At 46.6% G+C, this 1048861-nt stretch overlaps 1 protein-coding gene and 1 non-coding gene across 3 annotated transcripts; one reads left to right on the top strand and one right to left on the bottom strand.

Annotated features, from left to right (window-relative positions):
• The first annotated feature begins 295682 nt into the window (after nt 1-295682).
• LOC140388691 (U2 spliceosomal RNA) lies at nt 295683-295882 on the top strand. Its single transcript, XR_011934253.1, has one exon. It is a non-coding gene; the product is annotated as a U2 spliceosomal RNA (small nuclear RNA).
• Nucleotides 295883-334576: 38694 nt separating this feature from the next.
• suclg2 (succinate-CoA ligase GDP-forming subunit beta) lies at nt 334577-906482 on the bottom strand. 2 transcript variants are annotated; one of them, XM_072472298.1, is made up of 11 exons: nt 906324-906481; nt 692466-692607; nt 605311-605410; nt 588805-588895; nt 588376-588528; nt 587936-588025; nt 582511-582607; nt 525105-525266; nt 516488-516630; nt 392540-392660; nt 334577-335532 (listed from the first exon to the last, which is right to left on the bottom strand). In XM_072472298.1, the coding sequence occupies exons 1-11, from the start codon at nt 906399-906401 to the stop codon at nt 335417-335419; spliced, it is 1293 nt and encodes a 430-aa protein (XP_072328399.1). In that variant the 5' UTR covers nt 906402-906481; the 3' UTR covers nt 334577-335416. The 2 variants fall into 2 exon arrangements, with proteins under 2 accessions (XP_072328399.1, XP_072328401.1); XM_072472300.1 differs by lacking the exon at nt 392540-392660 and having other exon boundaries at nt 906324-906482.
• Between the last annotated feature and the right edge of the window lie 142379 nt (nt 906483-1048861).

Here is a 1048861-nt window from a genome sequence, read left to right as displayed (position 1 = left end):
ATAAGGGCATTTTAAACAATTGACCCAGATTTCTGCCACAACGGAGAGACTCTCCCTCCGCCATAGTGAAAATGGTGGACAAATGCAGCAATCCTAAGTCTCGGTCCCGAACACAACACTTACCAGTTTCGCACGGATAGGACTGGAGTCATGGTTTCTGGAGGCAGCTGGCTATTTTATATCATCAGCTGCCTCCACTGCAATTGGATTTTGGTAGGCCAGGAATGTGAAACCCAATGTATGAAAATTAAACAAGATAAGAGCAGGTCTGAACTTAATGGATTCACTTGGAAAGTCAAGGTACTCTTCGGAGAGGTAAGGTGTCCCTTTAGATATGGTTCAGGGACACCTTTGGAAAAGGTAAGGCAACCTTTGGAACAGATAATGTACATTTTGGGATTGCTAAAAGTAAACATGATTGCATGTAAAAATGCATGAACTCATTATAACTGTCAAAGAACTGTCAAAATTCTCAAATAACTGTCAAAGCTGTAAATGGGGTTAACTCTGCTGGGCTTTAAATAAAAACAAAGCAACCTGGTGTTCATTCTATCTGTTGACATAAGCCTAAGTGTTATCATTCTCAAATCTGTGCTGCAATGACTGATTTTACAAACTAATATTATCGCAGTGCAGTGCTTGTTAAGTGAGCAGTTTGATTGACAGGTCCAAGTCTTCATAGGATAAAAATATTTTTGATTTAATAGGAGATTAATTGAAGAGCTATCTATGCACTGATTTTTTTTATCAATGAGTGTTTTTCTTTAAATAGCAATATCATCAGTAAACACAACTTTATTTTATGTCAGCATGGATCTTCAGGTTTGGCCCTGGTGGGTACTCGGTGATTTTGTATACAGGGGATAAGGGCTAAGAGTGGTGATGTGGGGCATGGGTTATCAGAGCCATGGGGTTAGATACATAGGCATTTGTTGACATAAGGGGTCATGGATGATGGGTTGAGGGGCATAGGTTTGTAAAAGGGGTGTGAGGGCCATGGGGGATGGACGGGTGGAATATGACATCGGGGGTCTGAGGGGACAGGGGGACTGGTGTGAGGGGGGCATGAAGTGGCATTAGTTGACATTGGTGAGGCATGGGGAGTGTATTGGGAGTTGAGGGGTGGAGGACTTTTTGTTTGAGTTATTTTTAAATTAAATTCAACAAAGTGCTGATCACAGAGGCAGACCTCCCACTGAATTCTGCCTCCAAACCCGGCAGCCTCTGTACTCACTCCGGGGTTCTAATTTTAATTCTAATTGACTCCCCACCCCCAAAATGAAGAACTGTGGGTCACCATTTTAAGAGTTTGGATTCACAAGGTCGGGAATTCCCCCATATCTGGGCACCTGAACTGGGAGCAACAATTTCTGCCTTAATTTTAACTAAAGTTTATTTTCCAAGCTTTAATTCAATTAGTTAACGTTTTGTTTCAATACATTTTCAGCCTAGGTGTATTAATTTTATAATTCCACAGTATGAGAAAAACCTTTCACTATTATCTTATCTTAATCAATGCAACAATAGATGGTTGGAACAAAACTAGTCAACAACCATTACAAAGATGGGCGAGAATTGTTTCAAAGTGTTTTTCTAGCAGGTAGCCTGACAGCTTTAATAGTAGATGGAAGAAAATTAGAATTATTAATTTTACTGAAATGACAGTGAATAACGCAGCATTTCATTATTTGATATATTTCTCCTTTATAATATGCACAGATTTTGTATTGGAAGAGCCTGTAAGGCACTAAAAACTAATTGCTACCTAAAGTCTTCATGGTGCCTGAATGTGGTCGAGATTTGCTGCGATGGGTTTTCAATCTTTAATGGCCCACAATTAGTGATGCAGAGTTGAATTATTAATAAACCTGAATATAAAGTAAATGATTATTTTGTCATTTTTATTTTTGTACAATAATTAGAGAAAGCCTATCCTGATACCACTGTTGCAAATCTGTGTTCAATCTTTCAGTTGCATCGTTTTTTTGTGTGCAACAATTATGAGTTAGCATGTTCTAACGTCTTGTGTCGTTAAATGAAAAATAAGTGACCACACCAATGTTGGTACCATTGCAACCCACACTGTATTGCAGATCCAAGCAAAACAAAATGTATTTAAAATGCCTGTTTTGGAATTATTTTAATTGACCACAAATAGTGCAGATGGTTCTGACTTATAGTCTAAACATTAAAATTTGAGACAAATATTTTGATTTTTTTTTTAGGTGAGTGAATCTGACTTAAAATATTGGAACCGTATAAGTATGTTATCTATGCACTTTGCCTTTCTGTCCCCTGGTTTAAGACTTCTGTCTCCTGTCAACTGACAGAAAAATAAATTGACGGAAACGACCTGTATATTGTGCATGTGGGTAAAATCCCAGCAGACTTTACAATCGCGAATCTTGCATCTCTTAAAATGCTGTCGGACAGGGATTCAGATGCTCAGAAATATATTTTCAACAGCAATAACCTCATCGAAATACAAGTTTTAAACCATGTCCTCATGAAATATGTTCACTGAAAAATTCAGTCTTTCAGATGAGATTTTCAACTGTGACGCCGACTGCCTGCTCAAATGGAATTGGATTAAAAGTCCCGTTGCAGTATATGCCACTGAGTCTGACTGAGTAAAAGTGGGCATGGCATTTGAAGAAGTGCAGGGGATTTTCCAATAATCTCTTCACCAATCTCTCACTCAGACTCATGGGCACAGGCTATGCTTGCTTCAGTTCCAATGAAGCTTTGATAGAAAGAAAGACTTGTATTTATAAACACTTTTCAGGACTACCAGGCAACTCAAGATGCTTTATAGCCAGCTAGGTATAGTTACTGTTGGAATGTAGGAAACTTGGCTGTCAAATTGCACACAGAAATCCTCCGCAAACAGAAATGAGATAATGACCAGATAAAGCATGTTTTATTGTATTGATTGAGCGCTAACTCCCCCGTTCTTCGCTGAAATGGTGTCGTGGGATCTTTTACAAACAGGAAGATAGCCAGTTCAATGTCTCATTCGAAAGAGAGCACCTTTGACAGAGCAGTGTACCCTTGGTATACCACACTGGAAAGTCAGCATAGAATGTTTTGTGCTCAAGCCTGGAATGGGACTTGAATTCTGAACCTTGTAACGCAGAGGTAAAATAAGTACTGATTTGAGCCATGGGTGAGCCACTGTTCGCCACCTCCTCCCCAATTCCTAACAATGTAATTCCTAAAACAGCAGACAATGGTATTGATGTCTTTTTCTAATGCATTCTTTTTTGTTACAATTTATCCACCCGATTATTTGTAGCTTACTTTGTCAAATATGTCAAATTTGCTTGTGTTTTCCATTTTATATTTTGATTCTCTTTCCTCGTTTGTTGGTGCATCCTTGGAATCTATTTTCAGGGTTCTAAAAATCAAAAGTAGTGAAGTTATGTTAAGCTTGTGTCAGACTCTGGTGTGGCTGCACTGGGAATACTGTGTGCTCTTGGAGGCTCCGTACTACCAACAAGATAAAGGCTGTGATTTTCTCGACCCGTTCACCATGGGCGAAGAACAGGAAACTCCGAGGACCATGGCGTGACAGGAAGGTCCGCCATCGCCTATGGTGAGATGCCTCCACTATCACGAAACATACTGCGGGGATGTGGAAAATCCTGCCCAATATTTCTATTTCTGGGAGAATCCAAAACTAAGACCAATAAATGCAGGATAGTTACCACAAAATGCAATAGGGGAATATTGGGAAATATCCTTCTGGGGACTAAGTCCCCACGCCAGCGGAAGAACCGGTGCCAACCACTCCGGCATCAACAGCCCCCGAATGTGCGGAATTATCCCCACTTTCTAGGTGGCTAGGTGGATGCCGGAGGGGTTGGCGCCACTCCAGCTGGCGGCGAAGGGACGCCGCTAGTTCGCGCATGCGCTGAAGGGCCGGCGTGATCTCGGTCATGCGCGGAACCGCCAACATGGTCTTGCGCATGCGCTGACCAGCCGGCGTACTTTGGCGCATGCGTGGGGGGGTTCTCTTCTCCGCGCCGGCCATGGCGGAGCCCTACAAGGGCCGGCGCGGAAGGAAGAAGTGCCCCCATGGAACAAGCCTGCCCGCAGATCGGTGGACCCCGATTGTGGGCCAGGCTACCATGGGGCCCCCCCCCAGGGGTCAGATCCCCCCCGGCACCCCCCTGAGGACCGTCCCCGCCGACTTACCTACCAGGTCTCGCCGGTGTCAGAGGTGAGTGATTCACACTGGCGGGACTGGCCAAAGACGGACGGCCGCTCGGCCCATCGGAGCCCGGAGAATTGCCGGGAGTGCCGCTGCCAACGGCCCCCAACTAGCGTGGCATGAATCCCGCCACCGCCCAAATTCGCCGCCGAAGAATATGGCGGCCGGTGTTGGGGCGGGATTCACGCCTCCCCTTCCCCCCACCCCGCCCCCGGGGATTCCCCGACCCGGCAGGGTATTGGAGAACCATGCCCTTGTCTCAGAGAGGGATCAGAAAGTGAAATACATGGAGATAAATTAATAAGCTGTTTACAGAAGTAAAATAGGCAAGACCATGAGAGGAAAGAAATTTGAAAAGAGCTGCTACTGACTGCCTGTACTGACCGCCTGTACTGACTGTCTGGACTGATCGCCTGTACTGACTGCCTGTACTGACCGCCTGTATTATCGCCTGTACTGACCACCTGTATTGACTCTCTTTGCAAGTAGTTGCTACACAAATAGAGCACCGGAGAAGAGACCGGATTCCTCGCCACATGGTTGTAACACTGGAGGCCTCAGTTCTGGAGTTGGACAGTGAGAGAAGAGAGAGGTTATTTGACCATGGGAACCTGGTGGTCCTCTCAGGTCACTCTCCAAAGAGACTTGGAGCAGGTAACCAGGGATCTTAGGGCAAAGGGTCTAGCCCCAAAGGACAAGGTAGCAGTGCCAGAAGAAGTTTAATGTCTTCACACAGAATTCTGAATAGTTACAGAACAGATGGAGGTCATTGAGGCATCACTGAGAGCATTGAGGATGATGGCATATTCCTGCCTTATCTCACTTTTCAATTCCCTCTATCTGGAGGATGGGCAAGTTGCTGATGGTGTGGACTTGTTGCTTTCCACCCAACTCTCTTCCCTCATCTCAAACTTTCCCTCCTGGTTTTCTGATTTCAAACACCCAAGAACTGCTGACTGCCCAGTCAGAGTAGCTCCACGAGGAGAAAGCGTAACATCATAGCACCAGTGAAGAAGCAGCATAACTTTGATCAGACATTCGCTGGCACCAGCCCTGATACTGGCACTGCACATACCTTAAAACCCAGCATAGAGTCGGGACCTGCATGTGATGAGTTTCTGATCAGCATTGGGCTGTCGCCATGCCGGGGGAGGGGGAGGGGAAGGATAGTTCATGCGCCAGCTCCCAGAAGGCATGATCACCCACAAATTCAGCTGCAGGGGACTAAGATGAGGACATTATGGTGACATTAGCTCCAACAGCATTACAGATCCTAATTTCACACCCTTGATACCACCCCACAAATCTGCTCAACCTATTAATTTCTGTTTGTAAACAATAATGGTGAAGATTATTGATTATATTTACATGGATAGTAAAGTCCTAACAATGTAAAACAGATCCCTTTGTGTTTTGACGTTAAATATACTCTTACATTTGTTTTAGCAAGATTTGTCCTGTCTCAAATTATAGTCTATTGTCTAGAAGGTTAACTGCTTCTGAAATTCAGGGAATAAACAAACCTACCTGATTATTAATGACTGTAATTGTGTCAGTTGGTGATACTCAAACATTTCCAAAATATATAGAAATGGAAGGCTTTTTAAAAAGATTCTCTTTTTATATATGTTTATAAGACAATTTGGGTCAGCTAGGCTGAAAAGCTATAAAATTACAATTTTAACAAATATAAATGTAAAAGCTGTCCTTTATTCTGGAGATGGAGGATGTGTAATAGAAGGCACATATTGCTAAATTTTAAGATCAGAGGATGAATTACTGCTCAATATTCTAATTGTTGATCCAATTTATATTGTAATGCATTATATCACAAAGAGCTTCTCCAAAATCAACCATTTCTTTAATACATTGTTGTAAAGTATCAAACGAGTATAGTGAGATATCCTGATCAGTCACCAGTCATTTACCTACAGTGAAATGTTTGCTGTGATTCTATGAATGTTTCACAGAGAAATTATATACATTTTAAGCGCCTCTTTATTTGTGACATATCAGATATCTGGTTCAGATTTTAAAAATCTTTATATTATATGGTTGAAAGCAATTGTTAATCATAAGAGTACATTGCAATTCAAAACCTGCTATATCAAGCTTGCAGGGAAAGCATTTCTGCGGGTTTTCTGAAGGGGTGAGGGATACACAAAGCTATCTATACCTTCCAAAAGGAAATGTCTCATCCTGATTTATATTGATTGCTTGCCACTAGTGCCTGTCAAGATAAAATTGTTTGATTGTTTAGCTGATGGATTTAGAAACAAGCTAGTCATAAAACCTAATAGATACCAAGTCCATTTCGTTGATTGGAATAATCAATACTGACCAGCAGGCTGTCAACAGAACATGGGTATAGTCTACTGAATTTACAATTGTTGCAAGCCTTTTGATAGACGTTTAAATGTGATGTGTACCTCAACAAGGTGGTTCTGTTTCCCAGACTTGGAAATTCTGCATTGTCCTGAATGTGAGTGAATTATTTGAGTCAAGTAGCAGAGAGGCTCCAATGGTATTATTGAAGATTAACTTATTGTGTGACATTCCAATTGCTTCACAGTGGGTCATTCATTGGCTAATTGTGAAGAGTAACTGTCTACATGATAATGCTTGGGCAAGAGCCATATAACTGGCTGACTATTCTCTCCCAGGGGGCTCCCCGGCTGAATTCTCACTTCCATAGACAGCAAATGGGAATTGGGACTCTCTCCGGATCCTGAACCCTTCCCTGGGGGGATAGTCCATTTTTGGGATATTCACTGTCAGGGAGAAAGGTTCCCCTTCCAACTAAGGGTGGCGGAAGGGCTCTTGAAGCTTGAAGACAAATCAGTAGATTTCCTTGAAAGGAGCCACAGCTCTTCTGAAATAGAGGGCAAGTAACCGAGAGAGTACTTCAACATGGAGGCAGCTTCTCATCAATCTTGCAAAAAAAAGTGTCTACATTTTTTATTTGTCGCATTCTCACGTCTAGGACACATCTAGGATTGAACAGATCTAGAGTTTTTTTTGTTTCAACTGTCGAGAGTTTAATTAAGATCTTACAGTCTGAGCTATTTGAGTGCAGAAGTAATTAACTGTACCTAATATAATAATCCAGGAGCCATTTTCATCTTAAAAATTCACAAAATATATATATGTGATGGCATTCAGAATGGATATGATCTGTCCGTCCAGGAACTTATTGCTTCGTTATCCTAGGCTGCTATATCACTTAAAGTCAGACAAATAATTAATCACAGTATTACTACAACTACAGTGATCAAAAGTCATCCAAAATGTATTCATTTTCTTTTCCGAGTGAACTTCAGGTTGATCACCATACATTTCAGTAACAGTTTATGGAAAGGGATTCATACATTTGTAGCAATATAACTTAGTAATCAATAATCCAGTCTTTCAGAAATATCTATCCGCAAGACAAACATATATTAAAGTTATATTTGCTACTTTCTCTTTCTTTTGCTATCTATTTTGTCCAGGTTTCATAAAATATGTGCTTCTGTGAAGAACGAAATGAGTTCATTCTGAATGGTCAATGAATTTTTAAGTATGACTGTCACATTGTGTTATAATTTCAAAGGCCTCCAATAGGGTTGCTAAGTTACATGTTTCTTATGCACCCCAGCATCATTCTCCAGTGTCAGTAGCTACCAAACCTTTCTCCTTTTCGTACATTTGTTTTTATTTTTTGACTTCAAGGGCTTAATTTAGTCCATACAAGTTTCCTTTTTGCTCTTCTAAAAGAACTGAAACAAATGTTTGCACTTTGCTCCTTCAGTGTCATTTAGTGTTTAGCTTAAAGGCCAGGAGAGTAGGAAATAGAAAAAAATGAGATGCCGAGGGTTTAGAACTCATACGTCGGAAATTAAAAACTTTGTGGGAAATCTATCCTTAGAATGTTGCAGCTTTGCTGCCAACTGCTTGGCAAAGGGAGCAGTGAAATCCCTTTGAGTACTATGTTAGATTTCCCTGTGTCCCATCTGCAACAAATGGTAATACAAGGAAGAATGCTGGAAAGGATATGCAAATTAGGACCCATTTTTAAACACCAAAATGTGCGTCAGGTTTTGAATTTTTATGCCAACTTCTTTTTGTGATTGTAGCTTGACTGTCCCGAAGAGTATCAGATTTGAAAAAGCCATAATGTCACATCAATAATGGGAGGTAGCAAAACATCACCCTTCCAGAATTACTGTAGTTTGAATTTCTATTCTGAAGAATTAATGTCATGTTGCACCATTCAGAAATGACCGATGGTTTTGCAATTTTAATTTTGTACAAAATGCAAGTTATCCTAATATTATTAGTGCTTAATTAAACCTAACCCACTTCAAACTGAAATAGAATCTCAAACGGCCACATGAACCCATCTATTCTAAATCACCCAAATGTGGATCCAGAGCATTTTCTTGACTAAACAAACAAAAGTTTGAAGTGATAATTCATCTGAACCATCTTTATATCTGCAAAATCTGGTCAAATGTGATATGAGAGAATGGTTTAGCTATTCAAATCATGAAATATTTATTTAGGCAGCATAATTTAATTTGGAATTTCTTTTCAACTTTAATTGTTATAGTAAATATTTTGATATTTAATTCCAGATCAAGAAAAAGGATATCCCCTGGATATCAGTCAGAACTATTGGCGGATACACCAATAGGAGGCACCATACTGTTCTTTAGAATATTAGCCCTCCATAAACTGATGGAATCAAAGTTCCTCATTTTGCCATTGGAAGCTTTGAATTTAATATTTTTCATTAATCTCAATCTATTTCTGAGTAGACAAGAGACTTCAACATGAAACCGCTTGTAAATGAGCAGTAATTAGATGATATCACTTGAAGAGAATATTGGGATAAATGGTGTGGGAAATGAAAATGTCATGATGGTGTAGTAAGGTGTGTTAAAGCACATTACTTAACAGTGTAGATGGAGCTCCATATTGCATACAATACATGCATTACCCAACCTGGAGTATTTGATAGAGGGAAATATTTTAACTGTTAATGTTTCATATTTTAATATTTAATATTAACATTTAATATTTCAATGTTCCTTTTCATCTTAAGAAATAATAAAATAATCACAACAAAAGAAACCAACTGATAAAAGCTTCTCAAGTCAGCCAGAATAGGAAACTATCATATGGACATTCTTCCGACAAACCATACACAATTTGTATTGTATTGTAATCTCCGTGAGGTTAATATCTATACAATTTGACATTTCTGGAAAGACATGCTATTGTTTAAGCTTCTGGAGTAAGGTGATTGTAGCTGTAACTATAGAGGGTACAATTTTTCAAATTATCATTGACATCCTTCCGTGTCAGAAGATGATGGTTTGTGCCGTGGTATAAAACATCGCCCGGTGTTACTCAGGAACCCTACTCTGGCATGGCAATCCCTGCCACATTTGCTGCAATGGAAATCAGCAAGCTGAGAAGATGCAAGACTCACTGGCCTCCGTTTACTCTGTACTGTCTTCGCCTCCATCTGAGCTTTTAATTATTTTTTTTAATTTTAGAGTACCCAATTCATTTTTCCAATTAAGGGGCAATTTAGCGTGGCCAATCCACCTCCCCTGCACACCTTTGGGTTGTGGGGGCGAAACCCACGCAAACACGGGGAGAATGTGCAAACTCCACACGGACAGTGACCCAGAGCCGGGATCGAACCTGGGACCTCAGTGCCGTGAGGCATCAGGGCTAACCCACTGCGCCACCGTGCTGCCCCTCTGAGCTTTTAATTAATTAAAAAATATGTATTTTTATTGAGAACATTTTTATTTGAACTGAATAACATAAGAATAAAATACACAGCAGAGGCTTCAAGTTTCAATATACAAAGAACACAGTCAACAATCAAGAACACATCCAATCCTAACCCTCCAATAATAAAAACTAAAAACTTCCTTAACAGCTGATGGTAACTAACTCTTTAAAAAAGGAAACAAATGTGTGCCACCTTTGGTAGAACCCCCCTGCCGACCCCCACACTACCCTCACCCCCACAACACTCTCATCCCCACCACCAGCTCCCCCCCACTCCCCCGGCGTGTTTTAATCAAGCGTCTTGTCTTGTTTCTTGCAGGACCAGTTGCTGATGGGTTGATTCTTCTGGTGTCCCTCGCCCACAACCACAGCAACAGCCAGAGCCCTCCTCCATATGCCGAGCAGCAACAATGATACTGACACGGAGGGCATCCAGACTCCCAAAATCCAGGACACCCCGGAGCTCGAGTCCGATGTTGACACCGATTTCCCATCACAGCTGACTTCAACACCATTCACCATCCCAGAGACACTCACCCCGGCTGGGCACTTTAGTGAAGACGCTCCCACTCTCTGGTGCTCAACACACGAGTGCTCTGGTACAGCATGTGGAGGTAGGGACTCCCGAGGGGCGGACGGTCGGAGGGCAGACCGACCCCAGGGACTAGTTGCCGTCCAGGCGGTTTAGGGCTTCTGGAACAGACAGTGCCATCGATCATGGAGTTGTAGTCGCAGGGCCAGGGACTATATGAAGGTTTGTTCTCAGTTGGAGGAGTCCAAACACGTGCAGGAGCAGGAGGTGCTGATGGCCATGCATGCCAACTCCGCACGGGTGACCTGCAGTGGAGGCCTTGGGGATGATGATTTTGGCTATGGGTCAGCATGTCCAAGGTCTGGGGTAATCTGTGCAGGTGCAGGCCGAGGCCCAGGGCGGGGCTGCCCTCACACAGGCAACCATATACCAAATCTACTTCACATTGCAGCAGCGCTCCTGTGTGTGGCCCAGTCACAGCGGGCCATGGCTGAGAATATAGGCAGCATTGCCCAGGCGCTGGCCAACATTTTAAGAGGGAGGTGGCTCAGTCTCAGAGGCAGATGGCGCAGTTACTGGCTGATGTGGCACAGACCGAGAAGGTGGTGGCACAGTCACAGCATGATGTAGCACAGTTTCTGTGCTCCATGACCGCGAGCATGCAGACCCTGTCCAAGACAGCAGCGGTCAGGTGGCACGGGAGCCTTAGGGTTAGCTCCGCTTGCAACTCTGTCCCATGAAGTAGCCCGGGACCATTGGGCATCCGGAGGGAAGAGGAGGTGATGGGGCACATGCTGGTGACAGGAGAGGTGGAAGAACGCCACAGCATATTGGACTCCCCTCCCTCCTGTCCCTGGCACATCTCTTGGGCAACGGGCAGAACAAGGTGGCACCACGCTACCAGGGACACCCGAGTAGAAGCTGGGCCCATCCAAGTCCGGTCGCCCCAGAGGACGGCTGCCAAAGGGGATCCAGGTCACAGCTGGCCACTTCCACTCCTGTTGTACCATCTGGGGATCTACCCGTTAGGGCCCATAAGGCCAAATATTGAGACACCAGTTAAGTTGGCACGAGTGCAGGGCACAGTTTACGATAGGGGCTCGGGCTTGTGTATGTATATATGTTGTCACATTAAACACCTGTTCACAATGTTACAACCTGCCTCGGTGCTCTGTCAGAAGGGTGTGAGTGGTGGGCTGGTCTGGGCTGGTTGTAGAGGGGGCGCGGCATGGGGTGGGAATTGGTGGACATTGAGGATGGACTTAGCTCAGGGACTGCAGTTCAGCCAGTGCTTACTGCTCCGGTGTCCCTCCCCCTCCACCCCCACCCCCTCCTCCCCCGCCCCGACCATCCCCACCTCCGCCATCCCAGGGATCTGATGGCACCTTGTGATGGAATGGTAAGCTCACATGCAGGGATCATCCAGGCGGACGGTGACAAGTGCTACCGTGAGCAGGTGTCAGACGTTGTCATACGATGCGGAGCACCAGAGCTCATCGCAGAGCATCCATCCCACGGGGCAGACCCGCAGTTCCTGCCAACACCTGGCCAATCTCTCCACCCCGCCCAGTCGGTGAACCTGGAGACGATGAGAGCATCCCAGGCACGTTGGCCCTGGCATACACATTGTGCAGCCACCTGTGCCTGCCTGGCCCATGTCCTGCCCATCTTTGCACTGCCCTCCTCCTCCCAGATCCTCCTCGTTGGACGAGGACAGACGCTCATCCTCCTCCTGCAGCACGTCACCCGTCTGCTGTGCGATGTTGTGAAGGATGCAGCAAGCCGTCACGATGCGAGTGGACCCGCCCAGCGTCATACTGGAGGGCCCCTCCGGAGCGGTCCAGGCACCTGAACCACGTCTTCAGGATGCCGAAGCGGCGCTCGATCACACCCCTGGTCGCAGCATGGACGTCGTTGTAGCGGGTATCCGCGTCGGTCTCTGGCCTCCGGATAGGTGTCATCAACCACACCACAACAGCAGCGGATAACCCCTGTCACCCAGGAGCCAATCCCCAGCCACTGGGGTTGCCTCGAAGAGGCCGGGAATCGTCGAGTGTGCCGGGATGAAGGGGTCATGCACACTTCCAGGTTATCAGGCGCAGGCGTGTATGATGCGCATCTGATGATCACATATCAGCTGCTCATTCATCGAGTGGAACCCCTTTCGGTTTTCACAGACCTGCCTGTCATCTGCAGGTGCTCGTAGGGGGACACGCAATCCATCAATCACCTCCCGGAACCTAGGCATCCCGGTGACGGTGGCGCCATCCAGGCAGCCTGGATGTATTGAGCCGCCTGGGCATTTAGGGCCTCCATGATGGTGCGGATACACCCGTGCACTGAGCTCTGTGAGATTCCGGACAGGTCCCCACTTGGCGCCTGGAAGGACCCTGTGGCGTAAACGATCAGGGCTACTGCCACCTTGACAGCCACCGGGAGCGGGTGTTCTCCCCCCATTCCCTGAGGTGCCAGCATGACCTCCTCCCCCCTCCTCTCCACACCCCACACCCGCCGGTGGTCCTGGCACCTGCCTCTGCTTCCAGTGATACTGTCAACTGCCGCTGCCCTTGCCATTGTAGGGGAGTATGCTGAGGACGCAGACTTAAGAGACCCACAGTATGGTGTGTAGCGCACAAAGACTCCATGAGACGAATATAGTGAAGTCGATGAGGCTTTATTAAGCGTGTCTGTTCCCCAGCAGCTCGATAGTAAACTGGCCTGCGGGGGAAGACACCGGCTTCTTATACTTCGCCTTCAGGGTGGAGCTTGAGGTCAACGGCCAACCAGGACCCGGGATCTGTCAGCCAATGACATTAGGGCTTCCAGTCCCACATGACCCCCAATACATACTACCACATTCACCCCTTGTCAAAAATGAACCCGGCGGGGTGATGCTTCGTATGGTGGTAAGGGTTTACAGGGCTGGTCCTGGGAGGATAGAACATTCACATGGTAGTACAGTATTGGACAGTTTCGTCCTGTTGCAACTATTTACAGAGGGTATAGGAAAAAAACAAAATGTTCTTTGAACAGTCCATCTTTGTTTTACATCGACGCCACGAGTCGGTCGGGCGGTCTGGTCGTCCGTGTCGATCGCCTCGGCCCCGGCGGTGGTGGTGGTGCTTGTACCAGTGTTGTCGCCTCCAGGAGCCGTACGGTTTCAGCTGTCGGTGCAAAGGGGAGGGGGACTGATCCTCCTGGGAAGGGGGCGGTCGCGGGGTGCGGCGGTGGCAGGAAGGGGGGTGGTTGGGTTGATGGTGTCGGGGGGGTGTGCGTGGTGCCGGCGGGCGCCAGATCCCGCAGGGAGACCGTGTCCTGTCGGCCGTCGGGGTACTCCACGTAGGCGTACTGGGGGTTTGCGTGGAGGAGGTGAACCCTTTCGACCAACGGGTCCGCCTTATGTGCCCGCACATGCTTTCGGAGCAGGATGGGTCCTGGGGCCGCCAGCCAGGTCGGCAGCGACGTTCCAGAGGAGGACCTCCTAGGGAAGACAAGGAGACGCTCGTGGGGCGTTTGATTAGTGCTTGTACATAATAACGACCGGATGGAATGGAGAGCGTCCGGGAGGACCTCCTGCCACCGTGAAACTGGGAGATCCCTGGACCGTAGGGCCAGTAGGACGGCCTTCCAGACCGTGCCGTTTTCCCTTTCTACTTGCCCGTTGCCCCGGGGGTTGTAGCTGGTCGTCCTGCTTGAGGCTATGCCCTTGCTGAGCAGGAACTGGCGCAGCTCGTCACTCATGAAAGAGGACCCCCTGTCGCTGTGGACGTATGCGGGGTAACCGAACAGTGTGAAGATGCTGTTCAGGGCTTTAATGACTGTGGCTGCGGTCATGTTGGAGCAGGGAATGGCAAAAGGGAAGCGGGAGTATTCGTCCACTACATTAAGAAAATATGCGTTGCGGTCGGTGGAGTGGAGGGGCCCTTTGAAATCGAGACTGAGGCGTTCAAAGGGGCGGGAAGCCTTAATCAGGTGCGCTCCATCTGGCCTGAAAAAATGCGGTTTGCATTCCGCGCAGATGTGGCAGTCCCTTGTGACTGTACGGACCTCTTCTAAAGAGTATGGGAGATTGCGGGACTTGATGAAGTGGTAAAACCGAGTGACCCCCGGGTGGCAGAGGTCCTCGTGGAGGGTTTGGAGGCGGTCAATTTGTGCGTTGGCACATGTGCCGCGGGATAGGGCATCGGACGGCTTGTTCAGCTTTCCGGGCCGGTACCAGATCTCATAATTGAAGGTGGAGAGCTCGATCCTCCACCTTAAGATCTTGTCATTTTAAATTTTGCCCCGCTGTGCATTATCGAACATGAAAGCTACCGACCGTTGGTCAGTGAGGAGAGTGAATCTCCTGCCGGCCAGGTAATGCCTCCAATGTCGCACAGCTTCCACAATGGCTTGGGCTTCCTTTTCCACTGAGGAGTGGCGGATTTCTGAGGTGTGGAGGGTTCGGGAGAAAAAGGCCACGGGTCTGCCCGCTTGGTTAAGGGTGGCCGCTAGAGCTACGTCGGAGGCGTCGTTCTCGACCTGGAAGGGGAGGGACTCGTCGATGGCGCGCATCGTGGCCTTTGCGATGTCCGCTTTGATGCGGCTGAAGGCCTGGCAAGCCTCTGTCGACAGAGGGAAGGTCGTGGTCTGTATTAGGGGGCGGGCCTTGTCTGCGTACTGGGGGACCCACTGGGCGTAGTACGAAAAGAACCCCAGGCAGCGTTTCAGGGCTTTTGGGCAGTGCGGGAGGGGAATTTCCATGAGTGCGCGCATACGTTCGGGGTCGGGGCCTATTATCCCATTGCGTGCTATGTAGCCCAGAATGGCTAGCCGGTCAGTGCTAAAAACGCACTTGTCCTCGTTGTTCGTGGGGTTCAAGGCTTTGGCGGTCTGGAGGAATTTTTGGAGGTTGGCGTCGTGGTCCTGCTGATCGTGGCCGCAGATGGTTACATTGTCGAGATACGGGAACGTGGCCCGTAACCCATGTTGATCAACCATCCGGTCCATCTCCCGTTGGAAGACCGAGACCCCGTTTGTGACGCCAAAAGGGACCCGTAGGAAATGGTATAATCGCCCGTCTGCCTCGAAGGCTGTGTACTTGCGGTCACTTGGGCGGATGGGGAGCTGATGGTAGGCGGACTTGAGGTCCACGGTGGAGAAGACTTTATACTGGGCAATCCGATTGACCATGTCGGATATGCGGGGGAGAGGGTACGCGTCTAGTTGTGTGTACCTGTTGATGGTCTGGCTATAGTCAATGACCATCCTTTGTTTCTCCCCTGTCTTCACTACTACCACCTGCGCTCTCCAGGGACTATTGCTGGCCTGGATTATGCCCTCCTTTAGTAGCCGCTGGACTTCGGACCGAATGAAGGTCCGGTCCTGGGCGCTGTACCGTCTGCTCCTAGTGGCGACGGGTTTGCAATCCAGGATGAGGTTCGCAAACAAGGACGGGGGTTGCACCTTGAGGGTAGCGAGGCCGCAGATAGTGAGTGGGGGTATGGGGCCGCCAAATTTAAACGTAAGGCTCTGTAGATTACATTGGAAATCTAATCCCAGCAAGGTGGGGGCACAGAGTTGGGGAAGGACGTTAAGTTTGTAGTTTTTGAACTCCCTCCCCTGCACCGTTAGGTTAACTATGCAGAATCCCTGGATCTGTACGGAGTGGGATCCTGCAGCTAGGCAAATCTTTTGTGCGCTGGGATAGGTGGTCAAGGAACAGCGTCTTACCGTGTCGGGGTGTATAAAGCTTTCCGTGCTCCCGGAGTCGACTAGGAATGGCGTCTCGTGGCCGTTAATTAGGACCGTTGTCGTCGTCGTCTGGAGTGTCCGGGGCCGAGCCTGATCGAGCGTAACCGAAGCGAGTCGTGGTTGTAGTAGTGGGGTGGGGTCCGTTGTTGCCGTCCAAGATGGCGTCGGGGATGGACAAAATGGCCGCCCCCATACATCGCACGTGGCTGGGGGGTCACAAGATGGCGGCGGGGGTGGACAAAATGGCCGCCCCAATGCGTCGTACAGGTCTGGGGTGGTCCAAGATGGCGGCGCCCTTCCTCCCCTCGTGGTGGCCGGGACCCAAAATGGCGGCGTCTGCGGGTCGCACAACGGCGCCCCTCCTCCCCTCGTGGTGGCCGGTACCCAAAATGGCGGCGTCTGCGGGTCGCACATGGTGTGCTGGGGGGTCTGGGGAGCGCTAGGACCGCGAGCGCTAGGACCGCGCGGAGCTCCCTCACCGCGAGCGCTAGGACCGCGAGCGCTAGGACCGCGCGGAGCTCCCTCACCGCGAGCGCTAGGACCGCGAGCGCTAGGACCGCGCGGAGCTCCCTCACCGGGGACAGCGGTGGTCGGGGCAAAAGTCGGCGGCGCCGGCGGGTCAGGCGTGGGGCCGCGAGCGCAAGGAGCGCGAGGAGCTCCCTCACCGCGAGCGCTAGGACCGCGAGCGCTAGGACCACGCGGAGCTCCCTCACCGCGAGTGCTAGGACCGCGAGCGCTAGGACCACGCGGAGCTCCCTCACCGGGGACAGCGGTGGTTGGGGCACAAGTCGGCGGCGCCGGCGGGTCAGGCGTGGGGCCGCGAGCGCGAGGAGCTCCCTCACCGGGGACAGCGGTGGTCGGGGTCCAAGTAGGTGGCGCCGGCGGGTCAGGCGTGGGGCGCGGGACGGGGGTGAGGGTGGCGTTAGGGACGCGAAAAACCCCCTCCTCTCCGTGGAGAGTGTTGGCCGGGACCCAAAGCGGTAGCGCCGGCGGCGGGTCGTACATGGGCTGAGGGGAGCGTAGGCGGCGTGCAGGGCTCCCAGTTCTCCCGGGAGCGCGGTGGTCGGGAACCAGAGCGGCTGCGCCTGCGGGTCGCACATGGCGTGCTGGTGGGGTTGGGACGCATAGACTGCTTGCAGGGCTCCCTGTGCTCCCGGGACGGCGGCGACCACGCGGGATCGGCACACCACCGCATAATGGCCCTTTTTCCCGCAGCTTTTGCAGATGGCTGCGCGGGCCGGACAGCGCTGTCGGGGATGTTTCGCCTGGCCGCAGAAATAACAGCGGGCGCCCCCGGTGCGACTCAGCGTTTGGACCGCGCAAGCCTGTGGGGTGTCCGGGGGGGGCGGTCGGGGGTTTGCCGCGACGGGTACGTACGGGGCCCAATGGCCTGCCGCGCGGTCGGGGCCGTAGGCGCGGGTATTACGCGCGGCCACGTCTAGGGAGGCTGCTAGGGCCCGTGCCTCTGAGAGTCCTAGTGACTCTTTTTCTAGAAGTCTTTGGCGGATTTGGGCGGAATTTATACCTGCCACAAAAGCGTCGCGCATTAACATGTCCGTGTGTTCGTTTGCGTTCACTGATGGGCAGCTGCAGGCTCATCCCAAAATCAGCAGCGCGGCGTAGAACTCGTCCATCGATTCTCCGGGAGCTTGCCGTCTTGTCGCGAGCTGGTAGCGAGAGTAGATTTGGTTAACTGGGCGAACATAGAGACTTCTGAGTGCTGCGAACGCCGTCTGGAAATCGTCGGTGTCTTCAATGAGGGTGAAAATCTCCGTGCTCACCCTCGAGTGCAGGACCTGCAGTTTTTGTTCGTCTAAGACTCGGCCGGTGGTCGTTCTGATGTAGGCCTCGAAGCAAGCCTGCCAGTGTTTGAAGGCTGCTGCCGCATTCACTGCGTGGGGGCTGCTCCTCAGGCATTCTGGAATGATCCTGAGCTCCATAGTCCTTTTTAGGCACGCTTAATAAATTGTAGCGCACAAAGACTCCATGAGACGAATATAGTGAAGTCGATGAGGCTTTATTAAGCGTGTCTGTTCCCCAGCAGCTCGATAGTAAACTGGCCTGCGGGGGAAGACACCGGCTTCTTATACTTCGCCTTCAGGGCGGAGTTGTGGTCAACGGCCAACCAGGACCCGGGATCTGTCAGCCAATGACATTAGGGCTTCCAGTCCCACATGACCCCCAATACATACTACCACATGGTGCTCTGCCTGGTTGCAGTTGTTCCACACTCTCTCACTCAGCTTGTACATAACAGCTGCAGCTTTTACGATGTCTATGTTGATTTCAGCATCGAGTGACAGATTGCTGGTAATTGTGGAGCCTAGATATGTGAAGTTATCCACAGGCTCCAGTGTCACATTGCCAATGCTGATAGATGGCAATCTCCTGGACAATGACACATGTCTTCCTAGTGCAAATAATCAGCATGAGAGAGTCTGTCCATTTCCCGTGGAAGCTGTTCCTCAGTATGGGCTGCTAGTGCAACATCGTCAGTTTGGAGCAATTCTTTGAAGACTTGATGCAACTTGGTCTTGGGTCTCGGGCGAGCAAGGCTGAGTAGCTTTCCATCAGTTCTGGTACCATCCGTGAATAACATGAAGGCACATGACGACAATAAAAAGAAGAATATTCCAAAGAGTGTCAGTGCCAGAATACAGTCCTATTTGACTGCACTGTGGATCTCAAAGGGACCCGATGTTGTCCTGTCATAGCAGACCACATTAAATAGCATTGGTGGACAGCCAATTTTCCCCAACAGCTTAAATCGATCACCTCTGCTTACATGGTTGAATGCACTGGTGGGATCAATGAAAGCAATACACAGTGGTTTCCTTTGTTTACAGTGTTTCTCTGACAGCTGCTAGACTGCAAAATCATGAAACACTTCCTTGCGTTGTACTCTGGGGAGAATATGGCAACCAAGGAAACTCTAAAAAGACTGGGCGGGATTATCCGCCCCACGCCACTCCGGTGAGCGGAGAATCGGCGCCATTGGCGATGGCGCAGTCGGCGCGGCGCTGGTCGGGGGCCGTTGAAAGCAGCCGCCACCGGCGATTCTCCCCATGTGATGGGCCGAGTGCCCGTCGAGTTAGGCCGAGTCCTGCTGGCGTCGTTCTCGTATGGTCCTACCCGGTAGGACCTCGGCGTTCATGTTGCGGGGGGAGGGGGGATCCGATCCCGGGGGGGGGGCCTCCACGGTGGCCTGCGCTCGATCGGGGCCGACCGATCGGCGGGCGGGCTTATCCTGGTGGGGCCTATGTTCCTCCACGCTAGGCCCCTGTAGCTCTCCGCCATGTTGCATCGGGACCGGCGCGGAGAAGGAAACCCACGCGCATACGCAAACACGCGCCGGCTGTAGTGCGCATGTGCGAGCTCGCGCCGGCCGTAGCAGGCATGCGCGGACCTGCGGCCCAAGTTCTGACGCCCGTATTGGCAGCTGGCGCAGCGTGAGGCTCTCCAGTGCCGTGCTGTCCCCCTGTACGGCACAGGATCGCTGATCCTAGGGGCTGTCATAATATCCACGCATGTATATAATGAAGTGCAGACAGGCAGTGATTGACATACAGGATGACCAGTAAGCACACAGCACAGTGCAGCCAATCATCAGCCAGGACACCAGCACTATAAAGCCAGAGGGCACTAGGTATCCTTCTCTCTCTGGACCCAGCCACTGAGACAGTCAGAGTCCACGAGCTAGCAAATGCAAACACCATGCGGTAGCTAGTAAGTCTGGTCAGGCTAGTACAAGGTCTCCAGTCAGTTCAGTATAGTGTCGACCCACAGTTAAATATGTATATTAGTTCTATTGTTCAATAAAACCGTGTTGGATCTTCTACAGTGTTAGACGTCTGTTTCTCGCATCGCTGCATCAAGTGCAGTCCACATCGAACCGACCGGCCTAACACATCAGGGGCCAGTTGACGCCGTCGTAAAACGCTCCGGCATTTATGACGGTGTCAACACTTAGCCCTAGGCTCAGAGAATCCCGCCCACTGTCTTTCATGGCAGAGCTGGATCTCAAATCCACAGTGCAGCAGCTTAGCAAAGCTTAGCAAAGGTATTGGCTTACTTGCGATGGGCAAATCTCCAGGCATTGATGCTATAGCATCTGAACTCATCAAACACGGGAAACCTGCACTCCCGTCTCTGCTGGAGGTAAGAGACAGTGCCCCAGGATATGTGTGATGGAAAGTGTATGACTCGGTACAAGAACAAGGGTGATCACAGTGATTGCAACAGCTACCGATGCACCTCCCTGCTGAGCACCATGGGCAAAGTATTTGTCCATTTTGACCTTGTCAGACTGCAGATCCTTGCTGACGCATCTACCCTCAAACCCAGTGTGGCTTCTGAAATGGGAGATCAGCATTTTTTAAATTAACATTAATTCTATCAAAGAAAATTTAGAGTACCCAATTAATTTTTTCCAATTAAGGGGCAATTTAGCGTGGCAAATCCACCTACCTTGCACATCTTTGGGTTGTGGGGGAGAAACCCACACAAACACGGGGAGAATGTGCAAACTCCACACGGACAGTGACCCAGAGCCGGGATCGAACCTGGGACCTCGGTGCCGTGAGGCAGCAGTGCTAACCACTGCGCCACCATGCTGCCCCCTTCAAAGATTTTTAAAAAATTAAATCCCTGTGTTCCAACTCAGAGGGCCATAAATGGGAAAATTATCTCACAAGAGTCATTTAAAGAGGATTTTGAGAGGGTATGTGGAGAGATTGGGTACAACATACCCCCATTACCTGAGCATTTGAATATATTATGAGAGGAGATTGATAAGGCCGGGAAAGCATATTGTCAAATGCAACAAGTTAAACATCAGATTTTGCAATAATTTAAAGATACCCCAGAAACATCTTATCATAGAATTTATCACAGAATTTACAGTGCAGAAGGAGGTTATTCGGCCCCTCGAGTCTGCACCGGCTCTTGGAAAAAGCACCCTACCCAAGGTCAACACTTCCACCCTATCCCCACAACCCAGTAACCCCACCCAACACTAAGGGCAATTTTAGACACTAAGGGCAATTTATCATGGCCAATCCACCTAACCTGCACATCTTTGGATTGTGGGAGGAAACTGGAGCACCCGGAGGAAACCCACGCACACACGGGGAGGATGTGCAGACTCTGCACTGACAGTGACACATGACACACGGGCAACTGATCTTCCCGCCCTGGCACCTGGGGACGACGTCCGCATCCACCTACCAGAAGGTGGCTGGTCAGCACCTGCCGAAGTTCTCCGACGCGTGGCTCCCCGCTCGTTCCTGGTTCGCATGCCTGATGGCTCCATTCGCAGGCGCAATCACCGGGCTCTTCGCCTGCTTCCACGCTCGCTACGGGAACTTACACTGGTGCCTCGCCCTCCTGGTGTTACTGATGTCGGCTTCGTGGAGCTTCCTGCCACCATGCCCATTCCGTCGTCGCCCGTGGCTAGGCCCATTCCTCAGCCGGTGAATCCTGACCCATCCTTGAGGCGGTCAACCCAAATTCGTCGCCCACCTACTAGGCTGGACTTATGAGCCTGTTTGAACATTGAACTCACTGACGTATCATACCACTGTGTTAATATGTTTCTCTTTTTCCTTGTCGTTACAGGAGTCCGTTTTGACGTTTAACATTTGCATGTGTTTTGTTTATGGTACAACCTCGTTGCTATGTCACACCTGACATCGTCCCATGTATATAGTTTAGCCTCATGTACATGCTGTGGATATTGCACACACACACATTCAGCTGCACTCACTACACATCTCTATTTATAACCACATAGGCACATGTTCTTGTAAAAAAAGGGGGGATGTCATGATATTCAGGTAAACATCATGGTGCAAACATACATACATACTGATGGACAGATCAACGGACCAATCAATACACACACAACACCACAGCCAATCACAGGAAAGAGCATACACACTATAAAACGGGGAACACGACACTTCCCGCGGATTCCAGCAGGAGATAGCTCAGGGCACAGAGCTCACAGCAAGCCACTCAGACATCCACCATGTGCTGAGTGCCTCTCCAAGATAGTGTTAGGGGTAGGTCCACAGATTCAAGGGTAATGAATGAACCACGGTAACCAGTTAACCATTGTAAATATTGTTAGTAATAAAACTGAGTTGTACCATCCGCAACTGTGTTGGTTCGTCTGTGTAGCAGAGCACCCAACGCGACAAATACCGAGATTCTTTTTGAGTTATATGAACAACCACAGATGATCCATGTTAAAACAGAACAAGTGCCATTGTTTCAGCTCCTCAAAGACAATCTGTGTCTTGTACATGTTATGTCACAATTGTTTCAAAATATCTAACATATCAAATTTTTAGCTTCAGAAGATCAGAAAATGGAAACATGGTAAGCCTGTCAGCTCCCCTGGGTAAGCACAGCATGTGCCTAATCTTTGGAGTGTGTAATCACTGCTGAATGAAATCATTTGCCCCAAATGTAGAAGCTTGTAAAGGCGTGAAGGTTTTTGGCAGGCCATTTATAATGTTTCTTATCAGGAACAGTTGAGAACTTACCTGCAGAAATATTTACATGTTTCTGTATAATATTTGATTCAACCATAAACAATCGATTTTTAAAAATTTCCTGCACAACAGAACTTCAGCATAGCTGGACTGAGTTAAATTAAATCGAGCAGTTTTCTTTTTGCTAATTGCTCATTTTAATGGAAACAACAATAAATATTCCCTGCATGATTATGTGAACCAAACTAAGATCGGTACCATAAGAGCCTGAAACCTCATCGGATTAGCTAATTAAGAGTCATCACGAACAGTTTTTTTAACAAAATGATTATGTGCTGTTTTCAGGTTTTCTCCTAGTAGCTATCTTATTTTTTTCCTGGTATTACTTTTCCAATCAATATTCTTGCTCTATCTGCTTTCAGTGCTGAAGAATTATTCAGGTTTTCTGAAATGCAAGGCAATGGTTTCAGTACTAGGTTATTTTGTACATTGCCTTTGCAAGACCTTCATGCAATGGGAAGTACACACATTTCTGCACTGAAGGTCTTAGGGTGCTGTTGAAAAGAACATTTCAAAGCACATGTCTTCCATGCATTATTCCTTTGAGGTCTGTTTTTAATAAAAATTAAAGTTTCAATTTTGCCGAACTTTAGAATATTCATAAGGTCAAATGAATGCTCGTACAATAAAATATTGCAGATGGTATAAAAATTGACGTTAAACCACTGAGTGAATATATTTGACACTCACAATTAGGAGCAATTCCAACCTATAAAGGTTTCATCAAATAGAAAGTCCTAAATAGATCCAACATTACTAACACTTTGCCTTGAATTTATTCCAGTCCCCACACTAGTGAATCCTCCCACAAGGATGCTGCTATATTCTTTCAGATTGTGTTCTGTGCACTACCATCTGACAGATTGATGCTTTCTTCCTATTCACAGTCTGTACTCTGTTCCCAGAATTGGCACTGTCCTTCCCAAAGCCATCGCCATTTCTCTCATTAACACAGTCACTGCCAGCTGTTTCTTTTCTAACAGATGTAAAGCAAAAAAGTAAATTTGCCATAGTTCCAGATGACCATAGGCTGCTTTCCCCTTTGAGGGGGAGAGCTGACTGGTGGTGATTTAACCTGACGGTCACCATACCTCAGGCGAGGGGCAAAGTTGAGAAGGCGGGGCCTTCATGAATACCTCAGCTGGTACAGGAATTGAACCCACGCTGCTGGTCCGGCCAACTGAGCTAAATCAGCCCCTATCAGCTATAATCTATGTACCAAAAGAGAAAAGAAAATACATTGAAAGACGGGAATATAAATTGTTTACAAAAAGTGACATTTTGAAGATGAAATTCCATGGTAAAAAATTCAGTGCGATAGGAAAAGCCTTTTGATCCATGAAAAATGTACTATTTGGTACAACGCTTCCTCGATCATGTATGACTTTTACGAGCATTGGCTCTTCCTGATCCATTCAATTTCCATGGAAGGGCAAACCATCACATGCAACTTCCCAGGAGGAAAATGATGAAATTTGTCCTGAAAACCAAAAACCAAAAAGGAAAACCCCAGGCATATTAGCTGAACACTATTTATCCCAATAAGAATGGAGCCTTCATTTTATTACAGAACATTTGACCACCAATTCTTATATTGATCCCTATAACATACAGCGCACTCATAGCCAGATAGAAAACCACCTCTACTCTAAAGACATTTTAAGGTACAATCAAACACTTACATTGACAGCCAATTAACATCATAAAGCTATTTGTAGTGTCATTATCACATGCTCAAATTGGTTGTGCGTTTCCCACATTACAAGAGTGACTACACTTCAAAAATGGCACAATGGTTAGCACTACTGCCTCACAGCACCAGCAACGCGGGTTCAATTCCAACTTTCGTCACTGTCTGCATCGAGTTTGCACGTTCTTCCCGTGTCTGTGTGGGTTTCGTCCGGGTGCTCCGGTTTCCTCCCACAGTTCAAAGACGTGCAGGTTAGGTGGATTGGCCATGATAAATTGACCTTAGTGACCAAAAAAAAAGTTAGGAGGGGTTATTGGGTTACGGGGACAGGGTGGAAGTGAGGGCTTAAGTGGGTCGGTGCAGACTCGATGGGCCGAATGGCCTCCTTCTGCACTTTATGTTCTATGTTCTAAAGACTATGGCAGGATTTTCCAGTCACACCCATCCAAGACTAGGAATACCCCCCCCAACCTCCTGCCTCCAGCCCAAGGTCAGTGAATCTTTAAATGGTCCGCCAAAGTGTTTGGCCCACCGGCAATGATTCATGTGGTATGTGGAGTATGAAAATTTGCATCTACGAAGTCATGAAATGTGGTTCTGGAGAAGGACAAAGTGGGTTAATGGGAGAGAATACTAAAGAGCAATGAAGATGGTCTCAAGATGGTGGGATAGGAAAGATCATTAATGAATATCTTCAAGGAAAGGCCATGGTTAGGCCATGTTCCAAAGGCATGAAAACCTGCTGTAGGAAGTGATTGAAGGAAGATTACAATGATGTAGACCATCAGAGAGAAAGAGAATGATGATTTTAGACAACTTGTAATTGTAAATGGGAAGCTCCTATGAGCAAATTAAGAGGAAAGCAAAACACCTTGAAGGGTGAAGAAATGGGTTTCTTTCGAATCACTAGCTTTCGGAGCACAGCTCCTTCCTCAGGTGAATGAAGAGATGGGTTCCAGAAACCTATATATAGGCAAAGTCAATGATGCAATACGGTACTTTGAATGCGAGTCTTTGCAGGTAGTTAAGTCTTTACAGGTCCAGATGGAGCAACTGGAGAGAGGGATAAATCACAGGTTAAAGAGGTGGGAATTGTCTCAAGCCAGGACAGCTAGTGGGATTTCGCAAGCCCAGGCCAGACGGCGGGGGGGGGGGGGGGGTAAATGTAATGCAACATGAATCCAAGGGGGGGGGGGGGTAAATGTAATGCGACATGAATCCAAGGTCCCGGTTGAGGCTATACTCATGTGTGCGGAACTTGGCTATAGGTTTCTGCTTGGCAATTCTGCGTTGTCGCGCTGGAGGAAAGGATGTCCCGAAGCATGGTACATTGACGAGACCATGCCGACTCTGCGACAACGGATGAACGGACATCACGCGACAATCGCCAGGCAAGAATGTTCCCTTCCAGTCGGGGAACACTTCAGCCGTCAAGGGCATTCAGCCTCTGATCTTTGGTGAGCATTCTCCAAGGCGGCCCTCAGCACGCGCGACAACGCAGAATCGCCGAGCAGAAACTTATAGCCAAGTTCTGCACACATGAGTACGGCCTCAACTGGGACCTTGGATTCATGTCACATTACATTCACCCCCACCATCTGGCCTGGGCTTGCAAAATCCTACCAACTGTCCTGGCTTGAGACAATTCACACCTCTTTAACCTCTGATTATCCCTCTCTCCGTTTACTCCATCTGGAGCTGTAAAGACTTAATTACCTGCAAAGACTCGCATTCAAAGTATTGTCTTGCATCATTGACTTTGCCTATATACATGTTTCTGGAACCCACCTCTTCATTCACCTGAGGAAGGAGCTGTGCTCCGAAAGCTAGTGATTCGAAACAAACCTGTTGGACTTTAACCTGGTGTCGTAAGACTTCTTACTGTGCTCACCCCAGTCCTACGTTGACATCTCCACATCATGTAAAGAAATGAGCAGAGGACCTGTCCTGAGGCAAATCATTACACTACCGTGAAAAGAAACAAAGATTTAGGTCTTGTTTGAGACTTATGTATGTTTTCTAAACTCAAAAGTTTAACATCACCCATACTCATGGTAAATGACTGCAATAAAAACTTGATTGAAAGATCCTCCTTCACCCGGAAAATGAATTAAAATAAACACACTGTTCAATTTTGTCCATTTGAAACCATGTGCATCCATTAAAATGAGCCTATCTTATGCTACATTTGAACCAAATTCTCAGATCTACCTGGATATCTCTGCAGAACAAAACATTAATGCAATTAATTCAGTGAAAACATGAACTAAGCTTACACAGTAATAAGAGGTATCAATTGTTGCAATAGTATTGCAATTGTGGCTGTTCTTTTGATCCATCCATGATATATTATCTTTACCTGGAAGAAATGTTTACTGAAAAACTAAAGCGAAGTAGCTGACACTATTTCATGACCTCGAGGCATCTCAAAACCTTACCTTACAGATAAATAAGCGCTTTCAAATGTAGTCATTGTTGTAATGTAGAAAATGTAGCAGGCAATTATATGCAGCAAGCTCTCATAACATCAATGAAATAAATGATCAAATTTGTCTGTTTAAGTTGTTATTTGATGGATAAATGTTGGTCAGGACACATGGAAAATACCCCTTGTCTTCACTGAATCGTGTTTTTAGATATTTTATGTCCACCAGAGAAAGCAGACTGGGCCTCATTTTTGTGTCTGAACCATATTTGGAAGGAAAGGGTCAAAGCGTTTCTCTGCACAGTGTGTCAATAATTCACTTAAGTTAATAATTTAATATGTAGTTAAAAATTCACACAAAAATAAATTATTTTAAATGTTCCTCACTTTGATTATGATACAAAACTACTTCATGAGAAATTATGAGCGTTTTTATCAATTATTTTAAATGTTCCTCGCTTTGATTAAAATACAAACCTCCTGAATAAAAATCATAATTTCTCATAAGCATGTTGTGCATTATTATAAATGAACAGTTTCTATAACGTTTCTGTCTTGAATTTGTTTGTGGAAGTTTGTGCGCCATATCACAAACTTATTACTCATTGAAGGAAGGAGGTGTCACACAGTGAAAGGTGGCTCATTTTCCGTGATAGTATTAAGGCTCATGGTTCAGTGCAAACAATCCTTCTCCTCATCCTCACTGCCTTCTGGCGACTGGGATGCTTGCATTGCTCATGTCATCTAAACTGCAAGTTTCAAAGTGTGACAGGACAAATAATGCTCATCAATTTCATCACAACGGAAGTTTCATGTTGTGTACAAATCTCAATGGGAACTATAATTAGATGTCAGAACATATTTTACTTGTCTCTTTGAACAGGCATCAGAAAACAAGGACCTCATACTTTCTCTATTTGAATTAAGTAGGAACAATGGGGGCGATTTTCCGGCTGCAATGCCCCCCAGCGCAAATCCCGCTATGTCGCAAAACTTCCGGGAGAGGCTAAAAACGGGATCTGCACCGGCACAAAACAGTTTACGATCTTGCTGGGCCTGTCCCGCTGGCACGAACCAGATCTCACCCAAAAAGGGCTAGAAGCTGATTAGCATGCATCTACGTGTATTCTGGAATGATTAGCGAGTTCAATGTCAAATCTGCCGACCTCCTGGAATGTTCCCGTCCCCACCACAATGGGAAGTCACCCTGGTACGAATCACTGTTGGTCCATAAAAACAGGGACCAGGCAACATGGACTCCAGAGGGGAGCATGGTGGTCAGTCCCTCCCAGCACTGACCTCTAGGGTTCACAAGGGCAAGTCAGCCACTGCCATGGTGCAGTGGGAGGGGGGGCTTCAAGGGAGCCCAGGCTTGGGGGGCTCGGGCTGGAAGGCTTCAGATCGGGGGTCTCCGTCCGATGGGGATTCGCTTGGCTAGTCTTCCCCCTGCTGGCTGAGAAACCTTTGAAGTATTTCATTTGAGGTCAATTTCAAAGCCCAGTCAGGTTGCAATGGCTACACTGCTCGGCTGTCTGCTTTAAAGGCTGTGGTAGTCGGTACCCTGTAATGCTGTAAGACCATTGGTGTAGGAGGTACTGTTTTCATTGGTTAAGCCTGCCTGCTGGTTCCGCCCAGTAAGGCGGAGTATAAGAGCCCGTGTCACCCCAGCAGCTGCCTTCTGTACCTGCGCTACTGGGGGAAACATCTAGTGTAATAAAGCCGTCAATTGTCTCCAATCTCGCTTCTGGAGTTATTGATCGAGCAACAATTTATTACACTGGATTTTAAAGAATGGAGCTCCGAATCAAGCCGGAGTGTCTGCAACTCAGCCCCCACGCGGCAAACTCAGCAGCAACCTTCAAGCACTGGCTGGTGTGATTCAATGGATATCTCAGGACGGCCACAATTACACCCACGGAGGACCAGAAAATGCAAGTTCTGCACTCCAGGTTGAGCCCAGAGATCTACACTCTCATCGAGGACGCGGACGATTTCGAGGCCGCAATGAATCTGCTGAAAGGACACTATATTGGCCCTGCAAACCAGGTCTATGCCTGACATCTACTAGCGGCGAGGCGACAAATCCCTTGGGAATCGCTGGAGGAGTTCTACCGTGTGCTCCTGGTGTTGGGCAGGAACTGTAACTGCCCGCAAGTTTCAGCCAGCGACCACACAGAACTTTTGATCCGGGACGCATTTGTTGCAGGTATGCTGTCCTCCCAAATCCGCCAGCGATTGCTGGAGAGAGATACCAGGCCTCAAGGAGGCACGGGCCCTTGCTAGCTCCCTGGATGTGGCCTCCCGAAACGCCCGCGCTTACATCCCAGACGGCGCGGCAGCCCCTTGGGCAGCGTGGAACCCCCCCCCCCCCCGCGACCGACTCCGATCCATCCCCCATCCCCCCACAAGCTAGTGTTGCGAGACTGCCAGGCAACCGCGGGGGGGCCCACTGCTATTTTTTCGGGCACGCTAAGCACCCCCGACAGCGCTGTCCGGCCCGCTCATCCCTCTGCAAAGGATACAGCAAAAAAGGCCACTTCATGGCGGTATGTCAGGCCCAGGCAGTCGCTGCGGTCTCTGGAGGCGAATCGGGCCCGTCACAACAACCCTCTCCACGGGCCATGTGCGGCCAACGGGTGCCGCCATCTTCCTCCTTCAGGGCCACGTGTGGCCTCTGAGCGCCGCCATCTTGTTTCTCGGACACCACGTGTGATGGATGGGCGCCGCCATCTTGTGCACCCCAGCCATGTACGACCAGTGGGCACCGCCACCTTGGCTGGACTCTCAGGACCCCGACTCGGATGACCACACACCGCCCGAGGAGAACATCCAACTTCTGCCACGACTAGCCTCGGTGACCCTGGACCAGTCTCGGCCCCGAACACTTTCGACTGCAACGACGACCGTGCTCATCAAAGGGCATGAAACATCCTGTCTGATCGATTCTGGGAGTACGGAGAGCTTCATACACACCAACACGATAAGGCGCTGTTCTCTCCCCGTTCACCCAGTTAAACAAAAAATCTCCCTGGCCTCCGGGTCTCATTCAGTGGAGATCAAGGGGTTCTGCATAGCGAACCTCACGGTCCAGGGAAGGAGTTAAAAAATTACTGGCTCTACGTCCTTCCCCACCTCTGCGCTGCCACACTCCTAGGGTTAGATTTTCAATGCAATCTCCAAAGCTTAACCTTTAAATTCGGCGGCCCTATACCCCCCTCACTGTCTGCTGCCTCGCGACCCTCAAGGTCGATCCGCCTTCCCTGTTTGCGAATCTCACCCCGGATTGCAAACCCGTTGCTACCAGGAGCAGACGGTACAGTGCCAAGACCGGACCTTTATTAGGTCGGAGTTTCAGCAATTACTGAGGGAAGGTGTCATTGAGGCTAGCAACAATCCCTGGAGAGCTCAAGTAGTGGTTGCAAAGAACGGGGAGAAGTATAGGATGGTCATCGATTAGAGCCAGACCATCAACAAGTATACGCAGCTTGACGCGTACCCTCTCCCACGCATATCCGATCTGGTCAACAGGATCGCACAATACAAGGTCTTTTCCACAGTGGATCTAAAGTCCGCCTACCACCAGCTCCCCATCCGGCCTAGCGACCGCAAATACACTGCTTTCGAAGCAGATGGGCGGCTCTACCACTTCCTAAGGGTTCCCTTCGGTGTCACTAATGGAGTCTCGGTCTTCCAACGAGAGATGGGCCGAATGATTGAACGGTACGGTTTGCGGGCCACGTTTCCGTACCTCGATAATGTCACCATCTGCGGCCACGACCAGCAGGACCACGACACCAACCTCCGAAAATTCCTCCATACAGCAAAAATCTTTAATCTCACATATAACAAGGATAAATGCGTGTTCAGCACCGACCGTCTAGCCATCCTCGGCTACGTAGTGCATGGTGGAGTTATAGGCCCAGACCCTGAACGCATGCGCCCCCTCATGGAGTTCCCCCTCCCTCACTGCTTCAAGGCCCTGAAACACTGCCTGGGATTTTTCTCTTATTATGCCCAGTGGGTCCCCAAAATTGCAGGCAAGGCCCGCCCGCTAATTCAATCCACGGTTTTTCTCCTGTCGACAGAGGCCTGCCAGGCCTTCAGCCGCATCAAAGCAGACATCGCAAAGGCCACGATGCATGCCATCGACGAGTCCCTCCCCTTCCAAGTCGAGAGCAACGCGTCCGACATAGTTCTGGCGGCGACCCTCAACCAAGTGGGTAGACCCCGTGACCTTCTTCTCACGCACCCTCCACGCTTCAGAAATCCGCCATTCCTCAGTTGAAAAGGAGGCCCAGGCCATAGTAGAAGTTGTGCGGCATTGGATTCATTACCTGGCCGGCAGGAGATTCACTCTCCTCATTGACCAACGGTCGGTGGCCTTCATGTTCGATAATGCACAACGGGGCAAGATGAAGAAGGACAAGATCTTATGGTGGAGGATCGAAGTCTCCACCTACAACTATGAGATCTTATATCGTCCCGGGAAGCTAAACGAGCCTCCTGATGCCCTATCCCACGGCACATGTGCCAACGCACAAGTGGACCGCCTCCGAGCCCTCCACGAGGACCTCTGTCACTCGTTCAGTCGGACCCCCTATGCCAGCAGCTCCTCAAGGTCACTCGATTCTTCCATTTCATTAAAACCCGCAACCTGCCCTACTCCATCGAGGAGGTCAGGACAGCCACCAGGGACTGCAAAATCTGCGCGGAGTGCAAGCCATATTTCTACAGGCCAGAGAAAGCGCACCTGATATAGGCTTCCCATCCCTTTGAACGCCTCAGTATGTGTCATAATATACACCAGTATATCATGGTGCAGATACACACACACTGATGGACACACAGCAAAACCAATCAACACACACAACACCGCAGCCAATCACCAGTTAGAGCACATGCACTATAAAGACAGGGGGCATCAGAGTTCCTGCACATTCGGGATGCAGCCTCCTACAAGGACAGAGCTTACAGCTTACAGCACAGATCCTCACCATGTGCTGGATGCATAGACTGGTTCGGACAGGCATAGGTCTTTAGTTTAATCTAACATCATGTTAACCCACAGTGAAAGTATGTTCAACAGTTTCTACTTAATAAAATAGTGTTGCACTATTTTAAGTGTTGGTGGCCTGTATGTGTGCCACGGATCCAGAGCACCCAACACATCAGTATGGACTTCAAAGGGCCCCTCCCCTCTACCGACATAAAACACATACTTCCTGAACGTGATTGGCGAGTATTCCCGGTTCCCATTCGCCATTCCCTGCCCCGACATGACCACAGCCACCGTCATAAAAGCCCTCCACAGTATCTTTATGCTGTTCGGTTTCCCCGCCTACATACACAGCGATAGGGGGTCCTCCATTATGAGCGATGAACTGCATCAACTCAGCAAGGGCATTGCCTCGAGCAGGATGACCAGTTACAACCCCCGGGGAAATGGACAGGTAGAGAGGGAGAATGGAACGGTCTGGAAGACCCTCCTACTGGCCCTGCAGTCCAGGAATCTCCCAGTCTCCCGCTGGCAGGAGATCCTCCCAGATGCCCTTCTCTCCATCCGGTCACTACTGTGTACCACGACCAACCAAACACCTCACAAACATCTCCTTGTCTTCCCTAGGAAGTCCTCCTCCGGGACCTCGCTCCCAACCTAGCTGGCAGCTCCGGGACCCATCCTGCTCCGCAAACACGTGCGGGCGCACAAGTCGGACCCATTGGTTGAGAGGGTCCATCTCCTCCACGCTAACCCTCAGTACGCACACGTGGCGTATCCAGGACAGCCGACAGGATACGGTCTCCCCACGGGACCTGGTACCCGCTGGATCCCCACACACACCCCCACCACCAATCCCACCCTCCCTCCCACCGGCGCAACCCACAGCTGCCCCCTTCCCAGGTGGATCGGTCCTCCCACCGGTCTCGTCTAGGGGTGATGAAGCTGCCGAAGAAGCCAAAGCTACCCTCCCGGAGCCACGGATGCCCGAGCCGGTGCCTGCATCACCACTGGAGCTACGACGATCGCAGAGGACGACCAGGGCCCCCGATCGACTAATTGCTTCATTCTGAACTGTAAATAAATTTTGTAATTAGTTGCGATGTAACGAGGCAAAACCACTGTACTGATGTATACCGGATACCTCCATAACCTTAACCTCTACCACTGTGTAATGCGAGGCCACCACCCCCGCCGGACTCTTTTTTAACAGGGGGTGAATGTGGTAGTCGGTATTAGACGGTACCCTGTAATGCTGTAAAACCATTGGTATAGGAGGTACTGTTTTCATTGGTTAAATCTGCCTGCTGGTTCCACCCAGTAAGGTGGAGTATAAGAGCCCGTGTCGCCCCAGCAGCTGCCTTCTGTACCTGCTCTGCTGGGGGAAACATCTAGTGCAATGAAGCCTTCAATTGTCTCCAATCTCGCTTCTGGAGTTATTGATCGGGCATCAAAGGCTTTGTGTTCTTTTGTCGCCATTCCATTTTACTCCCCATTAACTATTACAATCACCAGGTCTGGCAGCTGTTGCATCAATTAAAGGAGCTTCTCAGATATTAATACAGGACATAATTCATAAACTCTGAAGTGCTTCTTAGAATGCGTACCTGTTACATCTAAGTTCATTATTTTTAGAAGGGAACTTTTTCTACCTCATCTGAATTGCATGCCTTTCCTGGAAGCTAATTTTCACCATACAAGCGGATGGTTGAACAGCCTCTTATTTTAAATGATTGTTTTTCTCTCTCTGTAATGTATGAATTGCATTACTTTCCTGGAAGCTGGTTTTCACCATTCAAGCAGGTTGATCCACTAAGAAATCAGAGTGCAAGAGCTCCTCAATGAGGACCTTCTCACAACCACTGTTATTCTCTACTTAAGTGCCAGAGAGCTGAGCACAATCTCCAACATGTTGCTGGGGGAGCCTGGGGGAAATCAGGGCTCCTCACCGGGGTGGGTGGAAGTCTAAAGACTGGAAGCTGCCAGCCCAAGGTGCTGGCTGCATGTCACACAGAGAGAGAAGGTGGGACAGTCATGGTAAGGGTGGGGGAAGGGGCAATATTTGATTCCCCTTTGGGCTTTAAGTCATAGGTCATGCACTGACTGAACCAGGTGCATTGAGTATTATGGCACGATGGCAATAAGATCATGAAATATGCAAGCTTGAGTATCCACGGGGCACATTTGTCTGGCCCTTCCCTGCCTCTGAAGGGACTTGTGCCTTCTCACATTCCTGCGAGTTATGCTCCACTCTCAGCTGCCTCCCTCTCCAAGTCAGGGTTAGTGGTAGAATCCTTAATTGTCGAGAGTTGAAGGTTGGGGGCTGGGCTTCGGGAGGGGTAGGCTAGCGTCTCGCAGCAGTGATCACCCGACTGCGCTGGTGGATCCAGGAGCCATCATGCCTCACTTGAGTGTCTATGAGCCTTAGCACATGGAGGACCCCACTGTAGCTGATGTGAGGGGAGGGAACAGACAGATGGAAAGGCATTAGCGGCTATGAGGCGGCACGGTCAGTTCCGTGGCTATTGAGTCAATGATGTGTTATGGCCAGCAGCTAACTGAGGTGGCGCGTGCCACTGGAGACAGTGTTTGGTTGTCAGTCTCCAGGATCATGAGGGCTAGGAGTGTTGGAAGATTTTGAGGGCCCTGAGATGAATAATCTCACTGATTGTCTCTCTCTCTCTCTCTCTCCTTCTCCCATTCCTCCCAGAGTAATGATAAATTTGTAACAGCCAGTCGAGCTAGCAATAATCCTCATTCTGGGCAGCACGGTAGTACAGTGGTTAGCACTGTTGTTGCACAGCTTAGGGTACCAGGTTTGATTCCCGGCTTGGGTAACTGCATGTGCGGAGTCTGCACGTTCTCCCCGTGTCTGTGTGCGTTTCCGCTGGGTGCTCTGGTTTCATCCCACAAGTCCCGAAAGACATGCTTTTAGGTAATTTGGACACTCTGAATACTCCCTCCGTGCACCCGAACAGGGGCCGGAATGTGGCGAGTTACCTCAGGTCTGAGGGGTCAACGACGGCATACGTGTCACCTTGAGAGCACCATGGAATCAGTGAGTGCCCTTCATGAACCAAAAGGGTCTCCACACCCTGAATGCCCAAATTGTGTGCGACCACACCTCAACATCATGCACATGTGCGCATGTTATCCTGGGAACGTGCGTGGCAACTACATTTTGGGACACTTGGAGTTCCCCGGTGTCTTCCAGAATCACCCTAGGCTAATAGGTTAGGTCATGAGGGACAAAGGATGCCTGTTCAAGTCATGGTTGATGACACCAGTGGGAGACCGATTATAATGAGGCCCACTTTGCCATCCAGACTGCAACTGAGTGATGTATAGGCTTACTAAAGATGCAGTTCTGCTGCCAGGAGTGCCCTGGTGGTGCTTTGCAGTACAGTCCCCAAAGGATCTCCCACATTGTTGTGGTCTGCTGTGCCCTCCACAACCTGGTGCAGCAGTGAAGCAATGTTCTGGAGGAAGGGGAATGTGCGTTTTTCCCTGAGGAGGAATGAAGGATTAGCCCGAGGAGGACCAGGAGGATGGAGGACGGGTGATGGCAAGAGTCCGACATGCCAGGAGGACCAGGTAGGCCCGCATCGCCACCAGATTCGCCAATTGGGTTTGGTGTCTGGCAGCTTAACAACCCCCCATCTGCCAAAAACCTTCAAACCCTGTTCGAAGAACCATTTTCTCCTCTCCTTCCATCCCTCCCAGAACCCCTTTCCCACCTCTTTTCCCCCCTCCCAGGATGTTTTTCTCCACAGTACCCTTTGCCCTGCTCCTGAGAATTATCCTCTCCCTCTCGCCCCCTCTGAGGGTCTCATTGACATCATAGCAGAGTAATGGGCCTGAGCTGGCAATTTGAATGAATCACTGGTAAATACAGGAGCATGATGACAACTCACTGCGAGGGATGCTGTGATGGTCTTTTGGTTCTGCTTAAGTCTGACTCCTGTCTGTCTTCTGACTGCACATAGACTCCCGGGCTCACATGTCTGGGGGGTAGGGGGGGGGCTTCCTCCTCCTTTGGGGTCTCTTGTGTCCCTTGGCTACTCCATTGGATGTTGGGATGCTGCAGTGAGCTACAGAAGCCTTTGCGTCACATGGCACTCTCAGTCCTGGAGGCTCGCCATTGTCTGCACCATGATATGAGATCCCCCAGCAATGGACCTCTGCATCTGGACCAAACTATAGAGCTCCTCAGTGTCCTTCTGTGTCTGGACCATGTTCTGGAGCCCTTCACCAATGTTCCCCTGTGTCTGGACTATGCCCTTGAATCCCTCAGCGATTATCCGCTGTGATTGAGACATGCTCTCGAGGCCCTCAGCCATGTTCCTCAGAGACTGAGCCATGCCTTAGACTCTATCGATCATGAATCGGAAGTCCTGCTCCAGGCTTTCCACTGCAGTCACCAACCTTGCGTGCCACGCAATGCCAGCACCAGCTCCTGCACCTGAAGGCTTTGGGACTCCTCCAATCAGCCTTGCTGTAGCAGGAATGTCGCTGACACCCCCTCCTGGATTGATGGGTCTGTCTTTGCTCTCCAGCAGCTCAGGGAGAACCTATTCCAGAGGCTTTGTCCTGGGATCGCGCAGACCTCTGACTGCGATTCCCTTAGAAGTTCCTACTTCCACGCGATGTGCATCAGCAGCTGTGTGGTGCTCACCAGATAGTGACCCTGAAGCCTGTCTGCTAAATTCTATGATAAATTCTATGATATGATAATATTGTCCACCAAGGTGTGTGCCTCTGTGTTCGTGGATGGTGCGGGTGATGCCTGTGACGCCTGATTTGTGCTTTCCTCAGAGCTTTGCACTGAGATGCTGCCGGGGGTTGGAGGGGTACCGTGACTCCCAGATGACCCAGCCGGATTAGGTGTAGATCCTGTAAGACAAGAAACATAGTTCAGTGAAATCAAGGAACAAGGGTCTGTGCAGCATAGAATTCACTTGAAACTGATCATATGGATGAAGGTTCTGTGGATCCTCACTTCTGTGAGCACAACTTACTCTCACTCATGGCTCTCTCTTGTGCCTCCCCTGCTACCTCTATTGCTCTCCCTCTTCATAGGGGGTTAGGAGATGCAACTGGGGTGTTCCCCCCACCTGTCTTCAACTCTCGCTTTTATGGGCTATCCTGTCCTGCGGGGACACAAAGAGAAGATTGTAAGTCAGACGGGCTGGCAGGTGGGGGGGGGGTACAGCAGGTGGCATATGTGGGCACTGTAGCCATCTGGGATGTCCACTTACACCAAGAAACATGGACATTCACAAAGTCGAACGGGAAATATGGACAATGTAAGATTCAGGCAGGCACAGAGCCTGCATGTATATTCGTGAGCAGAGAATCCAGACAGCATCGAAACCCCCAACCGATTGAGCATTTTGATGGCCCATCTTCGTAAGACAAAGGACTGATACTCAGGTAACCGATACAATCCCAGACACATCGGCGCCACTCCCTGTACTCAGTAAGCATCAACAACAGGGTCAATGACCGCTTAGGACACACCCAGCCATCAAGGCACCCGCCCCTTTATTGGCTCAGATCGAAGGCAGTGATCGAGAACTGCCCAATTAATTGGGTCCAAACCGAAGGATCGCCCAAAAGAGCGCAGAACTCCCCAAGGATAAAGAGAGACACTGCCATGTGTTCGATCTCTTTTGGACCTGGTGCTCCGGCAACGTCCATCTCCAATCGCAGCACCACGACCAGACGCAAGTTCAAGTTCAACGCTCGCTACCAGACGGATGAGCCCAGCTGAGCAGCAGTTACTTCTCCAGACCCAGTAGATCCAGATTCGACAAAGGCCACTGTTCCTCTGACCTACGCTGGGTGTCTGAAGTTAAGTACAGGTTGTCATAGTTGTTAGGTGTAGTTTAGCTCGTAGTGTTTATGTTGCATGTGTAAGTTAATCTTGTGTGTAAATAAAGTACCATTGATCTTGAACTAACTAACTGGTTGTTTGGCTCTTTGACCGAAACCCGGTTGAACCTTGTGGCGGTATCATTTGGTACCGGGCGACTCTGAAAGCATATTATATCAATATCTAGATAAAAGAAGGGAAACCTTATTGACTGCCATATTTATAGCAAAAAAAAGGCAACAGTTATTAGCGACATCTGACGGGATTCGACCCAGAATTCCGAGAGAACCCACAAAATGGTTGAATTAGAAATCCAAATTGGAAAAGTAAAAACAAGCCACAAGCGTCAGACCAGTATCGATCAAACCTCCAAGATTCGGAAGTGTGTAATTTGCATGCGTACTAACAAGGTAAACTCGATAGATTTCTTTGCGTGAAACTTTCGGGAGTTGTGTAAACCGGAAAATAGCTTAAGCCGTACCCATTGTTTGTCCCACCGCTTTATTCCCCCTGTCCCAAGTTCCTGGTAAAGAAACAGAGATGGCAATGAAGGCAATGAAACACCTTATGCATCCACAAGAACCCACGGTCGCAGCGACCAACAGAGCAGAACAGTGTCCCATATGGGAAGAGGAGATACGAAAGTACCGAAAGGGGAAAGGATGGCCCCTGCGGTCTGAGCTTTGTGTGAATGAGGAAACAGGTCCTGGTAGTGTAGGACAAACTTGGTGGGATAAGCTGACCGAGATCCATAAGAAGAATTTGAGTAGAGTTCGTAAGCCGATGGCAATCGTGTCCTGCTTGGCACAATTGCGAGGCACAGAGGAGGTCGTGAGGACGCTCCGCAGACAGCTTGAGGAGAAGGAGAGGAGTAGAGAGGGAGATGTTAGCGTGTGTGAGAGAGTAAATGAGCAACTCCGAGAGCAGCTAGCGGCGAAGGATAAGGAGATGGCTGATGTCAAACGGGCACACCAATCTTGTCTCGCTCACCTAAGTAGCTTTCAGATCCAATATGATAAGGCCTACCAGGGCACGCAACTTGCAGTTTTGGTAAGAGAGGAAACAGAAAACTGAGCAGAGCAGTTGAAAAAAACAATGTGAGGACTTAAAGGCAGCCCTACGAGCACTCCACAGTTCCACCACAGAACAGAGGCAGAGTTCGGTGGACCATGCCAAGTGCAGGCAGCAAATTGCAAGATTGCAATCGCTGCTCTCAGTTCAGAATGGGTTCAGAGATATCTTTGGCCCACAGTTAGATCAGGAAGATGGCCCCGATTGGCAGGATCTTAATGAAATGGCCCATCGATATGTGAACGAAACAGAAAGTCAGAATAGAGCCCCCCAGTCCCCGAAAAGGAAAGCACCCGCACCACCGACTGCACAGGCAGCACCCAACCCAATGAACCCCATCACCACGTAGCGTAGAGTAACAACAGAAGACCAACCCGATTTTGTGTACACCACCCATCACCCAGTTAAGAGATGCCCGTGATAAAATTGAAACTTTTCACCCCACGTCAGACCCACATTGCTTTTCCGAACGAGTTAGGCAACAGACCGTCATGTACGGTCTGGACGAGCAGGAAGAAGTAAAGCTCATAGTGATGAGCCTTGAACCGTCTATTAGTTCAGCCCTTCCCCACCCACAAAATGTAGGAGGAGGTAGCCTCCAAGATATGAAAACAGCCATCTTAGATGCCATTAGCTACAATAGAGGAGATCCAGTAGAAGGACTCAACCGGTGTAGACAGACAAAAGGAGAGCATCCAAGAGCATTTGCTGGACGCCTCTGGACCCACTTCACCGCAGTGTTCGGTGATTTATCTGCAGACAATACGGCCAAATGGACCCTTATTTTAGTCTCCCACTACACGGAGGCAGGACAAAAGGCATGTGCGAGTTACGACCCCTCAGACCCAGCACACAACGAAGTGTGGGTACTGAAGCGACTATCGAGAGCTTGGGAACAGTCCCTACAGAAAATGACAGAGCAGGAGAGAGTAGACGCCAACATGAATCCAGTAAGGGCACACCAAGACCTCGCATAGGTAAATTAAGGTAGAGGTAACACACAGCACCCTAAAGTGCAGGAATGCTACAATTGTGGATATTACGCCCGAGAATGCAATGCCCCCCCCGAACCAGCAACGACACCAACAGCCCAACCCCCCACCCAAGGGAGCAATACATCAGAGAGCCTGCTCCACCTTACATGCCCCAGGGGTCATTTTACAACTGTGGGCAGTCAGGACACTTCACCCGAGATTGCAGGTGACCCCCACCACCAGCTAGACTAGATATGAAAGAGAACACCACTCACAGCAACTACAAGGTCCCAGCTGCCCCATGCAAACTGTGAGCGCTTACCCACCACTTCTCATGGCAGAGACACCTCAGCAATGCCACTTCATTTTTGTTTCTCTCCTCCTTTCTCTCTTCGTCGGTCACACTACACTGACTCCATATGCTAGTTACACCCCAGGCCAAATGTGATTTACGCTGTCCTATTCTCTGATGGAGCCTGCCTGCTTTCTTTTTTTTTAGTTTGTTTTTTAATGTTGAATGTTTCTCTCTTGTACAACTTTGTGTGTCGATCTCATGCAAAATTTCTTGACACAGTTATGACTACTCCTTTGATGCCACATGATAGTTGAAGGGACACGTTTGTCGGAAGTCCATAGTAATTCAAATTCTTACCATTCTTGTAAGGTCACTCAGGCAGTGGAGTAACGGCACTGATCCCCGCCCTGCCTGAGGACCCCCTATGTATTTAGTCAGCCAAGCTCAGGTAGTGGAGCAACGGCACTGATCACCGCCCTACCTGGGGATTACACCCATTCTTGCCCTGCCGCGGCTCATACGCACCCCTTTCGGAAAGTTCTTTTCAAAACTCTTTTGCTGTTCTTTTAAAGAATGCACTTTGCCACAACTTTTGTTTCCTTTCCGGCGACCCTTCAGTTGCTAACCCCCACCTGCTATTTACATGTTAAAACGCTTGGTTGAAACGAATTTGCACTGGAAAAATTGTCCACCCACAGCCCATCAAACACAGGCTGCGAGAGTGCTTGCACTGTGACAGAATTTCTTTTTTGGATGTCTTGTCTCCCAAATGGTTGGTTTAAAAAAAAAATGAGGGAGTCACATATGGTGACGATTCTAAATGGGAAATTGACGTTAAGGAGAAACAGACAGACAAACGAGATATTAAACAACAAGATAATAACAGATATTAAGCTTGTACCCCCAGGAAGATATGAATATACCAGGAGACAGAGGAAGACACAGACAAGATGAAGACGGACCTGATGATTTGCATCATGATCGTTGTTGGATCAATACATTTGCGCGCATTATCCACCCCTACACCCCTCACCACACAGGCCCTAAACATGACCACCCAACACAATACCCCTAGCCCGGACACTACACCACACATAGACAAAGCCACTGATATCCCCACATGGTGCGATAATATCATAAAGTGGTATTCCCTTTCATACACAGTAGAAGCCCTATCGATTATAGCTATACTTTGCAGTATCATCCAGACGATTAGACTTCGGAAATGGCGAAGGAGAGCCTTCTGCCCTCCAGTATACACATTCAGAGCCCCTTTTCTCGGACTTCAGCAGACCCCACACTCCTTTTGAACCCTTTCTCCCTAATAAATTCCGTGTTCTTTTTTAATAAAATTACTTTCTCTGTAAATTGACATGTGTTAAGTAGGAATGTGATGCTGCTATTGTTTATGTTGTACTGTAATATAAGTTCCTTTGGTTATTAGATAGCAGCATGAGTGTAGTTTAGTTAAGGACAGTTAGAGGTTCCCCTTTTTGTGTAAAGAAATTGAAATGTATGATTGAATGTTATAGTGCCCCCTTATAACTTTTTAGATATGTGTTGTATTAGGGAAAACTTAGGTAAACTTTTCGACCCATAGGACAAAGTAGGGGAGAACCTGTCCTTGATTGAGGGTACCCGGCATACCAGAGAACAGGAGAAGATTCAGTAATGTGATACTTCACGCTTTGCGTTGAGGATCAAGATGACTGTAGCCATCTGGGATGGCCACTTACAACAAGAAACATGGACGTTCGCAAAGTCTAACGGGAAATATGGACAATGTAAGATTCAGGCAGGCTCAGAGCCTGAATGTATATTTGTGAGCAAAGACTCCAGACAGCATCGAAACCCCCAACCGATTAGCATTTTGATGGCCCATTTCCGTAAGACAAAGGACTGATACTTTAGTAACCGATACAATCCCAGACATTTCGGCGCCACTCCCTGTACTCAGGAAGCATCAACAACAGGGTCAATGACACTCCCAGCCATCAAGGCACCAGCCCCTTTATTGGCTCAAATCGAATACAGTGATCGAGAACTGCCCAATTAGTGGGGTGTAAACTGAAGGACCGCCAGAAAGAGCGCAAAACTCCCCAAGGATAAAGAGAGACACTGCCATGTGTTCGACCTCTCTTGGACCTGGCGCTCCGGCAACGTCCACCTCCAAGTGCAGCACCACCAGAAGCAAGTTCAAGTTCAATGCCCGCTACCAGACGGATGAGCCCAGCTGAGCAGCAGTTACTTCTCCAGATCCAGCCGATCCAGATTCAAACAAAGGCCACTGTTCCTCTGACCTAAGCTGGGTGCCTGAAGTTAAGTACAGGTTGTCAAAGTTGTTAGGTGTAGTTTAGCTCATCGTGTTTATATTGCATGTGTAAGTTAATCTTGTGTGTAAATAAAGTACCATTGATCTTGAACTAACTAACTGGTTGTTTGGCCCTGTGACCGAAACCCGGTTGAACCTTGTGGCGGTATCATTTGATATCTGGCGACTCTGAAAGCATATAATATCAATATCTAGATAAAAGAAGGGCAACCTTATTGACTGCCATATTTATAGCAAGCAAAATAGCAACAGCACCGCACCTAGACAGGAAGGGATAGTAATGGGAAGTGCCATGGGGTTTTGAGGAAGATGCTGTGGAGTCAGGGGCTGGGAGGCCACGAGGTGTCAGGAAGTGGATGAATGTTGACATTCCACCACATCTCAGGCTGGATTAACCTCGCTGCCTCTGGGTGTTTTACCCACTCAGGGTACTGGACCCCCACCTCCTCCACTGGGTCTAGACGCCTGGTCAAATCTGCTTCCAGGAAGCCTGGAGCACAGCTCCACGCTGCCATCCTCCTAGCTTAATTGTGTCGAGGGACCATCTAACTGCAGTTCCCCCTTATTAACTGCACAGCTGATCCCCTGTTTGGATGAATTAGATGCCTGGGGACACCAAATCGGCGTGATTCACATAGGGGTTAATTTATTGCACTCAGTGCGGGAAGATCGTGACCAAATTCATGCCGGCATCGCAACAGTTCTTGTGCCCAAATGCCAAATGACACTCATTTTGGGGGATAATTGCGCCCACTGGTCTCATAAAGAATGTCAGCCCCATTTTTTGTATTGAAACAAACAAATATACCAGCATTGTATAATCTGCTATCTGTGACACAGACCTTTAATTCCCAAATTCTTTCTGATATGCGTTATCAAAAATAAGTTTTATTCTGCTTCCTAGTAATGTTTGGTGGGGGGGGAGAAAGTACTACAATAGCTTTCCACCTGTTTGACATGACACCATCTGTTTTGTTGAGTTTGTTCATTAATAATTGCTTCAAAATCTCTCTGTAGAAGTTCCCTGCTCATTAGAAGACATAGCAACGACGGCCCCCTCATGGCAATGGCTAAAAATGTTGTTGAAAATCAACAGATGTTCCTCACCAGGCAGCTGGCTGCCAATTGAATGCCCTGTCAGCTGATCCCACTCTTCATTGATCTTTGAACTAGCAACCACAGGTGGGGTACGCGTGGCATCTTGAGTAATGCAAGTGATTTAGCAACATGCCAAGAACTTAGCTATTACATTTTACACAATACATTATGTAGCATATGTTGCATTGAGCTTGAAGCTAAGATAGCTTCCTATCTAGAAAGCTCTTTGTACCTTCAGGATAGATAACAATTGCTCCTTCTGTGCCTGGCTGAACAATCTTTACCAATATGAGTGCAGTTGTGTTCATGTATTAGACCCTCTAAGATAACATGACCTAAGTTTCATTAATTTCCCAGTATGGAAATTATTTCTAATCCAATATTCATTTTAATTTGTAGCTCACATATGTTCAGAAGATGAATTTAATAGCTGGTACACATTCTTCCTTTCTCCAACATAGAACATAGAACTGTACAGCACAGTACAGGCCCTTTGGCCCACGATGTTGTGCCCAACTAGTCTGAAACTAAGATCAAATCAACCTACTCCCAATCATTCTAGTGCACTCCATATGCCTATCCAATAACCGCTTGAAAGTTCCTAAAGTGTCCGACTCCACTACCATAGCTGGGAGTGCGTTCCACTCTCTGAGTAAAGAACCTACCTCTGACATCCCTCCTACATCTTCCACCATGAACCTTATAGTTATGCCCCCTTGTAACAGCTACATCCACCCGAGGAAAAAGTTGCTGAACGTCCACTCTATCTATCTCTCTCATCATCTTATACACCTCAATTAAGTCACCTCTCATCCTCCTTCGCCCCAATGAGAAAAGCCCTCACTCCCTCAACCTTCCCTCATAAGACCTACCCTCCAATCCAGGCAGCATCCTGGTATCCTGGTAAATCTCCTTTGCACCCTTTCCAATGCTTCCACATCCTTCCTATAATGAGGTGATCAGAACTGCACACAATAGTCCAAATGTGGTTGAACCAAAGTCTTGTACAGTTGGAGCATAAGCTCACGGCTCTAAAACTCAATCCCCCTGTTAATAAATGCTAACACACTATAGGCTTTCTTCACGGCTCTGTCCACTTGGGTGGCAACTTTCAGAGATCTATAGACATGAACTCCAAGATCTCTCTGCTCCTCTACATTCTTCAGAACCCTGCATTTAACCCTGTAATCCGCATTCAAATTTGTCCGACCAAAATGAATCACCTCACACTTATCAGTGTTAAACTCCATCTGCCACTTTTCAGCCCTGCTCTGCATCCTATCAATGTCTCTTTGCAGCCTACAACAGCCCTCCACATTATTCACAACTTCACCAATCTTGGTGTCATCAGCAAATTTACTAACCCAACCTTCAACTCCATCATCCAAGTCATTGCTAAAAATCACAAATAGCAGAGGACCCAGCATTGATCCCTGTGGTACACCGCTGGTGACTGGGTTCCAGGATGAACATTTACCGTCTACCACCACCCTCTGTCTTCTATGTGATAGCCAGTTACTGATCCAATCGACCAAATTTCCCTCTATGCCATGCCTCCTTACTTGCTGCATGAGACGACCATGGGGCATCTTATCAAACGCCTTACTAAAATCCATGTATACGACATCAACTGCTCTACCTTCATCTATGTACTCAGTTACCTCCTCAAAGAATACAATCAAACTTGTGAGGCAAGACTTACCCCTCACAAATCTGTGCTGACTATCCTGGATTGAGCTGTATCTTTCCAGATGATCATAATTCCTATCCCTCAGGACCCTTTCCAATAATTTACCGATGACCGAAGTGAGACTAACCGGCCTATAATTCCCAAGGTTATACCTATTCCCTTTCTTGAACAAGGGGACAACATTTGCCTCTCTCCAGTCTTCTGGCACTATTCCTGTAGACAGTGAGGACATAAAGATCAAAGCCAAAGGCTCTGCAATCTCATCCCTCGCCTCCCAAAGAATCCTAGGATGTATCCCATCAGGCCCAGGGGACTTATCTATCCTCAGGCTTCTAAAAATTTCTAATGCATCTTCCTTCCGAATATCTACCTCCTCCAGCCTACCAGCCTGTATCGCACTATCCTCCTCAACAACATGGCCCCTCTCTTTTGTGAACACTGAAGAAAAGTATTCATTTAGGGCCTCTCCTATATCTTCAGACTCCATGCACACGTTCCCACTACTGTCCTTGACCGGCCCTAACTTCACCTTGGTCATTCTTTTATTCCTCGCATAAGTGTAAAAAGCCTTGGGGTTTTCCTTGATCCTACTCGCCAGTTTTCTACAGTCCCCCTCCATTACTAGCAGGAAGAGATGTGGTTATTGGTAATGATCCTGTATTTGTGCAAATAGCTGTTGCTTATGTGTGGACAGTGAGTGGCAACAAAGTTATCAACTGTCTGAGCCATTACAACCAGTTTCAATTCATTAATCATCACCAACTATTGCTCAATTTGCAGCAGCGATTAATGAGTAGCAATCAAAGGCAGGAATTCTGGCATATATATTCTCCTCTTTATCACAGTACCAGTCATGTCCCAGAGCTATACCCTGCAGTGAATGGAGCTAACGGAGTGAAGCTGAGACCTCCCTACACAGTATAACAGTAACACTTTACATGGTGCATGAACTATTGGTGGAGTTCATCCATACAGGTTGAAGGGTCAAAGACACAGTTTTGCTTTGCTACTTGTATTTTTTTACATCCATTATAACGTTATTCACACGAGTGACTCATATATGAACTTTTCCATCACAGCTTCCTCTGGAATTAACTTCAGGGAACCTTTAGAAGGTTGAGGACATAGATTTGACTCTGAAAATCACTTCTTAAGATTGAAGTCTGTTAGTCTCTACTTGGCTCTTTACACATTTTAGCCACAATCTACAAAAGCAACAAAAATGAAATACTTCAAGTTTTTCCAAATGGATTTATAGTAATTTAAGTTCTGCAGAAATTGAAACCGAAGAATAGATAACTCACATGTGCATCAATCTCTACAACCTGTGCCCTATATTTCTATTGTGTATGAGCATTTCAGCCTCATGTGAACTTGCTCCAAAAATCTCACTTTCTGTAACTCCACCGTCTTTAGTGGTATAATTATGAAATGCACAGAAGCAGATAAATGACTGTCCAGAAAAAGTGAGTTTATTTCATGTGACTGATGAAAGAGCGGGAAAGCAGAACAAAATCCTCAGAGAATAGCAAAAACATTATCGCTATGTCTCGCTGTTAAAATAGGACATAGCTTGGACTTTCTAATATGAACGAAAAGCATTAAAAGCTGCACCAAGGGGGATAGGGAGATTTGAAATTACTTTCGGAGCACAGCTTTATTACAGAAGTCAAAATGAAGATACTAATCTATATTCTATTTTAACAATGTCGAAAAGTTCCTTTCAATTGTAACTAATGTTGAGAAAGTTAATGAAATGAACCATGCCAAATGCCAGTGCTGCAGTTGTCGAAGTTTGCGAGTTTGAAAAGAGGATTTAATGTAAATGTTGAGGGTAGGAGACAGGGCATTGCGGGACAATGCATTTGAAGCGCATTGTCATAGTGCATTGACGTGCAATGCAATACAACTACGAAACAGAACACCCGGAGGCCTTGTTCATCGTGGCCGGAGACTTCAACAAGGCCAACTTCAAGACTGTACTGCCAAAATTCCACCAGCACATCTTCTGTCCCACCAGGGGCGACAACACTCTTGACCACTGCTACTCAAAAATCAAGGACGCCTACCGTTCCATCAAACTTCAAAACCTAGGACTTGGCTACCCACTCTGCAACTGGATCCTCGATTTTCTGACCAACAGACCACAATCAGTAAGAATGAACAACAACACCTCCTCCACAATAGTCCTCAATACCGGGGCCCCGCAAGGCTGTGTACTTAGCCCCCTACTCTACTCCCTGTACACATACGATTGCATGGCAAAATTTGGTTCCAACTCCATCTACAAGTGTGCTGACGATACGACCATAGTGGGCTGGATCTCGAATAACGACGAGTCAGAATACAGGAGGGAGATTGAGGACCTAGTGGAGTGGTGCAGTGACAACAATCTCTCCCTCAATGCCAGCAAAACTAAAGAGCTGGCCATTGACTTCAGGAAGCAAAGTACTGTACACACCCATGTCAGCATCAACGGGGCCGAGGTGGAGATGGTTAGCAGTTTCAAATTCCTAGGGGTGCACATCTCCAAAAATCTGTCCTGGTCCACCCACGCCGATGATACCACCAAGAAAGCACAACAGCGCCTGTACTTCCTCAGGAAACTAAGGAAATTTGGCATTAACCCTTACCAACTTTTACAGATGCACCATAGAAAGCATCCTATCTGGCTGCATCACAGCCTGGTATGGCAACTGCTCCGCCTAGGACCGCAAGAAACTTCAGAGAGTCGTGAACACCGCCCAGTCCATCACACGAACCTGCCTCCCATCCATTGACTCCATCTACACCTCCCGCTGCCTGGGGAAAGCGGGCAGCATAATAAAAGACCCCTCCCATCCGGCTTACTCACTCTTCCAACTTCTTCCATCGATACAGAAGTCTGAGAACACGCAAGAACAGACTCAAAAACAGCTTCTACCCTGCTGTTACCAGACTCCTAAAGGACCCTCTTATGGACTGATTTCATTAACACTACACCCTGTATGCTTCATCCGATGCCAGTGCTTATGTAGTTACATTGTATACCTTGTGTTGCCCAATTATGTATTTTCTTTTCTTCCCTTTTCTTCCCATGTACTTAATGATCTGTTACTAGCCTATGGTGAATGATATAATAAAATGCTCGCAGAAAAATACTTTTCACTGTACCTCGGTACACGTGACAATAAACAAATCCAATCCAATCCAATCCAAGTTGGACTGTTTTGCTGGCTTGAGCTAAACTCAGTTGTCAGCTAGGATGTTGGCTCAGTAAAATTTAATATCAGCGGGAAAGTGAATATGTCAACCAATGTAGAGCTTAAATCCAAAGGTAAATGCAGGTAATTTCCCACTGAGGAGCGTTAGTTTCAGAAATTCTATGAAGTTTGGCAACTCAATGCACCCCCCAATAGAGATAAAGTGGAACAACAAACTCCGATGGATGTCAAAACACCTCAACAATCTGAAATGCTAAAAGTATTTTAAGGAGGTAAATAATGTGACTTGTTATATAATACATTCAAGTTGAACAGTAATAGATTATTGATCTAATGATTGATAATGGTTTCATTTATACTTCTCTTTGATCGGTACTTGAAAGGAATACCGATCCTACAACAATGCAAACCTATTGGAGCTGTTCACTGCTTGAAATATGTTGTCATTTTTTAGCCTTCAGGTATTTGTTTTGTCAGCATTATTAAACTAGAGAAATCACTCCCTTCCCAATTCATGATACAGTATAAGAGCTTTTATGGGTATCTTTCACAATTTAATTCATTTTGAAGTATAGATTTTTATTATTCAAACTGCAATAAGTACAGTCTCACAGTTCTAAATCCCAAGATAATGTCTAAATACATAAGTCTGAATGAACTAAAATAAATGTTTTATTGTTTGGACCTGCTGATAAATAGAATCCTTAAAAACAAATGGAGCTTTGACTGTAATATCAATAGTGGATATGTGACCTGCTTAATGATGTGCATTCCCAGTTACCCCATGTTATCATAGGCGGCTTCTAGTCAGTGAAAATGCTATTGAAATATATTCAATATTTGAAATGTTTATGTTTAAGCAGAAGTATAAATTTTATATTTCCACACTAGTCTATGGTGAATGATATAATAAAAATAAACTGGTGGTTTTAATATGTATAATGCAAAATAACCCAACTGATACATTCTAACTGAGAGATATCATAGAATCACAGAATTTACAGTGCAGAAGGAGTCCACTCGGCCCATCGAGTCGACACTGGCCCCTGAAAGAGCACCCTACCTCAGGCAGCACGGCGGCGCAGTGGGTTAGCCCTGCAGTCTCACGGCGCCGAGGTCTCAGGTTCAATCCCAGCTCTGGGTCACTGTCCATATGGAGTTTGCACATTCTCCCATGTTTGTGTGGGTTTCACCCCACAACCCAAAAATGTGCAAGGTAGGTAGGTTGGCCACGCTAAACTGTCCCTTAATTGGAAAAAATGAATTGAGTACTCTAAATTTTAAAAAAAGGAAAGAGCACCCTACCTAAGCTCACACCTCCACCCTATCCCCGTAACCCAGCAACCCACCTAACCTTTGGACACTACGGGGCAATTTAGCGTGACCAATCCACCTAACCCGCACATCTTTGGACTGTGGAAGGAATCCGGAGCACCTGGAGGAAACCCACGCAGACAGCGAGGAGAACGTTCAGACTCCGCACAGTGACCTAAGCCGGAATTGAACCCAAGTCCCTGGCGCTGAGAAGCAACAGTGCTAACCACTGAGCTATATCATTCCATAAATATCATTTTTTAAATTCGGCGAAAGATAATCTTTATTAGTGTCACAAGTTGGCTTACATTAGCACTGAAATTAAGTTACTGTGAAATCATTCATGGAATGTGGGCATCAATGGCTGGGATTTACTGACCATCCCTAATGTCCCTGGAGAAGGTGGCGGTGAGCTGCCTTCTTGAATCACTGCAGTCCATGTGGTGTAGGTACACCCACCATGCTGTTAGAGAGGGAGTTCCAAGATTTTGAAGAAACGATGATATATTTCCAAGACAGGATGGTGAGTGACTTGGAGGGGAAACTCCAGGTGGTTGTGCTCCCCTGGGTCAGCAATCCTAGCAACCTCAAGCTTTGGTGAGTGCCTGCAGCGCATCTTGTAGATGGTAATGTAAGGGCCGTTCCTGTTTATTCCTTGTGTATTCCCTTATTTCCCCTTTCTTTTATTTTGCTGTTACATTTTTGATTCAAGGATGATTAATGGACATGTGCCTTTAAGACAGCCTATTTCTTTAATTCAAGCAGAATAAAACAGTGGACTGTGCCTTTAAGCAGAGGATTTCAGCAGCAGGAGAGATCACTGTGTTAGCCTGTGCTGGTTCAAATTGGAGCTGTAGACTGACTGACACCAATAACAGAGATTGGTTGGGACTCGGTTTGATTGATTTGGCTGATGACGAATGAATTGGTCCAAAAGGTTGTGCTCTGCACGGTAACTGGTGGTGATTGGATATTATTCCACAGGACCTTTCGGTGTCCCGAGGTTCCAGTTTGGTGTCTGTTTTGATTCCGGCAGTCTGGTGAGGGATCTAACTAACTCCATCCAAAAAAGATCCAACTAATTATCTCCAGGAGCCCGTTGTGAGGGTTAACTCTCTCTGCAGCAAGTTTGGGTGCCATTCTTTTGAGACTACAGAAGCTTGAAGTCAAACCATGAGCTGAAAGCAAGGTTAGATATGGTATAGAGTGTCTCTACAGAAAGATAGAGGCCTGAATGTGAACCTCAAGCTGAAAGCCCAGTTTGATAAGAAATATCGTGTCTCTCCAGAAAGGCTGCTGTCTGTGAGTACTGCATTTTCTAACCTCCAGGGACACTGAATGAATGAATGATTCCACAAATAAGACCATTATTGTCTGGAAACCAGAGACTCTAAGCTGCAAACTTGCTGTGGAGAAAGTGTGCTAAAGAACCATCATTTGAAACAAAGGCTTTTTTCTTACCTTCATCCTTTCTATTTTTACCCCTTTCCACCCCTCTGTGTTTGTCTGTCTTGTGTGTATGAGTAGAGGGTGGGATAGTTAAAGGGGGTAGTAGGTATTAGCTTGTTGTTATCCAGTTGTATTTACTGCATTTTTCATGATAGTGCTTGGTATAAATAAACAATAATCGGCATTTAAACTTAGAAAGCTGGTGACTGCAATTATTGGGTAGCCAAGGGCCAAAAGCTTTGGGATGTTTTGTAAGAATTATTGGTTAATTTACTTAAGTTGTGACTCGGGAAAAGTGACGCTGGAAGTGGCCACTCACTTGCCCAGGGTGCCATAACTGTACTCACTGCTGCCACTGTACATTGTTGGAAGAGAGAGTGAATGTTTGTGGATGTGATGCCAAATAAGTTTTTTTTTCTTATTTTCTTTTAAATTTAGAGTGCCCAAACAATTTTTTCCTATTAAGGGGCAATTTAGCGTGGCCAATCCACCTAATCTGCACATCTTTGGGTTGTGGGGGTGAAACCCACGCAGACACGGGGAGAATGTGCAAACTCCACACAGACAGTGACCCGGGCCTGGGATCGAACACGGGTCCTCAGCGCCACAGGCAGCAGTGCTAACCACTGAGCGACTGTGCCGCCCCGGGATATCAACTGAGCTGGTGTTTTTTCCTGGACGGCGTTAAACGTCTTGATTGTTATTGGGAGTGCACTCAGCCAGGCAAGTGGAATGTATTCCATTGCACACCTCACTTGTGTCTTGTAGATAGTGGACAGTCTTTGGGGTGTCAGGAGATGAGTTACTTGCAAAAGGATTCCTGGCCTCTGACTTGCTCTTATAGCCACAGTATTTATTTAGCTAGTTCGGTTCAGTTTCTAATAAATGGTAACCTCCAGGATTCTGATAGTGGGGGGTTCATCAGTGTTAGTAAACCCATTGAATGTCAAGGAGTGACAGTTAGACGGTTAGATTCTCTTTTGTTGAAGATGGACATTGCCTGGCACTTGTGTGTAACTACAAGTAGTAGTTACTTACTACTTGTCAGCCCAAGCCTGGATGTTGTCCAGGCCTTGCTGAATTTGGACATGGACTGCTTCAGTATTTGAGGCGTCGCGAATGCTGCTGAACATTATGCAGTCATCAGCGAACATCCTCACTGCTGACCTTATGATGGGAAGAAGGTCATCGACGAAGCGGCTGAAGAAGGTTGGGCCTAGGACACTACCCATTTATAAGAAAGAAAATAAAATGGAGTCAAATTAATCTATTTCTACAATCGCATCTGTTTAATAGATATTTCATTAGATTATTTTTTCCAGTTGATATTGTTATACCTGAACAGGTCTAGCATTGGTGAGTCAATCACCATCTGACCAGAAGACTGATAATAATAATAATAGCTTATTGTCACAAGTAGGCTTCAATTAAGTTACTGTGAAAAGCCCCTAGTCGCCACATTCCGGCGCCTGTTCGGGTAGGCTGGTATGGGAAATGAATCCACGCTGCTGCCTTGTTCTGCATTACAAGCCAGCTATTTAGCCCAGTGTGCTAAACCAGAAAACATCATCCCTCCAGCCCATGCTTTTGCTATCAGATTTGCTAGGCTGCCAAGATGTATCCAAGGGAATGTCGTGACAAACACAGCATGGTTTCTTTCCAACATCTCCAGCCCTCTTGGAGATTCAGAGCACCAATTGATTTTTCAAAATCTTTTTGTAGAGTTTGAGCCCATGACATAATTATAGGTGTTAGCTGTGAAAATGTATTTATTTTATAAACTGAAATCTTTTGCCACTTGGCTATTCTATAAATAGTTAATTCAGATTTTTTTAAATATACACACCCTGTAGGCAAAAATAAAATAGAGAAGATAAACAATTAAACAGATGGCAATCTGATAATGCTATTTAGACTAACAATCCGGAGGCCTGGACTGAGGCTCCAGAATTATGATTTCAAATTTCACTCTGGCAGCTGGGGAATTTAAAATCAATTAACAAATGCGAATAAACTTCTAGTCACATTAATAATGAAATGACCAAATAGTTGTGAAAACATACTTTGGTTCACCAATGTCTTTCAGAAATGGAAATCTGCCATCCTGGCCCTGTCTTGCCTACATTTGGCTCCAGATTCTTTTTTTTTAAATTTAGAGTACCCAATTAATTTTTTTCCAATTAAGGGGCAATTTAGTGTGGCCAATCCACCTATCCTGCACATCTTTGGGTTGTGGGGGCGAAACCCATGCAAACACGGGGAGAATGTGCAAACTCCACACTGAAAAGTGACCCAGAGCCGGGGTCGAACTTGGGACCTCGGTGCCGTGAGGCAGCAATGCTAACCACTGTGCCACGTGCCGCCCAACTCCAGATTCACAGCAATGTGATTGACTCCTAACTTCTCTCTGAAATGGCATAGCAAGCCATTCAGGGCTTTGCAGGTAACTCCATATGATCTTATCTGAAAACATATTTCAGTTAGTTTGGATAACTCACAAACAACGGAGGAAATTATTTAGCTGTGACATTAGGGGGTTCAAAACAAGATATGACTTTGTGTTGTGACCTGAATTTTGTGTATTTATGCACCTCGGCTTCAAAAGCTGAGGTATTGATTTATTCATTATTTTTTTCACACTTGATCGTGTTTCTAAAGGTACCTGTTAAAGCTTGAATGAAGATAATGTTTTGCACACTCAAAAATCAAAGATGCACCTGAAAGCCTGCACGTTACTCTGTTTCCCTGCAGTAACACAACACACATGTATTTTCACCTAAAGTAATAATTTGTTCACATCAGAAATACAATAAGGAATCGGGGATTTCTAAACCGCACAAATATTATAATCTCTTCAATCGTACTTTGATGTGGCATTATCAAAATGTACTAAAATTATAGGCGGTCGGGTCAATGAATCTCAGTAGTGAATGCACAACTTGAAGTGTTGGGTACTCTGCCACACAGATGAACCAACACGGTTGCGAATGGTACAACGCAGTTTTATTTCAAACATCTATTTACACTGGTAAACTGTTTACTGAGGTTTGATCATGACCCTTGATTCTGTGGACCTATTCCTAATTCTATCTTGTAGTGGCACTCAGCACATGGTGGATGTCTGAGTGGCTTGTAACGAGCTCTGTGCCCTGAGCCGTCTCCTGTTCGAGTGCCCAGGAAGTGTCGTGTTCCCTGTTTTGTACTGTGTATGCTCTTGCCTGTGATTGGCTGTCGTGTTGTGTGTGTTGATTGGTCCGTTGATCTGTCCATCAGTATGTATGCTATGATGTTTACCTGAATATCATGACATCCCCCTTTTTTTACAAGAACATGTGCCTACGTGGTCATAAATAGAGATGTGTACTAAGTGTAGCTAAATGTGTGTGTGTGCAATATTTACAGCATGTCCATGGGGCTAAACTATATGCAAGGGCCGAGGTCGGATGCAACATAACAACGAGGTTGTACCATAAACAAAGAACGGGACAATGTGGAATGACAAAACGAATTCCTGTAACGATAAGAACAGAAAAATATTAACACAGTGGTAGTATGAGTTCAATGTACAAGCAGTCTCATAAGTCCAGTCTAGTAGATGGGTGACGAATTCGGGTTGACCGCCTCAAGGGTAGGTCTGACCATCGGCTGAGGAATGGGCCGGGCCATGGGCGACGATGGAAGGGGCATGGTGGGAGGCAGCTCCACGAAGTCGATGTCAGGAACATCAGGAGGGTGCTGTGTTGGTGTAAGGTCCCGTAGCGAGCGTGGAAGTAGGCGAAGAGCCCGGCGATTGCGCCTACGAATGGATCCATCAGGCATACGAACCAGGAACGAGTGGGGATTCACGCGTCGGAGAACTTCGGCAGGTGCTGACCAGCCACCTTCTGGTAGGTGGATGTGGACTTCGTCTCCAGGGGCCAGGGAGGGAAGATCAGTTGCCCGTGTGTCATATGTCCTCTTCTGGCGACCGCGCTGCAGTTGCATTCTGTGTAGTACCGGAGCATGGTTGGTTGTGGGTGCCAGAATGGAAGGCACAGTGGTCCTGAGGGCGCGACCCATCAACAGCTGGGCTGGTGAGAGGCCAGTGGCTAGTGGGTCCGAGCGATAGGCCAGCAGGGCTAGGCAGAAATCTGATCCGGCTGCAGCAGCCTTGCAGAGGAGCCGCTTGACGATGTGAACGCACTTCTCCGCCTTTCCATTGGACTGGGGATGCAGAGGGCTGGACGTCACGTATGTGAAACCATAGGAGGCCGCAAAAGATGACCATTCCTGGCTGGCGAAACAGGGCCCATTGTCCGACATGACAGTCATCGGAATGCCGTGGCGAGCGAAGGTTTCTTTGCAGGCCCTTATGACAGCGGACGGTGTCAAATCGTGCAGGCGTATGACCTCTGGATAGTTGGAAAAGTAGTCAACGACAATGACATAGTCCCTGCCGAGCGCGTGAAAGAGGTCCACACCCATCTTCGCCCAGGGGGACGTCACCAGCTCATGGGGCAGGAGCGTCTCAGGAGGTTGCGCCGGTTGAAACCTTTGGCAGGTGGGGCAGTTGAGCACCATATTGGCAATGTCATCACTGTTGCCCGGCCAGTATACCGCCTCTCGAGCCCTCCGTCTGCACTTCTCGACCCCAAGGTGGCCTCCGTGTAGTTGGTCGAGGACCAGCTTGTGCATGCTGTGCGGAATCACAATCCGGTCCAGCTTTAGAAGGACACCATCAATGACGGCCAAGTCGTCTCGGACATTGTAGAACTGCGGGCACTGCCCTTTGAGCCACCCTCCCATCATGTGGCGCATCACACGTTGTAGAAGGGGGTCAGCCGCAGTCTCTCGGCGAATACGGGCCAGACTGGAGTCGTCAGCTGCAGATTTGCCAATGTAAAAGCCACCTGCGCCTCGACCTGACATACGAACCCCTCCGAATCTGGCAGTGAGCTCACTGCTCTAGACAAGGCATCCGCAATGATGAGGTCCTTACCCGGGGTGTAGACCAGTTGGAAGTCATGCCTCCTAAGTTTAAGTAGGATGCGCTGGAGGCGAGGGGTCATCTCGTTCAGGTCCTTATTTATGATGTTGAGCAGGGGGCGGTGGTCAGTCTCAACGGTAAACCGGGGGAGACCATACACATAGTCATGGAACTTGTCCAACCCGGTTAGCAAGCCCAGGCACTCCTTTTCGATCTGCGCATAGCGCTGTTCTGTGGGCGTCATGGCCCGCGAGGCATAGGCGACCGGGGCGCATGACGCAGTGTCATCCCGCTGTAGGAGCACCGCCCCAATGCCGGACTGGCTGGCATCCGTCGAGATTTTAGTGGCACGAGAGGTGTCGAAAAACGCCAATGTGTGCTGTGGTGAGCTTAGGTTTGAGCTCCTCCCATTCCTGCTGGTGTGTGGGCAGCCACTGGAACTCCGTGGACTTCGTGAGGAGGTGGCGCAGAGCTGTCGTGTGGGAGGCAAGGTTGGGAATGAACTTCCCCAGGAAGTTGACCATGCCCAGGAAGCGCAGCACTGCTTTCTTGTCTGCCGGCTGTGGCATGGCTGTAATGGCGCTCACCTTGTCTGCATCCGGACGGACCCCTGACCGGGAAATGTGGTCCCCCAGGAACTTCAGCTCGGTTTGGCTGAAAGAACACTTGGCTCGGTTGAGGCGCAAGCCGTTTTCCCGTAAGCGCGCAAAGACGCGCTGGAGACGATAGATGTGCTCCTGTGGTGTGGTGGACCAGATGATGACGTCGTCCACATAGACGCGCACCCCTTCGATGCCTTCCATCATCTGCTCCATGATCCTATGAAAGACCTCGGATGCCGAGATGATGCCAAATGGCATTCAGTTGTAGCAGAACCTGCCGAAAGGGGTGTTGAAGGTGCACAGCTTTCGGCTGGACTGATCCAGTTGGATCTGCCAAAAACCCTGCAAGGCATCCAGTTTCGTGAAGATTTTAGCCCGGGCCATTTCGCTCGTGATCTCTTCCTGTTTGGGTATGGGGTAGTGTTCCCTCATTATGTTGTTATTGAGGTCTTTTGTGATCAATGAAGATCCGGAGCTCGCCTGAGGGCTTCTTAACACACACCATGGAGCTGACCCATGGCGTGGGCTCCGTGACCCGGGATAGGACCCCTTGGTCCTGGAGATCCTGCAGCTGCTGCTTGAGGCGGTCTTTGAATGGCGCTGGGACCCTGCGAGGTGTGTGAATGACCGGGGTGGCGTCAGGTTTGAGCCGAATTCTGTAGGTGTAGGGCAGTGTTCCCATGCCCTTGAATGCCTCATGGTTGTGGGTAGGAGCGATTGGAGCTGTGCGCTGAACTCTGCATCCGGGAAGTCAGATGTGCCGTCTGGAGAGAGAGAGTGGACTCGTTGCACGAGGTGGAGAGCCTTGCATGCCTGTGCGCCTAGCAGGGAGTACTTCGATGAGCCGACTATCTCGAATGAGAGTGTGGCCGTGTGTGTGTTGTGTATCACCTGGAGCTGGCAGGATCCCATAGCTGGGATAATGTTCCCGTTGTAGTCGACCATCCTGCAATGGGACGGCTGAATTGGTGGTCTGACCTTCATGGCGTAGAAGGCTGACCATGCTATGAGGTTGGCGGAGGCACCAGTGTCCAGGCGGAACGTTATTGGTGATCGGTTGACCGTTAGGGTGGCACACCATTCATCACCCGGATTGATCATGTTAACTTGCACCGGCTGGTGGGTCCTGGCTGGAGACATTCGGTTTCCATCAATGACCGCAACACGGAAGGCGTCCCGGTCGTCTGTGTCACTGGTCTGGATGTCGTCTGGGCACGATTCGTAATGAGGAGGCTGAATGGTCCGCACGTCCCTGCAAGGTTGTCGGAGTTGGGGAACATTGACAGGTTGAGCTGCTCGACAGCAAGCAGCGTAGTGGCCCACCTTGCCACAGTGGAGGCATTGTCGGGTTCTTGCGGGACATTGCCGCTTTAAATGTGCAGCTCCACAGTTGCCGTACGTCGTGACGTCATGGCGTTCGTTGCGCCACTGCGCATGTGCAGTTCGGTCTTGCGTCGAGCGCGCCTGCGCATCACGTCCCTCAGTGTTGCCGTAGCTTTTGGCGCGCACAAGCGCGGGAGGCCTCGAAAAGCGGGCGAAATGGCCGCCCTCATCCGGGCCGCGGGCCGGGAGGAACTTGATCGCCTGGACCCGTTCGGCCTCGTAGGGCGCCTGCCTCACCGATCCGGCCGCGTATGATCCCTGCCGCGCCGATTCGGCCGCCTGAAATTGGGTATAGCGGCTGGTCGCGTTTTCGTGCAGGACACAGGCTTCGATTGCGGAGGCTAAGGTGAGGCCTTTTATTTTTAAGAGCTGCTGGCGTAGGGTGCCCGAGATGACCCCAAAAACGATCTGGTCCCGAATCATGGAATCGGAGGTGGTGTCGTAACCGCAGGACTGCGCGAGGATGCGGAGATGCGTAAGGAATGAATGAAAGGGCTCATCCTTACCTTGCAGGCGCTGCTGGAAGAGATACCTCTCGAAGCTCTGGTTGACCTCGATGTTGAAGTGTTGGTCTAGCTTGAACAGGACCGTCTTGTATTTGGTCTTGTCCTCGCCCTCCGCGAACACCAGAGAGTTGTAGACATGGATGGCGTGTTGACCTGCCGTGGTGAGGAGGATCTTTCTGGTGTCCGAGGCGCTTTCCTTTTCGTTGGCTTCCAGAAAGAGCTGGAAGCTTCCAATTAACGCCGAGGTTTCCAGCGACTTGCAGCGGCTGCGGTGTGTTGACGGTGTCCATTGCGCAGGATGGCAGATTCCGGAAGATTTGTAGGTAGGTACCAGAGTCACTCCTGGTACTATGAAGTGTTGGGTACTCTGCCACATAGATGAACCAACACGGTTGCGAATGGTACAACTCAGTTTTATTTCAAACATCTATTTACACTGGTAAACTGTTTACTGAGGTTCGATCATGAGCCTTGATTCTGTGGACCTATTCCTAATTCTATCTTGGAGTGGCACTCAGCACATGGTGGATGTCTGAGTGGCTTGTAACGAGCTCTGTGCCCTGAGCCGTCTCCTGCTCGAGTGCCCAGGAAGTGTCGTGTTCCCTGTTTTGTACTATGTATGCTCTTGCCTGTGATTGGCTGTCGTGTTGTGTGTGTTGATTGGTCCGTTGATCTGTCCATCAGTATGTATGTATGTATGTGCTATGATGTTTACCTGAATATCATGACACAACTGAGATCAAATAATTTAAAAAGTTAGTCACAGAGGGGGTAATTTAGAGCCTGCACTCTCCACCTCTGAGAAAGTGGGCCCAGGCTCAAAATCCAGAGAGAATCAAAAGACAATGATTCTCTCTGGCGTGATTGGGTCCCCCACCCCCTCTCTGGCGAAGTAGTGCAAATCACGCTGCAGGATCCAACCTGGCAGTGCCAACCTGTGCCAGGGCCGGACCCTGGTGGGGGGGGGGGGGGGGGGGGGAGGAGAGCCCATGAGACCTCCGTGATGTACACTGGGGACCATTAGAATGCAGTGCAGGTCAGACGCCCTTCAAAGATGACACCCCGATCCATTTGGAGACGGTTCCTGGCCCTAGGAGGCCCTAACACCCCCCCACCACCCCCACCACCAAGAGTGATGGCATAAACCACACCCACTCACTTATTTTTGGCAAACAGACTCAAAATTCAGTTTTCCACATGGAGCTGTCACTTTGCCACTCTTTGGGAAGATTCTGCCCGTAGGTAATGTTTATGTTTAACTTAAAAGGCGATCATTTCTATTTTATAAATATCTAATAATAATCTTTATTAGTGTCGCAAGTAGACTTACATTAACACTGCAATGAAGTTACTGTGAAAGTCCCCTAGTCGCCACACTCTGGCACCTGTTCGGGTACTTTTAATCTTTTTAATCAAGTAGAGAGAGGTGGTTTTACGATACAACAACAAGGAAAAAAAGTATGACAACTTCTATCTGATCCTAAATTTTAACTTTTTTTCTGCTCTGTAAGATAGATGTATGACATATTGATGTCAAATCAAAAAAAGAAAGAATGCCTGTGGAAATGCAGGACCGCACATTAATCAGATCTTATGCTGAAACATTGCAACTGAGCTTCAGTTACGATCTGAACATTACTATGCTGTTTTCCTTCTTTCTGTCAACTAGTGGTTAATTTGAACACCTTCTATCTCTGAAAAATGTTTTTATATCTTATTAGTAGCCATGGGTTACAATTTCCATATTGCTGTGTTGCATTATGCAGTTACTCCTCTTTCCTTTGAAGCAGCTATGAAAAAGCTGACAGTAATTGACTGTAACTGGAAGCATGGCAGTGGCTAGGTTAGAGCTGGAAGAAACGCACATCAGAACAGCTGTCAAACACATAAGCGTGGACAAGTGCCATGGAAACCAGAGCTCGCAGGAAATGAGCTGATGGTGCCCCAGAGGAAGCACACACTGCCTCAGATGGGGCTATATATATATTTTTTTCTCTGCCAAGAGATGATTTGGCGTTAGTGTGACAGACAGCTTTGCAGAAAGATGTTTTATAAGCTCAAATGGGACCAAGCATGGTGAAAATGTAAGAATCTCAAATGTTTAGATGGTCCCAATTTATACGGCAAACACTTGCAACGTTGTAAGATATTTGCACAATTGATGTTCTATATAAAATAAACTGATGTACAGATACAGAGGGCTGAATTCTCCATTCTGCAGACTAAGGCCGGGATTCTCCGATATCGCAGCCAGATGTTGACGCCATCGTAAAAACGGTGGAGTTTCATGACGGTGTGATCGGGTCCACAGGTGAAGCTATTCAGACACTGCAAAGAGGCTAACACAGGTGTATCGGGAACCACAACACGCTGTTAATGGACCAACGGCCGATTCGCCAGTTCTGTGAGTGACCCGACGGAGCGGCTGCATATAAACCATTCTCCCCCTCACACACACAAGCGTCGCAGCCAACATGGCCGCAAGAAGGGCAGCGCCGCGATTCCGGCACACCGAACTGGAGACCTTCCATGGGGGAGAGGAGGCTGGTGCTCTACCCCGAGCCAGGACGGAGGTCAGCAGGCTCCATAGTTCGCCATGCCTGGGCGGAGGTGGGAGCTGCCGCAGCGCCGTCGGGATGGTGGCCCAGAAAGGATACTAGAGCAGGAAAAAACTGTACGACTTCCTCATGGCGGCCAGGGTGAGTACCAAGTCTGTTCCCCTGGCACTAACCCCCCAACACCCCCACACACATGTGCCCCCCCCCCCCACAGGGGGATGGTCGTACCCCCACCCTGACCCACATGGCTGCACCCATGCCAGCCACAATGGCCGGGTGCCCTGGTCACTAATGCCAACAGATACCCAAACCCTGGGCTGCGTGTGTCGGGCCATCTAACACTGTTGCTGTTTGTGTTTGCCCCCCCAGGACCAGGCTGCCTACAACCACTGAGAGAAGGAGAAGGCCGGAGGGGGACCACCAGACCTGTGTGCCCTCACCGTGGCCAAGAAGAGGGCACCAGACATTGTCGGCGGGCCGGAGGAGAGGGAGGTCGCCGTTGCGGAGGTCGGCGCCGCGCCACTAAGTGAGACCCCCCTGCCTGGTTGCGGGTCCTCACGACAAATATGTGCCCACCCCAACCCCCATACCCCAATCTCCCTCACCACACACCCCTCACCCCCTCACCCCACACCCCTCACCCCCTCACTTCACACCCCTCAGCCCCTCACCACCTCAAGCCGCACCCCCGTCCGGCTGTCTAACCATATATGCCATCTTGTGTCTTACAGGACAAGCCGGGGATGGTCCCAGCCCATCCAAGGCCCCCCGCCCCCAGCGAGTGCCAGTGCCGGTGCCCCCCAGACAGCCGAGCACCAACAGGGAGAGCAGCCGGAATACCAACATTCTGCCCGAGACCCAAGCACCAGAGTTCGGGTTGGAGGAAGACACTGACTTTCTGTCACAGCTGTCTCCAACACCCTCCACCATCTCAGAGACTATCACCTCGGTTGGGCAAATTAGTGAACAGGCTTCTGGGACACTCACTGGTGGCACCACACAGCCGCTCTGGTACAACAGGTGGAGGTAGGAGCAGCCGAGGGGCCGGACGGTCGGAGAGCAGGCCGGACCCAGCAACCAGCTGCAGCCCAGATGTGTCCCGGGCTCCTGGAAGATCCAGTCCCACCCATCGTGCAGATGCAGATAAAGACCCAGGGACTAGAGGAGGAGATGACGGCCGGTTTCCAGCACCTGCAGACGCAGGTGGAGGAGTCCACCCGCATGCAGCAGCAAGGAGTGGTGCCAGTCATGTGTGGCACCCAGGCCGGAACTGCGTGGGTGGAGGCAATGGGGGCGATGATGTCGGACCTGGGTCAGTGTGTGCAAGGCTTGGGGCATTGTGCGCAGGCGGGGGCCGAGGCCCAGGACAGGGATGCCCACTCACAGGCAACCATTTGCCAGAGCCTCCTGGAGATTGCAGCGACGCTCTTCAGTGTGGCCCAGTCACAGCTGGCCATCGCTGAGAGCATCGGCGGCATTGCCCAGCTGTTGGCCTGCGTCGCACAGACACAGAAGGATGTGGTCAAGTCCCAGAGGGAGATGGCCCAGTCCCTGAGGGAGGTGGCCCATTTCCTGTGCCCCATTGTCACCACCGTTCAGACCCTTGTCGATACCCGGGCATCCAGGACTGGCAGTGCCAGGTGTCGGGGCAGCCTTGTGGGATGGCTCTGCTCGTGCCCCCCGTCCCATGGAGAAGCCCGGGGCCCATTGGGCACCCCAAGGGAGGAGGAGGTGCTGGGGCTCATGCCGGTGACTCCTGCAGGGGAGGTCCCGGAACACCTCAGCATCTCAGACGGGGGGCCCCTTGTCCCTGGTGCATCTGGTGGGCAGTGGGCAGAACAGGGCGGTACCACACCACCCAGAATGTCCGTGGACCAGCCGGTCCCATCCAGGTCTGGCTGCCCCAGGAGACGTGTGCCAACGGGAACGCTCGTCGCAGGGCAGGGGTCACAGCAGTCCGCTTCCATTCCTGCTCTACCGTCTGGGGAACCACCTAGGAGTTGTGTTAGGGCCAGTAAGGCCAGAAAGGTAGACACCAGCTAAGTTGGCATGGGTGCAGGGTACAGCTTACATATAGGGGCTAGGGCACAGACTGTATATTATTGTTCAGAATAAACACATGTTCACACCGTTGATATCTGCCTCTGTGCTCCATCTAGTGGGTGTGGGGGTGTGGCGTTCAGTGATCGCCACTGGGAGTGAGGGGTGGTGGACGAGTGAGGCCCAGTGGGTGGACCGTGCAGCAGCCCCCCCTCCCCCGAGTCCCCATCAATCCGTCCCCAGCGATTCGACAGGGCATGTGATGGACCGGCCAGCTTGTGTGCAGGGATCACCCAGATGGAAGGTGCTAATGTGGGCATCAGTCAGGCATTGTCTTATGATGCAGAGCACGGAGTTCATCGCAGAGCAGGCTGTCATCATCCTCCATCCCATGGACCAGACCCGCCGTCACTGTCAACCCAGTGCCCTCAGCTCGTTGTGTCCCAGTATATATAATGGAGGGGAATGTGCAGTGGGTGGTTTGGTGGTATGGGGGGGCTGAGGGTGGTCGGTTGTGGATGGTGAGGGTGTTCGGTGGCGTGGGAGGTGAGGGTGTTCAGTGGTGAGGGGGTGTGGTATTGTGGTGTCTGTGCCACTGTCCAGCAATCCCCCTTCCTCCTAATTGGTGAAACGTGTGTCGACTAAGTGTCCCATGCGCGCTGGCATTGGCGATAGCGTAGTGCGGCCTCCTGTACCTAGCCAGCCCCCATGTCCCATTCATTGTCCCCCTCATCATCTTCGTCTGACAAGGTCTGCCCTTCCTCCTCCTCCTCCTCCAGCACATCGCCCCTCTGCTGGGTTATATTGTGGAGTACGCAGCAGACCATAATGATGCGTCCGACCCATCTTGCCTCATACTGGAGGGCCCCTCCAGAGCGGTCGAGGCACCTGAAACGCATCTTCAGGACCCCAAAGCACCTCTCGACCACACCCCTGGTCGCACAATGGGCATTATTGTGCCGGGTTTCCGCGTCGGTCTGTGGCCTCCGTTTCGGCGTCATCAGCCGCGACCGCAATGGGTAACCCCTGTCACCCAGCAACCAGCCTGCAGCCGGGGTGGGGGGGGGGGGGGGGGGGGTTGTCCCTTGAACATGTCGGGGATCACATATTGTGCCAAAACGAACAATTCATGTACACTGCTCGGGTACCAGGCACAGACGTGCAGGATCCTCATCTGGTGGTCACAGACCACCTGAACGTTCATGGAGTGGTACTCCTTATGGTTTGTGAACAGCGGCCTGTTATCCGCCAGTGACCCCAGGGCGACATGCACCTCATTAATTATCCCCTGGACCCGGGGCATCCCAGCGATGCCAGCGAATCCCACTTCCCGGGATCCTGGTGACTGCAGTCCACAGGGTACTGGGTATACCTGTCCGCAAGGGCATACAGGGCGTCCGTAATGGTGCGGATGCACCTGTGCGACTGGAAAGACCCCTGGAAGGAAAATATGTTATCATGATGCATACACCCATGCACAACCAGGTACCATGGGCTGCATGGTGGCCTGGTTGTCACCGCGGGCCCAACCATGCATGTCCCCCACCCCCGCAACCTGACCCCGTCGGTGCACCTGGTCCTAGTGCCCGTCCCTGCTGCCAGGGCTGCTGGTTGTTGGCACTGCCCTCATTGGGCGCTGCCATCAGTGTGGCTTTGCGCGGTCCCCTGGTGGCTGCTGAGTGGGGTGGCCGGGAAGTGGGGGTGGCACCCAACCATCCGGCCATTTTCTCGGCGTCCACCCAGGGGCCGGGGTGGGTGTCCAACAAGATGGCTGTCGTAATGGCGCTCGGTGCCTGGACACTGCCCCTGTCATATTGGGGGCACCCAGGCTGCTCGGCCTGGCCGCCCCACTCCCCTCCCCAAGCCCTGGCAGGGCCCCCCCCCTCCACAGAAAGCACGGCCGGTGTCCGATACGGGAGCCCGCAGTCCCCCCACTCCACCTCCTACCTCCTCTCGCAGCCGCCTCAGCCAGCACGCTGGCTTCACGATTTTTAAAAGGTGGTTAGAAACACGCCGTCGGGAAATCGGCCCCTCTGAGGCGTTAAATCGCTGAGGCCCCAGAGAATCGGTCATTAGGAGCGATAATGAGATGCATACTGTGCTTCTGAGCAGCGCAGCAGGCGCAGCGATTTCATCGAGTTGGGGGGTCCGGAGAATTCCAAATCAGAGTGAAAAAGGCCCCAAGTTCGATTTCAGCGTCGGGGCCGATTCTCCATCCGATTGTATTTCGCGATTTCGGCGTGATGTCACAGAGAATCCAGCCTAGAATGTTTCATTATTCTTGTTTATAATTTTTTCTCCTTCAATTTTCTCCTCCCCATTCTAGTTATGCTAGTTATGTTGGGGTTAAGTTCATAAATGCACTCCGGTACCTTAACCAACTGCTTAATCCCTCATGAATGATCTGCTGAGTTATCCAACCATTATCTGGAAGATGGCTGAACCTAATCCTTTCCTCAACTGCCAACCAGACGTAGGAGGCCAACTTGCCAGTAGGAGTCACTGCCGACCAGTCAGGAGTGGAAATGCTGCCATGCTATCCAGTCATGTCCAGCTCAGTGGTGCTGATGTTAAGCACAGCCCTGGTGAAACCACAGCTGAGGTCAACTCACCCCCACACAGATTGAAATCTCAGGCCGTTTCAGACTCTGAAACTCAATTTCACATCAGACAGGGGATGTACATCAATGGACATTTTCATTTCATCAAAACTTTGGCATTCTGGGCAACATTTTATTCCCTCCGTGTAATGTTAGAGTACATTTTCCGACCACTGATGCACTATCAATTACGACGAGACGAGAGTAGAGAGTAATCAAGGCTTTATTAAGCAGAGATGTGTTGCCTCCTACAGCTGCTGCCGAAATGGCTGCAGCTCGGTGAGCACACATATTTATACTCCGCCTACTGGGCGGAGCCAGCAGGCAGGGATCTACCCCCATACCTGTCGTACAGGAGCCTTACCGTATTACCTCTCATATATGTATTATACAAACAGTGGTGACTACCACATTCACCCCCTGTTAAAAAAGAGTTCAGCGGAGGTGGTGGAAAACTATTTACATGGTATGTGAGCATTTCGAAAAACTATTTACATGGTACGTGAGCATTTCGAAAAACTATTTACATGGTATGTGAACATTTTTAAAGAGTACAGTTTGGTGAAAGTTCACAAATGTAGCCGGTCGGATGCCTTGATCCTCCGTTGTGAGCGCCGCAGTCCCGGTGGTGATGCAGGGCTTGGTCGCCTGTGACTCCGGGAGCGTATAGTTCTCATCCTCATCCCCGGGTGGAACCAATGAGAGGACGGATCGTCCTGGAACGGGGGCTGTGGTGAGGTGCGCTGGGGGGGAGGGTGGGTGGCGACGGGGCAATTGGGGGGGTGGGGAACCAGCTGTTGCCAGGTCCCTGAGGGAGACTGTGTCTTGGCGGCTGTCGGGGTACACCACATAGGCGTACTGTGGGTTCGCATGTAGCAGTTGTACCCGTTCGACCAACGGGTCCGCCTTGTGGAGCCGCACGTGATTGCAGAGGAGGAGGGGTCCTGGGCTGCCAGCCACGTTAGGAGTGAAACCCCGGAGGTGGACTTCCTAGGGAAGGCAAGGAGACGCTCATGGGGGTTTCATTAGTCGCAGTGCAAAGTAGCAATCGGATGTAGTGGAGGGCGTCGGGAGTACTTCCTGCCAGCAGGAGACTGGGAGATTTTTAGACCGTAGGGCCAGCAGGACGGCCTTCCAGACCGTCCTGTTCTCCCTCTCCACCTGCCCATTTCCCCGGGGGTTGTAGTTGGTCATCCTGCTTGAGGCAATGCCCTTGCTGAGCAGGAACTGATGCAGTTCATCACTCATAAAGGAGGATCCCCGGTCGCTGTGGGCATAAGCGGGGAAACCGAACAGAGTGAAGGTGCTATTGAGGGCTTTGATGACTGTGGCAGACGTCATATCGGGGCATGGAATGGCGAAGGGGAATCTGGAGTATTCATCGACCATGTTCAGGAAATATGTGTTTCGGTCAGAGGAGGGGAGGAGCCCTTTGAAATCCATGCTGAGGCGTTCAAAGGGGCGGGAGGCCTTCACCAGGTGCGCTCGGTCTGGCCGGTAGAAGTGCGGTTTGCACTCCGCGCAGACCTGGCAGTCTTTGGTGACCGTCCTGACGTCCGCAATGGAGTAGGGTAGGTTTCGGGCCTTTATGAAGTGAAAGAACCGGGTGACCCCTGGGTGACGGAGATCATTGTGTATGGCCTGGAGTCGGTCCACCTGTGCGCTGGCACATGTACCTCGGGATAGGGCATCGGGGGGCTCGTTGAGCTTACCGTGTCGATACAAAATCTTGTAATTGTAGGTGGAGAGCTCGATCTTCCACCTTAAGATGTTATCATTTTTGATCTTGCCCCGCTGCGTATTATTGAACATGAAGGCTACCGACCGTTGGTCAGTGAGGAGAGTGATTCTCCTGCCGGCCAGGTAATGCCTCTAATGCCGCACAGCTTCAACGATGGCTTGGGCCTCTTTTTCGGCTTTCACCGTCGTTGGCGAGGTTGTGTGGCCGGGACAGGCCGAGCGTGATGGAGACGAGCTGCGGCTGGTGTTGGTGGGCCCCGTGCTGGTCGGCGGCGGTTGCGGGCGATGAGCGGCCAGATGAGGTGCCCGACGAGTAGGGGTCCTGAGGACCCGTCCAAAATGGCGGCGAAGATAGCAGCACCCACGGGCGCACGTAGCGGGCAGCGTGAAAGATGGGGGTGCCCACGGGCCGCATGTGGGCTGCGGGTCGAAAATGGCAGTGCCCACGGGTCGCACGTGGGGGGTGCAGGAACAATGGGCCTGGATACAGTGGCGATCGGCCGGGCCTGGCACACCACAGCGAAATGCCCCTTCTTCCCGCAGGTCTTGCAGATTGCACTCTGCGCCGGGCAGCGCTGCGGGGGGTGCTTCGTCTGCCCGCAGAAATAGCATTTGGGCCCCCCCCGGGGTTTGCTGGCTGCCGCGCGGCGCAGGCTTGAGGTTGGCTGGGGGCGGCCGCTAGTGGGGCCCACGATGTCCATGAGGGGTGTACGGTCAGGGGCATACACTTGTACATTACGGGAGGCTACCGTTAGTGAGGTCGCGTGTTTCTTGGTCACCGCGAGGTCGAGCGCACCCCCTTCTAAGAGGCGCTGGCGGATGTACACCGACCCTATGCCCGTAACGAAAGCGTCCCTGATTACGAGTTCAGTATGTTCAAACTGCCTGACAATCGCAGTTCCTCGCCAGGGCGTGCAGGGCACGCCAGAAATCGTCCAATGACTCACCGAGGGGTTGTTGCCACGCGGACAGGAGGTGCCTGGCGTAGAGTTTGTTGATCGGCCGGATGTAGTTCTCTTTCAGAAGCGCCATGGCCTCAGTGTAGTTGGGCACATCCCGGATAAAGGATAAAATATCAGAGCTCACTCATGAGTACAGGATCTGGAGTTTCTGTGCTTCTGAGGGTTGTTCTGTCGCTGATCCGATGTGGGCTTCAAAGCAAGCTAGCCAGTGGTCGAAGGCTGACATGGCGTTGTCTGCTTGAGGGTGTAGCTGCAGGCGATCTGGCTTGATGCGTAGTTCCATCGCTGTAAAATCTCTGCTCAATAAATTGATGCAATTACGACGAGCCGAGAGTAGAGAGTAATCGAGGCTTTATTAAGCAGAGATGTATTGCCTGCTGCAGCTGCTGCCGAAATGGCTGCAGCTCAGTGAGCACACACATTTATACTCCGCATACTAGGCGGAGCCAGCAGGCAGGGATCTACCCCCGTACCTGTAGTACAGGAGCCTTACCGTATTACCTCTCATATACGTATTGTACAAACAGTGGTGACTACCACAATGGACATTTTCATTTCAACAAAACTTTGGCATTCTGGGCAACATTCTTATTCCCTACGTGTAATGTTGAAGTTGTAGAGTACATTTTCCGACCTGAGTTCAGTTGTAAAGGAGTAAAACGGGCTCTAGCAAACCAGAAAGATTTACATGGCCAGATCCGAACCCCAACCCACCCCCCCATCCACCCCCTATCTGAACATAGAGTGCAAACTTATCATAGGCCTTTTAAACCCTAAAATACTTCCTGCCAACGAGCCAGAATTTTGGTTAAATATTATAATTTGTTTAAATGAATGCAGGGCCATTTTCTGTTTGCCCACTGGGACTGAGCTGGTGGGATTGAAATTGGCTTCCATTTCAGGTGCGAAATAAGCACAAAGCTTATCAATTTAACTGCGGAATGGCCTGTACCCAATATGTGCAGGCATTAGCCCCACTGCCAAATTCTTGATGCTCATTTTTTATGCATGAGGGTTCAATGAATATGTAAATCAGGAGCTTACCGTGTGTTAAAGGGGCCCCTTGACAAATCCATCACCAATCAACAAGGCAGTTGCGAGGAAACAAAGGTCTGTTTTTTAACTACTTTTATTTAAGAAACATCTTCTTGTGGATTTGGAGTGAAATCGCCTCACTCACAACTGACGCCCCCCCCCCTGCCAACCCCCCAAGTCCCGCCCCACCCCACGCCACCGCCAAACCCCAACATCTCAACCATCCAGGGGGCATAACAACCCGCTTCTCTTAGTATTCAGCTGAGGTCTGTTGTTACTGGACACCCATTGTGGCCAATCTGTCAGCACTCTCCCGGCCACCCAAAAACCAGATGGGTTCTGCCACAGGTCGGGCCTTTTCTTGCCTGTGGCCACCCTGGGTTTGAGTGCAAACAGATGGTAAGGAAATCAAAATCACCCTTGTTATCCATAGTTGAAATGGTACGAGGGGAAAGGAAGTGTGCCAGAGAGAAACACTGGCGTGAGAAACCGACTGCTGGTGCTGTTCTGCAATCAACCTTACTGGCAAAGACCTTGATAAAATGACTCAACAAATTCCAGTCCGCCTGAATCCAGCTGCAGATCTGTGCCACCTGCTGCTTGGTGCGGGCAATCAGCCTGCGTCAGACGGATGTAACAACTAGTGACAGTTGAGGTCACCTCTTGCCTCCATTCATTACGCTGCCATTTTCTAACATGTTCGCTGCACTATTGCCCTCTGTGGACAGTGCCATGAGTGGAAATCAAGAAAAGCCTCCTCTGAACCCTTTCACCGAGATGCAGCTCAAACTCACCAATTAGCTACCCCCCCCCCCCCATTAGTTTCCCACAGAAACAATTTCCTCTTTCCATATTCACTATGCGAGGTACTAGATTTTAATTTTGCCAAAAATCTGGCAGAAACCGACAATGCGTTCTACTCCACACGTAGAGTAAATGCAATTCGCATATCATTATCCGGGCCTGACCCAGCGTATTGGTCTGACCTCCGTGATGCTCCACCTTCACTGGGGGAATTCCCGATGGCGTGGTTCACTTGTGGTTTTAAAATCGGGAAACAGGCTCCACGGCCGATGAGGGAGAGCATGTGAACTGGCCCATCACAGGTCGGTCTTCACAAATCGAAAGAGGTTCCACTTGTAAACATGCAGCTGGTGTGTGACCATCAGATGTGCATCTTGGACTTCTGCACCCAATACCCGGGCAGTGTGCATGACACCTTCATCCTGGCATATTCAACGGTTCCTGACTTCTTCGAGAAGCACCCCCCCCCCACCCGCCCGGCTGAGGGGTTGGCTCCTGGGCGACAGAGGTTATCCACTGCGGTCGTGGCTGATGACGCCCATCCGGAGGCCACAGACCAACACAGAGACCCCTTACAATGACGACCCGGGGCTTGATCAGGCAGTGCTCCCCACCCTCCCCCTCCCGACCCCGACCGTTCCCACCACCATCACCCAGCGATCCAATGAGACCATGTGATGGAATGGCCAGCTTGCATGCAGGGATCCCCCAGGTGAATGGTGGAAAGTGCTACCATGGGCAGGAGTCAAACGTTGGCATACAATATGGAGCACCAGGGCTCATTGCAGAACGGGTTGTCATCTTCCTCCATCCCGTGTTACTGCCAACCCAGGGCCCACACACCATAGTGCGGCAGGTATGTATCGCAGAGGAGGTTGCAAGTGGTGGGGGGGAGGGGGGGGTGGGGGAGAGGGTGGTGATGTGGGGGTGGGATGCGGTGTCCATGTCCCTGGCCAGTTTTCCCCCCTCCCCCAGTTGGTGAACCTGGAGGCGATCAGAGCACCCCCTGCGCGTTCACCTTGGCGCACACATCGTTTGGCCCGTGCCTGCCTGTCTTGCCCAACCTCACCCTCCACCGCATCCTCCTCATCGGACGAGGACTGGTGTTCATCCTCCTCCTCCAGCACATCGCCCCTCTGCTGTGCAATGTTGTGGAGGATGCAAGCAGGTCACCACAATGTGGGTGAACCTCTCAGCATCATACTGGAGTACCCCTCCAGAATGGTCCAGGCACCTGTACCGCATCTTCAGGATGCCGAAGCACTGCTCAATCATGCCCCTGGTCGCTGCGTGTGCATCGTGGTAACGGGTATCCGCGGCCTCTGGATAAGCGTCATCAGCCAGGATCGCAATGGGAAAACCCAGTCACCAGGAGACAACCACCCCCCCAGCCAGGGCAGGAGCCTTGAACATGTCAGGAATTGTTGAGTTTACCAGGATAAAGGCACCCTGCACACTGCCTGGGTATCAGGTACAAACATGTATGATGCGCACATGATGGTCACATATCAGCTGCATGTTCACTGAGTGGAATCCCTTTCGGTTTGTGTAGAGCAGCCAGTCAACTGCAGGTGCTCATAAGAGGACACGCATCCTGTCGATCACCCCCAGGACCAGGGGCATATCGACGATGACAGCAAACCACTCTGTCCGGGCATCCTGGTAGGCTCGGTGCACATTGAAATTAATGTATTGTGCCGACTAGGCATATAGGGCCTCCCTGATGGCACAATGCGCCTGTGCACCGAGCTCTGAAATCCCGGACAGGTACCTACTTGTGCCTGAAGGACCCCTGGTGCAAACGTTCAGGGCGACCATCACGTGACAGGCACCGGGGGCGAGTGTCCTCCCCCATTTCCCTGTGGTGCTAGGTGCACCATGATCTCGCATTATTGTCGCACTCCTCCCTCATCAGCCAAAGTTTTCGACATCATGCCTGGTCTGGCAGCGCCTTGAATGACATGCAGTGCCGATTCACATGAGGCCTCATGTAACGCCTCCTTGGCACCTCCTCCTCCTCGGCTTTTTGGCAGACTCTCTATCCTGGGTAGCTGCCTCCTGCTCCGCTGCTGCCGGCTCCGCTGCTGCCCGCTCCGCTGCTGCACGCTCCGCTGCTGCACGCTCCGCTGCTGCACGCTCCGCTGCTGCCCGCTCCGCTGCTGCACGCTCCGCTGCTGCACGCTCCGCTGCTGCACGCTCCGCTGCTGCCCGCTCCGCTGCTGCCCGCTCCCCTGCTGCCCGCTCCGCTGCTGCCCGCTCCCCTGCTGCCCGCTCCGCTGCTGCCCGCTCCGCTGCTGCACGCTCCGCTGTTGCACGCTCCGCTGCTGCACGCTCCGCTGCTGCACGCTCTGCTGCTGCACGCTCTGCTGCTGCACGCTCCGCTGCACGCTCCCCTGCTGCACGCTCCGCTGCTGCACGCTCCGCTGCTGCCCGCTCCGCTGCTGCACGCTCCGCTGCTGCACGCTCCGCTGCTGCCCGCTCCGCTGCTGCACGCTCCGCTGCTGCCCGCTCCGCTGCTGCCCGCTCCGCTGCTGCCCGCTCCGCTGCTGCCCGCTCCCCTGCTGCACGCTCCGCTGCTGCACGCTCCGCTGCTGCACGCTCCGCTGCTGCACGCTCCGCTGCTGCACGCTCCGCTGCTGCCCGCTCCGCTGCTGCACGCTCCGCTGCTGCACGCTCCGCTGCTGCACGCTCCGCTGCTGCACGCTCCGCTGCTGCCCGCTCTGCTGCTGCACGCTCCGCTGCTGCACGCTCCGCAGCTGCACGCTCCGCTGCTGCCCGCTCCGCTGCTGCACGCTCCGCTGCTGCACGCTCCGCTGCTGCACGCTCCGCTGCTGCACACTCCACTGCTGCAGCTTCCTCCTCCTTGAGCAGCTCCAGCTCGTACAGTTGTAGGGCATCCACCAGCTGCAGTGACTAGGAGGAAGGCCACCATTGCTGGTTGTATTCCAATATCCATTGTCTGCAGCGGGTGAAAGGCTGACATGTTAGCATGGTGCATATCCCCATGCCTAACCAGGTCCAACGGGCTGCATTGTGGCCCCGTTTGGCACTGCCGGCTATGCCCCTGCATGCCCCCACCCCAATCACCGACCCTCTGGCTTCATTGGTACTCAACACCATGGGGACCTTTGGCCCCATCACCCGGACCTGCTGCCAGGGGTACCGAAGACTGGGGTAGCTTTTCCAGCGGTACGCTCCGCAGCCCGCCCTCCGGCGCCCCCCCATAAGGTCTACAATGGCCATTGCCCTTGAGTGGGCCATGTGATGCCCCGCCAGTGGGTGGCAGCAGGTGGGTGGTGGTGGTTATGGCGCAGCACGGGACAGTAGATGGCATGTGGGATGGGGGGATGGGGGCACCCATATGACTGGTGTCACTCAGCAGAACCAGGGCCAAGATGGGTGGTCAGTGGGGTGCACAGTAAGATGGTTGCCTTGCAGGCCACGGCAATGGCGGTCTATGGCTGTTCCCTCGTCATTCCCCCCCACCGGCCCTCACAGGGCCCATCCCACCGCAGCGAGCCTGCCCAGTGTCCGGCCCGGCAGCCCACAGTCGCACCTCTCTGTATCCTACCTCCTCTCTCTCCCTCATCAGCCACGTCTTTGGTTTCGCGATTTTTTTTTTAATAAACATTTTATTGAGGTATTTTTGGTTTTACAACAGTGACAAAATAAACAACATACATAAGTCTATAAACATAGTGCAAAAAGCCTGCTTCCTCCCTGACAGGTCCCACCTTTATTAACCCCCCCACTCTAATCTAAACTAACCCTCCCCCTTCTGCTGACGTTTAATTTTCTGCAAAGAGGTCCGGGTGTTCTGGATCACATACAGGTCACCAACACTTGAAGTAGTGCAATACTATTTCATTAAAAGGTTAACTATTTAAACATACTTGAACTGTATGTAAATACGATACCAGCTTTAACTAAAGACCTTTGCCTTGTCCTAACCAGTTGATGCACTCAGCGCATGGTGAATGTCTGTGTTGCAGGCTGTGAGCTCTGTGCTCCGAGCTAGCTGCTACTCGAATGAGTGGGAACTCTGATGTCCCCTGTCTTTATAGTGCGTAGTACGAAGTCTTACAACACCAGGTTAAAGTCCAACAGGTTTGTTTCGATGTCACTAGCTTTCGGAGCGCTGCTCCTTCCTCAGGTGAATGAAGACACATACATGTTGGACTTTAACCTGGTGTTGTAAGACTTCGTACTGTGCTCACCCCAGTCCAACGCCGGCATCTCCACATTATAGTGCGTGTGCTCTCACTGGTGATTGGCTGCGGTGTTGGGTATGCTGATTGGTCCCACTGTGTGTCCATCAGTGTGTATCTGCACCATGATATACTGGTGTATATTATGACATCCCCCCTTTTATATAAAAAAATGTGCCTGCATGACAATAAATAGTGTATAGTGAATGTTCCTGACTATGTGTGTGCAAAATATTTACAGGACTATGTACATAAAACTAAACTATTTACATGGGAAGGTGCCTGGTGCAGAAAAAACAGTGTGTCACACAAATAATGAGATGAACACTATATACAAACCACTTGAACGATTAAACAGAAGAACAGAACAGACCAGAGAGTCCATTAGTGCACAAAGTTCACAAATTAAGTCTCTGAGGTGGGCGACGAATTCTGGTTGACCGCCCCAAGGGTGAGTCAGGAGCCACCGGCTGAGGAGCGGGCTGGACTGCGTCAGAGTGAGGAGGATGCAGAGTAACCGGAATCTCCGCATAGTCCAGGTCAGGGATAACAGGAGAGCGTGGCATTGGTGGGGGATCACGCAGCGAGCGTGGAATGAGACGAAGGGCACGTCGATTACGGCGCAGAAGGGAACCATCCGGTAGACGAACCAGGAACGTGCGGGGAGCCACTTGCCGAAGAACCTCAGCAGTTGCAGACCAGCCACCATCCGGAAGATGGATGTGGACGTTGTCATCTGGAGCCAGAGCAGGGAGATCAGCTGTACAGGAGTCATGAGCTGCCTTGTGCTGTGCACGAGACAGTTGCATTTGTTGAAGGACCGCACGTGGTCGAGGTCTGGGACGTGAATGGACAGCACCGTCGTCCTCAGGGTGCAACCCATGAGCAGCTGGGCTGGCGACAGGCCAGTGGACAGTGGAGCCGAGCGATAGGCCAGCAGGGCGAGGTAGAAGTCGGATCCCGCATCGGCAGCCTTGCAGGGGAGCCGTTTGACTATGTGGACGCCCTTCTCCGCTTTGCCATTGGATTGGGGGTACAGGGGACTGGATGTCACATGCACAAAGTTGTACCTCCTGGCAAAGTTGGACCATTCCTGGCTTGCGAAGCAGGGGCCATTGTCCGACATCACAGTGAGTGGGATGCCGTGATGAGCAAAGGTGTCCTTACAGGCACGGATGACTGCAGACGATGTGATGTCATGCAAACATACCACCTCCGGGTAGTTTGAAAATCGGAACATAGTCCCTGCCCAGCGCATGGAACAGGTCGATGCTGACCTTGGACCAAGGGGACGTGACTAACTCATGGAGCTGTAGGGTCTCACGTGGTTGGGCCGGCTGGAACCGTTGACAGGTGGGGCAGTTGAGCACTGTGTTGGCGATGTCGTCATTGATGCTGGGCCAGTACACTGTCTCTCGGGCCCGTCGGCGGCACTTCTCCACACCAAGATGGCCCTCGTGTAGCTGTTCCAAGACGAGCTGGCACATGCTGTGCGGGATAACAATGCGGTCCAGCTTCAGGAGGACACCATCGACTACCGCCAGATCGTCTCTGATATTGTAGAACTGCGGGCATTGGCCCTTGAGCCACCCGTCTGTTAGATGGCGCATGACACGCTGTAGCAGGGGGTCAGCCGCAGTCTTGCAGCGAATTTGGACGAGGCGTTCATCCGTGGCCGGTAGATTGGAGGCCACATGGGCGTCAACCTGGCAGACAAATCCCACTGGGTCACAAGGGATGTTGACTGCCCTGGAGAGAGGTCTTTGCCCGGGGTTTGTACGAGCTGGAAGTCGTATCGCCAGAGCTTGAGCAGAATGCGCTGGAGGCGAGGCGTCATGTCGTTCAAGTCTTTTTGTATTATATTTACCAGCGCCCGATGGTCGGTCTCGACGGTAAATTGGGGAAGGCCGTACACATAATCATGAAACTTGACGACACCGGTCAAAAGGCCCAGGCACTCCTTTTCTATCTCAACGTAGCGCTGTTCCGTGGGGGTCATGGCGCGTGACGCATATGCAACGGGGGCCCATGATGAGGCCTCATCGCGTTGCAGGAGCACTGCCCCAATGCCAGATTGGCTGGCATCGGTCGAAATTTTTGTCTCTTTCGCTGGATCAAAAAAGGCCACTACCAGGGCCGTGGTAAGTTTGGTTTTAAGTTCTGTCCATTTGTGCTCGTGGGCAGGAAGCCATTGGAAATCTGTCGTCTGACCAGGTTCCTGAGAGCTGTGGTATGAGAGGCGAGGTTAGGGATGAACTTCCCTAGGAAGTTGACCATGCCCAAAAATTGGAGGACAGCCTTCTTGTCCTCTGGCTTTTTCATGGCTGTGATGGCAGCCACCTTGTCCGCATCCGGCTGCACACCCAACTGGGAGTTGTGGTCCCCGAGGAACTTGAGTTCCGTCTGGCCGAAGGAGCATATGGCTCTGTTGAGGCGTAGGCCCTGCTCCCGTATGCATTTGAACACGCGCTGGAGGCGACTGATATGCTCATGTGGGGTGGTGGACCAAATGATTATGTCGTCGACATAGACGCGAACACCTTCAATGCCTTCCATCATTTGTTCCATGATCCTGTGGAACACTTCTGACGCCGATATGATCCCAAAAGGCATCCTGTTGAAACAATATCTGCCAAAAGGGGTGTTAAAGGTGCACAGTTTCCTGTTGGATCTGTCTAGTTGAATTTGCCAGAATCCTTTCGAGGCGTCAAGTTTGGTGAAGAGCTTGGCGCGAGCCATCTCGCATGTGATCTCTTCGCGCTTGGGGATTGGGTAATGCTCCCTCATTATGTTGCGATTCAGATCCTTTGGATCAATACAGATTCTGATCTCGCCGGAAGGCTTTTTTACGCACACCATGGAACTGACCCAGTCGGTTGGTTCAGTAACTCTGGAGATCACTCCTTGGTCTTGGAGGTCCTGCAGCTACTGCTTGAGGCGGTCCTTGAGGGGTGCTGGGACTCTGCGAGGTGCATGCACCACAGGCGTGGCGTTCTGTTTGAGTAGGATCTTGTAAGTATATGGGAGCGTGCCTATGCCTTCGAAGACGTTGCGGTGCTGGTCGATGATGGCGTTGAGTTGCGCTCTGAAGTCAGCATCCTGGAAGGCAGACGCGTCATCAGGAGAGAGTGAACTCTTTGAACGAGGTTTAGCAGCTTGCACGCCTGTGCGCCAAGCAGAGAGTCCTTCGAGGAGCCCACGATCTCGAAAGGAAGGATGGTTTTTCGTGACTTGTGCGTCACTTCGAGTTGGCATGAGCCGGTAGCAGGAATGATGTTGCCATTGTAGTCCAATAGCTGGCAGGCCGATGGAAGAATGGTTGGTTTGACACAAAGGCTTTGGAAAGCAGACCACGCCATGAGATTGGCGGAGGCACCAGAGTCCAGGCCGAATCGTATTTGGGACCGGTTGACTGTCAGGGTGGCACACCACTCATCGTCTGGATCGATGCTGTATACCGACAGCGGCTGGTGTCTTTGCTTCGGGGACAGCCTGTTTTCCGTTACGACACCGACTCGAAAAGTCGCCTTCGGATCCTTGGTGTCACTGCTGTGCGGGAGGTCGGAATCGGACTCGGTGACCGTGGGTTGAATTGCCCGAACATTCCTGCAAGGCTGGCTGAAGCGATATGAATTGGAAGGCAGAGCTGCTCGACAGCACGCAGCATAGTGGCCAAGTCTTCCACATCGTAGGCATTGTTGAGATTTTGCGGGGCATTGCCGCTTTAAATGGGCGGAGCCACAGTTGCCGCACGTCGTGACGTCAGCACGTTCGCTGCGCCACCGTGCATGCGCGGTGCGGTCATGCGTGGTGCGCGCCTGCGCATTACGTTCCTCCACGGCGCCGTCCATTTTCTTAACCATTACTCCATGGTGTGGCTTTTCTTCCAGCAAAGCTGAGAGAGATGCTCCTCCTTAGCCTTTTAAACCAACTGCATCTAGGACAGGTGTGAGAGCTGCCTTTCTTTTCACTATGTATATCCAAATCCAATCAAATTAGCTAACTTAAAACTTTAAATGCAACTCTACTTTACATGGCAAGCAGCACCCACATGCTTATGCCTTTTATTTATTCTTCACACTGTAGACCTCTCTAAGCACAACAGAAACACAGTTGGAACTTAACCAACCCCTACAAGTGAAGACACCTTTGTCCAGCACAAATATAACTATAAGTTTTACTCTTCCAGACATGGAAACATTAAATTAAACCAACTTAAAACTATACCTTATTTTTAATGTTTACCAATACAAATCCCTTAAAAATGCAGTTTGTGGAAAATCTGTCCTATTACGTCCCGTTGCACTCCTTGCAAATCTGGGAAGATGAGCTCAGGCCAAAAACTTTTCTATACTGCATTTTGTAATCTTCTTTGATGTGAACAAAGAACATTAGACTTTGTTTTATAAACAAAGCTATTTATTACTAACACTACATAAACAAATAACTAAAATGTCTAAGATGAATACAGTTAGGAATAACGTCTATCACTAACTTACACTAAAATACAACAGAGCTACTTTAAACTGCAACTGCTATCGATTCCAACGAACACCTTCTGATGGAGCACATGGTGCATCTCGGGTCCTAGGACTCCGTACATGCCCCACCTGCTGGTCGGATGGTAGAACTACAACAATAAAACATATCACTTATAATACACATGGAGATCATAGAATCTACAGGGATGATGAACTACTTATATTAAACACAGATGATAGTCTACCTATCATCACACATTCGAATTAAATAAAACAAACTCATGTAAACACAATCAGCTCATCATATGTGCGATTGGGTATAAGCACTTTCCATTAAAATCAAGTTCATTTCAAACTCCAAATTCCTTCATTTCCTGGAATTATTTGTTTAATGCATTATACAATGTTTTTTTAAAAAATCAAGCTTCAGTTCAAAGTAAACAAAGGAGCAAAGCAAGCATAACATATAACAACAGTAAGAGTGAAAACCAGTGTTTATTAATATTGGCCCGAAATGTCCTGGAATAAAGTACAAATCTCTGATTGCTGTAGTATTGTGTGTGACGAGGAGCAGAAATAAGGATGGAATTTCTCAATGTCAAAATTTCCTGAGCATTTGATCAACTATTTCCAAAATGGTATTTAAATTGCTGCGATTTTCCATATTATACAGCCTTGTAAAAATAAATAAAATATTTATTTGTCGCAATTGAACAGTATATTAAATTGCACTCTGCGAAAGAATGTTGTTTGATTGAATTTGTAAAATTATTAGCTTGTACTCTGTAACATCACAATTATTGTTGTAGTGGTACTGCATTATTGGCTTAAACACCTACAGACTTGCTTTTGTTCCAGTGTTAAATAAAAGTTTAAAGTAACGTAAAACCAAGTTACTCTGATTCCTGGATGTGGGTGTCGCAATCTGTGATCTACCCTGGTTTGAACCAGTTGAGACAGGCAACCTTCAAACAGCCTGCTGCCTTCTCATTTGAATGATGGGAGTGATCAGCCGACTGCAACCTGCACTGCTGGTTGGTTGAATCCTCAACAGGGAGCCCACAGTGTGTGTGGCTATTGTCATGATATGCAGACATGCAGATAATGATACACAGACAGGCACAGACAGGCAGCTAATGAACACAGAGAACAGGACATGACCAATGAGCAGGCAGGACACTCAGGGGTGGTACCTCACTATAAAAGGCACAAGGCACTCACACTCCGCCTCTTTCCACTGATGAACATCTACAGAGTGAGTCAGGTTGTATTTACAGTATCACACCTCCAGCACGTGGCTAAGAGCTAGTCTGGTTCAGTCAGACAGAGTAACCACACTTAGGTTAGCAGAGAGAGAAACTGTGCTAACTGTGCTACTGGTTCAATAAATCAGATTGAACTAACTTCAAGGTCTGGAGTATCTTTTGGTTAAAGCTGCATCCAGTTGCAGCCTGTGTTGTCCCAAAGTACATAACACATCAGCTATCCAGCACTTCTTAAAGGCAGGCTGATCCCATTAAAGGGGAAGAGCACTGATGGTTAGGAAGCGGGTGAGAGCTCCCAGGCTTTCATGTGTGTATACCAGGTCTAGCAGAGCACTGAGTGGCTGCCGGATATGTGCTCAGACCTGCATTCTGTCACTCTGGCCATGGGCTCCAGCAGTGGCTAAATGCAAAGTGGATGAGCCACCTCTATCTCTTTCCAGGTTCCCCTTCTTCACCTGCATTCAAGGATAACCTGGTGTTAACCTGGTGTTGTAAGACTTCTTACTGTGCATTCAAGGAGGCACAGTCGCACACTGGGTACAGGGAGTATGAGAGCTAGCATTCCACTGTGGGAGAATCATTGCAAGATACTCTAAGGATGAGCTACTGCTCCTCCTGCCCCCTGCCAGTGATTCCAGGATTTCCTGTATGAGGCCAAACAGGGTGCCAAAGCCTCAGATCACCAGAGGTTGGGGTCGCTGAGGTCATCTCAGGCAGCAGAGCATAGCACGCAGCAGGCTGCCTGCACCTCAGCTGTAAATAGTGGGCTGGCACCGAGATGTCGTGGAATATTTGGTTATTCTGGTAAAAGATTGAAACTATTTAAGTCGCTAAATAACAGAGACTTTTATTCATGAGCATGTTTGGGAGACACAACCGGCTCCTACAGGGTGTCAGCCGGATACGGAGGCTGTGTGGCATGTTGTGGTTATCATCCTAACACTATTAAATCCAAATAAGAAGAATTATACAGGCTTCAGCTGTCCCCTTTATCTAACCGATAGCTGAAGTCTGTGCTTCTTATCACACTTTAGTTTATCTATCCTGCGAAGGTCATTAAGTTTGTGATTGATACTTTCCCACACCATCATTCTGAGAAAGTGTTCTAATACTTGTAAAGCTGTTCAGACTCATAACTACAATTCATAAAATCCATAGAATCCCTAAAGTGCAGAAGGAGGCCATCCGGCCCATCGAGTCTGCACCGACCCACCGAAAGAGCCCTATCCCTGTAACCCCGTGCATTGATCATGGCCAATCCACATACCCTGCAGGTTTCTGAACAAGAAGGGGCAGTTTAGCATGGCAAATCTACCTAACCTGCACATTTTTGGATGGTGGGAGGAAGTGGGCTCCAGGAGAAAATCCGCACAGACACAGGGAGAACGTGCAAGCTCCACAGAGACAGTCATCCTAGGACGGAATCAAACCCGGGCCCCTGGTGCTGTGAGGCAGCAGTGCTAACCACTGTGCCACCCTACATTTTCCTTCTTCAAAGCTTTTAATGTTTAATGTCAAATCATTTCAATTACCCCACTTCAGCTTAAAGGTAAAAAGTTATAAAAGCAGATCAATCATTTCCTGGATGTATTCAGTTGTGTTTAAGTATGTACCTTGAAGCACCTACTTAACACATTATGTGTGATGAATGTTCAGGAATTTTGGAGCATTGCTAACTGATAGGAGCTTTTAAGAGAATGGCATTTCATTGACTGTCAGTGAAGGTTGAAGTGGGCCTATTGAAAAGCCATTTATTTTGGGGCCTCAGAAATAGTGTGCATGTTTCTATGTCGGTTACCTGTTGTTGAGTGTGGGGTTGGAACCTGGTTGGTAAAACAGCATGTGGTGCTTTCCCCCTTATCATCCATTGAGGCTGTTACCTCATCATCATCTGCAGCTAAAACATTCCATATCTTTTTTTTTAGAAAATATTTTATTGAAGCATTTGTAATTTTCACAATTTAACATATTGACATTTCTAAAACAACCGCGCGAGTCGAAGCACATAATACCCCCTAAAATAACAACAAAAAATAGACCAGGTAATCCACTTCTCCCGCCCTATCCCCAATTACCCGTATACTAAATTCCCTGTCCTTATTTAACATTACCATGGCCCCTGTTTTCCTCCCCCCCCTCCCCTTTTTCCCTTTCCCCCCTTACTGCTGACGTTCAGTTTTTGTTAAAGAAATCGATGAACGGCTGCCAACTCCGGGCGAATCCCTGTATTGGTCCTCTCAGAGTGAACTTGATTTTCTCCAGACTGAGAAACTCTACCATATCGCTGACCCACACTCCTGATTTTGGGGGCTCCGAGTCCCTCCATCTCAGCAAGATCCATCTCCGGGCCACCAGGGAGGAGAAAGCCAGAATATCGGCCTCCCTCCCCCCCTTTGCCCCCGGATCTTCCGACACCCCAAATATTGCTAATTCTGGACTCGGAGTTACCCTACCTTCCAGGACTTCCGACATAACATCTGCAAATCCCTGCCAGAATTCCCTCAGTTTCGGACATGCCCAAAACATATGAACATGGGTGGCCGGGCTACCCCCACACCGCCCACCTCTGTCCTCCACCTCCTCGAAGAACCTACTCATCCGGGCTACCATCATGTGGGCCCTGTGGACTACCTTGAACTGAATCAAGCTAAGTCTAGCATAAGACGAGGATGCATTTACCCTTTTCAAGGCTTTTTCCCACAGTTCAGTTTCCAGCTCCCCTCCTAGCTCCTCTTCCCACTTCCTCTTCACCTCTCTGATAGGGGCCCCTTCCCACTCTAACAATTCCCTATATATGTCCGAAACCTTCCCACCTCCAACCCCTGTTTTTGTCAGCACTTTATCCTGTAGTCCCTCAGGGGGAGGCGAGGAAAGCTTGGGACCTGTCTCCGTACAAAGCCCCACACTTGAAGGTACCGAAACCCGTTCCCACCCGGCAAATCAAACTCCTCCTCTAATGTCTCCAAGGTAGGGAAGCCCTCCTGGATGAATAGATCCCCAAACCTCTCAATACCTGCCCACTGCCATACCTTAAAGCCCCCATCCAGCCCCCCCGGGACAAACCGGTGATTGTCACAGATCGATGACCACACTGACGCACCCTCCAGTATCATATGCTGCCTCCATTGCCCCCATACCCTCAGGGCTGCCACCACCACAGGACTTGTGGAGTACCGAGCCGGCGAGAACGGTAGGGGTGCTGTCCGTAAAGCCTCCAGACTCGCACCTTTGCAGGATGCTGCCTCCATCCGCTCCCAGACCGACCCCTCCCCCACTACCCACTTCCTGACCATCGATCTGTTGGCAGCCCAGTAATAGTTAATAAAGCTCGGGAGAGCCAAGCCCCCTTCCCCGCGGGCCCGTTCCAGGAGTGTCCTCTTTACTCTCGGGGTTTTACCCGTCCATATAAACCTCGATATCTCCACATTCGTACTTCTGAAAAAAGCCTTTGGGACAAAAATCAGGAGACACTGAAAAAAGAAAAGCAGACTCGGAAGGGCCGTCATTGTCACCGTCTGAATCCTCCCCGCCAGTGTCAGTGGGAGCATGTCCCATCTACAAAAATCCCTTCTCATTTGATCCACTGCTTTGCCCAAATTTAACTTGTGAATCTGCCTCCAATCCTTGGCCACTTGAATCCCCAGATACCTAAAACTCTTCCCAACCACTTTAAAAGGTAGCTCCTTCAGCCTCCTTTCCTGCCTCCATGCCTGAATCACGAACAGCTCGATTTTTCCCATATTTAACTTATAGCCTGAAAATCGCCCAAATTCTCCTAATACCTCCATGATCTCGGTCATCCCCCCCACTGGGTCCGTGATATAAAGCAACAAATCGTCCGCATAGAGAGAGACCCTGTGCTCCACCCCCCCCCCCCCTCCCCCCCCCACTCTCACTATACCCCCCCAGGTATTCGCTGCTCTCAGAGCCATTGCTCAGGGTTCTATGGCCATGGTAACTACCACCTCAGCCTCGCGCCCCTCCGCAGGCATCATAATTACATTAAGAAGCCGTCTAATGTTGGATATCAGGTGCCTGCCCTTTACAAATCCCGTCTGATCCTCCCCAATTATCTCCGGGACACAATCCTCTATTCGAGTGGCCAGGATCTTTGCCAGTAATTTGGCATCGACATTCAAGAGGGAAATTGGCCTGTACGATCCACAGCTCTCCGGATCCTTGTCACGCTTCAGGATGAGAGAAATTGATGCCTGTGATAACGTTGGGGGGAGTACTCCCAGCTCCTTGGACTCATTGAAAGCCTTAACCAGGAACGGCCCCAGTAACCCAGAGAACTTCCTATAACATTCCACTGGGAAGCCATCAGGTCCCGGGGCTTTACCCGATTGCATCCCCCCCAGTCCATCTATCACATCCCCAAGCCCAATCGGGCCCCCCAGGGCCTCCACCAGCTCCTCATTTACCTTCAGGAACTCTAGCCTCCCAGGAATTGATTCATGCCCTCCTCCCCAACCAGCGGTTCCGACTCGTATAGCTGGCTATAAAATTCCCGGAAAACTTCATTCACCGCCCCCGGGTCCGTCACCGCCTTCCCCCTCAAATCCTTTATTTTCCCTATTTCTCTCACTGCCTCCTGTTTCCTCAGCTGATGTGCCAGCATCCTGCTAGCTTTCTCCCCATGTTCATATATTGCCCCATTTACCCTCCTCAGCTGACCCTCCGCCTTTCCTGTGGAATGGAGCCCAAACTAAATTTGAAGTCTCTGACGCTCCTTCAGGAGCTCCTCATTTGGAGACTCCGAGTATCTCCTGTCCACCTGTAAGATTTCTCCTACCAACCTGTCCAGCTTCAACCGCTCAGTTTTATCCCTGTGGGCTCGAATCATGATACATTCCCCTCTAATAACCACTTTCAGTGCCTCCCAGACCACCCCAGCTGCAGTCTCTCCTATGTCATTGATCTTTAGGTACCCCCGAATGGCCTCTCTCACTCGCTCACCGATCTCCTCATCCGCTAACAGCCCTGTATCTCGTCTCTACTGTGGGCGCTGGAACATTCCCGTGTCTCCCCGTAGGTCTATCCAGTGTGGTGCATGATCTGAGACCACAATTGCTGAGTACTCAGTGACCTCAACCCCTGCCAACAGTGTTTTATCAAGCACAAAGAAATCTATCCTGGAGTACGCCTGATGTACATGGGAGTAGAATGAACATTCCCTGCTCCTTGGTCTCTCAAATCTCCACGGATCCACCCCTCCCATGCGCTCCATGAACCCCCACAGTTCCTTTGCCATTGCTGATAGCTTCCCCGACCTAGCACTCGACCGGTCCAACCTCAGGTCCAGGACCGTATTAAAGTCACCCTCCCTGATCAGCCAGTGCGAGTCAAGGTCTGAGATCTTCCCCAGCACCTTCCTGATAAACGCGACATCATCCCAGTTTGGGGCATATATATTCACCAGCACCGCTGCCATTCCCTCTAGCTTCCCGCTAACCATAATAAACCTGCCTCCCGGGTCTACCTCTATCCTCCCCACATCGAATGTTACCCTTTTATTAATCAGGATAGCCACCCCCCTTGTTTTAAAGTCCAGTCCTGAATGAAACACTTGCCCGGCCCATCCCTTCTTTAATCTAATTTGGTCTCCCAGCTTCAAGTGTGTCTCCTGTAACATAGCCACGTCCGCTTTTAACTGTCTCAGGTGTGCGAACACACGAGCTCTCTTAACCGGCCCGTTCAGTCCGCGAACATTCCATGTAACCAGTCTGGTCGGGGGGGCTTTTGCCCCTGTCAGTCAACCATGACCTTTGCTCGGCCAGCTCCTAGACAATGTTCTGCACCTCACTTGATCCGCCCCTCGGCGGCGACTGCCATCTGATCTCCATCTCCAGTCTTCTAACTGTCCCATACCTGTCAGCAGTACGCCCCCTCCCACCCACTTTCTCTTTCCTCAGCTCTCCCCCCACTTTGCTCCCGTGAACCAGCTATCCAGCTAGCTCAGCATCTCCCACCATCTGGCGTCAAAAAGCCTGCCGACTGCCAGATTCCATCAGACCTAGCAATAACACAAGCAATCAACACAGTAACAACAATCCCAAAAAGCAAACATACCATCCCCCAACGTGCAGGGAATGAAGCCAAACCCCTCCCCCTTTAACCGATTCTTATCAGTCCTATCACCTTCGAACAGAATCCAACGCAAAAGAAGAAGCTTCAAGCAGCGAAATTATGCATGCAAGAATCAACCATCCTTCTTGCAGAAACTAAAACACCCCATCGAATTTTCCAAGTTCTTCCCTCTATCGAGTACATAAAACAATAAATCAGAATCAAATTACACAAAAAGAGAGGAAGGAAAAAAAAAATTAAAACACCAAAACCCTTTTTTTCACGAACATCGCAACTTAACTCACAGAATTAAAAGACCAAACTTTTAAACAAGACTGACCCTTTCCCCAAACTCAGACCCCCACAGTTTGAGTTTAAAAGTCGTTACACCAGATTGCCAGGTTCTACCCCTCCCCCTTTGACCGATTCTTATCAGTCCCATCACCTTCAAAGAGAATCAAACACAATAGAAGAAGCTTCAAGCAGTTTAATCAAAATTATGTATGCAAGAATCAACCATCTTTGTTACAGAGAATAAATCAAAATCAAATTACACAAGACGAGAAAAAAGAAAAGAGAGAAAAACATTTTTTTTTTAAAACACCCAAACCCTTTTCTTCCCGAACATCGCAACTTAACTCACCGAATTAAAAGACTGAAATTTTAAACAAGACAAAGCAGAACACAGAATCATGTTTCTCTTCTCCCCGCCGCTCCATCCCTTCCCTCAAACTCAGCCCACCACAGTTAGAATTTAAAAGTTCTTAAGCCAGATTATTGTCTTTCATGAAAGTAACCACCTCTTCCGGAGAATTAAAGTACAGCTCCCAGTTCCCATAGGTCACCCAAAGACGCGCCGGGTATAACAGTCCAAATTTAATGTCCCTAAATTTAATGTCTTTCTCAAACAGGGCATCATTCCATATCTTGTAGCTGCATGGCATGGAGTTCTCAGAGGGATTTAGAGCACACGCCATTGACTCATGGGCAACCTACTCACAATTCAGAAGTTTGTGTGAGTTTGATCGAGCCATGCACATGTTACCATCACGGTTGATGTTACTGCTGGATGGGAAGAGGCTCGAATGCAACCTGGACTCAAAAGACCATGGGCTGGATCCTCCGATCCTGCGGCTATGTCCGAAGAATTGCAGGATCCGTGGCCACCCATGCGCACAACGGCGCCTGCACCGTGCAACATGGCGTCGGCCGCACGCGGACCCGGCCTGCCTAAAACTGCCCCCCTGTAACCAGCCTCGCCACCCCCGGACCACCCCCCACCATTCCCCCAGCCCCCGCTGAAGTCCCCCTGCCGGCGGAACGGCTCCCCCCCTCCCGACTGTGGCAGCGCTGGGCTCAGTCCGCAGTCGCCATGTGAGGTCCCCAAACGGTGTGAGCACACGTGTCCCACACAGTCGGGGATTCGGCCCATCGGGGCGGTGCATCGGGGGAGGGCCTCAGGTGATGTCCTGAGGCCGTCCCTCCGGCGTGCGGAGTACTCACTGAGTACGCCGTTTTTGAGGGGGCAGAGCATTGCATAAACGTCACCGCCCCCAATTCCGGCGTAAACGGGGATTCTCCGGCCGATCGCCGAACGCGATTTCAGCATCGCCGATTGGAAAATCCCGCCTGTAACTTTTACCTTTTGTTAAGAAAACATGGATGAACAGAGCTACAGGTTGTAAATTAGCTTTTACCAACAAAAAAACATTTATTAAACATAAACGGCGGGATTCTCTGTTCCTGAGACTAAATGTCGACGCTGGCGTAGGAGTCGTAGACTTCCATGAAAACAAAACTGGCGCTGCACCTGGCCCAGTTCTGCTACTGTGAAGGGGCCGAGCACCGGCACCACATGGAACACAATCGATCCAAATGAGAAATGCTGCAGGATTCGCCGGGTCTGCGATTGACACTCAGGAGGCTGACAAACTGAAGCCACATGTACATACTTCACTTCCCACACACACCATCCCAGCGAACAAGATGGCAGCAAGATGTATGACCCTAAGATTCGACAATGCCAAGCTTGAGACCCTCCTCAGCGCCATGCAGGAGCGGTGGGCCACCCTGTAACCTGGCCAGCCAAGGAGGCTGCTGTGACTGGGCGCAGGTGGCAGAGGAAGTCTGTGCCACGAGTAATGCCATCCGGACAGGCCAGCAGTGCCGCACAAAAATTGCACAACCTCCTCAGGGCGGCTGGGTGAGTAGGCAACACTGTATCCCTGGCACTAATCCCGTCCCACAAACCCGCTACCCCACACATGTCACAGGGATCTGCAACTCAGCAGGGTCTCACTTCCTCGCCCGAGGTGGATCTCCACTCCAGTGACTGCCTACCCCCCCCACCCACTATCCCCTGACCCGCGGTCTAACCGTGCATCCTGTCTTGTGTCTTGCAGCACCTGCTGGTGATGGGGTGGGTCCTTCTGGTATCCCTGCCCCCAGCCACAGACAGAGCCAGAGCCCGGGTGCCGAGCAGAGATGAGGATACTGACTCGGAGGGGATCCATATACCTGAGATCCAGGACAGCCTGGAGCTAGGGCCCGATGATGATACCGATTTCCCATCACAGCTGTCTCCAACACTCTCCACCATCCCAGAGACGCTCATCTCGATTAGGCAATTTAGTGAAGAGGCTCTTGGGACACTATCTGGTGCTCGCCATACATCACATCCAGTATATTAGGTGGAGGTAGGAACTCCTGAGGGGGTGGACGGTCGGACGGCGGACCAACCCCAGGAACTAGTGTAGCCATTTAAAATGACCACCTGCAAAGAACCATGGGAATTGTGGTCAACTTGGACACAGACAAGTACACAGCCTCTGTGTATTGTGCAAAGAAGCCAGACCTGACCGAAACTTGCACCCATTAAAATTCAATCACCATTTCCCCCAGGACAATAGAGTTTGAATCAAAGAGCTACAACAGTAGCAGACTAACCGGCGCCACTTCCACTTATTTGGAAAGGCCTACGTGCCTAGAATAATGATAGCTAGGACCCGCCCAGCCACCGAGGTATCCGTCCCCTAATTGGCCAGGATCAATGAGGGTGATCGAAACCCTATCGATCCATATCTGGAGTTAGGACCGCCCAAAAGGGCACGAAAGAGAACAACGATAAGAAGCCCTGCGCACTAGGGATCGGCCTCTTTTGGACCGGCCTGTGTGCGATCAATTGCAGCAGATCAACCAACCAAGTTCAAGGACCCGCGATCGCTACCTGAAGGTCGAGCCCAGCCGAGACGAACCTGAAGACTTCCAACTGACCCATGTGGACACAGATAAAGGCCTTATCTCCCGCACAGAGCCAGTCACCCCAAAGTTAAGCAAAGGTCATCTTAGTTATTATGTTTAGTTTAGTGCGTAGCTGCGTGAATCATTGCATATAAAACAAGTGTGTTTGTTAATAAACTGTCTTTTGGACTAATATACTGGTTGTGTGGTCATTCGGTCAATATAAGAAACAGCTTGTGGTTCACATAGAAATAAAGAAGTCAACATTTATTGCCGACTCTGACGGGATCTCGATTAGAAGTGACTTTGTTACTCTGAGAGAGAGCCCACAACTTTGAATGAAATTGGAGAAAACAAAAACGAACCACAAGAGTAAGTTTCATATCGACCAAATAACCGGATTTGTGCACTAACCGCATGTGTGACTAACTGGGAAGGATATGGTAAACTTGTCAGACTTGTATGCAAATCTAGAGGGATTGTGAACCGGAATATAGCCGTAAGCCTTACCCGTTGTTCGATCGACTCCTTATTCCCCCTGTTCCAAATTATAAGTAGAGAAGAGATGACAGCGCAAATGTTAGAGAAGATGATGAATCCACAGCAGCAACCTGAGGTCGCAGTAGTTGACAAATCAGAGCTGGGCCCCACATGGGAGGATGTATTGAGAAAGTATTTAAAGAGGGAAGGATGGCCCCTTCGGTCACATTTTTGGGCAAATACTGAGTCAGGTCCAGGAAAGATCGGACACACTTGGGGGGAGAATTTTTGTGAAGTCTATAAGGAAAACGCAGTAAAGTTCAGAAAGCCAATGGCAATAGTGTGTTGCTTGGCACAGATGCGAGGCACCGAGGAGGCTGTCGAGACGCTCCGCAGTCAGTTAGTAGAGAAGGAGGAGGAGAAGGAGGGAAACAGTAAGGAAAGCGAGAAAATTATTGAGGAACTCCGGAAGAAGTTAGCCACTAAAGACAGGGAAATCGCCGATGTTAAACGCGCCCCCCTGTCTTGCATAGTACACCTTAGCAGCTTCCAAACCCAGTACGACAAGGCCTATTAAGACACATAGCGCGCAGTCTTGGTAAGAGAGGAGACTGAACACCAGGTAACTCAGTTAACAAAAAAATGCGCCGATTTACAGGCAGCTTTAAGAGCGCTCCATCAGTCCACTAAAAAACAAAGGCTGAGTACCATTGACCACGCTAAATGCCAGCGAAAGATAGATAAGCTCCAGTTGTTACTTTCCATTCAGAATGGTTTTATGTGTACCTTCGGGACAGACAAGACAGATGAAGAAGAGATGGCAGATTGGGAAGAGTTAAATGAAAGCGTGCACATGTATGTAAAGAGAACGGAGAGTCAAAATCAACCATCACACATCCCAAAAAGAAAGGCACCGGCAGTACCAGCTACACAGGTCGCACCAAACCCACAGCTGCCCCGACACCCATGAATCCGGTCACCACAGAAAGAAGGATAAGGGACCAGGCACGTCCAGATATCACCTACATCACCCCACTTTCGGTAACCCAGTTAAGGGACGCTTGCACTAAAATCACTCCATTTCAGCCCACCCCAAACCCGCATAGCTTCTTTGAGGAGGTGCGCCAACAAAAGGTTATGTACGGATTAGATGAGAGGGAGGAAGTTAAATTGATCGGAATGAGCCTCAGCCAGTCGGTACGGTCAGCTGGTTTAGGCACTGGGCTAAATAACTGGCTTTTAAAGTAGACCAAGGCAGGCCAGCCTCCCTGAACAGGCGCCAGAATGTGGTGACTAGGGGCTTTTCACAGTAACTTCATTTGAAGCCTACTTGTGACAATGAGCGATTTTCATTTTTTTAATTTCAGTTTTGCCAGAACCCCAAAACGTAGGAGGAGGAACCCTAGAGGAAATGAAGACCGCCATATTAGACGCTATCGGATACACCAAAGAGGAACCGGTAGAGGGATTAAACAAATGCAGACAAAAGAAAGGGGAACACCCGACCGCCTTTGCCGGTCGCCTCTGGATACATTTCAAGGCAATATATGGAAATGTAAACCGCGCTCACTTAGATGAGGAAGAAACCACAAAATGGTCCCGTACCTTAGTTTCACATGCCACTGAAGCAGGTAAAAAGGCTTGCGCAAATTATGACCTGGCAGATACCACACACAATGAGATTTGGGTACGCAGACACCTATCTGGGGCATGGGAACAGTCCCTGCAGGATCAGATGGATGAGGACGGAATAGAAACCACAATGTACCCAGTTAGAACTAGCCAGGAACCCACATGGACAAATGAGGGCAGAAGAGAGGAACCCCTGAGAACAGCACCCCAGAGCACAAGGCCCAATTCACGCACCATGAGGTTCTTATTACACTTGTGGACAAGTAGGACATTTCGCCCACAATTGCAGATAGAACCCCCCCACAAAATCAACAACCCCAACAGCCCAATCCCCCACCCAGAAACAATAGGCCAGACCACGATCGCCAGCCACGACAGCTAGAAGGCAACGTTCGCCCCATGCATACTGTAAACGCCCGCTCAGACAACCTCGTTTGTAACTCCTTAGATTGACGGTGTCCGGAGTCTCCAAAGTGGGTCTGTGACACGCGCTAGGATAATGTCAGACGACCGGTAGTCACAGGTACAGTCCGGGGACATGCAGTTGATTTTCTCTGGGACACAGGAGGGTCCTGAACCGCACTAAACTCCTCAAACCTGTTCCAAAAAACACCCTGGCCAACCACAGATATCATTACACTCAGTGGATTCACAGGCCACATGCAAGAGGGATACAAACCCGTCCAGATAGGAAATATAACCACTAAACAGCCTGTTGTTTTAGTCGACCTACCCCCAACCACAGAACACATCCTAGGTATAGATTCCATGAACTCTCATAACATCTCTTTCGACCCCGTAAACAAGTGCATCTGGCAGATGTCCAAAACAGCCAGTGCCCCTGCCACGCTCTCAGTAAGAGATTACAAAAACAGCTCCTGCTCGTACAGCCTCATTGCATCTCCCAGGACTGTGGTGGCAAATCAGATGGCAACCATTCTTGGTTGGATTCCAAAATCCATTGTCTGCAAGGGGTGAAAGGCAGACATGTTGGCATGGTGTATACCCCCGTGCCCAGCCAGGTCCAACAGGCCACACAATGGCCCCGGTCTGCACTGCAGCCTCTGCCCCTGCATGTCCCTCTCCACCCCTCCCTCCTCTCTCATCCCCACAGCCAGCCCAGGTTGTTCTCCCTGGCACTCTGCCCTGTGCAACACCCCACTGACCCCGTTTGTGCAAGACTCCCTGGGGGCCTCTGGCCCCAGCACTCTCCCCTGCTAGTGGGAGGCTCAGCGGCCCCTGTCCAGAGCCCAATTGCAAGAGCTACCGTGGGCGCTGCCCTTGTGTGGACCATGTGATTGGGGGGGGGGGGCATTGGTAGGGTGGAGGGCGGGGTTGGAGTTGTGAGTGGTGGGTGCATCCATATGGTCGGTGTCACTCTGCGCAACCATGGGCCATGTTGGACGGTCAGTGGGGTGCGCAGCAAGATGTCTGCCTTGCAATCTGTAGCAATGGTGGCCTATGCCTGGACACCAACCCAGTCCTGGGGGGGGGTTACCCTGATGCCACCACCCATCCCCTGGTCACCCCCATAACTCCACGCTACACGCCCCCCCGCCGGCCGTGGCAGACACTCCCCACCCCCCTGGACCTCCTGTCTATGAGAGCCCTCAGCTTATAGAAATAGAATCATAGAATTGTACTGCACACAAGGTGGCCATTCGGTCCATCGTGACTGGTCCTGCAAGACCTCCAAGCTGTCCCTCCCCAAGTTGTTGGTTCCCACATGAACCACAACCTCTCGTTTTTCAGCCTCCCTTTCCAGAAGTCTGTCCAGTCGATCTGCTTTGTCCCAAACTCTTGCACGCAGGAGGCAACAGACTATACAGGACTCATGATCACGGCTGCAACGAGACTGTCTATCCCTTGAACTATTGAGCAATCCACTACTGCCACTTTTCTAATCTGCTCCCCAGCCTCCCTCTCTTTTCCCAGAGTAGTCTCAGGCACCATGGTACTGTGGTTTTCCCTAGAGTCATCTACCCCAGACTCAGCTGTGTTGCTCACTTCATAAGCATCTAAAAGTTGATACCTGTTAGACAGCTCCAAGGAGTCCTGGGTTTCCTGGACCTGTTATCTTGTTTCCTTTCGACAAATGGTCACCCACACTCCTGCTGTCCCGACACTCCTCCTTGCCTGTCTATCACAATGTGGAGTGACCACCCTCTAGTACGACTGTTCCAGAAACCTCTCTCCCTCTTGTGGGCAGTGAAGAGAGGCGCTGCTCCAAATCGACTACATGTTGTTGAAGGACTGCTGCCCTCTCACACTTCATGTGACTGTCCTGGATGTCTTGTGGATGCAAACCTCCCACAGCTTAGTTGCCACACAAGACACAAGCTTTCCCAGAGTCCCTGCCATCTTTACTGGTTCTGCTGTTTCTCGCTGGTCGAGGAGGAGGGGGGTGGAGGGAATGTGATGTTTGGGGCTTTACCGTTCTTTGATCCCGTTCTCCGTTATGGTGAGCGAGCCGATATTATCAGTTAGTATCTAAATACCATGTGTTATAGACTGCCCCAAAGTTCTCCGCAGCCAGTAACTTTTTTTTTTTAATCATGAGGGGAGTTTTCCCTGCGAGGGGGAGTGGGTCTACGTACATGTGGGGCATTAATGAAGGAAAAATGCTGGGATGCCGAGAGGCCAACATGACCTCACTGAGGAATGCTTTGCAGGAGAAGCCTTATTTTTATTTTTAAAAAATATTTAGAGAACCCTATTCATTTTTTCCAATTAAGGGGCAATTTAGCGTGGCCAATCCACCTACCTGCACATCTGTGGGTTGTGGGGGCGAAACCCACGGAAACACGGGGAGAATGTACAAACTCCACACAGACAGTGACCCAGAGCCGGAATCAAACCTGGGACCTCGGCGCCGTGAGGCAGCAATGCTAACCACTGCGCCACCGTGCTGCCCTGGAGAAGCCTTATTAATTCAGAACGAGGGAGGATGCAATTGACTGTGGGGTGCCACTCAACCTTCTTACCTTCGTGACATTCTTGAGCCTTTTTCAACACTGTGAGCATTTGCAAGGGGCCACTCTCCTGCTGCTCACATTTTCAGCCATTTCTGCTGCACACCAGAGACTGATCTCTCTCGCCCGTCCAATGGGAATAGTATCTCTCCACGGACCCTTATAGCGTGATCTCCAGAGGTGCCTCAGTCATAAGGGGGGCGGTGGGTGCACTGTACCACTTTGGGACTCCATCATGGAAGTTGTTGACTGTGTCCTGGCAGTTGTTGCATGCATTCCTTCAAACCCCTGCCCTGTGAGTCATCACCACATCTGCCTGCTCTGATTGATTGGGGAGCCCGGGTTGCTAATGCCATGGCTGAGTTAAAAAGCCACAGCAAGCCCGTTCCTCTAACTTTCAGGTCCGCAGCCTGCCCCGGCCTTCCCCGCGTGAGCAGGTCTAAATATTATGATTCTGCTCATTGTAATTTAATGGCAACCCTGAACGAGAACATTGGCATTTCTCATACAACATGAGAATAATGTCAGCTCCAGTATCAGTCTTAAAATTTACAATCCTGCCGTTCATCTTCAAGTCCATGTCTAATGATTAAGTGAGGGTTACTAGGTTACGGGGATAGGGTAGATACGTGGGCTTCAGTAGGATGCTCTTTGTAAGGGCCGCTGCAGACCCGATGGGCCGAATGGCCTCTTTCTGCACTGTAAATTCTATGATTCTATGATTTGCATATTTTATCATTTCACATATCTAACCTTCTTAACCATGTTGTTTATCACTGTCAAAAATTATTTAACTTGACCTATTTCAAATGTCCCAGTTTGTTATATTTCTTGCATTTTGATTACATGTTGGAAAATTATTTTGTCTGTGCCTTCAGTTATATAGTACACAACACCATGGGTAATTTTAGTTTGCCAAGCTCTCCACTTTTGAGCATCACTCCATTTATTTCCTGTCAGTGCATAAACCCTGACATTCACTCAACCTGATGAAGCTCTTCAGTTGACCTCTGACTTGGTAGCTGGTATCTTATCAGTTCAGAGTGACATCCCACTTGGATGGCTGTGCTTGTGTCAACTCGGATGTCATTTACAGGTTCCGTGAGAGGTGTCTGAAAACAATACCAATTACAATTCTGACTTAAATTCACTCATTTTAGCTTGAGTTGAACTCAGAGAGCGCCACTACATATAAAGAAAATGGACAAATCATTCTCGTTTCTTGGATTGATGCTTTCTGATGGTAGAATGTCCCATTGTGGATCAGATCCTGGAGATAAAAATATATTTATCAGGTTTTTTGCTATTTCAGTTATTTTTTCTGATCAAGCTTACAATGCACTCTGCTACTTGTACTCTGCCATAAACAAGATTGCTAACCCGTTAATCACTGTCCTCCATATGAAACTTGGCTATATTTCTGAATCTCAAAAGTCTTTCTTTACACACTCACCACAGTGATGGGCTGTCCAAAGTTCCATCTTTTTGGTACATTGACATGTTGAATACATTTTGCTTTCCACCTCACAGGTTACTTCACTCCTGAGCAATCATATCATTAAAATAGGGCAGGGGCTCGGAGGGAGTGAATGAAAGCCGAACCTCAGGAATTGGGTTGAAGCAAAGCAGATATTCCTTTCCTGGGAAGTTACTCAAGAGTCAGAACTGGTAACATTGACACGAGTAACTGGGCAGCACGATATAGAATCAATAGCATGGCAGCACAGTGGTTGGCACTGCTGCATCACAGTGCTAGGGACCCAGGTTCAATACTGGCCTTGGGTCACTGTCTGCGTGGAGTCTGCACGTTCTCACTGTGTCTGCATGGGTTTCCTCTGGGTGCTCCGGTTTCCTCCCACAGTCCATAAATGTACGGGGTAGGTGGATTGGCCATGCTAAATTGCCCCTTAGTGCCCAGTGATGTGCAGGTTAGGATATGGGGTTGCAGGGATAGGGTGGGACATGGATCGGTGCAGACTCGATGGGCCAAATGGCCTCCTTCTGCACTGTAGGGATTCTATGATATGATTCTATAATTCCGGGCTGAGGCTAGGAAAATCTTTGAGGGGAAGGAGCATAAGTCTTGGAAACCCATGAAATGAGAAAAGAGGTTTTGGTCTTGGGATACTGCAAGGAGTTGGGCCTGTTAATACTGTAGAAGCTAGAGATTATTCATTGTTGTATCCTTTATGCACAGGTGACACTTGTTTCTGTGTGAAACAGGTTTAATCCACAGTGATTTAAATGTCAGCTTCATGTGTACAACTGTCGTTCCAATTCTTTCCCCATAAGTCTGCACCCAGGCTTACTAGTTCAAGCACAGTAAGCATCAATCGGAAACAGGGAAAGGTAAAGTCGCCACAGTCTCAGATGACCAGAGGCTACATTCCCCTTTGAGCTATTCAATAGTAAATAACATATATAATCAAACGCTTAAGTAATATTTGGGGAGGGGGCAGTTTACTATACTAGATGAGCTCTCAAAAGACCAGGTGTGGGGGCAGGGGTGATTTAAAGCCAGTTGATGAGGTTAAGACTGAGGTTTGGCAGTACAGAACTGTGGCTGGCACTATACACCCTCAGACCTGGAATCAAAGGGTCTTGAGTCTAGTAGTTCCGGCGAAGAAACTGGGCAACCCTGGGAGGAGGAGTGGCTGACTATGGGAGCTTGGAGGCTGGGTCAGGAATTGCGATCACTTGGGGATAGTACTACATGGACCATAGTAAAATAGAGGGCTGCAATAATGAAAATAGAGGAATGTCCCAGGCCCAACAGCCAAAGGAGAGACTGGACCCTGTAACAGTTTACAGATGTAGATGTAGGTATGTGCATGGTTCCCTGAATCTTTGCAGATCCATAGTTCCCCGTACTGCTCCCTATATTTGGATGTTATCAACCAGGATTGATCAATGCACGAAAGTGTGATCTGGTCAAAGTGCTACAGAGTGGGAGACGGACTGCATCTGTATAATACGCAACAGTTTTGCTTTTGTAGTTCAGCATTAGCTTCACAGATGCTGTGCTGTAGTAGTTGGGCATGTTAAGCATCAAATATGCCAAGTGTCCCATGTCATTTTATCATTATCTATATTATATCACTTTGGAGTAGATGTTACCCATTTTACGTGCCATGTATGGTATAGTACACTTGTCTGCGTTAAATTTAATCTTCCATTGTTTTCCCTGTTTTGCACAACTCATGTAAACTCCAAGCTTTACCTCTGAGCCCACTGATATTCCTGTTTTAAGATCCTGGTCAAATAATTTTACTAGATTCTCTTTTGCATGAATAATTTTTATCTTATCCCTGTTTAAATTTGGTTGCTCGTGTAGTTTATTTTGGAACCATGCAACTGGGGCCCATGTCAAATGCATGTTTGCATCCAGAGAATATATTTTCAGAGTTTTGTGCTACTTTTATTGCCCTGATGCCAGACTCCTGGTTCACTCTCAGATGACAGCAAGTTTTAAACCCAATGTGTGGTAGCATAGCCCCTTTAAGGGGCAATTGTTTGAAGGCCACATTACTTGCTCAGGACCTTTCACCTGCGAGCGTGCAAATCCTGCCAATGGGAAGAAAGCACAGAGCCTGGGGATTGGAGGCCCAGGGAGTAAGTACCTGAGAGTCAACGAGTAAACTGTTGTTCTTGAACATTGTTCCAATAAATCACTGTGTGATTTAAGCAACCTCCTTGTAGAAACCTCACGCTATTCCATTCGTGACAACTATGAATCGGACAACGGTCGCAAGCTTCAAAATTTGAGGGGGAAGGGGTTGCCATCGAAGGTCTCCAGAGGAGGAAAGAGAAGTGGGCCGGGATTCTCCGAGCCCGTGCCGGGTTGGACAATCGACAGTGATGCAGGAAAGTCCCGCCACGCCACTCTGTCACCGGGACGCGACCGGAGAATCAGCGGCAATCGCGCCCACGCGGTTGACACGGCGGCGGTCGGGGGCCACTGAAAGAGGCCCCCGCTGCGATTCTCCGCGGTTGACCGGCCGAATTCCCGCCAGGTTCCAGCGAGTCCCGCCGGCGTGGTTCCAACCTGGTACCACTCGGCGGGAGCTCGGACCCACGGTGGCCGTTCTGGTGGAGGGGTGGGGGGATCTGACTCAAGGGGGGGCTTCCACGGCGTCCAGGCACGTGATCAGGGGCTACCGATAGGCGGGCACCAGTGACCTGGAGGAGGCCTATCTCCTTCCACATGGGCCCGCTGTAGGTCTCCACCATGTTGCTCGGCGCCGGCGCGGAGACGGGTACCACGCGCATGCGGCGGCGCGGAGACAGCCACCACACGCGTGTGCCGGTGCTGCACGGCCGCTGCGCGCATGCGCGGACCCGCGCCGGCCATGCAGCACCGCCTTTCGGCACCAGAGCAGCGCGCAGCACTCCGGCGCTGTGCTAGCCCCCTGAGGACCGCTGAATCGCTGGGCCAGGATGCCCGTTGACGCCGGCATACACCACTCCGGTGTTTACGCCGGCGTCAACACTTGGCCGGGATTTCGGAGAATCCTGGCTGTGGTCTCTGCAGTAATAGTGAGTGAGAAGCAATTCCACTAATAGGAAACCACAATTATTATTGACCAGGGGACTGAAGACTGGGGCCAAAACATTGAGAGGCTTCATGATTTTTTCACTGCGAATGAAAATACTGGGAAAACAAATAAAATGTCATCTTGTTTACGGTATGTGGACCCCAGACTTATAACCTCATTAGCAATTTAACATCCCCAGAAACTCCGGTCACCAAGTCGTTTGATCAGTTGTTCACATTAGTGGAAGAACATTATAACCCCAGACCCTCCAAAAGACTGAATGGTATAAATTTCATTCGACCATCAGGGACCAAGGGGAAACAATTTCTTCATTTTAGCCAGGCTTCATCAAATGGCTGAACACTGTGAATTTGTCTCTTCATTAAGTGACATGTTATGTGATCACCTTGTTTGTTGCATTCGCAATCTCAATGCCCAAAGGCAATTATTAGCCAAAACAAAAATATCCCTGAACAAAGCGATAGATAGCTCAAGCCACCAAATGTGAAGTAAAGGGATCTTCTGAGTTACATTGTGTGCAGGAAGGCGAGGTGAATCAACTTTTGAGCAGAATGGCTACAAGACGATGGCTCTGAATGGTGGGCTCCGAGGAGGCTGAAGTGAGATCCCAGGAGCAGGATTGTGGATTGAGGCAAAGAGGAAAAATGGGCCATCAACCCAGGGAACTTTGATGAGTGTTACATACACGGGGGAAACCAGCCTTAAGAGATGTGACATTGCAAAGATTGTGTTTGCTTAATTTGTAACAGGAATGGTCACATTTAAGCATGTTGCTGCGCTCGAAAGGACGCACCCAGTTTTGAAAAGCAACCCCACCTTGACTCAGAGTGAAATCCTGAGGAAAAATCCAAGATTTATAGTTAAACATGATTAAAGTGAACAAAGCAACTCCCATTGAGACAGTACTTATGGTTAATGGGTGACCATTGAGTCTGGAGATTGACACAGGCACTTCAGCCACATTGGTGGGTGAACGAACCTACAAGTACCTGTGAGGAGGAGTCCAACCTCTGAGACGAAGAGCACGGCTGACACATAAGCAACTTATAGAGGGGAAACCCAAAAGCTATTAGGTACCAGGAATGCACTGGTATGGTGTTCACATCAATCTGCCCAATTATCCATGATGGTTGTGGAAGGCCAGGGGCCAAGCCTGACAGGGTGGAACTGGCTACTGCAGATAAAACTTAATTTGCTAGAAATTTTTTAAATAATGGATGATGTTTTCCAAGAAATCCTGTGCTCGTACAAAGATGTTTTTCGCAATGAGCTGGGCCGGATACAAGGGGTCAAAGCCAAAATCTACGTGAACCCTAATTCCACACCAACGTTTTTCAGCCTGTCCCATACACTCAACATCAGAAAGCTAAGGCCGAGTTGACTTGTTTGGAGGAATTGGGTTCATAACGCTGGTGCAGTTCTCCAATAGGTGGCCCCTATTGTTCTTGTCTGAAAGCCTGACCACACCGTCAGGATCTGTGGTGATTACAAACACGTCATAAACCAGGCAGCCCAAATTGGCAAGTATCCGATTCCTTGGATAGAAGATCTTTACACAAAGCTTGCTATGGGTCCCTCTTGCTACATCAGAGGGAACTGGAGGTGGGGGGGGGGGGGGTTTAGCTTCAATGCCCCTTCTCGTCCATTAGACAACCATCTGTTTCTAACAACACCACTACCTCGGTGGCGGAAGAAGCTGTTAGAGAACTGAGGTGCTCCACCAGATCTTGCAAGTCACCTGATAGACTGACCTTATGAAAGACTGTAACCTATCGACCCCTTTTGAGGTTCTGCCCTCATTGTAGATAGTTACCCACTATTGTCAGGTAGCAAGGTAGCACAGTGGTGAGCACTGTTGCTTCACAGCGCCAGGGACCTGGGTTCAATTCCAGGCTTGGGTCACTGTCTGCGTGGAGTCTGCACGCTCGTCCCGTGTCTGCGTGGGTTTCCTCCAGTTGCTCCCGTTTCCTCCCACAAGTCCCGAAACATAAGCGTGTTAGGTGAATTGGACATTCTCAATTCTCCCCCAGTGTACCCGAACAGGCGCCGTAGTGTGATAACTGGGGGATTTTCACAGTTACTTCATTGCAGTGTCAATGTAAGTCTACTTGTGAGACTAAAGATTATTATTATCTTGCAGTGTATATAATATTGAGGGATTTGAGGGGGAGGGATGTGGTAGCTTGGCCCCATTAGGGAGCGATTATTTGCAGGCCACATGACCTTCCCGGGACCTATCGCATGAAGCCTGGCTAAGGGGAAGAAAACGCGGAGCCCGGCGATCAGGGGCCCGTTCAACTGCTGTTCCTGTACATAGTTTAACCACTTTATTTGTTCCAATTAAGCAGCCTCTTCGTTGATAGCCAGAATTTGTTTTCTCTCACTTTCTCGCAGTTCCACCGGTTAACCGCTTTCTGACACACCTTTCCACTCCTACCACAGACTCAGAAAGATGTTCTTTCTTCATTGTAAGCTGGGGAAAGCAGAAACAAATGAATTAAGAAAAGGATTAAAAACATCAGCGGATGCGACGAAAAGGAAATGGGAGGAAGACTTGTGGTTCGAAATAGGGTGGGGATTCTGAAGCGAAGCACTGCACAGGGTCAACTCCACATGCGCGAGGCTCAACCTGAAGCAGCTAAAAATGGTGCAGAGAACCCACTTGACCAGAATCCAAATGAGCAGGATCATCCTGGAGGTGGAGGATAGATGTGAACTGTGCCAAGGAGGCCCGGCTAACCACGCCCACATGTCCTGGTCTTGCCCCAGACTTGTTGGGTACTGGACAGCCTTCTTCTAGGCAATGTCCAAAGTGGCGGAGATGAGGGTGGAGCCATGCCCGAAAGCGGCGGTCTTCAGGGTATCAGACCAGCCAGATCTCTTCATGGGGAGGAGGGCGGACGCCCTTGCCTCCCTGATCACCTGCCGCAGAATCGTGCTCGGCTAGCAGTCAACAGCACCACCTAAAGCTGCAGACTGGCTGTCCGACCTATTGGAATTTCTCCAGATGGAGAAAATCAAATTTGTCATCTGTGGGTCGGAAGAGGGCTTCCACAAAACATGGGAACCATTCACCTGACTGTTCCGGGACCTGTTTATGGCCAACACATAAATAAATAAATAGCCAGGAGCCAGGAAGAAATAGCCAGAACAAGATAGAAAGAGGAGAGCGACGGAGGACCCGGGAGGGGGGTGGGGGGAGCAAGTGAGGTTGCAAAACTCAGCAAGAAAGAATGAGATAGCAAAACCTAGCAGTGAATAGGGGGCAAGGGGGAGGCGGGTAGAGAGGGAGGGAGAAAATAAAAAAGGTGAGCCAGAGGGATGAAGAGATAAGAGAACAAAAACGGAGGGAGAGCACAGGGGAAGACAACAGTGGCAGCAACCGCAGCACAGCGAGAGAATGTGAAGAAAAATGGGAAGGAGAAACGAGCATTGGCCGATGCCGAGGCAACTGACCAAAATAATGCAAAATGCATTAGGGGGCACCTCCAGTCTCGTTAGATGATCTGTAAAAAGAAGAATAGAATAGAAAAAAGGAGAGGCAGGACCTTCCCCGTCCTGTTATATTTCCTAGATCCTATATGCTTTGATTTGCGATGTATATACCTGTATTTATAACTTGTACAAAACCTAATAAAAAACAGGAAAAAAAAACATCAGGGGAAATATGAAAACTAATTCAACTACCTTAACAGTGTAATCCCAGAAAATGTTAAATTAGGGTGCCCGGGACTAGAATTTCCATGAGCCTGTCCTGATTTCCTCCATAAATTCAGCAGGAGACCAGTGGAACTCTTGGAGAAATGGTGTAAATTATTATTTTTAGTTATTTTCCCCTGTGTCCCTGGAGGTTCCACCAAATCCTCATGGAAATTATTAGTTGTGTATACATTGAATACCAGAGAACCTTTGATATGTACTCAGCCTGATTTAGATCCATTATTCATTTCCCCTCTCTTTATAAACAAAAAAATCCTCAGGCCCTCTGCCATCTCGTGGAACACAAAAGAGTAAAGGAAAGAGGCAATAGAAGTCCAAGAAGAAACAACAGCGATGAAGAAAGAAAGATGAGATAGAAAGATAAAGAGGTGAGCCAAGTTAACTGATCTCAGTTGTGCGACAGTGAGCTCACTCTAATTAGCCTCGGTGTCCCCAGGCTGATGAGAATGGGTGAGAAAACAAAAAACAAATGCTTCCAAATCCTGATCATTATCCACCGACCGCTAAAAAATGTACGTGTGCAAAAAGCAGGCGAGGACATGATTAGATTCAGTTGTACTGCTCCTCCATGGTTAAGTAGCCTGCCCACACTAACTGCCTAGAGACACACAATAACAACCACTTGGAAGAAACCAAGTGAAACCACCTCGAGTCCAAAAAAAGACAACAGTCGAAAAAATATTCGGAACAGAAAAATCAAAAATGAAAACGAGGGGAAGAAATGTACAAATATACAAAAAATTAGTTTTAAAAAGATTAAAATAGAAACTCAATAAGAAGTAGTGTTGAAAGAATATTGAAGCGGCACTGCTGGCAAGAAAAGTAGTGTCATATGAATGCTTTAAGATTTCAAACGTTAAAATTTAATGCATTCTTGGCATTTCTTTGTCTACTCTTTTTCAAAGCTATTAAACCAACGAGAGGATATTTCAAAAGAACAAAGAACAAAGAAAAGTACAGCACAAGAACAGGCCCTTTGGTCCTCCAAGCCCGTGCCAACCATGCTGCCCGACTAAACTACAATCTTCTACACTTCCTGGGTCCGTATCCCTTTCAAATAAATGGGTTAATGTAAATCGCCCATGAGCCAAAAATTATATCACTATGCTTACAATGAGCAGGACTGTGTGCCAGGAGACAACAATTACATATGAATTATTACCCTTGGACAAAGCACTGAAGACCATGTGCAATGTACACCACACTGGTTTCTACTCAGAATGATAGTAGCTACAACAATGGTGGAATATTTCATTCTGGTTACAAGCATAGTGAGATTTATTTACAAGTAAAAAATATTATAAAAGGCTACAATGATGTACAAACATATATACAAATATCGGAAATAGGAGCAGAAGCAGATTGTTCAGCCCCTCTACCTGCTCCACCATCAATGAGATAATAGCTGATCTGTGTGGGTTTTGAATTCCAAATTCCCATCGACACCTGATAACCTTTGATTCCCTTACCTAATCAGAATCCTTCTACCTCCAACTGAAAAACATTCAATATACCCGCCTCTATTGCCTTCTGAGGCAGAGAGTTCCAGAACTGAACAACCCTCTGAGAGAAAAAGTTTCTCCTCGTCTCAGTCTTGGCAGCATAACCACTAGTTTTAAAACAGTGCCCCCTAATTCTGGACTCACCCACAAGAGGAAACATCAGGCTATAGTCTTCTGCCCCGCCCACCGTAAGATCGCCATGGGCGGGTTGCGGACCATATAAAGGTCCATTGACCTCGGGCGGGAATTTCCGGTCGTTGGGAGGGCAGGGCCGGAGAATCCTACCCATCCTTTCCGCATCCACCTTGTCATGGCCATTCAGAATCTTACATATTTTGATCAAGTCATTTACAATATAGTCACAAATCAATATAGCAAGACTGATAATATAAAACAATCCAGGTTGAATCAATCCAGAAAGTGTTAAAATATCTTCTTTGGAATGTACAACTGCAAGACTTTGGGACAAATAAATTCTATGTAGAATTCCTGATGTGAGAATTAAACAAGGGTGCCGATTTATGTTGTCCCCAGGGTTGGATTTTCTTCCCCCATCCCATTTTCGTGAAGGAATATCTGGTTGGGAGTTCCCGATCGCTATCCTGTCTTTGCCCACGGAAACTTTTGTTGCCCTGCTGCTGCAACAATCGAAGCTATTGACTCGTGTCTGGTATGTCACGTTTAAGAAGCTGTTTCAGATGTGGTAGGGCAAAGATTGACAACCTGAATGTTTTCCCTGCTTTCTCCAGCTGATGGCAACCTGAGAGACAGTTAGAGAGGCTACATTTAACCTTAGAGACAGTTAGAGAGGCTACACTCAACCTTAGAGACTGTTAGAGAGGCTACAATCAACCATTGAGACTGTTAGAGAGGCTACAATCAACCATAGAGACTGTTAGAGAGGCCACAATCGACCTTAGAGACAGTTAGAGAGGCTACAATCAACCGTAGAGACTGTTAGAGAGACCACAATTAACCCTAGCAACTGTTAGAGAGGCTACAATGAACCATAGAGACTATTAGAGAGGCCGCAATCAACCCTAGAGACTGTTAGAGAAGCTACAATCAACCCTCAAGATGGTTGGAGAGGCCACAATCAGCAAAGAGGTAGCAGCGAAAAGCCGGTTTTCCTGAATATTAGATCGAAAGATGTTTTGTTGTATGGTAGGGATTTAAATGGGGTTTGGGGATTTCAGTCATGTGATCTGACATAGTTATTGATATCAAAATCATGCTTGCTTCTGATGTTAAACCTTTACTCTAAATCTTCCCCAAAGTCTACCTCCAATCAAAATTATATCCTCTGATATCCAACCTCACCCAAAGTCTCAGACTTCCCAGATTTAATTTCTATGGTGGCCTGACCAATCTCTATGATCTTGTTCTGATCTCCTTTTAAGGTCAAGAATGTTCCATACGTTCTCTCCTGTCAGTGTGAGTGACCTTCTCCTGGGTTACCATCAAACTTATATTAAGTCTTCCCTCTTCGTCTCTCCGTGTGGTTAGCCAAAAGCCATATTCATTGGATATTGAGGTGCAGTGGTTTCTCCATATGATGCCCTGGCCTTGCCTAACTCTGTACAATCTTGATTGTGGGGATGTTTTAATGATTGTACTTCCTCTCTGTTGGTCTCCGACCCATTCCGTCTCCACAGATTTCAGCACTGGCAACTTGTGTGCTTTATGCCGATGATTGAAGTTCCAAGCCTCCTTGTCTCTTTGTTATTCTTCACCCTGTTTTACCCTCTTGTGGTCATTCATGATGACGTTGGATTTGAATTTTCATGTCAGCGATTGAAGTTGTGTTCTCAATCTCCTATCCATTTGTAACTCTGATAGTGAGAAACCATTCTGTAGTGGTAAAGATTGATTACTCAGAAGACTTAGATTAAGGTCTTTGTTTTTCTTTAGGAACTCCAGTTTAGTTGTACCCCTCTCTCATCTTTTCCATTTGCTTGAGGATAGTGAGGTGAGCTGGTTGGATGTACAAAGTCATAATCATTTGATACATTTCTGAATTGTTCATTTGCGAGTTGCAGCCCCTTATCAGACAATACAATCTCCAGAATGCCATGGATTGAATAAATTCTCTTGGGGGATTGAATGGCTGCTTCTGCCATCATACTATGCAATTGGTTTACTTCAAGTCTCTGTGAATAATAATCAATAATGAGAAGGAAGTTTTTTCAGTAATAAAATAAGTTAATTTGCAAGCGTTCCATGGCCTTGGTGGAAAAGAAGGGAATAGTAGTTATTTTTCTTAGATGCTTATGTCACAAGAAATACAGATAGAAATGATTTATTCTATAGAGTAAATAACATCTCGCCACCAGACTGATTATTGCATACTTTCATGGCAATTTGTAATTCCGAAATGTCCTTGAAGTCTTTGAAGAATAACAAACCGAAGGGCTCTCAATATGACTATTCTCTCATTGAAGACTAGTGAGTCATCACTGACAGTGAGGTAGTTGCATTGTTCATAATACTGACAATAGTATTTTGGGGAATACCTGGAATATAATCTGGCCATCCAGCCAGACACTATTCTCACATCTGTTTGTGGGCTTGCTTTATTTCATATCAATTTCTTGTAGTAACTGGTAAGTGCTGAGTGATTATGGATGTTATATGCTCCAACCTATTCAATTAAATCTAATTGGGATTTGTGATAGTGTCTCCGCTGTTCATTGACATATTTCTTGCACATACTCTGTGATGGAGTTGTATCTCAATAATCTGAAACATTGGATTCTGAGTGGCACTCTCACAATTTTCTTCCATTTCAGAAGAGTGTCTAGTGGTTTATAGTCTGTTTCAATTTTGAAATGTAATCCCATAACATTGTATGAAAATTTTACACATGCCCAAAGATTATTTTTCTATTCTGGCATATCATTGTTCCATTTCCAACAGTGACTTAGAGCAGTGATCGTCAAAGTCGGGGGCGCGACCCGTGGGTGGGTTGTGGGCGTGTGTTGGGAGGGTCGCAGAGCCGTCCGCTGCGGCGCTCCTGATTGCGCAAATTCGCGGGCAACGGCCGCAGCAGCTGACTTTTAACTATGCCGGCTGCTGCTCGCTCTGCTCGGTTCGGAAGTGCTCAGTTCTTTTGAACGAAGCTAAGGCCGAGTTTCTCCCCGGCGACTAGCACCATCGGACCCACCCGCAGAGATCCAGCGCCATGGTCTCCATGTCGGAACTCGCCTGTATCCACAGCGCGCTCATCCTGCATGACGATGAGGTCACTGTCACCAAAGACAAACTCAATGCCCTGATTAAAACAGCTGGTGTGACCATTGAGCATTTCTGGCCTAGTCTGTTTGCCAAGGCATTGGCTAATATTGATGCCAATAGTCTGATCTGCAAGGTTGGTGCTGGTAGCAGTGCCCCAACTGCTGCAGCAGTTGTTTCCACCGCTGCCCCTGTTGCTGCTGAAGAGCAATAGGAAGAGAAGAAACAGGAAGAATCTGAAGAGTCTGACGATGACATGGGCTTTGGTCTCTTTGATTAAACGTACTGTGCAACAGCATTGCTACAATTTACAAAAAATAAATAAAAATTGAATATAAAAGCCGGCTGCTGTGGCTGAAGATCGCGAATTTGCGCAATCGGAGACGCAGAAGATTTTTTAAAAATTCTCTGTAATCTTCCTGCCTGAGGGAGGCAGAGAGCAGTACACGGCCTCCGAATGTTGCCAGCACGTGCTTTGGGCGCGATTGCGATTCCTCCATTTTGTCAGCAGCAAACAAGGTAAGAGAAAATGGTGGGTCGCGAAGGTCAGCCGGCGTGGGTCCCGAAGGTCGGCCGGCATGTGCCCCGAAGATCGGCCGGCGTGGGTCGCGAAAGTCGGCTGGCTTGGGTCCCGATGGTCCGCCGACGTGGGTCCCGAAGGTTGGCCAGTTGGTATAAATGGGTCCCCGGAAAAAAAGTTTGAAGAACACCGACTTAGAGGTATAATAGACTGGTCTACGCTTGGCATCTCTTTCACTTGAAATAGTACGGTTAAGAACTAAGGAAAATTAAGATTAAAAAATGGAATTGGGATAAAATAAAGAAAGGGGATGATAAGTGCAGCTGTCTGAAAGAGTTTTTTGATGTATGAATTAGCATTCCATTGGGAAAAACTAAGGTGCGATTTAATGAAGAAAAAAAGAGTCCCGTTTTGGACAGGTATAGCTTCTCAGCACCTACAGCGCCGAGAATGACCCCGCTATCTAATGGACCTCTGCCATTTGTCTTGTCCTCTGTTGGGAACACCCACTGAGCCCGCACATATTTCATTTCCTACACTCACCAGTGCAGGAAGATGACTCGCGGATTGGGATGCCATTTTTAAATGCCACTCTGATCTTTTGACACCCCCCTCAGCATCCTCACCATGGCCTTCGGATCCCTCCACTGACTTTCAGGGGATCACCGAGAATCCCCTTACCTCACCTCTTAAGAGCAGGACTCGCCCGGGCCTGATCCCTGGCATGGACAACATGGAATCTGGGCACCTTAGCACTGGCAGTGGACCAGAGGACCAGAGAATCACGCGGAGAATATCGCAGGACCCGAACCTCGACTCTAACGTTAGCGGATCCTGTTCTCTTCACTAATGCTGGATTCCCCGCCTCACCGGGAACCCCAATAATGGCACCTCGAGGCAGAGAGTTTTGCCTCTTATCCTAAAAGCTGTCTCAAGAGCTCATTGACCTCTGCTAAATTCAGTAGAAGCTTGCCCACTTGGTTCACTGTCCCTCGGAATCTTTGAAGATCAGTTATGTTCCTGGGTTATGGAATTTCTCTTACATCTTTCTTTTTTTGCAGATCAACTGTCATTCCAGTGGCTTGTGCTATGATCTAGAAAGGAAATCATTGGTTCAGGAAACTCTCATTTTGCATTGTGTTTAGGCCTGCATTCTGTAAGGCTCTCAGGACTCTCTGACCCTGTGGCCATGCTCCTCTCTCATGGATCCATGTATGCTTATATTGCTCTTTTTGACATATTGGGCGAAATTCTCCCCCAACGGCGCGATGTCCGCCGACTGGCGCCAAAAACGGCGCCAATCAGACGGGCATCGCGCCGGCCCAAAGGTGCGGAATGCTCCATTGAGGGGCTAGGCTGGCGCCGGAGGGATTTCCGCCCCGCCAGCTGGCGGAAACGGCGTTTGTTGCCCCGCCAGCTAGCGCGGAAATGTGGCGCATGCGCGGGAGCATCAGCGGCCGCTGACAGTTTCCCACACATGCGCAGTGGGGAGAGTCTCTTCTGCCTCCGCCATGGTGGAGGCCGTGGCGGAGGCGGAAGGGAAAGAGTGTCCCCACGGCACAGGCCCGCCCGCGGATCGGTGGGCCCCGATCGCGGGCCAGGCCGCCGTGGGGGCACCCCCCGGGGTCAGATCGCCCCGCGCCCCCCCAGGACCCCGGAGCCCGCCCACGCCGCCTGGTCCCGCCGGTAAATACCAGCTTTGATTTACGCCGGCGGGACAGGCAATTTCTGGGCGGGACTTCGGCCCATCCGGGCCGGAGAATTGAGCGGGGGGTCCCGCCAACCGGCACGGCCCGATTCCCTCCCCCGCCTAATCTCCGGTACCGGAGACTTCGGCGGGGGCGGGATTCACGGCGGCCAACGGCCATTCTCCGACCCGGCCGGGGGTCGGAGAATGAGGCCCCTGATTCCTTTCATGCCTTCAAAAGTGTTGGACATTGTTCTCTGGAAAATCTCTGGAGCTGATGTGCTTCCATACGCAATCTATTGAAGCAATAACAACTAAAGGGTCATAGAGTCATAGATGTTTACAGCGTGGAAACAGGCCCTTTGGCCCAGCTTGTCCATGCCACCCAGTTTCTATCACTTGCCCGCATTTGGCCCATATCCCTCTATACCCACCCTGCCCATGTAACTGTTTTTTAAAGGAAAAAATAGTATCCGCCTCTACCACTGCCTCTGGCAGCTTGTTCCAGATGCCCACCACCCTCCGTGTGAAGAAATTTCCCCTCTGGTCTCTTTTGTATCTCTCCCCTCTCACCTTAAACCTATGCCCTCTAGTTCTAGTCTCCTCTACCTTTGGGAAAAGATATTATAAATATGCATGTTATAAAAGGTGTTATAAATGTGCACTGCAATCTGGATTCTATGTCCAGGGGCAACTGCCAGAATCCACTCTTTGCGTCCAAATTGAAAAATAACGTACTCTTGGCTACTTTTGATTGGCTTCAGTGGATGAGAGCCTTCGGGTGGATCTCATGTTCCACTGCTTTGTTTAGCTGAGCTAAATCCACACAGATTCAGATAGAACCATTTGGTTCTGAGACAGCAAGCATACCTGAACGCCATTATGGCAACTGAGGAGATAACCCCTTGCTGCTGCATCTTTTCGATGGCGACCTTGACTTTGTCCAAGGGACTTGAGGAAAATTGGATCAGTATTAGCTTGTAACGTGATGTGGTCTCAGTCGTTCATTTTTCCAGCCTGTGAACAATTTTGGGAATTTGTTTCAGAATGTAGTGCTGTAATTCTCATCAGCAACTTCATTCACTTTACAGATTAATTTGGGTTTTTGAGGAAGCCAAACCCCCGGGTGTGGAGACCTGGATAAACGACATGGCAGGGTTTATAAAGTTAGAACGGATCAAGTTCGTATTAAGGGGTTCGGCTCAAGGGTTCACCAGACGGTGGCAACCGTTCGTCGACTACCTCACAGAAAGATAGAGGGAATGGAAAAGAAGAAGACAACAGCAGCAACCCAGGAGGGAGAGGGGGGGGGGGGCGGAGGAACCGGACGGACTCTCAGGGATGTCATTGTATATGTATAGACACTTGTTATAGGTAATGTATATTGGATTGTTGGATTGTATCTTTGGAGAGTAACTATTTTTGACAAGGCAGTTGCCACTCAGTTCAGTTTTGTTTTTGTTTATATATTATGTATTTATTTGTTTAAAATTGGCCACGGTTATTTATATTGCTTTGTTGGAGTTCAAAAGAAAAACTATGTACTGTTATGTTTGGCCACAAAATTTTGAATAAAATATATATATATTTTTTTAAATGGGGGTTTTTGGCATGCCTTTCTGCTGAGTCAACAGCATTCTTGATTTTGAATGGCATAAAAGAGGTTCTAGTATTTTTCTATCTTTATATTTCAGCTTCACCATGATCTGGTCTTTCACTTTCAGTGTAGTCTCCCCAGGAGCCTGTAAGGAAATAGATGAGGATTACAGTGGAATCTGTTTGAGCCATTTGATTAAAATAGAAAACCCTGAGCCAGTGTGTAATTTAAACTCTCTGGTCTGTCTATGCTCTTCGAGTTCAACACTTAAACATTTGTTTTTAATGTCATTTATCTTCCCTGGGAAGGTGAATTTTTGTTCATGTAATTATTCTACTTCTCATACATGTCTCTGCTTCAACATTTTCTCCCTCTTTTTTTAAGTTTTCAGTCTTTTTGAGTAACAAACAGTTTTCAAGTGGCCTATTTTTCCTCAGTTGTGGCACTCTGCTCCCTGGCTAGACATTCTTCGTTTTTGTGTGGCTTGATCCTGCCACACCAAATATATTTTATCTTGCTGATAGGTCACTCTTCCTTACTTTGACTGACTTAGGCTTTGGCACATTTTCCATTTAATGTCTACAAATTCAATGGTCTTGCTCAGTTTTCTCCATGAACCCTTTCCTACCCCATAACCGAACACTCAATGCTGTTTCCTAAGTTCCTTTGTCTCGCAATCTGCATTACTTTCACTGGCATTAAATCCTACCTTGTCTTATATTTTTTTTGAAATTTAGAGTATCCAATTCATTTTTTCCAATTAAGGGGCAATTTAGCATGGCCAATCTACCTAGCCTGCACATCTTTGGGTTATGGGGGCGAAACCCAAGCAAACATGGAGAGATTGTGAAAACTCCACACGGACAGTGACCCAGAACCGGGATCGAACCTGGGACCTCAGCGCCGTGAGGCAACAGGGCTAACCCACTGCGCCACCAGGCTGCCCCCTGTAATCTGTTTTCTAATATCCCTGCAATAATGCTGCTGTGAATCACCTTGTCTTTTAAAATCCATACAGTGTCATTTCCTTTCAGCTTACACAGATGTTGCTGAATGAACGTAGCGCCTGGCCTTATGTTTTCTCCTGTTAAACTTAGGCTTCTCAATTATTAAGTTATGACAGATGCTTAAACAAGAGTGAAAATGAAGCTGAAAACTCATCATCAGCGATAGTTCCTACAATGTAAGGTAGGGTACTGACCTGATCTTTTTAATGTAATTCTGAAGCAGTTCTGTACCTTGCAAACCCTTTTCTCCAGTTGTCCAGGTTCTGAGCTTGTTGCGGGCCTTTCGCACTCTGAAATGGTTCGGAGAGTGGGAGGGTGGATTCTTACTTTTGCTGAGCCCTACAATTATTTGTACGTTGGATCCTGCTTCTACACTGCAGTTTACTGTTCTGGGCTTGACCTCACTGCTGACTGGTCTCCGGGTCTGTGTCATACCCCGCCTCTGCTGCTCCTATGATGTTCTGGCATCTTGGTGAGCCTCGGAATTTTTTTCTCTTTTTCCTTCCTTTGAGGTTCTTTTCCCTTGCCAGCCTTGTAGCTTGTTTCAGCCTTTGCTGGGTCTTTCACTCTCTGCTACCGCATTTTGGTTGCGTGGTAATTTAGGTGGGTTTTCAGAATTGTCTAGATTCACAAAAGTATGCTCCTCGAGTCCACAGTCTTTTTAACCACAACTATTTATTTACATCATGTATTTATCTATTTGGACCTCCACATGAGGTAAAATCTTCTGCTCGCTTCAAGAACTCTCAGAGGACCCAGTCATGTGATCTGACATTATCATTAGATCAGCATTGTGTATGCCCCTGAGCTTTTCAACTTCTCTTCAGACTCCATTCCCATGGTTTAATTCTTTTTAAAAATCCAATCTGAAATAATGAAGCATTGTCTGCCCTCTTTAAATGTGATACCCTCCTCTACTACCACCTATCTTTATAGTTCAGGTCCTACATGGTTAAATGATGAAACCAGGGAAATAGAAAAGAGACATGGTAATGTCAGAGGGGAAGGGTTCTGTCCTGACCTAAAGCACCGGGAGAAACTATCAGTTGTAGGAGTCTACTAGAAATAGGAATATAACTGAAAACTGAAGTCAAAATATCAAAGATGGAACTAAAAAATTGGAGTAACAGTTTCCTTATAGGCAAAGAAACCTTTCATTGCACAGATGCTAATCTGGAGCCATCAACCATTTTAATTTCAAATATATTCTCTGATGGGCTTGTTACTAAAGATAATGGGCAGGATTCTCCGTTTGGGAGACCATGAGTGGGATTCTACGTCTTGCCGCACCAAATTTCTGGTGCGGCACACCCCTGGGATTCTCCGTTTCACCAGCCAGCCAATGGGGTTTTCCATTGTGGGCAGCTCCACGCTATTGGGAAATCCATGGGCTGCCGGCGCAACGGAGAATCCCGTCAGCAGAGAATCCAGCCCTATGTTCTCCCGCCGGAGCTAAATCACCTCTGGTTTGCGCTGCCACAAAGAGGAGCACCCAGATGCGATTCACTGTCCCGTGCCACACAATATGTGAATGGCGGGAATCACAAGGAATTCCATTGCGAATCCTGCTATCAGGCCGCCATTTTGAGCAGGCAGCCCGATAGCGAGGCCAAGTGTTATGGCGGGGTTCTCTGTTATGGGGAGTTGTCAGTTATGGGGGTACTGATATGGGGCCCTCTGTTTTGGGGGGTTTTGATGTGCGGGAAGTCACTAGTGGGGGTCTGATGGGGTTTCTGGTGAGGGTCTCTAATGGGGGTCTCTGGTGAGGCCTTGGGTGGGGGTCTCTCCTGGGAGCTCTGCTATGGGTCTCTGGTGTGGACCTCTTCTGGGGGTATCTTCCTGGGGGCTGGTTTAGCACAGAGGGCTAGGACAGCTGGCTTGTAATGCAGAACAAGACCAGCAGCGCGGGTTCAATTCCCGTTCAAGCCTCTCTGAACAGGCGCCGGAATGTGGCGACTAGGGGCTTTTCACAGTAACTTCATTGAAGCCTACTTGTGACAAGAAGTGATTATAAATCCGGGGCGGCGCCTATCTGACGCACGTTTTGTATGCTCCCCCCCCTTCAAAACGGCATCATCGCAGCGCACCCCACACATCTTTGGGACGGCCTCAGCGCGTCACCGGAAGGCCCTTCCCCGATGCCTCTCCCCGATGGGCTGAGTTCATGACGGCGTGGTTCACTCATGGTCTCAGCCATGCGGGAAACCAGCGTGACGGCTGCGGACTGTGCCCAGCGTCGCCACAATCGGGCGGGAGCCATGCTGCTGGCCGGGAGGGGGCTTCCGCGAGGGCTGGGCGAACTGGTGGAGGGTGGCCAGGGGGGGCACTATTTGGCAGGTCGGGTCCGTTTTACGTCGCGACTACTACAGGTCGTCACCGTGCGCATGCGCGGCCACGGACCCGGCCATTCTGGCCATTTATCTTCTGGAGGCCAAGGGTTTTACGTGGTGCAGCTGCTAGCCCCTCACCAATCGCAGGATCGGTGAGGGGGCATCGCCGATTTTCTTCCACGCAAAACACCACAGTTCCTCCACACTTAGCCTCAGAATGGGAGAATCTGGCCCAATCTGCTTCACCAATTATTGTTCAGGCCATGAAAATGAAAGTCCGCCCTATTTATCACAACCACAGTGAAACTGACAATCCAGAAATTCTTTCTGAGAATACAGTGAACAAGGAAGGTCTTTAAAGGTGGAAACTGTAAATGCCACCAAACCGCCTTACTGTACATCATTGCATCTAACGGAAACTTACATCAAATACAATACCATTCAACAAGTCACTGTTATGTAACTAAGATCAGGTGGAGCTTTGGAAACACCTCAATCACAGTAGTGCAAGCTTGAAAGTGGTACAAAATGAACAATGCAATACAGTGAGCTCAGACTGCATCACAGTTAGTTTGCTTACCATGATGCCACTGTTACATTAAAGAATTTCCTCAATCCTTTTTACCCCAGTTATTTAGGGTTTCCCTGTTTCACATTGAGCTGGTTCCACAGAAAAATCTGGAAAGTCACAAGTCGCCATCAATGATCTCGTCCACACTGGTAAATGCAAGTGCGGTCACACCAAGCGCCTGGGGCGAAATTCTCCGGTATTGGCGCGATGTCCGCCGACTGGCGCCCAAAACGGCACAAATCAGACGGGCATCGCGCCGCCCCAAAGGTGCGGAATGCTCCGCATCTTTGGGGGCCGAGCCCCAACCTTAAGGGGCTAGGCCCATGCCGGACAAATCCCCGCACCGCCAGCTGGCGGGAAAGGCCTTTGGTTCCCCGCCAGCTGGCGCAGAAATGACATCTCCGGGCGGCGCATGCGCGGGAGCGTTAGCGGCCGCTGACGGCATTCCCGTGCATGCGCAGTGGAGGGAGTCTCTTCCGCCTCCGCCATGGTGGAGACCGTGGCGAAGGCGGAAGGAAAAGAGTGCCCCCACGGCACAGGCCCGCCCGCGGATCGGTGGGCCCCGATCGCGGGCCAGGCCACCGTGGGGGCACCCTCCGGGACCAGATCGCCCCGCGCCTCCCCCAGGACCCCGGAGCCTGCCCGCGCCGCCTTGTCCCGCCGGTAAGGTAGGTGGTTTAATCTACGCCGGCGTGACAGGCATTTTAGCTGCGGGACTTCGGCCGATCCGGGCCGGAGAATTGCGAGGGGGTGCCCGCCAACCGGCGTGGCGCGATTCCAGCCCCCGCCGAATCTCCGGTGCCGGAGAATTCGGCAACCGGCGGGGACGGGATTCACGCCAGCCCCCGGCGATTCTCCGACCCAGCGGGGGTCGGAGAATCTCGCCCCTGATTCCCATTTGTATTGACGGTCAGGAAAAAAAAATGATGATTTGGCCATCTATCAGTCAGTTGTCTGATGTACTTTTGGAAAGTGTACATTATAGTGAGGAGAAGAAAGTGATGATGACAGAAGGATCAGGGACCTTTTTATACTGAATGAGAAGTTGATGGAGACAAGAAAGTTGTAGCCTGTTGTACCATTAAAAATATTAACCCTATTTTGCAGGTTTGCTCTGTTGCTTTTAGAAGAAATAACACAGTACAATAATTGGTTCACTGCGATACGCAAGTTGTGAAGCCAGTTTTCCATTGCCATGTCCCTTCTCACTAATGCCCAGTTCTGCAACACCAAGCCCATAAATTCATTAGCTTTTAGCTATGCTAATGCTTGCAAACATTGATGAGAGGGACACGGGTTGCCCTGAAGGTTTGTCTTGCCCTGGGTCTCCGGCAATGATGGCAGATTGTTCTTCTATGTTTATAATGACAGGAAAGAAACAAATATGATAACAAGACAAATCTTTGGTAAAGTTTGCAAACCAATATATTCACTGTGTTTTATCTACACTTGTTTGTGTAATATCTAGGGCAAGATATTGGAACCGAATGGTAGTGGCCTAGAGCTTGTGGAACCTCAGGGCTTCACCTTTATTACCGGTTTGGTGGTCCTTTAGGCAAAGTTGTTCAGGTGGTCTCCTTTACAGGTTAAGAAAGTCATGTTGCAGTAAATTGAACCATCAGATGGGGCGAGAGTCCCAAATCATACTCCCCGCTGGGCACCGGGGGCGAACGCGAGTCAACCAATCTCTCCACCCGGCGCGATTTGGATCTTGCCCTAGTTGGAACATTTTTTTTTAAAAACAGAGGCAGGATTCATCTGGCACCCGGGACTTGACAGACATGCCTGCAAGAACTCGTCAGGGTGCCGTTTAGTGCGGTCCACACAAACGTGCACAAAGCTTTCTCGGTGCATCAGGACATGATAGCAAGATTTGTAAATGACATTTCAGGAGTATATTTATGCCTTGTTTACTTCAATTATGTTAGTCAGTTATAATTATCTTATATTTAAATGTTGTTTTTTGATGTTTCAATAAGACATTTGTAGCAGTCTGTAAAGTTTAATGGAAATTATTTATTGACAAAAATGATGTTATAAATACAAAATATTGATACCATATTAACATTCAACTTAACATTTAATTTTAGCTGCTGCATTATGACAGTTTGGTTAATAACCTCAACTTTTCCAAATTTCTTGCAATAGAATAGCTTTTTTTACTTTGACACAACGGTTCTTATTCTTGTGAAAAGGGAGGGGAGGAAGGGAGGGGAGGGAAGGACTTATCGCTAATTTTTAAAACTCAGTGTCTAAAAGCATCAATTGCCAGGCGATCTCAAGCTGCCCTTGTGTCATATGCCTCACCCATATCTGTCGGAGAGATAATTCATATCAGCTTACAGGAGGCTTGCATATGACATCTAAGGCATTGAACTTCTTAACACATTTGAAGAAGCTAAGCTGCATATTTCTCACAGTAATATATCAGAATCACTACTTAAGAGGCTTGTAAGGATCAACATTACATCAGCGAGACTCAACCGAAATAAGCAACACTGTATAAAATACAAAGCAAAATCCAAATGAATTTTAGTTTAAGCTTATTACAGACCCTCCACACCCATTCTGTTATATGTGAAAGTAATTTTTAAGCGCGGCACAGTAGCACAGTGGTTAGCACCAGGGTCACAGGGTGCCTCACAGCACCAGGGTCCCAGGTTCAATTCCCGGATTGGGTCACTGCCTGTGCGGAGTCTGCACGTTCTCCCTGTGTCTGCCTGGGTTTCTATCGGGTGCTCCAGTTTCGTCCAACAAGACCCGAAAGACGTGCTGTTAGCAAATTTGGACATTCTGAATTCTCCCTCCGTGTACCCGAACAGGCGCCGGAATGTGGTGACTAGGGGCTTTTTGCTGTATCATTGCAGTGCTAATGTAAGCCTACTGTGACAATAAAGATTATTACTAATGGAATTAACAGCCTCATGACAAACCAAATTTAAATATAATATATATCTTGCATTTTCTGTGCATTTTAAACATCTTTTAATCACGTATACAAAGCCCACCTAAAAAATCTCTCCGCTAGGTTTCCTCGCTGCAGCTAGAACAAAAAGACCTGTGTAAATAAACCGGGGTAAATACTTAGCGAATATCAGGGTACGCAGGTGAAGTTAGCGCTGCCCCATAATTTTCATCCAGCCAGTTCAGCACAGCGCTTTCAAGTGGACACTTAAAGAAAGAGTTGGGAGTATAAACGTAATGCGTTTTTAGCGCACGTATTTGTGCGTCAGGACTTCTGCATAGTATAGCAAACGATCCCCGCACACCTGAAGATTCAACTGAAGTTATGGGCCTCAGTGTTGTTTAGTTTTATGTGTGAAATCCCAACCTGTGGTTATGGTGAAGCACTTCAGGTTGTCACTAAAGTGCTGCTAAGTGACTTTTCTTCCACTAATAAAAATAAGCACTATATAATGGATATTTTACACATGTCCAGATTATATTTGACTCTTTAAGCAGAACTAATATTAAAGTTCATATTTTAAGACAAGTGTAAAATGTATTAAATTGCACAGAAAAGAATGGCTCAGCTCTGACATAAGAACATAAGAAATAAGAGGGGGGGGAGAGGGAGGGGGGGAGAGGGAGGGGGTGGGGAGAGGGAGGGGGGGGAGAGGGAGGGGGGGAGAGGGAGGAGGGAGAGGGAGGGGGGGAGAGGGAGAGGGAGGGGGGGGAGAGGGAGAGGGAGGGCGGGGGGGAGAGGGAGGGGGGGGAGTTCTACACCCGTACGAGTATATTCCACCCCCTCCCCCCGCTCCACCCACCAACTTCATGTGATCAAATTTTGCTTGGGACCTTATCAAAAAAATTCTGAAAATCTATACCACACCCACCAGTTCCCCCTTAACTATTCTGCTAGCCATATACTCAAACATCTCCTTTCATAGATCCACATTGGCTCTAGAAATAGACCATACTCTAAGAGCAGAAAGAGATCATTTCGGCCATCGAATCTGTTCCGCCATTCAATGAGATCATGACTTATATGATAACCCTCAACTCCCCTTTCCCACCATTTCACCATAACCCTTGATTCCCTTACTGTGTAAAAATCTTGAACACACTTAACAGCCCAGCATCTACAAGCCTCTGCCTAATCCTACCATTATCATTTTCTTTATTACACATTCTGCCATTTTCCTCTATTTCTCAGCAGAAAGCACTTAACTCCTTTTGATGAGGAGTTTGATGAGGGAGGGGGGGGGAGAGGGAGGGGGGGAGAGGGAGGGGGGGAGAGGGAAGGGGAGAGGAAGGGGGGGGCAATAGTGTTTATAAACATTGTGGCTTGTATCAAAGCAGGGCAATTGAGATACAGTCAAGCTTGAAGGGAAAGATAAATAAACAAAACCCCTAAGCAGCTGTGTCTGGACCAATAAAATTGTAAATCACTGGCTAGTGAAATGTATTGTCCTTTGAAATTAAATGGGAGTTCTGCATTTCAAACCTGTCAAGGAATGTGAAGCCCTTTGAGGTGAACTTGGCTTTCAAGAAAACCTCTGACCCTTGTACCAGCTGCTGCATTCAACATATTTATCTGAGGCAGCAGATGTTAGGGAAGGGTAAGTGAAAATACAGTGATTTTTCACTCTACTGCCTGGACTGCTCTTCAGCTTAGATGCAGGGGTGACATATGGGGGATTGGGGGTGGTGGGGTGGAGACTTGGGCTTCCAGCCCATTAATGAAATAAAAATGTATTTAAATAATTGATTTGCATCCTCCCGCTACGACAGATAGTGCGCTGAGGCCGCCAGCGAGGGATCGGAGCATTACAACCGGGGAAACCAACCCGTTGTTCCCTCAATATTACATTCTCCATCCAATCTGAATTCTCGACCGGAGCATTGTTGAATAGAGAATCCACACCAATGAGTTCAAGTTTCCCAATGCTTAATTGTAGAACATTTTAACGGTCCAATGATCAAAGTTGGGCAAACAGACTGACGAGACAGAGACAGTAGAGGAGTCAATAGAGAGGTGATGATGAGGTAACACATACCTCCTGCTAGCTCTTACCATCACAACTCTATAGTTTGCCATTCAAGTGCAAGAGAGTGGATCATGGATGTGTCCTCTGATTTTCTATCCTACCACCTACTTGCATTGTAAGAAAGCAGGAGTTCAATATGTCTGCCATAATATCAATACACTGACCCAAGTTTATGGGATCAGCTTTACGTATGCTTGGGTTATCAGTGTTCTATTTAAATTAATTCCAGTAGGTGTCACCACTCAAGCCAAAATGTCAGGGTAGAAGGTGAGAAGGACTTATCTTCAACCTGGCAGATGTGACAAACAATTCCCATCACAGCACTGGAAGCTGGTCTGTGGCAGTCTCCTTTCTTTTTGTCATAAAGACCTGACAAGAGTGCCGGTATTTAGCTACCAGTATTTCCGGTTCATGTTGGGACTGCATGTGGAAAGATAGTGCACCCTTAACTCATAATTGCTCATCCATTAAAATTCTGGTCAGAAAACCACAGGAAATACGACAACGGCCATATTTTGTTGCTAATTTTGAATTGCTTTGGTCAAAATGCATTCCAGGTCCAAACAAATAGTCATCTGATAGAAAGTATCTGCCCTACTACACTGTTGTCGAGTAGCCTTTCTGCCAGCAGCACATTTGGACACATGCTGTTATGATCAGGTGAGAAAGCATGAACTGGCTCCCCTCTATTCAACCTCCTCGGTTGGTTATAACAAAGGTTTAATTTTTTTTTTCACGAGGCTGTGCCTTTTGTAAATCAGAATGTATTTAATTATTTAAGCTGTGAGCAATAAGGAGATTTAAGTTTTGTTGAGTAAAAAAAGCAAATTTCTTAGCCACTAAATCCAAGAAAAAAATAATAAAAATGTGACGTCTCACACATAGGTACCAGAAATAAGGAAAGTTAGAGTCAAACAAAGAAAGTCAAAAAAATATCTGTTTATGTGTCCTTTGCTTGTCCTTGCGACCAATTTAGGTTAGTTGGTTTCTTGGATGTGGTCAGATGTAGAAGTATGTTGCAATTATGATGAGATCTCAATTTGGTGGTAGTTTTCTGATAGTTGACCTCTCAAACTGGATGATGCACATATTTTCCAAAATAGAGAGAGATGGAGAGAGAGCAGCTAATGAATCTGTGTTCCTCTGCTGAAAGCTTTCTTGACTCTCCCTGTATCGCTTGCAATCCCTCTGCAGTGGCTGCAGACTATTATACTTCACCCATTGTGTATCTCCAAGCTTTGAGTGGGGCTGTCTGTGGCAGCCTTGTTTCAATATCCAGCACTTTGAGTTTTAATGTCTCTTCCCTAAACAGTGACGAATTTTGATAGATCTTTGCAATATAGGAAATGTTCCCCTCTTCACACACCCTGTGAGGGTGTCTTGTTTGTTTTTTCACTTTTACCTTGGAAGGTGACTCTACATTTTTAATAATTTCTTTCTGTCTCATTTCAAATTATAAGATTTCAAGTCAGTTGAAAGTTGAAATGTCAACTTTTCAAAAATAAAGGGGCATCGCTTCGTGACATTGCTACCTACAACTTTGTTCCCGTATATGTTTCAAAAGGGGAAAGAAAGCAAAAAGCGGAGAGTCAAAATTGAAAATAGGAGGAAACTTTTGAAAATATTTTCGAATACCTCACTGGAATGTGTATTTTGTTTTATTTTGTGGGAAATAGATGTCATCACTAGTTTAAAATTATACATAGCCCAAATGAAGAGAGACTACTAACAAAAGGTGGACATGTAGGATGTCGCATTCATGAAACAAGCATATTGGCTTTCAAATTGCTATTAAAATTGAATCGGTTTAATCAAACTCGAGTGGTATCATTTTATAGGTTGCTGGCCAGTTAGATGATATCTGACAAAATTGATGTGCTGGAGGATCACAGACATGAAGTGCTCACCAGCACGACCAACCTTTACAAGCTCTTGTACTTGTCAAAATGTGCCGTCTCCACCACTCCAGTAATATGGCTTTTCAATTATGAAGCAATCATCAAAGCAGTTAGTGTCAAGTGAAGCAATCTGCAAATCTGATCCCACATTTTGATCTTGAATACTTTAGCTGCGATAGACTTTTCTCTCAGGCCTCCATGCAGCAGTTACGCTAAGTGAAATCAAGCTGAGGTACATTTCCCTCCTTCCCGCAACTCACTGCCCTCCCCACACACTCACACACACAAAACCGCACATATAAACATCACCTGAGGGTAAGTATTTTCCACTTCAGTGCTCTGGTTGATTCATGCTGGGACTGCTTGGCTGAAAATTGTGCACCAGCTCATAATTACCCATCTATTAAAATTATTGGTTGGAAAATCGCAAGCTGCTTATACGCAATAAATTTATTTTGTTGCTAATTGAATCCCAAGTCTAAGCAGATAGTCATCCAATCCAAGGTGCCTGCACTATCACACTGCTGTCAAGTAGCCTTTCCCGTCAGCAGCGCATATCATAAATGGGGGCACGCGCTCTTTACAATTTTCAGACCACGACGACACGTGCCTAAATTTTCAGACTGAACTATGAGTTTGTCAGACATCAAGAAGTAGCAGATTTATCCCCCAGTGTCAGTGTCAAACATTCCCAATCCCTAACATTATTTTTCCTTTTCAGTGTGCCTTAGCCCAACTTCAGAGAAGTAATTTACTGCAACAACGTGAATGTTCCAATGCTGGCCAGAGCCAAACTGACTGCTTCTATCAGGATATCAATTTAGAACCAAATTGTGACCCTTTATGGGTCAACCCACAACCACTGGGCCATTCAAACTCAGATTTTATAGAACACTTACTGCTCACCAGGCGTGCAGGTATTAAACCCCAATGTTCCAAACTGGATTTGAATCCAGATCTTGGGTGGGATTTACCAACCAGCCGGCCGCGTGCTTTAGGCCGGCAGAGGCAGCCCGCCAGCGGGATTTCCTTTCCCCGCCGTTGTCAACAGGATTTTCCGATTACTGCACCCCTCGTCGCCAGGAAATCAATGCGCCATCGGTGGGACCGGAATATCCTGCCAGTCTGAACAGCCGGTAAATTCCACTCGATGAGTGAAAATGCAGTGTGCTAAATTACTGAACAGCCCAGTACCTCATGCAATTATCATTGTTATGTGATACCTGCACCATTAGTAATTATTTTTCAAATAGTTCCAAACATTAGACAAGTAGAAAGATAGGTCCAGCAGGTTGCAAGTATTTCCGTTGGAGAAATGAAGATGGACTTAATTTTAACTATCTGTGACTGAGCCAAAGCTGCTCTGCACTGCTCCATAGAATCACTATAGTACAGGAGGAGGCCTGTACTATAGTGAGTCTGCATTCCGAAAGAGCACTCTACCTAGACCCATTCTCCACCCTATCCTCGTAATGTTGCGGATTGATCATGGTCAATCCACCTAAACTGCACATATTTGGACTGTGGGAGGAAGACAGGAGCACCCGGAGGAAACCCATGCAGACATGAGGAGAACATGCAAACTCCACGCAGACAGTCACCCAAGGCTGGAATCGAACACGAGTCCCTGATGCTGTGAGGCACTGTGCCTCCATCACCAAAATGGCCCAAATCCTCCGATTAGGGTCAGAACACTTGTTTCCACTGATCAAATAAAAACAAATACCCACCTACCTTCCTCCCATTTTTCTGGGCAATCTTTCAAACTCATTCAGTGCAGGAAACCTCAGAAACAGAAGTGATGGGAATTCCCGCCAAAGGCACGGCCCCTTTTTAGCTGTTGTACAACGGTAAGTAAAACGTTTAAATGTCCCAAAACTTCTTTAAAAAGATATGGAGAGGGGGTAGGTGAGTCAGGGGTAGCGTGGGTGAGTTAAGTAGGTAAGGGGTAGGGTGGCAGCTGGGTACAGTTGTGGGTAGGCTCTCAGGTAGGTGGGTAGGGTGGCAACTGGGTAGAGTGGTGGGTAGGGTCTCAGGTAGGTGGGTAGGGTGGTAGTGGGTAGGGTGATATGGTTGAGTCAGGTCAAGTTGGGGGCAGCCGAGGGGGGCTAGTGGGATGGAGTTGGGCCCAACTGAAATTAGGGAGGGGTAGAGTCCTGAGAGCAGGAGGAAGTCATGTGTTGGGCACTGGTCAGCTTGGGTCTGGTAGAGTGGGACATCAGGGGGTTGTGGTCAGGGGTTGAAGGGGAGTCAGGGGATGGGGGAGTCAGTTGTATAGTTACTCCGGAGTTAGACTAGGATTTTTCTGTCTTACATTTGCTGGATAACTATTCAGATAAATATGCTGGAACTGTCCGAAGTCTCCAACTCTACCTGGGAATTGAAGACCTTTTCAGAGGTCCCGTGGAGCCGGGGTTTGCCCATCAGAAGTTCAAACATCCATGGAAATTCCCTGAGAGTCAGTGTATTGGGAGGAGTCCCATAGCACACCTTGTGGGGTACATCCGGTATCCAAGGATCTGGGCCATTAACTGAGCTCATCCAGTACTGAAAACTATTAGCAACTAAAGCTATTCAATGTCACTGAGGTTATAGTTAATTATAATTACTTCTTTATTTTGGGGGTTACTTTGCTCACTAGCACTAAGGATACTTTTAATTCCACTGAATGTCAAAATCATGAGGTCAAATATGGCACTGGTTAAATGTAAAATTAAATTTATTTTACATTCCTTCAATAATACACTTCTGCCCTAATTCCAGAAAAGAAGCACCTCTCAAAGCAATAGAGACACATTAATAACTAATGTTATTTCTCAAAGTGAGAATGCCGATTTATACTGGTGGTTATGTGCCTCAAACCAGTGCTGACTAAGGGCAGATTAAAAATACCCCAAATCATTTCACTCTTGCAGCCATCAGAAAGAAAATGATTTCATCCCATGTGACTGGAATGGATTCAGCTCCGGGATTCGCGTTCTAACCCATTGTGCCAGCTAATCGCTTTGCCCACATAGTTCTGCCTTACCAGTAGCATGATCATATTTTCTACTTGTTGGAAGTGTGCCTGATAAAGATAAAAGTGTTAAAGCAATCCTCGAGCTGACAGTCATTACTGTTAGTGAAACATTTGTTTGACAGGAGCATTGGTCTTCTTGTATAAGCATTTTAATTAAACTGAGAGGCTACCAAAATATATGTTAACGCACTCTGATTACTTGTTGCTTAGAATCTTAGTATCAAACCAATGACATTGGCTTAATCCTGCTGAACTGCTGATGTGAAATTTGAAATGATAACGTGACAGCAAGATCAATGATTCTCATCTAGGAAAGGACATGGCAAGACTCATTATAATCCCCTGTTTTCACATTATACAAGAGCCCTGAACCACATCAATACTCCATATTCACATGGCATTATTCTTCCATGACAAAGCTTGGGTCCAATTCTTCCCCTATATCCTTTTCATAGCTAACAACTCAATTAACTATTTGTATTCGTGAGCAGCTCAAATACTAGGCAACAATAAACTTTTATTTAAAATGAGAACAATAAGTTCTATAATTTCTTAAACTAACTTTGCCATCAAGTGGAGCATAATTCATTAGTTTCTGTAAATTCTTCCACTGCCATTCTGATAACAAGGGCTGGATTTTCCCTGTGGGTTTCTGAATTCTGCTTAATGGGAGGTGAGGAGTCGGGCATTTTGCAAGAAACACTCACCAATTATGATTTTCCCCAGGGTGGCCATAATGGCCAGAAGGAGAGATTCACCATCAAATTAAAGATGGCAGATCAATCAGAGGCCTTCCAGTGGGAAAGGAACAACAGGATGAAATGGAAGCAAAAGGGGTTTACAAAATGAGATATCCTCGCACCAAATTTAAACTTAAAAATTGTTTATTGTGCAGATAAGGCCACCTGTACAGGCAAAGAGTACTGTCTGGAGTACTGACCTCCCCCTCCCACCTCTCCCTTCCCCTTTCCTCCCTCTCTCCCCCCTCCAGCTCCACCCACATACCACCTCGCCTCTTCAGCCCCCTCTGTATTACTAGTCCGGTTACCACTGTCTCCCCAATGCGGTCTCCTCTACATAGGGAAGACCAAACACAGGCTTGGTGGCCATTTTGTGGAACACCTCCGTTCAGCCTTGAGCTATCAGTCGCCTCCCATTTTAATTCTGAATCTTGCTCCCACTCTGACCGTTCTGTCCATCATCTCCTGCAGTGCTCCAGTGTACCTCAATGCAAGCTCGAGGAAGAGCACCTCATCTTTACACTGGGCATTTTACAGCCTTCTGGACTCAACATTGGGTTTGACAATTTTAGATCATTATCTGTGTCGCGATTTTGCTTTGTTCCTCTTTCTCTCTCATTTTCTTTGAATTGTTTTCAGAAGATAGCTGTTCTAACTTTCTCCAGTTCTGATGAAAGACACACACACTGGAAAAAGAACTCTGCATCTCTTTCTACACATGCCGTCAAACCTGATTCCAGCATTTCCTGTTTTCACTTCAGATTTACAGCATCTGCAGCATTTTGCTTTTGTAACTTAGATTCCCTTAATGAAGACTAGTTCTATTTTAGAAACCATTGTAGGTACTCTTCAAAAGACAGAGAATAGAAATATCTATACCAGTAAAAGTTAACGTGAGAAGTTCGCAAGCAAGAGGAAAGTCAATAAAAAATTTCTTCTGCTGCATTATCATATCCGCTGCCTTGACTTTCTTCTGTTCCTCGGTTTCTTGCTGTCTCCCTCATTTCTATTTCAAGTCCAGATCACAAGTTGAACGTATAATGAAAGATGCTAACGCTGCTTAAGAAAGTGTCTCGCAACACTGTACCTGAAAGAATATCTAAGGCAAAAATTTAAAACATTGATTCTATGTCGATTAAGCTAAATAACAACACAGCATATTTAATGCAGTGAAATATTCCAAGGCTCTTAACAGGAGCATAATCATACAAACTATTAACACAAAATAAAGAAGCAAAAGTAACGTTTGCACCACTACTTGGCCAGGCAATGACCATTTCAAACATGAGGGAATCTAACCATATCCCCTTGACATTCAGTGCTATTTCTATCACTGTATCCCCCGCCATCAACATCCTGGGAGTTAGAATTGACCAAAATCTTAATTGGATTGTACTATGGTTGCAAGCGCAGGCCGGTGAACCAGAGAGGGGGACTGGCAGAGCTGGAGGGTCTACCGTTTAAAATAGTCTGAAACAAATTCCGCTACCTGGGGATCCAGATAGCTCACAACTGAACACAGATCCACAAGTGGAGGAAGTTAAAATGACCGACAGAGATGAGATGCACTCCTGCTTTCCCTGGTGGGGAGGGTGCAGACGATCAAGATGAACAAAATGCCCAAGTTCCTCTTCCTGTTCAGATCCATACCGATCTTCATCCCCAAGGCCTTTTTCCAAACAGTAGACAAAATGATTATGGTGTTTTTATGACAGGGGGAATCCAAGAATCCCTAAAACAACAATGCAAAGGAGAAGATGCATGGGAGGCCTGGCCTGCCCAAACTTCCAATACAACCGCTGGGCAGCCACAGCCGAGAGAGTGAGGGGATGGGTGAAGGAACCAAACATGGAATGGGTGAGGATGGAGAAGTCCTCCTGCACAGGAATGACCCTCCGAATTCTCCCCACGACAGCATTTCCCCCCCGCCGGCAAAACATTCAACCAGCCCAGTGGCGGTAGAACCTGGAACCAGATGAGGTAACACTTGGTTTAACTGAGGTGTCCACCATGGCCCCCATCTGAGGTGGAGGCCAGATGGGGGGGACACTGATGGTTAGGGACTTTTACACAGGGGACAGACTTGAGACCCTAGAAGAGTTGATGGACAGACTGGAACTACCAAATGGACAGGAACTCTGACATTTGCAATACCTTTCTCCACAAGGGGACGATGAGGTATCCACAGGTCCCAAGAGACACAATGTTGGAGGAGTTACTGGACATGGACAGTCTGGGAAAGGGGAATTGCGGGGTCAGAAATGGATGACTTTTAGAAAGGACACACTCCCCACTGGATGGAACAAGGGAGAAATGGGAGGAAGAGTTAGGGCCAAAAGTACGGTGGGGACTCTGGAGTGAAGCACTGGTCAGGGCCAACTCCCCCTCCGCCTGTGTAAGGCTAAGCCTCATGCAGCTTAAAGTGGTGCACAGAGCACACCTGACATGAACCTGAATGAGCAGGTTCTTCTCGGGGTGGAGGACAAATGTGAACGGGCCAACCACGCCCACATGTTCTGGGCATAACACAGACTTGTCGGGTTCTGGACAGCCTTCTTCAAGGCAATGTCCAAAGTCATGGGGTGAGGGTGGAGCCATGCCCGAGAGTGGCAATCTTCAGGCTATTGGACCAGCCAGAACTTCATATGGGGAAAAGGGCTGATGCCCTTGCCTCTGCTTCCCTAATCGCCCACCGGAGAATCCTGCCCGGTGTGGTAGCATGCATTAGGGGTCATGTGGGACTGTGAAGCTGCGATGTCATTGGCTGACAGATCCCGGGTCCTGGTTGGCTGTTGACCTCTAGCTCCGCCCTGAAGGCGGAGTATAAGAACCAGGAGTTCTCCCCCGCAGGCCAGTCTGCTACTGAACTGCGGGGAACAAGTCACGCTTAATAATGCCTCATCGACTTCATCTCTATTCGTCTCTCGTGAGTCTTTGTGCGCTACAATTTATTAAGCGTGCTTAAAAGAACTATGGAGCTCAGGATCATCCCGGAATGCCTGAGTATCAGCCCCAACGCAGTGAACTCAGCAGCAGTTTTCAAACACTGGCAGACTTGTTTCGAGGCCTACCTCAGAACGGCCCCTGGCCGGGTCACAGAAGACCAGAAACTACAGGTCCTGCACTCGAGGGTAAGCCCGGAAATTTTCCCTCTCATCGAAGACGCAGAGGATTTCCAGACAGCGTTCGCAGCACTAAAAAGCATCTATGTTCGCCCAGTGAACCAGATCTACGCACGCTACCAACTCGCAACGAGACGGCAAAGTCCCGGAGAATCGATAGATGATTTCTACGCCGCGCTACTAATTTTGGGACGGGCCTGCAGCTGCCCGCCGGTAAACGCGATGGAACACACGGACATGTTGATGCGTGATGCTTTTGTGGCTGGTATGAACTCTTCCCAAATTTGCCAAAGACTTTTAGAAAAAGAGTCGCTAGGACTCTCAGAGGCACGGGCCCTTGCAGCCTCACTAGATGTGGCCGCGCGAAACGCCCGCGCCTACGGCCCCGACCGCGCGGCAGCCCCTTGGGCTCCGTGGACCCCCGTCGCGACAAACCCCCCCCTCCCCCCCACCCCACAGGCTTGCGCGGTTCAGACGCCAAGTCGTCCCGGGGGAGCCCGCTGCTATTTCTGCGGCCAGGCGAAACACCCCCGGCAGCGCTGCCCGGCCCGCACAGCGATTTGTAAGAGCTGCGGGAAAAAGGGCCATTTCGCGGCTGTGTGCCGGTCCCGGGAGGTCGCCGCTGTCCCCGGCGAACAAGGATTCCTGCGCGCTTCTAACACTCCCCAACCCCCCCAGCGCCCCATGTATGACCCGCAGGCGCAACCAGTTTGGGTCCCGGCCACCGCTGTCCAGCGCCCCATGTACGACCCGCAGGCGCAACCAGTTTGGGTCCCGACTACCGCTGTCCCCGGAGAACAAGGCGATCTGCGCATTTCTGACGCTCCCCAACCCCCCCAGCGCCCCATGTGCGACCCGCAGGCGCCGCCATTTTGGGTCCCGGCCACCACGAGGGGAGGAGGGGCGCCGCCACCTTGGGATCCCCCAGACCTGTGCGACGCATGGGGATGGCCATTTTGTCCACCCCCGCTGCCATCTTGTGACCCCCCAGCCATGTGCGATGCATGGGGGTGGCCATTTTGTTCACCCCCGCCGCCATCTCGGACGGCAACAACGGACCCCAGTGTCGACGGCTCCACGGGGTTCGAGGAAGATGCTCAAGCACTACGATCACGTCTGGCCTCAATGACGCTGGACCAAGCACGGCCCCGGACGCTCCAGACGACAACAATAACGGTACTGATAAACGGGCACGAGACACCATGCCTGGTCGACTCGGGGAGCACGGAAAGCTTCATCCACCCCGACACGGTAAGACGCTGTTTTTTGACCATCCGTCCCAGTGCGCAAAAGATTTCCCTAGCTGCAGGATCCCACTCCGTACAGATTAAAGGCTTCTGCATAGTGACCCTAACGGTGCAAGGGAGGGAGTTTAAAAACTACAGGCTCTACGTCCTTCCCCAACTCTGCGCGCCCACATTACTGGGATTAGATTTCCAGTGCAACCTGCAGAGCCTAACGTTTCAATTCGGCGGCCCAATACCCCCACTCACTATCTGCGGCCTCGCAACCCTCAAGGTTGAGCCCCCATCCTTGTTTGCAAACCTCACCCCGGATTGCAAACGCGTCGCCACTAGGAGCAGACGGTACAGCGCCCAGGACCGGACATTCATTCGGTCCGAAGTCCAGCGGCTACTGAAGGAAGGCATAATCCAGGCCAGCAACAGTCCCTGGAGAGCACAGATGGTAGTAGTAAAGACAGGGGAGAAGCAAAGGATGGTCATAGACTATAGCCAGACCATCAACAGGTAAACACAACTAGATGCGTACCCTCTCCCCCGCATATCCGACATGGTCAATTGGATTGCCCAATATAAGGTCTTCTCCACCGTGGACCTCAAGTCCGCCTCCCATCAGCTCCCCATCCGCCCAAGTGACCGCAAGTACACAGCCTTCGAGGCAGACGGGCGATTATACCACTTCCTAAGGGTCCCATTTGGCGTCACAAACGGGGTCTCGGTCTTCCAACGAGAGATGGACCAAATGGTTGATCAACACGGGTTGCAGGCCACGTTCCCGTACCTCGACAACGTAACCATCTGCGGCCACGATCAGCAGGACCACGACGCCAACCTCCAAAAATTCCTCCAGACCGCCAAAGCCTTGAACCTCACATACAACGAGGACAAGTGCGTGTTTAGCACAAACCGGCTAGCCATCTTGGGATATGTAGTGCGCAATGGGATACTAGGCCCCGACCCCGAACGCATGCGCCACCTCATGGAATTTCCCCTCCCGCACTGCTCAAAAGCCCTAAAACGCTGCCTGGGGTTTTTTTCATATTACGCCCAGTGGGTCCCCCAGTACGCAGACAAGGCCCGCCCCCTAATACAGACCACGACCTTCCCTCTGTCGAAAGAGGCTTGCCAGGCCTTCAGCCGCATCAAAGCGGATATCGCAAAGGCCACGATGCGCGCCATCGACGAGTCCCTCCCCTTCCAGGTCGAGAGCGACGCCTCCAATGTTGCTCTAGCGGCCACCCTTAACCAAGCGGGCAGGCCCGTGGCCTTTTTCTCCCGAACCCTCCACGCTTCAGAAATCCGCCACTCCTCAGTGGAAAAGGAAGCCCAAGCCATAGTGGAAGCTGTGCGACATTGGAGGCATTACCTGGCCGGCAGGAGATTCACTCTCCTCACAGACCAATGGTCGGTAGCCTTCATGTTCGATAATGCACAGCGGGGCAAAATTAAGAACGACAAGATCTTAAGGTGGAGGATCGAGCTCTCCACCTTCAACTATGAGATCATGTACCGTCCCGGAAAGCTGAACGAGCCATCTGACGCCCTATCCCGCGGCACATGTGCCAACGCACAAATTAACCGCCTCCAAACCCTCCACGAGGACCTCTGCCACCCGGGGGTCACTCGGTTCTACCACTTTATTAAGTCCCGCAACCTCCCCTACTCTGTGGAGGAGGTCCGTACAGTCACAAGGAACTGCCACATCTGCGCAGAGTGCAAACCGCACTTTTTCAGGCCGGATGGTGCACACCTGATCAAGGCTTCCCGTCCCTTTGAACGCCTTAGTCTGGATTTCAAAGGGCCCCTCCCCTCCACCAACCGCAACATATACTTCCTGAACGTGGTGGACGAGTACTCCTATTTCCCCTTCGCCATCCCCTGCCCTGACATGACAGCGGCCACAGTCATTAAAGCCCTTAACACCATATTCACACTGTTCGGTTGCCCCGCATACGTCCACAGCGACAGGGGGTCCTCCTTTATGAGTGACGAGCTGCGCCAGTTCCTGCTCAGCAACGGTATAGCCTCGAGCAGGACGACCAGCTACAACCCCCGGGGGAACGGGCAAGTAGAGAGGGAGAACGGCACGGTCTGGAAGACCGTCCTACTGGCCCTACGGTCCAGGGACCTCCCAGTTTCACGGTGGCAGGAGGTCCTCCCGGACGCTCTCCACTCCATCCGGTCGCTACTGTGTACTAGCACTAACCAAATGCCTCATGAGCGCCTCCTTGTCTTCCCCAGGAAGTCCTCCTCTGGAACGTCGCTGCCGACCTGGCTGGCGGTCCCAGGACCCATCCTGCTCCGAAAACATGTGCGGGCGCACAAGTCGGACCCGTTGGTCGAGAGGGTTCGCCTCCTCCACGCGAACCCGCAGTACGCTTACGTGGAGTACCCCGACGGCCGACAGGACACGGTCTCCCTGCGAGATCTGGCGCCCGCCGGCAACACGCACACCCCCCCGACACCAATCACCCCCTCCCTGCCACCAGCGCACCCCGCGAGCGCCCCCTTCCCGAGGGGATCGGTCCTCCTCCCAGGTCCGACCAGAAGTGAAGCGGAAGCAGAAACCGTAAGGCTCCCGGAGACGACAACACGGGAACAAGCACCACCACCGGGGCCGAGGTGATCGACGAGGACGACCAGACCGCCCGACCGACTCGTGGCATCGATGTAACACTACTATATTGTGGACTGTAACGAGAACGTTTTCCTTTTTCCCCCTTTTACTGTAAATAGTTCAAAACAAAAAAAAAACCTCTGTACATGCTGTGATGACATGCAAAAGTTTTCCTCCCAGGACCAGCCTTGTAAACCCTTACCACCATACGAAGCACCACCCCGCCGGGTTCATTTTTAACAAGGGGTGAATGTGGTAGTATGCATTAGGGGTCATGTGGGACTGTGAAGCCGTGATGTCATTGGCTGACAGATCCCGGGTCCTGGTTGGCTGTTGACCTCTAGCTCCGCCCTGAAGGTGGAGTATAAGAACCAGGAGTTCTCCCCCGCAGGCCAGTCTGCTACTGAACTGCGGGGAACAAGTCACGCTTAATAAAGCCTCATCGACTTCATCTCTATTCGTCTCTCGTGAGTCTTTGTGCGCTACACCCGGCTAGCGATCAGCAGCACTACCCACAGCTGCAGGCTGGCTGGCAGACATGTCAGAATGTTTCCACCTGGAGAAGATCAAGTACAGCATCCGAGGGTCTAAGAAACCTTCCAGAAAGAGTGGGGGCCAGTCATCAACGTGTTCCAGGACATGTTCGAAGCCAAAATTTGATAGAAGTGGAGGGGGCGGGAGGGGGGGTCGTGGGGGGGGGGGGGGTGCGTGTGTGGCGGGTGGATGCACGGGAACCACGTGAACCACAGAAAGCAGACAGGAATGATGGGGGTGGGGCGGAGGGGGGGGGAAGAGGTCAACAGGGGGGAAGAGACCGAAGGGAACTCCAAAGGAGAGCCCAGAGAGAGACTGGCACGGGGACCAGAGGACCCAACACAAAGCTACAAGAAAAAGGACAAACACCAAACAAACCAACTACAGTGAAATAAAGGGCCTAGGATAATAATAATAATCGCTTATTGTCACAAGTAGGCTTCAATGAAGTTACTGTGAAAAGCCCCTAGTCGCCACATTCCGGCGCCTGTTCGGGGAGGCTAGAACGTGAATTGAACCCGCGCTGCTGGTCTTGTTCTGCATTACAAGCCAGCTGTCTTAGCCCACTCTGCTAAACCAGCCCCTACAGCAGAATAGGGGTGGGCGGAGGGGGGCGGGGGGGAGGGGGCATGGTGGGTGCGGTGCAAAGGGGAGGTGGAGGCGGTGTGCCAAAAGGAACATGTAAACTGTTACTGTCTCATCTAATTTTTGAATAGTGTAAAAATACAAGCTTTAATAAAAAGATATTTTTTTAAAAAGAAAATAAAATGACATGCATCAATTTTGCACAAAATGCTAAAGAACATATTAATTCAAACTACAAATGATAGCCCCACTAAAACTACCAAAAACACCTTTGGCCAAGAGCTAGTCACTGTCCAAATTTATTGTTATTTCTTCATAGGATGTGAGCAATGCTGGCAATGGCAGCATTTGCTGCCCATCTCTAATTTCCCTTGATAAGGCGGTGGTGAACCACTTTCTTTAATTTCTGTGGTCCATCTGGTGTAAGTAAATCCACAGTTCAGTTAGGAAAGGAGTTCCAGGAATTTGCCCCAGTGACAGTGAAGGAACAGTAATATAGTTTCGAGCCAGGATGGTGGGAGACTTACAGTCTGTAGTCCTTGGTCCTTCTGGGAGGTAAAGGTCATGGGATTGAAAGGTGTTGCTGAAGGAGGTTTGGTAAGTTGCTACAGTGCATCTTATAGATGGTACTCGCTGCTATCACTGTGGTGGTGGGAGTGATGTTTAAGATGGTGGCTGGGGTGCCATTCAAATGGACTGCTTCATCCTGTATGTTTTTGATTTTATTGAGTGTTGTTGGAGCTGCACATATCTAGACAAGAGGAGCATATTCCATCACACTCCTGACTTGTGCCTTGTAGAGATGGTGGACAGGTGTGAGGTTGGAGATGGGCTATGCCCAAATTCCCCTTTTGGAGGTTGGACATGACCCTCTTGCCAGAAAATATCACAGGCCATAGGCGAGTACAATACTAGAATCCGGAACGGGCGAGTCTCACATTCCACGTTCTGGGAGGCACTGGAGGCAGTGATTCGAGGACAAATAATAGCCTACGCTGTTCTCCAGTCACTTGGCCAGAAATCTTACAAGTATTTTCGTGTCCACATTGAGCAGTGAAATGGGTCTGTAAGATCCGCATTCTGTTGGGTCTTTGTCTTTTTTGGGTATCAGTGATATGGTGTCTGTGTTAATGTTCGGAAGCAGGGTGCCCCTCGCTAGCGAGTCCGCGAGCATCTCCTACAGGTGCGAAGCGAGAGCCAGCGCAAATTTGTTGTTGAGGCCCCCCGAGATCCCATCAGGTCCCAGCGTCTTCGCCACCTGCATGGAGTTGATGCTTACCATGATCTCTCCCAGTTGTATTGGTGCTTCCAGCTCCCTTCGTCTATCATCTCTCATGACTGGCATGTCCAGTCCATCGAGGAATTGTTTCATCCCCTGGATCCCCGTCGGGGGGCTTGGAGGTGTACAGCCCCCAGTAGAAGGCCTTGAACACTTTGTTAACCTTTTTTTGGTTCAGCTACCAGTCTGTCTCTGCCATCCCTCACCTGCGCTTTTTCCCTTGTGGCTGCCTGCTTTCTGAGCTGGTGAGCCAGCAGGCAGCTAGCCTTCTCCCCGTGCTCATAAAAGGTCCCCCGTGTCTGGTGGAGTTGGGGCACTGCCTTCCTAGTGGATAACAATTTAAAGTCCATCTGTAGCTTTTTCCTGTCTGCCAGAAGCTCTATGGTCGGGTCCTCGGAGTATCTTCTGTCAACCTCCAAGATGGAGTCAATCAGTTGTTGCCCAGCTGCCCTCTCTTCCCTATCTCTGCGAGCTTTGTAGGCTATTATTTGTCCTCGAATCACTGCCTTCAGTGCCTCCCAGAACGTGGAACGTGAGACTCGCCCGTTCCGGTTGCTAGTATCGTACTCGCCTATGGCCTGTGATATTTTCTGGCAGAAGACCTTGTCGGCCAAGAGGGTCATGTCCAACCTCTAAAAGGGGAATTTGGGCATAGCCTGTCTCAAACCTCACATCCATGTACTGTGGAGCGTGATCGGAGGTTACAATCGCGGATCCGCACTGACTATTTCTGAAAGCAGCGATTTCCCCACTACAAAGAAGTCGACGGGGTGTAGACCTTATGTAATGGTGAGAAGGACGAGAATTCCCTCTCACCTGGGCACAAGAACCGCCCTGGGTCCACTGCTCCATCCGCTCCATGAACATTCCCAGTTCCCTAGCCATACCTGTCTTTTTTTATAATTAAAAACATATTAACAAAGAGAACAAAGAAATGTACAGCACAGGAACAGGCCCTTCGGCCCTCCAAGCCCGTGCCGACCATACTGCCCGACTAAACTACAATCTTCTACACTTCCTGGGTCCGTATCCTTCTATTCCCATCCTATTCATATATTTGTCAAGATGCCCCTTAAATGTCCCTATCGTCCCTGCCTCCACTACCTCCTCCGGTAGTGAGTTCCAGGCACCCACTACCCTCTGCGTAAAAAACTTGCCTCGTACATCTACTCTAAACTTTGCCCCTCTCACCTTAAACCTATGCCCCCTAGTAATTGACCCCTCTACCCTGGGGAAAAGCCTCTGACTATCCACTCTGTCTATGCCCCTCATAATTTTGTATACCTCTATCAGGTCGCCCCTCAACCTCCTTCGTTCCAGTGAGAACAAACCGAGTTTATTCAATCGCTCCTCATAGCTTATGCCCTCCATACCAGGCAACATTCTGGTAAATCTCTTCTGCACCCTCTCTAAAGCCTCCACATCCTTCTGGTAGTGTGGCGACCAGAATTGAACACTATACTCCAAGTGTGGCCTAACTAAGGTTCTATACAGCTGCAACATGACTTGCCAATTCTTATACTCAATGCCCCGGCCAATGAAGGCAAGCATGCCGTATGCCTTCTTGACTACCTTCTCCACCTGTGTAGCCCCTTTCAGTGATCTGTGGACCTGTACTCCTAGATCTCTTTGACTTTCAATACTCTTGAGGGTTCTACCATTCACTGTATATTCCCTACCTGCATTAGCCCTTCCAAAATGCATTACCTCACATTTGTCCAGGTTAAACTCCATCTGCCATCTCTCCGCCCAAGTCTCCAGACAATCTAAATCCTGCTGTATCCTCAGACAGTCCTCATCGCTATCCGCAATTCCACCAACCTTTGTGTCGTCTGCAAACTTACTAATCAGACCAGTTACATTTTCCTCCAAATCATTTATATATACTACAAAGAGCAAAGGTCCCAGCACTGATCCCTGTGGAACACCACTGGTCACAGCCCTCCAATTAGAAAAGCATCCCTCCATTGCTACCCTCTGCCTTCTATGGCCTAGCCAGTTCTGTATCCACCTTGCCAGTTCACCCCTGATCCCGTGTGACTTCACCTTTTGTACTAGTCTACCATGAGGGACCTTGTCAAAGGCCTTACTGAAGTCCATATAGACAACATCTACTGCCCTACCTGCATCAATCATCTTAGTGACCTCCTCGAAAAACTCTATCAAGTTAGTGAGACACGACCTCCCCTTCACAAAACCGTGCTGCCTCTCACTAATACGTCCATTTGCTTCCAAATGGGAGTAGATCCTGTCTCGAAGAATTCTCTCCAGTAATTTCCCTACCACTGAAGTAAGGCTCACCGGCCTGTAGTTCCCGGGATTATCCCTGCCACCCTTCTTAAACAGAGGAACAACATTGGCTATTCTCCAGTCCTCCGGGACATCCCCTGAAGACAGCGAGGATCCAAAGATTTCTGTCAAGGCCTCAGCAATTTCCTCTCCAGCCTCCTTCAGTATTCTGGGGTAGATCCCATCCGGCCCTGGGGACTTATCTACCTTAATATTTTTTAAGACACCCAACACCTCGTCTTTTTGGATCACAATGTGACCCAGGCTATCTACACCCCCTTCTCCAGACTCAACATCTACCAATTCCTTCTCTTTGGTGAATACTGATGCAAAGTATTCATTTAGTACCTCGCCCATTTCCTCTGGCTCCACACATAGATTCCCTTGCCTATCCTTCAGTGGGCCAACCCTTTCCCTGGCTACCCTCTTGCTTTTTATGTAAGTGTAAAAAGCCTTGGGATTTTCCTTAACCCTATTTGCCAATGACTTTTCATGACCCCTTCTAGCCCTCCTGACTCCCTGCTTAAGTTCCTTCCTACTTTCCTTATATGCCACACAGGCTTCGTCTGTTCCCAACACTTACTAACACTTGATTATTAATATAGATTCTTAAAATGCTGTGGAAATGAGAAGTTTGTGCCCTCTCAGGCCTAAAGAAAAAAACATGACTTGTTAAATTTGACTGGAGGGAATGAATAGGCTCCTGTCCAAGGTGTCTCAGATTTAAATGGCAGATAGCGCTGTTAACCAATTATAGGTTAACACTCCACCTACTTCAAGATAAGAGACATAGCTTAAGAAGTATTGTCTTAAAAACTGAGACAACGTGCATAATCAGCTAAAAACCACTGGGCTAATTCTTATTTCATTACTGATAGGTTACAGACCAATTGGCTATTTTCCAACAACTGGCTAAGGTGGGCTTTCAATATTTTTAAGGTATAAAAAAAGGGGGTCACGAGAAGCTAGCTTGGGTAGTGAAGGTAAGAGAGGTGGAGAGAGCGATGTTTTCGGAGAGGTGTTGAGAGTTGTTGGTGTTACATGCTATCGATGTTTTTAGAACCATCACTTCATGTCCTTCTCCTATTGTCTTAATGGTGAACACACTGGTATATGTTCAGGCAATATGAGATTTAATTGATTTTAGTAATCATTCTAAATCCAAAATGTTTTGATGGATACAGACAAAAATGCCTTTCTCTTTACTATTGGTTAGAAAGTTATTTTTTGCTTTGATTATCTGATTCCTCTTCCCAAAACAGCGAGAAAGGCAAATGAAGTGCAAATATTACAATCTTAAAATGCTTACACGTTTATAATTATAAAAGAGTTAAATCAATAAATTATTATTATGGTTCTATATGTCAGTGCATATCCCGTAAGTACATAAAAATTGCATGAAGCCAATTATACACTTAACTGAAGAGTGCTGTATTCTAGTAGTTTGCAACACAGCAATCAAATAGTGCAACAGTAGCGAAAAAGGTTTGGGTAATAAATAAAAGTCAAAACCAGGAGAACAAGAAAAAAGGAAATTGTGCTGAAAAGGAAGAAAACATAATTTGCAGATTCACATTTCTGGTCTAGAACCTATTGCTCAGTAAAAGAGACTATGGAGCAGGATTGTCACTGTGGGCTTCTGAATCCCACTGTCAGGTTGAAATGGGGCTCAGAAGCCCAAAGTCTGAGGGAAACTCATTCAGTATGATTTTCATTGATCGCCCCATGGGATTCGGGGAGTACGAGCCCCCCAGGTAGGAGGCGGAGGCCTACCACCTGGGATTCGTTATGAGCAAAGGTTAAAAGCAGGCCCTAATCAAGGCCTGGTGAGATAAGTCCTCCTAGCTAGGTTTGCACTGGGAGTGAGATGCTGCATTCTGCAGACCTTTGTAAATACTTGTAAATAAAACTATATTATATTTAATGTCAGACTTCTCTGCTTAATTACACCCGGCAACAGTTGTTGCAGTGCTTCCTGGTCCTCAACATGATCCAGACTTGGAACAGACCCTTTAATACTCATTCATTCCTTAGAGTACTTAAAGTAAACAGTTGCTGGACAGGTAATATGCTATTATAAGTTGTGTTAAAAGGAATGATGGTTTGCTGTTGCTGTTTGCATATTGAAAATAAATTTTGTTATATTGTCACAATAGTTTTTCGAGTAGGTATGCAATCAACCTTAATTTATTAAAAAAATATGAATGTAAGCTTCAATACAAAATGAAGATTCTTTTCCATTTTCTGCGACCTTGTTATACGACATTAGACACTGAGGAATTTTAGTGCGAGTATTGAGAAACAATACTATTATTTTTAATGCATAACCAGGTCGTGATCAAACAACCTCGTCACTCCTGACTTGGTGACACAATGAGGCTGTTAAATCTTAGGAGAGGCCTCTTGCAAGATTTGCGACGCTCACAAGCCTTGCGAGATCTAACGACATCTGATGAGATGTTGCAATCTGGAGCGTGCCCAGTGAGTGAGCCATTCTGCTAATTTAAATATCTTGGCGCATAATTTTCCTGAGGATTGGGAATGAATGCCCACGCCTGGGAGACTTCGTCATGGCGCCATTTAGCACTGGTCCACACAAATGTGGACCAGGCATGATGGCACCTGGGGAAATCACTCAAGCCATCAGAGGCCCCCGGATGGTCGGGCTCTGGACAGGGTAGTGCCCTGGCATTCCCGCTGTTACCTGGGCACCATGGCACACTGCCAGGCTGGCAGGGCCAAGGTGCCGAGGTGCCAGGTAGCCTGTGCCAGGGATCAGGCCCAGGGGTGCCTTGTCCTTAAGAGGTGGGGTGAGTAGGGGGCTTGTGAACCCCTAAGAGGTAAATTGGGGGGTCTGGAAGCGGCAGTGGAGTGTCCGAGGTGGGGAACAAGAGATTGGGCCGACATTTAGGTAAGTGAGATAAGTGTAGCCTCGGCGGGGAAATCCTCACCGAGGCCAAAACTAAACAAAGAACAAAGAAAAGTACAGTAGGAAGTCTTACAACGCCAGGTTAAAGTCCAACAGGTTTGTTTCAAATCACTAGCTTTCGGAGCACTGCTCCTTCCTCAGGTGATGGAGCAGTGCTCCGAAAGTTAGTGATTTGAAACAAACCTGTTGGACTTTAACCTGGTGTCGTAAGACTTCTTACTGTGCCCACCCAAGTCCAACGCTGGCATTTCCACATCATGGCTACCAAGAAAAGTACAGCACAGGAACAGACCCTTTGGCCTCCCAGCCTGTGTCGATCATGATGCCCGAACTAAAAAAAATCCTTCTGCCCTTACTCGGTCCATATCCCTCTATTTTCTCCTTATTCATGTACCCATCCAGATGCCTCTTAAATGTTGCTAATGTGCCTGCTTCCACCACATACTCTGGCAGCGTGTTCCAGGCACCCACTACTCTCCGTGTGAAAAACCTATCCCGCACATCTCCCTTAAACTTTCCCCCTCCACCTTGAACCTGTGCACCGTCATAATTGATACTTCCACCCTTGGAAAAAGCCTCTGATTATCCACCCTGTCTTTGCCTCTCATAATTTTGTCGACCTCTATCAGGTCTCCCCTCAGCCTCCCTCTTTCCAGTGGAAACAATCCTAGTTTATTCAACCTCTTCTCATAGCCAACACCCCCAAGACCAGGCAACATCCTGGTGAACATTCTTTGCACTCTCTCCAAAGCTTCCACATCCTCCTGATAATGTGGTGACCAGAACTGCACACACTACTCCAAATGTGCCCTAACCAAGGTTTTATACAGCTGCAACAAGGAAACAACATTGGCTATTCTCCAGTCCTCTGGAACCTCGCTTGTGGTCAAAGAGGATGTGAAGACATATGTTGAGGCCCCAACTATTTCTTCCTTTGCCTCCCGCAGTAACCTGGGATAGATCTCATCTGGCCCTGGGTTCCTGTTTACTATAAAGCAATGTAGGATATTAAACTTCCTCCTGTGATATATTGATGATCTCCAGAGTGTTCACATACCTATCCCTGACCTCAACATCCGTCATATCATTCTCCCAGGTGAATACCGATACAAAATAGTCATTAAGGATTTCACCCACTTCCTGTTGTGCCACGCATAACTTCCCTTCATTGTCCTTGATTGGGCTTACTCGTTCTCTTGCTATCCTCTTGCTCCTAATATATGCTAAAGATATATGGTCTATTATAGTCCTGCTAATTCCATGTTTAAGTTCCTTCCTACTTTCACTGTACTCCTCAAGCGCTCAGTCAGTCTTCATGCTTCGTTAGGTGTCTAGACCTATCATATGCTTCCTTTTTCCTAAACTTACAATTTTCTTTGTCATCCATGGTTTTTGTGGGGCCATGCCTGTCCTGCACTTCAATTAACTGGCCTTTAAAAGCCTCCCACATGTCAGACGTGGATCTGCCCTCAAATAGCCGCTCCCAAACCACATTCGCCAGTTCCTGTCTAATTTGGATGTAATTGGCCCTCGCCCAATTAAACACTCTCACCCGCGGACCACTCTTATCCTTATCCATGACTACTCGAAAACTTATGGAATTATGGTCACTAAGCCCAAAATGCTCCCCCACTGAAACAACAATCACCTGGCCTGGCTCATTCCACAATACTGAGTCTAGTATGGCCCCCTCCCTGTTTGGATTGTCAACATACACCTGGACTCATCTAAAAAATTGCTCTCCATCTGTCATGTGAGAGTACCTTTAAGAAATGGATGTTTAAGCAATGTACCATTAAGGAATGGAGCTGATCATATTACTGAAGTGATGTCAGAGGTTGGGGGGAGCTGAGCTCACTTCTGCTTTTGGTTTCAGTTTGAGAGCAGCTTGGGTGTGTCTGTGTGTTTCCAGTGAGCTGCAAGAAGAAAACACAACTGGTCTGTTGATGTCTGCAAATCCAAAGACTATAAGTATATTGAATGTAATCTCATGTCTGTTGTTAAAGGGGAAGTCTTTTGGATGTTTGACGGAACATTGTGAGGGATTATTTAGTGTTGTATTATTAATGGAGTTATCTTTGAAGTAAGGGGTGTTAAGGGATCCAATGTTTATTTAAAAGGTTAAGTTGAGTTCATGGAATAAACATTGTTTTGTGTTAAAAACCACATGTCCATAATTGTAATATCACACCTGGGGAACAAGCCGTGTGCTTCAAAAGCTAACAATCCATTAAAGAAGGAGGTTGGTTGAACTCCATGATACATCTTGGGGTTCTGAAAACACCTCTCCCATAACAATTGGGGGCTCGAGGGGGATAAAAGTCTATCTATTGGATTGGCTCTTGTGAACTTAAAGACAGTGAAGGATTGTTTCTTTTCCGGTGTAGTATTTTAGTTTAAGTGGGGAGAGTGTTGTGAACAATGGCTCTTTCGGAGGCTCAGAAGTTTTTGGGGGTGGACGCGGCAACACGTGATAGCTTACGGACAGAGACTAAAGACAGACTGTTAGGTGTGGCAAAAGCATTGCAGTTAACACTGCCTAGCAAAATATGAAAAGATGAGGTACTTAACGCGGTATCTGCACATTTACGTTTGCCTGTGATACATTCTGACTCATTAGATGTGGCAAAGCTCCAGTTGCAGATTAAGCAATTTGAACATGAAAAAGAATGACAGCAACTTGAAGAAGAAAAAGAATTAAAGCGGCTTGAATATGCAATGAAAGAAAAAGAAAGACCATAAGACATAGGAGCGGAAGTAAGGCCATTCGGCCCATCGAGTCCACTCCACCATTCAATCATGGCTGATTTCAACTCCATTTACACGCTCTCTCTCCATAGCCCTTAATTCCTCGAGAAATCAAGAATTTATCAACTTCTGTCTTAAAGACACTCAACGCCCCGGCCTCCACCGCCCTCTGTGGCAATGAATTCCACAGACCCACCACTCTCTGGCTGAAGACATTTCTCCTCATCTCTGTTCTAAAGTGACTCCCTTTTATTCTAAGGCTGTGCCCCCGGGTCCTAGTCTCCCCAGCTAATGGAAACAACTTCCCTACGTCCACCCTATCTAAGCCATTCATTATCTTGTAAGTTTCTATTAGATCTCCCCTCAACCTCCTAAACTCCAATGAATATAATCCCAGGATCCTCAGACGTTCATCGTATGTTAGGCCTACCATTCCTGGGATCATCCGTGTGAATCTCCGCTGGACCCGCTCCAGGCCAGTATGTCCTTCCTGAGGTGTGGGGCCCAAAATTGCTCACAGTATTCTAAATGGGGCCTAACTAATGCTTTACAAAGCTTCAGAAATACATCCCTGCTTTTATATTCCAAGCCTCTTGAGATGAATGACAACATTGCATTTGCTTTCTTAATTACGGACTCAACCTGCAAGTTTACCTTTAGAGAATCCTGGACTAGGACTCCCAAGTCCCTTTGCACTTCAGCATTATGAATTTTGTCACCGTTTAGAAAATAGTCCATGCCTCTATTCTTTTTTCCAAAGTGCAAGACCTCGCACTTGCCCACGTTGAATTTAATCAGCCATTTCTTGGACCACTCTCCTAAACTGTCTAAATCTTTCTGCAGCCTCCCCACCTCCTCCATACTACCTGCCCCTCCACCTATCTTTGTATCATCGGCAAACTTAGCCAGAATGCCCTCAGTCCCGTCATCTAGATCGTTAATATATAAAGAGAACAGCTGTGGCCCCAACACTGAACCCTGCGGGACACCACTCATCACCGGTTGCCATTCCGAAAAAGAATCTTTTATCCCAACTCTCTGCCTTCTGCCTGACAGCCAATCGTCAATCCATGTTAGTACCTTGTCTCGAATACCATGGGCCCTTAAAGAGATAGAGATAGTGAGGAAAAAGAAAAGGAGAGAGGAGAAAGAAGCAAAGAAAGAGATAGAGAGGAAAGGGAAAAGGAGAGAGAGTTTGAACTTCGGAAAATGGCTCTGAAACATGAAAATCAGTTAAAATTGGCAGACACAAAGGGACACGTACAGGTGGAGGAGATGGATGAGGATAATGAGATAGAGCGTCATAGTCGAAGACGTGGTGGAGATCTATTTAAATATGTCCAAGCATTGCCAAGGTTTGGCAAGAAGGAGGTAGAAGCCTTTTTCATTTCATTTGAAAAGGTAGCTAAACAAATGCAATGGCCACAGGACATGTGGATATTACTGATTCAAACAAAGCTGGTAGGTAGGGCTACTGAAGTGTTTGCATCACTACCGGAGGAGGTATCTGGAACGTATGAGGAGGTGAAGAAATCCATCTTAAGTGCATATGAGCTAGTGCCTGAAGCTTACAGACAAAGGTTTAGAAATTTAAGGAAAGAATTTGGTCAAAGATACATGGAGTTTGAAAGGCTCAAACAGAATAATTTTGATAGGTGGATAAAGGCTTTGAAAATAGACCAAACGTATGAAGCTCTCAGAGAAATTATACTTTTGGAAGAGTTTAAAAATTAAATTCCTGATGTAGTGAGAACTCATGTGGAAGAACAGAGGGTTAAAACTGCGAGATTAGCAGCAGAAATGGCAGATGATTATGAATTAGTTCATAAATCAAAGATTGGTTTCCGACATCAGTTTCAGTTAGGTGAGGGATAGAAACTCGGGACATGAGAAATACACAAGTGGTAAAGGTAAAGGTGATCTGATGGGAGACAATAAAGATAGTGTACCTCAGATTTAAAAAGAAATCCAGGATGGTGGAAAAGAAATGAAAATTTTCAAATGTTTTCACTGTCATAAACTAGACCATGTAAAGTCACAGTGTTGGCGGTTGAAGAAAAGCACTGGAAAGGCTGATGTGGTAAAACAGGGAAAGACAGTGGGATTTGTTAGAGTGGTAAAGGAAAGCCCAAGGGAAGCGAAGGAGGTGCAAATGATTGTACAGCCTGTTCAAGAAGTAATTGTTAAGAAGGTGCCAGATGTCTTTAAAGAATTTACTTGTGTGGGCAAAGTTTACTCATGTGTATCAGGAGGAGCAGGTAAAGAAGTCACAATTTTAAGAGATACAGGGGCGAGTCAATCTTTGACGGGGAATTATATAGTTTGGGAAGAATGTTGCCAGAAAAGGTGGTGATATGTGAAATTCAGGGTGAGTGGAGTAGCGTTCCATTATATAAGGTAAGGTTGGAAAGTCCAGTGAAGAGTGGTGAAGTGGTAGTAGGAGTAATAGATAAACTATCTTGTCCAGGAATACAGTTTATCTTGGGTAATGATATAGCTGGATCGCAGGTGGGAGTGATACCTACTGTGGTTGATAAGCCAGTGGAAAATCAGACAACTGAAGGGTTGAAGGACGAATATCCTGGGATTTTTCCGGATTGTGTAGTAACAAGGTTGCAAAGTCACAGGTTAAGACAAGAGGAGAAATCAAAGAGTGAAGATGAAGTTGAAATGCAATTATCAGAAACGATTTTTGATCAGACGGTTGAAAAAGAACAAGAACAGGTGGAGGATGAGGCGGATAATTTTAGTTCAGGAAAATTGGCGGAGTTACAACAGTGGATAGGGAAAGAGTCCGTTCTCGTCACTGCATTCACCTTTCTATAGTCCACACACAACCGTTGGGTACCGTCTGGTTTAGGTACCATCACTATGGGTGAGCTCCATTGGCTGCAACCCACTTCAATTATGCCATTTTTAAGCAGACTCTCAATCTCTCTGTTAACCTGTGCCAATTTTAAAGGATTAAGTTTATATTGATGTTGTTTGTTAGGAACAGCATTTCCCACATCTACATCACGTATAGCCATTTTAGTACTTCCCAATTTCTCTTTACCAACTTTCCCATGTGATATCAATAACTCTTTCAGGTCAGTTTGTTTTTCCTCTGGAAGGTAACTCAACAATTCATCCCAATTTTTAAGAACATCCTAATTTTCCAATTTAATTTGAGGTATGTCAAATTCACAGTCATCTGGATTCGGTTTGTCACTTTGAGTTAGAATCATTAAAATCTCCTTTTTCTCTCCTTCCCTTTCAAAGTACCTTTTAAGCATATTCACATGACACACTCGGTGAGTTTTCCTTCTATCTGGTATTTTTACCACATAATTCACCTCACTTAATTTCCTTTCAATCTGATACGGTCCACTGCTTTTTTCACACCTTTTCAGTATCTGACTACACAATTGCTCCTCTGTCTTCTGCGGGGTGTTGGGAGGTCTATAGTACACGCCCAACTTTGTGATTTCACCCTTCTTATTCCTGAGATGCACCCATAATGCCTCACTGCAAGATCCTTCCAATGTGTGCTCCTCAACACAGCTGTGATCTGCTCCCTAATCAGCAATGCAACTCTCCCACCTCTTTTGCTTCTCTCGTCTAAAACAACGATATCCCGGAATGTGAAATGAAATGAAATGAAAATCGTTTATTGTCACGAGTAGGCTTCAATGAAGTTACTGTGAAAAGCCCCTAGTCGCCACATTCCGGCCCCTGTTCGGGGAGGCTGGAATGGGAATTGAACCATGCTGCCCACACACAACCGTTGGGTACCGTCTGGTTTAGGTACCATCACTATAGGCCATAGAAGGCAGAGAATAGCAATGGAGGGATGTTTTTCTAATTGGAGGGCTGTGACCAGTGGTGTTCCACAGGGATCAGTGCTGGGACCTTTGCTCTTTGTAGTATATATAAATGATTTGGAGGAAAATGTAACTGGTCTGATTAGTAAGTTTGCAGACGACACAAAGGTTGGTGGAATTGCGGATAGCGATGAGGACTGTCGGAGGATACAGCAGGATTTAGATTGTCTGGAGGCTTGGGCGGAGAGATGGCAGATGGAGTTTAATCCGGACAAATGTGAGGTAATGCATTTTGGAAGGTCTAATGCAGGTAGGGAATATACAGTGAATGGTAGAACCCTCAAGAGTATTGAAAGTCAAAGAGATCTAGGAGTACAGGTCCACAGGTCATTGAAAGGGGCAACACAGGTGGAGAAGGTAGTCAAGAAGGCATACGGCATGCTTGCCTTCATTGGCCGGGGCATTGAGTATAAGAATTGGCAAGTCATGTTGCAGCTGTATAGAACCTTAGTTAGGCCACACTTGGAGTATAGTGTTCAATTCTGGTCGCCACACTACCAGAAGGATGTGGAGGCTTTAGAGAAGGTGCAGAAGAGATTTACCAGAATGTTGCCTGGTATGGAGGGCATTAGCTATGAGGAGCGATTGAATAAACTCGGTTTGTTCTCACTGGAACGAAGGAGGTTGAGGGGAGACCTGATAGAGGTATACAAAATTATGAGGGGCATAGACAGAGTGGATAGTCAGAGGCTTTTCCCCAGGGTAGAGGGGTCAATTACTAGGGGGCATAGGTTTAAGGTGAGAGGGGCAAGGTTTAGAGTAGATGTACGAGGCAAGTTTTTTACGCAGAGGGTAGTGGGTGCCTGGAACTCGCTACCGGAGGAGGTAGTGGAAGCAGGGACGATAGGGACATTTAAGGGGCATCTTGACAAATATATGAATAGGATGGGAATAGAAGGATACGGACCCAGGAAGTGGAGAAGATTGTAGTTTAGTCAGGCAGCATGGTCGGCACGGGCTTGGAGGGCCGAAGGGCCTGTTCCTGTGCTGTACATTTCTTTGTTCTTTGCTGGCCTGCCTTGGTCTGCTCAGCGATTTAGTCCAGTGAGCTAAATCAGCCCCTATGTTAAGCTGCCAGTCCTGTCCCTCCTTTAACAATGTCTCCGTAATTGCAATTACATCAGAGTTCCATGCAGTAATCCAGGCTCTCAGTTCATCTGTTATACATCTTGCATTAAAGCAAACACACCCAGTCTTGCTGAGCCCTGCAGCTTCCCTCTGCCTGCTCTTACTATGCGCTCTGTTTATCTCAGTCTCACTTTTTTCCAAGTCTCTACACTTACTGGCCCATTTGATTGCGGGGTCGGACTCGGTGCTCCAGGCCCAAGAAACCAGGGGCGTGATTCTCCGACCCCCCACAGCGTCGCCGTGCGGGTCGGGGGCCGTTGGCAACGCCCCCCCCCCCCCGACGATTCTCCGGCCCGCGATGGGCTGAGCGGCCACCCGCTTTCGGCCAGTCCTGCCGGCGTATGTTCCGACAGGTATTTACCGGCGGGACCTGGCTCTGCAGGCGGTCTCTGGGGTCCTCGGGGGGAGCGGGCGCGGGGGGGAGGGGGGGATCTGGCCCTGGGGGGGGTGCCCCCTTTGTGCCTGACCCGTGATCGGAGCTCAGCGATCCATGGGCGGGCCTGTGCCGTGGGGACACTCTATTCCTCCGCGCCGGCTGGTGTAACAGTCCGCAATGGCTGGCGCGGAGATGGACGCCCCTGCACATGCGCTGGGATGATGCCAGCACACGCTGGCGCTCCCGCGCATGCGCCAACTCGCGCCGGCCGGTGGAGGCCCTTCTGCGCCGGCCGGCGCGGTGCAAACCACTCCGGCGTTGGCCTAGGCCCTGAAGGTGCGGAGGATTCGACATCTTTGGGCGGCCGACGCCGGAGTGGTTCACGCCACTCCGCGCCGGAGTTGCCCGCCCCGCCGGTTCGCGGAGAATTCCGCCCAATGTTCGGGACTCTGTTTTTTGGGCATTAAATGCACCCAATGTTTTTTTCTTCGTAGTCATACTATTCTTTCTTAATTATATATGGCAAATTGTTATTTTGGATCTGTGCATTGAATTCCACAGCAGCTCCTACAAATTGAACTGGAGTCTTGTCCCCTCAGGGCCACATTCAGGATATTAGACTGCCGAAGCTGCAGACTGGGGTGGGGGCAGATGTTCTGGCCTTCACCTAGCTGATTGCTTGAGGGCGGCGGATGCTGAAGGGTTGGAGGTCAGCTTCCACACCCAGCGCCTCAGTATGGCTGGGGGATCTTATGGAATTTCTGTATCTCGATAAAGAGCAGTGTTAGAAATTAGAAATATAGGAGCGACACGGTGGCCCAGTGGTTAGCACTGCTGCCTACGCGCTGAAGACCTGGGTTTGATCCCGGCCCTGGGTTACTGTCCGTGTGGAGTTTACGCATTCTCCCGTGTCTGCGTGGGTCTCGCCCCCACAACCCAAAGATGTGCAGGGTAGGTGGATTGGCAATGCTAAATTTCCCCTTAATTGGAAAAAAAGAATTGGATACTCTAAATTTTAAAAAAAGAAATTAGAAATATATGTATAGATTATGGAAATTGGTCAGTGCTGTGAGCTTTGGTTTACTGGAAACCCCTCATGGCTTTGTTCAGGAATGATTTAACCCATGGTAGGTTTAATGTGAGAGCAACTGTTAGATATGTAAAAACAAACAAGCATATTACAAAGTTATATTCGGCTTTTAATTCAATCTTGCTTAATCAAGATCTTTGCTGAAGTATGTAAGTTCATTAATGTGTGGAAGTAGAATAGCAGCTACTTCAGTGAGCATCACCATGGTTCATGACATGATAATAAGAATAGTTGAACTGTTATGAACATTATGAAGAATTTATTAGCAGACCTTATTGTAATATCCTGCATGGAACCTATGGAGTGGGGAATGCTTGTCTTCCCCGTGCTCTTTGCGGAGCACAAGCTCCCCCGCTAGGGGCGGGAGGGTCTCAATTAACCTCTGTTTAAAAGGTCGGCCAGCAAGGCACCAACCAGAGAGGAATCCGGTAGGGATCTGCCAGGTAGTGTACGTCATTTGTGTAAATAAAACTATGTCTCTTATTGTGTTTGGTCTGGACTCCTCGTGTCCTTATTAAACGTGTGAGCAGCCTTAGATATAGATAGCTGATAGTGGAGTGGTTGAAGATAATGACATTTTTGCAATTTAGCTTTTAAGGATGGAATGTTACTGGAAGGAGGAACTGGTGAGGAAGAACAGCTGGGGATGTGATAAGGAAAGGTTGATGTAAGAGTAATTGATTAAAGCCAGAAGGTACTTGCAAAAGCTCAAGAAGCAAATGGCAGGATTTTCAGCCCAAGGTTTAGGCAAAGAACACAGGGCTCGATTCTCTGGTTGCTGACACCAAATGACACTGCCATTTCTCTGACCATGTTAGGTCCGTTATGAAATGTATATTTATATTTGTCTTTGTTATTTGTGTATTCTGCATTATGGAGTTCTGCATGTAGAGTTAGGGTCCTACCTGACGGACAGATGACTGGGGATGCAGTGCATGTATTGGTCCGAGTGTGTGATCCACCACACTTCGCCTTGAGGATCATGAGGGGGATCTGTGGACTTCTGAAATGGCCGCCCGCAAAGGCAGTGGACACTACATGGACACGGACGGGCTGCAGCTTGCAAATGTACAAAGGCTGCAGCCCAGACGGTGCCTCAGACATAGCGGTTGAACACAGGAGGGAGCCATTCGGACCCTCGAGTCTGCTCTGCCATTCGCTCTCTCGACCACCGGCGGCAACAGCAGTGAAACCTTCACCAGCCAAGGAGAAGAACATCCACGCCATCCACTGAGGGACCAGGGCCGGGGACACAGACGACCAGCAACAGACATCCAGCATTGCCAGACGACAGATTATAGATAAGGGCAGATGTGCTCTGTACTTGCCAGCCACCTGAACGTGAAGTTAGGATTTTCTTGTGTGTTAGTTCAGTGTGCAAATATTGAACAACTTGTGGTCATTTGTCCACTGTATACGGATTACAGACACACAGTTGAGTGGAATGGTTTAGTACAACAGGGATCGGGTGGGGGGGGGGCTGACCTGTGGGGGGGGATGTGGCAGTGAGGGGGGTGTGGGTCGTGGGTGGTGTGGGGAGAGGGGTGTCCACACGTGTCATGGTCTAAGCAGGGTCTCACTTGCTCGCCTGCCGTCGACCTCCGCGTTGGCGACCTGCCTTTCCTCCGGGCCATTGGCAATGTCCAGTGCCCTCTGCTCGGGCACGGTCATTTCCCGCTCCTGGCGGTTGTGCGTGACCTTTTCCTTGGTGGGGGGGGGGGGGAGGGGGAAGGTGAGGGATAGGGTTATGGGTGTGGGGGGGGGGGGGTCTCTCCCGGCACTGCTGGCCAGTCGTACAAAGGTGCCCAAGGCGCTGACCGCCTCTGCCACCTGTGCCCAGGCACAGCGAACGGCGGCACCTGGTGGCCTTCCTCCCGGGTCTTGGTACAGGGTCTTCCTTCTCTCCTCCACGGCGTCCATGAGGGTGTCCAGCTCAACGTCCCTGAACCATGCGCTGCTCTCCTCGCAGCCAACTTGTTGACTGGGATGGTGTGTGAGGGGGATGGATCGTTACGTTCGGCTGCAGCGTATGAGCCTCATGTGCGGCAATCACGGACCCAGCGAGTCCGGCGCCGTTTCGCATGGAAACCGCTGTGTTCCACGTGGTGATGGTGCTAGCCCATTTAGAGATGCTGAATCAGTGCACCTGTTGCGCCGTTTCTGCTGTCGGAAAATACAACTGTTCCTACACCAGCATCAGCACTTAGTCTCAAAATCGGAGAATCCAGCCCACAATGTTTTATAGGGTTTTTCCAAAATGAAGTAAATTATTATCGGATGAATGAAAAGGCCTTGACAATAATCCCTCTATGTCCACTCCGGATACAGAGTATAAAGCAAGAAATGTTGGCAGACCTCAGTGCAGTAAACAATGGAAAAGAATTCTCAAGAAAGACTCCAGTCAAACACTCAAGAAGACTTGGGCATTGAGGAGAAAAGTGGAAGAAGAAAAGAGCTGTTTGTCCATGTCAGCCATTCCACTCAACCTGGACCAGTGCTTGCTTCTCGACAGTCATATGTTTTGCTGGAGAACCAATGTTAAATTCCATCTTAAATTCTGATTAAACACAACATCCCACCATATAGGTTGCAGTTGACCCTGATTGATTGATTAGATCACGATGACTCTCAACTGTATTATGGGCCAGGATTTAGAAAACTCCAAAGTATATCCTGAAGTTCACCAGGCCCACACCGTTTTATCGATTTTGGTTATGAGGAGCACAAGGGCCTACCTTGCAGGTGTTATTCAACAGAGGCCTTAAGCACTTTTAATCAAAAACAAAGTTTATTCTGCAAATCCAGTTAACATTTCTATAAATACACACAGTAAGCATTTTTATCAATTACTAACATAAATACCCCACACAGCTACAGTTCTCCATATATATATAACCTTTACTATCTTCCCTTTCAACTGTTTCAATTTGATAACAACATCCAATAAGACAGAAAAACCCTTTTATCAAAACAGTGGGCAAGATTCTGTGATCCTGAGGCTAAGTGTTGATGCTGTTATAAACGCCGTCGCATTTTACAACGGCGTGAACAAGCCCCCCACGAGTCGATTTTCCGAGGCCAGCATGGCAGCGGAGCTACCCACGCCTCTCCAGCTGCTGATACCGGGTAAAAGGGTGCCGCGGGTCCACACATGCGCACTGCGACCGGCGCGATTGCGCGCATGCGCGGTGGCTTCCTTCGCCTCACTGGCCCGGACGCAACATTGCGTAGGGCTACAGGGGCCGACGCGGAGCAAAAGAGGCCCCCATCCCGAGTGGCCGGCCCACCGATCGGTAAGCCCCGATCGCAGGCCAGGCCATAGCGGAGGCCCCCCAAGGGTCAGACCCCCCCTTTTTCCCCACCAGGCCGCCCCCGATAGGATGCACACCGGAGAATCGGCGGACCGGCATCGGGGCGTGTCACGCGATTTGCGCCCGGCCCGGCGATTCTCCGGCCCGGTGTGGGCTGAGAAAATCCCGCCCAGTAGGTTTGAATTCTTTCCAGGAAACAGTTATCACTTTTAAATTATCAAGTGATCTGGACAGCTTTTAACATGCAGAGAGAGAGAGAGAGAGAGAGACAAGAGAAGCCTTCTTTTGTCTGAATCCAACTTCCAACAGTGTAAACTGAAAGTAAAACTCAGAGCCACAGCCCAGCTCCCAGCTCAAAACGAAAGTAAAAGCCAGAGTCACAGCCCAGCTCCACCCACACAATGACATCACTGAAACCATTTGATAAACACACATTTCTTAAAGGGACAGTCCCATGACAACTGTACTTCAAAGATTAAGAATTGGCACAGCACTTCACGTTTTTTTAAAAACAAAATGGAACCAATTCATGTTTTTTTTTAAAAAGTGAAACATCAGCTTACATGCCCTGCAGCCTACAGATTGAAGGGCTTAACTAACAAAAATCATTTGATTAGATTTTGTAATTTTGTCCCAAAAGCACGACGCAATCCTTCAGTGGTAGCTACAGAAATAATTAAGTCCTCATGTCCTAGAAAGCGAAAGACAGCACAGAATTTGATCTGACAGGGGAAAGCTGCGAAAACCATTTGCTTTGCAGTGATTGATCTAACTGCGGTAGTCTCTCTATGCATCCGTGTACAAAGGTCATGTTTAATTTACTCCATGGATTCACATAGTGGAATTGGAATCATAGTCCTTAAAGAAATATATAAAACGCAAAAGTCTGCCTTAATTAAAAGCAAAATACTGCGGATGGTGGAATCTGAAACCAAAACAGAAAATGCTGGAAAAACTCAGCAGGTCTGGCAGCATCTGAGGAGAGAAAATTGAGTGATCCCTTTGAGTCTGTTACACTCTTCTTCAGAGTTCTCCACATGATAAATCTATTTTCTCTCTCCACAGATGATGCCGGACCTGCTGACTTTTTTTTTTTTAGCATTTTCTGTTTTTGTGTCTGCCTTTATTAATTGCTTTCAATCAGTGGTGACTTTTCATTCAATGGAAGAATTTTAAAAACAGGGGAAAATTATTTGGAGCGCTTGCTTGAAAGTTCATACTGGAGCGAAAACACAGCCACATAATCTTCAAAACCAGAGGAAAGGGGGACACTGGAGGTTCATCTTTGCTATGTAGGTCAGGCAAAAATGAAGAACAGTTATAGCCAATATTCAGTGATGAAATGGAGTCAGAATATCATTACTAATTTGAATGTCTTCCCAGTCACACTACCTGCCCAATCATACTACCCAGTTTACTTTCATACTAAGTGATTTCAACCATGTACCTTGTTCAGGAGGTTAGCCAAATTGAATTTTGGAGAGCATTAAGAGACACCTTCAATTAAGCCCACCAGGAATTGGTTGAAAAAGCAGTTTATCGCTGGCAAAGAGCCAACTGCCCCATCAGGTTTTCTCTCACATTAAAAATTTAACAAGCTGTTGGATGATCGTGTTTTTTTGCACTCACACAGATTCAGAGCTCTGTGCTACCTCACCAAGTTACAACACATTGGGGGCACTACAATCAAAGTAATTTTGGCACTTGCAATAGTCACAGGGGACTCTATAGTCAGCGGCACAGATAAGCGCTTCTGTGGACGTGAAAGAGACTCCAAGATGGTATGTTGCTTCCCTGGTGTCAGGGTCCAGGATGTCTCAGAAAAGGGTAGAGGGCATCCTGAAGGGGGAGGGCAAACAGGCAGAGGTCGTGGTACATATTGGTACTAATGACATAGGCAGGAAGGTGGATGAGATCCTGCAGCAGGAGTTCAGGGAGCCAGGCAGAAAGTTAAAAGACAGGACCTCAAGGGTTGTAATCTCGGGATTACTCACTGTGCCACATGCCAGTGAGGCTAGAAATAGGACGGTAGAGCAGCTAAACACGCGGCTAAACAGCTGGTGTAGGACGGAGGGTTTCAGTTATCTGGACCACTGGGAGTTCTTCCGGGGCAGGTGTGACATGTACAAGAAGGACGGGTTGCATCTAAACTAGAGAGGCATAAATATCCTGGTTGCGAGGTTTGCTAGTGTCACACGGGAGAAAAACTAATGTGGCAGGGGGGTGGGTACCGGAGCAATAGGTCAGAAGGTGAAAAAATTGAGGGAGAACTAGGAAATAGGGCCACTATGGCTCTGAGGAAGAGATGTTGCTGAAAACAGCGGGGCTGGTGGCCTGAATTGCATATGTTTTAATGCAAGAAGTATAACAGGAAAGGCAGATGAACTTGGAGCTTGGATTATTACTGGGAACTATGGTGTTGTTGCCATTACAGAGATCTGGTTGAGGGAAGGACAGGATTGGCAGCTAAACATTCCAGGATTTAGATGTTTCAGTCGGGATAGAGGGGGATGTAAAAGGGGTGGAGGAGTTGCACTACTGGTTAGGGAGAATATCACAGCTGTACTGCGGGAGGACACCTCAGAGGGCAGCGAGGCTATATGGGTAGAGATCAGGAATAAGAAGGGTGCAGTCACAATGTTGGGGGTTTACTACAGGCCTCCCGACAGCCAGCGGGAGATAGAGGAGCAGATGGGTAGGCAAATTTTGGAAAGGAGTAAAAGCAACAGGGTTGTTGTAATGGGAGACATTAACTTCCCCAATATTGACTGGGACTCACTTAGTGCTGGGGGCTTGGACAGGGCAGAGTTTGCAAGGAGCATCCAGGAGGGCTTCTTAAAACAATGTGTAGATAGTCCAACTAGGGAAGGGCTGTACTGGACCTGATATTGGGGAATGAGCCCGACCAGGTGGTAGAAGTTTCAGTAGGGGAGCATTTCGGGAACAGTGACCACAATTCAGTAAATTTTAAAGTGCTGGTGGACAAGGATAAGAGTGGTCCTAGGGTGAATGTGCTAAATTGGGGGAAGGCTAATTATAACAATATTAGGCGGGAACTGAAGAACATAGATTGGGGGCGGATGTTTGAGGGTAAATCAACAACTGACATGTGGGAGGCTTTCAAATGTCAGTTGAAAGGAATTCAGGACCGGCATGTTCCTATGAGGAAGAAGGATAAATATGGCAAATTTTACGATCCTTGGATAACGAGAGATTTTGTAGGCCTCATCAAAAAAAAAAAGGAGGCATTTGGCAGGGCTAGAAGGCTGGTAACAGACGAAGCCTGTATGGAATATAAGAAAAGTAGGAAGGAACTTAAGCAAGGAGTCAGGAGGGCAAAATGGGGTCACGAAAAGTCATTGGCAAATCGGGTTAAGGAACATCCCAAGGCTTTATACACGTACATAAAAAGCAAGAGGGTAGCCAGGGAAAGGGTTGGCCCACTGAAGGACAGGGGAGGGAATCTATGGGTGGAGCCAGAGGAAATGGGTGAGGTACTAAATGAATATTTTGCATCAGTATTCACCAAAGAGAAGGAATTGGTGGATGTTGAGTCTGGAAAAGGGTGCGTAGATAGTCTTGGTCACATTGAGATCCAAAAAGACGAGGTGTTGGGCATCTTGAAAAATATTAAGGTGGATAAGTCCCCAGGGCCTGATGGGATCTACCCCAGAATACTGAAGGAGGCAAGAGAGGAAATTGCTGAGGCCTTGACAGAAATCTTTGGATCCTCACTGTCTTCAGGTGATGTCCCGGCGGACTGGAGAATAGCCAATGTTGTTCCTTTGTTTAAGAAGTGCAGCAAGGATAATCCAGGGAACTGCAGGCCGGTGAGCCTTACATCAGTGGTAGGGAAATTACTGGAGAGATTTCTTCGAGACAGGATCTACTCCCATTTGGAGGCAAGTGGTCGTATTAGCGAGAGGCAGCATGGTTTTGTGAAGGGGAAGTCATGTCTCATTAACTTGATAGAGCTTTTCGACGAGGTCACAAAGATTATTGATGGAGGTCGGGCAGTGGATGTTGTCTATATGGACTTCAGTAAAGCCTTTGACAAGGTCCCTCATGGCAGACTGGTACAAAAGGTGAAGTCTCACGGGATCAGGGGTGAGCTGGCAAGATGGATACAGAACTGGCTAGGTCATAGAAGGCAGAGAGTAGCAATGGAAGGGTGCTTTTCTGATTGGAGGGCTGTGACTAGTGGTGTTCCGCAGAGATCAGTGCTGGGACCTTTGCTGATCGTAGTATATATAAATGATTTGGAAGAAAATGTAACTGGTCTGATTAGTAAGTTTGCAGACGACACAAAGGTTGGTGGAATTGCGGATAGCGATGAGGACTGTCAGAGGATACAGTAGGATTTAGATCGTTTGGAGACTTGGGCGGCGAGATAGCAGATGGAGTTTAATTCGGACAAATGTGAGGTAATGCATTTTGGAAGGTCTAATACAGGTAGGGAATATACAGTGAATGGTAGTACCCTCAATAGTATTGACAGTCAAAGAGATCTTGGTGCACAGGTCCACAGGTCACTGAAAGGGCCAACACAGGTGGAGAAGGTAGTCAAGAAGGCATATTGCAAGCTTGCCTTCATTGACCCGGGCATTGAGTATAAAAATTGGCAAGTCATGTTGCACCTGTATAGAACCTTAGTTAGGCCACACTTGGAGTATAGTGTTCAATTCTGGTCTCACACTACCAGAAGGATGTGGAGGCTTTAGAGAGGGTGCAAAAGAGATTTAAGAGGATGTTGCCTGGTATGGAGGACATTAGCTATGAGGAGCGGTTAAATAAACTCGGTTTGTTCTCACTGGAACGAAGGAGGTTGAGGGGCGATCTGATAGAGGTCTACAAAATTATGAGGGGCATAGACAGAGTGGATAGTCAGAGACTTTTTCCCAGGGTAGAGGGGTCAATTACTAGGGAGCATAGGTTTAAGGTGCGAGGAACAAGATTTAGAGGAGATGTACGAGGTAAGTTTTTTTACACAGAGGGCAGTGGGTGCCTGGAACTCGCTGCCGGAGGAGGTGGTGGAAGCAGGGACGATAGTGACATTTAAGGGGCATCTTGACAAATACATGAATAGGATGGGAATAGAGGGATATGGACCCCAGAAGTGTAGAAGATTTAGTTTAGACGGGCAGCATGGTCGGCCCAGGCTTGGAGGGCCAAAGGGCCTGTTCCTGTGCTGTACTTTTCTTTGTTCTTTGTTCCTGCCCTATTTTTAAGCACTGGTTCCGGCCATGGTGCAGACTTTAACTGGAAGTCAATGCAGGGCCATGCAAGCAGTGAGGGATAAATTGGGTCGTCCTCAAAAACAGGCTTGGGAGTCATGGTGCAGGAGTCACCCACAGTCATTGATTGAAATGAAGACAGCATGTCCCATTCATGCTATCTGCCCATTAAAGTGATTCCTGTGAACAGCCAGTGTTAACCCTACTCTTCATTGACTGCGAAGTATTTGCAAGGCACCAGAAATCATAGCTTCCTAATGCTCCTTAACACTAGCCTGCACTGCTGCAAGGAGAAGTGCATTGGGAATCTGACCTGGGAAGCATTGAATAATGCCATAGCATGGAAGTTAGTGAGCATCAATGTTTTCAGACCCTGCATTGGAGGGTTTGGTGGAGGAGGTGGAATGTAGGAATGGTGTCCTCAATCTGCAGGAGGTCATGAGACCCTCCAGACACACATTAAGAAGGCAGATAGCCATGGCAGTCAATGCCAGAAGTTAAACTCTGATGACCTGAATGCAGTGCCTCTAAAATTTCAATGACCTCATACGAGTGGTCAAAAATCAATGAATACATCTACAAATTCTACACCATACCAACTGCAGCACTAGCCTCAGACACAATTCACCTTGCTTCCATCACTCACCTAATAATCTCTATTAAACAGGACTCATATGTATGTTTTATTTTTGCAACACCCTCACAGACTTAGCGCTGCTGCAAGTCACACATCCCCATCTTAGCCTGCACCCACTATCAGCTATTCAACCAGGATAGCCATATCACCCAAGCAAATTGCACCACATACACTAACACACGTTCCTGTCTCTTGCAAAACAAGGTCGGACATAACCAGAGGAGGCAGAAGAAAACTATACGGTTAGAGGGAGGGGAAAGTGTGTGTGGAGGGGGGGGGGGAGAATGAAATGATAGACACACCTGTATGTCCTAACCTTCCTGAAGGAGATGGTGTTAGCCATTATCGAAATGGTCATTGTTGGGATTGTGACCCGATGGCATCCTCAAACCCAGTTCTCCTTATCACAACCAACTTACTCTTCATGCCACACTTTCCTCTGGTTTACAAGCTGCAGATGTTGTGAGAATGCAACTCTTCCCTTCCCATCTTTACTTCACCCCAAGCTTAATCTGATGCCTTTCTCTTTTTAGGTCCTCAAGACACTTGACTTGGTTAGGTAATAGAGGAACAGCAAGAAGACAATGATGAAGAAGGCACACCATCACTCGATTTGATACTCACAGCCGTTGTGGTATACCTTTCTGGATATGAATATGTATCTGCATGCATCACTCTAATGTATCATGTCATTCAGCCTCTGTATGCAGTGAGCAGCCAACAGCTACAAGTGTTTCCAAGTTCTGCAACAATATAAGACTACTATCATCATTTTAGCTCTTAATAAATGAACCTACAAGGAATGTGTCAGCCAATCCCTCATGTGTGGTTAGTGTTATGGGCCAGGGTTTAGAAAACTCCAAAGTATATCATGGAGTTCACCTGACCTACAACTATTTATTGATTTTGGTTACGATAGGTTCAAGAGCCTGCCTTTCAGGTGTTATTCAATAGACTTCTTAGGCACTTTAAATCAAAAAACAAGCTTTATTCTATGAATTTAGTTAACATTTTTATAAGCACACACAGTAAGCATCTTTATCAACTACAAATATAAATATCCCACACAGCTACATTAATCTATGTATAACACTTAATGAATTCCCCCCTTTACTGTTCCAATTTCACAACAAGATCCAAGTAGAAAACCAGTACCCCCTTTTCAAAGGTGTGGTCCAGCACACGGCACTCAGAAAACAATTATTTATTTTAAGTTATCAAGCAGTCTGGAAACAGCTTTTAAAATGAAGGTAGAGAGACAGGCGAAGATACTTCTCTGTCTGAGTACAGCAACCAAATGTGAAAACGAAAGCAAAATCTCAGAGCCACAAACCAGCCCCAAACCCAGCTCCACCCACACAATAACATCACTGAAGCCATGTGATAAGACAAAAACATTTCTTAAAGGGACACTCCCATCCCATGACAAGTGACTTGATTTTTCTCCAGCAAATAATCTCAAGGACACAATGTGGTAGAAGAATTGGATGTTTTCCAAGGGTAGCAGCATTGAGAATTAGACCGCACAAAGTTGCAGCATTGAAGAGTTCTTAAAACACTGCCTGATGAAAAGCTTTGAAAACATGATGCTGTGCCTGTGCTGAGACAACAATCTGGTAATGAGACAATATTGAAATCTGTTCTAGTGAGGGATCACAGCACACAGTCTGTCAGCTCCACTAGTGAAATAGTGCATCGAGAGGATGAGCAGGGGGCATTGCTTTGTCGGGGAAAACAAGTAGCTGGGATCTGAACCGAATTGATCACGGGCAAGGGAGAGCTGAGACCGTCATGGAAATTTGGGTCAAGTAAGATTGCAAGAACAGCAGGCAAAATCAGAAATTGCTGAGGATAAAGCAACAACGTCATTATCTGCTTCACAGGATTATGTGCTGATGCTTCACCCTGAGCTGCTTTTCTTAGCAGTTTTGTTAATGGTGGCTTGCCATTGCCCTCCACTCTCAGGGGCAGGGTATGGAGATAACTCCCATGTCTACCTCAACCGGAATGGGTATCAAACCTATGCTGTTCATGTTATTCTAAGCCATTGCTAGCCATCCATCAACAGGTCTAACTGGCCTCCAATCCAGCGGGATAGTGTATGAAATATCTTTTGACATTCTCAACTCAATTTCTACTGGGTGCAAGATATTGGCAATCGCACTCAGACACTTTTGATAATTGATGGGAGAAATGTAAAGGCTCACGCTAGTGCAGTCGCTTTTCTGTGGCATGTTAAAACACACTATTAAATGAGGCTTAATTTTTTTTTAAACTTGTTATACTTCAGCTCAAAGTGTTTGACACTGACATTAAAAGTTACAAGTTTAATGCCCCAAACATAAACATTCCTCACCAAATACAGTTGAAACTCAGGTTTGACTGATGTCAAAATGTACCCATCTTTAACATGACATTTCTACATTTAAGTACAGTCTTAATTGAAATAGATACACTCACTTTGATAAATAGCTGCATGCAAGGTGGTAATTGCCAATCTTAAAGTAGTGGTGCTGCTCACGGTGGAAGTATCTATCACCAAAATTGGAAGAAAAGCTGGAACCAAGATGGCCAAAAGAGAAATAAGATGAATACAGCAGCTTTTCACCACTTGTTGTCAGGTTGAAATCAGCTTAGATTTTTTCTTCTTTTTAAAATTAATTTACGGTATGTGGGCTTCGATGGCTAGGCCAGCATTAATTGCCTATCCCTAATGCCCTCGAGAAGGTGATACTGAGCTGCCTTCTTGAACCACTACAGTCCATGTAGTGTAGGTTCACCAACAGTGCTCTTAGGGAGGGAGTTCCAGGAATATGAACCAGTGACAGTGAATGAACGTTGATATATTTAAAAATCAGGATGGTGAGTGACTTGGAGGGGAACTTCCGCGTGGTGGCATTCCCATTTGTCGGCTATCCGTGTCTTTCTAGATGACAGTGGTTGTGGGTTTGGAAGGTGGTGCTGAAGGAACTTTGGTGAGTTCCTGAAGTGCATCCTATAGATGGCACACACCGCTACCACAGTCTGTCGATGTTGGAGGGAGGGAATGTTTGTGGAAGGATGCCAATCAAGCAGCCTGCTTTGTCGTGGATGGTGGTGAGCTTCTTGAGTGTTGTTAGAGCTGCACTCATGCAGGCAAGTGGGGAGCATTCCATCACATCCTGACTTGTGCTTTTTGGATGGTGGACAGCGTTTGGGGAATTAAGAGGCGAGTTATTCACCACAGGATTCCTAGCCTCTGATCTGTTCTTGTAGCCATAGGTTTTATATGGCTGGTCCAGTAAAGCGCAGACTGAAGAGATGATAGTTCCATGGCAGCTATAAGGGTGTGAAGTCAGGAAATTTCAGCCCAATTCCTATGAAGAATGAGTGCTCCTTATTACAGTTCATATCATTATGCAGTGGTTGGTAATCTCATACAAGGATCACTGACATTGGTAATGGAAAGTAGACATGAGTTTGAGGACATGGGTTAACTGTTGGGCAGGTTGAAAGCAAAGATGCATTACACCTGGCCCAGCATGCACTCGGACCTGGGAGCGGTTGATGAAAAATTATGGGCGGGATTCTCCCTTCTGCGGACTAAGTCCCCACGCCTGCCAGAAAACAGGCGAGAAGCGGGCTATTTCCTCAAAGGTTTGGGGTGATTCTCCATTTTCAAGGGGGCTAGCAGGGCCCCGGTGTGCATCCTGCAGCTCCGGCTGCCGGTGGGGCCCTGCAGTTATGCCTCAGCGACCATGCATTCACACGGAGGCCGGCCGCGGGTCCGCTCATGCGCGCGATGGCCATCTTCACGCCGGCTCCCGCGCAACATGGCTGAGCCCTACAGGGGCCCGGCGAAGAGGAACATAGGCCCCCCCGGAATGAGCATGCCCGCTGATCAGTAGCACCCGATAGCGGGCCTGGCCACCGTGGAGGCCTCCCCCAGTAGTCGGATCCCCCCGCCCCCCCCCACCAGGACAGCCCCTGCAGCCAGAACGCCAAGGACCCGCTGGGTGGGACCATATGTGAACCACGCCGGCGGAACTCAGCGGGCACTTGGCCCGTCGAGCAGGGAGAATCGCCGCGGGGGCGGCTGCTTTCAACAGCCCCGACCGGCACCGCGTCGCCCGCATGTGCGCAACTGGTGGGTCCACAGAGAATCGCGGAAACGCTGTCGCGCCGGATTTCCGGCGTAAATGGCTGTTCTCCGCCCCTCCGTCGGGCGCGATTCCACTGCGAAGGGTCGGAGAATCCCGCCCAGGATGTATTATATTTGAAGGATTTACAATTTTACAGGAGAGTTATAAGACACATCCATGGAAAGGAAAAAAGAAATGGGACATAAAGGTCCTAGATTTTGTGGGGGGAATTGACAGAAACTGTCCAGAAACGCAATTACATTTATGCAAATTTTGATCCAACCTCATCTTTTTTACTACATAGTTCCACATGTCGCTATATTACAGATCAACATTTGAAGAACTTTCTGTGCAAATACACATTTGTTGAAATTCTAGGTGAACGTAAATAGATAAAGGGCAGTGGGTGATTCAAATCTGAACCTGAAATGTGAAGATAAACACAGTTTCTATGTGATAACACAACAGGAGAGATTGGACATGCTGAAGACAAATATCTCTTGGACCACCAAGGAAACAAGCTGTATCACAGTTCCATAGCTCTCCAGATTACTGCAAAATAAATATTACATGCATCTATTGGTCTCAGCCAGTGAGAAATATCATCCACATTAAGATGCAAACTACAAGCAGTTTGAAGAGATATTTTAAATAAGAATTTAAAATAGTCCCCTTCCCAGGCATTGCCATTAGCAGAATGATGAATTGTAGAATTTGAGTGCCACTATCAATATGTGCACTGCAAACGTATTCAAGAAGGGAAAATCTTATTATTCAAACTGGGCAAAATGTAGATTGATTCGGATTTTAAAATTTGCAGTTCACCCTCAATTGATATAATAATCACATGCACATACATATGAAGAAAGGTGACAGATACAAACATTTAGTTTTCATTTTCCTTTATGGTTTTGGTTAGTCCAGAATTCCCTAAAAATAAGGAGTAAGGAGCAAAGTCTTTCAGCAGCAGCAGTGAGGGAACATGTACAGAATTAAAATTAAGAAGCACCTCAGGAATTCAGGTGTTGTTTTTAGATTTTTATGTACTGAAGTGCAATAATGAAGTGATTCTTCGGAGCCTCACATATTACTGACCACTCACTCTGTAAGTCAGAAGATATTTAATGATGAAAGGTTAAGTCAAATACATATTTTAATTATTCACATAGTTGATCAATAATATGCTTTCATCAGATATGGACTGGGGACTGTTTGTGCTTCCTCTGCACCAAGGCTGGATGCAATATGTTAATGCATCTATGAATTGTAATGTGTTTCTCTTCTAAAATCTGTATTTTATATGGTACTTCACTGAGAAGCAGAGGTTATGTTGGTGATGTAGACTTTTGGAGATTAATTTAATAGCCCAAGGTGAATTAGAAAATACAAATCAGCTTATATTTATAAAATTTACCTTTCTAATATAAAATGTATTTCTAGATCACCCACAGATGGAAGCATCTTGTTTTAAAAGGTTTTTTATAGCATACTTACCACATTACATGTTTTTCAACGTTTAAAAAACTACATCACTGGCAATGCATTGGTGACAGCTCTGCAGGTAAAATGACCAGAAAACAGTTTAACAGTTATTAAACACTGCTCATATTAGTGTTTAATTAGGCAAGATTTAAAAAAAAACATAAAAATTAAAAACCCAACATTGAGATGAAAAGAGATAAAACATGTCAAAATGAGAAATTTGCAAACATTTATTTTAGCCATATAAATAAGAGAAGATAAGTTCCTTTCAATTTCAGCTTCAAAAATTATTTTTTGATCTTATGGCAATTATTGTATTTATAGCCAATGATACAGTCTGTCCAGTTCAAACTGTTGACAAGAAAGTTTAATCCAACAAATCAAATTAAAATGTAATCTTCACAAGATACCGCCATCTATAGCTCTCAAACTGTGTCTGCATCAGCTGCAAGTTTTATTGGTGTAAACAGTATCGTCAACAGAAGCACATAGCTGATATTTTAAAATGCTGTGAGGTTGAATTTCATTAGAGGAATAACAACCATACAAACTAGGACCCAGGCGACGAGATGTTACCTCACATAACTCTACTGGATTCTCTCACAATCAGATATCTTCTTTAGGTTTGCCCTGGTCTAATGCTTTTTAACAGACAAAATTTCATAAAATTGTCACAGATACTTTAATATTTGTGTTCCTTTTATAAATCTAAGTGTCATGCGTTATTTCATTACATTGATATATTAGTCTTAGTCCTGTTGCACATCGCTCTGTAAACAGCTTCTGGAAAAATGGAGTCATAATTTCAAGGTGACTTGTCCTTTGACCTTCCTCCTCCTGAATTCTCCCTGGCCAACAAGCAAGACGAGATCGATAACTGGCAAGGGTAAATTTCAACTCATTATACCTGGCAGCAATGACCTCAAAATGAGCAAAATGATAGCTTTACTGCCCTTTTAGGCTCACTGATGCGCCCAACAACATTTTGAAAGTCGCCTGTTGCTGGTTGGCCAAAGCTCTCCCCGTTTCAGGCAAGAGCAACAAAGAGTTCACAACAAAAAAGGTTGAAACAAACAAACTTACTTTATTTTACTATTACTATTATATATAGCTCCCTTCTCGGTCTCCTCTCCAGCTGGTACCTAAACTGGCCGGCTTTATATATGATACAACTATACATTGTTTAGAGGTCCTTGTCCTCTTAACAGGGGAGTTTGTATTCTGCAAGGCCCACGGGGAAGTTAATAGTTCCCACCCTGTAGATTATAATACGGTTATAATACAGGCCATAGCCCCTTTAAATATGCAAATGATGACCCTGGCATACCCCACCATAAGACCATAAGATATGGGAGCAGAACTAGGATATTCAGTCCATTGAGTCTGCTCCACCATTCAATCATGGATGATATGTTCCTCATCCCCATTCTCCTGCCTTTTCCCCATAACTCTGATCCCCTTATTAATCAAGAACCTATCTCTGCCTTAAAGACACTCAGTGATTTGGCCTCCACAGCCTTCTGCAGCAAAGAGTTCCACAGATTCACCACCCTCTGGCTCAAGAAATTCCTCCTCATCTCTGTTTTAAAGGATTGCCCCTTCAATCTGAAGCTGTGCCCTTGGGTTCTAGTTTCTCCTACTACTGGGAACGCCCTCTCCATGTCCACTCTATCCAGGCCTCTCAATATTCTGTAAGTTTCAATGAGATCCCCTCTCATCCTTCTGAACTCCATCGAGTAAAGACCCAGAATTTGCAATCACTCCTCATATGACAAGCCCTTCATTCCGGGGATCATCCTTGTGAACCTCCTCTGGACCCTCTCCAAGGCCAGCACATCCTTCGTTAGATACAGGGCCAAAACTACTCACAATATTTCAAATAGCGTCAGACCAGAGCCTTTTACAGCCTCGACAGTACATCCCTGCTCTTGCATTCCAGCCCTCTCGACATGAATGCTAACATTGCATTTGCCTTCGTAACTGTCAACCAAACCTGCATATTAATCTTAAGAGCATCCTGAACTAGGACTCTTAAGTACCTTTGTGCTTTTGATTTCCGAAGCATTTTTCCATTTAGAAAATAGTCTATGCCTCTATTCTTCCTACCAAAATGCATAACCTCACACTTTTCCACATTGTATTCCATCTCCCATTCTTCCAGGCTGTCCAAGTCCTTTTGCATCCTCCCCACTTCCTCAACATATCTTTGTATCATCTGCAAACCTACCAACAATCCCTCTGTTCCTTCTTCCAGATCATTAATGTATGTCATGAATAGTTCTGGTGCCAACACTGACCCCTACAGAACACCACTAGTCACCGGTTGTCATCCTGAAAGAGATCCCTTTTGCACCACACTCTGCCTTCTGCCAATCTTCCAACTATGCCAGTACCTTGCCCCGAATGCCATGGGCTCTTATCTGGTTTCGCAACCTCCTGTACAGCACCTGGCCAAAGACCATCTGTAAATCCGAATAGATGACGTCCACAGGGTCGCCTTTGTCGAACTTCCTTGTTACCTCCTCAAAGAATTATTTTTTAAAAGTATTTTTATTCACATTTTTCAAATTTTATACATAAACAAGAACACAATAAAACAATAAACAAACTCCCTGATACCATCACCCTCTGCCTCATGCGGCACTACCCCCAATGGAAATACACCCCCCCCCACCAATCTAACAGGTAATAATGACCAGGGCCGGGATTCTCCCCTACCCGGCGGGGCGGGGGAATCTGCACCTTTAAGGGCCAAGCCCTCAACTTGAGGCGCTAGGCCCACGCCGGAGTGATTTCCGCCCCACTGGCTGGCGGGAAAGGCCTTTGGCGCCACGCCAGCCGGCGCCGAAAGGACTTTGCGGCGACGCATGCGCGGGAGCGTCAGCGGACGTTCATGGCATCCCCGCGCATGCGCAGTGGAGGGGGTCTCTTCTGCCTCTGCCATAGTGGAGACCATGGCGAAGGCGAGAGAAAAAGAGTGCCCCCACGGCAGAGGCCCGCCCGCCGATCGGTGGGCCCCGATCATGGGCCAGGCCACCGTAGGGACATCCCCCGGGGCCAGATCGCCCCGCGCCCCCCCCCCAGGACCCCGGAGCCTGCCCGTGCCGTCTGCTCGCGGCGGCATGGTAGGTGGTTCAATCCACGCCGGCTGGCGAGGGTTGACAGTGGCGGGACTTCGGCCCATCGCGGGCCTTAGAATTGCCGGGGGGAGCCCGCCGACCGGCACAGCGCGATTCCCGCTCCCGCCGATTCTCTGGTGGCGGAGAATTCGGGACACGGCGGGGGCGGGATTCACGCCAGCCCCCGGCGAGGGGTGTCGGAGAATCGCGCCCATGATCTTTAAAGTACTGAATAAATGGTTGCCATCTCCAGTAAAACCCCTCAATTGCCCCTCTCACGGTGTACTTAACTTTCTCAAGATATAAAAATTCCACAAGATCCCCCAGCCATACTGAGGATCTATGTAGAGAAGCTGATCTCCACCCCAGCAGCACCGACCTTTGAACAATCAGCGAGGCGAAGGTCAGCACATCAGCTCCCGCCCCTATCTGCAACTCTGGCCAGTCAGACACCCCAAATTTAGCCCCTAAGGGACAGGGCTTCAGTTTAATTTTTAGAATCGCCAACATGGTGCTAAAGAAGGAGGCCCAAAATCCCACAATCTTAGGACATGACCAGAACATGTGCACGTGATTAGCCTGGCACCTAGCACACCGCTCACACACAGCCTCCACACCCGTAAATAACCTGCTCATCCTGGATTTGGTCAAATAGGCCCCATGCACTACCTTCAACTGCATCACCCTAACCTCACAAATAATGATGTTGCATTCACCCTATGCAAAGCCTCGCACTCTACCCTCTCCGACCCCAACTCCTCCTCTCACTTAGCCTTCATCCCCTCCACAGACAGTGCCTCTTCTGCCATAATACTACCATATGTCCCGATGAGTTCACTGAATACTTCCCCGGAGAAAACAACAGTGAGGCCATCACTAACGTTCTTAACCCCGACCCCCATACAGCCTCTAGATCCCCACACACCCCAGCACCTTCTCTGCCTTCACCGCCCAATAATAATGGGTGTAGCCACGTAAAATGGCTGCGTTCCGATTAATCTGGCCAAAACCCAGTTTGAAATGGCTAACCCGAAAGACTGCTGGGAAAAGCAGTCAAGAAGACACAAGCAGGCAGCTGCAGACAGTATTGCATATTCGGCTCTGGGAAGGTAGCCCAGATCGATACTCAGGGCTATCAACAGCCCATCAACCCAGGTATTTGCAGTTACATTCAGGACTGTTTGCAGCTCATCTATCCAGGCATCTGCAGTTAAATCGGCTATCCCCGGGAACAATTGCAACATATTAGCAATTGAATACCGGGCCAGACCTGTCGGCGCCTGCAGTGGCCGAAACAAAGGCAGGTGAGCGACCACCCCCCCGATCGAAGGATCGCCTCACCATTGGACACATCGACCCCAGGGATTGGGGACAAATCCAATCACTTGGGACTCAGGGTCAAGGGCCGCCCCAGGAGGCGGGAAGCCCCTGGGCCCGATAAAGGTGAGGGGCCAAGTTCAGATCTCTCTCTCTCTCCTCTTCGCCTGCTCGAGACCTTCGCAAGAACAGCAACCGGCAACAGTAAGTTTGAATCCAGCGATCGCTATCCGGTAGAGACACCTAGCCACCGACCTGTAGCAGCCTTTTGAATCCCGCGGGCCAGATCTGATTGGACAAGCCATTCGTTTCCCTGACCTGGTGGGCTCTTCCTAAGTTAAGTATTGGCCAGTAGTGATAGGTTTATTATATAGATAGTAGTATTAGTGTATTAATATTGCTCGTTGTATATAATAAATGACCGTTGTTTTAATCCTTACTAAGCGGTGTGCTGTATTATTAATCATAACCTGCACTTGAACCACGTGGCGGTATCATAAAGATACCTGGCGACTCGTGAGCAAAGGTGACATAATCAGAGCCAATAGACTAAGGCTAAAAAGAGCAACATGGGCAGAATTCTCTGTCCAGCAACCCCGGAATCGTGATTGGGTGAAGAATTACAGGTCAGCTGAAAATCGACAGCAGCATCGGGCACCCAGCAGAACGCCAGTCTCTGGTGCCTCGATAGCGTTCCACCCTGCATGCCAGCATGGGCATGAAAATTATACAATAGTGTTCATTAGCATATCATTTATGGCCTGACTCTGTATTCTACGGCCTCCCACAATGCCCTGCCTTCGGCAGGTGGAAGTGACGATGGTATAGTTCACTTCCGGTATTTAAAATCGGGAAAAAGGTGCTGTGGCCAATGAGGGAGAGAGAGGATAAAGCCAAGTTACCAAAGGTGCAACGGTGGGCTGCCAGTTGTGCCGCTGGCTGGCGGACGTCTGCCAGGGCTGGGGGAGTGTCGGGGGAGCAACCAGCAGATGGGCTGTGGGGTCAAGGTGTTCTTCCGGGACTGGGGTGTCCGGACTCAGACTGTTATTAACGTGGCCTGCAAGGTAGCCACCTGGCTATGGACCCCACTGACTGCCCATTGTGTCCCATAGGTGTGCAGTGTCGCACCGGCCAACTGGGTGCCCCACCAACCCGCCCGCCCGCCCGCCCCCCCCCCCCCCACCCCCTCCCCCCTGCGGCCACCTCCCTAGGAGCCTGTGGTGCTCTTTGTTTTGCTAAATTTAGGATGGGTGGAGTAGTTTTCACAAAGATCACAAAATAGCTTTAACTTGAGCAAAGCTATAGATTTATTACCACGACTAACACATACACCTAAATAATATACAGGTGATAATTAACAAAAATCTACACTCACCTGCAACTAATCTCTACATTATTATAAACTATGATCTACTCTCACTCACACTATCTTCTCTTCAGTCTGTACTCCAGCGAACTCCTGCACTTCTTTCCCTCACAAGACTTAGCATCAATGTCTTATAAACATGTAGCTCTAGCTCCCTCTAGTGGTTGATCTAGACATGTCATTGAGTTATTTGAGAAGGTGACTGAACAGGTAGACGAGGGTAGAGCAGTTGATGTGGTGTATATGGATTTCAGCAAAGCGTTTGATAAGGTTCCCCACGGTAGGCTATTGCAAAAAATACGGAGGCTGGGGATTGAGGGTGATTTAGAGATGTGGATCAGAAATTGGCTAGCTGAAAGAAGACAGAGGGTGGTGGTTGATGGGAAATGTTCAGAATGGAGTACAGTCACAAGTGGAGTACCACAAGGATCTGTTCTGGGGCCGTTGCTGTTTGTCATTTTTATCAATGACCTAGAGGAAGGCGCAGAAGGGTGGGTGAGTAAATTTGCAGATGATACTAAAGTCGGTGGTGTTGTCGATAGTGTGGAAGGATGTAGCAGGTTACAGAGGGATATAGATAAGCTGCAGAGCTGGGCTGAGAGGTGGCAAATGGAGTTTAATGTAGAGAAGTGTAAGGTGATTCACTTTGGAAGGAATAACAGGAATGCGGAATATTTGGCTAATGGTAAAATTCTTGAAAGTGTGGCTGAGCAGAGGGATCTAGGTGTCCATGTACATAGATCCCTGAAAGTTGCCACCCAGGTTGATAGGGTTGTGAAGAAGGCCTATGGAGTGTTGGCCTTTATTGGTAGAGGGATTGAGTTCCGGAGTCGGGAGGTCATGTTGCAGCTGTACAGAACTCTGGTCCGGCCGCATTTGGAGTATTGCGTACAGTTCTGGTCACCGCATTATAGGAAGGACGTGGAGGCTTTGGAGCGGGTGCAGAGGAGATTTACCAGGATGTTGCCTGGTATGGAGGGAAAATCTTATGAGGAAAGGCTGATGGACTTGAGGTTGTTTTCGTTGGAGAGAAGAAGGTTAAGAGGAGACTTAATAGAGGCATACAAAATGATCAGGGGGTTGGATAGGGTGGACAGTGAGAGCCTTCTCCCGCGGATGGATATGGCTGGCACGAGGGGACATAACTTTAAACTGAGGGGTAATAGATATAGGACAGAGGTCAGAGGTAGGTTCTTTACGCAAAGAGTAGTGAGGCCGTGGAATGCCCTACCTGCTACAGTAGTGAACTCGCCAACATTGAGGGCATTTAAAAGTTTATTGGATAAACATATGGATGATAATGGCATAGTGTAGGTTAGATGGCTTTTGTTTCGGTGCAACATCGTGGGCCGAAGGGCCTGTACTGCGCTGTATTGTTCTATGTTCTATGTTCTATGTCATTAACCCTTGCAGTTCTTCCATTTATGATAATACCACAGAGCCCACAGACTCAGCCCACCCATCAACAGGATGGGCATGGCCCAGAGTGGTCCTGGTCCACTAGGTGTTGACACACCATAGTGCAGGGGCAGTTGACAAGCCGCAAAGCACGCCTCGACTGGCGGACACAAGTATCGTGGGCATCGGCACCCTCCCTGGCACACTGCCCCTCCCAGGGCAGACGTTCCACCAATGACACCCTCAGTTAGCCCACCCCACAGGACCACCAGCTGTCGCTATGCCCTGCCTGTCCACTGTGGCCATGCCCCCATCTATCCTGCCACCAGACAAATAGACACAACCGGTTCACTGCACAAAGGACCCACAGCACGCCACAGCTAATAATAATAATAATCTTTATTATTGTCAAATGTAGGCCAACATTAAAACTGCAATAAATTTACTGTGAAAATCCCCTAGTTGCCACACTCCGGCGCTTGTTTGGGTATACTGAGGGAGAATTCAGAAAGTCCAATTCACCTAATAAGTACGTCTTTTGGGACATGTGAGAGGAAACCAGAGCATCCGGAGGAAACCCACGCAGACATGGGGAGAACGTGCAGACTCCGCACAGACAGTGAACCAAACTGGGAATCGCACCTGGGTCCCTGGCAACAGTGCCAACCACTGTGCCACCATGCCACCAAATGGTCTAAGCAGGTGCCCATCCCCCTTGCACGATGGGGCCAGGGGTGAGGTGCAGAGGGCAAAGTGTCAGGGGGAATGGCTGGGGTGGGGAGGTGGGGGGGGGGGGGAGGAGTTGCAGGAGCAGGGTCTGCAGTGCAAGCCAGGGCTAGTGTGCAGCCCATTGTACCTGGTAGGACACAGGGGTATGCACTATGCTAACATGTCTACCCTTCACCCTCTGCAGAGAATGGAGTTTGGTATCACACCACGTGCGATTGGTATCTGCCTAGCCGCCACAGGCCTGGCAGATGCACTGAGGCTGCATGAACAGGAGCTGCCCGGAGTGGGCCCTGCAGGACAGGAGCATGCCCCAGAGGAGCAGGAGCCAACAGGTGATGATACAGAGCCGGCCGTCCAACAGGCCGAGGAGGTGGGAAGGCGACGCTGCATTCGTGCCATTCGAGGAGCAGAGGGGCGACATGCTGGAGGAGGAGGGATGGCAGGCCTCATATGTTTTTTTTTAAAAAGCTTACTACTGGGAGCTTCCAGCTGAATCCGGTCGGAGTGAGGACAGAGTGACTGCTGGGTAAGTAGTAAAGATTTAAATTGTTTGTGCAAGCCCATAACAGCTGATTGCTGTTCTCGTGTGGGGCGCAGTGGTTGCTGGTTAAGTGTTTTATTTATACCTGTATTTAAGTTGGGCAGTTTCTAAACCCTAGACACTACACTTGTAGTGTCCCCCACCCTTCCACCTCCTTTAACCTAAGGGGTAGAGTGAATAACAGGTAAGGTCTTTCTTTCTTGGTCTTTTTTTATCTAGAGGGGATAGCAGGGAAGGCAGTGCAATGTTCCTCCTGCAGAATGTTTGAGGTGAGGGACGCCGTCAGTGTCCCTGCTGATTTCATCTGTGGGAAGTGCACCCATCTCCAGCTCCTCAGAAACCATGTTAGGGAACTGGAGCTGGAGCTGGATGAACTTTGGATCATTCGGGAGGCAGAGATGGTCATAGATAGTAGCTTTAGGGATGTAGTTACTCCAAAGAATCAAGATAGATGGGTGATGGTGAGAGGGGCTGGGAGGAAGCAGTCAGTGCAGGGATCCTCTGTGGTCGTTCCCCTCAGTAACAAGTATACCATTTTGGATACTGTTTAGGAGGACGACCTACCAGGGGTAAGCCACGGTGAACGGATCTCCAGCACGGAGTCCGTCCCTGTGGCTCAGAAGGGAAGGAGGGAGAGCAGGAGAGCAATAGTTATTGGGGACTCGTTAGTTAGAGGGACAGATAGATGGTTCTGTGGCAGCAAAAGAGACTCACGGGTGGTATGTTGCCTCCCGGGTGCCAGGGTCCGTGACGTCTCGGACCGTGTTTTCAGAATCCTTAAAGGGGAAGGGGAGCAGTCACAAGTCGTGGTACACATCAGTACCAACGACATAGGTAAGAGAAGGGACGGGGATTTAAAACAGGAATTTAGGGAGCTTGGGTGGAAGCTGAGAGCCAGGACAAACCATGTTGTCATCTCTGGTTTGTTGCCGGTGCCACGTGCTAGTGAGGTGAGGAACAGGGAGAGAGTGCAGGTAAACACGTGGCTGCAGGGATGGTGTAGGAGGGAGGGTTTCAGGTACGTGGATAATTGGAGAACATTCTGGGGAACGTGGGACCTGTACAGACAGGACGGTGCACCTGAACCAGAGGGGCACCAATATCCTGGGAGGGAAATTTGCTACGGCTCTTCGGGGGGGGATTTAAACTAATTTGTCAGGGGGCTGGGAAAACAAGCTGTGTTCCAGAAGCCAGTGAGAGTAGTGAGGTACTGAGGAGGCTATCAAGGTCGCAGGAGTGTACCGGCAGACAGAAAGGTGGGTTGAAGTGTGTCTACTTCAATGCAAGGGGCATCCAGAATAAGGTAGGTGAACTTGGAGCGTGGATTGGTACTTGGGACTACGATGTTGTGGCCATTACGGAGACATGGTTAGAACAGGGACAGGAATGGTTGTTGGACGTTCCGGGGTATAGATGTTTCAGTAAGAGTACGGAAGGTGGTAACAGAGGTGGAGGAGTAGCATTGTTCATCAAGGATAGTTTAACGGCTGCAGAAAGGCATTTTAAAGGGGATCTGCCTACTGAGGTAATATGGGCCGAAGTTAGAAATAGGAAAGGAGTGGTCACATTGTTAGGAGTTTTCTATAGGCCCCCAAATAGTAATAGAGATGTGGAGGAAGAAATTGCAAAACAGATTATGGATAGGTGTGGAAGTCTCAGGGTAGTTGTCATGGGTGACTTTAACTTTCCAAATATTGATTGGAACCTCTATAGGTCGAACAGTTCGGATGGGGCAGTTTTTGTACAGGGTGTGCAGGAGGGTTTCCTGACACAATATATGGATAGGCCAACAAGAGGTGGAACCACATTGGATTTGGTATTGGGTAATGAACCGGGCCAAGTGTTAGATTTGTTTGTGGGAGAGCACTTTGGAGATAGTGACCACAATTCTGTGTCTTTCACTATTGCAATGGAGAGGGATACGGCCATATGGCAGGGCAAGGTTTATAATTGGGGGAGGGGTAATTATGATGCGATTAGGCAAGAATTAGGGAGAATAAGATGGGAACAGAAACTGTCAGGGAAAGGCACAAATGAAAAGTGGAGCTTGCTCAAGGAACAAATACTGCATGTCCTTGATAGGCATGTCCCGGTCAGGCAGGGAGGAAATGGCCGCGTGAGGGAACCATGGTTCACAAAAGAGTTTGAATGTCTTGTAAAGAGGAAAAAGGAAGAGTATGTAAGGATGAGAAAATAAGGTTCAGTAGGGTCGCTTGAGGGTTACAAGGTAGCAAGGAATGTGCGGAAAAAAGGCTTAAGAGAGCTAGGAGGGGGCATGAGAAGTCCTTGGCGGGTCGGATCAAGGAAAACCCCAAGGCTTTTTACTCTTATGTGAGAAATAAAAGAATGACCAGGGTGAGGGTAGGGCCGGTTAAGGACAGTAGTGGGAACTTGTGCATGGAGACAGAAGAAATAGGAGAGGCGTTGAATGAATACTTTTCTTCGGTGTTCATAAAGGAGAGGGGCCATGTTTTTGAGGATGGGAGTGTGATTCAGGCGGGTAGGCTGGAGGAAGTAGATGTTCTGAGGAAGGATGTATTAGCAATTTTGAAAAACCTGGGGGTCGACAAGTCCCCTGGGCCAGATGGGATATACCCAAGGATTCTTTGGGAGGCAAGAGATGAAATTGCACAGCCTTTGGCTTTGAACTTTGGGTCCTCGCTGTTCACGGGGATAGTGCCAGAGGACTGGAGAGTGGTGAATGTTGTTCCTCTGTTCAAGAAAGGGAATAGGAATGGCCCTGGTAATTATAGGCCAGTTAGTCTTGATTCGGTGGTCGGGAAGATAATGGAAAAGGTCCTGAAGGATAGGATTTATGATCATTTGGAAAGATGCAGCTCAATCCGGGATAGTCAACACGGATTCATGAAGAGTAGGTCTTGCCTCACCAATTTGATTGAATTCTTTGAGGAGGTAACTAAGTGTGTAGATGAAGGTAGAGCAGTTGATGTCGTATACATGGATTTTAGCAAGGCGTTTGATAAGGTTCCCCATGGTCGGCTCATGAAGAAAGTAAGGAGGTGTGGGATAGAGGGAAATTTGGCCAATTGGATAAGTAACTGGCTATCACATAGAAGAAGAGGGTGGTGGTGGATGGAAAATTTTCAGACTGGAGACCAGTTACCAGCGGTGTACCACAGGGATCAGTGCTGGGTCCTCTGCTATTTGTGATTTTTATCAATGACTTGGAGGAGGGGACTGAAGGGTGGGTCAGTAAATTTGCTGATGACACCAAGATTGGTGGAGTAGTGGATGAGGTGGAGGGCTGTTGTAGGCTGCAAAGAGACATTGATAGGATGCAGAGCTGGGCCGAAAAATGGCAGATGGAGAGGGGCAGATGGCCCCTCTCCTTTATGAACACCGAAGAAAAGTATTCATTCAACGCCTCTCCTATTTCTTCTGACTCCATGCACAAGTTTCCACTACTGTCCTTGATGGCCTGATAAGTGCGAGGTGATTCATTTTGGTTAAAAAAATTTGAATGCGGATTATAGGGTCAACGGCAGGGTTCTGAGGAATGTGGAGGAACAGAGAGATCTTGGGGTTCATGTCCACAGATCTCTGAAGGTTGCCACTCAAGTGGATAGAGCCGTGAAGAAGGCTTATAGTGTGTTAGCGTTTATTAACAGGGGGCTTGAGTTTAAGAGCCGCGGGGTTATGTTGCAACTATACATGACCCTGGTGAGACCACATTTGGAGTATTGTGTGCAGTTCTGGTCACCTCATTATAGGAAGGATGTGGAAGCATTGGAAAGGGTGCAAAGGAGATTTACCAGGATGCTGCCTGGTTTGCAGGATAGGTCTTATGAGGAAAGGTTGAGGGAGCTAGGGCTTTTCTCTTTAGAGCGGAGGAGGATGAGAGGTGACTTAAGATAATGAGGGGGATAGATAGAGTGGACGTTCAGAGACTATTTCCTCGGGTGGATGTAGCTGTTACAAGGGGGCATAACTATAAGATTCAGGGTGTGAGATATATGAAGGATGTCCGAGGTAGGTTCTTTACTCAGAGTGGTTAGGGTGTGGAATGGACTGCCTGCTGTGATAGTGGAATCGGACACTTTAGGAACTTTCAAGCGGTTATTGGATAGGCACATGGAGCACACCAGAATGACAGGGAGTGGGATAGCTTGATCTTGGTTTCGGACAATGCTCGGCACAACATCGAGGGCTGAAGGGCCTGTTCTGTGCTGTACTGTTCTATGTTCTATGTTCATCCGACGAGGAGGATGCGGAGAAGGACCAGGATGGGCAGGAAAGGGACCCAGGCAGCCACAGGTGGCCGCACAACGTGTGCGCCACGGCCACCGCGCTGGGACAATCATACCACCTTCAAGTTCACCGACTACGGGGCCTGTCTACCGGCTGCTCGAACGCCCCGACACCCCCCCCGCACACCACCACTCCCCTGCACCTGCACCCCCCTCCATGCTTCCCACCTACTTCGCTACAGGGGGCCTGCCCTGGATTGGCAGTATAAGCAGGTCTGGTTCATGGGATGGAGGATGATGCTGGCCTGCTCCGCAATGAATTCTAGTGCCCCGGATCGTTTGTCGAAGTTCGACCCCTGCCCTCGGTAGCACTTTCCACCGTCCGCCCGGGTGATACCTTCATGTGCGCTGCCCATTACATCTCACTGTCCCATCGAACCCTGGGGTGGTGGGGGTCGGCTCAGGGTCTAGGGTGGGAGTAGGGGAATGGGGTCTGGCATGAGGTAGGGACGGCGGTGCGGGGTTGGGTACCGGGGCAGTGTGCGGTGATGGATCACTAAAGTCCCACCACGAGGGACTTTCCCCTCCATCCCCCATAATTCTAAAACCAGAGCCTACCCAAGATGGCAGCCACGCCTACCTTCCTGATGGGACAAACAACAGTCCCCAGTCACCGTCAGCACTCTACTGTCCCACCTCCTCCCATCCCAGACATCCCGCAGCTACTTACCCTCAAACCAACACCTCTCTCCTCATCCCCTTTCCTCCCCACCATTCATACCTCCTAGGCTCATGGAAACCTACCTAAACACATCCAGCAAGCCGCAGCCCTTCCCCCCATGCGCTCCCGTTCACTAGCCAACTTCAGCCTGCCAGTGAGGCAGTCCCCCTCCCCACTGGAGCCCACATCACACAAATAAACAATCCAAGAAAGAAAGAACCTAAAATCCCACACCAACACACACAAGAGCTGAAACTCCCCCACTCCCTCCCTCAACCCTGAATCTATCCCCCACCCCTCCCCCTTCTCACAACCCAAACTCCCTCGAAACCACAAATGCCCACCAAAAAGAGAAAACGCCACACCCAGAAGAAAAAACCCAAACAAACCACACCATAGTCAATTAACAATACCCCTGTACATAAAAGAAAACGCAGGAAGGGTAATAGGGAGAAAGAAGAACAAATAATAATTGCATCTTTAAAACAAACGTCCCTAATACAAATCCGTCCCAACCCCCAGCAGTCTCTTGCAAACCCATTCAGTTTGATCTAAGTCCTTGAGCCTTAATGTAAGCCTCTGCTTCCTCCGCCATCTCGAAGAAATGGTCCTTAACATAATACGCAACCCTCAGCCTTGCCGGGTACACGACACCAAACTGCACACCACCCTTAAAAACCACTGACGTCACCTGATTAAATGCCTCCCACCTCCTTGCCAATTCTGTCGCAACGTCTGTCCAAATACTGCTGCCTTCCCACCGAACCTCCCGATTCTCCTTGGCACTCTTCAGGACCCTCTCCTTTGTCCGACAGCTGTGAAGACATGCTGTCACCACTCGTGGGGCTCATTCGTCCGTGATTTCGCCTGGAGCAACCAGTGGGCCCAGTCAAGCTCAATGTGGGGAGGGACCTGATCCACCTCCCCCATCAACTTCATAAACATCACCTCAAAATATTCAGTCGGCCTCAGACCCTCCATCCATTCAGGCAAACCCATGATCCTGAGGTTCTGCCTGCTATATCTAGTCTCCAGGTCCTCAACCTTAGCTCTCAGGCCCTTGTTTCTGTCTTCCACCCTCCACAGCTCTGCATCCAGCGAGGCCAGTTGATCGCTATGTTGCTTCAGTGTCTCCTCCACCCCCTTCAACACCTCAGCATGCTCCTGCGCTGTCTCTGAAGTGCTCCCCAAAGCCTCATTTACCGGGACCACTGATTTTTTTGAACGTCTCCATCATTTCTCTCTCTTGCCTCTCGAAATGCTTGCTGAATTGTCTTTCAAATTCGATAGCTATTACCTCCATCAGCTTGCCCTGTAATAGGTGTGGCCCCACCCAACGTGCCTGCTTCTGCCATCATCAATCCAACAGGACTCCACACCTTGTTCAATTCCTCAGAAGGGCTACTACTCACACCTTTCTTTCCAATATTCTTTCTCACATCTTTTGACATCCTCACCCAAAAGACTCTCAAATGGGGCGAATTTGTCCACTAATTACCCTCTGAAGCCGTGTGAAAAGAAACAAAATCAAGGACTGTAGCGGGAGCTTGCTTACACATGACCTCCTTCTACATGTCGCCACCAGAAATCTCCTCCTCAAAGAACTTTAACAGATTTGTCAGGCATGACCTCCCCTTGGTGAAGTCACGCTGATGCAGTCCTATTTTACCATGCAGTTCCAAGTACTCTGCAATCTCATCCTTAATAATAGACTCTAATATCTTACCAACATCAGTCTTCACAGTGGAAGGCACCAATGCGATACCAGAACTTCAGGAGAATCAGGCGCCAGAGGTGATTGTAGTAGCCACCACTAAGGAGAAGGTGCTAACCGGCCTATAATTTCCCATCTTCTACTTCCCTCCCTTCTTAAGCAGAGGTGCTACATCTGCCATTTTCCAGTCCTCTGGGACCTTCCCTGCCTCCAGCGATTCCTGAAAGATCACCATCAATGCCTCACAAATATTCTTAGCTATCTCTTTCAAAACACTGGGATATAGCACACCTGGTCCTGGTGATTTATCCACCGTCAAACCTTTCAATTTCCCCAGCACCTTCTCCTTACTAATGGCTACTACAATCACCTCTGCCCCCGATTCTCCTGAAGTTCTGATATCGCAATGGTGCCTTTCACTGTGAAGACTGATGCAAAGTATCTATTCATTCATCTGCCATTTCTTTGTTTCCGATCACTACTTCTCCAGCCTCATTTTCCAGTAGTCCAATGTCTATTCCTACCTCCCACTTACCTTTAATATATTGAAAAAAAACTCTTGCAATCTTCTTTTATATTACTAGCTAGCTTATACTCATATTTCATCTTCTCTCCCCTTATTGCTTTTTTAGTTGTCCTCTGCTCACTTTTAAAGTCTTCCCATTCTTCTGGCTTCCCACAAATCCTCGCCACATTGTATGCTTTTTCTTTTGCTTTTATGCTGTCTTTGACTTTCCTTGTCAGCCATGGATGCCTTGTCCTTAGCATGTTCCCTCCTCCTTGGGATGAAGTTCTGTTGTGCCTCCTGAATAACCCCCCAAAATCCCTGCCATTGCTGTTTCACTGTCTTCTCTGCTGGGCTCCATTTCCAATCAACTCTGACCAGATCATCCCGAATGTCTTTGTAGTTATCTTTATTTAATTGTAAAACTGTTATATTTGGTTCCAGCTTCTCCCTCTCACACTGCAGGGTGAATTCTATCATATTGTGGTCAGTGCTCCCTAAGGGTTCCTTCACCTTAAGATCCCGAATCAGGTCTGCCTCATTACATATCACCAAATCCAGAATTGCTTGTTCTCTGGTACCACAAGCTGCTCCAAAAAACATCTATTAGACATTCCACAAATTCCTTTTGATGGGCTCTGCTACCAACCTGATTTTCCCAGGCCACCTGCATATTGAAGTCCCCATGATTATTGTAATATTGCCTTTCTTATATGCCTTTTCTATCTCCTGATTTATTTTCTTCCCCACATCCTGACTACTGTTAGGGGGCTCATACATAACTCCCACTAGGGTCTTCTTTCCTATGTGATTCCTCAACCCTACCCACAGAGATTCCATGCCTTCTGATCCTATATCGCTTCATGCTGGCGGTTTAATTTCATTCCTTAGCAACAATGCAACCCTGCCCCCTCTGCCCATCCTTTCGATAGGACACATATCCTTGGACATTTAGATCCCAACATTGATCCCCTTGCAGCCATGTCTCTGCGATACCCACAACATCGTACCGGCCAATTTCAATGTGCGCAACAAGCTCATTTACCTTGTTTTGTATACTGTGCGCATTTAGGTACAACATCCTCAGTCCTGCATTGACCGCCTCCATTGTCATAGTTGTGCCCTTTTTTTAACTGTGCCTGAAATTAGATTTCTGCTGCTTTCTACACTCTCTGTTCTATTATCTGTTCTGGAAACTTTACTAACCTCTCTTGAGCCCTCGGCCCATTTAACTAGTTTAAAGTCCTCATCATTAACCTGCACTCCCACCTTCTCCTCTAACTTTGATGTTCTAATTTTCCAGACAACTGAACCCTTCTCCCCACGCTTCATAATCCCAAGACCCCTTCCTTCTATACTTACCTTTCTGGCAATTGAGAGGGACAAACATTGGCCAAACTTTGTCTGGGAATCTATACTGGGATTCTCATTTGGCACTCCACAGCTGGCTGACACATTGGGGGTGGGACCTCAAATCACGGGGAGTTCTTTGTTCCGGGCAGAGGCAATGCGACACCAAAGAAGAGTCACATTGGACTTGAAACGTTAATTCTGCTTCTCTCTCCACTGATGCTGCCAAACCTGCTGGGTTTTTCCAGCGCTTCCTGTTGTTGTCTCTCCCCTATTTGGGGATCAAGACATATTTGCCAAACAACTGTTATGGGTGAGGCGTATTCAGAACCCAAAAATGTTTCATGGAGTTCAACCAACCTCTCCCTTTAATGGATTTGTTGCTTTTCCGAGCACGCGGCTTGTTCCCCAGGTGTGATATTACAATTATGGACACGTGGTTTTTAAACACAAAACAATGTTTATTCTATGAACACAACTTAACCTTTTAAATAAACATTGGATCCCTTAACACCCCTTACTTCAAAGATAACCCTGAAAACAATACACCACTAAATAATCCCTCAGTTATTCCTTTCAACGTCCAAGAGAGACTTAACACCTTTAAACAGAAACACATCAGGTTAAAGAATATATTTATTTTCTGTAGAATGGCAGAGATATATTAGCTTGGTTGACTTCAGCTCCAGCACCTTGCTTTCTTCCTGCAGCTGTCTGGAAACACACAGACACAAGCTGCTTTTTCAAACTGGCTTTCCCCTTCAAGCAACGCACAGCAAACCAGAACTTCTCAAGCTGCTGTCTCAAACTGGCTTTCTCCTTTTAATCAGCTCACAGCAAAACAGCCAGGCACTTTGAAGCTGCTCTCAGCAAAACCAGCCAGGCACTTTTCCAAAACTGAAACTTATAAACTGCAAAATGGCTGACCTGAGCTCAACCCCACCCACTCTCTGACATCACTGTTTTCTTAAAGGTACAATGCTTAAACATCCATGTCTTAAAGGTACTCTCACATGACACCTCCTCCCTAGAAAAAATAAATAAACCATCAACTTCAAGGTGGTGTCATTTTTCACTTTTGCACTATCCACGAAGAAATGCACACAGTAAATATACATTTTCATTTAAAGAAAACAACACACTCAAACAGGTATAATAATATAGTCCATTTTTCTTTGTTCTTCTTCCTCCAACCGAAAACTTTCTCAATTGACGGTCTCTTTGAACAAAGTCTCTGCACGATCCATCCATTCCTCTCCTCCTCGGCATTTCTCTTCAGAATCAGATAATTTAGTTCAATCTGACCACAGAGCCGCTTGCAATTATCCAATACAGGAACATTGGTGATCACAGCTTTCAGGCAGTCAAATGCCTGTTGAAAATCCGCTGTCCATTGAAACTTTTTAGGTTTCTTTCGCAAGTCCATCAGTGGAGTAATCACACCACAAAACCTTTGCACAAAGGTTCGATCAAATTCATTCATGTTAAGAGATCGCATGCCTCCCTTCGTCTTGAGGGTATTGGAAACTCCTCAAGGAAAGTGATTCGGGCTTCTCCAAATTCACTTTGGGCTAGGTTCATCACCAAACCCGCCGTCTGAAGTCGATCGAAGAACTCCATACGATGTTTTAAATGTTCTTTCCTTGTCTGGAAGTTGGAAATAAAAGCAGATTGTCCCACTTTCTCCATGCAATCCTTCAATGGTGGGACAGGATAAGAGTCCCTTCTTGTAACTGCATTCACCTTTCGATAGTCCACACACAATCGTTGGGTACCATCTGGTTTAGGTACCATCACCATTGGCTGCAACCCACTTCAATTATGCCATTCTTCAGCATACTTTAAAGGGTTAAGTCTATATGGATGTTGTTTGATAGGAACAGCATTTCCCACATCTACATCATGTGTAGCCATTTTAGTACTTCCCAATTTATCTCTACAAACTTGCCCATGTGATATCAATAACTCTTTCAGGTCAGTTTGTTTTTCCTCTGGAAGGTAACTTAACAATTCATCCCAATTTTTAAGAACATCCTCATTTTCCAATTTAATTTGAGGTATGTCAAATTCACAGTCATCTGGATTTGGTTCGTCACTTTGAGTTCGAATCATTAAAACCTCCTTTTTCCCTCCTTCCCTTTCAAAGTACCTTTTAAGCATATTCACATGACACACTCGGTGAGTCTTCCTTCTATCTAGTGTTTTTACCACATAATTCACCTCACTTAATTTCCTTTCAAACTGATACGGTCCACAAAACCTAGCTTTTAAAGGCTCCCCTACCACTGGCAACAACGCTAAAACTTTATCCCCACTGGCAAAACTACAAACTTTGGATTTCTTGTCCACTACCGTTTCATCACAGTTTGTGCAACTTTCAAATGTTGTCTAGCCAATTCACCTGTTCTATTTAATCGTTCCCTAAAATTTGACACGTAATCCAATAGTGTAATTTCCGATTTCTCACCCACCAATTTTTCCTTAATCAATTTAAGTGGTCCTCTTACCTCATGACCAAAAATTAGTTGAAAAGGACTACATTTGATAGACACATTAGGTGCATCCCTAATTGCAAACAATACGAATGGGGTTCCTTTATCCCAATCCTCTGGATAATCTTGACAATACATCCTCAACATTGTCTTTAATGTCTGATGCCACCTTTCTAAAGCTCCCTGCGATTCTGGATGGTATGCGGTTGATTTAAATTGTTTTATTCCTAAGCTATCCATAACTTCTTTGAATAACTTTGAAGTAAAATTCGATCCTTGATCCGATTGAATTTCTGTGGGTAGTCCATATCTAGTAAAGAATTTAAGTACCTCCTCCACAATCCTTTTAGCTGTGATATTACGTACTGGAATGGCCTCTGGAAACCTAGTAGACACATCCATTACAGTCAAAAGATATTGATTCACACTTTTTGTTTTAGGAAGCGGTCCTACACAATCGATTAGGACCCTTGTAAAAGGTTCCTAAAATGCTGGAATGGGTATTAAGGGCGCTGGTGTTATCACTGCTTGAGGTTTCCTATCACTTGACATGTGTGACATGATTGACAAAATTTAACTACATCTTTATGTAGTCCAGGCCAATAAAAATGTTTCTGGATTTTAGCTTGAGTTTTCCTTCTTCCCAAATGACCTCCCACTGGTACCTCATGTGCAACTCGCAACACCTCCTTTCTATACCCTACCGGCAATACTACTTGATGAACATCTGCCCACTTTTCATCTGCCTGCATATATACAGGTCTCCATTTTCTCATCAACACATAATTTTTACGGTAATAGCACTCTGGTATATTCTCAGATTCCTCTTCCGTATATGCTTTCTGATATATCTGTTTTATTTCTACAACTTTCTGTTGTAACGCCGCCAATTTTCCTGAACTAAAAATATCCGCCTCATCCTCCACCTGTTCTTGTTCTTTTTCAACCGTCTGATCAAAAATCGTTTCTGATAATTGCACTTCAACTTCATATTCACTCTTTGATTTCTCCTCTTGTCTTAACCTGTGACTTTGCGACCTTGTTACTACATAATCCGGAAAAATCCTAGGATATTCGTCCTTCAACCCTTCAGTTGTCTGATTTTCCACTGGCTTATCAACCACAGTAGGCATCACTCCCACCTGCGATCCAGCTATATCATCACCCAAGATAAACTGTATTCCTGGACAAGATAGTTTATCTATTACTCCTACTACCACTTCACCATAATCACTGGACTTTCCAACCTTACCTTATATAATGGAACGCTACTCCTCTCACCCTGAATTCCACATATCACCACCTTTTCTGGCAACATTCTTCCCAAACTACATAATTCCTCATCTCTTACCATTAAAGATTGACTAGCCCCTGTATCTCTTAAAATTGTGACTTTGTTACTTGCTCCTCCTGATACACACGAGTAAACTTTACCCACACAAGTAAATTCTTTAAAGACATCTGGCACCTTCTTAACAATTACTTCTTGAACAGACTGTCCAATTGTTTGCACCTCCTTCGCTTCCCTTGGGCTTTCCTTTACCACTCTAACAAATCCCACTGTCTTATCCTGTTTTACCACATCAGTCTTCCCAGTGCTTTTCTTCAACCACCAACACTGTGACTTTACATGGCCTAGTTTATTACAGTGAAAACATTTGAAACTTTTCATTATTTTTCCACCCTCCTGGATTTCTTTTTTAATCTCAGGTACACTCTCTTTATTGTCTCCCATCAGATCACCTTTACCTTTACCACTTGAGTATTTCTCATGACCCCAGTTTCTATCCCTCACCGGCTGAAACTGATGTTGGAAACCAATCTTTGATTTATGAACTAAATCATAATCATCTGCCATTTCCGCTGCTAATCTCGCAGGTTTAATCTCTGTTCTTCCACATGAGTTCTCACTATATCAGGAATTGAATTTTTAAACTCCTCCAAAAGTATAATTTCTCTGAGAGTTTCATACGTTTGGTCTATTTTCAAAGCCCTTATCCACCTATCAAAATTACTCTGTTTGACCCTTTCAAACTCCATGTATGTTAGACCAAATTCTTTCCTTAAATTTTTAAACCTTTGTCTGTAAGCTTCAGGCACTAGCTCATATGCACTTAAGATGGATTTCTTCACCTCTTCATACGTTCCAGATACCTCCTCCGGTAGTGATGCAAACACTTCACTAGCTCTACCTACCAGCTTTGTTTGAATTAGTAACACCCACATGTCCTGTGGCCATTTCATTTGTTTAGCTACCTTCTCAAATGAAATGAAAAAGGTTTCTACCTTCTTCTCGTCAAACCTTGGCAATGCTTGGACATGTTTAAATAGATTCCCACCAAACCTTTGACTATGACGCTCTTTCTCACTATCCTCATCACTATCATCCAACTGTACGTTTCCATTTACGTCTGCCAATTTTAACTGATTGTCATGTTTCATGGCCATTTTCTGATGTGCAAACTCCCTTTTTTAAATCTTTTTCCCTGATCTGCATCTCCCTTTCTTTTTCTTTTTGTTCTGCTAGGGCTATTCTTTCTTTTCTACTTTCTTTTCTCTCCTTTTCTTTTTCCCCTCTCTTTCTCTTTCTTTTTCTTCTCTCACTCTCGTATTCAAGCCGCTTTAATTCTTTCTCATGTTCCATTTGTTTAATTTGCAACTGAATTTTTGCCATTTCCAATGAGTCAAACTCGATCTCAGGCAACTTTAAATGCTTAACCACCGCCATAATTACCTCATCTTTTCACATTTTGTCAGGTAATGTTAACTGCAATGTTCTTGCCAAATCTAACAGTCTGCTTTTCATTTCTGTCCGTAAAGTAATACATGTGACATTCTCCACCCCCAAAAACTTCTGAGCCTCTGAAAGAACCATTGTTCACAACACTCTCCCCACTTAAACTAAAATACCACACCGGAAAAGCAACAATCCTTAACTGTCGTTAAGTTCACAAAAGCCAATCCAATAGATAGACTTTTATCCCCCTCGAGCCCCCAATTGTTATGGGCGAGGTGTTTTCAGAACCCCAAAATGTATCATGGAGTTCAACCAACCTCTCCCTTTAATGGATTTGATGCTTTTCCGAGGACGCAGCTTGTTCCCCAGATGTGATATTACAATTATGGGCACGTGGGTTTTAAACACAAAACAATGTTTATTCTATGAACTCAACTTAACCTTTTAAATAAACATTGGATCCCTTAACACCCCTTACTTCAAAGATAACCCTGAAAATAATACACCACTAAATAATCCCTCAGTTATTCCTTTCAACATCCAAGAGAGACTTAGCATCTTTAAACAGAAACACATCAGGTTAAAGAATATATTTATTTTCTGTAGAATGGCAGAGATATATTAGCTTGGTTGACTTCAGCTCCAGCACCTTGCTTTCTTCCTGCAGCTGTCTGGAAACACAGAGACACACACAAGTTGAGTGCTGAATTTGGTGCATTTGAGTGCGATAGTGAGAGTTTGGTGACCGAGGGAGTGCTGAATTTGGTGCATTTGAGTGCGATAGTGAGAGTTTGGTGACCGAGGGAGTTAGGTGAGGAGGGAGTAAGGTGCTCCTTTCATTTTGTTTCCGACATTTCCGCAAAGAGTGCGAAGAGAGCCAGGAGTTTACAGAAAGTGTAGCTGACTGGGAGCAGGGTCGGAGGACGGAGATCTAGTTAGTCCACACGGCAGCTATATTCTGTAAGGTAAGAGGGGATGGAGGCTAGGCCAGTTACATGCTCCTCCTGTAGGATGTGGGTGGTGAGGGATACCACCGGTGTCCCCACTGACTATACCTGCGGGAAGTGCACCCAACTTCAGCTCCTCAAAGACCGTGTTAGGGAACTGGAGCTGAAGCTGGATGAACTTCGGATCATCCGGGAGGCAGGGGGGTGATTGAGAAGAGTTACAAGGAGGTAACCACACCCAAGGTACAGGACAAGAATAGCTGGGTTACAGTCAGGGGGAAAAAAACAAACAGGCAGACAGTGCAGGGATCCCTCGTCGCCGTTCCCCTTCAAAACAAGTATACCGTTTTGGATGCTGTTGGGGGGGATGACCTACCGGGGGAAGGCCCTAGCGGCCAGGTCTCTGGCACTGAGTCTGGCTCTGGGGCTCAGAAGGGAATGGGGAGAATAGAAAAGCAATAGTTGTAGGAGATTCAATGGTTAGGGGAATAGATAGGAGATTCTGTGGTCGCGAGCGAGACTCCCGGAAGATATGTTGCCTCCCGGGTGCCAGGGCCAGGGATGTCTCGGATCGTGTCTTCAGGATCCTTAAGGGGGAGGGGGAGCAGCCAGAAGTCGTGGTGCACATTGGTACCAACGACATAGGTAGGAAAAGGGGTGTGGAGGTAATAAACAGGTTTAGGGACTTAGGCTGGAAGTTAAAAGCCAGGACAGACAGGATTGTCATCTCTGGTTTGTTGCCGGTGCCACGTGATAGCGAGGCTAGGAATAGGGAGAGAGTGCAGTTGAACACGTGGTTGCAGGAATGGTGTAGGAGGGAGGGCTTCAGGTATTTGGATAATTGGAGCGCATTCTGGGGAAGGTGGGACCTGTACAAGCAGGACGGGTTGCATTTGAACCAGAGGGGCACCAATATCCTGGGAGGGAGGTTTTCTAGTACTCTTCGGGAGGGTTTAAACTAATTTGGCAGGGGAATGGGAACCGGATTTGTAGTCCAGCAACTAAGGTAGCCGATATTCAGGACGCCAAAGCGTGTAATGAGGCAGTAGGGAAGGGAACACTGACAAAGGAGAGTACTTGCAGGCACGGAGATGGGTTGAAGTGTGTATACTTCAACGCAAGAAGCATCAGGAATAAGGTGGGTGAACTTAAGGCATGGATCGGTACTTGGGACTACGATGTGGTGGCCATCACGGAAACTTGGATAGAAGAGGGGCAGAAATGGTTGTTGGAGGTCCCTGGTTATAGATGTTTCAATAACATTAGGGAGGGTGGTAAAAGAGGTGGGGGGGGGTGGCATTATTAATTAGAGATAGTATAACAGCTGCAGAAAGGCAGTTCGAGGAGTATCACCCTATTGAGATAGTATGGGTTGAAGTCAGAAATAGGAAAGGAGCAGTCACCTTGTTAGGAGTCTTCTATAGGCCCCCCAATAGTAGCAGAGATGTGGAGGAACAGATTGGGAAACAGATTTTGGAAAGGTGCAGAAGTCATAGGGTAGTAGTCATGGGCGACTTTAACTTCCCAAATATTGAGTGGAAACTCTTTAGATCAAATAGTTTGGATGGGGTGGTGTTTGTGCAGTGTCCAGGAAGCTTTTCTAACACAGTATGTAGATTGTCCGACCAGAGGAGGGGCAATATTGGATTTAGTACTGGGTAATGAACCAGGGCAAGTGATAGATTTGTTAGTGGGGGAGCATTTTGGAGATAGTGACCACAATTCTGTGACTTTCACTTTAGTAATGGAGAGGGATAGGTGCGTGCAACAGGGCAAGGTTTACAATTGGGGGAAGGGTAAATACGATGTTGTCAGACAAGAATTGAAGTGCATAAGTTGGGAACATAGGCTGGCAGGGAAGGACACAAATGAAATGCGGAACTTGTTCAAGGAACAGGTGCTACGTGTCCTTGATATGTATGTCCCTGTCAGGCAGGGAAGAGATGGTCGAGTGAGGGAACCATGGTTGACAAGAGAGGTTGAATGTCTTGTTAAGAGGAAAAAGGTGACTTATGTAAGGCTGAGGAAACAAGGTTCAGACAGGGCATTGGAGGGATACAAGATAGCCAGGAGGGAACTGAAGAAAGGGATTAGGAGAGCTAAGAGAGGGCATGAACAATCTTTGGCGGGTAGGATCAAGGAAAACCCCAAGGCCTTTTACACATATGTGAGAAATATGAGAATGACTAGAGCGAGGGTAGGTCCGATCAAGGACAGTAGCGGGAGATTGTGTATTGAGTCTGAAGAGATAGGAGAGGTCTTGAACGAGTACATTTCTTCTGTATTTACAAATGAGAGGGGCGATATTGTTGGAGAGGACAGTGTGAAACAGATTGGTAAGCTCGAGGAAATACTTGTTAGGAAGGAAGATGTGTTGGGCATTTTGAAAAACTTGAGGATAGACAAGTCCCCCGGGCCTGACGGGATATATCCAAGGATTCTATGGGAAGCAAGAGATGAAATTGCAGAGCCGTTGGCAATGATCTTTTCGTCCTCACTGTCAACAGGGGTGGTACCAGGGGATTGGAGAGTGGTGAATGTCGTGCCCCTGTTCAAAAAAGGGACTAGGGATAACCCTGGGAATTACAGGCCAGTTAGTCTTACTTCGGTGGTAGACAAAGTAATGGAAAGGGTACTGAAGGATAGGATTTCTGAGCATCTGGAAAGACACTGCTTGATTAGGGATAGTCAGCACGGATTTGTGAGGGGTAGGTCTTGCCTTACAAGTCTTATTGAATTCTTTGAGGAGGTGACCAAGCATGTGGATGAAGGTAAAGCAGTGGATGTAGTGTACATGGATTTTAGTAAGGCATTTGATAAAGTTCCCCATGGTAGGCTTATGAAGAAAGTAAGGAGGCATGGGATAGTGGGAAATTTGGCCAGTTGGATAACGAACTGGCTAACCGATAGAAGTCAGAGAGTGGTGGTGGATGGCAAATATTCAGCCTGGATCCCAGCTACCAGTGGCGTACCGCAGGGATCAGTTCTGGGTCCTCTGCTGTTTGTGATTTTCATTAATGACTTGGATGAGGGAGTTGAAGGGTGGGTCAGTAAATTTGCAGACGATACGAAGATTGGTGGAGTTGTGGATAGTAAGGAGGGCTGTTGTCGGCTGCAAAGAGACATAGATAGGATGCAGAGCTGGGCTGAGAAGTGGCAGATGGAGTTTAACCCTGAAAAGTGTGAGGTTGTCCATTTTGGAAGGACAAATATGAATGCGGAATACAGGGTTAACAGTAGAGTTCTTGGCAATGTGGAGGAGCAGAGAGATCTTGGGGTCTATGTTCATACATCTTTGAAAGTTGCCACTCAAGTGGATAGAGCTGTGAAGAAGGCCTATGGTGTGCTCGCGTTCATTAACAGAGGGATTGAATTTAAGAGCCATGAGGTGATGACGCAGCTGTACAAAACTTTGATAAGGCCACATTTGGAGTACTGTGTACAGTTTTGGTCGCCTCATTTTAGGAAGGATGTGGAAGCTTTGGAAAAGGTGCAAAGAAGATTTACCAGGATGTTGCCTGGAATGGAGAGTAGGTCTTACGAGGAAAGGTTGAGGGTGCTAGGCCTTTTCTCATTAGAACGGAGAAGGATGAGGGACGACTTGATAGAGGTTTATAAGATGATCTAAGGAATAGATAGAGTAGACAGTCAGAGACTTTTTCCCCGGGTGGAACAAACCATTACAAGGGGACATAAATTTAAGGTGAAAGGTGGAAGATATAGGAGGGATATCAGAGGTAGGTTCTTTACCCAAAGAGTAGTGGGGGCATGGAATGCACTGCCTGTGGAAGTAGTTGAGTCGGAAACATTAGGGACCTTCAAGCAGCTATTGGATAGGTACATGGATTACGGTAAAATGATATAGTGTAGATTTATTTGTTCTCAAGGGCAGCACGGTAGCATTGTGGATAGCACAATTGCTTCACAGCTCCAGGGTCCCAGGTTTGAATCCGGCTTGGGTCACTGTCTGTGCGGAGTCTGCACGTCCTACCCGTGTCTGCGTGGGTTTCCTCCGGGTGCTCCGGTTTCCTCCCACAGTCCAAAGATGTGCGAGTTAGGTGAATTGGCCAATGATAAATTGCCCTTAATGTCAAATTGCCCTTGGTGTTGGGTGGAGGTGTTGAGTTTGGGTGGGGTGCTCTTTCCGGGGGCCGGTGCGGACTCGAGGGGCCGAGTGGCCTCCTTCTGCACTGTAAATTCAATGATAATCTATGATAAATCTCGGACAAAGGTTCGGCACAACATCGTGGGCCAAAGGGCCTGTTCTGTGCTGTATTTTCTATGTTCTATGTTAAGCTGCTTTTTCAAACTGGCTTTCTCCCTTCAAGCAACTCACAGCAAACCAGAACTTCTCAAGCTGCTGTCTCAAACTGGCTTTCTCCTTTTAATCAGCTCACAGCAAAACAGCCAGGCACTTTGAAGCTGCTCTCAGCAAAACCAGCCAGGCACTTTTCCAAAACTGAAACTTATAAACTGCAAAATGGCTGACCTGAGCTCAGCCCCACCCACTCTCTGACATCACTGTTTTCTTAAAGGTACATTGCTTAAACATCCATGTCTTAAAGGTACTCTCAAATGACACAACGATCATGAAAGACTGCTAGACTTTCGATCCTCAGAGAACCAGCTATGGCGTACAACGTTCATGCAGCAGAGAGCTGACTTATTCATTGGAATAATGATCAGCTTAAGCCTAAACCTTGGTTACACCGCTTGATAGGCTCGTCACAAGGCATGGGATTGGTGCTATGGCGGTTCACCCCCAGCCAAGGCTTTGCGTTTTACTAAATGCAATAGGCCAAACAAGGGGTTAACAGCCTGCTCTGAAAAATCCCAAAAGACGAATCCAACGAAAAACACTAATCCTGCAGGTAGGAGATTAGTATTCATGGGAACTCTTTTGATAGTCATATCATTTTCAAAAATTGGGGATCTCATTGGAAAATAATTCAGATAAATTGACAAGTTTGCAAAACAGAAACTGGAAGCAGCGAGGACATTCAACTATGATAATAATTAAGGAACATTCTCTCAGTTTATAAATATTTCATGATGTGTGTTAGAAGAGTTGTACGAGTGCATACTGAATGCATGCTTAGCAGCTGTGAAATGACACAGACTGGACAAATTATGCAAAGATCTGGGAGATTTAGGACGAGGTGTAGTGGAATTTGACAGACCATGTCATGGGCTATGATTCTGGGCTGCAGTCGGCAGTTTCACTGGATTCTTATTTCCATCACCTTTTTTTTATTGGATGACATTTTTCATTTGACTCAACGTGACATTTAGGCCTCGCTGGAAGGTAAAGTCTTGCGGCTGAAAGTTTATCTCACCTCATCTGAATATAATGTATTTCAATGAATTCCTTGCAGCATGTTATTGAAACGGTGTGGGGAAACTGGGGTTTGTTTGAGACAGGGACCCTGTCCAACAGTTTCTATTTTAGTTTGGAAGTCTCGCGATCAGTGGTCATTATTTAGGTCCAATTAGAAATCAACGTTCAGCATTCTCCTTATTTTTTCTTTGAAGTCAACAAAAATCGAGAATATTGTGACAGAAATGCAAGCAAAGTTTTGTTAAAATTAACCAGTGGGGTATTTTTCTGGCATATGCAGTGGTGGGTGGGACGTCCCTCCGATTGCAACTGAATGTAGAGGCCCTGTGAGTGAGATTGTGAGACTACTTGAGGGAAGGTGAAGGTGCATCAGGTTCAGCTTTGCGGTGCTTATAGCCAGACCTTTATGGTTGAAATGGACCTATGTGGGTCATCATGGTCTGCCACAGGTGCTGTTTCATCAAAACATAGAAAATTGGTACAAGGGGAGGCTGTTCGGCCCTCGAACCTGCTCTGCATTCAGTGTGATCATGACTGATCCTCTATCTCAATGCCATACCATGTCGTCTTCTCATACCTCTTGATGTCCTTAGACCGTAGAAATCTATTCATTTCCTTCTTAAATAAATTCAATGACTTGGCCAGCACAGCCTTCTGTGGTAGAGAATTCCACAGCTTCACCACCCTCTGAGTGAAGAAGTTTCTCCCCATCTAATTCTGAAATGGCCTACCACATAACCTGAGGCAAAAGATCAGACAGGCCCTGTGGGTGCTCCATAGGTGACAGGGAGGTTTGTGCAAGTAAAGTATAATGCAGTGGAGGGTTGTATAATTCTGCATAATTGTATAATTCTCATATGCAGCTGGTCAGGCAGTGGGCAGCATGGTAGCACAGTGATTAGCACTGTGGCTTCACAGCACCAGGGTCCCAGGTATGATATCCTTGCTGGGTCACTGTCTGTGTGGAGTCTGCACGTTCTCCCCGTGTCTGCGTGGGTTTCCTCCGGGTGCTCCGGTTTCCTCCCACAGTCCAAAGACGTGCAGGTTAGGTGGATTGAATACGCTAAATTGCCCTTCGTGTCCAAAAAGGTTAGGAGGGGTTATTGGGTTACGGGAGTAGGGTGGAAGTAAGATCTTATAGTGGGTTGGTGCTGACTCGATGGGCTGAATGTTCTCCTGCTGCACTGTATGTTCTATGTTCTAATCTGTAAAGAGTTAAGAGGTTGGACTTTCCTTCCAGGCTGGGAAACAGAGGTCAGGACTTTTTCAGGTGTCAAACTTGCCCCGGGCAGTCGGGAAGTCACGCACCTGTGATTTTCCCCAAGGTGGCTCACAGGTTTCCCATCAAATGAAGGATAGTGAGTGGGCTCACAAAGCTGGAGCACCAATCAGTGCTTGAGAAGAACAGCAGACTGCAACAGAAGGTGAGTAAGATAGCTTCCACCCTACCTGTACCAACTGAGCCATTTATGGTGCAGTGAACATGGCTCTGGCTATGGAGGATAAAACGCGCTCAGGGAACTCCTGCATTCATTGCCTCTCTCCACCCCCCTCCCACCCCCCATCCATCTGGGAACTCTTCACTCCCTCCCTCCTCTTCTCTGTCTACCTGGAAATTCCTGCACTCCCTCCGTTCCTCTCTGTCCATCTGGGAACTATTTATTTCCTCTCTGCTGCTCTCTTCCTGTCTGGGAACTCCTGCACTCCCTCCCTGTCTGTCTGGACACTCGTCACACCCTCCCTGTCGATGTGTGAACTGTCAACTCCCTCCCTGCTTCTCCCTGTCCGTCTGGGCACTCTTCACTCCCTCCCTGTCCACCTGGGAACTCCTGCACTCAAGCCTGTCCCTCCCTCTCCACTGGTGGTTACCCATTCCCTACCTGTTTGCCTCAAGGGGCAATTGAGGCCCATTCCCACAGGCTCATGACTTGTAACTCCCACCATTCTGCTGTTACTGCCTGCAGACCCCCCTCACCCCCTCCCACCCAGAGATATCTCTTGATCTCAGCTCTTCCTTCCTGGAGCCTCTGTAATTCTTTCTGAAAGACTGAGATGCTCTCACTGACTCTTCAACACTGCATTTACCTAATTCTCTTTCACAATGTTTCGCCTCAGGCCCACTCTCTCTGCTCTCGCTGAATCTCTGCCATCACTTTTACCTGTTGTTAGCCTGTTGCACCATTTCCCCTCAGGCTCACTCCCTCTTGTCTTTATTTTTCTTTCAAAAATGCTTCAAAGGAAAAGATGTATGGTAATGAAGAGATATTTATGAGTTCCCAATTAGTGAAAAATCAGTAAATTTTGTTTATCAGAGATGACAGTCTATCAGGAAACATTTCACCGAGATGTTGCTGTGAAATATTGGGAAAGTCTGCCCTATTTTAATGAGTAAATTTCCTAAAAATAAAACAGACAAAGGGAGTTACCCAGAGACCATTCAGTCAATCATAAAATATGTCAAACTACTTTGACTCAAACCAAAAAGCTGCTTGGAGAGCCAATTGGTCTCTAACCAAATTAACTTCGAAAGTCAGAACAGCAACAAAGACATTTTTCAGTATTCGCCCTGCAGCAGAATGACTCATTAAGCCAATACCTTGGTCTTTTACTCTACAGACCAACTATCTGCTACAAAATATATCCAATACTTGCAAAATGAGTTTCCGTATCATGCCGTCTTGATCTGTTCAAAGACACAGTGAATGTAAACAAAATACAATTAACTGAAGCATATGTAGAATAGTTAATTTCCTTTGTATGCCTTGGTATTTATCTCAGTTCAGTAACATGTCCAGAGTAATGATCTCTTTCATTTAATGTGATACTCTGAGTCCTGTTAAAAGACCAAGGGTGGGATTCTCCCACGCCCCCATCAACGGGATCAATGCCAGGTGGGTGGTAGAATTTGGCGGGAGGTCCAAAAATTAGTTTCACACTAGTGTGAAATGACAGCAATATCTTCCAATACTGTCCGCCATGGTGGATCGTGATTCCTGCTGGTGTGAAACTGATTTGCATCCTTTTAATGGGATATAAATGAAAGCCCAACTGGAATTATTCATCCCAAATCCGTCAGTGAGAAAACACACCGTTCCAGAATACATCTGTGCCAAAGTGGCATACAAAGGTCAGGGGTTACATGAAGGGCCTTTGTTAGTTCATGGCCTATGAGAAAATGGATGCCTCCATCGACCAGACCCTGGAGCACCATGTGCAATACAGGGTGGGTGAAGCTTCATCGCGTGGGTCCTCCATGGAGCAACCTGACTCAAGTTTCAGACCTTCTTGCAGGACTGCCGTCATGGGATCGGATCTTTGAGCTGCAGGATGGAAGGCAGCAATAGGCACTGTTGGGTAGCAAGGGACTTTTGGGGAGGAGGTTAAAGAAGGCGAGAAGACAACTGAAGATATGGTGAGGATGTGGAAGCCTGGAGGGGGGGGGGGGGGGGGGGAGGCTGGTGGTTGGGAGCGCTGGGATGTACTGAGGCAGCAGAAGGAACACAGGGGGAGGTTGGGAAGGGACTTATTGGTTGGCAGGTTGGGGGTGGGGTGGTTATGTCCAGGTGTGAAGGGGGTAGGGGATTATATCCAGGTGTGTCAAAGGACTCACAGAGAGGGATTAGTGGAGTTAATGTTAGACTCCTGGGGAACAAACCCAAGTTAGGCTTGGTACAAGGGACTAGCCAAGGTTACAGAAAGACAGCGAGAACTGGCAGAATAGGAGGGTGCAGATGCAATGGTGTCGTGTGAAGCGGAAGTGAGGGTCATTGGTAGGGGACACATAGGTTGACATAGATTCGAGTCCAGGGGGTAGGAGGTCAGGCAGGTCAACGTGTATGAGGTGGGATTCTCAAGGAGGAAGGGAACAAGAAATCTTACACGGACATTATCAAAGGCAAAATATTCAGGTTGGAGGGTAGCAGTGGGGAGGTCAAAGGTACTGCCAGGGGGAGTCAGTGTTTAAGGAGGAAAGGGCATGGGGAGGGGAAACAGTGCCGGAATACAGAAGGACTGTCATTACCAGCATGCTAGTCTGGTTGAAACTAAGCAGAGCTTCTGTTGGAGGTCCTGAGAAGGTGCATGGGTATTAGGTGAGTGGGTGGGTGAAGATGCCATTCATTTCAGCTGGACAGCTCCTGCAGGCCACATTGAAAATTCTAGAGACCTGGGATGTGAGACTTTGACAGATGAAGGCTCAGTGTGCATTGGAGGATGTTTGCAGATAGCTCGCAAAGGCCAGTATTCACTGGAATTTAGACGAACGAAAGGGGATCTAATTGAAACGAATAAATTTCCGACAGGGCTGGACAGACTGGGCACAGGGATGTTGTTTCCTCTGGCTGGGGAGTCTGGAACAAGGGGTCACAGTCTCCGCATGCACGTAAGCCATTTAGGACTGAGATGAAAACTTCTTCACTCAGAGTGGTGAACTTGTGAAACTTTCGACCACAGAAGGCTGTGGAGGCCAAGTCATTGAACATACTTGAGAAGGAAATAGACATATTTCTAGACTCTGAAAGTGTCAAGGAAAGCGGGAAGACTATGGGAGTACGGTGTTGAGATAGAGGGCAGGATTCTCCGGAATCCGGCGGGTGGGCCATACCGGCGCCAAAGAGTGGCATGAACCACTCCGGCGTCGGGCCGCTCGGAAGGTGCGGAATCCTTTGCACCTTCGGGGGCTAGGCCGGCGCTGGAGTAGTTGGCGCCGTGCCAACTGGCGCCAAAGGGCCTCCGCCGGCCGGCGCGAGTTGGCACATGCGCAGGAGCGCTGGCGTGTTCCCAGAACCGCTGTCCTGATTCCTGCGCATGCGCAGGGGGTTTCTTCTCCGCACCGGCCATGGCGGAGCTTTACACAGGCCGGCGCGGAGGGAAAGAGTACCCCCACGGCACAGGCCCGCCCGCAGATCGGTGGGCCCCGATCGCAGGCCAGACCACCGTGCCCCCCCCCCCACCCCCCAGGACCGGATCCACCTGCTCCCCCTCGAGGACTCCACAGGCCGCCCTCAGGACCAGGCCCCGCCGGTACAGATCTTGTGTAATTCACACCGGCAGGACTGACCGAAAACGGGCGGCCGCTCGGCCCATCGGGGACCGGAGAATCGCCGGGGGGGCCACTACCAACGGCGATCCCCGCCCCCGCCAAAAAACTGGCGCCGGAGAATTCGGCAGCCGACATCGGAGCGGCGGGGCGGGATTCACGCCGCCCCCCGGTGATTCTCCGACCTGGCGGGGGGTCGGAGAATCCCGCCCAGAGGATCAACCATGATCAAATTAAATGGTGGAGCAGGCTCGAAGGGCCAAATGGCCTACTCTTGCTCTAAGTTTCTATGTTTCTATGATCTGCTGGTCTATGATCTCCATGGAGTCCACCAACCTCCCCATGAAGACCTCGATGCACGCACAAGTCAAGCAGCACTTCAGCAGAGAGTAGCGGACAGACTCCTCCAACTTCAGTGCCACTTTGTTAAGGGCATCCAGCATCTCTGTCTGATGTTGCTCAGCCTCTTGCTGCCTCTCCACCATTAGTTGCAAGGCCGATTCCAGAGGCTCATCATCCGTCCTGGACCTGAAGGGTTCCTCTTCCCGTCAGTTTTCCAAGTGCCAGTGATCTCGACTGACCCTGCCTTATCCTGCTGTGGGAACATGGCTGTGTGGTGACCAACAAATTGTGGTATCCTTCATAAGCTAGAAGTAATACCCACCACGGTTTGTGTCCCTGAGCTGGTGGAGGGTGCAGTTGTCTGCTGTGATGCCGCCATTGGTGCACGTCTCTCCACTTGCCCTCTCTCCTGGCTCCTCTCTGGAATAGAGCTTCTGATGAGGTCTGACAGGGACCCCCCATCCTCATTACTGTAAATATAGCTCCAATTATAACAGTATAACAGTAACCCATGCTTTGAACTCACATAACACTCTAGTTAACATGCAATAGTTCTTTGAAAACATTAACATGAAATCATTTTGGTTTGCCAATTTGTTTGTTGATTACTCCTTGAAAATGTTTCATATTTCATATTTAGGTTAAATGTCAGGACTCTTTCAGACATTGCATGACCCTTTAGTTTGCCGCAAAACATTTGTTGTAAAATTCTGAAGAAAAATCTAACTAGAGTTGAATTTGTTTGAGCAAATTTTAAAAGCTCAATTTCTTAAAATGAATTGTTGCCATCAGTCCATGAACCAAAATGTGATTTAAAAATCTATGAAGAATATTCTATGAGGAACACTAAGCATACATTTTAATTGAAGAATCAGTTCAACAACAGCTGTTTTATCTTTCAATTGGCAACTCTTGTATCCCCTTGATCTTCATTTGGACTACCTTGTTTATTCACAAGTAAAAGAAAACATTAACATTAACTGCTGCAGCTACTGGCCCATCTTTCTGCATGCTGTAGATTTTAAAGGCGGTCCAAACTATAGGCCTTCTGAGAGGAAAATAATTAATTGGCCTAAATAAATTCTGATTGAATAAGCTCATTAGAAATGGGTTCTTCGTGAGTAACCATGCAGACTCCTCTCAATCTGTTGGTCGACATCCCAATGACACAGCTGCCCTTGTTCTGCCTTTGAACATTGGCATTGCACTTTCAACAATTACTAAGAGATGCTGCCAAAGCGATCTCGCCTGAAAGCAAAATCTACAGTAATTGTTGTTGTCATAGAATTTTGAGAGATCTCAATTGCGCCAAACTGTCTCTAACGTGGAGGACCATCTGCATGTTGGTCATGACCTTAAAAACTCAAAGGTTTATTGTGTCTGTTGAAAGTTCCTCAAAACAGAAGGAAATTCAAGAATGTTCGTGAAAACAATTCCATATTGCAATATTCTTCTCATTAATGTCATTTGATACGATGATTCAAGGCATTGCGTAAATACATTGTGGGTTTAATTATTTAGACAAAGCACATGAAAATATTTATACAAAGTAGAAACTTAACAACGTCAGCAGCATGTTTGTGTGTTCTCAGTGTGGTGTATTTGTCGTGATTTGTTACCAGCAGCAGGAAAGCTGAACAGGACACTTTAAGATAATGCATGATGCCATCGGCTATTTGCACAGGTAACGGCGCAGAGTAGGTCTTCAGCCTGTATTGAACACATCTCCTTCATAAAGCTCCTTAGTTTGTTGAACCTCGGTGGCCTCCTAGCCTGTATCCTGCAAACAGCAATACGCTAAAAAAACTGACAACGAGGGAGTCGAACAGTGTTTGCAGGTGAAAAAAAAAATTGTCATAAGTTCAAGAAAAAGAACTTTGAAGAGAATTCGCCACCTGTTCAAACCTGGAACGAACTGAGAACAAACTCAGTAGCCTTGAGTAACAATCACTTTGCAGTAACAAATCTGGGGGTGTTTAAAACAAGGAAAACAGGCTGAAGTTTGGGTTATGCCTTGTATTAAGAGAGAAAAAGCAAGGTAGTGCTAAGAACTCATGGCACACTGTTCATATACAGGTCTTCCATAGAAAGAAAATGGTGAGGGCTTTTGGCACCGTAAGACCGTTTGATGAGAATGCAGAGCGATAGAGCTCGTATTCGGAATGATTTGACTATTTTGTACAAGTTAACAAGATAGCGGAGGATATAAAATTTCCCACAATAACGGGCATAATAGGAGGGAAAAATTAAACCTCCTCAGGGGTATGGTGTAACCAGCAAAGCCAGACACAAAAACACACAAAGAAAGAGCGGAGATTTTGCAGGCTCACTTTTCACCTAAAACCTTTAATCATTGCAGAAAGGTTTAGATTTCATAAGCACAATGAAGAAGATGGGGAAATGATTGTACAATTTGTGACTACACTGAGAAGTCTGGCAGAGCACTGCGATTTTGGGGATTTATTAAATGATACAATCTGGGGTAGACTGGTCTGTGGTTTGGGCAGTTCAAATGCGGGAAGTGAAAGCAACCTGACTTTAAAGAAAGCTATGGAATTTGTTGTATCAATGGAGCTCACTGCCAAAGAAGCACAGTTCAAACATAAGGATTTGCAAGATGTCAATCTATACCTGACCACAAACAAACTTGTACTTGAAATTAAATGAATGAAAATCGCTTATTGTCACAAGTAGACTTCAAACGAAGTTACTGTGAAAAAGCCCCTATTCGCCACATTCCGGCGGCGCCTGTTCGGGAGGCTGATACGGGAATTGAATCCGTACCAGCTTTAGGCTGACTAAATGACTACGGAAGGCTTGTCCCCAATTTGGTGACCATTTTGAAACCCTTGCATAATCTACTTTGTCAAAATAAAATGTGGAAGTGGGTGGATCAATGTGAGAAAGCGTTCATGCAATCCAAGAAGACACAGCTCAAGTCAGAAGTCCTGAAACATTTTTTACCAAACCTACCCCTACAGTTAGCATGTGACTCATCACCCTATGGTGTTGGCGTCATGGTGTCCCACATCATGCCTTCAGGTAGGACATTGAGTAAAGCCAAAAGCAATTCTGCGCAAATTGAGAAAGAAGCCTTAGGAATTATCTTTCGGGGTAAAAAGGTTCTATGAATTCCTGTAAGGAAGGATATTCACATTATGACAGACCATCATCCCTTAATGACAATTTTTGGACTATATACAGGAATTCTATTACTGGCAGAGAACAGAACGCAGAGGTGGGCATCACTATTGTCAGCACATACATATACTATTAAGTATCATCAGTCAAACCTTCATGGTAATGCAGATGGGATTTCCCGAGTACCCTTACCAAATAGTTTGTCAACACATATTTCCAGCAGAAGCTTCTTCTACTTCGAACATGTAGACAATACTCCTGTCACCTCAGGATGAATGAAGGAGTACACCCAAAATGATCCAACACTCGCTGAGGTAATGAAAATCGTGCTTCGAGGCAAGGCCTGAGTATTAAATCCTGATTTGATGCCGTATTCCACTGGAAGATTTGAGTTATCTGTACAGGCAGGATGTTTCCTTTGGGGGATGAGTGTAATCATTCCACCACCATTAAGAAGACGAGCGTTGAACCAATTACACAAGGGTCATTGTGGAATCATGCGAATGAAGGAGATAGTGAGGAGCTATTTCTAGTGGCCTGGGTTAGATGCTGAAATAGAGGAGAAGGCGGGAATGTTTGTCTTGCATGAAGGTGCAAATCATGCCACCATTAGCACCATTGCATCCATGGGAATTAACAGAAGAGACTTGGCAACTGGTGTACATTGCTTAACCAGAATCTCAAGAATTTTAAAGCTTCTTTAAGGAGAGAGGAGAGATGGTCTGCACCATACCGTCCTGCTACGAACAGGCTAGCAGAACATTTCATGCAAATGGCGAAGCATAAGGAACAAGGTTCATGGACCTAACGTTTGAGTCATTTTTTGCTTATGTACAGGAACACTGTACATTCAACAAAAAAGGTTTTTTCAGCGTTACTGATGATTAAAAGACAATTGCGAATAGCATTCGACTTATTAAAACCACCCAAGATAAAATAAATTGTCCAGAAAAAGCAACATGATCAGATCTTATAGTGGGAAAACAAAGCAAAATGCCATGTCTTCCGCCAGGGCCAAGTAATTCTGGCAAGAAACAATACAGGAGAAATATGGTAAAACAGCCACTGACGATGTTCACACCGAGTCAAAGACACTGCTTTGTGCTGACTTGTCATATACCTTTGACATGCCTCAATTCTTGATGACATCTTCAATGTCATTGTGCATTCCTGACCAATAGATTGTCTGTCTTGCAAGCCTTCTTGTCCGATCTATGCCCTTTGAGGATGAAGTTGTTGAAGAATATCAGAGTGGAACAATTCCAGTATGTTGGCATGCCTGCCTTTAAAAATTATTCCCCATGAGATGCGTAGATCATCCCAAAGAGGTCAGTGTGGTTTTATATGTCCGTGGACATGTTGCATTGAATCAGGCTCGCCTTTAATGACGGCTTTCCCAATTTCTGCAGTGTAGAATCTTTCACTGTTTATTCTTGTAGATACTGGCGTTTGCATTGCACAAAACTTACCAGATCAATATAGAGAACATCTTGAAGTTTGAAATCAATTAATTCAACTTGTAGATTCAAGGATATATCGTCGGTTTTCGCTGAGTTCGACAATTGTATCCGACGTGACCATCAGGTTATCTGGCTTGTACCTAATCTCACAGTCATAACCTTGACTCTTCATCAAGAGACATTACAACCTTGGCTGGGCATCCTTAATTAGTTGTTCGATGCTGTACATTTTGGGCTTGCTTCGCAGATCTTTCTGGAATGCTTCCATGGGAGTGGATGCGATCAATTCAACAATTCTGTCTGCTAGTTCCGCACCTGAAAATTCACAGTACATACTATTTTCTTTGCATTTGCTGACAAAGTGGTCAATGAATTCTGTAGGCTACTGTTGAAATAACATGAATGATGAATAGGGAAGTTTAGCCTGATTTTAAGCCAGTCTTCCAATTAAGTCAATACCTTTTGGGGATCTTTCAGCTCTTCTGCTGTTAATCCTGATGTGTTCAGGTTATGTAGACCGTCATTTCCAATTGCTAGGTGAATTCTTATGGCTTGCTTGTTTGATTTAAACCTGAATTAAGAAACCACAGCTCTGTACACTGTTTAAACATTTTGAATTTGGATAGTAGGTCAGCTACATCCCAATTCAAACTGGGGAATTTTGTACACATTTTGACAATATCCCTCTGTCCTTCCTTCTCCTTTGGTATTTAATCTAAGATAAGTGTCACTGTAATTGCTTGAATTCATTTTTTCAAAGTTATGCTCTTTGTAATTGCAACAACTGGACAGCTTTTATGACCTTTTTGGAGTTGGGGGGGGGGGGGGGGGTGGTGGCAGGGGGGTCTTTTGACTGTTCCCCCACTCAATATCTATCCGGTATGCTCCTATTGAAATGCTGTCCTACTCACGAGGATCCAGCTGCATACTAATTCCTCATTTGAGGACCATCTCTCTGTCTTCCAAGCTTTTCTGTCCAGTCACCACGCTGTGATTTTAACACTCTCTGATGCTGCAACTCCGTTGTAGTCTGATTGGAACGTCATAGAACATAGAACAGTACAGCACAGTACAGGACCTTCAACCCACGATGTTGTGCCAACCATTTATCCTAATCTAAGATCAACCTAATCTACAACCCCTTCAATTTACCTCTGTCCATGTGCCTGTCTAAGAGTCGCTTAAATGTCCCTAATGACTCTGACTCCACCACCTCTGCAGGCAGTGTATTCCACACACCCACCAATCTCTGTGTGAAGAACCTACCTCTGACATCTCCCCTATACCTTCCTCCAATCACCTTAAAATTATGTCCCCTCGTGACAGCCATTTCCACCCTGGGGAAAAGTCTCTGGCTATCCACTCTATCCATGCCTCTCATCACTTTGTACACCTCTATCAAGTCACCTCTCTGTCTTCTTCACTCCAGTGAGAAAAGCCCTAGCTCCCTCAACCTTTCTTCATAAGACATGTCCTCCAGTCCAGGCAGCATCCTGGTAAATCTCCTCTGTACCCTCTCCAAAGCATCCACATCCTTCCTATAATGAGGTGACCAGAACTGGACACAATATTCCAAGTGTGGTCTAACTAGAGTTTTATAAAGCTGCAGCAAAACCTCATGGCTCTTAAACGTAATCCCCCTGTTCATGAAAGCCAACACATCATACACCTTCTTCACAACCCTATCAACCTGGGTGGCAACTTTGAGGGATCGATGTATGTGGACCCCAAGATCCCTCTGTTCCTCCACACTTCCAAGAATCCTGCCTTTAACCCTGTATTCAGCATTCAAATTCGACCTTTCAAAATGAATCACTTCACATTTATCAAGGTTGAACTCCATCTGCCACTTCGCAGCCCAGCTCTGCATCCTGTCAATGTCCTGTTGTGATCAGCAACAACCCTCAACACTATCTACAAGTCCACCAACCTTCGTGTCATCGGCAAACTTACTAACCCACCCTTCCACTTACTCATCCAAGTCATTTAGAAAAACCACAAAGAGCAGGGGTCCCAGAACAGATCCTTGCGGGACACCACTGGTCACCGACCTTCAGGCGGAATACTTTCCATTCACTACCACTCGCTGTCTTATTTCAGCCAGCCAACTCTGTATCCAGACAGCCAAATTTCCCTGTATCCCATGCCCCCTAACATTCTGAATGAGCCTACCATGGGGAACCTTATCAAATGCCTTACTGAAATCCATATACACCACATCCACTGCCCGACCTTCATCAATGTGTCTCGTCACATCCTCAAAGAATTCAATGAGGCTTGTGAGGCATGACCTGCCCCTCACAAAACCATGCTGACTATCTTTAATCAAACTATGTTTTTCTAAATCATCATAAATCCTGTGCGGGATTCTCCACTCCCGTGCCGAAGTGGCCGCGCCGTCGTGAACGGCGTCGAGGTTCACGGCGGAGCGAAACGGCCCCGATCCCGACCGATTCAGGCCCTGACAATGGGCCAGGATCGGGGCCGCGTCATCTACACGCGCCAGGCCTTGTCGCCCGTGTAAAGGCGGCGCCGCATAACGGCCGTCATCCGCGCATTGGCCGGCGCCAACCCGCACATGCGTGGTTGCCGTCCTCTCTACGTCCACCCCACAAGATGTCTGACGGATCTTGTGAGGCCGCGGAAGGAAGGAGGTCCTCCTTCAGAGAGGACGGCCCGACGATCGGTGGGCACCGATCACGGGCCACCCCACATTTGAGGTACCCCCCAGTGCAGGCCGCCCCTCCAGCGTTCATGCACCGCTCACAACGGCACGACCAGGTGTGGATGGCGCCGGGGGGAACCCGCCGTTTTGGCCTGGCCGCTTGGCCCATCCGGGCCTGAGAATAGCGGGGGTGCCGGAGAATCGCCATTTTGGGTGTCTCCGGCGATTCTCCGGCCTGCGGCCCGCAAAACCCGACCGGGCCGTTCCTGCCGCTTGGGAGAATCGCGGGAGGGCATCGGACCGGCGTCCCGGGAAATTTTGGTGGCCCAGGCGATTCTCCCAACCGACGCGGGAGTGGAGAATCGCGCCCCCTATCTCTCAGAATCCTTTCCAATATTTTGCTCACCACAGACGTAAGACTGGGAATTACAGGGTCTGTAATTCCCAGGGATTTCCCTATTTCCTTTCTTGAATAGGGGAACAACATTCGCCTCCTTCCAATCATCCGGTACTACTCCAGTGTAGAGCGAGGACGCAAAGATCATTGCCAATGGCGCAGCAATTTCCTCCCTCGCTTCCCATAGTAACCTTGGATATATCCCGTCAGGCCCAGGGGACTTATCTATCCAGATGCTTTTCAAAATTTCCAGCACATCCTCCTTCTTATATCAACCTGTTCGACTCTATTAACCTGGTGCACACTGTTCTCATGAACAACAAGGTCTCTCTCTCTTGTGAATACTGAAGCAAAGTATTCATTTAGGGCCTCCCCATCTCTTCAGACTCTAGGCACAAGTTCCCTCCACTATCCCTGATCAGCCTTACTCTCACTCTGATCATCCTCTTATTTCTCACATAAGTGTGGAACGCCTTGGGGTTTTCCCTAATCCTTCCCGCCAGGGCTTTTTCATGCCCCCTTCTAGCTCTCCTCAGTCCATTTTTGAGTTCCTTCAATGGTTAATCTCATGCCATGCAGCATGATCTAAGAATGATCTAAGCATGATCTAAGAATGTTCACCTCATCATACCTGTACCTAACCTTGCTGCCATGCTGTTTGACTAATGCTGAACACCATGTCAGGTTGTTATAATGATATAAACCACCAATCACTCGTAAAGGATTGCAAAAACGCACTGCGAGTGCATTTAGTTTGCCGAGGTACATGAGAACCTTTATACAAAGGTAGCATACTTGAAGCCAACGACAGCACAGCTGTGTGTCTGTGCTCTGCTGAAAAGCAAAAGTGAAACTGTGACTGGATCACATAGCACACTTCCCTTCTTGTGATTTCATGCTGCTATCCCTATTACAATTAGTAATGTTTTGGGAATAAGGTTTGAACAACATTTTCTTCGCTTCATTTTCCACGTTAGTCTAGTTGTTGAGTTCAATGCAAATGGTAAATTCATGTTTATGGAACAGTACCATTGGAATAACAAAGATAGTGTGAATATTATGTTTTCCTACTCAGCATTTTAAGGGAAACAATATTAGCTAGCTGTGGAACATGGCAAATGGAATATGATGTGAATAAGTGGGAATGTTCATTTTGTTAGCAAAAAAAAGTATTTTTTAAGTGATAACTGTTGAGAAGTGTTGATGGGACCTGGGTGTCCTGGTTCATGAGTCAACAGACTAATCCCCGAGATGGCAGGATTGTTTTATGAGAAAATATTGAGGAAACTGGGCCTGTAATCTCTAGAGTTTTGAAGAATGAGAAACTTTGCAGATTCTTACAGGGTGCGACAGGGTAGATATGGATAAGATGTTTCTCTGACCAGTGAGTCCAGAACCTGGAGGCACTAATTTCAGAACAAGGCTCAGGCCATTTAAGACTGAGATTAGAAGTAATTTCTTCACTCAGCGGGTGGTGAATCTTTGGAATTCTCTACCCCAGATGGCTGTGGAAGCTCAATCATTGAGCATATTCAAGATTGAAATCAATAGATTTCTGGATACTAATGGCATCAAGAGATATGAGGACAGTGGGGAAAAATAGCATAGAGGTAGATGGTCACCCATGACCTGTTTGAATGGCAGAGTAGGCCAAAGTTCCTGGATTGTTATCGGTATACTATATTACTAATATATTTAATAACTTTGCAGTGTTTTGATTATAATAAACGGAGAACATATTTGGCCAAAATGTTTTTTTTTAAAACGTGGAATAGACTCAAAGGGCTGAATAGTTTATTCCTGATCCTATGTTCCTAAAACTGAAGAATTCTTGAGCCAAAAGCTACTAAATTAATGAAAATTAGGAGTATGTCTGATTTTCTTCACTATTAACACCCTACCACAAAATCATAATGTCATCACTTTCAATTGTGGTTTATCTAGTGAGTCTTTAATCACAGAGAAAAAGGCACATTCTTTTCATGAAAAGATTTTTGCTCTCCTTGTTGTAGAACTGATTTTATTAATTTATATTTAGTTAGATACGGCACCTTCAGTTCTGCGCTATATTGTTCTGTTAAGCTTAACTCCTGCCTGATGCCACTGTGATTTTTCCCGACATTAGAGATCCCTACATTAGAGACATAATGGCAATTTGGTTCAACTGTTTACCCCACTCTCTTTCTCGCAGATGGGGAGGACGCACACTGCCAACAGACAATCTGCAATGCAGCAACAATTGCAGAGGTAACATTAAAACAAATGCAAAGTTCAAATGATATTTCCACTTCTGTAAAGCAGCAGATGAGCTGTTAACCTCCCATCACCTTCCAGCAGAATACTAAATGAGGATCTGTCGGCAATGACATGTACATATTTCTTCTGGCCTGCCGTGGCAGGCAGCCCAAGATTTGAAAAGGGTGGATGTTAGTGGTGTTTAAATCCCTAGCACGACAGCTACAAAGACTATCTTCCTTTCAACACAAAACAACACATGAGGGAGGAATTTATTTAGGTTAAGATAATGATGAGAATGTTAAAGCAAGTCACTTTAATATGTTACGTAGAAACAAAATAAACATTCAGCAATTAAGTATACAGAGATTATTTTGTTCTGTTGCTGCCTCATTTATACCTGAAAATGGGGTGGGAACCTCTTGAAAATGGAGCAGGAGTTATTCCCACCCATTCAGTGCCAGTTGTGGAGGATGGGGCACATGTGGTACGCAGAGCTCCTATCTGAAACAGGTAAGAATTTCTGCACAATTTGCATTTCTATAATGCCGTTAATGTAGGAAAACTTCTCAATGCATTTCACAGAAACATTATCCGTTGTATTCTGCTGACTCGCGCAAACATATCAATTGTGCGGCAAAGATTGGTAAAACAATAATGTGGGTTCTTTATTGGAAAATAGGTCTATATACCTGCAAGGATGACTGTAAGGTTATTTGGACATGTCTGGCCTGTGGAGCTGCTGATGCGTTCTGCCTACAGAGTCAAAGGATTATACATTACATCCTGTCACGTGCTGGACAGTGATGGGTAGCAGTTGAAGATGTGCCTCCATAAAGGAACATGTACATATATGTCGCATCACAATGTTATATGCCAAAATTTAACATAAGGAGATCTCAAAACAGGCAACAGAGTGTTTAGTCAAAGAAGTTAGTTTTAGGAGTGTTTTAAAGCAGGAAAGAGGTGGAGAGGCAGAGAGGTTTTGGGACAGGAGTTTGGTGCTCAGGGCCGAGAAGTTTGAAGGCACGCCCCCTAATCGAGCAGGCAAGGACATCGGGGGTGTACGAGACCAGGATTGGAAAAACAGAAAGTTCTCAGGGAGTTGTGAGGTTAGAGGGACAGGCCAGGCAGGGAGCTGAGCACAAGAATGAGAATTTTAGAAAGGAAGTGAGAAGAGCTCCGTGACCTTTTCTCTCCTGAGAGAAGACTGGAAAGGAAATTGCCTGGCACTTTGTCTGGAGTATCCAAAAGACACTCGGTGGATTGGCCACGCTAAATTGCTCTTAGTGTCCAAAAAGGCTGGGTGAGGTTACTGGGTTATAGGGATAGGGAGAAAGTGTGAGCTTGGGTAGGGTGCTCTTTCCAAGAGCCGGTGCAGACTCGATGTGCCGAATGGCCTCCTTCTGCACTGGAAATTCTATGATTCTATGAACCCAGAGGATGCTCTCTTTACAGGAATTTTGGTGGTTGGGTGTAGAGAGAAAGGGAGTAATGTTGTCTTCCCGCATCTTGTAGGAATGGGGATGAGAGCTACAGATGGTTTAACACCACCCTAAACTGTACCAGTGAAATTTCCATCACCCACAATGAACCAGCGCAGATACCATACTGCGGAGAAAGATAATACTGTGTTTCCACCAATGAGCCTCAATACCAGTACCCAGTGATCAACTCCAATTTCCGCTTCAACCCCCAGCCCGCGACAACAATTGGACACTCAGCAATTACCCATAGAATCATAGAACTATAGAAAAGTTACAGTACAGAAGGGGGCCATTCGACCCATCTTGTCCATGCCAGCCTGAGGACACCCAGGTGCCCTTTCGAATCCCACCTTCCTGCACCTGGTCCATAACTCTGTAGTTTAGAGCACTTAAGGTGCCTCGTCGTAAGCAGTGGGTTAGTATAACCGTTGACCTACTGAGATACCTGCTTCCCGAGGGAAAGTGAAGCCTGAAGCTGCTGTAACATTTACTGGCAATGCAGACAAAGGTCTGGGCAACAAGGAAGCAGTAAGACAGAATTCAGTAGTAAATTACGTGACTGGGAAAGAATGTAAAAACTGAACTGGAGGGTGTACTGTGGTGATGGATGATTTGGGACTTGGGAATTAGAGCGGATATTCATCCTTTGGTCAGAATTACCTCTCATATACTGGTGGTAGTGCAACACTGCTAATTGCTATCGGACTTCTGATTGAATGTGGTACCCAGTGGTGGGACGCTGGAACCTAGCCATGACTAGAGTAGCAATAAGGTACTGTGCAAGCCTGGGGAGAAACAGAGTGTACTAGGTGTAGTTTAGAAAATACGATGGTGCAAATCTAACTGCTTGCCTTCCAGCAGTGATAGGATGAGGAACATGGGACGGGTTAGCATAGGTGGCCTTCTTGGGGGTTAATAGGCAAGGGCCAAAGAGGGACTGAAATGCTTTATCAGGATGCATCATGGGATCACCAGGATTGGCTAATTTGTGGATATAAGTTTTAAAACTCTTGGCAGAAGTAAAGCTATATCAAAGGCAGCAAGAGCTTTTGGCCAGGCCAGGAAGTTGATGCCTAGCCTATAGGTCAGTCCATGATAAGCTAAATGAATGTGACTTGGATCAGAATAAACTGAGTTGATGAATGATCTATGAGTTATCCTGTAATAAACTGAATTGCTTGACCTCAGGGTCAAACTAAGATGTGCAGATGACTTGGCACAGCACAAAACATCAAGATAGATAAGCAAAGCTCATGTTTTGGATTAAACTGTGGACATCATATGTGCTAAGGGTCAAGTCATTCCATAGTTGCTTTACAAATTCCTTGGTAATTATGAATATGTGGAATAGGTCATTTTGTGTTTTGTCGTAAACTAATTTGTAATTACGGATGTACCGAGCTAGATAAAATGATAAAAACCTTGTGAGTTGATGATTAGGTATCCCAAAGATGGTATAAATAACTGACAGAAACTGCGCAACTTTGAATTGTCTTTTAGAGCATTCTGAAAACATTTCCCCTGAATAATTTGTGCTGAATAAACTGATGTTTTTCATCTCCAGTTGATTCTATGCCCACACCTCCACCCTATCCCCATAACCCAGTAACCCCACCCAACACTAAGGGCAATTTTGGACACTCAGGGCAATTTAGCATGGCCAATCCATCTAACCTGCACATCTTTCGACTGTGGGAGGAAACCGGAGCACCCGGAGGAAACCCACGCACACACGGGGAGAACGTGCAGACTCCGCACAGACAGTGACCTAAGCTGGGAATCGAACCTGGGACCCTGGAGCTATGAATCAATTGTGCTAACTATTATGCTACCATGCTGCATATTTGGGTCAGGGGTAGTACTTTAGCCAATTGCATCTCTTATGATCCCAATATCTTTTACCTCGTAGATGGGTTTGGATTCCTCTGGTGTGGCTATGCAGCTTTTCTGCCCCCTTTCCTCAAGAGGCCAGGCATGGATTAGCAGAAAATTGCGATTTTCAATTTTCACAGGTTATACCCATTGATTTGACAATGCAATAGTGTTTTCATTACCCTTTAAAAACTCAGATTGTCTTTTTGTAAAGTTTTTATGGCTTGTTGTGTCAATTGCTAGTTCGATTTTATTTGTATGGCTGGGAGAGCAGTTTTATTTTGATGTCAGGCTAAATAATCCATTCAACATCTTTATCTGATGCAGTGTGAACATTGATGCCACCAGGATTGAGTCTCTCGGAGCAGGAGATGGTTTGACTTGAATGGTCACAGGTACAATTTGCGCTGTTCCACTTGTGGAGCCAGTGGAAAAATATTCCCTTTCCTATCCTCAAGTAGTTGAGAATTGTCCAAATTTTCCACAAAGAAACCGAGGACTTCATCACTCGGTCCAGTTACCGGGTTGTGGTTGGAGATGTTTGCAGCCAACCATTAAGCACAAGCCAGCCGAGGAAACTCTACACTAATAAGCAAGGTGTGTTCCAATATTTCAGGCATTTTAATCTCAGTATAATTCTTACAGTATTATAATGCTCCCATCAATGTTGGCAAAACAAACTCAATATTAAACCAGTCTTCGGTATTTGTTGACAGTGAATTGCCAGTTTCAATGTCAAAATTTTGACTCCAGAATTAAACTGCTTGGGCGTCATGCTCCGACCCCCCGCCGGGTCGGAGAATGGCCGTTGGCCGCCGTGAATCCCGCCCCCGCCAAAGTCTCCGGTACCGGAGATTGGGCGGGGGCGGGAATCGGGCCGCGCCGGTTGGCGGGACCCCCCGCTGGATTCTCCGGCCCGGATGGGCCGAAGTCCCGCCCAGAAATTGCCTGTCCCGCCGGCCTAAATCAAACCTGGTATTTACCGGCGGGACCAGGCGGCGTGGGCGGGCTCCGGGGTCCTGGGGGGGGGGGGGGGCGCGGGGCGATCTGACCCTGGGGGGTGCCCCCACGGTGGACTGGCTCGCGATCGGGGCCCACCAATCCGCGGGCAGGCCTGTGCCGTGGGGGCATTCTTTCCCTTCCGCCTCGGCCACGGCCTCCACCATGGACTCTCCCCACTGCGCATGCGCGGGAAACTGACAGCGGCCGCTGACGCTCCCACGCATGCGCCGCATTTCCTGGCGGGGCAACAAACGCCATTTCCGCCAGCTGGCGGGGCGGAAATCCCTCCGGCGTCGGCCTAGCCCCTCAATGTTAGGGCTAGGCCGCCAAAGATGCGGAGCATTCCGCACCTTTGGGCCGGCGCGATGCCCATCTGATTGGCGCCACTTTTGGCGCCAGTCGGCGGACATCGCGCCGTTGGGGGAGAATTTCGCCCATTATTTCTCAATGGTTACATTGTCAGTACTTTATCCTCAGTTTGACATTAAAAGGAAAAGGGAAATTATTGCCGTAAGATGTGTTCAGTCACCCTACAATATAAGCAGACATTGCTTCATAACAGCAAAAATGAACTCTTCTGCTACGGATTCACCAACCATCATTACCAATTGCTATAAAAGGTCAAGTGGTCATCATTTCTTATGTTACAAACTATATCTGCAGTTATGTTCTTAGAAATTAAAATCCAAATTCCATCTTTCAATTTCATTTAATATAAGTCAAAGAACAATAGATTAATGTCACTTACATGAGTTTTCAAAATGGAAACCTCTTACACGGACAGATTTGCTAGATTGCTAATGATAGCAAATAGCCATAAAAATTCAAGCACAATATTAATACAAACAAGTTTTCATAATCATAATGTGTTAAAATTGCTATGTATTATTTTGTAAACATGCCCCAAAAAGAATCCCATCGATTACAATTTGAATTTTATTACAATTGGCTCTGAGACTGCTGAGCAACAAAAAAAGTTGAGGCTGCGTACACAGCAAAGCTTGTTGAAATAGATACGCTTGTTGAGCTGTTCAAAGAAGGAACGTAGCGGTTGATGTGTTGGGTGCTCTGGATCCGTGGAACTCATACAGGCCACCAACACTTAAAATAGTGCAACACTATTTTATTAAGTTGGAAACTGTTGAACATACTTTCACTGTGGGTTAATACGATGTTAGATTAAACTAAAGACCTATGCCTGTCCGAACCAGTCTATGCACTCAGCACATGCTGAGGATCTGTGCTGTAAGCTCTGTCCTTGTAGGAGGCTGTGTCCCGAATGAGCGGGAACTCTGATGCTCCCTGTCTTTATAGTGAGTGTGCTCTAAATGGTGATTGGCTGCGGTGTTGTCTGTGTTGATTGGTCTTGCTGTGTGTCCATCAGTGTGTGTGTATCTGCACCATGATATACTGGTGTATGACATCCCCCCTTTTATAAAAGAATGTATGTGTGTGGCAATAAATAATGTGTGGTGAGAATGTTCCAAACTACGTGTGGGGTGCGAAGACATATTTACAGGACTACGTACACGTAAACAAACTATTTACATGGGAAGGTGCCTGGTGCAGAGAAGCAGTATGCAACAAGAATAACGAGATCAACACTATATACAAACCAGGGAAACGATCAAACAAAGCAACGAAACAATTCGGAGAGTCCCTAAGTCCGCAAAGTCCATAAATCAAGTCTCTGAGGTGGGCGACAAATTCTGGTTGACCGCCTCAAGGGTGGGTCGAGAGACGCCGGTTCAGGAGTGGACTGGACTGCGTCAGAGTCAGGGGGATGCAGAGTGGCAGGGAGCTCTGCATAACCCGTGGCAGGGTCAGCAGGAGGGCGAGGCGACAGTGGAGGATCACGTGGCGAGCGTGGAACGAGACGAAGGGCGCGTCGATTGCGGCGCAGAATAGAGCCATCCGGTAGACGAACCAGGAACGAGCGATGGGCCACCTGCCGAAGGACAACAGCGGTTGCAGACCAGCCCCCATCCGGAAGATGGATGCGGATGTTGTCATCTGGAGCCAGAGCAGGGAGATCAGCTGCACGGGAGTCATGAGCCGCCTTGTGCTGTGCACGAGACATCTGCATCCGACGAAGGACCGGAACGTGGTTGAGGTCTGTGACATGGATGGACGGCACCTTCATCCTCAGGGTACGACCCATGAGTACCAGGCTGGCGTCAGGCCAGTGGACAGCGGGGCGGAGCGATAGGCCAGCAAGGCAAGGTAGCAATCGGACCCAGCATCATCAGCCTTGCATAAGAGCCGTTTGACTATATGTACTCCCTTCTCCGCTTTGCCGTTGGATTGGGAGTACAGGGGACTGGATGTCACATGGGCAAAATTGTACAGCCTGGCAAAGTTGGACTATTCCTGGCTGGCGAAGCAGGGGCCATTGTCCGACATAACCGTGAGCGGGATGCCGTGTCGAGCAAAGGTTTCTTTACATGCACGAATGACTGCAGACGAGGTGATGTCATGCAACCGTATCACCTCCGGATGATTCGAAAAGTAGTCCACGATCAGGACATAGTCTCTACCCAGCACGTGGAACAGGTCGATGCCCACCTTGGTCCATGGTGACGTGACCAACTCATGGGGCTGCAGGGTCTCACTTGGTTGGGCCGGCTGGAAGTGCTGACAAGTGGGGCAGTTGAGCACTATGTTGGCTAAGTCCTCATTAATGCCGGGCCAGTACACTGTCTCTCGGGCCCGTCGGCGGCACTTTTCCACACCAAGGTGGCCCTCGTGTAGTTGTCCCAGGACAAGTTGGCGCATGCTATGCGGGATGACAATGCGGTCCAGTTTTAGAAGAACCACGTCTATTACCGCCAGATCATCACTGACATTATAGAACTGCGGGCATTGGCCCTTGAGTCACCCGTCGGTGCGGTGGCGCATGACACGCTGTAGCAAGGGATCAGCCGCCGTCTCGCGACGAATTTGGACGAGGCGTTCATCCGTGGCAGATAGATTGGAGGCCGCGAATGCCACATGGGCGTCAACCTGGCAGACAAATCACGCTGGGTCACATTGAGTGTTGACTGCCCTGGAGAGAGCGTTCGCAATGATGAGGTCTTTGCCTGGGGTGTATACCAGCTGGAAGACATATCGCCGGAGCTTGAGAAGAATACGCTGGAGGCGAGGCGTCATATCGTTCAAGTCTTTCTGTATTATATTGACCAGCGGGTGATGGTCGGTCTCGACGGTGAATTGAGGAAGTCCGTAGACATAATTGTGAAACTTAACCACACGGTCAGAAGCACAGGCACTCCTTTTCTATCTGCGCGTAGCGCTGCTCCGTGGGGGTCATCGCTCGTGATGCATATGCAACGGGGGCCCATGATGAGGCCTCATCACGTTGAAGGAGCACTGCCCCAATGCCGGATTGACTGGCATTGGTCGAAATTTTGGTCTCCTTTGCTGGATCAAAGAAAGCTGAGACCGGGGCCGTGGTCAGTTTTGTTTTGAGTTCTCTCCATTTGCGCTCATGGGCAGGGAGCCATTGGAAGTCTGTCGTCTTCCTGACCAGGTTCCTGAGAGCCGTGGTTTGAGAGGCGGGGTTAAGGATAAACTTCCCTAAAAAATTGACCATGCCCAGAAATCGGAGGACCGCCTTCTTGCCCTCTGGTGTTTTCATAGTTGTGATGGCAGCTACCTTGTACGCATCCGGCTGCACACCCAATTGGGAGATGTGGTCCCCGAGGAACTTGAGTTCCGCCTGACCAAAAGAGCATTTGGCCCTGTTGAGGCGGAGGCCATGCTCATGTATACGTCTGAATACGCGCTGGAGGCGACTAACATGCTCCTGCGGGGTGGTGGACCAAATGATTGTCATCGACATAGACGCGAACACCTTCAATGCCTTCCAACATTTGTTCCATAATCCTATGGAACACTTCTGATGCAGATATGGTCCCGAACGGCATCCTGTTGTAACAATATCTGCCAAAGGGGGTATTAAATGTGCACAGTTTCCTGCTGGATTTATCGAGTTGGATTTGCCAGAATCCTTTTGAGGCGTTGAGTTTGGTGAAGAGCTTGACGCGAGCCATCTCACATGTGAGCTCTTCGCGCTTGGGAATTGGATAATGCTCCCTCATGATATTGCGATTTAGATCCTTGGGATCAATGCAAATTCTCAATTCGTCAGAAGGCTTTTTTACACATACCATGGAACTGACCCAGTCGGTCGGTTCCGTGACTTTGGAAATCACTCCTTGGTTCTGGAGGTCCTGCAGCTGCTGCTTGAGGTGGTCGTTAAGGGGTGCTGGGACCCTGCGAGGTGCGTACACCACAGGCGTGGCATTCGGTTTTAATAAAATCTTGTAGGTGTACGGGAGCGTGCCCATGCCCTCGAAGAAGTCGTGGTACTGGTTGATAATGGCGTCGAGCTGTGCCCTGAAGTCGGTGTCCTGAAAGGCAGACGCGTCAGTAGGAGAGAGAGAATGAACTCTCTGAACTAGGTTCAACAGCTTGCAAGCCTGCGCGCCAAGCAGGGAGGCTTTCGAGGAGCCCACGATTTCAAAGGGAAGGATGGCTTTGCGTGACTTGTGCGTCACTTCAAGCTGACACGAGCCGCTGGCAGCAATGGCATTGCCATTATAATCTAATAGCTGGCAGGCTGATGGGAGGATGGCTGGTTTGACACAAAAGTTTTGGAGGTCAGACCACGCAATGAGGTTGGTGGAGGCACCAGTGTCCAGGCGCAATCGTATTTGGGACCGGTTGACCATAAGGGTAGCACACCACTCATCATCTGGATCAATGCTGTAAACCGACAGAGGCTGGATTCTTTGCTTCGGGAACACCCTGACTCGAAAAGTTGCCTTCGGGTCCTCGGTGTCAATATCGGGTAGTAGGTCTGCATCGGACTCGGTGACGTGGGTTGAATGGCCCGGACATTCCTGCAAGGCTGGCTGGAGCGATACGAATTGGCAGGCTGAGCTGATCTGCATAAAGCAGCATAGTGGCAAAGTTTGCCACATCTCAGGCATTGTCGGGATTTGGCAGGGCATTGCCGCTTTAAGTGGGCGGAGCCACAGTTGCCGCACGTTGTAGCGTCAGTACGTTCGCTGCGCCACCGCACATGCACGGTGCGGCCGTACGTAGTGCGCGCCTGCACAGTACGTTCGTCGACATCGCGTCCCACGTTCGGTGTGCACAAGCGCGGGAGTCCGCGAAAAGCGCGCAAAATGGCCGCCCTCATCCAGGCTGAGGCCCTGGAGTTGCTCGATCGCTTGGACCCATTCTACCTCATGGGGACCTTGCCGCGCCGTTTCAGCCGCTTGGATGTGGGAATACCGCATGTTCGTGTAGCACGCAGGTCTCGATGGCGGTCGCTAGGGTGAGCTGCTTCGCCTTGAGGATCTGCTGGCGTAGGGGGTCCGACTGAACACCGAAACCGATCTGGTTGCGTATCGTGGAGTCAGAGGTGGGGGCCCATAATTACAGCACTGCGCAAAGATGCGGAGGTGGGTGAGAAAGGACTGGAAAGGTTCATCCTTACCCTGCAAATGCTGTTGTAATACATAGCGCTCGAAAGTTTCATTCACCTCGATGTTGCAGTGAGTGTCAAACTTGAGGAGGACTGTCTTGAATTTTGATTTATCTTCATCATCAGCAAAGGTGAGAGAAGTGAAAATGCGGATGGCATGTTCCCCGGCCGTGGATAGGAAGAGACCGATCTTCCTGGTGTCAGAGGCATCTTCCCGGTCTGTGGCTTCAAGGTAGAGCTGGAAGTGTTGTTTGAATATCTTCCAGTTGGACCCTAGGTTACCGGTGATGCGGAGCAGCGGCGGCGGGCGGACGCTGTCCATTTTGCAGGATGACTGTATGCTGGTGGAAGGCAGATCACTTGCAGGTAGGTCTAAGAAGTTCTAATATCCCTCAACTCCTGGTATCATGATGTGTTGGGTGCTCTGGATCCGTGGAACACATACAGGTCACCAACACTTAAAATAGTGCAACACTATTTTATTAAGTTAGAAACTGTTGAACATCCTTTCACTGTGGGCTAACACGATGTTAGATTAAACTAAAGACCTATGCCTGTCCGAACCAGTCTATGCACTCAGCACATGGTGAAGATCTGTGCTGTATGCTGTAAGCTCTGTCATTGTAGGAGGCTGTGTCCTGAATGAGCGGGAACTCTGATGCCCCCTGTCTTTATAGTGAGTGTGCTCTAACTGGTGATTGGCTGTGGTGTTGTCTGTGTTGATTGGTCTTGCTGTGTGTTCATCAGTGTGTGTGTATCTGCACCATGATATACTGGTGTATATTATGACAGCGGTTAGTGTATGATTGTGAAACTGGGTGGCTAGTTGACAACCACTGGTACATGGCATGGCGATTACAATGCTTGGTGATCTGCTCTTCATTTACCTTTGGAACCATTTATCCGACTCAGACTGCTGAAAGAACCACATTGGTTCAAACACTTCTGGCACATATTGCCGAAGGATGGATGTTAGCTGAATTTGTAATTCAAGTCCAGTAGTCGATCATTTCCATAAATGGTCTGAGTGGATTTTATGCGAGTTGACCCACACTGCCCGATATCCACTTGTCCAATAGCATAAAATCAATGACATAGCAGTAGCTTCATCTTGTGATCTGAACTTGATATTCATAAATTTCACATGAATGCGTCTTCAATTTCTCTGAAGGTAGACTGAACAAACAGATGGTGCGATGAGGCCTGATATGAAATCAATAAGCTGCTTCTTTCACGGTAAAGTGAACATACAGAATAGCATTTATGATCAGCCTCACTTAATTCAAGCATTTTAACATATTTATGTGCTCTGATATGAAATAAGGAACACAAACTTCCCAACATCACTGGGATGCACTTGATTTGACTAAATACTTTAAGATGACTTCTAACTGTTCCTCCAAAATATCAAACCGTTTAAGCCTTCATAAAAATACTTTCACCTCCCTCTTTAAAAACCTGAAAGCTTGCGCAACATACTGCCTAAATATCCTCTATGCTAACCTGTGCTCCATTTAATATCCGCTGTTTACTGTGAGAAGAAATAGATTTTCAAAACAGTATGTGCAATGCATTTACTCAATAGCTGGGACAAACAAATGAGCTTAGTGCGCACAGACTAGGAGAAAACAAAACTAAAACAGTGGCATCTTAACAACCTATCATATAAAAAACTTAAGAAATAGCTTGCCAAATATCCTGTGCTTCTGAAATCTCAACATTAGAAGCAATTATTTTTTACCCAAATCCCAAATGTGACAGTGTGTTTTCAAAGAGGGATTCACATATCCACAAAGGTGAATTAAAACATTGGAAGGAAAAATACGTGGAGTGTCTACATGGTTCTGTAATAATTTTCAGTCACATGGATCATCTCTATAGGATTGGCCAAATTTGCAGATGATATTAAACTGAGTGCTGGGGAGACAGGGTTGGAATTTGAATAGGAAGAAACAGGCTAGGAACCCCAAAAGAGGTTAGATAACAACTTAATATGGATGAAGTAATGGGAGGTAAAATTCAACAGACAAGTGTAAGATATTTCATAGTGGAACAAAAAGAAGTATTAAGCATGTAGTATGGATTAGCTGAAAGCTCAAGTTCAAATCGAAGGCTGACAGAAAATTGACATTTTGTATGCGAAATCACCTAAGATCAAAAATAAACAAAATAGAATGCAGAATCATATTGCCAAATCAATAGGTGGAAGGTAGCTATCATTGCAAAACTATGCAGCACGCTGGTTAGACTGCACCATAATTACTGTTTCAGTTTTGGTCGGAAAGATACAAGGAGAATATTCAAGATATTAAGGCAGCGCAGAGTAGAAGTAATCACTGGCATCAAAGGATTGTGTTCCTGGAAAATATTAGCGAACTGAGGCGTCTTGCTTTGAAAAGAAGTAATTTAGCAATGAATTTATTGAATTATATGAGATGTCAAATTACAGAATTGTCAAATCTGATGCATTACTTAGATTTAATTCAAGCAACTGGAACAAGGGGTATCGGTTAACACTCCTGAAAAAACAATTTAGGATTGATGCCATGAAGATTTTTTATGTAAAACAAGATTAACAATTTCTGGTAGATTGGTGGAAGAAAAAAAAATCTTAGCTCCGACAAGATGATATATTGGGAGAGGAGGTACTAAATATTTCCTCTGGCTGGGTGAGTAAAAATGGCCCAATGGTCTTCCTCATCTCTCTTTGTCTTCTGTTGATATTGAAGACTTTGATTGTCATGTGGAACAACCCTGCACCATAAGGCCCAATCAACCAGAGTACCACTTTGTAATGCTCTCAGTTCCTATTATATTCTTCCTTAATGTCTTAAAACTGCAGTCATAATTTCCCTCGCTGCAATCAAAATAATAATGCTTTATCTGCCTAATTACATTCATGTTTTGTGTAAGAAAAATCGCAAGTGAAAGTGTGGAAAATATGAAAAAGAGAAAGTGGTAAGATATCTTTTTTACCTTAGAGAAATGTACTATTGGCTGGCAACATGCAAACTTCTTTCAGCAGGGAGAAATTAAACTGCTCAATCCCATGACCTATTTAGACTGCTTCCCCACAGGAAGCACTTCAGCAGTGACTTCAAATGATCAGGTTGACTTAGTAGCTAAACATCATAAACATGCTGTAGATTGCAGGTAACATGTCAGCAGCTCGTTCATCTATATTATGTTACTCAATACATTGCTTCAAATATATTTCCATACAATCTGAAACAGGATTCTGACAGATCTTAATATAAAGACAAATATGGAATTTACCACGGGCAATTTGCAGTCTCACGTGTTATCAGAATTTTAAAGCTGGATTAAACGTATGTTGAATTTTCTACCAAAAATTGAAAAATACTAGCCGCATGCTGGAGATTGGCAATGCAATGACATCGAATCAATCCCACCTGATGCTGCAACTTTGTGTTTAATTGCCTTTGTGCAGTTTCTGTAGTGGGATCATACTTTTTTGTGTGGATGTGTGAGATTCTCTGTGTACAGGTTGGCATGACAAATCAAGGGCTAGAGTCGTGGTTTTTGCCTCATAAAGTAACATGAAACAAAGGCTTTTTGCCATTCAATTGCCGTTGCTGCCAAAATTAACACGGCACATCGACCTTTACATAAAGGAATGAACTCGGGTGGTGCACATCAGCACTGAGCTGCAAGTCAATGCCAACAAATCAGCAAAACAAAATAGGATGCTTTCATTCTGTTGTATAATTTTTTAACGAAGCTTTGAATTCAGCTTTGAACATGCCTGGCCAAACACTGAAAAATACAGGATGAGATTTTAATCTCTTCAAATCGAAAACTGAAGCAATGTGCACGATATGCTTTTGGCGTGATTTCATTACACATGGTCAACTGTAAATATGATCCTTGCATAAAGGGTACAGTAGCAAATAGACTGGAACGCCATCCACTTTCACAACTATTCAAGCAAAACAGCATTGAAAACATAATATATCTTGCACTGAATGTAAATGAAACTTACAAATGGTAGATTTTTTTTTAAAGCTCTGCATTCTGGTTATTATCCCTCAGACATGCACATAATTAATCTATGAACGCCGACAATCTTCCATTACCTTTTTCAAATTACCCTATAATGCTTAAATCAAAATGTTTTTTAGTCGCAGGTTGCTTGGAATTTGATTCGCCGTCACTCGGTTTGGAGAAACTACCATCAGCAGACATTTTAATCTTGTGAGAAAAAAAAGATTAAACTGTCAGTACAGGGATGAGCCACCATGACAACCAATCTCATGGAGTCAGGCTTCTGACTCTAAGCTAATCGTATGTATGCCAAGAATGTATTTTCTTTATAATGCATGTAATTAGTGGTAAGCACAAAATACTCTATTCAAATTCACAACATGCACAACTAATAAGGATGAGAGGATGGAGCTTTTTGCTATTTATTTGCATGAAAAGCTTCAATATAGGAAATATTTCAGAGAAATTAGTTTTTAATCGAAGTGACTAGCTGAGATTTTGACCTGGACTATTTTCGAGTTGACATATGAGGATTTGTATTGAAATGCAACCCAGAATTCCTTATCCGAGGCAAACTGCAAACATGCATTATCTTTTTATTCATTTCTCAAAGCCCCACATAGTCAATACAAGCAGAAAATTATCTATTTCAAACCTCAGCTCATGTGGATTTACAAGGTGCAATCAAAATATATCTTGATACAGTTTTGTTCTAGGATTTGCTGAGTCATGGGATAGAGGTTAAGTACATAGATTGCCTTTGACATAGATTGTAGAGTAGAAGACCAACAACGATAAGTGTAGAGATTGATGAAGGGAGACCAGACAACATTTGTGACAATAGCAAACGTCCAAGAATCTACATGATATACCATTTTCAGTGCAGTTATCTCAGATTAATGGCCATAAAACGAACCAAATAATCAGAAAACCGGTCAGGTTTCCACCTACTTATCATCCCATCTAATTTTCCAGTTGGTTTTGCAACTGATGCTGAAGGCACACACCAATTTGCAGTTAAAATTATATTAAAAGTTTAATAACACGGGGAATTCACACCGCAAGGAGCACGGGGAAGAATAGCATTCCCACCCCATAGGTTCCATGTGGGCCCCCCAAACCGCCAAAAGTCCAAAGACCACCTCGATGAGCAATGAGGCAGAGATGGAGGGGCAGGCAGAGGACATCGAAGTCCCTTCAACTCCAGCAAATTATTATGCAGCTGATGCATCGGATCAGTCAGCATATACCTCTCTGGTGAACATCATCCATGAAAGAAACGTCGTGGTGGACAATCATCAAGAGGTGGCTGAACTACGGGGCCGGCGGCCGAGACCTCAGAGGTCTGCGACTCATTTGGGAATCGGAAGACCCACAACTTTGGGGATGCCGAGAGAGGCTAGAGGGGTCAAAGCAGGCTGGTTCAGCAATGGAGATGTAGGACCCAGGACAGGTTTCTACCGAGGCACTTCATGAGGGAGCAACCTCGGTGAGAAAAAGTGATTGAGGTGCCATCTCATTACCCAGGTCCAAACTTGGTAAGAGACTGGACCGGTTTGACGGACTACAATCCCAGAGAGCCAGCGAGCACAGTTGTTGAAATTACGAATTAACACTGCATTGTCAGGTGTGAAGAGGGCGATAGCGTACTGGGCAACGCCCGTGCAAATCTTGGTTACAGCGTACCTTGCGCCCATGTCCGGTAGAATCAAACTCAGGTGTGTACGAAGCCTACGACCCATTAACAGCTCAGTGGGGGCCACTCCTGTTACTGCGTGGCTTGCTTCTGTATGAGAATAATAATCTTGCAAGTCTTGTGTCCATCGAGCCAGACAACTGTTTCTTGAGCCCCTGTTTAACCGTCTGCATGGTTCTCTCTGCCAAACCATTTGATGCCAGATGTTATGGGAGGTGCAGAGGTAGCGAATCCCGTGGCTTTTTGCAAAAGCGGCAAACCCTTCACTCATGTGAAAGAGGCCCTGTTAGCAGTCACAAGTAACTTAAGGATTCCATGGGTGGAAGAAGAAATGTGCAAGTGTTTGACTTTTTGTGGACTTCCAACCACTTTGAGTGACCGTCCACCAGGATGAGAAACATCGAACCAAAGAAGGGACTGGTGAAATTGGTGCGTAATACAAATAATAATAGTTTTTATTGTCAAACGTAGGCTTCCATTAACACTGCAATGAAATTACTGTGAAAAGCCCCTCGTCGCCACTTTCCGGCGCCTGTTTGGGTACACAGAGGGAGCATTCAGAATGTCCAAATTACCTAAATTACACAAGCCCAAGGATGCCCTGGCCACTCCCAAGGGTGAAGGGGAACTTCTAGTGCTCTTGACATATGGAGCACTGTTGGGCCAATCTCTATATCCATGTCCAAACCCAGCCACCAGAAGTAGCTTCTCACCAGCAACTTCTTTTGGACACTCCAGAATGACCATTGTGAATGTCCTTCAACGCGATAGTCTGTCCCTTTGCCAGGACAACAATTTCCGTGCGCCACAAGAAGATACCATTTTCCATGGTCAGCTCTGACAAGTTTGAGGAGAAAGCCTTCAACTACCCTGATAGCTGTCACTGTCTCCCACCGTATAGCACCAGATGTCACATCTTAGTAAGTACAGAGTTGGTTTGCGCCCAGTCACAAACACATGAGACAGTGACGAGCAAGGAGTCCATGAAATTCAGGACAGCAATCATTTGGTCCACTGTAGGGGGGGTCTGCAGATTCAACCTGTAGGGGAAGATGGCTCAATGCATCCGCATGTGCAACCTGGGTCCCTGGGCAATGCTCCAAAGAGTATTCGTAAGCAACCAATAACAAAGCCCAGCGCTGGATCGTCGGAGACACAATTGGCAGGATTGCCTTGCCTTCATGGAAAAGGCCTAGCAATGGCTCATGATCGTTGATGATAAAACAAGGGCGGCCATAATCGTATTGATGAAACCACTTTGCACCGAATACAATCACCAGACCTTCCTTTTCATCTGGGCATATTTTCTCTTGGCTGTTCTCGGGGGCAAAAGCAATCGAATAGTCATGGCTGCCGCTCATCCAATGGGAAAAAACCACCCCAATATCAGATGGTGAAGCATCACATGTGACGAATGGTTTTGAAGAGTCAAAATGTGTCAACACCTGCGAAGAGGGCAATCGTTGCTTCACCTTTTTAAATTCAGCCTCCTGGGCCTGGTCCTGAGCCCAATGCTGGCACTTCTTCAAGAGAAGTGGAGTAAGGCTAGAACAGTGGCCAAATTTGGAATAAATCGACCATAGTAATTGCCTCGTACAAGAAAAGAGTGAAGTTCTGTGGCGCCTCATGGAGCGGGAGCCATTTTGATCTGCGACCGGGTGTAGCCCATCTTGGTCCACCCGATATCCCAAATATACCACTTAAAGTGAAACACGCACTTTGCACGATGCAGGTGGACTCCATATTCGGAAAGCCGCTTCAACACTGCCTCGGGATTCTGCAAATGTTCTTGGTCTGTGGCCCCTGTGACTAAGACGTCACAGAGATGGCAATAAATGCTGGCCTAACCAGAGACGCCAACATCCCGTAAATGAAGTTTAGAAAAGTCAACCGCAACATGCAGCAAAGCAAGCAGGATGTTCTCCATGATGCCCTGGAAGTCTGCGCACGCTGAGGATACTCCAAACGGGAGCCGGGTGTACTCACAGAGTCCCTTGTGCATATTTATTGTGACATACATCTGGGAGGATTTATCCAGCTGTAGAGAAGCATTGCTCATGTCCAATTTTGTGAACATACAGCCACTGGCCAATGTTGTATATAAACCCTCGGTGCGCAGTAAAGGGTAACGGTCCAATCTCAAGGCCGTGTTCATTGTCAACTTAGAATTTCTGCAGAGGCGGACTGTCTTTTTCTGCATCATTACGGGGAGCACCAGCGATGCCCAATTGGTGAGTGCACAGGTCGAATGATGTCCAAATTTTCTAAATACCGAAGCTCAGTCACAACTTTCTCCACTATAGCGTAGGGAACCAGGCGGGCATGAAATTATCAGGACTGGATTTCTGGGTCCACCTGAATTTGTCCCTGGCCCCTTTAATGGTACCAAACTGGGCTGGAAAACCTCTGGGAATTTGCTCAGTACCGCACACAGACTGCCAGACCCCACTTCGAGGATGTGCTGCCAATCCAAATGTAGCTGGTGTAGCCAATCATGGCCCAACAGGCTAGGGCCGCTCCTTTGCACAACAATGAGGGGAAGGCGCACTGACTAACGCCCGTAAACCACCTGAGTGAGGGTGGACCCCACAATATTTAGTAATTCCCATGTACAAGTGGCCAAATGAGCCATCGTGTCTGCCAAAGACAGAGTCTGCACCCCTCATTTGACAAGATCAAAAGTGCTCTGCGCGACCAGAGAAATGACCGCTTGGTATCCAGCTCTATTTGGAGCATATGACCATTCACTGGTATCGGAACACGAATAGGGGCCACAAGGGGCGCTGCCAAACAGTTAATCTCAGCCTCATCCTCTACCTCTCCTTGGTCATCCAAATGCAAGACCCGGCTCCAGGGCTGACGCCTACCTCGACCAGGGCACATGAAGCTGGGAGCCCTTCTGCTACCTGCGGGTAAGCCTAGACCGGCACCCGCACGCTGGAATCACCTTCAGCCGAGTCTGAGGACGTCGCACATCACAGAGGACAGAGCCGCAGCAGCGTTTGGTCTGGGCTGCGGGATACCACGTGAGGGGTGATGTCCAAAAATGTCCACATTCATCCTGAGTATCTCTTGGATGCCACGCTGCACGCTTTTTTGGGACAGGGAGATGAGTAGCGCCTGCTGAAAAGTTAGGGAGACTTTGCCCAAAAGCTTTTTCTGAGTTTTCATATTATTAATACCGCAGACCAAACGATTGCGACAGAACAGTTCCATACTCAAAAAACTCGACTATCTTCCGTAGCCGACATACGAACTCGGTGACGGCCTCACCTGGGGACCTCTCTGCCACATTAAACCGATATCTTTGAACCGTGATCGATGGGGTTGGGTTAAAGCGTTGCGCCACACAAGTGTCACCAACTGGTCGAATGATCGTGTATCTGCCTTCGCCGGATACGTGAGACTCCAAATCACCTCGCGCGTATGCAGTCCACAGCCGTCAATAGTATGAAGTCTGGCGCTCATTCTCTGTGATATTGTTTGCCCGGAAGAAATAACGCATTAATTCAGTGTATTGGTTCCAGTTTTCAACACCGGCGTCACAAGTATCTAACCCCTCAAACAGAGGCATGGCCTAGCAAAGAAATCCATACCTGGGTCTAGAAAACCGGGGAGGTGGCTCAACTAGGTAGGTCACAGCGTCGACAGCAAACCAGTTTCCTCCTCGTCGCCAGTTTAATAACGACACGGGGAGTCCACACCGAGTAAAGTAAGAAACAAAGTTTTATTTACACAAACGATACGTACACTTCCTGGTAGATCCCTTCGGGGTTCCTCTACCGGTCAGTGTCTTACTGGCTGACCTTTTATGCCTTGGTTAATTGAGATGTCCCCCCAACCCAAGCGGTGGAGCACGTACTCCGCAAGGAGCACGGGGAAGACCAGCATTCTGTAGGTTTCGTGCGGAATATTACAAAATGTTATTACGCAATTATGTTAATATTATATGCAGGCAATTTCATTGTTTCAACTTTAGTATAATGCCCAATCATTTAACAGCTGATTTAAAATGGTTTAAAATGGGAGCATTGTAGCAGGATTCATAATAGCATTTTGGGGCTATTTCTGAACCATCTTCATTTTTCTGTTTCCGATTATTTGGATAAGAGGCTTTGGGGGCGGAGGAGTTCCATGCCCCAGATGGCACGTTTCTCGGTGGCAGGAGGCAGCCTGCCACTGGTCAGTGGCAGGATCTTCTGGTCCCATCACTGTCAATGTGATTTCCTATTGAATTCATGCCCCTGCTGTGGTTTTCCAACGATGGGATCAAAAGACCCCGCTGGCAAGAACAGCCAGAAACCCCCCCCGATCTGCCGATTTTTCTTGTATGTCAGCAATATTGAGACAATGGAGATTTCCTCAAGTGTAGGCATAACTGAGAGATGTCAGGAAGGTCAGGCTGTGCCACAAACCTGCCCATACCCTCCCAGTCTTATTTATAGCACAAGTCCAAATATGGTTACATAGGTGAACAGCATGACGATACAGAGTTGTACTATTTGTTTTCACAATAGCTGCAGCTAAAATTCATCACTGGGCAGGCACTGCCAATTTTAACAATTGTTAACTGTATCAACAAATCCTTATCATCGACCACATTCCATTCCAACAGGAAAGTGTTGTGAAATGGCAAGCGGGTCCACTATGCTCACTATCATTTCATTCCACAACACCTCCCCTTTAGCCAGCCAGCAAGAAAAAGGTTTGAGTGTTACATTAGTCAATTTCATGACCCCATATTTTTGTACCAGCCACTCGACTTTGCTGGCATTGTTGTACCCCAACAAAATGGTCACTATACATTAAAGGGGCCTGCACAGTGACACAGTGGTTAGCACTGCTGCCTCACAGAGCCAGGGACCCACGTTCAATTCCAGTCTTGGGTGACTGTGTGGACTTTGCACTTTCTTCCCATGTCTGCGTGGCTTTCCTCCTGGTGCTCCGGTTTCCTCCTACAGTCCAAAGATGTGCAGGTTGGGTGGATTGGCCATGCTAAATTACCCTTAGTGCCCAGCGATGTGAAGATTGGATGGGGATGCCGTGCAGGAGTGGGCTGAGGTAGGGTGCTCTTTCGGAGGTTCGGTGCAGACTTGATGGGCCGAATGGCCTCCTTCTGCACTGTCGGGATTCTACTCTACTCTATGATAATAATATTGGTAGCTGTAATGACTCTCAATGCTTTATACTTCTATATGTATCGATCATTAACAAGGTTTCCCCAAATTCTCTTACTTCTTGCATCAGCAGCTCTGGCTGGGCTAAGATGAACCTAAAGTTCACTCTTCTCCCACTACAGTATAGGCTCAGAGCTCATCCATAATTGAGGCTGAATCTGACAATTCAGATGGGGTCAGAAGGGTAAATGAGCTATTGCTAACATGGCCTCACCCAGCTACATTTGTTCAGAGGTGTAATTGCAAAGTCTACCACAGTATATCTAGAAGCTGAAATAAGATATCTGAGGATGCTTTCTATTGAGAGCTTAATTGATTCCGATCAAATTTAGAATCCTAAATAGTGTAAAAAGGTCCAACAGCTTAAACTTTCTTTTAAATAAAAGCAGCTACTGGGTATATGTGTCTCTTATAATTGAACCATAAAGATACAGATATGTAATGGGCATTGGAAAATCAAGTAGCATTGATTACACAACTGCCCTCAGGAAAGTGTGTGAATGGTTGTGGTGAATGTATTATACCAATAATCCACCATTGTATCAGTACCATGCTTTGCCCTTGTATTTGTACCTGTGCTATGCTGTTGCCCTTGTGGGCTCCACCTATGGGCCATTGTATGGCATTATCCATAGGGGAACATGTTGGGGCCTGTATGGGCTCCACCCATGGCTCCTCCCCTTGAAGGGAGGTAGAAAGAGCAGTTGACCTGTCGGCGGTTCTCAGTATTGGATCAGTCGCAGGCAGGCACTGTTCTAAGTTGATTAATGCCAGTTTACTTCTACTCCAGTCTCGAATAAATTGATGGTCGTGACCATCAATTCACTCGAGACGGGAGTAGAAGTAAACTGTGGCTTTTAGGGTCGCGAGGCTGCATATGGAGAGTGGGCGTAGGGGCCCCCCGAACTTCAGGGTTAGTCTCCTGAGGTTGCATTGGAAATCTAGTCCCAATAAGTCTGGGAGCACATATAATTTAAAATCGGCATACTCGCCGCCCTGTATTGCTAGGGCTGCCGTAGTGCACCCTCGGATTTGCACCGAGTGCGACCCAGAGGCGAGGGAGATGGTTTGGTGCGCCGGGAAAATTGGGAGCGAGCAGCGTCTTACCATGTCCGGGTGAATGAAGCTCTCTGTGCTCCCGGAGTCGAAAAGGCAAGGCGTCTCATGCCCGTTTACACGGAAGGTCATCATGGAGTTCCGGAGGTGCATGGGTTGCAACTGGTCCAGGGTGACCGCGCTGAGTTGCGGGTAGCCGGCGTGGTCGGAGGTGCTGGGGCGGTTCCACGATGGCTGCCCTTGTTGATCGTATGCGTCGTGCGGTGTAGCAGATGGCGGCCAAGATGGCGGCCCCCATTGGTCGAGCGTGGCGGGCGGTGAGGAAGATGGTATCCAAGATGGCGGCCCCCATGGATCGCACGTGGCCGGCCGTGTGGGGGAGGATGGCCAAGATGGCGGCCACCGTGAGTCGCACGTGCTGTGAGGGCTGGAAGATGGCTGCCCCCACGGATAGCACAAGGCTGATGACGCGTCTGCAGGGGGAGGAGTCGGCAGACACGCTGCCACACTGCGGGGTCTGCGGGCCTGTAAGTCTGAGGATCAGGCCTGTGAGTTAGAGTTCTTGGACCTGGTCAGGCAAACTTTGGCGAAATATACTTTTCTCCCGCAGCTGCTGCAGTTCGCGATACGGGAGGGGCAGTGCTGCCGGGGTTGTTGGGACTGGCCGTAGAAATAGCAGGGTAGCCCCCCATGGTGGGCGGGCGGACACGCAGCACAGGCCTGGGGTAGTCTTTGGTCGGGGGTCCACAAGGGGGTCGCGTGGTGAGCCGGGAACGCGTTAAGGCTCTGGAACGCTACTTCCAGAGAGGAGGCTAACTTTACTGTCTAATCCAGGTCCAGGGCCCCCTTTTCGAGTAGGCGCTGTCTCACGTAGTTGGACCGGACTCCCGCCACGTAGACGTTTCGGACGGCGAGTTCCATATGTTGAGTGGCCGTAACGGCCTGGTAGTTGCAGCTGCGTGCTAGGGCTTTCAGGTCGCGTAGGTAGTCTTCTAGCGATTCCCCGGGGAGCTGGCGGCGAGTGGTGAGGATGTGTTGCGCGTAGACCTCGTTCACGGGCCGTACATAGAGGCGTTCGAACATCGCGAGGGCATCTGCGTAGGAGGAGGCCTCGTCGAGTTGGACAGAGATTTGATGGCTCACCCGTGCGTGGAGGACGGACACTGGCCGGTTTGACTGGGGTGTGGGGGGCCCTGCCAGGGCCTGGGGTGAAACTGTGTTGGGGGAACTGGCCATGAGCCCGGGGCGACCCCCGAGGCATGGACCGCCATTGCCGCACCCCTTGAGGCACGATCAATTTGGCTGGAGACGAAGTTGAATTCAAACTGAGGCTTTATTAGTATCTGGGGTGCGATTCTCCAACCCCCCACCGGGTCGGAGAATCGCCGGGGGCCGGCGTGAATCCCACACCCGCCGTGTCGCAAATTCTCCGCCCCCAGTGATTCGGCGGGGGCGGGAATCGTGGCGCGCCGGTCCGCAGGAATCCCCTGGCGATTCTCCAGCCCGCGATGGGCCGAAGTCCCGCCGCTGTCAACCCACGCCAGCCGGCGTGGATTGAACCACCTTTGGGACGGCGGGACACGGCGGTGCGGGCAGGCTCCGGAGTCCTGGGGGGGGGGCGCGGGGCGATCTGGCCCCGGGGAGTGGCCTGGCCCGCGATCGGGCCCACCGATCCGCAGGCCGGCCTGTGCCGTGGGGGCACTCTTTTCCTTCCGCCTTCGCCATGGTCTCCACTATGGTGGAGGCGGAAGAGACCCCCTCCACTGCGCATGCACGGGGATGCCGTGAGCGGCCGCTGACGCTCCCACGCATGCGCCGCCCAGCAAAGGCCTTTCCCGCCAGCTGGCGAGGCGGAAATCAGTTCGGCGCAGGCCTAGCCCCTCAAGGTGAGTGCTCGGCCCCTCAAGATGTGGAGAATTCCGCACCTTTGGGGCGGCGCGATGCCGGACTGATTCGCGCCGTTTTTGGTGCCGGTCAGCGGACATCGCGCCGATTACGGAGAATCCTGCCCCTGAAGTGTGGCCTCCTACAGCAGCTGATGAAATGGCAGCGAGCTGAAGGCCACGCATATTTATAACCCGGCTCCTGGGCGGAGCTAGCATGCAGGGGCCCAGGGGAACCTGTCGTGCAGGTTCTACCGTACAACCCCTAATATAGGAACACAGTGGTTTACCACATTCACCCTCTGTTATAATTGAGTCCGGCGGGGGGGGGTGGATAACTATATACAATTAGCAATCTTTAATATTTACAGAACAGTAAAAAAAAATGTCTCTGATCATCCGGTGGGCCGGTCAGAGGTTGAGCCGGTCCGGCGCCTTGATCGTCCTCTGGGATCGACGAAGTGGAGCCGGCGATGCTGGCGCTGTCGTGGTCGAAGTGGACTCCGGGAGCGTGCCAAAATCCTCTTCATCAACGGGGGTGGTCAGGGGGAGGTCGGACAGTCCTAGTGGGGGTGATGGGGGTGGCGGGGGAGGGGAGGGTGGCGCCGGGGGCGATGGGGGTGGTGTGGGGGTGGAACCTGCTGGTGCCAGGTCCCTGAGGGAGACGGTATCCTGGCGGCCGTCGGGGAACGCCACGTAGGCGTACTGTGGGTTTGCGTGAAGCAGGTGCACTCTTTCCACCAACGGAGCCGCCTTGTGGAACCGCATATGTTTACGGAGAAGCACGATCCCGGAGCTGTGAGCCAAGCTGGGAGTGATACCTCGGATGTGGTAAAAGACGTTCATGTGGTGTACTGTTCGTAGTAGTGCAGAGTAATGAGTGAATGGAATGTAGTGCATCAGGGAGGACCTCTTGCCAGCGGGAGGCCTGGGGGTTTCTGGACCTCAGGGCCAGCTGGACGGCCCTCCATACCGTCCCATTCTCCCTTTCTACCTGTCCGTTTCCCCGGGGGTTGTAGCTCGTTGTTCTGCTGGAGGCGATACCCCTGCTGAGCAGGAACTGGCGTAGCTCATCACTCATGAAGGAGGATCCCCTGTCACTGTGGATGGAGGTGGGGAAGCCGAACAGAGGGAAGATAGAAATAAGGGCTTTAATGACGTTGGCAGATGTCATGTCGGGGCATGGGATGGCGAAGGGAAAACGGGAGTATTCATCGATCAGACTGAGGAAATAAGTGTGTCGGTCAGAGGGGAGGGGACCTTTGAAATCCACGCTTCACCAGGGAGGCATCCACCTGGTGCGCGCAGTCCGGCCGGTAGAAGTGCAGTTTGCACTCCGCACAGACCTGGCAGTCCTTAGTGATCGTCCTTACTTCCTCGACGGAGTAGGGCAAATTTTGTGCCTTAATGAAGTGGTACAACCGAGTGACCCCTGGGTGACAAAGGCTGTCGTGCAGGGTCCGGAGTCGGTCTACCTGTGCGCTGGCTCATGTACCTCGGGATAGGGCATCTGGGGGCCCGTTGAGTTTGCCAGGGCGATACTTAATCTCGTAATTATAGGTGGAGAGCTTGATTCTCCACCGCAAGATTTTGTCATTTTTGATCTTGCCCCGCTGTGTGTTGTTGAACATGAAGGCTACCGAGAGGGAAGTGAATCTCCTGCCGGCCAGGTAATGCTTCCAATGTCGCACAGCCTCAACGATAAGGAACTACAGGCCAGTGAGCCTTACTTCAGTGGTAGGGAAATTACTGGATCTACTCCCATTTGGAAGCAAATGGACGTATTAGTGAGAGGCAGCATGGTTTTGTGAAGGGGAGGTCGTGTCTCACTAACTTGATAGAGTTTTTTGAGGAGGTCACAAAGATGATTGATGCAGGTGGGGCAGTGGATGTTGTCTAAATGGACTTCAGTAAGGCCTTTGACAAGGTCCCTCATGGTAGACTAGTACAAAAGGTGAAGTCACAGGGGATCAGGGGTGAGCTGGCAAGGTGGATACAGAACTGGCTAGGTCATAGGGCAGCACGGTAGCATAGTGGTTAGCACAATTGCTTCACAGCTCCAGGGTCCCAGGTTCGATTCCGGCTTGGGTCACTGTCTGTGCGGAGTCTGCACGTCGTCCCCGTGTGTGCGTGGGTTTCCTCCGGGTGCTCCGGTTTCCTCCCACAGTCCAAAGATGTGCAGGTTAGGTGGATTAGCCATGAAAAATTGCCCTTCGTGTCCAAAATTGCCCTTAGTGTTGGGTGGGGTTACTGGGTTATGGGGATAGGGTGTGGAGGTGTTGACCTTGGGTAGGGTGCTCTTCTCCAAGAGCCGGTACAGACTCGATGGGCCGAATGGCCTCCTTCTGCACTGTAAATTCTATGATAATCTATGATAATCTATGATAGAAGGCAGAGAGTAGCAATGGAAGGATGCTTTTCTAATTGGAGGGCTGTGACCAGTGGTGTTCCGCAGGGATCAGTGCGGAGTTTGCTGTTTGTAGTATATATAAATGATTTGGAGGAAAATGTAACTGGTCTGATTAGTAAGTTTGCAGATGACACAAAGGTTGGTGGAATTGCGGATAGCGATGAGGACTGTCAGAGGATACAACAGGATTTAGATTGTTTGGAGACTTGGGCGGAGAGATGGCAGATGGAGTTTAATCCGGACAAATGTGAGCTAATGCATTTTGGAAGGTTTAATGCAGGTAGGGAATATACAGAGAATGGTAGAACCCTCAAGAGTATTGAAAGTCAGAGAGATCTAGGAGTACAGGTCCACAGGTCACTGAAAGGGGCAACACAGGTGGAGAAGGTAGTCAAGAAGGCATACGGCATGTTTGCCTTCATTGGCCAGGGCATTGAGTAAAGGAATTGGCAAGTCATGTTGCAGCTGTATAGAACCTTAGTTAGGCCACACTTGGAGTATAGTGTTCAATTCTGGTCGCCACACTACCAGAAGGATGTGGAGGCTTTAGAGAGGGTGCAGAAGAGATTTACCAGAATGTTGCCTGGTATGGAGGGTATTAGCTATGAGGAGCGGTTGAATAAACTCGGTTTGTTCTCACTGAAACGACGGAGGTTGAGGGACGACCTGATAGAGGTCTACAAAATTATGAGGGGCATAGACAGAGTGGATAGTCAGAGGCTTTTCCCCAGGGTAGAGGGGTCAATTACTTGGGGGCATAAGTTTAAGGTGAGAGGGGCAAGGTTTAGAGTAGATGTACGAGGCAAGTTTTTTACGCAGAGGGTAGTGGGTGCCTGGAACTCGCTACTGGAGGAGGTGGTGGAAGCAGGGACGATAGTGACATTTAAGGGGCATCTTGACAAATACATGAATAGGATGGGAATAGAGGGATACGGACCCACGAAGTGTAGAAAATTGTAGTTTAGTCGGGCAGCATGGCCGGCACGGGCTTGGAGGGCCGAAGGGCCTGTTCCTGTGCTGTACTTTTCTTTGTTTGTTGTTCGTTTGATAGCCTGGGCCTCCTTTTCGATGGATGAATGCCGAATTTCGGAGGCATGGAGGGTGCGGGAAAAGAATGCCACGGGCCTGCCTGCCTGGTTGAGGGTGGTGGCAAGGGCGAGGTCAGATGCGTCGCTTTGTACTTGGAAAGGAAGTGTTTTGTCTATTGCGTGCATTCCAGCTTTGGCAATATCAGCTCTGATCCGGGCGAAGGCCTGTTGGGCCTCTGCCGTCAGGTGGAAATGAGTGGACTGTATGAGTGGGCGGGCCTTGTCCGCATAGTTTGGGAACCACTGAGCGTAATACGAGAAGAACCCCAGGCAGCGTTTGAGGGCCTTGGGGCTGTGAGGGAGGGGAAGCTCCATGAGGGGGCGCATGCGGTCGGGATCGGACCCCAGAACTCCGTTCTGGACCACGTAGCCGAGGATGGCTAGGTGGTTTGTGCAGAGCACACACTTCTCCTTGTTATACGTGAGATTGAGGAGAGTGGCGGTGCGAAGAAATTTAGCGAGGTTGGCGTCGTGGTCCTGCTGATCATGGCCGCAGATGGTCACATTGTCTAGGTACGGAAACGTGGCCCGCAAGCCGTACTGGTCGACCATTCGGTCCATCTCCCTTTGGAAGACCGAAACCCCATTGGTGACGCCAAAGGGGACCCTAAGGAAGTGATATAGTCGGCCGTCTGCCTCGAAGGCGGTGTATGGCCGGGCCGATTTACGGATGGGGAGTTGGTGGTAAGCGGATTTCAGGTCCACCGTTGAGAAGACCCGGTACTGTGCAATCTGGTTAACCATGTCAGATATGCGTGGGAAGGGGTACGCGTCGAGCTGCGTGTACCTGTTGATGGTCTGGCTGTAGTCCATGACCATTCGATTTTTCTCGCCAGACTTAACCACTACCACTTGAGCTCTCCAGGGGCTGTTGCTGGCCTCGATGACTCCCTCCTGAAGCAACCGCTGGACCTCGGACCTGATGAAGGCCTTATCCTGGGTACTGTACGGTCTGCTCCTGGTGGCGATGGGTTTGCAATCTGGAGTTAGATTGGCAAAGAGGGAAGGAGGATCGACCTTTAGGGTCATGAGGCCGCACACAAAGAGTAAGGGTGCGTGGAATTTGAGGGTCAGGCTCTGGAGGTTGCACTGAAAATCCAGGCCAAGGATAAGTGCAGCGCAGAGGTTAGGGAGGATGTAGAGGCGAAAACCGTGGAACTCTATGCCTTGGACTGTGAGCGTGACCGTGCAGTACCCCCGGATCGCTACGCGATGGGATCCGGAGGCCAGGGAGATACTTTGATTGGTAGGGTGTACCTTAAGGGAGCAGCGCCTTACCATATTTGGATGTACAAAGCTCTCGGTGCTCCCGGAGTCCAGTAGGCAGGAGGTCACGTGGCCGTTGACTTTCACGCTGGTGGATGCGTTGGTCAGAGTGTGTGGTCTGGACTGGTCGATTACCATGGATGCGAGTCATGGTTGGTCGTCGGGTAGTGAGGCGGCCACTGCGTCGGGGTCCTGAAACGCCGTTGGTCTCCATGTGCTGCGGGGTGGACAAGATGTCGGCGCCCGGAGGTCCTGGGGGTCACAAAATGGCGGCGCCCATGGAACGCACATTGCGGGGGTGGAACAAGATGGCAGCACCCATGAAACGCACGTGTTATGCGGGGGAGAGGATGGCGGCGCCTGTTGCTCGCACATGGCCTGGGGAGGATAGCGGCGCCCATTGTCCGTGACCAGGGGGGGCTGGGGGTGACCGCTGCCGCTGAGCGGGCCTAGCACACCGCTGCATAGTGGCCCTTCTTCCCACAGGCCTTACAAAGGGCAGCGCGGGCCAGGCAGCGTCTTTGTTGGCCGCAGAAATAGCGTTGGGGCCCCCCGGAGATCACTGGCTGGCACATAGCGCAGGCGTATTGGGTGGGTAGCGCCCCCGCTGGGACGGCTGCCTGTGGGGCCCATGAAGCGTAGGAGGAGTGGGCCGCGCGGTTGGGGGCGTAGGACTGTATGCCTGATAACATCGGACCCAATACCAGTTACAAAAGCGTCCCTCATAAGGAGATCTGAGTGCTCCTTAGCTGTAACGTCCTGGCAATCACAGTCCCGAACTAGTGGGATCAGGGCCCTCCAGAAGTCCTCGATTGACTCACCAGGTAGTTGAGTACGCGTTGCGAGCGCGTGTGTGGTGAAGAGCGAGTTTGTCTTCTGCTCGTAATTCTCTTTGAGTCGAGTCATAGCCTCAGCATAATTGGACACATCCTGGACCAGCGGGAAGATTTTAGAGCTGATTGTAGAGTACAAGATTTGAATCTTCTGGGCCTCTGGAACAGGGGTCGGCGCCGCATTGATATACGCTTCAAAACAAGCTAGCCAGTGCTGAAAGTCCTTTCTGGCGTCGCTTGCGTGTGGATCCAGCTGCAGTCGATCTGGTTTAATCCGGAGGTCCATCATCTGAATCAGATACTAATAAATTGAGGCACGATCAATTTGGCTGGAGACGAAGTTGAATTCAAACTGAGGCTTTATTAGTATCTGAAGTGTGGCCTCCTACAGCAGCTGACGAAATGGCTGCAAGCTGAAGGCCAAGCATATTTATAAGCCGGCTCCTGGGCAGAGCTAGCATGCAGGGGCCCAGGTGAACCTGTAGTGCAGGTTCTACCGTACAACCCTTAATATAGGAACACAATGGTTTACCACACACCTCTGACCGCCCACCTTAACAAGTGGTTCTGCAGAATGACATCGGCCGTATGGGTGCCCCTACCCCACTGTCCCTCCATCCTAGCCCCCTCCCTGCTGCCACCAGCTGGCGGGGCACCAGACAGTCCGCCCAAGGACAATGCCCACTGTAACTCCAACAGGGGCGCCGGGTGTGGAACGCAGACTGTACCGATGGCAAGGGCAGCACCAGCCGACAGTACCCCTGACAGCAGGGACGGACGCCAGGGCCTGACGGGACCAGCGGTGCGGGGAATGGGGTGGGGGGGTGAGGGGGGTTATATGTGTGGGGGGGGGGGGTGACATGCGGGGGGGCAGGGTCCACAGTGCCAGCAGGGGCCACCATGTAGCCCATTGGACCTGGTTGAGCACGGATATAAGCAACATGCTAACATATTGGCCTTTCATCCCCTGCAGACAATAGATAGTGGAATTCAACCAGCAATGGTGGCCTTCCTCTTAGTCACCGCAGCTGGTGGATGCCCTGCAGCAGTACGAGCTGGAGCTGCTTAAGGAGGAGGAAGCTGCAGCAGCGGAGTGTGCAGCAGCGGAGCGTTCCCCAGAGGAACAGGAGGCAGCTGCTCAGGATGGTGAGCAGGCCGCCCAACCGGCCAAGGAGGAGGAGGTGCAAAGTGTGGTGATATGCCTGTGGATAATATTACATGTACTCAGCAGTGTGACCTCCCACCAGCAGGTGGCCATGTACTCAGCAGTGTGACCTCCCACCAGCAGGTGGCCATGTACTCAGCAGTGTGACCTCCCACCAGCAGGTGGCCATGTACTCAGCAATGTGACCTCCCACCAGCAGGTGGCCATGTACTCAGCAGTGTGACCTCCCACCAGCAGGTGGCCATGTACTCAGCAGTGTGACCTCCCATCAGCAGGTGGCCATGTACTCAGCAGTGTGACCTCCCACCAGCAGGTGGCCATGCACTCAGCAGTGTGACCTCCCACCAGCAGGTGGCCATGTACTCAGCAGTGTGACCTCCCACCAGCAGGTGGCCATGTACTCAGCAGTGTGACCTCCCACCAGCAGGTGGCCATGTACTCAGCAGTGTGACCTCCCACCAGCAGGTGGCGTCTGATATACGTCAGATGACATCTGGCTACCAGCAGAAGGTTGTAAAGTGTACATGAGGACAGTCGTACATAAGGATAGGTCCAGGAGAGTCAAATGCAACTCTATGATAACTTGGTCTGTATCTGATCATTACTTTATCTTTTTCTTTATCTTTATAAATCTTTATTGTCCCAAGTAGGCTAACCTTAACACTGCAATGAAGTTACTGTGAAAAGCCCCTTATATCACATGTACATTAATTAATCCTAGTTCTGGCTAAGTCACCGGCAGATCTGTAGGTTCATTGCAAGACAAGATCACGGAACACAACACAAAGGAGGCGCCACATGAGGCCTCGTGTGTACCAGCACCACCTGTCATTCGAGGACTTGCCGGAAAGAGCATGCCGTCGAAGACTCTGGCTGAGCAGGGAGACAATGCGAAATATCCGCCAGATGATGGCACACCTGCCACCACAGAGGAATGGGGGAGCACACCCACTCCCGATGGCTGCCAAGGTGATGGTTGCCCTTAACTTTTATGCCACGACGTCTTTCCAGGCACCGAGTGGGAATCTGTCCGGGATCTCACGGAGCTTGGTGCACAGATGCATCCACATCGTGACGGAGGCCCTATATGTCCGGTCGGCCCAATACATCCATTTCAATGGGAACCAAGCCCACCAGGATGCCCAGGCAGCAGGGTTCGCCGCCATCGCCGACATGCCCAGGTCCAGGGGATGATCGACAGGATGTAGGTCACTCGATGAGCCGCTACAGATGACAGGCTGCTCTACACAAAAGGGGTTCCACTCAATAGCAGTGCAGCTCATATGTGACCATCAGCCGCGCATCATGCATGTCTGCGCCCGATACCCGGGCAGTGTGCACGACCCCTTCATCATGGCACACTCAACGATTCCTGACCTCTTCCAGATCCCCCCACTGGCTGGTGAGTTGGCTCCTGGGTGACAGGTGGTATCCACTACAGTCGTGGCTGGTGACGCCTATCGGGAGACCACAGATTGACGCCGAGACCCTCTACAATGAAGCCCATGCAGCAGCCAGGGGTGTGATTGAACGGTGCTTCGGCATCTTGAAGATGCGGTTCAGGTGCCTGGACTGCTCTGGTAGAGCTCTGCACCATGGCACTGGGAGGGTCGCCTGCATCGTAGTGGCCTACTGCGTCCTCACAACATTATGCAGCAGAGGGGCAACATGCTGAAGGAGGAGGATGAAGTCCAGGCCTCCTCCGATGAGGAGGATGCAGGGTAGGGCAAGGATGGGCAGGACATGGGGTCCAGACAGGCACGGGAGGCTGTACGACGTGTGCGCCAGGGCCAACACACAGGATGCTCTGATCACCTCCAGGTTCACCAACTGAGTGGGGTGTGACCTGGCCAGGGCACAGACACCGCACTCTATGCCCACAACCCCCCCCCCCCCCCCCTCCCTCCCACCCCCAGCAAACTCCTCTGTGATTCCTACCTGCCACACTACAGGGGTGTGGGCCCTGCGTTGGCAGTAACAGCGGATCTGGTCCATGAGATGGAGGATGATGGCAACCCGCTCTACGATGAGTTCTGGTGCCCCACATCATATGACAATGTCTGACTCCTGCTCACGGTAGCACATTCCATCATCCATCTGGGTGGACATTTTCAGGATGGCAATGTGTAACTAGCAGAGTACCACAAGGATCCATGCTGGGCCACAATTATTTACAATATATATTAATGGCTTGAACGAGGGAAGTGAATGCACTATTGGCAAGGCAGTACGGTGGCACAATGGTTAGCACTGCTGCCTCACAGTGCCAGGGACCCGGGTGAAATTCCAGCCTTGGATGATTGTTTGTGTGGAATTTGCATTTTCTCCCCGTGTCGGCATGGGTTTCCTCCGGATGCTCCAGTTTCCTTCCACATTCTAAAGATGTGCAGTTTAGGTGGATTGGCCATGATAAATTGCCCCTTAGTGTCCAAAGATGTGCAGGTTGGGTGGGGTTACAGGGGTAGGGCGGGGGAGTGGGCTTAGGTGGCGTGCTCTTTCAGAGGGTCGGTGCAGACTCGATGGGATGAATGGCCTCCTTCTGCACTGTATGAATTCTATGGTTCTATTCTAGCTGGGAAGGCAAGTGGTGAGAATGACATAAAGAGTAGCCAGAGGGATACAGGCAGGTTAAGTGAGTGGGCTAAAACCTGGCAATTGGAATATAATGTAGGAAAATGTGAAGTTATGTACTTTGATAGGAAGAATAAAGGACCTGACTATTATTTAAATGGAGAAAGACTGCAGAATACTGCATTGGTTTTCTTTCTCACAGAATTCACAATATCACTACAGTGCATAAGGAGTCCATTCAGCTCATCGGATCTGCACCGACCCTCTGAAAGAGGGTCCCCCACTCCCCCATCCTATCCCCATAACCCCACCTAATCTTCGGACACTAAGGGGCAATTTAACATGGCCAATCCACCTAACCTGCAGATCTTTGGACTGGGTTCTTGTGCTGCGTTCTTGTGCTTAAATTACAAAAAGTCAACATGCAAGTTCAGCAGATAATTGGGAAGACAAATGGAATGTTGGCCTTTATTTCAAAGGAAATTAAGTTTAAAATAGGGAAGTCCTGCTAAAACTATACAAGGTACTAGTTAGACCGCATCTAGAATACTGTAAAGTTTTGGTCCCCTTATCTAAGGAAGGGTGTGTTTGCATTGGAGGCAGTCCAGAGAAGATTCACTAGGTTTATCCTGGGTATGGAGGGATTTTCTTTTGAGGAAGGTTAAGTAGGTTGGGCCTGTACTGATTGGGGTTTGGAAGAATGAAAGGCGACCTTATGGAGACGGATAGGATCCACAGGGGCCTTGACAGGGCAGATACTGTGAGGATGTTTCATCTTGTGGGAGAGTCTAGGACCAGAGGGCAGAATCTCAGAGTAAGGGGTCACCCATTTAACACAGGGAAGAGGTGGAATTTCTTCTCTCAGAGGGTAGTAAATCTGTTCCACAGAGAACTGTACAGATTGGGTCGTTAAGTATGTTCAAGGCTGAGATAGACAGATTTTAATCAGTAAGGAAATCAGGGGTTATGGGGATCAGGCAGGAAAATGGATTGAGGATTATATCAGGTCAGCCATGATCTCATTGAATGGCAGAGCAGACTTGAAGGGCCGAATGGCCTACTTCTGCTCCTACGTCTTAAGGTCTTGTGGTTTTGTCATCGAAGTTCATTGAAATTTCAGATCTTCAATGCCTTTTCTGCCTTTAATATATCAGTGGAGGATACAGCTGTGACAGTCTTCCCAAAAGTTGAAGATCATGCCTCTTCTGAAGCTCTTTCCCTATGTCCTTCGAGGGAGCAACAAGTTACTCAGTCTCCAGAGTTCTTCTCTTCTAGTCCCAGGAATTCCAAAGAGTGGTGCTCTTCAGTCTTTTCTCTTGGATCAGTCTTTCATTGAAAAGCCTTTGTTGTCTTTACACTTTAGTCAGCCTGAAACCTATACTCAATTCTCAAATTGGGGGGGAGATGCAGTATAAAGGGTGAACAGATGGGATATGCTAATGTATGATGCAAGCGATGATGTACCAGTGACATCAGTCAATCATGTGTTAGAGAGAGAGAGAGGGAGATTGGACCTATTTTGTAACCTGTTTAAAAATAGCACCAATAAACAAGATACCAGACAATGTCTATATTCTGTCTAATAACCAAATGCCACGCCAAGAGTCCATGATAGAAGGACCATCTCACACAATTTTCACCTGGTATAAAATGGAACTTATATAGCAAGGAAAAGGAACAGTCTTGGAGCTTTAATATTTGGTGGATTGTGAATTGGTTTCAATGTATGGCATTGATCAGAGACATGTGTGATTAACTGTGTAAGATCACATCAGGTTACAGTGCTTCTGAATTAAAGTGGGGTAGTTTGTGAAATATAATGCAAGGGATAAAGAAAGAAAAAAGTAACTTTAATTTATATGTCACATAATACATAATAATATACGAAAGACGTGCTGTTAGGTGAATTGGACATTTTGAATTCTCCCTCAGTGTACCCGAACAGGCGCCGTAGTGTGGCGACCAGGGGATTTTCACAGTGGCTTCATTGCAGCGTTAATGTAAGCCAACTTGTGACAATAATAAAGATTATCATTATTATTATGAACAACTGCAGTCACTATTGTCATATCAGCAGCCAATCTATTTGCAGCAACATGCAATATACAGGAAATTAATGAATGAGCCGACAATCTGTTTAAGGTTATTCTGGTTGAGGGAAAGATGCTGGGTCATCAGAAAAACTCCCTTGCTCTTCCATAAAAAGTGGCAAGGTATCGGACGTGATCTACCCGAATGGGAACAGAGTGCCATTGCGCGATTAGCTGGGTGTTTCCTAGCGCTTGGAGCACCGAGCCGCCCTACTATTGGCAAAATGCTGACAGATCCATAAAATGATCCTTAAATCGGGCTTTGGAGTTGACAGCTGATTCGCATCACTGCCCATCTTTAGGAAACATCCTTGTTGGTGTGACTGCAATGGGGAGCTGTCCTGGTGCAGCTCCCTGCTATTTTACCACCACCCACCCCCCTGTTTCCAGCACCAGCTGGTAAAACTCTGTCCAACGTGTCAGCCAGTTCATGTGTTCAGGTCTTGGAGTGGCGCTTAAAACAGAGGCAACAGTGTTAACAACTGTGCTAAGCAGACATCAAAAATACCCAGAGAACTGAGAAGAAACATTGTCGGATATTTTAAAAATAAAAATGTAAGTAGACAGCTTGATTGACATTTAGGAATATCCCCAATATAAATAAATAGGCATTAGACTAATAACCAGAAAAATAACACAGAGGGTTATGTGAAGAAAAAGGGATGTTGCCTGATCCTGATAATTTGACTGTGATGCAGTTGAGTTAGTTTTAAATATCAAAAGACTATTACCTGTCAACTGTCAATGTCTGTCTCATCTAAAATTCATTCTTGTCTCTCAGCATTACTTGTTCCTGATGTTCATAGATATCCAAGTCTTTATACATATAATGAGTGTGTGACTGCAGACATGAATGTGAAAAATCAGAATTTTTTTTTAACTATTGCATTCCAAAGATGCGTCAAAGAACATCTGACTGAACAATTAATATAATCTTGTTGCTGCTATATATGCGAACAAAGATTCTATTTAACATTTCAAACTATCTCTGTAATGTAATATGTATGGTAAGGAATGTACCAAAACACATTGAATTACTGTGGATTCAGTTACTACAGATGAAAGAGGAACAGGAGTGGACTACATGGCCCCTCAAGCCTGTTCTACCATTCAATAAGATCACAGCTGGTCTTCCACCTCAACCCCACCTTATTCCCACACCCGTTGATTCTCTTATTGAGTTTCAACGAAAAAATAGAATTTTGGTGACATCAAATTTTAATCTGCTGGAAGGTGGGATTCCGGAACAGCTTAAGTGGGATTTCACACACATGTATTCAAAGTACTAAAGCTGGAGGCACTTTCCAGTTACAGCTCAAGGTGGGGGATTCGGGAAAATAACCTCTTGCACAGGTCATACATATTGGCCGGGATTCTCCCTACCCGGCGGGGCGGGGGGTCCCGGCGGGATGGAGTGGCGTGAACCACTTCGGCGTCGGGCCTCCGCACCTTTAGGGGCCAAGCCCTCACCGTGAGGGGCTAGGCGTGCACCAGAGTGGTTGGCACGCCACCGACCGGCGGGAAAGGCCTTTGGCGCCATGCCAGCCGGGGCCGAAAGGACTTCGCCGAGCGGCGGAAGTCCGCGCATGCGCAGGGGCGTCAGCACCGACCGGCGCGGCGCCATTCCCGCCCCCGCCGAATATCCGGTGCCGGAGAATTCGGCAACCGGCGGGGGCAGGATTCACGCCAGCCACCGGCGATTCTCCGACCCAGCGGGGGGTCGGAGAATCCCGCCCATTACCTCCGTCCATACATAAGGGCCGGGATTCTCTGAAATCCCGGCCAAGTGTTGACGCCGGTGTCAAATCCGGCGCGAGCGACGCCGGCGTCAGCGGGTCTCCAGGCCCAGGCACTCACCCCTACTTCGGGGGCTAGTACGGCGCAGGAGTGCTGTCCGCTCAAAAGCCGGAGCACCACGGCCGCCGCAGGTCTGCGCATGTAGGTGGGTTGCCGTCTCTGCGCCGGCCCCTGGGCAATATGGTGGAGCCCTTCAGGGGCCCGGTGTGGAGGAAAATAGGCCCACCCCCGGAATTAGCCCGCCTGCCAATCGGTAGGCCGCGATCGTGGGCCTGGCCACCGTGGAGGCCCCCTCCGGGGTTGGATCCCCCCACCCCAACCAGGATGGTCTCTGCAGCCAGAACTCCGAGGTCCCGCCGGGTGGGACCATACATAACACACGCCGGCGGGACTCAGCGGAAATCGGTGGGCACTCAGCCCGTTGAGCACGGAGAATCGCCGGGGGGGCGCTTTCAGCGGCCGGAGAATCGGCAGCCCGGCGTGGGAGCAGATTTGCGCGATTCTCCCGCACCCCTGCGATTCTCCGACCCGGCGCGGGATGGGAGAATCCCGGCCATAATCTACAGTACAGGAACAGGCCATTTGGTCATCTGGTATATAATGGTATTCAAACACTTCTGGAGTCTCCTTCAAATCTAATGAACTTTAAAAACATTATTTTGTGATATGTGAGCAAAGCCGGCAAGGCCAGCATTTGCAGCTCATCCCTAATTACTCTTGAGAAGGTAATAGTTAGCCACCTTCTTGAACTGCTGCAGTCCATCTGGTGTAGGTACACCCACAAAGCTCTCAGGAAGGGAGTTCCAACACCGATATTGAAGGAATGGCGATACATTTCCAAGTCAGGATGGTTTGTGACTTGGAGGGGAACCAGAAGGTGGTGATGGTCACAGGTTTTAAAGGTGCTATCAAAGAAGCCTTGGTGAGTTGCTGTAGTGTGCGTCTTGTAAATGGGACACTGCAGCCACTGTGCATCAGTGGTGGACAGAGTGAATGCTTAAGGTGGCGATAATTCAAATATTTGCAATACGTCTTGTTACATATCTCCTATTGTTTTTGCCTAAAGAAAACTAGTGATCTATTAACTTTGAGAGGTTAGGATCATGTAAACAATTTTTGTTGGCCCTCCACCTCCCTCCCACAAGCCCACCGAGAAGAGATAACAGGCCTTATGCACCTGCCACAATGCAAATTGGGCAATGCGAGATGCAAGTTACAAGGGACAAAACCAGTTTTTATTCTTCGCAGAGTGCTTTAGTCCATCAAACTGATTGCCCTTCTACTGTTTCCACAGCCTTTAAAGCACTTTAATTTTTAAAATGCTCCTTGCCCATCGCAACATTGGATACCAAGAATATTAGTGTTCTTCAGGTAAAAACTGTAGGAAACATACTCCAAGTATTTGCATGACATTACTCACCTGCCCATACTTGTGTTGAAAATTAGATGCCAGAGATTTCTTCCAATAGGACATGCTGAATTGTGCTCATATTACTCCAGGACGCAGGTATTATTAGCATGGAAAATCTTGACTGTTGTGTGGAAGTTCTCAAATTGTGATGGTCCGCTCCATTGGAATGATTAACAGTAATTTCTCTTATGGAGTAGGAGTGCTGGGGAGGGACAGGACAGAGGTCTACAAAAAATGTTAACACAACTAAGTCACAGCAACAGAAGACCATCTTCTCTACATGCGATTTAGAGCATTATTGGAACTGTTGTAAATAAAATGATTCCACAGTTTCAATTTTAATATGAACAGTGCAAATATTCTGCAGTAAGGGCTTGAGATATTTTCTATTTAGCAATTCAACTACATATAATGTTCTTCTTACAGTTCAAAAGTCAAATGCTGAAAAATTAAGCACTGTACACATTTCACTACTGCACTTTTGGTATATTAACTTTTTCACTCTTAATTTCTGTATTCATTCATCATTCTCTGACAAAAATGTGCCTCTATTTTTGTACTTCTTTTGTTTACTGCCTCTTATTTTTAAGTCCAGCACACTATTGTATGTATTTGGAAATTTGTGCTGTAGACCGTCAAAATGGCCCAAGTGGTGACCTTTGACCTGGAAGCAGTACAGTAAGGACATTCTTTAATTTCTTTAAAATGTCCAGAATTTGTAGTTGTTTTAAGGATGTTAACTTTTGCATGAATTATAAAAAGATCAATTCCAATATTCCTGCATAATAAGAAATACTGGTCCATGTGACATGGTGACACTTGACCTGGAAGCATTCCCAACAGGAGGAATTATTGACATATGAATACCAGATGGCTGGCAGACATAAAGGGGAGCTGAAGGCAGTAGGCAATCAGTATAACAGATTCAATAGTTGGAGGCACTGTGCAAGCTGGCTAAAAAGGCCCAAACCATGGAAGGTTATGTGAATAGCTCAGAGGTGGTAAAGAGCTGGTGTTTACCAAAAGTGGCCAAATTGTGAACTAGAATATTATTCATTGGCTGATTAAAAGGAATTATGGAAAGCTGTGCCATCAGGGTTGTCACAACCTAAGGGAGAGAGGATGCATAGGGGCGTGCCTTGCTGATGATAATCATACCTGTGAAACTTGGGGGTGAAAGGAATATAGGAATACTGACCTATCCTGCATGAATAAAGAAAGCACAATGTGTAACTGTGTAGCCATGCAATGCCGTGCATGCTGAAGGGGAATGTTTGTGGTTGTGTAAGAAGTATCTTTGTTGTAATGACAAATTAATAATAATAATCATCATTTTATTGTCACAAACAGACTTACATTAACACTGCAATGAAGTTACTGTGAAAAGCCCCTATTCTTTTCGGCACCTGTTCGGGTACACGGAGGAAGAATACAGAATTCTCAGCTGGTACAGGAATTGAACCCACGCTGCTGGACTCGTTCTGCATCACAAACCAGCTGTCTAGCCCACTGAGCTAAACTAAACCTTTTTATTTAAAATATAATTTGCTTGTTAATTTATGCATCATTTGAATCATCCATACAAGAATCATACAATTTGCAGTGCAGAAGGAGGCCATTTGGCTCATCGAGTCTGCACTGGCCCTCGGAAAGAACACCCCACTTAAGCCCACTCCACCCTACCCCCGCAACCCAGCAACCCCACCGGACACGAAGGGGCAATTTAGCATAGCCAATCCACCTAACCTGCACATCTTTGGACTTTGGGAGGAAACTGGAGCGCCGGGCGGAAACCTACGCAGACACGGGGAGAACATGCAGACTCCGCACAGACAGTGACCAAAGCCGGGAATCGAACCTGGGGCGCTGGAGCTGTGAAGCTAGTGTACTAACCATTGTGCTACTGTGCCGTCCCAATTCATTCTGATTTGTGTTCAGTAAAAGTTGCAAAAATTGAAACCTTGTTGGTAATTTCTTCATTTGGGGTCATTCAGTAAATGTGTGTTTATAGTTCCCTATGGGGGTCGGAACACCCATCAAGAAAAAATCCTGAGTGCTAAAGTGAAAATGCTCATTATATAAAATCACTTCAGAGTTCCTTCCAACACTTGATCCACCTGATGTGGGATTGTGATGATAAAGTAGATGGCGTGACAGCAATCCATCTACACTTTCACTTTTGTTATATCATCCAACAGGGAATTACAGTTGATCTGCAACTATGCTTCTATTCAATTACTGACTACTTAAGTTTCAAGTTTCCTCCTCCAAGAGACCAATATTCAAATATGCTGTGCAACCCAACAATAGACTTCTATTGCCTATTCAGCAGTTCAAACTGCATTTATGTTAAAATAAACTATTTATAAGCAGTGCTTTATGGCAACCTCCTTGATTCTCCCAAGATTATTCTACTGCTTTTGGTCATTGATGTGCTTGAGACACTCGGTCAACATATATTTAAGAAGTCAACTGATATGACAGATGACTCCATTTGGCTTAACTGGGGATGAGGAGAGGAGCAGAGAACATCGGACCTGCAAGAGACACACTTTCAGGACAGAGGATAAAAGAGAACACGGGGCTCGAGGCCTTCACCTTGCTTCATGACCTGCGACCACTGTTCAGTCAGCGCACTGAGTTTGAAAAAAATTCAGAAGTGACGTCACAGGAAAGTGATAAGCTGATGGTGAGTAACTGATATTCTGTCCACGACATCTTTGTCAATCTCCACCTATCACTGGCCCTCGATCCAGCCCCACTTCTCCACCTATCCCCTCACAACAGTATAAATCTGACCCAATGTGCAGTTCTCTCCAGCTTTGACAAAGAGTCATCCAGACTCGAAGCGTTAGCTCCCTTCTCTCTCCACAGATGCTGTCAGACCTGCTGAGATGGTCCAGTATTTTCTGTTTTTGTTTCAGACTCCAACATCCGCAGTAATTTGCTTTTAACTGATATTGGGGTCTAAGTCTAAATAGCTGCAGCTAAAAACAACGTATTATTTGTTGGGGAAAGTATTACTTTTAGATTTGTTCTCGTCTAAGGCGTACATTTTTACTTTTAAGACATATCAGGTGGGGGCAGCCGAGTGGAATGTGTGGCCTGTTACATGTGGAGTATCTTGGACCCGACCAGTGTCCTGGATGACCACATATGTAGGAAGTGCTCCCAGCTGCAGAAACTGGAGCTCTGAGTTTCGGATTTTGAGCAGTGGCTGGAGATACTGTGGTGCATCCGCAAGGCTAAAGGTTATGCGGATAGCATGTTTAGAGAGGTGGTCACACCACAGCTCAAGGGACCAGAGGAAAAAAGGAAATGGGTGATCACCCGGCAATCCAGGAAGAACTATCAGGTAGCGCAGGAGTCCCCTGGGGTCCCATTCACAAATCGGTATTCCATTTGGAAGCTGATGAAGGGGCTGGTACTTCAGAGGAGTGGAGTCAGAGCCAAGCTTCTGGTACTACACGCGGCTTGATTGTACAGGGGGGAGGAAGAAGAAGAAAAGAAGAGCAATCGAAATAGGGGATTCATTGGTCAGGGGAGCAGACAGGTATTTCTGCAGCCAAAGACATGACTCCAGGATGGTGTGTTGCCCCCCTGGTGCCAGGGTCAGGCATGTCACTGAACGACTGCAGGGTATCCTAAAAGTGGAGGATGAAAAGGTCAGAGGTCGTCATACATGTTGGTACCAAGGATATAGGTAGAATGCAGGATGAGGCCTTGCATCAAGAATTCAGGGAGCTGGATGGCGGGTCCAAAGCTGGAATAGGGCAGGTATTAGGAGGATGGGGGACCTGTTTATAGACGGGACTTTCCCTAGCATGCAGGCGCTTGAGGAGAAGTTCAGCCTGCCCCCTGGGGAATGCGTTCAGGTACCTCCAGGTTCGGGACTTTCTTAGAAAACAGGTGAGGACATTTCCACTGCTGCCCCTTGTACGATCCAGGACAGGGTGGTGTCTGGCATCTGGGTAGGGGAGGGGAAAGTGTCAGACATATATCAGGAGCTGCAGGAGGTGGAGGAAGCCTCAGTGGAGGAGTTAAAGGGCAAGTGGGAGGAGGAGCTGGGTGAGGAGCTGGATGACGGCCTGTGGGCCGACACCCTGGACAGGGTGAACTCCTCCTCATCATGTGCCAGGCTCAGCTTAATTCAGTTTAAGGTGGTGCATCGGGCGCACATAACAGCGGCAAGGATGAGTACGTTTTTTGGGGTGGAGGACAGGTGCCTGAGATGTGCAGGGAGTCCGGCGAACCATGCCCATATGTTTTGGGCATGCCCGGCGCTTAAAGAATTCTGGCAGGGGTTTGCGAGGGTGATGTCTAGGATTTTGGACAATCGGGCGAAGGCGAGTCCAACAGTAACGATATTTGGGTGTCGGAGGATCCGGGAGTGCAGGAAGCGAAAGAGGCTGAGGTACTGGCCTTTGCCTCCCTGGTAGCCCGGAGACGGATCTTGTTAATGTGGAGGGACTCGAAGCCCCGAGTGTGGAGATCTGGGGGGGGGGGCTCAGGTGGGGGTGGGCGGAAACTGTTGATATAATGTAAGTTTTATAGGAAGACAACACCCACCTTGTTTTGTTTAATGATTTTTGTTTATTTTTTATTATTTGTACTTCTATCTTTGTTATGTAAAAACATTGGTTGGAAAAGCTTTAATAAAACATTTATTTTTTTAAAAAGAATTCAGGGAGTTGGGCCTGTCAGGTTGTAATCTCTGGATTACTCTTAGTGCCACCTGCAAGCGAGTAGAGAATTAGAAAAATAGGGCAGATGAATGTGTGGCTTAAGAGCTGGTGCGGGAGTAAGGGTTTTAGACTCTTGGATCACTGGGACCTTTTCTGAGGAAGGTGGGACATATATAAGAGGGACGGTCTGCACCTGAACCACATTGAGACCAACATCCTTGCCAGTAGGATTGCTCATGCAGTTGGGAGTAGTTTAGACTAGTTTGGCAGGGGGAGGGGATACAGAGTATTAGTAAACTAGAGGCACATCATGAGATAGTAAAGGAAGCAAGTCAGAGCGAGTTCAGACATGTTGAATATCAAGAGAATAAGACAAGGCTGGGTCGTCTTCACTTTAATGCTAGGTTTGTAATATACAAGACTGATGAGTTAAGGGTGTGGATTGACACATGGAATTGTGACATTGTTGCCATCACAGAGACATGGTTAAGGGAAGGGGAGGACTGGCAACTTAACATTCCGGGATATAGCATCTTTAGGCAAGACAGAGGACGATGTCGGTGGTATTGCACTATTAATAAAATAATCAATTACTGCAGTAAGGAGAGATGATATAAGAACATAAGGACTAGGAGTAGGAGTAGGCCATCTGGCCCCTCTAGACTGCTCTGCCATTCAATAAGATCATGGCTGATCCTTTTGTGGACTCAGCTCCACTTACTTACCCGCTCACCATAACCCTTAATTCCTTCATTGTTCAAAACTCTACCTATCTTTGCTTTAAAAACATTCAACCGGGTAGCCTCAACTGCTTCACTGGGCAGGGAATTCCACAGATTTACAACCCTTTGAAGGTGAAGGAGTTCCTCCTCAACTCAGTGCTAAATCTGCTACCCCTTATTTTGAGGCAATGCCCCCTAGTTCTAGTTTCATCCGCCAGTGGAAACAACTTCCCTGCTTCTATCTGAACTATTCCCTTCATAATTTTATATGTTTCTATCAGATACCCCCAGAATTCTTGTAAATTCCAATGAGTATAGTCCCAGTCTACTCAGTCTTTCCTCATAAGCCAATTTCAACTCCAGAATCAACCTAGTGAATCTCCTCTGCACACCCTCCAATGCCAGTACATCATTTCTCAAGTAAGGATACCAAAACTGTGCACAGTACTCTAGGTGTGGCCTCACCAGCACCCTATACAGCTGTAACATAACCTCCCTGCTTTTAAACTCCACCCCACCGACAATGAAGGACAACATTCCATTTGCCTTCTTAATTACCTGCTGCACCTGCAAACCAACTTTTTGAGATTCATGCACAAGGACACCCAGGTCCCTCTGCACAGCAGCATGCTGCAGTGTTTTACTATTTAAATAATAGTCTATTTGCTGTTATTCTGACCAAAATGTGTGACCTTGCCCACTCACTTAAACCATTTATATCCCTCTACAGACTTTCAGTGTCCTCTGCACACTTTACTCTACAATTCATCTTAGTCATGATGTGGAGATGCCGGCGTTGGACTGGGGTGAGCACAGTAAGAAGTCTTAGAACACCAGGTTAAAGTCCATCAGGTTTGTTTCAAATCACTAGCTTTCAGAGCACTGCTCCTTCCTCAGGTGAATGAAGAGGTAGGTTCCAAAAACATATATATTGACAAAGTCAAAGATGCAAGATGATACTTTGAATGCGAGCATTTGCAGGTAATTAAGTCTTTACAGATCCAGAGAGAGGGGTAATCCCAGGTCAAAGAGGTGTGAATTGTCTCAAGCCAGGACAGTTGGTAGGATTTTGCAAGGCCAGGCCAGATAGTGGGGGGTGAAGGTAATGCAACATGAATCCAAGGTCCCAGTTGAGGCCGTACATGAGTACACCACATCCACCAACTCCCTGTATCCACCGCACTCGCAATGTCCCCAAAGAATTCCAATAAATGAATTAAACATGACCTACCTTTTATGAACCCATGCCGAGTCTGCCCAATGGAACAATTTCTATCTGGATGTCTCGCTATTTCTTCCTTGATGATTGATTCAAGCATTTTCGCCACTACAGAAGTTAAGCTAACTGGCCTATAGTTACCCGCCTTTTGTTTATCTCCTTTTTTAAACAATAGCATCACATTTACTGTTTTCCAATCTGCCGGAACTGCCCCAGAGTCCGGTGAATTTAGATAAATTACCACGAGTGCATTTGCTATTTCCCCCGCCATCTCTTTTAGTACCCTGAGATGCATTCCATCAGGGCCAGGAAACATACGCCCCATTAGCTTGCTCAACACTACCTCCTTTGTGATAATGATCGTTTTTAAACCCTCACCTGCCATAGCCTCCTTGCCATCAATTTTTGGCATGTTACTTGTGTCTTCCACTGTGAAGACTGACAGAAAATACCTATTCAATGCCTCTGCCATTTCCTCATTTCTCATTATTAAACCTCCTTCTCATCCTCTAAAGGACCAATGTTTACCCTAGCCACTCTTTTTCGTTTTATATATTTGGAGAAAAGTTTGCTTTTATATTCTGAGCTAGCTTACTCTCATTATCTATCTTACTTTTCTTGATAGCTCTCTCAAGGCTTTCTGTTCACCTTTAAAGATTTCCCAATCCTCTAGTTTCCCACTCATTTTTGCCACTTTGAATGCATTTTTTTTCAATTTGACAGGACGCATGTCCCCCTACGAGCACTGGCGCCTGAGAAGGTGATGTTCTCAAACTGAAAGGTGTTCCACTCCATGAATATGCAGCCGGTGGTGTGTGACAATGAAATGCAAATTATGCACGTTTGTGCACAATACCCGGGCAGTGTGCACAATGCATTCATCCTGGCACACTCGACAGTCCCCGACACATTGGAAGCGCTCCCCCGGGTGAAGGGTTGGCTGCTCCTCCGCTGCAGTCGTGGCTAATGACGCCTATCCAGAGGCCACAGACTAACGTGGAGACCAGCTACAAAGATGCCCATGCCGCAACCAGAGCCGTAATCGAGCGGTACATTGACCTGCAGGCACTGGATGGTTGCTGACCCCTCACGTAGATCCTGGCTCTGTCTCGAGCATCGATCGTGTCGTGTTGGGTGTTCCGATACACAAACGAACCAACATGGTTGTAGATGGTACAACTCTGTTTTATTATTCTGTACAATAATAACTATTAACTTCTGGCTGTGGTTCGTACTTCACAGTTAACCTGTGGACCCAGCCCTAGCACTATCTTAGAGAGGCACTCAGCACATGGCGAATGTCTGAGTGGCACGCTGTGAGCTCTGTGCTCTGAGCTATCTCCTGGTAGAATGAGCGGGAACTGTGGTGTTCCCTGTTTTATAGCGCGTGTGCTCTCACTGGTGATTGGCTGTGATGTTGTGTGTGTTGGATGGTCCATCTACCTGTCCATCAGTGTGTGTGTGTGATTGCACCATGATATGTTAATATGGATATCATGACAGATGGGACCGCTGTTTCCAGAAACCGAGACCCGTTTGGACAGCAGCTTGTCCCTTTGGGCTGGCCGCCCTCTGACCATCCGCCCCTTTGGGGGTACTTACTTCCACATGATGTACCACTGCATGTATGTGGTGTGCACCAGATAGTGTCCCAGGAGCCTCTTCACTAACATGCCAACTGAGGTGAGTGTCTCTGGGATGTTGGTGGGTGTTGGAGACAGCTGTGACGGGAGGTCCGAGTCATCCATGGTCTGGTGCACCGGGGTGTCACTGGCTGGTGTTTGGGGCTCGTGTCACTGTCCATTACCACCTCCTTGCTGGATGTATCCTGGGGTTGTGGCCAGGGGCAGGGGACTCAGGAGGGTCTGCCTCATCGCCAGGTGATCCTGCAAGGCACAAGACATGATGCATGGTCGGATCGCAGGTTGGGGTGGTGGTGTGGGGGAGGTGGAGTGGTGTGGGAATTGTGCCACGCATGCCATAGGGACACTGCAACTCAGCGGGAGCTCACTTGGTTCCCCGATGCCAGCCTCTGCCTCAGCAACAACTCTCTCTCCGAGCCCACCGACCAGGTCCAGTCCCCACCGCTCTGCGATGGTGAGAGGCCGCAGGTCCAGTGCCCAACGCTCCGCGACGGTGAGAGGCCGCAGGTCCAGTGCCCAACGCTCCGCGACGGTGAGGGGCCGCAGGTCCAGTGCCCACCGCTTCGCGACGGTGAGGGGCCGCAGGTCCAGTGCCCACCGCTCCGCGACGGTGAGGGGCCGCAGGTCCAGTGCCCACCGCTCCGCGACGGTGAGGGGCCGCAGGTCCAGTGCCCACCGCTCCGCGACGGTGAGGGGCCGCAGGTCCAGTGCCCACCGCTCCGCGACGGTGAGGGGCCGCAGGTCCAGCTACCTCCAGTCTTCTCTCTCTCCCTGTGGTTATGTGCCACCTTTTCCTGCGGGGGAGGGAGGGGGAAATAGAAAATGCATAGTGTAAGGCAGTCAGGCGCAGGCAGTACAGGGGATGGGCAGCTGGTGGCCTTTCTGAACAGGGCACCCAGCCATGGCAGGCGGTATGGGTGCTGCCATGTGGCGCAGCGTATGGTGCGAGCAGCCTGTTGGCGGGTGGTGTTCAGCCACCCTCCGGGTGCGGAGGGGGGGACCAGTGTTACGGGTGGTGGGGGAGGAGGTTGTTGCAAGGGGCATGGTGCTGGCTACTCACCCTGGCCGCCCTGTGAAGGGTGTGCAGCTTCTTGTGACAATGCTGGTCGGTCCTGGTGGTGGGGCCCATGGCGCTCACGGCCTCTGCCACCTGCACCCAGGCCCAGTGTACGGCGGTGGGTGGCGAACTGCTTCCCACCCCGGAGAACAGGGTGCCTCGCCCCCCCTCTCCATGGCGTCAAGCAGGGTCTCGAGCTCCACACCTGCGAACCACGGTGCCACTCTTCATGCTGCCACATTGCTGACTGGGATGAGTGTGCGTGAGGAGTGGAATGTTTATATGGGGCTGCAACTTGTCAGCATATCGAGCGGCAATCCTAACCCCAGCGAATTGGACACCATTTTTCATTGGAATTTCTTGAGTTACACGAGGTGCCGGTGCTGGCCCATTCACGGATCCTAACTTGCACAAATTCTGTCGTCGTAGAATACCACCGATTCAGTCCCAGTCCATTGTTTCTCCAAATTTAGGAGAGGAAGATGAGCATTTGAATAAGCTGACAAAAGACACTTTATGATAAGAATTCAAATAACTGATACAAATAAGGTTTGTATTAGCAAATAAGCTGATGCATGTATCATACACTGGATTAACCCTAATCCATGTCCCAGGAATATTTATTCAGACCGAATTCTGAAAAATTAAAGTTCTGGGTTAAAGCTTCCCTCGCCTTTCATAAGCTGCCAATTAACAGATGTGAAGCTGACATCCTTTATAATCACCTTAGCCACAGTTTCCGCCCCACTCTTGGTTTTCAGTGGCCATGGAAGAGTTTTATAGGTTGCACTGCATCATAACCCTCTGACTTCCTCCAATGTCATGCGTTTCTGCTTGAAGGGAGCATTGTGTTTCCAATCCTCATTACTTCCTACAGTTCAATATTGGAGACTCTGGATCAAACCTCTGAAAAACTTTGGCCTTGAAGGCTGTCGACCACAAAATAAAAATGCTGTTCCTGCTGTAAACAAGAATCTTACAAAAAAAACATTAATATCATTCCAGAGTGGAAACTGCCTTCAAGAGAAAACTGGCTGTTAGAACTAAGAGGCAAAAAGTTACATTGTAAAGAATGTGGAAGAATTTTGTCGGTATATGCATGTGTTCAACATGTCGTCATGAAAGCCAGGCAAGTGGCAGGACAAGAAAAGATCAAACTGTGGGGAGAAGATAACTTTTTGAGTTTAAGATAAAAAGTGTTACAGGTAAAGAGGACAAGGAGCCTCCTTTTGAGATGATGCTACTCACCTAACTAAATTACGCATAGAAAGCTCTTGTAAATTGAAGGAAGAAGGTCCTGTTCCCGCTGGTAGGAAAATTAACCCTCATTTCTGTAGCAGAGGGAATTTGCCGACTTGGGAATCCTGCCTGCTAGGTAATTGGGCTCATTACTGAATCTCTTAAAGATCATTATCCCTGAGTCCACTGGGAATTAGTGTGGGTTTAGGAATTCTCCCAAATTCACATGGGCCTCCCATGCCTCCTGAAGGTCACCACAGCAATGGCCTCTAAGAAAGAATTTGTATTTGCATGTTATTTCAGTGTATTTTTGGGATGGGGGTTGTGTCCTGGTTGAAGTAGTACATTTCCCAGCATGCCTGTGACTCTAGAACAAGCACAGGAAGACAGGCTGTGCTTGCTAATTTTCCAGAAATGAGCCTGCGTGGTAGTTTGACACAAAATAATGGCCACGATACCAGTGTGTGGTGTAAAAGTGAACCCATAAGACATAGGTGCAGAATTAGGCCACTCGGCCCATCGAGTCTGCTCTGCCATTCAATCATGGCTGATATTTTCTCATCCCCATTCTCCTGCCTTCTCCCCATAACCCCTGATCCCCTTATTAATCATGAACCTATCTATCTCTTTCTTAAAGACACTCGGTGAATTGGCCTCCACAGCCTTCTGCGGCAATGAGTTCCACAGATTCACCACTCTCTGGCTGAAGAAATTCCTCCTCATCTCTATTTTAAAGGATCGTCCCTTTAGTCTGAGATGGTGCCCTCTGGTTCTAGTTTTTCCAACAAGTGGAAACATCCTCTCCACGTCCACTCTATCCAGGCCTCGCAGGATCCCCTCTCATCCTTCTAAACTCCAACGAGTACAGACCCAGAGTCCTCAAATGTTCCTCATATGACAAGGAGTGCCCTGCCTGTCAACACTAGTGGACTCGCCAACATTAAGGGCATGTAAATGGTCATTGGATAAACATATGGATGATAATGGAATAGTGTAGATGGGCTTGAGATTGGTTTCACAGGTCGGCACAACATCGAGGGCCGAAGGGCCTGTACTGCGCTGTAATGTTCTATGTTCTAAGTTCTTCATTCCAGGAACCCACATGGCAAGTTTTTTTTGGAAGCTGAAGAGGCAGCCAACACCTGAACTGTTGTCTTTAGCTGAGGCTCAGAGAAGTCCATCAGGAGCTGAAGAGGTTGCAGAAGGATGCTAGCTTCATGCAGCTGTGGCTCAGAGGAACCCTTGGGGGAGTTGGGGTTCAGGGACGTCCAGCATTAGTAGTTGCTTTGTGCAGTTGGGAGTTGGGACTCAGAGAAGACCAAGGGCAGTGCTGTTCTGCTCAGAGAAGCTAGGTAGCTGAGGTCATGCCCATGATTGCTTGCTGTGGTTTGGCCTTCTCAATCCTGTGGGATGCAGTCTTGGGAGAAGAGATTGAACAGGTGGGAGGTGAGCAGTCACCAGGGCAGTCTGAATTAGAGCTTGAAATGGAGGAACTCAAATCCCTTGTGAGGAAGGCAGATTTTTAAAGAATATTTTTGGCTCACAGTGATCACTGATGTCTGGGTGGGTTGCTGCGAAATTAACATATTGGTGGCATCTGTTATTTAATATGTAGTTTGTGGTGTGTTCAACTATATTTTTCATGTTAATTCATGTTTATCTCATTAATTCTGGAGGAATATATGGTAGAAAGTGTTGACTGTTAGCTTTCCTGACCTTTGTACATTTCTTCTGTCCGCTAAAAACTCCATGGCATTATTTTGTTAGGAATTTTGAATTTCATCTATTTTAACACCCATAGCAAATCACATCAAAATTGCAGGCTCGTCTGGGATTGTAACACCTCCCATGGAGATTCCTGTTCTAATCGAGGAACCTGGCATTGGGAAGGGGACTGCCTGTTGGGAGCTACCACTCATTCCGTGCATCTGACCTGCTGCTCCCCTCTCCTTCATCAGTAACCCCTTCCCTGTGACCCCGAACTAGCCCACACTCACTTGTCCTCAGGTGTCCAAAGATGACAGTTGGTGAAGGCAGAATTACTAACAGCAACTACCGCTCTTGGTTGTGTCGCCGAAAATACAAAGCTACCGACCTATGATTGGCCAGCAGCCCTTGGAGGCAGCACTCACACTCTTGTGGGGACTTAATTTGGTGGGAGGTCCAACACTGCCCCACTTAAGTACCTGATTGCACTGAAATATCATTGCGCACCCCTTGGGGAGGTGACATATGTTTCTGACCAGTTCTCCCATGGGTGAGCTAAACCCACATTATCTACACATAATTCCACCTATCCATGTGTTATGGGCCAGGGTTTAGCCATTTCAATGGAGCTTGTTGCTAATGTTATGGGCCAGGGTTTAGAACCTCCAAAGTATATTATGGAGTTCACCTGACCTCTGACTGTTTATTGATTTTGGATACGATGAGCACAAGAGCTTGCCTTTCAGGTTTTATTCAACAGAGTTCTTAGGTGCTTTTAATCAAAAAAAACAAGCTTAATCTACAAATTTAGTTAACATTTGTATAAACACACACAGTAAGAATTTTTATCAACAACAAACATAAAGACCTCACACAGCTACAGTAATCTGTGTATAACCCTTAATGAATTCCCCCTTAACTGTTCCAATTCAATAACACAATCCAAGTAAAACCAGAAACCCCTTTTCAAAGGTGAGGCCCAGCACACAGCATTCTTACTGGTATAAGACTTGTTATTGATAGTCTTGTTCCCCTTTCCAAACAGCATGTTTGAATTTCTTCCAGAAAGCAATTATCTCTTTTAAGTTACCAAGGAGTCTGGAAACAGCTTTTAAAATGAAAATTGAGGAACACTTCTTTCAACCTGTGTAGTTCAAAACCAGTCCAAACTCAAAGCGAAAGTAAAATCAACACACAGAGCCACAGCCCAGCTATACCCACACAATGACATCACTGAAGCCATGTTATAAGACAAAAACATTTCTTAAAGAGACACTCCCATGACATGTGTTACAAAAAGTACACAGTTTTATTTTCTATTGGCTGGATCATCACCTGCAGCCAAGGTGCAATGATTGGAGCTGAAGCTTTAATATATTAATTTGCCTCTTCTCAGCAGAGTAACTTACATTAGCACAAACAAACTGACCCAGAAAAGTAAGTGATCTTAGCTCACGTTCTCCCACTAGTCCAGTGCCCCTTTTAAATATGTTTGTTTCTCTCCTCTTGTGACATGGCATTTGATCCAGTTGTCTACTGTTATAAATTTAGTCCAGCTGTACACATATACCTTCTCAAGTTTGGTGGTAATGGTCATTTCCTTAAGTGGCTTGATCGTCTTTTATGGTAGTTGACTCACATAATGGAAAATTCAGGAATGTAACAATCTTATTGTATTTGTGATCTGGGCTGTTGTGCATTTATCTCTTCAATCTGTCTGACTGCAAGTGGATTGCCACTAGGCAAGATGCTATTTGTTTTCAATCGATACATTTTGTTATGACATACAAAAACACACCTAAATATTTCTGATCAGGGTACAGTGATGCAATGGTTATGTTATTGGACAAGTAATCCAGATGTTCAAAGAAATCTAGAAATAAAAATCTTACATCAGTGGGAGTGATCACAAAGATGCCAAATAGTTGTATAAACCCAAGGGGTTCACTTTAGGGAAGGAAGGCTGCAGTCCTTACATTGTCTGGTCTATACTCAAACCGACAGAACTGATTCATAACTAGACTCTGATGTGTGCTAGCAATGCACTTGGTTGTATTAAACTGCTCCACCACCTCCTCAGTGCCACTAGGGTTGGTCAGACTCAATAGCAATGCCCACACTGAGAATGAAGATAAGAGATCAGACCATGTAGTTCAATCAGTAAAACAGATTTTGTGTACATGTTGACATATAGTGCCTCAACTGGCCTTCAAGGATATTAGGCATGCTCGATGTAGTGCTCAATAATCAGCAAGAACCAATACAACAAAAACTCCTTATAATCATGTTTTGTACTTCGATGTTTTACATGTGTTCTTGCTGCCTTGATTATTAAGCAATAATTATACTTACTTTAGATATTGTAATCCATTGTTGACTGCATCTATTAATTATCATTTTGATCTAATGGTTTTGCTTTGTAATTGTGTGTCACTTTTCTGTTATTCGGAACCAAAGATTTAAAAAGCCATGAATTCTCAGGAATATAGGTGGCTGTATACTTATTTTCAACTGCTCATAATATGATGCAATATCATTTTCAGAATTTTAACATTAGTAAAACTAGATGTTGCTCACTGCTCACCACTGCCTCCTCCTCTCATTACGTCCAATGATTTATCACATCGAAAAATCAGCAGTGACAGCCCACTTTCCTGGGTGGAAAGCTCAAAAGACACATCGAAGCTCAGGGTCCAATGAAAGGTATTTGATGTCAATAGCATTTGACACATGCAGGTTTGATATGTTCGCTGCTTCTAAGTGATGCCAAAAGAATGCATCTTGTGAGAATAGCATTAAGAAGAGGACAAAGATCTAAACGAGTTCAGATAATTGCTGTTAGCTGTGCAAGGTCACCTTCAAGTCCCACACGGGAAACACTTCCACCTCAGTACCAATGCAAGGGAAAGTAGTTCTGTTAATGTTCAGTCAAAACTGTAAAACACAAAATGTTTCAGTCATATTATTTCTCTCTTATCTCTCTTCATGCTATCTACCAGCTCATCTTTACCATGAGACCGACCTTTGGTTGTCTTGACCCTTTTGCCAAATTAATTGTTGGCCACCTGAATTTTCTATCTGGCCTCCATGCCAGCTGATTTTGTCACCACTTTCCTCTCCTCAGGTACAGTCCCTTCTCTTTCAATTCGGTTAGCACCCCCTCCCTCTTCAAAAAACAAACCCTTCCCCTTTTCCAGGTAAGCTATATTCTATTTTTCACATCCCTTCTTGAGTGTGTTGTCTCCCAAATCTCTGTTCATCTTTGTTGCAACTGCATGTTTCAACTTATGCAATCAGGTTTCCCTCCCTGCCACCACATTTAGCAAGTCTGTCACACAGACTGTGGTTGCAATCGTAGTGCACCATCCCTCTATATTCTTCTCAACCTGTCTGCATCCTTAGATACTATTGGCCACACATTTCTCAAAAGCACCTCTACTCCATTGTCCAGCTGAGCAGGTCTGCTTTTGCCTGGTTCCAATATGACCTATCAAATCATAGGCCTAGTTTGTCCACTTTGTGACACCGGCAATGTGTATCGCAATCGGGGAGAATACCGGATAATCAAATAATCGCAGTTTGCAACTGGCGCCGATTCTGACTGTGTACTCTGGTCCTTCCGGTGGCGACAATATCAAGGTTTGCGCACCACACCAGTGGATCCATCATTGGCATGGATTTCAATATCGTTAGCTGCTTGGACAAGATATTCTCCACCATCCTGCGATGCTTCACCCCTCTTGGGCGGAAGTCATGTGGATGTGACAAAGGGGGAGCACGAGGCTAAAAAGCACTCAGAAATCCTCAGAAATTGTAGGACTTGCTGGGGCGGTTTCCCAAGCCGGGTGTAGTAGAGGGGAGCAATGTGCTGCCAAGTCCGTGAAAGGGGTGGCCCCTTTGGGATCAGGGTAGGTTTGCGCAGACCAGCTTTGCTGCAGTATGTTTTTTAAATGCACCACTTTGGTGCTCCTTACTCCCCTGGATGTTTACTCTGCTGAGTGCTGCCTATGCCATTTGAATGTTCAGAAGGCCTCTGGTCATTGGGGAGCCCTCTGGACATCCTCATACCCCAACTATTTCATTAAGAAGATGGGTGCGGCCAAGCTCAATCAGGGACCCACCAGTTATTGGCACTCCTCAGAAGTGCTGCCCACTGCAGAGGAAGAGCAGAGCTCATCCCAACCAGAGGACACCTGCACCATGGCCTTTGGGAGTCTCCCTGGTTCTCTGCCTCTCTCAGGGCAGAGGTCTCACCAGTGACCCCCACTGGATTACCAGCTGTTTCCTCCTGGTGAGGCTGGCAGTGCTGACTACCTCAGCCACCACCTCCTGGGCAGTGTTCACGAGGGTAGGTTTGAGTCTGTGGCCCACTTCTCCTCACTGGCATGAAGCTGTGAGTCCACCTCGGACTCCCTACCTCGGGGGGGCAGGTCTTCTGTGAGCCATCTTGGGTGGTGAGTGGAGCACTTAAAAACAGCTCCAGCTGCCATGCTCTTTAGCGGTAACTGCAGCCCCAGTGGTGAGAATGCCCACTAGGCTGGTAATTGTTCTGAATTCATGCCAGCAGAGTGCTGGTCCATTGCATGCCCTGACTCGCTTACCGAATAGCACCCCCAATGGAATTGCAAATCACAAGGATCTGTTTTGGGGCCACTGCTGTTTGTCATTTTTATAAATGACCTGGAGGAGGGCGTACAAGGATGGGTGAGTAAATTTGCAGATGACACTAAAGTCGGTGGAGTTGTGGACAGTGCGGAAGTATGTTACAAGTTACAGAGGGACATAGATAAGCTGCAGCGCTGGGCTGAGAGGTGGCAAATGGAGTTTAATGCAGAAAAGTGTGAGGTGATTCATTTTGGAAGGAATAACAGGAAGACAGAGTACTGCGCTAATGGTAAGATTCTTGGCAGTGTGGATGAGCAGAGAGATCTCGGTGTCCATGTACATGGATCCCTGAAAGTTGTCACCCAGGTTGAGAGTGTTGTTAAGAAGGCGTACGGTATGTTAGCTTTTATTGGTAGAGGGATTGAGTTTCGGAGCCATGAGGTCATGTTGCAGCTGTACAAAACTCTGGTGCGGCCGCATTTGGAGTACTGCGTGCAATTCTGGTCGCCACATTATAGGAAGGATGTGGAAGCATTGGAAAGGGTGCAGAGGATATTTACCAGAATGTTGCCTGGTATGGAGGGAAGATCTTATGAGGAAAGGCTGAGGGACTTGAGGCTGTTTTCGTTAGAGAGAAGAAGGTTAAGAGGTGACTTAATTGAGGCATACAAGATGATCAGAGGATTGGATAGGGTGGACAGTGAGAGCCTTTTTCCTCGGATGGTGATGTCTAGCACGAGGGGACATAGCTTTAAATTGAGGGGAGATGGATATAAGACAGATGTCAGAGGTAGATTCTTTACTCAGAGAGTAGTAAGGGCGTGGAATGCCCTGCCTGCAACAGTAGTGGACTCGCCAACACTAAGGGCATTCAGATGGTCATTGGGTAGCCATATGGACAATAAGGGAATAGTGTAGATGGGCTTTAGAGTGGTTTCACAGGTCGGCGCAACATCGAGGGCCGAAGGGCCTGTACTGCGCTGTAATGTTCTACGTTCTATGTTTTACATGCTATTCAATCCCAGTGGCAACTTAGTCTCCCGCATGGTGGCACAGTGGTTAGCACTGCTGCCTCACAGTGGCAGGGGCCTGCGTTAAATTCCGAGCTCGGGTGACTGTGTGAAATTTGCACATTCTACCGTGTCTGCATGGGTTTTCTTCTGGGTGCTCCAATTTCCTCCCATCGTCCAAAGATGTGCAGGTCAGGTGGATTGGCCACGCTAAATTGCCCCTTAGTCTCGAAAGGTTAGGTGGGGATAGGGCAGGGGATTGAGCCTAGGTGGGGTGCTCTTTTGGAGTGTCAGTTCTGGCTCAATGGCCGAATGGCCTTCTTCTGTACGGTGGCACAGTGGTTAGCACTGCTGCCTCACAGCGGCAGCGACCCGGGTTCAATTCTGGCCTTATGTGACTGTGTGGAGTTTGCACATTCTCCCCCTGTCTGTGTCGGTTTCCTCCGGGTGTTCCGGCTTCCTCGCACAGTTCAAAGATGTGCAGGTTAAGTGGATAGGTCTTGCTAAATTTCCCATTGATGTGCAAGTTAGGTGGGGTAACAGGAATAGGGCGGGCAAGTGGACCTGGGTGGAGTGCTCTTTCAGAGGATCGCGGCAGACTCAATGGGTCGAATGGCCTCCTTCTGCACAGTAGGGAATCTATGAACTGGAGAATTCTGACCATTGACAAGAGAATGTCTTAAGCAATGGTTTTTCTTCTTCTCGTTCTTTCACCGCTCCCTTGGCAGACTCCCAGGGATCTATCCTGTTCCCCCTCCTATTTCACAACTACATCTTGCCACTCTGTGGTATCACCCGATACAGTGATCCAAGAATCCAGAGGACATATGGATCAAAACAGACAGAGAAAGAGGGAGGCGAAGGAAAGAGAGAAAGTCCAGAGCTCAGGGGTTGAGGCCAGGAGTGGTAATGGAATATATCGGACTGTGAGCACTGGCAGTTAGTTTCTTTAAGTGGGGTCGTGAGGAGGTCGTGGATAGCACGTTCAGTGAGTTGGTCACACCGCAGATTAGGATTGGTGAGGGAGACAGGGAATGGGTGACCGAAAGAGCAGGAAGACAGTGCAGGTGTCCCCTGCGGTCATCTCCCTCCAAAACTGGTATACCATTTTGGATACTGTTGGGGGAGATGACTCACCAGGGGAAGGCAGTAGTAGTCAGGCTCAAGGCACCGTGGCTGGCTCTGCTGCAGAGAAGAGCGGGAAAAAGACTGGCAGGGCTATAGTCATAGGGGATTCAATCGTAAGGGGAGTAGACAGGCATTTCTGTGGTCGAAAACGAGACTTCCGAATGATATGTTGCCTCCCGGGTGCACGGGTCAGGGATGTCTCAGATCAGCTGCAGGACATACTGAAGGGGGAGGGCGAACAGCCAGTTGGTGTGGTGCATATAGGCACCAACGATATAGGTAAAAAACGGGATGAAGTCCTACAATCAGAATTTAGGGAGTTAGGATGAATAATTGTTTTTTGGACTGGAGGAAGATTTATAGCGGCATTCCCTCCTGCTCTTCCTGATATTTATATGACAATTTCTGGCGTACGGGTTACAGTTTCAAAATTTTTGGATGGCACGCTTTGGAAGTATTGTGACCCATGAGGAAGAGAGCGTAGACAATTGGCAATAATTCAGAGAAGTATAAATTTCTTTATTCTCTCCCCATCTTTCCACAACCAAAGGTGTGTTTGAATTATTTTTTAAAGGCCGTGGTCTGTTTCCTCAAACCCTCAGTTTGCATTAACAATTTTATGGGTAATATGCAGAAAACTCCCTTTCTGATTACGATTAAGGGCAGCACGGTAGCATTGTGGATAGCACAATTGCTTCACAGCTCCAGGGTCCCAGGTTCGATTCCGGCTTGGGTCACTGTCTTTGCGGAGTCTGCACATCCTCCCGTGTGTGCGTGGGTTTCCTCCGGGTGCTCCGGTTTCCTCCCACAGTCCAAAGATGTGCAGGTTAGGTGGATTGGCCATGATAAATTGCCCTTTGTGTCCAAAATTGCCCTTATTGTTGGGTGGGGTTACTGGGTTATGGGAATAGGGTGGAGGTGTTGACCTTGGGTAGGGTGCTCTTTCCAAGAGCCGGTGCAGACTCGATGGGCCAAATGGCCTCCTTCTGCACTGTAAATTCTATGATTACCTCAGGTGGATAGTTTATTTCACATTCAAACCCGGGTCGGCACTGGAGTGGTTCGCAACCTCACACACATTGACAGAAAGGGGGGATAGAGAAGAGGCAGTTTTTACTGCTAACAACAATAAAAGAATTCGCAGAAATGAATATTATTTCATGTAGTTTCCAAAGTCCAGAAAGTCAAAGCCAGTGCATGTTTCCTTTATGGATCTGTTCAATCCAGATGAGTTTCTGTTTGGAGACAGCAACACAAAAACTCCTTGAAACGAACGACGGAGCAGCACAAGGCGGTTTCTGTACTTCTGTCCTTGTCGGAGGAGGAGGCCTGGTGTTCCTCATCCTCTTCCTACAGCCTGTCGCCCCTCTGCAGCACAATATTGTGCAGGACACAGCAGACCAGCACGATGTGGGAGACTTTCTGAGGCTAAACTGGAGGGCCGCACCAGAGCGGTCCAGGCTTCGGAACCGCATCTTGAGGACGCCGATGCACCACTCAATGACCTGGTTGCTGCATACGCGTTGTTGTAATGGTTCTCCGTGTCAGTCTGGGGCATCCGGATAGGTGTCATTAGTCATGACCACAGCGGATACTCCTTGTCATCCGGGAGCCAATCCCTCATCCAAGGGAACTCCTCAAAGGTGTTGGGCACTGTTGAGTGTGCCAGAACAAAGGCGTTGTGCATGCTGCCAGGGTACTGGCCACAGACTTGCATGATGTACAGCCGGGTGGTCACATATCACCTGCACATTCATGGAGTGGAAGTCCTACCTATTGATGAAGCACATCCCCTCATATGCTCTTGCCCGTAGGGGGTGTAGCCATCTGGGATGGCCACTTACAACAAGAAACATGGACGTTCGCAAAGCCTAAAGGGAAATATGGACAATGTAAGATTCAGGCAGGCACGGAACCGGAATGTATATTCGTGAGCAGAGAATCCAGACAGCATCGAAACCCCCAACCGATTGAGCATTTTAATGGCCCATCTCCGTAAGACAAAGGACTGATACTCAGGTAACCGATACAATCCCAGACACATTGGCGCCATTCCCTTTACTCAGGAAGCATAAACAGCAAGGTCAAAGACCGCTTAGGACACGCCCAGCCTTCAAGGCACCCGCCCCTTTATTGGCTCAGATCGAAGGCAATGATCGAGAACTGCCCAATTAATTGGGTCCAAACCTAAGGATCGCCCAAAAGAGCGCAAAACTCCCCAAGGATAAAGAGAGACACTGCCATGTGTTCGATCTCTTTTGGACCTGACGCTCCGGCAATGTCCATCTCAAATCGTAGCACCGCCAGGCGCAAGTTCAAGTTCAACGCTCGCTACCAGGCGGATGAGCACAGCTGAGCAGCAGTTACTTCTCCAGACCCAGTAGATCCAGATTCGAACAAAGGCCACTGTTCCTATGACCTAAGCTGGGTGCCTGAAGGTAAGTACATGTTGTCATAGTTGTTAGGTGTAGTTTAGCTCGTAGTGTTTATGTTGCATGTGTAAGTTAATCTTGTGTGTAAATAAAGTATCATTGATCTTGAACTAACTAACTGGTTGTTTGGCTCTTTGATCGATACCCAGTTGAACCTTGTGGCGGTATCATTTGATATCTGGCGATCCTGAAAGCATATTATATCAATATCTAGATAAAAGAAGGGCAACCTTATTGACTGCCATATTTATAGCAAGTAAAGATAGCAACAGGGGACATGTGCCCACTGATCGCCCCGTGAACCTGGGGCATGCCAGTGATGGCGTTGAATCCTGTTGTCTGGGCAACCTGGTGGGCTCAGTCCACATTGAGGTTAATACAGTCTGTTGCTTGGTAATATAGGGCATCTGTGACAACGCGGATGCACCTGTGTACAGATGTCTGCGATATCCCAGACAGGTTCCCACTCGGCCCCTGGAAGGACCCCGTGGCAAATATGTTCAGGGCCACAGTCACCTTGATCGTCACCGGAAGAGGGTGTCATCCCCAATACCCCCACTGTTCCAGGTGCACCATCATTTGGCACAGATATCGCACAGTCTCTCTGGCTAGTTGAAGCCTTCGGCGACATGTTCAGTAGAGCAGGTCCTCAAAGGATATGCACCGACTGTATACACGTGGCCTGATGCATTGGCTCCTTTGCACCTACTCCTCGGTCCACTGGATGCCAGCTCTCCAGCCGGCCCATGCTCTTCTAGGGCAGGCTTCTGTTCTGCATGGTCCTCCCCAAGCAGCCCCTGTGCGTATAGCCTCGGTATGTCCACAAGGACTGCTGTGGCCAGGCAGAAGGCAACCATTGCTGGCTGAATACCGAAGTTCAGTCTCTGCAGGGGGAAAAGGGAAGACATATGAGCAAGGTGCGTACTCCTGTGTCCATCCAGGCCCATCATGCTACACGGTAGCCCTGGGTTACGCCGCAGCCCTGGCCTCAGCATGTTCCCCCATCCCAATCCCACCCTTGGCTGATCCCCCCCCCCCCCACACACACACACACGCTTTGCTTCCCACACCACACCCCTTGGCCCCATTGGTGCCTGGCACCAGGGAGCCTCTGGCCCCACCACCCATCCCTGCTGCAGGGATACCAGTGGTTAGTGCTACCCATGCCAGCAATACGCTGTGCAGCCCCTGCCCTGCACCTCCATGCGGTTTACTGTAGGTGTCCTCCTTGGGTGCGCTGTGTGTGACCCTGCCAGCAATATGGCACTGAATGATGGGGTGGGGGGTCACTGTGTGGCAATGACCACATCCATTCTTGGTGGCATTCGTGCAGGTCGGGCCCATGGATAGGGCTGGACGAGGTGGGTGGGTACCTGTTGGGACTGTAGCTGTAGTGTGCTGTGGGTCTTGTGTGCTGCACACAGGTTGTGAAATCCTGACTGGAGTCAGGATGGATGGGAACAGGAGCACAGTAGGCAGGCAGGGCTTGGAGACAGCTGGTGGTCCAGCAGAGTGGGCTAGCTGATAGTATCGCTGGTGGGGCCTCTGCCCTGAGATCGGCAGTGTACCATGGAGGGTGCCAAGGCCATGGTGCATGTGCCTGCTGTCTGGGATGCACTCTGCTGGTCCCCTGCTTCCCATGTAGTAGGGCAATGGTTCTTATGGGTGCACTGAGGACTGCCAGCACCTGGGGGGCAACTGGGTGGCCATGCCCATCCCATTGATGGGTCACCTGGGGTCTGAGGGTTCCCATGGTGTGGCCTGGGGGGGCACCCACACAGAAGGTGGTGCTCTGCACATTTAAAGGACACTGTGGGCAGTCGGCAGAGTGTGCAGCTAGATGGCTGCCTCGCAGGCCGCTGCAATGGGAACCTGTGCCAATACCTGAGGGAGAGCGGGGTAGGGGACACCCCAGATCCACGGCCCGTCTCTGAGTCACCCCCGCTACTCCATCCCCACCCCCGGCCCTGGCAGACGCTCCCCAGCCAGCGGCACAACTGTCAGCACACTATTGCGAGTTTGGAAACATTTCTTACCTCCTCTCTCCCTCAACTGCCACGGCACCCATTCCCCATTTTTAAATACCACAAGTGAACCGCATTGGCGTCACTTCCACCTGGTGGTGGTGGAGTGTCGTGGAGGCCCGGAGACCACCGGGCTAAACCCAGTAACGATATGTTAACCTGCAGATGCAGGTTTTGCAGGCCAACGCTGGGGCATGGAGCATGTTGACGCAGCCAGAGAGGCACCGGAACATGGCGGTCAGTTCTGCACACCCCGCCAAACTTGATTTTCGGCTAAAGCCAGATTCTCCACCTGATCACGATTCCAGCATCGCGAAGGGGAGAATCCAACCCATTCCTTCTGAAGGCTGCAAAAGCACATTAATTCCCCTGGGACTTCCCCAGGCAAACCACGAAGCATTAGCCCAGACTGGTAAACCCATTCCTTGGAAATTTCACCTGCTGTTTACTCGGAGTAAAATAAAATGCTTTTTAAACCCATGGCTACTGCGGAACTCTTTTTAAACTAACACATTCTAACCTCAGGCTTTTAACCTTTTAATTGCCCGCTACATTTATAATCCAATTTTCCTAACATCTTCCAATCGTCACAGAGTACAGAAAAGATTGATGAGAATGGTTGCAGGAATGAGGAACTTCAGCAACACAGACTAGAGAGGTTCGGACTGTTCTCCTTAGAGAAGAGATGGTTGAGAGGAGATTTGAGAACGATATTCAAAATCATGAGGGGATGGGATCGAGTTAATGGGGAAAATCTGCCCACTGTTGGAGGTGTCAAGAACCAAGATTTAAGGTAATTGGAAAAAGAAACAATGACAGCATGAGGAAAACCTTTTTTACACAACGCGTGCGCTGCCTGAGAGTGTGTCAGGTGCAATCATGGCTTATTAGTTGAAAAGGAGAATTTGCAGGGCTCAAGGGAAAAGGTTGGGGAATAGCATTAGGTGAATTGCTCTATGATTCTATCTCTCATCACCTCCAGCTCTATACCTGTCCCCAATTCTATCCTCCCGAGCATTCCCAAATTCCTTACTCCTACATTAGTGGTACGCACGCTCTTGAATTCTCTCCCTAAATCCTTCACCTTTCCGAGCAAACGTTTTCTCATCTGATCCAATATCTCAACTCTGTGACTCGGTGTCAGCTCTTGTCTGATTGCACTCCACTGAAGCCCCACAAGGTGTGTAATGTTAAAGGTGCTCAGTAAATGTAGTTGTTGGTGATATTGCATTGACCTAATTTGCATTTTTGTTGCTCCATTAGGAATGAGTTAATACAGCATGAGCCATTGTACACTTTCTGGGATGAATTATGATTTGTGTGTAGGAACAATGATCACAATTTATCTATCTCAATCAAAATATAATATTACATAAGTTTTATCCCAATAACTTTTCAGCATTTATTTTAAAATGTGCTTCTGAACAATTGCAACATTTCCAAATACCAGCTATTCTGAGATAAAGCAACTTTTCACAAAATAGAAATTAAAGATTGCTACTTTTACATCGAAAAAATTAACTGGCAAATGAAAAAATTGTATCTCACAAATGATCATTGTTCATTTTTGCAGTTGTCCAATCGTATTCCATAACAAATATTTAATTTTCATTTTTTTAAAAAAATGAATTGCAACCATTATAATGTCAGCTTCAGTGGTGGCACTCTCATGTCTTGCTCAGAAGGTTGTGGGTTCAAGGACCATGCCAGAGACTTGATTATATAATCTCGGCTGATATACTGGAGAAGTACAAAGGGAATCCAACAGGGAAATCGCTTATTGTCACAAGTAGGCTTCAAATGAAGTTACTGTGAAAAGCCCCTAGTCATCACATTCCGGCGCCTGTTTGGGGAGGTTGGTACAGGAATTGAACCCGTGCTGCTGGCCTTGTTTTGCTTTACAAGCCAGCTGTTTAGCCCACTATGCTAAACCAGCCCCTGAAGTGCTATCTTTCAGGTCAAGGTTTTGACTAAATGTTTTCATGGAATTGTTCGTAGAAGATCAGAGATACTTCATGATACACTGGCCAATATTTATCTCTCAACCCACGCCATCATAATGTAATATCTGGTCATTGTTCTTGTTGCTAATTGGAGGATCTTGGTGTCACAAATACCCACAACACAACAGCAACTCTGTTTCACAAGAGCTGCTGCTTTGGAAAAGAAGTATTTTGAGACACCTGTGAAAGGACTGGTTTAAATGGGTGCTCCTTATTTCTTTATGGAAGATTGCTTTCATTGGTACACTTGGGCCAAAAATGTTGCTTCAATGATCCACATGCAATCCTGTACTGCTAACCTAACGTTCCAGATATGTTAACATGCCTCTGAATTGAACATTATCTTTACTTTCATGTTTATGTTTATTACACGAATTGTAATAACCTGACTGTTCAGATTATCCCTTCTACTGCTCCCAACAACAAATTATGAACCAACCATTCTGGTTTTTTTCAATCAGAAAACCACAAAATGGTCTCAGGAAAAAATTGTTTTTAATTAGTGTGAACTCTCAAGAAGAAATTAAGTTTCCATTTCCTTTATGCTGACTCCCTCAGTGGAAGCCGCTTTGTAATTAATTACTTTCGGCTTCAGCATTTTAAATATTCCAAAAGCTGGAGACTGACACAATTTATTTCCTTACACCAGATTTGTTTACCACAGAATTAGTCCCAAAAATCATGGTGTGCAAATATTAACATGGAAACATTTGGTCCATTCATATGAAATTAGAATTTTCAGAAAGGTGTCAACCCAAATCTAATCCTGATGAAAGAATAAACTGTAAAATATACTGTAAATGTAACAGAACAGGCAAGTTTATATTTTGCATGTGGAAAATGATGACTGTTTCGTCAGCGTAGCATTGAAGTGACATAGAGGATACTGAACTAAAAGTACAGCTGGGTTCTACCAGTGTCACCATACTTCAGACATTGCTTTCAGAAAATACTATCATTATATGTTATAAATGTTACCATTTTTGTATCTAGATATTCTGAACACACTAATTTATGAAGTGCCGGACAAGATCATAGTCCGACCAGATGATGTTACTTAACAATATATTGTGACAAATCTGTCAATCTGAAAATAATCAGTACCTCCTCAAGAGCTAATGGTAATTTTTCAAAAATGAGCAAGTTTCTGCTGTTGTGCATTGTACTTGCAGGATAAAAGAATGGAAATGCTGAAGCACATGGGTTGACCACAATAATCAACACAGGTTCGTTTGATAGTTGTAAACTGTACAAAGGCATAGACTAGACTGACTCTGAGCACACAAACTAGTCGATGATGTCACGGACTCTCACGTGACTAAACTCTTACCATGCAACAACACACCAATAACAACCCACATGTATAACATCCCTCCCCCTTTACTTCTAAGGTCCAACGCAACAACTGACTATAGTATTTTTTGTAATGACACCCTGGGCTAGTGCACGATCAATTCTAGCCCCACTTTGACCTGGGGTCACAACACCAGGAAAATTAGATTTATTTAAATACCCAAGGTCTTTGGTTGAGTCGGATAAACTAGTCATCAGGTTTATAACTATAAAACATAAGTAACCTTTTATTATGAACAATATCTTTAATTAAACAGACAGAAAATATAACCAAAAGAGAAAATGCTGGAAAATCTCAGCAGGTCTGTCAGCATCTGTCGGGAGAGAAAAGAGCTAACATTTTGAGTCCAGGTGACCCTTTGTCAAAGTCTGTGGGGGTCTCTATATTTACAGGGTCTCTGGGGTTCTCTTTATTTCAGGGGGCTTTGGAGGGAGTTGGGTCTCTTTAATTAGGTATCTCCTTACTTAGGGGGTCTCTGTGGGGAGGGATGGGGCGGGTCGGTTCACCCCTGGAGTTTGGGAAGGGGGGGGGGACTCTGTAAATCAGGGTGTGGGGGGCTGAATTACGATGCGGGGGTGACCTTGGATTGCTTCTTACCTCCGAAGTGTGGCCTTCCTGACTCACAGCAGGGATAACTCCCTGTCTGCCTGTTATCTCTTTATTACTTTGTTCAAGACTGAGAACAATTAGACTTTTACAATCTGCAATTGCGGGACCTCGTGATTGGGCCACCTGCTCAAATGGTGGCCCGATAGGGTGATTCTTTCGGGATTCCCTTGCAAACCACGCCATGCATAAATTTGCAAGATGGAGGAAAGTGAATCGCTTCCTGGTCTGGAAGCACAAATCAGTTGCAATTCAGCTCCGGTGGTGAGGTGTGCTTTGTATTGCTAAATTCAGGATGGCTGGCGTCGTGTTCACAAAGACCACAAAATAGCTCAAACTTGAACAAAGCTATAAATTCATTAACACTACTAATTTGGATTCGACACGTACTCCTAAAGAATAATAATAATAATCTTTATTAGTGTCACAAGTAGGCTTACATTAACACTGCAAAGAAGTTATTGTGAAAAGCCCCTAGTCGCCACATTCTGGCGCCTGTTCGGGTACACTGAGGGAGAATTCAGAATATCCAAATTACCTAACAGCACATCTTTTGGGACTTGTGGGAGGAAACCAGAGCACCCGGAGGAAACCCACACAGACACAGGGAGAGCATGCAGACTTTGCACAGACATTGACCCAAGCCGGGAATCGAACCTGGGACCCTGGTGCTGTGGAGCAACAATGCTAACCACTGTGATACTGTGCCGCCCACACAGTTGATTATTAACATATAGACCACACTCTATATGTTAATAATCTTTGAACTGATATAAACTATGATCTGCTCTTACTTACACTACCTTTACTTCTGACTGTCTCGAGCTAACACCTGCACACTCTTCCCCTTAAGGCTTAGCATCAATGCCTTATATACATGTAACTGTAGCCCCCTCTAGTGGCTATTTTAGACATTTCATGAACCCTTGCAGTTCTTACATTTAGGATAATACCACAAGCGGGAGTACATAGTCTCCCAAATTGAGAATTTCACCCAGAGACTTGCGCCTAATCTTGTCTGACCTACAAAGGCTGTGTAACCTGTTTATATCTTTTGGTTATAGAAAAACAGGAGGTCTCACACATACATCAATAAATCAGTTACAGAGCTTACATAGATGGCTTCTTACCTCCAAAGTGTGGCCATCCTGACTCACAGCAGGAATAACTCCCTGTCTGCCTGTTATCTCTTTATTGCTTTGTTTGTACAAGACAGAGAACAATTAGACTTTTACAATCTGCAATTGCAAGGTGGGTTCCCATGGTATGCTACAGCTTACCCATCATGCCTGCATATTGACTAACTTTCCCATCATGCCTGAAAGGCTCTCATAGCTAACTTTAATTCAAACTCCACTCACCTATTTCCAAAGTTGTAAAATGCACATCTAAATAGGAGTTTGAATTTCAATTGAATTCACCACCCATAGCACCACTCTACATCATCCAGCAGTGTCTTTCTAAGCAGGTGCAACATTACTGCAGCATTTTCAAATAAACTAGATGATTTCCGCCAGTGGAAGTTGTTTAAAATTGACAGCCAGTGGAAGTTGTTTAAAATTGGCAGCCAGTGACCCTTAAAGGCAACAGGTGTTGGCAAAGGGATGCAGGTGTCGTATTTTGTGGCTGCTTTGAAATGATGCTTTTAAGAACAAATTCAATCTCATTAACTGCCCAAATTAGGCAGTTGATTCAGGGAGAAACCAAGCCTGAATCTCATTTAATTTCTGAAATATCGGTGTCCATTGGTCCTTGATTCTTGTTAGGGAAAGGTACTTACTTCTTTGTCTCACTGTGTTTCTGGTTATGTTGTTATTACCGAGTACCAGCTGTGGCTCAGTGGGTAACACGCTCACTTCTGAGTCACAGGGCTCTCGGTTCAAGTCCCACTCTTGGGGCTTCAGCACAAAAATCAAGACTGTGGAACTGAGGAAGTGCTGCACTGTCTGAAATGCAGCTTTTTGGATGAGACATTAAAGCCCAGCTCCAACGAGCTGCTTAGGTAAATATAAAAGATTCCATTTTGAGGAAAAGCAGGAAATTTATCCCCCGGGTCCTGGCTAATATTTACCTCTCAAAATCACAAAACACAGATTATCCAATCATTATCACATTTCTGTTCCTGGGAGCTTGCTCCGAATAAATTGGCTGTTTCATTTTCAACATTACAACATTGACAACACTTCAAAAGTATTTCATTGTAAAGTGCTCAAGATGTCCGGTAATTGTGAAAAGCATGGTGCCAATCAAGTCTTTTTTATTACTATTACGTCCAATGGCGAATAACACCATGAATGAGTTAACTGTTCTCTTTTTATTCTTTTTCTTAAATCTGATCTTTGCACGATAGCTTCCTTTAGTAGGGAAATGCAAAAGCTGCTGTTAACTAGATTACATTTAATATTATATATGTCTATGTCAAGTGCTTCAGCTGATTGACGTTCAATTCCCGCATGCTTGCAAAGTAATCACACACACGCATGAAGTAATACCCCGACTTAAAATCGATATTATATAATGGCAATTCACTGTTACATCAAATAGAAATCAGCTTACCTTTTCAGAAATCCATAATGAATCCGAAATTATACTTCTTCAATTCATGTTATGCTTCATATATTTCAGCAGGCTGTGGAGCTCAATAGAAAACAGAGAATGCTGGAAAGCAAAACAGAAAATTGGAGAAATGCATCCTCACAGAAGATGAAAGGTTCATGTTTTGGGGGCAATCTTATATCGGAACAGATGAAGGATTATAGCGGAAACATTAATCTATGTTTTCTTTTCACATGTCTATCAACCGGTTATGCAAATCCAGTATTCTCCATTTGCTTCTAAGTTTAGTTACTTTGACCAATGTCACAACAGGCAAAAAAAAACAATGCATTTGAAATTTGGGAATTGAGAAGTGGGTATGTGCAGGATAATATCTTTTGCCCAGTGGTCACTGGTACGGTGTCAGGCATCATCTGCTGTCATTAGGGCAGCACGGTGGCGCAGTAGTTAGCACTGCTGCCTCACATCGCCGAGGACCCGGATCCGATCCCAGCCCCGGATCACTGTCTCTATGGAATTTGCACATTCTCCCAGTGTCTGTGTGGGCCTCACCCCCACAACCCAAAGATGTGGCAAGTAGGTGGATTGGCCAAGTTAAATTGCCTGGTAATTGGAAAAAAAATAATTGGGTACTTTAAATTTTTTTAAAAATCATCTGCTGTCATTGAAGGAATCCTGCGAAACATAATACTGCAATGTAAATCAGAAAATATTACCAAATCAAAATAAATCGCAAAACTAATTTTGCTAGACTTGAATTTGCAATCTGAATGTTACTAAATTTATTTGAAACTGAAAATATGGAAGTAGCTTACTCTTATTGTTATAGATGAGAAACAATGGCTTTCAAAGCACAATAATAGAACAGCATTTTATTTCTGGAATACAGCCTGTTGCTGTCATGCAGTAAATAGCCGAAAACATGGGGCTGGATTTTCCGTTTCTGAGACTAAGGGCGGGATTCTCCGATTGCTGATGCCAAATTTGCATTCGGCGATCGGCTAGAGAATCCCTTTTTACTCCGAAATCAGGGGCAGCGCCATTTTCCGGATGCTTCCCCCTCAAAAAGGGCATACTCAAGGACTACGCCACAGGCTGTTGGGATGGCCTCAGGACATCACCTGAGGCCCTCCCCCCAGTTCTTCGCCCCTGATGGGACGACGTCCCGACGGCGCGGGACACGTGTCCTCTCAACTTTCGCAAACCTTGCGTGGCGGCTGCGGACTGTGTCCAGCCTCACCACAGTCGGAGGGGGGAGGCGTTCCGCTGGCAGGCAGGGCTTCAGTGGGGGCTGGGGGGACTGGTGGGGGGTGGTCTGGGGTAACGAGGGGGTTATAGGGGTCAGTTTTTGGCAGGCCGGGTCCGCGCGCATACGGCGCCATGTTGTACGGCACGGCCACCGCAGGCCGTCACCGTGCTCATGCATGACCACAGACCCAGCCATTCTGCATCCGTATTGGCAGGTAAAGTCGGGGGCTTTACGTGAAGCGGTTGCTAGCCCCCCACCGGACGGAGCATCAGTGCGAGGTGGTGCTGACTTTTTGGTCGTAAGACCAGACGCATCCTCCAGACATAGCCGCAGAATCAGAGAATCTAGCCCGAAGTGTTGATGCCATCGCAGAATTCGTGGACTTTCACAACAGCAAAACTGCCGCCTTCGCTGGACCAATTCCACTACTGTTAAAGGGCTAGCACCGGCGCCACATGGAACACAATGATTCTAATGAGATACGGTGCTGGATTTGCCGATTTCGCGATTGGCACTCAAGAGGTTTACAAGCTGCAACCACATATACACACTTCACTCCCCACACACACCATCCCAGCCAACAAGATGGCAGCAAGGAGAACAGGTCCAAGCTTTACCGCCGCCAAGCTGGAGACCCTCCTGGATGGCGTGGAGGAAAGGAGGGTGACCCTGTATCCCGGTCCAGGAAGCGTTTGCCAGCTGCAGCCATTGGCCGTTCCTGGGCGCAGGTGGCAGAGGTGATCAGTGCCATGGGTATCACCATCCGGACCGGCCAGCAATGCAGGAAGAAACCGCACAACCTCCTCAGGGTGGCCAGGGTGAGTAGGCAACACTGTGCCCCTGGCACCAACTTCACACCCCCCTACCCCTCAGGAGGAGGCTGCGCACAACCACCGAGAGCGACAGGAGGGGGACCACCAGACCTGTGGCACTGCAATGTGGCCGAGCAGAGGGCCCTGGATGTGGTCGTCAGCCCAGAAGAAAGGGAGGTCGCCGAGGTGGAGCTCGGCCACGGATGAGGAAGTGAGACCTCGCTTAGTTGTGGTTCCCCATGGCACGTGTGTCAACCCCCCCCACAACAGCACCCTCACCCCCACATCATCGTCACCGTACACCACCCGCATCCCTACCCTCACCCCCAAACCACCCTCATCCTACACCACCTGCACTCCTATCCTCACTCCCACTCTATCCTCACCCTACAGCCCACTATCTAATCAGGCATCTTGATGAGCTCTTGATCACCGAGCAGTGATGAGGAGAGCAGCTCGGACACATCCCTCCACCCGAGACTAAGGAGAGCCCGAAGCTCGGGTCAGAGGATGCCAGTGATTTTCCGTCACAGCTGTCTCAACACCATCCACCCATCCAGAGACTCTCACCTCAGTTGAACACTTTAGTGAAGAGGCTCCTGGGACACTATCTGATGCTCACCGCTCAGCTCCGGTACAGCAGGTGGCGATAGGAACTCCCGAGGGTCCCAAGGCAGGCCGATCCAAGGAACTAGCCAAGCTTCTGGAACAGACAATCCCATCTATCGTGGAGATGCAGTCGCAGAGCCAGGGACTACATGAGGGGTTGTCCACAGCATCCAGTACCTGCAGGTGCAGTTGGAGGAGTCCAACCGTATGCAGCAGCAGGAGGTGGTGCCGACCATTCATGCCACCCAGGCCAACGGGTGGCGACCGGGGGCAGGCATTAGGGGCGATGGTTTTGGCCATGGATCAGCATGTCCAAGACTTGGAGCATTCTGTGCAGGCGCAGGCCGAGGCCCAGGACAGGGTTGCCGCCTCACAGGCGACCATGTCCCAGGGCCAGCTGGAAATCGCAGCTGCGCTCCTGAGTGTGACCCAGTCACAGCGGGTCATGGCTGGGAATGTTGGCGGCATTGCGCAGGCGCTGGCCAACGTGGCACAGACACCGAGGGAGGTGGCCCAGTCCCAGAGGGAGATGGTGCTGTCACTGGCTGATGTGACACAGGCCCAGAAGGTGGTCCACTCCCTGTGCTTCATGACCGCGAGCCTGCAGACCTTGGTCAGGATCAGAATGGGCCCCCAGGACTTGCAACAGGAGGTTGTGGGGGAGCCTCAGGGGATAGCTTCCCTCACACCCCATCCCGAGGGAGCAGGAGATGATAGGGCGCTACCGATGACACTCACAGGGAAGGTGCTGGAACACCGCAGCACCAAGTACACCCCCGCCTTGTCCCTGGTGCATCTGGTGGGCAGCGGGCTGCACAGGGCGGCACCACGCCACCCGGGACACCCGAGCAGCAGATGGGCCCAACCAGGCTTGGCTGCCCCAGAAGATGCCCGCCAACGGGGACCCATGTCGCATGGCAGGAGTCACAGGAGGCCACCTCCACTCCTGCTGTACCATGTGGGAAACCACCTAGACTTAGCATTCGGGTCCGTAAGGCGGGAACGTTAGATGCCAGTTAAGTTGGCACGGGTGCAGGACACGGTTTAGTTATAAGGGGAGGGCACAAATCTGTATATATCCATTCACATTAAACACCTGTTACCACTGTTACAACCTGCCTCGGTGCTCTGTCCGATGGGTGTGAGGGGTGGGCTGTTCTGGGCTGGCTGGGGGGCGTGGGGGGAATGGGTGGACCCTGTGGGTGGCCTGGGCTCCACAAACCCTCCCCCGACCAACCCCACCACTGCCACCCCAGGGTATTCGATGAGACCATGTGATGGAATGGCCAGCTCACATACAGGAATCACCCAGGTGGATGGTGGAAAGTGCTACCGTGGGCAGGAGTCAGACATTGTCAAATGATGCGGAGCACCAGGGCTCATCGCAGAGCGGGTTGTCATCATCCTTCAGCCCATGGACCAGACCTGCTGCTACTGCCAACCTAGGGCCCCCACCCTGCTCCCGCAGCGCGGCAGGTAAGTATCACAGAGGGAGTTGCAGGCAAGGGGTGGTGGAGTGGGGGGGTGGCAGTGATGGGGTGGGGTGGTGTGTGATGTCCTTGCCCCTGGACAGCCCCCTTCCCCTCCACTCTCCCCACCCTAGTCGGTGAAGCTGGAGGTGAGCAGAGCGTCCCGTATGTTGGCCCTGGCGCACACATCATGCGGCCTCTCGTGCCTGTTTGGGCCCCATGTCCTGCCCATCCTCCCCCTCCCCTGCATCCTCCTCTTCAGACGAGGCCTTGTGTTGCACCTCCTCCAGCACATCGCCCCTCTGTTGCACGATGTTGAGGAGGGCGCAACAGGCCACCCCGATGCGACCCTCTCAGCATCATACTGGAGGGCCCCTCCAGAGCTGTCCAGGCCCCTGCACCGCATCTTCAGGAGGCCGACGCACCACTCGATCAAGGAACCAGTCGCAGTATGGGCGTCGTTGTAGCGGGACTTCGCATCGGTTTGTGGTGTCACCAGGATAATCCCTGACGCCCAGGGGCCAATCACCAGCTTGGGGGGGGGGGGGGGCGCATCTCAACTCAAACATGTCATGAATCTCCGAGTGTGCCAGGATGAAGGAGTCATGCACACTGCCCGGGTATCGGGCGTAGACCTGCTTGATGCGTAGCTGATAATCACATATCAGCTGCAAGTACATCAAGTGAAACCCCTTTCAGTTTGCGTATAGCTCCCTGTTATCTGCAGGTGCTCATAGGGGGACATGCATCCCATCAATCACCTACTGGACTAGGGCATCCCAACGATGGCAGCGAATCCCGCTGCCCAGGCACCCTGGTGGGCTCGGTCCACATTGAAATGGATGCATTGAGATGCCTGGGCACATAGGGCCTCCGTGACAGCCCAGAATCACATGTGCAACGAGGCCCGAGATCCCGGACTGGCACCCACTCAGCGCCTGGAAGGACCCCGTGGCATGGACGTTCAGTGCGACCGTCACCTTGTGTGGACACCAGTGTGTCCTCTCCCATACCCCTGCGGGGCCAGGTGTGCCATCATCTGCCATATATGTCGCACTGGCTCTCTGCTCAGGGGGAGTCTTCGACGGCATGCCCGGTCCTGGAATAACAGGCGATGCCAGTACTCACGAGGCCACATGCAGCACCTCGTCCTGTTGGGCAGCTCGGTCTCCTTCCTGGGTGGCTGCCTCCGGTCCCTCTGGGGCACGCTCCACTGTTGAACACTCCGCTGCTGCAGCTTCCTCCTCTTCGAGCAGTTCCGGTTGTACAGCCACAGGGCATCCTCAGGTATGTGGCGACTAGGAGGAAGGCCACCATTGTTGGTTGAATTCCAATATCCATTGTCTACAGGGAGTGAAAGGCCAACATGTTAGCATGGTGCTTTCGCCTGTGTCCAACCAGGTCCACTGGGCTACATCGTGGCCCCTGCATGGCTCTGCCCCCCTCAATCCCTGCACCACTGGCCCTGTCAGTGGCCAGCACCATGGGGGCTTCTGACCCTGACACCCATCCATGATGCCAAGGGTACCGTCGACTGGAGCTACACTCGCCAGGGGTATGCACCGCGGCCCCCGTAAGCACTACTGTGGGTGTTGCCCTGGGTGGGCCGCCAGCAAATGGCAGCCGGGTGCGGTATGTGTAGGAGGGATGCGGGGATGGAGGTGGGGGGTGGCGGAGGGCGGGGTGTGGGGAGAATGGGGTGGGCAGTAAGATGGCCGCGGTAATGGCAGTCCATGCCTGGGCACTGCCCCAGTTCACCCCGGCCACTTGACCTGTGTCCCCTTTACCCCCACCTTCCCCGGCCCTGCCAGGGCCACTCCAACCCCAGCCAACCCACCCAGTGTCCAGCCCGGCAGCCCACAGTTGCTTCTCTCTGTGTCCAACCTCCCTCTCTCTCCTTTATCAGCCACCATGCCCGTTTCATGGTTTGTAAAAGCATAAGTGAACTATGCCGTCGGGAACTCGACCCATCAGGGGAGGAGAATCGCGGAGGCCCTGGTGAATACCAGGTCGTTAATGATATGCAAACGGTGTTTACTGTACCTGCATTCCGGTACACATTGACGCTGTTGTCGAAATGATGGAGAATCGCAATTTGGCGTCAAATCGGCCCTGCAGCGATTATGGCATTGGAACCTATTCTCCGCCCAATTGCGTTTTGCGATTCCAGCGTCAGCAGACAGAGAATCCCGCTCATGTTCTTTTCTTAAAATTGGCTTACCAATATTGTAAACATTTGGTTGCAGTCTGAGATCTTGACCATATTTAAGTAGCTTAAGTAGGGTGCTGTTCAAGGGCCAGTGCAGACTCAATTGGCCAAATGGCCTCCTTCTGCACTGTAAATTATATGAATCTATGAATATTTAGTAAGAAAGATGATACATTAGAAAACCACCTAAATTAAATAAATTATTCATTTTTCTTCTTTTAAAATTTTTTTTAGAGTACCCAATTTATTTTTTCCAATTAAGGGCCAATTTAGAGTGGCCAATCCACCTAGCCTGCACATTTTGGGGCTGTGGGGGCGAAACCCATGCAACACGGGGAGAATGTGCAAACTCCACACGGACAGTGACCCAGAGCCGGGATCGAACCTGGGACCTCGGCGCCGTGAGGCCGCAGTGCTAACCCACTGCACCACCGTGCTGCCTGTAAATTAAATAAATTATTACATTGTTCTTAACATAACATTTAAAAACGATTCATGATTATGACCCAACAACTGCATTCTAACGATGATCATAATCCCTGAGATTAAAAGAATATACTTAAACTGGTTTCTGGAATGTAGCTAATTCAATAATACCCTTTAGGGTGGCTGGTGGCAGAGTGATTAATACTGCTGCCTCACAGCGCCAGGGATTTGGGTTCAATTTGAGCCTGAGTCGGCTGTCTGTGTGGAGTTTGTACTTTCTCCCCGTGTCTGCGTGGGTTTCCTCCGTGTGCTCCGGTTTCCTCCCACAGTCCAAAGATGTGCAGGTTAGGTGGATTGGCCATGATAAATTGCCCCTTAGTGTCCAAATGGTTATGTAGGAATACGGAGATGGGTGGAGGTGGAGGCTTAAGAAGAGTGCTCTTTCCAAAGACCGGTGCAGACTTAATGGGCTGAATGGCCTCCTTCTGCACTGCCGGGATTCTATGATTCTTTAAATTCCAGGTTTTATACTCTAAATAGTTAAAATTCCACCGCACATAATATTTGTTTCCTTCTTGAAATAAATGCTGGGTACTAAGTGTTAGTGGACTACCATTCAAAGCTTTGCAACAGGGATGAATGCTTTGCGCAAAGTTTAAGGCAGGTGAATGTGTTATCCATTGCAGGCTACAATTTTGAGCAATAAATCAAGGCGGTATATTATTTGAAGAATCATGATGGAAAAGTCCAATCAATTATGATGGAGGCATGGATGACAACTGTAAATGTCTTTTGAATTGCAAGGTATCAGACCAGAGAAACAATGAAAGAATGGGAAAACATTTTCAGTTAAAAAAATAACCATTTTCCCAGTAATATTCTCTATTTGGCAAAACATAAAGTCAGAAACATTTGGACCTCTGTGTTCATTTTTGATTTAGTCATGCAGATATAGTGATCCCTAGTAATTGAATCACCATTACGATTTTCATTCCCTCAATTCAGTAATAATCATAATTAATTCTATTGCCAAAATGTAGTGGGATTCACTTTTATTTCTAATGAGAAGTCCTCACTTCTAGTGTCAGAAGATTTGCTGCACTGCACTCAGTTCCCATGGCGCTGTAAAAATAAATCCTCTACTGTTTTAATTTAAAGCCACAACTTTTTTCAATCACACAAAAGCAATATAAGTCCGGCCCGAGCCTCATGGTTGAGGCTTCAATTAAACTGGAAATTAATCTGTGATTTACTGCAGGCAGCGGGAGATAAAAACAAAGAATGAAGAAAACCAAGTGTAATTGAATTTTACAAAAAGCTCCCGATATAACTAAGCACCAACTTGTCTCTTTATTGGAAACTCCCCAGATGATCTATAGGCAAACACAAGTGCTATTAGCAGCTACTTGATACAACATTACTTGGAGTCACTATTGAAGAATTCTATTGATCACTTGAAAATGATTCTTTTCAAACTAACAGGGAATAGCTTGCACAAAGCAAAATGCACTGATGCCTATCAGTACCGAGTAAATATTTGCTATAAAATTGTATTTGGTTAAGTGTCCAACTCCAGTAATGACGATATTAAATTAGTTATGGTTCTTTTAGAAGTCATTGTTGCATGAAATACATTGCAAGTGGATTCACTGGCTCACAGTATACATTAATCACAAGGATCTGGAAAGCCTTGCCCTGTTCTACATTATTAGTGATGCTGTACCATAAACATTTTCAAAATTAGCTCCTTCACTGCGTGATATTATACCAATCCCGCACGAACTCAACTTAGCTGCCATAAGGTGGCGGGGTAGGAGATGTTGGCAACATGGTGTTTTCTTGGTACTAGAGACTACATTAGGAATACTGAATGGCTTAATAAAATCAGCCCAAATAAATTATTTTTGTACAACGGGGTAAATTTTAGGCTCGAAATATACGCATTATTAAACAGAACTGACCAAGACTATGTTATGGGCCAGGGTTTAGAGAACACCAAAGTGTATCATGGAGTTCACCTGACCCACAACTTTGAATAGATTGTGGTTATGGGGAGCACACAGCCCTACTCTGCAAGTGTGTTGCAACAGAAATATACAGTACTTTTAAATTAAAACACTGTTTATTTATGAAACCAGTTAACACTTTATAAACCCACAGTAAACATCTTAACAACTATCAACACCAATAAATCCCCCAAAGAATACAGTACTCTCTAAGTAACTTTTAATCTTTCCTTGCAACATCCAGAAGACAAAAAGAGCCCTCTTTACAGAAAGACATCAGGTTTAACTTCACTACTGACAACAGTTATCACTTTGAAATCATCAAATGAACATTCATAAGCTTGCAGAGATTCACACACAGCTTGCTGTGATTGCAGCTTTTCCAAATCTAAAATGAAACTAAACACACCCTGTAGCTGCAAGCCCAAAGTGAAAGTAAAAGCAGACAGCCCAGCTCCACCCACACTCTGACATCACTGAGAAACACCCATTTCTTAAAGGGACATCCATTACAGCTGAATTTAGTAGCGGAATTCAATATCTGAAGTTATATACCAGTGTTGTCACAGGATTCTCTCAAGGAGCTGGTCACAAAGTTAGACCTGTGTAGTCTTGTTACCCGGAGGCTGCTTTAATGCATTGGTGGACATGAAATGGAACAGATTCGGAGACCTTATCATGTTACTGTCCCCAGTTCTTAGCACATGGGTATTGCTGCCTTCTCCACTGCTGCTGTTTCTGAAGTTGTAGTTATTGTGTCTTGCAGATTAAATGGGCGACCTTCACGCTGCCTTACCATATTGTTTCTCACAGTCCCCCTTTTCAAATATGGTGCTGTGCTTCAGTGGATTAGCCACACCCTGTACTACTGTTTGCAAACATTCGCCCTGTAGGTAAGATAATCACAGCCTTACTTTCAGAATGGCCCATTCAACTCAGGAATCACCTTTTGGATGGTTTCAGGTGATGAATAGAGAATGTGTTCTTTTATCCTTTTGAGACAATGTGGTAGGTTGAATCCACAAACCAAGACGGGTTACTCTGGGTAGCCATCTTTTGCAGCAATTTATTGTCCATTTTTAAAAGAAAAGTCAGTTCCAGAAAATTTTTCTAAATAGGTTCAGAGCAGCATGGCTATGTCTTCGCATGGAAAAAGAATGGTTAGATGTCAATCACATGTTTTTGCATTGTTATTTTGAGTCTTTCTCATTTTCTGTACCACTAAATCAGGGTATCCTGAACTAGGGTGTCAACATTGGTTCAATGATAAGTGCATGTGAGTATGCCAGAAGCAGTACCAATCATGCCTAAAAATGAGGTGGCAGCCTGGTGAAGCGAAACAATAGAAGCAGAATGCAGTAAATAGAGCTAAGTGACCCCATAACCAACAGATCAGATCAAAATGATGTGGTGCTGTTTCATTCATCGTGAATGGTGATGGGCAATTTAAACAACTAATGGAAGAGGGAGGCTCCACAAATATCCCCATCCTTAGGGGAAGCCCAGCCCAGTATATTAATGCAAAATACAAGGTTGGAGAATTTCATCTCGAAGTACCATGTCAATGCACCATCTCGCCCTACTCTTGAGGTGCCCAGCATCACAGACGCCAGTCTTCAGTCAATTCAATTCACTCCACATGATACCAAGAAATGGTTGAAGGCATTTGATACTGTAAAGGCTACGGACCCTGACAACATTCCGGCTGTGGTACTGAAGACTTATGCTCCAGAGCTTGGCATGCTCCTAGCCAAGCTGTTCCAGTACAGCTGCAACACTGGCATTGATCCAACAATATGGAAAATTGCCCAGTTATGCATTCTGACACAAATAGCAGGGTAAATCCAATCCAGCCAATTGCCGCTCCATCAGTCTATTCTCAGCCAGAACGGCGAGGACACGCCACCAAGGAACACACAGCTGGCGGACCAGAAAATCCCACAGCTCATTTTTCGGTTGTCCTAGTGCTGCTCCTGACATGCCTCCTACACTCTTCATTCAACCAGGGTTGACCTCTGGCTTGATGGGAATGGTAGAGTGGCCATACGCCAGGCCTTAATATTACAGATTGTGGTTGTATTTAATTCTGCTGTTACTGATGGCCATAGTATCTCATGGATGTCCAGTTTTGAGTTGCTTGATCTGTTCAAAATCTATCCCATTCAGAAAAGTGGTAGTTCCACACAACAGAATGAAGGATATCTTCAGTGAAAAGACAGGGCTTTGTCTTGAAAAGGACTGTGCAATGGTCACACACACCAATACTCCCATGGATACTGTTACATTGTAAGATGGTCGACGAGGTAGTGTTAAACACAACAGAGGTTTATTAACTATAGACACAGGACAGCACAACTACTACACAAGTCTCATTCCCACGATTCCCGGGCCACCTCTGACCAAACAACAACAGACAGGTCCGCGCCGAAATATCTGACAGGTTAATGTTTGCACGCTCCATGCCCATAGGTAAGAGCCCATTAACTGGCCCATGAAGTATTGCTCCTTAAAGAAAGTTACAGTGATGGAGGTCCACACAAAGTTAATAAGGTAAGTCTATTAGGTAGCTTCCTAACTCTTCCCGAAGCGCTCAACCTGGCCACTGGCTCTTCCAAATCAGAAGCATCCGAGTCCACAGCAAAGGCAAGCAAATTGGTATAATCCAAAACAGGGGTAGTACTAACTAACTCTTCAACTCCTTCTGTGGCCCCTGAAAAGATGTTGGTACTAACGCCGCCTCGGCAAGTGGTATACTGGTAGCTGGGATTAGATCCCTTTTCAGGGATGACAATTTCTCTCCTCCTCAAATGGTCAACATGTTTTCTAGCCTCGTGGCCATGTAGGTCTATGACATAGGATACTGGCCCAGTCCTGTTAACAACTCTTCCAGGTACGGTAGCACAGTAGGTAGCCATTTGTTGCTTCACAGCTCCAGGGTCCCAGGTTTGATTCCCGTCTGTGTAGAGTCTGCACGTTCTCCCCGTGTCTGTGTGGGTTTCCTCCGGGTGCTCTGGTTTCCTCCCACAAGTCCCGAAAGACGTGCTGTTAGGTATTTTTGGACATTCTGAATTCTCCCTCTGTGCACCCGAACAGGCGCCGGAATGTGGCGACTAGTTTTTTTTTTTACAGTAAACTCATTGGAGTGTTAATGACAATACTTGTGACAATAAAGATTATTAAAAAAGAGTTAATGATTCTGGTCACCCACTAAATTTCTGCACGTTTCTGGCTCTGATCCTATTGAATGGTGGAGCAGGCTCGAGGGGCGGAATGACCTACTCTATTCCTATTTCTGGTCTTATGGTTCTACACAGATCTTTGCCTTGACTCCTAACTCTCTCTGGAAGACCTTGTGGTATTTTCGTAAAAGCTCCTGGAAAACCCCATCGGTGAAGCTGAATATTTCTAATCAATTCAATTTGATTTTCTTCAGCTATTCCTGCCCCATGAGTCTTGGCCTTTGCCCCTTCACTACTGTTAAAGGAAGTGTATTATTCCTTGTGTCTGAATAAAGCTCGTAGTCTTACAGTTGAAGTAGATGCTTTATTGTGTGAGTTCGTTCTCTCTCCAGCGCTTATACTATATGTTACATCTGAGCTGTCTGTCTATGTCCTGCTCTACCAGCTGCCGTTCCTGTGAAGAGTGCCCCTGGACTTCCTGTTTGTCTATTATATACATCTCTGGTGCTCCCTCTCGTGGTTACTTAGTTGTAGTGCATTTACATTAACCTCTTGTGTATATACAGTGATGCATATCACTACAGGAAGCAGGGCTGACTGATGTTGGTACAATACTAGTATTAATGCCGTCCCCAATATCTTCAGTACCTCTCCAGTATAGGTGGCTAAGGTGGCTGAAGTACTGCTGAGATTCACAGGCTGGACTGTGGCAGCTGTCCTTATATCAACCTCCATATTAAGTAAATGGCCATTGACAACAAGGTCAATCTCAATTGGGTGGGGTGTGGTTACTTAATCTCACCATATTACACTTGCATACTTCTGATTGTTCTCCAGGGAGTCACCGGCGTTTTGGGGGGGAATTAGTAGGAGACTGTCTGACTCTGCATCTGAAGCAACTGATTTCTTTACAACTGCATCTGTCCTTGGAATGTTTTTCCCCACAACGGCAACCACCCTCTAAGCTTTGTGACAGCCGGTCACTTTTCTTCATTTTTTGCTCTGCTGTTCCCCCACTTTGGGAAACTCGAGTGGCCTTTGCTTCCCTCCATAACTGATTCACCTCGATCAACGCACTTTGTAATTCGAAAGAGCTTTGTTCAGCGCTTTCAGTCACTTGAGCAAACTGAACCACTTTGTTCAAGGATATCTTGGTTTCTGCCAGCAATTTCTTCTGGATATTTAAGTTGTTGATCCCGCAGACCAACTGGTCATGCAGCATGTCACTGAGAGAAGTACCAAATTCACAAAAGGATATCTTGGTTTCTGCCAGCAATTTCTTATGGATATTTAAGTTGTTGATCCCGCAGACCAACTGGTCATGCAGCATGTCACTGAGAGAAGTACCAAATTCACAATGTTCTGATATTTGTCGAAGTCTGGCTACAAAAGTAGATACCGCTTCACCCGGACCTCCAATGACTGTAGGAAATTTATAGCGCTGCATAATAATGAAGGGTCAGGGATTGTCATGGTCTCTCACTCATTGCACCAATTAATCAAAGGACTTGGAGTCTGGAGCCTCTGGAGATATTAAGCTTCACACGAGGTTATGTTTGTGGCCCGCAAACTCTAAGTAATATTACGTTCTGTTTTTCTACAGCTGTGATTTCATTGGCTGCGAGAAAGCATAAAAGCCTTTTGACATATTGACCCCAACTTTCAACCTCCGATCAAAAGGATCAATTTTCTCTCGAATTGTGCCATTGCTATTCAACTACTGATGATCTTGTACCTTTTTAGGACTCAGACAGACTGTCCTCCCTCCTCCTTTCAATTTTTGCTGAGTTTCCTTTGACTGGCTTGGTTTATTCTCATCACCAATGTTAAATCGTGAAGCGATTGATGAGGCAGTATTAAAACACAACAGAGATATATTGGATTAAGAAGAACTATATGCACAGGACAGCATAACAACTACAGAGTTCTTGCTCCCACAACAACTCAGGCCAACTCTGCCCAAGCCCCAAGAGCCAGATCTGCACCGAACCATCTGATAGGCTAATGTTTCTACGTCTGTCCTCATCGGCTCAGCGCCAGTCACGTGGCCCGCGAAGTATCACCCCTTAAAGGGGCCACGCTACCACAGATACATTAATCTGTGACAGGTAGGTTGGCGGGAACAAGGTCAAGTAGGTTTTTCCCTCTTGTTGCTTCCCTCACTCCCTGCTGCAAACATTCTAGCAGGACTTGGCCAGTTTGGTCAGTAGACATACTGTAGTGATTCATCAGCTAAGGGGAGCAGTAGGTGGTAACTAGAAGGACATTTCCTTGGCCATGCTTGACATGATGCCGTGAGATTTCATGGGGTCCACAGTTGATGTTGAGGACTCCCAAGGCAAATCCCTCCCAAGTGTAGAACCACTGTGCCATCACCTCTGATGGGTCTGGTCAAGATATGGCCAGGGATGTTGATGGTGGTGTCTGGGACATTGTCTGTAAGGTATGATTCCGTGAGCATGATTATATTACAGTGTTGCTCATCTGTGGGACAGCTCTCCCAATTTTGGCACTGACTTCCAGTATGAGTAAGGAGGACTTTGCAGGTCTGGGTTTGACCTTGTTGTTTCTGCTGCCTTGGCCGATGCTAGGTGGTCAGTCTTCTTTTGGACTTTATAGCAGTTTTGACACAACTGGAGTGGCTTGCTAGGCCATTTAAAAGTCAACCACATTGCTGTGGGTCTGAAGTCACATGTAGGCCAGGCCAGGTAAGGATGGCAGATTTCCTTTCCCAAGGGATATTAATGAACCAGATGAGTTTTAATGACAGTCAACAATGGTTTCATGGTCACTTGTTCCGGGGACGGCAGGACTGTCTTCTGAAAAGAGATTGAGCAAACTGGGCCCATATTCTCTGGAGTTTTGAAGAATGAGAGGTGATCACATTGAAACCGACAAAATACTTTAAAGTAATAGACAGGGTAGATGCAGGTAAGATGTTTCCCTTGGCTGAGGTGTCTGGAACCAGGGGACATAATTTCAAAATAAGGGGGAAGGCATGAAGGATCGAGATGAGGGGAAATTGCCCTTAGTGACCAAAAAGGTTAGGAGGGGTTATTGGGTTAAGGGAAAGGGTGGAGGTGAGGTCTTGGGTGGGTCAGTGCAGACTCGATGGGCCGAATGGCCTCCTGCTGCACTGTATGTTCTATGTTCTATGTCACTTGCTCTCGTCCAAACAGGTACCAGTTAAAATACTCACAAGCACCCTTTGTGAGATTTTGCTGATACAACTAATTTTTAGGGTTTGCTGTTGGTCTGAGGTAACATTTTATTTTATTTTTAGGATTCTATTTTTAATCTCTTTTTTTATTAGTTCAGTTTGAATTTGTGCGAATTGGCACAAATTGCCGGATGGGAGTGCTGCTTCGGAGAAACTATACTTCATGGATTTACCACACAAAGTTGCCTGAGGGTCTAGATTCAGCAGCTGTGGGCTGTCACCATCATATTGTGTTCAATTAAGACTCTTTCCAGATATGGCTGAAAGGTACCTCAGCACTGGTGGGTCACTAGTTACCTGCTGTGTTTGAAAGTTGCAGCTTGTTCTGTTTCCCAATTCCACTGAACATCCTTTGGAGTGAGTTTGCATTGATATTCATACTCTGACAACCAACTGGACAAGAACTTGGCTAAGTAGTTCACAAATTCAACAAATCACTGAACCACATTCATATTTGTCGGTTGCTGCATCTGCCACAGCTTTCACTCTATCAGGATCAGGATGAAGTCCTTTCAAAGTGCATAACCTTTGTACTTGACTTCAGTTAACAACTACCAGTAATCTTTTCTTGTTCAATTTCAGGTTCATCTAGCAAGTTTCCCGATTGCAGTCTCACTGCATTTGCATTGTCGTCTGTGATGGCTTCTTTCATCATGGTGAAGGTAATCGTCCACGATCACTTCCACCCCTGGAAGATCTGTGTCTGTCTCATGCTACCAGGACTCTCATACCTTTTCAAACTCCTGTCGTCTTTCAGGCTGGACTGGAGGACTGCAGGAACTCTCCTCGGAAGATGCAGAAGTAATCTCACACTCTCACCTACTTCAAGATGATATTCACCAGGATGTCATCCAAGGCCTGTGAAAGGAACCCTGGAAAGCTACAGCGCCAGGACTATTGTGACTCGAGGGAGAGAGAGTTTGTGCAAGTGTGCCTTGCTGATGAGAATCGTACCCGCAAAAATCGAGGGTCGAACCTGTTGTCTGTCGGATAGGACTCCTGACCTAAGCTGCATATTGTGGAACTGTGTATCTACATAATGTACCATGTCTATAGGGAGTGACGTGAATGCTTGTGGTTGTCTAAGACATATCTTTGTTTTGTCAACTATTTAATGTGAAATTTGCCTTTCTCTTTGAAATATCACCTGCCTGTTAATCCATGTGCAATTTATATTGATTCTGATTCATGTTGAAGTAAAAGTTATAAAAAGTGAAACCTTTTGGTAATTTCTTTCATTTGGGGTTGTTTGCTAAAATTTGCAATCTGGTTTACGATTTCCTCATTGGATCCATAACACTATCAGGCCATCATTTAACAGGAACTATATAAAACTGGAGCACAGAGAAGAAAAGACACCTTTGTCTGTTAGAAGCTTAATCTTTAAGTAATTTCAGTACCTGTTAGATAGGCTCAGCTTTTTTCAAGTCATCTTACAATGTTGTATGCATGAAAGCAGGTTTTAAAACATCAGGGCAGGATTCTCCGTTTCTGTGACTGAGGGCTGGATTCTCCGATTTTGCAGCAATGTCCGGAGGAAGCATCTGGTCTTATGACCAAAAGGTCGGCGCCACCCCTGCACCGATGCTTCGCCTGGTGGGGGCTAGCAGCCCCGCCAAATAAAGCCTTTCCTGCAGTTACGGACGCGGATGGGCCGGGTCCGTGGCCGCGCATGCGTACGGCAACGGCCGCATGCAGACCCGGCCTGCCAGAAAATACCCACCTGTAACCGCCCCCCCCTCGCCACCACTGGACCATCTCCCACCCAGCCCCCACCGAAGTGCCCCCCTCCCCCATCCCACTCCCGACTGTGGCAGCACTGGACACAGTCCGCAACCGCCACATGAGGTCCCCGAAAATTGCGAGGACACGCGACCGCGCCTTCGGGAAGTCAGCCTATCGGGGGCGGGGCATCGGGGAGGGCCTCAGGTGACGTCCTGAGGCTATCCAAACGGCGTGCGTCGTACTGGTTTTTGAGGAGGCTGAGTGTCCTAAAACGACACCGCCCCTGATTTCAGGGTAAAAATGGATTCTCCTGCCAATCGCCGAACGCGATTTCAGAGTCGGCAATCAGAGAATCCTGCTCTAAGTGTTGTCGCCAGGACAGGATTCGTGGACTTTCACGACAGCAAAATTGGTGCCGAACTTGGATCGATTTAGCAGCTGTGGAGGGGCTAGCATCAGCACCACATGGCACACAATCGACTCCAATGCAAAATGGTACAGGATTCGCCAAGTCCGTGATTGACACTCGGGAGGCTGACAAGCTGCAGCTGCATATACACACTTCACTCCACACACACTCATCCCCGTCAACAAAATGGCACTGGTCATGCTGGAATGTGCCCATACAGCTGATGAGTTGGCTGCGGCCAGAGGGAACCTATGGGGGAGGCCTGGGGGGACACCTACACGACCTGTTCACAGTGGGCTGTTAGCAGCTTGCGCAGCTGCATGGCTGCCTTGCTGGCTGCAGCAACGGTGTTCCATGCCCGTCCACCCCGACCCCACAGCCCACCACCAACTACTCCCCCCGGCCCTGGCAGAAGCCCCCTGGCCAACGGCACAACAGTCAGCAAACTATGGCAATGTTGGACACTTTCTGTACCCCCTCTCTCTCTGTCAGCAGCCACCACACTGGTTTTAAAAGCACAAGTGAACTGTGCCGTTGGGAATCAGCTCATCAGAGGCGGAGCATCGTGGAGGCCCCAGAGAATACCGGGTTGGGCCCGCTAATGACATGCAAACGGTGTTTACTGTACATGCATACCGGACCGCATTGACGCCACTGTTGAGGTGTCGGAGAATTGCAATTTGGTGTCAAATCGGTGCCTGCCGCGATTTTAGCATCGGAACCTATTCTCCGCCCAATTGCGTTTCGCGATTTCAGCGTCAGCCAATGGAGAATCCCACCACAGGTTTTTTTTACAGATAGTTCGAACTTCTAAAATGAGTCATTGAAATATTAAGTAGACATGGTGTTTAGCACTTCTGCCTCACAGCGACAGGAACCTGGGTTCAATTCCGACCTTGGGTGACTGTGTGGAGTTTGCACATTCTCCCTGTCTGCGTGGGTTTCCTCCGGGTGCACCGTTTTCCTCCCACAGGTTAGGTGGATTGGCAATGCTAAATTGCCCCTTAGTGTCCAAAGATGTGTAATCTAAGTTGCGGGGAAGGGGCTGGGTGTGTGCCTTAGTAGAGTGCTCTTTCAGAGGGTTGGTGCAGACTCAATGGGCCAAGTGGCCCCCTTCTGCACTGTAGGGATTCTATGAAGCATTGATATAAAAATCATTGGTGGGATTCACCGCTGGCCGACGCCAAAATCGTAAAACACGATTGGACGGAGAATAGTAGGTGCCGGTTTGACGCCAAACCGGGATCCTCCAGCACCCCGGAAATTGCATAAATGTGGCACTCGCCGATCAGTGTTTAAGCACCGTTGGCAGATCATTAGCGGGCCTGACCTTCTATTCTCCGGGGCCACCGCGATTCACCGCCGTCGATGTGCCGAGTTCCCAACGACGTGGTTCACTTGTGGTCTCAGCGGTCAGGAACCCGACGTGGTGGCCAGTGCCGCCACAATCAGGCGGGAGTCGCGCCGGGGTGGGGGCTTCTGCGAGGGCTGGGGGACTGGTGACCACGACCATCTAGGACAAGAGCAGCAGGTACCTGGGAATCCCACCACCTGGAGGTTCCTCTCCAACTCCAAGGCAGTATTGCTTCTTGGCCTTTTGGCTAAGATCAAGTGTAGTATCTGCTCAGCCTTTTGGCTCAGATCTGGTGTGTCTCTCTTGTGAGGACCATGAATTGGATTCAATTTGAATTGGTTTTTGGAGCATGCCAGGAGCTGCGTTAGGGGTTCGTCCCTGTCCACACTCGGAGTTCTGGCTTTGTAACTCTGAAAAAGTAATTTAAAAAAAACTTAATTGCAGTGTCAATGTAAACCTACTTGTGACAATAATGATTATTATTATAAGTCACTGCCCATCGTGACTCGGAAATATATTGCTGTTCCTTTGCTGTCGCTGAGGCAAAATCCTGGAAGTGCCTACCCAACAGCCCTGTGGATGTACTTACACCCCAGAGACTGCAGCAGTTCAAGAAGGAAGCTCACCACCACCTTCTGAAGGACAACTAGGGATGGGAAATAAATGCTGACCTAACCAGCGACGCCTACATCTAGTAAATGAATTAAAGTAAAAGAACTGAGAAAAACTACCCAAGATAATGGCAGCTCGAAACAAACACACATAGAATTAAACATTGGTTGTAGGTAATTATCCTCAATTCATGATCTATAGATTTCTGCCACTTTAACGAAGCAGGTCAACAAGACTATCAGCAGAGGGTGTTACCGAATGCATTCTCGCAATTTCTGATTTTCAGCAGAAGCACGCACATGTCCGCAGTTGCAGTATTATTACAACAATGAATTGTGGCGAATATCTCCATTTGTGTGCTATTGGAATTGCAAAATCCAACTCACTGGTGTCTTGCAGAAATAATTGCCAAGCCTCAAGGAAAGCCTACATATTTGCACCCATATTTTCCATTTATGTAGGGCTGCGAAATGAGTAAAATGTCACGCGATGCTTCACAGGGTTGACATTCAAACAAAATTTAGCATTGGAAATACTTAAGCATTGTGAATAACTTAGTAATTTCTAATAAATTTGTTCAAGTTGAAATTTATACAGAGCATGGAAAAACCCTAAATTCACAATGGTCACGCGGTTAAGAATGTATAAAGCCTGTCTACTGAGTAGCCTATTGTGTGGTGCTGGAAGTTGGATTACATATGGAAATCAGGAATCATTTCATGTGCCATGCTCAAAAAAGACCCCCAACACAAGTACTGCATCTTTCTAACTCAGTAAGGTATTATGGCAATGCCCAAGTGACATTGACTATGATAGCTTGTTCACATCAGTAGATTGGATGATGGTCACCTTCCGAAAGATGTACTAGTCAGAAAGTTTGATAGTTCTGATATTTCATGTCAGGTTGACTTCAACAGTTGGGAACAGTCTGCATGTGATGAAAGTGATTGGCACTGAAATCTCCAGAATAGAGTATGAAGGTTTGAAGAATTATGGGTGCGATTCTCTGTCCTGCGATGCCGGAATTGCGAAGCGCAATTGTGTGGAGAATCACACGTCAGTTGAAAATCGAGGCCGGCATCGAGTGCCCATCAGAATGTTATGCTCCAGTGCCTCGACAGTAGCGTGAATATGTTCCACGCCGTACGCCGATGTGGGCATGCAAATAATAATAATCTTTATTAGTGTCACAAGTAGGCTTACATTAACACAGCAATGAAGTTACTGTGAAAATTCCCTAGTTACCACACTACGGCAGCTGTTCAGGTAAACGGAAGGAGAATTCAGAATGTTCAATTCACCTAACAGCACATCTTTCGGGACTTGTGGGAGGAAACCAGAGCACCTGGAGGAAACCCACACAGACACGGGGAGAACGTGCAGACTCCGCACAGACAGTGACCCAAGCCAGGGATCGAAACTGGGACCCTGGCGCTGTGAAGCAACAGTGCTAATTACTGTGTTACCGTGCTGCCCATATTGTACATTAGACGATGTTGGTATATCATTAAGGGACCCCGCATTGCTCCACCTCCGCCAGGAGGAATTATCAATGGCGAGGTTCACTAATGGTATTAAAAATCGGAAAACAGGCGCTGAGGGAGAGGGGGTACGAAAAGTGTCCAACATCGCAATAGAGTGCTGACAGTTTGTGCCGCTGGCCGGGGGCTTCTGCCGGGGTGCATAGCGGGAGGTGGCTAGGAGTTGGGTCGTGGGGTCGGGGGTTGACGGGCACGGACCACCATTGCTGCAGCCTGCAAGGCAGCTATGTGGCTGTGCAAGCTGCTGACTGCCCATTGTGAACTGAGCATCACTGGTTGTATGGGTGCCTCCCCCTTAGGTACCTTCTGGCCCCAGCCGACCAATCAACGGGATGGGCGTGCTGCAGAGCAACCAGTGCCATCTTGGCTGGGGTGAGGATGTGTGAGGAGTGGAGTGCCTATATGCAGCCCCTGCTTGTCAGGCTATCAATTGACAATGCCATCCCGGCGAATCACACGCCAGCATTCATTGGAATTGCACTAGTTCCAGATGATGCTAGCGCCAGCCCATTAGGACATCCTAGGCCATAGAATTCAGGCGATTCAGTCTCGGTCTATGTCCTCAGAAGAAAAACACCAACACAGGAAAGAGCGTCTACAATGCAGCAGTAGCTCCTGCTCCAGTGAATTTTCTAAAATTAATTCATGCGATGTGGGCGTTGCTGGGTAAGCCAGCATTTATTGCCCATTCGGAACTGCCCTTGAACCGAGTTGTTTTTATAATAATAATAATCTTTATTGTCACAAGTAGGCTTACATTAACACTGCAATGAAGTTACTGTGAAAATTCCCTAATCGCCACATTCCGGCGCCTGTTCGGGTACACAGAGGGAGAATTCAGAATGTCCACATTACCTAACAGCACATCTTTCAAGACTTGTGGGAGGAAACCGGAGCACCCGGAGGAAATCCACGCAGACACAGGGATAACGTGCAGACTCCACACGACCCAAGCTGGAATCTAACCCGAGACCCTGGAGCTGTGAAGCAATAGTGCTAACCACTGTGCTACTGTTCAGGGGGCATATAAGTGTCAACCACATTGTTGTGTGATCTGAACTTGAGTCACATGTAGGCAAAATTAGGTAAGGACAATAGATTTCCTCCCTAAAGGACATTAGCGAACCAGATGGGTTTTGACAACAATGGTATCATGGTTATTATTAGACTTTTAATTCCAGATCGTTTTTTATTAATTTCAAATTCCACCAACAGCCATGGTGGGATTCGAACACGGGTTCTAGAGCACTACGATGAGTCTCTGGATTACTGGTCCAGTGATTACGTTACTGTGCCATCACATCCCCTAAATGATGACCTACAATGGCCCAATAGCAAGTGATAATGACTTGGAGTTTCTGGTCCTCCCACGACAGATTTTCGAACACCTGAACCAGCTCTCTATTGACTCCCAGCGGGATCTTCTGGTCCCTCTGAAGTCAATGGCCATTTACATTGTTCCCCAGCTGCACTGCCAGGGAACCTGTCATGGAGGGTGGGGGAGGAGGAGGTCGCCTTCGGCAGGACTCGAAGATCCTGCTGGTGGGAAGGGCCAGAAAATCCCACCCAATGACTTGCATGAATAGGCCTGTACTGGAACTTGAAGACTCACAACAAATGAGCAGTGATGTGAATCATTGACAATGACGCAAAGCCAAAGAAAAAGCTGTACAGCTAGATCCAACATTTCAGGATTCCTCTGAAAAATTGCTAAGGACTGGCTTCACCAAACTACAAGTTAGTCCTTGCTTTCACCCAACTGGATAAAACTCTAATTTCCAAATACATCATGGCTTTAGACACCATTATAATGATTCTTGGCTTTCTACCGAGATGTATGTCTTTAGAGCTCACAAGTTCCCCGACAAATTTGATTTTGAAAGAATCAATCATACACATCATAAAGTTAACAAAGGTAACACAACTAAAGGTCTGTAAAGGAAAATAAATTCTGTGCATTTCCCTAAAAAAAAGGTATGTCCATGATTCCATTGATGCTACATGATCTGTTAATGCATCCAGCATTTTCTAGTTTTATTTTTAAGCCGAATTTTGCTTATAATTTCTTTTCACTGGTCTTCTCGAACATAAAAGCATTCTTTGTGACTTCTGGCATGAACAGCCCCATCAGGTTCAACTAACCACTTATAACAACATGTAAGCTTTAAACTACCTATAATTACAATCATAGAATAATACATCACAGAAGCAGAGCATTTGGCCCATTGTAATTGTGCCAGCTCTTTGCTCGAGGTCTCCAATTTGTCCCATTCCCCTGCCCTTTTTCCCATAGCCCACCAAATTATTACAGCAACTTTGTCCTTTACAGCAAACAACGTGTCTTTTAGTGTTAATTGGTCTAACCTTGCACCCCACAGACTTGCTCTGTATATTGAGGACTTCATGTGATTTTTCATTCAATAGGTTTCAAACATTTTGAAGCTATTTGAATTGATTCAGTGTAAAACACGTCATGTAAAATTCAAAAGATAGTGTCACCAAGAGTTAGCTGATAGTTAGATGACAGTGTTAATGGGAGACCTTGTCGCGGGCAGCAATGTTCTTTTGTAAGCTGGTGTGATCGTGTTTCAGACAGTTCTGTACTACGAAAGCAACACTGCTTTCAGGTATCACCCAATCGACCAATCACATTTTAAAATTAAGCTGTGAACAAAGTACTGAAAACATCAACGTTATAAAGCTATATGAATACTTCAATGCATTTCTACATGCAGCTAAACCAATGGAGTTCCAATTCCAATCATGCAGTCTGGGATTAAATACTCTCTGTAGGAAGATCAAATTAACCCACGTTTCTTTCCAATATTCCCCTGCGAGTTATGGACCTCTATCTATTTGATCTTTCCACAGCCCTGGTCTCTAAGCTCCAGCTTCTGATAATTTTTCAAGCTGTCATTATTGTGGCAACATTTTATTTCTGAATGTGAAGCTAAGGACGCCATTTTTGTTGCTTAGAACAAATCTCAAAACTGAGCTCATCAGCTGCAGAATTCAGCAAATTTTCCAATTAACAGTTCCCTTAGTCTTGCAATGACCTCTTTTCACATCTGCCTTCTTGATTTCCTACTCCCTCTTTAGCCTTCAAGCACTTAATTAATCTCGGATTACAAAAGTCAGTGGATGGAAGGATAATTTAAACACCTTAATTTTAGGAGTTCAAAGTATAATTAAGAAGGCCAGAGTTGATCCACTGTCTTTAGTTAGTAACTGTTTAAACAATTTAATATTATTTAAGACAAACTGTATTTAACTTGCTTTTCATATTCATCAGACATTCCAAAAGTACAGTTAGTAGAGACCACACGTCTGTGATTTCTATTAGAACCAATTATTCTTATTGCTAGCTATTAACAATAAAGGTTTCTGACATGGATTTATTAAAAGGTGAATAACTGAAATAGGCATCTTTAATACCCTTTTGTACTTTAAATTTATGTATTAAAGCCATCAATTATTAAGGCTGTCAACTGAAGTTAATGCACATTAATATAATGGTGCCAAGAATTTTCTGTAATTATATTTTTAATTTGACTTCATGTTAACTGTCTATATATTAAACTATAATATTAGCCCCCCTTGGGCAACCATTAACCAGGTCAACTAAGACGATTTCAAAAGGGAACAATTTTAGCAGATAATTTGATGTTAAGGACTTTCCTTCACAACACATGTAATGTCTCATAAAATAATGCTTTCTTAGATTGTGGGAAAATGTCAGAAACTGGAGAAATTGGAGCAGAGAAGGCTTGCAGGTGATTTGGTAGTATTGGAAACTGTTTCATGATGAAAAGTCAATAATCTGAGGGAATAGATTTAAGTCAACTGCAACAGAACCCGAGGTGATGAGTGGTTAGGATTTGGGATGCAACTGCCTGATAGGGTAGATGTTCTATTTCTTTGTGGACAAAGGAATGGTGGTTCCCACACTCTGGATTCTTGTAAAACATGGATGAGAGGTTTATTAACGCCGTTGCTCAGACAATCAAGATGGCGACCTGCTCAAAGCACACACAAACACTCTGCCAACGTCACTCTACATCACGTGACGCAGAACCAGCAAGAATGTATTCCCAGATACACAACACCTCTCCCTGCTTTACTTTATTAGTGCAAAGACAATGATAAACATTTATAAAACAGATCTCCTGATATGTTATTTCTGTAAATATATACAATTTAATAGGACAGTCTCTATGGTGGACGTCTCGTCCTTTTAGGTAGAATTTAGTGTTCTTGAACTCAGCTTCTTGCAACTTCAGAAGCACCTTCATTGCTTTCTGTAGCTGGTATTTCTTGAGTAGTTATTTCAGTAGCTGTCACAATAGGCATTGAAAAGTCCTCAACATGCTTCCAGGTGCGGCGATGACCAGCTAAGTCGCATGTTTCGGCAGCTCCCGTTGGAACGGACTTTTGGGCACTTAATAGGAGCCCCAACGGCAATTTAAACGGCCAAAAACACTGTGCGGTAAACCAGAAGGGAATCCCCCCGGACACGCATGGATAAGGGAGAGGATAGCCGCCGGATTGCGGAGGATCCTCTGGAGCAGCGGCAAGGAAGGGAAGCTCAAAGCAAGATGGCGTCGGAAGGTGGCCGTTTGCTATGGGGCCCGGACCAACAAGAGTTCCTGCGGCGCTGTGTGGAAGAGCTGAAAAAGGAGCTGAAGAAGGAGCTGTTGGCCCCGATATTACAGGCGATTGAAGGGCTAAAGGAGGAGCAGAAGACCCAAGAGCAGGAGCTTCGGGTCGTGAAGGCAAAGGCTGCTGAAAATGAAGACGAAATACAGGGCCTGGTGGTGAAGACGGAGACGCACGAGGCACAGCACAAAAGGTGTGTGGAAAGGCTGGAAGTACTGGAGAATAATTCGAGGAGGAAGAATTTAAGGGTTCTGGGTCTTCCCGAAGGCGCAGAAGGGGCGGACGTCGGGACATATGTGAGCACGATGCTTCACTCGCTAATGGGATCGGAGGCCCCGACGGGCCCTTTGGAGGTGGAGGGAGCTTATCGAGTTTTGGCGCGAAGACCGAGGGCTGGAGAAATACCTCGAACTATAGTGGTGAGGTTTCTCCGCTACAATGACAGAGAGACGGTCCTCAGATGGGCGAAGTAAACTCGGAGCTGTAGGTGGGAGAACGCGGTGATCCGCGTATACCAGGATTGGAGTGCGGAGGTGGCGGGAAGGAGGGCAAGTTTTAATCAGGCTAAGGCGGTGCTTCACAAAAAGAAGATCCAGTTTGGAATGTTACAACCGGCGAGATTGTGGGTCACACACCAAGGGAAGCACCATTACTTTGAGACGGCAGAAGAGGCGTGGACATTCATTGTGGACGAGAAGCTAGACTAGTCTGGCGAGAGAAAGAACTTTTGGGACAAAGTGGTGGGGTGATCATGTGGGGCGAGGGGAAAAAGGGGGGGGGGGGGAGATGATTTTTCAATTTGTTAATCATGCGATCCTGTAACTTTTCTCTCTTCCCCATGTTGGCTGGGGGGGGGGGGGGGGGGGGGGGGAGTATGAGGAACTGTGGGCGCCGGCCATTAGGGGCGGGGCCGAGTGGGAAACACGGGCTTTGTTCCCGCGCTATGGTAATTATGGCGGGAACAGGGACGCAGGAAGCAGGGGGTCTCGCACAGTGGGGGCCGAGGACATGGGGGGAAGCCGAGGTCAGCCAGAGTTCGCTGACTTCTGGGAGCAACATGGGGGGTGCAACTACGCTAGAAAGGGATCTAGCAGAGGGGGGGAGGGGCGGGTTAACTGGGTTGCTGCTGCTAAGGAGAAGGGGGAGCTGTTGTGGGATGGGGTGGTCGAGGCGGGAGGGCGCCGTCGGGGGGATACACAGGTACGTGGGAACCGGCTGAGGAGCTGGGTTAAAAAAGGGGATGGCTAGTCGACAAGGAGGGGGGGGTAAAGAGCACCCCAACCCGGCTGATCACGTGGAACGTGAGAGGGCTGAACGGGCTGATTAAAAGGGCACAGGTACTCGCACACCTAAAGAAATTAAAGGCAGATGTGGTTATGTTGCAGGAGACGCATCTGAAATGATAGACCAGGTCAGACTACGTAAAGGATGGGTGGGGCAGATGTTTCATTCGGGTTTAGATGCGAAGAACAGGGGGGTGGCTATCTTAGTGGGGAAACGGGTACTGTTTGAGGCAAAGACCATAGTGGCGGATAGTGGGTTTAGATATGTGATGGTGAGTGGCAGATTGCAAGGGGAGGCGGTGGTTCTGGTGAACGTACACGCCCCGAACTGGGATGATGCAAATTTTATGAGGCATATGTTGGGACGTATCCCGGACCTGGAGGCGGGAAAGTTGGTAATGGGGGAGACTTCAATACGGTGCTTGATCCAGGGCTGGACCGGTCGAGGTCCAGGACCGGGAGGAGGCCGGCAGCGGCCAGGGTGCTCAAGGACTTCATGGAGCAGATGGGAGGGGTAGACCCCTGGAGATTTAGTAGGCCTAGGAGTAAGGAGTTCTCATTTTTCTCCCATGTTCACAAAGTATACTCACGGATAGACTTTTTTGTCTTGGGAAGGGCACTGATTCCGAAGGTGACAGGGACGGAATATACGGCCATAGCTATTTCGGACCACGCTCCACATTGGGTAGACCTGGAGGTAGGAGAGGAAAAAGAACAGCACCCACTCTGGAGAATGGATATGGGCTTATTGGCGGATGAGGGGGTATGTTTAGGGGTGAGGGGCTGCATCGAAAGGTACTTGGAGCTTAATGACAATGGAGAGGTTCAGGTGGGAGTGGTCTGGGAGGCGTTGAAGGCGGTGGTTAGAGGGGAACTGATATCCATAAGGGCACATAAAGGGAAGCAAGAGGGTAAAGAAAGGGAGCGATTGCTGAAAGAACTTTTGAGAGTGGACAGGCAATATGCGGAGGCACCGGTGGAGGGACTGTACAGGGAAAGACAAAGGCTACATGTGGAATTTGACCTGCTGACCACGGGTAAGGCAGAGGCACAGTGGAGGAGGGCACAGGGTGTCCAGTATGAGTATGGAGAGAAGGCGAGTCGGCTACTGGCCCACCAATTGAGGAAGAGGGGAGCAGCGAGGGAGATAGGTGGGGTGAGAGATGGAACGGGGAGCGGAGAGAGTGAACGGGGTGTTCAAGGCATTTTATGAGAGGTTATATAAGGCTCAGCCCCCGGAAGGGAAGGAGAGACTGATGTGTTTCTTGGATCAGCTGGAATTCCCTAAGGTGGAGGAGCAGGAGAGGGCGGGACTGGGAGCACAGATTGAGATGGAGGAGGTGGTAAAAGGGATTGGGAGCATGCAGGCGGGGAAGGCCCCGGGACCGGATGGATTCCCGGTGGAATTTTATAGGAAATATATGGACCTACTGGCCCCGCTTTTGACGAGAACCTTTAATGAGGCCAGGGAAAGGGGGCAGCTGCCCCCGACTATGTCGGAGGCAACGATATCGCTCCTTTTGAAGAAGGAAAAAGACCCACTGCAGTGTGGGTCCTACAGGCCCATTTCCCTTTTAAATGTAGATGCTAAGCTCCTGGCCAAGGTGATGGCGACGAGGATAGTGGACTGTGTCCCGGGGGTGGTCCACGAGGATCGAACTGGGTTCGTTAAGGAGAGACAGCTGAACACGAACATACGGAGGTTGCTAGGTGTAATGATGATGCCCTCACCAGAAGGGGAGGCGGAGATAGTGGTGGAGATGGATGCCGATAAAGCATTCGACAGAGTGGAGTGGGATTATCTGTGGGAGGTGCTGAGGAGATTTGGTTTTGGAGAAGGGTATATCGGATGGGTACAGCTGCTGTATAGGGCCCCGGTGGCGAGAGTGGTCACGAACAGTCAAAGGTCTGATTACTTCCGTCTTCATAGAGGGGTACAAATTGAATATGGGTAAGAGTCAGTTGTTTGTGGTGCATCCGGGAGAGCAGAGTAGGGGAATAGATGACTTACCGCTGAGGAAGGTGACAAGAGATTTCCGGTACTTAGGGATTCAGATAGCCAGGAGTTGGGGAACCTTACATAGGCTTAATTTAACAAGATTGGTGGAACATATGGAGGAGGATTTTAAGAGAGGGGACATGGTGCCCCTGTCACTGGTGGGTAGGGTGCAGGCGGTCAAAATGATAGTCCTCCCGATATTCCTCTTTGTGTTTCAGTGCCTTCCGGTGATGGCCACAAAGGCTTTTTTCAAGAGAATTGAGAAAAGTGTCATGAGTTTTGTGTGGGCCGGGAAGACCCCGAGAGTGAGGAGGGGGTTCTTGCAGCGTAGTAGGGATAGGGGGGGGGGGTGGCACTACCGAGCCTAAGTGAATACTACTGGGCCGCAAATATCTCAATGGTGTGTAAGTGGATGGGACAAGGGGAGGGAGCGGCGTGGAAGAGATTGGAGATGGCGTCCTGCAAGGGAACCAGCCTACAAGCAATGGTGACGGCGCCGTTGCCGTTCTCCCCGAAGAAATACACCACAAGTCCAGTGGTGGTGGCAACACTAAAAATTTGGGGGCAGTGGAGACGACATAGGGGAAGGACGGGAGCCTTGGTGCGGTCCCCGATAAGAAATAACCATAGGTTTGTCCCGGGGAGAATGGATGGGGGATTTGGAGCATGGCAGAGAGCTGGGATTGTGCAACTGAGAGATCTGTTCGTAGACGGGACATTTGCGAGTCTGGGAGCGTTGACGGAAAAATATGGGTTGCTCCAAGGGAATGAATTTCGATACATGCAACTGAGGGCTTTTGCGAGGCAGCAGGTGAGGGAATTCCCGCAGCTCCCGATGCAGGAGATTCAAGATAGAGTGATCTCAGGGACATGGGTGGGGGATGGTAGGGTGTCAGATATATACAGGGAAATGAGGGACGAGGGGGAGATCATGGTGGATGAGCAGAAGGGGAAATGGGAAGAAGAGCTGGGGGAAGAGATTGAGGAGGGGCTGTGGGCTGATGCTCTACGTAGGGTAAACTCGTCGTCCTCGTGTGCCAGGCTAAGCCTGATACAATTCAAGGTTTTACACAGGGCGCATATGACCGGAGCAAGGCTCAGTAAATTTTTCGGGGTAGAGGATCGGTGTGGGAGATGCTCGAGAAGCCCAGCAAACCACACCCACATGTTTTGGTCATGCCCGGCACTGCAGGGGTTCTGGGTGGGGGTGGCAAAGGTGCTTTCGAAGGTGGTGGGGGTCCGGGTCGAGCCAGGCTGGGGGTTGGCTATATTTGGGGTTGCAGAAGAGCCGGGAGTGCAGGAGGCGAGAGAGGCTGATGTTTTGGCCTTTGCGTCCCTAGTAGCCCGGCGAAGGATATTGCTTATGTGGAAGGAAGCCAAACCCCCGGGCGTGGAGACCTGGATAAATGACATGGCAGGGTTTATAAAACTAGAACGGATAAAGTTCGCACTAAGGGGTTCGGCTCAAGGGTTCACCAGGCGGTGGCAACCGTTCATTGACTACCTGGCAGAACGATAAAGAAAATGTGAAGGTAGCAGCAGCAGCCCAGGGGGGAGGGGGGCGGGAGGGCCCGGGCGGGTCCTCAGGGATGTTTGTGTAAAGATATTTGTACCAGGTTATGTATATTGGATTGCTTGATTTATTTTTGGAGAGTTATTATTTTTGATATGGCAGTTGCCATTTAGTTTATATACTATTTATTTATTTGTTAAAACGGCCACTGTTATTTATACTGTTTTATTGTTGAAAAAAGGAAAACCTTTGTATTGTTTTGTTTGGCCAAAGAATTTTGAATAAAATATATTTAAAAAAAAAAAGAAAAGTCCTCAACATCACACTGGGGCTCATCTACCTTTGTCCAGACGTACATGCTCTGTAGCACCAGGCCCCAGAATTGATAAAGTACAAGAATTTAAACAACTCTGATGCCATTGGTAAGCTACCTGTAACATAACACAGGAGGTTGGATGACTGGGTACCACCAACTGTCTGTGTTCCGAAAAGAGTACCCTTAGTTATGAAGCAGAAAGCAGTCAATGAGCTGCACTGGGTGTCATATCCCCCATATACCAGGCCACAGAGGGGTTTCAGCAATAATTGCCACAATAAAGAAAGATGGCAGGGTCAGGGTTCGCATTGACCCAGTCCTCATCACCCTATGAAGACGGTGATTGCTGACATGCCCAATGCCAAGGTTTGTAGCATCTAGGACGCTCAATGAAGAATCCTCAAAACTCACTATATTTATGCCTCCAGTAGGCAGATGTCATTTTCGCTGTATGCCCTATGGGGTCTCCATTGGCAGCGAGGTCTTCCAGCCTGGTATGGAGCAACATTTTGCAGGCCAACCCTGCAAAACTACGTCCTGGTTTGGTGTCATACAATGCAAGAACATGATGCATGTCTGTGTCGCATCCTTGACAGAATCAGAACCATACAGCTGAAAATTAACCGGGAGAAATGCAGATTCAAGGCCAACCAGGTTCCTATAGTGGGTCACTTACTCACAGATGATGGCGTGAAGCCAAATCCAGACAAGATAACAGCTGTACAATACTTGGCCATTTCAGTGGAGAAGCGCATTTTACAGCGGTTCCTTGGTATGATAAATCATCTTTCCAAGTTTATTCCTTGTTACAGTAATGTTACTGAAACTCTTCATCAACTCTTCCACCAGGACATTGAAGTGTGTTGTAGGAGCACCATACAATGGTCTTCAACAGACTCCAGGAGGCACATTCAGTGCCACTGGTGCTATGATACTTTGACTTTCGAGTACCTGTACTCCTATCAGATGCCTCCCAGCACAGATTCACTCAGTCTGCATCCAGAATGGCAGACCAACAGCCTTTTCATTAAGGGCACTCACTGACACTGAGACTTGTTAAACCCAGATCGAGAAGGAACTCCTCAGTCTAGTCTTCACCTGTCAGAAATTCCATGACTTCATGTTGTGGTAGTACCAGGTATTGCGGTACCTGAGAGGCTGATGACCATTGGTTAGACCCAGGAGTCTACCATTGGCTGTATTACGTAGCTCCGCCCTAAAGGCGGGGTATAAGAGATGGTGCCGTCCCAGCAGCCTTCACTTTCTGTATCGAAGCTGCTGGGGAAAAGGTTCTAGCAGATTAAAGCCTTCAGTTATGGAATCACTTTGTCTTGAGTGTAATTGATTGCGCGTCAATTTAATCTGCTACAATTTAAGTTGGAAGGATGGATCTCCGAATCAAACCGGAGTGCCTCCAGCTCAGCCCCCACGCGGAGAACTCTGCTGCTATTTTTAAACACTGGCTGGCGTGCTTTAAGGGCTACCTCGAAACGGCCGTAGGCACCCCCACGGAAGGACAGAAGATGCATCTCCTGCGCTCCCGGGTCAGCCCTGGGATCTACCTCCTTATCGAGGAGGCGGAGAACTATGCTGCCGCTATCGAACTGCTAGAAGGACATTACATCCACCCTGTAAACCAGGTCTACGCTCGTCACCTGCTTGCGACTAGGCGGCAAAGCCCCGAGGAAACGTTGGAAGATTTCTACCGGGCGCTACTGGTGCTGGGCCGAAACTGTGGCTGCCCGCAGGTTTCGGGAGCGAGCAGACGCAACTTTTAATCAGGGATGCCTTTGTTGCAGGTATGAGCTCCCCCGATATCTGCCGAAGACTCCTAGAAAGGGACACTCTGGGACTTACAGAGGCATGGGCCCTGGCAGGGTCCATGGACGTTGCCTATAAAAATGCACTGTCTTTTGCACCCGATCGCGCGGCGGCCCCTTGGGCTGCGTGGCACCCCACAGCAGCAGCCCCTCAGACCCGCAAGCCTGCGCGGCGAGACGGCCCACTAACGCCGCCGGGCCCCGCTGTTTCTTCTGCGGGCAGGCGAACCATCCCCGCCCGCACTGCCGCCTGCAAAGGGTGCGGCAAGAAGGGCCACTTTGTGGGGGTCTGCCAGGCCCGCGCCGTGGCCGCGGTCTCCAGCAACTAGGGACCGCCGCGGCAACCCCCCCTTCAGGTCCCGACCGGCCAGCGCTCACCGCCACCCCCCCTATCCTAGCGCCACGTGCGACCCACGGGCGTGGCCATCTTGCCCCCCGGACTCCTCGCTGGACGTGTGGGCGCCGCCATTTTGTCCATCGCCGCCGCCATCTTCTTCATCCCCAGACACCATGTGAGACCCATGGGTGACGCCATCTTGGATGGGGCCCCAGGCCCTCAGCACGGCTGACTACACGCTGCCCGACCAGAACTCGCAATTGCTTCATCTGGCCTCGGTGACACTGGACCAAAGTAGACCCCGGACACTCGCAACGGCTACAACGACGGTCCTCATCAATGGCCACGAGACGTCGTGCCTGATTGACTCAGGGAGCACGGAAAGCTTTATTCAGCCCGACACGGTAAGGCGCTGTTCACTTGTAACCCACCCTGTAAATCAAAGGATCTCCCTGGCCTCCGGGTCACACTCAGTGGAGATAAAGGGGTTCTGCCTAGCGAACCTCACTGTCCAAGGCAGGAAATTCAACACTTTCCGCCTGTACGTCCTGCCGCACCTCTGCGCGGCTACACTCCTGGGGCTGGACTTCCAATGCCATTTACAAAGCTTGACTTTTAAATTCAGCTGCCCTATATCTCCCCTTACTGTCTGCGGCCTCACGACCCTTAAGGTAGACCCGCCTTCCCTGTTTGCGAACCTCACCCCGGATTTCAAACCCGTCGCCACCAGGAGCAGGCGGTACAGTGCCCAGGACCAGACCTTCATCAGGTCAGAGGTCCAAAGGCTGCTGGGGGAAGGGGTCATCGAAGCGAGCAACAGTCCCTGGAGAGCTCAAGTAGTGGTGGTAAAGACCGGGGAGAAGCATAGGATGGTCATAGACTACAGCCAGACTATCAACAGGTTTACGCAGCTAGATGCGTACCCTCTCCCCCGTATAGCCGACCTGGTAAACAGGATCGCACAATACAAGGTCTTTTCCATGGTGGACCTCAAGTCCGCCTACCACCAGCTACCCCTCCGCACTAGTGACCGCAAGTACACTGCCTTCGAAGCAGATGGGCGGCTCTATCAATTTTTAAGAGTTCCCTTTGGTGTCACTAATGGGGTCTCGGTCTTCCAGCGAGAGATGGACCGAATGGTTGACCGGTACAGCTTACGCGCAACGTTCCCGTATCTGGATAACGCCACCATCTGCGGCCATGACCAGCAGGACCACGCCACCCACCTCCGCAAATTCCTCCAGACCGCGAAAATCCTTTATCTGACATACAATAAGGATAAATGCGTGTTTAGCACCGGCCGTCTAGCCATTCGAGGCTACGTAGTGCGAAGTGGGGTCATGGGCCCCGACCCTGAGCGCATGCGCCCCCTTATGGAGTTCCCCCTCCCTCGCTGCCCCAAGGCCCTGAAGCGCTGCCTCAGGTTCTTCAGCTATTATGCACAGTGGGTCCCCAATTACGCAGACAAAGCCCGACCCCTGATCCAGTCCTCAACTTTCCCCCTGTCGACGGAGGCCCGCCAGGCCTTCAGCCGCATCAAAGCAGACATTGCAAAGGCCACGATGCGCACCATCGACAAGTCCCTCCCCTTCCAGGTCGAGAGCGATGCGTCCGACGTAGCTCTGGCCGCCACCCTCAACCTAGCGGGCAGGCCCGTGGCTTTCTTCTCCCGTACCCTCCATGCTTCCGAAATTCGCCACTCCTCGGTCGAAAAAGAAGCATAAGCCATAGTTGAAGCTGTGAGACATTGGAGGCATTACCTGGCCGGCAGGAGATTCACTCTCCTCACGGACCAACGGTCGGTTGCTTTCATGTTCGATAATGCACAGCGGGGCAAGATTAAAAACGACAAGATCTTGCGGTGGAGGATCGAACTCTCCACCTACAATCACGAGATCTTGTACCGTCCGGGGAAGCTGGACGAGCCTCCCGATGCCCTGTCCCGGTCGGGTGTTCCGGTCGGGTGTTCCAGTCGGGTGGGGGGGAGCAGCGCGTCCTTATGAGCCGTCACGCCATGCGGCGTGTATGACGCTGCACGGCGTGAACCACGTGAGCAAGCGCGGATCCCGTCACGTCGCTGCTAGCCCATTTCGGGCCGGAGACTTCGTGACGATTTTTGCGGCGTGACGCAAGTCGGATTTGCGCCGTTTTTGCGTCAATCGGCGGACTTTGCGCCGATAACGGAGAATTTCGCCCCATGTTCTTCGACCTTCTCAAGCAGTCTCCCATGTGGAACCTTGTCAAAGGCTTTGCTAAAATCCAAATAAACTACACCAACTGCAATTCCTTGATTCACACAATCAGTCACTTCATCAAAACAATTCCATCAAATTTTTCAGACATGACCTCCCTCTGACAAAGCCATGCTGATTACTCCTAATGAACCCATGCCTTTCCAAGTGGAAATTAATACTCTCTTTCAGAATTTTCTCCAATAGTTTTCCTACCACTGTCATGAGACTCACTGGTTTGGAATTTCCTGGTTTATTCCTACCACCCTTCTTGAAAGTGGAACAACATTAGCTGTTCTCCAGTCCCCTGGAACTTCACCCATGGCAGAGAGGAATTAAAAACTTCCATCAGAGCCCCTGGAATTTCCTACCTCGCCTCCGACAGCAGCCTGGGATGCAATTCATCCAGGCCTGGGTATTTTTCTATTTTTAGGCCCATCAAAGCCTCCAATGCTTCCTCACTTCCCGTATCAAACTGCTTAAGGTCCTCACAGTCCCATTCCTGAATTCTATACCTACATCCTCCTTCTCCTAAGCGAAGACCAATGAGAAGTATTCATTTAACACCCTGCGGCTTCACACACAGATTGCCCCCTTGGTCTCTAATGGACCCTATTCTTTCCCTAGTTAACCTCTTCCCCTTAATATATTTATGGATTATCTTTGGGTTCACCCTAATCGTATTTGGGAGTCCATTTTCATGCCCCCTTTTTGCTCTTCCAATTGCTTTTTTTAGTTCCCTCTTGCACGCTATATTTCTCTGGAGTCGCAGTTGAATTTCTCCTTTTGGACTTGCTAAAAGCCTTTCTCTTCCTCCTTATCCAGTCCTGGATTGTCCTGGGCATCCAGGCTTCCTTGACCTTATTGGTCCTACATTTTCCCCTATAGGGAACATGTTGTACCTGTACTCTCCTCATTTCCTTTTTGAATGCCCTCCACTGCTCCGTTGCAGATTTTTCCACAAAAAGCTTTTCCCAATCAACTTTGGCCAGATCCTGCCTAATTTTAGTAAAATCTGCCTTGCCCCAATCCCAAACCATCTTTTGCAGGTCATCTTTCCCTGTCCATACAAACTTGAACCGTTCCGTGTTGTGGTCACTATCACTAGAATGCTCCCCCACTGCCACATTGAGCACTTGTCCAGCTTTGTTCCCCAGAACCAGATCCAGCACTGCTCCATCTCTTGTTGGGCCTTCTACATTGATACAAAAAACTCTCCTGAATACATTTCAAGAAATGTTCCCGCTCTAAACCTTTTACTTTATGACTATCTCAATTTATGTTGGGGAAGTTGAAATCCCCTAGTATAGTTACACACTTATTATTCTTACACATCTCGATAAAGTATCTAAAAATCTGCTCCTCTGTCTCTCACTGATTCTTTAGGGGTCCATGATTCACTCCCAGTAATGTGGCTGCCCCCTCTGTATTCCTACCCATAAAGACTTGTTTGAAGACCCTTCCAAGATATCATGACTCCTCGTTGCAATAATTGATTCCTTAATTAATAATGCAACCCACCTCCATTTCTACACCTTCCTCTCTCTCGCCTAAAGATCCTACACTCCAGAATGTTAAAAGTTGCCAGTCCTGCCCTTCCATTGAACCACAGAATTGCTACAGCGCAGAAAGAGACCATTCGGCCGATCAAATATGCACTGACCCTCTGAAAGTGCACCCTACCTAGACCCACTGCCCTACCCTATCCCCCGAACCTAGACATCCTTGGACACTACAAAGCAATTTAATATGGTCAATCCACCTACCCTGCACATCTTTGGACTGTGGAAGGAAACCAGAGCAGCCGAAGGAAATCCACGCAGACACGGGGAGAAAGTGCAAACTCCACACAGGCAGTCAAATTGAACCCGATCCCTGGCGCTGTAAGGCAGCAGTGCTAACCCTGTGCCGCCGTGTGGTGTTGTATTATGTACTCTGGGATAACACAGGCTGCAACTCGATGCAGCTTTGACCAAAAGATACTCCAGACTTTGAAGTAAGTTCAATGTAATTTATTGAATCATTAGCACAGTTCTCTATGAGTTCGACTCGCCTGCTAATCTTGCTATAGTAACTCACACACTGTGGTAACAACACATCTTTCACATCGCATGAGATTTTTCCTACTATTCTTTGTGGAAAGGATTTGGGGATAAGGAAGAGTTCTGTTTCCAATCATAATGTATTCATGTCAGTTTAAACAAAATACCTCAACTGATATGTGGTTAATATGTTAATGTAGTTCTTTCCAGGCCAGTATTGTGTATATAGACAATACACATATAGATTAGGAGGAATGCTATTATTTTAACGCATGAATAGGAAGTGCTTGAAATTAGGGACAGCATGGTGGTGCAGTGGCTAGCACTGCTGCCGCACGATGCCGGGGGGCTGAGTTCAATCCCAGGCCCAGGTTACTGTGTGGAGTTTACACATTCTCCCCGTCTCTGTGTGTCTCTCACCCCCACAATCCATATCCCTCCAAGATGTGCAGAGTAGGTGGATTGGCCACGCTAAATTGCCCCTTAATTTAAAAAAAAAGGAAGTTCTTGAAATCATCTCTAATATAGATTTTACAGATATCATATCATGTCATTACTATATTCTAAATATGTTGAATGAGTAATTAAAATGTCAGTTACTGTCTGAGGTGAAACAAAATTGCTGTATGGATATTACATACCACTTCAAAGATATTTAATATTGTTGCACATAACAATGTCAAAAGAGTTCAAATCCCAATTAAGGGCTCCCTTTTAAATAAGGTGTTTTTTTAGCTTCTATAAATATTGCGATCCATAATGAGACACTGAAACATTTATATTGCTGTACTTAGAGAAGATCTAATAGAGATGTTTAAAATTAATTTGTTCAACAGGAGAAAAGAGGAGAGAATATTTTCACATGTGGGCAAATCCAAAAGAAGAGGCCATATATGTGAGATAGTTACGAATAAATCCAATAGGGAGTGGTTAGAATGTGGAACTCGGTACTACAGGGAGTGTTAGAAGTAAATAACTTTGATATTTTCAAAAGGAAATTGGACCAGTGTGTGAAATAAAGGGAAATGGATAGTAATGCTGAAAGGCCGAGATGAGGAAGCTGGAGTCATAAATTCATAACAGTAGGAGCAGGCCATTTGACCCATCAAGCCTGTTGCATCATTCAATAAGATCAAGGCTGATCTGATTTTGCCCTTAACTCCATTTTCCTTCATGCTCCCCTACTCTCAACTCCCTTTCTGATCAAGAATCTGTCTAATTCAGATTTAAATATATTCAATAACTCAACTTCTACTGTGAAAGAAAATTCCTAAGCTAATGACCCTCTGAGGGATAGAATTCCTCCTCACCTCCATCTTAAAGAGGAGACACCTTATTTTTAAAACTGTGCCACCTGGTTCTAGACTCCCCCATGAGAGGAAACATCCTCTCAGCACTTACCCTATCAAGCACCATCAGAAATTGATATGTTTCATCTTCTGAACTCCAATGAGTATAGGCCCAACCTGCTCAATATTTTCTTATTAGACTACGCTTTCATCCGATGAGTCAGTCTAATGAATCTTCTCTAAATTGCTTCCAATGCACGTATATCCCGCCTTAAGTAAGGAAACAAAAAACTGGCCGTAATACTCCAGCAGTGGCCAGTGGCAGGTGGACTTACTCATTTCTGCCCCCCTAATGATGTCACATCCCTCCCTCATGACATCACGCCCCTTCCCTCATGACATCACACCTCTTCCCTCATGACATCTCATCCCTTCTCTCATGACATCACACCCCTTCCCTCATGACATCACTCCCCCCTCAACCCCACCTACCATCACCACAGAGAACACACGCTGATCGCTGCTTAACTGCTTTAGTCTGTTTTAACTTGTAAAAACACGCATGTACAAATAATTACTGAATTGAATTCCAAGCTTACCTCTTGTCAGAATGATGGTGGTAAAGCTGGCCAATATTACGATGTGAGCCTTGAGGCGAGCAAACATGGAACTTGCTGATGAGCAACGAGATGAAAACACCAGCTGATGACATCACTGCAGCACAGGCCAGTGCAGGACAGAATGAGCCAGCCCAGTGCAGGAGCAAATACTCCAATCAACAAGATGCGTTTGCTGCCACTCAGTATATTTTAGAGTCTCATTCAGATTCAAAAGTTAACTTCCTTACTTCCTCTCACAAAATCAAAGAAATTATTGCCGTAAATTCACGTGAGTAGAGTGCCCAGTGAGTTCAAGTACAATATCAGTGGCTCTGTGTGCAGGATTCTGATATTTGTCCTGAGGAGACGTTCTGAAGGCCAGTCTTGAGAGTGATGGTGGTTAGAACTATCAACATGTGACCATCTGCTGCCATTATATCAGACCACTGTTGGGGTCTGGGATTGTAATACACTTAAAAACGTTGAATTTATAATCAAATAGATGAGCTTACCATCAGCCAAAACGGGAAAGATTGTAGACTTCATTAGGAAGTAAAAGACACCAAATCAAAGAGATAATAATAGAATATTATTAAGTTTGTCTCAACTAGAGTTTAAAAGAGTAAGAGGCAACATAATTGAATCTTTAAGATCCTGATGGGTATTGACAGGGTGGATGTGGAGAGATTGTTTCCTCTTGTGGGAGAATCTAGCACTATAGGTCTAACTCTCATAACTCTAATTTATTTGTTTCTATCTCTTAGGAGTCAGGAGATATTCTATTTCTGTTTTGAAAGGAGACACTTTGGAATTGCAATAATAAAATTATGGATGAAATATTCTGCTCCTGTCAACAGTGAGAATCATGGTGGGGGTTGGACACTTAGATTGCAAGATATGAATTAGGAGCAAGAGAATGCCACTCGGTACGTTGACCCTCTCCGCCATTCAATCATATCATGGTTGACCTGATTGACACTTCAACCCCACATTTCTGCCTACCCCAATAACCTTTCACTCCCTTGTCAATCATGAATCTGTCTAGCTCTACCTTAAAAATATTCAAAGACTCTGCTTCCACTGCCTTTTGAGGAAGAATTCCAGAGATTCAAGATCCTTTAAGAGAAAACATTCTTCACATCTCCATCTTAAATGAGCAACCCTTTATTTTTAAACAATGGCCCCTCTTTCTAGGCTCTCCCACAAGAGGAAACATCCACTCCACATCCACCCCGTCAAAACTCCTCAGGATTTTAAAGGTTTCTATCAAGTTGCCGCTTACTCTTCTGACCTCTCCTCATAAAACAACCTACCCATTCCATATATTCGACTAGTGGATCTTCTCTGAACTGCTTCTAAAGCAATTACATCTTTCCTTAAATAAGGAGACCAATACTGCACACAATATTCCAGATGTATTCCTAAATTTAGCACACTGGGCTAAATCGCTGGCTTTTAAAGCAGGCCAGCAGCACGGTTCAATTCCCGTACCAGCCTCCCCGAATAGGCGCCGGAATGTGGCGACTAGGGGCTTTTCACAGTAACTTCATTGAAGCCGACTTGTGACAATAAGCGATTTTCATTTTTCATTTCATGTGGTCTCACCAATGCCGTGTATCATTGACACATAACCTCTCTGGTCTTGTCACCAATTCCCCTCACAATAAATGATAACATTCTATATTAACTTTCCTAATTACTTGCTGTAACAGCATAATAGACTTTTATGATTCATGCACAAGGGTACCCAGATTCCTCTACTTCTCAGAGCTCGGCAATCTCTCAATTTTAGATAATAGGTTTCTTTTTCATTCTTCCTGCCAAAATGGACAGTTTCACATTTTCCACTTCATACCCCATTTTCCAGAGTTTTGCCCGCTCACTTAACCTAAGTTCCTTTGTAGCCTCCTTACTGTAGAGATATGCATTAACAAGTGTATGTGAAAATATGTATAGCCTCCAACCAGTAGGTGTCAGGCAAGCAGTATCACGTAATACTGTAGCCTGGGGGGAGTCTTGAGGAGAAACCATTGTGGTCAGTCGTGTTTGTATAAGTTCCAGTTTTATAGCATCAGTTTACTGTCCCCTTTTAATATACTATAATAGTCTTGAACTAGATGTTCTTTAGTATGCCGACTCAGTAACTGTCTCTGTATAAGAATGTCCTCTTCACAATTTATTTTCCTACATATCTTTTTATCATCAGCAAATTTAGCAACCGTATTATCAGTCCTTTCATCCAAGCCATTTATATAAATTGTAAAAGTTGAGGCCCCAGCATTTATTCCTGTGGCGACCCCCGTCAGATACGTCTTGTCCAGCACGAAAATAATCAATCTGGGAGTACACCGGGTGCACATGGGAGACGTAAGAAAACTCCCTCGCCTCGGTCCCCTTCATCACCATGGGTCTACACCCCCATGCGCTCCATAAACACCCTCAGCTCCTTCGCCACTGTCGACACCCTTGACGACTTGGGACCCAACTGGTCTACCCTCGGGCCTATGACCGTATTAAAATCCGCTCCCATAATCAGCTGGCACGAGTCCAAGTCTGGGATCTGCTCTAACACCCGCCTCATAAAATCCACGTCATCCCAATTCGGGGCATAGACATTTACCAGCATCACGGGCATCCCCTCCAACTTTCTGCTAACCAACACATACCTCTCCCCCCGAATCGGCCACAATACTCCCCATCTCGAACGCAACCTGCTTATTGACCATTACTGCCACCTCCCTTGTCTTCATATCCAGCCCAGAATGAAAACCTTGCCCCACCCATTCCTTTCTCAACCTCGTCTGGTCTCCCAGCTTCAGGTGCGTCTCCTGCCAAACTCCTCAGATGCGTGAACACATGCGACCATTTAACCAGGTCATTCAACCCCCTCACATTCCACGTGACCAGCCTGGCTGGTTGGGGGTGGGGGGTGGGGGGGGTGCTCCCTGCCCCATTCCCCCATCGATCAGCCATATCCCTTTTTGAGCCACCCCCCGGCCCGCGGCACGTAATCTTCCAGTCCCGCTTTCCGATGTCTACCGCCTTCAAACCCTTCCCAACTGCTCCACACCAACCACACACTTGTCAGTAACCCACCCCCTCCCTCCCCACCCCCCACAAGTCTCCTAGCAACCCCTCACCTCGTTCCCGTTAACTAGCCCACCCTGCCAACATGGAGGCCCCCGCCCAAGGCCTTCAACCGCCCTTCCTCCTTCCAGTTCCCCTCCCCCACAACCCACCTGACCATCCATCCCTGAAGAGTAACAAAAGGCACACTCACCATCGTTTCTCTGCTGTGAAAATCTACCCCCAACAACCCAACATCCAAATATTTCAAAGAGCGCACAAAACCCCTCCAGAGTTCAATGTTCTCACACTGCTCTCAGTCCATTGTTCTTCAGAAATTCCATAGTCTCCTCCGATGTGTCAAAATAATACTTTTACTTCTGAAAGGTCACCCACAGGCGAGTTGGGTACAGTAGCCCAAACTTCACCCCCTTTTTAAAGAAGGCAGCCTTAATCCGATTAAACACAGCCTTCCTCTTCCCAGTACACTCGCAGCTTTTTCCCTTCCCAGGTACATTTCCTGATTTGCCTCGCCTATTGGATCATCTTCTTATTGTCCAGAAAGTTGTGCAACCACAACACCATCGCCCTCGACGGCTCGCCTGCCTGCGGCACCCTCCTCAGTGCCCTGCGTGCTCGGTCGACCTTCAGGGGCCGATCAAAGGCTCCTCCCCAATCATCCTCTCCAGCATTCTCACCACATACACAGCAGCCTCTGCACCTTCAATGCCTTCAGGCATCTGACAATCCTGAGGTTTTACTTTCTGGAGCGTTTCTCCAAATCCCCCACCTTCTCCCTCAGCGTTTTCTGGCTCTCCCACATCATTCCCACCTCAGCCACCAAAGAAGCCAATTGTTTCTCGTACTCCCTTACTGCCTCCTCCACTTTCTGGATCACCAGGCCCTGGGTCTCCAGCCTCTGCTCCACTCGCTCAATCCCAGATCTCAGCAGTCCCACCAACCTGGCCAGGTCTTCCAAGGCCTCTGGTGACTACTGGGCAGGCAACGTGCCCCCTTGCCTTCCACCATCTTTTCCTGTGGCACACATGAAGAATCTCCTGCTCTAGCAGCTCTTTCTTCCCAGCAACACTCCTTGTCCATAGATCCATCCACCAGCCACACCAGAGGAGTAAAACCTTCCCCAGCCACTCCTTCACCTCTTGCCCTCAAATATTTTGCCCAACAGGCGGGTAAAAGACCAAACAAACCCACCTTGAGCGGGAGCCACAATATGTACGACCGCTCACTCCATGGCCGCCACCAAACGTCTAATTCTGCCTTTTCTCTCTGTCTCCATCCCTCCCTCCCCTCCCCCTCTCTCTCTACCTCCACCTCTCCCTCCCCCCCCCCCTCTTACTGAGATCGAGGAACTGTTGCTACAACCCACCACATCTGAATGCGTGTAGCTCGAAAAGACTCCACAGCTTGTTTTTTTACACAGTCTACCCTCTTATTTTCTTCCTTTGCTTGTTTTCCAGGATGTTTTCTGAGCCCATTGATTGTTTGAATCGCCCAGTAATACCATTGATGTGCTCGCTGGGATCATTTTGTCTTTTCCAGCTTCTAACAGTCTGAGTGTTCCCATGGTCATGGATAAGTTAAAGAAAAACATTAAGAAACCCATCAGGAGTGCTTTCCATCAATCTTAAAATTAATGTACGCCCTTAGCAAAGACTAAAGACCCATTTCCAACGGCCGGATTTACCGCACTTCACTCTGGAGTGGTCTCCTGAAAATCAATCCTGGACTCCAGCTCCAGGTCTAAATAGTTTCTTCTGACTATTTGTACTGGAAAACCATCCTCATCGCCAGCTTTGTCTTTACTGTTATATTTTTAGTTGTTCAGCTCTTCCTTACAGGGGAAACAAAGAATGAAAAGATTGCCACACCACAGGTTACATAACCAGCTAGTCAGACTAATTAGAGAGGTGTTGCTTGCTTACAGTCCAAGGTGAAAGGGAGGGAACATCTCCCTGGTGCCGCTGATGATGACACCACATAAACATGTGACACACTACAAAGAAATGCATTGGTTTACAATACACAACAGTTTTCCGATTTCCGCACCCGCTGGAATTTGGGTCTGGCGTGGTGATGTCATATTGCCGATCCAACATCATCCCACCCTAATTTTCAGTCGCACTGTGGGGTGCTGTAGGAGTGGTGATGGCGGCCGACCTGGTTTGCAGACGTAAATTCCAGCCCATTATTACACACCTGATTTTACCGTGAGCAAAAAAATTCAGTCACTTCAAGTAATTGGGTTCATCTTATGCCATTACAGATGCCACAAGCAGCAGCGTGATTCAGCTGCTGAAACCTTGTGAAGGTCTGAAAGGGATCTAGTCTCAACATGAATTGCAACTTTATAAAAACTGAACCTGGTAAATTTCTGAAATGCTCAGACCTCAAATTGTTTGTTAACATTGCCAAAGATTTGATTAGAATGGCCCTGATACTAATTAAGCCATGGATTAATTCTAATAGACGTTGTTTTCTAATTAGTTCCAATAAATGTTGATTTCTAATTAGCTCTGTTTGATTTCAGCTTAGAACAATTAACAAAGACAAGGTTGTGATTCTTAGAAAAGACTGAAATAATCTCGAGTGGTATCTTGTGCAGTGCGCTGATGCACTAATGTGCCATGCAATGGAATAATTGGATACCTGTTGAATCCATTGTGCAACTGAATTCTGATTCTCAGCCATGACACTGTTTCTCAAGAAGAAAACATAAGAGGGAGCGTTTTCCCAAAAGACTTCCCACATTTCTCCTAGTGAATGATACAAAGCAGCATTGGCAGTGCCCTGAAAACAAACGTCTTGTTTCTTAACTGCTGTTACTCCAGAAACACCAACTTTGTAAACCTTTGAATTCACCAGCACTCACTCTACAATTTGATTAGTCCCATCATCCTGAAATATCCCCATAACCCTGATCTATCCCCATAACCCTGCATCTTGAATCATTGTCTTTCTACAACCGCAGTCTGAGCCCCGCTGTTGCATTGGGAATATTGGCTATGGCTCTCCTGATAAAGATTTTGGGAGTTGTGCATTTCTTTTTGATATATTGCTTTCCACTTATGTTTAACTTAAAGTACAATACAGAATCTTTCAGCCAGCAGACAAGAAATCTTCAGGTAGGCCTTTGCTAGTATAACTCTGCTTGCAGAACAGTGAGAGAACAATTTCTCAGAGGACAATAACTTAATCCAGGTTCACAGGATCCAACGTCGTAGGAGGAACGTACTTTTATCAAATATCGGGGCACCATTTTTAAAGGCCATCCCAATACAAAAAAATAAAAATAGCACATGCCTGGTCTTGTTACTCCTTCCAAATTGAATCACCTTTCACTTTCCAGGATTAAATGCCATCTACCACTGATCTGCCCGTCTGACCAACCTGTCCATATGTTCCTGTGACCTAAGACCTACTTCCACACTATTAACCATCCTGTCAATCTTTGTGTCAACCACAAACTTACTTATCATCCCCGCCCCCCATATTCTTATCTACATTGTTTATATATATCATGAATAATAAGGGACCCCAGCACTGATCCCTGTGGTAAACCGGACACCAGCTTCCAATCACACCATCAACCTTTATCACCACCCTCTGTCTCCTACTGCTACACCAGTTTTGTATCCAACTTACCAAGTTACCCTGGATCCCATGTGCTTTTTATTAACCTTCTTTAACAGCCTCCTATATGGGACATTGTCAAGGGCTTTGCTGAAATCCATATAAACTGCATCAACTGCACTATCTACCCTCATCGACACATTCCATCACCTCCTTGGAAAATTCAATCAAATTCGTTAGGCATGACCTCCCTGTGACAAAGTCATGTTGACTATCTCTGATCAAATCTTGCCTCTCCAAGTGGAGATTAATTTACTCCTTCAGAATTTCTCCAATTGTGTCCTTGCCACTGATGTGAGACTTACTGGTCAGTAATTCCCTGGTTTATCTCTACCACCCTTCTTGTATCACCTGGAGTATGATATTTAACAATGGTGATATATAATTCTTCACAGGCTTATCATTTTTAAATAAGAGTTTAAATTATGGTATTTTTTTCTTGAAGAAGCTATGGTGGAGAAGTTCCTGAATACACTGCATCCTGAAACTTAAAGCAATGCTGCTTTTAATTGAAATATGCCTGGTAAACTTTTTTTGCCATCTTGTATCATGAGGCAACTTTACAAAAGTATCAACTTGCTGATTCTGTAATATAATTGCAATAAACGTTACACACAAGGACTCTTCCCTCACCTTACAGTCAAAGAGGTAGGTTATATGGATTGAAGTAAAAAAGGACAGCAAGGTAGAGAAGCGGAGAGGCGAGATGTTCCTGAACTAGGGGCCCAAGTAATTCATATTGGTTATGCACAAGAGCCAGAATTAGAGGAGTATAGAAAAACTCAAAGAGTCGTAGGGGTGAAGGAGATCGCAGAGTTAAGTGAGGCCATGGAGGGGATTTGAAAACAAAGATGAGAATTTTATATTCAAAATGTTGCTTGACCAGGATTCAATGTAAATCGGCGAGCACAGCACGGAATAGGGGATCAGGATTCGCTGCGAGTTAAGGGGTGGGCAGGAGAGTTTTGGATGACCTCAAGTTTTCAGAGAATGGAACGTGGGAGACAGGCAGGAGTGGATTGGATTAGTAAAGTCCGGAGGTAACACAGCTATCAAAAAGGGTAGATGAGGTGTGATGGGGTGAAGGCAGTCGATTTTACAGAGATTGAAATAGATCATAAGATGAGATTCATTTTTAAAGCAGCAATTGTTTCCATCTGGCATGAACGACAACAATTATCAGATGAATAGCAAAAGCCTGTAAGGTGGTCACAGGGGAAATTAATTCTGGCTCAGTTAGGTAATGGGAGAGACTGAATGATCAGATTGAGTAAATATTAGGACTGTTGAGTTCTTCCATTTTCTTTTCATTCTTATGCATAATAGGTAACATAGAAGAACTTTGGTTCTTAGAATGTAAGAATAGTTGCTGCAGATGTCTTATTAAGTTGGGTAATTCCAAATAAAGTGAGAAACTGAAAGCAGAAGAGACAATGATCCACCCGATCAATAACGGAATAGCCAAGAGAACTACAGGTAATTCTCTACAGATACATTGAACAGAAGAACACAATAAATTGGAGCTGGAATGGACCATACATCCCAGTGAGCCTGCTTTGTCATTCATTACGACCATGGCTCATGTGAGGCTCCAACTCCATTTCTCTGAATTCCCTGAGATACCAAGAATCTGTACATCCCAGCCTTATATATATTCAACTATGAAGCATTGACAACCCTCTGGGCTAGAGAATTCCAAAAGATTCACAACCTTTTGAATGAAGTAACTTCTCGTCATCTCAGACCTAAATGATTTAACCAGTTTTTGAGGTAGAAATTGATTTGTTATGTTGTAGATGTAACATAAGCGGCTTCCTTGTGGGGCACTTGACAAAGGAAGGTTCAGACATGGAGATAACTTCAACACGTTTATTAAACTATTTAACTTCTATTACTCGGGTTCGACACTACTGCTAATCTTACTGTAGCTACCCAGACTGACTAACCAGTTGCTCGAATCCATGTGGTGGGTGTAATATTGAATCAACCCTGTGTCTGTACTCACTGACTGTCTCCACTGGAAAGAGGCAGATCAGGTGTGTGGTGTCCTTTATATATGGGTTGGTGTAATGCCCCCCCTGTGGTCATGTCACCTCCTTGTGTATCGTGAATGTCTATTGGTCGTGTCCTATCTACTTGATCTATTGGTTGAGTGTGTGTGTGTGGTGTTTCTAGTGCTCCCTCTAGTGTCTAGCTAGCCTACATGTATTTACATTGAAGCACATCACCACAGAAATAGCAGAGTGACTAATAGCACTCATCATTATATATGTAGAAATCGAACAGCAACTTCTGACCACTGCACATGTGCAATTAAATGCAGAAATCCAAGAGTCAATACCCGAGATGTCCTGCTTCTGGAAAAAAGCATCCTGCCCTCTGATTCATTGCTCAAATACATTGAACCACGTGATGTTGCCGCAGTTAGCTCATAGATAAGAACGAAACTTGTCAAAGTTAAAGTGTGTACATTGCAGCTATCTTCTTCTTAGCCTTTTCACTCCCTGACAGAGCTTGGCTCCTTTTGTGAGGGCCACGAAGAATCCAGCACGAGTTTCAAGGATACAGGAAATAACATTTATTTACAATAACATATATATACATAACAGCAGCAGCAACCTCACTTGCTGTTTACTCCTTCCTGCTAGTTCCAAACTGGCCAGTTTTATTTATACAGGGAGACTGCTAATGATTTCTCCGCCCCCCCACCCCCCCTTTTGGGGAATTGTGCGATTGTTATTAGTCCCCAGCCAATTGTAAGCAGGCAGGTTATAACATCCCTCCCCCCCCCCCCCCCCCCGAAGTCCAAGGAATCCAACGAAGACCCTGGCGAAGGAGGGCGTTGGACTAGTTTTGCCACAGGCCGGACACCATTTGCACGAGGCGCTAGATCGGGTGGCGTGTAACGAGACGGAGACCGGCGCTTCCGTGATGAACGGCGTAACGGTTGTACATCCACGGCCCATGGGCCCGAGGATTCCCCCTCTGATGCGTCCTGTGTCTCCATCGCGGAGTCAGAGTCTGCTGCCTCTGTCATCTCAGCGTGCCTATCTCCGCGCGGTTCTGTAACAACCTGCGCAGGCTTTGAGTGAGGCACCAGAGGAAGATTGTGAGGACTACTTTCCATTGTCTCTGGTCTCTGCGGCTGTAGAAATGATCTCCGGCGGCGTGGAATCTTTGGAAGGGATAGCTTTCTGGACCGAACGTGGTCTACATGTTTGCGCTGGAGACGACCCTGGGCTTGCACCTGGTAAGATATAGGGCCCGTTTGGTGAAAGATTACGCCAGGAACCCACTGGGCACAACCAGCAAAATTTCGAACGAACACTGGGTCACCGGGTGCAAACTGCTGAATCGGCCGATGCCGAGAAAAACCTTGTGCGAGATTCTCCGACCCCCCCGCCGGGTCGGAGAATCGCCGGGGGCTGGCGTGAATCCTGCCCCCGCCGGTTGCCGGATTCTCCGGCACCGGAGATTCGGCTGGGGCGGGAATCGCACCGTGCCGGTTGGCGGGCCCCCCCGCCCGGCGATTCTCCGGCCCGGATGGGCCGAAGTCCCGCTGCTAGAATGCCTGTCCCGCCGGCGTGGATTAAACCACCTCTCTTACCGGTGGGACAAGGTGGCGCGGGCGGGCTCCGGGTCCTTGGGGGGGGGCACGGGGCGATCTGGCCCCGGGGATGCCCCCATGGTGGCCTGGCCCGCGATCGGGGCCCACCAATCCGCGGGCGGGCCTCTGCCGTGGGGGCACTCTTTTCCTTCCGTCTTCACCACGGTCTCCACCATGGCGGAGGCGGAAGAGACCCCCTCCACTGCGCATGCGCGGGGATGCCGTGAGCAGTCGCTGATGCTCCCATGCGTGCGCTGATGCTCCCGCGCATGCGCCACCCAGCAATGTCATTTCCGCGCCAGCTGGCGGGGTACCAAAGCCCTTTCCCACCAGCTGGCGGGGCAGAAATCAGTCCGGCGCGGGGTTGCAGCTGGGTTACACCATGCTTCCAATGATTATTCCTGTTGCCTGCTCGCTGCTCATCTGCAGTCTTCATTCTCGGACTTCAGACTGTGAGGTCCACAAAGCCCCTGGACAGCCCATCATCTGTGACTCCTCTCCACTTCCCAACAATAGTGTCTGCACACTGTAACTCCCGTTTGCCAGCCCCTGAACTAAAATGAGAGCCTTGACATAATTTCTTAGTCCAAAGAGGACTAAGGACAACACTGACCCTCTTAAATGACTACAGCACCGACTTCGGAGTGCTGAGAGGAGGCAATGGCGTGGTGGTATTCTCACTGGACTAGTAGACCGAGGGTAATGTTCTGGTGACCTGGCTTTGAATCCCACCATGGTCGATGTTGAAATTTGAATTCAATAAATATCTGAAATGAAAAGTCTAATGGTGACTCTGAAATCATTGTCGATTGTCATTAGAGCCCATCTGGTTCACTAATGTCCATCAGGAAGGAAATCTACCGTCTTCCTGGCCTGGCCTACATGTGACTCCAGATCCACAGAAATGTGGTTGACTTTTAAAATGCCCTCAGAAATGTGCCAGCAAGCCACTCCGTTCAAGGACAATTAGGGATGGGCATAGATGCAGACCGAGTCAGCTATGTCCACATCGCAAGAACTAATAATTAATAAATGGTTTCAATGGGGGATTTCAACTTGCAAATAAATTGGCACACACGGGCCAGCACATCAGAAGGGTAGCAAATTTCTTGAGTGTGTTCAGATAGATTCCTGCTTCAATATGTCCGAGAACCAATAAGGCAGCAGGCTATAATTAATTTTGCAATGAGGAATGAGCTATTTGGTTAACAGCCTAAATATGTGCCAACGCTTATTTAACAGTGATCATAATACAATTAGTTCAATGTAGTGTTTGAAAGAAGTACAAAATCCAGAGTTAAGTAAGCATGACTTCAATGCATTGAGATAGGGAATGTCACAGAAAATTATCACCCGCTGAGAAGGGGTGAACTGACTTCCCTCTATTCAACCTCCTCGATTGGTCACAACAAAGGTTTAAGTTTCTTTTTCTAACAATAATACACTTTTTCCAAATCAAAATTTAACTATTTTTTGAGTCAAAGAAAGAGTACATTTATTGACAATTAAATCCGAGAAAAGGAAGAAAAATGCAAGGCCAAGCATTTGGTCTCATGCAGTCATTAGGACGAACATGCACACATGAGCATCAGAAATAAGTAGAATTAGAGTCCAATAAAAAAGGGAAACACAACATCCGGTTAAGTGTCTTTTGATGGTCCTTGCGGCAGAGATAATCATGGCCGATTTCTGATAGCTGGTACTTTGGATGCGGTCAGATGTAGGTGTTTTGGGAATCCCCCAAATTTGACACTGGGAAGCAAGGAAGTGATGGGCCATTAATTTTGTTCCTTGACCTCTGCCTTCTACCTTACCATCTTTATGGTAGACTGGCATCCTCCAGCTTGCTCCATGTTACGAATACTTCTGCTCTCCTTAGGTTATCTATATCTCCAGTTTCCTGGTTGATTTCGATATGATCCTTTTCCTACATTCAACTGTCTGTGTGAAATACCATACGTATTGGCTAAAACAGCAACTTCCCTGATCTTTTTACTTTGCCTTTAATCTAAATATGTCTTGATAGTTCCTGGAATGCTGTTTGTAAATTCTTCCAGAATCATTGGGCGCGATCTACCCAAATGGGGGCAGAGTCGTATAGCACGAGAGTAGCCAGTGTATCCCGGTGTTTGGAGTACCGAGAAACATCCCGCTATCTAACGCCCATCCAGGTAGAACGGGGAACTCCCCAACGAGGCCATACTTAGCCCGTTTTCTGCATTGAGGAACTCCGCTTGCTGAAATGTTTCAGTGCTTGAGAACTCAGAACACCATTTTTTAATCTCGAGCCTCAAACCCCCCCAAGTCCCAACTGACTATAAGGGGCCCGCAGGTCTCCCCAAAATCCCCCCACACCCATGCAGGGCACACCCCGGCCCAATAACCAGTCTAGCATTCTGGCAGTGCCCCTCCCACTGAGGCACCTTGGCGGTGCCAGGATGGCACCCAGCTGACACTGCCAGGGTTCTCAGGTGTCACCAGCAGTGCCAGGGTACCACCCTGTCCAGAGGGCATGCACCTGGAGGCTTCCAATCCCCTGGGAGACCCCCACGAGTGCCATTCCATCTGGCCCCAGTTGGTGGAGACCAGCACTGAACGATGCTCGCCCGAGGTCTCCAAGACGAGGGAGTTGATCCCACACCTTGGCTAGATCTCATGCCTTGGTTAGATCTCAGGAATGCATATTAGAGACACTAGCTGTCTCACTCTAACATGTCGATTTTGCCGAAAAGTGATCATGCCCACAATGGGCGGTATTCACATCGTGACATCTTGCGAGATTGCGTTAGAGCTCATGAGCCATGACGAGCTAGATAATCCCTGAAGTGAGATCTCCCAGCATCTACTAGTTGTGTTGCTCTGCACTGACCTTCAGGCGCAAAGTGACTGGTAGATCCTGTCTATAATCTCGCTTACATTTTCAAAAGTCTTGTCTAACATCAATGCCTTAAATCATTGATCCCTGAGAATTTATTTTTCTCTTGCAAACTCCACAAAAGTCTGATTAGGTTTATTTCTTTAAACTCCAGTGAGAAGCTCATAAGCATTTAATATTGTTTTTTTATGACCTTGTAATCTGCAGATTGTTCCTCTGACAAGCCTAAACACACATTAATTGCTGTACCTGACAAACTGAGTCAGTGAGTGTCTTTAAATCAGAAGCACAAAGGGACTTGGGAGTCCTTGTTCACGATTCTCTTAAGGTTAACGTGCAGGTTCAGTTGGCAGTTAAGAAGGCAAATGCAATGTTGCATTCATGTCAACAGGGCTAGAATACAAGACCAGGGTGGTGCGTCTGAGGCTGTATAAGCCTCTGGTCAGACCCCTGTTTTGTTCTGGTACAGCGGAGGGTAAATGCCGAGCTTCCTGAAATCCCAGAAGGTAACTTGAAACAGCAGCCAAAACCTTTTGCTTTGCAATTTGTATAGTATGAGAGGTTCTGAAATCCAGAAATGATGTACCCAAATACTTGTGACGATATTATAAAGTAAATGTGTGTGCTTCTGATTTAAAGACACTCACTGACTCAGTTTGTCAGGTACAGCAATTAATGTGTGTAGGTCTGCCAGAGAAACAATCTGCAGATTACAAGGTTGTTAAAAAAAACAATATTAAAATAATGTAGAATGACACTGAAACTCAAAAATGGCTTCACACAGTAAACAATATATTAAACAGTGCCAAAAGACATGAACTTAAACTACCTTCAGAGCTAACATTCCCCTGTTCTGTTCAACAACTTACATATTTTTAAAATCTATAAAATTCCAGTATTTTCTTTTTACCACATTTCATTTTCTCTTGGGGTGTCCGCTGAGGCTACCAGCAGCTGGGGGTAATGCCTGGAGAGATGGGGTCAAGGGTTTGGAGGTCGGCCCGCATTGCGGAAGAATGTGACAGGCATCATACTAGTTGTGCACAAAGGTATTTATTGTGTTTTACAATTCCCCACTATCCCGATGATGCTGCCGCCTTCCCTGGGCTGGTTTAGCACAGGGTTAAAGAGCTGGCTTTGAAAGCAGACCAAGGCAGGCCAGCAGCCTCCCCTAACAGGCGCCGGAATGTGGCGACTCGGGGCTTTTCACAGTGACTTCATTTGAAGCCTACTTGTGACAATAAGCGATTTTCACTTTCACTTTCACCCCTACCTCCCCCGGTACCCTGTGGTCCTAGATGTGCTTGGCCCTCCTAGCTCTACCGCTACACCCAGGTGTGTCCCCAGGATGCACATCTGAGGTGGAGGCGGCCAGCTGCTTATCACGTCCCGTGGCCTTCGATGCCCCTGGTGGGTGTCCTCTGGGGGCTCTGAGGCTGTTGGTCCCCAGTTTACTTGTCGGCGACACATGCACAGCCGTGCCGCCCTTTCCCGTGTGCTGGCTGCGCGACACGGCCTCATCAGAGGAGTGGAACTCGGGGCAGGTGGTGGCCACCATCGCCACTCCATGGGAAGGATCCGGGTTGCCACCCAGCGCCCATAGTGTCCTGTGGTTCATCTTGGGACGGAAGGGCAGCTGGTTTGAACCCCGGCTCGAACATCTGGGCTCAGCCAGCCCTGGCAGTTCCCCATGGTCCGCATCGTAGTGTCGATGCCCTCGGTGATGTTCCTCAGTGACTGGAATATGCTTTGCAGCGCCTCGGCAATACCCACCTGTACTGGGACAGGTTCCGCAGCACCTTGCCCATCTGAGAGTGGGTCACATCCCCCAGCGAGGTGGACAAGACCCTCAGCCATGGCTGTCTCCGATTGCGCAACACCTTGGACACCTTCACTAATGGTGCCGATGTCGTGCACCAGGCTCTCCACTGCGGTCGGCACCCGAGCAGTGTTGGCCTCAGGGCAACGCATTGCCAGCAACATCTCCTGCGCCCATAGCCTCTGGGAATTCTGCAAGCAGCTATGGATCTGCTGGTGTGATGCTGACATCTGCCTCTGAATGTCCCGGCTGCACCCTAATGTCTCCATCAGCTCCAGGAGGACCTCTTCCACAGGCTCCGTATCCGGCTGGGACCTACCCGGGCCCTGAGATCCAGCAGACCTCAGACTGCTGTGGGCTAAACCGGTGTGAAACTCCCCAGGGCACGATTCTCAGCGTCTCCAAATCTTGAGGTCAGTCTCCTGGCCGCCATTGTTGCGAACTGGCTGGGGTTGGCTGAGCAAGTACAGTGCTGCTCTATCTTGTTAGTGGGGGCTTGGCGAGCGTGGTGCTGGCGAATCAGCTGGCGAGCCTTCATTTGTGGCGAGAAGCCAGTGAGGCCTAGATAAGTAGACCAATTAATATCACCGGCCTCGCTGGGCCGAGCGCCGGGAAGCCCATGGCAATTCCCGCTCGTTACAGCACTTAGAAATCTTTCTGGAGAATAGTACCCTTAAGTTACTTTTTGGGCCCTGGGGAGTTTCACACCAGTTTAGCCCACACTTAGAATTTTTTCATCATGCGGGAGCTGAACTCAGAGATTGGGCCACCATTTTGAAAGGGTGCCCTTACCTCTGTGGGCTTATGGGTCCCCCACAGCCCTCACTTATGGGCAATGTCACTCACCCCTCCCCCCCGCCCCCAAATGAGGACACCCCACTTAAGGCACTCCATGCCCCCACCAATCACCCCTAAACTCCCAGAGGTCCCTTCTTAGCTGCGCTGCATCCCCACCCTTCATAATCCCCCCCCCACCCTCCTTTCATGGGAATGACCCCCTTTTGCCATGACCCTTGGCAGTGCCACCCAGACACCCTTGCACTACACCCTGGCAGTGTTCCTGCCAGCTTGGCAGTGCCACGTGGGCAGTGTCAGGGTGGCCATACCAAGATGCCAACTGGGCAGTGACAAGGTAGTCACGTTCCAGGGGGAGGGCCAGGGGGCCACCCTGCACTGTTGCTGACCACGCAAAGGCCTCCGATAGCCTGGGAGACCCCATGTGTGCCGTTCTGCCTGGTCCACGTTTGTGTGGATCAGCACTGAACGATTGAGGATTCCATGGGGAGGAAGTTAGATGCTGGGAAGCTGGTAGATCCCGGATGAGTAGGGCTTAGTAGATTTAAGGCATACTTAAGCAAATGCGGCTTGGTCCAGTCCATTGTGAGTGGGATTCTGGTTGCGCCACCTCGTGGGACTGGGGTAGGTCCCATGAGGCATAGTGGTTGCTCGGGAGACCGTGCCTGAAGACATTCCTGGTTTCTGACTGGTTGCTTCAGATTGTACACTCTCACACAGCTGGTCGCAGGATAGCTTTCTCACAGTCAACAAAAAACAAATTTCCCCATAAATATCCATTTCTCCTTTTATCTTTGATTGCATTGTTCTCAGCACCTCTTCGAACTCAACTTTTCAAAACATCTTTCATTTTGTTTACTACTACTTTTGGTCAAATATAATTTACTTACCTTCCTTTGTTTTCTTATGAAACTTTTGTAAGTTGTAAAAATTCCTTACTCTCCATTGAAATTTAACAGCTGTAAAGCCAAGTCCCTATCTCCTAATGCAAATTTAAAAAAAACTAGCCTGTATACTTCTAAATCCACTTCATCATGGCCTCTAAGAAATTATGCATTTATCACCTTTCTCCATACTAATAAATCATTTATACACACATCCTTCTTTACAGAATATCATATTCCCCAAAAATATTTTAAAAATAATATCCAGCCTGACACTTGAAATCTCGAACAGCTGGCAGTCTTGCCTTGAAATACTTCATGCATTGGGTGTGTTTTGGGTGTGTCTGCCTTTGGCATCCATTTCTTTGCATTATTAATGTCTCTTCCTCGGAGGGTTATGGGTTTTGATGGGTGTCTGGATTACAGGAAGTGCCTCTCTCTTCACACTCCCCCGAGGGTGATTTGCTGGTTTCACACCTTCACCTTGGAACATGGCCTTGCATTTTTAAGCAGTTTGCTCCGTCTCAGTTCAAATTGCAAAATTTCCAGTCAGTTGAAATTTAACAATCATATTTTCAAAAATAAAGGGACTTCGCAATAATTCTTTGTGACACTGCTAATCCGCGTTTAGCAAATAGGCAAAGCAACTGAAGATTATTGGGAGGCGATGAAAAAAAGAATTTATATTACAGAACCAGCTTGCATTCCTGAAAGTCCAAGAGCTCTACTTGCCAAAAAGACAGCCATGGAAGACTAAAGAGCTAAGAGACAACATAGAACTAAAAAAAAAAGCACACAAGAATACAGAAAACCCCCACAGATCCTGACAAAGCAGAAAGTAAGAATTAGAAAAAGGAAGCAAGAAAGGAAACCAGAAAAGAATATCAAAACAACATAAAACGAGGGTGGTGCGGACAATGTGGGTGCTTTGAAACTGATATAATGGTGATATGGTTAATAAATGTTTACAGGGCCATGGGAAGAAAGCAAAACTGGATTCATTGAATAGGTCTGCCAAAAAGCCTGCACAAGCACAATGGATTAAATGGTCACTTTGTGCGGATATCCATGCCAGGCTCGCTCTGTTCATCCCCTATTCTGAACCAAATCTGCTAATCAGCTGGTCAATTTGAACTCATTACAGCAATCCCTACTTCATGTTTAAATAGTAATCTTTTGGGCAGAATTTTGTCAGCTTCCTTGCGGGTAAGCTGTGTCAGTCTACTATGGGCGGCATGGAAGCACAGTGGTTAACACTTGCTTCACAGCGCCAGGGTCCCAGGTTCGATTCCCGGCTTGGGTCATTGTGCGGAGTCTGCACGTTCTCCCAGTGGCTGCGAGGATTTCCTCCGGGTGCTCCAGTTTTCTGCCACAAGTCCTGAAAGATGTGCTGTTAGTAATTTGGACATTTTGAATTCTCCCTCTGTGTACCCGAACAGGCGCCGGAGTGTGGCGACTAAGGGATTTTCACGGTAACTTCATTGCAGAGGGGCAGCACGAAGCACAATGGTTAGCACAGTTGCTTCACAGCTCCAGGGTCCCAGGTTCGGTTCCTGGCTTGAGTCACTGTCTGTGCGGAGTCTGCACGTTCTCTTCATGTCTGCATGGGTTTCCTCCGGGTGCTCCGGTTTCCTCCCACAGTCCAAACATGTGCACGTTAGGTGGATTTGCCATAATCAATTGCCCTTAGTGTCCAAAAAAAGGTTAGGTAGAGTTACTGGGTTATGGGGATAGGGTGGAGGTGTGGGCTTAAGTGGGGTGCTCTTTCCAAGGGCTGGTACAGACTTGATGGGCCGAATGGCCTCCTTCTGCACTGTAACTTCTATGAAAAAAACTATGAAATTAATGTAAGCCTACTTGTGACAATAATAAAGGATATTATTATTCAAATATCAGCATCTTTGATTGAGAAAGGGAGAAAAGAGGAAAATTGCTAAGAGAGAAACATATCCTGGTAAATCTTTGAAGAGTTGTAAATATTTAAAGGTATTCAAATTTGATTACAACAGTCAGCAAATATGCAGACGGATCCCTTTTTAACCACTGTACATAATTTGATAATAACAACAAGTAGATCGAAATATCAGGAACATTTATGGAAGAAACACTAAGCATTCATTCACATGTCTGAAAGTGCTTCTCGTAGGAACAAAAAACAGCTGTCATTTATTTTTTAAACAAATCTGCATAGTTGAAAGTATTTTATTCATATTTGGAAGACACATGATGTTACAGGAATTAGCCACGGGGAGAGATTTGTATGAGATACTCAGATTCACAATTGTTTAAAACACTGTAAACATGAAATGGGTCACAAAAAGGATGAAGTGACAATATGGATTTGACAGTCATGATCTAGCACGGTGTAAATCAGTTTGACACAAATAAAGGTAAATGGTGACAATAGAGAAGAACAAATTAAAATCGGAGTCTATTCGAAGGTTACTTGTCCACCATAATAATATCAACACTACAACTTATTCACCTGCGAAGTTCTGGGCATCTCCAAATTCAGGTGGGTGCAGGTTCACTTCCCTGGCAATGTTGAAGTTTAAGGCTTTTAAGACAGCACCAATTTGTTTAAGTATAAGGTCTATTGCTACATAAGCAGTAGTGCTGTTTTAATCAATTTGAGATTAAGGCAAAGGTGAAACTCTTCTAGCAATAACTGAAGGTTATAAAGATGATCAAAAGTCATTTTGTGTCATTAGATTATTGAAATTTCACAGATCCAAAAAATTCTTATTTTTCACAAAAAAAGTCAACATTAATAATTGGCATTGATATGCAAGGACCGTCGGAAACAAGCATATAAATCAATACACTTGTCAAAAGTATGCAATATTTACCTTTTTCTATAAATCCATTCCTGAAGTACAATTTGTATAAATGTATTGATAATTCTTTATGTTTTTCAAGTCATTGTGTGAAATATCCATATAAAATTATCATTCTAAAATTAGTTTAAACCCATGATTGGGGAATACAGTATAAAGACTCATTGATTGAAAACTTCCTTCAATAGGCTATTTTGAAGCCATGCTCGCAACTGCCTTCTTAGCTGCATCTTCCAGGTTGCTGGCAGAAGTGATCGGCAGTCCACTCTCATTCAGGATGCGCTTGGCTTCATTGACATTGGTGCCTAGAAACAGAAGGGAAACAGGCAGTGATGAATGGCAGATTAAAATTAACATGCTTTCATCAGTCTGAAACAGTAGTAATGTTCCGATGTGAAGCGCATTTTATGCAAGATAAACAAAATATTTTCCTAATTTGCTCAAAGAAACTGTTGCACACTTCTTTTAATCATGCTTCAGAAAATTAGATTGTACGCTGATTCACACTGCACTGTGGCAGATCTTGTCCTAGAAGCAAACGTTGCCCTTCAGAAGTTGGTGGTAAGTTGCCTTCTTGAACCGCTGTAGTCCTTGAGGTGTAGGTCCCCTCCGTGCTGTTAGGGAGTGTGTTCCAGAATGTTGCCCCAGCGACAGTGAGGAATGGCGACATATTTCCAAGGGTGATAAGTGACTTGGAGGGGAACCTCCAGGTGGTGGGACTCCCAGGTATCTGCTACTTTTCTCCTTCGAGATGGTAGTGGTGGTGGGTTTGGAAGGTGCTGTCTAAGGTACCTTGGTGAGTTAATGCAGTGCATCTTGTAGATGGTACACATGGCAGCCACAGTCCGTCAGTGGTGGAGGGTTTGAATGTTTGTGGAAGGGGGAGTAACCAAGGGGGATGCTTTGTCCTGGATGGTGTCGAGCTTCTGGAGTATTGTTGGAGCTGCACTCGTTCAGGCAGGTGGAGAGTATTCCATTACACTCCTGACTTGTGCCTTGTAGATGGTGGACCCTAGGCTTTTTTTGTGTGGGTGGGGGGGGGGGGGGGGGGCGGGAGCAGGTGGTGACTTACTCACTGTTGGATTCCTAGCCTTTGACCTGCCCTGGTAGCCACAGTATTAATGTGGCTAGTCCAGTTCAGTTTCTGATCAATGGTAACACCCAGGATGTTGATTGTGGGGGATTCAGCGATGGTAATGCCATTTAATGTCAAGGGGTGGTGGTTTGATCCTCGGAGATGTTCATTGCCTGGCACTTGTGTGGCTCAAATGTAACTTGCCACTTCTCAGCCAAGCATGGATATTGTCCAAGTCTTGCTGCATTTGGACATGGACAGTTGATGTTCTGGCAGCTGCTCTGCCTGGCCCACCCTCTGGCGGTTCTTCCGCAGCTGCATTGCAACTATAAGAAGTGTTGAGTTGACTTGTCCCATCATGTCTGCCATGTTATCTGTGAAATAAATTGCAGGGATCGACCAGCTTTCAGAGACCCTCGAAGTTCTTAACCAGCACAGTGCACCACCACCCCCTTTAACTCTCAACCTGCCATCCATCATCCTACACACGTCCTCTGTCATCCTTGTGCTTCCCTCAATTATTATAGAGAATTAGAACCTCAGGAATACTACTCCTAGTATATCCCTCGCTTTCCCCAGAGCCATTCTGGACTTCCAGAATTCCAACATCGAGGTTGCTTGCCTGATCCAGTATCTTTTCAAGACAGAGGAGAACACACCTTAGCATGGTTCTCATCCAATTAGCTTCTTATCCATGTGGCTCATTAGGGTATGCCTCTAGTTGGCAATTGTGCCCACTCCACCCAACCAAAAAGACCCTCCTCCAACTTTGAGTTGTAGTGACTGTGTTTTCCAGTTAAGACAAAAAAAAGGTACGTCCCACATTCCAAAATGCTCCACCACCTTCTCTCAGTCACCCACCAACAGCCCCCATCATCCTTGACCAACTCAATATAACTATTCTTCTCCCTTCTGTTACCATGAATCCCCCTTATTACCCTTGGCCTTATAACCATCACCTTCTACATGTCTTCTCTCCACGAAGAGTCTACCATCCCCATACCTACCCTGACTTTGACCCTCCAATTATCCCGCCGACTGTTTTTACCATTTCTCTGACCATTCCTCCCTTCCCTCCCTTGTGACCAACCGATACCTGACCATTACCCAGAACCTGACAGCTTACTGCGTCCCACTCTCCCCTCTTACTGTCACTGCTCCCTCTGTACCTCAGTTTAACCCCCAACACCTTAGCACTCAAAGGTTAGGTGGTGGTGCCTGGGTAGGGTGCTCTTTCAGAGGGTCGATGCAGATTCGATGGGCCAAGTGGCCTCCTTCTGCATTGTAGGGATTCTAGTCTATAAAACAGGTTCCATGCCCTTTGTCACAAACACAGCAGGTACCAGGATCTCACATTTTCCTGGAACGAATGTGCTTCAAGAATCGTCCGACATTGAAAAGATAAGTTTAAATTTTTAAAAAATTCCTGTAGAGTCAGGAGAAGCACACTCCTAGTGGCTGCGATTGAACCCTTTCCTGTCACTTAGTTAGATCAGCTGCTGGTGGGGTTAGTAGCCTGAAACTCATCTGCTGAAATGAGTGAGCTGCGTCTGGATGTGTGATAGGCACCAGCAACTGATGTAAATGATTGACATGTGGTCTGAGACCCAATTTTAGTCTTGCCTTGGGCTTCCTGGTTAGGGAATGTGCTGTCTGCAAAACAGAGTTTCTGGACCCCAAAACAGGCCCAGTCAAATTTCAATCCCAACAAATTACTTTGTCTCTCTCTCCTCACTCTCCACGCATATCACAATTTCCAATTTCTCAATCTAGGATTTTTGGAGTATTATAGTATATCAACATGCTTAGAAAAGTCAGGCAAATCAATTTTTGTACCTTCATTATAAACTGGATTTGAGTATACATTTCCACAAAAGCCACATTTTTTGAATAATAGGTTTCGAAAATACTTTTTTAAAAATAAATCATATATGCAAAGCTAACCTGTGCACTTTACAGTGCTATCAGCTTATCTTAGGGTGAAAGAACCTTTTGAGCAGACTAATGAAATTCATGTGTTTCTGGTATATTTTCTACAACTATTATGATTTGTAAATTATTTGTTCCAACCTCAGGTATAAATACATAATTGTACTGCAAAAGAACAACACCAGTCAGAACATGAAGAGCAAAGATTGAAGAGTTCTGCAAATCATGAAAGACATTCATAAAGAATTTCACTGTTGTCAGTCTCAAGTAGCTCACAAAAGACAAATGCACACTTGGATAAGGTAAGTTTAATAAATGGAGAAGTCAACTGTCTTGAGGTAAAATGGCCAACAGCCTGAATTTTAGGTCCAATACAGAATTGGACACTTTAAATTAAGAATTGACATTTTAAATTAAACTACAGTCGGAACCACAGAGAGGTCTGACGGGAGTTTGAACAGCTAGGTTCGAATACACTGGTCAGAAACAGACAGCCAGGGCAAGTTTGGTCCTGGCCTGAAAACAATACATCAGAAGATAATCTGTCCAATTCAGATGGATCGATTGTTGTGGCTTACCCAGATGTGAAGCCAAACTTTCTGGCACCTGCATTTCCTATCACTACCATATGGGATAAGATTATTTGTGGACAATAAACCTGAACATGTGCTCCTGGGGGTGGGTTCCCCTTATCTTGCAGAGTTGCAATCGGCAACTCCATTGGGTGTTGTGACCCTCATCCAGAGACCTCAGTGGCTGAGGGCCAGAGAAGATTCTAAAAGGACGCAAAGAGGGGTACAAGGAAGAGGCATCCAGTGATCCTCCCCAGCGAAGACTCAATGCAGAGGCAGCGGAGAAGACTCCATGGAGGAACACAGAACAGAAGGAAGTAACATGCGAGACCCACCTTCGCAGGCGAAGACCCTGAGATGACCGAGACTCAGACTTATGAATTTTAAGGCATACTATAGTTGGGGTAATTCAAGGGACAACCATTTTGTTGTATTTTAAATTAAACTTGGGTTAAATGGTGAACTTTTGTTTGCCCTTTGTTCATCTTGCAGATGAGGACACCTGGGTAAAATGTTTGAATAATAATGGTCGAAGTGTCTGAATTTTACAGACAATAGTGGCGTCCATGGGTGGGCTTCAAAAAGATGTGACCTAATTGCTCCGAATTCAAACCCACCAAACCTGTATTCTCTAACATCCAGCCTGAGCCTGAATTGAGAGGGCAGCAGCCCCTCGTGATGACCAGGATTCAAGAGCTTGGACGAGAGTGCAGGCGTCTGACCACTACATTGGGCCATAAACCAGGTATCTGTAACAAAAGGTGAACAAACCATGAAATTACAACTCGGATAGTCAGGGCGTGGGGTAAACTCTGTGGGAGGGAATATAATGAAAGTCGGACTCCGACCCCAGTCGATTCCCACACACCTGTGACAAATCCTAGGGAGTGAGAACGAAAATTAGAAATGGCAATCAGTACAGGTTGGGAAGAAACAATCCGGGGATATTTGAACAGGAAATGGCCCAAATGGGTGGAATGAGGTAACACCCCGATATCGGATCTGGGATCTGAAGGAAATATTTTTTGGGATTACGCCCATAAAGAGATGGGCAGATGGGCTTCTAAGTTAAGTAAGGCAATTGCAATCATTAGTTGTTTAGAGCAACTCTGTGGGAGAGAGACGGTGAGTTTTAAATTCAAACAAGAATTAGGTTACCCTAGGTAGCTGAAGGAGAAACTGCAAAGCGAGTTAGAGGGGCGAGAGCAGAGTTAGAGGAACCAAGCCAGCCTGCTTCACCTGAGCCAGTTACAGGCTCAATGCGGGAAGGCTTACCAGCGCGCGATCCGGGATCAGGATGCGGCCCAACAAGTAGTAGAGGAACTAAAAGAGAAATGCAACAACCGGTAGTAAAGGCCCTGCAATCAGCAAGGAAAGAGAATAGAGCCTGCGCCACAGCCCATTCAAAGTGCCTGCACGGTATTGAAATATTAAAATCTCAATTACCCATAAAAAGGGGGATTTTGTGCGCCTTTATAAGAGCATCAGTGGGTAGTGATCAAGGGGCAGAATGGGAAGAGATAGAGGAGGAAGCCCGCGAATACGCCGACCCCGATAATGGGTGAGGACCTCCTGCCCTCGTTCCAGATGACATAACAGACGGCACCTCCAGAAAATCTCCTCGCTCCGATGGATCCTCTCACCACTAGCCGGTGAGACGGCCAGAACGCTAATGTTGCGTATGTAACTCCATACACCATACCGCAACTCACCAATATCGTTAAAACAATTGAGGTGTTTGAGCCAACAGGAGATCCAAACGCCTTCTTTGAAAACACAAACCAACAGAGGATTTTACACAGGTTAGATATGTAGAGGAGGTAAAGCTGATTGCAATGCACTTAAGCCTAGCGATTTGCTCTGCCTTGCCCAATCCCCAAAATATAGACGAGGGGACACTAGAAGAAATTAAGGTGGCAATTGTGACTGCTGTGGGATTTGGTAGAGGGGTCCCAGTGAGCGGCCTGAATAAGTGTAGCCAAAAGGTGATATGGCATACACCAGTGGCCTGTGGAATCAATTTAAGGCAGTTAGATTGAGCCTAGTTGAACGACAGTAACCGATCCACGTGGAACCGAACGCTCATCTCGCATGCCACCAGAGGGAGTTGGAAGGCATACGGGAATTTTGATCGAATGACAATACAACCAACGAGGTATGGGCAAGCTGGAGAATGACCTGCACCTGGGAGAAGTACAGGAAGTAGATAAGCCCAAACCCACGAGGGCGGGGAAAATGAACCCTGTCCGAACCAATTCGAACCCCAGCCCGGTGTGGTGGAATGGGGGGGGGGGGGGGGGGGACTGCAATAGGGGAGGTGACTATAGAGGATACCTGCCATATGCTCCTCCCAACACAAGAAGCAGAGATCAGCCCCGAGGGGATCCCAGGGCATTTCACCTCCGCAGGTGTTACAATTGCTGCCAGGCAGGCCACTATGTTAAGAAGGTTTAGGGCACCCGCCAACAGTTACAAACACATCAGCAATTTCAAGAACAAATGTCCCGACCCATACCACTGGAGACATCCACCAGTGAGGCCACCGTAGCTCCGGCAGAGGAAATGGACAACTTATACAGCCTGTACCCCCAGCTAGACACAGAGCCGAGCGCTTGATGGTGCCGGGCCTCACCGACTTGGGTGTGTAACACCAAGTGGGATAGTGTAGATACAAGGCAAGGTAGAAGGCTGCCCTGTAGAGTTCCTGTGGGACACAGAGGGATGCCGCACTACCCTTAATAAACCCCACAATTTAGGCAACACGTGGCGCAGCAGCAAGAAGGTCATGCTAAGTGGCTTCATAGGACACTTACAGGAAAGGTGTGAGATAGACCCATTACAGTTCAGGTTGGAAGACACGATATGCTACCACCTAGCCACCTTAGTCAACCTCCACATTGAAGAACACATCTTGAGTTCAGATTTCATGCGGAAATGTAATCTCTCTTTTGACGCGCAAATTGCTGCATATGGTTGATGCCCCAGGCAAATGAGGCACTTTCAGAAGTAGCCAGGGGGAACTACATGGATAGGATTACCATCATCGGGGAGTTATGGATAAAACTCACCGACATGACGAATGACCTGGGAGCATAGGGAATCCTTGCGAAGCACATACAGGCATTCGCAAGCCACAAACATGACAGTGGCCGGATGACAGGGGAGTCATTATAGAAGGCCCTGACCTAAAACCCCAAAGAGAGTATAGCTTCCCAAAGCAAGCCGAGGGGGAGGTGGCCAAAGTAATCAACGGTTTATTGCAACAGGGAGTCAGTTTATTATAACAGGGAAGCCTGCCCCCTGTTACCTGCACCAATAATTCCCTGATTTGGCCGGTAAGAAGACTCGATAGGTCATGGAGGCTGACGACTGATTACTGGGACCTGAACCGAACCACCCCAATCACAGACCCCAGGGTAACGACCAACCCCAAAGCCATGTTGAAGCCATGGCCCCACATACCAAGTATTTCACGGTGTGGTTTCTGGGGTGATTCCCTGGACTGGCAATGCCAGCATAAGTTTGCCTTCACCTTCCAGGAGCAGCAATATACTTGGACGTGCCTGCCACAGGGCCTCCATAACTCACGCTCCATATTTCACCAGAGACTTGCAAAGGGCCTGGAAGGGTTCTTAAAACACGAATGTTTGGTTCAGTAAGTAGACGCTCCCCTGTTCCAGACCGAAACTAGGTGGAACACCTTAAATGTTTGAAGGAATTGCCAACCTCCTCACTATCGAGTCAGTAAAGTTCCATCCCCTGCCAAAGGACATGAGCTCATTGCGCTCCTTTCTAGACTTGGTGGCGTACTGCCAAAAAACCATCAACAGTTTTGCCACCAAAGCCACCTCCCTTTCAGATCTCTTAAAGGAAAATGCCCTGTGGGAGTGGACCGAGCACCACACACAGGCCGTCTTGGAGTTAAGACAGGCCCTAGCGCAGGACCCAGCACTGCAAGCACCTACCCCAGACCTCCACTTTGCGCTGGAAGTAGTGGCCACAGACAGCACACTTGCAACCGTACTTCTGCAGGAGTGCCACGGGAGATATGGGCTGTTGGCCTATGCCTCCCCGCTCCTAACTCCAGTCGAACAGGGTTTCTCAGTGTGCGAGAGCACCGTTTAGTGGTTTTCTGGGTGGTACAGGGTATTAACTTTATCTTTGGCCTAACCATTCTCATGGAGCATACCCAAAACAGTTATTGTTGGATGACAGGATTAGAGACTGGACGGTTAGCCGAAACCATATAGTATGATGGACCCACATGCTCCAGGGCCATGACATTGCAATAAAGCGTACCCGAATCCCCACCTTCTTAGCTGACAACTTGAGCTATGGAGGGGAACCTCACAAGGGCCAGGTCACGGCAATAAATGACCCCAAGGGGCCATTTATACCAAAACAAAAGTGGGGAGGATCAAGGGAAGCAGACAAACATGCCCCGAAAATATCTGTAGACGAATCCTCAACATGTGGACATGTGGAAGACCAGCAAGGTAAGCCCCGTGAAGGAGACGGCCTTAAAGCTTCCCACCCAGATGAGCGGCCAAGCTGCTGAGTTAGCAGCTGTAGCTTACGTGGTCAGCCACCCTGACCACCTCCTCACACTGCAGACATACATTCGGACAGCATGTATGTCTGTAATAGTTTAACTGACTTCCTGTCACTGTGGGAAGCAAGAGGATTTGTCTTGGCAGATGAGAAACCTCTACCGTCTGCATCCCTGCTTTAATTTATTTTTCAAACTGCCCAAGGCCGTGAGTACTGCATTATTAAAGGTAAGGCCCACCATAAAACTTTTCCAATTTGGAACATAAGGGCAGATGAATTGGCCAAGCTGGGCTCCCAGGAGGGGAAATCATGTCAACGAGCTCTTACCAAACAAGTTGATGCCATGACGGTAAGCCAGACTAGGCTCAAGACCGAAACAGGTTCAGGAAGGAGTACATCATGCCTCCTTTGATAAATAGTGAGATATAATTACAGTAAAGGACAGGCTAGTCCTTAAGGATGGCCGGTACAGAATCGGGGCCCCAACAAAATTATTTATCAAAATCACGATGTCCAGAGCCATCAAGGGGTAGGAGTCACGGGTGAGTGAATTAAGGGATTGCTCTGGTGCCCAGAGATAGACAAAGACGTGCAGCATTAGGTTGAAAACGTCATAGTCTGCGCCCAAAGCATTCCCGACAAGTATACCCAAAAGGGACCCCCCCCCCCTCCCCCCTCCCACTCCCCCCTCCCACCCCCAGACAAATCTGCAGATTCATTACATTGGGGTTTGTAACCCCCTGGCACAGGAGGTTACAAACTCATCCTGGTCATCATTGACACTTTTAGTAAGTTGGTTGAAGTCTTCCCCATGAGAACCAATACGGTCAAAGTCACGGCAGATATCCTAGTGCAGCAAATCTTCACTAGGTAGGGTCTCCCTCGTAATATAGGTTTGGACCAATGCATTCATTTCACGACCCAGGTGATTCAACGGGTAATGAGGCTATTTGGAATCAAACAAAAATTCCACATTGTGTATCATATTCAATCCAGCAGGATAGTGCAAAGGATGAACGCACCTGCAAAGAAATTATCCGTAAGACCGTCCATTAGAATAATCATACTTGGAACAAAGTCTGCCAGTTGTCCTCATGATAGTAAGTAACTGAATTTTCTGTTCCACCGGATTCACCCCCCATGTGCTCCTGACAGGGTAACCCATGAGAGGGATTGAACCCTTGCTAGGGCTTAGTTTATTTGAACCCAAGCTCTCAGCCCTTACCCATGAGACCACAGTCAAAACACTGCTGGAAAACATTCAAGCTGCACAACTATCAGCAGCCGTTAAAATGGGGAAAAGAAGCAGAGTACAAGGTGTGCCCAATGGAGTATAAGGTTGGGCAGAAGGTAATCCTCCAAGTCTTCCAGCCAGGGACATTCCTATCTCCCAGATACGCAGGGCCCTACCTGGTGGTAGATAAGGTGAGTCCATCAGTTTACCAGGTACTGATGGATTCCGGGAAAGTCAGATGGTAGCATGTGAACCAAATGAAGGCATTCGGCTCCCAAAACAACTATCACCAGCACCATATAATGCTAGAGGGAATTGAGGCAGCGGAACCTGATCCCCAGGCCCATGGTCCGGATCCTGACCCCTTGCTGTCAGTTCCACCCCCATAGACCCCAGACTCCATCTAATGTCACGAATAAAAAGTAAACGAGTCGTGATCAAGTCACATATACTCGATGACAGCTGATGCAGGGATCCATGGAAGAGCCTGGTACGGCGCTCAGATAGGGAGGCAGTGGAAAAGCAAGCCCCAGGTAGCCAGAGCCCACCCACTTAAAATCACCACCTCAAAAAGAATATAGCGACTCTGCCATCCCCAAGTGTAAATAAAAGAATGTACAATGTTTGTTTGAATATATAACTTTTGGCCCTGTGACGGGCCCATTGTCCCCCTTTCACGTCATCCACATCTCCTTCTTTCTTGGATTTCACAGAAGATGGCATCCACTGCCTGTTCTGCCCAAACCTCACACCAGTAAAAGAGTAGCAGACGCTAGCTCTGTTCAATGAATAAGCTGTGCTTGAGAAATCCAAAGTCCAACTCCCGGACTGTCAGCTGGTATCAATTAACAGCGCGCCGCGTAGTCATCATCGTCGACCCACATCTTCTCGTCTCATATTACAACTTGATCATACAAAAACATGGTCTCCGATACACTCTTCCAAAGTCAGTGAACCTTGGCTTCGCTATCTCATCTTCATCATCTCTTTTCGTCCACACAACCTCCATTTGTGTAACTCTACCCTGTGGCAAAAGCCACAAATCATTCCGGAAAAGCACCCAACTAAACATGGACTCATAAACCACTCCAATTCTGAGTAGACACACAGACCCCTTCCACAACCCCCGAAGCACACCTGCATCCTGACCATACAGGAACTCATCTCCTGCTAAGTCGAATCTTGGCTATCATTTTCGCCATCCCTTCTCAGAGTAGCCTTTTGCTTCAGCATTGCTTCTCGTTTTCTTCATCATAACTTTAGGGCGGCATGGTGGCACAGTGGCTAGCACAGCGTCAGGGACCCGTGTTCGATTCCGACCTCAGGTGACTGTGTGGAGTTTGCACATTCTCCCCGCGCCTGCGTGGGTTTCCTCCGGGTGCTCCGGTTTCCTCCCACATTCCAAAAATGTGCAGCTTAGATGGATTGGCTATGCTAAAATTGCCCCTTAGCGTCCAAAGGGTTAGGTGGGGTTACGGAAAATGGCGGGATAATTGGGCCTGGATAGGGTGCTCTTTTTTCTGTAATTTAGGGATTCTATAATTCAATTATATCTTTTTCCTTTAGATTCCGCTTGTGTGACGCTGCCTTGTGGCGAAAGCCGCTACTCATCGCTACAGAAAAACCCCCTTAAACACAGATGTCTAGATGACTCTGCCTTGTGGCATTAGCCACAAAACTCATTGTCCCCAGGAGGTGCAAAATTAAACACGGATACCTGGCCACCACAGATTCTGATGGGGGTCAGTAAAAGCATGAGCCAGAATCTGGTGGGAGGAAAAGGGAAGAAGGGATCAGATATTGGGAACTAATAACAGATGCTACTCGGATCTCTTTTACAGAATGTATTATAAACTTGTGGTGTGCTGCCTGGGATTCTTTGCTCTGGAATGGACACGAGGACACAATCCTACGGAAGGAAGGACCAACAGCCAAAAATGCGAACAAAAATACCCTGGGTTATGTGGTTTACCGCACCAGACGCGGGCGAGTATGAGGATGGTATCCTACGGGTGCACCCCAATAAATGTCCATCGTCACAATAATAATCCTCACGCTGGATACTCAGCGAGACCTTGGTGCATCAGTTGCTGAAAGTAGGCGCACAAGCACAGCAGGCAGTAAAGAAGGCAAATGGTATATGCTGCCCTTCACAGCGAGGGGATTTGGGTATATGAATAGGGATGTTGTACTGCAATTGTATAGGGCATTGGTGGGTCCATACCTGGAGTAGTGTGTGCAGTTTTGGTTTCCTTATCTGATCAAGGGTGCTCTTGCACAGGAGGCAGTGGCGTAGTGGTACTGTCGCTAGGCTAGTAATGCTGAGTCACAGAGTCATGCTCTGAAGACCTGGGTTCGAATCCCGCCATGGGAGATGGTGAAATTTGAATTCGATAAAAATGTGGAATTAAAAGTCTAATAATGACCATGAAACCATTGTCGATTGTCAGAGAAACCCATCTGGTTCACTAATGTCCTTTAGGGAAGGAAATCTGTCGTTCTTACCTGGTCTGATCTAAATGTGACTCCAGATCCACAGTAATGTGGTTAACTCTTAAATGTCCTCAGGGATGGGCAATAAATGCTGGCCCCAGCCAGCAACGCCCACATCCCGTGAACAAATAAAAAAAAAGGTTTACCAGGTTGATGCCTGGGATAGCGGGACTGTCAAATGAGGAGAGTCACTTAGGATTATACTCACTGGAGTTTAGAAGAGCGAGAGGGGATCGCATAGAAACCTATAAAATTCAAACAGGATTAGACAGGGTAAGTTCAGAAAAATGTTCACAATGTCGGGGAATCCAGAACTAGTGGTCATAGTTTGAGGATAAGGGACTGATGTGAGGAGAAATTTTTCACCCAGAGAGTGATGAATCTGTGGAATTCACTACCACAAAAAGGCCAAAATGTTGTGTAATTTTAAGAAGGAATTAGATATAGCTCTTGGGGCTAAAGGGATCAAGGATATGGGTGGGGGGGCTGTAGGCAGGATATCAGGGTATTGAACTTGATGATCAGCCATGATCATAATGAATGGCGGAGCAGGTTCGAAGGGCTGAATAGTCTCCTCCTGCTTCTAATTTCTATGTACAAAGCTCATCCGCTGGAAAAGGGAACTAATGTGGCACCTGGATGTGGAAACGTTGAATTGCCGCCATGACCAAGGGGTATATGGAGGACTCTCGCATCTGCAAGGTTTTTTTTTTTTTGTTCGTATTTGGTGTATTGTGTAGTTATTTTCTTTATATTTATTTGCATTTGCAACCATTATTTTTGTACATCAGCAGTTTAATTTTGTATTTTATTTATGATGTCTATGGACTGTATATAGGTTGGGTTAGGAATTAGGATTGTTTGCCTAGGATTCTGATACTTGCCTGTCGGGAAATTGAGTTCTGTGATCCAGTTCACTGATGCTCACGAGATCAAGAGGCGGGATTATGGTGAAATGGCCAACGGTCTGAATTTTAGGTCTGATACGGAATCGGACACTTTAAATTAAGAATTCGACATTTTAAATTAAAATGCAGTTATATCTGATGGGAATTCAAACAGCCAAGTTCAAATACACTGGACAGAAACAGACAGCTGGGGCTAAGTCTGGGCCTGCCCGGTAAACAGGTTATCAGAAGATAATAATCTTTCAAATAATAATAATCTTTATTGTCACAAGTAGGCTTACATTAACATTGTAATGAAGTTACTGTGAAAATCCCCTAGTCGCCATATTCCTGCGCCTGTTCAGGTACACAGAGGGAGAATTCAGAATATCCAATTCACCTAACAGCATGTCTTTCGCGACTTGCGGGAGGAAACTAGAGCACCCGGAAGAAACCCACGCAGACACGGGGAGGACATGCAAACTCCGCACAGAGTGACCCAAGTCGGGAATCGAACCTGGAACCCTGGAGCTGTGAAGCAATAGTGCTACCGTGATTGATTGTTGTGGATTGCCCAGGTGAAGCCAGACTTTCTGGCACGTAGATGGCCCGCCACTACCACATATAGGATAAGGTTACGTGCAGACAATGCACCTGAAGATGCGCCCCTGGGTGTGGGTTCCTGATGTCTTACAGAGTTGCAATCGGCAACTCCATTGTGTGTTGCGACCCCCGGCTAGAGACCTCACTGGCTGAGGGCCAAAGAAGCTTCTAGAAGGATGCAAAGAGGATTTAAGGGGCATCCAGAGACACTCCCCAGCAAAGACTCGAACCAGAGGCAGAAGACGCCACAGCGGAACAGAGGACAGAAGGAAGCAACGTGCGAGACCGACCTTCCCAGACGAAGGCCCTCAGACTCAGAGGAGTGGACCCGCAGCATGGCCCAGTTCATCGGCAAGGGTGGTATTACGAATCTTTAGGCATACTACAGTTGGGGTAATTTAAGGGATAACTGTTTTATTGTGTTTTGAAATAAACGTGGGTTGAATTGTGAACTTGTGTTTGTCCTTTGTTCATCTTGCAAATAAGGGGACTTGGGTAAAACGTTTGAATAATAATAAACTGGTAAGTGTCTGAATTTTACAGACAACATGTCAATCACAGCTCTGCAGTCTGGCATTCTTTCAGCAGAGAAGCAGGCTTATTGAAACAACTCAAATTTAGTATTTTCGCTGGCTACCTGGCTAACTATATGGAATTGTCACGATTTTGGAATAATTGTTCAAAGTAGTAGGTGTAACAAAGCCAAGTTTTGGGGACTTCAAAGGTTTATTCATGCAGCACAGTGAAGCTTTGAAGAAATTGGCTGCCGGGGAAAAGAGATTATGGTTGAGGAAAGCCAAAGGAAGAGGTAAAAGGGACTTCAAAGTCTAGTAAAAGGAACACGGCTTTGCAGTTTTAAAACACTGCTACAGTCATTGTTGGAAACATTTGGGGGAATTTGTTTCTCATTTCAAAGCAATGTATTTTGCTTTCATATAACTTCATCAGCAGGAAAAACATTAACATTCAGAACTGTGATCCAAAGGCTCTTTCCACTTGAAGCACTTTTGCTACTAACCTTTGATCTTGCGTTAGATTTTTAAAAAGATAATTTGCACAATATTGCTGTTGGGTTGGCAGAAAGATCAGCTTCTTTCGGGGAAAAAAATCTTTGCATTCAGCACCATTACATAAACGTCATTAACTATGCATTTTTAGGTGTGTCCTTGTTGCTCTCATGTTTAGGGTCTGAGAGTTTCAGCACAGCTTTATGAATAACACATATAGATAAAATCACAACATGTTATTGATGAGATCAACTTCTTAAAGGAGATCATATTCTTGCAAATGTACGGTACTATAACTTTTATAAATTAGTTCAGATCAGGGAATGAATCAAATTCCGCTGCTCCAGGATATTCATGTGCTTGGGTCATCAACCAGCCAACTTCCATAGCTCCTTACAGAACAAGTTGAATATTAATAACATTCAATGTAATATTTCTTATGGTATCAGCTCTGTAATTGGTGATATTGTTGGCAGCTGGACTGCCTGAACATCATGATTGGAGTGACAATGGACAGCAGAATATGTCACTCTAAATCTGGAGTCATGCAACGGAATCAGGGAATTAGATTACTGAAACAACATGAATCTGGATTTGGTGTTAAAACAAGATTTATATCATATTTCCCCAAGATTAAAATCTCATAGCACAGTATGAATAACCATATAAAGAGAGGTTAACAAAACTCTGGGAGGGCGATCTGCAAACAAGAAAATTGCCTAGTGATATCAGATCACATGAGTAGCAGGGGCATAGTGGTATTGTTACTGGACTGATAATTCAGAGACCCGGGGCGATGCTTTGGGGACCTGGGTTTGAATCCCACCATAATAGATGGCTAAATTTGAATTCAATAAAAATCTGGAATTAAAAGTCTAATGATGACCATGAAACCATTGTTGAATGTTGTAAAACCTCATCTGGTTCACGAAAGTTCTTTCAGGAAGGAAATCTGCCATTCTTATCTGGTCTGGCCTATATGTGTCCCAGACCCACATCAATGTGATTGACTCTTAAATGCCTTCAGGGATGGACAATGAATGGTGGCATAGCTAGTGATACCTACATCCCATGAATGAATAAAAAAAAGGACCAAAAGCATGATGGAAAAATAGAAGATTCAAGGTTAGGGAGCCTGGGGAAAGATTATGTAAATGGTCAGGCCAAGAAAGAAGGCAGAGAACCATACTTGTAGGGAATGAAGTGGTAGAAATTCATTAAACTATATTGTAATTAATTTGGCTATCACAAATAATTTTTTTTTTTATACAGCAATAGTAACTCCCATGACCTCAGGTTGTAAATATTTTACAACCATTGAGCAACTTCTGAAGTATGGTGACGTTGTTGTAATCCAGGAAATATGGCAGCCAAATTGCAAGTCGCAAAGCCCCACAAACAGTAATCAGGTAACAAACAGACTATCTGTTTTAGTGATGTGGTTTGAGGGATAAATATTAGCCAGGGTGTTAGCAGATCCCTGCTCTTTTTCAAGTAGAGTCATGGGATCTTTTACATCCACTTGACAGGGATGTCTTCTGAAAGTTGGCACCTCTGACAGTGCAGCACTCCCTCAGTACTGCCGTGATGTGGTAGACTGGATTATGTGCTCAAGTCCCTGAAATGGTACTTGAGCCCACCGGCTTCTGATTTAGAGGGCCAAGTGCTATCACAGAGTGAATGCTGACACCATAATGATATAAACTCCATAAAAAGGGGATGATGGCAAAAAACGTATAGAAATATAAAAGTATTTCTAAAAACCTTTTTTTGGCACTCAATGAGTATGGGTAAAATGCCTTAAAATGCTGCAAACCTAACAATATGTTAATCCAATCACAGTTAACAATAACCTGTTTTCCTATTGACAAGTAAATACTTTATGCAAATGAAATTATTGATCTGGATTTGCAACCCCACATAGACTGTACTGATGCTAACTGTTCTGTTTATCATGCCTGATAAACTGATGCTTGATAGATTTATGCCTCAATTAGGGCTGCACGAACAGAAGTGGAAAAAGAGACTGAAGATCAAACCTTTCCGAGACTTATAAGGGACAATTTCAGAGAATACACCACTAAGTTTTACATCAACAGACCTGCCTCCCGTGCTTCAGTGACGAAAGAGTTTCAATGATCTCTACCCGTATTAGAATGTCAGATGCAATCTTTCTATGCACCACTAGTACCAGTGTTACAAGACCTTTTAAGCCATATTCAAAAACTAAGGCAATCTAAAAAAACACAGCAGTGTGACCACTTTGAAAAGGCATTTCATGTCAGTCTGCTGCATAAGTATCAACCTAATTTACTTTGTGGGGCAGCGTGATGGAGAGGTAGCTACTCATAACCTTGAGGAAGGTAAAAGAAAGTCAAGTTTATAAAATAAAATTCTGAAGATCCTTTAGGGGGGGGAAGAGAGATAAACACAAAGAGTCCGAGAAAAGCACTGTTTCAGTTTCTGACTTTTATCATTGGTACTGATTATAGGCACCACAGAAGCACATTTGAAGTTATGCCCAGAAGTTGAAGACCCTGTTGTCCAATGATAATCTGGGCCTTTCTTCAAACCGAGTAAACATAATAGGCTAACCTTGATGTTTCCCATTCTCGGATTAACAGCACCATCTATAAATATCATAGCAGTAAGCACATGACCATCTCTGCACAAAACTAGCAGAATTTCAATATTTACATCCTTCCCAAGAAGTGGCACAGTTAGACAGTGCTGCTGAGCTGATAATATTTCAGACCAGCATAAAGATGAGCAAAATATAACAACTAACAATGCATGCATGAAAAACTTTCATTTACATACATGTCACATCACTCAAAAATATCACATAGCAATATGCTTCACACACATAGGGCTCAATCTAATGGAAAAAAAAGACGACAGTGGTTAGCACTGCTGCCTCTCAGCTCCAGGGTCCTGGGATCAATTCTGGTCTCGGATGACTGTCTGTGCGGAGTTTGCACTTTCTCCCGTGTCTGCATGGCTTTCCTCCGGGTGCTCCGGTTTCCTCCCACAGTCCAAAGATGGGCAGGTTAGGTGGATTGGCAATGCTAAATTGCCCCTTAGTGAACAAAAGGTCAGGTGCGGTTATGGGGGAATGGGGTTGAGGCGTGGGCTTAAGTAGGTTGTCCTTTCCAAGGGCCGGTGCAGGCTCAATGGGCTGAATGGCCTCCTTCTGCACTGAAAATTCTATGATCTTATGACTCCCATTCTGGGTGGGGTAGTTCCTGGTGCTTCTAGCGGCGGGAAGGACCAGGCCATCGAGCGGCACTCTGTTACTTTTTCAGACTTCAGCGGGGAACGCCCCACCGAGGCTGCACTCAGTCACTTTTCTTGCACTGAGGAGCTCCGCTCGGCAGTGCAGGAAAAGATTGGGATGCCATTTTCAAATGGCACCCCAATCTCTTGACCCTCCAATTTAACCTCTGGACCCCCTAACCCCACCTGTTGGGGGGTTCTCGAGCCTACCCATACCCCACCTCAGCGAGCAGGGAACCCTGGGCCCAATCCCCGCCACGAGCAAAATTCCACCTGAGCACCTTGGCACTGCCAGGGTGGCACCCCGGATGCCAGACTTCCCAGATTTCAACCTTCTGGGGCCTCCGATCGCCTGGAATTTCAACCACCCCTCCAAGTGCCGTTCTGTCTGATCCCCGATTGTGGGGGCCAGTGTTAAATGGCGCCTGACTGGGGTTTCCTTAGTGAGGCCGGTAGATCCCGGGAGCCGGTTAGGTCTGGCATAGGCATAGTTAAGTGGGCAGTTAAGCTCACTTAACTATGCAAGTCTGGATCCCACCCATTGTTGGCGGGATCCACATTGTGACGTCTCGAGAGAACACGTTAGATCTCGGGATGCGTAATGACTGTCGGGAATCGGGGAAGACGGCTCTCGTGGGATTTGTTGGCTGCGCCCCATCCCAATTCCGGTAGGATGTAGCAGGCAAATCATGCCATAATGAATTATTCTAAAATGCAGCAATTTTTCTTCTGCAGGTGAAGCAAATTCACACGAATTGCAATGAACTGAAGGCCTAGTTCCTCTGTTTTTGTTGGTGTCGGCTAAGGCATGAGCGTTGACTTGGACAGTAAGAAACTCTGTTGTTTTTCGATTAGTGTTGACAGTATTTCATATCTACTTGTACCACCGATATTGAGGTACAACCTCACGTTGCATCCAACAGTACAATTCTTCTTTAATATTTTGACTCAATAATTCAGAGTGTATCTTGTTATTTTACTCAGATCAATTTAATCATGAATAAACAAACCCCTCTTTCCCGGGGCCCCGGGTTCAATTGAGGGACTGTGTGGAGTTTGCACGCTCTCCCCATGTCTGCGTGTGATTCCTCCAGGTGCTCCGTTTCTTCCCACAGTCCAAAGTAGTGTAGGTTAGTTGGACTGGCCATGCTAAAATTGCCCCTTAGTGTCCAAAAGGGGTTATGGGAATAGGGCAGGGGTGTGGGCCTAGGCTCTTTCGGCGAGTCGGCACAGGCCCGTTGGGCTGAATGGCCTCCTTCTGCACTGTAGGGATTCTATGATTATTTCTTTGATAAACTCAAGAAAACCTGACAGATTGGTTCTCTTGTGATCGCAATACGTAAACAGTTATGTTCTCATTGAGTTGGCAAGTGTAACTGTGGTAACTTGAGACCACAAAGTAGGTAGGTAAATGCCTTGTTTGCAAGAAATAAATAACAAAGTTGAACAATAACAGTAACTCAGCAGAACAGAAGTAACAGTAATAACGATGAAAACAGGAGGTCTAGGAAAACAGATCATGCTTACAGGTCACCTCTTATAGACGGAAAAAGCCCGCCCAAAGCACGCACATACTCAGAACCCTCAACAGACACCAGTGAAACAATTACATAGGAGAAAAACATATAAGAAAACTTTACTGAAAATGACACTTTCTAACACTTCTCCCTCCATAAATTTGAATCCCCCATCAGGACAGAAATACAACAAAAGTAATGTCTTAACTATACAAATGTCTGCCAGCAGCTTTGTGGTTGCATTGCAACCTATGCAATACCATTGGAGAATCTTACAACACCTGATCTGAAATAGTGGGTGAAGAGATACAATGAGATTCTGAACATGAACCATTTCCCGAGCGGTGTCAATTGCCATACCTGGAACCACTTCCTAGTGCACGCCCACAGCAGCATTACCTTCTGCCATGTTATCTGTAACAGTTGTTGACTCAAACTTTCCCTGACTCGGAGTTGTCATGTTGGGTGTTCTGGTCTACAAACAGGTCAACACGGCTGGAGATGGTGTAACTCTATTTTATTAATAACTCAACTGTAATGACATACTGTAAGCTTGGGTACGTGGATTACCAGCTTATCTGTGGACCCTGTCCTATCATTATCTAGGTGAGGCACTCAGCACATGGTGAATGTCTGAGAGGCAGGCTGTGAGCTATGTGCTCTGAGCTGGCTGCTGCTAGAATGAGCGGGAACTCTGGAGTCCCCTGTCTTTATAGTGCGTGTGCTCTCACTGGTGATTGGCTGCAATGTTGTGTGTGCTGGTTGGTCCTACTGTATGTCCATCAGTGTGTGTGTGATTGCACCATGATATGCTGATGTATATCATGACAGGAGTCATAACAAACAAATATGGTTTTGGTATCAGTGAACAACTCTTCCGTGTTACAGTTTGATGACCCAAGATTTTAAACCCGATAACTACCAAAGTTCCTAATGTAAACCTGATCATCCGGTTTGAACTGCCTCTCCTCGGTGTGTAAGTCGTGCCCCACCTTTTGTTTCTCTTGACCCATGCTCACTTTTGCTCTGAGATCTGGATGAACCAAATCCAGATGAGATTTCATACCATCAACAACCACAACCATCTTCCTTTCTGCAAATGTTTCATAAGTGAATTCTCCCTTCCACGTATATCTAGACGAGCTCATTTCCTGTCAGGAATATCTTCTTTTGATTTAAAATCAGGGTTGAAAAAGCAATGCAGGCTTAAAGCAAATTATCACAAGTGTTGGAAGTTTTAAATAAACAGGGAAAATGCTAGAAATACTTAGCAGTTCAGCTGGCATCTGTGGGAAGAGAAACAGATAACAAAACAGGTCAGGTTCTGAAGAAGGGCCATCAACCTGAAACCTTAATCTCTTTCTCTCTCCAGAAATGCTATTTGTCTGACTGAGTATTTCCAGTGTTCTCTGTTTTTATTTGTTACTAAAACAGTACTATAGTTTGACAATACCAAATTTATAATCTGCTAATAAGGACCATTTGGTGTAAGTGTAGGGCAAACATGATGAAAACCAGTGTCAAAGCATCCCGAGCACGTACAAGACACTTTAAAAAGCACAAGAGTACTGCTTCAACATCTTATTATCACTTGATTACCTAAGGTAGAGCTGGGTAGTCATGAATATTAATTTTGTTGACAGGCGTTGAATGTACATCAGCAGTTATTTAGTGCAGGATGAAAGGCTACATTAATCTGCTGCTACCTCAGGTTGGTTTAAATCCATGCTTGAATGAAGTACACACAATAAATGAATGCATGGAGTGTTTTGATGAACCAGGGTTAGTTTTTTGAATCCACATAAATCAAAATAGCCAACTCATTTTTCAAGACATTTTGTTTCAGACTACAGTTTTGTGACATGTCAAAACTGAACAAAATAGACACAATTCAACAAAATCATATCTTTACACAATCAGTTTCTAATCAATAATATCTACATATATATGCCCTCCTGAATTTACATATGAGAATTGTTAACTAAGCAAAACTTACAGGCTGGACTAATGCTAGTGTTGAGCAAAACCTACTCATGGCTTTTTGTCTCAATCTCTTTAAATATTTAACCAGGTCCTCTTTACTAAATGGGAACAATAAAATCACACAACTTTACAAAAAAAAAAATCAATTATCATCAACTAGGCACAGAAAGATCTTGAAGCCAGGTTGACAGTGGAGTAAGAAGTACTTTTATGATGTTGCCATTAACCTTCTGGCACTTGGTGGCGGCAAAGAACTGTGAACTGAGTTTCATGCTCAGTCTGAAATGCAAATAGAGAGCACCTTAGCTCTATTTCAAAGTGTCACCTCTCAAAAGCTTGAATTTGTGGATTTTGCCATTATCCAGCTGTCCCGATTGTACAGGTCAATGCTGCTATGTTAATGGAGGTGCAGCATAATTTTTGTAATATCATGACACTGTCAGCATTTAGTGTGACTGACTTTCTGAAGCTGAACAGCAAAAACAGCAATTATTTTCTAATCAAACCTTTCCCATCACTTTCCACAGCAGACTGTTATAACTCTAACACAGACGGGGGTGGTGGGGGGGGGGGGAGGAAAGCTCAAGTTGAGGAGGGAGAAGAGCTGAAGAAACACTGGGCCATTGACTTTGATTTTCCATTTCCGCATAGCTGTCCATTTTGTTTATTAAAATTCCAAACATTATTAGTTTATTGAAACTTGTAAATTACCTTAGAAAAATGATTTCAGGTTTAGTTTTGAATTCACCCCAAGTCTTTTGGTTTAATCATTTTCATTTAGCAGCAGTTATAAATGCTCAAATAATCGAACTGCATTAGTTACAATATTTACATAATTCATCTGACTGGTTTGGCACCAATAATATGCAATTTCAAATTCATAAAGTTTGCAGAGAAATAGCCTCATACTCAATCACAGCATCAACTGCATAGCTGCAGCCAAACATTGGTAGATTGATTCAAAGCTTTCATCAGTGCTATTCAAAATAGCAAACTGCATAATAAACTCACACACTAGGTGGTGTGAGAGGCCAATTCAGGGAAACTTGCTAATTCTCTCCTTGTTTACAAGGAGAATGGATTGGTCTTCCTGTCATGGTAGTGTTGAGTCGATTTGGTGAGTGACCTAACGGTACCTGACTCTTTAAATCATCAGTCGGATGTATAATTTCTGTTAGTCCTTTCTCAGCCAGGTCACAACGTGGTACCATGGACAAAATCATAACTTGTCTCAGAATAAAGACAGACAATTTATCCCTCCAATCCTACAGTAAGCACAAATATTTCAGAAACCAAAGATCATTTGCTTCCCAATGGAAGGAACTAAAAAGAAATAGTGTAAATTGACGTTCATGCTTACAAAGGGTTATTTAGAGTGCTATCCAATTAGAAAAGAATACTTCAGCCTGAATTAAAAGTATAGATAAATCTATTTACATTCCCTTTTGTCTTGTAAAAGAGGAACAAATAGGATTGGGAGAATTTGAGTTTCATGCATAGCTGTGAATGTGACAAACAGTACAAATACAGTGTTTCATATGAAAGAACTCCATTTTCCACACAAGACTAGAAAGCATATTTTTAACCACGCTAAGCTATGCTGTGTTCTGATAGATTAAAAAGTCACAGAGACGCAACTGTCAGTGGGTGATTGATAAAAGGGCATCCTGGCTACTACCAGCCCTGCATACCCTTCAACCCCATTCTCACCTTTGTCAGCAAACTCTGGCGAAGGACACAAACTGCTCCATTTGCTTCCTCGTGCATTTTATCCTGTGCACTTGCTAACTTTGAGCATATTCGTACCCACATTCAGTTTTTTACCAAAAAGACTGAATCTCTAAGCCCCTTTGATGAAATGAATGATTGCTTAAAAGCTGGAAAATACATTGCTCATAGATAATCTGAATCAGTGAACAGTGGACCTTTGAGCAGTAACAACTCTCTGACAATAAGGTCGTCTACCAAATGTCTCATAATGGAGTTTATAACAATGTTAACAGTGTAGGTAATAATACTCAACCTTGATGTACACCTTGCCTGAGGAAAGCCAGTGTGAACATGTATCCTCAATCAGTTCACAAAAAATTGACAAAAGTTTCACAATATTCATGGCCAATAACGCAAGCATTGAGTATTTGCTGTGAACTTGCATATTAGAAAAGGCTTCAGCTGTAGATATATTTAACTACTTTCAGGATTAAGATTTTAGTTGTATTAATGAAATGTGTAGATTCAACTTATCAGAGATTAAGTGGTTAATTAGGAGATACTGTACTGAAAGGATAAATGTTAACAGGCTACAGGTAACTGAATTCTATACATAAAAGCTTGCAATATTATGGAGCCCTTTAAATTACTTGCTCTTTGTATTGGCGAGGTCTGTGCTAAGGGAGTGATGACCAGAAGACCAGGTTACAGACTGTCATAAGCATAGGAGGTAACATGGGGATTGGGGTGGTGCTGCCTCAGCCCCACCTCCAGTAACAATCTCAGGATTGCAACTCATACGAGGTGGTGCACCAACAAATCGGGAAAAAAATACTTTTACCTGCCAAAGAATGACATTTTCAGACGAATGTCACTTCGCAACCATAAATTTTCTTAATACATGCAAGAATAAAATAATTCAACAGTATGAAAAAAAAAAGACAGGTCTTTATAATGTGGTAGTTTTCAACTTCAGAGGGATTGGACTAACACAAACAGGTGCCTGAGACCTTCACACATTCTGTGAAATGTGGCATTACGACAACACTGGCGAGAAAAATGGGCATCCTGCCCAAAGAGAGTTTCTGGAATGTATGCCAAGCTCACTTAATTATACTCAAGCCTTTGAGTTACTACTGATTGTAAAATCTTTCACCATTCAATCAAATAAAAATAATGAAATGGATTAAGCTTTTTGGATCATAGAATAGTAGAATTATAGAATTTACAGTGCAGAAAGAGGCCATTCGGCCCATCGAGTCTGCACCGGCCCTTGGAAAGAGATCCTATTTGAGCCCACACCTCCAACCTATCCCCCACAACCCAGTCACCCCACCTAACCTTTTTTTTGGGAAAAAGGGCAATTTAGCATGGCCAAACCACCTAACCTGCACATCTTTGGATTATGGGAGGAAACCCACACAGACACAGGGAGAATGTGCAGACTCCGCACAGTCAGTGAACCCAAGTGGGAATCGAACCTGGGACCCTGGAGCTGTGAAGCAACTGTGCTAACCATTGTGCTACCGTGCTGCCCTAGTGCTTTCCTTCAAGTGCTTTCCTTCTGACAAAACAATTGCTAACATGTAATAACTCCTCCTCTTGCTCAGTTTTTAATATAATTTTTTCTTCACACGTGTTAGCTCCAGCAGTTTCAGCTTTCCTCCAAAGAAGCATAGAATACAAAAGGAGGTCAATTCCACCCACAGTATTTGTGTCAGCTCTTAAGATGAATCACACTGCCTTGTTCTCTACCGAAATTCCTTTATTTTCATTTGTTTAAAATTTATCTTTGCTTCAAATATTTCTTGTAGCAAAGCACTCCATGTTCCAATAACTCCTATACATAAAACAATTCCTCCAATTATTTTTTCTCTTCCTGAAAATCTTAAATTCACAATCCCTCATTACTAACTTTCCTAAATCAGGGGAAAAAGATTGCATTCACACCATAAATTTCTTAATTTTAAAAAATCCTAATAAATCGCATACCCTTCTCTACTCCTGAGCCCTTCCCAAACTTTCCTTCATTACTTTGTTTATCTTCATGGTCAATCTGTGCTGTACCTCTATGGCTTTAATAATGTCCTTCTAAATGGGGTCTTCAAACTACACACAGTACTTTAAATATCACCTTATCATTACTCTGTTAAAATGTTTTATCTCATTATTCAGCATTTTTGAAATCCATGACAGATGGGGGTGGTTTGTACGATGAGGAGTTAAAATTCACATAACTTTACCATATTTGCTGTACCCTTTCCCCGTCGCTAATTCTGCAATGACAGTTTGAAGATTGTGTGTGTCTTCCATTTTGGAATGGCAGACAACTTCTTTATAATATTCCAGTCAGGATCCCACATTACTGTTGGGACCTGGTTTAAATTTAACAGTTGCTGGCCCAGTTTCCAAGGGCTTAGAAAAGTTGGCCGTTAAATTGAGATAGGAGCAGCTGGCTGCAGAAGGAAAGTGTTTTTTGTGGCACTCCAGGTGTGCCAGGAGTTGTGCTCCCTCCACCCCTCAAGCAAATCTTCTGCTGATCACAACTTATATTTTCTGACCTGTGACCCCCCCTCCCCCAAACAGTCACAAGATGGGGCCCTGCGATCTGTCAACTGCTCCAAACTCGCAATCCTGAGCTGATTGACCTGCAATCTGTCTCTCGGTGAACCTATGATCCCAAAATTCTTTCCTATCTTTCCGATCTATCTTGATCTACCTCCCTGAAATTCTCAATTACAAGCCTCCTGCCCTGTAATCTTCCAAGCCGGCCTTCAACTTAATATGGCCCAAACATCTACTTTCCTGCGACCCCGGGCTACCCCTGTCCCTGAACGCTCGATCCTGGGAATCCTGCCCCTGTTCCAGGCCTCATGCGACTGTTGAATCAGCGATCAGGACATCCTGCAAGCAATCCAATCCCTGCCTCAGAGCTCATGCCTCCTGCTCTGCCATCTCCTGACTCTGAACCTGCAATGGCAAGTTCCCTGTCATTCTATTAACTAACCCCTATGAACCTGAGTTTCCTACTCCGTGACCTGTCGACCCACCTCAAACCTGCATCTTTCCCTCCCTTCTTCCTTGCTTGTTCCAGCCTCCCGGCAGTGATCTTTCCTGATTGCCAGGGACAATTCTGCTGGCAACTGGTCAGCCTGTTAATCTGGATGACTGCTCTGTGGAAAGCATATTAAAAAAATTATGATCCCTACTGCTAAATTCAGCAAGATCTGTGCATTTGGGGAATTTTGTTTTTTTTGCATCTTTAGGTCTCTCCTTTCATTTGCATTCCTTCAGCCAATTTTCAATCAGTGCATTTTCTTCCCAAATGCAAGGTATCAGCTACTCCACATTAAATTGTATCTGCACTTCATCTGCATTTCACTAACTATCTGGAGATCTTCTAAGCCACTTCAGTGTTGCCAAACCCCATTTTTGTGTCATCAGTAAATTTCAATATTGTGCTTCATATGCCCAAGTATTTGACCTCTGAGGCACACCATTTCCAGCCTTTTCAATTGAGCAACAGACATTAACCTTAGCCTGTGATATTATCATAACTATTAGCATTGCTAGGGTTAATGAAGTGTTGAGAGTAGCCACTAGAGGGAGCTACAGTTACAGCTAAATAAGAAGTCTCACAACACCAGGTTAAAGTCCAACAGGTTTGTTCTGAATCACTGGCTTTCGGAGCACAGCTCCTTCCTCAGGTGAATAAAGAGGTGGGTTCCAGAAACACATATATAGACAAAGTCAATGATGCAAGACGCACCTCAATACGCCAACATCTTCATGCACAAGTTTGAACAAGACCTCCTCACCACACAGGACCTTTAACTGCCATCATTACTCAACACTGACAACTGACAATCTCCAGGCGCAGTTATACAACTCATCCGCTTCATCCTGGCTCACAACATCTTCACTTTCGACAACAAGTTTTTCATCCAGACACACAGAACAGCCATGGGGACCAAATTCGCACCTCAATACGCCAACATCTTCATGCACAAGTTTGAACAAGACCTCCTCACCGCACAAGACCTTCAGCCAACACAAAGTATCGTCCTGCATCATTGACTTTGTCTGTGTATGTGTTTCTGGAACCCACCGCTTCATTCACCTGAGGACGGAGCTGTGCTCAGAAAGTTAGTGATTCAAAACAAACCTGTTGGACTTTAACCTGGTGTTGTAAGACTTCTTACTGTGCTCACCCAAGTCCAACGTCGGCATCTCCACATCATGACAACTATATAAAGCAGTGATGCTAAGCCTTGTAGAAGAATCTGGAGAAGTGTGCAGGCGTTAGCTATTGAGAGTCAGAAGTACAGATAGTGTAAGTGAGTGCAGATCATAGTTTAAACCAGTAGTGAAATTAGCTGTAGATGAGTGTAGTTTAGATGTTACTAATCAACTGTGTATTCTTGAGGAGTATGTGTCGAATTCAAGTTAGTGTTAATAAATTTAAAGCTTTGTTTAAGTTAAAGCTATTTTGTGGTCTTTGTGAACACATCAACCATCCTGAAATAAGCAACATAAAGAACACACATAGCTTTCTCTTTCTATTGACCATCTTTTATTCCATGCAGACAAATTTCCTCTTATATTTACATGAACATATCCAATTAACAGCAATTTGTGATTATTTGTGACAAGCCTCCTAGAGCTAGTTTATCAAATCACAGCTGAAAATCCATAGACACCATGGCCGGGATTCTCCAAAATCCCGGCCAAGTGTTGACGCCGGCATCAAAACCGGTGACGCTGGCGTCAACGGGCCTTCAGGCCCAGGCATTCACCCCTTCCTAGGGGGCTAGAACGGCGCCGGAGAGCTGTGCGCTGCTCCGGCGCCGCAAGCCGGCCTGCCACGGGTCCGCGCATGCGCGCCACGGCCATCTCCACACCAGCAGCATGGCGGAGCCCTCCAGGGGCCCGGCACGGATGAACATAGGCCCACCCTGGAATGAGCCCGCCCACCGATCGGTTTCCCCTGATCGCGGGCCTGGCCACCGTGCAGGCCCCCCCCTCCCCCCCGGAGTCAGCTTTTCCCCGCACGACCCTCCCCCCCGCCCCCAATCAGGACGGCCCCCTATGCCAGAACGCTGAGGTCCCGCCGGGTAGCACCAGACTTAAACAGCGGCGGCGGGACTCGGCGGGCCCGTCGAGTGCAGAGAATCGCCGGGGAGGGGGGTGGGAAGGGAGGCTTTCAATGGCCCCCGATCGGCGCCGCAGTGACCGCGTCGGTGCGATTTGTGCCGATTCTCTGGTCGCCGGAGAATCGGCGTCCCGGCGTCGGAGTGCCGTGGCGGGAGAATCCCGGCCCATATCTATTGCATTCTCTTTACGTTCATAATTACTCTGTAAAAGGAGTTCTAAATTTGATGTATTTCCCTTTTTATCTTATAGATAGATCTATATTGGTGATTTCTCACGCTGCTAACTTTCTGATCTGTTTATTGAGGCGAGCCCTCTTCTTTTTCAATGAGTTGTACCTTTCTCATTCAGCAATCTTAATTTGACCCTAGGGAACTACTCTAGCCTCCTTCCCCATGCAACCCGATCATGGCTGACCCTGACACCATTCGTCCACATTATCTCCATATCCTTTGATATCTTTAATACCTAAAAAAGCCATCAACCTCGGTCTTGAATATACTCAATGGCTGAGACCCTATAGCCCTCTGGCAAATTGAATTCCAAAGATTCACCACCCTCAGAGTGAAGAAATTCCTCCGCATCTCAGTCTTAATGGCCTACCTTTTATTCTGAGGCTGTACTCAAACCCAAGGGTCAATTTCGAGGTATGACGTACAGAAAGCCATCAGGGATGCAAAAAGACAATACCGCATCAAACTAGAGTCCCAGGTCAACGACACTAACCCACGACATCTATGGCAAGGCCTACACAAGATCACAGCCTATAAAGCAAGGCCAGGCGGAATATCTGGGGCTGGAGCATCCCTACCCGTTGATCTGAACAAGTTCTATGCCCGCTTTGAGCAGTCAGCCAATGCATCAGTGCCACACGCCCCAACAGCCCTGGACACACCCATACCCACTATTCCAGCCTCAGAAGTAAGAGCTGCCTTCTTGAAAGTGAATCTGCGGAAAGCGACGGGCCCCGATGGAGTCGCTGGGCGAGCACTCAGAGCCACTCACTACCAGCTGGCGAGTGCATTCGCAGATATCTTGAACACCTCACTCCTCCATTCTGAAGTCTCCACCTCCTTCAAGATGACCACCTCAATACCAGTACCAAAGAAGAAGGTGGCCTGCCTCAACTGCTGGCCCTGACGTCTGTTTCATGAAATGCTTTGAGCGGCTAGTCATGAGATCACTGCCAGCCTCCCATTCGGTCTCGATCCACTGCAGTTTGCCTATCACCGCAACCGGTCCACAACAGATGCTATCTCCCTGGCTCTACAATCAACACACGAACACCTCGACAACAAGGTCACCAATGTAAGACTGTTGTTCATCGACTACAGCTCCGCCTTCACCAGCATTATCCCGACAAGACTAATAACTAAACTCTGCAATCTTGGACTTGACCCCTCCCTGTGCAGCTGGATCCTTGACTTCCTCACCAACAATCCGCAATCTATCAGGATAGGCAACAGCACCTCCTCCCCAATAGTCCTAAACACAGCCCTGCAAGGATGTGTGCTCAGTCCTCTACTGTACTCCCTATATACACATGACTGTGTGGTAAGATTTAACTCCAACTCAACCTATAAGTTAGCATGTGATACGACTGTGGTGGGCCGTATCTCAAACAACGATGAATCAGACTACAGGAGGGAGATAAATCACTGGGTTGCATGGTGCACCGAAAACAACCTCTCTCTAAATGTCGGAAAGACCAAGGAACTGATCATCAGGAAACGTAGCACGACACACACTCCCATCTGCATCAATGGCTCCAAAGTGGAGATGGTCGATAGCTTTAAGTTCCTGAGGGTCACTATCACAACAGTCCGTCCTGGTACACTCATGTTGATGCAACAATAAAGAAAGCCCAATAACGTCTCTAAACCTACGGAAGCTAAAGAAATGTGGCATGTCTACATCAACTCTCACAAACATCTACAGATGTGCGGGAGAGAATCCTATCCAGCTGCATCACAGCTTGGTATGGAAACTGCTCAGTCCAAGATCGCAAGAAACTGCAGAGTGTGGTGAACTCAGCCCAGCGCATCACACAAGCTTGCCACCCCCACATTGATTCTGTATACACCTCCTGCTGCCTCAGGAAGGCAGACAGCATTATCAGAGACCCCTCCCACCCAGGCATTGCCGTCCATCAGGCAGAAGGTACAGAAGTCTGAAGACTCGCACATCCAGACAGAGAAGCAACTTCTTCCCCACAGCTACAAGACTCCTCAATGACTCCTCCTCGGACTGATCTGTTCCCTGTAAGAACACTATTCATGATGCCTTATGCTGCTCTTGCTTACGTATTTGCTTTGTTTAGCCCCTTGTTTCGCACTGCAACCAATCACTGTTTGTCGATGTACCATTGTCAATGTTCACTGTTGATTATTCTCTTTGTCTATGTATATACTGTGTACGTTCCCTCGGCTGCAGAAAAATACTTTTCACTGTACTTTGGTACGTGTGACAATAAATCAAATCAATCAATCAATCAATTTACCAAATTACCTTCCTAATTGCTTGCTGCACTTGCGTGTTAGCTTTCAGTGGCTTATAAACAAGGACACCCAGGTCCTACTGGATATCAACACTTCCCAATCTCTCAACATTTAAGGAATACTCTGCATTTTCCTTTCTTATCGAAGTGAGTAACTTCATGTTTTTCCACATCACAATACACATTATATTTTATCTGCCATGTTCTTGCTGAATCACTTAACCTGGCTAAATCTCCAGAAGGCTCTTTGCATCCACTTCATAACTCACTATGCAGTAGTCACCATTTCCTAATTACTCTCTTTCTTACACTTCAGTCCCTATCAGCTATTTGTCCCACTTCAATTCCGAAAGTAAAGCGCTGAATTAAAATATAGGGTGGAATCTTCACCGAATCATAGAATTCCTTGAGTGCAGGAGGTCAGTCGACCCATCGAGTCTGCATCAACCCTCTGAAAGAAACTAATAATAATCTTTTATTGTCACAAGTATGAAGTTACTGTGAAAAGCTCCTAGTCGCCACATTCTGGCGCCTGTTCAGGTAAGCTGGTACGGTAATTGAACCCTTGCTGCTTGCATTGTTCTGCATTACAAACCAGCTGTCTAGCCCGCTGAGCTAAACCAGTTAAACCAGAACCTCATATCCAGGTCCAAACCGTTGGATACTAAGGGGCAATTTAGCATGGCCAATCCGCCTAACCGGCACATCTTTCGACTGGCAATCTTCTGCTGCTCTAGCTACGTCTTTAGAGGTGTGAGGAGGGGCACTTAATTGAGCGAGGGGGGTGACGGGTAATCATAATAATCTTTATTAGTGTCACAAGTAGGCTTATATTAACACTGCAATGAAGTTACTGTGAAGGATAAGCACCTTTCTGCCTTCCCGCCTCTACCCCAGTTAGGTTACAGGTGTATATATAAGGATTGGTCAGCTGGCAGATCTGTGGCATATGGAATTTAACCCTGAAAAGTGTGAGATGACGCACTTTGGAAGGAGTGACAAGACAAGAGAGTTCTCAATGAATGGCAGGACACTAGGAAGCTCAGAGGATCAAAGGGATCTTGGTGTGCTTGTCCATGGATTCCTGATGGCGGCAGGACAGATTAACTGGGTAGTTAGGAAGGTATACGGGACACTTGCCGTTATCAGTCATAGCACAGAATGTAAAAGCAGGGAGGTTATTTTGGAGCTGCACATAATGTTAGTTAGGCCATAGTGCGTGCAGTTCTGGTCACCTCACTACAGGAAGGAGGTGATTGCACTGGAGGGGGTACTGAGGAGATTCACCAGTTAATGACCATTTTAGGGCTTTATCCCGCTGCCACTGGTATTGACCCAACTGTGGGTAGACCTGTCAGCATGTGGCATGCATGACAAGTCAACATATGCGGGTTGCTTGTCATCTCCTGTGGGTGTAAGGGAGGGGGGGGGGGGGGGGGGGGGGGTGGTGGTGGAGAGAGAGATTTTGGTCCCTCCTTCAAAAGCAACTCAGTAGTTGATTTTGGGACCCAATATCGGGAAGGGGGCAGCCTGCTGAGAGCCACCCACATGCCCCTGCTGGTGATCTGCCCTCCACTGCAACCCCACCCTGAGAAAGCTCTCCTCCCATTACTCACCTAGGTCACTCCTAAACCTCCAGTGGCTGTGGCTCCAACTACAGCCACCACCGCCTGTGGGACTGCAAGCAAAAGACCTGCCACTAGCGTCTCAACTGCCTGTTTGGGGACGGCCTGCAGAACAATGAGGCAAAACAAATCTCTCCAGCAAGCAGGCAAAGCCACCATCACTTCCAAAAGAGTCCATCCATAATGGGGTGCATTGTAAGAAGTCTCTCTCACTTTGATGGCATATGTTAGATTTAACTGGAAAAATACAGAGTCCTGTTTCGGATGTGTTTGATCTCCGATGGCCTGGGAGACCCCCCCCCCCCCCCCCCCCCCCCCCACCCCCCACCCCAGGTGCCATTAAGCACGTTTGTGTGGACCAGTATTGAAGGTGCCATGGTGAGACCTCCCAGGCACAGGCGTTATTCCTGGGCGCTGGGAGAATCTGACGCAGACATATTTAAGTGAGCCTAACTGCTCACAAGATGCGCAGCGAGGGCGGGATCCGGATCGCGACGCTCATGAGATCTCACGAGGTGTTCCAAGCGTCGCAAATCTCGTAAGAGGACTCTCTCAAGATTTAACAGCCTTGTCGCGTCATCACGTCGGGTGCAATGAAGCCGTTCGATCGCACCCATTAGCCTTATCACAGACTATATTGAGATAGTTACAGGAACCAATACTTGCTCTATTGTTCTCACATATCTTTACGAACAGTCTGAAACTCTGCCCTTTATTTCAGCTCCACTATTTTGTGGCTTATTAGACAACAAAAACTGCACCATTTTCTTTGATTCCCTGATTCTGCTGTCGCGTTATACCTGCAGATTTATGAAAAATGGATCTTTTACTTTAAAATACAAAATGCAGAATGGACAATCTGTTTTGAAACAAGATGGGAGTAGCGAGGTTAGGTGACCGCCCTTCTTGTCTGCACAGGGCATTAAATGCAAGCAACGTTTTGGGACATTTCATTAAGAAGACATTAAAATGCAACAAATAACAGATGGGAAAACAGATACGGTCACTTGACAGAAACAAGAAATAAGAACATTTATTAACTCATACTTTTGAGAGCAGTCAGGCAGGGAGACAAGGAGACTCAAAGGGAAGAGATCCAGTCCACCAAAGGAAGCACCATGCCTCAAATCCACTAACAGGTAGAGAAGTGGGGCTCGCATTTTACCATGATTTGAAGAACCAAGTCAGATTTTCAGTGCAGGAGCTTGACTGCACCTTGCCTGTTGCTGCAAGCAGTAAGCCATTGAACTCATCATCAGGGACCTCCAACCTCCATTTTTTCAGTGAACCAAAAGGGAATCATCAGCCCTGTATCATTTCTCAAGCTTCCATATCAAAAGGCTCGGAGTGAAAATTTAGACTTTCTAAAAAACCCAAGTGCACGATACCTCTTTTGAAATGACCCTTGCATATGGCTAAGCGTGTGTGGGTGCTGTTGCAAATACATGTGTTGACAAATAAACATTTATTCCCTTATTTTTAAACTCACGAGAAAACAGGGGCGAAATTCTCCGGTATCGGCACGATGTCCGCCGACTGGCGCCCAAAATGGCGCAAATCAGTCCGGCATCGCGCCGCCCCAAAGGTGCGGAATGCTCCGCATCTTGGGGGGCTGAGCCCCAACCTTAAGGGGCTAGGCCCGCGCCGGACAAATTTCCACCCCGCCAGCTGGCGGAAAAAGCCTTTGGTGCCCCGCCAGCTGGCGCGGAAATGACATCTCCGGGCGGCGCTTGCGCGGGAGCGTTAGCAGCCGCTGACGGCATTCCCGCGCATGCACAGTGGAGGGAGTCGCTTCCGCCTCCGCCATGGTGGAGACCGTGGCGAAGGCGGAAGGAAAAGAGCACCCCCACGGCACAGGCCCATCCGCGGATCGGTGGGCCCCGATCGCGGGCCAGGCCACCGTGGGGGCACCCCCCGGGGCCAGATCGCCCCGCGCCCCCCCAGGACCCCGGAGCCCGCCCGCGCCGCCTTGTCCCGCCGGTAAGGTAGGTGGTTTAATCTACGCCGGCGGGACAGGCATTTTAGCAGCGGGACTTCGGCCCATTCGGGCCGGAGAATCGCAGGGGGGGGGGGGCGCCAATCGGCGCGGCGTGATTCCCGCCCCCGCCGAATATCCGGTGCCGGAGAATTCAGCAACCGGCGGGGGCGGGATTCACGCCAGCCCCCGGCAATTCTCCGACCCGGCGGGGGGTCGGAGAATCTCGCCCCAGGTCCTTTGTCTGTTTTTGAGAACTAAAGCAATCAAGGTGTTAAAACACTCTTTCCCTTTAAAAAATACATCCATCTGTGGACAGTTGAGAGGTAGTAAAAGGAGAAACCACCCCACTCCCTCTTGTCCGTAACGCTGCACAGATTTTAGCTTAAAGCAATGCCCAAAACAACCTCTATTTCAGTTGACTCATATGCAGCTCCTCCTATATTCCCCTTCTCGATCCAATTTTTGGCCTCACCTGCATTTGAAATAGTTAATTTGTCAGGCCTTCCATTTTATTTCAACTTCTCCTCCGCTATTTATCCCAACATTAGATTTTCAATGTCCTTACTTTCAACCAATTCTTTCTGAATTTCCTAAGAGCAATTTTTTTTTGAACTTCAGTCCCATCCTCTGCTCTCAGTAAGATTAACAAACTGTCTCAATATTTCCTGTTGACTTCAATACAGCTATTGCAATTTGAGGTTAGCAGCAGTAAATGGTGCCTCTGATGCTTCAACCAGGGGTCTAAATGATGAATATCCAGATTAACAGCCCACATTATTTCAATGAAGAGCCAGCTATATGTTCCCGAAAGTGCAATTCCAGCTCCTTTTCAAAATAAGCTGGAGTTTTAATATTTAGTTTGTGCATTGCTCTGGGCCAATTATATCTGCATTGGAAACTTGGCTGACAAAATGCTAGATTTATTTATTGCTGCTTTATAGAAGTGCTTAAAGTTTAAATGTGTTCTCAATTGAAAAAATGAGGTGGGCCCAGAGGGAAACACTACCTTACTTGTTCACAGCTACAACATATCTCATGGGGTTAGATGCCAAGATATTTTAACACTTAAAGAAAAGTGACATTTGCCAGAGATTTCTCTGAATCATCTAAATGGGTCCTGTACTGAAGTAATGATTTTTTGTTGAAGACATATTTTTTCTAGGATGGGGTGATGCTGGCTAATGGAGCACTACTCTAGAAAATCTGAGTGTAAAATTAAGGGGCGAGATTCTCCGACCCCCTGCCGGGTCGGAGAATCGCCGGGGGCTGGCGTGAATCCCGCCCCCGCCGGTTGCCGAATTCCCCGGCACCGGAGATTCGGCGGGGGCGGGAATCGCGCCGCCCCGGTTGGCGGGCCACCCCCGGCGATTCTCCGGCCCGGATGGGCCGAAGTCCCGCTGCTAGAATGCCTGTCCCGCCGGCGAGAATCAAATCACCTCTCTTACCGGCGGGACAAGGCAGCGCGGGCGGGCTCCGGGGTCCTGAGGGGGGCGTGGGGTGATCTGGCCCCGGGGGGTGCCCCCACGGTGGCCTGGCCCGCGATCGGGGCCCACCGATCCGCGGGCGGGCCTGTGCCGTGGGGGCACTCTTTTCCTTCCGCCTTCGCCACGGTCTCCACCATGGCGGAGGCGGAAGAGACCCCCTCCATTGCGCATGCGCGGGGATGCCGTGAGCGGCCGCTGACGCTCCTGCGCATCCGCCGCCCGGCAATGTCATTTCCGCGCCAGCTGGCGGGGCACCAAAGGCCTTTCCCGCCAGCTGGCGGGGCGGAAATCAGTCCGGCGCGGGCCTAGCCCCTCAAGGTGCAGAGGATTCCGCACCTTTGGGGCGGCGCGATGCCGGACTGATTTGCGCCGTTTTTGGCGCCGGTCGGCGGACATCGCGCCGATTACGGAGAATTTCGCCGCTGGTGTCTGATATATATCCTGGTTGCATGCATTGAAATAAATAACTGAAACCAGTAATGAATCCAGTGTACCTTTCTGATAATTGTGATCAACTGGCTCCCTGGGGGTTATCTAACTCACCTTGCAGAGAACTGACAGGATGAGGTCAGCCATCTGCTTCACACCCTGTCCCATTACTATCCATTAAGAGTGTGCGGGAAGGGCGCGAGGTGCGCAGGAGTTTAGAATCAGAAAACTGAAGGATGTAGCTCGAATGGAGGTTGAATGAGGTTGTGACAGTAGGGTAGGATGAGATCATTCGTAAATGAGAATAGGATTTTGAATTCAGTGTGTTGAAGGACCAAGGGGTGTCTGGAGGCTGGCGAGTACAGGTGTGGTAGATAAGCAAGCCCTAGTGCAGATAAATGATGGGGGGGAAAAAAGGAAAATCTGGGCAAGCTGGGACCTATTAGGTGGAGTTTTGGAGGCATTGGCCAAACCAAGGCTGGAAGTAAAACAAGCAACAAGAAATAAAGATTCCAGCAGCAGTATTTGGGAGGTAAGTAGTGGACAAAGTAGAATTGGTGGCTGGTTGAAAAAGGGGTTTGAAGCTTTACTCAGGGTCGTTCAGGATATCCAGGCTGCATACCACCAGGCTCAGGATCAGTCATGGCCAGAGATCAATATACTATCAAGGGAAAAGCCAACATTTTGATGGTTGCTGAACAGAGTAGCTTTGGTCTTGTCCACATTAATTTGGAGATATCTCTGTCTCATGTATGTCAGTCAAGTACCCTGATAGCATAGTGAATAAAAGCAAAATACTAGCGGATGTTGGAAATCTGAAATGAAAACAAAATGCTGGAAATATTCAATAGGTCTGGCAGCATCTGTGGAGAGCACAGAGTTAATATGACGTCTTCAGAACTGAAGGGAATTAGAAATGTAAGCAGATGCTGGAATCTGAAACAAGAATAGAGGATGCTGAAAACCTCTGGCAGCATCGTAAGAAGAGAAAGCAGAGTTAATGTTTTGAGTCTTTTTGGCTCCTTGTCAGAACTGAAGGGAGGGAGAATGTGTTTGATTTTAAAGATTAGCTGTGAGAGGTTAAAATAAAAAGTAGCAACTTTAAGAACAAAATGCGCCCTCCTGGTATGGGAGGGGGTGCGTTTGCACTGAGGCAATACATGTCAGGGTTATTTTTTTTTAAAAAGGGTTTAAGATGGAGGAGGAGATCACAATTCAAAGCTGCCAAACTAAATGATACCAATCAATCCAGTCGAAACGGTAGTTAACAAGAACTGTGGTTTTAATCAGCTAGAATATGCCCACCAATAGCTTCTCCCGCACTGAGAGGCTGTCCCGGATCGATGGGTTATATACCTTCTCATAGTGGCGGAGCCACAACAACATCAACACAACAACAGTAACAGTGAGTAAATACAATAATATATACAACAGTCATACGTGGCTCACCACATTCACCCCCTGTTAAAAACAAGACAAATAGGCGGTCGTTAGTGGCAGTACACAACAGTGTACTGCCACGGATGGAGTGGTGCGCATCAGGGAGGACCTCCTGCCAGCGTGCGACTGGGAGACTTCTAGACCGTAGGGCCCGAAGGACGGCCTTCCATACCGTAGCATTCTCTCTCTCCACCTGCCCGTTTCCCCTGGGGTTGTAGCTGGTAGTCCTGCTCGAGGCGATGCCCTTACTGAGCAGGTACTGACGCAGCTCATCGCTCATGAATGAGGATCCCCGATCACTTTTGAATATAAATGGGGAAACCGAACAGGGTGAAGATGCTGTGCAGGGCCTTGATGGCTGTGGCAGAGGTCATGTCAGGGCATGGGAAGACAAAAGGAAAACGTGAGTATTCATCAACAGCGTTGAGGAAGTACACGTTATGATCAGTGGGGGGGGGAGAGTGGCTCTTTGAAATCCATACTGAGGCTTTCAAAAGGGCGGGAGGCCTTCACCAGGTGGGCCTTGACTGGCCGATAGAAGTGCGGCTTGCACTCCGCATAGACTTGGCAGTCCCTGGTCATGGCATTGACCTCCTCTGTGGAGTAGGGCAGGTTGCGGGCCTTGACAAAGTGGAGAAGCCGGGTGACAGAGGTCGTTGTGCATAGCCCATAACCGGTCAGCCTGCGCGTTGGCGCAGGTGCCACGGGACAGGGCATCTGGGGGCTCATTGACCTTCCCAGGACGATGCAAGATGTCGTAGTTGTAGGTGAAGAGCTCGATCCTCCACCGCAAAATCTTGTCGTTCCTTAATTTTGCCCCGCTGCGTGTTGTTGAACTGTTGGTCTGTGAGGAGAGTAAATCTCCTGCTGGCCAGGTAATGCCTCCAGTGCCGCACAGCTTTCACAATGGCTTGCGCCTCCTTTTCAACAGAGGAGTGTCGGATTTTGGAGGCATGGAGGGTACAGGGAAAAAAGGCGACAGGCCTCCCTGCCTGGTTAAGAGTGGCTGCCTGGGCAAAGTCAGATGCATCGCTTTCCACCTGGAACGAGATGGATTCGTCCACGGCGTGCATCGTGGCCTTGGCAATTTCGGATCTGATGCTGTTGAAGGCCAGGCGGGCCTCAGCCGTCAGGGGAAAAGTGGTGAACTTAATGAGTGGGCGGGCTTTGTCCGCGTAGTTGGGGACCCACTGGGCATAGTAGGAGAAGAACCCCAAGCACCTTTTCAGGGCCTTGGGGCAGTGGGGGAGGGAGAGTTGCAGGAGGGGGCGCATGCGTTCGGGGTCAGGCCCTAGGACTCTGTTTTCCATGACATAGCCGAGGATGGCTAGCCAGGTTGTGTAGAAAACGCATTTCTCCTTATTATATATCAAATTAAGGAGTCGAGCGGTGCGGAGGAATTTTTGAAGGTTGGCGTCATGGTCCTGCAGGTCATGGCCGCAGATGGTAACATTATCCGAGTACGGGAATGGGGCCCGCAGCCCGTACTGGTCGACCATTCGGTCCATCGTACATTGGAAGACCGAAACCCTGTCGGTGACGCCGAAGGGGACCCTGAGGAAATGGAAGAGACGGCCATCTGCCTCAAAGGCAGTGTACTGGCGGTCCTCCCGCCGGATAGGGAGCTGGTGGTACGCGGACTTCAAGTCCACCGTAGAGAAGACTCGATACTGCGCAATCTGATTGACCATGTCAGATATGCGCGGGAGGGGGAACGCATCGAGCTGTGTGTACCGGTTGATCGTCTGACTGTAGTCGATGACCATCCGGTGTTTTCCCCCGGTCCTGACGACCACCACTTGTGCTCTCCAGGGGCTATTACTGGCCTCAATGATCCCTTCCCTCAGGAGTCGCTGGACCTCTGACCTGACGAAGGCCTTGTCATGAGCACTGTACAGTCTGCTCCGGGTGGCGATGGGCTTATAGTCTGGGGTGAGGTTCGCGAAGAGCGAGGGAGGGGCGACCTTCAGGGTCGCGAGGCTACAGACGGTGAGAGGGGGCAGGCGTCCCTCGAACTTCAGGGTTAGACTACGGAGGTTGCACTGAAAGTCTAAACCCAGTGGGAGAGGGGCGCAGAGATGGGGGAGGACGTAGAGTTTGAAATTGGTGTATTCGACGCCCTGTATTGTCAGGTTGGCGGTACAGTACCCACGGATCTGCACAAAGTGTGATCCAGAAGCTAGGGATATGACTTGTGAGATTTTGATTTTTAGGCTTAGCTAGGCATACTTTAGCGTAGTGCCCCTTCTTGCCACATTCGTTACACGTGGTGTTGCGAGCCGGGCAACGCTGCCTGGGGTGCTGGCCCTGACCGCAGAAGTAACAGCATGGTCCTCCGGAGCTGGACGGCTGCCGCGCGGCGCAGGAATGAGCACGCCTGGGTCGGATGATGGCTGCACCTCCGACGTCCCCGAGGATGCTGCATGGTCGGATGGGAAGGCATCCAGGCTCTGGAAACCACTTCCAGCGAGGTAGCCAGCTTCATAGTCTCCTCAAGGTCAAGGGCCCCCTTTTCTAGAAGCCGCTGCCGGATGTAGCTGGACCGGACACCTGCCACATAGGTGTCCCGGACCATCAGCTCCGCGTGCTCGACCGCTGTGACAGTCCTGCAGTTACAACTGCGGACGAGTACTCTCAGTTCACGTAGGTATTCAGCCAGTGACTCGCGCTGGCGCCGCATGGTCAGGAGGTGTCGAGCGAGTACCTCGTTCACCGGTTTCACGAACTGTCGTTTGAGCAGCTCCACTGCCTCTGTGTATGAGGCCACGTCTCTGATGAGCTGGAAAATCCTGTGGCTCACCCAGGCGTTGAGGAGACACTGTTCAATGTCCGGGGAGACCTCGGCGGTGAAGGAGCTGAGGTAGGCCTCAAAGCAATTGAGCCAGTGCTTAAATATTGCCGTAGCCTCCGGCGCCTGCGGGTCAAGATCGCGGCGTTCTGGTTTTAAAACTGCTTCCATGTTAAAAAGATTCTAGCTGATTAAATTGATACCAATCAATCCAATCGAAACGGTAGTTAACAAGAACTGTGGTTTTAATCAGCTAGAATGTGTCCACCAGTAGCTTCTCCCGCACTGAGAGGCTGTCCCGGATCGATGGGTTATATACCTTCTCAGAGGGGCGGAGCCACAGGCGGAGCCAACAACAACATCAACACAACAACAGTAACAGTGAGTAAATACAATAATATATACAACAGCCATACGTGGCTCACCACAGTCCTGCAATGTGTCCCACCAGAAGATGAGGTGCTGCAGGGCCATAACATCAGGCCAAGGACGGACGTGTGGGCACGAGAGCAAGGTGCTGAATTAAAATGGTAAATGGTGTGCAACAGGGAGGTTGAGGTCATCCTTGCAGACTAAGTGAAAGTGTTCCACAACTGGCCTCTAGTCTGCGTTTAGTCTCCCCAAACACAATATTGAGGAGACCGGATTGGGAGCAGCAGTAAACCAAACTGAAGAAAGTGCAAGTGAAATGCTGCTTAACCCGAGAGGAGTGTTTGAATGGTGGGGATGGAGGATGTAAAGGAGCAGGTGTTATACCTTTTGTGATTGCAAAAGAAGCTGCCATGGAAAGGGGATGGGGACCTGGGCAAAATGGAAGAGTGTTCTAGGGTGTCACGGGGGAGCAGTCCTTGCTGAATGTTGACAAGCCAGGGGGGGGGGGGTGGGGGGCCTTTGTTTGTGACAGTATTGTTCTGGAGTTGGTGGAAGTGGCAGAAAGTAGAAACATCATAGTTTTTATGTTGCTAAAAGGGGGAGGGGGAGAAAGAACAAAAGTGAAGGTCTGGAATAGGGTAGGCGGCTGGAGAGATTAAATAAAGAAGATGTAATCGAATAAGAAGCAAGTAGCGGTTAGACCTGAACAAATATTATTTTTTAAAATAAATTTTGAGTATCGAATTCATTTCTTTTTCCAATTAAGGGTCAATTTCTCAAGGCCAATCCACCTACCCTACACATCTTTGGGTTGTGGGGGTGAGACCCACGCAGACAAGGAGAACCGTAAAACATGTAGGGGACGTGAGTTTTTTTTTTTAATGCATTCAAGCGATGCGGGCTTCGCTGGCTAGGCCAGTATTCATTGCCCATCCCTAATTGCCATTGAGAAGGTACATCCTTGTGATGTAGGTACATCCACAGTGCTGTTAAGGAGCGAGTTACAGGATTTTCACCTAGCGACAGCGAATATATTTCCAAGTCAGAATGGTGAGTGGCTCAGAGGGAAGCTGCAGGTGGTGGTGTTCCCATGTATCTGCTGTATCCTTAACCTTCTAGATGGTGTGGTCGTGGGTGTGTAAGTTAACATGGGCTGTACCGGCATTGGAAATTTGAAATGAATTTGACACAGCTTCCTCCAACAAATGAATGCAAAAACTGGAAATTGGAATGAAAGTGATTTTGAACCCCCTAGGGCCAACAGGCCAGAGTTCAGAGTTCAGCTAACAGCAGAATAACTATGCATTTAATTTTTACCCGAAAAAGGAAGTTAAACCATTTCAGTCCAGCAGACATTGAGCGTCAGTTTTACAAAACCAATCTATAAATTCAGTTTCATACAGCTAGCTGCACTGCATACAATATGCTCCAACTCCTTTAGCTACCGTTCTAAAAAAACAATAGACATGAGAAAAACATTGTTACATTATCCCAAAGTCTAACCTCAGTTATCATGTCAGTCTCCTCATGGATTAGAGGAGCTTACCACCTTGATGAAATACCCAACTCTTTAAAGCTACAATTTTGTAGAGGGGTTCACGTACTAATCAATGGCTGTAGAGGCACTATACAGTGAATAATCCGATAGTCAATACTGCTGTGACTGTTCAGTAACATGTAGAAAAATAAAGGGTTTTATTGATTTGGCTTATGCCTTCAGAAACGGAACTAAAGTGAATTTCTATCCACATGACTCCAGAAATCTCCGTTTTTATTCCTCTGAGCAACTTTGCTCTGAAAGTTCATATCAGGTTCCAACATAAATTTAAGGTTGTCTAATTAACTTATTTACAAGTGATGTGTAATTACTTTATTGTCAAGGGAGTTAAGAGTAAATATCATTTCATAGCTCCAATTCAGAAGATCTCACTATAGAATGATATGCTGTCTCTTTTATGGAACCGTTCGGATCAACATTAATTTTCATGTTCCAACGTATCTGCATTTCACCAGCTTTGGGAATATGCATGTGCATGTATTTATATCTGAAATCTCTAAAGGCACTTAATTATTTACGAGTCGTGCAGCTCACCATTTGACTTAAAACAAGCAGGAAGTACTTCAAAATTCGCAGGGATCTATAATGTATAGACATTAAGCCACTAGAAGAGGGCAGATTAAAAAACATACAAAAAGGGCAGCATGATGCACAGTGGTTAGCACAGCTGCATCACGGCGCCGAGGTCCCAGGTTCAATTCCAGCTCTGGGTCAGTGTGTGGAGTTTGCACATTCTCCCTGTGTTTGCGTGGGTTTCGTCCTCACAACCCAAAATATGTGCAGGCTATGTGGATTGGCCACGCTAAATTGCCCCTTAATTGGAAAAAATTGATCGGGTACTCTAAATTTATTTTTAAAAAACAATATACAAAAGCACAGAAAGTACGCATGTGTGATCAGGAGGGAAAAACAAAATGTGCATAATTCCTTTAATCTTTCTGCTTGCAGCAGCATTTAAAAAAAAAAAGAAACAACAATGAATAAAACAAAATTAAAAAGGAATGATATAAATACTCATGGGCATCCTCATTAGGAACATACGAACATTCAGCCCACAGCTCCATTCAGCCTGCTCCAAAATGGAATGGAATCATGGCTGAATTGGAAGGCCCATGTCTCCCTTTGGGAGGCACCATTGGGTTCGTGAATCGAGTGGGAGATGGTTAGGCGGATAAACAGGAAGCGAAGAAAGTAGCAGCAGCTATCTCTTCTGTTCAATGGTTGCAGTTTTGGCGACTCCAATTTGCAGTGGAGTTATCCTAGAGAGGTGGAAGACGCTCATTAGTAATGTTTGAACCACTTTTAGCAGGTCGGACCATCAACATTGGATCAGGTCACTGCTGAAGTACAGTTCTCAGCAAAACAATGGACGCGATTTAACGGAAAAGTTTCTAAGTGTGGTAGTAAGCGGGAACTGCTGCAGGCTTCCTGACTGTCAACCCAGCGAGACTGTCACTGATGGCAAACGTTAATTGGTCCACTTAATGAGGCCCCACAGGCTTTGTGCTGCAAATGGCCGTCCTGCCGGCTGATTCGCAGGGACCGCACTCGCCAGCCCCCTCGCTAACAAAGGGAAGTTACATTTAAACTAATCCCGCAGAGGTGATCCCAGACAGCACGCAGCCATGCCACCAGGGAGACCTGCTGGATGTGGTGGAGTTGCAACGGGATACCCTGTTCCCCGAGAGGCTTGGCGGAGAGCCTGGAGCACAACGTCAGCACCATGAGCGGTGGTGTCGTAGACATTGCCCAGTCAGTGATGACCATAGCCGAGTGCCTCAGCATCATGTCCCAGTCGCTGGGTGACATATCTCTGATGCAGGTGGACCTTTCTGAGGTGCTGCGGAGCATGTCTCAGTCCCTGGGGAACGTGTCCCAATCTCAAGTAGACCTGGCCAGACTGCCGCGGAGATTCAGGGTGATTTAGCAGTTTGGATCAGAAATTGGTTAGCTGGAAGAAGACAAAGGGTGGTGGTTGATGGGAAATGTTCAGACTGGAGTCCAGTTACTAATGGTGTACCACAAGGATCTGTTTTGGGGCCACTGCTGTTTGTCATTTTTATAAATGACCTGGAGGAGGGTGTAGAAGGATGGGGGAGTAAATTTGCAGATGACACTAAAGTCGGTGGAGTTGTGGACAGTGCGGAAGGATGTTACAAGTTACAGAGGGACATAGATAAGCTGCAGCGCTGAGCTGAGAGGTGGCAAATGGAGTTTAATGCAGAAAAGCGTGAGGTGATTAATTTTGGAAGGAATAACAAGAAGACAGAGTATGGGCTAATGGTAAGATTCTTGGCAGTGTGGATGAGTAGAGAGATCTCGGTGTCCATGTACATAGATCCCTGAAAGTTGCCACCCAGGTTGAGAGGGTTGTTAAGAAGGCGCAGAGGGATTGAGTTTCGGAGCCATGAGGTCATGTTGCTGCTGTACAAAACTCTGGTGTGGCCGCATTGGGAGTATTGCGTGCAATTCTGGTCGCCGCATTATAGGAAGGATGTGGAAGCATTGGAAAGGGTGCAGAGGAGATTTACCAGAATGTTGTCTGGTATGGAGGGAAGATCTTATGAGGAAAGGCTGAGAGACTTGAGGCTGTTTTCGTTAGAGAGAAGAAGGTTAAGAGGTGACTTAATTGAGGCATACAAGATGATCAGAGGATTGGATAGGGTGGACAGAGAGAGCATTTTTCCTTGGATGGTGATGTCTAGCATGAGGGGACATAGCTTTAAATTGAGTGCAGATAGATATAGGACAGATGTCAGAGGTAGGTTCTTTACTCAGAGGCGTGGAATGCCCTGCCCGCAACAGTAGTGGACTCGCCAACACTAAGGGCATTCAAATGATCATTGGATAGACATATGGACGATAAGGGAATAGTGTAGATGGGCTTTAGAGTGGTTTCACAGGTCGGCGCAACATCAAGGGCCGAAGGGCCTGTACTGCGCTGTAATGTTCTATGTCCCTGTCTTAGGTGGAAATGCTGAGGTGCTCCAGAGCATATCCTGGTAGCTGAGGACCATGTCTCAGACGCAGATGGACATTGGCGAGGCACTGCAGAGCATGGCCCGGTTACAGAGAGGCATTGCTGAGGGCGTCGACATCATGGTGCAGACATTGGAGAGCTGCGATGGCTCGCAGAGCCAGATGACGGAAAGGCATCTGGAGTCCAACTGCCCCTCCATCCAGAGGTGACCTGGAGCCTCCCTACGGGGTGGCGACAGCAGCCACCAGCACCCGAGGCCCCCCATGACATCAAAGGCTATGGGATGCGGTAAGCAGCAGACTGCCTCCACCGCTGATGTGCATTCTGGGGAAACACCTAGACGTAGTGGCAGAGCACAAAGGGCCAAGCAGATAGAGGATCACTGAGAGGGCACTGGGGTGGGGAAGGGAGGAGGGGGGTCACTATTGTACAACAATAAAACATGTTGCATCGAGACATTTGAAGCCTCTGGTACATTATGCGGGCTGCCCTCCAACCCACTGCTCCAGCCTCTGGGGTACAATAGTCCTGGATCTGCCTCCCCCCAAGCCTACCCAAGGCATACCTCATGCAGGTGATGGGCATGAGTGGGCACTTGGCAGACAGACAGAAGTCCGACTATGGCATAGTGAGGAGCACCAGTGCTCAGCTCAGTGTGGGTCACCCTCCTGCCTTCGACATGGACCTGCTGCCAGTGCTGACACAGGTCCATCACCCTGGAGTGATGTAACACAGACCCTGGAAGGATGGAACAGGGCTATTTGGGGTGGGTGGGCGGGAGGTGTTGGAAGAGAGGGAAGGTGAAGTGGGCTGGGTGGGGGATGGGGGGAACGGGTGTGGCAGGACGGTGGGTGGGATGGGGAGGGAAGAGTACATGGGACTTAGCCATGTCCTACATGAAGCAGACAAGGATGAGGGCCTCCCATGCCAGACCCTTGCCACTGCCACCTGTTCTCCATCCTCCCGCTGGTGCTGTTGATCCTCCCCGGGCACATCCTCCAGCTTCTCCTGGTCTGGTGCCTTCTAGTTACATGTTCCTCCTCCTCCATAAAATCCCCCTGCAGCCATGCCAGGTTGTGAAGGGCACAGCAGTCCACCACAAAGTAGGCGACCCTTAGGGGGCTGTACTGCAGTGCACCACCAGAGTGTTTGAGGCATCGGAACCACATTTTGAGCAGTCCAATGCACCGCTCAATGACAAGCTCAGGTGGCCTCATTTTATTGGGTATCCGCATTGGTCACCGACTCTGTATTGACGTCGTTAACTAGGTCTGAAGCAGGTACCCCTTATCCCCCACGAGCCATCAGGCCATCCTGCGGCGTCCCTCAATGCCGGGGATCTCCGAGTGTTCCAGGATGTATCGGTCGTGTACACATCCTGGGAAGCGTGCACACACAGGCATGATCTTCACATGGTGGCCGCACCCAAGTTAACTCTCTTCCTGATAAGGTAGTGGGAAGCAGGGTCTTTGAATATTTTTAAGGCAAAGGTGAATAGATTCTTGGTAAGCAAAGGGGTGAAAGGTCATTAGGGGTAGACAGGACGCAGATTTGAGGTTACTATGAGTTCAGACATGATCTTTTAAATGATTGAGAAGGCTCAAGGCGCCGAATAGCCTGGTCCTTCTCCTTGTTCATATGTTATACATGGATACACAAGACCTGGATTGGCAGGAGATACAAATGTAATTCTCTTTGAAGCCATTTGTTGTGTGGAACATTTTTAAATTTCCCTTAGAAGCAAATATTTACTTCCCTCAAATGAATTTAGTGGGCACACAATTAATTTGCTTGGATTTTGGCTAGGAGGCCCAGTTCCTGGCATGTCTATCCCTGTTGGTCCACCTACCTATTTCCATGTACATTGTGAGTCACCCAGGTCAAAGGGCTGCAACCAGTAAAGGGGAATAGGTCAGCCCATGTGCCAACTTTCTGGAGGCCGAGGTTGCAGAGAAGGTCTGCGGAACAGTGATGAGCATTCAGAGAGATAGATGCTTGGTGTCATCCAGATAGCCTTCTGTCACTGGCTAGAAGCATCGAGAATCCAGCTTCACTTTGGCATTGGGGGCACTTGCAAATGCTAAAATGTACAAAGATGATCAGCTCTGTTTATTTTCCTGTATTATTGATGTTTTGCTGAATGAAGTTGCATGAAGACTAATGCTAATTGGTCTTTTTACAACATTATGGGCCTTGGGGGACTTTGAAATGCAGAGTCTGAAATGATTTTCAGAGTCCCAAGGATGCATTGTAAGTGAATGGTGGGTCCATATTGCAGGTGGTGAAATTACTTTCAGCTGAAGTGAAGCTCACCTCTGTAGGCCCACACATTCTGTCCTGTTGCAGCTGTGCATGTGTCTTCTCCCTTCTTCCTCCCCCTACCCCATCCCACCTCACGGCCCACTTGTGGCTTCTGGATCCCAAGAGGTAGAGGTGAGCCCTCATAATTGCTAGGCTTGTGGGAGATGCAGCACACAACCACAAACACGGACACCTTTTTGGGTGTGCACTGTACAGATCCCAGAGTGATATAGGCAGTGAATCTCTGCTTCGCTGATAGCTTGTTGCACAGCTTTACATGTGACTCTATGATGTTGTTGACTACTTTCTGACCTCAAATTGTGGGATGGCAGAAAGGAGTAACGAGCCACATATGGAAGGTGCTTCCGAGAAGCCATCCTTCTGTCTGTCTTAGAAGCCTGAATATGGTGGATATAGCAGACTATCGAAGGATGAAAACTTCATGGATGGTTCCATGATAGTGTTGGGATACCGAACCAGACCTCAAAACTTTTGTTTGGATACTAGACGAGAACTCCAAACAATTTTTCCATTTGTAAAACTGTAAAGTAAGGATACTTCACCCCAGGAGTGATGACCAATAGGTATCTTTTATGTCAAAACAAACTTTAATTTAAACACAGAATTGACCACATTAACATCAAAGAAATAGATTCACAATGATCAATTAAACAGTTCTGAAATAAAAGGAAAAATGTTAACTTACTATCTACCCCTATTCCAATTAAGCAACCAATTTAATTCAAATGCCACTTATAAATAAAGTTAACACAACAGGTGACTTGTTTATCTGTGCAGATATATTTAGAGAGAGACCCTTTCAAGAGCAGATCCAGTACCCTTATATTTTGTCAGACTCAAATCCTATGGTAAACCGTTGCTCAATGTAAGATCTTGTAACAGACTGCAAAACTAGACAGACCTGGCTCTTCCCATTAATTACATAATTTGTATCCCACTAAGTTCTATGATCTGCTCATGTTGAACTAAATATAATACCTCATAAATGATCTACACTGCAGGGAACCATCCAAAATATAAGAGTGTTCCATTAGCCCTTTATCTGTAACCAAATAAGCGGTTGGAATGAATGATTACCTCAATCATAGAATCATAGAATTTACAGTGCAGAAGGAGACCATTCGGCCCGTCGAGTCTGCACCAGCTCTTGGAAAGAGCACCCTACCCAAGGTCAACACCTCCACCCTATCCCCATAACCCAGTAACCCCACCCAACGTTAAGGGCAATTTTGGACACTAAGGGCAATTTATCATGGACAATCCACCTAACCTGCACATCTTTGGACTGTGGGAGGAAATCGGAGTACCCGGAGGAAACCCACGCACACACGGGGAGGATGTGCAGACTCCACACAGACAGTGACCCAAGCCGGAATCGAACCTGGGACCCTGGAGCTGTGAAGCAATTGTGCTGTCCACAATGCTACCGTGCAGTCTTTTACAACACCTTGTTACTACACCCTGGGCTAGTGCGCAATCAAATCCATCGCCACTTGACCCGGAGTAACAACACAACTGAATTAACCAAAAATTCTCAGAAAAATACCTGCAGTCTGGACCTTGGTTTCCCAATAACTACAGTCACCAGGTTTATAAGTTTAAATACAATTACTGTTTATTTATAACAAGAACTATAATGAAATATGCAGCAAACACAACTGTATTAACTATTATCTACTTTCTAAATTCCCGCTTTACTTTGCCCTCCACCCTTTATACATGCATACATATACACACTCATGACAGAAAAACACGGAGGGGAAGAAAGGGGTAAAAAAAATCATACGTAAAATGAAAGAAGAATCTTTGTTTCAGATGGTGGTTTTTAGCACATTACTCTGCTTCATACTTTGCTTTCAGTTTGAGGTTTTACTATAGATTCATTCAAGTCTCTGTAGTTTCAGAAATGTAGCACTCACTGGATTTATGGAGAGAGACAGAGATCTGTGCTTCTAGGAATCAAACTGAGCTTCTTCGGACTCTGAAAATCATTCCACTTGGATAGAATCCAATCACCACCTGTTGCCAGGCACAGTATGGCCTTTTTGTCAATTCATTGACCATCAGCCAAACAATCAAACAGAGTCCCACCCATCTCTCTCTGGTGGCAAAAGGTTTGAAGCTCCTGTTCAAACGAGCAGAGACTAGCAGGGTGTTCCCACCGGTAACATTCTTTTCTTAAATATTTTTTATTGAAAATTTTCATTTACGACAAACGAACATATCAAAAACATAATATATAAATAAAATACATTCTTGAACTAAACATGCAAGAAATATTATTAGAATGTACACTTCATAGATTTCATAGAATTTACAGTGCAGAAGGAGGCCATTCGGCCCATCGAGTCTGCGCCGGCTCTTGGAAAGAGCACCCTATCCGAGGTCCACACCTCTACCCTATCCCCATAACCCAGTAACCCCACCCAACACTAATGGCAATTTTGGACACTAAGGGCAATTTATCATGGCCAATCCACCTAACCTGCACATCTTTGGACTGTGGGAGGAAACCGGAGCACCCGGAGGAAACCCACGCACACACGGGGAGGATGTGCAGACTCCGCACAGACAGTGACCCAAGCCGGAATCGAACCTGGGACCCTGGAGCTGTGAAGTAATTGTGCTATCCATAAGGCTACCGTGCTGCCCTTGTGAAAGCCATAGTAACAATGTGATCAGTTTTTATAGTTGTGACAGATGCGTTAAAAACTATAGCTTAAAAAATACCCTGTTGTAAATTGAGGAGGTCGGCTGGTCCCAGGGTATAGCTCCACAGGATGAGGCAAACCGAAGGTGGTAAAGCCTGGCCTGGAGGCTTCGCCCTCTTTTAGGGCCGTACTTCTATAGTGCTGCTTGTGGGCACCTGCGCCCCTGGTGTAGGGCAAACATTTCACTTTCACTGAGTTGTGTGCGCTACCTCTCCCCCACCCCTTACTCTCCCCCTCCCTTCTCTCGTTCCTCTGGCTAGTCTACCCTTTTCCCCTATTCTGCCCCTGCTCTCCCCCTCCCTCCTTCGCTGCTGATCACGAGCAGGTCTTGGAAGATGTTGGTAAACTGCTTCCACGCGTAGTGGTACCATTCCTCTGACTCCCTGATAGCAAATGTTACTTTTTCGAGCCTCAGGAATTTCGCTAAGTCGGACAGCCATTCTGCGACCTTGAGTGGCACTCTGCGACCTTGATGACCTTCATCCAAGCACCAGTCTCCGCTGGGCAATCAGGCTGTGTTAGGTTCAGCTCTGTATATGAGGTGGAGCTCACTCTACACAGTACTTCGCTCCAGAGTCCTCCCCTTCTCTTAATGGCCAGTTCCTCCTCCCATTTTTCTCTTGTCTCTTCTAGTAGGGCCTTTGCCTCCTCTAACAGCCATCCATATATGTCTGTGCATTTACCCTCATTCATCCTGTGCTAACAGTCTGCTTAGTCACATATGTCTGGTAGCTGGGGGAACGTTGCAGCCTCCTTGCTGAGGAAGACTTGTAATTGCAGGTACGAGAGCTTGTTCCCTTTTGGGAGCTGGAGCTTCTTCATTAGTTCCCCCAGGGTTGCTACTCTACCATCTACATATATGCCCCTTACTGTTAACACCCCTTCGTCCCTTCCCCAGGTTTTGTAAATGGAATCTATTTTTGGCGAATGAACTATAGTTTCTGCAGATGGGGGCTGCAACAGACATGCTCTCCTGTAACTTCTGACTTCCTCATTTTCTGTACTGCTTGACTTAAAGATACATGTCCATTAATCGCCCATGGATCAAATATGATAATGGCAAAATTTAAAAAAAGGATATAAAGGAATAAACAGGAAGGACCTTCACAACCTTATTTACTAATTTGCAGAGGAGCATGCCTGTATGTATTTCAAATCAGGTTTTTAATAACATCAGTGCTACAAATATGAAATATATCAATTTCTTATATTCATCACAATAGCAGATAGTTAATAAGATGAATTTTTTTGCTGTGGTTCCACACCAACTGCATACTGAGTTACAGTATCGCTCCATGTTGACATGAGGGGCCTGTAGAGCGAAATTGTGTGCAGTGGTTAAACCACTTGCCCTCTCACCCTGATCTTTATTCCTCAGGAAGAAGACAATGACACTCCTCTCTTGCTATATAGAGTGTTTCTGTCGCTGCCTGGGTTCTTCTGTGAATGGTGGACTGTGACACGTTGCTAATATTGCCAGTTCCTTCTTGGAAAGAACTAGTTGTGAAGACTGAAAGGGCCATGATGATCTTCACAGCTGCGAAGCAGGCCATCTTGGTGTTGGTCTGATATTCCAGGTCTTTGTGGAGGAGGTGATTCCACTTGGTCAGCACCTCTTTTGTAAAATGAAGCCTTCCGAGGCACTGCTCTGCATCGTCTCAACAGAAAACCGATGCCCCTCCTGAAAGACCCTCTTGGAGCAGGGCCCCCTCCTCCTCCTTTCCTATCATGAGATTCCCATCTCTGCCTGTCCTCATACTGCAGAGCAAGTGGCACTGCAGCTATTAACCCCATCATTAAGCAAGACTTTGTAATTCTCTCAGCCTGTGGTTAGCAGAAAACATCTTACCAAATGCCACTTTTCCAGAGAACAATTAAATCAAAAGCACCTCAGCTGCAATTTGCTGACTGGCTCTTTAAAAACGCCAGGCCACCCACCTTGCAAACACTTGTTGTTTCAGGAATGAATAAGGAAGGTGTACCATGAGCATTCATTGGCCAATTTGAGTATTTGATCATTGCTTCAGCCCAGTAATGTCTGTGGCTTTAAAATCTTTGAGCACATGTACAGAATACACTTGCATGCCCATTCATTGCCTGACGCTGTGCATCTAGGGGTGCCTGCCACACTTCTACAAAGGAGGTATGTCTGCATCGTGCCTCTAGAAGTGGTGCCCAATGAGTTTATCTGGTGAGTAGCTGTGCCAAACAGAACAATGGTCCCAGTTCAACCTTGCATTGTGTCACAGTACAGGCAAGAGGGTATTACAAATTTTAAAGCTATATTTAAAACAAAGTGGACAGAACATCTTATACTGCTTCGACAAAGAGTCATCCAGACTCGAAACTTCAGCTCCCTTCTCACTCCACAGATGCTGTCAGACCTGCTGCGATTGTCCCGTACTTTCTGTTCTTGTTTCAGATTCCAGCATCCGCAGTAATTTGCTTTTATCTTAAAATGGTTGCAGTTACCATGTTACCTCTTTGGCATTTGACCGGTTGGACAATAGACTCCGTAGACACTATCTGATTATAAAGAACCCAAATGAAAGAGTCTCAAAGCCATCCGTGAGATTCACACATGTCATTGTTCAAGACATGACTAAAACCTACAGACAATGGGGTTTGCGGACAACTCGTCTCCCTTATTTCATCAGGGACAACATAGACATCAAAACTCTATGGTTGGTAGATGAGTATGAAATTAATCCCAATGACCTTTCATGTATTGTGATGGTCCACATCCCATCACAAAGAACTCAGATGTCTTAAAACTCTGATTTACAATACCTAGGACAAGCGGTCCTAGATCTGGTCCTGTGTAATGAGACAGGATTGATTCAGGATCTCATAGTTAGGGATCCTCTCGGAAGGAGCGATCACAATATGGTGGAATTTAAAATACAGATGGAGGGTGAGAAGGTAAAATCAAGCACTAGTGTTTTGTGCTTAAACAAAGGAGATTACAATGGGATGAGAGAAGAACTAGCTAAGGTAGACTGGGAGCAAATACTTTATAGTGTATAGTGAAACAGTTGAGGAACAGTGGAGAACTTTCCAAGTGATTTTTCACAGTGCTCAGCAAAGGTTTATACCAACAAAAAGGAAGGACGGTAAAAAGAGGGAAAATCGACCGTGGATATCTAAGGAAATAAGGGAGAGTATCAAATTGAAGGAAAAAACATACAAAGTAGCAAAGATCAGTGGGAGACTAGAGGACTGGGAAATCTTTAGGGGGCAACAGAAAGCTACTAAAAAAGCTATAAAGAAGAGTAAGATAGATTATGAGAGTAAGCTTGCTCAGAATATAAAAACAGATAGTAAAAGTTTCTACAAATACATAAAACAAAAAAGAGTGGCTCAGGTAAATATTGGTCCTTTAGAGGATGAGAAGGGAGATTTAATAATGGGAGATGAGGAAATAGCTGAGGAACTGAACAGGTTTTTTGGGTCGGTCTTCACAGTGGAAGACACAAATAACATGCCAGTGACTGATGGAAATGAGGCTATGACAGGTGAGGACCTTGAGAGGATTGTTATCACCAAGGAGGTAGTGATGGGCAAGCTAATGGGGCTAAAGGTAGACAAGTCTCCTGGCCCTGATGGAATGCATCCCAGAGTGCTAAAAGAGATGGCTAGGGAAATTGCAAATGCACTAGTGATAATTTACCAAAATTCACTAGACTCTGGGGTGGTCCCGGCAGATTGGAAATTAGCAAACGTGACACCACTGTTTAAAAAAGGAGATAGGCAGAAAGCGGGTAATTATAGGCCAGTGAGCTTAACTTCTGTAGTAGGGAAGATGCTGGAATCTATCATCAAGGAAGAAATAGCGAGGCATCTGGATTAAATTGTCCCATTCGGCAGACGCAGCATGGGTTCATAAAGGGCAGGTCGTGCCTAACTAATTTAGTGGAATTTTTTGAGGACATTAACAGTGCGGTAGATAACGGGGAGCCAATGGATGTGGTATATCTGCATTTCCAGAAAGCCTTTGACAAGGTGCCACACAAAAGGTTGTTGCATAAGATAAAGATGCATGGCATTAAGGGGAAAGTAGTAGCATGGATAGAGGATTGGTTAATTAATAGAAAGCAAAGAGTGGGGATTAATGGGTGTTTCTCTGGTTGGCAATCAGTAGCTAGTGGTGTCCCTCAGGGATCAGTGTTGGGCCCACAACTGTTCACAATTTACATAGATGATTTGGAGTTGGGGACCAAGGGCAATGTGTCCAGGTTTGCAGACGACACTAAGATAAGTGGTAAAGCAAAAAGTGCAGAGGATACTGGAGGTCTGCAGAGGGATTTGGATAGGCTAAGTGAATGGGCTAGGGTCTGGCAGATGGAATACAATGTTGACAAATGTGAGGTTATCCATTTTGGTAGGAATAACAGCAAAAGGGATTATTATTTAAATGATAAAATATTAAAACATGCTGCTGTGCAGAGAGACCTGGGTGTGCTAGTGCATGAGTTGCAAAAAGTTGGTTTTCAGGTGCAACAGGTGATTAAGAAGGCAAATGGAATTTTGTCCTTCATTGCTGGAGGGATGGAGTTTAAGACTAGGGAGGTTCTGCTGCAATTGTATAAGGTGTTAGTGAGGCCACACCTGGAGTATTGTGTTCAGTTTTGGTCTCCTTACTTGAGAAAGGACGTACTGGCACTGGAGGGTGTGCAGAGGAGATTCACTAGGTTAATCCCAGAGCTGAAGGGGTTGGATTATGAGGAAAGGTTGAGTAGACTGGGACTGTACTCGTTGGAATTTAGAAGGATGGGGGGATCTTATAGAAACATATAAGATTATGAAGGGAATAGATAGGATAGATGTGGGCAGGTTGTTTCCACTGGCGGGTGAAAGCAGAACTAGGGGGCATAGCCTCAAAATAAGGGGAAGTAGATTTAGGACTGAGTTTAGGAGGAACTTCTTCACCCAAAGGGTTGTGAATCTATGGAATTCCTTGCCCAGTGAAGCAGTAGAGGCTCCTTCATTAAATGTTTTTAAGATAAAGATAGATAGTTTTTTGAAGAATAAAGGGATTAAGGGTTATGGTGTTCGGGCCGGAAAGTGGAGCTGAGTCCACAAAAGATCAGCCATGATCTCATTGAATGGTGGAGCAGGCTCGAGGGGCCAGATGGCCTACTCCTGCTCCTAGTTCTTATGTTCCAGACAAGCATTAATTCATGTAAGAAACTACATACCTGCTACAAAAGAGCCTGAAACAATTATTGCTTGCACGGATTGCCTTTATTTCTTCATCTGTATCTAATCTTTGTCTGAAAGGTACTGCATATGAGGTGTTGCATTTAAAGCTTTGGGACAAGTGTGTGATAATAATTAATCTTCATTTTTGAATTCACAAAAGGTTGCTGCTGGAAATATGTAAATTGGAAATACACAATAACTTTACCCACAAAAGGACTTTGATAATGGACAATAGAGTAATAGAAGTTTACAGCATGAAAACAGGCCCAACTTGTCCATGCCGCCCAGTTTTTAACCTCTAAATACCAATAAAACCCCCCACAAACTCTTATCCACAACAACAGAGTCAACTGATCTCTATTGGCATAGTAGAAGTGCTGCAATTGATTGTGTCGCTCCTGGGTTAGAAAGTGAAAAATCATGCAAGGTGTTATGTTACTATTTAGGCGTTAGCCCAAGCGGGAGTACTGTCACCTCTGATGCAGAAGGTTGTGGGGTCAAGTCCTAATAAAGATACCTGAGAACATAATCTAAGGTAACTTTGAAGTGCAGTACAGAGGTATCCTGTACTGTCAGAGGTACCATCTTTCTGATGAGACATTAATCCATGGTTTCCTTGGTTGATACAAAGGATCCCATGCTAATATTTTGAAGAAAAGCAGGGGAATTCTCTCTGGTGTCCTGGTCGATATTTCTCCATCAACATCACCAAAAAAAGATTTGCTCATTACCACACTGTTGCGCGTTTGTGCACAAATCAACTGCAGCATTGCCTACATTACAACAACAATAATCTGTATTTGTATAGCACCTTTAACAGATAAACATTGTTCACAAGACCGTTGCAAAGTAAATGTTGATACTGTGACACTTAAAACCTTGGTCACGAGGGAGGTTCTCGGAGGCTCTTAAAGGAGGAAAGAGAAATAGAGGCACAGAAAGTTTAGGAAAGGAATTCCAAAGCATTGGACCAAGGCAACTGAAGGCATGGCCGCCAAAGGTGGAGCGATTTAAGGTCAGGATGCTAAAGAGGTCAGTATTGGAGGAGGGTAGATATCTTGGGCGGGTTGTGGGGCTGGAGAACATTACAGAGATAGGAAGGGGTGAGGCCGTGGAGGAACTTGAAAACAAGGACCAAAATTTTAACATCAAGCTACTGCTTGATAGGGAGTCAGTGTAGGTTAATGAGCACAGGTGTAATAGGTAATCAGGAATTGTGTGGGCAAGGAAAAAGGCAGTAGGGTTTTGAATCACCTCAAGTTGATGGCTTGCATGTTGAGAGAGGCCTTTGGAATAATCAAGTCCCGAGGTAAAAGTGCCATGCTTGAGGGTTTTAGCAACAGATAAGCTGAGGTGGAGCAGAGATTTACACAGCTGGAAATAGGTGGTCTGACTTATGAACTGGATATGTGATTGGAAGCTCAATTTGATATCCACTACGACACTAATGTTACCAATAATCTCCTTCAGTCTCAGACAGTTTCCAGAGAGAGAGAGATGGAGTCACTGGTAGCTAGGAAACGGAGTTTGTGGCAAAGACTATGATATTTGGATATTGAGGTTATGTTTATAGATGATGTCTCTGAGAGGCTGCATATCAATGTGAAAAAAGGAGGTCAAATATAAATCTTTTGGAGAGACCTGAGATAACCGCATGGGAATAGGAGAAGTCTGCAAGGAGGGTGGAGGTTAAGGGTGTGTTTTTTTGAGAGGGCTGTTGATGACACATTTAAAGGAATCAGGAGCAGTACCTGAAGAGAAAGAGCCACTGACAATATCAGCTAACATGGGAACCAGAGGGGAAAGCGCAGTTTTCAGCAGTTTATTGTAACAGTAACTACTCTTCAAAAAGTATTTCATTGACTGTAAAGCGCTTTGGGATGCCCAGCAGCCATGAAGGCACTGTATAATGGAAGTCTTTCTTTTTGCATTACTTACCTTCAAGTCTCACAACCAGTGGCACTTTCAGTTTAAGTTCACGACTTGCCTTTGTTATGCCATGTGCTATTATTGCACAGTTGACTATACCACCAAAAATGTTGACAAGGATTGCTTCAACCTAGTAAAAGAACAAAGAAGTTTAAGAAAACAAATGCTTGCAGATTATCAGGGAGAGCATAACAAATTCAAATGAACCAGAAATAGTTGTGTGAAAATTACGCTCCTTAAAATATTAACAAAATCAACAGGGAGGAAAAGGGCGAGGTGCCGCAAAGTGGAAGAGATATTTTGGAATCTGGAAAATCAACCTTAAACATTATGGCAAGACAAACAGATTGCAAGGAAGGCAAATGGACTTAACACAAGTTTTCCAGCAATTTATTTGTAACAAGGTAAAAATGACTTCAGGTATTGCAAAATTTTAATCTACAAACAAAGGATTGAAAGTGGGCAGTTAGGGACTTCCGGGTGCGGCTATGCAGAGCTAGGTCGCATATTCGGCAGCTCCTGCTTGGAACGGACTTTTGGGCTCTTTTACAGGGCCCCCACGGCATTTGTTTGACATTTCCCGGTGTGGGAAGAAGGCTGCAATATTCCCCCGACAGTGTCCCCCAGGAAGGGTATGTCTCTGGGTTGCCAGACACGGCATAAACAGTAAAAGACTTGGCTGCAACTGCAGGATAAACAGGGCCTCTTCCAGCATGCAGGCGGGGGAAGGGCAAGCTTAAAGCTGCAAGCTGACCTGAGGGCCTGTATCAAAGGTGAATTCTAGCAGCAGAGGGAACAACTGTGAAAAGACCTCATCAAGGCCACTGAAGGGACTTCCGGTTGCGGTGATGCCTCGCTAGCCGCACGCTTCGGCGGCTCCAGCTCCGACGGACCTTCGGGCTCTTTTAAGAGCCCCAACGGGGAATTTTTCGACGACGCAACCCGGTGTGGGGTGTGTGAGAAGGGAGCCCCCTCCAAACGAAGGAGGAAAAAACCGGCGGCGGCGGCTGCAGCGCGAGGAATCGTCGACCAAAGGGTCAGAAAGAGAGAAGTACAAGATGGCGGCGGAGAAAGCGCAGGCGACATGGGGGCCTGAGCAGGATGAAACTGTGAGACGGTGCGTGGAGCTGCTGAAGAGGGAGGTGCTGACCCCGTTGCTACAGGCAATTGAGGGGCTCAAGGAGGCATTAAAGACCCAGGAGACAGAGCTCCGCGTGGTGGAGCAGAAGGTGACAGATATTGAGGACGAGATCCTGGGCCTGGCGGTTAAGACACAGACGCACGAGGCACTTCATAAAAAGTGTACTGAAAGGATCGAAGCCCTAGAAAATGGAGCGTGAAGGAAGAACCTTCGGATACTGGGTCTCCCTGAGGGTGTGGAAGGAGTGGACTGTGGAGCGTACGCAAGTACGATGCTGAGCTCACTGATGGGTGCTGAGGCCCCTACGGGCTCCTTGGAGGTGGAGTGGGCAAATCGGATTCTGGCGAGAAGACCAAAAGCGGGAGAACCACCCAGGGCGATAATCGTGCGATTTTACCGCCTTAAGGATAGAGAAGAGGTCCTGAGATGGGTTAAAAAGGTGCGGTGTAGCAGATGGGAGAATGCAGTGGTACGGGTATACCAGGATTGGAGTGCGGAGGTGGCGAGAAGGAGGGCGAGCTTCAACCGAGCCAAAGAGGTGTTGCATCAAAGGAAGGTGAAGTTCGGGATGCTGCAGCCGGCAAGACTATGGGTCACGTATCAGGTGAGACACCATTATTTCGAGACGGCGGAGGAAGCATGGACCTTCATCAAAGAAGAGAAATTGGATCGGAACTGAGGGACTGATGCTGCAGGAAATGTTATTGTTAATGTTATGGTTGAAGTTAATTGAGAAGTAAATTGGGAAGGGGGGAGACATTGGGGAAATGTGGGCGACGGTGAGGGGAGAAAGACGGGACATAGTTGGAGAATGGGGAAGGGGAGGGGGAGGGGAAAGGGAGCTGCGCCATAAGAGGCGGGTCAGGTAAAGGGATGTTCCCGCGCCAGAAAGAATAAGGCGGGAAGACAGGCGCAAGGCGGATGGGAGTTCCCCACACGGGGGGGTCGAGGAGTGAGCAGGAGTAGCCGGGGTCAGTTGAAGTCAGCTGACTTACGGAAGTAATATGGGGGGAGCAATCATGCTAGAAAGAGATCTAGCGGGGAGGGAGGGGAGGGAGGAGGAGGGGGGGGGGGACAACTGTGTTGCTGCTGCGGAAATCCAAAAGGAAATGGCTAAAGAGTGGGTGGGCGGGGATGGTGTGCGACGCTGGGGGAGCGAGCGGGAGCGCGGAGGCGGGATATGGGACTGGCCTAGAGAAGGTAATGGCTAGTCGACACGGGAGGGGGGCAGGTAGCCCCCTAGTGAGGCTGATCACGTGGAACGTGAGAGGCCTGAACGGACCGATAAAAAGGGCCCGAGTGCTCGCGCATTTGAAAGGACTAAGGGCAGAATAGAGGGGTGGTCATTTTGGTGGGGAAACGGGTAGCATTTGAAGCAAAGAACATCGTAGCAGATAGCGGAGGTAGATATGTAATGGTGAGTGGCAGGCTGGAGGGAATGGAGGTCGTGTTGGTTAATGTGTATGCCCCAAACTGGGATGATGCGGGATTTATGAGACGGATGCTGGGGCGTATACCGGACCTGGAGGTAGGAAACTTGATTTTAGGAGGGGACTTTAATACGGTGCTGGACCCGGGGCTAGATAGATCCAGCTCAAGGACCGGAAGAAGGCCGGCAGCGGCCAAGGTACTTAAGGGGTTTATGGACCAAATGGGGGGAGTGGATCCATGGCGATTTCTTAGACCTAGGGCTAGGGAGTTTTCCTTCTTCTCCCATGTCCATAAAGTGTACTCCCGGATAGATTTTTGTGTTTTGGGAAGGTCGTTGATCTCTAGGGTGGAAGAAGCTGAGTACTCAGCCATAGCGGTTTCGGATCATGCCCCACATTGGGTGGACCTGGAATTAGGAGAGGAAAGGGAGCAGAGAACACTCTGGCGATTAGATGTGGGACTGATGGCGGATGAGGGAGTGTGTGCAAGAGTGCGGGGGTGTATTGAGAGATACCTGGAGGTTAATGACGACGGCGAGGTCCCTGTGGGAGTGGTATGGGAAGCACTAAAAGCGGTGGTCAGAGGAGAGCTGATCTCCATTGGGGCCCACAAAAGGAAAACAGAGGCCAAGGAAAGGGAAAGATTACTGGGGGAGATTTTAAGGGTGGATAGGGAATTTGCAGAGACCCCGGAGGAGGAATTGTACAGGGAGAGGAGACGACTCCAGACGGAATTTGACCTTCTGACCACCAGAAAGGCGGAGGTACTGTGGAGGAAGGCACAGGGGAGGAGGTATGAATATGGGGAAAAGGCTAGTCGCCTGTTGGCTCATCAATTGCGAAAGAGGGCAGCAGCGAGGGAGATAGGAGGAATTAGAGACGAAAGGGGAGACACGGTGCGAAGGGCAGGAAAGATAAATGAGGTGTTCAAGACCTTCTATGAGGAACTGTATAGGTCTCAACCCCCGGAGGGAGAGGAGGGGATGCGGCAGTTCCTGGACCAATTGAGGTTCCCGAAAGTGGAGGAGCGGGGGGTGGTAGGCCTGGGGGCACCGATTGGGGTGGACGAGGTTATTAAGGGACTGGGAAGCATGCAAGCAGGGAAGGCCCCAAGACCAGACGGGTTCCCGGTGGAGTGTTACAGAAAATATGTGGACTTGTTGGCCCCGTTGATGGTGAGGACGTTCAATGAGGCCAGGAAAGGGGGGACTCTACCCCCGACGATGTCGGAGGCGACGATATCGTTAATTTTGAAGAGGGATAAAGATCCGTTGCAGTGCGGGTCCTATAGACCCATTTCATTATTGAACGTGGACGGCAAATTGTTGGCAAAGGTACTGGCATCGAGGATAGAGGACTGTGTCCCGGGGGTGGTGCACGAAGACCAGACAGGGTTCGTAAAAGGGAGACAACTGAATGTTAACGTGCGACGACTATTAGGGGTGATAATGATGCCCCCAGTGGAGGGGGAGGCAGAGATAGTGGCGGCAATGGACGCAGAGAAGGCGTTTGATAGGGTGGAGTGGGAGTATTTATGGGAAGTGTTAAGGAGGTTTGGGTTTGGGAACGGGTTTATTAGCTGGGTTAGACTTCTTTATGGGGCTCCAACGGCAAGCGTAGTTACAGGTCGACATAGATCGGAGTATTTCCGACTTTATAGGGGAACAAGACAGGGATGCCCGCTGTCTCCATTGTTGTTCGCGTTGGCAATTGAACCTCTGGCCATGGCGTTGAGAGACTCCAGGAAATGGAGAGGGGTGATTAGAGGGGGAGAAGAACACCGAGTCTCGTTATACGCGGATGACCTATTGTTATACGTGTCGGACCCAGCGGGGGGGATGATAGAGGTTATGCGAATTTTGAGGGGGTTCGGGGATTTCTCGGGGTATAGGCTAAACATGGGGAAGAGTGAATTATTTGTGATACATCCAGGGGACCAGAGTAGAGAGATAGAAGGCTTGCCTCTAAGGAAAGTGGAAAGAAACTTCCGATACCTGGGGATTCAGATCGCTAGGAGCTGGGGAACCTTGCACAGACTTAATCTGACACGGTTGGTAGAACAAATGGAGGAGGACTTCAAGAGGTGGGACATGCAGCCTCTATCGCTGGCGGGCAGGGTGCAAGCAATTAAGATGATGGTCCTCCCGAGGTTCTTATTTGTATTTCAATGTCTCCCTATACTAATCACCAAGACCTTTTTTAATAAAATAGACAGGAGCATCACGAGCTTCGTGTGGGCAGGGAAAGTTCCGAGAGTAAGGAGGGGGTTCCTTCAGCGTAGTAGGGACAGAGGAGGATTGGCACTACCGAACTTGGGCGATTACTATTGGGCCGCCAATGTGGCAATGATACGTAAATGGATGATGGAGGGTGAGGGAGCGGCGTGGAAAAGACTGGAGAGAAAGTCCTGTAAAGGGACGAGTTTAGAGGCGCTGGTGACGGCGCCGCTATCGATCTCACCTAAAAGGTTTACCACGAACCCGGTGGTGGCGGCAACATTGAATATCTGGGGACAGTGGAGGCGACAGAGAGGGGTGCGGGGAGCCCTGGTGGGGTCCCCAATCAGGAACAACCATAGGTTCGCCCCAGGAAGAATGGATGGAGGATTTCAGAGCTGGTACCAGTTGGGAATTAGGAGGGTGGGAGATTTATTTATAGATGGGACTTTTGCGAACTTGGGAGCATTGGAGGAAAAGTATAAGTTGCCCCGGGGAAATTTCTTGAGATATATGCAGGTGAGGGCGTTTACTAGACAACAGGTGAGGGAATTTCCGTTGCTCCCGACACAGGGGATACAGGACAGGGTGCTTTCAGGGGTGTGGGTCGGAGAGGGCAAGGTGTCAGAGATTTACCGAGAGATGAGGGAAGAGGGGGAGGAGTCGGTGGGCGAACTAAAAGGAAAGTGGGAAGAAGAACTAGGGGAGGAGATAGAGGAGGGTATGTGGGCTGATGCCCTAAGCAGGGTAAATTCCTCTTCCTCGTGCGCCAGGCTTAGCCTGATTCAATTTAAGGTGCTACATAGAGCACACATAACGGGAGCAAGATTGAGCAGGTTCTTTGGAGTGGAGGACAAATGTGGGAGGTGTGGCGGGAGCCCGGCAAACCACGCACATATGTTTTGGGCGTGCCCGGCCCTGGAAGGGTATTGGAAGGGAGTGACGGGAGTGATTTCGCGGGTGGTGAAGGCCCGGGTCAAACCAGGCTGGGGGTTAGCTCTATTTGGAGTTGCAGAAGAGCCGGGAGTGCAGGAGGCGAAAGAGGCCGACGTTGTGGCCTTTGCGTCCCTAGTAGCCCGGCGCAGGATCCTACTCATGTGGAAAGAGGCGAAAACCCCCGGACTGGAGGCCTGGGTAAATGATTTGGCGGGGTTCATTAAACTGGAGCAGAAAAAGTTTGCCCTGAGAGGATCGGCTCAAGGGTTCACCAGGTGGTGGCAGCCATTTCTCGACTACCTAGGGGAACGTTAGAGGGAAGACAGATGACCAGCAGCAGCAACCCAGGGGGAAGGGGGGGGGGTTAGTTTAGTTTAGGTCAAAGATAAAGGGGTTTTGTTACTTGTGTATTGTTAAAAATTTCTGTATTGTTATTATTGCGTTTGCTTTGTAAGAGGGGAAAAATTGTTGTTTGGGAAAGAAATTTCAATAAAACATATTTAAAAAAAAAAAGAAAATGGGCAGTTACCTCTGCCCAAGAAAGCGTCACATGCCAGCTTCAGAATACTTACTAAGCACTTTGCATTGGTGTTTACTCAGGAAAATATGCTGACAAATTATCAGTTAAAGCGGAGATGGTAAAGGTAATTGATGAGGTGAAAATTGATAGGAAGTATGTTCCGGAAAGGCTGGCTGTACTTAGAATGGATAAGAACACGAGAAATAGGAGCAGTCTTTCCAGCTCTGCCATTCAAAACTATCATGTTTGATCTTGGGATACAGCTCCAGTTTCCTGCCTGCTCCCAATATCCCTCGATTCCCTGAGAGACCAAAACGCTGTCCATCCCAGCCTTAGATGTATTCAATGATGGAGCATCCACAACCCTCTGGGTTAGAGAATTCCAAGAATTAATAATCCTCTGAGTGGTGTATTTTCTCCTCATCTTAGTCCTAAATGATCAGCCCCATATCCTGAGATTGTGCCCCATGTTTTAGATTCCCCAAACAACAGATACAATCTCTCAGTGATCATCCTATCAAGCCTCTTCAGAACCTTAGATGTTTCAATGAGATCACCTCCAATTCTTCTAAACTCCAGAGAATATAGGCCACATTTACTCTGTTCTCATCATTCAACAACAACCTCATCCCAAGCACCAATTTAATTAATCTTCATTGTATCACCTCTGATTGCAAGTATATATTTTCTTAAATGTGGAGAGCAAAATTGTACAAAACACGCTGGATGTGTTCCTATTAAAACCTTGTACAATTGTGTCAGACTTTTTATTCTTGTATTCCAATCCCCTTGCAAAAAGCCAACATGCAATTTGTATTCCAAATTGTGGGCTGAAATTGCAGGCTCACTTTCTGCATTTCTCACATGAGCACACTAAAGACCCTTTGAACATCAACACTTACAAGTTTCTCACCTTTTAAAAAATTCTGCTTTACCATTCTGTTAGGTTATTCACCAAAGTGAATAACCTAACATTTCCCTACGTTATACTTCATCAGCACTCTTGTTGCCCACTCACTCAACCTGTCTATATCTCTTTGCAGCTTTTGCAGGTCACACCCACAGCTTACCTTCCCTAGCTTTGTATCATCAGCAAACTTAGATACATTACTCTGTCTCGTCATCTAAGTCATGAATATTGATTGTAAATAGCTGTATCCCCAGCATTGATCCTTGAGGGACACCACTATTCACTGCCTGCCAACTTGAAAATGCTTTATGCCCACTCTTTGCTTTTTATTCATTAACCAATCCTCTATCCGTGCTAGTCTATTACTCTCAAATCCATGAGCACCTATCCTGCCCAATAACCTTGTGTGGCATCTTATTGAATGCCTTTTGGAAATCCAGGCAAACTACATCTATTGGTTCCTCTTTACCTATCCTACAAGCCCTGAAAAAAACACTAATAACTTTGTCAAACAGGATTACTCTTTAGTAAAACCAAACTGATTTGTTCTAATCATACTATGTTTTTCTAAGTGCATTGTTAAAACTTCCTGAGTCACAGATTTCAGCATTTCCCCCAGTGATTGACGCAAGGTTAACTGACCTGAAGTTCACTGTTTCCCCTCTCCCTCTTTTCTTGAAAAGTGGTGCAGCATTTGCCAACTTCCAATCTGATGGGACTGTTCCTAAATCTAAGGCATTTTGCAAACTCATAGCTAGTACATCTATTATCTCTGCAGCTATCTCTTTTGGAATCCAAGGGCATGTAGGACATCAGGTCCTGGAGATTTGTTGTATTTTAGTCCCTTATGTTTCTCCAATACTTTTTCTCTGCTGGTATTAATTTATTTCACTGTCAATTTCTGTTATGAAGCTTGTGTCTTCTACTGTAAAGAGACGCAAAGTATTTGTTCAACAACTCTACCATTTCCTCATTATCTATGAGAATTCTGCCTGCTTCTGCTTCTATGGGAGAATGTTTACTTTAACTATTCTCGCCCTTTGGATATACTTTTAAAAGCTCTTACAATGTGTTTTGATATTTCTGGCTAGTTTATTCTCATATTCTAATTTTTCCCTTTTTATTACCTTTTTGGTTGCCCGCTGCTGACTTCTAAAACACTCTGCACTGCGAACCGTTTTTGCAAGATTGCAAGCCTTTTCCATCAAGCTGAGACTAACCTCCTGAATAAGCTACCAACAGGCCTTGCTGAGATTTTGTTTTCAATGGAATGTAATTTTGTTGACTATTTTGCTTTGTTTCTTTAAATGTTTCCCACAGTTAATTTGTCCCCATACCTTTTAATTTATTTACCCAATTGATCTTAGCCAATTCTCCCCGCATACAAATGTAATTGGCTTTAAATTTAAGAATTTTTTTGCAACTGGAATACGTCATTTTCAAACTTAACGTGGAATTCAGTGGTATTATGATCAATATTTCCCAATGGATCTTTTACTATGACATTACTAATTAACCCTGCTTCATTACATAATCTTCTTCTACGGCGATTACTCATTGAGGAGTATGACTGTCCACTTAAGAAACTCTGTGTCACTGATCATGGGTTTCTGTGTGTCCTTACAGGGCTAATGAGCACTTTCTTAGAGCTACATCTCCAACAGCACACTTGGCAGGTGCTCCCAGGTGGGATTGCTCCTTGATCTCGAGATCGCTGGTATTCCATTCTCAGGCTCATTGTCCAGAGACCCTCTAACTGTCGACTGTTCTCGAAGAGTTGGGTCCCTTCAATCAGGTGGTTCCTTCAATCAGGTAGGTCTCTTCTGAGCAAGGGTCTCCCAGTTGTTGATGTCTATGTTGCATTTCTTGAGGAAAGTCTTCAAGGTACCTTTCAAGTGCTTCCTTTGTCCTTCTCTTGTTCATAAGCCTTCCTTGAGCTAGGCGAAGATGATCTGTTTCGGCAGTCCGGATTCTGGCATCCTAAGTACATGACTGGTCCACCGGAATTGGTTTTGGATTAATATAGCCTCAATGCTGGTGCTCGATGGATGGTCAAGACAAGCTGGTATCATAAAAGACACTTCAATCGACCAGAGAGAGAAATGACTGATGCCAAAAAAGGCAGTACATTCAACATGCAAAAACAACACGAAAGAAAGAACATGTTGGTTGCTGCCCAGCCCTCTCCAGCTGGCCTCTGGCTCTGCTCGAGTCGCCCTACCTGGCTGCTGCTCCCCAATTCCCCGAGATATGATGCTGGTGCTTGCCTGGCCCCCTTTACACCTCCTGACTGCTGCTCTGCTCACCTCTCAGCTCTGGTGGCCGGACCTCAAACCTTGACGACAGCGTGCGCTTCTGGCTGGCTGCTGCTGACTATCTGGCCTGGTGGCCTCTTCTTTTTGGTTGGTTGCCCACCCGTCCTCCTCAGCCCTGGTCTGGAGTTTGAGAGTTGCCCTGCTGCTCCTCAACAACCAGTGCCGCCTCCACGCTTCGTTAAATGCTTCACAGAAGGACTTCCGTGGCAGGGATCTGTTGAGCCACATCAGGTGGCTCTCCTCCAGAATACAATAAAATAAGCATTTTTAGATGGATTTAGCCTGAAAATTCAGACTTATTCCACCCACAAGCAAGAAAAGGAGAGAAAAAGTGCAGTATGCCAGTGAATGGGAGCTCAAGAGGCTGCAGAGAAGATGGAAGCAGAAGGAAAGGTCAAGAGCAGCGGGTGAGCGAGTCGGCAGATCCACGAGATGAAGAGTTCCCCGGCCACCCAGGAGAGAGGGAGACCGACAACCCGAACAATGCCCCCCACCCACCCCGCCTGGAGATGGATGGAAGACGTTCTTGATGAAGGAAATGACGGAAATGAGAGAGGTGATTAAAGTGGAGATCCAGGTGGCATTGTCGGAGGTGTTGGTCGCCTTGCAGACGGTGACAGATGGAATGGGGAAGAAACCAGAAGCTCAGAGGAAGACGATCCTAGAGCTGGAAAAGTCGTCGATGGACCAGAGCGACAGGATTGTTGCTTCACAAGACACGGATGTGAGGTTGGACACGGACCTCTTGGCCGACAAAGTCTTCTGCCAGAAAACATCACAGACCATAGGCGAGTACAGCACTAACAACCAGAATGGGGAAGTCTCACCTTCCCCGTTTTGGGAGGCACTGAAGATGGTGATTAGGGGAGAGATTATAGCCTATAAGGTTTGAAGAGACAGGGAAGAGAGGACGGCGAGGCTAACAACTGATCAACTCCATCCTGGAGGTCGACAAAAGATACTCCGAGGCCCCAACCGTGGAGCTTCTGGCGGACAGGAAAAAGCTACAAATGGACTTTAACCTGCTTTCCGCTAGGAAGGCAGTACACCAATTCCACCAGATACGGGGGACCTTTTATGAACATGGAGCGAAGGCTACACGCCTGTTTTCTCACCAGCTGAGAAGGCAGGCAGCCATCGCGGGAAATAAACCAGGTAAAGGACAGCAGAGGCAGACTAGTAGTCAAACCAAAAGAGGTCAAACGAGCATCTGAGGCCTTCTACCAGGGACTGTACATCTCCGAGCCCCCCCCGGCAGAGCCTCGGGGATGAAACAGTTCCTCGATGGACTGGACATGCCAATCGTGTAAGGCGATAGACGGAGGGAGCTGGAAGCACCAACAGGACTGGGTGAGGTCATGGAGAGTATCAACTCCATGTAGGCGGATAAGGCGCTGGGAACGGATGTGTTCCCGGCGGGCTGCTACAAAAAATTCACACCAGCTCTTGGCCCACACCTACGGGAGATGCTCGCAGATGGGGCATTCTGCCTTTTACGCTAATTCAGGCAACCATATTGTTGATCCCAAAAAAAGACAAAGACCCAGATCATATAGACTCATTTCGCTGCTGACGTAGATGCAAAAATATTTGCGAAAGTCCTGGCCAAGAGATTGGAGAACTGCGCACTAGAAGTGGTCGCAGAGGACCAGACGGGCCTTGTCAAGGGTAGACAGCTAACTCCGTACATCAGATGACTGCTGAATGTGATACTGACCCCATCCGGGGAGGGAACACCAGAGGTGATCGTCTCCCTGGAAGCAGAAAAGGCCTTCAACAAAGTCGAATCTAAGTACCTCATTAAGGTACTGGAGCGGTTTGGGCTGGGCTGGGGTTCACTTTGTGGGTGAAACTCCTGTACAACGCTGCCAAGGCGAGCGTTCGGACCAACACAACCAGCGCTGAATGGTTTCAGTTGCACAGAGACACCAGGCGGCGATGCCCGCTCCTGATCGCCTTGGCAATTGAAACCCGGGCGATCGACCTGTGAGATAAGAGAGGTTGGAAAGGTATCCGAAGAGAAGGCAGAGAGCACAAAGTCTCTCTTTTTATGCAGATGATCTGCTCCCATACATCTCGGACTTGCAGAATGGCTTGAGGAAAATCTTGATGCTCTTGGAAGAGTTTGGGGACTTCTCGGACTACAAACTCACCTGGGCAAAAGTGAGGTATTCCCAGTGAATCTGAATGGGGGAGGGACAAAGCTGGAAGGTCTACCATTTAAAATAGCCCAAAACAAATTCCGCAATACAAATTGGGGAAGCATGGTAGCACAGTGGTTAGCACTGTTGCTTCACAGTGCCAGGGTCCCACGTTCGATTCCCTGCTGGGTCACTGTCTGTGCAGAGTCTGCACGTTCTCCCCGTGTCTGTGTGTGTTTCCTCCGGGTGCTCCGGTTTCCTCCCACAGTCCAAAGACATGCAGGTTAGGTGGATTGGTTATGCTAAATTGCCCTTAGTGTCCAAAAAAATTAGGAGGGGTGATTGGGTTACGGGGGTAGAGTGGAAGTGAGGGCTTATAGTGGGTCGGTGCAGATTCGATGTGTATGTTCAGGGGGGGAGGTGTGTGTGTGTGGGCGGGGGGGGCGGAGAATCCAAAAAACCCTGAGACAACACTGCAGAGGAGAAGAAGCATGGGTGGCCTGGCCCTTCCGAACTTGCAACGCTAACACTGGGCAGCCACAGCCGAGAGGGTGAGGGGATGGGTAAGGGAACTGAGCATGGAATGGATGAGGTTGGTGGAGTCCTCCTGCACGGGAATGACCCTCCGAGCCCTCGCCACAACAGCGCTCCCATCCTCACCGGCAAAACACACATCCAGCCCAAGGGTCAGAGCAACGCTGAGAAATTGGAACCAGATGAGACAGCACTTCGGCTCAACCAAGGTGTCCACCTTGGCCCCCATCTGCGGCAACCACAGTTTCCCACCAGCCATGCTAGACGCCTCCTTTAAGCGATGGAGACAGGACGGGAGGATGCTAGCTCTGGTGATATGCATATAGGTGGATCTATGTATAATTGTACATAGTTGTACCAATGCATATATTTGTATATAATAGCACCACTGTACACAGCCACTGACCAATACACGTAGGGACAGTTATGACCCTCCACCTGCAGATGGAACCAGACATCGACACAGACATATATATATATCAGGGGACGTACGGGAGGCGGGCACTTGGTAGTAAGACGGACAAGAGGACAGACATCTCCCTCCATAGTTTTACAGGAACGGAGACGGAATTGTTTGTACATAGAAATGCATGGTTACCATCAAGAATAAATACTTCACTTCCGGTTGTGGCTATGCAGAGCTAAGTCGCACGTTCGGCAGCTCCCGCTTGGAACGGACTTTTGGGCTCTTTTCAGGCCCCCCAACGGCATTTTTTCGACATTTCCCGGCATGGGAAGAAGATTGCAATATTCCCTCGACAGTGTATGGCTTGGACCAGGAGCGGAGCAACTAAAAAAGTGGTGGTGAACCCAAAGAAAGTGCGAGGGAAGAAGAGCAAGGTGGCGGCGGGTGGGGACCAGGCAGCGTGGATGCAGTGGGCGCAGGGGCAGCAGGAGGCTATCCAGCGCTGCTTCAGGGAGATCAAAGCGGACCTGCTTGAGCCGATGAAGGCTTCTATCGACAAACTGCTGGAGACCCAGACGGCCCAGGGGGTGGCGATCCGTGAGGTCCGACAAAAGATCTCCGACAACGAGGACGAGATCTTAGGCCTAGCGGTAAAGGTGGAGGAACACCACAAGAAATGGCAGGAACGGTTTGAGGAGATGGAGAATCGATCGAGGCGGAAGAATTTGCGGATCCTGGGTCTCCCGGAGGGGCTGGAGGGGTCAGACGTGGGGGCCTATGTGGTCACCATGTTAAACTCGCTGATGGGAGCGGGGTCCTTCCAGGGGCCCCTGGAGCTGGAAGGGGCCCATAGAGTGCTGGCGAGGAGGCCCAAGGCTAACGAGCCGCCGCGGGCGGTGCTGGTGCGGTTTCATCGGTTCGCTAATCAGGAGTGCGTGCTCAGGTGGGCCAAGAAAGAGAGGAGCAGCAGGTGGGAGAACACGGAGGTTCGAATATATCAGGACTGGAGTGCGGAGGTGGCGAAGAGGAGGGCCGGGTACAACCGGGCGAAGGCAGTGCTGCACAGGAAGGCGAAGGCAGTGCTGCACAGAAATTTGGCATGCTGCAGCCAGCGCGACTGTGGGTCACCTACAAGGACCGGCACCATTATTTTGAGTCCCCGGAGGAGGCGTGGGCCTTTGTTCAGGCCGAGAAGCTGGACACAAACTGAGGGTCGGGATGGGTGGTCGGCAATTGCTGTTGGTGTGTTACATTTTTAGGGGGGGTTCTTTGCTCTTGTTTCTTTTTGGTTCGGTGTGGGTGGTTAGGGTGGGTTGGGCACTGTTTTGGTTGGGTCTGTCGGGTGGGCTCTTGGAGGGGGCTAAGTAAATCGAGTAGGCGTGGATGGCCGGTAGGGGGGATGGGGCCCCGCGAGGGAGGGTGAGGCCCGAGTCGGGGGTGAGGTGGCGGGGCCGGGCAGGTGGAAAGCGCGGGCTTTTTCCCGCGCTGAAGGCTGGAGGGGGTGGGGCCGGGGCAGGGAAGCGAGGGTTGTTTCCCGTGCTTGGGATAGAAGGGGGAGGCAGAGAGCCTGCTGATGGGTAATGGAGGAGCAGAGTATGTCCCACAATGGGAGGAGTCGAAGGAGAGGCGGGAGCAGCCGGGGTCAGCAGGAGTCAGCTGACTTGCGGGAGTGCAATGGGAAGAGCAAAGCAGCTAGGAGGGGTCCTAGCTTTGGGGGGGCCGGGGGGGCGACTAGGTTGCTGCTGGTATGGTCAAGGGGAGCTGGAGCGAGTAGAGGGGGTTGGGACGGGGGTCTGTCGCCGTGGGGAACGGGCCGGGCGTGGGGTGCGGGCGCGTGACTGGCCGAGGAGGGGTTATGGCTAGTCGGCGGAGGAGGGGGGCCGGTAGCCCTCTGATCCGGCTAATAACCTGGAATGTAAGGGGACTGAACGGGCCTGTCAAGCGGGCCCGGGTGTTCGCGCAGCTGAAGGCGGATGTGGTCATGCTCCAGGAGACACACCTGAAGGTGGCAGACCAGGTAAGATTGAGGAAGGGGTGGGTAGGTCAGGTGTTTCATTCGGGGCTGGATGCCAAAAACCGGGGGTGGCGATCTTGGTGGGAAAGAGGGTGTCGTTCGAGGCGTCGAGCATTGTGACAGACAATGGCGACAGGTATGTAATGGTAAGTGGTAAGCTGCAAGGGGAGAGGGTGGTACTGGTCAACGTGTACACCCCGAACTGGGACGATGATGGTTTTATGCGACGCATGTTGGGTCGGATCCCGGAACTTGGAAGTGGGGGGCCTGATAATGGGGCGGGGGACTTTAACACGGTGTTGGATCCGGCACTGGACCGCTCCAGGTCTAGGACGGGTAGGAAGCTGGCGGTGGCTAAAGTGCTGAGGGGGTTTATGGACCAAATGGGAGGGGCGGACCCTTGGAGATTTGCAAGGCCGGGGGCTAGGGAATTTTCATTCTTCTCGCACGTTCATAAGGCCTATTCATGGATCGACTTTTTTATTACGAGTAGGGCGCTGATAGCGAGAGTAGAGGATACCGAGTACTCGGCAATAGCCATTTCGGATCACGCCCCGCATTGGGTAGGCCTAGAGCTGGGGGAGGAGAGGGTCCAGCGCCCGTTGTGGCGCTTGGAGGTGGGGCTGTTGGCGGACGAGGAGGTGAGTGAGCGGGTCCGAGGAAGCATAGAGAGACACCTGGAGGCCAACGATAACGGGGAGGTCCGAGTGCGGATGGTATGGGAGGCGCTGAAGGCAGTGGTTAGGGGAGAGCTGATCTCCATTAGGGCCCACAAGGAGAGGAGAGAGCAGAGCGAGAGGGAGAGGCTGGTGGGGGAGATGGCGAGGGTTGACAGGAGGTATGCGGAGGTGCCTGAGAAGGGACTGTTGAGGGAGAGGCGTAGCCTCCAGGCCGAATTCGACCTGTTGACCACCAGGAAGGCGGAGGCGCAGTGGAGGAAGGCCCAGGGGGCGGTTTATGAGTATGGGGAAAAGGCAAGTCGGATGCTGGCTCATCAGCTTCGGAAGCGGGATGCAGCTAGGGAGATCGGGGGAGTTAAGGATAGGGGAGGGAGTGTGGTGCAGAGTGGTGTTGGCATCAATGGGGTCTTCAGGGACTTTTATGAGGAACTGTATCGGTCCGAGCCCCCACTGGAGGAGGGAGGGATGGGCCGCTTTCTGGACCAATCGAGGTTTCCAAAGGTGGAGGAGGGGCAGGTGGAGGGATTGGGGGCCCCGATTGGACTGGAGGAGCTGTCCAAAGGGATAGGGAGCATGCAGGCGGGGAACGCACCGGGGCCGGACGGTTTCCCGGTCAAATTCTACAAAAAATATGTGGACCTGTTGGGCCCATTGCTAGTTAGGACCTTCAATGAGGCAAGGGAGGGGGGGGGGCTTTGCCCCCGACGATGTCCCGGGCACTGATCTCCTTGACCCTGAAGCGGGACAAGGATCCCCTGCAGTGTGGGTCTTACAGGCCGATTTCGTTGTTAAACGTAGATGCCAAGGTGCTGGCGAAGGTATTAGCCACGCGAATTGAGGATTGCGTGCCGCAGGTGATCCACGAAGACCAGACGGGGTTCGTGAAGGGGAGGCAGTTGAACGTGAATGTGCGGAGGCTCCTGAACGTTATTATGATGCCGGCGAGGGAGGGGGAGGCGAAGATAGTGGTGGCGATGGACGCGGAGAAGGTCTTCGATAGGGTAGAGTGGGGGTACTTGTGGGAGGTGCTGAAGAGGTTCGGGTTTGGGGAGGGGTTCGTCAGGTGGGTTAGGCTGTTGTACGAGGTCCCGATGGTGAGTGTGGCCATGAACAAGAGGAGGTCTGAGTACTTTCGGTTGCATCGAGGGACGAGGCAGGGGTGTCCGCTGTCCCCCCTGCTCTTCGCACTGGCGATTGAACCCCTGGCTATGGCACTGAGAGAGTCGAGGAACTGGAGGGGGCTGGTGCGGGGTGGGGAGGAGCATAGAGTGTCGCTCTATGCGGACGACTTGCTGCTATATGTGGCGGTCCCGGTGGGGGGAATGCCGGAGGTAATGAGGATCCTCAGGGAGTTCGGGGATTTCTCAGGGTACAAGCTCAACATGGGGAAGAGCGAGTTGTTCGTGGTTCACCCAGGGGACCAGGAGAGGGGGATTGGCGGGCTCCCACTAAAAAGGGCAGAGAGGAGCTTCAGGTATTTGGGGGTCCAGGTGGCCAGGAACTGGGGGCCCTGCACCCTGCATAGACTTAATTTCACGAGGCTAGTGGAGCAAATGGAGGAGGAGTTCAAGAGGTGGGACGCATTACCGCTGTCCCTGGCGGGTAGGGTGCAGTCAGTCAAGATGACGGTGCTCCCAAGGTTTCTGTTCCTGTGCCTCCCCATTCTTATCCCGAAGGCCTTTTTTAGGCGGGTGAACAGGAGCATAACGGGGTTTGTGTGGGCGCGAGGGACTCCAAGGGTGAGAAGGGTGTTCCTGGAGCGGAGTAGGGATGGGGGGGGGGCTGGCACTGCCCAACCCTATGTGGGTACTACTGGGCCACCAATGTGGCGATGGTGCGCACATGGGTGATGGAGGGGGAGGGGGCTGCATGGAAGAAGCTGGAGACGGCGTCTTGTGAGGGTACGAGTCTGGAGGCGCTGGCAACAGTGCCACTGCCGCTCCCTCCAATGAGGTATACCACGAGCCCGGTAGTGGCGGCTACCCTCAAAATCTGGGGGCAGTGGAGGCGGCATAGGGGGGAAGTGGGGGCCTCGGTGTGGACCCCAATATGAGGGAACAACCAGTTTGTCCCAGGGAGATTAGATGGAGGGTTTTTGGGGTGGCACAGGGCAGGGATAAGAAGGTTTGGGAGAAATGTTTGTGGATGGGAAGTTCGCGAGCCTGGGTGAGCTGGAGGAGAAGTACGGGCTCCCCCCGGGGAACACCTTTAGGTATTTACAGTTAAGGGCGTTTGCCAGGCGGCAAGTGGTGGAATTCCTGCGGATGCTGCCACGCACAGTACAGGACAGGGTGCTCTCGGGTGGGGTGGGTTGGAGAGGGGAAGATCTCGGCATCTTACCAGGTGATGCAGGAGGAGGCGGCCTCGGTGGTGGAGTTGAAAGGTAAGTTGGAGGAGGAGTTGGGAGAGGAGATCGAGGAGGGGACGTGGGCAGATGCCCTTAGGAGGGTGAACTCTTCCTCTTCATGCGTGAGGCTCAGCCTCATACAGTTTAAGGTGCTGCACAGGGCACACATGACCGGGACAAGGATGAGCCGGTTCTTTGGAGGTGAGGACAGGTGTGTTAGGTGCTCTGGGAGCCCAGCAAATCACACCCATATGTTCTGGGCATGCCCAGCGCTGGTGGAATTTTGGAAGGGCATAGCGAGGACGGTGTCGGAGGTGGTAGGATCCAGGGTCAAACCAGGCTGGGGGCTCGCAATATTTGGGGTTGCAGGGGAGCCGGGAGTGCAGGAGGCGAAAGAGGCCGGTATTCTGGCCTTTGCGTCCCTGGTAGTCCGGCGAAGGATTCTTCTTCAGTGGAAGGATGCGAGGCCCCCAAGCGTGGAATCCTGGATCAACGATATGGCAGGGTTCATTAAATTGGAGAGGGTGAAATTCGCCTCGAGAGGGTCGGTACAAGGGTTCTTCAGGCGGTGGCAACCGTTCTTGGAGTTCCTGGCAGAACGGTAGACAATGGTCAGCAGCAGCAACCCGGGGGGGGGGAGGGGGGTCTATTTTATTTATGTGTGTTTACACTGGGGGTCTGAAGGGGTGTATATATTTGCTATGTTTGCTTAGTGTTAATTCGGGGTGTTAATTTATTATTTATGTATAGGGGGAGGGGGGCACGGGGGTTGTTTTATTTTGTTCTGTATTTAATTCTATTGGGTTCCTTTTTCATTTTGTTGTTGGTATTTTGTGAAAACCTCAATAAAAATTATTTTTTAAAAAAAGAATAAATACTTGTAGCAATCATATCTTTGTGTTCTATATGTACCTTCATGAGCAAGGAAGCAACTGAACAGAATATTAACGATTAGGGACTTCTACACGTGGGACCGACATGCAACCTAAGACCAGCTGACAGAAAGACTGGAACTACCGAACGGACAGGAGTTCCGACATTTACAAGTCAAAAATTTTCTCCGCAAGGAGATAACAAGGTATCCTTGGGCCCCGAGAGACACAATGTTGGAGTAGCTACTGAATGCGGACAGCATGGAAAAAGGTAACTGCGGGGCCATATACGGACGACTTTTAGAAAGGGCGAGAGCACCACTGGACCAAGCAAGACAGAAATGGGAGGATGAACTAGGAATGGAAGTAGGATGGGGACTCTGGAGCGAAGCACTAAGTAAGACCGACTCCACCTCCTCCTGTGCAAAGCTAAGCCTCATTCAGTTTAAAGTGGTGCACAGAGCCCACCTGACTAGAACCTGAATGAGCAGGTTCTCCCCGGAGGTGGAGGACAAATGTGAACAGGGAGGCCCGGCCAACCACACCCACATGTTCTGGGCATGCCCCAGGCTTGTCAGGTTCTGGACAGACTTCTTGTGGGGGTGAGGATGGAGACATGCCCAAAAGTGGCAGTCATCGGGGTATCGGACCAGCCAGAACTTCATATGGGTAAGAGGGCCGATGCCCTTGCTTTTGCTTCCTTAACTGCCCGCCAGAGAATCCTGCTCGGCTGGCGATCAGCGGCACCACCCACAGCTGCAGACTGGCTGGCAGACCTGTCAGAATTTCTCCATCTGAAGAAGATCAAATACACCATCCGAGGGTCAGGCAATGGCTTCCACAATGCGTGGGGGCAATTGCTCAGCCTGTTCCAAGACCTGTTTGAAGCCAATAACGGATGGGAGGTGTGGGGGAGGGGGAGGGCGGTGGGACCAATTGGAACCACCAGGGCCACACAAAGGAGGCAGGAAGGAAGCGAGGGACCCAAGGAAACACCAGGAGGGTACCCGGGGAAAGACCGAAGAGGCGGCCAGAGGCGCCCCCCCCCCCCCCCCACCCCCCCCCCCCACCCCCCCCCCCCCCCCCCCCACCCCCCCCCCCCCCACCCCCCCCCCCCCCCACACACACACAAAGCCAAAAGAACAAAAACAAGATGAACAATAGATAATAACATCCACGGTGGAGGAAAGGGCCTAAGACAGAGCCCGAATAGCAGAAAAGGGGAGGGGGAAACAAGGTTGGGGGGGGGGGAAAAAAGGGTGGGCCAAAGAAGGAAAAGCATGTAAATTGCAAATAGTAACCGCTTCAATCATCTCCTGTCTAATGTACAAACGTAAAATTCAATAAAAATATTGATTAAAAATAAAACTTTGCGGGGCTCGCATCCCGATGACCTCAATGAAAGCAACCCCCCCACCCACATTGGCCGGGGCCACGTGCCGCAGTGCTGCGTGCTTCATTGAAAGTACGCCGGATTGCGATTTAAAAAAAAAGTTAACTCCAACTGCCTTGCATCTTCTAAAGTGAAACCAGGGCATAAGAGTATAACAAAGAAACTACTCAGTGATCTGGACCAAATCTCCTTGTCTTAAGCAGATGTACTCTTTTGATCTCTTTGAAGACAGTTAACACACTTAGATGCACAGTAGATGCACCGTTTGGGTCAGTTTCTAAGCTGCTTTATTTCACAGTAGACAAAACACACAATATACTGACCACAATGTAATCATTTGCCACAGCCATTTTAAATAATAACACATGCAGAGTAGCCCAGTTTGGTAGACCTTGTATATGTGGAAACATAAATTCTGGCTAAGCAGAGCAAAGGTTCCACATCTGCAGGCAATTCCTGCCTCACTGACCGATTTCTGGTGTCTGTATTGATACTTAAAAGGCTTTCTTTCAAAGACTCAGAGATCAAAGAAATTTATCAACATCAAGGTGCACATTGTATCCTGCATGAACAGGCATAGCTAACAAAAGAATTATTGTATAGGGTCAGTGCAAAGCTGTCCACCCTACATTTAAATCACTTCTGTCTGCCTATGATAGTCAATCAAGCACTATGCTGACTGGGAAGATGCTTCTTTTCAGGTAAGCTTCTGCCCAAAATACACTTTAAAGTATCTTGTATCCAGATTTAATTTGAGGAAGAAAAGGTTACTGAATCTCCAATTATGTCTGTTCTCCACGAGGAAATGCTAATGGTGATGATTCTCCCAAAAAATGACTAAGTGTAATTTCAGGGGGAAAACCGGCGAGAATCCCTCTGGCTTTTCTGGCACGATTTCTATCGCAATTCACCTACGCTTAGTTATTTTTAGGAGCTTGGAGAGTTTCGCACTGAATTCTCTCACACTTCGAATTACTTTAGCGTGGGGACCTTGATAACCATTAATTCAATCGAGTCGGTTGTTATCAAAGAACAGTGGTTTTAATCAAATAGAAATGTGCCAACCAGCAACTCCTCCCGCACTGAGAGCCTGTCCCAGATCGGCCGGTTATATACTTCCTCAGAGGGGCGGAGCCACAGGCAGAGCCAACAGCAGCATCAATACAACAACAGCAATAACTAGCAATGGAACAACAGTAACAGTGAGTATATACAATAATAGTGACAACGATAATAACAGCAATAGATCAACAGTGAATATATACAATAGCCATACGTGGCTCATCACAGACGTAAAGATACAGGCAACACTCGCTCTGCAGAGAACTGGGCGCCATGTTTAAAAGTGCTCCGATCTCAAAATTAAGTTGAAGGTACCCCACAACCTCCACCCATGGACATGGCGACCTCCCGCAGAGATGGGCAACATCCACAATCTTTGATGCCAGAGGGGCAACCTCCTCCCCATGACTAAATTTCCAGGTCACCCCGTCTCCCACACCACGCAAGCATGAAGGTGACCTCACAGATATCCCCAAGTGAGCGATATCCTAAATGGGTCGCCAAGGGCCCCCCTCCATATGCCCCCTTCAGGTCGATACCCCCTTCATGCACCCTCTTCTGCCCCCCCCCATACCTCCCTCTTCATGTCCATGACCCCTCTCAGGCGCTGTCGTTTGGCACCCTGGTACTGCCCCCAAGCTCTCTGCCAGTGGAAACCTGGCACCCTGGGAGTGCGAAGGTGCCAGGATGCCCTGTCCCCGGCCACCTAGGGGCTCCAATGGCCCCTGAGCCTTCTGACGTTGCCAGTACTAATTTGCACTGGCCTCACGCTGCGCTGGCGGGGGGTGGTGAATCCCACCATCTGGGAGACCCAAGTCTCGAATGAGCTGAGCATATTTACATGAGTCTAAAAACACACTTAAAGACGGAAGTCTGAAGGGCTGGCGAAAATGGGTGATTTATTCTTGGAGGGTTGATTTGCCAGCCTGAGGAGCTGCAGGAGAAATTTGGGCTGTTAGGCTCGGACATGTTTATGTACCTCCAGGTGCGGAGCTTTGTTAAGAGTTTTTTTCGGATTTCCCGGTGGTGCCGCCATCATCCTTATTGGAGAGGATTCTCTCCTGTTCGGGGTCGGAGGAGGGCAGCACGTCCAGTATGTATGAAGGGACTGTAGGGGAAGAGTGGCGTTCGGTGGAGAGGGTTAAGGTTAAACGGGTGGAGGAGTTGGGGCCAAAACTGGAGGAGGTGATATGGGGTTGAGGAGGGGTTGCGGAGGGCGAGTGCCATATCGTCGTGTATGAGACCGAGCCTTATTCAGCTAAAGGTAGAGTTTCGAGTGCACCTCACTAAGGCTGGGATTAGTCCCTTTTTTTGAGGTAGTGAAAGATTGGGTTCAAAAGTCAAACTTTAGCTCATATGTACAAAAATTGGACTTGAGCTGCAAAGTAGAAAAAACAGCTTATGGCTTACGATTATATCTATTCTATATTTATTTTAGCTTATTCCAGAAAATAAATAAGGAATAGAAAACTATATAAGTAATGGAAGTGGGTGTGTTTTAAACGTGAGGCACTAGAATTTAAAATTTGCAGACAAGCTTCAAAATTGCTCTTGATCATGAACTTGTTTGATGGTACTTTAAACATTCATTTATGCACAAATGGAAATATTGCCTCGACTTTGTGCATTTTCAAACAGTTTGCTGGATAATGGCAATCAACAGATTTGCTGAAAATCCGATGGTCAGTTATAAAGTCTCCTCCGCTAACTCACATTTCTAGTTATATGGGAAAGGAAACAAATATACTCTCTATCTAGGCACACATTTTGTTAAATTAGAACTTCACTTTGATTCTTAAGACAGTCGGTCTTTGTTGGAAGCCAAATTTCACACAACAGCATGATAACAATCATTCTCGGATATAATGTTTGCAAACTGCTACTTTAGCCACAAAACTATCAATGTAAATGAAAGAAGTGTGTGTCCTATTCAGAATTTTAAACCATTTCACACTTCTCGTCCATTCTCGCAATATAACTGTACATATATCCTACTCAATGCTCAGCTTCATAGTGGTCATGCAGAGCTTGTGATAATTCTTAATCAAGGGATTCAGGCAAGTGAAGAGAATTTCTTCACACACCTGGTTGTGGTTGTGGAAGATGGTAAGCACCAGGGAGTTGGTTAGTCGCCACAGGATTCCCAGATTCTGACCCATTCTTGTAGCTACAGTATTTATGTGGCTGGTCCAGCTAAGTTTCTGGAAACTGCCAAGATGTTGCTGGTGGGAATTCAGCAATGATAATGCCGTTGAACATTAAGGAGAGACGATTAGATTCTTTCTTGTTGGAGATAGTCAGTGCCTGTCGCTTGTGTGGCATGAATGTTACTTGTCATTTATCATCTCAAGTCTAAATGTTGTCCAAATCTTGCTACATGCGGCATGAATTATTTCAGTATCTGAGAAGAACCAGATGTAAATGGTTCTGCAAGCACCAGCGAACATCTGCAATTCTGACCTAAGGTGGAGTCAAGGCCATTGATAAAAGCACCTGAGGAACTCCTGTAGCGATATCTTGGGGCTGAGATGATGGTGTCCAAAAATCATCTTCATCTTCCTTTATACTAGTTACGACTATAACGGGTGGAGAATTTCCTCCCCAAGTCTCACTGACCTCGGGCGGGATTCTCCACTCCCACGCTGAAGTGGCCGTGCCGTCGTGGACGGCGTCAAGGTTCACGACGGCGCGGAACGGCCCCGGTCCCGACCAATTCAGGCCCTGACAATGGGCCAGTATCGGGGCCGCGTCATCTACACGCGCCAGGCCTTGTCGCCCGCGTAAAAGCGGCGCCGCATAGATGACGCGGCCGGCGCCGCATAACGGATGTCATCCGCGCATGCGTGGTTGCCGTCCTCTCTAAGTCCGCCCCGCAAGAAGATGGGGGACGGATCTTGCGGGGCCGCGGAAGGAAGGAGGTCCTCCTTCAGAGAGGACAGCCCGACGATCGGTGGGCACCGATCGCGGGCCACCCCACATTCCAGGTGAATCCCGTTGCAGGATCCCCCCTCGCCCCCCCACAGGCCGCCCCCCCCAGCGTTCATGCACCGCCCACGACTGCAGCGACCAGGTGTGGACGGCGCCGGGGGGAACCCGCCGTTTTGGCCTGGCCGCTCGGCCCATCCGGGCCTCAGAATAGCGGGGGTGCCGGAGAATCGCCATTTTGGGTGTCTCCGGCGATTCTCCGGCCTGCGAAACCCAACCGGCCCGTTCCCGCCGCTTGGGAGAATCGCGGGAGGGCGTCGGACCGGCGTCCCCGGATATTTTGGCAGCCCAGGCGATTCTCCCAATCGGCGTGGGAGTGGAGAATCGCGCCCCTCAATTTTGCTAGGGCTCTTTAATGCCACATTTGGTCAAACACTGCTCTGATGTCTAGGGTAGGTCACTTACCTCTGGAATTCATCTCTTTTGTCCATGTTTGGTTCAAGGTGGTAATGAGAGTAGGAGACGAGTGGCCCTGGTAGAACCCAAACTGAGCATTTGTAAGCAGGTTATTGCTGAGTAAGTGCTACTTTCAAGGGCACTATCAAGCATCTTGCATCACTTTGCTGAAAAGTGAAAGTAGACTGAAGCGGTGGTAATTGGCTGGATTGAATTGTCCTCCTTTTTGTGGACAGCACATAGAAGGAAACCTTCTTGATGAGACCACTGAGTGAAGTTTAACAAACTGCCCTGGGTGTAAAGCAGGTATTGCGGTCAGTCACTACAGAAACAGCGAGTTTTTCATTACTATTAATTTTAGTACTCTCCACTAAGCTAGATGGGTGCAGCTGTAAAAACACTCAAAAAGCTGAGCATCATTGTGGACAAAGCAGTCCATGCAATTGGCACCTCATCCACTCCCTCCACCACCAGTAGCTATGTACAGTCTACAATAGGCTCTGCAGCATCTTCTTTGACAGCAATACCCAAACTTGAAAGCTCCACCACTTATGAGAAAAAATACATTCAATGCAGATAGGAATACCATCTCTCCTCGGTTCCCCAAACCGCATGACATCCTGACTTGGTCCTAGATTGCAATTTATCATTGCTTGGTTAAAATGCTGGAACACCCTGTCTAACTGTTTTATGGAAGGAACTTTACCGAACAGGCGTCTGTTTAAAGTCCTGACCACTGTCATACAGACTGCCCATGATCAGAGCAGTTCATTTATAAAAATGAAAGGTGTAAATAAAAAAGTCAAAAATGTAGAAAAGAAATTGCAGGTCTAAAAAGATAGATTACGACATAATTTCAAACACCTTTCTCGATTCACATTCTAATTCCCTCAATTCTAATTTTAATTCATATTTCTACCAGCCTCCCCGAACAGGCGCCGGAATGTGGCGACTAGGGGCTTTTCACAGTAACTTCATTTGAAGCCTACTTGTGACAATAAGCGATTTTCATTTCATTTCAAACGGCTGCACAGTGAATCTGTGCTGTACTCACTCTCTAGCCTCAACATTTGTCCTGTTGTGTCTTGCTAAGGTTTTATACAGATTTATTATTACAGCTCAACTTTTCTATGGTATACTATCATAACTCTTACGTTTGATGCTATCCACTTGAGGTATCGCATTTAATGTCTTGCGATCCCGAACCCCAAAGTCCTTCTGCTCTTCCACATCAGGTAAATATCCTCATATGGTTATTAAGTTTATTAACCTACCTCACACTAACTACCACTGTTTTCTATCTGGCACTTTTTGTTGTTGTCCGTTTTACCAGTTTATCAGTATCCCCATGTAGCTTTCTTCTATTTTCAAATGATTTACTTTGATCCTTATTTTGTATTTTGTAAAGTCCTGAACACTGTCATACAGACTGTCTAACATCAGAGCAGTTTATTTATAAAAATGAAAGGTGTAAAAAAAATCAAATGCAAAGTAATTTGAACATTACTTTATGTAGCCCTATATACAAATAATTGATGTGCACAGTGAATGGGACCTGCAATAGAACCATCACCAGCTTCCATACACTGAGAAATTGTCCTTCATCACTCTTCTGTTTCTTTCCTTCCAAACAATTTATTTCCCATAATTGTAGACACCTTAATTTTCTTGAATAGTATCCCGTGTGATACCTTCAAAGACTTTCTGAAAGTCCATGTACATATTTCACTCCATTCATAATATCTGCCACCTCCCCCAAAAAATGTTTATCAGATTTGTCAAACACAAATCTCTCTTTCTCTGTCCAGTCTCGGTTGAACCCCATTTCATTTGGGCGCAAGGGGAACTTATTCAAGCATTTGTGTTTGATCAGGGACAGATTTCAGTTAGGAAATAACTACTCACATGAAATTAAAGTAAACAGGTAATTTAACACTGCTTAGTTGCGGAGTAGATACATTTCCAAAAGCTAGAATTTTCTGACGTCGCTGTGGTGAGTTCCTCCTTGGCGGATCTGCAAACCATTCAAACCGGAGTCTGCACGTTCTCCCAGTGTCTGCATGGGTTTCCTCCGGGTTCTCCGGTTTCCTCCCACAGTCCAAAGATGTGCGGGTTAGGTGGATTAGCCATGCTAAATTGCCCTTAGTGTCCAAAAAGGTTAAGTGGGGTTACTGTGTTGATTGGTCCGTTGATCTGTCCATCAGTGTGGATGTGTGTTTGCACCATGATGTTTATCTGAATATCATGACATCCCCCTTTTTTACAAAAATATGTGCCTATGTGTTAATAAATATAGATATGTACTGAGCGCAGCTGAGTATGTGTGCAATATCTACAACATGTACATGAGGCTAAACTATATACATAGGAAGGTGCCAGGTGCAACATAGCAATGAGGTTGTACCACAAACAAAACAAGTGCAATCATCAAATATCGAAAGAGAACTCCTGGAACGACAAGAAACACGTTAACATTAATGCACAACAATTCAGTGAGTCCAATGTGCAAGCAGGCTCATAAGTCCAGTCTATTAGGTGGGCGGCGAATTCGGGTTGACCGCCTCAAGGGTGGGTCAGGATCCACCGGCTGAGGAATGGGCCTGGCCACGGGTGAGAGAGGAATAGGCAGAGTGGCAGGAAGCTCCACAAAGTCGACATCAGGGACAACAGGAGGGCGTGGCACCGGCGCATGATCACGTAGCGAGCGCGGAAGCAGCCGATGGGCCCGCCGATTACACCGGCGAATGGAGCCATCAGGCATGCGAACAAGGAACGAGCGGGGAGCCACGTGTCGGAGAACTTCGGCAGTTGCCGACCAGCCACCCTCTGGTAGGTGGATGCGGACGTAGTCTCCAGGCGCCAAGGCAGGAAGATCAGTTGCCCGAGTGTCATGTGCCACCTTCTGCTGAGCACGCTGCTGTCGCATCCTTTGCAGTACTGGAGCATAATCGGGTGTAGGAACAAGAATGGATGGCACAGTGGTCCTGAGGGCGCGATCCATCAACAGCTGGGCTGGTGAGAGGCCAGTGGCTAATGGGGCCGAGCGATAGGCCAGCAGAGCTAAACAGAAGTCAGATCCGGCATCAGCAGCCTTGCAGAGGAGTCGCTTGACGATATGAACGTCCTTTTCCGCCTTGCCATTTGACTGGGGATGCAGAGGGCTGGACGTCACGTGTGTGAAGCCATACGAAGCAGCAAAAGAAGACCATTCTTGACTTGCAAAACAGGGCCCATTGTCCGACATGACGGTAAGCGGAATGCATGGCGAGCGAAGGTCTCTTTGCATGCCCTGATGACAGCGGACGATGTCAAATCGTGCAGGCATATGACCTCTGGATAATTTGAAAAGTAATCTATGATGATGACGTAGTCCCTGCCAAGCGCATGAAAAAGGTCCACACCCACCTTCGCCCAGGGGGACGTCACCAACTCATGGGGCTGAAGCGTCTCAGGGGACTGCACCGGCTGAAACCTTTGGCAGGTGGGGCAGTTGAGCACCATGTTGGCAATGTTGTCGCTGATGCCCGGCCAGTAGACAGCTTCTCGGGCCCTCCGCCTGCACTTCTCAACCCCGAGATGGCCTTCGTGCAGTTGTTCGAGGACCAGCCTGAGCATGTTGTGTGGAATCACAATCCGGTCCAACTTTAGGAGGACACCGTCAATGACGGCCAAGTCGTCCCGGACATTGTAGAATTGTAGGCACTGTCCTTTGAGCCACCCCCCCGTCATGTGGCGCATCACACGTTGTAGAAGGGGGTCAGCCGCAGTCTCCCGGCTAATACGGGCCAGACTTGAATCATCAGCTGGCAGATTGGCCGATGTGAAGGCCACATGCGCTTCCACCTGACAGATGAACCCCTCCGAATCGGGCGGTGTGCTCACTGCTCTGGATAGGGCATCCGCGAGGATGAGGTCCTTTCCCGGGGTGTCGTACCTCCGGAGCTTGAGCAGAATGCGCTGGAGGCGAGGGGTCATCTCATTTAGGTCCTTATGTATGATGCTGACCAGGGGGCGATGGTCGGTTTCCATGGTGAACTGAGGGAGACCATACACGTAGTCGTGGAACTTGTCTATGCCGGTTAACAAACCCAGGCACTCCTTCTCAATCTGCGCATAGCGCTGTTCTGTGGGGGTCATGGCCTGCGAGACATAGGCGACCGGGGCCCATGATGCAGCGTTGTCCCGTGCAGGAGTACCGCCCCAATGCCGGACTGGCTGGCATTGGTCGAGATCTTCGTATCTCGAGAGGTGTCGAAGAACGCCAATACCGGAGCTGTGGTGAGCTTAATTTTGAGCTCTTCCCATTCCTTCCGGTGTGCGGGCAGCCACTGGAACTCTGTGGTCTTCTTCACTAGGTGGCGAAGAGCCGTTGTGTGGGAGGCAAGGTTGGGAATGAACGTCCCCAGGAAGTTGACCTTCCCGAGAAAGCGTAGCACTGCTTTCTTGTCTGCCGGCTGCGGCATGGCTGTAATGGCGCTCACTTTGTAATGGTGCATCCGGACGCACTCCTGACCGGGATATGTGGTCCCCCAGAAACTTTAGCTCAGTTTGGCCAAAAGAACACTTGGCTCGGTTGAGGCGCAGGCCGTATTCTCGTATCCGAGCAAAGACACGCTGGAGAAGACTGATGTGCTCCTGTGGTGTGGTGGACCAGATGAGGACGTCGTCAACATAGACGCGCACCCATTCGATGCCCTCCATCATCTGTTCCATGATTCTGTGAAATACCTCGGATGCCGAGATGATGCCAAACGGCATTCTGTTGTAGCAGTACCTGCCGAAAGGAGTGTTGAAGGTGCACAGCTTCCTGCTGGACTGATCCAGTTGAATCTGCCAAAATCCCTTCGAGGCATCAAGCTTTGTAAAAATTTTAGCCCATTTCGCTCGTGATCTCTTCCCGTTTGGGGATGGGGTAGTGTTCCCTCACGATGTTGTTGTTTAGGTCTTTCGGGTCGATGCAGATCCGGAGTTCGCCAGAGGGCTTTTTAACGCACACCATGGAGCTGACCCATGGCGTGGGCTCCGTGACCCGGGATAGCACTCCTTGGTCCTGGAGATCCTGCAGCTGCTGCTTGAGGCGGTCTTTGAGTGGTGCTGGGACTCTACGAGGTGCGTGAATGACTGGGGTGGCGTCCGGTTTGAGCCGTATTCTGTAAGTGTAGGGCAGTGTGCCCATGCCCTCGAATGCCTCCTGGTTGTGGGCGAGGAGCGAGTGGAGCTGTGCCCTAAATTCTGCATCCGGGAAGTCTGACGTGCCTTCTGGAGACAGAGTGTGTACCCGCTGAACGAGGTGGAGAACCTTGCACGCCTGTGCGCCTAGCAGGGAGTCCTTCGATGATCCAACTATCTCAAAGGACAGTGATGCTGTGTATGCATTGTGTGTCACCTGGAGCTGGCAGGATCCCATGGCCAGGATAACGTTTCCGTTGTAGTCGACCATCTTACAACAGGATGGCCGAATCGGTGGTCTGACCTTCAAGGCGTAGAAGGCTGACCATGCTATTAGGTTGGCGGAGGCACCAGTGTCTAAACGGAATGTGGTTGGTGATCAGTTGACAGTTAGGGTGGCACACCATTCATCACCCGGATTGACACTGTTCACTGGCATCGGCTGATGGATCCTGCTTGGGGACATCCGGTTCCTGTCAATAACCGCAACACGGAAGGCTTCCCAGTCGTCTGTATCACCGGTCTGTATATCGTCAGGGTATGACTCGGTGTATGGCGGCTGAATGGTCCGCACGTCCCTGCGAGGCTGTCGGAATTGGGGAGCGTTGGCGGGTTGAGCTGCTCGACCACAGGCAGCATAGTGGCCCATCTTGCCACAGGGGAGGCATTGTTGGTTCTTTGCTGGACATTGCCGCTTTAAATGTGCGGATCTACAGTTGCCGCACGTCGCGACGTCATGGCGTTCGTTGCGTCATCGCGCATGTGCAGTCCTGCATAGAGTGCGCCTGCGCGTCACGTCCCTCTGCGTCAATGTCTCTTTTGGCGCGTACAAGCGCAGGAGGCCGCGGAAAGCGCGCGAAATGGCCACCCTCGTCCGGGCCGTGAGGAATTCGATCGCCTGGACCCGCTCGGCCTCGTAGGACCCCTGCATTGCCGATTCGGCCGCGTAGGACCCCTGCCGTGCCGATTCAGCCGCGAAGGACCCCTGCCTTGCCGATTCGGCCGCGTAGGACCCCTGCCGTGCCGATTCGGCCGCCTGGAATTGGGAGTAGCGGCTGGTCGCATTTTCATGGAGGACGCAGGCTTCGATGGCGGTGGCTAGGGTGAGGCTTTTAATTTTGAGGAGCTGCTGGCGTAGGGTGCCCGAGGTGACCCCAAAAACTATCTGGTCCCGAATCATGGAATCGGAGGTGGCCTCGTAACCGCAGGACTGCGCGAGGAAACGGAGGTGTGTTAGGAAAGATTGAAAAGGCTCATCCTTACCCTGCAGGCGCAGCTGGAAGAGGTACCTCTCGAAGCTCTCATTTACCTCAACGCTGAAGTGTTGCTCAAGTTTAAGAAGGACCGTCTTGTACTTCGTGTTGTCCTCACCTTCCGCGAACACCAGGGAGTTGTAGATGTGGATAGCGTGTTGCCCTGCCGTGGAGAGGAGTAGGGCGATTTTCCTGATGTCCGAAGCATTCTCCCTTTCTGTGGCTTCTAGGAAGAACTGGAAGCGCTGTTTAAACAGCTTCCAGTTGACGCCGAGGTTTCCAGCGATTTGGAGCGGCTGCGGCGGGCTGATTCTGTCCATGGCGCAGGATGGCGGATTCCTGAAGATGTGTAGGTAGGTCTCCCAGTTGCTGGGTTCCAATCCTGGTACTATGTCGTATTGGGTGCTCTGCTACACAGACGAACCAACACGGTTGCAGGTGGTACAACTCTGTTTTATGTGTGGGCTTGGGTAGGGTGCTCTTTCCAGGGGCTGGTGCAGACTCGATGGGCCAAATGGCCTCCTTCTGCACTGTACATTCTATGATTCATTGACTTTGGCGGGACTGGAAAATTTCAGCCAAAGTCTTCATAATGATAACCATACCATATTAGTCCTTACAACTTTCGTGCTCTTCAAATTCTATTTTTACCATAAGTGTGAGTTGCACTTAATTATCAAGATCGATAGGAAAGTGAAACTTCAAAAATGTAGACCTGTTAAATTTAATGTTTTCAGCACCAGATGTATTGCACCTATTTAAATTGTGCTCCTAAAGAAAACTTAATCATTCTGAATGATAAAAGAGAAAGGTTTATTATTGCATGCATTCCATTTTCCACGTTTAGCGCTAGCAACCTATTCAAACTGCAGGTGGTGTGTGCAGTGGGTCCCCATGCTGATTTGGAGCTGGTTGAGACTGCCCAAACTCATTTGACGTACAATCCTTACAGCCAGCAGAGAAAGAGACTTACATCTCTACAGTCTGAGCGAGTTTCAAGTTGTGAAGGTTAGACTTCATCTACAAACACAGCTAAAGTGTTGAAGAAGGTTTAAGTTCTATGGAATTCTTAAACTGGAAGACAAATGGCAGAAAATATAGCTTGAGAAAAACATTAAAAGCAGTGTAACCATGAAAACTGATATGAGCATGCAAATTCCGATTCAAAACATCTATTTTAACATGGCATAAATTCATTTGAAACAATTCCTGCTTGTGACCTTTCTAAACTGAATCCTAACCAGGGAACCTTATCCACTCGTGGCAACAGAAGATATAACTGAAAATAATTGGTAACAATGGGGGGGGAAAGGACCAACAGAGGTTTGAAGTAACTGTGCCAGATTATCCTAATAAAATATACGGTAAATATAATGTTTAATTACACTGCTACAGAGCAATTTTTAAACACAAAAGATAACCAGAGGTTATATGAAGGCCCAATATGATACGGGGCTGGTTTAGCACAGGGCTAAAGAGCTGGCTTTTAAAGCAGACCAAGGCAGGCCAGCAGCACGGTTCAATTCCTGTACCAGCCTCCCCGAACAGGAATGTGGCGACTAGAGGCTTTTCACAGTAACTTCATTTGAAGTCTACTTGGGACAATAAGCGATTTTCATTTCATTTTCATTTAATTTCATTTCTATATTTTTTGGCAGTGCAAATTAATTAATTTTTTTAAAAAGAAAATATTTTATTGAAGCATTTGTATTTTCAAATTAATTAATTAATTCACACTAATCAATATTAGTCCAGATTTTGTGGCAGTAATCAAACTCTATTCTTCAAAACCTTTGCCAAATTAGTTACATAAGTGTCATGATATTCAGATAAACATCATGGTGCAAACACACATACACACTGATGGACAGATCAACGGACCAATCAACACACACGCAACATCGCAGCCAATCACAAGCAAGGGCACACGCACTCTAAAATGGGGAACACCACAGTTCCCACTCATTCCAGCAGGACAGAGCTCAGGGCACAGAGCTCACAGCAAGCCACTCAGACAGTCACCATGCGCTGAGTGCCACTCCAAGATAGTGTTAGGGCTGGGTCCACAGGTTAAAGGGAAATGAACGAACCACAGTAACAAGTTTACAGATGTTGTTATTGAAAGTAATAAACCAGAGTTGTACCATCTGCAACCGTGTTGGTTCATCTGTGTAGCAGAGCACCCAACACGACAATAAGTATATCTTTGTATGCAATATCATGTTATGAATATTGACACATTTTCAGAGGTAACAGGATACACAAAATATTCAAAATGAGTTAAATTCACCTCTGAAATTAACAATTGGTAAGTTTCATGGCAAAAATACTGGTTTATTAAGACAGGGGGGCAGGATACTTTCACCCTGAGGTATTATTGGTGCGAATTTAACCCTGTCTAAGGGGATGAAAGTGTTTTCTCTCAGATAGCTAAGTGAGTTCTGCCTGCTCAACCAGTTCAAAGTGTGTACAACACAAAACTCAGCTTACGATCTCATCCAGTCGTCAACTGGAGGTTGAGTGCTAAAAATACAAAGTGGCAAATTTAATGCCCCCCAAAAAAGTCCCGTTCTGAGCGTGTGTAGCGGGGTCTTTGTTGGCTCCTGCTGCACGAAGAATCTTCCCGCTATCAAATAGGACACTGTCATTTTTGGACTCGGCGAGGAATGCCCTGCCGAGGCCACACTTAACTCGCGTCCTACACTGCGTCGAGTGCGTGTACCGATTGATGGTCTGGCTGTAGTCCACGACCATTCTGTGTTTACCCCCAGTTTTAGCTACTTCCACTTTGGCTCTCCAGGGGCTGTTGCTGGCCTCGATGATGCCTTCCCGAAGCAGCCGCTGGACCTCAGACCTGATGAAGGTCCTGTCCTGGGTGCTGTACCGTCTGCTCCTGGTGGCGACGGGTTTGCAATCCGGGGTTAGATTTGTGAAGAGGGAAGGTGGATCGACCTTTAGGGTCGCGAGGCCGCACACAGTAAGGGGTGGTAGGGGCCCGCCGAATTTCAGGTTTAGGCTCTGGCGGTTACATTGGAAGTCAAGGCCGAGTAGTGCGGCAGCACAGAGATTAGGGAGAACGTAGAGGCAGGAGCCGCTGAATTCTACGCCCTGGACCTTGAGTGTGACCGTACAGCACCCCCGGATCGCCACGGAATGGGATCCGGAGGCCAGGTAGATTATTTGATTGGCGGGGTGTACCGCGAGGGAGCAGCGCCTTACCGTTTCCGGGTGGATGAAGCTTTCGGTGCTCCCGGAGTCCAGCAGGCAAGAGGTCACGTGTCCATCGATTTTAATGCTGGTCGATGCGGTAGCTAGGTTGTGCAGACGAGACTGGTCGATGGTCACTGAGGCGAGTCGTGGTTGGTCGTCGCTGGCGTCGGATGATGGGGTGCCTGGGGGGCACGGGCCGTGGAACACTGGTGATGCCCATGTGCCGTGGGGGAGACAAGATGGCAGCGCTTGAAGATCTTGGGGAGGACAAAATGGCGGCGCACATGGACCGCTCATGGCGGGGGTTGAAAAAGATGGCAGCGCCCATGCGCCGCACGTGTTGCGCGGAGGGGAAGATGGCGGCGCCCACTGGCCGCCTTGGTCTGAGGGGGAGAGGATGGCGGTGCCCACTGGCTGCGGGTGGTCTGAGGGGGAAAATATGGCGGCGCCCACTGGCCGCACGTGGTCCGGGGAGGTGAAGATGGCAGCGCCCATTGTCCGTAAACGAGGGGGGGTGGGGGCGATAGCGGCGACTGCGCGGGCCTGGCACACCGCGGCGAAGTGCCTCTTCTTACCGCAAGCCTTACAAAGGGCAGATCGGGCCGGGCAGCGTTGGCGGGGGTATCTCTGCTGACCGCAAAAGTAACATCGGAGACCCCCCGGGGTTCGCTGGCTGGCACGTGGCCAGGGTAAGGCCCCTGCTGGGGCGGCCGTCTGTGGGGTCCACGATGCGTAGGAGGGGTGCGCCGCGCAGCTGGGGGTGTAGGCCTGGATATTGCGCGAGGCAACCGTCATAGAGAGCGCGAGCTTCTTTGTCTCTGTGAGATCGAGCGTGGCCCCCTTTAGAAGTCGCTGGCGTATGAGGTCCGACCCAATCCCCGTAACAAAGGAGTCCCGCAAAAGGAGGTTTGAATGTTCCGTGGCCGTAACGGCCTGACAGTCATAGTCCCGGGCTAGTGGGATTAGGGCCCATCAGAAGTCTTCTATGGACTCACCAGAGAGTTGAGAGCGAGTGGCGAGTACGTGCCTGGCGAAGAGCGTGTTCGTCTTCTGGGCCTAATTTTCTTTGAGTAGCGTCATGGCTTCGGCGTAGTTTGGCGCGTCCTGGATCAGCGGAAAGATGTTGGAGCTCAACCTCGAGTACAGTATCTGTATTTCCTGAGCCTCCGGAACAGGGCTTGGCAACGAGTTGATGTACGCCTCAAAACAAGCTAGCCAGTGCTGAAAGTGCTTTTTGGCGTCGCTTGATTGTGGATCCAGCTGCAGGTGGTCCAGTTTGATACGGAGATCCATCTTCTGAAAATCTTAGAGCAATAAATTGATGCACGATCAATTGCACAAAGACGAGAGTTGAATACAACTGAGGCTTTATTGCTTTAAGGTGTGTGGCCTCCCACAGTAGCTGGCAAAATGGCTGCTGCACGGAGGACACCCATATTTATACTCCGCCTACGAGGCGGAGCCAGCAGGCAGGAACTACCGTCGTACCTGTAGTACAGTTCCTATCATACATCACCTAATATAGGTGCAACAGTGGTTTACCACAATTATCAACGCTGAATCCCTCATTATCAACATCTTGGCGGTTACCATTGATCAGAAACTGAACTTGAGTGGCCATGTAAATACTGTGGCTCCAAGAGCTGACAGGGGCAGATTTTCAATGGAACGCAACATGTCTAGGCACAGGACCCCGACCATTGCCGGGGGGGGGGGTGGGCTGCCGTCTGCCGCATGCCGCTCTGTTGACTGCCGGACCCGGTACTGGGTCACTCAAGAGTCAGCTCAGCTGGAGAACAGATCAACATGGTCACAGTATTAGCAAAGCATCCAATCAGAGGCTGATCAGCAGCAAAGGCAGAGCGAGGTCAACTTCCGAATGAGAGCCAAAGAACTGGAAGGTAAGTAATGGTTGGCAGTATGAGGCAAGGCGTGGTGGCTGGCCACGAATAGAACACAGTGTGGGCAAGCCGAGGTTAGCACTGGCAGCAGAGTGGAACCCCCCACCCCGGGCCAGTAGCAGACGCATGATGGCATAATGAGGACACAGCGTGGGGAAGGCGAGCGTGGTGCTGATGGCAGAGCGGATGTGTCTAGGCCAGCAGCAGGTGTGAAATGTCTCGAGGCGAGGGAAGCAACGGCGAGTACACAGCATAGGTGAGGCAGGTTGCCTCAAGGACTCCAGTCCAGTGAGAATGGCAGTGTGAGGAGATAAGGGGAAGGGAAACACAGGGAATGGTGTGTGTTTGTGCCTGTATGGTGGTGGGGAGGGGAGGGGGGGGAGGAGTGTGTGAGGGGGCAGGGTTGCAGGGAGGAAGAGTGTGTGAAGGGATTGCGGGGAGGGAGAGGTTGAGAGAGGATGGTGGGGAGGGAGAGTTTGTGAGGGGGGAATGGGAAGGGGCAGGGGGAGAGTAAAGCGAGTGTTGGATTGAAATCCATGGTCAGCAACACAACTTCAAAGTTAAAACATGAATCCCATTTGCTCAGAGCTAGAACCTGATTAAAAAAATTGGGATTGACTGTGCAAATGCAGCAACATTATCAATCAATCTGGCAGTCAAAAATGCAGAAAAATGAAGGTGAGGCAAGAGGATAAAACGAAGCAAAAAGACAGTTCAAGAAGGCAGCTTGCTGTCACCTTCTCAAGACAATTAAGGATGCGCAATAAATACTGGCCTAGCCAGTGACACCCACATCCAGTAAATTATTATAAAAAGAATCAACATACTGCTTCTTTTAAAATTGATTATTTTGATGAACAGAAAAAAAATCACTTCCACTACAAAATGTGACATACTCTTCTTTACCATGTCCTTTTTGTGAACTAATGTAGGACATCAGTTCACACATCAAGAAAAAAAACATAATCAAGAATTCAAAAGAAAACTGATTGCAGCTAATGCTCATTTCTAGTTTCATAATCTCACTGAATAAATAGGAACATATTTTAGAATTCTCTGTCAGTATATTATGACTATTGAACAAAATTACAATCAACTTTCCACAGCTCGAAATGGAAGTGGTGCATTTCAGAAACACCCTCCCATATCCCAGACTTCAACAATTTAACTGCCAACAAGTGTATTTGCAAGGTTAAGTGGTCTGCTGCTGGAATATATTTGTCAACTTAAGGCATTTATCAAGCCATTTATATGTGAAGACTGATTTAGATACCACAGTTCCATTAACTAATATCATTTCACATAATCTAAATGGTGCACTAACATTATATCAAACAATAAGCACTAGCCAAGGCTGTCATGAAGTGTATTAAACAACTAGCTAGTTTTCATTTTCCAATGAATTCCATTTTATTTGCAGTGGAGTGCCTAAAAGTACATCATAAATCTAATTGTTACAGGAAAGCGTATGCTCTGCAGATCGCAACTTCAAACGCATGGTTTCAATAACAGATGAATTCAGTGTTCCCTTCCCCTGTTGCTTCTTGCAAGCAGATTTAAAAAAATGTCTTCAACATGTAAACATTATCATTTAGCAACCAGAGAAAAATCCTGCATTCAATTTCCAGCAGCACTAAACCACAGGACAGGCACCTATAATATTTTGACTATGTCCCCAGTTGTGTTGCACCCAGTTTTCACTCTGATCCGTTCATTTCATAGAGCAGACTGTTCAGCAGATGTCACTCCATGCCATGCAAAGCAAATTATAAACTACACTAGCAAATAACTCTTCAGAGGCTGAGAATGATTGACACCGGGTATTTTTTCACCTTAAGATACCAAAGTTATTTGGCTTAACACTTACCAACTTCAGCTAGCTTTATAGATAATGTTTGCTTTACTTCTGCTCTGCCTAAGCAGGTTTTGTGAGGTTGCAACATTAAGATTACAGCCAACCAGGGTTTTAACAATGGAATAAAGTACAAGAAGCTCATTAAAGCTTGGAGGAACAGCAAGGCACTCCAACCAACTCTAATATTCTTAATTCAAACACAAATTCTGTATGAGGATCACTATTAAAGACAAGCAACATTTTCTAATGGTAAATATGAATTTGGAGTTATTTTTCACCTGCTTATTTTATTTTAATGACTTGTTAATTCAGAATTATTTCAATCCAAAAATAGCAATGGCTACTAGCCACCCAATCAAAATCATAGCACTGCATATTAATATGCATCAATGTGCTTACAAACACTAGACTTTACAAGTACTCCATTGGCAGTTAAGTGCTTCGGGCCATCATGAGGTTGGGGTAGTTACTACATAAATGCAAATCTTTATTTCTATGAATATCTAACAGAATTGGACTATAGCTAAGTTTGTATTTTATTGCACGTATGTCAGAAACAAGTTCAAGAATTGAAACACATGGTTGACAAATTGTATTACTTGCCTACATTAATACAAACCAAATATATTTCAAATTGATTTTAAATAATATAAGATCAAAACAATATGCTGAATTCAGTCCAGTAGTCATGGCTATCCACTAGAGGGCAGGACAGTTCACAATCTGTTTGACAGTTACGTTAGCTTACAATGGTCAAAACCATATTCCAAATCTGCATTAGTTTAAACATGGGGAATGCAAATAAAGTCGTGAAGGAATTGAATATTAGATGCTTCTTTTAGCCAATTGTGAAGTTACAAGTATATAAATTTAATTTGGGGAATCATTAGTAGAATAAAAACAGTTGCTAATCCTAAAAATCAAATAGCTTTTCTTTGTAAAGATAGTGGTGAAGATCTCTAGAGGACAGCTAAGGAATGATCAAAGGTAGACATATACATAACAGACACAAACATAAACTTCCCTTTCTCAAAATCCTATGTCAAGTGGAGGAGAGAGAAGAGAGCATGCACAATGAAGAGATGGAGACTGAGAAATAGATAAGATTGAGAATAAGACAGACCAGAAGAGGACGAAGGAAAGAAAGAGAGTGGAAGTGTAATCCTGAATCTACTCCAGTCTGATTACCCATTCAGGTGTTTGACCAAAATAGTTAAAATTGATGCACGGACAAAGTTAGCATCTTAACTGTCGCTAAAGTTTTGCTGTCAGGCGCTATCTGGTTGAATTTGAAAAGCTTTGTGCACTGTGAACTTCGATTTACGACACTAAATAGATTGAATTGCAACAGAAGAGTCCATTTATACTGTTGTCAACAGTAGGCCAAAGTTACTGACAAAATAAATAAGTTGCTATTAGTGTTGTTCGACATAATGTGCATCGCCAAAAGTAGCAAATGCTAGTCTGTGCCTTTGACAGCACCCAATGTTTGTTATTAGAGGCCCAGATGACTGGAAGGGAGTGAGGCTAAAATGCGCAGGTCTTCAAAGAACTTTTACATTTGCTGAGCTTCATTGATTTTCTCAAAAAAGGTTTCCCTTTTGTGATATTTAAAAAAGCATTAACAGAGTTTAGACATGTGCAGCTGTTTAAACATAGATCAATTGAAGTACATCACTAAATTTCATTGTAAAAGCTACTCCAATATACCCACCATACAAAATTCATAAAATGTCAGAGGTGAGCAACTCACCCACCTGCCACAACAAAATTAGCACTAGAATAGTAAGTAACATGCAAGAGTTTGTGCACTGGAACCATTTTGTGCAGTTTCAAAAAAGGCTAGCATTAAAATGATGCTTTTCACCACCTGCAAATTGACCAAATTATCTTTCATTGACATTGATTGTGGGATAAATATTGGCCAGGACAATGTGTTTTAATGCACATATATTATTCTTGATCACACACTGGCAACTGCTCGGCCCAGGACCGCAAGAAACTTCAGAGAGTCGTGAACACCGCCCAGTCCATCACACAAACCTGCCTCCCATCCATTGACTCCATTACACCTCCCGCTGCCTGGGGAAAGCGGGCAGCATAATCAAAGACCCCTCCCACCCGGCTTACTCACTCTTCCAACTTCTTCCATCGGACAGGAGACACAGAAATCTGAGAACACGCTCGAACAGACTCAAAAACAGCTTCTTCCCCGCTGTTACCAGACTCCTAAATGACCCTCTTACGGACTGACCTCATTAACACTACACCCTGTATGCTTCATCCAATGCCGGTGCTTATGTAGTTACAGTGTATACCTTGTGTTGCCCTATTATGTATTTTCTTTTATTCCCTTTTCTTTCCATGTGCTTCATGATCTGTTGAGCTGCTCGCAGAAAAATACTTTTCACTGTACCTCGGTACAAGTGACAATAAACAAATCCAATCCAATCCAACACTACATGTTGGTCTGGGGTTAAAGAAACGTTAGTAACATGGCCAATATTGGTAAAAGTGGAAAATTAGAGAATCACAGAAGATACAGTGCAGAAGAGGCCCATTGAATCTGCACTGACACAAAAAACACCTGACCTACCCACCTAATCCCATTTGCCAGCATTTGGCCCATAAGCCTTGAATGTTATGTGCCAAGTGCTCATCCAGGTACTTTTTAAAGAATGTGAAGCGTCCCGTCTCTATACCCTCCCAGGCAGTGCATTCCAGACCATCACCACCCTCTGGGTAAAAATGATTTTCCTCACATCCATCCTAAATCTCCTGCGCCTGACCTTGAACTTATGTTCCCTCATAACTGATTCTTCAACTAAGGGGAACAGCTGCTCCCAACCCAACCTGTCCATGTCCCTCATAATCTGGTACACCTCGATCAGGTCGCCACTCAGTCGTCTCTGCTCGAATGAAAACAAACCAATCCTATCCAACTTCTCTTAACTTAAATGTTGCATCCCAGGAAACATCCTGGTGAATCGCCTCTGCACCCCCTCCAGTGCGACCACATCCTTCCTATAATGTGGCGACAAGAATTTGGCCTCACCAAAGTTTTATACAACTCCAACAAGACCTCCGTGCTTTTGTAATCTATGCCCCAATTGATAAAGGCATGTGTCCCATGTGCCTTTTTCACAACCTATTAACCTTCCCTTTCACGTTCAGACAATCTATGGACAAACACACCAATGTCCCTGTTAACCATCCGGCCACTCCCTGTGTCATCCACAAAGGCACGCACACACGCGCACACACACACACAACACACAGTCATCTGTTGTTTATATAAATGATGGATAATAGGGGACCCAACACATATCCCTGTGGTACGCCACTGGACACTGGCTAAAGAAACTAAAGCAATCGTCTGCCATCACCCTCTGTCTGCTACAACTAAACCAATTTTGAATCCAACTTATCAAATTACCATGTATCCCATGTTAATGGTGCCCATGACATGTAGGTTACCATTGTTCTAAAATGAACTTTCATTTTTAATTAACAATGCTTCTCCTTTGATTTTTGAAGAAGTTTAGCATTTATTCCAATACAATTTCCTGGCTTGAAATCAGACCACACACAAACTAAATGAGGTATCATTGCAATATAAAATTGTATGTTGGATGCTATCTCTTTGTACTCCTTATAAATACACAAATGGCGAAGAATTATGGCTTTTCATAGAACTAAATCCTTTTTAAATACACTATAAGCCAGGCCTTTTATCGAGAAGTGACTGGTTCAGTATAATGGGGTTTGAATTTTGAGGATAAATATCAATATAATGCTTCAATGCAATGCTTCAGTGTAAAACCTCTGCAGGTGTGTCTAGGCAAAGACAATTTTGGTTATTTCACTTAATGGTTTGCACATTTTTCTCTTGTAGCCATTCCCCTGCAAAACAGATATACCACTTTGGATACTGTTGAGAGGAAAGCAGCAACAGCCAACTCCAGGATGGTATGTTGCCTCCCTGGTGCCAGGGTCAAGGATGTCTCAGGCATTGTGGGAGGGGTGGGTGAACAGCCAGTATTCATGGTACACATTGGTACAAATGACATGGGCAAAACAGGGGATGAGGTCCTAAAAGCAGAATATAGTGAGTTAGGAAGAAAGTTGAGAAGTCGGACCTTAAAGGTACCGATTATTACCAGTCGCACGTTTAATCAGAGGAGAAATAGCAGGATATATCAGATGAATACATGGTTGAAGGGGTGGTGTGAGGAGGAGGAGGATTTCAGATTCCTGGGGAATTGGGACCGGTTCTGGGGGATGTGGGACTAGTACAAACTGGACAGGTTACACCTAGACAGGACCGGGACTGATGTCCTGGGGGGAATATTTGCTAGAGTGGCTGGGGAAGGTTTAAACTAAAATATCAGGGGGATGGGAACGTATGCAAGGAATCAGTGGAGGGGGAATCAAGGACAAAAGCAAAAGACAGAAAGGGGAATAAGAAAAGTGATAGGCAGAGAAACCAAATGCCAGATTCAAACAGGGCTACAGTGAACAACAGTGGGAACAGGACAGGTAACGTCAAAATGACAAGTCTAAAGGCTTTGCGCCTTAATGTGCAGAGCATTCGCAATAAGTGGATGAATTAATCATACAAATAGATACAAGCAGGTATGATATCGTTGGGATTACGGAGACATGGCAGCAGGGTGACCAGGAATGCGAACTAAACATCCAGGGGTATTCAGTTTTTAGGAAGGACAGGCAAAAAGGAAAAGGTGGTAGTGTTGCATTGCTGATTAAAGAGGAAATTAATGCAACAGTGAGGCAGGATATTAGCTCTGACAATGTAGAATCTGTATGCGTAGAGATGAGAAACACCAAGGGACAAAAAACGTTAGTAGGGATTGTATATAGACCCCAAAAATTGTAGTGGGAATGGCATTAAACAGGAAATTAGACGCATGCGATAAAGGAACATCTGTAATTATGGATGATTTTAAACTGCATACAGATTAGCAAATTAACCACAATACCGTAGAGGAAGAATTCCTGGAGTATATATGGGATGGTTTTCTGGACCAATACATGAGGAACCATTTGGAGAACTTGGCATCCTAGACTGGGTATTGTGCAATCAGAAAGGAATCATTGGTATCTAATTATGTTAGACCCCTTGGGATGAGCGACCATAACATGATCAAATGTTTTAGTAAGATGGAGAGTGACATAGCTGATTCTGATACTAGGGTCCTGAATCATAATAAAGGTAACTACAATGATATGAAGCACGAGTTGACTATGATAGATTGGGAAATGTTACTGAAACAGATGATGGTGGATAGGCAATGGCAAACATTTAAGAAGCGCATGGGTGAACTGCAACCATCTGTTTATTCCTGTCTGCCGCAAAAGGAAATGGGAAAGGTGAGAAATTCAAGAGAGTATTAGATCCAAGGAAGAAGCAAACAAATTGGTGAAGAAAAACAACATACCTGAGAATTGGGAGTAGTTTAGAATTGAGCAAAGGAGGACCAAGGGATTGATTAAGAAGGGGACAATCAAATACGAGGATAAGCATTTAGGGAACATAATAACAGATTGTAAAAGTTTCGATACGTATGTGAAGAGAAAATGATAGGTGAAGACAAATGTCGGTCCATTACAGTCGAAAACAGGGAAATGGCTAATGGGGAACAAAGAAATGGTTGACCAACAAACTACATACTTTGCTTCTGTCTCCATGGAGGACACAAACAAGATTGCAGAAATGTTGGGGAACACAGGGTCTAGTGTGATGGAGGAACTGAAGGAGATCAGTATTAGTAGAGAAATGGTATTGGGGAAGTAGGTGGGATTGAAGGCTGATAAATCCCCAGGGCAACCCCAGGATTACGTCTCGATAAAAGGCCCTGACTCATAGTGTATTTTTAAAAGGATTTAGTTGATGAAAAGCTATGATTCTTAGCCACTTATGTTTTTGTATATTTATTAACAGTACAAACAAATATTGTGATTGCCATGATATGCGGACACACGCATAATGATATACAGACAAGCAGCTAATGGACACAGAGAACAGGACATGACCAATAAGCAGGCAGGACACTCAGGGGTGGGATCTGACTATAAAAGACATGAGGCACTCACACTCCGCCTCTTTCCACTGATAAACATCTAGAGAGTCAGTCAAGGGTGTTGTTACGATCTCACACCCCCACCACGTGGCTAACAGCTAGTCTGGTTCAGTCAGACAGAGTAACCACATTTAAGTTAGCAGAGAGTCGAACTCACAGAGAACTGTGCTATTAGTTTAATAAACCTGATTGAACTAACTTCAAGGTCTGGAGTATCTTTTTGATCTATGCTGCATTCAGTTGCAGCCAGTGTTATACCAGTGTACCTAACACGACAGCAATAATATCTCATTTAGTTTGTGTGTGGTCTGATTTCAAGCGAGGAAATTGTATTGGAATAAATGCGAAACTTCTTCAAAAATGAAAAGAAAAGCATAGAATCTACATCTCAGGGTACTTGATAAAATGGCTGAGAAATAGTGACTGCATTGGTGGTCATCTTCCGAGATTCTATCGGCTCTGGAACAGTTCTTACAGATTGGAGGATAGCTAATGTAATCCCACTATTTAAAAAGGGAGCCAGAGAGAAAACAAGGATTTATAGTCCAGTAAGCCTGATTTTGGTCATGGGAAAATTCTAGAATGCATTATCAAAGATTCTACAGCATGGCACTTGGAAAACAGTGACAGGATTGGGCAGTCAGCATCGATTTATGAAAGGAAAATCATGTTTGTCAAATTTACTGGAATTCTTCAAGAATGTAATTGGTAGAGTTGATAAGAGGGAGTCAGTGGATGTGGTTTATTTGGACTTGCAGAAGGCTTTTGTCAAAGTCCCACATAAGAGATTATTGTTTAAAATTAAAGCGTTTGGGATTCGGAGTAGTGTATTGAGGTGGATAAAAAAGGGTTGGCAGACAGGAAACAGAGTATGAATAAATGGGTATTTTTCCAAATGGCAGGCAGTGACTAGTGGTATCACAGGGATCAGTGCTGGGACCCCAGCTATTTACTATATATTAATGATTTAGATGAGGGTAATTAAATGTAATATCTCCAAATTTGCAGATGACACAAAGCTGGGTGGGAGGGTGAGCTGTGAGGAGGATGCAGAGATCCTTCAGTGTGATTTGGTCAAGTTGAGCAAGTGGGCAAATGAACGGCAGATACAGTTTAATTTGGATAAATGTGAGGTTATCAATTTTGGTAGTGAAAATGGAAAGAAGATTATCTGAATGGCCATAAGTTAGGATAGGGGAATGTGCAATGAGACATGAATGTCCTCGTACACCAGTTGCTGAAGGTAGGCATGCAGGTTCAGCAGGCAGCAAAGAAGGCAAATGGTGTGTTGGCTTTCATAGCGAGAGGATTCAAGTGCAGGAGCATGGATGTCTTGCTACAGTTATACAGGGCCTTGGTGAGGCCACACCTGGAATATTGTCTGCAGTTTTGGTCTCCTTATCTGAGAAAGGATGTTCCTCCTCTAGAGTGCAGAGAAGGGTTTCCAGGCTGATTCCAGGGATGGCAGGATTAGTGTTTGAGGAGAGATTAAATCAGTTAGGATTGTATTTGCTGGAGTTCAGAAGAATGACGGGGGTGGGGGGGGGGGGGGGGGGGGGATCTCATAGAAACCTATAAAATTCTAACAGAACTGGACAGAGCAGATGCAAGAAGATTGTTCCTGATGGTGGACGTGTGTAGAACCAGGGGTTTCAGTCTGAGGATACGGGGTAGACCGCTTAAGACAGAGATGAGGAGAAATCACTTCACCCAGAGAGTGGTCAGCCTGTAGAATTTGCGACCATAGAAAGTAGTTGAGGCAAAACATTGTATGTTTTCAAGGAACAGTTAAATATAGCACTTGGGGGCAAAGGGGTTCAAAGGATGCGGGGGAAGGCGGGGTCAGGCTATTGAGTTGGATGACCAGCCATGATCATAATGATCAAAATGAATGGCGGAGCAGGCATGAAGGGCCCATGTTTCTATATAGTAGATACCCGGTTAGGAATAATAATGTTTGGAAATTGAATACCTTTTGGGCAATCAGTGACAGCATGGACTATGTAAAACTTGGCAGAGTAAAGCTGTCTCTGCTCTGGCCAAGCAATGTACCTTAAGTCCAACCTCAGAAGACTCTCCTGACAACATTCATGAGACCTCCGGCACACTAACCATTCTGTTTACTCTCTGAATGAGATTAATTATTTAGAAAACTGGGCCAAAATCAACTCAGAACAATTTGAGATTGTCCAGGCAAGTTAACAAAGAACAGAAAATGAAAATGAAATGAAAATCGCTCATTGTCACAAGTAGGCTTCAAATGAAGTTACTGTGAAAAGCCCCTAGTCGCCACATTCCGGCGCCTGTTCGGGGAGGCTGTTACGGGAGCAGAGACTAACAAACTCAGAACTGGAGGAAAAGGTTTGACAGAGTAATTCTGTATTTTTTCGCATATAAAATTGCAGTTCTGAGGCTAATTTTGATGTTTGAACAGCACTGTTACGACAATGTTTGTGTCAGTAACATTGACATCTATGTACTTCAGTACGATTCAATTCAGTGTCATCTACTTTGAAAAATTAAACAGCATTAGCTCTTAACGACAGATTCTCTTATGCTTCCAGTTAAAAATACCTCCAAATTTTGGCTTGCACCATGCTTCATCCTGGAGTGTAACACTTTCAAACTTAGATGTGCAACATTCAGCAAGAGATTGATGGCAAAGCACCACTATATAACTGATTGCTAGCAGGATGAGTCTAACTTGATTAGTAATGAATATTCCCACCTTTAAGCTATCTGAACACCTTTCGAGTTCTACAAGTAATCAACCCAGAATTTAATAATTATGTTTATTAAAGTTCAAATTCACAATCAAAGGCTACTGTAAGTCATGCCGCTATTCACATATTAAGGATAAAGTTTGCAAAAATATGGATGAGAGAGGCCATTCAACCCATCTAACTCACGCTTCCATGGAAATGCATTGCGCCAATAAGACAATCTTTTTACCAGACGGATAGTCTTACTGCTTTCAAAAGTTTATCCACAGAAAGAAGTATCTCTGAATTTACTGACATGTTACCCAAATTGTTGCAGCCAAAACTAATGAGAAGATAGCTTGGTTATTGACAACTCGAGATACAAATATAAATAAAACATTTAATGGAGATAGTGTTGAGGTTTTAAAAATAGGATGTCAATGTTCAGTTATTACTGCAAAAGAATCAGACTCCCACACAGGTAACTTTCAACATTTCTTGGGGAGCTTAGTAAGATGGAAGAGAATTTGCACCTGAAGAGTATGTCTCCACCTACAGTTTAACACTAGCTGTTAGCAAAAATACACTCTTCTAAATTTATTCCCAATATCTAATTTCCCTGCCTGACCTTAATATTTGGCTAACTTTAAGTAAAGCAGGTGAGACATTTTGTTGGTATAATTCCATTCTTACAGATGGAGAGTATCACTTCAATCGTTAAATGTTGCATTACATATATTCATTGAAGCCTACTCGTGACAATAAGCGATTATTATTATTATAAAATCTGAATTAAGTTTTCCACTTAACTGCATTCTCTCCAAGTCACTCAATCCTTTCATTCCCAAGCAATGTATATAATTGTCTCTTTAAACATTTCTACTACCTGGTTCAGTGGCCTTTACGATAAACGTAAACAAAAATTTCATTATCCTTTGGATGCGGAATATACTGCCTAATTTCTCCCTTTTATTCCCATATGTCTCTTGATATTTCAAGTTTTCCCCAGAAAGAACAATCTTTCTAAATCATCAAATTTTCCTGAGCTATGGCAGTTGTCAATTATTGCGTTTGCACCTGTAATTGCATGCAAATTGGAATAGTTTCACAATAATAATATTTTTATTGTCACAGGTAGGCTTACATTAACACTGCAATGAAGTTACTGTGAAAATCCAATAGTCGCCACATTCCGGCATCCGTTGGGTACACAGAGGGAGAATTCAGAATTCTCAGCTGGTACGGGAATTGAAGTGAATTGGGGGAGCTGATAAGACATCCCAGCATTATTGCTTTGCCGCTACTTTACTGTGTTTGAAAACTCAATTACATACACTGATAATTTTATGAAACCCAAATGGAAGATCCTATTAATACATACATGTAATTGCGTTTATCCTAATGCAGATTTTACTGCTCAGTCACATGCAATTGACCTGCAGTGATATAGAAGACTAAATGGTATTTAATACAAGTAACACGTTCAATCAACATTTTAAACAACCTAAGGAAATAAAAGAAAGTAGTACTTGAATTTATAGACCTTTCAGGAACTCAGGATGTCCCCAGAGTGCATTACAGCCAATGGAGCACTTTTTTCTTCAAGCGTAGTCACAGTTATAACGCAGGGAGACTCAGTAGTCAATTTGTGCATGTGAGCTCCCATCAAAAGTAATAAGAGTAAGGCATAAACATTGGGCAAGACACGGAGCTAATAACACCCACAAACAAATATAATCAGTACATTTCATAATATCGTAAATTTTGTCATTCATGGAGTATGAACACATCCAGCAGATAATACTCTGCGATAAATTCCGTCACCTTCATCCATTTTTACTCTAAAAAGACGATATGACAAACATCTTTAGCATGATTTCCTTTAAAATTACCCCAAACTCTCCAAAACAAATCAGTACTGAACTTTCCCTGGAACATTTCTGAAAGGTGCATCTGAAAAAACAATATTCCTAAAAATCAAGAAAAAAAAGAATGGCCGAGCTCCCTAATGTACACCAGCCATTGATTTTTTAAAATATATATTCCGTCCTACTGGGGATACCATAGTTCTTGCAGTATTATTTATTTTATGTTACATAGGGGGAGACAGTGAATCACTGTCAACTCTAGTTATGGAAGAAAGTGCAGAACTATGTTCTGCTGTTTACTTACACAAGATAATGGGCTTGGTTCTCCAATGCACGACGCTGGCAGCCAGAATTGTGATCAGGTGGAGAATATCGTGTGGAGCAAAAATCGGGATTCTCACCCAGTGCCGAATCAGACATGATGCTCTCGTGGCCTGCTGGCGACGACAGTGAGGTTTGCGCCCCACGGCAGCAGTTCCATGCAAATCCGCCATTTGCATGGATTTGACTGCAATTAACGGGTTGGACACCAGATGCTCCACCACTCCGCAATGCTCCACCTCTCTCAGGTGGGAGTCGCATGGGTGTGAATTGTTGTAAGTATTCAGGAGCGGGCCCGGGCGCTTTGGCTGTTGAGGGGGAGGAAGGTGGTAAGAAAACTCTCAAACCTTTATGGGCTTGCTGGGGAGTGTCTACATAGGCCGTAGGGAGAAGCGGGGAAAGACTTGGTGCGAAGTCTGTGCACTCGGGGAGTGGCCCTCAGTATCAGACTGGCCTGGCGGCTATTGCTGCAATGTGTCAGTAAAACCCACCCCTTTTCTGCAACATACAGGTTCCTGGTTGTTCACACTGCTGGCTGCACACTGTGTTCTGTATATGCTCAGAGAGCTTCTGGTCATGTGGGATCACACCCAGCCTAATCTTCTGGAAACCCTCAGCAGCATCATCAACGGGATGGGTGTGGCCATGCTCAATTGCCAGCCGGCGAGATGTTGGTACCCCTCCATGCACTCCTTCGAAGCGCAGCCCCATAGCACAGGAAGCAGGGGAATAGCTGAGCTCACCCCCAACAAAGGACTCATGCACCATGCCCTCTGGTGGAACCCTCTCTGGCACGCAGCCCCTCTCAGAGTAGAAGCCTCACCAGTGACACTATCATCTAGTCCACCCCTCAGGATCATGAGATGGCTCTAAGCACTGCATGTCCACCGCACTCCTGATTCCATCCATCATACCCCCAGCCAGGAAACCTGACGAGTTCTTTGTCACAACCTGTGTGTTACAGCCAGGACCCATATCACACTGCAGCTAAACTCCAAGTAAACGCACACTTCCCTCCCTCAACCCCACCTGTAGGAGATGCCTGCACACTACACTACCTTCTTAGGATGGAAGCAATTGGCAGCGCATGGTAGCCGTCTCTACTACACAACTAGTTGCAACCCTGCTGGCGGGATAACAGATGGCCCACGCAGTGAGGAGACCCACAGTAGATCCCACTGGGGAAACAGGACAGGGACCACAGAGCCTATCACTAACACGGGTAGCGGCAGCCACAGGTACCCCTGCTGACAGAGACGCGTGATGAGGGTAGAGGTGCCATACATCACAGGCCACGTGCCAGTCATTGATGGGGACAGGGGTGCGTGGACGACACCATATGAGCCGGGGGGTGGGGGGGGGGGGGAATGGTGGCATGTGGAGGGCAGTGCAATAGTACATCTCAGGGTGACCATGTAACCTAGTGGCTTTGGATGGTCAAGGGAATTCTCATCTTGCTAACATTCTCTGTCGCCCCAGCTTCCGGAGACATGGAATTTGGAATACAGCATGCTATGCTCACTATCTACCTGGCTACAGCTGCCATTGCGCATGCATGGAGGCTAGAGGGCCAGGACCATCGCAAGGAGGACCGTGTACAAGTGGAGCCTGACCCAGAAGAGCAGGGGCCAGCTGTGAGGCTCAAGTCCCAGCCATCCAACAGGCAGAGGAGGAGATGTGATGGAGGTGCCGTAGCAGGGCATTTACAAAATGTCAGTGCCTGTCCTTCGATGAGCTACTGACTGCCTGTGCTGCCGCTGACTCCGTCTCACTAGGGAGACTGCGTGTCACCTGTGGCAGATGGTGCTGGTTGCCCTGGACAGTCATACCTCTGCTCATTCCAGGGCTTGAGCGGTGACCTGAGTGAGCTCTCACAAATGTTCAATGTCCGTCCCCGAGTGCATCCGTGCTGTTATGGATGCCCTGTGTGCCAAACGTCTACATACATCACTTTTATCCTGGACCAGGCCCCGAGGATGACCGGATAGCAAGGTTTGCCCCCATCGCTGGCTTGTCCCACATTCAGGGGGTGATTGATGGCATGCATGCCATCCTCCGGGCTTAAAAGGGGGATGCCTTTCATCAACTCTCTGAATTGGCAATTGGCGTGCGTGCACTAGCTGCACATCATATACATTTGAGTCCGATACCATGGTACCGCACAGGGCATAGGCATCCTGGCGCACTCTGCAAGGTTACTGCCACCTTTGAGGCGCTCCCATGGGTGAGGGAGTGGCTATACGGTGACAAGGGTTAACCGTTGAGGTCATAGTTAATGATACCTGTGCGGAGGTGCCAGACCAAAGCAGAGAACCGTTATAACGACTCCTATATAGTAACCAGGATCATTATAGAGCAGCGCATATGCTTGCTCTAGATGCGCTCCTGATGCCTGGAGCGCTCTGGTGGGGTGCTCATGTATAGTCCAGAGAGGTTCTCAAGCATCATGGTGGCCTGCTGCATCCTGCAAAAAACATTGCGCATCAGAGTAGTGACATGCTGGAAGAGGAGGCAGGCCTCATCTGACGAGGAGGGTGTCTATGAAGACCCGGACGTGGAGCCGAGCGGCACGGTAGGCCGCCCAATGTGTGATCCAGTGCCGCTGCAAGTGACAAAACCTCATCAACTCCTGATTTCCATACAGAATTCCCCCATCCCCGGAACATCCCATCCCTTCCCTGTCCCTCAGTTCTTCACTCAACCTTCCCCCCCCCCCATCCTTTCACTCCTTCCCACTACCATAGCACCCTCCCCCACCTCCTAGCGTCCAATCAGCATCACCAGAGGGTGTAGGCCCTGGGTTCGCTGTATCAGCGGCTCTTGTCCACAGGACGGAGGAATCTTTGAAGCTTAGTTATGTTCCTGTGTTGTGGTGATTCTCTGATTACTTTTGTTTTTCATCAATCAAACGTGATTGCACTGGCTAGTACTTTGTGACCTAGAAACCTGATCATAGATTTGGTAAACATTTTTCATTCAGTATCATGCCTGCAATCTGTAAGACTCTCAGGATTGCTCGGTCTCTGCGATCACACTTTTCTCTTGTGGATGTATGTATATGTATGTCATCCAAATGACCTATTTACTCCTTCCATGCATCTAGAGTGTGAGACATTGTTCATAGAATTATCATAGAATTTACAGTGCAGAAGGAGGCCATTCAGCCCATTGAGTCTGCACTGGCTCTTGGAAAGAGCACCCTACCCAAGGTCAACACCTCCACCCTATCCCCATAACCCAGTAACCCCACCCAACACTAAAGGCAATTTTGGACACTAAAGGCAATTTATCATGGCCAATCCACCTAACCTGCACATCTTTGGACTGTGGGAGGAAACCGGAGCACCCGGAGGAAACCCATGCACACACGGGGAGGATGTGCAGACTCCGCACAGTCAGTGACCCAAACCGGAATCGAACCTGGGACCCTGGAGCCGTGAAGCAATTGTGCTATCCACAATGCTACCGTGCTGCTCTGGAATATTTCTGGAGTGGGCTCTATTCCAAAGGCAATCTAGTGAAATAATAACAACCGAATGGTGTTATAAATGTGCTCAGAAATTTGGATTCTTTGTCCAGAGGCAACTGCCAAATCTACTGTTCTCTTCCAATTTGCTAAATCAAGTACTCTTGGTTAGTTTGGCAAGGTCCTCGTCCACTGGGCGGATTGATTTGTTAGGTTGAGTTAAATCTATACAGACTTTTATAGAGCCATTTGGTTTGGGGGACAGCAGCATTCCCAAACACCATTGTTACATGGAGTTCGATGAGATAAGCCCTTCCTGCTGCATCTTTTCGATTTCATCCTCAACTTTGTCAACAGGCAGATTGATTTAGCATCATCTCAGAGATCTTTAACATCACTAGCTCTGTAAATGACTTGGAAATTCATGAGGTGGCATTTCACATTTTAAGTTGGTCCACCAGGATCCTGTAATTTAATAGATGAAGGTTACAATATAACATTTTGGATCTATTTGACTTAATCTGATAAAGCAGAAACCCTCGCTCCTGTGACTAGTTTAAACTTATGGCGTGTCCTTTCACTTTGAGTTTAATACGTCAATGCTGGTTTTCAGTATTATTTATCTCCCCCAGGAAGGCTAGTTCCTTTGTTTGCGCTTCTTCCACTTCTTGTATGTGGCTCCGTTGAAAATGTTCTCATCCTTTTGCACCAAAGACATTTCAAAACGGCGGTTGGCAGGCGTTTTCCCATTTTGGCAGACCTAGGTTTTGACGAGCTCTTTTTTGTGGGCCTACAAACTGAGTAGTCTCATTTGATCTTCTCTTTCCCTATGAATGAATACTCGACTCTATTTCCTGAGTTCCATTTGCCTCGCAATTTGAACCACTTTTAACCACTCTTGTCTGTAGCAGATCTAATAATGCTTTGTCTAGGGCCCTGTCTATGATTCTGTCACAAAACAGTTCATCATTCAAGGTTCCATAATCGCAGTTCCGTGCAAGCCCGTAGAGATTGTTGATGAGCCAATCCATGTTTTCACCTGGTCCATATTTCTTTTTTAAAATTTAGCCCTATTATTGGATTGGATTTGTTTATTGTCACGTGCACCGAGGTACAGTGAAAAGATTTTTTCTGCGTGCAACTCAAACAGATCATTTAGTACATGAAAAGAAAATATGTAATAGGGCTACACAAGGTACAAATTTTAAATACATAGACACCAGCATCGGGTGAAGCATACAGCAAGTGTAGTATCAATCAAGTCAGTCCATAAGAGGATCGTTTAGGAGTCTGGTAACAGCGGGGACGAAGCTGTTTTTGAATCTGTTCGTTCATGCTCTCTGACTTCTGTATCTCCTGCCTGATGGAAGAAGTTGGAAGAGTGAGTAAGCGGGTGGGAGGGGTCTTTGATTATGCTGCCCACTTTTCCAAGGCAGCGGGAGGTGTAGATAGAGTCAATGGATGGGAGGCAGGTTCGTGTGATGGACTGGCAGTGTTCACGACTCTCTGAAATTACTTGCGGTCTTGGGCTAAGCAGTTACCGTACCAGGCTGTGATGCAGCCAGTTAGGATGCTGTCTATGGTGCATGTGTAAAAGTTGGTAAGAGTCAGTGTGGACATGCTGAATTTCCTTAGTTTTCTGAAGAAGTATCGGCGCTGCTGTGCTTTCTTGGTCATAGCGTCGATGTGGGTGGGCCAGGACAGATTTTTGGTGATGTACACACCTCGGATATTATATTTTTTTTAATAAACATTTTATTGAGGTATTTACGGTACAGTAACAACAAAATAAACAATATACATGAAACCATAAACATAGTGCAAAAGCCATTTACCTCTCGTACAGGTACCACCCTTATTAACCCCCTACTCTAGTCTATACTCCCCCCCCCCCCCCCCCCGGTCTGCTGACGATTAATTTCCCGCAAAGAAGTCGACAAACGGTTACCACCTCCGGGTGAACCCTAACAGTGACCCTCTCAAGGCGAACTTGATTTTCTCCAAACAGAGAAAGCTAGCCATGTCCGATAGCCAGGTCTCCGACTTCGGGGGCTTTGAGTCCCTCCATGCTAATAGTATCCTTCGCCGGGCTACCAGGGAAGCAAAGGCCAGAACATCTGCCTCTTTCTCCTCCTGGATTCCCGGGTCTTCTGACACCCCAAAAATCGCCAACTCTGGACTCAGTGCCACCCTTGTTTTTAACACCGTGGACATGACATCCGCAAACCCCTGCCAAAATCCCCTAAGCTTTGGACATGTACAAAACATGTGGACATGGTTCGCTGGTCCTCCCGCACATTTTGCGCACATGTCTTCCACCCCAAAGAATCTGCTCATCCGGGCCACTGTCATGTGAGCCCGGTGAACAACCTTAAATTGTATCAGGCTGAACCTGGCACATGTTGCAGACGTGTTGACTCTACTGAACACGTCCGCCCATAGAGCATCCTCTATCTCTGCTCACACTTGCGCTTCAGCTCCTCAGTCTGCGTCTCCTCCGACCCCATAATCTCCTTATAAATGTCTGAGACGCTCCCTTCTCCTTCCCACCCTCTGAAAACTACCCTGTCCTGAATCCCCCTTAGCGGTAGGAGCGGGAAGGTTGACACCTGTTTACAAAGGAAGTCCCGCACCTGCAGATATCTGAATTTGTTTCCCCTCGCCAACCCAAACATTTCCTCCAATGCTCTCATACTCGGAAAGCTCCCCTCTGTGAACATATCCCCCATCCTCTCAATCCCCACTCTCCGCCATAACCGGAACCCTCCGTCCATACTTCCCCAGGGCAAACCCGTGATTATCAGACTGGGGACCAGACCGCTGCTCCACTGCTCCCACATGCCGCCTCCACTGGCCCCAAACTCTCAGGGCCGCCACCACCACTGGACTGGTGGAATACCGTGCTGGCGTGAACGGCAGAGGCGCAGTTACCAACGCCCCCAAACTGGTGCCCTTACATGAAGCCGCCTCCATGCGCACCCATGCCGACCCCACCCCACCACCCACTTCCTGATCATGGCTATATTAGCTGCCCAGTAATAGTTGCTAAAATTTGGCAGGGCCAGCCCGCCCTCTCCTGACTCCACTCAAACATCACCTTCCTTACTCGGTCTTGCCCACCCAGACGAAGCCCGTGATCACTCTGTTGACCCGCTTAAAAAAGGACCGCGGAACAAAGATGGGGAGACACTGAAATACAAATAGGAATCTCGGGAGGACCGTCATCTTCACCGTTTGCACCCTCCCAGCCAGAGACAACGGAAGCGGGTCCCATCTCCGAAGGTCGTCCTTCATTTGGTCCACCAGCTGGGCCAGATTCAATTTATGCTGCCGGTCCCATTCCTGCGCCACTTGGATGCCTAGGTACCTAAAGCTTCCCTCTACTAACCTAAATGGCAGCTCTCCCAGTCGCATCTCCTGTCCCCTCGCCTGGACCACAAACATCTCACTCTTTCCCATATTAAGCTTATACTCCGAAAACCAGCCAAATTCCCCTAGAGCCCTCATGATTTCTTCCATCCCCTCTATTGGGACCGAAACATACAGAAGCAGGTCATCCGCATAGAGCGAAAGCCTGTGCCCCACCGCCCCCGGACCAGTCGTCTCCAGCCCCTCGAGGCTCTCAGAGCAATTGCCAACGGCTCTATAGCCAGCGCAAACAACAGTGGGGAGAGGGGGCATCCCTGTCTCGTCCCCCGTGCAGTCTAAAATAGTCCGATGTTGTTCTATTCGTCCGTACACTTGCCACAGGAGCCTGATACAGTAACCTGACCCAGTCAATAAAGCCCCGCCCAAATCCGAACCGTCCCAGTGTCTCCCACAGATAGTCCAATTCTATCCAATCAAAAGCCTTTTCTGCATCCATTGTGATCACTACCTCCACCTCCCTACCTTCCAGGGGCTTCATGATCACATTTAACAGCCTTCTTACATTGGCCACCAATTGCCTGCCCTGAACAAACCCCGTCTGGTCCTCCCCAATAACGTCTGGAATACAATCCTCAATCCTGGAGGACAAGATTTTGGCCAGCAACTTGGCATCCACATTTAACAGGGAGATCGGCCTGTAGGACCCACACAGCTCCGGGTTCTTGTCCCGCTTAAGAATCAACTAAATCATTGCCTGCGACATCGTCGGGGGCAACACCCCTCTGTCCCTTGCCTCATTGAACATCCTCTTTTTAAAAAAAAAATATTTATTAAAGTTTTTAACACAATTTTTCTCCCTTACAAACAATAACCCCCCCACCCGTAACAAAAAAAAAGAAACGAGAAATCGCGCGGAGCAAGATATATACATGGCAAAATAGTATCTTTACATAGCTTTGTACACTGGCTCTCTCCCGTACGTGCCAGTTTCCCCGACTCTTCATGTTATCTCTTGCTCATCCACCCCCCCCCCCCCCCCCCCCCAGGCAGCCCCCCCCCCCCTCCCCAATGCCGGGCATGACCAAAACATATGGACATGGTTCGCCGGGCTCCCTGAGCACCTTCCACATCTGTCCTCTAGCCCAAAGAACCTGCTCAACCTCGCCCCCGTCAAGTGAGCTCTGTGAACCACCTTAAATTGTATCAAGCTGAGCCTGGCACACGAGGAGGAGGAATTAACCCTACCTAGGGCATCAGCCCACAGACCTTTCTCGATCTCCTCCCCCAGCTCCTCCTCCCATTTACCCTTCAACTCTTCTACCAGCGGTTCCCCCTCTTCTTTCATCTCCTGGTGTATTGCCGACACCTTGCCCTCCCCGACCCATGCACCCGAGATCACCCTGTCTTGAATTTCTTGTGCCGGGAGCAACGGGAATTCCCTCACCTGTCGCCTCACAAAAGCCCTCACCTGCATATATCTAAAGGCATTTCCCGGGGGTAACTCAAACTTCTCCTCCCGTGCCCCTAGGCTCGCAAACGTTCCATCAATGAACAGGCCCCCATTCTTCTGATCCCCGCCCGATGCCAGCTCTGGAATCCCCCCGTCCATCTTCCCCGGGACAAACCGATGGTTACCCCTGATTGGGGACCATACCGATGCTCCCATTGCACCCCTGTGCCGTCTCCACTGGCCCCAGATCCTTAGCGTTGCTGCCACCACCGGGCTCGTGGTATACTTTGTTGGCGAGAGCGGCAGCGGTGCCGTCACCAACGCCCCCAGGCTCGTTCCTTTGCAGGACGCCATCTCCATCCTCTTTCATGCCGCCCCCTCTCCCTCCATAACCCACTTGCGGATCATCGACACATTTGCTGCCCAGTAGTAGCTCCCCAGGTTTGGCAGCGCCTACCCTCCTCGGTTCCTACTGCGTTCCAGGAACCCTCGCCTTACCCTCGGGGTCTTATTCGCCCACACAAACCCCATAATACTCCTGCCTACTCTCTTAAAAAAAGCCTTAGTGATCACGATGGGAAGGCACTGAAACACAAACAAAAACCTCGGAAGGACCACCATTTTGACTGACTGCACTCTACCCGCCAGCGAGAGCGGTAGCATGTCCCATCTTTTAAAATCCTCCTCCATTTGGTCCACCAACCTCGTCGGATTCAGTTTATGTAGGGCCCCCCCAACTCCTGGCTATCTGGATCCCCAGATACCGAAAGCCTCATTGAACATCCTCATCAACACCGGCCCCAATATCCCAGAGAACTTTTAATAGGACACCACTGGGGACCCGTCGGGCCCCGGGGCCTTACCCGACTGCATGGCCTTCAGACCCTCCACTGTCTCTTCCAACCTGATCGGGGCCCCCAGCCCTTCCACCCGCTCCCCATCCATCCTTGGGAAATTCAGCCCCTCCAAGTGCCTCATCCCCTCCGGCACCGCAGGGGGTTCCGACTTGTACAGCCTATTGTAGAAATCCCTAAACGCCTTATTCGCCCCTACTGAATCACCAACCAGGTTCCCATCTCCGTCCTTTACTTTCCCTATCTCCCCAGCTGCCTCCCTCTCCCGAAGCTGCTGTGCAAGTATTCTGCTGGCCTTCTCTCCAAGTTCATAGATTGCCCCCCTCGCCTTTCTCAGCTGCTCCACCGCCCTCCCTGTGGTCAGCAAGCTGAACACCGCCTGTAACCTCCGCCGTTCCCTTAAAAACCCTGCCTCTGGGGTCTCCGCATACCTCCTATCAATCTGTAGTATCTCCTTTACCAGTCGGTCCATCTCTGCCCTGTCCTCCTTCTCCCTATGGGCCCGGATCGAGATCAGCTCTACCCTGACCACCGCCTTCAGTACTTCCCACACCACCGCTGCTGAAATTTCCCCCGTGTCATTGACCTGCAGGTAGCTCTGAATACATTTCCTCAGCCGCTCGCACACCCCTTCATCTCCCAAAAGTCCCACATCCAACCTCCAGTGCGGGCGCCGGTTACTGTCTTTACTAACCTGCAGGTCAACCCAGTGCGGAGCATGGTCTGAGATTGTGATCGCCGAGTACCCTGTGTCCACCACCCCAGCCAGCAAGGCCCTGCTCAAAATAAAGAAATCAATTCGGGAGTACACTTTATGCATGCGTGAGTAGAAGGAGAACTCCTTCACCCTCGGCTGCCCAAACCTCCATGGATTCACCCCCCCCACATCAACTCCATGAACCCTCTTATTTCCTTTGCCATTGCTGGCACCCTGCCCGTTTTCGAGCTTGACCAGTCCAAGCCAGGGTCCATAACTGTGTTGAAGTCCCCTCCCATGACCAACCTATGCAAGTCCAGGTCCGGTATCTTCCCCAGCATCCTCTTTATAAACTCCACATCATCCCAATTTGGCGCATACACATTTATTAATACCACCTGCACTCCCTCTAGCTTCCCACTGACCATAATGTACCGACCTACCACGTCCAAGACTGTTCTACCCGCCTCAAACTCCACCTGCTTATTGATCAGGATCGCGACTCCTCTAGTCTTTGAATCTAGTCCCGAGTGAAAGACCTGACTGACCCAGCCTTTCTTCAGTCTAACCTGGTCCATTACTCTAAGGTGCGTCTCCTGCAACATTACCACGTCCGCCTTCAGTCCCCTAAGATGCGCGAACACACGTGCCCCCTTGACTGGCCCATTTAACCCTCGAACATTCCAGGTGATCAGCCTAGTTGTTGGGGGGCTCATTGCCCTGCCCTGCTCCCGCCCCCCCCCCCCCCGATCAACCATCCCCTTTTTTTAGACCCGCCTCCAGCCTGTGCTCCGCGCCTCCACCAGTCCATACCCAGACAGCCCCCACCCCCAACCTCCTCTCTGTCCCTCAGCCCAAGTCCCTCCCTCATCAGCAGAACATTCGCCTCCCCCCCCCCCCCCCAGTAACAGCACACTGTAACCCAACCCATTTACTAAACCAAACATATGCACACACCCCCACTGCGCTTCCGAGAGTTAGCTCGCCCAGCTAGTTTGGTGGCCCCCCATCCCTGGCGCCAGATAGTCTCCCACCTATTGTTCCCTCCCCCCGCTCATACAAACAAACTCCACACACAATTGCCCAACAGAAAAAACACCAAGATCAAAACAAGCACAGCTCCATCCCCCAACAGTGCAAATGAAAACCTTAACTCACTCAGCCCTACCGCTGGTTCCAAATCAATCACAAACAGAAACTTATAACAAAAACAACCCAAAAACATGAATGTTGCAGCCAAGTTCAAAAGTTCTCAATCCATCACCAGCCCTTTCTTTTTCGCAAAGTCCAACGCGTCCTCAGGCGACTCGAAGTAGAAGTGCTGATCCTAATGTGTGACCCAGAGACGGGCTGGGTATAACAGTCCAAACTTCACCTTTTTCTTAAAATGGATCGACCTGATCTGGTTGAAGCCTGCTCTCCTCCTGGCCACCTCTACACTCAGGTCCTGGTAAACCCGCAGGATGCTATTGTCCCATTTACAGCTCCGTGTCTGCTTGGTCCACTGTAGAATGCGCTCTTTATCCGAGAACCTGTGGAATCTCACCACCATTGCCCTCGGGGTATCTCCCATTCGCGGCTTCCTCGCGAGTGCTCTGTGAGCCCTATCCACCTCAAAGGGCTGGGAGAATTCCCCACCCCCAGCAGCTTCACAAACATGTCTGCGATGTATGCCCCAGCATCCGTTCCTTCGGATCCCTCCGGGAGCCCGTCGATTCTTAGGTTCTGCTGGCTGGACCTATTTTCATGGTCCTCCACCTTCTCCAGGAGCTTATTCTGCTGGTCCCTCAGCATCCCCACCTCCAGCTCCACCGCAGTCTGATGTTCCTCCAGCCCAGCCAGCGCCTTCTCCACCTTCTGGATCGCCCGATCTTGGACGTTCAATCTATGCTCCAACCGCTCAATCGACTCTTTATCGGGTCCAAGCAGTCCCGTTATTGCGTAGCAAAGCCTTCCTGAATGACTTGCAGCAGCTGCCCCATAGACTGCTGGGTCGACAAGCCAGAGGTCCGAACCTCCGCCATACTGTCTTCTGTTTCTGCCCTGACGAACACTTCTAGTCCTTCTCTCCATGCACCAATGTGGGAATTCAGTAAACAATTGCCACTAACATCCGTTTTACAATTCAAGTCCGGTAGAAAAACGGGGAAAGGTCCAAAAGTCCGACCAGAGCGGGAGCTACTGTGCCACATGAGCGACTTACTCCTCCATAGCCGCCACCGGAAGTCCACCTAGGATATTATATTCCGACCAACATTGAAGAGTTGAAAGCTTTTACTGATAATCTTTATTATTGTCACAAGTAGGCATACATTAACACTGCAATGAAGTTACTGTGAAAAGCCCCTAGTCGCCACACTCTGTGGAACCTGTTTGGGTACACTGAGGGAGTATTCCGAATGTCCAAATTACCTAACAGCACATCTTTCGGGACTTGTGGGAGGAAACTGGAGCACCCAGAGGAAACCCACGCAGACATGGGGAGAACGTGCAGGCTCTGCACAGATAGTGACCCAAGCCGGGAATCGAACCTGGGACCCTGGCATTGTGAAGCAACAGTGTTAACCAGTGTGCTACCGTGCTGCCCATTACAGTGCTTACAGCACTTCATCATAACAAGCTGAAGTTGCATCAACCCATCATGTCATCAACAATGGAATGAGGGTGTTGAGTCTGTTACCAAACTCCTAAACAATCCTCTTTAGCACAGGGCTAAATAGCGGACTTTTGTAGCAGACCAAGCCAGGCCAGCAGCGCGGGTTCAATTCCCGTACCAGCCTCCTCGAACAGGCGCCGGAATGTGACGACTGGGGGCTTTTCACAGTAACTTCATTTGAAGTCTACTCGTGACAATAAGTGATTTTTATTTCATTTCAGTTTACCCTTTAGAAGGTGACATGTGCGCTGCCTTCTTGAACCGCGCTGCCTTCTTGAACCGCTGCTTTTCATGTATTGTAGGAAGAGCGTTTCAGGCTTTTAAAACAGTGACGTTGAAGGGCAGTTCTGCTTGATGCTTCAGGCCTGTGCTCACTGCGATCCAGGTTACGGGCCTGTGTCTCAGCTTGTTGCTGCTGCACCTTGTGATATTCTGATGCCTTCGTGAGTTTAAAGTGCTTTTCCTTTTCTTCCTTGGCAAGTCTTAAATGTTTCCTTCTCTTTTCTTGCCGGTCATGTATCTTTCTTCTCAGGTTTGATGGTTCTTTTATTCTCTGCTACCATGTGTTCATTGTGTAGTCAGGGTTCGGATGAAGGGTTTGGGAACTGTCTGTTCTCTCGAGCCTGCATCTTCTCAAAACCATGACTTTCTATTCACAGCAAGTATTTATTAATTTGGACCTCTGCACGAGGTTCGAGCTTCTCATCCTTCAAGATCTCGCTTACTTCCCAGTCATGTGATCCTGTGCCCTACCCACGCACCACCTCAGCTACATGCCACCCTACCACTCACCCTTTCACTAATATGCATGCATTCACGCAATCACTATCATTCACTGACATTTAAACTAGCAGCTAGCGCTGTAAAAAGGCTGCCTGTCTTCTGTGCTGATCCTCTTTGCAGTTGTGTGTGTGGATTTCTACACTGAGCAGGTTCTTTGGGCTGCTTTTAAATGTACCCAGGTAAGCGTGCAGTTTTCGGACTGATCAGTATCAGAGCAGTTCCGAAACTGATCAGAAGTTGTGGGTCAATATCTCACCAAAAGATTTGAGATTTGAATGTTTTGGATGGGCTGTACTGGATCTTTTACCCAGTAATATTTCTAAGAAATTGTCCCCGAGAGTATGTAAATTGTCATTTTCATAATTACTTATGCAAGTGCTTGGTAGCTTTGGAATAATGGAAAGGCCCCTGTTGTAATGGCCAGTTTCTTCCTCTTCGGCTTTTAAAAATGTCAGACTTCGCTCAAGCTTGATAGCCAGTTAGACTATTCAGTTAACTCAAACTGGTTGTGTTATAACCTGCCTACTGACGATTGGCTGGGGACTAATGATTATCCCACAATCCTATGGGAGTATGAACTTCCCCAATGAGGGGGGGGCGGAGAAACTCCTACTATAAATAAGCTGGCCAGTCCAGGAACCAGGAGGAAGGAGAAGGTAGCAAGGGAAGTTACTGCTACTGCTATGTATATGTTGTTATAGTAAATAAACTTTATTATTTTGTATCCTTAAAACTCGTGCTGGATTCTTCGGGGCCCTTACAAAAGGTTGGATCGCAACCTTGAGTGAAGACAGCTTTGGAAATGCCCACCCCACTTCCCGCTCTTAATTCACCACTTAAATGGCTCAACTGGCTTTAGGGTGGAAGAACCGGTTTCCACCTTCCCCATCACTGTTAAAATATCATGGCGGCAGGAGGACCCACCCTAAACTTTTGGTTATCATTTAACCAGCTTCCTCCCAACTCCTCCCCCCATCTTCTGTCGGGTCGGGAGTGTGTGCGCGTGCGTGTGAGGGGGGGGGGGGGGGCGACGACACATGAGCACCTTTCAAAATTAGTGCAATTTTAAGCATAATTTTCACCTGTATCTTTGGCATCAATCCAGGTAATTGGCTCTCGATTATCTGCAAGGGACTATCGCAATACCTTTGGAGAATGAGCTACAGTAGAATCAATATACCAATATGTCAGATGCCAGCCAGGGAGCACAAACTATATTGTGCTCAAACCAATATTGGTGATGCATTTGACAAACAACCAAGAACTTTGGAAAGAGCACCCACGTAATCCATCTTCTCCCTCTGTTTTCCTATTTTGTTACGATCCCGTTAGGGACAATTAACATTTAAAGAAATCCGAACATCCAGCAATTAAGCAATTTTTTAACAAAAATGTTACTGTGTATAAAAGAAATTAATCAAAGCACCACTAACTTAACATAATAGCTTATAAAGATTTATGTGAAAAACTCAGTTCTACTTTTCATTACGCCCAAGTGTTCCCTTTTATTACAAAATTTTGGGACCAACCCAAAAGGTATGCCCTAGAATTTACTTTAATTCTCTATAGTATTCCAGTTTCAAGGCATAAATTGAACAGGGATTCTTCCTTTAGCTTTTGGCTCAGCCAACCCTCTAATTTTTAAAGACTTAATGACAGTGGCTTCTCCAGCTCCTAGTCTTGGGATTTTGGTATACATAGACTTTTTTCCCCTAGTCTTCTTCAAGAGTTGATGTACAGTTCTTTCCAAGCTAATTATTCAAGCAGATTGCTTCCTGCTACGTGGCTCCATGAGCACCACTGTAGATTTCTTTCTCTAGCTACAAACTAGAGCAAATCTTCCAGCTGGGTTTCCATCATCTTCCAAATTGAACCAATTACTTCTGTCAGTAAATACACATGGATACATTAAACAAATAATCCTTCTAATCAAGGCTCCTTCCTGAATCACGCATTCAATGGTAACATGACACATAGTTTGTTCCCAGGTACAAATGCATGTTTTACCTTTTAATTCCAAAATTTTCCCTAATTTTTTGAACACATTTGAATAACTAATATTTGTACCACTAATGTAGCTTAAAGACCGTGGGCTAGATCCTCCAATTCTGAGGCTTGTCCCCACGCCGGCGTTTTCACGGTAGAAACAATACCGCAAAACGGCCACCGATTCCCCGTTTTGCTGGGGGCTAGCAGGATGGTAGCGTAGAGCAGCTCTAGCTGACGATATGTCCCAGAGAATTGCCAAGTCCATGGCTGCGCGTGCGCACGACAGCGGCCTGTGGCGGCCACACTGTGCAATATGGCGGTGGCTGGTCGCGGAACCGGCCTGCAAAATAGCACCCCCCCTCTTCGGCCGGCTCGCGCGTCCTGGACCCACAGTGCTCCCAATCTCGAATAAGGTCCTCCCCGTGCCCACGTATCGGCCCTCCCCCGACTGGACCGAGTCCGCATGCCGTCGGGAACTCAGCCGGTCGGGGGTGGAGCATCGGGGAGTGGGCCTCAGGCAACATCTGAGTAGCCTCTTTGAGGGGCGGAGCATCGTGAAAGTGGCACCGCCCCCGATTTGGTCGGAATCGGGTATTCTCCAGCCGATCGCCGAAAGCGATTTTGCCGTCGGTGACCGGGGAATCCTGCCCAATCCTTCCAGGACTGTTTCGCCCATGGAGATAAAGTTAGATCCCCTGATAACTATCAACATTGCACTATCAATAAAAACATTAAAGCATGTACGAAACCAGCAGTTCTTCAATAGTTCATGCCTTGAGAATTCACATTTTTCTGACAACTTATTCATTCATATGTGAAACATTAAAGTATTATACAAGAATAGGTATTCACAACAATAATTTATATTCGTAACCATATTAACTCATGAAAACCTATTCTACAATAGCAAGACTTAAAATTAACAAGAATTGGAGAGATAAACCTCCAAGTAAAATTGAATGTTAAAAATAACAGTTGCAAATAGGTCAAATGGCCTCCTCTCTGCCACAACTCAACTATATATCGATTTAGATAAATATACTTTTTAGCCTTGCTGCTATCTTCTACAGGTAACTTAGTAAAGAACTTTTGAGACAAATTTGTTCCCATTTATTTCCAAGAATGTTTAAGCATATTAATAAAATGAGTTCACATGAAGTTATTAAAAAGGCCAAAACCATTAAAAGGCTAGAATGCAGTATTATTACCCAACTGCTGTTCACCAGGAACAAGAAAGGTAAATTGGTTTTATTTCTTAAATGACTGAATACATTAAAGGCGCAAACATATATTGGAACATAACATCCACAAGTGAAATTATATTATCCATTGTTGGGAACATATTACGTTCCTGACATTATTCAAGACAGCAGGCATGATTCTCCAGCTTCGTTACACTCTCGCTCAAGCGGAACGAGGACGGTGAATAGCGGGAGAGGTAGAAAACTAGAACCGCGCCAGGTGCCAAACAGTTTGCGATGCAACCGGCTAACTCCCATAAGCAAAATTGGGATCTCGCTGTAGCGAGGCGAGAAAACAATTATCAACAATTAAGCCACATTTCCATACAATTAACAGGAGCCACCCCTTATCCAAGAGCCTCCCATCATTCATTCGCCTCCACAGCAAGTGTTCACATTGGAGCCGATTAGTACTCCTTTTTAAAAACGTGAACCTTGAGGACGGGCTTCTGTGGGGAGCCGAGGAGGTGAGTACCCACCTTTGCTCAGAGGCAAAGAGCCCTGGGGCCGCAAAAATGCCACCCAGTACTCGGCAGAGGGTGGGGTACCTTGGCTGGGGAAGGGGGTCCTTCTGCTGAGGGTGGGGGTGCCTCCGCAGGGGTGGGTTGCCATGGGAAGGGGGGGGGGAAGCACTGGGGGGGGGGTGAACCGCTCGTGGTACCACCACGCCAACCCCTGGATCGTGTTTACCAGTTCCGGGTGTAACCCTTCTCGCTACCCATCTGCCCCAACGACCACCTATAAACCCCACGGACTGCCGAGGCCTCTGGCCATACGGCTGAAGGTCATCAATAATTGCGAATTGGCAGTCGTAGTTTAGTAAGCACTTCACACGACCCAAGTGGATTCCTGTGGGTGGGTGGGCCATGTAGCATGTGGGAATCATTGCCTAGTAATCCAATCAGACTGCGATGCCTGGATACTGTGCCTCAACACTGCGGGAGAAACATCACACATGCAGCAGCCAACGCCCAGAGAATGGGACACAGCTCCGGAGACATGTCTACGGCCGGAGGGTGCGTGAGTGCCACGGGGAGGGGACCATCACCCGGTCCAGGTGACATTAAAAGCGTGTGTCCGGGGTAGTACAGGGTATGGGGTCCGGTGAGGGGGGCCCGTTATAGCCGGGTGTGCGGTGGCAGGGAATTCCGGGTGGGTGGAAGGGGGGGGGATCAATGGCAGAATGGAGGGTCCCGGGATGGGAGCCACCACTGTTTGTCAGTCTAACACCCTCTCCCAATTCCTTACAGATAATGAACCCGACGGCAGGGATATTGGACTAAGAGTTTTCCCTAGTGGTGCCGGACCCCACCCCACACCGAGGACCCGGCAGCCCATCAGGTCAGGGAGGGACCCAGAGGGGGGAGTCCCGCGATGGCCCAGGGTGTACAGGTGTTGATGATCATTCAAACAAATGACGGACAGCGCGTGCCGGAGGAGGCTCCGCCTCAGCAAAGAGATGGTACGTCATCTGTGTCATGTCCTTGCAGACTTGGCACCTGGTATTTCACACACCACAGTCCGCAGGTGCATCCAACAGGTCACGGATGCCGTGTATGCCTAGGCGGAAAACTACATCATCTTTGACATGGACCAAGCCCAACAAGATGCCCGGGCAACAGGTTGCTCTGCCATCGCCGGGATTTCCCAGGTCCACGCATGTTGCCCTGCACTCACCGGGCCATCTGGGGTGCTCCATGTTAACAGAAAAGGGTTCCACTCCCTCAACATACAGCTTGTGTGCGACCACCACATGAAGTTCATTCACATATGTGGACGCTTGCCGGAGATTATGTACAACTACATCCTGGGGCAGTCGTTCATCCTCGGTCTCTTCGAGGACCACATCAGGATGGGTGGCTGGCTCGTGGGGGATAATGGGTACCCACTGAGGACCTGGCTAATGACGCTCGTACAGAGGCCAGTGACCAAAGTGGAGACCCGGTACAACGAGGCCCATGTGGCCACCCAGGCTGTGATTGAGCGGTGCATCAGACGCCTTAAGAAGTGGTTCCGATGTCTCGACCAGTCCGGTGGTGCCCTCCAGTACACCGCCCGGAGGGTTGCCCGCTTTGTGGTGGTCTGCTGTGTCCCCCACAACCTCGCACAGCAGCGAGGCAACATGCTGGAGGATGGTAATGAGGAACATGTGGGCACTTCTGAGGAGGAAGAGAAGGACAAGGACAATGAGATGGCGCTGGACCAGAAGGGGCTGGAGGACGAGGGCGGGGAAGAACCTGAGAACTAGCTGGAGGCAGCAGGACAGGCGGCAGCAGTGAGGGTCCGGCAAGCCTGGAGGGCCAGGGAGGCTCCCATACTCGCCCAATTCACTTACGACGTGACCTGGTCTGTAGCCCCCCACTCCCATTTCCCACCCTCCCAGGGTCTGTGTCACATGGCTCCCGGGTGCTGGGACTGTGACGGCACCATCAGCGGGTCACTGTCGAGAGCAGGGGGGTGATGATAACGCGCAGAGAGCTCAACGTCAGTGCTCCTCGATCCATGCTAGTCTGACCCCTGTCTGCTGAGTGCTCGCTCACACCCATCGCCTGCATGCGGTGTGTCCAGGGACGGGGAGATGAGCCAAGGGTTCGGAGGTCAGCACGCATTGCGGAACAATGTGGCAGAGTTATCATACTGGTTGTGCACAAGGGTGTTTAATGTGTAATGCAGTTCCCCGCCTCTTCCAATGGTGCCACCTCCCCTACTCCCAGAACCCGCAATCTAACCGCCCTCCCCCACCCTCTCCCCTCTCCCCCAGTATCCTCAGTGATCCTCGATGTGCTTGGCCTTCATAGCTCTATCACTACATCTAGGTGTCTCCCCAGGATGCACATCAGAGGTGAAGGCAGCCAGCTGCTTACCATGTCCTGTGGCCTTTGATGCCCTTGGCAGACGTCCTCTGGGTGTTCTGGGGCCGGAGGGACCCGTCACACTTGTTGATGGCACAATCACAGCCGTGCCGCCCAGTCCTCTGTGTTGGCTGTGAGATGCGGCCTCATCAGAGGGGTGGAACCCGGGGGAGCTGATGGCCATTATCCCACTCCATGGGGCGGGTCTGGGTTGCCACCCAGCATCCCCTCCTCCTGCTCGGTGTCCACAAGGCCCCAGCGTTCACGTTGGAACAGAGGGGCAGCTGGTTCAAGCCTCGGCTGCCCCAGCATCATCACACTCTACCAGCCCTGACGGTTCCCCATGGTCTGCACCATCGTGTCAACGCCCTGGGCGATGCTCCTCAGTGACTGGGACATCCTTGGCAATGCCCACTTGCGACTGGGACAAGCTCCGCAGCGCCTAAGCCATTCCCATCTGAGAGTGGGACTAATCAAAGTCAGCCTGGTACTGGGTGACATCCCCCAGCGAGGCAAACATTCCTTGGACACCTTCACTGATGGTTCCCCCCATTGGACCCTCGGGGGAACAGGACACCCCTCCTGGCCTTCACAGCGTCTAGCAGCCTTTCCAGCTCAGAGTCCCCTAATCTTGGGGCTGGTCTTTTCGGCGCCATTGTTGCTGCGAGCTGATTGGCATTGGCTGAGCAAGTGCAGCTTTAGTGATGCTCGACCTTGTTAGCGGGGGGTTGGCGAGTGCTGTGCCAGTGAATCGGCTGGCGATCCTTCATTTGTGCCGAAAAGTCAGTGAGGCTTCGTTAAGTGGACCAATTAATGTTGCCGGTCTCACTAGGTCCAGTGCCAGGAAACTTGTGGCAATTCCCACACGCTACAAACACCTTTCCGGAGAATCTCACCCAGTATTTTGGTCATAACAAAAATAAGCTTTACAAAAGAAAGACATCCTTTTCTCAGGCCTTTCAGGATAAAATAGTTCAGATATCATATATATCCAACACAAAGCAAAATTCAAAGCAAGAGTGGTTCTTCATCTATCTTCAGTCACCAGTTAGAGGTTCCTTATTTGTAAGCAATTATATTGATGCAAAACATGCTCATTCACATACTGAAAAGGAAAAGATCATGATAATTAATCATTATGTAATAAAATCCAAATAATTATGATAAAACCTGCCACTTGTAAGCTCTTCAATCTGAAGTAGTCAGCTACATGCATTTGTTAAACAATCTAAATTATCGGCTCAAGGCACATGAGCAGTTCTATTCAGTTGAAACAATACCATACTTCCAAAGCATGTCTCAGATGTATCAATTAAAATTCATTTTATGCTTCTCCATTGTTAAAGCTAATGAAATCTCATAACACATCAAACATTCTCCACAGTGGCGTATAAACATAATTGTTAAAAATTATCTATTAAATGCAGGCAGCCATAATTACATTTTGCACCCACAATGCCAACCAAATATTTACAATAAAGATGACAATTCAAGGTCAGAGGTTAAATTATTTTTTTCTGAGAAAGTGTTGGTCTAAGAATGCTAACAATGATATATGAGAATGGGAAGTAAAGGGCTACCAAGCCATGGAAAGGGGGTTTTATGCAAGTGTCTTATAATTATCCTTAAAATATGTTGACACGGTGTGTACTATCATAGCATCTGCTTACAATCTTGTTGCTTTGTTATCCCAGAATTCTGAGGCATATATCTTATTTTTATATGGAGTATTGTTATAACTATGGCTCTCAGAATTTTGCAGCACCTCATGACACTCTCCAATGCATTCAAAGCAAATTCTGTCGAAATTAAAAGTTTGGTTTTGCAGTAGAACTGTTCAGTTAGGGGATGTCTGACATTCATTGTAAGTGAGGGAATATTAAGTATATCAAAATCTGGTTCCAATATATTTTCTGAAGAGAATGCAACATTCCCTGAACCCCATAAAAAATACATCTCAGACCTGCAACACCAACCAACTTCAAACATTTAACCTAAGCCAACTACTTAAACCATCAAAATGTTTCTTTATTAATCCCTTCAGCCCATCTACTAGGACCCAGTCACTGAAACGACAATTATCCAATCACAATGACCTTAAAACAAGTTGGAAGATGCATGTACCTTACTGTAAATATTTTGAAGGACCTGCTTTGGTGCATTTAGTTCCTGCTCCTGAAGTATTTTGTGCCTATTTCACCAAGAATCATCATTTTAAAACATCCCAAAATTAATTTGGAGAACCCAAGACATAGCTAATTGCTGAGTACCTGATCATTGGAAAAGAGATAATAACAACATATGCCCTGTCCATGGAGTTGATCCTTTAATCTCTTTATAGCCAGTTTAATTATTTTAAATCTTCTCTTATGTTCCTTAATTGTTCAATACCTGGACATGTAGATACTAATGACATAAATATCTTTAACAGCTTTCCCACATATTTATGTCACTTTAAAAACAAAATAATTTACAAGTATAGGTAATGACATAATATCTTCCAATTTCATATTTCACGTGCATGGAATCCACTGCAGCAATGCAAGGGTTTGAGAATTTGATATACCAATCACCTAGAAAATGCAAAATGATTTACAAAGAAAATTTAGTAATTAGAAAAGGGTTCTACTGTGCAATGTTGCATGACTGGAGGTGGTACCTTTCAGTTGGGGCATTAAACAGAAGCCCTCTTGTTCAGTTGGCTGCAAAAGATCTCATTGAATGTGCTTAAAACTGGTAAAACTAGCCATCCAACTCAATGCGGTATATGGGATTTTGCTATGGTCAAATTGCCAACTACCTTAAACTACAAAAGCAATATTAATAGTTAATTTAATTGACCGCAAAGTGCTTTTCAGCAGGATGTTGAGGATGTAAAAGGTGCAATACAAATGTAGTTCTTCCTTCTTGCTCTAATTGCTGGAACATCAGAGTTGATTTTGCCAAATATTTTCCTCAAATAGTAGAGTGGAAATACAACGGTCTACAAATAAGGAAAGGTTTCTAACCTCATCCAAAATGTTGAAAACTGCTCCATTTGAACTGAGTTATTCATTTTGAATCTGCTGCCTCAACCAATGTGGGTTAACACCATCCCAGCTGTGTTTTAAGTATTGTGGATGATGTTTCAGCCTGATGATACTATGATGAATGCACATTTTGTTCCAGGTATCATGGTCATTGAAGTGGTGGTGCTCACGGCTAATCTGAAAGAAAGCAGTTTACAAATATCTAGCCATTTCTGTGACATGGATTTCCCTTCTCCCAATGCCAGTTTGAATTGAAGTCAAGCAAATCCACAGACGTACAGCAATAGTAATGTCATCAAGCAGAACAACCAATCACACACAGGTATCCTCACAGATAGCAAAGTGGGAAGTAAAATGCACCAATTTTTTAAATGGAGTGAAATAACTGATTGATTAGGTTACACAACTGGATTATGGTGCAAGCTGAATATCACAAACTTTCAAAAATATTTTTAAAATGTGAATCTTTAAAAATATCACAATGGAAAATTTACATTCCACAAATAGAAAATTTGTTTTTCATGGCCAGTGAGGCTGTTTAGCAGAGATTATGAACTTACTATGCCTAGTTATACCTAATTCACAAGGTACAACTCTTTCTAGGGTTTTTACAGCAAGACCGATAACATAAAAAGACAAATTCCTGCCAATTCAGTGATATTTATTAGATTACAGTCTGGGGGAATCTCCACAGCACACCCCACGACAAGGCTAGAATCAATAACGCCAACTTCTGGATTTCTATGTTTAACAGTAAATATGCGGAGTCCAGAAGATGGCAGTTTCAGAGAAGTAATAAGGGTGATATCGACACATTTCCCGACATTACCACTGCAAAGTCTGGACCACTGATTTCCTTTGTTCATGATCAAACATCAAAGGGCATTGAGAGACATTTTGGGAGCGGAGAATCGGCGCCATTGGCGAGGCGCCGGTCGCGGGCCGCTCTACGTGGCCGGCCCGCCGATTCTCGGGCCGGGATAGGCCGAGCGGCCGTCGTGAAGATGCTGAGTCCCGCCGGCGCCGTCCTGCTCTCAGCCGGCGGGAACTCAGTGTGGAAGGGTCAGGTGGCGGCCTTTGGGGGGAGAGGCGGGGGGGGGGGGGGGCCTCTGATGCCACCTGGCCTGCGATCGGGGCCCACCAATCAGCGGGCCGGCCTCTCTGTCTGGGGGACTCATTTCCTACGCGTCGGCCCCTGTAGTCCTGCTCCATGTTGCATCGGGGCCGGCGGGTTGAAGAAAGCCACTGCGCATGTGCGCGTTGGCACTGGCGCCACGGTGCATGGGCGGATCCCCCGGTGCCCAGTTCGCTTCGGGATCGGCAGCTGGTGCAGCATGAACCGCTCCAGCACCGTGCTGATCCCCTGTAGGGGCCAGAATTAGTCCTGGGAGGGGCCCGTTCACGTGGTCGTAAAACGAGACGGCGTTTACAAAGGCGTGGACACTCTGCCTGGGATGAGAGAATCCCGCCCAGCTTTCCTGCTGTGGAATGAGTTCTCAAATCGGCCAACCTGCATAGAATGAAATTGCTCCTGAAATGTTGTTATTCCTTTTGACCTTACCTTATCAATTAAGTTCTAAAGTCACTCTTAATTACCTTCATTTTGTGAGCCCATATTTTAAAATATAATTGCCAAATACACACTGCATTCTCCTTCTTTGAACTTTTAACATCTTTATTTAAATCCTTAACATTTTATTCTCCATTGTTACCAACTTCTCCGAAGTAAACATCTGTTTACCATATTGCTATGTCTATCAACATATCAAAAGAACTAGTCACATCATCCCAGCCAAGCCGTTTCTACCAGCACACAGTTTTAATTTTTAAATCGTGTTGAAAAACATACAACCAAGCGAACACATTCCCATTTACTGGATTTCTTTGATTTTCACATTATCACAATTTCCTAACACCATAATGAGTGTACCAGAATATAAAATTAGCATTTTCCTAACTGCTTTTTGGTTAATCAAACTACTAAAATTTTATTCACACAGAATATCAGTTATCCAAATGATTGTAAATCAGATTGTACATGGCCTTGCAACCAATCAGCCATTTGAAGGGCATCTGTCCATTTATCAACATACATTGCTCTGTCCATTTTGACTGGATTACAAGATAAAATTGGACAGAAAATTTTCCGTGTTTAATTATTTTTAGAGAAAATCATCTTAAGAATGTAACACCAACTGAAGGCCGTGACCCGAATACCATCTTCGGAATAAATAGTATTCAAATTTACATTTTAAAGCCAAGTACAATTGCACAGAATTATCAAGAGAGTCTTAATGATCAGCACAATCCAATCTCCCAAATCCAAATGGTAGTACTCCAAATAGGTCAGAAATCCAGCCTCAACCTTAATCTTACATAGGAAGTGGACACACAAATGCCTCATCAGAAGCCAAGGAGAAGCCAATGACTTCTGAAAACACAACATTAACATCTCAACTTTGTCCAATCCCCCCCAAAAATTGGATTATGACACAATATGCCTTTACTCCCCTTTAGTTTAACAATCACACATGGGTTTTAGTATTAACATGGATTACAAAGTACATCTTAACGTACAATGGTCCCACAAACACAATATCCATTTTAAGCACACAAGGTAACTGTGTACAAATAGACTCTCCACTCTGAATCCCAATGAATATTTGTGGATGTCTCCTCAGAATCCACCCCAAATGAGTGTGACATGAGAGTGTTTCCAAACCCCACTCCCAAAAACGTGCTTTAAAACCTTCTCTCATAAGTATGCTTTCTCTTAGCAGTGTGCATTCCGTTCCGAAGTCCAGTCCAGGTTTTCCAAAACAAAGCTTCTGCTGCACTTTTAGCAACAAATCCAGTCCAGGGGTTTTCACAACCTCTTTAGGATTTCTTTGGTTTGGCTTTTTTTACACAAACTCCTCAATCCAGCCACCGGTTTCCATAGTGATTTTAATTCTGGATCCACAGGCTGAAGTAAAATCGCACAAACGTGAAATTATTTCAGATATCTTTCTGGCATCTCAGTCTTCTTCTCAGCTCTGTCCATCTTTATTGAACAGTGCTCTGTTCTGGTACCTTTAGCCTCAGCTGTCTTGGAAACTTTTCTTCATTTCTATAGTTTCCTTAACTGGCTGCTCTTCTGATCTCTGCACTTGTTTTCTTAACCATTCCTCTATGGTATGGCTTTCCTGCCAGCAAAACTGAGAAAGTCATTCCCCCTCCCTCTCACCTTCCAAACCATCTGCTTCCAGCAGAGCTGTGAGAACTGCCTTCTCTCTCACTACCTATCTTCAACTGCAATCAAATTAGCTAAACGAAAATGCAGCCCTCTATTAGCTCAATAGAAACACAGTTGGAACTTAACCAACCTCTACAAATACAAACACCTTTTTCCAGTATGAATCTAACGATAGGCTTTACCCTTCCAGGTAACATTAAATGAAACACACTCAAAACTATACCTTATTTCTAATGTTTACAAACACAAATATAAATCCTTTAAAACTATCTTTGTTTTCCTAACAACTTGCATTGTTTATAGGTAGAAAGAGCCTTTTTGCCCTACCTTAATGAAACTATTTTATGAATGCTTTCCTAAATCTTCATGTAATTTTGGCATAAATCGTCAATCCAGATAAATTTGAGAGTAAATTATGTGTCACCTTGTTTAGACCTGTAATCTAGCTCATCTTTTTGGCACTGGCTTATATTCTAGAAAAATGTAAACGTTTACATCATTATGTTTTGAAATATTAAAAGACCAATTTCAATGCAAAACTGCAGATATTTAAATTTTTTACTTCAGTGTCATTGGTTTATTGGAAAAACAGCATCAAGTTACCATTTCACAACATCCGATTAAGAAAATCTACAAGTATCAGTAACAAGTAAATTATGTAAACTAATTATTACCAAGTTATTTCTAATATAGTTTTCATGCATCAGGCTGCATATCACATTACTATAGAATTCTATAAATGGAGTAGACTGATTGGAGTAGAGGATCGTGTCCAGTCCATCATTGTTGGAATATTTGTATGGCTATAATTATTTTCCCAGCAGACTATTAAATCCACATATAACATTTTCATATCATTCCTGGAAAATGAACTCAGCTGACCATGAAAATTAATGAAGTAACTAAGTTGGCAGTAAGGAATATAAAGATGGTGGCCCAAACTTTCCAGTATTTGGATCGTCAAAGTCTGGGCCTTGAGTTGGGAGCTTCACTACAGAATACACACATGCTGAAATTGCCTGTGAAGTTAAACTTTTGATGGGCTAATTTCCACTGCACGAGATCTGCAAAACTCTCCAACGCAGCTCAGTGTCAGAGACTTGGACCAAATATGTGGGATCTGTCATGATATTCAAACACACACATCATGATGGACACACCAACAGGCAAATCAGAGCACACAACACCACAACCAATCACAGACAAGAACACCAACCACATAAAAAGCACGAGCACGACACCTGGTGGTCAGTAGGTCTGGGGATAAAGAAACAAGGAAGAGCTGTTAAAACATCACAAGCAGGGAACCCCCACGTGCAGAGTGCAAAGACAAAACTGTACATAGTAAGTTTGAATAAAATAGCGTTGTACCATATACAACCGTGTTGGCTCATCTGTGTGTCAGAACACCCAACACCACAGGATCTACCTAGATACTTACCCAGGAACTGTTAAGCTGGGCATTACTGGTCTAACTCAGTGATTAGCCAGCATAACTGACTAAGCACCACAATTCCTTTGACCTACATTCCTGTAAACCAAGGCGACTCCTGGATCTTGCCCCAGCCCCTCCTTCGACAATACTAGCAGATTGGTCAACTGATACTGTGCTGGTCCAGAGTTGGTGAGCTTTAGTGAAATGCTGGTACAGGGCTAATAGCATATTAATTAAGCCATATTCTCAAATGAACAAGGCTATCCTGGATGGATTGAATGACTGGCCCATGCACTCCAGCAGCCAACCCCAATAGTTAAATTGGCTCAGCTCCTCTGATCACCTTAGTTCCATAACTGCTATTGGAGTTTTATGCAGATCTTCTGCTGTCAAAGTTTTCTTGTAAATAAGAAGCATTTATAGAAAGTATTAGGAGCAAATCAAGTGATAAATCTTCTTGATGTGGACTATAAATTAGCTTCCACTTTAATTTTAAAGTTTTTCAGTGTCAGTTTCCAACTAATATTGTCCTTAAGCTCTACTAAAATATCTTAATTGGTTTACTGTTGGTACACAAGGGAACATTTGGATGGAAGTATTGCAAGAACACTGCAAATTAGATTCAAGAAATGCGGTTATTGCCACAAAAAATTGCAACAGCATAAATAGGGATACACATTTTGGCAAACGCTAAATCAAATGTTGACTGAGAACGTTAGCAAATGTTAGCACAAGCTATTTAAAATGTTTTTTCTGATGTTTTAAAAAATGCTATCCAAAGATGGGGTTGTGCTCCTCAAAATTATATTGAGCTTCATTGGAACAATGGAAGAGGCCCATGACAGAGGTCAGAGTGGGAGTGAGGCAGAGGATTAAAATGATAGGAAGCTCAGGGTCATATTTCCAAGCTGAATGGAGAAGCTCCACAAAAGGATCACCCAATCTGCACTTTGTCTCCCCATTGTAGAGGAGACTGCATCATCAGCAGTGGTTATAATGCATGGAAATGAAAGATGTACAAGTGAATCACTATTTCACCTGGATGGTGCATTTGGGCCTTCGCTAATTGGAAGAAAGGAGGTAAAAGCAGGGGTTACATCTGTGTTTGCATGGGAAAGTATTGTGGAATGGGATGGGGATGAATGAGAAGTAGACCAAGGTACTGTATAGTCCCCTTGTAATACTGAAACAGGGTGGGAGGGGAAGATGTGTTTGCTGGCGGCATCACAGTGAAGGTGGGGAAAATGGCAGAGGGTGGTCCAATGAATGTGGAAAGAGATGGGGTTAAAGATGAGGACTAGGGTAATGCTACCATGATTCTGAGGGGCAGGGGAAGGGGTGAGGCAAGAAGTGCAGAAAATCTAATGGACACATTCAATAATGGGAAGAAATCCTCAGGTGAGGAAAAAGGAACACGTACCTGATGCACTGGTATGGAACCTGGAATTATCAGAACAGAATGTGATGGGAAAACTGAGAGATTGGAGTAGAGAACTTAGAGGAAGTGGGATGGGGGGGGGCGGGAGGAGGAGGGGGAGCATGTAGTCAAGGCAGCTGTCGGTTTATTATGGATATCAATTGATATCCAATTCCCAGGAAAGGAGGCAAAGAAGTCAAGGAAGGGCCGAGAGCCAGAGACGGACCAAATGAGACAAGAGAGGGAGTGAAATTGGAAGCAAATTGATGGAATTTCCTAGGTCCGGACAAAATCGAGAAATGGCACTGATATAGTCACCAATGCACCAAAATGGAGTCGGGGGAATACGGGCTCGGATGGCAGATGGGGATTTGGGTTTAAGGAATGAAGTTGTAAAGGAAGCGAAGGGGACTGGTATCATAACATACACCTGTATCATGGTGCAGACACACACACTGAGGGACACACAGCAAGACCAATCAACACACACAACACCGCGGCCAATCACCAGTTAGAGCACACTCACTATAAAGACAGGGGGCATCAGAGTTCCCGCTCATTCAGGATGCAGCCTCTCAGAAGGACAGAGCTTACAGCACAGATCTTCACCATTTGCTGAGTGCATAGACTGGTGAGGACAGACATAGGTCTTTAGTTTAATCTAACATTGTGTTAACCCACAGTGAAAGTATGTTCAACAGTTTCTAACTTAATAAAATAGTGTTGTACTATTTTAAGTGTTGGTGGCCTGTATGTGTTCCACGGATCCAGAGCACCCAACACATCATAGTACCAGTAGTTGAGGGATATTAGAACTTCTTAGACCTACCTGCAAGTGATCTGCCTTCCACCAGCATACAGTCATCCTGCAAAATGGAAAGCGTCCGCCCGCCGCCGCCGCTCCGCATCACCGGTAACCTAGGGGCCAACTGGAAGATATTCAAACAACGCTTCCAGCTCTACCGTGAAGCCACAGACCGGGAAGCTGCCTCAGACACCAGGAAGATCGCTCTATTCCTATCCATGGCCGGGGAACATGCCATCCACATTTCCAATTCTCTCACCTTTGCTGATGGTGAAGATAAATCAAAATTCAAGACGGTCCTCCTCAAGTTTGACACTCACTGCGACATAGAGGTGAATGAAAGTTTCGAAGGCTATGTATTCCAACAGCGTTTCCAGGGTAAGGATGAACCTTTCCAGTCCTTTCTCACCCACCTTCGCATCCTAGCGCAGTCCTGTAGTTACGGGCCCACCTCCGACTCCATGATATGCGACCAGATAGTTTTTGGTGTTCAGTCGGATCCCCTACGCCAGCAGCTCCTCAAGGTAAAGCAGCTCACCCTAGCGATTGCCAGAGACCTGCGCGCTACATGAAAACGCCACTAGTCGGTATTCCCACATCCAAGCGGTTGAAACGGCGCGGCAAGGTCCCCACGAGGCGGAACGGGTCCAAGCAATCGAGCAACTCCAGGGCCTCAGCCTGAATGAGGGCAGCCATTTTGCGCGCTTTTTGCGGACTCCCGCGCTTGTGCGCACCGAACGAGGGGACGTCGACGAAAGTACTGCGCAGGCACGGTGGCGCAGCGAACGTGCTGACGCTACAACGTGCGGCAACTGTGGCTCCGCCCACTTAAAGCGGCAATGTCCTGCCAAATCCCGACAATGCCGGAGATATGGCAAACGTGGCCACTATGCTGCTTTATGCAGATCAGCTCAGCCTGCCAACTCTCGTCGCTCCGGCCAACTTCGCAGGAATGTCTGGGCCATTCAACTCACTGTCACCGAGCCCGATTCGGACGTGCTACCCGATATTGACACCGAGGACCCGAAGGCGCCTTTTCGAGTCGGTATCATTACAAAAAACAGGGTGTCCCTGAAGCAAAGAATCCAGCCTCTATCGGTATACAGCATCGATCCGGTCATTGTGCCACCCTCACGGTCATCCGGTCCCAAATACGATTCCGCCTGGACACTGGTGCCTCCGCCAATCTCATTGCATGGCCTGACCTCCAAAGCCTTCGTATCAAACCAGCCATCCTGCCAGCTATTAAATTATAATGGCAATGCCATTGCTGCCAGCGGCTCATGCCAACTTGAAGTGACGCACAGGTCACGCAAAGCCATCCTTCCCTTTGAAATCGTGGGCTCCTCGAAAGCCTCCCTGCTTGGCGTGCAGGCATGCAAGCTGTTGAACCTAGTTCAGAGAGGTCACTCGCTCTCTCCGGCTGCCTTTCAGGACACTGACTTCAGGGCGCAGCTCGACACCATTATCAACCAGTGCCACGACATCTTCGAGGGAATGGGCACGCTCCCGTACACCTACAAGATTTTATTAAAACCGAATGCCATGCCTGTGGTGCATGCACCTCGCAGGATCCCAGCACCCCTTAAGGACCGCCTCAAGCAGCAGCTGCAGGACCTCCAGAACCAAGGAATGCTTTCCAAAGTCACGGAACCGACCGACTGGGTCAGTTCCATGGTACGTGTAAAAAAGCCTTCCGGCGAATTGAGAATTTGCATTGATCCCAAGGATCTAAATCGCAATATTATCGGACAGCACTATCCAATTCCCAAGCGCGAAGAGCTCACATGTGAGATGGCTCGCGCCAAGCTCTTTACCAAACTCGACGCCTCAAAATGATTCTGGCAAATCCAGCTCGATAAATCCAGCAGGAAACTCTGCACATTTAACACCCCCTTTGGAAGATATTGTTACAACAGGATGTCGTTTGGGATCATCTCTGCATCAGAAGTGTTCCATAGGATTATGGAACAAATGATGGAAGGTATTGAAGGTGTTCGCATCTACGTCAATGACAATCATTTGGTCCACCACCCCGCATGAACCCCGTTAGTCGCCTCCAGCGTGTTTTAAGACGTATGTATGAGCATGGCCTCTGCCTCAACAGGGCCAAACGCTCCTTTGGTCAGACAGAACTCAAGTTCCTCGGGGACCACATCTCCCAATTGGGTGTGCAGCCGGATGCTGACAAGGTAGCTGCCATCACAGCTATGAAAACACCAGAGGACAAGACTACCTTGCGGCCTCCAATCTACCTGCCTCGGATGAACGCCTCGTCCAAATTCACCGCGAGACGGCGGCTGACCCCTTGCTGCAGCGTGTCATGCGCCACCTAACGGACAGGTCGCCCAAGGGCCAATGCCCTCAATTCAATAATGTCAGAGATGATCTGGCGGTAGCAGATGGGGTTCTTCTAAAACTGGACCGCATTGTCATCCTGCATAGCATGCGCCAGCTTGTCCTGGAACAACTACACGAGGGCCACCTGGGCGTGGAAAAGTGCCGCCGACGAGCCCCGAGAGGCAGTGTACTGGCCCGGCATTAATGAGGACATAGCCAACACAGTGCTCAACTGCCCCACTTGTCAGCACTTCCAGCCGGCCCAACCACGTGAGACCCTGCAGCCCCATGAGTTGGTCACGTCACCATGGACCAAGGTGGGCATCGACCTGTTCCACGTGCTGGGTAGAGACTAAGTCCTGATTGTGGACTACTTTTCGAATTACCCGGAGGTGATACGGTTGCACGACCTCACCTTGTCTGCAGTCATTCGTGCAAGTAAAGAAACCTTTGCTCGACACAGCATCCCGCTCACGGTTATGTCGGACAATGGCCCCTGCTTCGCCAGCCAAGAATGGTCCAACTTTGCCAGGCAGAAAAATTTTGCCCATGTGACGTCCAGTCCCCTGTACCCCAATCCAATGGCAAAGCAGAGAAGGGAGTACATAGCGTCAAACGGCTCCTATGCAAGGCTGCCGATGTTGTGTCTGATTTCTACCTTGCCTTGCTGGCCTATCGTTTCACCCCACTGTCCACTGGCCTGTCGCCAGCCCAGTTACTCATGTCGCACCCCAAGGACGACGTTGCCGTCCATCCATGTCCGAGACCTCGACCACGTTCCGGTCCTTCGTCGGATGCAGATGTCTCGTGCACAGCACAAGGCGGCTCATGACTCCCGTGCAGCTGATCTCCCTGCTCTGGCTCCAGATGACAATGTCCACGTCCATCTTCCGGATGCTGGCTGGTCTTCAACCGCTGTTGTCCTTCGGCAGGTGGCCCCCCCACTCGTTCCTGGTTTGTCTACCTGATGGCTCTATTCTGTGCCGTAATCGACGCGCCCTTCATCCCGTTCCACGCTCGCCACGTGATCCTCCAGTCTCGCCTAGCCCTCCTGCTGACCCTGCCACGGACTATGCAGAGCTCCCTGTCACTCTGCCTCCCCCTGACTTTGACGTAGTCCAGCCCGCTCCTGAACTGGCGGCTCTCGACCCACCCTTGAGGCGGTCAACCAGAATTCATCGCCCACCTCAGAGACTAAATTTTCGAATTTATGGACTCTCTGAATTGTTTCGTTGCTTTGTTTGATCGTTTCCCTAGTTTGTATATAGTGTTGATCTTGTTGCATACTGCTTCTCTGCACCAGGCACCTTCCCATGTAAATAGCTTAGTTCTCATGTACGTAGTCCTGTAAATATGTCTTCGCATCCCACACGTAGTTAGGAAGATTCTCACCATACATTATTTATTGCCACACACATACATTTTTTTTATAAAAGGGGGGATGTCGTAATATACACCAGTATATCATGGTGCAGATACACACACACGGATGGACACACAGCAAGACCAATCAACACACACAACACAGCAGCCAATCACCAGTTAGAGCAGACTCACTATATAGACAGAGGGCATCAGAGTTCCCGCTCATTCGGAATGCAGCCTCTCAGAAGGTTTGAGCTTACAGCTTACAGCACAGATCTTCACCATGTGCTGAGCACAAAGACTGGTGAGGACAGGCATAGGTCTTTAGTTTAATCTAACATTGTGTTAACCTACAGTGAAAATATGTTCAACAGTTTCTAACTTAATAAAATAGTGTTGCACTATTTTAAGTGTTGGTGGCCTGTATGTGTTCCATGGATCCAGAACTAATGCACTGGTATGGAACCTGGAATTATCAGGACAGATGTGATGGGAAAACTGAGAGATTGGCGTAGAAACCTTAGAGGAAGTGGGATGGAGTGGGGGGGGGGGGGGGGGCGTGTAGTCAAGGTAGCTGTAGGTTTATTATGGATATTAATTGATATCCAATTCCCAGAAATGGAGGCAAAGGAGTCAAGGAAGGGCAGAGAGCCAGAGACGGACCAACTGAGACAAGAGAGGGAGTGAAATTGGAAGCAAATTGATGGAATTTCCTAGCTCCGGACTAAAGCAAGAAATGGCACTGATATAGTCACCAATGCACCAAAATGGAGTCGGGGGAATACGGGCTCGGATGGCAGATGGGGATTTAAGGAGTGAAGTTGTAAAGGAAGCGAAGGGGACTGGAAGCCGAGAGATTAGAGCCAAAGTGGCAGGTGGAGGGGTGAACCGTGATGGAGATCATTGGAGGAAACACCACCATTCTCTTCAGAGCCAGAAATAGTAGTAACAACAACATGAATCGGGAGTAGTAAGGAGTGAGAAGCAGCCAATAAAGAGGAATAATCAGAAAACGAAGGGAAGTGCAACATTCTTAAAATGATCGATTTGAAAATAGGGAAACCTTCAAATAAAGGATAAATCATGCAATACCGAAAAAATTCCTAATTTGTATGTTAATTTGCACTGTTAATTGAGCTGAAGCTGCTGCAGAAAAATGTTGACAGGATGCCTGCAGCAACATATGGTGGAAGAATGGACGGCATGGAATGCCAAGAGTAATCGCCAGATGCGTTGAATTTCATAAAGGTAACAATGATCCCGAGTGATGAAAGTTTCAGCTTTAATCCATGTGGAATGACAGAAGCTAGAGGCATGTGTTTAGAAATTTGATATGGTTGTAAAACTAAGCCTTTGTAAATAAACAATAAGTAAGGCTCAATGTATACAATGTGTATATATCTTTAAGAAATCAATTCAACACTCTGCAAGCTTCTTCAACCAGCATTGTTTTATCAATATGGTGGGTTTCCTGTTATTTTCCCACTAAAGGGTATCGTTAGGACTTTGGAATTAAATGAAAGTAAATAATTGGATGAAAATGAAACTGATAGGGGTTTTGCTGTAGAGGACTTGTGAGATGCAGATTAGCCTAGTAGCAGGCTGAAACATATATTTTGTTAAGCAAAGGGGAAGCAAGCAGTCTAGGGATCTATAATAACCATACCCAGTTGCAAAGCAGAGCTTTCTCAGAGAATGTTGTGCAGAAAGAAAAAAGTAGAAGTCTGTCTGTGTTAGACCCTCATAGGTTCTGCACTAAACTGGAAAAAAGGTTCCCAATAGAAAGCTACAAATCCTGCATGGTTATTATTTTCTGGATTTGGCTCATAGTGTTAAAACCTATGGGATGTTGTTTGGAGGAAGGTGTATTCTCAGAATTTAGGAAAGTAGATAGATTTGGGGTAAGTATATTGTCCGGGAAACCATTATTGTAGTTAATTGTAAATGCTGGTCTTTACTGCCTTTTTTGTTGTGTGATTTAAAGTTTAATGAACATTTTGTTGTTTGAATATTTACAACAAGGCTGACCCCTTTCCTTAGCGGGTTTCATCCATTTTCTCATTTTTTTCCTAATCGCAAAAATAAATAGTTAAGAATATTAGGCATTCCAAATTTCCCTTCTGGAATTTCGCATGACCTTGCATTGAACGTCAGTGGGGTTGTTAGGTTCAGAGTGATATATACTCCTGTTAAATATTCATTTAAGTGATGCAGTAACAAGCAGAAATATCACTTGGGCATTGGTGTACATAAACAGTTTTGATATAAAAATATCAGTCATTTACTTTTGCTTTTATTGCTACACTAATTCATGTCTGTCATAAGTGAGCTTTCCAAGACAAATTAACATATATGAATTTATCACAAACTGTTGAACAAAAGTTGATGAAACTCTCCAATTGTAATCGAAGTAAGTACTGAGGGAAGTAAGTAAAACCGCTGAGGGAATTAGCATTTGAACTGGTTTGCATTTGTGTAACCTGAACAATGTGTTGCTGGCCCAAGACTTTCCTGAAGGACGTTTTTTACTTGGACAGTATTTAATGAACAATAGAGGCTAACACCAATGCATTTAAAACATAGCCTAAATAGAGCTCGCAAGACACCAGTCTGCCATGAACGTAACATATAAAAACAAGATATTAACAAGTCAAAGACAACTTAGTGGAAATAATTGTGGAAACAGAAAACGGCAATCAGTCTTGGCAAGAAATTGAATTATACAGAAAAGTAACAAAATGCTGCAGGTTCAAATATAAGAGAGTTTTCATAAATTATGTGTGACTTGTTGTTTGACAAATATAGTACATAATAACCTATCCAGTATGGAATGCTTGGAGCCAAGTCATTTGGACATTTGTGGTTGACAGAATTTTCTGGATTACAGAATAATAGTGTTAAGTATGGCCAAAGGCAAAAAGATCAGATTTTTTTTTTCAGTGACACACAACCATGTAATTATAGTACTGTTTATGACCTGCAGTGAAATGCAGATGCATCTTGGCAAGATTTCCTATGTATTTGCCAAACATCAAATTGGCAGCGGCGATGGGGGTGGGGGGCAGAGGTTAATACCTAGGCAGGACATTTTCAACATCTAATTGCTCCACAGGACAGGGGTGTTGAAGGAACCAAATGACTTTGTAACTTCGCACTCCGTTTTCCTGCACTAGTCACCGTGTCACCAACATTTCCTATCCTCAGTCTGAAGGTCAGCTGGGTCTGTGTATTACCGATTTGTTGCAGTGACCGAACAGTTCAGTCACAAGTCTGTGGGTCTTTTTAAAAAAAGACTGGACAGCTGGCGTTTCTGCACCTCAGATTTCCAGACAGAAGATTATACTGTACGGGCGAACATGCACATTAAAATATCAAGCATATCCAGGTATTACACCTGCTGAAAGTTCTCAAATAGGCATTGTTTCATAGGTTGAATCATACGTCCACTAAACAATGGCAGGTGTGCCATGATGGGACATGGCTGGAAATAACATCCCAGACTTTCACTTCTGGGTGCAGTAATTCCGATTGTCATTCTGGGCTGCCGGCTGGAGGAGCTGTGGTCTACTGCCTCCCAGAACAATTGCAGGGGCTGCTGGGTGCAGAGACAGGCAGAGCAGGAGGCCTGTCTTTGTGTCCCAGCACTTTGTTCACTTTAATAAAAAAATGATTAAAACAAAAAAATACTCAACCCCCATACACTCCCTATGCCCCATCCATGCCTACCCACCACTCCCTATGGCTCCTCACACCACATATGCACCTCACATCCCCATTGTCCTCCGTAGCCCAGGCCAATTTAGTGCCTACTCATGCCACCCACTGCCCTTATCACCCCCATGCCAGCTCACTATGGGCAAACTTCAGAAGCCATGCTGACATAAATAGCTTGTGGCTATTGATGAAATCACTAGTTTAAAAATTCATTGCTCAAAAAAAATGATTCAATACATAGAAATTCCTTCAACTAATCTCTTATGCAAACACACATTTCTAATCAATAACCACTTTGAACTATCAATCAAACTGCTCACTCAAAAGGCACCCCGCTGTGAAAATGCTAGTTTGTAAAATCAGTCATTGTTATACAAATACTACCCTTAGACTTATATCAATAGACAGAATGAAATATCAGCACTTTTTTTTGGAATTCCAGACTGTCTTTTTAATTTAAAGCACAGCCGAGTTAAATCCATTTCTAGTTCTTCTTGTTCCAATGGGTTTTGACAGTTCTTAAAGGGTTAAAAGCATACAAGCTTAAAAATCATACAATCTGCTAGCTGCTAAGTTCTCAGATCAGAGAACCACTCATTTGTGAGTCCAGCAGCCTGTGCCCAGACCGTCCACAGATAACAAGTCGAGGGCCAGGTTATAGAGAATGCTTTATTTACACAATTCACAGACAAGGCTTCAATTAATAAAAATAATCTTTATTAGTGTCACAAGTAGGTTTACATTAACATTGCAATTGAATACTGTGCAGCTGTAGCTCATGTGTATCCACTAGAACAAGGGTCAATGGGGAAAGGAATTGATACATTACTGAAAATATATTCTGATCATACCTATGTCTGGAAGTTGGTAGATAAACAGAGAAAAATGTGCTTGGTGATATTATAATTAAGTAGATGTACCTAAATTGCAATTGAATAACTGTACATATATGTTATACATCATGCAATCCTAACTATTAGTTGTGAATGGTCACAGATAATTTTGAAACAAATATACTCTTTTGATTGGTATTATTTGTAAAATAAGCTAAAGGTATAACTGCCACCTGTATTTCTTTGTTCTGTGAGCTGGCAGACCATATGGTGGATGACCAGATCCCATGCCGTAGCTTGAAATGATGGCCATTTTTAAAACTCCAAGAATCTTTGTCTCGACACTCGTGAGTGAATGGGTGGGGTACACTATAACCGAATAGCGATATTCCCTCCCACAACAGCTTTGACAACACTTTGGCTGTTCCAATGGTGTTTAATAGTTCTTTGACAGCTTTGACAATTCTTTAGCAGTTCTTTGACAGATTTTTGACACTTCCAATGATGTTACATTCTTTTTACATACAATCAGGTTTACTTTTAACAATCCCAAAGGGTGCCTTACCTCGGCCAAAGGATGCTTTAAATCTCCCAAAGGTCTAATATGGACATGTAAGGTTTCACATTGCTGGTCTAACAAACTCCCACTTCACTGGAGGCAGCTGGTGATTTAAATGGCCAGCTCCCTCTCTAAAATATGCATGTGTAAACTCTGGCCTAACTACATCCCTAACCTTGCAAACAAATAGCAAGGACGACTCTCCGTCATGGCAAATCCATGGGCCAACAAATTAATAATTTATAATTTGATTAAATATCACAAATAGCACCATTACAAACAATTTTTTCTGAAAACACAGATCACTTTGGAAATCTTCTATTATGTAGCAAATGAATAACAAAACTGTTTATACAATATCAAGGATATACGCTCAATCTCCTGGGCGGACACAGTAAACCTAGTGGGATTCATTAATAAGATCCAATTTTAACTGTTCCAGATCAAAATTTTCATCATCGACGCCTTAAAAAAAACCCCGACCCCTCAGTCCTTGTAAACTGCTGCTCCTTCTTCAAATACCCTTTCCTCCACAAGTCCTTGAACGTGCCACCTCCCAATTCCATGCCCAGCTTGACCAGAAATCCATGACTGAAATCCGTTCCCATCTTTGCCACAGTACCGAAATGCTCCCCAGCAAGATAACAAGTGAGGTGCTAAGTGACTGTGACAGAGGTACAATATGCCTTCTCATCCTTCATAACCTGTCTGTTGCCTTTGACCCAGTTGAGAACTCTATCCTCCTCCAACGTTGTTCTACCATTGCCTGCCTAGATGAGACTGCATATACCTGGCTCCATTCATATGAATCCAGTTGCAGCCAAAGAATAATTTTAACGGTTTCTCTTTCTCCTCCATTACCTCTGGCATCTCCCAACAATTGACCCTCTCTATTTCTCATTTACATGCTGCCCCTTGGCAACATAAATGAAAAAAATGCATCAGCTTTCACAAGTAAGCTGATGACATCCAGCTTCAACTCACCACCATCTCTCCTGAGACCTCTATTGTCTCTAAAGTTTCAGAACACTTGACTGCCACCAGTATAAGAGCAGAATGTTCTTCCAACTAAATAAGATGACCAAAGTTCTTGTCTTGTATCCCTGCCATAGGTTCTGTGCCCTAGCCAGCAATTCAATTTTTCTTCCTGACATCTATCTGATACTGATTCAGACTGTTCGCAACCTTGATATTATATTTGATGAATTTCAATTTACAAATCAGTGCCATCACTAAAACCGCCTATTTCCTCCTTCATAACATAACCCAACTCGCCCGCTGCCTCAGTCCATCAGCTGTTGAAATCCTCATCCATGCCTCTGCTATTTTTAGACTGGACTATTCCACCAGAATCCTGACTCACGTCCCATATTCTACCTCCCACAAACTTGAGTCATTGATCAAAACACTCCTACCTGTGTCCTAACTCTTATCAAGTTCTATTCATCCATCACCTCTGTGCTCGCTGACCTACATTGGCTCATGGTTAAACACGGCCTCGATTTTAAAATGATCGTCTTTGTTTTCAATTTGCTCCATGACTTTGACCGATCTCTGGAATTTCCTCCAGCTCTGCAAACCTATGAGATATTTGTACTCCTTGAATTCTGGCATCCTGAGCATCCCCAAATTTTACTCATGTCCCCATTGATGCCCATGCCTTCAACTACCAAGGCATGAAGCTCTGGAATCCCTCCTAAACCTGTCCACCTTCCTTTTCTCCTTTAAGATGCTCCTTAAATATTTGGCCCTTCAACTAATCTTATGGTCAAGTGCTCCAATATCTGCAGTGGATCAGTCAGGTATTCTATGATAAGGCTTCTGTGAAAAGCCCTGATATTTTACTACTTTAAAATAGTGCTATAGAAATACAAGTTGTTGTTGCTCTTGTATAAGTTCCCGTACCAGTCTCCCTGGACAGGTGCCGGAATGTGGCGACTAGGGACTTTTCACAGTAACTTCATTTGAAGCCTGCTTGTGACAATAAGCGATTTTCATTTAATTTCATTTTCAACTATAGGGGCAACAATTGCGCTAAACGCAGAATATTAAACAATTGTTCCATTCATTAATTCAAGATGTTTTCAAAATATTTATCATACCTTCAAATAGAGGAGTGCACTCTCATCTTTCAATAGGAACTTATTGCACACCTGAGGAAAAGACCTGACTTTTTCATAATCCATTGTCACTAGAAATGCTCTGTTGATGGCTCCAATGGGGCGTCAGTAATATAATCTCCCATACTTTGTTATATGCTTGATTTAAAAAAGGATATCATTCCACAAATCTGCAATGTATCATATGAAAAGCAGAACTCTGGAGCCAAAGTAACACCAGCTTCTGTATGCATTTACCTAAAATACATATTAGCTCAGGCAAAACTAACAGAAGTTACTCAAGATGGGGGTGCTGTAAGATAGCAAAAATTCTCACACTTTGTACATATGCTGTCATTGTGTGGCTGAGAGTAGATGGGCCGTGAATAAAAAGACCACCATTAATGCGACCATGAACTGTTCAAAAAGAGGAAATTAGATATTTAATGAAGTTTCCCCCTCCAATGATTCTTTCATTTACGAAAGCACATGATATCTAATAATTCTAACAATATCACCAATGTTTAATTTTCATAACATCACAATTTATAATTATGTTTTCAAAATTAACTTGGTTATTTTGAGGGCTTCTCTGTGTCATTGAACACTCATTTTGAACAACAGACTTTCTTTACAAGTCTTTAATCTGCATTGCCAATGGTTCATGTGGGAGAGAACATCTGACTTGTCACGAGTGACTACTTACTAGTTGTCATCCAGCTCATTAATAAAAACCCTTTTATTAATTTGTTTATTCGTTAATAAAAAGGGCGCAAAACTACTCCTACCAGGATTCAAGAGTTGTTAAAAAATCATACTAAAGAAATGGAAGTAGGAAGACCCTGCTGTTCACTGTATAACTTGTAGTTCTGACCTCTTTTAGATCAAATAGCATTTCCTAGAAATATCACTCTCGGAAAATCTGGCTTTTGCCTGTGCCCTAATAATCAATACAACAGAATTTAGATTAGTAATTTTAACCTAGTCGTTGAGCAGAAATGTGATGCATTTAAGAGATACATCAAGTTCTAAATTCATCTTAATTGACAACCAATTTAAGATCGTCAGTCTGACTTGCAACGTGGTGCATGTGTGTGTATTGGAAACTACATATATTAATAGATAGGCTCTGGTCTTTGCAGACAGAAAGAGCATGTACACACACATTGATTATCAGCACTCTCTTCTCAAAGAGCAGAAATTTGGAGATTTTTCTTACATGGTTTTCTTGTGAATGTCCTGATGAGCACAGGACAGAAAGCTTCAACAAAAATGTCTCTTTTTTTCAGCAAAGTTCAAACTAGAAAACAATAGTTTGCATATTAGCTTTAAAATATAAAGCTAGTTTTGTAAAATCTAATGAAACAGCGAGCTAATATCATCTACACCTAGCAGAGGATGTGGGCCTGCAATAATCATGATGCTAGGCAAAAAAACAACTTAAATACAAATACTAATTCCTGTGCCTGCTGCAACTCCTGTAATAAACCTTGTAACATTGTAAAGCTGCCAATTAAATCTTTCAACCATACTAATTAATACAAAAATTGGAAATGTTGCATCTGCTTCATACCACTGACTGATGGATAATTTCTCCTTTATACCAGAACAGAAAAGAAAAAACAATAAAATATTGATTCCTCACCAACCACTTCGCAAAGGATTTAGCAAAAAACTTACATGAAATGAACAAATTAGGTAAATTAAATGAACAGATATCTATGCTATTACAGAACAGTTGATTTACAGAATTACAGTTTTTCAGCACGCAGTGAACATGTGCTAAGCATATAAAATATGAGCATGTGGGCTTGCCTATGGAAGACAGGACAGGAAACACTTCTTTCCTAGATCATTTCAGGGTACCTAATATTAGATCATTTGTTACATCCATTAGTAAACAGAATCCATGTAGTCCATGTTGACAACTCGATGCACATTTCATACTTTAAAGAACACTGATGTCATCAACGAGCTAATCAGACAATATTTTATGACCTCTGCATAAATTCGCACTCAAATAATCTGTTTGTTACCCCTGTACTGGACTAACTAAAGGTGTGCCAAGGTCTTAAACGTTTACTACTTTTTAAATTGCTTCCCAGTGGCACAGATTTAGAACCAATAACTGTAATTTATACTAAAATAAATGCACTAACAATGTATGATATTGTAAGCGAAAACCTGATGGTAAAGCAAGCCTATTTTTCAGTTAATGTGCTAGATTTTGCTGAAAAAATAACAGCATTTGATGGATACACATAGTTATTAATGTCTCAATTGGCCAACACTTTGAAGTGAGGAAGAGATGTCCCATGAACTGTGAATTTTCAGAAGTTGCTGATTGATTTACTCCACTCTGTTGTTAGCTTTCCAAAAACACCATTTCACGCTCCAACCACACCCCAACCCACAACAATGATTTTCAGGAAGTTGATGCTTTTTCACTTTAACTGACCATTAAACTCATCACAAGAAATGAAGACTGGTAAATTAATAGATAATTGTTAATGGTTGCCAATCAACCTCTCTTTCCAAATAATGAAGAAACAGTCGTTTGGTAGTACAGAACTTGCGCATTGCTGAAAAAAAGAGACATGCCGAAGCTTTTCATCTTGTAATAATTAAAGATCTTAAATGAAAATAACAATTTATACTGTGAGAAGAGTGCTGATTGGTTGACAAGTGGACTCTAACTGGTAGATGTGTTGCCATCAGTTGACGGTGACTGACAGTTAACTGCCAAACATTAATTAAAATTTAAACCAGGCAGCTTAACACTGATTGGTCAAGCCATTGCCTTGAGGAATGAGTCAGCGAATTGCTGTCACTTATTTTGTTTAGTGCTTCAAAGGCATCCTGTGTGATAATGGCTACCCTGATCAGATCATTTTGTTCTGTATATCACGCACACACACGAACGGGCCTGAGGCCATCACTTTCGGTACAGAAAGAGTGCCCAGTCTGCCTTAGATTACGCTGGAAGGACAAGCTATCTCAAAAATTGGGGCAACAGGTGAAGCTAGCTATTTTGTGCTGCTACTATGCTGTAACCACACCAGTTGTATTTGCTGCTGCCAAGCCAAAAATAAGTTTTGCTCATCTCACAAATGAGTAATACAGTATATGAATTTCAGTATCAGCATGATGCCAAGTACGTAGGCCATACGTTCCAAAAGCTGGTGGATTGTAGTACGTCCGTTGCAACAGGCAAGGTACAGGCTGTACCCAACCAACCCGTGCTTGCAAAACTCAAAACACAGTGTCCAATGCTGGATATGATTAAGCAAATAGACATTTTCTAAATAATCCTCAGCATGCTAAGAATTACGCTGACAACCAATTTAAGATAGTCAATCGGGCTCAAAGTGTGGTGCATTTGCATGCACTAGAAGCTATATATTTTAGTAGACAGGGTCCTGTTCTTTGCAGTGCCAAGGAACATTTAAATACACATTGTGCCTGTTTCATCTAAACAAAATGGCAGCCATTCGCTGACTCATTCCTCAGGGTAATATTTTGACCAATCAGGGTCAAGCTGCCTGTTTTAAATTTCAAACAATGTTTGTCAATTAACTGTCAGTCACCAATTACTGGGTATCCTCCGTGACAACACCTCCACCAATAAGAGTCCGCTCGCTAACTAATCAGCACTCTCTTCTCATAAGTATAAATTGTTGTTTTCCCCTGATACTGGTATTCATCTGAATTGTCCTGCTGAGTGTAAAATGAAAAACTTCAACATGTCTCTTCTTTCAAAGAATTTTGTGTGTGTAATTGCATATCTTCAGGTTGCGAATTGTTTTTTTTAATATAAATTTAGAGTGCCCAATTATTTTTTTTTCCAATTAAGGGGCAATTTAGCGTGGCCAATCCACCTAACCTGCACATCTTTGAGTTGTGGGGGTGAAATTCATATACTGTATTACTCATTTGAGAGATGAGCAAAACTTATTTTTGGCTTGGCAGCAGCAAATACAACTGGTGTGGCTACAGCATAGTAGCAGCACGAAATAGCTAGCTTCACATGTTGCCCCAATCTTTGAGATGCAAACTCCACATGGACAGTAACCCAGAGCCGGGATTCGAACCCGGGTCCACAGCGCCGCAGTCCCAGTGCTAACCACTGCGCCACCTGCCGCCCTGTGAATTGTTTTTAAGAGATTTTAAAAGGAGACATATATCATGTCTCATAAGGTCTTAGATATCCTGTTATAATGGTGCACCATTATAAGCACGCAGCAACTTTGTGGGCAAAGGACAAGTTTAACTAATGGGGCATGCTGCGTAATGCCCAACTCCAGCAAATCTTTTGAATGTCTCTCTTGGGCCTTGGCACAATCACTTCAATGTGTATTGCACCAGGAACTAAAATGGTTCTTAGATGAATTCATTTTAGTAGCTTCACCGTTTTTTTGTTGCCCACTAATGGCGTATTTTTATATTTAGTAATCTGCAATGTACAAGCACAAACAAATAAATATTCATGTTTCTGAACAAGCATCATATGTAACAGTCAAAATGTTCCCTTTCTTTAGCAATTAAGCAAATCCTTCATCATCATGTTCTCGATCAGCAGTTGTGGATGAGAACCTCCAGGGAAGCAGCAAAGATAACATTTGGATAATGTTTCCCTGACTTTGCAGCAAAAGGCCATTTGTTCTTTTATATCTCCTCCAACAAAGAACCATGCACTGAAGTCCCATACTTTTTAACAAAAGGATGTGCTAGAATCTGCTTTAAAGCTTTGCTGTGTATTCCTGTATACCTAAAGCGATTAAATTCCATAGATACACCACAATAACATTTGAAAGAAACTTAGCAAGAAACATTAATCAGATTCTTAATCGGAACATCAAAAATTGTGTTAAATAGCAGCTACATTGTTTTTTTAAAACAAGGTGCAAGGTATTAACTGTAAATACATGTGACAAGTGAATGAATGACTTTAAATACACGTTGCAGAAGGAAAGGGAAATTAATCCCATTTAGAGACAGCCGCTGCTTAAGATTTGACACTGAGTATATCATCCACGAAGGGTAACTGGGGGTACAGATAACAGTGCCTTAAGGAACAAGACACATTAGCCGGGATTCCATCCCCCTCCTCCAGGAACAGCAGGTTTGCTGGCGTTGGAGGCAGCCCATCATTGGCCAGCAGATTCCCCTGCTGCGCAACCGAAGAGCCATAGAAAATGCCATTCCCTACGGGTGGGCTGGAAGATCCCGCTGCCAGCCAATGGTGGGCCGCCTCTGTACCAGCAAACTGAACTGAAAATCCCAGCCAGTACTGCAGAATACCATTGTGCTTTACTAAGGCTGCAAAATTCAGTGTACCTATTGCTTGAAAACAAAAAATTTATTATTCACATTGATTTAAACAACATAAGATGCGGCATGCAATTTAACGGAAAGAAAACGGAGTCCCGTTTGGGTGTGAATAGCATGGTGTTTCTCGGTGCCTAGAGCACAGAGAATGACCCCGTTATCAAATGGGACTCTGTTTTTGTAAGGCGTTCCTCGCCACCCTGATGTCTCAACCCCAGACCGCAGCCTCTGGGCCGTCCCAATGCCCCAATGCCCCAACTTATTTGTTGGGGGATTCTCTAGCCACCCCCTCCCCTAAGGGCTCGATCCCTGGCACAGACAACCTGGCAGTACCCCAGTCAGCCCTGTTGTGCCACTCGGGCAGCCTGGCAGTGCTGGAATGGCACTGCCAGGGTGCTCTAGTGACAGTACTAAGGTGCCCAGGTGGCAGGGGAGTGCCAGGTTACCACCCTGTCCAGAATCTGATCACCCGGTAGCCTTCGATGGAAGACCAGTGCTAAATGGTGCCATAGTAAGGTCTCCCAGGTGCGGGTGTTAGTTCCCGGACCTTGGAAGAGTCCTGCATATACACATTTAAGTGAGCCTATCCCTGCTCACCTAAATATGCAAATCTGGATCCTGCCCACCGAGAGTGAGATCCAGATTGTGACATCTCATGAGATCTCGTTTGATCTTGCGAGGCGTTCTGAGATTTTCAAAACTCATGGGAGGCCTCTCACGAGATTTAACGGCCCCATCGCTTCACCGGGTTGGGTACAATGAGGCGTCCGATTGCACCCGCTAACTTTTAAGAACTGTTAATATCAAGTTAAAAATAATCAAAAGTACGTTTTTATCTTGAATCAGTTCTTGCTGCGTTATCATTTGCACATAAGTCCAAATACTGTAAGTTCCTATAAAGCCCAGGCCATTCCTTATATACATTTCAAAAGTGATCTATCAGAAATTTATAATGGCAACTACCACAAAATGGAACAAAGTGCAAAAGCAAATACTGATTCATGGAATTTTTACAATAAACTTGTTGGCTCAGATTTTGCAGTGAAACTGTTAACATTATTTCTCTTCTGAAACTAGCAGCAAGTTTCTGGAGTCCACATACGTACTGTTAAATGAAGAAATCATAGAATGGCTACATTGCAGGTGGAGCCCATTCGGCCCATCAAGTCTACGTCGACCCTCTGAAATACCACCCTACCTGCCGTATCCCCGTAACCCCACCTAACCTTTGGACACCAAGGGGCAATTTAAAATGGCCAATCCACCTAACTTGCATATGTTTGGACTGCGGAAGGTAACCGGAGCAGCCAGAGGAAACCCACCCAGACATGGGAAGAACGTAGAACGTACCAACTCCACACAGACAGTGATCCAAGGCTGGAATTGAACCGGGTCCCTGGCGCCATGAAGCAGCAGTGCTAACCACGTGCCACCATGCTGCCCAGATGTTGTTGTCAGTGATTCTATGCTTCGTCAGTGAAAGCACTGTTGAAATCCTCCCAGGTTGCAAATAATTTAAAATTACTAAACGGATGAAAACTTCCACTTTTAATCTATTACTCGCTGTAAAAACCCTGGAAAAAGCTTTGCCTTTTTGAATAAGATGTAACAGGATTGATGTGCTCGAAGTGTAAGCGAAGCTTTGAAAGTTCAAAGAATCTGCTGCACCAACTGGAGACAGGCTATTTAAATGTTCTCTGAATGGCAAGACATATCATTCCTCTTTTATTTTAATAATTGCAATGTGGTAGCGTTTATCTTCAAATCAACTTGGGAATATGGAAACAAATCTTATGTAAAGCCAACTCTATAATTTGTGCACAACTGGGCTGCTGCATGCCTTAGGCACCTCCAAGTATAGGCTCGACTGCAGCCTTTATTGCAAAAGTCAGGCAATTTTATAATGTGGAACAAAATTTCATTTGGCTGATCGGAAGGTTTTAGCTAATTCCGCCTGCCCACAAAATTTTAATATGACACTTCCTGCACATGTAAAATGTATTTGGGGAATGTGCCATTAACAAGATTAATGTTGGTAGAAACGTTAGTTCCTACACCTCAAAGATGAAATGGTGTGCTGTCCTTAAAGGGACAATGTCCCTTTTAAGGGCAACACAGCAGAGCAAGGGTCATACGGCCTGTCTTGCCCTTAAAGGAACAATCACCACATGTTGTTTATATATCGCGTTCGGCGTGAGAATCCATGCTGTTGCCGAAATCAGGGCCCCGCCGCCCACTCCAAAACGGCATACTCTAGGAGTACGCCGCAAGCCGTACAGATGGCCTCAGGATGTCACCTGAGGTCCTCCCCCCGATGCTCCGCCCCCGACGGCATGGGTCTCTCATGCACTTTTTTGTTGGCAACTCTATGTGGCAGCTGCGGACTGAGTCCAGCGCCGCCACAGTCGGGGGAGAGCCGATCCGCAGGCAGGGGGGCTTTGGCAGGGGCAGGGGACACTGGTGGGGGTGGTCCAGGGGTGGTGAGCCTGACCAAAGGGGGGGGCGCCATGTTGCACAACGCGACTGCTGCAGGCCGCCGCCGTGCACATGCACAGCCATGGACCCGGCAGTTCTCTGGCTTTTTCGGCAGCTAGAGTCGGGTGCTCTACGCTACGTGCCTGCTAGCCCCCCATCAGACGGGGGATCGGTGGCCGATTTTTCGGTCGTAAAAGGCCGCCGTTCCACGCCGGCGTCAGCACTTAGTCTCAGAATCGGAGAATCCAGCGCTTAGTTTGTACAACAGACCATAAATATGACAACACTTATTTATTGTTTCTGATTACTGGAGCTTTGATAAGAAGTTATTTTAATATCTGGTTATTTTATACACTTATCATTAATCATGTAAAGCAATTCAATTGCCTCTTGCTCTCCACTGTCAAGTACTGACTAGATCTACAACCATACATAAAGCTAATTGTAAGTAACTTATTCTTCTCACCTAACTAACTGTAGTCAGATTATTACTTGTAAGGACTTCTCTTTTTGCTTCTGCACTGTTACCTCTGGTGTCCCCCAATAATCTTTTCCTCTCCCCCTCCCATTTCTCATCTACATGCTGCCCTGTGGTGACATCGTCCATATGGATAGCATTCGTTTTCATATGTACAGCGATGACAACCAGATCTACCTCATCACCACATCGCTTGACTCTTCCACCGTTGCTAAATTATCAGACTGCTTATCCAACATCCAGCATTGGATGAGCAGACATTTCCTCCATATAATACTTGGAAGACAAATCATTGTTTGGGTTCCTGCTCTAGATCTTGCTACCCAGATACCGACTGTATCCCTTTCCCTGACAACTGTCGGAGAGTAAACCACTCTGTTTACAACCTTGGCATCACATTTGACGCGAGATGTTCCAGGTGAATTGCTCATTTGGAGAGGTGATGCAGATATGATGTACTGAATGGTTTCCTGCGCTGTAACAATTCTTTGATAATTCATTCCTTAAAATCTACCTCTTTGACCAAGATTTTTGTCATCTGATCTCATGTGACTCAGTGTCATACTTTGTTTTATAATAAGATCCTTGGGAATGCTTTACTACATTGAATGTGCTATATAAGTTGAGGTTGCTGTAACTGACAAAGAGATTTTCTTCATGAGAAGAATGAAACTGATGTGAACAAAATTTATTTTCATAGTATTTATATTTTCCTTTGAAATACCAAATTTTAATTTTAAACAGAAAGATGCACACATTATTACGATACATCTAGAATGCGCTATATAGAGTTCAGTTTAAGATACGCTGAAATTATCCATCTACCTCCACATTTAGATCACAAACGTCCTATTAACCTGCTAAATGAACCAACAAAATGTTTTAAATTATGCATGTTTCTGCTGGAGAACAAAAACTTTCTGCAGTGCTCTTCACATTATCTTAGAAAAAGCTAAACGCACCTTACAGGGCCATCATGCAGGGCAGAAAGAGGGTGGTGGCAAAAAAGGTTGAGGAGCATTGTATTAAAAAACCTTTTGAATTCAGTGAGGGAATTGACAAGATGGAAATAGCAAGAGAATGTCAATCACTGCTGACCTCAGCATTCTGAAGTTGAGCTTCTGTATGCCACTGTTCATAAATTACAGTCCTTTGCTCGCCAGCTGGCCCACCAACTGAGAAAGCAGACAGCCATGAAGGAAATAACCCAGGTTAGGGAGAGCTGCGGTAGACTAGTCGCCATGCAAGAAAGAGTCAACAAGGCTTTTGTGACCTTTTACAGGCGGGGGGAGGGGGGGGGCTGTACACGTCCGAGCCCCGAGGGGGAGGCAGTGATGAAACAGTTCCTCGATAGACTGAACATGCCAGTTGTAGGGAAAGAGAAGAGACGAGGTCTGGAAGCACCATTAGAACTGGGAGAAATCACGGAGTGTATCAAATCCATGCGGGGGGGGGGGGGGGGGGGGGGGGGGCACCAGGGCCGGCTGGATTCCCGGTGGAATTCTACAAACAATTTATGGCAGCACTGGCCCTGCACCTGTGGGAGATATTTGCAGACTCGCTAGTTCGGGGCACCCTGCCACCGACACTGGCACAAGCCTCAATATCACTGATACCCAAAAGGACACAGTCTTAACTGAATGCAGGTCCGCAGACCCATCTGACTGCTCAACGTAGCCGCAAAGATCCTGGCAAAGGCTATGGCAAAGCGGCTGGAGAGCTGCGTGCCACAGGGAGTCGCGGAAGACCAGACATGCTTTGTCGAGGGCAGACAGCTGACAGCGAACATCAGGCACTTGCAGAACGTGATAATGACCCCATCTGGGGAGAGAACACCAGACGTGATCATCTCCCTGGATGCAGAAAAAGTCTTTGACAGAGTCTAGTGGAAGTACCTCATAGACGTACTGAAACGGTTTGGATTCGGACCAGGGTTCACCTCCTGGATTAACTACTGTACAGCGCTCCCATGGTGAGCATAAGACAAATACCACCAGCTCTGAATACCTTCAGCTGCACAGAGGCACAAGGCAGGGATGCCCACTGTCCCCGTTATTGTTTGCCTGGCAATCGAGCCACTGGTGATTGCCCTCAGAACAGCAAAGGAGTGGAGAGGTATCCAAAGGGGGGAACTGAGCATAGAGTCTGACTCTACGTGGATAATCTGCTTCTCTACATCTCAAACCCCCAGGTCAGCATGTAAGGAAAAATAAAACTCCTAAAGCAGCTCGAAGCCTTCTCGGGTTACAAATTTAACCTGGGCAAAAGTGAGATCTTCCCTGTCAACCTGCGTTGAGGAGGGGGCTGGAGGGACTGCCATTCACACAAACCCAGACCAGATTCCGCTACCCGGGGATCCAAATAGCCCACAACTGGACACGGATCCCACAAGTATAACCTAACAAGAAAGGTTCCTCTTTCTGTTTATATTCTTCCCGATCTCCATCCCCAAGGCCATTTTGACACAGTAGACAAACTAATCATGGCGTTTGTGTGGGGAGCAGACAGGAAGAAGCCGAGGAACTAAAAGAAGGACCTACAAAGGAAAAGAAACATGGGAGGCCTGGCCCTCTCAAAACTAGTTTCACCACTGGGCGACACAACAGATAGAGTGAGGGGATGGGCGAAGGAACCGGGAGCAGAATGGGTGAAGTTGGAGGAGAGTTCCTGCGTAGGGTCGTCTCTCGGAGCCCTAGTCACAACCGCTCTCCCATTCTCTTCTCTCTTCCCCACCCCACCCCCCCCCCCCTCCAAAGATACCAGGAGTGTTCATTACGCGAAGAACTGCTGGACGGGGGCAACCTAGGGAAGGGAAACTGTGGAGTCTTGTATTGGCGACCGTTGGTGGAGGTCCGCTCCCCCCTGGACAATACAAGAGAAAAATGGCAGGAGGAATTAGGCATAGAAATAGGGGGAGGACTCTGGATTGAAGCACCGTACAGGTCAAACTTCACATCCACATGCGCAGGGCTTAGCCTAACGCAGCTCAAGGTGGTGCACAAAGTGCACCTAACCAGAACCCGAATGAGTAGGTTATTTTCGTAAGTGGAGGACTTCCGAAAAGAACCAGCAGGGAGGCCCAGCCAACCACACGTACTTGGCCTACCCCAGACTTGCTGGGTACTGGGCCATCTTTTTTGAGGCAATGTCCAGGATTGTGGGAATGAGGGTGAGGCCACACCCAAATGTGGTGGTCTTCAGAATCTCACACTAGCCAGAACTCTTCATGGGGAGGGGGGTGACACCTTAGCCTTTGCCTCCCTGATCGCCCGCTGGCGAATCCTGCTTGGCTGGCAATCGGCAGCACCACCAAGGCTGCAGACTGACTGTCCGACCTGGTGGAATTTCTAAAATTGGAGAAAATAAAATTTGCCATCTGAGGGTCCACAGGATGTGGGAGCCGTTCACCAATATGTTCCAAGATCTGTTCGTAGCCAGCAACAAATAGAGCATTGTTGGGGGTGGGCGGGGGAGATACAGGAGGTTGAGAGTAGTGAGGTCATGAGTAAGGTTTCAAATTTGCAGGAGTGTATTGGCAGGCAGGCAGGTGGTTTAAAGTGTGTCTTCTTCAATGCCAGAAGCATCCGGAATAAGGTGGGTGAACTTGTGGCATGGGTTGGTACCTGGGACTTCGATGTTGTGGCCATTTCAGAGACATGGATAGAGCAGGGACAGGAATGGTTGTTGCAGGTGCCGGGATTTAGACATTTCAGTAAGCTCAGGGAAGGTGGTAAAAGAGGGGGAGGTGTGGCATTGTTAGTCAAGGACAGTATTACGGTGGCAGAAAAGACTTTTGATGAGGACTCGTCTACTGAGGTAGTATGGGCTGAGGTTAGAAACAGGAAAGGAGAGGTCACCCTGTTAGGGGTTTTCTATAGGCCTCTGAAAAGTTCCAGAGATGTAGAGGAAAGGATTGCAAAGATGATTCTGGATAGGGACGAAAGCAACAGGGTAGTTGTTATGGGAGACTTTAACTTTCCAAATATTGACTGGAAACGCTATAGTTCGAGTACTTTAGATGCGTCCGTTTTTGTCCAATGTGTGCAGGAGGGTTTCCTGACACAGTATGTAGTTAGGCCAACGAGAGGCGAGGCCATATTGGATTTGGTACTGGGTAATGAACCAGGACAGGCATTAGAGGTAGGTGAGCACTTTGGTGATAGTGACCACAATTCGATTATGTTCACTTTAGTGATGGAAAGGGATAGGTATATACCGCAGGGCAAGAGTTATATCTGGGGGAAAGGCAATTATAATGCGATGAGGCAAGACTTAGGATACATTGGATGGAGAGGAAAACTGCAGGGGATGGGCACAATGGAAATGTGGAGCTTGTTCAAGGAACAGCTACTGCGTGTCCTTGATAAGTATGTACCTGTCAGGCAGGGAGGAAGTGGTCGAGCAAGGGAACTGTGGTTTACTAAAGCAGTCGAAACCCTTGTCAAGAGGAAGAAGGAGGCTTATGGAAAGATGAGACATGAAGGTTCAGTTAGGGCGCTCAAGAGTTACAAGTTAGCCAGGAAGGACCTAAAAAGAGAGCTAAGAAGAGCCAGGAGGGGACATGAGAAGTTTTTGGCAGGTAGGATCAAGGACAACCCTAAGGATTTCTATAGATATGTCAGGAATAAACGAATGACGAGGGTAAGAGTAGGGCCAGTCAAGGATAGTAGTGAGAAGTTGTGCTTGGAGTCCAAGGAGATAGGAGAGGTGCCAAATGACTATTTTTCGTCAGTATTCACACAGGAAAACGACAATGTTGTCGAGAAGAATACTGAGATTCAGGCTACTAGACTAGAAGGGCTTGAGGTTCATAAGGAGGAGGTGTTAGCAATTCTGGAAAGTGTGAAAATAGATAAGTCCCCTGGGCCGGATGGGATTTATACTAGGATTCTCTGAGAAGCTAGGGAGGAGATTGCTGAGCCTTTGGCTTTGATCTTTAACTACAGGAATAGTGCCAGAAGACTGGAGGATAGCAAATGTTGTCCCCTTGTTCAAGAAGGGGAGTAGAGACAACCCAGGTAACTAAAGACCAGGGAGCCTTACTTCTGTTGTGGGCACAATCTTGGAAAGGTTTATAAGAGATAGGATGTATTATCATCTGGAAAGGAATAATTTGATTAGAGATAGTCAACACGGTTTTGTGAAGGGTAGGTCGTGCCTCACAAACCTTATTGAGTTCTTTGACAAGGTGACCAAACAGGTGGATGAGGGTAAAGCAGTTGATGTGGTGTATATGGATTTCAGTAAAGCGTTTGATAAGGTTCCCCAAGGTAGGCTACTACAGAAAATAAGGAGGCATGGGATTCAGGGTGATTTAGCAGTTTGGATCAGAAATTGGCTAGCTGGAAGACGACAAACAGTGGTGGTTGATGGGAAATGTTCAGACTGGAGTCCAGTTACTAGTACCACTTTGGGGCCACTGCTGTTTGTCATTTTTATAAATGACCTGGAGGAGGGCATAGAAGGATGGGTGAGTAAATTTGCAGATGACACTAAAGTCGGTGGAGTTGTGGACAGTGCGGAAGGATGTTACAAGTTACAGAGGGACATAGATAAGTTGCAGCGCTGGGCTGAGAGGTGGCAAATGGAGTGTAATGCAGAAAAGTGTGAGGTGATTCATTTTGGAAGGAATAACAGGAAGACAGAGTACTGCGCTAATGGTAAGATTCTTGGCAGTGTGGATGAGCAGAGAGATCTCGGTGTCCATGTACATGGATCCCTGAAAGTTGCCACCCAGGTTGAGAGGGTTGTTAAGAAGGCGTACGGTGGGTTAGCTTTTATTGGTAGAGGGATTGAGTTTCGGAGCCATGAGGTCATGTTGCAGCTGTACAAAACTCTGGTGCGGCCGCATTTGGAGTATTGCGTGCAATTCTGGTCGCCGCATTATAGGAAGGATGTGGAAGCATTGGAAAGGGTGCAGAGGAGATTTACCAGAATGTTGTCTGGTATGGAGGGAAGATCTTATGAGGAAAGGCTGAGGGACTTGAGGCTGTTTTCGTTAGAGAGAAGAAGGTTAAGAGGTGACTTAATTGAGGCATACAAGATGATCAGAGGATTGGATAGGGTGGACAGTGAGAGCCTTTTTCCTTGGATGGTGATGTCTAGCACGAGGGGTCATAGCTTTAAATTGAGGGGAGAGAGATATAAGACAGATGTCAGAGGTAGGTTCTTTACTCAGAGAGTAGTAAGGGCGTGGAATGCTCTGCCTGCAACAGTAGTGGACTCGCCAACACTAAGGGCATTCAAATGGTCATTGGATAGACATATGGACGATAAGGGAATAGTGTAGATGGGCTTTAGAGTGGTTTCACAGGTCGGCGCAACATTGAGGGCCGAAGGGCCTGTACTGCGCTGTAATGTTCTATGTTCTAAATCACGGGATAAAGATGCAAAGGAAGAAGGGTGAAGGGTGGAAGAGGGAAGGTGGGGGGGGGGGGGGGGTGGTGAAGGCCATGCAAGGAAAACGAGAAGGACAAGGGACCAAAACTGTAGATAGACATCTGTAAATTAGCATCCAGGTCAAACTTGAAATTGCAAGGTATGCAGTTTTATGTAAATATTTGACTTCAGTGTGTCTTTTATCTCTTTTTATTTTCTGCTCGTTTTTTTTTCTTCCTTTAAAAAAAATATTTTTATTGGCATTTCTCATATTTAGAAACAATTGTATATGTACATCACATTTTTCTTGCCCTCTTTTATGCAGTTATATAAAATGTAACATATCAGTTGTGAAATACAAAATGTGAAAACCCAATAAAAACACGGTTAAAAAAAAAAATTCTAGTTTGCCCAATAGTCTCACCATAATGGACCCAAAAAGAAAAAAGCAACTCCATCCAGATCCTATGACAGGTTTCAAATTTGTTGTTGACACCATTAAACACTAATCTGCAAACTGAACTATAAGTAAAGGCAAGAATAGATAAGATCAGAAGCAATTAAATGTAATCCTTCCACTATTCACTGATAATTGGGAAGCCCAGAGGTTAACAGGTTCAGTGGGCTGCTTGATGATACTGTAACCTGCCATGAATAGAATCTGTGAAATAAGTAGGCTTTCTTCAACAATCAATCTACAACAACAATTTGAGGCTTAGCATGTAGTTGTATACTACCTGACATCTGTCACATCTCAATGGAATAAATCTGACCTCAGGTGACACCACAGAGGAATACTCGATCGGCATGGTTAGCACTGCTGTCTCACAGCGCCAGGAGCCCGGGTTCAATTCCAGCCTTGGATCAGTATGTGGAGTTTGTATGTTCCTCTCATATCTGTGTGGCTTTCCTCCGGGTGCTCCAGTTTCCTCCCACAATCCAAAAATGTGCAGATTAGGTGAATTGGCCATGCTAAACTACCCCTTTGTGTCCAAGGATGTGCAGGTTAGGTGGGATTATGGGGATTGGGCGGAGGGGTGGGCCTAAATAGGCAATTGTTTCAGAAGGTCAGTGCAGACTTGATGGGCCGAATGGCCTCCCTCTGCATTGTTCTATGACTTAAGATTTTTATTTATATAGATTCGTGGTTGCCGAAAATCTATTACGAGATAAATACAATGAGTAGAATGTTAATTAAAAGAGCAATCTTGGTCATTTTTCTTTCAAGCTTGTCAATGAATTAATAACTTGAACATGTGAGAGGTAGCATCGCAGTGAGACACAAATCCAATCATCCTTTTATTTTTCACTTCAGCTTTTCCCTACAACTTGAATTCTTACTCTGTCTACTGTGTTTGTCGTTGCTTTGGTTCTTATCCCTGGTGTAATGCACAAAGCTTGAACAGTTCACTAATATGGACCCACATAACTGTTAAATATACTGTTATTTCTGAGACTGCTATTTTGCTATTTTAGGCTACCTCCCAATGTAGCTGAAACCAGTAGATGCCATTTAGATTGTAACCAGGCAGGACTCTGCTAACATTGGCTGGCTCTTGTTTGGCCAAAGCTCCACTCATTTTAGCTGGATACGTGCATGAATTGATTCCCAGAAGTCAGAAATTTTAATGTTCAGATAATGAGAAGAAGAAAATCTCATCTCTCAAAATATTTAAAATATCAGGTAGATTTAAAAAGTTATCAAGAAACTGCAGCAGACAGGTTTTATACCTATCTGACCATACACATCCAGGTTGTTCCACTTCTTCACTCCAGAGATCAGGTTGGACTTTGCCTCAGCAATTACACTGCCAGTTTAGCATTGGTACAATGCTATTGTTATTTTACACCAACATTAAACTTGCCATGTAAATATACCCTTAAATAAATTTAAAACCTTCTTCAAAAAAAGGTTATAAATAGTTGAGAATAACCAAAATGTCATCTTGGTAGACAAATTTTCATATTAATTTTCAAACAGACAACAATTTGAAACCACAGATTTTGTGTTACATGGACAGATATGATAATTTAATTTAGTTAATAGTGCTTTCAAAAATGAGGGGCGATTCTGCAATGACCAGCTCACAGTAAATGATCTTCATGATCAAAAACATTGTCCTGAGTACCAACCATAAGTTCCAAGTCAAGTTATATGAAAACATGAATTGATTTTCAATTATACAACTAAATGCAGAGTTAATGAGGCTCACCTAATTTAATTCGTAGCCATTAATTTCAGTATAATAGAAAAATCCTGAATTGATTATAAGTATTTAGTCCTTCCTTATTAAGATTAACAGCTTGAATCTGACAGTACATCAGGTTTTATATGATTTTGTGCTGTTTTACCCTGATGAGTTTAATTAAAATGATAAGTTAAAAATTTAATATCTCATCCTAATGGGAAATAATTGGTACCTTTTTTTTTCTTGCAGTAATTTTCTGTTATCCAAAATGGTGCATATATCATAGTGACATACTGCTACAAACTTAGATTATAGTTTTATGCAAACTTTTGCAACCTATTTGTCCAATATCATGTTGTGAATAAACTGCCATTCCCTCCAGAAAAAAAAATGAGGAAACCCAAAGCTATTGTCAGTCCCTACCATAGCTGTCCATCCCTGATATTATCTCAAGATGAAAGTTCCCGTTTGAAACCGCATCCTATTCAATAGGGGGCCAGTTTCACTCATGAGGTTATTCATGAAGGCCCCGCATTCTCAACTTGCCCCTTGCCTAGAGGTGTGACCCTCAGCTTGCATCACCACCAGTCAGCTCTCCCCACTTCAAAGAGGCAAGCAGCCTGTGGTCATCTGGGACTATGGCGACATTACTTACCCATTCAACCCTAAGATGAGGTTCCATTCTTACTGTGGCCATCTGAAATGGCCGCCCGCAAAGGATAAAGGGAATTGTGGTCAAGTTGAGACAGAGATAGTACACGGCCTCTGTGTATTATGCAAAGGAAAACCAGACCGAACTGAAACTTGCACCCGTTAAAGGTCAATCACCGATTTCCCCAAAACAATAGACTCAAATTAAGGAATAGCAACAGTAGCAGACTCCCCGGCGCCACCTCCCCTTATTTGGAAAGGCCTACGTACTTGGGACAATGGTGACTAGGACTCGCCCAGCCATTGAGGTACCCGCCCCTAACTGGCCAGTATGGATTAGGGTGATCAAGACCCTATCAATCCATTGGATCCTGAGTTAACCCCGCCCAAAAGGGCACGAAAGAGGCGAAGGATAAGAGGCACTGCACACTAGGGACTGATCTCTTTTGGGACCGGCCTGTGCCCACACCAATCGCAGCATAACGATCAGCCAAGTTCAAGACTCGCGATCGCTACCTAAGAGAGACGAGCTGCAGACGAGACGAACCTGACGATTTCCAGCCGACACACGTGGGGACTCAGATAAAGGCCTCATCTAGCTGCACAGAGCGGATCATTCAGAAGTTAAGTGAAGGTCACCTTAGTTGATACATATAGTTTAATGCGTATGTGATGTTGTACGAATAAAGTAAATGGCATGATGGGAAAACGGGTCAATTATTCGGTACAATGTAAGAAAAGCTGACCTAGCCACTTCAATGTACCAGAGCCCTTTGTAAGGAAAGCTAATCTAGCTATTCCAAAATGCCTGACCTCTGTAAATTCTGATAAGGTTAACTCGTCATAACCCAGGGATGAGTCTCTTCCGACCTTTTAATGTTCTATCAAAGAACAAGATAATGGTATGAGGATGAGACAAAGAGTCCGAGAAGATCAACAGCTCATGCTTGGTTTATGACATTGCTTCCGTTTCTACTTCCGATCGAATTCCTGACTAAACTGTTGTCACGCAATCTTGATAATGATAATGTATAAATACTGAGCTGAGTCTCTGTGAAAGTGCGGACTTGGGAAGGAATCAGCAGTGATACTAACTGCTCTCTGACCTCAAGTTTCAGCCATTACTGCATGCAGTCTTTTCGTAATTAAAGGCTTGTTATTTTGCCTTAACGAGTGTTGTTGAATCTTTCCACTACAGTCCAGAAGCAGGAAAATATTGACTTCAACACATAGCCACATGTATCACTGCACATAGAGATAAGTCTTGTGCTTAATAATAAATTGTCTTTTGAACTAACATACTGGTTGTGTGGTCATTTGGTCAATACAAGAAACATACTCGCTGCTTGTGGTTTGTAAATAAAGGTAGCAACACTACATCCTCTCCATCACAAGAATCATCTACTTATGTAACATCGCTTACCTGTGCAACTACCTCAACGCATCTGCTGCTGACTCCTTCATCCATACCTTTGACTACATTACCCCTCAGTCAACATCCTTTCCTTCCTCCATCCTCTTCAGCTCAACCAAAACTCTTGTTACCCATATCCACCTATCATCTGTCTGTTTGCTGGGCAGCACAGTGGCACAGTGGGTTAGCACTGCGGTCTCACGGCACCGAGGTCCCAGGTTCGATCCCGGCTCTGGGTCACTGTCTGTGTGGAGTTTTCACATTCTCCCAGTGTTCGCGTGGGTTTTGCCCCCACAACCCAAAAATGCTTAAGCTAGGTGGGTTGGCCACGCTAAATTGCCCCTTAATTGGAAAAAATTAATTGGGTACTCTAAATTTTATTTTTTTAATCTGTGTGCTGGCTGACATCCATTGATGCTCCCTTAATGCCTCCTATTTTAAATTCTTAGTCTCTATTTAATTATCGTTATGGCCTGGCCTCTTCTATCTCTGAAGCCTCATCCAGCCCTCTCCAAACCTCCCCATTCATCTGACCATGATTTTTCGTGCAACCCTCAACCCACCCTCTCCTCATCACCATTGCTGACGTCCCTTCACCTGTCCAATTATTATTCAAGATGAAGATCTAGACTTTTATCAAAGCTACTTAATTTCTGCAGGTCACATGAAATGTCAATTACTGAAATATTAAATTGAAAGAAACCATAGTGTACTATTAAAATATTTCTCATTCACGCTGCTTTTGAAATAAAAGCAATTATTTACCAGTTAATGTCAATTTTCAACTCATAATATATTGAAAATGATTTCTGAGGAATTTAAGATTAAAACACATTTTAAAAATCCTAAAGCTTATAACTTCAAGTTCGACTGGCAAAATTACATTCTTCCCTACACCTATGTGAAATTTTCACTGAATTAGGTTCCAAATTAGAAATGCAACATAACCCGTATCACTGATATTCAACTTAAGATTGATAAATATTGCATTGACGGGGGAAATATCAGGGGTTTGATTTGAAATACAAAGTAAGTTATTTCTTTCCCCTCTTTATGTAGATTACATTTCACATTATCCAGCTATGACATATTTGCTAAGTTACTCAGTTGAGGTTTCTGACATTGGCAATTTTGAGCCAATCATACATAGATACAAAAGACAGTCTGAGAAAATTCACTTACATTTTCACATTTGTGTGGGAATACATTTGATTGTTATTTGATGCATATTGTGCAAATTAGTTAAGAGAAAGTGTTGTAGAATAATAAAGTACTTTGCTTTTATCAGGGAAGGGAGAGTGGCATGTATAGCACAATTGCCATAAAATAGTTGACGTACCTCTATCTAATATACGGAAAAAATTTAAATATTATAGAAGTGTGGCCATCAACTGGTTTTAGAGTGTATTAAAATTCTGACAATAAATCACTTAAGACAAAATTATTATTTTCCAAAATAAATTTAGAGAACCCAATTATTCTTTTTCCAATTAAGGGTCAATTTAGCATAACCAATCTATCTGCACTGCACATCTTTTGGGTTGTGGGGTGAGACCCACGCAAACACGGGGAGAATTTGCAAACTCCACACGGACAGTGATCTGGGGCCGGGATCGAACCCGGGTCCTCGTCGCCGCGAAGCAGCAGTGCCAACCACTGCACCACTGTGCCTCCCACAATATCAAATAATGATGTTAAAATCTGTTCACAAACCCAATTAATGCTTTGTGTTAGTTTCTCTAGAAGTTAATAAAATTACAGACTTGGAATTTCTCATGAAATTAAGTGAAGGGTCATTTCTGAATTATCTTTGACAATAAGTTACAGTGAGGTGAAATTGAAACATCTGGTACATTATTTATGGTACACAGATCAGTTAAATTTGTCCGCATCGTTTCCTAGGCTGCAGGGTAGCAGACTTTCAGAACAAAACAATGTGATGTATAACCAAAGAGAACAGAACCAAAGTGAACATATAACCACCTTCTGCACTGTAAATTCTACAATGATCCTGTGAAGCACCTAGGGGTGATTTACCATGTTTTTAAAAATATATATTTTATTCCAAACATAAACAATAACAGCAACACATTCCAACTTAACTGAGTTAACAGTTTGTACATTTTTCCCCTTTTAATGCCCTCCCTCCCCATCCCCCACTATGAACAGCTCCTCAAAGATCATCATGAACAGCCTCCACCATACCTCAAAGCCTTCTTCAGAGCCATTTACGGCAAATGTAATCTTTTCCAACCGGAGAAACTTGTACAGGTCTCCCAGCCAAGCCACAACTCCCAGTGGCGGATCCGACCTCCAATTCAAAAGAATCCGCTGCCGGAAATCAGAGATGCGAAGGCCTCAACATCGGCCCTTCCCCTCCAGCAGCTCTGGCACCTCCGAAACTCCAAAGGTCGCCACCATGGGGTCCGGCCTCACCTAGGCTCCCACTATCCTCGATAAGGTGCTAAACACTGCTTCCCAGAATCACTCCCAACTTCTCGCAACCTCAAAACATATGAACGTGATTCGCTGGCCCCTGCCTGCACTTTTCACATCCATCTGCTATCCTTGGGAAGAATCCACTCATCCGAGCCTGAGTCAAGTGTACCCTGTGACCACTTTAAACTGATTCAGGCTCATTCTAACACAGGAGGAAGTTGAGTTCACTCGCCACATCGTGTCACGCCATAGCCCCTATCCGATGTCCCTCATCAACTCCCCCTCCCGTTTAATCCTTTCCACCAGCGTCTTACCCTGCTCCCCGATACCTCTCTCCCCCACCTCATCTGGGAGCAGCAGTTTTTCCAGCAGTGTACACTCTGGTACTTGGGGGATTGCCGGCAGCTCCTTACGCGCAAAGTCCCGCACCTGCCAGTACCTAAACTCACCCTCCCTTGGTAACTCAAACCTCTCCCGCAGCATCAATCCAAACCAGGGAACTTCCCCTCCGAGAACATATTCCTGACCCGCAGCAACCACTCCTCCTTCCACCACCTATCCATCCCCGCCCTGCTTCAACTTGTGGTTCCCATACAGTGGTGTCAGCACCGACATGTGGCCCAATTTAAAGTGCCTCCTCAACTCCGTGGGGCAGCACGATAGCATTGTGGATAGCACAATTGCTTCACAGCTCCAGGGTCCCAGGTTCGATTCCGGCTTGGGTCACTGTCTGTGCGGAGTCTGCACATCCTCCCCGTGTGTGTGGGTTTACTTCGGGTGCTCTGGTTTCCTCCCACAGTCCAAACATGTGCAGGTTAGATGGATTGGCCATGATAAATTGCCCTTAGTGTCCAAAATTGCCCTTAGTGTTGGGTGGGGTTACTGGGTTATGGGGTTAGGGTGGAGGTGTTGACCTTGGGCAGTGTGCTCTTTCCAAGAGCCGGTGCAGACTCGATGGGCCGAATGGCCTCCTTCGGCACTGTAAATTCTATGCTATGCTATGAACTGATTTCTATGCTATAACAGATTCCAGCATCTGCGGTAATTTGCTTTTATCCAATGTGACGTATAATCTTATGTGTAGGTTGGAAGTGTGCAATAAAATAAATGAGCTAAAATCAGGTAAAAGAATTCCATTATTTCAGATAGAAGATAATTACTTTGAGACAGAATTGTTAAAGTGCCTTTTCTCCCTTTAAAATAAATGATTTAAGCGTCCAAAATCTGGTAGCTGAGTGACAGAAGAAGTTACATGCCCAGTTTATATTTTTCTTTACATCAGTGTCTCTCAGAAAATTATCAACATTAATAAAATTAATTTGCAAGTTACAGTTGAGCCAAGCAAGACAGAAGCCCTTCAAGGAGAGTGGATTCATCCCGAACTCACCACCTCCAGAGAGATAGTGAAAAGCTTGAGAAACCGTTCCTATGCTCCATACACAACTGGAAAGGACAGAGGTAATGGAGTATGTAAAAGGTGCAGTACGCTTCAAACGGGACATCAGTTCTGAGTAATGACTTCAGAAAACACATGCTTTGAAAGACAAAGGTGATAAAAGTTTCAAGCAGACGTATACTGTACATTAGCCTTTCAGCAATTAGTATGACATTCTAAAACTACTATCTGAATTATACAATCATTACTTAATTTGTCTTTAATATGTGTTAGGACTTACCAGTCTCCTACACAATGAAACTTTTTCCAAAAGTTTTCAAAGTACATTTAGGACACCAGTTATAACTTGTTTTGACGATCTGATGTTTTATAAAAATTCTGAAAGGCGACGTTGCTAACCTGCACAATAACTAATAATACTTATTTTGCAAGGGTATATTGAAAAGTTAATTCTTTAAAATCAACCAGTTTTGAAAGGAGTTGCACCAGTCCAAAACAGTATGTAGGTGAAATTAACTTTATTACTTCAATAAAGAGACTGCCTTCCTTTAACATCCATTAGCGATGTGGCATTGTTATCAAAAATAACTACTGCAATTTATCGCAAGTCCAGGAATTTAACATGCTGAAATTATGGGTACTATACCATGGGAATATTTATATAATATTAAACAGTACAAAGAGAAAAGCAAAAAAACGGAATCTAACTGCAGAAGAAGGGCAGCACGGTAGCATAGTGGTTAGCACTATGGCTTCACAGTGCCAGGGTCCCAGGTTCGATTCCCGCTTGGGTCACTGTGCAGAGTCTGCATGTTCTCCTCGTGTCTGCATGGGTTTCCTCCAGTCCAACGATGTGCAGGTTAGGTGAATTGGCCATGCTAAATTGCCCTTAGATTAGATGGGGTTGCAGGGTTACGGGGATAGGGTGTAGGTGTGGGCTAAGTAGGGTGCTCTTTCGAACAGCCGGTGCAGACTCGATGGGCCGAATGTAAATTGTATGATTCTATGTAATTTATAACATATAGACTATCCACTAGGAACCCACAGAGATCAGCATACCTGCTTAGAAGCACTTTGCTACAAGAACTAATAATTTACTTAAGTATTGCTGAAAAAAGGGACAGGCTGTCAAAGCTATTTGTCTTGCACTCATACAGATTGATTCGCAAGAATACCAAATGTAAAAGAACAAAAATTTATATTGCACAAGAAGAGAGTGCTGGTGAGTTGGTGAATGGACTGATTGGTAGAGGCATTGCCATGAATGGTTAACCTTAATCTTAGTATATTGTATGAGAGAGAACATGAGATGCCCACCACATTCTACTACTTACTCCAAAAGATGCTAAATACTGCACGTCATACTGTGGCAATAGACCTAGTTTTATAATAGTAAAAAGAAAACTGTCATATTACATAGAAGCAGAAAAATTACAACAAGTTAATAGGTGGTAAATGTTTGAAGAAAATATAGATATCAATCCACAAAGAATTAGAATTTTCTTTTCTAGAATGAACTGCTGACACAATAGGATTTTGGGGTGGCAGTCTTTTTACACAATTTTAAGAATTCGATGCTATATATGATCAACCTACTTAATGTGTTCATTCAAAATCTTATTGTATATTTAGAACTCTATAAACCTCAAGTAATCTCAATATTTTGAATTGCGCTGTCAAACCTGGAAGAATCTTCGAGAACCGGTCGCACAGAGGGACATGAGACAAAGAAATGTTTATTGACCAGTTTCTCTTGCGACTCTATATTTTATCTCTTTCCCAACGTAACTTTGTTGATTTGGTTCTGATCAATACTACTGTGGTCATTGTTCTATAGAAATCTCTCTTACTTCTTTTAAGCTTCAGATAAGCTCCCCAACATGATCTGCATCTAAATGTTCAACACAGAATCAAAGTATGATGCAGCACAGACAGGGGCCATTTAACCTATCATGCCTATATCAGTTCTTAAAGAGCTCTCCAATTAACTCCACTCCTTTGCTCTTTCCATATAACACTGTAAAATTTTGCTTCAAATATTTATCCGATTACTTCTTGTATGTTCTGACTGAATTTTCTTCTGACTCTCAAGCAGTGCATTCCAGATCAGAAGAACCCGCTGTGTAACCAAACATTTTCAAACCACCTCTTTTACCATCTACATCAAATCGGTTTCCTCTGGTTATTGACATATCTGCCCCGGAATCAGTTTTGCCTTATTTACCCTCTTAAAACACCTCCTATTAAATCTCCACTTGCCCTTCTTGGCACTAATAAGATCAACACCAGTCTCTCAATCCTGGTACCATTCTAGCAAGTGACATCTGCAATCTCTTTAAGATCTTAACAATATTTCAAAGGTGTAGTATCACAACTGACCACATCAGTTGGGGCCGAATCAGTGTAACATAAATGTTTAATTGAATTTTATCAGACCTTTCCTCATCGCCATGAGATATTACTCATGAAAGAGATAGCTGAGGAGATTGTGGAAAAGTTGGTGGTGATCTTTCAGGAATCTGCTGGAGGCAGGGAGGGTGCAGGAGGATTGGAAAATGGCTAGCGTAACACCCCTGTTTAAGAAGGGGGGTGGAGGCGGAAATTATAGGCACCCTGTTAGCCTGACTTTGGTCGTTACCCTTGTAAAGGTTCCTCAAAAGCTGGAATGGGTATTAAGGGCACTGGGTTTATCACTGCTTGAGGTTTCCCTATCACTTGACATGTGTGACATGATTGACAAAATTTAACTACATCTTTATGTAGTCCAGGCCAATAAAAATGTTTCTGGATTTTAGCCTGAGTTTTCCTTATTCCCAAATGACCTCCCACTGGTACCTCATTTGCAACTCGCAACACCGCCTTTCTATACCCTACCGGCAATACTACTTGATGAACTTCTGCCCACTTTTCATCCATCTGCATATGTACAGGTCTCCATTTTCTCATCATGACATCATTTTTACGGTAATAACACTCTGGTATACACTCAGATTCCTCTCCCGTATATGCTTTCTGATACATCAGTTTTATTTCTACATCTTTCTGTTATAACTCCACCAATTTTCCAGAACTAAAAATATCCGCCTCATCCTCCACCTGTTCTTGTTCTTTTTCAACCATCTGATCAAAAATCGTTACTGATAATTGCACTTCAACTTCACGCCTTGATTTCTCCTCTTGTCTTAACCTGGGACTTTGTGACCTTGTTACTACACAATCTGGAAAAATCACAGGGTATTCGTCCTTCCAACACTTCAGTTGACTGATTTTCCAATGGCTTATCAACCACAGTAGGCATCACTCCCACCTGCGATCCAGCTATATCATTACCCAAGATAAACTGTATTCCTTTTTTTAAATAAATGTTTTTATTCTCTATTTTCACATTTTCCTTCAAAATTTCCACCCACAGACAGTAAATGGTAACAATTACAAAATCAATCCCCTTAACAATAACAACTATCCCATCCTCCCACCACCCCAAACAAAGGCCCACCTGTCAATATATGCATCCAATAAAACAAACCTTCCTACGGTGGAAACAAAAAACAAAGGAGAAAAAGAAAACGGAGTCCGGGACCACCCATGGTCACCATTAACCTATAGAGTCCACATCTCCAACCCCCCCCCCCTCCCCTCAACGCCATCCAACCTCTGAGGAGAGTACCGTACATGATACCCAAGAGTTGTAAACACTCCCCGCCCCCTCTCCAACTCCTCCCGTCCACTGCCTCCTGTAAAGCTCCTCCCCCCAACCTCGGTTCCTTGCCCCCAACTTTCCACCCTGGCTAGACCACTCAGACCCTGTTCTGCCAGGCTCCGATGGCCGCAGCCCCTCCCCCCCCCCACCTCACTCCCATTCACTGGCTGGCTTAAACCGGCCAGCGTGGAGGTCCCCGCCCGGGTCCCTTTCCCCCTTGCCCGGCCCTAGGAAAGCCCAGAAATCCCCTTTCAGCACACAAACCCCTCATATCCACCTACACCCCAAAGAGCCCTCATTTCGAGTGAAAGTCCCATCACTTCCCTTGTCCAAATATATACAACATTGGCTCCTTTAGCCCATACACCCGCACGCAGTGAAACAAAAAAGAAGAAAATATAATCCTGAGGTTACATCGACACATGGCCATTTCTCAATTTCTCAGTTCTGCCACAGTCCTTCTGCCTTCGCAAACTCCTCCGCTGCTTCCGCCGTTCCAAAATAAAAGTCCTTGAGCTTGTAAGTCACCCTCAGCTTCGCTGGATATACAATGCCGCACTGCACCGTGCTAATGTACAGTGCCCTCTTCACCCGGTTGAAGGCAGCCCGCCTCCTCGCCAACTCCACTGTAAAGTCCTGGTATACACGTATACCAGCTCCAGCCCACTGCACCACCCACTTCTGCTTGGCCCAGCACAGGACCTTCTCCTTCGCACTGTACCTCCGAAAGCACAGAGTCACTACCCTTGGCGGCTCACTCGCCTTTGGTACAGGCCTCCACGGCCGGTGAGCCCGATCCAGTTCATATCGGGAGGGATCCTCCCCCTCCCCCTCCCCCAAAGGTTTCGCCAGCATCGCGGCAAAATACTCAGTCGGCCTCGGTCCTTCAACTTCTTTGGGCAGCCCCATAATCCTCAAATTCTGTCGCCTGGATCTTTTTTCCAGGTCTTCCATTTTTCCTTGCAGATTCTTGTTAATCTCCATCACCTTCCGCATCTCCTTCCCCATCGAGGTAAGTTAGTCACCGGCTGCAATAATGTCTCCTCCACTTCCTTAAGCGCCTCCCCTTGCTCCCGCACCTCCGCTACTGCGCTCGCCACCGCCGTCATCACCGGGGAAATCGCCTCCTCCACCAACACACTCAAAACCTCCCTCATCTCCTTCCTCATTGTCTCCATGTATTTTGTAAACTGCCTTTCGAATTCCGCAGCCATCACCGTAGTTATTTCTTCAGCCGTAAGCAATGCGGCCTCCCCTGGTGCTCCAGCCTCCATTTTACTTGGTGACCGCGTGGTGACATTTCCACTCCCCGACAGACCTTCAGCTGTTTTTTTTAACTGCTCTTTTTTTGCTCGCCCTCGACATTTTTCTTTACTGTGCCTTCACTGTTCCTCCTCTGTGCCTTCTCCCTGCTTTTGCCGCCTCCTTGGACCCTGGAACCGGGCTTAAAGCCCAAAAAATGCCGTTCCCAAAAGGGAGCCCTCCATTGTGCGGCTACCTCCCGCCCACCGTCACCGGAAGATCGATAAACTGTATTTCTGGACAAGATAGTTTGTCTATTACTCCTACTACCACTTCACCACTCTTCACTGGACTTTCCAACCTTACCTTATATAATGGAATGCTACTCCTCTCACCCTGAATTCCACATATCACCACCTTTTCTGGCAACATTCTTCCCAAACAACATAATTCCTCATTTCTTACCATTAAAGATTGACTAGCCCCTGTATCTCTTAAAATTGTGACTTCTTTACCGGCTCCTCCTGATACACATGAGTAAATTTTACCCACACAAGTAAATTATTTAAAGATATCTGGCACCTTCTTAACAATTACTCTTGAACAGGCTGTACAATCGTTTGCACCTCCTTCGCTTCCCTTGGGGTTTTCTTTTCCACTCTAACAAACCCCACTGTCTTATCCTGTTTTACCACATCAGCCTTCCCAGTGCTTTTCTTCAACCACCAACACTGTGACTTTACATGGTCTAGTTTATTACAGTGAAAACATTTGAAACTTTTCATTTCTTTTCCACCCTCCTGGATTTCCTTTTTAATCTGAGGTACACTCTCTTTATTGTCTCCCATCAGGTCACCTTTACCTTTACCACTTGAGTATTTCTCATGTCCCCAGTTTCTATCCCTCACCGGCTGAAACTGATGTCAGAAACCAATCTTTGATTTATGAACTAATTCATAATCATCTGCCATTTCTGCTGCTAATCTCGCAGTTTTAACCCTCTGTTCTTCCGCATGAGTTCTCACTACATCAGGAATTGAATTTTTAAACTCCTCCAAAAGTATAATTTCTCTGAGAGCTTCATACGTTTGGTCTATTTTCAAAGCCCTTATCCACCTATCAAAATTACTCTGTTTGAGCCTTTCAAACTCCATGTATGCTTGACCAAATTCTTTCCTTAAATTTCTAAACCTTTGTCTGTAAGCTTCAGGCACTAGCTCATATGCACTTAAGATGGATTCCTTCACCTCCTCATAGGTTCCAGATACCTCCTCCGGTAGTGATGCAAACACTTCACTAGCTCTACTTACCAGCTTTGTTTGAATCAGTAATACCCACATGTCCTGTGGCCATTTTATTTGTTTAGCTACCTTCTCAAATGAAATGAAAAAGACTTCCACTTACTTCTCGTCAAACCTTGGCAATGCTTGGCCATATTTAAATAGATTCCCACCAAGCCTTCGACTATGGCGCTCTTTCTCACTATCCTCCAACTGTACGTTTCCCTTTACGTCTGCCAATTTTAACTGATTGTCATGTTTCATGGCCATTTTCTGAAGTTCAAACTCCCTCTCTTTATCTTTTTCCCTGATCTGTATCTCCCTTTCTTTTTCTTTTTGTTCTGCTAGGGCTATTCTTTCTTTTCTCCTTTCTTCTCTCTTCTTTTCTTTTTCCTCTCTTTCACTCTCATATTCAAGCCGTTTTAATTCTTTCTCATGTTCCATTTGTTTAATTTGCAACTGAATTTTTGCCATTTCCAATGAGTCAAACTCTATCTCAGGCAACTTTAAATGCTTAACCACCGCCATAATTACCTCATCTTTTCGCATTTTGTCAGGTAATGTTAACTGCAATGTTCTTGCCAAATCTAACAGTCTGCTTTTCGTTTCTGTCCGTAAAGTAATACATGTGACATTCTCCACCCCCAAAAACTTCTGAGCCTCTGAAAGAGCCATTGTTCACAACACTCTCCCCACTTAAACTAAAATACCACACCGGAAAAGCAACAATCCTTCACTGTCTTTAAGTTCACAAAAGCCAATCCAATAGATAGACTTTTATCCTGGATGAGCCCCCAATTGTTATGGGCAATGCGTTTTCTGAACCCCAAAATGTATCATGGAGTTCAACCAACCTCTCCCTTTAATGGATTTGTTGCTTTTCCTTGCACACGGCTTTTTCCCTCAGTATGGGATTACAATTATGGACACGTGGGTTTTTAAACACAAAATACTGTTTATTCCATATACTCAACTTAACATCTTAAATAAACATTGGATCACGAAACACCCCTTACTTCAAAGATAACTCAGAAAATATTGCAACAGTAAATAACTCCTAAAACTGTTCCTTCAAACTTCCAAGAGACTTAACACCTTTAAACAGTATCACATAAGGTTAAAGGATATATATATTTTCTGCAGAATGGCACAGATATATTAGCTTGGTTGACTTCAGCTCCAGCACCTTGCTTTCTTCCTGCAAACTCTCTGGAATCACACAGACACACCCAAGCTGCTTTCTCAAACCTGGCTTTCTCCCTGCAAGCAGATCACAGCAAACCAGAACTTCTCAAGCTGCTGTCTCAAACTGTCTTTCTACTTTTAAACTGCTCACAGCAAAACAACCAGGCACTTTTAAACTACTCTCAGCAAAACCAGCCAGGCAACTTTTCAAACTGCAAAATGGCTGGACTGAGCTGAGCTCCACCCACTCTATGAAATCACTGTTTTCTTAAAAGTACATTGCTTAAACATCCAGTTCTAAAATGCACTCTCGCATGACACTACGGAAGCTATAGAAATTTGGCATGTCTGCATCGACTCTCACAAACTGATGTGCGATAGAGAGCATCCTACCCGGCTGCATCACAGCCTGGTATGGCAACTGCTTGGTCCAAGACCGCAAGAAACTGCAGAGTGTGGTGAACTCAGCCCAGCACATCACACAAGCTTGCCACTCCCACATTGATCTGTATACACCTCCCGCTGCCTCAGGAAGGCAGACAGCATTATCAAAGACCCCTCCCACCCAGGCATTGCCTTCTTCCAGACCCATCCATCAGGCAGAAGGTACAGAAGTCTGAAGACCCGCACATCCAGATATAGGAACACCTTCGCCACAGCTACAAGACACCTCAACGACTTCCCCTCGGACTGATCTGTTCCCTGTAAGAACACTATTCACGACGCCCTATGGTGCTTTTGCTCATGTATTTGCTTTGTTTGGCCCTTTGTTCCGCACTGTAACCAATCACTGTTTATCGATGTACCATTTGTCAATGTTCTCTGTTGATTATTCTTTTGTCTACTATGTACGTAATGTGTACGTTCCCTCGGCCGCAGAAAATACTTTTCACTGTACTTCGGTACATGTGACAATAAATCAAATCAATCAATAAACTGAATAAAAAGTAAAGACATACTCCAACGTATGTTCTTGCCAAAACACAGCTTCGTGGGCAGAGCGTTGGAAAGTGTGCAAGAGTGGCTACAGCGACACTAATCCCAGGTACTGCAGAGGAAGGAAGGTCAAAGGAATATCGTCAAAATGGCCACAACTTCGCCCAGTTTGAACTTGGATGCAGTCCCCAAATTTACAATGTTTGAACAGCGTACAAAGTTATGGTTTCTTGATTCAGGTGTGTCTGAGCCAAGTCATCAAAATCTGCCTAGCAATTTGGAAGGTCTACACAGGATGAAACCATTGAGATTAACAGAAGAAGAGCCAAAGGAACCCCAACCCCAAATATTAGGGATTCGATTGAAAGATCGGTCCAGAATCAGGTTCATCTGTATTCACCGGCATGAGTTCATGTCATTTCAACAACAGCCGACAGGATCCATTGGCCACTTTGACAGCAGACAGAGAAAGGGCAAGTCCTGGATTTTTCAAAGGCAGAGCAAGCAGAATCATTGAATTGCTGATCGCATCCATTCCCATGAAAGCATTCCGGAAAGATCTGCTAGACAAGCCCAAAATGTACAGCATCGAAAAGCTACTCAAGGATGGATGCAAGTACAAAGCAATCTGCGCGAGTCATAAAAACATAAAGGTTGCGAAGCACAAACCCAATTGTTGAACTCACTAGAACACCCAAACCTAGCAAGACATGTGGAAAGTGTGATCTTCTGCATAGACCAAGCAAATGTCCTGCTTTCCATCAGTTCTGAAAGTCATGTGGCAGAAAGGGCCATTGGCAGCAGCAGTGCACAAGAGCAAAGGCTTATGCAGCTACTGATTCAAACATACAGTAGGCAATGGGCACCTTCAAGCAAAAAGAATGACCATCCAGTATACCGTCATAAACATATACACGAGGCGATTGACTATTCAGAAAATAATGACGATGTGCACAAAGAGATAAAGAATGGTGAACACATATTTCACATCATCAATCTCATGGAAAACATAGATACTATCCCACCGTCCTAAATGTTTTCCAAATTTGAATTACTTATTAAAATTATTTTGTGGGCCGTAGCCATTGCTGGCTAGGGCAGTATTTTTATTGCCATCCTAATCACCCTTCACAAGGTGGGGTGAGCTGCCTTCTTAAACCACTGTCGTCCATGTTGTGGTGTAGGTACACCCACAGTTAAGGAGGGAGTTTCAGGATTTTGACCCAGTGACAGTGAAGAAACAGCAATATAGCTCCTAGTCAGGATGGTGTACATCATGGAGGGGAACTTGCAGGTGATGGTTTTGCAATGCATCGGCTGCCCTTGGCCTTCCAGGTAGCAGAGATAGTGGGTTTGGAAGGTGCTGACGAAGTTGCCTTAGTGAGAGTTACCCAAAGAAAGTTGGTAACTATTCATTATTGGCAAGTGCCTCTGCGAATTCTAAAAGACATGTATCCAAAGATGTTGAAAAACCTACTGCTTTGAAAGTTCAGCATACAACAGTTCACTAATTCCGTGTGCAGGATCCGTAGTAATGAAGTGCAAGTACAATCAATCATCCTGAGATGTTCTACTTTGTGGAAACTAAAGGCCCAGCAATTGCAGGCCTACCAGCATGTCGTTATCTCAAACCAGTAAAAATACATTAATTCAGTCAGACAGCACGAGGCAGATCAACCTCAGAAATATTACGATCACCTCCATTCACAACCTAACATTGAAATATCAATAATATTTCCACAAAATACACAGTTTCAAGGGAGCTGCAAGTCAGCAAATTGATCAACCACGTGGTGCAGCATTCACTTACAAGACAAATAAAAGGTCAAACTAGACAAAATTAAGAAGGATAGAATCATAAGAGTACAAGAACATGCAGATCAGTGCAGTTCAATTACATGTCATAAAGATGGATGGATCATTGACAGCATGTCTCGAACCACAATGTTTAAACATAGCTTTGAAATGTTGTCCTTACAAAGTACCCACATTAGAAGAATTCAATTTGAGATATTCAGGTGCAAAATTCTTCTTGAAGCTTTATGCCAAGAATGGTTACTGGCCATGACATCTCGCGGAGAATTCCAAAGAGTGTACGACATTTTGTATCCTATTCGGAAGACAAGGCCATAATCTGCGCTTATTGATACAAGCGACATGTTGTGAATGATTGGTGTTCAACAGTCTGAAATGCGACATCAATGATGTTCCACGTGGATCAGTGTTGGGACCAATGCCGTCCACCATTTATATAAACAATGTGGGCTCAGAATTGAAACTTTAATTTCAAAATTTGCAGATAACACCAATTGAGGAATATAGTTCATCCAGAGGACTATAAAAAATACAGCAAGACATCAATAAAATTGCAGAATGGGCATATAACTGGCAAATCAACTGCAATATGTGAAGTGGTATATTTTGACAAGAATGAGGAACCACATATGCTCTTTAGAAACTAATTGCCCAAATGTAGTGGAGAAGCAGCGGGGTCTGGAGGTACAGATATACAAGTTAAGGCGGCCATTAATAAAGCAAACAAAGCACTTTGCTCATTTTTCGAGGAATATAATTGTAAAGCTGAGAAGTTGTATAGAACCTTGGTTAGACCATATTTGGAGATCTATGAACAGTTCTGGACTCTATGTGATGTTCACAGAACTTGTTTTTTACGCAGAGGGTAGTGGGTGCCTGGAACTCACTACCGGAGGAGGTAGTGGAGGCAGGGACGATAGGGACATTTAAGGGGCATCTTGACAAATATATGAATAGGATGGGAATAGAAGGATACGGACCCAGGAAGTGTAGAAGATTGTAGTTTAGTCGGGCAGTATGGTCGGCACGGGCTTGGAGGGCCGAAGGGCCTGTTCCTGTGCTGTACATTTCTTTGTTCTCTTTGTTGTTCACTGTGTCATGTGCATTCAGAGTGGTGCTATCTCACATAGACATATCCATTAGCAAAGGTCAAGAAAGGTATCACTTCTTACTGGCTTCCTCGGCTCCTGCCAGTGTGATCTTCCTCATTAAGAAGAATGAACAGAAAGGTCAACATTCCTTCCTTTTTGTTACCAGTTACTGTGTTATTGCTAATACATACAAAATAAATGCATATTTGATGCCTTATCACCATCCCCACTCTAAACATCAACTCCATTGCATAATTATTTTTTGAAAAACATTTTACTTTAATCACCATAATTCTTCAATTTTTAAGCAAAAGTATGTTGCAGTTGACTGAATATTAAAAATAATTTAAAAGCTGTGGCTGAAATATTTTCCCTGGACTACAATATATCAGGGATGGTATTTATAGGCAGTTGCTGTTTCTGCAGGGATTTCAAGTCATGTAATGCATCTGGTTTAATGAAAATCATTTAAGTTTACTGCTGAGTTCAGTAAAAGAAAAATCTTTTTTTTTTTTTTAGCTCAATTTAACTTCTGAGCTAAATTACAAAGAGGACAAACATAAGTAACTGAAAACCTTTATGAACAAAGAATTAGCGAACAGAGAAAAAAGGTAGAAAACTAGGAGTCGTTGATGTTAAAGATGATTCCTGCCACATGAATATTAAAGGAGAGGTATCAGCTATATTGCAACAGTAAATTTTGGTGAAAAACACAGATAAACGATGTGAGTTCACATTTACATTTGATTTCACCTGTTAGCATTAAGCAAAATCTCTGCCAATAGTTATCACTTGCCCAATTTGCAAATAAGCAATATGTGAAGATAAAAATCTATAGGAAAACATTTTTTTTGACTAGGGTACCATGACATATAAAAAACTGTAGATCATTGGTGCTCAGAAAAATGCTCACACATTAATCATTAAACAACCTAGTGTTTGTGTATTCAGTGTATAATTCAAATAATTTCATTTAGATTTTAATTATTTATAAAACCTGAAAGATAACAAAGAGATATTAGTATAAAAGTATTACATTCCGGTACCCTTATAAGGTGTTGCAAAGTATTGAGTTCACAAATATGTTGTCTTACCCTGGGATCTGCAGTAAGCAGTTTAAATGCCTGGTACACCTGATTCTCTTGCACACCACCACCCAGATCAAGGAAGTTTGCTGGCTTTCCTCCATGAAGATCAATGATATCGCACGTGGCCATAGCAAGGCCAGCTCCATTAACTGTTTTTAAGGGAGACATCATCTTTTACAATATTATAAGGAATTATCTTACAACACACCAGGCATAACAATACAAAAAGCCTTGTGACTATACTGACTATAGAAGAAGCCTTGCATGAAACATGAAACTGACTGAATGGATTCATCTTAAAAAAAAATCTTTTTAATAAAAGAGTACCCAATTCATTTATTCCAATTAAGGGCCAATTTAGCATGGCCAATCCACCCAGCTTGCACATTTTTGGGTTGTGGGGGTGAAACCCACATAAACGCGGGGAGAATGTGCAAACTCTACACGGACAGTGACCCAGAGCCGGGATCGAACCTGGGACCTCGGCGCCGTGAGGCCGCAGTGCTAACCCACTGCACCACCGTGCTGCCCTAACTGACTGGATTCATGTTGTCACAGTTAAAAACACCCTGGAACTCCCTACCTAACAGCACTGTGGCTGCACCGACATCACATGAACTGCAGCAGTTCAAGAAAGCAGCTCATCACCACTTTCTCAAGGGCAATTAGGATGGGCAGCAATAAATGTAGTGCCATCCCTCGCTTTAAAAAATACATACTTAGCCTTGATCAACAATTCAATAATATGCTTCCTTTCTTCGATCCTGATAAATGAAAAATATTGAAGAGCATTTTCAAAATGAAAATTAAAGAAAATATAGCACGATAAATAGCTGTGACTGAATATAATTTGCTTGCAAACAAAGATCTGACCACACAAAAAAATTATTCTTTAGTTCCATTGATTTATACAATTCCATTGTAAGCAATAGTCCAGAAGGATGTCAGTATCCATTCTCAGGCCTCCTAGCTTTAAAATGACAGACAGGATGTGTACCCTCATTGCAAATACTCCATATTAGCGTAGGTAACTCTATTAATATCAAGATTGCACATTGGAATTGTGTTTGCGTCTGAAGATCTTACTTAAATTAGTTCCCTCCAGTTCTAGGAGTGTTTGCGATTTTGTGGTGCCTCGGTGCATAATTTAATACATGCTGAATTTGGGCATCAACATGTGCCACTGCAGAAGGAAGCATCCCCCACAACTGCTACTTCAAGGATATCGCAGGCCATGCCCTCATCCAGCAGGTCAGGTGTTTGATGGAATACTCTCCATTTGCAAGAAGGACTGCAGCTCCAACACCACCTTCCAGGACAAAACCATCCACCTAGCTGGCACCCCATCCGCCACATTAAGCATCACCATAGAGTGGCTACAGCATATACTATCTACAGGATGCACTGCAGCAACTTACCAATGTTTCTTTTACAGACAGCACCTCCAACAAGTAACACTGACTATCTAGAAAAACAAGGGCAACATGGGGACATCACCAGCTTGAAGTTCTCCTCCTCATATCACCAATTCCTTGACAGTCATTGGACCAAAATCTTGAAAATCCCTTTCAATAGCATCATGGGTGTTCCTTCACCACACAAACTGCAGCAGGTCCAAAGGGCGGCTCATCACCCACTTTTCAAATTATGGGCAATAAATTTAAGCCTTGGCAGCAATGCCCATATTCTGCTTACGAATTAAAACACTTTTGCTGGATTTTTGCTGGTTTGTCATTTCAAGTTGCTAGTTGGTTTATTAATGTTTCTCGGTGTGTTACACTAGCAATTTCATACAACAAGAATTTCCTGACTTTGCCTTATAGATGGCGGACAGGCGTTGGGGGTCAGGAGGCGAGTTACTTGCGATAGGATTCCTAGCCGTTGACCTGCTCTGGTAGCCACAGTATTAATGTAGCTAGTCCAGTTCAGTTTCTGATCAACGGTAACCCCCGGGATATTGATTGTGGGGGATTCAGCGATGTTAATGCAATGGGTGACAAGGAGCGATGGTTAGATCCTCTCTTGTGGCAGATGGTCAATGCCTCGCACTTGTGTGGCGCGAATGTAACTTGCCACCTGGCAGCCTAAGCCTGAATATTGTCCAGGTCTTGCTGCATTTGGACAGGTACTGCTTCATTATCTGAGGAATGATGCTGAATATTGTACAGTCACCTGTGAATATCTCCACTTCTGACCTTATGCTGGAAGAGAGGTCATTGATGAAGCAGCTGAAGATGGTTGGGCCAGGACACTACCCTGAGGAACTCCTGCAGTGATGTCCTGGAGTTGAGATGAATGTCTTCCAATCACCACAACCATCGTCCTTTGTACCAGTTATGACTCCAACCAGTGAAGAGTTTTCCCCGATTCTCATTGACTTCAGTTTTATTAGGGCTCCTTGATGCCACACTTGGTCAACTGCTGGCTTGATGTCAAGGGCAGTCACTCACACCTCACCTCTGGCATTCAGTTCTTTTCTCCATGTTTGAACCAAGACTGTAATGAGGTCAGGAGCTGAGTGACCCCGGCAGAACACAAACTGAGTGTCTGAGAGCAGGTTATGGCTGAGTAATTGCCGCTTAATAGCACTGTTGATAATTCCTCCCGTCAATCTACTGATGATGGAGAGTAGACACATAGGGCGATAATTGGCTAGGTTGGATTTGTCCTGATTCTTGTGTACAGTACACACCTGGGACATTTTCCACATTGCCGAGTAGATACCAGTAGCTGTACTGGAACGGCTTGGCTAGGGTGTGGCAAATACTGGACCACAAATCTTCAGTATTATTCCAGAATATTCTCGGGGCGCATAGCCTTGATCCAATTTAGGAAACATTCAACCCACACAAGAACATGGAAATGCAAAAAAGAACAAGGAACCCCAACAATTCCCCATATCCACCCGCACGCAGCCCTTGTATTTTTACAAAAGAATCCGCCTCCTCCTCCGACGTATCAAAAAAAGTCTTTCCCGTCAAAAGTCATTCTTAACCACACTGGGTACATCACCCCAAATCGGACTTCACTTTTATACAGGGCGGCTTTGGACTTGTTGAACGCTGCCCGCTTCTTTGCCAGCTCCGCTCCCAAATCCTGCTAAAACCTGATGCCGTGGCCTTCCCATTTCAATAATCTTTATTAGTAACAATCTTTATCAGTGTCACAAGCAGGCTTCCTTTAACTGTTTCTGTTAATTGATGTTCAAATTAGGTCCCTTTAGGACTTTTGCCCTCCACCGACCAACTCCAAACAGAAATAAAAATGTAATCCTGCTCTCCATTCAGATGAGCGTGGAAATTCAAGTGAGGAAAAGAAAACAGGTTCAAAATTTACAGAAAGCACTTTGAGCAGTCAGTGAAATTATGACACATACTTATCCCATGGGCAGACAATGCCGTTAGAGAGATGATATTGCAAGCATGGATTCCACTGTAAATGTTCAAGCAGTAAAAACTGACATGCATGACAACCAGAGCTGGGTATTTGTAGACAGGAATCATGCCATGTGGCAATGTGGCGCGGTGGCACAGTGGTAAGCACTGCTGCCGCACAGCACCAGAGACCCAGGTTTGATTACGACCTCGGGTGACTCTCGGTGTGGAGTTTGCGCATTCTTCCCGTGTCTGTGTGGGTTTCCGCCGGGTGCTCCGGTTTCCTCCCACATTACAAAGATGCGCAGGTTAGGTGGATTGACTTTGCTAAATTGCCCCTACATGGGATTACGGGGATAGGGCAGGGGATTGGATCTGTGTGGGGTGCTCTTACAGAGGGTCGGTGCAGACTTGATGGGCCGAATGGCCTCCTTCTGCACTGTAGGGATTCTTTGATAACAATCAATTGAATACACATCATGGGAAGATCCAATGCAAAATACCACCACTCAGGTATGAATCTCCGAGCTCATTTGTCTCAGAGGTACTCAAGTTATTTGTTTGTGCACTATTCGCTTTCATACTGTACCTCATATACATCGTGTATTTATTCACAATTCCTGCCTGGATAAATGATATCTAGTATAATAGTCATTTCAAATAAGATATATTCTGTGGTGCTGTTCATAAACCTTTCAGTACTAAATCCCCCAAAACTCAACTGAGTATAGGAGTAACAGATGAATTACACTTGGGGCGGATTTCACCTGGCAGGTTCGATGATGGGGGATTCATCGGGTGGCCCAGGAATTGGTTTTAGGCCGACGTGAATTTACAATGAAATCTTCTATCCATTATGGCAGATCACGAAACCTGTGGCAGGCCGACACCGGCATGAACCTCATTTGCATCCCGCTAATGGGATGAAGATGAAGGTCCGACCACCCATTCCTGATTCTCCACTAACCAATGGGAAAACACGCCAGTGCAAAACACATTTGGAACAGCGTGGCGTGCAGATGTCGGGACTCACCTGAACAATGCCTATCTGTGGCCAGATAGGACAGCGGACCATGAGCCATCCATGCCTGCCCTGCCAAAGAATATGGCGCAGAACACCCAGTTGCATAATTAATGAGGTTTGAGATTTGTTGTGTGTTCCCACCAGTCTCCATAGCAGTCTCAGACGGATAATGCCCAGTCCAACTCAGCATCCACCTTAGGTTGTAAGGCGTACGGGACAGGTCGGGTGCAGATGTAGCGCGGTCGAGCCATGGGGTCCACACTTATTCGGGCCATGGCTCCTTTTATGGTCTCAATCCATCTTGGAATACCGATGGAAATCTCTCATCAGAGCTCCCTCAGGGCCATATGGGTGCATGAGGCACATCTTCTGTCAATCAATCCGCGCAGGTTGCGTGGCCAGTCATGCCCCAACAAGCTCGGAACCCTCCCATGGACCACCACCAGAGGAAAGTTTGCAGACTGTTGACCGTACTCGACCGGAACCGTTGAAGTGCCCGCTATTGCTACTGGTTCCCCCATAAAGCTGGCCAGTGTTGGTGTCCGACAGGGTCAGTGATAGAAGGCCAGACCGCATGCAGTCAAACGTACGCCGACTGACTACTAACACTGCTGTCCCAGTGTCGAGGTCATGCAGATTTGGTGTCCATTAATCCGTGGGGAGAATCGGATGGATGCATCTCTTGGCACAGCCAAGTGTAATTGCTGGTAGTTGCTGTCCACATCATCAGTGTAGTAAGTCCTGTCACGTGGGGGGGGGGGGGGGGGGGGGTGCCTAGCGGGTCGGTGGGCGGGGCCTCCTGTCTCTCACATTTCTGCGGCCTATTGCGGCCCATGCTGGCTGGTGGGGTGAGCAGGAAGTTATTTACTGACTTGGTCTGAGCCTGAGAAGCCGTGGGGAATTGGAAGCAGCGTACGATGAGTGGTGGTTTTGGTGAAATGCTCCCCCACCAGGGTCACCAGGGCGGCAAACGACCGGGAATCTGGTGCGTCTGTGTGAGTCACGCTCTTTATCACACTATAGGTGGGCCCTCCGCAAGCCGTCAGTAATATAACAGTTTTTCATGCATCGCCAGTAATCGCATTCGTTCGAAAAAAATAGTCCATGCGTTCTACATATTGGCTCCAATCGTCTGTACCTGCTTCAAGTGGCATTTCCATGGTTAGTAACGGGACCTGCCTAAGCCTAGATGAGGTGGACGGGCGTGTAGCAACCGGTGTTGAAGACAGCTCCACTGAACCCTCATCACCAATATTGAATCCGCAGTAGACAGAACGCAAAGATGAAAGTAGAAATTATAGAACAAGGTTTATTTCGATACAATTACAATACTCCTCCACTCCCCGAAGGGTCTCCATGCCCGACTTGCAGCTCGGCCGGGATTTTTATACCATTGGCGCTCTTCTTGTAAAGAGTAAACCACGCCCCCTTATAGGAGAAGGCCTGCCTGTCTTAAAGAGAAGTTCCTATTCTAGGGAAGAGATGGGAAATCATATAGTTCTGATCCCGGGACCTCCATTAGAGTTATAACAGTCATCCAAGGTCGGAATCGAACCCTGGTCCCTGGCGCTGTGAGGCAGCAGTGCTAACCACTGTGTTACCATGCCGCCATCATGTGACCCATAGGCCACCTCAATTGATCTCCCTGTGTGTCTCGTGGAACACGAGCTCCATTGCTATTGGACGGAGGCTGGGTCTCGTAAATCCACCTAAAAGTCGGCCCGGATTGGGACCAGCGTGATCGGTAGTTCCGGTTGGGACCTTAGAACTGTGAGCCGCGTTGTGGCCTTTACTTTGCGTTGGTTTAGTAGATAACTTGACTGTTTAACTTACCTTCTCAGGCCTTCTGAGCTCTTATAATTATGAATTTGAGAGGTTTTTGTGCAGCATCATTAAAGAAGATGTCTTAACGTAAGAAAAGCAGGTATTAAGGTTTCAACAATGAAGGAAGTAAGGTGGGACAAGGCAAGCAACGTTGCAGGTGTCCGGTGGATGTACCTTTAAGAAATGGGTGTTTATCAAATAGCTGCAGTGATGTCAGAGTGTGGGTGGAGCTGGGCTGTCCGTCTGTCTTTTACTTTTGAGCTGGCAGCTGCAGTATGTTTTTGGTTTTGTTTTCAGAGGTGAAGAGCAACATTCAAAGCAAGAGAATGTGATGATCTCTCTCTGTAATCTAAAGATCATTTGTGATTTCAAAGTAATACCTGTTTCTGTAGAGAATGTAAACCTGCTGTCTTTATTTTATAAAGGATTTAACTTATGGATGTTGTTTGGGAAGTTATTAAGGGTTACCTATAGAATATTGCATTTGGGAAAGTATCAGTGTTTGTAGTTGATAAGATGTTTACTGTGTGTTTATAAAATGTTAACTGGATTCATAGAATAAACATTGTTTTGTTTTAAACAAACCTTAGCTCTCTGTTACACCACACCTGTAAAGTGTGCCCTTGTGCTCCCCATAACCAAAATCTATTTAACATTGTGGGTCAGGTGAACTCCATGATATACTTTGGGGTTCTCTAAACCCTGGCCCATAATACAGGAGCATGACTTTTTAGTGATCGAGTTTGAACAGTGCATAGCAATTGTCTGGGATGGGGTTAGAGGGAGCAAGGGTATGTATTTTTTTGTAATATCCAAATAAGATTCCTTTGGTCCTCACAGTGTTTAACTGAGGACATTATGACATTAACTCAACAGGTTCATACTCATTAAAAATAAAATTCAGCAGCTGGAGGCAGCGTCATGTAAAGGTGCTAGTCTGGAGCTTTGATTACGGCTCCTTTGCCGTTCTCGCCGGCCCGTTACTCCACAGGTCTGGTGGTGGCGACACTGCGGATCTGGGGACAGTGGAGGAGGTACAAGATTGTGGAGGGAGCGTCGGTCTGGACCCCAATATGTAACAACCACAGGTTTGTCCCGGGTAGGATGATGGTGGGTTCCAGAGCTGGCAGAGGGCAGGCATCAGAAGGATGGGAGATCTGTTCATAGACGGAAGCTTTCCCAGTTTGAAGACACTAGAGGACAAATTTAATCTGCTGCCAGAAAATGCCTTTAAATATCTGTAAGTACGAGCCTTCCTGAAAAAACAGGTAGTGGCCTTCCTGACGCTGCCGTCACTGAGGATACAGGACAGGGTGGTCTCTGGCACCTGGGCGGGGGAGGGGAATGTGTCGGATATCGACCAGGAACTACAGGAGGCGGAGGAAACCCCGGTGGAGGAGCTCAAGGGTAAGTGGGAGGAGGAGCTAGGTGAGGAGTTGGAAGTGGGTCTGTGGGCAGAGATCCTGGGCAGGGTCAATTCCTCCTCATCATGTGCCAGGCTCAGTCTAATTCAATTTAAGGTGGTCCACCGGGCACACATGACGGCAGCGAGAATAAGCAAGTTTTTTGGGGTAGAAGACAGTACTATGAGGTGCAAGGGCAGCCCTGCAAACCGTGTCCACATGTTTTGGGCATGCCCGGAGCTTAGAGAGTTCTGGCAAGGGTTCCCGAGGGCAATGTCCAAGGTGCTTAACACACGGGTGGTGCAGAGTCCAAAGATAGCGATCTTTGGAGTGTCAGAAGACCTGGGAGTTCAGGGGCGAAAGAGGCCGACGTCTTGGCCTTTGCCTCCCTAGTAGCCCGGAGACGGATTTTATTAATGTGGAGGGACTTGAAGCCCCCGAGTGTAGAGACTTGGGTTAACGACATGGCTGGGTTTCTCAGCCTCGAGAAAATAAAGTTTGCCTTAAGAGGGTCTACGCTAGGGTACTCTCGGAGGTGGCAGCCGTTCGTCAACTTTCTCGGGGAAAATTAAAATGTCAGCAGCAGCAATCCGTAGGAGGGGGTGGGGGGGGGGGGGGGGTGAGTGCTTCATTGGGATAGTGTGGGAAGACTGAGTCGCGTGGGGTAACGTCTATTTAATTGTTATTGTATATTCTCTTTTTGCACTATATTAATGTTCACTCTAGTTTGTTTTGTTATTACTGTTACTACTGTTATTATGAAAAATTCTGCAAAACCTTAATAAAAATACTTTGAAAAAAAAATTCAACGGACAAAAAAATCTTCATATTAATGAGCAAAATTAATTAGGTAGTTCCTTTCAATCAAAATATTCTACAATCGTTTCTAGGTACATCAATAGAGGATCTCTCTATTTAATACAGCTAACAAATATGGCATTTCCCATAGAACTGAAAATTATTTATAATAGCTTAATTTAAAAACTTACTACACTCACCGAAACAAGCAATATTTCCATCCATACCAATGTACTTGAGGTCATACTTCGCTGCTTCACTTTCGAAGGGATCACTTTCTGATATATCATCCTGAGAAAAGATTTCCTTCTGTCTGAATTGCGCATTGTCGTCGAAGTTGATTTTGGCATCAAAGCAAACAACTGAAAGGTTGAGATAGGAATAAGTTTAAAAATTACATTTATTAAATATCTGACACAGCATTTTAAAATTTGAATGTATTTATCAGTTCTACACAAACTAAGTTCTTCTGCAAGGTGGCAGGATGTTTCTACCTTCGATAAAACAGAAATTAAAACCAAAAATCATTTCAGAAACGTTGCTTAAAGTCAAAAGGTCTGCTCAATCCACTTGAATAGTTACTTGAAAATGTCCTTGGCCATGATATAGAAATTTTAAAAATTCAACAGCTAACGCAATGAGAAATCTTGATGCATTTATATCAATAATGTAATAATGTACCAACTGGCAACTGTTCTTGGTATTTTTATGGCTTGCAGACAATATTGAAATACAGCAGGTGAATTCTTTGTTTCCAAAGGTTGCAAGAATGAAAGCTTCTTTCAATCTACAAGTTATGCCACTGAAAGCTCAAAAAACTCGACTGTTACTATATGAGTGGAGTTTCTAGGAGTTTTATACATTAGAAAGATAAAATAATAGATCCAATATTTTCTAATATAGGATCATAAAATGGTTGCAGCAGAGGCAGCTGCCATTTTACCCATGATGTCCATGCCGGTTTTCTGCAACAGCAACACATCTGCTCCACTTTATCCTCACTGTCTTGCTCCACCTTACTGTCCTGAAAATGTGTTTTCTTCAGGTGCTTATCCTCACTATCCTGCTCCACCTTATCCTCACTGTCCTGAAAATGTGTTTTCTTCAGGTGCTTATACCATTTTCTTTTGCAAGTCACAATTGTATATGCTGCCACCACACTCAGACAGTGCATTCCAGATCCCAACCACTCACCGTGTAAAATAGACTTTTCTCACTTTGCTATTCGTTCTTTTGCCAATCACCTTAAATTGGTGTCCTATGATTCTCGACCCTTCCACAAATGAGAAAAGTTTCTCTCTATCTACTCTCTCTTGATCGATATGACTTTGAACACTTCTAGCAAATCTTCTTTCAACCTTCTCTTGTCTAAACATAATAATATGGATGTAGTTTAAAAACACATAATTAAACGACAGGCTGAGATTAACACATCTGCTTTCTTCATCTTATTTTTCAAAGTTAGTTTTTTTTTTTTTGCATTGTTCCAAATGCAGTCATGTGATGGGACATTCCAGTGTTCAACCCTATCTTTGACGACATTGAATGAAGCATGAACTAGTTTTGAGGAGGAAAGTCGTCTCTGCTATTCCACAGATACAGACCTACAGGCCAGCATTGCCATTTGACTGTAAAGAGATGTAAACAGGTTGGAGATTACAGTTTCAAGGAGAATCCTAAAGGAGAAGAGGGTAAAGAGGGGCGCTAGTCAACCAGCAGAGTGGTTGTGTAATGAAGAAGAAAATAAATAAACAAGCAATCAGGATTATGATCAGTGGGACTGCCGATTCGGTGGAAACTTGACCCCTCAGCGATTTGGCTGTCTCTTCCAAGTGATCTGAAGAATATTGAACAGATCCCTGTTCAATATATTCACTGAAAATTGCAGATAAATATACATGAGAAATACGTGTGCCCATATCACATTATCAAATTGCATAATTTGTTACATACACTAAATTACATGATTCTCGTCTAAGGAAAATTGGATCATCAACAAAATATAATAATGCATATAAGATCCTAGATGCTTATCAGGAAAAAGATACAGGACAGCAATTCATCCAATGCTTCCAAGGACACCAAAAAAGAGGGAACAAATTTTGTGCATGGTGGCAGCAATATTTCAACATCAAATCCATTCACATAGCTGCTTGGGATGCATGTTATCTAATTTGAGCATTCGTTCAAAATTTATCCCAGCAAAATAACCCTCAAAGACAACAAAACGTGGCCATTCATGAGAGAAACTACTATAATTGAACAAAATAGTATTTAGTACCATAGTGAAACCAATGATTCAGTCACCTCGGGGACTGGTGGAAGCTCTTTTTTATCTACAGATGTTCTTATATTTAAAATGGTCATCAGATGATCTGAAAAATGCAGAGTTTTTTAACCAACATCCATAGTGGCTGAGAAACTGCTTCATCCCTGGGATAAAGCCATGTGAGCATTCAATCCTGGACATAGTGGTTTTTCTGGCATTACGGATGCTGTCTTGCACATACACTGACCGCACAAGAAATGTGGACAGTAAGGAAGCAAGTTGCAAGTTGAACTGTTTAGTGATGCTGAGTCTGTGAAAAGATCCAGTTGCAGCAGCTTTGCAACAGGATACCTTTTGCGTTTTATGTTGCAACTAAATTTGCTGCATTGAAGGTTGTCTGTAGTTCATATTTCAGTTGGGAACTATGAGGAGCCAGTGGCTATAGCATTATAAGGTTTGGATTAGCTATGGAAAAAGGTGCGCAGCAATCCAGGGCGAAAATAATTAATTGGGGCAGGGTCAACTAAATGGAGTGAAAATTGATCTGCCCCAGATAAATATAATATAATCTTTATTAGTGTCATAAGTAGGCTTACATTAACATTGCAATGAAGTTAGTGTTATAATGGGCCAGGGTTTAGAGAACACCAAAGTATATCATGCAGTTCACCTGACCCACAACTTTTAATAGATTTTGGTTATGGGGAGCACAAGGGCCCACTTTCCAGGTGTTATGCAACAGAGACTTTAAGTATTTTTAAAACAAAACAATGTTTATTCTATGAATCTAGTTAATGAATCTATGAATTTTATAAACACACAGTAAACAGTTTATCAACTACCAACACAAATAATCCCAACAGATACAATACTCTATAGATAACCCTTAATAACTTTCCTAACAACATCCATAAATCATAATAGACCCTTTTAAACAAAGACAGTAGGTTTGAATTCTATACAGAGAAAGCAGGTATCACTTTTAAATTATCAAGTGGTCTGGAGACATTCTTTCGCCTGCAGAGAGAGAAATCAAAATACACCTTCTTGCTTGAATGCAGCTCCCCAACTGAAAACGAAACCAAGACACAAAGCAGCTTCCAGCTCAAAACGAAAGTAAAAGACTGAATCACATTCCAGCTCAAAACGAAATTAAAAGGCAGAATCACATTCCAGCTCCACCCATACAATGACATCACTGCAGCCATTTGATAAAACACACTTTTCTTACATCACACTGTGAAAATCCCCTAGTTTTAAAAGAAAATAATTTTTATTGTCACAAGTAGGCTTACATTAACAATGCAATGAAGTTACTGTGAAACGCCCCGAGTCGCCACACTCCGGCACCTATTCGGGTATGCAGGAGGAGAATTCAGAATGTTCAAATCACTAATACAGTAGAGAATACATCTAATACAGTAGAGAACCAGGATGAATATAGAATGTTCAGAGGGCAAATAAAGAAAAAAAATCACAGAAGAAGCAGAGGGAGAGCATGAGAAGACTCTGGTAGCTAAAATAAAAGGGAATTCAAAAGTCTTTAATAGGCACATAAATGGCAAAAAGGCGGTAAAAGGAGTGGGGCCGATTAAAGACCTAAAAGGGGTTTAAACATGGAAACAGGGAACAAGGCTGAGGTACTAATTGCATAGTTTGCATCTATCTTTACGAAGGATGAAGATGCTGCCCAAGTCATTGTGGAAGAAGAGGTAACTGAGGCACTCAATGGGCTACATGTTGACAAGGTGGAGGCGTTAGGATGACTGGTTAACTTAAAGTTGAAAAGTCACCAGGACTGGCTGAGATCATAGAATCCCTATAGTGTAGGAGGAGGTCATTCGATCTATTGATTCTACACCAACCTTCCGAAAGAGCACCCTACCTAGGCCCACTCTCCCACCCTATCCGTCGAGCCCCATGTTTTTGATCTGGAAGAAGGGTGAGAATTGCAAAGACTCTGGCCATAATTCTCCAATCCTCATCAAGTATTGAAATGGTGCCAGAGGACTAGTGAATTGCAAATTTAACATTCTTATTCAGAAAAAGGATGCAAGGATCAACTGAGCAACCACAGGCCAATGATATAGAAGCTTTTAGAAACCATGATTCAGAACAAAATTAAGACTCACTAGGGTAAATGTGGGTTAATTAAAGAAAGCCAACATGGATTTGTAATGGGCAAATTGGGTTTAACTAACTTGCTTATTTGATGAGGTAACAGAGCAGGTTTAGAGGGTATTGTGGTTGATGTGGTCGACATGAACTTCCAAAAAGTCATTAAAGTGCTACACAACAGGGTTGTTGAAAAAAGTTAGAGCTCATGGAATAAAGGAACAAAAGCAACATGGATATGAAATTGACCGAGTGAAAGGAAACACTATAGTGGTGTGAAAGGTTGTTTTTTGATTGGAAGAAGGTTTATCGTGAGATTGCCCCAGGGGTTGGTGTTAGATGATAGAGATATTTGAATTCTAGGCAAAGTAAATGGCCAAGTTTCCCATTGTTGGAAAGATTGAGAACCAGAGAGCATTGATTTAAGGTGATTGATAAAAGAAGCAATACAGTACAAGAAACCTTTTATGCATTGAAGAGTTAATGTCTGGAATGCACTGTCTGAGTGTTCAGTGGAGACAGATTCAATCATGGCTTTCAAAAGAGAATTGGATCATTAGCTGAAGAGGAAAGACTTGCAGGGCTGCAGGGAAAAGATGATGAGTGACACTAAGTGACTTGCTCATGCAGAGAGCCTGCACAGACATGGCTGGCTGAGTGGCCTCCTCTGTGCTGTAACCATTTCAGGCTTCCCATCCTATGATTCAGTGCACATTTTCCACCTTGGGGGAGTGCAAACTGCAAAAGTTACACCTTTGTTCAAAAAAGGATTCAACGATAAACACAGCAACTACAAGCCATCCAGTTTAGACTCAGTGCTAGGAAGGTTTGTAGAAATGTTAATTCTGGACAACATTTTAAAAAAAATTTAGAGTATCAATTTTTTTTTTCAATTTAAGGGGCAATTTAGCATGGCCAATCCACCTAGCCTGCACATCTTTGGGTTGTGGGGGGGTGAGACCCATGCAAACACAGGGAGATTGTGCAAACTCTTGGGACAGTGACCTGGGGCCGGGGTTGAACCCGGGTCCTCAGCGCCATGAGGCAGCAGTACTAGCCACTGTGCCTCTGTGCCACCCCTAATTCTGGAAAACATTAACAGTCACACAAAGTGAATTACGGAATGACTACACGTATTTGCTAATGGTAAATCATGTTCAACTAATTTGCTTGAGGTTTTTTTGAGGATATAGAGAGGTTGATGAAGGCAATGTGGTTAATGAGGGGTACATTGATTTCCAAACGACATTTGATAAAGTGCCACATAACAGGCTAATAAGCAAAGTTAAAGCCTGTGAAAAAAAGGATTGCAGCAGCATGATCCAAAATTGGATAAGTCATAGGAAACAGGGTGTTGTGAATGGCTGTTTTTTGAACCAGAGGAAGCTATCTGGTACAGTTCCCCAGGGGTGAGAATTAGTATCCCTGCTTTTTATTACTGACCTAGATTTGGGTGTACAAGGCACAATTTCAAAATCTGCGGCTGACACAAAACTTGAAAGCATTGTGAAATGTGAGGAAAAAAGTGATAAGCATAGGCAGGATGATGGAATGGGTGGGTATGTGGCAGGTAAAATTTAATGTAGAGAAATGTGAAATTCTTAATTTTGGTAGAAATAAAAATGGGATAAAGCAACATCAAATAAAGGGTATAATTCTAGAGGGGGTGAAAGAGCAGAGTGGAGTGAAGTAGATGGGGTAGGTTGAGAAAGCAATTAAGAAAACATATGGGATCCTGGACTTTGAAAGAGGCCCCGGCGGCGATTCTCTGCCGGCAACTGGCCGAGTTCCCGTTGGCATGGTTCTATCATGGTTCCACCCGGCGGATACTCGGAATGGCGGCTGCAGGTTGAGTCCACGGCTGCCCTGGTGTGGGGGAGGGGGGGGGGAGGGATTCTTTAGCCGGGGGGGGGCCTCCAGGATGGCCAGGCACACAGTCGGGGCACGGTGGCCGTGTGTGAACTCGGGGGGGGGGGCTATTTTGTGGGGGCCGGTCCTTCGGCTGGAAGTGCACGGCCCCGTATCGGCAGCCGGAGCGTGTGGAGCACTCGGGCGCCCTGCCGGCCCCCTTCAGGTAAGTGAATCACTGGACCAAGGGGCCCGTTGATGCCGGCGTGAAACACTCCGGTGTTTACGCCAGCGTCAACACTTAGCCGCCTTTTCGGAGAATCCCGACACTTATCTCTCCACTTTATAGTTATATCTATACCCCATTGTTTTCCCCTAGTCACATAGGTATATACTTGCTTTCTCACTGGTGATGCTAATTCACATATCAAAACCTCCTTCAGACAGCTACCCTCATCAATTCCCTATTTTATTTTATTTTATCATTTGTTAATCGTATTTTTTCCCCAATTCACTAGCACCAAACATAGCCCTCAGGAATTGAATACCAATCTGTGCTTTCATACTTTCTCATTCAGATGTTCCTCCATTTAACAGTCTTTCAGTTATTCCCTCCTAAAAATATATTATACACAACTTGTGACATGATTTTATATTTCTTACCTAGGCCGCCATCCAAAACCTAATAATAAATCTTCGTAATGTCTTAATGCAAGAAAAAATTAACAACAAATCAGATCTGCTTCTGGCTAGCTGTCTCTTAAAATATAAACTTTAGACCTCTGGTTTCATTCCCTTTAAATGATAACTAAAACTTTCATGCTAGCAGCCTCATGCTGTTGCTTACTGCAGGGTTTACCAGGACCCTATATTCTTGCTTTAAAAAGGAGAAAATATAGTCTCAACAAGGTTTACTGCTGAAAAACAAATGTAGCAACAGACCTAGTCAGGCTCTCTGTTTTCCTAGCTATTAATGGATATCCAAATCTGGTCCCAATAGGACCTTTGCCCTTCACCTCTGAGCTTTCAACAGGAAAAGGCATTTCTGCTCACCATTCAGATGAGTGTTTGAAACTTATAGGAATCCTAAACCCAAAAGAACCACATTTAAAAAACAACCCCAAATACAAATGTTATCGAACAAGATCTCACTTTTTCAAAACTTGGACTTTACCATGAATCAGAATCTATATACATCGAACATGAATTAACAAGCCCAGCTGATTTCAGTGGGAGCGGAGCAGGCTGGTCAATTTCAGCGGGAGCAGTGCGCAAGTGATTTCTGGGAGGTAAGTCTCTCCTTTAAAAACACTTGTCTTTGCAGGAGCAGGCCAGTCGATTTCAGCGGGAGCGGAGCAGGCTAGTCAATTTCAGCGGGAGCAGTGCGCAAGTGATTTCTGGGACGTAAGTCTCTCCTTTAAAAACACTTGTCTTTGCAGGAGCAGGCCAGTCGATTTCAGCGGGAGCGGTGCGTTAGTGATTTCTGGGAGACCTTCACAGGAGCAGGCTAGTCAATTTCAGCGGTAAACACTTACCTGGTCCCGTTTTCGGTCCCTCTTTGCTGTTTTGTTTTTAAATTTTAGTGTTTAAGGCGGGAACAGGAAGTTCGACCCGCGGACTTCTGGGAAGACCCTCACCAATAAATTCTGGTGGAGAGGAAACCCGAGACACTACACGTGTGGTGTCTCCCACCCGCCCTCCTCCTCTAACCTAATAATAAAACCCATTGGTGTGAGGTAAGTACCATATTTTATTATTATTATTTTTTAAAAAATTTAATTTAGTTGTTAGCCAGATCTTGGTAGAAAGTTAGAGGGATGGCAGGGAAGGGAGTGCAATGTTCCTCCTGCAGGATGTTTGAGGTGAGGGATGCCGTTAGTGTCCCTGCTGATTTTACCTGCAGGAAGTGCTGCCATCTCCAGCTCATCCAAGACCGAGTTAGGGAACTGGAGCTGGAGTTGGAAGAACTTTGGATCATTCGGGAGGCAGCGGGGGTCATAGATAGCAGCTTCAGGGAATTAGTTACACCAAAGATTGGAGATAGATGGGTAACTGTAAGAGGGACTGGGAAGAAGCAGTCAGTGCAGGGATCCCCTGTGGTCGTTCCCCTGAGAAACAAGTATACCGCTTTGGATACTTGTGGGGGGGGGGGGGGACTTACCAGGGGTAAGCCATGGGGTACGGGCCTCGGGCACGGAGTCTGTCCCTGTTGCTCAGAAGGGAAGGGGGGAGAGGAGCAGAGCATTAGTAATTGGGGACTCGATAGTCAGGGGCACAGATAGGAGATTTTATGGGAGCGTGAGAGACTCACGTTTGGTATGTTGCCTCCTAGGTGCAAGGGTACGTGATGTCTCGGATCGTGTTTTCCGGGTCCTTAGGGGGGAGGGGGAGCAGCCCCAAGTCGTGGTCCACATTGGCACTAACGACATAGGTAGGAAAGGGGACAAGGATGTCAGGCAGGCTTTCAGGGAGCTAGGATGGAAGCTCAGAACTAGAACAAACAGAGTTGTTATCTCTGGGTTGTTGCCCGTGCCACGTGATAGTGAGATGAGGAATAGGGAGAGAGAGCAATTAAACACGTGGCGACAGGAATGGTGCAGGCGGGAGGGATTTAGTTTTCTGGATAACTGGGGCTCTTTCTGGGGAAGGTGGGACCTCTACAGACAGGATGGTCTACATCTGAACCTGAGGGGCACAAATATCCTGGGGGGGGGGGGGGGGGGAGATTTGTTAGTGCTCTTTGGGGGGGTTTAAACTAATGCAGCAGGGTCATGGGAACCTGGACTGTAGTTTTAGGGTAAGGGAGAATGAGAGTATAGAGGTCAGGAGCACAGATTTGACGTCGCAGGAGGGGGCCAGTGTTCAGGTAGGTGGTTTGAAGTGTGTCTACTTCAATGCCAGGAGTATACGAAATAAGGTAGGGGAACTGGCAGCATGGGTTGGTACCTGGGACTTCGATGTTGTGGCCATTTCGGAGACATGGATAGAGCAGGGACAGGAATGGATGTTGCAGGTTCCGGGGTTTAGGTGTTTTAATAAGCTCAGAGAAGGAGGCAAAAGAGGGGGAGGTGTGGCGCTGCTAGTCAAGAGCAGTATTACGGTGGCGGAGAGGATCTTCCGAGGTAGTATGGGCTGAGGTTAGAAACATGAAAGGAGAGGTCACACTGTTGGGAGACTTCTATAGGCCTCCAAATAGTTCTAGGGATGTAGAGGAAAGGATGGCGAGGATGATCCTGGATAAGAGCGAAAGTAACAGGGTAGTTATTATGGGAGACTTTAACTTTCCAAATATTGACTGGAAAAGATATAGTTCGAGTACATTAGATGGGTCGTTTTTTGTACAGTGTGTGCAGGAGGGTTTCCTGACACAATATGTTGACAGGTCAACAAGAGGCGAGGCCACGTTGGATTTGGTTTTGGGTAATGAACCAGGCCAGGTGTTGGATTTGGAGGTAGGAGAGCACTTTGGGGACAGTGACCACAATTCGGTGACGTTTACATTAATGATGGAAAGGGATAAGTATACACCGCAGGGCAAGAGTTATAGCTGGGAGAAGGGCAATTATGATGCCATTAGACGTGACTTGCGGGGGATAAGGTGGAGAAGTAGGCTGCAAGTGTTGGGCACACTGGATAAGTGGAGCTTGTTCAAGGATCAGCTACTGCGTGTTCTTGATAAGTATGTACCGGTCAGGCAGGGAGGAAGGCGCGAGCGAGGGAACCGTGGTTTACCAAAGAAGTGGAATCTCTTGTTAAGAGGAAGAAGGAGGCCTATGTGAAGATGAGGTGTGAAGTTTCAGTTGGGGCGATGGATAGTTACAAGGTAGCGAGGAAGGATCGAAAGAGAGAGCTAAGACGAGCAAGGAGGGGACATTAGAAGTATTTGGCAGGTAGGATCAAGGAAAACCCAAAAGCTTTCTATAGGTATGTCAGGAATAAGCGAATGACTAGGGAAAGAGTAGGACCAGTCAAGGACAGGGATGGGAAGTTGTGTGTGGAGTCTGAAGAGATAGGCGAGATACTAAATGAATATTTTTCGTCAGTATTCACTCAGGAAAAAGATAATGTTGTGGAGGAGAATGCTGAGACCAAGGCTATTAGAATAGATGGCATTGAGGTACGTAGGGAAGAGGTGTTGGCAATTCTGGACAGGCTGAAAATAGTTAAGTCCCCGGGTCCTGATGGGATTTATCCTAGGATTCTCTGGGAGGCCAGGGAAGAGATTGCTGGACCTTTGGCTTTGATTTTTATGTCATCGTTGGCTACAGGAATAGTGCCAGAGGACTGGAGGATAGCAAATGTGGTCCCTTTGTTCAAAAAGGGGAGCAAAGACAACCCCGGCAACTATAGACCGGTGAGCCTCACGACTGTAGTGGGTAAAGTCTTGGAGGGGATTATAAGAGACAAGATTTATAATCATCTAGATAGGAATAATATGATCAGGGATAGTCAGCATGGCTTTGTGAAGGGTAGGTCATGCCTCACAAACCTTATCGAGTTCTTTGAGAAGGTGACTGAACAGGTAGACGAGGGTAGAGCAGTTGATGTGGTGTATATGGATTTCAGCAAAGCGTTTGATAAGGTTCCCCACGGTAGGCTATTGCAGAAAATACGGAGGCTGGGGATTGAGGGTGATTTAGAGATGTGGATCAGAAATTGGCTAGCTGAAAGAAGACAGAGGGTGGTGGTTGATGGGAAATGTTCAGAATGGAGTTCAGTTACAAGTGGAGTACCACAAGGATCTGTTCTGGGGCCATTGCTGTTTGTCATTTTTATCAATGACCTAGAGGAAGGCGCAGAAGGGTGGGTGAGTAAATTTGCAGACGATACTAAAGTCGGTGGTGTTGTCGATAGTGTGGAAGGATGTAGCAGGTTACAGAGGGATATAGATAAGCTGCAGAGCTGGGCTGAGAGGTGGCAAATGGAGTTTAATGTAGAGAAGTGTGAGGTGATTCACTTTGGAAGGAATAACAGGAATGCAGAATATTTGGCTAATGGTAAAGTTCTTGGAAGTGTGGATGAGCAGAGGGATCTAGGTGTCCATGTACATAGATCCCTGAAAGTTGCCACCCAGGTTGATAGGGTTGTGAAGAAGGCCTATGGAGTGTTCGCCTTTATTGGTAGAGGGATTGAGTTCCGGAGTCAGGAGGTCATGTTGCAGCTGTACAGAACTCTGGTACGGCCGCATTTGGAGTATTGCGTACAGTTCTGGTCACCGCATTATAGGAAGGACGTGGAGGCTTTGGAGCGGGTGCAGAGGAGATTTACCAGGATGTTGCCTGGTATGGAGGGAAAATCTTATGAGGAAAGGCTGATGGACTTGAGGTTGTTTTCGTTGGAGAGAAGAAGGTTAAGAGGAGACTTAATAGAGGCATACAAAATGATCAGGGGGTTGGATAGGGTGGACAGTGAGAGCCTTCTCCCGCGGATGGAAATGGCTGGCCCGAGGGGACATAGCTTTAAACTGAGGGGTAATAGATATAGGACAGAGGTCAGAGGTAGGTTCTTTACACAAAGAGTAGTGAGGCCGTGGAATGCCCTACCTGCTACAGTAGTGAACTCGCCAACATTGAGGGCATTTAAAAGTTTATTGGATAAACATATGGATGATAATGGCATAGTGTAGGTTAGATGGCTTTTGTTTCGGTGCAACATCGTGGGCCGAAGGGCCTGTACTGCGCTGTATCGTTCTATGTTCTATGTTCTAAGCAAATCGCGGTAGCCACAAACTGCATATTACACATGTAACAGCTGATACCACAAAAGTTATTCCACGACCCCAACTGGCAAGCCAAAAGCCTCCTCTCTGCTGCTCTCCCCTTTCCTCTCTTGTCAGTGTGCCACATGGCTTCCATATTTTTATTCGATTCCTGTTGGTACTCCTTCCAGATCACATGGACCAGTACGATTTATTATCCAAAAACATTTATTGATCCCTTTACAATTGATACACTCAAAAGTCCTTGTTAAACATTTATACAAACAATTAAAAATTCACTTCAAATGTTAAAGTAAAACAAAATGTCCTCACTGTTACTGCTTCTGGGTCAAATACCATCACCGTGAGCATAGAAATTTAAGGTAGTGGAGGAAGAAATAGCATGTCCAAAATTTACAGAAAGCATTTTGATCTGAGAAATGATGGTCCATAGCCATGGCTTGATAAGATTGTGCATTTACAGGACAGTGACTTATTTATTTTCATTGTTTTTTACGGGATGTGGGCTTCACTGGCTAATCCAGCATTTGTTGCCCAACCCGAATTGACCTTGAGAAAGTGTTTGAACTGCCTTCTTGAACTCGCTGCAGTCCACGTGGTGTAGATACACCAACTATGCTATCAGGGAAAAAGTTTCAGGATTTTGACCCAGCAACAATGAAGGAATCGTGATATATTTCCAAGTCAGGGTGGTGAGTGACTTGGAAGGGAACTTCCAGGTGGTGGTGTTCCCATGTATCTACTTGCCCTTGTCCTTCTAGATGCGAGTGGATGTGGGTTTGGAAGGTGCTGCCTAAGGAGCCTTGGTGAGTTCCTGCAGTGCATCTTGTAGATGGTACACACTGCTGCTACTGTGCGTCGGTGGTGGAAGGAGTGAATGCTTGTGGGAGGGGTGCCAATCAAGCGGGTCTGGATCCACATTTGTCCTGAATGGCGTTGAGCTTCTTGAGTGTTGTTGGAACTGCAGTCATCCAGGCAAGTGGGGAGTATTCTATCACACTCCAGACTTGTGCCATGTCAGTGGTGGGCAGGTTTTGGGGAGTCAGGAGGCGAGTTGCTCATCGCAGGATTCCTAGCCTCTGTCATGCTTTTGCAGCCACAGTATTTATATGGCTAGTCCAGTTCAGTTTGTGGTCAATGGTAACCCCCAGGATTTTGATCGTGGGGGATTCAGTGATGGTAATGCCACTGAATGTCAAGGGCCATTGTAGATCCCCTCTTATTGGAGATGGACATTGCCTGGTACTTGCGTGGTACGAATGTCACTTGCCACTTATGAACCCAAGACTGGATAGTGTCCATGTGGACATTTTCAGTGCCTGAGGAATTTTGGGGAATGCAGGGAGGGGGAGGGGATTGGGGAGGGGGGACGAGAATGGAGGAGAAGGAGGGGAATGGGGGAAGGAGGGTGAAGCGAAATGGGATGGGGAGGAGGGAAACGGGATGGGAGCTGACAGACAAAATCTCATTCGCTGAGAAGCAGGCGTGGACGAGGACCTCCCTGAACCTCTTTGCATGCCGGACCATTGCCGCCTCCTGTCCTCCATGTCTGGTTCCTCTCTGGGCTTGTCCATGATCCCCTGGTGGGCCGTCTCCTCCTCGTCAGACGAGACCGCATGCACCTCCTCTTCCAGCATGTCGCTTTACTGCTTTGCGAGGTTGTGAAGGACACAGCAGACCACCACAAAGCAGGAGACTTTCTGGCGAGTGCACCACCAGAGCGATTCAGGCATCAACCGCATTTCGATCAGTCCGATACACCGCTCAATGACTGCGCGGGCGGCAACATGGGCCTTGTTATACGGGTCTCCGCCTTGGTCTCCGGCCTCCACAACGGCATCATCAGCCAGGTCCTCAGCCCTGTATCCCTTATCCCCCAAGAGACAGAACGTCACCTTGGGATGGTCCTCAAAGATGCCAGGGATCTCTGAGCGTCCCAGGATGTAGCTGTCATGGGAAGCGTGCGCACACGTGCATGATCTGGGGCTGGTGGTCGCACACGAGTTGAACATTCAGGGAGTGAAACCCCTTCATGTTGATGAAGGGCACTCCCTAATACCCTGGTGCACGCAAGGCAATATGTTTGCCATCAATCAACCCCTGAACATGGGGCACCCCGGCAATGGTGGAAAATCCTGTTGACTGGGCATCTTGGTGGGCTTAATCCAGCTTAATGTCATTATAGTCTGCTGCCCCTGGCATATAGGGCATCCGTGACCTCACAGATGCACTTGAAGGCTGTAGTTTGTGAAATGCCGCACAAGTCCCCGCTCGAACCCTGGAATGAACAGGTTGCATTGCGCTACGGCAACCTTCACGCCCACAGGAAGTGGGTGTCCTCCTCCTCCTCCATGGGATGCTAAGTCCACAAGGACATGTCACAGGGACCACACTGTCACTTTGTTGAGACGGAGTCTCTTTTGGCACATGCTATCCGTCATCTCCTTGAAAAACCAATGACGCCTGTGCACCTTGGGCCGGCGCTGGCAACCCCCTCTGGGTTCCTCCGCGGCCCGATAGGCAGCCGTATTTTCAGGCTGTGGTGCCAACTCCAACCTGCGTCGACCCTGCTGCCTTCTTCACCATCTGGCTGCCTAGGCTGCGACTAGCAATGCAAGGGCATCCTCTGAGGGACCAACACCACCATCTATTTTGGTATCTGTAAGAAATTGGAGAAGGAGAAGGCAGACAATCATGTAGGGCATCCCCCCAGGACCTTAAAATCCACCAAGTCTTCCCCATTCTTACTAGCCCCACCTTATCTCAGGGTGCAATCCAGCGAGCTGGTTTTGCTGGAGAACCTCGCTCTGCACACTCACCCCTGGCCACTGCAGGAGCCCCATGACCCCAGACCACTGTCGGGAACATTAGGGTAACCGTACTCAGGTACCCACCTCTGATCCACAGACTTGCCCTTTGGCCGTGAAGAAATGCCCAGTGCTGAAGCCAGCTCGAGTGTTTGATTGTTGGCTGCTACCTCTGATTCTTCTGGAGGTCAGGCAAACTGTTTAGGCTTCAAAGTTTGATTGAAATGTGATACAATAAGAATCATCCGAGCTATGGCACGTGTACCGACAAGAAGCCACTTGAGCTTTATTGAAGTCCATCCAATTAAATGAGAGTAAACAAATTCAGGGACAAATCAAAAGGAGCCGTTCCTGAAATGGATGCTTCCCAAACTAAACAAAGATCAATTGAAACACTTACAAAACCCAAATCAAAACGTGACTGGAAACCACTTGAGTAATATTGTATTTGCAAAAACGGTCAACATTAACAAAGATTTACAAATCAACTACGTAACATTCCACATATTAATTAACCATTAATCAGCAAGGAAACATCACTGTTCCATATTGGCACCAATACAAAGCTATATCAGCCCATTTTCACAAAACAAATACATGGCATCACCCCTCGCAGGTTCGTCAACAGAAACGGAGGATAAGGCTGAGAATGTGTTATCATGACCAAAACTTTGTCGGATAAATGATCTGTTCTTCAATGCATTATTTTTTGATTGTTCACATTGTCATGATATCCACATCAGCATATCATGGTGCAATCACACACATACTGATGGACAGGTAGTTGGACCAACCAGCACACACATAACATCGCAGCCAATCACCAGTGAGAGCACACACACTATAAAACAGGGAACACCACAGTTCCCGCTCATTCTACCAGGAGATAGCTCAGAGCACAGAGCTCACAGCGTGCCACTCAGACATAGACCATGCGCTGAGTGCCTCACTAAGATAGTGATAGGGCTGGGTCCACAGGTTAGCTGGCGAAGCACGTACCCAAGCCAGCAGTTAGTTGTAACCGTTGTTTAGACAATAAAACAGAGTTGTACCATCTACAGCCGTGTTGGATCATTTGTGCATCAGAACACCCAACACATGATACCAGGAGTGCAAGCTAACCAGCGACTGTGAGACCTACCTGCACCCTTTAAGAAATCCGCCATCCTGCTCCATGGAAAACATCAGTCCGCCGCAGCCGCTCCGAATCGCTGGAAATCTTGGCGTAAACTGGAAGCTGTTTAAACAGCACTTCCAGCTCTTCCTAGAAGCCACGGACAAGGAGAATGGATCGGACACCAGGAAGATCGCCCTCCTCCTCTCCACGGTGGCGCAACATGCCATCCACATCTACAACTCCCTGGCATTCGCGGAAGGCGAGGTCAAGACAAAATATAAGACGGTGCTTCTGAAGTTCGAGGAACACTTCAGCGTGGAAGTCAATGAGAGCTTCGAGAGGTACCTCTTCAAGCAGCGCCTGCAGGGTAAGGATGAGCCTTTCCAATCTTACTTGACACACCTCCGTATCCTCGCGCAGTCCTGCGGCTATGAGGCCGTCTCCGACTCCATGATACGGGATCAGATAGTTTTTGGGGTCATCTCGGACACCCTACGCCAGCAGCGCCTTAAAATAAAGCGCCTCACCCTTGCGACTGCCATCGAGACCTGCGTCCTCCATGAGAACGCGACCAGTAGGTACTCCCAAATCCAGGCGGCCGAAGCGGCACGGCACAGGTCCTACGAGGCGGAGCGGGTCCAGTCGATCGAGTTCCTCCCAGCCCGTGGCCCGGACGAGGGTGGCCATTTTGCGCGCTTTCCGAGGCCTCTCGCGCTTGTACGCGCCAAAAGAGGGGACGTAGACACAGAGGGACGTGATGCGCAGGCGCGCTCTACACAGGACCGCACCGCGCATGCGCGGTGGCGCAACAAACGGCATGATGTCACGACATGCGGCAACTGTAGCTCCGCCCACTTAAAGCGGCAATGTCCAGCCAAAGCGCGACAATGCCTCCACTGTGGCAGGATGGGCCACTACGCTGCCTGCTGTCGAGCAGCTCAACCTGCCAACTCCCAACAATTCCGCCAGCCTCGCAGGGACGTGCGGGCGATTGAGCCCCCCTACACTTGAGTCATATCCTGATAGTATGCAGACCAGCGATACCGAAGTCAGGGAGCCCTTCGGCGTTGCGGAAATCCACAAGAACCGGATGCCCCCAAGTCGGAACCACCAGCCGCTGCCAGTGCACAGCATTGATCTGGGCGATGAGTGGCGTGCCACCCTAACGGTCAACCGATCACAGATCACATTTCGCCTGGATACTGGTGCCTCCGCCAATTGCCTCGCATGGTCAGCCTTCCAGACCTTGAAGGTTAAACCACCGATTCTGCCATCCCACTGTCAGCTGGTTGACTACAATGGAAACGTCATCCCGGCCACGGGGTCCTGCCAGCTCGAGGTTATACACAACTCACACAAAGCCACATTGTCGTTTGAAATCGTTGGATCCTCCACCTCGTTCAGGCGTGCAAGATCCTCCACCTCGTTCAGCGCGTACACACTCTGTCTCCAGAAGGCACGTCCGATTTCCCAGATGCAGACTTTAGGGCGCAGCTCCACTCACTCCACGTGCACAACCAGGAGGTTTTCGAGGGCATGGGCACACTGCCCTACATGTACAGAATACGGCTCAAACCGGATGCCACACCGGTCATTCACGCACTTCATAGGGACCCAGCACCATTCAAGGACCGCCTCAAGCAGCAGCTGCAGGACCAAGGAGTGCTTTCCCGGGTCACGGAGCCAACGCCATGGGTCAGCTCCATGGTGTGCGTCAAGAGGCCCTCCGGCGAGCTCCGGATCTGTATCGGCCCAAAAGATTTGAATAACAACATTATGAGGAAACACTACCCTATACCCAAACGAGAAGAAATCACGAGCGAAATGGCTCGGGCAAAAATATTCACCAAGCTTGATGCCTCAAAGGGTTTTTGGCAGATTCAATTGGATCAGTCCAGCAGGATGCTGTGCACTTTCAACACTCCATTTGGCAGATACTGCTACAATAGGATGCCATTCGGCATCATCTCGGCCTCCGAGGTGTTCCATCGCATCATGGAACAGATGATGGAGGACATCGAAGGGGTACGCGTCTACGTAGACGACGTTATCATCTGGTCTACCAGACCACAGGAGCACATCAGTCGTCTCCAGCGTGTCTTTGCACGGATACGAGATCAGGGCCTGCGCCTCAACCGAGTCAAGTGCTCTTTTGGCCAGTCTGAGCTAAAGTTTTAGGGGGACACATCTCCCGGTCGGGTGTGCGGCCGGATGCCGACAAAGTGGCAGCCATCGCAGCCATCAGACAAGAAGGCAGTGCTGCGCTTTCTCGGGGTGGTCAACTTCCTGGGGAAGTTCATTCCTAACCTTGCTTCGCACACGACTGCTCTTCGCCACCTGGTCAAAAAGACAACGGAATTCCAGTGGCTGCCCGCACACCAGGATGAATGGGAGGAGCTCAAGGTCAAGCTCATCACCGCCCCAGTACTGGCGTTTTTCGATACCACACGGGAAACAAAGATCTCAACTGCCGCCAGCCAGTCCGGCATTGGGGCGGTACTCCTGCAACGGGACGACACCGCATCATGGGCCCCGGTCGCCTATGTGTCGCGGGCCATGACCCCCACAGAACAGCGCTGTGCGCAGATTGAGAAGGAGTGCCTAGGCTTGTTGACTGGCATCGACAAATTTCACGATTATGTATATGGTCTTCCGCAGTTCACTGTGGAGGCCGACCATCGCCCCCTGGTCGGCATCATTCAGAAGGACCTCAACGATATGACCCCTCGCCTCCAGCGCATTCTGCTCAAGCTCCGGAGGTACAAATTCCAACTTATCTACACCCGGGGAAGGATCTCATCATCGCAGATGCTCTGTCCAGGGCGGTTAACACACCACCCGACTCGGAGGGGTTCGTTTGTCAGGTCGACGCACAAGTAGCCTTCACATCGGCCAATCTGCCGGCCACTGACGCACGTCTGGCCCACATTCGCCGTGAGACTGCGGCTGACCCCCTTCTACAGCGTGTAATGCGCCACATGACGGAAGGGTGACTCAAGGGGCCGTGCCCACAATTTTACAATGTCCGGGACGACTTGGCCATCATTGATGATGTCCTCTTGAAGTTGGACTGGATCGTGATCCCACACAGCATGCACCGGCTTGTCCTCGAACAACTGCACGAAGGCCATCTCGGAGTTGAAAAGTGCAGGCGGAGGGCCCGAGAGGCTGTGTACTGGCCGGGCATCAGCGACGACATCGCCAACATGGTGCTCAACTGCCCCACATGCCAAAGGTTTCAGCAGGCGCAACCCCCTGAGACACTTCAGCCCCATGAGTTGGTCACATCCCCCTGGGCGAAGATGGGCGTGGGCCTCTTTCATGCTCTCGGCAGGGACTACGTTATTCTGATTGACTACTTCTCAAGTTATCCGGAGGTCATACGTCTGCACGACATGACATCATCAGCTGTCATCCGGGCATGCAAAGAAACCTTTGCTCGCCATGGAATTCCCCTCACCGTCATGTCTGACAACGGGCCTTGCTTTGCGATCCAAGAATGGTCTTCCTTTGCCACTTCATACAACTTCACAAACGTGACGTCCAGTCCCTTGCATCCTCAGTCGAATGGCAGGGTGGAATAGGGCGCCCACATTGTGAAGCGGCTCCTCCGCAAGGCTTCTGATGCCGGATCTGACTTCTGTTTAGTCCTGCTGGCCTATCTCTCGGTCCCACTGTCCACGGGCCTCTCGCCAGCCCAGCTGTTGATGGGTCGCACCCTCAGGACCACTGTGCCGTCCATTCATGTTCCTGACCCCGACCATGCTCCAGTACTGCGAAGGATGCAACAACAGCGTGCTCAGCAGAAGGTGGCACATGATGCTCGGGCGACTGATCTCCCTGCCCTGGCGCCTGGAGACAACGTACGCATACACCTACTGGAGGGTGGCTGGTCGGCAACCGCTGAGGTTCTCCGCCACGTGGCTCCCCGCTCGTTCCTGGTTCGCATGCCTGATGGCTCATTCGCCGCCGTAATCGGCGGGCCCTTCGTCTGGTTCCACGCTCGCTACGAGATCATGCACCGGTGCCACGCCCTCCTGTTGTCCCTGATGTCGACTTTGTTGAGCTTCCTGCCACTCTGCCTCTTCCTCTCTCGTCCGTGGCCAGGCTCATTCCTCAGCCGGTGGATCCTGATCCACCCTTGAGGCGGTCAACCCAAATTCGTCGCCCACCTGAGAGACTTGACTTATGAGCCTGTTAGCACATTGGACTCACTGAATTGTTTTACAGTACTGTTAGCGAATTTCTTTTCTTGTCGTTCATTGTTCCAGAAGTTTTCTCTCGTCATTTGCTGATTGCATTTGTTCTGTTATTGGTACAACCTCATTGCTCTGTTGCACCTGACACCTTCCTCTGTATATAGTTTAGCCTCATGTACATGTTGTAAATATTGCACACACATACTCAGATGCACTCAGTACACATTTCTATTTATTAACATGTAGGCACATATCCTTGTGAAAAGGGGGGATGTCATGATACCCACATCAGCATATCATGGTGCAATCACACACACACTGATGGACAGGTAGTTGGACCAACCAGCACACACAACATCGCAGCCAATCACCAGTGAGAGCACACGCACTATAAAACAGGGAACACCACAGTTCCCGCTCATTCTACCAGGAGATAGCTCAGAGCACAGAGCACACAGCGTGCCACTCAGACATAGATCATAGAATTTACAGTGCAGAAGGACGCCATTCGGCCCATCGAGTCTGCAACGGCTCTTGGAAAGAGCACCCTACCCAAGGTCAACACCTCCACCCTATCCCCACAACGCAGTAACCCCACCCAACACGAAGGGCAATTTTGGACACTAAGGGCAATTTATCATGGCCAATCCACCTAACCTGCACATCTTTGGAATGTGGGAGGAAACCGGAGCACCCGGAGGAAACCCACGCACACACGGGGAGGATGTGCAGACTCCGCACAGACAGTGACCCAAGCCGGAATCGAACCTGGGACCCTGGAGCTATGGAGCAATTGTCCTATCCACAATGCTACCGTGCTGCCCCCAATAGACCATGTGCTGAGTGCCTCACTAAGATAGTGATAGGGCTGGGTCACAGGTTAGCTGGTGAAGCACGTACCCAAACCAGCAGTTAGTAGTTGTCGTTGTTAAGACAATAAAACAGAGTTGTACCATCTACAGCCGTGTTGGATCATTTGTGCATCGGAACACCCAACACAACACACAAATCAGTGCCATTCTCCGTCCATGAGCCGCAGCTTGCAGGCCCTCCTACATGGCCCAATTTCATCGGAACCAAATCCTGACATCCACATAGTCCACTGGCAGTTGAACATCCTTCATTCCAGCGTGTTTAACCTGAGGTGACCTGACAGTTACATGCAGCACTCACCACACCTGGGACAAAAGCATCAGCAATCGGCAAAAGCATTTCTTCAACTGCGTCAGCAGGTGATCCATTTAGATCAATGCCGTGCACCAAGAGCCGCGCCATCTTCTTGCTTCAAACTGGATTGTCTTCTGGGCTCAAGCGTCCCTGAGCCCACTGTTCCAGGACCAGGTGTCTCAGAAAAAATTGCCCTTCTTTCCGGCTACAGAAAAGGAAGGAAACAGCAACAGCAGCCTCCAGTAGGAGCAAGCAGCAAACACAACCTGCAGCTGTGTAGTGCTCTCACAACTAACAAGGTAAATTGCTTGTTAGCAGTAGTCTTCAGCTGTGAAGCTTGAGGCTACTCACAGTCACAGGGAGTTCCGTTAGCATATAACCAAAAACAGGGCTCTGCCTGGAGGTTTTTGGTAGGACAGACAGGCAGCAGCTATAATTGACCCTGTTATGGGTAGTCACAATATTTAAAGATGGTTTGAAGGCCTCAGAGACAAAATGTCCCTCACCGCCCTCCCCCTTTTTAAAATGGAATACAAAACCACGTCCACGTGATTTCTAGCTGGGGAGCTAGTCAATTCCCATGATTCTGTTACGTTCGACTTCAATCTCACTAATCATAGAATTTACAGTGCAGAAAGAGGCCATTCAGCCATTTTTAATAAGATGGAAAGGAATGCAAATTGGGGTTAATAATATGCTCGCCATATTTGGGCTTTGAGAAACTCGCCATCGGGAGCAGGCCGGTTAGATGGCAGACTGATTCGTGCTTATTTAACCGGCGTGCACCGGGTGCAACGCGGTAGCTAAATCGTGCCCAGTATTGCCAATTTGGTACTTAAGGTTGAGAATAGATTTCACATTTACACCACTCAAACACTAAAATGGCATTTTATCAAAGATGTAACACTAAAAGAATTGATGATTAATACACTTTACCTCAATATGATTGGAAGAGGAGGAGCGTGACCTGTTCCCCTCAAAAAATGTCACAATCCTATAGCAGATAAAAACACATGCATAGTATAACCAACCTTTCAAATGAAGGAAAGGGAGGGTATGGTTATAGCTGAAAAAATTCTACTTTGATGGTGAAAACCATAAATTGTTAATTCTCCCACCGTAAAAAAAGGAAGCAGTTGAGAATGGTATACAGAGGAGCAATGATTGAATGAATTGCTATAAACTGCTGCTTCTTAAATATGAGTGTCTGAAGCACAATATAACAATTCCACAGGAAGGTTTTATTCTCTCTGCACCTAAATAATTGGCTAGCTTAAGATGTAGCATTCTCTAGAGAGCTGAAAGATGAAGGTTCTCTGGAAGCCTGGATTATAAAGAAGAAAAAACTGTAAAAGCCTAAAATAAAGTGAACGGTTGTGTTCAAATAATCTTAAATTACTAACCTACCATATAAACAGATCCAAGTGTCAACATGATGAAGGTCAAACGTCTACTTTTTTTTCTTTAAATGGCTATAACATAATTTGTACAGAAAAACACTAAAAACTACAATCTTCTTAAAGCACGCCTGATGTCTCCAAATCTGACAATTTAAAACTGATTGAAGCTGGTGCAACAGAAAAGCAAAATGCAGCAAATGCTGGGAATCATAAATAAGAACATAATGTTTCAGGTCAATGACCTTTCAATACTGACCTCTAATGTTTACTTAGTTTTCTCTCCACAGATGCTGCTGAGATTATCTACCATTCTCTGTTCTTATATCAAGAACAACACTTGGTATACTTAGCCATTTCATTGATGGGCAGTATTTACTAAAACTGCAACAAGGCATTTGCAAATAAGGTTATCAATCTTGGTAAAATGCAGAAAAGGATATGGAAAAACATTAACACCCTACAACAGGAGGGAAGGGGAGCTTAAATAAACCAATCCCAATCAGACAGCAATAAGTCTTCCCTCAGTTTAATCATGGGTGAGTGTTAGGTATCCGTGTAACCCACCCCTGGTGCCACACATCAGAAATTATTTATTTATTTTAAAATAAATTTTAAGTACCTAATTTTTTAAAATTCCAATTAAGGGGCAATTTAGTGTGGCCAATCCACCTACCCTGCACATCTTTGGGTTGTGGGGATGAGACATGGGAAGAATGTGCAAACTCCGCATGGGCAGTGACCCGAGGCCATAATCGAACCTGGGTCCTCAGTGCCATGAGGCAGCAGCGATAACCACTGAGCCACCCTACACATCAGAAATTATAATATTTAAATGAGACTCCAGCCGTAAGATCTTGGGAACCATTTGAATTTAACAGCTGTAGGTTGAGATTCCCAAGACTTGTGGCAGCAGGAAAGTGGACTTAAAGCCACAGTCAGATCAGCTCTGATCTTATTGAATGGTGAAGCAGGCTCAAGGGGTGTAATGGCCTACTCCTGTTCCTATTTCTTATGATCTTATGAAGGGTGGTAGGAGCTCTCAGACCCAATTGTTGACTGATTTTAAAGCGCTGTTTGTAGGCCAAAAGGACCCGTAGTGGCTCTCCCCAGTCTCTCAGGCAAATCTGCAGCCTTGACCAGCCAACACCCACCCCCATTACCATTTTGTCCTCTCACCACATTTCTCAGGGTCCCCACACCATACCCTAATACCTCTAATTTGCTGGCCCCATCCCCAGTGCTTATGGAATCGTGCCATACTGCAAATTTGAATACGCAATTTAGCATTATATTTCAGTAGCTGCGCGAGTGCTGCTTTGCTGAAGATGGTGCCTTAACGGGGAACAATTGAATAAAAGTTCCATTCGCTTCTTCCGTGAATGTAAAAGATCCCACGGCACTAATCAAAGAACAAGGAAGTAGCCTTAGAGTTTTGGTCAACAGTCATCACTCATGGGGCCCCAACAAAAATTGATTGGAACCCAAGGGCTGCCAGCAATGGCTAATAGGTTTCTAATAAATCTCTGCAAACATTGAATGAATTGTGTTGTGATTGGTTCTTGGATGATTAATGTTATCCATGGATGAATATTTACAATAGCTGACAGTAAATACAGATTGAATGTTGTATGTCTGTACCATTGGAAGAGTACATTCCAAGAAATGGTTAGTTTAGTGGAATGTATTTTACTTTTCAAACCAATAAATTCAGGCAGTAATATGGCAGACTGTCGGAAAGAAAACGATGTGGGTGCAAGATGGCAGGACCTGCAACCACAATCTTCTAAACATGGTCAGCGTCCTTTTAAATTGCAAACAATTCTAGAAATCACCTTGGAACACATACTTAGAGATACAGTCTGAAAGTCTTTTATGAAGATAAAACTGAAATGAATTACTTTCTGTAAAAATCATTTTCTTCCCAATGTAGATTGTTAATGCATATTGCTTCATTGGGATTGATTTTCTCTGAACGCAACTGTTTCCAGTAGCAAATTACTATTTGTTGTCCCTTTTTGGGTAAACCCAAAGAAATTGTCTTGAACTTGAAAAAGAAAAAGCTTACAATCATTAATCATATCAATGGAGTATGCAAACTATGATTAATACATTTTTGCATCGAACATTGAGTAATGAGGCAGGGTTAATAGGCAATATCAAAGTAAAAGATCCACTGAGAAACAGTGATCATAATATAAATGAATTTTAATTTAAGTTTGGAAGTGACATACTGAAATCACAAACAAGAATTTTAAACTTGAACAAAGCCTATTATATAGGTATGAGGGGAGAACTGGCTACGGTTGATTGGGTACATAGACTAAAAGACATGGAGGTAAATGAAAAGTGGGATATATTTAAAGAAACAACTCAAAATCTTCAACAAAAATACATTCCATTTAAAAAGAAAAACTCAGCAAAGAGTACACATCTGTGGCTCACTCAGATAATTAAGGATATTATTAGATTAAAAGACGAGGTTTATAATATTGCAAAGAACAGTAGCAGATCTGAAGAATGGGAATGTTTTAGAAACCTGCAAAGGGCCATCAAAACGGTGATAAAAGGAGAAAAAATAGGAGAATAAACTAGTCAAGAACATAAAAATGAATTGCAAGTGCTTTTACAATCATATAAAGTAAATGTTAGTTACTTAGAAGCAGAGACAGGGGACAATCATGGGCAATGAGGAAATGGCAGAAATAGTGAACAAATACATTGTGTATTTCACATTGGAAGACACAATTTGCATAACAGAAATAGAAGGTAACTTGGGGTAAAAGAGTGAAGAAATTCCGGTAATTAATATTAGCAGAGAAAAAGTATTGGAGAAGCTTAAGGAACTAAAATATATAAAAGCCCCTGGAACCTGATGACCTTGATTGTTAGTATCTAAAATAAATAATGACAGAGATAGTCAATGTGCCAGTTATGATTTTCCAACATTCCTTAGATTGGGAAATGGTGCCATCAGATTAGAAATTGGCAAATGTAACAGCTTTTCAAGAAAGGAAGGAGAGAAAATAAAGGAAACAGCAGTTAGCCTGACATCAGTAGTTGTGAAAATGTTGGAATCTATCATTCAGGAAGCCTTAACAATGCACTTGTGTAAAGTATTGTATGATTAGAACACATCAACATGGTTTTACATGGGGAAATCCTGTTTGACAAATTTATTAGAGTTTTTTAAGGATGTAACTAGTAGGGCAGATAAAGGGGGAACCAGCTGATGTAATATACCAGAATTTCCAAAAGCTATTTGATAAGATGCCACACAAAAGCTTAATAGGCATGATAAATGCTCATGGAGTTGGGGATACTATATTAGGATAGATGGACAATTAGTTAATGAATAGGAAGTAAACAGTAGACAAATGGTATTTTCAGGTTGGCAGGTGTGATTCATGCCACAAGGATCAATGCTGGGGTCAGAGTTATTTTCAATCTATACAAATTACTTAGGTGAAGAGACAGTAATGTATCCAAATTTGCTGATGTTACCAATTAGGATGAGGACTGGGAGGCTTTGAAGACATAAAGACAAGTTCAGCAGGTGTTAAGAAATTAGGAAGATAAATGGCATGATGGTCTTTATTGCAAGGATACAGGACTACAGAAATAAACAAATCTTGCTACTATTGCACAGGGCTTTGGTGAGGCCACATCTCGAATACTGGGTATAGTTCGGTTTCCATATTTACGAAGGATACACTTACATTGGAAAGTTCATTAGATTGGGACGAGGGGGTTGTCCCATGATCAGAGACTCAATACATTAGCCCATTTTCTCTGGACTTTAGGAGAATGCAAGGTGGTCTCATTGAAACATTCAATATACTGAAGGGGTTTAATAAGATAGATGCTGGTCAGGAAATCGAAAACAGGTGAGCACAGTTTCATGATAAGGGATCAATGGTTTAGAACTGAGATTAAGAGAAATTGCTTCACTCAAAGGGTTGTCAATCTTTGGAATTCTGTATCCCAGAAGGTTGTGGGTGCTCCTTCGTTGAATACGTTTAAAATTGGGATAGACTGATTTTTGGTGTCTCAGGTTTTCAAAGGATAATATCCCATATTGGTGAGAAAGTGACATTGAAGCCCAAGATCAGCCATGATAGTTTCAAATGGCGGAGAAGGCTTGATGGGGCATTATGGTCTATCCCTATTCCTCATATTACTTAAATTCCTACTGTATTTCTATAATATTTATAGTACATAGAAGAAAATATGTCATCATCTGCCTGAAAATTATTTTGTTTCTGAAGCACAGAACAGAGAATTAAAACAAAATAAGGCGAGTTGATAATCTTGTACAAAACGTCACTATTTTCTTCTAATCTAAATCTGTACTTCTGTTCATATTTCTCTATCTTTGCTAAATAAGACCACATTCTGATAAGTATAGTTACATTAGCATAAATATTCATGAGGCAATTACCTGACCAACAAAAGCAACATTGTACTGCTATTTAACAGCCTGTAGAATTTACAAGTACTTATTGGAAAAATCAAAGAAAGCAAACCATATCCATAGAGATTTTCCAACAGCTCCTGGTCTGAAAATCTGAACCATTAATTCGACACTTTTGAGCAGTGCATCCTGACAGCTACAATCCTTTGATCTCAGAGCTTTCACAGAACGTGTCAGTATTATTGGAAGGTACACAAGACAAGAGGTCTAGTTAGAGGGGCACCAAATTTAGGAGGTGGGAGTCACAATTTTCTTTCCAGGAAACTGCAAAATGATTTTGCATCACAAACGTTAAAAAGAAAACAAAGATCCATTTTGCAGTTTTGTGTGACATGCAATGAGAAGCAGTGTGCTACCAAATTACTTCACGCCAAATAAATTTAGAGCCCAGCGTAATGATTCCCAGCTGCAATTCACTTACCATCAATCATTGGAAACAAATTCTAATATTTTTAGCTTTGCATTCAGTTGGAGCACACACAATTATGCCTGCTGACGAGCTTAATATGCTTGTTAGGTGGTCAGCTGAAGTACTTGTGAGCTGTGGAGCCTTAATCTGAAGTGCACAACAGACTGAAAACAGCATGAACTCTGCACCAGTTGCTGACATTAATAAGTACAGAAATTTAACTAGAATATACAGGACAGCAAAAAGTCTATTTTGGCTCAAATGGTGTATGGCATGCTCCACAAGAGTCTTTCATCCTTTCAGCAATTTCTATTCCTTTTCTCCTCATATTCGTCTAGCATCCTGTTAAATGTGTGAATGCTATTCACCGAAACTATTCCTCGAGTTAGCAAGCTCCACATTACCACTCCCTGGTAAAGAAAGATTCTCCCGATTCGATTTATGAGTGACTCTATTTTATATTTGGGAGATAGAGAAGAAGCAGTCATATGAAAAGAGGAGGGAAGAGTCACATAAGTAAGGAGAAAGTACAGGGAAAGCAGTCTAACTGTGGGGGAATTTTGAATTAAGATGCATGCAGGAATAACAAAAAAAACTAATTTAGAGAGATCTAGAATAGACCAAAAATAAAATGAATGGTAATAATAGCTAGGGAGGCACTGAAGTCAGTGGGAAATTATCGATCCAAAATTACAGGAATCCTATTGACATAATAACAATCTCAGCTACAATGGGAATCAGTCTATTTCCAGTAAAAATGATTGTAACTATTATATAGGTCAATTAAACACGGTTTAATTGTTTTCACTGGTAATGCATGAGAATGGTAATAAATTAGACGATTAAGTAAGTTTGCCATCAAAAAGTTAATATTAAATTTAGCATGTTCCCGATTGAAAATTCATCACTGAAGCCAATTTCAATAATTGGTTAGAGGTATTAACCATATAAATTAGATTTGTGATTCTTGAAAATAGCCTAATATTAGCAACATAAGATGCAAAATGGCAACAACATTTCACAGGGAGCCAAGATCTATGGCTCAGAACATAGGGTACATTATTATACAAGGGCAGCAAAAGTTTTTGTGGCGAGCTGGATAAACGCAGTTGTGTGATTTCTATCTGCAGACAATAGGGTTAAATTCGATAGACTCTGAAAACAGATAGGGACATTTTTAATTATATTCTTCTATAGGATGCGAGTACTGCTGGCAAGGCCAGCATTTGTTGCCCATCCCTAATTGCCCTTGCAAAAGTGATTGTGAGCCAGCAGTGAACCACTGCAGTCCACCTGATGTAGAACATCCAGTGTTGTTAGAAAGGGAGATCCAAAATTGGGAACCAGTGAAGGAACAGCAATATAGGTGCAAGTCAGGATAGTGTGTCGCTTGGAGGGGAATGTGCAGGTGGTAGTGTTCCCATGCGATGTGCAATTAACTTTGACAACTTTGTTCTGCCAACTGGCTCAAATGATTTCACAGTCCTGTCAATGAGAACTGCCCTGTAGTCTTTTGCATTTGAAAGAATTAAATAAACCACCAAACATTTGTAGAATCAAAGCCTCAGCCAGAAGAATTTGGCTAACAAGAATCCTGCAATTAACTGATGGTCCCATACCAGTGGTGGTGGGATGGTTCTTCCTGATGCTCAATGTATGAGTTCCAAATTGTTAGTTTGGTGCAAATTAGCACTGTACACTTATTTGGCGAGATCCAGAGTCCATTCTGGGCAGGTTAGTGGGGTAGTTCCCAGCCTTGTTCTGCTAGGAACTACCTCGCTATCTATCAGCACTCTTTTTTTTTGGTGTCCCGGCAGGGACCGTTCCCTCCTCCCACCACCATCCCCAAGGCCGTACTTAGCGCCACTTATTGCACTTCGGAGCTCTGAGAGTAGAGTTCCTCAGTGCAGGAAGAGACATTTTTAAATGGCGTCCCAATCTCTCGGCCCCCCCAACGTCCCAACATAGATAAATGTGGATTTAGAACTGAGATGAAGAGGAACTACTTCTCGCAGAGGGTGGTGAATTTGTGGAACTTGTTGCTCCATAGTGCAGTGGAGTTGGAGTCATTAAATGGTTTCAAGAAGGAGAAACATATATTTTTGATTTTTAAAATGGGTTAAAGGGATACGGGGAACAGGTAGGGAGGTGGACTTGAGACCAAAAACAGATCTTAACTCGCCTATAAGATGTTCGGGGGGGGGGGGGGGGCTAGTGCACCCCACCACACATGGGCAGGGCACCCCCGACCTGATTCCTGGCATGGGCAAAATGTCAGCCTGGTACCTTGACACAGCGAGCCTGGCACCATGGTAGTGCCCCTGTGATCCAGCAGTGCCACCTGGACACCCTGGAAGTGCCGCCCAGGTGCCAGCCTGGCACTGCCAGCCGGAGACCTCCGACCGCCATGGAGAACCCCAGGTTCCTTCCCACCTGGTCCCAGCTTGTGGCGCCCAATGCTGAACGATGCTCAGCTGGGTTCTCCTTGACGAGGCCAGTAGATGCTGGGTGGCCTTTCGATCCGGCGGCAGCACGGCTAAGTGGGTTCTTAAACTCAGTTAGCCATGCAAAATTGGGTCCTATCCATAGATCACAACATGTTGCAAGAGATCTCATGAGGTCTAACAGCCTTTGGGAATCCCGGGGAAGGCCTCTCCCGGGATCTATCAGCCGCATCTCGCAGGTTCAGGCGGGACCCGGTCGGTAGATCACGCCCATTCATTTCATCGTATTCTGCTCTCCACACCTCCAGCACCTGTTTATTGCACATTACCAAATGCCTTCACTAGTATGGCATCCAATATGACTTTGCAAAAGATATACACATGTGCCACCAATGCCATTTGGTCAAACCGCAACTTTAGCTCCTAAACAACCGGCACAGCTGATCGCAATTCTGTGGTCTAGTCAAGCACTGAATGAATGGAACAATTTTCTAGGGAGGCAGTGAGAAAGAACGAGAAATATACATTTAAAGAACAGTCTGCCAGTCACAATTCTCAGGTTTTTGCACTTACACATTTTTAAAAAAAATGTGATCAGTACCTATTTTCTGTTCAGGTGAAATTCCTGTTTTCCCACATGTTCAGTAAAAAAAGATACAAGAACACAACACGATTGGATTGGCCTCGTGAAGGCTGACAGCATGGAAGGCAGGTGTTACAAATCCCCATGGGCAAGAAGTGTATAGTCTCTCATCTTCAATGTTACTTATTACTTCCATAAGCAAATCATGCTGTTAAGTGAACTGGACATTCTGAATTCTCCCTCAGTGTACCCGAATAGGCGCCGGAGTGCGGCGACGAGAGGATTTTCACAGTAACTTCATCGCAGTGTTAATGTAAGCCTTCTTGTGACAATAATAAAGATGATAATCGTGTCCCTATGTTTAGAAGTTTCACTGCCTAAGATCTAGCTAAATTATTGCATGACCTCAGCTTGATTAACTGAATAATTTCAAATATCAGAAGATTTTGAGAGAAGTATCAAAGGATTTTTATCACTTGCATGGACTTGTATTATTAATTTGAATACAATTATTATTGCATTGGGCGGCAGCACAGTGGTTAGCATTGCTGCCTCACTATGCCAGAAACCCCGGTTTGATTCCGACCACAGGTGATGGTCTGTGTGGAGTTTGCACATTCTCCCCTTGTATGCGTGGGTTTCCTCCGGGTGCTCCGGTTCCCTCCCACAGTCCAAAGAAGTGTAGGTTAGGTTTATTGGCCATGCTAAATTGCCTCACGGGGTGGGGTCCCTGGAATTGGTCAGGGGATTGGACCCAGGTAGGGTGGTCCTTCAAAGGGTCGGTGCAGACTCAATGGGCCGAATGACCTGCTTCTGCACTGTAGGGATTCTACAATTCTATTTGTAATCTGCATTATGCATCGGAACACCTGCTCAGAAAACTTGTATATTCTACATGGTCCACGGAGATGCACAGAACATCAATGGTGCTGCAGTACATGACTACAATCACAACAAATACATTTGCTTTCAATTAATGCCTGAAGGCACTGAGTCACAATAATTTCAATATGACTTATTAAAGTGAATGATGAATGTGAGTGCATGATGCATAAAGATAGCTGTTAAAACTTAAACATGCCCATGCAAATTTGTGGCCAACTCAAAATATTCCAGAATTAAAATGAAACTTGTAAATCATGTACTTTTGATGAATGCAGGCAGTAACAATGGTGAGATCACACTGAATCAGAAGTATACAAAACATTGGCAGCTACTTTTAAAACAAAAGTTAGTTCTAATAAAAACTCTTGAATACTGACTGACTGAATCGCTTGTCCAAGCCTCCGCAAGCTGTGATAGGGATCTTGTATGTGAAAATATCCCAGCGCAAAATGGATATTACAATGGAAGCCACATTCCTCTCGGCGATAGTTACAGTTTTAATTTGCTCTGTTTTTGTTTTTCCATGTTTCTCCCTTCATGATTATTAGGGTTAGTTGTTGAACCTTTCAAATGAGAAAGTTTTTGCTTTCTGAACAGCCAGAAGGCATGCTCCTTCTTATAAGAACAATTTATCAGATGAAATCGGCTCAGCATTAGGACTCCAAATTTGTTACGTTTTACTATTCGATTTGAAAACATCACATTTGAACAGTTAGTCAGAAAGCCCAGCAGCATATCAATCATGCAGATGTTTCAAATTACACACGAATAAATGATCAAATCCAACTTATGCAAAAAAGCCAAGATTTGCATATATTTCAGAATTTTCTTCAATACAATGTAGGAATGCAATCACATTAGATATTATTTGGTAACTATCTCAGAGGCTCATAGGCTCTCACAAAATTCAAATGTCAAATTGGACTTCGGAACTCATTAAAGTGCAGGGAAGTAGCTCCAATGCTTCTTCAGCATGCTTAAGAAGGAATGGGAATAGAAGCTATTTTAAGTAATGGAGCATAGTGTGGCAACTTGATCACAGAAAGGTAGTCAAACATGTTGTGAAATTTAATCTTCTTTAATATATAAAAATAATAAATCTTAAAATAAAGTATGGACTCAAAAACTGGAGGAGCTAAATATCAAAATAACCGTAACTGGAAAGAATCAGAACTTGCGGCAGTTAAATACAAATGTACACAGGTAACAACAACAACTAATGACGTTACAACACATTGTTAGATAAAAAAATGTAGTGTTCAACAGCTCATGCAAATTCTGATCTATTGCTTCATAGCGAAGATTGTTCAACAGTTTACTACTTTTGGTATGATTAAGAGAGTAACCATTAGCCAAATCCCCATGAAAGAAAGTAGAAATTCCTGTTTTTTGAAAACAATTTAATGACAAATTTACTGGCTGTAAAAGCAATGGAACAATAGTAAAATCGACATCTTCCATGATGCTACACAAAATGGTGGTGATTTACTGGTGCCAAAGTACACAACAAAATAATCCACAGAACTTTTCGGAATTAAATTAAATGACAGAGACAAATTTGAAATAGAATACAGCACTATGCCATTAATGAAAATTGGCAAGTTACAAAACAGATCAACATGGCAGAATAAATATTAACTAGCACGTAATTTGGTCAGCACAAGCAGTTGCAAAGTACAACAGATCACTTAAGGCGATGTTGCTTTTCCCCAAACTGCCTGTGTTCCAAACATCGTTCTGAATAATGAAATCTCACGTCCTCAACTTGGCAGAGAGACATATTCAAATTGGCTTATCAATGCAGGACATCGCAGGAGAGCCAGCACATTTAAAAAGATCACAACAGAGACAGAAAAGCAGAAACTAAAACAAACACAAGAGAGTTAAAGTGACTATGCAGCTATGTAGTCAGGTCAGGAGGAGCAGTATGTAGAGTCCAAGGAAATTGAAGCAATTGTAGACCAATCCATCAACTATCAAATAAGTTAATAAATATTCGGGTCAATTAATTACCAATTCATTTGATGTCATGGGGAGGCAATGGCGTAGTGGTATTGTCACTGGACCATTAATCCAGGGTCCCAGAGTCAGGCTCTGGGGTCCTGGGTTCGAATCCCACCATGGCAGATGGTGAAATTTGAATTCAATAAAAAAATCTTGAATTAAAAGTTGAAAGATAACCATGACCATTGCCGATTGTCGTAAAAACCCGTCTGATTCACTAATGTCCTTTAGGGAAGGAAATCTATCGTCCTTACCTGGTCTGGCCGACATGTGACTCCAGATCCACAACAATGTTGTGGGAAGGGATGGGCAATAAGTGCTGACCCAACCAGCGACACCCACATCCCACAGATGAATACATTTTTTAAACATCATGCAGATATCCAACTAAATATAGGACAGAATTCAACCAAAACATTTCTAAGTGTCATTTTGGGCGGGTTTGGCAGGGTATTTCCCATCGGATTTTTGGTATTCAACCACACGTAGTCATTTTTTTGGACATTGGGGAGTTGCTCTCCGGTCCAGTCTTGGAAATTTTTTCAGCAGTGGGGAGCTGAACTCGTCGGTGAGGCTGGCTCCTCCGAGATCGGTCGCCGTTTTGAAAGCCCCGATCGCTAAGTGAGATTGAGGGCCCCTCACATGCCCCACCCACGGTCAATGTCACCCCCTGCACACATGGTCATTGTCGTATTATTCACTCTGGGGTAACATGGACTGCAACAGGATGCAGATGAACTGTAAAGCATACACCAAACGTAGCCGTTGGTTCAATACAATTTATTGAACTTCTGTAGCAATGCACACAGCTGGCTAACACGGTCTGGAACTTGGTCTTGACCTCGCCGTCGACAAAAGTGAGAGAATTGAAGATTTGGATGGCCTGGTCCCTGCAGTCGATAGGAGCAGCGCGATTTTTCTGGCATCGGATGCATCCTCGAGGCCTGAGGCCTGAATGTAGACTGAATTTCTGCTTGAAGACCCGCCAGTTGGCGCCGAGATTTCCGGAGATCCGGAGCTGTGGAGGGGCTTGGATCTTCTCCATGCCGCTGGAAGGCACTTGCTGGTCATCACTGAATTATTCAAGGTAAATTACTTGGATGAAGTAGACTCCTGGTATCATGTTGTGTTATTCACCCTGGGTTAACACGGACTGCAACAGGATGCAGATAAACTGTAAAGCATACACCAAACGTAGGCGTTGACAATACGATTTATTGAACTTCTGTAACAATGCACACAGCTGGCTGTGGGTTGACTCTCTACTACTCTAAGTGTACTAACTCTAACTTGCTAGACCAGGCTAACTCTGATCCATGTGTAGAAGGTGCTGACTGATATATACACCCTGACTGTCACTACAGTTGTCACTAGTGGAAAGAGGCAGAGTGCTGATGCCTCGTGTGTTTTATAATTGGAAGCCCCCCCCTCTGGTGTTCTGTCTGGTGATTGGTTGTGTTCTGTCCTGTATGTTGATTGGCTAACCTGGCTGTCTGTCACTGCCTGTTTTTACCTCATGATGTGCATGGGTGCATATTATGACAGTCATTACCCCACATCCCCCAATTAAAGACACAGCTATTGGGTCGCTGAGGGAGCCTCCTTTTTTCAGTCCTACCCACTCGCCATTCAGGCCATCTCCACTTTCAGGACCCTCACCCTTCACCCCCCAAAAAAATTTGAGAGGCCACTTCATAAAAGGGACCCTACATCCCCCACCCTTCATACCCCCTCTCTCATGGGCATAGTCCCCACCTCAGGCCTTTGTGTGGACCAGTAGTAAACAACATCTGGTCCAGGTCTCTCTGGGGAGGCCGTTACCTCCTGGGCGCCGGGAGAATCTGGCTCAGACATACTTCAGTAAGCCAAAAATGGCTAATTCAAATCTGCTGATCTGAATCTCGCCCACTGAGGGTGTCACATCAAAGGTCGGGTGCGCCGAGGCCGGCAAAACGCGCCCGTAATCTAGACTTCAATCCAGCAAAAGTACATGAATGTGTTTACAATTTCAAATGATGGAACCCCAGTATATGAACGTACAAATTAGTATTATTGATTCCTTGAAGCTATCCCACCGCCCGATACGATCGTGGCCGATCTGATTGTGGCCTCAACTCTACTTTCCTGTCTACTACCTTTTGACTCCGTTGTCAATCAAGAATCTAGCTAAATCAAACTTGAAAATATTCAATACATATACAACACGTACATTAGATATATTCTAGATATTACCGTTAAGTCATAAGCAAATAAATGCATTTAGAATTGTAACAGGGGTGCAGGCTGTTACGATACCCTAGGCTAGTGTGCAATCGATTTTAGCGGCACTTGTCTCGGAGTCGCAAAACACTTGAAATTAACTCTTAATTTTAAAAATAGTCGAAGTCTTTGGTCTTTGGATGCCCAGTCACCAGGTTTGCAAATTTAAATACAATTAACTTATATTAACGATAATTAAATAGACAGGAAATACAACTGGTTAATTATCTAATTCCTAGCCTCCTTCTTTAACTCGCCCCACTCTCTACGTACACATAAGGCAGACAAACACAGACGGGAACGAGGGGTGTAAAAATATACTAAAAGTAAAAGGATAAGAATCTCTGTTTCAGATGGATGACTTCCAATTAGATCTTTCTTCAGTCGAGGCCTCCAGTTTCAGTCTACAATGGTTTTCACTGTAGATTCATCATGGTCAGGACAGAGCGTGAGGGATAGAGCGAGATACAGAGCGAGAGAGAGCACGTCTCAGCATCCAGAAGCTTTCTCCTGGATTCACTGAAAAAGCACACCTCGGGGGACCCAACAGTTGTCCGTTGCTGCGCTGGATACTGTCCTTAGCCAATCCATTGGCAACTAGCCAACCAATCAAATTGAATCCCTCCGATCTCTTGGATGCCATAAATTCTGAGTTCTTATGTTAAAATCTAAATCTTCAGTGTACAGTGCATTATTTTGAAACTTTTGAGTTCCTCACTTCCTCTGCTCAACTTAAATTTATGTCCATTAAAGATTCATGGATCAAAAATGATAACAAAATAAAAGAAAAAGAAAATGAGGAAATCAACAGCTAGGGCCTTTGCAAGGCAATGTGCAAAAGCTGCAGTGTTATCAAAGTTTGTGGACCACGAGACCATTCCAGATTGTCACAGATTATAGGAAACATCTCTGCCTTGTGACGTCCAACCCAGCATTCTTGAGCTAAATTGACAGGATTTGTGTGAATTACCTTAAGTTCATTATTAAGTGATATTTAAAACACGGTTTAGGCAAAATTATCACTGTCTTCTGTGTTCTGTCATGCTTTGCAGTCGTTCATACAGACCAAGTTCTGTGCTAACATTTATTCTGGCACAAGGGTTTAGGCTCGGTTGATTTTTTTTTTTGTAACTTGCCAATGTTCACAGTAGTGTCAGGCTTTATCACATTGCTCATTTGTTTCTGTTGTTTATTTTTTTCCTATTTAGAAAAGCCCTGTGGATTATTCTATTATTTACAAAGCAAGATGGTTGCGGTAGTTGGAGGCCAATCATCTCAGCCCTAGGGCATCACTTCACAAATCCTTCAGTGTCCTCGGCTGAACCATCTTCAGCTGCTTCATCAATGAAGCGGTGATGTTCACTGATGACTGCACAATGTTCAAGACCATTCATGATTCCTCAAGATACTGAAGTAGCCCGTGTCCAAATGCAGAAAGATCTGGGTAATACCCTGGCTGGGTTTACAAATAGCAAATGTCATTCACGCAACACAATGGCAAGGCAATGACCATCTCCATCAAGAGAGGATCTATCCATCGCTCCTTGACGTTCAATGACGTTACCATTGCTGAATTCCCCACTATCAACATCCTGGGGGTTACCATTGACCAGAAACTGGAATGGACTAGCTATATAAAAATTGTGGCTACAAGAGCAGGTTAAAGGCTTGGAATCCTGCAGCGAGTAACTCATCTCTTGATTCCCCAAAATCTGTCTCCCATCTACAAAGTGTAAGTCAGGAATTTGATGGAATACTCCCCTCTTGCCTGGATGTGTGCAGCTCCAACAACACTCAAGAAGCTCGGCACCATCCAGGACAAAGCAGCCCGCTTGATTGGCACTCATTCAATCCCGCCACCACCAACGAGAAATGAAGGCAGTGTGCACTATCGACAAGATGCACTGCAGAAACTCACCAAGGTTCCTTAGACAGCAACTTCCAAACATACAACCACACCATCTAGAAGAACCATCTGGAGGTTCCATAAGTCATTCACCAACCTAACTTGGAAATATATCACTGTTCCTTCACTGCCTCCGGGTCAAAATCCTGGAATTCCCTCCTTGCCAGCACTAGGCCGGGGCTGAAATTGTTGCAGCAGTGAAGGTTGAAAGGGGATCTGATAGAGGAGTAGAAGATTATGAGGGGTATCGATAAGGTGGATAGGAAGGCATCTTTTCCAAGAGTATAGGGACCATAGATTTAAGGTAAGTGGGATTAAGCTAAGACGAGAGTTAAGAAGAAACCTTTTCACCCAGAGAGTGGTGGGAATCTGGAACCCACTGCCTAAAAAAGTGGAGTCAGAAACTCTCGTAACATTAAGGAAGTATTTAGTTGTTCACTTGCACTGCCATAACCTCCACGGCTATGGGCCAAGCACTGGAAAATTGAATTGGTGTGGTCAGATCTTTGCTGATGGGCATGGACATGATGGGCTGAATGGCCTCTTTCTGTGCTGTAAACATCTATGAATCTATTTGAGACTTTACCTTTTGGTTGAAATTGCACCAGTGGAACTCAGGATGGAGTAAAACAGCTGTGGAATGGAACTTGGTGGCTGAAGCTTTGAAAGGAACTGGCACTTTACCTGAGTCAATCCATCTTGAAAGGCTTTGTGGCTGAGATTGCTGCTGTAAATAGTTTTTGGACTACCTGAGAAATCAGCAAGATCCATCCCTGCTGAATCTACTAAAGTGGAATTTATGGTTTATATTGACTAGCATATGTCTGCTTGTTCATGTTTAATTACGTCAATTCTGGTTTGATTGAGGCCGTTTAGTAAATTTGTTTTGTTTTTTAATTTGTTGGTCTCCTCAGGGATCATAACAAAGTCAAAAAAGGGAAAAGGCCCAGTTGTCATAATTCATGCCAGACCAATGACATAGGGAAGAACAAGGAGGAAGTCCTGCTGAGGATGCATCAGGAGCTGGGAGGTAAATTAAAAGGCAGAGTCTAAAGGGTAATAATGCTGAGGCTACTAGCTGAGTCACAATCAAATTTACCTGATACAAATTAGGAAAGTAACCCAATGGATTGGTGTTGGAAAAAGTGTTCCTCTTCACAAGACATTGGCACACGTACTGGAACTCAAAACAACTTTATTACTGCGAAGAACGTCATCTGAGTCAGCCTCAAAGAATAAATAGTGATGGGAGAATGTAAGGCTGCAATATGAGATAGAGTAGGATATTCAGACCTTCAAGTCTCCTCACCATTCAATATATTCATGGCTGGTATTTCAGCTCATTTCCATCTTCCTGCACTTGTTACGACACACTGGGCTATCACACAGTCAATTCCAGCCCCCCTTTAACCGCAACACAAGTGAATTAACCTATAATTCTCATGGACCTTTGGTCCTCGACTGCTCCAATGACTTATAGGCACCAGATTTGTAAGTAAAAACATAATAACTGTTTATTTATAACAAGAAAAGAGTTAAAACACACGAGAATTGAACTATAATAATGGCCTGCTAATCCATTACTTTCCCCATTGGTTGACCCATCCTTTACCCAAACACACACAAGACAGACAGTCACACATACACATACACATACACACACGCACACACACAGAGGAAGGCACACATAGGAAGGGAAAGGGGTAAAATGACAGGGATTAAAATGGCAGACAGAGATATTTCTTGTTGCTGATGTTGAAGCCTTTGTAGTCGGCTATCTTCCCATGACACGGATTGTTGAAAACCGCCAGTTGGTTGGATCTTCTGGCATGTGCATTCAGTCAGAACTCACATTTATCTGCCTTGGAGAGTTCTCCAATTGTAAGGTTTTAAAAGGAGGTTTTCAAATAACCCAGCCTGCCTGGAGCTGGGGCTGGTCTGGATCTTCCTGCAGGTTTAGCTGGTTGTGGAGAGAGAGAGAAAGATATTTTCTTCAGGACTTTAGAGCGGTCATCAAGAAAGAAAATTGAGAATTGCGGCACTCCAAGCATCTTAATCAAAGGTCGAGGCAACATGGTGGCACAGTGGTTAGCATTGCTGTCTCACGGTGCCGAGGTCCCAGGTTCAATCCTGGCTCTGGGTCACTGTCCATGTGGAGTTTGCACATTCTCCCCGTGTGTGCGTGTGTTTCGTCCCCACAACCCAAAGATGTGCAGGGTAGGTGGATTGGCCATGCTAAATTGGCCCTTAATTGGAAAAAAAATGAATTGGGTACACTAAATTTACATTGAAAAAACAAAAACAAATTCTCTTTTTTTTTTTAAAGTATATTTTATTCAAAATTTTTGGCCAACCATGACAGTACATTGTGTATCCTTTACACAGTAATATAACAATATAAATAACAATGGCCAGTTTTAAGCAAGAAATAAATAATATATAAACATCATCAAAATTAAAAAACAAAACTAAATGGCAACTGCCTTGTCCCAAATAAATACTCTCCAAAAATACAATTCAACAGTCCAATATACAATTACCTATCACAACAACCTATACATATTATACATGTACACTAACATCCCTGAGAGTCCTTCTGGTTCCTCCCCCCCCCCCTCCCCTACCCCCCTCCCCTACCCCACCCCCCTCCTCCCCTACTCCCCCTCCCCTCCCCTACCCCCCCTCCCCTACTCCCCCTCCCCTCCCCTACCCCCCCATCTCCCCTAACCCCCCCCTCCTCCCCTAGCCCCCCCCTCCCCTCCCCTACCCCCCCACCCCCCCCCCCCTCTGACAGGGAGTGTCAGAGGAAGGATTCGAGACACGGTCAGATAATAATAATCTTTATTGTCACAAATAGGCTTACATTAACACTGCAATTAAGTAACTGTGAAAAGTGGAGATTGTTCATGACTACGTTTGAAGATCTGTTTGTCGCGAGGAGGGAGGGCAAGGGGAAAAGGAGATAGAATTGTACAGACTCTATCTTGTTGATTTTTTTGTTGGATTTATTAATCTTCTTGTTTATACATGTCAGGAATAAAATACATTAAAAAAGAGAGGGAGAAAGGAGCATCATGAACCAAGATTTTATATTTAGGTAAGGATGACTCCTAGAGGCAAGGTAGAAATTGACTAGGCAGACAGGACAGAGCTATTAACAGATTAAACTACAAATTAACCACGCAAGGTGTACAATGAATTGTTTAATTTGGTAGAATGAAAGGGTTGGTTTAGCACACTGGGCTAAATCGCTGGCTTTTAAAGCAAACCAAGGCAGGCCAGCAGCACGGTTCAATTCCCGCACCAGCCTCCCCGAACAGGCGCCGGAATGTGGCGACTAGGGGCTTTTCACATTAACTTCATTTGAAGCCTACTTGTGACAATAAGTGATTTTCATTTCATTTCATTTATTGTACATGCCCCTAAAGGTCTACCTTTGTATATGAGCAATCTTGGTTGATAAGGAAAGAGCGAAGCAGTATAAAAAGAAAGGACTTTGACAAATACATAGAACAGTAGATGTTCCTCTGACTGGAAGATACAATAAGTAGCAAAGGGATACCAAATGAAAATTGAGATGCAAAAAGGGTAAACGGGGATAAACATGAGAGAAATATCAGGACAACACGAAAGGTTTTTGTAAGTATATTAAAATAAAGGGGCTGCTAAGAGTGAGGCAGAGGCTGGTGACATTGTCAGGATAATGGGTCAACCATTTAGAACTGAAGAGGAGGAGAAGCCTTTCACTCAGCTGCGAATCTTTGCAACATAATCCAGAGGACTGTGGATATTTTTAAAATTCGTTTGTGGGATGTGGGCATTGCTGGCTGGGCCAGCATTTGTTGCCCACCCCTAATTGCCCTTGAACTGAGTGGTTTGCTGAGCCGTCTCGGGGCTAAGAGTCAGCCGCATTGTTGTGTGGGTCTGGAATCACATGTAGGCCAGACTGGGTAAGGCAGATTTCCTTCCCTGAAGGACATTAGTGAACTAAATGGGTTTTTATGACAATCGGCAATGCTTTCATGGTCACCATTATACTTTTTAATTCCAGATTTTTGTTCAATTCAAATTTCACCATCTGTCATGGTGGGAATCATACGCGGGACCCCAGAGCATTACCCTGGGTCTCTGCATTACCAGTCCAGTGACAATACCACTGAGCGACTGCCTCCCTGGCAATGTTTAAGGCTGGGATCAATGGATTTTTGGGCACCAAGGGAATTAAGGGTTATTAAGATAGGGTAGAAAAGTGGAGATAATGTAGATATTCAGCCATGATTTTATTGCAATGTAGGACAGAATGGAGGCACCATATGGTGATTGAGAATTTACCGTATGGAAAAAAGACTCACAATCCTATTAGTTTGTGTTAACAAACCAAAAAGACAGTCAAATATTACAACTTCTTGAAACTGTTAGTTATTTCCTGATGAACGAAACACTTACTATACTGAAATGCAACAGCATTTGAAACTCAGCCAAGCATTAATAATGGCCACAGCTGTTCAAACAATATACTCTGATAAAGCACAAATAGCAGGTACACATTTAAAGCTTAAAGCAAAGAGACTGTCAATCAATGCAAGTAAGTAAGTGGTTAGAGATGTATTTTCCAGTGTCAAAAGCAGTCTTTTTTTAAAAATCAGCAAGAGCAATTTAAATCATAATAGAAAAGATGACAGCACAGACTAGACTAACAGGATATTTTGTAACAATGGTCGCTGCATTTTGGTACATTCTCCCCATTGGAAAAATCTGTAATGCATATGAGCAAATACACCAGGTTGACCATGTAAGTGTCAACTTACCTTTAAAGGACAAATCCCTATGAAGAATCACCACATTAAAGCATATCTACATGACAATACAGTAGTGAATAATGACATTTAAAGATGTGAAAATACTCAACACTTACCCTTCAGTATATTCCAGACTCTGCAGCAAGCATTCCACTTTCTTACTAATCTCAAACTTGGCCTGTTTTTAATGGCATTCCAAAACCACGCACCACCTGACAAATATGGGGCGGGATTCTCCCATTCAGCGGCAGAGTGTCCACGCCGTCAGAAATGCCGTCGCATTCCACGATGGCGTGAACGGGCCCCTGGGAGTACCGACTCTGGCCCCTACAGGGGGCCAGCACGGCGCTGGAGTGGTTCACGCCGCTCCAGCCTCTCATCCCGGCGCGAACAGTGCGCCGCGGGATCCGCGCATGTGCAGTGGCGCCAACCCGCGCATGCGTGGTGGCCTCCCTCAACGCGTTGGCCCGACGCAACATGATGCGGGAGTTCAGGGGCCTGCGTGGAAGAATATAGGCCCGGGGAGCGAGAGGCCGACCTGCCGATTGCCCCCCCCCCCCCACAGATCATCCCCCGACCCTGCGCGCAGAGTTCCCGCTGGCTGCGACCAGGTGTGGACAGCGCTGGTGGGACTCTGCCTTTTTAGAGTGCCCACTCGGCCCAGAAAAATGGTGGCCCGGCCGCGTACAGCGGCCCGCGACGCGCCAAACGCACCTGCGCCAATTCTCCGCTCTGCGGAGAATCGCGTGCTGGCGTCGGGGCGGCATGGCCCGGTTGCGAGGATTCTCCTGCCCAGCCCCGGCGGGAGGAACTCTGATTTTCATGCCCCATTTGAGACCAACGGGGGCTGGTGTGTTTTGCACACTTGGCATTCACAATCCGCAAAAGGCCAATGGGAAATGGCATTGGATTTGGAATGCATAGGAAAATCAGATTCCCCCCCCAAATAAACTGTGGCCAGTTGCGCACCGTAACTTACCTCTACACAAAATGAAAGTTCGGCCCAATGTCAAACACACAAGGAGAATGTGAACGCACTACAAACAAAGCTTTCAGCACCCTTTTATAAGGTGCCTAATTGTATGAAGAATTTCCTTTCAAACAGGATTATACATGCAAGATTAGCTCAAAGAGTTTTACTAATATAATCAATAATTTAATTATTTTTGAGGCCTGAACAGCAGCACAAAGAAGTAAAAGGGTGGTGGGGATTAAGACTTGTCACAATGATAAGTCATGCAGAATTATCTTTCAACAATTTAAAATATATAGTACCCCAATAGAAAACTCAGTAAAAATAAACAGACTCATGAAACTCATGAGTCAACTCCTTCCTCTCAATCCTATGTGAAATACGTCGGGTATGTCGGAATTTTGGGAATGTTCTCCAAACCACCATGCCTTTAGTTTAAAATTAATTTGAAACACAAACAGTTAGTGCCATTGCAATATGACATTTCAGTTAAAGAAGACCAGAGTTGTCCAAAGATTTTGTGCGAGGAACTATATTTCAATTTGTTTCACTCTAAGGGAGCCAATGTGGAAAAGATGCGGTTTGGCGCAATATCAAAGGCGAAATTCAATGAACTTCTGAGGTATGAAGAAAGAAAACAACTAGTTGAATCAGCCCCCACTAGCAGCCAGTGCCTTCCTCTCCGACCGGCAGCCCCTGCGCCCATGCCTGGTGGCCACTTTGACTCTTCCCCACCCCCCAAAAAAATCTTCCCACCCTCTTCAACAAACTTTCCGCTAAAGAAAGCTGCTTCTCCAACCAGAGAATGGTTCTCTCTTTGCCTCTGATTGGCTCATTAGTCTTCCTAACAATAGCAAACACAGGAGAGAAGCGGCCTGTCGTTGGAGGAGCAATTCTAGAAGAATCTTCTAATTCACTTATCAACATTTAAAACACCGGACCTGTGAGCCAGATAGGGAGGCCTGGTGGGCCTGCTGATTGCATGTTGGGCAAGCCTGATCCAAACTCTCAACACTTGACATTTTATCGACCAACACAAATTTTGTCAATATTATAAATCAAAGTTGTTTCAGCATTATAAAAAATTCACATACAACTTAAGATATTTAAGCCTGAGCACTTTTCAAAACCAGTACATATGTCTAAAACTATTTGCATAGTTGAGCTATCACAGTAAACAAATGAAGTAACAGCAGGGCAGAAGACAAGACTAAATGCAAAAAGGTAATGCGCAAAAACCTACATTTAGCAACGCAAATGGGACAGAGCAAGCGAAAGAGAGCAAGGGCCCAATAAAAACAGATGAAAGCAAAAGAGGATAAGAAAATGACAGGCTTATTAATATGTACTTTGTATCCGTGGAAAAAAAATTACAAAATAGCGAAGTACAATGAATGTGCAATTATGGCATGCGGAGAAACTTTGTGGATTAATAGAAGTAAAATGAATTGACAATGGAGAAAATAATAACACTTAAGACAGACAAACCTCCAGGACTTGGTGTTTTCCACTCCAGGGAATTAAAAGAATAGGGGACGAAATAGAGATGGTAACTTTTGAAAAATTTAACAAATGCAATGAGATTTAGACACGACTATCCAGTGGAAAGTTGCAAATGTCACTCCATTATTTAATTGAGGGAGAGAGAGAGAAAAACCAGAAAGCTACAGTTTAATGTCAGTTGTGAGGAAATTACTGGAATTTAACCATGGACAAAACAGCTGAACACATGGCAAGTACGCGCTGATCAAAGAAAACCGGCATGAACTTTGGAAGGGTAGGTTATGTCTGACTATGTCTGAATGTTGTGAAGTACTGACATGTAAGTTGTCTAGGTGGCACGTGATAGGATTTGGCACAAGAGATTCTCAAAAATGAAGGTACATAAAATTGGAGGTAACCTTGTAGCATTGGTTGGTGATTGGTCGTAGGAGACAAAGAATGAGGAAAAAGGAAGCATCTCCGTGTGGGGAGATCTGATGACTGGTGATCACTACTGATCAGCAGAGGAGCCACGGCTATTAAAAAATATATATAGGTGTCAAGGATACGAAGGAATAAGGGGTTGCATATTCAAGTTTTCAAATGCCACTAAGTTTGCAGGCACAGTAAATTGTGCAAATTGGGGGAGAAATTTACAAAAAGAACCAAACAGTTTAAGTGAGTGGGAAATACTATGACATATGGAGCTCAATATGGGAAAATCCATTTTGGATCCAAGAGTGATAGAAATGAATATTTTCTCAATATAGAGAATGAGGAACCGTCAGTGTTGGAACAAATCAATACAAGGTCTCCACATCCATGAATTACTATGAGCGAGGGAACTAGCACAAAGAATCAATCAAAAAGGCTATGAAAATGTTGGCCTTAATCTCACGGCGGTAACAATACAAACAGAAGGACGTTTTGCTAAAATCAGGAAATGTTTTGTCCTCCATGTGCCACAAAGAGTAAAGATATGGAGGTGCCACACACCTGGGTTTGTTACAAAACGGTTTATTAGGAGACGTTGCTCATACAATCCAAGATGAAGAACTGAAAGCCTGCACATCACTCTGTTGAAGTCACTACAGATCACGTGCCGTTCCACTAGCAGGAATGTATTCTTTAATATATAACAGAAAGCATGTGAAGGAACTGACTCCAAAATAAAATATCTTTGGGCCAGAACCAGAATGCTTGTGACGTGTATTAGTGAGAGGCAGCACGGTTTTGAGAAGGGGAGTTCGTGTCTCACCAACTTGATAAGAGTTTTTCGAGGTGGTCACAAAAATGATTGATGCAGGTAGGGCAGTGGATGTTGTCTATATGGACTTCAGTAAGGCCTTTGACAAGGCCCCTCATGGCAGACTGACACAAAAGGTGAAGTCACACGGGATCAGAGGTGAGCTGGCAAGATGGATACAGAACTGGCTAGGTCACAGAAGGCAGAGAGTAGCAATGGAAGGATGTTTTTCTGATTGGAGGGCTGTGACCAGTGGTGTTCCATAGGGATCAGTGCTGGGACCTTTGCTGTTCGTAGTATATATAAATGATTTGGAGGAAAATGTAACTGGTCTGATTAGTAAGTTTGCGGACGACACAAAGGTTGGTGGAACTGCGGATAGCGATGAGGACTGTCAGAGGATACAGCAGGATTCAGATCGTCTGGAGACTTGGGAGGAGAGATGGCAGATGCAGTTTAATCCGGACAAATGTGAGGTAATGCATTTTGGGAGGTGTAATATAGGGTAGGGAATATAGAGTGAATGGTGGAACCCTCAAAAGTATTGACAGTCAGAGAGATCTAGGTGTACAGGTCCACAGGTCACTGAAAGGGGCAACACAGGTGGAGAAAGTAGTCAAGAAGGCATATGGCATGCTTGCCTTCATTGGCCGGGGCATTGAGTATAAAAATTGGCAAGTCATGTTGCAGCTGTATAGAACCTTAGTTAGGCCACACTTGGCGTATAGTGTTCAATTCTGGTTGCCACACTACGAGAAGGATGTGGAGGCTTTAGAGAGGGTGCAGAAGAGATTTACCAGGATGTTGCTTGGTATGGAGGGCATTAGCTATGAGGAGAGGTTGAATAAACTTGGTCTGTTCCGACTGGAACGACGGAGGTTGAGGGGAGATCTGATAGAGGGGCATAGATAGGGTGGATAGTCAGATACTTTTTCCCAGGGTAGAGGGGTCAATTACTAGGGGGCATAGGTTTAAGGTGCGAGGGGCAAGGTTTAGAGGAGATGTACGAGGCAAGTTTTTTTACACAGAGGGTAGTGGGTGCCTGGAATTCGCTGCCGGAGGAGGTGGTGGAAGCAGGGACAATAGTGATGTTTAAGGGGCATCTTGACAAATACATGAATAGGATGGGAATAGAGGGATACGGACCCCGGAAGTGTAGAAGGCCTGGAGGGCTGAAGGGCCTGTTCCTGTGCTGTACTTTTCTTTGTTCCTTGTGTGAAAAAACATAACCACTCATACTCAAGGAAAACCTTCAATTCTCTCACACATGTGATACCTGGAAATATCGAGTCCATTCATTTGTGGAATGAACCTGTTTTCCTCCACAATGACGAATGTTCTTTTTTCAACAAAGCTTGTTCTTTTATCATACTGGCAATACCACAGAATTAGTCACAGATGTCAGGCTAGAAAATTAGCAAAATCTGACCAACAGCTTCAAAATAACTGAGGCAACAATGACTCTAAAACTGAACAAAAATGATCAATATATGAAAAGTACTAATTATGTAAGAAATTTAGTGGGGCACAGTCTTCCATTTTTAAAAATTTAAAGTACCCAATTCTCTTTTTCCAATTAAGGGGCAATTTAGCGTGGTCAATTCACCTACCCTGCACATTTTTTTGGGTCGTGGGGGTAAGACCAATGCAGACACGGGAGGATGTGCAAACTCCAAACGGACAGTGACCTGGGGCCGGGATTGAACTCGGATCCTCGGTGACGTGAGGCAGCAGTGCTAACCCACAATCATACAATTTAAGCTGTGAGTATATTGAACATTCCTTCAGTCAAATTACAGGAGTAAAAAAATCAAATAGAAGAAAGATACAAGTGTTGAAGGCACAATGTTTATTTTCTTCTCAGTCTGGGTGTACAAGCCTTCCAAAAATACATTTTTACATGGATATTCAACAAATTTCATAAAGAGTATTGGGATCATAGTTAGTTAAACAAATAAGAAACAAAGATTTGTTCAATTTTACTGTAAGCCATTATTTGCAATTTGGATAATTAATTAATTTTATTTTTGTTACTTTCAAGAATCCTTTCTTCTAAAGATGGGCGAAAATGAGGTTTCATTAAGTTACTACAGTGATTTCTCATTGAGCGATGTAGTTGTGTTCATGAAAAGTGCAACTTTAAATGAAATAACTTTCAGCAAATCGGATTTTTCCATTCAAACAATTATAAAAGCTGTAGTTTTATTCTATAAGATCTTTCTTGCCAGAAAAAAAAATCACATTTTATACTACAAGTTGACACTAGAAAATGCTACTGTTTTAAGTGTAATAACGCTTAACTTTTAAAATGCTTTAAAAATTCAAAAAGGGGGGGGGGGGACAGAAAGCGGGAAACTTGCAGGCCAGTTCGCCTAATTTCTATCTCACGGAAAATGTTAGATGCCATTATCAAAGATGTTATGGTCGGGCACTTGGAAAAGTTCAAGGCAATCAGGCATGGTTTTGTGAAAGGGAAATTATGCTTAACCAATTTATTGGAGTTTTTGCGAGGAGTCACATGCACAGTGGATGAAGGGGAACTAATGGATGTACAATGATACTTAGATTTACAGAAGGTATCTAATAAGTTGTCACATCAAAGGTTATTGTGGAAAATAAAAGCTTGTGAGGTGTGGGGTAACATATTGGCGTGTATTGAAGATTGGTTAGCTAACAGCAAACAGAGTGTTGGCACAAATAAGCCTTTTCAGTTTGGCACAACGTGACGCATGGTGTGCTGGGGTCTCAGCTTTTTACAATTTATATGAATGATTTGGATAAAAGGACTGAAGGTATGGTTGCAAAATTTGCTGGCAATACGAGGATAGGTAGGAAAGTAAATTGTGAAGTAGACGTAAGGGGACATACATAAATAGGTTAAATGAATGGGGGGAAAATCTGGCAAATGGAGTATGATGTGGAATGTGTAATGAGGCAGGTTTAATGAACAATCTCAGAATAAAAATCCCCTAGGAAGCAGTGACCATAACATTGTAGAATTTTGCATTCAATTTGAGAGTAAGAAAAATGGGTCAGAAACAATCATGCTACACTTAAATAAGGACAATTCTAAAGAAATGAAGGCAGAGTTGGCTGGAGTGGATTAGAAAAGGAGTTAGCAGGAAAGACAGTTGATCAGCAATGGCAGACAATTCTGAAAGTAGTTCATGACTCACAACAAAGGTATATCCCAGTGAAGAAGGATTCCAGGAAGGGGATAAATCAACCTGGCTAACAAAGGAAGTGAAAGATAGTATTAAGCGGAAACAAAAAAATACATATAATGTGGCAAAGATTAGTGTTAAGCCAGAGAATTGGGAATGTTTTAACAACCAACAAAAGATGACCAAAAAAAGATGGTGAAGATAAACTAGGACGGTACACTAGCAAGTAATTTAAAATGGATAGCAAGAGCGTCTTTAAATATATAAAAAGGAAGAGGGAAGCCAAAGTGAGCATAGGCCCCTTAGAGAATGAAACTGGGGAAATAATAATGGGAAACCAGGAAATGGCAGAAGAGTTAAACAAATACTGTGTGCTAGTATTGATGGTGAAAGACACTTAACATTCAAAAATCATAAATAATTAAGGTGCAGAAGCGGAGGAAGAAGTAAATATAACTATTGCTAAAGAAAAAGAACTAGGGAAACTAATGGGGCTAAAGGCCGATAAGTCGTTTGGACCTGATGGGTTGCACCCCAGTATATTACGGAAGTAGGTCCAGAGATAGTGGATGCAGTAGTAGTAATCTTCAAAGAAAATTAAATTCTGGAAAAGTCCCAGAGGACTGGAAAACTGCCAATGTAATACCTTTATTCAAAAAAGGAGGGAGACAAAAGTAACTATAAGCCAGTTAGCTTAACTTCTATCATTGGGAAAATATTAGAGTCCATTATAAAGGATTGAATAGCAGAGCATTCGGAAATGCATAATATAATCAAGTAGAGTCAGCATGGCTTCATGCCTGACAAATTTATTAGAATTCTTTGAGGTTATGACGAGCAAGATAGATGAAGTGGAACCAGTAGGTGTATATCCTCGAATTTCCAAAAAGCTTTCGATAAGGTACCCCACCAAAGGCTGCTTAATAGGATAACAGACCATGGTGTTAGGGGTAGTATATTAGCATGGATAGAGGATTAGCTGACTGATAGAAGACAGAGTTGGGATAAGAGGGGCATTTTCAGGACGGTAACGTGTAAATAGAGGAGTGCCACAGGGATCTGTGCTGATGCCACAATTATTTATAATTTGTATTAATGATTTGGACGAGGAAAGTGAAAAATTAAATGAAATGAAAATCGCTTATTGGCACAAGTAGGCTTCAAATGAAGTTACTGTGAAAAGCCCCTAGTCGGCACATTCCGGCGCCTGTTCGGGGAGGCTGGTACGGGAAAGTGAATGCACTATTGTCAAGTTTGTGGATGACACAAAAATAGGTGGGAAGGCAAGTAGTGAGGATGATACAGAGGGACATAGACAGGTTAGGTGGGTGGGAAATAATTTGGCAGATGGCATATAATGTAGGAAAATGTGAAGTTATACACTTTGTAGGAAGAATAAAGGAGCTGAATATTATTCAAATGGAAAAAGATTGCAGAAAACTGCAAAGCAGTGGGATTTGGGATCCTCGTGCATTAATTACAAAAAGCTAGCATGCAACTTCAGGTAATTGGGAATGCAAATGGAATGTTGGTCTGTATTTCAAAATCCTGCTAAAACTATAGAGGGCACTAGTTCGACCACACCTGGAATACTGTGAACAGTTTTGGTGCCCTTATCTAAGGAAAGATATATTGGCATTGGAGACAGCCCAGAGAAGGTTCACTAGGTTGCATCCAGGTATGGAGGGATTTTCTTATGAGGAGAGGTTGGGCTTGTACTCACTGGTGTTTGGAAGATTTTTTTTTTTTTTATAAATATTTTATTGAAAATTTTTGGTCAACCAACACAGTACATTGTGCATCCTTTACACAATATTATAACAACACAAATAACAATGACCTATTTTATAAACAAAAAAATGAATAAATAATAAATAACAAAAATGAAAACTAACCCTAATTGGCAACTACCTTATCACAAGTAACACTCTCCAAAAATATAATTTAACAGTCCAATATATAATTATCTGTCGCAACGACCTATACATATTATACAGTATATATTAACAACCCTGAGAGTCCTTCTGGTTCCTCCACCCCCCCCCCCCCACCCCCCCCCCCCACCGATCCTGGGCTGCTGCTGCCTTCTTTTTTCCATTCCATCTATCTTTCTGCGAGGTATTCGACGAACGGTTGCCACCGCCTGGTGAACCCTTGAGCCGACCCCCTTAGAACGAACTTAATCCGCTCTAGCTTTATAAACCCTGCCATGTCATTTATCCAGGTCTCCACCCCCGCGGGCTACTAGGGACGCAAAGGCCAAAACATCGGCCTCTCTCGCCTCCTGCACTCCCGGCTCTTGTGCAACCCCAAATATAGCCAACCCCCAGCTTGGTTCGACCCGGACCCCCACTACTTTTGAAAGCACCTTTGTCACCCCCATCCAAAACCCCTGTAGTGCCGGGCATGACCAAAACATATGGGTATGATTCGCTGGGCTTCTCGAGCACCTCGCACACCTATCCTCCACCCCAAAAAATGTACTGAGCCGTGCTCCAGTCATATGCGCCCTGTGTAATACCTTAAACTGAATCAGGCTTAGCCTGGCACACGAGGACGACGAGTTTACCCTGCCTAGGGCATCTGCCCACAGCCCCTCCTCGATCTCCTCCCCCCATTTCCCTTTTAGTTCATCTACCATAGTCTCCCCTTCGTCCCTCATTTCCCTATATATATCTGACACCTTACCATCCCCCACCCATGTCTTTGAGATCACTCTGTCCTGCACCTCTTGTGTCAGGAGCTGCGGGAATTCCCTCACCTGTTGCCTCGCAAAAGCCTTCAGTTGCATATACCTGAATGCATTCCCTTGGGGCAACCCATATTTCTCGGTCAGCGCTCCCAGACTCGCGAACTTCCCATCCACAAACAGATCTTTCAGTTGCGTTATTCCTGCTCTTTGCCACATTCCATATCCCCCATCCATTCCCCCCGGGGCAAACCTATGGTTGTTTCTTATCGGGGACCCCCCCAAGGCTCCAGTCTTTCCCCTATGCCGTCTCCACTGTCCCCAAATCTTCAGTGTAGCCACCACCGCCGGGCTTGTGGTGTAGTTCCTCGGTGAGAACGGCAATGGGGCTGTCACCATAGCCTGTAGGCTAGTCCCCCTACAGGACGCCCTCTCTAATCTCTTCCACGCCGCTCCCTCCTCCTCTCCCATCCACTTACTCACCATTGAAATATTAGCGGCCCAATAATACTCACTTAGGCTCGGTAGTGCCAGCTCCCCCCTATCCCTGCTACGCTGTAAGAATCCCTTCCTCACTCTCGGGGTCTTCCCGGCCCACACAAAACCCATGATGCTCTTTTCAATCCTTTTTAAAAAAGCCTTCGTGATCACCACCGGGAGGCACTGAAACACAAAGAGGAATCTCGGGAGGACCACCATCTTAACCGCCTGCACCCTCCCTGCCAGTGACAGGGATACCATATCCCATCTCTTGAAATCCTCCTCCATTTGTTCCACCAACCGCGTTAAATTTAACCTATGCAATGTGCCCCAATTCTTGGCCATCTGGATCCCCAGGTAACGAAAGTCCCTTGTTACCTTCCTCAACGATAGGTCCTCTATTTCTCTACTCTGCTCCCCTGGATGCACCACAAACAACTCACTTTTCCCCATGTTGAATTTATACCCTGAAAAATCCCCAAACTCCCCAAGTATCCGCATTATTTCTGGCATCCCCTCCGCCGGGTCTGCCACGTATAGTAGCAAATCGTCCGCATACAAAGATACCCGGTGCTCTTCTCCTCCTCTAAGTACTCCCCTCCACTTCTTGGAACCCCTCAACGCTATCGCCAGGGGCTCAATCGCCAGTGCAAACAATAATGGGGACAGAGGGCATCCCTGCCTTGTCTCTCTATGGAGCCGAAAATATGCAGATCCCCGTCCATTTGTGACCACGCTCGCCATCGGGGCCCTATACAACAGCTGCACCCATCTAACATACCCCTCTCCAAAACCAAATCTCCTCAACACCTCCCACAAATAATCCCACTCCACTCTATCAAATGCTTTCTCGGCATCCATCGCCACTACTATCTCCGTTTCCCCCTCTGGTGGGGCCATCATCATTACCCCTAACAGCCTCCGTATATTCGTGTTCAGCTGTCTCCCCTTCACAAACTCAGTTTGGTCCTCGTGGACCACCCCCGGGACACATTCCTCTATTCTCATTGCCATTACCTTGGCCAGGATCTTGGCATCTACATTTAGGAGGGAAATAGGTCTATAGGACCCGCATTGTAGCGGGTCCTTTTCCTTCTTTAAGAGAAGCGATATCGTTGCTTCAGACATAGTCGGGGGCAGTTGTCCCCTTTCCTTTGCCTCATTAAAGGTCCTCGTCAATACCGGGGCGAGCAAGACCACATATTTTCTATAGAATTCGACTGGGAATCCATCCGGTCCCGGGGCCTTTCCCGCCTGCATGCTCCTAATTCCTTCCACCACTTCTTCTACCTCGATCTGTGCTCCCAGTCCCACCCTTTCCTGCTCTTCCACCTTGGGAAATTCCAGCCGATCCAAGAAGCCCATCATTCTCTCCCTCCCAGCCGGGGGTTGAGCTTCATATAATTTTTTATAAAATGTCTCGAACACTCCATTCACTCTCTCCGCTCCCCGCTCCATCTCTCCTTCCTCATCCCTCACTCCCCCTATTTCCCTCGCTGCTCCACTTTTCCTCAATTGGTGTGCCAGCAACCTGCTCGCCTTCTCCCCATATTCGTACTGTACACCCTGTGCCTTCCTCCATTGTGCCTCTGCAGTGCCCGTAGTCAGCAAGTCAAATTCTACATGTAGCCTTTGCCTTTCCCTGTACAGTCCCTCCTCCGGTGCTTCCGCATATCGTCTGTCCACCCTCAAAAGTTCTTGCAGCAACCGCTCCCGTTCCTTACTCTCCTGCTTCCCTTTATGTGCCCTTATTGATATCAGCTCCCCTCTAACCACCGCCTTCAACGCCTCCCAGACCACTCCCACCTGGACCTCCCCATTATCATTGAGTTCCAAGTACTTTTCAATGCACCCCCTCACCCTTAGACACCCCCCCTCATCTGCCATTAGTCCCATGTCCATTCTCCAGGGTGGGCGCCCTCCTGTTTCCTCCCCTATCTCCAAGTCTACCCAGTGTGGAGCGTGATCCGAAATGGCTATAGCCATATACTCCGTTCCCCTCACCTTCGGGATCAACGCCCTTCCCAGCACAAAAAAGTCTATTCGCGAGTAGACTTTATGGACATAGGAGAAAAACGAGAACTCCTTACTCCTAGGTCTGCTAAATCTCCACGGGTCTACACCTCCCATCTGCTCCATAAAATCTTTAAGTACCTTGGCTGATGCCGGCATCCTTCCAGTCCTGGACTTCGACCTATCCAGCCCTGGTTCCAACACCGTATTAAAATCTCCCCCCATTATCAGCTTTCCCATCTCTAGGTCCGGAATGCGTCCTAGCATCCGCCTCATGAAATTAGCATCATCCCAGTTCGGGGCATATACGTTTACCAAAACCACCGTCTCCCCCTGTAGTTTGCCACTCACCATCACGTATCTGCCCCTGTTATCCGCCACTATAGTCTTTGCCTCGAACATTACACGCTTCCCCACTAATATAGCCACCCCCCTGTTTTTCGCATCTAGCCCCGAATGGAACACCTGCCCCACCCATCCTTTGCGTAGCCTAACCTGGTCTATCAGTTTCAGGTGCGTTTCCTGTAACATAACCACATCTGCCTTAAGGTGTGCGAGTACCCGTGCCCTCTTTATCGGCCCGTTCAGCCTTCTCACGTTCCACGTGATCAGCCGGGTTGGGGGGCTCCCCCCCCCTTGTCGATTAGCCATCCCCTTTTTCCAGCTCCTCACCCGGTTCCCACGCAGCTGTATCTCCCCCAGGCGGTGCCCCCCCGCCCATCCCCTCCCATACCAGCTCCTCCTTTCCCCAGCAGCAGCAACCCAGTAATTCCCCCCTCCCCCCCCCCCCGCTAGATCCCCCGCTGGCGTAATTACTCCCCCCATGTTGCTCCCAGAAGTCAGCAAACTCTGGCCGACCTCGGCTTCTCCCCCGTGACCTCGGCTCGCACCGTGCGACGCCCCCTCCTTCCTGCTTCTCTATTCCCGCCATGATTATCATAGCGCGGGAACCAAGCCCGCGCTTCTCCCTTGGCCCCGCCCCCAATGGCCAACGCCCCATCTCCTCCACCTCCCCTCCTCCCCCCATCACCACCTGTGGAAGAGAGAAAAGTTACCACATCGCAGGATTAGTACATAAAACTCCTCTTTCCCCCCTTTTTAACCCCCATCTTCGCCCCCCACATTCGCCCCACCACTTTGTTCAAACGTTCTTTTTAATAACCCGCTCATTCCAGTTTTTCTTCCACAATAAAAGTCCACGCTTCATCCGCCGTCTCAAAGTAGTGGTGCCTCCCTCGATATGTGACCCACAGTCTTGCCGGTTGCAGCATTCCAAATTTTATCTTCTTTTTATGAAGCACCGCCTTGGCCCGATTAAAGCTCGCCCTCCTTCTCGCCACCTCCGCACTCCAGTCTTGATAAACGCGGATCACCGCGTTCTCCCATTTACTGCTCCGAGTTTTCTTTGCCCATCTAAGGACCATTTCTCTATCCTTAAAACGGAACAATCTCACCACTGTGGCTCTGGGAATTTCTCCTGCTCTCGGTCCTCGCGCCATCACTCAGTATGCTCCCTCCACCTCCAACGGACCCGCCGGGGCCTCCGCTCCCATTAACAAGTGCAGCATCGTGCTCACATATGCCCCGACGTCCGCTCCCTCCGCACCTTCAGGAAGACCAAGAATCCTCAGGTTGTTCCTCCTTGCGTTGTTCTCCAGTGCCTCCAACCTTTCCACACATCGTTTCTGATGTGCCTCATGCGTCTCCGTCTTCACCACCAGGCCCTGTATGTCGTCCTCATTCTCGGCTGCCTTTGCCTTCACGACCCGAAGCTCCCGCTCCTGGGTCTTTTGTTCCTCCTTTAGCCCTTCGATCGCCTGTAGTATCGGGGCCAACAGCTCTTTCTTCATTTCCTTTTTGAGCTCTTCCACACAGCATTTCAAGAACTCTTGTTGTTCAGGGCCCCATGTTAAACTGCCACCTTCCGACGCCATCCTGGTTCTTGCCTGCCCTCCTTGCCGCTGCTCCAAAGGATCCACCGAAATCCGGCCACTCTCCCCTCCTTTTTTCATCCGTATCCAGGGGGGATTCCCTTCTGGTTTACCGCACAGTGTTTCTAGCCGTCAAAATTGCCGTTGGGGCTCCCATCAAGAGCCCAAAAGTCCGTTTCACCGGGAGCTGCCGAAACGCGCGATTCAGCTGGTCATCGCCGCACCCGGAAGCGGGTGTTTGGAAGATTGAGAGACGACCGTATTGAGACATATAGGATTCTTAGGCAGCTTGACGGGGTAAATGCTGAGAAGATGTTTCCTCTTGTGGGAGAATCTAGGACCAGAGGGTATAACCTCAGAGTAAGGGGTCACGCATTTAAGACAGAGATGAGGAAAAATTTCTTTTCTCAGAGGGTATTGAATCTGCGGAATTCTTTACTGCTGTGAGGTGTAGAGACTAGGTCGTTAAGTATCCTCAAGTTGAGATTGACAAATTTTTAATCAGTAAGGGAATCGAGGGTTATAGGGATAAGGTGGGAAAGAGGAGTTGAGAATTATATCAGATCAGTCATGATCTCATTGAATGGCACAGTGGACCCGATCAGTCAAATGATCTACATCTGCTCCTATGTCTTCTGGTCTTATTATCCACTCACACATTCAAATATTTATGGAAAATGTGAGGGGAAGAAACAGCTCAATATCTCTCCAAATTTTACCAAATTATTTGGCAGATTGATTTACCCCTCTAGATGATTTCTATTTTGTAGAAACAAAGAACATCACTGGATAAACATTTTGAATCAATAGCCTTCACAGGATTTACTCAGAAAATAGCTGCATCTAAACCAGCTTGTATAGTTCCCAGTGGTTATTTCTCCTTTCAGTACTGTAGAGAAAGAGAACCTCATTGACAGAAGCGCTGCTTTATTTCTTTATCAGAACAAGACTGGTAAATCAGGTTTTGCTCCATTGTGACCATTAGAGAATTCAACATCCTTGACTGTAGGTAGTGTGGTCTTATCTCACAATTACAAAGTCAGAAGAGAGTTAGCGCACAGATTTAGCTACTCAGGCTATTTGTTCACAGCTAATGCAAGCTTCATTATTCAACGCTGAAACTATATTGAGTACAAATGAATCATTGTTAGCAAGTATATGTTTGTTAATTATTTATTTTGGTGACTACACAAAAGCAAATAAACATACATTTCTTTCGAACCTTACCTTGCCCATCTGGTGTTTCACCAAAGGGATTCACTTCTACCTGAGTGGCATCGACTTTCAAAAATAGACTATACAGTTTCTGAATCTCTTCTGCAGCCTGTTTAAGAAACCAGAATTCAATTAGAAAATTAAAAATGAGAAAAGGTGAATAGAGGAAACATTGTTCCGATATCTGCACAAAATTATTCAAATCAACACATTAGTGATTCTAGCCTACTTGAAATGTGAGAGATCGGTTAGTTCAGTTGGTTGGATGGCTAGTTCGTGGTACAGAGCGACGCCAACAGTGCGGGTTCAATAACCATACCGGTTTCAGTTACCATGGAGGCCCAACCTTCTCACTCTTGCCCCTCATCTGAAGTGTGGTGACCCTCAGGTTAAATCATCACCAGTCAGCTCTCTCTCTTTCTCTCAAAGGGGAGAGCAGCCTATGGTCCTCTGGAGCTGTGATGACTTTTATTTGAAATGTAGTAACACATTTATTTTCACTTAACTTAAATGCCCCTGCTTAGGCTAGCATTACTTATTATTACACAGAGATAAATATATTTAACATAATGAGGATGATTATTTCCAATTATTTCTCATTCATCTATGAGAAAGGAAATCAGGACACTATGAAATTAAAGTGCTAAAAGTTCTAAAGTTATCAGCTTTACAGGACAGAATACAATTTTCAATCCCAATATAATGCCATCGGAATTGAGGAATATGATATCCAAGATCAGAATATTAAAAAGATCAACAGACAGAGCTTCCACTGTGGGCAAAATCAGGAAAATGCGCCCAAGATATGCTTCAAATCGCACTGGCTAGTCTTCCATGTACCAACAAAACTGGGCAATGTACAGGCGGTTAAAATGAATGTGTTGCCGCGATTTCTGTGTATTTTTCAATGCCTGCCGATTTTCCTGCCAAAGGCTTTTTTCAGATCGATTGAGGGAAGGATTACTTCGTTCATATGGGAAAGGAAGGTGGCCAGTTAGAAAAGCGCTGCTACAGAGGGGAAGGCAGGCAAGGGGTTTGGGTCTTCCGAACCTGATGTATTACTGTGGAGAAGGTGCGGAGCTGGGTCAGAGGGTTTAATTCCCAGTGGGTCCGAATGGAGGAGAGTTTGTGCAAAGGATCGGGATTGAAAGCACTAGCAACAGCACCGCTCCCGATAGCCCCGGGGAAATACTCAGGGAGTCCGGTAATAATAGCATCATTGAGAATTTGGAGGCAGTTTCGCCAACACTTCGGTTGGGGGCAGGGTCAAGGGAAATGCCGATTCGGGGAACCACAGATTTGAGCCAGGGAGGTGGAATGGAAATTTTCGGAAATGATGGGAGAAGGGGATTAAGACGCTAAAAGATTTGTTTCTTAGGGGTCAGTTTGCAGGATTGAAGGGGCTAGAAGCGAAGTTTGGGCTGGAGCAGGGGGAAATGTTTAGATACATGCAGGTTAAAGATTTTGCCAGAAAGGAGATACAGAGCTTCCCGGTAGAGCCGGCCTCCAAATTGCTGGAGGAGGTGCTGACGACAGGGGGATTGGAGAAGGGGGTAGTGTCAGCAGTTTACGGAGCTAGTTTGGAAGAAGAGACGGCACCATTGGAAGGGACCAAAGCAAAGTGGGAGGAAGAGTTGGAAGAGGATATGGAGGAGGGGTTCTGGTGTGAGGTGCTCCGGAGAGTGAATGCCTCCACCTCGTGCGCGAGGTTGGGGCTGATACAGCTGAAGGTGGTATACAGAGCACACCTTACGAGGGCGAGGATGAGCCGATTCTTTGAAGGCGTAGAAGATGCGTGTGAACGTTGCGGGGGGGGGGGGGGGGGGGGCACTAATCACGTTCATATGTTTTGGTCCTGTCCAAAGCTAGAGGACCGGGCCCCCGGGAGGCCATATTCGGGGTGTCAGACCAGCCAGGGTTGGAAACGGGTGCGGAGGCATATGTTGTAGCCTTCGCCTCGTTGATCGTCCAAAGGCGGATCCTGATAGGTTGGAGAGCAACCTCTCCACCCTGTGCCCTGGCGTGGCGGGGGGACCTGTTGGAATTCTTGACTCTTGAGAAGGTTACGTTTGAACTGAGGGGAAGGATGGAGGGGTTCTACAATTCATGGGCATTATTCATTATGCACTTTCAAGAACTGGATAACATCGAACATTAGTTGGGGTATGTGGGTGGGAGGCTTGGGGGAGGGGGGCTGTGTGTGTTAATAGCGACTATGGGTGATCCCTAATTCCTTTTTGTCAGTTGTTTGTGTGAACATGCGGGCTAATGTTTGGGGTTTGGTGGGAGGATGGGAATCATTGTTATTGATATGGGGATTGACATATTTGTTACTGATTGTTTATTGTTGGTGGGTGTAAATTTGGGAGAAAATGTGAAAAAGGAGAATAAAAATATTTTAAATAAAAAACTGGGCAATGTAATTTTCTTTCCATTAAAAGTATTCCTTGATGCACTTAAGAGTGGTAATCTGGCGCATTTTTATTAATATAACCACAAATGGGTTTATCAGCAAAAAAAAAAATCAGTGAGTGTGTCCAGTCTTCCTTGTACCTGTCAGTAACTGGTTTTAAAATAATTGAAAATAGCAAAAAAATGTATGAAACCGTTTAATAGTTTTTTGTAATAGATTATCTTTTTAAATATGTTTTCAAACATTCCCAACTACCAACTCTATCCCTTACCCCAGCAACAGTCTATGATTAAGTCAAAATAAAAGCAAAATACTTTGAAAATCTGAAATAAAATCAGAAAATGCTGAAAGAAACGTCTGGCAGCATGTGTGGAGAGAGAAACAGAGTTAATGTTTCGAGTCCATATGACTCTCCTTTCGCGCTAAAGGAGGGAGAAATATGATGGATTATATTCAATATAGGAGGGGATGGAGTGGTTGGAGCAAAGTAAAAGGGCAGTGATAGTTGGGAGCTATGAGAAATTGCAACAAAGAGTTGTACATCAGGAGACATTGGGCCTCATGCTCTACACATTTTTGTTGCAATCTCTCCCAATTTCCACCTATCATTGACCTTTTGCTCTGAATCAGCTGCTCCCCTTCCCCTAGATAATCCATTTCCCCCTCTCTTTAGCACTGAAGAGTCATACTGACTGGAAATGGAAACTCTGTTTCGCTCTCCACAGATGCTGCCAGACCTGCTGTGTTTTTCTAGCACTTTGTTTTACCTATGATTAAGCCAGTCTGTTTGGAATCTTGGTGTCACATGATAGCCAATCTCATATTCGTGCTACCACCAAAACCGCCTATTTCCACCCACCTAACATCGCCTAACTTTGCTTCTGCCTCAGTTCATCTGCAACTGAAATCCTCATTCGTGCCTTCGTTACCCCTAGACTTGATGATTCCAATGCAATCCTGGCTGGTCTCATACATTCTGCCCTCTGTAAACTTGAGGTCATCGAAAGCTCAGCTGTACATCACTTAACTCGCAACAAGTCATAGAACATAGAAAAATACAGCACAGAACAGGCCCTTCTGCCCACGATGTTGTGCCGAACTTTTGTCCTAGATTAAGAACAAATTAATCTAAACCCCATCATTCTACCATAATCCATGTACCTATCTAATAGCCGCTTGAAGGTCCCTAATGTTTCCGACTCAACTACTTCCACAGGCAGTGCATTCCATGCCCCCACTACTCTCTGGGTAAAGAACCTACCTCTGTGACATCCCCCCTATATCTTCCACCATTCACCTTAAATTTATGTCCCCTTGTAATGGTTTGTTCCACCCGGGGAAAAAGTCTCTGACTGTCTACTCTATCTATTCCCCTGATCATCTTATAAACCTCTATCAAGTCGCCCCTCATCCTTCTCTGTTCTAATGAGAAAAGGCCTAGCACCCTCAACCTTTCCTCGTAAGACCTACTCTCCATTCCAGGCAACATCCTGGTAAATCTCCTTTGCACCTTTTCCAAAGCTTCCACATCCTTCCTAAAATGAGGCGACCAGAACTGCACACAGTATTCCACAGACATTGCCAGTACAAGCAGTACAATGGGGAAGCAGTGACCTAGCGATATTGTCACTAGACTAGTAAGTCAGTCTCACCCATCACCCTTGTGCTCGCTGACTTACAATGGTTCCGTCAAGCAATGTCTAAATTTTAAAATTCCTATTTGTTTTCATATCGCTCCATGGCCTTGCTCCTCCCCATTGGTAATGTCCTCCGGCCACACAACCCTCCAAGATATCAGTGCTCCACTAATTTTCATCTTTAGTTCATTACAACTGCTCCACCATTGGTGGCCATGCCTTCGTTGCCCAGACCCCAAGCTCTGAAATTTCCTCACTGCATCTTTCCCACCCCTTTAGCTTGCTTCCGTCCTTTAGGGCGCTTGTTACAGCCTCCTTCTTTGACCAACATTTTGGTAATCTGATCTGATATCTCTTTATGTGGCTCAGTGTCATACTCTGTTTTAGAATCCTCCAAAGAAACACCCGAGGATATTGCTTTATATTGAATATAAGTTGGTCAAATAACTTGAAAAATGTGCCTACTAGTACTTGTGCACCTAAGAAAATTAGTGTAATTTGGAGAGCCTTCCCTAACAGGACAGTAAGCAGAATCTCCCAATTTCGACCTTAAGGCATGTTCAGATTTGTTGGAGAGGCCACATCTGGAGGATTAAATCTTGAACTAGCAAAAAAGATTACAAAAAACATGAGGTTTCAGGGGCATCTCGCTTTTAACAATTCCCAATTTTTGTGCTGGTTTGGTTGATTGAGTTGGATTCTGCTTCAGAATTAGTGAAATGTAGGGTGGCATTGTGGTGCAGTGGTTAGCACTGCTGCATCACAGCACCAAGGGCCTCGGTTCGATCCCGGCCCTGGGTCACTGTCCATTTGGAGTTTGCACATTCTCCCCATGTCTGCGTGGATCTCACCCTCATAATCCAAAGATGTGCAGGATAAGTGGCTTGGCCACGCTAAATTGACCCTTAATTGGAAAAAGTTTTTTTTTAAATTAGTGGAATCACAGCCAAAAGTAGAACTTCAATTTCTATTATTTTAATGCACTAAAGCAAATGGTGCACTAAACATTGTGAATGAAGAAATTAACAACAGGAAGTAATGTTTATAAACAGGAAGATCAAGCAAATGCAAGGTTGTTATAAATATGTATCAAAGCATAAAGCAGTATAATAGAGCTAAGTAACTTTCTTTATTAAACGTCAAAGGAATTTTTTTTGTAAATGTATTCTACTTGTGAGAAATATTCCACACCACATAGTTCACATTAGTCAGAGGCACTGATTTATTTCTATTAGATTCAGCAAGTGCTTGTCATAAAAATAGTTGTCTTCCCGTTTCCCTCCAGAACAGAGTTTGATTTCCAATCTAGGAGCAACATAATTGGCAATATAATAAATCATTTATTTAATTAAAGAGAGACACATGTAAACAATTGTTGCTCTTTTACCTGTTGCTGCAGTGGACCTTTGAATCCTATATTGGCAGCCATTCGAAGTGCTTGATCGCCTCTAACCCCTTCAAAGATGTCAATGACTTCCTAAGAAATAAAGCCAACAGGATAAGTTCTAAAAAGTTGACATCCATTTCAAAATCCTGAATATGAAGAACATATGCCTCACACATTAAAATGTGGGAAACTGTTGGTCAATTTATGTTCTTTGTCTTTAAAACAATTTTAGCACAATTTATGTAAAGATTTGCAAATTTTAGATCTTTTTGTATGCTGACAAGACAAAATAATTAAATCATATAAATGACAAAAAACAAATATCTGCACTGTTAAAGAAGTTTTTAAATTCTGAGCAAAATTCCACAACCACAATCCAATTTCTCCTATTAATTAACATACGGTTTAGTTTCCACGATCACTTCTGCTCCACAACATACCTTAAATATCAACTCTGGTTTGGTGGCTGCTACTTCCTCAATGTCCATTCCTCCCTGGGGGCTGCCAACTATAACAGGTCCATTGCAGGCTCTGTCCATCAGAATAGCTAAATAGGTTTCTCTGGCAATATCCAAGGCCTCTGCCACCATCACCTTCATATTCACATCAATTAGAAACATGTTATTACCTGTATAGTGCTGTAATTCAACTATTGATCTTAAATTATTCTTTTGCTTTTGGGACTTTTGCCTCCATGCAATAATAAATTTTATTGAGTAGTCATGGAATTTTTGTATTACGAGCAATACATTCAACTACCAAATTTAATTTCTTCAAAATTGAAATTCTCAACACATTTAATTTGCTCTGCACAAATAACGCTTTTATAACATCAATTCATTCATTTAACTTTTGTTCCTGCCCCTTACCTTGTTAACTTTGACGCCTTCCTTTGCAGTCTGCTTTGTAATGAGGTTGTACCCAAGCATTTGCTTTGCCAGCTGCCCAACTTCATCAGGGCTGCAAATATATTTTTAAAATGTGAATCTTTTTTCTTATTTTAGTTTGATTGCATTTTCACAATGCCTGCAAACCTAACATTCAACATGTACTGCTAGCACTATAAGCAGTGTCCAACTTGACAAATCTTGTAATAAAGAAGCTGAAGAAATATACATGGACACACTGGCCCACAGCCCAAATCTGCCTAAATTTTCAATTCCTGACAAAATATATATTACTCCAGTCACCTCTATATTATTGTAGCACAGGTTGCTGCCACTAGAAGTCACAAGTGAGCTATGCAAGTATTAGCGCTCACTCTATAGGCTACAGTTTGGCATTGCAACAGCTAATTTAGTCCACTGCTCGTTTCCCAAAAGATTATTTTCTCCCGCTCTTAAATCTTGGTTACACAAGGTTTTGCTAACAGAGTTAGAAAAGTTCTGCTCAACACTTGTTTTTGGAGAAAGTAGCTTATCTTTCAATTTATTCCGAAAACAATTTTAATGAAGTGTAATTACATAAATTGGCCTCCAATGGTGATGTCAATTGAAATTAAAAATATATAAAAATGACCCAAACAGCACACAATGGGTTTAAATTAGCATCTTACTTCAATGTTTAATATCTGTAAATATTGAGTTAATTGTTGATATATTGGAAAAACTTACAGCTCCAAGCCAAAAGAAACTAAGAAATTAGCTTCCATTATTTGTTTTTAATCATTTTGAATGACCTGAACTTTGAAATCTTCAATTAATGCTTCATTGTTTGAACAAAGCTTTCTGACAGCCCATTTGTGGCAGGATAATGAGGAGCGGATCGGATGTGTTGGATTCCATTCTCCGTTAGGTAATTTGTGATATCTTGCGAAATGAACTGTGGGACATTGTCACTAACAAGTTGTTCAGGATAACCAAATGTTGCAAAAATCTCACCTAGTCTTTCTATTGTTCTCTCTGAAGACATAGTCTTCATAATGGCGACTTCAGGCCACTTTGAATGCACATTTACCACAACAAAAAACATTCATCCATCGAATGATCCGACATAATCTATATGCAATCCTTGCCATGGCCCTTCTGGCCATTCCCATGGATATAAGGCACTAGTGGTGACAGGTTTTGAACCTTTGCACAAGCTGAGCACATGCCCACCTTCTCATTGATTTTGCTATCGAACCTGGCCACTAAAAATAGCTTCTGGCTATCTCCTTCATCCTTACAATCCCACAAATACTTTCATGAAGTTGGTTTGGGACACACTCCCTTATCAATGGCAAAATTATCACCCTTATTCCCCAGGAGACAACCAGCCTTGTTCAGATAGTTTGAGTCTTCGGGTAACATATGGCTTCAACTCTGGGTTTATTCCTGCGGCCTTGCCACGAAATACCATATCCATAACCTCTGACAGGAGTCGATTATTTCTGGTATACTTATCAACTTGTCCTGCAAGTTGTATTATACTTGCAAGAGTATTATCAAGTTCTTCTAAATAGAAAATATTATCACTCAAACTATTCAATGACAGCTCATTAGGTAAAGGTAAACCAGAGAGTCCATCATAGTTCCCATGGACATTTGATTCATGAAAATATATTGTATATGCACGTGGTGACAACAACGCCCATCTCTGCTTCTGGCTCGCTGCTAGAAATGGATCACTGGTTTACGGCCCCAGTATCTGACATGACATCAATAAACACACGACGAATGATGAACGTAACTGAGGCTTTAATACACTGAACAGCAAGCATCCTGCCTCTGGACCCGAACTGTGTCGGAGGCGGAGATTTGCCACCTTTATACATAGGCCCGAGGGGAGTAGCCACAGGTGGAGCCAGCCTGGAGAAGACAAGGCATGTACAACACAACACAATGCCATACAATGCAATACCATGGTTTGCCACATTCACCCCGTTTAAAAAAAAGAGTCCGGCGAGCGTGAAGTGGTCTTAAAAGTCAAGTCTGTCGGGGGCCTTGACCTTCTGCCGTGATCGCCTCAGTCCCGGCTGTGGTGTGGGCATCGGTATCGAGACCTGCGCGTCCGAGAGCATGTTGTCGTCTTCTTCACCCAGATGTTGAGTCTGTGAAGGGGGGGCGCGGTGTATGGGCGGAGGTGGTGGTGATTGTCGCCGGTGGGCCTGCGGGTGCTAGCTCGTGAGGTAGGTGGGCAGGGGTGGGGGAAGATGGTGTAGGGTCGGGGGTGGTGGTGATGGTCGTTGGGGAGCCTGCAGGTGCCAAATCCCGAAGGGAGACTGTGTCCTGTCGCCCGTCCTGATGTGCCACGTAGGCATATTGTGGATTGGCATGGAGCAGCAGGACCTTCTCGACGAGGGGGTTGGTTTTATGGCTCCTCGCATGCTTCCGGAGAAGGACGGGCCCTGGGACTGCCAGCCAGGACGGGAGCGATACCCTGGAGGTGGATTTCCCAGGGAAGGCAAACATACGTTAATGAGGAGTCTCGTTGGTGGCTGTACACAGGAGCAACCAGATGGAGTGGAGCAAACCTGGAGAAGACCTCCTGCCAGCAGGAGACTAGGAGACTTCTAGACCGTAGTGCCAGGAGACGGCCTTCCAAACCGTCGCGTTCTTCCTCTCCACCTGTCCGTTTCCCCGGGGGTTATAGCTGGTCGTCCTGCTGGAGGTGATGCCCTTGCTGAGCAGGAACTGTCGCAACTCGTCACTCATAAAGGAAGAACCCCGATCACTGTGGATGTAGGCGGGGAACCCGAACAGGTGAAAAGACTGTGCAGGGCCTTGATGACGGAGGCGGAGGTCATGTCAGGGCACGGGATGGCGAAGAGGAGTACTCGTCAACGATATTGAGGAAGTACACATTACAGTCAGTGGAGGGGAGGGGCCCTTTGAAGTCGATGCTGAGGCGCTCAAAGAGGCGGGAGGCCTTTACCAGATGTGCTCTGTCTGGCCATTAGAAGTGCGGTCTGCACTCTGCGCAGACCTGGCAGTCCCTGGTCACGGTCCTGACCTCCTTGTTGGAGTAAGGCAGGTTGCGAGCCTTGATGAAGTGAAAAAAACGGGTGACCCCCGAGTGAGAGGGGTCATCGTGGAGGGCCCGTAGTCGGTCTACCTGTGCGCTGGCACATGTACCGCGGAATAGGGCATCTGGGGGCTCATTGAGCTTTCCGGGTCGATACAAGATATCATAGCTGTAGGTCGAGAGCTCGATCCTCCACCTCAGAATCTTTTCATTCTTAATCTTGCCCCGCTGTGTGTTATTGAACATGAAGGCAACCGACCATTGGTCAGTGAGGAGAGTGAATCGCCTGCTGGGCAGGTAATGCCTCCAATGTTGCACAGCTTCTACGATGGCTTGGACTTCCTTTTCGAGGAGTGTCGAATTCCGGAGGCATGGAGTGTATGGGAGAAGAAAGCCACGGGCCTGCCCGCCTGGTTGAGGGTAGCGGACAGAGCACAGTCCGACGCATTGCTCTCCACCTGGAATGGGATGGACTCGTCCACAGCGTGCATCGCGGCTTTGGAAATATCTGCCTTGATGCGATTGAAGGCCAGCCGGGCCTCAGCCGTCGGGGGGGAAAAATGGTGGATTTGATCAGTGGACAGGACTTGTCCGCATAGTTGGGAACCCACTGGGCGTAGTACGAGAAGAAACCCAGGCATCTCTTTAGGGCCTTGGGGCAGTGGGGGAGGGGGAGCTCCAGGAGGGGGCGCATGTGATCGGGGTCGGGCCCTAGGACTCCGTGATCCACGACGTAGCCAGTTGAGCGGAAGACGCATTTTTCTCTATTATAGGTGAGGTTCAGGAGTTTAGCGGTGTAGAGGAAGTGCTGGAGGTTCTCGTCGTGGTCCTGCTGGTCATGGCTGCAGATGGTGACATTGTCTAAGTACGGGAACGTGGCCCGCAGCCCATTCAGTCCATTTCTCTTTGGAAAACCGAGACCCCGTTGATGACACCGAAGGGGACCCTGAGCAAGTGGTAGAGGCGGCCATCTGCCTCGAAGACAGTGTATTGACGGTCCTCCGGGTGGATAGGGAGCTGGTGGCACGTCGACTTCAAGTCAACTGTGGCGAAGACTCAATACTGCGCAATCTGATTGACCATATCAGATATGCGGGGAAGGGGTACGCATTGAGCTGCATGTACCGGTTGATGGTCTGGCTGTAATCGATGACCATCCGGTGTTTCTCTCCAGTCTTGACGACCACCACTTGGGCTCTCCAGGGGCTGTTACTAGCCTCAATTATTCCCTCTCGCAGGAGTCGCTGGACCTCCGACCTGATAAAGGCCCTGTCCTGGGCACTGTAGCATCTGCTTTTGGTGGCTGGAAGTCGAGCCCCAGCAATAGGGCAGCGCAGAGATGGGGAAGGACGTAGAGATTGAAGTTAGCGTACTCTCCGCCTTGTACAGTAAGGGTCGCGACACAGTACCTCCGGATTTCTACTGCGTGGGATCCGGAAGCCAGGGAGAGTTTTTGGGTTGCGGCTAGGATTGGGTGGGAACAGCGCCTTACCGTATCTGGATGTATGAAGCAGTCTGTGCTGCCAGAGTCGAAAAGGCATGTCGTCTCGGGCCCGTTGATCCGAACGGTCATCGTAGACATCGTGAGGTGGTGCGGCCAGGACTGGTCGAGCGTGATGAAGGCGAGCTTCGGAAGGCGGTTGGTAGGCCAGTCGGAGGTAGCGGCGGCCAGCGTACGGTCGGGTGAGCTGGGCTCCCGGGAGGCTGCGAATTGGTCCCAAGAGTCGCGCATGATGGGTGGCATCGGCGATGGCATCCAAGATGGCGGCCCCCATGGATCACGGGTGGCAGTGGCGATGGCGTCCAAGGTGGCGGCCCCCATGGGTCGCACATGGCGGGTGGCGCGGCAGCTGGGGGCGGCCCCGACAGGCAGCAGGCAGCGCTGCTGGGCCTAGACGTTTTAGGGGGAGATCGAGCCTGGCAGACTTTTGCAAAGTGGCCCTTCCTCCCACATCCGTTGCAAGTTGCGTTCCGTGCTGGGCAGCGTTGTCTGTGGTGATTACTCTGGCCGCAAAAGTAGCACCTCGGGCCTCTGGCGTTTGTGGGCCGCTGCGTGGCACAGGCTTGCGTCGCACCCAGGTCAGTTGATGGCTGCGCCCACGAGGCCCATGAGGGTGCCGCGCGGACGGAGGTGTAGGCCCCCATGTTCTGGGAGGCCGCCTCCAGCGAGTTGGAGAGTTGCACTGTCTCTGGGAGGTCGAGTGTCCCCCCTTCTAGTAATCAGTGGCGGATATAGTTTGAGTTCATGCCCGCGACATAAGCATCCCTGATCAGCAGCTCCGCGTGCTGGGTAGCCGATATCGCCCGGCAATCACAGTTCCTGCAGAGTATACGCAAGGCACGCAGGAATTCTGCAAGTGATTCCCCAGGGCGTTGCCGTCTCGTGGCGAGGAGGTGCCTAGCATTCACCTCCTTAACGGATGTCACGTATTGTCCCTTCAGCAGCTTTATTGTCTCTGCGTACAAGGGGGCGTTCCTGATGAGGAGAAAGACTCTTGGGCTCACCATGCATGGAGGATCTGCTTCTTCTGGAGGTCTGTGAAGTCTTCGGTGAAGGATGCGAGGTACGCTTCGAAGCAGCTTAGCCAGTGCTAGTTTCTGTGGCGTCGGCTGCCTGTGGGTCCAGCTCCAAGCGATCGGGTTTGAGTGATGAGTTTATCTTTAGAAGTTTAGTGTATTAAATTGATACACCATCAATAACACATGACGAGTGATGAACGTAACTGAGGCTTTAATACACGAACTAGCAAGCCTCCTGGCCTCTGAACCCGAACTGGGTCGGAGGCGGAGACTTGCCATCTTTATACATAAGCCCGAGGGGAGGAGCCACAGGCAGAGCCAGCCTGGACAAGCCCAGGATTGCACGATACAATACAATGCCATACAATGCAATACCGTGGTATTGCGGTCACTGACAGTATCGCTGTCAGTGGTCGATGATCTGTTAACAAAGTAAATTTCCGTCCATATAGGTACTGGTAAACACATTTGATTCTGAAGATAATGCCTAGAGCTTCCCTCTCTATCTGTTTTGAGTTATTTCAGCTTTGTTTTAGGACCTTGATGGAAATGCTATTGGCTTCTCTTCCCCATTCGGCAAGAAACAACTGCTTCCACCCCAGAAGGTGATGTATCACAAACAGTTTGGATTGAAGTGTGTCAGGACTCTTATGACTTTACTCGTGGCTCCTTAGCTTATACGAGGGACTTCTCGCACTGATCCACCCATTTCCTGTTTCGACAGAGTGAATTGTATAAAGGCTTGATAATAGTTGCTAGATTAGGGACAATCCTTCTATAACTAAGCCTCAAAACAAATTAAGTTGAGTTACATTTTGAGGTGCGGGTACCTCCCAGATCACCATTAAAGACTATGGCATGTTTCTTTAAAATATTTGGGAGACCTGCTTCAGGCATGAGATTCACCTCGGCCCAGTTTAGCTTACTTCTCTCCAGCCAGTTCGCCCCATTTAGGCTGGATAGCTGCCTTTAACGATGTGCAGAGACAAATCTGTGGTCTGTTCGTTTGGGTGCACATTTACATCGATACGGACCCTCATCCGAGCCACTTACGCAGTATAGTTTTTTCAGTACCATCTTTTTAAAATAATTTAGAGTACACAATTTCTTTTTCTAATTAAGGGCCAATTTAGCGTGGCCAATCGAGCTAACGTGCATATCTTTGGGTTGTGGGGGCGAAACCCACACAAACACGGGGAGAATGTGCAAACTCCGAACGGACAGTGACCCAGAGCCGGGATTAAACCTGGGATCTCGGCGCCATGAGGCAGCAATGCTAACCACTGCACCACCATGCGGCCCTCTTTTCAATACCATCATTGAGGGTTCAAAGCAATAAGTTATGGTTTCTCTTGGTAAACAGCTTATGGGACCTACAAAACGACTGTCCCAGTGTCCACCTCCATTTCCCCCGGTTGTCCGTCCAGTAAAGCAGTGACCTAGTAATGGTTTGTTGCACCTGCAATGGCCAATGCATTAAACGACATCATCTGACTGTGACTCTGGTTTCTTTTTGCACCTTTTTTGTAACACATGGATTTTTTTTCCCTCTATTCGGTTTTCCATTTGATACACATGATTCTTGGTGATTCTTTTTATAGTTCTGGTCTGGAACATGTTATTTCTTTCTCGACCAAGCATGTTCGATGAAACCCTTGTTACCTTAATTCTTGCATTTTGCATCTTTACACCAGAAATCAGTTGCAGTGTGCCCAGTTCTTGCCTACCGATGGCAATTTCAAACCTGTGTCTGTGTTCAGGTCTCAGCTGACATTTCATGGATGTTAATGCTCAAGTTTAAATGTTGTACTGACTCAGGTGCTAGTTCCATAGACATCATAATTCTAAAGTCTTATTTAGGTCTATGTTGCTCGGTGTTGACAGCCTTTTCTGGATAGCTTTGTTTCTCAACTCACACACAAGTCGGTCTCGAATGGTGTCGTTCAAGACATCTCCAAATTCACAGAATTCAGCAAATTTGTTTAATGTAGCTGTGAGTTGTGTGATTGATTCCCCCTCTTGCTGGCTATGTTTATGCAACGTGAACCTCTTGGCAATGACCAAGCATTTAGGTGAGAAGTGGCCCTGCAATATCTCCACTATCTCACCATCCGTTTCGAGCCTGTGTTCTGGTTGCACCAGACTCCACAGGACGTTGAAAGTCCTTCCACCCAATATCATGCTCAGGAATGTAGGACAACTATGTCCGTTGCAATTTTGTTCGCCTGGACAAAATATTTGATTCTTTCAGTGTATGAGGTCCAGCGCTCGGTCTCATGTTGCCTTCCACCCCTGCCATTTTACATGGGGAGGTTTGGTAAGTACAAATATGCCACAAGGTTTTTGGCACTACTTTGCTTCTTTTTTCCTTTCAAACAAGGTAACCCTGAGCTCAGCCTGTTCCTTTCCGGGTTTGCAAGGGATATTGCAAAACTGCTTGCAATTGTTGCAGGCTATTTGTTACTTTACTTGCTACTCACAGTGAGGGAGCACTGTCTCAGAACGTTCTGGACAGAGCACATGGCAAGCTTCTTTCGATGCTGTTTTCTCTGAAAATTTTTAAATTTCAGTTCATTCAATGGTTGGTGTTATTATTCGGCACCCCTCCATGGCCATTCGATGGTCGGTGTTATTATTCGGCACCCCTCCATGGCCAGCTTTGGTGTAGCAAAATTTTTATCATCGTAATCCTTTTTGGATGGCATGAAACGACAATTTTTCTTACTCCAGCGGATTTCTGCTGTTCTTTTTCGGAATCAACCACCCAGTAGCCAGTTTCTTTGTGATATTTTAAAGGATAGGTTTTTTTAAATTAATTTTTACGGGATGTGAGCTTCGCTGGTTGGGGTAGCATTTGTTGCCCACTCTAATTGCCCTTGGGAAGGTGGTGGTGAGCTGCATTCCAGAACCGCTGTAGTCCATGTAGTATAGGCACATCCACAGTGCTTTTACGGAGGGAGCACCAGGAGTTTAACCCAGCAACATTAAAGAATTGGTGATATATTTAGAAGTCAAGATGGGGACTGTTTGGAGAGGAACTTGCAGCTCGTGGTGTTCCCATTTATCTGATGCTCTTGTCCTTTTAGATAATAGTGGTCTTGAGTTTAGAATTTGCTGCCTAAGGAGGTTTAGTGGGCATTCTGCAGATGGTACACACTGCTGCTACTGTGCGTCAGTGGTTGAGGAGGTGAATGTTTGCGGTAGGGGCGCCAATCAAGCGGATCAGACTGTCCTGGATGGTGTCACGCTTCACGAGTGTTGCTGGAGCTGCACTCATCCAGGCAAATGGGGAGTATTCCATCACACTTCTGACTTGTGCCTTGTAGGTGGTGGATAGGCTTTGATGAGTCAGGAGACGTGGTACTCGCCACGGGATGTCTAGCCTCTGACCTGCTCTTGTAGCCACAGTATTTGCATACATAGAAGCAGGAGAAGGTCATTTGGCCCTTCGAGCTTGTTCTGCTATTCATTATGAACATGGCTGATCATCAAGTTCAATACCTCAATCCCGCCTTCCCCCCATATCCCTAGATCCCATTAGCCTCAAGAGCTATATCTAATTCCTTCTTGAAATTACACAACATTTTAGCCGCAACTATTTTCTGTGATAGTGAATTGCACAGATTCACCACTCTTTGGGTGAAGAAATTTCTCCTCACCTCTGTCCTAAAAGGTTTATCACTTATCCTAAAACTATGATCCCTAGTTCTGGGCTCCCTCATCATCAGGAACATTCTTTCTGAATTTACCTGGTCTAATCCTGATAAAATGTTGTAAGTTTCTATGAGATCCCCTCTCATTCTTCTAAACTTCAATGAATATAATCCTAACCGATTTAGTCTCTCCTCGTATGACAATTCTGCCATCCCAAGAATCAGCCTGGTAAACCTTTGCCGCACTCCCTCCATAGCAAGAACATCCTTCCTCAGATAAGGGCACCAAAACTGCACACAATACTCCAGGTGTGGTCTCACCTATGCCCTATACAATTGTCGTAAAACATTGCTATTACTATACTCAAATCCTCTCGCTATGAAGGCCAATATACCATTTGCCTTCTTTACTGTCTGCTGTACTTGCATTCTTACTTTCAGCGACTGATGCAGGAGGACACCATCAGTTAATTTACACCCATTCAAATAATAATCTGCCTTCCTATTTTTTCTGCCAAAGTGGATAACACACATTTACCCATGTTATACGGCATTTGCCATGCAAACGCCCACTGACTCAGTCTGTTCAAATTAGTTCTTGGGATGGCTGGCTGGACCAGCATTTGTTGCACATTCCCAATTGCCCTTGAACTGCGTGGCCTGCTAGGCCATTTCAGTGGGGGGGGGGGGGGGCAGTTAAGAGTCACCCGCAACGCTGTGTGGGTCTGGAGTTGCATTTAGGCCAGACTGGTTAAGGATGGCAGATTTCCTTCCCTGAAGGACATTAGTGAACCAGATGTTTTTCTTTTACATCAATCATGGTCATCATCAGACTTTTTAATTCCAGATTTTTTTATTTTATTGAATTCAAATGTCACCATCTGCCATGGTGGGATTTGAACATGGGACCCAGAGCATTACCCTGGGACTCTGGATTATAAGTCCAGTGACAATACCATTGTGCCATCACCTCCCCTATTCCCGCTGAAGCATCTCTGCATCCTCCTCCCAGTTCACTCTCCCACCCAAATTTGTATCATCTGCAAATTTGGAAATACCACATTTAGTTCCGTTGCCCAAATCATTAATCTATATGGCGACACGGTAGCACAGTGGTTAGTACTGTCGCTTCACATCTCCAGGGTCCCAGATTCGATTGCCGGCTTGGTCACTATCAGTGCGGAGTCTGCACATTCTCCTCGTGTCTGCGCGGGTTTCCTCTGGGAGCTCCCACAGTCCAAAGACGTGCAGGTTAGGTGGATTGGCCATGCTAAATTGCCCTTAGTGTCCAAAAGGGGATGGGTGGGGTTGCTGGGTTAGGGTATGGGGCGGAGATGTGAGCTTATGTGGGGTACTCTTTCCAATGGCCGGTGCAGACTCGATGGACCGAATGGCCTCCTTCTGCACTGTAAATTCTGTGTCTATATCTATATAACATAAATAATTGGGGACCTAGCACTGATCCCCGCTGTACGCCACAAGTCACTGCATGCCAATCATAAAAAGACTTTTTGCTTCCTGTCTATTAACCAGCTTTCTATCCATCTCAAGACACTATCCACAATCCCATGCCCTTAATTTTAGTAATCTGCTATGTGAGACCTTGTTGAAAGCCTTTTGAAAGTCTAAATAAACCACATCCACTGGGTCTCCTTGGTCAATTCTACTAGCTACATCTTAAAAGAATTCCAGTAGATTTGTCAAGCATGATTTCCCCTTCATAAATCCATGCTGACTTTGTCTGATTATACCACTGCTGTGCTATGAAATCCTTGATAATGGACTCTGGCAACTTCCCTACTACCGACTTACAGCTCACTGGTCTATAGTTCCCCGTTTTCTTCTACCTCCCTTTTTCAATAGCGGGGTTATATTAGCTACCCTCCAATCTGTAGGAACCATTCCAGAATTCAAAGGATTATTTCTAGGGCTATTTCCTTAAGTACTCTGGGATGAAGACTATCAGACTCTGGAGATTTATCTGTCTTCAATTCCATTAATTTCCCGAAAACTATTTCTCTGCTAATACTAATTTTCTTCAGCTCTTCATTAAATCTAGTGTTTCCCATAACTTCCAGTACATTATTCATGTCTTCCTTTGTGAAGACAGAGGCAAAGTACAATTTAGTTTCTCAGCCATTTCTTTGTTGTGAATTCCCTGTTTCTCACTGTAAGGGGCCTACATTCAATTTATCAATCTTTTTCTCTTTACATACCGATCGAAACTTTGTCAGTTTTATGTTCCCTGCTAGCTTACTTTCATATTGTACTTTTCCCTTCTTCACCAATCCCTTGGTCTGCCTTGCTGAATTTTAACTGTTCCCAATCCTCAGGTTGCAGACAAGGTGGCCATTTGCTGGAGAAGGCAGCAGCGACACCGCAAGCTGGAGGGGACACCCCATGTACAGAAGGCCGCCACACATCCTGGAGACCTGGCCACCCATCAGGCTGCGGAAGGGTAGGCCAGTGACAGTCTAAGGTGTACAGGCTTAGTTGGTCATTCAATAAGATGACGGACAGCATGTGCTGCATAAGACTACGTCTCAGTAGAAACACAGTGCAGTATCGGTGCCACATCCTCACAGACATGGCACCTCGTGGAGGAGGACACCAGTACCCGGTGGAGGATGAGGACACCCACTCCCAGTGGCCATGAAGGTTACTGCTGCCATCAAATGTTATGCCACCGGGTCATTCCAGGGTTCGACATTTCACGATCTACAGCCCACAGTTGCATCCGGGAAGTCACAGATGCCATGTATGACAAGGCATCAAACAGTATCACCTTTGAGCTGGACCGGGTCCATCACGATGCCCAGCCACAGGATTGTCTGCCATCATGCACGTGTCTGCCTGGTACCCAGGGAGCATGCATGACAGCCACAACTTGGGGCCCTCGGATATCCCTGGGGTGGTCAAGGACCACCCCAGGATGATGAGTTAGTTCTTGGGGGACAAGAGATACCCACTGGCTGATGACGCCAGTGCGGAGGCCTGAGACCGAGGCGGAGACCCAATATATGGAGGCCCCCTCCCTCCGAGGGTCTCTCGCTTTGTGATGGTCAGCGGTGTCCTCCACAACCTGGCACACATGTTGGAGAAGGAGGAGGATGAGGGAGAACTGGAGACCACTGTTATCTCCTTGCTGGCAGGCCCCGAGTTGGCCTTCAGCACTTCCTTTTCCCTAACATTGCCCGTAGGGCCCTGGGGAACTCCATGGGACAGAGGGGCAGCTAGAGTGAGCTCCAGATCTCCAGATGCCTCGGAGTCATCTAGCTCTGCCAGTCCTGGCAGTTCCCCGATTCTGTCCCATGGTGTCGACATCCTCAATGATGGTCGTCAGTGACGGGGCCAGTCTCTGGAGTGCCTCAGCAATGTCCATCTGCATCTGGGACATATCCCTCAGCGACTGCGGCATGATGTTGAGGCCCTCAGCCATGGTCATCACAGACTGAGCACCAACACTCAAGACACGGACGTCGTGCTCCAGGCTTTCCACTGTGGTCACCATCTCTGTTGACCTCCATGCCACGCATTGTTGGCACCATCTCCTGTACCCAGAGCTTTGGGATGTCTCCAATCGCCTATGCAGTCACTGGAATGTCATGACATCCCCTCCTGAATCTCATGCCTGTGTCCTATAAGCTCTGGTGGAACCTTGTCCAGAGGCTCGGCATTGGACTGGGACCCAGCTGAGTAGGTTCCAGCAGACCTTAGACTTCTGCCTCCCTTGGATGTTCTTGTCTCCACCTGATATACATCAGCGACTGTGTGGTGCTCACCAGATTGTGCCCCAGAAAATTGTCCACTAGTGTCGCCCACCGGGGTACACGTGTCTGCGCTGGTGGAAGGTGGGGGTGATAGCTCTGATGCCTCACCGGTGATCGCTTCAGAGCTCTCCCCCGAGGTGGTCTCTTCGGTGGGTTTGGAGAGTGGGGGGTACATGGCGACTCCTAATGGCCTTGCCTCATCAGATGTCGATCCTGTGAGACAATCGGCATGTGGTCAGTGAAGATCATTTTGTCTGACATGAACAACTCTCTTGAGGCAGATCATCTGGGTGAAGAGGCAGTGGATTCTCACCTCTGTGGCGCAGGTCAACCTTCCCCCCCCTTCTGCGGGGGCAAAGAGCTGGCATTGTGAGCCGCACTCTTGATGGGTCAGGGCCATGTGTGGGCACCACACCTGGACATGAAGGGGTTGTGCTGGTGGGTGCTGGGGGCTTCTGAGGAACAGGTGTGAAGAACCTCAAGTCCCCAGAAGTGACGTGCTGGAGTTGAAGCATATATGGGGTTCAGATAATTTGGCACTACTATGGAGATGTAAGCAGGAGGTTAACAGAGCTGCAAAGTAGGGGCTGGGGTAAATCCAGGAGGTGGAATGTGGGGTTTGGTGCACAAGTGGATCCCATAGATCTTTCAACAGGAGGAGAGGGAGAAGGGTGCAGAGACAGCACAGAAAACAGAACTGTAGGTCTAATAGCACTCACTTGGCTGCATGGTGTACCGAAAACAACCTCTCTCTAAATGTTGGAAAGACCAAGGAATTGATCATCGACTTCAGGAAGCGTGGCGCGACACGCACTCCCGTCTGCATCAATGGCTCCGAAGTGGAGATGGTCGATAGCTTTAAGTTCCTGGGGGTCACCATCACCAACAGTCTGTCCTGGTCCACTCACGTTGATGCAACAGTCCAGAAAGCCCAACAACGTCTCTATTTCCGACGGAAGCTAAAGAAATTTGGCATGTCTGCATCGACTCTCACAAAGTTCTACAGATGTGCAATAGAGAGCATCTTATCCGACTGCATCACAGCCTGGTCTGGCAACTGCTCGGTCCAAGGTCGCAAGAAACTGCAGAGTGCGGTGAACTCAGCCCAACGCATCACACAAACTTGCCACCCCCACATTGATTCTGTATACACTTCCCGCTGCCTCAGGAAGGCAGATAGCAATATCAGAGACCCCTCCCACCCAGGCATTGCCTTCTTCCAGACCCTTCCATCAGGCAGAAGGTACAGAAGTCTGAAGACTCGCACATCCAGACATAGAAACAGCTTCTTCCCACAGCTACAAAACTCAACGACTCCCCCTCGGACTGATCTGTTCCCTGTTAGAACACTATTCACAACGCCCTATGCTGCTTTTGCTCGTGTATTTACTTGGTTTGCTTTGTTTGGCCCCTTGTTCCACACTGTAACCAATCACTGTTTGTCGATGTACCATTTGTCAATGTTCTCTGTTGATTATTCTTTTGTCTACTATGTACGTACTGTGTACATTCCCTCGGCCGCAGAAAAATACTTTTCACTGTACTTCGGTACATGTGGCAATAATTCAAATCAAATCAAATTAAAAAAAACTTGTACATTTCAAAGAGATCGTTGCAAACACTGAATTATTTCATGTTTTGTTCCTCAACAGCAGCTCACAAATCGCTGGTTTTAACTTATAAATATGCAATTTTCCACTCTGCAGGTTTCTATTTCAGGCCTTTCAAAATCAAAACTAAATGCATGGCTGTTTTAATAACAATACTGTTCCTTTCGTCTGAGAGCAGAGATTTGGTTGCTAGGATTTGGCAGGATGGGATGAGATAGCATTCAATGTTCTTTGTGAATGTTCTTCATGGGCGGCACAGTAGTTGGCACTGCTGCTTGACAGCAGCAGAGACCAATTCCGGTCTTGGGTGACTGTGTCTGTGTGGAGTTTGCACTTTCGTCCTGTGTCTGCGAGGGTTTCCTCCGGGTGCTCCACTTTCCTTTCACAGTTCAAAAGAAGTGCAGGTTAGGTGGATTGGTCATGCTAAATTGCGCCTCAGTGTCCAAAGATGGAGATTAGGTGGGGTTATGTGGTTGCAGGGATAGGGCGGGGGAGTGGACCTAGGTAGACTGCTCTTTCAGAGAGTTGGCGCAGACTCGATGGGCCAAATGGCCTCCTTCTTCACTGTCATGGTGCTATGATTCGATGGAATGGCAGATTTTTTATGCCTGTCATACACACAAAAATCCGGAGGTGACAGGTTGGAGAAGAATCAGCAGAGGTAGGCAATAACATAGAACAGGTACTTTCATGAAGACGTAAGTGTGTTCCAGGTCACATTGAATGCAAAAATTGTCAATGAAGAAGAAAACTTTGATATCCCAAATTTTTAACTGGAGGAAATGGAGGTTCATCCAAAACATTGATCAGTAAAGAGACAGAAGCAGTTCGGAGGTCAAAAATGAGAGTGCATGTGGAACCTGGCATTTATAGATTCTGTCACCAAAGTGGATGAAGAAGGTTTGGGGTCAAGGGTAGATCCTTGGGGTACTTCAGAGATAATTGTGTGAATAGGAAGAGACATCATTACCAGAGGTGCTTTGGCTATAATCACAAAAGTAAGAGTGGAAACCAAATGAAGGCACTTCCACTAAGGAGACGTACTGGAGGAAAAGAAGTCAAAGATTAGAGTAGTGAGATGGATGAGAAGGGATAGTATGCCACAGTCATAGAGGTCGCATGTGAATTTGTTTAGTTTTGATTGCACGATTGAAACCGAGCAGCTGAGATTCAAACGTGGAGTTGGACAAAGATGGGCATTGAGTTGGAAGGAAGCAGTATGTTCAAGGGCTTGAGAAGGGGGGCTATTTACTTTCACTTTTCCATCTGGAAGCTTAACCCTCATCGATCACTCGTGTGAATAAGAATTTGAAAACCACCTTTTAACTAGTTGAAACCCATGCCCTCCACCCCATCAGTTCTCTCAATTCAATTTATGTGCTTACAGATTAAATCTGCAATCTTTTATGAAACTACTACTAATTGTGTGGCTCTTCACTGCATTGTCTCCAACATTTGAAAGCCTCTTTTGGCAATAAGACTGGATGTAGTTTCCAAGCTATCATCTGTGCAGAGCTCAGAAATGCCATTTCCTCTCAAATATATTAATGTTTTGGTTACATACTTCAACATCCTCCTGGTTTTGTTGACCACTTCTCAGCATTGTTTGGACATGTTCCATGTCAAGTCAAGCAAAATTCTTTTAGTTTCTTGTTACTTCAAAATCATTTATGGATAGATATACATTGTCTATTTTTTCTTCCAATGCTACATAATTTACACTTGTCTGGATATTGTTTCTGTTGCCACTTGCACATCATGTCCATTCATTCAGAAATTTCAGAACTGCTCTTCCAGTTCAAAAGCTCCTCTTAGTACTGTATTATTTGCAAATTTGGCTCCTTAACATGCTTCTTTCTGAAGCACTGTAAACTTACTTTTTAGTTAAATGAACACCTCCCTTCAGACCACTGGTGAAGCTGCCCTTTCCTCTGCCACCAGCCAGGATTTGAGCTTTCAAAACGATTTCTTTTGCCTCTGTTTGGAGAGAAACACAGTTAAGCACTTAATTATATTTGTCTACAATGCAACAGTCTATTGTGGTTTTCAGGACAAAGTTTGCAGGCAAAATATTAGCTTACAAAGTATCACAGGCAATATGAGTGAATTCACACATTCAGTTGCTAAATTTCACTTTTCTCTATCTCACCACAATCATCAACCTGCCTCTGTCATAAAGAAAATAATGCTACAATAGTGGAGAGAAACGTCAGACAAATATGTTAAGTGTTAATCTAATTGCCAGTAATTGTAATTACTAGGATATGTAATTCATAACCTGTCACACAATATTGCAACTTTCTTCCGTTAGTCAAGGGATTGTAGCAGAGTGATGTAAAAAATAGGAACCTTTAAGAAATTATGTTTTTTTTAGAATTGCACAGAACACTCATGGAACTACTTGGCACAGCATTGAATTTGCTCTCTCTGGATAAACAAACAATTTTAAGGAGTCAGTGACCAAGGCAAGATAGAGATAAATATCGCAAAGATTGCGCTCCCACCTTGAGGTCTCTGCACTCCACAACCCTGAACGGATAGCAGGAAGCCTGCTGGTGCCTGGTCAGCTCTCAACAGAGGTTACGAGGCTGGACCAGCTGCCATAACTTTTTTAAGTTTTAATGGAGAGTGGAAAGATCGATTTGTTCCAGGATTGATAATATAAGATATAGGGCTTGGTTATTTTAGAAACAAAGTTTATTAAAACAAAAGAAAAGAAAACAATATTTAAATCTTTCCTTCAATTCGAACCCTACAGATTATGTGCATTTCTTAACCTTAACACATTTGTTTCCATTAAACAACACATCCAATAAACATACAGCTCTCATTCCACCTACATAGACAGGTAATGATGATACTTGTATTTATGAAGCAATTCTCTGCTGTAGGTCAAGTTCCTTTAGAACCCTTTTGAAAGTCTGTATCTGGAGCAGCTTCCTTCATGACCTCTCGGGGTAACCTCCAGTCTTCTGCCATAACGGTTCAAAAAAGCATTTATTTCTCTCTCTCTAGGTTCCACCATCCTCTCAAACAAAGGTTCTCCCTTGAGGTGGCCAGACTTGAATCCCTTATTGTTATCTTGGCTGATTGCCCACTCCCATTTATACAAAAAGACAGAGCTATGCCATTCATATGCAACTAACCTTCCTTTGATAGACAAATAGATATTCAGACTCCATGATGGGCTGATGGCTGGTCAAACAAGGTTGTCCTGAATGTCAAAGGATATTGAGTGAATCATCCTGGCTGAACCGGGTATCCTGTGTATTTCCACTAACGAGGTTAAGTCTCAATGGGACAAGGTAACACAGTCTGTGGGCGCTTCCCTCTAACTCTGCTGCTAACAGTCATTTTAACCCCTAAATTGCCTGCTACATCCTGGACGCCCTACTGGACCAAGTTCCTAATATCTCTCCATCATGACATGCCCTATATACCCCAGAATTGCATAGAACCCTCATGGAACTACCTTGCACAGCATTTAATTCGCTCTCTCTGAAGAAAAAACAATTCGAAGGACCAAGGCAAGATAGAGATAAAGATCAGAAAGATTGCACTCCCACCTTGAGGTCTACCTCAAGCCAGATGATGAACGGTGTGTATGCCTGTGTGTGTATGTATGTATGTGCGTGTATGTGTGTGCGCATGTATGTGTTGTAGGGGGGTGTATGTGTGCATGTAGGTCACCATCCTACATCTTGGGTACCTAGCCTGTGGCAAACTAAAGCAAGTTCACGGCAGCTAGGGAAGCTTTATCTCAATTCATAATTCTGGAATAAAAAAGCTAGTCTTCTAAATCTTTTGTAAAAACCCATCTGGTTCTCTGATGTCCACCAAGGGAGAAATCTGCCAACCTTACCTGATCTGACCACGAGCAATGCAATTCATTCTTAACTGCTCTTTGAAATAGACTAGCAAAACATTCAGTTGTATCAAACCACTACAGAAAAATCAATTAGAATAAAACCAGATGAACTACTTGGCAATGACCGTGGCACCAGAAATGGCAAATGCACTTTGCCCCCACACAATTCTCCTTGATAACATCGGAGAACCTGTGCAAAGATTGGAAGAGCTGTTCAACACGCTAGTCAAGTAACAGACTGAAAACCCGTCACCAAGTCATACCTTACCCTATTGCTACAGACTCCCCCATCACCATCTCAGAGTAAGTCATGTCCCACCAACAGGACTGATCCACCAGAGGTGGCAGCAGTGAGGTACACAGGGTTTACAGTCGGCAACGGAGTGTCATAGGAATGCTCAACATTCACTCTGGATCCCATGAAGTCGCATGGTATCAGGCCAAATATGGGCAAGTTAATCTGCCATAATCACCCTTCTCCACAAAAGAAAAACCCTCTTGCAAACTACATCCCATTTCCAATCTCTCTTTGCGAAGTCTTTGAATGTATTATCTCCTCCCACACCCATGCCAATCTTTCCTCAAAGTCCATGTCTGAATCTCTCTAATCAAGTTTCCGTGCCTGTCACAGTACAGGAACAGCTCTCATCAAAGCCATAAATTACATCCTGTGTGACCATGACAAAGGTAAACTTGCTTTGTTCTTCTCAATCTGTTTGCGGTCTTTGGCACGGTTGATCACACCATCACCGCTTTTATCCAGCTGAGTGTGACGGCTCTCCCCTGGTTCAATTCATATCTATCTACCACAAATTACGACGTTCAAGACAATCCCATTTCTCTGGCCCCAAAGGTCATATTTGCGCATATACTCTATGTAATAAATTGACCCGCTTTTCACAGCCATAACACATTATACTCACGTTAGTTGTCAGCCTCAATTTTTCATCCCGCAAATGCATGTTTTACTTACCAGTACATTATAACTGGAAGCAAGAAATTAAGCAGGTGATATGGGCTGTGTTGAAAATTCGCGCAGAAATTTAAGACACACCCACTCTTTGCGTTGGAAGCGTCTGACTTGCCAAAATAACAAAACCCCACACCCATGATGGCGGCTAACTTTGATACTTGGCGTACATGTGGGCCCTGTTTCTCGAGGGATTTTTTGAGGCATGAGATATAGGCAAGCTGTGGTCTAACACCCACACTACTCAAAGGTGATAAGACAAATCCCACAGTTATCTCAGCAATGCACCCAGGCATCAGCAATCACTGGAGGTCAACCAATCTCATTGAAACTCTGTCTCGTTCATTTGGGATTCCAGTCCTCACTTTCAAAGGACCAGCCTTTAGAATTCTCTTCAAAAGACGCTCTGTCTTAGACTGCACAAATATATCCCTCACTTTGCCACTAGGACCAGCCCTTATTCAATACGGAGTGTAGGAGACCATGGCAAGGGCAGCACCAGAGCTACCTGAAAATAAGGTGCCAACACAATGAAGCTTCAACATAGGCCTACATGTATGCTAAACTGCGACAGAAGCATGTTACAGTCAGTGCCAAGTGATCCCACAATCAAAGAAGCAGATCAAAACTCTGCAGTCCAGCCACATTCAGTTGTAAATGGCTGTGGACATTTGAACAACTGATGGGAGGAGGCTCCTGCAATAACGAACCCAGTTGATGTTAATACGACAAAAGGGTTGATGCCCTCGTGCAAACGGGATATGGCGCTCGACTCATCGATCAACAGTTCCAACGCGCCACAGCAAAAATGCTCCGACCTCCTTACAAGACAAACACGGGACACAACCGACAGAGTATCTTTCGTCACCAGTACTTACGCAGAGCGGAGAAACTATGACATTTTCTTCATAGCCTTCAACACGTCATCGATGAAGACGAACATCTTGCCAAGGTCATTCCCTCACCCCCACTACTAGCCTTCAAACAACTGCGCAACCTCAAACAAATCATTGTTTGCAGCAAACTACCCAGCCTTCAGAATAGCGACCACAACACCACACAACCCTGCCACGGCAATCTCTGCAAGATGTGCCAGATCATCGACATGGGTACCACCATTACACGCGAGAACTCCACCCGCCAGGCATGTGGTACATACTCGTGCGACTTGGCCAACGTCGTCTACCTCATACGCTGCAGGAAAGGATGTTCCGCAGCATGGTACATTGGCGAGACCATGCAGACGCTGCAAAAATGGATGAACGGACATCACGCGACACTTGCCAGGCAGGAATGTTCCCTTCCAGTCGGGTGAACACTTCAGCAGTCAAGGGCATTCAGCCTCTGATCTTCGGGTAAGCGTTCACCAAGGCAGCCTTCAGGACGTGCTACAATACAGAATCGCCGAGCAGAAACTTATAGCCAAGTTCCGCACACATGATTACGGCCTCAACCGGGACCTTGGATTCATGTTGCATTACATTCAGCCCCACCATCTGGCCTGGGCTTGCAAAATCCTACCAATGTCCTGGCTTGAGACAATTCACACCTCTTTAACCTGTGATTATCCCTCTCTCCAGTTGCTCCGTCTGGACCTGTAAAGACTTAATTACCTGCAAAGACTCGCATTCAAAGTATCGTCTTGCATCTTTGACTTTGTCCATATATATGTTTCTGGAACCCACCTATTCATTCACCTGAGGAAGAAGCTGTGCTCCGAAAGCTAGTGATTCAAAACAAACCTGTTGGACTTTAACCTGGTGTTGTAAGACTTCTTATTGAATCCTTCTGAACAATACCTTTGTCTCTGTTCTCTTAAGCCCCTAGCCAAGCTGTTTGAGTAACAATTAAAAATCTGTCATCTGCCTAACCATATGGAAAATTGCCCACATACATCTTACCCACAAAGTACAGGGTAAGTCCAATCCAGCCAATTACTACTCCACCAGCCTACTCTCAATCAACTGCAAGTGATGGAAGGTACCATGGACCGGCCACCAAAGACACTTATTCAGCAACAACCTGTTCGGTTTCACTCATTTGGGTTTCTTCAGGGCTATGTGGCTTTCAACCTCATTACACCTTGGTCCAAACATGGCAAAACAAAGTTGAATTTCAGAGGAGGAGGCGATAATTATAGCCCTTGACATCACAACTCATTTGACCAAGAGTGGCGTCAAGGAACCCAAGCAAACAATGCACTGGTTGGGAGTCATACTTGACACAAAGGTAGGTGACTGTGGTTGCTGGAGGCCAATTATTTCTGTTCCAGCACTTCACAGTAGGGGTTCGTCACAGTAACGAACTAGACCCAACTATCTTCAGCTGCATCAATTACCTTCCCTTTATCATAAGTTCAGAAGTGGGGTCATTTGCCAATGATTGGGCAGTGCTCAGTGGCATTTGCAACTCCTCAGATGTGAAGCAGTCCATGCATACAGACTGTTAGACCTGGACAACATTCAGGTTTGAGCTGATAAGTGACAAGTAATGTTCATGCCACACAAGTGCCAGGCAATGACCATCTCCAACAAGAGACAATCTAACCATTTTGCCTTTATGTTCAAGGACATCATCAAGGCTGAAGCCACCAACATCTACATTCTTGGGCTTACCATTGACCAAAAAACAAACTTAACAACCACTTAAGTAAAGTTGATGTAGTCCCAGCTGACCTTTGAGGGGGAGAACTGACTGATGGTGATTTAACTTGAGGATCATCACACCTCAGGTGAGGGGCAAGGGTGAGAAGGCGGGCCATTTAAATACAGTGGCTATAAGAGCAGATCAGGGGCTGGGAATTCTGTGGAGTACTTCATCTCCTGACTTCACAAAGCAAGTCCACCACTGAGACGCAAGTCAGATATGTGGTGCAACACTCTCCATTTGCCTGAATGGGTTCAGCCCCAACAACACTCAAAAAGCTTTACACCACCCAGGTCAAAGCAGTCCACTTGATTGCCACTTCACATGCCAACTTAAACATTCACCTCCCCCACCACCGGTACAAAGTGGCAACATCAATACCATCGATGAAGTGAACTGCAGCAACTCATCAAGCTTGTTTTGGCAGCACCACCATAACCCAGGACTTAAGTGCCTAGAAGTACAAGGGCAGCAGTTGCATGGGAACACAACTTCCTGCGACTTTCCTCCAAGTCATCCACCATGCTGGCTTGGAAATATAGTGCCATTCTTTCATTGTCACTAGATCAAAATGCTTGAATTCTTTTCCTAACACACTTTGGGTGCACCAACGCCATGGGTAATAACTGCTGGTCTTGTTAGCGCTAGTCACCATCCAATAAAGTAAAAGAAATCCCTTGCATATTTGTCCACTTTCATCAAATTCCAGCTTGGGATTCCTTTTCTTGCTCTTCAATCCACCTTTCATAAGCTCCCTTCATCCTACACAACTTAATGGCCATATTCATATATCAGTAACATTTAAGTGAAAAAGTTCTCCCTGATTTCTCCTCTTAATTTTAATGCTAATTCTTAGCCAATGTCCCTTCCTACATGACCCATACATCAAGATGAAAAGTTGTCTGGATTATTTGTGTCTCTGTTTTAAGATAACTAGTAATTGATAGAATTGGGCCCACCACAGCCACCTACAATTGCATAGAATATTTTAGGGTGGGTCAGTCCAATGCTTTTTCACAGCAATACTATAAATCTTTTTATCTATATTCTTAACCTCTGCAAATGCAGGCCAGCAATGTATCTGCCATTTACTCTTGCAGTCGGCACTATGTTGACACTATGTTGACAGTACTTAGCGATTACTTTTCTAATCAAAACTGTTGTGTGACAATTACGTCAATTTCTGCATACAGCAATAGTTGTAACTTTACAAATGTATATTAATTCAATTTAAAATTGATCTGAGAATATGCATCAGCAAAAATGTGATCTCGCCCATATATTTTTATTGAATCTTGCAAATTTCCCAATCCAAGGCTGAACTTTATTTAAATCTATGGAACATATGTATTAAATTCTCAATTACCTTTTCATAGTCACTGTTTTTGGTAAAATTGTTAACTTTTGAAATACTCTACTTGACCCAAGCAATCCTGCTTTAGGTCCCTATAGAATGTTCAAGAGTTCAATGCACTCAGCAAATCTAATTCTCACTTCAATTCAGATGAATGCTATTCTGAGTATTCCAATCCTCCCCCACTCAGTCTCAACGTCACTTTAGATGAGACTTGGGCATAGAGTTTCTTGCTATCACACAAAAACAAACACCATTTTATTGATCCAATCATGCTACTGTGCACCCAGAGCGTTGTGGCGGGTCCTATGCCTAGTGTTCTGAACAAGTTATCTTAAATCAGATGCCAACTTTTTTTGTTGAAAATAGAAAAATAAGTAGTTGTGAAAAGGTTTACAACCTGAAATTTCCACGTGGTTTGGCTGATCGTGTGTAATTTGGCTAAAATCATTGTAACCTGAGCAAAAATATTTCTGAATTACAAGCACCGAGTTTCTGCAATCTTTTGCACTCATTTCTTAAAAACTCAGCAGCAGCCAACTTCAGCGATGAAACGGGCCATGACCCCCAGATTCACCACTGGGGGTTTCCATTAATTGCACTTATGTACAACCCCTTTTGAGGGGCTCTTAAAAGGTCAGCTCAATTCAACAAAATAAATGTACACTTGTAGTTTAGGTGCAGGGACACTAATATTGACACATTTTACAAGTTATTCAATGTATATTTTTAATTTACTAAAAATATAAAGAAGATCATTTCACCCCAATAAGGACAAAGAACAAACAACAATACAGCACAGGAACAGGCCCTTCGGCCCTCCAAGCCTGTACCGGTCATGATACCAACCTCTGCCAAAACACTCAGCACTTCCTTGTGCCATATCCCTCTATACCCATCCTATTCACATGTTTGCCAAAATGCCTTTTGAATGCCGTTAATGTATCTGCTTCAACAACCTCCCCTGGCAACGCGTTCCAGGCACTCACCACCCTCTGTGTAAAGAATCTGCCTCGCACATCTCCTCTAAACTTTGCCCCACAGATCTTAAACCTATGCCCCCTGGTGACTGACCCCTCCATCCTGGAAAAGAGTGCCTGCCCATCCACTCATCCATGCCCCTCATAATCTTGTAGACCTCTATCAGGTCACCCCTCAACCTCCATCTTTCTAATGAAAACAGTCCGAGTCTATTCAGCCTCTCTACAGAGCTAACACCCTCCAGATCAGGCAACATCCTGGTAAACCTCCTCTGCACCCTCTCCAAAGCCTCCACATCCTCCTGGTAGTGTGGCGACCAGAATTGTGCGCAATATTCCAAGTGCAGCATTACCAAGATTCTATACAACTGCAGCATGATTTGCCAGTTTTTATACTCGATGCCCCGTCCAATGAAGGCAAGCATTCCATATGCTTTCTTGACTACCTTGTCCACTTGTGTTGCCACCTTCAAAGATCTGTGGACCTGCACGCCCAGATCTCTCTGACTTTCTAGTTTCCTAAGAATTTTACCATTTACGGTATATTTCCTCTCTATGTTAGACCTACCAAAATGCATTACCTCACATTTGTCCGGATTAAACTCCATTTGCGATTTCTCTGCCCAAGTCTCCAATCTATCGACGTCCTGCTGTATCTTCTGACAATCCTCAACACTATCTGCCACTCCACCAACCTTGGCGTCATCCGCGAACTTACTAATCAGACCGGCTACATTTTCCTTCAAATTGTTTATGTACACCACAAACAACAGAGGCCCAAGCACCAATCCCTGTGGAACACCACCATTCAATCTTCCATTCAGAAAAACACCCTTCTACTGCTACCTTTTGTAAATAGTAAATGGTTTTGTATAATTTAAATTATCATTGCCAGCATTTAAAATCTGGTTATTCACAGCTATAGGAATGACACGGTGATTAAAATATTTTTATTGTGATGAACCCGTTTTCAACACATGTTAATCAGACTACCCAGTTATCACTCAAACATATCAAGGCAGATTTTTAAAAATGTATATTTTTTAATAAAGTTAATAAAGCACTTGTTGAAGGCACATTTTGCATTTAGCAATGTGCAAATACATTTGAGGGGCAACTCAAAGAACACTTCTCAGAACAGACCTTACATCTTTTTCATTCCTGATAAAACTTGTTGTGAGCTTCATATGACTCACTGTTGTAAGTGACCTGTGCACTTCAGCTCTTTATCGCACTAAGAAGAACTGTCAGATATTTCTGACTTAAAAGCAACAGGCAGTATTTGCCGTGCACAGCAACTGGCAAAGCAATTAAACAACTGTACTGATAAAATCTACAGAGTTATCTTTGGCTCTACATAAAAAGACCAACTTTGGGAAAACTTGAAGCATAAAACTACATTTAACACAATAAAGTTAAGAATCAGTCATTTTAACTGCTTTGCTTTAATCATGAATGGGTAAATTTGGTTCAACCATCAAATATTCGGAAGTGCAATGGAAGAGTTGAAATGTTATGCCATAAATGCACTGGAAAACTGAGTGATTCTGTGCATAATGCCCCCTAGTCACTATCCCATACCAGATGATGCAAACATATTAAAGTGAACAATGTTAAACTCATACTTTATTCAGTGTTGGTGCAAAATGCTGAGGACTGCCAAGGAGCTATCAACACGACTTTTCCGTATTTGATTACTACGGACTTGCTTGGCCCCAATTTAAATGACTTTTGGTAACTTTGTTCTTTTCCCTTCAACAAAATAGTAGGATACTTGCACAAAGAATGTTCTTAGGTTGTTAACAATATTGCTCTGCATAAGGTACACCTGATTTTCCCCTCGCCACAAGATCTGTCATTTGTAGGACCAAGGACAGAGCCCTTTTTAAAAAGAATATTTCTGCACTGACTCACATGGATCACAGGTTTGATTTTGCAAATAGCCGAAACCACCGAGCTTCTGAACTCAAATTCAAAAAAGTGAACTCCCATCCTAATGAACACAATATATCTACCCAGCAATTTATTTTCAATGTGCACAAGTCTTATGAAATGATAATTTAACAAGAGTCACTGCATATTTTGAAAGCTTGCCATAGGAAATGTGGTGCTATGGCAGAATAGGGTTCATAAACTTGTGAAGATCTGTCATATAAGTCAATACAGCTAAAGTCTACCCTGGGAGTTATGATTACTCAGACTATCAGAGCCTACAGCAAAATGAACAGTTTCTGCTCCATCATCCTGTTTATTACTTAACTACTGCATCAGTCACAACACTAAAACTTGGGGAAAATGACAAACACATTAACGACAATACCACTTATCAGTGACGACAAAAAGACTTAACATTAGTGACATTATATTCAAAGATACTACACACAAATTCTCAGAATTACAATGTGCAGGCCTTTTTTAAAGCAATTTTAGCATGATCTTCCTTGTTCTTTGACTGAAATTTAACCTCTTCATGCATTTCAGGATAGGCTGTCATTCCTTCTGAAAATAAGGCAATCACCTGGGGCATTGCACTGTGAGTAATCACTTGATCATCTGCTGTTCCACTGCATAATAGCCCCCAAGGTAAGAATTCTGTCCAAAAAAGGCAGCACCGAAATAAAACATTTCAGGAAGAATCTCAGTGCAGCATCAGAAAATGGCCAGGAGGGAGATTATGTAGATGCTAAACTTCAACTGAAAAAGATTATACAAAACCAGACAGTGAAACATTATTCCTCATTTTCAACCTCCAGATATTCTTGCATTGTAAGGTTTGAGAAGGAGGAGATTTCCAAAGAATATGATCTTCAGGCTAGTTTGAGGGTCTGCCAAATCAAAATTCCTACTATCTGTTAAATGAAGATAATAATACCTAATGAAAGTAGAAACGGGATATAAAAAGATGATTTCAAAAACATGACACAGTAAGTATAATGAATATCAACAGGAAGCTGTAACTATATGCAACACATTTTAGATTATAGATATATCATAAGAACAAAGCACAAGTACACATCAGCTTTCCATGTTTCACTGGTTCACATAGTACTGATGCAAGTAGAGAATTCTCCAGTTGTCTTCCATATTATTCATCCTGAAATCATTTGTAGCGCACCCTGTTAAACAAGATATTGTTCCTATAAATTAGCGAACTACAACCAAAGAAAACAAAGTTTAGATAGTCCTCAAATTTTTACAAATAAAAGCAGTGGTCATTTAAGGGCAATTTAGTCACGAATACAATGAGCTTCCTCAAATCTTGTGGTCATACTATACAATAGGTTTGCTCCAAGATCCATAAATAAATAATTAATTTAATGGCATCAACTTGGCTACTTAATCCAACAGAATTCCAACATATTAAACAAATTCCATGGCAATCATCTCAAACATTTGATATATAATCTTCTAAAATTGTTTGAATAAACTCAGCGGGAATCGGGTTGGTCTTTCAATCAAATGGTCTATCCACATTTCATTACCGAAACAAAAGTAATGGCTTTGTATCCAATTAATCAATAAATGCTCTGGCAAATGAATGAATTAAAACAGGCAGAAACAAAGTGTTTCCCTGGAGTAGGCCATGCTTTTCCCAGACACACAATACAGGGTAAAAACATAAAAGACAACCTGGAACAGGCCATGCCTCTTGCAATTAATTAACTAAATAAAACAGGACAAAGGCATGAAATGCAATGAGAACGGGCCTTATTTTATCGAACATAAATAAATAAAAAGGGGCCCGCAGTAAATTGTGCCCCCGTAAGGAGCAGGGAATGGTTTCTGCAAATCAATTAAATAAAACTGGGTGAAAGCAAAAAATGGCCATCGTAAATGTGACACATTTTATGTGAATTTATTTAAGAGAAGTTACCAGAAATATAAAATGCTGTTGGGAGAACCCAAAGTCAATGAAATAAAAAGAACTAAAAGTAAAAATACTGTCAGGTATACGCCACACTTTCTGAAAAGTTGAATTAAACAGTAAAAGTTGGCAGATGCCTTCTTTTCATTTACTATGACTTAGGATGAGGGGCAGATAAAATTGAAAAGATGATAAAGAAAATGAACAGGAACTAATTATTGAAAGACGTGATAGATTGCATGAGAAAATGAAATTGTGAATGGGTAGGAGTGCATTACTTAAATTACTCCAGTAATAACATTTATAATTTGAAAATGAAAAAATGAAAATCGCTTATTGTCACAAGTAGGCTTCAAATGAAGTTACTGTGAAAAGCCCCTAGTCGCCACATTCCGGCGCCTGTTCGGGGAGGCTGGTACAGGAATCTATTTGGGATCTATTTTCAGAAGTCCTCAATGCTTTCGAGTAGCTGTCTAGCCATTTCTTCACTTTTGATTTGTATGTTTGCTGTCTCACTGTGCTGGCTTGCTGTTGTTTTGTTTTGAGCCAATCAACAAAGTTTAAGCTAAACTATGACAGCACAGTGCAGCATTACAGAAATGGGAGTGTATGGCAGGACTTTTAGTCCATTACTGATGGATCTCCCATGATACTACACAAAGGAAGTCAGATTCAAGGAGAGTATTAATGTCAAGAAGGGAAGGCAGAGAGATTTATAGATGGAGAATGAGGTAAAAGAGCAGAGTGAGGGAAGAAAGGAGAAAACAGTCAGCACAGAAATGTCGGGGAAAGAAGGGGGGTGGGGAGCCAGGTGAGGGAGAAGTGGGACGGTGGGTGGGCGAGAGAGGGAACTAAGTGGGTAGCAGTGAAAGAGAGTGGGTGAGCAGGAGGGGGAATGAGGGAATCGGACAGCATAATAGGGAGAAAGAGCAGGATGGTGGAAAGGGGCGAGAAGGAGTGGGTCAGCGGGTATGTAAGAGAGGGAGTGGGATGGCAGGAATGGCGAGAGGTCGCTGGCCAGTGGGAGCAGGAGAAAGGCAGCAGGGAGGTGGGTTAGGGAGGAAGTAAGGGAACGGGCCGGTGAGGGGGGTGTAAGGGCAACCGTGTGGGTGGGGGTGAAGGAGGGTAATGCAAGGGAGAATAACAGCAGCATGGGAGCTACAGAATGGTTGGGTGAGGAGGGAGAGACAGCAGGATGAGGGGGGGAGAGACAGCAGGATGCCAGGGGAGAGAAGACAACAGTGTGCGGGGGGGGGGAAGAGACAGCAGGGTGAGGGGGGGGAGGAGACAGCAGGGCGAGGGGGGGGAAGACAGCAGGGTGAGGGGGAAGAGATAGCAGGGTGAGGGGGAAGAGATAGCAGGGTGAGGGGGAAGAGATAGCAGGGTGAGGGGGAAGAGATAGCAGGGTGAGGGGGGAAAGAGACAGCAGTGTGAGAGGGAATAGACAGCAGGGTGAGGGGGAGAGACAGCAGGGTGAGGGGGAGAGACAGCAGGGTCAGGGGGAGAGACAGCAGGGTAAGGGGGAAGAGACAGCAGGGTGACAGGAGGGGACAGCATGGGAGCAGGATAGTGTCATAAAAGGTTTACAATGGTGTGAAAGGAGATGGACGGTGGCATGAGGGGGGGAGAGACGACGGCATGTTGGGGTTCGATGGCTGTGTGTGTGAGGGTTATGGTGCATCGGGGGGAAGTACGACAAAGTGAGGGGTGGGTACAAGGCATGAGGGGAGCAGGATATCAGTGTGTCAAGGGAAGCTGGTGGGTCGATGGACACAGATGTTCGAGGGGCACCTGTCCTTCGGTGTCAGGACAGGCAGGATAAAGGTGGGAACTAAAATGCTCTGGCGCTGACGCCTGCCAAAACCTATTTTTCCAAAGACTTCTTTCATTCACTGTCACTGAGCTTTTCTCAAACAATTTAATATCCAAATTTAGCAGCACAAAAGGCAATAGCGAATTTAGTTAATAATTCAGCTTCTGTTGCCAATCCAAATGTCATGATTTACACGGCTGGATCTCCAGAAACACCAATTCCTATTGGCAATGCCAAAAGCAAAGATTTGTATGCAAAACATTTGAGTGCATACATTAAAAATATTCTGCGAGTGCATACATTAAAAATATTCTGCAAGCGCAAACATGCAGGCAACAACTTGCACATGCAACACATCTGAAAGAGCTGTTATTTTTGCTGAAATCTTCTTCCAAGATTAGTGTCAAAGGAGCCTGTGCAGGCACAACAAGAGCAAAATGAGTGTAGTGGAAGCAAGATGCCTTTGCCCATCAGATTGGTGACAACAATGATCTTTTGAACTGTGCTTTTATTTCCTCCAGATAAAGTCAGACAATATATACCAAAGGTTTTATCAGCAAGAAAATTAAAACCTCCAGCAGAGTTTCTGAATGCTTCTCTCCAATGGATATGAGGTATTTCATGTTACTTCTAGTCACCCATGAACTATAGAATTCTGCTGTATTTTTCTCTGCAAACATCTTTATAAACTGGCTTCATTACCAGCTGAGAATGGGATTTGATTAGCAAGTCATTGAACTTTGTGTAAGACATTTTTCAGCTTGATATTCCCTTTGATTTTGGTTTTCAGAATTGTATATAAATCTAGCTGGAGGTTACGGATGAGCTTATGCCGTCTGTTATTTAATTAAGTGATAAACCATTCTACCAAGGGAGTATACAAAGAAATCAGCCTCAAGCAACTATGGGAAAAAAAATCTGCCAGTTTTCAGGGACTTTATTTTCTCAATGTCATGATTCACTAGCTCAAAAAAAACAGACAAAATCGTATGCATCACAGAATTTGAAAAAAAGTCAATTCAACTAACAACTTTAACAGGATCACAAATTCCCATAACGAAACAGCAAGCGCAAGCATGACCTGGAGTAACATTCAGTCAGGATAATGATGTTTGCTGTACTGTACATATCTAACAATTCCAGATTACCTGAAATAAGATGGGAAAAATGTGATTTTACAAATTATTTCGCACTGGTTATTTTGAACCAAATGAAACACCTTATCATTGTTACTTTGTTAATTGTCTACATGCCTAGATGCAACCAGGGATCAAACAGCTTTAAATAACCTAAGCTCCAAAAAGATTACATAGTTTTTTGAACAGTGGGTGGATCTTGTTTTCCTGATTTTTCACTTTTTTTGTTCATTTCTAAATCACACAAAAAAACTGGAGGCAACAAAAAACAATAATTCCTCAGGTGAATGAAGAGGGAACGAAGCGCTGCTCACCTGAGGAAGGAGCAGTGCTCCGAAAGTTAGTGTTTGAAACAAACCTGTTGGACTTTAACCTGGTGTTGTAAGACTTCTTACTGTGCTCACCCCAGTCCAACGCCGGCATCTCCACATCATGGCTACAATGTTACAGAGCAAGAGCTGGATTGCGAAATTAGCCAGAGCGTCTCCTTCCTAGAATACATGACTTAGGAGCAGGAGTCGGCAATACAGCCTCCCGAGCCTAACAGCCTCAATGTGATCATGGCTGATCCCACCCTGGCCTCAACTCCACCATCCTGCCTATTCTCCATAACCCTTCAACCCATTACCAATTAAAAATCAGTCTAACTCCAACAGTTTTTTTCGATGTCACTAGCTTTCGGAGCGCTGCTCTTTCCTCAGGTTAATGAAGAGGTATGTTCCAGAAACATATATATTTATATAGACAGATTCAAAGATGCCAGACAATGCTTGGAATGCGAGCATTAGCAGGTGATTAAATCTTTACAGATCCAGAGATGGGGTAACCCCAGGTTAAAGAGGTGTGAATTGTGTCAAGCCAGGACAGTTGGTAGGATTTTGCAGGTCAGATGGTGGGGGATGAATGTAATGCGACATGAATCCCAGGTCCCAGTTGAGGCCGCACTCATGTGTGCGGAACTTGGCTATAAGTTTCTGCTCAGCGATTCTGCATTGTAGCGCGTCCTGAAGGCTGCCTTGGTGAACGCTTACACAAAGATCAGAGGCTGAATGCCCTTGACTGCTGAAGTGTTCACCCGACTGGAAGGGAACATTCCTGCCTGGTGATTGTCGCGTGATGTCCGTTCATTCGTTGTCGCAGCGTCTGCATTGTCTCGCCAATGAACCACGCTTCGGGACATCCTTTCCTGCAGCGTATGAGGTAGACAACGTTGGCCGAGTCGCACGAGTATGTACCGCGCACCTGGTGGGTGGTGTTCTCACGTGTAATGGTGGTATCCATGTCGATGATCTGGCACATCTTGCAGAGATTGCCATGGCAGGGTTGTGTGGTGTTGTGGTCACTGTTCTGAAGGCTGGGTAGTTTGCTGCAAACAATGGTTTGTTTGAGGTTGCGCGATTGTTTGAAGGCCAGTAGTGGGGGTGTGGGGATGACCTTGGTAAGATGTTCATCTTCATCGATGACGTGTTGAAGGCTGTGAAGAAGATGTCGTAGTTTCTCCGCTCCGGGAAAGTACTGGACGACGAAGGGTATTCTGTCGGCTGTGTCCCATGTTTGTCTTCTGAGGAGGTAGGAGCGGTTTTTTGCTGTGGCGCGTTGGAACTGTGGATCGATGAGTCGAGCGCCATATCCCGTTCGTACGAGGGCATCTTTCAACGTCTGTAGATGTCTGTTACGCTCCTCCTCGTCTGAGCAGATCCTGTGTATACAGAGAGCTTGTCCATAGGGGATGGACAATAATCTATCGAGCTCTGCCTTAAAAACATTCAAAGATTCTGTTTAAGGTAGGAGCAGTTTGGCCATGATAATGGAACAAGTGCTATTGATATGTTGAGGAACCTAGCAACACTGCAAACAGATTTATACTGAAAGCAAGCAGGTAACAATGGGGAATAAGACAAAGGATTTGAATAAGGAGACAAGGTGTGAACGTTACATTTACATTCTAAAAGATAGACTCACCAAATGAAAGAAATTAAGTTGGACTTCTGAAGAGGTTAGTTCAGATAAGGAAAGATCAAAAGGTAAAAACTGTATATCAGAAGCATTAGACTAAGCACTGGTAGCTGTTTGAGACCTCAGCCAACAGCAGGAATAGCTGTGTTTCAACTCCCAGAAAGCTGTGTTGCCTTGAAAAGAAGTTATTTTGTTCTACCTCAGAAGTAACCTCAGAGATATAAATGCCTGACATGATAACTGTGACTGGAATTTGTTTATAGATTTATCAACCTATAAGAAGTTGTGGAGGTTTGGGGGAATTAGCTCTGAAGGTAGTGAAATAAAAGTGTTTGAATTTGGGTAAAGTTAGAGATGCTGTGTTTAGCTTTTTAGTTAAGTCTACTTCTAGTAATAATCACAACACGTCTGGGGCATCATTCTCAGGTTTCCAAATCTTTCCTTGCTGCATATCAAATTTTAAAATATGGTTGAGGGCAGTTGTTTCTCATTTGGGATTTGGAATAATGCGGCGTGTACCATTAGTCATGTTAACATTTTTTTAAAAATGTGTCAAACAAATGGAAATCATTTTTCACTTTGAATTCTAACTTTTGAGATCATTGGCTCGATCTTTGTCAATGGTGATATTACAGCTAAAAATTCAACATGATTGCACAACCACTACTGAGTACACCACTGAGAAACAGGTACATTTTTATTGATATTTCATTCACTTTTCAAGACTGGTTTCCTGCATTATTAGTGTGGCCAGTATGGAATTCATCCAACTGGGGAGAGGAAAATGTGACATTGGAGCACTGCTGAAAGGACCACGGCAGCCATTTTGTACCTATTATAAAGTGGTTTCCTGTAGCGTCTAAGCTTAATGTTTCTACGAGGCATTGAACCCACAATTAAAAGTAATTCAGTTAAGATATTTCAGAAAAGATGATCCAACCTGTTTGCCTCAAGGGAGGGCAGCTGTCAAAGAGCATGACCCAGAGAAAGAAGTGACCTTGACAATAACTATTATTCCAGCAACCTCCACATATTAACTGAACGTCAAAAAATGTCAACTAACCTTTGCAGGTAACCAAGTTGATTTTTGGCAGTCATAGAAATGCACTGGAATAAGCATCTTTTTTCAGTTCCATTCACTGATTTTACAGGGCATACTACAACTTGAGGAAAAGATCAGGAATAGGTGATTCAGCCCTTGAGCCTCTACCACAATACCCTTCACACCAAATTTCTTCCGAAAGTCTCCCATTACTCAGCCAAATAAATAGGGGCGCGATTCTCCGACCCCCCACTGGGTCGGAGAATCGCCGGGGGCTGGCATGAATCCCGCCCCTGCCGGTTGCCGAATTCTCCGGCACCGGATATTCGGCGGGGGCGGGAATCGGGCCGCGCCGGTTGGCGGGCACCCCCCCCCCGGCGATTCTCCGGCCCGGATGGGCCGAAGTCCAGCTGCTAGAATGCCTGTCCTGCCGGCGTGGATTAAACCACCTCTCTTACCGGTGGGACAAGGCGGCGCGGGTGGGCTCCGGGGTCCTGGGTGGGGGGGGGCCCCACGGTCAGTCTGATGAATATTTGGCAAATATCTTTCATATTGGAGCTATTGCCAGTGTGGTGATAATTAAAAGCAGGTCGAAATAATAGTCAGTCATTTCAGCGAAATAGCAAGGACATTCAAGGATCCTTTTGAAAAGTAACCAATACTAAGTCAGGTGGACTAAGATAGAAAACATTTACACATAGCTAGAGATGTGGACAAATGAGATTCGAATGGGCTTTTGAATATTTTCCTGAATTATAGAGTGTGTGGTAGTTTCATCTCTTTTCACATTATTTGCATTATCTACGAAAATGTTCCTGCTATATTTGGTAGAGCCAAAGGTTTACTCGGCTCAATGACTGGAGTTGAACTGCAACTGAAGATCAACAAAATGCCTCAAAGCTAGAACCGTATCATACGTCATCAGGCCAAAAGCACAGAAGAACTAGAAAACTGAGTCCAAACAGGAGTCACTAAACCAGTTGCTACACGTCATTGGGCAACTGTAGTTCCGGTATTGAAATGTGATGGCTCAGCGAGATGGCTCAGCAAGAATATGTGGAGATTTCAAAAAATCTATTAACCCTGTGTGGAGCGCAGATCCACTATCACTATCTCGCTGATTCAAGATTTGTTTTCTGGACTTCCCGGAGGATAGAAATTCAGTATAACTGACCTTTCACAGGCATTTTTACAAATGAAGAGGGCTGCAAGATCATAGCCACTACTCACTATTGCAACGCATGAAGGACCGTTTCATTATAAAAGACTTCTTTTAGGAATAACATCTGCTCCTGCTCTTTTTCAGAGGTCCATAGATCAAATTCTGAATGGGCTAAATGGGGTGCAATGTTATTTCGATGACTCTCTCATTCAAGTGACCTTGGAAGCTACTCTAAAATGTCTACAAAACCATAATCGCAGAATTAAAAATGAAAGTGCGACTTTTTCAAGTCGTCCATAAATTACCTGGGGTCATGTTATCGATGAAGATAGCTTGCATAAGGAGCCGAAGAAGACAACAGCAATCTCAGCACCATGGCCTCAAAATATGACACAACTTAGGTTTCTTTTAGGATTGACCAATTATTTTGGCAAATTTGTGCCGAATTTAGCAACATGATCGAAGAACTTTACACACATTATGTACCAAACAGGTATGGTAAGGGTCAGAAGAATACAAAAATGCATACAAGATAAAAGATGCCTTAAAAAAGTCAGAAGTGTCGGTTCACTGCAATCCCAAGCTAAAGTTATAACTTGCTTGCAATGCATCACCCTCTGGGTTGGTGTAGTTGTCTTGCCTACAATGTCTTATGGATCACCAAGCCTTGACAACAATCTTTGGGCCTTTTAAAGGTTTTCCTTCCTTAGCAGCTAGTAGGTTACAAAGGTTGTCATTGATAATTATCGGCACACATGTACGATATCCAATAGTCCAAGTCAGAACAACATGCAAATGTTGCCATTACAAATGAAGAATATTTCATCAACATATTTCTCACTTGTGGATAATGTACCTGTGACTTCATCTCAAGTACAGAGATACACAAGAACCGATCCAAACATGTGGAAAGTTATGGACATGGTCCAAAAAGGAACATGTCAGATGTTCATCATAAAAATTCATCGTTCAAGCCCTACATCACACAAAGACTTGTGTTGACTGTCCAGAATGGAGTTTTATTATGGGGAATGCAAGTGATTATTCCTCCATGCTTGTGCAATAAAGTCCTTGACCAACTGCATGAGGGACATCCTGGTGTGGTGAGGGTGAATGAAGTGGCAGGCAATTATTTTTAGTGGCCAGGATTAGATGCTCAAATTGAAGTGGAAGTGGGGAAATGTCAGTTCTATAAGACAATCCACCACGGCAACTATTACACCCGTGGGAATGGCCGACACAGCCATGGCACAGAATACACATCGCCTACTTTGGTCTAGTGGGGGGTCACATGTTCCTAGTGGTTGTGGATGCACACCCTAAATGGCCACAAGTCATGATCATGAAATCTACGATGACAGACCAAACCCGAGAAGCTAGATGAAATATTTGCAAGATTTGGAACACCGGAGCACGTCATAAGTGACAATGGTACTCAGTTCACTTCTAATGAGTTTGAGGACTACCTGAAGGGAAACGGTATGCAGCACAAAGTCAGTGCCATACCATTCTGCATCAAATGGATTGACTGAACATTTCAATCACTGAAACATTCCATAAAGGCATCAATGGGCCAAGGTACAGTGGCCTTCAGTTGGAGCTTCAGTTCTCCATGTTAGAGTGTATGAGCAATATCTCCCAGTAGAACCTCTCATCATATTTGTAGGAAACTCAGATATAATTTCCTGAAACTATTTTCATAATTATTAACTTGTCACAGTAATCTCATGTACATTAAGGTATCAACGTTAGTCAAATTGACTTGCAAGAACTCGCTAGTTGGTAAAACATAAGGACATTAAAAACTAGGAGCAGTAGTAGGCCATCTGGCCCCACGAGCCTGCTCTGCCATTCAATAAGATCATGGCTGATCTTTTTGTGGACTCGGTTCCACTTACTTACCCGCTCACCATAACCCTTAATTCCTTCACTGTTCAAAGTCTATCTATCTTTGCTTTAAAAACATTCAACCGGGTAGCCTCAACTGCTTCACTGGGCAGGGAATTCCACAGATTTACAACCCTTTGGGTGAAGAAGTTCCTCCCCAACTCAGATCTAAATCTGCTACCCCTTATTCTGAGGCTATGCCCCCTAGTTCTAGTTTCACCCGCCAGTGAAAACAACTTCCCTGCTTCTATCTTGTCTACTCCCTTCATAATTTTATATGTTTCTATCAGATCCCCCCTGATTCTTCTAAATTCCAATGAGTATAGTTTCAGTCTACTCAGTCTCTTCTCATTAGCCAATCCACTCAACTCTGGAATCGCCTCTGCATACCCTCCAGTTCCAGTACATCCTTTCTCAAGTGAGACCAAAACTGTACACAGTACTCCAGGTGTGGCCTCACCATTACAACTGCAACACAACCTCCCTGCTTTTAAACTTCATACCTCTAGCAATGTAGGACAAAATTCCATTTGCCTTCTTAATTATCTGCTGTACCTGCAAACCCATTTTTTGCGATTCATGCACAAGGGCACCCAGGTCCCCATGCTGCAGTTTTTTACTATTTTAATAATAGTCAATTTTGCTGTTATTCCTATCAAAATGGATGACCTCTCATATACCAACATTGGACTCCATCTGCCAGACCCTTGCCCACTCACTTAATCTATATCCCTCTACAGAATTTCAGTGTCTTCTGCACATTTTGCTGTACCACTCACCTTAGTGTCATCTGCGAACTTTGACACATTACAATTGGTCATCAACTCCAAATCATCTGTGTAAATTGTAAACAATTGCAGTCTCAATATTGTTCCAAGTCACACCACTAGCCACTGATCATCAACCAGAAATACACCCATTTATCCGCACTCTTTGCTTTGTTAGTTAACCAATTCTCTATCCATGCGAATACATCGCCCATAACGCCGTGCACCTTGATCTTATGCAGCAGCCTTTTGTGTGGCACCTGGAAATTCAGATACACCACATCCACTGGTTCTCCGTTATCCACCGTGCTCGTAACGCCCTGAAAGAATTCCAGTAAATTAGTTGAACATGACCTGCCTTTCATGAACCCATGCTGCGTCTACCCAAAGGGACTATCCAGATGTCTCGTTGTTTCTTCCTTGATGATAAATTCAAGCATTTTCCCTACAACACAAGTTAAGCTAACTGGTCTATGGTTACCCGCCTTTTGCCTACCTCCTTTTTTTAAACAGCGGCGTCACATTTGCTATTTTCCAATCTGCCGAACCGCCCCAGAGTCCACTGAATTTTGATAAATTACCACAAGAGCATTTTCTATTTCCCTTATCATCTCTTTTAGTACCCTGGGGTGCATTGCATCAGTGCCAGGAGACTGGTCTACTTTTAGTCCAATTAGCTTGCCCAACACTACCTCCTTTTGTGATAATGATCGTTTCTTGGTCCTCACCTGCCATAGCCTCCTTGCCATCAATTACTAGCATGCTATTTGTGTCTTCCACTGTGAAGACCGACAGAAAATACCTGTTCAAACACTCTGCCATTTACTCATTTCTCATTATTAAATACTCCTTCTCATCCTCTAAAGGACCAATGTTAACCTTAGCCACTCTTTTTCATTTTATATATTTGTAAAAACTTTGCTATCTGTTTTTATATTTTGAGCTAGTTTACTCTCATAATCTATCCTACTTTACTTTATAGCTTTTTGTCCTGGCTGTCTGTTTTTGTTTCAATATTTTAATTCTCCTCCTTTTTCACATTTATATCAAATTTACACCCATCAACAAATAATCAACAATAACAAATACAATGGCAATCCCCTGGCCAACAATCCCTTTACCCCACCCACCCCCACCCCCAAACACTCCCCAACATTTGAAATACAAAACACAAAAGAAAAAGAATCAGGAATCCACCCATCAACCCATACATAATCACCAATAACCTATACATACCAACCCCCGCCCCCCGCAATGTTCAATGTCATTCAATTCTTGAAAATGCATGATGAACAAGGCCCACAAGCTGTAGAACCCTTCCATCCTTCCCCATGTCTCGGATTTCACTGTCTCGAGCGTTAAGCACTCCAGCAAGCCCCCCCCGCCCCACCGAGGCACAGAGCGGAGAAGCTGACCTCCACCCCAACAGTGCCCGCCTTCGGACGTTCAGCAAGATGAAGGCCAAGACATCTTCCTCCGCATCCGCTTCCAACCTGGCTGATCCCACACCCCGAATATAGCTTTTAGGAAACCCGGTTCGAGTCTCACGTGCACCACCTTCGAGCTTACCCCGAAGACCCCCCTCCATTACCCCTCCAGTTTTGGACAAGACCAAAACATATGAACGTGATTTGCGAGGCCCCCCCACAATGTTCACAAACATCTTCCACCCCCTCACCCTCATCCTTGTGAGGTGCGCCACTTTCAACTGTATTAGCCCCAACCTCGCACACAAAGTTGAGGCATTCACCCTCCGGAGCACCTCACACCACAAGCTCTCCTCCATACCCTCCCCCAACTCTTCCTCCCACTTCGCCTTATCCTCAACCAGAATCAGCCCATAAATCGCCGACACCACCCCCTTCTCTATTCCCCCTGTCGTCAGTACCTCTTCCAACTGTCTGGAGGCCGGCGCCACCGGAAAGATCTGCACCTGCTTCCTAACAATATCTCGGACCTGCATATATCTAAACATCTCCCCTGCCCCAACCAATGGACGGGATTCTCCGAAATGGAGGCAGAGTATCCGCACCGTCGTGAATGCCGCCGCGTTTCACGACCGTGCGAAATGGGCGCGGGCACTACCGATTCAGGCCCCCATAGGGGGCCAGCACGGCGCTGGAGGGGTTCACGCTGCTCCAGCCTCCCTTCCCGGAGCCAACTGGGTGCCGCGCCAACCCACGCATGCGCAGTGGCGCCGCGCCAACCCGTGCATGCGCGGGGGACTTCCTCAACGCGCTGACCCCGACGCAACATGGCGCGGGTGTTCAGGGGCCGGCCGCATAACAAAATAGGACAGGGGCTGGAGAGGCTGGCCCGCCAATTGGTGGGCCCCGATCGTGGGCCAGATCCCATCGGAAGGCCCCCCCCCCCCGTGAAGGAGCACCCCCCCTCCCCACAGGCCACCCCCCGACTCTGCGCGCAGAGTTCCCGCCGGCTGCGAGCAGGTGTGGACGGCGCCGGCAGGACTCTGCCGTTTCCACCCATCAAGGGCAGAGAATCGGCGGCCCGGCCGCAGATAGCGGCCCGCAACTGGCGCCACGCCAAACACGCCGGCGCAAATGGCGCCGATTCTCCGCTCCTCGGAGAATCAAATGCTGGCGTCGGAGCACGGTTGCGGCGATTCTCCAGCCCGGCGCGGGGCTCGGAGAATCCAGCCCCATATTTCTCCCCCAGCCTGGCAAACCAGCCCCCCAAAATCAAAGCCTTTAATACCCTAACTCCCCTCTCCTCCCATCTCTGAAACTCCCATCCCACTTCCCTGGCTCAAACCTCGGCATTTCCCTTGACCCCACCCACAACCTAAAGTGCTGCCGCAACTGCCTCCAGATCTTCAACATCGCCACCACCACCGGACTTCCCAAATATTTCCCCGGGGCCATCGGGAGCGGCGCTGTTGCCAACGCCTGCATCGTGGCTTTCTGTTGACCTTTAAAGATTTCCCAATCCTCTAGTTCCTCACTGGTATATTTTTGCTGAGCACTGTGAAAAATCACTTTGAAAGTCCTCCACTGTTCCTCAATTGTCCCACCATGAAGTCTTTGCTTCCAGTCTACCTTAGCCAACCCCTCCCTCATCCCATTGTAGTCTCCTCTGTTTAAGCACAAGACTCTCGTATTGGATTTTACCTTCTCACGCTCCATACTATGATCATTCCTTCTGAGAGGATCCCTAACTATGAGATCATTATTCCTGTCTCTTAACACTCATTACTCACAGTCAGCAGATTGTAGGATCAAGGCCCAAGAATACAATCTAAACACATGATCTAGATTACCATTTCTGGGCAATATTGAAGGCATTGTTGGACAGTCTGCCTTTCCGATGAGATACTAAAGTAAATATCGGACAGCCAGAAAAACTGTTCAAAACAAATGCTGGGGATTTTCCTTGTTTTTTTGCCAGGAGAGTTATTTCTCAAATAACACCTTCGAGAACAGATTATCTGGTGATCTATTAATTTACGATTTGCAAGTGGTTACGGTGTGTGCACATTAGTTGTTATATAGAACATAGATTGTCGAAGGAGGCCATTCGGCCCATCGAGTCTGCACCGACCCACTTAAGCCCTCACTTCTACCCTATCCCCGTAACCCAATAACCCCTCCTAATCTTTTTGGACACGAAGGGCAATTTAGCATGGCCAATCCACCTAACTTGCACGTCTTTGGACTGTGGGAGGAAACCGAAGCACCCAGAAGAAACCTACGCAGACACGGGGAGAACGGGCAGACTCCGCACAGATAGTGACCCAGCGGGGAATCAAACCTAGGACCCTGGTGCTGTGAAGCCACAGTGCTAGCCACTTGTGCTACCGTGCTGTTATATTTGCCTTTGCAACATGGACTACATTTCAAAAGTAATTAATTGGTTTTGGACCATTCAGGGTTGCTTTTTTCTTCATCAGAGTGAATCAAGTTCATCGATTTAAATTGTTCATAAAACTTTGCATTTAGATTGACATTCCAGTGCAGTACTGAGAGAGTGCTGCACTCTCAGAGATACGATTTTAAACTGAGGACATGTTTGTTTCCTCAGGTGAATGTAAAATATCCTGTGGCAGTAATTAGAAGAGGAGCAGGGGATTTATCTCCGGTGTCCAAGCCAATAATAATCCCTCATTCGACATTCGTAAAACAATTATCTGGTGGTTATCGCATTGCTGTTCGTAAAGTCTGTACTCACAAATTGGCTGCTGTAATTTGCAGGGTACAGCTACTTAATATTCTGCCATCTTCGAAGTTGCAGTTTTAAGTCATCGAAATGCTATTGTTCAATCTTTTAAAACCCAACCCTCAGTGGTATCATCCCAATAGACGGTCATTTTTGATATGAAGCATGGTTTGATAACAAAAGAATCATCGTCAGAGGTCAAACTGCTAGCCCAGACAAATTAACTTCATGTTTGTCAAAATACCTTGCCTGCCTTAGCTTGATTTAATTTAATCAATTTGGCACTGAAATCAATGGGTACCATTTCAGCAAGTGGACATTCCGACTAGTTTATACCTCAAGTGTTTTCTGGCTGTTCCGATTTTGACAATTCTCACTTGCCCGTGATCAAACAATTATTGTTCTTCAAGTCTTCTCTTAATCCCTTTCTGTTTCGATACAGGGCGCGATCTAACAGATTTGTCACGCTGGTGCAAATCCATGCGAGCCGGTTAGATCACTGGAGAGGCTGAAATCAGTTTCTGATGAATTCCGATCTAAACGGCCCGCTCCTGTTGGCGAGATCCAGATCCCGCCTAGATGTGGCGCGAAACCAATAATCACCAATGAAGGACAATCTCCATCTCATTAACGGAAAGGACTGCCTATCGAATGGCTTGCCGTGATGTAACCGGCTCCCCAACGAACGATCACGTTGTTACGACACCCTGGGTGAGTGTGCAATCAATTGCAGCCCTCCTTGATCTATAGTCGCAACATGGACTACATTTCAAAAGTAATTAATTGTGTGTTAATTAATTAAGTGAACCAACAAATAATTCTTGGACACGTGTCGAGATTTTGGCCCGAGACTGCTCCAATGAATTACAGGCACCAGATTTATACATAAAACATTAAATAAAACTGTTTATTTATAACAAGGAAAAAGATTAATGTATAATGATAAAAATCGAACAATTGTCTGCTGATCTAACTATTCCCAAAATCCAGTTCTACGCCCCAAGTAGACACACAAAGGATAGGAAAGGGGGTAAAAACAAAACAGGGATTAAGAGGTATGAGACGGTTCTTTGCTGCCAAAGTAACTGTCATTGTAGCCAGGGATCTCCTTGAGAGAGCGTGAGTGAACGTGAGAGTGAGCGCGAGAGAGAGCGTGAGAGAGAGCGCTAGTGAGCGCGAGAGAGAGAGATACTGCCTAATGGTTGGATCTTTTCATAAAACTCCGGACAAAGTGAAACTCTTCACATGATTCGACTCTCTTCCGAAAGGTTCTAAATGCCTCCACCAATAGCAAGTGAGAATAATTGATGCGTCAGAATTCCAGACACACTGATTGGCTGCTTGCCAAATCCAACAAACTGACATCAGAGGCTCTGCCACAGAGCATCAAGAGAAAGTCCTGGGCTAGTTCAAATGTCAGCTTGCAGCAGGGGAGTTTCAGTTCATAAAAGAAACACAGGACAAAGGATTTTGGCAGGACCCTTACATAACGCCCCCTCTAAAAGAATAAAATACGAGGTCACAGACGTTTCATTATGAGATACGCAAGGCATACATTATCCACACAAACCTGTCTAAACCAGACCTGTTTAAACTAGACCCATTAAATAAGTTCCCTGCCCGGTTTTGACATTAGTAATTATTTCGTTTTGAAATGCATGACAAAGTCGGTCTCTCATCCTCTCCAATTCTTTGCAGATATCATATGGTGGATGATATTGTGGACCCTGCAGCAGCTACCATCGCGGTGGTGGTGGCAACCCAGGAGGTCAGACGCTGGCGAAGGTGGCGGCAACAGCATCAACAAAGGATTGAGGCTGCAGCCTATGTGCAAGGGACCACCCCACACCGAAGACCCGGCCGCCCATCAGGCCAGGGAGGGACCCAGATGGGGAGGTTCATGATGGCCCAAGGTGTACAGGCATCGCTAGTCATTTGAGGAGATGTCGGACAGCATGTGCCGTAGGAGGCTCTGCCTCAACAAGGGAACTGTGCAGCACTTGTGCCATGTCCTTGCAGACAACACGTGGAGGAGGAGGATACCCGCTCCCGGTAGCCTCAAGGCCACCACAGCCCTGAAGTTTTGCGGGTTCATTCCAGGGCTCAAGCGAGGATTTGTGTGGCATATCACAACCAACAGTCCACAAGTACATCCGTGAAGTAATGGATGTCCTGTTTGCTCTGGCAGCTGACTATATAAATGGACCAGGCACATCAAGATGCCTGGGCAGTGGGATTCTCTGCCATCGCCGTGATGCCCCAGGTCCAGGGGGTGATAGATGGCACCCCTGTCTGGGAGCACCCTTCTTTAACAGGAAACGGTTCCACTCCTTGAACATTCAACCTGTCTGCAACCATCACCACCACAAGTTCATGCACATGTGTGCATGCTTCCCAGGGAGTGTGAATGACAGCTACATTCTGGGGCAATGGGAGATTCCCGGCGTCTTCAAGGACATGCAGGATAACCGGTTGGCTCTTGGGGGGATAGGAGGTACCCCCTGAGGTCCTGGCTAATGATGCCAATACGGAGGTCAAAGACCGATGCAGCGGCCCAATATAACGAGGCCCTTGTGGCCCCTCATGTCATTGAGCGGTGCATCGGACTGCAGAAATACACCCCCCAGAGGACCGCCCGCTTTGTGGTGGTCTGCTGTGCCCGCCACAACCTGGCACAGTAGCGACACAACGTGCTAGTGGTGGAGGAACATGTAGTCTCGTGTGACTACGACGATGAGGGGGAGCCAGACCAGGAGGGGCTGGAGGACAAGCCCAAGGGGGACGGACCTACGGGAGCAGCCGGAGGATGGAGGACAGGTGGCGGCGAGGGTCCCGGCATGCCTGGAGGACCAGTGAGGCCCTCACCCGCTTCTCATAGGACGGGGCTTCGTCCTTCATCTCACCCACTCTCCCATTCCTACCCACCGCCCAACGCAATCTGCCTTTCCCTCACCAACCCCCTCAACCTTTCGCTCCCCACCTTTTCCCCACACCCCAACAATCGCCGTTCTAACCTTCTAGGGTCTGTGTAACATCACTCCAGGGTGATGGGCATGTGTCGGCACTGTCAGCGAGTCAATATACAAGGCAGGAGGGTTTTCATAATCCGCTGTCAGCTGAGATCTGAGCTCTCAATCTATGCCATAGACTGGCTCCATTCTGTCTGCTGACATGCGCTCACAACCATCGCCTGCACAGGGGGCCAAATCTAGGACAAGTGCTCCCAGGAGCGGGAGCCCGGCAACTGGGGATGCAGGCCGGCCCACCACGCAGAATAACGTGACCGACATAACGTTTCGGGTGTAATATGTTTTAATGGTGTACAATCATGACCCCAAGTGTCCCTAGCAACTGCTAATGCCAGCCCCCCCCCCCCCCCCCCCCCGTCCTCTCAGTGATCCTCAATTTGCTTAGCCCTCCGTGCTCTGCTGCTACGTTCAGGTGTGTCCAGGATGCACATCAGGTGTGGAGGAAGCCTTCTGCTTTCCGCATCCTTTGTCACCCCTGGCGGGCATTCTCTGAAGGGCCTGGGGTCAGAATGCCCCAGCCGACATGCCGGTGGCATATGCCTCGCCACGCCAGCTTATTCCACCTGCTGACACCGAGATGCGCCGTTATCGGGATGAAAGACTCAGGAGAGCTGGTGACCACCGTCATCGCCCTCCAGGGTTGACCTCCAGTGCTCCCTCTTCTCAGTCGATGCCATTCGGGTCGGGGGGGGGGGTCACCTTAGGACGGAGGGGGAAGTGGAGTGAGCTGCAATTGATCCTGCGACACCTGGCTCTGCCAGCACAGGCGGCTCCCCATTGTCTGCACCATGGTATCGACACCCTCAGCGATGCCCCTGTGACCGATCCGCGTTCTGCAGTGCCTCGCCAATGTCTACCCGCTGCGTCTGGAACATGCTCTGGGGCACCTCAGCAATGCTGACTTGAGACTGGGATATGCTCCGCAACCCCTCAATAAAGTACAGCTGAGACGTTTATTTTGAACAGAAAATATTGGAATAAGCATTGAGATGTTAATTTTGGAAAGACAATAATTTTTTAAAAATAATTTTTGACAATGAACGTTTTCAATTAGTCCATCACAAACTCAAGTCTCTCTGTGGGCTTCCACTTCCTCGTAGAGCGGCACAGCTCCATCGACTGGGTGCTTCTGTTGGGGTACTTTCCTATAGAAACTGTCATTCTGGGTCTCTTCTTTTTTTTTTAAACAAACAATTTTATTGAGGTATTTTTTGGCATTGTAAACTGTTACAGATGACAGAAATATGCAAACATCAACGGAAAACCAACATTTCAACCAAACCATAATGCACATAACCGCTCCTCTCCCATAGACACAACCCGCCTATTTATCCCTCCTACTCTACTCTAATCTCCCCCTCCCCCCGCTGACGTTCACTCTCCCGCAAAGAAGTCGATGAATGGTTGCCACCTTAGGGCGAACCCCAATACAGATCCCCTCAAGGCGAACTTGATTTTTTTCCATCCCCAGAAAATTTGACATGTTCAAAAGCCATAGTTCGGTCTTCGGGGGTTTTGAGTCCCTCCATGCCAGCAGTATTTGCAGCCGGGCTAACAGGGAAGCAAAGGCCAGAACATCGGCCTCTTTCTCCCCCTGGACTCCCGGGTCTTCCGAAACCCCGAAAATTGCCACCCCTGGACTCATCACCACCCTTGTTTTCAGCACCTGGGACATGACCCCCGCAACTGCCTCCCAGTACTCCCTAAGCTTAGGGCATGCCCAAAACATGTGAACGTAGTTCTCTGATCCTCCCGTGCATCTAGCGCACTTGTCCTCTACCCCAAAGAATTCGCTCATCCAAGCCACCGTCATGTGGGCCCGGTGAACGACCTTAAACTGAATCAGGCTGCGCTTGGCACATGTTGCGGTTGAGTTTACCCTACTCAGGGATTCCGCCCATACCCCGTCCTCCATCTCCCCATCGAGCTCCTCCTCCTATTTGAGTTTCAGTTCCTCCGTCTGGGACTCTTCCCCCTTCATGAGCACCTTGTAAATATCCGAGACTCTACCCTCTCCTCCAGAGACTATTCTGTCCTGGATCCCGATTGGCGGGAGGCGTGGGAAAGATGGGACCTGTCTGCGTACAAAGTCCCGCACCTGTAAGTACCTAATGTAATTTCTCCTTTCCAGCCCAGCTTTCACCTCCAACTCCCTCAAACTCGCAAAGTTCCCCTCCAGGAACATATCGCCCACCCTCCTCACCCCCACCCGCCGCCATGTTCGAAACCCTCCATCCATGTTCCCGGGGGCGAATCGATGGTTCTCACAAATTGGAGCCCAAACCGACGCACCCACCTCCCCTGCATACTTTCTCCACTGGCCCCAAATCTGCAGGGCCGTCCCCACTAACGGGCTGGTGGAGTATCTGGCCTGCACAAGCGGTAGGGGAGCCATGACCAGGGGTGCCAAACTGGTCCCCCTGCACGAAGTCGCATCCACCCGCTCCCAAATAGACCCCGTACCCACCATCCACTTCCTTATCATGGCTATGTTAGCCGCCCAGTAGTAGTTGATCAGATTCGGCAATGCCAGTCCCCCCTCGCTGTGGCTCCTTTCAAGCATCGCCTTCCTCACCCCTGGGTCTCTCTTCTGGTACAAATGCTTCCATCTCTGTTTCAGTCGGAACAAAACGTTCACCTGTCACAGGCTGATTGGACATTTCACTTCTCGGGCAGCCAACAACACTTCCAGCTGGCAACAACGAATTAGACTGTAGCACTGGCTCTGGGGTGACTCTCGTCCAAGCAGATGGTCTACGTTTCAACAAAATTCTGCTTTTACACTCACTTCATAAGATAGCGGTCCTCCAGTCTTGGACTTCATAACGGTCCTTTCTTGGCCACAATTCCTGGAACCCAGCCTGGGCCACATTCAAAATTTCTCACATAAACTGGGTCATCTATTTCAAACGTTCTTGCATCTTTAGTCGAATCACGGTTCCACTTTTGGTTGCACTGTCTTGCCTCTAATCCACCCCACTCCCGCCCCCCTCTAAATTTGAGAATACCAGGCTTACTTAGGCTGGTCCTTAAATATCGACCCATCAATAGTTCTGCTGGACATACACCTGTGGTCATATGCGGGGTGGTCCCGTAGAGGAACCGAGCTATTTCTGTTTCTAAAGATGCAGCTGATTATTTCTTTAAGCCAGCCTTGAAAGTCTGGACTGTCCGCTCAGTCAGTCCATTGGATGAGGGATGATATGGTGCAGTTCTTTTTTTTTTATAAATGTATTTTATTATAAACATGTATCAAAACAGGTTACAGTGAATAAACACCCCGGGAAACATACTTCCCAACAATCAACTATACAGTCTGCACAGTTTTTTCCCCTTTTTCACTCCCCGCTCCCCCGTGACGAACAGCCCCTCAAACACAGCCACAAACTACCCTCCACCTTTCCTCAAACCCCCGAAGAGCCCCTTAACTCATGCTTTATCTTCTCTAATCGCAGGAAGTCGTACAGGTCACCCAAGCAAGCCGTTCCCCCCCCCCCCCCCCGGTGCTTGTAAAGTGATTCTGTTATGAGTACTTCAGGATGGAGAAGAAGCACTGGCAAAGCTTCTTAACTGTGGCATATGCGGTTGTGGATCTCATCTCAAATACTTTCAGCCTTTTGGAATGGGCATCTACCAATTGTAGAAACATTGTGCCAAAAAGTGGTCCTCAGTAATCTATGTGGACTTGCACCCATGGCCGTCCTGGCCATTCCCAAGGGTGCATAGGGACTGCAGCAGGTAACTTCTGCTGTAACTGGCACTGATCCCAGTGCTTCGTTAATCTCTCAATATTGATAGCGATGCCTGGCCACCACACATACCTTCTGGCAAGAATCTTAATTTTTGACATGCCCAGATGGATACTATGCAACTCTGCAAGGAGCAATTGCCCACCTGGCAAAGGGATAGTTACTATCACTCCCCATAGAAGGATGCCATTCTTATAGCTTAGCTCATCTTTCCTAATGTGGTTAGATTTCATGTCTGTGGAATCATCTCATTTTGGCAACCTACTAATATTTTGTGTCTTATCCTTGACAACAGTGGGTCTCTGCTGGTCCAAAATTTTATTTGCTGTGCTGATACTGGCAAAGTGTCCAGCAAATTCATTACACATTACGATTTATTGCAGTACTGGGGAAGGATGGGGTACTGTTTGGCAGTGAAAGGCGGCTAAGGGCATCAGCATTGGCTATTTGCGTCCATGGTTCATGTTCAAATGTGTATTAGTAGGCTAAGATGGTCAATTCCCAATGCTGAATCCTGACTGATGCAATCAATGGAATAGCCTTGTCCTCCTTGAAAAGACCCAACAGTCTTGTCGTGGTCGGTTACAAAAGTAAAATGCCTACCACAGACATACTGGCGGAATTTTCTCACTCCGTACACCGTACACAACAGGTATTCCTTCTCTTTCTGTCACAAATAAACTTTCTCAGCTTCTGAAAGGGTTCTTGACACATATGCAATAAGCCTCTCAGACCCATCATCCATTCTGTGACATATAACTGCCCCAATTATGTTTGGGGAGGCACCACATGTTAGCACCAACATGACAGATCAAAATGTACCAGTAGGCAAGATGAATATCATCTCTGGTGTTTCTTCAGTGACACATGGAAAGGAGGCAATAGTGTTGCCAGATTTGGAAGGAAACACCCAGAATAAGGTAGGAGCCAGACTGGATGCAGATATTATAGTCAGTGCACACAGTAGCTACTGTACGCTGCTGGTGGAGTTGTGAATGTTTTAAGTTGGTGGCTCGGGTAATAGTAAAGTGGCTGCTTTGTCCTGGATGGTGTAGAGCTTCTTCAGTTTTGTTGAAGCTGCACGATCTGGTTAAGTGGGGAGTACTCCATCACACTCCAGACTTGGCCTTGAAGATGGTGACAGGCTTTGGAGAGTCAAGAGGTTAATTACACACCACAGAATTCCCAATCTCCTCTTGTAACTATGGCATTTATATGGCTAGTCCATTTGAGTTTCGGGCCAATGGTAACCGAAGCATACCACGATACAAAAATTGCAGGTAGCATTTAAGGTGTACAAGGCACTTTATGGAGGTAAAATAAAAAGTGATAAGATGCCAAGGCAGGGTGCAAGAATTAGGATAGATTGCTGAAATCTTAATCAAAAAGGAAGGTTTAAAGAAGATTTTGGAAAGGTTCAATAAGGTCAATTTGATGCACGTGAAGGCTCTGCCACCAATGATAAAAGTAGCTTTTGCACAGTGACACGAGTCAGAGGATCGAGCGGCGAGGGGAGGGGGGGGGGGGGGGGGTGAAGGGAATGCTTGGAATAAAGCAGGGAACAGTGATGGAGGGATACTAACAGGACAGAAAGCTAGCCAAAGAGGGATGGATAGAAGGATAGAAAATAGGAGCAAAAGCCGATTCAGCCCTTCTATCATGGCTGATTCTCTATCTCAACACCATACTCCCACCCTCTATCTCTACTCCCTGACACCTTTAGAGTCTAGAAATCTATTTTTTCCTTCTTAAATATATCCAGTGACTTGACCTCAACAGCCTTCTGTGGTAGAGAATTCTGCCGTTCACCACCCTCTGAATGGAGGCATTTCTCCTCATCTCAGTCCTAAATGGCCTACCCCATATCATGAGGCTGTGACCACTTGTTCAAAAACTGCAGTCAGAGGAAACAACATCACTGCATCCAGTCTGTCCAGCCCTGTCAAGTTTTTATATATTTCTATTAGATTCCTTCTCATTCTTCCAAATTCCAGTGAATACAGGCCCAGTCGGCCCAATATCTCCTCATACGCCAACCCTGCCATCCAAGAAATCAGTCTGGTGAATATTGGTTGCAGCCCCTCTATGGCAAGTATATCCTTTCTTGGATAAGGAGATCAAAACCCCACACAAGACTCCATGTGTGGCCTCAACAAGGCCCTGTACAGGTGTAGTAAGACACCCTAGCTCCTGTACTGAAATCCTCTTGCAATGAAGGCCAGCGTACAATTTGTTTTCCCAGTTGCTTGCTGTACCTGCTCTCAGTGACTGGTATACAAGGTCACCCAGGTCCCCTTTGTACATCAACGTTTCTCAATCTATTACCATTTAAATAATACTCTGCTATTCTGTTTCTTTGTCCAAAGTGGAAAGCTTCACATTTATCCACATTATGCATCATCTGCCATCTATTTTATCACTCACTCAACATGTCTAAATCACCTTGAAGTCTCTTAACATCCTCCTCATTACTCACATTCCCATCACGTTTTGTGTCAGCAATTTGGAAATATTACTTTTGGTTTCCTCATCCACGACATTGATGTATATTGTGAACACCTGAAGCCCAAGCACTGATCCCCGATGAGTGAGCAGGATTTAACGAAGAATAAGATGTGGGTACTTTAATTTTGAATGAGTTGGAGTTTAAGAAGGAGGGGGTAGGAAGCTGGCAAGGAGAAAGTTAGGGAAACCAGCTGGGATTTTCTGCATCGATAGAATCAGAGTGGGATATTGGTAGGGAAGGTTTCCACCCACTGACTTCAGTCCAGGACACAATTCTTTTGAATAAGGTTCATTTAATTATCTTTGGCAGGTTGCCGTCAGAGCCAAGTCTTTGCCATGGAATCTACCTTGCATGGCTCTGCCAGCCTCAGATGACTCAGTGGATTAAATGGGTGGGAAGTAAGCATTGTTTGACCACTACAATAAACCAGGACATTATATTTTCTGATGCTCAGTTGGGAGAATTTTTTGACTCGTTTCCAAATCAAGCAGCCCCAATTGCAATGAAAGTCAATGGAGAAGTGGGGGGAAACTCTCCACTGGTTGGAGTCATACCTCGCACAAAGGAAAATTGTTGCAGTTGTTGGGTAATCAAGCATTTCAGTTGCAGAACATCACTGCAGGTGTACCTCAGGGTAGAGTCCTCAGCCCAACCATTTTCAGCTGGTTCATTATGACCTTAATTTCAGAAGTGGGGATGTTCGCTGACGCTTGTAAATGCTCAGCACTATTTGCGATTCCTCAGATACTGAGGCAGTCCATGTCCAAATGCAGCAAGACCTGGACAATATTCAGGCTTGGGATGACAAGTAATACTTGTGTCCCCCACTACCAGGCAATGACCATCTCCAACAAGAGAGAATGTGTCCATTGCCCCTTGACATTCAAGGACATTACCATCACTGAATCCCCCAATATCAACATGCCGGGCCGGGAGGGAGGGGGGTCACCATTGGCCAGAAACTGAATTAGACGAGCCATATAAGTACTGTGGCTACAAGAGCAGGTCAGAGGTTAGGAATCCTGCAGTGAGTAATTCACCTCCTGACTCCCCAAAGCCTGTCTACCATCTCAGGAGTGTGATGGAATTCTCACCACCTGCTTGATGAGCGTAGCTCCAACAACATTCAAGAATATCCAGGATAAAGCAGCTCACTTAATTGGCACCCGATCCACAAAGATTCACTCCCTCCACCATCAACGCACGGCGGCGGCAATGTGTACCATCTACAAAATGCACTGCAGCAATTCACAAAGGATGTTAAGATACACCTTCCAAACCCACAACCGCTACCATCCAGGAGGACGAGGGCAGCAGATGTATGGGAACACCACCAGCTGTAAGTTCCCCTCAAGCCACTCACCATCCTGACTTGGAAATATATTGCCATGCCTTCACTGTCGCTGGCTCAAAATCCTGAAACTCCCTCCCCAGCAGTACTGTGGGTGTACCTGCACCATATGGACTGCTGTGGTTCAAGAAGACAACTCATCACTATTTCTCAAGGGCAAGTAGTGATGGGCAATAAATGTGGGCCTAGCCAGGGACGCATTTTTTAAAAAGCACTGCGTGGGAACACTGCCGCCTGCAAGTTCTCCTTCCAAGTCACCACCACCTTCCCATGGGCAGTTAGGAATGGACAATAAATGCTGGGACTTGCCAGCATTGCAAACATCCCATAAAGAAATGAAAAAAGCAGAGGTGCTCATTCGGTTGAGAGCCATCAAAGAAGGAATGCACATTTATAGAAACTGTTCATTGCCTGTGGCTTACGTCACCAATTAGTAAATTGTAGTGAGATAGGGGTACAGCTATATACTGAATATTCATCTATCATTAAGCCACTATTCACAGCACAGACCCTGGAAGAATTATCAGAACCATTGTACTGTTTCTCCATAAGGAGTTGTGAATATTGCAAAAAGCTGAACACCACTTAATTGATTGTTGTTTTTGTGTCTTGTTGGTTAATCATTTTCAGGAATTGGATTTAATTTTACATACAATTGCACCTTTCAGTAAAGAATCAGAACCACAATTTCATATGCTTACAGCCAAGAAAAATGGAACATGTTCACAAATCATTTTAAGGACACTTAAAGCCTCATTACACCCGAGGAGTGATGATGCTTACTAAAAATGTCCTAACTACTCTTTAAAAAACACTTCCTTGAGTGGACATTGTCATGATATACATCAGCATATCATGGTGCAATCACACACACACTGATGGACATACAGTAGGACCAACCAGCATACACAACATCGCAGCCAATCACCAGTGAGAGCACACGCACTATAAAGACAGGGGACACCAGAGTTCCCGCTCATTCTAGCAGCAGCCAGCTCAGAGCACAGAGCTCACAGCCTGCCTCTCAGACATTCACCATGTGCTGACTGCCTCACCTAGATAGTCGCCTGCACGACACCACGTCATCGGCTGTTATCCGGGCCTGGAAGGAGACTTTTGCTCGCCACGGCATTCCGCTCACCGTGATGTCAGACAATGGCCCCTGCTTCGCGAGTCAGGAATGGTCTTCCTTCGCTAGTGCATACAACTTTGCACACGTGACGTCCAGTCCCCTGCACCCTCAGTCAAATGGCAAAGCAGAGAAGGGCGTCCACATTGTAAAAAGGCTCCTCTGCAAGGCTGCTGATGCATGATCTGACTTCTGCCTCGCCTTGCTGGCCTATCGCTCGGCCCCACTGTCCACAGGCCTATCGCCGGCCCAACTGCTTATGGGTCGCACCCTCAGGACCACTTGCCGTCCATTCACGTCCCAGACCTCGACCATGCTCCGGTACTTCGGCGGATGCAACAAGAGCGTGAGCAACACAAGGCAGCTCATGATGCTCGGGCGACTGATCTTCCTGCCCTGGTGCCTGGAGATCATGTCCGCGTACATCTTCCGGAGGGTGGCTGGTCGGCAACCACTGAGGTTCTTAGACAGGTGGCTCCCCGCTCGTTTCTGGTTCGTTTGCCGGATGGCTCCATTCGCCGTCGCATTCGGCGTGCCCTTCATCTGGTTCCACACTCGCTACGAAATTCTGCACCAGTGCCACGCCCTCCTGTTGTCCCTGACATGGACTTTGTTGAACTTCCGGATACCCTGCCTCCTCCTCACTCGACCGTGACCCGGCCCATTCCTCAGTCGGTGGATCCTGAACCACCCTTGAGGCGGTCAACCCGAATTCATCGCCCACCCCAAAGACTTGATTTATAAACCTTGCACTATTGGACTCACTGACTTGTTCTGCCGTACTGTTTAAGAGTTCTTCATCGTTTGTTAATGGCATTTGTTTCGTTCTTGGTGTAACATAGATTTCCTCTGCACCTGGCACCTTCCCGTGTATATAGCATAGCCACATGTACATATTGATGTAAATAATGCACACACATGATCAGACACACTCACTACATGTAGGCACATATTCTTTGCGAAAAGGGGGGATGTCATGATATACATCAGCATATCATGGTGCAATCACACTGACACACTGATGAACATACGGTAGGACCAACCAGCATACACAACATCGCAGCCAATCACCAGTGAGAGCACACGCACTATAAAGACAGGGGACACCAGAGTTCCTGCTCATTCTAGCAGCAGCCAGCTCAGAGCACAGAGCTCGCAGCCTGCCTCTCAGATATTCACCATGTGCTGAGTGCCTCACCTAGATAGTGATAGGACAGGGTCCACAGATAAGCTGGTAATGCACGTACCCAAGCTTACAGTATGTCATTACAGTTGAGTTATTAATAAAATAGAGTTACACCATCTCCAGCCGTGATGACCTGTTTGTAGACCAGAACACCCAACACAACAGACATTTCTTTGTTTCTCTAATTTCTCTCTTACATTCCTGTCACCCTGATCACACCAGAATCAGAACTCATTTGCTGCAAACACCAGAATCCAATCTCCAATTCTGGGTCCTTCACTAGTTTTCAATATTTCAGCCTTAGCCCCGACTGCATCACACAGTTAACCACATTTAGTTTGACTGGTTATGCTATGCAAATTCAAATATATCGGGATCACTCAAACGTGGAAAGATTCTCTTAGAACAATCTGCGGTGAAGTATGCCTAAAATAGCCACATAAATTTCTCAGTTACCACAGAAAATAAAACTGCTTTCATGTAGGGTGTCCTGTCAACACAAGAGAATCCTGGGTGAGATGGGTAATGCTCGGTCCATGATACATAGGCAAGGGTTGGCTAATTTGGAATGCGCCTCTTTAGCATTCACCTTATTCTGGCGAGTCTTGAAAAATCATCGCTCATGGAGTGTGCCTCTGGTCACAGATTCAGTCACACAACCAATTCACAGCTTACTTTTAACATTACAAATCTAACTGTTAGTCCCTTAACAAATTTCATCTGTTCCAGTGAGGCATTCCCATAAATTAAACCTCACACAGAAAAGTTGGTTCATTGGGATGTCCTGGGGCCTTGATAATCTCAGAATGGCTTCTTTAAAGCTGTCTGCCCATTGGTCATATGTGAAAGGGGAAGTGGAGTGGGGAGAATATTTTGTTTATTTAACAGTCAACAGTAACAAAGATTTGAAAATCAACAACATAACATTCAACATATCACACTAAAGGCAGCACGGTAGTACAGTGGTTAGCACAGTCACTTCACAGCTCCAGAGTTCCAGCCTGGATTCCCGGCTTGGATCACTGTCTGTGTGGAGTCTGCACGTTCTCCCCGTGTCTGCGTGGGTTTCCTCCGGGTACTCCGGCTTCCTCCTATAAGCCCTGAAAGACAAGCTGCTAGGTGGATTGGCCATGCTAAATTGCCTTTCGTGTCCAAAAGGGTTAGGAGGGGTTACTGGGTTACGGGGATAGGATGGAGGTGTGGGCTTGGGTAGGGTGCTCTTTCCAAGTGCTGGGGCGGACCCAATGAACCGCATGGCCTCCTTCCGCACTGTAAATTCTATGATTCTACGATTCTAAACATTAAACAAGAAATATCAACACTCCATATTGGTAGCAATTCAAAGCCAAATCAGTTCATTTTCACCCAAAAAAACAAACACACGGTATCACCCCTCACACGTTCCTCAGCAGAACGGAGGAAAAGCCTGAGAATGTGTTATCATGTCCAGAAGATTGTCGTAGAAATGATCTATCCATCAATGTGTTACACGTCTCAGTGCCATTCTCCATCCAGAAGCCGCATCTGTGCAGACCCTCCCACACGGCCCAATCTCACTGGAACCAAATCCTGGCATTCACATATTCCACCGTGCTCAAGGTGCAATTTAACATCCTTGATGTCCAGCATGTTTAATTGTCATGGTGATGTGCCAATTACATGCAGCACTCACCACATCTGCAACAAAACATCAGCTATCTGCAAAAGCATTTCTTCAACGGCGACATCAGGTGGCCCATTTGGATTAATGTCTCGCATGAGATCCTGCAACGTCTTCTTGTTTCAAACCGGATTGCCTTCTGGACCCATACGCCCCCCCCCCCCCCCCCCCCCAACACACCCCGACCGAGTCCAGTGTTCCAGGTCACAGGTATCTTGAAACAAATTGTCCTTCTTTCCAGGAACAGAAAAGGAAGAAATCAGCAACAGCAGCCTCCAGGCATCTGCAGCCACCAGCAGGAGCAAGCAGCAAACACAACCTGCAGCTATAAAGTGCTCTCACAAAGGGGGTAAATGGTGGATTCTGCTTCTAGTATGAATTGGTTTTGCTAGATATCCCTCCATTTTGGAGAGTTTTACCTTCCAATACTTTGCTTCATTATTTTCATTCATTACTCAGGGCTGAAATCATTTGGTACAAAATGTATGTAATCTATATTTAAATCAAGGTTCATGTGAACTCATGCACAAGTTTCAATCAAATAAAAGAGTAAGAGGTGGGCAGCATGTTGGTGCAGTGGTTAGCACTGCTGCCTCACGGCACCGAGGTCCCAGGTTCGATCCCGACTCTGGCTCACTGTCCGTGTGGAGTTTCCACATTCTCCCTTATTTGCATGGTTTTCGCCCCCACAACCCAAAGATGTGCAGGGTAGGTGGATTGGCCACACTAAACTGCCCCTTAACTGGAAAAAAATAATTGGGTACTCTAAATGTATTTTAAAAAAGAGTACGAGAAGTTCCCAGATTTAGTTACTAAAGTTGGCTTGGATTTTTACCTGTTTTCTCCACCTCCCCCAGGAGTTTGTCTAGTTCCATGCAGGCAGGGTCTGGATTATGATACCCAGCTATTAGAATTACACAGACTAGGCTAGATGGATCTTACTCTATCCACGGCATTCTTACATAGAAAATAGGAGGAGGCTATTTGGCCCTCGGAGCCTGCTCTGCTAATCAATAGGGTCATGACCAATCCTCTATTACAACACCACACTCATGTTCTTGGTTTTGGCTTCTTTTGACATCATGCTACCGATGTGAGAATGGTTATTTGAGGGACCAAACATTTTTTTAAAATAAATTTAGAGTACCTAATTCATTTTTCCCAACTAAGTGGCAATTTGGCGTGGCCAATCCACCTAGCCTGCACATCTTTTGGTTGTGGGGCGAAACCCACACAGACAAGGGGGAAAGTGCAAACTCCACACGGACAGTGACCCAAGCCAGGATTGAACCCGAGACCATGGTGCCGTGAGGCAGCAGTGTTAACCACTGCGCCACCGTGTACCCGAGGGTTCCAAACATGTTGCTGAATTGAGATAAGGAAAGAAGCTTTGGGGGGAAAATAAAGATGCCACAGCTTTGAAGAGTTTTGGCCACATCTGTTGCTCTCTCAGGTTTAGGTCTAACAAGAGATGGCAATCTTAGCTGCCTCTCCAAGAAAGGACACCAAAGATTTGCATCTTTTGCTGCAAGGTGACCTGCAGGTATCTTGTGGATCAAGGAAAGTTCTTCCTGTACAAGTGAACTTTATCATTATGTTACAAGCACAGCTGATGTTAAACACAAAGATATTCCAAATCCCAGAACAGAGACTTTGAATTCCTGTTCTTAACTGTATTTTGAAATTTAGTATAATGTGAGGAAAGCTGTGAAGACCAGTGAAGGATGTGCCAGACGTTTTGTGATGATTTTAAATAAAATAATTGTTTATTAAACAATAAGAAAGTCAACTAGAAATACAGTAAATCACCTTAATGGCTGTACATAGTATTTTTAAATGTATCCTGTTCCAAATTCCTCTAGCTGCCTAACTTCAGAGTTAACCCTCCCCAAACAATATTCCATAGGTTTTTGAACTAGAGGCAAATCCAGCAATAGTTACCACACCAGGCACCTGTATATTGCGGGGATTGTTTCCGACTTAGGATAGAACAACTGGTTTCTCAAACAGACTTTTCTCCAAGCACAGCATGTTGGGAGTCTTACAACAGTAAGAAGTCTTACAACACCAGGTTAAAGTCCAACAGGTTTTGTTTCAAATCACTAGCTTTCAGAGCACTGCTCCGTCCTCAAGTGAATCTGCCATTCACCTGAGGAAGGAGCAGTGCTCCAAAAGCTAGTGATTCGAAACAAACCTGTTGGACTTTAACCTGGTGTTGTAAGACTTCTTACTGTGCTCACCCCAGTCCAATGCCGGCATCTCCACGTCAATGTTATGTTGGGCAAGTATCTGCTTTTTTTTGGAGAGGGAAAAAAAGAGTTAAGGATTCAGATTTGCAACTTTCCATCAAAAGAGACCTGAAATGTTAACTTCATTCTCCCTCCATTTATATTGCCAGACCAGCAGAGTATTTCCAGACTAATTTTTGTTTTTATTTCAGATTTCAAGCATCCACAGTATTTTGCTTTTACATTGTTTTCTTTCATAAGTGTACAGCTTTTTAAAAATACATATCTAGTTTACATACTACATTGCAAAGTGCCTACTGATAAATAAAAGCTATAATTGCTATAAAAGCTAATGAAAGCTATAATTGCTATTAACTAATATTTTGAAATTAATCAAATCTCGCTCTCTTGCGGAAAAAGTTGACGGATTCCATGAGCAGCTGCAACATATGGCACAGTACACTTGCTTCAATTAAAACCATACTTCCAGGACTTGAGCATTTTTTTGCAGTAGGTGGGAGCACAGCAGTTGGTAAGAACAGCCTGAAGCCTGTTTGTGGCTGCACACATACAACATGAAAAAGAGCACTGTACTACATAGATTTGAATCAAGAAGCTCATATCTATTATGATGCCAACTGATATTTTTTCAAATTAAATAAAAAAAGAGTACTTGTTAATTGATTGCCCTCATGTAATTCTATTATATAAGGCAACCAAACTGAGGAAATGTGTTTTTTCAATTCTGTCAAACAAACATCGTCCATCTCTGGGAAAAACACTAATGCCTAGAGTATCAGATCACAAGAGGATTCTGTATCTTTCGCCTTTAAGCTGTCGATCTTTTTTAAATTTATTTTCCAACTTTGCATTTGAAAGTTGAATCCACTGAATAAATATTCAAGGCTTCTTCATATCAAAAGCCTCCGCTTTCCTCATTGTATACTTAAAGACTCTGTTTCCATTGGTGTACCGAAATAGTAAAAAATAAACCTAATCTGCAGTTTTCCAAAAGTGCAACCACAGAGCCTGATGGATTTGAGAATTAAATGAATGTAAAATTGCATTATAATTTATTTCTAACTTTATTTACTGCATATATGATTGGTGCAAACATGGCTGAACAGATATTACAATAACTTTTAGCTTTGTTGTGGTAAAAGATTGAAACTACTCAAGTCTGCAAATTGCTTGGGTGGCACGGTAGCACAGTGGTTAGCACTGCTGCTTCACGGCGCCGAGGTCCCAGGTTCGATCACGGCCCCGTCCATGTCAGTGTCCATGTGAAGTTTGCACATTCTCCCAGTGTCTGCATGGGTCTCACCCCCACAACCCAAAGATGTGCAGAGTAGGGGGATTGCCCTGCTAAATTGCCCCTTAATTGGAAAAAACAATTGAGCACTTTAATTTTTAAAAAAGTCTGATAATTGCAGTAACAGAGACTCTTCACAAACATGTTTGAGACACAAACTGCTCCTACATGGTGTCTGCTGATATGAAGGCTGAATAACATATTTCCACCTTTTGGTTATCACACTTGCGCTATAAAATCCGACAAAGCAGAATCATACTGGCTGTAGCTGTCCCCTTTATTTCACTGATGGCTCAAGTCTGTGCTTATGGGTCAGCACGGTGGCGCAATGGTTAGCGGTCCCAGGTTCAATCCTGGCCCTGGGTCACTGTCCGTGTGGAGTTTGCACATTCTCCCACTGTTTGCGAGGGTTTCGTCCCCAAAATCCAAAGATGTGCAGGCTAGGTGGATTGGCCATGCTAAATTGCCCCTTAATTTAAAAAATTTAATTTTTTAATTTTTGTGCTTATCGCACTTTTGCTTACCCATCCTGTGAAAGGTATTCAGTTTGTGATTGTTATTTTCCCAGACTATCAAGCTGAGAAAGGGCTTTAATAACTATTATTTTAAAGCTGTTTATGCTCACAACTACATTTGCCTACTTCAAATGTTTATTGTCAAATTATTTCAGCATTTCCCGAAGAGAGGTAACTGAAATGCAAAGACTCTTTTTCTAAGAATCTCTTTAGGGTGTTCTTTTACATGACCATTTTGATGTCATTTGTCCTGAGACAGTTCTCCATAGAAGATGTGCTTGGGATTCTGTAGTCATCCATACAGGAGGCATGGCCTGCCCATCGAAGTAGAATTTTCTGAAGGGTGGTCTCCACAAGGGCTCAAGGACCTAATTATTTGTGGTTTTGTTGGTCAATCAAATTCTTCTGAGGGACCCAAGTTATTTTTCGTGTAAGAGTTCCAGTGCTTTCATGTGGCACCTACAGCAGACCCACAGTTCTGGGTAATATATAGCGGGCTGGGAAAGACAATGGTCTGGTAGAGTTTGATTTCAGTTTTCAACCTAATGGCATGCTATTTCCTGACACGACCATGGAGTCGGCTGTAGGCAGAGCTTGCTTTCTGCGTGTGCAGTTATTGGCCAAAATTTCCAGTCCCGTCGATGGAGAACCCCTGCCGTGGGTTTCCCAGTGGAGGGGGTGCATACAACAGGAAACCCCCTGTCAGTGGCAGGACCCGAAGATCCTGCTGCAGGCCGATGGCGAGCTGCCTCCACCACCATGGAACATGCATATGGGGGAGGGGGGGGCGCAGAAAACCCTAGCCATTATCTTTATCAATTGTAGCATTCGTAGAGACAGACGGGTATGAGAATCATTCTATAACCTCGAGACTGGTGCCATCAACAGTTATCTCTGGTGCTTTAGAGCATGTTCCTGGTGCATTTGAAAATGAATTTTCCATAGTCTAGATGTATTCCATGCAGCTAGGACACGGTCATCTCCATACAGAAAGCTCTCTGGTCAACGCTTCTCTGATTTTGGCCAGGGCACGCAATCAGGAGAGATTGAAGCGCTTCCCTGTACAAAACATAATATTAATGCCCGCAAGCATGTCGCTGGTGGCTTTCTTAAACATGGATACAAAGAGGAGATTGAAGAGTAGGGGAACCATGACACACCCTTGCTTTACAACGCTGGTTATCGTAAAGGCATGAGACATGTCACCACAGGCACAAACACATTTGTTTTGTTATGGGCGAGTTGTTTACAGAACCCCAAAATGTATCATGGAGTTCAACCAACCTCTCCCTTTAATGGATTGTTGCTTTTGAAGCACACGGCTTGTTCCCCAGGTGTGATATTACAATTATTGACACCTGGGGCGAGATTCTCCGACCCGGCGTGAATGCCGCCCCCGCCGGTTGCCGAAGTCTCCGGCACCGGAGATTCGGCGGGGGCGGGAATCGCGCCGAGCCGGTTGGCGGGCCCCCCCGCGTGATTCTCCGGCCCGGATGGGCCGAAGTCCCGCCGCTAAAATGCCTGTCCCGCCGGCGTAAATTAAACCACCTACCTTATCAGCGGGACAAGGCGGCGTGGGCGGGCTCCGGGGTCCTGGGGGGGGGCGCGAGGCGATCTGGCCCCGGGGGGTGCCCCCACGGTGGCCTGGCCCGCGATTGGGGCCCACCGATCCGCGGGCGGGCCTGTGCCGTGGGGGCACTCTCTCCCTTCCGCCTTCGCCACGGTCTCCACCATGGCGGAGGCAGAAGAGACTACCTCCACTGCGCATGCGCGGGAATGCCGTCAGCGGCCGCTGATGCTCCCGCGCATGCGCTGCCCGGAGATGTCATTTCCGCGCCAGCTGGCGGGGCACCAAAGGCCTTTTCCGCCAGCTGGCGGGGCGGAAATTCATCCGGCGCCGACCTAGCCCCTTAAGGTTGGGGCTCGGCCCCCAAAGATGCGGAGCATTCCGCACCTTTGGGGCGGCGCAATGCCCGTCTGATTTGCGCCGTTTTGGGTGCCAGTCGGTGGACATCGCGCTGTTTCCGGAGAATTTCGCCTGTGGTTTTTAACACAAAACAATGTTTATTCCATGAACTCAACTTAACCTGTTAAATAAACATTAGATCACTTAACACCCCTTACTTCGAAGATAACCCTGAAAATAATACAACACTAAATAATCCCTCAAAATGTTCCTTCAAACATCCAAAAGGCTTCAAACCAGTAACACACCAGGTCACAGAATATATATATTTTCTGTTTGACGGCAGAGATATATCAGCTTGGTTGACTTCAGCTCCAGCACCTTGGTTTTCTTCCTGCAGCTCACTGGAAACACACAAGCTGCTTTTTCAAACTGAAACCAAAAACAGAAGTGAGCTCAGCTCAGCTCCCACGCCACCCCCCACCAACCCCCCCCACCCCCCGCCGTGACATCACTTCAGTAATATGATCAGCTTCATCTGTTAAAGATACATTGCTTAAACATCCATTTCTTAAAGGTACTCTCACATGACAGTTTGTGTTTTGATACATCTAGTGAATACCCTATAATGTTGCTCACGCTGGATAGAATGTTTTACAAGGATAAAAACATCACACTTGGGTCACATGATGCAGCTTAGTAATTCGCAAAGCAAACTATTCACTTCAACAATCGTTGCCTTCTCAGAGGTGGCATGCGGAGCAATGACTGTAGATTTTCTAATCATACAAGTCATCCACTTAGGGCACTTTCTTTCCATCATTGGTTTAAGTTTTTTTTATTTCTATCTTGCTGGAAGAGTTAAAAACCTCACAGTTCAAAGGGATGAAAATTGGACAGGTTCAACAATGTTGAGAAGCTCACTTCAGCATGTTATCCCTCAAGCAGCAAGGTCAAAAGTAGCACACTGTGTCGACACAGCTAGTTATTCTGACTGGGCACCTGACTTGGAGTAGTCAGGTTATAAATATTGTGTGTGTGTGTGAATTGTTCAGATACTGTATGTGCCTGAATTACTGATTCCTTAAATTTGGCTGATTCCTTAATTTTAGCAGACAATTAAATCCAATGTTTCCTGAAATAGTTAATCTGGAATTTTCCAAATTAAGATAAAATCATCATGATTGAAAAAGGAAAATAAAGTATTGCTAGGTGAAGAGGCCCAGATTTTAATCCCCGGGTATGATTCAGAGTTGGGAGATTACCAAACTCATTGACCCCAATTTTTAAAAATGGCCACCTGCAGGTTGTACAGGCACTGCATTTGATTTTTAAAAACAAAAAAATACCTCCAGCCCTCAACTCCAACTCTACCCCATGCTGCTTCCTGCTTATACCAAACCCGCACTCCCTTTGCCAATCCATGCCCCTGTATTCAATCCCCATGGTTCTTCATACACCCATGCCAATTCAGTGCCAACACATGCCTTTCCATACTTTCCTCCCACCAACTTTTGCCCTTAATGTCTCCATGTCAACTCACTTAGTATCCTTTGGATACTTCCTGGATAGTTTGACAGCTGTGACACTTCCTGGACAGCCAAATACTTGCTGTTGAGCTGGACATTTCTGATGTCTAAAAACTACTTAACCATGTTTAATTCCAACAATCCAGCACGGTAGCATTGTGGATAGCACAATTGCTTCACAGCTCCAGGGTCCCAGGTTCGATTCCCGGCTTGGGTCACTGTCTGTGCGGAGTCCGCACATTCACCCCTTAGTGTTGGGTGGGGTTACTGGGTTATGGGGATAGGGTGGAGGTATGGACCTTGGGTAGGGTGCTCTTTCCAAGAGCCGGTGCAGACTCGATGGGCCGAATGGCCTCCTTCTGCACTGTAAATTCTATGAACGAATTAGTATTCTATGAACAATCTCATAGGGTGCCTTGCCTCTCTCAAAGGTATACCAGGGCCCCATCCGAAGGGTCACCCATACCTCTCTGAACAGGTACCTGGCTATTCAAAGAATCCACCAAAGTTAGATCCCTTCTTGCCCAGTCTGGCCTGGGCATTCTGGGATTCATGCAGCTGGGAATCGGGTATCAGTGCAGGCAGCTAGTGATTTAAATGGCCAGCTGCCTCTGTGAATCGTGTTTGTGTGAATCCGGCCCGACTCCAGTCTCACCCCCGCAAAGGTGGAAAATACAGAGTTGGGGGAGGGGATTAGAATTTTCATCCATTTCCAGGATTTTCACTGCAACGCAAAGGCTCTCCGCCATGGCGAAAATCCAGATTTAAGAGTTTGATTGCTACTAGTTTAGCAGAGAGTTATAATGTAAAATGACTGATTAGAAACAATACCTTAATGGAAATATTTTGTTGTTTACCAAAATAATTTGCTGCATTGAAAATCAAATCATATTTATACTTTGTTCCAATTGAACGATTGTGAAGGGATATAAGCTGTAGTGAAAGGTACATCTCTGGCCCATCTTGTTAACTATCACATAGAAGCATGGTAATAAATAAGCATTCAGTCACACTGCATGACAGCCAAGGACAGGTCTCTCTACAGAATGGCCTTTCTGCCATTAACTATAACACAGCTGTGAAATAGTGTGAAGGTGAAACCTGAAGCTGCCAAATTCTGAGTTAATCTTACCTTCACAGCAAGTCCATAGTTCAGACAGAGTTAACAGTCTAATTTCTGTTGTGTCAAAATCATTGTAGGATCCGCAACATATGTATGCCAAGCACACTTTGACATTGTTGTCTGAGTATGTATATTCAGCTTGGCCTGCTGTCTCAAGGTTTATAGAACAGCCCCAATTCTCCTCCTTTTACTGGGTTACCATATATTCAATAGGGAAGAATGTAGGAACCGTGCCAGTGAGTTAGTGTCAAACTCAATGGCACCGTTCCAACATTCTTCCCTATTGAACAGAACAATATGCATAACCTTACTGCAGTAATACTTTCACTGAACACACGCAGTGCTTAATGTAGATTTCAAGTAATCCTTTCTCAATGTTGGCTTCTTGTTGCCCTACTAACCAGTGCAACAAGATGCTGTAAATGTAACAGGTGTCTTATGTATTAGATTTTTTTTGTTGGGAGCACAGAGCATCTCAGAGTTTATGCTATGATACCAGAGAAAATAGGGAAGGCAGTGGTATAGTGGCATTGTCACTGGACTAGTAATCAGAGCCATAGGAAAATGCTCTGGAGACCCAAGTTCAAAGTCCACCATGGCAGATGGCGACTCTGAATTGAATAAAAAATCTGGAAGTGTAATGACGACCATGAAATCATTGTCAATTGTATTAAAAACCATCTGGTTCACTAATGTCCTATAGGGAAGGAAATCTGCCATCCTTACCTGGTCTGACCTACATATGACTCAGACCCACAGCAATGTGGTTGACTCTTAAATGCTGCTCAAGGGCAAAAAGAGATGGATAATAAATGGTGGCCCAGCCAGAGACACCCACATCCCATGAAGGAGAATTCTAAAAAATTACAGAGGTCCAATAACCTCTGAAATAATATTTTTTCAACTTATGGATAACTCTACATTTAGACTTCAGCATCAAAGGCCCTAATGATACAAAAATACAAAATAGGAGTAGAAGTAGGCTATTCGGCCCTTTGAGCCTTCTCCACCATTCAATAAGATCATGGCTGGTCTATTTGTGTTTTGAATTCCATATTCCCATCTACAGCTGATAATTCTTAATTCGTAACAAGAATGTATCTACCGCCACCTTTAAAATATTCACTGACACCACCACCCCCAATCCCCCCCCCCCCACACACACACAACCACCACCACCACCACCACCACCACCACCACCCCCCCCCCCCCCCCACACACACACACACACACCACCACCACCACCACCACCACCCCCCCCACCACACACACACACCACCACCACCCCCCACCCTCCTCCACTGCCTTCTGGGGCAGAAAGAGTACCAAAGTTGCAAAACCTTCTGAGGGAAACGGTTTCTCATCATCTGTGTGCTAAAACAGTGCCCGTAAGTTCTGGACTCACCTACGAGTGAAAACATCCTTTCCACATCCACCTTGTTCAGACCATTCAGGATCTGGTATACTTCAATCAAGTTACCCCTGACTCGTCTAAGCCCATGCGCAAACAAGCTCAGTGTATCCAACCTTTCCTCATAAGACAGCCTGCTCATTCCAAGTATCTAGCAAACCTCTTTTAAACTGCCTTCAATGCTTCCTAAGGAGATCAAAACAGTACACAGTATTCAAGATGTGGTCTCAAATATGCTCTGCCTGACTAGAGCATAACGTATTTATCCTTGTGTTCAATTTTTCTTGTAATAAAGGATAGCATTCCATTAGCCTTCTTAATTATTTGCTGTCTCTACATATTAACATTTTATGACTCATGCACTAGAACATCTAGATCCAACTGCACCTCGGAATTCTACAGTTGCACTCGGTTTAAGTACTGTTCTGCTTTTATTCTTCCTGCCAAAATGAACAATTTCACATTTTCCCACATTATACTCCATCCGCCAGATTTTTTATCCACTTTCTCAATCTATCTATATCCGTCTCCAAACTCCTTATGTCCTTTTCAGAGCATGCTTTCCTACCTTTTTGTCATCTGCAAACTTAGCTACCATACCTTTTCTCCCCTCGCCTAGGTTTTTGAGACTAGCACAGACTCCTGTGGTACTCCTCCAGTCATGTCCAGCTCATTAGAAAAAGATCCATTTAGACTTCCGGGTGCGGCGATGACCAGCTGAGTCGCACGTTTCGGCAGCTCCCGGTGAAACGGACTTTTGGGCTCTTGATAGGAGCCCCAACGGCAATTTTGATGGCTAAAAACACTGTGCGGTAAACCAGAAGGGAATCCCCCCTGGATACGGATGGAAAAAGGAGGAGAAAGTGGCCGGATTGCAGTGGATCCTTTAGAACAGCGGCAAGGAAGGCAAGCAAAAACCAAGATGGCGTCGGAAGGTGGCAGTTTAACATGGGGCCCTGAACAACAAGAGTTCTTGAAATGCTGTGTGGAAGAGATCAAAAAGGAAATGAAGAAAGAGCTGTTGGCCCCGATACTACAGGCGATCAAAGGGCTAAAGGAGGAACAAAAGACCCAGGAGCGGGAGCTTCGGGTCGTGGAGGCAAAGGCAGCCGAGAATGAGGACGACATACAGGGCCTGGTGGTGAAGACGGAGACGCATGAGGCACATCAGAAACGATGTGTGGAAAGGTTGGAGGCACTGGAAAACAACGCAAGGAGGAACAACCTGAGGATTCTTGGTCTTCCTGAAGGTGTGGAGGGAGCGGACGTCGGGGCATATGTGAGCACGATGCTGCACTCGTTAATGGGAGCGGAGGCCCCGGCGGGTCCGTTGGAGGTGGGGGGAGCATACCGAGTGATGGCGCGAGGACCGAGAGCAGGAGAAATTCCCAGAGCCATAGTGGTGAGATTCCTCCGTTTTAAGGATAGAGAAATGGTCCTTAGATGGGCAAAGAAAACTCGGAGTAGTAAATGGGAGAACGCGGTGATCCGCGTTTATCAAGACTGGAGTGCGGAGGTGGCGAGAAGGAGGGCGAGCTTTAATCGGGCCAAGGCGGTGCTTCATAAAAAGAAGATAAAATTTGGAATGCTGCAACCGGCAAGACTGTGGGTCACATATCGAGGGAGGCACCACTACTTTGAGACGGCGGATGAAGCGTGGACTTTTATTGTGGAAGAAAAACTGGAATGAGCGGGTTATTAAAAAGAACGTTTGAACAAAGTGGTGGGGCGAATGTGGGGGGCGAAGAGGGGGGTTAAAAAGGGGGGAAAGAGGAGTTTTATGTACTAATCCTGCGATGTGGTAACTTTTCTCTCTTCCACAGGTGGTGATGGGGGGAGGAGGGGCGGTGGAGGAGATGGGGCGTTGGCCATTGGGGGCGGGGCCAAGGGAGAAGCGCGGGCTTGGTTCCCGCGCTATGATAATCATGGCGGGAATAGAGAAGCAGGAAGGAGGGGGCGTCGCACGGTGCGAGTCGAGGTCACGGGGGGAAGCCGAGGTCGGCCAGAGTTTGCTGACTTCTGGGAGCAACATGGGGGGAGTAATTACGCTAGCGGGGGATCTAGCGGGGGGGGGTGGGAGGGGGGAATTACTGGGTTGCTGCTGCTGGGGAGAGGGGGGAGCTGGTATGGGAGAGGATGGGCGGGGGGGCACCGCCTGGGGGAGATACAGCTGCGTGGGAACCGGGTGAGGAGCAGGAAAAAGGTGATGGCTAATCGACAAGGGGGGGGGGGGGGGGAAGCCCCCCAACCCGGCTGATCACGTGGAACGTGAGAGGGCTGAACGGGCCGATAAAGAGGGCACGGGTACTCGCACACCTTAAGAAACTGAAGGCAGATGTGGTTATGTTACAGGAAACGCACCTGAAACTGATAGACCAGGTTAGGCTACGCAAAGGATGGGTGGGGCAGGTGTTCTATTCGGGGCTAGATGCGAAAAACAGGGGGGTGGCTATATTCGTGGGGAAGCGGGTAATGTTCGAGGCAAAGACTATAGTGGCGGATAACGGGGGCAGATACGTGATGGTGAGTGGCAAACTACAGGGGGAGACGGTGGTTTTGGTAAACGCATATGCCCCGAACTGGGATGATGCCAATTTTATGAGGCGGATGCTAGGACGCATTCCGGACCGAGAGATGGGAAAGCTGATAATGGGGGGAGATTTTAATACGGTGTTGGAACCAGGGCTGGATAGGTCGAAGTCCAGGACTGGAAGGAGGCCGGCAGCAGCCAAGGTACTTAAAGATTTTATGGAGCAGATGGGAGGTGTAGACCCGTGGAGATTTCGCAGACCTAGGAGTAAGGAGTTCTCGTTTTTCTCCTATGTCCATAAAGTCTACTCGCGAATAGACTTTTTTGTGCTGGGTAGGGCATTGATCCCGAAGGTGAGGGGAACGGAGTATACGGCTATAGCCATTTCGGATCACGCTCCACACTGGGTAGACTTGCAGATAGGGGAGGAAACAGGAGGGCGCCCACCCTGGAGAATGGACATGGGACTAATGGCAAATGAGGGGGTGTGTCTAAGGGTGAGGGGGTGCATTGAAAAGTACTTGGAACTCAATGATAATGGGGAGGTCCAGGTGGGAGTGGTCTGGGAGGCGTTGAAGGCGGTGGTTAGAGGGGAGCTGATATCAATAAGGGCACATAAAGGGAAGCAGGAGAGTAAGGAACGGGAGCGGTTGCTGCAAGAACTTTTGAGGGTGGACAGACAATATGCGGAAGCACCGGAGGAGGGACTGTACAGGGAAAGGCAAAGGCTACATGTAGAATTTGACTTGCTGACTACGGGCACTGCAGAGGCACAATGGAGGAAGGCACAGGGTGTACAGTACGAATATGGGGAGAAGGCGAGCAGGTTGCTGGCACACCAATTGAGGAAAAGGGGAGCAGCGAGGGAAATAGGGGGAGTGAGGGATGAGGAAGGAGAGATGGAGCGGGGAGCGGAGAGAGTGAATGGAGTGTTCAAGACATTTTATAAAAAATTATATGAAGCTCAACCCCCGGATGGGAGGGAGAGAATGATGGGCTTCTTGGATCGGCTGGAATTTCCCAAGGTGGAAGAGCAGGAAAGGGTGGGACTGGGAGCACAGATCGAGGCAGAAGAAGTGGTGAAAGGAATTAGGAGCATGCAGGCAGGAAAGGCCCCGGGACCGGATGGATTCCCAGTCGAATTCCATAGAAAATATGTGGACTTGCTCGCCCCGGTACTGACGAGGACCTTTAATGAGGCAAAGGAAAGGGGACAATTGCCCCCGACTATGTCTGAAGCAACGATATCGCTTCTCTTAAAGAAGGAAAAGGACCCGCTACAATGCGGGTCCTATAGACCTATTTCCCTCCTAAATGTAGATGCCAAGATCCTGGCCAAGGTAATGGCAATGAGAATAGAGGAATGTGTCCCGGGGGTGGTCCACGAGGACCAAACTGGGTTTGTGAAGGGGAGACAGCTGAACACGAATATACGGAGGCTGTTAGGGGTAATGATGATGGCCCCACCAGAGGGGGAAACGGAGATAGTAGTGGCGATGGATGCCGAGAAAGCATTTGATAGAGTGGAGTGGGATTATTTGTGGGAGGTGTTGAGGAGACTTGGTTTTGGAGAGGGGTATGTTAGATGGGTGCAGCTGTTGTATAGGGCCCCAATGGCGAGCGTGGTCACGAATGGACGGGGATCTGCATATTTTCGGCTCCATAGAGGGACAAGGCAGGGATGCCCTCTGTCCCCATTATTGTTTGCACTGGCGATTGAGCCCCTGGCGATAGCGTTGAGGGGTTCCAAGAAGTGGAGGGGAGTACTTAGGGGAGGAGAAGAACACCGGGTATCTTTGTATGCGGACGATTTGCTACTATACGTGGCAGACCCGGCGGAGGGGATGCCAGAAATAATGCGGATACTTGGGGAGTTTGGGGAGTTTTCAGGGTATAAATTGAACATGGGGAAAAGTGAGTTGTTTGTGGTGCATCCAGGGGAGCAGAGTAGAGAAATAGAGGACCTACCGTTGAGGAAGGTAACAAGGGACTTTCGTTACCTGGGGATCCAGATAGCTAAGAATTGGGGCACATTGCATAGGTTAAATTTAACGCGGTTGGTGGAACAGATGGAGGAGGATTTCAAGAGATGGGATATGGTATCCCTGTCACTGGCAGGGAGGGTGCAGGCGGTTAAGATGGTGGTCCTCCCGAGATTCCTCTTTGTGTTTCAGTGCCTCCCGGTGGTGATCACGAAGGCTTTTTTTTTTAAAAAAGGATTGAAAAGAGCATCATGGGTTTTGTGTGGGCCGGGAAGACCCCGAGAGTTAGGAAGGGATTCTTACAGCGTAGCAGGGATAGGGGGGAGCTGGCACTCCCGAGCCTAAGTGAGTATTATTGGGCCGCTAATATTTCAATGGTGAGTAAGTGGATGGGAGAGGAGGAGGGAGCGGCGTGGAAGAGATTAGAGAGGGCGTCCTGTAGGGGGACCAGCCTGCAGGCTATGGTGACAGCCCCATTGCCGTTCTCACCGAGGAACTACACCACAAGCCCAGAGGTGGTGGCTACACTGAAGATTTGGGGACAGTGGAGACGGCATAGGGGAAAGACTGGAGCCTTGGGGGGGTCCCCGATAAGAAACAACCATAGGTTTGCCCCGGGGGGAATGGATGGGGGATATGGAATGTGGCAAAGAGCAGGAATAACGCAACTGAAAGATCTGTTTGTGGATGGGAAGTTCGCGAGCCTGGGAGCGCTGACCGAGAAATATGGGTTGCCCCAAGGGAATGCATTCAGGTATATGCAACTGAGGGCTTTTGCGAGGCAACAGGTGAGGGAATTCCCGCAGCTCCCGACACAAGAGGTGCAGGACAGAGTGATCTCAAAGACATGGGTGGGGGATGGTAAGGTGTCAGATATATATAGGGAAATGAGGGACGAAGGGGAGACTATGGTAGATGAACTAAAAGGGAAATGGGAAGAAGAGCTGGGGGAGGAGATCGAGGAGGGGCTGTGGGCAGATGCCCTCAGCAGGGTAAACTCGTCGTCCTCGTGTGCCAGGCTAAGCCTGATTCAGTTTAAGGTATTACACAGGGCGCATATGACTGGAGCACGGCTCAGTAAATTTTTTGGGGTGGAGGATAGGTGTGCGAGGTGCTCGAGAAGCCCAGCGAATCATACCCTATGTTTTGGTCATGCCCGGCACTACAGGGGTTTTGGATGGGGGTGACAAAGGTGCTTTCAAAAGTAGTAGGGGTCCGGGTCGAACCAAGCTGGGGGTTGGCTATATTTGGGGTTGCACAAGAGCCGGGAGTGCAGGAGGTGAGAGAGGCCGATGTTTTGGCCTTTGCGTCCCTAGTAGCCCGGCGCAGGATATTGCTAATGTGGAAAGAAGCCAAGCCCCCGGAGGTGGAGACCTGGATAAATGACATGGCGGGGTTTATAAAGCTAGAGCGGATTAAGTTCGTCCTAAGGGGGTCGGCTCAAGGGTTCACCAGGCGGTGGCAACCGTTCGTCGAATACCTCGCAGAAAGATTGACGGAATGGAAAAAAGGCAGCAGCAGCAGCCCAGGATCAGAGCAGGGGGGGGGGGGGGGGGGGGAGGAGGGGGGGGAGGAGGAACCAGTAGGACTCTCAGGGTTGTTAATATATACTGTATAATATGTATAGGTCGTTGCTACAGATAATTATATATTGGACTGTTAAATTATATTTTTGGAGAGTGTTACTTGTGACAAGGCAGTTGCCAATTAGGGCTAGTTTTCATTTTTGTTATTTATTATTTATTCATTTTTTGTTTATAAAATAGGTCATTGTTATTTGTGTTGTTATAATATTGTGTAAAGGATGCACAATGTACTGTGTTGGTTGACCAAAAATTTTCAATAAAATATTTATTAAAAAAAAGAAAAAGATCCATTTCTGCATACTGTTTTCTGCCAGCCAGCCAATCTTCTATCCATGCTAATAGGTTACTACACCCAGAGCTGTTATTTTCCACAATGATATCAGAAAGGAAGTTCCCAAGAAATAAATAGTAGATTAAGTATTATCACTCACATTCGTTGCTCCACATTGTGTTCAAATAGTCATTTGGCAGTACAGAACGTGAGTACTGCTGAAAAGAGATATGCAGTCAAAGTTTTTTGTCTTGCATCTGGCACATTTACAAGAATACAACAGTAAAGGGGACAATAATTTATACTGCCTGAGAAGAGAGAGTGTTGATTGGTTGGCGAGTGAACGTTGGTTGGTTGCAAGTGCAGTTTGATTTGTAGAGGCATTGCCATGGAGAATGTACCTTGGAAGCAGTTAACTGCCAAACGTTCAAAAGACGTTCTGCCTATCACACAAATGAGTAACGTATATGAATTTCAGTGTTGGTCGAATGCCGGATATGTAGACCAAGCGCCCCAACGACTGGTTGATTGTACCAAAACAGCGCGACCCTTCAACTGTTCACAGGAGACAAAGTACTGCACCTGGGCAGGACTGGAACCAATGTCCTAGGGGGGAGTGTTGCTTGTATTTTGGGGAGGGTTTAAACTAATGTGGTAGGGGGACGCAAACTGATGCAAGAAGTTGGAGGGAAATAAAGTGGACAGATACAAAAGGCAGTAAGGGGAAAAGTGAAAGGCGGAGAAACCAAAGTCAAAAATCAAAAAAGGCCACAGTAGAGTAGAGAGACTGGAGAACTCAGTGAATGGGTCCAGTCAGGCTAAGAAAACTAAATCACAGGGAGAGTGTACAAACATGCAAGGGAAGTCTAGATTAGAATCATAGAATTTACAGTGCAGAAAGAGGCCATTCAGCCCATCGAGTCTTAGTGCTCTTGGGCGGAGCACCCTACGTAAGCCCACACCGCCACTCTATCCCGTAACCTAGCAACCCCACCTAACCTAAGGGCAATTTAGCGTGGCCAATCTACCTAACCTGCACATCTTTGGGCTGTGGGAGGAAACCAGAGCACCCGGAGGAAACCCGCACAGACATGGGGAGAACGTGCAGACTCTGCACAGATAGTGACCCAAGCCGGGAATCGAATCTGGGACCCTGGAGCTGTGAAGCAACTGTGCTACCGTACCGGCCTGATTAAGCTGCATTTATTTCAATGCAAGAGGCCTGACGGGCAGATTAACTCAGGGCTTGGATGGGTACATGGGACTGAGGTATTATAGCTTTTACTGAAACATGGCTAAGGGAGGGCCAGAACTGGCAGCTGAATGTTCCAGGGTATAGATACTATAGGAAAGATAGAGCACGAGGGAAGAGAGGAGGGGGAGTTGAGTTTTTGGTTAGGGACAGCATCACGGCAGTACAGAGGGAGGATATAGCCGAGGGTTCGCCACCGAGTCCAAATGGGTCGAACTGAAAAATAAGAAGGGGGAGATCGCTTTGCTAGGATTGTACTACAGGCCCCCAAATAGTCAGCAAGGTGCAAATTGAGGTGCAAATCTGTAAGGAGATTACACATAGCTGCAAGAAAAGTAGGGTGGTAATAGTTGGGGACTTTAACTTTCCCAAGTTAAATGCGACAGCCATAACATTAGGGGCTTGGGTGGAGAGAAATGTTTTAAGTGTATTCAGGAGGAAATTCTCATTTAGTATGTGGATGGCCCAACTAGCGAGGCTGTAAAACTTGACCTCCTCTTGGGAAATAAGGACGGGCAGGTGACAGAAGTGTTAGTGAGGGATCACTTTGGGGTCAGTGACCATAATTCCATTAGTTTTAAGATAGTAGTGGAGAATGATAGGTCTGGCCCAAAAGTTAAAAATCTAAATTGGGGCTAGGCCAATCTTGATGGTATTAGAAAAGAACTTTCAAAAATTGATTGGGGAAGTCTGTTGGCAGGCAAAGAAATGGCTGGTAATTGGGAAGCTTTCAAAAGTGTGTTTACCAGGGTTCAGGGTAAACATATTCCTTTTAGAGTGAAGGGCAAGGCTGATAGAAGTAGGGAACCCTGGATGACTCGGGATATTGAGGCCCTGGTCAAAAGAAGAAGGTGGCATATGTCATGCATAGGCATCTGGGACCAAGTGGATCCCTTGAATAGCATAGATGTCGAAGAAGAGTTGAGAAAAAAATCAGGAGGGCAAAAAGGAGACATGAGATTGCGTTGTCAGATAAGGCAAAGGAGAATCCAAAGAGCTTTTACAAATGCATAAAGGACGAAACAGTAACTAAGGAGAGGGTAAGGCCTCTTAAGGACCTACAAGGTCATCTATGTGCGGAGCCACAAGAGATGAGTGAGATCCTAAATGAGTACTTCTCATCGGTAGAGAAAGGCATGGATGTTAGGGAACTTGGGGAAATAAATAGTGATGTCTTGAGGAGTGTAGATATTACAGAGGAGGTGGTGCTAGAAGTCTTAAAGCGCATCAAGGTAGATAAATACCCAGGACCTGATGAAATGTATCCCAGGATGTTGTGGGGGGCCAGGGAAGAAATTGCAGGTCCCCTAGCAGAGATGTTTGAATCGTCAACTTCCACAGGTGAGGTGGCTGAAGATTGGAGGGTAGCGAATGTTGTGCCTTTGTTTCAGAAGGGCCGCAGGGAAAAGCCTGGAAACTAAACTGTGGTGAGTAAGTTGTTAGAAGGTGTTCTGTGAGACAGGATCTACAGGTATTTAGAGAGGCAAAGACTGATAAAGGACAGTTAGCATGGCATTGAGAGTGGAAAAGCATGTCTCACAAATTTGATTGAGTTTCTTGAAGAGGTAGCCAAGAAGGTAGATGAGGGAAGTGCAGTCAACTTTGTCTACATGGACAAGGTACCGGTTGTTGCAAAAGTTTAAATCTCATGTGATCCAGGGTGAGGTAGCCAATTGGATACAAAATTGACTTGGCGACAGAAGACAAAGGGTGGTTGTAATGGGTTGTTTTTCAAACTGGAGGTTTGTGACCAGCGATGTGCTTCAGGGATCAGTGCTGGATCCACTGATATTTATTCTTTATATCAATGATTTGGCAGAGAATTTAGGAGGCACGGTTAGTGAGTTTGCAGATGACACAAAGATTGGTGGCATAGCGGACAGTGAAGAAGGTTATCTATGATTGCAACGGGATCTTGACCAATTGGGCCAGTGCGCCAATGAATGGCAGATGGGAGTTTTATGTAGATAAATCTACATTTTGGTGGATCGAATCGGGAAAGACCTACTCAGTTAATGGTAGGGTGGTGGGGAGAGTAATAGAACATAGAGATTTAGGAATACAGGTTCATAGCTCCTTGCAAGTGGAGTCACACGTGGACAGGGTGGTGAAGGCGGCTTAGTTTCATTGGTCAGAGCATTGAATACAGGAGTTGGGACATCTTGTTGAAGGTATACAAGACCATTAATAAGGCCACACGGAATACTGTGCACAGTTCTGGTCACCCTATTATACAAAGGATATTATTAAACTAGAAAGAGTGCAGAAAAGATTACTAGGATGCTACAGTGACTTGATGGTTTGTGTTATAAGGAGAGGCTGGATAGACTGGGACTTTTTTCCCTGGAGCACAGGAGGCTTAGGGGTGATCTTATGGAAGTCTATAAAATAATGAGAGGTTTAGATAAGGTCAACATCTTTTCCAAAAGGTAGGGGAGTCTAAAACTAAAAAGCGCAGGTTTTAGGTGAGAGGGGAGAGATACAAAAGGGTCAGAGGGCAATTTCTTCACACAGAGTGGGGTGAGTGTCTGGAACGAGCTGCCAGAGGTATTAGTAGAGGCGGGTACAATTTTGTCTTTTAAAAAGCATTTGGACAGTTATATAGGTAAAATCGGTATAGAGAGATATGGTCAAATGCGGGTAGTTGGGACTAACTTAGTGGTAAGAAAAATGGGCAGCATGGACAAGTTGGGCAGAAGAGCCTGTTTCCATGCTGCAAATCTCTGACTCTATTGACTGTATCCAACAAGCCAAATACTTCCAAAAACTCACAACAGGATGTCGAACATTAGAGGTGATCCCACAGGTAGAGAATAATTGTTAAACAATCCTGATTGTGCTAAGGATAATGCTGAAAACTAATTTAAGATGATCAGTCAGGCTCACAGTATAACTAACTTATGCATGCTCGAAGCCACATATATTCACACACAGGGAAGGCCCTGTCCTTTGCAGACAGAAGGCGCATAACCATACTTTGCGTCTTTTTCATTCTCCATGACAATGCCTTGGACAATCAGAGTTGATCTACCTGGTTTGAATTTGAAAAGAAGCTTGGCAGTTAACGGTTCCCTTATGCATTCTCCATGGAAATGCCTCTACCCATCAGAGGCCACTTGCCAACCAACCAGTACTGTTTCCTTTACTACTGCTATTTTAGAAAACAGTCTGATGAGGGGAACTTCAACACCATGGATGGTATTTACCGACCATCCTGCCATGTGTTTTTTTGGCGGGGGAGGCAGCCCACCACCAGGATCTACCGGTCCCACCATTGTCAACGGGACTTCTAGTCAACGGCACCCCCGTCGCTGGGAAACACCTGCGCTGATGTGGGACTGGCACAAACAGCCGGTAAATCCCGCACGTATCTCTTTTATCAGCAATATTGGGCCTGATCCAACAGAATGGGAACAAAGTCCCATAACAAGCACGTTTAGCCGGGTGTTTCCTGGCGCTTGCACCGCCAAGAAACACCACTCTATTGACCGGGACTCTGGTTCTATTCAGGGCCTCAACGGGGAACTCCCCACCAAAACCGCACTTAGTCCAATTTCCTGAACTGAGGAGCTCCACTTGCCGGATTCTCGACCACCCCGAGGTGACCCCTGAACCCCAAAACCCCAACTCAGCGATAAGGGGGTCCTCTGGGCCCCCACGCACCCCACCGCACTCTTGCAGCGCACCTCTGGGCCTGATACGCGGTGCGGGACAAATGCCACCATGGCACCGCCAGCCTGGCATCCTGGTAGTGCCCCTGCCAGCTGGCAGTGCCATCTGGGCATCTTGGGAGTGCCTGGCTGGCACACAATTGGTACTGCCAGGGTGCCAGGCTGGCAGTTCCAAGGTACCCGGGTGACACCAGCTGTGCCAGGGTGCCATCCTGCCCAGAAGACAAGCACCTGAGGGTCTCAATCACCAGGAAGACCCCTACGAGTGGCGTTCTGTTTGGTCCCCGAGGCGAAAGGGTTAGATCCCTAAGTTCGGGGAGATCATATTATAGTGAGACTACATGTCTCACTCCAATATGCAGATCTGCAAAATAGTGATCCCGCCACAATGGGCGGGACTACAGATCGTGACATTTTGTGTGATCGCGTCAGATCGCTGGAGGCATGGCAAGCAGGGAATCTCCCAGCATCCACCAGCCATGCTGCCTTTCGGGCACAATGCAGCCGGGGCAGATCATGCCCAGTGTATTCAATTAAGCCCTCCTAACACACACACACACACGAAAAAGGAACAAAAAGTTTGGAATAACCTCTGTTCTCTACTTTTTCTCATGATGCAAAGATACTTTCATAACCCTCCCTATCAGTATTTTTTTAAAGCAAGGGGCCAGATTTAATTGCCCGATGGAGGTGGCAATTAAAAAAATTCATTTATGTGATTTTTGCCTCACTGGCTAGGCCAATATTTATTCCCCATCCCTAATTGCTCTGGAGAAGGTAGTGGTGAGTTGCATTCTTGAACCATTGCAGTTCAGGTGGTGTAGGTACAGTTACTGTGCTGTTATGGAGGGTGCTCCAGGATTTAGACCCAGCAACAGTTAAGCAATGGCAATTTCATTTAGTTACTTGGAGGGGATTCCAGATGGTGGTGTTTCCATGTGTCTGCTGTCCTCGTCATTCTAGATGGTAGTGGTCATGTTTTTAGAAGGTGCTGCTTTAGGAGCCTTGCTAAGTTCCTGCAGTGCACCTTGTAGATGGTACACTCTGCTGCCACTTTGTTTGGTATGGAGGGAGTGAATGTTGTGGATCAGGTGCCAATCAAGTGGATTGTTTTATCCAGTATGGTGTTAAACTTCAGTGCTGTTGGAGTTGCACTCATCCAGGCAAGTAAAGAGTATTTGATCATAGTCCTGACCTGTGCTATGTAGATGGTGACCAGGCTTTGGGGAATCAGGAGCTGAGTTAGTCACAACAGGATTCCTAGTCTATCGCCTGCAGCTGTAGCCACAGTATTTATATAGCTAGTCCAGTTCAGTTTCTGATCAATGGTAACCACCAGGATGTTGAATGATATAGGGCAATGGTTAGATTCTCCCTTTCAAGAGATGGTCATTGCCTGGTACTTATATGGCATAAATGTTACTTGTCACTTGTTAGCCCAAACCTGGATATTTTATCCAGGCCTTGCTGCACTTGGACATGGACTGCTTCAATACCTGAGGAGTTTCGAATGGTGCTGAACTTGTGCAATCATCAGCAAAGAACCCCACTTCTGACTTTATGTTGGAAGGAAGGACAGTCATTGATGAAGCAGCTCAAGATAGTTAGGCTTAGGACACTCCCCTGCGGACCTCCTGCAGTGATGCTCTGAAACTGAGATGATTGACCTCTAACCACCATGACCATCTCCCTTTGTGGTAGGTATGACTCAAACCAATGGAGAGTTTTCCCCACTGATTCCCATTGACTCCAGAGTTTCTCGGGCTCCTTGATGCCACACTGAGTCAAATACTGCCTTGATATTGAGGACATCCAGACGACTCACCAATTTAGTTAAGCTCTTTTTCCCCTGTTGGAACCAAGGCTGTAATGAGGTCAGGAGCCAAGTAATCCTGAGCATCAGTAAACAGGTTCTGTTCAGCAAGTGACGCTGATAGCATTGTTGATGACCCCTTCCATCACCTTACCGACGATCAAGAGAAGACCGATGAGGTGGTAATTGGCTGGGTTGGTTATGTATTCCTTCTTGTGTACATGATGTGCCCGGGTGATTTCTCACATTGCCAGATAGATGCCAATGTTGTAGCTGCACTGGAACAACTTTAGTAGGGGCGCAGCAAGCTCTGGAACACAATCTTCAGTACAATAGAATTGGGCGAGTAAAAGACTTTGGATTTTTGGCTGCAAGTGCCAATTTGCACTGCCTTCCTGACCCCATGGTATTTTTGTATGGCCTTTCTATGAGTCAGTGAAACATAGACATAGAATTTACAGTGCAGAAGGAGGCCATTCTGCCCATTTAATCTGCACCAGCTCTTGGAAAGAGCACCCCACCTAAGCCCACATTACCGCCCCATATCCGTAACCCAGCAACCCCATCCAACCCCTGGCCAATCCACCTAACCTGCACATCTTTGGACTGTGGGAGGAAACCGGAGCACCCGGAGGAAACCCACGCAGACACGGGAGAACGTGAAAACTCCGCACAGACAGTGACCCAAGCTGGGAATCGGACTTGGGATCCTGGAGCTGTGAAGCGACAGTGCTAACCACTGTGCCGTCCAAGGTTCGTGAGGCTCGAGTGTGATCCCAAAGCATCTTTTCCAAGATCAGGTTCGCCATTGCGAGGGCCATTTGGAATTTGAATTTTTTCATGCTTTGGTGTGGGTTATGGAAGCCATAAAAACATCTAGTTTCTGAGTTCATGACTACTTCTAAGAGGTCTGGAGTATTCTGACAGAGAAATGTGAAGTATTTTAATACCATCAAATGTGACAATTAGATGCTGTATTGCAATGTAGATATGTTTTTAATGCAGCAATTGATCATAAGATTCTATCCTGCAAAGATAAGTTGACCACTAATGTCCAAGTGCTGACATGCATTGCAATATTTTTCCCAATACTATAATGCATTCAAAACTGTAGAAACATATACTGGCAAACTATCCTGTCACGTTTAGGACTGTGAATTAAATGTTTAGAGATCTTTTTCTTTGCAACAAATGGCCCTACTGTTGAACATTAAAATAAAATCTTAGCACCTGGCCCACTCCAATGATTGAGAGGCAATCTGCTTTGAAATGGAAATGAAATACCATTTGCAACTTTTTTTTAAAATAGGCAATCTGTTTTTTAAGTTTCAATGGACTCCATTGTTTCTATTTCCCAGAGTTTACTTTGATAGCTTGGGCTATTATGAATGCTTGGCTGTGTTGCAAGTAGTCCAGAACCACTCATCTCAGCAGGCTGCTGTGTTCACATTTTGATTAACAGTTTTAAAATCATCAAAGGATTATGGGAGAAATTCTCTGCTCCTGAGGCTAAGTGCCGGCGCATCCCAATGACACCGGTTTGGAGGGGACGGAGCATCGCGGACCAGCGTCAAACCGGTGCCTGCCCCGATTCCGGCGTTGAAAGCCATTCTCCGCCCGATTACCGATCCCGATTTCGGCATTGGGCTACGGAGTACCCAGCCCTATGTCTTTGATGTGATACGTGGATGAGTTTTTGTTTGCCTTTTACACAAAAGTGAGAAGTTATTGTTTTGGAATAGCATTTTTGAAGGAGTGGTTATTTTCAGTATAGTGAATTTTAATGGGATTAGATTGCCAAAAGTTTATATTTTTATGTCCACTTTAAAGATATCTTGAAATCTGTCTATAGTGGATGCTGAATGACTATAGATACATGGTGGGCACAGGTGTCAAATGGGGACATGGGGGGATATGAGTGGGTATGGAGGGGTAAGGGGCATATGTAAAGCAGGGAAGTATGGGGCATGAGAGAGCAGGGATTGTTATTTGGGGTGGAATGCAGGACACATCATTCATTCTAGTATTTTTTTTATTTTTCCCAATTAAGGAGCAATTTAGCATGGCCAATCCACCTACCCTGCACATCTTTGGGTTGTGGGGATGAGACCCATGCAAACACGAGGAGAATGTGCAAATTCCACACGGATAGTGACCCGGCGCCGGGATCAAACCTGGGTCCGTGGCACCATGAGGCAGCAGTGCTAACCACGGCGCCACCTTGCCATCCCCATTCATTATAGTTTGTTTGAGAATTAGGTCATTCTCAGTAATGGGAAAGAAATGGTATTAACACAGTTTCCCACTGGGTTGTCCCTGCAGATGATCAGGAGAAATCCCACAAATTTTAAGACCTTGGTGTTTAGGTGTATGTTGTCAGTGGTTCACAGCAACCTGTAAAAATAATTTGAGGAGTTTGATCGGCTGGTTGTTAATTATTAATTTTGCTGTTTGATAGTTTTCCTGTTTAGATATTTTTGAGTCAACTGACATTATTAGGTTTCACAGCATAAAAATACCAGAATTCCAGGATTTCACCAGCAACACGACAGTGCAGCAATGGTATTTATGAATAAATCCAATATATTTTCAATTTAGTGACTGGAGACCTCCTTCTTTAACCTACTCTCTATTCACACCATTCCATTTTTGCATGCAACCCTGTGAGAGCTAACAGTGGGCGGCATGTTGGCACAGTGGCTAACACTGCTTACTCACAGCGCCAGGGATCCGGATTCAATTCCGGCATCGTGTGACTGTCTGTATGGAGTTTGCACTTTCTCCCCATGTCTGCGTGGGTTTTCTCTGGCTGCTCTGGTTTCCTACCACAGTCCAAAGATGTGGTGAGGTGGATTGGCCATGCTAAATTGCCCCTTAATGTCCAAAAGGTTAGGTGGGGTTAAGAAGATAGGGTTGGGGTATAGGCCTAGGCAAGGTACTCTTTCCAAAGGTCAGTGCAGTCTTGATGAGCCAAATGGCCTCATTCTGCGCTGTAGAGATTCTATGCCCCTTAAGCTTCAATAAAATCTGCTAGCAGTTCCAAAGATAAAGTACACGTGTGCTGCTGTGTTTTGATGCTCACACTAAATTAGCTTAAGATACCATTTGTCCCCACTGCAAACATACTATGTGTGAGTACAACACTTGATGCTATTAAAGCTGCATCTTTTTCCATTGAGACACCGCAGACTTGGCAAAACGAACAATGCACTGCTGGAAAGAGCAGACTTACCCTTCATTCCAAATATCTTCCTAAAGGGCTCTGCATGTTGTGTTAAAAAAAATGTCACCCTACAAAAGCTAAATCTGACTCATCAAAAATATTATCTTCCCATTTCCTCAATGACAGGTTCAAGGACTGATACACTGGGCAATCCGGGATTTCCGTAGAGGGCCAATGTTGATCAGCTCAACATTGTTGACACAATAGGCAATCATCTCTACAAAAACAAAATATTGCAGATCACAGAAACATACAATGTTACAGAACAGAAGGAGGTATTCTGCCCATCATTTCAGCACCAGCTACTAGAAATCTGAAATAAAAACTGCAAAAAGTTAGAAACGCAACAGGTTTAAAGTAAGTAAGTACACATAGGAAAGGGGGAGAGGACAGGAAGAAAGAACAATGGAACCTCTGTGATTTGGTGGGGAGATTAAATGGCAAAAGAAATGGTGCAAGGAGAAAGAAGATAGTAATAGGACACAAACAAAAGAGTCTAGAAGAGCTAATAGGATTATGCAGAATTATTACCAATAGCTGTCATCCAAACACAAACAAAAAATGGGAGCAGAAGTTATGATTTGAAATTGTCGAACTGTATTAAGTCCAGAAGGCCATAAAGTGCCTAATCAAAATATAAAGTGCTGTTCCTTGTGTTTACACTGAGTTTCAGAGTAGGAACAGTATAGGAGACTAAGGACAGACGGGTCAGAGTAGGAATGAACGGAGAATTAGAAAGACAGGTGACAGGAAGCACAAGGTCACACTTGCGAACAAAAAGGAGGTGCTCACAAAATGGTCACACAATCTGTATTTAGTTTACCCAATGTAGAGGAGACCACACTGTGAGCAATGAATACAGTATACCAAGTCGAAAGAAGTACAGGCAAACTGTTGTTTCTCCAGGAGATGTGTTTGAGGTTTTGGACAGAAGAAGGGAGGAGGTAAAAGCGTAGGTGTAGCATCTCCTGCACTTTCAAAGGAAGGTGTCATGGGAAGTAAAAGGGGATGTTGAAGGATTTAAAGGAGTAATCAACAGTTTCACAGAGGGAATGGTCCCTTCATAATGCTGAAAGGAGACAAAATGATGTGTTTGGTGATGACATCAGGTTGGAGGTGGGGGAAGTGATGGAAGGGGATCTATTGAAAATGAAGGCTGATGGGTGCAAGGCGAGGACAAGGGGAAACCTACTGTGGTTCTGGAAAGGGAAGAAAAATACTTACTTTTATATAGCACTTTTCACACCAACCAGATGTCTCAAAGCACCTTCATAGCCATTGAAATACTCAAGTATTGTCACTGCTGTAATGTAGGTATTGAGGCAGTTAATTTGCAATCAGGAAACTCTCACAAACAGCAATGTGATAATGACCGGACAATTTGTTTCTTGTGATGTTGATTGAGGGATAAATATTGGTCAGGTCACTGGGAATAACTCTCCTGCCCTTCTTCGAGATAGTGCAATGGGATCTTTCACATCTACCGGAGCAGAGAGATGGTGTCTTGCTTTAACGTCTTACCTGAAAGACAGTGACAGTGCAGCACTCCCTTAGTACTGCACTGGAATGTCAGCTTTGATTTTCGTGATCAAGGCCTTGCGTGATTCTTGAACCCAAAACCTTATGATTCAGCGCTGAGTGTGCTACCAACTGAGCAATGGTGGACAGTGTCAAGGGGGAGGGGCACGATAAGTGCGGGTACTAAACGGACATGGTTGAAGGCCCTGTCAATCATGGTAGTGAGATCATCCTTGGTTGAGGAAAAATAAGTATAATCATCTCTTCAAAGAATGAGCAGTCTTTTCATTCTAAAAGGAAAGATATTCCCAGGTAACCAGCTAAAGAAATGTACCATCACTCAAAGGATTTTGTCAACTTAACTGAATGTGCTACTCCAGCATAGATAGGAAGCCGGGTAGAAAGATAGTAGAAAGCAAGTCAAATTAAAAAGGAGCTATTAAAGCTAAAACTTGAGGCAACGATAATAGTTAAGCCAATTCCTTTCCAAAATCAGAATAGTTGAATTCTGTCATCAAGGTAGGGATCAATAATTGCAAACTTTAATTATTGCTAGACACATCATGTTTCTAATTGCTCAATTGGAACATTTCATATCGGGATTAAAACTAAAATAACAAGCTCTTGTTATCAAATTCAAAAAATTGCTTCAACAATCAATAGCTGAAAGGAATGAACGAAGAAAGCACCATATCTGATGCAAAGACGAAAGCAGAAAACCATTATTCAACACTCAAATAGAAAGCCATTTATGACACCTTAAATAAAAACAGGACCACAATTTTGCTTAACCCTTGCATTAATTATGTAATGTGGGGTGCGATTTAGCGGGGAAGGGGAGGGGGGGGAGAAAGAGTCCTGTTATGGGTAGATTTAGCGAGGTGTTTCTCGGCGCCTGCACGCTGAGAACGGCCCCATTGTCAAACGGGATTCTTTTCTTTTGGCGTAGGCTAGGAATGCCCCACCGAGGCCGCACTTACCTTCATTTCAGGGGCCTCTCGTGAGATTTAACGGCATCATCGCGTCACCAGGTCAGGCGTGATGAGGCGTGATGAGGCTATTCAATTGCACCCATTATGTCTTTCACGGTGATACAAAGATTATTCATGCACAGTTGTGATACATTTTGTAGAAAATCTTTAGCATCAGTGCTAAATAGTATGTTGTCATTGGTGCATAGGATTTTGATTTCCTCCGGTATTGTACAGGTTAACCTATATTTATGACATTATTTAAAATAGACTGGGGTTCTAAAATAGCAGCGACTTTGATATAACCTGGGTCCATCTTCGACCCCAAAATTTTCATTTAAATTTATCCTTTGAGAACATATTTCAAGTCTTTTTCACAATGTGTCAAAATGTAAGTATAAATGCTCCACGAATGACAATGTGAAGGAATTCAGCCATAACAAGGAGTTACACATTTAAAAGAGCAATATCCTTATGAAGTAGGGATCAGAAAATTAAAAGGGTTCATATGCCTGAAAGAGTAAAACTAGTTAATAAATATGCCTAAGTATACTTGCATGGACATCAATGCCCTGTGACATTTTGTTCTCATTCCCCTAACACAAGGTAGTTTCTGAAAAACAGGAATTTGCTGCTGAAAATTATGGATACATCACTTCAGTAAAGCAGTGATAATACAGATTTTGAAAATAAGTCATTGTAAGTTATCACAATCTAACAATTGATCCCTTGTTTTCTACCTATGGCCGTAAATCACCTGTCACGTGAATCCAGGAAATGGAGTGTGGCCAAGAAGTCACCACTTTCTGCACCTCTCAACATCCTGCTAGATCCAAGGATATTGACAAGCACATGTGTTCACAGCTTCCTGCCATGCCAGCCTTTTCTGATGAATTGAATTATTTGGATTTTAACCAGAAATTGACAGTTTTACAGTCTTAATTTGGGAAGTAGAAGGAGAGATCAGTTCTTCAGACCCATTCAAGTGTCTGTGAGACTTCTCTTTCGCAACTTTAAGTGAGTGAGATAATTTGAGGATCTGGAATAATCCCGAAAATGGGCTAGAATTATAATCCATTTCAACAAACCTCCACCAGATAATATTTAATCACCACCCAACAAGCAATTTACTAAAATTAAACTTTTTAATTTCAGGTTGCACTTTAATGGAAATATACATTTTAATATATTTCATATTCACAAAATTGTGTTCTTCATTAACTGTGGGATTATCTATTGTGATTGTGTTGTTATATTAACAATACATTTTTGGATAATGGAATACATGTGGTTCGAGTTAGAACCAACTTATGATGTGGCAGGTGACAGCCACATGACTAATTAAGGGGCTTAGCCAAATAAATTTTCTCATGGCAATTGAACTTTGTTTTTCTCTGGATAAATACAGATCAATCTGTCCTTGTACTGATCGCCATATAATGATCAACACAAAATCATTCTACTTAATCACAAAACAGAACATCTTATACTCAGCCGAGAAGCTGACAGTCATCAACAAGGTCAAGGAAGGTGCTACGCAAGCAACTGTTTAAGAAAGAATGTGAATCATTGAATCAATGCTTTGAGGGTGGCTTGAAGATAAGTTAAGATGGGTTCTAATCAAGATGGATGAACTGGCCAAGCCTGAAATACCAATAACATGCATCTTGACAAAACAGTAGACACATGGTTCACCCAGCAGAGAGCTGGAGGTTATCTCTATCTGATCAGTTATTCAAGCTCTTGCGAAAATATTTTGTCAGTAGAATGAATGAAAATATCACTATCCCAGTACAGTTTGAAGCCAGCAAAGGATCGTCAGCAAAATTCAACAACCGGCACAGCATTTCACAAGTTACTATGAGAGAAAATGTCCATGGGTAATCAAGCCGCAATATCATTTAAATAAGGTTTTAAATGTTAAAGCGCAAACTGACCATCTGTAAATTTAAATAGCCCAATTGTACACGCATATCTTATTTTTTGTTACCAGAAGAAATAAAAGTTAATTCATTTGATTTTACTGAGGCCATTTTGTCACTGGAAGTCACTTTGTTTACACCACATTATTTGGTCTATCTGTCTACGAGATCATTTTAATCAATGTATCTACAGCTCTGCATTAACCTCGCTATCGCCTTAGTGCTGTTGAAAGGACCGTCTAATATTGCTGACTCAAGATATGGTCCCTGTGAACTGAGTTTATAGTTTGGCCCCAGTATGTTGTGGAAGAAATTTTATGTAAAGAGAGTAACAATTATGAGCATAGGAAATTAAACCTACCATCTATCCCAGTGTCCAATTTCTAAAGCATCTTTCAAAGGGCCACATAAGTTATATTGATTTTTGAACAATTTAGTGTTGTGCCTTTAAAAGATCTGATTAAGTTTATCAGAATCACAGAATACTGCAAAGTACATGCCATTAATAAAATAAACATCTCACACACTGGTGTTCCTCAATACTGTCCAATCAGGCAGCACGGTGGCGCAGTGGGTTAGCACTGTGGCCTCACGCGCCAATGTCCCAGGTTCGATCCCGGCTCTGGGTCACTGTCCGTGTGGAGTTTGCACATTCTCCCCGTGTTTGCGTGGGTCTCGCCCCCACAACCCAAAAATGTGCAAGCTAGGTGGATTGGCCATGCCAATTGCCCCTTAATTGGAAAAAATGAATTGGGTACTCTAAATTTTAAAAACAAAATACTGTCCAATCAATTTAAATATATTTTGTGGGTAATAAAGAACAAGAATAGCGTTTGTAATCTGAAGCGATTCCTAAAGTATATATATATATATATATAGATGGTTAAAACATCCTTTAAGGAATGATAATACAATGAAATTAACAATTGCTTGGGGCCTCAATGTTTGCAAAGTCTGCTTTGTGGCGACTAGGGGCTTTTCACTGTAACTTCATTGCAGTGTTAATGTAAACCCAATTGTGACAATAAAGATTATTATTATACTGCATGCATCAAAATCAGTACCGTTATTTTTGTTTTAAATTTACTCTTTTGCCAGTGCTTATTACTCATTTAAATCTATTAATTAGGAGTTAGTTCACAAGCTCACCTCTAATGTTTCAGCACAGATTAAGGGACCTGGGGTCTGATTCTTTGAAGTGTTAAAGTAGTAATTATGTGGAGTACATTACCATTTCAACAATTTAATTGTCAAGTTACGAAGCTGGTGCTTAAAACCTACTCAAGCGCTGTTGTTGTCAAGTAAGGAGACATTGGTTAGTACCACCAAAATAGTTAGAATTGACCAGCGAAGATTCCTTTCAGGACTATCACGCTGAATTTTATTTTGAAAATGCAGCAGATGTGCCAGATGAGAAAAATGAAATGGATGCACTGAATATGGACTTTAGAAAAGCTTTCTGCAGGTACCACATGGGAGGTTACGCAAGAAGGTTAATGGATATGGAATTAAGGGAATGATAAATCATATTAAAAATTAGTTTAAAAAATGCTAAGTAAGATTTAAGCAGAACCTTTTAGAGTGTCTGCAGGTGAGTGGTCGTATCCCTTCGGTTCTGGAACCACTGCGGTTCTCTGTATATATTAATGATTTTGGTGTAGGCATAGAAGAAATGGTAGTGGAATTTACAAACAATACCAAAATAAGAGGTATCATTAATTCTTTAGGAGTAGAAACAAAATTGTAATGGGATGCAAATAAAATTGAAGAATGGGTGACTGAGTGGCAAATGGAATTCACAAACAGTACAAATATAAGACATGGGCTTGTAACTTTCTAGCTTGCCAACTGTCAGATTTGAGGAGCACCCCACAGATGAGCTGGAGAATCCCTCTGGGCAATTCCAGGTTTAGGGTTTACCCACAATTCTCCAGAAGCCCAACTTCCCCTAGACAATTGCGCTGCGCTGGGAACTATCCGACAAAGCAACTTAAATCACTCACTTTGGATGGCTCAGCCAGTGTTACGACAACAGTTACTCCTAGAAGAATGAAAAGTACTTTCAACTTCAGCGTAACTATTTTGAACACCCAGACCGAGCCCTTGCACGGAAAACCCCTCCGCACCCCCCACCCCCAACTAACTAGGGGAACACCGTTGTCCCCTCCCACAACTAAGCACTTCCCCACAATATTTCCACACCACTCCACCCCCCTCCTTTCAGGAATCCCCACTTCGCTCTATCACGCCCCACCCCCTCCCGGCCACACTTCCCAACCCAAACCACAACCCACCAATGTTCGACTCTCCCCCCCCCCCCCCCCTCCCCCCACCCCCCCACCCGATGTCTGATACACCCTTCTCCCCCCACCCCCCTGCCAACCCAATGCCTGATTCCCCACCAACATTAATTTAAATAAGCAATAAATTGTGAATTGGAGCAACTCCACACTGTGGAAGAGCAAAGGGACTGAGTTGCCAGTTCAGAGAAGATTAAAGGCAGCAAGCACCTCAGGACACCAAGACTGTTAAAACGGAATTACAGATTTTATCTCAAAGAGGTATAGGATATACAACTAAAAAGGTAATGATGAGCGTAAATAAAGCTGTAATGCTGCCTTCTCTGTGAGCAAATAGAAAATTGAGGAAAGATTTTTTTTTAATTTAGACTTTTTTTTATTAGTGTACAGATTGTGGGACGTTACTACATATCATTTTAATTTACAACACAGAAACAGATCTTCAACTCAACAGGTCACTGCCAAAGTTAATGTTCCACACAAATGTCCTCTTACCTCTCCAACTAGCCCTAATAGGAAAACCTGCTATCTGTTTCTTCATCGTATGTTTATCTAGCTTTCCTTGAAATGGATCTATGCTATCCATCTGAAGACTACTTGGGTAGCCCATTCCACACTCTAACCACGCTCTGAGTAAAGAGGTTTCACCTGAATTTTCTATTGAATTTATTGGTGACTATCTTATACTTCTAGCCCTAATTTTGGTCTCTTCCACAAGGGGGAATATTTTCTACATCTATCCTATCTTAAAGATTTCGATCATATCACCTTCAGTCTCCTCTTTGTTAGAGAAAGGAACCCTCACCTGTTCAGTCTTTCCTGATAGGTATAACCTCTTAATTCTGGTATCATCCTTTGGAAATTTTTTAACAGTTCTCCAATGCCTCTATATCCACTTTATAATATGGAGACCAGAACTGTGCACTGTGCTCTCAACTGTGGTTTAACCAAGGTGCTGTATACGTTTAGCAAAACAAAAGTGTCTAAATTTAAGATTACATGCAAGAAATTTAAAACAAATGCAATAAGAAATCTCTTTACCCAAAGAGCTGAGTCTATGGAATTAACTTCGGGAAATAATATTTGAGGCAGAAATTATATCATGCTCCCCCGACGTTGTCACAGGCGTCGATCTCCCTCATTTTAAAACGGGATAAGGATCCAGAAAATTGTGGGTTGTATAGGCCGATCTCCCTGTTAAATGTGGATGCCAAATTGTTGGCGGAGATCCTGGCCACAAGGATCCTGTAATTGGGGAGGACCAGATGGGGATCGTTAAGGGGCGGAACTTGGCAACCAACATTAGGGGGTTACTGAATGTAATCATGATGTCTCCAGAGGGGCGCGAGGTTGAGGTGGTGGTCGGCATGGATGCAGAGAAGGCCTTTGATCGGGTGGAGTGGGAATATGGGAGGACCTGGGGCGGTTTGAGTTTGGGCAGGGATTTGTGGATTGGGTTTGGTTGCTATACCAGGCACCGGTGGCGAGTATGTGGACGAATCGGGTGAGATCGGACTACGTCAGGTTGTATCGGGGGACAAGGCAGGGATGTCCACTTTCCCCACTGTTGTTTGCCTTGGCTATAGAGCTGTTGGCATTGGCATTGAGAGTGTTGAGGGTCTGGCAGGGAACGTGCGGGGAGGGGGGGTGGAACACAGGGTCTCGCACTACGCAGACGATCTGCTGCTGTACATATCGGGCCAGCTGGGGGGAATTGGAGGGATTATGGGGATATTAGAGGAATTCGGCCGGTTTTCGGGATACAAATTGAATATGGGTAAGAGTGATCCAGGCGAGGGGGCAGGAGAAGAGATTGAGATGCCGTTCAAGGTGGTGAGAGGGAGCTTTCAATATTTGGGTATCCAGGTGGCACGGGACTGGGAGCAGCTGCATAAACTGAATTTGGGCGCCTGGTAGGGGACATTCGAAGGTGGAATGCGCTCCCACTGTCATTGGCGGGCCGGGTACAGACAGTTAAAATGATGCTCCTCCCGAGGTTTTTGTTTGTTTTCCAGAGTCTCCCAATTTTTATTCCCAAGGCATTCTTTAAAAAGGTGAATGCAGAGATCTCGGGATTTGTTTGAGCGGGTAAAGCCCCGCGGGTGTAGAAGGTGCTGCTGGAGCGAAGTCGAGGGGAGGGGTGTCTGGACCTCCCAAATTTTATTAACTACTACTGGGCGGCGAACATTGCGATGGTCAGGAAGTGGGTAGTGGGGGAGGGGTTGGTATGGGAGCGGGTGGAGGCGGCCTCATATAAGGACACAAGTTGGGGGCATTGTTAATGGCACATCTGCCGTTTTCACTGGCTCGGTACTCCACAAGCCCGGTAGCAGTGGCAGCCCTGAGGGCGTGGGGACAGTGGCGGCAGCACATGGGTTCGAAGGGGTGTCGGTGTGGCCGGCAATATGTGATAACCACGGTTTGCTCTGGGGGGTGGTGGACGGGGCGTTTCGGATGTGGCTGCGGGCAGGGATCAAGAGATTCTGGGATCTCTTTATTGATGAGGGTTTCCCGAGCCTGGAAGAGCTGGAGGAGTTTGAATTGCCAGGGGGAGAATGGTTTCCAGTATCTTCAGGTGAGGGATTTTGTGCGGAGGCAGGTTTCGACCTTCCCATACCTGCCGTCCCAGGGGCTACAGGACATGGTGGTGTCGAGAAGAGGAGTGGGAGAGGGGAAGGTCTCAGAGATCTGTAAGGAGCTGATGGACTGGGAGAGAGCACCAATAGGGGAGGTGAAGAGAAAGTGGGAAGAAGAGCTGGGTGAGGAGTTGGAGGCCGGGTTATGGAAGGAGGCTCTGAGGAGAGTTAATGCATCCTCGTCATGCACGAGGCTCAGCCTGATACAGTTTAAGGTGGCCCATAGGGCACACACGACTGTGGCCCGGATGAGCAGGTTCTTTGAGGGGGTGGAGGATAGGTGTGGGCGCTGCGCGGGGGGCCCCTGCTAACCATGTCCTTATGTTTTGGGCGTGTCCGAGGCTGAGGGGTTTCTGACATCATGTCAGAAGTCTTACAAGTGAGGGGGGGTTCCCGAGTCCACAGGTGGCGATCTTCGTGTGGCGCAAGACCCGGGAGCCCAGGGGGTGAGAGAAGCCGACGTCCTGGACTTTGCCTCCCTGGTGGCCCAGAGACAGATCTTACTAGTGTGGAGGGACTTGGAGCCACCGAAGTCGGGGGTGTGGATTAACAACATTGCGGGGTTTCTCAGACTCAAAAAAATTAAATTCGCCTTGAGGGGTTCATTGCAGGGGTTTGCTCGGAGGTGGCAGCCGTTCATCGACTTCTGTTAGGGGGGGGGCACGGGAGAGACGAGTAAGGATAGCAGAACCAATGGAGGGGTGGTTGGGGAAGGTGGCATTGTTTGTGTAAGCCATGTTGCCTGGGGTTTCTGCCGGGGGGTTTGTTATTGAGTTTTTGTTGAAATTTGATGTTTAAAATTGTTAAACTTAGAAATATTTTCTAAACTCAATAAAATAGTTTCTAAAGAAAAAAATCATGGTTGATCTGAATGTCACCTCAACTCCGCATTCCCATCTGATAACCTTCACCCACCTTGCTTATCAAGAACCTATCTACCTTTGCCTTAAAATTGTCAAAGACTCTGCTTCCACTGTCTTTTGAGAAAGAGAGTTCCAAGGTGCACGACCCTCAGAAAAAAATCTCATCCTTCTCCGAAATGGGTAACCCTTATTCCTGAACAATGGCCCCTAGTACCAGATTCTCCCACAAGAGGAACCATTCTCTCCACATTCACCCTGTCAAGACCCCTCAGGATCTTACATGGTTCAATGAAATCACTTCCTACTCTTCTAAACTCCACCATATACTAGCCTAGCTTGCCCAATCTTTCCTCATAAAGCCAATCTCGGTATTAGTTTCATAAACCTTCTCAGAATTGAGTCCATTGTGTTGTTATGGGCCAGGGCTTAGAAACTCCAAAGTGTATTATGAAGTTCACCTGACCTACAACATTTATGTTGAATTTGGCTAGGATGAGCACAAAAGCCTTCGCTTTTTCCTGAAATTCTGATCCAGTTCCAAACAGCAGATTCAAACTCCTTCCGGAAAGCAACTGTATCTTTAAAGTTACCAAGGCAGTTAGCCACACCAGTGGGCTTTTTACTGGAACTGCTTTTAAAATGAAAACAGAGAAAACACTTCTTTCTCCTTCTGCAGTCCAAAGCAGTCAAACTGAAACTGAAACCCACTCTCACCTCACAGCCACAGCCCAATGTGCTACCAGTCACATGATAAGAGACAAAACCTTTCTTAAAGGGACACTCACATGACAGTATTTACATCCGTTCTTAAATAAAGAGACCAATGCTGTACACAGTATTCCAGATGTGGTCTCAGCAATGCCCTGTGTAACTGGAGCATAACCTCCCTACATTTTTATTCAATTCCCCTTACAATAAATTGTAACATTCTATTAGCTTTTCTAACTACTTGCTGTTCCTGTATACTGGCCTTTTGCGATTCATGCACTAGGGCCCCCAGAGCTCTGCAATCTATCACCATTTAGATAATCTGCTTCTTTTTCATATTCCTGCCAAATGGACAATTTCCCACTTTCCCACATTATTCTCCATTTGACAGGTCTTTGCCCATTCACTTAACCAATGCATATACGCTTGTAGCCTGTTCACATATTACTGTCCTACCCATCTTTATGTCATCAGCAAAAATTAACAACCATACCTTTCAGCCCCTTCATCCAAGTCATTTATAGAAACTGTAAAAAGTTACAGCCACAGCACTGATTCATATGGGACATCTTGTTAATTATAAAAACTCATTTATTCCTACCTTATATTGCCTTTTAGCAGGCCAAGCTTCTATCCATCCCAATATGCTACTCTCTACAACAAAAGCTTTTCTGTTTCACAACCTTTGATATGACACCTTATCAAAAGCCTTCTGCAAATCTAAATAAATGACATCCACCCTTTTAGCCACAGCATATGTTACTTCTTCACAGCATATGTTACTTCTTCAAAAGAACGGCAATGAATTGGTTAAACAGGATTCCCCTTTCACAAAATCATGTTGACTCTGCCTGATTATCCTGATTTTGTCTAAGTGCCCTGCTTCTAATAGTAATAGCTTCTAACATTTTCCCTATGACAGATGTTAAGCTAACTGGCTTGTAGTTTCCTACTTTCCATCTCCCTCCCTTTTTGAAAAAAAGGAGTTACATTCACTATTTTCCAATCTAGGGAATTTTGGAAAATTTAAACCAAAGCATAAACTATCTCGCCTCTTCTTGTAAGACCCGAGGGTGAATCAATCAATACCTGGGAACAATCTTCTCAGTGCCACTTCCCCGGTGATTGTAATCTCTCCTCCTCCACCCCTTTACTCCCCACCCCTCACCAATCCATTTCATGATTTACTCCTTTCTTGGGACACAGTGGAAGTCTAGTGCAAAATATAACTTCAATTAATTTGCCGGATCCTTATTCTCCATTATTAATTCCCCATATTCACTTTCTATAGGACCAATGCTCATTTTATTAACTTTTATTTTTAAAATATCAATAGAAACTTTTACTATCTTTATTTCCATTTCTAGCTCGCTTTCTCACGCACACTCATTTTTCCTTTCGCATCAGTCATTTGGTTATTCATTGCTGTTTTTTATATTGTGTCCAATCTTCTGACCTGCCACCCATCTTTGTTCAATTATATGCTTTTTTCTTTTAAGTTTGACACTATCTGTGTTTTAGTTAACCACAGATGATGGGTCCTGCCCTTTCTCATTGGAATATATGAAAGGACTGAAAAAAAGACTTGCTTCATTACAGTTATGACAACTGAGATACTGAATAATCTGAGTTGTAATTTATTATTTAGGGCAAAGAAAACCAAACTTCAATCCATTTACATTTTATTTTCTGCAAACTGAAATGCAGTGCTTTCCTTTCCACAAATCAACAGAATCATCATTGGAGTTTTAGCCATTGTGCTAGGATTTTATCTAACATACAACAGAGTAAGTGGCTAGAACATTAATGTCAGACTTCTGAAATGAGATTTTGATTTGTTAGGCTCCTGGCAATTACTTGCAGTTATATGCATCCATTTACAAAAGCCCAATGTAAGTTGGCTCACCAGCATGTGTTACACTGATCAGCTGCAGCATGAAGCTGTCACAGAAAATAGACTATATTGTATTATAAAAAGTGAAAAATCCTTTTGGTTCAACAACTGACCATTCAATTTTGTATGTCAGCCCTCAGAAGAACAGGCACAGAATGATAAGTGACCTACAACATAGCTTTCTCTAAAATGCGCAGAATTCAAGAGTCTCAGACAAAATAACGGCAAACACATTTACAGTAACAAGACATGGTCATATCTAGCATAATGGTTATTGAAAACTGAAAGCTACTGTAAAACACTATTGTCTACATTTTTATTGCCGTTAAATCTTTTTTCTACATTCATAGAAACTGCAGCAAACACAGAAATTACAGATCCATGAAGCCCTCTGCTCACCAAAGTGAATTCACACAAACCTAAGAAAAGGAATGTGCATAAATATATATGTTTTACATACACACACACATACACTTGTGCTTCCAATGCATCTTTGCTTCATTGTTTATGTGAATAATAATGGAAAAGGGTTAGAACAAGCATTACATTGCATCTATATTTTGGTGTTGAAAGAGTGATGATTTTTACACATCATTTGCTTCGCAACAAATGGCATCAGCCATGCAGAAAATTCAAGTGTTAGTTTTCATTTTATACTTGAAAACTGCAGTGGAATGAATCAAAATATGGAATTCAGAGTGAAACATTTTCAGAACCAAACTCAGTGTTCCTCAATACTACAAAATATGGGCATTAGCTATCACCATCTTGGTAAACTGGCATTAGAACACAAAAGTACAACAGAATATGAAAATAGAAGAGCAAAAGACAAACAAAGTTTACAATATTATCAATATTTGGGGAAAGTTAACCAGAAAAAGAAATTCCGGAATTTTCAAATATAAACCACACACTAAAAATCACAGCTAAATTAATCTGATAAAGATATGGAAAAAGGCACATGGAAACAGGACATGTGACCACACGAATAGAGCTAGAGAGCAGAAAGCAAAATTAGGAGCTCAACTGATCTGGATTTAGGATTTGAGTGAACATCCTGTGGGGCAGCACGGTAGCATGGTAGTTAGCACAATTGCTTCACAGCTCCAGGGTCCCAGGTTCGATTCCCGGCTTGGGTCACTGTCTGTGCGGAGTCTGCACGTTCTCCCCGTGTGTGCGTGGGTTTCCTCCGGATGCTCCAGTTTCCCCTCACAGTCCAAAGGTGTGCAGGTTAGGTGGATTGGCCATGCTAAATTGCCCTTAGTGATCAAAATTGCCCTTAGTGTTGGGTCGGGTTACTGGGTTATGGGGATAGGGTGGAGGTGTGGGCTTGGGTAGGGTGCTCTTTCAAAGAGACAGTGCAGACCCGATGGGCTGAATGGCCTCCTTCTGCACTAGAAATTCTATGATATCATTGAAATATGATAATGAAACCAAATTGGGCAGTATTGCAAATTACAACAAAGTCTGTGAAAGACTTTAAGATGAATAGTACAGTTGGCAGCTGAGCAGGACAAGCAGTTCAATGCACAGAAGTGTGAAACAATAGATTTTGGAAATAAGAATAGGGAAATAAAATACATCTTACATGTAGAGAAATTAGGCTTGTTTCAAGAGCAAGGAGTGTTCATAGGCTGACCTGCTGGAAGTCTACAAGACTGTGAAGGGTTATCAAAAATTGGATAGTGTTGAGTTGCTTCTACTATCTTTTCACAGTAACTTCATTGCAGTGTTAAAGTAAGCCTACTTGTGACAATAAAGATTATTACTACCTGATGAACAATTTGTAAAGAGGGTGCAAATTTAAGACTTCAATTACAAACATAATGAACTGAGAAGTTTGAAAAAACACTATGCTCTGATTAGAATGCAGAGTTCTTGGCCACCGATGGTCATGAAATGCCCATAACATCTTTTAAAAGGGAAAATAGCAGTTTCTTGAAAGGGAAAGCACACTAAGAGGTATTTTGAAGCAAACATAAAGGGCTGGATTCTCCGCCCCGCCTCATTTCTATTTCACCCCGCTGGCGGGATGCTCCGTCACGCCGGCCAGTCAATGGGGTTTCCCATTGTGGGGCAGCCCCACGCCGTCGGGAAACCCCCGGCGGGCTACCGGCAAAATGGGAGCATCTCGCCGGCAGAGAATCCAGCCCAAAGACTTTACATCCATGGAGAGTGCAATGTGTGGCAAGTATGAAAGGGGAATGTTCCTTTCTGTGGTTGAAAGTACAAGTTGCTTACAAAAAGAAAATAGAGTGGTGTCAATGGTGTTTTTGATCACTTGTTACAGTAAAAGTTTTAAAACATGACACTTTATCATGTCATCTTTTCAGCTAATAATTGGAATTTCAATTTTCATTTTGAGCTTACTGGTCTCTACAATTATTGTAACAACATTAATCAAAGTTATATTAATTCAGCATTTCATTTTTATTTACCCAAATCCAGGTGCTCCTGCACAAAACTGAAATTATCATCGTTAGTAAATCCCATGTGAAATTTTGAACTCAGGAATGAATTTGCTGAAAACACAGCAAATTGCATTTATATAGCCTAATGTCAGAAAATATTCCCAAATATTTGACAAATTTTACTTAGACAAGCATTGCTGCTAATCCAAAGAAGGGGCAAGGAAATAGGTTTTATGGAGCATTTTGAAGGAAGAGAGGTAGCAGAGTTGAAAGAGGGAATATAAGCAGACATGGTTGAATGCATGCTGCGATGAAGCGGAGGGGGAGGATACTTAAGTCACAATTAAAGAATTTCTTGACATTTTGTAGGACTGGAAAGGGTTACATTTGGAGGGGATAGGCCATGAAGGAATTTAAACATGAGAGTGAGAATTTTAAATTTGATGTGCTGGTGCTCCCAGTAGTCAGTGTAGCAAGCACAGGGGACATTGAGTGGGTGTAACTTGGTGTGGGTTAGGATGCAGGCAGCAGTGCTTTGGATTAGCTCCGGTTTATGGAGAGTAGATGATGGGAAGCTAGCCGGGAGAGCACTGGCATAATAGCGTCTGGAGGTAACAAAAGCATGGATGAGTGTTTCAGCAGCAGATAGTTCATCCACTCGATCTCCGCCTATGTTTTATAGTGAAAATAGGTGTTGGAGATGATGAGATCAGAAGCTCAGCTCAGGGTCAAATGGACCACTGGTCCAGCATAAGCCAGATAAAGTTTTTCACTTTCAGAATCAATACATTTTTGAGACTGTTTTGCAAGTTGTCATTGTTGTGCTACTGCTTTGATCAGTTTAATTTTCAGAATAGCTGGTTAACTGTTTTTTCCAATTGGGAAAGTCGCTTCATGTTGCACTTTGCCACAATCCAACATCCAAAACTGCACTATACATTTGCCCACAGGTTTCAACATTAGTACATTTGTGGTTTCGTTGGGATTAGTAGCTACAGGGATAAATCACACTGGTCAATCAATATGCTTTAATGTAATATACTGCTGTAAATTCACTGCCTCAAAGTATTTACCATGAATGGTGGTAGACCTATTTTCACTCAGTTCAAAATCTTGTCTTCAGCACATCACAAATTTGAGGGGACAAAATTGTACCTTCAAATATGTCCCCCGTTTGTGCAAAACTATTTCTGCTATTTGTCGAGTTAGCAAATATGTGGGATAAGTCTAAGACCATCAACAAAGAACAAGGATAGTTCTTTGGTATTTTTACACAAAATGTTGAGAGAGCGTGAGGTATCCTCCCAGAAACAGTGGTGAAAACAGAATCCATAGAAAGGGAAGTGAATAAACATCTGGAAAACATCTGTGAATGGATACTGGGAAGAGACTAAATTCTGCCAAGAGTGAACACAATATGACCACATGCTGTGTTGTAGAAGTCTATGTCATTTTGAGATGAGGGTGGCATTTTTCTGAAGATGGGCTTGCTGGCGTGTTTAGGCCTCGTTCCCCCTCCAAAGAAATTTCTACGTATGGGTGGATTGCTACCTAATCGTGTTGATCTGCTTGGCCATGTGCGCGTGAACAAGATCACGTCAGCTGGAATGGGCCCGGAACATCACACATTGTTGGCACCCAGAATTGGAGGAGTGCTGATATCAGATCTATATCTGAGAACATCAAATTTTGCCTGCAGTTGTGTCTGTCAGACTACACGGGAAAACGCCGCCACACCAATCAGGGAGCTGGGATCTGGTTCAGGAGAAGCCAAGAAAGGTAATATTTGCTCTTCCTTCTGGGCCAGGAGAAGCAGGAATGCTTGCTCACTTCCCACAATGAAAGCTTGGGCTTCACAGAAAGTGGGCATTACTGTTTTAAAACTCATTCCCAGAATACACGTTATGTTAACAGACCAATTCAAATTCATTTCACATGCATTTTGTTTAAACATATGCTTGATTACAGTTATATTTGCATTCAAGGAATGCCTAACTTGAATTTCCTTTGTCCCAGTAAAGCATTGAAAATATCTCAGCCTGTCCTGTTCCAAATGAGAACCCGATCTGCTGCAAGCAAAGACACCTCGGTAGGCCAAGAAAGCTCTGTGGAAGGCTAGGAAGGAAACTTCATACCAGATTTATTCAAAATCACCCTTTGTACCAGTCCAGTTCACGCTGAAATTTAGCATAACAGATGCAAGTGCTTCTATATTTTGACAATAAGGTTAGAGAATGATGACAGACAGTAAATTCTTCAAGTCTACACTAAGTCATTGCAGCTGTACCCACATATTTTGACTGCTAACAAGGGGTGCTGCTTTTAAACGCTCTCTCAGATCTCACTCCCAGTCATCACACAGGTATGCCACTACGGAGACCTGCTCCACGCTTCATAGATGCCAACTTGGTCCAGTTTCTGGACACTGTGAAGGCGGGACGGGATACCCTGTTCCTCTGAGGGGGTCGGAGGACCTGCTGCAAGGCCGCCAATGCTGTCTGGGAGGCAGTAGCTGCAGCCATTAGTTTGGGCAACGTGGCCAGGAGGACCACCGTACATAGAAAAAACATAGAACATAGAAAAATACAGCACAGAACAGGCCCTTCAGCCCACGATGTTGTGCCGAACCTTTGTCCTAGATTAATCATAGATTATCATAGAATTTACAGTGCAGAAGGAGGCCATTCGGCCCATTGAGTCTGCACCGGCTCCTGGAAAGAGCACCCTACCCAAGGTCAACACCTCCACCCAACATGAAGGGCAATTTTGGACACTAAGGGCAATTTATCATGGCCAATCCACCTAACCTGCACATCTTTGGACTGTGGGAGGAAACCAGAGCACCCGGAGGAAACTCACGCACACATGGGGAGGATGTGCAGACTCCGCACAGACAGTGACCCAAACCGGAATCGAACTTGGGACACTGGAGCTGTGAAGCAATTGTGCTATCCACAATGCTACCGTGCTGCCCTTAAGAACAAATTAATCTACACGATATCATTCTACCATAATCCATGTACCTATCCAATAGCTGCTTGAAGGTCCCTAATGTTTCCGACTCAACTACTTCCACAGGCAGTGCATTCCATGCCCCCACTACTCTCTGGGTAAAGAACCTACCTCTGACATCCCCCCTATATCTTCCACCATTCACCTTAAATTTATGTCCCCCTTGTAATGGTTTGTTCCACCCGGGGAAAAAGTCTCTGACTGTCTACTCTATCTATTCCCCTGATCATCTTATAAACCTCTATCAAGTCGCCCCTCATCCTTCTCTGTTCTAATGAGAAAAGGGCTAGCACACTCAACCTTTCCTCGTAAGACCTATTCTCCATTCCAGGCAACATCCTGGTAAATCTCCTTTGCACCTTTTCCAAAACTTCCACTACCTTTATTTTCCTAACAATTTGGAAATGTGGAGAATTGCCTAGGTGATGTTCTGTCCTCAAAAAGGAGGACAAAGCAATTCTGCATAATTATCGGCACATCAGTCTACTCTCAATTATTAGCAAAGTGACGGAAAGCGTTGTCGCCTGTGCCAATAAGAAGCACTTACTCATTAACACTCGGTTTTGGTTTTGCCAGAATCATTTGACACTATCTATCCTGTGCTGCATCTATCCAGGGAATAAATGATGAGGACAGCATAGAGGCAGATTTTCTCTGTATTGGGCCATGTACCCTAGAAGTGTTCAATAAGAGAGTGCAGAGAGATTTACAGTTTCTAACGCCCGAGATCATTAGACATAGGAGCAGATTTAGGCTTTTTGGCCAATCGAGTCTTTTCCACCATTCGATCACGGAATATTTCACATCTGTCTTCACCCAAGAGAATGAGGAGGTAGTTATGGAACTCAGCGAGAGAGATTGTGAGGTTCTTGAGAAAATTGTCACAGGGAGTGACAACGTATTGGAGGTATTGGTGGGCTTAACAGTGGACAAATCTCCAGGTCCGAATTAATTGTATCCCAGGTTGCTGTGGGAGGCAAGTGAGGAGATTTACGGGGCTCTGACCCAAATTTTTAATTCCCCTCTGGCCACAGGGAAGGTGCCAGAGGACTGGAGAACAGCTAATGTGGTCCCACTATTTAAGAAAGGTTGCAGAGACAAGCTGGGGAAGAACAGACTAGTGAGTCTCATGGCAGTGGTTGGGAAACTACTGGAGAAGATTCTGAAGGAGAGAATCTATCTCCACTTGAAGAGGCAAGGTTTGATCAGGGATAGTCAACATGACTTTGTCAGAGGGAGGTCGTGCCTAACAAATTTGACTGAATGTTTTGAGTATGTAACCAAGTGTATAGATGAGGGTAGTGCAGTTGATGTGGTTTACGTGGATGTCAGCAAACCTTTGACAAGGTCCCACGTGGGAGACTTATCAAGAAGGCAAATGCACATGGGATACAGAGTGATTTGATAAAGTGGATTTGTAATTGGCATAGTGGTAGGAGACAGGGATGATGATAGACGGCTGATTTGCTGTCTGGAAGACAGTGACCAATGGTGTCCCACAGAGATCCGGCTTTGCCCCCTATTGTTTGTCATTTTTATAAATGACATAGATGACTATGGGGACTTAGGATCAGTAAGTTTGCGAGTGACACAAAGATTGGCCAGGTGGTTATCAGTGACGTTGAGCGTCTTTTGGATAAGCTTAGTTTTTTTTCTCTGGAGCAAAGAAGACTGAGGGGTGACCTGATTGAGGTGTACAAGATTATGAGGGGCATGGACAGGTGGATAGGGAGCAGTTGTTCTCCTTAGTTGAAGGGTCAGTTACAAAGGGACACAAGTTCAAAGTGAGGGCTAGAAGGTTTAGGGGGGGATTTGAGGAAAAACAGTTTTACACAGAGAGATGACTGTCTGGAATGCATTGCCTGGGAGAGTGGTAGAGGCGGGATACTTCGCATACTTTAAAAAGAACCTGGATAAGTACCTGGCACGCCACAACATTCAAGGCTATGGGCCAAGTGCTGGCAAGTGGGATTAGGTGGGCAGGTCAGGGCCTTTCATGCGTTGGTACAGACACGATGGGCCGAAGGGCCGCTTGTGCATGGTAGTATTCTGTGATTACTTTCACAGAAAAATCTGGACCATTAACTCACTCGTTTTTTCTATGTCGATCAAGGTTACTGATGCTATAAAATGTTAAGCAGAAAGGTTTCCTGTGATCAACCATTTATTTTAGAGGAGTTCTTCTTTCACATCGTTGCGGATACTACTCAACTTACTCAGTCGCTTAGCAGCCTTCAGGGCGTCTTGTGAATTGTCAGCAACAAAGAATCTCTGAACTGTGACCCCATGATCCGCCATGATTTTTTTGCTCTGATACTCTTGAAGGTTCAACCATCTCACAGGAATTATCTGAACCATCTGTGTTTTTGTGGAGAGAAAAAGAAAAAAATAAGTATAATCATCCGTCCAGCTAGTGCATGTAATTACAAACTCTTGTTATTTCAATGTTGTTGAATACTGTAATTAGAAAATGATGGCTATCATAATAACTGGTCATTCTCTGTGGTTCACTGAGCATGTTCACACCTCAGGCTGTAGGCATCTATCGTATTTTCTGGTCGTCCCAATAGTTCAGCACTGTTGCCATTCCTTATCCACTGCCTGATTTAATTACTCTGATTTTAGTGCCATGGGAGTTTCTAGCCCTAAAAGCTTGTTCCAAGATGCTCAGACAAGATGCTAATGTAACTTGGAGAAAAGGGAAAAGGTTGACCTGCCTCAACAGCTGTCAGTGAAGATTGCCATTTCATGCTCCTGCATTTTGCTGCCTGCCAATAATACCATGATATCATATTGCTATTATTCTACCCTTGAATTAGAAGGCAGCCTTTTTATTTACGTATGTATAAACTCCATTTACTGTATCAATGCAAATAAAGAGACAAGTAAAAGTTACTGATTAATATTCACATGGCATTCATGGGGTGATCACTTGTAAATGGTGCAACAACTATAGGCAAAGGTTTTACACACAAAGGGGAGTAGAGCATCATAATAATTAGGCAAAATAATCATTAAGAATTATCAGTGAATCTTGCAAGAACACAGTTATAATTTAAATTGTATTGAATGCATCATTACATCACTGAAAGATTATATTGTCAGTAAAATTGCATTAAAAGGACAAATAAACAGAATTGCCAAACCCTAGTAATATGAAGTAACAAGGATACGCCAATTGACCAAACCAGCGGAAGCACCTAATTTTATAGCTTGATCCTATGCTTTCCCCCAAGCAAATCCATCTGACATTACTGTCTGCTGCATCAATATTCAATCCAATTTGTTATTGAATGCATCAATTAAAATAGTCTTAAATTAAACTATTTATAAACTGTCTGGAAAATTACTTGTTAAATTAAATATAGCTCATAATAATGGTCTCAGTTTTTAAATCCTGTTTTAATAATAATAATCTTTATTAGTGTCACAAGTAGGCTTACATTAACACACAGTACGCCGTCTGTTCGGGTACACTGAGGGAGAATGTCCAATTCACCTAACAAGCATGTTTTTCGGGCCTTGTGGGAGGAAACCAGAGCACCCAGAGGAAACCCACGCAGACATGGGGAAAATGTGCAGACTTCGCACAGACAGTGACCCAAGCCGGGAATCAAACCCGCGTCCCTGGCGCTGTGAAGCAATAGTGCTAACCATTGTTACCTTGGACAATTTTCTTTATTATTTTAAAAGTGTGTATTTGTGAAATTTTCATGGTTCTACCATAGCCTATAGATAAAAATATGTATTTCAACAATCTACTTTTCTTCATAATCACAACTCGACATTTTGAAAACATGCTTAACATTGTACCTAGATATTTTTTCTGATTTATAAGCCCAATATTTCATAAGTACTTATATATTCTCTTGCATTTCTTAATCATTTTTTAAAAATTCGTTCTTGGGTTGTGGTCATCGCTGGGCTGGGCCAGCATTTGTTGCCCAGCCCTAATTGCCCTTGAACTGAGTGGCCTGCTAGGCCATTTCAGTGGGGGGCAGTTAAGAGTCACCCGCATCGCTGTGTGGGCCTGGAGTCACATATAGGCCAGACCGGGAAAGGATGCAGATTTCCTTCCCCGAGGGACATTAGTGATCCAGCAGGGTTTTTATGATAATTGGCAATGTTTTCATGGTCAGCATTGGACTTTTTTATTCCAGATATTTATTGAATTCAATTTAAACCATCTGCCATGGTAAGGTTTGAACCCAGTACCACAGACCAATATCCTGGGTTTCTGACTTACCAGTCCAGTGACAATCCCACCTTGCCACCACCTCCCCAAATAATGTCATTATTTGCCCAGCTGCAGATCTTCATGGATATCTTTGAATTGAGATTATGATTTTTGGTTTGAGCCATTCCTGGAGATTTGATCATGTGATATGTGATCATATGGCATTCATGTGATGCTTAATCCCTTCAGGTCATATGGCATTTGACAACTGTATGCATTTATCTGAATTGGTGTCTTACTAACACCCAATGCCAAACAAAATATTTAATCTTCTCTTTTGTAATGAGATAAATAACTTAACTATGAATCAAAGAAAGAATAGAAACATTCAAGGATAAGTCAGGTTAAAAAGATAGGGGCTTGATTCAACGCATTAGGAACAAAGTCCCACAGCAAGCGTGTTTAGCCATGTGCTTCCTGGCAATCGCAGTGCTGAGAAAAACATTGGCGTTATATAAGGGGCCTCAGTGGGGAACGGCGGCCGAGACGCACATAACCCCGTTTTCTAAACTGGGGAGCTCCACTCGCCGGAACTCCCCAGTGGAGTGAGGGATTGGGATGCCATGGCATCCAAATCTACGAGGTCCCCAAAGCGACCCCCGACAACCCCTCACCCCAGCTCGAAGTTCCCCGCACCAACCCCCATAACATCCATGCAGTGCACCCCTGGCCCGATCGTGCAAAAAAATGCCAGTTTGGCACCTTGACAGTGCCAACATGGCACCCTGGCAGTGCCCCTACCATCTGGCAGTGCTACCTGGGCACTCTGACAGTGCCAGGCTGGCACCCAGGTCGTCTAAGTGTCTTCCTCTAATATGGAGATTTGCCAAAAAAGTGATCGTGCCCACCACAGGCGGGATTTACATCACAATATAGAACATAGAACGATACAGCGCAGTACAGGCCCTTCGGCCCACGATGTTGCGCCGAAACAAAAGCCATCTAACCGACACTATGCCATTATCATCCATATGTTTATCCAATAAACTTTTAAATGCCCTCAATGTTGGCGAGTTCACTACTGTAGCAGGTAGGGCATTCCACGGCCTCACTACTCTTTGCGTAAAGAACCTACCTCTGACCTCTGTCCTATATCTATTACCCCTCAGTTTAAAGCTATGTCCCCTCGGGCCAGCCATTTCCATCCGCGGGAGAAGGCTCTCACTGTCCACCCTATCTAACCCCCTGATCATTTTGTATGCCTCTATTAAGTCTCCTCTTAACCTTCTTCTCTCCAACGAAAACAATCTCAAGTCCATCAGCCTTTCCTCATAAGATTTTCCCTCCATACCAGGCAACATCCTGGTAAATCTCCTCTGCACCCACTCCAAAGCCTCCACGTCCTTCCTATAATGCGGTGACCAGAACTGTACGCAATACTCCAAATGCGGCCTTACCAGAGTTCTGTACAGCTGCAACATGACCTCCTGACTCCGGAACTCAATCCCTCTACCAATAAAGGCCAACACTCCATAGGCCTTCTTCACAACCCTATCAACCTGGGTGGCAACTTTCAGGGATCTATGTACATGGACACCTAGATCCCTCTGCTCATCCACACTTCCAAGAACTTCACCATTAGCCAAATATTCCGCATTCCTGTTATTCCTTCCAAAGTGAATCACCTCACACTTCTCTGCATTAAACTCCATTTGCCACCTCTCAGCCCAGCTCTGCAGCTTATCTATATCCCTCTGTAACCTGCTACATCCTGCCACACTATCGAGAACACCACCGACTTTAGTATCGTCTGCAAATTTACTCACCCACCCTTCTGCGCCTTCCTCTAGGTCATTGATAAAAATGACAAACAGCAACGGCCCCAGAACAGATCCTTATGGTACTCCACTTGTAAATGAACTCCATTCTGAACATTTCCCATCAACCACCACCCTCTGTCTTCTTTCAGCTAGCCAATTTCTGATCTACATCTCTAAATCACCCTCAATTCCCAGCCTCCGTATTTTCTGCAATAGCCTACCGTGGGGAACCTTATCAAACGCTTTGCTGAAATCCATATACACCACATCAACTGCTCTACCCTCGTCTACCTGTTCAAAGAACTCAATAAGGTTTGTGAGGCATGACCTACATTTCACAAAGCCATGCTGACTATCCCTGATCATATTATTCCTATCTAGATGATTATAAATCTTGTCTCTTATAATCCCCTCCAAGACTTTACCCACTACAGACGTGAGGCTCACCAGTCTATAGTTGCCGGGGTTGTCTCTGCTCCCCTTTTTGAACAAAGGGACCACATTTGCTATCCTCCAGTCCTCTGGCACTATTCCTGTAGCCAATGATGACATAAAAATCAAAGCCAAAGGTCCAGCAATCTCTTCCCTGGCCTCCCAGAGAATCCTAGGATAAATCCCATCAGGACCCGGGGACTTATCTATTTTCAGCCTGTCCAGAATTGCCAACACCTCTTCCCTACGTACCTCAATGCCATCTATTCTATTAGCCTGGGTCTCAGCATTCTCCTCCACAACATTATCTTTTTCATGAGTGAATACTGACGAAAAATATTCATTTAGTATCTCGCCTATCTCTTCAGACTCCACACACAACTTCCCATCCCTGTCCTTGACTGGTCCTACTCTTTCCCTAGTCATTCGCTTATTCCTGACATACCTATAGAAAGCTTTTGGGTTTTCCTTGATCCTACCTGCCAAATACTTCTAATGTCCCCTCCTTGCTCGTCTTAGCTCTCTCTTTAGATCCTTCCTCGCTACCTTGTAACTATCCATCGCCCCAACTGAAACTTCACACCTCATCTTCACATAGGCCTCCTTCTTCCTCTTAACAAGAGATTCCACTTCTTTGGTAAACCACGGTTCCCTCGCTCGACGCCTTCCTCCTTGCCTGACCGGTACATAATTATCAAGAACACGCAGTAGCTGATCCTTGAACAAGCTCCACTTATCCAGTGTGCCCAACACTTGCAGCCTACTTCTCCACCTTATACCCCCAAGTCACGTCTAATGGCATCATAATTGCCCTTCCCCCAGCTATAACTCTTGCCCTGCGGTGTATACTTATCCCTTTCCATCATTAACGTAAACGTCACCGAATTGTGGTCACTGTCCCCAAAGTCCTCCTACCTCCAAATCCAACACCTGGCCTGGTTCATTACCCAAAACCAAATCCAACGTGGCCTCGCCTCTTGTTGGCCTGTCAACATATTGTGTCAGGAAACCCTCCTGCACACACTGTACAAAAAACGACCCATCTAATGTACTCGAACTATATCTTTTCCAGTCAATATTTGGAAAGTTAAAGTCTCCCATAATAACTACCCTGTTACTTTCGCTCTTATCCAGGATCATCCTCGCCATCCTTTCCTCTACATCCCTAGAACTATTTGGAGGCCTATAGAAAACTCCCAACAGGGTGACCTCTCCTTTCATGTTTCTAACCACAGCCCATACTACCTCGGAAGCTGAGTCCCCATCTAGCATCCTCTCCACCACCGTAATACTGCTCTTGACTAGCAGCGCCACACCTCCCCCTCTTTTGCCTCCTTCTCTGAGCTTACTAAAACACCTAAACCCCGGAACCTGCAACATCCATTCCTGTCCCTGCTCTATCCATGTCTCCGAAACATCGAAGTCCCAGGTACCAACCCATGCTGCCAGTTCCCCTACCTTATTTCGTATACTCCTGGCATTGAAGTAGACACACTTCAAACCACCTACCTGAAAACTGGCCCCCTCCTGCGACGTCAAATCTGTGCTCCTGACCTCTATACTCTCATTCTCCCTTACCCTAAAACTACAATCCAGGTTCCCATGCCCCTGCTGCATTAGTTTAAACCCCCCCAAAGAGCACTAACAAATCTCCCCCCCCCAGGATATTTGTGCCCCTCAGGTTCAGATGTAGACCATCCTGTCTGTAGAGGTCCCACCTTCCCCAGAAAGAGCCCCAGTTATCCAGAAATCTGAATCCCTCCCGCCTGCACCATCCCTGTAGCCACGTGTTTAATTGCTCTCTCTCCCTATTCCTCATCTCACCATCACGTGGCACGGGCAACAACCCAGAGATAACAACTCTGTTTGTTCTAGTTCTGAGCTTCCATCCTAGCTCCCCGAAAGCCTGCCTGACATCCTTGTCCCCTTTCCTACCTATGGCGTTAGTGTCAATGTGGACCATGACTTGGGGTGCTCCCCCTCCCCCCTAAGGACCCGGAAAACATGATCCGAGATATCACGTACCCTTGCACCTGGGAGGCATCATACCAAACGTGAGTCTCTCACGCTCCCACAAAATCTCCTATCTGTGCCCCTGACTATCGAGTCCCCAATTACTAATGCTTTGCTCCTCTCCCCCCCTTCCCTTCTGAGCAACAGGGACAGACTCCGTGCCAGAGGCCCGTACCCCATGGCTTACCCCTGGTAAGTCATCCCCCCCGCAAGTATCCAAAGCGGTATACTTGTTTCTCAGGGGAACGACCGCAGGGGATCCCTGCACTGACTGCTTCTTCCCAGTCCCTCTTACAGATACCCATCTATCTCCAATCTTTGGTGTAACTAATTCCCTGAAGCTGCTATCTATGACCCCCTCTGCCTCCCGAATGATCCGAAGTTCTTCCAACTCCAGCTCCAGTTCCCTAACTCGGTCTTGGAGGAGCTGGAGATGGCAGCACTTCCTGTAAGTAAAATCAGCAGGGACACTAACGGCATCCCTCACCTCAAACATCCTGCAGGAGGAACATTGCACTCCCTTCCCTGCCATCCCTCTAACTTTCTACCAAGATCTGGCTAACAACTAAATTAAATTAGTTGGATCTCGCGAGGCATTGCAAGCCGGATAGATCCTGGGAGCAAGGTCTCCTGGCTTTTATCGGCCACACTGCGCCATGACTAGCTGTTTTTCAGAGCCAACAAAGAGTTGGCCACGTTGAAATTCATGGATACGTTGCCAGCCATAGCGGCCCAAATACACGAGTGGTCACAAACAAATCCTTCATTGTACAAGTCTGCCATACTGTTGTGCTATATGGTAGTCAACACCGGCAGCTGCCCAATGAGTTAAAGGCTTTTTTCATGAAAATATTGAATTCAACGAGGAAGACAGTATTCTTTCACATGACATTAGCGTCATGGTCCCAGAGAAGGGTCAGAATTTTATATTGAGAGATCTGCATAGCGGCACCCAGGCATATCCAAATGAAAATGCTACATCTGGTGGCCAGGCCTGGATGCAGAGATAGAGCGGCTGTGTGGCATTTTCCAAGAGTAGAAGCTCCTGACCGCCACGCCCCTTCACCCATGGAAGTGGCCAGACTGGCCTTTGGTGCGACTTGATGGCGGCTTTGCCGGTTGTGGCTGGGGGTCATAAAGTCATAGAGCACAGAAAAGGCCCTTCGGCCCATCAAGTCTGCACTGGTCAAAAACAACCATCTAACTATTCCTATCCTATCTCCCAGCACTTGGCCCATAGCCTTGTATGCCCCCGGATCGCAAGTGCACATCTAAACACTTCTAAATACTTCTAAATAGTCTATAAATAATCTATATACAATCTAAACAGGTGCTGGTTTAGTACAGAGGGCTTAACAGCTGGCTTGTAATGCAGGACAATGCCAGCAGCACAGGTTCAATTCCTGATCCAGCATCCCCGAACAGGCACCGGAATGTGGCGACTAGGGGCTTTTCACAGTAACTTCATTTGGAGCCTACTTGTGACAATAAGTGACTATTATTATTAAATACTTCTTAAATTATATGGGGGTCTGCCTGCACCACCCTACCAGGCAGTGAATTCTACACTCTGGGTACAAAGGTTTTTCCTCACATCCCTCTAAACCTCCTGCTCCTTAATTATGTCCCCTGGCCATTGATCCGTCCATCATGGAGGAAATGTTTTTACCAGTCTGCCCGATCAATGCCCCTCTCAATCATGTCCCCCCTCAATCTCCACTGCTCCAAGGAAAACAATCCCAGTCTATCCAATCTCTCTTCATAACTAAAACTCTCCAGCCCAGGCAACATCCTGGTAAATCTCCTCTGCACCCTTTCGAGTGCTATCAAATTTCTCCTTTAATGTGGATTCCAGAATTCCACACAATACTCTAGCTGTGGCCTAACGAACGTTTTATACAGTTCCAGCATAAGTTCCCTGCTCTTAAACTCTATGCCTTGGCTAATAAAGGCAAGTATACCATATGCTGCCTTAACCACTGCATCCAATGTAGCCACCTGAGTTGGCCACTTCCCGACTTAAAATGGAGAACCGCAAAGGCTGAAGGGAAATTCAGCCAACACAGGCAAAGACTAGCAAATGCAGAAATCATGTGCATTGAAACCTGTAAGGAACCAGACAGCACTGAAACCAGCAGCCATCTGCATAGTAATGCAGCAGCCATCTACATAGTAATGTGCGATTCCAGGGCACAATTGCAACAGTTAAGGTAAATAAAGCCAAGCCAGACTCCTCGGCGCCAGCAGGAGCCAAGACAAAGGAAGGCCAACGAACATTTAGGGACCGCCCAACGATCAGGGAACCGCTCCAGCATTGGAGAAATCGATCCAAGTGATCGGAAAGTCGTCCAATCACTTGGAACCAGGTACGGGGTCCACCCTGAAGGGCGGGAAGCCCCTGGGGACTATAAAGTAAAGCCCAAGTTCAAATCGGTCTTCTTGGCAGGGTCACTCAGCAGCGAATCAACCCTTGAGAGTGAACTTACCAAGCTGCCTCCAAGCAAGTAAGTCTCAAGTCAACGCACGCTACGAGATAGGCGCTCCTAGCTACCAGTCCATACCAGCTTTTGAATCCCGCAGACTCAGGACCTGAACAAAAGGTAATTTGTTCCCCTGACCTGGTGGGCCAGTCCGAAGTTAAGTATTGGCCTGTTAATTATAGAAATAGCCTAGAAAGTAGAGTTTATGCATGAGTACCGATTTACTGTGTATAATAAATGTGTTTTGATTTGAATCTTACTAATTGGTGTGTTGAGTTATTGATCATTACTTGAACTTGGTGGCGGTATCATAAAGATACCTGGCGACTCTAGAGCAACGGTTATAAAACAGAGCCAATTGAACCAACCAAAAGTTAGCAACATATTACTGGCGACATCCTGACGGGACCCGATCTAGAAGTGGCTTAACCAATCCGGGAGAACCCAAAATTTGAATTAGAAATCCAATTGGGATGAGAAAAACCACAAGTGTTCAAGCAGTTCTGATCAATTCTCATAATTCGGAAGCGTGTTAATGCATGCGTAACTAACAGGGCTAGAAGGTAAACTGATAGATTTTTTGTTGCGACAAAACTGTCGGGAGTTTGTATTCCGGAAAATAGCGAAAGCCGTACCCATAATTACAGCACCGCCTTAATACCCCTTGTTCAAAATTTTCAGAGAAGCATTCAGATAACAAAGATGGCAATGCAGGCAATGCAACGCCTCATGAACCCCGAAGAATTTGTGGTCACAGCGACCAGCATTAGAGTAGGACAGTGTCCCGTTTGGGAAGAGGAAATCAGAAAATACCTCAAAGGGAAAGGATGGCCCCTTTGGAGTGAATTCTGTGAAAATGAGGAAACAGGTCCCGGGAGTATAGGACATACTTGGTGGGAGAACCTGAGCGAAATCCGTAAGAAAAGCTTGGGGAAAGCTCGCAAGCCGATGGCAATCGTGTCCTGTTTGGCACAATTGCGAGGCACAGAGGAGGTTGTTCGGACGCTCCGTAGAGAGATAGAGGACGCACATCGAATGAGCAAGGTCGATGTGAGCGTGATAGAGAAAGAAAACGTAGAATTAAGAAGGAAGTTAGCAGCAAAGGACGGAGAGGTGGATGATGCCAAGTGGGCACACCAGTCTTGTCTGGTGCAATTAAGCAGCTTCCAATCGCAGTACGAAAAGGCCTATCAGGACACGCAACGTGCAGTCCTGGTACAAGAGGAAACAGAGAAGCAGGTAGAGGCATTGCAGAGACAGTGTAATGACCTGAAGGCAGCGTTAAGAGCACTCCATACTACCACCATGGAGCAAAGACAAAGCTCATTAGACCACGCAAAGTGCCGGAAGCAGATTGCAGAACTGCAGTCTTTGCTTTCAGTTCAGAAAGGATTCCAGGAAACCTTTGGATCACAATTAGATGAGGAAGACGACACTGATTGGGAAGAATTGAGTGAGACAGTGCAGAGATATGTTCAGGGAACATGTGCGCAGGGAAAGCCCCAGAAGAAAAAAGCGCCCCAACCCCCCACAGAGCAGATAGTTCAGGCTCCAATGAACCCAGTCACCACCCACCGCACAGCCACATCGGACGACACGGAATTTCTGTACACCACCCCCTTAACAGTGACCCAAGTAAGGGACACGTGATAAAATCAAACTGTTCCTCCCCACCTCAGACCCCCACCACTTCTTTGCCAGAATAAAACAGCAGGCGGCCATGTACAGCCTGGATGAGCGTGAGCATGTGAAGCTCACAGTTTTGAGTTTAGACCCTTCGGTTGTAGCAGCCCTTCCCGACCCACAGAATGTAGGAGGAGGCACCCTTGCAGAAATGCACGCAGCGATCCTCGATGCGATCGGCTACAACCGAGGTGACCCCGCAGAAGGCCTGAATAAGTGCAGGCAGGAAAAAACCGAGCACCCCACAGTGTTTGCTGGACGCTTGTGGATCCATTTCGCAGCAGTTTTCGGAGACTTAGACCACGCCCAATTGTCCCCAGACAACGTGGCCAAATGGACCTGCACCCTTATCTCCCATGCCACAGAAACAGGACAAAAAGCCTACACGAATTATGACCCCTCAGAGGAAGCCCACAATGAGAAATGGGTTTTAAAAAGACTGTCCCGCGCCTCGGAGCAGTTTGTACAAAACAAACCCGTAATTAAGAAACCCGAAGAAAAGCAGGCAGAGGCAGATATCCACACAGTTAAGACGCACCAGGACCCTGCATGGGTAAACGAAGGAAGGAACAGCCCCCCCACAGAAACCACAGGAGTGTTACAACTGTGGACAATTAGGACATTACGCAGGAGAATGTCAAGCCCCCCTGAAACAGCAACGGAATCAGCCCACAAATGCCCCCCGCACCAGCGATGACACCAACAGCCCCAACCCCCCATCCAGGGAACCATGCCCAAGGGAACAATGCACCAGAGAGCCTGCTCCACCTTATGTGCCCCAGGGGTCATGTTACAATTGTGGGCAGTCAGGACACTTTGCCTGAGATTGCAGGAGACCCCCACCAGCTAGACTAGCCCCCAGATATAAAAGAGAACACCACCCACAGCAGCTACAAGGTCCCAGCTGCCCCATGCAAACTGTGAGCGCTTACCCACCACTTCTCATGGCAGCGTTACCTCAGCAAGGCCATTTCATTTTTGTTTCGCTCTTCCTTCCTCTCTTCTTCGGTCACGCTGCACTCCCTCCATATGCTAGTTACACCCCAGTCCAAATGTGATTTATGATGTCCTGTATTCTGATGGAACCTGCACCATGTTTGTTGTATGTGTGTTCGTTTAATGTACATGTTAAATGTTGTTTGTGAATTTAAAAGTTTTCATGGCCCCATGCCAACACTCTTTTAACGCCCACTGGCTGTTAAAGGTACAAGTTCGTGCCAGACAATAGTTCAGAGGAACTAGTCTGTCGGCATACAACAACTACTCTCCTGATTCAAAGGTAATTACGAGAGGCAGCCCCCACGACGACCACCGGCATTGGTCTCCGCCCTGCCTGAGGAACCCCCCTCTGGTCAGCTACGCTCGAGTAGAGCACACACGGCATCAGTCACTGTCCCACCCGGGGATTCCATCCAATTCTTACCCATACGCACCTCATTTCGGCACTTTTGGTTCAAAAAAAAGTTTTTGCTTTTTTTTCAGGCGACCCTCAGGTTGCCATCCCTATGCTATTTACATCCTCAAACATTTGGATGGTAAATCGCACAGCCTGCGAGACGGCTCGCACTGTTTCAGTATTTTTAAGTGTGTCTTGTCCTGAATATTCCGTTAAAAAAAAAAATGAGGGAGTCACACATGGTGACAAATTGTAACGGGGGAATTGGCACTGAAGGAGACATACTAACAGACGAGATATTAAACCAAGATAGTAACAGACACTATGCTTGATCCCACAGAACCCCAGAAGCTCCAGGAAAAGAGACAAAACGGAAAGGAAGAGAAAGAAGAAGACAACAATGAAGACGGCATACGTGTTTTTCGTTATTGCAATTTGTACCTGGTTGCGCGCGCACGCGAACCCCCTGACCCCAACCACCCCAGCCGTTAATGATTCACTTCCCCATAGTACCCAGAGCCCAGTCACAAGCGACACCACACCATCTTGGTGTGACAGGTTTATAACCTGGTACTCCCTGTCCTACTTAATAGAATCCCTACGAGTGTTGGCGATACTCTGCAGCATCGTGCAGACTATCCGCATGGTGAAATGGAGAAGGAGAGCCAACCTCACTCACACCCCGGTATATAGGATAAGATCCCATATTTTCGGTTATGACCAGACCCCCGACCCCCGCGATCTATAATGAAGGACATTCGTTTGCATTCCTTCTGTGAATAAAGAAATGTGTTTCATGAGCGATTGTACAATCCTGAGCTTGACTGCCAAGCCAGGAAAAATGTGAATAATGCTGCCATGATTTTGTGTGTATTGTTTAAGAAGGTAATTATAATTGAATGTTTGAGTAAGTGTAGTTTATTGAGGACAGTTAGAGGTACCGTTTTTTTATTTTGTAATGCATGTCCCTGTTTTGACATTGCGCCAGTTAGAATGTTAGTTAAAGTTTTTCTTGCATAGCCAGCGAAGAGGCCATAGAAGAGTGCTCGCCAGGTCAGGGAATGAAGACAACGCAGTTATGTGATCCTTCACACTTCGCGTTAGGATCACAAGGAGGGTGTGTAGCCACCTGAGTTGGCCACTTCCTGACTTAAAATGGAGAACCGCAAAGACTGAAGGGAAATTTAGCCAACACAAGCAAAGACTAGAAAATACAGAAATCATGTGTAATGAAACCTGTAAGGAACCAGACAGCACTGAAACCAGCAGCCATCTGCATAGTAATGCAGCAGCCATCTACATAGTAATGTGCGATTCCAGGGCACAACAGCAACAGTTAAGGTAAATAAAGCCAAGCCAGACTCCTCAGCGCCAGCAGGAGCCAAGAGAAAAGAAGGCCAATGAACATTTAGGGACCGCCCAACGATCAGGGAACTGCTCCAACATTGGAGAAATCGATCCAAGTGATCGGAAAGTAGTCCAATCACTTGGAACCAGGTACGGGGTCCGCCCTGAAGGGCGGGAAGCCCCTGGGGACTATAAAGTAAAGCCCCCAAGTTCAAATCGTCCTTCTTGATAGGGTCACTCAGCAGCGAATCAACCCTTGAGAGTGAACTTACCAAGCTGCCTCCAAGCAAGTAAGTCTCAAGTCAACGCTCGCTACGAGATAGGCGCTCCTAGCTACCAGTCCATACTAGCTTTTGAATCCCGCAGACTCAGGACCTGAACGAAAGGCCATTTGTTCCCCTGATCTGGTGGGCCAGTCCGAAGCTAAGTATTGGCATGTTAGCTATAGAAATAGCCTAGAAAGTAGAGTTTATGCATGAGTAGCGATTTACTGTGTATAATAAATGTGTTTTGAGTTGAATCTTACTAATTGGTGTGTTGAGTTATTGATCATTACTTGAACTTGAACCTCGTGGCGGTATCATAAAGATATCTGGCGACTCTAGAGCAACAGTTATAAAACAGAGCCAATTGAACCAACCAAAAGTTAGCAACACCAACTGCTCTGCTACCTTAAGGAATGGGTGTACATGCACACCAATGTCCCTCTGATTCTCAGGATCCGGCCATTTATCATGTTTCCCTCGCCTTGTTAGTACCGCCCAAGTGCATCACCTCATAATTAACGGATTGAATCCCATCCACACGATGTCCTACAATATTTCGAAGGCGACGATAGAAAACCGTGACTCTTGCTCAGTACACACTGTACCCGAGAGATGTTGGTCACCGACAACAGCATGCCTTTTACTAGTTCAGGGGTTTCATGAAGGCAAACGGAGTGCAGCAGGTCTGCACAGCCCCGTACCAGTGCCACCCAATTTTGAATGGCCTGGCTGAAAGGGCAGTGCAAACTTTTAAGAGGCTTGAAGAAGCAGATCTTGGGATCTCTCGTCATATGGCTGGCCAGATTTTTATTTTGTGAAAGTACCACCCCGCATAACATGACCGGTGAGCTTTTAATGGGCGAAAGACTCCAGACCCGCCTCAGCCTCACATTCCTTGGCACTGCTGGGACAAACACCGTAGTCAGGAGCTGCAGGGGTGTTGCCCAACAGGCAGATGCACCCCAGACAGTTCGGACCAGGTGACGCAGTTAACATTAGAAACTTCCGGGACGGCACCAAATGGGCCCCTGGAACGGCAGTTCATCAGACCGGGCCAGTTTCATACCAGGTTTGAGCTCAGGACCAAGTGTTGAAGAAACATGCACGATAGCACAGTGGTTAGCACTGTTGCTTCACAGCTCCAGGATCCCAGGTTGGAATACCGGCTTGGGTCAATGTCTGTGTGGAGTCTGCACGTTCTCCCCGTGTCTGGCTGGGTTTACTCTGGGTGCTCCGGTTTCCTCCCACAAGTCCCGAAAGACAGACTGTTAGGTAATTTAGACATTCTGAATTCTCCCTCTGTGTACCCGAACAGGTGCCGGAATGTGGCGAGTAGGGGCTTTTCACAGTAACTTCATTGTAGTGTTAATGCATGCCTACTTGTGACAACAAAGATTATTATTATTACACGTAGACCACCTCAGACACAGGAGGCCGACTCAACGTGAAGTTTCTCCGGAGGTACCAGTTTCAAGCCAGATAGCCACGGCGCCAATAAATCCAATGGCATTGCACCCTGGAGGGTAGAGGCCGACGCAGAGATGCGGGAGGTCAAGGACTCGACTCTGATATTGAGATCCAGGCATCAGATGTTTCCAAGGGTGAACCAGCCAGAGAACAGCCACTAGTGGCGGCCTCCAACCCCCACGGCTATCGACAAGGAGACAGTGCTCGGCATCCAGATATATGCTTCCTAATCCAGCCCTGCAAGCACAAGAGGCACAGCCGCGGGGGAAAAAAAAGAGCAGCTGCCCTCCTACTCCACCTTCCTCCAATGGGTCTTTCGGAGGGAGGAATGTTACAACCCGCACCCAACCTACGGGGCTGGACAAATTAGCCTCCCCATGAGCCTCACAGGAAACCAGCTTCCCGCTGAGGGGCGAGGGGCCGTCACTGGAGTAAACAGACTCTGGAATAAAAGTCGGCTCAGATGAGAGCCAAGCAAAGATAGTCCTGGCTGGGACCTGAAATGTGCTGTGTATATAGTTTACTTCACTATAAAAGAGCTTTCTTCATGCCTCTCGTTTGGACTCCACTACATGTAATGATGGCAAAACTGCCAGCATTCATCATTACTAAATTGAAATCAACAGTAACTTCAGGTGTCTGCACAACCACAACATAGTGCAGAAAACCTGAAGTTGTCATCTCCAGAGGGAGTAAGGTTTCTCTAGACTTCAATCCCTGAATAGTAAATTGATAAAAACTTCAACTTATATGTTTAGTGTCACTGTAAAACCCCTTGATAATGTTACACCCTGTTACCCGAGATGCAAGCGGGGTTTTAACAGTGTGCTAAGCTGCTAATCATAGTTTAACACACTTCCTGGCCCTGAAAATTTAACTTTATATTTGTGGAATGTCAGGTTTCTCCATTGCAATAATATATTGTTAAAATAATCTTTCATGCTTCTTTATATTGCAATTATTTATGTTATTAACTGAAAATTTTAATTGAAAAAATGAAGGTTAATCAGTGCTTTTAGTCTGGGTTGAGGTGTGCCAATACTTCATTGTGACAGGCTGCTTACCCAGCTTGCTGTCATCACTGCTGCTGGATTCCTAGAGACCCCCTAGACATGGCACCGATTTAAACGGTCATCGTGAACACTCCAGAGATTGCTAGATCTTTGTACACAGCTCTCTTCAAAGTCAGTGACAAGCATTGTGGTTTGATAAAATTCTGCCTGTTTAAAATAGCCCGCATCACAGGCCAACATAACTCCCCCAACCCCATTCCGTGCTTCAGGGTGCATTCACTCTCCCCATCTTAGTTTATGTTTCTCCCTCAGTGCGTTTCTTTCTCCCGCAATCAGTTGCTTTCTCAGAGTTGGCAGTTGGTATTCATTGGCCCAAATGACTCCATCCTCACAAACACTGAGGAACCAATAGTGCCAAATTGCTGAGAGACAGCAGGGCTCAGGCAACACCGTTTGGTTGCAAGTCATGCAGACAGGGTACTGCACCTGTGCAATGGCGCATGCAAGAACCATTAAGCAACGCTTTCGAGGCCCTTTGCCAGTTTCTGTTGACTTACTTCCAAAGCAGGAAGAGTAGGCAACGCCACTTTGAACCTCATCCCTTTCCCCAACTGGGAAGAGTTAACTGAATAGAGTCTTAGGAACTGAAGCTCAACCAAAAAGAAAATATAAACTAAATGTTTAAAAAATGAATTATATAAAAGGGGACAAAATATGAATTATGAAAGATCAAGTTACTCTGTGTCCTTAAAACAGCTTTAAAAGAGACTTCCGGGTGCGGCTATGCAGAGCTAGGTCGCATTTTCGGAAGCTCCCGCTTGGAACGGACTATTGGGTTCTTTACAGGGCCCCCACGGCATTTTTTTGACATTTCCCGGTGTGGGAAGAAGACTGCAACATTCCCCCGACAGTGTCCCCCAGGAATGGTATGTCTCTTGGTTACCAGACCCGGCAGAAACAGTAAAAGATTTGGCTGTAACTGCAGGATAAACAAAGCCTCTTCCAGCATGCAGACAGGGGAAGGGCAAGCTTAAATGCTGCAAGCTGACTTGAGGGCCTTTATTAAAGGTGAATTCTAGCAGCAGAGGGAAGAACTGTGAAAAGATATGCCAAGGCCATTGAAGAAGCGGGGACGAGGCTTCCGGTGGCGGCCATGGAGGAGTAGGTCGTGCATTCGGCAGCTCCCATCTGGAACGGACTCTCAGACCTTTTTCAGGAGTTTCCACAGACTTTTTGGGGCAGATTGGTGAAGCGAACACTGGCAAAAGGATTCCCTCTCGAGATTTCCGGTTGTGGCTATGCGGAGCTAAGTCGCACATGCGGCGGCTCCCGCAAAAAGACTTTTGGGCTCTTTTCAGGACCCCCAACGACACTTTCCGACGTTTCCCGGTGTGGGAAGGAGTTAATAATAGCTCCCCCTCAGTATATGGCTTTAACTAGGAGCGGGGCGACAAAAAAGGTGGTGGTGGACCCGAAGAAGGGAGGGAAGAAGGACAAAATGGCGGCGGGAGGAGACCAGGCAGCGTGGAGGCAGTGGGCAGAGGAGCAACAGGAGGGTATCCAGCGCTGCCGCAGAGAGATTAAAACGGACCTGTTAGAGCCGATGAAGGCTTCCATTGATAAGCTGCTGGAGACACAGACGGCCCAGGGGGGTGGCGATCCGAGAGGCTCGACAAAAGATCTCTGACAATGAGGACGAGATCTTAGGCCTGGCGGTAAAGGTGGAGGCGCTCCACAAGAAATGGCAGGAGCGGTTTGAGGAGATGGAGAATAGGTGGAGGCGGAAGAATCTGCGGATTCTGGGCCTCCCGGAGGGGCTGGAGGGGACGGACGTGGGAGCCTATGTGGTCACCATGTTGAACTCGCTGATGGGAGCGGGGTCCTTCCCGGGGCCCCTGGAGCTGGAAGGGGCCCATAGAGTGTTGGCGAGAAGGCCCAAGGCTAACGAGCCTCCGCGGGCGGTGCTGGTGCGGTTCCATCGGTTCGTCGATCGGGAGTGTGTGCTCAGGTGGGCCAAGAAGGAGAGGAGCAGCTGGTGGGAGAATGCGGTGGTTCAGATATACCAGGACTGGAGTGCGGAGGTGGCAAAGAGGAGGGTCGAGTACAATCGAGCGAAGGCGGTGCTGCACAGGAAGGGGGTGAAGTTTGGCATTTTGCAGCCGGCGCGACTGTGGGTTACCTACAAGGACCGGCACCATTATTTTGAGTCTCTGGAAGAGGCGTGGGCCTTTGTTCAGGCCAAGAAGCTGGACACAGACTGAGGGTCGGGATGGGCGATTGGGGACTGCGGTGGATATGTTATGCCTATTTTTGGTTCGGGGGGGGTGGGGGGGTGGGGGGGGTCTTTGCATTGTTTTGAGTTTCTTTTTCTCTATGTTTTTCTCTTTTGGGTTGGGGAGGGTCGATGGGGCGGGTTGGGCACTGTTTTGGTTGGTGGCAGGATCCTGGTAGGTGGAGAGCGCGGGAAGACAGGGGGGGGGGGGGGGCGGGGCGGGGAAGCGAGGATTGTTTCCCGCGCTTAGAACGGAGGGGGGGAGGGGGAGAGCCTGTGGATGGGGAGCGGGAGAGGAGGGTGTGCCACACAATGGGAGGAGTCGAAGGGGAGGCGGGAGTGGCCGGGGTCAGCAGGAGTCAGCTGACTTGCGGAAGTGCAATGGGGGGTGGGGGGAGTAAACCAGCTAGGATGGGTCCTAGCCGGGGGGTGGTGGGCGGGGGGGGGAATCGAGTTGCTGCTGCTAAGGTCAAGGAGGAGCTGGAGCGAGTGGGGGGGGGGGGGAGGAGGGTCGAGACAGGGGTATGCCGCTGTGGGGAACGGGCCGGATGTGGGGTGCAGGCGCGTGGCTGGTCGAGGAGGGGTCATGGCTAGTCGGCGGGAGAGGGGGGCGGGTAGCCCCCTGATCCGGCTGATAACCTGGAATGTAAGGGGACTGAATGGGCCGGTTAAGCGGGCCCGCGTGTTTGCGCACCTGAAGGGGCTCAAGGCAGATGTGGTAATGCTCCAGGAGACACACCTGAAGGTGGCAGACCAGGTAAGACTGAGGAAAGAGTGGGTTGGTCAGGTCTTTCACACGGGGCTAGATGCCAAAAATCGAGGGGAAGCGATCTTGGTGGGAAAGAAGGTGTCATTCGAGGCGTCGAGCATTGTGGCAGATAATGGCGGTAGGTACATAATGGTAAGTGGTAAGTTGCAGGGAGAGAGGGTGGTACTGGTCAATGTGTATGCTCCGAACCGGGACGATGCGGGTTTTATGCGGCGTATGTTGGGTCGGACCCCAGACTTGGAAGTGGGGGGCCTGATAATGGGGGGAGACTTTAACACGGTGTTGGATCCGGCACTGGATCGCTCCAGGTCTAGGACTGGTAGGAAGCTGGCGGCAGCTAGAGTGTTGAGGGGATTTATGGACCAAATGGGAGGGGTGGACCCTTGGAGGTTTGCAAGGCTGGGGGCTAGGGAATTTTCATTCTTCTCACATGTCCATCAGGCTTATTCTCAAATCGACTTTTTCATTTTGAGTAGGGCGCTGATAGCGAGAGTAGAGGATACCGAGTATTCGACAATAGCCATTTCGGACCACGGCCCGCATTGGGTGGACTTGGAGATGGGGGAGGAGAGGGACCAACGACCGCTGTGGAGCTTGGAGGTGGGGCTGTTGGCGGACGAAGAGGTGAACGAGCGGGCCAGAGGAAGAATAGAGAGGTACTTGGAGACCAACGACAACGGGGAGGTCCGAGTGGGGATGGTATGGGAGACAGTGAAGGCGGTGGTGAGGGGAGAGCTGATCTCCATTAGGGCCCACAAGGAGCGGAGGGAGTGGGGGGAGTGGGAGAGGCTGGTGGGGGAGATGGTGAGGGTGGACAGGAGGTATGCGGAAGAGCCTGAGGAAGGATTGTTGAGGAAGACGCGCAGCCTCCAGGCCGAATTCGACCTGGTGACCACCAGGAAGGCGGAGGTGCAGTGGAGGAAGGCCCAGGGAGCGGTCTACGAGTATGGGGAAAAGGCAAGCCGGATGCTGGCGCATCAGCTTCGGAAGCGGGACGCAGCTAGGGAGATCGGGGGAGTTAAGGACAGGGGAGGGAGCGTGGTGCGGAGTGGGGTTGGCATCAATGGGGTCTTTAGGGACTTCTACGAGGAATTGTACCGACCCAAGCCCCCATGGGAGGAGGGAGGGATGGGCCGTTTCCTGGACCAATTGAGGTTTCCAAAGGTGGAAGAGGGACTGGTGGGGGCCCCGATTGGGCTGGAGGAGCTGATCAAAGGGATAGGAAGCATGCAGGCGGGGAAGGCACCGGGGCCGGACGGTTTCCCGGTCGAGTTCTACAAAAAATATATGGACCTGTTGGGCCCGCTGTTAGTTAGGACGTTTAATGAGGCAAGGGAGGGGGGACTTTACCCCCGACCGTGTCCCGGGCACTGATCTCCTTGATCCTGAAGCGGGACAAGGATCCCCTGCAATGTGGGTCTAACAGACCGATTTCCTTGCTAAATGTAGATGCCAAGGTGCTGGCGAAGGTCTTAGCCACGAGGATTGAGGATTGTGTGCCGCAGATCATCCATGAAGACCAGACGGGTTTTTGAAGGGGAGACAGTTGAACGCGAATGTGCGGAGGCTTTTGAACGTTAGCATGATGCCGGCGAGGGAGGGGGAGGCGGAGATAGTGATGGCGATGGACGCTGAGAAAGCCTTCGATAGGGTAGAGTGGGGGTACCTGTGGGAGGTGCTAAAGAGGTTCGGGTTTGGGGGGTGGGGGGGTTTGTCAGGTGGGTTAGGCTGTTGTATGAGGTCCCGATGGCGAGTGTGGCCACAAATAGGAGGAGGGCCGAGTACTTTCGGGTGCACCGAGGGACGAGACAGGGGTGTCCCCTGTCCCCCCTGCTCTTCGCACTGGCGATTGAACCCCTGGCTATGGCACTGGAGGGGGTTGGTGCGGGGTGGGGAGGAGCATAGGGTGTCGCTTTATGCGGACGACCTGCTGCTGTATGTGGCGGACCCGGTGGGAGGAATGCCAGAGGTAATGAGGATGCTTAGGGAATTCGGGGACTTTTCGGGGTACAAGCTCAATATGGGGAAGAGCGAGCTGTTCGTAGTTCAGCTAGGGGATCAGGAGAGTGGGATTGGCGAGCTCCCACTAAAAAGGGCGGAGAGGAGTTTCAGATATTTGGGGGTCCAGGTGGCCAGGAGCTGGGGGGCCCTGCATAGGCTTAACTTTACAAGGCTGGTGGAGCAAATGGAGGAGGAGTTCAAGAGGTGGGACGCGTTGCCGCTGTCCCTGGTGGGTAGGGTGCAGTCAATCAAAATGACGGTGCTCCCAAGGTTTTTGTTCCTGTTCCAGTGCCTCCCCGTGTTTATCCCGAAGGCTTTTTTCAGGCGGGTTAACAGGAGTATAATGGGGTTTTTGTGTGGGCGCGAGGGACTCCGAGGGTGAGAAGGGTGTTCCTGGAGCGGAGCAGAGATGCGGGGGGGCTGGCGCTGCCCAACCTCTGTGGGTACTACTGGGCCGCCAATGCGACAATGGTGCGCAAGTGGGTGATGGAGGGGGAGGGGGGCTGCACGGAAGAGGCTGGAGACGGCGTCCTGTGTGGGTACGAGTCTGGGGGCGCTGGCAACGGCGCCGCTGCCGTTCCCTCCAAGGAGGTATACCATGAGCCCGGTGGTGGTGGCGGCCCTCAAAATCTGGGGGCAGTGGAGGCCGCATAAGGGTGGGGGGGGGAAGTTGGGGCCTCGGCGTGGACCCCATTACGGGGGAACCACTGGTTCGCCCCAGGAAGAACAGGTGGAGGGTTTTCGGGGTGGCACAGGGCAGGGATACGAAAGTTGGGGGACCTGTTTGTGGATGGGAAGTTCGCGAGCTTGGGTGAGCTGGAGGAGAAGTACGGGCTTCCCGGGGAACACCTTCAGGTACTTACAGGTAAGGGCGTTTGCCAGGCGGCAGGTGGTGGAATTCCCACGGCTACTGCCACACACAGTACAGGATAGGGTGCTCTCGGGGTGGGAGTGGGGAAGATCTCGGAAACTTACCAGGTGATGCAGGAGGAGGAGGCGGCCTCGTTGGTGGAGTTGAAAGGTAAGTGGGAGGAGGAGTTGGGCGAGGAGATCGAAGAGGGGACGTGGGCAGATGCCCTAGGGAGGGTGAATTCTTCCTCTTTGTGCGCGAGGCTCAGCCTCATACAGTTTAAGGTGCTGTATAGGGCACACATGACCGGGACAAGGATGAGCCGGTTCTTTGGGGGTGAGGACAGGTGTGTTAGGTGCTCAGGGAGCCCAGCAAATCACACCCATATGTTCTGGGCATGCCCAGCGCTGGAGGAATTTTGGAAGGGCGTAGCGAGGACGGTGTCGAGGGTGGTAGGATCCAGGGTCAGACCGGGCTGGGGGCTCGCAATATTTGGGGTGGCAGAGGAGCCGGGAGTGCAGGAGGCGTAAGAGGCCAGAATTCTGGCCTTTGCATCCCTGGTAGCCCGGCGAAGGATTCTCCTTCAGTGGAATGATGCGAGGCCCCCAAGCGTGGAATCCTGGATCAGCGATATGGCGGGGTTTATTAAATTGGAGAGGGTGAAATTCACCTTGAGAGGGTTGGTACAAGGGTTCTTTAGGCGGTGGCAACCGTTCTTAGACTTTCTGGCAGAACGATAGACATTGGTCAATGGCAGCAGCAGCTCGGGGGGGGGGGGGTTGGGGGTTTACTTTATTTTTGTTTATGTTATTTACACTGGAGGGTCTGAGTGGGTGTATACACCTGTTGTGTTAAGTCGGGGTGTTGATGTTAATTTATTATTTATGTACAGGGGGGGGCGGGGGGAGGGGTTTGAGAAGTTGCTTTTTTAGATTGTGTTTTGTATTTAACCCTGTTGGGTTATTTTTTCTTTCTCATTTTCTTATTGATACTTTATGAAAACCTTTAATAAAAATTTTTTTTTATTTTTTTTAAAAACAGCTTTAAAAAAACTCCCTACATACAATAAAATGTAAACATTTGTCCAATCCTCTCATACACCTATACATTTTTTTTAAGTAATGGAAATCATCTCCCCACAAATCCATAAAATATGAAAAAAAACATGTAAATCTCATTGTAACAGAAAAGCCTAGAGTAAAAGCATCAAGATTGAAAGCTTTCTCATTTAAAGTCTTATAACAAGAACAGGCAGACTAATTTTTAACATTTAGAAGACACAATTATGAAAAAACTGTTAAACTTTTACCATGAATGTCCATGATATAGAGTGTATGGAAATAAACTCTTCTGCAAAGGCTGCAAGTTATACCACTAATACCTCCAGCGACGGTCTGATATGTTCCTCAAACATCAAGTTAAGAGCAGAGTTGAACTTGATTCTAATGAGTTTTGCCTGCAGGTCTGGTTGAGATATGCGGCACAACTCAATCATGGTAAACTCTTGTACATTTAAGCTTCCAAAAGCACTGCTCCATGATAAATGAATGTATGTGCGTCTCTGCTCTTAATAGAAATTCTAATGAAAGATTATTGACCTGAAATATTAACTTGGTTTCGAAGTCCTCAGTTGGCTGCCAGACTTGCCAACATTTTCTGCTTTTGATTTCAGGTTTACAACACCGACACCATTTCATTTTTGTAACTTATCCTGGGAATCTGTAGTTCCTACTTGACACACATGTGCATAACGCCTGTAACATTGTAACTATCATAATGTCGCTAAAAGGAGGCAAGTGAAGAGACAAAACAGAAGAGATCTTACAAGAAATCACAAAGAGTGATAATCCTTCTGGAGAGGGCATCTAAGAGAAGTTACAAGTCAAAGGTATCACAGGACAAGAGTTATCGAGAGTGTGGCTAAGTCTGTACCATTAAATTTTACTAAGAATTGATAACGGATTATAAAACTTCCAAGTGCTCAAACCATATATTTTGCAGCAGATGAAAAGACACAGAATATCTACTGATGAGGAATTATATATAGACAGTACAGAATTAATAGTTAGCTAAGACCGCTTCAAAATTCATTAGACATCATACATAAATCCAATTTCAAAATTCAATCATTAGGGAAGTGATTCATGGAAACAACCATGTCAGCCTAGCTTTAATGCTCGCACTTACTTGCAGACAAAGGTGAATTAACCAGAGGGAAAAGAGATAATATGGAAGAAAGACAAAGGGCCAGGTAAATTAAACGTGGTCATTGTTATGGGTCAGGATTTAGAAAGTATATTATGAGGTTCAGCTGACCTACAACCTTTATGTTGAATTTGGCTAGGATGAGCACCCTTTATACCCTTCAGGTGTAATTCATCAGTCTTCCCAGACACTTTTTAATCAAAACAAGCTTTATTCTAAGAACTTAGTTACCATAAACACACAGCAAGAATTTGTATCAATTACAAACATAAAGACACCAACCAGCTACAGTAATCTATGTATAACACTTAATGAATTCCCCCTTAACTGTTCCAATTCAAAAACAAAATCCACATAACCAAAAATTATTGGTAAACTTCCACCAATGCCTAAAATGTGCAAGATAAAGAAAACATCTAAGCCCATTGTCAAGTCTACAAGATGACAAAAATTCAAGACTCTTAGAAGACTACGACAAGCAACTTCAAGAACTGTAACTTGGTGTCTTGTCAGTATGGGGGTGATCCACAACATTTCTGGGTTTTTCGAAAAGTTAATGGTAACCAAGTCAAAACGGAAGTGGATATAAAGCACCTGCCATTGAAACCATCAAATATTATCCGAAGAATGTACACAGAAGTGGTCATACCACTAAAAGAATGCATTGCAATAAAAGTGGAAGTAGTTGGGCAAACAGCAGAGTTGCCTGTCCACGTTGTCTGGGGGAAATTCCCCATTTTATTCGGTAGAGCATGGTTGGGAAAAATCAAACTCAATTGGGGAGCATTGAATCGACTGGTTAATGGGAAAAAGGACCTACAGCAACTTCTGGAAAAGTATAAAAAGGTGTTTGAAAACTCACTGGGCTCAATGACAGCAGTTGAAGTCCAGCTTAAAAGTAAGCCAAAGAGTACGCCAAAATGTCTCAAAGCCAGAACTGTACCATATGCCATTAAATCAAAAGTCGAAGAACTAGAAAGACTAGTCCAAACAGCGCTCATTGAACAAGTTGCTACAAGTGATTGGGCTCCCCCCAATAATTCCTGTACTAAAACCAGATGGCTCAGTAACAACATGTGGAGATTTTAAGACAACAATAAACCCGGTACTGTGTGCAGATCACTATCCACTGGCATGAATAGAAGACATATTTGCTGGACTTACTGGATATCAATCATAGGCGTATTCACAACTGAATCTGGCTGTAATTTGGTTACTCACTATCATGACGCACAGAGACCTGTTCTGATACAGGAAACTTCCATTTTGGATAACATCTACACCTGTTCTATTTCAGAGATATGGATCAAATTCTGAATGGGTTAAATGGTGTACAATGTTACCAAGATTACATCTTCATTACCAGATCAGGTGAACAAGAGCACTTGAAGAATTTGGAAGCTACACTGGAATGTATACAAAAACATAATCTTTGAGTAGTTGGTAGAGCATGGTTGGGAAAATATCCACTGGCATGAATAGAAGACATATTTGCTGGACTTACTGGATATCAATCATAGGCGTATTCACAACTGAATCTGGCTGTAATTTGGTTACTCACTATCATGACGCACAGAGACCTGTTCTGATACAGGAAACTTCCATTTTGGATAACATCTACACCTGTTCTATTTCAGAGATATGGATCAAATTCTGAATGGGTTAAATGGTGTACAATGTTACCAAGATTACATCTTCATTACCAGATCAGGTGAACAAGAGCACTTGAAGAATTTGGAAGCTACACTGGAATGTATACAAAAACATAATCTTTGAGTAAAAAAAGAAAAGTGTGACTTTTTCCAAGACATCCAGGAGCTACTTTGTCACATTGCTGATAAAGATGATCGTAGAAAATCTTAGAAGCACCACGTCCTCAAAATGTGATGCAACCAAGGTTGTTTCTGGGATTAATAAACGATTACGGAAATTTAGCAATGCTATTGAATCCATTGCACACTTTACGTGCCAAACAGGTAAGTCACTGGATAAAAGAATGCGAAAGTGTGCATACAGAGGTAAAAGAAGCCTTAAAGAAGTCAGAGCTGTTAGTTCAATACAATCCCAACGTGAAGGTACAATTGCTTGCGATGCATCACGCTATGCGGTTAGCGCAGTTGTCTTGCACATAATACACTCAGGAGAGGAACGTCCGATAGTATTCGATTCACAACCTCTTACTAGCAGAGAAACGAATTAAGCTCAGCTGGAAAAAGAGGCTTTGAGTATTGTATTCAGAGTAAGAAGGTTTCATCACTACTTTTATGGATGTCATTTTACACTCTTGACTGATCACCAACCCTTGACGACAATCTTCGGGCCATATAACAGCATTCCTTCTTTAGCAGCTAGTAGGTTACAGAGATGGTCTTTGATACAATCGGTGCACACCTACAATATTCAACATCGTAAATCAGAGCAACATGCAAATGCTGATGCTTTGTCAAGATTGCCATTACAAATCAATAAAAGAACCTGAAGGCAATATTGTCAACATCCTATATTTCTCAACCGATCCAGTGATGGGGAAGATATGGAAATTGTTCTAAAAGGAACAATGACAAACGTACATTATGAAAATTCAGATCTCAAGTCTTACATCACAAGAAGACTTGAGTTGACAGTCCAAAGTGGAGTTTTATTTTGGGGAATCTGGGTGTATTATTCCTCCATGCCGACGTAAAAAAAAACCTTGACCAACAACACGAGAGACATGATCATGTGATGGGGATGAAAGAACTGGCACGCAGTTATTTTTGATGGCCAAGATTAGGTGCACAAATCAAAGAGAAAGTGGGCAATGTCAGCCCTGTGCAAAACTAAGAAACACTCCACTCCTCTGCAATACTTACATCCATCGGAATAAAGAAACAGCAAAGCAGACAGTACACATAGTTTACACTAGTCCAATTAAGGGACACATTCTCCCAGTAATTGTAGGTGCACATTCTAAATGGCCGGAAGTAGCGACTATAAAATCCATGACAGCAGTACAAACTATTAGGAAGGTGGATGAAAAATGTGTGAGGTTTGGTAGACCAGAGCAAGTTGTAAGCGGCAAATGAACACGGTTCACTTCCAAGGAGGTTGAAGGCTACTTAAAAGAAAATGGTATGTAGCACATCAAGTCAGCACCGTATCATCCTTCCACAAATGGACTGACCGAGTGATTTGTACAGTCATTTAAACATTCAATCAAGGCATCAAAGGATCAAGGTACATTGTCACATACCTAAACACCACACACATGCAACAACAGAGTTCACCAGCAATGTTGCTTTTCAAAAGAAAGCCAAGAACAAAGTTTGACCTTTTGATACCACCTGATACTCAGAGCTGGTCAAAGGATAACAACAAGCACAGATTGCTAGGAGGGAACAAAACTTTGAAAAGCGAGTATTCACTCAAGGAGTGTGAGTGCTAGCAAGAAGCTACACTACAAATGAGAAATGGGTACCTGCAGTGATCCTAACAAAAACAGGTTTAATATCATACACCATGGAGGCAGATGAAGAGAGAGGTAAGAGATGTTATACTGACGAACCAGTAGCTTCACTAAGTGAATTCACCGGAACTTCCGGAACATCGGAGAATCTAAGCAGAGATGTTTCCGAACAAAGACCAAACGCAGAGAGAAGTTCAGATTCTGTTTCTGAAGAATCTTCAGCACCAATGGAGACAGACACTGAAGTTACTTCACAGGAACTATTACCAACGGAAGAGAAAGAAGACACTTCAAAGTTCTTGAGGAGCTAGGGTCCAGAACATCAAGTAAACTCAAAAGAAGTAGACAGCCACTTGGTAAACTGTCTTATTAATTATAGATCTAGGAAATAATGATGCAAAGTAATGTGCCTAATGTTAATTGGGACTGTTGTTTAAATGTTAGAATAATTGTCATTTGGGACTAAAGAAGTAAATGGGGAGGGATGTTATGTATTTCATACATCTGTTGGTGGAACGTCATGTGGCACTTGTTAAAAATGCTTATTTTTGTGCTGAACCAAATTGTGGTTCAATTAATAAAACTGATGACCACTCAAATACATCAAGAAGTATGTTTAATACGAAAAATAATGTTCTATTACACTGCTGTGTGCTGCTGGTTCACAGAAAATGTTACTTTATATCATTATGGAAACGTATACGAGGGAAAACTTGAACCATACATTCACTTCAGAAAATCAGCACATCAAGCATACTTTGCACCCAGATTGCTACTTGTGTCCAAAGTGGAAACTCTACTCCAGTCACTATAAATAGTAATAAAGTGGAAATATTATACCTACAATCAGCCTAACAACATGTCATTGTACAGAGCAGAAAATGGAGAAACTGAAGTTCCTAATATTTGCAGTTAAAGCCCAAAGTTTCCAGCAGTGATCTGGGCGTGCAGAATAGAATACAACCACACGTAAATGAGATAACACAGCATTGATCTGTAAGCGCTTGGATTTGGATTTGTTTATTGTCACGGGTACCATAGCAGCCCAAACAGATCATTAAGTACAGGGAAAGAAAATATATATATTTTTTAATACATAATACGGCAACACAAGGTAGACAATGTAAACACAGAGACACCGCATCCGGTGAAGCATACAGGGGAGTAGTGTTAATGAGGTCAGTCCATAAGAGGGTTGTTTAGGAATCTGGTAACAGTGGGGAAGAAGCTGTTTTTGAGTCTGTTCGAGCGTGTTCTCAGGCTTTTGTATCTCCTGCCCGATGGATGAAGTTGGAAGAATGAGTCAGCCGGGGGGGGAGGGGTCTTTGATTATGTTGCCCGCTTTCCCCAGGCAGCGGGAGGTGTAGATGGAGTCAATGGGTGGGAGGCAGGTTTGTGTGATGGACTGGGCTGTCTTGGCGACAGCCTGAAGTTTCTTGCAGTCTTGGACCGAGCAGTTGCCATACCAGGCTGTGATGCAGCCAGGTAGGATGCTTTGTGTGGTGCATCTGTAAAAGTTGGTAAGAGTTAGTGTGGACATGTCAAATTTCCTTAGTTTCCTGAGGAAGTATAGGCGCTATTGTGCTTTATTGGTGGTAGCGTCGAAGTGGGAGGACCAGGACAGCTTTTTAGTGATGTGCACCCCTCGGAATTTGAAGCTGTTAACCAACTCCAACTCAGCCCCGTTGATGCTGACAGGGGTGTGTACAGTACTTTGCTTCCTGATGTCAATGACCAGCTCTTTAGTTTTGCTGGCATTGAGGGATAGATTGTTGTCATTGCACCACTCCACTAGGTTCTCTATCTCCTTCCTATATTCTGACTCGTCGTTATTCGAGGCCCGGCCCACTATGGTCGTGTCATCAGCAAACTTGCAGATGGAGTTGGAACCAAATTTTGCAACGCAGTCGTGTGTGTACAGGGAGTGTAGTAGGGGGCTAACTACGCAACCTTGCGGGGCCCAGGTATTGAGAACTATTGTGGAGGGGGTGTTGTTGTTTATTCTTACTGACTGTGGTCTGTGGGTCAGAAAGGCGAGGATCCAGTTGCAGAGTGAGGAACCAAGTCCTAGGTTTTGGAGCTTTCATATGAGCTTGGCTGGGATTGTAGTGTTGAAGACGGGGCAGTAGTCAATAAATAGGAATCTGATATAGGAGTCCTTATTGTCAAGATGTTCTAGGGTTGAGTGTAGGGCCAGAGAGATGGTGTCTGCTGTGGACCGGTTGCGGTGGTATGCGAATTGCAGTGGATTAAGATTTTCTGCAGTTTGAGAAGGAGAAGCTGGAATCAGATGTAATGGTATTACAATTAAATAAGGGTAACTACAAAGACATGAGGAAGGAGCTGGTCAGAGTTCACTGGAAAAGGAGCCTAGCATGGAAGACAGTGGAACAGCAATGGCAGGAGTTTTTGGGGGTTATTCGGGAGGATCAGCAGAAATTCATCCCAAGGAGGAGGAAACATGCTAAGGGCAGGACAAGGCATCCATGGTTGACGAGGGAAGTCAAGGACAGCATAGAAGCTAAAGAAAAAGCATCCAAAGTGGCAAGAATTAGTGGGGAGCCAGAGGACTGGGAATCATTTAAAAGCGAGCAAAGAACTAAAAAAGCAATAAGGGGAGAGAAGATGAAATATGAGTGCAAGTTAGCTAGTAATATAAAAGAAGATAGGAAGAGTTTCTTTCAATATATAAAAGATAAGAGAGGCAAAAATACACATTGGACCACTGGAACACATAGCTGGAGAAGTAATAATAGGAAACAAAGAAATCCAGACGAACTGAATAGCTACTTTGCATCAGTCTTCAGTGGAAGACACCAGTGGATTGCCAGAGCTCCAGGAGAATCAGGGGGCAAAGGTGAGTGCAGTGACCATCACGAAGTAGAAGGTTGTGGGGAAACTGAAAGGTCTGAAGGTGGATAAGTGACCTGGGACAGATGGTCTAAACCCCAGGGTCCTAAAAGAGGATAGCTGCTGAAGAAATTGTGGAGGCACTGGTGGTGATCTTTCAGGAATCACTGGAGACTGGAAGGGTCCCAGAGGACTGGAAAGTGGCTAATGTAACACCGCTGTTTAAGAAGGGAAGGAGGCAGACAACAGGAAATTATAGGCTGGTTAGCCTGACTTTGATTATTGGTAAGACATTATTTAGAGTCTGTTATTAAAGATGAGATTGCGAAGTACATGGTAACATTTGTCAAAGGGAGGTCATGTCTGGCAAATCTGTTAGAGTTCTTTGAGGAGGTAACAAGGAAGTTAGACAAAGGTGAACCAGTGGACGTGATATATTTAGATTTCCATAAGACCTTTGACAAGGTGCCGCATAGGAGACTGTTAAATAAGTTAAGAGCCCATGGTGTTAAGGGTAAGATCCTGGCATGGATAGAGGATTGGCTGACTGGCAGAAGGCAGCGGGTGGGGATAATGGGGTCTTTTTCAGGATGGCAGCCGGTGACTAGTGGTGTGCCTCAGGGGTCTGTGCTGGGACCACAACTTTTCACAACATATATTAATGATCTGGAAGAAGGAACTGAAGGCACTGTTGCTACGTTTGCAGATGATACAAAGATCTGCAGAGGGACAGGTAGCATTGAGGAAGCAAGGGGGCTGCAGAAGGATTTGGACAAGCTAGGTGAGTGGGCAATGAAGTAGCAAATAAAGTACAATGTGGAAAAGTGTGAGGTTATGCAGTTTGGAAGGAGGAATTTAAGCATTGACTATTTTCTAAATGGGGAAATGCTTAGGAAATCAGAAGCACAAAGGGACTTGGGAGTCCTTGTTCATGATTCGCTTAAGGTAAACGTGCAGGTTCAGTCGGCAGTTAAGAAGGCAAATGCAATGTTAGCATTCATGTCAAGAGGGCTAGAATACAAGACCAGGGATGTATTTCTGAGGCTGTATAAGTCTCTGGTCAGACCCCATTTGGAGTATTGTGAGCAGTTTTGGGCCCCGTATCTAAGGAAGGATCAGCTGGTCTTCGAAAGGGTCCAAAGGAGGTTCACAAGAATGACTCCTGCAATGAAGATCTTGTCGTATGAGGAACGGTTGAGGACTCTGGGACTGTACTCGTTGGAGTTTAGAAGGATGAGGGGGGATCTTATTGAAACTTACAGGATACCGCGAGGCCTGGATAGAGTGGACGTGGAGAGGATGTTTCCACTTGTAGGAAAAACTAGAACCAGAGGGCACCATCTCGGACTAAAGAGACGATCTTTTAAAACAGAGATGACGAGGAATTTCTTCAGCCAGAGGGTGGGGAATCTGTGGAACTCTGCCGCAGAAGGCTATGGGGGCCAAACCACTGAGTGTCTTTAAGACAAAGATAGATAGGTTCTTGATGAATAAGGGGATCAGGGGTTATGGGGAGCAGGCAGGAGAATGGGGCTGAGAAAAATATCAGTCATGATTGAATGGTGGAGCAGACTTGATGGGCCCATTGGCCTAATTCTTCTCCTATGTAATATGGTCTTTTGAGGAGTATGGCGTTGATGCGCTGCATGACCAACCTCTCGAAGCACTTCAGGGCCACTGGACCGGTAGTCATTGAGGCACGTTGTCTTGTTCTTCTTTGGCAACGGTATAATCTTCTTGAAGCAGGTGGGGACCTCGGAGCGGAGTAGGGGCAAGTTAAAGATGTCTGCGAACACATCTGCCAGCTGGTCCGCGCAGGCTCTTGAGTGCACGACCAGGGATCCCGTCTGGACCCGTCGTCTTCCAAAGGCTCACTTTCAGGAATGACGATCCGACTTTGGAAGCTGTGACAGTGGGTGTGGGTGTGTTACGGGCTGCTGTTGTACAGCTACAGTACCCATTCTCTAACAGTTATCAACTGTATTGATACTTAAATTCCATACTGATGATACAAACTTGTGTATCATGAGGTGATATGCAAAATTCTTAAAAACCTGAGATTTATTCATGCTCTGTTGCTGTGGCAACATCACTGACAATTTTCAGTTTTATGTTTAATTAAGACTTCCTTTACTATTTTTGGCCCAAGTCCTTTAACTTTGTCGTAAAAGTTGGCACCTGTGTAATTGCATTCTTCATAGTGAGCATTTCAGAGTGACATATGATTACAAAAGCAAAGATGTTCTCATAGCCCAAACTGTTCAATGCGTGGAGCCGGAGTAGAAGATCATGGGATATAAATCCAAGTGCGTATATGAATAAAAATAGTCAGTTCTCAATGAGGCAAATCGTCACTATAATGACTGACTGGGAATGAGTGCGAAACAAGGGGAAATGCAATAGTGGGAGGTATCACGGAGGAGGCTTCTTGTATAGCAAAGAGATTTATTGGAAACAACGTCGAGGTTCAACTATATTCAGGCACAGAGGTATATACAGGTCTTTGATCCTCGACTCCTGGTTCTACATTGCCTGGGCCTGTGCACCCAGGCCTCCGTGCTTCTCCCCAATTAGTCAGGGTTAACACGCTCCTGCGCACAAGGTCCCAAATGGGTCATGTGCCCAGTGAACGATTGCCCCTTAACAGAGCCAGGAACCACATACCTACCCCCCAGGTCCCTCAACATATATACAGCACAGGTTATTAACAGTTAACTATGTACAATGAGGGCAAAAACACCAAGGGAGGTACAGTACAGTCCTTTCCAAAGTCAATTTACCAGGGGACAGGGTCTTGTAGAATGCCTCAGTACCCTGACCGGTTCCTCCACTAGTGAGGCAGGGTCTTAGTCAAAGGCAAGAGGTTGCTCAGAGGTCTCGACAGGTGCACCCCTCACTGGTCCCCTTGGGAGAAGTGGGCAGGGATTCTTCTGAAACCCCCCTAGTACCCTTGCTTCAAGCTCCACCGAAGAGGTGTTGGTAGTGCCCACCGGAACCACCTGTTCAGTCTTTAGAGCTATAGCTCCTCGGCTCCATATATAGTCTATGTGCTCCCGCACTTGCCTCCCTTGTAAGTTCACCAGGTACGGGACAGAACCAGCCACAGTTTTCCTAGGTATCCACAATGAACCAGATGCAAAGTTCCTTACAAAAACTACGTTACTGGTTTTAAATGATCTGTTGCCTTTCACTGAGTTGTAATAATCCTTTCGGGAGGATTACCTCACCTCCACCCTCCCCACGAAATTGGAGAACAGCAGGTCTAACCGAGTATGAAGGAAATAACCTATTAAAAGCTCTGCTGGTGTGACGCCACCCAGTAGTAAAGTGAGGAGTGGTGTTGTACAAGAGGAGGAAATTAGCCAATTTGGGGTGTAACAACCTATCTGGTTATTTTTCATTGCAGATTTAAAAGTTTGCACCATTCCTTCTGCCAGGTCATTTGAGGCCGGATGATAAGGGGCTGTTCGGCTGTGGTGGATGCTATTAGTCTGCATGTTGTAACTCCTCCCCCATGAAAGCCATGCCATTATCGGAAGCCAATACCTCTGGCAGGCCATGAAGAGCGACAATGCACTTCAGAACTTCGACGGTGGCAGCTAGGTTGTTGATCCATTTCCTGGACGTCCAGCTGGAGTGGGCATCCACCAGTGTCAAAAACATTCTTCCTAGGAAGGGGCCAGCAAAATCATTGCGTAACCTTGTCCACGGATGGCCAGGTCACTCCCATGGATGCAGGTGAGTTGCAGCCAACAAAGTTTGCCATGGCTGACAGAAACCACACTGACGAACCAGACTCTTAATACCTTTGTCAATACCCAGCCACCATATGTAGCTCCTGGCCAACATTTTCATCTCAGTCTGGCCAGGGTGTGCACTGTGCAACTCATGCAGTAGTGACTCTCTTGCTGGGAGTGGTAACATCACCCGGGAAGCTCAGAGTAATACTCTGTCTTCACAACGGAGTTCATCCTTCTTCAATTGGTAGGGCTTAAGCTGATCTATCTCGTCATGGTGCCAGCCACTTAGAACCATTTGCTTGGCCTTCAAAAGGACCGCATGCTGGTGGGTCCAGTTCCTGTTGTGGATCAAGTAGACTGGCAGGGTATCCAGAAAATTTAGTTCCATCGAAATCTCTTGTGGCATAGGTGGCAGTGCCAGACTTTGGAAATCGTAGCTATAAGCTGCCAAAAGCGAGGCCCCCTTTGCACTCTGGCTGAAGCAATCGATGGAATTGGTTTATCCTCATGGAATATTCCTAGTTGCAGCTTGTATTCAGTTGTAATGATAAACCGGCAGCCATACACATAGACTTAACACTGCATGTCGCAGCCAGGCCCTCTTTTTTAATTTGCGCATACTTTGGTTCTGCATCGGTGAGTGTCAGGAAGGCAATGGTGATGGGCCTGTCAGTGCCGTCTTCCATCTTGTGGGACAGGACTGCCTTTATCTCATAAGGTGGATTGCCTGAGTCGAAAAGGACCAACACGCCAAACAACTGTAGGGCCTGTTTGACTTGATGGAAAGCTTGCTTTTGTGGGTCTTTGCAATAAGGCTCGGGGAGTCCAAAATCAGCAAAATTAAACAACATTTATTTTATTTTACAACAATTATATAATGAGTACTGGTTGACCCTCACCAGGTATTCACTCTCTCAATGATCGATTCCAGACTGGCTAACCTTTTATACAAGTACAGGTAAGCTACCCCGCTGCTCGCTGGGGAGCTTGTACTCCTCAAGGAGAAATCAATCATCCCCACACCACATGTCACATGCTGGTTATTACAGCGTTGGTGCTTTTTTAAAAGGTGATGTGGCAGCAATAACATAGTTGCCAAATTAGGGATTAACCGGCCATAGTAATTTACCATGCCCAGAAACGTTTTCAAATCGACAACATTCTTGTGATATCTGAAATATTTAAGATTTCCCCTGTATATGCTGCCAACTTTGTGGTAACACCGCTTAGACTCAGGGGTTGGACCTCTCCTCAAACTGTACTTGTAGGTTTGTTCACCCACCACTGTGGCCAATGCCCCTGTGTTGACCTCCATGCTCAATGGTCACCCATTGACTATAAGGACTATTTCTATGGGAGCTGTCCTGCTTACTTCAACCATAATTTAACCTGAAAATCTCTGGTTCCTCTGAGATTTTTCTCTACTTTGTGCAGTGGAGTCATTGTCGTTTTCTTTTTAACTGGGTGTGCCCTGTCTGGTGCGGCAATGTGCCTGAATGTGGCCCTTACTATTGCACATGAAGCACACAAAATCTCTGCAATGGCACATTTCTTGCGGTCTCCCCAGCATCTGTAACACTTAGCAAAATCCCTGAGCTGGCAACCCACTTCTCTTCCTTGTCTCAGACCACGATCCTGCTTCTGGGATCTCTGTTCAGCCTCCCCTGTGCCTGTCACTCAGGGTGCTCGCCTAACAGCCATTCCACTCCAAAACTGATTTTCCCCACCTTCCTTCATACACTGAAGCTCAGGAATGCACTTTGTGGCGTATTCAGTGGCTTCAGCTATTTCTAATGCTTTGATGAAGGGTAATTCTTATTTCAGGTAACAATTGCCTTTGTACATTGATATTGTTGATGCCGCATACCAGACGGCCTTGTAGCATGTCATTTAACGCCGAGCCAAATTCAGAGTGTTCAACCATTTGACCAGGTCTGGCAACAAAAGTCAAAATTGTCTCCTCTGAGTACCTGATGGCTGAATTATGTTGAAGAGCTGCAAAAGAATGGACATGATGTGGAGATGCCACCACGACTACTTGCCTTCAAACAACCATGCAACCTCAAACAGATCATTCTTTTCAGGAAACCTATCCAGCCTTCAGAACAGCGACCATGACACCACACAATCCTGCCATGGCAACCTCTGCAAGACGTGGCAGATCATCGACATGGGTACCACCATTACACGTGAGAACATCACCTACCAGGTACGTGGTACATACTCGTGCGATTTGGCCAAAGTTATCTACCTCATACGCTGCAGGAAAGGATGTCCCATGGCGTGGTACATTGGCGAGACCATGCAGACGCTGCGACAATGGATGAACAGACATCGCGCGACAATTGCCAGGCAGGAATATTTTCTTCCAGTCGGGGAACATTTCAGCAGTCAAGGACATTCAGCTTCTGACCTTCGGGTAAGCGTTCTCCAAGGCGGCCTTCAGGATGCGCCACAACCCAGAATTGCCGAGCAAAAACTGGTAGCCAAGTTCCGCATACATGAGTACGGCCTCAACCGGGACTTTGGATTTATGTTGCATTACATTCACTCCCCACCATCTGGCCTGGGCTTGCGAAATCCTAACAACTGTCCTGGCTTGAGACAATTCACACCTCTTTAACCTGTGATTATCCCTCTCTCCAGTCGCTTCGTCTGGACCTGTAAAGACTTAATTACCTGCAAAGATTCACATTCTAAGTATCGTCTTGCATCATTGACTTTGTCTTTATACGTGTTTCTGGAACCCACCTCTGCATTCACCTGATGAAGGAGCTGCACTCCGAAAGCTACTGATTCAATACAAATCTGTTGGACTTTTACCTGGTGTTATAAGCCTTCTTACTGAAGAATGGATAGTCAGGGGTTGATGTACCCTTTCACAAGTGTGACTAGCTGGTCAAACTAGCTGGTTTGGGACCTCTGAGAACATTAAATGCCTAATGGTGTTGTAGGTCTGGGGTCCACAAACTATTAACAAATTACCGTTTGGTTATCTTCCCCCTTGATCTTATTGGCAGTAACAAAAAAAGCGCCAGAGCCTCTCGATATATTGGCTCCAGTCTTCAGCCCACTGTTCAAGCGGATCGAGTTTCCCCATCATAGGCATTGTTTCTCATTCACTGTTTTTCTGCCGACCTCTTCTTTCCTGCTTCTTGGAGATTCCTGATGCAACTCTTCTCCCACAAGTTTAAAGACTTGCGATCATTATCCGATTTACTCCAGTCTCCAATGTAATACGTGGGATATCACTGAGGAGGCTTCTTATATAACAGAGGTTTATTGGAAATCACATTGAAGTTTAACTATATACAGACACAGAGGTCTATCATACAGGTCTTTACTCCTCACCCTCTGGGTCCACACTGCCCAAGCCCCTGCTCTCAAGGCCCCACACTTTTCCCCCCACTGGTTTGGTTCACTTGCTCCTGCATGATAGGGCCTAGGTGGGCCATGTGGCCTGCGAAGGATCGCTCCATAAAGGTGCCATACGACCACAGGAAGAAAAAGAGTAAGCGGTGACATGATATATAATTAGTGATCATGGTGTACTCGGACTAAACAAGAAAATAGCTTATTTTTGACTCTGCTCCTGAAACCATACCATGGTTTATAAACTGGGCTTCTTACATAAATAAAAACAAAGCACTCGGGTGTGTATCACAAATGACCTTGTGGAATTTCCAGCTTATTTAAATATCAGGATCATTGGGCCTCATTTAAATATTTGCACAGTAATTACTGTATCATTTCAAACATGGATTCTCTTACACATTAATTACCATTTCAATGCTGTAATCCATTTATTGAAGAGTCTTGCACTACATGGAAAATCACTGCACTACATTTAAATTAAAGTACTGTAAATAAATAGGGAAGTTAAGGGTCATTCACCGCAAACTCAGTCAAGGACGACTTGAAGCTTCGCTGCTTTCATTTTCCCAAAGACCCTAATTTTTACACTCAAGTACAGAAAGTTCAAAATTAAAACATTCTTGTTTACAGCCCAGTAGCCAGACATTGAACTGCAAAGTCAAATGTTACACATTTGAATTCAACCAAAAATAAATGTTGTGCGGCTTTCTATATATAATTGATTAATACTCACTGCGGCATTCCTGTAACCACAACATTGATGTTCACTGAATTTTCACTAGTTTTCTTAATTTTACAAAAACTTTGCAAAAATACAAGGAAAAGTATATTATTTTCCATAATTAATCTTCAACATTTCAGAAAGAAAAAGTCACTTGGTCTTATAATCAGTACTTCTGTAACACATAACTCCCTGGATATTGCCCTTAAGATTGGCGAAAGGACAATATTCACAAATTAGTCAAAAAATGTTTGACAAGTAGACAGCCTCGCTTCATGCAACTAAATTTCAACTTTGTCGATCTCTCAGCAAAACAGTAAACGTTTGTACGAAAAATGATGATATAATGCTAACTACTCCACCTCCGAAAGACAGGTGGGTGTTTGTTGATTTAAGGGTTCAGATTTGGACAATCTGAATCTTGTACTATTATTATTTCATAAATGGAGACCAATTCCATCACAAAATACAAACCTAAAGCAAATTGCCAAAACCATGCACTTTAAATTGAAACTAGCATAAACAAATGACACCCTAGACCAGTGGTTCCAAACTGTGGTTCACGAATCACAAAATGCTTCAGGGGATGCTCGGGAAAAATTCTATCATGGCGGATGCAAGAAGCAAAAGTTCTTACACGCTAAAATTCCAAATTTATGAGAGAATGACAAGGGGCACCTTTTTCACAGCTTATGAAGGAATTGAAGAACATTACAGAGAGAATTAATTTGACATGCATATAAATAATTAATTAACACAATTACAGAAACAAAAGCCTAATAAAAGCAACACAGGTACAATTACACTACTTGGTTTTTATTCACTTTATTCAGAAACAGCTGTCGATTTGGCGCCCACCAAATGAGTGAATACACTCAATAACGACAACTATTTTGGCACCTTGAGGACTGGAGCCGAGGTCATTTGTAGGCAATGTAGCAGCAGTGCAGTCCTTCAGTCACTCTCGGTAGTGTGCTGGTTTGCTGCAGTGAGATCTGAGTAAATGTTTTCATTTACTAGTTTGTTCATTTGGTAGCGTTCTCGGTGTTATTTTTTATTTTAACTGTTTTAAGTGATACAAGTTACAAAAATTAAATCTTGGGAAGCGTTGTTGCGTTCATAATATAATAAAATTAATAATGTGACAATAAATAATGTAATAATGTGTGCAATAAAAATGTCTTAATAAAACAAATTTAATATTTCCAAGATCATTGCTTTTATAATTCATACTCAGGTAATAGAGAAAATTCCTGAAAAATATTTATTTTTAGGAGGGGGTTCACATGATTTGGCATTTTCGTGAAAGGTATTTGCTGAATGTTAAAGTCTGGGAACCACTGCCCTGAACAGAGGTCTTGGGCGCGATTCTCCACTCCCACGGCAGTTGGGAGAATCGCCTGGACCGCCAAAATTTCCGGGGACACCGGTCCGACGCCCTCCCGCGATTCTCCCAAGCGGCGGGAACGGCCCGGTCGAGTTTCGCGGGCCGCAGGCCGGAGAATCACCGGAGACACCGAAAATGGCGATTCTCCGGCCCCCCCGCTATTCTGAGGCCCGGATGGGCCGGGCGGCCAGGCCAAAACGGCGGGTTCCCCCCGGCGCCGTCCACACCTGGTCGCTGCAGTCGTGGGCGGTGCGTGAACGCTGGGGGGGCAGCCTGTTGGGGGGCGAGGGGGGGATCCTGCACCGGGCTTCACCTGGAATGTGGGGTGGCCCGCGATCGGTGCCCACCGATCGTCGGGCCATCCTCTCTGAAGGAGGACCTCCTTCCTTCCGCGGCCCAACAAGTTCCGTCCCCCATCTTCTTGCGGGGCGGACTTAGAGAGGACGGCAACCACGCACGGGCGGCAAGGCCTGGCGCGTGTAGATGACGCGGCCCCTATACTGGCCCATTGTCAGGGCCTGAATCGGTCGGGACCGGGGCCGTTCCGCGCCGTCGTGAACCTCAACGCCGTTCACGACGGCGCGGCCACTTCGGCGTGGGAGTAGAGAATCCCGCCCCTTATCTCAGATAAGGGGTGGGATTCTAGGAGCCTCCACGCCAAAATAGCGATCGGCGCGGGTGCGGAGAATGGCCGTTAACGTCAAAATCCGGCGCGACACCACTCCCATAATTCACCGGTCCCCGGAGGATCCCCGCTAATCGTACGCGTGGTCTACGCGGTAGGGGGCCATTGACAGAGGCTCCCGCTGCGATTCTCCTAGTGTAACTGGCCGAGTTCCCGACTGCATGGGTCTCTCATGGTCTCACCCGTCGGGAACTCGGCATGGCTGCTGCAGACTCGGTCCACGGCCGCTCTGGTGGTGGGCGGGGGGATCCTTCACGGGGGTGGTCGGGGGGGGGGGGGCCCTCATGGATGACGGGGGCAGCGATCGGATGGCACGAATCGCGGGCGCACACGATCTTGGGGGGACCTACATTACTGGTGCTGCTCTGCGGTGTGAGTCCGCCATGTCCCACGGGACGGCCGCCACAGGCCGCCATAGTGCGCATGCGCGGACACCCGACCAGAAATGCAGGGCCCCGTATCCGCAGCTCTGAAGCATCCCGGGGCCCTGCTAGCCCCCTGCAAATTGGAGAATCACTCTGAACTTTCTTAAGGAAAGTCCAGAGTGAAACACCCGCGTTTTGATGCTGGCGTGGGACATAGCCCCATTATTGGAGAATCCAGCCCATGGTTTCTCAGATCTTTCTGAAACTGTACTGAAAAATACTTCATAAATTTTGCCAATTATAAATTGTAACAGTTTTGTTTTGCACACTGCAAATAATGGATGTACAGAGTAACAGAAGACTCTACTTGATTAAACATCACTTACAGATAGTGAAAAATTAGGAATAGTAATAAACCATACATTCTGCCCTTTTCTGGGCTTACTTGTTTTTTCTCATTACCTTTATTGCTACACTGCTTTGAAATGTAAAAACTGATGACCTTTACTTTATCTTCCAGCTCCAAGTTGGCACCTCTTGATTAAAACTTGGCTGCCCTTACATCCCATTGTCCCAGCCTTCCTTAGAAGAGAAAAAGCTGCTCCACAGATCTCCTTCACATTAATGATTTGCCAATAGACAAGCCAATAAAAACATTATCTAGAGAGTGGTTATAATTACTACCTGATGGCACAACAGAGGTGAAATGCATAGATGTCTATAAGGAAAAACAAGATAAGTACATGACAGTGAAAGAAATCGAAGGACATGCAGATGGGATTAGATGAAGTACAGTAAGTGAAGTAGATGAATTAAATGGCGGAGAATCGTATGAAACTGAAACACTAGCACAGAGCAGGTGGGCTGAATGACCAGCAAATTCTATGTAATACCACATAAACATAAGTTAATCCCAAAATACTTTCCATGAGAGCTATAAATACATGAAAGCGCTAAACTGATATTTTAGGGTCCACACAAATTTACAACATATTTACACAACAAAATGTTTTTTTTAAATCATTATGTAGTGATGAGTTAATAGCAGATCAGTTTCAGTTTGCGGAACTTTTGTAGCGAACTACTTAAAGTGTGGAACTTTTTAAATAGGCAAGCTGAATGGAAATAATGAATGACTAACTTTCTGAATTTTTCAATGTCATTTTTGTATATGTAGCAAAGATATAATTATTCCAAATAGTGTATCGCAAACTGTAGTAATTCCTCAGAAACATTAGCACCACTGCAGATATCTTTGTAGCCTCTCAGAATCCGATGCCTTACAACTCTGACTTTATTAAACAGCAATCTGTTCTGGCTTCCAGTTTCCCCTGTTCTGCTAACTTCTTAGAAACTTTACCATTTCTCTAGTTTCCTTAACTAGCTGGACTTTAGGTTTCCGGCATCTGTTTCTTAACCATTACTCCATTGTATGGCATTTCACCTCGCAAGGCTGAGAGAGATGTTCCCTCTCTAGCCTTCTAAAGCCAACTGCTTCTAGCAGAGCTGCCTTCTCTCTCACTACCTATCTCCAACTGCAATCAAATTAGTTAAACTAAAACTTAAAAGCTTCTCGACCTTACAGGGCCCAGTTATGAGCAACCACTACTGGCTTATTTACTCTTCATGCCATAGCCCTCTCTGAAGCATAGTATAATCTGAGTTGGAATTTAAACCAACCTGCGCACATACAAACACCTTTGTCCGGTATGAATCTAACTATAGGTGTTACCCTTCAAGGTACAGAAATATTAAATTAAACCCACTTAAAACTATACCTTATTTCCAAAATTTACTAATACAAATATAAATCCCTTAAATTACCTTTGTTTTCTTAACAATGGTTTTATGTCTTTACATGCCCTTTGACCAAAATAACCTTTATTTTAGTTTTCACCAGTATTACGATCCCGGACCAGACCCCAACAGTGGCTCGGATACTGGACAGAAACCCCAATATTTTATTTTACTTTTGTATGACAGTGAGGAAAGGATACATCACTCCAGAAGTGATTTCAGGCAAAATAGAGATATGGTATATTAAAACAAACTTTATTACTAATGTTGTATTAAAATAGCTTTAACATCACACAAGAGGGGCGGTACGGTGGTACAGTGGTTAGTGTTACGGAATGGGTTAAGAAACATTCCAATTAGATGTCTCATTGATCCAATAATTGGAACTGATATGTAAAGAGGCTACAGGTGTCCTTGGGAGCATGTGATGTGATGATAGAGTTTGGTGCCGAGTGTGTTCAAAGAAAAATAAAGGTGTTTGGGAAAAGGAGCAGAACTCTTGACTCTTTATTCAACATCAGCCTGAGGCTAACAGTTAGCACTGCTGCCTGACGGCGCAGAGAACCCGGATTCAATCTCGGCCCCGGGCCAGGGTCCATGTGGAGTTTGCACATTCTCCCAGTGTCTGCATGGGTCTCACCCCCACAGCCCAAAGATGTGCAGGGTGGGTGGATTGGCCACGCTAAATTGCCCCTTAATTGGAAAACAATAATTAGGTACTTTAAATTTATTTTAAAAATCAAACAAGAAAATGGCTTACAATTATCCCTTAAACAATGCGAACAATACAGTGGCACAATAACCCATGACTGCTATCTTTACTTCCACTCAAATAACAGAACCATCTCAGGTTACAATCCACTTTTAAATACAGTAAGCAGACTCCTGAATACTTGCTGTAAAGAGAGGTCTTTTGAGATTGTTTAAAAAGATAAACCTGAACCCAGTCAGAAGGATGCAGATTCTCTCGCTGTATTTCTTCAGAAATTGCTTTTCAGCTTGCCCTCCACCCAGAGACTAACTCTGAACCTCAACACCCAACTGCTTCAGCCCTGGCTCCAACCATTTACTACATAATCTTTAAACAAAATGGGCAGGACTCAGCGAACTGTATTTAAAGACTGATGAATGGCGGATTTAGCAGGGTATTTCTCAGCACCAGCAGTGCATGCAGCAAAGGCCCACAAACAGCAACGAGACAGATGACTTATTAATTGCTGTTTGGAACTGTAACATATGCTTTAGCACTCAAATTGCAGGCCATCCAATGAAGCACAAAATCAATAATATATGAGCTGCAAAAATGTCACTTATAGAACTAAAGTTGCTCCACAGCCATATTCCAGAAGAATGGGTTATTGCAGGCAAATGAAAGCCTGGTTTTCGAACAAGATTTTGGAAAGTATCCTCTCCATCTTCCAGCACCTGCTGTAGCAGAAGCTAACAATATATTAGGGAAAAAATGGCAGCTCTCAAGATATTAGTTGTACTTTGCAAGTCATCTTTGCTGACTTTAAATTCTTTCATGCTGGAAAAAGCTGATCTGAAAGAGCATGTCACCCAAACACAGTAATGACCTATACGGCAAAACTTTTAACTTTGGTGGAGACGAAATGGACAAATAGTGGTTCCTCCACAGACCCAGGCAACCTCGTTATCATGAACCAGTTTAAATCGACAAAGAATCAGAGAGGCATTTTCAAGATTTTTCCCCCTAACTGGCCAAAGTTTTTATCTGCCTTTTCTGATGTGCTATATCAAAGAGTAGAGACCGGGAAACAGAGGAAAATAGCAATCTGGGTAATAAGAGTCAGGGAAGGCAGAAAGGGACAGAGAGAAAAAGACCTAAGAATGCACCAAGAATCAAGACTAGATGTTAGAAAGATAACAAAAGACAAACTAAAAGGTATCTGAATGCACGTAGCAATCATGCCAATGGGGTAGAGTAGGCATGAGGAAGAATTTTTTTTACACAGAGGGTAGTGGGTGCCTGGAATTTGCTGCCTGAGTTGGCGGTGGAGGCAGAGACCCAAAACTCTTTAAAAAGTACCTAAAGAGTAGCCTGCAGACTTAATGTACTTGGATTTCCAGAAAGTATTTGATAAGGTGCATCAACAGTCACTGCAGAAAATAAAAGCTCATATTGTAAGGGTAATATATTCGCCTGAATAGAAGATTGGCTGTTTGGCAGAAAAAAGGGAGCAATCATAAATGGTCTTTGTCTGATTGGCAGGATGTGACTCGAAGTCTCCTGCAGAGGTCTATTCTGTGGCCACAACTTTTTACAGTTTACATCAATGACTTAGATGAGGGGAACAAAGGCATGGTAGCTAAATTTGCAGATTATTCACAGATAGGTAGGAAAGTATGTTGTGAAGAGTACATAAGAGTTTGCAGATGGATATAGATAGGTTGAATGAATGTGTAAAAATCTGGTAGATGGAGTATAATGTAAGAAAATACGAAGTTGTTCATTTTGGCAGGAAGAATCAAAAACTTTACTTAAATGGAGAACAACTACAAAATTCTGAGGTGCAAAGGATCTAGGTGCTCTCATAATTGAGTCACAAAAGTTAATTCACAGGTACAGCATGTAATCAAGGGCTAATGGAACGCCATCCTTTATTATGAAAGGAATCAAACATAAAAGGAAGGATGTTATGCTTCAGTTATACAGGGCATTGGTGAGACTACATTTTGAATATTTTGTGCAGTTTTGAACTCCTTATTTAGGGAACAATGTCAATGTGTTGGAGGCAGTTCAGAGCAGGTTTACTAGGTTTGTACCTAGAATGAGCAGGTTGTCTTATGAGGCTAGGCTGGACAGACTGGGCCTGTTTTCCAGGAACTTAGAAGGATTAGGTGTGACTTCATTGAAGTATACAAAATCCTGAAAGGTCTGGACAAGGTGCACATGGAAAAGATGGTTCCTTTTGTGGGTGAGTTAAAAACTGGGATGAACAATTTTAAAATTAGAAGTTGCCCGTATTGGACAAAGATGATGAGAAATGTTCTGTCTCAAGAGGTTGTGCGACCTTAGAACTCTCTGCCTCAGAAGCCTGTGGAAGTTAGGTCACTGAATATTTGTAAGGCAGGGGTAGATAGGTTGTTATTAGGCAAGGTCTAGATAGGAATGTAGACCTTAAGGGTGGTTGGCGCTCCCGAACATGTTGAATTATTATTGGGCTGTGAACATGGAGAAGGTGAGACGATGGAGGGGTGGACTGGGTCAGGTTAAGGGAGAAGTCTTGTAAGGGTACAAGCTGGAGGGCTCTGGTGATGGACCCGATGCCGCTGACTCAGAGGAAGTATATGAGGAGTCCGGTGGTGGAGTAGTATAAAATCTATAAAATCTGGAACCAGCTGAGGAGGCACTTTCAACTGGATCACATGTCGGTGTTGACGCCATTGTGTGGGAACTATAAGTTTATGCCGGGAAGAGAGATGGATGGGATGCATAACTGGTGGAGGAAGGAGGGGTTGGGGCAAGTTTTCAGAGGGGAGGTTTGTTGGGCTAGTGGAGCAGGGGAGAGGTTTGAGTTACCAATAGAGGGAGAGAGTTTAGGTACTGGCAGGTGCAGGACTTTGCATTCAACCTGCCTTTGTCGCTCCGGTACCGGTGTGTACACTTCTGGAGAAAATGCTGCTCCCGGATGAGATGAGGAGGTGGCATGATTTGGGTGTATATGAGTGGTTGGGAGAGCAGGGCAAGACATTAATGAAAAGGATCAAGTGGAGGTAGGAGGAGGAGTTGGGGATGGAGATATGATGGGGACTTTGGTGTGAAGTAATGTGGCGAGTGAACTCAACCCCCTCCTGTGCAAGACTGAGTTTGATACAATTTAGGATGGTGCACAGGGTCCACATGACTCGGATGAATGTTTTTTTTTCGGGGGGTTGCAGATGGATGTGGGAGGGGGCCAATGAATCATGCTCATATGTTCTGCAGGTGTGAGAGTTGAAGAACTTTTGGGAGGCAGTGTACGGGACCCTATCGAGGATTGTAGGGGTTGAGGTGAAGCCGGACGCAATGGTGGCGATCTCGGGGGTCTCAGAGGTGCTGGAGAGGAAGGATGCCGTGGCCTTGACCTCGAATTGCCTGGCGATGGATACTTTCGATTTGGAGGTCGGTTAAGCTCTCCCCCGTTGTCGTGGCACGGCTGGGGGATCTGTACGAATTTCCCAAGTTGCAAAATAAATCAAATTTGCCTTATGGGGGTCAGCGCAAGACTTCGAGGGACAGTGGAGGCCGTTCATGGCTCTATTTGAGGAGCTGTTTGTCGTTGGGAGGGGATTAAAAAGGGGAAAAATGTACAAACTGTATACTTTGATTGGATGTAAAGCTAGTGTCATTTTATTGAATGTGTTTGGAATAAAATAACCTTTAAAAAAAAAAGATTCCAGACCTTGAATCGCAACCAGGTCAGCTGTCATGTTATTGAAATGTGGTGCCGGCTGAAGAGACCAAAAGGTCTACTTATGCTCCTATTTTATATGCTTGTATGTTCACAACACTCCCCAAAAAATACATGGCTTTCAGGTGCAGCGGGGTGGCGAGTACGTATATTGTGTTGCACAAGGCAACGGAGCTGTGTGGAACCACTGGACAGACCAACAATCTTTTAATGTCAAGCATTTTTTGCATCCTCAAAATGCTTTTTTTGAATGAGACTTGTGCTATATGTAATAGTTACTATTAGTAAGTACATCTGACAACCTGTGCGTACAGCAATAAATCTTAGAGGTTCCAAATAAAGTTGTATATTCAATTTGTAACATGGTATAACATTCCTCAACCAGACAGCTGTATGTTTGTCTCAGCTCTCCAACTTTCAATGTCTCTATACTGTTATTTTGTTTACAGGACAAGATGGCCTTCATTCTACTCTAAGTTTGCAGATGATATAAAGATCTGTAGAGGGACAGGTAGTATTGAGGAAGCAAGAGGGCTGCAGAAGGATTTGGACAGGCTAGGAGAGTGGGCAATGAAGTGGCAAATGAAATACAATGTGGAAAAGTATGAGGTTATGCACTTTGGAAGGAGGAATTTAGTCATAGACAATTTTCTAAATGGGGAAATGCTTAGAAAATCAGAAGCACAAAGGGACTTGGGAGTCCTTGTTCATGATTCGCTTAAGGTAAACGTGCAGGTTCAGTCAGCAGTTGAGAAGGCAAATGCAATGTTAGCATTCATGTCAAGAGGGCTAGAATACAAGATCAGGGATGTACTACTGAGGCTGTATAAGGCTCTGGTCAGACCCCATTTGGAGTATTATGAGCAGTTTTGGGCCCCGTATCTAAGGAAGGATGTGCTGGCCTTGGAAAGGGTCCAGAGGAGGTTCACAAGAATGATCCCTGGAATGAAGAGCTTGTCATTTGAGGACTCTGGGACTGCACTCGTTGGAGTTTAGAAGGATGAGGGGGGGGGATCTTATTGAAACTTACAGGATACTGCGAGGCCTGGATAGAGTGGACGTGGCGGGGTTGTTTCCACTTGTCGGAAAAACTAGAACCAGAGGTCACCATCTCAGACCAAAAGGGGCGATCCTTTAAAACAGAGATGAGGAGGGATTTCTTCAGTCAGAGGGTGGTGAATCTGTGGAACACTTTGCCGCACAAAGCAGACTCGATGGGCCGAGTGGCCTAATTCTGCTCCTATGTCTTATGGACTTACAGCAGCAGCCTGAATCAATTTGCCAAATATTAGACCAATACAGAACCTGGAGACTACAGGATTAAGAAGTCAAAGATTTTTCAGAGTTCATGTAATGACCAACTAAATAACTGATATGCCACACAGAAATATTGTTGAATATAATGTATTGAACAGGAATACTGGGATATAATTATCATCATATTTTGTGCTCTTTTGCTTCAACAAGAATGAGAGAGACCAGCGACAGCAAGAGCCAATGTGCTCAAGCAAGTTCATACCAACTCCAACACACACCTTGCCCCACTTCCACCTCCCAATCAGCACTGCTGTGTGCATTCAAGATGAAGTAAGATTGATGAGAAAACCAGAAACAGTGCATGTGAGAAGGTGGAAGTCGAGTTGTCTGCTCCAAACCTGGCACCTGTTGCATGAAGGCAGAACACAGTTCCGAACTTTGGTGCAATACTTAAGAGATTCAGACATAACAAGACCTGTGTAAAAATGAAGATTGGTGTCGGAGCAAGACTGTCTGTAAGTCACTTGTGTTCATGTAATATACACCGCACTACCCAAGGAGAATCTATTACAGTTATTTTCATGCAAAAATATGCAATAAGATCTCCAGCAGACTATGGATCCACAAAGTTAAACAGGAATGGTTGCCAGTTCTGGAACACATGATAACATGAATTAATTTGCAGCAGAATCTTCTGTGGTGCAACTCAGTCAATGTGAGAGAATCTCTCTTCACTGTGTTGCTCTGGAGGTATTGAGTTCAGTATTGCACTGTTGGCTATTTCAAATCTGCTGGGAAAGTTTTAAGAGACCTCTTAAAACTGCTCAAAGTTCTCAAAAGAATCATAGCAATGCTGAGGCACTGTCCAGTAATAGCAACTTGGCAGTTCTGGTCATGGATGTCACAGCTGGCTCGCAAGTTCATATAATAACTGGGTCAGCAAGCATTCCTGTAAATGTGACAGTACATGTACCTGAAAGCAAGCAAGGCCAGACAGCTGCTTTAAGACCCCAGCAATATATTTGATGATCATTCTAGTTACAGCAAGAGCTTAGTAATATCTAGCACACTTCTGTTCATGATTGACGCTGATGTTATGACCCATTGCTCTATAGGGTAGCCTTGGTCTCCTAGGAGCCATACTTCAATGACTCATTCCTCATCTCAGTGGCACAGAATACAGAATTAAAATGAATAGTTGACAATATCCAGAGAAACAATATATAGCTACATTATTCTGCATTGGTGATCACATTCCAAATAAGCACTTAGAGAAAATGAAAATCATGTTGATTCATGCAGAGCATAAAATGGGACACAGTGGCCCAAATGACACCATAGGTACAGTCCACAACCTTTGGATACCATCCAGTATTGGAGTACTGTTACCCTATTGAATAATACATGTTACCTCCCTGGTACATCCGAATAAAGCAAACTGACTAAACTAGTAGCATTCCCAGTGCTAGCTTGGATGGTCACGAACACAGAACATCACAGTGGCTTTGGGAGTGACTAAGAGTGCCGTACAGATGGTAGCTCTTGTCTGCAGTATTTCTGGAGGAGATCTGTCTGTCACTCTTTGCAAAACGTTCAAGTCCTGAGTTTACTTCTCTCATTCCAAGGTTGTTACGCCTGTATGACAAAGCTGTGGTGTTATGCACTGGCATAACCTTCAAACATGATGAACAGGGAAAGACAAGTTGGGTAAGCCATGGTGCAACTGAGCACAATAAATTATTGAAGATACTAAAGAGTACTTAATTATGATATTTTAATCAGTGCACAGTGAGGACAGAAAACGCAGTAGAGGGCAGTAAAAAGGGTCATCAAAACTTGGTCCAAAAAGAAAGTTGAATTTCAGAGGTGAGATGAGAGTGACTGCCCTCAAACCTACGGCAGCATTTGACTAAGTGAGCCACCAAAAATGTTACTAAAACTGAAGTGAATAGGACTCCTGGTTGGAATCATGCCTTGCACAAGAGATGATGATTCTGGTTGTTGGAGGCCAAACATCTTATCCGTAGGACATTACTTCAGAAGTTTGCAGGTAAGTGTCCGAAGCAAACCGTCTTCAGCTGCTTTATCAAGTACCATCCCTCTACCATAATATGACATGGATGATTGCACAATGTTCAGTTCCAAAAAGCAGGTGGGGGAATTCCGGCTGCTGCCTGCCCGGAGGGCACAGGACAGGGTGGTCTCGGGCGTGTGGATAGGGGAGGGCAAGATATCGGAAATATATCAGGAGCTGCAGGAGGCGGAGGAGGCCTCGGTGGAGGAGCTGAAGGGCAAGTGGGAGGAGGAGCTGGGTGAGGGCCTGTGGGCTGACGCCCTGGGCAGGGTCAATTCCTCCTCATCTTGCGCCAGGCTTAGCCTGATTCAGTTTAAGGTGGTGCATAGGGCGCATATGACAGCGACGAGAATGAGTAAGTTCTTTGGGGTGGAGGACAGGTGTGCGAGGTGCTCAGGGAACCCAGCGAACCATGCCCATATGTTCTGGGCATGCCCGGCACCTACAGAATTTTGGTAAGGCTTCGCCAAGGCTATGTCCAAGGTCTTGGATACTCGGGTAAAACTGAGCTGGGAGATAGCAATATTTGGGATATCAGACGATCCGGGAGTGCAGGAGTCGAAAGAGGCCGGAGTTCTGGCCTTTGCCTCATTGGTAGCCCGAAGAAGGCTCTTGTTAATGTGGAGGGACGTGAAACTCCCAAGCGTAGGGGCTTGGGTCAGTGACATGGCAGGATTTCTCAGGTTGGAGAGGATAAAGTTTGCCTTGCGAGGGTACTTGCAGGGGTTCTCCAGGCGGTGGCAACCGTTCCTTGACTTTCTCACGGAACGTTAGGTGGAGGTCAGCAGCAGCAGCAAACCAGAGGTGGGAGGAGGCGGGGGGGGGGGGGGGAGAGTGGTTTGGGCGGTGGATGGATTTTGTTTGTAAAGGGCAGATACCCCACCTTGTTTTGTTAAATGGTTAAGTTGTTTTCTGTTTTATTGCTATGTTTTCTTTTCGTTGTTTTTCTTTTTGTAGTGGTTTGTAAAGATTATTGAAAATTTTTGAATAAAAACAAATTAAAAAAAAAACAATGTTCAGTTCCATTTACAAATCCTCAGATGCAGAAGTGGTCAGTGCTCACATGAGTAAAATCTCAACAGCGTTCAGGCTTGATATAGGTGGTAAGAAATATTTTTCCCATACAAGTGACAGGCAATGACCATCTCCAACAAAAGATAAATAATCACCATCCCTTGGAATTCAATGGCACTGGCAAATCCCCCATCATTATCATCCTGAAAGTTATCCATGGAGCAGAAACTAAATTGGACCGGCCATATAAGTACTGTGGTTGCAAGAGCTGGTGAGAGGCTGGGTATCGTGTGACAAGTGACTCACCTCTGACTCCCCTAAGCTTATTCATCAATTACATGGTATATGTCAGGAGTGTGACTGAATACTCTCCATTTGCCTGGATGGGTGCAGCTCATACAATTCTTAAGAAGGTTGACACCATGCAAGACAAGGCGACCCCCTTGATTGGCATCCCATTCAGCACTTTCGATATTCACCCCATTTACCTTTGTGGTTGTACCTACTATAGCATGCACTGCAGCAAATCACCAAGGCTTCTTCAACACAAAGGAACATCTCCACCTCCGAGTTACACATCAACCTGACTTGAACTTATAGTCGTCATTCCTTCATCAATGCAATTAAAATCTTGAAACTCCCTCAATAACAGCACTGGGAGAATATCTTTACCAAAGGGATTTTGGTGGTTCAAAAAGGCAGTTCATCATCAAGGGCAATTAGGGATGGGCAGTGAATGCTGGTGTTGCCAGCAATGCTCATCCCGTGAATGAATCAGAATAGAAGTACAGACCATGATCATTCTATTCCGATGGTTGGAGTGTGACATACAAAACATGGTTAAATAATGAGTTAAAGGATTTGAAGGAAAGGAGGAAACAGCAGGTTTTAAAAAAACACATTATTAACAAACTAGAAATTAATGGCAGTTCCAAATCTTGGGAGGCAAAAGAAGAAACAGAACACGTTTTGTAATTTTGACACATTATATGCTTCCTTTCTCCACAGCACCCAACACTACGGGAACATAAATGTTAGTCAGTTGACTGATGTGATAGCATGGTTCTGTTGAACGGTATTACCATACTAATTAAAGCCCTGGCATTTTTTCTCCAATGCTCCCAGGATGTTCAGTTGTCCTCTAATCTCACCATTTAGCTCCAGATGTCTCTTGCCAGACCCTTCAAAATGATTCCAAATGCCCAATGAAGGTGTAGACACCTCTGGCCTGATTCCAATAGCCAGCTATTTCCATAGTCAGTAAGCCATTGATCCTCCTGGCCTGGTTCCAAATGATCCTACACTCTCCTGTCCTGCTCTGACAGGAAGATATGAGGATTCATATTTTGGAAAGAAAAACACATAAATAATTATCAGAGGGAACCAGATAAGAAAAGAGAAACATCAAGACTGACCAAAATATAAAAGTAAATTGAAAAGAAAAACACACAAAATGAGGGATTTAGAGATGGCTGAAAGTTCTGCCAGAAAACAATAATGTAAATTCTGAAAGAGAGAAAAACAAAATTAAGAAATTTAAATCAATGGCAAAGGATATCATTGGATGAAATAGTTGGGACACTGTTGAAAGAAACAGGCCCAAATTACTCAAGGGTTCCTTTCATTCTCCTGCTGCATATCATAATTCAGCTTCAATTCAGGCAAAGCATGTCCCATATTAATTGTCACTGAAACGGCCAGGTCGTTTGAATAAGTGCAACACATCGCTTTCAATCCAAAATCTTTTCTTTTGTTCTCTGACCAGGTTAGTGCAACACAGATGTATTAATTAACATTGGATCACAGGGTAAGAACTTATCTGGCATTCCCATTTCATCTCTCGTCAAATTAAAAGACAGAGAGAAAACATCACTTCAGTCACATGAAAATAACCCACTTTAATGAATTAGAAAAGCAAAAATAATAGGCAAATATTCTGCAGCACAACCATATAAAACATAGCATCCTTCTTCCATATTAACACCGGACCAACACATCCCTCCCATCCACCTACTGCAGACCTATTGATCTAAGAGGTCGCAACAGCAGCCTCAATCTCTGAATTGTACGGATATCCCTTTATTGTATTGAATTTGTAACAGTCTTTATCTTGAAAAGGTTCATTTACATAGTTATTTGCCATGGAAGGTTTTGCAGAGAAAAAACTGACACACAAGCATAACAGAAGTGAGACAGGAAGAAAGATTTGGTAGCCAAGAAATGCACACAAATAAAAGTTTCCATTTATTTAGACATATAGCCTGCTTCATTCATTCAAATTGCATTCATCGCTTCTCAAATGAGAAATTGCTGCTTGCTGCACTGAAATAGAAATAAAACATTCAAAAAATGATTTGAAATAAAGAAGAATGCAATGTTTCAAAGGATGAGATCAAACATAGAATAAAACAGAATGATTGCAGAAAATGGTCATTCAACCTATTGAATTTGATAAGAACGATTCAGCTGGTCTCAATCTCTCACCCTTTCTCTGTAGCCCTGTAAACTTTTATCTTCAGATGCATACAATTCCCTTTTAAAAGCCACAATTGAATCACCCTCCACCACGTTCTCAGGTGGTGCATTCCAGATCTTGACCATTTGCTGTGCTGCATGGAAAAATAGTCCCTAATGTCACCTTTGTTCTTTTTTTGTTAAGTACCTAGGTACTCCACAATAGTTTTAGCCAAATGGAACAAGGATAGTCACTAAATTGCACAGATACGTTTATTCATATAATACTCATCTGATACATAATTTTACCTGATAAATGCAGCACGGTACTAATACGTTCGCACCGACTAATGTGTTACTAAATTATTTTTCCCCATACAAGATATACTTTATATTAATTATTCAAGAATTATTAAATGAGAGTAATTAATTGATACTTGGACCCCAAAGGCTTTTAATTGCGTGTAGCAATCAATAGCATCAAATTCAGCTGCACCAATGAATTCCAGTGCTTGTGCGAGGTAACTAACTGAATTTGGAATATCACTGAAAAGATTTCTTGGAACATGGGAATTTTTACCGATGTGGGGTCATGTGTTGCTCCTCTTCTACATCAACACTGGTGTCTTTGTTACAGATTGTGGCATGTAGGAGAGCATCAGGATCAATGAAATATTGTGACTTGGAGTCAGTCAGGCATTATTGACGAGGGGATTATTTGTCTGCTGATTTTTTTTGTGGGGGGGGGGGGGGGGGGAGGAGAGAGAGAATGAGGGAGAATAGCAGGGCACACAAATATGGCAGCTCCTTAATGTCAAGCTATTGTTCAGGCAGGACTTGGTGACAATGGACAGCCTGACATGCTAAATATTGCAGGGGCAATCCTGCAGCAGGAATTGAGCTCTTTAACTTAGTGATTAATTTCCCTGGCGGCCAATGTTGCCTGTAAACTGCACGGCCATGCAGCAACCCACAAGACCTGTGAAGAGTCACCAATAGCCTGCACTCCAGTTAATGTGTGTGCTTGGCTACGCAAAAGAATTTCAATGGGGCCACGCACTTAAAATAAATCATCCACGTACTCCATAGAAAAGTTATAAGGAACATTGGGGGGGGATTCTCCAGTCTGCCAGCTGCATGTTTCTTGGCCCATGCCATTCGCTGGTGGCAAATTCTCTCTTCCCACTGATTGTTAATGGGATTTCCCATTGTAACCATCCTGCCACAAAACTGCACCGCTGGCAGGAAAATGGAATCGCAATGACCGGATAATTCTGGCCATTGTTGGCAGGTGATAAGGCTTGGAGATGGATGAAGATTGTGACTCGGTCTTGTTCAGCATACTCTTTTGGTGGTAGGTTTTGATTATGTTGAAGGTTTGAAGAACAAAGATCGTCCTACATGGGAAGACTAGCTCAATGTCGAAAAGATAGTAAATAGCAGGTCGAGAGGGGACATATTGCACATACAGAATGATCTTACACTTTTGGCAGTGCATTTAGCTATTCAAACTCTTAACCTCAGAAGGTGAAGACTGCAATAGTCATCCGGGCAATCCTTTTATACTCCCAGATGACTCGAAGGGTGGATAAATTCCAGGTTACAAAAACATTGAAGTTGAGCAGCACAGCCATTGATCAGAGATTTGTTAAGCATCCCAACAACATTGGAGTAAGAGGATAGCTATGATGTGATTCCCTGGGCACTTTGTCGCCTTTACACTGTCCACCAGAGCTGGTGAGGGTCTCATTGGGCAAGGTCCAAACAAATCATGCTATTCTCATCCATATTGGAATGCATGTTATAAAAATACTTATCCATGGACATAAGGGGCGGGATTCTCCGCGAACCGGCAGAGCGGGCCACTCCGGCGCCGAGGAATGGCGTGAACCACTCCGGCGTCAGGGTGCCCCGAAGGTGCGGAACCCTCCGCACCTTCAAGGGCTAGGCCGGCATCGGAGTGTTTGGCGCTGCGCCATCCGCCGCGGAAGGTCTCGGCGCCATGCCAACCGGCGCCGAAGGGCCTCCGCCGGCTGGCCCGAGTTGGCACATGCTCGGGAGCGCCAGTGTGTGCTGGCGTCATCCCAGCGCATGTGCAGGGGGGTTCTTCTCCCCACCGGCCATGACGGAGGTTGACAGCGGCCTGTGCGGAGAAAAAGAGTGCCCCCACGGCACAGGCCCGCCCGCGGATCGGTGGGCCCCGATCGTGGGCCTGGCCACCATGGGGGCAGCCCCCAGGGCCAGATCCCGCCCCCCCTCCCCCCGAGGACTCTGCAGGCCGCCCGTGGAGCCAGGTCCTTCCGGTAAGGACCTGTTGTGATTTACGTCGGTGGGACCCGCCGAAAATGGGCGGCCACTCGGCCCATCGCGGGCTGGAGAGTCGCCGTGGGGCCACTGCCAGCAGATGCCAATCGGCGCGCCGTGATTCCCACCCCCGCCAAAACCCCGGCACTGGAGAATTCGGCAGCCGGCGGGGGCAGGATTCACACCCAAGATGGTGCTTCCAGTCACTGACAAAATTTGGGCTGTTGCATGCACTCTCACCCAAGTTGACTTGCAATCCAATAAAGCACTGGCAGTGAATGACACCAACCACTCCCCCATCCCCCCATTGAATAGTATTATATATATGGAAGGTGCTGGTTAATGTGCTTGTTTGATCTGATAACAACTAATTTCTGCAATTATTCCTGCTAAATATTTACCAGCCAATCTTAAAAAACCAACTGAGATTATGATCAGCACCTAATCAGCTGCAATATTGTGAAGGACACAAGTTTGCAGGCAATAAAAACTTCTGTGGCTGCGCCTTTTCCCACGCCAATTCCAACAACTGTTGTTGTACTGCTTGGAGTTGATTTGATTTTTATATTTTGAGTCTGTGTGCAGGCACCAATCACATATCTTTCACGGTCTACATGTAGTTGGATGTGTGGATCACCTGCAGAGCATGAACAAAAAGGGACCACAATCTCCAAAATCTCAGATCGGTCAGATAGCCTGAATATTTTAAAGAGCTATGTCAGACTGCACCCGTGTTTAAAACTGTAGACGGACTAGGTACGAAGGTGATTCCTAATTTGATTGTGTCAATGGTTTCAATGCGCAGCTTGTATCTATTGTCATGAGAACGTCACTTTAAGAATTGGTAGTCTGCTAGTTATTGCAGTGATGTCAGAGTGTGGGTGGAGCTGCGCTTTGGCTCTGCTTTTTAGTTTCACTTTGAGAAAAGCTTGGGTATGTCTGTGTTTTTTTGGTTTTGTTTCAGTGTTGGAGCTGCAGTCAGCCAGAGAAGGTGTAATGTTGATCCCTCTGCCATGTAAAGACTATCTCTTGATCATTTGGTGAATTCAGAGTGATAACTGTTCTCAGCAGTGAATTTAAACTGGATGTGTTTCTGTTAAAAGTTTTTTTTTTAAGTCTTATGGATGTTAAAAGGAAAGTAAGGATTACTTAGTGTTGTATTTTTTGGAAGTTGTATTTGAATTGATGGTTGCTAAGATGTTCACTGTATGTTCTAAAAAGGTTAACTTGAGTTCATAGAATAAACATTGTTTTGCTTTACAAGTACTTTTTGATTTCTGCTGTTCCACACGTGTAGAGTGGGCCGTGTGCTCCCCATACCACAATCTAGTAAAAGTTGTAGGTCATGTGAACTCCATGATACACTTTGGGGTTCTCTAAATCCTGACCCATAACAAATTGGGAGCTCGAGGGGGATAAAAGTCTATATATTGGATTGGCTTTGTGAACTTAAAGATAGTGAGGGGTGAGCATATTGTGGTTGCTTTTCAGGTGTGGTATTCTACTTTAAGTGGGGAGTGTGTTGTGGACAATGGCTCTTTCAGAGGCTCTGAAGTTTTTGGGGGTGGAGTCGGTCACACGCAGTACCTTACGGACAGAGACTAAAAGCAGACTGTTAGATTTGGCAAAAACATTGCCGTTAACATTACCTGACAAAATGCGAAAAGATGAGGTAATTATGGCAGTGGCTAAGCATTTAAAGTTGCCTGCGATACAGTCTAACTCATTGGAAATCTCAAAAATTCAGTTACAGATCATGCAACTTGAACATGAAAAAGAATTATAGCAGCTGGAATACAAAAGAGAGAGAGAGGAAAAAGAGAGAGAGAGTTTGAACTTCGGAAAATGGCCATGAAACATGACAGTTAAAATTGGCGGATTTAAAGGGAAATGTACAGTTTGAGGAAAATTGGCGAATTTAAAGGGAAATGTACAGTTTGAGGATAGTGATGAGTATAAAGAGAAAGAGCGTCATTGTCGAAGGCTTGGTGGGGATCTATTTAAATATGTCCAAGCATTGCCAAGGTTTGACGAGAAGGAGGTAGAAGCCTTTTTCATTTCATTTGAGAAAGTGGCTAAACAAATGAAATGGCCACAGGACATGTGGATATTACTGATTCAAACAAAGCTGGTAGGTGTGGCGAGTGAAGTATTTGCATCACTACTGGAGGAGGTATCTGGGACATATGAGGAGGTGGAAAAAATCCATCTTAGGTGCATATGAACTAGTGCCTGAAGCCTACAGACAAAGGTTTAGAAATTTAAGGGAATAATTTGGTCAAACATACATGGAGTTTGAAAGGATCAAACAGAGTAATTTTGATAGGTGGATAAGGGCTTTAAAAATAGACCAAATGTCTGAACCTCTCAGAGAAATTATACTTTTGGAGGAGTTTAAAAATTCAATTCCTGATGTAGTGAGAACTCATGGGGAAGAGCAGAGGGTTAAAACTGCGAGATTAGCAGCAGAAATGGCAGATGATTATGAATTAGCTCATGAATCAAACTTTGGTTTACAACATCAGTTTCAGCCTGTGAGGAATAGAAACTGGGGACATGAGAAATACTCAAGTGGTAAAGGTAAAGGTGATCTGATGGGAGATAATAAGGAGAGTGTACCTCAGATTTAAAAAGAAATCCAGGAGGGTGGAAAATAAATTAAAAGTTTCAAATGTTTTCACTGCAATAAACTAGACCATGTGAAGTCACAGTGTTGGTGGTTGAAGAAAAAACACTGGGAAGGCTGATGTGGTAAAACAGGATGAGATAGTGGGGTTTGTTGAAATGGTAAAGGAAAGCCCAAGTGAAGCGAAGGAGGTGCAAAAGATTGTACAGCCTGATCAAGAGGTGATTGATAAGAAGGTGCCAGATGTCTTTAAATAATTTACTTGTGTGGGTAAAGTTTACTCATGTGTATCAGGAGGAGCAGATAAAGAAGTCACAATTTTAAGAGATACGGGAGCTAGTCAATCTTTAATGGTAAGAGATGAGAAGTTATGTAGTTTGGGAAGAATATTGCCAGAAAAGGTGGAAATATGTGGTATTCAGGCGAGAGGAGTAGTGTTCAATTATATCAGGCAAGGTTGGAAAGTCCAGTGAAGAGTGGTGAAGTGGTCGTCGGAGTAACAGAGAAACTACCTTGTCCAGGAATACCGTTTATCTTGGGTAATGATATAGCTGGATCACAGGTAGGAGGGATGCCTATTGCGGTTGATAAGCCAGTGGAAAATCAGTCAACTGAAGTGTTGAAGGACGAATATCCTGGGATTTTTCCAGATTGTGTACCAACAGGGTCGCAAAGTCACAGGTTAAGACAAGAGGAGAAATCAAAGAGTGAAGATGAAGTTGAAGTGCAATTATCAGAAACGATTTTTGATCAGATGGTTGAAAAAGAACAAGAACAGGTGAAGGATGAGGTGGATATTTTTAGTTCAGGAAAATTGACGAAGTTACAACAGAAAGGTGTAGAAATAAAACAGGACGAGATAGGGTAGATGAGGGAAGATGCTACCAATGATAGGTGTGTCCAGAACCAGGGGTTGCAGCCTGAAGATTCAGGGTAAGCCATTTCGGACAGAGATGAGGAGACACTTCTTCACACAGAGTGGTGAGCCTAACAGGTGTCAACCTTCCCGCTTCTACCGCTAAGGGGGATTCAGGACAGGGTAGTTTCCAGAGGGTGGGTCAGAGAAGGGAGCGGCTCAGGCATCTACAAGAAACGTATGGGGTCAGATGAGACTCAGATGGAGAAGCTGAAGCACAAGTGGGAGGAGGAGCTGGGAGGAGAGATAGAGGATGGTCTACGGGTGGACGCGTTGAGTAGAGTCAACCCGTCCGCAACACGTGCCAAGCTCAGCCTGATCCAATTTAAGGTCGTTCATCGGGCTCACATGACAGTGGCCTGGATGAGCAGATTCTTTCGGGTGGAAGACAGGTGTGAAAAATGTCCGAAGCTTAGGGGATTTTGGCAGGGGTTTGCAGATGTCATGTCCACGGTGTTAAAAACAAGGATGGCGCTGAGTCCAGAGGTGGCGATTTTCGGGGTGTCGGAAGATCCCGGAATCCAGGAGGAGAAAGAGGCAGACGTTCTAGCCTTTGCTTCCCTGGTAGCCCAGAGACGGATACTATTAGCTTGGAGGGACTCAAAGACCCCGAAGTCGGAGACCTGGCTATCAGACATGGCTAGCTTTCTCTGTTTGGAGAAAATCAAGTTCGCCTTGAGAGGGTCACTGTTAGGGTTCACCCGGAGGTGGCAACCATTCGTCGACTTCTTCACGGAAAATTAATCGTCAGCAGAAGGGGGGGGGGGGGGGTTAGTTTAGCTTAGAGTAGGGGGTTGATAAAGGTGGGACCTGTAAGGAAGGGAGACGGCTTTTGCACTATGTTTATAGTTTCATGTACATTGTTTATTTTGTTGTTGTTACAATACCAAAAATACCTCAATAAAATGTTTATTAAAAAGAGTGGTGAGCCTGTGGAATTCATTACCACAGGAAGTAGTTGATGCTAAAGCTTTGAATAAATTCAAGACGCGGCTGGATATAGCACTTGGGGAGAATGGGATCAAAGGCTATGGGGAGAAAGCAGGATTAGGCTATTGAGTTGGATGATCAGCCATGATCGTGATGAATGGCGGAGCAGGCTCGAAGGACCAAAAGGCCTCCTCCTGCTCCTATCTTCTATGTATCCATATATCTATGTAAAACGGATGTATCAGAAAGCATAAACAGAAGAGGAATTTGAGTGTATACCAGAGTGTTATTACCGTAAAAGTGATGTCTTGATGAGAAAATTGAGACATTTACATATGCAGGCGGATGAAAAGTGGGCAGAAGTTCATCAAGTATTATTGCCGGTAGGGGATAGAAAGGAGGTGTTGCGAGTTGCACACGAGGTACCAGTGGGAGGTCATTTGGGAATAAGGAAAACACAAGCTAAAATCCAAAAACATTTTTATTTGCCTGGTTTACATAAAGCTGTAGTTAAATTTTGTCAATCATGTTACACATGTCAAGTGATAGGGAAACCTCAAGCAGTGATAAAACCAGCGCCCTTAATACCCATTCCAGCATTTGAGGAACCTTTTACAAGGGTCCTAATTGATTCCGTACGACCACTTCCTAAAACGAAAAGTGGGAATCAATATCTTTTGACAATAATGGATGTGTCTACTAGGTTTCCAGAGGCCATTCCAGTCCGTAATTTTACAGCTAAAAAGATTGTGGAGAAGTTACTTAAATTCTTTACTAGATATGGACTACCCACAGCAATACAATCGGATCAAGGGTCGAATTCTACCTCAAGGTTATTCAAAGAAGTTATGGATAGCTTAGGAATAAAATAATTTAAATCAACTGTGGACCATCTAGAATCACAGGGAGCGTTAGAAAGGTGGCATCAGACATTAAGGACAATGTTGAGGGTGTATTGTCAAGATTATCCAGAGGATTGGGATAAAGGAATCCCATTCGTATTGTTTGCAATTAGGGATGCACCTAATGAGTTAATCAAATTCAGTCCTTTTCAACTAATCTTTGGTCATGAGGTTAGACTTGTGTGTGTCTGTGTTTTTTTGGTTTCGTTTCAGTGTTGGAGCTGCAGTCAGCCACGGAAGGTGTAATGTTGTTCCCTCTGCCATGTAAAGACTATCTCTTGATCATTTGGTGAATTCAGAGTGATCACTGTTCTCAGTAGTGAATGTAAACCTGATGTGCTTCTGCTAAAGTTTTTTTTTAAAGTCATAAAGGATGTTAAAAGGAAAGTAAGAATTACGTAGTGTTGTGTTTTTTGGGAGTTGTATTTAAATTGATGGTTGCTAAGATGTTCACTGTATGTTTTAAAAAGGTTAACTTGAGTTCATAGAATAAACATTGTTTTGCTTTTAAAATACTTTTCGATTTCTGCTGTACCACACCTGTAGAGTGGGCCGTGTGCTCCCCATATCACAATCTAGTAAAAGTTGTGGGTCAGGTGAACTCCATGATACACTTTGGGGTTCTCTAAACCCTGGCCCATAACACTATAACAATATGGATTACTTTGGACTGTCAATGAGTTCCATTTTTTGGGTGTCCATTTGAACAGGTTTCACAAACTGTCTTCACTCCTGCACTCCGTAATTTGAGTGATTTTCATTTGAGGTTTTTGTACTTTGGGAAACTAATTCAGAATCTGCTTGGACTCACTCTAAATGGCCCAACATTTTCTACAAGTCAGCTTACAGTTCTCAAAGCAGTATCAATGCCACAATGTATGTCAGTTTAATAAAGTCAATTGTGAGAAATCAGGGATAATAGTCACCTACACAGAAAGAGTATGCTGAAAGCAAAAATAACCTAAACCTTCAGTTGTCTGATAAAACTTTGAAAATAAGGCTTTGAGTGGCTTCTTAAATCATTCAATCACGCCATCTGTTCTGGAGTCCACAATAGAATGCAGACTTGAAAGTATATTGCGCACCATTAGACATGCACTCATAAATGTGCTAAAGGATATCTAAATCCCAAATGTCTTTTCAAGTCGTTTGATCTGCTGAAAGTTTGTTGTAAAAGCTAATAAATTTGTTTTAACTGGTTTTTATCTTTTCAGCACCTTAACTGCTATGTTGTTGACACTACAATTGCAATTCTGAAGCATTTTAGCATGAGGTGGTGGTCTTGTCACTGGACTAGTAAACCAGAGTAATGCTCTGGGGAGCCAGATTCAAATCCCACCACTGCAGATGGTGAAATTTGAATTCAATTTAAAGAATCTGGAATTTTAAATCTGGAATTTATGAAAGTCTAATGATGGCCATGAAACCATTGTCGGAAAAACCCATTATCGGGTTCACTAATGTCCTTCAGGGAAGGAAATCTGCCGTTCTTACCTGGTCTGACCTACATGTGACTCCGGACCCACAGCGATGTGGTAGATTCTAGAGGGCAATTAGAGATGGGTAATAAATGCTGGCCCAGTCTGCGTCGCCCACGTCCCATGAACAAATAAAAAGATATATTGGAAAGTTAAACAACTTGGTTTTTTGCACTGATACTAATTCAAAATTCCTTTTTGCTAGACAATAGTAATGTTGGTACTTTCCCCAGGAATAGTTTTACGTGGTTAAAAATAAAAATTTGGAGCACGGTAATGTTTAATAACCTATTATTTAATGAAATGACTGTATGAAGTAAGAAATCTGGAGATTTTATTTTTATTTTGAATGCTCAACATTGACCATCACAAGTTGAATGGGATCCACGATTGCAAAAGCGATAGGAAAGCACAATCACAAGTTTTATGGTACTCTTTTCAAGAACATTAGAAAGCCAAAAAAACAATGTTTAGTATGATATAAAGGAAGTCCTTCTGCTGCCACTAATGTGCCAATGCATCTGCATGCTGTCACCATGTCACCTTCACGAGGTAATTTTCTCATAGCCAGGTATCTAATGATTGGTACAGCTTATGGATTTGTGGCTAGCTACTAGTGTCAACTGCTACTCCAGTTACTGAGAGTATTGATTTGACATTTTCATGCTCCAATACTGATGAATAATTTTAGATTGTATTGAAACTAATTTTCTGCCCTGCATGTTGGTGTCAAAAAAATCTGTACTGTGCCCCAAATATAACGATTAATTTGAGGTGGTTTAACTTGGTTATTTCTAACTCATTAATTTTGTACAAATTAAATGTGACAAAGCTTGCATTCTTCAGATTCAAGCACTAGCGAGAGCCAAGATTATATTGTGCATCAAAAATCTGAAACTTTGAAATTCAAAGAACTCAGCAGGTTTTTTTGGCCTAGTCATAATCTAATGGGCTCTCAGAACTGGGAACAGCAACAATACTGAAATGATTATAAAGATTATTAAGGATCTGTTTTATCTTTATGAACACTACATTTGTTGATACATTCGGCCAAACTGAAGTGACAGAAGATGCACAGTGGAGACAGTCTCTGGTATGTAAATTAACCAATATAAATGGATTGCCGTACTTGTAATTAGTTCCCAATATGAACTATTTGCTAAAGTTTGGTTTAAAAATTGCATTTCCATTTTGTACGGGGTTACCCTTTGCCGAGCAAATTTCTGAGCATTATAGAACATTGACTTTTATGGCCAAGGGCGAATTAAGTGAGCCATGTCTTTCCAAGTGCAGAAAGAAGCTGACGCTATCAGTATAGCTCATCTGGCAAGACATTATACAAAACTCTGTGACTGAATTGGACATGCCGTTTCAATAAAGCATTCATGTCTAACCCCATGAACCTTCCGTGAAATAAAAAGTCTTGAACTTGTAACCGTTAATTTCTCAGTCCCGCAAAATGTACTTTACCAACGTAAATTATAGTGTTCTATCATTCATTAACTATCCAGCCAAAATATTTCCCTGCAAAGGCCATTAAATAAAATTAGTTTTCATTTAGATTTTCATGAACTTGAATGCCAATGTTAGACCTTGTCCTGTGCTTGACAATGAATATCACATTTAGATCCAACAAAAAGAATCCAAAATGTTCATCAATCTAATAAAGCAGAATGATTGATGCAGTGTGCACGCCCTGGTGCTAGATGTCATTAGCATATTTAGTGCCTATAAATATTGGGTTGTATTTATAAAACATGCATGACAGGCCATTACTTTTTGTAAATTTCTTTGTTCAAGTTCAATGGATTCCTAAATAGTTGACATGAAGAATCAAACTCAATGCCTAGTTTCTGAAAGTTGAATAAATATGTTGTGTACACAATGTTACAATCTTATAAAACTGAGTAAAGAAATTAGCCAAGTTCCGTTCTTGATTCTATTTACAATTATCTAAAGTACATGCAGTGTCTTTTAGATGGTTTCATTTCCATGACTGAATTGATGTCAAAGGTTATTTAATGTCTTCAAAGTCACAAATGACATCCTATGTAAGTGGGACTGTGGTAAATTATCCCTTTTTATCCTGCTTGACCTGTTTGCAACCTTTGAAATGGTTGACCTCATCACTGCCCGCGCTTCTCCTCCATTGCCCAACTGGTCGCGACTACCCTTACTTGATGCCCAACTTCCCTGAATATCAGAGAGAGAGAGAACCACCCACAGCAAGAGAGTTCCTGTTCCCGCTCCCTGACTTTCACATCTTCATCAGTGGCAGACACGCTTTCAGCTGCCTTAGCCCCAAGATCTCGAAGTCCCTCCCTAAACCGCTCCAGATTTCCTCTAACTCTCCTTTAGGATGCTTCTAAAAACCTGAATCTTTGACCAATTTTCTGGCAGTATTCTAAAATCTATTTTTGTGCTCGGTGTAAAAATATGTTTAATAAAACTCCTCTGAAGCAACTTGAGACTGATTTTAACGTTATGCCCCCTTGTCCTAAAATTCACCCCACCAGCAAAACAAGTTTTTATGAATTAATTCCTGTTAATTCCTTTCAATCCCTCCTCATAATGTAACACTTAAAACCCTGATATTATTCAAGTGAATCTGTGTTGCACTCTTTCCAAATTCAAGAAATGCATCCTAAGGAGCGGTGCCTAGAACTGCCCAGTGATAAGATCTAACCTGGACTCTTATTAGCTGTTGTAAAATCTCCTTTTCTTTACATTATAGCTATCTAGTTCTAACGGCCGACATTCCATTAATGTTTTTGATTATTTTTGTACCTGGCCACTGTATTTAATGATTTGTGTTCTTGAACCCCTAAATCTCTTGGGGGTTCCACTACTCATAGCTTTCCACAATTTTTTTGTAATGGTCCAAAGTGGATGATCACATATTTAACAGAATTAAAATTAATCTGCCACAGTTTTTCCCATTCACTTTATTTATCAATGTATTTAAAAATTAATGCTTCTGTCTACACTTCTTGCTATGCCGCACTATATGGTTAATCAATGGAATCGTTTTAGATACCATCTTGGCAACGTTAACCACTACACACCAGATTTACCATGCTGACATTTAAAATATTATCCAGACCAAAAGGATGTGACCTTGTGGGGTTTTTTCAGCCTAAGGAAAGTGATATAATTGGCTTATCATCCCAGAGTAAAGAAAATATCTCAGTAGGAGAATACAAATTAGTTACATAGCTTTTCCCCCCCAAACAAAACCATCAAACTGTAGTTTTCACCCCTTATTTTCAGACAAACCCACTTAAGGACAACAGTTTCAATACAGGAAGAAACTGAGACCACAAGTCAAGTGTGTGTCAGTACTTCCATTCAGTCCCTTATCGCACAGACTAATTGGGAAAAGAAATGGGTAGAGAAATAAGGAACTCCTATCGCAGTCAAATTATGCAAGTTTCCATGTGGTCAATTTAAACTGAATATATTCAGTTGTCATACTGAAATGTAACACAAGTTTTTTTTCTTAAATACCCAACTACCTAACCGCATAGTTGACACCAAAAGACAAACTGCATAACTAACTGCAATAAAGATAAACTCAATTAATGTATCTGTACTGTAAACATGCTGGTATCGGTTATAAAAGGGGCTGGTTTAGCACACTGGGCTAAATAGCTGGCTTTTAAAGCAGACCAAGGCAGGCCAGCAGCACGGTTCAATTCCCGTACCAGCCTCCCCGAACAGGCGCCAGAATGTGGTGACTAGGGGCTTTTCACAGTAACTTCATTTGAAGCCTACTTGTGACAATAAGCGATTTTCATTTCCTTTTCATTTTCATTTCATTTCATTTTCATAAAAGGTCACTCACACATTACAGACAGTACTGCATTATCCCACATTACAGTAAGTACTGCATTATTTTTAACAGCATACATTCTTATTCTCAACATAACTATTCATTTAATTGCTGGCATACTATGTAAAGGTGACAGAACAAGGAGTATGTGCAACGTAATTGATACTCAAGTCATCTACTTGTAGCGCCGTCAATATGACGCGAGGCAGGTTGAGGTAATGTCAATTGAAGGCTTTATTAAGCAGAACTTTATCCCCAGCAGCGTGGTTACAGAATACAACTGCTGAGGGAAATGGAGGGAAAAACTGGGTTCTTATACCGGCATTTCTGGGTGGAGTCCAGTAGGTGGCAGATCCTATCAGGACCTGGCATCCCTCCACCAATAGCCTGTCGACACGTGGTGTACTGTATTACCCCTAATACATACCACCACATTCACTCCTTATTGAAAATAAACCCGGCGGGATGGTGGTTCGCATGGTGGTAGGGGTTTACAGAGTCGGTACTGTGCCGTAACTTTGAACAAAACACAAAATTCTCGCTTCAACTGGGCCAACGGGCCAAACAGGGTCGGTATGATGCCATAACTATAACAAGACACAATAACTGAAAACTGGGCCAACGGGCCAAACAGGGTCGGCATGATGCCATAACTATAACAAGACACAATAACTGAAAACGTTGAGAGTTAAAGTGATTCGATGAGCCGGATGGGCGCCCTGGTCGTCCTTTCCGATCGTCTCGGGCGTGGTGGTGATGGCGCTGGCTCGAGTCCCGTCGACTCTGGGAGCATAGCGCTGACCCGTGTCCTTACTCCTGGGCGGGTCTGGGAGGAGAACCGAACCCCCCGGGAAGGGGGTGGCTGCGGGATGAACCGCCGGGAGTGAGGAGGTGGTGATTGGCGTTGGGGGGGTGTGGGTAACTCCGGCGGGCGCCAGATCGCGCAGGGAGACAGTGTCCTGTCGCCCATCGGGGTACTCCACATAGGCATATTGCGGGTTGGCATGAAGGAGATGCACCCGTTCCACCAACGGATCTGACTTGTGCGCCCGCACATGTTTCCGGAGCATAATGGGTCCCGGAGCTGCTAGCCAGGTCGGAAGTGGCGTTCCAGAGGAGGACTTCCTAGGAAAGAAGAGGAGGCGCTCGTGAGGCGTTTGATTCGTGGTGGTGCACAGCAGGGACCGGATAGAGTGAAGGGCATCCGGGAGGACTTCCTGCCAGCGGGAAATTAGGAGGCTCCTAGGCCGGAGGGCCAGCAGGACGGCCTTCCAGACCGTTCCATTCTCCCTTTCTACCTGCCCGTTCCCCCGGGGGTTGTAACTGGTCGTCCTGCTCGAGGCTATGCCCCTGCTGAGCAGGAATTGACGCAGTTCGTCACTCATAAAGGAAGACCCCCTGTCGCTATGGATATAGTCGGGGAAACCGAACAGTGTAAAAATGGTACCGAGGGCTTTAATGACCGTGGATGCGTTCATGTCGGGGCAGGGGATGGCGAAAGGGAAACGGGAGTATTCGTCAACGACGTTCAGGAAGTTCGCGTTGCGATCGGTGGAGGGGAGGGGGCCTTTGAAATCCAAACTGAGGCGTTCAAAGGGTCGAGAGGCCTTAACCAGGTGCGCTCTATCTGGCCTGAAAAAGTGCGGTTTGCACTCAGCGCAGATCTGGCAGTTTCTGGTGACTGTTCGGACGTCCTCGACAGAGTAAGGGAGGTTGCGGGCCTGAAGGAAGTGGTAGAAACGAGTGACCCCCGGGTGGCAGAGGTCCTCGTGGAGGGCTTGTAGACGGTCCACTTGTACATTGGCACATGTGCCGCGAGATAGGGCATCGGATGGCTCGTTCAGCTTTCCGGGACGATACAAGATCTCATAATTGAAGGTGGAGAGTTCGATCCTCCACCGCAAGATCTTGTCGTCCTTGCTCTTGCCCCGCTGTGCATTATCGAACATGAAGGCACCCGACCATTGGTCAGTGAGGAGAGTGAATCTCCAACCGGCCAGGTAATGCCTCCAGTGTCGCACAGCTTCCACTATTGCTTGTGCCTCCTTTTCCACTGAGGAGTGGCGGATTTCTGAAGCGTGGAGGGTTCGGGAGAAGAAGGCCACGGGTCTGCCTGCTCGGTTGAGGGTGGCCGCCAGAGCTACATCCGATGTGTCGCTCTCGACCTGGAAGGGGAGGGACTCGTCGATGGCGCGCATCATGGCCTTTGTGATATCCATTTTGATGCGGCTAAAGGCCTGGCATGCCTCTGTCGTCAGGGGAAAAGTAGTGGACTGGATTAGTGCACGGGCCTGGTCTGCGTACTGGGGGACCCACTGGGCGTAATAAGAAAAGAAGCCCAGGCAACGTTTCAGGGCTTTGGCACAGTGGGGGAGAGGGAACTCCATGAGGGGGCGCATGCGTTCAGGGTCGGGGCCTATCACTCCATTACGCACTATGTAGCCCAGGATGGCTAGACGATCGGTGCGGAACACACATTTTTCTTTGTTGTAAGTGAGGTTCAGGGCGTGAGCGGTCTGGAGGAATTTTTGGAGGTTGGCGTCATGGTCCTGCTGGTCGTGGCCGCAGATGGTGACGTTGTCGAGATACGGGAACGTGGCCCGTAAACCGTGCTGGTCAACCATTCGTTCCATCTCTCGTTGGAAGACCGAGACTCCGTTCGTGACGCCGAATGGAACCCTTAAAAAGTGGTATAACCGCCCATCTGCTTCGAAGGCAGTATAGTTGCGGTCACTGGGACGGATGGGGAGCTGGTGGTAGGCGGACTTGAGGTCCACGGTGGAAAAGACCTTGTACTGTGCAATCCGATTGACCATGTCGGATATGCGGGGGTGAGGGTACGCATCTAGCTGAGTGTACCTGTCTGACTATAGTCGATGACCATCCTCTGTTTCTCCCCGGTCTTAACAACTACCACCTGGGCTCTCCAGGGACTGTTGCTAGCCTGGATGATGCCTTCCTTCAGCAGCCTCTGGTCTTCGGACCGGATAAATGCTCGTTCCTGGGTGCTGTACCGTCTGCTCCTTGTGGCGACGGGTTTGCAATCCGGTGTGAGGTTCGCAAACAAGGAAGGCGGTTCAACCTTGAGGGTCGCGAGGCCGCAGACAGTCAGTGGGGGTATAGGGCCGCCAAATTTAAATGTTAAACTCTGGAGGTTGCATTGGAAGTCCAACCCTAGGAGTGTGGGCGCACAGAGATGGGGAGGACATACAGCCGGTAATTTCGGAACTCCCTCCCCTGCACCGTTAGGTTAGCGATGCAACATAGAACATAACAGCGAAGTACAGGCCCTTCGGCCCTCGATGTTGCGCCAACCTGTGAAACCACTCTAAAGCCCATCTACACTATTCTCTTATCGTCCATATGTCTATCCAATGACTATTTGAATGCCCTTAGTGTTGGCGAGTCCACTACTGTTGCAGGCAGGGCATTCCACGCCCCTACTACTCTCTGAGTAAAGAACCTACCTCTGACATCTGTCATATCTATCTCCCCTCAATTTAAAACTATGTCCCCTCGTGCTAGACATCACCATCCAAGGAAGAAGGCTCTCACTGTCCACCCTATCCAATCCTCTGATCATCTTGTATGCCTCAATTAAGTCACCTCTTAACCTTCTTCTCTCTAACGAAAACAGCCTCAAGTCCCTCAGCCTTTCCTCAGAAGATCTTCCCTCCATACCAGGCAACATTCTGGTAAATCTCCTCTGCACCCTTTCCAATGCTTCCACATCATACTATAATGCGACGACCAGAACCCCGTGATCTGAACGGAGTGGGATCCCGCCGCCAGGAAAATGTTCTGGGTGCTTGGCCGAATTACGAGGGAACAGTGCCTTACCGTGTCCGTATGAATGAAGCTCTCCGTGCTCCCAGAGTCGATAAGACACGGCATCTCATAGCCATTCACTAGGACTGTAGTGGTTGCAGTCTGGAGCGTCCGGGGTCGCGAAAAATAATAATGTTCCAGACAAAGAGCTTGCCCTGTTGCAAGAGAAACTAAGAGGTCTAAAAATTGATAAATCTCCGGGCCCAGATGGGCTACATCCTAGAGTTCTAAAGGAGATAGCTGAAGAAATAGTGGAGGCATTAGTTATGATCTTTCAAAAGTCACTGGAGTCAGGGAAAGTCCCAGAGGATTGGAAAATCGCTGTTGTAACCCCCCTGTTCAAGAAGGGAACAAGAAAAAAGATGGAAAATTATAGGCCAATTAGCCTAACCTCGGTTGTTGGCAAGATTCTAGAATCCATTGTTAAGGATGAGATTTCTAAATTCTTGGAAGTGCAGGGTCGGATTAGGACAAGTCAGCATGGATTTAGTAAGGGGAGGTCGTGCCTGACAAACCTGTTAAGAGTTCTTTGAAGAGATAACAAATAGGTTAGACCAAGGAGAGCCAATGGATGTTATCTATCTTGACTTCCAAAAGGCCTTTGATAAGGTGCCTCATGGGAGACTGCGGAGTAAAATAAGGTCCCATGGTATTCGAGGCAAGGTGCTAACATAGATTGACGATTGGCTGTCAGGCAGAAGGCAGAGAGTTGGGATAAAAGGTTATTTTTCGGAATGGCAACCGGTGACGAGTGGTGTCCCACAGGGTTGAGTGTTGGGGCCACAGCTGTTCTATTTATATATTAACAATCTAAATGACGGGACTGGGGGCATTCTGGCTAAGTTTGCCGATGATACAAAGATAGGTGGAGGGGCAGGTAGTATGGAGGTGGTGGGGAGGCTGCAGAAAGATTTAGACAGTTTAGGAGAGTGGTCCAGGAAATGGCTGATGAAATTCAACGTGGGCAAGTGCGAGGTCGTGCACTTTGGAAAAAAGAATAGAGGCATGGACTATTTTCTAAATGGTGACAAAATTCATAATGCTGAAGTGCAAAGGGACTTGGGAGTCCTAGTCCAGGATTCTCTAAAGGTAAACTTGCAGGTTGAGTATCTCAAGAGGCTTGGAATATAAAAGCAGGGATGTACTTCTGAAGCTCTATAAAGCACTAGTTAGGCCCCATTTAGAATACTGTGAGCAATTTTGGGCCCCACACCTCAGGAAGGACATACTGGCACTGGAGCGGGTCCAGCGGAGATTCACACGGATGAGCCCAGGAATGGTAGGCCTAACATACGATGAACGTCTGAGGATCCTGGGATTATATTCATTGGAGTTTAGGAGGTTGAGGGGAGATCTAATAGAAATTTACAAGATAATGAATGGCTTAGATAGGATGGACGTAGGGAAGTTGTTTCCATTAGCAGGGGAGACTAGGACACGGAGGCACAGCCTTAGAATAAAAGGGAGTCACTTTAGAACCGAGATGAGGAGAAATTTCTTCAGCCAGAGAGTGGTGGGTCTGTGGAATTCATTGCCACAGAGGGCGGAGGAGGCCGGGACGTTGAGTGTCTTTAAGACAGAAGTTGATAAGTTCTTGATTTCTCAAGGAATTAAGGGCTATGGAGAGAGAGCGGGTAAATGGAGTTGAAATCAGCCATGATTGAATGGTGGAATGGACTCGATGGGCCGAATGGCCTTACTTCCGCTCCTATGTCTTATGGTCTTAAGAGGGACATCTTGCAGTAGTAGTCCCAGTAGACAGAAAGGTGGAAGTAGAAGCCACAGCTTGAATAGATTACACAATGAAGTAAAGACTGTAACAGTTATGTAACACAACCAGTAGCAGAATTCCTTACAACCATTTTACAATAAAAATGACAAAGGAATTGCAACGCTTGGCTAGACTAGACCAGTTTCCATGTATTGGAGTTAAGAAGCACAACAAAACACCCTTAAGTAAAGAATGTTTTAAGTGAAATAAAACAGTTTTTAAAAAACTTTGATCACCAAGCAGCTAAAATTCCCATCCACAGGTGACCTAACTTCATGAAGTTAGTCATTTTAGCTATACTTACATGCTAATCTACCTGATGGGTATCCTAATACAGCTGATTCATTCATATTTCTGATCAATGAAAATGGGAAAATATTGTCCATTAGTTTGAGGAGCTAAGAAAAAAGAAAGGGTTGCCAAATGTACTTTGGCTGTCGGAACATTGTCTCTTGTAGAGGCAATGGATATGAAAATGTATTTGTTAAAATATTTTAAGTAAGATTTATGCTACAATGGCCATACGGAAGATAATATGGCCATTGGATATTATTAAGATATATGGAACAATTAACTTACTCTGAAAAGTGAGAGTAAGGAACGTTTCTGGACTGACCCTGCAGGCTTAAAATAAATGATGGAAAGGACATCTTTAAGATAAAATAGCTGATGCAAGTCATCAACTGTCAAAAATATATTTTTAGTAAAACAAAGAAACTGCCTGGGGTCCTAGAAGAGGGGTGGCTCACAATGAAATGCTTTGCACATTATATGGCGATCCTTGCCTTAATTTATTTTGAAACTTCGGTTGCATATGCAAACTCTTTAAAAAAGGAATGAATTATATATTAATTGTATTTAATGTAATGCAAGTAAGGGCATTAATGAAGTATGGACATTAATTCACTTGTGCACCTACAGAACGGAACAGTTTAAAATTGTGGCTTTGGGGCGGGGAGGTGCAAGTTTGTAACATATACTTCTGTAAATAAATGTTTATAAATCGGTGTAAAGATTGGCTCGAGTTCTATTCTTCACCATCTGGCTTTCTGGGCTAAAACTGCCACTGGACAGCTATTAGGTAAATTATTGTATGCTAGCTGATGTATTTATCTCCCTAGTCAAGGTGGGCCAATGTCACCTGTAGTATAGTGACTGTTTCCTACCAGCTCCTGCAGCATATATCTAGGTTCAAGCTCAGGAACTTCTAACCCGAAAGGCGCTAGCAAGTGCGGTTACAAACTAAGGCACTCAGCTGACCACTACTTTTTCAGAGGAAGGAATTTTCTTCCGACATTTAAGAAAATGTAACACAAGTTTTAATTAGGCTTATATCTTAAATACTTTCTTAATCTGTTATTTAGATTTTAATTTTTACCAGTCCACATTTTAGAAAAGATTAAATATTCACTGCTGGTTTTCTGTGCAGCAAAAGAAACTTGCTTGTTCCATATTAGAAACATTAAAGGAGGGTTAATTAACATATCTCACTGACTAGACTATGAGTTATTTGGGCCGTTCCCAATTCCTTTCTCATCCTCCTGCTTATCTCCATATTTGTTTTTTCTCTTGGCAAAAGGGGAGGTGGAGCAAGCTTTCTTCATGTCAGCAGAAGCACAATTTCAGCAGAGACATGCTTGCCAGACAAATAAGACATTCAATGCTAATACCTCTGTACTTGCAGTGCGCAATCATTTCATTCCCCTACTTCAAATTCAAAATAGACACATAGAACCACAGAACCAAACATTATCTGGGTTTTCAACTCATTTAACTACAAGCTGACAAACCTTGATAAGGCATTGATTCTACAAATAAGGCTGGCCTACAAATATGCAATTGCTTTATTACCAAACAGCTTCAATTAATAAAATTGCCAAATTGTTGAAAATAGGTTGTTACCTTAAGTATTATTGCAGAGTTGGAAACAATTCCCCCTTTTGATGATTTCTTAGTTCCTACCCATAGATATTGGGGCAAGAAAATAAAAAGGCAATGTAGTTTTAAGACCATCATGTAGCGTGACAACGTTATATAGTAATGTATCCTTGTAACATATCCACTGGGTACAATTTCCCATCGTTACGAGCCAGGAGCTGTAATACAGCTGACAGCTACTTAATTTTCCAGTTTCTAGTTGTGAAAAGTGGCATACCACTATTTCTTGATCTCCCCAACTCCGAGAAACTATTGTGATAATTCAAGAAATGTGGACAACAAGCAAAATTATATGTCACAGAACCATTTCCCATTTTTTGTTTTAGTTTGTACAAACACTGGCTAAGAAAAGGCAGGCAGAAATACATTTAATCTACAACATAAAAATATATATTTCTTAACAAAGATTTCCTCTTTTCAGTGATACCAACTTCCACGTTATGAATTCCAAATGTGAGGGCGGCACGCTGGTGCAGTGGTTAGCACTACTGCCTCACGGCGCTGAGGACTCGGGTTCAATACCGGCCCCAGGTCATTGTCCGTGTGGAGTTTGCAAATTATCCCCGTGCCTGTGAGGGCCTCACCCCCATAACCTAAAGATGTGCAGGGTAGATGGATTGGCCACGCTAAATTGTCCCTTAATTGTGAAAAAAAAATTAATTGAAAATAAAAATGAATTCCAATTGTGCGTTGTCCAGAACAATACTATGTTACCTTAATGAATGACCAAAGAAATTAGTCACTACAGCATGCACGCCATTTCCTGAATAGTAATATATTTAGTGTTCCTACGCATGGATAGATTATTTTTTTTCTGTATTAGGCACTGTTATCTACTATCATTCTCAAAAAGGAAATATTATAAAGCAAGAAGTAGCAGGGCTGACTTTGTTTTGGATTATGCACAACGAGAATGTATAACTTGGGAGTCGATGACAACAGGAGAATTTGGTTGAAAAAAAACCTTTTCTTCAATAACTACTCACTTACTTAACATGAAAACAGTGCACTGTTTGTTTTAAAATTATTTTGAAGAAAATCCACCACCTGAGATTGATTTTTATTGATTGATTGATATTTGTCAGATGTACTGAAGTACAGTGAAAAGTATATTTCTGAGGCCACGGGAACGTACACAGATCGTACATAGTAGACAAAGTACATTGACAGTGGTGCATCAACAAATCGTGATTGGTTACAATGCGGAACATAAGAACATAAGAACTAGGAACAGGAGTAGGCCATCTGGCCCTTCGAGCCTGCTCCGCCATTTAATGAGATCATGGCTGATCTTTGTGGACTCAGCTCCACTCTCCGGCCCGTAAACCATATCCCCGAATCCCTTTATTCTTTAGAAAGGTATCTATCTTTTTCTTAAAAACGTTTAAAGAAGGAGCCTCAACTGCTTCACTGGGCAAAGAATTCCAGAGATTCACAACCCTTTGGGTGAAGAAGTTCCACCTACACTCCGTCCTAAATCTACTTCCCCTTATTTTGAGGCTATGCCCCCTAGATCTGCTTTCCCCGACCAGTGGAAACAACCTGCCCGCATCTATCCTATCTATTCCCTTCATAATTTTATATGTTTCAATAAGACCCCCCAGCATCCTTCTAAACTCCAATGAGTACAGTCCCAGTCTACTCAACCTCTCGTCATAATCTAATCCCCTCAACTCTGGGATCAACCTAGTGAATCTCCTCTGCACTCCCTCCAGTGCCAAGATGTCCTTTCTCAGGTAAGGAGACCAATACTGAACACAATACTCCAGATGCAACCTCACCAACACCCTATACAAATGCAGCATAACCTCCCTAGTCTTGAACTCCATCCCTCTAGCAACGAAAGACAAAACTCGATTAGCCTTCTTAATCACCTGTTGCACCTGCACACCAACTTTTTGCGACTCGTGCACCAGCACACCCAGGTCCCTCTGCACAGCAGCACACCCAGGTCCCTCTGCACAGCAGCATGTTTTAACATCTTACCGTTTAAATAATAATCCATTCTGCTGTTATTCCTCCCAAAATGGATAGCCTCACACTTGGCAACATTGAATTCCATCTGCCAGACCCTAGCCCATTCACCTAACCTATCCAAATCCTTCTGCAGACTTCCGGTATCCTCTGCACTTTTTGCTTTACCACTCATCTTAGTGTCGTCTGCAAACTTTGACACATTGCACTTGGTCCCCAACTCCAAATCGTCTATGTAAATTGTGAACAACTGCGGGCCCAACACTGATCCTTGAGGGACCCCACTAGTTACAGGTTGCCAACCAGAGAAACACCCATTTATCCCCACTCTCTGCTTTCTGTTAGTTAACCAATCCTCTACCCATGCTACCACTTTACCCTCAATGCCATGCATCTTTAGTTTATGCAGCAACCTTTTGTGTGGCACCTTGTCAAAAGTTTTCTGGAAATCCAGATATACCACATCAATTGGCTCCCCGTTATCTACTGCACTGGTAACGTCCTCAAAAAATTCTACCAAATTAGTCAGACACGACCTACCCTTTGTGAACCCATGCTGCGTCTGCCCAATGGGACAATTTCCCTCCAGGTGCCCCGCTATTTCCTCCTTAATGATAGATTCCAGCATTTTCCCTACAACCGAAGTTAAGCTTACTGGCCTATAATTACCCGCTTTTTGCCGACCTCCTTTTTTAAACAGTGGTGTCACGTTTGCTACTTTCCAATCCTCTGGGACCACCCCAGAGTCTAGTGAATTTTGATAAATTATCACGAGTGCGTTTACAATTTCCCTAGCCATCTCTTTTAACACTCTGGGATGCATCCCATCAGGGCCAGGAGACTTCTCTACCTTTAGCCCCATTAGCTTGCCCAATACTGCCTCCTTAGTGATTACAATCATCTCAAGGTCCTCACCTATCATATCTTTATTTCCATCAGTCACTGGCATGTTATTTGTGTCCTCCACTGTGAAGACTGACCCAAAAAACCTGTTCAGCTCCTCAGCCATTTCCCCGTCTCCTATTATTAAATCTCCCTTCTCATCTTCCAAAGGACCAATATTTACCTTAGCCACTCTTTTTTGTCTTATATATTTGTAGAAGCTTTTACTATCTGCTTTTATGTTCTGAGCCAGTTTACTTTCATAGTCTACCTTACTCTTCTTTATAGCTTTTTTAGTAGCTTTCTGTTGACCCCTAAAGACTTCCCAGTCCTCTAGTCTCCCACTAATTTTTGCCACTTTGTATATTTGTTCCTTCAATTTGATACTCTCCCTCACCTCCTTAGATATCCACGGTCGATTTTTCCCCTTTCTACCGTCTTTCTTTTTTGTCGGTATGAACCTTTTCTGAACAAAACAAACAAACAAAGAACAAAGAAATGTACAGCACAGGAACAGGCCCTTCGGCCCTCCAAGCCCGTGCCGACCATGCTGCCCGACTAAACTACAATCTTCTACACTTCCTGGGTCCGTATACTGTGAAAGATCGCTCGGAAGGTTCTCCACTGTTCCTCAACTGCTTCACCATGAAGTCTTTGCTCCCAGTCTACCTTCGCTAGTTCTTCTCACATCCCATTGTAATCGCCTTTGTTTAAGCACAAAACACTAGTGATTGATTTTACCTTGTCATCCTCCAACTGTATTTTAAATTCCACCATATTGTGGTCACTCCTTCCAAGAGGATCCTGAACTATGAGATCATTAATCAATCCTGCCTCATTACACAGGACCAGATCTAGGACCGCTTGTTCCCTTGTAGGTTCCATTACATACTGCTCCAGGAAATTATCCCGGGCACATTCTATTAACTCCTCCTCAAGGCTGCCTTTACCAACCTGGTTAAACCAATCGATATGCAGATTAAAATCTCCCATGATAACCGCTGTACCATTTCTACATGCATCCATTATTTCTTTGCTTATTGCCTGCCCTACCATCCTGTTTTATTTGGTGGCCTATAGACTACTCCTATCAGTGACCTTTTCGCCTTACTATTCATGATTTCCACCCAAATTGATTCAACCTTGTCCTCCATAGCACCAACATCATCCCTTACTATTGCCCGGATGCCATCCTTAAACAACAAAGCTACACCACCGCCCTTACCATCCATTCTATCCTTTCGTATAGTCTGATACCCTTGGATATTTAACTCCCAGTCGTGACCATCTTTTAACCATGTTTCAGTAATGGCCACTAAATCATAGTCATTCACGATGATTTGCGCCATCAACTCATTTACCTTATTTCGTATACTACGAGCATTCAGGTAAAGTACACTTATGCTGTTTTTTATGTCTTTGTTATGAATCCTAACACCTTGATCAGTAACTTTTCGCAAATTATTTTTCCTCTTACCCTTTCTCCTAATTTTCCTTGTCTTTGAACCCATATCTCTACATAATAACCTGGCACGCAACCTGCTGCCTTGATCTCCATTAACCATTATACTGTCCATAGCTTTACACTTCCCTCCCCCCCAACTTGCTAGTTTAAAGTCCTTGTGACCAACCTATTTATCCTATTCGCTAGAACACTGGTCCCAGAATGGTTCAGGTGAAGACCGTCCCAACGGTACAGGTCCCTCCTGCCCCAGTACTGATGCCAATGCCCCATGAAATGGAATCCCTCTTTCCCGCACCACTCCTTTAGCCATGTGTTAACTTGCCTAATTTTCTCAACCCTATGCCAATTGGCACGTGGCTCGGGTAGTAATCGAGAGATTATAACCCTGGAGGACCTGTTCTTTAATTTAGTCCCTAGTGTTTGATAATCCCCAAACAGGTCCTCTTTCCTAATCTTACCTATGTTGTTAGTCCCAACGTGGACCACAACAACTGGATCCTCCCCCTCCCTCTCCAAAATCCTTTCAAGCCGGTCAGAGATGTCCCTCACCCTGGCACCGGGCAGGCAATATACCATGCGGGACTCACTATCTGGCTTACAAAGGATGCCATCAATCCCCCTAATTGTAGAATTCCCTACAACTACCACTTGTCTTTTTGCTCCCCCCTCTTGAATGGCTTCCTGTACCACGGTGCAGTGGTCAGTCAAAGCATCCTCCCTACAGCCCTCTTCCTCATCCACACAGGGAGCAAGTACCTCACACCTGTTGGACAAGGTCAAGGGCTGAGGTTCCTCAACTCCTAAACTCAGGATCCCCCTACCTGCCTCCCTTGCAGTCACACCACTCTGTCCCTGACCACTGACTGAATTAACAGTACTTATTCTACCGGGTGTGACTGCCTCCTGAAACAAAGCGTCCAGGTAATTTTCCCCCTCCCTGATGTGCCGCAGTGTGTGCAGCTCGGTCTCCAGCTCATCAATACTGAGCCGAAGTTCCTCGAGCAGCCAACACTTGCTGCAGATGTGGTCACTGGCGGACTCAATGGGATCCACCAGTTCCATCATCATACAGCAACAGCACATCACCTGTCCAGCCATATTCAACTTGTTAATTAATATAAATAATTTTAAAAAAAATTTTTTTTATAGAACCTCAAGGATAAACCCAAACACCAACAAAAACACAGCCCTCTCTCGCCACTCACCCGAACTCAGTCACTCACCTAAACTCAGATGCACTCTGTTCCAATCAGCACTCTGTGACTAAAGGCACTCCTGCCACACCTTTTGTGCACTCACCTCTCCCAGCACTGTCCCAGCTCTCTCCTCCCGCGCTTTTTAAATCTCCCGGCTCTCTCCTCCCGCGCTGTTTTCGCTGTCCCGGCTCTCTCTCCTCTAGCGCTGTTTTCGCTGTCCTGGCTCTCGCCTCCCGCGCTTTTAAAATCTCCCAGCTCTCTCCTCCCGCGCTGTTTTCGCTGTCCCGGCTCTCTCTGCTCTCGCGCTGTTTTCGCTGTCAAGGCCAAACAGGAGTATTATAGGGCGTTGTGAATAGTGTTCTTACAGGGAACAGATCAGTCCAAGGAAGAGTCGTTGAGGAGTCTAGTAGCTGTGGGGCAGAAGCTGTTCCTATTTCTGGATGTGCGGGTCTTCAGACTTCTGTATCTTCTGCCTGATGAAAGGGTCTGGAAGAGGGAAAAGCCTGGGTGTGAGGGGTCTCTGACAATGCTGTCTGCCTTTCTGAGGCAGCGGGAGGTGTATACAGAATCAATGGGAGGATGGCAAGCTTGTGTGATGCGTTGGGCTGAGTTCACCACACTCTGTAGTTTCTTGCGATCTTGGGCCGAGCAGTTGGCATACCAAGCTGTAATGCAGCCCATAGTGCTCTCTATGGCACATCTGTAGAAGTTTCTGAGAGTCGATGCAGACATGCGGAATTTCTTGAGCTTCCGTAGGAAGTAGAGACACTGTTGAGCTTTCTGACTGTTACATTAACGTGAGTGGACCAGGACAGGTTGTTGGTGATGGTGGCCCCCCCCAGGAACCTAAAGCTATCGACCATCTCCACTTCAAAGCCATTGTTGCAGACAGAGAGGGGTGGGGGGGGAGGGGGAAAGAGAGAGAGAGAGAGAGAGAGAGGTGTCTTGCTACGCTTCCTGAAGTCGATGATCAGTTCCTCGGTCTTTCCAGTATTTAGAGAGAGGTTGTTTTCAGTACACCATGCAACCAAGTGATCTATCTCCCTTCTGTAGTCTGATTCGTCGTTGTTTGAGATACGACCCATCATAGTCATATAATCTGAAAACTTATAGATCAAATTGGAAATGAATCTCGCCACACAGTCGTGTGTGTATAGGGAATATAGTAGAGGACTGAGCACACATCCTTGCGGGACCGCAGTGTTGAGGACTATTGTGGAGGTGCTATTACCTATCCTGACAGATTGCTGTCTGTTGGTGAGGAAGTCAAGGATCCAGCTGCACAGGGACGGGTCAAGTCCAAGTAGGCAGAGTTTGGTTATTAGTCTTGTTGGGATAATGGTGTTGAAGGCAGAGCTGTAGTCTCTGAGCAGCAGTCTGACATAGGTGTCCTTGTTGTCGAGATGTTCGAGAGTTGATTGTAGAGCCAGAGAGATAGCATCTGCTGTGGATCGGTTGCCACGGTAGGCGAACTGCAATGGATCGCGACCATCTGGGAGGCTGGCATTGACCCGCCTCATGACAAGCCACTCGAAGCATTTCATGATAACCGAAGTCAGGGCCACCGGTCGGTAGTGTTGAGGCACGGTACCTTGTTCTTCTTTGGCACTGGTATTATGGTGGTCTTCTTGAAGCAGGTAGGGGCCTCGGAGCAGAGAAGTGAGGTGTTGAAGATATCTGCGAGTACACTTGCCAGCTGGTCAGATTACATAACAGCCCAGAAATAAGTATTGGCAACAAACACTTGTCCCATATCCCTTTGGCTAGTATTTAAGCAGAGCTATTAACCAATGAAAACATATTTAAGTGGTGCTTTTAATGTGATAAAATGTCTTTGGCACATCATAGGTGAGTTATAAAGTAAACATTGACACCAAGCTAAGCAAGGAGATATTAGGGCAGATGAACAAAGTTTTGACCAAAGGGGTAGATTTTAAAGAGCATCTTATATGAGTAACGCAAGTTAGGGAGATTTCATTAGGGAATTCAAGAGCTTAGGCTCATGATAACTGAAGACACGGCCATCAATGAGCAATGGAGCGATTAAAATCAAGTCAAGCAGCCAGAATTATCTCGGAGGGTTATAGGCTGAAGGAGGTATAGAGATAGAGGCGAGGCCATGGAAGGATTTGTAAATAAGTACGAGAATTTTTAAATCAAGGTATTGCTTAACCAGGAGCTTATATTTAGTCCATCTTTAGTACAGGTGTGGTGGATGAACAGTGAGCAGGAAAGTTAGCACAAAGGCAGCAAAGTTGTTGGATGATCTCAGATTTATGGAATCTGGAATATGGTATGTGGAAGACCAGCCAGCAGTGCAATAGAAAGGGGCAGCACGGTAGCCTTGTGGATAGCACAATTGCTTCACAGCTCCAGGGTCCCAGGTTCGATTCCAGCTTGGGTCACTGTCTGTGCGGAGTCTGCACATCCTCCCCGTGTGTGCGTGGGTTTCCTCCGGGTGCTCCGGTTTCCTCCCACAGTCCAAAGATGTGCAGGTTAGGTGGATTGGCCATGATAAATTGCCCTTAGTGTCCAAAATTGCCCTTAGTGTTGGGTGGGGTTACTGGGTTATGGGGATAGGGTGGCGGTGTTGACCTTGGGTAGGGTGCTCTTTCCAAGAGCCGGTGCAGACTCGATGGGCTGAATGGCCTCCTTCTGCACTGTAAATTCTATGATAATCTATGATAAACATAAATTGGTAAATGACTGTTTAACACCAGGCGAGAGGAATATTATTCAAACACATTAACTTGTAAAAAATTATAATTTCTTGCCTAATATATTTCCTCAAACCGTATCAGTGCAACAGGCAGTACTCAACCATCAGCAAAGCAGGAGAGTATGCAATGTGTTAATTTTAATCACTATTCTTTATTTTACACCCGAAACTAAAGGTCACGAAAAAAATATTTGTCCAGCAAGGGAAATGACGTTCACCAAGAAGTTTCTAAAAGGAGCCCTAACTGATAACATTTCTAAAGGAAGTGGAGGAACCTTCTGGGCAAAACCAACATAGGCGTCACTCAGTTTAGTTACTCTGCATGAAGTACAGTAAAGAGCTTACTCTGTTGACATGAACCAGGATCTGCAGATACCCAGGTAGCTGTTTAAAAAGAGTCTATCCACAGGAGGTTTCTGTATCTGCCAAGTTGATGATTAGTCTGATCTTTGTCACTCCCCATGCCATTTTTATCTCAAGAGAATTCTACATTTAGCAACAACGGGTTTACAAAAAGTCACAATAGCTCACCTGCACACAATGCTCAATGCAGTTCAGTGTAAAATGTAAACTAATAAAATCTACAAAGACAGTGAACTAAGGAAACCAGTTCAGAAAATAAAACAAGGCATTCAAAGGTTTCTGAAATTAGGAAGAAATGAATTTCAGTGAGATGGGACTTACTGAGCTTTTGAAATCCCAACTCAATTTTTTGAGTAAACTTCAGCTAGGATCAGGAAAGGTGTACCAATTGTAACAACTGAGATTGTTCTATTAAGAAATAGGAACTTAAGAATATATTTGTACTGAAAAGTGTTTTTTTTAAAATGTTCCAAAGCTACTCGCTCAGGTCGAACCAAATGGCGCAAAACTTTGACCAGCTGTTTGAAGGCCAGATGAGGATCAAATTGCACATTATATCCACCAAGGCCGCTTACTTCCATCCCCCCCCCCCCCCCCCCCCCCCCCAATATTTCTTGCCTCTGTCACTTCCTCAGCCTCATTGCTGCTGAAATGCATATTTATGCTTCTATCATCTCTGGACTCCCATAGTCAGGATTTGCATCTAGGGGAATCTACGAGAGTCAGAAAACCGGAAATCCACCAGCAATGTCTCATTTGTCGATTACCCACCCCGGTCGGTGACATAAAGAGGTTCCCGACAGTTCATTTAAACAAATTATGTAATTTATGTTCTTCGCCACAGTATCGTGTCCCCCGCATTGGGATCTCCCCATCATGTAATTGAGGTTCAAAACAGGTTTTTAAAAAGTGAACCAGGTGGAGGACATCCGCGAGGGCACACAGATAAGTATAGTCCCCCAGGGGGAGGAGTGTGCCTCAGCAGTGCCTCTGGGGAACTTCACTGTTGGGGTGGGGGCCACGTTGCGTGTGTTCATGGGGGGGCCTTCTTGTTTGTCTTCTAAATCTGAGAAATGTACCCTTTAAAAGGGACAAAAATCTCAGGATTCCCAACATTGCTGGCTTTTTCCAGGGTTTTTCCTGCCCCGTCTATCTAACAGCAGGAGTTCTGCCTCCTTTTTATTTAGCAGAGAGTGTTGCACAATGTGATGAGAAAAAACAGCTATGCAGCCAGCGAGCTGCATGCTGGTGTTCTTGCCTCAGCAAAAAAGAGAACATTTCGCCCCATTTCTCGAAGACCATAATGCCAGCCTCCCTTTCTCCATCTCGATTTTTAAAAATATATTTTTATTAAGGCATTTATATTGTATTGTATTGTATTATATTGTACCTTAAATTGTATCAGGCTAAGCCTGGCACATGATGAGGACGCATTGATTTGTCTCAGGGCATTCTCCCGTAGCCCAGCCTCCAGCTCCCCACCCAGCTCTTCCTCCCACTTCCGATTCACCTCCCGTATTGGGGTTTCCTCCAATTCCATCAGCTCCTTATAAATCTCCTCCATCTCTATTTTAATTTGTTTAATAGCCAGCTGTCCATATCATAGCCTATCTGCCCAACCTCATTACCCAAATTGTTTTGCTATCCCCTGGTACTATTGGCTTGCTGAATTGAAAATCCCAACCTTTAGGTGAGTGCTCTGACCTTGCAGGTATATTTAATTGCTCCCTACAAGCCAGGATTCTTAAACTATCCAACCAGACAAGGATAAAGTCACATAAACAGTGCTGTTTGGCTAGCATGTGAAATTAGTTACCAATCTTTTCTCCAGTGTCTCCAAGCAAACTTCTAAATGCAATTTATTAGCAACAGAGTAACCAACAGAACTGTGTACATCTTCATAGTGGACAAGGACTGACAAATAGGCAAACATTTTTAAAAAGTTCTTTGAACAACTTAACAATTAACTCAAATGCCACAAGCAGGAAAGGATACATACATGGATGTTAAAAAAGAGAAACATAATTAGCAGTGGAATGGCACACAGCAAATGTGTTTTTTCAAAACTGGAAGTCTTTTGGGAGAAAAAATCAAATTCAGCTGCAACATATGCACTATTTATTTCCTCAAAAGTGCAAAATGATTACGTTTCACATGGATTGAAATCTCAGCAATGTTATGGTTTTATCTTAATTAATGTCAAAATAGATGTTATTTTGTTTGCGCTCCAGCACTACTGTGTACCTGGAATACTTTAGTGACAGTGAGCTTCACATTACTTTCCATACAGTCAATTGGCAAACATTAGAACAAGAGGAAAGCAAAAACCAAACAGCACGCCTTAAAATTATGGTCTAATTTTTTGGAATTTAAAAATTGCTAATGCTCAGTTTAAAATAATTAAGCTAATCGATACTTACAAAAATGAAGAGAAATAGACAATCTCCTTCAAGATTTATCCATAACCTATATAAAGTTCAAATATTCTGCATAATGCTCATTAAATTACTTCCAAGATAAAAAATAGTGAAGAACTTCCTGCATCAGTGATGACCACTAACTGCTGTCATAGTGAGCTCAATTAGGAACTAAAAGAATGAACATTTAGAAATCGATACTCATCATTGGGTGCTATAAAGGCTCTCTACAAATTCTATCACTCATTATTTAGTCACCCCGGATGGGAATTTTGAACTATATCTAATGCCAGAAATGAAGATACCTTCAGCAAACTAAACATCAAAAGGGATAGTTGAGACTGCAAGAATCTTTAGCTCCTTTTCGGGTTTTGCAGGAGGTTGCCTTTGCAAACTCATACTTTGTCATAACTCAGTCTCAGATACCACTTATCTGGAATGTTATATTGAGAAAGATCCGTCCTTTTAGTTTATTAAAGAAAGGTCATCTTGTATACATGTTGTGTTGTAACCACTCTCTAAAACATAATGACACTGAGTGGTTGCCAGATTTCATTCTTAATAACTAGTTTCTCCTAGTGAAATGACTGGATTGAATCCTCATTATATTGCATTTTTAGAAAAAGGTTCCATTTTATGTTTCCACTTAAGTATGGCTCACACACATAAAGCATATTATGCGATTGCTTCAACTTTAGTTTCAGCAATCATAGAGTGTGTGGCCAATTGCTGAATTCAACTATTTTGTGTGAAAACCAAATAAACAAAGTTAAAAGAACTGAGGGACAAAGTGAAAAGGAAGCCCCTTAAAGGGATGCAGCCTTAAACAAAAGCAAATCCTGAATGTAACTTCAAACATCAAACTAAAATGTGATTAAAAGGGTAAGTAAGGTGCCACAGTCCGTGCGATGCCCAGAGGGCATGGAAGGCCTTGACGATGCCAATGGATACCACATGCTCCCTCCCCAGGGACACCTGGCTGCCAATGTAGCCGGGGTAGAGGGACAATCGGGTCGGATGACCCGTTCGGTCGGCCGCTGCCTGGACCTGTAGATGGTGAGTGGAATTCGTCAAACACCGTCACCTGAAGAGGATCGGTGTATAATTCACATCATCAACTAAAGCAGGATCTAATTCTACTTCATACCCACTCCTGAGAGCGGTTCACTTTACCAACACATCCATTGCTGAATTTAACTCTCAAGAACAGCAACACAGATCTAAAAGCTCGTTATGACGAAGATTGAATGTTGTCACAATCAGCCACTAAGATCAACAGAAAGGCATATGAGAACTGAACACTGTTAGAACTCAATAAATCATTAGAAGAGTAAATTGAGGTCTAATTCAATCTCGCTAATTGTCTCAACAATCTACTTTCCAGCAGTAGCAGCAAAGTGATGGAAGGTATCACAACAGTGCTATTAAGCAGCACCTGCACAGCAATAACTTGCTCACTGCTTCTCAACTTGAGTTTTACAAGTCTGCTCTGCTCCTGACTTAATTGCAGTCTTGATCAAAACACGAACACAAGAGCTAAACTTAAGAGGTATGGGAAAGTGACTTGCCTTAACATCAAAGCAGCATTTGACCAAGTATGGCATCAAAGAGCCCTAGTAAAATTGACATCAATTGGGAATTAGGAGGAAAACACCCCATCAAATGGAGCACAAAGAAAGATGGTTATGGTTGTTGGAGGTCAATCATCTCAGTCCCAGGACATAGTTGCAGGAATTCCTCACAGGTATTGTTCAAGGCCTAGCCATCTTCAGCTATTTCACCATTGACCTTCCTTTCCACATAAGATCAGAAGTAGAGATGCTGATGATTGCTGTGTTCAGCGCCATTCACAATTTCTCAGATACTGAAGCAGTTTTCATGTTCATATATCATAGAATCCCTACAGTGCAGGAGGCCATCCGGCCCATCGAGTCTGCACCGGCCCTTGGAAAGAGCACCCTGCTGTAGCCCACGCTTCCACTCTATCCACCCGTGCAGCCAGACCTGGGCAGCGTTTCAGCTTGGGTTGACAATTGACAGGTAACATTCACACCAGCAAGAGCCAGGCAATTACCATTTCCACAAGGGAGAATCTAACCATCTTCCTTTGGTGTTCACTAGCACTGCCATTGCGGAGTCCTCCACTATCAACATCCTGGGGATTAACATTGACCAGGAACTTAACGAGCCTAGTCATAGAAATACTGTGTCTACACAAGCAGGTCAGAGACCTGGAAAACTGTACCGAATAAGTCACCTTCTGATTCCCTGAAGCCTGCCCATCAAATACAGTGCACAAGCCAGGTGTTTGACAGAATAGCCACCAGCTGCCTACACGAGTGCAGCACAAACAACACTCGAGAAGCTTCACGCAATCCGGGACAAAATAGCCTGCTTCATCACCCCATCCATCACCTTAAACATTTGCTCCCTCAATGTCACAAAGCTATGCCCTTCATTCAACTGACTATAATTTTGCAAGCTGAAATGAGACAAAACTCCTCAAAAATGCAAGACCACGTTCCAATGAAAGGTGAAAACAAAAAATTATCCACACAAGTGTGAGAATAGAGAGACTTTTCCTATAATCCAGGGACCCATCAAAGCTCTACACTCTGAGGAGGAGACATTAAAATGCAATGTGCTGAATATTGAAATAATGCCTGACACAGATAGACGCACGCAAAATCCCTTGGAAATAAACAATGGGTGAAGTATTTCAGGCTAAGACTGCCAGCCATTGCAGAGAGATTGCAAGTACATTTTCAGCAGAAGAAACAGACAGAAAACCATAGCTCTCTTCCTCTCTCTCTTTCCAAGCAAGCAAGTTGTCCGGTACCAAAGCCAACTTTACTAGAAATCAACCAGTAAACCAAGATCTCATAATAATTGCAACATCTTCTACTTCTGACCAAAACTAGCTAATCCAAATCAGCCATCAGATTTAAAAATCGATGCCACAAGATCAAAGGACACTTAACTGTATGTTCTTTTAACATTTTTTTCGGACTCTAACCTCCCTTATTTCTGATACCTGTATGTGAAGCATCAGGCGTTCGTATTTGTTCCCTCAGGTTTAGTGGTCAACATATTTGCTCTTTCTTTGACTCAATACAAGTGTTAGATTGGCTCCTTCACAGCTCAAATAGTTAAATACATTTAGAATTGGAAAAGACATTCTCATGAAAAGGAAATTTAAACCTTTGTTGTGACCAACCAAGGAGGTTGAATAGAGGGGAGCCAGTTCACCCCTTCTCACCTAGTTAGAACACTCCACAACTGGTGAACAGTGGAAGTGTGCATCATATACAAGATGCACAGCAGCCACCAGCCAAATCTCCTTCCATAACATCTTTCAAACCTGATACCTCTACCATTTAGAAGGATAAGAACAACAAACGCATGGAACACCACCACCTGTAAGTTCCCCTCCAAGCCACACATCATGGTAACTTGCAACTATAATGCCAACCCTTTACTGTCATTGGGTCAAAATCCTGAAACTGTCTTACTAACAGCACTGTAGGTGGACCTACGCAAGATGGATTGCCAGGGTTCAAGAAGAGGGCTCACCACCATCGTCTCCAAGGACAATTAGGAATGAGCAACAAATGTTGATCCTGCCAGTGATGCTCACATCCCATGAAAGGTTAAAAAGTTACACACAAATCAGGTTGGTTTCATTCGGTCACCACCAACCACACTTTATCAATTATGCCTGGATTTCTCCCATTTTTGTTTCTGCAAAACAAAAAGGGGGACAGTAGCACAGTGGTTAGCACGGTTGCTTCACAGTGACAGGGACTCAGGTTCAATTCCTGGCTTGGGTCAATGACTGTGCAGAGTCTGCATGTTCTTCCCGTGTCTGCGTGGGTTTCCTCCGGGTGCTCCGGTTTCCTCCGAAAAGTCCCGTGCTGTTAGGGGACATTCTGAATTCTCCCTCGCCGAAGCTTGGCGGCTAGGGGATTTTCACAGTAACTTCATTAAAGTGTTAATGTAAGCCTACTTGTGACACTAATAAAAATTATTAAATGGCTTTCTAGTTTCAGAGAATAAGTTACTGGTGATTTTATGTGTTTGCATGATTTAGACCCAAATAATTTATATACAATAAATAAGCTGCGCGAGTACAGCTTTTACATTTTTTTTAATTACCTCTTTCTGGAGCATTCCTTATGTGAATGTTTACTTTCCTCAAGAGTGGTTGCAGCCTCTTATTTGAGATAGAATCAGAGATAAGGAATACGTTCTTGGTGCAAATGCATTACTCACTTTATTTGATCATTCCTGTCGTACACGTGCAGGATTGTCACGTGTTCAGAAATAAAACGAGTAGTGAGTTTGAAATATGGCTCCAAACACTCCCACTCCGTACAGGAGTCTACTGGAATAAGCAACTGGTCTACTGCTACGGACAACTTGGGAGAAACAGACCTTGCATGTGCTGTCAGCGCTTGGTCTGTCATGGCTTGCAACCAAACCTCATTTTTTTGAGCCCTGTCCACATCCCCCCCCTCTCTTCAGAATACAGACTTCATTGTTGGTTGGGAGAATTAATACATTAGCACCAACTGAAATCACCTGGAAACTGAGTGCACAGGGGAGGGGGGGGACACAGAGAAATTGGCAGTAAAAGAGAGAAAAATGCAAACTGGGTAAGGGAAAAAGACAGAGGGAAAGAGAAACACAAATTGGAGGAAAGTAGACATGCTGGCCTGTGATGTGTACAGTTACATTTGCCATGAGTCAGGTAGGTAGCTTTCGTGTCCATCTCTAAAGACTCAATCTCATTTCCTCGAAGCTGATGTTTTTATTAAATCAGGCTATTAACTTATTGTATCTTACGGAGTCGATACTGTAGAAACATCCAAACATCACAGTGGTGATCACAGTGGGCGCTCTGGTTTCCTCCCACAAGTCCTGAAAGACGTGCTGTTAGGTAACTTGGGCATTCTGAATTCTCCCTCAGTGTACCCGAACAGGCGCCAGAGTGTGGCAATGAGGGGATTTTGACAGTAACTTCATTGCAGTGATGATGTAAGCCTACTTGTGACACAGATGAAGATTATTGTTATTTAAACATTACTCATTAAATCGTTCCATTCTTCTGTGTTCTTTGATCAATCATAGAATATGATAGAATAAAATAGGAGGTCATTTGGCCCATCGAGACTGCATCAACTCTCTGGAAGTGTACTCCACCCAACCCCTTAACCTAAACTAGACATCTTTTTTGGACACTAAGGGACAATTTATCATGGATTATTATTGATCCCACTAGAAAACAAAAAGTACAAGATGTTATACAAAATTAGGCCACTCAGCTAAGGCTAATCCATTTACAAATAGTGGGCACATAGCATGTGGACAAATGCCACATGATCAATATCAGATGATCAAATATCCAGAAATACCTGAAATTTAGTTCAGATTTTAAAAATTATACTGTCATGATCCACTGTCTGTGCGGAGTCTGCACGTTCTCCCCATGTCTGCGTGGGTTTCCTCCCGTTTCCTCCCACAAATCCCAAAAGACGTGCTCGTTAGGTGAATTGGACATTCTGAATTCTCCCTCAGTGTACTCGGACAGGTACTGGAGTGTGGCAACTAGGGGATTTTCACAGTAACTTCATTGCAGTGTTAATGTAAGCCTACTTGTGACACGAATAAAGATGATTATGATAAAAGTATAAGTCTTTTTGAAACTTATTTTAATTAATTTAATAAATTCTGTGAAACTTGTGACAATATACTTGTATCCAGTTATTCATAGGTCATCGGAACCCTTTTAGATCAGCTCTCCCAACTCAATCTCACAATTAGGTTAAAGAGTACCCCAGATCTTACAAAGACATCTTCATATAACCCCTGTTCATTAGCAAATAAACCTCATGCTTTTCTACATTAACATTGTTGCATACTCTGCTTTTGGATATTGCAATGTTATCAAAATCATCAATAAATAAGCTATGCCCTGCCCTTGTCCCATTGTGCTTTCAATATAATTGTCTACGACCTGTAATCAGATTATTTGGGGGCTGTATCTGCTTTTTCTCTGAAAGATGTTGCCCAACTTTATAGTCTTTGGGAGGCCAAGTATGAAAAAAATCAGAAAGCTGTGGTTTACTGATCCATGCGGTTCTCTTCCAGGGCCCAGAGTTTTGGTTTAGTTTAAATGAGTAAGATGACCATCTCTTAGAATTTAAGATTGCACCTAAAAAAACTGCAATTCAAGTTTCAGCCACAGTCAACTGTCTACATTGCTTGGGTTCTGTCTAGCTGTCACTCCAGCCCAAGCACCCAAGAGACAGTTGTGCTTATTATATCCAGAGCTCTCTCCCAACAGTTATAAGATTATATTAGTAAGCAGAAATGGGAGAATCATCATTCCATTCACAGAAATTAAGATCAAGCAAGTTTAAAGGTACCCAAGGGTCTAACTCCGGAACATTTTATAAATCAAGCTTGACACCACACACTCAATATGATGACAAATCCAATCAGTGAGAAAGACTTGCCTCCAGGGAGTCTCACTTCAGTGTCAGGTTGGGTCCTGACTTCAAATTTATACTACATTTAACATCTGTGTCAAACGGGCAAAAATGCTGAACTTGGAAAATAAGCATGAGAAGGTCCAATTTATAATGGGTATGGATCATAACACGGAACCGAATTGTTAGGAAACCATTAAGGGATTTATATTTGTATTGGTAAACATTAGAAATAAGGTATAGTTTTAAGTGAGGTTTATTTAATGTTTCTGTGGAAGGAAAGGTAAAACCTATGGTTAGATTCATGCTGGGCAAAAATTTGCATGTGTGGGGGTTTGCTCAATTCAAACTGTACTCCTATTGTGCTTAGAGAGTTAGAGCATGAAAAGAAAATATGAGGTTGGAGAAGCATGGAGTTATTGCTTAGCAACCAGGGACCTTTAACAGTAGAAAAGCTTTTTATTCATAGTTTAACTGTAAGCCAGGACAGTTGACAGTACAACAGGGAGTGAACACCTCGCAACTCTGCCAGGGGAAGAATGATGGGACAGGACAAGGGAGTTGCAGAGAGGCAGAATTCCCAAAGAGCCAGGCGCCGTCCAGATAACCAGGATATTGGGAGAGAGAGAATGACTTAGGAAGACTGAAGTTAAGAGAACAGGGACCAAGGTATTGTTCAGGAAAATTTAAAGGAAAAGGAAAAGAAAGTGGGCGGGATTCTCCACTCCCGCGCCGAAGTGGCCGCGCCGCCGTGAACGCCGTCGAGGTTCATGACGGCGCGAAACGGCCCCGGTCCCGACCGATTCAGGCACTGACAATGGGCCAGGATCGGGGCCGCGTCATCTACACGCGCCAGGCCTTGTCGCCCGCGTAAAGGCAGCGCCGCATAATGACGCGGCCGGCACCGCATAACGAGCGTCATCCACGCATGCACGGGTTGGCTGGCGCCAACCCACGCATGCGTGGTTGCCGTCCTCTCTAAGTCCGCCCCGCAAGAAGATGTCTGACGGATCTTGCGGGGCCGCGGAAGGAAGGAGGTCCTCCTTCAGGGAGGACGGGCCAACGATTGGTGGGCACCGATCACGGGCCACCCCACATTTGAGGTACACCCCGGTGCAGGATCCCCCCTCGCCCCCCCCCCCTCCCCCCCGCAGGCCGCCACCCCCAGCGTTCACGCACCGCTCACGACGGCAGCGACCAGGTGTGGACGGCACCGGGGGGAACCCGCCGTTTTGGCCTGGCTGCTCGGCCCATCCGGGCCTGAGAATAGCGGGGGTGCCGGAGAATCGCCATTTTGGGTGTCTCCAGCGATTCTCCGGCCTGCGAAACTCGACCGGGCCGTTCCCGCCGCTTGGGAGAATCGCAGGAGGGCGGCGGACCGGCGTCCCGGGACATTTTGGTGGCAGAGGCGATTCTCCCAACCGGCGCGGGAGTGGAGAATCGCGCCCAGTGTTTTGTGTTCAAGAGACAGTTGCAGTAACCAGAATTAAAGTGGGAAAGCAGGCTTAAGAGGCTTACGGTTTTATGCCATCTTAATAGAGTCTGGGAATTGATAGGTAAAGTAATTATGAACAGTTTGTACAACAGTTAGGACAAATAAATCCTCAAGGGAAATGGTAAAACCTGGATGCTTAATTCTTTGTTAAAAGTGGAATGTTTGTTTAAAAGAGTTATTTGGCAAGCATGGACTGGAATTTCGGAAAGCCAACCACTGACAGAAAGTATTGTTGAGAAATAAGATTTTCATGAGGTTGGTTTTTGGGGGGGGGGGGGGGGGGAGGAGGAATGGAGTTTGGAAACTCTCATGTGACGCTCATCTGAGGACACATCCACAGACATTCACTGGAGCTCAAATTGGGGAGTATATCTGACCACAGCCAGTCTGTGGCACTTAAAGGGACTGTTACTGAGACTCGAGATATTTTGGAATCCGTGTTAACCTTAAAATCTATGTGTATTTGTGAAGCTAAAGGAGGTGTAAAGCGGTATATCATAATGCATGTTTAGTAATTTTCTTTTCCTGTTGTTGAAACTACTTAGTGGTCCTGTGACTCCCATGTTTTCTTTAAAAAAAAGTTAGTCTTTAGAGCCGGGGTTCCATTTTGAGATCTTCCCATCCAGTTATATCAACTGGCATCATAACAATATACAGTTTATCACCAAATTAGCAGTCTCGTCTGGATGTGCCATAATGGTGATGTGTGGAAAGTGTTCCCATGAGACCAGAATACACTGTAAATATAATGTGACAACTGATGCTCACTTATTCATGTGCAAATTAAACAGAAACATCAGGTGACACAGATGTGTAAAAAGAAATGGAAATTGCTGTGCTCGATGTGCCATTCCTGTAAACTGCACACAAATGGCACTCTCTGGATCCCCATTCAAATGCATTGAAGAGTGTGAAGTTACTGTACTGGAATGGTAGATTATGGACTAAATTCACTACAGAAAGTAGGGCTTATCCATTTCAACGTATGCACCCTTTGTAATCGTTATTACTGTCAAACAACCTCCCTGGAACCAAAACAATTTTTTTACAAGCATAAAGCCTCATTCCTCCAGTTTTTAATTGGTGTTGGAAGATTCTTTCTACATTATTAAACAATTTATTTATAACTCTTTTTTCTCAGTCTCTCTCTATTTTGATTTGAAACTGAATTCACTACACTTCAAACGTATATCTCCTGCTTCAGGCTCTGTGCTGTTAAAACAAAGACTAGCATTTATAACGCATTTCCTTTACAATCAACAGCTGTGTCAAAGCACTTTATGACCAATGAAGTACTTTTGAAATGTAGTCACCATGTAATGTATGAAACATGGTAACCAATTTATGCACAGCAAAATCTTCCACTAACAACCATGTCACAGTAACTAGGTTATCCCTTTCTGAGTTGTTGATTGTGGAGTGACTATTGGCTGGGGAACCAGGGAATACTCCTTTGCTCTTCTCTAAACAGCCCCACAGATCTTGTACACTCACCCAAGTGAACAAATGGAGCCTCAGTTTAATATACATGCTGTTACTGATTTCAACGGTCACTTTTCTTTTTATAATTAAATTCCAACGCATAAGCTGTATTGGAGAACGATTGTATGCTGCTGGCCCCTACTCTTTTCATCTTGCTTTCATATGCTCCCAGAGGTAAGCAGGATCCAAGATGTCTGGATAGCTTGATAGCTGCCGGAGATGACTAGTACAGGATGTTTCTTTGTGTTCCCCCTTTTCTGGATTGCTAATCGTGGGTATTGCGAGAAGGTAGGCCCCAAGATCTCCCTAAACTAGTATAGGTATTGAACCTGCACTGCTGGTATTATTCTGCACGACACCTTAGCCAACTGAACTAACTGGCCGTTCTAAGGGACGAGATAAGAGTGGATAGGAAGGTCCAATAAGGTCAATAACCAGACATAGATTTTAACTAATTTATTGAAGGATTAAAGGGGAGTCGAGGAGAAATCTTGACCCAAGAAACGGCGGGGCCCTTGAAAGGGTAGTAAAGGCAGAAACCCCCATTCCATTTAAAATGAATATGCAATGAAGTGCCATAACCAATTGGGCTATGCAAACTAAAGCTGGAAAGTGAAATTACGTTGGATGACTCAATTACGATTTGCCATTGACCCCTACTGTGCCATAAACTGACTCATCTGAAATATGGCCCCTCTCTCAGACAGTGGAGCACCCCCCCCCAGTACTGAACAGAGTGTGCCTTGATTTTGTGTTCAAGTCATGGAGTGAAGCTTGAAGCCAGAACTAGAGATGAGTACGTTACCACTGCAGCTGACACCAACCGTTCATTAACAATTGTTCAACCTGATTAAGGAAATAGACACTTGTTTGCTCTGTTTACACAGATCTCAGCTGACTTGTAAAGGGTACCATAATATTAGCATGTCGCACTTGCAGCAACCTTCTGCGAAAAAGCCCATGGAAATTAAACAGGCAAAAGTATGTCGAACGAATGGCAGGAGAATTCATTTGTGAGTTACGGTAAATTCTGGCCCAATAAAAGTAGTTTTACTCTGCACCTGACTCATGTTGTGCCTAACCTCGACTCCTTCATGATGCTAGCAAGCACAAGCATTCATCCAACATTCTTTCCAATTTAGGCTCATTTGTAGCAGATTAAATTAACACCCACTCACTTTACAAAGCACTCATTATTAAACAAGCAGGCTAGTTGTTAGCTAACAAGAACAAAATACTGGTGGAGATTGCCAAAACTGCCGTGAACAGAAATACAAAGAGAATGTAAATGGAGGTGATTAAGGCTAAGAAGGGTGCTGATAGTGGGACATAAAGAGATTTGAATGTGTTAATGGCAGAACAAAGGTAAACAGTGTGTCAAAGGGCAACTAAGAACACATCTTCCCCTCACTCCCCTGTCAGCATTTCGCAGGGACCATTCCCTCCCGAATACTCTGGTCCACTCCTCCATCAACCCCGACACCTTCCCATGCAATAGCAGAAGGTGTAACATCTGCCCCTTTACCTCCTCCCTGCTCACCATCCAAGGGCCTAAATACTCTTTTCAAATGAGGCAGCGCTTCACATGCACCTTCTTCAATCTGGTCTATCGAATTCACTGCTCCCAATGCAGTCCACTCTACATTGGATAGACCAATGCAGACTGGGTGACCGCTACGCTGAACACCTCCGGTCCATCGCAAGCAGAACCCAGAATTTCCTGTCTCTCGCCATTTCAACTCACCGTCCTGCTCTCATGTCCACATGTCCATCCTTGGCCTGCTGCAATGTTCTAGTCATGCCCAGCACAAACTGGAGGAACTACACCTCATCTTCAGATTAGGCACGTTACAGCCTTCCAGATTTAACACTTGAGTTTAACAAATTCAGACTGTAAACGAGATCTCTCCTCCACTTTCAACCCATTTTTATTTCAACAATTTATTTTCATTTCTTCCATCTATTTTTTTCTCACCATTGCTCAGCTCTCTCCCCACCCCACCTGGGCCATCTGTTTTTGTTCTTAGCTGCCCTTTGACGCACTGCTTACCTTTGTGCTGCCATTAACACATTCTAATCTTTTTATGTGGCAATTATCAGTACCATTCTTAACTTTAATCACACCCATTCATGTTTCCTTTGTCTTTCTGTCCACAACATCTTTGTCAGTCTTCACCTATCGCTGGCTGCCTATTCAGCTCCACTGCTCCAGTCACCCCAACCCCCTCCTCACAACAGTATAAATCTGACCCTATTTCCAGTTCTCTCCAGCTGTGACAAAGAGTCATCCAGACTTTAAATGTTCGTGCCCTTCTCTCTCCACAGATGCTGTCAGACTTCCTCAGATGTTTGGGCAGCACGGTGGTTAGCATTAATGCCTCACAGCGCCAAGGACCCGGATTCAATTCCGGTCTCGGGTGACTGTGTGGAGTTTTCACTTTCTCCATGTGTCTGCTTGGGTTTCCTCCGGGTGCTCCAGTTTCAAAGAACACAGCACAGGAACAGGACCTTCAGCCCACCAAGCCTGTACCGGTCATGATACCAGACTTTTCCTCCCACAATCCAAAGATGGGCAGGTTAGGTAGATTGGCCATGCTAAATTGCCCCTTAGTATCCAAAAAGTTAGGTGGGGTTACTGGGTTATGGAGATAGGATCGAGGCGTGGGCCTAGGTACGGCATTCTTTCCAAGGGTTGGTGCAGACTCGATGGGTCGAAAGGCCTCCTTCTGCACTGTAGAGATTCTATAATGTAATGATTGATTTGATTTGATTTATTGTCACATGTACCAAAGTACAGTGAAAAGTATTTTTCTGCGGCCAAGGGAACGTACACAGTAGGTACATAGTAGACAAAGAGAATAATCAACAGAGAACATTGACAAATGGTACATCGACAGTGATTGGTTACAGTGCGGAACAAGGGGCCAAACAAAGCAAATACATGAGCAAGAGCAGCATAGGGTGCCGTGAAGAGTTTTCTTACAGGGAACAGATCAGTCCGAGGGGAAGGCGTTGAGGAGTCTTGTAGCTGTGGGGAAGAAGCTGTTCCTATGTCTGGATGTGCAAGTCTTCAGACTTCTGGACCTTCTGCCTGGTGGAAGGGTCTGGAAGAAGGCAATGATTGTCCAGTCTTTCTGTTTATTTGTAATTTGCTTTACATTATTGTAATTGTTAGCCAATGTCAGGCAAAATATTTAAAATTGTATTGTCACATCATTCATAATTATCGGTATTCTTGAAATGATACGTCTGTCTCATTGTCAGAGACGGGTCAGAGATACAAAAATGTATCTCGCTTTTTTGTTTTGTTTACAGGATGTGAACATCGCTGGTTCGGCCAGCATTTACTGCCCATCCCAAAGTGCCTTGAACTGAGTAGCTCGCTAGGCCATTTCAGAAGGCAATTAGGAGTCAATATTGCTGTGGGTCTGGAGTAATACAAGTTCATAAAATATAGGAGCAGAATTGGGCCATTTGACCCATTGGGTCTGCTCCGCCATTCGATCATGAGCTCATCCTGGCCTTAACTCCACCACCCTGCCTGCTCTCCATAACCTTGCAACCCATTACCAATTAAAAGTGTAGGCCAGACCAGGTAAGGATGGCAGATTTCCTTCCTAAAGGACATTAGGTAAACCAGTGCAACAACTGACAATGGTTCCATGGTCATAATTAGACTTTTAATTCCAGATTTGTATTGAATTCAAATTGTGTGGTGGGATTTGAACCAGTGTCTAGAGAACATTACCCTGGGTTATAGGATTACTAGTCCAGTGACAATACCATTATGTCATCGCTTCCCCTGGACGAAACTAGTTTACCTGTAAAGTTGTGAGTAGTGTGTTCAGCCGGTCATCCATTTTAAGACACAGGGAAGCATTCCAGACTGTCAACTTTATTGTAGTAGTAAGTGAGGTACCATCTTTGAGTTGAGATGTTTAGCCAAGACACCGTTCACAAGTCCAAAAGTATGTAAAATCTTACATCACTATTCAAAGAAGAGAAAATAATTTTCCCAGAGTCTTAGTCAATATTCATCCTGAATTACACCATGGGCAGCACGGTAGCATTGTGGATAGCACAACTGCTTCACAGCTCCAGGGTCCCAGGTTCGATTCCGGCTTGGGTCACTGTCTGTGCGGAGTCTGCACATCCTCCCAGTGTGTGCGCGGGTTTCCTCCGGGTGCTCCGGTTTCCTCCCACAGTCCAAAGATGTGCAGGTTAGGTGGATTGGCCATGATAAATTGCCCTTAGTGTCCAAAATTGCCCTTAGTGTTGGGTGGGGGTACTGGGTTATGGGGATAGGGTGGAGGTGTTGACCTTGGGTGGGGTGCTCTTCCCAAGAGCTGGTACAGACTCGATGGGCCGAATGGCCTCCTTCTGCACTGTAAATTCTATGATCTAAAACAGAAGTAACAACTTATTTACTTTGATGCCTTTAGGAATTTGCATGACAGCAATGCAAATTCTTTCTTCCAGCCCAACCAAAGTGTCACTTGATCATAAAATGGAATGTGGCCATCTAAAATGGCCCCCCGCAAAGGATATTGGGAATTGTGGTCAGGTTGGAACACAGATGATACACAGCCCCTGTGTATTGTGCAGAGGAACCCAGACCTACACCAAAACTTGCACCGATTTCCCCAGGACAATGGGACACAGATTGAAACACAGCAGCAGTAACAGACTCGGGGGCGCCTATTTACCTTATTTGGGAGTGCCTACATGCCTTGGACAATAAGAACTAGGACCCGCCCAGCTATCAAGGTACCCACCCCTAATAGGCCAGAATCGATTAGGGTGATCGAAATCCTATCGAGTTGGGACCGCCCAAAAGAGCACGAAAGATCGGAGGATAAGAAGAACTGCACGACCAACATTCTCTCTCTTTTGGGACCGATCTCTGCCCCTACCAACTGCAGCACATCGACCAGCCAAGTTCAAGGACTCGCGATCGCTACCTGAGGGACGAGCTGCAGCCTGGACGTACCTGACGACTTCCAGCCGCCACAATTCAGATAAAGGCCTTGTCTAACCTGCATAGTGCCGGTCACTTAAAAGTTAAGTAAAGGTCGCTTAAGCTACTAGGTATAGTTTATAGTGTAGCCGCGTGTAGATTATTATGCATAGATCCAAGCCTGTGTTTAATAATAAACAATAATTGAACTAATAAATTGGTTGTGTGGTCATTTGTCCAATACAAGGAACATACGTGCGTCTTGTGGTTTTTATTAATAAAGATAAAAGAGCAACAAAGTACACAGTGTTTATATTCTATAGTGTCGGTATGGGGTCATTAAATGAAAATTAGACAAGAAATACTTCAATTATAAATGGCTCCAGTACCTCAACTTAAAAAAATTATAAAACAAAATGTGTAAAACGTATTTTGTGAAAATAAGAATCACAATCACAGACAAAGAGCAGTTCCATTGCACACAGCAGTCTTGCCCCTTTCATCCAATAAGATACAATATACAACCAAAAACAATTTCTCAGAACAACGAGCTGTATGAATAATTTAAGGATAACTTTCACAATAAATAATTTACATGGCTTATTTCATAAGAGTTTTCTCCAAAAAAAAAGCAGTTTACAGAAAACTACTGATAATGCCAGGGAGGTACAAAAGGATAGGATGAAATATTTGAAACAGAATCAAATGTGTTATTCAAATTAATTTGTTCACCCAGGCTGGAGTGCAAAACCTCCTAACAAACTTACCAGTTATGTTTGCAGTGAATATTAATATCTCTACACTACAGCAATGAACACAAGATTGCTAATTCAGAATAAAATACACAAAGTGTACAATTCTGAAATGTGTTCTCAACCTTGTTAAAGCGTTTAGCATACCAAGAACTCTAGCTTCATAGTAATTTGCAAATGCTGGTACTTGGCACAGATATAGTTACATTTACACAAATTACAACTCACTCATGACCAAGTCACTTGCTTTTGTTTCAGTTCACTCTTTACTGACTTTTATATCAATAGGAATGCCAAGTACAAAACAACTGCTTGGGAAGTCTCAAAACATTTCACAATCAATGAATTTATTTGAAACTTTTATTCTGTAGGCAAACGCATCAGGCACTTTGTACACAGCAAGTTTCCACAAACAAATTTAACCAATGAATGACCAGTTATTCTGCTTTTTGTAATGTTGGTTGAGGTGGGAGGGAGGAAGGTTACACAGAAGACCATAAGAACATTTTGATATATCCACCTTTTGAAATAATTAATTACTATAATGAAATGAAAATCGCTTGTCACAAGTAGGCTTCAAAATGAAGTTACTGTGAAAAGCGCTTAGTCAACACATTCCGGCATCTGTTCGGGGAGGCTGGTACGGGAATTAAACCCGCGCTGCTGGCCTTGTTCTGCTTTACAAGTCAGCTGCTTAGCCCACTGTGCTAAATCAGCCCCTCTACGTTATTAATATAGATTGTAGTAGCTAAGGCCTTCACTCATTTTTGCAGCATGCCACGTCACCACAGGCATATACATAGCAAAAGGGTGGTAAGGTAGGAGTGGAGCCAATTACGGACTTAAAAGAGAATTTATGCATGGAGACAGGGCATGGCTGAGATATTAAATTAACATTTTGCATCTGTTCTTCCAAAAAGGTTCTGCCCAAGTCATGGTAAAATGGGAGGCCGACACACTTGATGAGCTAAAGTAAATTGACAACAGGGAGGTTTTGGAAAATCTGGCAACACTAAGTTGATAATTCATCAGGACCAGATGTGATGCATCCAAGTATATTACGGGAAGTAAGAGTAGCACTGGCCATAATTTTCTTTGCTACACAAAAAGTTAATATGGAAGATAAAAGCTCATGCACTCAAGGTAATGTGCTTTCTAGTTGCATGGAGAGAGGATTGATTAATGGAGAAAAAACAGCGAGCACGAATAAACAGGACATTTTCAAGTTGGCAGGGTGTGGTGACTAGTGGCATGCTGCAAAAATGAGTGAAGGCCTCAGCTACTGAAATGAAATGAAAACCGCTTATTGTCACAAGTAGGCTTCAAATGAAGTTACTGTGAAAAGCCCTTAGTCGCCACATTCCGGCGCCTGTTCGGGGAGGCTGGTACTACAATCTATATTAATAACTTAGATAGATTACTCGCGGTCTCTTCTTCAAAGTTTGCTCATTGTACAGAGTGAAGCGGGAATACAAACTGTAAGGAAGGCACAGAGACTGGAAAGAGAGATGTCGAATGGTGCTGGCACCAAACTGCTGTCTTCAACAGACTTAAGCAGGCACTCTGAGCCCCACCTGTACAAAAGAGTACCCATACTCCCCATCAGCAGACACCTCCCAGCATGGACACGGCACAGTCCAACTAGAATGGCAGGACAATAGCCTTTGCATCAAGTGCCCTCACTGATACGGAGATGCATTATGACCAGAGGAGAAGGAACTCCTCGACCTAGTTTTTGCCTGTCAGAAATTTAATGACTAGCATAGGGTGTCGCTTTATGCGGACGACCTGCTGCTGGATGTGGCGGACCCGGTGGGAGGAATGCCAGAGGTAATGAGGATCCTTAGGGAATTCGGGGACTTTTCGGGGTACAAGCTCAATATGGGAAAGAGCGAGCTGTTCGTAGTTCAGCTAGGGGACCAGGAGAGGGGGATTGGCGAGCTCCCACTAAAAAGGGCGGAGAGGAGTTTCAGATATTTGGGGGTCCAGGTGGCCAGGAGCTGGGGGGCCCTGCATAGGCTTAACTTTACAAGGCTGGTGGAGCAAATGGAGGAGTTCAAGAGGTGGGACGCGTTGCCACTGTCCCTGGCGGGTAGGGTGCAGTCAATCAAAATGACGGTGCTCCCAAGGTTTTTGTTCCTGTTCCAGTGCCTCCCCGTGTTTATCCCGAAGGCTTTTTTCAGGCGGGTTAACAGGAGTATAATGGGGTTTGTGTGGGCGCGAGGGACTCCGAGGGTGAGAAGGGTGTTCCTGGAGCGGAGTAGAGATACGGGGGGGCTGGCACTGCCCAACCTCTGTGGGTACTACTGGGCCGCCAATGCGACAATGGTGCGCAAGTGGGTGATGGAGGGGTAGGGGGCTGCATGGAAGAGGCTGGAGATGGCGTCCTGTGTGGGTACGAGTCTGGGGGCGCTGGCAACGGCGCCGCTGCCGCTCCCTCCAAGGAGGTATACCACGAGCCCAGTGGTGGTGGCAGCCCTCAAAATTTGGGGGCAGTGGAGGCGGCATAGGGGGGGGAAGTTAGGGCCTCAGCGTGGACCCCATTACGGGGGAACCACCGGTTCGCCCCAGGAAGAACAGATGGAGGGTTTTCAGGGTGGCACAGGGCAGGCATACGAAAGTTGGGGGACCTGTTTGTGGACAGGAAGTTCGCGAGCTTGGGTGAGCTGGAGGAGAAGTACGGACTCCCCCGGGGAACACCTTCAGGTACTTACAGGTAAGGGCGTTTGCCAGACGGCAGGTGGTGGAATTCCCACGGCTACTGCCACACACAGTACAGGACAGGGTGCTCTCGGGGGGGTGGGTGGGAGTGGGGAAGATCTCGGAAACTTACCAGGTGATGCAGGAGGAGGAGGCGGCCTCGGTGGTGGAGTTGAAAACTAAGTGGGAGGAGGAGTTGGGAGCGGAGATCGAAGAGGGGACGTGGGCAGAATCCCTAGGGAGGGTGAACTCTTCCTCTTCATGCGCGAGGCTCAGCCTCATACAGTTTAAGGTGCTGCACAGGGCACACATGACCGGGACAAGGATGAGCCGGTTCTTTGGGGGTGAGGACAGGTGTGTTAGGTGCTCAGGGAGCCCAGCAAATCACACCCATATGTTCTGGGCATGCCCAGCGCTGGAGGAATTTTGGAAGGGCGTAGCGAGGACGGTGTCGAGGGTGGTAGGGTCCAGGGTCAAACCGGGCTGGGGGCTCGCAATATTTGGGGTGGCAGAGGAGCCGGGAGTGCAGGAGGCGACAGAGGCCGGAATTCTGGCCTTTGCGTCCCTGGTAGCCCGGCGAAGGATTCTCCTTCAGTGGAAAGATACAAGGCCCCAAGCGTGGAATCCTGGATCAGCGATATGGCAGGGTTCATTAAATTGGAGAGGGTGAAATTCGCCTTGAGAGGGCCGGTACAAGGGTTCTTTAGGCAGTGGCAACCGTTCTTAGACTTTCTGGCAGAACGATAGACATTGGTCAATGGCAGCAGCAGCTCGGGGGGGGGGGGGTTTACTTTATTTTTGTTTATGTTATTTACACTGGAAGGGTCTGAGGGGGTGTATACACCTGTTGTCTTAAGTCGGGGTGTTAATGTTAATTTATTATTTAGGTACGGGGGGAGGGGTTTGGAGGGTTGCTTTTTTTAGATTGTGTTTTGTACAGGCCAGGCAGCTCGTGAGGAGGATATTGACATCATGACTTGAGGTGCTTTCCTCTCATAGAATCCTCAAAGATGCCTTTTAGGCGGGTGTAACTTGCAGATGGATTCACAAAGTCATCTTGTCCGAGTCTTCAAAGAAGCTTCCCCAAAAGCTGCACACGTTTTGTCATCAGAGAAGAACAGACCGTGCAGGACAAACTGATACTGCATGGCCAAGGATTCATCATCCCCAACTCTGCAGATGTCTACCCAAACTTCACCAAAGGCGCTAAGGATTGGAAGAAACGAGATACAGGGCAAAGGAAAATCACTGTATTAGCCCTCCCTGTAAGCGGACATGGAGAGGGAGGTATGGAGAGGGCGAGAGTGTGCACCATGCAATGCATTCAAGCTATATCAAACCAAAGAGCCATTGCACTACATGTGCTCCCCAACTTCCCATGGTCACTTACAGTGGCTGACATTTTCCAATGGAATGATAAACAGCACTTAGTCCTAATCGATCTTATTCCTGGTGGTTTCAGCTTAACCATCTGCCAGAATATGAATAATCCAGCTCAAGAGGCACTTTGCCACACACTGCATCCCTCAGAGGATAATAAGGGACTTCGCTCGCCAGTTCATCTCCAGCGATTTTAGGAACCTGTATACGCATGGGACTCTGAGCACATCATAAGTAGCCCCCTATATCCAATGTCCAACAGTCTGGGGGTACAGGCGGTACACTCAGCCAAACAGCTAATTGAAAACGTTGCAACCAAATATTGAAACCAATGTGAAAGGCGCCCCCTCATGGAGAGCTAGCCATGGGAAAGATACTCTGATCGAAATAGTCACAGACGCTGTTCTTTAACAACTGGTTAAACAGTCAAGACCCAGACCATACGTGGCCATGACAAACTGACACTAGCACACAGCAATGCCCTGCTGCCAAACAACTACATGGCAGCCTCATAAGATGATGCCCATTACATAGGAAACTGGAAAATGGCATCACTACTCCAGGTATCGGAACCAGCATCAGCAACTACCACAGTAAGTCAGCCATCTAGCCTACAATATAGGCCCTCCAGTGGAAATGGAGCATCCTCCGGAGGCCTATGCAGCAAGTCCTGCAGCCACTGGGTACACTGAAAGGATGCCTGATCCTGTCCACAGTGAAGACACCTACCCAAGATCATCTCCAGCACAGCCAACTGGCAGAATGACATGCTCAGGGCATATGGCTAAACCAAATACAAGGTTGCAGGATTATGTCACAGACTAGTCTACAATTGGCCTGTTTTGGGAGGGGAAAGCTGGGATGGTGGGAGGAGACATGATGGGCTATGCACCAGCTGCAGAGTTGCTGATCGGCTGAAGTCTCCGGACCGTCCTAACTTTGATGTTCCGGAACCTTAGCAAGGTGGAAAAGAAGCAGGACGTCTAGAAGAGCAATCACGATCATCAAGCACATGACAGAGGCTTTAAACCTGCAGAAGCAGTCCATGTTGAACATTTTTGGGAAATGCTGAGTGGATTGCAGGGCCCATAGTGGAGAGTAATCTCTTACACGGTCAAGACTGGTGAATGGATCATGAATACACGTGGACCAACTCAACAGCAGGGAGCCGGCCCCAGAGAGAGCCACGCCAGATGAATCAGCCCTTGCTCCCCCGTCTGCCGTCCTTGAACCAGGGTGTGCTGCCCACCGGGGACCTGTGCCCAGGTCAGCAGGATGTGGATGACTCAGCGTTTGATATGGAAACAGAATCCTCAGTACTCTTGGGGGACACTGCGGTCAGAGTCAGGCCGCTGATGGGGCCCTTTTGGTACAAAAAAGGCGCTCCCCGACACTCTACACCACCCGGTCCCACAGTTGTAAGAAGCACAGCCACTGGCAAAACACCGAAGGAGACCCCCTCTGCAACTGGTTCACCTTCAGACCTGGGGCGGGAGGGGGTGAGAAGATGTAATAACCCTCACAAGGCCCACGGGGACACCCCAATTGATCTCTCCATGGGACTTGTGGAATACAAGGCCCATCAGCTGGGGCTCATAAAATTCACCTCATAAAAGCCCGCCCAGAATGGGACCAGCGAGGACATTAGTCCCACCTGGGACTTTGGGACTGAAAACCGCACTGGTGCCTTTTCTTTTGTTGCTAAATTAAATGTCTTTTCGATTTGCCTTCTTGGGCCTCCTAAGCTTTTATACATCTCATATTAAGAATGCTACCCCACCATCTTTACATCCCTTCAAATATCCCCGAATATTAAGTTCCAGTTTTGATCTCCTTGTAACCATGTTTCCGGAATGGCTATGAGATCAATCGTTACTGGTCCCACCTCTGCCAGAACCCAATGTCCCAGGAATCTGGAACCCTCCCCCTTGCACCATCTTTCCAGCCACGTATTCATCCGATATGTCCTGATATTTCTACTCTGACTAGCACGTGGCACCGGTAGTGTACCGAGATCACAACCTTAAAGGCTCTACTTTTCAACTTACTTACTAACTCCTTATAATTGGCTTTTATAACCTCATAACATTTTTTTAACCTTGGTCATTAATACCGATGTGTACCACGACCACTGGCTGTTCACCCTCTCCTCCAGAATGTCATGTGGCCACACTAAGACATCCTTGACCCTAGGACCAGGGTGGTAACATACCATCCTGGAGTATCGTTTGCGGCCACAGAAACGCTCATCTATTCCCCTTACAATTCAATCCCCTCCAACTATTGCATTCACTCATGTTTTACTCCTCCTCTACACAGCAGAGCCAACCATGGTGCAACAAATTGTCTGTCCTGCTTTGCCCTGAGACCAGCCCCTCAACAGTATCCAAAGTGGTATTTCTGTTCTGCAGAGGAATAGCCACAGGAGATTCCTGCACTGCCTACCTAGTCCTCAGCTTTTTCTGTGGACTCTTAGTGGTGTGATCACTTCTCTATACGTGCTATCCACGATACCCGCTGCCTTGCGGATGCTCCATTGTGTCCCCAGTTGCCACTCCATCTCCAAAACCTGGGCTTCCAGGAACTGCAGCTGGAGACACAATGCACACATGCTGGCCCCGGGTACCATAAATGTGCCCAGCTTCCCACTTAGAGCAGGAGGAGCACACCAAGGCTTTGAGCTCTCCTGCCATGACTTGCCCCTTTGCATTAAACCTTTTATCGGACTCTTAAAATCAAACAATGTTTAGGGTCCTTACCCTTGATCTTGTTAATACAGAATATAGCCCTTACAACCTATTAACCACAAAATAAAGACTTTACATATGATAAGCAAGAATATAGGGTAGCACGGTGGCGCAGTGGTTAGCATTGCTGCCTCACGGCACCGAGGTCCCAGGTTCGATCACGGCTCTGGGTCACTGTCTGTGTGAAATTTGCACATTCTCCCCGTGTCTGCGTGGGTTTCACCCCCACAACCCAAAGATGTGCAGGGTCGGTGGATTGGCCACACTAAATTGCCCCTTAATTGGAAAAAAAATAATTGGGTACTCTAAATTTAAAAAAAAGAATATTAGTATAAATACTCAGTGTACTCATCCAATCAGCGCTGCCATTTGCCCTGTGTTACTTTTGAATCCCGAATTCACCACAGCTCTGCCTCTGGATTGAGTGAAGGTACACTGGGCTGCTCATCTGGATTAAGTGAAAGTACGCTGGGATGCTCCTTTTAAAGTTTCTCCACTGCTCTGCTCAACTGCTGCTCACCAGACTCGCTCTTTCTCGGATCTCCGGTGCTCTGTACTTTAAGAGTCCCTCTTTCCCCTTATGCTCCAAATTCCCTAAGTCCTTACTTCTTTTTTAAAGAGAAGTATTCATCAATCCAATCGCCAATCAGAGAAAAGGGACTGATCACCTCCTCCCTCTTTCACCTAACTCCTGTTTCAAACTTCAGCTGCAATTCTAATGCAACAATGCAGCACTCCAGTGCAAAACCAGTGTTCCCGTGAAGCAACTTGGGGTGTTTTATTAATTTCTATTTGTTGTTATCAACACTTCAACAGTTGGAAGTTCCAACTTTTGGATCAGATATCAAGAGATCTCAACTGTCCTCTTAAAACATCATTAAATTAATTTCTGGTTCTTTACCTCATTGTTTTTTGGGGACCCTTGCGGTACTCAAATTGACTGCCACTGTTCCTTACAACAGTGACTAAACTTCAGAAGTACTTCATTGGCAGCGAGGAGCTTTGGGACCTCGTGAAGTTGTGAAAGATGCTATATTAATACGGTTGTTTTTGTCCTAGGCTAAAAATGCCACCCCTACATGCGATCCCTAACTGAATGGCACCACAGAACCACCAATATCATTCACTGAAGCCTTAGTCATGTACAAGCACATTGCAAAATGTTGGCTCCGGCAAACAGGGAATCAATAACTTGCAATTTGAATGCTCAGTTTATTGATTTGGAATAAAAGTTCTCCAAAACGAACCATGATTTTATAATGTTTAATATTATTATACTGATCAATATCCCAGTCCACCATTCAAGTCCATAAATATCAAGTACCAAACAATTTCAATAGACACCCTGCCGAAAGATAGATTAGTGGTTCAATCCCAGAGACATGGGGCGAGATTCTCCACTCCCGCACCGGTTGGGAGAATCGCCTGGGCCGCCAAAATTTCCCGGGACGCCGGTCCGACGCCCTCACGCAATTCTTCCACGCGGCGGGAACGGCCCGGTCGAGTTCCGCGGGCCGCAGGCTGGAGAATCGCCGGAGACACCCAAAATGGCGATCCTCTGGCACCCCCGCTATTCTCAGGCCCGGATGGGCCGAGCGGCCAGGCCAAAACGGCGGGTTCCCCCCGGTGCCCACCGATCGTTGGGCCGTCCTCTCTGAAGGAGGACCTCCTTCCTTCCGCGGCCCCGCAAGATCCGTCCGCCATCTTCTTGCGGGGCGGACTTAGAGAGGACGGCAACCACGCATGCGCGGGTTGGCGCGGGCCAACGCGCGCATGCGTGGATGACGGCAGTTATGCAGCGCCAGCAACATCATCTATGCGGCGCCGCCTTTACACGGGCGACAAGGCCTGGCGCGTGTAGATGACGCGGCCCCGATCCTAGCCCATTGTCAGGGCCTGAATCGGTCGGGATTGGGGCGGTTTCGCGCCATCGTGAACCTCAACGGCGTTCACGACGGCGCGGCCACTTCGGCGCGGGAGTGGAGAATCCCGCCCATGTTTTGGGGATTTTCAAGATATACGCTACTGAGCTTCACAGGATAAGTGGAAATGTGAAAATGCTTTCCACCCACGGTCTTGAAAATACTTTCTACAAATATTAGCATATGCGTAACACAGCTGAATGTTGTTCTTTTGAAAATTGTTTTAATGGAAACACCAAACATTAATTTCAAACTTGCAAATGGGACTTGTGATGACATTTGCACCAATTCCACCCAAGGCTCCCTCATATTTTGCCCGTAGCAAATAACTGTTGACCTTTAAACAGCTGGTATGGCCCATGGAGAGCACCAATTTCACAGCTTGCCTCTTTCAATCAATGCTGACTCATCATTCATTGGTATAGATCATATTCACAGTATAATAATTGGGGCAAACTTTCAGGCCTTAACTGCTGTTTAAGTGTCTGATACTACCTCAACAGCTAGTTAGGATGACTCCTAGCAGCAACACAACAATTGACTGTAGGAAAATGCATGACCGCTAATAGAACAGATGATACTGAAAATACTACATGCAAAAAAAGTGAACAAAAGGTCGGGATTGGAGTTGCGGTAAATTCTATTAACATTCAGGTCAGCGCATTTTTCAAAGCCAAGAGGAATTTATAGGCCATGATGTAAACAATACAGATACGAAAACAATAAGGGAATAAGGCCTGTGATAATTGTCTCCACAGACACAATTTTAAGGCAACAAGAGCAGGAAAATATTAAATACAGCTTAAGAGAGGAAGGAAAAAACATTGCTCACCCTAATTTTGTAGAGTTGCAAGATTTGGAGTGAAGTCCGATTCCTTCATTGGTTATTCAGAATTTTGAGAAATTAGTAACAAAATCTATCAAGATCAATATTATATAGATGAAGGAGAGGAGTACAATTATCCTACTGATTAATCATCACAGTGGAGCAAAATCCATCACACACATTGCAGGAATGAAGGTGTTGTGGCAGATGTCAGCTGTGGCTCAATGGGTGGCACTCACTTCTGAATCAGAAGGTTGTAGATTCAAGTTCCACTCCCAATCCAGAGATTTCATCACAATATCCAGAGGCTGAAACTGTAGTACTGATGGAGTGCCGCAATATTGAAACTATTGGGCGAGAGACCACAACGCAGCCGGAGAATCCCAGGAGAGCCCTCCAGCGGGCCTCCCAGCAGCCTCTCCGCCTCCTGGGATTTACCCAAGTCTTCGAGACTTTGGAGTCGGATCTCTGTCCAAAAGGGAAGGGACCAAATGACGCTCGTGGAAGTAGGTTTTAAACCTACTTAAGACCTACCTGTGCAATATCCACCGGCCTCCCTCGATTCTCTGCCCCCCCAACCCAACCCCCCCCCCCCCCCCCCCCCTCCCCCTCAACCCACCCACCCAGGGAGGCTGCAGCCAGGCGCCATTCATCACTGGTCCACACAACCGTGGACCAGGAAAAACACAGCCCGGGGGGGTGGGGCTCTCAGACATTCGGAGGCCCCTGGGTGGTCAGGGTCAGTGCAGGGTGACTCCCTGGCCCTCCCCTGGAATGCAGTCACCTTGGCACTGCCCAGCTGGCACCTTGGCAGTGCCAGGGTGGCAATGCCAAAGTGCCAGCTGGGAAGTGCCAAGGTGCCCAATGGCACTGCCAAGCTGACAGGAGCACTGCCTGGGTGCCCAGGGTAGTAGTGCAAGGGTTCCCGAATTCCAGGGTGGCACCGCCAAGGGGCAGGGGCAAAGGGGGGCCATGCCCATGAAATGAGGGTGGGGGTTCTTGAAGGGTGGGAGTTTGCAAGGCAAGTAAGTAGGGGTCTCCCGGAGATTGGGGGTGGGTGATGGTTGTGAGTCGTGGAAGGGAGGGGGTGCTGTAAGGAGGCTTGGGGAGACTGAAGAGGGGGGTCCCAGGGACCCCATAGCGGGATGTCCTCACTTGGGGGGTGTGGGGTAGTGCCCATGTGTGTGGGGGTGACATTGCCCATGGGTGGGGGTGTGGGGGACCTACAAGCTCACAGAGATCAGGGCACTTTTCAAAAAGTGCTTAAATTAGCTGAAATGCGCTTTGCGATGTCCTGTGACCATGGAAGGTTCTATGTAACGTTTCACAAATGTGATTCTTTCTTTTTTGCAGTCCGAAGATGTAATGCATCCAAATGTGGATACAGGCACCAACCAACAACAAGTGTACTACATTCTGGTGTAAAATTCAAACCAGATTACGGACAAGCAGGATTTGAAAAAATATACTGCATCTTATTCACACTAGTAATCATGAATTGAAATTCAATTCTGTGAGTGAACTGTTTACATTATGTCAGAATGTCATCTAAGTTAGTTTATAACCAAACATTTGCTGATATCTTTCAAAATTCCTATTCTCTTCAAATGTGTGTTCACAATATTGGTTTAAGAATTTACAACTGAATCTGGTGAAGTCTCAGAAGAAGCCAATTAATGTTCAATCTTATGATATCATGAGAAGAATTCTCACGTTTACAGACTAAGTGCTGCGTTGGAGGCAGGAACGTGGAGTGTTTCTCTCTGCGGTGGCCAGCAGGAAAACATGCCAAATCTTCCAGCCCTGTCCTCAATTGTACACCTGGGTGTCTTATGCTGTATTCAATAGCAGGGCAGGCCTGGATGGTGCACAGTCCATTGTTATTTCCAGGGCCATAATGAAAAGGCGTGCAAATCACTGACCCACTATTGAAGGAAGGTGGTGGACTGCCTGAAAATGTGGACAGATCTCCAGGAGCACTAGGAGGCTGGAAAAAGGACCGGCTCTGGGGCATCTAATCTGCAAGATACATCTGCAGATTCACCTGCTGCGGTGATCCAGGGTTGATGGTGGCCTCCATCCTGCACTCTGAAGGCAGCACCAGGCATTCTTCAGTTGAGCCCCGGCATCTACACGCTGTTCTGATCGCCCGCATGTTTTCCTGCCGTCAGGTGGGGGCTGGCGGACCTCTTGCCATATTCCACCCCCCACCAAACCTGCCATTGAACATGCCGATGGGGGCTTGGGAGAATTCCCCATATCTCCCTTTAAATATCAGACCAATTGTAGGTCCTTTTGATGCACATCTTCAAAAATAAGGGTACAGTAAAGTCACCATAGTCCCAGATGATCATAGGCTGCTTTCCCCTTTAAGGGGGAGAGCTGACTGTTGATGAGGATCACCACACCTCAGGCGAGGGACAAGTTTGAGAAGACGAGTCTTTATGAAGAATGTCAAAAGTGGCACATTAGTCACAGAAAGGTTTATTTTCTTGCAACCTTCTAAAAGCACCCTAAACTTGGAATGGCAAGTCTTGGCAGGACCGACAACAGGATCCCTACGTAAAAGTATTTTAATAAATAAATTTTGTTCTGCAAGAGATGGACTGAACTAAATGTTTGCAGAGGGGTGAGTTTGGCCTCAACATTAACCCATTTTTCCAAGATGATGTGTTCAAGGAAGAAAACTAAGTGCAAGTATGCAGTGCTAGTGTGAGATTCGATTGCCATTTCTATAATTGAAGCACAACCCGCCAATCCTCTCCTGTCAAGTTATGTCATGGCAGAGAAAAACAATAATGTAAGATTAGGATTCAGTACTTGTAAATGGAGTTCCTATTTAAATTTATTGGAAATATTTTGGATTGAGCTTAGCTAAAACCGGTTACCATTCTGGGAGTATAACACACACCACTGGGTGGAAAATAAAATTAAGATGAAATTTGCAAGGACATTTGTATTAACATGTTATAATTGTAGGAAATCTCAAATGTCCAAAGAAGGAGACTGGGTATTGGCACAGAACAAATAGGTAACCTAAAACTACAGGAATGAAAAATAACTCCGATTAAGAGCACAAAAGAAACAACAAAAAAAGACACAGTCAAGAGCAAAGATGCTTGACTGAAAAAAAAGCATAAGAATTTTTTTTTTAAATAGACCTTGCCCAGATTAAATGGTAGGAAACATTGGCCACATGAAACTTAAATATAAAGAAACATTACAAAAGAGAAAATCAGAAAGGCTAAGAGAAAATATATGACCATAAACATGAAAGATAATCAAAAATCTACCAAGAGACACTTTAGTAACAAACGGATAGTGATGTAATGGTAGGGCTAGTAAAAGGTGAAGGTATCAAAGTTGGAGTTCAATGTGAGGAAATAGCCAAAATACTAAATAAGCACTTTTACCTCAGAGCATAGGGAAGGTGGAGAATATTGAAATTATAAGTCTTGGACAGTTAGCGAAGTTGCCTGAAACTTATGGGAAAAAATAAGATGTTTTCATCGACAAATAAGAAGAAATTGACAGGCTTTTTCCATAATTCTTTAGAAAAGAAAAATGCTGGCAGCACAGTGGCGCAGTGGGTTAGCCCTGTAGCCTCACGGCGCCGAGGTCCCAGGTTCAATCCCAGCTCTGGGTCACTGTCCGTGTGGAGTTTGCACGTTCTCCCTGTGTTTGCGTGGGTTTCACCCCCACAACCCAAAGATGTGCAGGGTAGGTGGATTGGCCACGCCAAATTGCCCCTTAATTGGAAAAATGAATTGGGTACTCTAAATTTATTTAAAAAGAAAAGAAAAATGCTCCAGTGAAGTGGAGCACATTTGATCAAAAAAAGTGATGGATATAAACCAATAAAATATAAGCCAGTCAGTGGCAAATTACTAGAATCAATAATTCAAGATTAAATTACTATGCAATTGGAGAGCAAATAGTTAAAGTAAATTAGCATGGATTTCTGGAAGCCAGAACATGCATGATTATCCGTATATAATTCTTAGAAGGAATAACCAAGGTAAAGGAAGACAAGGCAGAGTTTGCATAGTTTTTGAAAAAGCATTTCCGACAATGTTATGCAGAAGATTTATGACAAAGATACTGGCCACATGGATAGATTGTTCACGAGCAGAAAGCATAAAGGAAGTTTTTCACACTGGAAAGCTGTGGTAAGTAATGTCCCACAGAAAAATATCCGGGTGTCACTTTTTGGTATATATTTTAATAAGCAGCGATCAAAGGGTTAGCTACTTTAACAGTTACATAATCGAAGTATGACTTGCAATTGGATGTTATTTCACAAATTATGAGAATATATGTCTTTTTTCGAGGATGAGTACTTCTGTATAACATCCCAATATAATAAGAAACATGGAACCATAAAGCAAGTATTTTAATATACCTATTCAGTACAAGCATAATGGGGTAGTGCTTCTGTTTCAGGCATAACCAGTGATTCTTTCACAAATCACACCAATTGTTTTTGTTCTCCATTTCCGCTTAATGTTATTTACATATCAATATCATTAGGGGAGGCAGTAGTGTCGTGGTATTGTCGCTGGACTGGTAACCCAGAGCTCAAGCTAATGTTTTGAGAACACAGGTTCAATAGAATCTCTATAGTGCAGAAGGAAGACATTTGGCCAATCAAATCTGCACCGACCCCTCCGAAAGAACACTCCACCAAGGTCCACTCCCCCTGCCTATACCCGTAACCCGGCGGATTGATCATGGCCAATCCACCTAACCTACACATCTTTGGACTGTGGAAGGAAACTGGAGGAAACCCGGAGGAAACCCATGCAGACATGTAAATGCATACTCCACACAGATAGTCATGGGCCGGAATCGAGCCTGGGCCTCAGGTGCTGAGATGCAACAGTGCTAACCACAGTGCTGCCCGGTTCAATTCCCACCACTGCAGCTGGTAGAACTTGAAATCTAGAATTGAAAGCTAGTCTCAGTAGTGGTGATCATGAAACCATCATTATTGGGGAAAAAAATCTGATTCACGAATATCCTTCAGGAAAGGAAATCTGCCATCCTCACTTGGTCTGGCCTACATATGACTCCAGGCCCACAGCAATGTGATTGCCTCTTAACTGCCCTCTGAAATGGTAACCACTCAGTTCAAGGGCAATTAGAGATAATAATAATCTAATAATCTTTATTAGTGTCACAAGTAGGCTTACATTAACACTGCAATGAAGTTACTGTGAAAAAACCCGAGCAGCCACACTACGTCGCCTGTTCGAGTGCACTGAGGGAAAATTCAGAATATCCAATTCAACTAACGAGCACGTCTTTCGGGACTTGTGGGAGGAAACCAGAGCACCCGGAGGAAACCCACACAGACACGTGGAGAATGTGCAGACTCCGCACAGACAGTGGACCAAGCCAGGAATCGAACTTTGAAGCAAGAGTACTAACCACTGTGCTATCGTGCTGCCGGTGACACCCACACATGAAAGAATTTTTAAAAACACAAAATCTGCCACAAATTAATGCTATCAGCATTTTTATTTTTTTTGATTGTTCAAAGATTGTAAATTGTGACTCTTACATCTTGAAAATAGATTACTCACAAAAAAAAATCATTCTGAATCAATATCAATCCCCACCTGTGAACAAGCTGATAAGTTACTCAAAATAACTTTAAGCATCTACAAAATAATGTTGTGGTTAAATTGAAGTACATTAGTCAGTTCTTTACTAAATTTAAGAGAAAATTCCACTCACTACCTTTCAGAACATACCATAAGTGAAATTAAATTAAATTAAATTAAATTAAATGAAAATCGCTTATTGTCACAAGTAGGCTTCAATGAAGTTACTGTGAAAAGCCCCTAGTCTCCACATTCCAGCATCTGTTCGGGGAGGCTGGTACGGGAATTGAACCATGCTGCTGGCCTGCGTTGGTCTGCTTTAAAAGCCAGCTCTTTAGTCCTGTGCTAAACCAGCCCCGAGTGTCCTTGTGTCCAAAAGATCCAACTTAATTTTTGCAGCTTCTGCAAAGCCATATATGTGCAATTAATGAAAATGACCAGTTCTGATTAACTCATCCCACAGATGGGTCAGTTCAATAGGCCAGGCCTACTTCCAGCACAAACATTTTTTAGCTCGTCCATAAGATAATGGAAGCTCTAGTTGCACTGAATGCAATTTGCATTTGCGTTACAACCTTGTCAAGACCAGTAGCATTTTTAAAATCACAGTTGGTGATTGAAAGAATTAAGCTACAAGATCCCAAGATGTACACCAAAATAATTTTACTATACAAGACAGAAACAATGCAAATACTATTTTGGATAATCACCTATATCGTAAAACCCAGAATGGAGGAAGCAATTCACGTTGAGCATGAATTAATGGACAATTTGCAGTCAATTACAAACTATAAATTGCACATTAAATAGCAGATGGAATTAAGACAGATCATACAAATTGGTTCTACAGTGCATCCAGCATTTATGTCACACAATCGAATCTAGTCCCACAGGCAAAGTCTTCACAAAAATGTTGGAGGGAGTATATTGGTATGGATAGAGAATTGGTTAATGGGCAGGGAACGGCAAGTGGGGATAAGAATTTTTTTTTTCAGGTTGGCGATCTGTAACCAGTGGGGTTCCACAGAGATCAGTGCTGGAACCACAAATGTTTACAATATAAAGACTAGGAGGCAGGAAACAAATGTACTGTAGCCAAATTTGCAGACAACACAAAAATAGGTGAAGGCAAGTTGCAAGAGAGATACAAACAGTTTGCAAAGAGGTTTGTCATGATAGGCACTCATGCACATAATGAGATACAGACAGGCAGTGACAGACACCCAGTACAGCCAATCAACACACAGGACAGAACACAACCTCACCAGGCAAAACACTAGGAGGTGGTCTCCCACTATAAAACACACGAGGCATTAACACTCTGCCTCTTTCCACTGGTGACAACTGTAGTGACAGTCAGGGTGTATATATCAGTTAGCACCTTCTACACGTGGCTCAGAGTTAGTCTGGTCTGGTTAGTTATCGTAAGCACGCTTAGATGAGTAGAGTGTCAAACCCAGAGCAAACTGTGTGCACTGCTTAACAAATTCAATAAAGCGTATTGAACTACATCAAAGTTTGGAGTCTACTTTCAACCACAACTGCATCCAGTTGCAGTCCGTGTTACACCAGGGTGAATAACACGACATTGATAGGTTAAGTAAGTGAACAAAAAGTTGACAAATGGGAGTATAACGTGGGAAAATGTGAAGTTTGGAGAACAGAAGAATGAGTAATATTTAATGGAGGAAAACTACAAAAGAATTGCAACACACATGGACGTGGAGTGCAGCAGGTCATCAGGAAGGCTCATGGAATGCTGGTCCTTATTTCAAGGGGGTTGGAGTAAAAGAGATGGGATGCCCTGGAGTTGAGATGATTGACCTCCATCGTCTTTTGTACCAGGTGTGACTCCAATCAGTGGAGAGTTAAGCCCCAGATTTCCATTGACTCCAGTTTAGCTAGGGCTCCTAGATGCCATACTCGGTCAAATTCTGTCACTCAAGGGCAGTCACTCTCACCTCTGGCATTGCGTTCTTTTGTCCATGTTTGAACCAAGGCTGTAATGAGGTCAGGAGCTGAGTGACCCTGGCGGAACCCAAACTGAGGGTCCATGAGCAGCTGAGTAAGTGCAGCTTGATAGCACTGTTGATGACTGCTTCCATCACTTTGCTAATGATGGAGAGTAGACTCGTAGGGCGGTAATTGGCTGAGTTGGATATTTCCTGTTTTTTGTGTACAGTACACAACTGGGTAATTTTCCACATTTCCAGGTGGATGCAAGTGTTGTAGCTGTACTGAAGCAGATTGGCTAGGGGTGCTGCAAGTTCTGGAGCACAAGTCTTCAGTACTATTGTCGGGATATTGTCAGGGCCCATGGCCTTTGCAGATCCAGTGTCTTCAGCTGTTTCTTGCTATCACGGGAGTGAATCGTATTGGCTGAAGACTTTTGAAAGGGAGCCCCGATCTCTGAGTGAGCTTGTCCACCCATGGGCAATGACACCCTCCCCCCCCCCCCCCCCCCCCCCACACACACACACACACACACACACACACACACACACACGAGCACTACCCCACACACACCCAAGTGAGGACACCCCTCTATGGGGCCCCTGGGAGCCCACCTTCTTCAGGAGCTCCGAATAGCCCGGGAGACCCCCGGGTGCTGTTCCACCTGGTCCATGTTTGTGTGGACCAGTGCTGAATGGTGCTCAGCTGCAGCCTCCCTGGGGAGGCCGTAGAACCGACGGATCCAGGTGGATCCTGGGCAGGTAGGTCATAAGTAGGTTTAAGACCTATTTCCATGAGTCTCATTTGGTCCCACCCCTTTTCATAGAATCGTAGAATTTACAATGCAGAAGGAGGCCATTCGGCCCATCGAGTCTGCACCGGCTCTTGGAAAGAGCACCCTACCCATGTTCAACACCTACACCCTATCCCCATAACCCAGTAACCCCACCCAACACTAAGGGCAATTTTGGACACTAAGGGCAATTTATCATGGCCAATCCACCTAACCTGCACATCTTTGGACTGTGGGAGGAAACCGGAGCACCCGGAGGAAACCCACGCACACACAGGAGGAACTCCGCACAGACAGTGACCCAAGCCGGAATCGAACCTGGGACCCTGGAGCTGTGAAGCAATTGTGCTATCCACAATGCTACCATGCTGCCACGGCAGAGTTCCGATTCCGACATCTCACGGGACTTGAGTGAATCCTGCGACGCACGGAGGCTGTCGACAGACTCGCTGGAGGCCTCTACTGGGATTCACCGGCCCCGTTGTGCTCTTGCTTGGATTGGATTGGATTGGATTGGATTTGTTTATTGTCACGTGTACCGAGGTACAGTGAAAAGTATTTTTCTGCGAGCAGCTCAACAGATCATTAAGTACATGAGAAGAAAAGGGAATAAAAGAAAATACATAATAGGGCAACACAACATATACAATGTAACTACAAAAGCACTGGCATCGGATGAAGCATACAGGGTGTAGTGTTAATGAAATCAGTCCCAAAAGAGGGTCATTTAGGAGTCTGGTGACAGTGGGGAAGAAGCTGTTTTTGAGTCTGTTCGTGAGTGTTCTCAGACTTCTGTATCTCCTGCCCGATGGAAGAAGTTGGAAGAGTGAGTAAGCCGAGTGGGAGGGATCTTTGATTATACTGCCCACTTTCCCCAGGCATCAGGAGGTGTAGATGGAGTCAATGGATGGGAGGCAGGTTCTTGTGATGGACTGGGCGGTGTTAACAACTCTCTGAAGTTTCTTGCGGTCCTGGGCCGAGCAGATGCCATACCAGGCTGTGATGCAGCCTGATAGGATGCTTTCTATGGTGCATCTGTAAAAGTTGGTAAGAGTTAATGTGGACATGCCGAATTTCCTTAGTTTCCTGAGGAAGTATAGGCGCTGTTATGCTTTCTTGGTGGTAGCGTCGACGTGGGTGGACCAGGACAGATTTTTGGAGATGTGCACCCCTAGGAATTTGAAACTGCGCGTAACGCAGCAAGAGAATCGTGCCCACAGGATTCTTGAGCGGTTTGACAGGGTAAATGCAGAGAGGACGTTTCCTCTCATGGCAGAGTCTGCGGCCAGATAGCATAGACTTAGAATAAAGAGGTGGCAATTTAAAACTGAGAGAAGGAGGAATTTCTTCTGAGGGATGAGAGTCATTTGGAACTCCTTGCCACAGGATTGTAGAGCAGAGTCTGTGTGTATATTTACAGCTGAGGTAGATAGATTCTAGATCACTGAAGAATCAAGGGTTGTGGGGAAAGAGCAGGACAGTGAATGTGAGGAATGTCGAATGAGCTATCTCCCTATTGAGCAGGCTCGAAAGGCCGAACGGGTTTCTCCTGGTCCTATTTCTTCTGGTCTTAAAACATTGTGTCTATGGAATAGTGCTTCCGAAGAAAAGTAAAATACATTTTACAATAAAAACAGATTTGTCTTCAACAAAATACACAGTCGGCTTCCGAGTGCGGCGATGACCAGCTGAGTCGCACGTTTCGGCAGCTCCCTGTGAAACGGACTTTTGGGCTCTTGATAGGAGCCCCAACGGCAATTTTAACGGCTAAAAACACCGTGCGGTAAACCAGAAGGGTGTTCCCCCTGGACACGGATGGAAAAAGGAGAGGAAAGTGGCCGGATTGCAGCGGATCCTTTGGAACAACGGCAAGGAAGGCAAGCAAAAACCAAGATGGCGTCGGAAGGTGGCAGTTTCATATGGGGCCCTGAACAACAAGAGTTCTTGAAATGCTGCGTGGAGGAGATAAAAAAGGAAATGAAGAAAGAGTTGTTGGCCCCGATACTACAGGCGATCGAAGGGCTAAAGGAGGAACAAAAGACCCAGGAGCAGGAGCTTCGGGTCGTGAAGGCGAAAGCAGCCGAGAATGAGAACGATATACAGGGCCTGGTGGTGAAGTCGGAGATACAGGAGGCACACCAGAAACGATGTGTGGAGAGGTTGGAGGCACTGGAAAACAACGCAAGGAGGAACAACCTGAGGATTCTTGGCCTTCCTGAAGGTGTGGAGGGGGCGGACGTCGGGGCATATGTGAGCACGATGCTGCATTCGTTAATGGGAGCGGAGGCCCCGACGGGTCCGTTGGAGGTGGAGGGAGCATACCGAGTGATGGCGCGAGGACCGAGAGCAGGAGAAACTCCCAGAGCCATAGTGGTGAGATTCCTCCGTTTTAAGGATAGAGAAATGGTCCTTAGATGGGCGAAGAAAACTCGGTGCAGTAAATGGGAGAACGCGGTGATCCGCGTTTATCAAGACTGGAGTGCGGAGGTGGCGAGAAGGAGGGCGAGCTTTAATCGGGCCAAGGTGGTACTTCACAAAAGGAAGATAAAATTTGGAATGCTGCAACCGGCAAGACTGTGGGTCACATATCAAGGGAGGCACCACTACTTTGAGACGGCGGATGAAGCGTGGACTTTTATTGTAGAAGAAAAACTGGAATGAGTGGATTATGAAAAAGAACGTTTGGACAAAGTGGTGGGGCGAATGGGGGGGGCGAAGAGGGGTTTTATGTTCTAATCCTGCGGTATGGTAACTTTTCTTTCTCCCACAGGTGGTGATGGGGGGAGGTGGGGAGGGAGAGGAGATGGGGCGTTGGCCATGGGAGGCGGGGCCGAGGGAGAGGCGCGGGCTTGGCTCCCGCGCTATGATAATTATGGCGGGAATAGAGAAGCAGGAAGGAGGGGGCGTCGCACGGTGCGAGCCGTGGTCACGGGGGGAAGCCGAGGTCAGCCAGAGTTTGCTGACTTCTGGGAGCAACATGGGGGGAGTAATTACGCTAGCGGGGGGTCTAGCGGGGGGGGTGGGAGGGGGGAATTACTGGGTTGCTGCTGCTGGGGAAAGGGGGGAGTGGGTACGGGAGAGGATGGGCGGGGGGGCACCGCCTGGGGGAGATACAGCTGCGTGGGAACTGGGTGAGAAGCTGGAAAAAGATGATGGCTAACCGGCAAGGGGGGGGGGGGGGTGGGAAGCCCCCCAACTCGGCTGATCACGTGGAACGTGAGAGGGCTCAACGGGCCGATAAAGAGGGCACGAATACTCGCACACCTTAAGAAACTTAAAGCAGATGTGGTTATGTTATAGGAAACGCACCTGAAACTGATAGACCAGGTTAGGCTGCGTAAAGGATGGGTGTGGCAGGTGTTCCATTCGGGGCTGGATGCGAAAAACAGGGGGGTGGCTATATTAGTGGGGAAGCGGGTAATGTTCGAGGCAAAGACTATAGTGGTGGATAACGGGGGCAGATACGTGATGGTGAGTGGCAAATTACAGGGAGAGATGGTGGTTTTGGTAAACGTGTATGCCCCGAACTGGGATGATGCCAACTTTATGAGGCGAATGCTAGGACGCATCCCGGACCTAGAGACGGGAAAGCTGATAATGGGGGGAGACTTTAACACGGTGTTGGAACCAAGGCTGGATAGGTCGAAGTCCAGGACTGGTAGGAGGCCGGCAGCAGCCAAGGTGCTTAAGGATTTTATGGAGCAGATGGGAGGTGTGGACCCGTGGAGATTCAGTAGACCTAGGAGTAAGGAGTTCTCGTTTTTCTCCTATGTCCATAAAGTCTATTCGCGCATAGACTTTTTTGTGTTGGGTAGGGCATTGATCCCGAAGGTGAGGGGAACGGAATATACGGCTATAGCCATTTCGGATCATGCCCCACACTGGGTAGACTTGGAGATAGGGGAGGAAACAGGAGGGCGCCCACCCTGGAGAATGGACATGGGACTAATGGCGGATGAGGGGGTGTGCCTAAGGGTGAGGGGATATATTGAAAAGTACTTGGAACTCAATGACAATGGGGAGGTTCAGGTGGGAGTGGTCTGGGAGGCGTTGAAGGCGGTGGTTAGGGGGGAGCTGATATCAATAAGGGCACATAAAGGGAAGCAGGAGAGTAAGGAACGGGAGCGGTTGCTGCAAGAACTTTTGAGGGTGGACAGACAATATGCGGAAGCACCGGAGGAGGGACTGTACAGGGAAAGGCAAAGGCTGCATGTGGAATTTGACTTGCTGACTACAGGCACTGCAGAGGCACAATGGAGGAAGGCGCAGGGTGTACAGTATGAATATGGGGAGAAGGCGAGCAGATTGCTGGCACACCAATTGAGGAAAAGGGGAGCAGCGAGGGAAATAGGGGGAGTGAGGGATGAGGAAGGAGAGATGGAGCGGGGGGCGGAGAGAGTGAATGAAGTGTTCAAGACATTTTATAAAAAATTGTATGAAGCTCAACCCCCGGATGGGAGGGAGAGAATGATGGATTTTTTGGATCGGCTGGAAATTCCCAAGGTGGAAGAGCAGGAAAGGGTGGGACTGGGAGCACAGATCACGGTAGGAGAAGTGGTGAAAGGAATTAGGAACATGCAGACGGGAAAGGCCCCGGGACCGGACGGATTCCCAGTTGAATTTTACAGAAAGTATTTGGACTTGCTCGCCCCGGTACTGACGAGGACCTTTAACGAGGCAAAGGAAAGGGGACAACTGCCCCCGACTATGTCTGAAGCAACGATATCGCTTCTCTTAAAGAAGGAAAAGGATCCGCTACAATGCGGGTCCGACAGACCAATTTCCCTCCTAAATGTGGATGCCAAGGTCCTGGCCAAGGTAATGGCAATGAGAATAGAGGAATGTGTCCCGGGGGTGGTTCACGAGGACCAAACTGGGTTTGTGAAGGGGAGACAGCTGAACACGAATATACGGAGGCTGTTAGGGGTAATGATGATGGCCCCACCAGAGGGTGAAACGGAGATAGTAGTGGCGATGGATGCCGAGAAAGCATTTGATAGAGTGGAATGGGATTATCTGTGGGAGGTGTTGAGGAGATTTGGTTTTGGAGAGGGGTATGTTAGATGGGTGCAGCTGTTGTATAGGGCCCCAGTGGCGAGTGTGGTCACGAATGGACGGGGATCGGCATATTTTCGGCTCCATAGAGGGACAAGGCAGGGATGTCCTCTGTCCCCATTACTGTTTGCACTGGCGATTGAGCCCCTGGCGATAGCGCTGAGAGGTTCCAAGAGATGGAGGGGAATACTTAGGGGAGGAGAAGAACACCGGGTATCTTTATATGCGGATGATCTGCTACTATATGTGGCGGATCCGGCGGAGGGGATGCCAGAAATAATGCGGATACTTGGGGAGTTTGGGGATTTTTCAGGGTATAAATTGAACATGGGGAAGAGTGAGCTGTTTGTGGTGCATCCAGGGGAGCAGAGTAGAGAAATAGAAGACCTACCGTTGAGGAAGGTAACAAGAGACTTTCGTTACCTGGGGATCCAGATAGCTAAGAATTGGGGCACATTGCACAGGCTAAATTTAACGCGGTTGGTGGAACAGATGGAGGAAGATTTCAAGAGATGGGATATGGTAGCACTGTCAATGGCAGGGAGGGTGCAGGCGGTTAAGATGGTGGTCCTCCCGAGATTCCTCTTTGTGTTTCAGTGCCTCCCGGTGGTGATCACGAAGGCTTTTTTTAAAAGGATAGAAAAGAGCATCATGGGCTTTGTTTGGGCCGGGAAGACTCCGAGAGTGAGGAAGGGATTCTTACAGCGTAGTAGGGATAGGGGGGGGCTGGCATTACCGAGCCTAAGTGAGTATTATTGGGCCGCTAATATTTCAATGGTGAGTAAGTGGATGGGAGAGGAGGAGGGAGCGGCGTGGAAGAGATTAGAGAGGGCGTCCTGTAGGGGGACCAGCCTGCAGGCTATGGTGACAGCCCCATTGCCGTTCTCACCGAGGAACTACACCACGAGCCCGGTGGTGGTAGCTACACTGAAGATTTGGGGACAGTGGAGACGACATAGGGGAAAGACCGGAGCATTGGGGGGGTCCCCGATAAGAAACAACCATAGGTTTGCCCCGGGGGGAATGGATGGGGGATATGGAATGTGGCAAAGAGCAGGAATAACGCAACTGAAAGATCTATTTGTGGACGGGAAGTTCGCAAGTCTGGGAGCGCTGACCGAGAAATATGGGTTGCCCCAAGGGAATGCATTCAGGTACATGCAATTGAGGGCTTTTGCGAGGCAACAGGTGAGGGAATTCCCGCAGCTCCCGACACAAGAGGTGCAGGACAGAGTCTGTGACTGTGACAAGGCAGTTGCCAATTAGGGCTAGTTTTCATTTTTGTTATTTAATATTTATTTATTTGTTGTTTTTTGTTTATATAAAAAAGGTCATTATTATCTGTATTGTTATAATGTTGTGTAAAGGATGCACAATGTACTGTGTTGGTTGACCAAAAATTTTCAATAAAATATTTATTAAAAAAAAAATACACAGTCTTATCGGCTATTTCTAAACTGAACAAAGACATCATAATGTGCTTCATATACAGTGAATAATTTTGGGAATGTAATTGCTGTTGTGCATGTAAATATAATGCTTACTTTGTACCAGCAGCATCTCACAAACCAGGTCAATTACCATATTGTTGGGGGGAACACACTGAATTGTGCCAAGAAATATTCAACTTTTATCCAAACTGACAAATGGGATTCCAATTTGCTATTCTGTCTGAAATGCTGGAAAAACTCAACAGGTCTGGTAGGCCTGCTGACATTTATAGTCCAGCTGTTTATATTCAGCAATAAGACCTGGCTTTACTAATTATTCACAAACTCCCATAACATAAGTGGAAGGTGAGAAAAAGGACTCTAATATTACAATTTTTAAAAAGTAAGTTATTTCTAGTTAAAGGAAATAAATATGTTGAATATCTAAAATAGTGACTAGCTAAGAGTCACATTCAACTTGAAACTTTGCAGGAATAAAACCTCACTGCACATTTTTATTATATATAAATATATCTTCATGGCTATTTCTAAACTGAACGAAGATCCTTAAAATGGCTGAATCTATGGTTGTCCGTGACCCCCTTCACTCACTTACCTTCTAGATTGTCAAGCTGGCATTTAACACAAGGAACATTTAAACAGACAGAAATACAGCAACTCGTGCCGTAAATAGGGGACAAGGCTGAATTCCCCCACTCCCCACCCTGACACTTCCAGACTACACCGAGGACCTCCATTTCCCAGCAGGCCTGGGTTGGAAGTTTGGATGAGCAACATGAGCTCCAGCCCAAGGTAAGAAAATAATGGTGCATGGCAATCTAATGGGGATTGCCATTTCATGGAAGATTTGGCCCACTATTTCAACTCAAGTTTTTTACCACAAATCCTAATTCCACTGCAGAAGATGGTGGCACAGTCGTTAGCACTACTGCCTCACAGTGCCAGGGAGCGAGATTGAATTCCAGCCTTGGGTGACTGCCTGTGTGGAGTTTGCGCATTCTCCCAGTGTCTGCGTGGGTTTCCTCCGGATGCTCCGGTTTCCTCCCACAGTCCAAAGATGTGCAAGTTAGGTGAATTGGCTCTGCTAAATTGCCAGTTAGTGTCCAAAAAGATGTGTAGGCTAGATTAAGGGATCAATGGGATAGGATGGGGGAAGTGAGCATGTTTGACGTACTCTTTCAGAGGGTCGGTGCAGACTCAGTGAGCCGAATGGCCTCCTTCTGCACTGTAGGGATTCTATGATTCCATGGTAATCACCATCACCAGGCAAACGGACTGATGATTTGAGATGCTATAGTTTAATATCACTTCCACGAATCAGCCTACAAACTTCTGGAACATAATCACCCTCCTAATAATCAGCCTTCTGGTTGAGTGAGGGGTTACAGAAGAAAATGCAGGATTTCAGCCTAATTGCAGTTTGACTGTCACAAAACAGAAGAAATCAAAGACCAATGCAGCTTTTGTCGACCTTTCAGCAGCCTATAACATGGTCTGAATTAAAGGACTGGTGCTGAAGATGCAAGGATTTCAAAACGCGATGCTCACTATAGACCAAGCTGAGGAATGGGCAGCCAGATGTTCATTTGAGCAACAGTCAGTTTGCATGCTGTCCATCTTCAATCGCTACACGAGTAGCATACTGCTAATGTAGATTTACAAATGTGCATATGGGGATGATCTTTCCCTGGAAATAAATGCATGCAGCCAACTTCAAATAAACCAAATCCTAACTGAATATGGACCTTAACACCACAAGAGGATTATTTCCAGAAATGGAAGGCTAAACCAAACCTCAACAAAGCAACAGGCACTACATTTTAGGAATACAAAGGCCACACTGAAAACGACCTTCTGGGGCCATATTGTGTGGTATGACCCCATTCCAACTTATCTCAGAGTGGACACACAAACCTTCTATAACCACCTGAAGATAACGGCCAAGATGAAAAGGGTCAATCTGGTTCATAAACTTTCAAGCACATGCGTGGAGCATCAGCATCCGGATAGGAGTGTCAGGAATGTGGGGAAGATTACCAGTGAACATGAGATGAAAATAAAATGACAGAAAAATAACAAAACTAGCAGGCACCTAGAGGAATAATAAAGGGTGATTTGCCCAGTAACAAGATTAGCAGGTGTCTAGAGACATTGAACAAATATCCACATCAAAAACATTGATTACCAGAGATGCGATACAAATGGTAACTTCTTTTTTTTTTTAAAAAATATGTTTTATTGAAATTTTTTTCCCAAACAATTTTCCCCCCTCTTACAAAGCAAACGCAACAATAACAATACAGAAATTTTTAACATTACACAAGTAACAAAACCCCTTTACCTTTGACCTAAACTAACCCCCCCCCCTCCTCCCTCCCTCCCTCCCCCCTCCCCCTGGGTTGCTGCTGCTGGTCATTTGTCTTCCCTCTAACGTTCCCCTAGGTAGTCGAGAAATGGCTGCCACCGCCTGGTGAACCCTTGTGCCGATCCTCTCAGGGCAAACTTTATCTGCTCCAGTTTAATGAACCCCGCCATATCATTTACCCAGGCCTCCAGTCCGGGGGGTTTCGCCTCCTTCCACATGAGTAGGATCCTGCGCCGGGCTACTAGGGACGCAAAGGCCACAACATCGGCCTCTTTCGCCTCCTGCACTCCCGGCTCTTCCGCAACTCCAAATAGAGCTAACCCCCAGCCTGGTTTGACCCGGGCCTTCACCACCCGCGAAATCACTCCCGTCACTCCCTTCCAATACCCTTCCAGTGCCGGGCATGCCCAAAACATATGTGCGTGGTTTGCCGGGCTCCCGCCACACCTCCCACATTTGTCCTCCACTCCAAAGAACCTGCTCAATCTTGCTCCCGTTATGTGTGCTCTATGTAGCACCTTAAATTGAATCAGGCTAAGCCTGGCGCATGAGGAAGAGGACTTTACCCTGTTTAGGGCATCAGCCCACATACCCTCCTCTATCTCCTCCCCTAGTTCTTCTTCCCACTTTCCTTTTAGTTCGCCCACCGACTCCTCCCCCTCTTCCCTCATCTCTCGGTAAATCTCTGACACCTTGCCCTCTCCGACCCACACCCCTAAAAGCACCCTGTCCTGTATCCCCTGTGTCGGGAGCAACGGAAATTCCCTCACCTGTTGTCTAGTAAACGCCCTCACCTGCATATATCCCCGGGGCAACTTATACTTTTCCTCCAATGCTCCCAAGCTCGCAAAAGTCCCATCTATAAATAAATCTCCCACCTTCCTAATTCCCAACTGGTACCAGCTCTGAAATCCTCCATCCATTCTTCCTGGGGCGAACCTATGGTTGTTCCTGATTGGGGACCCCACCAGGGATCCCCGTACCCCTCTCTGTCGCCTCCACTCTCCCCAGATATTCAATGTTGCCGCCACCACCGGGTTCGTGGTAAACATTTTAGGTGAGATCGGTAGCGGCGCCGTCACCAGCGCCTCTAAACTCGTCCCTTTACAGGACTTTCTCTCCAGTCTTTTCCACGCCGCTCCCTCACCCTCCATCATCCATTTACGTATCATTGCCACATTGGCGGCCCAATAGTAATCGCCCAAGTTCGGTAGTGCCAATCCTCCTCTGTCCCTACTACGCTGAAGGAACCCCCTCCTTACTCTCGGAACTTTCCCTGCCCACACGAAGCTCGTGATGCTCCTGTCTATTTTATTAAAAAAGGTCTTGGTGATTAGTATAGGGAGACATTGAAATACAAATAAGAACCTCGGGAGGACCATCATCTTAATTGCTTGCACCCTGCCCGCCAGCGATAGAGGCTGCATGTCCCACCTCTTGAAGTCCTCCTCCATTTGTTCTACCAACCGTGTCAGATTAAGTCTGTGCAAGGTTCCCCAGCTCCTAGCGATCTGAATCCCCAGGTATCGGAAGTTTCTTTCCACTTTCCTTAGAGGCAAGCCTTCTATCTCTCTACTCTGGTCCCCTGGATGTATCACAAATAATTCACTCTTCCCCATGTTTAGCCTATACCCCGAGAAATCCCCGAACCCCCTCAAAATTCGCATAACCTCTATCATCCCCCCCACTGGGTCCGACACGTATAACAATAGGTCATCCGCGTATAACGAGACTCGGTGTTCTTCTCCCCCTCGAATCACCCCTCTCCATTTCCTGGAGTCTCTCAACGCCATGGCCAGAGGTTCAATTGCCAACGCGAACAACAATGGAGACAGCGGGCATCCCTGTCTTGTTCCCCTATAAAGTCGGAAATACTCCGATCTATGTCGACCTGTAACTACGCTTGTCGTTGGAGCCCCATAAAGAAGTCTAACCCAGCTAATAAACCCGTTCCCAAACCCAAACCTCCTTAACACTTCCCACAAATACTCCCACTCCACCCTATCAAATGCCTTCTCTGCGTCCATTGCCGCCACTATCTCTGCCTCCCCCTCCACTGGGGGCATCATTATCACCCCTAATAGTCGTCGCACGTTAACATTCAGTTGTCTCCCTTTTACGAACCCTGTCTGGTCTTCGTGCACCACCCCCGGGACACAGTCCTCTATCCTCGATGCCAGTACCTTTGCCAACAATTTGGCATCCACGTTCAATAATGAAATGGGTCTATAGGACCCGCACTGCAACGGATCTTTATCCCTCTTCAAAATTAACGATATCGTCGCCTCCGACATCGTCGGGGGTAGAGTCCCCCCTTTCCTGGCCTCATTGAACGTCCTCACCATCAACGGGGCCAACAAGTCCACATATTTTCTGTAATACTCCACCGGGAACCTGTCTGGTCTTGGGGCCTTCCCTGCTTGCATGCTTCCCAGTCCCTTAATAACCTCGTCCACCCCAATCGGTGCCCCCAGGCCTACCACTCCCCGCTCCTCCACTTTCGGGAACCTCAATTGGTCCAGGAACTGCCGCATCCCCTCCTCTCCCTCTGGGGGTTGAGACCTATACAGTTCCTCATAGAAGGTCTTGAACACCTCATTTATCTTTCCTGCCCTTCGCACCGTGTCTCCCCTTTCGTCTCTAATTCCTCCTATCTCCCTCGCTGCTGCCCTCTTTCGCAATTGATGAGCCAACAGGCGACTAGCCTTTTCCCCATATTCATACCTCCTCCCCTGTGCCTTCCTCCACAGTACCTCCGCCTTTCTGGTGGTCAGAAGGTCAAATTCCGTCTGGAGTCGTCTCCTCTCCCTGTACAATTCCTCCTCCGGGGTCTCTGCAAATTCCCTATCCACCCTTAAAATCTCCCCCAGTAATCTTTCCCTTTCCTTGGCCTCTGTTTTCCTTTTGTGGGCCCCAATGGAGATCAGCTCTCCTCTGACCACCGCTTTTAGTGCTTACCATACCACTCCCACAGGGACCTCGCCGTCGTCATTGACCTCCAGGTATCTCTCAATACACCCCCGCACTCTTGCACACACTCCCTCATCCGCCATCAGTCCCACATCTAATCGCCAGAGTGTTCTCTGCTCCCTTTCCTCTCCTAATTCCAGGTCCACCCAATGTGGGGCATGATCCGAAACCGCTATGGCTGAGTACTCAGCTTCTTCCACCCTAGAGATCAACGACCTTCCCAAAACAAAAAAATCTATCCGGGAGTACACTTTATGGACATGGGAGAAGGAGGAAAACTCCCTAGACCTAGGCTAAGAAATCACCATGGATCCACTCCCCCCATTTGGTCCATAAACCCCTTAAGTACCTTGGCCGCTGCCGGCCTTCTTACGGTCCTTGAGCTGGATCTATCTAGCCCCGGGTCCAGCACCGTATTAAAGTCCCCTCCTAAAATCAAGTTTCCTACCTCCAGGTCCGGTATACGCCCCAGCATCCGTCTCATAAATCCCGCATCGTCCCAGTTTGGGGCATACACATTAACCAACACGACCTCCATTCCCTCCAGCCTGCCACTCACCATTACATATCTACCTCCGCTATCTGCTACGATGTTCTTTGCTTCAAATGCTACCCGTTTCCCCACCCCTCTATTCCTTGCGTCCAGTCCTGAGTGGAACACCTGTCCCACCCATCCTTTCCTTAGCCTAACTTGGTCCGCCACCTTTAGGTGCGTCTCTTGGAGCATAACCACGTCTGCCCTTAGTCCTTTCAAATGCGCGAGCACTCGGGCCCTTTTTATCGGTCCGTTCAGGCCTCTCACGTTCCACGTGATCAGCCTCACTAGGGGGCTACCTGCCCCCCTCCCGTGTCGACTAGCCATTACCTTCTCTAGGCCAGTCCCATATCCCGCCTCCGCGCTCCCGCTCGCTCCCCCAGCGTCGCACACCATCCCCGCCCACCCACTCTTTAGCCATTTCCTTTTGGATTTCCGCAGCAGCAACACAGTTGTCCCCCCCCCACCCCCCGCCCCTCCCTCCCCGCTAGATCTCTTTCTAGCATGATTGCTCCCCCCATATTACTTCCTTAAGTCAGCTGACTTCAACTGACCCCGGCTACTCCTGCTCACTCCTCGATCCCCCCGTGTGGGGAACTCCCATCCGCCTTGCGCCTGTCTTCCCGCCTTATTCTTTCTGGCGCGGGAACATCCCTTTACCTGACCCGCCTCTTATGGCGCAGCTCCCTTTCCCCTCCCCCTCCCCTTCCCCATTCTCCAACTATGTCCCGTCTTTCCCCCCTCACCGGCGCCCACATTTCCCCAATGTCTCCCCCCTTCCCAATTTACTTCTCAATTAACTTCAACCATAACATTAACAATAACATTTCCTGCAGCATCAGTCCCTCAGTTCCGATCCAATTTCTCTTCTTTGATGAAGATCCATGCTTCCTCCGCCGTCTCAAAATAATGGTGTCTCTCCTGATACGTGACCCATAGTCTTGCCGGCTGCAGCATCCCGAACTTTACCTTCCTTTTATGCAACACCTCTTTGGCTCGGTTGAAGCTCGCCCTCCTTCTCGCCACCTCCGCACTCCAATCCTGGTATACCCGTACCACTGCATTCTCCCATCTGCTACTCCGCACCTTTTTAGCCCATCTCAGGACCTCTTCTCTATCCTTAAGGCGGTAAAATCGCACGATTATCGCCCTGGGCGGTTCTCCCGCTTTTGGTCTTCTCGCCGGAATCCGATTTGCCCACTCCACCTCCAAGGGGCCCGTTGGGGCCTCAGCACCCATCAGTGAGCTCAGCATCGTACTTGCGTACGCTCCACAGTCCACTCCTTCCACACCCTCAGGGAGACCCAGTATCCGAAGGTTCTTCCTTCGCGCTCCATTTTCTAGGGCTTCGATCCTTTCAGTACACTTTTTATGAAGTGCCTCGTGCGTCTGTGTCTTAACCGCCAGGCCCAGGATCTCGTCCTCAATATCTGTCACCTTCTGCTCCACCACGCGGAGCTCTGTCTCCTGGGTCTTTAATGTCTCCTTGAGCCCCTCAATTGCCTGTAGCAACGGGGTCAGCACCTCCCTCTTCAGCAGCTCCACGCACCGTCTCACAATTTCATCCTGCTCAGGCCCCCGTGTCGCCTGCGCTTTCTCCGCCGCCATCTTGTACTTCTCTCTTTCTGACCCTTTGGTCGACGATTCCTCGCGCTGCAGCCGCCGCCGCCGGTTTTTTCCTCCTTCGTTTGGGGGGGACTCCCTTCTCACACACCCCACACCGGGTTGCGTCGTCGAAAAATTCCCCGTTGGGGCTCTTAAAAGAGCCCGAAGGTCCGTCGGAGCTGGAGCCGCCAAAGCGTGCGGCTAGCTAGGCATCACCGCAACCGGAAGTCCCTTCAGTGGCCTTGATGAGGTCTTTTCACAGTTGTTCCCTCTGCTGCTAGAATTCACCTTTGATACAGGCCCTCAGGTCAGCTTGCAGCTTTAAGCTTGCCCTTCCCCCGCCTGCATGCTGGAAGAGGCCCTGTTTATCCTGCAGTTGCAGCCAAATCTTTTACTGTTTCTGCCGTGTCTGGCAACCCAGAGACATACCCTTCCTGGGGGACACTGTTGGGGGAATATTGCAGCCTTCTTCCCACACCGGGAAATGTCAAACAAATGCCGTGGGGGCCCTGTAAAAGAGCCCAAAAGTCCGTTCCAAGCAGGAGCTGCCGAATATGCGACGTAGCTCTGCATAGCCGCACCCGGAAGTCTACAAATGGTAACTTCTAACGGTAGATAATTTCAGCAAGGTAGACAGTAGAATCCAGAGAAGAAAATATTAAAGAGATTGAACAGTATAATTGCCAGCATCCACTGGGGAGGGAGACTAGTTTTACAACCAACAGCCAGGCAGGCAGTTTCATCTGTGATCTGAGCCATGGGGACCTGTTCCAGGTAGCATTTAGAGCCACAGCAGATTGCAGATATTCTCCTCTGAAAGACAGTTTTGTGCCTTCGCTGAACCAGGAAGAAACATTTTCCAGGTCTTGTTCACTAAGTAGCATTGTGTGGTAACTATTAACTGGATTTGACCTATAGGGTTACTAAAATTGAATGTTACTTGGGAAAAGGGGTGTCTTAAGTGAGTTCATGGAACATGGATATATTTGGGAACAAGGGGTAACTTCAGATAAAACGGTGTTTAATTATTCATATACTTAAGTGCCATAGTGTATATTAGTCTTTTCTTTTACTTTAATTAATATTCTCTATTAACTGCTTACACAACGACTGGACTGGTTCGTCACTGTCTTATACAACGACTGGACTGGTTCGTCACTGTCTTATACATGGTTCCTCACATAGTGGTGTATTCTCATTTGGATCAAAGAACTAGTGTTTCAAGTTATCCTTTGAAATTCTGAGACACTCTTGCAGGTAATATCAGCAGGGTTCATAACACGAGTGATGGCCCTTCTGTATCCTGCAGCAGAGTACCACGCACCACTGTGGATCAGAAGTCACCCTAATCAACTTGTTGATATCTAACTGAACACTGCAAGCGGGTGTATCACTAGAACCCTAAAGTCAACCCCCAACAGTCCTTCAGTTCCTATTCATTCTATTTGATCCCGCAATCCTCCAGGGTTCCAGAAGACCAAGGAAAACCAATGCCTCCCAGTCACCAGGACAACATACTGCAACGCCACCTGGAGTCACGCAAGCCCTTTTAGGTGCTTAAATTTCAACAGTGTGATTTCAACCCTGATGCAGCTTGGAAACGCAAATGGAGTTCACATGAAGTCATAAACACCTCATGAAAGAACCGATTCAGCAGATTCCAGCTTCTGTGAAGCTCATAGGCAATCACAAACCACATCTGCGCAAACGATAACTGACACAGATACTTGATGCACAAAAGGAAAATTAAAAACTCTCCAGTGTGTAACTGTGGACACCCAGAACAGACCAGACCAAGGAACATCGAGTGATTCAATATCTAATTCACAAATAGCAAGCAGGCAGGGCGTTAATGCATTGCACTACTCCTAATGCAATTATCCGATTTAACAACCAGAATGTAGGATTATAGTTTTTGCTCTACAGTCAACATAGGAGGGAAGAGATTGCACTGTAGATAGATTGACGTGCCGGTTTGTACACACATTTACCATTTGGTGAGCTTTTCCTCTTTTTCATATGAAAAATAACCAAGAAAATTGCTAAATTGCAATACTAATGACCTGGTACATAGTTGAGGAATGGATTCTATGCACGAACACAGGCATGATTGTTATTTACCCCTGGTAAGTAACAATTATTTCACAATAACAAATTTAACTGGTATTAAAAGAAAGAAGAAATAGTTGCATTACACTGCACAGACTTGCAATTCTGCATCTAACTAAAACAGGACACACTTGGTCAGGAGCACAGATGTGACAGCTTCTCAGGGTACTCATCAAACAAATTGGTTCAGATAATTGGTGCAAGAAAGTTCAGTTAACCCTTCAACATATTCCAACTATTTTACTGCTCTAGATAGTTAATAAATCAAAGTCTAATCCACTTAAATATTGTACTCTAGACAGTACATAATGTACTGTACATAGAGGCGAACAATTATCCTGTGCAAACCAACAAACAAAATCCCAAGCTGCCGACATACAAGAATTAAAGCAGAACATTAATAGAGGTGTGAAAGAGGAATGAAAAGACTCCTGCATGATTTTTAAGGTAAAATAAGCAAAATGTCCCAAATATTTTAAAACATTCATTGCACGAATATTTAACAAATCATTAATTTTCTGTGAATAATAACTGCTGAACTATGTGAAAGAGGAAAATATCTCTATATTCAGAGCTGTGCACTCCCAGTGCCTGAATAAAAAGCACAGCTTTTGCCTGTAAACTCTCAAACCAGGAGAGAAAAATGTCACCCCTGAGCCATTACGTCATAACCCTGATTCTCAAGTGCAAAATTGAGAATTGCCAAGTATACAATTCATCTCTGCAATACTGCCTCAAATTACTTCCATTGTGGTAGCATATTGAAGCTATAAATGTGCACTCTTTTCTCAGTATTGAATTGGTGTATTTGTGTTTGTGCATTTCTACCACTCATCTTTACTGTAGAATTATGTTTAACAGAATTGATTAGAGCATGCAAAATCATTTGCCCTTGTTGAAATGCAATTTCAACAACTTCGATACCTTTGCAAATCAACATAAACAATAAATAAACAAATTGGGTTTTTTAACACCGTTCATTTAGTGAAGTGACTCAAGGTTCCAGGCAGAGAGGTTGTTCCCTTTGACGGGCGAATTGAGAACACCAGGGCACAGTTTCAGGTTGAGAACATCTAGGACTGAGATGAGGAGAAATTTCTTCACTCAAGAATGTTGCGATTCTATGGAATTTTCTACCTTAGAAGCCTGTGGCTGCACCATCACTGAATATATTTAAAGCTGAGATAGACAGGTTTTTGATCCTTTGGGGAATCAAGGGATGCAGGAAAGTGAAGTTAAGGTAGATGATCAGCCATGACTACATGGACGAGGCTTGAGAGTCCCTATTGCCATTCCGTCTCCTATTCGTTAGCAGAGAAGTTATGTGGAGGTATGAAGCAAGAGATATGATTTCAGAAGACTTTTGAAATCGAAGAGATATAAGCAGGGTTTTTATTGCTACTTGCATTGTCCAAGAAATTACCTCTAGTACTGCAGAGTTCTGATACACCACAACTAATTTCAAATCCAAAGGCAATCTGCAGGTTGCAGGAAGTATTTTCATCCTTCCCTAATCTTGTCTCCTTACTAAGCTATACACCTCAGTCCAGTCAGGAGAACAGTCCAATCCACCAGCATCTCTGGTAGTTTAATCCCTCAATGGCATTCTTACAATTCTAAAACCAGTTGCATGCAACATGTCTAATAACAACACTCAATTTTGTTTATGGAAATGGTTAACTCTGAAGCAGCTTAATTAAAATTAAAATAAATTACTGAATTTGCATGGTATGGGAAAATGTGTCAGGATTCAACACCGCATTACCTCAGCCACAGAACATTGAAATTTAAAGAAAAATTGTCTTCTCTCAAATTTCAGTGTCATGCCAAATAGATAAATACTGATATTGACATTACTCCACCAACATAAAAAATATCTTGGCATCTCTTTGACCATGGCACCAACCACACAATGCTGCACCACCTGAGTTTTACAAAACTTTCCCTTTCACTACCCTCATTTCTGCAAGGCCTGAATATTTTAAGGAAATTTGTGTTTTGGAGGTGTGATACAGTGTGTTATCTCTTACATGGCTGTTCTTCTCTCTCTGTTACCTGCACTAGGACTTATATTAATGTATTCACTGGAAGTGCCATCATAACGGTTTCATTAGAGCAAATAAGAATTAATGCAAATACTTAACAGGAACCAGCCTTATTAACCAATTCAAGCTAGCTATGTATGATAAATACGAAAGGTGGTACAAATCACAACCAAATATGTCCAGCAGCAATACAAACATCAACTGATTCAAGTTTTTGAATGATACTGAAATAGTTAATGAAATCTTCAAAGCTCAATAGTACTTTCTATCACACTCCCAATTTCTCTGACATCTTATACAAGCTGAAATTTACAACATTGTATTCCCATTTCCAATCACATTTTAGAAAATTAATCCCTTAGTTGCTTTTGCATCCGGTATATTTTTTCTCAATATTTTATTTTGTCTCCATGATACTGCATCCAAGTAGCCACATCCATCTATGAAATTAGACTGAGCAGAACCATAAAGCTTATGCTGTCTCGTAATTCCATTCTGCAAATACTAAAAGCGTATTTGTTATTGAAAACAATGTCAGTTATTTCACACACCTTTCAAAGTAGAAAAATGTAGATGCCCCTCAAAAAACTCAAAAAAACTGAAATTGGGAGACTTGTATTAAACAAAACCTTCAATGTCTGGATTGCAAACCTAACTATCCATCATTATTCCATATGCCCACTTTTAAAGGTCGGAAGTTGTTTGCAAGAGAATGTTAAAAAGTGTATGTGATTGGATCTGCTTAACCAAACAAAGAACCATAGGAACGACTCTGAAGTGTCGGCTTTCCTGGTTTATTTTGCTGTCACATTACTTTCCTGCACTGTAAATTAAATGATGAATATCATCAAGCAAATTACATTTCTGCAATCTCTACATCTTATTAATGTAGCATTAATGTTAATAAAACATGAAGTAGATGAACTTCATGTTATTCCCAAAGGTCATTTTATTCCTCTAGAGATGCTCCATACGACTGCACGCATTGCAATTGCCATTAATATATATTGCAACCACTGTTAGAGATTGTGTTGCTTATTGTAGATTTTTTGAAAAATTCAATGCTGCAGAAAATAACTCAATCCTCTATTTTCAGGAACCAAGATAACTATGTTAGGTATTTAAGAATTCAGAACTTCCTGGAAATTTAATCCAGCAATATATTCTTTATTATACAGTAAAACACACAAACAATAATTATATTATTTTAAAATAGCTCAGCTAGTTCCACTCACTATTTAGCTGTGGCAGAGGCGGTTACTTGCAGCTCTCCTTTTTAAGAGTGTGTCAGTAAAGATTCATTCTAATTTTGCATTTCATGAATGGAAAACAGGTTATGCAACAGCAGCTAATTTAAAAAAAAATAACAATTCAATACAACAGATAAGTCATACAAATTCAGAACTGAAGAGTTAATTTAGGTAGAATATTTTCGACTGTGCCCCATCTTTGCTGAATCATGTGGGCACAACAGGAAATGTGAAATTGGTCAGGCGCCTTCATGATCTTTAAACATTGTCAGCACTACTGGCACTATTGATTTTGCAACTCAGCTAATAGGGAGGAAGGGGAGAATAGCTGGCACCCTGATGCTATTTAAAAGCAGCCAGGACCATTTAAAGAGAAGAAGCATTTTGCCTGCAGGCAACGTTATTTTTATTTTTTTGTTCATTCATGGGATGTGGGTGCTGCTGGCAACAGCAGAATTTATTGCCCATTATTAACTGCTGTGAGACGATGCTAGTGAACCTTCTGGAACTGTAACAGTCCATATGGTGTTCGTATATCCATAGCGCTTTTAGGTCGGGGTTTTCAGGGCTTTGACCTGACAACAGTGACACATTTCCAAGTTAGGATGCTGTGCGACTTGGAGGAGATGGTGCTTCCATATGCCTGCTGCTATTTGTCCTTCTAGATGGTCGAGGTTATATGTTTAGAAGATTTTGTTGAAGAACCCTTGCTAAATTTGAACTGGGCAGGCCATGGACAGGCTTCAAAAGGCTATCCACTTCACGAATACAGCACTGGAGGTCTTTGTAGAGGAAGTATACAAGAGATGGGTATTTCTTCCAACCAATTGGCAGGAAGGTTATCCAAGAAACCAATCAACATGATCGGCAGAGCAGGTAAGTGCTAGAAGTATCACTCCCAAGATGCAGAAAAAAGTTTCATGATCTGACCAAGGTTGATTAGGTAGATTCATAGAATTCCTAACAGTGCAGGAGGCCATTTGGCTCATCGAGTCTCCACCGATCCTCCAAAAGAGCATCCTACCTAAGCCTGCTTAGCCTACGACCTATACCCGTAACCCTGTATCCCCACCTAATCTTTGGACACTAAGGGGCAATTTAGCATGGCCAATCCACCTAACCTGCACAGCTTTGGATTGTGGGAGGAAAACAGAGAATCCAGAGGAAACCCATGCAGACACGGAGAGAAAGTGCAAACGTCAGTCACCTAAGGCCAGAACTGAACCCAGGTCCCTGGCGCTGTGAGGCAGTAGTGCTATCCACTGTGCCACCATGCTGCCTCCTACTACTAATCCTCCTCCAACCTCCCACTCCAAAAACAACAGCAATTACTTTCATTTATATAGTGTATTTAACAGAATAAAATATCCCAAGGCACTTCGCAAGAGCATTATCAAACATAAGGGCTCATGGTATTCAAGGCAAGGTACTAACATGGATTGACGATTGGCTGTCAGGCAGAAGGCAGAGAGTTGGGATAAAAGGTTCTTTTTCGGAATGGCAACCGGTGACGAGTGGTGTCCCGCAGGGTTCAGTGTTGGGGCCACAGCTGTTCTCTTTATATATTAACGATCTAGATGACGGGACTGAGGGCATTCTGGCTAAGTTTGCCGATGATACGAAGATAGGTGGAGGGGCAGGTAGTATGGAGGAGGTGGGGAGGCTTCAGGAAGATTTAGACAGTTTAGGAAAGTGGTCCAAGAAATGGCTGATGAAATTCAACGTGGGCAAGTGCGAGGTCTTGCACTTTGGAAAAAAGAATAGAGGCGTGGACTATTTTCTAAACGGTGACAAAATTCATAATGCTGAAGTGCAAAGGGACTTGGGAGTCCTAAGTCCAGGATTCTCTAAAGGTAAACTTGCAGGTTGAGTCCGTAATTAAGAAAGCAAATGCAATGTTGTCATTCATCTCAAGAGGCTTGGAATATAAAAGCAGGGATGTACTTCTGATGCTTTATAAACCATTAGTTAGGCCCCATTTAGAATACTGTGAGCAATTTTGGGCCCCACACCTCAGGAAGGACATACTGGCACTGGAGCGGGTCCAGCGGAGATTCACACGGATGATCCCAGGAATGGTAGGCCTAACATACGATGAACGTCTGAGGATCCTGGGATTATATTCATTGGAGTTTAGGAGGTTGAGGGGAGATCTAATAGAAACTTACAAGATAATGAATGGCTTCGATAGGGTGGATGTAGGGAAGTTGTTTCCATTAGCAGGGGAGACTAGGACCCGGGGGCACAGCCTTAGAATAAAAGGGAGTCACTTTAGAACAGAGATGAGGAGAAATTTCTTCAGCCAGAGAGTGGTGGGTCTGTGGAATTCATTGCCACAGAGGGCGGTGGAGGCCGGGACGTTGAGTGTCTTTAAGACAGAAGTTGATAAATTCTTGATTTCTCGAGGAATTAAGGGCTATGGAGAGAGAGCGGGTAAATGGAGTTGAAATCAGCCATGATTGAATGGTGGAGTGGACTCGATGGGCCAAATGGCCTTACTTCCACTCCTATGTCTTATGGTCTTCTAAGTTGTCAGGACAATGACCAAAACCTTGGTCAGCAAGATAGGTTCTAAGGACATATGAACAAAGAACAGGAGTAGGCCATTCAGCCCCTCAAACCTGCTCCATTTAGTAAGATCATGGCTGATCTGATACTAGCCTCAAAGCTGTATCCTGCCTACCCCTGATAATCTTGCTTACCAAGAATCTTTCGACCTCTGCCTTCAAATATTCTAAGACTCTACTTCCACTGGCTTTTTAGGAAGAGTTCCATAGACTCACAACCCTGAGGGAAAACGTTTCACCTCATCTGTCCAAATGGGTGACCCCTTATTTTTTTAAACAGTGACCCTTTAGTTCAAGATTCTCCCACATTGGGAAACATCCTCTCCACATCCACTCCATCAAGACCTCTCAGGATCTTACATGTTTCAATCCAGTGGCCTCTTAACTTTTCTAAACTCCAGTAAAAGTAAGCCTAGCTTGTTCAACCTTTCCTCATAAGGCAACCCACCCATTCCAGATATTAGTCTGGTAAACCTTCTATGAACTTCTTCCTTTCCATTTTATTCCTTCCTTAAATAAGGTAATCAATACTGTACACAGTACTCCAGGTGTGGTCTCACAAATGCCCAACTCAAGGATAACCTCCCCTTGCAATAAATGATGACATTCTATTCGCTTTCCTAATTATTTGCTATAACTGCATACTAGCCTTTTGTGATTCATGCACTCAGACACCCAAATGCCATTGCATCTCAGAGCTCTGTAATCTCTCTTTCGATGATATGTTTCTCTTTTGTTCTTTCTGCCAAAATGGACAATTTCATATTTTCCCACATTATATCCATTTGTCGATCTTTCTTCTTCTCTTTCGACGATTACTCAATAAGAAGTATGATTGCCCACCCTTAGAAATTGTTTTACTGGTCATGGGTTCTGTGGGGTCTTGCATGGCTGATGAGCCCAATCCTAGAGCCACATCTTTGACTGCACCCTTGGCAGGTGTTTCCGGGAGATGGGATCGGTCCTTGTATTCCTTTCTCAGACTCCTTTTCCAGGCCTCCTCTTGCTGTCGGGTGTCTTCAAAGAGTATTGTCCCTTCAATCAGGAGGTTCCTCCCAGGCATTGATGTTGATATTGCATTTCTTGAGGTAAGCCTTTAGGGTGCCTTTGAGCTGCTTCCTTTGCCTTCCTCTTATTTGGAAGCCTTCCTTGGGCTGTTGCTCAACAATCACAGAATCAAAGAATAATAATGCAGCACAGAAGAGGCCAATCGAGTCTGCACCGACATATGAAAACACTTGACCTGCCTACCTTATCCCATTTGCCATCACCTGGCCCATAGCCTTAAATGGTATGATGTGCCAAGTGCTCAACCAGGTTCTTTTTAAAGGATGTGAGGCAACCCACCTCTACAACCCTCCCAGGCAGTGCATTCCTGATCATCACCACCCTCAGGATAAAAAGGTTTTTCTACAAATCCCCCCTAAACCTCCTGCCCCTCACCTTGAACTTGTGTCCCCTCGTAACTGACCCTTAAACTAAGGGGAACAACTGCTCCCTGTTAGGGGTTTTCTATAGGTCTCCGAAAAGTTCCAGAGATGTAGAGGAAAGGATTGCAAAGATGATTCTGGATAGGAGAGAAAGCAATAGGGTAGTTGTTATGGGGGACTTTTAACTTTCCAAATATTGACTGGAAACGCTATAGTTCGCGTACTTTAGATGGGTCCGTTTTTGTCCAATGTGTGCAGGAGTGTTTCCTGACACAGTATGTAGATAGGCCAACGAGAGGCAAGGCCATATTGGATTTGGTACTGGGTAATAAACCAGGACAGGTGTTAGATTTGGAGGTAGGTGAGCACTTTGGTCTTAGTGACCACAATTCGATTACGTTTACTTTAGTGCTGGAAAGGGATAGGTATATACCGCAGGGCAAGAGTTATATCTGGGGGAAAGGCAATTATGATGTGATGAGGCATGACTTAGGATGCATCGGATGGAGAGGAAAACTACAGGGGATGGGCACAATGGAAATGTGGAGCTTGTTCAAGGAACAGCTATTGCGTGTCCTTGATAAGTATGTATCCGTCAATCAGGGAGGAAGTGTCGAGCAAGGGAACCGTGGTTTACTAAAGCAGTCAAAACACTTGTCAAGAGGAAGAAGGAGGCTTATGTAAAGATGAGACATGAAGGTTCAGTTAGGGCGCTCGAGAGTTACAAGTTAGCTGGGAAGGACCTAAAGAGAGAGCTAAAAAGAGCCAGGAGGGGACATGAGAAGTCTTTGGCAGGTAGGATCAAGGATAACCCTAAAGCTTTCTATAGATATGTCAGGAATAAACGAATGACTAGGGTAAGAGTAGGGTCAGTCAAGGACAATAGTGGAAAGTTGTGCTTGGAGTCCGAGGAGATAGGAGAGGTGCTAAATGAATATTTTTTGTCAGTATTCACACAGGAAAAAGACAATGTTGTCGAGGAGAATACTGAGATTCAGGCTACTAGACTAGAATGGCTTGAGGTTCATAAGGAGGAGGTGTTAGCAATTCTGGAAAGTGTGAAAATAGTTAAGTCCCCTGGGCCGGATGGGATTTATCCTAGGATTCTCTGGGAAGCTAGGGAGGAGATTGCTGAGCCTTTGGCTTTGATCTTTAAGTCATCTTTGCCTACAGGAATAGAGCCAGAAGACTGGAGGATAGCAAATGTTGTCCCCTTGTTCAAGAAGGGGAGTAGAGACAACCCCGGTAACTATAGACCAGTGAGCCTTACTTCTGTTGTGGGAAAAATCTTGGAAAGGTTTTCAGAGATAGGATGTATTATCTGGAAAGGAATAATTTGATTAGAGATAGTCAACACAGTTTTGTGAAGGGTAGGTCGTGCCTCACAAACCTTATTGAGTTCTTTGAGAAGGTGACCAAACAGGTGGATGAGGGTAAAACAGTTGATGTGGTGTATATGGATTTCAGTAAAGCGTTTGAGAAGGTTTCCCACGGTAGGCTACTGCAGAAAATACGGAGGCATGGGATTCAGGGTGATTTAGCAGTTTGGATCAGAAATTGGCTAGCTAGAAGAAGACAAAGGATGGTGGTTGATGGGAAATGTTCAGACTGGGGTCCGGTTACTAGTGGTGTACCACAAGGATCTGTTTTGGGGCCACTGCTGTTTGTCATTTTTATAAATGACCTGGAGGAGGGCGTAGAAGGATGGGTGAGTAAATTTGCAGATGACACTAAAGTCAGTGGAGTTGTGGTCAGTGCGGAAGGATGTTACAAGTTACAGAGGGACATTGATAAGCTGCAGCGCTGGGCTGAGAGGTGGCAATTGGAGTTTCATGCAGAAAAGTGTGAGGTGATTCATTTTGGAAGGAATGAAAGGAAGACAGAGTACTGGGCTAATCGTAAGATTCTTGGCAGTGTGGATGAGCAGAGAGATCTCGGTGTTCATGTACATAGATCCCTGAAAGTTGTCACCCAGGTTGAGAGGGTTGTTAAGAAGGCGTATGGTGTGTTAGCTTTTATTGGTAGAGGGATTGAGTTTCTGAGCCATGAGGTCATGTTGCAGCTGTACAAGACTCTGGTGCGGCCACATTTGGAGTATTGCGTGCAATTCTGGTCGCCGCATTATAAGGAGGATGTGGAAGCATTGGAAAGGGTGCAGAGGAGATTTACCAGAATGTTGCCTGTTATGGAGAGAAGATCTTATGAGGAAAGGCTGAGGGACTGGAGGCTGTTTTCGTTAGAGAGAAGAAGGTTAAGAGGTGACTTAATTGAAGCATAAAAGATGATCAGAGGATTGGATAGGGTGGACAGTGAGAGCTTTTTTCCTCGGATGGTGATGTCTAGCACGAGGGGACATAGCTTTAAATTGAGGGGAGATAGATATAGGACAAATGTCAGAGGTGGGTTCTTTACTCAGAGAGTAGTAAGGGCGTGGAATGCCCTGCCTGCAACAGTGGTGAAACGGCTCTGCAACCCCTCCAGTGCAATCACATTCTTCCTATAATGTGTCAACCAGAATTGGACACAGTACTCCAGCTGTGGCCTCACCAAAGTTCAATACAACTCCAACATGACCTCCCTGCTTTTGTACTCTGTGCCTCGATTGATAAAGGCAAGTAACGCATATGCCTTTTTCACCACCCTATAAACCTGCCCTTCGGCCTTCAGAGATTTATGGACAAACAGGCCATGGTCCCTTTGTTCCTTGGAACTTCCCAGTGTTATGCCATTCATTGAATACTTCTTTGTCATATTACTCCTTCCAAAGTGTATCACCTCACACTTCAGGGTTAAAATTCCATCTGTCACCTCTCTGCCTATATGACCATTCCATCTATATCTTCCTGTAACCAAGACACTCAACCTCACTGTTAACCGCCTAGCCAATCTTTGTGTCATCCGCAAACTTACTAATCCCGCATAGTCATCAATGTCATTTATACAAATGACAAACATTAGAGGACCCAGCACAGGTCCCTGTGGTACACCACTAGACATGGGCTTTCTGTCACTAAAACAGCAGTCAGTCATTATCCTCTGCTTTCTGCAACTAAGCCAATTTTGACTACGCCTTATCAAGTTACCAGTATCCAAATGTGAAATTGCTGAAATCCATGTGAACTATATCAACTGCACTACCCTCAACTACATACCTGGTCACATGCTGAAACAATTCAATAAAAGGTGTTAGATATGACCTCCCTCTGACAAAGCCACGCTGACTATTCTTGATCAAACTTTGCCAATCCAAGTGGAGATAGATTCTCTCCTTCTGAATTTTATCCAATAGTTTCCCTACCACTGATGAGAGACTCACTGGTCTGTAGTTTCTTGGCTTATGTCTACAACCTTTCTTAAACAATGGGATCACATTAGCAGTACTAATTACTTACTGTAGCCTTTAAAGAGCCTGTTGCATTGGAGTTGAGTGCAACAGTAACCTTTACAGTCATTCCTGTGTGCACTCGTAGTTGCCTCCAATTCTTGCTGCAATGAGTGACAGGCAGCACACTGCTCCTCTGTCCTCCTGAGGCAAGGCATGCTGTCGCAAGGCCTGGTTTGCCCTCCTGTTACTTTCACCAACTTCTCTGAGCCTGGTATCAATTTTGCAAAAGGGTCCTGATAGATATTTATGCCCACAACATTTTGTGTGGAATTTCAATGCAAGCCACCCCACCGTGAAATTGGTCAAACACCAATTCTGCACCCAGAAATTGAGAAAATGTGACGAATCTCTACCCCCTTTCGTGAATGAGGAGGCATGGTCCATTGCCATTGAAACATGCTGTTTTAATGCCTGCTCTTCAGTGCTAAACATTCATAAAGGAAAAGTAAAGCTGTATTTTGCTGCTTCTAAAATCCAAGCCAGATTTTAATCTATGATGTAAAAAGTGAAGGTTTCAATTGTATATTACTTTGGCCAGGCAAAGATAAAAATCTCAAAACATTTGAATTGTAATTACTGCCCCAGCAATGTATAGACAATATGTACCACAATTATAAAAGAAAACTTAGAAGGAAACTACCATAGCCGTATTTCAATGGTTCTAAATACTTGACCTTGCTAACCCACAGGACCTTGTACCAATTGTACAATACAATGATCATGTTTACTCTCGCTGAGTATTCTAATGGGTTCTATAGGTTATAATCTTTCATGCTTTTTGAACACAAATCCAATTTTATGGTAAGTGAGCAACATTTAATAATTGGAAATCTCAAAGCATGAAGGACTTCAAGCCTTAATTTACTGATAAATAATGGACACTGGGCCAATGTCAATCAAAAAGATTAGCATATTTGTTAGTTATTAAGATCAGCTTAATTCTTTCTGCAATTAACTATTTTTCAAAATGGTACAAAACGTACTACTTCATAATCAATTTTGTCTTTTTTTTGCTTATTATGTCATGAATGTGGGTTTTACATTTTGTTCCCCATTATACCACTTCATACATCACTTATGAAGTAGCTCGGCAGCAGTCCTGTCCCTAAATATTTATTGCCACAATGAACTACACCAGCTGAAAAACATACTAATGCTTTCTCTTATTTCTTCGAATAGCCAAATGACTCTCAAAGGAAAATATGTCAAATAAGAGACCAAATAAAAGCTTTATATAGCTGTATGCAAGGGCGAACGGGTGCTGTTTTTCGTTCTGCACCAGTCCACAATCAGGACATATTAGCTCTGCTCTAGAACAGACATTGTCAAAGTCGGGGGCGAGACCCGCAGGTGGGTCATGGGCGGGTGTAAGGAGGGTCGCGGAGCCGTCCGTCGCGGTGCTCCCGATCGCCCAAATCTGCGCGCAACAGCCGCAGCAGCTGGCATATAATAATGCCGGCTGCAAGCGGCCTTCAAAATGGCGACAAACATAGACAAAAAATGCGGCCACACTGTGCATGCGTGCCCGCTCATCAGTGCACGCATGCGCAGTGCGGCTGCATTTATTAAAATCTGGTCGCAGCCTTTATGAAGGCCGTTCGCAGCCTGCATTGTTAATAGCCGGCTGCACAAAGTTCGGGGAGAGTGATGTGATTGGTTGTTTTCTGGACTTTGATGCTGATGAAGTGGAAATCTCTTACTCCAAGAATGGTGAGTGACCCAACGATGGTTTCACCGCATCTGTAACTTCAACCAAGAGATGTCAACTTTTTAAATCTTGATTTTTAAACATTCCAAAACAAAGTGCCTGCAGGTCGTATTTGGAAGCTTTATCAATTAATTGGATGTTTAGGTGTCATTTATTATTTTACATTTTTAATTGTAATGTTTAGGTGAAATGTAGTGAACCTCCAATTTCTAGAGGATGAAAACATTTTATTCCTGTTAAACTTTATCAAATTAAACACCCCCTGAACTTTTTAGAAAACAGCCGGCTGCTGCAGCTGTTCCCCACGAATTAGCGCAATCGGAGATGCAGATTTTAAAAAAAATTCTATGTAATCCTCCTACCTGAAGGGAGGCAGAGAGCAGGTCACGCCACCCGAACATTGACATCACGTGCTTTGGGCGCAATTGCAATTCTTCCATTTTGTCAGCAGCAAATAAGGTTGGAGGAAATGGTGGGTCGCGAAGGTCGGCCGGCGTGGGCGGCGAAGGTCGGCCGGCGTGGGCGGCGAAGGTCGGCCGGCGTGGGCGGCGAAGGTCGGCCGGCGTGGGCGGCGAAGGTCGGCCGGCGTGGGCGGCGAAGGTCGGCCGGCGTGGGCGGCGAAGGTCGGCCGGCGTGGGCGGCGAAGGTCGGCCGGCGTGGGCGGCGAAGGTCGGCCGGCGTGGGCGGCGAAGGTCGGCCGGCGTGGGCGGCGAAGGTCGGCCGGCGTGGGCGGCGAAGGTCGGCCGGCGTGGGCGGCGAAGGTCGGCCGGCGTGGGCGGCGAAGGTCGGCCGGCGTGGGCGGCGAAGGTCGGCCGGCGTGGGCGGCGAAGGTCGGCCGGCGTGGGCGGCGAAGGTCGGCCGGCGTGGGCGGCGAAGGTCGGCCGGCGTGGGCGGCGAAGGTCGGCCGGCGTGGACGGCGAAGGTCGGCCGGCGTGGGTCGCGAAGATCGGCCGGGTTGGGTCCCGAAGGTTGGCAAAAATGGATCCCCGGAAAAAAAGTTTGAAAAGCACTGTTCTAGAAAATTCACCTGCATCTCCCAATTGGGCTAAAAGACAGGTCAGGTCGCCTGGGATGAAACAAAGAACACAGCTAACACATAACTATTTTTTTAATAATGTATATGGTATGCCACGTTTATGAGTATTTATTACATGCATAGTTTAATACAGCACAACATAATTAAAAACATCAACGCTCATGAAAATATTCAAACACTATCTGCACTACAGCTTAAAAAGGTAGCACAGAAGAAGAATTTGGCTGCACAGTGTAGGTAAACTAGTTCAAAAAGACATGTGATGCATTATCCTGACTTCACCAGGATTGTATCCACCACTCTATCTGGTAGAGCATTCAAAATGTTCTTGACTGAAATTCAAGAACAACGTCCTGATTAGTGCCAAATTTGCTAATAGTTTCAACCCGTGCCTCCTTGAACAACTCCCCCAATTTTCTTTCTTTCATTTTAGAGATCACCTATCATCCATAACTACTCAGACATGGAAGAGCAAAGAATTGTGGGTAAAAGACAGAAAATGTTGAAAACACTCAGCATATCTGGCAGCATCTGCACAGAGTAAAATGTTTGCATTTCAAGTCAATCGCCACAGATGATCGCCACAGATAAGTATTTCCAGCATTTTTTGTTTTAACTCGGATATGGTATCTTTTATGTAGTATACCATCGCAAGGTGCTTCACAGGAGCATAATCAGACAAATATTAACACCAAAACATACAGTCAGGAGACTAGAAACTTGATTAATGAGGTAGGTTTTCATGTAACTTATATATAAGAGAGAGATAATAATAATGGAGAGGCAAAGAGGTGTTCAAGAGCTTGGATCTTGAATGCTGAAAGGAAAGTTTGTCATAATATACATCAGTACATTATGGTGCAATCACATACACACACTGATGGACATGCAGTAGGACCAACCAGCATACATAACACCGCAGCCAATCACCAGTGAGAGCACAAGCACTATAAAGACAGGGGACAGGAGAGTTCCCGCTCAATCTAGCAGCAGCCAGCTCAGAGCACAGAGCTCACAGCCTGCATCACAGACATACACCATGCGCTGAGTGCCTCACCAAAGCTAGTGATAGGAAAGGGTCCACAGTTAAGCTGGTATTGCTTATACCCACGTTTACAGTATGTCAGCATAGTTGAACAGTTAATAAAATAGCATTACACCACTTCCAGCATTGTTGGCTTGTTTGTGAACCAGAACACCCAACACGACAAAGTTCACAGAGAGTTGTAGGGTTGGAAGAGGTTATAGATTTAAGGAAGGTTCAGGTCACAGAGGGAACTGAACACGACGATTTTTTTTTAAAAATCAAGGCATTGTTGGATTGAGAGTCAGTGGAGGTGGATACATACATTTTTAAAAAATAAATTTAGAGTATCCAATTCATTTTTTCCAATTAAGGGGCAATTTAGCGTGGCCAATCCACCTACCCTGCACATCTTTGGGTTGTGGGGGCAAAACCCATGAAAACACAGGGACAATGTGCAAACTCCACACGGACAGTGACCCAGAGCCGGGAGCGAACCTGAGACCTCGGCGCCGTGAGGCAGCAATGCTAACCACTGTGCCACCGTGCTGCCCTGAGGTGGATACATGCATGATGAATGAATGAGGCTTGGTGGAAAGTTTTAGGGATGGCTAACAGACCTAGAGATGGGTTTATGATAGTGGGGCAAACAAAGGAGGTGAGATGGAAACCACATCATGTCAGAATCAGAGGAATAAAGATGGGGACGAGCAGGTTGTTGGGCTGTAATTTGGTTACAGAGATGGACAGGAATGAGATAATGAAGGGATTTAAATGCAAGAATGATCATTTAAAGTTTTTATTTTTCTGTTTCCAGTTTCATTAATAATATACACTAAAATATTAAACTGTAATTTTCCTTTATAGATAGTCATAGGGCTATGTATTTTCTGTAGTATATTTTGCCTTAATACCAGATTTCCAGTCTTTTTTTCTTTATTTGCACTTTGCCATATAATTTATACTTGCAATTGGAGCAAAAAAGCTCTGCACCAAACAATCATTTACAAAAAAGCGAATATTTCTATCTAATTCCAGTTTCCTATTACAATGTATGTTCTGAACATGTGCTGCTATTACATCTCCTTAGGTGTGACAGAGGGGTAAATTGCATTATTACATCTACCATGAAGAAACCATCACCCAGAGCCATTTCCATTAGCTCAGTATTAGTCTTATAATTAAACATTAATAACCACAAACGGCATATTTACTGCACACTGAAATACACTACCACAGACATCACCAAATGCCATCATCTGCTGTCGCAATCATAATACCATAACTTTTCCTATTAATTATTTGGGATATGTAGTGGTTAGCATTTGCACCTCCTAAAGCCGGAATATCCTTTCGCCAAACTGACAAAAAGATCCTCAACATTGTTTTTTTAAAAACATAAAACTGGTTAATACTTTCTGATTTTATTAAATTCATTGGTAAGGGCCGTCAGTTTAATTTGTTTTTTTAAGTACAAGACTTCATCAAATAACTGAAATGAAACTTCTCCCCTATGAATTAAAAATGTGCCTTTAAGGGAAAAAACCCTCAACCTATTATTATTTTAGCCCAAGCCCACTATGCTTGGCAGTTTTATTAATAAATAGTACTTTCTTCATGTTTCCAATTGCAAAGTTATGAAATTATTCACTTTAGGTTACGGTGCCAACAATGAGCGGATAGATTTTTGAATTCTTCGAACTCAAAAAATATCTACGCAGTTTTTGTATTCTGCAGGTTCAAACTCTAAATGGAAACATATCAGCTACTACTCTGGTTAAACCAGTCAACTCTAAATCTATATCCAAGTACCATGGGGCAGAATTCTACGTCCCGCTGCACCCGTTTTCTGGTACGACGCGCCTCCATCGGCAGCGACATTCTCTGTCCCGGCTGCCGGCCAATGGGGTTTCCCATTGTGGGCACCCCCACGCCTGCAGATTTCCTGACAGGTTTGTTTCGAATCACTAGCCTTCGGAGCGCCCTTAGTGTCCAAAAAAGATTAGGTGGGGTTACTGGGTTACGTGGATAGGGTGGAGGTGTGAGCTTAAATGGGGTGCTCTGTCCAAGGGTCGGTGCAGACACGATGGGCCGAATGGCCTCCTTCTGCACTGTACATTCTATGATTCGATAATTCAGCCAAATTTCAGATTGTCTAATTCGCCTAACAACACGTCTTTCAGAACTTGTGGGAGGAAACCGGAGCACCTGGAGGAAACACACGCAACATGGGGAGAACGCGCAGACTCCGCACAGACAGTGACCCAAACCAGGAATCGAATCTGGGGCCCTGGCACTATGAAGCAACGGTGCTAACCACTGTGCTACATGCCGCCCACTCTGAACCTTTTGTGCTATGGACTTAAGACTTTGCTGATTATGAGACTGACCTGAAACATAATCATTAACTCAAACTATTTGAGACAATGGTTGTTTATGTGTAATAATTTCTAATAAAATTTTTGAAAAGCAAGATCCAGAAAATGCTGGAACTGGAACTAAAAACAGGAAATTCTAAGCAGTAATTTTCAAAGTCAGGATGGCGACCCGCGGGGTGGATCGCAGGGCCATGCGCCACGATGGTCCCAATCGTGGGAAGTAGTGCCCAATGGCCACTGCCAGCTTTGAAAAATGCTGGCTGCGACCGGCTCTTAAAAATGTCGTCCGCAACCGGCTTTCAGAATGTCGGCCGTGTCGCGCATGCGTGCCGCTCATCAGTGCACAGGCCCGGAGCCCAGCAGGAAGGTCCGCCGCCTCCGGGCATCAGCACGCTGACCCAGGAGAAGATTTTTTAAAAATCTATGCAGTCTTCCTGCCTGAAACGGCAGCAAAGAGCTGGTCGCGTGCTCTGGGCGGGATTGCGATTTCTCCATATTGTTCGCAGCAAGCAAGCAACAGACTGAAGAATTTAAAATGGATAATTTCGTAATAAGGAAGAGAGGGCCAGAGACACAAACAGGCCAGGATCTCCAATCTAAGCCTGCTGGAGAGAGTGGCTCAGGAGAATCCACAGCAGGATAAAGCAGTGATGCTGTGAGCTGTTCAGAAGAGTCCACAGCAGGACAAAGCAATGGTGTGAGTTCCAGGCCTCTGGTGAACAGCCCATTAAGAAGAAGCTGAAATCAGGCACAAAGCAGTATATACAGATGATTTTGTACGGTATGACTCTATTAATTGAGCCAATGCAAATCAGGATGCGAAGCCCATGTGTGTTATATGCAGGGAAGTACTAGCAAAAGAAAGTTTAAAACCCTCAAAACTTCAAAGGCATTTGAAGACTAAGCATGGCGAGTTTGAGAACAAATCTCTTGATTTTTTTTCAAAGGTTGCAGCGAGATCTTAAATCATCAGCTGAAGTCCTCAGCAGAAATATAAAATAGAATGACAAAGTACAATTAGCCTCTTACATGGTAGCTTACCGTGTAGCTAAAGCCAAAATGACCCACACTGTAGCAGAGATTAATTCTCCCTGCAACAATAGACATAGTTCGCACAGTCCTAAATGAGAGGTTATCTGAAAAAGTGAAATGCATCCCAGTTAGTGTTAACACCATGATTCGCTGAATTTGTGATATTGCTGAGAATTTAAATGCCCAGCTTATTCCTCATTTGAAATCAGCACAAGAGTTCTCAATACAAATGGATGAAAGTACAGATATTTCAGATTATGTTCTTGGGAAAAACAGCAGAGTTATTATAAGGATTAAAGAGGCAGCTGACCAGGACATTGTTTGGAATCATTGTTTTATTTACCGTGGGGCATTGGCATCGAAAGGAATTCCATCCAATCTTGAAGTGCTGTTGAAAGGAATTCTGAAAGTTGTGAATTTCATTAAACACAGCACACTCAATACTAGGCTTTGAGACTTTGTGTTCTTTTTTAAAATAAATTTAGAGTACCCAATTCATTTTTTCCAATTAAGGGGCAATTAAGTGCGGTCAATCTACCTACCCTGCACATCTTTGGTTGTGGGGGTGAAACCCATGCAATACGGGGAGAATGTGCAAACTCCACACGGACAGTGACCCAGGGCAGGGATCGAACCTGGGACCTCGGCGCCATGAGACAGCAGTGCTAATCACTGTGCTACCGTGCTGCCCCCAGAGACTTTGTGTTCTGATATGGGGGCCAAGCAACACATTTATTGTTCCACACAGAAGTACGTTGGCTGTCAAGAGGTTGGGTGGGAGTTTACGAACTGAGGTATCAAATCAGTTTTTGTCACTATTTTCCAGAAGAGAAGTTTCAGATTTTGAGAGAGAAGAGGTGGGTGAAAAATTCCTTTGGGTTTGAGGCCCCAGAATCAATTATTAATCTCGCGGCTGACTCCAAATGAAGAAACTGAACTTATGCGCCTCAGCTGTAACAGCACATTAAAAACACGGCACAAGTCAATGAGGCTGTCAGCACTCTCGAGTAGTGTCTGAGAAGTATCCGGAGCCGAGTAAAACAAGCATTTTTGTTGCTTACGCCCTTCACAACAAACTACTGTACGAGGTTGGATCTTCCATCCTCACAAAGATGAAGACAGCACAAAGGAACCGGCTAAATTCTGCACCCAATATGCGCGACGCCCTCTCCTCCTGTGAACCTGATTGGAGTGAGATCATGAGGACCAAACAAGCTCACCTGTCGCATTACAAGTAAGAGAAAATGATGAATGGCGAAGGTCAGTCAGCCTGGGTCACGAAGGATGGCCGCTTGGTAAAAATGGGTCCCAGGCAAAAAAGTTTGAAAAACACTGGGCGGGATTCTCCAATCCCACAGCAGAGTGTCACGTTTTACAACGACGTGAACGGGCCGCTCCCACGTCTAATTCTGGCCCCTACAGGGGGCCAGCGTGGCGCTGGGGCAGTTGGCGCTGCTCCAGCTGCAGATCCCGGCGTGAACTGGGCGCCGCGGGATCCGCCCATGCGCAGTTGCATCGTGGCGCCAACGAGGACATGCGCAGTGACGCCGGCGCCAACGCGTGCATGCACAGTGGCCTCCTTCAACGCCCGGCCCCGACGCAACATGGCGCAGGGCTACAGGGGCTGGCGCGTAGGAAAGGAGGCCCCCAACCACAGAGGCCGGCCCGCCGATCGGTGGGTCCCGATCGCGGGCCAGGCCACATCGGGCCTCCCCGGGGTCGAATCCCCCCTCCCCCCCACAGGCCGCCACCCGACCCTCACACGCTGAAGTCCCGCTGGCCCAGAGCAGGTTAGAACGGTGCCGGCGGGACTCGGCTCTTTTTTTTTTTTTTTTATAAATGTTTTATTGAAAATTTTTTCCCAAACAACAATTTTTCCCCTCTTACAAAGCAAACGCAACAATAACAATACAGAAATTTTAAACAATACACAAGTAACAAAACCCCTTTATCTTTGACCTAAACTAAACCCCCCCTCCCCCCCCCCCCTCCCCCTGGGTTGCTGCTGCTGGTCATCTGTCTTCCCTCTAACGTTCCCCTAGGTAGTCGAGAAATGGCTGCCACCGCCTGGTGAACCCTTGAGCCGATCCTCTCAGGGCAAACTTTATCTGCTCCAGTTTAATGAACCCCGCCATATCATTTACCCAGGCCTCCAGTCCGGGGGGTTTCGCCTCCTTCCACATGAGTAGGATCCTGCGCCGGGCTACTAGGGACGCAAAGGCCACAACGTCGGCCTCTTTCGCCTCCTGCACTCCCGGCTCTTCCGCAACTCCAAATAGAGCTAACCCCCAGCCTGGTTTGACCCGGGCCTTCACCACCCGCGAAATCACTCCCGTCACTCCCTTCCAATACCCTTCCAGTGCCGGGCATGCCCAAAACATATGTGCGTGGTTTGCCGGGCTCCCGCCACACCTCCCACATTTGTCCTCCACTCCAAAGAACCTGCTCAATCTTGCTCCCGTTATGTGTGCTCTATGTAGCACCTTAAATTGAATCAGGCTAAGCCTGGCGCATGAGGAAGAGGAATTTACCCTGCTTAGGGCATCAGCCCACATACCCTCCTCTATCTCCTCCCCTAGTTCTTCTTCCCACTTTCCTTTTAGTTCGCCCACCGACTCCTCCCCCTCTTCCCTCATCTCTCGGTAAATCTCTGACACCTTGCCCTCTCCGACCCACACCCCTGAAAGCACACTGTCCTGTATCCCCTGTGTCGGGAGCAATGGAAATTCCCTCACCTGTTGTCTAGTAAATGCCCTCACCTGCATATATCTCAAGAAATTTCCCCGGGGCAACTTATACTTTTCCTCCAATGCTCCCAAGCTCGCAAAAGTCCCATCTATAAATAAATCTCCCACCCTCCTAATTCCCAACTGGAACCAGCTCTGAAATCCTCCATCCATTCTTCCTGGGGCGAACCTATGGTTGTTCCTGATTGGGGACCCCACCAGGGCTCCCCGCACCCCTCTCTGTCGCCTCCACTGTCCCCAGATATTCAATGTTGCCGCCACCACCGGGTTCGTGGTAAACTTTTTAGGTGAGATCGGTAGCGGCGCCGTCACCAGCGCCTCTAAACTCGTCCCTTTACAGGACTTTCTCTCCAGTCTTTCCCACGCCGCTCCCTCACCCTCCATCATCCATTTACGTATCATTGCCACATTGGCGGCCCAATAGTAATCGCCCAAGTTCGGTAGTGCCAATCCTCCTCTGTCCCTACTACGCTGAAGGAACCCCCTCCTTACTCTCGGAACTTTCCCTGCCCACACGAAGCTCGTGATGCTCCTGTCTATTTTATTAAAAAAGGTCTTAGTGATTAGTATAGGGAGACATTGAAATACAAATAAGAACCTCGGGAGGACCATCATCTTAATTGCTTGCACCCTGCCCGCCAGCGATAGAGGCTGCATGTCCCACCTCTTGAAGTCCTCCTCCATTTGTTCTACCAACCGTGTCAGATTAAGTCTGTGCAAGGTTCCCCAGCTCCTAGCGATCTGAATCCCCAGGTATCGGAAGTTTCTTTCCACTTTCCTTAGAGGCAAGCCTTCTATCTCTCTACTCTGGTCCCCTGGATGTATCACAAATAATTCACTCTTTCCCATGTTTAGCCTATACCCCGAGAAATCCCCGAACCCCCTCAAAATTCGCATAACCTCTATCATTCCCCCCGCTGGGTCCGACACGTATAACAATAGGTCATCCGCATATAACGAGACTCGGTGTTCTTCTCCCCCTCTAATCACCCCTCTCCATTTCCTGGAGTCTCTCAACGCCATGGCCAGAGGTTCAATTGCCAACGCGAACAACAATGGAGACAGCGGGCATCCCTGTCTTGTTCCCCTATATAGTCGGAAATACTCCGATCTATGTCGACCTGTAACTACGCTTGCCGTTGGAGCCCCATAAAGAAGTCTAACCCAGCTAATAAACCCGTTCCCAAACCCAAACCTCCTTAACACTTCCCATAAATACTCCCACTCCACCCTATCAAATGCCTTCTCTGCGTCCATTGCCGCCACTATCTCTGCCTCCCCCTCCACTGGGGGCATCATTATCACCCCTAATAGTCGTCGCACGTTAACATTCAGTTGTCTCCCTTTTACGAACCCTGTCTGATCTTCGTGCACCACCCCCGGGACACAGTCCTCTATCCTCGATGCCAGTACCTTTGCCAACAATTTGGCGTCCACGTTCAACAATGAAATGGGTCTATAGGACCCGCACTGCAACGGATCTTTATCCCTCTTCAAAATTAACGATATCGTCGCCTCCGACATCGTCGGGGGTAGAGTCCCCCCTTTCCTGGCCTCATTGAACGTCCTCACCATCAACGGGGCCAACAAGTCCACATATTTTCTGTAATACTCCACCGGGAACCCGTCTGGTCCTGGGGCCTTCCCTGCTTGCATGCTTCCCAGTCCCTTAATAACCTCGTCCACCCCAATCGGTGCCCCCAGGCCTACCACCCCCCGCTCCTCCACTTTCGGGAACCTCAATTGGTCCAGGAACTGCCGCATCCCCTCCTCTCCCTCTGGGGGTTGAGACCTATACAGTTCCTCATAGAAGGTCTTGAACACCTCATTTATCTTTCCTGCCCTTCGCACCGTGTCTCCCCTTTCTTCTCTAATTCCTCCTATTTCCCTCGCTGCTGCCCTCTTTCGCAATTGATGAGCCAACAGGCGACTCGCCTTTTCCCCATATTCATACCTCCTCCCCTGTGCCTTCCTCCACAGTACCTCCGCCTTTCTGGTGGTCAGAAGGTCAAATTCCGTCTGGAGTCGTCTCCTCTCCCTGTACAATTCCTCCTCCGGGGTCTCTGCAAATTCCCTATCCACCCTTAAAATCTCCCCCAGTAATCTTTCCCTTTCCTTGGCCTCTGTTTTCCTTTTGTGGGCCCCAATGGAGATCAGCTCTCCTCTGACCACCGCTTTTAGTGCTTCCCATACCACTCCCACAGGGACCTCGCCGTCGTCATTGACCTCCAGGTATCTCTCAATACACCCCCGCACTCTTGCACACACTCCCTCATCCGCCATCAGTCCCACATCTAATCGCCAGAGTGTTCTCTGCTCCCTTTCCTCTCCTAATTCCAGGTCCACCCAATGTGGGGCATGATCCGAAACCGCTATGGCTGAGTACTCAGCTTCTTCCACCCTAGAGATCAACGACCTTCCCAAAACAAAAAAATCTATCCGGGAGTACACTTTATGGACATGGGAGAAGAAGGAATACTCCCTAGCCCTAGGTCTAAGAAATCGCCATGGATCCACTCCCCCCATTTGGTCCATAAACCCCTTAAGTACCTTGGCCGCTGCCGGCCTTCTTCCGGTCCTTGAGCTGGATCTATCTAGCCCCGGGTCCAGCACCGTATTAAAGTCCCCTCCTAAAATCAAGTTTCCTACCTCCAGGTCCGGTATACGCCCCAGCATCCGTCTCATAAATCCCGCATCGTCCCAGTTTGGGGCATACACGTTAACCAACACGACCTCCATTCCCTCCAGCCTGCCACTCACCATTACATATCTACCTCCGCTATCTGCTACGATGTTCTTTGCTTCAAATGCGACCTGTTTCCCCACCAAAATGGCCACCCCTCTATTCTTTGCGTCCAGTCCTGAGTGGAACACCTGTCCCACCCATCCTTTCCTTAGCCTAACTTGGTCCGCCACCTTTAGGTGCGTCTCTTGGAGCATAACCACGTCTGCCCTTAGTCCTTTCAAATGCGCGAGCACTCGGGCCCTTTTTATCGGTCCGTTCAGGCCTCTCACGTTCCACGTGATCAGCCTCACTAGGGGGCTACCTGCCCCCCTCTCGTGTCGACTAGCCATTACCTTCTCTAGGCCAGTCCCATATCCCGCCTCCGCGCTCCCGCTCGCTCCCCCAGCGTCGCACACCATCCCCGCCCACCCACTCTTTAGCCATTTCCTTTTGGATTTCCGCAGCAGCAACCCAGTTGTTCCCCCCCCCCCTTCTCCCTCCCTCCTCCCCTCCCCGCTAGATCTCTTTCTAGCTTGATTGCTCCCCCCATATTACTTCCGTAAGTCAGCTGACTTCAACTGACCCCGGCTACTCCTGCTCACTCCTCGACCTCCCCATGTGGGGAACTCCCATCCGCCTTGCGCCTGTTTTCCCGCCTTATTCTTTCTGGTGCGGGAACATCCCTTTACCTGACCCGCCTCTTATGGCGCAGCTCCCTTTCCCCTCCCCCTCCCCTTCCCCATTCTCCAACTATGTCCCGTCTTTCCCCCCTCACCGGCGCCCACATTTCCCCAATGTCTCCCCCTTCCCTGTTTACTTCTCAATTAACTTCCACCGTAACATTAACAATAACATTTCCTGAAGCATCAGTCCCTCAGTTCCGATCCAATTTCTCTTCTTTGATGAAGGTCCATGCTTCCTCCGCCGTCTCGAAATAATGGTGTCTCTCCTGATACGTGACCCATAGTCTTGCCGGCTGCAGCATCCCGAACTTCACCTTCCTTTTATGCAACACCTCTTTGGCTCGGTTGAAGCTCGCCCTCCTTCTCGCCACCTCCGCACTCCAATCCTGGTATACCCGTACCACTGCATTCTCCCATCTGCTACTCCGCACCTTTTTAGCCCATCTCAGGACCTCTTCTCTATCCTTAAGGCGGTAAAATCGCACGATTATCGCCCTGGGTGGTTCTCCCGCTTTTGGTCTTCTCGCCGGAATCCGATTTGCCCACTCCACCTCCAAGGGGCCCGTAGGGGCCTCAGCACCCATCAGTGAGCTCAGCATCGTACTTGCGTACGCTCCACAGTCCACTCCTTCCACACCCTCAGGGAGACCCAGTATCCGAAGGTTCTTCCTTCGCGCTCCATTTTCTAGGGCTTCGATCCTTTCAGTACACTTTTTATGAAGTGCCTCGTGCGTCTGTGTCTTAACCGCCAGGCCCAGGATCTCGTCCTCAATATCTGTCACCTTCTGCTCCACCACACGGAGCTCTGTCTCCTGGGTCTTTAATGTCTCCTTGAGCCCCTCAATTGCCTGTAGCAACGGGGTCAGCACCTCCCTCTTCAGCAGCTCCACGCACCGTCTCACAATTTCATGCTCAGGCCCCCATGTCGCCTGCGCTTTCTCCGCCGCCATCTTGTACTTCTCTCTTTCTGACCCTTTGGTCGACGATTCCTCGCGCTGCAGCCGCCGCCGCCGGTTTTTTCCTCCTTCGTTTGGGGGGGACTCCCTTCTCACACGCCCCACACCGGGTTGCGTCGTCGAAAAATTCCCCGTTGAGGCTCTTAAAAGAGCCCGAAGGTCCGTCGGAGCTGGAGCCGCCGAAGCGTGCGGCTAGCTAGGCATCACCGCAACCGGAAGTCCCTTCAGTGGCCTTGATGAGGTCTTTTCACAGTTGTTCCCTCTGCTGCTAGAATTCACCTTTGATACAGGCCCTCAGGTCAGCTTGCAGCTTTAAGCTTGCCCTTCCCCCGCCTGCATGCTGGAAGAGGCCCTGTTTATCCTGCAGTTGCAGCCAAGTCTTTTACTGTTTATGCCGTGTCTGGCAACCCAGAGACATACCCTTCCTGGGGGACACTGTCGGGGGAATATTGCCGCCTTCTTCCCACACCGGGAAATGTCAAACAAATGCCGTGGGGGCCCTGTAAAAGAGCCCAAAAGTCCGTTCCAAGCAGGAGCTGCCGAATATGCGACCTAGCTCTGCATAGCCGCACCCGGAAGTCGGACTCGGCTCTTTTTATGGCCCCATCCGGGCCGGACAAACGGCAGGCCGGCTGCATAGAGCGGCCCACGACCGGCACCGCGCCAACCACGCTGGCGCCAATGCCACCGATTCTCCGCACTGCAGAGGATCGCCTGCCAGCGTTGGGACGGCGTGGCCTGTTCGTGGGCCGGCGCAGCGCTGGGAGAATCCCGCCCACTGTTCTAGAGAACACTCAGCAGTGCAGGCAGCATCCATGAAGGGAGAAACATTTCAGGTCAATGATCTTAACCAAAACTAGAATTAAAAATTTACAAATTTTAAGGGAAATATTGGGGAGGAAAGAAGAACAAAAAGGAAGGTCTTTGATTGGATGAATGGAAGGAGTAATTAAATGGCAAAAGGAATGATGGTGCAAGGCAAAACGGAATGATTATGGGACAAGTAAAGAAACAATAGGGGAGGTCCAGGAAGAGGTGTAAATGGTTACAGGAGGCTAAGCGAAGGGGAAGGAAACACAGGAAATCGGGCAAATAGGACAAAGTTACCATGGCCAGGGAACATGGTACAGAAAAAGTGGTGGATCCTAGCAGTGAGGGTCACCCTACCAACTGTGTACCAATAGGGGTTCCCCACCCCAAGAACCGTCCATAGTTCTTTAACCCTAAAGGCTCTGGTGCAGCCATTCACCACTACCAGAACCAGCTGTCAGCGAATATGGGAGTGGTAGAAGAATGTAATTCCTACCATCAGAAAGGAAAATGCAACTAATCTAGAAAAGTAACCAAGTCAGCTAAAGAGAAGATAGGAAATATATTTGAATCTTCATAAAAGATTTGATAACAAAACATGCAGAGGATGAGAATAGAAGAAAAAAAAGTCAACACAAATTTCTAAATCAAGTTTCTAGATCAAGTTTAGCGGAGCTTATTGAATTTTTTGAAGAACTAACAGGAAGAGTAGGTAAGCAATGCCGTGGGTATGGGGCTGTTGTGTGAACATGAATTCAGAAGTATTATATTAATGTTTACTAATATTTTCTGGGGGGTTTTATTTCCTCCTTTTCCAATGGCGCTAACTGCAGGTTGAGAGGTATCACTGGATATCAGTTGCCCCCTGTCATCTTGCCCAAGTCGCCATTATTTATTTTGATACTTCTCGGTTAACAACATGCTCATAAACCCATGCTTATGCAGAGGCTGAACTCTCAGATCGTTGAATGCCAGCTGAAAATAGGATCAGGGTTTGTTGCAGTATACAACTGAATGTCAAGGTTCACACATAAATCCTGTTACACACCAAATCCTGTTATAAATCAGAGTTACTGAGCTGGTTCATTTTAACACAAAAATTCTGTTCTACCTGTTCTGAAGGACAGTCTGAGCAGTCTAAAAATGTTTTACAAGTATACACTTCTTAGATAGCAGAAGGTATCAAGGTGATCAAATATTATAAAAACAGCATTGGATTTAGACTGATAGCAAATAGAATCCAAGCAGATTCCAAAGATGTTTACAGTGTAAGCACAAGAAAGCAGTTTCGGAACTTCCAAATATATGTTTTTATTGTACACAGGATCAGTCAACAACCAATGTACAACAAATTAATGGTGCACTTACAGAATTTAAGTTATTCAGAGAATGATTTGTTTCAACCAAAATATTTTGGGCTGTCATTTCCAAGCTCCCAAAGATGTGTTGGGGAATCCCAGTCATAGAATCACTACAGGCCATTCAGCCCATCGAGTCTGCACCGACCCTCTGAAAGAACACCCTACCAAGGCCCACGACTCCACCCTATCCCGATTACCTTTTGGACACTAAGAAGCAATTTAGCATGGCCAATCCACCTAAGCTGCACATCTTTGGACTGTTGGAACTTCACAGGTAAGTGTTTGCACGGCAATCGCCCACTGGAAACCGAAAATGTGATTAAAAATGCAAAATTTGGATGGTTCTGCCAGAGTTACACCAATAGTTATCCCAAAAATGTTAGAACAATTAAACCTCCTCTAATTTTCGTATCAATTGCAAAGACCTAGACTGACCCCAACCCCACCACATCCCTGACACCCAGGGGACTCCTCACACGCTCCCCCGCTCCCCCCCCCCCCCAACCCCGGACCCTAGGCACCGCCTAACCCCACCTCCTGACCCATGGGATTTCCCCTCCACACAGGACTTTTCATTCACCCAACTGCATGCCCCACCCTGCCCCCATCCAGCCCAAAAAGACCAGACTCCCACTGAACCCACCTCATTCCAACCACAACAGCCCACTCTCCCCGCCCTTGCTACAGGCCAAAACACTCAACACCACCCAACTGGACCCCCCCCCCCCCCCCCCACCTACTCCCCCAAACTGGCAGGTGCAACTTGGACCACCCCCCTGCCCCCCAGATCTAACCAAAAACCCTGCGACCTCAGACCACCACACACACCCTTACCCGAGGTCTGATCCCCTCACCAAGGTACAACCTGCGCGCCCTCCGAGACACCTCCCACCTCCTAAATCCCATCCGCTATTTTAGGCACTTTCCTGCTCCCGGACTCTCAATTTGAATCAAGCCTTTAAACTTACAGAAGTTAGTGCCGTCAAAAGATGTGATCTCTTTTCTGCCAAAATCAAACTTACTTCACCATACTAATTTCAACAGGCGCCGCTGCCCCAACATGCCAAAATCTCAAAGGTTCAAAGCCACAAATCAGTAGTATGATTCCTGTTGTAGCTAATCTACCACTGCCCAGCACAAAGTACCAAAATAGAATCTGTAGAAATAATAAATTGCTCAATAATATATTTTCATTATCTTTAATCATCTACAAATACAGGTGAAAATAATGTTCAAATTTTGCTTTCCAAAAATGGAACGTTATCTTCCATTACAATAGCTTCACGCCTCCACCATTGTAAACGAAAGACCCATGTGCATTCCCATTTCTTGACTTTTACTTTACCAAGTTAATCGCATCCCTGCTAATTTCTCAGTTTTAAATTGGCCTGAAATTTGTGCTTAGCAGTTCACCACTCATTATTCTCACCCTTCCCAACAGGGCTTTTACAACATGATATGCAATTATCCAACAGTCAAAACAATGCAGTGCCCTCTGCAAGAACCTGAGACATGTGAACAGGGCAAGCAAAAATGGTCCTCCATAACATTCAGATTCAAGAATCCTTATTGAGGCACACAATGGACAGTCGGTAGCACAGTGGTTACCACTGTTGCTTCACAGCACCAGGGTCCCAGGTTTGATTCCTGGCTCTCCATGTGTCTGCGTGGGTTTCCTCCGGGTGCTCCGGTTTCCTCCCACAAGTCCTGAAAAACGTGCAGTTAGGTGAATTGGACATTCTGAATTGTCCCTCTTTGTACCCAAACAGGCGCCAGAATGTGGCAACTAGGGGCTTTTCACAGTAACTTCATTGCAGTGTTAATGTAAGCCTCCTTGTGACAATAAAGATTATTATATTATTATTACAAAGCCTAAACCGAACAGGAACTGCAAGTTAGAACTGTGAATTCAATACCAAATTATTTACAGAAAGTAATAATGAAAGGGGAAACAAAATGGGTTAAGTGTGATGGATAAGAGATAGGAAAAAATCATTTTTTAAATCTCCAATAATCATTAATATTTGAAGGAATGAGACTCCACGGGCTAGATTCTCTGATTCTCAGGCTATGTCCTGACGCCAGCAGGGGAACACTGGCCTTTTATGACTGAAAATCCGGTGCAAAACGGCCACCGATCCTCCGTTTGACTGGGGGCTAGCATGCAGGCAGCGTCGAGCACCCGGTTCTAGCTGCCAATATGGTCGGAGAATTGCCGGGTCCGTGGCCGCGCATGCGCACGGCGGCAGCCTGCAGCGACTGTGCTGTGCAACATGCGCAGGCTGCGCACGGACCTGCTTTGCCTGGCTCGCAACCACCCCGCAACAGTGCACCCAGCCTCTGCCAAAGTCTCGCCTGCCCGCGGATCAGCTCTCCCTCGATTGTGGCAACGCTGGACTGAGTCCGCAGCCGCCACGCCGTGTTCCCGACATGTAATATCATGAGAGACCGAAACAAAAGATGGTTCTACATATGGTGTAAATCACAACCAGAATCATCATCAATAGCTGCCATTCCAAATAAATTAAAAATGAAGATAGAAGTTGTGATCTGAAATCATTGAACTTTTGAGTATGGAAGGGATCTAAGTGTCCAATCAACAGATGAGGTGATGTTCCTCGAGCTTCCATTGAGCTTTACTGAAGAAACGTAATAGGAGCCATGGTCAGAGTAGAAATTAAAGTGTCTGGCATACTTCCTGGGACTTGCAGGCTGAATGGAGGTGTTCCACAAAGCGATTACCCATCCATACTTAGTCTCCTGAATGTGACAGAGATCACATTGTGAGCAGGAAATACAGTAGATTAAATTGAAAGAAGTAAATCAATTTTTTACTTGGAAGTAGTTTGAAAAAAAGTTGTAGGGACCTTGGATGGTTTAGTGGGTTTCTGAAAGTAAGTACATAACCTCACAGCTTTTGTGTGTGTCAACGTCAAGTCTCTTTACGCGATATCATTATAACAAAGCTTGTGGAGGAGCAAGACAAACCAGACTGCAATGGCCTGATTTCCGTATTTAAGTCTGCATGTCCAGATGTCAGAAGTTGTTTTCCAATTTACTTCTTGATAACCCAAGGTTATTCTTACTGTAACATGTCGCCACAGTCCCCTTTTTCTGTGAGAGCAGACTGGTGATGATTTAACCTGAGGGTTACCACACCTCAGGCAAGGAGCAAGGTTAAGAAGGCGGGCTTTCATGAATAACCTCAGCCGGTACAGGAATTGAATCCACGCTGTTGGCGTCGCTCCACATCATGAACCAGCCAGCTAGCCAACTGAGCTAACTGATTCCCCAATTCTTACTGGAAAATCCGCAACATACCTCAAAGCCCAACATACCACAATAATTAGAAACTTCATCAATTGTAGGATCCCCCTGGAATAAAACTATCCAACAATAACTTGTATTTATATTGCAACTTTAACACCGTTAAACATCGAGGTGAGGCTGTGGGGCGGAGGGGAGGTGGATCAGGTTGGAGGAGGAGTCCTGTAGGGGGTCATGTTTGAGGGCTCTGAGGACAGCCCCGTTGCTGCTGGCTCCAACAAAGTATATGAGGAATCCGGTGGTGGAGCTGACTATTAAAATCTGAAATCAGTTCATAGCATAGAATTTACAGTGCAGAAGGAGGCCATTCGGCCCATCGAGTCTGCACCGGCTCTTGGAAAGGTCAACAGCTCCACCCTATCCCCATAACCCAGTAACCCCACACAACACTAAGGGCAATTTTGGACACGAAGGGCAATTTATCATGGCCAATCCATCTAACCTGCACATGTTTGGACTGTGGGAGGAAACCGGAGCACCCGGACTAAACCCACGCACACACAGGGAGGATGTGCAGACTCCGCACAGACAGTGACCCAAGCCGGAATCGAACCTGGGACCCTGGAGCTGTGAAGCAATTGTGCTATCCACAATGCTACCGTGCTGCCCCACGGAGTTGAGGAGGCACTTTAAATTGGGCCACATGTTGGTGCTGACACCACTGTATGGGAACCATAAGCTGAAGCCGGGTGGGGATGGATAGGTGGTGGAAGGAGGAGTGGTTGCTGCGGGTCAGGAATATGTTCTCGGAGGGGAAGTTCCCTGGTTTGGATTGATGCTGCGGGAGAGGTTTGAGTTACCAAGGGAGGGTGAGTTTAGGTACTGGCAGGTGCGGGACTTTGCGCGTAAGGAGCTGCCGACAATCCCCCAAGTACCAGAGTACACGCTGCTGGAAAAACTGCTGCTCCCAGATGAGGTGGGGGAGAGAGGTATCGGGGAGCAGGGTAAGGCGCTGGTGGAAATGATCAAGCGGAAGTGGGAGGGGGAGTTGGTGAGGGACATCGGATAGGGGCTATGGCATGAGACGATGTGGCGAGTGAACTCAACTTCCTCCTGTGTTAGCATGAGCTTGAATCAGTTTAAAGTGGTCACAGGGTACACTTGACTCAGGCTCGGATGAGTGGATTCTTCCCAAGGATAGCAGATGGATGTGAAAAGTGCAGGCAGGGGCCAGCGAATCACGTTCATATGTTTTGAGGTTGCGAGAAGTTGGGAATGATTCTGGGAAGCAGTGTTTAGGACCTTATCAAGGATAGTGGGAGCCTAGGTGAGGCCGGACCCCATGGTGGCGACCTTTGGAGTTTCGGAGGTGCCAGAGCTGCTGGAGGGGAAGGGCCGATGTGGAGGCCTTCGCATCTCTGATTTCCGGCAGGGGATTCTTTTGAATTGGAGGTCGGATACACCACTGGGAGTTGTGACTTGGCTGAGAGACCTGTACAAGTTTCTCCGGTTGGAAAAGATTACATTTGCCATAAAGGGGTCTGAAGAGGGCTTTGAGGTATGGTGGAGGTTCATGATGATCTTTGAGGAGCTGTTCATCCTGGGGGATGGGGAGGGAGGGGATTAAAAGGGGACAAAATGTACAAACTGTTAACTCAGTTAAGTTGGAATGTGTTGCTGTTATTGTTTATGTTTGAAATAAAATATATTTTTTTAAAAACATGGTAAATCATCCCTAGGTGCTTCACAGGATCATTGTGCAGGAGGCGGCCATTTGGCCCATCGGGTCTGCATCGGCTCTTGGAAAGAGCACCCCACTTAAGCCCACATCTCCACCCTAACCCCGTAAGCCCACCTAACCTTTTTTTGGACACCAAGGGCACTTTAGCATCGCCAATCCACCTAACCTGCACATCTTTGGTCTGTGGGAGGAAACCGGAGCACCCAGAGGAAAGGCACACAGACACGGGGAGAATGTGTCTGCACAGACTCTGCACAGACAGTGACCCAAGCCGGGAATCGAACCTGGGACCCAGGAGCTACGAAGCGACAGTGCTAACCACTGTGCTACCATGCTATGTGAAAAACAACTTTACTTAACCACGTAAGAATAAGGACAGATGACCCAAAGCTTGGCCAATGAGCTAAGCTAAGCTAAAAAAGCTAGACTTGCCTTTATTTGGCACTTTTCATGATGTTTAGGTATCTCAAAGTGCTTTACCAGCCACTACAATACTTTTGAAGTGTAGACACTGAAATTTAGGAACGAGAGATGGAGAGGTTTAGCGATTAAATTCCTTAGCTTCAACACTTGGCACCTGAAGGCATCATCACCAATCATGGGGTCACTAAAAGGAGCCAGACTGGAAGGAGTACAAATAATATGGAGGGTTTGAAGTGCAATTTCAAGGTTACGGGGCCACAGAGGGATTTGAAAATAAGAATGACAATTTTAGAATTCAGATCGTGCTATCAGAAGTCAACATAGATCAGCGAGTACACAGTGTTGATGGGTGAGTGGGACCTGGTGCGAGTAAGCACACTGCAACACAATTTTGGATGTCTTCAGCTTTAAGAAGGTTAGAATATGAGAGAGTAGCCAGAAATCCAACGATGATTAATGGGAAGAATTATAAATTAATCATTTATGTTGATTTTGCCAGAATCCAAAATGAGGAGGGGGGTGGGTGAGGAGGGCTGCAGGAGAACTCAATGAACATTTGCTTGGATATCTTCATATATAGCGATCCATGTGTTCTCTGCTCAGAAAACAGTTATTCCAAATCAAAAGAAAACGCCATGATTATGATAGTGACCTATGAAGGGCAGGTACTATTGGATCACAGTTATGCTGTTAGCTTGGAGTCTGATTAAACAGAAAGCAAAGCTGAAGTTTGCAAGTGATCAAAGTCACTGCAGCACTTTCGGAATTACTGTGTAATTTTGAGACAAGCATGGTGAAACTAATATTTTAACAATAGCAACAAAAGTGTAGTGTAACAAAATAGTAATGTTTTAGCCTCTAGACTCCCAGCGTAAATGCACAATGACATAGGGACTAATATAATGCCCAACTTCTTAGCCAGATGTAACGACATGCTGGGTCAGAAAAAACCGTCATGAGACACAGTTTAAAGTCATTGAAGCAAATTGATGGATACAACTAATTGTGAAAAGACTCATTTAAGATTAAGCTTACTGGTGAGCATTAACCAAGATGTCCATCTAATATAGCTTGTTTCCCTGTTAAATGGTACGTAAGTAAGCAACTCATTCTGAAAGCCACATCCCATCTCTGTGCACTGGCTGCAATGATCCGAATGTGTAATTTGAGGAATTAACCCTCAAAAGTTGGTACAAACTCAAATATTCAAAATCCACAAATGTGATGAAACACATTAAAAACACTTGGAAAAGCGCGGCACGGTGGCACTGCTGCCTCACGGCGGTGAGGACCCGAATTCTTGCCCTGGGTCACTACCCGTGTGGAGTTTGCACATTCTCCCATGTCTGCGTGGGTCTCACCCCCACAGCCCAGAGATGTGTGGGGTGGGTGGAATAGCCACGCTAAATTGCCCCTTAATTGGAAAAAAAATGAAGTGAGTACTTTAAATTTATTGGGAAGTGATTTTGAAATTATTCTGCATCAGGCCCCAAATCAGTTATGTAGTTCCTTAAATCAAAGGTAATTACAATTACTGCATTCTTCACATCAAAATGCAATAGAGTCATGCTGAGATAGGAATCAGGGTAGCTCTAGGGGCAGATTTACAATTAAACATACCATGCCCGAGCACGGTGCCCCAAGGTAAGGAGGATCCAAAATGCAGGTTCTCTGATACATGTCACTCACAGCCAATCAGGAACAGATATATATTGCAAACCCACCCACAATTGGAAAGTCAATCACTAGTCCCAACCAAGCACAATTGAGGAGGTGGGACCTCTGATACATTGCAGCTCTCAGTTCTGCACAGGCGCTATGGAGATATTCACAGGTCCAGAACTACATTACCCATGCTGCATGTGGCCAAGCATCTGCACAGTGAGGGGTGTCAGTATGGAATCAGGGGGAGACCCAGCCTATGATGCCTAATGGGAGCACAGCGGTAATTGGCACCAAGCATTTAAGAGTTAGAATCAGCGTCAACAGCTGTCACGTGAGTGGGACGTGCGCACTTGTAAATCCCAGCTCACAGCAACGAAAACCAGGATAGCAGCATTTAACCCCCTCCATCTCATCGCCTCTCTTTCACTCCCCACCCTGCCCACCCTCCTTCACCACTATTGCCGCTCCTTCACCCCAATCAATCCCTTTCACCCACCCATGCCCCCCCTCTTCACACCTTCACCTACCCATGCCCCCCTCTTCCCAACCCCATTCTCCCTCCTGCACCCCATCCAGTCTTTTCACCCACCCTGCCCCCTCCTTTACTTCCCCTTCACCTACCCCCTCCTTCACAACCCCACCCTTCACCGATCCATGCCCCACCTCCTTCATCCACCCATGGTCCCCTCCTTCACCTCTCTCACTTATCTACCCATGCCCCCCCTCCTGCTGAAGACAACTTGCTGGAAAAACATGTTCACTTTTCAAGTATAAAGAAACGTTTCAAAAATAGAGATGGGGTGTGCTGGTTGATGAAAATAAGTTATAGAGAAGAAAAATAAAGTTCTTTGCCTAAATAGTCAGAAAGTAGCCTCAAAAATAAATATTTTCTAACCTAAATAGGCCACCGTTTTCCCACCACTGCTCTAAGCCTTTCTTTTTTTCTATTTTCATTCTTATCATTGAACAGAATCATAGAGTACAAAAGAAAATAATTCATCAAGGAACCCAAGCAAAACTGGAGTCAATGGGAATCAGGGGAAAACTCTCCACTGATTGGTGTCATACTCAGCATAAAGGGAGAGGTTTGTGGTTGTTGGAGGTCAATCATCTTTGCAGGAGTTCCTCAAGAATGCGTCCCAGGCCCAATCATTTTCAATTGCTTCATCATAACCTTCCCTCCATCGTCAGTTCAGAAGTGACTATACTGACGACTGCGCAATATTCCCTCACCATTCACATCTCCTCAGATACTGAAGCAGTCTGTGTCCATATGCAACATGACATGGACAACATTCAGGTGGAGCTGATAAGTGATGTCAGAGTCATTCCTGTTTATTTTCTTTATTCCCATTTTCTTTTATTCTATTTTGTTATTTTTGGTCTGACGACCCATAATCAGAATGTGCCTTTAAGCAGAGGACTCAAGCTGATGCAGCCTGCTTGTCAGGACATTGTTCCACGTTTTGTATTTTGGAGAGGAGAAACCAAACGCGTTGGCACTGAGTGGATCTTAGGAATCAACACAGGAGGAATTTGGTTTGATTGGTTGGCTGGCAACAGGTAGGTTGGCCAGGGACAGTGTTCTGCCTGACAACAGTCAATGACTGGTTTCTGCGTGATGCTTTCTGAGAGAACTTGACAGAAGTGTTTAGTGAAAAGGACAGTCTCTCTCTCGCTGCTGAAGTACAGAACTGCTTTACTGTTCTAAAACCAGTGAATGCCTGGCACATCTTTTCTGTAAACTTGAACTAATCCTGAAACTACAAAAACCATCTCAAGCCTAGATGGAAGTAGGTACCAAAACGAAAACCCGAACTCCAGAAAGACATTACACATTCCAGTGCATCCAATATCCTTTTATTTTTATTAACATTTTCTTTACCTATCTGTACTATTTGTCTGTGTGTGTGTATATATATATATATTGAGAGAGAGAGAGAGAGTGATGGTAGTTAGAAGGAGGAGGGGGGGGTGTTGGAAAAGGCACTTCAGATAGCCAGTTACATTTTTCTGCCAGTTAATTATAATACTGTACATAATAAAAGGTTACTTGTGTTAAAGGTACAAACTTGGTGTCTGCAGTTCACTGGGTTCAGCCAAGGAAGTCACGTATTTTAAAATAGCATTTAATCTCACTTGTGTTGCAACTCCGGGTCAAGTGAGGTAGAATTTGACTGCGACCCAGCCGAGGGCGTTGTGACATGACAAGTAATAGTCATGCCTCACAAGTGCCAGGCAATGACCATCTCAAACACAAGGGAATCAAACCATCTCCATTTTACATTTAATCGGGTTAGCATGGCTGAATCCTCCACTAACAACATCTTGGGGGTGACAATTGACAGAAACTGAACTGGACCAGCCACATAAATACTATGGCCACCACAGCAGGTCAAGAGATTATGAATCCTGCAGCGAGTAACTCACCTCCTGACCCCCCAAAACCTGTACACCATCTACAAGGCACATGTCAGCAGTGTTATGGAATACACTTCACTTGCCTGGATGAGTGAGGACAACAACATTCATGAAGCATGACATCCCACAGGACAAAGCCATCTCCCTTATTGGCACCCCATCCACCACCTTCAACATTTAGTCTCTCTGCTGCCACTGTGCATTGATAGTGTACCATCTCAAAGATGCATTGAGGCAACTCACCCCAAGTCTCCTTCACCAGCACCTTCCAAATCCCGGACCACAACCATATAGAAGGACAAGGGCAGCAGTTGCATGGAAACATTAGCACCTGCAAGTCCCATCCAAGTCACACATCACTATGACTTGGAACTATATCACAGTTCCTTCACTGTTACTGGATCAAAATCCTTAAACTCCTTTTCTAACAGCACTGTGGGTGTATCTACACCAAATGGATTTCAGTAATTCAAGGTGGCAGTTTTGGACAATTAGCAGGACAATAAATAATGGCTTCGGCAGTGAATACCACATTCCATGACATAATCTTTTTAAAAGCCCATTTTGCTGTGCCAAGTCTTTGAAAGAGCTAACCAGTCAGTCCCACTCCCCTGCTCTTTCCCCATAGCTCTGCACTTTTCCTTTTCAAGTACATATCCAATCTCTTTTGAAAGTTACTACTGAATCTGCTTTCACGTGTTCCAGATCACAATAAATCAATGCACAGTATTTTTTCTCATCTGCCCTCTTCTTTCAAGAGATAGTAAGATTATTAAAAAACAATGTTAAATCAACCTTGCAATTTTCCTCCCAATGTACTAATTTACATCTTCTAAAGACTAATTTTTACTGCAAGAGCGAAGTGGTGAAAATGTCACATCTTTGTAATAGCACAGCTCAGTAATGGGGACAGTGGACAGAAATAGCCGTGGCCGCCTAACATGTTTTATTGAAAGAACTGTGTCATACAAAGCTATATCCTTTCCCTGTTACCAGTTTTATTCCCACTGGAAAAATCATATTTTGTTTCCATCTGAATACCGAAGGATTGTGGCTCATTATAGTGGCCAGAAACCACCTTCTATAAGTACTCAATGAATACAAATTATGTAGGTATCTATTGTTTACCAAACAATATTAAATTAATACATCCGCCAGGATTTTCCGCTTCCATTCACGCCCGTGGACAGGTGAAGAAAATATTGCAAGAAGTCCAAAGTCACGTTTTCCGACAACGTGAAAGCTTGCTGCGATCATCCCCTCCCCGCATCAGTGGTGGGACATGTTTCCCACCGTTAAAATCAGGAACTTCATTATAATACATGTGGAACTCATTCTCGGGCCCATACGCCCTAGTCATATCCCTCCTGTCAAAAACTCCAGCAACAGTGACACGATGTCAGAACGGCACAAATCATGACTGGCTTCAAAAGGCATGTACCAGTTAAGCACACATCTGTGGTAAGCTTGGAGATGACAGCAGCATTCAACAGAGCAAATATTCAGGGGGTGCCGTGGGTAGCACTGTGGGGAGGCTGGGGTAGCACTGGAAGGTTACCAGGAGAAAGACTCGGAGGAGACTGGTGGCAAGGGGGAAGCAGGTGGAAAAAGCAACCTCAGGGTGCCAGTGGTTGTCTGTCAAGTGTGAAAAGCACCATTTTGAAAATGCCTTCTGCTGCTAGGCCTCTTGGAAGAGCATTGCTAATGGGAAAGCATGTCGGTGATGAGTACTCCATTGCAGCGGAGACTGTCCAGCTATAGGGCAGCATGGTGGCACAGTGAGTTAGCACTGCGGCCTCACGGCGCCGAGGTCCCAGGTTCGATCCTGGCTCTGGGTCACTATCCGTGCAGTTTGCACATTCTCCCCGTGTTTGCATGGGTTTCGCCCCCACAACGCAAAAGATGTGCCAGCTAGGTGGATTCGCCACACTAAATTGAGCCTTAATTGGAAAAAAAATGAATTGGGTATTCTAAAAAATTTTTTAAAAGAGACTGTCGTCAATTGACATGTCTGGCACCAAATTAGTCACGCAATTATGCCCAATCAAGCACCACTTTTGTGTGTGAATGCCACTGATTACTCCTCAGCATTTTACCCTTGGCACGAACTTCGAAAATCGCTGACTACCAGGGTGTGCCTATACCGTTGGCGCATTGGCAAGCAACTATATACCCTTTGAGAGTTTGCAATGGCACACTGCCCAAGGAGTGTATTTCTAATCCCTGGCTGTGTGCTGAGGTGCGTACTAACAAGTGTTTCCTATAGATCAGGTTGAGTGCAAGGCCTTGGAAGTGAAGCTTTGGACAGTGCCTGGGCCTGTGATGAGAACTCAGGATGCAGTAAAGCTGTGGCCACTCCGTCATGAGAGGTGGGGGAAGGGAGTTGTGGGGCGTTGCCAAAGCAGAATGCAAAGTAAGAACTGGGCATCAATTTGGTGGCGAGGCAGCACCAGACGATGAATGAACATGGAATGGTCTTTGGAAGACAAATGTTAACTGTCAAGTCTCTCTCTTTGATTCTGCAGTGAGGAGAATGGACGGAACATGGAACCTGATAATCTCACCATCATTCTTCGCACTTATTGGCAAGAGAGAAGACAATGTCAATGAAGATGCCTGGCTGGCCAAAGGCAAGAGCAGAACCGTGAAGAGGAAGGGGTGGCAGGCCTTGCTCCGCAGAGGATGAACCCCAGAGAGCAGACACTTGGAGGTGCTAGCAGTCACTAGACCTAGGATCTAACATACCTGCAGATGTCCGAGAACCAGTGTCGCCGAAGACTACACATGTCCAGGGAACTGGTTGGTCACATCTGCCTTCTTCAGCAGGATTTGGCACCACTTTGGATCATCCACTGTCAGTGTCACTGAAGGTTACAGCGACACTCAATTTTACACTAGTGACCCTTCCAGGGCTCCACAGATGACCTCTGTAGGATTTCATAAGCTTCCGCACACAAATGCACCCCACAATCTTCGCAAGGGCACACAACTTTGTCCATTTCGATCTGGATCAAGCAAGTCAGGATGCAAGAGCGATTGGTTTTGCACAAAATCTCAGTTTTCCAAAGGTAAGGGTGCCATCGACTGCACTCATGTGACACTCAAGATTTCTGGGGCATCAAGCAGTGAATGCTTGAACCACAAGGGTCTACTCGCTGATGTTCAGCTGATCCGCGACCATACAAATCAGCTATGCAGGTATGTTCTCGAGTCCCAGGAAGTGTGCATGACTTGTATATTTTGAGCCACTCTCAGATCCCTGACACGTTTCAGGGTCCACATAGGATGCAGGGTTGGCTACTCAAGGATAAGGACGACCTAGCCTGATGAATCCTGTGCGGAGGCCAGAGTGCAGCTGAATCAAAATACAATAAGGCTCATGCTGCAACTCGCCTTTGGTGGCGCAAACTATGGGGATGTTGAACATGAGGTTCCAGTGCCTGGACCAGTCTGGGGGAGCCCTGCAGTTTAGTTCACAGAGGATGCCATGCAGTATTGTCACCTGCTGCGCCCTGAACAATCTCAGACTGCAACATGGGGGAGGTAGGAACAGTCTGAGGAGGAGATGGAGTAGCGGCACGTTGCTGCCAAGGAGGACTTTGAAGGGTATGAGGCCGAGGAGGTTCTCAGGGACCATAACACAATGACAATGTCCAGATAAGGCAGACGAGCTCAGGACACGGTCATTTGTGGAGGGTGATGAGGATATCTCGTGAGGACCTCCCATTATCTTCACACGGTTTCCGTGTGCATTGCTTTCCAGTCTGACTGAGGAGCCAACTTCACTTCAAAGGTGCAGAGAGCACAATAACTGGAATGAGTGATGCTAGCCCTGTACATTGTGAGAGACATCCTCATTCTCCACGAGATACAGGCATGGCTGATGTGTTCAGTCACTGTGAAGGGATGGCACCAATGTGCTGGGAACCTTGCACAAAGCACACAAGAAGCCCTGGACTGAGCACACTGTGCAGGAATCAAGTTTTCAGGTCGGAATTACAGGGACACAACTCATCAGACCAAAGAGCCACAGAAAGGGTGCAATCAGTGGGAATTTATTTGCAACGGTGAATGTTATGTACACCTGTGGCCATACTGTGCAACGAGAGCTTCTTAACCTTTCTAGCCCTGCAGCTACATCTTGGTGCATCCCCAACATCCACAGCGGAGGTGGAGGCAGCCTGCTCTCTGCCACGCCCCGTTGTCTGTGATGACCTTGGCGAGCATCCTCCGACAGGTCAACATCTGGGAAGCCCCACCTTTCAGGGTCCTGTTGTGTGGCAGCGTGATCCTCCTTCTTTTGTGGAGCTGAAGCAGTCAGAGGAAGAGGGGATTTGGATGGGCAGGGCACTCCTAGAGTTACCTGGGTTGATGGCCCCAGGTTGTGCGCCAGCTGATCCTCCTCCTTATGGGTACTCAAGGGCCCCTTACTTCCCGCTTGGGATAGAGGAGCAGCTGGAGTGAGCTCAAGAAGCTCTGCCATCCTCTGGTGTTGGCACTGATGAATCCTAGCAAGTGCCTGCACCATGGTATGGATGTCTTGCAGCAGTGCAGGACAAAGGTCCTGCACCAAGTTCTCCAAGGCGGCTGCCACTATAGCGATGTCGACCTCATTGCATTGCAGTGTCAACACAATTGCATCAGACATAAGGTGGACAGACTCCTCCATGCAGTCTTTCAATCTGATAAGTGTATCAGACATCCCTTTCTGACTTTTCCTAGTTTGCCGATGGAGCTTCAGCAACTGATTCCAGAGGCTCATCAGCTGACAGTGGCTCAGCTGATTCCCGGCCTTCAGCAATCGCTTCACAGTGCCAGCGTCCCAGGTTCTATTCCTGGCTTGGGTCACTGTCTGTAAAGAGTCTGCATCGGTTTCCTCCGGGTGCTCCGGTTTCCTCCCATAAGTCCCGAAAGAAGTGTTGTTAGGTAGTTTGGGCATTCTGAATTCTCCCCGTGTACCCGAACTGGCGCCGGAATATGGCGACCAGGGGCTTTTCACAGTAACTTCATTGCAGTGTTAATGTAAGCCTACTTGTGACAATAAAGATTATTATTATTATGTCCCTGCCGTGGATCTGAAAGTGTGCTGTGCTCACTAGATTGTGACCCTAAGGCTGGAACTAGGTTCCACCGAGATGTGTCTCTGCCAGCACTGGTGGAGGATGTGGGTGAGCACCATGACGGTTCTTCTATTTCAGGTTCTGTGAATCCCTCCTCTATGCTGCTGTGGGGGCCGGAGTCGAGGACCTGGCTGGTGGACTCCTTTGGCTGCATCCAAGATGTGCCTGCGAAAGAAAGGAGAGTTCATCAGTGCATGGCAAAGGTATTTGCATGGCAGCTTTGACAAAGGGTCATCTGGACTCGAAATGTTTGCTCTTTTCTCTCCCTACAGATGCTGCCAGAACTGCTGAGATTTTCCAGCATTTTGTCTTTGGTTTCAGATTCCAGCATCCACAGTAATTTGCTTTTATCCAGTGCATGGCAGGGGCCTGAGAAACAGGAGACATGACTGACAGCATTATTGTTCGATGGATGGTTTATTGCCTTCAACTCATCATCGGCACAGGAGCGGTCGACATTCTCCCCAGTCACATGGATGGCTCTGTCCTTGAAGTCCATGAGTATCTTCAGCTCTGGCATCCCTCCGCCAGTCTGTGATCTGTCCCTCTTGTTGTGGGTCAATATTTCCTACACGAAGACAAAGAGTGTTTAAGCAGGATGTGTGCCAGAATAGATGATAAGGATGCCTGGCATGTGTGGATGGTGAGTGGGACAAGCCAAGTGATGAGGACACAACCCCCAGGGGAGTTGAAAATGTGTGTGGGAAAGCAAGTGGAGGTATCCCTTGAGCTAGCAGTGAGTGAGATCCCTGTGGATGTATGATGGGTATGTGACTGTGAGGATGATGAGTGACTTACCCTGGCAGAATGGAAATCATTCATCCTCTCCCCGCACTGGATGGCTGTCCTCTTCTGCAGGGTACTGCTGAACCACTGCTGCTACTGCCTCGCATGCTGGCTTTGTCACCTTGCTGCAAGGTTTCCATATTGAGCGCGGGCAGATGATATAGCGGCAGGCCTCAATAGCATCAAGGAGTCTCTCTAGGGAGGTGGAGAACTTCAGGGCAGATTCCTGGCAGGCATCACTTCATAGTGACCTGCAAAGGCTGGCAGCTGTGTGCTGGGGTAGCCTTTAAATATGGTGCTCTGATGATTGCAGTGCTGAGGTGATAGTGAAGCAGGTGAATCAGAGACCTCCCTGCCAGCAATATTGTGTGGAACCTGTGGATAAAACATGTTGGCACGAGGTGCTGCACTGTCTGGCGATTGAAGCTACGATTGCAGCTGGTGGGCTCAAAGCCACTTTTCACACTAGCCATCGGCCTTTGCTGATTTCTGAGAAAACAATGCCCATTGAAATATCTAATCCGTTGTCTGCGTGGATCTCACCCCCACAACCCAAAGATGTGGAGGATAGGTGGATTAGCCACGCTAAATTGCCGCTTAATTGAAAAACGTTTTATAAAAAATGAAAAAGCTAATAGCATCCTTTCCACTATTCCAAAGTGTTCAGAGATCATTGTTATTCCACTTGCATAGAATGAACCCAGCCTGTCAAATATGAATCATAAAATGGCATGGTGTAATGAACAAGTTAAACTTCTAACCACATTATTCAAATTGTCAGTTATGAAAAGTACAGAAGACTTCCGGTGGCACCCTCGAAAAAGCAGGTCGCAGGTCGGATCACTCCCGCCCGCAATGGGCAAACGGACCTGTTTCACAGGATTTTTTCGGGACTTGACGACCTGAATCGGTGGAGGAGACGAAGGGAAGAGGTTTTCCCCCCAGGGTATGGACAGTTGGACCAGAAGTGGTCGAGTGGAGCGGCAAAGGTCGAAGCAGGAGCAGTGGGGACCCCAGACCGGGCGGCGAAGCGTGGCGGACGGCAGGGACCAGGGAGCGGAGACTCACTGGCCAAGAGAGCAGCAGATGAATTTTTTTAGGAATTGCTTCACCGAACTGAAGAGGGACACGTTGGACCCGATGAGGGCGGTGATGGACCGAATGGTCGAGGCGCAGGCGGTCCAAGAGAAGGCGCTAAGGGAGGTCGAAGTGAAGCTCTCCACCCAGGCGGACACGGTAACGAAGCTGGAGCACGAGGTGGAGGAGCTGAACTCCCGCCAGAGGAGGATGTTAAACAGGGGCTGTTTAGCACAGGGCTAAATCGCTGGCTTTGAAAGCAGACCAAGGCAGGCCAGCAGCACGGTTCAATTCCCGTAACAGCCTCCCCGAACAGGCGCTGGAATGTGGCGACTAGGGGCTTTTCACAGTAACTTCATTTGAAGCCTACTTGTGACAATAAGCGATTTTCATTTTCATTTCATTTTCATGCAGGAGCAGCTTGAAGAGGTGGGGAATAGAGCCAGGAGGCAGAACCTGAGGATCATTGGCCTCCCCGAGTGCTGTGAGGGATCGGATGCGGGTGCATACGTGGGTATGCTTGGGGCGCTGATGGGACCGGAGGCCTTTCCTCGACCTCTGGAGTTGGAGTTGGATGGGGCGCATAGAGCGGGACCAGGACGGGCGACCGACCGAGGGCCTTGGTGGATCGCTTTCACCAGCTTGCTGACAGGGATCGTGTGCTGCGATGGGCCAAGGCGGAGAGGAGCAGCAGATGGGAGAACTGCGAGGTGCGCATCTACCAGGACTTGGGAACGGAGCTGGCCAAGAGGCATGCAGGATTCATCAAGGTAAAGGCAGACCTCTAGAAAAAGCAGGTGAGGTTTGGAATGCTGTATCCTGCGAAGCTTTGGGTTACGTTTGAGGAACTCCATCACTACTTCGAGACACCAGAACAGGTTTGGGCCTTTATTAAAGAGAAAAAGCTGGACTTGAATTAACGGGCACTTAGTTTTTTCAGTGCTCTACAGTGGCGGTGGTCTGTTAACCCAACTTGTTTTGACTAGGAGTGGACTTTTATTGAAAGAAGCTGGACTTGAATTAAAGGACTCTGGGCTCATAGAGCTTTTGTGTGGCGGCGGTCTGTTAAATTATCCTGTACTGTAATGTTTTATCCAAGAGTGTTTTCAGCCGGGACAGAGAGCGGGGGCTGGAGGGCGCACTGCTTAGGGTGATTTTGGGAGATTGCAACGAGAGGGGGGGGGGGGGGGGGCCTGCAAGGCGGGGGCCCTGCACTTGGTATCTTTTGGCGGGAGATCGGGGCCTCTGATGGGGGGGTGGGCTAGGGGCTAGTTAAGGGACTTGAAAGGGCACGGGGAGATACAATCAGGTTAATGGGTCCTTGGTGTGTGGGGGGAGGGCCCGAGCACTTGGGCAGGAGACAGTCAGGCGCCAAGGGCAAGGGTCAGCGTAGCTAACGTAGGTCAGGGGGCACCAGGGAGAGTAGGAGAAGGGGCGGGCTAGGGCCAAGCGCAGGGCGGACCTGGCAGGTCAAGCCTCGGGGGGGCGGGGGGGGGGGGGCAGCAGGGAAGGAGAGCAGAGAAGACTTAACTGGGCAGGGGGGGGTGATCAGGGATCCCCCGGGGGAGAAAGTCGCTTGCAGGGAACAGCGTAGGAAACCGACAGCAGCAGCACCCGCGGGGGGGGGGGGGTTGGAGCCTCATTAGTTTAGTTGAACAGGTGGGGCATGGGCAAACGGAGCTGATAGGGGAAGTGCCTTATTAATATGTGTATTCTTTCCCACTGTTCGTTTTCAATATGTTAAGGCTTTTGTATATGGCCTTCTTTTTTCTCTGTAAATGTTACAAATCTGTTTTGAATAAAAAATTTCAAAGAAAAAAAAATGAAAAGTACAGAATACAGACGACACTGATAGAGCAATTAAAGAGAAGACCAGTGTTTGTGCTCAACCATTTCAAACCGAATGTGAAACAATTTTGAAGTAGAAAAAAGTTCATCCCTCACTGTAATAAGAAAACAGCAGTTCTGTCCACAGGCAAATAAGCAATTTCACTGAGACCTATGCCTTGCCATCTAAAGTGGTTTAAACTTATACTTCAAAATAAGTTACAAAATAAAAGTGATTATAAAATCTGTATTTAAAACACAGGGCCAATTTAAGCAGATTAAAGCACCGTGTCATCCAAACAATTAATTTACAGGGCACTTCACTTCGCAATGTGACATAATCAGAATTTATTAGAGGAATGCCAGAGGGAAAATCATTTCTGCCGCTACACCACTATGACCCAATAACAATGTATTTGTCATAGAGCCATTGCATTTTGAATAACACCCAAAACACACGTTAAATTTATAAGAGAAAAGTGTACAAAGCTGTATTCATGTTTTGTTATTTAATAAGCTGTTCCTGACCTTTTCATTAATTGAGTGTCAACTGAAATGTATTGGACCATTATATTTTTTAGATTAACCATTCTATTGTACCATATATGATTTTAGCCTTCAACAAGAGATTCCAATAATACCATCAACCTAATTCACTCATTCCATTAAAAAAAAATGCTTTATTAATTTGTTGTAAATGAGGGATTATATTTTCAATTAGATATGCAAACAAATTCAAAATTTTTGCTTATAAAGAGCACAGGCCTAATCCTACAAATCTCCAATTAGGATCTTCCTTGCATACATGCAGTGCCTCAAATTTTCTAGCACACCATATGAAATACAACACAAGCCTGGATAGCCACTCCCACATTTATTTGGATTATTCTGACATTCAAATACAGTTACAAGCATCTTTTGCCTCCATTCATTACATACCAAATGCATGAAAAATTGATAAACAGTCCTGGCTAAATGAGGACCACTTGAATAACGATGAATAAAAGTAGTTGACAAGTTAACTCCTGAATTAATAAAATGGCTCAACGTTGGATAAACTGGGCTGTTCGCATTATGCTATCATGGAGTGAGAAGATGCAATCTCACACTCAAGATCCAAGGTGCCCAGCATTTCATACTAAGGGAGAAAGTCAGGATGACAGTCACCTCAGGGGAGTGTCATACACCTTCTTGCAGCCAGTTTTAGAATAGCATTGGCAAGAGGCTGGCTATAATTAACATGTCATAGTATGTTTCTCAGATACGTAGCTAGAAATTAGAGAGAGAAAAGAAACTAGTGTTGCTTTACAGTAAACATTATATATGTTTTATATTTATGGTATTAAGTAAATCGTCTAGAAATTCTTGAAAAGCAGCTGTATGTAAGAATTAGTCACATCCCCTTGTTTATCTGTTTACTTCACACAATAAATCAGCTTAAAAAAAAGACAATAACATTCCACAATACGATAGGTTAACCTGGTTTGTGCAGAAGTTTTTACTTTATTAATAATTTTTTAAAGTCAAACATTTGTTTGGAATATTTCTCCCAAGGCTAAAATAGTAACGTGCTCATCACAACTTGCAATTATATAGTACCATTAATGTAGAAAAACATTAAAAGATACTTTAGAGGTTTAATCAAAGAGAAATTGATACAGAAAGAGATATTGAGATGAGTGACCAAAAGCTTCAGAGTAGTAGGTTTTAAGGAGGGGGTCGTTAAAAGGCGACAGAGTAAATTAGGGTGGGTATACTGCCTAAATTGCTAAAGGCATGCTCACCAATGGTGTGGCGAAGAGAGTGGGGAATGCACAAAGGCCAAAAGAAAGAAGCATTCCAGGGAGGTTCTAGAGATGGAGGAAGTTATGGGGGCTGTAGGTGTCAGGGATCAAGGCAATGAATGGATTTAAACACGAAGCTATGAACTTTACATTGGAGTCATTAGAGGACAGAGACTCGATGTAGGTCAGCAAGGACAGTATTGATGCATAAGCAAGATTTTGTATGGGATACGATTGCAAAGGTGAGCTTTGAATAAGCTGAAGTTTCTAGAGCATTCAGATTGGAGATCAGCCAAGGAAGCATTGCAACAGTCAAGCCTGGAGGTGGCAGAATCATGGTCGAGGGTTTCAGCAACAGATATGCTGAAGTGGGAGATGGTCCTCTAAGCACTGTGGGTGTATGTGCATTGGTTCAAAAAAGCGACTCAGCAATGCTTTCTCAAGATCAATTAGGGAGGGCAATAAATGTGAGCCTTGCCAGTGATGCTCACATTCCATGAAGCAAAAATGGCCTCCTTATTTTGTTCTATTCCTCAGAAATAAACTTCAATACTTTATCTGCAATCATCATGGCCTTTTTAGTAATTAATGTATCATTATTCCCAAATCTCAATGTTACTTTACCCTATGCACTTCTTTGTCTTCTATGAAATAAGTAGCCTTTTTATCCCTCCAAATCTTAAATGAACCATCTCACAATTCATTATATTGAATGTTATTTGTCATTTCTCCATCCACTCTGCAAGCTTCTTTATGTTCTTATAATTGAGTGCAGTCTTCACATTATTAGCTAAGCATCCAATTTGGTATCATCTGCCAATTCCAATACTGTACCTTTAATTTCTGAAACATATAATTTATTTATAGGATAAACACTAGTGATCCAGCAAAGATAGCACTTCAACCATTGACCACTCCAAGGGACTTCCCTTAACTTCTATCTTTTTATAGCTGTGTTTCAATTCATGTAATCCCTACAGTGCAGAAGGAGGCTATTCGGCCCATCAATTCTGAAAGAACGCCCTGCCTAGGCCCACTCCCCCACCCTATCCCATCACCCCATCTAAACTGCACATCTTTGGATTGTGGGAGGAAACCAGAGCACCCAGAGGAAACCCACGCAGACATGGGCAGAATGTGCAAACTACACGCAGTCACCTAAGGCCGGAATTGAACCCGGATCCCTGGTGTTGTGAGGTAGCAGTACTAACCACTGTACCATCACGTCTCCCATTCTATCTAGTCCTGACCCCACACATCATGACCGTTGTCATGAGTTAAAGCCTTCTGAAAATTCATATATAGTACATCCATTGCACTGCCTGAAAGGAAAAAATGCAGTAAATAAATACTCAGCAATCTGTCTGCATCGGTTTTCTATCTCCAGACCTGCTAAGCACTTCCTGCACTTTGTTTTTAATTTCAGATTTCAAGCATTCACAGTGCTCTGCTTTTCCATTCCATTACCATTTCTACTGTTATTTCTTCAAAGAATTCAGCAACTTTGGTTAAACATGATTGTCATGATATGCAAACATGCAGCTAATGAACACGTAGAATAGGACACGACCAATGAGCAGTCAGGACACTCAGGGGTGGTATCTCACTATAAAAGGGATGAGGCACTCACATCCCACCTCTTTCCACAGACCAACATTTACAGAGTGAGACAAGGGGGGGGGGGCGATTCTCCGAGCCCCGCGCCGGAGAATCGCCGCAACCGCGCCACGATGCCACAACGCCGGCGTGCGATTCTCTGTGGTGCAGAGAATCGCCGCCATTTGCGCCGGCGCGTTTGGCGCTGCGCCGGCCGCGGGCCGCTGGAATCGGCGAGGCCACCGATTCTCCGGCCCGAATGGGCCAAGTTGCAGCGCCAATACGACAGAGCCCCGCTGGCGCCGTTCATCCCTGGTCGCTGCCGTCGGGAACTCTCGGGGGGCGGCCTGTGGGGGGGAGGGGGGGGGGGCTCCTTCACCTGGGGAGGCCTCCGATGGGGTCTGGCCTGCGATTGGGGCCCACCAATCGGCGGGCCGGCCTTTCCCCCCAGGGCCTACTTTCCGGCGCGGTCGGCCCCTGAACACCTACCCCATGTTGGGTCGGGGCCGGCGCGCGTAAGATGCTCCCCGTGCATGCGCAGGATGGCGTAGCCCAACTGCGCATGCGCAGGATTGAGCTGGCCCAACTGCGCATAAGGAGGCTGGAGCAGCGTGAACCGCTCCAGTTCCGTGTTGGCCCCCTGTGGGGGCCAGAATAGGTTGTGCGGCTATTCGCGCCTTCGTGAAACGCGACGGCGTTCACGACGACGCGAACACTTGGCCTCCATATCGGAGAATCTCCCCCAGGGTGTATCCTCAGCATCACACCCCAGCACGTGGCTTAGAGCGAGGCTGGTTCAGTTAGACTGAGTTACTTCATTTAGATTAGCAGAGAGCCAAACTCATTGAGAACTGTGCTAATAGTTCAATAAAACACATTGAACTCACTTCAAAGTCTGGAGCATCTTTTACTCAAAACTGCATCAAGTGGCAGCCTGTGTTATTCCAAATTACATAACACAACTGTCGTGGAAATCATAATAAGGACAAATTCCTCGAGGTTCGATTTAAGGAAATTTATTTACACAAATATATTTGTGGAGAGTGTTTCAGCTGCAAAGCCAAGGCACTGCACTCTGAGTTATGCAGTCAAAACCATTATATTTATAGGTTGAAATAAACAACTTTGAAGAGATAAAGCTTGGGAACATACGCAAGAGGAAATATAAATGTTTTGCCCTTGGTTTAAAAACAATTTGAGTACACATTTCGTTGTCCTTCGGAAGAACAACTTATTATCATAATAAGGCCAGTGCCACATACTAAGCAGTATTTGGTTTACATTACTTGACCTCCTTATTTTTGCTCAAAAGCAGTGTTAAAATATAATTAATATTCCCAGCATGCTTCTAAATTGGTAACTCATTAACTTCCCTTCCACAACAACAGAGATCATTTAGGAAGCCATGCTGACCATTTTATTTCACTTTCCATCCCTGATGTTTTGTTACCTGATTTTTGGGGGGCAAAGATTCCAGCATCTTCTTCACTATTGACATTAAGCTAAATTAGTTCCTTGCATTAGTTATATTCCTTGATGAAGAAAGGGATTACATTTGCTGCTGCCATGACTCAGTTCCATTCTGTCCCCCTCCATTATTCCTCACAGTACCAGCTGCAACTACTCCATACTCACCTACTTTCTCTCACTCCTAATAAGTGCTCCTTAGTTTGAGCTCAAGCTCAGACTATGAAACACTCTTCCCCAAATCTGACTTACTCGCCACCGCAAAATAAATATCTCCAGAGTGCTAAATGAGAGTGAGTGATGCAGAATCGCTTAACAGACTATCAAATGTTGTCCCAAACCTCACTAACTGTAAAATATGCTGCAACAATAAATGTCATGAAGACAGTATTTACAGAACTCACATGGTAACAAAGAACTTTAAAAATTCTGACGAAGGTTATGGTCTAAAAAAATAATCTACCTTTAATTTGTCACATTTGTTCCAAAAGGAACATAATAATTTGAGATGTTCTAATGCAATTTATAATTCAGCAACATTTGTCTAAAAAAAACATTAAAAAATAACAGGGACACCCTATAGTGGTGAATAAAAAACTGTGCAGGTGCGATTCTCAAAACACTTTGAAGATTAACAGTATTACAAAAGTGCATGTCTATGGTTTTTATCCTAGACCTAAACGTACAACATAAAAGGTGAGACCAGAGAGCGGACATCAAGCACAAGTGAGAAAGGTGGGGAAAGTGTGTTCAGGACAGACAGCATGGTCAAACAGGCTTCTGAAAGTCAAAAGGTGAATGACAGAGGTATTAAGGGGCTCCCAGAAAGGGGTGCCCAGCAGCAAAACAGAGAATGAGGAATTGAAAGGGTCAAAGATAAATGAGATGCATATAGTTGCAGCAGGTGCAAGGCAGGATGAGGTAATATCATGAGAGGATTTAAGGCAAGAATGAGAAACCAAATAAATTCATTGGGTTACAAGAGTCCATGGATCTTAACAAGGGCAAGAACAAATGGAGGTTGGATTTCTTGTTTTGCAAGAGGGGACAGCAGCATGAGCATTCTTAATGTGTCTATGAGTTTGTGGAAAGTGGGTGCGTATTTTATTATTTTTTTCTTTCACAGGATGTGAGCATTGATGGCTGGACGATCATTTGTTGCCCTTCCCCAATTGCCCCTCGAGAAGGTGGTGCTGAACCGCTTTCTTGAACTGCTGAAGTTCATAAACAGGGCATATGCAAGCACTTTTTCACATTGCCTGGTAGACCCCAGTGTTGTCACAGGCTAGCGACACAGCTAGTTCAAGAGCACAAGTCTTCAGTACAATTGCTGGAATATTGTTAGGGCCCAGAGCCTTTGCGGCATCAAATGTCTTCAGTAAATTCTTGATATCACATGGAGTGAGTCGAATTGGTTGAAGACTGGCTTCTGTAATGCTGGGGCCTCGGAAGGAGATCGAGATGGACCATTCGCTTGACACTTCTGTCTGAAGTTGTTTGCAAACGCTTCAGTCTTTTTCTTTTCCATAAATGGGGGTATTTTTGGTTATTGTTAGTCAGTTGTTTAATTAGCCACCACCATTCATGTCTGGATATAGCAGAACTGCAGAGCATAGATCTGATCTATTGGTTGTTTGGATCATTCGTCTATCTATCAAGTGCTACTTCCAATGTCAGGCATGCATACAAGTACTGTGTTGCGGCTTCACCAGGTTGGTACTGTGGCGGTATCCACTCTATATTAAAAGCTGATCAAAACTGATTTTATATTAAATCATGTATTCACTTTATATTAAAAACGGATAACTGATGAAGTCATTTATCTCTTGTAAACCATTACTTATCGCAATAATGTTTTTCAACAAATATTACAGACATTATCTTTGTAAGTGTCCAGATGCAGTGAACTCATTAACTCTTGTGGCCTTGTCTGGGAATAAGCTCTGCTAACTAAGGGAGTGTATCGCTTGTCTAGTGACCTTGCCACTAAGGGAGGATACTGTCTGGCAAGAGACCGTGCCAAGAAGGGAGGCTGGTGTTTTTCTGAAGATAGCTACCGGAGGTATCAACCTCGGATCTTTAGGAATAAGTGCCCTGCTGGACCTCCCTAGAAACCAAGGTCTTGCCAACCAAGGGAGAGACTGTTCTTTGTCTCGAAATAACTGGGGAGTCAATCTATTTTTCAGAAGCAAATGCTCTGCAAAAACTTCCTAGAACTTCCTAACTACAAAAAAGATATAAATGTTCACACACAAGCTGCAAAAGTTAGACTTTCGCTTGGAGAGCTGTTTAGGAGATTGCTGGTGTTTATTTGACCAAGCTGCTATCTCGACTCGTAGAGTTCTGCTCACTAATTGAGTATCGAATTCCGAGGCTACTAGTCGATGTAAGTATGAGATGTTTATAGCTTAAGCAAATATGTAGTTAGGGAGGTTATAGGCTAACTCATCACATATCCTGTATTTGTCAAACTGTATCATTTATCAAAAATACTTGTATTACCTTTTTTCTTTAAATCAATTGCGTATATATTTTACCATACAGATCCTTGTCTATTTTAATAAATAAGAGTGACATTTAACTGAGACTCATCATATTCTCACCCTTTGAGGCTGTCTGAAGGGTCACTTACCCATGCACGGCTCTCAAGAATTATAAATATTTAGTTGAAGTTAAGGAAAAGATAGCAATCTAAGTCACAGTCTATCCTGCACACTGAAGGTAGTGAAAGCAAGGCACATTGTGGATACTATAATTAGAACTCCCAAATAGCGAGCCTTACTTTAGATATTCACAAGACCTTGTCTGGTAGCTTACAACCTCAACTAATCAGGAAGATCATAGATAGAATACTCCTCGACTGTCACAGTACCTCATTTTTGGCTATGCCTGGTGCTGCTCCTGATATGCCCAATGGGACAGCACGGTAGCATAGTGGTTAGCATAGTTGCTTCACAGCTCCAGGGTACCAGGTTCAATTTCCGACTTGGGTCAGTATCGGTGCGGAGTTTGCACGTTCTCCCCGTGTCTGCGTGGGTTTCCTCCGGGTGCTCCGGTTTCCTCCCACAGTCCAAAGACGTGCAGGTTAGGTGGATTGGCCATGTTAAATTGCCCTTAGTGTCCAAAAAGGTTAAGTGGGGGTTACTGGGTTACAGGGATAGGGTAGATACGTAGGATTGAGTAGGGTGCTCTTTGTAAGGGCCGGTGCAGACTCGATGGGCCGAATGGCCTCCTTCTGCACTGTAAATTCTATGACTATGCCCCTTGCACTCTTCTTTGAATCATGGAGGCTAGTGAAGGTGTTAAATAAATTTAACTCCAAACATCGAAAGCGTGAATTAATTCCTATTGCATCAGAAATCCAGAGACACGCTATATTCTGCAGACAAAGGACAGCATTAATAATGAATTTGAAACAATATCAACGAAGCAAGCAGGTCTCAAATTCCACCTGTAGAGCAAAATGTAGAACTGTGGGATTTAGCTTCAGATGACAGTCTGGGGGTCAACAAAAGGGACCCATATGCATTTGTGGGAGCTGAGGATAATGGCTTCGATTTTGCCCAGAGTAAATGAAGGTGCTTCAAATAACTCCAGTTATGTCAGGCAGGGAATTGATGAGTGTGGCAATAATCTTAGCGTCAAATGAGTGTAATTTCGTTCCTTTCCAAAGTAAAATTGAACTGCTGCATTTCTGAGTAACATTCAACAATAAGTAGTGTCTTACTTTCTTCAAATTATTTATTGAAAATTGTTAAATATTATTTACCCAGAGTACATTTGTGTATCTTTTAGTGAGACTTCCAACTGATGTTCAACATGGACGGGTACTGATTCATCAGCTGAGGAAGGGTTGTAAGTGGTAAACAGCAGATTTCCTTGCGAACGATTGATCCAATGCCATCAAATATGTTGGGATCCCTCCGTCAATTTGAGGACTTCCAGAGCCACTCTCTCCTAACTGTATTACACTGTGCCAATACCTCTGATGGTCCTGCCATTCTATTGGGCAGGATGTATGCAAGATGGTGATTGAGCAGTTGGGATGTTGGCTAAAAGATAAAAACTTGGTGATAATGGCTATGTCAGGCTACTGTCTAACCAGTCTGCGGGATAGCTTTCCCAATTTCAGCACAAGTCCCCAGATGTTAGATTGGAAGATTTTGCAAGGTTGACTAGCCCGGCTGTGCCTTTAACAGGTCCACCTCTACGTCACTGACAGGTGGTCCATTCAGTTTCATTCTTATTTTGATTTCTTGCTACTGTTTGGTGCAATTAAATGACTTCTACATCCACATTTTTGACATTCTACTTTCTGATAACCAAAGATTCAACTTCAGTGAAAATTACAAACCACTAATTATTAATATTTTAGAATAAATGACAAAGGATCTCTTTGCCAGATAAGCACTCTAAATACCATTACAGAAAAGCATGTTACTGGTAAATGAAAAACTGATTTACATGAAGAATTGCTGAAGCGTTATGATCCTCAAAAAAAAAAAAGCCTGGACCGAGAACCAGCACAACTGTCAAAATATTTTCACATTGGTAACATGCAAAACTTAGCTAATACAAGGTCAATTCTGGAGTTAAAAGTTAAATGTAAGATATCCAGTTGTCACCACTTCTTTGTAAAAATAAACTGCTGGCATTAAAATATTCAGGCAAAGAGCAGAGATTGAGACATAATGGTCTGGGTGTGCAATGGGCCAAGGCAATGCTACCATTTAACAGACCTTAGAGTTTATTTTCCACTATGAAAACGTGATAGTATTTCCAATTATTTTTTCATTTATTAATAGGAAACAGTGATAGAGAGGGCAGTAACAAAGGAGAGCAGCCTTTAGAAATCACAGCTCTCTGATTAAGCCCCACACCTACATAAACATACTGTTGTGGACAGGAGGGAATTTAATTTAAAACAGCCCAGATTTCTCCCCTCACCACCCATCCACAAACAGAAACGTGTTTTGATTTTTAATTTCTTCCTTTAGAAGTGGTGTGTATTTTCCCCAACCTTTTAGTTTTGGAGTGATCCAATTATCTATTCTTAACCCCCACAGCAAACTCAAGATAGGGTAAAATCAGAGGGTTAGTTTATTTTACACACAATTAAAATGGGGACGGGTGTCGCTACGGAGCCCCAGTACATTCACACAATAAAATAGGGATAAGCGAAAGAAAGGGATGCTGGGTAGCGACCACAAAAATAGAGTACAGAAGCCTACTTCCAACGGTGTATTCCTTCAGAGAGGTAAGCAGGCTGAAGCTGTCCATTTTTCGAGCAGTGGTGACTTCCATGATAGAAGCACACAGAGAGCTACAGTTATGCTGCTGTTTTGTTGATGGAAGATCAACAGCAATATCACAGGTTCTAGCAGCTTTGTATTTATTGGGTGGGGAGGCTCTTCTGACATAAGCTCCACTTCTTCCCCTTGGTTTGGATAAAGGATGTATATTCCTGGTCTGGATTCCGGAGATGGTTAAACATTAACCAAGGTTTCAAAGTCCCACAATGGGTGGGACCCAGTCCCACACGGCTAAGTGAATTTAAGAACCCACTTAGCCATGCTGATACTGAATCAATCGGCCACCCAGCATCTATCGGCCTCGTCAAAGAAACCCCAGCCAAGCACTGTTCAGAACTGGTCTCCACAAACGGGGACCAGGCGGAATGTTACCTGGGGGAGTCTCCCAGGTGATCGGAGGCCTCCCGAGTGGTCGGCCTTCAGGCAGGGTGGTATCCTGGCACTGCTGGTGCCGCCCAGGCATCTTGGCACTGCCAACCTGTCACCCTGGCTGTGCCAGCTGGACACCCTGGCAGTGCCACCCAGGTGCCAGTTTGGCACTGCCAAGATGTCCAAGTGACACTGCCAGGCTGGCAAGGGCAATGTCAGGCTCCAGGCTGGCAGTGCTAAGTTGCCAAGCTAGCATCGTGCCCATGCCAGGGATCGGCCCGTAAGTGCTCTGTCGATATGTGGTGGAGGAATTTGAGGACTCCCCAACAGGTGGGTTGGGGCGTTGGGAGGGTCCAGGGGTCGAGAGATCGAGGCGCTATACATCCTGATCTCTTGCTACAGGAAATGATGCAAAGTGCAGCCTCGGAGGGCGTTCTCCACTGGGGCACAAAGACAAGACAGAGTGCTGTTAGATAGCAGGGTCGTTCCCGGCGCTACCATCGTTGGGAATGACCCGACTAGTCCCACCCAGAATGCGCTGTGTTTTATTTTGGTTAGATTGCATCCTTTAAGTCTATCACATGGGCCTTGTATGTCATTTGTGATGCAATAGATATTAGGGATGGCCAGCATTCAAAAATATAATAATCTGCATTAATCTTGTGATTAAAAGTTGCAATTTAACTTTTTCCAGTTACTCCTTCATTTACTAATAGTTAGAAACAATACCGCATGAATTTTAAAAATTTCTGTTCCAACTTTTTATATGTATAAAACAAACTTGAAAAAGATGGTGGCAGTAATTATATCAATTAAATATGTAATTAAAATCATGATTAACAAATTACAATTTTTAATCACGAGATTAATGCTGATTAATTTTTTTTTCAAATCACTTGACAGCCCTAATATTCATTACATCACAAATGGCATGTGATATACATATTGGTATTTTTATATTGATGCCAGAACTTAGCAAGGTATGACCTCCAAAGACTTCTCTCCCTTATTATTGTCCTCTGTACCATTGATTCCGGTTGCTTGTCCAACTGGAAAAGGTCCAAGCATCCATAACTCCAATAGGATCCACAAATAGTCAGATCCTGACACTTGGAGCATAGAGTTTGCCTCTCTTACGTTACAATGTGGCACGCAGGTCAGAAATACATGATGATCAAAGAAGTTAAATGCGAGTAGGCCTGACTGCTCACCACGTCTGTACAAAGTTTGCTTACATATATAAATATGCTTACTTATATAAATATTCTAGAGGTGCTTGGGCAAGGTTACACAAGGATGGAAACTCTACAGTGCCTGTTCCACACCAATGTTCTTCAACCGTGAGTTTAAAGAGGGTCAGCAGATCAGTGAACCATGAAGGGCATCACAAACAGATACATCATTTGATGGGCTCACATACAATTTACTGCATGCATGCTGCAATTTACTACATGCATGCTGTAAAGCAATCGTTTTAGGGGAAGCTGGCATATTTTTTTCTTCTTTCGTACAGGAGAAGACACCAAATTATACCATCTTCATCACAGTCCAATTTAAACCGGCTAACTCAGAAGACAAGAATTAGACCAATAACTTCATGGCCTGACCATGCTAACCTGGACAGTGATTTACCCCACTAATCTACAAAGAGGGTTTGCAAAGATTTTCTAACATGCAATTTTTGTTATTTTTCAAGCTTTAAGGCACATCTTAAAAAATATTAAGTTTGACTATTTGATGAATGGTGTACAGTTTGGGTTTAATAGGCTATTTTCCCGCAAAATTGAATGCTGAAGAGTAACCAGGAGTAATGGGATACATAGTAACCTTTGTAACTGTTACAAATAGTCCTAATAAAATGTAGCGCTGTACATACTGCAGTCATACTAATTGCACAAATGCTTCCTGTTTCTAAGCAAGTAAAACAGGCATTAGTAATGATATTCAACAAGCAGTCACATTTATCATTACACAATCTCACATTCATTTATACGTTCTAGACAATAATGCTTGCACTTGTATAGCTCCTGAAACACAGAAAAACATTTCAAAGTGCTCCAAAGAAGCAAAAATCAGTCCAAAACTGAGTCTGAACAAAAGATGGGTGATTGAAAGTTCTTCTCAAAATAGATTTTAAGAGGAGCCTTAAAAGAGCAAAGGGAGGTGGAGAGGGATTAGGAAGGAAAATCTAGAGCGGAGGACCTAGACAGCTGAAAGCACAATCAAAAGGTCTAAGATGGCCATCCCCTATTTTATCAATTAACCAACCTAACAGCGGCTCAAAGACACACAAGCGTTTTGCACCTTGTCAAAAACACACAACAGGAGTTGTACTGCTAGTGACATAAAATTAACCAAGGTTATACCTCCTGTTTCTCATTGTATTCACTGCAAAATTGAAACAATTGAGATTCCCAACAGCAGCTTTCTGGTGGATTGTATTTTCTTGCAGCAAATTTGCAAAATTCCTGTATAAAATGCCAGTTGATTTCACAAGTAAATCTGCAACAGCAACACATCATCCACCAGCTCATATGCCTCTAGCTCCGTCCCATCCAACCTTAATTTAGGGTGTACTTTACATGTAGTGTATGATTCTAAATACTATATACACAAAAAGTGCTTTTAAATTCTAAAATAAAAAGATTAAGGCATGTATACAAACATACACTAACAAACTATTTTCTGTTGCCTTGTAAATCAGAGAAAAATGCACTGGATTGACCTAAACAGAGAATAACGGTGATGCCCTGTTTTTCTTTAAAAACCCTGACACTGGCACACTACTTCAGTATAATTGGGATAAATTCACCAACAGGAGTTAGTGCTTCAAATATAGCTCTAAGCAGGAATAGCACGTTAGGTCAGATTTTCCTGTAGCAGCATGCTTATGCTTTGGGATGTAACTTTTCTTGGCAGGTTTAATGTGCAATTAATGGACAAATACATCAAATTCCTAAAAGAAAGTTGGGGAAAGAAACTGTTTCTGCAAACCTAATGGGGGAGCACTTAGACAGCAACCTTTGGATATTGGCATTTAAGCGCACATATGCCCCTCGCTTCCAGTTGCTGTACTATTTACATATGCAGAGACTGTTGTCACTCTTACCAATATTCTGTCCCCAAATTGTAATTTACAACCTGTGTTCATCAGCCAAGATAATTTTCTGCATCTAATACTGGAATAACGTGGCTAAATAAATTTTGCAATTGGCCCTTAATTTTGTACATACTTTATTGTAGAAATCAGATTTAACATATTGGCATCAGGCTAGACAATATTTTGTATTTACTAGCTAGTTAACTTTATAACCAATAGAAATAAAACTATGAATTCCAATGACCTTGGGATCAGGCATAAGGAAAGCCCTTAGTTTCAGAACTCCACCTGTCCAACTCCCGATTTAAGTATCCTCAAAAGGAGTCATGATATTCAGGTAAACATCATGGTGCAAACATACATACATACTGATGGACAGATCAACGGACCAATCAATACACACACACAACACCACAGCCAATCACAGGCAAAAGCATACACACTATAAAAAGGGGGAACACAACACTTCCGGGCCATTCCAGCAGGAGACAGCTCAGGGCACAGAACTCACAGCAATCGACTCAGATATTCACCATGTGCTGAGTGCTTCTCCAAGATAGTGTTAGGGTTAGGTCCACAGATTCAAGGGTAATGAACGAACCCCAGTAACCAGTTTATCATTCTAAATACTGTTAGTAATAAAACTGAGTTGTACCTTCCACAACCATGTTGGTTCGTCTATGGAGCAGAGAACACAACACGACAAAAGGGTCTCTGGTTTTTAAGGATGAATAGCATTCAGGGGTGAGTGGGTGACTAATGGTCAAGTTGCTCTGAATCATCTATAGGGGAATGCTGGGCATCTCACTGTGTGGATGCCAGGCCCTTGGATGATAACCTTCAGCTTCTCTTGTCCAGCTTCGCTCCTGCCTGTCCACTTTAGTAGCCTGTGGCTTCAGCTGTTCAAACCCAGGGTCAGTAGTGAGGATGATTGGCAGGAGATTGGGGTGTCTGGCCTCTTTAGGGGACTCTGGTTCGGTGTCCAGCTCAGGTGCAAGCACTCCTAGGGTGTTCCAGCTTCTGTTCCTAGTGCTCTTGATTGGCACGGCAACAGGCAGGCATTTAGCTCCTGAACATGGACCAGCCTTTCTGAGCATGTATGATAGGAAGATAGCCTTCTGGAAGGAGTTTCCCCTGCATCCATACTGGGTAGGGCTGCAGTGCTGTAACCTGGTGGGTTGTTATGGAACATTTAACATATGGTGAGTATCTGGTCAGCTTGCTATTCTGCTTTAAAGTAGTTGAGCATGACATCCAACCTGTTTGGGGTCACTCTGCTGGCCAGTTGCATGGTAGATTCTGTATCTTTTGAGACATTACAGCCCTCAGCTAGATGGTCAACTTTTAATGTACCTCCTGATGGCTTTTCAACTAAATGAGGCACTTGCTGGGCAGTTTGGGAATTATTCTGGTCCCCATTTAAATTTGCGATGAAGCTTCTGCCCAGGCCAATTAATAGCTTCCTAACTGGGAGCTTCTTGCTCCTAACTTGTTCCATGTGCTTGGGACACTTCTGTACTCAATTGGAGGTGCGGCTCCAGCCACAGACCCTTGTGGATTTTCAACTGGGTGAGGTATCTGACTCCCTATTTGCATGCTGGATTGAGGACTCCCTTTGTCCCTCTATGATGTTGGAACAAACACTTTTGCTAGCAATACTTCTGGCAACACCTTAACCTTTTTCTTTTCCTCGTTTAAAAGCTTGTCTTCCTTCAGGCTCTTCAATTACATGGGACATCTTCCTCACAAACTCTTTCCCTGCTCTGGGTAGTCTCTGGCCCCTTTTTTAATTCTGTGATACTCTGGGAAACTATTTTATATTCTGCTGGTCTTTCCTGGACCTCTAACTTTACTGGCCTGGCTTCATTCGATCAGCCCTCGCTCAATGTTTACAGTTACTGCTTCACCATTTTGGATTTCTTTTATTTTGCTAGCTAATACCTTACTGCCAGCCAAATTGCTCCCAAGGAGGAGAGTGATTCCTGCTACTGATAGTTTAGAGACAATTCCTACTTCTGAAAAAAGGTCACTCTTTAGGTGGGTGGCAACACAGATCCTGGCAAACACTGACCAGTGTTTTTAAGGATTAAGTGGCCCTTATCCTGGAACACTGCAATGGACTTGCTCACATTTTGGGATAGGTACAGAGACACTGGCCGGGATTCTCCGCTACCCGGCGGTGTGGGCCGTACCGGCGCCGAGGAGTGGCGTGAACCACTCCGGCGTCGGGCCGCCCGGAAGGTGTGGAGGATAGGGGCTAGGCCAGCGGCAGCAGGGTTGGCACCGCGCCGAAGGGCTTGGTGCCGCACCAACCGGCGCCGAAGGCCTCCGCCGGACAGCGCGACTTGGCGCATGCGTGGGAGCGCCAGCGTGTACTGGCGTCATCCCAGCACATGCGCAGGGGGGTTCTTCTCCGCGCCGGCCATGGTGGACTGTTACACCAGCCGGCGCGGTGGGAAAGGGTGCCCCCATGGCACAGGCCCGCCCCGAGGGTGGGCCCTGTTCGCTGGCCAGGCCATGGTGGCCCCCCCCCCTCAGGGCCAGATCCCCCCCGTGCCCCCCTCCCCCACCCCAAGGACTCCGCAGGCCGCCCGCAGAGCCAGGTCCCGCCGGTAAGGACCTGGTCCAAATTACGTCGGCGGGACTGGCCGAAAACGGCCACTCGGCCCATCGCGGGGCGGAGAATCACCGGGGGGGGGGGGGGGGGGGGGGGGGGGGGGGCGCTGCCAAAGCCCCCGACTAGTGCAGTACGATTCCCACCCCCGTCGAAAAACCGCCGCCGAGAATCCGGCAGCCAGCGTCGGGGCGGGATTCACGCCACCCCCCGGCGATTCTCCGGCCCGGAGGGGGGTCGGAGCATCCCGCCCACTGTTCCTGACAAGGCAAACCTCGGGAATCTCCCAGGGAATTTGTCCTGCTTGGAGACATACAGTGCCATGCCCTCCAAAGGGTAGGTTTTTGTAGCGAGAGTCTCTGCCTGCTCTGCTGCACTACCCTTGGAGGATCCTTCAAGGGACTACTCCTATGGAGCCCTCTTAGACCTACAGGTACCCTTGCAATCTCTGTGTCTCAGATCTGGAATGGCCTATTCTATTGCAATGAAAACATATCAACTCCAGGGGGTTCTCCTTTTGGGCTGCAAGAGGCCTTCTTGTACCTTCCTTTGCATTTTGTTTTCTGGTTGGGGGGAGACCCCCTCCTATCTTTTACACCCCCCTTTTCAAATGCTCAAGTGAATTGTTTGGACAAGGTCTACCTGAGTTGCTAGGTGTTTTGGTGAGTTCATAGTTGGCTGATAGATGGTGTATCCTTGGCTGTGAAAATCCTCTGCTCCTCCATGTGTATTTGCAGATTGGAGGCAAGCAATTTTTGAATTCCTCCAAAAATATCAACTCACAAAACCATTCATAGGTGCATAGGATCTCATCCATGGGTCAAACACGATTTGGTTCAGCCATTCAATCGCAATGTAGGCTGGGTTGGCATTCTGGAATTGCTCGCGCCATGCCTCCAGGACTAACTGTAGCCCCCAGTGCATTCATACAATGAAAGAGGAATAGAGGAATGAAACGTTACAGGGCAAAGGCCACAGAGCAAAGACTTATTGTTTCACAGGAGTTGGAGTCGCTCAGAGAGAGATTCTTTCAGAGATTAGCTGGCTGAAGACTGATGTTGAGTAATTCACTTTTCTAGTGGAGATGACTTCCACAATGGAATAAGCAGGTAATGATGAATTGTAGTCTTGTAGGTAATGGTACAAAAGGACCAAGGTTAACGGGGGCCTGGCATTCACCTTGGCCAAGCCCTTGTCCTGAGTTGCTGCTGCTAGATAGAAGATGGCAGACTGACTGGGAGCATAGTACTAGATCCTCCAGCTAAGGAGTCAAATCATACGACTTCCACTTGTCCACTTTGGCTTTGACAATGGATGTATATTCCTTTTCTGGATATTTGAGATTTTTTATGTTCCAACCATTCAGGATTTAAAAGAAATTTCAAGGGTCCTTTGTCCTAGCAGACTAGTAATCTCTGTTGGTCAATTGAGCCTCACCGTGTCATTAACGTAGCTTCTGCGATATCGAGGTGTCAGCTTCTCTAACTGGGAGAAAGTTTACTTTGTTTAAAAGTCACAGCCAGTCATTTTAATGTCTTTGTCCATTTTTTCAGCTTTTAATTAGCCACGATGATAGATAGATATTTCATTAAAATATAGTGCAAGGTCTTGGCTCTGTTTGAATTGCTTAGGTGCCTGACACAGTATTTCCAATCTAAATGAATGACAAAGCTACATAACATTAAAGGCTCAGAACCCTACATCTAAAAGGTACTGTCATGGTGATAGCGGATTGTTTTTGAGGATTTGAGCATTAGATACTGTACAGTACTTGGACAAGATACTATAAGGTACACTGTGCTACATATGGGGGTCATCTGACCTGGGGATAATTGAAGAAAATCATATACTCAATGAGTTAGGGAAATAATGATTTGTTAAGTTTGTTTGCATTGCTGCAGCATGCTTAGTAAAGGGTGGGAGTCTTAACTTACATACACTAAGCAGAATAATCATGGGTATGTTTTGGTTTAATAAGGGAGGGGTGTCATGGTAATAGCTGATTGTGTGTGTGGACTTGAGTATGAGATACAGCTTCTTATCCAAGTATCTTATAGTAAGACACTCTGTACTATGTAAGGGGTCACCTGATCTGCAGGGATGGTGGAGGATTAGACAGCACACGTTTGGAAGTTAGCCAGCACAGCAGAATAAATTAGGTCATTCGTGCAGTTAAATCTGTGACTTTTCTTCTTTTGCGTAACATGTGACAGATACTGTTGGAACTTAACAGAGTGAAATCACAAATAAACATTGCTAATAAGCTTTCTGCTCCTTATTTTACTAAGGCAACTCTGCCAAATCCAGTGCCATAATGCAAGGATATTTTGAGCCAAGAAGGATGAATTCCAGTTTCCAGTGACAGGTCTACCCCTCCAGGTCGGATCGATGAACCAGATTGATGGGTCAATTATGTACAATATCCTGGAGGACTTTAAAATGTCTGGGTCAGTTGTTGGATTAGTGAGTTCACCACAGATAATTGACTCGGTTTAAATATGCCAACAACAACTTGCATTTATATGGCTCCTTTTACCAGAGGAAAAAACTGTCCCTTGGCCCTGGCAGCAGGCAGGAAAGTGGAGTTAAAGCCGCAATCAGATCAGCTGTGATCTTGTTGAACGACAAAGCGAGGTGTCGGGGTTGAATGGTGTACTCTTGCATCTATTTCTCACAATATTATGATTAAGGAGAGTTAATAAACCTTCTCCCCAGAAGCCAGTGTCAGTAAATCTGGTGGATTTACTGTGGATTGCCATTGGCATACATGACACGCTTCAATAACCTGTTGCTCTATCACCCCCATTAAGCAAAACACGAAAGCAGTTTTCATCTTTTAAATACCCTTTCACTATCCGAGATGATTGTCATCATGTACCAATTTTTAAAAATCTTTCCTTTTCTTAAAAATTAACATGCTTTAAATCTAGTTTTTTTGTATAACCGCAAGTAAACTTCATTGTTTTGACACATGCTTGTTATTCTACCCTGTCCTCTTCATTTTATCCAGGCCTATTTCCTAGTTTCTGGTGCTAGTGATGACTAATTTTACACCCACAACACAAGTCTATCTTTTCCCTTTGTTTTCAAACATAGAAACATACATAGAAAATAAATCATTCAGCCCTTGGAGCCTACTCGACTATTCATTATCATGGCAGATCAACAAATTCAATACCCTGATTTAGTCTTCCCCCATATCCCTTTAGCCCAAGAGCTATATCTAATTCCTTCTTGAAATTACACAACTTTTTTAAAAAATGTATTTTATTCCAAACTTATTCAAACGGTTACAAAACCTAAACAGTCGGGGGAACATGTTCCCCAACACACAGTTATAGTTTGTATACATTTTTCCCTATTTCCCCCCCCCCGCCCCCCGACCGCCCCCCGACCGCCCAAGCGTGACGAACAACTCCTCAAACATGGCAACGGACATCCCCCACCTTGCCTCAAAGCCCTCCGCTGAAACCCTCAATTCGTATTTGATCTTTTCCAGACGGAGAAAGTCATATAAGTCTCCCAGCCAGGCTGCTACCTCCGGCAGCATTGCCGACCGCCATTCCAGTAAGATCGTTCGCCGGGCAACCAGAGAGGCAAAGGCCACGACATCGGCTTTCCTCCCCTCCATCAGCTCCAGCTTCTCCGATATCTTGAATATCGCCACCAATGGGTCTGGCCCAACCACCTCCCACACAATCCTCGTTAGTGCCGCAAACACTCCCACCCAGAATCTCTCTAGCTTCCGCAGCCCCGGAACATATGTATGCCCACACTTCTCGCCCTCATCTGCCACTCCCTGGAAGAACCCACTCATTCCTACCCGAGTCATATGCACCCTATGTACTACCTTGAATTGCGTCAGGCTCATCCTCGCGCAAGAGGAAGTCGTGTTTAACCTGCATAGTGCCTCACCCCACACTCCCCAGTTTATCTCCCCTCCAATTTCTCCTTAACCCTCATCATCTGCCCGCCTCCCTGCTCTCCCAGCCATCCATACGTGTCTCCGATCCTGCTCTCCCCTTCCACGTCCGGAAGCAGCAGTCGCTCCAGCAGGGCATACTTCGGTAGCTGGGGAACGCTTTCCAAACCTTTCACGCAAAGTCCCTTACATACAAGTATCTAAACTCACTTCCTCGTGGGAGCTCTACCCTCTCCTTCAGTTCCTCTATATTGGCAAACCACTCCTCCAGGTACAGATCACTCACTTTACCAGTCCCACTTCTCTCCACTTCTTGTGCATATTATCGATCCCCCCTGGCTCGAATGTGTGGTTTTCGCACAGCGGTGTTAACACCGACATCGCCTCTATTCCAAAGTGCCTCCTCAACTGGTTCCAGACCTTTCACTGTGGATTGCACCACTGGGCTCTCCATGTATTTCCTTGGCGCCAGTGGAAATGCCACCGTCTTCATAGCCCACAAGCTGGAAGCCTTACGGGATTCTTCCCCCATCCTAATCCATTCTGCCACTTGTCCTTCCCACCACCGCCTCACCTTCTCCACATTCACCGCCCAATAATAATGCAGCAGGTTTGGCAATGCAAACTCTCCCTTCTGCCTCTGTAACAGGGTCCTCTTAACCCTTGGTACTTTCCCTGCCCACACAAACTCTGAGACAATTGTAACCAGTTTCCAGAAAAAGGCCTTTGGTACAAAAATCGGAAGCATCTGGAATATGAAGAGAAACCTTGACAGGTTGTTCATCTTCACCATTTCGACCCTCCTGCCAGAGTCAGATGCAGCGTGTCCCTTATCTTCAGATCCTCCCTGACCTCCTCCACCAGTTTTGTTAAATTCCATTGATGCAGTGTCACCCTCTCTCCCGTCACCTGAATGCTTAGATATCTAAGCCTATCTCTGGCTACTCCCACAATTCCTGCAAGATGTACTTGTTAGGTGAATTGGACATTCTGAATTCTCCCTCAGCGTACCCGAATAAGCACCGGAATGTGGCGACCAAGCGATTTTCACATAACTTCATTGCAGTTTAATATAAGCCTACTTGTGACACTGATAAAGATTATTATTATTACTTTAACAGAGTAACAGAGAGCCCCTAGGTTGGCTCTCCGACCCAGCTCGTTCACCAGGAACGGGGAGGTGTCGGCGGCCACATTTTGGGCAGCACTGAAGGTGGTAGTCCGAGGGGAGATTATCTTGTTCAAGCCACGAGGATCGGAAAAGGAGGGAGGACTATGGGCACTCAATGAACGCAATGGTCGAAGTAGATAGGGAGTATTCAAGGACGCCCACCTCGATAGGATTGGTGAGTTGGAAAAAGTTGCTGGGGCAATTTGATAGGTTGACGACGGGGATAGCGGTGGGGCAGCTGTGGAGGGCAAAGGGGTGTAGTACAGGTAGAGCGAGAAGGCAAGTCAAATGCTAGCACACCAACTGCGAAGGCTGATCACGTCCAGGGAAATATCGAGGATACGTACAGAGACGAGGAGGTCGTGACGGAGCCAGGGAGGATAAATGAGATGTTTAAGGAACACTATTAAGAGCTGTACAAGGCAGACCCATGGGGTGAAGAAGAGGACATGGGGTGGTTCTTGCATGGGCTGGAGTTCTGAAGTTGGAGGAAAAGAAGAGGCAGGCCCTAAAAGAGCCTTTGGGGCTGAGAAAGGTATTGGACAGTATAACGTGCATGAATCCTCCCAGCTCCCTTGCCATTTGTATCCTTCCCATTGACCTGGGGCTCGACCTCGGCTCTAGAACACAATTGAAATCTCCTCCTATCATCAACTGGTGCGTGGCCAAGTCCGGGGTCAATGTCAGCACCCCCTCATAAACCCCACATCATCCCAATTCTGTAAATATACATCCACAAACACCACCGGCGTCCCACCTATACCACGCTCACCATCACATATCTCCCACCTGGGTCTCTCACTTCCTTCGCACTCACAAACCCAGTCTTGTTGCTCATCAAGATGGCCACCCTCGTGGCTTCATGTCAAACACCAATCCTGCCACGTTGCATTTCCCCCCCGCCCCCATCCCCAGCCATTCTCCCCCCACCTCACTTCCGTTGACAAGCGTTACCTGCCAGCGTGGCCACTCCTGCCCAAAGGCCCCTCCGACTGACCCCCTCCACCCCTCCCCACCCTCACCTCCTTGTTTTGTGCAGAAGGACACCACCCTCCCCCACCCAAACAAAGACACATCTCAAACCACAGGTCGCCTCCCCCAAAGACAAACAAAATAGAAAAACACCACCACAGGCAGCAGGAAGGGGGGGGGGGGGAGAGGGGGGGGGGGGAGAGAGAGAGACGTCCCTTACAAACTTTTCACCCCTGCTACCCATTGTCACCCCAACAGAAAAAAGAAAAACCCTTTATCTGGGAGGAGAAGGAAATAAAAACTCCCTCCAACCCCCACTCTACCCTTATCTTCCATTACTCCAGAGCGCCGGCACCTCCAGCCCTGCCAGCATCTTGGAGATATACCTCTTGCCTTTCATTCCTTCAGTCAGGCCAATATTACACAGGCTCTGCCTTCTCACCCCTGTTCCCTTGCTCTTGCACCTTTGCTTTCAGCGTCTTGCAAAGGTCTCCGAAGAGTCCCACCTCCTCCTCCAAATGGGACCACCCGATCGCTGTGGTCTGACATCATGTCCTCCATCTCTTGGATCTGCAATCCCTGTGCCTACAAACACTTTTCTACCCTTTCCATCGAGCACTTCAGGGGTGCTTTGATGACCTTCGATCTGTCCTCCTGCATCTCTTTCCTTTGCTGATGAAACTCTTCCCTGATGAAAGCCATCAACTGTTCCATCTGTGGCCTTCCAACTTGCACTGATTCTTCCTCACCGCCATCTTTCCAATAGCTACTGTGCCACAGGTCTCTTCCAACTCCTCGGCCAGGTCTTTCACCTTCTTCTGCCGGGTTTGGTGACCAGCAGACATGCCACACCCGTAGCGAAACCTCTCCTCCAACTTTCAGCTACACTTTTCCGTTGAAGTTACTCCAGTTTTTTGGGGGAAAAAGAGCTCTTTTCTATGCCTTCAAGCAGGAGCTGCCCTGTGTGCGACCACTCACACCATGGCTGCCACCGGAAGTCCTAAATTGCACAATGTTTTGTTCTCAACTACTTTCTGCGGTAGCGAATTCCACAGATTCAACCACTCTGGGTGAAGAAATTTCTCCTCAATTATTTCAGATTCAGAAAAAAACAATGCTAACAAAGAAACATTCCTGTAGTGTTGCTTATTCCACTTCCAGAGTCCGTCCTCCCTGCAAACAGTTCCCCTTTCTTCCCCTCACATCTCTCCCTCAAGTGGATGAAAGATGTCATTGCATTACTAAAAACTCAATCATGATGGAGAATGTTTAGACAGTCCCCAAATATGCCACATGTTTATCCAGTTTAATCAGTGTGGAGACATATACAAAAGACACATTTTCAATTTGGTCCTGAAGTAGTAAGGTAGATGACTCTTCCAATATGTTCTTCTCACCCTCCTCTTAAACTGTGCAAAGCACATACTACACAGAGCAACCTGTCATATTCCACTGTTCAAAATAGCAAGTAGACTGAAAGTCTACCAATATAAACCCGCAACAAGAAGCACTGCAATTCTCACAGAAAATCCTATAACAGCCATTTTGTGGCATTTCACACGTCACAGGGGAAAACATCAAATCTGGAAAATGTGAATGGACAGATATACCTCCATTTTCTTTCAAAGGACAATCTATCATGCTCTGATCTTAATCCTGGACTATGCATCCTGGAGAAAATCTAGATTTAGTTGCTTCTATAGTTCTGTCATGGGAATGTCCCTTTAAGAAATGTTTTTGGCTTCAGTGATATCGTTGTGTGGGTGGAGCTGGCCTGTGGCTCTGAGTTTTTACTTTCGCTTTGAGCTTGGAGCTGGTTTGTGGCTCTATGGGTTTTACTTTCGTTTTGAGTTTTGGACTGGTTTTGAACTGCACAGGTTGAAAGAAGTGTTTCTCTATCTTCATTTTAAAAGCTGACTTAAAAGAGATAATTGCTTTCTGGAAGGAATTCAAACCTGCTGTTAGAAAAAGAAAACAAGAGTATCAATAACAAGTCTTAAAGACAGTAAGAGAGCCGTGTGCGGGGCCACACCTTTAAAAAGAGGTCTTTGGTTTATGGGATCTTGTTATTGAATTGGAACAGTTAAAGGGGGAATTCAATCAGGGCTATACATAGATTGCTGTAACTGTCTGGGGTCTTTAAGTTTGTATTTGATAATAATTCTTACTGTGCATGTTTATAAAAATGTTAACTAAATTCGTAGAATAAAGCTTGTTTTTTGATTAAAATGCGTCTATGAACTCTGTTGAATAACACCCGAAAGGCAGGCTCTTGTGCTCATCGTAACCAAAATCAATAAACAGTTGTAGGTCAGGTGAACTCCATGAAATACTTTGGAGTTTTCTAAACCCTGGCCCATAAATTAGGAATGCCATACAAATTATGAAGACCTTGGTAAAATTGATTAGAGCTATGTTATTGAGGTTCTTTTGAGAATACCAAATGTATATGTACACTTCATGTGCACATCACAAGAACAAAACTACATTGTAGATCTTCAATCGCACCATATGTACACCCTGCTGTGAAAATGTGTTTTAAGAGCGACTAATATCAACAAAATTCCTTTGGGAGATTGAGTTCCACTACGATTTGCACCTAATTCACAGAAATGTATCACAGAATAGCAAACAGGTCCTATTTCTCTTGCCCCCCCCCCCCCCCCCCCCCCCGCCCCCAAACAACAAAATAGCTTCAAAACAAGTCAAAATATTTTTGGCAGCAAGATCATTATAATTTCCTCAACCACATCCCCAAATGAAAATTGTAATGAGTCCAGCATTAAAGGTTAATCTTCTGATTTGTGGATGTAACACCAAAGAGCCAAATTGCCTGGGTGTTCCCTGTATCAATGCTGAGACTAATCCTACAATAATGCAGGATCAGCTCACTTAAGTCCATAATTCCCAATCCCAACTTCTAAAGAATGAATTAATTAATCTGCATTGATATAGTGCTTATTATATCAGGAAATATCAAAGTGCTTGGCAGCTAATGGATGGCTTGTGAACTGTCATATAAATAAGCAAATACAAAAGACAGTTTGCACAAACAACATAGATACAAACCAACTGATAATCTATTTTTGTCAATATTAAATGAAGGAAGAATGTTGGTCAGGAAGACATCCCACCCTTCTTCAGATAATGGAATGAGATATTTTATATTCATCAAGTTGGGAAGGCAGCAAGGGGATCATGCACGAATGTCAAGTTTCAGCAGCCGGCCAACTAAACAGTGTCATAATGTTTCAATATTTATTGGAGGGATTTAAACCCCTTTTTCAAAAGTATGTATTGAATGTCAAAGAAAAAAAGGGGTGGCATTAGGAGGGTCATCTCGCATCAAAAGTGAAAATGTTATTTGCAGACCATCCCTTCACTTCTGTCACATTATGGAGAGCCTTCCAAACTTGAATGGGAGTTAGATCCTTGATTAATTTTGCACACAGCTTGAAAGCAAGCTCCATTCTTCAAACTGACCAGCTGGTTGGACTAACTGCTTAAAGGCTTCAGACTTTGACATCAAACGCCACAGTCCAACCCAGAAGTATCATTCGTCTCTCCACCTTGGCTTCTAAATCAGGCCATGGGGGTCGGTTAGCTCATTTGGTTGGACAGCTGGTTCATGATGTGGAGTGATGCCAACAGCGTGGGTTCAATTCCCATACCAGCTGAGGTGATCCATGAAGGCCCCCCATTCTTAACCTTGCCCCTCACCTGAGGTGTGGTGATCCTCAGGTTAACTCACCACCAATCAGCTCTCTCAAAAAAGGAAAGCACAGCTCATGGTCCTCTGTAACTATGGTGATTTTCATTTCAATCCAGGCCAAGCTGATAGGAGGCAAATCTCCTCCGATATGCTAGTTTTCAAAACCTTACATTAGAATTATAGAATTTACAGTGCAGAAGGAGGCTATTCGGCCCATCAAGTACACACCGGCCCTTGGAAAGAGCACCTACCTAAGCCCATACCTCCACCCTATCCCCACACCTCCACCCTATCCCCCTAACCCCACCTAACCTTTTTTGGACACCAAGGGAAATTTAGCATAGCCAATCCACCTAACTTGCACATCTTTGGAATGTGGGAGGAAACCGGAGCACCCGGAGGAAACCCACGGAAACACGGGGAGAATGTGCAGGCTCCGCACAGACAGTGACCCAAGCCGAGAATAAAACCTGGGGCCCTGGAGCTGTGAAGCAACTGTGCTACCATGCTGCCCTGTAGATAATGCGACTAACTGTGAATTCATACCTCAAAACGTGAAGTGGAATAATTTGCAAGTGCATTAAAAAAAAAAATGCTCTTTTGAGGCAGGGTAATATACAGAGGTTTTTACTCAGTATTGACATTCTCACTTTAACCCTAAGAAAAAAAATCATGTCAAAGGTTTGATCTTCTGTGGGGTTTTTTAGTAGTTATTTAACCAAAGGAGAAATTCTTAGATGATGTTTCAATACAATGCATCTAACAGAACTGAGGCGAACATAGGAGCAGGGTCAACGATTCAATATGATTATGGCAGCTGATCATCCATTTCAATGTCTTTATTTCCACGCTCTGAGTAAAAAGTTTTTCCCTCATCTTGGTCCGAAGTGGCTTCTCCTTTATTTTGAAATCATACCTCCTGATTCTAGGCTCCCCATTCAGGGGAAACATCTTACTTGCATCTTACATCTTACCCTATCTATCTCTTTTAGTATGAAGTCTTACAACACCAGGTTAAAGTCCAACAGGTTTGTTTCGATGTCACTAGCTTTCGGAGCACTGCTCCTTCCTCAGGTGAATGAAGAGGTATGTTCCAGAAACATATATATAGACAAATTCAAAGATGCCAGACAATGCTTAGAATGCGAGCATTAGCAGGTGATTAAATCTTTACAGATCCAGAGATGGGGTAACCCCAGGTTAAAGAGGTGTAAATTGTCTCAAGCCAGGACAGTTGGTAGGATTTCGCAGGCCAGATGGTGGGGGATGAATGTAATGCGACATGAATCCCAGGTCCCGGTTGAGGCCGCACTCATGTGTGCGGAACTTGGCTATAAGTTTCTGCTCGGCGATTCTGCGTTGTCACGCGTCCTGAAGGCCGCCTTGGAGAACGCGTACCCGAAGATCAGAGGCTGAATGCCCTTGACTGCTGAAGTGTTCCCCGACTGGAAGGGAACATTCCTGCCTGGTGATTGTCGCGCGATGTCCGTTCATTCGTTGTCGCAGCATCTGCATGGTCTCGCCAATGTACCACGCTTCGGGACATCCTTTCCTGCAGCGTATGAGGTAGACAACGTTGGCCTATACTTAGCTTTGGAACTGGCCCACCAGGTCAGGGGAACAAATGGCCTTTCATTCGATTCCGAGTCTGCAGGCTTCAAAGCTGGTATAGACTGGTAGCTAGGAGCGCCTATCTCGTAGCGTGCGTTGACTGGAGAATTACTTGGTTGGTGCAGCTGCTAGGCAGGTCACGGTCAAGGGTTGTTTCGGGCTGCTGAGAGACCCTGCCAAGAAGGACGAATTGAACTTGGGGACTCTATTTTATCGTCCCCAGGGGCTTTGCGCCCTTTTGGGCGGACCCCGTACCTGGTTCCAAGCGATTGGACTAAGTTCTGATCACTTGGATCGATTTCTCCAATACTGGAGCTGTTCCCTGATCGCTGGGCGGTTCCTAAGTGTCCGTTGGCCTTCCTTTGTCTTGGCTCCTGCTGGCGCCGGGGAGTCTGGCTTGGTCTTGTTTATCTTAACTGTTTCGAATTGTTCCAGGGGATCGCTCATCAATATGTAGATGGTTGTTAGTTTCAGTGCTGTCTGGGTTCCTGCAAGTTCTGATATACAGGAAACTTTGCACCCGCTTGTTTTTCCTGCATTTTTCTGAATTTCCCTGCATTCTTAGTGGATCTCCATTTTAAAGTCGGGAAGTGGCCAACCCAGGTGGCTACAACACAAGGAGTCTTTAAAGGACTCCTGACAGATTAAGTGAGTGAGCAATGTGGCAGAGCATAATGTTAAGAAATGTGAATGTTATTTACTTTGGTTCGATGAAAAATATGTTGATTAACTATTATAGATTGGTGTTCAGAGGGATTTGGGTTTCCTCGTATATGAAATATAAAGGTATCATGCAGGTACAACAAGCAATTAGGAAAACAAATGTTATGTTGGCCTTTGTTACAACAGGTTTGGTGCATAATAGTAAGGAAGTTTGTTGCATTCACACAGAGCTATGGTAAAACCATATCTGGAGAACAGTTTTGATCTCCATATCTAACTTGCCTATATACTTAAGATTGGAGTCAAATGTGGATGCCAAGTTATTGGCCTTGAGTATTGAGGACCATGTGCCAGGGGTAATAGGGGAGGACCAGACCGGGTTCATTAAGGGGAGGCATCTGGTGGCTGTCAGGAGATTGCCCAACGTGATAATGATGCACCCGAGGGATGAGAGGTGGAGGTGGTGGTCGCCATGGACGCGGAGAAGATCTTCGATCGGGTGGAGAGGGACTATTTGTGAGAGTTCCTGGGGTGGTTTGAGTTTGGGCAGGGTTTTGAAGATTGGATCTGGCTGCTGCATCAGACACCGGTGGCGAGTGTGCGGACAAACTAGGGGAACTCGGACTATTTTAAGCTGCTCCGGGGGATGAGGCAGGGATGTCCACTCTCCCCACTGCTTTTTGCCCTGGCTATAGAGCCGCTGGCGATCGCGTTGAGAGCGTCGGGGGACTGGCAGGGGATAGTACGCGGGGGGGGGGGGTGGATCACAGGGTCTCGCTTTACGCAGATGATCTGTTACTGTACATTTCGGACCCGTTGGACGGTGTTGGGGGAATTATGGGGATCCTAGTGGAATTTGGTTGGTTTTCGGGATACAAATTGAACATGGGTAAAAGTGTGGTCTTTCCGATTGAGGCAAGGGGGCAGGAGAAGAGATTGGTGGAGATGCCGTTCAAGATGTTGGGGGGGGGGGGGGGGGGGGGGGGAAGAGAGAGCTTTTGGTACTTGGGCATTCAGGTGGCGTGTGGGTGGGAGCAGCTGGATAAGTTAAATCTGGTGAGGTTTGTGTAGCAGATGAGGGGGGGGGGGTTCTTTACAAGGTGGGATGCGCTCCTGCGGTCATTGGCGGAGAGGGTTCTGACATTAAAGATGACGGTCCTCCCGAGGTTCTTGTTTGTTTTTCAGAGCCTCCCAATCTTCATTCCCAAGGTGTTTTTCAGGAAAGTGATCTCAGGGTTTGTGTGGGCGGGTAAAACCCCACAGGTGAAGAAGGTGCTGCTGCAGCGGGGTCGAGGGGGGGGGGGGGGGGGGGGGGGGGGGGGGGGCTCTCCCAAACTTCATAAATTACTACTGGCCAGCGAATATAGCGTTGGTTAGGAAATTGGTAGTGGGGGAGGGGTTGGTGGGGGAGTAGATGAAGGCAGTCTCATGTAAGGATGGAGGCAGCCTCATGAAAGGATATGAGTTTAGGGGCACTGCTAACGGTGCCTTTGCCGTTTTCGCTGACCAGGTACTCTACAAGGCCGGTAGTGGTGGCAGCTCTGAGGGTGTGGGGACAGTTGCGGCTGCACATGGGGCTGGAGGGGGCATCGTTGTGGGCACCGATATGTGGCAACCACTGGTTTGCTCTGGGGGGGGGAGGGGTGCTGGACGGGGGGTTTCGGAAGTGGCAGCGGGCAGGGAGTCGAGCGGTTTGGGGATCTGTTTGTCGATGGGGACATTGCGTGTTTGGAAGAATTGGTGGAGGAGTTTGAGCTGCCTGGTGGGAATGGGTTTCGCAACTTGCAGATGTGGAACTTTGTGTGGGGGCAGGTATCGATTTTCCCACACCTACCGCTCCAGGGGTGACAGGATAGGTGGTGTTGAAAGCTGGAGTGGGGCAAGAGAAGGTATCATAAGAACATAAGAACTAGGAGCAGGAGTAGGCCATCAAGCCCCTCGAACCTGCTCCGCCATTCAATGAGATCATGGCTGATCTTTTTTGGACTCAGCTCCACTTTCCGGCCCGAACACCATAAGCCTTAATCCCTTTATTCTTCAGAAAACTGTCTACCTTTATCTTAAAAACATTTAATGAAGGAGCCTCAACTGCATCATTGGGCAAGGAATTCCATAGATTCACAACCCTTTGGGTGAAGAAGGTCCTCCTAAACTCAGTCCTAAATCCACTTCCCCTTATTTTGAGGCTATGCCCCCTAGTTCTGCTTTCACCCGCCAGTGGAAACAAACTGCCCACATCTATCCTATCTATTCCCTTCATAATTTTAGACGTTTCTATAAGATCCCCCCGCATCCTTCTAAATTCCAACGAGTACAGTCCCAGTCTACTCCACCTCTCCTCATAATCCAACCCTTTCAGCTCTGGGATTAACCTAGTGAATCTTCTCTGCACAGCCTCCAGCGCCAGTACATCCTTTCTCAGGTAAGGAGACCAAAACTGAACACAATACTCCAGGTGTGGCCTCACTAATGTCTTATACAATTGCAGCATAACCTCCCTAGTCTGAAACTCCATCACTCTAGCAATGAAGGACAAAATTCCATTTGCCTTCTTAATCATCTGTTGCACCTGTAAACCAACTTTTTGTGACTCATGCACTAGCACACCCAGGTCTCTCTGCACAGCGGCATGTTTTAGTATTTTATAATTTAAATAATAATCCCTTTTGCTATTATTCCTACAAAATGGATAACCTCACATTTGTCAACATTGTATTCCATCTGCCAGACCCTAGCCCATTCACTTAGCCTATCCAAATCCCTCTGCAGACTTCCGGTATCCTCTGCACTTTTTGCTTTACCACTCATCTTAGTGTCATCTGCAAACTTGGACACATTGCACTTGGTCCCCAACTCCAAATCATCTATTGTGATCAATTGTGGGTCCAACACTGAACGCTGTGTGACACCACTAGCTACTGATTGCCAACCAGAGAAACACCCATTAATCCCCACTCTTTGCATTCCATTAATTAACCAATCCTCTATCCATGCTACTACTTTACCCTTAATACCATGCATCTTTATCTTATGCAGCAATCTTTTGTGTGACACCTTGTCAAAAGATTTCTGGAAATCCAGATATACCACATGCATTGGCTCCCCGTTATCTACCGCACTGGTAATGCCCTCAAAAAATTCCACTAAATTAGTTAGGCATGACCTGCCCTATATGAACCTATGCTGCGCCTGCCCAATGGGACAATTTCCATCCAGATGCCTCGCTATTTCTTCCTTGATGATAGATTCCAGCATCTTCCCTACTACAGAAGTCAAGCTAACTGGCCTATAATTACCCGCTTTCTGCCTACCTCCTTTTTTAAACAGTGGTGTCACGTTTGCTAATTTCCAATCCGCCGGGACCACCCCAGAGTCTAGTGAATTTTGGTAAATTATCACTAGTGCATTTGCAATTCCCCTAGCCATCTCTTTTAGCACTCTGGGATGCAGTCCATCAGGGCCAGGAGACTTGTCTACCTTTAGTCCCACTAGCTTGCCCATCACTACTTCCTTAGTGATAACAATCATCTCAAGGTCCTCAGCTGTCATAGCCTCATTTCAATCAGTCACTGGCATGTTATTTGTGTCTTCCACTGTGAAGACCGACCCAAAAAATCTGTTCAGTTCTTCAGCCATTTCCTCATCTCCCATTATTAAATCTCCCTTCTCATCCGCTAAAGGACCAATCTTTACCTTAGCCACTCTTTTTTGTTTTATATATTTGTAGAAACTTTTACTGTCTGTTTTTATATTCTGAGCAAGTTTACTCTCATAATCTATCTTACTCTTCTTTATAGCTTTTTTAGTAGCTTTCTGTTGCCCTGTAAAGATTTCCCAGTCCTCTGGTCTCCCACTTATCTTTGCCACTTTGTATGCTTAATTATCATAAATCTATAGAGTTTATGGATTGAGAAGGAATCCCGATAGGGGTGGTGAAGCAGAAGTGGGAGAAAGAGTTGGGTGGGGAGTCGGAGGCTGGGTTATGGGAGGATGCCCTGAGGCGAGTCAATGCATCCTCGACATGTGCCCGATACAATTTAAGGTGGTCCACAAGGACATATGTCCGTGGCCCTAACGAGCAGGTTCTTTCAAGGGGTGGATAGGTGTAGACGGTGTGCGGGTTGGCCTGCAAATCATGTCCATATGTTTTGAGCATATCCGAAGCTCAGGGAATTCTGGCAGGGATTTGCTAACATCATGTCGGCGGTACTGAAGGTAAGGATGGTTCCGAGTCCAGAGGTGGAGATTTTTGGTGTGTTAGAAGACCCGAGAGGCCGATGTCCTGGCCTTTGCCTCCCTAGTAGCCCGGAGGCAGATCTTGTTAACACAAAGGGACCCAGAACACCCGAAGCCGGGGGTGTGGGTTAGTGGCATGGCTGGGTTTCTGAGGCTTGAGAAGGTCAAGTTCGCCCTGAGGGGATCGATGGCCGGGTCTGCCCCGGAGGTGGCAGCCGTTTATCGACTTCTTTGAGAAATTTAAGCTGTCAGCAGGGGGGGGGGGATTAAAAAGGGGAGACATGGGGAGTTGGGTAAGGTGGGGAAGGGTGGTGGGGAATTGGGGTTGGGGAATTGTTTATGTAAACCATGTTAGCTGGGGTTTTTTGTTTCTTTGGTGTGTGATTGCTTATTCTGTTAAAATTTATAATATAAATATCTCAATAAAATATTTTTCAAAAACAAAAAGAGTGGGGTCAACAAAGGTGCACTAGATTGATCCCGAGGATGAAAAGATGAGTATAACTAGCCTATATCTTCTGGGGTTTGGAAGAATGAGAGTTATGTTATTAAAATAGGATTCTGATTGGGCTTCATAGAGTGGATGTTGAGAGGTCGTTTCCCCTGGTTGGAGAATCCAAGTAGTCTCAAGATAAGGGGGTTGAGCAATCAAGACTGAGATCAGAAAAAAACATCTTCAGAGTGTTGATAGCCTTTGGAAAGCTCTCGCCCAGAGTTGTGGATGCTCGGTTGGTATATTCTCGATCTTAAGGCTTTAAGAGAATCAACGGAGAAGGGAGAAGGCTGGAATGTGAAGCTGAGGTCAAAGGATCAGCCATGACCATACTGAATGGTGTTAGCAACTATCCTAACATCCTGTAAATTTCCGTATTGTCAAAGATTTTGCATAGGTCTGGCCTTTTACCAGTGCATTAAAAGTGGTATCTAAATTCTGGCTAAAGGTCACAACTTCTGAAATCCAACTCCTCAATCTCTGAAAGTTTCATGATGGCTACTGGTCAGAAACCAATGCCCCAAAAGTTACTGACCTTCACCCCCCATCATCTGTGCTGGAGAGTTAGGGGGGGGGGGCAATGCTGAAGGAAAAGGTCAGACAAAGGTTTCAAATTGAGCAACAAACACCAGGAAAAATGTAAAAGTCTGAAACCACTCTGCACAAACCAAATATTCTGTCGGAGCTTGGGAAACGAGAAGCGAAATGTGTCACAAATAAAACTCAATATTCGGATACTATTCATTTCAACAAACTAAAACACTTTCCTAAAGAGGCGTCTCTTAAAATATTAAACAAGTTCCGAGAAGGCACGACCACACTTTACTCTCTTTGGAAAGATCTTTTGAAACAATGTCACGGATTACGGGAGTCAGGATCTCTGGGGGTCGCAGGAAGTTGTTCTTTGAGGTTATTAATCTTTACAACAGACAAGTGGCTGGAATCAGTAACTAGGGGAGGACAGGGTCAAAAATGACCACAATCTGTGTGACAGCCCGGCCCGGCCGCCACACGTGCGGTCCCCACACACCCCCCCCATTCCCAGAAACAAACCCCCCCCCCTCTCCCTGCCACTGAACCCACCTGGCGGGGGCACAGAGCCGGCCGCCCGGCCCCTGTCCTCAGCGCTCTCGTTGCCCGCAGTGTCACCGAAGCCGCCATGTTGCCGGGTGACTAGTCAGAGGGGAGGTGGCGAGGGGAGGAGGAGCATGGCGGAGAGGGGGCGGGGCGGAGAGGGAGGGACATGGCGAGGCTGGGGGAAGGGGCAGAGGAGGAGGAGCATGGCGGAGAGGGGAGGGGCTATGGCCAGGCTGGGGCAGGAGAGGGTGAAATGTGGAGGGGCACAGGGACAGGGAGGGGCTTGAGCAGGGGGGGGGGGGAGTGGCAAAGGGCCATGGGGGAGTGGCAGAGTGTAGGGGGAGTGGCAGAGTGTAGGGGTGGGGCAGAGGGAAAGGTGGAATGGCTAGGGGGAGAAGGGGGCCGAGAGGGTGGGGCAGGGGGGGGGGGCCGAGAGGGTGGGGCAGGGGGGGGGGGGGCCGAGAGGGTGGGGCAGGGGGGGGGCCGAGAGGGTGGGGCAGGGGGGGGGCCGAGAGGGTGGGGCAGGGGGGGGGGGCCGAGAGGGTGGGGCAGGGGGGGGGGCCAAGAGGGTGGGGCAGGGGGGGGGGCCGAGAGGGTGGGGCAGGGGGGGGGGCCGAGAGGGTGGGGCAGGGGGGGGGGCCGAGAGGGTGGGGCGGGGGGGGGGCCGAGAGGGTGGGGCAGGGGGGGGGCCGAGAGGGTGGGGCAGGGGGGGGGGCCGAGAGGGTGGGGCAGGGGGGGGGGCCGAGAGGGTGGGGCAGGGGGGGGGGCCGAGAGGGTGGGGCAGGGGGGGGGGCCGAGAGGGTGGGGCAGGGGGGGGGGCCGAGAGGGTGGGGCAGGGGGGGGGGCCGAGAGGGTGGGGCAGGGGGGGGGGCCGAGAGGGTGGGGCAGGGGGGGGGGCCGAGAGGGTGGGGCAGGGGGGGGGGCCGAGAGGGTGGGGCAGGGGGGGGGGCCGAGAGGGTGGGGCAGGGGGGGGGGCCGAGAGGGTGGGGCAGGGGGGGGGGCCGAGAGGGTGGGGCAGGGGGGGGGGCCGAGAGGGTGGGGCAGGGGGGGGGCCGAGAGGGTGGGGCAGGGGGGGGGCCGAGAGGGTGGGGCAGGGGGGGGCCGAGAGGGTGGGGCAGGGGGGGGGGCCGAGAGGGTGGGGCAGGGGGGGGGGCCGAGAGGGTGGGGCAGGGGGGGGGGGCCGAGAGGGTGGGGCAGGGGGGGGGGCCGAGAGGGTGGGGCAGGGGGGGGGGCCGAGAGGGTGGGGCAGGGGGGGGGGCCGAGAGGGTGGGGCAGGGGGGGGCCGAGAGGGGGGGCCGAGAGGGGGGGGCAGGGGGGGCCGAGAGGGGGGGGCAGGGGGGGCCGAGAGGGTGGGGCAGGGGGGGCCGAGAGGGTGGGGCAGGGGGGGGGGCCGAGAGGGTGGGGCAGGGGGGGGCCGAGAGGGTGGGGCAGGGGGGCAGGCGGGGGGCCGAGAGGGGGGGGGCCGAGAGGGGGGGCCGGGAGGGTGGGTTGGGGCGGGGGGGGGGGCCGAGAGGGTGGGCCGAGAGGGTGGGGCGGGGGCCGAGAGGGTGGGGCGGGGGCCGAGAGGGTGGGGCGGGGGGGGGGCCGAGAGGGTGGGGCGGGGGGGGCCGAGAGGGTGGGGCGGGGGGGGCCGAGAGGGTGGGGCGGGGGGGGCCGAGAGGGTGGGGCGGGGGAGGCCGAGAGGGTGGGGCGGGGGGGGCCGAGAGGGTGGGGCGGGGGGGGCCGAGAGGGTGGGGCGGGGGGGGGCCGAGAGGGTGGGGCGGGGGGGGGGGCCGAGAGGGTGGGGCAGGGGGGGGGCCGAGAGGGTGAGGGGGGGGCCGAGAGGGGGGGGCAGGGGGGGGGCGAGAGGGTGGGGCGGGGGGGGGCCGAGAGGGTGGGGCAGGGGGGGGCCGAGAGGGTGGGGCAGGGGGGGGCCGAGAGGGTGGGGCAGGGCGGGGGGGCCGAGAGGGCGGGGCAGGGGGGCGAGAGGGCAGGGCAGGGGGGGGCGAGAGGGCAGGGCAGGGGGGGGCGAGAGGGCGGGGCAGGGGGGCGAGAGGGCGGGGCAGGGGGCCGAGAGGGCGGGGCGGGACGGGGGGCCGAGAGGGCGGGGCAGGGTTTAACTGGTAATTGTAAGCTATAGTTATGTGATGTTACGGTAGTTCATAACTTAATATAAACTAAACCCGGGGCAGGGGGCACAGTGGTTAACACTGCTGCCTCAAGGACCCGGGTCCAATCCCAGCCCCGGGTCACTGTCCGTTTGAAGTTTGCACATTCTGTCTGCGTCTGCGTGGTTCTCACCCTCACAACCCAAACATGTGAAGGGTAGGTGGATCGGCCACGATAAATTGTCCCTGAATTGGAAAAAGAATACATTTATTTTTAAAAATAATAAAGTTTGTTTTAATACATCATATTCCTATTTGTGCATGGAATCACTCTTGGCGCAAATTATCCTTTCCTCACAGTTACACAAATTTTAAAAGAAGTTTCCGGTATCCTCGCTAATGTTGGGATCTGGTCCAGGATTGTAATAGTGAGCATTGCCCAGTGTGGGGAGTGAGAACGGTCCATAGTTCCATTCAAGCAGGGGGGTTTCAGGAAGTCTCAGAACACACATCTGCCCGTGCATCTCAAGGTCTGGTGGCCAAAAGAGGTGAACATTCTCTAGCCTCTCGGGGGTAATCTAATTTGGAGACATCACGGTATGACACCGATGGACGAAGGTTGAGTACCAATGGACCAGTGCACATAGCTGTGGGAGAAACATAGCCACAAGAACCAGGAGAGAGCAGTCAATGGTGGTGAGGTGTCTAACCTGGCAATCTTCACCAGCCATGTGCTGGGAGCTCAAGTCCAAGGGTGGAGGGACGTCACCAGGTCTCTGGGAGGTTGGCGTCTCAGAGGAAGGCAAGAGCCCAGTGGACTGAATCGTAACAGAATGAGGGTGAAAATGATGTATGCAAGTCTCATCCCTCAAAATATTCAGTGATGCGCGAGTCACTGAGACACTTCAATGCTACTGAGACCAATCACACTGGACAGCATTTCTTGAAAATTTACTCTGTGTGATATAAGTAATACTTCTGTCCGCTAGTTGTCATCCCACACTGGAGCCAAGCAAGAGGCTGACTACCCTCCTTTGACGTCGAAGCAGGATATCTCACAAGGTGCGCCTGGGACTGTAAAATTCTGCCCTATGGACCCAGTGGTTACAGGCTTGCATGAATGCAAGGACCTGTTCTTGGCCACAATTCATGATATTGTCAAGACAATGACGATTACAAGGAGCATCTTTGGAAGCACCGTGCTTACACTGGGAGATAATCACCTAACTGTGCATCACAGATGATCAGCCAACAAGCTGAACCGAATATGTATGCCCATTCCAAACGTGCCCATTCTTTGTACTGAGGAACCACAGCAGACATGTGCAGACAAACCTCCCCAGCCATCACTCATCGACACTCTTAGGAATACGTGATACAAACAAAATGGGAAGATAAAAGATGCACATGACTGGTATGCAGGGAATGAATTACCCAACCTGAGCATTGGACAGAAAGTTTGAGTATAACACCCACCTGATGACACCTGGAACTCAGCAGAAATTGTCAACATATGCCCAGAGCCAAGATCTTATCAAGTATGAATACCAAATGACATGACAGTGCAACAAAACAGAAGTCAAAACAGAACGTACAACCAGACACACCGAGTAGTGCTACTGCGTACAGAACATAGTCTAAGACACAATGCCGACACATCACCGCTAACCAGCATTCTGAAAATGTACAGCAGCCTCCAGCAAAGGGCAAACTACAGATATGGTTCAGAGACTCGTAAATATGTTGCTTTGTAGAATGGTCTATTCAGGCATAATGTTTTTTTCTTTTGCTGTCATGTAAATAGTTTGATTCTCTCAAAGTAAACTTCCAGAGAAAAGGAGGCTTTATGAGGAAACTTTATCTTTAAACTGTTGTCAATCACTGCCACCTCAGCAAAATGTGATGTCATAGTCCCACAATTTATACTCAGTCCACAGCAACAAGAATAGGAGTCAGAGGTACCACATACAGTCTCCTAATTAATGCCATCTGTATATAGTCCTATCTTCAAATAAAGAACACACCATTATTGTTTAGCCAATTTTTATCCTGTGATTGGTACATTTGCACAAAGAACAAGAATGTAACAGAGTCCATTCAGGAATTTAAAGCACCCTTTCACTGGTCAGGGACAGCACTGTAGTAAGCTATAGCATCACTGGGCTGGGTATGAACAGGACATCCTTATACTGGAACCAGAAATATATGGAGCAGACCATTATGATTACTAGCATTAAAGCGAGACCTCTCGAAGGGTCTTACTCCAAAGGGAGAGGCAGTCAGCGGAGAGGGGGTTGGCATTACCCTATTTTTATGTATTATTACTGGGTGGAAAACATTGAGAAAGTGTGAGGATGGATTAAGGATCTGGGGGTCAGTTTGGGGACGGAGAGGGAGTTTCTTGTATAGGTTTGAATTTGAGGATTGTTACTGCTCCTCTTCCGTTCTCTCCGGCCAGGTTCTCTTTGAGTCCAGTGGTAATAGCCTCTCTGAGAATATGGAATAAATTAAGACAGCACTTTAAATTACAGTCTATTTCGCTACTGGCGCTGATCTGTGGGAACCATAGTTTCTTTTTGGCTGGGCTGGATTGCCGTGTAAGATCTGGGAGAGGGCTGAGAGGTTTAGAGATTTGTTCATGGAGGGTAGGTTTGCTGGACTGGAGGAGTTGGTGGAGAAGTTCCAAACCCCAGGAGGGATTATTTTTAGGTATTTTCAGGTAAGGAACTTTGTGTGAAAGGAATTCTCTTTGTTTCCTCGGTTGCCAGTGCCTTCACCGATGGATAGGGTGCTGTCTCTAGACGAGATAGGGGAAGGGAAGATATATATATATAGACAGAGGATGGCGATGGAGAAGGCTTTGTTGGGAGAAGTAAAGGGGAAATGGGAAGAAGAGTTGGGTTTGGCTTCGGAGGGGGCGGTGGTATGGATTGTGGTTCTGCATCGGGTCAATTTTACCTCCTCATGTGCAAGGCTGTTTGATTCTGTTTAAAGTGATACAGACTTGATCAGGGCATGGATGAGTGGGTTCTTTATGAGTGCAGAGGATGTGAGACTTGTTCAAGTCAGCCAGCTAACCACTCGCGTATGTTTTGGTCTTGCCCTAAGTTGGTTAAGTTCTGGGCTTCCTTCTTCGAAACAATGACAGAGATTGCCAATGGTGGCAATCTTTGGAGTGTCGGATAAGCTGGGGTTGTACGAGAGGAAGAGGGCCGATGTCTTGGCCTTCGCCTCTCTAATAGCCCGAGGTGGGTCTTGCTTGGATGGAGGCATAGGCGCTCCCTAAGGCTTCAAAATGGTTGGGAGATTTGTCAGAATTCCTGCATTTTGAAAAGATAAAGTATGTCGTAAGGGGATCGGAGAAGGGGTTTTACTGTAGGTGGCTGCCATTCATCACATTCTTAAGGAGCTGGTTGTCATAAACAACTCGGGGGATAAATAAGGGATAGGGGCTGGGTTGTGGGATATTTTTATGAAAATTGTACAAATTTGTTTGACCATTTTGTATGTTATTATTGAAAGTTTCTGAATAAAGATTTTTTTAAAGCGAGACCTCAGTTACTGCTGCAACAGACATCAGGACACAGATAATTTCTGCAGTCTTCACTTCTGTGTTACACGTAGCACAAAGGGTTAACAGATGGGCTATGCTGTGGATCATAATGTACCATTGTAATCAATCAGCCATGTGTTAGACTCTGAACCAAGATGTTGGAATTATTTTTTAATAAGTATTTTTATTGAATTTTACATTTGTACACTGTACAGGAGATGATTGAAACGGTTCTTATTTACAATTTACATACTTTTCCCTTTTTGGCACCCACTCTCCCCCTTCCTCTTTCCTGCTATTTTCGGGCCCTGTCTTAGGTTTTTTCTCCACCAGAGATGGATTATTTATCGCTCAATTTGCTCTGATTATTAATCGCTCATTTTGCTCTTATGGCTTTGTGAGGGGAACCCTCTGGCCCCCACGTTGGTTTCTCCCTGGGTACCTTCCTGGCGTTTCCTTGGGTCTCTTCCCCCATTGCCCCCCGCCCTTATTCCTGTCTGCTTTATGTGGCCCTGGTGGTTCTCATACATCCCCCCCGCCCCTCCCTTTCTATTGCTTATTGGCTTCAAATAGGTCTTGGAACAGACTGATGAATTGCCCCCATGCTTTGTCGAAGCCATCATCCGACCCTCAGACAATGTATTTGATCTTCTCCAGGTGGAGAAATTCCGACATGTCTGCCAGCCAGTCTGCAGCTGAGGATGGTGCTGCTAATCGCCAGTCGAGCAGGATTCTTCAATGGACAATAAGGAAGCAAATGCAAGGGCGTGCCCTCTGCCCGATATGAAGTTCTGGCTGGTCTGATATCCCGAAGACTGCCATTCTCGGGGATGGCTCCACCATCACCTCCACAACCTTGGACTTCACCTCAAAGAAGGCTGTTCAGAACCCAACAAGCCTGGGGCATGCCCAGAACATGTGGGCTTGGTTGGCCGAACCGCCCTGCACCGTTCACACTTGTCCTCCACCTCCGGGAAGAACCTGCTCATTCGGATTCTGGTCAGGTGTGCTCTGTGCATCACTTTAAACTGCATGAGGCTTAGCCTTGCACAGGAAGAGGTGAAGTTGGCCCTGCTTAGTGCTTCGCTCTAGAGTCCCCACCCTACTTCCGTCCTTCTTCACCATCTAGTGGTGCTCTCGCCTTTTCTAAAATGCGGCTGTATATGTCCCCACAGTTTCCTTTTTTCCATACTGTTCGAGTCCAATAGCTCGTCCAACATTTTGTCTCTGGGGCTCTAGTGTACCTTGTCATCTCCTTGTGGAGAAGGTTTTTGACTTGTAAATGTCGGATTTCCTGTCTGTCAGCAGTTCCAGTCTCTGCGCCAGCTCTTCTAAGGTCACAACTTTGTCCCCTGTGTAGAAGTCCCCAATTGCTAGCGTCCCCCCGTCCTGTCTTCACCTCTTAAAGGTGGTGTCTAGCATGATTGGTGGGAACCTGTGATGTTGCAGATGGGGACACCTCAATTAAGCCGAAGTGTTGTCTCATCTGGTTCCAGGTTCATAGCGTTGCTACCCCACTGGGCTGGATATGTGTTTTGCCAACGGGGATGGGAGCGCTGTCGTGGCGTGGGCGCGGAGGGTCGTTCCCACGCAGGAGGGCTCCTCCAACCTTACCTGTTCCGTATTTGGTTCCCTTACCCATTCCCTCACCCTCTCAGCTGTGGCTGCCCAGTGATAGTATTGCAAGTTCGGGAGGGCCAGGCCGTCCATGTTTCTTCTTCTTCTCCTCTGCAGTGTTGTCTTAGGGATTCTTGGATTCCACTCCGTCCCCCCCCCCCCCCCCCCCCACCCCCTCCCCACCAACTCACCATGATCATTTCATCTATTCTTTGGAAAAAGGCCTTGGGGATGAAGATTGGTATGCATCTAAACAGGAAGAGGAACATTGGTAGTACGTTCATCTTAATCATTTGCACCCTCCCTGCCAGGGAAAGCGGGAGTGCATCCCATCTCTGTAGGTCCTGTTTAACTTCCTTCGCCAGACTGGTCAGAATCCACTTGTCAATTCGTGCCCAGTCATGAGCTATCTGGATCCCCAGGTAACGGAATTTGTTTTGGGCTATTTTAAATGGGAGACCTTCTAGCTCTGTTCCTCCCCCATTCGGGTTCAGCGGAAAAACCTCACTTTTGCCTAAGTTGAGTTTGTAGCCCTTTTCCTGGGCTATTTCCCTCGTGGCTGACTGCTTTGGCTATTTCCCTCGTGGCTGACTGCTTTCTCAGCTGGTGTGCCAACAGGTGACTAGCCTTGGCTCCGTGTTCATAAAAGGTCCCCATGGCTGGCGGAGTTGGTGCACTGCCTTCGTGGTGGATAGCAGGTTAAAGTCCATTTGTAGTGTTTTCCTCTCCACCAGAAGCTCTACGGTGGGGGCCTCGGAGTATCTTCGGTCGACCTCCAGGATAGAGTCGATCAAATGCTGCCTAGTCACCTGTCTTTAGTGCCTTATCGGCTATAATCTGTCCCCTAATCACAGCCTTCAGTGCCTCCCAGAATGGAAGGTGAGCCTTCCCCATTCTGGTTGTTAGTAATGTACTCGCCTATGGCCTGTGATATTTTCTGGCAGAAGACCTTGTCGGCCAAGAGATCCGTGTCCAACCTCCATGTGAGACATTGGGCACGGCCCGTCTCCAACCTCACATCCATGTAGTGAGGCAGTGTGGTCGGAGATGACTATCGCAGAGTATTCCGCTCTGACTATTTCTGGAAGCACCGATTTCCCCACTGCAAAGAAGTCAATACGGGTATATGCCTTGTGTACTGGTGAGAAGAATGAGAATTCCTACTCACCTTGGTGCAAGATCTACTTCCTCCATCTGTTCCATAAACATTCCCAGTTTCCTAGCCGTGCCTGTCTTTTTCCCCGTTCTGGGGTTTGATCGGTCCACCAATGGGTCCTGCACGCAGTTAAACCCCCCCCCCCCCACACAACCATGATCAGTCGTTGTGTGTCGATGTCGGGGAGTTATGACATGGTCTTCTTTATTGGGCGCACACACGTTTGCCAGAACTGCCGGTGCCCTGTCCACCGCTGACCATGATGTGCCGTCCGCCTTGGTCCGTAACCGTCTTTGTCGCCATAAACAACGTCTTCTTGCTCATCAAAATAGCTACACCCCCTAGCCCTCGTCCCATTGCAGGAATGGTAGGTCTGTCACACCCAGCCCTACCTTACTCGTAGTCAGCCCTTCTCCCTCAGGTGCGTCTCTTGGAGGAAGACTATGTCGGCTTTCAAACCTTTCAGGTGGGCGAAGACTCTGGTTCTTTTCACTGGGCCGTTAAGTCCCCTGACATTCCAGGTGAAAATCCTGGTGGGGGACTTTTGTCCCCCCTTCCTGCAGGATCAGTCAAACTTACTTGGCAGACGCGCCCCTGCACTCCGGGGTTTCCCTTTGTTAGCGGGCCGACTAAAATGGCCATGGTCACCTTTCTCACCATGAAGCCGCGCCCCTGCACTCTGGGGTGTCACTTTGTCCGGGGGCACTCAACATGGCCGCCAATTGTGTATAAGCCACGTCGGTTCGCCCCTGCACTCCGGGTTTTCCCTTTGTTTATGGACCATCCAAAGTGGCTGCTTACGGTGCCATCTTGTTCTCTCAACCTGAACCTTACCTGCTGAAGCCAATCTGAAACCCTTTCCTTCCTTAATGTGTTCCCCTTCTGGTTCCCCTTCCCCACTCTGTTCCCTTTTGTACCCCCCTCTTCCCCATGTCCCCCCCTCCCTATATCCCCCTTACTTTCCCCATCCCTGCCCCAGTGGTTTCCCCCTCCTCCCCTGCTAGACGCTTCCTCCCTGTCAGGAGGTGTGCCATGGCCCCCATGCTTCCTAGCTCTAGTGTTCCCCGCTAGTGGGGTGACTTCCTCCTAGGGCTGATCTTACCCCTTTTCTATGCCCGACCAATAGCTGTTCCCTCTGTCCCTTCACCTTCTCCTGCACTCCGCTGCCCTCGCCCTTTCCTGTTATCTGGTGTTTTTGCTCAAAGCGAGGCATTACTGTCCCGTGCAAACATTGTTCAAATCCATCAGTATAGTTTCTCCTTTTTTTCTCTGCTTCATCCTCAACGCTGCCTTGTCTGCCCCTTGTCCAGGCCATTCGTCCGCACAAACTAATCTCCATCTGCCGGGCTGTTAAAATAGTGTTCCTTGTTTTGGAATGTAACCCAGGGCCTGGCTGGGAATAGAATTACAAATTTTACTCCACTTTTGTACAGGGCTGATTTTGTTTGGTTGAACTTGCCCCTGCGCTTTGCCAGGTATGCCCCAATGCCCTGGAACACTCGTATTTTATGCCCTTCCCAACTGCTCACCTTTGTCTGTCTTGCCCGCAGGATTTTCTCTCGATATTGGTATCTGTAGTTTGTTGAGCGCAGTAGTTTGCACTGTTGCTTCACAGCGCCAGGTTCAAATCCCGGTTTGGTTCACTGTCTTTGCGGAGTCTGCACGTTCTCCATATCTGCGTGGGTTTCCTCCGGGTGCTCCGATTTCCTCCCACAAGTCCGAAAGACGTGCTGTTAGGTAATTTGGACATTCTGATTTTTCACTCTGTGTACTCGAACAGGTGCCAGGATATGGCGACTAGGGGCTTTTCATAGTAACTTCATTGCAGTGTTAATGTAAGCCTACTTGTGACAATAAAGATGTTTATTATTATTATCGCCCTTGGCTGCTCACTATCCTTGGACTTCGGTCGGAGTGATCTGTGTGCCCTGTCGATCTCCGGCGGCTTGGGGAAGCTGTCACTCCCGACTAAGTTGCCCACATCTGGGTCACATCGTCTGTCGGGTCCCTGCCTTCCATCCCACCTGACAGGCCTACGATCCGGATATTTTGACGCTGAGACCGATTCTCCTGATCCTCAACTTTCTCCTTCAGGCTCCCTTGGGTCGCCACCGACCTTTTTATTTTGGCCTCCAGAGCAACAATCCTGTCCCTCCGGTCCATTGATGTCTTTTCAAGCTCTAGGATTGTCTTGCCCTGAGCTTCCAGTTTCTTCCCCATTCCGTTGATCGCCACCTGCATGGCGACCAACGCCTTCCGTCAATGCCACCTTGACCGCTTTGGAGGCAGTCAAACGGGTGTGGAAAATGTTTCAAAAGTGTCTTCAGTTCGTGGTTTCTTCGATTAACCAATGGGTGGGATTTTCCAGTCAGTCCCATCAACATGGGATCTCTAATTTAATCGCTTCTCTCATTAGTGCCAATTGCTTTGTCAGGAATATCTTCCATCCATCTCCAGGCCAGTGGGGGGGATAGTGAGGCCATTGTTCGGTTGTCCGTCTCTCTCAATTCAGGGTGGCTGGGGACCCCTTGCCTCGTGGATCCGCCAACTCGCTCACCCGCTGCTCTTGACCCTTTGTTCTGCTTCTACCGTCTATTTGGCCTCTTGAGCTCCCATTCATTGGCAAACTGCATCTTTCCATTCCCTTTCTTGTTTGTGGGTAAAATAAATCAGAATGTTCGGGCTAAATTCATTCAAAAGTGTCTATTTGATTGTGTTCTGGGGGAGAGCCACCTGATGTGCGACTGCCCAGCATATCCCTGTCACCGGAAGTGTTGGAATGATTTCTGAGTACTATATGCTTACTCTGTAACCTTTTTAGAATTGTACTAATAAAGAAGTGTGAAGTAAATGCCAGATTATATATATACAGTATGTCTAAGAAATAATTACCGTGCCAGGAGTCCAAGACAGAAGGACCCAATCTCAGAGAATGGTGGCAGCAGTGGAGACATCGATATAATAGACATTGGGCGGGATTTTCCACACATTTCCCCCCCCCCCCCCCCGGGTGTGTTTTGCAGCAGTGGAGGTGGCCCACCATTGGCCAGCAGCGGGACCTTCCAGTCCTGCCACTGTCAATGCGATTTATCTTTGTTTGCACCTTCCGCCGCCCGGGGAACCTGTCATGGCGAGTTGATGTTGGTGGGACTGGCTGGAAAATCCCACCCATTGGTTTATCAAAGAAACCACAAACTGAAGACACTTTTGAAACCTTTTCCACACCTGTTTGACTGCCTCCAAATCCTGCAAAGAGAGTTAGGGAAGGTTATTTTCTCTGGCATCAGATGGCCTCAGATCTTCACCAGAAAGAGTCAAAGCTTCAATTTAACTCCTTTCTATATGCAGTAGGTGCAGTAACAGATGGTGTTTTCCTCAGGCAGTGTGTGCAAGATTCCACTGCAGATTTTTATTCCATTATTGAAGCCTTTGACATCTATTTTAACCTCAACCAAAATTTATAATTGAATGAGCATGTATTAATCAGCAATCACCATGCTCTGAGGAATCGATTGAACTATTTCTAACTGATCCATATCGTCTAGATAATTGATGGATCTCTGTGTCTATTCGGAACCCTGGATATCCGTTATCCCTTCTTAGTTCCCAAATAACAGAGGTGAAGTCTGTGCTTTTTGGCAAAGTTCAGTTGAACTTTATTTGTCAGCTTGTGCCACTGGCAAACTTTATTTGTCAATTCAAGATTAGGTCAGATTGATTGTCTTTAGCGAATACAGTAGTTGAGTTTTAATTCAATTACAGATCGTGGTAATTCTTCAAATCATAATGCACAGTATAAAATGACTGAGTGATTTAAACAAAAGAAAGATGGTGATTTAGCAAAAGCAAGCAAAGATTTCAGAACAAGATAGATTGATTCCGGAATGAATTTTTCCATTCCGACAAGTGATTCTTAAGGAGATTATTATCTTAAGGTCTCACCTTCTTTATAGCTGTGATTGGCTTTAACTAATTTATAATTAATTCAATTCGGCCAAACTGCCTGTCATTCAATTTAAGAGAGATATGTATTTAAAGATATTGGTGTAATATTGGTGTGAATTTCCCATTCCATCGCTTGAGAAAAACACATTCTTCGCTCGGACTTATCAACCTAGACTGGTTGTTACCATAGAAATGGAACTGCCCGTTCTTTCACACAATGGGGCCTTTCAACCAGCTGACGTCACTGATCTTATAATCTTAAGCAAGTCTCAAGCAACTTGCAAAATGTTCCCAGCTATTCGGCTTCCCTTACTCTCATGGTTAATATGATTATGGTTAATAATTCTTAATGAGTTCTCACTTAAACCTTTTACCTATATCATCTATAGCTAACTAGAAAGCCAATTTCTATCAGTCCCTCCTTTGATTCTTCTAACGATTAATAAGATGAATCAAAATAACAAATAGAAATTAAGGAAGAAATGTGACAGGAGAGAAGTAAGCGTGGAGAGGAACTCATTCACATTGTCTTTGATGGTTGAGAACAGCTTTCAACAATGGAGCGGGCAAAGCTTTGCAACCGTTACAAGCATTCTGGAAGAATTTTATTCAAAAAGGTGATTATGTAGTACAATAACAAATCAGAATTAATTGAAGTTGATTGTATGATTCAGTAATAATTGGTTAATAATGCAATAATAATGCAGTAATAACAGTTCAATAGGAACCTTGTTCAATGTCATGGGTTGGTGGTGCAGTTGGACCACTATGAACCACTTTGATTGGTGGGGCATTATGGGTAGCCATACATTGGCCAATCCATTTGATCAGCAAGATCACTACGTAAATGACAAGCCCAAATATGAAAAATAAGAGAAGTTCCTGAATGATGGAAATTCCTGTGCCACCCAACCATCCAGAGAGCCATCCACAAAGAGTGTTGTCAGAGGGTTGGTAAAGTTTCCTAACTTCTTCTTGAATATGTGCTGACAAGCTGTTGATTTCTTCTGAATTACCTGGGATGTAGGTGCAACACAGCCTTCAGCAGCAAAGAGTTCCACAGATTCACCACCCTCTGGCTGAAGAAATTCCTCCTCATCTCTGTTTTAAAGGATTGTCCCTTTAGTCTGAGATGGTGTCCTCTGGTTCTAGTTTTTCCTACAAGTGGAAACATCCTCTCCACGCCCACTCTATCTAGGCCTCACAGTATCCGAGTCAGTATCGCAGTAAGTTTCAATAAGATCCCCCCATATCCTTCTAAACTCCAACGAGTACAGACCCAGAGTCCTCAACCGTTCCTCATACGACAAGTTCTTCATTGCAGGGATCATTCTTGTGAACCTCCTCTGGACCCTTTCAAAGGCCAGCACATCCCTCTTTAGATCCGGGGCCCAAAACTGCTCACAATACTCCAAATGGAATCTAACCAGAGCCTTATACAGCCTCAGAAGTACATCCCTGGTCTTAAAGTACTTCCCTGGTCAACCAAACTGTTGGAAATAGCATTAGACACAAAATCAGAGATGCATGTGATAAAGGAACATCTGTGATTATGGGTGATTTTAATCTGTATGTAGATAGGGTGACTCAAATTAGTCACAGTACAAGAGAGGAGGAATTTCTGGCGTGTATATGGGATGGTTTTCTGGGCCAATATGTTGAGGAACCAACAAGGGAACAGGCCATCTTGGAATGGGGGTTGTGCAATGAGAAAGGATTAGTTGGCAATCTAGTTGTGGGAGAACCTTGGGGATGAGTGACCATAATATGGCAGAATTCTTTATCAAGGTGAATCGTGAGGTAGTTGATTCTGAAACAAAGGTCCTAAAATCAGTAAAGGTAACTATGATGGTATGAGGCATGAGTTGGCTATGATGGACTGGAAAACATTACTGAAAGGAAAGACAGCGGGCAGGCAATGGCAGACATTCAAGGAACGAATAGGTGAACTCCAAAAGTTGCTTATTTTTATTGACGCAAGAGTAGAAAGGGTACTGTTGTCAAACCATGGCTTACAAGGGAAATTAACGATAGTATTGGATTCAACTAAGAGGCATACAAATTAGCAATAAAAAGCAATAGATCTGAGGATTGGGAACAGTTTAAAACTCAGAAAAAGCAGACCAAGAGATTGGTTAAGGAGGGGAAAATGCAATTTGAAAGTAAACTAGCGGGGAGCATTAAAAACTGACTGTAAAAATGTCTACAGGTACGTAAAGAGAAAAGGATGAATAAAAACTGATGTAGGCCCCTTACAGTCAGAAACGGGGGAATTCACAACATGAAACAAAGAAATGGCTGAGGAACTAAAATTCATACTTTACTTCTTTTTTCACAAAGGAAGACATGAATAATGTACCGAAAGTTCTGAGAAGCACAAGCTTTAGTGAGGAGCTGAAGGAAATTAGTATTAGCAAAGAAATGGTTTTGGGATTGAAGGCGGACAAATCTCCAGGGCCTGATAATCTTCATCCCAGAGTGCTTAAGGAAGTGGCCCTAGAAATAATAGATCCATTGGTGGTCATTTTCCAAAATTCTTTGGACTCTGGAATGGTTCCTGCAGATTGGAGGGTAGCAAATGTAACCCTGCTATTCAAAAAGAGAGGTAGAGAGTGTGGTAAACCACTGTTGCACCTGTATTAGGTGATGTACGGTAGGACCTGTACTACCAGTTTGCCAGTAGTCCCTGCCTGTATAAATATGTGTGTCCTCCAGCCAACAGCCATTTCGCCAGCTGCTGTGGGAGGCCACACATCTGAAAGCAATAAAGCCTCAGTTGGATTCAACTATCGTCTTTTGTCCAATTGATCGTGTCTCAATTTATTGGTATCAGTTTCTAAGGATGGACCTCAGTATCAAACCGGATCACCTGCAGCTGGATCCGCACTCAAGCGACGCCAGAAAGGACTTCCAGCACTGGCTAGCTTGCGTCAAAGCGTATATCAACACGGCACCAACCCCTGTTCTGGAGGCTCAGAAGATTCAGATTTTATATTCCAGGTTGAGCTCCAAAGTCTTTCCGTTAATCCAGGACGCGCCGAACTATGCCGAAGCCATGACTCTACGAAAACGAACACGCTCTTCGCCAGGCACGTACACGCCACTTGCTCTCAACTCCCTGGTGAGTCCATAGAAGACTTCTGGCGGGCCCTAATCCTGCTAGTCCGGGACTGTGACTGTCAGGCTGTTACGGCCACAGAAAACTCAGACCTCCTTATGTGGGACGCTTTTGTGACTGGAATTGGGTCAGATCTCATACGCCAGCGGCTCCTAGAAGGGGCCACGCACGACCTCGCAGAGACTAAAACGCTAGCGCTCCCCATGACGGTCGCCCTGCACAACATCCAGTCCTACACTCCCAGCCGCACGGCCCACCCCTCCTACGCTTAGTGGACCCCACAGACAGCCGCCCCAGCGGGGACGCTGCCCACCCAATACGCCTGCTCTGCATGCCAGCCAGCGAACCCCGGGGGCCCCCGATGCTATTTTGCGGCCAACAGAAGCACCACCCGCCAACGCTGCCCGGCCCACGCTGCCCTTTGTAAAGCCTGCAGGAAGAAGGGCCACTTTGCCGCGGTGTGCCAGGCCCGCTCAGTAGTCGCTATCACCCCCACCCCCCTCAGTCACGGACAATGGGCGCCGCCATCCCCCCCCCTCAGACCACGTGCGGCCAGTGGGCGCCGTCATCTTCCCCTCCGCGCAACACGTGCATTTCATGGGCGCCGCCATCTTGTTCCACCTCTGCAACGTGCATTCTATGGGTGCCGCCATTTTGTAACCCTCAAGATCTTTGGGTGCCGCCATCTTGTATACCCCTCAGCACATGGGCACCACCAGTGTTCCAGGACCCGGGCTCACCAGCCGCCCCATTACCCGACGACCAACCAAGACTCGCCTCCATGTCAATCGACCAGTCTCGTCCGCATAACCTGACCAACGCATCCACCAGCGTGAAAGTTGACAGACATGTAACCTCCTGCCTGCTGGACTCCGGGAGCACCGAAAGATTCATACATCCGGATACGGTAAGGCGCTGCTCCTTCACGATACACCCCACCAACCAAAAAATCTCCCTGGCCTCCGGATCCCATTGCTTCGCTCCCAGAGGAACATCAAGGCCCCGGACCGGCTAAACCTCTGACCGGCCCACCGGACATCAAAGGACATTTCTTTGCTCAAATCTTGTAAATATTAACTCTTGGTGTATATAGTTATCCACCACCCCGCCAGACTCAATTTTTAACAGGGGGTTGCCTTGACGTTCTGTTGGTAGCGACGTAACGGTGGCGCCGATGTCGATGCGGCGCCGTCGGTGCTGGTCTGATGTCGGGTGACACTGGGAGCGTGCCAAAATCCTCTTCATCCTCTTGTGTGGGCAGGGGAAGGAGGGATGGTCCTGGTGGGGTTAATGTTGGGAGCGCCGGGGGAGGGGAGGGTGGCGCCTGGCCGGGGAAGTGTGTCTGAGTGGAACCTGCTGGTGCCAGGTCCCTTTGGGAGACAGTATCTTGGCGGCCATCGGGATACACCACATTGGCATACTGGGGGTTGGCATGGAGCAGGTGCAACCTATCCACCAACGGGTCTGCCTTGTGGAGTCAGACGTGCCTACGGAGTGAGCCAAGCCAGGAGCGACACCCCTGAAGTGGACTTCCTGGGGAAGGCAAAAAGACATTCATGGGGTGTGTTATTCATAGTGGTGCACAGTAGTGACCGGATGGAGTGTAGTGCATCAGGGAGGACCTCCTGCCAGCGAGAGGCTGGGAGGTTCCTGGACCGTAGGGCCAGTTGGACGGCCCTCCAAACCATCCCTTTCTCCCTCTCTACCTGCCCGTTTACCCGGGGGTTATAGCTGGTCGTCCTGCTGGAGGCAATACCCCTGCTGAGCAGGAACTGACGCAGCTCATCAGTCATGAATGAGGATCCCCTGTCACTATGGATGTAGACAGGTTAGCCAAACAGAACGAAGATTGTGTTGAGGGCCTTGATGACGGTGGCAGACGTCATCGGGGTGGGGGATGGCGAAGGGGAACCTGGAGTACTCATCGACCACACTGAGAATATATGTGTTACGGTTGGTGGAGGGGAGGGACCCTTTGAAACCCACGCGGAAGCGTACAAAGCGGCGGGAGGCTTTCACCAGGTGCTCACGGTCCGGCCGGTAGAAGTGCGGCTTGCACTCCGCACTGACCTTGCAGTCCCTGGTAACTGTCCGTACTTCCTCGACGGAGTAGGGCAGATTGCGAGCCTTGACAAGGTGGTACAACCGTGTGACCCCTGGGTGACAAAGGCTGTTGTGTAGGGCCCGGAGTCGGTCTACCTGTGCGCTGGCACATGTACCTCGGTATAGGGCATCTGGGGGCTCATTGAGTTTGCCAGGGCGATACAGAATCTCGTAATTATAGGTGGAGAGCTCGATTCTCCACTGCAAGATTTTATCATTTTTGATCTTGCCCCGCTGCGTGGTATTGAATATGAAGGCTACCGACCGTTGGTCAGTGAGGAGAGTGAATCTCCTGCCGGCCAGGTAATGCCTCCAATGCCACACAGCTTCAACGATAGCTTGGGCCTCTTTTTCGCCGGACTAGTGCCGAATTTCTGAGGCATGAAAGGTGTGGGAAAAGAATGCCACGGGACTGTCTGCCTGGTTGAGGGTGGCGGCAAGCGTCGCTTTCTACTTGGAAGGGCAGTGTCTCGTCTACTGCGTGCATCCCGGCCTTGGCTATATCAGCTCACTGTAGTCGAGGCGGTGGCCAGGTTGTGTGGACGAGACTGGTCGAGCTGCGGTTGGTCATCGCTGGCGTCCGAAGATGGAGAGCGTGGGGGGCCCAGGTCGTGGAATGTTGTTGGCGTTCATGCCCCGTGGGAAAGACAAGATGGCGGCGCCTGAAGATCCTGGAGGGGACAAAATGGCAGCGCCCATGGGCCGCACGTTGCGGGGGCTGGATAAGATGGCGGCGCCCATTGTGTGTGGGTCAGGGGGGAGGGGGCGATAGCGGCGACTGCGCGGGCCTGGCACACCGCAGCGAAGTGGCCCTTTTTGCTGCAAGACTTGCAAATGGCAGCGCGGGCCAGGCAGCGTTGGTGAGGGTGCCTCTGCTGGCCGCAGAAGTAACATCGGGGACCCCCGGGGTGCGTGGATTGGCGTGTGGCACAGGCGTATTGGCTGGGTAAAGCTCCGGCTGGGCGGCCGTTTGTGGGGTCCACGAGGGATAGGAGGGGTGGGCCGCGCGGCCGGAGGGGCAGGCCTGAACATTACGTGAGGCGACTGTCATGGAGAGTGCTAGCTTCTTAGTCCCCGCTAGGTCGAGCGTGGCCCCTCCAAGCAGCCTTTGGCGAATGAGGTCCGACCCAATCCCCGTAACGAACGCGTCCCGCATAAGAAGGTTAGAATGTTCGGTGGCCGTAACGGCCTAACAGTCACAGTCCCAGACAAGTGGGATTAGGGTCCGCCAGAAGTCTTCTATGGACTCATCAGGGAGTTCAGAGCGAGTGGCGAGTACATGCCTGGCGAAGAGTGTGTTCGCTTTCTGTGCGTAGTTTTCTTTGAGGAGCGCCATGGCGTTCGCATAGTTCGGGGCGTCCTGGATCAGCGGAAACACGCTGGAGCTCAACCCTGAGTACAGGATCTGTATCTTCTGAGCCTCCGTCAGAGGGGTGGTCGCTGAGTTGATACAGGCCTCGAAGCAGGCTAGCCAGTGATTAAAGTCCTTTCTGGCGTCGCTAGACTGCGGATCCAGCTGCAGGCGATCTGGTTTGATTCAGAGGTCCACCTTCCAGAAAATCTGAGGCAGCCCGCCCCCCCCCCCCCCCCCCCCCCGCCCCTCCTCGCGGCTGCCTCGCCTGCACTCTGTGTGCCCTGTCCAGCTCTAACAAACGGGGGAAGAAATCCTCCCCCACCAGCTTCTGCAGCATGTCTTCCACATATGCCGTGGCATCCACTCCCTCGGCCCCCTCCGGAAGCCCAATGATTCTCAGATTCTGCCGGCGAGACCTATTTTCCAGTTCCTCCAGCCCGTCCTTCAGCCTTGATTGTTGCTCCTTCAGCTTTCTAATTTCCACGTCCGCTACCGTTTGGAAATCCGCCTGCTCCTCCACTGTCTTCTCCAATGCCTGGACCTTCTTATCCTGGGCGTCCAGCCTTTGGTCCAGTCGCTCCACCGTTTTCTGAAGCGATTCCAAATTGTCCCGCTTCAGTGCTGCAAAGCTCTCCTTCATGACCTTCAGCATGTTGTCCAGTGCTGCCTGGACCGTCCGTTCCGTGGTCTGTTCGTTGGCCATCTTTCCTCCCACTTGAACTTCCACACCACCTTTGTTCAGCTCCTTCTTCGCCTGTTTTCGCTCCCTTCTACTCCTTCAGTCAATACAACTCTGTATGGATCCAGATCTACAGTGCTGTTGTTTTCCCCTCCAGTGCTCAAAAGTTCGAAAAAGTCAGGGGAAAAGGTCTAAAAGTCTGACCGGAGCGAGAGCCACCAAATGCGCGACTTACTCCCTCATAGCCGCCACCGGAAGTCCATTATTAGATTATTTGAATGGGTGTAAATTGAGAGAGGTGGATACTCAGAGAGACCTTGATGTCCTCATCTATCAGTCGCTGAAAGTAAGCGGGCAGGTACAGCAGGCAGTAATGAAGGCAAATGGTATGTTGGCCTTCATAGCGAGAGAATTTAAGTTTTGCTGCAATTGTCTAGGGCATTGGTGAGGCCACACCTGGAGTATTGTGCGCAGTTTTGGTCTCCTTATCTGAAGAAGGATGTTCTTGCCATGGAGGGAGTGCAGCAAAGGTTTACCAGGCTGATTCCTGGGGATGGCAGGACTGTCATATGAGGAGAGACTAAGTCGGTTAGGATTATATTCATTTGAGTTCAGAATAGTGAGAGGGAATCTGATAGAAACTTACAAAATTCTAACAGGATTAGATAGGGTAGATTCAGAAAGAATTTTCCCGATGGTGGGGGTGTCCAGAACTAAGGGTCACAGTTTGAGGAAAAGGGACTGAGGTGAGGAGACATTTCTTCACCCAGAGAGTGGTGAATCTGTGGAATTTGCTACCACAGAAAGTAGTTGAGGCCGAAACGTTGTGTAATTTCAAGAAAGGGCTAAAAGGATCAAGGGATATGGCGGGAAGGCGGGATCAGGGTATTGAACTTGATGATCAGCTATGATCATAATGAATAGCGGAGCAGGCTCGAAGGGACGAATGGCTTCTTCCTTCTTCTATTTTCTAAGTTTCTACGTTTACAGTCTTTGATACAGCGGTTTTTGATACAGCTGTGACTGTCTTCCCAAATGATTTGAAAATCATTACTCTTATAAAACTTCTTCCCAAAGTCCTTCGAGGAAGCAACAGTGTCCTGAGTTCTTCTCTCCTAGTTCCACTGGGTTCAAAGCTTGATTCGCTCCAGCTTCTCCTTTGGATCAGTTTTTCATGGAAAAGTCATCGCTGTTCTTGCAGTTTAGCCAGGAGGAGGGCGTAGATGGGTGAGTAAATTTGCAGACGACACTAAAGTCGGTGGAGTTGTGGACAGTGCGGAAGGATGTTACAAGTTACAGAGGGTCATAGATAAGCTGCAGTGCTGGGCTGAGAGGTGGCAAATGGAGTTTAATGCAGAAAAGTGTGAGGTGATTCATTTTGGAAGGACTAACAGGAAGACAGAGTACTGGGCTAATGGTAAGATTCTTGGCAGTGTGGATGAGCAGAGAGATCTCGGTGTCCATGTACATAGATCCCTGAAAGTTGCCACTCAGGTTGAGAGGGTTGTTAAGAAGGCGTACGGTGTGTTAGCTTTTATTGGTAGAGGGATTGAGTTTCGGAGCCATGATGTCATGTTGCAGCTGTACAAAACTCTGGTGCGGCCACATTTGGAGTATTGCGTGCAATTCTGGTCGCCGCATTACAGGAAGGATGTGGAAGCATTGGAAAGGGTGCAGAGGAGATTTACCAGAATGTTGCATGGTATGGAGGGAAGATCTTATGAGGAAAGGCTGAGGGACTTGAGGCTGTTTTCATTAGAGAGAAGAAGGTTAAGAGGTGACTTAATTGAGGCATACAAGATGATCAAAGGATTGGATAGGGTGGACAGTGAGAGCCTTTTTCCTCGGATGGTGATGTCTAGCATGAGGGGACATAGCTTTAAATTGAGGGGCGATAGATATAAGACAGATGTCAGAGGTAGGTTCTTTACTCAGAGAGTAGTAAGGGTGTGGAATGCCCTGCCTGCAACAGTAGTGGACTCGCCCACACTAAGGGTATTCAAAAGGTCATTGGATAGACATATGGATGATAAGGGAATAGAGTAGATGGGCTTTAGAGTGGTTTCACAGGTCGGCGCAACATCGAGGGCCGAAGGGCCTGTACTGCGCTGTAATGTTCTATGTTCTATGTTCAGATTCCAATGCTCAGATTCCCAGAAATGCTGACAATAATGCTGATAAAGTTTCCAAATGCAGATGGAAGCTTTCATGTCTACAAGCAATCTTCCCTGAAGTCCTAAATAATGCAGGAGATTGAATCCCCCAGCACTGTGATTTGGGGAGGGGAAGAGTAGGAATTGGATTTGAGTAGGATGTAGTTGTAAAATGTGAGTTACAGAAATGTTAAAGCAAATAGTTAAAGACATATTTTCATGTTGTTGTTAAAAAGTAGGATAACATTCTTGGGGGAGATGTAATATAAAGGGTTAACAAATGGGATATGCTAATACATGACATAGATGATGATGCCACTGATACTAGTCATGAGTTAGATCTTCAAGAGAAAGGTTGGAATCATGCCTAGGAACGGCATGCTTACTTTGTAACCTGTTTAGAAGTTGTACTAATAACCATGTATTAAGCAAATACTAGACTATGTCTACAGCCAAACACCCATTCTAAAGTTTAAAAGTGTCTTCTGACAGCCAGGATGAACAGGGATGTGAAGTTAGGAATACCTATTATGTTATCTTGCCTTCATGGTGAGTATGTATGTGTACATGGAGAACTGTGCATATCCACTGCCTCATGCTGGAATCTAATATAGTGCACAGCATTGAGTAGCTGGAGGACATGGCACAAATGATATATTGGCCAGAAAAGGAGGGAATGTCAAAAAAAGTGCAAAAATGTATGCTCCTTGCTAAGTAAGAAACTTGGTTCAGGGAAGATGTATTTGAAGACTGGACTAATTCATAGTAACAATTTTGCAGGGTTGATATTTGCATGTGGAGGTCAGAGTTCAACAGACCTTTGGTACACACTGACCTTCAATTAACAGTACAAGCAAGGTATTAGCATCATATTTACTTTGATCTTTCAGGTAATCCACTTAATCTCTTTTGTTTCCTTTTCATCTTGTGTGATTTAGAATTTGTCAGTCTATCGGTTGCGACAGTTAGCTCAACCATTACTGAACACATAAAAGTCTGTAACAAGCAGTTCAAGATTGATGATTGCCACAAAACAGTGCTTCTTGGTAGAACACACTTCTCTGGGGCGATTTTAACTCTAAATGTCTTGTGGGAATTGAGCCAGTTAAAATCAACCAGATGACTCACTTGTTTACATCGTGCACCTATTCCGTTGTCTTTTTTTTCTTTTCTTTTTAAAATAAATTTAGAGTACCCAATTCATTTTTCCAATTAAGGGGCAATTTAGCGTGGCCAATCCAGCTACCCTGCACATCTTTTTGGGTTGTGGGGGTAAAACCCACGCAAACACGGGGAGAATGTGCAAACACCACACCGACAGTGACCCAGAGCCCAGATCAAACCTGGTACCTCAGCGCCGTGAGATTGCAGTGCTACTCACTGCGCCACCGTGCTGCCCTGTCTCATATTTCAACCTGCTCTTCTGAGCCAGATGACAAGAAACTGGCAGAGTTGTTCTTTAAATATAAGATTGGGACCTGATGATGTAATAATGCCCTGACTGCAACTTTAACACAGGGAAGGCTTTCCTACCAGTGATGACTATGGGAAGGAAATTCAGGATCAGAAAAGGCTAACTGAAGACATTTTCTTATCTCTTCTTGTGGGGTAGGAGGTTACTCATGAAGGCCTCGCCTTCTCAACCTTGCCCCTCACCTGAGGTGTGGTGATCCTCAGGTTAAATTACCACCAGTCAGCTCTCCCCCTCATAGGGGAAAGCAGCCTATGGTCCTCTGGGACTATGGCCACTTTACCTTATCTAACCATAAAGAACATTTTCACCTCTCCTGACTTCAGCTACTCACGTTGTCTCACACAGTGATTCTCTCAATACGTTATCACTGCAGTTTACATTATTGCAGGTGACCATTCCTTTGACCTTCTCCCATTTGCAAGCTCCCCGCCCATTTCAGGTGGGCAGGTGGCCAGACATGTGAAGAATGGGCCCCAACAGTTAAAATTGCTGGACCACACATTGACAAGGTCAGGAGGATTGTGCGCTCATGTCACTCCACTCATTCCCTGCCACTCACCAGTCACCGACTTGATTCCCGCTCCCAATTTGAACTATTTGAATTCTAATGAAATAAACACTTTTAATTTACTTCTGTCTCCTTCTAATATATTTCTTGGTTTTGCTTCCTTCTGAAATGATTTTCTGTCTTCTATTTACTTATTCTGAATATATACAACTGGATGATAAACATTTGAAAAGACAACAGAGCCCAACTCTAGCTGTTCCAAAATGGAATGTGAAATTATTAAGGCATTACGACAGAAATGTTCTTAATGGGCAATAATGTACAGGAGATTGCCAACTTATAGAGACACTTAAAAAATATATATTTTTATTCTCCTCTTTTTTCACATTTTCTCCCAACTGTACACCCAATAATAAACAATAATCAGTAACGAATGCAATGTCAATCCCCACATCAATAACAACGATCCCATCCTCCCACCAAACACCCAAACATTAGCCCGCATGTTAACATAAACAAATGACAAAAAGGAATCAGGAATCACCCATAGTCACCATTAACATAAACCTTCCCCCTCCCCCAACCCTCCCCCTCTAATGTTCGATGTGATCCAATTCTCGAAAGTGCATAATGAATAATGCCCATGAATTGTAAAACCCCTCCATCCTTCCCCTCAGTTCAAATTTGATCTTTTCAAGAGTCAAGAGTTCCAGCAGGTCCCCCCGCCACACCAGGGCACAGGGCGGAGAGGTTGATCTCCACCCTAACAGGATCCGCCTTCGGGCGGTCAACGACGTGAAGCTACAACATCTGCCTCCGCACCCATTCCCAACCCCGGCTGGTCCGACACCCCGAATATGGTCTCCCGAGGGCCCGGGTCCAGTTTCACATGCACCACTTTAGAGATTACCCTAAAAACCTACTTCCAGTAATCATCCAGCTTTGGACAGACCAAAGCATATGAACGTGATTCACGCCCCCCCCCCTCCGCAACATTCACACACATCTTCCACCCCCTCAAAGAGCTGGCTCATCCTTTCCCTTGTGCTCTACATACCACCTTCAGCTGTATCAGCCCAAACCTCGCACACGAGGTGGAGGCATTCACCCTCCGGAGCACCTCACACCAGAACCCCTCCTCCATACTCTCTCCCAATGCTTCCTCCCACTTTGCTTTGATCCATGTGAGCAGCGCCTTCTCCTCTTCTAAAATAGCCACGTATACTGCCGATACTACCCCTTCTCCAGTTCCTCTGTCGTCAGCACCTCCTCCAGCAATGTGGAAGCCGGCTCTACTGGGGAGTTCTGTATCTCCTTTCTGGCAAAGTCTCGAACCTGCATGTATCTAAATATTTCCCCCTGCTCCAGCCCATACTTCGCTCCCAGGTCCTTCAATCCTGCAAACCGACCCCCAAGAAACAAATCTTTTAGTGTCTTAATCCCTTTCTCCTCCCAACTCTGAAAATTTCCATCCCACTTCCCTGGCTCAAATCTATGGTTCCCCTGAATCGGCATTTCCCTTGACCCTGCCCCCAACCCGAAGTGTTGGTGAAACTGCCTCCAAATTCTCAATGAAGCTATTACTACCGGACTCCCTGAGTATCTCCCTGGGGCCGTCGGGAGCGGCGCTGTTGCTAGTGCCTTCAATCTCAACCCCCTACACTCTCCTCCATTCTGACCCATTGGGAGTCAACCCCTCTGACCTAGCTCCATACCTTCTCCATATTTGCCGCCCAGTAATAATTGATCAGGTTCGGAAGACCCAAACCCCCAGCCTGCCTTCCTCTCTGCAGTAGCATCTTTCTAATTCTGGCCACCTTCCCTCCCCATATGAACGAGGTAATCATCCCTTCAAGCTCTCTAAAAAATCGGCAGGCATTGAAAAATAAATAGGAATCACGGCAGCACATTCACTTTAACCGCCTGCATCCGACACGCCAGTGACAGAGGGAGACCATCCCGCCTTGCAAGATCAGCTTTCACCCTCCCCACCAAACTAGAAATGTTATACCTACAGAGACCCCCCCCCCCAATCCCAAGCAACCTGCACCCCCATGTATCTAAAGTGAGTCCCTGCCCTACGGAGTGCCAGCCCCCCCACGCCTGCTCCCACCCCTGTAGCCATTTAAAATGGCCACCTGCAAAGGACTATGGGAATTATGGTCAATTTGGGACACAAACGGGTGTACAGCCTCTGTAGAAATCAGACCTGGTAAGAAACTCCCAGTTCATTAAAGATCGATCACCGTTTTCCCCAAGACAATAGCAATAGCATTAAGGACCATCAATGATAGCAGACTAACCGGCACCATTTATTTGGAAAGGCCTACATGCCTGGGACAATGATAGCTAGGACCTGTCCAGCCATCAAGGCATCCGCCCCCTAATTGGCGAAGATCGATGACGGTGATCGAAACCCTATCGATCCATTAGACCTGGAGTAAGGCCCGCCCAAAAGGGCGCGAAAGAGACGAAGGATAAAAAGCCCTGCCCACTAGAGATCGGTCTCTTTTGGGACTGGCCTGTGCGCGACCAACCGTAGCAGAACAACCAAGTTCAAGGACCCGCGACCATTCCTGAAGGACGAGCCCAGCTGAGATGAACCCAACAACTTCCAACTGACCACGTGGACCCGGATAAAAGCCTTATCTCGCACAGTGCTGGTCACTCAAAGTTAAGTAAAGGTCATCTTAGTTGTTAGGTGTAGTTTGGTATGGAACCACGTGTATTATTGCATAGAGATACAAGTCCTGTGTTATTAATAAACTGTTTTGAGCTAACACACTGGTTGTGTGGTCATTTGGTCGATAGAAGAAACAGCTTGTGGTTCACATAGAAATATAAAAAGGCAACACCGCCGGCCAAGACACCTCAAAATATTCACTCTTGTCCAGATTTAATTTGTACCCCAAGAAAGACCCAAACACCCGAAGCAGCTTCAGTATTCCCCCGATTGACACACTCGGTTCCGACACGAGCTTATAGAGACACTTCCTGTTCAGAGGTCAGAATCTTTTGAATCAATTTTAAAACATCCTGTCTAGATAATCTTTTGTGATTTGCCAAGAAATGTTCAAATTGCTGCACATGATCAGGGTATCAGAAATAGTTCAAAGAAAATAGGAACCGGGGGCAAAATTCTCCCCAAACGGCACAATGTCCGCCGACTGGCGCCCAAAACGGCGTCAATCAGACGGGCATCGTGCCGCCCCAAAGATGCAGAATGCTCCGCATCTTTGGGGGCCGAGCCCCAACATTGAGGGGCTAGGCCGGCACTGGAGGGATTTCCGCCCCGCCAGCTGGCGGAAACGTCCTTTGTTGCTCCGCCAGCTGGCGCGGAAATGACATCCCCGGGCGGCGCATGCGCGGGAGCGTCAGCGGCCGCTGACAGTTTCCCGCGCATGCGCAGTGGAGGGAGTCTCTTCCGCCTCCGGCATGGTGGAGACCATGGCGGAGGCGGAAGGGAAAGAGTGCCCCCACGGCACAGGCCCGCCCGCGGATCGGTGGGCCCCGATCGCGGGCCAGGCCACCGTGGGGGCACCCCCCGGGGCCAGATCGCCCCGCGCCCCCCCCAGGACCCCGGAGCCCGCCCACGCTGCCTTGTCCCGCCAGTAAATAGGTACTTTAATTTATGCCGGCGGGACAGGCAATTTATCGGCGGGACTTCGGCCCATCCGGGCCAGAGAATCGAGCGGGGGGGCCCGCCAACCGGCGCGGCGCGATTCCCGCCCTCGCCGAATCTCCTGTGCCGGAGACTTCGGCAACCGGCGGGGGCAGGATTCACGGCAGCCCCCGGCGATTCTCCGACCCGGCGGGGGGTCGGAGAATGACGCCCCGGAAGTGCCTAAAAATGTAATATTGTAGGTTTAAAAACAAATGACTGCGGATGCTGGAATCTGAAACAAAACAGAAAATGATGGTCAATCTCAGCAGGTCTGACAGCATCTGTAGAAAGAGAAGGGAGCTAGAATTTTGAGTCTGGAGGACTCTGCCAAAGTGTAGGTTTGTTGTCTCACCAAAATGTTCTTACATATTTCCTCTCACTAATGGTGAAATGTCAGGTTAGATTCTGCCTCCTTGTTTTGAATCGATACGATAAAAGAATGAGATGTAATAGTGCCACTCTGGGAAAAGCAAAACACCAGTGATATTTCCAGCTGTGAATTTTAAAAATGAAATCTGAAGATCTAATACACCATCCCATTGACAGTTGTTTTGTTAATAGATTTTTAGATGATGTTTGAGGTGTCAAAATAATGTCACTCATTCAAATGAGGGCTCAAGTATCAACATTGAATGTGATGGAGAGTTGATAGCTAATATACTGAACTGAATTGTAATAGCTATCATAAGTTACAGTGACCACAGCTGGTTGGTAGACCGGTTAACCGCCTGGGAAACACAAGCTAAGAAGTAAATAAAGGGTCTCTGTTTGCTTATCAGCTCGACTACAGAAGAGAGCTGACGAGGATGAAAATCAATCATGATTGTTTAATGTCATAATTATAGTATGATATGGATGCTTTGAAATAAATCACGGAATTTACAGTGCTGAAGGAGGCCATTCGGCCCATCAAGTCTGCACCGGCCCTTGGAAAGAGCACCCTACCCAAGCCCACACCTCCACCCTCCCTGTAACCCAGTAACCCCACTCAATCTTTCTTAACACTAAGGGCAATTTATCATGGCCAATCCACCTAATCTGCACATCTTTGGACTGTGGGAGGAAATCGGAGCACCCGGAGGAAACCCACGCAGACACGGGGAGAACGTGCAGACTCCCCACAGACAGTGACCCAAGCAGGAAATCGAACCTGGGACCCTGAAGCTGTGAAGTAACTGTGCTAACCACTATGCTACCTGCTGCTCCTAAAGTAACAGTGTTATCTCAGATAGGGATTAACAGTTTGACGGCCTGTCTGTTTACACACAAAACATATTTTTGTGGTGAATAACCAATGTATAATGGAGGGTTACATCAACCAATGCAGCTACATCAACTCAATGTAAAGAGGGAAATTTGAATTTCTACCTTTTTTATTGTATTGACTGATAATCTGTGCCAGATGAATAAAGTCTGTTTCATGCACTTAATTATCTCATGTTTACTTTTTAAAATAAATTTAGAGTGCCCAATTCACTTTTCCAATTTTGGGGTAATTTAGTGTGGCCAATCCACCTACCCTGCACATCTTTGAGTTGTGGGGGTGAAACCCACGCAGACACGGGGAGAATGTGCAAAATCCACACGGACAGTGACCCAGAGCCGGGATCGAACCTGGGACCTCGCCGCCGTGAGGCTGCAGTGCTAACCACTGCGCCACCGTGCTGCCCTTATCTCATGTTTACTTGACGCATGCTGCCAGAACAACAGTGGGAAGGAATTTGATGGTTACCAAAGAACAATGACTTCACAAGGAACTCCTGACTTTGAGGAGACCTTTTCTTGTTCTGCTGTGTCAGGGGTAATTTTATGGAAAACTAGTGCTGAAACACAACATTCAGCCAGAAAACAAGACGAAGAATATAGAAGGTAGATGCTCTGCAAGAATGCCTCATGGAAACTTTATGCATTCTTTCCAAATATTCCCTCCTGGGGCACCAATCGGTTGATTCCTAGGGCATCCTTTTCTGTAAATATTTTTAAATGTGCATGCTTGGTATTTGCAAGCCATTTACCTGCTTCACAATTGATGGAATTTATATAAGAAAAACACTTGGATCAATTTATGTGATGGGTGTCACTACGTTATCATCAGTCAAGTACTTTGTGTAAGAAGGGCGGAGAAATAGGAGGAAAAACTGAGGCCATTTCTGAGAACATGTTTACAACTGAAGCATTAACTTGTCTGTTCTGCTACATCTGAGTGCTTCCAATTTGTTGACCCCGGTTTTGTGCTGGTACTGAAAGCAAAATAGTGTTCACCATCACTACTCCACTGAAGTAACCAGGGGCTGGTTTAGCACAGGGCTAAATCGCTGGCTTTGAAAGCAGACCAAGGCAGGCTAGCAGCATTCCCGTACCAGCCTACCCGAACAAGCGCCAGAATGTGGCGACTAGTGGCTTTTCACAGTAACTTCATTTGAAGCCTACTTGTGACAATAAGTGATTTTCAAGTTGACAGCAACTTCTAGAGTTCTGACATGTGTCAAATATCATAGAATCCCTACTGTACAGAATGAGGCGATTCGGCCCATCGAGTTTGCAGTCGAGAATGCACAAATCTGGAAACTTCTATTGGTGATTTGACACTTCTCCAGTGGGTATGCTGTTGCTGTACCTCAGACAGCAACCACTGGGAAATCTTTGATTTCGTAAGACATCCACTCTTATGCTGTAAGTCTCACTGCAAATACCCTGGAAAAAGCTTTCACTTAGTCCCTCAGTCTCCAATGAATGGGAGGTCCATAAATGTCTCCAAGTTGCCATCCTCTGGCTTGACTGAGTGAGTGCTGAGGGACATTTAAATGCTGCCCCTCTTTTTAGCAGTGAATAGCTGAGCCCCAAGTCGGGTGAATCAGATGGCTGGTGACTCTGGCTCGGTGTGATTCAGTGAGGGTGAATTGTGACCGCGACCATGCCCATCCATAAAGGTCAAGAAGTTTCTTACACTCTCATGTCTAATCAGAACTGGTACTTTTGCAGTTGGATTTTCGATTACTTCAGGAGAAAATATTGCAAAGAAGCAGCTGGCCATGGTAAGATTTGTCTCGATTCCACATCAGTGAATGGAACTTCCTGTCTGGGAAACAATTCCTCTCCTCCAGGTGAACAAGCCTGAGCACAAAATTGTGACAACCGTGCCAAAATGCACATGGACCTCACACTATGCACTGTCTAGCTACTATGGGCCTGATTCTCCCCAAAAATGACTGTCATTTTGGGTGGGAAGCATGGGGGGATTCCTGTCGGGTGGATGGGTGGGATCCAGATCACAATTCACCCACAGTTTGTGCAAAAAGTGATCCCCACATGAATCATGTCGAACCAGAGCCCCGACGTATCTGATTCACCCGACTCGGGGCTCACCCGTTCTCTGCTAGAAAGGGCGAAGCAGCATTTAAATGGCCCTCACTCCCAGGCAAGCCATAGGATGGCAGTGTGGAGACCTGTTCCTCACTGTTTGGATGCAGACCTCACCAGACTTCTAGATGCTGTGGAGTAGAGGTGTGGCACCCTGTACCCCCAAGGGGGCAGGAGACCCCAGGGCACTGTGACAAATGTTACCTGGGAAACAGAGGCAACTGTAGTAGTGCTACCAGCATAAAAAGGAGGACCGGCTTCCAATGTAGGAAGCAGCTGAATCACCTCCCATGAGCTGAAAATTAAGTTACCACCTCCCTCGTCCTGGCATCAGTCCTGTCTGCCACTACCTGATGAGGTTGGGCCATCCAGAGTCGCTCCCCTCCCACCACCTGATACCACCTCGTAGGAAAGCTCTCAGGAGAACGCTGACATTGTGTCACAGCTATTGAGACACACCTCGGTGGGCGAGATTAGCAGACATGTTTCTGGGTCACTATCTGGTGAGCACCGCACAGCTGCTAATGCACATCAAATGGTGGCAGGAACTTACAAGGGAAACAGCAGTTAGAGGTCTGCTGGGTCGCAGGACTCAGCTAGCCCCAGCCAGGTGCCAATCCTCTGGACAAGGTTCTCCCTGAGTTGCTAGAGATGATAAGCCAGAGCTGTGAGATTCAGGAGGGAGTGTCAGTGAGAATGACCGATTGGAGGAGTCCCAAAGGCTTCAGACGCAGGAGATGGTGTTGGCATTCTGTGCCACCCAGGTCAACACCGTAAGGGTTTCAACCGTAGAGGAAAGTCTGGGAGACGACATCCGAGCCATGAATAGTGGAATCCAAAGCACGCTCAGTCTCTGACGACCATGGCTGAAGGTCTCCACATTCACTGAGGGACATGTGCCAAACACAGGTGGACATTGCCGAGGCATTCCAGAGCTTGGCCCTGTCACAGAATACCATTGCTGAGGACCTCATCACCATAGTGCAGACAATTGTAGGCCTCCAGGACTGGCAGTACCAGATGATTCAGCCGCTTCTGGAGACCACTCCGGCACCCCTCCATCCCATGGAGTCATCCAGGAGCCCACAAACACCCCGAGGAAGGAGAACATGCTGCAACCCATCCTGGGGCTTTCCACAAGGAGTCTCAGGCAGTATCCAGTTCTTCTGACTTCCCCACTCCTGATACTGGCACATCTCAAGGGTAGCAGCCAGAACAGGATGGTACAGAGACACCTGTGACACTGGTAAGTTGGCAAGAGCCCTCTGTTTCCAGGCACTCTAGAGGGCAACAGCCAAGGCCATCAAAGGCCACAGGGCACAGAAGGCAGCAGGTTGCCTCCACTTTTGATGTGCATCCTGGGGAGACACCTGGACGTAGCACTAGTCCACGGAAAATTAAGAAGTTGTAGGAGCACTGGTGAGGTCAGTAATTTGAAGTTAGGGAATGGTCATATCTAATGTTTACCATTAAAATATTTTACACCTAAAACATGCAACCGTTCTGTCATTTAAGGCTTTACAATAGGATGAGTCTCTCTTCCCATCTATATTCGCTTCCTGCTACAGGTCCCCCAAGAAACACCACCAGTGGGAGGTCATGAGGCCCACAGTGACAGACATCCTGGAATACAATTCTCATCACTCATTGGGCACAGATGTGCCCCACCCACTCCTCCATCCCACTCCCTCCTGCCTCCTCAACTGTGGTCCAAAATAAAGTGCCCCGAGGCGTACTCAGGCATGAGAATGGTGTGAGCCTGCTTTCAGCAGAAAGACAGGAGTCAAACTTAATGAGAACCTAAGGAGCACAACAGCTTTCCTCACCCTCTGCCTTGAATAGTGACCCACTGACAGGGCCACCACAGGCCCTTTATCTTGGTGTGATGTCACATAGACCCTTGGAGCAGGGAGGAGGAACTGGGTGATCACGGAAGGGGGAACAAGTTGTTCAGGGATGGGGAGCTGGGTTTGGGGAAGATGGAAGTGGGTTTGGAGAAGGGGTGGTGTGATGCTGGGGTGGGGAGCTGACGAACACAGAGCCTCCTGTCATGCGAATCTGGAGACTATGAGGGCCTCCCTAGTCCTTCAGGCATGTTGGATCCTTGCCGCCACTTGTTCTCCATCCTCTGGGTCCTCCTCGGGACTGTTCTCCACCCCCTTCTTGGTCCTCCTCCTCCTTCTCAGATCAAACTGCATGTTCCTCCTCTTCCACCTCCAGTATGTCATCCCGCTGCTGTGACAAGTTGTGGAGGCTACATTAGACTGCAACAAAGTCGGAGACCCTTTGAGGACTGTACTGCAAAGCACTGGCAGAGTGATCCAGGCAGCGGAACATATTTTTAGCCTCCCGATGCATCTCTCGATGCCAGTGTGGGTGGCAGAGTGTGCCTCATTGTAACGGGATTCTGCCTTGGTCTGGAGTCTCCGCACTGGCGCCATCATCCATGAACTCAATGGATATCCCTTTGACCTCACAAGCCAGCTCCTCAGCCTAGGCTGGTCCTCAAAGACCGTGGGGAGCTCCGAGTGCCCCAGGATGTAACGGTCATGCACACTTCCAGGATAGCATGCGCACAGTACATGCTCCTGAGGTGGTGGTCACACAGGATCTGAACATACTGAGGGTGGAACCCCTTCCTGTTAATAAAGGATCCTCCCTGATGCTACGGAGCTCGCCGGGCAACATGCGAAGGCACACTGGACCTGGGGCATCTCAGCAAATCCTGCAGCCCAGGCATTTTGTTGGGCCTGGTCCAGGTCGAAGGTGATACAGTCTAATGCCCAGACACAGAGCATCCATCACCTCCTGGATGTTTCTGTGGGCTGATGATTGCAAGGTTCCGCATAGGTCCCCGCTCAAGTCCTGGAATGATCCAGATGCATAGAAAGCAAGGGCAGCTGTGACTTTCACAGCCTCTGGGAATGGGTGTCCTCCTCCATGGGGTACCAGGTCCAAGAGGATGTGGCATAGGTGCTGCACTGTCTCCCTGGTGAGACGCAGCCTCCTACGGCACATTGAGATTGAGTCCACCAGCTCATTGAAGGACCATTGAGCCCTGTACAGACTAGGTCATCGTCGGTGCACCCTTCTGGCACCCTCCTCAACCTGGCCTTGAGCCTGAGTGGCAGCTCTTGTCGCTTTGGTGCAGGCTCCAGCCTGCATTGGCCTTGATGCAGTTGACAACGCCTGCCCGCCTCGGCTGCGGCTATCAGGACAACAGCCATCTTCGCTGGATCAAACCCAAAATTCATTTTTTATCTGGTAGGCTGTGGAGAAGGAGAGAGACCAACGGTCAGCTCTTCCAACGAGCCACTTGTGCTGGCAACCTTCGCTCTGCACACACTCCCACCCAGATCAGGAGCCCCGAGACTCTAGGCCATTTACAGCAACATCAGGGAGATTGTGGTCAGCTCTCATCCGCACGTCCAGATAGTTAACCTTTGGCCGCGAGATGGTCTTCATTGGTAAAACCCTGATCTTCAATGATTGATTGTGGCCAGCTGCCTCTACAGTGCAAATGCACCTCGAGTGCAAGCTCTTCAGGCCTCAAAGGTTGCAGGACAACCAGTCTAGAAATTATCCTTTCAAATACGGCACCTGACCTTTCAAGAGGCACTTCAGAGTTTGTGGACTCTCAAGAGCTTTCACAACGAACAGGGCTAAACCCTCCTTTGAGATAGCCTTCAGCTGTCAAGCTTGCCACTGTCAATGGGATGTGAAATGGAATGTAAACAACCAGGCATAAAGGGATAAAAGAAACCATAGATCCTAATGAAACTTCAGGGAGGCTGGAATGGACTTTATACAAGCAATAACAAGGAAGATAAAATAGTCTTTCAAGAGACACCTGTAGCCTGACTGTCCTGTGAGAGGTTTGGAAGACAGACAGGCTGCATCTGCAGTTTGCCTTGCAATGGATGTTCCCTGTGGGGGAGGGGGGTGAAGATTCCCAGGCTGCGGCTGCATTCTACTTTAACCTTGTGAATGAGATTAACAGGAATGAAAATGAAATTTGACCATGGGCGGGATTCTCCGACCCCCCCGCCGGGTGGGAGAATCACCGGGGGTCGGCGTGAATCCTGCCCCAGCCGTCCTCCTAATTCTCCCGCCGCACAAAAACTGGCCCGGCGTGAGTCGCGCCGCCCGCCTCGCAGAATGGCGGGGTCCAGTGCGACTCAATGGGCGCCGGGGCAGCCCGAAATCTCCGGCCCGCGATGGGCCGAAGTCCTGCCCGTCTGTTGCCGGTCCCGCCGGCGTAAATTGGAGTAGGTCCCTTACCGGCGGGACCTGCGGCGCAGGCGGGCTCCAAGGTTCTTGGGGGGGTGCGGGGAGATCTGGCCCCGGGAGGTGCCCCCACGGTGGCCTGTCCCGTGATCGGGGACAATCGATCCGCGGGCGGGCCTGTGCCATTGGGGCACTCTATCCTTCCGCACCGGAGGCCGTGGTCCTCCGCCATTCCCGGTGCGGAAGCGAATCCCTCTGCGCATGCACGGGGATGATGCCAGCATGCGCTGGCGCTCCCGCGCAAGCGCTGGCTTGCGGAGGCCCTTCGGCGCCGGTTGACGTGGCGCCAAGCCCCTTTCCCACCGGCCGGCGGGGCGCCAACCACTCCGGGGCGGGCCTAGCTCCTGAAGACGCGGAGGATTCCGCACCTTTGGGGCGGCCCGACGCCGGAGTGGTTTACGCAACTCCTTCCCGCCGGGACCCCCCGCCCCGCCGGGTAGGGCTGAATCCCGCCCCATGTTCTCACACTTTCTGGGCAAGATCCTGATCACGCCAGCTGGAGTGTGCCTGGAGAATGGTAAACTGTTTGACGCCAGGCACAAATCCCGTTTTAGGGCTCTCACACTATTCACATTATTCTCCCGACAAAGCGGGATTTCGGCCGGGAGCAATGCGACCAGAGAACCGTCCCCTATCACTATCCTCTAAGAAATTGTTAGCAGAGATATTTTTAATGACAGGGTAACTCAGATTTTCACCCAGTTACTACTTATCTGTGATTACCTTATATTTATTAATATCAAGTATCACTTGGCATTAACCTGCCCATGCATTTTATCTCTGAAGATTCAGTTTTGATGGTTAACAGTTCTTGCTTTCTTATATAGTTTGCTTTGTGCTCAGTTTGTCCTTGCATTATCCTTGTCAAAATCAATAAAAGTATTAAGGACAGCAGAGATCAGAGTAGCAATCCCTGTGATATTATACTGTACATTATTTCCCATCTTGAATAGGCCATTGATCTCTATCTTCAAGCCAATTGTTATCTAATTTGTCTCTTCACCCCAGATGTCCATGGGTCGTCTTCATCGCTCTAAGTCTTAGTCTGGAACCGTGGCAGCTGGGTGCTCATCAAAGTCAAGATGTACAATATCAACCTGCCTTCATCCCAGAAAGAAGTTCGAGTTCAAAAAAATGACTAAAACTTTGTTATGAGTTTCTTTATGATAATGACATGAACTTCGATATTATTGGCTGATTTTGAATTGCTCATTTTAATTTCCACTTTTGTCATGGTTGCATTTCTTAATGAGGAACTTTACTTATGCAGCACGTTATTTTCCTGATTAATACAGGTATACTTATTCAAATACAAATGCACCAGAACCTTGGGCGAAATTCTCCGATATCGGCGCGATGTCCCCCGACTGGCACCCAAAACGGCGCAAATCAGTCGGGCATCGCGCCGCCCCAAAGGTACGGAATGCTCTGCATCTTTGGGGGCCGAGCCCCAACCTTAAGGGGCTAGACCCGCGCCAGACGAATTTCCGCCCCGCCAGCTGGCCGAAAAGGCCTTTGGTGCCCCGCCAGCTGGCGCGGAAATGACATCTCTGGGCGGCGCATGCGTGGGAGCGTTAGCGGCCGCTGACGGCATTCCTGCGCATGCGCAGTGGAGGGAGTCTCTTCCGCCTCCGCCATGGTGGAGACCGTGGCGAAGGCGGAAGGGAAAGAGTGCCCCCACGGCACAGGCCCGCCGGCGGATCGGTGGGCCCCGATCGCGGGCCAGGCCACCGTGGGGGCACCCCCCGGGGCCAGATCGCCCCGCGCCCCCCCCCCCAGGACCCCGGAGCCCACCCGCGCCGCCTTGTCCCGCCGGTAAGGTAGGTGGTTTAATCTACGCCGGCGGGACAGGCATTTTAGCGGCGAGACTTCAGCCCATCTGGGCCGGAGAATCGCGGGGAGGGGCCCGCCAACCGGCACGGCGCGATTCCCACCCCCGCCGAATATCCGGTGCCGGAGAATTCGGCAACCAGCGGGGGTGGGATTCACGCCAGCCCCCGGCGATTCTCCGACCCGGCGGGGGGTCGGAGAATCTCGCCCATTTATCTGAAATGGACATGTAACAATCCTTAATCATGATTGGAACCACTGTACCTTTTCCTTTACAATGCATACTATTGCCCAGAATTTTCAGCAATATTAACAATGAAGCTATCAACCTTCACCTTTATTACAATGTAAATCAGATAGTAACTTTGATGCGGCAAATGCATTTAAATGTGAAAAATCAGGGCGTTGTTGTCCAAGTTGCCCTTTCCCGACAGAAACTACGCTATACTGATATCTTGCATGGATCAAAACATTTGGATTGGTTTAAAATTATGGTACTTACACGACCCAATTCATTAAAATAGCCAAAAATTAGTACTTGCCCATTCCAGTGTGAATACATTTTTAATGGTATTATATAAGATTTTAATTACAGCCAGAACATTTTATGGCACTGAAGAGTAACTGTTGTAAGTATGGAGTCTTCTTCCTACAGATTTTAATTATTGTTGGAGACTTAGATGAATAATAATCTATTTTCTTAAGAAGCTCCATGTTTTGATCTCTCTCATAACACTATCTTTTTTTCTCTCTGTTTATTTTGCATTCTCTTCCCAATTTGTCATTGAATGTTCTTACACATTTAGATTCAAACTCTGTGTGCATCATTAAAAATAATAAATCTGAATGCTTAAGGAGAACGTTATTTGCCCTGCTGACATAAGTTCCAGCTCCTTTGCAGAGGGGCTGGATTCGCTGGTAACGCACTCGCGCTCACGGATATCACGATGGCATGGGGGTGCCCACAACGGGAAACCCCATTGGTCAGCTGCTGGGACCGAGGATCCCGCTGCCGGCGGGGGCATGCCACACCAGAAAACGGGTGTAGTGGGACGGAGAATCCACCCCCGGTCTTTGGCAGTGAGCTGGTGTAGCCACCTGAGTTGGCCACTTCCCGACTTAAAATGGAGAACCGCAAAGGCTGAAGGGAAAGTCAGCCAACACAGGCAAAAACTAGCAGGTGCAAGTTTACTGTGTATTAGACTCTGCAGAAACCCAGACAGCATCGATACAAGCAGCCATCTGCATAGCAATGTCGCAGCCATCTACATAGCAATGAGCACGCCCCGGAAACAATCAAAACATTTTATGGTAAACAAGGCCAAGCCAGACTCCTCGGCACCAGCAGGAGCCATCACAAAAGAGGCTAACGGACACTTAAAGACCGCCCAACGATCAGGAACCGCTCCAGCATTGGAGAAATCGAACCAAGTGATTGGAACAAAGGTTATAAAACAGAGCCAATTGAACCAACCAAAAGTTAGCAACACTGGTAGGTGGGAAGGCTGGCAAAAGGCATAGAAAGGCATCAAGGAAGGGGGCTGGGGAGTGGGTTGTACTCAACATGCTCCTGCTGCCATGCTATTTTCCCAGCATTGGGAAAGATGAAAAATCAGCCGCCCACCAGGAGTCCAATTGAGCCATTTAAGATGCCAATTCAGAGCAACTTCCCACATCTGCAGGCATTTAGGCTGCATTAATGGGGTTCCCACTGCCACCAGGTGGAAGTTGCTGGTATTAGAATGGGGGCATTTAAAACAAAATAATCTGTGATTCATGGAGGGCCCGCTGGCAGCAGTGGCCACCCATTGGCAATGCTGCTCGATTCTGCCTCAGAAACCTCCCATCGATTGCAGGGCTGATCCCCAGTTTTCAAAGGGACCCAGACATTTAGGAGACCTTCATTTTGCAGCTGTAGCCTCAACATTGGCCACCGGTAGCAATGGCACTGCTGAAGTTGCTAAGTTGTTGGCTCTTGATTTTGCTGGCAGCTCATGGGAACAGGCTGCCATTCTAAATTGTGACAGTGGGCTCAGCAGCGCCCATTTAATCGGCCAAGGACGGGAATATGCCTCCCTGGGATCTGCGGTCAGCTGATGTGGGGTCACCCTCTGCTTTCGGCCTCCTTGGCAGGATTCTGGCAGTCGTGAGAAAATTCAGCCAGTAATCTAAGTAACTTCAAGCGGAATTTGAAGATGAGAAGGGAATTACATCTGTCAAACAGGCTCTTCACTCTGATTTTACACACTGACTCACATTTTCTGATGGGTGCACGAGAACTATGGGTCTTCAGAACCTTGCCAACTGCACTGAACCGGAAGCTCAGTGGAAGATCAATCCTAGCTGCAGTTAACAGCCATTGCGAGTGGTCGTATGGCTTGGTAGAGTGACTTATACCAGATGCACGGTGGCAGTAACAGATTAACAGCCACAACGCTGGCACAGTGAAAACATTCATGTTGAATGTCCTCACTGATTCATTCAGTCAGGCTTCAAGGCCTCCAACTAGGAGGTACATCACAAAGCAAGAGAAATGTAGCCACCGGGAGAAAGCCTTCAACACTTAGAGGGTGCCCAGGATCATGACCCTGAAAGGGGCACAGAGGAGGAATGCAAGAGTGGCCAGCCTATTGTGCAGACCCACCAGAGAGGGTCTATCACCAGAGACTTACCTTCCTGCAAATGTCAGAGCAGCAGTATCTCACCTTTAGCCTCATATAATGCTGTGAACTTAACATTGTGTGCAACACTCACCTTGCCAGAGATCATCAGGTCACTGATTATTTAATGACACTGCAGTAATATGTGAGGGAGGACCCTTTAGCTGTTGACCTCCTCAATGGTCTTCATCCAGGCTTGGTCCATCAACCAACCAGGCAGTCTTCTCCTTCCGTCCCGAGGGACAGGGGTCCCTCTGAACCCAAGCGGCCTAAGGGAGCGCTTGCGGGGGGGTGGGGATGGGGGGTGGGGGGGGGGGGGGGTGGTGCTATCCATAAACCTTGGGGCTACCCTTCATCTATCTTCTGCCATCACTGGATGTGTTTTGGTTGCCTCCCCGCTCTCTCAAGGACTGCTGCCTTCCACAGCTACAACTGGCTGCTGTTTAACTATGGTGCCAGCTTTGATTAAGCTGGGTCTTCTCTCTGCCCCATGATGCCTTTATGGATGGCTACCTCATCAGCCAGACATTAATGGGGCAACTCTGACAAGATTCATAATCCAACTCCGCCTCCAGCCCACGTGGCAATTCCACGTGCTCCAACTCCTAAGGCCAGGACTTTGGGATTTCTGAGAAAAGTCTGTGGGTGAAGGTCAGTGTGGAGAACGATTATCACAGTTTATTTGCCACTGATTGCTAAATCCAATGAGTACTATATCACTGATATTAATAAAATATCACAATTTTATGCCTGTTTAGCATAATTCACATTTCTTAAAACAGTAAAACAAAGGCCAGGAATGCCCTTGGGGCTTTTGCTGTTCTGTCATAATAGCTACAGCAAAAGTTCAATGAAACCCAGTTTACCGATGTCAATTATTCAAGCCGGGCTATGAATTCAGATTAGCAAGTCTCACATGAGAACAGAATGACACTTTTCCCAACCTGGTGACTATGTGGGAACAGTCTCTACGCAAAGACAGTCGATTAATGCCTTCATAATGGATACTTGTTTGTGAATAGAATTGGGGGCTACGGGATAATTAAAGGCTAAGGTGATTAAGTATTTCATAGGATAGAAAATTCATTGAAATCCGTGGAGTACTTAAACCACCTGGAGCTTGGAAAAGTTGTGATGTTGTTTGAAGTTAAACCGGCCAGGTTGAACAACGGAGATGTGGGCTGCATAAATATTCTGGAGTTTTTCCCGGATACTGTTTTGGGATTAGGAATATGTAAACATTGTCCAAAATTCAATAAGTAGAATATTAAAGGTTTGGGATAAAGCTCATGATGTGTTGGATTTTACAATCCATGAATTGTGATGGAACAAAAGGCCCTTTTTCATTCAATTTTTTACAGGGTATAATATTCTTATTTTTGTTTTCGACCATAAGATTAGAGTTAGCACTGCTGCCTCATAGTACCAGGAACCCAGGTTTGATTCCGACCTTGGGTGACCGTGTGGAGTCTATACGTTCTCCCCCGTCTGCGTGGCTTTCCTCTGGGTGCCCTGGTTTCCTCCCATAGTCCAAAGATGTGCAGATTAGGTGGATTGGCCATGCTAAATTCTGGGGAAGGTGGGACCTGTACAAGCAGGACGGGTTGCATCTGAACCAGAGGGGCACCAATATCCTGGAGGGAGGCTTTCTAGTACTCTTCGGGAGGGTTTAAACTAATTTGGCAGGAGAATGGGAACTGGGTTTGTAGTCCAGCAACTAAGGTAGCCGATATTCAGGACGCCAAAGCGTGTAGTGAGGCAGTGGGGAAGGGAACACTGACAAACGAGAGTACTTGCAGGCACGGAGATGGGTTGAAGTGTGTATACTTCAACGCATCAGGAATAAGGTGGGTGAACTTAAGGCATGGATCGGTACTTGGGACTACGATGTGGTGGCCATCACGGAAACTTGGATAGAAGAGGGGCAGAAATATTTGTTGGAGGTCCCTGGTTATAGATGTTTCAATAAGATTAGGGAGGGTGGTAAAAGAGGTGGGGGGGGGGGTGGCATTGTTAATTAGAGATAGTATAACAGCTGCAGAAAGGCAGTTCGAGGAGGATCTGCCTACTGAGGTTGTATGGGTTGAAGTCAGAAATAGGAAAGGAGCAGTCACCTTGTTGGGAGTTTTCTATAGGCCCCCCAATAGTAGCAGAGATGTGGAGGGACAGATTGAGAAACAGATTTTGGAAAGGTGCAGAAGTCACAGGGTAGTAGTCATGGGTGACTTCAACTTCCCAAACATTGAGTGGAAACTCATTAGATCAAATAGTTTGGATGGGGTATTGTTTGTGCAGTGTGTCCAGGAAGCTTTTCTAACACTGTATGTAGATTGTCCGACCAGAGGGGAGGCCATATTGGATTTGGTACTTGGTAATGAACCAGGGCAAGTGATAGATTTGTTAGTGGGAGAGCATTTTGGTGATAGTGACCAGAATTCTGTGACTTTCACTTTAGTAATGGAGAGGGATAGGTGCGTGCAACAGGGCAAGGTTTACAACTGGGGGAAGGGTAAATACAATGTTGTCAGACAAGAATTGAAGTGCATAAGTTGGGAACATAGGCTGTCAGGGAAGGACACAAGTGAAATGTGGAACTTGTTCAAGGAACAGGTACTACATGTCCTTGATATGTATGTCCCTGTCAGGCAGGGAAGAGATGGTCGAGCGAGGGAACCATGGTTGACAAGAGAGGTTGAATGTCTTGTTAAGAGGAAGAAGGAGACTTACGTAAGCCTGAGGAAACAAGGTTCAGACAGGGCACTGGAGGGATACAAGATAGCCAGGAGGGAACTGAAGAAAGGGATTAGGAGAGCTAAGAGAGGGCATGAAAAATCTTTGGCGGGATCAAGGAAAACCCCAAGGCCTTTTACACATATGTGAGAAATATGAGAATGACTAGAGCGAGGGTAGGTCCGATCAAGGACAGTAGCGGGAGATTGTGTATTGAGTCTGAAGAGATAGGAGAGGTCTTGAACGAGTACTTTTCTTCAGTATTTACAAATGAGAGTGGCCATATTGTTGGAGAGGACAGTGTGAAACAGATTGGTAAGCTCGAGGAAATACTTGATAGGAAGGAAGATGTGTTGGGCATTTTGTAAAACTTGAGGATAGACAAGTCCCCCGGGCCTGACGGGATATATCCAAGGATTCTATGGGAAGCAAGAGATGACATTGCAAAGCCTTTGGCAATGATCTTTTTGTCCTCACTGTCAACAAGGGTGGTACCAGGGGATTGGAGAGTGGCGAATGTCGTGCCCCTGTTCAAAAAAGGGAATAGGGATAACTCTGGGAATTACAGGCCAGTTAGTCTGACTTTGGTAGTAGGCAAAGTAATGGAAAGGGTACTGAGGGATAGGATTTCTCAGCATCTGGAAAGACACTGCTTGATTAGGGATAGTCAGCACGGATTTGTGAGGGGTAAGTCTTGCCTTACATGTCTTATTGAATTCTTTGAGGAGGTGACCAAGCATGTGGATGAAGATAAAACAGTGGATGCAGTGTACATGGATTTTAGTAAGGCATTTGATAAGGTTCCCCATGGTAGGCTTATGCAGAAAGTAAGGAGGCATAGGATAGTGGGAAATTTGGCCAGTTGGATAACGAACTGGCTAACTGATAGAAGTCAGAGAGTGTGATGGATGGCAAATATTCAGTCTGGATTCCAGTTACCAGTGGTGTACCGCAGGGATCAGTTCTGGGTCCTCTGCTGTTTGTGATTTTCATTAATGACTTGGATGAGAGAGTTGAAGGGTGGGTCAGTAAATTTGCAGATGATACGAAGATTGGTGGAGTTGTGGATAGTGAGGAGGGCTGTTGTCAGCTGCAATGAGACATAGATAGGAAGCAGAGTTGGGCTGAGAAGTGGCAGATGGAGTTTAACCCTGAAAAGTGTGAGGTTGTCCATTTTGGAAGGACAAATATGAATGCGAAACACAGGATTAACGGTAGAGTTCTTGGCAATGTGGAGGAACAGAGAGATCTTGGGGTCTATGTTCATAGATCTTTAAAAGTTGCCACTCAAGTGGATAGAACTGTGAAGAAGGCCTATGGTGTGCTACCGTTCATTAACAGAGGGATTGAATTTAAGAGCCGTGAGGTGATGATGCAGCTGTACAAAACCTTGGTAAGGCCACATTTGGAGTACTATGTGCAGTTCTGGTCGCCTCATTTTAGGAAGGATGTGGAAGCTTTGGAAAAGTTGCAAAGGAGATTTACCAGGATATTGCCTGGAATGGAGAGTAGGTCTTACGAGGAAAGGTTGAGGGTGCTAGGCCTTTTCTCATTAGAACTGAGAAGGATGAGGGGTGACTTGATAGAGGTTTATAAGATGATCATGAGAATAGATAGAGTAGACAGTCAGAGACTTTTTCCCCGGGTAGAACAAACCATTACAAGGGGACATAAATTTAAGGTGAATGGTGGAAGATATAGGGGGGATGCCAGAGGTAGGTTCTTTACCCAGAGAGTAGTGGGGGCATGAAATGCACTGCCTGTGCAAGTAGTTGAGTCGGAAACATTAGGGACCTTCAAGCAGCTATTGGATAGGTACATGGAGTACGGTAGAATGATATAGTGTAGATTAATTTGTTCTTAAGGGCAGTGTGGTATTACGGTACCTGATAGGCTGGAGCACCATTGGTGGAAACTGTATGCTTTCTATTCGTTAGGATGCATGGAAGCTCTGCCCTGCTAGGTGGGGTATAAGAGCCTGTGCCGCCCCAGCAGCCTTCATTCTGTACCTGAGCTGCTGGGGGAAACATCTAGCTTATTAAAGCCTTCAGTTAGACTACAACCTCACTTTAGTGGTCATTGACCGTGCATCAATTTAATAAGCTAGTTTTTAAAAAAAGAAAGGATGGAGCTCCGAATCAAGCCGGAGTGTCTGCAACTCAGCCCCTATGTGGCGAACTCAGCGGCAATCTTCAAGCACTGGCTGGCGTGCTTTAAAGGGTATCTCAGGCCGGCCGAAAACACACCCACGGGAGAACAGAAAATGCAAGTCCTGCACTCAAGGGTGAGCCAGGAGATTTATGCCCTCATCGAGGAAGCGGAAGACTTCGATGCAGCAATAGAGCTGCTAAAAGGACATTATATTCGCCCGGTAAACCAGGTCTACGCCCGGCACCTGCTTGCAACAAGGCAACAAACCCCTGGGGAATCACTGGAAGAATTCTACCATGCACTCCTGGTGTTGGGGAGAAACTGCAGCTGCCCGCACGTTTCGGCGAGCGAACACACTGAACTCTTGGTCCGGGACGCTTTCGTGGCAGGTATGCTATCCTCGCAAATCTGGCAGCGACTGCTAGAAAAAGACACTCTGGGTCTCAAGGAGGCACGGGCCCTTGCAGGCTCCCTGGACGTGGCCTCCAGGAACGCCCGCGCTTACGTTCCCGACCGCGTGGCAGCCCCCTGGGCAGCGTGGAAACCCTCCGCAGCTGACCCTGAGACATCCCCCATCCCCCTACAACCCGGTGCTACAAGGCGGCCTGGCAACCCCGGGGGGCCCAGCTGCTACCTTTGCGGGCAGGCCAAGCACCCCCGCCAGCGCTGCCCGGCCCACGCATCCACCTGCAAGGGATGCCGCAAAAAGGGCCATTTCATGGGGGTATGTCAGGCCCGTGCGGTTGCTGCGGTCTCTGGCGGCGAATGCGGACCGCCACCACAAACTTCTCCATGGTCCCCGTGCGGCCAGCGGTCGCCGCCGTCTTCCTATTCCAGGGCCACGTGCGGACCCGAGGCGCCGCCATCTTGTCCCGCGGACGCCACGTTGGAGGGATGGGTGCCGCCATTTTGTGCACCCCCAGCCATGTGCGACGAATGGGAGCTGCCATCTTGGATGAACCCCCAGGACCCCAGCTCGGCTGACCACGCACTGCCCGAAGAGAACTCTCAACTGCTGCGATTAGCCTCGGTGACCCTGGATCAGTCCCGGCCTCGAACGCTCTCAACTGCTATAATGACCGTATTCAACAACGGGCACGAGACGTCCTGCCTAATCGACTCAGGGAGCACGGAGAGCTTCATACACCCCGACACGGTAAGGCGCTGTTCTCTCCTCATCCACCCCGTAAATCAAAAAATCTCACTGGCCTTCGGTTCACACTCAGTGGAGATAAAGGGGTCAAACCTCACTGTCGTGTTGGGTGTTCCGCTGTACAAACGAACCAACACGGTTGTAGATGGTACAACTCTGTTTTATTACTCTTGATAACAACATCTGTTAACTCATGGCTGTGGTTCGTACTTTACCGTTAACCTGTGGACCCAGCCCTAACACTATCCTCGAGAGGCACTCAGCACATGGTGTATGTCTGAGTGGCACGCTGTGAGCTCTGTGCTCTGAGCTATCTCCTGCTGGAATGAGCGGGAACTGTGGTGTTCCCCATTTTATAGTGCGTGTGCTCTCACTGGTGATTGGCTGTGATGTTGCGTGTGTGTTGTTTGGTCCGTTGATCTGTCCATCAGTGTGTGTGTGTGTTTGCACCATGATATGTTTATATGAATATCATGACATCCCCCCTTTTCACAAGACTATGTCCCTATATGGTAATAAATATTGGTGTGTTCTGAGTGCAGCTGAATATGTGTGTGCAATATCTACAGCATGTACATGAGGCTAAACTATATACATAGGAAAGTGTCAGGTGCAACATAGCAACGAGGTTGTACCACAAACAAAACAATGCAATCATCAAATATCGAAAGAGAACTCCTGGAACAACAAAAAGAGAAACACATTAACATTGTTGCATAACAATTCAGTGAGTCCAATATGCAAACAGGCTCATAAGTCCAGCCTGGTAGGTGGGTGACGAATTCGGGTTGACCATTAGGGTGGCACACCATTCACCCGGATTAACGCTGTGTACTGGCATCGGCTGGTGGGTCCTACTTGGGGACATCCGATTTCTGTCAATTACCGCAATGCGGAAGGCTTCCCGGTCGTCGGTATCACCGGTCTGTACGTCGTCAGGGTATGACTCGGTGTATGGAGGCTGAATGGCCCGCATGTCCCTGCGAGGCTGGCGGAATTGGGGAGTGTTGGCAGGTTGAGCTGCTCGACAGCAGGCAGCGTAGTGGCCCATCTTGCCACAGCGGAGGCATTGTCAATTTTTTGCTGGACATTGCCGCTTTAAATGTGCGGATCCACAGTTGCCGCACGTTGTGACGTCATGGCGTTCGTTGCGCCACCGCGCATGCGCAGTTCGGTCCTGCGTAGAGCACGCCTGCGCGTCACGTCCCTCTGCGTCGACGTCTCTTTTGGCACGTACAAGCGCGGGAGGCCGCGGAAAGCGCGTGAAATGGCCGCCCTCGTCCGGGCAGCAGGCCGGGAGGAACTCGATCGACTGGACCCGCTTGGCCTCGTAGGATCCCTGCTTTGCCGATTCAGCTGCCTGGAATTGGGAGTACCGGCTGGTCGCGTTTTCGTGGAGGACGCAGGTTTCGATGGCGGTGACTAGGGTGAGGCTCTTGATTTTGAGGAGCTGCTGGCGTAGGGTGCCCGAGGTGACCCCAAAAACTATCTGGTCCCGAATCATGGAATCGGAGGCGGCCTCATAACCGCAGGACTGCGCGAGGATACGGAGGTATGTCAGAAAAGATTGAAAAGGCTCATCCTTACCCTGCAGGCGCTGCTGGAAGCGGTACCTTTTGAAGCTCTCATTCACCTCGACGCTGAAGTGTTGCTCAAGTTTTAGAAGGACCGTCTTGTACTTCGTCTTGTCCTCACCTTCCGCAAATACCAGGGAGTTGTAGATGTGGATGGCGTGTTGCCCTGCCGTGGAGAGGAGGAGGGCGATCTTCCTGGTGTCCGATGCATTCTCCCTTTCTGTGGCTTCTCGGAAGAGCTGGAACCGCTGTTTAAACAGCATCCAATTGACGCCGAGGTTCCCAACGATTTGGAGCAGCTGCGGCGGGCTGATGGTCCATGGCGCAGGATAGCGGATCTCTGAAGATGTGCAGGTAGGCCTCACAGTTGCTGGGTTCCAATTCTGGTACTATGTCGTGTTGGGTGTTCCGCTATACAAACGAACCAACACGGTTGTAGATGGTACAACTCTGTTTTATTACTCTTGATAACAACATCTGTTAACTCATGGCTGTGGTTCGTACTTTACCGTTAACCTGTGGACCCAGCCCTAACACTATCTTAGAGAGGCACTCAGCACATGGTGTATGTCTGAGTGGCACGCTGTGAGCTCTGTGCTCTGAGCTATCTCCTGCTGGAATGAGCGGGAACTGTGGTGTTCCCCGTTTTATAGTGCGTGTGCTTTCCCTGGTGATTGGCTGTGATGTTGCGTGTGTGTTGATTGGTCCGTTGATCTGTCCATCAGTGTGTGTGTGTGTTTGCACCATGATATGTTTATATGAATATCATGACACTCACAGTCCAGGGAAGGGAGTTGAAAAATTTGTGTCTCTACGTCCTTCCCCACCTCTGCGTGGCTACACTCCTGGGTTTAGACTTCCAGTGTAACCTCCAAAGTCTAACCTTCACATTCGGCGGCCCTATTCCCACCCTTACTGTCTGCGGCCTCGCGACCCTTAAGGTTGACCCGCCTGCTCTGTTTGCGAACCTCACCCCGGATTGCAAACCTATCGCCACCAGGAGCAGATGTAGAGTGCCCAGGACCGGATCATTAGGTCAGAGGTCCAAAGGCTACTGAGGGAAGGGGTCATTGAAGCCAGTAACAGCCCCTGGAGAGCTCAAGTAGTGGTGGTAAAGGCCGGGGAGAAGCATAGGATGGTCATCGAATACAGTCAGACCATCAACAGGTTTACGCAGCTGGACGCGTACCCTCTCCCCCGCATATCCGACCTGGTAAACAGGATCGCGCATTATAAGGTCTTCTCCACTGTGGATCTCAAGTCCACCTACCACCAGCTCCCCATCTGCACTAGTGACCGCAAATACACTACCTTCGAGGCAGATGGGCGGCTTTATCACTTCTTAATGGTTCCCTTCGGTGTCACCAACGGGGTCTCGGTCTTCCAGCGTGAGATGGACCGAATGGTTGACCGGTACGGTTTACGGGCAACATTCCCGTATCTCGATAATGTCACCATCTGCGGCCAGGACCACGACACCAACCTCCGAAAATTCCTCCAGACCGCAAAAATCCTTAACCTTACATACAACAAGGATAAATGCATGTTTAGCACCGACCACCTAGCCATCCTCGGCTATGTAGTGCGAAATGGAGTGAAAGGCCCCGACCCTGAACGCATGCGCCTCCTTATGGAGTTCCCCCTCCCTCACTGTTCCAAGGCCCTGAAGCGCTGCCTAGGGTTTTTCAGTTACTACGCCCAGTGGGTCCCCAACTATGTAGACAAGGCCCGTCCCCTGATCCAATCCACAGCTTTTCCCCTGTCGATAGAGGCCCGCCATGCCTTCAGCCGCATCAAATCAGACATTGCAAAGGCCACGATGCATGCCATCGATGAGTCACTCCCCTTCCAGATCAAGAGCGGTGCGTCTGACGTAGCTCTGGCGGCCACCCTCAACCAAGCGGGCAGACCAGTGGCCTTCTTCTCACGTACCCTCCATGCTTCCGAAATCCGCCACTCCTCAGTCGAAAAGGAGGCCCAGGCCATAGTAGAAGCTGTGCGACATTGAAGGCATTACCTGGCCGGCAGGAGATTCACTCTCCTCACTGACCAACGGTCGGTTGCTTTCATGTTTGATAATACACAGCGGGACAAGATAAAAACGACAAGATCTTGCGGTGGAGGATCAAACTCTCCACCTACAACTACGAGATCTTGTACCGCCCCGGGAAGCTAAATGAGCCTCCTGACGCCCTGTCCCGCGGCACATGTGCCACCGCACAAGTGGACCGCCTCCGAGCCCTCCACAAGGACCTCTGCCACCCGGGGGTCACTCGCTTTTTCCATTTTGTCAAGACCCGCAACCTGCCCTACTCCATCGAGGAGGTCAGGACAGCCACCAGGGACTGCCAAGTCTGCGCGGAGTGCACACCGCACTTCTACTGGCCAGAGAAAGCGCACCTGATAAAGGCTTCCCGTCCGTTTGAACACCTGAGCATGGACTTCAAAGGCCCCCTCCCCTCCACCGACCGCAACACGTACTTCCTGAACGTGATTGACGAATATTGCCGGTTCCCATTCGCCATCCCCTGCCCTGACATGACCACAACCACCGTCATCAAGGCCCTCCATAGCACCTTTGCACTGTTCGGGTTCCCCGCTTACATACATAGTGATAGGGGGTCCTCCTTTATGAGCGACGAACTGCGTCAATTCCTGCTCAGCAAGGGCATCGCCTCGAGCAGGACGACCAGTTACAACCCCGGGGTAACGGACAGGTAGAGAGGGAGAATGGAACGGTCTGGAAGACCGTCCTACTGGCCCTACGGTCCAGGAACCTCCCAGTCTCCCGCTGGCAGGAAGTCCTCCCGGATGCCCTCCACTCCATCCGGTCACTGCTTTGTACCACGACCAACCAGACACCTCACGAACGTCTCCTTGTCTTCCCCAGGAAGTCCTCCTCTGGGACCTCACTCCCGACCTGGCTGGTAGCACCTGGACCCATCCTGCTCCGAAAACACATGTGGGCGCACAAGTCGGACCCGTTGGTCGAGAGGGTCCATCTGCTCCATGCTAACCTCCATTACGCCTACGTGGTGTACCCCGACGGCCGGCAAGATACGGTCTCCCTATGACACCTGGCACCCGCCGGAGCCCCACGCGAACCCCAGCCACCAGTCCCACCCTCCCCTCCACCGGGGCACCTTACAGGACGATCGGTCCTTCCGTCGGCCCAGTCTAGGCCCCCCCACCCACCGACGCACCCTGCAGGCGCTCCCTTCCCAGGTCAACTGTTTTCCCCACCAGCGCCATCTAGGGGTGCCGAAGCTGCCATGGAGATCGAAGCCACGCTCCCGGATTCACAGACGCCCGAGCCTCCACCGGAGTCACCACCGAAGCTCCGACGGTCACAGAGGACGACCAGGGCCCCCGATCGACTGATTGCTTCATTTTAAATTGTAAACTGTAAACTGTAAATTTAAATCATCAATTGTAAATAGCTATCAGAATTGTAAATAGTTACAAAACGCTGTACGGAGGTATTACGGTACGTCCATAACTCATTCTACCACTTTGCCATGTTTGTAGTATCAGGCCACCACCCCCGCCAGCCTCTTTTTTAACAGGGGGTGAATTTGTATTACGGTACCTGGTAGGCTGGAGCACCATTGGTGGAAACTGTATGCTTTCTATTGGTTAGGATTTATGGTAGCTCTGCCCTGCTAGGCGGGGTATAAGAGCCCATGCCGCCCCAGCAGCCTTCATTCTGTACCTGAGCTGCTGGGGGAAACATCTAGCTTATTAAAGCCTTCAGTTGGACTACAACCTCGCTTTAGTGGTCATTGATCGTGCATCAGCCAGCACGGTAGCATTGTGGATAGCACAATTGCTTCACAGCTCCAGGGTCCCAGGTTCGATTCTGGCTTGGGTGACTGTCTGTGCGGAGCCTGCACATCCTCTCCGTGTGTGCGTGGGTTTCCTCCAGGTGCTCCGGTTTCCTCCCACAGTCCAAAGATGTGCAGGTTAGGTGGATTGGCCATGATAAATTGCCCTTAGTGTCCAAAATTGCCCTTAGTGTTGGGTGGGGTTACTGGGTTATGGGGATAGGATGGAGGCGTTGACCTTGGGTAGGGTGCTCTTTCCAGGACCCGGTGCAGACTCGATGGGCCGAATGGCCTCCTTCTGCACTGTAAATTCTATGATAATCTATGATTAATCTAGAACAAAGGTTCGGCACAACATTGTGGGCTGAAGGACCTGTTCTGTGCTGTATTTTTCTATGTTCTATTAAATTGCCCCTTTGTGTCCAAAGGTTAGGTGGTTACGGGTATAGGGCAGGGGAGTGGGCCTATGTCAGGTGCTCTTTCAGAGGATTGGTGCAGATTCGATTGGTCGAATGGTCTCCTTCTGCACTGCTGGGATTCTATGATTAGAAATATGTTTTGCACATTATTAAGGTAATTTTATAATAAGAACACTAACACGAAAGCAAAATACTAAGGCTGCCAGACATTTGAAATAAAACAGGAAACGCTGCCATTTCTTAACACATCCAGCAGCATCTGAGAAGAGAAACAGAATTTGCATTTCCAGTTGACTACCCCAAAATTGACAATGGTCATTGACCTGAAATGTGAACTCTGTTTCTCTCTCCACACATGCTGCCTGACCTGAGGATTTACAGCAATCTCTGTTTTTGCCAGAAGAGAGTGTGGCCAAGGTTTATTGTAGATTCCTGAAAAGTTTCAATGCACCTGAAGATTATATTTAATAATATAAACTTTGGACAGAAGACACAATCCCAATTAAATGTAACTGTGCCGGGAAACCAATCCAGGCACAAATAATGGCCATACACTTTCCTGCAGGAAGTAGCTGATGACCATTACTATGAAAATAATTAATTTATTAGCATAAATTTAATTTGCCCGAATTGCTTTGTTCAAGGCTCATCTCTTCACTTTATTGCGGATCATCAGCTGCCTCATCCTTTTGCCACAATGCCTCTGTTTTCACCCAGGATTGTTTCCATCTTTCTTTTGTCCTATCCATCTCCAACCACTCAAGGCGGATGTGTTTCTCTTATCTGAACTGGTGATGCTTTGGATATTTCCTGAAGCATATTTGTCTCTCATTAAAAAAAGAGGTTGTAAAGGTTAACTACGTAGCATTTGGATAATCAAGGCACTCAGGGCAATTACTCTTGATATTCTCTGAAGCAACCTTGTCTTCTTTTGTGGCCACATACAGATCAACACTCCACAGCACTAATGTTGTCAGCCTGGAAAAATCAGATCTGCTGTCACCAGTGGCAACATCAGGGAGGATTGAGTTTGCCAAAATTATCATGACAAGCCTCGAGCCTCAATTTTCACACAGCCCCCATATATAGATGAGGCAGTGCTTTTCGTACAGTTAATTGGGAGACACAAAATTGGATGAGACATTTTTCAAAAATATACTACGTTCAGGGGAAGAAGCTGTTTTCCTTTTCAATTAATGTTGCCACATAAGGACAGCCGCATCATGAGAAGATTTGAATAAAAGTTGCTTTCAAAATATGCTCAGTGATGGTAGTGGAAAACCTTCCTTCTCCCAGATGAATCATTAAAATTGTTCTGAAGTGGATGCAGCAATGGAAGTGAAGCGAGAGGCCACCCTTTAGTTAAATTACTGACCCAAGTTGCATGAGTGAATGTTGTAGGGAATTTTAAAGCAGTTGGACCTCAAAGCAAAGAATTTCAGTTGCATCAGCAGTGGCAAGGTGAATTACCCAACTTTGTACACATGTATTTAGCCAAAGAAGATTAGGTGCAAATCTAAATATTGAGCTGCTGCACACTTAGAAGATAACATCCAAAGCCTGGAGTTAATCTTTGTCCCTTTCTCCACACACTTGCATTGCACAAGAGCTGCAGGGCACAATTAAAGCGGACAACACACATATTTTGTATATAACAGTTCAGAGTTCAGATCAAAATGTGTGCTGTCACCACAAGCATGCATATTACTTTGCAACGTTGTGACAAGAGCAAGGAGGTTGATTGGCACAAGGTGGTGTTTGAACCTTTTAAACAATTTCCATCCTCATAAATTGTGTATGCTTCCAGGCAGCACACAAGCACAAAGTATAGGCAGAGCCTTTTTTGACCTGAACTCCATTTGCCCTAAATGTTTCTTTAATTGGTCTCTTATTTACCCCCTTCACAAGCTGTCAAATCTTGTCAGAGGCAAGATATGTGAATCTCACTGATGAGATCATGTAACACGATCCCCCCCCCTACCCCCCCCCACCCCCACAACACCCCCCCCACACCCCCCACAACCCCCCTCACCCCACCCCACCCCCCCCCTGTATCAGTGATAGGGGAAACAGTATTCAATTCAATAAATTTCGCACTGGACTCCAATCCTTATTCCTAACCAGGACCTCGGCAAAACTGAGGACATACACATGGGAACCACAGCGTGTTGGGCACAACACGTGTAACTGTGGCTTATGGAGAGTAACTGGTTAGGCTGCCTTTAATGGTAGTGAAAGGTGTGGGGCCAAGCTTATTGGGACAAAACTGGCTAAAAGAGATCCAGCTGGATTGGGTAAACATTTTCCAGCTGGAAAATGGCTGCCTGAGCGAACCCCTGTGCAAATATCCAGAGGTTTTCCGAGAAGGGCTTGGAACAATAAAGGGAGCAAAGGCGACATTGCATGTAGATCCAGAGGCAGTCCCAAAATCCTACAAAGCCCGACCAGTACCCTTCGTGTTAAGGCAAAAAGTCAATATGGAATTAAAACGTTTAGAGCGTGAGGGAATAATAAAACCGGTCCAGTTTGCAAAGTGGGCGGTACCCGTGGTGCCTATCCTTAAGCCGGACGGCTCGGTCCGCCTTTGTGGAGATTTCAAACAAACGATTAATCGCTATTCACAACTGGACAAATACCTAATTCCCTGGATTGAGGATTTGCATGCAAAGCTGGCTGGAGGATTCCTATTCTCAAAGCTGGATATGAGCCACACATATCTACAGCTAAAGCTGGACGAAGAGTCCCAAAAATTCTCAACGATAAACACCCTGAAGGGCCTTTTTCAGTATACAAGATTATCCTTCGGGGTATCGTCAGCTTGTGCGATATTCCAGAGGACAATGGAGAATATATTGAAAGGGCTACCACAAGTCGCCATTTACCTCCTCATTAGAGGAAAAACAAAGGCAGGACACCTGGAGGAAGTCCTTAGGAGGTTTTCATCAGAGGCGTGCACCTAAAGAGAGAGAAATGTGTTTTTCTAGCACCTCAAGTAACCTATCTGGGTACAAGGTTGACAAATCAGGGCTACACCCTTTGGAGGATCGGGTGAGGGTGATTAAAGATGCCCCAGCCCCCACCACAATCCAGGAGTTAAGGTCTTTTCCAGGACTGTGACGTTTTATGGAAAGTTCATAAAGAACAGAGCTTCCATCTTGGACCCCCTACACCAATTACTAGAAACGGGGCAAACCTGGGAGTGGTCTGCCCGCCAAGACCGGGCTTTCAAGAAGATAAAAGTACAGCTTTCCTCAGAGAATGTCTTGGCACACTACGACCCCAGGAAAGAGTTGGTGCTCACGTGCAACGCGTCTCCATATGGTGTTGGTGCAGTTTTGACACACCGAGGGCAAAACGGACACTAACAACCAAATCGAAAAGGAAGGACTGGCTGTGATCTTCGCGGTGAAGAAATTTCACCAGTACTTGTACGGGTGGAAATTCATGATAATTACAGACTACAAGCCATTGCTGGGTTTGTTGAAAGAAGACAAAGCAATACCACCAATAGCTTCAGACTGGATTCAACACTGGACCCTACTACTGGCGGCGTACCAGTATCAACTGGAGCATCGGCCAGGAACCCGGGTGGCAAACAGGGATGCACTAAGTAGGCTGCCATTACCGGACGCCCCGTCATTAGTACCCAAAATAGAGGAAACAGTAATGACATTACATTTCCTGGACACCCTTCCAGTGGCCACACAATATTCGTTTATGGACCCAAAGGGATCCGGTTTTATCAAAAATAAAACACATGGTGCTAACTGGGGAGATGGAAAGACTGGTGCAGGCGGAATTCCACCCTTACTGGAGCAGATCACCGTGGAAGACAGGATCCTGCTATGGGGGGCTCGAGTAATTGTTCCAAGTCAAGGCCGTCAAGCCATCCTGGCTGAACTACATCATGGGAACCCTGGAGTCTCAAAAATGAAGATGCTGGGCCTGGACACGGACATAGTGGCATTGGTAGGTCGATGCCAAGAATGCCAACAAGGGCAGAAGGTGCTACCGGCAGTCCCGCTGCACCCACGGGAATGGCCAGGTAGACCATGGTCGAGACTTCATGTCGATTTTAACATGATGCGCGACAGACTGGGCTGCTCTATTGTTTTTCCGACAAGGAAAGGAAAATGGCATTAGTGCATGGTAGGAGTATAAGGATAGGAAAGAGAAAATGTGAGGTTGGCGAGATGGATGATTGTGTTGTGGGTCCTGAGTTTTTCCCCTTGTGCCCACCTTGCCCTCAGTGCAGAAGCGGTTCTCTTCCTTCCTGGCAAGCTGGAGGGCTATTTCCTCGAACAGCGAGTGGATCTTTAGTTTAGTTTAGGCATGTCTCAGCCTGCCTGTGCTCCTCCTTTTTTTAATTGTGAGCCAGCTCGTCCTGCAAGGCGACAGATGGGGATAGTGTAAACAGGCTGTGTGCTGGGTCAAAAGGTGAGGATTCATGACATTTGTGGTAGGTGAGTAGGAGAGGAGCCATAGGGGAGATGAGGAAGTGTGTGGGAGGGCAAGTGGTGGGGCCCCGTGAGGTGGCAATGAACAAGCTCCCAGTGGATGTATGATGGGTCTGTCAGTGGTAAAAACTGAGAAGCTGACTTACCCTGGCTGCACAGAGGAGGTCATTCACCTTCCTGTGGCGAAGAGGACTTTGAATCTCATACTAAAGCCAAGATTGTGTAGGATGCTAAAGTTGCGAATTATCTGGTTGAGCATGCAAGAATGGCCAGGATATTGGGTGAAATCAATGGCACGTGGTTTCACTCTTAATGTTGACTTGAAGGTTATTCATCCAAGGTTTGGGGCAAGGAGGACATTGGAAATTCCATGTCATTGCTGAGACATTTTGGAATATTGACTTTCACTGATGACTTTATCCTAATTTAGACATAGTTTTTCAAATAATAAAAATAGTTAAAAAGTGGTGTAAAATAAGTTTTTAAAGTTAATGACCTTCCATGGATTGCCACCCATGACGATAAGGTCGGAGGGAAGGAACCAGACAAAGTGCAATCCGAAACAAGTCCACAATGGCGGATCAGGTGGAAGATACTCACATGGTATCAACGGCTGCGATGGCGGATGAAGCTTCAGCAGGAAGGAGACCCCCAGTTTTTGAGGCTCCCTTGACACAAAACTGGACCTACCCCCTGTCAAGGACCACGTGTCTGCTGATATGCAATGTCATATCCATGTTAAAAGATGTCCCGGAAAACAACTAGAGGAAACCAATACATTCCCCACCCCACACATTCAAGACCAGGGGCAAAAGGCGGGAGGTGATGGGGACAGGACTGCGACCTGGAAGTCCCTAGCTTTGGACCGACAGGTAGACGGTGGAGTTTGTTTCAGTCGTTTTGCTCTTGGAACAGGAACAGGAGAGTGTTTTGGAAGATTTGTCATGACTGGGCAGCCTTCTTCAGGATCCACTCTGCTCATCCCCGCATGGGGAAAGAGCTAGAAAGGGTGCCCTAAAATAATTTGTTCCGTCTCCAACTGGCTGGAAAGCCACATCCATCAGGCTCACCTACCTGTTGTTAAATAATGGGTTAAGAGACATTCCAATTAGTTGTCTCATTTATGTTAAGTATCCAATAATTGACACTGATATGTAAAGGGGCTTCAGGTGGCCTTTGTGTCGGGTGGTGTGATGTTAGTTTTGTGTAGAGTCTGTTGAAATAAATTAAAGGTGTTAGTGGAAAAGGAGCAGAACCTTTGACTCTTTATACAACAACAGCTAAACGTCTAACAAATGGTAGCAGAGGATAGTTACCGTGCAAATGTGAAGGGCTGAAAGATACAAATTTTTCCAGACCAAACCAAGGAGTGAATGAGAAGAAAAAAACAAAACAAAGATTTATGGCTGAACCTAGAATAAAGATGGCTGGATATGACTACCCCCCTTATTTTCTGAAGGGGGATTGTACAACCAATGGAGATGTGCAGTAGTTATGTGGACTAAGGTAACTGCCTTGGGAAAGAGAAAACAAGGTATGGCATTGGCTCTTTCTTTACCTTATGACAGTAAAATCCGGAGCAAAGTGTTTTCTGAGCTGGAAGTGGAAGAGTTAGACTCAGAAGAAGGTCTGGAGACTCTATTGCGTTATATGGATAAGATTTATAAGAAGGATGACTTGTTAAGTGCCCAAGAAACATGGTCGGATTTTGATAGGATCTGGAAAGTACAGGATTTCTCCATTGAAGACTATATAATGGAATTTGGCAGACTACATAAAAGGCTGCAGAAAGACAACCTGGAATTTCCACAGCCTGTTGGCCTTTAAATTACTTGCCTGTGCTAGAGTGAGCAACATGGATAGGCTCCTGGTTTTGACAGGAGTTCAGTTTGCGGATAAGGATACCTTATTCGATCAGATGACAGAAGCTTTAAAAAAAGTTTCTGGGGAAACATTCGATTCCGATGGCTCTGATGAACCAAATAGGTCAGCCTGCAATAAAACAGAATATGGAAGATACACTACTGACAGGATGGTGAAATCGTACGGCTACAAACAGGTTCCAAGACTATAGAAGGAGATCGGGACCCGGAAATTATGAAGTCAGAAACCCAGTTAGAACCTACAATAGAAAGGTGAACCCCAGAAATGCATGCGGCATGATAAATCAATGTTTACATGTGACTCTCAATACCATTATGCTTTCAACTGTCCAACACATTATAATAGAGTGGTTAAAGTGACACATGACACGGAAGAGTCAGAAAAGGAAAAAGGTTGTGACCAGACAGAAGGCATTATCCTATTAACAAGCAGTTTTATGCCGGTAATGAGGGTGTTGGCTGCAGAATCCTTCAATTTTGCTGTAAAGGACAGTGGCCTCATATCCAATGTGTGTGGAATTGACGGGTTAAAATGTTACCTGGACTCCTTGAATGCTGAAAATCGTAACAAGGTTAAGGAATTTGAAAGTGCCACAAGGGGATGATAATACTCTGAAGTCGCTGAAAAGAGTGGTGATCCCTTGCAATATTGCCGGAGTGGATCATTTAATTAGCACGGGTGTTGTATCAAGTGAGATACCTTTGCTTCTGAGCAGACCGTCGATGAAGAAAGCACACATGAAACTTTATATGGAACAGGATAAGGCAACAGTTTTTGGTGGACTTACAATTTACACAGTCAGGACACTATTGTATTCCATTACTGACAAATAATATTTCAAGTACAGTTGTTAAGGATGTGTTAATGGCAGTTGAAAATGGGACTTTAACTGATAAAAAGCTTGTTGTATGAAAACTGCATAGGCAATTTGTGCATCCGTCTCCTTGGAGGCTAAAAAATTTATGAAAGGATACAGGGGTGAGGGATGAAGACTATACTAAGCTAATACAATAGGTTAGTGATCGCTGTGAAGTTTGTAGGAAGTACAGGACACCAGCATGACCGATAGGAAACCTATCTTTGGCCAGGGATTTTAATGACATTGTGGCCATGGACCTTAAGATCTGGGATAAATCCAATAATATATTTATTTTGCATTTTGTAGATTTAGCAACCAGATTTAGTCAATCAACGATTGTACGAAGTAAAGAAAAGAGAGTAATTCTGGATCAAACCGTGGAAATAGGGATAGGAATGGGCTCACTGGCAAAATTCCTTATGGCCAATGGGGGACAATTTGCTAATGATGAGTTTAGGTATATGTGTGAAAACATGAATATCACAGTTCTGAATACGGCTGCAGAAAGCCCATTTAGTAATGGTGTGTGTGAAAGAAACCATGCGGTAATAGATGACATGCTCTGGAAAATTTTGGCAGATAGACCAAACTGCAAGCTAAATTCAGCTTTAGCATGGGCGGTACATGCAAAAGGATTCATTGCAGATGGTTGGGGGCTATCAATTAGTGTTTGGTCGAAATCCTAAAATTCCGTCCATTTTGGATGACCAGCCTCCAGCTTGGGAAGGGACTACAATTAGCTCTGCCTTTGCTGAGCATTTAAATGCATTACATAGCAGAAGAAAAGCTTTTTTGGAAACAGAAGTCTCTGAAAGAATTCACAGAGCTTTGAGGCATAATGTACGGCCATCAAATACCGTTTTTCAGCAAGGAGACATAATCTATGATAAGAGAGACAATTTTAATGAATGGAAAGGCCCAGGGAAGATCATAGGCAAAGATGGCAAAACAATTATTTTGCAACATGGCAATCAAACTGTTAGGGTACATTCATCAAGGGTAATGGGTACAGATTACAAATTTTCAAATTTAGACAAAGCAGACGGACATGACAAGGAACCAGGGTCACCTGGTGCGCACGTGTTACAGAACTATGAAGACCAGTTAACTGATATAGACAGGGTTTCTTTCGAGGAACAAATCACTTCTGATGATTTAGAACAGGCCATTTTTCCAAAAGGACAACTGCCAAAAGTTGGTACAAAAGTGACATAATTGCCTGAAGGATCTAGTCAATGGCAGGATGCAACTTTTATTAGTAGAGCAGGGAAGGCCACTGGAAAGTATAAATATTGGTTGAGTGTACAGCATTAAGGGGAGGGAGTCAAGACAATGGATTGGGAACTTGAAGTTCAAAAATGGAGGGCACAGAAATGCAGTGCCAGTTCAGATAGTGTACGGATAGTGAACAGGTCTGCAGGAAAAGGTCGAGAACTATTGAAAGGACATCCCACAGCAGAAGGGAACGATCAAGCAGTAGCAGTACAGAACGAGATACCAGGCGGAAGAGGGGACGTAGTTTATCAAGGTCTCGGAACATGAGTAAGACTACAAATACTAATAGGAGTAGAAGCCCACATGCATGTGAGATTTTGGTGGCTTCCAATAAGTTAGGTGAAAAAGTTATCAAAGATGCCAAACAGCAAGAACTGCATAGTTGGAGTGAATTTGGGGTATACACGGAAGTACCGGATAGGGGACAAAGAGCTCTATCCCACAGATGGATTTGCACGTAAAAGGTTATTCCAGATGGAACTTATAAGGCAAAGGCCAGGCTTGTTGCGAGGGGATTTGAAGAAAACTTAGAAGATCAGGATTTAAGAGTATATTCACCTACGGCAGGAAAGGTTATTTTAAAGATCTTCTTGGCTCTATTAGCTACAAAGGCATGGGAATGCAAATCTATAGATATAAAAGCTGCCTTCTTGCAGGGGCATCAGCTCCAGAGAGAAATTTTTCTCCGTCCTCCTAAAGAGGCAGCTAACACAGAAGGGGTACTCTGGAAGTTGAACAAATGTGTATATGGATTAAATGATGGGTCTAGAGTCTGGTATTTTTCGGTAAGGTCAGTTTTGTTAAAGTTAGGCTGTTGCCAGTTGAAAACATATCCGGCAATGTTTTACTGGCACTATAAAGGAAATCTTTCTGGCATCTTTATGATGCATGTCAATGATTTTTTGTGGGGTGGGACTAGTGATTTTGAAGCTATTGTAATCTCTGGTTTGAGGAAAGAATTCAGGGTTGGAAGTCAGACGTCCGGTGCATTTAAATGTATTGGACTGGAAATCGGACAGACTTAGTTAGGGGCAACGTTACGTCAGCAATCTTATTTGGAAAGCATCAGCCCAATAGCAATTAGCCGAGGCCAGGTTTCACAACCAGACGCGATGGTTTCAAAGATGGAAAAGGAGCAACTGCGAAGTCTAATTGGGCAACTGAATTGGTTAATTGGGCAACTGAATTGGTTAGGTAGACAGACTAGACCAGACATGAGATCGGTATGGATCAGAACAGGAAGGGGGGGGGGGGGCGGTACTTGCCACAGTGGTTAGCACTGCTGCCTATGGCGCTGAGGACCCGGGTTTGAATCCCAGCCCTGGGTCACTGTCTATGTGGAGTTTGCACATTCTCCCCGGGGTGAGCCAAGGGGTAACTCCTTAAGTGAGGACCACCTACCCCCCTCACAATGCAAGACATGCCCACCACTTTTCTACCAGAACCCCCCCGCATGCCTCCCCCAAGACTCCTTTAATAGGGACACCCCCCCGGGACCCCCTTAATAGGGAGACTTCTTAATACAAAGACCCCCCTCACTCCCCCCCTCCCAGAATCCTTAACTGGAGGGACCCCCTAACTAGAGGGACACCCTACCAGGGACCTGTGGTCAATTCACACCTTGGCTGAATGCGTGGTGTTTGCAGAATTTCCCAATGTCTGCATGGGTTTCCTACAACCTTGGAATAGAACCATAAAATTCCTACAGTGCAGAATGAGGTCATTCGGCTCATGAAATCTGCACTGACCCTCTGAAAGAGCACCCTACCTGAGTCCAGTCTATCTCCCTATTTCCAAATCCGAACCTGTACATTCCTGAACACTAGGGGGCAACTTAACATGGCCAATCCACCTAACCTGCACATCTTGGTTTGTGAGGAAACCAGAGCACCCGGAGGAACCTCACTCAGACACGGGGAGAACATACAAAGTCCACATAGAATGTTACCCGAGGCAGGAATTGAACTCGGGGTTTCTGGTGCTGTGAGGCAGCAGTGCTAACCAATGTTCCACTGTGCCGCCGCCGGTTCCACCAGGTGCCATGGTTTCCTCCCACAGTCCAAAGATGTTCAGGTTAGGTGGATTAGCCTTGTGACAGCAAAACACCTGAGGGTGTTTTTAAAATCGGCACGGTAACACAGTGCTGGGGCCCCAGGTTCGATTCCCAGCTTGGTCACTATCTGTGAGGAGTCTGCGTGGGTTTCCTCGGGGTGCTCCGGTTTCCTCCCACAAGCCCCAAAAGGCGTGCAGTTTGGTAATTTGGATATTCTGAATTCTCCCTCCGTGTATCCGAACAGGCTCCGGAGTATGCCGACTAGGAGATTTTAATGTAAGCCTACTTGTGACAATAAAGATCCTAAATCTTATGACCAGAAATTAAATTAAAACATACAAACATTTTTAAGCACGCCACACGGAAAGTTATGTAATAATGTGGTTCAGATTTAAGAAGTTTCACAGATTTAATACAAATAACCAAACCCATAACAGCCTCCCCGAACAGGCGCCGGAATGTGGCGACGAGGGGCTTTTCACAGTAACTTCATTGAAGCCTACTTGTGACAATAAGCGATTTTCATTTCATTTTCATTTCATTTCTTTTCATTTCATTTTCAAACCTATGTTCACTTATAAATAGTCACTTTAATTGTAAAAAAATAAATTAAAAATTTCTTAAAGAATCAACAACAATAGCATTGCCTGTTAATAAGAAAGAGCAAAACAAAATGTTCAAGGTCTACAAACCTTTTTTAACACTTGGTAAAAAAGTTATGTGTTGTTTTCTAACTAAATCTATTGTTTAAATGCTTTCCCTCAATGGGCATCCCCAAGCTGGCTGCAACATGGGCAGTGCGGCTGCACTCCACATGCGCCGTGCTGGAGCCTGCACAGGCCGGGGTGCTGGAGGCCCCAGGCTGCTGAAGGGAAAGGAAGCATCATCGAAGCGCAGGTAATTGCACACGTTTCTCTTTGAAAATCGATAGCCCGTGGCTTCCCGTCGCAAGCAGGAAGTTACGGGCCATCAAGTTTACTCTTGATAATATCCCCTGGTTCTTCGATGCTTTGATAGAATGCTTTAATGACTCCGCAAAATGTTCAACCAATCTATTTGTTGCTGGATTATGTGGGGCGCGATTCAACTAAATGGGAACAAAATCACATCGTGGGTGCATTTAGCCACGTGGTTCCCGTGCTTGCAGCACTGAGAAACACATGGCTGTACAATGCCACTGGCGTTAAATAAGGGGCCTCAGTGGGGAATGCTCGGTCGAGGCCGCACAAAGCCTTCTACACTTAGGAGCTCCAATTGCCGGAACACCTCAATTTAGCGAGAGGCCCCCAACGCGACCACTGACCCCCCCCCCTCCCCCCCAGCACTATGGGAGGGTCACCAGCCCCCCTCGCCACTTCCCCAAAACCCGCAGGGTACCCCCAGCCCGATCGCCAGTGCACAACATATGCCTGCTAGGCACATTGGCAGTGCCAACCTGGCATGCTGGCAGTGCCTCTGCTAGCTGTGTGAAGCTCGCACCCAGGTGGCACTGCTTGGGTGCCAGTCTGGCAGTGCCAGGGTTCCCAGGTGGCACCAGCAGTGCCAGAGTACCACCCTGCCCAAAGGGCATGCACTGGGGGCCTCCGCTCCTCTGCAAGACCCCCGCGAGTGCCATTCCATCTGGTCCCCGTTTGTGAAGACCGCTACTGAACGGCGCTCGCCCGAGGTCTCTGAGGCGAAGGGGATAGATACCAATGCCTCGGTTACCTCGGGGAAACTGCATATTAGCGTGAGACTAACTCTAATCTGCAGACTTTCTAAAAAGTGATCCTGCTCAAGATGGGTGGGATTTACAACTCGCGAGACCTAATGGGCCCCTCAAGGTGAACTTTATTTTCTCTAGCCGGAGAAACCCTGCCAGGTCACTCACCCACACCCCCGATTTCCGGAGGCCTGAGGCCTTCCATTCTACCAAGATCCTTCTCCGGGCTACCAGGAAGGCAAAGGCCAAGACATCGGCCTCTCTTGCCCCCTGGACTCCCGGGTCTTGTGACACACCACAAATCGGCACCTCTGGACTCGGGACCACCTTCACCTTCAGAACCCCTGACATAACGTCGGCAAACCCATGCCAGAATCCCCCAAGCTTTGGACATTCCCAGAACATGTGGACATGGTTTGCGGGCACATCCGCACACCGCTCACACCTATCCTCCACCCCTTCAAAAAACCTGTGCATCCTGGCCACAGTCATATGTGTCCTGTGGATTACCTTAAACTGTACAAGGCTAAGCCGAGCGCACAACGAGGATGCATTAACTCTCCTCAGGGTATCTTCCCACAGCCCAGCCTCCAACTCCCTACTCTTCCTCCCACTTACGCTTCACTTCCCCTGTCAGGGCTCCCTCCCAGTCCATGAGTTCCTGAGAAATTTCCAACACCTTCCCCTCCCCTATCCCCGTTGTTGACACCATTTTATCCTGTAACCCCTGGGGCGGCAGGTGTGGAAAGGTCGATATCTGTCTCCGAACAAAGTCCCTCACCTGCAAATACTGAAATCCATTCCCGACGGGCAGCTCAAATTCCTCCTCCAACTTTTCCAAGCACGGAAAGCCGCCGTCCATGAACAAATCCCCAAACCGCTTGATCTCCGCCCACTGCCACCCCCAAAACCCCCCCATCCACACCGCGGAGTAAATCGGTGATTGCCACATATCGGTGCCCAAACCAAAGCCCCCTCCAGCCCCAAGTGCTGCCGCCACTGTCCCCACACTCTCAGGGCTGCCGCCACTACCGGGTTTGTGGAGTACCTGGCTGGCGAGAATGGCAGAGGTGCCGTTAACAATGCCCCCAAACTTGTGTCCTTGCATGATGCCGCCTCCATCCGCTCCTATACCGACACCTCTCCCACTACCCATTTCCTGACCATCACTATATTCGCCGCTCAGTCGTAATTCATGAAGTTCGGGAGAGCCAGCCCTCCAAACCCCCCGACCCCGATCCAGCAGCACCTTCTTCACCGGCGGGGTTTTACCCCCCCCCCCTCTCCACAGAAACCATGAAATCACTGTGTTCACCCTCCTAAAAAACGGCGTAGGAATAAAAATCGTGAGGCTCTGAAACACAAACAAGAATCTTAGGAGGGCTGTCATCTTCACTTTTTGAACCCTTCCCGCCAATGACAATGGAAGCGCTTCCCACCTCTGAAAGCCCCATTTCATATGCTCCACCAACCAAGCCAAATTCACCTTGTGCAGCTGCTCCTATCCCCGCACCACCTGAATGCCCAAGCACCGAACGCTCCCCCCCACCACCTTAAACAGCATCTCCCCCAATCTCTTCTCCTGCCCCCTCAGCTGGACCGGAAAGACCTCGCTCTTCCCCATGTTCAATTTATACCCCAAGAACTGTCTGAATTCCCCTAAAATCCCCATAATCCCGCCAATACCTTCCAGCGGGTCTGAAATGTACAGCAGCAAGTCATCCACATAAAGCGAGACTCTGTACTTCACCCCCCACCCCCCTGCACTGTCCCCTGCCAGTCCTTTGACGCTCTCAACGCCATCACCAGTGGCTCTATAGCCAAGGCAAAAGGCAATGGGGAGAGTGGACATCCCTGCCTTGTCCCTCGATACAGCCTGAAATAATCCAAGCTCACCCGGTTTATCCGAACACTCGCTACCGGTGCCTGGTACAGTAACCGGACCCAATCCCTAAATCTCTGTCCAAACCCAAACTGCCCCAGCACCTCCCACAGATAGTCCAACTCCACCCGATCGAAGGCCTTCTCTGCGTCGATGGCGACCACCACATCCCGTCATTCATGGGCATCATTATTACATTTAATAATCTCCTAATGTTGGCCGACAGATGCCTCCCCTTCACAAACCCTGTTTGGTCCTCCCCTATCATCCCTGGCACACAGTCATCAATCCTCGAGCCACGATCTTGGCCAATAACTTGGCGTCCACATTTAATAGCGAAATCGGCCTACAGGGCCCACATTTGCCTGGATCCTTGCCCCTTTTTAAAATCAAGGAGATTGAGGCCTGCGATAACATCGGGGGGAGCACCCCCCCCACTCCCTCACCTCGTTAAACACCCTTGCCTCGTTAAACGCCCTCGCCAGCAGAGGCCCCAGGACCCCCAAAAACCTTCTGTAAAACTCCACTGGGAATCAGTCCAGGTCCGGGGCCTTGCCCGTCTGTATCACCTCAAGCCCCTCCACCACCTCTATCAGCCTCCACCAGGTCCTCCTCAACCCTCAGAAACTCCAACCCCATCCAACAATCGCCTCATTCCCTTCACCCCTGCCAGATGTTCCGACTCATACAGTCTCTTGTATAAATCCCCAAACACCCCATTCATCCCCACCGGGTCCAAGACCGTGTTCCTCCCCCTGTCCTTCACTTTCCCAATCTCCCTCGCTGCGTCCTGTTTCCTCAATTGATGTGTCAGCATCCTGCCTGCATTCTCCCCATATTCGTAGACCACTCCCTTCGCCCTCCTCGACTGCCCTACCGCCTTCCTCGTGGATAAAAGAACAAACTCCATCTGCAGTTTCTGCCGCTCGCTCAACAGCCCCGCCTCCGAGGCCTCCGAATACCTCCTGTCCACCTACAAGATCTCCTCCACTAGCCTCTCCATCTCCATCCATCCGCCTCTTCCCAGTATGCCTGTATTGAGATAAACTCCCCCCCTCACTACTGCCTTCAGTGTCTCCCACAATGTGGTGGCCGAAACCTCCCCTGTGTCATTCAGCTCCACATATCACCCACTCACATTCCTCCTCATCTGCCAACAGCTCTACATCCAACCTCCACTGCAGGAGCTGACTCCCTCTCTTATTTACACGCAGGCCCACCCAGTGCGGCGCATGGTCCAAGACTACAATTACCAAGTACTCCGAACCGACCACCTCTGCTAACACCATCCTATCCAACACATATAAGTCGATTCAGGAGTACACCCTGTGCACATGGGAGAAAAATGAAAATTCCTTCGCTTTAGAACATAGAACAGAGAACATTACAGCGCAGGACAGGCCCTTCGGCCCTCGATGTTGCGCCGACCTGTGAAACCACTCTAAAGCCCATCTACACTATTCCCTTATCGTCCATATGTCTATCCAATGACCATTTGAATGCCCTTCGTGTTGGCGAGTCCACTACTGTTGCGGGCAGGGCATTCCACACCCTTACTACTCTCTGGGTAAAGAACCTACCTCTGACACCTGTCCTATATCTATCTCCCCTCAATTTAAAGCTATGTCCCCTCGTGCTAGACATCACCATCCGAGGAAAAAGGCTCTCACTATCCACCCTATCCAATCCTCTGATCATCTTGTATGCCTCAATTAAGTCATCTCTGAACCTTCTCTCTAATGAAAACAGCCTCAAGTCCCTCAGCCTTTCCTCATAAGATCTTCCCTCCATACCAGGCAACATTCTGATAAATCTCCTCTACACCCTTTCCAATGCTTCCACATCCTTCCTATAATGCGGCGACCAGAATTGCACGCAATACTCCAAATGCGGCCGCACCAGAGTTTTGTACAGCTGTAACATGACCTCATGGCTCCGAAACTCAATCCCTCTACCAATAAAAGCTAACACACCGTACGCCTTCTTAACAACCCTCTCAACCTGGGTGGCAACTTTCAGGGGTCTATGCACATGGACACCGAGATCTCTCTGCTCATCCACACTGCCAAGAATCTTACCATTAGCCCAATACTCTGTCTTCCTGTTATTCCTTCCAAAATGAATCACCTCACACTTTTCTGCATTAAACTCCATTTGCCACCTCTCAGCCCAGTTCTGCAGCTTATCTATGTCCCTCTGTAACTTGTAACATCCTTCCGCACTGTCCACAACTCCACCGACTTTAGTGTCATCTGCAAATTTACTCACCCATCCTTCTACGCCCTCCTCCAGGTCATTTATGAAAATGACAAACAGCAGTGGTCCCAAAACAGATCCTTGTGGTACACCACTAGTAACTGGACTCCAGTCTGAACATTTCCCATCAACTACCACCCTTTGTCTTCTTCCAGCTAGCCAATTTCTGATCCAAACTGCTAAATCACCCTGAATCCCATGTCTCCGTATTTTCTGCCGTAGCCTACCGTGGGGAACCTTATCAAACGCTTTACTGAAATCCATATACACCACATCAACTGCTTTACCCTCATCCACCTGTTTGGTCACCTTCTCAAAGAACTCAATAAGGTTTGTGAGGCACGACCTACCCTTCACAAAACCGTGTTGTCTATCTCTAATCAAATTATTCCTTTCCAGATGATTATACGTCCTATCTCTCATAAACCTTTCCAAGATTTTGCCCACAACAGAAGTAAGGCTCACTGGTCTATAGTTACCAGTTGTCTTTACTCCCCTTCTTGAACAAGGGGACAACATTTGCTATCCTCCAGTCTTCTGGCACTATTCCTGTAGACAAAGATGACTTAAAGATCAAAGCCAAAGGCTCAGCAATCTCCTCCCTAGCTTCCCAGAGAATCCTAGGATAAATCCCATCCAGCCCAGGGGACTTATCTATTTTCACACTTTCCAGAATTGCTAACACCTCCTCCTTATGAACCTCAAGCCCTTCTAGTCTAGTAGCCTGAATCTCAGTATTCTCCTCGACAACATTGACTTTTTCCTGTGTGAATACTGATGATAAAATATTCATTTAGCACCTCTCCTATCTCCTCGGGCTCCATGCACAACTTCCCACTACTGTCCTTGACTGGCCCTACTCTTACCCTAGTCATTCTTTTATTCCTGACATATCTATAGAAAGCTTTAGGGTTATCCTTGATCCTACCTGCCAAAGACTTCTCATGTCCCCTCCTGGCTCTTCTTAGCTCTCTCTTTAGGTCCTTCCTAGCTAACTTGTAACTCTCGAGCGCCCTAACTGAACCTTCATGTCTCATCTTTACATAAGCCTCCTTCTTCCTCTTGACAAGTGTTTCGACTGCTTTAGTAAACCACGGTTCCCTTGCTCGACCACTTCCTCCCTGCCTGACAGGTATATACTTATCAAGGACACGCAGTAGCTGTTCCTTGAACAAGTTCCACATTTCCATTGTGCCCATCCCCTGCAGTTTTCCTCTTTTGGCCTGTCAAACTCCACGGATCAACCCCCCCATATACTCCATTAACCCCTTCAGCTTCCGCGCTACCGCCGACACTCCCTGACCTCATATTCAACCGATCCAACCTTGGATCCAGAACTACAATAAAGTCCCTCCCCCATTATCAACTGATGTGAGGTCAGTCTGGGATCTTCCCCAACACCCATCTCATGAACTCCACATTGTCCCAGTTCAGAGCATAAATATTCACCAATACCACCGGCTTCCCTTCCAATTTCCCACTCAACATAACATACCTCCCCCCAACATCTGCCACTATACTTCCCACTTCAATAGTTACCCGTTTATTAATCAATATTGCTACCCTCCTAGTCTTTGACCCACCCTTTCCTAAGCCTAGTTTGATCCCTAATCTTCAAGTGTGTTTCTTGCAAAAAAGTCAAGTCCTCCTTTAAACTCCTCAGATGTGCGAATACGCGGGCCCTCTTGACCGGCCCATTCAACCCTCTCACATTCCATGTGATCAGCCTGGTCCCCCCCCACTGTGCTTCTGTGAACTAGCCCGCCCAGCTAACCTGGCAGCCCCCGCCCATGGTGCCTAGCATCCTATCCCCCGATGATTCCCCCCCCCCCCCCCACCCCGCTCAAACACTATCCCGGTGCAAAGAACATCTCCTACAGAAAAAGACAAGGCAATAGCCACTGAAGAAAACAAAAACATCTCATATGTTCAATATCCTCCTTCTCCTGCCAGTCCATCGTCTCTGACAAACTTTGTTGCGTCCTCCGGCGTCCCAAAATAAAGTTCACGATCATTATAATCACCCATAGGCTCACCGGGTACAGCATTCCGAATTTCACTCCCTTCTTAAAGAGGGCTGCCTTTACCTTATTGAACCCCGCTCTACTCTTGGCCAGCTCTGCACCTAGGTCCTGGTACACTCGCAGCTCGTTGTCCTCCCAGGTACATCGCCTCATCTGCCTGGTCCACTTCAGGGTCTGATCCTTATCCAGGAACCGTGCAGCAGCACCACCATAGCCCTCAGCGGCTAACTCCCTTGTGGCTTCCTCATCAGCGCCTTGTGCGCCCGGTCCACCTGCAAGGGTTGTTCAAATGACCCCTCTCCCAGCAACTTCTCGGGCTTCCGAGCCACGTAAGAGCCAGCGTCTGCTCTCTCACTGCCCTCCGGCAGCCTCATGATCCTCAGGCTCTATCTCCGGGACCGGTTCTCCAAGGCTTCAACTTTCTCATGCAGCTGCCTCTGAGTATCCTGCATCACTCCCAAACTCGGCCACCATCGAGGTAAGGTGCTCCTCGTGATCCCCTATCGTCTCCTCAACCTTCTGGATCGCCTGGCTCGGGGCCTCCAAACTCGTTTCCAGGCTGTCAACCCCTGCCTTAATTGGATCCAACACCCTAGCCAGGTCCTCCGAAGTCTCCTCCCTTTGCTGAGTGAACTTCTCATTCAAGAAGCCCACCAACTGCATTGTCGACAATTGAGATGGTAGGGCCGGTCCCTGACCCTCCGCCATCTTCCCCTGTGTTGTAGGTACAGCTTCTCACTCCAACTGCTCCTTTCTTTTAAGACCACTCCTGGTCCACGACTCCATCCACCCGTGGGACTCACTCTCCCTTCACCCCTCCTGTACTACTTTTGCTCAACACATCCACCCGTTAACCGGGGAAAAGGTCCAAAAATACCACCACGAACGGGAGCCACCAAATGTCTGACCACTCACTCCATGGCTGCCACCGGAAGTCATAATGCATCCTTTTAATGGCACAACCTCTTCAGTGTACGTCCTTCTGATCATATTTGATGGTTTTAAAGGCAGATGTTTCAGCTTTGATGATCAATTATCTCAGGTGTTAGCGATTCTGTTGTGCCCATATCCACTGCAATTTTAATTTCATGACTTTTAAGTTTTAGATATGCCCAAAAATGTTGTTGATTGCCCTGCATTGACAAGACATCTAGCTTAAGCACTTGCAGTAGCTCGGTTTTGCTGTCTTTTGAGTGATCTTGAACATCATCCACTAATTTGTCGACACAACTAGATTATTTACTTGTGTTCTTCTTCTTGCACCTTCTTGGCGAAGGGGTAATTTTCTGAGCCCATTATACTGCCAATATGGCCCTTTGTTCTTAGATGTATTTGATTTACTCCAGCATTCCCCACTGAGTGTAAACATGTAAAGCTTATCTCGTTACAAGCTCCATCGATGTGGTAACTTCCACAGCAGCTTTTAGTGTTAGAGGGGTAGCACAGCGGTTAGCATAGTTGCTTCACAGCTCCAGGATTCCCGGCTTTGGTCACTGTCTGTGTGGAGTCTGCACGTTCTCCCCTTGTCTGCGTGGGTTTTCTCCGGGTTTCCTCCCACAGTCCAAAGATGTGCAGGTTAGGATTGGCTATGCTAAATGTCCTTTCTGTCCAAAAAAGGTTAGGTGGGGTTAATGGGTTACAGGGATAGGGTGGTGGTGTGGGTGATATTTCCAAGGGCCGGTGCAGACTTGATGGGCCGAATGGCCTCCTACTGCACTGTAAATCATTTACCGTAAGCAGCTTCCTCTGAATAGCTTCACTGCATAATTCACAAACCAGCCTGTCTTGAAGGCTATCATCAAGTGTTGTACCAAATTCACACTATCTAGATCATTTTCTTAAAGATGCGGCAAACTGTAAAATATTTTCACCTTCTTCCTGACTACGGCAGTGGAAGAAAAATCTTTTTGCAATTGATGGCAGATTAGGAGAGAAATGTCCCTCTAAGATTTTCATCAATTTACTTTCGGACTCATCTCATTTTGCTGGACTGGATTCTGTAGCAGCATCTACTTTTTATGGCCATCTGAGCTGGGAAATGCTGTGATCCTTGAGGTCCTCCGGTGTCTGATTAGCTATTAAAAATAATTGGAATCTTTCTTCATACCAATTCCATCTTTCATAATCCCCTCATTAAACGCATCCATGCTGCCCATTTTGTTACCATTTTTGGATCCTGGCTCTGTGGGGCTAAACCTTCTTCCTTCCGATTGTGTTGGAAAATATGCTACTAACAATCCCTTGATCAAGCAACTTGGAAATCTATCCCTCATATGCCTGAAGTTTTTGACTTTTCACTTGAGTAGTGGCCTGTGCAGAGTCAGCAGACTTGAAAATGCTCGTACCCCGCAGCCTGTGTAGCTTCACGATGTGCGCAGTACCTGCAGCCCAGACCCCACTCACTTCAACGCAAGCTAGTTTCCCCCAACTATTGGTCTCTTTACTCACAGTTGGTCTTGAAAACGTTTATTAAGCCTTCATATCAGTGGCAGTGCTTCACCTGACGTCCGTGTGTGCGGGTCCGATTCTGGTAAAACATGATGAAAGGTTTATTAAGGGTGTTACTCATACAATCAAGATGGTGATCGGCCCAAAACCCTCGCAAACACTCGGCTGACATCACTATACATCACATGATGCAGAACCAGAAAGAATGTAATCCCAGGTACAGAACAGTTAATATGCAGGTGCAGCAAGTAAATAGAAAACCAAATGGAATGTGCCATTTATTACAAGGGACAAATTTATGGAGTATTGCTATGGCTGTGCAGGGCGTTAGTTGGACCTCATCAGGAGGTTTTAATTACATTAGAAGCAGTTCAGGAGGGTAGCACGGTGGCGTGGTGGTTAGCCCTGCTGCCTCATGGCGCCGAGGACCCGGGTTCAATTCCGGCCCCCGGTCACTGTCCGTGTGGAGTTTGCACATTCTCCCCATGTCTGCGTGGGTCTCACCCCACAAACCAAAGATGTGCAGGGTAGGTGGATTGACCATGCTAAGTTGCCCTTTAATTGGAAAATTTAAAGCAGTTCAGGGAGGTTTACTCGATTGATTCCTGGCATGAATCATAGAATGATACAGCACAACATAGGAGGGATTATCTTCTGAGGAATGGTTGAGCAGGTTTGGTCGATACCCATTGGAGTTTAGAAGAATGGGTGGTTATCTTATTGAAACATACAACATTCTGAGGGGTCTCGACACGGTGGAAGCTGGGAGGACTTTTCCCCTTGCAGAAGAGTTCTAGGACCAGGGGATTTTTTCCCCTTGTGGGAGAGTCCAGAACCAAGACAATTAGGGGACCCCTATTTAAAACCGAGATGAGAAGGATTTTCTTTTCCTCTCGAAGGGTTGTTTGTCTGTGGAAATTTTTTCCCGAGAGAGGTCATTGAATATATTCATGATTGAGTTAGATAGATGTTTAATCAACAAGAAAGTCAGGGGTTATGGGAGAGAGAGAGGGAGGTGGCGTTGAGACTGTAATCAGATTAGCCATGATCTTTTCAAATGGTGGAGCAGGGTCAAGCAGCTGAACAGTCTTCTTCTGCTCCTAATTCTTGTTTCTAATTTCAGCAGAACATAAATGAAACAAATACTTGTCATAATATACACCAGTATATTATGGTGCAGACACACACACACACACTGATGGACATGCAGTGGGACCAATCAGCATACACAACATCACAGCCAATCACCAGTGAGAGCACACACACTATAAAGACAGGGGACAGGAGAGTTCCCGCTCATTCGAGTAGCAGCCAGCTTGGAGCACAGAGCTCACAGCCTGCAACACAGACATTCACCATGTGCTGAGTGCATCACCTGGTTAGGACTAGGCAAAGGTCAACAGTTAAAGCTGGTATTGCATTTACCCACAGTTCAAGTATGTTAATATAGTTAACCTTATAATAAAATAGAGTTGCACCACTTCCAGTGTTGGTGACCTGTTTGTGATCCAGAACACCCAACACATCAATACTCTCGACTTTGTATCTGGAAATCTTCCCCCATTCTCCCTTCTCCGTGGCCCTGAGTAAATATGCGGGCGACTGTGTCTATTAGTTCTCTATAACAGAACAATCAAAGCCATAATATGAATTTACCTTCTTATTTATTTGAACGTACCGAAGATTACTCTCAAATAACCTTGGCATGTTCTGTCAGAAGGTTGGAAAGGCTCTTTCCTTAGCACTAATGGGTAAAGATTACTTATTCAATATAAAAGATGAGTTAGGAATATCAAAACCAAGCCATGAATGTTTGCTTGGGGAATAAATTCTATTTGGTCAGGAGTATTCCCTTAATAATTTAACAATCGATGTATTGTTCTGCAAGATTTCAAGTTTTGCATAAGCACAATTGGAAAGAAAAACAACTTATCATGAGACTCACTTGGATGACATCCATAGCATTATTACTTAATTTAACCTTTGAATACTATAAACTGAAAGCATATTGAATCAGTGAATGAATCTATTGAGCTATTCTGACAGTTGGATAAAGGCTAATTCTTTTCTGTCAATGACAGGGATTTAACAAAATCTACAAAAACGTATCCAGCAGTGAGCAGTCTTGTGACTCAAATGTTATCCATTCCCATGACGGGTAGGATGTTGCTCCTGGTTGCCCTGCACCTTTGAATGATTAAACCTCCATTTTGACCATTGCCTTTTATTGCTGCTTCCCCAGTTCATTTTTCTTAATGAACTCCTCCGGGGAGGCAACGTATTCCTCCCTGCCCTGTATCGGGGTAGAACATGCCAAACCGCGGCCTGTTCTTGAACAGTGTGGATTTGGCACCATTAAATTCTGCCCGGTGTTTAGACAGCTCTGCTCCAATGTTCTGATACAATTGGATGGAATGTCCTTCCTACTTGCTCATTCTTGTGCTTTTCACCCAATTTAGGATCTGTTCTCTGTCCTGGTACCTGTGGAGCATCAAAATAATCACTCCTGGTGGTTCCCCTGTTTAGGGCCGCTGGCGGAGTCACCTGTGTACGCGGTCAACCTCCAGGGGCTTGGCGAAGCCATCCTCACTGATCAGCTTCCCGGGCATCGCTGCTGTTTACTCTGTGGGGTTCCTTCCCTGCATGCCCTCCAGAGGCCCCATGATCCGCAGGTTTTGCTGGCGCGATCTGTTCTCCTAGTCATTGACCTTTCCTTTCAGCCCTTTCTGAGTCTTGACCGGGCTCGTCACCTCGGCTTTCAGTGCCACGGTCCGGTCACCTTGGCCTATGGTTTCTTTTTCGAGATCTCATGAAATTGCCTCTTGGGCCTCAAGCCTCTGCTCAATTTTGCCCATAACCTCCTTCATGGGGGCCTTCGTGACCTCAAATGCTGCCACCATGGCCCCATGAGTTTCTCCTTCATTGCTTCCTTGTATTTCTGGAGCTTGCAGGTGATGAAACCAATCATTTTTTCCATCGCACCTTGGTCTGTGCTGGATGTTCTATGGGTTAGACTTTTGGTAGCTCCGTGCCACCGAGTGGGCTTCCCTGCTCCGAGGCTGTGATTTGCCTCTCCTCATTTATGCTGCTCTTTCGGCTAGGTTGCTGGTTCCTCGGCATTCTGCCTGGCACTATGGTTGATGGGGGGGGGGCTGGTTTGAGGGATTTTCTGTCCTTTTGGTTGGGATTAAAGGGCCTCAATCCAAAGTTCCTAGTCGAGAGCCACCTTGTGTGACCGCTCAGCTCCTGGCCACAATCAGATGTTCTCCTGGTTAGAATTTTATACGTTTCAATCAGACCTCCTCTCATCCTTCTAAATCCCAGTGAATACAGGCCGCGTTGAACCAATCTCACCTCCTGTGACAGTCCTGCCAACCCCAATATCAGCCTAGTGAACTTCCACTGCGCTCCCTCTATGGCAAGTATATCCTTTCTGAGGAGAGAGACCAAAACTGCGCGCAATACTCCAGGTGTCGTCTCACCAGGACTCTGTATAACTGCAGAAACACATCCCTACTTCTGATCTCAAATCCTCTTGAAACAAAGGCCATTTGCCTTCCTAAATGCTTGCCACACCCGCCTCTCTGCTTTCACTGATTGGTGCACAAGTATACTCCGGTCCCTTTGTACATCCACACTCCCCAATATATCAGCACTTAAATAATGCTCTTCCTTTCTGTTTTTCACACCGAAGTATATAACTTCATATTTAGCCACATTGTACTGTATCTGCCATATGTTTGCCCACTCACTCAACTTGTCTAAATCACTTTGAAGCCTCCTTGCATCCTCATCACAATGCACAATTCCGCCCAGTTTTGTGTCATCAGCAAACTTGGAAATGTTACATTTTGTTTCCTTATCCAGGTCATTTATTTTTATCGTGAATATCTGGGGCCCAAGTTCTGATTTCCGATAGTACCCCATTAGTTACTGCCTGCCACTCTCTGTTTTCCTGTTTGAGAACCAATTATTGATCCATGCCAATACATTACCCCCTATCCCATGTGCTTTAATTTTGCCCATTAACCTCTTATGAAGGACCTTATCAAAAACCTTCTTAAACTCCAAATACACCATATCCACTGGTTCTCCCTTATCCATTCTATTAGTGACATCCTCAAAAAAACTCCAGTGGACTTATTTAGCATGATTTGCCTTTCAGAAACACATACTGGCTTTGTCCAATATGGTTAATGCTTTCCTAATGTTCTGTTATCACATCTTTTAAAATAGACTTTGGCACTACTGATGGCAGGCTAACTGATCTGTAATTTTCTTGGGGGGGGGGGTTCTCCCTCCATTTTTAAATAGTGGGGTTACACTTGCCACCCTCAAATCTGTAGGAACTGCTCCAGAGTCTACATAAATTTGGAAGCTGACCACCAATGTGTCCAATATTTCCAGGGCCACTTCCTTTAATATTCTGGGTTGTAGATTATCAGGCCCTGGTGTCAGCCTTTAACACTATTAATTTCCGCAGCACCATTTTCTTACTCAGACTGATTTCCTTCAATTCCGCCCTCTCACTAGACCCTAACATTTCTGGGAGATTATTTGTGCTCTCTTTTATGAAGAAAGAACCAAAGCATGTGTTCAATTCATCTGACATTTCTTTGTTCCTCATTAGGCTTTCCCCAGCTTCTGACATTTGTCTTTGCTAATCTTTTTCTCTTCACATATTTATAGAAGCTTTTACCATCCGTTTCTGTTTCACTGCAATTTTACCCTCGCACTCTATTTTCCCCCACTTGATCAAGTTTTTTTGTCCTCTTTTGCTGAATTCTAAAATGCTCCCAATCCTCAGTCTTGCTGTATTTATTGCAATTTTATATGTCTCCTCTGCGGATTTAGTATTGTCCCTAATTTATTTTGTAAGCCATGGTTGAGCTACCTTTCCTCTTTTATTTTTGCACCAGATAAATAATTGTTGTAATTCATGCACATGTTCTTTAAAAATGAACTTATCCATCGTCAATACCTTTAGTAAGGTTCCTCATTGTATCCTTACCAATTCGTGCCTCATTCGCTCAGAATTCCCATTATTTAGATTCAGGTCATTAGTTACGGATTCTATGCTTCATTCTCTACCTTAATGAAGAATTCCATCACACTATGGTCACTTTTCCCCAACCTGACCCATTGTCCTTTATACACCCACTTACCTTACACTCTTACCTTCTCGCTGCAGTTTGTTAAAGTGACATTTAAATTGTCCGGTATACCCAGATGAGTCTAAGGAAGGGTTGGGTGAGCCAGATGTTCCATTCGGCTACAGCAGTAGGGCCCAGGGGTTGGCGATTCTGATGGGTAAATGGGTGATGTTCCATATGGAGAATGTGGTGGCTGATCAAGGGGGGGAAGGTACGGGATAGTGATGGGTGAGTTGGAAGGGAGGTTAGTGGTGTTGGTTAGCGTATATGCCCCAAACTCGGCTGATGCTGGGTTTGTGAGGAAGATGTTAGCGGCCTTACCAGACCTGGATACTCACCAATTGATATGGGGGGTGGGATTGGAATATGGTGTTGGACTGAAGGTGGACAGATCCTGGCCGCACTCGCTGGTCCCTTTCGTGACGGTGGGGTGGGGCAGCGAGCGTGTTAGCTGGGTTCATGAAGGAGATGGGAGGGACAGATCCATGGAGATTTCTGCACCCATGGGATAGGGGATATTTGTTCTTTTCACTGGTGCATAAGGTGTACTCAAGGATCAAATGTTTTGTGGTAGGGAAGGTGCTGCTGGCTGGGGTGAAGGATGCAGAGTATTCAGCGATCGTGATGTTGGACCATGCTCCGCAGTGAGTGGATGTAGTTTTGGAGAAGGGTCCCGCCCAGAGGCCCTGTGGAGGCTAGATGTGGGATTGCTGGTGGACCCGAATTTTTGCATCAAGATGGGTAATGTGATTGAGGAGTATGTGGAGTTTAATCAAAATGGGGAGGTCTTGGACAGCACGGTGGCGCAGTGATTAGCATGGCTGTCTCACTGCGCCAAGGTCCCAGGTTCGATCCCGGCTCTGGGTCACTGTCCGTGTGAAGTTTGCACATCCTTCCTGTCTTTGCATGGGTTCCGCTCCCACAACCCAAAGATTTGCAGGCTAGGTGGATTGACCACTCTAAATTGCTCCTTAATTTAAAAAAATGAATTGGGCACTCTAAATTTATTTTAAAAAAAGAAATGGGGTGGTCTCGTCTATGGTGGTTTGGGAGGAGTTGAAGGCGGTAGTGAGGGGTGAGGTCATCCCATTCAATGTGGATAGGGAGGCACGGGAGGAGAGGCAGCGGCTGATGGAGGAGACTTTGAAGGTTGATGGGAGATAAGCGGAGGATCCGGAGCTGCGGCTATTGGTGAGGAGGAAGGAGTTGCAGGCGATGTTTGATCTCCTCTCCAGGGGGAGGGCGGTTCAGAGACGAGTAGGGGGGCTTGTGTATGAGATAGCCAGTCGATTGCTGGTGGGCCAGCTTTATCGGTAGACAGCTACGGGGGAGATTGTGTGGATTAGGGATGGAATGGGTGGGGTGGTGGTGGCGCCAGAGCAGGTGAATACATTGTTAGAGGACTTTTACAGGGGATTGTGTAAGTCGGAATTGCCAGAGGACGAATCAAAGATGAAGGAGTTTCTGGAGCGACTGCAGTGGCTGGAGGTGGTATGAGAAATGAGCAATTTATGTTGTTTTTACATGAATAACTCTGGTTCACAAATAAGATGTCAACAATAGTGCTTGATGGGAAATAAAATGTCAAGTGGAGTTTTGTGTAAGCTGCAGTGCCCAAGTTGTTGTAACTGTGTACATGACTGACCTTTGGGAATGAGCAGGATTTACAATAACAGGATGCAGGTGCAGACGGGGGCCTAATCCTACATCATTTTAATCGATGGTTCAAGGGTGTACCAGGAGCTAACAGAAACCACTGCTAGGCGAAGCAAGGTGGAAGCCAAAATGAACATAACAAGTCCAAATAAGGAATCACTGATAAGGAAACTGCCATCAAGGCAGAGAGTGGGGCGTGTTTCTCAGAGATTGTATATAAAAAACAATGCTGTGTTAATTCTGTGTGTCTGCTAATGTTGACAGGCGGCACCCGTTCTTGCAAGATCGATTAAATAAAATACTTCTTCAGAATTTGGCTAAGTGTAAATTATTATCAAGTGAGTGGTGTTTCTCACAGTGGGAGAGAAGGATAGGGCCGGGTTAGAGGAGCCATTGGGAGTGGAGGAAGTGCAAGCAGCGATAGGGAAGATGCAGTCGGGCAAAGCACCAGAACCGGATTGTTCCTGATGGAATTTTCTAAGAAGTTTAAGGATAAGTTGGCGTCGCTGATGGTGTAAATATTTAAGGATGCAATGGTAAAGGTAGTGTTGCCGGAGACAATGAGGCAGGCATCTATTTCATTGTTACTTAAAAAAGAGAAGGAGCCGGTGGAGTGTGGGTCATATAGGCCCATATCTCTATTGAACGTGGATGCCACGATATTGGCAAAGGTGTTGATGGTGAGGCTGGAGGAGTGTCTTCCAAAGATGATGGGGGAGGATCAGACGGCGTTTGTTAAGAGCAGGCAGTTGTCGTCGAACCTGCGGCGGCTAATAATAATCTTTATTATTGTCACAATAAGGCTTACATTAACACTGCAATGAAGTTACTGTAAAAGTCCTCTAGACACCATATTCTGGTGCCTGTTCGGGAACAGGGAGAATTTAGAGCATCCAATTCACCTAACAAGCACATCTTTCGGACTTGTGGGAGTAAACCGGAGCACCCGGATGAAACCCACGCAGACACAGAGAGAACGTGCAGTCTCTGCACAGACAGTGACCCAAGGCAGGAATCGAACCCAGTTCCCTGGCGCTGTGAAGCAACAGTGCTAACCACTGTGCTACCATGTGTCGCCTGTGTTATGGGCCAGGGTTTAGAGAACCCCAAAGTGTATCATGGTGTTCACCTGGCCCACAACTTTTAATGGATTGTGGTATGGGGAGCACACGGCTCACTCTACAGGTGTGGTACAGCAGAAATGGAAAAGTATTTTTTAAAGCAAAACAATGTTTATTCTATGAACTCAAGTTAACCTTTTTAAAACATAGGGCGAACATCTTAGCAACCATTAATTCAAATACAACTCCCAAAGAATACAGCACTAAGTAATCCTTTAAGCTTTCCTTTTAACATCCTTAAGACTTAAAACACCGTTTACCAGACGCACATCAGGTTAAAGTCACTACTGTTATTAGTTTTAAATCACCAGGATCGATTTACAGTCTTTCGATTACAGAGAGAGACTCTAATACACCTTCTGGCTGTGACTGCAGCTATCCAGCTCTGAAAACGAAACTAACACACACCCTGCAGCAAACAACCTAAAATGAAAGTAAAAAGCTGACAGACAGCCCAGCTCCACCCACTCTCTGACATCACTGCAGTAATAAACACCCATAAGAACATAAGAACATAAGAACTAGGAACAGGAGTAGGCCATCTGGCCCCTCGAGCCTGCTCCGCCATTTAATGAGATCATGGCTGATCTTTGTGGACTCAGCTCCACTCTCCGGCCCGTACACCATATCCCCGAATCCCTTTATTCTTTAGAAAGGCATCTATCTTTTTCTTAAAAACGTTCAAAGAAGGAGCCTCAACTGCTTCACTGGGCAAGGAATTCCAGAGATTCACAACCCTTTGGGTGAAGAAGTTCCCCCTACACTCCGTCCTAAATCTACCTCCCCTTATTTTGAGGCTATGCCCCCTAGTTCTGCTTTCCCTGACCAGTGGAAACAACCTGCCCGCATCTATCCTATCTATTCCCTTCATAATTTTATATGTCTCAATAAGATCCCCCCCGCATCCTTCTAAACTCCAATGAGTACAGTCCCAGTCTACTCAACCTCTCGTCATAATCTAATCCCCTCAACTCTGGGATCAACCTAGTGAATCTCCTCTGCACTCCCTCCAGTGCCAATATGTCCTTTCTCAGGTAAGGAGACCAAAACTGAACACAATACTCCAGATGCAGCCTCACCAACACCCTATACAAATGCAGCATAACCTCCCTAGTCTTGAACTCCATCCCTCTAGCAACGAAAGACAAAACTCGATTAGCCTTCTTAATCACCTGTTGCACCTGCACATCAACTTTTTGCGACTCGTGCACCAGCACACCCAGGTCCCTCTGCACAGCAGCATGTTTTAACATCTTACCGTTGAAATAATAATCCATTCTGCTGTTATTCCTCCCAAAATGGATAGCCTCACACTTGGCAACATTGAATTCCATCTGCCAGACCCTAGCCCATTCACCTAACCTATCCAAATCCTTCTGCAGACTTCCGGTATCCTCTGCACTTTTTGCTTTACCACTCATCTTAGTGTCGTCTGCAAACTTTGACACATTGCACTTGGTCCCCAACTCCAAATCGTCTATGTAAATTGTGAACAACTGCGGGCCCAACACTGATCCTTGAGGGACCCCACTAGTTACAGGTTGCCAACCAGAGAAACACCCATTTATCCCCACTCTCTGCTTTCTGTTAGTTAACCAATCCTCTACCCATGCTACCACTTTACCCTCAATGCCATGCATCTTTAGTTTATGCAGCAACCTTTTGTGTGGCACCTTGTCAAAAGCTTTCTGGAAATCCAGATATACCACATCTATTGGCTCCCCGTTATCTACTGCACTGGTAACGTCCTCAAAAAATTCTACCAAATTAGTCAGACACGACCTACCCTTTGTGAACCCATGCTGCATCTGTCCAATGGGACAATTTCCCTCCAGGTGCCCCGCTATTTCCTCCTTAATCTTAAAGGTACTTTCTTAAAGGTACTCTCACTACAGATACTTATATACACACCCATTTATAAACACCCATTTCTTAAAGGTATTCTCACATGACACCTCCTCCAAGAAAAAAAAAACCATCAACTTCAAGATGGTTTCATTTTTCACCTTTTCACTATCCTTTAAGAAATGCACACAGTAAATATACTTTTTCGTTTAAAAAAAATACACTCAAACAGGTATAATAATATAGTCCATTTTTTTCTCGTTTTTCTTCCTCCAACTGAAATCCTTCTCGATTGACAGTTTCTTTGAACAAGAAGGTCTCTGCATGATCCGTCCATTTCTCTATGCCTTGGCATTTCTCTTTAAAATCAGATACTTTAGTTCAATCTGATCAGAGTCCCTTGTAATTCTCCAACACAGGAGCATTGGCTTTCACAACTTTCAGGCAGTCAAATGCCTGTTGACACTCCGTTGTCCACTGGAATTTGTTACGCTTCTTCAGCAAGTCCATCAGTGGAGCAATCACGCTACAAAACATTTGCACAAATGTTCGATCAAATCCACTCATGCGAAGAACTTGTATTATTTCCCTTCGTCTTGAGGGTATCGGAAACTCCTTAATAACTGTTGGTTTCACATCCCGTGTGATCATTCGACCCCGTCCGATTGTATGGCCAAGGAAAGTGACTTGGGCTTTTCCAAATTCACTTTTGGCTAGGTTTACCACCAAACCCACCTCGTGAAGTCGATCGAATAACTCCATCAGATGTTTTAAATGTTCTTTCCATGTCTGGCTGAAAATTACCAGATCGTCGATGGAGACCGCACAATTGGGTAATCCTGAAACAACTTTTAGTTAACCGTTGAAATGTGGCTGGGGCGTTTTTCATGCCAAATGGCATAACTTTGAATTGGTATATACCATCTGGAGTCACAAAAGCTGAAATCTCCTTCGACCTTTCGGATAAAGGTACCTGCCAGTAACCTTTAAGTAAATCCGGTTTGGAAATAAAAGCTGATTGTCCCACTTTCTCAATGCAATCCTCTAAATGTGGGATAGGATAAGAGTCCGTTCTTGTAACTGCATTAACCTTTCTATAGTCCACACACAACCGTTGGGTACTGTCTGGTTTAGATACCATCATTATGGGTGAGCTCCATTGGCTGCAACCCACTTCAATTCTGCCATTTTTAAGCATACTCTCAATCTCTTTGGGTTTTTTTGATAAACAATTTTATTAAGACATTTTGGCACAATAAACAACAATAATATAAAACAGTGTGCAAAAAACAATCATTATAGTGCAAGAAACCCAGCTCCTCTCCCACAAGGACCAGCCTAACTAACCCCCTAACCTACGTTACCCTAACCCCCCCTCTCACCCAGCCCTCCCCCCCCCCCACCCGCCCCTCCCCTGCTGATAATTAATTTTCACAAGAAGTCGATAAATGGTTGCCACCTCCGAGCGAACCCATAAAGTGACCCTCTCAAAGCGAACTAAATCTTCTCTATAGCGAGAAAGCTCGCCATATCTGATAGCCGGGCCTCCGACTTCGGAGGTTTTGAGTCCCTCCATGCCAGCAGAATTCATCGCCGGGCTACCAGGGAAGCAAAGGCCAAAACGTCAGCCTCTCTCTCCTCCTGGACACCCGGGTCCTCCGAAACCCCAAAAATAGCCACCTCTGGATTCATCATCACCCCTGTTTTCAGTACTCAGGACATAACATCCACGAACCCCTGCCAGTACCCGCTGAGTTTTGGACATGCCCAAAACATGTGGACGTGGTTCGCAGGTCCTCCCGAACATCTGCCGCACCTGTCCTCCAATCCGAAAAATTTACTCATCCGGGTCACTGTCATGTGGGCCCGGTCCCCCTTCACCTCGGTTCCCCTCGAGCATCACCCTCTTCACCCGCGGGGACTTTCCCACCCACACAAATCCCATTTTATTAATCGTCTTGAAAAAAGACCGCGGAATGAAAATGGGGAGACACTGGAAAACGAACAGGGATCTTGGGATGATCGTCATTTTAACTGTCTGCACTCTCCCCGCTAGTGTCAGTGGGAGCACATCCCACCTCCGGAACTCAGCCCTCATTTGCTCCACCAACCGAGACAAGTTCAACTTGTGACGACGGCCCCAGTCCCGCGCCACCTGTATCCCTAAGTATCTAAAACTGTCCCCCACTAACCAGAACGGCAGCCCCCTCAACCTACCCTCCTGGCCCCTCACCTGGACTACAAACACTCACTCTTTGCCATGTTCAGTTTGTACCCCGTGAATCGGCCGAATTACTTCAGGATTCGCATGATTTCATCCATCCCAGCCACTGGATCTGTGATGTACAAGAGCAACTCGTCGGCGTACAATAAAACTTTGTGTTCCAACCCCCCCCGCCCTCCATACGAGCCCCTTCCAGCCCCTAGAAGCTCTTAGGGCAATTGCCAGCGGCTCCATTGCTAACGCAAACAGCAATGGGGATAGGGAACACCCCTGCCTTGTCCCACGGTACAGTCTGAAATAGTCAGATGTCATCCCGTTCATCCTCACACTCCCCTTCGGAGCCTGGTACAACAGCCTGACCCAGTCGATAAAGCCCTCCCCCAACCCAAAACGTCCCAGCACCTTCCATAGATAGTCCCACTCAACCCGGATGAAAGCCTTCTCAGCATCCATCGCCACAACTACCTCTACCTCCTTACTCTCTGGGGGCATCATAATCACATTCAGCAGCCTTCTTGGGTTGGCCATCAGCTGCCTACCCTTGACGAACCCGGTTTGATCTTCCATAATGACATCTGGCACACAGTCCTCAATCCTAGCCGCCAAGAGCTTGGCCAGAATTTTAGCACTCAATCTCTTTGTTTACCTGTGCCAATTTTAATGGGTTAAGTCTGTATGGGTGTTGTTTGATTGGAACAGCATTTCCCACATCTACATCATGTATAGCCATTTTAGTACTTCCCAATTTATCTCCACAAACTTGCCCATGTGATATCAATAACTCTTTCAGGTCAGTTTGTTTTTCCTCTGGAAGGTAACTCAACAATTTATTCCAATTTTTAAGAACACCCTCGTTTTCTAATTTAATGTGAGGTATGTCAAATTCACAGTCATCTGGATTTGGTTTGTCACTTTGAGTTAGAATCATTAAAACCTCCTTTTTCTCTCCTTCCCTTTCAAAGTACCTTTTAAGCATATTCACATGACACACTCGATGAGTCTTCCTTCTATCTGGTGTTTTTACCACATAATTCACCTCACCTAATTTCCTTTCAATCTGAGAAGTTCCACAAAACCTTGCTTTAAAAGGTTCACCGACCACTGGTCACAACACTAAAACTTTATCTCCACTGGCAAACTATGAACTTTGGATTTCTTGTCCGCTACCTGTTTCATCACATTTTGTGCAACTTTTAAATGTTGTCTGGCAATTCACCTGCTCTATTTAATCGTTCCCTGAAATTTGACACGTAATCCAATAATGTAATTTCCGATTTCTCACTCACCAATTTTTCCTTAATCAATTTAAATGGTCCATTTACCTCATGACCAAATGTTAGTTCAAAAGGACTGAATTTGATTCATTAGGCGCATCCCTAATTGAAAACAGTACGAATGGAATTCCTTTATCCCAATCCTCTGGATAATCTCGACAATAAGCCCTCAACTTTGCCTTTAATGTCTGATGCCACCTTTCAAATGCTCCCTGCGATTCTGGATGGTACGCAGTTAATTTAAATTGTTTTATTCCTAAGCTATCCATAACTTCTTTGAATAACCTTGAGGTAAAATTCGATCCTTGACCCGATTGTATTTCTGTGCGTAGTCCATATTTAGTAAAGAATTTAAGTAACTCTTCCACAATCTTTTATGTACTGGAATGGCCTCTGGAAATCTAGTAGACACATCCATTATAGTCAAAAGATATTGATTTGCACTTTTTGTTTTGGGAAGAGGCCCTATGCAATCAATAAGGACCCGTGTAAAAGGTTCCTCAAATGCTGGAATGTGTATGAAGGGCGCTGGTTTTATCACTGCTTGAGGTTTCCCTATCACTTGACATGTGTGACATGATTGACAAAATTTAACTACATCTTTATGTAGTCCAGGCCAATAAAAATGTTTCTGGATTTTAGCTTGAGTTTTCCTTATTCCCAAATGACCTCCCACTGGTACGTCATGTGCAACTCACAACAGCTCCTTTCTATACCCTACCGGCAATACGACTTGATGAACGTCTGCCCACTTTTCATCCACCTGCATATGTAAAGGTCTCCATTCTCTCATCAAGACCTCACTTTTACGGTAATAACATTCTGGTATACAGGCAGATTCCTCTTCCGTGTATGCTTTCTGATACATCCATTTTATTTCTATATCTTTTTGTTGTAACTCCGCCAATTTTCCTGAACTAAAAATATCCGCCTCATCCTCCATCTGTTCTTGTTATTTTTCAACCATCTGATCAAAAATCGTTTCTGACAATTGCACTTCAACTTCATCTTCACTCTTTGATTTCTCCTCTTGTTTTAACCTATGACTTTGCGACCTTGTCACTACATAATCCGGAAAAATCCCAGGATATTCGTCCTTCAACACTTCAGTTGTCTGATTTTCCACTGGCTTATCAACCACAGTAGGCATCACTCCCACCTGTGATCCAGCTATATCATTACCCAAGATAAACTGTATTCCTGGACAAGATAGTTTCTCTATTACTCCTACTACCACTTCACCACTCTTCACTGGACTTTCCAATCTTACCTTATATAATGGAACACTACTCCTCTCACCCTGAATTCTACATATTACCACCTTTTCTGGCAACATTCTTCCCAAACTACATAACTCCTCATCTCCTCCCACTAAAGATTGACTAGCTCCCGTATCTCTTAGAATTGTGACGTCTTTACCTGCTCCTCCTGATACACATGAGTACACCTTACCCACACAAGTAAATTCTTTAAAGAGATCTGGCACCTTCTTATCAATCACCTCTTGATCAGGCTGTACAATCTTTTGCACATCCTTTGCTCCACTTGGGCTTTCCTTCACCACTTTAACAAACCCCACTGTCTTATCCTGTTTTACCACATCAGCCTTCCCAGTGCTTTTCTTCAACCACCAACACTGTGACTTTACATGGCCTAGTTTATTACAGTGAAAACAGTTGAAACTTTTCATTTCTTTTCCACCCTCCTGGATTTCTTTTTTAATCTGAGGTACACTCTCATTATCATCTCCCATCAGATCACCTTTACCTTTACCACTTGAGTATTTCTCATGTCCCCAGTTTCTATCCCTCACAGGCTGAAACTGATGTCGGAAATCAAGCTTTGATTTATGAACTAATTCATAATCATCTGCCATTTCTGCTGCTAATCTCGCAGTTTTAACCCTCTGCTCTTCCACATGAGTTCTCACTACATCAGGAATTGAAGTTTTAAACTCTTCCAAAAGTATAATTACTCTGAGAGCTTCATACATTTGGTTTATTTTCAAACCCTTATCCACCTATCAAAATTACTCTGTTTGATCCTTTCAAACTCCATGTATGTTTGACCAAATTCTTTCCTTAAATTTCTAAACCTTTGTCTGTAGGCTTCAGGCACTAGTTCATATGCACCCAGGATGGATTTTTTCACCTCCTCATATGTCTCAGATACCTCCTCCAGTAGTGATGCAAACACTTCACTAGCCCTACCGATCAGCTTTGTTTGAATCAGTAATACCCACATGTCCTGTGGCCATTTCATTTGTTTAGCTACCTTCTCAAATGAAATGAAAATGGCTTTTACCTCCTTCTCGTCAAACCTTGGCAATGCTTGGACATATTTAAATAGATTCCCACCAATCCTTCGACTATGCCGCTCTTTCTCACTATCCTCATCACTATCTTCCAACTGTATGTTTCCCTTTACGTCTGCCAATTTTAACTGACTGTCATGTTTCATGGCCATTTTCTGAAGTTCAAACTCTCTCTCTTTATCTTTTTCCCTGATCTTAATCTCCCTTTCTCTTTCTTTTTGTTCTGCTAGGGCTATTCTTACTGTTTTCCTTTCTTCGCTCTCTTTTTCCCCTCTCTCTCTTTCTCTTTCTTTTTTCTCTCTCTCTCTTTCGTATTCAAGCTGCTTTAATTCTTTCTCATGTTCCATTTGTTTAATTTGTAACTGAATTTTTGCCATTTCCAATGAGTCAAACTGTATCTCAGGCAACTTTAAAAGCTTAGCCACCACCATAATTACATCACCTTTTCGCATTTTGTCAGGTGTTAACTGCAATGTTTTTGCCAAATCTAACAGTCTGGTTTTAGTCCCTGTCCGTAATGTAGTGCTGTGACCGTCTCCACCCCCAAAAACTTCAGAGCCTCTGAAAGAGCCATTGTCCACATCACACTCCCTACTTCAACTGAAATACTACACCTGAATAGCAACCACAATATGCTCACCCCTCACTGTCTTTAAGTTCACTAAGCCAATCCAATGGATAACTTTTATCCCCCTCGAGCCCCCAATTTGTTATGGGCCAGGGTGTAGAGAACCCCAAAGTGTATCATGGTGTTCACCTGACCCACAACTTTTAATGGATTGTGGTATGGGGAGCACACGGCCCACTCTACAGATGTGGTACAGCAGAAATGGAAAAGTATTTTTTAAAGCAAAGCAATGTTTATTCTATGAACTCAAGTTAACCTTTTTAAAACATACAGTGGACATCTTAGCAACCATTAATTCAAATACAACCCCAAAGAATACAACACTAAGTAATCCTTTAAGCTTTCCTTTTAACATCCATAAGACTTAAAACACCTTTTACCAGAAGCACATCAGGTTAAAGTCACTACTGTTATTAGTTTTAAATCACCAGGATCGATTTATAGTCTTTAGATTACAGAGAGAGACTCTAACAGAACTCCTGGCTATGACTGCAGCTACCCAGCTCTGGAAACTAAACTAAAACACACCCTGCAGCAAACAGCCTAAAACGAAAGTAAAAAGCTGACAGACAGCCCAGCTCCACCCACTCTCTGGCATCACTGCAGTAATAAACACCCATTTCTTAAAGGTACTCTCACTACAGATACTTATATACATACCCATTTATAAACACCCATTTCTTAAAGGTACTCTCACGACACCTATGTGCTGCCCTGCGGAATGTGGTGCTTTCCCTGGCAGAGGGGAGGGAGTTAGAGGTGCTGATGGAGTTAGATGCGGAGAAGGCTTGGAGTGGAGTTATTTGTTGGAGAAGTTTGGGATTGGGCCTAAGTTTGTAACTTGGGTGAAACTGTTATACAAGGATCCAACAGCATGTGTGTGGACGAATGATATGTATTCTGGGTACTTCCCATTTTCCAGGGAATGAGGCAGGGATGCCTCATGTCCCCCCTTCTGTTTGTGTTGGCAATTGAGCCCTTGGCTATTGCGCTGAAGGGTTCGGCTTTATGTCGGGGGATAATGGGCAGGGGTGGGAGGAGGGGGGAGGGGGGGTGTGGAGCATGGGGTGTCTCTGTATGCAGATGATCTGCTGCTGTACATTTCGAACTCAGGCTCATCGGTGAGGGTCATAATGGGGTTGCTCTGGAGATTTGAGGATTTTTGGAGTGTAAATTGAATTTAGGGACAAGTATTTTGTGGCGTCTTCTCTAGGTGCAGGGGAGCGAATGGAAGGGTTGCCATTTCAGGTAGCAACAACTCACTTTCGGCATTTGGGGGTGCAGGTGGCGCAGGACTGGGCATGACTCTGTTAGCTAAATTTCATGAGCCTGGTGGGGAGGGTGAAGGAGGATTTGGGGGATGGGACAGTCTCCCTTTGCCATTGGCTGGCCAGGTGCAGGCAATCAAAATGAATATTCTGCCATGGTTTCTATTTTTGTTCCAGTATCTGCCGGTCTTTTTGCCAAAGTCATTCTTTCGAGGGGTGGATAGGATGGTCTCGTCTTTCATGTGGGCAGGGAAGGTAGCGAGGATCAGGAAGGCGGTGCTCCAGAGGGGCAGCAGTCGGGGGGGGCTTGGCTCTTCCAAATTTGTTACACTATTACTGTGTGGCAAATGCGGAGAAGGTGCGAGGTGTGGGACTGGAGTAAGGAGACGGAGGCTCTGTGGGTGCAGATGGAGGCGGGTTCTTGTAAAGGGGGTTGCGAACACTGGCAACGGCGCCGCTTCCATTCACCCCGGGGATGTATTCTGATACTCCTGTAGTGGTAGTCACGCGGAAGATTTGAGGGTAGTTTTGTCAGGGTCGAGGGTCATGCCAATAGGAGGGAATCACGAGTTTTAGCCATGGAGGATGGATGCAAGGTTCCGGGGATGGGAGCAGAAAGGGGTGTAAAATATGAAGGATTTGTCTTTGGAGGGGCGATTTGCAAGTTTTAAGGAGCCGGGGGTGACATTTGGTCTCTGAGGTGAGGAGGGCTTCAGGTATGTGCAGGTGCGGAATTTTGCAAGAAAGGTTTTACTGAGTTTCCCGGTGGTGCCATCTGCCCCGTTGCTGGAGGGGGTGCTGTCAGTGGGGGGGTTGGAGAGTGGGGTCATTTCAGCGATTTACGGTGGAATTATGGAGGAGGATAAGGAGTCTATGGAAGGAATTAAGGCCAAATGGGAGGACGAGTTGGGGATGAGGATGGAAGAAGGATTATGATGCAAAGGGTTGCAAAAGGTCAACGCCTCAATCTCGTGTGCGAGTCTGGAGTTGATTCAGTTAAACGTGGCGAGAATGAGCCGGCTGTTTGAGGGAGTGGAGGATAGTTGAGAGCGGTGTGGGAGGGACCTAGCGAATCCTGTCCATATGTTCTGGTGCTGTCCGATGTTGGAGAAACATTGGGGGTCGTTTTTCAGTACCATGTTCAAGGTTCTGCAAATGGAATTGGAGTTGGGTCCCCTGGAGGCCATATTTGGGGTGTTGGACCTGCCGGAGCTGCAGACTGGAATGGGGACAGATGTTTTAGCCTTCACCTTGTTGATTGCTTGCAGGTGGATTCTCATAGAATTTACAGTGCAGAAGGAGGCCAATCGGCCCATCGAGTCTGCACCTGCCCTTGTAAAGAGCACCCGACTTAAGTCCACACCTCCACCCTATCCTCATAACCCAGTAACCCCACCTAACCTTTTGTTTTGGATACTAAGGGAAATTTAGCATGGCCAATCCACCTAACCTGCACATCTTTGGATTGTGGGAGGAAACCGGAGCACCCGGAGGAAACCCACGCAGACACGGGGAGAACATACAGACTCTGCACAGACAGTGATCCAAGCTGGGAATCGAACCTGGGACTCTGGAACTGTGAAGCAACAGTGCGAACCACTGTGCTACCATGCCGCCCATGTTGGGGTGGAGGTCAGTTTCGCCCCCCCCCCCCCCCCCCCGGTGCCTCAGCATGGCTGGGGTGCCTAATGGAGTTCCTGTATTTGGAGAAGGTGAAACCTGCTCTGAAAGGGGCGGATTGGGGGGTTCCACCCAAGTTGAGGCTTGTTTGTTTTACATTTTGGTGACTTAGTTGCTGGTAAGGCGGGGGGGGGGGGGGGGGGGGGGTGATGGTGGTGGTGGTGGGCTGTGTTTTGTAAAAATTTTGAAAATTTTGAATACAAATATTTTTTGTGAAAAAATGGGTATATAGCAGCTAATGCTGTAAAAAAAAAAGTGGACGGGGCTTTGCCTCCTCCAAAAATACCTACTCTCCAAGGGAAGGACTCCAGGAGCAGGTATATTCCACATTTACCAAGTTCAGAAATCCGGGTGAATACTGAGTCCCAGTGTAAGATGAAGCAAGAAAATCTCATCCAATTTATTAACCCCGCCTGAAATAATTGTGGAGTGTGCTATCTTTACTTCACCTCGATGAGGGAAAGAACTGCAAAACTTACCTGCTTCTGATGGCAAATCTGATTCTGATGGCAAATCAACCAAATGTTGGCTCTCAATGTTTTGTTCTCTGCAATTGGTGTTGCAAAGGAACCACCATGTAGAAACTTTTAACAGAGACTGAAATCACCACAAATTCATCTCTTTCCTCTTTACCTTTGCTAATGGACGTCCTACCTGAGTATATAGATTTCATGTGGTTAATAAGGGATCAGAGATTATGGGGGAAAGGCAGGAGAATGGGGATGAGAAAAATATCAGCCATGATTGAATGGTGGAGCAGACTGGATGGGCCGAATGGCCTAATTCTGCTCCTATGTCTTATGGTCTTATGGGACATCTGGACATCTCAAACTGTATAGAATGGACCAGTAGGTCCTTTCCTGCCAGTCATTTTTGTATGTTCATAAATATAACAATAGAAAAGTTCAATATGATCCTTTCCCATTTAAAAAAACTTTTGATAATTTCCCATCCCCCAAATTCCAATCTTTAAACAATATATTGTTAAGAAATTATAGAAAATATTAACACAGTTTGTTGCACTGAGGGTTAAAAAAATTATTACACCACAAGTATGCAAAGGCAGTTTCTGTGGACATGGGAATCAATGATGGGAGGAAGTACATGTAAGCATAAGGTTTATTTTTATTGGAACAAATCATGAGACGATCAAGAACTGGTGCTAATCTCAACTGAGCGGTAATGTGTTAATGTCACTCATGTTTACTGGGTCAATTTGTTGCACTATTAGTTACAGATTCAGGTGTGGATCAAATCATCTATAGGAGCAAACTGCTGGGAATAGAAAATTGCATTTACATGTATTGGGACAATTAAAGGATAATGCCAACACTAACATGAAATTAGAAAATGACAACTAAAAATGAGGGAAAAGGCAGATTCATGTGCAAAATCTGAGCTTAGCACTGATCTATTCAGTTCTTGTGCAGTCTGTGTTGCACCTTTCAGGTAAACTGCAAAGCTCTGTAACTGATTCTGCTACCTTCTCTCAAATATCAGCTCTATTGCAACTTATTACTGTATAATTCAGTTCGGCCCTTCAAATAAATACATCCTCCGTTCCAACACTCCCAGATATTTCTCATTCTTTTAAAGTAATTTCATTAATTTCCAACCAACTGCTTAGATTTTTTTCTTTCTTAATAGAATCATAACTCCATCGCACAATCAGTTATGGTCCTCCTGCACAATCACTGCTAAACATATTAGGTGTTAATTTAAGGCAAGTGTAAAATGGTTGACAGAGCAGGCAGACCATGTTACATCTGTGCCAATTTTTATTTCCAGTAAAGTTACTGGACATGCATTTAGGAAATCAATCCTCGAAGAGATGAAGTTCTGGATAAGGGTGTTAGCCACAAATGGGGTGAGGTGGGAGTGTAAACAGGTAATGCTCTACAGATGGAAAAAAGTGTTCATGGCATCTGCCTATCTCTGAGGCTGGAAGTACTGTTCAAGATCAAAAAGAAACCAAGGGTTAAAATTGAGGAAGCAGCCAGGAAGATTTATAGACCCAGTGCCAAAGGTGTTGGCGTGAATTGAAGAGGATAGTTCTACTTTTGCTATAGTTTTGATTGATTTAGGAATTGGTGTTGGACTGGCAGGTACACAGCACAGCAAGATCATTAGAATAAACTAAGAAGCTTGAAGATAGTGCATAGGCAGAGCCTATTACCAGTTTATGTTTGGAATTTTACTTAGTATTTCCATATGATCTTACCAAAGGATAACATATCGATAATCCATAGGAATGAGCAAGTAATAAGTCTTAAGACACCAGAGGTGATCATATGAGCACAGGAGAACAAAACCATTTAAAGTGATGCATTGGCTGTGTTGTGACAGATAGAAATGAGACTACAAGAAGAATGTTGGTGACAAAAATTAGAGAGATTTAGAATGATAAGAAGTGACAGTGCCCAGTGGTTGCATTTACACAAAATATCTCTGACCGAGCCATTACCTGCTTTATTTTTAAACCACACCATTCAGAATCTAAACAACTTCCGTAATGTTTTCCGGGATGTTAATCACAGATTAAACAACAGTTTGGGAGACAGAGTTGAAAGCTAATATTCAATTAATCATTTGGTTAATGATCCAAGTAGTTCCATACAAAATTTCTCAAGAAGAGGAAGGGAAAACTACAACATGAAAAGGAATAAAGGAATGAAGTGTTTCCCCCACCCCAATAAGCATTGGCATCATATATTCTTCTTTGTTAGAAATAGCTCTAACATTTTGACAGCAGTCAAATTTCTGTCCGTCCATTAAGAGACTATTAAGCGCTGTAATGAGAAACACAATGTGGGTTTGCATTCTAGTAAGATGAGATCAAATGGGTTAAGGATCTTTTCATCTGAACCCATCATGTGATCTTGTGAAAACCAATCAAACAAACTCTAAGATATTTAGTGTTAATACCAAAGGAGAAAATGGCTTCTGTTGTAATTGTATTGCAAGACGGTTTTAAATACAATACTAGATGAATACTTAACATGCTTTTTACAAATCAGACAAAAACAATGAAGCAATGATTTTCTGATTATCAAACTGAACTCCATAGAACTGGAGCTGATAACCCACGACACTTAAAGAGGTCTGGATAGGTATTAAGATAGCAAGCCAATACTAAAGCTGATAAGATTTGTGTACATCACTGCTGCTCAACATGATTGTAATGACAAACTACAACTGTAACACATATGATCCAGGATATTTAATGGAATTCTGTCAATAAAATATGTTTTAAAAGCAATACGACAACAGCACAGCGTACACTCCTACCATTTACCTTTAAAAACAATTTCTGTACGTCACTTACTTCCCTCTTACAGTTTTCTTATGTGATTTCCAAGTCAAGGAAGCAGAATTTGATTTTTTTCAGATTCTGTCTTTAATACTCAAAGACTAGCAGGAACCTTGGGCGTGATTCTCCGAGGCTCTGCGTCAAAGTTGCAATCGGCGCGGGGGCGGAAAATGGGCATTGACACAGAAATCCGGCACGACGCCGCTCCCGCAGTTGTCCGGTCCCGGGAGAATCGCTGCGAATCGTGCGCGATGTATGCGGCGTGGATAAGGGGCCATTGATAGCGATTCTCCAACGACAACTGGCCGAGTTCCCGACGGCGCGGTTCTAACCACGTTTTGCCTGTCAGGAACGACCGGTGGCGGCTGCGAACTCAGTCCGTGGCCACCAAGGTGGTGGGTGGGGGGAATCCTTCATGGGGGCGGGGGGGCCCTCACAGACGGCCAGACAAGCGATCGGGCGGCACCAATCCGCGGACACGCGCAATCTCATGGGGACCTCCATTCCTGCTGCCGCTCCACGGGCTCAGTCCGCCATGTCGCAGGCTTTCTTAAGGAAAATCCAGAGTGAAATGCCCCGCGTTTTGACGCTGGCGTGGGACACAGCCCTATTATTGGAGATAATTATCCCGCCGCTTGTTCCAAAGTATATATGTTTATTCCAGTTCCAAAACAACCGCCAAGAATTAAAGTGAAAATCTAAAGCTTGTACTTATAGGACAGTCAGCAAGATGCAGATACAATCTGTTAAAACCACATGGGCCCATAACTTCCTCCCCAGCCAGCGACTTTAGGTGCTGGTGCGCCGACATGCTCAGTGTGGCGACCTGGAATTGTGGGCATAAGAGCACGAGCGCTGGAAATACTTGCTGTTTAAAGTTCCGGACGGTTTTTTTGACAGCTTGAAGCCCTGCTCTGGAGCTGCTGAATGGAAAATGTAGCTACAACGCTAATTTGGACCACTTACTCAGATTTTAGGTGAGTTTTTACCCTTTTTATTTACACTGAAATCTTTCAGTCTAGCACAGGCAGGAGACATCGGGAGACCTATTTTTGGTTGGTTAATGTTTTATATTATTAATGTTTATAAATATGTTTAAAATGAAAATAAAATGACAGGATTATATATATATTTTTAAAATCTTGGTTTGTCGCGAGGCTGTTAATTCCTTTAAAGGATACGTTACTCAATAAAGTAAGTTTGAAGTCACAAGGCAAAATAATTGATTTTTTAAAACTTTGGTTTGTCATGAGGATGTGGATTTCATTAAAGGAACTATAATGGATAGAATGTGGTGATCACTCGGCAATGGGTACGATTGTCCACTTACGAAACTCAGTGGGCGGAATTCTCTGAAAATGAGGCTATGGCCCCACGCCCGCGAGAAAATGGGCGTGAGTCACTCTGGACTTTCCTGGAGAAAGTCCAGAGTGATCTTCCGTTTTGAAGGGGGCTTGCAGGGCCCCGGAGTGCTCCACGCAGCTTTGGCTGCCGATACTGGGCCCTGCACTTCAGGACTCTGACATCCTATGCATACGAGCGGCCCAGCGGAGTTGGTTTTGGATGACTATGGCCTCAACACTACCGTTATTGACTACTTCAAGGCACACTTGTCCTCCCAGCTGATTCCGAGCTGTACATTTGGATTTTGCAATGTATTTTAAGCTGAGTTGTTTACGAGTCTCCCTGATATAATGTTCATCCTGAGAAGCCTCAGTGATGACTTCAAATACTTTAATAAATTTTATTGCCTTAGTTGATATATGCAAGCCTCCTGTAAGCTAATGTGAACTATTTCTCTGACAGGTATCGCAGCGAGTCAATCACTCACCACTAAGCGTGTACTACCAAAGGACATCCCGAAATGATGACAGAGGAGATGTGTGCAAGGACACTGCACATCAGCAGCTATGTTTTTCAGAAGTTGAACTTGTCAATTAACATTTGATATGTCAAAACCCTCCGCTTCCCCCCCCTTCTCTCCCTCCCTCCTCTCTTCCATCCCCTACCCTCCTCTCCCCACCCTCCCTTCCCTTCCACTCTTTCTCTCTCCCCACTTCCCTCCCTCCTCTTTACAAATAGATGGAACTGTTGTGTTTAAGTGAGAAAATATATTTGATTGCAAAAATTTGGAAACATTGAGATAGTTTTACGTTATTTTTCAGCTGATAAAGTTAAACGTTAAGTTAAATGTTACCAGTTTCAAACTTTTGTACTTTTAAAATTATTTTTGAGAATAAATGTTTTACATTAAACTTGACAAGCTTCTACAAATGTGAAACACCAAAACACAACATTTAGTTGAGATAATTATAAATGAAGAAGATAATTGAAGTAAACAAAGCAAAAACATATTTAACATGGGTAACATGGTGACACACTAGTTAGCACTGCAGCCCCATAACACCAGGGACCTGTGTTCAATTCAGACCTTGGGTGACTGTGTGGTGCTAATACATTCTCCCCATGTCTGCATGGGTTTCTTAGAACCATAGAATAGAACCATCAAATTCCTATAGTGCAGGAGGCCCACCAAGGCTGCACCGACCCTCTGAAAGAGTACGCCACCTGGGTCCACTTCCCCACACTATCCATAGCCCCATATCCCCGTAACCAACCTTTACATCCCTGGACACTAAGGGGCAATGTCGTATGGCCAATCCACTTAATCACCACATATTTGAACTGTGTGTGGGACCAGAGAACCAGAGGAAACCCAAGCAGACATGGGGACAAAGTATAAAGTCCACACAGACAGTCACCCAAGGCCGGAATTAAACTCGGGTCCTTGGCACTGTCAGGCAGCAGTGCTAACCACTGTGCCACTACCGTTTCCTCTGGGTGCTTCGGTTTTCTCCCACAGTCCAAAGATGTGCAGGTTAGGTGGATTATCCTTGCTAAACTGCCCCTTGGTGTCCAAAGGTTAGGTGGGGTTATGGGGATAGGGCGGTGGCGTGGGACTGGGTTGGGTACACTTTTGGAGTGTCAGTGCAGACTTGATGGGCCAACTGGCTTTCTTCTGCACTGCACTGATTCTATAAACACAAATTTTTAAAAAAATAGATGTTACAAGGACAGCGACAGCAAAACGCCCTGGGGCATTTTAAAATCTTATGAGCATAATCTAAATTAAAATATACCTACATTTGCAAACAGGTCACATGTAAAATTATACGATGATATGGTGCAGATTGAAATAGTTTCACAGATTTAAAACAAATAACCAAACCTTTGTTCACTTATAAATAATCACCTTTAATCATAAAAAAAATAAAAATTACTTTAAAAGAATCAACAACAATATCCTGTTTAAAAGAAAGAGCAAAATGATATGTTTTGAAAAAGTGGGGGGGGGGGGCAGCATGGTAGCATAGTGGTTAGCTATGGAAGTGGGACCCCATTTAGTTGCCTTCCCCATGACACGTGTGTCAACCCCCTCAATACCACCCCCACACCATCCTCACCCCACACCACCCTCACCATACACCACCTCCAGCCCTCACCCTACAACCCCACCCCCTCACCACCCCCACCATCACCCACATGCTCACCCCACCACCCCTGGCCCGCAGTCTAATCTTCTTGTCTTGTGTCTTGCAGAAGCTGCTGGAGATTGTGCGGGTCCATTTGGCATCCTTGCCACCAATGGGTGATGTGGCGCAGTCCCAGACAGAAATGGACCACTCTTTGTGCACCATGGATATGAAAGTGCGGACCCTGGCTGAGACCAGAGCGGGCCTCCATGACAGGCAGTGGCAGGGGAGCCTCCGGACTAGCTCCGCTCGCACCCCTGCCCCATGGAGTAGGCCGGGGGTCATCGGGCACCTTGAGGGAGGAGGAGGTGACGGGGCCCGTGCCGGTGACTCCTGCAGGGGAGGTGTCAGACCACCGCAGCACCTCGGATTCTGGTGGGCAGCGGGCACCTCCAGTATTTCTTTACCCTCCTGGGACCCACAAAGACGTAGCGCTAGCGCCCATATGGCCAGAAAGTTAGACACTAGTTAAGTTGGCCTTTTTGAATCGGGTCTCCGATTAGGTCTCCAGCCTTCATTCTGCTGTCATTAGCCAGGTCCTCAGTGGGCACCCCTTATTCTCCAAGGGCCATCCTGGGGTGGTCCTCGAAGAGGTTGAGGATGTCTCCCTGCCCCAAGATGTAGCTGTTGTGCACACTCCCTGGGAAGGGTGCACACACGTGCATGATCATCATGTGGTGGTCACACACAAGCTGAATGTTCAGGGATTGGAACTCCTTCCTGTTAATGTAGGGCACTCCCTGCTGGCCTGGTGTGTGCAAGGGGCATGTGTGCACCCTATCAGCCTTTGGACTTTGGCATCCCAGCGATGACAGAGAATCCTGTTGCCCAGGCAGCTTCATGGGTTTGGCCCATGTCTAAGTTTATATAGTTTTCCGCCCGGTCAAACAGGGCACCTGTGACCTGTTGGATGCACCTGTGGGTGTTGTCTGTGAGGTGCCACACAGGTCTCTGCTCAAGCCTAGGAATGATCCCAAGGCACAAAGGTTCAGGGTTGCGGTGACCTTGATGGCCACAGAGAGCGGGTGTCCTCCCCCTCCACATGGTGCTAAGTCCACGAGGTTGTCACCTTGTTTAGGCAGAGCCACCTGCGGCACTGTCATCTGTTCAAATGACCAGTGATGCCAGTACACCCTGGGCCGTTCCGGGCCTCCCCCTCTGGATCTCACGCTGGCCTGATGGGCGGCCGGCTCCTCAGGGTGTGGGGCGGGGTCCGGCACATTGGCTGTTTCCTTGAGCCTCTGCAGACGCTGCTGCTGCCGCCGTCTCTGGTGTCTGGCCGCACGGCCTACCAGCAGCACAACTTGGGCCTGTTCTGCGGGGTCCAAAATACCGTCTATACCATTCAATATCTATAAGGAATTGAGAGAGGGTGTTAGACTGACAAACAGCAGTGGCTCCCATCCCGGGACCCTCCATTCCCTCATTGATCTCCACCCTTCCTCCACAGCTGGAAAGCCCTGCCCGTGCACACCTGCCGCAGTGTGCCCCCCACAACGGACCTCAGACCTGCACCAGACACCCGCACATAACTTTACCTGGACTGGGTACTGGTCTCTTCCCCGTTGCACTCACCCACCCTCTGGTCGTCGCCATGTCCCCAGAGCTGTGTCAAATCCCCTGAGTGCTCGGATGTTGGCTGCTGCGTCCATGGTGTGGCCTCCTGAGGTGTTCAGACACAGTGTCCAGACATTGCAGTCTAATTGGGATGCTAGGCAATGACTCCCACATGGCACATGGCCCACCCACCGACAGGAATCCACTCAGGATGAGTGAAGTGCTCACTTAACCACGTTTGCCAATTCAGCAATAGCCTTCAGCGCACGGCCAGAGGCCTCAGCAGTTGGTGGGGGTTACGGATGGTCGGTGCGGCAGATGGGCAGGGCAAGAGTTGCACACGATCCAGGGGTTGGCATGGTGGAGCCATGTGCAGGTTGCCCCCCCCCACTGGCACCCCCCCCTCCCATAGCGGCACACCCGAGCAGAGGGTGCCCCCCCTCTCGAGGGTGCCCCCTCACACCTCCAGCTGAGCACTGGGGCAGCAGGCCTAATGCCCCCGGGCTTTTTGCCTGTGAGCAAAAATGGTTACTCACCTCCTCGGCTCCCCACAGAAGCCCTTCCGCCAGGTTCCTGTTTTAAAAAGGAGTACTAATCGGCGCCAGCCACTTGCTGGGAAAGCCGCTGACTCACGGGTGCCTGATAGATATGGGGTGGCTCGCATTAATGTTATGGAAATAGTGCTTAAGTGGTGATAATTGGCTTCTTGCCACCCCATGGTGCTATGGCGGCCCACTGCGGCCAGTTGTGTATGGATCCCGATTTCTCCTACAGCTGTGGACCGCTTGTATCGCGCCCGGCACGGTTCTCATTATTGGCCTCTCCCGCTATTCACCAGCTATTCACCAGCCTCTCACTGGAGCGAAACGAGGCCGAAGAATCGCGCCCACCTCCTCTTCCCAATAATCAGACCAATAATGAGAACTCACCACTTGAGAATCCTGGGAGTGACTTTTTAATCCAATAGTTTATGAAGGAATACATTTATTGGCACCAACTATGAGTCATTGAAGGCCCTTCTTAATGCAATCCATTAACCACTCTGACCCACTAGATTTGTATCTAGTTGCTTCATCAAATAAGGTGAACTAATTGCATGCATAAAGAATGCAGATGATGAGAATCATTACAAACAAAGCAATTTATTGGATAATGCATTGTAATTAATGGAATTAACAATAAAACAAAATGAAGAATGTGAACCTAGGGTTCCTGGGTTTGAGATATTTATGTCAAAAGCACCTGTATTTAAAGAGTTCCTTGAATCTTGTGCAGAAAGGTTGGTGAACATCATCACTTTACAAAGAATGCCACAGAAATTCAGTTATATATTGTTAATGAGCAAATCTATTCAAGTTACAAAGGCATCTACTGCATGACCAAAATCTGCAGCAACTGGAATAATTAACCATCTTGAGTACAGAGAGCTTACTGGAAATAATGGAACTCCCAGAGACTTTCAGCCAGGTTGGAACAGAATATACTGGGCGGGATTCTCCACTCCCACGCCGAAGTGCCCACGCCGTCGTGAACGCCGTCGAGATTCACGACGGCGCGAAACGGCCCCTATCCTGACCGATTCAGGGCCCGATAATGGGCTAGGAGCGGGGCCGCGTCATCTACACGCACCAGGCCTTGTCGCCGCGTAAAGGCAGCGCCGCATACATGATGCGGCCGGCGCCACATAATTGGCGTCACCCCCCCGGTGCAGGATCCGATTCTCCTGCGGCCCGCGGAACTCGACGGGGCCGTTCCCGCTGCTTGGGAGAATCGTGGGAGGGCGTCGGACCGGCGTCGCGGGAAATTGTGGCGGCCCAGGCGATTCTCCCAACCGGCGCGGGAGTGGAGACTCTCGCCCACCATATTTGAAAATAGCCGAGATAAGCGAGAGAAGGAAGAGAAAACATTAAAACCAACAGGAAGAAAATCAATTGGGGTGGAGAACAGGCAGATTTCTTGCTGCAAGCTGTTTTCAACTCCACCAGAAGGGAAAAGAAGCCCAACTAGGGTCAGAAGCTCCAGATCCTCCAGCAAGTAACTCACCTCCTGACTTCCCAAAACCTGTCCACCAGCTGCACAGCACAAGTCAGGACTGTGATGAAATACTTTTCACTTTCCTTAATGAGTGCTGCTCCTAAGACACACCAGGAGCTCGACACCTTCGAGAACCCCATCCACCACATTAAATATTTACACCCTCCTTCACTGTCGCACAGTAGCAGCAGTGTTAACCATCTACAAGATGCACTGCAAAAGCTTGCCTAGGCTTCTTCGACAGCACAGTCCAAAGCCCACTAATACAAAAGCAATATATGGCAGATGCTGGAAATCCGGAAAAAAATAAATAAATCAGCAGGCCAGCAGCACCTGTGGAAAGGAAAGAAAAGAGTTAATGTTTCAGGCCTGTGAACTCTCATCAGAAAAGTATGTCAATCCTGGACCAGATAGTTGCTAGGATACTGGACAAACACCCCAAATGTTTAATTTTAATTTTGTATTACTGTGAGGAAAGGATATCTCACTCGAGGAATGATTTCATGCAAAATAGAGATCTTTAATATTGAAACAAACTTTATTACTAACACTGTACTAAAATATCTTTAACATCACGCAAGAAAATAGCTTACAATTACCCCTTTAACAATGTTAATCAATACTGTGACACAATAACCCATAACTGCTATCTTTATTTCCACTCAAACAACAGAACCACATCAGGTCACAATCCACTTTCAAATACAGTTGTCAGACTCCTGAATCCTTGCTGTAAAGAGACATCTTGGATTCTCCACTTTGAGAAAGAGGGTTATTTTGAGATTGCTTGAAAGAAAGAGACCTGACACCCTGTCAGAATAATAAAAATCTCTGGGTGTATTCTTCATTAACCTTCTCTGCTCGCATCTTAGCCAAAAACTACCTCTGCAATCCTCAACACCTGACTGCGTCAGCCGTTGGCTCCTCCCATTAACTACATCTCACTAAGCTGAACACAATGGGCTGGATTCTCTATTATTGACACTATGTCCCCACGCCGGCGTAAAAACAGTGGAGGTTTACTCCTGAAATTCCTGCAAAAAGTTAAACGCATTCCCAGCCCTGCAGGGGGCTATCAGGGACCCGGAGTGAATCTTGTAGCTTTTGCTCCCGCACCTCCGGGACAGTGGCCGCGCCGTGCTCCATGGCAGACTTGGACCAAGGAGCCAGACCGAAGAAAGAGACCCACCGATCAGCCGCGCACCCGAGCCTCAACCCCCGTACATTAAATCCCCGGATGCCTATAAGGCCCACCACTGGTCTCCAATTTGCACGCCCCCTACCAGGGCTGCCACGGACTGAGCACAGCCGCCACACGAGCATCCCGACCGGCAATAGATGGTTAGTTCCACACAATTGGGAACTCGGCCGGTCGGGAGCAGAGGTTTGCGTAAGGGCCTCTGGAAATGGCCCCCCGGCTGTGCGGCGTACTACACGGTGAGGCTGATTTTCAGTGCCCGGAGAATCGCCGAACTAGCTTCGGTGTCTATCGCCCACTATTGCCGGGCCCGATTACGGCGTCAAACTGAATCCAGCCCAATGTCGCTAATTACCTACTCCCCACGGAACCCTCTTAATATAAATAAAAGTCCATTGTCCAAAACTTTTACAACGCTTTAATTGCATCTCTGGCTCCAAAAAGCCTAGTTGTCTTTGAAACCAGCATTTTTTAAAAACACGGCTGCAGTAGTCACATACTATCCCAGGCTTCTAACCAGTTTTGCATCAAATACATTGAATAGAATCAGCGGGGGGCAGCGTGAATCCTGCCCCCACTGGCTGCCGAATTCTCTGGCGCCGGGGTTTTGGCGGGGGCGGGAGTCGCGCCGCGCCGGTCAGCGGCCGTTGGCAGCTGACCCCCCCACCGGCGATTCTCCAGCCCGCGATGGCCCAAGTGGCCGCCCGTTTTCAGCAAGACCCGCTGGCGTAAGTCACAACAGGTCCTTACCGGCGGGACCTGGATCCATGGGCAGCCTGCAGAGTCCTCGGGGGGGGGGGGGGGCGCGAGGGGATCTGGCCCCGGGGGGGTGCCCCCACAGTGGCCTGGTCCGCGATTGGGGCCCACTGATTCGCAGGCGGGCCTGTGCCGTGAGGGCACTCTTTCCCTCCGCACCGGCCGCTGTGAACCTCCGCCATGGCCGGTGTGGAGAAGAGCCCCCCTGCGCATGTGCTGTGATGACGCCAGCACACGCTGGCACTCCCGCGCATGCGCCAACTCACGTTGGCCCTTCGGCATCGGCTGGCACGGCGCCAAACACTCCGGCGCCGGCCTAGCCCCTGAAGGTGCGGAGGATTCCGCACCTTCGGGGCGGTCCAATGCCGGAGTGGTTCACGCCACTCCTCGGCGCCGGAGTGGCCCATATATATCTGAAATTCCTACATTCCTCCAAAAGTGTTCTGATAATAGCTCACAGCCTGAAATATTTAACAATATTTTTCTCTCCAGAGACACTACCTGACCTACTGAGCTATTTCCTGCATTTTCTGTTTTTATTCCAAAGCCATGTTGTCTAAAAAGGTCAGGGTAGCAGGTACATGGGAACACCTGCACGTTTTCCTCTACTGTATCATTGTTCCTTCACTATCGCTGGGTCAAAAAGTTGGAACTCCCTTCCTGACAGCATTGTGAGTGCACCTACATTACATGAACTGCAGAGTTCAAGAAGACAGCTCACCATCACCTTCTCACGGGCACTGATGTTGGCAACAAATTCTGACCTTGCCAGTAATGCCCTCATTCCATGAATGAATTTTAAAAAATCACTTGGATTTGAAACCAGTTGAGGCCAGGCATATGTACAAACATTGGATCATCTCAATTAATTTTCAATGTTTTTATTATACACCACACACATGACGGTAGAGTATAAGGAGCACACATCATGTAAAATTGAGCTTGAGCAGATTGAATTGAAAAAAAAAGAGAATTATTTTATTTAAGTAGTCCTGATAAAAGAATTATTCAGTTACTGCATGCAAATTATAGACTACTTATTAAAGTTCTGTGCAAAATGTAACAAAATTATCGAATGAAGAAAATAAAGGCTGTGAATCATAAGTGATTATTTATCCCCAATGAAGTATTCTCTCTGTACAGATACAACGGGCGGGATTCTCCGGTCGGCGACGCTGAAACCTCGTTCGGCGATTGGCCGGAGAATCCCCGTTTGCGCCGAAATCGGATGCGGCGCCACTTTTGCAATGCTCCGCCCCCTCAAAAACGGCGTACTCGGGCCGCACGCCGTCGGGACGGCCTCAGGATGTCACTTGAGGCCCTCCCACGAGGCTCCCACCCCGATGGGTCAGGTTCCCGACGGCATGGAACATTTATGGTATTCTTTTTGTGGACCCCGCAGAGTGGCTGTGGACTGTGTTCAGTGCCACCACAGTCGGGGGGTCGGGGGGGGGGGGGGGGGGGGGGGGGGCGGGGGCGGCGGCAGGGAGACATTCCACTGGCAGGGGGGGGTCTTCAGCGGGAGCTGGGCCGTTGGGTCCGCACGCAGCTGGTGCCACGTTGCACGGCTCGGCCACCGCAGGCCACGCCAGTGCACATACACCGCCATGGTCCTGTCAATTCTCCGGCCACGTCCGCTGGTAAAACCGGGGAGCTGGATTTTCTGTTCGCCAACGCCGAAATCGCGTTCGGCGAACGGCCGGAGAATCCGAGGTAACGACCAAATCGGGGGCGGCTCCGATTTTGCGATGCTCCGAATCCTCCAAAGCGACGTACTCACAGAGTATGCAGCACCACGTATCAACGGCTTCAGGACATTGCCTGACGGCTGCCTCCCGATGTTCCACCCCCGACCGGCCAAGTTCCTGACGGCAATGGACAAATGTGGTCTCAACCGTCGGCAACTCGGTGTGGCGGCTGCGGACTCAGTCCAGCGCCACCACAGTTGGGGGAGGGCCAATCCACGGGCAGGGGGGAGCATTATTCGGGGCTGGGGGCACTGCGGTGGGGTGGTCCGGGGTGTGCTAGCTGACCGAAGTGGGGGACTATTTCGCGGGCCGGGTCCGCGAGCGGCTGCCGCCATGTTGCATGGCGCAGCCGCTGCAGGCCGCTGCCATGCGCATGCACGGCCACGGACCTGGCCATTCTCTAGAGCGTTTCGGTAGCCAGAGCCGGGTGCTCTACACTGCTGTCCTGCTAGCCCCAGGGGAATCGGTGGCCGATTTGCACCAGCTTTTCTGCGTAAAACGCCACCATTCCCACGCCGGCATCCCACGCCGAATCCAGCCCGGGGGTTTTACACTGCGCGGCTGCTAGCCCCCCCCCCCCCACCTGGCGGTTCACAACGGCAGTGCTGGCACAATCCGGGCGGATCACAATCTTCAGGCACTTTGAAAAAATATTTTTCCCATGAGAAAAACGCCACGCCTGAGGCACAAAGGCTCTGATTTGCATTTCCCAGGGGCCATCTGAGCATTTCGATGATGGGGTCGCTGTGTTTCAACGTCTCCACAGCACTTGATCTGATTCAAGCCAGGAGGATGGCAGCGAGAAACCCAGCTCCTACAATTAGAGAGGGTCCCCTCTGTCATTTGCTGGATGCTGTGGAGGAAAGGGGAGAGAAAATACCCTCGGATTGGCAGGAGGCTCTCCAGCAAGGTCATGAATTCCGCCGGGGACATTGTGACACCACTGGTCATTGCCAGCAGCCTGACCATGAGGATGGGTGTGTAATGTAAGAAAAAGATGAATGACCTCCTATGATCAGCATGGGTGAATGCTCCCGGTCTCCTCTTGGCACTCCACCCTTCTATCACCTGCTGGAATGTCACCTAGAACCCATATTCCGCCACCTCGTAGGTCTCCAGTTCTTGACTACCCAACAGCACCCACAAACACCTGCACCACTCCTCATCAGAACCCCTCCCTGCTTAAGTGCAGTGCCCACACATACCAGGTTGTCATTGACCTCTAATCTGCTAGGTGTCCAGCTCTTATCATCCCCATTTGTGTTCTTGCAGGAGAAGATCACCCACAACTGCCGAGAGGGAGAGAGTAAATGGGCGGTGGAATGCCAGAGCTGAGGATCCTGACTCGATATGAGGAGAGAACAAACAAAGAACAAAGAAAAGTACAGCACAGGAACAGGCCCTTTGGCCCTCCAAGCCTGCGCTGACCATGCTGCCCATCTACACTAAAATGTTCTACACTTCCGGGGTCCATATCCCTCTATTCCCATCCTATTCATGTATTTGTCAAGATGCTTCTTAAACGTCACTATCGTCCCTGCTTCCACAACCTCCTCCGGCAGCGAGTTCCAGGAACCCACTACCCTCTATGTAAAAGATTTGCCTCGTACATCTCCTCTAAACCTTGCCCCTCGCACCTTAAACCTATGCCCCCTAGTAATTGACCCCTCTACCCTGGGAAAAAGTCTCTGACTATCCACTCTGTCTATGCCCCTCATACTTTTGTAGACCTCTATCAGGTCGCCCTTCAACCTCCTTCGTTCCAGTGAGAACAAACCCGAGTTTATTCAACCTCTCATCATACCTAATGCCCTCTATACCAGGCAACATCCTGGTAAATCTCTTCTGCACCCTCTCTAAAGCCTCCACATCCTTCTGGTAGTGTGGCGACCAGAATTGAACACTATACTCCAAGTGTGGCCTAACTAAGGTTCTATACAGCTGCAACATGACTTGCCAATTTTTATACTCAATGCCCCGGCCAATGAAGGCAAGCATGCCATATGCCTTCTTGACTACCTTCTCCACCTGTGTTGCCCCTTTCAGTGACCTATGGACCTGTACTCCTAGATATCTCTGACTGTCAATACTATTGAGGGTTCTACCATTCACTGTATATTCCCTCCCTGAATTAGACCTTCCAAAATGCATTACCTCACATTTGTCCGGATTAAACTCCATCTGCCATCTCTCTGCCCAAGTCTCCAAACAATCTAAATCCTGCTGTATCCTCTGACGGTCCTCATCGCTATCCGCAATTTTATCAACCTTTGTGTCGTCCGCAAACTTACTAATCAGACCATTTACATTTTCCTTCAAATCATTTATATATACTACTAACAGCAAAGGTCCCAGCACTGATCCCTGCGGAACACCACTAGTCACAGCCCTCCAATCAGAAAAGCACCCTTCCATTGCTACTCTCTGCCTTCTATGGCCTAGCCAGTTCTGTATCCACCTTGCCAGCACACCCCTGATCCCGTATGATTTCACCTTTTGTACCAGTCTGCCATGAGGGACCTTGTCAAAGGCCTTACTGAAGTCCATATAGACAACATCCACTGCCCTACCTGCATCAATCATCTTTGAGACCTCCTCGAAAAACTCTATGAAATTAGTGAGACACGACCTCCCCTTCACAAAACCATGCTGCATCTCGCTTATATGTCCACTTGCTTCCAAATGGGAATAGATCCTGTCTCGAAGAATTCTCTCCAGTAATTTCCCTACCACTGATGTAAGGCTCAGCGGCCTGTACATAGAACATAGAATTTTACAGTGCAGATGGAGGCCATTCAGCCCATCGAGCCTGCACAGACCCTTGGAAAGAGCACCCCACTTAAGCTCACAACTCCATCCCGTACCCGTAACCCAGTAATCCCACGCAACCCCTTTGGACACTAAGGGCAATTTAGCATGGCCAATCCACCTAACCTGCATGTTTTTGGACTGTGGGAGGAAACTCCGGAGCTCCCGGAGTAAACCCACGCAGACACGCGGAGAACGCACAGACTCCGCACAGACAGTGACCCAAGCCGGGAATCGAACCTGGGAACCTGGCGCTGTGAAGCAACAATGCTAACCACTGTGCTATCATGCTGCCTTGTAGTTCCCTGGATTATTCTTGCTACTCTTCTTAAACAAAGGAACAACATTGGCTATTCTCCAGTCCTCTGGGACATCACCTGAAGACAGTGAGGATCCAAAGATTTCTGTCAAGGCCTCAGCAATTTCCTCTGTTGTCTCCTTCAGTATTCTGGGGCAGATCCCATCAGGCCCTGGGGAATATTTTCCAAGACGCCCAACACCTCTTCTTTTTGGATCTCAATGTGACCCAGGCTATCTACACACCCTTCTCCAGACTCAACATCCACCAATTCCTTCTCTTTGGTGAATACTGATGCAAAGTATTCATTTAGTACCTCGCCCATTTCCTCTGGCTCCACACATAGATTCCCTCCCCTGCCTTTCAGTGGGCCAACCCTTTCCCTGGCTACCCTCTTGTTTTTTATGTAAGTGTAAAAAACCTTGGGATTTTCCTTAACCCTATTTGCCAATGATTTTTCGTGACCCCTTTTAGCCCTCCTGACTCCTTGCTTAAGTTCCTTCCTACTTTCCTTATATTCCACACAGGCTTCGTCTGTTCCCAGTCTTCTAGCCCTGACAAATGCCTCCTTTTTCTTTTTGACGAGGCCTACAATATTTTTTGTTGTCTAACGTTCCCGAAATTTGCCACATTTATCCTTCTTCCTCACAGGAACATGCCGGTCCTGAATTCCTTTCAACTGACATTTGAAACCCTCCCACATGTCAGATGTTGATTTACCCTCAAACATCCGCCCCCAATCTAGATTCTTCAGTTCCCGCCTAATATTGTTATAATTAGCCTTCCCCCAATTTAGCACATTCAGCCTAGGACCACTCTTATCTTTGTCCACCAGCACTTTAAAACTTACTGAATTGTTGTCACTGTTCCCAATATGCTCCCCTACTGAAACATCTACCACCTGGCCGGGCTCATTCCCCAATACCAGGTCCAGTACCGCCCCTTCCCTAGTTGGACTATCTACATATTGTTTTAAGGAGCCCTCCTGGATGCTCCTTACAAACTCTGCCCCATCCAAGACCCTAGCACTAAGTGAGTCCCAGTCAATATTGGGGAAGTTAAAGTCTCCCATCACAACAACCCTGTTGCGTTTACTCCTTTCCAAAATCTGTCTACCTATCTGCTCCTCTTTCTCCCACTGGTTGTTGAGAGGCCTGTAGTAAACCCCCAACATTGTGACTGCACCCTTCTTATTCCTGATCTCTACCCATATAGCCTCGCTGCCCTCTGAGGTGTCCTCCCGCAGTACAGCTGTGATATTCTCCCTAACCAGTAGCGCAACTCCTCCACCCCTTTCACATCCCCCTCTATCCCGCCTGAAACATCTAAATCCTGGAACGTTTAGCTGCCAATCCTGTCCTTCCCTCAACCAGGTCTCTGTAATGGCAACAACATCATAGTTCCAAGTACTAATCCAAGCTCTGGAGCCATGGAGTTCACAGGGGAGGAGTAGGAGTGGGCCTGCACTGAGAGCAAGGTGGGCCTGCAACAGAAAAGTGTGAAGCAACTGCACCTTCATCCAGATGACCAGTCTCAAATGAGTTATTTGTAGTCCAGACCCTTGACCAGGCCATAAATTAAAACCATGTCCCTTGCCTTGCAGGAACATCAACTAAAGAGCCTGGTCTGTCAACCAGCCATATCCCACAGCCCACCTTTGACAGCACTTCAGTGAAGATCCTGGAGGAGGAAACAGATGAAGCATCACAGCTGTCCCCTGCACCATCCACTATTGCAGAGACGCACCTCGGTGGGAGGCCTTCGCAGGCAGGCTTCTGCGTCACTATCTGGTGAGCACCACACTGCTTCTGATGCACATCAGGTGGAAGCAGGGACATCTCAGGGATCAGACGGTCAGAGGTCTGCTGGATCCCAGGACACAGGTTTGCCACAAACAGGTGCCCTGTCTCTGGGGAGGATTGTCTCTCAGCTGCTTGAGATGCAAAGGCAGTAGTAATCCACGTCCGAGTGATGTCACGTCTGGTGGGTGGGAAGATTCAATAAAGTCTGGCGATTTGACCTTAATCTCGCTTTGTACATAATGCATTCAAATTGATGCAAATCAGGTTTGCACCCGTGGCTAATGGGCCCGCTAAATCCCGCCCGTGGTATTAAAAGATATAAAAGATATTTCCAAAAAGAAAATTAAATGGTGAGTTGAGGAGATCTATCCCTAAGGGGGTAAATTTACCTGACAGTAAAATTCCCGCTTCAAATTAGCTCTTTCATACAGGGATACCCATGGACAGGCATACCAATGCACTACGGCTAAGGCCCAAGACATAAGCAGAGTATTTTGTCCATAGTTTATTTTTCTTTCTCTGCTTCATGGTATTTCTCAGTTGAATTAGGTTCCTTTAAAAATACCATCCCTAAATGGAAGCCAGTCATTTATTTAAATGAATCCATATTGGGGTGATGATACAAACACAAGCATTATATAGCACCTTGAATCAATTATTATTACTTATCATTGGGCCCGAGAAATTTCATGTAACTTGTTGCTGGGAGATTTAAGGGTTAAATAGAAAGTTACAAATTTGAAGATCAGTTGAAATCCTTCTCTCTGGGTGGCATTCTCCATTGCAAGCCCACCTCGCTATGCTGCCAGCGAGGATGGAGAATTTGGCGCTCAGCCTACCCTCCAATCACTGCAGCGGGAATGCAGAATGCCACCGGCGTGAAGGAACGGAGAATCAAAGTTGCCGTCTCCAGTGTTGTGCAAAAGTAGTTCGCTTTTTTGAAAGAAAGGTGCTGAATAACTGGTCAAATGTTACCAAGCCCGGAGAAACATCAGCATAGAAACATACAGTGGTAAAAATGTAATATTTAATGCTGTTGCTAACTGAATTTGGCATGACGTGCTGATTGATACCATTAATTCAAATTCATTGGTGAAAGGATGGGTTTAATCTGTGGCCATTATATGAGAGTTCCATTCATGAATCACAGAGAGTGTGAGCATCGGGTGATGTGGCAATGCATTTGCAAATGGCAGATTATGGGAATAGGCAGATCTTCGAAGCTGCAACTTCAAGAAGGCGCAGCGGATAAGGTTAGATGCCTCAGAAGAGCTTACCTTTGTTAAATTATCTGAGAGAGCAGAGTGGATCATATATGGAATCTCTTCCACTTTGCATAACACAAAATATCAGCAGAAAATAATTGAGAATAAGTAATTGTATTGATAACTGGCTCTGACAGCTGTAGGTGCATTCATTGTACCTGTGTAATGGCAGAAACATGGGTGAAAAAATCTGTCCTTGAGATTCAGACAGCGTAGATTTGGTTTTCCGGCACTATTTATCACAGATCCTCCTTAGATGCAGGAGCGGTTCCAGAGAACTGGAGAATTGCAAACTTTGCAAAAAAGATGCTAGGATAAACACAGCAAGTACAGGTCAGTCAGTTTAGCCTCAACGGTAGAAGAGCTTTCATAAATAATAATCCAGGACTTGATCAAATTTGTTACCTTTTTTCTTGTGTTGTGCAACATATAAATAGATTTCTTGTAAAGAAACAATTTAAGCTTACTCTTACTTTGAGAGGCCAGTGATTTTCTGTCCTTTAATTAGGTGGTTAACACATTAACATTCCGTGTAATGATTTGAAGAATTAGACTCGCTAACAAGTCTAAGTAATTTGTGCAATAACAATTGGCAGCATGCAGTAGTCATTAATTGCATGACCAGAGGATAAAGCAAGAACCTCAGCATGACTGAGGCGAAATGGGCACTAGCATCAGTGGAATGGTTTGGTGTCAAGCCAAGGAAATGCAAATCAAGACAACTCCAGAAGATAAAGGATGTGTGATGGGAAGAGAAAACTGGAGAGAATCCAACAATACGTTGACCATCTTGTCATGCGAAGCTTTTTTGAAGCTATCGGGACCATTAATAGACCAAGGTCACATGGACAAAATTCCCTATGTCCCTTGGATGGCTTTCCTCCTCTTAAGGGGATAACAATGCCATCTGCCAACGCTAGAATGAACATTTTGGACAACTCCTGAACTGTGGCTCAACAGTGGCAGTAGATGCTCTCCAGGCTGCACCCCCCCCCCCCCCACCACCCCCCCCCCCCCCCACTCCTCCCCCCCATACCATCATGTGGTGGAATTCATAAGTGAACCATCATCAATAGGCAACAAAAAATCAGACAAGTGAACAATAACAATGCCTGTGGCCCTGACGGGATTCCAGTTGAGGTCGGTGGGCTTTCCCCTCACATCAAGGCTTCTAGCACTCACCCTAAGGATTCAGGAGGAAAAATAGCTCTTCCTTGAGTTCAGGAATGCAATAATTATAACTATATTCAAGAAGGGAGATAAATCATGCTGTGGAAATCATCAAGGTGCTTCCCTCTTGTCCATGGCAGAGAAAATCCTGATACGCATCTCTTGAATCACCTCTTCCTGTGCCTGAGTAAATCCTCCCAGAGGCACAGTGTGACTTTTGATCTTTCAGAGGAACCTCTGACATGGTTTTTGTTGCCAGACAAATCCCAGAAAAAATTTGCGAACAGCACCAGGACACCAGAAAGGACATTGGGAAGACCACAAGAACAGATTTGGGACATTGTCTCTGAACAGGGTCCTCCAACTGCATAATCCATTTGTGCTGTCCTGCAGGGATTTGAGACTTGATGGCCAGAGGACAAGGGAGAGGCAATGGAAATGTCCACATGCAAACAGCACCTCTTTACTCCGATGACTGCTTGCAGACTCTCCTGTAGGCAGTCAGTGATTGACAGGAGATACTGCTGCCAGATAATGGTAAGAAGAAGCCTCCACATCTCACCAAGACAGCCTGGAGAGAGGTGGTGGTGAAAATGAGCAGCCATGGGCTTGTGCATCGTACCTGAGTACAGTGTCAGAAGAGCGTGAATGAGCTTTTCTGCACTGCAAGGGGAAGGAGGCCCAGTTGCATCATGAATGAATGTATATGTGTTGGCATGCATTTGGTGGAACTAAAAGGTGTTACACGACCACCTCCAAATGCAGCAGAGGCCTGTGCCCACCAAGGCTGTTTAGTACCAGATAGAATGGCAGGCATGGCTAGAAGGGAGAAGTCCTGTAATGTGTTGGGCACATGGACCAGCGATGTTGGGGAGGAGCATGTCCAACTCAGACATAGCCGGAACTCATGAATTTGCTTCAGTCTTCACAGGAGAAGAGGAAGCACAATGATCTGGATCTCAACTGTGAAGCTGGTGGAGTCCCAAATCTAGCAGTGCTGCTGCCAATTGAGGAGCATATTTTAGAGTTGGCATGTGAGCAAGTGGCCAGACCTGCTGGTCGAGGGGAGACAGGAGTTTGAGAAGGATGAGAGTAAAGGGGTTACTCTTTTGATGGAGGAAGCCTCAGAAAAGGAGACCTCAGGGGTAAGGTGTGCTAGGTTATGTTCACTGCTCCTCTGTGATCCTGCATCAGTCCATGTTGGAATCACACCATGCCCTGGGTGGAATGCAGCAGCAGCTACTTACTCTGCTTCTTTAATGCTCATGTATACTCACTGCTGCTTTTCACCCATCAGATGGATCATTGTCCAGAGCAATAGAGGATCCAGATAGTACCATTAATATAAGAGGAGGAGGGACTCTCAGATTCTGCTGATGATGTCCAGCGGGAGGTACATGGAGATCTGGTCGAGTTTGCAGCTTGGGTGCCCTGGTCCACAAAATGGAGGAGATCATTCAGGGCATGAGTGCGGCGGTCGCCCTCTGCTCTGATCAGAGGACATCCTCCAACAAGAGGTCGGTGACTCTCATGGAGAGCCAGCCTCATCAGCTCAATCAAGGATTTCTGGGGTTGTGTTCAGACCTGCAAACCCACACACCAGCAATGACCACTGCAGTGACCTCTGCAGTGACTTCAGCAGAGTACTGTCAGTGTGAGAGATGGACGAGACACATGGGGCAGGGTTCTCCCACCCCGCGCCGGATAGGAGAATCGCCGGGGGGGGGGGCGCGATTCACACGATGCTGCTCCGACGCTGGTCCACCGATTCTCCGGTGGTCGGAGAATTGGCGCCATTGGCGCTTGCATGGTCGGCGCAGCGCCGGTTGGGGGCCGCGTTGAGCGATTCTCCCCGCGCGATGGGCCGAGTGCCTGTTGAGTCCCGCCACCGCCATTCTCGTATGGTCCTACCCGGCGGGACCTCGGTGTTTATGTTGCGGGGGGGGGCAGCATGGTGGTTGGGAGTGGGGATTCCGGCCCCGTGGCCCGGGGTGGACCTCCACAGTGACCTGGCCCGCGATCGGGGCCTACCGATTGACGGGCAGGCTTAACCTGGTGGGGGCCTATGTTCCTCCGCGCCGGGCCCCTGTAGCTCTCCACCATGTTGCATCAGGGCCGGCGCGGAGAAGGCAACCCACACGCATGCATGAACTCGTGCCGGCCGTAGCGCACATACACGAACTCGCGCCAGCCGTTCTGACACCCGTATCAGCAGCTGGAGCAGCGGAGGCTCTCCAGAGCTGTGCTGGCCCCCTGTGCAGCGCAGGATTGCTGCTCCTAGGGGCCTGTTGATGCCGTCGTAAAAAGCTTTGCCGTTTACGATGGCGTCAACACTTAGCCCCAGGATCAGAGCATCCCGCCCCTGGTGTCTCTGCTAGCTTCTCATCCATCTATAGCGAACAGGGAGCTTCAAGCAAACCTCATTTGGGGCTGAGCAGCAGCTATCAGTATCTGGGAGCTCCTCTCAGGGCAATCCTGATGGTGACAGCAGCTCCTCCGTCCTTCTGCCAGTGACAATCTGGTCTGAAGAATCTGTAATGAATGAGGAATATCCTGCCACTTTGCCGGACTCTCCTGCCCAGTCGGGGCCCTCAGAGCCTGCAGCAACCAGAGGACGACTACCAAAGCCATCCATGCCAATGCAGCATCTGAATCAGCAGCCTGCCTCCAATGCAACTGTGTATGAGGGGGAAGCACCAAGATGAAGCACTTATAAACGGTTTTAAGTAAGCAGGAAAGGACAATCATGGGTAAAATATTTGGCTGTGTGACTTTTGTATTCTTGTTCCACATCACTTTGTTAAATTTACATTTTATTTCACATGTCCTTCCCCTATTAGTCCCATTAAGATTGGAGGTCTGAAACTCAATCCCTAAAATTAATTGAGCATGATTGTTCTTTTCTGGAGGACAGTAAGAAGTCTTACAACACCAGGTTAAAGTTCAACAGGTTTGTTTCGATGTCACTAGCTCCACATCATTTTCTGGAGGAGGCACAAAAGAGAGTGTCAGAAGGTGTTCATGAGGTCTGAACGATTATGGAACTGCAGCTTTTCAAGGATATGGAATTAGGACTTCGGAATCCTACTGAAGCTCCTTTGAATGAGAGTTTCCCTGGTCACCTTCGCTTTCAAAAGCTGCTGCCCTGCTGGCTTCTCAACACGGCCCTGTGACTGCGCAGGTTCATTCTCTGAGTCTGTGTTTGAGCATCCTCAAACAGTTGTCAATGTACAATTCCAGTCCACTTCCTATGCCTGATCTTCCCAAGAGAGAGTCTGATTGTGCAGGGCGCAGCACAGAACAGCAATGAGGGGACATGCCATCTGCTGCATACTGAAGGGATCCTCCAGACCAGTCCAGGCATCCAAACCTCATTTCTAGCAGGCCGATCATCCTCTCGATTATGAACCTCGTGGGGGCATTATTTTGCTTCAGTGGGGGATCAAGGATGTCCTGCAGCTGCCATCAGCCATCATTTCAGAGGGTATCCTTCATCCTCCCATCAGCCAACCAGATATGGTGCTGAAACACCTTGGATCCTGCTGAAAAATATAAATCATGGAAACCCTCACCCTTGCACAAACCTGGAGGATTTGCTGATGATGATCATATATTAGCTGGACGTTGAACAAGTGGTTGTTTTTACGATTCACAAAGGTGCCCCCCCCCCTCCCCCCCACCCCTCCAGCAGGTGTTTGTTCACCACCCCGGAACAAATGTCATCTTTCAAGAGACGATATGACCAGAGCAGGTTTTGCAATTTCGCCGGTCATCAATTTCACCCTGAATCAATGGGAAGCCTGCAAGAGCAGCAAATCTCCTTGCACACTCTGGTTTTGCTCAAACAGTTTTGAAATGCATAAAGTTATTCACTCTCCTGAAGAGTGTATCTGTGACAAGCTCAATGCAGTTGTGTGTGTCGTGTTGGGTGTTCTGGTCTACAAACAGGTCAACATGGCTGGAGATGGTGTAACTCTATTTTGTTAACAACTCAACTGTTATAACATACTATAAGGTTGGGTACGTGCATTACCAGCTTATCTGTGGACCCTGTCCTATCATTATCCAGGTGAGGCACTCAGCACATGGTGAATGTCTGTGATGCAGGCTGTGAGCTCTGTGCTCTGAGCTGGCTGCTGCTAGAATGAGCGGGAACTCTGGTGTCCCCTGTCTTTACAGTGCGTGTGCTCTCACTGGTGATTGGCTGCGATGTTGTGTATGCTGGTTGGTCCTACTGTATGTCCATCAGTGTGTCAGTGTGTGTGTGACTGCACCATGATTTGCTGATGTATATCATGACAGTGTGCTGCAGATTGTAACGCACCACAGAGATCCCCAGCAGGACCCTCAAAGGATCCTGAAGCATAAAGGTTGAGGGCAACCATCAATCACAGTGCTGGAGGCATAGGATGCCCCTGCCCAGCACAGCTGGGTGTGAGCTCAGAGCAAATTATTTCACAGGTGGAAGTCACTGGGCGGGATTCTTCGTTGGCTGACGCTGAAATCGTGAAATGCGATTGTGTGGAGAATCGTTTCTGATGCCAAAATTTTTGCCGGCCGCCGATTTCACGCCAAATCGCAATTCTCCATCGGCTCGACAGCGGTGCCAATGTGCCCCAGAACACCCCTACAGTAAACACCGTTTGCATATCATTAGCGGACCTGACCCGGTATTCTCGGGGCCCTCTGCGATTCTCTGCCTTGAATGGGCCGAATTCCCCATGGCGAGATTCACTTGTGCTTTTAAAAATCGTGAAACCAGCATTGTGGCTGAGAGAGAGGAAGTAGGACATGGAGATGCGTGACCGTGGGCTGCTGGTCCTGCCACTGGCTGGACTGGCTGGGGTGAGGGGGAAGGCTCTGCCAGGCGGAGGGGAGTGTGGTGACGGGCGTATGGACCGGGGGACGGGCTGAGATCTCTCATGGGATTGGGGAGGTGTCCAGGATCGGACCAACATTGCTGTGGCCTGCCATCTTGCTGCACATCCCACTGGCCACCACCTTGGCCTCTGGTTCCGCAGAGTGACACTGGCCGTATGGGTGCCCCCACCCCACACTCTACCGTACCACCCATCACCCAACCAGCTGCCACCCGCTGCTGGGGCATCAGGTGGCCCACCCAGGGCCCCACTTTAGCCCGAACGGGGGCCTTGAACGGGGCGAGGGTCACGGAGCATATTGCTGACAAGGGCACCGCCAGCCGACGGTACCCCTGGCAGCAGGACTGCCAGAGTCCCCACAGTGTCGGGCACCGACTGGGCCTGGGGAGCATGAAGGTGGTAACATGAGGGGATAGGATCCGCATGTGCAAACGGGGGACACCATGTAGCCCATTGGACCTGGTTGGCATGAGGTACACACCATGCTAACATAACGGCCTTTCACCCCCTGCAGACAATGGATATTGGAATTCAGCCAGCAATGGTGGCCTTCCTCTTAGTCATCGCAGCCCTGCGGAGTGCCCTGTGGCTGTACGAGCTGGCACTGCTCGAGGAGGAGGAAGCTGCACCAGCAGAGCGTGCCCGAGAGGAACAGGAGGCAGCCACCCAGGATGGAGAGCCGGCTGCCCAACAGGTCGAGGCGAAGGAGGTGCTCAGGAGGTGCCACATGAGGCCTCGTATGTACCGCCACTGCCTGTCATTCGAGGACTTGCCGGCCCGGCTTGCCACCGATGACTCCGGCTGAGCAGGGGAACAGTGCGACATATCTGCCAGATCATGACGCACTTGGCACCGCGGAAGAATGGGGGGAGGACACCTGCTTCTGGTAGCCGTCAAGGTGATGGTCGCCCTGATCATTAATACCATGGGGTCCTTCCAGGCACCGAGGTCTCACAGCACTCAATGCACAGGTGCAACCGTGCCGTCACGGAAGCCCTATATGTCCAGTTGCCACAATACATTCACTTTAAAGTGGACCGAGTCCACCAGGTTGCCAGGGCAGCGTCGTTCGCCGTCATCGATGGTATGCCCCGGGTCCAGGGGGCCATCGACAGGATGCATGTCGCCTTATGGGCACCTGCAGATGACAGGCTGGTCCATACAAACCAAAAGGGTTTCCACTCGATGAACGCGCAGCTGATATGTTACCATGAGCTGCGATAACCGGGCAGTGTGCACAGCGCCTTTATCTTGGCACACTTGACGACTCCTGACATGGTTGAGACGCCCTACCGGCTGGGGGGTTGGCTCCTGGGCAACAGGGGTTATCTGCTGCGGTCGTGGCTGATGACCCCTATCCGGAGGCCACAGACAGACGTGGAGACCCGCTATAATGACACCCATGCAGCAACCAGGGGCGTGAGCGAGCAGTGCGTCAGCATCCTGAAGATGCGGTTCAGGTGCTTGAAATGCTCTGAAGGTGCCCTCCATTATGATGCTGAGAGGGTTGCCCTCATCATGGCAGCCTGATGAGTCCTCCACAACATCGCGCAGCAGAGGGGTGACATGCTAGAGTAGGAGGATGAAGGCCAGGATCCCTTCCAACGAGGAGGATGTGGGGGAGGGGGAGGATGGGCAAGCCATGGGTCCCAGGCAGGCACGGGAGGCCACACGACGTGTGTGCCAGGGCCAACACGCATGGTACGCTCTGACCTTCTCTAGGTTCACCGACCACCCCTCTGCCTGCAACCCCTTCTGGGATACATGCCTGCAGCAATACAGGGCATGGGACCTGGGTTAGCAGTAACACTGGGTCCGGTCCATGGGATGGAGGATGCTAACAACCCATTCTGCGATGAGCTCTGGTGCTCCGCATCATTTGACAACGACTGACTCAAGCCCACGGTAGCAATTTCCACCGTCCGCCTGGGTGATCCCTGCATGCAAACTGGCCATTCCATCAACGGTCCCATCGGATCTCCGGGATGACGGTGGTGGGGACAGTCGGGAGGGGGGGGGAGGGGAGGCCTGGCCACCCACAATGGCCACCCATTCTACCCGCCCCTTCTACACCACCACCCCCCCCCCCCCCCCCCTCCCCGCCCCCGCCCCTGCCCCCTCTCTGGTCAGCTCAAGCGAACCCAACCCTCACACCCATCTGACAAACCACCAAGGCAGGTTGTAAAAGTGTTAACAGGTGTTTAATGTGCACAAATATTTACAGATATGTGCCCTGTAGCCATCTGGGATGGCCACTTACAACAAGAAACATGGACATTCGCAAAGCCTAATGGGAAATATGGACAATGTAAGATTCAGGCAGGCTCAGAGCCTGAATGTATATTTGTGAGCAAAGAATCCAGACAGCATCAAAACCCCCAACCAATTAGCATTTTAATGGCCCATCTCCGTAAGACAAAGGACTGATACTTGAGTAACTGATACAAGTCCAGACATTTCGGCGCCACTCCCTTTACTCAGGAAGCATCAACAACAGGGTCAATGACCGCTTAGGACAATCCCAGCCATCAAGGCACCCGCCCCTTTATTGGCTCAGATCGAAGGCAGTGATCGAGAACTGCACAATTAATTGGGTCCAAACCTCAGGACCGCCCAAAAGAGCGCAAAACTCCCCAAGGATAAAGAGAGACACTGCCATGTGTTCGATCTCTTTTGGGCCTGGCCCGGATCCATCTCCAATCGTAGCACCACGACCAGAAGCAAGTTCAAGTTCAATGCTCGCTACCAGACGGGTGAGCCCAGCTGAGCAGCAGTTACTTCTCCAGACCCAGTCGATCCAGATTCGACAAAGGCCACTGTTCCTCTGACCTAAGCCGGGTGCCTGAAGTTAAGTACAGGTTGTCATAGTTGTTAGGTGTAGTTTAACTAGTAGTGTTTATGTAGCATGTGTAAGTTAATCTTGTGTGTAAATAAAGTATCATTGATCTTGAACTAATTGACTGGTTGTTTGGCTCTTTGATCGATACCCGGTTGAACCTTGTGGCGGTATCATTTGATACCTGGCGACTCTGACAGCAATATCATATCACTATCTAGATAAAAGAAGGGCAACCTTACTGACTGCCATATTTATAGCGAGTAAAAAAGGCAACAGTTATTGGCGACATCTGACGGGATTCGACCCAGAATTCCGAGAGAACCCACAAAATGTTTGAATTGGAAATCCAAATTGGAAGAGTAAAAGAAACCACAAGCGTAAGACCAGTATCGATCAAACCTCCAAATTCGGAAGTGTGTAATTTGCATGCGTACTAACAAGGGATATAAGGTAAACTCGATAGATTTTGTTGCCTGAAACTTTCGGGAGTTGCGTAAACCATAAAATACCTTAAGCCATACCCGCTGTTTGCACCACCACTTTATTCCCCGCTGTCCCAAATTCCCGGTAGAAATACAGAGATTACGGTAGAGATGGCAATGAAGGCAATGGAACGCCTTATGCACCCACAAGAACCCGAGGTCGCAGCGACCAACAGAGCAGAGCAGTGTCCCATATGGGAAGAGGAAATTAGGAAGTACCTAAAGGGGAAAGGATGGCCCCTATGGTCAATTTGTGCAAATAAGGAGACAGGTCCTGGTAGTGTAGGCCAAACTTGGTGGGATAACCTGACCGAGATCCATAAGAAGAATTTAAGTAGCGTTCGTAAGCTGATGGCAATCGTGTCCCGCTTGGCACAATTGCGAGGCACAGAGGAGGTCGTGAGGATGCTCCGCAGACAGCTTGAGGAGAAGGAGAGGAGTAGTGAGGGAAATGTTAGCGAGTGTGACAGAGTAACTGAGCAACTCCGAGAGCAGTTGGCAGCGAAGGACAAGGAGATGGCTGATGTCAAACGGGCACACCAATCTTGTCTCGCCCACCTAAGTAGCTTTCAGATCCAATATGATAAGGCCTACCAAGACACGCAACTTGCAGTTTTGGTAAGAGAGGAAACAGAACGCCAAGTAGAGCAATTAAAGAAACAATGCGAGGACTTAAAGGCAACCTACAAGCACTCCACAGTTCCACCACGGAACAGGTGCAAAGTTGGGTAGACCATGCCAAATGCAGGCAGCAAATTGCAAGATTGCAATCACTGCTCTCAGTTCAGAATGGGTTCAGAGATACCTTTGGACCAAATTTAGATCAGTAAGATGGCCTCGATTGGCAGGAACTTTACGAAACAGCCCATCGATATGTAAACGAAACAGAAATTCAGAATAGAGCCCCCCAGGCTCCGAAAAGGAAAGCACCCGCACCACCGACTGCACAGGCAGCACCCAACGCAATGAATCCAGTCACCACGCAGCGCAGAGTACCGACAGAAAACCAACCCGATTTTGTGTACACCACCTCACTAACCATCACCCAGTTAAGGGATGCCCGTGATAAAATAGAAACCTTTCGCCCCACGTCAGACCCACGCTATTTTTTTGAGCGAGTTAGGCAACAGACCGTCATGTACAGTCTGGACGAGCAGGAAGACGTAAAACTCATAGTAATGAGCCTTGACCCGCCTGTTAGTTCAGTCCTTCCCGACCCACAAAATGTAGGAGGAGGTAGCCTCCAAGATATGAAGACAGCCATCTTAGATGCAATTGGCTATAATAGAGGCGATCCCGTAGAAGGACACAACCGATGTAGGCAGAAGAAAGGAGAGCATTCAACAGCATTTGCTGGACGCCTTTGGATACACTTCACTGCAGTATTCGGTGATTTAACATTTATCTGCAGATAATACGGCCAAATACGACCCGTATTTTAGTTTCCCACTACACGGAGGCAGGACAAAAGGCATGTGCGAGTTACGACCCCTCAGACCCGGCACACAACGAAGTGTGGGTACTGAAGCGACTGTCTAGAGCTTGGGAACAATCCCCACATAAAAAGGCAGAGCAGGAGAAAGTAGACGCGAACATGAATCCAGTAAGGACACACCAAGACCCGCATGGGTAAATGAAGGTAGAAATAACATGCAGCACCCTAAAACGCAGGGATGCTACAATTGTGGACATGAGGGACATTACGCCTGAGAATGCAATGCTCCCCCGAAACAGCAACGGAATCAGCCCACAGATGCCCCACCTAGGAACAATGCCAGACCTATCCACAGCGTTAGCGCCCGTGCAGACAATTTGGCTATAAATGGCACCGATTGACGGTGTTTGGCCTCCCCAACTTGGGTCTGCGACACACTTTGGGACAAGTCCGGAAGACCAGTAGTCACAGGCACCGTCCGGGGACACCCCGTAGAGTTCCTTTGGGACACAGGAGGGTCCCGAACCACGTTAAACTCCTCCACGATGTACCAGCGAGATATATGGCCCACGACAGACACTATCACTCTTAGTGGCTTTACAGGACATCTCCAGCAGGGACACATTACAGCCCCTGTGGATATTCAGATCGGTAACATTAAAACCAAGCACTCAGTCGTTTTGGTAGATTTACTCCAGACAACAGAGCACATCTTGGGGATAGATTCCAGGGACAGCAGTACACGTGGACGTGCCTTCCACAAGGCTTCCACAACTCCCCCTCCATTTTTCACAGGCAATTGGCGAACAGATTAGCAAAATTTTCCCGAACCGAATGCCTCGTTCAGCATGTGGACGACTTGCTCCTAAAGACTGACACCAAGGTAGAGCACATTTCGCTTCTTTCTGAACTATTAGGTCCCCTGAAAGAAATTGAGTGTAAAATCAACCCCCAAAAAGCCCAAATTCTCCAAGAGAAGGTCACTTATTTAGGTCCAGTCATAACGCATGGTAAGCGTGAGATAGAACAGAAACATATCGATTCAATTGTAAAATTGCCCTTGCCCCAAAATGTTACAGCACTCCGGTCATTTTTAGGACTGATCGGTTACTGCAGGAACCATATAGACGGTTTTGCCACGAAAGCAGCCCCACTTTCCAAGCTCCTTAAGAAACAGGCCCCATGGAAATGGCTTCCACAGCACACGGATGCCGTAGATGCATTGAAACGCACCCTAAGTACAGCCCCCACTTTGCAGGCACCGGACCCACACTCCCCATACGCAATAGAGGTAGCGACCACTGACCGTACCCTTTCGGCAGTACTCCTACAGGAAAGGCACGATCGTTTAGGACCCGCAGCCTCTGCCTCACGAGTTATAGATCCAGTAGAGCAAGGATTTTCTGCCTGCGAAAGGCACTTGCTCGCAGTTATTTGGGTGGTTCAATACTTCTCGTACATAACAGGACTCAACCCCGTAACCATTTTGACTGAGCACACCCCGACGCAGCTACTGTTAGACGGTAGGCTAAAGGACGTTACAGTAAGCCAAATTCAAGCAGCGAGCTGGACCCTACTCCTACAAGGACGCGACATTACAGTAAAGAGGACAAAGACGCACACGTTTCTGGCCGATAATTCACAATATGCAGGAACCCCACATGAGTGTGAAATCATTGCAGCCAAGCACAACACAGGACCCTTTGTTCCCAAATCGTTACTGAAAAAGACAGGCATCAGACCACAGACAACCCAGCCCACAGATAAAGCTCAAAACATTTATGTAGATGGCTCCTCCACCATTCTAAATGGAAAAAGGATTACAGGATGTGGCATTTATGTAGAGGATGCGCAGGGACGTGCTTTAGAGGAAATCTCGTTAAAGTTGCCAGGACATTTAGGTTCTCAGGCAGCCGAGTTAGCGGCCATTGCACACATTGTGCAGCACCCAGATTCGTTCCCAACCCCAGCAGACATATATTCGGACAGTTTATATGTTTGGAACAGCTTGACAGAATTTCTGCCCCTGTGGGAATCTAGAGGATTTATATCTGCCGCCGGAAAACCCCTACCCTCAGCACCATTACTAAAACACATTCTCAAACAAGCTAAAGGTCGCAAATATGGAATCATAAAAGTTAGAAGCCACCATAGTTCCTCCCCCCACGATAACGTGAAAGCAGATGCCCTAGCAAAAGCAGGCTCACGACATGGCCACTTTTGGCAACCCCCCCGAGAGTGACCCAGTACACGCGGTCCAGGTCTCACAGACCAATATTCAAGATTTGGCACAGGCACAAAAGGAAGACAACACGCTTAAAGAAATTTTCAAAGGAAACTTCCCAGCTCCCTATGATAGGTTCAAAGACACTTTAACGGTACACAAGGGAATCATATTAAAGGATGGTATTTATGTGGTCCCCACCCAGGACAGGAACCAGATTATTTGTCAATTCCATGACGGACACGGACACCAAGGCATAGAATCCACCCTTGCCCACCTCAGAACTCTCTGCTGGTGGCCCGATTTAAAAACTGACGTGACCCACTACATTGAAAATTGTTTGATTTGCGCCCAGAACAACCCAGACAGATACGTAAAGAAAGGTCAGCTAAGACACACCCGCGCTGTTAATGGCCCATGGACAAACATGCAGTTAGGTTATATTGGTCCCTTCCCCCACTGCAGAAATGGATTTAAATATGCGTTGGTCATAATCGACACCTTCACAAAATGGGTAGTAGCATTTCTTTCCAGGAGAAACACGGCCAAAGCAACAGCAAAAATTCTAACCCAGCAGATTTTTACTGGTTGGGGACTCCCCCATAGTATTGAGTCGGACCAAGGTTCGCACTTAACAGGAAGAGTAATGAAAAACGTCCTAACAATTTTCGGAATTAAGCAGAAGTTTCACATTGCCTATCACCCACAATCCAGCGGTATTGTGGAACGCATGAACCGATCCCTAAAGGCAACACTTAGAAAGATGGCGCAACAGCACAATACGACATGGGACACAGTTCTCCCATTCGCACTGATGTTTATTAGAAACACGGTGTCCAGTTCGACAGGATACACCCCCCACACCCACATGACCGGACGACCCATGAAGGGTACCGAGTATTTATTTGGACTTGATTTGGCCAGCCCCACAGTCGCCGCCCTTACCCATGAAAAAGTGGTCCAACAAATAATGGAGAATATTAAAGCAGCACAGCTCGCTGCAGCTGTTCGACTAGGCGCTAGGTAAAAGCAGAGTAAGGCCTGCTTTGATAAAACACCTGGTAGAATATACAGTCGGACAGCAAGTCATGGTCTCCCTGTACAATCCAAGTTCATTCCTCTCCCCCAAATTTGCAGGACCCTACTCAATTTCCGATAAAGTAAGCCCCTCAGTTTACAAGATCACGTATCCAAATGGAACGTCAGGATGGTTCCATATAAACCAACTTAAGTTTATGGAACTCAGTGCAGCCACTCACACCACATTTCACTGGCAATTGCAGACAACGAAGACCCGCCCACTGGCAACCCAATCAAACCCTCCCCCAGCCAGGACATCATATCCACAGACACGACTTTGACTCCGCCCTCAGAGACGAATTTCAGCCTCACTCTAGCGATAGCGATAGCGACAGTGAAAGCACGACGAACGTCCTTGATATTCCCGGCCAATGGAAAAACAGACCAGGCCCCAGTCACTACAGCCCCAGTGCCACCAACCACGACATGTTTGGCCCCTCAGAGACCATTTATTTGCCATTACCAGAACCTGACCCACCGCCCAACGATAGCGATTCCCCCCTTGCTCCTACCGCCCTACAGGATACGAAACAATGGCACAGTGACAATTCTTATCGACTGATAAGAAACAACGAGATGGATCCCACATCGGCCCATGCCGCCTTGTCACAGAAACTCCAGTCACGGGTTTGGCAACCAGGAGATGGTGATGACTCAGAGTCTGACTCCAACCATGCTAACCCCTTCAAGACCCTTTTTAGAATGGAACCCTGAGGTGTCCAGATGATGAGAGAAAGGAACCGATTGAGATTCACGGTGTCCTATTCCCTGATGGAGCCTGCCCGTTTTCTTATTTTAGTTTGTTTTTTTAATGTTGAATGTTCCTCTCTTGTACGACTTTGTGTGTCGAGCTCATGCAAAATGTCTTTATACAGTTATGACTAATCCTTTGTTGCCACATGGTAGTTGAAGGGACAAGTTTGTCGGAAGTCTATAAATATTCAAATTCTTACCGTTCTTGTAAGGTCACTCAGGCAGTGGAGTAATGGCTGGCCCCCACCCTGCCTGAGGACCCCCTATGTATTTGGTCAGCCAAGCTCGGGTAGTGAATCCCTACCCGGGGATTCCACCCATTCTTGCCCTGCCGCGCTCATGTGCACCCCATTCGGAAAGTTCTTTTTGAAACACTTTTGCTGTTCTTTTAAAAATGTTGTTTAAAGAATGCACTTTGCCACAACTTTTGTTTGCTTTCCGGCGATCCTTCGGTTGCTAACCCCCACCTGCTATTTACATGTTAAAACACTTGGTTGAAACGAATTTGCACTGGACGGAGAAATTGTCCGTCCACTCAGCCCATCAAACACAGGCTGCGAGAGTGCTCGCACTGTGACAGAATTTCTTTTTCGGATGTCTTGTCTACCAAATGGTTGGTTTAAAAAAAAAATGAGGGAGTCACATATGGTGACGATTCTAAAAGGGAAATTGATGTTAAGGAGAAACAGACAGTCAAACGAGATATTAAACAACAAGATAATAACAGATATTATGCTTGTACCCCCAGGAAGATACGAATATACCAGGAGACAGAGGAAGACAAAGACAAAATGAAGACGGACCTGATGACCTGCATCATGATTGTTTTGGATCACTACAGTTGCGCTCGTTATCAGCCCCTATACGCCTCACCACACATGCCCAAAACATGACCACCCAACATGATACCCCTAGCCCGGACAGTACACCACACAGAGACACAGCCACTGATACCCCCACATGGTGCGATAATATCATAAAGTGGTATTCCCTTTCGTACACGGTGGAAGCCCTATTGATTATAACAATACTTTGCAGTGTCGTCCAGGCACTCGGACATCGGAAATCGCGAAGGAGAGCCTTCTGCTCCCCAGTATATACACTCAGAGACCCTGTTTTCGGACTCCAACAGACCCCACACTCTTTTTGAACCCTTTTTTTCTCTAATAAATCCCATGGTTTTAATGAAATTACTTTCTCTGTAAATTGACATAAGTGTCAAGTAGAAATGTGATGCTGTTATTGTTTATTTTGTACTGTAATATAAGTTCCGTTGGTTATTTGATAGCAGCATAAGTGTAGTTTAGGTAAGGACAGTTAGAGGTTCCCATTTTTGTGTAAAGAAACTGAAATGTATGATTGAATGTTATAGTGCCCCCTTAGAATTTTTATAGAATGTATGTTGTATTAAGAAAATACTTAGGTAAATGTTCCGATCCATAGGACAGAGTAGGATAGAACCTGAGGGTACCCAGCATACCAGAGAACAGAAGAAGATGCAGTAGTGTGATCCATCACGCTTCGCGTTTAGGATCAAGAGGACGGACTGTAGCCATCTGGGATGGCCACTTACAACAAGAAACATGGACATTCGCAAAGCCTAATGGGAAATGTGGACAATGTAAGATTCAGGCAAGCACAGAGCCTGAATGTATAGTTGTGAGCAAAGAATCCCGACAGCATCGAAACCCCCAACCGATTAGCATTTTAATGGCCCATCTCCGTAAGACAAAGCATTGATACTCAGGTAACGGATACAAGTCCAGACATTTTGGCGCCATTCCTTTTACTTAGGAAGCATCAACAACAGGGTCAATGACCTGTGGTTGGACACACCCAGCCATCAAGGCACCCACCCCTTTATTGGCTCAGATCGAAGGCAGTGATCGAGAACTGCACAATTAATTGGGTCGAAACCTAAGGGCTGCCCAAAAGAGCACAAAACCCCCCAAGGATAAAGAGAGACACTGCCATGTGTTGGATCTCTTTTGGACCTGGCGCTCCGGCAACGTCCATCTCCAATCGCAGCACCACGACCAGACGCAAGTTCAAGTTCAACGCTCGCTACCAGGCGGATGAGCCCAGCTGAGCAGCAGTTACTTCTCCAGACCCAGTAGATCCAGATTCGACAAAGGCCACTGTTCCTCTGACCTAAGCTGGGTGCCTGAAGTTAAGTACAGGTTGTCATAGTTGTTAGGTGTAGTTTAGCTCGTAGTGTTTATGTAGCATGTGTAAGTTAATCTTGTGTGTAAATAAAGTACCATTGATCTTGAACTAATTAATTGGTTGTTTGGCTCTTTGATCGATACCCGGTTGAATCTGGTGGCGGTATCATTTGATACCTGGCGGCTCTGAGAGCATATAATATCGATATCTAAAGAAAGAAGGGCAACCTTATTGATTGCTATATTTATAGCGAGTAAAAAAGGCAACAGCCCTAGCCCTTATAACTAAACTGTGCCCTGCACCCATGCAGACATAACTAGTGCCTAACGTTCTGGCCTTACGGACCCCAATGCTATGTCTAGGTGGGTCCCCAGACAGTACAGCAGAAGTGGAGGTGATTCCCGCCCTGTGACCTGGTGGACCTTCTGTCTATCTAGCTGTCAAACAATTTAGCTGTCAAATAAAACCAAAAAGCACATTAAAGGTCAATTCCTGAAAAGGAGGAAGTGCCTGAAAATTCAACGGGAAACTCTAATCTCGAGCTGTGATAAGCAACATGTGTCAATTACTCCTTTTGATATGAAGATGAAAATGTGCATCCTGGAGCTTGATGGCTGCCAACCAGTCTTCTTGTTCAACAGTCTTTGTTACGATGCCTACACGAGTCATCTTGAATTTGTCAGATTAAAATGATTATGCGAATTTTAAAAGGCCTCTGGCTGAGTTTGACCAAATACGCTGCTGCATGGGAAGTGACAGCAGCTGCTGTAAACGACCGGAGCAGACTGATGCCTTAAAGCATATGACAGGGTTCCAGCTGAAAGGTGCATCTCGCGGATGTTGGCATGTATGAAAGATTGAGACTTTGGAATTTTATTATGTTACAAGCTGAGGAAATACCTGGCCAGTAGTTTGAATAATTTAATATTATTTTCATGGATTTATCTATGTAAAATGCTTGAAATGATGAAATCTTTCTCATTTGAAAGTATCTATGTCTCTCCTTACAGTTGAGACATTGCAGATGGTTAAGTTTATAAAAGTAGCTCCACAGAGCCATGACAAAGGGTCATCTGGACTCGAAACGTTAGCTCATTTCTCTCCCTACAGATGCTGCCAGACCTGCTGAGATTTTCCAGCATTTTCTCTTTGGTTTCAGATTCCAGCAGTAATTTGCTTTTATTCTCAGAGCCTTGTTGCTTCATATCATAAAATCCCTACAGTGCAGAAGGAGGCCATCCGGCCCACTCCCCCAGCCCTATCCCATAATTCCGTAACCTTACCTGCATATGCCTGGACACTAAGGAGCAATTTAGCACGGGTCAATCCACCTAACCTGCACATCTTGGACTATGGGAGAAAACCGGAGCATCCGGAGGAAACGCACACAGACAAGTGCAGTCACCCAAGGCCGGAATTGAACCCAGGTCCCTGGTGTTGTGAGGCAGCAGGGCTAACCACTGTGCCACGTGTCGCCTTATCACAGCTGACTAAATCCTGCAACAATTTGAGAGTAGAATCTCTCCTCAACCAGAAAGGAGTTATTCTCCTCCTGGCAAACTTTTGCAACTCGAATATAAATTGTATGCTGCACTTTATAAGGAGGAAGACAGAGGTAAGATAGAAGAAAGTAAAAAATCTTTTCTGCAATATTTCTGTCTCACGATCTTTGCAAAATGACACCATTTCCTATTCCTGTACTTAAGAAATAAAGCAGTTCAGGATCACACTGAAAATATACCCTCTCTGAAAGGAGATAGGCATTGGACTGGTGAAAGAAAATCCATATCATGGGTGCGATTCTCCGACCCCCCGCCGGGTCGGAGAATCACCAGGGGCTGGCATGAATCTCGCCCCCGCCGTGTCCCGAATTCTCCGCTACTAGAGAATCGGCGGGGCGGGAATGGTCGGCGGGCTCCCCCCGGCGATTCTCCGGCCCGCGATGGGCCGAAGTCCCGCCGCTGTCAACCCACGTCAGCCGGCATGGATTGAACCACCTACCTTACTGGCGGGAACAGACGGCGCGGGCGGGCTCCGGGGTCCTGGGGGGTGCCCCCACGGTGGCCTGGCCCGCGATCGGGGCCCACCGATTGGCGGGCGGGCCTGTGCCGTGGGGGCACTCTTTTTCTTCTGCCTTCGCTATGGCGGAGGCGGTAGAGACCCCTCCACTGCACATGTGCGGGGATGCCGTGAGCGGCCGCTGACGCTCCCGCGCATGCGTTGCCCAGCGATGTCCTTTCGGCGCTGGCTGGCGTGGCGCCAAAGGCCTTTCCCGACAGCCGGCGGGGCGGAAATCACTCCGGCGCGGGCCTAGCCCCTCAAGGTGAGGGCTTGGCTCCTAAAGGTGCGGAGAATTCTGCACCTTTGGGGCGGCCCGACGCCGGAGTGGTTCACGCCACTCCATTACACCAGATTCCCCCGCCCCGCCGGGTAGGGAAGAATGCCGGCCCTATTCTCTGCATAAGGTTTAGAATCCCAGCGATAAGAGAATGAATTAAAAAATTGAATTTCAATCCTCCTGGTCATAGTTATTCAATTAGAGCTGATACTATTGGTAACTACATATTATTTTCTACAATTTAAATAATTCATTATCCAATTAATAATTTTTACCTTAATCCTATGAGCTTTTATTTTAAACATAAATTAGTTATGATGAACCTTATCAAATACTTTTTCAAAAGCAACTTATATCGTGTCAACTATATTACTTACAATCATCCACTGAATCTATTACATTCTCAAAGAACTCTAATTAATTTTTGTATCATTTGTCTTGTGCCCTGAGGTATACTTGAGCAGGGAGACCTCCACTTGCTGAAGGTGCAGCTGGTGTGAATCGGCAGGCAAAGAGTATCATGCAGGCCTGTACCTGATTTTCAGGAACTAATCACAAAATAGCAAATTTGATGTCAGATGCAAGGCCTCCCTTCCCATTTCCATTCACCACTTCCCATTGAATTGTGCTTTGCAACCGGCCATGATTTAATTGCTGACATGAATTTTGGCCTCAATACCGTTGCGACCTTCTATATACAGAAAAAACTTACAATCATCCATTGACAGTGGGCTATATCATGGGCAATTTATTAGCATATAAAATAATGGCCACTTATTTATGATTCTATGGATCAATGGTCAGAGCCATGCTACTCAAAGCATTGAAAGAAATTGTGGAATACTATATAATAAATATGAAATACAATTTAATCAATCACTACATATTGATTGTTCTGGTGTTAAATATGTCATGGTATAAAAATCCCAATTGTTATAACAAAGTATTTGTTAGAATTGAATGATATGGCCATCTCTTGGTGAAAGACAGTCGTCGGATAACTAAGATTATTTCCCATCTAAGGATAAGGCCCATCGATTAGCAACTGCATCATTAGTTCTAAAATGACGAGCAAAGAAAGCCAATTAAAAGGGTTCTATTTTGAAATGTCTCTTTTATCCTTTCCAGTTTTATGATTTCAGACTGGGCCATAGGAGTCAATGGGGTTCCACTTTGGTCTTGTCCATTCCTTGACTTTAAATAGGAAGAGCAGGAGGAGAAGAATTGGAATCCATCCTTTTAATGCCAAACTGAAAAGAATTGTTAAGTGACTTCTGACACCTGCTCCAGGGTTCCTATGCTTACCAGTCTACAGCTGCACAAGGTACTTCACCCTGACCTTTCCTGCCATGAGCTACTTCACCAAGACATTCAGTTAAGATTCACAACCACTGCCAAATTAGTCCAGCCATGGCAATCTCTTTTGACAACATATTCAGTTCAATTGGTAATTGACAAGTGGATGTCTTCCATATTTTTCAAGGCCACTCTCTGGAGATCATTCTGATACTCCTTTATACAAACTTGGCAGGATATGGGATCCAAGAGGTAATATTTGAGAGGCAAGCCAAGGTGCACAGGGAGAGACAACAGTAGAGAACAGTGAGATATTAGGTGGGGTCAGAGTAAGGGGGAATGTAATAACTCTAAATTAGGGTTTCACCATATGAATGTGTGTGTGGAGTGCGGCAAATAATGTTGGTGAGATACAGGATATTATGACAATAACAGAGACCTGGCTCAAAGAAGGGTAGGACTGGGTAATGAATGTTCCTGGATGCAAGGTGTTCGGGAAACATATGTAAGGAATGAAAGAAGAAGGGTTGGCAGTATTGATTCAGGAGACCATTGCAGTGCTGGAGAGAGAGGATGTCCCAGAGCTGTAAAGGCAGACTTTCTTTGGCCAGAGCTAAGAAACAATAAAGATGTAACTACATTGCTTGGTGTGGTCTATAGGTCACTAACTAGTGGGAAAGACGTAAAGGAACAAGTTAGCAAGGAAATGACAGAGAATTACAAGAATTATATAGTTATAATGGGAGACTTTAATAATCCGAATATAAACTGGCATGGGAGTAATGTAAAGGGCAGAGATGGGGAAGAGTGTGTTAAGGGAAACTTTCTACAAGAGTGTGTTTCCAATCCAACGAGAAATAAGGTGTTGCTGGACCTGGTTCTGTGAAATAAGATTGGCCAAACAAATGAAATGGAAGTAGGAGATAATTTAGGGAACTATGATCATTGTAACACAGGGTTTAGGTTAGTTATGTAAAAGGACAAAGGAAAATCCAAAATAAGAATAATTAACTAAGGGAGGACAAACTTCAATGGGTGAGAACGGATCTGACTCAGATAAATTGGGATTACAGACTGACAAGCAAAATTGTAATTGAATAATTGGCTGCCTCTAAAGAGGAGGTAGTTCAGATACAACCAAGTTACATTCCCACAAGGGGGAAAGGTAGGGGGAACAAATCCAGAGCTCCCTGGATGAGAAATAGGTTTGGCCTATATCCATTAGTGTTTAGAAGAATGAGAGGTGATCTTGTCGAAACATAAACGATCCTCATGGGACTTGACAGATTGAATGTGGAGAGGATGTTTTCCCTTGTGAGGAGTCTAGAACTAGGTGGCACATTTTAATAATTAGGTGTCTGTCATTTAAGACTGAGATAATGAGAATATCTTTCTCTCAGAGGGGCTCTTTAGTTTGTGGAATTCTCTTTCCCACAGAGCAGTGGTGGCTGGGTCATTGAATATATTCAAGGCTGAATTAGATATACGTTTGAGCAACAAGGGTAGATAGGCAAGTTGAGTTGAAGTGGCAATCAGTTCAGCCATGATCTTATCAAATGGCAGAGCAGGCTCTAGGGGCCAAATTACCTCCTCCTCTTCCTAATTCTTGTGGTCTTGCGAATGAGGTTGCGTAGGATGAAACAGAAAAGGATATCACATGACAGATGTCAGGCGGATAAAGCTGCTCACTGTAGAAAGTTCAAAGATAAATTGATAAAGAAAGTAAAGGACGCAAAGAGAGGGTATGAGAAGAGACTGGCATAAAACTTAAAAGGGAATATGAAAATCTTCTATCGGGATTCAAATAGTAAAAATAGTAAAAAGGAAGTGAGGCTGATCGATACATGGAGGCAAGGGGTATGGCTGAATTATAAAATGAATACTTTGCATCTGTGTTTATTAAGAAAAAAGATAATGCCTAAGCCTTAGTAAAAGCAAAGGTGTTTGAGACTCTTGATGTGTTTGAAATTGATAAGGAGAAGGTGTTAGAAAGGCTGGCAGTCCTTAAAATTGGTAAGTCACCAGGACTAGATGAGATGCATCCAATGATACCAAGGGAAGTAAAAGTGGAAATTGGGAAGACAGTGGCCATAATCTTCAATACTTCCTTAGATACAGGAGAAGTGCCAGAGGACTGAGGAATTGAAAATGTTACACACTTGTTGAAAAAAGGGTTTAAAGGTGAGCCGAGCAGTTTGTTTAACCTCAGTGGTGTAGAAGCTTTTCGAAATGATAATTTGGGACAACATTTGGGCAAATGGGGAATAATTATGGAAAGCCAGGATGGATCTGTTAAGAGCAAATCATGTTTTATTAACTTTCCTGAGTTGTTTGAGGAGGTAACATAATAATAATTGCTTATTGTCACAAGTCGGCTTCAATGAAGTTACAGTGAAAAGCCCCTAGTCGCCACATTCCGGCGCCTGTTCGGCGAGGCCGGTATGGGAATTGAACCCGCGCTGCTGCCTTGTTCTGCATTACAAGCCAGCTATTTAGCCACTGTGCTTAACCAGCCCCAGTCAGAGAGGGTTGAGGGGGATTATTCAGTTGATAAAGTGTTGCACAACGGTTGTGAGAGCAAAGTTATGAAATAAGCGCATGGAACAAAAGGGTCAATAGCAACACGGATATAAAACTGGCTGAGTGAGAGGAAACAGAGTATAGAAGAATGAGAGGTGATCTTGTCGAAACATAAACGATCCTCATGGGACTCGACAGATTGAATGTGGAGAGAATGTTTTCCCTTGTGAGGAGTCTAGAACTAGGTGGCACATTTTAAGAATTAGGGGTCTGCCATTTAAGACTGCGATAATGAGAATATCTCATTATTGAGATAATGAGTGGTGAAAGGTTGTTTTTTGGGAGAAGGATTACAGTGGATTCCCCAAGGATTGGTGTTAGGACGTGTGATAGAGGTATTCCAAACTATGAAGGGTCTGGATAGAGCATGTAGGAAGAAACTGTTCCCATTGATGGAAGGATTGAGAACGAGCGGGCATTGAATTAAGGTAATTAAGATAAAAGTAATGGGGGCATGAGGTAAAACCTTTTTATTAAAGAAAGTGTTTTTATCTGGAATGCACTGCTTGAAACTGTGGTGGAGAAAGATTCAATCATGGCTTTCAGAACTGAATTGGACCATTATCTGAAGAAGAAAACATTGCAGGGGTACAGGGAAAAGATGGACGGGTGGCATTAAGTGAATTACTCAGGCAGAGAGCTTGCACAGTCATGACTGGATGAATGACCTCCTTCGGTGCCTTAATACTGTAACCATTCTATGATCCCATTTCAAGATTCTATGGACAGGGGAGCATGTTGTTCGCACTCCACCACACCACGTACCACCGCCACTCCCCCCAATCCCCCTTCCCCCTCTCCCCACATTGCAAAAGTCATCTGCCAGGCGATTAACTTTAAAAAAGCCTCTCCGTTATTGCACTGCCAATGGGTTAAACAATCTGATAGGCTAGCCATTTTAGCAGTCCCAGCAGCACCAGAATTGAGCAGTGGGCACTACTGGGACTGCAAGTAGGCCCCAGGATGAAGACAGCTATGTCATCCAGTCCCAGGTAATTCTGGCATTTTGAGTGAGGAGGGATAAGGAAGCCTATGGAGAAAAACAAGGGGGGGGGGGGAGCAATGGGTTTTGAAGGCCATGCAGGGAGGAACAAATGGTGAGTAACATTTTCGGGGTACCCCCCCTCCCACGTGTACAGGGGCTCTCCAAAATGAAGCGATTCCACCTTCCTGTCCGCTTTCTCCCCAAAAATAGGACTTCCCATTCCTACCCACCTACCCATGCCAAGTGCACTATGGTGTGGACAGTGTAATAGTGTCTTGGTAGCAAATTCAATTGCCTGTGAATTATTTATGTAAAAATGGTGGGCAGACTGCAAATGTAAGAACCCACTCACTTACCATTTTAGGGGAACCTAGTTGGGGGGTGGGCCGGAAGGGACTGAGCTACCCACCAGTCATTTTTAACAACCCCCGGCTAAAAACATGCCCGGTGGGTGGGCGGGGGGCGGGGGGGCTGCCATAATATCTAGCCTTATGATTCTATGCACATTCTCCCACTTTGACACAAATTAGGTTTCATTTATACAAAACATCACATTAATGGTGTCTAACTCCCCTTAACACCTACTATAATGAGCCTTGCAATTTTCGCCCCCATTGTGACAGAAGATTCAAAGGTGTTTGACTTATTAGTTGTAGCAGCAGACTTGGATATTGAGGTAAAGGCTCTTTGTCTTTGGCTGTGGGTAATTTTCCTTTTAAGAAGATAGTGTGATATCATCATTTGGAAGTCAACTCAGGTTTCAGAAGGCAATGCAAAATATGAGTGAAGTGGCACTCTAGCAAGGCCTTCCCTACATCATATTTTCATGGAGATTGTTATAATCCTCAGGTGGGGGGGGGGGGGTTCACGGAGTGTGGACTATCAGGTTCCCTGTGATCTAGGCAGAATATGAACTTCCCCGGTAAGGGGGCTTTCCCTGAACAAGAGAAGCCTGGTGCATGTGGGTTGGGGCAGGAGAACCCTTCGGGGAGTGGAGTTTGTATAATGTGTGGGAAATAAATCTGGCAATGAGGATAAAGTGGAGCTGCAGACTGCGCCAACCTCTTTGAACTCGGCCCACTTTTCAAAGGCTTCAGGAGGCCACTTTACCGGTGGCAGACATGCCACAGATAGGGAATCTAGAAAGCTTTGATGCAGTTACGGTCCTAATATGTAGAATGAATGCAGTATTTCTTTCATACTAATTGCATATCGGGCATGAGCGCCAGGCGGCCATCTTCCTCATGGCTTGTGGGGCTGCTATATGCGGTGTAATCAAGAGCCTCATATACCGGCGCACCTGATACACGGTCCTTTGCCGACTTGGTCACGCTGGTGGGTGAGCATTTTGAAACAGCCATATCCCCCGAGAGCATGGAACAAGGGGTGCTGGAGCTGCAGGGCATGGAGTCCTCAGCCTGGGACGTGCAACCACCCGCTGTACACCGCCTTCTAGCCAGACCAACGTCAGCAGGGTCAGGAGGCCCAACAACCGTTTTCCCCAAAACCGGAAGACCCAGGTCATGGGGGCCTGTACGGATATGGCTGCTGGGAGTGGGCTGAACGGCACCTGAGAAAGGCTCCACCCTCCTGCCGTCCAGCCAGGCATGAACCCGCACCCCCTCGCCCCGGGAGAAGATGTCTTTTTTGGATGATAATGTTGACGACTACAAGGAACTAAATTGCATTGCTGCACCAAAGGTGGCGCCGATATGCATCACGCTCCGCATAAAGGGACACCCGATCTGGATGGAATTAGATACTGGGGCTGCCATCTCTGTCATTAGCCGGTGCACTTTCGACCGCATCAGTTCCGGGATCCAGGCGTTGGAGCTACAGGACACGGACACTGAATTGGCCACATATATGGCAGACCTGTTAGCAATTGCCAGTACCTTGGTGGTTCCCAGTGAATACGGGCAGCAATCCACTTGTTTACCACTGGTTCTGGTACGTGGAGGTAGCCCTAGTTTGCTGGGGTGAGACTGGTTGAAGTGCTCCATCTTGACTGGCAGTGGGTTTGCCAAGTGTACCCTGATGGGACAGACGGCGTATTGACAAAATTCCCAGAGATCTTCCAGAAAGGTTTGGGCACTATCCGGGGGGCTACAGCCAAGATCTACGTCGACCCATCAGCACAGCCATATTATTACCATGGACGATCCGATATGCTTGTGACTGAAAGTAGATGCTGAGCTTGACCATTTGGAGAATTTGGACATCATCTAACCTGTGCAATTCGCCGAGTGGGCGGCGCCAGTCATGCCCGTGCTGAAACCTGATGGCACCGTATGCCTTCGCCTGGGCTATTACGCCCAGATAAAAAAGGAGGGTTTGGCCGTTGTATTTACAGTAAAGAAATTCCATCAATACGTCTATGGCCATGCTTTTATGGTGATGACGTATCACAAACCCTTGCAGGGATTGTTCAAAGAGGACAGGGCAGTTCTCCCTATCGTGTCAGCGCAGATGCAGCATTGGAACTTGTTATTGATGGCCCATGAGTACATATTAGTGCGCTGCTTGGAATGAAGGTTTCTCATGCGGACGGTTTGAGTCGCCTTCCCCTCCCAACCAGACTACCGCCGCCTGCTTGCGCCAGCGAAGTCATCGCCACTTTGCATTTTATGCCCACATTGCCTATCACAACATCCCAAATCCGGACCTGGATCCAGACGGATCCCCAGTTAGCCCATGTCCGGCACAGAATCTGATAGGGACTCAGGACTGTGTTTTGCCGGACAACTGAGGGCCTTCACAACGAAGATAGCAGAGCTCTGCATGGAGGATGGAGTCCTCCACTAGGGGCTGCATGTCGTGGTCTCGGCAAAAGGTCGCAGCCCCTATTTTGAAAAATCTTCATGACAGCCATCCAGGGGTCTCAAAAATGAAAATGTTGGCCCGCACCTACGTATGGTGGCCTGGCATCGACGCCTCCATCATCGCTTCCTGTGGTCGCTCTATCAGGATTCAACAGGCGTCCTTCTTTCAGGGTCTAAAATCTGGTTTACGGATAGTAAGAAATCAACTGAAGATTCTTCTCTCTCAGAGACAAGCCATGTATAGAAGGCCCTAAGAGAAGAAAGAACTGTCATTCATCCAATAATCATACCGTCAGGAAATGCAAACGCATTTTAAATCCAATTAATCAGTTATGTGCACAGTACGATTCCACAGGTAATGATGACATAAATAACCAGGTAATGCTTTTTTTTTGGCTGTGTTAAATATTTTTATGTTGGCCATGACATCAGGAGAGAGCCCCTGCTTTGAATAGTGTCAGTGATCCTTAACATCCACTTGCGAGGGCAGTTGGGACTCGGTTTAACATTTGATCTGAAAGATTGAACTTCCAACAGAGCAGCGCGCCACTTGTGCTGCTCTCAAGTATCAGCCCTGATTATGTGCTAAAGCCCCTGAGCGGGAGCGTGAACTCACAATCTTCCAACTCAGAAGCAAAAATGCCACCACTGAGCCAAGGCTGACACATAAATAGCACTTGGGGCCTGCCAAGAATATCTAATGAAGGTTCACCAAGGAAAATTGAATAATGCTGACAGGTTTAAGACTATTTCTAGTGCACACGCTGCAATAAATCCCCCAATGAAGGAAATCCAGGCAGCATCTGTGTTTGGGCTATTGTGTATCCACAGTGTATATCTTGAAATAAAACTGGTATTAACCTCTTGTGTACCTTGACAGAAAAGAAAGAGACAATAACATAACAGATTTGATGTAGCATATTCAGCATCCACAAGAATGCTTTATGTTTGCTTCATTCTGCTTGTGGAAGCTGCCTTTTCACCAGGGATACAAGATAGAAGAGTTGGAAAAAGTCTGATCTGGAACAGTTGGTGCATGAATGATTTATTCCATTTGCATAATTTGCCATCACAATTATTTACGACACTGTAGATTGACTGACAGACACTCCATAATTTCCTGTGCTTACTGATAACTTTGAATAGAGTAACAGACAATATTGCCCAGCAACATTATTTGAGTATTTAATGAAGCACAGGGATAAGCTGATTGATAGATGATGCTTTTACCCATCTGTAAATATATGTATGTGCTGTACAAATAGCATCTATAGTGGATCAATGAGCTCAAATTATCTTTCAAATTTTCTTGTCAGTAATCCTTGCCCATTACATTGACCATTTGGAACTATAACTGACTCTTGACAATATCAGCGAGCAAATGTTTTAAATGCTTAAATATATTCCTCTGACCTCTATTTTATTTTACACTAGTTAAAAAAATAAATAGATTGTCTCCTTAGTTAAAACAATGAGTAGGAAAATGTTATATGAACAATTGAAACACTCAACACACTAATATTGTAATTTTTGGGACACCATCTTTCTACTCACTAAAGATTTGTTCATACACAGTGGGCTGAATTTTGTGAGGCCCGTAATAGTGGGCTTGGTAGTGATGGAGCCAGGGAAATAGAGGAAGCCATGTCAGGTTCAATTGTCATAAATGGGGCCTGCGGTTAGCAGCGCGTGAAGTATTTTCCTTTTCCCTGGCAGAGAGGTTGGAGCCGTAGCAGCTAAGTGATTCAGGCAGCAGGTCCAATCCCTGGCTGGCTAGGGTGAGTGGGTGACAGTAGAGGCCTGTTTTTTAGTTGATCTAATCTGGTAACCATGCCAATTAACATTTGATGCTGTTGAATTTTTCAGTTTAAATTGTTCCAGGTGCATTCAGCACACCAAACTTCTTACATCAGGCAGGAGATACAAAAGTCTGAGAACACACACAAACAGACTCAAAGACAGCTTCTTCCCCACTGTTACCAGACTCCTAAATGACCCTCTTATGGACTGATCTGATTAATACTACACCCCTGAATGCTTCACCTGATGCCGGTGTTCTGTAGTTACATTGTGTACTTTGTGTAGCCCTATTGTGTATTTTTCTTTTATTTCCTTTTCTTTTCATGTATTTAATGATCTGTTGAGCTGCTCGCAGAAAAAGACTTTTCACTGTACCTCAGTACACGTGATAATAAACAAATCCAATGCAATCCAAAGCACCAAATGGATGAAAACTAGGCTCCCTTCAGGAAGGTCAGGAGAACTCAATAAAGACAAGACTCCTTCCTGAACACATGATAGTATAATTAAAATTTCACCTTACTAGAAAGCAGTGGAATATTGCACTGAATTGTACCAAGTTGTGCCATGGGACGAGACATCTTGAGCATAAAATGTACTTGAATAATGTTGTTTATAATTTGAACATCTGTGGAAAAAGGCAAACTTATTCTATTTTAAACCTTGCGGAGGGTGTAGTGAGGAAACATTAGCGGAGCATAAAATGTTAATATTCTATAGAAACATGTTGATCCCCATTCAGTCCTTTTAGGAAAGAACAATTTTGAATACTACACGCTGAGAATTACAAGACTGCTGCTATGTCCTCTTTTGATTGAGACTGGCAATAATTGCTGCTGAAGTCCAACTGATTACATCTGGGGGCTTCTCATGGACCTCAAAAGAGAATAGATAGATGTTTCCTCCTGGTTTATATGATTATATTTCTTTTATTTTTTTTAAACGTTGCTGTTTGCGGAGGTTCTAAGGATGCCAGCACTATACCTTGTTTGTGTGACCGTCTCTACATGCAATTTACATATTTAAATGGAGAGAGCTTGCAGAACTCTGAGGGACAGAAGGATCTGGGTGTCCTGATGCATGAATCACAAAACGTTAGTGTGCAGATACAGCAAGTGATTAGGAAGTCAAGTGGAGTGTTGTCACTGATTGCAAGGAGAATGGAATATAAAAGTAGGGGTTGCTGGATTCTCCATCGGCGGGATCCTCCGCTTCGCCGGCAGCGCACTCACAGCCGTGGATTTCCTGACGGCGTGGGGGTGCCCATGATGGAAACCCCATTGGCTGGCTGCCGGGACAGAGGTTCCCGCTGCCGGCAGGGTGCCCTGACACAGAAAACAAATGTGGCGGGATCAAGAATCTCACCTGGGATGTTTTGCTCCAGTTCTACAGGGTGCTGGTGAGACCGCACCTGGAATACTGTGCACAGTTTTTGGCTCCTTATTGAAGAAAGAACTTAACTGCATTAGAAACAGCTCAAAGAGGATTCACTCGACTGATTCTTGGATTGGGGGGAAGGGTGAGGGTGGGGTGGGTCAGTGAGGGTGGTTATCTTATGAGGAACAATTGGATAGGCTGAGTATACTTTGTAGCTTTGAAGAACGAGAGGACATCATACAGAAATATATAAGGTCATGGGGGTGGCTTGACAGAGGGGATGATAAAAAGGTGCTTCCCCTTGTGCGAGAGACCAGACTTGGGTTTAAAAATGCAGTTTAACACAGATGAGTCTGTGGAATCCTTTTTCCCAGAGAGTGGTAGAGTTGTTAAGTATTCTAAGGCAGAGGTAGCTAGATTCTTGACTAACAAGGGAATCAAAGAGTACCGGGGGTAGGCAGAATAGTGGCATTGAGGACATAATCAGATCAGTCATGACCTTATTGAATGGTGGAACCTGGTGGCCTACCCCTGTTCCTAATTCGTATGTTCAATTGTTCTTGTGTGTGTCTCTCAACTGCTCACTGCGTGCTTTGAGCCCTCACC

Source organism: Scyliorhinus torazame, chromosome 13 (assembly GCF_047496885.1).
Source record: "Scyliorhinus torazame isolate Kashiwa2021f chromosome 13, sScyTor2.1, whole genome shotgun sequence".
In the NCBI taxonomy this organism is placed as follows: Eukaryota; Metazoa; Chordata; class Chondrichthyes; order Carcharhiniformes; family Scyliorhinidae; genus Scyliorhinus; species Scyliorhinus torazame.
This window is presented reverse-complemented; position numbering and strand designations above follow the sequence as displayed.

Coding starts and splice junctions, on each gene's coding strand:
- suclg2 (XM_072472298.1), bottom strand. CDS start 906,401: ATGGCGGCTTCGGTGACACTGCGGGCAACGAGAGCGCTGAGGACAGGG. Junction 525,267..582,510: donor TGAAACACCAGATGGGCAAG/GTAAGGTTCGAA, acceptor TCAACCTTTCAG/TTGTTTGCTTTGATGCCAAA. Junction 335,533..392,539: donor ACTGGTTGTGAGACTTGAAG/GTAAGTAATGCA, acceptor TTCTGTTTCTAG/GCACCAATGTCAATGAAGCC.